Source organism: Macaca thibetana, chromosome 2, assembly GCF_024542745.1.
Source record: "Macaca thibetana thibetana isolate TM-01 chromosome 2, ASM2454274v1, whole genome shotgun sequence".
In the NCBI taxonomy this organism is placed as follows: domain Eukaryota; kingdom Metazoa; phylum Chordata; class Mammalia; order Primates; family Cercopithecidae; genus Macaca; species Macaca thibetana.
In genome coordinates, this window is record NC_065579.1 from 106,102,504 (window position 1) to 107,215,834 (window position 1,113,331).

At 49.3% G+C, this 1,113,331-nt stretch overlaps 40 protein-coding genes, 3 non-coding genes and 5 pseudogenes across 123 annotated transcripts; 29 read left to right on the forward strand and 19 right to left on the reverse strand.

Moving 5' to 3' along the window:
* Positions 1 to 34,807: 34,807 nt before the first annotated feature.
* On the forward strand, positions 34,808 to 52,450 carry LOC126948731 (IQ domain-containing protein F5-like). Its single transcript, XM_050780997.1, has 4 exons — positions 34,808 to 34,954; positions 35,205 to 35,306; positions 50,781 to 50,900; positions 52,004 to 52,450. Exons 1-4 carry the CDS (start codon positions 34,937 to 34,939, stop codon positions 52,433 to 52,435), a joined length of 672 nt encoding a protein of 223 aa, XP_050636954.1. The 5' UTR covers positions 34,808 to 34,936; the 3' UTR covers positions 52,436 to 52,450.
* Positions 52,451 to 61,903: 9,453 nt separating this feature from the next.
* IQCF3 (IQ motif containing F3) lies at positions 61,904 to 63,678 on the forward strand. The gene is made up of 3 exons (XM_050781024.1): positions 61,904 to 62,311; positions 62,484 to 62,531; positions 63,225 to 63,678. The coding sequence occupies exons 1-3, from the start codon at positions 62,294 to 62,296 to the stop codon at positions 63,621 to 63,623; spliced, it is 465 nt and encodes a 154-aa protein (XP_050636981.1). The 5' UTR covers positions 61,904 to 62,293; the 3' UTR covers positions 63,624 to 63,678.
* A 34,301-nt stretch (positions 63,679 to 97,979) lies between these two features.
* Positions 97,980 to 99,640, forward strand: IQCF2 (IQ motif containing F2). Its single transcript, XM_050781021.1, has 3 exons — positions 97,980 to 98,200; positions 98,374 to 98,466; positions 99,206 to 99,640. The coding sequence occupies exons 1-3, from the start codon at positions 98,183 to 98,185 to the stop codon at positions 99,584 to 99,586; spliced, it is 492 nt and encodes a 163-aa protein (XP_050636978.1). The 5' UTR covers positions 97,980 to 98,182; the 3' UTR covers positions 99,587 to 99,640.
* Positions 99,641 to 125,033: 25,393 nt separating this feature from the next.
* IQCF5 (IQ motif containing F5) lies at positions 125,034 to 126,925 on the reverse strand. Its single transcript, XM_050781025.1, has 2 exons — positions 126,842 to 126,925; positions 125,034 to 125,488 (listed from the first exon to the last, which is right to left on the reverse strand). Exon 2 carries the CDS (start codon positions 125,466 to 125,468, stop codon positions 125,046 to 125,048), a length of 423 nt encoding a protein of 140 aa, XP_050636982.1. The 5' UTR covers positions 125,469 to 125,488; positions 126,842 to 126,925; the 3' UTR covers positions 125,034 to 125,045.
* Positions 126,926 to 142,956: 16,031 nt separating this feature from the next.
* Positions 142,957 to 250,473, forward strand: LOC126948694 (aminoacylase-1). 2 transcript variants are annotated; one of them, XM_050780929.1, is made up of 16 exons: positions 142,957 to 142,966; positions 244,907 to 244,961; positions 245,362 to 245,473; positions 246,509 to 246,573; positions 246,663 to 246,767; positions 247,154 to 247,248; positions 247,547 to 247,623; positions 247,708 to 247,797; positions 247,898 to 247,954; positions 248,278 to 248,351; positions 248,437 to 248,486; positions 248,599 to 248,743; positions 248,846 to 248,914; positions 249,814 to 249,893; positions 250,046 to 250,106; positions 250,190 to 250,473. In XM_050780929.1, the coding sequence occupies exons 3-16, from the start codon at positions 245,380 to 245,382 to the stop codon at positions 250,352 to 250,354; spliced, it is 1,227 nt and encodes a 408-aa protein (XP_050636886.1). In that variant the 5' UTR covers positions 142,957 to 142,966; positions 244,907 to 244,961; positions 245,362 to 245,379; the 3' UTR covers positions 250,355 to 250,473. The 2 variants fall into 2 exon arrangements, with proteins under 2 accessions (XP_050636886.1, XP_050636885.1); XM_050780928.1 differs by lacking the exons at positions 142,957 to 142,966; positions 244,907 to 244,961 and adding an exon at positions 233,585 to 233,708.
* On the reverse strand, positions 147,064 to 152,989 carry IQCF1 (IQ motif containing F1). 2 transcript variants are annotated; one of them, XM_050781004.1, is made up of 4 exons: positions 152,906 to 152,989; positions 152,626 to 152,730; positions 149,010 to 149,072; positions 147,064 to 147,524 (listed from the first exon to the last, which is right to left on the reverse strand). In XM_050781004.1, exons 1-4 carry the CDS (start codon positions 152,906 to 152,908, stop codon positions 147,078 to 147,080), a joined length of 618 nt encoding a protein of 205 aa, XP_050636961.1. In that variant the 5' UTR covers positions 152,909 to 152,989; the 3' UTR covers positions 147,064 to 147,077. The 2 variants fall into 2 exon arrangements, with proteins under 2 accessions (XP_050636961.1, XP_050636962.1); XM_050781005.1 differs by lacking the exon at positions 152,906 to 152,989 and adding an exon at positions 149,497 to 149,546 and having other exon boundaries at positions 152,626 to 152,715.
* On the reverse strand, positions 180,547 to 337,576 carry RRP9 (ribosomal RNA processing 9, U3 small nucleolar RNA binding protein). Of its 2 annotated transcripts, XM_050780875.1 has the most exons (16): positions 337,572 to 337,576; positions 189,637 to 189,756; positions 189,269 to 189,351; positions 185,170 to 185,276; positions 184,754 to 184,821; positions 184,633 to 184,674; positions 184,227 to 184,353; positions 183,469 to 183,593; positions 183,295 to 183,387; positions 182,701 to 182,801; positions 182,460 to 182,594; positions 182,315 to 182,377; positions 181,750 to 181,895; positions 181,591 to 181,670; positions 180,826 to 180,899; positions 180,547 to 180,717 (listed from the first exon to the last, which is right to left on the reverse strand). In XM_050780875.1, the coding sequence occupies exons 2-16, from the start codon at positions 189,721 to 189,723 to the stop codon at positions 180,624 to 180,626; spliced, it is 1,425 nt and encodes a 474-aa protein (XP_050636832.1). In that variant the 5' UTR covers positions 189,724 to 189,756; positions 337,572 to 337,576; the 3' UTR covers positions 180,547 to 180,623. The 2 variants fall into 2 exon arrangements, with proteins under 2 accessions (XP_050636832.1, XP_050636831.1); XM_050780874.1 differs by lacking the exon at positions 337,572 to 337,576 and having other exon boundaries at positions 189,637 to 189,811.
* PARP3 (poly(ADP-ribose) polymerase family member 3) lies at positions 190,158 to 196,743 on the forward strand. 3 transcript variants are annotated; one of them, XM_050780853.1, is made up of 11 exons: positions 190,158 to 190,933; positions 191,236 to 191,425; positions 191,974 to 192,099; positions 192,270 to 192,458; positions 192,658 to 192,790; positions 192,878 to 193,104; positions 193,373 to 193,522; positions 193,731 to 193,817; positions 194,051 to 194,228; positions 195,614 to 195,769; positions 196,184 to 196,743. In XM_050780853.1, exons 2-11 carry the CDS (start codon positions 191,243 to 191,245, stop codon positions 196,351 to 196,353), a joined length of 1,599 nt encoding a protein of 532 aa, XP_050636810.1. In that variant the 5' UTR covers positions 190,158 to 190,933; positions 191,236 to 191,242; the 3' UTR covers positions 196,354 to 196,743. The 3 variants fall into 3 exon arrangements, with proteins under 3 accessions (XP_050636810.1, XP_050636812.1, XP_050636811.1); XM_050780855.1 differs by having other exon boundaries at positions 190,547 to 190,564; positions 191,241 to 191,425; XM_050780854.1 differs by having other exon boundaries at positions 190,788 to 190,933; positions 191,241 to 191,425.
* GPR62 (G protein-coupled receptor 62) lies at positions 204,193 to 205,873 on the forward strand. The gene has a single exon (XM_050780959.1). The coding sequence runs from the start codon at positions 204,492 to 204,494 to the stop codon at positions 205,581 to 205,583; it is 1,092 nt and encodes a 363-aa protein (XP_050636916.1). The 5' UTR covers positions 204,193 to 204,491; the 3' UTR covers positions 205,584 to 205,873.
* Positions 206,294 to 216,436, reverse strand: PCBP4 (poly(rC) binding protein 4). 3 transcript variants are annotated; one of them, XM_050780945.1, is made up of 14 exons: positions 216,196 to 216,436; positions 210,789 to 210,936; positions 210,012 to 210,156; positions 209,867 to 209,890; positions 209,726 to 209,758; positions 209,386 to 209,502; positions 209,051 to 209,182; positions 208,758 to 208,886; positions 208,440 to 208,514; positions 208,227 to 208,271; positions 208,089 to 208,152; positions 207,908 to 207,960; positions 207,651 to 207,820; positions 206,294 to 207,189 (listed from the first exon to the last, which is right to left on the reverse strand). In XM_050780945.1, exons 3-14 carry the CDS (start codon positions 210,090 to 210,092, stop codon positions 206,901 to 206,903), a joined length of 1,212 nt encoding a protein of 403 aa, XP_050636902.1. In that variant the 5' UTR covers positions 210,093 to 210,156; positions 210,789 to 210,936; positions 216,196 to 216,436; the 3' UTR covers positions 206,294 to 206,900. The 3 variants fall into 3 exon arrangements, with proteins under 3 accessions (XP_050636902.1, XP_050636904.1, XP_050636905.1); XM_050780947.1 differs by lacking the exon at positions 210,789 to 210,936 and having other exon boundaries at positions 210,012 to 210,122; XM_050780948.1 differs by lacking the exons at positions 209,386 to 209,502; positions 210,789 to 210,936.
* Positions 217,379 to 223,981, reverse strand: ABHD14B (abhydrolase domain containing 14B). The gene is made up of 4 exons (XM_050780984.1): positions 223,139 to 223,981; positions 220,322 to 220,560; positions 218,797 to 219,038; positions 217,379 to 218,464 (listed from the first exon to the last, which is right to left on the reverse strand). The coding sequence occupies exons 1-4, from the start codon at positions 223,303 to 223,305 to the stop codon at positions 218,285 to 218,287; spliced, it is 828 nt and encodes a 275-aa protein (XP_050636941.1). The 5' UTR covers positions 223,306 to 223,981; the 3' UTR covers positions 217,379 to 218,284.
* Positions 223,917 to 230,385, forward strand: ABHD14A (abhydrolase domain containing 14A). Its single transcript, XM_050780979.1, has 5 exons — positions 223,917 to 224,383; positions 227,024 to 227,235; positions 227,410 to 227,525; positions 229,580 to 229,815; positions 230,023 to 230,385. Exons 1-5 carry the CDS (start codon positions 224,315 to 224,317, stop codon positions 230,203 to 230,205), a joined length of 816 nt encoding a protein of 271 aa, XP_050636936.1. The 5' UTR covers positions 223,917 to 224,314; the 3' UTR covers positions 230,206 to 230,385.
* Positions 233,516 to 239,194, forward strand: LOC126948695 (aminoacylase-1). The gene is made up of 15 exons (XM_050780930.1): positions 233,516 to 233,708; positions 234,094 to 234,205; positions 235,214 to 235,278; positions 235,369 to 235,473; positions 235,860 to 235,954; positions 236,263 to 236,339; positions 236,424 to 236,513; positions 236,614 to 236,670; positions 236,999 to 237,072; positions 237,158 to 237,207; positions 237,320 to 237,464; positions 237,567 to 237,635; positions 238,533 to 238,612; positions 238,767 to 238,827; positions 238,911 to 239,194. The coding sequence occupies exons 2-15, from the start codon at positions 234,112 to 234,114 to the stop codon at positions 239,073 to 239,075; spliced, it is 1,227 nt and encodes a 408-aa protein (XP_050636887.1). The 5' UTR covers positions 233,516 to 233,708; positions 234,094 to 234,111; the 3' UTR covers positions 239,076 to 239,194.
* On the reverse strand, positions 253,560 to 597,842 carry RPL29 (ribosomal protein L29). Of its 3 annotated transcripts, none has more exons than XM_050781001.1 (5): positions 597,839 to 597,842; positions 256,029 to 256,126; positions 255,651 to 255,695; positions 255,269 to 255,333; positions 253,560 to 254,056 (listed from the first exon to the last, which is right to left on the reverse strand). In XM_050781001.1, exons 3-5 carry the CDS (start codon positions 255,685 to 255,687, stop codon positions 253,685 to 253,687), a joined length of 474 nt encoding a protein of 157 aa, XP_050636958.1. In that variant the 5' UTR covers positions 255,688 to 255,695; positions 256,029 to 256,126; positions 597,839 to 597,842; the 3' UTR covers positions 253,560 to 253,684. The 3 variants fall into 3 exon arrangements, with proteins under 3 accessions (XP_050636958.1, XP_050636957.1, XP_050636959.1); XM_050781000.1 differs by lacking the exon at positions 597,839 to 597,842 and adding an exon at positions 394,222 to 394,239 and having other exon boundaries at positions 256,039 to 256,126; XM_050781002.1 differs by lacking the exon at positions 597,839 to 597,842 and having other exon boundaries at positions 256,117 to 256,120.
* On the reverse strand, positions 309,150 to 316,525 carry DUSP7 (dual specificity phosphatase 7). Its single transcript, XM_050780916.1, has 3 exons — positions 316,009 to 316,525; positions 314,094 to 314,528; positions 309,150 to 311,289 (listed from the first exon to the last, which is right to left on the reverse strand). The coding sequence occupies exons 1-3, from the start codon at positions 316,523 to 316,525 to the stop codon at positions 310,982 to 310,984; spliced, it is 1,260 nt and encodes a 419-aa protein (XP_050636873.1). The 3' UTR covers positions 309,150 to 310,981.
* On the reverse strand, positions 333,041 to 417,572 carry POC1A (POC1 centriolar protein A). 4 transcript variants are annotated; one of them, XR_007723507.1, is made up of 12 exons: positions 417,195 to 417,542; positions 413,780 to 413,864; positions 412,584 to 412,755; positions 411,977 to 412,156; positions 409,734 to 409,841; positions 408,596 to 408,711; positions 400,906 to 401,039; positions 387,668 to 387,736; positions 385,001 to 385,099; positions 357,330 to 357,473; positions 336,374 to 336,544; positions 333,041 to 335,575 (listed from the first exon to the last, which is right to left on the reverse strand). XR_007723507.1 is itself a non-coding variant. In XM_050780933.1 (11 exons), exons 1-11 carry the CDS (start codon positions 417,210 to 417,212, stop codon positions 336,446 to 336,448), a joined length of 1,224 nt encoding a protein of 407 aa, XP_050636890.1. In that variant the 5' UTR covers positions 417,213 to 417,572; the 3' UTR covers positions 335,810 to 336,445. The 4 variants fall into 4 exon arrangements, 3 of the variants coding, with proteins under 3 accessions (XP_050636890.1, XP_050636891.1, XP_050636892.1); XM_050780933.1 differs by lacking the exon at positions 333,041 to 335,575 and having other exon boundaries at positions 335,810 to 336,544; positions 417,195 to 417,572; XM_050780934.1 differs by lacking the exons at positions 333,041 to 335,575; positions 385,001 to 385,099 and having other exon boundaries at positions 335,810 to 336,544.
* Positions 452,056 to 454,667, forward strand: LOC126948769 (fructose-bisphosphate aldolase A-like). Its single transcript, XM_050781044.1, is given in 4 exon segments — positions 452,056 to 452,819; positions 453,150 to 453,244; positions 453,554 to 453,680; positions 453,683 to 454,667. Coding segments are annotated over 4 exon segments (927 nt in total). The 5' UTR covers positions 452,056 to 452,266; the 3' UTR covers positions 453,835 to 454,667.
* Positions 457,518 to 474,365, forward strand: ALAS1 (5'-aminolevulinate synthase 1). 2 transcript variants are annotated; one of them, XM_050780832.1, is made up of 11 exons: positions 457,518 to 457,709; positions 458,687 to 458,917; positions 461,962 to 462,189; positions 463,655 to 463,804; positions 464,791 to 465,013; positions 465,955 to 466,139; positions 466,675 to 466,854; positions 468,053 to 468,217; positions 471,381 to 471,649; positions 472,355 to 472,517; positions 474,075 to 474,365. In XM_050780832.1, exons 2-11 carry the CDS (start codon positions 458,719 to 458,721, stop codon positions 474,233 to 474,235), a joined length of 1,923 nt encoding a protein of 640 aa, XP_050636789.1. In that variant the 5' UTR covers positions 457,518 to 457,709; positions 458,687 to 458,718; the 3' UTR covers positions 474,236 to 474,365. The 2 variants fall into 2 exon arrangements, with proteins under 2 accessions (XP_050636789.1, XP_050636787.1); XM_050780830.1 differs by having other exon boundaries at positions 457,582 to 457,709; positions 458,698 to 458,917.
* LOC126948637 (twinfilin-2) lies at positions 482,277 to 500,199 on the reverse strand. 3 transcript variants are annotated; one of them, XM_050780749.1, is made up of 9 exons: positions 499,867 to 500,199; positions 495,896 to 495,973; positions 493,115 to 493,293; positions 492,626 to 492,721; positions 492,311 to 492,415; positions 492,053 to 492,178; positions 491,106 to 491,256; positions 490,848 to 490,969; positions 482,277 to 485,510 (listed from the first exon to the last, which is right to left on the reverse strand). In XM_050780749.1, the coding sequence occupies exons 1-9, from the start codon at positions 499,889 to 499,891 to the stop codon at positions 482,415 to 482,417; spliced, it is 3,978 nt and encodes a 1,325-aa protein (XP_050636706.1). In that variant the 5' UTR covers positions 499,892 to 500,199; the 3' UTR covers positions 482,277 to 482,414. The 3 variants fall into 3 exon arrangements, with proteins under 3 accessions (XP_050636706.1, XP_050636703.1, XP_050636705.1); XM_050780748.1 differs by lacking the exon at positions 482,277 to 485,510 and adding an exon at positions 489,801 to 490,390; XM_050780746.1 differs by lacking the exons at positions 490,848 to 490,969; positions 491,106 to 491,256; positions 492,053 to 492,178; ... (3 more) ...; positions 495,896 to 495,973; positions 499,867 to 500,199 and adding an exon at positions 486,718 to 487,468.
* PPM1M (protein phosphatase, Mg2+/Mn2+ dependent 1M) lies at positions 507,556 to 512,381 on the forward strand. 2 transcript variants are annotated; one of them, XM_050780895.1, is made up of 10 exons: positions 507,556 to 507,843; positions 508,477 to 508,594; positions 508,757 to 509,011; positions 509,467 to 509,579; positions 509,942 to 510,026; positions 510,124 to 510,242; positions 510,430 to 510,493; positions 510,749 to 510,856; positions 510,968 to 511,116; positions 511,461 to 512,381. In XM_050780895.1, the coding sequence occupies exons 1-10, from the start codon at positions 507,620 to 507,622 to the stop codon at positions 511,603 to 511,605; spliced, it is 1,380 nt and encodes a 459-aa protein (XP_050636852.1). In that variant the 5' UTR covers positions 507,556 to 507,619; the 3' UTR covers positions 511,606 to 512,381. The 2 variants fall into 2 exon arrangements, with proteins under 2 accessions (XP_050636852.1, XP_050636853.1); XM_050780896.1 differs by lacking the exon at positions 507,556 to 507,843 and having other exon boundaries at positions 508,592 to 508,661.
* On the reverse strand, positions 516,509 to 541,225 carry WDR82 (WD repeat domain 82). Its single transcript, XM_050780970.1, has 9 exons — positions 540,759 to 541,225; positions 533,414 to 533,511; positions 529,300 to 529,366; positions 523,464 to 523,563; positions 522,471 to 522,587; positions 521,761 to 521,916; positions 521,238 to 521,307; positions 520,578 to 520,720; positions 516,509 to 519,564 (listed from the first exon to the last, which is right to left on the reverse strand). The coding sequence occupies exons 1-9, from the start codon at positions 540,917 to 540,919 to the stop codon at positions 519,535 to 519,537; spliced, it is 942 nt and encodes a 313-aa protein (XP_050636927.1). The 5' UTR covers positions 540,920 to 541,225; the 3' UTR covers positions 516,509 to 519,534.
* LOC126948986 (uncharacterized) lies at positions 540,918 to 550,143 on the forward strand. Its single transcript, XM_050781411.1, has 5 exons — positions 540,918 to 541,118; positions 541,241 to 541,534; positions 546,727 to 546,858; positions 548,004 to 549,053; positions 549,893 to 550,143. Exons 1-4 carry the CDS (start codon positions 540,918 to 540,920, stop codon positions 548,733 to 548,735), a joined length of 1,359 nt encoding a protein of 452 aa, XP_050637368.1. The 3' UTR covers positions 548,736 to 549,053; positions 549,893 to 550,143.
* On the forward strand, positions 557,430 to 562,890 carry GLYCTK (glycerate kinase). The gene is made up of 5 exons (XM_050780860.1): positions 557,430 to 557,487; positions 559,894 to 560,309; positions 560,550 to 560,701; positions 561,330 to 561,505; positions 561,845 to 562,890. Exons 2-5 carry the CDS (start codon positions 559,933 to 559,935, stop codon positions 562,709 to 562,711), a joined length of 1,572 nt encoding a protein of 523 aa, XP_050636817.1. The 5' UTR covers positions 557,430 to 557,487; positions 559,894 to 559,932; the 3' UTR covers positions 562,712 to 562,890.
* Positions 587,729 to 674,586, forward strand: DNAH1 (dynein axonemal heavy chain 1). The gene is made up of 79 exons (XM_050781042.1): positions 587,729 to 587,765; positions 591,784 to 591,880; positions 592,542 to 592,908; positions 593,927 to 593,999; positions 596,246 to 596,420; positions 596,843 to 596,999; positions 597,973 to 598,105; positions 601,195 to 601,356; positions 602,191 to 602,443; positions 618,639 to 618,796; positions 619,646 to 619,857; positions 620,616 to 620,914; positions 621,989 to 622,139; positions 623,048 to 623,241; positions 623,355 to 623,580; positions 624,138 to 624,257; positions 624,654 to 624,736; positions 626,119 to 626,260; positions 626,713 to 626,868; positions 627,264 to 627,462; positions 627,541 to 627,794; positions 629,003 to 629,215; positions 630,787 to 630,951; positions 631,631 to 631,752; positions 631,916 to 632,021; positions 632,577 to 632,756; positions 633,266 to 633,406; positions 633,942 to 634,105; positions 634,337 to 634,450; positions 635,181 to 635,369; positions 635,678 to 635,783; positions 636,409 to 636,522; positions 637,023 to 637,172; positions 638,661 to 638,747; positions 638,856 to 639,042; positions 640,463 to 640,554; positions 640,737 to 640,891; positions 642,753 to 642,930; positions 643,844 to 644,038; positions 644,129 to 644,248; positions 644,462 to 644,620; positions 644,703 to 644,810; positions 645,921 to 646,061; positions 646,203 to 646,363; positions 646,872 to 647,029; positions 649,470 to 649,643; positions 650,185 to 650,223; positions 652,858 to 653,036; positions 654,141 to 654,371; positions 655,792 to 655,988; positions 656,473 to 656,608; positions 657,544 to 657,752; positions 658,018 to 658,189; positions 658,939 to 659,130; positions 659,491 to 659,601; positions 660,315 to 660,500; positions 660,817 to 661,008; positions 662,312 to 662,479; positions 662,563 to 662,754; positions 662,950 to 663,081; positions 663,599 to 663,724; positions 665,067 to 665,186; positions 665,311 to 665,460; positions 665,575 to 665,735; positions 666,593 to 666,818; positions 666,959 to 667,154; positions 667,463 to 667,614; positions 668,597 to 668,793; positions 669,047 to 669,195; positions 669,445 to 669,599; positions 669,680 to 669,811; positions 670,485 to 670,655; positions 670,739 to 670,918; positions 670,989 to 671,165; positions 671,822 to 671,992; positions 672,145 to 672,275; positions 672,935 to 673,286; positions 673,628 to 673,862; positions 674,419 to 674,586. The coding sequence occupies exons 3-79, from the start codon at positions 592,576 to 592,578 to the stop codon at positions 674,538 to 674,540; spliced, it is 12,798 nt and encodes a 4,265-aa protein (XP_050636999.1). The 5' UTR covers positions 587,729 to 587,765; positions 591,784 to 591,880; positions 592,542 to 592,575; the 3' UTR covers positions 674,541 to 674,586.
* On the forward strand, positions 647,668 to 648,815 carry LOC126948719 (serine/threonine-protein phosphatase 2A 56 kDa regulatory subunit gamma isoform-like; annotated as a pseudogene).
* Positions 674,587 to 675,119: 533 nt separating the features above from the next.
* LOC126948754 (uncharacterized) lies at positions 675,120 to 676,261 on the reverse strand (annotated as a pseudogene). Its single transcript, XR_007723513.1, has one exon. The product of XR_007723513.1 is annotated as an uncharacterized LOC126948754 (transcript).
* On the reverse strand, positions 675,120 to 684,464 carry BAP1 (BRCA1 associated protein 1). Its single transcript, XM_050780820.1, has 17 exons — positions 684,205 to 684,464; positions 684,077 to 684,106; positions 683,918 to 683,972; positions 682,838 to 682,970; positions 682,329 to 682,448; positions 681,776 to 681,837; positions 681,551 to 681,693; positions 681,206 to 681,284; positions 680,630 to 680,753; positions 680,142 to 680,289; positions 679,195 to 679,379; positions 678,539 to 678,672; positions 677,513 to 677,991; positions 677,235 to 677,395; positions 676,878 to 676,970; positions 676,702 to 676,774; positions 675,120 to 676,521 (listed from the first exon to the last, which is right to left on the reverse strand). Exons 1-17 carry the CDS (start codon positions 684,239 to 684,241, stop codon positions 676,388 to 676,390), a joined length of 2,190 nt encoding a protein of 729 aa, XP_050636777.1. The 5' UTR covers positions 684,242 to 684,464; the 3' UTR covers positions 675,120 to 676,387.
* A 379-nt stretch (positions 684,465 to 684,843) lies between these two features.
* On the forward strand, positions 684,844 to 699,112 carry PHF7 (PHD finger protein 7). The gene is made up of 11 exons (XM_050780954.1): positions 684,844 to 685,627; positions 687,178 to 687,287; positions 688,720 to 688,772; positions 689,218 to 689,309; positions 695,301 to 695,402; positions 695,778 to 695,902; positions 696,372 to 696,531; positions 697,119 to 697,225; positions 697,696 to 697,812; positions 698,235 to 698,356; positions 698,568 to 699,112. The coding sequence occupies exons 2-11, from the start codon at positions 687,247 to 687,249 to the stop codon at positions 698,792 to 698,794; spliced, it is 1,146 nt and encodes a 381-aa protein (XP_050636911.1). The 5' UTR covers positions 684,844 to 685,627; positions 687,178 to 687,246; the 3' UTR covers positions 698,795 to 699,112.
* A 10,836-nt stretch (positions 699,113 to 709,948) lies between these two features.
* On the reverse strand, positions 709,949 to 721,296 carry SEMA3G (semaphorin 3G). Of its 3 annotated transcripts, none has more exons than XM_050780795.1 (16): positions 721,095 to 721,296; positions 719,392 to 719,552; positions 719,204 to 719,266; positions 718,830 to 718,949; positions 718,465 to 718,555; positions 718,220 to 718,336; positions 717,911 to 717,978; positions 717,581 to 717,695; positions 717,401 to 717,470; positions 717,023 to 717,167; positions 716,503 to 716,734; positions 716,316 to 716,407; positions 715,584 to 715,625; positions 714,610 to 714,838; positions 714,164 to 714,303; positions 709,949 to 712,706 (listed from the first exon to the last, which is right to left on the reverse strand). In XM_050780795.1, exons 1-16 carry the CDS (start codon positions 721,207 to 721,209, stop codon positions 712,236 to 712,238), a joined length of 2,271 nt encoding a protein of 756 aa, XP_050636752.1. In that variant the 5' UTR covers positions 721,210 to 721,296; the 3' UTR covers positions 709,949 to 712,235. The 3 variants fall into 3 exon arrangements, with proteins under 3 accessions (XP_050636752.1, XP_050636750.1, XP_050636751.1); XM_050780793.1 differs by having other exon boundaries at positions 717,911 to 718,056; XM_050780794.1 differs by lacking the exon at positions 719,204 to 719,266 and having other exon boundaries at positions 717,911 to 718,056.
* NISCH (nischarin) lies at positions 717,874 to 770,965 on the forward strand. The gene is made up of 22 exons (XM_050780667.1): positions 717,874 to 717,877; positions 732,063 to 732,256; positions 734,332 to 734,415; positions 735,143 to 735,325; positions 748,909 to 748,957; positions 749,864 to 750,027; positions 750,353 to 750,448; positions 751,802 to 751,897; positions 754,542 to 754,694; positions 755,633 to 755,701; positions 756,163 to 756,348; positions 756,515 to 756,643; positions 757,705 to 757,818; positions 758,145 to 758,256; positions 762,482 to 762,606; positions 763,711 to 763,760; positions 765,082 to 766,482; positions 767,219 to 767,561; positions 767,960 to 768,116; positions 768,615 to 768,743; positions 769,262 to 769,423; positions 769,780 to 770,965. The coding sequence occupies exons 2-22, from the start codon at positions 732,164 to 732,166 to the stop codon at positions 770,388 to 770,390; spliced, it is 4,506 nt and encodes a 1,501-aa protein (XP_050636624.1). The 5' UTR covers positions 717,874 to 717,877; positions 732,063 to 732,163; the 3' UTR covers positions 770,391 to 770,965.
* On the reverse strand, positions 727,606 to 730,574 carry TNNC1 (troponin C1, slow skeletal and cardiac type). Its single transcript, XM_050781023.1, has 6 exons — positions 730,495 to 730,574; positions 728,986 to 729,016; positions 728,609 to 728,755; positions 728,247 to 728,361; positions 727,894 to 728,030; positions 727,606 to 727,809 (listed from the first exon to the last, which is right to left on the reverse strand). Exons 1-6 carry the CDS (start codon positions 730,516 to 730,518, stop codon positions 727,778 to 727,780), a joined length of 486 nt encoding a protein of 161 aa, XP_050636980.1. The 5' UTR covers positions 730,519 to 730,574; the 3' UTR covers positions 727,606 to 727,777.
* A 2,257-nt stretch (positions 770,966 to 773,222) lies between the features above and the next one.
* Positions 773,223 to 803,385, forward strand: STAB1 (stabilin 1). 4 transcript variants are annotated; one of them, XM_050778413.1, is made up of 69 exons: positions 773,225 to 773,404; positions 779,617 to 779,753; positions 780,086 to 780,201; positions 780,381 to 780,466; positions 780,534 to 780,603; positions 781,006 to 781,101; positions 781,373 to 781,483; positions 781,712 to 781,908; positions 782,142 to 782,272; positions 782,390 to 782,517; positions 782,827 to 782,915; positions 783,114 to 783,251; positions 783,686 to 783,826; positions 784,002 to 784,064; positions 784,351 to 784,464; positions 784,564 to 784,617; positions 784,852 to 784,932; positions 785,374 to 785,532; positions 786,608 to 786,670; positions 786,925 to 787,020; positions 787,266 to 787,352; positions 788,223 to 788,334; positions 788,803 to 788,989; positions 789,075 to 789,168; positions 789,281 to 789,439; positions 790,582 to 790,677; positions 791,275 to 791,370; positions 791,529 to 791,576; positions 791,761 to 791,891; positions 792,064 to 792,175; positions 792,650 to 792,727; positions 792,816 to 792,914; positions 793,048 to 793,146; positions 793,297 to 793,428; positions 793,633 to 793,761; positions 793,922 to 793,978; positions 794,355 to 794,438; positions 794,971 to 795,166; positions 795,284 to 795,379; positions 795,470 to 795,515; positions 795,617 to 795,693; positions 795,911 to 796,036; positions 796,242 to 796,315; positions 796,471 to 796,545; positions 796,802 to 796,924; positions 797,233 to 797,280; positions 797,457 to 797,534; positions 797,644 to 797,790; positions 798,167 to 798,307; positions 798,408 to 798,467; positions 798,847 to 799,023; positions 799,107 to 799,193; positions 799,302 to 799,451; positions 799,541 to 799,597; positions 799,703 to 799,904; positions 800,251 to 800,400; positions 800,486 to 800,590; positions 800,734 to 800,841; positions 800,927 to 801,120; positions 801,220 to 801,364; positions 801,444 to 801,577; positions 801,664 to 801,829; positions 801,914 to 802,023; positions 802,111 to 802,230; positions 802,316 to 802,465; positions 802,541 to 802,645; positions 802,756 to 802,902; positions 802,985 to 803,098; positions 803,177 to 803,385. In XM_050778413.1, exons 1-69 carry the CDS (start codon positions 773,333 to 773,335, stop codon positions 803,231 to 803,233), a joined length of 7,707 nt encoding a protein of 2,568 aa, XP_050634370.1. In that variant the 5' UTR covers positions 773,225 to 773,332; the 3' UTR covers positions 803,234 to 803,385. The 4 variants fall into 4 exon arrangements, with proteins under 4 accessions (XP_050634369.1, XP_050634372.1, XP_050634370.1 ...); XM_050778414.1 differs by having other exon boundaries at positions 802,759 to 802,902; XM_050778412.1 differs by having other exon boundaries at positions 773,223 to 773,404; positions 802,316 to 802,645.
* Positions 803,265 to 812,607, reverse strand: NT5DC2 (5'-nucleotidase domain containing 2). The gene is made up of 14 exons (XM_050778472.1): positions 812,284 to 812,607; positions 808,003 to 808,187; positions 807,715 to 807,789; positions 807,491 to 807,546; positions 807,300 to 807,393; positions 807,037 to 807,165; positions 806,867 to 806,927; positions 806,683 to 806,785; positions 806,469 to 806,570; positions 806,146 to 806,227; positions 804,095 to 804,181; positions 803,853 to 803,993; positions 803,707 to 803,771; positions 803,265 to 803,621 (listed from the first exon to the last, which is right to left on the reverse strand). Exons 1-14 carry the CDS (start codon positions 812,513 to 812,515, stop codon positions 803,360 to 803,362), a joined length of 1,674 nt encoding a protein of 557 aa, XP_050634429.1. The 5' UTR covers positions 812,516 to 812,607; the 3' UTR covers positions 803,265 to 803,359.
* Positions 812,608 to 814,481: 1,874 nt separating this feature from the next.
* SPCS1 (signal peptidase complex subunit 1) lies at positions 814,482 to 996,069 on the forward strand. Of its 4 annotated transcripts, none has more exons than XM_050778480.1 (5): positions 814,482 to 814,485; positions 994,011 to 994,178; positions 994,542 to 994,601; positions 994,691 to 994,777; positions 995,583 to 996,069. In XM_050778480.1, exons 2-5 carry the CDS (start codon positions 994,143 to 994,145, stop codon positions 995,706 to 995,708), a joined length of 309 nt encoding a protein of 102 aa, XP_050634437.1. In that variant the 5' UTR covers positions 814,482 to 814,485; positions 994,011 to 994,142; the 3' UTR covers positions 995,709 to 996,069. The 4 variants fall into 4 exon arrangements, with proteins under 4 accessions (XP_050634437.1, XP_050634436.1, XP_050634438.1 ...); XM_050778479.1 differs by lacking the exon at positions 814,482 to 814,485 and adding an exon at positions 936,509 to 936,512 and having other exon boundaries at positions 994,019 to 994,178; XM_050778481.1 differs by lacking the exon at positions 814,482 to 814,485 and adding an exon at positions 938,432 to 938,435.
* Positions 815,383 to 819,585, forward strand: LOC126947620 (small integral membrane protein 4). The gene is made up of 2 exons (XM_050778482.1): positions 815,383 to 815,697; positions 819,483 to 819,585. Exons 1-2 carry the CDS (start codon positions 815,547 to 815,549, stop codon positions 819,542 to 819,544), a joined length of 213 nt encoding a protein of 70 aa, XP_050634439.1. The 5' UTR covers positions 815,383 to 815,546; the 3' UTR covers positions 819,545 to 819,585.
* Positions 824,576 to 974,801, reverse strand: PBRM1 (polybromo 1). 47 transcript variants are annotated; one of them, XM_050778416.1, is made up of 35 exons: positions 974,624 to 974,801; positions 971,677 to 973,789; positions 971,103 to 971,244; positions 970,710 to 970,835; positions 968,606 to 968,758; positions 967,536 to 967,633; positions 957,587 to 957,734; positions 950,253 to 950,396; positions 946,313 to 946,429; positions 940,751 to 940,819; positions 937,027 to 937,125; positions 933,445 to 933,530; positions 931,969 to 932,064; positions 930,677 to 930,768; positions 922,782 to 922,995; positions 917,088 to 917,229; positions 915,135 to 915,232; positions 912,760 to 912,804; positions 905,046 to 905,322; positions 903,095 to 903,200; positions 898,525 to 899,167; positions 892,375 to 892,586; positions 870,656 to 870,841; positions 869,275 to 869,432; positions 868,282 to 868,545; positions 859,731 to 859,876; positions 857,201 to 857,358; positions 843,840 to 844,023; positions 843,074 to 843,284; positions 841,310 to 841,511; positions 837,784 to 837,948; positions 834,254 to 834,409; positions 829,990 to 830,060; positions 829,663 to 829,879; positions 824,576 to 827,456 (listed from the first exon to the last, which is right to left on the reverse strand). In XM_050778416.1, exons 4-35 carry the CDS (start codon positions 970,755 to 970,757, stop codon positions 827,284 to 827,286), a joined length of 5,178 nt encoding a protein of 1,725 aa, XP_050634373.1. In that variant the 5' UTR covers positions 970,758 to 970,835; positions 971,103 to 971,244; positions 971,677 to 973,789; positions 974,624 to 974,801; the 3' UTR covers positions 824,576 to 827,283. The 47 variants fall into 47 exon arrangements, with proteins under 47 accessions (XP_050634373.1, XP_050634378.1, XP_050634376.1 ...); XM_050778421.1 differs by having other exon boundaries at positions 968,606 to 968,755; positions 970,719 to 970,835; positions 971,103 to 973,789; XM_050778419.1 differs by having other exon boundaries at positions 970,719 to 970,835; positions 971,103 to 973,789.
* Positions 831,092 to 831,189, reverse strand: LOC126949458 (uncharacterized; annotated as a pseudogene).
* Positions 840,127 to 840,265, forward strand: LOC126949532 (uncharacterized; annotated as a pseudogene).
* Positions 974,800 to 983,657, forward strand: GNL3 (G protein nucleolar 3). Its single transcript, XM_050778473.1, has 15 exons — positions 974,800 to 974,980; positions 975,655 to 975,713; positions 976,125 to 976,262; positions 976,383 to 976,496; positions 977,002 to 977,085; positions 977,922 to 978,054; positions 979,455 to 979,567; positions 979,811 to 979,937; positions 980,702 to 980,789; positions 982,011 to 982,185; positions 982,323 to 982,465; positions 982,544 to 982,680; positions 982,768 to 982,943; positions 983,180 to 983,246; positions 983,341 to 983,657. The coding sequence occupies exons 1-15, from the start codon at positions 974,968 to 974,970 to the stop codon at positions 983,421 to 983,423; spliced, it is 1,650 nt and encodes a 549-aa protein (XP_050634430.1). The 5' UTR covers positions 974,800 to 974,967; the 3' UTR covers positions 983,424 to 983,657.
* On the forward strand, positions 978,096 to 978,163 carry LOC126949525 (small nucleolar RNA SNORD19). The gene has a single exon (XR_007723803.1). It is a non-coding gene; the product is annotated as a small nucleolar RNA SNORD19 (small nucleolar RNA).
* Positions 979,607 to 979,690, forward strand: LOC126949534 (small nucleolar RNA SNORD19B). The gene has a single exon (XR_007723811.1). It is a non-coding gene; the product is annotated as a small nucleolar RNA SNORD19B (small nucleolar RNA).
* Positions 981,879 to 981,955, forward strand: LOC126949528 (small nucleolar RNA SNORD69). The gene has a single exon (XR_007723806.1). It is a non-coding gene; the product is annotated as a small nucleolar RNA SNORD69 (small nucleolar RNA).
* Positions 983,650 to 993,681, reverse strand: GLT8D1 (glycosyltransferase 8 domain containing 1). 3 transcript variants are annotated; one of them, XM_050778477.1, is made up of 10 exons: positions 993,346 to 993,681; positions 989,987 to 990,039; positions 989,804 to 989,902; positions 987,269 to 987,482; positions 985,651 to 985,768; positions 985,371 to 985,455; positions 985,061 to 985,173; positions 984,549 to 984,715; positions 984,326 to 984,365; positions 983,650 to 984,173 (listed from the first exon to the last, which is right to left on the reverse strand). In XM_050778477.1, exons 2-10 carry the CDS (start codon positions 990,000 to 990,002, stop codon positions 984,135 to 984,137), a joined length of 891 nt encoding a protein of 296 aa, XP_050634434.1. In that variant the 5' UTR covers positions 990,003 to 990,039; positions 993,346 to 993,681; the 3' UTR covers positions 983,650 to 984,134. The 3 variants fall into 3 exon arrangements, with proteins under 3 accessions (XP_050634434.1, XP_050634432.1, XP_050634433.1); XM_050778475.1 differs by having other exon boundaries at positions 984,326 to 984,438; XM_050778476.1 differs by lacking the exon at positions 993,346 to 993,681 and adding an exon at positions 992,626 to 993,325 and having other exon boundaries at positions 984,326 to 984,438.
* Positions 996,070 to 1,000,113: 4,044 nt separating the features above from the next.
* Positions 1,000,114 to 1,071,353, reverse strand: NEK4 (NIMA related kinase 4). Of its 8 annotated transcripts, none has more exons than XM_050778469.1 (15): positions 1,071,024 to 1,071,349; positions 1,068,695 to 1,068,961; positions 1,066,876 to 1,067,073; positions 1,066,601 to 1,066,708; positions 1,063,907 to 1,064,061; positions 1,060,936 to 1,061,077; positions 1,052,418 to 1,052,822; positions 1,048,859 to 1,049,029; positions 1,048,188 to 1,048,337; positions 1,046,427 to 1,046,493; positions 1,045,550 to 1,045,659; positions 1,043,620 to 1,043,708; positions 1,041,312 to 1,041,517; positions 1,039,483 to 1,039,616; positions 1,000,114 to 1,000,387 (listed from the first exon to the last, which is right to left on the reverse strand). In XM_050778469.1, the coding sequence occupies exons 1-15, from the start codon at positions 1,071,114 to 1,071,116 to the stop codon at positions 1,000,295 to 1,000,297; spliced, it is 2,388 nt and encodes a 795-aa protein (XP_050634426.1). In that variant the 5' UTR covers positions 1,071,117 to 1,071,349; the 3' UTR covers positions 1,000,114 to 1,000,294. The 8 variants fall into 8 exon arrangements, with proteins under 8 accessions (XP_050634426.1, XP_050634425.1, XP_050634424.1 ...); XM_050778468.1 differs by lacking the exon at positions 1,000,114 to 1,000,387 and adding an exon at positions 1,000,395 to 1,004,261 and having other exon boundaries at positions 1,071,024 to 1,071,350; XM_050778467.1 differs by lacking the exon at positions 1,000,114 to 1,000,387 and adding an exon at positions 1,010,374 to 1,010,763 and having other exon boundaries at positions 1,071,024 to 1,071,350.
* LOC126947616 (uncharacterized) lies at positions 1,029,977 to 1,034,436 on the forward strand. Its single transcript, XM_050778474.1, has one exon. The coding sequence runs from the start codon at positions 1,033,049 to 1,033,051 to the stop codon at positions 1,034,213 to 1,034,215; it is 1,167 nt and encodes a 388-aa protein (XP_050634431.1). The 5' UTR covers positions 1,029,977 to 1,033,048; the 3' UTR covers positions 1,034,216 to 1,034,436.
* On the forward strand, positions 1,054,016 to 1,055,202 carry LOC126947621 (AKT-interacting protein-like; annotated as a pseudogene).
* A 7,277-nt stretch (positions 1,071,354 to 1,078,630) lies between the features above and the next one.
* ITIH1 (inter-alpha-trypsin inhibitor heavy chain 1) lies at positions 1,078,631 to 1,093,118 on the forward strand. Its single transcript, XM_050778484.1, has 22 exons — positions 1,078,631 to 1,078,783; positions 1,079,044 to 1,079,064; positions 1,079,394 to 1,079,560; positions 1,079,995 to 1,080,099; positions 1,080,484 to 1,080,646; positions 1,081,316 to 1,081,429; positions 1,082,943 to 1,083,068; positions 1,083,154 to 1,083,270; positions 1,083,971 to 1,084,139; positions 1,084,228 to 1,084,353; positions 1,085,306 to 1,085,487; positions 1,086,054 to 1,086,239; positions 1,087,307 to 1,087,446; positions 1,087,944 to 1,088,098; positions 1,088,186 to 1,088,200; positions 1,088,587 to 1,088,607; positions 1,088,981 to 1,089,061; positions 1,089,259 to 1,089,372; positions 1,090,685 to 1,090,886; positions 1,091,808 to 1,091,980; positions 1,092,577 to 1,092,688; positions 1,092,838 to 1,093,118. Exons 1-22 carry the CDS (start codon positions 1,078,667 to 1,078,669, stop codon positions 1,092,965 to 1,092,967), a joined length of 2,736 nt encoding a protein of 911 aa, XP_050634441.1. The 5' UTR covers positions 1,078,631 to 1,078,666; the 3' UTR covers positions 1,092,968 to 1,093,118.
* A 2,699-nt stretch (positions 1,093,119 to 1,095,817) lies between these two features.
* On the forward strand, positions 1,095,818 to 1,109,788 carry ITIH3 (inter-alpha-trypsin inhibitor heavy chain 3). Its single transcript, XM_050778485.1, is given in 23 exon segments — positions 1,095,818 to 1,095,949; positions 1,096,660 to 1,096,680; positions 1,097,541 to 1,097,707; positions 1,097,798 to 1,097,902; positions 1,098,164 to 1,098,326; positions 1,098,878 to 1,098,991; positions 1,100,032 to 1,100,157; positions 1,100,437 to 1,100,553; positions 1,100,820 to 1,100,988; positions 1,101,604 to 1,101,729; positions 1,102,032 to 1,102,213; positions 1,103,396 to 1,103,581; positions 1,103,729 to 1,103,868; positions 1,104,859 to 1,105,013; positions 1,105,738 to 1,105,746; positions 1,106,274 to 1,106,387; positions 1,106,812 to 1,106,844; positions 1,107,102 to 1,107,137; positions 1,107,292 to 1,107,405; positions 1,107,902 to 1,108,106; positions 1,108,732 to 1,108,904; positions 1,109,098 to 1,109,209; positions 1,109,541 to 1,109,788. Coding segments are annotated over 23 exon segments (2,790 nt in total). The 5' UTR covers positions 1,095,818 to 1,095,856; the 3' UTR covers positions 1,109,671 to 1,109,788.
* The last annotated feature ends 3,543 nt before the right edge of the window (positions 1,109,789 to 1,113,331 follow it).

Here is a 1,113,331-nt window from a genome sequence, read left to right on the forward strand (position 1 = left end):
TGTTGATCTATAGTTTTTTTTAAAATTTTCTATTTAGTTTATCTCTGCTATAATCTTATTATTTCTCTCCTGTTGGTTTTGTGTTTAGTTTTCTCTTCTAGTTTCTCAAGGTAGAATGCTCTTCTTTTTCTAGTTTCTTGAGGTAGAAGGCTATGTTGTTAATTTGAGATCTTTCTCCTTTTTTAATGAATGTAGCCATTTGCAGCTATAAATTTCCTTCTTACACTGCTTTTTATGCATTCCACAGGTTTTTGCACATTGTGCTTTTATTTTCATTCATATGAAAGTAAATTCTATTTTTTTGTGATTTATTATTTGACCCATCAGTTGTTTAAAAGTGTGTTGCTGATTTCCTCAAATTGGTGAATTTTCCAGATTTCCTTCTATTGTTGATTTCTATGATCAGAAAAGATATTTTTATGATTTCAATCATTTTCAATTTATTGAGACTTGTTTTGTGGCCTAACATGTGGTCTATCCTGGAGAATATTTTGTGTGTACTTAAAGAGAATGGGTATTCTGCTGTTGGATGAGTACTCTAAATAGGTTTGATAAGTCTAGTTGCTGTGTATTAATGTTCAAATATTCTATTTCCTTGCTTTTCTTTTATCTAGGTGATCATCTATCCATTATTGAAAGTGGGATGTTGAAGTCTCCAACTATTGTTGTTGAATTGTTTATTTCTCCCTTTATCTGGGTCAGTTTTTGCTTCTTATATTTTGGGGCTCTTGTTAGGTACATATATGTTTATAATTATTATGTATTAATGGATTGACTCACCATTATATAATGTTTTTGTCTATTGGAACAATTTTTTTGTCTTACACTCTATTTTGTCTAATATTAGTTATTGTTTAGTGTCCTTTCATTTCAGCCAGAGGGACTTCCTTTACCCATTCTTAAAGGGCAGGTGGTCTACTAGCAATGCATTATCTTAGTTTTTGCTCATCTGGGAATGTCATAATTTCCTTTTCAGTTTTTCTTTCTGCTTTTCAAACTAGGTAATCTCAATCAACCTATCTTCAATGCTCCTTCTGCCTGTTCATATATGCTATTGAACCCCTGTAATGAATGTTTCATTTCAGTTATTGTACTTTTCAACTTCAGCATCTCTATTTGGTTCCATTTCACAATTTCTACCTGTTTATTGATATTCTCTATTTACTAAGACATAGTTCTCATGTTTTCCTCTAGTTTTTGTACATGGTTTTCCTTAGCTCCCTGAGCATATTTAAAATAGTTGCTTTAAAGTCTTTATGTAGTAAGTCCAATGTCTGGGCTTCCTCATGGGTAATTTTTATTACTTCTTCCCCGCCCCCCCGCTATGTGTAGACCATGCTTTCTTGTTTCTTGCCTTATAGATTTTTGTTGAAAACTTGGTGTTTTGAATGTTATAATGTAGCAACTCGGGAAATCAGATTATCCTCCTTCTCCAGAATGTGCTATTGCTGCTTGTTGTATGTGTTGCTGTTTGTTTACTAACTGTTCTAAACTAATTTTGTAAAGTCTACATTCTCAGTTTTATGTAGTTACTTATGTGTTTTTCTGTTAGCTTAGTGGTCAGCTTGTGACTCAACAGAGATTTACTTAGGTACCTGGAACCAAAAGGAAAAACGAAACAAAACAAAACAAAAAAAGGAAAAATACCTCCCAAACTCCAACTCTTTGCAGAAGGGCCCTATGTAAGTTTGGAGGCACATCTGTAACTCTGTGCATACTTTATAACTCTGCATTAGCCTTCACTTTCTGTTTAGAGCCTGAAGATTAGCCAGAAGTGAGAGATTAAGGCTGACCCCATGATGCCTAGGCATTAATTAAGATGTTATGCATAGGGACAGAAACTATTTGAATAATGGAGAGATTAAGAGTTACCAGAGAAATCTGGGTCAGGTACTTACTAAGGCATTTGATGAGCATAAATAGACAAGCAATATGAAGACACCCACTATGATGTGAAATCCCATGTGCAGCCATCCACCCTACTGTGTAGGGTCAAGCCAAGTGAACGGGTCATATATTTTACTCAGAGTCAGAGAGGAAATGTTATAAAACTGGGTAAGCTCACAGAATAACCTGTACTTGTTGGGTCATGGCCTTTAGATTTGTTTATACTTGGTCAGAATTATTTATATACATGCAATAGGTTGCTCCTTAGATGGCGCAGACTCCCTCCCATCTGCTCTGACCAGGAACTAATCTAATCTAGGGTGAGGTGATTATCTAATACCATCTAGGTTAGAGAGTCATGTGATAGTTGCACCTAGGGTGAGACTGCGCTATATCAGATTTATGTGTTGGGCCAGCATAGCTGACAAGTTTGTATTGACCTGAATGATCTGTTGCTGTGTTACAGTAGCAGTACTCATTACAGTTCCTGCTGGTGAATAGTCCTGCTCCTAAGAGTATGGGAATAAAAATAGCTCACCTTTGTCAGAATGAATGTGGTCTGACTGGGAACCAAAGGGTCTTGGCTACTTGAATATAAGGGAGGGTCCAAAGACATTAGGTAGTGATATGGCTTGACTATGTCTTCACCCAAATGTCAATTTGAATTGTATCTCCCAGAATTCCAACATGTTGTAGGAGGGACCCAGGGGGAGGTAATTGAATCATGGGGGCCAATCATTCCTGTGCTATTCTCATGATAGTGAATAAGTCTCAAGAGATCTGATGGGCTTATCAGGGGATAGCGAATAAGTCTCAAGAGATCTGATGGGTTTATCAGGGGTTTCTGGTTTTGCTTCTCTCTCATTTTTCTCTTGCTGCCACCATGTAAGAAGTGCCTTTCATATCCTGCTGTGATTGTGAGGCCTCCCCAGCCATGTGGAATTATAAGTCCAATTAAACCTCTTTTTCTTCCCAGTTTCATGTATGTCTTTATCAGCAGCATGAAAATGAACTAATATAGTAAATTGGTACCAGTAGAGTAGGGCATTACTGAAAAGATACCTGAAAATGTGCAAGTGACTTTGGAACTGGGTAACAGGCAGAGATTGGGACAGTTTGGAGGACTCAGAAGAAGACAGGAAAATGTGGGAAAGTTTGGGACCTCCTAGAGACTTGTTGAATGGCTTTGACAAAAATGCTGATAGTGATATGAACAATAAGGTCCAGGCTGAGGTGGTCTCGGATGGAGATGAGGAACTTGTTGGGAACTGGAGAAAAAGTGATTCTTGTTGCGTTTTAGTGAGACTGGCAGCATTTTGCCATTGCCCTAGAGATTTGTGGAATTTTGAACTTGAGAGAGATGATTTAGGGTACCCGGCGGAGGCGATTTCTAAGCAGCAAAGCATTCAAAAGGTGACTTGGGTGCTGTTAAAAGCATTCTATTTTAAAAGGAAAACAGATCATCATAAAAGTTCAGAAAATTTGCAGCATGATGATGCAGTGGAAAAAAAAATTATTGAGAAGAAATTCAAGCTGGCTGTAGAAATTTGCATAAATAGCAAGGAGTCTAATGTTAACCCCCAAGACTACGGGGAAAATGTCTTCAGACCATGACAGAGAACTTCACAGCAACCCCTCCCATCACAGGCCCGGAGGTCCAGGAGGAAAAAGTGGTTTTGTGGGCTGGGCCCAGGGTCCCCATGCTGTGTGCAGCCTAGGGACTTGGTGCCCTGCGTCCCAGGCACTCCAGCCATGGCTGAAAGGGGACAATGTACAGCTCAGACTGTGGCTTCAGAGGGTGGAAGCCACAAACCTTGGCAGCTTCCACATGGTGTTGAGCCTGTGGGTGCACAGAAGTCAAGAACTGAGGTTTGGGACCCTCTGCCTAGATTTCAGAAGATGTATGGAAATGCCTGGATGCCAAGGCAAAAGTTTGCTGCAGGGGTGGGGCCCTCATGGAGAACCTCTGCTAGGGCAGTGCAGAAGGGAAATGTGGGGTTGGACCCCCAACACAGAGCCCCTACTGGGGCACTGCCTAGTGGAACTATGAGAAGAGGGACACTATCCTCTAGATCCCAGAAAGGTAGATCCCCTGGCAGCTTGCACTGTTTGCCTGGAAAAGCCACAGACACTCAAAACCAGCCTGTGAAAACAGCCAGGAGGGAGGCTGTACCCTGCAAAGCCACAGGGGCAGAGCTGCCCAAGACCGTGGCAACCCACCTCTCGCATCAGTGTGATCTGGATATGTGATCTGGACTCAAAGGAGATCATTTTGGAGCTTTAAAGTTTAACTGTCTTGCTGGATTTTGGACTTGCATGTGCCCTATAACCCCTTTGTTTTGGCCAATTTCTCCCATTTGGAACAGCTGTATTTACCCAATACCTGTACCTTCATTATATCTAGGAAGTAACTAGCTTGCTTTTGATTTTACAGGCTCATAGGTGGAAGGGACTTGCCTTGTCTCAGGTGAGACTTTGGACTGTGGACTTTTGGACTGATGCTGAAATGAGTTAAGACTTTGGGAGACTGTTGGGAAGGCATAATTGGTTTTGAAATGTGAGGACATGAGATCTGGAGAGTCCAAGGGTGGGATGATATGGTTTGGCTGTGTCCCTACCCAAATTTCAACTTGAATTGTATCTCCCAGAATTCCCACATGTTGTGGGAGGAACCCAGAGGGAGGTTATTGAATCATCAGGGCTGGTCTTTCTTGTGCTATTCTTGTGATAGTGAATAAGTCTCACAAGATCTAATGGGTTCATCAGGAGTTTCCGCTTTTCCTTCTCTCTCATTTTTCTCTTGCCACTACCATGTAAAAAGTGCCTTTCACCCCCATGAGTGTGAGGCCTCCCCAGCCATGTGGAACTGTAAGTCCAATTAAACCTCTTTTTGTTCCTAGTTTCGGGTATGCCTTTATCAGCAGTGTGAAAATGAACTAATACAAGTAGGTCACATTTGAAGTTATAGATTTGGGTCTGGGCCCTGTTGTTCCCCTTGCATAAAGGGAGGCAGAAGTGGGCTGTGGGAATCAGGAGTCATGTAATGAGTCCCAAGTTTCACAGGACCATGGTATACCCCTTGGATGAATTAGAGAACCTGAAAATGGGCTATGTTACCTCTAGGCCCCAAGAGGTGAAGTGACACTGAGCTCCCAAGTGTCTCCAAGTCATGTTAAATCTGGGGCAGATATGTAAACACAATCCCTGCCTGGGGTTCTGGAGGGGCAAATAACAACATGTATGCCTTGGATGCCGAGCAGTTGGGCTGTAATTTTGGGTTTTATGTTAGCAAGAGAGAGTGATATCTGTGATATCTGTAGTGTTGGTAATTGTGCCAAATCAGAGGGAATTAGAGTAGCTCAGGGAACAGCTTTGGTGTGGTATATTAATAGGCCCAACAATTACATCTCCTGAGAAGCTTGGCTCTGATTTCAGCCCACTGTGTTAAAATATTGGGACTGTTAGGCTTGTAAGGGGAGGTGGTAGTAGAGGCATGGTCTGATCTCTGATGGTGTGGATGATCCTCCAACTGGGGAGACCTCAAAGGATGTGTCTAAGGTGTCAGGGGAGAAAGTGGTGAAGTTGTAGGTGGAGCAGCGGTGGTAGAAAAATAATTATCCCAACAGATGTCAAAATGTCTCCCATCCTGGAGGACCCAGAACTCAGTCCATCTCAATGTTGGAGGTGTGGCCAGACAGGGGATGGTTAGGTTAATTGGGACTCCAGTGAGGTGTGGGTAAGCACACATGACTTAGCCTGCCACAGTTGGTGACAGGAGTCAAGAGTGGTCTGGCCAGTGTCATGGGCCAATTGGTAGAATCACAGGCAATAATGTAAGCCAGGAGACTTCGTGACAGGGAATGCACTAGCTTGGTAAAATGCCCTTTCAAAGGTTCCTTCTCATCAGGGAACTTAGAAAGGCAACTTTTGAGTTCTGTAACCAAGTCCTAGATGGGGGTGCAGGGGTTGTCAGTCATCTGTTGGCTTAGCTTCCTGGACACTGTCATGGCCAAGGGTCCAGGTCAGGTAAATGTGGTGCTGTCCCCTGTTGTCTTGGGCTGAGGCACTGTCATATTCTGTGTAGCAAGGTCCCACATTGTCTTGGGCTGGGTGCTATCATTGGAGGCATTTCCATCTCCAAGACTAAGTTATCATCTCCTGACATTGATGATGTCTACCAATTTTAGCACCTCCTCTCCTCCAAGACAAGTGTACTTCCCAGGTAGCAACTCAAAACAGGAAGATGGGGCATTGGGGGCCTACTGTGGTCCAATACATTTGGAAGGCTCTGAGCAGGCTATGTTTACATTGTTGGGATGGACTACTGAAATCACAGGTTATAAGTAATCACCGAAGGTCCTTGAGGGTGCATTGTGCAAAGGCTTTGGTGGTGGTTTTTTCTGAAGAGGAGGATATTTCCATCCATAGATAGTACACATTGCATGCATGGCCTTTGGCCAAAGAGAACACAATATGTTGTGGAAATATCACCAAATCAGCTGGTATAGATCTAACCATTCTTTTCATTGAGAATTAATACTCCAAGGAATGGAAGTGCCACTGTTTATTCATCCATTGCCTTACCCATGAGTATTCTTTTGTTCATTGTTTTTATTTGCCACTACCTATTGTGTGGCATAAATGTCTTTCCTGTGTGTCATCACACACATGAAATGCTATCACTCAGAGTTTCTCATAGGAAAGTGTGGCTTCTGGGCCAAAGGGTATGAAGGGTGTGGGTCTATTAAATTTTAACAGGTGATGCCAAACTGCCCCTTTAAAAAGTTATAATTCCACCAACCATAGTGTATGAGAACACCATGCATCTCTGACAACAGTAGGCATTATCACACTTACAGATTCTTTTTAGTCTAAAGCGTATAAAGTAATATCTCATAGTAACTTTATTTTACATTTCTGTTGCTACTGGGAGGATTGGGGATACTTTCATCTGTTCATTGATAATATTAGGTTGGTGCAAAAGTAATTGCGGTTTTTGCCATTACTTTTTTATGTTGAGACGGAGGCTCACTCCATTGCCCAGGCTAGAGGGTAGTGGTACAATCTCGTCTCACTGCAACCTCCGCCTCCCAGGTTCAAGCGATTCTCATGTCCCAGCCTCCTGAGTAGCTGGCATTACAGGCATCCGCCACCATGCCTGGCTAATTTTTGTATTTTTAGTAGAGACGGGGTTTCATGATGTTAGCCAGGCTGGTCTTGAACTCCTGACCTCAGGTGATCCGCCCACCTTGGCCTCCCAAAGTGCTAGGATTACAGGCATAAGCCACTGCGCCTGGCCTATTTTTGCCATTACTTTCAATGGCAAACCGCAATTACTTGTTCACCAATCTAATATATATTTGCCCTTCTATTTAGATTCTTTTGACCATTCTTCTATTGGATTGTAGTTTTGTCATCCGGGACAACTCTACAGGCATTCAAACTGTTTATCTGTCATTTGTTTTGCAATTCTCCTTTCTGCTTTATTTTTAACTTTTGCTTATGAAAATATCTTTTGCCAATAAAGCATTTCAGTCAAACATATCTCTTTTTTTCTTTTTCTTTTTCTTTTTTTCTTTTGAGATGGAGTCTTGCTCTGTGGCCCAGGCTGGAGTGCAGTGGCACAATCTCAGTTCACTGCAACCTCCACCTCCTGGGTTCAAGCAATTCTCCTACCTCAGCCTCCTTAGTAGCTGGGACTACAGGTGCCCACCACCACGCCTGGCTAATTTTTTGTATTTTTAGTAGAGAAGAGGTTTCACCATGTTAGCCAGGATGGTCTTGATCTCTTGACCTCATGATCTGCCCATCTTGGCCTCCCAAAGTGTTGGGATTACAGGTATGAGCCACCGCACCCGGCCAAACATATCTTTTTTCTTTCCTAGCTTTTGTGTTTCCTCTCTGGTCTAGAAAGTTCTCCCAAACCTACAGGTCATACAGTATTGTCTCAAACTTTGTGGAGAGGGAAATATTGATTACAGATAAAATCTAGTAAAAGGGAGGAAAGGAAAACATCAAGAAAGTTAATTAGGACATCCAGGAGAAACTATGCCCATCAGCTAGAGCCTTGAGGTGAAAGAGAGAAAACAGGCAGGGGGCAGGCAGCAGGTAGAAAGGTTTGTCTTCTGTTAACCTCAAGAGCGAGGGAGCCAAGGCCCAGATGAAGGCTGCACCTGGAGCTGCCCTCTCTCGCAAATTCCTCTCCCGGTTACTCTGGCACTAGTATCCCAACCTCCGTGGTCATAGAATTATAGTGAGAGACACTATGTGGAAATGACGTAATGTCACAAGAGGAGGGCTCCTGTGTCTGCTGAGCTCTGCACCATGGGAGGCCTGCCAGGTGATGTGTGCTGGTGTCAGGAACGTGCAGACTAGTGGTCTCCAACCTTTTTGACACTAGAGACTGGTTTCATAGAAGACAATTTTTCCATGGACGGGGTTAGAGGGGATGAAACTGAAACTATTCCACCTCAGAGCATCAGGCATAAGATTCTCATAAGGGCGTGCAACCTAGATCCCTATGCACAGTTCACAATAGGGCTCGTGCTCCTATGAGAATCGAATGCAGCTGATCTGACAACAGGCAGAGCTCAGGCTGTAATGCTCACCTGCTGCTCACCCTCTGCTGTTGAAAGAAATCAGGCACATTCCTCAGCCCCGGGCTCAACACAAACAGGCCCAGTACAAACACATCCCACCATATATCTCTCAACTTCCTGAGCCCAGTACAAACACATCCCACCATATATCTCTCAATTTCCTGAGCCCAGTACAAACACCACCTGGAAAATCCCCGATAAGGACACAGCCGTTTGTGGTTTTACTGAAAGCACGGAAACCAATAGAAAAACTACTAAATGTATAACTTAAAATGTAAACCAATTGTAATGCTGTAACCAAAAGAATTCCCTTGTTCCTCTGTAACTTTACGTACCCTATTTACATCGGGCTATAAAAAGCAAGCACTCGCATTGTTTGGGGCCCTCTTGTATGCTGTGGAATGGAGGGACCAAGTTTGAACTTGCAGTAAAAGATCCTTGCCGCTTGGCTTTGACTCTGGACTCTGGTGGTCTTCTTTGGGGAACAAACGGTCTGGGCATTACACTGTGTGACCCCATTCCTTGCAGGCCATGGACTGCTACTGTCCCTGGCCTGGGGTTCGGGGACTCCTGGTGTAGACTATACCTCGGGTGTGGAAGGACTCGCTCCAGTCCACTAGCTGGCAGGTAACTCCTGGCTGTTGCTGGCCGGAGATCTCCTGCTGCTGCTACACATCCAAGTTGGACATCCCAGGAACTGGAAACAAGGGCTTTAAAAAGTGGGTGCCCTCTCCTTAGGGCCCTTGGAAGGGTCTGAGCTATCCTGGCCCAGATCTCATTGCCTGATCATCTTGTCAAGGGTGGGCCATCCAGAGTGTGCTGGAATCGGTTGACTGGGAATTGGGAGTCAGCCACCTCAGGGGTTGATTTTCCAGTTAGATTTTAGTCTACCAGACATTAATGTGGACATGTGTTCAGAGATGAGGGGTCCAACTTTATTCTTCTAGATGGACCCACTATTTATTAAAGAAGCTGTGATTTTCCCATAAAATTGAAATACCATCTTTATCATTTATTACATTTTCATATTAGTTGGGGTCTATTTCTTTTTGTTTGTCCACTCTGTTCTGATCTTCTGTATGTCTATTCCTGTTGTTTGGAGTACAGTTACTTTAGAGTGCTAAGTCTGGACTCCCTGTCTATTCTCTCTTTTTTTTTTTTTTTGAGATGGAGTCTCGCTCTGTCACCCAGGCTGGGGTGCAGTGGCACAACAGCTCACTGCGACCTCTGTCTCCTTGGTTCAAACGATTCTTCTGCCTCAGCTTCCTGAGTAGCTGGGATTACAGGTGTGTGCCACCATGCCCTGCTAATTTTTGTATGTTTTGTAGAGACGGGGTTTCACCATGTTGGCCAGGCTGGTCTCAAACTACTGACCTCAGATGATCTGCCCACCTCGGCCTCCCAAAGTGCTGGGATCACAGGCATGAGCTACGGCACTGAATCCCTGGCTGTTCTTTATTAATGATTTCTTGGTAACTGGATATTTATTTTAAGAGATATGCCTTTGTATCATTTTGTATAATTAAAAATCCATTGGTATTTTATTTGGGATTGTATTCATTATATATTTGCTATCATAATCTATTCTCTCTCTTAGAAAATACGTTAATAATCTTACCATCCAAGGACATTTTTCAGATCCTGTTTTGTGTCTTTTAATTTGACCTACAGGTTGCTTCATACAGATTCCATATTTAATTGATTCCCAAGTATTTAACAGTTGTGGGGATTTTTTGGCTATTATGGATGGATATTTTATCCAATTCATTTTTCATTTGGCTATTGTTAATACAGAGAAATACTATAGATTTTTGTGTATTTTTTATTAGGCCACATGCCAAATTCTCTATTAATTTCTCTATTTTGTCCTCATTAGATTCTCTTGGAATTTCTAGGTACCTTATTATTATTTTTTATTTTTATGGGTACATAGTAGGTGTATATCCTGGGTATATTATTATATCAGCATCAGAAAGAAGTAATTTTTATCTTCTTTTCAAAATGTATTCTAATGTTTCCATTTTGCCATCCTGTTGCATTTGGTGGAACCACGACAATATGTATAGTGATAGTAAAAGGCATTGTTGTCAGGTTCCTAATTTTAATGGAAATGGCTTTTTAATGGAAATGGTGCTCTGTCATCCAGGCTGGAGTGCAGTGGTGAGATCCTTGAGCTCCTGGCCTCAAGCACTCTTTCCTCCTAGGCCTTCCATAGCTCTGGGATTACAGGCGAGAGCTACTGTGACTGCCACCACCACCCCTCCCCCGCCACTGCTCCCCTACCCCACCACTGCACCTTTATTTTTAAACCATTCAGAATGCTCCTTGCCTTAAAAAAAACAAAAAATCAACAAACTAGTCTTCAGTTTTTAGCAGTTTCTTTCTATTCTAGTTTTTCTCAGAGTTTTATTAAGATTGGCTGCTGAACTTTATAAGCAGCATTTTCAGCATATATTGAGTTGATCGGGGGGCTTTTTGTTTTCCCTTTAAATTGTTGATGTAAAGACATATGACTAATTCTTCCTGCTATTGAATATTCCTGGAATAACCCTTATTTACTCTTACTGTCTTATTCTTTGGACATATTGCTGGATTCTATTTGGTAATGTTCAAGTTTTTCACTTTGACATCTGTATTGATTACTGAGATTGGGTCATAGCAGAGGTCAGCAATTACTGCCCCTGGGCCAAATTCAGCCCACAACTCATTTTTGTACATCTCATGACCTGAGAATGGTTTCTGCATTTCTTAATGTTTGTGAAAAAAATTAAAAGAAGAGTAGTATTTTGTGACAATGGAAAATTATATCAAATACAAATTTTAGTGTTCATAAATAAAGATTTATTTGGAACACTACTGCACTCTTTCATTTACATATTGTTCAGAGTGCTTTTGTGAGTGGTAGAGTTGAGTACTTGCAAAAGGGACTGCATAGCCCCCAAACCTAAAATATTTACTATTTGGCTCTTTACAGAAATGTTTGCCAACCTCTCTGATCTATCTTTTTGTTGGGGGAGGAGCTATCTTTATCAGATTTGGTATGAAGTGTAATCTGGCTTCGTAAAATGAATTGGAGAATTTCTTTTCTTTTTTCTATTATGTGGAATAGTTTAAATATCTTTGGAATGATCTTCTCTCTAAAGGTTAGATAAAGCTCAGCTATGAAACTATTTCTTCCAGGGCAATATTTAATATATAAAAATATAATCTTCCTTGGTAATTGGTCTATTCAAGTTTTCTATTTTTTTCTTGGATTGATTTTGGTAATTTAGATTTTGTTAGAAAACCATCCATTCCCTCAATATTTTCAAATTTGGTTTGCCATAAATTTGCATAGAGTGTTCTCCTTAATATAATTTTAATTTTACCACATCTGTAGTTGAGTCTCAGTTCTCATTTTCTGTCTTGTATATTTTTACCCTCTTTTTTTCTTTAATCTGGTTTATAAGCGAACTGGAGAGTTTATCTGTTCGTTTGTTTTTCAAATAAACAGTTTTTGATATCTTTCCTTTAACTTTTTTCTTGGTTTTCCATTTAACTAATTCAAACTTTTATTATTTCCTAGTCTTCATTTATGTTATTTTGTCTTTTTTCACTGTTAGGATGAGTTCCCACATTTTTGGGGTGTATTTTGGGGATCTATCTTCCATAATAAGGCATTTGAGGCTATTGGGGTCTATCCTCCATAATAAGACATCTGAGGCTGTGAAATTCCCTCTAAGCCCAAGCTTTATTAGGAAGTGGTCTATTTTTTCATTGTTTTATGGGTAGTTTGCAATTTTATCTTGATTTCACCTTCCATTAAGAATTTTTCTTAATTTCCAATGAGGTAAGATTTTTATTAATTTTTAAATTATTTGTTTCTGATTTTATTGGATATGATCACTGAAAATATGTATACAATTTCTTTTTTTTTGTTTTGTTTTTAAGCTTCCTTCAGTGGCCAAGTACATGGCAGTTCTTTGTTAATATTCTGTGGACATATAAAATAAATGATAATTCTCTGTTTGAAAGATATAAAGTTCTGTATGTATCTGCTGATGACTGCTTGATGATTACTGTTTATTCAATTCCCCTGTCCCTGCTTTTTGGCTACTGATGTTGAAATTTCTTACAATAATAATCACATTCTCCTTGCATTTCATAGTTTTAATAATTTGTTAGTTGATTCTTTGGGGTTTTTAAAGTAGGTGACCATATTGTAATGCCCAGACTGTTTGTTCCCCAAAGAAGACCACCAGAGTCCAGAGTCAAAGCCAAGCGGCAAGGATCTTTTACTGCAAGTTCGAACTCGGTCCCTCCATTCCACAGCATACAAGAGGGCCCCGAACAATGCGAGTGCTTGCTTTTTATAGCCCGATGTAAGTAGGATACGTAAAGTTACAGATGAACAAGGGAATTCTTTTGGTTACAGCATTACAATTGGTTTACATTTTAAGTTATACATTTAGTAGTTTTTCTATTGGTTCCCGCGCTTTCAGTAAAACCTCAAACAGCTGTGTCCTTATGGGGGATTTTCCAGGTGGTGTTTGTACTGGGCTCAGGAAATTGAGAGATATATGGTGGGATGTGTTTGTACTGGGCCTGTTTGTGTTGAGCCCAGGGCTGAGGAATGTGCCTGATTTCTTTCAATATCAGTTATAAATACTAACAACTTTGTAGTTTTTTTCCCCCAACATGATACCTCCTTCTTTTCTTTCTTTCTTTCTTTTCTTCCTTCCTTCCTTCCTTCCTTCCTTCCTTCCTTCCTTCCTTCCTTCCTTCCTTCCGCTGTTGCACAAAGACTCGAGAACAGCGTTGAAAAGCATTGTGGGGAGTGGCACCACGTTTCCCTCTGACTTTAATGGGGATATTTCTTACACTTTCCCACCAGTGAGGATATTTGCAGGAGTTTCATTTTATCTAGACTTAGCAAATTAAGTACATTTCCTTCCATTCTTGTGTGCTAATTGTTTTTTTAAATCAAGATGTTTATTAAATGCTTTTCTTTTTAATAACAGCATGTAACCTCCCAGTAGGTTCTCTTTGCCTGCTGTCTAGACAGAGCTAGTATCAAGACAGGGGAATTGCAATGGAGAAAGAGTTTAATTCACACGGAGCTGGCTGTATGGGAGACCTGAGTTTTATTATTACTTAAATCAGTCTCCCTGAAAGCTTGGGGATAGGGGGTTTTAAGCATAATTTGGCGGGTAGGGGATCAGAAAGTGGGGAGTGCTGATCGGTCAGGTTGGAGATGAAATCATAGCGAGTCAAAGCTGTTCTCTTGTGCTGAGTCAGTTCCTGGGTGGGGAGGCCGCAGGACTAAATGAACCAGTTTACTAGTTTGGGTGGTGTCAGCTGATCCATCATGTACGCTGAAAATATCTCAAGCACTGATCTTAGGTTTTACAATAGTGATGTTATCCCCAGGCGCAATTTGGGGAGGTTCATAATCTTGTAGCCTCTAGCCACATGACTCCTAAACCATAATTTCTAATCTTGTGGCTAATTTGTTAGTCCTGCAAAGGCAGTCTAGCCCCCAGGCAGGAAGGAGGTTTGTTTTGTGAAAGGGCTATTACCATCTTTGTTTCAAAGTTGGACTACAAACTAAATTCCTCCCAAAGTTAGTTCAGCCTATGCCCAGGAATGAACAAGAACAGCTTGGAAGTTCGAAGCAAGATGGAGTTAGTTAGGTCAGATCTCTTTCACTGTCAGAATTCTCTCAGTTATAATTTTTGCAAAGGCAGCTTCAAGCAGGAAGGATTTCACGGTTTTCCTCTTTGATCTGTTAATATGGTAAATTACATCAATATATTTTTCCCACAGAAACCTCCTCAGAGTGGTGGACTTTAGCCAGATTTTAGGCTACCTGACACCTTCAGGGAGGTTTAAACTTTCCCTCTGAAGTTTTGATAATTGAATCTGCTGAAATAGACTGACGATAGACAGACAGGAGAAAAGACATCAAGTGTATTAGCATGCAAGCACATGGGAATCATACAAGCATGAGACTCAAAGAAAAGTCAGATAATTGAAGTTTAAATACCCTCTTCATATGGGAGAGATAAGTGGAGGATGTAGACAATTATAGAGGAAGAGTAAATGATTTTTAAGAAGGATGAATGAGCCTGAAGCACAAACAATAGCTGAAGGCAAAGTTCTTCTAGGCTCTGATAGGGGTAGTGATAAGTTGTAGGAAGGTGCAGGGTGGAACTGCATTGCAAACAAAGGTTGTGGGGGTTTTTTCGGTTTTTTTATTTTTATTTTTTGAGACACAATCTCGCTCTGTCGCCCAGGCTGGAGTGCAGTGGTGCTATCTCAGCTCACAGCAACCTCCGCCTCCCAGGTTCAAGCGATTCTCCTGCCTCAGCTTCCTGAGTAGCTGGGATTACAGGCACGTGCCACCACGCCTGGCTAATTTTTGTGTTTTTTAGTAGAGATGGGGTTTCACCATGTTGGTCAGTCTGATCTTGAACTCCTGACCTTGTGGTCTTCCTGCCTTGGCCTCCCAAAGTGCTGGGATTACAGGAAGTGAGCCACCATGCCCGGCCAACGTTGTCTTATTATGCAGATAAAGTCTCTTGGTGACAGCCCTCAGAACAGATGAAAAGTCTGCTCATGCAGATGATCTTTAATTTCTTCTTCAGTGAGTAACTATCCCTTTTTAATTTGATTTCAAACAGTGGATTGAAGGCAATTGTGTTTCTTTTTTTTTTTTTTTTTGATTTTTTTTTTTTAATTATACTTTAAGTTCTAGGGTACATGTGCATAACGTGCAGGTTTGTTACATATGTATACTTGTGCCATGTTGGTGTGCTGCACCCATCAACTCGTCAGCACCCATCAACTCGTCATTTACATCAGGTATAACTCCCAATGCAATCCCTCCCCCTTCCCCCCTCCCCGTGATAGGCCCCGGTGTGTGATGTTCCCCTTCCCGAGTCCAAGTGATCTCATTGTTCAGTTCCCACCTATGAGTGAGAACATGCGGTGTCTGGTTTTCTGTTCTTGCGATAGTTTGCTGAGAATTTGTGTTTCTTTAAAAGAACTTCCCTCAGTCAGATAAAGGAACTTCAGAGAGAGCCCCTTCCTGCGCTTGGAGGGGAGAAACAAGGGAAGATCAGAGATCTTGATTCTGAGGCAGCTTGGGAGGCCTTTCATTCAAGGTGCTTAGTACGCCAAAGAGTTATACTTTGGGGGTGTTGTTTTCTGAGCCCAAACACACCTGATTCCCTTCCGCATGTCTGGGGACTGTCCTTCTTATCTATCTGGGTGGGAAACAGTCTGCCTCTAATTATAGAGCTGAAAATGCCAGTTTCTCACTTTCCCAGCTCCCCTGGCTGCTGGGACAGACATGTGACCAGGTTTGGCCAATCAAATTTGTGTGCTGAGAATTTTCAGTCTGCAGCTTGGGATGCAGAGAATGAGGATAGCACCCCCTGTGTTGGTGCTGGACTCCTCAGCAGGCTGGTTCTGTGGTATGATGCTTTCTGTGGTTCTGGGTGCATAACTTCTCTTTGATCTGCCTGTTTCTGAGCCTGGTCCCTGGGCTTTCTGACAATTTGGTGAGCTACTAAATATTGTTTCAATACACTTCTATTTTGCTTAAATAAATATGAATCTGTTTATGTTTGTAGTTAAGATCAATGACTAATATATTTGCATTTGTGGAATAAATCCTACTCATTCAAGCATTATTTGATATCACCATTGGATTCAGTTTGTTGATATTTATACCTGTGTTCATAAATCAGATTGGCTGATAGTTTTCTCTTCTTGCACTGTTCTAATCTTATTTTAGTATTAAGAGGGTGCCAACTTTTGGGAATTTTTTGTTAGAAAAATTCCTACAGCAGAATTGCTGGATCAAGGGGTCTGCGCATTTTCAGTTTTGATGACCGTTGTCAAATTGCTATCCAAAGAAATTTTGCCAGTTTACATTTTGACCAGCAACATATAATACTGCCTGTTTCTCTCTATCCTTGCCAACACAAAGGACCTGTTATCAATCTGTTTCTTTATTTTTTTTTATGGGTAAGTTGAGCATGCTTGCATATGTTCAGAGTCTTTCTTTCTCCAGCTGTTTTGTTTTCTATGAACCGTCTGTTGATGTTTTTTGACTAGGTGGTTAGTTTTTCTTCTTATGTTTTTTGTTGGGGAGGGAGGAGGCATGAGAGAGTCAGGGTTTCACCTTTTGTCCTACAGTGACCTGTTGGTCGGAAGTTTAAACTCAGTTCCTGGGTGCTGGTTGTAATGGCTGTCGAAATTGGAAAAGACCCTCACAAAGACCTGCAATGCAGAGGGAAGATGGCGTGATTGGTTCTGCCTTCCAACTCAAGACATTCACTGTCCAGTTGCATCCACCAATTAAGCAAAGGTTTTTATTGAAGTCAGGTGAAAAAAATTTCATATTCCCTAATGATAATCAGTTGTTCTATAAATCAGTCAGAAGTTGTTGCATTTTTACATTTTTAACAAATGAGTCCAAAACCAACACAGTGATTTTGTAAGTAGTAAGTAGGTGAGGAAATTCTATCTCCAAAGTTTTAAGTGTTTGGCTGAGAGAGTTGTTATGAGTGAGCCACATTCCTTTTGGCAACAGAATCACATAAAGAAGGAAACATTTCAAAACATCTGTTTTCTAAAAGCATTTCCACGGCATCTTAATTTGACTGATGAGGAGCTCCCTCTAGGGGAGAGAAAAATAACAGCACCAGGGTTTCTTGTGCGTTTCGCCTAGGGGTTTTTGTGGAAATCTTTTTAATCCCCTTGCCTATGCTGGTAAGGCTTAGCATTGTTATAACTAAACAACGCAATCCATAAATGCTTTGTCAGTGCAGCACAGTCACAAATGATCATCTCTCCCAACTCATGGAAAGCACATATATTGGCCTGTCTCTTTTATCAGAATGTGACCTTTATGTGGGGAGGGCTTTGCCTGCTTTATTCTTTTCTTTAATAAATACCAATAACAGTACCTGACACATAGCAAGGTTCAATAATTTTTGAATCAATGAACAAATCTTTGAACAAAAGTTTTGAGCTTAGTGTAGCTTGAAATCCATGACTAGGCTCTGTGGCCAAGGGCAGGCATTTGTCTGTGACCTAAGGCTGAGTAGTCTGTGCTGAGGGTGTGGGTGAGGTTTATTTAACTGGCTTAGGCCAAATGTATTCACTCAATGCTTATGTATCGAGCACCCACTGTGTGCCAGACACTGTTATAGGGGCGGGGCTCCCAACAGTGAAAAGGGCAGGCAAGATTCCTGAACTTAAGGAGCAGTGATACAGAGAATGTTGAGATGATAATACTTACTATGGGGAAAAAATCAAACAGGGAAGGGAGATAGAGTATTCTGGCATGGAGAGGAGGTCTTGATTTTATCTGTGGTGAGAGAAGGCTTCACTGAGAGGTGAAGGAGAGAGAGAAAAGGTTGAGCAGCCATCTGGGAGACAGTCATCAAGGCACCAAAGCAGGAACGTGCCCAGCATGTTTGAAGAATGCGGAGGAGGCTGGTACAGCAGAGCAGAGTAAGGGAGAGGGAGAGGGATAGGGACTGGAGTCAGAAAGATGTGGCCTACGGGTGTGAAATTCCTAGAGAGAATGTTTGAAGATTTTCCAGCAGTGAGGAAGGTCCTTGTGAGTCAAGGGCAAAAGCAGGCCTAGGCCTTTCCTGCATCCTTCCCTGCTTCTAAAGGTGATTTTCAGGTTTTCTCTGAGACCATTTTCTTGGAAAGAGTCAGATCATCAATATGAGGTAACAATGCCTAAGGTGGTTCTGCTGCAGCCCACCTCTCATGAGGTGGGAGATGTTGTAGGATAGAGGGGAGAACATACTGAATTGGATTCTGGCTGAACTAAGCTGAACGAGAGAGCACTTTAGACCTTGGATGTCAGAGGTGGAGGAAGGGACCATCGATCTCTCCCAGCTCCTGTCTGTAGGGCATCGTGCCCCACTTAACTGCAACCACCACTCTCATTAAAGAATCTTAATCTAAAAACTCTCGAAACCTCCTAACAGCCAGAAAGAAACAGCCTCCACTGGAGATGACAAAACAAGATTAACCTTTTTGGACACTGATATGATTCCCTTTAGCCTCATTTTGTTATTGTTAGATTCTTTTGTATTTTTTTTTAAGTCTACGAATTGTTCTAAACTTTGTAGTGTAAGTGGTGATGGGCGATGGTGCTGTCCTGGGCTTCCTGCTGGCCAGTTGAGTTGGGGGTGTGTGCCAACACCTCTTGCTGCATCTGGATTCGTGACATATTTAGCTAGCCTGGCTCCAGATGGAAAGCCTGGCTGCAGTCAGTACTCTAAGTCAGCCTGATCACCGTATTAAGAGTCATTGTTCAAGAGAAGAGAGCTTGGGCAGGGAAAGTCCCTTTTTTAAAACCATCAGATCTCATGAGACTCCTTCACTATCACAAGAACAGCATGGGAAAGACCTGCCCCCATGATTCAATTACCTCCCACCAGATCCCTCCCACAGCACATGGAAATTCAAGATGAGATTTGGATGGGGATGCATCCAAACCTTATCACATATCCTGAAATATACTACAATCTTGCTTGTCTTTAAAAACAACCATTCCTGTCACATAGAACCTTGAGAGCCCCCCTCTTATTATTTTGTATCATTTTCTCATTTTCCGGGGGTATAATAAGTGATTTAAGAAAAAAGTGGTTCAGGATTCATACATTATTAAATATCATATTATAAAGATGCTAATAGATCCATTAATATTCATACAATATAAAGACAAATTTTTACTTTTCCCATTTAACAAGTGATGCATACTGTTTCATTGACTTTAAATTAATTATGTAATAAAAGCATGAATTGTTAACAAATAAATTCAAAAATGACCTAAAAAAAAAAAAGAGTCATTGTTATGGTCACACACCTTGTTGTCTGTGACAAACAAAATGCACTTATTCAAGCCCTAATCTGTATAATGAATTGGGGTATCTGATGGGGTGACCCAGGCTCCTGAGAATTCTTAGTAGGATACATGAACGTCAAAGGATGGAGTTGTAGGGGAATGACTTTGCCATGGCAACCTTGCATATATCTACACCCCCTGCAAAGGCGAAGGCTTGAACCACAGTTAATCTGAGTCTTGGCAGAACACTTCTTGATCCCCTCTGGAACAGAAGACGATGGGAGGCTTGTAAGGCACGCTCTGAGGCCCTTGTCTCCTTTGGGAGGCTGTCATGAGACAGTTTTCTATCTCCTCCCTAGTCCTGATGAGGTGTGGGGCTTTCTGCCTCGTGCCCCTCAGAATAGAGCTACAGAATATAAAACTACATAGCCGCAGTCTAGAATTGGCTCAACAGCCACAGGGTATTCTACAACTTGCCTTGTAGTCATCGATCCCCTTTTGTGTTATTCCTTTTGCTATGTGAGAAAAGAACCACAGGGAGCTGGCACTTTTGACTAATCTTCCTTTCTCTGTCTATGTGAGTAACAAACAATCAGTCTGAAGTGGCTCGATTGGATCGGTTAGACCTGGGCCTTGGTTTTCTCTTGTGTGCCTTGTGTGTGCTTGACAGAAAGGCCACGTCCTGGGGGTCAGTTATCTGTCACAGTTACTGTGAAGCCTCTGAACTGGGAGAGCTGTAAGTTGTAATGCTGATGATGTGCCCGTGTGACTAGCATGATAGAAAAGACCAGTGGAAAAATGAGGCAGTGGTTCCCTGTGGCAAGGGGAACTGCACACACTTGGACCTCGTTCCTGGTGGATGTTTGCACCCCTCCTTGCCCCTTGTGGGTGGAAGTAGGGTTAGGGAGGAATCAGAATCTGCATTCTGAATAGTTGCTGGGACTCCTGAGGAGAGTGAAGCTGATTTCCTGACCTGTATCTTCTACAGGGCTAAGGAAACTTAGTGCTAAAGTCTGTCGTGTCTTGAATTTGAAGTCTAGCCTACCCTCCCAGTGGTGGGACAGACCTGAATCTTCAGACTGAGGATGAAAATAAGTCCAAATAGATCAGTAATCACAATAAGTTCAATGAGTTAAACTTGATAATTAAAAAGCAGTTTGATAGATTACATTTAATAGATCTAGATAATGTTCATAAGGTATATATCGAAAACAAAGTAATACAGAAAGTTTGAAAACAAAAGGATAGAAAAAAGATATATCAGGCAAATTTCCAACCAAAGAAAACTATCACAACAAAATATAATTTAAACCTTAAAAGGAATGAAGGAATCAGCAAACTATGGCCTGCAGGCCAGCTGAACCCACCAGCTGTTTTTAGAAATAACGTCTTATTGGAACACATCACTCCCCTTTGTTTACATATAGTCTGTGGTTGCTTTTGAGCTACAATGACAGGGTTGAGTAGTTGTGACAGACACTGAATGGTTGTCAAAGCCTAAACTATTTACTACCTGGCTCTTTATAGAAAAGCTTTGCCAACTCTAGTTATAAACCAATGAAAGGAACACTACTCTAAGATGCTATAATACTTGGGAATTTGTATGTATGCAACAAAACTTCAAAATATAAAAATAAAAAGGCTGATAGAATTACAAAGTAGATAATTCTACATTTATACCTATTTCAGACACTCATGTATCAAGGAGACAGAAAAATGATAATAGGATATTTGAAAAATCCAGTCAATACACATACACACAGGTTTGAATTGTGGTAAATGGAGACGATTGGACAGAGAGTGGCAGAGCTGAGGATCATATGCATAGATGCGTGAGGGGTCATAGTGGTCATGACCAGCCAAAATTATGAAGCCATCAATGTTACAAGGCAGAGAAAGCAAAGACAATAGAAATCACGAAAAAATGGTAGTAACGAGAACAATTAGAGCATAAAAAAGTTAGCCAAACTGGAGAGACCAGCCCAGAGTGAATGTCACTAAAGTTCTGAGGAGTCCCAGAGCTACCTTGCATTCCATTCAAGTCTTTCAGATGCTCCTTTTTATGACTTGTTTGTTTGTTTGTTTGAGACGGAGTATCAGAGTATCGGAGTATCACTCTGTCATCCAGGCTGAAGTGCAGTGGGCGCAGCAATCTCGCAATCTCAGCTCACTGCAGCCTCTGCCTCCTGGTTCAAGCAATTATCCTGCCTTAGCCTCCTGAGTAGCTGGGATTACAGGTGCGTGCCACCATGCCTGGCTAATTTTTGTATTTTTAGTTTCACCATGTTGGCCAGGCTGTTCTCAAACTCCTGACCTCAAATGATCCACCTGCCCTGGCCTCCCAAAGTGCTGGGATTACAGGTGCGAGCCACTGCGCCCGGTCCATTTTATGACTTTTTAAACCTGCATCTCCAGAACACCCTCTTTGTTGTATTGATCTTGTACTGGCCGTCCATCATGTGAGCTAGCCCAAGAAAAGTCATCCTTCTTGTAATAAAGGGAAATAAAGTAAAATCTCCTTTTGAATGTCTTGCCACAGCTATGACACAGTGCCATGGTGGACACATAGATGGGTGGGTGAAGTCCAGGAGAACCTGGTCTGCCAGGAAGTCCTAGTGAGACTTGTCCCTCCATCTGGTGCTAACTGTCACAGCTAATCTTGAGATTTCTGGCTTCCTCTGGAAGGAAATAGACGCATCAGCTCTGAGATGTTAAAACAAGCATGTGAATACCTGGGTTTCCTATATTGTCTCATGTGCAGTAAGGAGCAAGGGTTTGGGAATCAGTACTATATGAATGCCGTAAACTTTGTTACAATCCCCACGTTTTTTTTGTTCCCCTGTATGAAACCTTGAAAACAAAGAGGAATAGTGTGCTTCCCTGGGAAGCATTGAGGAAAGCTGAAGAGCTGGGCAGCATCTAGATTTGATGTGAGAGAAATCCTCAAGTACCCACAAAAGCACAGAAAAGAAAACAGACCAAGGACAAAGGATCAGGGCCAAGGGAAGAATGTCCAGGGCCAGTTAGGGCCTGAGAAGAGGGTACAGAGAGGGCCCTCAAGGGGCAATGTGGCCTTGGTCCTTTCTTTCTTTTTATTTGTTTCTTTTCTTTTTTTCTTTCTTTTTTTTTTTTTTGACATGGTCTCACTCTGTCGCCCAGGCTGGAGTGCAGTGGCGCAATCTTGGTTCACCGCAACCTCTGCCTCCTAGGCTCAAGGAATCCTCCCACCTCAGTCAGCCTCCTGAGTAGCTGGGACTACAGGTGTGTGCCACTATGCCCTGGCTAATTTTTAAATTTTTTATAGAGATGAGATCTTGCCATGTTGCCCAGGCTGGTCTTGAATACCTGGGCTCAAAGGATCCACCTGCCTTGGCCTCCCAAAGTGCTGGGATTATAAGCATGAGCTACCAAGCCCAGACTTTCTGTTTTCATAAAAGACTATATCAGGAAAGAACTGTGCCCAGACCACACAGGAGGAGAACTTGGTGAGTGATGGGATTCAGGTTTCACGTATTTTTACTTATGCCCCTATCCTATTTTTGACAGGAGGGAAACAGACAAGTGTTACATTCTTGTCCATGGAGCCTCTCCCTGAGGAAGACTCAGTTATATGGCCAGCATCCTAATCCCTGGGCTGTAGTTACTTTCCATTTCATAATTTTTCATCACCTTTACCCATGCCTGGTGACTGAACCACCTAGAAACAAGCTTTGGGCATTTGCCATTGTATAGGAAACATAACTATATCCACCCAGTTGGCAGAAGTATCCCATGACTATCCCAGGATGAGAGGGACCCTGGAAATTCATAGACTCTGAGACTGATTAGGAAGCTAGGGTTGTGGATGTCATTGTTATAAGCCAAAAGGAGAAAGATTCATATCTTATGCAAATCTATCTCTTTCTCTATAAAATCAACTCTACAAAAATGCATAGGCAACTATAATTGAGACCCAGAAAGTTGAAGAAATATTTTAAGGGAAGCAGAAGGTAAGTAGGTGTTCCATATAAAAAAGAGAAACCCAGATTATTACTATCAGAAACTTAAGTGTCCTGAGGATGCTGAACTGTGCCTCCTGTGTGGATCCAGAACCCAAAAATAAAAAGGATCACCCTGATCAGTAAACATTGGCATCTCGTTCCTCATCTTCCTGGGTAGTGGTAGAGGGAGTGGGAGGGGTGGTGAGAAAGCAGGTGGAAAGCCAAGGAGCTGAAATTTTGGGCAGAATTTTTGGCAGTTTCTGTATAAGGAGGCTCTGAAGTTGGAGACCAGGCCTGCTAAGGATGGGGGTACACTAGTAAATCCCCAATATTTAGCAGTGGAAGCCAACAGGGCTATACCATACGAGAAGAAAGGTGGATTTAAAATATGCCCCCATTTCCCATGGTGGAAGCCCTGTTTCACATCTTAATCTCTGAAACTGGGTTAAAGTGATCCAGGATTGTTAATGCTCCAGTCACCTACCAGAAGCAAATGTAAATCGCCTCTGAAGGAAGCCAGCATAATCTCAGACCTCAACTTGTTTTGAAAATGTTTTTTATACAACCACCCAGCACTCCATAAAAAAAAACCCAAACTTAAAAACAAAACAGAAAAACCCCACCCAAAACATGAGAAATAATTGACAACAAAAACAGACTCACAGAGGAACCAGGTCATGAAGTTATACACATTTTAAAGTTTGTAAGCACTCTATGCCTTAATGTGTTAAAGAAAATAGAAGGCAAAATGAGAATTCAGCAGGAAATTGCAATCTTTCAGAAAGTATCATATGGGAATTTTAGAACAGAAAAACACAATAACTCAACTAAAAATTCAGTGGGTAAGTTTCAGCAGATTAGACAAAGAGAGAATTATTGAACTGGAAGATAGGTTAGGAGAAAATATATAGAATGATTAGACTAATAGCTGACTTTTTAACAGAAGCAATGAAAGCAAGAAGACAGTGAAATTACATTGTTAAAGTACTGAAAGCAATAAATAATAACTACTGACCTACCTGTTGAAACCATTCTTTAATAATTAGGGTGAAATACAGAACTTTTAACAAAAGTTGAGAAAATTAATCACACTTAAAGAAATATGAAAGGGTATTCTTCAGGTGCAAAGAAAATAAGCCTAAATGGCAGACAGATTCAGAATCAATGAAAATAGTAAATATTTGGAAAAATTTAAATGAATATGCTACATTAAGCAATAATTATATAATTTGGGGAAACAAATTAAATAAAATAAAAATATTCTGAGCTCCTTGAATGTCTGAGAAGAGGTAAGGTAAAAGTACTACATTTATATTAGACTTTGATAAGTTGAGGATGCATATTGTATTACAAGGTTGTTTTGTTAACTATGGTAGCCCCTAGCCACATGTGGCTATTGGCACTTAGAAATGTGATCAGTCCTACTTCAGATATACTATAAATATAAAATATACACCAGATTTCAAAGACTTAGGGCAAGAAAAGAAAAAAAGGAGAATAAAAGAAAGGAAAATGATGCCATTATTAATGTTATATTGATTACATGTTGAAATGATAATATTTTGATATCTTAAATTAATTGTGTTATTAAAATTAAGTTCACCTTTTTTCTTTCCTTTATTTACTTGGCTATTAGAAAATTTAAAATTACATATATGGCTCACAGATTATATTATTATTTTTGCAGCATGCATTATATTTCTATTGGACAGTGCTAGTCTAAGGTAATCACTAAGTAAATAGTAAAAAAAAAAAAAAAAAGTGCTTAACTCCCAAGTTAATGAAGTTGAGGGTAGTGGGGGAAGTGGAATAATTTAAGAAATCAAGTCAAAAGAAGGAAAGAAAGGACAGAGAGAGAGAAAGAGAAAACATATATAACAGATGAAGCAAATAAGTAAGACAGTAGATTGAAACATACACCAATAATTACATTAAACGTAAAAGGACAAAGGGCTTTAATTGGAAGATAAAGATTGTCAGACTGGATTTTAAACAAAAGAGCATGCTGCTTATAAGAGGCATCTCTAAAATACAAAGATTTTAGAAAGATTGAAAGTAAAAAGATGGAAAATTATAAACCAGACAAATACACTAACCAAAGAAACTTGGTCTAATTAATCATATCATACAAAGCATATTTTAATGCAAAAAGCATCTAGAAATAAAGATGATCACTTTATAGTGATAAATATTCACCCACAGGTTGATATACTAATTATAAATCTGTGTGCACCTAATAATATAGGTATAAAATATATAAATCAAGAATTGACAGAATCACAATGAGGAATATGCACACTTACAATGTAGTGGGCCTTTCTAACATACTTCCTTCAGTGTCTGATAGAATAAGAAGAAAAGCAATTAGTAAGTAAGCATATGGAATATTTAAACAACACAATTAACAGGATTGACTTGATCAGCATATATAGAATGCCACACCCAACTGCTATGGTTGAATCATTATTTTCAAGTACATATTGAATGTTTACCAAAATTGACCATATGCTGAGCCTTAAAGAAAGCCTCAACAAGTTTTAATGAATATAAGTCATAGAGATTATGTTCTATGAGCACAATTGAATTAAGCCAGAAATCAATAACAATAAAAACAACTAGAAAATTTCCAAATCTTTAGAAATTAAGCAACATCCTTCTTTACAACTCAGAAGCCAAAGAAGACATCAAAATAGTAATTAGAAGATACTTTAAACTGAAGATATTTCAAACTGAATGATAACAAAACACTACATATTCAAAATTGTAGGATGCAGCTAAAACTTGCTTAGAGGGAAACTTATTATTTCAAATGTATGCATTAGGAAAGGTAGAAAACCATGAGCTAATTATCCATCTTAAAATTTAAAAAGCAATTTAAACCCAGTAAAAGTAGGAGAAAAATAATAGAGATAAGGACAGAAAATAATGAAAAGGGAATAAAAGATCAAGGAAAAAAATAATAAAGTCCAAGAAATCTAAAAGGTCTTGGTATCATGAACAGGGTTCCTCATACTAACACGGTATACTCCTGTTCATCATATGCTTTCTCCTAGATCCCGCACCTCTGAGGAGAATAGGACAGATGTGTCTCTCAGATGAGAATGTAGGTCATCATCTGTGAGAAGCAGGACATAAACTCAAAACTTCCAGATTTATATTGGCACCCGCCCGTTTCTCTGGAACTACCCAAGGAAGGGTGGATTGTTAAGAGTGAGCCAGTGCCCCTTCTTTTTTTTTTTTTTTTTTTTTTTTTTTTTTTTTGAGACGGAGTCTCGCTTTGTCGCCCAGGCTGGAGTGCAGTGGCCGGATCTCAGCTCACTGCAAGCTCCGCCTCCCGGGTTTACGCCATTCTCCTGCCTCAGCCTCCCGAGTAGCTGGGACTACAGGCGCCCACCACCTCGCCCGGCTAGTTTTTTGTATTTTTTAGTAGAGACGGGGTTTCACCATATTAGCCAGGATGGTCTCCATCTCCTGACCTCGTGATCCGCCCGTCTCGGCCTCCCAAAGTGCTGGGATTACAGGCTTGAGCCACCGCGCCCGGCCAGCCAGTGCCCCTTCTTGGCAGGCACTGGGGGTGAGGTGTGGGTAGTTATATGTCTCTAAGTACCTATGCTTCCTAAAACTAAAGAACACACAGCAGAACAAAGCAACCATGAAGATTTGGCTTAGGTATGATATGCTGCTGTATGCTGTGCTCATAACTTTGATCATTTAGTGCTGGTTGAGGCCAAGACTGGCAAGGCTGCTGGAACAGAAATGGCTGGCAGCTTAGAGGTGGAGGCAGGGATTCTATATAAACCAGGCTGCAGTTTTGCTTTGCATGTGGTATATCCACCCACACCTCTGTCAAGTGCTATGGTGAAAGATCCAGGCCCACTGTTGATAGTACATCTTCCAGACCCACAGCCTTTTCCAGGAACAATATGAAATCACTTCCAACCAGCTGGGTTCCACATTGAAATCTTGGTGTGAAGAGTCCCTGTGAGGAAAACTGGCTCCCTTTTTTGATAAAGATCTGGCCTGTGTTTTTGCGTCTCACAAACTCCTCAAGTCTTCAGACTCCAAGGACTTCCAATCCATGCTGACGATGACCATATTCCACTGATACACTCTGTAAATTAGAAACAGAGGCCAAGGCTGACATGATGTATGTCAGAGCCAAAGTCCAAGTGTCCAGCCTTGGTATGAGGTTTAGATATTTCTGTTCAAGGATGGACATTCTCTCACATTATCGGACAAATCTTCATACATGGTTAGACATTCCCTCTGCTGGGAGGATCGTCCCCATGCATGGTTGTTTATGTCCTTGAATAGATATCTCTACACATAATTAGGCATATTCACACGTTTGGTTACCCTGATGTATTGGTTGGATATCCCCATTCAAGGGTGGACATTCCCATTCATAGCTGGACATCCCTACTCATGCATGGACATTGAAGAGTCCAGCTCCTGTGACTTTTCAGGCCTAAACACAGGCAACGACAAAAGTATTATTTGGCAGGCCTCATGGAAGAAGGCTGCCCTCCCTGCATCAGACTTGGTGTGCAACCAAAGCATTGCAATCTCTGAAAGGAGTTACAGTTAAGGAATAAGGCCCCTCTGGCTTGCTATGCTCTTACTGATATAGTACTTATCTCATTGTAGTCCAGGCAGCTTCATTTGGAGGCCTCATTCTTGCGGACCTTCAGCTGAGGCTTTCTCTAAGTGCTTCTGCCAATATATCCTTAAGTGGGTGGGTTGCGGTGGGCTTAAAGATATTTTTCACTGCTTTGACTTCGTACTCAGTATGTTTCCACCCCTAGCCCTTCATTCTCTCCTTTTTCCCAGCTTCTGGGTTCATAAAACTGCAGACGCCTTTTATTCAGGGCTCCTTTGGCAGTAAGACTGCCCATCCCTGCATCTATGCTGATCCACCTGACCCTCAACCGGTATGCTGTACCGGTATCCTTTTTCCAGTATGAGGGAAAAGGAATATGGGAGAGTGGGCACTGGCTCTAGTTTAGCCTCTTGCTTGTATTGCAGCAGGTAATTAACAACTTCACCCTTACTTTCATTTTGGCTTGTTGTCTTAATCACCTCTGATGCCTCTCAGTTCAGCTCTCTTTAGCTCAGCTGAGCTCTTGACAGACTTTTTTACTCATGAACGGACATCCTAATCATGGCTGAGTATTGCCCCAGTGGCTGGACCTCCTCCCGTTACTGCACATCCAACCATAGCTGGACATCCTCACCATGGCTGGGAGTGCTTCCTCCATGGCTGGACATTCTGCCAATGTGTGGACATTCCTCCATGACTGGACATGCTACCAATGGCTAGACATCTCCTCCTGTGGCTTACATCCTCCTGTGTCTGGACATTCACAGTCATGGCTAGACATCCCCTTCCTGACTGAACATAATCACCAATGACTAGACATCCCCACCCATGGCTGGATCCCCCCTCATGACTGAACATCCCCTATAGCTGGACACTTGCCCTTACGCTCACGGATAAAGGGTTTGTCTGCACATTCAGCAACTTCATGGATTTGAGAGGAAGCCACTCATTTCTTCTCCTTTTACTTTCTCCTTCCTTCCTTGGGCAAGTTCTACATTTTCTAATCCTCTGCCTCCAACTCTGTGTTATCTTGTCTCCCCTTAGTATACAGCCAGGGTCTCTATGTCTTTGCATAAATGAGTAGGTTCTATTTTTGCTCTATAAGTTATTGGCATTTGACTTACCATCATTTGTGTTCCTCTTTCCTCTCAAAAAGCTGATGCCCCATCATTTAGGTTTTCAGGCAACCTTAGGTGGACAATTCCTACGTCACGTCTCAGATTAGCTTAATCTCTCTCAGTCTCTGTTTCTCTGTCTCTCTCTGACTCCTCCACACCTCATGCATGCACACACTCACACACACTGTTGAGAATGTCATGATGTTCCTACTCCCTAATTTATTACTATAATGGCTCTTGTCTTAGGCCATTCATGCTGTGCTATAAAAATACCCTAGACTGGGTAATTTTATAGCACAGCGTATAGTCCCTCACTCTCAGCCTGTGTCCCTGGCCACTTCCTGGGAGATCCAGGCATGGGATGTAGAAATTTATTTCTCACAGTTCTGGACACTGGGAAGTCCAAGATCAATGTGTTTGCAGAGGAAGGTGAAGGCTTGCTCTGTTTTATGGACGGCACCGTGTTGCTCTGTCCTCACAGGGGCAAATGTGCGTCCTCACATGATAGAAGGGCAAAATGACTCCCTCAAGGTGCTACTATAAAGATACGAATCCCATTCATGAGGATACAGCCTCCCAAAGCCCCACCTCTTAATACTATTACATTAGAGATTAGGTTTCAACATATGAATTTTGAAAGGACACAAACATTCTGACCACAGTAGCTCTGTCAATTATTATTGTCACGATTGTGGCCTGGATAAAATTTCCATTGCTACTTCCACCAGTCTTTCACTTCCCACAACAGTGTCCACATCATCACACTGGAACACACTCATCGTCTTCCTTTCCTCTACCCTGAAAGTGTCCTTCTCTCATCCACTGATTCCTATATAACAATCCATCCTTTTCTTTTGCCTGTCTCCCTTCTTTTAAGTTATTGTCTAAATTAAGACTCTTTTGGTTGCAAATGACAGAAAATAGACTTGGAAGCCAAAAAAGGGAATTTATTGGTTTATTTAAAAGTTAAGAGGTCTAAGCTGGGCACGGTGGCTCATGCCTGTAATCCCAGCACTTTGGGAGGCCAATGCACATGGATCACCTGAGGTCAGGAGTTTGAGACCAGCTTGGCCAACATGGAGATACCCCGTCTCTACTAAAAACACAGAAATTAGCCAGGCATGGTGGCAGGTGCCTGTAATCCCAGCTACTCTAGAGGCTGAGGCTGGAGAATTGCTTGAACCCAGGAGGCGGTGGTTGCAGTGAGCTGAGATCGTGCCATTGCACTCCAGCCTGGGCAACAAGAGCAAAACTTCATCTCAAAAAACCAAAAAAATTAAGAGGTCTATTTGTTTATGTGGCTGCTGTAACAATTACCACATACCTGGTGGCTTAAAAGAAAAGAAATACGTTCTCTTACGGTTCTGGAGGCTAGAGGCTGAAATCCAGGTGTCAGGAGGGCCAAACTCCTTCCGGAAGCTCTAGGGGAGATTTCCTTCCTTGTCACTTCCAGCTTCTGGTAGTTCCCAGCATTCCTTGGCTTGAGGTCACATCCCTCCTGTCCCTGCCTTCCTCTTCATATCGCCTTGTCTAAAGTGTGTCTCTCTTAAAACTTCCTCTGCCATTCAGTACCTAAATACGGTACCTATGACTGTATTTAGGTCCCATGCAGGTAATCCAGGATAAATCCTTCCTCACAAGACCCTTAAGTTATCTTTTGTCATAGATAACAGTCACAGATTCTAGGGATTTCATGTGCATACCTTTTAGAGGCCCATTTGTCAGCATACCAGAAGGCCCATTTTTTGTAGTTGCATTCGGAACCCCAGACAGTATTACCAGGCCCTTCCTCACTTCCTATCACACCTGCCCGGTCTGCAAAGTCACAGCAAGCCAGATGAAACTTGAAATAGAGAATGCAATGACATAGGCCTGGCTGTAGGAAAACCTAGCTAACCCCAGATTTGCCAATCTGATGGCCACTTGTGGGAGATCTGTTGCATAAAAGAAGGCCTGGCCCAGGCTGACCCTTGGCTGCTGCCCCTGACAACAGATCTGGTGAAACTTGTCTCTAAAAGAGGCCCTAGTGCTCAGGCTGACTGGGATGCCAACAGAGGCAGGAGGACTGTTTCAACCCCTTTCCCCAGAGAGTGTAAAAACTGGGCTTTATTTTTCACAGCCCCTGACCAGGCATCTCCATTCAGAGCAAGACATCAGAGAATCCGGCTGCAGCCAGGGCCAGCTCGGAAGACCAGGATTCCACAGGCCTGTGTTTGGCAGGGCCCTCAGGGCCGGCAGAGTGCTTGGCAGGGAGCCAGGAGGACATGGCACTTCAGCTGGGCAACGGCAGGACAGACGCTGTGCCTTATGGTGGGGGATACAGTGGGGGAGCAGCCAGTCAGAGCCAGCCCCTGGGGAAGCCAGAGCAGGAGCTGAGGGCAGCAGCTGTGCCTACTGCCTCCCCACCCTGGGGCTGAACAACGAGGCTTCCCTCCCCTCTGCTCAGCACTTCCTGGGAGAACCAGGCATGGGATCTGGGAAGGGAGAGGGACTCGGGGGGTGTGGGGAGATGGTGGTGGGGGTGGCATGGGGGTAGGTAAACAACTAGGGGTAGGCAGGGGAAAGGGCTGTCCCTCCGCCAGTGCAGGTCATTGGGCACACAGCCTCTAAATCCTACCACGTCCTCAGAAGCAGCTGTGCTCCTCATCCACTCCCATGTCCCCTCTCCGGCCTACCCCCAGGCTGCCTCATCCTCTGCTGGACCTGCCTTGGGTGGGTGCTGCTGGGCCACTGCTTTGCTGAGTCTCCCTCTGTCTCTGGGCACCTATGGTGCAACCATCTCTCACGTGGTCTCTCACTGTCTCTGCTTTGTCATCCATGCCCAAGGCCCCTCACTCTCTACCTGTGTCTCGCAGATGTTTGTGTGAACCTTCATCCCAGAAGTCTGAGGTCTGCAACCCTCTGTAGGGTCTTTCCATGGTGGGCCCTGCCTGAGTGGTGGGAGGGCCAGTGGGGAGGTGTGCAGGGGTCTTCATGCCTTGCAGCTGGGTGATGCTTCCCTCAGCCCCAAGTCCCTTCTATGTGTTGGAAGGTGTGGGAGTGGGAATCTGCAGAGCAGCTATAGTATATTTTCAGGTCCAGGGTTCCGTCTGGTGCCCAACGCCATTGGCAAGGGCGGGTTGCAAAGATTCTGCTCAGGACCTATTGCCTTTGGCCTGTGCCTCACTTCTCTAAAGGGATCTTTTCTTCAGAAGCTCCTCCTCCTCCCAAAGCAGTAAGAGAACAACTTTCTGCCATCACTGATGAAAGCCATGCCTACTCTTGCATGTCTTGCTTTGTAAGGTGGTTGTTTCTGGAATTCTGCATGACAAATCCCTGGAGGTGCTACCAGGCTGGAGATATTGCCACTCCAAATATTCATGGTTCCATTAGTTAGAAAGACGAGGAAAATGGATACTGGCTGGGCAAGTGCAGTCTGCCTCAACTTCTATAGTGGAAAAGGAATAAAAATCCAAACAATTCCTTGCCAATTCAACAAAAGACAACAAAAGTGAAAATGAAAGAAAAAAAAAAAACGACAGCTGGAAATTATGAAGCAATATGGCAGTAAGTCAAAGCATATTAGAAATGAAAATAACCATGAATTTGTAGTAGTGTCTATCAAAATACAGAGACTTTCTTGCTGGATCAAAAGAGAAACACATGTATTTTGTGCACAGAAGGAGATGGGAATTTGAAAATAAAGGAGTGGGTAAGGATACAGCATGGACGGACTCCTGCTTCTAGTAATGACATGCTAAGGAGCTGGAATGGTCCTTTTGCTAAAGGTAACTAGAAAAGCTGATCAATAAACATTTTAAGTTTCTGCTTGAAGAAATTGAAAACAAACAATACAGTAAAAAAAAAATCACTAGGCCATGATCCAAAGAAAGACACTCAGAAATGCAAATCTGGCCCTGTGGGTATTGTCCAATCACTTCATCAAAAAATGCGTTCTGCACCTTCCCGGTCCCACAGGTTCGTCTCACCACTTATCCTGCCCTCCACCTAGCGCCTGTCTTTTCCATGCCCCTCGTCCTACTATCTTCACCTTGATATCCACTCCCAGCCTTAACTGGCCTCCTCCTCTTCCCTACATTCCCCCCAGAGCCCCACTGCAGCCTCCCCAGTACTCACCCTAAACATTTCAAATGTACTCTTTAGTGACCCCTGGGCAGAAACTCTGAGGGGGACCAGGGCCTGATGCTGACCCCTCAGGCCGTGGCCAGAGGACCTTCTACTGAGCATTGACCTGCGGCACCAAGTGGCTTTTCAGTGGTTAGGTTCAGGCAGAGATGGTGCCTGCTTCTGCAGTGGCTGTGCTGACTCATCTTCTGCCTGTGACAAGAGAGCAGTCAAAGACATTTGTACCATAGCTGGGGCCTCAGAGATATCCTTCTCTGTGTGTGTCCTGTTCTCCCAGGAGGCTGATAACTGGGTGCCCTGCAGACAGGACAGACACAGGGGATTCAGCCACAGTGAGGGAGTGTGCCCTGTCCCTCCAATTCTACTGGCCTCATCAAAGATAATCATTGATAAATTTTGGTTGTGTATGTCTTCCTAATTCCCTTGTTTTCATAGTACTATTATGATATGCTTATAAGTATTTGTCCATCAACTCAATTTGTTTCACTTGTACTCCATATCAGTACAGACAGAACAAAGTTCTTTTCTGTGGTTTCATTAAGTGCTTGGTTTGATGAATTTTCACAGTTCCATATTCCTTGGTAACCACCACCCAAAACAAGATATAGCACATTCCTCTTTGTTTCCATGTGCTGTTTGCAAGCAAAACCCCTATATCTAGGAATTCATCTGATTCATTTTCTATTGTGGTTCATTTTACCTGTTAGTTTTACCTGTTTTAGAATTTTATATAAATGGAAGAACCTATAGGTAGTCTAGTTTCTTTCATTTAGCACCAAGTTTCTGAGAGTCATCTATGTTATTCCGTGTATGAATATATTCATTTTTGTTACTATTACTCCATTATACTAATATATCACGAAAGTTTTGTCTAGTCACCTGTTGGTGGACATTTGGGTTGTTTCCAGTTCTGACCTATTTGAATAAAGCTGCTATGAATATCCATGCACATGTCTTTGTAAATGTGTTTTCATTTTTAATTTGCAAATTTTAGGACTGAAACTACTGAGTTACAGGACGGGTGCATGTTGAACTTCATTAGGAAGTGCCAAACCATTTTCCAAAGTGGTTCTGCTGTTTCACACCTTTTTATCAGCAGTGTATAAGAGATCTACCCATTCTGAATCCCTGCCAGGATTTAGTACTGTCAGATTTCTTGTGTTAGCCATTCTCTTAGGGTGTCTAGGGGTATTTCATTTTGGTTCTCATTTTTATTTCCCTCATGACTATTTATATTGAGCATCTTTTCATGTGCTTCTTAGTCATTCCTAAATCTCCTTTTCTGAAGCACCTGTTTGAGAATTTTTCTACTAATTCATTCTTTCTCATCTTTATATGGCTCAATTGTTTCATTGAACTGAAATCCATGTGACTGAATTTTGTATTTGATGGAGGTTTAGGTTGTCTCAATTTTTGTTTTTATTAACTAGATTGAAATCACTAGCTATATACTTCTTTGTGCTAATTAGCCAGTATTTCCAGTGGCTTGCTTTTGTAGTCAAATTGTGGCCATGTCTGCAAAAAAGAATGGACAAGAGTTCCACATATTCACTGGAAAAGATTCACTGGAAAAGAATGGAAGCCATTCTGATGCCAGAGTCATAGGTGCCCTTATGACATCATCACACTCTCTCTTCCTTCAGACTTCCTGCCACAGTGGTGGCTAGAGAAGTACAGACCTGAGTATAATGGAGACCTCTAGCCTCTAATCATGGGCACTGAAGGGGATTGCAAACTTGAAGGGGTTGACCAACTACCTGCAAGTCATGGGCATTCAATTTTGTGTAAGAGACAACCAGTTCACCCAAAGATGCAGGCAGGGGGAGGTGAATTCCCACAGTTAATCAGGATTCAAGCCCTGTGTCTATGGTCTCTGCGAAAGCCAAGAGGTTAAGGATGTGGTGAACTTGGCTGAAAACTGGGTATCCTGCAGACAGGACAGACACAGGGGATTCAGTCACAGTGAGGGAGTGTGCCCTGAGTTCTATAAAGAACTATCTACCCACACCTCTCCTCTTTAAAATCTGATTACAGAAGGATGGCCGTGTTCACCAAACCATAACGGAAGATGATGATGAAACCACACTGTCGAAACAAATGGAGCGGGAGAAAATGCCTCCTTCCCGCAAACCAAAGGTAAGTCAGAGCAGGCCCTCAAGGTTGGAAGAGATCCCACACCTGCAATATCTCTGACCCATGCCACCCAGTAGTGGTGGTTGTCTTCTCTGTGGCTCATAGAATTAGTTAATCATGGAATTTCTTGTCTGAACTAGGAAACATTTGTGAGTAAAAGGTGTTGCTATTAATCCTTACTCAAGAACAACCACCATAAACCAAGAATTCCAAAAGAAGGCATCGTAATCTTAGGAGATGACAGCTCCATGCATGTTTTTGACCTAAAGATGTTCCAGAAGGACAAGATGTGGAGGTGGAAGACAGTGATATGGATGATCCTGAACTTGTGTAGGCCTAGGCTAATGTATGTTTGTTCCGTAATATGCAGCAAAAAAGTTTTGAAAGTACAAAAAAATTCTAATAGAAAAAAGCTAATAGGATAAGTATATAAAGAATATATTTTTGTACAGCTATATAGTATGTTTATGTTCTAAGCTGTGTTATTATGGGTCAAAATTTTAAAAAATTAATATGTTTATAAAGTAAAAATGTTACATTAAACTAAGGTCAATTTATTATTGAATAAAGAAAATTTTAAAATAAATTCAGTCTAGCCCACATGTACAGTGTTAACATCATCTATAGCAGTACATGATAATGTCTTAGGCCTTCACATTCACTTACCACTCACTAACTCACTGACCTAGAACAATTTTGAGTCCCACAACCTCCATTTACGGTAAGTGCCCTATACAGGTCTACCATTTAAAATCTTTTATACCATATTTTTACTGCACCTTTTCTATGTTTAGATACACAAATACTTATCATTGTGTTATAATTGCCTATTGTATTCAGTATGGTAACAGTATGGTAATACAGGTTTGTAGCCTAGGGCATATAAGGTCTATCCTACAGCATAGGTGTAGGCTATAGGTTTGTGTAAGTACACTCTATGGTGTTCACACAATGAGGAAATCACCTAGTGATGGTTTAGAATGTATTCCCATCATTAAACGATGCATGATTATACTTACAGAAACAATGAAATCTTATTAAAAATAATTTGGAATTATAATGGTCATTTGTAGAATGTTCTAGATAAACAAGACTATTCATCTAAGAAGTGCATTTAAAATAAGGGCTCCAAAATTAGGCCCACTCAGGGATGTCTATTTTAATTATATGCAGAAGCTTCCAAAAAGATTTTTTTAATTGCCTTTTTAAAAAGATTCCTTACCAAGGGAAAAGGAATAGCTTAAGTAACTAATTGATAAGAAAATTGGAATCTGCTAACCTTTTCAATTAGTTACCATCCCACCTTAAAGATGAAAAGAAAGCTAGAAAAAAATGTTTATAAGAGTTAAATCCTCAGGTCACCATGTATGCTTCTCTAACCACCAATATGCCCCGACAAGATTCTTGAGTTTATAGTTATCTGTGATGAGTCCAGGCATAGAAAATGCTTTGTCTGGGCTGGGCACAGTGGCTCACATCTGTAATCCCAACACTTTGGGAGGCTGAGGCGGGCAGTTAACTTGAACCCAGGAGTCTGAGACCAGTCTAGGCAACATGGTGAAACCCTGTCTCTATAAAAAAAAAAATACAAAAATTAGTTGGGCATAGTGGCGTGTGCCTGTAGTCCTAGCTGCTTAGGAAGCTGAGGTGGGAGGATTGTTTGAGCCCTGGAGGCAGAGGTTACAGTGAGCTGAGATGGTACCACTGCACTCCAGCCTGGGTGACAGAGTGAGACCCTGTCTCAAAAGAAGAAAAAGAAGAAGGAGAAGAAGTGAGGAGGAGGAGGAGGAGGCGGAAGGAGAAGGAGAAGAAGAAATGCTCTGTCTGCTCTATTACTAATGGGCTTTGCCCTGTATTTAGCAATCTAGTTAAGAAACAGAAGCTAAATTAAAAAGCTGGCTATCTAAATTAGTCTCCAATGCATTCCTTTCTGGCATTGAGTTGGTTATTTTTATTTCAATAAAAATTTTTTTAGAAACAGGGTCTTGTTCTGTCACCCAGGCCGGAGTGCAGTGGCATGATTGTGGCTCACTACAGCCTTGACCTCCTGGGCTCAAGTGATCCTCTCACATCAACCTCATGAGTCACTGGGACTATAGGTGTGTGCCACCATGCGCAGCTAATTTTTTATTTTTTGTAGCAATGGTATCTCATTATGTTGCCCAGCCAGTCTTGAACTCCTGGATTCAAGCGATCCTCCTGCCTCAGCCTCCCAAAGTGCTGGGATTACAGGTGTGAGCCACCATACCTGGCCCAGCTAGTTACTTTGAAACAAGGAACTCAATAACTCACAACAAACAACCCAAATAATCCCATTAAAAGGTGGGCAAAGGACATGAATAGACTTGTTTTTGAGATGGAGTCTCACTCTGTCGCCCAGGCTGGAGTGCAGTGGCTTGATCTCTTTGATTATTTCTTAAATAATCAAAAACATAATAAAGACAACTCAGGAATTAGCTTGATAAAACATAAAGTCTTCATTTTTTTAGGTGAGTTATCAAAAAGGTAAAACAAACAAACAAACAAACAAAAAACCTCCTTTAGTGTAATTGTTTTTCTTTTCTTTTTCTTTCTTTCTTTTTTTTTTTTTTTTTTTTTTGACAGTCTCATTCTGTAGCCCAGGCTGGAGTGCAGTGGTGGTGCAATCTCTGCTCACTGCAAGCTCCGCCTCCCAGGTTCACGCCATTCTCCTGCCTCAGCCTCCCCAGTAGCTGGGACCACAGTCGCCCACCACCACGCCAGGCTAGTTTTTTTTTATTTTTAGTAGAGACAGGGTTTCACTGTGTTAGCCAGGATGGTCTCGACCTCCTGACCTCGTGATCCACCCATCTCGGCCTCCCAAAGTGCTGGGATTACAGGCGTGAGCCACTGCGCCTGGCCGACTTTTTTTTAAAGATGATGTACAAATGGCCAATAGGCATATGAAAAAATGCTCAATATGACTAATCATCAGACAAATGCACATTAGAACAACAATGAGATGTCATCTTACATATGTCAGAATGACTATTATATTAAAAAAATAATAACAACAAATGTTGATGAGGATGCAGGGAAAAGCGAACTCTTATACCCTGTTGGTGGGAATGTAAATTAGCACAATGTCTATGGAAAACAGTAAGGAGATTTCTCAAAGAACTCAAAGTAGAACTACTGGTATCTACTCAAAATAAAAAGAAATCATTAATATCAAAAAGATACCTGTTCCTCTATCTCTGTTGTAGCACTATTCACAATAGCAAAGATAGGGAATCAACCTAAGTGTCCATCCACAGATTATTGGATTAAAAAACATGTTTATATATGCAGTAGAATACTATTCAGCCTAAAAAAGAATGAAATCATGTCTTTTGTAGAAACACGGATGGAACTGGAGGTGAGTTAGTAAAACAAGTCAGAAACAGGAAGACAAATACTGCATGTTCTTGCTTATAAGTGAATGCTAAACAAAAGGTACACATAGATGTAGAGTGTAGAATGATAGAGGGTGAGAGAGTGGGAGGAGGTGTATGATGAAAAATTACTTAATAGCTGGAAGCCATCATCCTCAGTAAACTAACACAGGAACAGAAAACCAAACACAGCATGTTCTCACTCACAAGTGGAAGTTGAACATAGAGAACATGTGGGACACAGAGAGAGGCACAACATACACCAGGACCTGTTGAGGATGGGGGGTGAGGGGAGTGAACTTAGAGAATGAGTCAATAGGTCCAGCAAACCAGCATGGCACACATATACCTATGTAACAAACCTGCACGTTCTGCACATGTATCCTGTTTCTTTTTTTTTTTTTTTTTTTGAAGAAATAAAGAAAAAAATGTAAATAATGAAATTTTAAAAATAAAAGTAATACAAATTACTTAATAGGTATAATGTACATTATTCAGGTGATGGATAGCCTAAAAGCCCTGACATCACCACTATGCAATCTATGCATGTAGTAAAATTATACTTGTTCTCCATAAATTTATACAAATAAAAATTTTAAATGCAAAAATGAAACTCTTGTAAAAATTGATACCTATAAAGGAAAATTACTAAAAATTTTTGTAATGAGAGAAAGCTTTGGCATAAATCTACATAACGAGCTTCACCTTTGCTGACTGCCTTGTCTTAACTGAACTTTCTACCTATACCATTCCTTGTCTTGGCAAATAACAGTATTTAAGCTTGAGATCTAAGTTTTATGACTTTGGTATGTAAGTTTTCTTCCTTTTTTTACCTAAGCGTCAGCCCTAGGAAAATGCAAGTTTAGGGTAGAAAAATTTTAGATGATTATTACAAATGGAATAAATAAAATGGACATTGTTAAAGTTAAAATGAAGGTTTAATATACCAGAGATTGTATGGGCCAGAGGTACTCTGCTGGTCCCCTAACATTACAGAACCCCAATTCAGTCTGCTGTACCTATTCCAGTTTGGAAAAATTTTAAAACCAGAAGTCAAAGATTACAATGAGAAATCTGATCTGACATGCTTAGGGCAATGACCAGATAGGTAAATCAAGATAAGAATTGACAATAGGGCAAAGATTCTTTGATTCAACCCCATGCTGGGATAGGTGTAGGATATAATAAATTCTTTTTCAAAGATTTTAGCTTGTAAATTGTTAAGTACAATGAGTTCTGAGATCCTCCCGAAAGAACCAATGTATCAGTACATTCAGCTCCCCTGTTCTTTGTTCTTCATTTTAAAGTTTAACTTCCTTGTTCTCTTCGTCTCCTTGCCCCTAGTTTCAGTAAACAGCCCCCTCCTAGCCTCTATCACCTGCTCTGTCCTGAGTCACCCCTGGTCACCTGCTCTGTCCTGAGTCACCCCTGGTCACCACTCTGACCTGAGTCATCCTGAGTCACCTGTTCTGTAACTGTCCTCCCCATCAAACTACTCACCTCGCCACTCCAACTCATACCCCTCTCTCTTTAAAATAGTCTATCGGAATTAGCTTAAGTCTTGTGCAGTCCAACCCTAGCCAATAGGGGAACAACACAGCAGTAGGGGCTACCTGCATCAGGAATAAGAACCCCTTCCCCTCCCTTGTTCAGCTGTGCTGTCACCATTGCTCCATCTGTGAGATGCACCCTTCTATAGAAGTAAATTCCCTTGCTGAGAAAATGTATGCTCGAGTGCTATTTCTTTTGTGGCACTGAAAGTTTATTTATAACATGGGTAAAATGTTCATATGGTAAAGAAGAGAGATATCTTCAGAGTAAATGATTTTTGTTAAAGACAAGTGAGCCCTTGAAAGAATAGATGATGATTTGTGACAAAGTTTATCTGGGTGTAGTGTTGACATCTAGTCTCCACTCCTGTTATAGGAGTTAGTCTTCCCAGGTTGATGAAACTCCCAGGGAGAGGATTGAAAATAATTGAGTTCCTTTTGGAGGATCTGTCTTTAGGCAGATAAGGGGAATTCAGAGAAAGTCTCCTTTTGAATTTTGCTGTTTTTCAAGTGCCTTCAGCTTGAAGTAATCAGTACACCAAAGCAGCATATTTTGGAGTGGCATTTCATGAACTCCTTCAATGGCTAGCTTTGTTTAATGAGCAATTTGAACAATTGCTAGGAGTGAATTAGGTAAATGTAAGCAGGATAAAAATTTACACTTTCAAAAATATCTTTAGTAACTTGAAATCTAAAAGTTACATTAAATTAAGTAATAAATATTTATTAAATGGCTAAGTTATTTCTAAGAAAGTTAAAATATGAAAACATTAATTACTGAACATAAATTTAAAGTTTATATACTTTGGCATCCAGTTTTTATGTGGTATAGAGAAGGTAAATATATTTGGGTCTGTTAATAAACATGAAAATTATATTACAAGTAAACATGTCTCTAGAAATTACGAAAATGCTGCTCATCTACAGAATGCTGATATAAAACAGCTCACAAGGTTTATTAGTTTTCATCAAAAATTAAGAATACTAGGGATTAAAACTCTAATATGTGCTAACTGAAACTAGAGAATAAGAGAAACAACTCTGTATGTGAGGAAAAATAAGATGTTTTGTAAAGGAAGTTATAAGGTAAGAGGTAAGAAAAAAAGACAGTAATTTTTGTCCTAAAGTGAGTAGTCACTCACTTTTCCACAATGGAAAGAGGAAGGGTATAGGACAAACTAAATGGATATAACAAATTTGTAGGTTTGTGAAAAGGAAATTTTGAAAGACAAATATGTGTGGTCAAGCTGGCTAATACGGTTTGGCTCTGTGTCTCCACCCAAATCTCACCTTGAATTGGAATTCCCAATGTTGGGGGAGGAACTTGGTGGGAAGTGATTGGATCATGGGGGCGAACTTCCCCCATGCTGTTTTTGTGCTAGTAAGAGAGTTCTCACAAGATCTAACGGTTTAAAAGTATGTGGCACTTCCCCTCTTGCTCTCTCTCTCTCTCTCCTGCTGTCTTGTGAAGAAGGTGCTTGCTTCCCCTTTGCCTTCTGCCAAGATTGTCAGTTTCCTGAGGCCTCTCAGTTATGCTTCCTGTTATGCCTGTGGAACTGTGAGTTAATTAAACCTCTTTTTAAAAAAAATAAATTAGCCAGTCTCAGGTAATTCTTTATAGCAGTGTGAGACCAGGCTAATACAGAATATTGGTACCAAGAGTGGGGTACTGCAATAAAGATACCTGAAAATGTGGAAGCAGCTTTGGAACTGAGTAATAAGCAGAGGTTGGAACAGTTTGGGAGGGCTCAGAAGAAGACAAGAAGATGTGAGAAAGTTTGGAACTTCCTAGAGACTTGTTGAATGGTTGGGACCAAAATGCTGGTAGTGATATGAACAGTGAAGTCCAGGCTGAGGTGGTCTCAGATGGAGATGAAGAACTTATTGGGAACTGGAGTAAAGTTCATTTTTGCTATCCTTTAGCAAAGAGACTGGCAGCATTTTGCCCCTGCCCTAGATATCTGAAGAACTATGAACTTGAGAGAGATGATTTAGGGAGTCTGGCATAAGAAATTTCTAAGCAGCAAAGCATTCAAGAGGTGACCTGGCTGTTTTTAAATGTGTATGCTCATATGCATAAAGAGATGGTCTGAAATTGCAACTTACATTTAAATGGGAAGCAGAGCATAAAAGTTGGAAAGTTTGTAGCCTGACCGTGTGGTAGAAAAGAAAAACCCATTTTTCTGGTGAGGAATTCAAGGTTGCAGAATTCACATAAGAGGAGCTGAATATGATAGCCAAGACAATGGGGAAAATGCCTCAAGGGTATTTCACAAACACTCATGGCAGCCCTTCCCATCACAGACCTGGAGACCTAGAGGGGAAAAATGGTTTCTTGGGCAAGGCCCAGGGCCCAGCTAGTCTGTGCAGCCTCAGGACATGGTACCCTGCATCCCAGTCACTCCAGCTCCAGCCATCATTAAAAGGGACCAAGATACAGCTCAGGCCATGGCTTTAGATAGGGCATACCCAAAGCCTTGATGGCTTCCACGTGGTGTTAGGGCTGCAAGTGTGCAGAAGGCAAGAGTTGAGATTTTGGAGCCTCTACCTAGATTTCAGAGGGTGCATGGAAATGCCAGGATGTCCTGGCAGAAGTCTGCTACAGGGGTGGAGCTCTAATGGAGAACTTCTACTAGGGCAGTGCAGGGTGGAATTGTGGGGTCAGAGCCCCCAAACAGAGTCCCCACTGGAGCACTGCCTAGTGGAGCTGTGAGAAGAGGGCCACCATCCTCCAGACCCCAAAATGATAGATCCACTGACAGCTTGCACTGTTCACCTGGAAAAGGCACAGGCACTCAATGTCAGGCCATGAAAGCAGCCAAGGGGGCTGTACCCTGCAGAGCCACAGGGACAGAGCTGCCAAAGGCCTTGGGAGTCCACCCCTTGCATCAGCATGCCCTGTATAGAGACATAGAGTCAAAAACGATTATTTTGGAGCTTTAAGATTTAATGACGGCCCTGTTGGATTTCAGATTTTATAGGACCTGTAACCCCTTTGTTTTTGCCAATTTCTCCCATCTGGAACAGGAGCATTTACCCAATGCCTCTGCCTTCATTGTTATCTTGGAAGTAACAAACTGGTTTTTGATTTTACAGGTTTTTGGGCAGAACAGACTTACCTTGTCTCAGATGAAACTTTGGACTGTGGATTATTGAGTTAATGCTGGAATGAGTTAAGACTTTGAGGGAATGTTGGGAAGCCATGATTATGTTTTGAAATATGAGAAGGACTTGAGATTTGGGAAGGCCTAGGGGAAGAATAATATGGTTTGGCTCCATGCCCCCACGTAAATCTCATGTTGGATTGTAATCCCCATGTGTTGGTGGAGGGACTTGGTGGGAGGTGACTGAATCATGGAGGCAGGCTTCCCCTATGCTGTTCTCATGAGAGTGAATGAGTTATTATGCAATCTGGTTGTTTAAAAGTGTGTCGTGTTTCCCTCTTTGCTCTCTGGCTGTCATGTGAAGAGGTGCTTGCTTGCACTTCACCCTTCCGCAATGATTGTAAGTTTCTTGAGGCCTCCCCAGCCATGCCTTCTGTAGAGCCTGTGGAACTGTGAGTCAATTAAACCTCTTTTCTTCATAAATTACCCAGTCACAGGTAGTTCTCTACAGCAGTGTGAGAATACACTAATACACTCTTCAACTAAGGACAGAAACTGCTTTGCTCATGAAGACCTGTAAGCTGAAGCTGGACAACTTGGACAACTCTCATGCCTGATATGTGGGCCACTCAGACAGGTCATTGAAATACCCAGTGTTATGCCCAGAGACATTCAAACTGCAAAGCAGAATGAGAAGTTGATGACTTCATGCTGTGGGCAGCTTTTCCCAAGAAGTCAGAACAAGACTGCCCATCACGAGACTCATCCCTTTAATGTTTTCCTTGCTTATGCTTACCTCTTTCACATGACAGAATGTTGCCGTCATTAGAATTTCACAATCAGTAGCTTCTGCAGATAATTTGGCTGAGTTTAGATCTGTTATGCTAAACCCAAATCTTTATATGACCTAAGAGATCCTTTAATCCACACAGTGGCTAACTCTAGAGGCATTCCTACCACAACTCTGTTCAGACTGTACTGGTGGTCCTTTTTATAGAGTCGTACTTCTAGAATCACTTGTTCTCACTCCCTGTTTTAATTTTGCACAGTCATGGGATTCTAGATTATGGAATGGCTACCTACTGGCTGATCAAGGAGGTAACTGTGCAGTTGCTAACACTTCTTGTTGCACATTAACTGTTAGACTCAGTTGCAAAACAACATTAAAGAGAAGGCTTCCTTGTTAAAAGTAGTAGGTTTCTGGTCTGGCTTGTTCTTTTTCTAGTAAATTTTAGTTGGTTTGGCTCATGGGAAGCCTGGATGAGGAGCATACTCCAAACACTTGGTATTATCCTCCTGATAGTCATGATAGTACTGTCCCTGGTGTGTTATACTCTCTCAAAAGGTCTTAAATGTTCACAGGCAGCCATCTGCCAAATGCTAAATGGTCTCTCTCTATCTGGAATGATGAAAACTCAAGGAAACCATGAAAACAAGGACATGCTAACCTATGAATGACATGTTCAGACCAAAAACACAAAGTGATGGCTCCTGAGAGTAGCGCTGATGACCTAAGTTTTAGTCAGACTCTCAGGTAGACGAGAGACTGAACAAAAGGGGAAATTTCTACACAACGTTTATGGGAGGCCATTGCTTTGGACTAGCCTCCTGCACTAGGTCCCAGCACATTAGCCCAAACCAGAACGGAGTCACTCATACTAGGTGCTATGAAGTCAGACTGAAATCTGGACAGTTTTCAAAAAAACCCAGTTTTACAGCAATCAATCAGAAGGAACCCAGTTCACCTGAATGATCATGATAAAGAAGTTCCCTCTGTTTTAACCCTATAAGGAAAGTAACTTTCAAACAGCAATCTCCATTTTGTTTCCCGTTTCTGCTGTTTTCAGCCCTTTTCTGCCTATAAAGCCAACACCTCTGTTCAGCTCATCTTAACACTCTTCTGTTTTATAGAATGATGTAGTACCCAATTCTGAAATCACAAAAGAAAGCCAATTAGAACTCTAAATACAATTTGTTCTAAATTTGTCTTTTAACACAGCCATGCCTGAGCTATTATGAGCTCTACTATAGGAAATCTTTGGTCAGTGAGTCAAGAAACTCCCGTTTTCACTCAATTCAGTTTGCCAAGACAGATAGCAAAAGAGTAGGGCACCTCAACAGATTATTAAACAAAGGAGGGTTTAATTTTATGTGAGCAACTTTTGAGGAAGTGGTTTTCAAACACTGGTTTTTGAATCGGAATCTCAACAGAGAGTGTACCTAGGGAGTTCTTGACAGTAAACATGGAATTATCTCTCAACTAATACAAACAGAAGACCATAGCATGCCTCTGATACTGAGGAGAGTAGTGAAAGGGAAGCTGCTGTGGTTTAATGGATAACTCAGCTCACACCTAGAATCAGAATGGCTAGAGGGTGAACGGAACATGAGTTCGCCACCCACGAGCCTTATTTGGGATTTTACACTTTGCCTAATTCAACAAGTCAGTAGCAGGGAGCCAGGCACACTCATCAGCCACTCATGAAACAACTCGATCAGGAATAGATGAGCTGGTCAAGGCCTTCCCTTCTCTTGCCCTGTATTCTGCTTATACAAAGCAAGTGTGTGGTAGCCTTCGCTTCCAGGATAACCTCTCATCTCTGTCTCCTAAAGAAAGTAGACAATCTCCCCATGGAGAGAGCCTATTGTGGGTATGGGAACTAAGAGAGAAACAGTAAGAGCAGTACGTCCCAACTTTCAGCACACACCACAGTCCTGTGGAAGGCTTGGTAAAGCAGATTACTGGGCCCCACCTAGCACTTCTCATTCAGTGTTATCGAGGTCCCAGAATGTATGTTTCTAACAATTTTCCAGGTGATGCTATGGCTGCTATTCTGGGGCCCCATCCTTTGAGAACCATTGGGGTAGAGCATAGCTATATCTGGAGGAAGGTAACTGTGAATGTTAGCATAATCAAAAGAACAGTGGTTTCAATAAATGAGAAGATTGTGTCTCCTTCCCATGTATGTCTGGCAGAGGTGGTCCAGGCTTGGTATGGCACTCCATAGGGTGAGAAGTCTTGGCCCCGTCTAACGTATTACTCTGCTATGTATTGCCCCCATTCCCGAGGTCGTCAATAATCCAAAAATGAGTGCTACAAATTCAATAATTACATTGACAATGTAGCAGCAGGAAAAAAAGGAGGGGAAATGCATACTCCTTCTCTTTAAGGGTATATTCTTGACATTTCTGGTTCCAGTTTGCCCACAGCTTAGAAGGACATAAAAGGAGACCTGAACAAATGGAGAGATATGCTATATTCTTTCAAAAAATGTGTTAATAGTGTAAGGCTGTCAATTATCTCCAAAGTGATCTATTAAAATCATATTCCACTCACAAAATTAAAGCTGATTCTAATTGAAATCTTCTTGTGATTTATGGGAACTTGACACATTAGTGCAAAAAATAATACCATAGAGCAAATGTCCACAATTAGTTAAGTCAATTTGGGAAAAAAAGAGAAAAGGAGTTGAAACATGCTTACCGACATTAAAATGTGTTACAAAGCAATTAGTCTGAAATTGAGGCATTAGGTAGTAAGAACTAAGGTGGTATATAAACATTTGCTTAAGTCTGGGCGCCGTGGCTCATGCCTGTATTCCCAGCACTTTGGGAGGTCAAGGTGGATGGATCATTTGAGGTCAGGAGTTCAAGACCATCCTGGCCAACACGATGAAACCCCATCTCTACTAAATATTTAAAAAAAAAAAAAAAAGCCAGCAGTAGAGGTGCATGCCTATAATCCCAGCTACTCAGAAGGCTGAGGCAGGAGACTCGATTGAGCCTGGTAGGAGGACATTGCAGTGAGCCAAGATCTCACCACCACACTCCAGTCTGGGTGACAGAGTGAGACCCCATCTCAAAAAAAAAAAAAAAAGAAAGAAAAGAAAATGTGATTAAGAATTTGTTGGGTGGACGGGCGTGGTGGCTCATGCCTGTAATCCCAGCACTCTGGGAGGCTGAGGCAGGCAGATCACCTAAGGCTGGGAGTTTGAGACCAGCCTGACCAACGTGGAGAAACCCCGTCTCTAATAAAAATACAAAATTAGCCAAGCCTGGTGGCGCATGACAGTAATCCCAGCTACTCAGGAGGCTGAGGCAGGAGAATTGCTTAAATCCAGGAGGCAGAGGTTGCAGTGAGCCGAGATCACGCCATTGCACTCCAGCCTGGGCAACAAGAGTGACACTCCATCTCAAAAAAAAAAAAGAAAGAAAGAAAGAAAGAATGTCTTGGCTTTGCCTCATTCTCCTCTTCATGCATACAGCCAGGCAACAGTTTCTTCCCCATTCTGGCAGAACACAAGTTTATTTCCTGGACAAGTTGGACCAGACAGCATCTGGAGTCAGCAGAATTCAGGCATGCCATGGCTAATGGCAGGGGTGAAGCACCATACTAAAAATAGAGGGAGCATGGGAGAGTGTGCAGGCTGCATAGAAAGGCCTCCAGCCCTCTGTACCAACTCAGCTTCCTACAGGGAGGTTTGTTCTCCTACTCTCTGACCTGAGGTTCTGGGAATCTTCTCTGGGAATCTGGCTCTGGGGATTCAGTCAATGATTACTGCACTAATGCAGCCTAACCAACTGTAAGACTCAGCGTCAAGCAACAGTAAGCAAGCAGCCAGGGTTGCTTGGCTGGGGAAGCTCAGCGCCATGTTTCCCACCCTGCACCTACCAGGAGGCTCCCTGGGTATGTTCTACTCTTGGTAATAGCAGAATGCAAGAGGCAAATGTAAACGAGCAAACCTCTGAAAGCCAAGCCCAGAACTTGCATATTGTCCTCCCACAGTATTCTACTGGCTAGAGCAAGTCATATAGCCAAACCCAAGGCACAGGAAGGTATATCCCATCCCCTTACAGGGAGAAATCACAAAATTCTGTAGCAAAAGATTAAAATGTAGGGCCACCAGCGCAACCTACCACAAGCTGCAAAGAAATAAACTAATGAATACAGATCTTTGGGGCCCCTCACCGACACCAAACCCAACACTCTGCCTTAGCAACGTATACTGAATAGCACCAGATAAGAAGCCCCACCCGTGGACACTGAGCTTCCCACTGAATTATCAGTGTCCCAATCTGATACATGGAGAGCCAACCAAGGACCACTAACATTGGTAAAAGGTTTCTCAAATGAAAGATTGAGACCAAATCTAAAACAGAAGAAAGGTGCTTAAAATAAATGTTACTGGGGACAGAAGGGAAAATGTTTTAAACCCCTAATGATTGTAACTCATATTGTTAGTCCCATATGGATGATAACAGATCAGTGATGGAAGAGCAGTGTGCCCTAAAAGAAAACACTATTCAGAGGGTGGTAAAGACCATTTCAGAAACAGAAACTCTTCCAGAAAGTAGAACAAAAAGACAAAGAGAAGGAAGATAGAATAGAAACTATTAGGAAATTAGAAGATCATGCTGTGATCTAATTAATAGGATTTCGAAAAGTAGAAAACGAAGAAAATTAAGGGATTGAAATTATCAAAAAACTAATGCAAAAAAGTTTCCCAGAGGTAAATGGTGTGAAATTTTAGACTAAAAGACTAAGCCAGTGCCCAATACATTGAATGGTTAGACATAACATTCAATGGTTAGAAAAACCAAAACCCCTCTCTAGGTATATCATCTTTTATTTTCAGAACAAAATGGATTAAAAACTTAAATCTAAGACCTCAAACTATGAAACTACTGCAAGAAAACATTTATAACACGTGCACTACCTCCAAATCTTGGATATTTATATGCATGTGTTATAAATGACAGGGAACATGTTATCCTTCAGTTCCATTTGTTTCCCTTATACTCTTCCATTACAGTACAGACAGAACAAAGTTATTCTTTGTGGTTTCATTAAGTGGTCAGCTTAATGAGTTTTTGCAATCCTATATTCCCCAGAAACCACCACCCCAAACAAGAGACAGCACATTCCTCCTCCTTTGTACTGTTTGCAAGCAACATGCCTTCTGTCCCTACACTAAATGTAAATTCCATTCTTATTTATCTTACCTGTATATTAACTTTGTCTGTTTTATAATTCTATATAAATGGAATCATCTTGTAGGTACTCCTTTATGTCTAGTTTCTTTCTTTTTGAGATGGAGTTCTGCTCTGTTGCCCAGGCTGGAGTGCAATGGCACAATCTCGGCTCACTGCAACCTCTGCCTCCTGGGTTCAAGAGATTCTCCTGCCTCAGCCTCCTGAGTAGCTGGGATTACAGGCACCTGCCACCACACCCGGCTGATTTTTTGTATTTTTAGTAGAGACGGGGTTTCACCATGTTGGCCAGGCTGGTCTCGAACTCCTGACCTCAGGTGATCCACCTGCCTCGGCCTCCCAAAGTGCTGGGATTACAGGCGTGGGCCACTGCGCCCGGACATCTGGCTTCTTTCATTTAGCTTAATGTTTCTGAGATGCACACATAGTATACTCTTTATGAATGTAATTATTTTTATTACTGTGTATTATTATATTACATGAATATATCACAATTTTTTGTCTAGTCTCCTGTTAGTGGACATTCAGGCTGTTTCCAGTTCTGACTTATTTCAATAAAGCTGCTATGAACATTTGTGCACATATATTTTGTAGATACGTGTTTTCATTTTTTATCTGCAAACTTTTAGGGGTGAACTGCTGAGCTATAAGGCAGATGCATGTTGAACTTCATTAGGAAGTGCCAAACCATTTTCAAAAGTGGTTCTACTGTTTTACACCTTTCCAGCAGCAGTCTATAAGAGATCCAGCCATTCGGTGTCCCTGCCAATATTTAGTGCTGTCCTTATTTTTCAGCCATTCTCTAGGATGCCTAAGGGTATGCCATTTGGGTTCCCGTTTTTATTTTCCCCATGACTAATGATGTTGAGCATCTTTTTGTGTGCTTCTTAGCCATACATAAACTTTGTTTTCTGAAGCACCTGATTAAGAATTTTGCTGCAAACTTATTCTTTGTCATCCTTCTTTGGCTCTATTGTTTGACTGATTTGAAATCCATGTGATTGACTTTTCTATTGATGGAGATTTAAAGTTACCTCAATTTTATGTTTTTATCAACCAGACTGTATAACCAGAGTCACAGGTGCCCTTATATCATTATCATTCTCCCCTCCTCCACTCTTCCTGTCACATATATGGCTAGAGGAGTACACACAAGCATGATGGAGTCATCTAACCCCTAACTATGGGCAATTTAGGGGATTGCGGACCTGAAGAGGTTGAACCAACTACCTCCAAATCATGGGCATTCGCTGTGGTGTAAGAGACCACCAGTTCACCCAAAGTTGCAGGCAGGGGAAGGTGAATTCCCACAGTTAATCAAGGTGCAAGCCCTGTGTCTAGGGTCTCTGGGTAAGCTAGGAGATTGAAGATTTGGTGGACTTGGCACTGAGTTCCACAAAGAACGACCTACCCACACCTCTCCTCTTTACTTGATTGCAGAAGCCTGGACAATTTAAAAACAACGCAATGAATGATGATGAAAAAAACATATTGATGAAACAGAAACTGAAGGAGGAAAGGAGTAAGATACGAGAACCTCTTCTTCCACGCCAAACAAAGGTAGGTCACAGCAGACCCTTAATTTTGGGACAGACCCCTGACGGGCAACTTCTCTGACCCTCGTCGCCCAGTAGTGATGGTTATCTTCTCTATGGCTCATAGCTTGGGATGACCATGAAATTTACAGCCCAAACCAGGATACATTTGTGGAAGGTGGTGCTATTACTTCTCAGGAATAAGCATCATAAACTAAAAATATCCCAAGCAACCAGGACAAATAATTGCCATACACACAGCAGGGATGATCAGCAAGTGATTCATCCTGAGATATCTTCTTCTCCCATTTCCTTGTCAGCCTGAAAAAGGTGGGTGACTGAGACATGGAGACTTGGGTGCAGGGCAGATAAACCCTGAAATGTGGGGACAAGATCATGCAAAGTTCAAGAGTAGAGTGATGAGCACTGTTTGGATAATGCATGGCCAAATGGAAATCAATCTAAGTCTAAAATTTGTGTGTGTGTGCATGTCTGTGTGCACATGTGTGTATGTGTGTGTAGGGTAACTGAAGTTTAAGGTATGAAAGTCAAAAGAGGTCAAAGTGAGAAATAAATGAGAAAGATCCCAAACTGTGTGGAATGGGGAAAGTTTTAATACTATGACATGACAGAGGGAGAAAGCAGGTTGTGGATTTGAGCTGGAGCTGGGGAGGAGAGGGCAGGGCCAGCAAAGGACACCAGCTGGTGGGAGGATCTGAAGGGAAGGGTCATGGATGTCAGGGGTGGTCCAGCCCAGGTGGATCATGGTAACACTTTAACCTCTTAAACACAGTGTCCTTGCTCTAGACTGGCTGACAAGGTCAATGGAAATTCAAGTGAGGTAGCTAGGGCAGTCTACCTCCATTTTGCAGTTGGGGACATTGAGACTCAGAGGTCAAGGTGAGGTGACCATGTCCATTAACCTGTGGGTGGCAGAGAGTGGAAACCTATCAGGTCTCCTAGGTCCAGCTCTTGTCCCATTCATGAACTTTAGAAGAAAGGGCCTTTCCTCATAGAGGATCAAGTCCCCTTCCTCTCACACCCTGGGACTGACTGACTGGGACTGACTGATGTGTGATAATGTTTCCTGAGTGTCCTTCCTTTTCCTTGCACCCCTCCCCACTAAAGAAGCCACCTGGTGACATTGAACTGGCCTCCACGAAAATCCAGGCCTGGTGGCGGGGCACGCTGGTGCGACGCACACTACTGCATGCGGCCCTCAGAGCCCTGATCATTCAGTGCTGGTGGAGGCAGGTGCTGGCAAGGCTGCAGGCGAAGAGGCGGCGGGCGGCACTGGAGCTCTGCACACGGCAGCTATGGGCAGCAGTCAGGCTGCAGTCCTGGGTCCGCATGTGGCGTGTCCGCCGTCGTTACTGTCGTTTGCTCAATGCTGTCCGCATCATCCAGGTCTACTGGCGCTGGAGAAGTTGCCATACCCGTGGCTTTTTCCATGGCAGCTATGAGCTCACAACAAGCCAGCTGAGTCTTGAGCTTGACATCTTCCTGGGATCACAGATTTGCCGAATTACAGACTGCGTCCCCTTCCCAATAAAGAACTGACCAGGTCTGCTCCAACTATGTGTCCGTAGTTCTCTATTAAACAAACTCTGAGAGATCTTTGTCTCAGCAAAGGGTTAGGGAAATGAGGACAGGTACCTGGCATCTCACAGGTCAGCTCTGAGTAGTCAGCCGGCTTGTCTGGGGTCCTGTGGGGAGAAGGATGTGACAGCCCCATGCTGGAGGAGCAGGGCTTGTGATAGATTGGCAATGTCGGCCATAGGTGAGGGGGTTGGGGTTGCAGAGCCACCAAGAAGGTCAGCTCCAGGGAGACTGGTTCCTGCTGTGGTGTGCGTAATGGCGCCCCCTGTGGCCATGCAATATGGAGGCCTGTGCCATTCTTGGCTCTTAATCCTCCAGCCTCTTCCCTTACCACTTTGAGCAAGTTCAAAAGCCCTCCCTGGGTCTGCATAACCCTGCATAGTCTGGCCCTGGCCATCTCATCCTCTTTATGTTCTCCCTGGCTGCTCTGCTATTTAGCAACTATCCCAAGCATGTTCCCATCTGAGAACTTTGCCCTGCTGCCTGCTCTCCTAGGCTCATCGGCTTCTGTATGGAGCTCCCACACTATGCAGGTTTGTCTCCGTGCAAAGGCACCCTCTCCAGCTCCTCAGTCTGCCTTCCTGTTTTCAAAGTCCTCATCACTACTTGAGCTTGTCTTACCCTATTGTCTATTTTCTTTTTCTTTCTAGAGGGTTGCCTCCAGGAGCGCAGGATTCTGGGGTCAGTGCTGTGTTCCCAGGACCTAGAATGGGACTTGGAACATTGTGGTTCCCTCTCTATGTATCTACACATATGTACAGGTTCAGTAGCCTTATCTGAAATGCTTAGGAGCAGAATAGCTTCAGAGTTCAGATTCTGGGGGATGTTGGAATATTTACTTTTTACTTACATATTCAGCATCCGTCATCTGAAAATCAAAATCCAAAATTCTCCAACAGCATTGTCTTTGAGCTTCATTTCAGCACACAAAAAACTTCCGATTTAGGAGCATTTTGGGTTTTGAATTTTTAGATTGGGGTACTCAATCTGCATATATTTAGATATCCAAACTACCCAATCCAGAGCCGACCTCCTGCATCTGGCTCTTACACCACGGGAGGCAACATTCCTCTCCCTTAGTTATTCCTGGGCAGGTACCAGAACACTAGGGACCACCTCTGCAGCTTAGAACTCACCACATTATGCCAACCAGCCAACCCTAACGCTTTACCCTGCCCTACCTTGCCTTTCCCTCAGAAACTCAATTAAGACCACGACCTCAGATCTCCCCTTGCTTCTTCCTCTGCCACCTCACCAAAGCCTGGAGCTTCCCTTGTCACCCTACATGGCATGCCGCCCACTGTAAGAACCAGGTCCTGTGAGTGTAATAAACTTAGTTTTCTTGAGTTTCTTTTTGTCTCCGCTTGTGGCCACACCTGACTCATTAAAAAAAAAACAGGAAGCAGGGCCGGGCACAGCAGCTCACGCCTGTAATCCCTGCACTTTGGCAGGCCGAGATGGGCAGATCACAAGGTCAGGAGTTCAAAACCAGCCTGACCAACATGGTGAAATCCCGTCTCTACCAAAAATACAAAAATTAGCCAGGCGTGGTGGCACGTGCCTGTAATGCCAGCTACTTAGGAACCTGAGCAGGAGAATCGCTTGAACCTGGGAGGCGGAGGCTGCAGCGACCCAAGATCACACCACTGCACTCCAGCCTGGGGGACAGAGTGAGACTCTGTCTCAAAAAAAAAGAAAAAGAAAAAGAAGAGTGTGTGTGTGTGTGTGTGTGTGTGTGTGTGTGTGTGGTCTGTAAGTTTGAAGTGATCTTCATGCAATGAATGAGACTAATCATTTTTAGATTAACCACGTAAGATTAACCACTGAACTAAAATTAACAATTCGGTGATGTTTAGCAGATTCACAATGTAAAGCAATCACCATCTCTATAAAGTTCTCAGACATTTTTATCACAATAAAAGAAAATCCCATTGATATGGTTTGACTCTGCATCCCCACCCAAATCTCATCTTGTAGCTCCCATAATTCCCATGTGTTGTGGGAGGAACCTGGTGGGAGATGATTGAATCATAGGGATGGGTCTTTTCCGTGCTGTTCTCTCGACAGTAAATGGGTCTCACGAGATCAGATGGTTTTAAAAATGGGAGTTTCTCTGCACAAGCTCTCTCTTTGCCTGCTGCCATCCATGTAAGATGTGACTTGCTCCTCCTTACCTTCTGCTATGATTGTGAGGCCTCCCCAGCCAAGTGGAACTGTAAGTCCAACAAACCTCTTTCTTGTATAAATTGCCCAGTCTCAGGTATGTGTTTATCAGCAGGGTGAAAACGGACTAATACACCCATATTCATTAAACTACCATTTTCCATTATCTCCAGCCCCTGGCCATCCCCAATCTGCACCTGTCTCCATGAATTTACCTATTCTAGATTTTCCACATAAATGGAATTATACAATATTTTGTGTCTGGCTTCTTTCACTGAACATAATGTTTTCAAGGTTCATCTATGTTGTAGCATATATTATTACTTTTTATCCTGAGTAATATTCCATTGTATGGATATGCCACACTTTGCTTATCCATTCATCGTTGATGGACATTTGGATGTTTGCACCTTTGGCTCTCGTGAATAAACCTGTTGTGAATATCTAGCAGCTACATCATTTTACATTCCCTCCAGCAATGTACAAGGGTTCTGATTTTTGTACATCCTTGCTAACATTCACCATTTTCTCTTTTTTAAAAAAATTATAACCATTCTAGTTGGTGTGATGTGATGTTTAATTGTGGGCTTGATTTTGCATTTCCCTAATAACTAATTTTGCTGACTTAGGTGCATGGTCTCCATTTGAATACCGTCTTTGGACAAATGTATATTCAAGTCCCTTGCAATAATTTTCATTGGGTGGTTGTTGTATTTTTGTTGTTTTAATAAATATTTATCTGATGAATGAATACACGATTCACAAGTCCATCCAGATCTTAGATCTGTGACTTAAGCACAGTTGAAATCCTACTGCCTAGAAACAACTATCCCACCATCCCTGAATGATTCTCTCAGCCAGCCACCCTAGATCCCTCATACCCAATAGGCATGTTGTTCTCAGCCTCAGTCTGTCTGTGTTATCGTTTCTCTCTGGCAGTGTTCCCAAGTGTGTGAGTGTGTCTGTGTGCACAGCGTGGTGGGGCAGGGTCTGTTGTTGCCCCTCCACTTCATGGGTGCATGCTGCTCTCTTTCTCTGTAGGGTTTTGCCTGTCTCTGTCTCTGCCCACCTCTCGTAATGTTGTCTTTCACTCTGTCTCTTCCATTCCTCAGTATCTTTCCCTATTGGCTTCTATTCCCTCTGTCTACTCTCTGCTGATGTCATGTCTCCTTCCATCTCTTGGACTCACTGGATTTTCTGGATCTGTAAATGACTGGTAAAGATGATTATTTCACCAGCCAGTCCTCAGACGATCAATTTGCTTTTCTAAATTATGATGACCCTTTGTCTCCAATGGCCCCACAACCATGGGATGGAGAAGCCTTAGAGAAGGTACCAACATGGTTGCTCCTGCATGATGGAGGCATGACTCACTCAGGCTCATCAACCCAGGATGTGCAAGTGCTTAGAGGAATATCAGAACACTTGATGCATATGGTCACTTAATGCATATGATTGGTTCAGGGCTGAGCACGAGACCCAAACCAGGCCAATAAGCCTCAGCTTTTGTGCTGTCTTGGAACTACTGGGTTTGCTAACTATAGAGATTATGTAAGCAGAGCTGCTGAGGGCACCACACAGAAAAAGCTTGCTGAGAATGAAGCCAACTGAGGAAAGTACAGTCAAGGGATGGAAAGGGAGGGACTAAGTCTAGCCATGCCTAAAGCTTGCCTAGCTGTCCTACTGGAAATTTTAATTTTGTGAGTCAAGACACCCCCATTTTCACTCAGGTCAGTTTGCCAGGTCAGATATCTAAAGAGTAAGACATTTCATTGGATTAATAAACAAAGAGGGCTTAATATTATATGAGCAACATTTCAGGAAGTGGTTTCAAACACTGGTTTTTGAATGAGAAACTTGACAGAAGGTGTGCCTAGGGAGTTCTTGACAGTAATCATGGAATTGCCTCTCAATTTATACACACAGAAGACCAGAACATTTCTGTAATGCAGAAAACTACAGTGAAAGGGAATCTTCTGTGGATAAATCAGCTCATACCTAGAATCAGAATGGCCAGAGGGTAAATCAAAGGTGGATTGGTCACAGCCCAGATTACTGGGCCCTACCTAGCACTTCTGATTCAGTGTATCAGGATCCCAGGATGTGTGTTTCTAACAAGACTCCTGGTGATGCTGTGGCTGCTGCTCTGGGGCCGCCCACCCTAAGAACCACTGGGGCGGAGCCTAGATATATCAGGATGAAGGTGGCTGTGAGTGACAGCACAACCAAAGAAACAGTGGTTTCAATAAATGAGATTTTTTTCTCTTTCCCATGTAAGTCCAGTATAGGTGATCCAGACCTGATATGGCACTCCACAGGGTGAGGAATCCTGGACCCTCTAATGTGTTACTCTGCTATGTTTTGCCTCCATTTCCAAGGTCATTATTGATTCAAAAATGATTGTTTCAAACTCAATAATTACATTCACAATCCAGCCAGCAACAAGAAAGGAAGAGCAAAAGCAAAGTGCACTCCTTATCCCTGACATTGCAAGTGCCACTTTGCCCACAGCTCAGAAGAACATAAAAAAAGATCTGAACAAAGGAGAGACATAGTATATTTATTGATAGAATTTCTTAACATTGTAATATTGTCGCTTGTCTCCACGGTAATCTATGAAACTCACATTCCAATACAATAAAATTAAGGTCAATTCTAATCAAAATCTCATCATGACTTACGGGAACTTGACAAACTAATGAAAAAAAAAAAAAAAGTATTGCAGAATTAATTTCCACAGTTCATTAAATCAATTTTGAAAACAGAATAGAAAAGTGTTCACAGACACTAAAATGTGTTACAAAATGATTAGTGTGAAATTGAGGCACTGTCTACTAAGACTCTAAGTGGGAAATAAACAATTATATATGAAATTGTATGTTCACCCCATCCTCCTCCTTGATGCGTATAGCCAGGCAAGAGTTCTATCCCCACCTTGGCAGAAGACAGGTTTATTTACTAGATAAGTTGAACCAGAGAGCATCTGAATGCAGGGAATGCAGGCGTAGTTGGCGGCAGTGGTGAAGCACCATACCAAAATCCAAGGGAGTATGTGCAACTGTACAGGCTAAATAGAGAAGCCTCCAGCCCTCTCTCCCAAATCAGCTCCCCAAAGGCTTACAGACAGGTTTCATTATCCTACTCTCTTACCCAAGGTTCTGGAATTTCTATCTGAGAAAACTGAGACAAAAACAAAAACAGAAGAGAAGGGCTTAGAAGAAATATTAGAGACAAGAGAAAAGGTTAAAAACCACACACAAGCCAGGCACAGTGGCTCATGCCTGTAATCCCAGCACTTTGGGAAGCGGAGGTTGGCGAATCACTAGAGGTCAGGAGTTTGAGACCACCAGCCTGACCAACATGGTGAAAATCCATCTCAACTAAAAATACAACAAACTAGCTGGGTGTGGTGGCGGGTGCCTGTAATCCCAGCTACTCAGGAGGCTGAGGCAGGAGGATCACTGGAGCCCAGGAGGCGGAAGTTGCAGTGAGCCAAGATCACACCACTGCACTCCAGCCTGGGTGACAGAGCAAGACTCCGTCTCAAACACACGCACACACACACACACCCCCCACTAACAGCTATCATTAGTATTCTTAGACCCATAAGAGATAACAACAAATCAATAAAACAAGCATAGTGTACTATAAAAAAAGAATATTCAGAGGATGGGAATGACTCTTTAAAAGATATCAAAAACTACCAGAAAGTAGATCAAAAAGTTTAAGATGGCAAACGTAAAAGGACAAGCCTCTTAAAGCCCAGTCCAGAACTTGCATACTGTCATTCTACATTTTTCTATTGACCAAAGCAGGTCATATAGTCAAACTCAAGGCCAGGAAGACATATTCCATCACCTTACAGGGAGAAACTGACACAAAAAGATGGAATATAGTGTAGAAAATATTAGAAACTTCAAGGATCAATCTCTGATTTGACTAATAGGATTTCTAAACATAGAAAACTAAAAAAATTGAGGGGTAGAAATCATAAAAAAAAAGAAAAAAAAGCAAATACAACAAAGTTTCCCAGTAAATGACATGAATTTTTAATTTACAAGGCTAAACCAGTGCCCAACACAATGAACGGTTAGCAAAACTAAACCACATCTCTAGGTATATCATCTTGTAGTTTCAGAACATCAGGGAAAAAGGAGATCCTAAAAGCTTCCAGAAAGAAAAAAAAATAGGTCACATTCCAGAGTGATAAAAGACATTGTATTAGTCAATTCTTGCACTGCTATAAAGAAATACCTTTAAAAATAAAAGGAAAAATAAATAACTGAGACTGGGCAATTTATAAAGAAAAGAGATTTAATTGTCTCACAGTTCTGCAGGCTGTCCAGGAAGCATAGTGACTTCTGAGGAGGCACTGGGAAACTTACAAACATTGCAGACAGTGAAGGGGAAGCAGGCACATCTTACAAAAGCAGGAGGAAGAGACAGAGAGGGAGAGGAGCCACACTTAAACAACCAGATCTCACATTAGCTCACTCACTCACTACTGCCATGACAACACCAAAGGGGAGGGTGTTATACCTTGAGAAACCACCCCCATGATCCAATTACCTCCCACCAGGCCCCCCCTCCAACATTGGGGATTACAATTCAACAGGAGATTTGGGCAAGGGCACAGATCAAAACCTCTAATAGAAAGTGTAACAAATTCCTCAATATCCTGAGAGAAAAATAATTTTCAAGCCTGGCAACATGGTGAAACTCCATCTCTACAAGAAAATTAGCCAGGCACAGTGGCACGTGCCTGTAGTCCCAGCTAATCCAGAGGCCAAGGTGGAAAAATTGGCTGAGTTCACCGAGCCTGGGAGGTCGCAGCCAGTGAGCTGTGATTGTGCACCTACACTCCAGCCTGGGTGGCAGAGAGAGATCCTCGCTCAGAAAAACCAAAGAAAAGAAAAAAAAGAAAAAAAGAAAGGAACAAAAAATAATTTTCTACCTAGAATGTCATACCCTCTTTTCCCCAGATGCTAGCACAATTGCATATGTTCTAATTCCTATTATGAATTCCTTATCCCATAGCATCCAGAGTGGTTCTGCATCCCCAGTAAAACTGTGCCTGCAACATGTGGGATCCATAAGTGGGACAGTCCTCACAGGGAAGAGGGGAAGGAAATTCCTAGGACGCTGGGGAGAGGGTACCCCAGAAGAATGACCAGGCAGCAGGCTTTAAGAGCAGCTACCCAGATTACAGAGTGGTGCAGGGGTCCATGAAAAAAGCAGAGTTGATGAATTATCCGAGTTTTGATGAAAAGTTGGGGATAAATTAGTACAAACCATGGCAATCAAGAGCTCCAGGAAAAACAGACAGGAAATGCATGAAAGGCTATGTCATAGCAATATGCCATGTTGCTAAGTCATGGACAGGATACATAATCACAATGATGGAAGTACTGAATACTTGCTGAACAAAAAACTGTGATGCTATAATCATATTGAGAGGAGAGCAGAAGGATGGGAACAGGTAAATCTTCGCTTCATGAAAAGAAGTCAAGAGGTAATATCTAAAAGAGAAAATAAAGAATTTTCAATATAGCATGTTATTGAGGTAAATCATAGGAGAAATATACAGAAGAGTTAAAAATAGTTGTCTCAGCAATGGGAGATTCTTTTGGGAGAGAATAAGGCAGGAAATGCATACTGTCCTTTTTTATTAATTATAATTTTATAATTAACTTATAATTATTTATAATTTTTATAAATGCTAGATTATAATTATTCATAATTTTTATAATTAATTTATAATTATAAGTTTTTTTAAACAAGGTACATGAAGTTCTTTTTTGTTGTTGGTTTTTAGTTTTGGTTTTGGTTTTTAACTTTTATTTTAGGGTCAGGGTACATATGCAGGTTTGTTATATAGATAAACTCGTGTCACAGGGGTTTGTTTTACAGATTATTTCATCACCAAGTACTAAACCTAGTACTCAATAGTTACTTTTCTGCTCCTCTCCCTCCTCCCACCCTCCACCCTCAAGTGGTCCCCAGTGTCTGTTGTTTCCCTTTGTGTCCATGAGTTCTCATTATTTAGCTCCCACTTCTAAGTGAGAATATGTGGTACTTGGTTTTCTGTTCCTGCATTGGTTTATTAAGCCACTATGCATTCTGGACAGCCTGCAGAACCGTGAGACAACTAAACCTCTTTTCTTTATAAATTACCCAGTCTCAGGTATTTTTTTCTTTTTTTTTAAAGGTATTTCTTTATAGCAGTGCAAGAATCGACCAATACAATGTCTTCTATCACTCTGATTCCTTTGTTTGTGGGATGTGACCTATTCTTTTTTTTTTTTCTGGAAACTTTTAGTATGTTCTTTTTCCCTGATGTTCTAAAGCTACACGATGACTTCCAATACCATGTTGAATAGGAGTGGTGAGAGAGGCCATCCTTGTCTTGTGCCAGTTTTTAAGGGGAATGCTTTCAGATTTTGTCTGTTCAGTATGATGTTGGCTGTGGCTTTGTCATACATGGCTCTTATTACTTTGAGGTATGTCCCTTTAGTACCTAGTTTATTGACAGTTTGTAACATGAAGAGATGTTGAATTTCATCAAAAGCTTTTCCTGCATCTGTTAAGATAATCATGTGGTTTTCATCTGTAATTCTGTTTATGTGATTAATCACATTTTATTGATTTGCATATGTTGAACCAACCTTGCATTCCAGGGATGAAGCCTACTTGATCATGGTGGATTAGCTTTTTGATGGACTGCTGGATTTAGTTTGCAAGTACTTTGTTGAGGATTTTTGCATTACTCTTTGTCAAGGATATTGACCTAAAGTTTTGGTGTTGCCAGGTTTTGGTATCAGGATGATGCTGGCCTCACAGAACGAGCTGGGAAGGGGTCTTTCCTCCTCCATTTTTTGGAATAGTTTCAGTAGGAATGGCACCAGCTCTTCTTTGTTCATCTGATAGAATTCAGCTGTGGATCCTTCTTGTCCTGTGCTTTATTTGGTTGGTAAGCTATTTACTACTAATTCAATTTCAGAGCTCATTATTAGTTTGTTCAGGGAATCAATTTCTTCCTGCTTCAGTCTTGGGAGGGTGTATGTGTCCAGGAATTTATTCATCTCTTCTAGGTTTTCTGGCTTATGTGCATAGAGATGTTCATAGTAGTCTCTGATGGCTATTTTTATTTCTTTGGGGTCAGTGGTACATAACATCCCCTTTGTCATTTCTAATTGTAAATGTCTTATAAAAAATCTACATTAAATGTTAAAACACTTTAATGTAAAAGGTAGACCAGAGTCTAATAGAAAAATCTATGATGCTGGATGGAAAAGCACTTTATTAGAAAACTACAAAAGCAGAATTGTAAAGGGGCAATGGATTCAAGCATATCAAAAATTAAAGATAACTGTGGAAGGAAAGGCAACCATGAAAAAAGTTAACAGGCAGATGACAATCTGAGAAATGATATTTACACAATTTTTCCTCAACAGAGAATTGCCCAAGGAAGTCAACAGGAGAGCCAGATATTTGCTCTTTATCCATCAATTTTGAGCCTGGAAAAGGCACCCTGGCCCCTGGTCATAGTTGCCTTTGTGACATCATGGCCATCTCTTTCTCCACCTTTCCTGCCCCTGCCAAGGTCAGGGAACAACAACCAGAGGGAGATGATCACCTGAACCACTGCTCCAAACCATGGGCAGTAAATGCTGTGTAAGACTCAGGCACACACACTCCCCCACAGGTGGGGAGTTGTCCCATGGCCCAGGAAAGCACCAGGCCACTTCTTAGGACCCAGGCAAAGAATGGGGAACTGGACCTGTGGGGACTTTGCAGTCAGGCTGGTCCTCACCCATGCTCCCCCACACCCACATTCTGATTGCAGAAAGGTGGTCCAGATGAAGATGCAATAGAAAGACAGAGGAAGCGGAAGGTAGGTGGGGCCCAGGAGGGTGAGAGAATTGCAGATCATTGACTCTTTGACCCCAGAGTTCTTAGAATGGAGCTCCATCTCTGGTCCCACAGGGGTTGGCTCAGCATTGCCCTCTTATCCCCTCAAGCCCTCCCTCTCCTGGGTCAACTGAGTAAGGTATGAAGATAGACGGTAAAAGGGGAGGAAGCTTCATATGCACAGCCATGATAGGTGGGGCTCAGCACAGGAAGTGGAAAGGCCCAGGAGAATGAGGAGGGACTGAGACATGGTAGTGGAAGTCCACAAAAGTGAGGTGAGGGGAGACCCTGAAGGGCTGCAAGACATTAGGAGGCAGCATCGTGGCTGGGGTTTGGACCAAGACATAGGCCATAAATGCAGAGGTTCATGGATTCTTATAAGAATCCTTCAGTTCCTCACATCCTGGTCTTCCAGTCAGGTCTTCTGAACCAGAAAGTGTCTCCCCTAGTCCCATGAACCCAAGAAGTCCACAGATCAAGCATATCCCAATTTCATAGATGAGGGCACTGGGACTCTGAGGGTGTCCAGAGCCATGGACAGGACAAAAGTAGGGGACAAACCCCACCCAGGTCTCCTGGGTCCTCAAAACTGGCAGGGAGAGGGCTGATTCTTTAGAGAACCACCTGTGCTTGATGGTGATAAATTCACTGGGAGTCCTCTGCTTTGCTTGGCCAGTTGCTTGTTGCACAACTGCATCACAGAAAAAGGGTGAAGGCGGCTGGGAAGATCCAGGCCTGGTGGCGTGGGGTCCTGGTGCGCAGGACCCTGCTGGTCGCTGCCCTCAGGGCCTGGATGATTCAGTGCTGGTGGAGGACGCTGGTGCAGAGACGGATCCATCAACGGCAGCAGGCCCTGTTGAGGGTCTATGTCATCCAGGAGCAGGCAGTGGTCAAACTCCAGTCCTGCATCCGCATGTGGCAGTGCCGGCAATGTTACCGCCAAATGTGCAATTCTCTTCGCTTGTTCCAGGTCCCAGAGAGCAGCCTTGCCTTCCAGACTGATAGCTTTTTACAGGTCCAATATGCAATCCCTTCAAAGCAGCCAGAGTTCCACATTGAAATCCTATCAATCTGAAAGGCCTGGGGTGTGAACAAGCTCCACTGCCCCCAATAAATGTCTGACCAGGTTGTGTGAGTCTCAGTGATTCCCCTCACCACAGGGACCCCTGGGATTCATGTCCCACTCTTTCTCTCCTTCTCTACCTGAGGAAAGACTTCAGTGCAAGTACTTCCTCTTTCCCCTCTCCCTGCCCCAGCAGGGCCTATGGCCCCTGTGAGGACTGATGGTGGCCATATGCTGCTGCCTTTACATGCAAATTAGAAATTGCAGCCCAAGGTTGTCCTCGTGTTCAGAGCCAGATGTCCCACTCCACAGCCCTGGCATCATTCCTGTCTCCTGAGCTTGGAATCAGAAGGGTATGGGCTTCACCTTCCTGAAGAATCTGGGCACCCTCTTGGAAGACAGTTGTGTCTGAGGCCATGCTCTTTCATTCAACCATCAGAAGCCAACTGGGGCTTGCACAGGTTGGGTTTCTATTTGCCAAATCCCTGACAGAAGTCAGGCCATCAGGCCCTTGGAGCACTCCTTGGAGCAGTGTTGTCCAGGGAAAGCACAGGAGGCTGTCCTTAGTGACAACTGGGTACAAGGTTTGTGAGCCTCATGCTAACTTGGAGGTTGATGGACAGGAATGCCCCTTTTGGAAGCAGCTGATACCACGATCTTAAGGCACCTGAGCTCTGACTCCCTCCTGCCTCCTCAGCACCTGCTTCCCCAGGACCCTGAACACAAACAGGGCTCCCACCGCCATCACCACCTCCCTGTGTGTGGCACCATAACCAGGGACTTTGGCATGGACTGTGATGCTCCCAAACCCCCTGTTTTTCACCTCCAGTGATTTTGACTTCCTTCTGATCTCAGTCACCCACCTTAGATCATTGTCTCCCAAACGGTCCATGGAGAAGGATCACTTCTTAAAAATGTCCAATTCATCACAGACCAGTTCATATGTAAAACATTAAAAATGAATTATGAGAAAAATATATGGAAAAGTCATAGAGAACAAAAGCCTTATTTTTATTTATTAGAACACATAATATTGGATTTCAATTTGCTATAATAGTTTCTCCATGCTTATCCTCAATCTCTGTGCTGATCTCATTGGTAACAAACAGCTCATACACTGGTTCTGGTCCACAGACCACACTCTGGGTAGCATTGCCCTAGCCCTTGTCATCATTCATCAGTGACTACAGCAACAGCATTCATTTCAACCACCCTGGTCTCTGACTTTTTTGTTGTTGTTGCCTTCTATCCTCTAGGGCAACAACTTGTGCTTGTGATTAGCATCTGAAGTGTGAGGCAGTCTTGTGGGACTGAGCCCCCCCAAGCTATGGGATCTGACTCTATCTCTACATAGATATTGTCAGAACTGAATTGAGATAGGGGACATCAAGCTGGTGTCCACTGAAGAATCTGTCAGAGAATTGCTTCGTGGGGAGAAATCCCCACACACTTCTTGGTGACCAGAGGTGAAATACTGTGCTGAGTATAGTTGGATGTATGATAGGATAAACTAAGTTTTTTATTTTTCTATATCTTTAGAATAGCCAAAAAAGTGGACCAACCCAAATGGGTGAATGGTTAGACAACCTGTGGTATATGCATATCACAGACTTCTCTTCAGCTGTAAAAAGTGTTGACCTAAAAGGAAGAGGCTGAGGCACAAAATATAATTTAAAGAGTTTACTTGAGCCAAAGTTAAGACAGCTGCCTGGAAGACTCAGATGCAGGTAACCTTGGATATGAGCTCCATTTGGGCTTTGTTTCAATCAGGTTTTTAAAGGCAAAGAGAATATAGTTGGATCTTAGCTTTTGATTTAGTCTGACAGTATCGTTTTAGACCATTAGTATTAAATGTAACTATTGATGTGATTATATTTACACCTGTCATTTTATTATTTGTTTCAAATAAGTCTAATGCCCATTTTGTTTTTCTTCTTTAACCATCTTTTTTGTGTGTTAAATATTAGCATGCCATTTAAATTTCTGTTAATTTTTAAACTATTTTTAAATTGTTTTCTTAGTGATTGCTCAAGGTGTTGCAATGTTCATTTTAACTTATTCCAATTAGTTAGTTAGTTAATGTCCACATTAATTTAATTCTGGTTAAATATAGTGAATTTGCTCCAATATAGTTTCATTTTCTCTCCCAATTTTTGTGCTACTATTGTCATATATACTACTCTTATATATGTTATAAACCCCAAAATACAGTGTTTTAATTATTTCTTTATATAGTCTTATGTCATCTCATTAAATGAAAAGGAGAAAAGAAAAATACATATTTTATCAGCATTTTATAGTTACTGAAATATTTACTGTTTACAATGTACTTCATTTCTTTCTGCAGATTTGAATCATCTTCTGGTGTCATTTCCTTTCAGGCTGAAGGACTTGCTTTAGATTTCTTGTAAGACAGATCAACTAGCAATGAATTATCTCTGTCTTTGTCTTTATTTTGCTTTCATTTTTGAAAGACAGTTAAACCAGATATGGAATTCTGGGTCATAAGGGCTCCTCCCAGCCCCCAGCATTTTAGAGTTGCTATTCAATTGTCTTCTGGTTCCATTGTTTCTCATTAAAAGTCAGCCAGCTTCATATTGTGGTGTCCCTATATGTAATGTGTTCTTTTGCTAGCTGTTTTTAAGATCTTCTCTTTTTCTCTGATTTTTGGCAGTTTTAAAATTATGTGCCTGAATGTAGATTTCTTTGTATTTCTCTTATTTGGGGTTTGTGGACATTCTTTTTCTTTTTTCTTTTCTTTTCTTTCTTTCTTTCTTTTTTTTTTTTTTAATTGAGACAGGATCTTGCTCTGTCACCCAGGCTAGAGTGCAGTGGCATGATCACAGCTCACTGCATCCTTGACCTCCTGGGCTCAATCAATCCTCCCACCTCAGCCTCCCAAGTAACTGAGACCACGAGTGCTTGCCATCATGCCTGGCTAATTTTTAAAAATTTTTTGTAGAGATGGGGGTCTCACCCAGGCTGGTCTCAAACTCCTGGGCTCAAGTGATCCTCCCATCTCAGCCTCCCGAAGTGTTAGGATTACAGGCACCAGTGGGATTCCCCATCTGAAGTCCCTGAGCACACTTATAATGGCTGCTTTAAAGTCCTTATCTGCTTATGGCCGGATGCGGTGGCTCACACCTGTAATCCTAGCACTTTGGGAGGCCGAGGTGGGCAGATCACGAGGTCAGGAGATTGAGACCATCCTGGCTAACATGGTGAAACCCCGTCTCTACTAAAAATACAAAAAAATTAGCCAGGTGTGGTGGCAGGTGCCTGTAGTCCCAGCTACTCGGGAGGCTGAGGCAGGAGAATGGCATGAACCCAGGAGACGGAGCTTGCAGTGAGCCGAGATCACCACTGCATGCCAGCCTGGGCAACAAAGTGAGACTCCATCTCAAAAAAAAAAAAAAAAGGCTTAAAGAAGCAGTGGGCATGCTACAGTAAATACATAAAGCCAGAAAACCCACCAGTTGACTATATCCTGTGGAAAACCCAATGGACATTTTGTTTTATGAATCAATAAAAAATGTACTAGTGAGAAAAGCACCAGCATCAATTTTAAAAAGCTTACTCTGGGCCAGGCACGGTGGCTCACGCCCACAAACCCAGCACTTTAGGAGCTTGAGGCAGGCAGATCACTTGAGGCCAAGATTTTGAGGCCAGCCTGGATAACATGGTGAAACTCCATCTCTACTAAAAATGCAAAAATTAGCTGAGCGCAGTGGCACTCACCTGTAATCTCAGCTACTCAGGGCTGAGACACAAGAATCAACTGAACCCGGGAGGCAGAGGTTGCAGTGAGCCAAGATCACACTACTGCACTCCAGCCTGGGCAACAGAGAGAGACTCTGTCTAAACAAAAAACAAAAAACAAAACAAACAAAAAAACCCCACAACAATGTGTTTCCCTATCGTCAGGAATTCTGGAAGAAATAAAAGGGAGAGAAAAGTTCAATGTGGTATCTCCTTGGTAGGCAAGGGCTACTAGTAAGAGATGCTTCTATACAACTGGTGTCAGTGAAAGCAATGCAGATAATAGGATCCTAAATTGATAGAGGCACAAGCATACATCTATCATAAACCAGAAAGGTACAATTAATGTGAAGAATGGCAAAAGTGGGGTAGCAGTCACAGGTCTTGACCCACAGAGAGATCTGGAGATGGATGTGGTAAATCTAGGTGCAAAGCAGGTAGGCAGCCAACAAGTGTACGCTCAATATATACAACCAGAAGAAATCAAAGATAGATTGCCAGGAGGCTGAAATTCACCATCCCAATAGAGTCACAAGCATTTATCTGGTTTCTGTATCTGAACCAGTTTAAACATTATGCTTATTGATCAAAGGAGAGCCTGGGACCTCAGAAAGAAGGACTCTGCAACACAGTAACTAATGATTTACCCAGTTTTTCTGTATATATTATGTGACTATATACTAGCGAAAGGAAAAAGGGCACTGAGTCTGAGTTGACATTGATACCTGGGGATCCAAGGCATCATCAAGGGCCCCCATGTTAGAGTAAGGTCATATGGAAACCAGGTAATAAATGGAGAGCTGTCAGTTTTGAATCAGACTCATAAATGGCTGTCAGTTTTGAATCAGACTCAGCAGGAAATGTTTTGCAGCAGGTCTGGGTCATGGTGTAAGTAGCTCTGCCACTTGGGTCATATGAGCTCGTAGGTCTTAGAATATACTTCTAGTGGTGGTGGGAAAAGACCCCATATAAACTTAATAGCACACTTTATTGCTTGAATCATAGCACAGGTTCCTAGGATTCTGGAGCAATTCTATGCCACCTACAATAAATTACACACCTTTTGTCAAATAGCTCCCTGTGTGACACTGGGCTATGATAGAGATGATGTGCCCAACCATGGAACTCCAAGTGATCATGCAACTGGAAATGTCCATCATAATCTAGTTTTTGTCATATCCACAGGGTGAGTGAGCCCAGCATCAATCCATCATAAGACGGAAGTGGGATGTTCCTGACTGAACACGAACAGAGCTGGGGGAAACAAGAAAGCTGCGTTAGCAGGTAGCCCAGAGCTCCATGTCATCTACCACCATTCCATCAGTGCCTCTCCCTTAGCTTACACCTGCATGTGCATGGGGATTCTCTTATGATCAGATATTGGGAGAGGAAAATATTGATGTTGGTTCCTAGATAGGTTGACTCAATATGTGAGTACAAGGCAAAACTGGCCTGACACTGTAGTGTGGTCTCACTCAAGGCTGGTCTTAAAAGATGGAAGTGGGGAGAAGTCCTCCTAAAGAAGAGAACTTAGGGCAGTGGACTTTATCATCAGTTTGTGGGGAACTGAGGTTAAAATATATTCAGGTTCATAGACAGTGGTAAATGGTTTGGTCCATCGGTCAGGGACCTAGAAGGTAAAAGATTGGAAGATTAGGACAATGAGCTCTGTAGTAGAGGCCTGTGAATGAGCCTATGGGAATGTGAGTAAAGTGTAAAGATCTTTGTAAGACATGTTAGCACCTGCCAGGGAGTATCCATCATGGAAGAGGCACCAGGCCATCCACGAAACTGAAAGCTTGGCTTAATAGGCAGGAATCAGCCATGCTTATCTCCGCTGTGCCTTTTAACTTGTTTTCCATTATCACCTGCCTCTGGATTCCTCAGATCCAGTTGTTTTTTCCTAGGGCTTTGACCGGAAGCTTGGGATTGAGTTTGGGACAAAAATGTAGATCAGGAGTGTTGCATAGACTCCTTATCACAAGCCAAATGCTAAGGTGCAACTGTGGAACTGAGTCCTTCTCCAACAAGGGAGAGAAAAGGATGTCTTGTGACATGCCCAGATAACTGGAGACTAAAGTTATGTTTTCTAGAATTTGGGTGCATGGAGCTTGGCTTTGGTTAGCTCCCTTGGTCTTACTTTCCCAAAAAGGAAACCTCTGAGTGATGGGCATCCTATTTATTCCCATCACCTGGCAGGATTTGCAGGATAATTGCTCAAAACTAGAATATTGATCCAGACTTTTACATTACCCATCCCCTTCTTCTTTCTGAACTGCAGCTGGAGATTGCTGGTTGGTTCACAGGAAAAAACAGGATTAGTCTACAATGTGGGTGAAAACTTAAAAACATTTAGTAAGTTTATAATTTAATGACAAATGTATGATAAGTTTTGGAACATAATTTCTCCTTCTCCAGTTCTCATTTTTGTTAAGAAACAAGTGATCATAGGACTGAGTGGTTTGCAAAATAGACTTTAGTTTTATATGTAGCCTTATTATTTGCATAAAGTGCAGCAAGAATAACTATTTCTACATAGGCTTTTTGGATTGGCTTTGATAGAAGTCTGTTCCACAAGGAATCTCAGATAAAACCTTTTAAAGCCAAGCCCAGCCACCAGCCATGGGTTTTTATCCTCAGATACCTGCAAGTTGGCTGATCCTCTCCTCTTAAGGTCCCAAGATAGGTTTGGAGCTCTGGGATCTGTTAGAAAGTGACATTTTTTTTTTTTTTTTTTTTTTTTGAGATGGAGTCCTGCTCTGTCACCAGGTTGGAGTAGAGTGGTGCGATCTCACCTCACTGCAACCTTCACCTCCCAGGTTCAAGTGATTCTCCTGCCTCAGCCTCCAGAGTAGCTGGGATTACAGGTGCATGCCACCATGCCTAGCTAATTTTTGTATTTTTAGTAGAGATGGGGTTTCACCCTGTTGGCTAGGATGGTATCAATCGCTTGACCTCGTAATCCACAGCCTCAACCTCCCAAAGTGCTGGGATTAAAGGTGTGAGCAACTGAGCCCAGCCAGAAAGTGACATTCTTTACTGACCACAGGTCAGGAACCCTGTACAGGGACTGCGTAGATGAGGGTATGAAGCTGGTCTCCCCACTGGGCTTCTATTGACTCTGCAAATCAAGCTTGGCTCCTTAAAGGGAAGCATACCTTCCCTGTCAAATCCTTGGTAAAATAACCATTTTTTCCAATTGTGTCCTATTGCAAAAGAGAAATGGATTCTTATTGCACTGATGCAAACAACTGTATTGCCATAAGTTAAGAATACTCACAGACAGTTTCCAAATTCTAGGGGAACCAGGCAGAGAGAAACAAACATCCTCCAAATTTTGATTACAGGAATATACCTTGCTTAATTATTAAAGGCTGTAAGTAGTTCAAAATACGTTTCCTTGGCTCTGAGAAACAAAATAAGGATCAGCAATTTTCCAATCAAATGTCAAAAAGATTGCTTCAGCTTTCTGAGTTCGGTCCATTTAGTCAATTCTTGTTTTGCATGATATTTGTGAACATTTCAGCTCTTCCTAAGTCCTGTACTTTTTCTTTATCCCTATGTCACAATCTCCAAAGTTATCAGAAATCTGTATTTGAGAGCACCTGTCAGAGTCCTATAGCTTATTATAAACCATCTTTTGAAAAGGATTAAAACAAGACAACAACTGTCTGTGAATAACAAAATGTCCTGGGTAGTTACAGTTAGAAACACAATTGACAAAGAAGTTTAGTTTTCTCTGTGGTTTACAATAATTTAACAACCTTAATTATGATTGATGGCATATACTCAGACACAAGAATTTTAGACATCCCATATAATGTTGGAACATATACTAGCATTCACCAAAATATAACCTAAAGAAGACTGAACATCATTTTGGCAATTCCATGTACCTAAATATGTCAAATAATTCATTTACCTCTTTTCTGGATGTTTCAGGGGCTCTCTGAACCATCCAAAAAGCCAGGCATCAGGAAAGACAATTTTGAAACTGAAGTTTGATTTTGGGAAGGCTATTAAATATGTTCAAAGTTTTAGTAAATAAATATAATAAATATAATGCATTAAAAATTGTCAAAAAAAAAATATGTTCACAGTTTGAAACACTTGATATTGGCCAGGACTGGTGGCTCACAGCTGTAATCTCAGCACTTTGGGAGGTTGAGGTGGGCAGATCACGAGGTCATGAGATCAAAACCATCCTGGCCAACATGTGAAACCCTGTCCCTACTAAAAACACAAAAATTAGCTGGGACGGTGGCATGCGCCTGTAGTCCCAGTTATTCAGGAGGCTGAAGCAGGAGAATCACTTGAACTCAGGAGGTGGAGGTTGCAGTGAGCAAAGATTGTGCCACTGCACTCCAGCCTGGCAACAGAGCGAGACTCCGTCAAAATAAATAAATAAATAAAAACTTGATATTTTGAAATAGAATTCCAGATTACCATAAACTATTTATTTTGCCAAAATGATGACTCCAAAATTTTAAAGAAGCAAAAACCTTCTATAACCCTTTACAAATTTTGCCAAAGAGCAGATTCGTGCCTTAAGAATACCTTGTGCTTTTATTTCAATGCTCCACTTAACAGAAAAACCATATAATACTCTTTTGAACTTAGTCAGTATGTTCACACAGAGAACTCCTTTGCAAGATTAATTTCCACAGTCCTTCCACCACTTGTTTGAACTTTCAGCTTTATCTTATCTAATTTAAAACAATTCTTTAACCCTAGGCAAAAATTTACATTTCCAAGCCTTATTATAACTGTAAAGGTAAACTGAGGCTGGAGCCAAACCGGGAACAAAGACACAAGGCAAATGGCAGTGAGAATAGCCTTTATTAGGACTCGTGGGCAAGGTTCCTCGGTCCAAAGGTGTGGGCCGAGGAAGTTGCGCTGAGGGAGGAGGGTCAGGGCTTTTTATAGCCCGAGAGGTAGGGAAGCTGGTTGTGCAAACAGGGCCTGGGAGGTCTTGAAACTACTAGGGCAGGAGTTGAGTAAGGGTCATGAGGAAGGGGTCTTTGGAAACTGTTAACGGAAACTGCTGTTTACGAACTTGTGGAATGCAGGTGAGCTGCAGGTCATGGGGGAGTGTGGTTGCCCAGCCAGAACTCTGATGCATGTAAGTCTGCGGGTGTGTACAAGGGTGAAGGGAGTCTTTAACAAAAGGCCTGCTACGCCAAGCAATGCCGCCATGTTGGGTCTAGATTCCTGGCTAACATTCCGACCTCTTTCTGATAAGAAAATGGGGCGACGTGTTCATCTGGCTGCTTCCTGCTGATATGGGTCGTCGTGGGGTTCTTCGGAGGTCAGAACTCGGGTATAGGGGTGGAGCAGCATCTGACTGAAAGTGACCTGGGAGACTTCTTTCATGTGGTCCTGGATGAAGCGGAGGACACAGGGAGCTATGAGTAGCAAGAAGCCAATGATTAATAAGGGGCTTAGAAAGGGTAGGACTTAACCGGCCACAGACAACTGCCACCACCTAAGTGAGGGCCTTGATCCGAGGTTTTTCTGGTGGAGTCTTTCCTGAATCTTTTCTAGAGTGAGGAGATTGGTTTCTACTAGTACTGACTCATTGATGTAGTGTTCCGCCGGGAAGGGGAAAGGAGGGGGTTAGGTTAGAGGAGTTAAAAGGGCTGGGTAAGGGTACCACAACCAGTGGGGGCTTATTCAAGGCTGCACACAAGAAACAAAGAGATGTTGTGTACCTCGGCCATGTGTACCACTTGAGCCCCTTCCCTGACTAAGGTTAGCCAGGAAAAAGGGTTGCTGCTGTCCTGGGGCTTGCTGCCTGGGCTAGAGCTGAGATGGCTTCCTCCTGTTGTCTGATGTCAGAGGCCAGGCTGACGAGGCTGCTTACGACCTTGATGTAGGCCTTAAAGATCCTGAGTCAGGCCACGGGATAAGATTCACTGTGCCCACCAGTCCTAGGAAGGACAAGATCTCTTCCGCATCCTGAGGAGGCTGGAGAGTTTCAATGAGGCTTATTCTATCTGCTGTGAGGCTTTTTGTAGTGAGTGTGAGGAGTATGCCTAGGTAGGTGACAGAAGGGGTGCAAAATTGAGCCTTAGCCGGGGTAACCCAATAACCTCGGTTGCCTAGAAAATTTAGAAGTGTAGCAGTGTCTGCAAGGGAGCACTCCCAGGAAGGACTACATAGTAATAGATCATCTACGTATTGTAGAAGGGTGCTATGGGTTAGGAGGCAGAGGAGGATGTCCTGTGCCAGTGCCTGTCCGAAAAAATGGGGGCTATCTCGGAACCCTTGAGGCAAGACAGTCCAGGTCAACTGGAAAGAAACATGAGTGTCTGGGTCCTCCCCTGTGATGGCAAACAGAAAGTGGCAGTCTGGGTGTAGAGGGATGGTAAAGAAGGCATCTTTCAGGTCAAGGACAGTGAAATGAGTGGTGTCTGGGGGAATGCGTGAGAGGAGTGTATATGGATTAGGAACAACTGGAAAGGTAGGGACTACTGCCTCATTGATGAGGCATAGGTCCTGCACGAAGCGATAGGCCCCAGAGCTTTTCCGTACAGGCAGGATAGGAGTATTGCATAGTGAGTTGGCTGGAACTAGAATGTGCTGTTGAAGCAGGCGTATAATGATAGGTTTTAATCCCTGTCGATGTTCAAGGGAGATAGGGAACTGGGGTCTAGAGGGGAACTTGGAAGGGTCTTTTAGCCAGATGCGGACCGGAGTGTGGTGCTGGGCAATGATCGGGATGGAGGTGTCCCACACCTTAGGGTTAATGGGGACTGGAAACAGGAGTGGGGGGTCAGTCTGGCGGGGTTTGTCAGGTGAGAGAAGGGGGAAGAGGAACGCGAGGTGTGGGGAGGGGTTGGTCCGGAAATGAACTGAGGCCCTTAGCTTGAAGAGGAGATCTCGTCCTAACAAGGGGATTGGGCACAAAGGAATGGTAAGAAATGAGTGCGAGAAGAGGGAGCCATCCAAGCGGCAAGACAGAGGAGGAGTCTGGCGTTTGGTGGAGGGAGTGCCATCAATTCCCATGACTGTGGTAGGGAAGCTGGTTGTGCAAACAGGGCCTGGGAGGTCTTGAAACTACTAGGGCAGGAGTTGAGTAAGGGTCATGAGGAAGGGGTCTTTGGAAACTGTTAACGGAAACTGCTGTTTACGAACTTGTGGAATGCAGGTGAGCTGCAGGTCATGGGGGAGTGTGGTTGCCCAGCCGGAACTCTGATGCATATAAGTCTGCGGGTGTGTACAAGGGTGAAGGGAGTCTTTAACAAAAGGCCTACTACGCCAGGTAATGCTGCCATGTTGGGTCTAGATTCCTGCCTAACAATAACCTTTTGCTGAAAAACACATTTTATTGTTCTTACACACCTTACATGTAAATCTATTTCCAGTAGTCTCAATTACACGTTAAAATGGTAACTCCTAGCAATTTTTACCTTTAATGTAAAACCTGGAACATAGTTTTAATTGTGTGCTAGGTGCAGACAAGGTTTGCCTTCTTAATTAAGGGTGTGGTTAGTTCCATATGTCCCCAGGCCTTACCAGTTGTGAAGCCAGCAAGTCAAATAGTTTTCAAAACCCAAAAAGCAGTTTATAACCTTAAAATATTTAGTAAGCCTTGCATCTGACCTGCATAATCTAGTTCACCTATTTACGTTTTAATGACACCTGCATTTTACCAATAATCTTTAAGGCTGTTCTTATTTCTCAAAGATTAAAGTCACATAAACTGAAAGGTACTACATATTTTATCTTCCCTTTAAAAAAAAATTGGATCCAAGCATTTGTTTTTCTTTAGGCCAAATTAATTAGAGCTATTTTTACAGACATCACACACACACACACACACACACACACACACACGCGCACACACACACGACAGGCAGGAGAAAACCCAGTCGCTGGGTGGGGCCCTTTAAGAAACAGGGCCAGAAAGGAACTTATTCCTTAAGGCAGGATTGCTAAACAAAGCCTTGCCCCTAGAGTTGCAAGCCATGCCCCCAGTATGTAAAACAAGATGGAGGCTTGCAGGGAAGTTTGCTATGAGCTATACAGACATGCAAAGCACACCAGACTGGCTACAGCTTAAGACCAGCCTCACAAATCCTTTTTCACAATTAAAGCTTTACAGAGAATATAAACAGTGTTAGTTTCAGGGGCTGGCCTAGTAAAACGTCTTCTAAAAGGGGGGGGGGAAAAAACCTTGCTTAAAAGTTAACTGCTGATGGGGTGGAGAAAAGGAAAGAAAAAATGTTTTAAAATGTCTGGAGAAGAACCTCTTATTCTTACGCAAGTCCACCAGGGAGACAAGCTTAATTGTTGTGGGTCAGAGCTGGCCTCCCTGGTCCACGGATGGAGAGACTCCATGGGCACGTGGCAGAATATGCCAGCCAGCTGCCTGGGGCACCTTGGGCCATATGTTCCAGCCCCGGCAGGGAGGGAAGGGTGGAGGGGAGCTGCTGCTTGCCGGTCTGTCCTGAAAAAGGGAGGAAAAGGTCATGGAGACCAAGGTCAATCTTACCAACCCCCAGGAGCAACAGGGGTGGAGGCATGGTTTCCTGTAAGCTCAAAAGTCTGTGGATGAAAAGGCGTAGAAATGACAGCGAGAGGATTGAGTCCCCATTTCACTCACCACTTCTCGAGCCCCCATGCTGCATGCCAAAAATGTTGCAGGACTTTTCCTTAGTTCAGCTAAAAATGGGGTCCTTATCACACAGCCACAAAAATTTAGGCTTGCAGATGATTTGAAGGGTGAGTACGGCAGGATTTTATTGGGTGAAAAGGGACAAAAGGGAAACAGGGACCCTCCACAAAGCCAGAGTCCCTGCTGGGGGGCTTCCTGCCTCACAGTTTGAATCTCGGGTTCTACATACGAAGAGGAAGAGCTAGGCTCCTCCTCGCTGTGGGCTCCGCCTCAGTGCCCATTCCTCCCAGTGTGCAGGTTGGTTGGAGGTTCTACCAGGGAGCCCTTCCCACCTGGCTGTCTCAGCCCTAACTAACAGTGTTATAATTTTGTATTTCAGCAGTCATACATAGGTAAAGAATTTAAGATGAAAATAGTTTATTATATTTGCCAAGATATTTCCCATTTTGGATGCTCTTCCTTAATTTTAATGTTTCAGATTTACCTTTGTCATCATTTCCATTCTGCCTGAGTAACTTACTTTAGTATTTCTTTTAAAGCAGGTCTACTGGAGATGAATTCTTGTGATTTTTCCTTCACTGAGAATGTCTTTATTTCTCCTTCTTGATGAATGTTTTCAACAGATATAAAATTCTGGGTTGACAGTTGTTTTTACTTGGCACTTTAAAAATATTATTCCACTGTTTTATGGTACTCCAATGACATAAATATTACATCTTTGTGTATTGTACCATAAGTCTCCAAGGCTATGTTTCTTTTGCTTCTATTTGTCTTTCTCTGTGTTCTTCAGATTTAAGAATTTCTGTTGCTCTATCTTCAAGTTCACTCTCATTTGTCATCTCCATTATGCTACTGAGCCACTCTAGTGACTTTTTTATTTAATTACTGAATTTTTCAGTTCTAAAATTTTATTTTTAAAAAATGCTTCTATTTCTTTGCCAAGAGCTCTATATTTCCATTTGTTTCAATATTATTCAGTCTTTCTTCTTGAAATATATCTGTAATAACTGCTGTGGAGTCTGTGTGATAATTTTAACATGTGGGTTATCTTGGGGTTGACATCTTTTGATTGCCCTCTCCATTGGTAGCTGTTTATGTTTTTCTTATTCTTAGTAGGTTGAGTAATTTTGTATTGTATTCTGAATATTTTGAATACTATGTTGTAAGATACTGGGTCATCTTATAACCTTTTTCCTTGTTGGTTTGTTTGTTTTAGCAGGCAGTCAATCCAATGAGATACAGCCCATTTTTTTTTTTGTTGGCTATAGTTTCAATGTTAATTATTTTTTCAAAGCTTTTGACATGCATTTCTAATCTATCCTGCATGTGTGCCACCCTTGGCTCAGTTTAGGATCTGGGCAGTGATATTATCAAAGAAAAACTAAACTGGACACTAGTTAAAGTGATAAGGACAGATCTTAATCAGTAATAACTATTGCAATAAAGAACAGACTCCAACAAGAGTCGAACTCAACTTCTATTTGTAAACAGATAACTGGGCATTTTAAAGGGAGAATGAGGGAGGGGGCTAAGCAAGGACTCAGTAGAGTCAGGGAAAGGAAAAATTACAGAAAGCAGTAAGGTGCAGGGGTGGGGGTTGGTCCATGTGAAGCACATCTAGGTTTGCTAACTGGTAGTTCCTTCTGTGAGCGGAATCTAATAGAAAAACATCCTCCTAGATGGGAAAGCATTTGTTTAGAAAATTACAAAAACTGAATTGTAAAGGGAAATAGATGCATTTGACCATGTCAAAATTTAAGACATCTCTGGAATAATATCAGACAGAGCAACCTAAAAGAAATAATTTTTAAACACATAGTAAAAGAAACAATAAGGCAATTAAAATGGTACACTAACAGATATCTACTTAACACAAAGGAAGGCAGTGATGGAAGAATAGGAAACACACCACACACGACCTATAGAAACAGACAGCAAAGTGGAAGAAGTTCTTTTTCGTTGGTAATTATATTAAATTAAAAGTAAAACACAGAGATTGACAGAATGGATAAAATATGTGATCCAACTATAATTAAGTATAAGAAACTAGTTTTAGATTCAAAGACACAAATGGGTTGAAAATAAAGAAATGGAAGAAGATATGCTTTGCAAACAGCAACCAAAACAAAGGTGAAGTAACTATACTAATACCAAACAAAATAGATTTTGAGATAAAAATTGTTACTAGTGACAAATAAGGACATTATATAATGACAAAAGGGTAAGTTCATCAAGAAGATAAATACGGCCAGGTGCAGTGGCTCAAGCCTGTAATCCCAGCACTTTGGGAGGCCGAGATGGGCAGATCACGAGGTCAGGAGATCGAGACCATCCTGGCTAACACGTTGAAACCCCATCTCTACTAAAAAAAATACAAAAAACTAGCCAGGCGAGGTGGCGGGCACCTGTAGTCTCAGCTACTCGGGAGGCTGAGGCAGGAGAATGGCATGAACCCGGGAGGCAGAGCTTGCAGTGAGCTGAGATCCGGCCACTGCACTCCAGCCTGGGCAACAGAGCCAGACTCTGTCTCAAAAAAAAAAAAAAAAAAAAGAAGATAAATACATATGCATCTAATGGAGCACCAAAATACATGAAGCAAAAACTGACAGAATTAAAAAGAGAAATAATTCAACAATCATAGATGGAGACTTTAATACTGCATTTTAACAAAAGATAGAACAACTAGACAGAAGATCAGCAAGGAAATAGAAGACTTGAAAAACACGATAAAAACCGACTATGCCTAATAGACCTCTATAGAATACTCCATCCAACAAGAGCAGAATATGCATTCTTCTCAAGTGCACATGGAACATTCCCCAGGATATAACATATGTTAGAACAAATCTCAATACATTCTTTAAAAATTGAAACAATATCAGATATGTTATCTGACAATAATAAGATTAAATTAGAAATAAATAACGGAAGAAAATTTGGAAATTAAACAAAACATTGCCAAGTAACTAATGGATCAAAGAAATTTAGAAAATATTTTGAGATGAATGAAGACAAAAATTCAACATACCGAAACTTATCGAATGCAGCAAAAGAAGTGCCCAGAGGGAAATTTATAGCCATAAACACCTACATTTTTAAAAAAGAAAATGTACAAATAAATAACCTAACCTTCTAGCTTAGAAAACTGGAAAAAGAACACACTAAACCCAACACAAACAAAAGAAATAAAATAATAAAAGTTAAGGCATAAATAAAGGATAATTTTAAGATCAAAAAAGGTCAATGAAATGAAAAGTTGGTTCTTTGAAAAGAAAACAAAATTGACAAAACTTTAGCTAGGCTGAGCAAGGAAAAAGAGGAAAAGACACAAATTACTGAAATCAGGAAAGAAAGGGGGAATCTTACTACCAACCTTATGGAAATAAAAAGAATTATAAAAGAATATTATGGTGAATAAAATGGACAAATCTATGCCAACAATAGATATAATAGATGAACAATTTCCTAGAAAGACACAAACTACTAAAACTGACTCAAGAACAATCGAAAAATATTAATAAATCTATATCAAAGAAGTAAGGAGACTAAATTAGCAATAAAGCAACTTCCCACAAAGAAAAACCCAAAACCAGATTGCTTCATTGGTAACTTCTACCAAAGTTTAAATAACAATTAACACCAATTTTTCACATACTCTTCCAAAAAACACAAGAGGAGGGAACACTTTCCCACTCATTCTATGAGGTTAGTATTACCCTGATACTAAACTTGAACAAGGACATCACAAGAAAAGGAAACTACAGACCAATATTTCTTATGAATAAAGATGCAAAAATTCTCAACAAAATGTTAATAAACCAAATACAGCAGCTTATAAATAGAATTGTTATACCATACCCAGGTGAGATTCATCCAAGGGATGCAAGATTGGTTCAACAAACAAAAAAACAATTATTATGCCACCGTATTAATAAAACAAAGAAAATATCCCATTAATCATCTCAATTGATACATTAGAAAAAAACTTTAGACAAAATCTACCACCATTTTATTGTCAAAAAACAAAAACAAAAAAAAAGAACAGGACAAACTAGGAATAGAAAGGAACTTCCTCAACCTGATGAGGGGTACCAGTGAAAAATTCGTAGCTAACATTGAGAGGTGAAGACGGCTGGGCTTTTGGGCTGGGTGGGGACTTGGAGAACTTTTCTGTCTAGCTAAAGGATTGTAAACACACCAATCAGTGCTCTGTGTCTAGCTAAAGGTTTGTAAAAGCATCAATCAGCACTCTGTAAAAATGCACCAATCAGCACTCTGTGTCTAGCTAAAGGTTTGTAAACACACCAATCAGCACTCTGTAAAAATGCAACCATCAGCCCTCTGTGTCTAGCTAAAGGTTTGTAAATGCACCAATCAGCACTCTGTAAAAATGGACCAATCAGCACTCTGTAAAATGGACCAATCAGTGCTCTGTAAAATGGACCAATCAGCAGGACATGGGTGGAGCCACATAAGGGAATAAAAGCTGGCCACCTGAGCCAGCAGCGACAATCTGCTCAGGTCCTCTTCCACACTGTGGAAGCTTTGTTGTTTCGTTTTTCACAATAAATGTTGCTGCTGCTCACTCTTTGGTTCCACCCTACCTTTATGAGCTATAACACTCACTGCAAAGGTCTGCGGCTTCGTTCCTGAAGTCAGTGAGACCATGAACCCACTGGGAGGAATAAACAACTCCAGATGTGCCACGTTTAAGAGCTGTAACACTCACTCCAAAGGTCTGCAGCTTCACTCCTGAAGTCAAGCAAGACCACAAACCCACTGGAAGGAAGAAACTCTGGACATATCTGAACATCTGAAGGAACAAACTCCAGAAACACCATCTTTAAGAACTGTAACACTCACTGCAAGGGTCTGCAGATTCATTCTTGAAGTCAGCAAGACCAAGAACCCACCGGGAGGAACCAATTCCAGACACATTTTGACGCCCAACATGGAGCTATCACTTATCACCAAGTGGTGCATACCATCGGACCCCTTTCACTTGCTATTCTGTCTTGTTGTTCCTTAGAATTTAGGGGCTAAATACCAGGCATCTGTCAGCCAGTTAAAAGCGACTAGTGCAGCCACTGGACTAAAGACACAGGTGTCAGGCTTTCTGGGAAAGGGCTCTCTAACAACCCCTGACTCTTCGGAATTGGGAGCGTTAGTTTGCCTGGAACCAGCTTCTACTTTTCCTATACTTCTGGGCTGAGCCAAGGGTCGACAAAGAGGAAAGCCATTCAACTCCAGGGTCCTGACAACAAGTTGGTTGACCCTGCAGCCATAAGCAGAACTCTCAAAGTCATGTTGCCCAAGCGAGACTCGCCCATCTATCCTATCTATGTTGACTCTTGCCTCCTGGGTCCTAATGCTTGTCAGACAAACTTCCTCTCACCTCTCTTCTCTGAGGCTGGTCCTGCTTCTAAAAACCACTCCCTGTTTCTGGTGTTTTTCTAGTTTCTCCTATAAAAATGATTTCTAGGATAAACTCCAGGACTCTGTTACCTTCTTTAGGTACCTGGGATCACCTGTCAGAAAGACATAATTTTTGCCCAAAGCCCCATCAGGGCAGGGGACTATCTTATCTGGAATTTTAGGATCCCTCCTCACACTAACAGGCCTAACAAAAGCTATTCCAGAAGCAGGATATGGGGAGCTTCAGAAATGATATCCTTCCTATTCATATCAGTGAGGACAAAAGGCATCACTCTTCCAACTCTGGAGATCCCTCCCCTCCCTCAGGGTATGGCCCTCCACTTCATTTTTGGGGCATAACATCTTTATAGGACAGGGGTAAGGTCCCAATACTAACAGAACACTTAGGACTCTAACAGGTTTTTGAGATTGCATTGGTAAGGGCCACTAAATCCAATTTTTCTCAGTCCTCTTTATGGTCTAGGACGACAGGCAAGGGTGCAGGTTTTCAAGAATGCATCAGTAAGGGCCATTAAATCCGACATTCCTTGGTCCTCCTTGTGGTCTAGGAGGAAAACTAGTGTTTCTGCTGCTGCATCAGTGAGCACAACTATTCCGATCAGCAGAGTCCAGGAACCATTGCGGGTTCTTGGGCAAGAGGTGTTTCTGCTGCTGTTTCAGTGAGCGCAACTATTCCGATCAGGAGGGTCCAGGGACCATTGCAGGTTCTTGGGCAGGGGGAGAAACAAACAAACCAAAACCACAGGTGGTTTTGTCTTTCAGATGGGAAACACTCAGGCATCAACAGGCTCACCCTTGAAATGCATCCTAAGCCATTGGGGCAGATTTGACCTGCAAACCCAGAAAAAGGCAGCTCATTTTTTTCTGCACTACGGCTTGGCCCCAGTATGCTCTCTTTTATGGGGAAAAGTGGCCACCTGAGGGAAGTAAAAATTACAATACTATCCTGCAGCTTGACCTTTTCTGTAAGAGGGAAGGCAAATGGAGTGAAATACCTTATGTCCAAGCTTCCTTTTCACTGAAGAATATACAACTATGCAAAGCTTGCAATTTACATCCCACAGGAGGACCTCTCAGCTTACCCCATATCCTGGCCACCCTATAGCTCCCCTTCCTATTAATGATAAGCCTCCTCTAATCTCCCTTGCTCAGAAGGAAACAAGCAAAGAAATCTCCAAAGTGCCACAAAAACCCCTGGGCTATCGGTTATGTCCCCTTCAAGCTGTAGGGGGAAGGGAATTTGGCCCAACCTGGGCACATGTCCCTTTCTCCCTCTCTGATTTGAAGCAGATCAAGGCAGACCTGGGGAAGTTTTCAGATGATCCTGATAGGTACATAGATGTCCTTCAGGGTCTAGGGGAAAAGTTTGATCTCACTTGGAGAGATGTCTTGCTATTGTTAGATCAAACCCTGACCTTTAATGAAAAGAATGCAGCTTTAGCTGCAGCCTGAATTTGGCGATACCTGGTATCTTAGTCAAGTAAATGATAGAATGACATCTGAAGAAAGGGACAAATTCCCTACTGGTCAGCAAGCCATCCCCACTATGGATCCCCACTGGGACCTCAACTCAGATCATGGGGACTGGAGTTGTAAACATCTGTTGACCTGTGTTCTAGAAGGACTAAGGAAAATTAGGGAAAAGCCCATTAATTATTCAACGATGTCTACCATAACTCAGGGAAAGGAAGAAAATCCTTCTGCCTTTCTCGAGCAGCTCTGAGCCCTGGGCCCTGAACAAAATCTGGAGGCATTATTAAATCTGGCAACCTCGGTGTTCTATAATAGGGACCAAGAGGAACGGGCCCAAAAGGAAAAGTGAGATCAGAGAAAGGCTGCAGCCTTAGTCATGGCTCTCAGACAAACAAACCTTGGTGGTTCAGAGAGGACAGAAAATGGAGCAGTCCGATCACCCAGTAGGGCTTGTTACCAGTGTGGTTTACAAGGACACCTTTAAAAAGATTGTCCAACGAGAAACAAGCTGCCCCCTCACCCACGTCCACTATGCCGAGGCAATCACTGGAAGGCACACTGCACCAGAGAACAAAGGTTCTCTGGGTCAGAAGCCACCAACCAGATGATCCAACAACAGGGCTAAGGGTGCCTGAGGCAAGCGCCAGCTCATGTCATCACTCTCATAGAGCCCCAGGTACGTTTAACCATGGAGGGCCAGGAAATTGACTTCCTCCTGGACACTGGCACAGCCTTCTCAGTGTTAATCTCCTGTCCCAGACGACTGTCCTCAAGGTCCGTTACCATCCAAAGAATCCTGGGACAGACTGTAAACAGGTATTTCTCCCACCTTCTCAGTTGTAATTGGGAGACTGCTCTTTTCACATGCCTTTCTTGTTATGCCTGAAAGCCCCACACCCTTATTAGGGAGGGTGATAACCTCATGGGGCCCCACCCTGATAGCCTCATGAGGTCCCACCCTGATAGCCTCATGAGGTCCCACCCTGATAACCTCATGGGATCCCACCCTGACTCAATGTCCCCGATGTTCCCGGAATCAGCAATTCCAGGAAAGAACCTCCTAAGGTCCCGCCCCAACCAATCAGAACAAGATACCTTGCTCAGGCCATAGACAGACCCAATTACCACGCGCCTAAAGCTTTGTTTGAATTTCGCACCCTAAGCTGTGTTTGAACTTGTGTTTGCCTATATAAACAACCTGTAACAAGCACTCGGGGTCCCAGGGCCAACTTAGAGCTTGGGACCCTAGCGCGCTAGTAATAAATAACTCTCTGCTGTGAATCTCGTGTCGGTGATCCTTCGCGGCAACCCCTGCCCAGGGGGGGAATCGACAGTTCGGTTCCAACATTTGGTGCGTTGGCCGGGAAGTGGGGTCGTCCGAGGACCCCCGACCCATCCGGCGGAGACCCATCTGGCCCGGGCCACGGACTGCTGACTGAACGGACCTACTAGGTACTTTCGTTTTGTTCTGTCTGTCTTGCCGGCTAACTCTGAACTCTGGGGAGTACTCCTTCTGAATTAAGTGGGGAAGGGGGACAGACGTGTCTGGCACCTTCCCACTTACGCCCCGGGGGACGCCCTGGCGGTAGTCTGGGAGAAGGCTGACGACTCAGTCAGCCTCCTTAAATCTTTAGGCAGGCCGCCCCTGCCGTCTGAATATTTTGTGATCTTGTGGCGCCACTCTCTGGCCGCGCGGCTTCTCCTTACTTGTCTGGTCTTTGTTTTTGTTACTTTCGTTTTGTCCTTGTTATACGTGGACGAAATGGGACAAACGTTGACGACTCCTTTGTCTCTGACCCTGACTCACTTCCCTGACGTCCGGGCTCGAGCCCACCACCTCTCTGTAGAAGTCCGTAAGGGACAATGGAAAACACTCTGCTCGTCCGAATGGCCAACCCTCCATGGAGAGTGGCCCCGGGACGGAACATTTAACCTCTCAATTATCTTGCAGGTTAAAGCAAAAGTGATGGATCCTGGGCCACTCGGACACCCAGACCAGGTGGCCTACATAATTACTTGGGAGGATCTGGTCCGAAGTCCTCCCTCTTGGGTGAAACCCTTCCTCCATTCCCCTTCCCCATCCCAATCTACCCTCCTTGCCTTAGAAGCCCCGAAGAATCGGAATCCAGACCCGCATAAGCCAGTCCTCCCAGATGAACCCCAGAGGGATCTTCTCCTTCTTGACCCCCTGCCTCCTCCACCTCAAGACCCCCTTCTGAGACCTCCACCTTACGCTTCACCCTTGCCCCCTGTCTTGTCCCCAGCTCTTTCCTCTACCGCCTCGGCCCCTACCCTTTCTCCAACTTCTCCCTCGGCCCCTCCCTCCACCCCGTCTCCTTCTCCAGCCCCGCCCAAACTCACCCCTCGGACGCTGCCACCGACACCTCCTCGTCTCCACTTGCGGCGGACTGAGGACCCAGATGGCCCTTCCACTTGGCAATCCTCCCTTTTTCCCCTCCGTACCGTCAATCGCACGGTCCAGTACTGGCCCTTCTCTGCCTCTGACCTCTACAACTGGAAAACCCATAACCCTTCCTTTTCCCAAGACCCCCAGACCCTAACCTCGTTGATAGAACCCATTCTCCTCACTCACCAGCCCACTTGGGATGATTGCCAGCAACTCTTGCAGGTCCTCCTAACCACTGAAAAAAGGCAGCGAGTCCTCCTGGAGGCCCGGAAAAATGTGCCAGGACCAGGAGGCCTCCCAACCCAACTTCCCAATGAAATAGACGAGGGATTTCCCCTCACCCGCCCGGACTGGGACTATGAAACGGCACCAGGTAGGGAGAGTCTCCGAATCTATCGCCAGGCTCTGTTGGCGGGTCTCAAAGGGGCAGGAAAGCGCCCCACAAATTTGGCCAAGGTAAGGACTATAACTCAGGAAAGGGACGAAAGCCCGGCAGCCTTCATGGAAAGGCTTCTGGAAGGGTTCCGAATGTATACCCCATTCGATCCAGAGGCCCTAGAACATAAGGCTACCGTAGCTATGGCATTCATAGACCAAGCTGCATTAGATATCAAAGGAAAACTCCAAAGGCTAGATGGGATCCAAACCTATGGATTACAGGAATTGGTTAGGGAGGCAGAAAAAGTGTATAATAAGAGAGAAACCCCTGAGGAAAGGGAAGCCAGGTTAGCGAAGGAACAGATGGAGCGAGAGGATCGTAGGGACCGAGTGAGGGATAAGCATTTAACAAAAATCCTGGCGGCAGTTGTGAGAGAGAAAGGACCAGGGAGAGAGGGAGAGAAGCGGAGGCGGCCAAAAGTGGAAAAAGACCAGTGTGCCTACTGCAAAGAACGGGGACATTGGATCAAAGATTGCCCCAAGCGTCCTAAAGACCAAAAGAAACCTGCTGCTGTGCTCACCCTAGGTGAAGATAGCGAATAGGGGTGTCAAGGCTCTGGAGCCCCCCCCAAGCCCCGGCTAACTCTCTCTGTAGGGGGGCACCCCACCACCTTCTTGGTGGACACAGGGGCCCAACATTCAGTTTTGACAAAGGCAGACGGGCCCCTGTCTTCCCGCACATCCTGGGTCCAGGGGGCAACAGGGGGAAAATTGCACAAGTGGACTAACCACCGGACAGTTAATCTTGGACGAGGAATGGTGACACATTCCTTCTTGGTGGTACCTGAATGCCCGTACCCCCTCCTAGGGTGAGATCTTCTGACCAAGCTCGGAGCCCAAATCCATTTCTCTGAGACAGGGGCCCAGGTATTAGATCGGGACGGTCAGCCCATCCAAATCTTAACTGTGTCTCTGCAAGATGAATATCGGCTTTTTGACGCTCCAGTCATCACTAGCCTCCCTGATGTTTGGTTGCAAGATTTTCCCCAAGCTTGGGCGGAAACGGGAGGACTCGGGCGGGCCAAGTATCAAGCCCCAATCATAATTGATTTAAAGCCCACGGCGGTGCCCGTGTCTATCAAGCAATATCCCATGAGCCGAGAGGCTCATATAGGAATTCGGCAGCACATTAACAAATTTCTAGAACTCGGAGTGTTGCGACCTTGTCGCTCGCCCTGGAACACTCCTCTTCTGCCAGTAAAAAAGCCTGGTACTCAGGATTACAGGCCCATCCAAGACTTGAGAGAAATTAACAAAAGAACCATGGACATCCATCCCACGGTCCCCAATCCTTACAACTTACTCAGCACCTTAAAACCAGGCTATAACTGGTATACAGTATTAGATTTAAAAGATGCTTTCTTCTGTTTACCTCTGGCCCCCCAAAGCCAAGAACTCTTTGCCTTTGAGTGGAAGGATCCTGAGAAAGGAATTTCGGGCCAATTGACCTGGACCCGGCTTCCCCAAGGATTCAAGAACTCTCCCACTCTCTTCGATGAGGCTCTTCATCGAGACCTGACCGACTTCCGGACCCAAAATCCAGAAGTGACCCTACTCCAGTATGTGGATGACCTCCTCTTGGCTGCTCCTACAAAAGAAACCTGTATACAAGGTACCAGGCATCTACTCCTGGCACTGGGTGAAAAAGGATACCGGGCATCCGCCAAGAAGGCACAGCTCTGTCAGACCAAGGTAACATATCTGGGGTATATCCTGAGTGAAGGAAAAAGGTGGCTCACCCCTGGGCGCATAGAGACAGTGGCTCGCCTTCCACCACCACGAAATCCTAGGGAGGTACATGAATTCTTGGGAACTGCTGGGTTCTGTCGCTTGTGGATACCCGGTTTTGCTGAACTGGCCGCCCCCCTTTATGCACTCACCAAGGAGAGCACCCCTTTCACCTGGCGGGCAGAGCATCAATTGGCTTTTGAGGCACTAAAAAAGGCCCTCTTGTCTGCTCCAGCCCTTGGGTTACCAGACACCTCAAAGCCCTTTACCCTCTTCCTGGATGAGAGGCAAGGGATTGCCAAAGGAGTCCTGACCCAAAAATTAGGGCCTTGGAAAAGACCGGTAGCGTACCTGTCTAAAAAGCTGGACCCTGTGGCGGCCGGCTGGCCCCCGTGTCTTTGCATCATGGCAGCCACCGCTATGCTGGTCAAGGACTCTGCTAAGTTAACCCTTGGGCAGCCACTAACTGTTATTACCCCACATGCCCTAGAGGCCATAGTGCGGCAGCCCCCGGACTGGTGGATAACCAACGCACGCCTAACTCACTACCAGGCCCTCCTACTGGATGCGGACCATGTCCAGTTTGGCCCTCCGGTCACCTTAAACCCTGCCACACTGCTGCCAGTACCAGAAGACCAACTAAGCCCACACGATTGTCGGCAAATACTGGCTGAGACCCATGGAACGCGGGAAGACCTTAAAGACCAAGAACTCCCAGACGCGGATCACACTTGGTACACAGACGGCAGCAGTTACCTTGACTCAGGTACCCGGAGGGCAGGAGCGGCGGTAGTAGATGGCCACAACACCATTTGGGCACAATCACTACCTCCTGGCACGTCTGCACAGAAGGCTGAGTTAATAGCACTAACCAAGGCCCTAGAGCTGTCCAAGGGAAAGAAAGCTAACATTTATACTGATAGCCGGTATGAGCTGGTTTGCAACGGCTCATACTCATGGAAGTATTTATGAAAGAAGAGGTCTCCTAACCTCAGAAGGAAAGGAAATCAAGAACAAAGCTGAAATAATTGCCTTATTGAAAGCCCTTTTTCTTCCTCAAGAAGTGACTATAATTCACTGCCCCGGGTATCAGAAAGGACAGGATCCAGTCGCAGTAGGAAACAGACAGGCTGACCAAGTGGCCAGGCAAGCCGCCATGGTGGAAGTACTGACCCTAGCCACAAAACCTGACGAAACCAGCCACATAACTATTGAACATACTTATACCCCAGAAGACCAGGAAGAAGCAAAAGCCATAGGGGCTATAGAAAACAAAGACACTAAAAACTGGGAAAAAGGAGGAAAAATAGTCCTTCCCCAAAAGGAGGCCCTGGCAATGATCCAGCAGATGCATGCCTGGACACACTTGAGTAATCGAAAGCTAAAATTACTGATTGAAAAAACTGACTTTCTAATCCCAAAGGCAAGTACCCTCGTAGAACAAGTGACATCTGCCTGTAAGGTCTGTCAGCAGGTAAACGCTGGGGCTACCCGAGTGCCAGAAGGGAAACGAACTCGTGGTAACCACCCAGGAGTCTATTGGGAAATAGACTTCACTGAAGTAAAACCTCACTATGCTGGATATAAGTACTTACTGGTGTTTGTAGATACCTTTTCAGGATGGGTAGAAGCCTACCCCACCCGGCAAGAAACGGCACACATAGTAGCCAAGAAAATTCTGGAAGAAATCTTTCCTAGATTCGGACTTCCCAAGGTAATTGGGTCAGATAACGGGCCGGCCTTCATTTCTCAGGTAAGTCAGGGGCTCGCCAGGATATTGGGGATTAATTGGAAATTACATTGTGCCTATAGACCCCAGAGCTCAGGACAGGTAGAAAGAATGAATAGAACAATAAAAGAGACCCTTACTAAATTGACCTTAGAGACTGGTTTAAAAAATTGGAGACGCCTCCTATCCTTAGCTCTGTTAAAGGCCCGAAATACGCCTAACCGTTTTGGGCTCACTCCATATGAAATCCTCTACGGAGGACCTCCCCCTTTGTCAACCTTGCTTAACTCCTTCTCCCCCTCCGATCTTAAGACTGACCTACAGGCCTGGCTAAAAGGACTCCAAGCAGTACAGGCCCAAATCTGGGCCCCCTTGGCAGAACTGTACCAACCAGGACATCCACAGACCAGTCACCCCTTCCAGGTGGGAGACTCTGTCTACGTTAGACGGCACCGCACTCAAGGACTAGAGCCTCGATGGAAAGGACCCTACATTGTTCTCCTGACCATGCCCACAGCCATAAAGGTTGACGGAATCTCCACTTGGATCCACGCATCCCACACCAAGGTCGCTCCAGGGACGCCTGGACCAACACCACCTGAGACATGGAGACTCCGACGCTCCAAGGACCCGCTCAAGATAAGACTCTCTCGTATCTAGCCCCTTGCTTATTCCTAGCCCTCCTTCCCTGTGTCGCTGGCAGTAATAACCCCCACCGGCCATATAACCTGACCTGGCAGGTAACTGATTTTAGTACTCATGAGGTCTTAGGTAAAACCTCAAAAATTGCTCCTATGAGGACTTGGTTCCCTGACCTCTATTTCAACCTAGACAAAATAGCAAGGATAGATGACATGGAAGGGGGAGAATGGAGAAAACAGGCTAGAAGGGTGTCCGTAAGCCGGAACGGGTTCTATGCCTGTCCCGGATTCAGGACAGGAGAAATGAGAAAAACTTGTGGAGAAATAGATGCCCTGTTTTGCGCTAGTTGGTCCTGTATAACTACTAATGATGGAGAATGGAAATGGACCACGAAACCCTGGTACATAACCATGTCCTTTGTCCAGCGCTGCACCAGAACCCGATATTCAAAACTTGCAATCTGGTCCGCATCAAGTTTGAAGATGCAGCAAAATCTGATAACCGTTGGATATCCGGGTTAACATGGGGCCTATATTTATACCAAAAGCCACTGTATGGAATCCCTATCCAAATCAAATTAATAGTCAACCCTATCACAGCCCCTGTCGCAGTAGGACCAAACCAAGTTTTATCAGAAACAAGGAAGCCCCTGGTTCCTGCACCGAGAGAGCCCCAACCAAGAGCTCCTAAAAGCACTTCCCCGCCCTTAATCTCCACCTCCTCTAAATACACACCCTCAGCCCAAAATGTCACCCGCAGGCCCCTTGACCTGGGAATAGGTGACAGGCTCCTAAATCTCATAAAGGGCTCCTATTTCGCTTTAAACCAGACAAAGCCAGAATTTACCTCCTCTTGCTGGCTATGTCTGGCAACAGGCCCCCCTTACTATGAAGGCATCGCCTCCACTAATAATTTCACTAACTCCGCCAATCCTACTGGATGCGCGTGGGAACAACAAAGAAAACTAACCCTGGCTGAGGTTTCTGGGTTGGGAACCTGCATAGGCCAAGTGCCCCCTAGTCATCAGCATCTTTGTAATGTAACCTTGACAGTACCCAGCTCCAATCACTATTTGGTCCCCTCCGAGACGGACTGGTAGGCTTGCAACACTGGGCTCACCCCCTGTGTATCCACAGCCGTTTTTAGCAGCAGCACCCACTATTGCGTATTGGTACAAGTTGTTCCCCGAGTATACTATCACTCTGGAGACTCCTTTGATCTCCGGTATGAGCAAAAAACTCATACTAGACCAAAGAGAGAACCTATCTCCCTCACCCTCGCCGTCATGTTAAGAATTGGGGTAGCGGCTGGAGTTGGGACCGGGACAGCAGCCCTAGTGCATAGTAACCATCATCTGCAACAACTTAGAATAGCCATAGATGAAGACCTTAGAGCCATAGAACAATCTATCACAAAACTTGAAGAGTCCTTGACTTCTCTGTCTGAAGTTGTATTACAAAACCGACGAGGACTAGAAATTGTCTTTCTGAAAGAGGGCGGGCTCTGTGCAGCCCTGAAAGAGCAATGTTGTTTTTATGCAGATCATTCAGGAATAGTTAAAGATTCTATGGCAAAACTAAGAGAAAGATTAGACAAGAGAAAAAAAGAGAGAGAATCTCAGCAAAGTTGGTTTGAAAATTGGTATAACCGATCCCCTTGGTTTAGCACCCTAATCTCCACCGTCTTAGGACCCCTCATCCTGCTCACGCTCATCTTGACTTTCGGGCCGTGCATACTTAACCGTTTACTCGCCCTTATTAAAAATAGATTAAACATAGTACATGCTATGGTTCTGACCCAACAATACCAGACCCTCAGGACTGAAGAAGAGGCTCAAGATTGAGCCTCTAACACAAAAAGAGGAGGGAATGAAACTAGGCCTCATAATTCCTAAGCCTCATAAAATTTAGAAAGCTTGGCCATCATGAAACTTAAACCCCAGATGGCCACGGATAGCCCCCCGATGTTCCCAGAACCCAAACAGAAAGACAATTCCAGGAAATAGCCTCATGGGGTCCCACCCTGATAACCTCATGGGGCCCCACCCTGATAGCCTCATGAGGTCCCACCCTGATAGCCTCATGAGGTCCCACCCTGATAACCTCATGGGGTCCCACCCTGACTCAATGTCCCCGATGTTCCCGGAATCAGCAATTCCAGGAAAGAACCTCCTAAGGTCCCGCCCCAACCAATCAGAACAAGATACCTTGCTCAGGCCATAGACAGACCCAATTACCATGCGCCTAAAGCTTTGGTTGAATTTCGCGCCCTAAGCTGTGTTTGAACTTGTGTTTGCCTATATAAACAACCTGTAACAAGCACTCGGGGTCCCAGGGCCAACTTAGAGCTTGGGACCCTAGCGCGCTAGTAATAAATAACTCTCTGCTGTGAATCTCGTGTCGGTGATCCTTCGCGGCAACCCCTGCCCAGGGGGGGAATCGACAGTTCGGTTCCAACAGAGGGAATCAACCCTGAAGTCTGGGCATTGGAAGGAATGAACTCAAGCTCCAGCTTTAAGCCTTCCCACAGGACATAACTTCTCTTTATACGTCACAGGGAGAGCAGGAATAGCTCTTGGAGTCCTTACTCAGACTCGTGGGACAACCCCACATCAGTGGCATACCTAAGTAAGGAAATTGATGTAGTAGCAAAAGGCTGGCCTTACTGTTTATGAGTAGTTGGGGTGGTGGCTTAGTGTCAGAGGCTATCAAAATAATACAAGGAAAGGATCTCCCTGTCTGGACTCCTCATGATGTAAATGGCTTACTAGGTGCCAAAGGAAGTTTATGGCTATCAGACAGCCACCTGCTTAGACACCAGGAGCTCCTCCTTGAGGGACCAATGCTTCAAATATGCATGTGTGCAGGCCTCAACCCTGCCACTTTTTTCCCAGAGGATTGGGGAACCAATCGAGCATGACTACCAACAAATTATAGTCCAGATTTATGCTGCCCGAGATGATCTCTTAGAAGTCCCCTTAGCTAATCCTGACCTTAACCTATATATCGATGGAAGTTTATTTGTGGAGAATGGGATGCAAAGGGCAGGTTATGCCATAGTTAGTGATGTAACCGTACTTGAAAGTAAGCCTCTTCCCCCAGGGACCAGCACCCAGTTAGGAGAACTAGTGGCATTTACCCGAGCCTTAGAACTGGGAAAGGGAAAAAGAATAAATGCGTATACAGATAGCAAGTATGCTTATCTAATCCTACATGCCTGTGCTGCAATATGGAAAGAAAGGGAGTTCCTAACCTCTGGGGGACCGCCGTTAAATACCACAAGGAAACCATGGAGTTATTGCATGCAGTGCAAAAACCCAAGGAGGTGGCAGTCTTACACTGCCAAAGCCATCAAAAGAAGAGGACAGAACAGCAGCATAAGCAGCTGATAGAGGGAGGGAAAGACCAGCAGAAAGGAAAGAGAGAAAGAGACAGAAAGTCAGAGAGAGAGGCAGAGAGAGGAAGAGAGAGACAAAGAGGAAGTCAGGGATAGAGAGAAAGAGAGACACAGAAAGTCAAAGAGAGAGAGGAAGAGACAGACAAAGAGGGAGTCAGAAAGAGAGAGACAAAGAAGAAGTCAAAGAGAAGGGAGATAGAAGTAGTAAAGAAAAAACAGTGTACCCTATTCCTTTAAAAGCCAGGGTAAATTTAAAACCTGTAATTGATAATTGAAGGTCTTCTCTGTAATCCTATAACACTCTAATACCACCTTGTTTTCAGTGTAAACAAAGGTGTAGCCCAAAAGCACTGAGGCCACTGACAACCCGTAGCCTTCCTATCAAAAATCCTTAACCCAGCAGAGTTCATAAGAGGGGATCCAAATCTTAATTAATTACCATACAAAGGTCCGACCAGATCTAGGAGGAACTCCCTTCAGGACAGGAGACAGATGGTTCCTCCCAGGCGATTAAGGAAAAAAGACACAATGCGTATTCAGTAAATGATAAGGAAACTCTTGTAGAAGCAGAGTTAGGAAAATTGTCTAATAATTGGTCTGCTAAAATGTGAGAGCTGTTTGCACTCAGCCAAACCTTAAAGTACTTACAGAATCAGGAAGGAGCCATCTATACCAATTCTAAGTTAATATGGACTGAACAAGGCCTTATTAATAACAAAGAATAATTGAAATCCCAAACTTACAAGGTTTTCAACAAAAGTAAAGTTTGCTAAAAGTTAACAGTGTAAACATATATTATCCTAACTTCTGATCTTGTGGAAATCAGACCCTATCACTACTCCTCAAAACTCAAGTCCGTCAGCACAGAGTCATACAACTAATACCCCTACTTATAGGGTTAGGAATGGTTACTGCTACAGGAACCGGAATAGCCTGTTTATCTACTTCATTATCTTACTACCACACACTCTCAAAGTATTTCTCAGACAGTTTGCAAGAAATAATGAAATCTATCGTTACTCTACAATCCCAAATAGACTCTTTGGCAGCAGTGACTCTCCAAAACCACTGAGGGCTAGACCTCCTCACTGCTGAGAAAGGAGGACTCTGCACCTTCTTAGGGAAGAATGTTGCTTTTACACTAACCAGTCAGGGATAGTACAAGATGCTGCCCAGTGTTTACAGGAAAAGGCTTCTGAAATCAGGCAACACTTTTCACACACTTATACCAACCTCTGGAGTTGGGCAACATGACCTCTCCCCTTTCTAGGTCCCATAGCAGCCATCTTGCTATTACTCACCTTCAGGCCCTGCAGTTTTAACCTCGTCAAATTTGTTTCCTCTAGGATCAAGGCCATCCAGCTACAGATGGTTTTACAAATGGAACCCCAAATGAGCTCAACTAACAACTTCTACCAAGGACCCCCGGACCAACCCGCTGGCCCTTTCACTAGCCTAAAGAGTTCCCCTCTGGAGGACTTTACAACTGCAGGGCCCCTTCTTTGCCCCTATCCATCAGGGAGTAACTAGAATAGTCATCACCCAATTCCCAAAGCAGTTGGGGTGTCCTGTTTACAGGGGGGATTGAGAGGTGAAGCCAGCTGGGCTTCTGGGTCAGGTGGGGACTAGGAGAACTTTTCTGTCTAGCTAAAGGATTGTAAACACACCAATCAGTGCTCTGTGTCTAGCTAAAGGTTTGTAAATGCACCAATCAGCACTCTGTAAAAACACACCAATCAGCGCTCTGTGTCTAGCTAAAGATTTGTAAATGCATCAATCAGCACTCTGTAAAAATGGACCAATCAGCACTCTGTAAAATGGACCAATCAGCAGGATGTGGGCAGGGCCAAATATGGGAATAAAAGCTGGCCACCCGGAGCCAGCAGCAGCAACCCTCTTGGATCCCCTTCCATGCTGTGGAAGTTTTGTTCTTTCACTCTTCACAGTAAATCCTGCTGCTGCTCACTCTTTGGGTCCACACTACCTTTATGAGCTGTAACACTCACTGTGAAGGTCTGTGGCTTCTCTCCTGAAGTCAGTGAGACCATGAACCCACTGGGAGGAACAAACAACTCTGGACACATCACCTTTAAGAGCTGTAACACTCACTCCAAAGGTCTGCAGCTTCACTCCTGAAGTCAAGCAAGACCACAAACCCACTGGAAGGAAGAAACTCTGGACACATCTGAACATCTGAAGGAACAAACTCCAGACACACCATCTTTAAGAACTGTAACACTCACTGTGAGGGTCCACGGCTTCATTCTTGAAGTCAGCGAGATCAAGAACCCACTGGAAGGAACCAGTTCCAGACACAACATCATACTTACTGGTGAAGTACTGAAAGCTTCCTCCCTAAGATCAGGAGCAAGACAAAAATGTCCACTCACCACTTGTATTCAACATTGTACTGGAGATTCCAGTCAGAGCACTTAGTCAAGAAAATTAATAAAGACATACAGATTAGGAGAGAAGAAGTAAAACTCACTATTTGCAGATTATATGATTCAAGGTTGCAGGATATAAAATCAATAACAAATAATGGTTGTATTTCTGTATCAGCAATGAAAAAGCCAAAAATGAAATTAAGAAAACAATTTCATTTACAACAGCATCAAAAAAAGTACAATACTTGGGAATAAATTTTACAGAAAAAGAGCAAGATTTGTACACTGAAAACTCCAAAACATTGTTGAAAGAAGTGTAAGAAGACCTAAACAAATTAAGACATCTGTGTCTGTAGGTTAGAAGACTTGATATTGTTAAAATGACAATATTCCCCAAATTGATCTACAGATTCAGCATAATTCCTATCAGAATTCAGCAGACTTCTTTTGCAGAAATTGACAAGCTGGTTCTAAAATTCATATGGAAACTCAAGAGACTCAGAATAGCCAAAGCAATCTTGAAAAAGATAAAGTGGGAGGACCCACGCCTCCTGATTTCAAAACTTACCACAAAGCAACAGTAATCCAACCAGTTTGGTACTGGCACAAAGACAGACATATAGGTCAGTGAAATAGAATTGAGAGTCTGAAAGAAACCCATATATCTATGGTCAATTTAATTTTGACAAGGGTGCCAAGCCCATTCAATGGGAAAACAATTGTCTTTTTGACAAATTATGCCAGAACAACTGGACATCCACAATCAAAGAATGAATTTGAACCTACCCTCAATCCATGCACAAAACTTAAAATGGATCAAAGATCTAAATGTAAGAGCTAAAGCTATAAAACTCCTAGAATTTTAAATCGGCCAGGTATGGTGGTTCACACCTATAATCCCAGCACTTTGGGAAGCTGAGATGGGAGAATCACTCGAGCCCAGGAGTTTGAGACCAGCCCAATCAACATAGTGAGATCCCATATCTAAATAAATACGTATTTTTAAAAATAAAAGAACAAAAAATGAAAACAATAAATAGCCAAGCATGGTGGCATGTGCCTGTAGTCCCAGCTACTCAGGAGGCTGAGGTGGGAGGATCACCTGAGCCCAAGAAGGTCAAGGCTGCAGTGAGCCAAAGTTGTGCCACTGCACTCCAGCCTGGACAACAGAGTGACACCCTATCTCAAAAAAAGAAAAAGAAAGAAAATCTTTTTCTCTTAGTGTTCAAATTTGTCACTATTAATATTTCCTTGTACTTATTTAAATTTCCCTGTGGCTATTTCACCTTTTTCATTCCACTTCATTCTCTTTCTTGATTACCCAGGTTGGTGAACTGTGTATCTTTAAAACTAGTCTTGTCAGAACACTCTTTTAAATTTATTTTCCACTACCCATCTTTGTTTTCTATGTCATTAATTTAAGTTTTGATCTTTATTTGACTGCTTTCTGGATTCGTCTGGTGTATCTTTTTCTAGTTTCCCAAGGCATTGTGAGGCATTGAGTCAAGGGAAGACAGGAAGTGCTAAATCTCACCAGACACTGGAGAGCGATATGGGGTTGCACTGTCATGGTCCTCCCTGCTTTGCCATGCCGCTGATAATGACAAGGGACTGTGGATGGATTTCACATGAGGAGAGCCCTGCTATGGAATGGCACTCAAGTGCTCTATTTTTCCACCCTCAGCTCTGACACATCTCTGACAGTAGGCAAGTAGACAGGTGGTACTGAGGAGAGAGGCCATTTCTCTTACTGTCTCCTGTCTCTGAAGAGAAGGAGGAAGTAAAAGCTGAAGAACAACAGGAATGAAATCAGTGGCAAGACCAACCAGTGCCACTGACCAGGCCTGAGGTTTAAAGATTAACCCCCCTACTCTAACCACATGTGCTCTCAATCTATCAAAACTCTTTCACGTGGACCCCTTAGAGTTGAAAGCCCTTAAAAGGGTCAGAAACTCTTTCTTCGGGGAGCTTGGTTCTTGAGACACAAGCCTGCCAAGATCCCGGCCAAATAAAGCCTCTTCCTTCTTTTTTTTTTTTTTTTGAGACGGAGTCTCGCTCTGTTGCCCAGGCTGGAGTGCAGTGGCCGGATCTCAGCTCACTGCAAGCTCCGCCTCCCGGGTTCACGCCATTCTCCTGCCTCAGCCTCCCAAGTAGCTGGGACTACAGGCGCCCGCCACCTCGCCTGGCTAGTTTTTCGTATTTTTTAGTAGAGACGGGGTTTCACCGTGTTAGCCAGGATGGTCTCGATCTCCTGACCTCGCGATCTGCCCGTCTCGGCCTCCCAAAGTGCTGGGATTACAGGCTTGAGCCACCGCGCCCGGCCTAGCCTCTTCCTTCTTTAAACCAGTGTCTAAGGGGTTTTGTCTGCAGCTCATCCTGCTACAGTACAAGTTCCCCTGGAGTTTATTTCTGACAGAGACCCATCTCTGTGGCAGATGCACCAATCCCTATGTCACAATGCAATTGTGAATTCAGAGCTCTCTCCTCACTCATGTTACTCATGCCAGACCTTGGGAGCAGAGAAATCAGGGCTAATGAACCATCTAAGGACAGGCCATGAGGGTTCGATTTTGTGTAAGAGACATGGCCAGATCTATTAGGTGGACCAGGGGTGGGTGGGTGTCTCCCTGGGCTTTACAGGACTTGAGAAAAGAGAGGATGTTAAAGTAGTAATTGTCTTTGTATAGAGCCATAGAAAGAAACAGTCTTAACTCATTTATGTATTTCCCATTTAATTCTGATGACAGACCAAAGGCAATTTAATTTTAATTATAATTGAGGATGTCGAAGAAAGCATTGAATGGAAGACAGTGCAGAAGAAAAAACAGCATAAAGTCAAGGTGAGAAGAATTCCATGTAGTTAAGAGAAATCCAGAACATTTATATCTACATCATGAGGTGTGGGACTTTGCCTCTTATGGATCCAGAGTCTAATTAGGAGTCAACTCAATGTTGGCTCATTTGTCCTCCATCCCCTTCTCAGCCTGGGCTGTCTGGATCTGGGCCTGACTGAGACATTGAGAATGATTGGAAAGAATGAAAACCATCAAGAAATGCATGAGGCTGAGAGGTGAGAATGTGAGAAATTAGAATTAGAGAGTAGACTGTTCAAAATATGGAAAGACTTGGAGTAGAACATGTGGTCAGGGTATTGAAAATCTACCACAGTATTGAAAAATGGTCGTGGCAGACAGAAATCAGCCTGTAGTGGTTTGGGGCTGGAATTAGCAGAGAATTACCAGCCAGAAGGTTATGAGACCTTTCCAAACCCAGTGTGACTAACAAGGTCCTGCACATCACTAATGCACCCTTCTAGTTATTAATGGTTTTTCCCTTGATCCATGCACTGCAGAGATAGTCTGGAGAAGGACTCTGTGACTCTGAGATTGAGATGATGTGTCCACAGTGGCAGAGGAAGGTCACCATCAGGTCCGCTGGCTCCTAGTCAGTGTCCTGCTAACTCCCCTGAACTCTGAGGAAGGGCTGTGTGTTGAGAGAGAAAATCCAGGCTCCTTCCAGGAAGATCCTAGAAGTTAGTGGCAGGAAGTTTTCTGAGTGATCTCTCTTGTCTCTGCCTAGGCAAAACTTAGAATAACAAAAGCAGCTGTAAAGATCCAGGCCTGGTGGCGGGGCACCCTGGTGCGCAGGACACTGCTGCATGCAGCCCTCAGGGCCTGGATAATTCAGTCCTGGTGGCGGATGACGCTGTCCAGGGTGCTGGAGAAGAAACGGCAGGCAGCTCTGATCGCCTACGCAACCAGAGAGAGGGCAGTGATCAAGCTCCAGTCTTTGGTCCGTATGTGGCGCGTCCACTGGCGATACTGCCAGGTGCTCAATGCCATCTACGTCATCCAGGGCCACTGGCAATGCCACAACTGCCAGACCTGCGCTCTCCTCCGGGGCCACTGTGTGGTCACAGCCACTCACCTGCAGTTCCACATTGAGATCATCAACTCCTAAGGGCTGGCAAGAAGGGCACTGTGTCTACTGTCCCTATTAAAGGTCTAACCTGGTCTGGTGTGTCTCACGGGCTCCCCCAGCTAATGAGATTCTTGAGACTTGGACCTTGCTGCTTCCTCTTCTCCCTGGGAAAGAATTTCAGTGAGGCTTGCCCCATGTGTCCATGGACCCTGTTTTGGACTGACAATGGCCATAGGAAGCCCCAGTCTGTCCTGATATATGACAGAGCCAGAAGTCCCAGTTCCCATTCCCAACCTTATTTTCTTCTCTGGGAAGCAACTGGGCTCCATCTTCCTGAAGATTCTGGGCACCGCTGCACATATGGATGGACTACTGGGTTCTGCTATGTCAACTGAGAATCAAGGTCGGCTGGGGTCTGGGATGCCTCAGTTTCCTCTTTGACAAGCACCTAGATGGAATGGCAATATTTGGCTGATTCTCCCGGGAGCAATGCAGTGCAGCCCCAGGTGAAGGATAAGAGGCTGGTCTTAGTGGTAGGTGGGGCTGGGGCTAGGCATGCTAATGATTAGGTGGCGACCCTAAGGACTAGTGGAAAACAGAAGTTTACAGAATCTCATCTCTTCTCTATAATTTCCTCACTAGTTCTCCTCTCCCCAAGGGCCATGTGACAAACAGGGCTCCCTCTGATATTACCCCTACCCCTACTTTTATCTCAATTATTGGTGATTTTATCATTGGTCAAGATGACCCTACAATCTCCTCCATTCTAACCTCAAATAAACCTTTTCTGCTCTTCTCCTCAGCTACCCACTCCCACAGTCATACCAAAACAGTGTTATTCTATGGAACTTCTGTGATGATGGAAATCTCTCTCTATGCTGGCCAATATAGTAGCCACTAGGCACATATGGTTGTGGTGCACCTGAAATGTGCCTAGTGCAACTGAGGAGTTGAAGTTTTTATTTTATTGAATTTAAATTTAAATAATCATTGGAAAGTGATGCTCTAGACCTCATCATCACCAATAATTGTACTATTGTTTAAATTGCTTTTTCTAATTTTCCATTCTTTGATTATTCTCTTCTTTCAGTTCACCTTTTCAATAAGCCCAATATTTCTTCAGATATGATAAGGTCTTCCAGTTTATTGACACCACCCTTTTTTTACAGACACCACCACTGACATGCTGTTGCATGTTTCCTTACCTAGTGCAGATTCTGTGGTTAATTATCGTCTCTCCCCTGCACTACCTCACTCCCTTGGCCCTCTCTCATTCTGCAAACGTGTATGAGATGAAGCCAACCATCTCCCTGTTCCATGCCTACAGAATAAGGGAACATGGCTGGGACAAAACCAACAACCATGAGGCATGGTCTTCATGTATGTTCATGATCACATATCTCAACTGGACTAATTTCCCAATACATTTCCCTAGTATGTTTGCACTTATATTTTCTCAGTTGAATAATTTACACCACCTCCTCTCCAAATGTTTGTTATTTCGGTTGGAATAAATGGTGTCAGAAATGAAACCTGAAAAAGAACATTATTGGAAGGGATTGGCAATTCTTAGAAGTGGTGTTCAGGACCCACTTGAGCCCTTTGAGCTCTCTGCTTCCAAGGTTTGCCTTTTCTTCCCTGGTGAGTCTTCTCTCAGGCTGAGCCTCCCTCTTTGTAGTATTATTTGATATTATTTGGGATCTGATTTGGATCATGCAGCCTTAATAAAGGACCATACATCTCTCCTTGGATGATAAAAAGACTTTTTGTCTTTTCTGGTAAGTTATTTCTTGTATAAAGCTGTGTGTCTTTCTGAGTTGAGTACTCTTGGTTTCTACAGAATTTACATTCAGCCTGTGAGGCATGTCTTTTCTGGTTTGTGGAACTCATTTAATATTTTGATCCACATGCATAGGTTACAATTTTTGCAAACACTCTTTTCTTCTTTTGAGGCAGAGTCTCACTCTGTCACCTAGACTGGAATGCAGTGGCGCGATCTTGCCTCACTGCAAGTTCCACCTCCCAGGTTCACGCCATTCTCCTGCCTCAGCCTCCCGAGTTGCTGGGACTACAGGCGCCCACCACCACACCCGGCCAATTTTTTGTATTTTTAGTAGAGACGGGGTTTCACCGCGTTAGCCAGGATGGTCTCGATCTCCTGATCTCGTGATCTGCCCGCCTCGGCCTCCCAAAGTGCTGGGACTACAGGCGTGAGCCACCGCACCCAGCCGCAAACACTCTTATACTGGTTTCTTTTGATTTGATTTGACTCTTTTCTCTTGTTTCTGAAAATCTTCTGAAAGCAAAAACAAACATTCTGGATGGTGAGTGCAGGATGGCTAATGAAAAGCCACTAGGGCAGTCACCACCATCTAAAGCACCAGCCTAAACTCCTGAAGTTCCCTAACAGGATTTATAGAATTTTCTTTGCTCTTGAGAGATTAATAAGAAACAGAGTGGAATTCTCAAGCATTAAGGCATACCAGGTTTTCTGGGACTCCAGCTGACTGGATACTACAGCCCACTCTTGTGAACATTTAAAAATTGATGAGCAAAATTATTTATTTTTATTTATACTTTTTATTTTTGAGACAGTTTTGCTCTGTCACCCAGGCTGGAGTGCTGTGGCACCATCTCAGCTCACTGCAACCTCTGCCTCTTGGGCTCAAGTGATCCTCCCCCGTCAACCTCCCAAGCAGCTGGGACTACAGGCAAGTGCCACTGCACTCGGCTAATTTTTGTATTTTTGTAGAGCTGGGGTTTCACCATGTTGGCCAAGCTGCTCTCGAACTCCTGGCCTCAAGTGATCCTCCTGCCTCAGCCTCCCAAAGTGCTAGAATTACAGGCAGGAGCCACCACACCTGGCACCTGATGAGCAAACTTAAATCAGGAAAAATTCAGAACTGAGATGATCAATATTCTAAAAACCTGCAATTGTAAAGTTAACATGTAGAGTCTTCTAAGTTCTCGGTCTGTTTTATTCTACCTACTTTGAATCTGCTGACTTTTCTAGTGGTGTTGAGATAAAACCTACTCCTTATAGCATTCTGGCCAAGATTTTTTTTTAAGCCTTAAAGGACTTTCAAATTAATGGCTTTACAAATTATAACAGCTTTATAGTAACCAAAACTTAGACACCTTTTAGAACTATAAATTTAGGGCCAGGCATGGTGGGTCATGCCTGTAATCCCAGCACTTTGAGAGGCCAAGGTGGGCAGATCACCTGAGGTCAGGAGTTTGAGACCAGCCTGGCCAACATGGCAATACCCCGTCTCTACTAAAAATACAAAAATTAGCCGGGAGTGGTAGCAGGCACCTGTAATCCCAGCTACTTGGGACGCTGAAACAGGAGAATCACTTGAACCCAGGAGGTGGAGGTTGCAGTGAGCCAAGATCACACCACTGCACTCCAGCCTGGGCAACAGAGTAAGACTCCATAAAAAAAATAAACAAACAAACAAACAAAAAACCTATGAATTTAGGTTTGCCTGACTAATAATTGCATATGGCAATGGAATGCTTAATTGAAAAATTAGTAAGCTGAAGGAAAAGGTACTAGATAAATATTCATAAAAGTTAGGCTCTCACATCAAACGGTTCAAAATCTTGAGTTCACAGCCATGCTGTGGCATCTCTGTCCAGCATAAAAGGCATAAGGCATCTCTGTCCAGCATAAAAGTTTTACTTTTTCGGCCACAGAGAGGCCAAAGAGAAAAAGCTGGAAAAAAATTGCTAAAGTCTTTCCCCTCCTGCATATGCTCAGGAAACCAGACCAGCAAACAAAAGATAGATTTGTTACTAGTTCAAGACTACTTGGAGATTTTGTTTTCCTTATACAATTCAGCCAGTCTTAGCTAAAATGTAGATATGGAAAATTTAACCCTAAACTTTGAAATTTAAAAAGGACAAAAAGAAGTTAGGGGCGAAAGAAGCTTTTAAAAATCAATCTGCCATGGAAACTGCTTTCCCCAAAATTTTAGTTCACTGGCTTCATTAGAATACCTATAGGGAAAACAAAGTTAAGCCATATGAGTTGGTTCCTATTTTGTCCGAAATGTAATTTAGATCCAACTGTCTTTTATAAACCAGTGAGCTTGCGTTACTGTCTTGTGAAAAAAATTCTAAAATGAAAGATGTAGATCTCTCTCTCTCTCTCTCTCTTTCTCTCTCTCTCTCTCTCTCCTCTCTCTCTCTCTGTGTGTGTGTGTGTGTATTTGGATGTGTTTATGTAAGTATACATGTATTGTATGTTATGTCAACATGGTAAAATCTGACATAGTCAAAAATCCCTTACATTTGTTTTATTTAGATTGAATAAGGCAAACAGGAGTGTGTATAAACTATATAGGAATTAACCCACATGCTTTTTAGTTCCCGTGACTTAAGTAAATATTTAATAAATAAGCTAATTTTAAAATTATTTGTAAAATTTTAAAATGTGTTCAAAATTGTCAGTATACATTTTTGCCTGGGTTTACTGGTCAGTTTTATATTTGTCTCTCAAAGATGTTTAAGGTGTCAGAGTTTGACACAAAAATTACAGAACCATAAACCCAGCCTAAAACAGAATTGTCTTTGTTCGTGTAATTTTTTTATCAATAAAAACAATTTAATATTGTTGGTTTAGTGAAAATAGCTGTATCTTCTGAATTACCAGCAAAATATCCATATATTTAACTTTAAGTTTCCTACTTAGGTGAATGCCTGATATTCACAGGCTATAAAAATGGTTAACAAGAAAATAATTTGAGATAATGACTAGTTTGTCTAATATTCCATTTCTCATAAGGAATACAGGCAAGCACTAAAAATAAATAAATAATGCAAATATAAGCTAGATAAATGCATATAAATGAACTTTTTATGTAATTTGACATCTTAAAGTTATGTTAAATAATAGATACCCACTAAACATTTGGGTTACTTGCAAATAAGACTAGAAAATACTAAACAAATTGCTCAACATAAATATGAGTTTGTTTTTGGCTTCTTAAATTTTATAGAAAGCCTAAATATATTTTAGCCTCTTAATATACATTTTTAAACTATGGGGAAACATGTTTCTAAAAATTAAAAAATGGTTCTCATTTATAAAACACTGACATGTGACAGACAATTCTAAATTTCTTGTTTCTAAAGTTTTCACTACAATTTAAGGTTACTAAGAGTTAAAAATTCTAATTGATGTATAATTGACATGTAAAATGTATCAAAAAAGTAAGATGTGTTTTTGATCAGAAAAATATATAAGAAAAACATTAAAGTATGTTCTTTATTTTAAAATAATTCACCTAATTTTGAAGCTATTTAAAGGTTATTTGAAAATATGAAACAAGATAGAAAGGAAGCAGTGAAGAAAGTTATGGATATGATGATGTAGTTTTGGTAACAAAGGTTAAAAAGAAATGATAATACGTTTGTATAAAAATCTTGTGTGATGTCAAGGTCAGGAGATCGAGACCACGGTGAAACCCCGTCTCTACTAAAAATACAAAAAATTAGCCGGGCGCGGTTGTGGCCGCCTGTAGTCCCAGCTACTCGGGAGGCTGAGGCAGGAGAATGGCGTGAACCCGGGAGGCGGAGCTTGCAGTGAGCCGAGATCGCGCCACTGCACTCCAGCCTGGGCGACAGAGCGAGACTCCGTCTCAAAAAAAAAAAAAAAAAAAAAAAAAAAAAAAATCTTGTGTGATGTGTTTTTGTCCTAAAGTAAAATCATCAATCATTTAAGAAAGAGGAAGTATAGGCTGGGCATGGTGTCTCACGCCTGTAATCCCAGGACTTTGGGAGGTCAAGGTAGGTGGATCACTTGAGGTCAGGAATTTGAGACTAACCTGGCCAGCATGGCAAAACCCCATCTCTACTAAAAATACGAAAAATTATCTTGGCATGGTGGGCACTTGTAATCCCAGCTGATCAGAAGGCTGAGGCAGAATAATCGCTTGAACCCAGGAGGCAGAGGTACAGTGAGCCAAGATCATGCCACTACACTACACTCCACCCTGGGTAACAGAACAAGACTCCAAAAAAAGAAAAAGAAAAGAGAAGGAAAAAAAAGAAAAGAGGACATATAGAACGGAGCAGACAGTTCAAGTATGTCATCAGTGGTCTCAGTAAGTCATAAAAAGCTTAATGAAAGAGAATTTATTAACAGAATTTTGTGTGTAGTTGACTATAATTAGAAGGGAATTATTTATGTCCTTCTAAAGGTTAAGCTTCAATATTAAAAGTACACTAACACAAAACTAAAAAATATGGTTCCCAATGTTACAATAACAAGGTTTTCTTAAAGTATTAACTTGTTCTTAGTAAAATTGCAAGAAAGACCCTAGGCTGTATTGCAGAAATGTGACTTTGGCTCACTGCAGCCTCAAACTCCTGGACTCAAGTGATCCTCCCATCTCAGCCTCCCGAGTAACGGGGACTACAGGCACATGCCCCGACACCCAGTTAATTTTTTTATTTTTTGTAGGGATGGGCTCTCACCATGTTGCCCAGGCTGGTCTCAAACTCTTGGGCTCAAGCAGTCCTCCCACTTCAGCCTCTCAAAATTCTTGGATTATCGGCATGAGGCACTGGACCTGGCCTGACATTTTCCTTTTTAATACTGAAATGTGTCTTTAACAGTCATCTCCTAAACTACAGTTTCTATTACTTCCTGATATGTAGTTAAATTCCCTACTTTCAGGTTGGAAATGCTGTACACCATTTTTACATACAAAATGTTAATTTCATTTATTGAGGTAAAATTTTTCTTTTTGAAGCTTCTCAAATTTATATCTCAGAAGTTCAATTTTTGCTGTTCTTCAATGCACAGGGTTTACAGGTCATACACCATCGCCTTTCAGTCTCCTCCCCCTGAAAACGTATATCTTTTTGCTTGGATGGGGTGATAACTCTCTTCTTCAATCTTTTCACCAACTCCTATGATTTTTTCCTCCAGTTCTAACTCTATTGATATGGCCTGATGCTGAAATATTTATCTTGAAGGTCTAGAAAAGCAATGTTTTCCTTGAGTATAGCTTCATTCTCTACTTTTGTCTTTTCTTAATGTGTCTGAATTTTTCTATGTAACCAGGACACTTCTCATACTGTTGCTAAGAGCCATGTATTTTCCTGCTCAAGGTACTAGTTTCCTTGTTTATATTCCCCTATAATAGTGTAAACTCATAACCCTGAACACCGATGTGAAGGACCTCTTAAAGGAGAACTACAAACCACTGATCAACGAAATAAAAGAGGACACAAACAAATGGAAGAACATTCCATACTCATGGACAGGAAAAATCAATATTGTGAAAATGGCCATACTGCTCAAGGTAATTTATAGATTCAATACCATTCTCATGAAGCTACCAATGACTTTCTTCACAGAATTGGAAAAAACTACTTCAAAGTTCATATGGAACCAAAAAAAGCCCACATAGCCATGACAATCCTAAACAAAAAGAACAAAGCTGGAGGCATCATACTACCTGATTTTAAACTATACTACAAGGCTCCTGTAACCAAAATAGCATGCTACTGGTACAAAAACAGATACATAGACCAATGGAACAGAACAGAGGCCTCAGAAATCACACTGCACATCTACAGCTATCTGATCTTTGACAAACCTGACAAAAACAAGAAATGGGGAAAGGATTACCTATTTAATAAATGGTGCTGGGAAAACTGGCTAGCCATATGAAGAAAGCTGAAACTGGATCCCTTCCTTACACCTCATACAAACATTAACTCAAAATGGATTAAAGATTTAAATGTTAGACCTAAAGCCATAAAAACCCTAGAAGAAAACCTAGGCAATACCATTCAGGACATAGGCATGGGCAAGGACTTCATGACTAAAACACCAAAAGCAATGGCAACAGAAGTCAAAATAGACAAATAGGATCTAATTAAACTAAAGAGCTTCTGCATGGCAAAAGAAACTACCATCAGTGTGGATGGGCAATCTACAGAATGGGAGAAAATGTTTCCAATCTACCCATCTGACAAACAGCTAATATCCAGAATCTACAAAGACCTTAAACAAATTTACAAGAAAAAAACAAACAACCCTATCAAAAAGTGGGCAAAGGATATGAACAGACACGTCTCAAAAGAAGACATTTATGCAGCCAACAGACATATGAAAAAATGCTCATCATCACTGGTCATCAGAGAAATGCAAATCAAGACCACAATGAGATGCCATCTCACAACAGGTGGAATGGCGATCGTTAAAAAGTCAGGAAACAACAGATGCTGGAGAGGATATGGAGAAATAGGAATGCTTTTACATTGTTGGTGGGAGTGTAAATTAGTTCAACCATTGTGGAAGACAGTGTGGTGACTCCTCAATGGTATTTCACCCAGCGATCCCATTACTGGGTATATACCCAAAGGATTATAAATCATGCTACTGTAAAGACACATGCACATGTATGTTTATTGCAGCACTGTTCACAATAGCAAGGACTTGGAACCAACCCAAATGTCTATCAATGATAGACTGGATTAAGAAAATGTGGCACATATCCACCATGGAATACTACGCAGCCATAAAAAAGGATGAGTTCCTGTCCTTTGCAGGGACATGGATGAAGCTGGAAACCATCATTCTCAGCAAACTATCACAAGGACAAAAAATGAAACACCGAATGTTCTCAGTCATAGGTGGGAATTGAACAATGAGAACACTTGGACACAGGTTGGGGAACATCACACACCAGGGCTTGTCAGGGGTGAGGGACTGGGGGAGGGATAGCGTTAGGAGAAATTCCTAATGTAAATGACGAGTTGATGGGTGCAGCAAACCAACATGACACACGTATACATATGTAACAAATCCACACATTGCCCACACGTACCCTAGAAGTTAAAGTATGAGAAAAGAAAAGCAGGGCCAGGCACGGTGGCTCACACCTGTAATCCAGCACTTTGGGAGGCTGAGGCGGGTGGATCACGAGGTCAGGAGATCGAGACCATCCTGGCTAACACTGTGAAACCCCATCTCTACTAAAAATACAAAAAATTAGCCGGGCGTGGTGGCAGGCAACTGTAGTCTCAGCTACTCAGGAGGCTGAGGCAGGAGAATGGCGAGAACCTAGAAGGTAGAGCTTGCACTGAGCAGAGCCCGCCACTGCACTCCAGCCTGGGTTACGGAACGAAACTCTGTCAAAAAAAAAAAAAAAAAAAAGCAATTACACTAAAGGAGGTGTTTTTGGGTTTTGTTTGTTTGTTTGTTTTTACCTTTTTGATAACTCACCTTAAAAAATGAAGATTTTATGTTTTATCAAGATAATTCCTGAGTTGTCTTTATTATGTTTCTGATTAAGGAAACTGAGCTTTAAAAGGATTGAAGTTTCTATATCCATGTAACATATTGTACTGCTTTTGAAGTCTTTTGATGATCACTCTGGTTAAATGAATGACCCTTATTTTACAGTGACCTGTGATTTTGTTTTATTAAAGTGTTTTGAATCTTCTGACATCTTTGGCAGGTTTCTCCAGAATCAAAACCTAAACTAAATCTTTTTTTTTAACTGAGTAGTTTAACTTTATTGTTGAATTATTCCAAATGTATTCATGGTGTTTATAAATGATATATATGATATACATCCACAAGAATCTAATCTTTATACATTAGATTTTTACTATATCCCATATATGTATACATTTTTACTATATCCCTTATGCATATACATATCCCTTATACATATACATTTTTACTATATCTTATACATGTTATCCAAATAATATACTCCAGTAAATTCTTTATATTCGTGGATATGTTGATATTTCTATCCAAAGAATCACCAAGTATTTATTTATTTAAATAAAAACACTAATTGCTTATAAAAAAAATAGACATTAATTAGAGTTAATCTTTAGCCACTGGTATTTTTTCAGAAGGAATGATTCTAGAAAGATGTGTAAATTTCTAGATAGCTAAAGGTTAACCCCCTATTCCTGGATTTATTTGTTTTAAACAAAATTGCTGGAAATCTTTTTAAATAACTTTCTTGCTTGCTTTCTTAAACAAATAGCACATTGAACTTAATGCAAACATTTCTCATTAAATCCAAGGAATCTTTGAACTTTGTTTACTGTGAAGCACTAAAGCTTCTGCTATAGATAGTAAAATAGATAGAATGGAAAACGCATCCAAATGGTTATGATGCTTGAAACATGTAGAAAACGGTTTAATTCTGGTCTTTCTCAGTGGTTGATTTTTTTCCTTAATTTGTATTTTTTTACATAATAGTCACATATATTAGTGGGGTACATGGGATTTTTTGATGCAGGCATATAATGTATAGTGACCCAATCTGAGTAATCGGGGTATCCATCACCTCAAGAATTTATCATTTATTTGTGTTAGGAACATTCTAATTCCACTCTTTCAGCGATTTTTAAATATACAACCGATTGTTGTTAACTACAGTCACCTTATTATGCTTCTGAATGCTAGATCTTATTCATCCTATCTAGCTGCATTTTTGCACCCATTAACTATCCTCACTCGACCTCTCTCCACCTCCATTAATTGCCCAGACTCTAATAATCATTATTCTACTCTCTATCACCAAGAGTTCAATTTTTTATATATATTTACCTCCCATGTATGAGCAAGAACATGAGAAATTTGTCTCTCTGTGCCTGGTTCATTTTACTTAATGCCCTCCAGTTTTCTCCATGTGACTGTAAGTGACAGAAATTCATTCTTTTCTATGGCTGAATCATATTCCATTGTGTATAGGTATAACATTTTTATCCTAAGTTAAGCTTTTTTTTTTTTTTTTTGCTTTTTTTGTATTTTTTTAATACTTTCAATTCTAGGGTACATGTGCACAATGTGCAGGTTTGTTACATAGGTATACATGTGCCATGTTGGGTTGCCACACCCATCAACTCGTCATTTACATTAGGTATTTCTCCTAACGCTATCCCTCCCCCAGTCTTCTGCCCCCCAACAGGCCCCATTGTGTGATGTTCCCCTTCCTGTGTCCATGTGTTCTCATTGTTCAACTCCCACTTTTGAGTGAGAACGTTCTGTGTTTGGTTTTCTGTCCTTGTGGTAGTTTGCTGAGAATGATGGTTTCCATCTTCATCCATGTCCCTGCAAAGGACAGGAACTCATTCTTTTTTATGGCTGCATAGTATTCCATGGTGTATATGTGCCACATTTTCTTTATCTAGTCTGTCATTGATGGGCATTTGTGTTGGTTCCAAGACCTTGCTATTGTGAACAGTGCTGCAATAAACATATGTGTGCATGTGTCTTTATAGTAGAATGATTTATAATCCTTTGGGTATATACCCAGTAATGGAATCACTGGGGGAAATGGTATTTCTAGTTCTAGATCCTTGAGGAATCACCACGCTGTCTTCCACAATGGTTGAACTAATTTACTCTCCCATCAACAATGTAAAAGCATTCCTATTTCTCCACATCCTCTCCAGCATCTGTTATTTACTGACTTTTTAGTGATCGCCATTCTACCTGTTGTGAGATGGTATCTCACTGTGGTTTTGATTTGCATTTCTCTGATGACCAGTGATGATGAGCATTATTTCATACGTCTATTATGCAGCCAACAATGGCTGCATAAATGTCTTCTTTTGAGACATGTCTGTTCATATATTTTGCCCACTTTTTGATGGGGTTGTTTTTTTTCTTGTAAATTTGTTTAAGGTCTTTGTAGATTCTGGATATTAGCCCTTTGTCAGATGGGTAGATTGCAAACATTTTCTCCCATTCTGTAGGTTGCCTGTTCACTCTAATGATAGTTTCTTTTGCTGTGCAGAAGCTTTTTGGTTTAATTAGATCCCATTTGTCTATTTTGGCTTCTGTTGCCATTGCTTTTGGTGTTTTAGTCATGAAGTCCTTGCCCATGCCTATGTCCTGAATGGTATTGCCTAGGTTTTCTTCTAGGGTTTTTATGGCTTTAGGTCTAACATTTAAATCTTTAATCCATCTTGAGTTAATGTTTGTATGAGGTGTAAGGAAGGGATCCAGTTTCAGCTTTCTTCATATGGCTAGCCAGTTTTCCCAGCACCATTTATTAAATAGGTAATCCTTTCCCCATTTCTTGTTTTTGTCAGGTTTGTCAAAGATCAGATAGTTGTAGATGTGCGGTGTGATTTCTGAGGCCTCTGTTCTGTTGCATTGGTCTATGTATCTGTTTTTGTACCAGTAGCATGCTATTTTGGTTACAGGAGCCTTGTATCAGGTAGTATGATGCCTCCAGCTTTGTTCTTTTGTTTTTTTGTTTTGTTTTGTTTTGTTTTGTTTTGAGACAGAGTCTCGCTCTGTCGCCCAGACTGGAGTGCAGTGGCGCAATCTCGGCTCACTGCAAGCTCCACCTCCCGGGTTCACGCCATTCTCCTGCCTCAGCCTCCTGAGTAGCTGCGACTACAGGCACCCGCCACCATACCCGGCTAATTTTTTTGTATTTTAGTAGAGACGGGGTTTCACCATGTTAGCCAGGATGGTCTCGATCTCCTGACCTCGTGATCTGCCCGTCTCGGCCTCCCAAAGTGCTGGGATTACAGGCGTGAGCCACTGCGCCCAGCCGCCTCCAGCTTTATTCTTTTTGCTTAGGATTTTCTTGGCTATGTGGGCTCTTTTTTGGTTCCATATGAACTTTAAAGTAGTTTTTTTTCCAATTCTGTGAAGAAAGTCAGTGGTAGCTTGATGGGGATAGCATTGAATCTATAAATTACCTTGAGAAGTATGGCCATTTTCACAATATTGATTCTTCCTATCCATGAGGTTGGAACATTCTTCCGTTTGTTTGTGTCCTCTTTTATTTCCCTGAGCAGTGGTTTCTAGTTCTCCTTGAAGAGGTCCTTCACATCCCTTATAAATTGGATTCCTAGGTATTTTATTCTCTTTGTAGCAATTGTGAATGGGAGTTAACTCATGATTTGGCTCTCTGTTTGTCTGTTATTGGTGTATAGGAATGCTTGTGATTTTTGCACATCAGTGTTGTGTCCTGAGATTTTGCTGAAGTTGCTTCTCAGCTTAAGGAGATTTTGGGCTGAGACGTTGGGGTTTTCTAAATATACAGTCATGTCATCTGCAAACCGAGACAATTTGATTTCCTCTTTTCCTATTTGAGTACCCTTTATTTCTTTCTCTTGCCTGATTGCCCTGGCCAGAAGTTTCAGTATTAGGTTGAATAGTTCCAATACTGTGAGTGAGAGAGGGCATCCTTGTCTTGGGCCGGTTTTCAAAGGGAATGCTTCCAGTTTTTGCCCATTCAGTATGATATTGGCTGTGGGTTTGTCATAAATAGGTCTTATTATTTTGAGATACATTCCATCAATACCTAGTTTATTGAGAGTTTTTAGCATGAAAGGCTGTTGAATTATGTCAAAGGCCTTTTCTGCATCTATTGAGATAATCATGTGGGTTTTCTCATTGGTTCTGTTTATGTGGTGGATTATGTTTATTGATTTGTGTATGTTGAACCAGCCTTGCATCCTAGGGATGAAGTTGACTTGATCGTGGTGGATAAGCTTTTTAATGAGCTACTGGATTCAGTTTGTCAGTATTTAATTGAGGATTTTCACATCAATGTTCATCAGGGATATTGGCCTAAAATTCTCTTTTTTGTTGTTGTATCTGCCAGATTTTGGTATCAGGATGATGCTGGCTTCATAAAATGAGTTAGGGACGATTCTCTCTTTTTCTACTGATTGGAATAGTTTCAGAAGGAATGGTACCAGCTCCTCTCTGTACCTCTGGTAGAATTCAGCTGCAAATCGGTCTGGTCCTGGACTTTTTTTAGTTGGTAGGCTATTAATTATTGCCTCACTTTCAGAAGTTGTTATTGGTCTATCCAGAGATTCAACTTCTGAGACCATCCTGGCTAACATGGTGAAACCCCGTCTCTACTAAAATACAAAAAAAAATTAGCCGGACGTGGTGGCGGGCGCCTGTAGTCTCAGCTACTCAGGAGGCTGAGGCAGGAGAATGGCGTGAACCCGGGAGGCAGAGCTTGCAGTGAGCCGAGATCGCGCCACTGCACTCCAGTCTGGGCGACAGAGCGAGACTCCATCTCAAAAAAAAAAAAAAAAAAAAAAAAGAACAAAGCTGGAGAGTGTATGTGTCCAGGAATTTATCCATTTATTCTAGACTTTGTAGTTTATTTGCATAGAGGTGTTTATAGTATTCTCTGATGGTAGTTTGTATTTCTGTGGGATCGGTGGTGATATCCCCTCTATCATTTTTTATTGTGTCAATTTGACCCTTCTCTCTTTCTTCTTTATTAGTCTTGCTAGCGTCTATTTTGTTGATCTTTTCAAAAAAACCAGCCCCTGGATTCTTGATTTTTTAAAGGGTTTTTTGGTGTCTCTATCTCCTTCATTTCTGCTCTGATCTTAGTGATTTCTTGTCTTCGGCTAACTTTTGAATTTGTTTGCTCTTGCTTCTCTAGTTCTTTTAATTGTGATGTTAGGGTATTGATTTTAAATCTTTCCTGTTTTCCCTTGTGGGCATTTAGTGCTATAAACTTCCCTCTACACACTGCTTTAAATGTGTCCCAGAGACTCTGGTACGTTGTGTCTTTGTTCTCATGGGTTTCAAAGAACATCTTTATTTCTGCCTTCATTTCGTTATTTACCCTGTAGTCATTCAGGACCAGGTTGTTCAGTTTCCATTAGTTGTGTGGTTTTGAGTGAGTTTCTTAATCCTGAGTTCTAATTTGATTGCACTGTGGTCTGAGAGACAGTTTGTTGTGATTTCTGTTCTTTTACATTTGCTAAGTTGTGTTTTACTTCCAATTATGTAGTTAATTTTAGAATATGTGTGATATGGTGCTGAGAAGAATGTACATTCTATTGATTTGCGGTGGAGAGTTCTGTAGATGTCTATTAGGTCTGCTTGGTCCAGAGCTGAATTCAAGTCCTGGATATCCTTGTTAATTTTCTGTCTCATTAATCTGTCTAATATTGACAGTGGGGTGTTAAAGTCTCTGCTTATTATTGTGTGGGAGTCTAAGTCTCTTTGTAGGTCTGTAAGAACTTGCTTTATGAATCTGGGTGCTCCTGTATTGGTTGCATATATATTTAGAATAGTTAGCTCTTCTTGTTGAATTGATCCCTTTACCATTATGTAATGGCCTTCTTTGTCTCTTTTGATCTTTGTTGGTTTAAAGTTTGTTTTATCAGAGACCTGGATTGCAACCCCTGCTTTTTTTTTTTTGTTTCCATTTGCTTGGTAGATCTTCCTCCATCCCTTTATTTTGAGCATATGTGTGTCTTTGCATGTGAGATGGGTCTCCTGAATACAACACACCAATGGGTCTTGACTCTTTAAACAATTTGCCAGTCTGTGTCTTTTAATTGGGGCATTTAGCCCATTTACATTTAAGGTTAATATTGTTATATGTGAATTTGATCCAGTCATTACGATGCTAGCTGGTTATTTCACCCATTAATTGATACAGCTTCTTCACAGCATTGATGGTCTTTACAATTTGGCATGTTTTTGCAGTGGCTGGTACCAGTTGTTCCTTTCCATGTTTAGTGCTTCCTTCAGGAGCTCTTGAAAGGCAGGCCTGGTGGTGACAAAATCTCTCAGCATTTGCTTGTCTATAGAATAGTCTATTTCTCCTTCACTTATGAAGCTTAATTTGGCTCTGGGTTGAAAATTCTTTAAGAATGTTGAATATTGGCCCCTACTCTCTTCTGGCTTGTAGGGTTTCTGCCAAGAGATCCGCTGTTAGTCTGATGGGCTTCCCTTTGTGGGTAACCTGACCTTTCTCACTGGCTGCTCTTAACATTTTTTTCCTCATTTCAACCTTGGTGACTCTGAAAATTTTGTGTCTTGGGTTACTCTTCTTGAGGAGTACCTTTGTGATGTTCTCTGTATTTCATGAATTTGAATGTTGGCCCACCTTGCTAGGTTGGGGAAGTTCTCCTGGATAATATCCTGAGGAGTGTTTTCTAACTTGGTTCCATTCTCCCTGTCACTTTCAGGTACACCAATCATAGATTTGGTCTTTTCACATAGTCCCATATTTCTTGGAAACTTTGTTCATTTCTTTTCACTCTTTTTCTCTAATCTTCTCACTTTATTTCATTAATTTGATCTTCAATCACTGATATCCTTTCTTTTGCTTGATCAAATCAGCTATTGAAGCTTGTGTATGCTTCATGAAGTTCTCATACTGTGGTTTTCAGCTCCATCAGGTCATTTAAGCTCTTCTTTACACTGGTTATTCTAGTTAGCCATTTATCTAACCTTTTTTCAAGATTTTTAGCTTCCTTGCGATGGGTTAGAACATGCTTCCTTAGCTTGGAGAAGATTGTTATTACCAACCTTCTGAAGCCTACTTCTGTCAACTTGTCAAACTCATTCTCAGTCCAGTTTTGTTCCCTTGCTGTGTTCCTCTGGAGGAGTTCCAAGGAGCTGTGTTCCTTTGGAGGAGAATGGGCATTCTGGTTTTTGGAATTTTCAACCTTTCTGTTCTGGTTTCCCCCGATCTTTGTGGTTTTATCTACCTTTGGTCTTTGATGTTGGTGACCTATGGATGGGGTTTTGGTGTGGATGTCCTTTTTGCTGATGTTGCTACTATTCCCTTCTGTTTGTTAGTTTTCCTTCTAACAGGCCCCTCAGCTGTAGGTCTCTTGGAATTTGCTGGAGGTCCAGTCCAGACCCCGTTTGCCTGGGTATCACCAGTGGAGGCTGCAGAACAGCAAATATTGCTGCCTGATCCTTCCTCTGGAAGCTTCATCCCAGAGTGGCACCCACCTGCATGAGGTGTCTGTTGATCCCTACTGGGAGATGTCTCCCAGTCAGGCTACACAGGGGTCAGGAACCCACTTGAGGAGGCAGTCAGTCCATTATTGGAGCTTGAAGGCCATGCCAGGAGAACCACTGCTTTCTTCAGAGCTGTCAGGCAGGGACGTTTAAGTCTGCAGAAGCTGTCTGCTGCCTTTTGTTCTGATATGCCCTGCCCCCAGAGGTGGAATCTAGAAAGGCAGTAGGTCTTGCTGAGCTCTGGTGGGCTCTGCCCAGTTTGAGCTTCCCTGCTGCTTTGTTTACACTGTGAACATAGAACAGCCTACTCAAGCCTCAGCAATGGCAGACACCCCTCCCCCCACCATGTTTCAGCATCCCAGGTTGATCTCAAACTGCTGCATTAGCAGTGAGCAAGGCTCCATGGGTGTGGGACTCACTGAGCCAGGCATGGGAGGGAATCTTCTGGTCTGTCAGGTGTGAAGACCATGGGAAAAGCACAATATTTGGGCAGGAGTGTATCATTCCTCCAGGTACAGTCACTCACAGCTTCCCTTGGCTAAGAAAGGGAAATCCCCCAACCCCTTGCACTTTCTGGGTGAGGCGGCGCCCTGCCCTGCTTTGGCTCACCCTTCATGGGCTGCACCCACTGTCCAACGAGTCCCAATGAGATGAACCAGGTACCTCAGTTGGAAATGCAGAAATCACCCGTTTTCTGCATCAGTCTCGCTGGGAGCTGTAGACCGGAACTGCTCCTATTCAGTCATCTTGGAAACAACCCCTCCAAGTTAAGCTTTTTGACCTAAAATTAACTTTGGAATCTTCCAGTTGGGCCTTTTGAGATCATCAAAGAACACAACTCTCATCTTATAGAGATATTAAATGATTAGGCTTATTTGTTATATTGTGTGGACAACCTTGTCAAAAGATAAGTGAAACTAGATCTTCTTTCAGTTACATTTATGGATATATTATTAATATAAGTGTCCCAAACATTATATAAATTCATAAATATGTACTATGTTATCACTCATAATTTTGATTATGTTAAATCTTTTTCTAAGGTTACATTTGTAGAGATATGTTATTAATGTGAGTATTCAAAAGATTATATGAAATTTATATAAGTCTGATGGTGCTGTGACACTGTCAGTCATGATTCTTGTTGTTATCTTAAAATGCTATATGTAACAGAAATAACTAACAGGCCACAGCAAGCCTCTCATCCTGTCAGTGGTCAACCACACCAGCATTCCTAATTCCACAGTTTACACCAACAGAACCTGAGCCCTGGCTCACCTAGTGAGGATCTGACACCCACAACATGGGAGGGAGCCAAAGGTGCCTTGCTTTAACAGACTCTATGGCAAAATGTCACAACCACAACTAACAAAACCATGGTGGGCTGATGCTCATTTGATTACGTGAACAAGAAGTATACCAGAAGTGTACCAGTAGTCACAACAACAGCGGAACTAGCCCTCTATGTAGGGGCTTCATGAACAATATCATACAGGTGAAACTGAGCTCATGCAATTTTGCCAGAAATTAGACCTGGCTGATGGAAGCCAATACCTCCATACCCACGAATGCATCACTGAGCAATAAAGCAAGGAAAGTGGTGCTGTACACACTCAAGGGCTACCTATTTCTCTGGAGGTGATCTGGGGGTGACTCAAACACAGGATGGGTAATGTCATGTCTGGAAAGCTGACAAATGGTGGGATTCTGCATACTGGGCATATTGGGGGGATCCCCCTAGATATCACCCTGGAAATGAATCACACCATTGGGCCAGCAACCTAAAGCTATACATCAGGCTTACTAGGGACCTACCAGATGTGACTGATTCTGGGTTTATGTCCTTTATGAAATATTTGCTATCATACATAGAGGTCAGTGCTCATGAAGAAAAAAATGATAGGAAAGCCATTCCTGACCATGGCAAATATTGCTTCCTCTGCTGTCACTGCCTTGACAGCCCAACAGGCATCCCTCATGTCCTTTGCGAAGGTTGTCATAGACAACAGAATTGCTCTAGAATTTTTTTTTAGCGCAACGGGGAGGAGAGTGTGCAACTGCCAACACCTCCTGCTGTACCTTAATAAACAAAAGAAGTAGAGGAGATCGGAAAGCAAGCCCACTGGCTTCAGCCCATGGGGCCACCTGAAGGATGCTTCTTTGACATCTTTAGCAACTTCTTACCTGGTTCACTGGGATTATGGGATAGGTCACTGCTCCAGACAGGCCTGATCATCCTACTTTCTGTAGCAGTCCTTCTGGGCTTACTAAAAGGAATCCTGGCTATGGCTCAACAATGTTGCACTAAGATTGTGTCAGTTAAGGTTTTATATTAGCCTAATGAGACAAAGCTTCACCTCTGAATCCAGGAAGATTGGTAGACATATGAAACAGATGAGCTTTGTTAAGAGGGATGTATCAATCAGGATGTGGACTGCAGGACAGTCCTCCACGTGGCCTGGTTCAATCCAGTTCTTCCCCTTTCTCACTTGTAGTTCTCAAGAATAATAGCAGATTGTACTGGGAATGTGACTGAGATACTGGAACAGCTCAGGCTCTGTTCATCTGCCCCTTGCCAAACAAGATATTTTTTAATGCTTTCGCTCATCAATTCCTGTTTCCCTGGAGAAAAAAAAACTAGGGCAGGCTGCTTTTTGGGGTCCCTCAGTTGTAGTGCATGTGGGGCACATGCAGATGAGACTCCATCCACCACAGGAAGCTTTCTTAAGCCTTGGGTGACTGGCTCGTGATGAATCCAAGGTTTCTGTCGTCCCTTGCTGCATAGATGTGCGTAATGAATCTACCTCATGTAATGTTTTGCATATGAATATGTTCTGTCCCACTGAACTCAGATAAGTTGATAATCAGTACACAATGGATCTGCTTCACAGCTAACAAATTGGATAACCTAGATGAAATGGAGAAATTCCTAGAAACAAAAACCTGCCAAACTAAATCACAAAGAAATAGAAAATCTGAATAGACCAATAACTAGTAAGGAGATCAAAAGAGTAAGCATCTGCATGGGTTGAAAAGAAAAGTCAAAAATGAAAAAAATTAAAATTTAAATTTAAAAAATAATAATCAGAAACTTCAACAAAGGAAAGCTCTGGACCTGATGGTTTCACTGGTGAGTTCTAACAAAAATTTGGAAAAAATTAACAGTAATTATTTTCAAACTTCAAAAAAATTGAAGAGGATGGAATATTTCTAGTTTATTTTAAGGCCAGAATTGCCCTGATACCAAAGACAGACAAAGATGGTACAGGAAAAGAAAACTACAGAACAATATCCTTGATGAATATTGATATAAAAATTCTCAAAAAAATGCTAGCAAACAGAATTTAATAGCAGCCAGGTGCAGTGGCTCATGTCTGTAACCCCACCACTTTGGGAAGCCAAGGAGGGAGGATCACTTGAGGCCAGAAGTTTGAGACCAGCCTGGCCAATATAGCAAGACCTCATCTCTACAAAAAGAAAAAAAATTTAATTAGCCAGGCATGGTGGTGCACGCCTGTAGTCCCACCTACTCAGGAGGCTGAGGTGGGAGGATTGCTTGAGCCTGGGAAGTCAAGGCTGCAATGAGCCATGAATGTACCACTGCACTCCAGCCTAGGTGGTGGCGCAAGACCCTGTCTCCGAAAAGAGAAAAAAGAATTAAATAGCACATTAAATGGAATATATTCCATGACCAGATAGGATTTACTCCTGGAATGCAATGATAGTTCAATATAGGCAAATTGCTCAATATAATATACCACATTAACCAAATGAGGGGGGAAAATGCATAATCATCTCGGAGAAAACAAAGTATCTGACAAATTCAGATGTTTCATGATTAAAAACCAACAACAACAACACAACAGGAATAGAAGGAAATTACCTCAACATAATAAGGAGTATATGGGAAAAGCCCACAGCTAATAGTTGGTGGCAGCCAAAGCAACTTTATCTTGGATACTAATTCACCTTGTTCACTTCTGATTAACCCCTGGTTCCGGGAATGCTTTTGATATGATTTGGCTCTGTGTCTGCACCCAAATCTCACCTTGAATTGTAAAAATCCCCATGTGTCAAGGGTAGGACCAAGTGTAGATAATTGTATCATGGAGCAGTTTCCCCCAGGCTGTTCTTGTGATAGTGCATCTCACAAGATCCAACAGTTTTATAAGCATCTGGCATTTCCCCTGCTTGCACTCACTCTGTCCTGCCACCCTGTGAAGAAGGCGCCTGCTTCTCCTTTGCCTTCTACCATGATTGTAATTTTCCTGATGCCTCCCCAGCAATGCAGAACTCCCCAGCAATTGCAGAAGTCAATTAAACCTCTTTCTTTTATAAATTATCCAGTCTCAGGTATTTCTTCACAGTAGCATAAGAACAGACTAATACAGCTTCTAATATTTCTACTTTATCTGCTTTTACTGTAAATCCTTCCCTAAGGCAGATTCACATGGCATTCTCACCTTTTCCTGAGGGGTTGGTTTCAATCATCCTACACATTCCTTCCCTGTAGTAGATAAGCCCTGGGTCTGGAGGGTGATGGTGCAGGGATCCACCACCTTATCTTGCTGCTGCTGGAGACACAGACATGGCTTGTGTTTGTATGGCCATATTAAATGTTTCTAGATGACTGGATTTGTCATCCTCTTTCTTCAACCTCTCAGTTTCCTCAGACTTTGGGGACAGGTTTGCACAGACCTGCTCACCACAGAACCTATCTTCAGTGGTGGAAGACCGAAAGCTTTTCCTCTAAGATCAGGAACAAAGCAAAAATGACTTCTTTCACCACTTCTATTCAGCATAGTATTAGAAGTTCTAGTCAGGACAACTAGGCAATAAAAAGAAATAAAAGGCATCCAGATTGGAAAGGAAGGTGTAAAATTACCTCTGTTTGCATACAATATGATTTTATATGTAAACCCTGCAGATTACACACACACAAAAAAACTTAGAATAAATGAATTCAGCAAAGTAGTAGGATACAAAATCAACGCACACAAAACTCAGTTGCATTTAAGGGATAAAAGACTAGAGAAATTAATAAATAAAAATTTAATAAAAAAATTTAAATCAGTTGCACTTCTGTACACTAACAATAAATAATCCAAAAGGGAAAGTAAGAAAACAATTTCAGCCAGGCGCGGTGGCTCATGCCTGTAATCCCAGCACTTTGGGAGGCCGAGGCGGGCAGATCACGAGGTCAGGAGATCGAGACCACCCTGGCTAACACAGTGAAACCCCGTCTCTACTAAAAATACAAAACATTCGTGGTGGTGGGCACCTGTAGTCCCAGCTACTCGGGAGTCTGAGGCAGAAGAATGGCATGAAGCTGGGAGGCAGAGCTTGCAGTGAGCCGAGATCGTGCCACTGCACTCCAGCCTGGGCAACAGAGCTAGACTCTGTCTCAAAAAAAAAAAAAAGGAAAGGAAAACAATTTCATTTACAATATCATAAAAATGCTAAAATACTTAGGAATACTCTTACCCAAGGAAGTGAAAGATTTGTACTTTGAAAACTACAAAATGTTGCTGAAAGAAACAAAAGAAGGCACAAACAAATGTAAGGACTTCCTGTGTGCATGGACTACAAGACTTTATATTGTTAAGAAGCCAATACTACCCAAAGGGATCTACAGATTCAATGCCATCCCTATCAAAATCCCAATGACATTTTTTGCAGAAATAGAGAAATTATCCAAAACTAGAGAGGGGTATGAAAAAAAGAAAAAAAAAGTATTCTAAAATTTATTAGGTTTTTTTTTTTTTTTTTTTTTTTTGAGACAGGATCTCACTCTGTCACCCAGACTGGGGTGCAGTGGTGTGATCTGGGCTCACTGCAACCTCCACCTCCTGGGTTCAAGTGATTCTCCTGCCTCAGTCTCCTGAGTAGATGGGATTACAGGCATGTGATACCACACCAGGCTAATTTTTGTGTTTTTAGTAGAGATGGGGTTTCACCATATTGGCCAGGCTGGTCTCGAACCCCTGACCTCAAGTGATCTTCCTGCCTTAGCCTCCCAAAGTGCTGAGATTACAGGCATGAGCCACCACGCCTGTCCTAAAATTTATGTGGAATCTAAAGAGACCCCACATAGCCAAAATAATACTAAAAAAAGAAGAACAAAGTTGGAGATCTCACACTTCCAAATTTCAAAACTTATTACAAAGCTACAGTGATCAGTGTGGTACTGGCATATTGGACAGATCTCTAAGCCAGTAGAATAGAAGAGAGAGACCAGAAATAAACCTTCATGGATATAGTCAAATAATTTTCAACAAGGGTGCCAAGTCCATTCAATAAGGAAAAACAGTGCCTTCAACAAATGGTGATAGGAAAGCTGGATATCCACATGCAGAAAAAATGAAAAGGCACCCTTACCTTACACCATATACAAAAATTAACTCAAAACGTATCAAAGACCTAAACATAAGACATGAAGCTATAAAACTCTTAGAAGAAAACATAGAGAAAAATCTTCATAACACTGAATTTGGCAATGACTTCTTGGATATGATACTAAAAGAACAGGCAACAAGGAAAAAAATAAGTAAATTCAATTACACCAAAATTTAAAACTTCTGGCCAGGCACAGTGGCTCACGTCTGTAATCCCAGCACTTTGGGAAGCTGAGGCGAGCAGATCACTTGAGGCCAGAAGTTCGAGACCAACATGCTGAAACCCTGTCTCTACTAAAACAACAAAAATTAGCCGGGTGTGGTGGCATGTCTGTAATCACAGGTACTCGGGAGGCTGAGGCAGAAGAATTGCTTGAACCTGGGAGGCGGAGGTTGCAGTGAGCCGAGATCGTGCCACTACACTCCAGCCAGGTGACAGAGAGTGACTCTGTCTTAAAAAAAAGAAAGAAATTTAAAACTTCTTTGCATCAACAGACAAAAACAACAGAGTGAAAAGCAATCCACAGAACAAGAGAAAAATCTTTATAAATCATATATCCGATAAAGTATTAAAATCCTACAACACACTAACAGGACCAAAAAACCTCAACTCAAAAATGGGCAAATAATTTTAATAGACATTTTTCCAAATAAAATATTAAATTGCCAACGAGGACATAAAAACATGTTTTTCACCACTAATCATTAGGGAAATGCACATCAAAAACAATGAGATGCCACTTCATATCCATTGGAAGGACTATGATGAAAAAAGCAGAGATAACAAGTGTTGATGAGGAGGTGGAGAAATTGGAACACTTGTGCACTGCTGGTAGCAACGTAAAATGTTACAGCTGCTATGGAAAACAGTATGGTAGTGCACTATGCCAATGGGTTGTCCACACTAAGTTTCGCATCAATATGGTGACCTCCTAGGAGCAGGGCACCACCAGGTTTCCCTAGTAGGAGTGAACCATCCCAGGTTGGAAATGGAGCAGGTCAAAATTCCCATGCTGATCAGTAGTGGGATTGCACCTGTGAAGAGCCACTGTACTCCAGCCTGAGCAACATAGTGAGACCTTTTCTCTTAAAATAACACAAACCAAACAAAAAAATTAAAAATAGAATTACCATATGATCCAGCAATTCCACTTCTGGGTATATACCCAAAAGAATTGAAAGTAGGGTCTTGAAGAGATATTTGCACATCCGTGTTTATAGCAGCATTATTAAAATAGCCAAAAGGTGAAAGGATCCTAGTGTCCATCCACAGACGAATGAATAAAATGTAGCACATACATACAATGGAATATTATTTAGCCTGAGGAAGGAAAATGTGACACACGTTACAATATGGATGAGTCTTGAAGACATTATGCTAAGTGGAATAAGCCAGTCACAGAAAGAGAAATCCTGTATTATTTCACTCATAGGAGGTACTTGGAGTAGTCAAATTCATAGAGACAGAAAGTAGAATGGTGGTTGTCAGGGGCTAGGGGAGGGAGGACTAGGGAGTAATTGTTTAATGGGTACAATGTTTCAGTATTGCAAGATGAAAAAAGTTCTGGAGATGGATGGTGGTGATGGTTGCACAACAATGTGAATGTACTTAATGCCAATGAACTATACACCTAAAATGGTTAAAATAGTAAATTTTATGTTATGTATATTTTAACACCATGTTTAAAATAAATATTTAAAATTTATTTTAAAAGGCTGGGCACAGTGGCTCACACCTGTAATCCCAGCAACTTCAGAGGCCACGAAAGGAGGACTGCTTGAAGCCAGGAGTTTGAGACCAGCCTGGGCAACATAATTAGACACCTATCTCTACAAAAAAACTTTAAAAATTAACCAGGTATGGTGGTGGGCATCTGTGGTTCCAGCTACTCAGGAGACTAAGGCAGCAGGAAAGAGTTGGAAGCTGCAGGAAACTGTGATTGAACCACTATACTCCAGCCTGAGCAAGAGAGCAAGACCCAGTCTCTATGAAAGAAAGAAAGAATGAATGAATGAATGAATGAATGAATGAATAGCAAAGGATGACATAGTCTTCCACGCTGCACAACCAAGGGGGTTCCATTTACATAGTCTCCCTGGAGTTGGTTGACTTGGTCACCCTGAAACCGCAACTCTTCTACCTATGGCAGACATTGTTAATCAATCACAGGTCCTCCTCATCTCAGATGGCCCCCAGAATCCTTCTCCACGTGGAACCCAAGACTACCCCTGCTGATTCCTCACAGCTGACTTGTGACATGCCTAGTATTTCCCATCATTACCTCAAACAATGACCTCCTGAAAATACATCTGACGAAGAGAGCTGGGGACACAGATATAGCAGACCTGGTCATTCTTTTAATGGAAGGGGTATGCATTGTTGCACCTTACAAGCCTGTGAGCCCAAAGAGATTTCAAGTTGAATATCAAGTTGGTTTTCTTTGAGTTCATAGTGGCCCTCAATAAAGCCACGGGAATGGCAGGTGTGCCAGCGCCAATAGACCTGGATGATGCGGACAGCGTTGAGCAAACGACAGTAACGCTGGCGGACACACCACATGCGGACCCAGGACTGCAGCCTGACTGCTGCCCATTCCTGCTGCACATAGAACTCCAACACCATCCTCCGCCTCTTCGCCAGCAGCTTCTCCAGCACCTGCCTCCACCAGCACTGAATAATCCAAGCCCTGAGGGCTGCATGCAGCAGTGTGCGTCGCACCAGCGTGCCCCGCCACCAGGCCTGGATGAAAACAGCTGCAGACCTTTCTGTCATGATGATCTTCTCTTCTGGGCCTTACAAGAGAAAACAGAAACACTCAGGGTATGCCAGGAAGGGGCCCTGATCCTCTAGCAATGATGGCTCCTTCCTCTAAAGTTCAGCACTGGGCAGGGCAACGGCTGAATCCAGGAGACCAGGTAGGTGTCTCCGCTCTGCCACCCACAGGTTAGTGGAAGTGCTCACCTCACTTGACCTCTGAGTCTCAATGTCCCCATCTGCAAAACAGGTGTACATCTGCCCTAGCTACCTTACCCCATTTTCCATGAACCTTGCTGGCCAGTCTAGAGCAAGAACGCTGTGACTTAGAGGTAAAAGAGCTGCCATCTCCCTGGGATCCATGACTCTTGCCTTCAGAGCCCTCCCACCTGCTGGAGAAGTGGTGTGCTTTGCTCCCCCTGCCCTCTTTACCCTGACTTCAGGTCAAACCCATAAGCTGCTGTGTTCCCTCCTCTTCAACAAAGTAGTAACAGATTCCTCCACCTCACACACATTGTGAACAGCTTGAACTTCAGCTATGCATGCATCAGTACAAACATGCACGCTCCACCCACTAACACACATTTTGCCCCTTGGTCCCTGCATTCCCCACAGTCCCACTTGCAGCCCGCAACTCTATGTGGTCTGAGATCACACTCTTCTGCCCCACTCTTGGCCACAATCTCCAGTCTGTATCTCAGCCAGACTCACATCTCTCTGCCTGACAAGAAAATGGGGCCAAGAGACAGCCAATCCCCGTTCATTCCAGCTCTGCATACCCTGACGTTTCACCCGTTTTTCTAGGACACCCTGATTGATGTCAGGTAACGAGGACAGGTGCCTGTTTCCCTCACTGAAGCCACTCTTTGTACAATAAATTACAGGGTCATAGATCTTTGAGTCACTCTGCTGGACCACAGGGGTCAGAGATGTCACTAGTTAAGGCTCTCTGGACCCAGCTACTCACGGACTTGCAGGTAAGGGTGTGGCCTGGTAGGGGTGAGGGTGTTGGGGGTGGAGTCGCTTCCCTCTTCTCCCCTTTGTTCCTTCCAGCTCTGTTCTATCGATATGATTTCATCACTATCTTTGATGATCATTTAAAACAGCTTGCCATCCTTCTGGAATCAGAGTGTATGGGGGGAAATAGGGAAGAAAATAAAAGGTGCTCTCCCACTGCTGGGTACCAAGTCAAACACCGTTCTCACTGTTTCTAGACAGCTTCCTGGCTTTCTCTAGGACTTCAAATGGAGGTGGGGGGTCCTGTCATGCGTAACTGTGGGGAACTTACCCTCCCCTCTCAGAAAGCTAGTGTGGTTCTGAGTGCCTCTTACAAAACATCTGATTGGGGACAGGTCGTAAAATCCCCACAGGTCTGGACTTTACTAAATTACCTATGGTTAGGGGCTAGATGGTTCCATCACCCTCCGGTCTGCACTCCTCTAATCAGGACTCCAACAGGAAGAGTGGAGGAGGGGCGGGACTTGTGATGTCATAAGGGCACCTGTGATGCAGGCACCAGGACGGCTTCCAGCATATGAGCCTCTTCTCGGGAAAACCTAGAAGACCCCAAGTACTGACCCATTGACACAAAGGTGTATAATGCTGCTCATTAAAATCTGGCTGGTATTCATTAAATGGCTTTCAGTTCCTTCAAACACTGGTATTCCAAATAACTATTAGAATGGGTTTGCTGTCTATGTACAGATATAGAAAAGTACAAGATTTAGTAAGTGAAACAAATCAAGATGAAAGGCAAGGTGATCCCAATATAAACACACATTTATACACATGTGTTGTAAAGGCATTATCTTAAAGAGGGGGAATAGGAGGATGTACACAAAAACTAGCAATGATATATCTGATGAGGACGGCGGAATTGGAGGGACACGACAAACTCCTTCACTGTGGCTAAGCCCCCTATGTCTAACCTATCTGCAGGTCAGTCTGTTTTTAGGCGCCTGAGAGGACAGGACACACACAGGCCAGAAAACTCCATGAGGCCCCCAGGACTAGCCTGGGCTCCATCCAAAGCTTAAATGGGTTCAAGTGCTCTCCTGTCTTCCTCTGCCCCTCAGCACCTCAAGGCCATGATCAGATGGATTAGGGTGACCACTGCATAAGCAGTGCCCCTTTCTGCCTGATCGCAGCCTCTGAAGACCCAGCTGGACATGGTGAGGCCCTGGTCCCCCTCAGAGGCACAGCCCCTGGGGTCACTGCGGAGTGCACTGGGAATGTGTAGGGTGAGTACGGGAGAGGCCGATGTGGATCTGCAGGAGGAATGTAGGGAGGAGGAGGAGGTGCTTTGAGGATGGCGGGTGTGTCGGTTTGAAGTTAATGGAATGAGGGAGTGGGGAAGACAGCAATAAGGTGGGGGATGGGGAAATAGTGGGGTACAATGTGTAGGACAGGGAAAGAGCAGGAAGCCCCTATTTGAAGATAAAGATCTTGGCCAGGCCCCGCGAGACCTGTGTCAATTTAGTGCCTCCATCAGTCTGGCTCCAGAGTCAAGCCACTAGTAACCACATTCTTGTCCGTGGTAATAGCAATGCAGTGACATTAGCCCACTTCGCAGCTGAGAAAATGGAGGTGCAGAGATCATGCCTGGCTCACCTCACCCTGTTTCATAGCTGGTCAGCTGTGGAGCTAGCATTTGGTCCCAGCTCTGCTCCACCCTGAGCCTTGGCTCTAAACCACCACATCATGCAGACCCCAGCATCTCCAAGCTTTCTCAAAGCTTCTGGTTCTCATCGTTTCTAGAAAATCCTGCTAAAAAACCTCCATCCTGAATCTTAAAAAATTAGCCAAGCAAAAGAAGCCAGACTCTGAAGAGGGCACACTGTGTGAATCCATGTGTGTGCACTGCAGTGGGGACAGCTGTCATCAATGGGGACACAGCAGTGGTTGCCCAGACTTTGGGATGGAGACTGAATGTGAACTCTGTGGGTAAGAGAGTGTTCTAGATTTTTTTCTGCCTGTGTCACCCAGGCTGGAGTGCAGTGACACAATCATGGCTCACTGCAGCCGCAGCCTCCTGGGCTCAAGCAATCCTCCAACCTCAGCCTCCAGAATAGCCACCACACCCAGCTAATTTTTGTATTTTTTGTAAAGACAAGGTTTCATTTGTGTTGCCCAGGCTGGTCTCAAACTCCTGAGTTCAAGCAATCTGTCTGTCTTGGCCTTCCAAAGTTCTGGGATTACAGGCATGAGCCACCACACCCAGCCTAGAATGTTCTGTATTTTGGTTGCAAGATGGTCACACAGGTGTATAAACTTGTCCCCCAAAAATCAATGAAATGTACATCTAAAATGGATACATGTTATACGCATATAAATTATGCTTCAATAAAAGCTGATTTAAATACCTCTATCCATCTCAGTTATGACACAGAGATCATCATACTAGGATCCAAGTGTGTTTGGGTGTTAGGGGAAGGATAAAGGTCCCTGCACTCCAAGGGCGCAGGAAAGATCCCATTACTAAAGCCCAGTGGAACAGGGGGACTGGAGTCCAGAAAGGAGGGAGATCCAGACAGGGAAGAGGCCCAGGGGCTGGGGCGCTTGTGGATGAGGTAACCCTAGAGGCAGGGTGGGTGCTGGGCCTTGAGTGCTACTAGAACCAGCTCAGCCTCTAGCCAGTGGGCAGGGAGGAGGCACCCCAGGGGCTGAGGAGCAGAGGCAGATGCCATCCAAGGGGAGGTTGGAAAGTGCACTGTGTGAGGTGCCTGGGGCAAGCATGGTGGAGTGAGCCTCCTGGAGCCGGGGTAAGGGACGCAGCACAAGGTACAAGACACAGGCCCCTCAGGGTCACTGTGGGTGACCGCTGAGCACAGAAGTACCAGCATCCTGGGGTACCATTCTCCCATCCCACCCCCACAATTCTCCACCTCCTCTACCAGAGTTTCCCCCAGAGGTTCTCAGTAGGCCCCTTGAGGGAGGGCTGGAAAAGGGAGAAGAAAGCAGGACTCAGTGAGGGTCCCAGTGGGACCAGCCCTCTGCTTGTGCTCCCAGGCCCACGGCCTGCAGAGGAGGGAACGCAGGTCTCCTGGGAATGGGCTGTTCTAAGGCAACCCTCAGCCCCTGCCTCAGGCATTTCTTCTGCAGCAGCCCCAGCCCCATCCCCAGATAAGTGACCCTCACATGCAGCCCCTGGCACAGCAGCCTCCCAGGAGGACCCAGGAGTTTACTTGGTGGATCCTGCACCTTGGGAAGCCCCATGGCCCCCTTTAAAGATCTCCACCTGATCTATATCCACCTGTGGTCCTCCCCTGATCTTATGCAGTCACCTGTTTGCTGACTGGCCCCTTTCCTCACTGGTTCCTAGAGGGCAGAGGCTGAGCATTCGTCATGTTTGTGACTCTAGAGGCTGCACAATACCAGGACATAGTAGGTGAAAAATAATTGTTCACCGAATGTATAATGAGTGGATGAATGAATGGACTAACTACTCATAGCCCACCTCTCTGAGGAGACCTGAAGCCCTCAGGGTCTGCATTCCTGGAGACAAATTCTGTCATTCCCTCCTCTGTCCCCTCTACCCTGGCAGGGGTGGGCATGGGCATGGAATGGACATGGGCTGCTGCTGAGAGTCCCAGATCTGAGGTGAGAAGGCTGGGTGCTTTGGGACTGGAGGAGAAGGGTGACACAGGGAAGGCAGGGGAGGGAGAAATAAAGAAACCTGGAGGGGTCGGGCACAGTGGTGCTCCCTGTAATCACAGCACTTTGGGTGGCAGAAGAGGGAGGATCACTTGAGGCCAGGAGATCAAGGCTGCAGATCGTGCCACTGCACTTCAGCCTGGGCAACATGGCAAGACCCTGTGGAAGGGAGGGAGGGAGGGAAGAAAGAAGGAAGGGAGGGAGGAAGAAACCTGGAGGGGGAAGAGAGAGGGGAAACGTGGGAACTTGGAGTCTGAGAGAGAAAGGGGGAGCAAGGAGGAAGAAGGTGAAACAGAATGTGATTTATTTTTCTTTTCTTTCTTCCTTTCTTGCTTCCTTCCTTCCTTCCTTCTTTCCTTCCTTTCCTTCCTTTCTTCCTTCCTTCCTTCCCTCCCTCCCTCCCTCTCTCTCTCTCTCTCTTTCCTTCTTTCCTTCTTTCTTTCTTCTTTTTTTTTTTTGACAGGGTCTCGCTCTGTCACCCAGGCTAGACTTCAGTAGCGTGATCTCAGCTCACTGCAATTTCCACTTCCTGGGTTCAAGTGATTCTCAATCCTCAGCCTCTCAAATAGCTGGGATTACAGGTGTCCACCACCAAGCCCAGCTAATTTTTGTACGTTTAGTAGGGACGGGGTTTCACCATGTTGGCCAGGCTGGTCTCGAACTCCTGACCTCAAGTGATCCGCCCGCCTTGGCCTCCCAAAGTGCTGGGATTACAGGCATGAGTTTCAGTGCCCAGCCTTATAGTATTTTCTTATAGCAGCCTGGACAAACTAAGACAGGGGACTAGAACAACAGAAGTTTAATTGGCTCACAGTTCTGGAGGTTAGAAATCCAAAATCAATGTGTCAGCAAGGCCTTGCTCCTGAAACCTGTAGGAAAAGGACCTTTCCTTTCCTCTTCTAGCTTTGGGGGATGTGCTGATATCCCCCATGGTGTTCCATGGCATGGAGACACATCGCTCCAATCCTGTCTTCACATGGCATTCTCCTTGTGTCTTCACATATTCTTCCCCCTGTTACATCTGTGCCTGTGTCCCACTTTCCCCTTAATATAAGGACACTAATCATATCGGATTAGGGCCCACCCAATGACTTCATCTTATTGACTACATCTGCAAAAACTCTATTTCCAAAGAAGGTCACTTTTTGAGGTATTGAGGGTTAGGACTTCAACATATCTTTTAGGAGGGATGCACTTCAACCTATAACACCAACCACAAGCCAGTGATTGGCTGCAGGATTCCCCTTAGGAGGGGACATAATCTTGGTCAAGTCTCTTCCCTATGGCCAAAGACAATTCCCAATGGATGACAGCAGTGACCCAGCAGCAGCCAATATTCCCAAAAGATGTGGGATGAGTCACCAGCTATGAAGAAAGGCTCCACTACATCTGCAAATTTACTGCAGCCCAACTGTTTATGCCACTCATATCTACTTGCTTCCCATAGTAAATGTTCACCATTTAAAAATAATGATTCTGGTTGGTCTTGTCTCCTGGGAAAACTTAGAAGGGTTGTGTCTTTGCTACTGTGAATGGTGCTGCAATAAACATACATATGCATGTGTCTTTATGATGGAATGATTTATATTCCTTACAACCTAAATGCCCATCAATGGTAGACTGAGAAAATGTGGTATATACACCACGGAATACTATGCAGCCATAAAAAAGAATGAGATCATGTCTTTTGCAGGAACATGGATGGAGCTGGAGTCCATTATCCTTAGCAAACTAACACAAGAACAGAAAACCAAATACCACAAGTTCTCACCCATAAGTGGGAGCTATATGGTGAGAACACATGACACATAGCCAGGGGAACAACAGATGCTGGGGCCTACTGGAGGATGGACGGTGGGAGGAGGGAGAAGATCAAGAAAAATAACTTATGGGTAATAGGCTTATTACCTGGGTGACAAAATGTACAAGAAACCCGAATAACACAAGTTTACTTATGTTTAATAAACCTCCAAGTGTTCTCCCAAAGAAAAAAGAAAAGGGTCAAATGGACAAGCTACAGGCCCATCATTTACTTTGAGACCATTAGTCACACACCTTTTCCCCTTCATCCATTACCCTTTCTAGATTCCTTTCCTGTTTGACTTGCATCTCTGCTGTCTAGACAGGCTGCCAGTAAGGGGAAGGGGAGTGGGTGCAGTGGTGATCCAGACCCTCATCCCTGGCTATAATTCTCTGGCTATAATTCTCAGGCTATGATTGCTGTGTGGGTTAATCTACCATTACACCTGGGCAGCGAGGCACCAAGAAATTTTCCAGTGAATCACCCAAGCCGCATTCATAGTCTTTCCTGCTCACCCCCACCTAGTGTAGCAGCAGTGCATCTTCTCCTAATGATCAGGGTTAATTATTCCTGCCAATTGAGTGACTCCTTTCATTATAGAGTGACTGCTTGTCTCTTGGCATAAGGAGGATAAAGTGACCAGGTCACAGCCATAGCTTTATGTTTAGTGAGACTCTTACTGTGACCCCTGATAAATGTCTTCCCTCCCTACAATCTAGTACCTCCAGTCAGATGGAGCCTGAAGTTACAGGGACAGAATACATAAATTCCCAAGTGAATAACTTGAGAGGTAGTCACAGGTCCACTATCATTCCACACATTGGTTCCTGTTAGGGACTCAGCATTGTGTAATGGACATTGACTTGGGGCATGGTTGGGCATTCTACAACTGGTAGGTCAATACAGCCCACTGTCCGCCTGTTTTTGTACATCCTGCAAAGAATATTTCGTACATTTTGCAGTGATTGGAAAAACTCAAAGAATATTATTTCATGACACATGAAAATTATACAAAATTCAAATTTCTGTGTCTATCATGCTTATTTGCCTATATATTATCTATAGCCACATTTGCACTACAATGACAGAGTTAAATATTTGTTGAAGGGGACCATTCATGGCACTCTCCTCACTTCCACTGCTGCTCAGCCCACAAAAATCACAGAGGTGCAGTTATAGCTAAACGGTGTTTTGTGTGCCACATATAGTGCTGTACTGTGACCTATTTTTTAATTACCAGTGCATGCCCATCACATCAAAATAAGAAGAAAAGAGAAAAGCAGACTTTAAATGTCTCACTTTTAAGACAATGGCAAAGCATTGTGCCCATTATGCAATGACACTATAGCTGTGCTAAAAGAACACGATGTTATACATCAATGTTACAAGACTAAACACTCCACAATATTCTCAACTTGCAAGAAGTCACTAATCATCAAAGCTAGACATTTTAAGTGGTATATCTCATCACAGTAGAATTTCTTTACAAAAACTAAAAAATGAAAATGAGACTGCAAGCAAAATAGGTTTCTAAGTTGCTCATTTGTTAGCCAAGCAGGGAAAGCTTATTTATTACTAGTAGTGAGTTAATTAAATCATATTTGATTGCAATAGCTGAAGAAATGTATCCAGAGAAAATAAACATTTTTAGCCTTTTTTTTTTTTTAAGGCAGACTGTAGCTCTGTCACCCAGGCTGGCATGCAGTGATGCAATCTTGGCTCACTGCAACCTCCACCTCCCAAGTTCAAACAATTTTCCTGACTCAGCCTCCCGAATAGCTGGGATTACAGGCATGTGCCACCACACCTGGCTAATTTTTGTTTTTTAGTAGAGACAGGGTTTCACCATGTTGGCCAGGCTGGTCTTGAACTCCTGACCCCAGGTGATCCACCCGTCTCGGTCTCCCGAATGCTGGGATTACAGATGTGAGCCACCGCGCCCAGCCCATTGTTAGCCTTTTAATGAGAATAACTGCTCAAAGAGTCAAATACATGAGTAACAATATCAATAGCCAATTAAACAAGGCAAATGATTTCAAGTGGTTTTTCTTGGCTCTTAATAGTTGACAGATGTACCAATACCACTCAGCTGTTGCTTATTGAAGGGTAACTGCCAAGTTTGAAGTGACTGAGAAATTAACCTGTATGTGTAGGAAACAAACATGGACGAGAATATTTGTAGAAGAAATTGAGAAAATGCTAATTCAACACAGCCTGAAATGGAATCTGCCAAGATGTGATAAATCTGATAGTAGTGAAAATACGTGTGAGGCTGAACAAAGGCTTAGTTGAAAAAACAAAGCTTATGAAAACATAGGTGCTTAAAGCCTATGGTTATTCATTGTATCATTCATCTGTAGGTACTTTGTGGAAAATATTAGAATCATTCCTGTTACTGAACCAGTAGTGTCAATGGCAGACTTCACATGGCATCATTGACTCAACCATCGTCAGTTCCATGAACGTTTTTTAGAAATAGGAGCTGAATTTGCTGACTTGCCCAACCACACAGCAGTTCCATAGTTTAGCAATGATAAGGTTTTACTGAGAACTTTAAAGTTTAAGGTCGAGATTGAAATTTTTCTGAATGAGAAAAACTGCCTTTAACTACTATTATCAAACACCGAATAGCACTAGAAACAAGTTTTTGCTGCAGTCTTTATGTTCCTTAATGAATTAAACCTGAAGTTAAAAGGCAAAACAAAACTTATACATAATATCTATATTATAGTAAAGTCAAGTTGGCAACAATTTTGAATCACAAGTAATGTTAGGCTGCTCTAAGTACATCCTGAGCTGTCAAAAGTTAAAACATGAAGTGAGATATCCACTCCCACACAAATTTGCAAGGGGTATCTTTTCTGAACTCAAACTGCAGTTCCAGCAGCACGTGCATTTCAGACTTCTATGCAAGTACAAGGGGAATTTCAACATTTCTAAATATATTTTTTTAAGCAATTGAGTAGCAACCACCCGAACTTCAACTGCAAGTAATCAACAATGTAATGATATGCATACAGGCAAATGTCAAAAGAAGAATCTAATAGAACTCTATAAATATCTCCCAAGTGAAGAATATTCTCAATCAAAGTCATATGTTCATGGATTCTATATTAGTCCATTTTTCCACTGCTATAAAGAAATACCTGAGACTGGGTACTCTATAAAGAAAACAGGTCTAATTGGCTCATGATTCTTCAGGCTGTACAGGAAGCATGGCAGCATCTGCTTGGCTTTTGGGAAGACCTCAGGAAACTTACAATCATGGCAGAAGATGAAAGGGAAGCTGGTACTTCACATGGCTGGAGCAGGAGGAAGGGTTGCGGGGGAGGTAGCGGAGGTGTTACACTTTTAAACAACCAGATCTCATGGAAACTCACTATCACAAGAACAGCACCAAGGGGATGGTGCTAAATCCTTCATGAAGGACCACTCCCACGCTCCAATCACCTCCCACCAGGCCCCACCTCTAACATTGAGAATTACAATTCAACATGAGATTTGGTGGGGATACAGACCCAAACCATATCAGATTCATATTAGTATTTGGCAGTACTAAATATTTTACATAGTGTCTATATGTGTAAAAAGACAGTGCAAAGATGAAATATATAAAATTAATCACATATAAGCATGTGCAACTGATTTTGATGACAGAAAACACTAACTTTCAGCCCTAATTAAACAAAATATTGTCCCCCCCCCAAAAAAATGCATTATTTTCATTAGTTCACCTGTATTACAAAACTTACTCAATTTTTATTATATCTTTAATTTCATCAATAAAAATTTGTGGAAACTTGTTTTCTCTCTTGCTATATAACTATGTATACATGTCACATCATCAATTTTGCCTCTCAGCCCATGAAGCTGGAAATGTTTACTATGTATCTAATCCTTTACTGGAAAAGTTTACTAACTCGTTTCTCTAATGGCTAATGGTGATGAGCATCTTTTCATGTCCTTAGTTGGTATCTATATATCTTCTTTAGTAATGTGTCTGTTCAAGTCTTTGGCCATATTTTAATGGGCTGCTTATTTTATTACTGTATTCATTGAGGTTCTCCAGAGAAACAGAACCAATAAGAGTTAGAGATAGAAATAGATTTATCATGGGATTGGCTCACTGAAACTATGGAGGCTGAGAAGTCTCACAATCTGCTCTCTGAAAGTTGGAGAACCACGAAAGCTGGTGATGTAATTCGGCTGGAGTTGGAAGGGTGGGAAAGGGAGGAGTGCCCTCTGATGCAAGTCCCAAAGTCCAAAGCCAGAGAACCCAGCTCTCTAGGAGAAGGTGAATGTCCCAGCTCGAGAGAATGAATTCACACTTCTTCCACCTTTTTGTTCTATTTAGGCTCTCAACAAATTGGATCCTGGCCACCACACTGGTGAGGGCAACCTCATTGACCCAGCCTACCAATTTTAATGCTAATCTCTTCCAGAAACATCCTCACAGACACACCAAGAAATCGTGTTTTACTGGCTATCTGGGCATCTTTTAGCCCAGTCAAGTTGACACATGCATTAACCATCACAATTACTACTAAATTTTGAGTCTTCTGTATATATTATGGATAAAAATTATCTGTGAGGTAGTGATTTATATTTTCTCCCATTATGTGGCTTATATTTTCATTCTCTTAACAGTGTCTTTCACGGATGAAGTCCAATTAATAAATTTTTTCCTTTATGAATTTCACATTTGTTGTCATATATAAGAACTGCTTTTCTAATTCTAGGTGATAAAGATTTTCTCATATGTTATCTGCTAAGATTTTATAGTTATATTTTACATTTATAACCATGATTCATTTTGAATTAATTTTTATATGAGGATTAGGTTGAGGTTCGTTTTCTTGCATATGAATTTCCAGTTATTTGACCATGTTGAAAAGACTGTCCTTTTTCCATTGGAATTCCTTTGTATCTTTGTCAAAAAATGATTGGCCTTGTTTGTGTGAATCTCTGGACTGTCTAGTCTATTTCATTGATCTATGTGTCTATCCCTTTACCAATACCACAGTCTTAATTATTACTGCAGCTTTATAAAGTCTTAAAATTAAATAATATGATTACTCTACATTTATTGTTTTTTTCAGAAGTGCTCTGGCTCTCCTAATTCTTTGAATTTTCCACATAAATTTTAGAATCAGCTTGTCTATATCTAAAAATCTTTCTGGCATTTTGATTGGAATTACATTAAATCTATAGATCAATTTGTGTATAATTAACATCTTTACTTTGCTGAGTCTTCCAATCTGTGAATACAGTATGTTTCTCCATTGATTTAGGCCTTCTTTGCTTTCTTTTGTCAGTGTTTTTTAGTTTTCCAAATATAGATTTTTACATGTTTTGTTAGATTTATACTTAAGAATTTCATTTTATGGAACTATTGTAAATAGCACTGCTTTGGCCGGGCGCGGTGGCTCAAGCCTGTAATCCCAGCACTTTGGGAGGCCGAGACGGGCGGATCACGAGGTTGCGAGATCGAGACCATCCTGGTTAACACGGTGAAACCCCGTCTCTACTAAAAAATACAAAAAACTAGCCGGGCGAGGTGGCGGGCGCCTGTAGTCCCAGCTACTCGGGAGGCTGAGGCAGGAGAATGGCGTGAACCCGGGAGGCGGAGCTTGCAGTGCGCTGAGATCCGGCCACTGCGCTCCAGCCTGGGTGACAGCGCGAGACTCCGTCTCAAAAAAAAAAAAAAAAAAAAAAAAAAAATAGCACTGCTTTTATATTTAAGTTTCAAATTGTTAGTATATAGAAACATGACTGAATTTTGTGTTAACCTTGTTTCCTGCAATGTTGCTCAATTATCTTATCTATTCTAGAAGCTTTTTGGCTTTCATTTTGTAGATTCCTTGGGATTTCCTACATGGACAATCCTGTTGCTTATGAATAGGGCTAGTTTTATTTTTTTGTTTCCAATCTGTATATCTTTATTTCTTTTTCTGGCAGGAACATCTAGTAAATAGGACTGGCAAGAGAAAATACCCTTGCCTTGTTCCGAACCTTGGTGGAAAGCATTTCATCTTTCTCTCTTAAGTAGGATGTTAGCTGTGGGCTTTTTGTAGATAAACTTAATCAGGTTGAGAAAATTCCCTTCTAGTCCTACTTTGCTGAGAGTTTTTATTATGAACAAATGTTGAATTTTGTCAAATACTTTCTGTACTTCAAGTGATACGACCATGTGGTTTTCCCCCTTTAAATTAATCATATAAGTTACAATGTTTGGTTTTCAAGTATTGAAACTGCATTCTTGAAATATTGAAGTTGTGCATTCCTGAAATAAGGCCCATACAGTCACGCACTACATAACACTATTTCAGTCACATATACACCAGTGGTCCCAGAATGCTATAATACTACATTTTTACTGTACTTTTTCTATGTTTAGGTACACAGACACTTACCATTGTGTTATAATTGTCTAAAGTATTCAGCAGAGTAACATGCTGTACAGGTTTGCAGCCTAGGAGCAATAGGCTATACGTCTTCTCTATAGCCTAGTTATGTAGAAAACTACACCATCTACGTTTATGTAAGCACACTCTATGGTGTTCCCACAATGATGAAATCACCTAATGATGCATTTCTCAGAACATATCCCCATTATTAAGCAATGTGTGACTGTAATATTATATACTTTCTGCTAAATTGAATTTGCTAATATTTTATTAATAAATTTTTTGCTTCTATGTTCATGAAGTATATTGGTCCACAATTTTCTTTCTTTCTTGTTTTTTTTTTTTTCTGAGACAGTTTCACTCTTGTCGCCAAGGCTGGAATGCAGTGGCACAATCTCAGCTCACTGCAACCTCTGCCTCCTGGGTTCAAACATTTCTCCTGCCTCAGCCTCCCAAGTAGCTGGGATTACAGGTGCCCGCCACATCTGGCTAATTTTTGGATTTTTAGTAGAGACGGGGGTTTCACCATGTTGGCCATGCTGGTCTCAAACTCCTGACCTCAGGTGGTCCACCCGCCTCAGCCTCCCAAAGTACTGGGATTACAGGCATGAGCCACCGGGCCCGGCCTTGGTCCATAGTTTTCTATTCTTAACGCTATCTTTGTCTGGTCTTAATGTCAGAATAATGTTGGCCTCATAAAATGAATTGAGAAGTGTCTCTCCTCTTCTATTTTGCAGAAGAGATTATGTAGAATTAGTGTTATTTGTAAAATATTTGGTAGAAGTTGCCAATAAAACTATCTAGAAGGTTTTAAACTGCAAATTCAATCTTTTAAATAGCTATAGAATGACTCCAGTTATTTATTTCATCTTGGATAACTTTTGGTATAGTAGTTTTTCTGTTTTCAAGGAATTGATTCATTTCATTAATTTAATGTGTGTATACTTATTTGTTCATAGTATTCCCTTCTTATCCTTATCAAGTACATAAGAAGCTCTGATGCTGAAATGGCCTGGCAGAATTGCCCGATTTGAATGTGGTGGTCAGGTGGTTATCCATTCACCTGTTTCAGTCATTGTGGGTGGCATCTGGAAGGACTTAACCTTGGGCAAGGCAGGCTTTCCGCAGCTGAAGCAGTACCTGAAGGAGCTGACAGCTGTAGTCAGTACTCCCAGGAGCTGATACAACAGGTCCTTTGTTGAGGGAAGTCTAAATGGTGCATCTCTGCATCCACCACAAGCATAATCTGTCTAACCTAGCTTGAGAGTCTCTCTCTCTCTCTCTCTCTCTCTCTCTCTCTCTCTCTCTTTCTCAGAGACAGGGTCTCACTCTGTTACCAAGGCTGGAGTTCAGTGGCATGATCACAGCTCACTGCAGCCTCAACCTTCTGGGCTCAAGTGATCCTCCCACCTCAGCCCCTCAGTAGCTGGGACCACAGGCACATACCACCATGCCCAAATAATTTTTGTATTATTTTTAGAGATGGGATCTTGCTATGTTGCCCAGGGTGGTCTAGAACTCCTGGGCTCAAGTGATCCTCCTGCCTTGGCCTCCCAAAGTGCTGGGATTATGGGTGAGAGCCACTGTGCCTAGCCAGAAGTCTCATTTTCTAATAGGTCGGCATTACTAATTTACATTTACCGATTCCTAATATATCAGGCTTATTGCTATATTATTTTGTACTCTAAATCTATCATTTCTCTTAAGATTTATTTTTATTATCCTGTCTTTTGTTGGATTAATTAGGTTTTCAGGGAGTTTTGAGATTGGTGAGGTTTTTTTCTTCCTACTGTTTTAGAAATTGTGTCAGATATTGTGAGTTGGTTACCCATACTTAGTCCCACTTCATCACTAAAAAGAACTGATTTTAGTGGTGTTGGCAACATGTGCAATTAAAGGAATAGCGTTTCTCGGCCTCTCTTGCAACTGGAGTGGTCACGTGATATTCACTAACCAATGAGATGTCAGCAGAGTCACTGGGTGGGCCTTCTGGGAAACCTCTTTAAGGAGCCAGGCTGGGCTCAAATGGACCCTTTTCCCACTTCACCTTAACCCTTTGCTTCCCTAAAATGTGAACTTGATGGCCAGCACTCTGGTAACCACTTTGAGAGCATGAGGACATGGGTTACCTCCCCAACACGGTGGGGAGGTGTTGCGAAAAGAGTAGATGCTTAGTTCCATGATGACATCATGGCGCTGTCCACTGAGCCTGGACTGTCCACTCTCAGACTTCTTTTAGGAGATGTAAACCAAACCTCTAATTTGTTTGACTCACTGTATTTTAGATTTTTTTTTTTTTTTTTTTTTTTTTTTTTTGAGACGGAGTCTCGCTCTGTCGCCCAGGCTGGAGTGCAGTGGCCGGATCTCAGCTCACTGCAAGCTCCGCCTCCCGGGTTCACGCCATTCTCCTGCCTCAGCCTCCCGAGTAGCTGGGACTACAGGCGCCCGCCAACACGCCCGGCTAGTTTTTTTGTATTTTTTAGTAGAGACGGGGTTTCACCGTGTTAGCCAGGATGGTCTCGATCTCCTGACCTCGTGATCCGCCCGTCTCGGCCTCCCAAATGTATTTTAGATTTCTATGTTAGCTGAATGTAGTTTCTAATTTACCTAGACGTTATATACCTCATTGCTGTTCTTCTAGTACTTACATATTAACAGATTTTATTTTGCCTGTGGAGCATCTGAAGCAAATCAATATCACTTGGGCCTCAAATCAGGCAAGAACTTTAGCCCAAGTTCCTTTTTTCCATACACTGTCTCCAGCAACCTCCCATGTTGCCATCATTTGAGAAACAGACATATTTTATGGAAATATACATATTTTGGCTAGACACAGTGGCTCACGCCTGTGATTCCAACACTTTGTGAAGCTGAGGCAGACAGATTGCTAGAGCCCCGGAATTGGAGACCAGCCTGGGCAGCAGAGTGAGACCCCATCTCTACAAAAAATACAAAAATTAGCTGGGCATTGAGGCATGGACCTGTAGTCCCAGCTACTCAGGAGGCTGAAGTGGAAGGATCACTTGAGCCTGGGAGGTGCAGCCTGAAGTGAGCCATGATCCAGCTACTGCACTCCAGCCTGATTACAGAGAGAGACCTTGTCTAACAGGAAAAAAGAAATATACATATTTTATAGGAAAATCTTATTCAGTCGTAATAATAAATGTTAGTGGCGTCTATACTCATCACTATGTCTTGTGCCATTCTCCTGGATTTGTTTTCCTTTGTCATGGAGTTAATTTCCCAGAGATACAGTCAGAGACTTTTGATGTAGACTAAATTTTGAATTAAAAGGATGCCTTTCACTTTGCACTTACACTTGAATGACATTTGGGGTAGCATAGCATTCAATGCTCACATTTACTTTCTCTCAGAGCATTGGGAGTGTTGCTCCATTTTCTTCTTGCACTCAGTGTTGATGCTGAGAAAGCTGATGTGAATCTGAAACTTGTTCCTTAGGAGGTGATGTGTTGATTCCTTTTCCTCTTTAAATATTTAAGTATTCTATCTTCATCAGTTATGAGATTGTGCTGTGACCTGTGTGAAGCTCCATCTGTTTTCCTTCATCTTTTGAGGGCAAGTGAGTCTCTTTAAGCTCTGGAAAACTCATCAATGCTTTGAATATTTCTGCCTTTGTCTCTGCAATTCCTTTCTCAGGAATACACAGTCAACCATGACTGGAACTTCTGGATCAATGCCTCATTCTTTTATTTATTTTCTTTAAGCTTTTCATTTCTCTGACCTTTTGTGCTACACTCCAGGAGGATCCTTTTTTTTTTTTTTTTTTTCTGAGACGGAGTCTCACTCTGTCACCCAGGCTGGAGTGCAGTGGCCGGATCTCAGCTCACTGCAAGCTCCGCCTCCCGGGTTCACGCCATTCTCCTGCCTCAGCCTCCTGTGTAACTGGGACTACAGGCGCCCGCCACCTCGCCCGGCTAGTTTTTTGTATTTTTTAGTAGAGACGGGGTTTCACCGTGTTAGCCAGGATGGTCTTGATCTCCTGACCTCGTGATCTGCCCGTCTCGCCCTCCCAAAGTGCTGGGATTACAGGCTTGAGCCACCGCGCCTGGCCTCCAGGAGGATTCTTCACATCAAAATTTCCACTCACTAATCTGCACTTTATACCTGCATTCTGCTATTCATCCCATCTACTGGGTTTTAATTTTGACAAGGATTATTCCTTTCTGAGATCCATAAATGGCTTTTTAATAAAGGTTTGTTCTTTTGTATCTAAGATGTCTTCCTCCACCCAATGAGGATATTAATTTCTCAAGTATTTCCCTTGGTTATCAGGTTTCTGCTTGCAGAGTTTAAGAATGCTTTTTCATGCTATTGGTTTCCTCCAAAGCTTGGTGGTTCTTGTTTGGGTGCTCATCTTTGGTTTTAGATTTCCCATTAGCCTATTGAGTGCCACGTCCCTGACTCCACGGATTGCAGGGGAGCGGGGGGGGGGGACAACACTTGGATAATATCGGGGTGAGTTTATGATTCTGTGCTGAGAAAGATTCTTCTGCAGAAAGTTGAGGCTGTGGCTCCACTCTCTCTTTGCAATCAGTGTTGCTGCTGAGAAAGCTGAAGTCACCCTGACTTACTCCTTGGTGGATAAGCCATTGGTTTTATTTCTTGTTTAAATGTTTCAGCATTTTGGCAGGGGGTGGTGGCTCATGCCTACAATCCCAGCACTTTGGGAGGCCAAGGCGGGTGGATCACCTGAGGTCAGGAGTTCAAGACCAGCCTGGCCAACTTGGTGAAACCCCGTCTCTACTAAAAATACAAAAATTAGCCGGGTGCAGTGGTGGGCACCAGTAATCCCAGCTACTCGGGAGGCTGAGGTGAGAGAATCGCTTGAACCAGGGAGGAGGAGGTTGCAGTGAGCTGAGATTGTGCCACTGCAGTCTGGGCAACAAGAGCGAAACTCACCTCAAAAAAAAAAATTTCGGTATCTTCATTCAGTTTATCTTCAGCCATAACATATTTTGGGTTCCATCTGTTTTCACTCATCTTGGTGCAGTTGGTCAGCTGTCTTAAACTGTAGTTCTTTCTAAAGAATCTCATTAAAACTCTCATTAATGGTGGGAGATCCTCTCATTCATGCTTGCGTGCTCCTTCCCTCCATTCTCCATCCTTTCTCAGAAGCACACATTCGACCAACAGTGGAACTTCTGGGTCTTCCATTTCTGTGAGGTGGCCTGTCGGGGTGGGACCTCTGTGGGTGGTCCTCTGCACAGGGTCCTTGCTGTGCAAGGGTGTCACATGGCACCAGGCCCTGGTGGGTCACAGAGCCCTCTGCCGTCAGCCACTCTTGCCAACTGTGTAGCTCAGCAGAGAGCCAGCTGCTCCTCCTATGGGCATATTCCAACCAATGCCCTGCAGAGCCCACAGCCCTGCTGTCCCTGGCCAGCTAGCTCCAAGCATGGAGAAACTGCATGGCCACTCTTGCCTTTGCCTTTGCCTTTTCTAAAGCTTTAATTTATTGTCTTTCAGTTTTTCCACATATACCTTCTGACTTTTAGGGATTCCACATGCTTCCATTCCCTGAAGGCCCCCTTCCTATATTTTAGGTACTAGTACAAACTTTTGAAATCAATGTTGTTGTTGTTTTTTCTGTTATTCCTATGAATTTGTAGTGGGAGAGGAAGGCCTGAACCTCAAACATTTTGATTCATTATTTCATGAACAATTTCCAGATCTTCTCTGTGGTTATGCTTGCTTGAGGTTTGGGGTGAAAATGTTGAAGCAGATGTTAGCCCATGATTGAGAATTTTCTTCTGCAGATGCTTTGTCTCCATTTTTTTATTGAAAATTTAGTTTTCTCTTGCCCTTGCCTTCATTTTCTTTTCCCTTTCCTTCCTGAATCACTCCATCAGTCTGAAATCCTCAGGCTGGGCAGTGCAACGTAGCTGCACCAGGGGAGAAGAGAGCCACCGTGGAACAGAGCCGGGTGAGGGCGGGTCACAAGACGGGGGAGGAAGGCATTGTTCTAGGAGGGACCAGCATGAAACCCAGGCAGTGGGAGGAGGAGTCCACACAGGGGTGTAAGTCCATACCAGTTATAGTGTCATATCAGGCAGGATGAGAAGGGCATCCTTGGTGGCACAGACCATCAGAACTTGAGCACAGTGAGGAGGATATGCACGCAGAGGGTGGCCTGACATTTTGTTTCAGCTCAGGTTGGGTGAAGGAGCATTTACCCCAGTCATCAGACCAACGTGGGGAGCCACAGCCTCAGCCACAAGAAGAGGGCAATAGACGGTGTCGTATATCAGAGATCAAGAGAAACGGGCCAGTGTCTCTGTAAGACAGGGGCCAGTAGTAGCTGTGCAGAATTAGTTGCACACAGGGAAAATCAAATAAGAAAATGTATTAAAGATCATCGGAGCTAGGGGTGTCACTCTCAGAAAGAAGAGTAGAAATATGGAAAGGAGGCCGGGCACAGTGGCTCACACCTGTAATCCCAACACTTAGAGGCCGAGATGGGTAGATCACTTGAGGTCAGGAGTTCAAGACCAGCCCAGCCAACATGGCAAAACCCTGTCTTTACTAAAAATACAAAAATGAGCCAGTCGTTGTGGTGGACGCCTGTAATCCCAGCTACTCGGGAGGCTGAGGAAGGAGAATTGCTTGAACCAGGGAGGCGGAGGTTGCAGTGAGCCAATATTGTACCAATGCACTCCAGCCTAGGTAACCAAGCCAGACTCCATCTCAAAAAGAAAAGAAATAAGGAAAGGAGAAAACTAGAGTGAATTCTTCAATTTGGGGTGGGATTGGAGGTATCAGTGTGAGCTCACAGATTTCAATACAGATAGGCACAGAAATGAACACGGATATAAATGTGCAATGCTTATGCATATACACAAACATGTATTTCCTGGCTCTGTCCACTGAGGAGGCCTGGGAGTGGGGAGTACCTCAACAATGATGAAAATGCCTCCATGTGCTTTGCTGGGCCACTCCAGCTGACCCCAGAATTGGCTGTTTTTTCTATGGCTACCGGTATTTAAGGCTTGTTTGTGACTCCTTTCCTTGTTTTGATGCTGATGCAGAAAATTTTTTTAGCTTTATTGAGGTATAATTAACAAAGTTAAATGCAAAGTAGGTGTACAAACTTGATGTTTTGAAGGTGCTAGTTTTTATGGTGCTTGACATTTACCCTGGAAGGTGGGGAATGTTAGCGCCAGTTCACAGCTTGGGACACTGGGCTCATAGAGGGGAAATGACTTGTCTATGGCCACAGGGCAATGAGAGGTGGAGCAGACGGAGGTCACAGCTCTATGCTCTGATACTCTGAACACAGGACAACAGGGGCAAGGAGAAAGACAGGAATCCTTCAGAGTGGGTATGAGAGACCCAGGCCCTGAACGAGACACAAGGGGCAGGACATGGCAGGACAGAGCAGGAAATACAGAGCTCATGCCCGAGAGCTAGAGCCTGAGACTTCTGGGCAGCATCTCAGAACATCTATGAGCTGAGGGACCAGCTCTCCAGGGCACAGTCGTTGAAGCAGGGCTGGACATAGGGCTGTGACTCAGTCCTCAGAATCCCCACTTTCTGCAGGGAACCACAGGACAGTGACAGCAGTGTTGACAGGCAGAAGTTCAGCTTAATTTTAACCTCTTTTTGTGTTACTAATTTTTTAATTGATAATTGATAATAATTATACATAATTATGGGGTATAATGTTATATTTCAATGCATGTATATATACTGTAATGACCAAATTAGGATAGTTACCACATCCATCACTTTAAACATTTATCATTTCTTTGTAGTGACAACATTCAAAAATCTTTTTTTAAGTATCTTAAAATATACACTACATTGTTATTTGCTAAGTGGCAAACAGGTATGTGAAAAATTGTTCGACATCACTAATCATCAGAGTAATGCAAACCTTCACCTCTTAATTGGCCCTTATCATCACCTGGGCCCCAACCCCACCCCAGCTGGCAGCATTTCACAGGAAGGGACTTTCAGAAGAGCCAGCTCTGCCTGGATTGGCCCTTGTAGAAGTTGGGCCAGTGGGGAGGGTAAGGAACACAAGACTAATGCCTGCTCAGCTCCTGCAGCTGTGATAGCCTGAGGTCTAACACTCACCAGAGGGTTGGGTTGGCAGCAAAATGCCCTCTCTCCCACCCGCTTGCTTGTGGAACCTCCCATGCCAGCCTGGTCTGGAGGAAAATGAGTCCTAGCTTTCATATGGGGCTCGAGGGCAAGGGACAGATGGGGTTTGAGGTGAGGATGAGGACTTGAGTTATGCTAACAGCTTCCAGTTTGGGTCTCAGATTCTTAGAAGCCAAGTATAAGGACAAAGCCCCCAGTGCAGCAGGGAGACAGGATCTCAGGGCTTGGGGTTGGGGGACTCCTCTCAGTCCTAGGGGTTGGGGAACAAGCTCTGAGCAACCAGACCCAGACGGGTGAATTCCTGGAGAATGTGCTGCCATTGCCATGACCACCACCCGCCAGGTTTCTATTATACCCAGTCCTGGGGAGGGTGCACTATGTACATAGAATGATGTAAATATGAATGATATTCCATGGAGTTGACCAATTGACAGGTCTGTACCCTCAACTTTCCTTCCTACGGCAGATGTTGCTAATCAATCACAGTCTCTGCTCAGTCTGGAAAAGAGGCTCAGAGTCTGCTCCACATGAGGCCTCAGACAAGCCCTGCCCATTCCTCAGAGCTGGTATATGAAATGCCAAGTATCTGCTATCCATTGCTCTGACCTCCTGAAGCTTGTCAGAGACTATCTGGAAAAGACCAGTTCATTCCTTTATTGAGAGGGGAATACACTCTGTGACAATGCAAGGCCCTGAGCCCAGCAAGATCTCCAGCTGGAGATGCAGCTGGTTGGCTGTGACTCTGTACTGGCCCTTGATGAACCCTCGGGAAGCACAGGAGCGGCACCTCCAGTAGGCCTGGATGATGCGAACAGCATTGAGCACCTGGCAATAGCGCCTGCGGATGCGCCACATGCGGGCCTGGGACTGCAATGTGACTGCTGCCCACTCCTCCCGGGAGAAGGCCTCCAGCGCCGCCCGCCGCCTCTTCTCCAGAATCTTGGACAGTATCAGCCGCCACCAGCACTGAATGATGCAGGCACTGAGGGCCGCGTGCAACAGTGCCCGACGCACCAGGGTGCCCCGCCACCAGGCCTGGATCTTGGTGGCTACCATATCTTTGTCAGAGAGCTTCTTTTGGTTTTCTGGGGGCTTTCAAGAAAAAAGAGGGACCTTCAGAGAATGCTCCCCACTGCCTTCAGCCCTAGGGTGTGCCAGGAAAGGCCCTGATTCCCTATCAGCAACTGTCTCTTTTTCTGGAATTCAGGAGCACTGGGCAGGACACTAGCTGGAACCAGATCAGGTAGGTGTCCTGCCTCTGCCATTCTCTGGTTGATAGCCACAAGCACATCACCTTGCCCCTGGGTCTCAGTGTCCTGCCCATCTTGGGGCACACCTGCCCTGGCTACCTCACCCAGTTTTCCACGGACCTTGTTGACCAGCAAGAACACTGTGATATAGGGTCAAAGGGTTACCATGTTCCACCCAGATCTGATCCTTTCTTTCAGACCCCTTCAACCTGCTGGAGAAGTCACATCCTTTGCCAGTCCTGCCCTCTCATCCCTGGCAAAAGTTCATAGCCACAGCCTGTTCTCTCCCTCTGTCATGTCTGAAGACTAAACCCTGATTTTTTTTTTTTTGTCTTGCCCAAATTCGTATCTAAGGGGCCTGGGGAGTCATGCCCTACAAATCATAACTTCTCATCAGATGGGTTTTATTTAACCCTTTACTTTCCAACCTGACCCTGGCATAACATTATCAGACAAGGAAGAAAAATATTTTATCCCAAAACATGCTGCTTTGCCATATTTTGAAATGGCCCTACAAAGCTGTTCTTTGTGGAGGAAAATTTGCATCTGTAAAGAATCTCTACTAACATAGCTAGATCTTCTTCTTCCAGACCCTCCCAAACCTAAAGAGATTAACTAAGATCTGACTAGGAAATATTTGTCATCTGTTTTCTCTAAGGGGAGATACTACAAGAGTTCAAAAGAACTTTGGTCTCCACAATCTTTTATCTTAACCTGAATGTTCCCTTTCTATGAATCTCAGGTCTTTAGACAAATTCAACCAATTGTCAGTCAAAAGATGTTTAAATTCACCTATAGCCTGGAAACACCACCCTCCCCCCAGCCACCGCTATGAGTTGTCCCACCTTTCTGGACCAAACCAATGTATTTCTTAAATGTATTTGATTGATGCCTCATACCTCTCTAAAATGTACAAAACCAAGCTGTGCCGGGACCACCTTGGGCACATGTTCTCAGGACTTCCTGAGGGCTGTGTCATGGGCCATGGTCATTCACACTTGGCTTAGAATAAATCTCTTCAAATATTTTGCAGAGTTCAACTCTTTTCTCTTTTTGTCAACATGTCATAGTATCAAAAGTTCCTCCACCCCAAAGTTAAAACTCTTACATCTCTTCCCCATCATCATTTTTCTTAACTTTCACATTTTAAATCTTAATTCACAAGCACACATACATGCACAAGCTCAAATACATGCACACACATACACACACACATGCACACACAGGTACTTCTAACTGAGCCCCGCTTCCATATCATGGTCATTCCATTCCACAAGCACAGCCCCACATCCCCAGCCCCAGCCCTGTGTGGTTTGGGAGGTCATACTTTTTCTAATTTCTCATTGGCATTGTCCACTCTCTGTGTCTCAACCAGAACTGGAGTTTTAGCCTGAAAGTGAAATGGGGAAAGAGAACGGACAAGATTGAGTTTATTTCTCTTCTTAGCTCAGCACTGTTAGATATGAGTTCTAAATTTCTCTTCAAAGAATCAATCTGTCAGTACGTTCAAATCTTTGCCTTCTACTTTTAAACTTAACTTCCTCATAAAGCAAGGTTTTTCGATTACCTGCTCCACCCTGACTCATTCCCATTACCTGCTCATTCTCCACCCTGACTCATTCCGATTTCCTGCTCTGCCATAACCATTTTTCCTGCCAAACCACTCACTCCATCACTCTCTTTAAATTAACCAATTGGAATTAGTTTAGCCTGTGCGGTCTAACCCTAGCCAACCGAGGAAGGACCCAGCAGCAGGGGCCACGAGTGTCAGGGATAAGAACCCCTTCCCCTCCCTTGTCCAAGGGTGCGCTCACCATTGCTCCATCTGTAAGGGCGCACCCTTCTATAGAAGCACATTGCCTTGCTGAGAATTAAAAAGAAAATTTTACATTCGAGTGCTATTTCTTTTGCGGCACTGAAGCTTTACTTATAACAATCTGGGGGGGCTCGCCTGTGATTACATTCCACTCTGGGGAAGGTCTCTGGTTCTCTCTCATGAGGAGGTGCACCCCGCCCCCTTGCAACAGCCTCAGGGGTGAAAAATCAGGACCCACCCAGTGCGAGGAATAACCCAAGCTCTCAGCAACGCGGAAAAAAACTGGCCAGCAACCTAGCTTAAAGGATCCTCACATATTGTGGCAACAACTCTGTGCACAGACCAAGAAAGGAGAAGCTGTGGGAGCCGATAAAGTACTTCCTTGGTGGTCAAATTCTGGAGGGCTAAATGTGTGTGTGTGTGAATGATCACAAACAACCCTACTTGAGGTGTTGTTCATGTGGATGGTGACAAGTCCTACTTCTGGACGGAATGAGTGGATCCTCTCTGCAGTTCTGTAGCTACCTCTTATGGCTTAGGGTGGATCCTGCCATGGGATTTATACCAGCACGCCAACACTAAGAGGGGCCTAATTCTCCCTTGGGGAGTGGCCAGAGAGGACACCATGAGTGGGAAGTGTCCAAGGGACCTTCAGAGGGGGAAAGAGAGGAAACGGGTCAACCTTTCAGAGCAGCAAGGCAAGATGCGCCCTGATTTGAGGGGTTGAACCTTCCAGGATAGGCAAGGCAAGACATCCCTGGTTTGTGGGGTTGAGACTTCTAGGGCAGGCAAGGCGAGACATCCCTGCTTTGAGGGGTTGAGCCTTCGGCAAATTTCAGGGGGTTGAACCTCACACAAACCTCTGGTAGTAAGAAAAATATTCAGAACACCCCTTTCCTTTCTTGGGGGAAGAGAGAGTAGCTCCTCTCCCAATGGTCCCTCCCCTAGGGGAAGGGGAAGGAGAGGGGAGAACAGCAGCATAAGCGGCTGGCAGAGGCAGGGAAAGACCAGCAAAGAGGAAAGAGAAACTGGGAGAGGAAGTCAGAGAGAAAGAGACAGAGTCGGAGACAGAGAGAGAAGGAGAGAGGCAAAGAAAGAACGAGAAAGACAAAGAGGGAGTCAGAGAGAGAGACAGACAGAGAGGCAGAGAGAGAGAGAAAGAGACAAAGAGGGAGTCAAGGAGAAAGAGAGACAGAGAGGCAGAGAGAGAGAGAGAGAAGGAGACAGAAGGACAAAGAGGGAGTCAAAGGGAAAGAGAGAGACAGAGTCAGAGACAGAGAGAGATGGAAGTAGTAAAGAAAATATAGTGTATCCTATTCCTTTAAAAGCCAGGGTAAATTTAAAACCTATAATTAATAATTGAAGATCTTTTCCATGACCCTATAACACTCCAATGCCACCTTGTTGTCAGTGTAAACAAAGGCATAGCCCGAAAACACTGAGGCCACTGACAACCCATAGCCTTTCTAATCAAAAATTCTTAATCCAGTAACCTGCGGATGGCCCAAATGCATTCAGTCTGTAGCGGCAACTGTTTTGCTAACAGAAGAAAGTAGAAGAACAAGTTTTAGCGGAAACCTCATTGTGAGCACACCTCAAGTCAGAACTATCCTAAGTCAAAAAAAAAAAAAAAAGGCAAAAAGGTAGCTTAGTGACTCAAGAACCTTGAAGTATGAGGCTATTCTGTTAGAAAAAGATGATTTAACATTAACCACTGAAAATTCCCTTAACCCAGCAGATTTCCTAACAGGGGATCTAAATCTCAATTACCATACAAAGGTCCGACCAGACCTCCAAGGAACTCCCTTCGGGACAGGACAATAGATGGTTCCTTCCGGGTGATTGAGGGAAAAAGACACAATGGGTATTCAGTAAGTGATGAGGAAACTCTTGTAGAAGCAGAGTTAGGAAAATTGCTCAAACCTACGAGCTATTTGCACTCAGCCAAGCTTTAAAATACTTACAGAATCAGGAAGGAGCCATCTATATGAATTCTAAGTTAATATGGACTGAACGAGGTCTTATTAATAACAAAGAATAATTGAAATCCCAAACTTACAAGATTTTCAACAAAAGTAAAGTTTGCTAAAAGTTAACAGTGTAACACGTATTATAGTAACTTCTAATCTTGTGGCCTTAGGCAGTCATGGCTTTTAAAATTAAATTTAAATTTAAAATTAAGTTTAACATTAATAACACACTAATATAAAGGTTAAATTTAGCTTATCTGGTATAAAAGTCATATAGGAAGCATTGTCAAATATAAAATGGTATTTGACTTTCTTTGGTCTAAAAACTAATAAAAACAGGTGCTAAAGGAAATTTCTCAGTAAGAAGTTACAAAGGACTATAAAGTCCACTGCTGATGTCCCCACATTTAAAACAAAAGGTCAATTTCTTAGAAATTATATACTTGGTTTATCTTCTATTTTCCTTTCCCTCAAAACAAAAAGTATTTTAGCACAGGTACCACCCCTAGAATTTCTGGTAAACCAGCACCAGCCTGAGGATCACGTTCTCATCAAAGGGTAGAAAGAAGGAAAACTCATAGATATGAGTTCTAAATTTCTCTTCAAAGAATCAGTATGTCAGTATGTTCAATTCTTTGCCTTCTACTTTTAAACTTAACTCCCTTGTAAAGCAACCTTTTTCAACTACCTGCTCCACCCTGACTCATTCTGATTACCTGCTCCACCCTGACTCATTCCGATTACCTGCTCATTCTCCACCCTGACTCATTCCAATTTCCTGCTCTGCCATAACCATTTTTCCCACCAAACCACTCACCCCTTCACTCTCTTTAAATTAGCCAATCAGAATTAGTTTAGCCTGTGCATCTAACCCTAGTCAATAGGGGAATGACACAGCAGCAGGGGCCACGTGCGTCAGGGATAAGAACGCCTTCCCCTCCCTTGTCCAAGTGTGTGCTCACCATTGCTCCACCTGTAAGGGTACACCCTTCTATAGAACTACATTGCCTTGCTGAGAATTAAAAAGAAAATTTTATATTTGAGTGCTATTTCTTTTGTGGCACTAAAACTTTACTTATAACAGCACCATGCAAAAGACACTAGCCACAAGCACTAGGACATAGGATCAATGACATCCAAGTCAGGGCTCCTCTTACCTCTGCCTTCGACTCTGCTTCTAAGGACAAATGGGTCAGTGTCTCCTTCTGCTGAGGCTCATCTTCTTTTGAGGGCTCCTCTGTCTTTATGGGCTGCTTCTCCTCCTGCAATCAGCATTAGGGGAAAGGCAAGAGTGAGGTTGCTGTCCCTCCGTCTCCATTCAGTATGGCATGCATCCCCAGCTTCCAGGGCTTCTCAGAGTCTTCAGTGTCAGGGGGTCCCTTCACCCTGAGAGATCAATGGGACACCCCTAACAAGCCTGGTGTGTTTGGCTCTTACCATTGGTCACATATGGATTGGTTGTAGATGGTTCAAATCCCCTCACATCTGTGTTCATCCAGCCATGGCATAGGCAGGAAGGGTGGAGGAAAAAAGGCCTGTGATGTCATAGTGGCACCTGTGACTCAGGCACCAGATGGTTCCTAACAAGTAAGCCCCCTCCAAGGGAAAGACAAAAGTGCTGCCCATTCTTTTCTGCCAGAAATGGACAAAGCCCTGACTTCAAAGGCAAGATGCCAGAAATCCTGGCCCATTGCTGTAAAGGTTTATAAAAAGCCAGTCATTGGTAATAATATTTAATTGAAAAAACTTGGCCAGGCACGGTGGCTCAGGCCTGTAATCCCAGCACTTTGGGAGGCCAAGGCAGGCAGATCAACCGAGGTCAGGAGTTCGAGATCAGCCTGGCCAACACGGTGAAACCTTGTCTCTACTAAAAATACAAAAATTAGCTGGGTGTGTTGGCTGTCACCTGTAATCCCAGCTACTCAGGAGGCTGAGACAGGAGAATCGCTTGAACCTGGGAGGTAGAGGTTTACAGTGAGCTGATATCACACCATTGCACTCCAGCTTGGGCAACAAGAGTAAAATTCTATCCCCCCCAAAAAAAAAATGGGGGTTTGCCTACACAAACTCTCTTTGCCTGCTGCTATTCATGTAAGACATGACTTGCTCCTCCTTGCCTTCCGCCAGGATTGTGAGGCTTCCCCAGCCATGTGGAACTGTAAGTTCAATTAAACCTCTTTCTTTTGTAAATCGCCCAGTCTTGGGTATGTCTTTATCAGCAGCCTGAAAATGGACTAATAGAGGGTGTGACAGAGAAGGTGTGATATGTGTTCATTTGAGAAGGAAAATAGGATACAGGCCTTTGTTGTAACACTAGTCAGTATTTTACTTCCCCCAACTCCCAACACTCTCCACACCTCCCCTCCGACACACACACACATACTCATGAAAGCCTTGTGCTTCATCATCTGGAAGAATAAACCCCAAACTCCTCACAACCTAAGTAGTGGGCATCAGCTTTTTGAGAGAGAAGAAGACAGAGAAGGCCAAGTGCAGTGGCTCACACCTGTAATCCCAGCACTTTGGGAGGCCATGGCAGATGGATCACTTGCACCCAGGAGTTTGAGACCAGTCGGGGCAATATAACAAAACCCTGTATCTACAAAATATACAAAACTCAGCCAGGCGTGGTGCATCTGTAGTCCCAGCTACTTGGGAGACAGAGGTGGGAAAATCACCTGAGCCCAGGGAGGTCGAGGCTGCAGTGAGCCATGATCGCACCATTGCACCCCAACCTGGGTGACAGAGCGAGACCCAGTCTTAAAAAAAAAAAAAAAAGGTAGAAAAATTAAATCAAAAATCTAATTACTGATCAGAATATATGGGGCAACTCACATCCTGTGAATAATAAAAAGCCCTGGCAACATCAAGAAAGGAAATGAGACAGTATAAAGGCAGGTCTGGGCATGGAAGGGCTTCCCTCCGGAGTAGCCAGGAGGAGGAAGAAACACCACTTCATGGGAATGTCAGAGGGCTCCACCTCCAGTTAGGATGCAGAGGGTCACAAAATACTCCCACAGCAACTGCACAATAAGAAAACACCTGACAAACTTAAAACATCACGTAATAGTAGTTATGGAGCATCTAAATAAACTGAATTCTAAAGTGGCTCTATCCCTCTCTAGGTGCACGGAGGTTAGTGGCTGCTTTCATACCTGTGGATAGGTACCAAACCTCTGGACACAGGGACCCGCAGGAGTAAGCCTGCCATATGCAGTGAAATGCTGTGATGAGGATAAACCAGCTGAACTTTCAATGGCTGCATGCGAGCTGCAAGACAACTTGGAATCTGGAAAAGACACACACACACACACACACCGCCCCCCCCACACACACACAGTGAGTCCTCTGCTGCCATCATTCCTTCCCGTGGGACTTCTGTTGGATCTACAGCAGCACAGGGAGCCAGGGGCTGGCTTGGACAGCAGAGAGAGCTCTTAAGTCTCACAGTGCTAACATTCCACACTTTTGCTGGAGAAAGGAGTCTGAGCCCAGCCTCAAGACATTTGAAACTGAGGGGGATGCAAACCAACTAAAGTGTCAACATAGCCCCAACCTAACTGAACTCCTGATTAGTTGAAAAATGGCCTACCCTAGTCTCTACTGCTTTTTTTTTTTTTTTTTTTTTTTTTTTTGAGACGGAGTCTTGCTTTGTGCCCCAGGCTGGAGTGCAGTGGCACGATCTCGGCTCACTGCAAGCTCTACCCCGCCGGTTTCACGCCATTCTCCTGCCTCAGCCTCCCAAGTAGCTGGGACTACAGGCGCCTGCCACCTCGCCCGGCTAATTTTCTTGTATTTTTAGTAGAGACGGGGTTTCACAGTGTTAGCCAGGATGGTCTCGATCTCCTGACCTCGTGATCCGCCCGTCTCGGCCTCCCAAAGTGCTGGGATTACAGGCTTGAGCCACCGCGCCCGGCCTCTACTGCTTTTATCTAGTGTTTGCACACAATTTTTAAAATGAGACACATGAAGCAGCAGAAAAATGTGACCTGTAATCAAAAGGAAAAAAGCAATAGAAGCAGACTCACAGATGATTCATATGTTAGAATTAGCAAAGACTTTGAAACAACAGAGATTATATAAATATACATATAACAGAAAAATGATTTAGAGGTAAAGGTAGAAAAAAATGAAATAAGAAAATGGAGAATTTGGGCAGACAAATGGAAACTCTAAAGAACAGAATAAAAGAAATGCAATTTTTTTTTTCTATTTAAAGAGACAGGGTCTTGTTATATCATCCACCTTGGTCTCAAACTCCTTAGCTCAAGAAACACTCCTGCATCAGCCTCCTGAGTAGCAGGGACTACAGGCACGTGCCACCATGCGCAGTTCTGAAATTCTAAAACTGAAAAATACAATACCCAAAATGAATAGTTCACTAGAGAAAGTAACAAAAGAAAGGATTATCAAACTCAAAGGCAGGTCAAAAAGTTATACGAACATGATAAACACAAAGAAAACTACATATAGGTACAATAATGAAACTGATAAAAATCAAGGGAAAAGATAATTGTTTCTAAAAAACCAGGTGGTTCATGCCTGCAATCCCAGCACTTTGGGAGGCTGATGTGGGTGGATCACTTGAGGTCAAGAGTTTGAAACCAGCCTGGCCAACATGGTGAAACCCTATCTCTACTAAAAATACAAAAATTAGCTGGGTATGGTGGCGTGTGACTATAATCCCAGCTACTCAGAGGCTGAGGCAGGAGAATCGCTTGAACCTGGAAGGTAGAGGTTGCAGTGAGATGAGATCGCACCACTGCACTCCATCCTTGATGACAGAGTAAGACTCCATCTCAAAAAAAAAGAAAGAAAGAAAGAAACCAAAGATGGCCGGGTGTGGTGGCTCACACCTGTAATCCCAGCGCTTTGGGAGGCTGAGGCAGGTAGACTACTTGAGGCCAGGAGTTCAAGACCAGCCTCGTCAACATAGCGAAACCCCATCTCTACTAAAAATACAAAAATTAGCCCCGTGTGGTGGTGCATGCCTGTAATCCCTGCTACTTGGGAGGTTGAGGCATGAAAATCACTTGAACCCAGGAGGCAGAGGTTGCAGTGAGCCAACATCGTGCCACTGCACTCCAGCCAGAGTGAGACTCCATCTCAAAAAAACAAACAGCTGGATGTGGTGGCTCACGCCTGTAATCCCAGCACTTTGGGAGGCTGAGGCGGGCAGATCACAAGGTCAGGAGATTGAAACCATCCTGGCTAACACCGTGAAACCCTGACTCTACTGAAAATACAAAAAATTAGCCAGGTGTGGTGGCAGTCACCTGTAGTCCCAGCTACTCGGGAGGCTGAGGCAAGAGAATGGCGTGAATCTGGGAAGCGGAGCTTGCAGTGAGCCGAGATCTCGCCACTGCACTCCAGCCTGGGCAACAGATCGAGACTCCATCTCAAAAAAAAAAAAAAAAGAAAGAAACCAGAGGAAAAGGTCACATTACATTTAGGGGAAGAAAAATAAACAGTATAGACGACTTGTCATCAGAAACAAAAAGAAATCAGAAAACAAAAAATGGAATGACATTGTAGAGTGCTAAAGAAATGGGAAGAGAAAAATAAGCCAACCTAAAATCCTATACCCAGAGAAAATGTCCTTCAAAAATAAAGATGTAGAAATAAAACTAAAAGTTCTGTTCTTATCATTTCTACTTAACAATACACTAAATGCACTAGTGTATTTATTAACTAGTGTATTAACAATGCACTAGTCCTAGCCAGTGCAATAAAGCCTTTAAATGGCCTTAAAATTCTGTTAAAAGAAAGAAAACTGTGTTATTCACAGCATGCTTATTTGCATTAAAATGTCCCCAAAAATGTACCCAAAAAAACCTTACTAGAGCTGATAAAGGAATTCAGCAAATTTGCTAGATATCCATGGTGATGGTGGCACATGTCTATAAATATACTTAAAACCATTGAATTGTACATGTTACATAGGTGAATTGTATGGTATGTGAATTATGTCCCAGTAAAGCTGTTTAAAAAATAAAAGTCATCAAAACATTTTCAAGATACAAGGGTAATATATGAAAACCAACTGCATTTTATTTTATTTATTACTATCATTATTATTATTATTTGAGACGCAGTCTCACTCTGTCGCCCAGGCTGGAGTACAGAGTGCAATGGCATGATTTCGACTCACTGCAACCTCTGCCTTCCAGATTCAAGTGATTCTCCTGCCTCAGCCTCCTGAGTAGCTGGGATTACAGGCACGTGCCACCATGCCCGGCTAATTTTTGTATTTTTAGTGGAGACAGGGTTTCACCATGTGGGCCAAGATGGTCTTGAACTCCTGATCTCAAGTGCTCAGTTCAGCCTTCCAAGGTGCTGGGATTACAGGCATGCCACTGTGCCCAGCCAATCAACTGTATTTTCATACATCAATGGATGATTGGGGAATTCTTGATATAGAAGAACAAAGTTGGCCAGAGGCAGCGGCTCACTCCTGTAATCCCAACACTTTGGAGGCCGAGGCATGCGGATCACTTGAGGCCAGGAGTTGGAGATCAACCTGGGCAATACAGTGAAACTCCGTCTCTACTAAAAATACAAAAAATTAACTGGGCGTGGTGGTGGGCACCTGTAATCCCAGCTACTCAGGGGGCTGAGGCAGGAGAATTGCTTGAACCTGGGAGGGAAAGGTTGCAGTGAGATGGACAGAGCAAGGCTGTCTCAAAAACAAACAAACAAAACAATTAAGAACAAAGTTGAAGGATTTATATTATCTCATTTCAAGACTCACTATAAAGTTACAGTAATCAAAACAGCATGGTATAAGAAGAGACAAACAGATCAATGAAATGGAATAGAAAAGCCGGAAAAAGACTTACACTTATATGGTCTGTTGATTTGTTTAATGTACCAACACAATTCAATGCAGAAGGAAACGCATTTTTCAATTTAAAATAAAAGAATCTTGATCCTTATCTAACACCATAGACACAAATAATAATTCAAGATGGATCATAGCCTAAATGAAACCTAAAACTATAAAACTTCTAGAAGAAATCCTATGAGAACTATTTTGTGCCCAAGAATCAACAAAAACTATTTTCTTAGCACACAGAAAACACTAAGTATAAAATATTAATAACTTTGCCAGGCATGGTAGCTCATGCCTATAATCCCAGCACTTTGGGAGGCTGAGGCGAGAGGATTTCCTGAGCCCAGGAGTTTGAGACTAGCCCAGACTCAAACACATTGAGACCTTGTCTCTACAAAAAAAAATTTTTTTAATTAGCCAGGCGTGGTGGCATGCACCTGTATAGTCCCAGCTACTCAGGGAGGCTGAAGTGGGAGGATCACTTGAGCCCAGGGATCAAGGCTGCAATAAGCCATATTTGCACAACTGTGCTCCAGCTTGGATGACAGAGTGAGACCCTGTCTCAAAAAAAAATTTGATAAATTAGACTTTGTCCAAATTAAAACTTCTGTTTATCAAAAGACAGCACTTAAGCTACAATCTGAGGAAAGAATATTCACAATACCTATATCTGGCAAAGGACTCCTACTCAGAATATAAGAACTCTTACAACTCAGTAATAAAAAGCAACCTAATAAAAATGGACAAAAGGCTTAAACCAAAGCTTTATAAAAAAAGATATTCAAGTGGCTCCCAAACACATGAAATTTGCTCAACATCATTAGTTATCAGGGAAAGACAAAATTTAAGCCACCATCATGATGGCCAAAATTAAAGAAAAAAAGAAAAGGAGAATACCAAATGTTGGCAAGGATGTAGAACAAAAGAAACTCTCATATATTTTTGATAATACAACCAATTTGGAAATTCATTTGGCTATTGCTTTTAAAATTAAACATATACCTACACCCACTCTCTGACTCAGCGATTTCACTCTTAGGTATTTACTTAAGAGAAATGAAAACATATTCACAAAAAGACTTGTACAGGAATGCTCATAGCATATACTCATAATAGTCAAACATTGGCAACAAGTGAAATATCTATAAATAGGATAATGGATACACAAATTGTGGTATATTCATAAAATAAAATACCATTGGGCAATAAATAGCCAAGAACTAATGATACGTGCAATAACATGGGTGAATCTTATCCATGATATTATATTGAGCAAAAAAAGCCAAATGCAAAACAGAACATATTGTATAATTCTATTTATATCAAATTTAAAACATGCAAATTTGTTGTGGTGGCTCATGCCTATAATCCCAGCACTTTGAGAGGCCAAGGATCTCTTGAACCCAGGAGTTTGAGACCTACCTGGGCAACATAGGAAAGCACTGTCTCTACAAAAAATGTTTTTAAAAATAATTAACCGAGGATGGGTGTGGTGGCACACGCCTATAATCCCAGCACTTTCGGGGGCCGAGGTGGGTGGGCCACCTGAGGTCAGGAGTTCACAACCAGCCTGACTAACATGGTAAAACCCTGTCTCTACTAAATACAAAAAATTTAGCCAGGCATGGTGGCACATGCCTGTAATCCAAGCTACTTGGGAGGCTGAGACAGGAGAATCACTTGTACCTGGCAGACGGAGGTTGCAGTGAGTCAAGATCGCACCATTGCATTCCAGCCTGGGCAACAAGAGCAAAACTCCGTCTCAAAAAAAAAAAAAAAAAAATTTAGCCAAGTGTGGTGGTGTGCACCTGTGGTCCCAGCTACTTGGGAACCTGAGGTGGGAGGATCACTTGAGTCTGGGAGGTCGAGGCTGCAGTGAGCCAGGATCAAGCCGCTGCACTCCAGCCTAGGTGACAGAGCAAAACCCTGTTTTTTAAAAAATGCAAAACTAATATATCATGATAGAAATCATGAACAGTGGACCGGGCATGGTGGCTCATGCCTGTAATCCCAGCACTTTGGGAGGCCAAGGCGGGCAGGTCACCTGAGGTCAGGAGTTCGAGACCAACCTGACCAATAGGGAGAAACCCCATCTCTACTAAAAGTACTAAATTGGCAGGGCATGGGGGCACATGCCTGTAATCCCAGCTACTCGGGAGGCTGAGGCAGGAGAATGGCTTGAACCTGGGAGGCGGAGCTTGTAGTGAGCCGAGATCGCGCCATTGTACTCCAGCCTGGGCAGCAAGAGCTAAACTCCACCTCAAAAAAAAAAAACCTCAGCTGGGCACAGTGGCTCACGCCTGTAATCCCAGCACTATGGGAGGCCAAGACGGGCGGATCACGAGGTCAGGAGATCAAGACCATACTGGCTAGCACGGAGAAACCCCGTCTCTACTAAAAATACAAAAAAAATTAGCCGGGTGTGGTGGTGGACGCCTGTAGTCACAGCTACTCGGGAGGCTGAGGCAGGAGAATGGCGTGAACCCAGGAGGTGGAGCTTGCAGTGAGTCGAGATTGTGCCACTGCACTCCAGCCTGGGCGACAGAGCGAGACTCCATCTCAAAAAAAAAAAAAAAAATCTCAAGCAGTGGTTGCCTCTGGGAGTTGAGATTGATTGGAAAGGGATACAAAGGGACTTTCTGGGATGACATGAATGCTCTATATCTTGATGCGGTGTGGATTGGAGGTATATGCATTTGTCAAAACTCATTTAACTTCACATTTAAGATTTCTCCATTTCACTGTACATAAATTATACCTGAGCTTTTATAAGGAAGGTGAAATAAAGACATTTTCCAAAAAATAAAAGCTGAGATCGTTTATTACCAGCAGACTCACACTGCCAGAATACTAAAGGAAGGTCCTGGGTGGAAGCTCAGAGCAGCAGGTGGAAATGAAAGCCCCACAATGATGATTATGTGGGCAAACAGAAAAGATCATCTTTTTAAATTTCTTTAAAACACCATTGAATCCAGTGCTGCCAAGAGGAAGTAAGTACACTATAGATAATCTTTCCTAGTGATTACAATAGAAAACTCTGGACAGAATACAAAATCAACTAGACTCTGAAAAGTAAACAATAGCAGCCAGGCATGGTGGCTTACGCCTGTAATCCTAGCACTTTGGGAGGCCGAGGCAGGCAGATTACCTGAGGTCGGGAGTTCGAGACCAGCCTGACCAACATGAAGAAACCCTGTCTCTACTGAAAATACAAAATTAGCCGGCCATGGTAGCATGCGCCTGTAATCCCAGCTACTCAGGAGGCTGAGGCAGGAGAATCCCTTGAACCTGGGAGGTGGGGGTTGCAGTGAGCCAAGATTGTGCCATTGCACTCAGCCTTGGCAACAAGAGCAAAACTCTATCGAAGAAGAAGAAAGAGAAGAAAGAAGAAAGAAGAAAGAAGAAAGAAGAAAGAAGAAAGAAGAAGAAGAAGAAGAAGAGGAGGAGGAGGAGGGGGAGGAGGGGGAGGGGGAGGAGGAGGAGGGGGAGGAGAAGGAGGAGGAGGAGAAGAAGAAGAAGAAGAAGAGGAGGAAGAGGAAGAAGAGGAAGAGGAAGAGGAAGAGGAAGAGGAAGAAGAAGAAGAAGAAGAAGAAGAAGAAGAAGAAGAAGAGAGAAAGTAGCAATAGCACACCGATTGGGGAAGAAAGTCAAATGTGAAGAATTATCAGCTCCGGTTTCCAAGTCAAAGTCAAAAACAGCCTAAAATGCAGAACTGCTCAAGTGTGAACATAAATAATCCAAAAGAAAGTCCTTATTTTGGATCAGAGGATCAGAAAAAGACACTTCCTCATGCTAGAGAGTATGGACAGCATCCTTCTTCTTTCTTTCTCTTTTTTCTCTTAGCCCTACCCCGAGGCCAGGCTCCGTCACAGAACCGCATTGTCACAGTGGTGGTGCTATGGGCACCTGAAAAATCATCTCCCTGGCTAGAGGAAATGTACAAAGGGACGAGACCCCTGTAGTCCGAAAGCAGTAATTTTTTCGCATTGCTTTTGCCACTTTGCCCTGAAGGCAGCTCTAGTCACATGGAACTGCATGCAAGTGTAGTGATCTATAACTCTGAGACAAATCTATATTTCTGGCCAGAGGAACCAAGAACATAATTTCTAGGAGTGGAAGAATGAGGCAAGTCCAGAAAATAAGGAAAAGGGAATCCCCTAATTCTGTGTATAACAAACACATGTCTCAGGTTCATGCCTTAGCTGCACATTATAAATCAAAAATAAAATGCTAAGCCCCCAACCACCTGAATGAACCCCTCCTCTTGGCCAAGGGCACTCCAAAGTTAACCTGTAAAACTAGTTCAGGCTATGCTGGAAAGTGGGAGTCAGACATACCTCATTACTATTAATATCAACACAGACCTTAAGACTGATAGAACAGACTCTTTAAGTCTGATAAGAAACACATACAATCTATTTTCTCTAAAGCCTGCTACCGGGGGCCTCCATCTGCATCATAAACCCTTGGTCTCTGCAAGCCCTTATAACCCAGACATTCCTTTCTATTGATTCCAAGTCGTTAGATAATAACCAATTGCCAGTCAGAAAATCTTTGAATCTGCCTATGATGTCGAAGCCCCCACTTCCAGTTGTCCCACCTTTGCAGACCATACCAAGGTACATCTTACATGTACTGATTGATGTCTTATGACTCCCTAAAATGTATAAAACCAAGTTGTAGGTCACCCACCTTGGGCACATGTCGTTAGAACTTCCTAAGGCTGTGTCACAGGCATGTCCTTAACCTTGGAAAAATAAACTTCTAAATTGAGACTTCTCTCAGATGCTTTTGGTTTACAGCATCCTTTGAAAAATGAACTACAACAAAAACCACTTCCAAGTCCCAAACTAACCCCTATGTAGCAAATGCAAGGGCAGACCCAAACAGCATAGAAAAGGCTTTGAAAGCTGACACTGACATCAGAATTATCATCCGTGGAAAGCAAGACAAAGCCTCTGGCCTTTATGTAACTGATTTGTCTGCTAAAATAAAAACTAAACGTTGTCCAGAGATGTAATATTTAAACTGTCTAGGATGCAATCCAAAATTACTCAATATATGAGGAGCCAGGAACATCTGATTAATTATCAAGGGAAAAGACAATCAGTTCTTGCCATTCCCAAATCACCCAGCTGTTGGAAATATTGAAGACTTTAAAGCAGTTACTGTAACCATTATCCATGAAGCAAAGGTGAACCCTTTTTTTTTTTTTTTTGAGACAGAGTTTTGCTCTTGTTGCCCAGGCTGGAGTGCAATGGCGCAATCTCAGCTCACTATAATTTCTGCCTCCCAGGTTCAAGTGATTCTCCTGCCTCAGTCTCCTGAGTAGCTGGGACTACAGGCGCCTGCCACCACGTCTGGCTAATTTTTGTATTGTTTTAATAGAGGCAGGGTTTCATCATATTGGTCAGGCTGGTCTCGAACTCCTGACCTTAGGTGATCCGCCCGCCTTGGCCTCCCAAACTGCTGGGATTACAGGCGTGAGCCACAGTGCTTGGCCGAACCCTTTTCAAATGAATGGAAAGATAGGAGCCCTCAGCAGAGAAATAAAACAAAACAAAAATATAACCAGGGCCCTGTCCTCCCTCTCCCTCAGGAGGGCAGACGGGTCCACCAAACATTAAAAAATAAAGAAATATAACTGAATCAAAATTTTAGAACTGTAAAATACAATCAATATCTGACATAAAGAATCCACTGACAGGCTCACTGGCAGAATGTCAATGACAGAAAATCAGTGAATTTGAATATAGAGCAATTGAAATTAACTAATCTGAACAACAGAGAAATAAAAGATTGGAAAAAATAATAAACAAAATGCCAGTGAACTGTGGAACAGTATCAAAAAGCCTAACATTCATGTTATTGAAGACCTAGAAAGAAAGGAGAAAAATCGTTTAAAGAAATAATGGCTAAAAATTTCCCAAGTTTTGTAAAAGGCACAAATCTACAGATTTAAGTATCTCAGCAAACACCAAAAAGGATATACTCCAAGAAAACCATGCCCAGATACATTATAATCAAATTGTTGAAAACCAAAGGCCAAAAAAAAAAAAGAAAGAAAGAAAAGAAAGAAAAGAAAAGACAAAACACCTTAAAAGTAGCCAGAGAAAAAATGATGCATTACTTATAGGGAAATAATGATTCAAATGACCGAACTTCTCATCAGAAATCATGGAGACCAGAAGACAGTGGAACAACATCTTTAAAATGCTTCAAGAGAGCTGTCACCCAGAATTCTATATCCAGAAAAAAAAATAGTTTTGAAATAATGGTGATATAAAGACATTCTCAGATGAAGGAAATAAGAGAATTCATTGCCAGCAGAACTATTCCTAAAGAAATGCTAAAGGAAGTTAGGAAGAAGAGAAATAATATCAGAGAGAAACTTGGAACTTCAGTAATGAAGAAAATACAACAGAAATGGTTATCTAGGTAAATATACTAGAATAAAAGTAGTAGTCTTTTAAGTTCTTTAGAATATGTTTGATTGCTGTTACAGTATTGTCTGGTGGGGCTTTCAAAATATACAAATGAAATGCACACGGCAACTATTACATAAGAAGGGAATATAAAGGGACTTGTATGGTTGTGAAGTTTCTACATGTTACTTGAAGAGAGAAAGCATTAATTCTAATCGATTGTGAAGGTATGCTATATGTATAAATATATAGTAATCCTGAGAGAAAACACTAAAAAAATACAAAGAGACACATTCAAAAATCCAAAACGTAAATTAAAATGGAACACTAAAACATATTCAAATAACCCAAAAGAAATCAGGAATGGAGAACAGAAGGGGAAATAAATAACAGAGGGAACTCACAGAAAACAAATGATAAACTGTAGTCTTAAATTATATCAATAATAATATTAAATGTAAACCGTCTAAATATGCCAATTAAAAGAGAGGTATTAACAGATTGGCTTTTTTTAAAAAGACAAATTGTGTGCTCTCTATAATAAATCTATTTAAAACATAATTATATAGGCATGTTAAAAGTAAAACAAGTACTTTATGTACAATGAAAATAGTTCAAATTGTAAACTTTATGTGTATTTTACCTCAATAAAAAAATTAAGTAAAAGGATGGGACTTCCATTTCCAGCCAAGATAGAGTAACAGTAACTGGATTTACTCTCCCACCTGAAACAACCAAAAACTACAAAAAATCTAGAAAACAATGATTTTTAAGATTCTAGAAACCAGGCAATGAAGGACAGTAATCCCCAAGAGAAAGGAAACAAATGAGAGTTTACTGCCTGGAGAGTTTCCAGGCAACTGTACAGGAAGGGGGAGCCAAAGAAGATATCTCAATGGTAAATAAGCATATGTACAGATACTCAAAATCCTTAGTAATTAGGGAAATGCAGACTAGGACAATAAACTATTATGGCCCACATATTAAAATGCCTACAATTTCAAAGACTTACGCCAAGAGCCAGTAAGGATGTAGAGCAACTTGAACTCTTTAGATGAGAACGAACTCGCATACACTGCTCATGAGAATTAAAAATGGTACAACTGTGCAAAAAATTTGAGAGTTCTTAAAACATTTTACATATACCTACCATGTAACCCTCCTATTCCAGTCCTAAGTATTTACCCAAGAGAAATGAGAGCATATGTGTACATAAAGACTTGTACACTAATGTCCATAGCAACTTTATTTGTAATAGCCAAAACCTTAAAACAACACAAATGTGAACGCATAAACGTAGTACACCCATTCAATGGGACACTATTCCACAATAAAAAGGAATAAACTATTGATATACGCAGTAACAGGAATTAATCTCAAAATAAATTTTGTTTGAAAGTATACAGATGAGGCCAGGTAATCCCAGCACTTTGGGAGGCCGAGGTGGGCAGATTACGAGGTCAGGAGATCAAGACCATCCTAGCCAACATGATGAAACCAGGTCTGTACTAAAAATACAAAAAACAAATTAGCCGGTATTGTGGCACACGCCTATAGTCCCAGCTACTGGGGAGGCTGAGGCAGGAGAATCGCTCGAACCCGGGAGGCGGAGGTTGCACTCAGCTGAGATCACACCACTGCACTCCAGCCTGGCAACAGAACAAGACTCCATCTCAGAAAAAAAAAAAAAAAAAAGAAAGTATATAGATGAAAAGGGTATATCTAAAACATTTATGACTTCTTTGTGTTGAGAACATTTATTTCAAATCTTTTTTTTTTTTTTTTTTTTTTTTTTTTTTTTGGAGACGGAGTCTCGCTCTGTCGCCCAGGCTGGAGTGCAGTGGCCGGATCTCAGCTTACTGCAAGCTCCGCCTCCCGGGTTTACGCCATTCTCCTGCCTCAGCCTCCCGAGTAGCTGGGACTACAGGCACCCGCCACCTCGCCCGGCTAGTTTTTTTGTATTTTTTAGTAGAGACGGGGTTTCACCGTGTTGGCCAGGATGGTCTCGATCTCCTGACCTCGTGATCCGCCCATCTCGGCCTCCCAAAGTGCTGGGATTACCCGCTTGAGCCACCGCGCCCGGCCACATTTCAAATCTTTTAGCTATTTTGAAACATACAATAAATTCTTTTTTTTTTTGAAACAGTCTCACTCTGTCACCCAGGCTGGAGTGTAGTGGCTTAATCTTGGCTTACTGCAACCTCCGTCTCCCGGGTTCAAGCAATTCTTGTGCCTCAGCCTCTCGAGTAGTAGCTGGGACTACAGGCTCACGCCATCACACCTGGCTAATTTTTGTACTTTTAGTAGAGACAGGGTTTTGCCATGTTGGCCAGGTCGGTCTCGAACTCGTGACCTCAGGTGATCTGCCCACCTCGGCCTCCCAAAGTGCTGGGATTACAGGTGTGAGCCACAGCACCCGGCCACGTGCAATAAATTCTTAACTATAGCCACTCCATTATGCTAACATTTTAACTTATTCCTCCTAGCTAACTGCATTTTTACACCCATTAACCAATCACTCTTCATTCTTCCTCATACCCGACCCTTTCCAGCCTCTGGCAACCATCATTCTACCCACTCTCTCCATGAGATCAATTTTTTTAGCTCCCACATATGAGTGAGAAAATGTAATATTTGTGCCTGGCTTATTTCACTTAACATGTCCTCCAGTTCCATCCGGCTTGCTCCCAAATGTCTGAAGTGATGGATATCCCAATTACCTTGACTTGATCATTACCCATTCTATGCATGTATTAAAATATTATGTGTACCCCATAAACATGTACAACTTTTATATATCAGTAAAATATATATATATATATTTTATATATATATATATATCCTGTATAATTTCATTCATATAAAATTCTGGAAAAATGTAAACTAGTCTAAAATGTCAGAGAGCACATCAGTGATTTCCTGAAGATGGAGGTGGAGCTTCAGGAGGGGTGAGAGGAAGGGATGACCGAGGAACATGAGGAAATATTTAGGAGTGATGAATTCTAAACAAAGCCCAGGCCGCGCACGGTGGCTCAAACCTATAATCCTAATGCTTTGGGAGGCCGCAGCAGGTGGATCACTTGAGCCCAGGAGTTCGAGACTAGCTGGGCAACATGGCGAGACCCTGTCTCTATACAAAACAATACAAAAATTAGCCAGGCATGGTAGTGCGTGCCTGCAGTTCCAGCTACTCAGGAGGCAGAAGAATCACCTGAACCCAGGAGGAAGCGGTTGCAGTGAGCTGCACTCCAGCATACACAACAGAGTAAGACTGTCTCAAAAACCAACAAAAGAAAACCACAGCCCAAATCCTAGCAGATTAACATAAACCCTCATACTAAAGGCATATTTACCTCAGTTCCTATTACCTAATACATGCCCAGCATTTTTTTTTTTTTAAGAGACAATATCTTGCTCTATCTCCCAGGCTAGAGTGCAGTGGCACAATTATAGCTCACTGCTGACTCGAACTCCTGGGCTCAAGCAATCCTCCCACCTCAGCTGCCTGAGTGGGTAGGACCACAGGCATGCACCACCAGGCCCTGTTAATTTTTTTTTTAGAGATGAGGGTCTCACTATGTTGCCCAGGCTGGTCTTCAACTCTTGACCTCAAGCAATCCTCCCACCTCAGCTCCCCAAAGCACTGGGATTACAGGTAGGAGCCACCACACTCAGTCCATGCCCAGCTTTCAACACAACACTACAAGCATGCTAAAAGGCAAAACATACCACACATACACACAATTTGAAGAGACAAAGCAATCATCAGAATCAAACCCAGATGTAACACAGATATTGAAATTATCAGAAAATTTTAAGTAACCATGATTATTATGTGAAGGGCTCAAATGGAAAAAGTAATGCAAGAATAGATGGGTAATATAAGTAGAGAGATGGAGACCCTAAGAAAGCATCAAAAGGAAAGCTAGAAATTAAAAAACACGGTAACAACAGAAATGAAGAATGTCTTCAGTGGGCTCACCTGTGGCTTGACGTGACTGAGAAAAGAATCAGTGAGCTTGAAAATATGCCAACAGAAACTTCCCAAACTAAAATGCAAAGGGAAAAAAAGACAATGCATCCAAGAACTGAGGGACAATTTCAAAAATGTGTAACATATGTGTCATTGGAATACCTAAAAGAAGAGAGAACAGAGCAGAAGAAATATTTGTAGAAATAATGGCCAAGAACTTTCCAAATTAATGGTAGATACCAAACCATCGATCCCAGAAACCCAGAGAACACCAAACAGGATAAATATCAAAATCTACACTAATGCATATCATATTTAAACTGCAGAAAATCAGCAATCAAGAGGCAAAGTTGAAAAGCCAGGGAAGTGGAGAGGAACACCTTACCTACAGAAGAGCAAAGATAAGAAATACAGCAAACTTCTCATCAGAAACCATCTGAGCAAAGGAGAGTAAAGTGAAGTGTTTGGCGTTGAAAGGAAAAAAAAAAAAATGCTGGGATTACAGGCATGAGCCACTGCACCAGGGCCAGGCACAGACGCTCACACCTGTAATGCCAGCACTCTGGGAGGCCAAGGCAGGAGGATCACTTGAGGCCAGGAGTTTGAGACCAGCCTGATCAACACAGCGAGACCCCATCTCCACAAAAAATAAAAATAAACAAATTAGCTGGGCATGGTGCTGTACACTTCTGGTCACAACTGAGGTGAAAGGAACTTTTGAGCCCAGGAGTTGCTACAGTGAGCTATGATTGCACCACCTTGGGTGACACGACCTCATCTTAAAAAAAAAAAAAAAAAAGGAAAAGAAAAGAAATTGACTTTTATGTTTAAAACTTTCTAATAAAGAAAATCCCAGATAAAGATGGTTTTGCTGGCATATTCTACCAAAAATTTAATGAAGAAATAGCACCAATTCTATACAATTTCTTACATAAAATATAACAGAAGGGAATCATTTTCAAATGGCTTTAGACAGCAGAATTACCTTGATATCAAAACCAGACAAAGACATTATAAGAAAATTAAACTATGTTCCTCATGAACATAGAAAAAAAAATCAGCAAAATATTAGCCAATTGAATCTAGCAATACATAGAAAGAATAATACACTACTACCAATGGGGATTATCACGGGAATGCAAGGAGGGTTCTACATTAAAAAAAAAAAAACCATACAATCCATCCTATAAACAGATTAAAGAAAAAAAACTATATAAGCAGGCTGGGCGCAGTGGCTCACGCCTGTAATCCCAACACTTCGGGAGACCGAAGTAGGCAGATCACTGGAGGTCAAGCATTCAAGACCAGCCTGGCCAACATGGTGAAACCCTTTCTCTACTAAAGATACAAAAATTAGCTGGGCGTGATGGTGGGCACCTGTAATCTCAGCTACTCAGGAGGCTGAGGCAGGAGAATCACTTGAACCTGGGAGGCGGTGGTTGCAGTGAGTGGAGATTGTGCCACTGCACTCCAGCCTGGGCGACAGAGTGAGAGACCCTGCCTCAAAAAAAAAAAAAAAAAAAAAAAAAAAAAAAACCATAAATTGGCCAGGTGCAGTAGCTCACACCTGTAATCCCAGCACTTTGGGAGGCCAAAGCAGGTGGATCACCTGAGGTCAGGAGTTCAAGACCAGCTTGGCCAACATGGTGAAACTCCATCTTCACTAAAAATGCAAAAATTAGCCAGGCATGGTGGCACATGCCCGCAATCCCAGCTACTCGGGAAGCTGAGACAAGAGAATCACTTAAACCTGGGAGTCAGAGGTTGCAGTGAGCTGAGATCACGCCACTGCACTCTAGCCTGGGCGACAGAGAGAGACTCCTTTAAAAAACAAAAAGTATATCAATTGATTCAGAAAAATTATTTGACAAAACTCAACATCAATACATGATAAAAACTCAGTCAGGCACAGTGGCTCACGCCTGTAATTCCAACACTTTGGGAGGCTGAGGTGGGCCGATCATGAGGTCAGGAGTTCAAGACCAGCATGGCCAAGATGGTGAAACCCCATCTCTACTAAAAATACAAAAATTAGCCAAACGTGATGGCAGGTGCCTGTAATCCCAGCTACTTGGGAGGCTGAGGCAGAGAATTGCTTGAACCCAGGAGGCCGAGACTGCAGTGAGCCAAGATCACGCCACTGCACTCCAGCCTGGGCAACAGAACAAGACTGTGTCTCAAAAGGAAAAAAAGGCCTGGCACAGTGGCTCACGCCTGTAATCCCAGCACTTTGGGAGGCCGAGGCGGGTGGATCACGAGGTCAGGAGATCGAGACCATTCTGGCTAATACGGTGAAACCCCATCTCTACTAAAAGTACAAAAAATTAGCTGGGCGTGGTGGCGGGTGCCTGTAGTCCCAGCTACTCGGGAGGGTGAGGCAGGAGAATGGTGTGAACCTGGGAGGTAGAGCTTGCAGTGAGCCGAGATCGCACCACTGCACTCCAGCCTGGGCGGCAGAGCAAGACTCATCTAAAAAAAAAAAAAAAAACTGGCAGGTAAAATAATTGTTAATGGTGATAAACTAAATGTTCGCTCTTATGATTGGTAACAAGACAATGGGTCCACTCTCACCACTCCTGCTCAAGATTGTACTGGAAGTCTTAGTGCAACAAGGCATGAAAAAGAAATAAAAGCCACACATATTTTTAGTGCAACAAGGCATGAAAAAGAAATAAAAGCCACACACATTCAAAAAGAAATATAAGTGTCCATATTCACAGTGACTGTCTACATAGGAAATCTCAAAGACTCCACCAAAGGCCCCTAAGTGAGTTTAGCAAGATTAAAATAAGGATTTATCTTCATGCTCAAAGAAAAAAAAAGATGTAAGGTTAACATACAAAATTTAATCACATGTCCATATACTTCTATGAATTGTTGGAAACCAAAATTATTTAAAAAATCATTTATAATAGCTTCAAAAATATAATGCTTGGATTTATCTAATCTAATAAAACACATATCTAATAAAACATGAGCAGAATACATATTCTGAAATATACAAAATGCTAATGACCAAAATAAAAAGATACAAATAGAAAGATATATCATGTCTATTGATTGGGAGACTCAATATAGCTAAATACTCCCCAACTTGGTCCATAAATTAAATGTCATTTGAATCAAAATCCCAGCAGAATTTTAGAAGAGACAAGGTGATTCTAAAATTTATGTAGAAAAGCAAAGGAACTAGAATAGCACAGTTCTGAAGATTAAAAAAAGTTGAAAGACTCACATAACTCAATTTTAAGAATTACTATAAAGCTATAGTAATCAAAACAGTATGACATTAGTGAAGATTAGAAACACAGACAAATCGATCACAATAGAATATCCAGAAATAGATCTCCACAAATATGACTAATTGCTTTTTTCCCCACAAAGATGCAAAGGCAATTTAATGGAGAAAGAGTAGTCTTTTTTTTTTTTTTTTTTTTTTTGAGACGGAGTCTTGCTTTGTCACCAGGCTGGAGTGCAGTGGCACTATCTCGGCTCATTGCTAGCTCCGCCTCCCGGGTTCACACCATTCTCCTGCCTCAGCCTCCCAAGTTGCTGGGACTACAGGTGCCCGCCACCATGCCCGGCTAATTTTTTGTATTTTTAGTAGAGGCGGGGTTTCATCATGTTAGCCAGGATGGTCTTGATCTCCTGACCTCGTGATCCGCCTGCCTTGGCCTCCCAGAGTGCTGGGATTACAGGCGTGAGCCACCACGCCTGGCCAAGAGTAGTCTTTTTTTTTTAAATGGTGTTGGGATAATTGGACATCTATCAGAAAATGTAAAAAGGAGGACTCTCAGCCTAAACTTCGTACCTTATAAAAAATTAACCCAAAATGGATTATAGCTATAAATGTAAAATGTAAAACTTTAAGAAGAACACAAGAGAAAATTTTCCATAATATTGGAAGAAATACTTCTTAGATATAACACTAAAAGCATTATCCATGAAAATGAAAGAAAAAATTAATTTACTTCAAAATTTAAAACTCGGGCACAGTGGCTCATGCCTGTAATCCCAGCACTTTGGGAGGCTGAGGCAGGCGGATGAGGTCAGGAGTTCGAGACCAGCCTGACCAACATGGAGAAACCCCATCTCTACTAAAAATACAAAATTAACTGGGCATGGTGGTGCATGCCTGTAATCCCAGCTACTCCAGAGGCTGAGGCAGGAGAATTGCTTGAACCTGGGAGGCAGAAGTTGTGGTGAGCCAAGATCACACCATTGCACTCCAGCCTGGGCAACAAGAGCAAAGCTCTGTCTCAAAAAAAAAAAACAAAAAAAACTTTTGCTCAGTGAAAAAAACCATTAACAGAATGTAAAAGCAAGTCACAGAATTGGAGAAAATATATGCAAATCACATTCTAGGAGGGACTTGTATCAAGACTATTATTGAGAATTCTCAAAACTAAATAATAAGTAAACAAACCCAATTAAAAATGGACAAAGGACTTGAACAAACACAGCATCAAAGAGGATATAATGATAGCAAGTGAATGTATTAAAAGATGTTCCATATAATTAGCCATTAGGAAAATGCAAATTAAAACCACAATGAGATATCACTATGCCCCTGTTAGAAATGCTAAAATTAAAAATCCTGGCAACACCAAGAGCTGGCAAGAATGACGAGGAACTGGAACACTCATACACTGCTTGTCGGAATGAGAAAAATACAACCATGCTGGAAAATGGTTTGGCAGTTTCTTATAAGGTAAACATATACTTATCTAATCGTCCAGCAATCCCACTCCTGGGTATTTGCCCTAGTGAAATTAAACCTTACGCTCACACAAAAGCATGTACACAAAGGTTCACAGCAGTTTTAATTGTAATAGCCAAAAACTGGAAACAACCCAATGTGCTTCAAAGGGTAAATGGATAAACACGAACTGCTGTAATTCCAGCAGTGAAAAGGAACAAGCTGTTGATACCCCCAACCACTTGTACAAACTCAGAGACATTAGGTTGAGTAATAGAAGCCAGTCTCAAAATGTTATATGCTGTATAGTTTCATTTATTTGACATTTTTTTTTTTTTTTTTTTTTTTTTGAGATAGAGTCTCACTCTGTCACCCAGGCTGGAGTGCAGTGGTGCAATCTTGGCTCACTGCAAGCTCCACCTACCGGGTTCACGCCATTCTCCTGCCTCAGCCTCCTGAGTAGCTGGGACTACAGGCCCCCGCCACCACGCCCGGCTAATTTTTTTGTATTTTTTAGTAGAGATGGGGTTTCACCTTGTTAGCCAGGATGGTCTTGATCTCCTGACCTCGTGATCCACCCGCCTCGGTCTTCCAAGGTGCTGGGATTACAGGCATGAGCCACTGCGCCCAGCTATTTGACATTCTTAAAAGACAAACAACATAATATTTAAATAAGCAAAGGATTTGAACAGATACTTCACTAAAGAAGATACACAGATGGAAAATAACCACATGAAAGATATCCAACACCATTATCCACTAGGAAATACAAATTAACACTAAAATGAGATACCACCACACATTTATTTAAATGGATAAAATTTAAAATACTGATAATAAGAAGTGTTACAAAGGATGTGGAGTGACTAGAAGTCTCATAAATTGCTGATGGGGATGCAAAATGGTACAGCTGCTCCAGAAAATAGTTTGGCAGCTTCTTATAAAGTTCAACATATGACCCAGCAATCTGGCTCCTTGATATTTAACCTAGAGAAGTGAAAAAGTATGTCCACGAATATTGAGAGTAGTTTTTTTTTTTTTTTTTTTACTTATTTATTTATTTATTTATTTTTGAGACAGAGTCTTACTCTGTCATCCAGGCTGAAGTGCAGTGGTGCCATCTCGGTTCACTGCAACCTCTGCCTCCTGGGTTCACACAATTCTCCTGCCTCAGCCTCCTGAGTAGCTGGGATTACACGCGCCTGCCACCACACCCGGCTAATTTTCTGTATTTTTAGTAGAGATGGAGTTTCACCATGTTGGCTAGGCTGGTCTCTAACTCCTGACTTCAGGTGATCCACCCGCCTCGGCCTCCCAAAGTACTGGGATTACAGGTGTGAGCCACCGCGCCTGGCTTCATAGTAGCTCTATACATAGTATCAAAAATTTGAACAACCCAAATTTCTATCACAAAATGAATGGATAAACAAACTGGAATCCATTCATACAACAGAATACCACTCAACTGGAAAAAGGATGTGAAAATGTGAATGAATCTCAAAGACACTATGCTGAGTTGAAAAAGACAGTCTCAAAATGTTACATACTGTTTGATTTCATTCATGTGACATTTTCAAAAAGACAGTTCAGTGGCTGCCAGGGGTTAGGGATGGGGGAGGTCTGACCACAAAGGGGTACCAAGTGGATTGTTTTAGGGTAACAGACTATTCTGTATCTTGGTTGTGATGGTGGTTACATGAATCTGTGTGTTATAATGTATACTTCACAGAACTGTACATTCCCTAAAAAAAGTCAATTTCAATGCACAATTTTTAAAAATTTAGAACCCCATATGTCACATGAAAGTTTATTGTGTGTAAGTTTTTAAAACAACTCAAAACAATCATGATCCTCTTTTTTTTTTTTTTTTTTTTTTTTTTTTTTTTTTGAGACAGAGTTTTGCTCTTGTTGCCCAGGTTGTAGTGCAATGGCACAATCTCAGCTCACCGCAACCTCCCTGTCCCAGGTTCAAGAGATTCTCTTGCCTGAGCCTCCCGAGTAGCTGGAATTACAGGCATGTGCCACCATGCCCAGCTAATTTTCTATTTTTAGTAGAGATGGGGTTTCTCCATGTTGGTCAGGCAGGTCTCAAACTCCCAGCCTCAGGTGATCTGCCCACCTCAGCCTCCCAAAGTGCTGGGATTACAGGCATGAGTTATCCCACCCAGCATGATCCTCTTATTTGGGTCTATATGAGAAGCAAAGAGATGAAGGTCCTTACACTCCAAGGGCATAGGAAAGATCCCACATTTGGAGCCTAGGGTGACTAGAGAGCTGGAGCCCAGAATGGAGGGAGGCCCAGATGGGGAAGAGACCCAGGGGCTGGGGGATTGGTGGATGAGGTGACCCTAGAGGCCAGGTGGGTGCTGGGGCCTTGAGTACCACCAAGACCAGCTCAGCCTCTAGCCAGTGGGCAGGGAGGAGGCATCCCAGGGGCTGAGGAGCAGAGGGAGATGCCATCCAAGGGGAGGTTGGAGGATGTGCTGGGTGAGGGAGCTGGGGCAAGCATGGCGGAGTGAGCCTCCTGGAGCCGGGGTAAGGGATGAAGCACAGGGAGCAAGACAAGGTCACTGAGCACAGAAGTACCAGCATCCTGGGGTACCATTCTCCCATCCCACCCCCACAATTCTCCACCTCCTCTACCAGAGTTTCCCCCAGAGGTTCTCAGTAGGCCCCTTGAGGGAGGGCTGGAAAAGGGAGAAGAAAGCAGGACTCAGTGAGGGTCCCAGTGGGACCAGCCCTCTGCTTGTGCTCCCAGGCCCACGGCCTGCAGAGGAGGGAACGCAGGTCTCCTGGGAATGGGCTGTTCTAAGGCAACCCTCAGCCCCTGCCTCAGGCATTTCTTCTGCAGCAGCCCCAGCCCCATCCCCAGATAAGTGACCCTCACATGCAGCCCCTGGCACAGCAGCCTCCCAGGAGGACCCAGGAGTTTACTTGGTGGATCCTGCACCTTGGGAAGCCCCATGGCCCCCTTTAAAGATCTCCACCTGATCTATATCCACCTGTGGTCCTCCCCTGATCTTATGCAGTCACCTTGCTAGCTGGTCTCTTCCTTCATCTGGCTCCTTGCTGGCAGAATCTGAGCATTTCCCTCGTTTGTGTCCCCAGATGCTAAAAAGTGCCAGCACAGAGCAAGTACTAAATAAATGCTCATTGAATGAATGAATATTATAAAGTAAAAGAGGACCAGATGCTTCTGTAAGGAGACCCAACGCCCTAAAGTCCCAATACCCTTTTCTCCATGCCTAGGGACAGGTCCTGTCACTGTGCTTCCCTGTACCCAGTGTCCCCAGAAAGAGGTGGGGGTGAGCAGGAAGTGACTGGGCTGGGATTGAGGAAGCTCCGCATTGGGGAAGGTGGAATTCAGCACTGGGAACTGGACAGCAGCCAGAAGAGCCAGCACTGGAAAGGTAGGGGTGGGGAAGACAAATGAGGCAGAGACATGGTAGACTAAGACGGGTTGAGAGAGGCAGGGCATTTAGCTGGCAGCCAACCCCATCCTGCACCAGCTACCCCTCTGTCTTACCTCTGCCTGGGGTTTCTGTCCACACACTTCTCTAGTCAGGAGGCCCTGGAAAGTGGCTCCTTGAGGAAGATTCTCTTGTATTAGGCCTTTGCACAGATGATTCCAAGACTGGGGGTGCTCTTCCCCCAGATCTTCCCATCATTCAGGTCTCACTGGATGTCACTTCTCCAGAAACCTTACCCAGTCTCTGTCCTCTCACTCTGCTTGACCTCTTCATAACACTAATCATCTGGATTTGCATTGTATCTGCTTATTTACATGCTTTATACCTTCAGAGGTAGGCTCCTTGAATGTAGGAACTTTTTCTTGTTCATTTCTGTATCCCCATAGCCTAGAACAGGAGCTGGGGCTTCACTGGAACACAACAAAGTTTTGTTGGACGGATGGATGGATGGATGGATGGATGGAGGGATATGTTATAAGGTGCAAGGGATAGTTTTCCAAGAGAAATTGGAGTTACACTTTCAGAAGGAAATGGGAATGAGTACCTGGCAGACCACACAACAGGTATCGAAGACATATTACTGTCACCATCTCCATAAAGTGGCCTCAACCCTTCTTGTTTGTGGAAAGAAGGTGGGCTGTCAGCCCTATTGCCTTCACCTCCCTGATTTCTAGTTTCCCTTTTGAAGTTAGAATTGATGGTAGATTCCCCCAGAATGACAGTGATTTGGGTGGTTCAGAGGTTCAGACCATACTCCTAGGCCCATTCTCAGGCAGGAGGGAAGAGTGGATACTGGCTGCTCATCTGTCATGCCAACCTCCTAATAGTGGCCAGGGGGTGGCCAGCTGCCGTGGCTCATGCCTGTAATCCCAGAACGTTGGGAGGCCAAGGTGGGCAGATCACTTGAGGCCAGGAGTTTGAGACCAGCCTGACCAACATGGTGAAACCTCGTCTCTACTAAAAATACAAAAATTAGCCAGGTCTAGTGGCTCATGCCTATAAACCCAGCTACTCGGGAGGCTGAGGCATGAGAATCACTTGAACCAGGGAGGCAGAGGTTGCAGTGAGCCAAGATCTCGCCACCGTACTCCAGCCTGGATGACAGAGCAAGGCCCTGTCTCCAAAAAAAAAAAAAAAAAAAAATCTTGGCCAGTGGGCTAGGGTCTGGCCGTTCATCCCTGACTCTTCCTGCACCATTAATCAGAGTCTGAGGTTGCCCTCTAGCACATCCTCTGCCAAATCAGGAGTAAGAAGAGCCTAGCTCTGGCAGGAGAAAGACGGAGTGATGTTCTGCACTGGACAGTAGACTATGTGGATTCCCTGCCGAAATGTCCCATTTCTGTGCCCTTCACAAAATGACATGGCAGTCACTCCCATCAGGAGATGAAGTTTCCTTCCCTTGAATCTGGGATGGCCTGCCATTCACTTTGGCCAACTGAATGCAATAGAAGTGCCATATCCAAGCCTAGACCTCTAGATGACTTGCATGCTTCTCTCCTGGCCTGGGCTAGCCTGCTGGAGAATGAGAAATCACATATGGAAGTGAAGTTTTCCCAGTGTGTCCATTGCCAGTCAACCTCCAAACATAGATAAGTCAAGGCCAGCAGAGCTTCAAACACACAACTGACTGCAAAGCCATGGGTAAGCTCAGCTGGGACCAGAAGAAACTCCCAGCTGGGCTCGGCGCAGTGGCTCATGCCTGTAATTCCAACACTTTGGGAGGCTAAGGTGGGCAGATCACCTGAGGTCGCGAGTTCGAGACCAGCCTGACCAACATGGAGAAACCCCATCTCTACTAAAAATACAAAATTAGCCGCGCATGGTGGCGCATGCCTCTAATCCCAGCTACTCGGGAGGCTGAGGCAGGAGAATCACTTGAACCTGGGAGGCAGAGGTTGCAGTGAGCTGAGATTGCACCATTGCACTCCAGCCTGGGAAACAAGAGCAAGACTCTGTCTCAAAAAACAAAACAAAACAAAACAAAAAAAAAACCCTTTGGCCTACAGATCCATGCACACTAATGATTCTAAACCAGTTTTAGGATGGTTTGCACCCAGCAATAGCTAACAGATGCAGGAGCCAGGGAGAACACCTACTCAATCTCAGCCTGAGAGCTAGGTGGAACGCAACCCTCCCGGAACAGCCAGATTTTGGCCAAAGCAGAGGTGAGGGGAAGGGTTGTGGGAGAGGCTGAAGGCACCATATTTGCTGATAGCAGCTCCTGCTCAAGAATCCAATAGCAACAAAGCCCTGACGGAGCAAGGCTGAGAATAGAAACCATGGGAGAAGTTATCTTCACTTTGAATCTGGAGTCCTTATTCTCATTTGAAGAGAATGTACTTAGGAAAGGGTTCTCTCGTTCAGCAGCTTCTCTGTGTTGTTCACAGTGTTCTTCAGGTGTTTATGACATTGCTGAGCTCAATTTGAGACGGGACACAGGAGTGAATGAATTCTATCAACATCTCATCTGTAATAGGATTTTTCAGGCTGGGCACAGTGGCTCATGTCTGTAATCCCAACACTTTGGGAGGCCGAAGCAGGTGGATCACCTGAGGTCAGGAGTTCAAGACCAGCCTGGCCAACATGGCAAAACCCCATCTCTACTAAAAATACAAATATTAGTCAGATGTGGTGGCACGCACCTATAATCCCAGCTACTTGGGAGGCTGAGGCGGGAGAATTGCTTGAACCTGGGAGGCAGAGGTTGCAGTGAGCCGAGATCATGCCACTGCACTCCAGCCTGGGCAACAAGACCAAAACTCTGTCTCAAAAAAAAAAAAAAAAGATTTTTCAGAGGCTCAGCCTGAACCTGATCCCTCTGGCCCCAGGTTAACTGCAGGCACAGGTCAGTCTGAGGGGGAGGCCTCGTGAGCATAGGGTCAAGGGAAGCCCTGTGGCTTCATCTCTCAGGGGACTGCACCACTCCTTCACAGGTTCAGGGCCCCATGGGCACAGGGCTTTCCCTTAATACCCCCTTCTCCTTTTTCCTGACAGGAAGGAACCTCACTGTGCCTCTACACCTCCAGTCCACCTCTGCCTCCTCCTCACTGGCTTCACCCCACAGCAGGAGGGAGCTACCCACTCGGTGAAATCAGAGAGAGTGAACATTCCTTTGACTCGCTTGCCTGGCAGGTAGGTCCTGACTGTGATAAGCACTGTAGCCTGGTTCTGACATTCAGACCAAAGACGGAGCTCTTCCCAACTTGGACCCCTGTCTCCAAACAGTAAGCCCACGGTGCAGGGTCCCACTCACACTCCCACTCCCGATCCCCACACCTCAGAGGCAGTCTGCCCCCTCCAGCTTCCTGACCTGACCTGGGAGAGGAAGCCAAGCCAGTTTGACATGCAGGTCCACTGTCTAAAGCCCAGTCCTGACCCCTGCGCCAGCCCTTACAAGCCATGGCTTCTGAGCTGAGGGGTGAGTAGCTTCTGACCCCAACCACCCCAGAGCAGTGGTGGGCAGCTAGCCTGATGAGGTCGTGCAGGACACACAGGCACCAGGAGCCAGAAGCCAGTTGAGGTCTCCATCCCAAGTTCTTTGGAAAAGGATAACAGCCCTCAGGCTAGCAGAGGGGCAGAGCTAGGAGACTGCTGGAGTCCTGTCCCTCCCCAGGCCGCCTCCCACCCAGTCCCTGATGCACTCCCACCCCCACTCCCCCAAGAAGCTACAAGAGACAAGGCCCAAAAGAGGAGGCTTTTAATACAAAGAGGGTGGGGCATGGCCTGGGAAGGACTTAAATAAGGAGGGTAAGAGTGTCAGGAACCAGCAGCTGGGGGTACGGGGACCCTGCGGAGTGGGATGATGCAGACAGAATTCCGAGCCTCTTTGATTCTCCACCATCGGCCAAGCCTGCAGACAGCGCAAGAAGCAGTTGAGACTCGGCCCAGTCTCCACCCCATTTCCACCCAGCTGTCCAGCCTGCACCACCTTACCTGAACCCTCGAGGGCCACACATACCTGTGCTCTTGCCCCACCCCAGCCACCAGGAAGTCCCCAGAGCTGGAGAACTTGAGGCTGTTGATAAAACCCACCTGAGCAGAGAGAGAGACAACACAGACAGACATTAGAATGCCCCTCCACCACCGTCCTCAGCATCACAGTTAAGGGCCGGGCCTTACCAGGCCTGGGTTAAATCCCTGCTCTGCCTCCTGCCACCTGGTGACACAGGCCAGCCCTTCACCTGTTGGGGCCTCAGCCTCCACATCTGCGAGATGGCGGTAAGCAGAGCACGGGGCTAGCAGTGAGTTTGTGAGGATGAAGGAGGCAGTGTACACCAAGTATGGCCTGAGGCTGGCTCCTGGTGGTGGGGCCCTGGAGACCCCATGACTGTCCCCATTGACCTAGACCCTGCATTCTCAGCACACATCACTGACAGATCCTGCCACCCTCCCCCAGGTCACCCGAGTGTGGACAGTAGGGTCCACACGCTCTAGCCTGGCACCCAATCTGGCACCAGCGGTGCAGAATCCATCACAGGGCCAGGTCTCCATGCCTCTGCCCATGCTGCTCCTGACTTGTACCCCAGCACCCTGGACAGGGCCTAGGATAGGAAGGGGAGCAGAGCGGGGAAAGTGAGGAGGGTTCCTGCCAGGCCCAGTGCTATGAGCTGGCCCTGCCCTGAGAAGGTTCCCTTCTGGCAGGAAGACAGACCTTAAAGAGCTAATTCCAGGGGCCTCAGCAGTGTGGCAGAGACAGGCTGAGCATTCAAGCCCACTTACTCACCAGGGGAATGTCGCAGAGAAGGTCAAGCTGCCGGAAGCCTTCCCCACACTGCCAAAGCCGCACGCAGGAGCTGTGGGAGCCTGGGGAGACAAGAACAGTGAGCAACCCCCGCACCGGCCCACCCGGCGACCGCTCCTCCCTGCCTCTCAGGGCACCCACCTGTAGCCACGAGATCTGTGTTGAGGAGGGCTGCCACCGACGATATCCAGAAGGGTTGCTCCAGGCCTGGTTCTCCCCGCAGCCCGTGAGCTTCACGCTGCAGGGCAAGTGGTCGCTTCTTGGAGAGGCCCCACAAGGCCACAGAGCTGTAGACAGGGAGGGAATACAGCAGTGAGGGGGCCAGAGGCAGAAAATACCACACGTGTAACACAAAGGATTAATGCTTGAGGGGATGGGTACCCCATTTCCCATGACGTGATTATTACGTACTGCATGCTGTATCAAAACATCTCAAGTACCCCATAAATACATACACCTACTAAGCACCCACAGAAAATTTTTTTTAATTCTAAAAAGAAAGAAAAAAGGCCACATGACAGGAAGGGATCAACAGCACACAGCCCAGACAAGGTCATCTGAGCTCTCTGCCTCAGCATCCTCAACTATGAAAAGAGGTTACAACAGCTCCCCCACTGGGGGTACCCTGAGGCACGCTCAGGGCCCCATGGGCAGCCAGCGCTCGGGAGCCGAAGCCGTGGCCAGAGACATCCAAAGGAGCTCTTACCCATCATCCGCGCCAGACACCATGTGCTCCTCATTGATTAAGTGGATGCAGTCGATGGAGCCCCTGGAGAAAGGGGCTGTGAGGGGCGTGGCCCAAGCCCACCCCCAGCCCATGTAGCCCCCACTGGCACAGCAGGCCACCTTACTGGTGGCCATAGAAGACAAGCTGGGACTCCTCAGGGATCTTCCACACACGTACAGTCCCATCCCGGCCCCCAGCCGTCACACAGCACTCCCGGCTCAAGGCATCCAGAGCAGCCACTGCGTCCTGGTGTCCAAAGCTGGAGGGCCAGACAGAGCAGGATAGGGGTATTGCGTGAACTCACGCACGCACACTCACACACCCTCTCCCACGCCATCCACACACCCTCTCCCATACACACTCACAGTGTCTCCACATAGGAGTTCTCCGCCACATTCCACACCTTCACGGAGCGATCGTGGGATGTGCTGTAGAGCTGGTGGGTGCCCCTGCGGAATGCCAGCCCCTAAGGGTGCATGGGGAGAGGACAAAGGGGACCTGGACTACAGCAGGCAAGAGACAGTTCAGGCCCAGGGAGGACTTCCCAAAAACCAAGCCATGCAGCACGTCCTGTGAGGCACTTTTGTGCAGCCCGGCTGTATTGCTCAGGTTGGAGTGCAGGGGTGCGATCATAGCTCACTGCAGCCTCCATCTCCTGGGCTCAAATGATCCTCCATCTCGGCCTCCCAAAGTCCTAGGATTATAGGCAAAAGCCACCACATCCCACCCAGAGACAGCTTCTCAAGGCCCTCCCTGATTCCCGAGCAAGCTCAGCCTGGTCTCCCCCAGCTCCTCTCCATCCCTCTAGACCACTTATGTATTTTACAGCACCACTCACTACCCACTCGCTACCCCAGGATGCAGGTTCCCTGAGGACGGGGACCCCAGAAGCCAGCACTGAACCTAAAACACTAGCATGTGCCCGCTAAAGATCCACTGGGGTAGATCCAGCTCCTCACCGACACTGCATCACGGTGTCCTGTGAAGGTGTACAGATGCTGGCAGCTCTGGGCCTCCCAAATGAGAATGAGCTTGCTGCGGTCACCCGAGGCCTGCAGGAATGAAGACAATGACCACAGGCACCCACCGTGCACCGGACCTCCCACCTGCCCCCAGGGCCAACCTGGCCTTACAAGGTACTTGCCGTCGGAGGAGATGGCCATGCAGAGGACATGGCTGCTGTGGCCAGGGGGTTTTCCCTCGGCACCCTTCTTGGCTCGAGGAATCACATGAAGCTTCCGTCCACTCTCCATGCTCCCTGCCATTGGGGGTGGGGGAGAAGCTACTGGGATGGGGGAATAGGGCTGGCTGGTAACCTCCCTCAAGGGGCAGCATGGAAACAAGAGCCATGGCAAAGGTCCCGGACTCCGCCAGAAGACCTGGCTCAGCCACCATGAGCCTCAGGACAAGCTGCCTCAGTTTCCTCATCTATGAAGAGGGACATTAGTGCCAAACAGCAGCCATGAAGCCCAAAGAAGAGAAGAGATGCACAAGGGCTTTGGGATTGATGGTGTGAGCTCTCCTGTTACTACAGTGGGTGGAGAAGGAACTGCTCAGCCAGCAACAGATGGGAACGCAGGAGGACCAGGCACTCAATCCAAGGACTGCACAGCCTCAAATGTCTTCTAGTCCAACCACCCACCTGCAGCATTAATTCCCATTAAATCATCTTCCTGACTTTGCCAGAAGGTCACTAGGGACAGGGAGCTCATAAGCCCCACTGCTGGGCAGCAGCTTCCACTGTCACCCAGAGAGCACCTCTAGGGCAGCAAACCTGCCTCCAGAGACGTCTCCACTTCAGGGCTCAGCCTGCCGTGACCACTCCCACTGCCCTGACCAGCCCTCCCGGATTTGCCCTGAGGGCTGCAGCCCCTCCCAGGCACTCACTCACACTTAATGATGGTGCAGTCTTTGGCAGCAGAGAAGATGGCTGAGTCATCGGGGGTGATGACCAAACATGTGATAGAGAGCTGGTGCCCCCGTAAAACACGAATGTCAGCTGAGGCTGGGGCCTGGATCTGGGCAGACAGGTGCTGGGTCACTGCGGCTAGTGGCATAAAGGCACCACCCCACCAACCCCACCACGCAGTGTTGGCCTTTCCTACCCAGGCCAGAAGGAAAACAAGACCCAAGGCTACAAGGACCAGATCCTTACCTGACCGGATAGGCCCAAGTGTCCATCATGTTCCAGAGCAAAGACTCCCACACACTGAGCCCACACTGAGCCACCTGCCCACCAGCCCAGGTGCAGCCCCCAACTCCCTCTAACCTTATACCAAAGTACCATGCCCACTCACCTCCTTTGCCACCGACTTCTGCAGCCGGCCCCTCTGCTCGAGCTGCACAGAGAAGAGATGGATGAGACCCTGGGAGCAGATCAGCTCCACCCCCGCCCTCCCCACCTCTCCCTCCACTTACCACATCCTCCTTCAGGCGCCCTGCCACCTGATCCTCCTCAAATGCACGGGCCTCAGCCTTCTCCTCCTCTGCGCAGGACAGACCAGACCAAGTAAACTGAGGCTGAGACGCCTCTTTCCCCTTCCATCCCACTGCCGCAGGGCTGGGTAATGCAGGAAGCTCCAGCTGCCTCAGCAGAGGGGAGGGCAGGCTGGAGGGTTTCCTCCTGCCTTTACTTATCGGATCAGCCCCCTGCAGGCTCCCCAGGAGGCCCATGAGAGCTCCTGGCCACCCCCACAGAGCAGCCAGCACCAACAGCCCGGGCACCCACTGGAAACTCATGTCAGTCACCCATCAAGTGGCTGGGGTTGCAGCAGAGGGAAGCAGAACAGCGCAGGCACAAGCCCTGCCCATGGCTAGCCTGCCCACTGGCTCACCTTGCTGACGGAGCTGCTCTAGGTAGAGCTTGGCCAAGCGCAGCTTCTTTTCCTGTGCAGTTTCCTCCAGCTCTTCCTCCTCCTCTTCAGGCTTCCTTGGAGCTAGGCTTTGGGTAGGAAGGGGCTGGGCCTGAGGGGCTCACCTTGTTCCTCTGGCCACTAGGATCGTGCCTTCTGAATGCCCGCCCTGCCATCCAACCTTTCCCATTCCCTGCCAACCCACATGGCCGGTGACTACACAGCAGAAAACTGAAGGATGTGACTCCCCAAACTAAAAGGCCCCACTCAGTGCCCCACGTAGGGGTGGAAACAGACCCAAATCCCAAAGAGATCACTAAAGCCTCTCAACTCTGGGGGAAAGAGGAGGCTTCCAAGAGAAACCAGGCTTCCAAAAGAAACCAGGTCACATACAAAGAGTCAGGAATCAACATGCTCGGGCATCTCAACAGCAATATTGAGAACAAGAAGACAAAGGAGCCTCACACACAAACCTCTGGAGGAATACACTGACCCCTAAAATGCCATGCCCAGTCAATCAATCAACGACGACACTGCCAGGTGTGCAAAGTGCCACATAACTTTCTCCCTCTTTCTTAAGAAGGATAGAGGATGTGCTCCCCAAACAAGAGGGTAAACTGGGAAAGAGAAGGGAAGGGATACCAGAAACCAGAGATGTGACACAGAGAGCAGAAAAGATGACACCATCCCCAGACATGACGGGGGCAGTCTGGATCAGATCCATGGATCACCAGGCAGACACACCGGGACTGTCATCACCACAGCACCATCCTTTACCCTGGGAACAAGGTTTCAAGTGAACCTTGACTGTTTGGGGATTGACCGTTACTAGTGAAGTTACTGCTTTCCCTTCCATGACCCAGCCCTCAGGACCAGCTGAGAGTACTCACTTCACTCAAAGACAGGTCCTGCTGTGACCCGCTCCTGGGAGCTGGGGGTAGGTCATGGGCACTCAGACGCACAGAATCCAGGGCAGCCCACTCCCTCTGATCATGTGCCTGCAGACATCTAGTCTCTGTCCACTCCCCTAACTGGGTTTCCCAGGACTCACTCGTAACCCTGCCCCTGACTTCCCCAGAAAGGACCTCGAAAACTCTCAGCAAAGCCAAAGCTGGACCATGCCCCAGAAATAATTCAGTGCCCTGTGCCTGGCAAGCCTTCAGCCAACAGGGCTAGTGCTGCCCTTCCCTTACACAGCCAAGAGACCTGTGTTAACTTCAGAGTTCTACTCAATCTCGCCAAACCAATCAATCTATTGTTGAAGGATTCATACGCATGAGGCAGAATGCTAAAGAAATGCAAAGGAAGACACACTATGATTCCATTTACAGGACATGCTAGAAAATGCATGACTCCAGGGGCAGTGGTTAGCAGAGACTGGGGGGGAGGGAGAGGGGCTGACTACAAAGGAGCAGGAGGAGTTTTGGAGGGTGATAAAACCCTTTATCTTCAGGGTAGCGGTGGTCACAGGACTGTTGTGTGTTTGTCAAAACTCACTGAACTATAACTTTAAAAAGTAAATGGTACTATATGTAAATTATACCTAAATGGAAAATACTAATTTTTTAAAAGAAGAGCAAAGAAACCAAAAAAATGATTAACTCAAGTTAGGAATGACAGTTGGGGTTTCTAAGTTTCTGCAAATGTTCTAGTTCTTTTTTTTTTTTTTTTTGAGACGGAGTCTCGCTGTGTCTCCCAGGCTGGAGTGCAGTGGCGTGATCTCGGCTCACTGCAAGCTCCGCCTCCCGGGTTCACGCCATTCTCCCGCCTCAGCCTCCCAAGTAGCTGAGACTACAGGCGCCCGCCACCACGCCTGGCTAGTTTTTTGTATTTTTTTTTAGTAGAGACGGGGTTTCACCATGTTAGCCAGGATAGTCTCGATCTCCTGACCTCGTGATCCACCCGCCTCGGCCTCCCAAAGTGCTGGGATTACAGGCTTGAGCCACCGCGCCCGGCCTTTTTTTTTTTTTTTTTTTTTTTTTGAGACGGAGTCTCGCTCTGTCGCCCAGGCTGGAGTGCAGTGGCCGGATCTCAGCTCACTGCAAGCTCCGCCTCCCGGGTTTACGCCATTCTCCTGCCTCAGCCTCCCGAGTAGCTGGGACTACAGGCGCCGGCCACCTCGCCCGGCTAGTTTTTTGTATTTTTAGTAGAGACGGGGTTTCACCATGTTAGCCAGGATGGTCTCGATCTCCTGACCTTGTGATCTGCCCGTCTCGGCCTCCCAAAGTGCTGGGATTACAGGCTTGAGCCACCGCGCCCGGCCATGTTCTAGTTCTTAACCTAAGTGGTAAGTGTACAGAGATTCACCAATTTACCACTACTCTCTGTAGTACAAATATATCTCATTCACTCTTCTGTATCTAACACACTTCACAACACAACATTCTAAAAATATTTAAAAGCACTTAGCCCATGCTAGTTTGTCACACACTCACCCACAATAACCTTCAGATTAAGAAAAGTACATTAATGGATGGGTGTGGAGGCTCATGCCTATAATCCCAGCACTCTAGGAGGCTAAGGTGGGTGGATCACTTGAGGTCAGGAATTTGAGACCAGCCTGGCCAACATGGTGAAACTCCATCTCTACTAAACATACATAATTAGCCAGGCATGGTGGTGCAGGCCTATAATCTCAGCTACTCAGGTGGCTGAGGCAGGAGAATCACTTGAACCTGGGAAGCAGAGGTTACAGTAAGCCAAGATCGCAACACTGCACTCCAGGCTGGGCAACAGAGTGAGACTGCCTCAAAAACAAAAACAAGAAAAGTACATTAAGTCTTTCTGTGAGCAAATTAAGGCAACACGTACTCAATCTTAGAAGTGAGGTTCTAAAGTCAGCTCACAGGGAAGGCACTAGGATTCTCTGGTCCAAGAGCCTCCCACCCACAGGGTCAGGCCTGACCACTTGCCTGACCCCTTGCCTGACCCTTCTTTGAAATCCTGCAAGCAACCATACCCATCCCTTGCAGAAATGAGGGAGGCATTCAAAGCCCTCTACAATTTGCATGCACCTATGACCAGCCCTCCTGTTTGTGTGTGTGTGTGTATTTTTTAGAGACAGGGTCTTGCTCTGTCACCCAGACCGGAGAGCATCGCATGATCATAGTTCACTGCAGCTTCAACTTCCTGGGAAAGGATCCCCCAACCTTAGCCTCCCAAGTAGTTGGGACTACAGGTGCAGACCACCATACCCAGCTAACTTTTTTTATCTTTGTACAGACAAGATCTCGCTATGTTGCCCAGGCTGGTCTCAAACTCCTGACCTCAAGCAATTCTCCCACCTTGGCCTCCCAAAGTGCTTCGATTACAGGCGTGAGTTACCAGGCCCAGCCCCCTTCCATCTTTCCTAGTGCCCATTCTGGCACACTTACACCTCAGACTTTCCTCTGATCCCTGAATGCCTTCTCTACCTCTCCATGACAGACTCCTCTTCATCTCTCAAGACCATATTTAAATGTCCCTCCTCTGTTCCCAGAACACACAGCTATAAGCTACACATCTCACCACAACCCTGTCTTCACCTGCCTGCCTACCTTTGCTGTTCCCTGAAGGCCTTCCCTACCTCTCCGTGAAAGACTCCTCCTCATCTCTCAAGACACTATTTAAAAGTCCCTCCTCTGTTCCCAGAACACACAACTATAAAATACACACCTCATTACAACACACTCTCTTCACCTGCCTGCCTATCTCTGCATTTCCAACAGTAAAGACAGTGCCTGGCGCGTTAAGAGACGGGGAGTCCAGTAATTGTGAAATTGCAGGAAAACTGGCAAGTGAAGAGGGATGCAAGAAATACTTGACAGCTTTGTTCTGTTTTCCTGCGATTTCACAATCAGTCCAGTCCCTGCCAAAGACTAAGTAGGTCTCAATGGCCTCGGACTGGGGCCTAGGGTCCTTCCCACCCAGAGACCTCGCAGAAACGAGACTGCAGGACCAGAAACTAAAGGAAAGAGCCATGATCTCAGAGCCAAGGGCCAGAGTCTTGGGTTCTAGGCTCAGCTCTGCTAGGACTCACTGAGTCTTCCACACACCATGGGCCTCAGTTTTCCCTCCCACTACGTGCAAAAGAACAGCTCACCTCTCGCTCTCAGAGTCACTGGAGATCTCCTCATTCATTTTGCCGCCACCCTTGGATTTGCCTCTGTCCCCCGCAGAGTCGGCCTGGGAATTATACGGTCCTTTCTTTGGTCAGGGGTCCCGACCACCCTGGCACGACCAAGGGCCCCCGCTCGGGTCCCTCAGAACCCCAGGACTGGGAAAGGCCGTGGCTCCCGAGTTAAGCGCACGGCTTTCTAGGATTTGGCCCGCGGAGAGAGGGACGAAGCTGAGTCCAGCAGGGATCCCGGGCGAAGGGCTGGGGAAGGGCCTGGACCTAGGTCCCCTGGATGGGATGACGGTTGTCCCAGTAGCAGGGCTGACCACAGGCCTCAGAAGCGCCATGCTCACCTTTCGCCGCCGCTTGCCGGCCCCCGCGCCAGCCCCGGCCCCAGAGGCCGGCTTTCCCCGCTTACGAGCTCCCGCTGTTGCCGACATGCTGCCTACCAAGAGTGTAGCAGCAGCCGCCGGGGAACTCACGTGGCAGCTGAACCCTCCCAGCTCCCCAGCCGCATGGCAAGACCCCGCGTCCCGATAGGCTTCCACCGCCCGCCGGGCCCCGCCTCCTACTGCTCCATTGGGTCCTTAGGCAGGCTCTGACTCGCCCCCAAGCACCCATAGGATGCACGCTTGTGGCCCCGCCTCCTGAAGTTCCTAGGCTCCCGCACCAGGCTCGAGTAGGAGGCCCGTATCTCCCGGGCGCTTCCGGCCTGAAGCTGGCGCTTGCGCTCTGCTGCTGGCCGACTTCGAAGTCGGAGGAAGAGCCTTCTCTGTGTTTGCGCGCCTTGGCCGCTGGGGGGCGCCAGAGACGCGGAGTCCTTTCGCGTTCTAGAGCGTGACTCCTCCTCTCCTTGGGCAGCCCGGCACTAGACCCAGCGGGGATCCAAGCAGCCCCGGAGAGAGGGAGGCTGCGTACCCGGGCCCAAGATCACCGGGCGACTGGCAGATGCGTGCTCTGCAGGCCCCGGCCACAGGAGCAGCGCTACGGATGCGACTGCCCTGGCCTTGGATATGCCAGATCGAGTGTCCACCCGTCCATGGGACTGGTCGCCTGACTCGGCCTGCCCCAGCCTCTGCTTCACCACACTGGTGGCCAAATAGCCGATGTCTAATTCCCCACACAAGCTCATCCCCGGCCTCTGGCGATTGTTGGGGAATTCCCTCCCTAATTCACTCCTAAGGCTCATGGAGAGTTGCTAGACCTGGGACTGCCCAGGGAGGCGCACACAACCAGGTGAGGTGGCAGCCAAGACCTCTCCTATGTCCCTGCTTTTCTTAGGTGAGTGTCCTACGGTCCTGCCCACAGCCCTCCGCAGGGCAGGGCAGGGCAGGGCAGGGCAAGGCCTGGTGGGAGTGGCCTTTGCCCTCTGGCAGTTCAAGACCACTGATCTGGAGTTCTGGCTCCTCAGAACTCTTGAGTCCATTGGGAAGGACCAGCCTGGCCTTCCCAGCACTGGATTCTAAGCTCCGGAGGATAAATCTGGCCCCAAGAATCCTGCCCCCAGGAGCCTCTGCCCACCCTCCCCCATAGCTCAGTGACTCAGCCCGGCAACCATGCCAGGGCTGAACTAGCTGACACAGTGGGAGGAGCCCTGAAGTGGAAGACAGAGATCCTCCTTTCACTTCCCCTACCCCTCGGGACACACAGGTGAGCTGGAGACGGTAGGGAGCCAGGCAGACCCTGTTGACCCGAGTGGGCAGATTGGACAGAGTCCTAATCTTGCACTTGGGACTGGGGAAAGGGGCGTTTCTGAGTGACAAAGAGCCGGGTGTGGTCTGGGACTGGGAATGCCGTCAGGGTGGACAGAGGACGCAGTGGAAGGCCACCGAAGGGCCAGCCTGGGGTGGGGCAAGTTGATGCTGTGCTGGCCCAGGGCGGGGGTGGGGAGTGAGAGTGGGTGGTTAGGGATGAGGAGACCATGGAGGCCTAAGGGCCTCTCTGTGCCCCAGGACAGCCATGGCTCCAAAGCGAAAGTGCTCGGTACAGACTGAGGGCCCTGAGAAGAAGAAGGGCCGGCAGCGGGGAAGGGAGGAGGACCCCTTCCGCTCCACCGCTGAGGCCCTCAAGGCCATGCCTGCAGAGAAACACATAATCCGTGTGGATCCAACATGTCCACTCAGCAGCAACCCTGAGACCCAGGTGAGCTGCAGTCCCCAGTCAGGCCCAGAGCCTGCCCGCCGATAAGCACAAACACACCCAGGCCACTCCCTCAGGGCTCAGTTCTGGTTTTGGAGCCCAAGGCCCCCAGGTAAGCGCCAGAGCAAGGCCATGTTCTCCTGACCCCAGACATCAGGGCTGTGTCCCATCGGGTCCAGGCAGGTCACGTCTGCCCTTCAGACCCCATGCAGGCCTCCCCCAACCACACTTAGGGAAAGGCTCTGACTACATCAGTCTCCTGGGTGCTCACCCATGTCCCCTCAGGGCAGAGCCATGTCCCTCTCAGATTCCCCCATCCAGGGCCCAGTTGTGTGACCCCGGAACTCCCCACACCCCCATGTCAGGGTTTAGCCATGTCCTCTCACACCGCATCCCCTACGGAAGAGCAGTGACCGCCCAAGCTTCCAAGACAGGGTCCCTCTGACTCCCACTGCTGTTGGACTCCTGTCCCCATCAGAGCCCTCTCGGTGTGCAGCCAGGCACCCCATCTGACCCCAGCCAGCCTGCCCCCCACCTCCCCTCTGGCCCAGGTGCATGAGGACTACGACTGCACCCTGAACCAGACCAACATCGGGAACAACAACAACAAGTTCTACATCATGCAGCTGCTCCAAGATGGCCAGCATTTCACCTGCTGGAACCGCTGGGGCCGTGTGGTGAGTGCCCCGCCTGCTCTGCACATACTCCCCAGGGTCCCCAAAAGGCCACAGCTACTGAATGGGGGGACACCCCCAGCTGTCCGGGGGCACTCAGCACAGGGCCTGGCCCAACACACAGGCCAGCAAATGTTGATGGTGGACATACCCCTGAAGGCTGTCGGTTTCAGGGAGAGGTAGGCCAGTCGAAGATCAACCACTTCACAAGGCTAGAAGATGCAAAGAAGGACTTTGAGAAGAAATTTCGGGAAAAGACCAAGAACAAGTGGGCGGAGCGGGACCGCTTTGTGGCTCATCCGGGCAAGTACACGCTTATCGAAGTACAGGGAGAGGATGAGGCCCAGGAAGCTGTGGTGAAGGTGAGATGGCCAGGGAAGGTGGGCGGGCCCTGGGCTGAGGGAGGGGACTGGTTGGAGAGTCCCTGTTGGTTGGGCTCTGCCGCTGTCCAGCTGCGCAGCCTCAGCCACAGAACTCCCCTCTGGCCTCAGGCTGGCCGGTCTCTGTCTGGTGTCACGCCCTGCCCAGCTGCTCCTGCCCACATGTGCCCTCTATCTTCAGGTGGATGGAGGCCCAGTGAGGACTGTGGCTAAGCGGGTGCAGCCCTGCTCCCTAGACCCAGCCACGCAGAAGCTCGTCACTAACATCTTCAGCAAGGAGATGTTCAAGAACACCATGGCCCTCATGGACCTGGGTGAGGGGTGAGAGGCAGGCAGAGTGGCAGGGGCTTCAGGGTGGCAGGGCTGTGGGGCTGAGTCTCCCCACTCCCCTGTCCCTCCAGATGTGAAGAAGATGCCCCTGGGAAAGCTGAGCAAGCAACAGATTGCACGGGGCTTCGAGGCCTTGGAGGCTCTGGAGGAGGCCCTGAAAGGCCCCACGGATGGTGGCCAAAGCCTGGAGGAGCTGTCCTCCCACTTTTACACTGTCATCCCGCACAACTTCGGCCGCAGCCGGCCCCCGCCCATCAACTCCCCTGAGCTTCTGCAGGCCAAGAAGGACATGCTGCTGGTGAGGGCTGGCAGGGGTGCGGGCAGGCAGTGGGGCAGGAACAGACAGCCTAGGCGAGCGAGATGAGGTACAGGTAGCCGAGAAGGCCCACAGGGATGGGTTGCCTGGGCAGGCTGACAGACGGGTGGGGAAGGCCAGGCAGACAGATAGAGTGGGAAGGGAGAGGTGGATACACAGTTTGGGTGGCTGCAGTACCAGTTGTGTGAGAGAGAATAGGGCAGTCCAGAGGTCAAGTGGGAAGACAAGCTGCCAGGGCCCATCATCCTAGGTGCTGGCAGACATCGAGCTGGCCCAGGCCCTGCAGGCAGCCCCTGAGCAGGAGAAGATGGTGGAGGAGGTGCCACACCCCCTGGACCGAGACTACCAACTTCTCAAGTGCCAGCTGCAGCTGCTAGACTCTGGAGCACCTGAGTACAAGGTGAGTTAGGCCCCATAGAGGGGCCAGGCTATCAGTGGGCACTGTCCCTCTGCCCACCTGCCCTCGAGGTGCCCAGAGGAATACTCACCCTCAGCCTTCTCTTCTTGTGTCTCCAGGGCCTGAGGAGGGCTTGGGACTGGGGAAAGAAAAGAGGGGGATTAGCTCCTGAGCCTCCCACCCTGGCAACCAGCTTCTGCTCTCCCCACAGGTGATACAGACCTACCTGGATCAGACTGGCAGTAACTACAGGTGCCCTACTCTTCAACATGTCTGGAAAGTAAACCGAGATGGGGAGGTGAGGGAGGTTCCTCCACCCCCTCCCCCATCACCACTGTGCCTTAGGAAGATGTCCTTGGCTTATCTGCCCCTTAGCAAATCGTTTAGCAACTCTGGTCAGTTTTTGCCGGCCATGAGTGCGTGTGAGTAAGCAGAGGGGCGCTAGGCCTTGGTCACACCTCTGAGCAGCAGGGCAAGGCGCCTGAGTGCTTGGGTGGCAGAACTCCCATTTCTCACTTCCTCTCCACTCAGGAAGACAGATTCCAGGCCCACTCCAAACTGGGTAATCGGAAGCTGCTGTGGCATGGCACCAACACGGCCGTGGTGGCCGCCATCCTCACTAGTGGGCTCCGCATCATGCCACATTCTGGTGGGCGTGTTGGCAAGGGAATCTACTTTGCCTCAGAGAACAGCAAGTCAGCTGGCTATGGTGAGGTGCCCCTCTGGGCCAAGCCCTGGGAGGGCTGGCGCTAAGGTGGATTGGACCCAGTCCTTGCCCACTGGAAGCTCATGGTGAATCCAAGAGAGGAATCCTTTAATGGTTAATGACTACAGTGCTCAGTGGGTTGTCCTGGGCTTTGGCGGCGGGGTTCTTAGAGGAAGTGTCTGATGGTCAGGGATGGCTTCCTGGGGGAGGTGATACAGATAGGATGGGTGCACCAACCAGACCTGGGAGGGGGTAAAGGGGGAGCCTTTGAGCCAGGTGTGGTGGCACACACCTGTAGTTCCATCTACTCAGGAGGCTGAGGCAGGAGGAGCGCTTGAGTCCACGAGGTTAAGGCTGCCATGAGCTATGATCACATTCTAGCCTGTGTGACAGAGCCAGACTCCATCTGAAAAAAATAAACATAAAAAAGAGATGTCAAGGCAAGGGGATGGGCAGAGAGGCTGGGAGGATATGAGGATGTGGCAGGTCGGGGCTTCCAAACACTTCCTGATACTGGAGCTCAGAGCAATGCCTAGTGGGGGCAGGGTGGGTTAGGGGCACAGAACGATCGATGAGGCTTTATCCAGAGAGTGATGGTGAGCCCAGCTGGACTTGTCTGTAGCAGGATCCCAGTGGCTACAGCTGTGGAGACAGGGGCAGCAGCCAGAGGCTGAAGGGAGGCCATGCTCTCATCCAGGCTGGATGTGATGTGTGCCTGGCCCAAGGGCTGGGAGGTGCAGGGGAGGGGGCCCGTGAGAGGTACATGTAGGAGGTGGGATGGGGAGCGTGTGGGAAAGGGTCAATGCTGTCTCCAGTGACTTCTGAGTTTCCGGCCAGGAGTGTCCTCACCAAAATGACCTCCCCAGACCAGCTCCTCAGCCCAGGTTGACCTCATCATTGGAAGCCAGCTGGCCAAGAGAGCAAGGACAAGGGATTCATCCCAGAACAGATGGGGCTGAAGTTCTAGGATGCCTGAGGTCACCAAGAGCAAGGGGTCCACCAGGAGGGCAGAGGAGCTTAGGAAAGAGTGGCAGGGTGGAGGGCTCAGGAGAGCCAGGGCGAGGAAGTCCCAGGTAGGGACTGATGACGTCAGGAGCAAAGTCAGCAGAGCAGGCCAGGGAGAAAAGCCCTTGCCCCGGGTTTGGTCACTGGGAGGCCATTGCTGACCTTGGTGAGGACAGCAGAGGGTGCAGAGGCCTGGCCATAGGGAGCACAGTAAGGTGGGAGGGAGTGGGCCAGGACAAGGAGGAAGTGACGGCTGGAGCAGAGTGAGCCTTTTCTTGCTGGAGCAGCAAAGCCAGAAGGGATAACATCGCAGCAGAGAGCAGCCCCGTGGGTCAGCAGGAGGAAGGCCGAGCTGCCCACTGGTGCCTCCCTGTGTCCTCCAGTTACTGGCATGAACTGTGGGGCCCACCATATCGGCTACATGTTCCTGGGTGAGGTGGCCCTGGGCAGAGAGCACCATATCACCACGGACAACCCCAGCTTGAAGAACCCACCTCCCGGCTTTGACAGTGTCATTGCCCGAGGCCACACCGAGCCTGGTGAGTCCTCAGAAGCTGGACAGCCCAAGGAGAGAGGTGGGGCCGAGCTAGGGGCTGGGACATTTTCAGGGAGGGGGCTGGGAAGAGGGACAAAAAGAAGCTTCCCTGCAGTCACTCAGTTTGTCATTTGACAAATATCCACTGGTTCAACAAATCATTCCTGGGCATCCCGGAGGGCTTCAAAGAGAGGAGTCTTGACTGAACATTGAAGGATGAGTACGAGTTTCCCAGAGAGAAGTCGGGGCAGACACCACAGGCAGAAGCCCCAGCCCCTGCAGTGGTTTGGAGGTGGGCAAGGTGGAAATGGGCAGGCGTGCCCTGTGACAGACGTGGAGAGTGTAGGGGGCAGGACTTACTGATAAGGCCAGGGACCAGTGACCCCTGGGCCATCCTGGCCCTTGCTATGCCCTGCAGATCCGACCCAGGACACAGAGCTGGAGCTGGATGGCCAGCGAGTGGTGGTGCCCCAGGGCCAGCCTGTGCCCTGCCCAGAGTTCAGCAGCTCCACATTCTCCCAGAGCGAGTACCTCATCTACCAGGAGAGCCAGTGTCGCCTGCGCTACCTGCTGGAGGTCCGCCTCTGAGTGCCCACCCTGTCCCCCGGGGTCCTGCAAGGCTGGACCGTGATCTTCAATCGTCCTGTGCACATCTCTGGTACCCCTATATCACTCCTTTTTTTCAAGAATACAATACGTTGTTGTTAACTATAGTCACCATGCTGTACAAGATCCCTGAACTTATGCCTCCTGTCTAACTGAAATTTTGTGTTCTTTGACCCACATCTGCCCAGTCCCTCTCCTCCCAGCCCATGGTAACCAGCATTTGACTCTTTACTTGTATAAGGGTAGCTTTTATAGGTGCCACGTGTAAGTGAGATCATGCAGTGTTTGTCTTTCTGTGCCTGGCTTATTTCACTTAGCATAATGTGTACCATATTCACCCATGTTTTCACAAATGACAAGATTTCCTCCTTTTTTAAGGCTGAATGGTACTCTGTTATGTATATGCACCACATTACCTCTATCCGTTCATCTATCAGTAGACACCAGGGTGCTTCCATATCTTGGCTATTGTGAATAGTGCTGCAGTGAACTGGGAAAGCAGACATCTCTTGAACATTCTGATTTCATCTCCCTTTGTTGTATACCCAGTAGTGGGGTTTCTGGATCCATATCACCCCTTCTTACCAGGCTCCCCTGTGTCCCAGACGTCAATCCCTTCCCTCCAATCCCTGTTAGCCTTGATGTGGCTGTGGCCCCAGAGTCTTGCCTCCTGAAGTGATGGGTGTGGTAGGGGCGTATTACAGGGACACAGATGCAGCAGCCTCCCCAAGGGGCACAGCTGAGAGTGGCTTGGATCCCACATCCACCCAGGCCATCCATCCTGGCCTGGACTGCATGTCGGAGCCATGTGGTCACCAACGTAGGCTAAACTGCAGGCATACGCAAGCAGCTTTACTAAACATGGTATTCTCTTGCCCCAACCTCTGCCTATCTGTGCCACAACTGTGCTGGGCTTGGGCCTCCAGCCACACTCCAGGGAGCAAGTGCTCACATCGGTTGATGTGGATCATGCACATACTCCTTGCCCCTCCTGGTCCATAACTGCAACAACCTGCTTCCTCCAATTGAGGCTTCAAGGGGGACCCCCACTGTCAACTCAGAACTATTTGTCATCTGGGGACCCACGTGGTGATTCTGTCCTTTATCCCAGACATTGCCAGGTGAATCAAGCATTCCTCATGTCTTGGCACCAAACATCCCTTTGTGTCTTTTTTTTTTTTTTTTTTTGAGCCTGGGTCTTACTCTGTCACCCAGGCTGGAGTGCAGTGGTGCAACCACTGCTCACTGCAGCCTCAGCCTCCTCAGGCTCAGGTGATCCTCCCACCTCAGCCTCCAGAGTAGCTGGGACTACAAGTACATGACACCACACTTGGCTAATTTTTGTGTTTTTTGTAGAGATCGAGTTTTGCCATGTTGCCCAGTTTGGTCTCAAACTCCAGGGCTCAGGTGATCCTCCTGCATCTGCCTCCCAAAGTGCTGGGATTACAGGCGTGAGCCACTGCATGCAGCCTCCTTTGTGTCTTAATCTAAATGTTACAAACAAGTTGAGCACATGTGAGAGGGGCACAGCTCTGCAATCATGAAAGGAGGCAGTTCAGGCAGGAATGCCAGTGATCACCAGGCAGGTCATCCTATCCACAGACAAGGGGTGCCATTGCTGGAGCAGGCCAACATCCAGGCTAGGGTTGCACATTGCATTTAGTTGTTGTGTCTCTTTAGTCTCCTTTAATCTGAAAACACTCCTCAGTCTTTTTTTTTTTTTTTGAGACGGAGTCTCGCTCTGTCGCCCAGGCTGGAGTACAGTGGCACAATCTCGGCTCACTGCAAGCTCCGCCTCCTGGATTCACGCCATTCTCCGGCCTCAGCCTCCCGAGTAGCTGGGACTACAGGCGCCCGCCACTGCGCCTGGCTAATTTTTTCTATTTTTAGTAGAGACGGGGTTTCACCATGGTCTCGATCTCCTGACCTTGTGATCCGCCCGCCTCGGCCTCCCAAAGTGCTGGTATTACAGGCGTGAGCCACCGCGCCCGGCCTTTTTTTTCTTTTATAACTTTGACATTCTTGACACTCAAAGAATACAGGCCAGTTGTTTTATAGAATGTCTCTCAGTTTAGGTTTCTGTAATGCTTTGTTGTGATTAGATTTAGGTATTGCATGGGCAGGAACGTGACATAGATGATAAGCCCTTAGGGAATTCCATCTATAGGGGCATGGCTCATTCTTGGTGATGTTAAATAATTTTAATCATCCATTAAGGTGATGTCCACTATGTTTCTCCACTGTGAAGCTGCCATTTCTCCCTTTTGTAATTACTCAATAATCTGTGGGGAAATACTGTTGGGTGTAAATGTCCCTTTCCTCATCACCTTTCACCCACTAGCTTTAATATCCATTGATGATAACTGAAATCAACTACCTGAATCAATTTTTGCTAAGATGATTGCAAATGGTAGTTATCTAACTCCATCATTCCTTTTATATGTATTAGTTTACATTATCCTTTCTGCCTTTATTATCAGTGTAGACTCATGGATTTTGATTTTATTCAGTGAGTTATAATCCATTACTATTCATTAGTTATTTTGATCCTCAAATTGTCCCAGATTGGGCCAGCACAAGGTCCCTTCTGTGTCCCAATCATTTTTTGAGCACATCCTTTCTCTCTGGCATCACAAGATGTTCCAGGTTCATCTCGTACAAACCTGGAATCAACCATTTCTCCAAGGAGCCCTGGTTTCCTGGAGCAGGAAATGTTTAGAATCCAAGATCTGGGCAATAGATGTGCTCCTTGGTACTGAGGTGTCATTGCTTTTAAGTCCTTTCAGCAAAGAGAGCTAAGGAATGTGTATATGTGGCTGGGCGCAGGGGCTCTCACCTGTAATCCCAGCACTTTGGGAGGCCAAAGTGGGAGGATCTCTTGAGCCCAAGAGTTCAAGGCTGCAGTGAGTTATGATTGCAACACTACATTCCAGCCTGGATGACAGACTGAGACCCTGTCTCTTAAAAAATAAAAAAAGAGGCCGGGCGCGGTGGCTCAAGCCTGTAATCCCAGCACTTTGGGAGGCCGAGACAGGCGGATCACGAGGTCAGGAGATTGAGACCATCCTGGCTAACACAGTGAAACCCCGTCTCTACTAAAAAATACAAAAAAAAGCTACCCGGGCGAGGTGGCGGGCGCCTGTAGTCCCAGCTACTCAGGAGGCTGAGGCAGGAGAATGGCGTAAACCCGGGAGGCGGAGCTTGCAGTGAGCTGAGATCCGGCCACTGCACTCCAGCCCCGGTGGCAGAGCGAGACTCCGTCTCAAAAAATAAATAAATAAAAAATAAAAATAAAAAAGGAAAAAAAGAAAGGGGAGAGGGAATATGTATGTGTGAATAAATAACAAACACATCTCTCTATATCTATTTCTGCAGTTCCAGTCAAACACCACAGAGTCCTTCCATTCTTCCCCAATTCCCTATTTCCTTGATTCTCAAACAGTAAGAACCTGGGTTTCCATCAACATCAATGTATCTACTTATTTGCTCAATCCTACACAAAAAGGAGTTTCAGAATTGCCATACCAATACCCTGTAAAAAAACAAATGTTCTAAATAGAGCTCAAGATGTATCTGATCTTACTCAGTATTTTTTTTTGTCTTTGGACTGAGGGTCCACGGTCAAAGTAACAGTTTGAATACAGGTTCAGTTGTTATTTGGATTGGTTCTTTCTCTTCAGTGTAGTTATGTTATTCATTTGAAATACAGGTAGGCTCAGCCATTTCTGTCTACATTCTTCTTTGTTACTTTATTGTTTTCAATATGTGGAACATTAACATAGTTCCAAAAGGTCCACTCTATGCAAGGTGTGCTCAGAAGAGTCCTTCTATCCCCCTTACTCCATTCCTACTCACCTGCTGAAGGGAGCCAGTTTCATTAGTTTCTGGTATATCCTTCCTGTGTGTGATTTTTTTTTTAACTTTGTTTTGTTTTTTGCAAATATTGCAATACACACACATACATACACATGCTAACAAAGTGTTTTAATTTTTTATTTATATTGATGATGTTGAAGGGAGCATGAACTCTGCAACCCACCATAGTCCCCACCCCTCCCTGTCGCCTTCCCCAGTCCACTTTTCTCATTTGCTGTTCCCACTTGGCCCTACTGAGCTCTCTCCAGGCCCTGGTAACGCAGGGGCTGCCCCGGGCCTACAGAGCTACCTGGGTAAGGACCAAAACTTCAAAAATCCAGCTTCACCTCCCACAGGCAAATGCCCAAGTTCAAGTTGTATTCAAGGACAGGAAGGGACACCTGTGTGGACAGAGCTCCAGGAAGCAAGTGACCTGGATTCCAGGTCCAACTCAGCTGTGTGACCTGGGACCCATTTCTCCACTCTCTGGGCAGGCCCTACTTTTCTCATCTGAATAATGGAGAACTGCACTGGAGCCCTTTGAATTCCAACACAAAATTAGTTAAACCAAGAGGTCCATGTGCTGTCTTCACCATCTAGATCTGCAGCGATGCTGACCCTGTGTCTGTGAGGGGTGCTAGGGCCACAGGCAGAAGTGAGGCTCAGATGAGGTCCCTGCTCTCATGGAGCTTACATTTTAGTAAAGCAGGCTCTAATCAAATGTATGCATAAATATGAAATACCATAGCAGGTAGGGAAAGTGCTGGGAAGAAAAATAAAGCAGGATAAAAAGATTTGAGTGATGGGAAAGTGGAACAATTTTAGAAAAGATGGTCACAGGCTGGGCATGGTGGGGCTCATGCCTGTAATCCCAGCACTTTGGGAGTCCGAGGCAGGCGGATCACAAGGTCAGGAGATCGAGACCATCCTGGCTAACACGGTGAAACCCTGACTCTACTAAAAATAAAAAAAAAAAAAAAAAAAAAAAATTAGCCAAGTGTGGTGGTGGGTGCCCATAGTCCCAACTACTCAGGACACTGAAGCAGGATAATGGTGTGAACCCGGGAGGTGGAGCTTGCAGTGAGCTGAGATCATACCACTGTACTCCAGCCTGGGTGACAGAGTGAGAACCCATCTCAAAAAAAAAAAAAAAAAAAAAAAAAAAAAGGCCAGGTGCAGTGGCTCACACCTGTAATCCCAGCACTTTGGGAGGCCGAGGCAGGCAGATTACGAGGTCAGGAGATCGAGACCATCCTGGCTAACACGGTGAAACCCTATCTCTACTAAAAATACAACAACAAAAAAAATTAGCCAAGTGTGGTGGTGGGTGCCCATAGTCCCAATTACCCGGGACGCTGAGGCAGGATAATGGCATGAATCCGGGAGGTGGAGCTTGCAGTGAGCTGAGATCGTGCCACTGCACTCCGGCCTGGGTGACAGAGTGAGAACCCATCTCAAAAAAAAAAAAAAAAAAAGAGGCCGGGCGCAGTGGCTCACACCTGTTATCCCAGCACTTTGGGAGGCTGAGGCAGGCGGATCATGAGGTCAGGAGATCGAGACCATCCTGGCTAACACAGTGAAACCCCATCTCTACTAAAAAAATACAAAAAAATTAGCTGGGCGTGGTGGCGGGCGCCTGTAGTCCCAGCTACGCGGGAGGCTGAGGCAGGAGAATGGTGTGAACCCAGGAGATGGAGCTTGCAGTGAGCTGAGATGCGCCACTGCACTCCAGCCTGGGCAACAGAGCAAGACTCCGTCTCAAAAAAAAAAAAAAAGGATGGTCGCTGAAGGTCCCTCTCAAGCAGAGACCTGAATCATGTGAGGGAGCAAGCCATGGACAGATCTGCAGCAAGGGTGTTCTTGCAATGGAAACAGCAAATGCAAAGAAACTGGCTTGAAGGGCGGAAGGAACACAAGCAAACTGCTGTGGCTAGAAATACTGTGGGCAAGGAGGAGGGTGAGCTCAGAAAGGGGCAGAAAAGGCAGATAAAAGGGCCTGGTTCCCATCACAGAGGAGCCGAGATTCTATTCTGATCTATTCTGATGACAGGAAGCTCTTGGAGGTATGAGAGCTGGGTCATGCCCCCATCTGCTTTGTTTTTAGAGGGATCCACTTCAGCCACTGTGTAGAGAGTGGACTGTAGAGTATATGTCAGTTAACATCCAGTCAGCAAAACAGAAATTACCCTAGGTATTTCAGACAAGGGAAATTTGATACAGGGAAAGAATTGAATGACCAAATGGGGGATGATGAGGCAATCCAAAGATTAGCAACAGCCGGAAGTCACTACCACCCTAAGACTGGAGAGAGAAAGGAAGTGAATGGTGTTCTGATGCCCAGAGGCTAGGGTCACCCTGCAGGAGCCAGAACCACAGAGGGGGCCACCTGAAGGGAGCCCCTGGCTGAGCTTCAGAGGGCAATAAATCCTGGCTTCTTCCCTCCTCCCATCCGCCAGTCTTGCTGGTAGCTTTCATTGGCTGAACATACCCAAAGTCAGTTGACAAAGGAGCCTGGGAAATACAGTTCCCAGGAAGGCACTGGGGAAGAAGGAAATGAATCTGAGGGCAAACAAGGCAGATGGCCAGCACAAGGTGCAGGAGCCGAGGCCAGGAGACCAGCTAGAAGGATGCTGAAATGGTCCAGGTGAGAGGTGGTGGTGGCTGGGACCAGTTTGATGGTGATGGTGAGAAATGGCTGGATTCCAGAGACCTCAGCGGATTGGATATAGGGCGTGGGGGAGAGGGAGGCATCCTGAGATGGAGTTCACTAAGATGGAGAAGATTCTGGGAGGAGCAGGTTGCTGGGGAGGGGTCAAGAGTCATGGTTCTGTTTTGGACATAGGAAGTTTGAGATGCCCATTAGTGAAAGTCCTGGGGGGGAAATGTTGAAAAGGCAGCTGGATACCCAAGAAAAGAGGAAGAGGCTTCAGATACCAATGCAAGCTATCAGACTATAGATGGGGTTTTGCCATGAAACTGGGTGCCATACCTGGGGGCATATGCCCTACTGGAGTTACACAGCTTTCCATGAGCCAACCACATTGGGGCGGGGAACCCTGCCATTCACTGATTAGTCAGGACTGGGTTTTGTGCCTAATCAGGAAAATGGAGGGTGAGGATCTTGTTCACCCAAACTTCCTGTCCTGAGAATTGGGGAGGGGTGGTTTCCTAAAGAAAATTCAGGGTGTTTAGCCAGGTGTGGTGGTTCGTGCCTGTAGTGCCAGGTACTCGGGAGGCTGAGGTGGGAGGATCGTTTGAGCCTGGGAGGCAGAGATTACAGTGAGCCAAGATTGTGCCACTGCACTCCAGCCTGGGCAACAGAGACCCTGTCTCAAAAAAAAAAAAGAAAAAAAAAAAGGAAAGAAAAAATTCAGGGTGCTTTTACCAGAAGGGCACCTGTTTGCTAGCAGCAAAAACAAAAGCAAACAACAGCAACAAAAAACCAAAGAGCATCTGCCTGCTAAGGCCTCCTCTCACTTATCCCACACAGTATCATGGAGCACCTATTCTGTGTGAAGTTAATATTAGCTGAGCACCTACTATGTGCCATGTCCTATGCTTTTCTCTTATTTTTCCAGCCTCCTTTCTTTCCGAGAGAACTAGCCCTCTTGGGGGGCCAGGGCATGCCTAAGGGTCCTCTTGCTTCAGCTTTTGTCTCACTGGTACCTCAGTTTCCCTTTAATATGAGAGCTAAATGCTGTGATTACCCCCATTGATGAGGATGGGGGAAGACAGAAGATGGGGGCCACTTCTCACCACTGAGAAAGGTAGAGCAGACTCTGGCTGACTCCAAAGCCCACACTCTAACCTTCTCAAGTCTAAGCTCCAGGTCTGTGCCTGCTCTGTCCTCCACCCTGCCACCCTAGAGGCACCCCCAGGCACTTCCACAGCAGAGCCTCCAGCCTTCAGCTGGCAGCTGCTAGGACCCAGGGGGCTGGCGCCAGGCCCTGCCCTCCCTTGCCAGCCCTGTGTGGCAACATCAGAGTGACAGCCAGTACCATCTCCGACAGGGGCTGAGTTGCTGGAGCTGGGCTGGGGCAGGGGAGAAAGACAGCAGACTCATCCTTGCACCCCTCCATGGGCCTGGCCAAGCCCCCAAGAGGATGGCAGCCTGGGCGTCGGAGCCACCTCCTGGGCAGCCAATGAGGTGAGGGGCCGGAAGAGCAAGGGACAAGAGAAGCAGGGGACAGGTGATGGAAATCCTGCAGCTGTAGGCTCCATTCTGCCATCTACATCCCAGCGCAAGGTGAAGCCTGAGAGCCCAAATGGCCAACTACACAGGGCTGAATGCCTCAGAAGTCGCAGGCTCGGTGGGGTTGATCCTGGCAGCTGTCGTGGAGGTGGGGGCACTGCTAGGCAACGGCGCGCTGCTGGTAGTGGTGCTGCGCACGCCAGGACTGCGCGACGCGCTCTACCTGGCGCACCTGTGCGTTGTGGACCTGCTGGCGGCCGCGTCCATCATGCCACTGGGCCTGCTGGCCGCACCGCCGCCCGGGCTGGGCCGCGTGCGCCTGGGCCCCGCGCCGTGCCGCGCCGCTCGCTTTCTCTCCGCCGCTCTGCTGCCGGCCTGCACGCTCGGGGTGGCCGCACTTGGTCTGGCACGCTACCGCCTCATAGTGCACCCGCTGCGGCCAGGCTCTCGGCCACCGCCTGTGCTCGTGCTCACCGCCGTGTGGGCCGCGGCTGGGCTGCTGGGCGCGCTCTCCTTGCTCGGGCCGCCGCCCGCACCGCCCCCTGCTCCAGCTCGCTGCTCGGTCCTGGCTGGGGGCCTCGGGCCCTTCCGGCCGCTCTGGGCCCTGCTGGCCTTCGCACTGCCCGCCCTCCTGCTGCTCGGCGCCTACGGCGGCATCTTCGTGGTGGCGCGTCGCGCTGCCCTGAGGCCCCCACGGCCGGCGCGCGGGTCCCGACTCCGCTCGGACTCTCTGGATAGCCGCCTTTCCATCTTGCCGCCCCTCCGGCCTCGCCTGCCCGGGGCCAAGGCGGCCCTGGCCCCAGCGCTAGCCGTGGGCCAATTTGCAGCCTGCTGGCTGCCTTATGGCTGCGCGTGCCTGGCGCCCGCAGCGCGGGCCGCGGAAGCCGAGGCGGCTGTCACCTGGGTCGCCTACTCGGCCTTCGCGGCTCACCCCTTCCTGTATGGGCTGCTGCAGCGCCCCGTGCGCTTGGCACTGGGCCGCCTCTCTCGCCGTGCACTGCCTGGACCTCTGCGGGCCTGCACTCCGCAAGCCTGGCACCCGCGGGCACTCTTGCAATGCCTCCAGAGACCCCCAGAGGGCCCTGCCGTAGGCCCTTCTGAGGCTCCAGAACAGACCCCCCAGTTGGCAGGAGGGCGGAGCCCCAGCATACCAGGGGCCACCTGAGAGTTCTCTCTCCTGAGCAGGAGAAAGGAGGGTGGTTTCCGTGGGGGCTCATCCAGCCCCTGCACAGGTCACAGCAGGTGCCCTGCTGGACATCTGGCACTGGAACAGGAGGAGAAAGGGTATCTGCAGGCTTTTGAGGCCCACGGACTTCTGAGAGCCAGGAATCCTGGGGTCTGGGCCCAACACTGCATAGCACTGTGCACAGGCCGACCCATCCTTAGGCCTCAGCTTTCCCATCTGCACCCTGCAGCATCTCTAAGGGCCCCTCCAGCATAGGTGGTTTGTGAAACTCACAGGTGGTCCCCAGGCCAAGGTGGGCAGGTGTTACAGAGAAGAGGGCCCTAAGGGCCCACAACCAAAGTGATCCGCCAAGCAGGACAGTATCTGCGTTACAGCCACAGCAGGAAGAACCACTGGAGAGACACTCGGAGGGACTTCCCTGACATCTGCACCAAGGAGAGTCTGGACAAAGCTACTGAAACTCCTCCATCTGCTTCTAAAATGCCCAGAAGACAACTGGACCAGTTTGGTGTTAGAAGTAGGAGGTTGGACGACTTCATCCCCAAAGGGTCCTGAAGCACCAGAACTGGCGTGTGGAAGGGGCCGAGGCCTAACTGAGGTTGGTGGATTCACACATGGGGGTCCTCCAGGACCTCAGCTGCACCCATTTTCTGGAGGTTTTGCTGCCCACAACACCAGTATTTCACAACTTCCTGGTCGCTGAGAATATTTATTCAAAAACAGGGATTGAAAAAACTGTACAGAGTGTCTGCTGCTGAGAACTGGGCCCCTGCCCCATGCCACTCCCCCAGCTACCTGGCAGTGCCCCCTCTTTAGGGTGCCCCCTGACAAGCCCAGCCAGTTCATTCCAGTCAAAAGGGTATCAGTGGAAGCAGCAAGAAATCTGCAGGTGGTGGGGAGAGAAGCCTGGCCCCAGCTACCCCCCTGGGCCCTCCTCCCTGACTCCCAAAAGGATGCAGTAGGCCAGGAAGCCCTAAGGGATGGGGAGTGTGTGAGTGACACCCCCCATGGTGGGGGCACTAGGGAGTCTCCTGGCTGCTCCCTGTATCCAAGCACAGAGCTGAAGAGGTACGCCCCCTGCTCTGGGGCTGCCGCAGCTCAGACCCCTGGGCCAGAAACTGCCCCTACTCTGAGAGAAGGAACTCCCATAGACGGAGGCAGGGTAGGGGGTGCATCCATGCGTCTGGGCGTTAGCGGCGTTTAGGACCCCAGGGTGGAGTCTCCTTGGGCGGGCAGGGTGCGGAGGCAGCCCCCTGCTGGTGGTCCTGCCTGCCCCTGCCTGTACCTCAGCTGGCCTCAGTAGGGGGAGAATTTCTGCCGCTCAGCCTTCTTGCTCCCATTAGCCGCTGCCATCTTGGCAGTGTAGGCCGCCAAGCCCGGCGGCGGCCCTGGGGAAGCAGGTGGTAGAGCCAAGAAGGGCACAGGCTTGAGGCCGATGAAGTTGGAGAGGGAGATGGCATAGGGTGTGCCCAGCAGGCCTGGGGGAGCTGTGGGCAGGGCCGTCAGGGGTGGCGAGAAGGGGGCAGGCAGGTCTGCGGGGGCCGAGCCGGGCGTCCCCCCAGAGGTAGACTTGGCCGTCTCTAGACTGGAGAGAGGGATACAGAGGGGAGACGAAGGGGAAAGTGGGAGTGAGAGAGGGACAATGAGGGCAGAGATAGGTATGAGATTAGATGAAAGGCAAGAGAGAGGCAGTGAACAGAGAACAATCACATGGGGTGGATGTGTTTGAGGGGAAGATGGGAAATGTGGAAGAGGAAGGGAAGAAAGAACAAGCAGATATAGCATGAGGTGCAGGGAGAAATGGGGTTGCCAGAGACCCAGGGAAAAGAGACAGCAATGGAGAATGAGAGGTGGATATAGAGGGGGGAGATGGGGCAACAGAGGGTGAATTAGGCGAAGACCATGGGGAATTGGGGTAGGGTTAGGAGAAGCAGAGGTCGGGCCCAGACAGAGAGAGGAAGCCAGCTGTCCTCTCCCCACCCCTGCCTTTCTTGGGCACATGAGAACCGTGACCTGCTCCCCTGCTGCCGCCCAGCCCACGCTCACCAGGCAGTGATGAGGTACTGGGCCAGGGCGATGGAGACCGGAGAGCCAGTGATGGTGACATGCCGCTCCCCAGCGCCCTCTGCTTGGTTCCCAATCTTGATGTGTGCCCCTGACATCTGCCGGATCTCGCTGATCTTGCTGCCCTGGCGCCCGATCACACAGCCAATCAGCTAAAGGGAAGACAGAAATCAACCCTGGGTGAGGCGCAGACCCCCAGGCCCCTTACCCACTCTCCAGCCATCCCATCCCCTGCTCACATCGTTGGGAACCAAGAACTCCTGTGAGCTGGTCTGTGTGCCGGGATCCAGTCCTGAGGGGGAGAAGAGGGACTGAGTGTGGTTCTGGACCTTTCCCATGCCACCATTTCCACTCTCCCTGGAAGGGAGGGGGCTGCCCTCTTAGGACCCTCCCCTGCCTCCTTGTGCAGGGGTGGCTCACCTGGCACCACACTGGGTGTGGCAAAGGGGACCGCATGGCTTGAGAGCTGCTGGAGCTTGGTGACCTGTGCCAAAGAGGGGTCAGAGGTCAGAGGAGGCATGGTTCAGGAAGGGGTGCCTTGGGCTATGGGTCACTCACCTCAGCTGGGGTAACAGCCCCATACTGACCCTGGACAGAGAAGCCCTGTGGGGACAAAGTGGGTGAAAAGGGGGTTACTGTGACATTAGGGCAGTTCAGCGACAGTCACTCCTTCCCTGCTCCCTGGACCTCCAATTCCTTCTTCCATCCCCTTCTCCATCTCAATTCCCCTTCTCCAGTAATGTGTCCCACTGCTCCTGTTGTTCCCCTCACCTGGTTGGCAGAGAGAAGGACAGTACCTAGGGAGAGGCTCGGATGGTACGGGATAGTGGCTCCTTTGGGTGGGGACTAGAAGGCATAAACAGGGAGGCTCTGTCAGGACCCTCTCAGACTCCAATAACCTCTCCAACTGCCCAGTGGCCTCAGGCCCCACCATGACCCCCAGGGAAATGCACATGATACCCGGAGCTCATCATCCATCCCTGCAGCCCTGCCCTGCACCACCTGTGGCACAGACATAGGGTTTGGGGTGCCCGACAAGGCAGACCCAGGGCCCACCTCCTGCCCCCACTCCCTGCCCCAGGGCAGCACCTCCAGGATAACAGCGCAGATCTGGCGCACACACAGGATGATGGCATCAGGCACCCCAGACACCGTAACAGCTCGCTCTGTGGAGTTGGGGAGCAGGTCCCCTGCCACCTGTACCTGGGCACCTGTAGTCTGCAAACAGAGAACAGGGGCCACTTCTGGCTGCTACCGTAACCCAGAAAAGGGCTGCCTAGGCTCAGAGCTCTCTAGTTGGGAGGACGCCATAAGCCCAACACCCCTCTTGCAACTGCTCCCTTGCCCCGGACTCCCTGTGTGCGGTATCCCTCTCCCCTCACCTCTCGGATCTCCTTGATCTTGGTGCCAGCCTTCCCAATCAGTGAGCCACACTGACTGGCAGGGATGACAAGGCGCAGGGTCACTGGAGGCCTGGAGACATTTCCACCATTTGCAGGAGCAGCACAAAGGTCCTGACAGGGAGACGGTGGGTTGGCCATGCTCGTCCCTGCTACATCCGCCCAGGAGTCAGGAGGGTACCCTTTCCCCAGTCCCACTTCAAGGGAACACTACCCTGGGCTTGACCTCCCCTCCCACCCACAGCCACTATCTGAAGTCGGAGTTGCGTTCCTCCTAGGGAACCACTCTTGGTCTCCTGCCCTGGCCAGCCACGGACCTCATCCAGTTTGAAAGCAATCATGGAGACTGCATGGAAGACAGCCGCTGTAGACCCGGTGATGGTGGTGATGCGTTCGGGGCAGGAGCCCTCGGAGATGGTGATCCGGGCACTGCTCTGCAGATACAGAATGAGCGCCGGGCAGCGGGGCATCTTCCCTGCTCCCTTGCCAGAACTTGTCTGCCTGCCCCACTCACCAAGCCCCAGGCAAGGCTCAAAACTGCCACCCTCTGGGGCACTCACTGGTCAGCCCAGAAGGAGTGGTTCAGGGAGAAAGTGGGGCAGGGATCTCCCCTCCACATCAAGTGCCCTGGGCTCCTCCCCCAGACTCCATCCTCACCTGCTCCCGGATTCGCTTTACAGTCTCGCCCTTCTGTGGGAGAAAAAAACAGAATCGCTCTTAACTTAGAGGTCACAGCCTCCTTCCCTGGGCTGAAGCCTCAGCTGGAGGGGGATGTACAGAGCAGAGCTGGGCACCTACCTTCCCGATGATGCTGCCCACTTCCTGCGGACAAGACAAGAGCCGTCAGATAGGTGCCAGTGCCCAGGCCCAGCCCCTCCCCATTGGGATAGCCAGTGAAACCCAGCCCAGCCTCACCTCGCCTTGCCCTCCACCTCCCACTCACCTTCCCATGCATCAGCATCCGCAGCGTGAGGGTGATGCTGAGCTCTGGCTCCTCCTCCAGTCCCCCATCCGAGCCGCTCATTCTGTCAGGCGAGGCTGGGGCCACAGCGACCTGCAAGTGTGTCCACGCTGCGACCTGGCCGGCTCTGGCAGGGGCAGCCAAAGAGGGGTTCGAGAGGAGCCCAGTTCACCCTGTCCCTGCCCTTACATGGGGACCCCAGAGCTAGGCTAGTCAAACTCCCAGAGGAAAGAGACTGCATGGACCTTGAGTGCCACACATTCCTCTGACCGGATGCTTATGTGTGTCTCACGAGCTGTGCAAGCCTGGGGAGCCCATTCAACCCTCTGAGCCTCAGCTTCCCCATCTGTAGAAGGGGGATACAAATTCCCATCTCCAAAGAGTGATGAGAATTAAAACAATAAGCACATATATGGTAGGTACCTAGTCTTTCCCTTACCCTGAGACACTAAAATAAATAATTAACTAGGAAGCCTATGGGAGACCAGAGAGGAGAGCCTCCTCCCTGACCTCTTGGAAGAGGGAACCTCTGTGGATTGGGCCTTGAAGGTGGAGCTCAGGCTGAAAGCTTACTCCATATGAGAGGCACTTGCGTCCAGCAGCCAGAACCTCTACAGAAGAGCAGCTGGGGAGGAAGCTGGAGCAGCCATGGGAAGTCTTGAAGCGAGGGAGGCCTCGGGTGTGGTCAGGTCTTGCCCCTGCCTGGTAAAGGCTTGAGGCAGGGGTTGAGGGGGGAATTGAGGCATACCTCCCACCTACCAGAAGTCACTAGGGCAGAGGCTCACTACAGACACCTCTGGGCAGGGTTCATTCAGCACTGGGCTGCAGTGGGTGGGGCACAGCATGTCAGGGGACTGCCAGTTCTGCACGTTGGTTTCCAATCTCTCTCCTATGTGCTGGAAATGGCCTTGGGAACAGGAGGTAAGAAGTGTCCAGGCTGGCCACATTCCCAGCCTGGAACACTTTCTACTGTACCAGAAACAAGTCACTTGGGCTCTGAGTCTCAATTTCCTCACTCATAAAATGGAGGGAATACCTCTCCCTGGGATTGCGTGATGGGTAAGAAAAGGATTTGGTGGACTGCGGGAATGTCAAGGCCATTAACTGATGGAGAAAGGTGGAGCCTGAGATTAGCTGCTGGGATTAGCTCAGCAGTCGGCCCTCCCCACCCGACCCTTTTTCATGCCCCGACTTAATCCTGAACCTTAATCCTGCTTGGAAATCCCTCTCCTTAGGCGTCTGTCTCCTGCCAAGGCTCAGCCTTGATGGGGAGCTCACTGGGGGACCAGAACCCTATGGGGAACACAGGGAGTGGGACTAACTGGTGCTAAGTCTGGGCCAAGACCAAGCTCTAACACTGCAAATTCCTCATGCCCAGAAGGGTGTGGGGTGAAGGATGAGTGTGCTGGGCTTGGAACACTCCAGAAGTCTCTGGGCGCCTTCCTCCTCAGCCCCCTGCCCCATCCCGACATGACAGGAAAGGGCATGGAGTTCTGTCTAGCGCCCTCTTCTGAACTCCCCTTGCTAGACAGAGCTTGAGCACAGAAGGTGAAGGGGGCTCCCAGCCTGGCTCCTTCTCAGAAGCCCCAGCAAGCCACCGTATGGCATAAGGTCTTTGTTTCCTCACCAATCCAACGGAGGTGACACCCTGCTCCCCTGGGCGCAGCTGCTCCTCCTTCTATTTGAGTTCTGCCATAGGGACTCCAGAGGGTGGAGATGAGCAGTGGATGCAGGGACTGTGCTCTCCGAGCATCCTGGCCAGCCTCATGCTGGCTGCCCTTGCTAGACATTCCCCCAGCTGCCTGCACTTCCCCCATCAAAGCACTTGTGATGACGTGCTTGGTTTCTGCCTCTCTGGACAGCCAAGCCCAGGAGCCCCTTGGAGCAGGAGCCAAGGCTGCTGCCTTCTCCTTATGTCCCCAGGGCTCAGTTCAGAGCCAGGCCAGAGAAGGTGCTCAGAACATACTGAGCTCAGCTGGAACTCAGCTAACATACCGGTTAGCTGAGCAGATGAATTCACTGCACAGAAGGAGAACCTGATGCCTGGAGAGGATCGGTAACCTGCCCAAGGTCACAGAGAGGTGGGACACGGTGGGACTAGCATTGCTAGTGTGGGGCTATCCAAAGCCCCACCTGCCTCCCCTTTCAGGCTGCTCCTGTCTGGATCTGTTAGTCCTCTTCCTGGAGGGCAGGCTCCTTCCAAAGTGGGGATTGGGCTTCAGTTGTCTCTGAGACCTTCGCCTGGCTAGTAGACAGGGATCCTATTTGGAAAGGACTGACAACTTGTCCAGGGCCTCAGTCTTAAGTTCCAAAATTTTCTGGGATTCAAGGACCCCCCTGGGATGGTAACCAGTGGGAGACCTGATATTGTCCCCAAACCATCTCCACATGACCTCTCGTGGCTCCAGGAAAAATGGGGCAGGAGGGCTGGAACATGGCCAGAACTAGAGCTTTTGCCATGAAAAGATGCCTGAGTCTCCAGCAGAGACCCACCGCCCCAAGTCCAGTGGGTAACTTTGCCCAGGTCCTCACCTAACCTAGACCTTGGTTTACCCACTTGCATTGTGTTTAAGGGCTGGGGGTAGGGAAAGAGTTGCTGGTCTATCTGCGCCCTTCCTATTCTGAGAGACTCTCAAGGTCTTTCCCATCTTTAGGCAAGAACAAGGGGTTCTAACCCATGTCTTCCAAATTATTCTCCTAGGGCCCAAGGAATAAGCAGCCCCACTAGGCATCACTGGCTCCCCCTGCCCTCACTGGGGCTCTAGGGAGTTATTTGTTGCTCCAGCCTGGTGGGCCCTGGGTCTTTGCTGGGCCACCCACGTGGCAGCCACACAACATGCCACAGTGACCTCCAGCTCACCTCCGAGGGTGCCCAGCCCCCTCTGGTCAGCAGGGCTCCCTGGCAGGACACGCCAAGCTCACACCAGGCCTCTGACCTCGGGCATTCCCTCCTGACTCCCAGGCCCCCTCCCCAGCCCCAGTGCCCACTTCTTCTGTCCCTGGCTTTCTGCCACTCAGGCTGGAGGGGGTGGCGGGGGGGGGCGGTGACAGCTGTGTAAGCGATGGCGGCTGCCCCCTTCCTGCCCCTCCCCCCCAGCTGTCTCTCTCCCATGACAGCTGCCCAATCAAAGGGCTGGGGGCTTAGCCAGCTCCCCCCACATGCAGGGATCAAGTGTCCACCCTGCCTTTGTTCTGGAACAAGAACAATCCGGGGGAGGGGAGGGCTCCTGGGGCCAGGCGATTCAAGTAGACTGGCCCGCCCCTTGGGGGATTCCCTCTGCTCTGCTGGCCAGAATGTCTGGACCAGCTAGGGCCTGTGGACCCACCTGGGCTTCACTCTCCATCTCACATCCCCCTACATCCCCTCAGCACCCCTAGCTCTCCACCTAGCAGCCTCCTTCTCCTATTCCCACTCCCAAAGCAGCCATGCTAGCCACACCCAGTGATGCTGGGGAATGGCTTGGAGCATCCGGGGAGGCAGGGTGTGGTGAGGGTGGAACCTGGGCCTGAGCAGGTCTACATCGAGGGCTCCTAACTCTCCTGCCCAATCCTTTCTCCGGAGATGCTCACTCTCCTAACTAGCCAGGCCTTCATAAGAATTGCCCCAGCGTCCTTGGACACATGTGCCCAGCCTCTTGGCCTCCCAGCCTCCGGGGATGGCCAACCATCTGCAGTTGGGAGAGGAGGAGGGGAGTGGGGAGCCTCAGGTGAGCATCCTGGGGTCCACAAGCTCCAGCCTCTGGCTTCTTGATTCAGATCTGCCACACAGACAAAGTGCCAGGAAGGGAAAGGCAGCTCTGACAAGTTGGCAGGTGCCAGAAATGCTACAGCTTCCGTACAGCATCATTAGGCAGCCCCCAGAAGTCTTCGGAACCAAGGCAAACCAAGTCAAGTCCGGGCCCAGGCTTGGCTCCAGGAGAAAGGACACAGCCTCCTCATGGTACCCATCCCCTCACTCTCTCACCTACACTGAGAAAGACCTCTAGCTTCCATTCTTCGTGCTGAAAACTGTATACTTACTCTGCTGCTCAACAGCCACCCATGGCTCCCCAGTGCCCAAAGAATAAAGCCTGAGCTCCACAGACAGACCATTAAGGACCTTTGTGATCCAGCCCCCGTCTCTCTTGTCTCATCTCCACCCCATCCTTCACATATGGCAGGCTGCAGAACACACGTAGCACCTCCAGCCCTTCAGGCCTTTATCCAGGCTTACCTCAGCTCAAAACACCCATCCTCCCCACTCTCTGTCAAAATCCTTCTCAAATGTCACCTCCTCTGTGAAGCCCTCCCCAGGCTTCCAAGTCAGATGTGATCACTCAGGCCTCTGTGCCCCTCAAAGATGTTGCTGCAACTCAAAGAAGTCCCTGTTGGGCATTTCTGAGCCTGTCTTTCCACTATACACAGAGCTCCAGAAAGAGGAAATTTGAGACAGGACCAGGGTCAGTGTGCAAGGAGAAGAGTTAAGGTTCATGGGGCCTGGGGACATTTGGAACCAAAGATGGGGCTGAGGGTCCCGGAGGAGTAATGAGACCAGAGTGAGAAGACCCAGACGTGAGGGGCCAGTCACATGGGCAGAGGTAGGACCTACCTGGACAGGATTCCTGGTTCGTTTCTCAGCATCCCCAGTCCTACTCCTGCCATTTCACCAGAACTAGGAGCTCCCTAGGTATGCTGCTGGGGTGGGGGATTTGGGCTATGCTTTAGGTTTTCAGAGGGTGGGAGCAGAGTGGGTCTCCTCACGCAAGAGGGGGACTGGAAGAAGAGCTGGGGGGTGGAGTACGTTTCACAGAGTCGAGTTGGGCTCAGCCTGTCACAGCTGGAAAGGCCTCACCAATCACAAGAGGGGCCTGAGGCCCAGAGAGGAAGGGAAATATTTCTAAGGCTACATGGGAGGCAACTGGCAGAGCTGGAGAACCCAGGGGTCTACCTGTGCAGTTCAGAGCTCTTTCCTCAAGATGTCAGCGCCACTGAGCAATGGTGATGGAAGCTGGAGGGGCAGCAGTGATGGGAGTAGGGAGGGTGGACAGCCTGTCTGGGGACACAGGGTGGGGCAAGCCAGCCTCCTCGTGGCCTGGGCCTGCCAGGGTGTGTGGGCTGCCTGCTCCCAGCCCCCCACCCTGAGCATGCAAGAAGAACAATCCCCTTGTGTTTGGGCAGCCTGAGCCTGCATGCTGATGAAGGCTAGGGGGTGGGGGCTGGGATGGGGGTGCCCTGGAGGTTGAGGGGGCTCCAGGACCTGGGAAGGCCAGGGGATTTTTTCAGATGGGGAAAGAACAGGGTCCCAGGTACTGGTCCTGAGGCAATGAGGGTGACCCAGGGAACAGGGAGGGCATGAGCTCAGCTCCTAGGGAGTTCATGGGTTTTAAGAGCCTTTGTGGCGGAAGGCGAGCCCCTGGGGACACATGTCCTGCTGGTTCAGCAGGAACATGAGCATCCTGGGCTTGGTGGGGAGAAAGGAATGCAACTGGCCCTGGGTGCATCACCTTGGAGACCACTCCCCTGGGTGCTGGGGCCGGGTGGGGCACTGGGTGCCACAGGTCTCAAGATGGCGGGCCAGGGATAGGGGAGAGAGGAGGCGGGCACCTCCCTCTCCTGGCCAGGCAGGCATGAGGGCCAGGTTGAAGTGAGTAGCAGAGCCTCCCACCCCCACCGCCCAGGACCCCAGCCAAGAAGCTAGGTCAGAGCTGAAGGGCTGAAGAGCTATGGGGCAAGAGGGACCACTCTGAGCCCCCAGCTGTCATCTCCATACACCCCTGGCCTGGAAGTCTGTATCTGGTTCCTCCAAGGACTGCAGAGGATGGGAAGGGGTGTGTGCCCAGCCAGGAGCTACAGGGGAGTGGCAGATGAGGGCAGAGATGGAGCAGAACCAGAACCCAGGGCAGGAGGCAGAGAGAGGAGCAGGCCCAAAGGACAGAAACAGCGAGTGGGATGGGGGCCTCAAATCTGGGATCTAAGGTCCAGGAAGCCCCTCCCTGGTGCCGACAGCGCCTCTGGCAGACCAGCGCCCCCCACCTGTGCAGGCCTCAGCCGTGTGGGACAGGGAACGTGTTCCTCGCAGTCTCACAAACCCGGGACCCCAACCGAGGGATCCAGGCGCGGGCTCCCTGCCCCCGAGCGAACCCCCAAACTTCGCGGCCCGCCGTGCCCCGCCCGGCCCGCGCCCTACCTCGCTGGGGCTGTCCTGCGGCGGCGGCGGCGGCGGCACGGCGGCTGGGCCGCTCAGTCCCACATTGTCCCCGGGAGAGGCGGCCGCTCACAACTGCGAGTGACATCAGCTGCGAACAATGAGGGGTTTGACAGGCGCGGAGCCCGGCCGGCCCGGAGCCCGGCTCCGCGCCCCCCCCCCCCACCCCCCGGCCCGCCCGGCCCGGCCCCTCCCCGCCCCCTCCCCGGATCCGATTACAGAGCGGCGGGCCCGCCCCAGCCGTCCCAGTGCCGCAGCCACCCGCCCCGCCCCGCGCGCCGCGGTGCGCCCCGAGCGGCGGCCGCTTCCAGGAGGGCTCGGGCGACCCTTCCCCTGCCGCTCCCAGGGTCCCGCGGGTTGGGGGTAGGGCCATCCGGCCTGAAGCGCGGTCCCCAGCCTTGGCCTTTCCCGCGCCGCCCCGGGCTCCGAGCCCCCTCCGCTCCCGCCAGGCCAGTCCTTCCGGCCCGGGCCGCCCGCCCGGCGCCTCTGCCGAGCCCCCTGCACCCCCATCCCCGCCTCGGCCCCGCCAGCCCCGGCTCCGCCTCGCTCCCGGCCCGGGGCCCTCCGAGCTCCGGCTGGGACCCCGCGCCCCGCCTAGTTCCTAGCTCTGCTCGCTGCGCGCCATCCTCCGCTCGGGCTCGCGCCCACCAAGACCCGCTCCCCTCAGCCACCCACAGTTGCACCGCCCGGCCCTCGTCCGCGCAGGGCAGGCTGGAGGAGGGGCCTGAGAGCTGTGTGGCCCTGTGCACCCGGTCCTGTGATAACCCCAAATCTACCCCCGGAATTCCTTTTGGGGCTAGAGTAGCAAGGAACGGGCTCCGTTGAGTCTTTTACTGGAGAAAGGATACTAGTGGGGGAGAAGCTGAACTGTTCTCAAGTCCCCTGGGCACCCCCCGGCCTCGGGGGAGCAACTATTCCTCCCCCTCTCCTCCATAATCGGCTCAGCCTGGTCCCACTGACCTCCACCTCCCCCCACAGCTGAGTCTCTTGGCACCTGGGTATGTGTGGGTGGGGAGGGGAATCCAATCTCCCTTCCTCTCCATCTGGCCTGGTGGACAAAGGGCAGGGGGACCATCTGGTCCCGCCGGGGTGGGGGAGGGGCCCACAGTGTTGGTCCCAGGGGTGGGGGAGGGGCGGCGCTCTTTAGAAGCAGCAGCCGGTGGGGTCTAATTGCATCACTTTATTTCACCGACCTCCACTCTGGCTCCCACCCCCCAAAGCCTCAGAGCAGGAAACAAGCTTGGCTGAGATGCTTCAGGCCTGGTAACCTCGGGAGGTATACAGCACCCAGAAGGAAGGGTAAAAGCAGGGGGGCAAAGCGGTGGCCCTCCCTTTCTGGGGGTCACTTCTGAGCTGGGGCCCGCTGAAACCTGTGTCCAAAGTAGCTTTCAGGGCTGGCCACACCCTAAGCCTTGCAAAAGGGCCTCCTGCAAGGGCTGGCCCCATGGGGTCCCCACCTTCCCAGCCAGTGAGGTTAGCATGGTTAGGAGTCCACGTGTGCAAGTGCTTGTGTGAAGGATCATGTATGCATGTGTGTATATGCAAAGCTGTACATGACAATGTGCTTGCCAGTCCAGAGTTACATGTACCTATGCAGTTGCTCTCAAGCGAAGGGTCATATTTGGGAACAAGGATGGCTCTAAACATGTAAGCGTGCATGTGGGCATGTAAGTATCTGGGGCCTAACGGGGTGGGGAAGTGGGTGTTGGGGGAAGGGCTGGCCTTCAGGGCATTTGCAGAAGGAGGAGGGGGTGGGAGGGAAAGGCTGGGCAGAGCAGAGGAAGGAGTGAAAGCCAGGCAGGAAAGTGGAAGAACAGGAGAAGCTCATGTAATGGATTACCCTCCACCGGATTATGTTCCTTGATTCCTGAGGGTTTTTTCTCTTGATTTTACCCCCTCAGCCTATCACTGCAAGAGAAAGAGGCAGAAAAGACAAACAGACCACAAAAGACAAGAACCCAGACAGACGCACCTGTTGCATGTGCATGAGGCAGAGCCCGTGAGAGAAGAGAAAGCGTGCCAGAGACAGCTCGGCAGGCAGGCAGCCCATCCCCTGCAGCAATGCTGGGCTTCACTGGAGCCCCTGCAGGAAGTCCAGCAGCCCTGTATGCCACTCCTCTGGTTTGTCCAGGTAACAGGGGTGCCCCGCCCCCTTCATGATCAGTACCCGGTGGTTGGGCAGCTGCTTCAGGTGCTCAAAGCTGGACTGACCCATGGGGTCCTGGTCTCCATATACAATCAGAGCCGGAGTCTGAGAGGAAGGATGGGGCAGAGTCAACAGGGACCTGCCATAGCATCCCCAGTCGTCCCCACCACTTCAGTCTCTCCCTGGGACCACCCCATATAAGGGAGAGAGACAAGCTGTCCCAGTGGGTGGGGACACATATTGGTATCTGCCCCAGAACACAGTTTCGCACAGGGCTTGGCACAGTAGTCTGCTGAGTAAACCAAAATGGTGGAGTTGGGTGGTCAGTTCCTCCCAGAAGACACCCCTTGGTTACCCAGCCCCCAGATAAGGAAGGTCCAGGGATGCACCCTTCCTTGCTCCTGGCAGGGACACCTCAGCTTCCCACACAAGGGTACCTTCACACTGGCATAGTTGGCAGCATTGATTTTGTCAGTGCAGATGGGGGCCACTGGCACATAGCCGCGTAGCTGGGAGCCAGGGGCCGTGAGGAAGGGCAGGGAGTACATGCCACTCAGTGATGGACTGATCACAACCGGGGGGCCCAGCTCCAAGGCATCCACCACAGCCGCCAGGAAGCTGCCAGGGGCCAGCTCCCCAATAGGCGCAGGGGCTGCTGCTTCCTTGGAGTGCCCCAGACCTGCAGGGATTCAGGTGTGGAAGAGATAAGACAAGGGCGGTGAATGGCAAAACAAGGGAGATGGTTGCTCTCTCCAGGAAGCCCTCCTAGGTCAGTTTCTCTGTGGCCAGGTTCCTATAACACCCAGTGTGCCCACGTTTATTCCTACAGTAGCCTCACTCTATCCTATCTGTGCCAAGCATGAGGCACTTCTCTCCATGTCTGTGCCTGTCTCCCCAGCAGTAAGTGTCCTGGAGAGAATCAGACTCTGAAGCCCAACAAGTCTGGGTCCAGAACCCAATTCTGCATTTATTATCTATGTGACCTTGGGTAGGTCCCCCTCAGCCTTCTCTCAGCTGCTCAGTTTCCCTGTCTGTTAAAGGGGGATAACAAAAGTATCTGCCATTTAAGATTGTTGTGAAAATTAACTGCGTGAAAGGCACCTGGCCTTGGATTGGGACAGGAGAGGCTCCTGAAGGACAGCAGCTGAGGGGCAGATTCTGCAGCTCCTCCTCCGGTCACTCAGGCTTCACCAACAAGATTAGCTCCAGACCTTCACCCTGAAGCTCAAGCCAACCCACCATTGGAACCAATCCTGCCTGGGCTGGAGGCTTGCCCTTGAGCCATGAAACCATACCATCCCTGGCCTGAGGGGGTGGGACCAGCCATGCTGCTCCTTTCACACCTGGCACCAAGGATTGGGACCCAGCCGTCTGGGTTATCACAGGCAGTCTGGGCACTGATCCCACCTCCCTAGAACCTAGCTCAGGGCTTTGCATGTGGGATCACAACTGAGGGCCTGGCCACCCACCAGGCCCTGCCTTGTCCCCCAAGGCTCCAGAAGACTCAGATCTCACTCCTTAGGGCTTCCAAAAGCCTATGGTTATGACTCAATCAAAATACTTTACTTCCAATTGGCTGAGCACCAATTACTCTGTGTCACATACTAGCCACATACTCACACGGATTATCTCATTCCATTCTCATTAGAGCCAGCCCCAAACATGAGTGTGGTTATCTCCCACTGCAGATGAGGAAACAGCGGCTCAGAGACACTGAGACACTGCCCAGGTAACAGTGAGGAGCAGTTGGGCGATGAGGACCACATCTGGATCAAGACTGCTCAGAGGCCCTTGCAGTGTGCTTGACCAAATGCTGTCAAGTTCAGGGCCCAGCCTGGCCGGGTCCTCCAGATCCCACCGCCCCCACCTCTAGAGTGGGGAGGGGCTACATGTTATAGGAACCTGGCCCTGTCCCTGATGAGAACTCCCCAACCCCTGCCCAGAAGCCTGCCCCTTAAGTACCTGGCAGGTCAATGGCCACAGCCTGGTAGCCAGCCTGGGCCAGCCTGTGCAGTGTACCCAGGTTCTGCCAGGTCTCGGAGGAGAAGCGAATACCATGCAGTAGCAGTACAGAGAAGTGAGCTTGCCCACTGCTGGGCCGGGCCTCTCGGAAGAAGAGGGCCTGGCCCTGCACCTGGATGGTGCCCTCGTGCTGCTCCACGCTTGCCGCCATGCCTGCCGCTGCTGTGCTGGTGAAGGGCCTGTGGTCAAAAGCCACAATGATGAGGGGCCACAGAACACCCTGCTCAGGGTGGTGGTCCCACAGGAGCAACAAGGAAGCCTCCAGTTGGCTTCCAGAACTTTAGGAACATGCTTTGGGGTCAGGAGGACATAGGTGTTATTTCTGCCTCTGCCATTCACTTTAGTGTGTAACCTTGGGCCTCAGCTTCTTGATCTGAAATATGGGAACAATAAAGCCAACCTCAATAATTAAGAATTAAAAGTTTAAGAAAAATTATCGGCCAGGCACAGTGGCTCACGCCTGTAATCCCAGCACTTTGGGAGGCCAAGGCGGGTGGATCACCTGAGGTCAGGAGTTTGAGAGCACCCTGGCCAACATGGTGGAACCCCATCCCTACTAAAAAAAATAAAAATAAAAAATTAGCCAGGTGTGGTGGCGCGTGCCTGTGGTCCCAGCTACTCAGGAGGCCGAGGCAGGAGAATCGCTTGAACCCGGGAGGCAGAGGTTGCAGTGAGCCAAGATCACACCACTCTGCTCCAGCCTGGGCAACAGAGTGAGACTCGGTCTCAAAACAAAAAACAAAAAGAGCCAGCTGATGGTCACATGTCACTGCCATTAGGCCAGTGTGGTGGCACACGCCTGTAATCCCAGCACTTTGGGAGGCCGAGGTAGGCAGATCATCTGAGGTTGGGAGTTCGAGACCAGCCTGATGAATGTGGAGAAAGAAACCCCATCTCTACTAAAAATACAAAATTAGCCAGCTGTGGTGGTGCATGCCTGTACTCCCAGCTACTAGGGAGGCTGAGGCAGTAGAATTGCTTGAACCCAGAAGGTGGAGGTGCAGTGAGCCGAGAACATGCCATTGCACTCCAGACTGGGCAACAACAGCGAAACTCCATCTCAAGAAAAAAAAAAACAGAAAAATTATCAGTGGGGGTGCCTGCTGTAAAAACTCAGCATGTGGTGGGGCTCCATTACGATTGCTGTTCTTATTCTCATCGTTATTATCCTTTTCTATAAATGGGGATAATTCAGTAGTACTAGCTCATAGGTGGTTGATAGGATTAAATAAGGCCATGCATGTACTATGCCTAGCATGTAGTAAGGACTCAGTGCTCAATTAAGTTACAGATCATGAGTTGGCAATGCAGGCCAGAGGGAGCCCAAACTGGGGTAAAAAGCCCATTTTATTTTATTTATTTATTTATTTTTATTTTTTTGCGATGGAGTTTCACTCTTGTTGCCCAGGCTGGAGTGCAGTGGCATGATCTCGGCTCACTGCAACCTCCACCTCCTGGATTCAAGCAATTCTCCTGCCTCAGCCTCCCGAGTAGCTGGGTTTACAGGTGCGCATCGCCATGCCCGGCCTTTTTTTTTTTTTTTTTTTTTTTTTTTTTGAGATGGAGTATCGCTCTGTCGCCCAGGCTGGAGTGCCCGTGGCGCATCTCCGCTCACTGCAAGCCCCGCCTCCTGGGTTCAGCCTCAGCCTCCAGCCTAGCTGGGACTACAGGCGCCTGCCACCTCGCCCGGCTACTTCTTTGTATTTTTTTAGTAGAGACGGGGTTTCACCGTGTTAGCCAGGATGGTCTCGATCTCCTGACCTCGTGATCCGTCTGCCTCGGCCTCCCAAAGTGCTGGGATTACAGGCGTGAGCCACCGCACCCGGCCTAATTTTTGTATTTTTTGGTAGAAACGGGGTTTCGTCATGTTGGCCGGGCTGGTCTGGAACTCCTGACCTCAAGTGATTCGCCCATCTTGGCCTCCCAAAGTGCTGGCATTACAGGCGTGAGCCACCGCGCCGGGACTAAAAGCCCATTTTCTTCTTTTTTTTTTTTTTTTTTTTTTTTTTTTTTTTTTTTTTTGAGACGGAGTCTTGCTCTGTCGCCCAGGCTGGAGTGCAGTGGCCGGATCTCAGCTCACTGCAAGCTCCGCCTCCCGGGTTCACGCCATTCTCCTGCCTCAGCCTCCCGAGTAGCTGGGACTACAGGCGCCTGCCACCTCGCCCGGCTAAGTTTTTTTGTATTTTTAGTAGAGACGGGGTTTCACTGTGTTAGCCAGGATGGTCTCGATTTCCTGACCTCGTGATCCGCCCGTCTCGGCCTCCCAAAGTGCTGGGATTACAGGCTTGAGCCACCTCGCCCGGCCCTTTTTTTTTTTTTTTTAAGAGAAGTTGTCTCGCTCTGTCGCCCACGTTGGAGCGCAGTGGCGCAATCATGGCTCACTGCAGCCTTGACCTTCCTGGGCTCAAGTGATTCTCCCGGCATTCACCCCCAGTAGTTGGAACCACAGGCGCGCACCTCCACACCAGAAAGCCCATTTTCTAGAGGCGGAAACCGAAGCGCCCAGTGAGAAAGGCGACCCGCCGGGGACGCGGGGTGCTCAACGCGCTGCCACCTGGGGCCCAACGCGTTGACCTCGCGGTCAGGTTGCTTCCGCGGACCACGGTTCTGGCTCGCTAGGTGTGGGAGGGAGCACGGGGAGGGAATGGTGGCAACCCCCAAGGAGGGGACCCAGGGATCCGAAAAACGAAGACTTGGGGTAGGTGGGGTTGGGTTTTGACTGGAGAGAAGAAAGGGTCACAAGCGCAGGGCGGGTACCTGGGGAGCTGTGTGGACTCGCGCAGACGGGAAGCAGACGCGTACTGGCGGTGAATTGGAGCCGGCGGAGCAATGGTGGGGGAAGAGGCCGGTCCCCATCCAGCGGGGGCGGGGACTGGGCCGTGCTCCGGGGCGCCCTCTTGTGGCCACAAGCTCGCAGGGTCCATAGGCTCCGCTCAACTCGTTCTTCTCACAGCTGCGTCAGTTTCCCCAAGCCACTTGGTCCCACATGCCCCAAACGCGGTGCTGAGCACGGTTTCGAACTCCTCAGCGACCTGCCCCACATGGACATGGAGCAGTCTGAGGAGAAAAGTTCCTTCGGGATCGCATCCTTGCTGCTCTCTTCCGGCTCCCCATCCCCCTTATCTCCAGCCAGAACTGCCCAGGGCAAGTTGTTGGCCTGGCACAGAGTTGAGGCCGGACAGGTTTGAGTGCGAGGCTCCGCCAGTGTCCTGCCAAGTGGCCTTGATCGTTTTCCCAATGCCTCCGAACCTGTTTCCTTCCTGTAGAGCGGGGTCATACGTTGCCAACCTCTGCAGAGTAGCAATAAAGAGTAAACGCCACGCTCTGCACAGCCTCCCAGTGCTGGGCCTGGTTGCCACGCGGAGCCTTGGGCCTGGGACAGGCCAGACGTTGGTAACACATCACCAACCAGGGCAGGCGCCATGAGTAGATGTGAAGGAGCCCAGGGCCGGTCCAGGCTCTGATCGTGGGTGTGCGTCGGGGAGGGGTTGGGGTGGAGTGGGTAGGAGTCAGGAAAGTGGCTGGGCCAAGACCTGGAGCTGCTGCATAACAATATCTGACATTTACACAATGAGGCCTCTGCTCCGGACACTGTTCTGAGGCTTGACCCGTCCTTAAGAACCTAGAACAACCCTGTGCTGTGGGTTTTATCCTTAACTCCATTATACAGGCCAGAGAACAGAGCCAGAGTGGAGATGTTCCATTGGGAAGAAGCCACATGGCTCTCTGCCATCCTTCAAGCCAAAAACAATTCCGAAAATCTGGGCAGGGGGCGGGCCAGTGAGCATTTGGGCTCTGCCCCCAGCACCCCCTTCGCGCAGACGACTCGGTAACTGGGCTGCCCCCGCGGCTGCGGAGTGCGCAGGCGCGCCTCGGTGGCCACGGTCCTGGCCTTCTAGAGCCGGAGCGGCCCGCGGAGCTGCGGAGGCAGCCATGGTCGGGGCGCTGTGCGGCTGCTGGTTCCGCCTGGGCGGGGCCCGCCCGCTCATCCCGTTCGGCCCGGTGAGTCTCCCCGGGTACGGAGGCCGGCCGGTGGCCCGGGGGCGGGCCATCTTTACCCCGCCCCTTGCTCCGGGGCAGAGTCCCGCGGAAGAAGCAGATGCTGGGGCCGCGAGTGTGCGTGTGCGCGCGTGTTGTGTGTGCGCGCAGGATCTGCGTGTGTTCTTGGGGGTCTGGGTGTATGTGTACGCTCGTGTGTCTGCGTGGTGTCCGTCAGTGTGTTTCTGCGCGCTTATATTGGTGGGGGGAGTGTGTTCGTTGATGTCTGCCTGCTTGCGTCCGCGTATGTCTTCCCAGTGTATTTCTGTGTGCGTGTGATTTTAAGGGTATGTGTCTACCTGTCTGCGTGTGTGCATTTCTGAGGGTTTGTGTGTGTGTCTGCTTTCCTATGCATGTGCCTTTCTTGTGTGAGTGTGTAGTTTTACGGTTGTGTGTATGACCATGCTTGAGTATTTCTGAGGATCAGCCTGTGGTTTTGAAAGCGTGCACCTCCATTAGTCTCTCTGGCTTCCTGATGCCTGACTGCGTGCGTGATTTAGAGGATACCATTACTAAATGGAAGGGATTGATCCCACACGGGCCAGTGTGTGTGCAAGGAGGCTGCATGTACATGCAGGGAATAGCTTGTGCAAAAGAAAAGCGTGTGGGGGCAAGATTCGTATTTGTGCTTGTGTGCACCTGTGTATTACTGTCAACGCATATTCCAATGACCTAACGCGGGCACAGTTTACCCTGCCCCTCGCATATCCCCCCAGGCGGCCGGCTGCAGGTCCGCTACAATTGCCTAGTACTGCGTAGCGCCTTGGGTTGCCAAGGCAACAGCCTAAGCCCCGCCCTTCCCTAGTTGGAGAGGCGCGGGGTCGCCCCGAATGGACTACAAGGAAAGGTCCCTCGCGCCGGGTGGGAACCTGGGCTAACGCCCTGTTAGAGACGTGCGTCTGAGGTTGTTCGTGGTCTCGAAGAAAAGAGGAATGCGGTCTTCCTCCACTAGGTCCTGGTTTTCCAGAAACAGCAGAAAGGCTGCTGCTGTGGCCCACAAACCCCCGAAGCCTGGGGATGCAGGCTCAGGAAACATCCCTAAAACATCCCAGAGGGATGAATAGGACCCAAGACGGGCCCCCGGCTCCTAGCTCGGGCAGATGCCCAATTGGCACTCAACAAAGGTGTGCTGGCCGGGCGCGGTGGCTCACGCCTGTAATCTCAGCACTCTGGGAGGCCGAGGCGGGTGGATCACAAGGTCAGGAGTTCGAGAACAACCTGAACAACATGGTGAAACCCTGTCTCTACTAAAAAATAGAAAACTTAGCCGGGCGCGGTGGCGAGCGCCTGTAATCCCAGCTATTCGGGAGGCTGAGGCAGGAGAATCGCTTGAACCCGGGAGACGGAGGTTGCAGTGAGCCGAGATTGTGCCACTGCACTCTAGCCTGGGCGACAGAGCAAGACTCTGTCTCAGAAACATAAAAATAAATAAATAAAGATGTGTTTGCTGGACTTCGGGAATGAAGCAGGCGTGCTCATCCTAGGCCCAAGAAATGGCAGGAACAGCCCTGATCCAGTCCATGGTATTATCTAAATCTCACAGGAAGCTTAGGAGGGCAGCCATGAGGTTATCCGATTTTACTGACAAACTGAAGACACAAGGCCAGGAAGTGGCAGTCTCAAAGGCCTGCCCAATTTGAGTCCTGGGTCCTAAGGGCTGTCCTCTGGGGTGGCAAAGACCCCAGACTGGAGGAGTCCACGAAGCAGGTCATTTGGCCAGAAGCTGTCTGTGTATGGGTTGGGGAGTAGCATTCATCTCTCCAACCTCTACGCTGTGTTTTTCATTTCTGGGTGTACCATGCTCCTCCCTGGCCCTGCAGCCCCTCACTCCTCAGCATTTTCCTCTATTACAGACATTCACTGTGAGCCTTTTCATAACAGCTGGGTTAGACCGTTAGTTATAATGCGATTGTAAAACGCATTCTGATTTTAGCAGTATTAAATGCAGCGAGATTAAAAGAACCATTTCCAAACATGCCCTTAAGTGGGAGGTCCCTTTGCACGCAGTCTTTCTCCTTTGATGGCCCTCACCACTTTTTCCACCTGCAAGGCTCCAGTTCATCCATCACCTCCCAGCTCCACGGGTTCCTCCTTGGCAAACCAAGTGTGGCCTGGTAGTTAGAAGCCCATTCCTAGGTTCAAACCCCAATTCCCCCACTTGCTACTTGGCACTTTGGGCAAGAGAATGTACCTCTCTGAGCCTCCATTTCCTCACCTGTAAGAGAACTGTAATCACATCTGCTCCCCAGCGTTCTTGGTGGAAAAGAACGTTGTATGTAAAGTGCCACACTCAGGGCCTGCTGTCATAAGCGCTTGATGAACGGAAGTGGTTTCAGTTGATCCCATGATGGTGGCGGTCACTGAGCATGCTGTGTGCCAGAGGACACCTCAGATGCACCTCCTCACACTGAGGTATCTGAGCATTTGCCCTGGCATGTGGAGTAGTTGAGCATGAACCCCCAGAACTTTGCCCATAGCAAGGGAAAGGACAAGGGCTAGAGCTCTTCCTCTGCTGGGGACTCTGGGTGGGTTTTTGGGATGGGATCCAGGGGTCCTTGTAGGGGCTCACTCCCAGCCTCTTTTCCCTCTCCTCTCCTCCTCCAGACTGTGGTACAGACCTCCATGAGCCGGTCCCAGGTAGCCCTGCTGGGCCTGGGTCTGCTGCTCATTTTCCTACTGTATGTGGGGCTGCCAGGCCCCCCAGAGCAGAATTCCTGGTTCTGGGGAGACCCCAATGTCACTGTCCTGGCTGGTCTTACTCCTGGCAACTCCCCCATCTTTTACCGCGAGGTGCTCCCACTCAACCCGGCCCACAGGTAGGTGCTGCCCCAAGGGTCTAGTGGAGGGACTAGGCCCAAGGGGAGTCCCTGTGTGGGACCTCCATTATACTCAGAGTGCTCAGGGCCTGGGAGGGCAATGGGAGAAGCCTAGGAATAAAGAAAGGCGGGCTACACCAGGTCCCCAGGATACACATTCCCATGTGCCTGCAGGGTGGAGGTGGTGCTGCTTCATGGAAAGGCCTTTAACTCTCACACGTGGGAGCAGCTGGGCACACTGCAGCTACTGTCACAGAGGGGCTACCGGGCCGTGGCCCTTGACCTTCCAGGTGAGCACCCCCAACCCTTTGTCTAGGGAAGCCCTAAGGTGTGGCTGGGGGACAACTGGACCCTAGTGTATGGACAAGCAGTGGCAGGTCACAACGTGAGGAGGCACCATGAAAAAGTCTGTGTTTTCATTTTCTACCATGAAAACTAGTGTGAATTCTAGGTCACGAAGCAAATAAAAACTCTTCACAAGCAGTGTACTTTCTTTTTTTATTTTATTTATATATATTTTTTGAGACAGAGTCTCGCTTTTTCACCCAGGCTATAGTATAATGGTGCAATCTCAGCTCACTGCAACCTCCGCCTCCTGGGTTCAAGCGATTCTCCTGCCTTAGCTTCCGAAGTAGCTGGGATTACAGGTGCCTGCCACCACACCTGGCTAATTTTTCTATTTTTAGTGGAGATAGGGTTTCACCATGCTGGCCAGGCTGGTCTTGAACTCCCGACCTCAGGTGATCTGCCCACCTCAGCCTCCCAAAGTGCTGGGATTACAGGTGTGAGCCACTGTGCCCGCCAAGCAGTGTACTTTTTATGACAAACTATATAGGTTTTGTGTTTTTAAGTACACAAATGATTTATGCTATCATTTTTGTCATTAAAAATTTTTTTAAATGTCATCGAATCATAGAGGATTAAAAAAAAACTAAAAAATAGCGAAGCACTCGGAGACCGGTGCCGCATTTCTCTCCCTCTCTAAGAAGTTTAGGGGATGCCACACCCTCTTCTGGGTATTCCCACACATAAAGATGCAGATAATATAGAGAATTGTCTGGTAAGGTCTGTAAACATGACTGGTGTCCTGCCTGCTTAGCACATCCATCTGCAGCTTGGTTTTCTCTCCCTACATCATGTCTCAAAGATCATGCCGGTCCCTGCAAACCTCCCTCTCTGTTGTTAACCCTGCAATGTGTCCCATAGAAGGGATGGACAGGCTTTATCCAGCCATTCCTCTACTGGCGGAATGCTCAAGCAATGTAGTAGCTAAAGCATCCTTGGACATGCTTCTTTGAATATGTAAGCAATAATTTCTCTAGGGTAGCTACTGAGGACAATTGATGGGCCAAAGGACATGGTTTGTTTCTTTGTTTGTTTGTTTGTTTTAGATGGAGTCTCGCTCTGTCTCCCTGGCTGGAGTGCAGTGGCTCGTACTCGGCTCACTGCAACCTCCACCTCCTGGGTTCAAGTGATTCTCCTACCTCAGCCTCCCAAGTAGTTGGAATTACAGGCGCGCACCACCACGCCCAGCTAATTTTTGTGTTTTTAGTAGAGACAGGGTTTCACCATGTTGATCAGGCTGGTCTCAAACTCCTGACCTTATGATCCACCCGCCTTGGCCTCCTAAAATGCTGGGATTACAGGCATGAGCCACCGTGCCCAGCCACCAGGACATGCACTTTTAAATTTAGATAACTACTACCTCATCCTCCAAAAACACTGTATGGATTTATCTTCTCATCTGTCATGTATGAAAGTGCACATTTCCCCATGTCTCCCCCAACACTGGGTGTTATTTCAGTCTTTTTCATTTTGCTAATATTAGATGAATGAAAGATATGCTTTTCTTTTTCCTTTTTTTTTTTTTTTTTTTTTTTTCCGAGACAGAGTCTCACTCTGTCACCCAGGCTATAGTGCAGTGGCACCATCTTGGCTTACCGCAACCTCCACCTGCTGGGCTCCAGCAATCCTCCTGCCTCAGCCTCCCAAGAAGCTGGGATTTCAGGCGCCTGCCACCACGCCCAGCTAATTTTTGTGTTTTTTTTTTTTTTTAGTAGAGACAGTTTCTCCATGTTCTCCAGGCTGGTCTCGAACTCCTGACCTCAGGGGATCCGCCTGCCTCGGCCTCCCAAAGAGCTGGGATTACAGGGGTGAGCCACCACACCTGGCCAAGATATGCTTTTCTAACAGGCATATTACGTTGCCAAAAAATAGCTTCTGGGCAGTTTTAGGTAGTGTGCGCCAGTGCCACTGGTCCCCAACTTTTTCCCCCACTGTGGTGGGCAGGAAGTCTTGTGCTCCTTCCCATTGCCCCTCAGCTGGTACCTGCTGCTGTTCCTAGGTTTTGGGAACTCGGCACCTTCAAAGGAGGCAAGCACAGAGGCAGGGCGGGCAGCATTGCTGGAGCGGGCGCTGCAGGACCTGGAGGTACAGAATGCCGTGTTGGTGAGCCCCTCGCTGAGTGGCCACTATGCCCTGCCCTTCCTGATGCGAGGCCACCACCAGCTACATGGATTCGTGCCCATTGCACCCACCTCCACCCAGAACTACACCCAGGAACAATTCTGGGCTGTGAAGGTACTGGGAGAAGGATCTCAAAGGTCCTGGCGCCCTGTCTCTGGCTTGGGGGGGTTCAAGACTCAAGTCTTACTTGGCAGGACATGGCCTTATCCCTGATCTTGGAAGGAAGAGTTGGATGGTGTTGGGGAAGGCTTCCTAGGAAGTGGCTTGGGGGTCAGAAACTCATCAGGCCCCAAGATCACAGCCCCCTGCCTTGCCCTGCAGACTCCAACCCTTATCCTGTATGGAGAGCTGGACCACATCCTGGCTCGAGAGTCACTGCGGCAGCTCCGCCACCTGCCCAACCACTCTGTGGTGAAGCTACGCAACGCGGGCCATGCCTGCTACCTCCACAAGCCGCAAGACTTCCACCTTGTCCTGCTTGCCTTCCTTGACCATCTACCTTGAACTAACCCACTCCCAGGTCCCGACCTGGCCTGAGCTTGGACAGTCTGGACCACCACCCTCCCCTGACCAGGGAGACAACCTCTGGGATTGGAGGCCAGAGGCCAGAGGGTCAGACCCAGCCAGGACTTCTCATTTCATCTCACAGACACAATAAAAAAGCATATTTGTCCTGCCTGGGAAGTGACAGGTTCCATTTCCTGGTGTGCTGTGGGAGAGACGGGAGTGGGAGGCAAGTCTGGGACTACTTTGGGCCTGGGAGCTGGAGGGGATGCTCCAGCAGTCTGGGAAGGCTAAGAGTGCACCACTTCCTAAGTGCCTGGCCTCACCACTGTGTGCCTGAGTTTCCTCATCTGTAAAACAAGTATGATGGCAACGCCTAGGTTGGAGGGTGGTTACAGGACTGAATGAGTCTGGATAACTGAGTACTCAGCCACATAAGGCTGGGGAATTGCTGGTGGGAGGCGGGGTGAATTACTGCTGCTGCATGACCACTGGGATTGGTGGGAAATCCAGGGTCTGGACAGCCAAGCTGAGGGAGTCAGGAACCTAGAGGGTGTGGGGAATGCGATTTAAGAATTAGCCAGCATTGCCGGGCGTCGTGACTCACACCTGTAATCCCAGCACTTTGGGAGGCCGAGGCTGGCGAATCACAAGGTCAGGAGATCGAGACCATCCTGGCTAACATGGTGAAACCCCGTCTCTACTAAAAAATACAAAAAACTAGCCGGGCGTGGTGGCGGGCGCCTGTAGTCCCAGCTACTCGGGAGGCTGAGGCAGGAGAATGCCATAAACCCGGGAGGCGGAGCTTGCAGTGAGCTGAGATCCGGCCACTGCACTCCAGCCTGGGCAACAGAGTGAGACTCTGTCTCAAAAAAAAAAAAAAAAAAAAAAAAAAAAAAGACCCAGCATTGCCGGGCATGGTGGCTCACACCTGTAATCCCAGCACTTTGGGAGGCTGAGGCTGGCGGATCACGAGGTCATGAGATCAAGACCATCCTGGCTAACACAGTGAAACCCCGTCTCTACTAAAAAATACAAAAAATTAGCCGGGCGTGGTGGCCGGTGCCTGTAGTCCCAGCTGCTCCGGAGGCTGAGGCAGGAGAATGATGTGAACCCGGAAGGCGGACCTTGCAGTGAGCCGAGATTGCGCCACCACACTCCAGCCTGGGCGACAGAGTGAGACTCCATCTCAAAAAAAAAAAAAAAAAAAGAGCCAGCATTGGTTGGGCACAGTGGCTCATGCCTGTAATCCCAGAACTTTGGGAGGCCGAGGTGGGCAGATCACAAGGTCAAGAGATCCAGACCATCCTGACCAACATGGTGAATTCCTGTCTCTACTAAAAAAAAAATAGAAAACATTAGCCGGGCGTGGTGGCAGGTGCCTGTAGTCCCAGCTACTCCGGAGGCTGAGGCAGGAGAATGGTGTGAACCTGGAAGGCGGAGCTTGCAGTGAGCGGAGATCATGCCACTGCTCTCCACCTGGGCAACAGGGCGAGACTCTCTCAAAAAAAAAAAAAAAAAAAAAAAAAAAAAAAATTAGCTAGCATTGGGCCCGGCGCAGTGGCTCACGCCTGTAATCGCAGCACTTTGGGAGGCTGAGGTGGGTGGATCACGAGGTCAGGAGATCGAGACCATCCTGGCTAAGGCTCACACGGTGAAAACCCGTCTCTACTAAAAATGCAAAAAATTAGCCAGGCATAGTGCATAGTGGTGAGTGACAGTAGTCCCAGCTACTCGGGAGGCTAAGCCAGGAGAATGGCGTCAACTCGGGAGTTGGAGCTTGCAGTGAGGCAAGATCTCACCATTGCGCTCCAGCCTGGGCGGCAGAGTGAGGCTCCATCTCAGAAAAAAAAAAAAAAAAAAAAAAATTAGCCAGCATTGGCTGGGCACAGTGGCTCACATCTGTAATCCGAACGCCTTGGGAGGCCGAGGCAGGTAGATCACCTGAGGTCGGGAGTTCAAGACCACCCTGGCCAACATGACAAACCCTGTCTCTACTAAAAATACAAAAATTAGCCCAGCGTGGTGGCACGCACCTGTAGTCCCAGCTACTCTGGAGGCTGAGGCAGGAGAATCACTTGAACCCAGGAGGCGCAGTTTGCAGTGACCCAAGAACGAGTCATTGCACTCCAGCCTGGGCAACAGAGCGAGACTCCATCTCAAAAAAAATAAATAGCTAAATAATTAGCCAGCATTGTTATGAGTTAAAGTCTATTTGCCCGCATGAATAAATAGATAAATAATTAGCCAGCATTGTTATGAGTTAAAATCTAGTTGCCCACATGACAGAGTGAGACTGTATCAAAAAAATAACTAAATAAAGAATTAGCCAGCATTGTTATGAGTTAAAGTCCATTTGCCCTCATGTTATATGAGAGCAGCCAAGACTTAAACCTCAGGAAAGGTGGGACAGAACCCCTCCCCCCAGCGTGCCTCCTTGGCCTAGAGATTTAAGTCTTTTCCCTCACCCTTCCCCAAGCTGACTCAGCCCCTGGAGCAGAGGGCAGACCTGGCTGGGAGTACAAAGGGCAGCTGGGGCACAAGTGGGCAACTGCAGCTGTGGCCTGCAGGGGGTCAGTGGTACACCTGTGCCTGTTTAGCCTCCCGCTCCGGTGGCTGCAGAAGAGCCAGTTTCCTCACACTGTCATCCAGGGTCACAACTGCATCCACTCACAGTGACATCGTCACACCGACCCACCATCTCACACTGTCCCATACACAGTCATACCCACTGATAGACTGCACACGCAGTGGCACGCTCACACCATCACACGTGCTCTTGTCCATGCGTTTATTCCCATTTCTGGCACAGTGTCCGGGGTCGGCATGGCCAGGGGCAGAACCTCGCAGGAAGTGGAGCTCACAGTGTGGGCAGACAGATAATGACCAATAACTTTCAATACAAGTGGAGCTGAGGCGCTAGGAGGACCTCCCAGAGGGGCCGAGGCCTGCACAGGGTCCTGCACAGGGGAGCTGTTGCCGAGGAGCGCAGGGGCGCAGACCGAGGGCTTTGCAGCCCTGCATCTTCAGAGCCTCGGGGCGGACCCTTTTCCTCCCGCCCTATCCGGGGGCTGAAGGAGGAGGCGTCCTTAAGGGACGGGACCGTCCTGAGCTCCGGGGGCAGGAGTGGCAGGCCTGTGGTGTGGGGCGGGGCGGGCCTGTCAAGGCGGGGCCAGCCCGGAGCTCGCAGCTCACGGGGCGGCGCTGGCTGCGGCGGCCGCTGCCCGGGGGCGGGATCCTGATCTAAGCCTCCAGTAATCCCGCTGAGGCCCGAACCAGAGGCGGGCGGGGACTTCCGCGCCGACGCGGCCGCAAGCGCTGGGACGGCCCTCACTGGCGGTCTTTGGTCTCCGCCCCGACATCCGGCCCGGGGCACGTGGTGGGCGGACGGGGGCGGTCCTGAGCCTGCGACCTCGCAGGCGACCTCGCTGTACCCTAAGTCCAGGCCACAGTCAGGGGCGGGCGCTGGGAGGCGAGCGTGAACTCAGCGACAGGAGAGTGAGGTGGGGCCCCGTGGCTTGGAAGCCGGGCAATTGGGAGGCGTTGGGTTTTTTCCTGTTGTTGTTTTTTCAGGGATGGGGGAGTACAAGTCTTGGTTCAAACCTCGCTGGGCTACTCTGAGCTGTCCTCGAACCTCTCTGAGCCTCTCGGCTTTCTCCTCTGTAAAGTGGGCATTCTGAGCACAAACTTCATGGGGCTCTTTTGGGGGATTAAATAAGGAAATGTGCTGGAAGCAGACAGCCCAGAGTTGAAACAGAATGGGTGCTCCTTAATGGGAAATCCTACCCCTGTGGGAAATCCGGGAGCCGCCGTAGGGACGGGCTGTGTGCAGGAGCGCACCGGGTCCAGGGGCTGGGAGGGGTAGTTAGCCATTCACTTTGCCCCCAGCTCACCACGCGCAGCGCCATGAACAGCAAGGGTCCCGAGGAGGAGCATCCATCAGTGACGCTCTTCCGCCAGTACCTGCGCATCCGCACCGTCCAGCCCAAGCCTGACTATGGTGAGAAGACGGTGGTTCCAGAGCCTGTGACGGGGCCTAACGGACGGGGACTGTGCTCTAAACCAGCCTCCAACACCTGTCACCCAGCTGAGCCCCCCTCTCCCAAATGGCTCCCCAACCCCTCCAGTCATTGCCCAAGTAAATAGACTGAGGCAGCCCCTCCAGGTTATGGAGGAATCCTTTCCCCAGACGCTCTGCTGCTGCCCAAGGTTACTCATGGCAGCTGGTTAAAGAAAAACTTCACCTCACTCCCCAGGGCAGGAGTGGTGGGGGAATGCTCAGGCAGCCACAGGGGAAGGAGAAGCCCTCCAGAAGCCCACTGAGGCTGGACAAAGGCCACAGCCCTTAGGGAATCAAGCTTGGTGGTTAGGGCCTGGGAGGTGGCTCCTGCCTTTTATCCCAGCGCTTCAGGAGGTTGAGGCTGGCAGATTGCTTGGGCCCAGGAGTTCAAGACTGGCTTGGGCAACATGGCAAGACTCTGTCTCTACAGAAAAATACAAAAATTAGGAACGGTGGCACACCTGTAGTCCCAGCTACTCCGGAGGTTGAGGGGGAGGATCACTTGAACCTGGGAAGTTGAGGTTGCAGTGCAGCCGAGATAGCACCGCTTCACTCCAACCTTGGTGACAGAGTGAGACCCTGTCCCAAAAAAAAAAAAAAAACTTGGTGACTGGGAATTCTGAACGTGGGCCCAAATTCCTCCTTTGTGATTAATCAGCTGAGACATGGTGGGTGAATCTCTTCATGTCACTGTGCCATAGTTTCCCATATTTAAGGAAGATAACACCTTCCTCCAACGCTGGACACCCCCTGGCCTTCCAGAAAGGGTCACTGAATAGCCAAAAATATCTTCTTTCTTGGGGATGGAAATGCAAGTGTCTCTGAGGGATATGGAGTGTGTTGGGGAGGCAGCAGCCCATTTCTGGGTGTGCTCCCTTCTCCGGGCTGCCTGGGCTGGTGGGAAGCTGTGAGTAGGCAGAAGCAGCCCCAGACACTCTGTGCCTCCAGGAGCTGCTGTGGCCTTCTTTGAGGAGAGAGCCCGCCAGCTGGGCCTGGGCTGTCAGAAAGTGGAGGTGAGCCTGGGGCCCTAAGCAGGGAAGGGAGGTGGGCCTGGGCACTTCCTCACCCCTGCTCAGACCACCTCCCCTCCTGACCATCTCCAGGTGGCACCTGGCTATGTGGTGACCGTGTTGACCTGGCCAGGCACCAACCCTGCACTCTCCTCCATCTTGCTCAACTCCCACACGGATGTGGTGCCTGTCTTCAAGGTATGTAAGGGGCTGGGGCGGTGGGCATTGCAGACCTTGGGGACAGACATGATGCAGATCCCAGGATCCAGCCTCAGGGAGCGCATGGTCCTGGTCCCAGTCCTGGCACTGACTTTCAACATTCTTATGACATTGCACCACTCAAGCAGCCTTCGTCCAGCAACAAGATCTGGGCCAGAGTGGGGTAGGGACTAGGGGGTGGGAAGCAGGAGACAGTGATGGGGGATGGCAATCAGCTGCCTTCTTCAGCCCCCGTCTTTCCTCCCCCACCACTCCACCTGTCACTCCAACCCTATGGTGGGCTCCTAGGGAAGGGCCACTGTTGACCAGAGTGGATTAATGGCTAAATTGGAGGTTTGGGCCCCTCTTCCCATCCCTGCCCCCAGGAACATTGGAGTCACGACCCCTTTGAGGCCTTCAAGGATTCTGAGGGCTACATCTATGCCAGGGGTGCCCAAGACATGAAGTGCGTCAGCATCCAGTGAGTGTCCTCCATTCCCACTCCTCCACAATGTCCCCACTGGTCTAGTGGATTGACCCAGGACCTGGAGGGGTGATTGGAGAAACTTAAGGCCAAGGGACACCTTGACCCCTTGGACAGGAATTACTTCCATGACCATTGCATCGATAGGGAGATGCAGCCCAGAGAGGAGCATGGACTTTCTGGAGTCCCTATCAGGGTGTGGCAGGGTAAAGTCCAGGGCACAGGACTCCAGCCTGCTGGCTCTGCCTGCCGGGCAAGCCTTAGCATCTGGTAGCTCCCCCAGCACCTGGCTTATGCCCCCTCAGGTACCTGGAGGCTGTGAGGAGGCTGAAGGTGGAGGGCCACCGGTTCCCCAGAACCATCCACATGACCTTTGTGCCTGGTAGGAGTGGTTCAGATACCTCTGGGAAAGGGGAGGGTGGGGGTGAGGCAGCCTCCTCATCTCATGGCCCTGCTGCTTTTACAGATGAGGAGGTTGGGGGTCACCAAGGCATGGAGCTGTTCGTGCAGCGGCCTGAGTTCCACGCCCTGAGGGCAGGATTTGCCCTGGATGAGGGTGAGCAGGTTGGCAAGCTGATGAGCAGCCAGGCAGGGAGTAGGAGGCTGCTAGTGGGGACTGGGCTGCTCCACCCTCTGAACCCCCTTTCCCTCCTCAGGCATAGCCAACCCCAGTGATGCCTTCACTGTCTTTTATAGTGAGCGGAGTCCCTGGTGTAAGTATGAGCTTGGAGGGAGGGCTCACTCTACAGGTGGGAGGCTAGGCCAGAAAGGGCACGGTCCTATGAAGGGTTGCACAGCAAAAGTTGAGGCCTGAGAAGGCCTCGAACCCAGAGCCTCTGCCTCCCAGCTCTTTCCTATCTGAGCTTCCCTGAGGGCAAGCCCTGATTGGGCAGAAACAAGCTCTACGCTATGGGCCCTGAGCGGGGACAGGACCCTGCCAGAGGAGCCTGGAATGAGGGGGAGACCTGGGTCTACCCCAGGGCGGATTGTTTCTCCAGCCCCTCATGCTGAAGACACTCCCTTCCCCCTACACCTCCCCAGGGGTGCGGGTCACCAGCACTGGGAGGCCAGGCCATGGCTCGCTCTTCATCGAGGACACAGCAGCAGAGAAGCTGGTACGTGGCACCCTGGGAGGGAGTCTGGGAGTTCAGGAGGCTCTATCCTGAGACCACTGTCCCATTTAACCTCATGTTCTCGTAGCACAAGGTTGTGAGCTCCATCCTGGCATTCCGGGAGAAGGAATGGCAGAGGTGAGGCAGTCTGGGAAGCGGTGGGGTGGCTCTGGGAGGCAGTACCACAGAGGATAGAGTCTGAGCCACCTCTTCTATCTGTTGCTGCTGCTTCCCTGTCCCCGCACCACAGGCTGCAGTCAAACCCCCACCTGAAAGAGGGGGCTGTGACGTCCGTGAACCTGACTAAGCTAGAGGGTGGCGTGGCCTATAACGTGGTACCTGCCACCATGAGCGCCAGCTTTGACTTCCGTGTGGCACCGGATGTGGACTTCAAGGTGCCACCTCCACCTGGGTTTGGAGGAAGGATCCTGGGTCCTCAGTCTTGTCCTAGAGGCCTCTGGAAAGCCTGAGGGATCAGCTCATCTTCCTTCTCTTAGGCTTTTGAGGAGCAGCTGCAGAGCTGGTGCCAGGCAGCTGGCGAGGGGGTCACCTTAGAGTTTGCTCAGGTATGGACTTGGGACATGTGATGGGAGAGTGTGGGAGCTGGGGGAGACCCAAGTGTGCAACAGTGGAGTGTGTGCTTGGTGTGTCTGCATATGTCTGGGCATTTCTTTATCTATGATAGACACATTTTATTCCAACAAGCATTAGTTTGTAGATGCTACTGTGGGTGCTGGGGAATGCTGTGGGGAATAAAATTAGGCACAGTTCACGCCCCTGTATGGTGAAACAGGGAAACATAAATCAAACATTTATATGATATTACTTTTTTCTGAGAGTCTCACTCCGTCACCCAGGCTGCAGTACAGTGGCACAATCTGGGCTCACCTCCGCCTCCTGGGTTCAAGCAATTCTCGTGCCTCAGCCTCCAGAGTAGCTGGGATTACAGGCACCTGCCACCACACCCAGCTAATTTTTGCATTTTTAGTAGAGACAGGGTTTCACCGTGTTGGCCAGGGTTGTCTCGAACTCCTGGCCTCCAGTGGTCCACCCACCTTGGCCTCACAAAGTACTGGGATTACAGGCATGAGCCACTGTGCGCAGCCGTACTTTTATATAATACATGTGGTACAGAAAAGCGTGGCCCCTTGCACTCTGAAAACCTCTAACTGGAGTATCCAACTAGTCTGAGGTCTGGGGGAGCCATCTTGAGGAAGGGGCACTTGGGGTAGGATCTGAAGGATGGCCCAGGAGGTAAGTAGATGGAGGGTGGGAACATCCCAGACCTAGGACATTTGAGGGGCTGAAAGAGGATCTGTGGCCGGACTGGCCACCCAGATGTCTGGGTAGGTGAAGGAGTGGGGGTGGGGAGGTGTTCTGTGCCAGGCACAGCCCACTCTATGGGAAATAGGGCAACATGCCCAGGCCCATGTCCTGATCTTGCCATCCTTCCCGTCCCTCAGAAGTGGATGCACCCCCAAGTGACACCTACTGATGACTCAAACCCCTGGTGGGCAGCTTTTAGCCGGGTCTGCAAGGACATGTGAGCACACTGGCCAGCTCTCTCCTCACAGCCCAGCCCCCTGCTCCTCTCCTACCTGCAGCCCCCTCCCTTCTCCTGCCTCTCTCCCACCTTCCCTTGCCCCTTCAATTCTTCCCTTTCTCCCTCTCCATTCATCAGGCTCTTTCTCCTATAGGAACCTCTCTCTGGAGCCTGAGATCATGCCTGCTGCCACTGACAGCCGCTTTATCCGTGCGGTGAGCCACTTGCATGGAGTGCCTGGGCAGTGGACTGGGCCTGAGGCTGCCTTTCCCTTAATGGCTCCTCCTCGCCCCTGCAGGTGGGGGTCCCAGCTCTAGGCTTCTCACCCTTGAACCGCACACCTGTGCTACTGCATGACCACGATGAACGGCTGCATGAGGCTGTGTTCCTCCGTGGGGTGGACATATATACACGCCTACTGCCTGTCCTTGCCAGTGTGCCTGCCCTGCCCAGTGAGAGCTGAGCCCTGGAACTCCTCAACCTTTGCCCCTGGGGCTTCCATCACAACCAGTGCCAAGGACCTCCTCTTCCCCCTTCCAAATAATAAAGTCTATGGACAGGGCTGTCTCTGAATTACTAACAGCAAGGCACTCGTGGAGCAAGAATTTTCCTTTCCTTGGGGACATGTTACCATCTCCATTTCACAGATGAGGAAACTGAGCCTGGCTGTGAGCACTTCCCCACTACCCCACACTGCTCCATGCGCCTTGATACAGCACACCCATTCAGTACCATCCAGCCATGTCTGTGCCTAGCAAGAAAGGGCCACAGTTCCTATTTCAGTGGCCACCATACTTAGTTCTGACCTGTCAGGGATTCCGTTCCCATCGAAGGGGGATACTAAGGACCTCAGGAACCACTCCTATCTTCCTGGGTGTACATCTGGGATCCTAAGACAGGACCAGAATAGTACCAGCTGGGCCCCTGCCAGATGAGGGGCAGGCAGAGGTGACTGCTGCCTCTTGTCAAAACCTGTACACCGTTGTATTGGCAGCAGGGGCCACAGAGGGGCAGGGGCCCTGGTAAACTAGGTCCGTTCATCTTAGGGGCCTCAGCACCCTGGGTCTGTGTGTGCATAGGCCTAGGAAGTGGGTTTCCATGTCAGCCTTGCTAGGACCCCAGGCTTTACCACGAGTAAACTAGTAAACTATGGCCCCAAGAGCAGAGCCTGATCTAGCGAGATCTGCTCTATCCTGTTCTGACTTCCTTGAGCATGGGGCAGGGGAGATGGGTGGGTTGGGGTGGTTGGATTTTTTGATTCTAGTTGTAGCCAGAAGAGAAGTCCAGAGCCTGGCTGCAGACTGCAGGCTTAGTACTAATAGAAATAACAATGACTCCTGCTCACAGTTGACAAGGAGCCAGGACTTAGACTGTTTTTTTTTTTTTTTTTTTTTTTTTTTGAGGCGGAGTCTTGCTCTGTCGCCCAGGCTGGAGTGCAGTGGCGCGACCTCGGCTCACTGCAAGCTCCTGGGTTCACGCCATTCTGCCTCAGCCTCCTAAGTAGCTGGGACTAAGGCCCCCGCCACCACACCCAGCTTACTTTTTGTATTTTTAGTAGAGATGGGGTTTCACATCTGCCTCCCGGGTTCAAGGGATTCTCCTGCCTCAGCCTCCCAAGTAGCTGGGACTACATGTCCACGCCACCACGCCTGGCTAATTTTTTTATTTTTAGTGGAGACAGGGTTTCACCAAGTTGAGCAGGATGTTTTCGATCTCTTGTCCTCAGGGGATCTGCCCGCCTCGGCCTCCCAAAGTGCTGCGTTTACAGGCGTGAGCCACCGTACCCGGCCTAGACTGGCTTACTTTACATTGAACCCGTACAGAAGTCTTGTGATGGATGCCAGGTCCCACTAGCAATGCAGAAACAGGTTTCACTGGCCAGGGGCAGTGGCTCATGCCTGTAATCCTAACACTTTGGGAGGCTGAGGCGGGCGGACTGCCTGAGCTCAGGAGTTCAAGACCCAGCATGGGCAACATGGCAAAACCCCATGTCTACCGAAAATACAAAAAAATTAGGTGTGGTGGCATGTGCCTATAGTCAGGAGGCTGATTCTAGAGAATGGTCTGAACCCAGGGGATGGAGGTTGCAGTGAGCCGAGATCACGCCACTGCATTCCAGCCTGGATGACAGAGCGAGACTCTCTCAAAAGAATAAAGACACATGTTCCACTAGCATAGTTTGCCCTAGACGACAGAGCTTGGAGGTGCATGAGTCGAGACTCAAGAACTGGAAATTTGTGCTTCCTGAGCACAAGGCAGATTCCATGTACAAGCTGGAGGCTGAAGGCAGCAGCTGGGTGTGATCTTAAGCCCAGTTGAAGCCCTGACCTGGCCTCCCCCTCAGACTGGCACTTGGTAAAGGGATCACTTTTTTCATGGCAGGAACACTTGGGACCTCACTTTGGAAGTCATCAACTTGGTGGCCTGTCTGGGCCAAACCACCTTCAGAACACAACCTGCTCCTGCTCCCTTTCAACCCCATGTCTACCTGACACGCCTTGGCAAGGGGCAGTTGGCCTCCCAGAGACTGCCAGGATTACAGTCAAGAGCTAGCAGCCCCAGCCCTGGTTGGGCAACTGAAGCCTCCTAGGGCCCCACAGGGACTGCCTAGGATCAAATGCTACCCCCACCCCTTCCCAGCTTCATTATCTTCAATATTTTCTCACCAGTGAAACAAAGATAATCATAATATCTACTTCGGAATTAGGGGATCACATGCCATGGGCTGCACCTGCTGCTGTAGCATAACAGCACCCTTTTTTGAGTTTCTACACTGTCCAAGGCTGGTTTTGAGGATTAAGTGCAGCTGGGAAGTGCCCACCTGGTGCCTTCTATAGGAAGCCTCCACAAATGCTTATTTTACTACTTGCTTCACTGACTGCTGAGGATGAAGACTTCTATGTGAAGCAGCTGACTCAGGGGCACAGCAGGGTCAGAACCAGTCATGGGAGTAAAGCAGTGCCACCACCATCTGCCTTCCTGGGTCCCTAGCTGTTGGGGAACTAACATAGCCCAGAGTAGTGGATGCTGACCAGGTGCACCGAAAGAACCCAAGTCTGGGACACCTCAGGCCAGAGTGCAGAGCTGCTCAGCGGGGCCCCTTCCCCTCCCTCGGAGTACGCGTTAAGACCTCATGAGGATGTTTATGATTTCTCCCTTTGGGCCAGGCGCACTGGCTCATGCCTGTAATCCCAGCACTTTGGGAGGCTGAGGCAGGCGGATCACGAGGTCAGGAGATCGAGACCATCCTGGCTAACACGGTGAAACCCCATCTCTACTAAAAATACAAAAACAAAATTAGCTGGGTGTGGTGGCAGATGCCTTTAGTCCGAACCACTTGGGAGGCTGAGGCAGGAGAATGGCGTGAACCTGGGAGGCGGAGTTTGCAGTGAGCCGAGATCGCGCCACCGCCTCCAGCCTGGGCGACTGAGCAAGACTCCGCCTCAAAAAAAAAAAACAAAAAACAAAAAAAAGAAAGATTTAGCCAGCATTGGCTGGGCACGGTGGCTCACGCCTGTAATCCCAGAACTTTGGGAGCCCAAGGCGGGCAGATCAAAAGGTCAAGAGATCGAGACCATCCTGGCCAACACGGTGAATTCCTGTCTCCACTAAAAAAAAAATACGAAACATTAGCCGGGCGTGGTGGCAGGTGCCTGTAGTCCAGGTTACTCGGGAGGCTGAGGCAGGAGAATGATGTGAACCCAGGAGGCGGAGCATGCAGTGAGCAGAGATCATGCCACTGCTCTCCAGCCTGGGTGACAGAGCGAGACTCAAAAAAATTAGCCAGCATTGGGCCAGGCGCAGTGGTTCACGCCTGTAATCCCAGCACTTTGGGAGGCCGAGGTGGGTGGATCACGAGGTCAGGAGATCAAGACCATCCTGGCTAAGGCTCACATGGTGAAAACTCGTCTCTACTAAAAATACAAAAAAATTAGCCAGGCATAGTGCATAGTGGCGGGTGGCTGTAGTCCCAGCTACTTGGTAGGCTGAAGCAGGAGAATGGTGTGAACCCGGGAGGCGGAGCTTGCAGTGAGTGGAGATCATGCCACTGCTCTCCAGCCTGGGTGACAGAGTGAGACTCTCAAAAAAAAAAAAAAAAAAATTAACCAGCATTAGGCCGGGTGCAGTGGCTCATGCCTGTAATCACAGCACTTTGGGAGGCCGAGGTGGGCGGATCACAAGGTCAGGAGATCGAGACCATCCTGGCTAAGGCTCACATGGTGAAAACCCGTCTCTACTAAAACTACAAAAAATTAGCCAGGCATAGTGCATAGTGGCGGGTGGCTGTAGTCCCAGCTACTTGGGAGGCTGAGCCAGGAGAATGGCGTGAACCCGGGAGTTGGAGCTTGCAGTGAGCCAGGATCTCACCATTGCGCTCCAGCCTGGGCAGCAGAGCGAGACTCCGTCTCAGAAAAAAAAAAAAAGAATTAGCCAGCATTGGCTGGGCACAGTGGCTCACATCTGTAATCCCAGCCCCTTGGGAGGCCAAGGCAGGTGGATCACCTGAGGTTGGGAGTTCAAGACCACCCTGGCCAACATGACAAACCCTGTCTCTACTAAAAATACAAAAATTAGCCCAGCGTGGTGGCACGCACCTGTAGTCCCAGCTACTCTGGAGGCTGAGGCAGGAGAATCACTTGAACCCAGGAGGCGCAGTTTGCAGTGACCCAAGAACGAGTCATTGCACTCCAGCCTGGGCAACAGAGCGAGACTCCAACTTTTTTTTTTTTTTTTTTTTTTTTTGAGACGGAGTCTTGCTCTGTCGCCCAGGCTGGAGTGCAGTGGCCGGATCTCAGCTCACTGCAAGCTCCGCCTCCCGGGTTTACGCCATTCTCCTGCCTCAGCCTCCCGAGTAGCTGGGACTACAGGCGCCCGCCACCGCGCCCGGCTAGTTTTTTGTATTTTTTAGTAGAGACGGGGTTTCACCATGTTAGCCAGGATGGTCTCGATCTCCTGACCTCGTGATCCGCCCGTCTCGGCCTCCCAAAGTGCCGGGATTACAGGCTTGAGCCACCGCGCCCAGCCGAGACTCCATCTCAAAAAAAATAAATAGCTAAATAATTAGCCAGCATTGTTATGAGTTACAGTCTATTTGCCCGCATGAATAAATAGGTAAATAATTAGCCAGCATTGTTATGAGTTAAAATCTAGTTGCCCACATGACAGAGTGAGACTGTATCAAAAAAATAACTGAATAAAGAATTAGCCAGCATTGTTATGAGTTAAAGTTCATTTGCCCTCATGTTATGTGAGAGCAGCCAAGACTTAAACCTCAGGAAAGGTGGGACAGAACCCCTCCCCCCAGCGTGCCTCCTTGGCCTAGAGATTTAAGTCTTTGTCCCTCACCCTTCCCCAAGCTGACTCAGCCCCTGGAGCAGAGGGCAGACCTGGCTGGGAGTACAAAGGGCAGCTGGGGCACAAGTGGGCAACTGCAGCTGTGGCCTGCAGGGGGTCAGTGGTACACCTGTGCCTGTTTAGCCTCCCGCTCCGGTGGCTGCAGAAGAGCCAGTTTCCTCACACTGTCATCCAGGGTCACAAGTACATCCACTCACAGTGACATCATCACACCGACCCACCATCTCACACTGTCCCATACACAATCATACCCACTGATAGACTGCACACGCAGTGGCACGCTCACACCATCACACGTGCTCTTGTCCATGCGTTTATTCCCATTTCTGGCACAGTGTCCGGAGTCGGCACGGCCAGGGGCAGAATCTCGCAGGAAGTGGAGCTCACAGTGTGGGCAGACAGATAATGACCAATAACGTCAGTACAAGCGCAGCTGAGGCGTTAGGGAGGACCTCCCCGAGGGGCTGAGGCCTGCACAGGAGAGCTGTTGGAGACTTGCCAAGGAGCTTTTCAGCTCTGCATCTTCACAGCCTCGGGGCGGACCCTTTTGCTCCCGCCCTATCCGGGGGCTGAAGGAGGAGGCGTACTTAGGGAATGGGACCGTCCTGAGCTCCGGGGGCAGGAGTGGCAGGCCTGTGGTGTGGGGCGGGGCGGGCCGGGCCGGTCAAGGCGGAGCCAGCCAGGAGCTCGCAGCTCACGGGGCGGCGCTGGCTGCGGCGGCCGCTGCCCGGGGGCGGGATCCTGATCTAAGCCTCCAGTAATCCCGCTGAGGCCCGAACCAGAGGCGGGCGGGGACTTCCGCGCCGACGCGGCCGCAAGCGCTGGGACGGCCCTCACTGGCGGTCTTTGGGCTCCGCCCCGACATCCGGCCCCGGACACGTGGTGGGCGGACGGGGGCGGTCCTGAGCCTGCGACCTCGCAGGACCCTAAGTCCAGGCCACAGTCAGGGGCGGGCGCTGGGAGGCGAGCGTGAACTCAGCGACAGGAGAGTGAGGTGGGGTCCCTCGGGAGGGATAGAGAGACGGGCTCCGTGGCTTGAAAGCTGGGCAATTGGGAGGCGTTGGGTTTTTTTGCTGTTGTTGTTTGAGGGATGGGGGAGTACAAGTCTGGGTTCACACCTCGCTGGGCTACTCTGAGCTGTCCTCGAACCTCTCTGAGCCTCTCGGCTTTCTCCTCTGTAAAGTGGGCATTCTGAGCACAAACTTCATGGGGCTCTTTTGGGGGATTAAATAAGGAAATGTGCTGGAAGCAGACAGCCCAGAGTTGAAACAGAATGGGTGCTCCTTACCTACCCCTGTGGGAAATCCGGGAGCCGCCGTAGGGACGGGCTGTGTGCAGGAGCGCACCGGGTCCAGGGGCTGGGAGGGGTAGTTAGCCATTCACTTTGCCCCCAGCTCACCACGCGCAGCGCCATGACCAGCAAGGGTCCCGAAGAGGAGCATCCATCAGTGACGCTCTTCCGCCAGTACCTGCGCATCCGCACCGTCCAGCCCAAGCCTGACTATGGTGAGAAGACGGTGGTTCCAGAGCCTGTGACGGGGCCTAACGGACGGGGACTGTGCTCTAAACCAGCCTCCAACACCTGTCACCCAGCTGAGCCCCCCTCTGCTGTCCAAATGGCTCCCCAACCCCTCCAGTCATCGCCTAAGTAAATAGACTGAGGCAGCCCCTCCAGGTTATGGAGGAATCCTTTCCCCAGACGCTCTGCTGCTGCCCAAGGTTACTCATGGCAGCTGGTTAAAGAAAAGCTTCACCTCACTCCCCAGGGCAGGAGTGGTGGGGGAATCCTCAGGCAGCCACAGGGGAAGGAGAAGCCCTCCAGAAGCCCACTGAGGCTGGACAAAGGCCACAGCCCTTAGGGAATCAAGCTTGGTGGTTAGGGCCTGGGAGGTGGCTCCTGCCTTTTATCCCAGCGCTTCAGGAGGTTGAGGCTGGCAGATTGCTTGGGCCCAGGAGTTCAAGACTGGCTTGGGCAACATGGCAAGACTCTGTCTCTACAGAAAAATACAAAAATTAGTCAGGAACGGAGGCACACCTGTAGTCCCAGCTACTCCGGAGGTTGAGGGGGAGGATCACTTGAGCCTGGGAAGTCGAGGTTGCAGTGGAGCCGAGATCGCACCGCTTCACTGCAGCCTTGGTGACAGAGTGAGACCTTGTCCCCCGCCCCAAAAAAAAGGAAGAAAGAAAAAAAAAAAATTGGTGACTGGGAATTCTGAACGTGGGCCCAAATTCCTCCTTTGTGATTAATCAACTGAGTCATGGTGGGTGAATCTCTTCATGTCACTGTGCCATAGTTTCCCATATTTAAGGAAGATAACACCTTCCTCCAACGCTGGACACCCCCTGGCCTTCCAGAAAGGGTCACTGAATAGCCAAAAATATCTTCTTTCTTGGGGATGGAAATGCAAGTGTCTCTGAGGGATATGGAGTGTGTTGGGGAGGCAGCAGCCCATTTCTGGGTGTGCTCCCTTCTCCGGGCTGCCTGGGCTGGTGGGAAGCTGTGAGTAGGCAGAAGCAGCCCCAGACACTCTGTGCCTCCAGGAGCTGCTGTGGCCTTCTTTGAGGAGAGAGCCCGCCAGCTGGGCCTGGGCTGTCAGAAAGTGGAGGTGAGCCTGGGGCCCTAAGCAGGGAAGGGAGGTGGGCCTGGGCACTTCCTCACCCTGCTCAGACCACCTCCCCTCCTGACCATCTCCAGGTGGCACCTGGCTATGTGGTGACCGTGTTGACCTGGCCAGGCACCAACCCTGCACTCTCCTCCATCTTGCTCAACTCCCACACGGATGTGGTGCCTGTCTTCAAGGTGTGTAAGGGCCTGGGGCGGTGGGCATTGCAGACGTGAGGGACAGACATGATGCAGACCCCAGGATCCAGCCTCAGGGAGCGCATGGTCCTGGTCCCAGTCCTGGCACTGACTTTCAACATCCTTATGACATTACACCACTCAAGCAGCCTTCGTCCAGCAACAAGATCTGGGCCAGAGTGGGGTAGGGACTAGGGGGTGGGAAGCAGGAGACAGTGATGGGGGATGGCAATCAGCTGCCTTCTTCAGCCCCCGTCTTTCCTCCCCCACCACTCCACCTGTCACTCCAACCCTATGGTGGGCTCCTAGGGAAGGGCCACTGTTGACCAGAGTGGATTAATGGCTAAATTGGAGGTTTGGGCCCCTCTTCCCATCCCTGCCCCCAGGAACATTGGAGTCACGACCCCTTTGAGGCCTTCAAGGATTCTGAGGGCTACATCTATGCCAGGGGTGCCCAAGACATGAAGTGCGTCAGCATCCAGTGAGTGTCCTCCATTCCCACTCCTCCACAATGTCCCCACTGGTCTAGTGGATTGACCCAGGACCTGGAGGGGTGATTGGAGAAACTTAAGGCCAAGGGACACCTTGACCCCTTGGACAGGAATTACTTCCATGACCATTACATCGATAGGGAGATGCAGCCCAGAGAGGAGCATGGACTTTCTGGAGTCCCTATCAGGGTAAAGTCCAGGGCACAGGACTCCAGCCTACTGGCCCTGCCTGCCGGGCCAGCCTGAGCATCTGGTGGCTCCCCCAGCACCTGGCTTATGCCCCCTCAGGTACCTGGAGGCTGTGAGGAGGCTGAAGGTGGAGGGCCACCGGTTCCCCAGAACCATCCACATGACCTTTGTGCCTGGTAGGAGTGGTTCAGATACCTCTGGGAAAGGGGAGGGTGGGGGTGAGGCAGCCTCCTCATCTCATGGCCCTGCTGCTTTTACAGATGAGGAGGTTGGGGGTCACCAAGGCATGGAGCTGTTCGTGCAGCGGCCTGAGTTCCACGCCCTGAGGGCAGGATTTGCCCTGGATGAGGGTGAGCAGGTTGGCAAGCTGATGAGCAGCCAGGCAGGGAGTAGGAGGCTGCTAGTGGGGACTGGGCTGCTCCACCCTCTGAACCCCCTTTCCCTCCTCAGGCATAGCCAACCCCAGTGATGCCTTCACTGTCTTTTATAGTGAGCGGAGTCCCTGGTGTAAGTATGAGCTTGGAGGGAGGGCTCACTCTACAGGTGGGAGGCTAGGCCAGAAAGGGCACGGTCCTATGAAGGGTTGCACAGCAAAAGTTGAGGCCTGAGAAGGCCTCGAACCCAGAGCCTCTGCCTCCCAGCTCTTTCCTATCTGAGCTTCCCTGAGGGCAAGCCCTGACTGGGCAGAAACAAGCTCTACGCTATGGGAGCGGGGACAGGACCCTGCCAGAGGAGCCTGGAATGAGGGGGAGACCTGGGTCTACCCCAGGGCGGATTGTTTCTCCAGCCCCTCATGCTGAAGACACTCCCTTCCCCCTACACCTCCCCAGGGGTGCGGGTCACCAGCACTGGGAGGCCAGGCCATGGCTCGCTCTTCATCGAGGACACAGCAGCAGAGAAGCTGGTACGTGGCACCCTGGGAGGGAGTCTGGGAGTTCAGGAGGCTCTATCCTGAGACCACTGTCCCATTTAACCTCATGTTCTCGTAGCACAAGGTTGTGAGCTCCATCCTGGCATTCCGGGAGAAGGAATGGCAGAGGTGAGGCAGCTTGGGAAGTGGTGGGGTGGCTCTGGGAGGCAGTACCACAGAGGATAGAGTCTGAGCCACCTCTTCTATCTGTTGCTGCTGCTTCCCTGTCCCCACACCACAGGCTGCAGTCAAACCCCCACCTGAAAGAGGGGGCTGTGACGTCCGTGAACCTGACTAAGCTAGAGGGTGGCGTGGCCTATAACGTGGTACCTGCCACCATGAGCGCCAGCTTTGACTTCCGTGTGGCACCGGATGTGGACTTCAAGGTGCCACCTCCACCTGGGTTTGGAGGAAGGATCCTGGGTCCTCAGTCTTGTCCTAGAGGCCTCTGGAAAGCCTGAGGGATCAGCTCATCTTCCTTCTCTTAGGCTTTTGAGGAGCAGCTGCAGAGCTGGTGCCAGGCAGCTGGCGAGGGGGTCACCTTAGAGTTTGCTCAGGTATGGACTTGGGACATGTGATGGGAGAGTGTGGGAGCTGGGGGAGACCCAAGTGTGCAACAGTGGAGTGTGTGCTTGGTGTGTCTGCATATGTCTGGGCATTTCTTTATCTATGATAGACACATTTTATTCCAACAAGCATTAGTTTGTAGATGCTACTGTGGTTGCTGGGGAATGCTGTGGGGAATAAAATTAGGCACAGTTCACGCCCCTGTATGGTGAAACAGGGAAATATAAATCAAACATTTATATGATATTACTTTTTTCTGAGAGAGTCTCACTCCGTCACCCAGGCTGCAGTGCAGTGGCACAATCTGGGCTCACCTCCGCCTCCTGGGTTCAAGCAATTCTCGTGCCTCAGCCTCCAGAGTAGCTGGGATTACAGGCACCTGCCACCACACCCAGCTAATTTTTGCATTTTTAGTAGAGACAGGGTTTCACCGTGTTGGCCAGGGTTGTCTCGAACTCCTGGCCTCCAGTGGTCCACCCACCTTGGCCTCGCAAAGTACTGGGATTACAGGCATGAGCCACTGTGCGCAGCCGTACTTTTATATAATACATGTGGTACAGAAAAGCGTGGCCCCTTGCACTCTGAAAACCTCTAACTGGAGTATCCAACTAGTCTGAGGTCTGGGGGAGCCATCTTGAGGAAGGGGCACTTGGGGTAGGATCTGAAGGATGGCCCAGGAGGTAAGTAGATGGAGGGTGGGAACATCCCAGACCTAGGACATTTGAGGGGCTGAAAGAGGATCTGTGGCCGGACTGGCCACCCAGATGTCTGGGTAGGTGAAGGAGTGGGGGTGGGGAGGTGTTCTGTGCCAGGCACAGCCCACTCTATGGGAAATAGGGCAACATGCCCAGGCCCATGTCCTGATCCTGCCATCCTTCCCGTCCCTCAGAAGTGGATGCACCCCCAAGTGACACCTACTGATGACTCAAACCCCTGGTGGGCAGCTTTTAGCCGGGTCTGCAAGGACATGTGAGCACACTGGCCAGCTCTCCTCACAGCCCAGCCCCCTGCTCCTCTCCTTCCTGCTGCCCCCTCCCTTCTCCTGCCTCTCTCCCACCTTCCCTTGCCCCTTCAATTCTTCCCTTTCTCCCTCTCCATTCATCAGGCTCTTTCTCCTATAGGAACCTCTCTCTGGAGCCTGAGATCATGCCTGCTGCCACTGACAGCCGCTTTATCCGTGCGGTGAGCCACTTGCATGGAGTGCCTGGGCAGTGGACTGGGCCTGAGGCTGCCTTTCCCTTAATGGCTCCTCCTCGCCCCTGCAGGTGGGGGTCCCAGCTCTAGGCTTCTCACCCTTGAACCGCACACCTGTGCTACTGCACGACCACGATGAACGGCTGCATGAGGCTGTGTTCCTCCGTGGGGTGGACATATATACACGCCTACTGCCTGCCCTTGCCAGTGTGCCTGCCCTGCCCAGTGAGAGCTGAGCCCTGGAACTCCTCAACCTTTGCCCCTGGGGCTTCCATCACAACCAGTGCCAAGGACCTCCTCTTCCCCCTTCCAAATAATAAAGTCTATGGACAGGGCTGTCTCTGAATTACTAACAGCAAGGCACTCGTGGAGCAAGAATTTTCCTTTCCTTGGGGACATGTTACCATCTCCATTTCACAGATGAGGAAACTGAGCCTGGCTGTGAGCACTTCCCCACTACCCCACACTGCTCCGTGCGCCTTGATACAGCACACCCATTCAGTACCATCCAGCCATGTCTGTGCCTAGCAAGAAAGGGCCACAGTTCCTATTTCAGTGGCCACCATACTTAGTTCTGACCTGTCAGGGATTCCGTTCCCATCGAAGGGGGATACTAAGGACCTCAGGAACCACTCCTATCTTCCTGGGTGTACATCTGGGATCCTAAGACAGGACCAGAATAGTACCAGCTGGGCCCCTGCCAGATGAGGGGCAGGCAGAGGGCCAATGGTGACTGCTGCCTCTTGTCAAAACCTGTACACCGTTGTATTGGCAGCAGGGGCCACAGAGGGGCAGGGGCCCTGGTAAACTAGGTCCATTCATCTTAGGGGCCTCAGCACCCTGGGTCTGTGTGTGCATAGGCCTAGGAAGTGGGTTTCCATGTCAGCCTTGCTAGGACCCCAGGCTTTACCACGAGTAAACTAGTAAACTATGGCCCCAAGAGCAGAGCCTGATCTAGTGAGATCTGCTCTATCCTGTTCTGACTTCCTTGAGCATGGGGCAGGGGAGATGGGTGGGTTGGGGTGGTTGGATTTTTTGATTCTAGTTGTAGCCAGAAGAGAAGTCCAGAGCCTGGCTGCAGACTGCAGGCTTAGTACTAACAATGACTCCTGCTCACAGTTGACAAGGAGCCAGGACTTAGACTGTTTTTTTTTTTTTTTTTTTTGAGGCGGAATCTTGCTCTGTCGCCCAGGCTGGAGTGCAGTGGCGCGACCTCGGCTCACTGCAAGCTCCTGGGTTCACGCCATTCTGCCTCAGCCTCCTAAGTAGCTGGGACTAAGGCCCCCGCCACCACACCCAGCTTACTTTTTGTATTTTTAGTAGAGATGGGGTTTCACATCTGCCTCCCGGGTTCAAGGGATTCTCCTGCCTCAGCCTCCCAAGTAGCTGGGACTACATGTCCACGCCACCACGCCTGGCTAATTTTTTTATTTTTAGTAGAGACAGGGTTTCACCAAGTTGAGCAGGATGTTTTCGATCTCTTGTCCTCAGGGGATCTGCCCGCCTCGGCCTCCCAAAGTGCTGCGTTTACAGGCGTGAGCCACCGTACCCGGCCTAGACTGGCTTACTTTACATTGAACCCGTACAGAAGTCTTGTGATGGATGCCAGGTCCCACTAGCAATGCAGAAACAGGTTTCACTGGCCAGGGGCAGTGGCTCATGCCTGTAATCCTAACACTTTGGGAGGCTGAGGCGGGCGGACTGCCTGAGCTCAGGAGTTCAAGACCCAGCATGGGCAACATGGCAAAACCCCATGTCTACCGAAAATACAAAAAAATTAGGTGTGGTGGCATGTGCCTATAGTCAGGAGGCTGATTCTAGAGAATGGTCTGAACCCAGGGGATGGAGGTTGCAGTGAGCCGAGATCACGCCACTGCATTCCAGCCTGGATGACAGAGCGAGACTCTCTCAAAAGAATAAAGACACATGTTCCACTAGCATAGTTTGCCCTAGACGACAGAGCTTGGAGGTGCATGAGTCGAGACTCAAGAACTGGAAATTTGTGCTTCCTGAGCACAAGGCAGATTCCATGTACAAGCTGGAGGCTGAAGGCAGCAGCTGGGTGTGATCTTAAGCCCAGTTGAAGCCCTGACCTGGCCTCCCCCTCAGACTGGCACTTGGTAAAGGGATCACTTTTTTCATGGCAGGAACACTTGGGACCTCACTTTGGAAGTCATCAACTTGGTGGCCTGTCTGGGCCAAACCACCTTCAGAACACAACCTGCTCCTGCTCCCTTTCAACCCCATGTCTACCTGACACGCCTTGGCAAGGGGCAGTTGGCCTCCCAGAGACTGCCAGGATTACAGTCAAGAGCTAGCAGCCCCAGCCCTGGTTGGGCAACTGAAGCCTCCTAGGGCCCCACAGGGACTGCCTAGGATCAAATGCTACCCCCACCCCTTCCCAGCTTCATTATCTTCAATATTTTCTCACCAGTGAAACAAAGATAATCATAATATCTACTTCGGAATTAGGGGATCACATGCCATGGGCTGCACCTGCTGCTGTAGCATAACAGCACCCTTTTTTGAGTTTCTACACTGTCCAAGGCTGGTTTTGAGGATTAAGTGCAGCTGGGAAGTGCCCACCTGGTGCCTTCTATAGGAAGCCTCCACAAATGCTTATTTTACTACTTGCTTCACTGACTGCTGAGGATGAAGACTTCTATGTGAAGCAGCTGACTCAGGGGCACAGCAGGGTCAGAACCAGTCATGGGAGTAAAGCAGTGCCACCACCATCTGCCTTCCTGGGTCCCTAGCTGTTGGGGAACTAACATAGCCCAGAGTAGTGGATGCTGACCAGGTGCACCGAAAGAACCCAAGTCTGGGACACCTCAGGCCAGAGTGCAGAGCTGCTCAGCGGGGCCCCTTCCCCTCCCTCGGAGTACGCGTTAAGACCTCATGAGGATGTTTATGATTTCTCCCTTTGGGCCAGGCGCACTGGCTCATGCCTGTAATCCCAGCACTTTGGGAGGCTGAGGCAGGCGGATCACGAGGTCAGGAGATCGAGACCATCCTGGCTAACATGGTGAAACCCCATCTCTACTAAAAATACAAAAACAAAATTAGCTGGGTGTGGTGGCAGGTGCCTTTAGTCCGAACCACTTGGGAGGCTGAGGCAGGAGAATGGCGTGAACTGAGGCGGCGGAGCTTGCAGTGAGGTGAGATGGCGTCACTGCAGTCCATCCTGGATGAGAGGAGACTGTCTCAAAAAAAAAAAATTACTCCCTTTGCTCGGCAACTTACACAGTCCAGCAAGCAATGTGCCCAAGCTTCCCCAAAGCCCTCAATCATTTCTCATTCATTAGGTCCTCCTCTTGCACTACACGGCCCCATCTCCTGACTCTCACCCACCCCCCACCACCCATAGACTCATGTCTTCTCCCACACCAACAGATGGAGCAACCAAACCCAGTCCCAGGATCATAGACAGAGGCTAACAAATCCTGCCTCAGGTTTATTTGTACAAATAGCACAGGAGGACCCCAGCCCCATGCAGATGGCAGCCCAGAGGTGGGGGTGGGGGGTCGCACCAGTCCTTCTGTCCTCACGTTGGCAGACAGAGATACCTACTCTGTAGCCTTTGTAGTGGCCTGGGCACCTTTGGGAGCCTGAGCTGGAATTGAAGCTGGAGCTGCAGCCTGGGCCTTGGTTTGATCCTTGGCCTTGGCCTTGGCCTTTGGCCGGCACAGCCGGAGCCCCTTGGCAATGCGAGCACGAGCACGCTTCCCAAGCTTGGGGTGGGCAATGTAGGCAAGTCGATCAAGCTTGCGGCTGACACCCTTTGGGATCTTGGGCTTAACCTCCTTGGGCTTTACGAGGGCCTTGACAGCCTCGGCACGTGCACTCATGGCCTTGGCATTGTTGGCCTGCATCTTCTTTAGGCCCTTCTTGTTGTGCTTCTTGGCAAAGCGCATGTTCCTCAGGAACTTGGGGTCCACCTGAAAAGCAGGAAAGGTATAGGTGGCAGCATGTGGGTCCCCAAGTCTCTCACTGATGCCTCTCTCCATAGGGGTACCCAGTATTCTAAAGACAGCATCAAGTCAACCTCAAATGTGGAAATACCCAACCTCTTGAAACTATTTCCAGAAAAAGGGTACCACCACCCCAGGGAGCCGATACTCCACCTGGGTAATGCTGTACAGACCTCCTTCAAGAACAAAATTACAAGCCGCTTTGCTGCCCTGTCTGCCAAGGTTGCGGGGTTTCAACTTCCTACAGCAAGGGTTCCACCAAGTTTCTTCCTGACATCCCCTCAGGGACACCCCCGCTCCCATCTTTAGAAGAAGGTGTCAATTAAATACCAAGTCTGGTCCAAAAGACTTATAGCCGAGGCAGAATATGGGGAAACCGAGGCACAGAGTTTGTGATTTTTTTTTTTTTTTTTGAGACGGAGTCTTGCTCAGACGCCCAGGCTGGAGTGTGGTGGCGCGATCTCGGCTCACTGCAAGCTCCGCCTCCCGGGTTCATGCAATTCTCCTGCCTCAGCCTCCCAAGTAGCTGGGACTACAGGCGTCCGCCACCACGCCCAGCTAATTTTTTGGTTATTTTTAGTAGAGACAGGGTTTCACCGAGTAAGCCAGGATGGTCTCAATCTCCTGACCTCGTGATCCACCCGTCTCAGCCTCCCAAAGTACTGGGATTACAGGCGTGAGCCACCATGCCCGGCCAGAGTTTGTGATTTACTCCACAGAACACAGAGAAAAAGGGGAGGAACAGACTGGGGACACGCTCAGCCGTCCCCTAGACCCTCCCGCCTTCTTGGCTAATTCTTAGAACTCCCTGACACAGGAAGAGAAGCTGACCCCAAGTACAGCACTGGGTCAGATCGAGGTCATAAGGCTGGTCAGTGTGGGAATGTGCCCTGAACACACTCAGACAAGGCCACTCCTTACTCTAAGTGCCACTGCCAAGCAAGGGAGATGGCCAGGAGCAGGTTACGCCCTGACCAGAGGGTTACACTTCAGGCTGGGGAAGACCAAGGAAAGCTTTATTATGGGTCTGGTAGGGTAGAAAAAGGAATTGCAGGCTTTGGCTAGGCCAGTTAGGCTCTGCTCAGGCAGAAGCCAAAGTAAGAGAAAAACTACATGAAAGGCCTTGACTGTGCACCTGGAACCAAGAAAAGACACTTCCACGTGATTCAGTGCACTCACCCCCTTAAGAGATTCGTATCTTTGTGATCGGGGTTTCTTGATACCATTTCTGTGCCATTTTCGGGCTGTGGGAGAAAAAAGGGAATTAAGCCAACAAAGAACTTTCCTCTGATAAAGACCACCCAACATCACAGCTGGCAAGTCTGGGAGAACCAACGCTTCCTACAGCAGCTACGCTTGAGATATGGGAAACCCTTGCTACTAAATGCAAAACACTGTGTATCTCAAGTGGATCTCTAAACCTATAACCCTAAAGTTATTACTGGGTGAAATCAATCAGCCTCAGGCCCACAATGGAAACGTGCCCCTTCATCCCTGCCCCAGTTTGCCTGAACCAGTCCTAGCCAAGGTCTGGGATGTAGACAGGGCCGGAAAAACTTACACTGGTTGTGTGTGGTGTGGTTCTTGGACTTGGCCATGTCTGCACCTAGAAGACAAAAGTGGAGATCAGGGTTAGGGGCTCTCCAGGCTGGGCCACCTCTGCCCCCCCGGCCCCCGCCCGACCCATCCGGTGGAACGTGAGACCAGAAGCCAGAAACGAGCCTGCAGACAGAAGATGTGCAGCCTCCACCAGTCTCGACTTACTCTGCACGACCCGACGCCAGTCCCCGACTCCCAAACCCACGTAATGATGCCCTGAAATCAACTCCTTACCCCCGGAAAGCTGCGTTCCCCAATAAAGTGGCTTTCCCTGCCATTCCCCTCTTAGGACCTAGAAACACCATTCCCACCCCGCAGCCTTCGCTCCCCACAGACACACAGTCGGTCACCCGTCCTCTCCGCAGCCTGCGCCCCGCCGCCGCTCGTAAGTCGCGGATGGCATCGGATGCCGCGCGGCCAACACTTACCTTTAGCCGCGGCTCCCGAAGCGCCTAGAACCGGAAGAGAAAGGGGCTGCGGTGCAGCACGGGAAATAGGGTCAATAACGCCGGAAAGTACTACTGGAAAGGCTTCCCTCCGCTCCGGGAAGAAAAGTTCCGAGGCCCGGAAGAACCAAGCCGGACGTGGAGGCAGTGCTACGAGCTTGCCTCCGCCCCCTTCAGGCTACCTCTTCACCTCTCTGTTTCTCCAGGACCTGGCTCTTAAGTCTTATTCAAGATCCTGAAAGAGAAAGAAGTCCTTCAGGGATCGATGTTAGGCAAGGAGATCTGTGTTCATTTTTTTTTTTTTTTTTTTTGAGACGGAGTTTCGCTCTTCCACCCAGGCTAGAGTTCAATGGCACGATCTCGGCCCACCGCAACCTCCGCCTTCTACTGCACCTGGCCGATCTGTGTTCCTAAAAGCACCCCTGTAGTTCCAGCACTTTGGGAGGCCGAGATGGGCGGATCATGAGGTCAGGAGTTCGAGACCAGCCTGGCCAACATGGTGAAACCCCCATCTCTACTAAAAATACAAAAAAAAAAAAAAAAAAAATTAGCCGGGCGTGGTGGCACGCGCCTGTAATCCCAGCTACTCTGGAGGCTGAGGCAGGAGAATTGCTTGAATCTGGGAGGTGGAGGTTGTAGTGAACCAAGATTGCGCCATTGCACTCCAGCCTGGGCTTCAGGGCCTGACTCTGTCTCAAAACAACAACAACGACAACAACAAAACACACCTCTTTCGTGGAGAAGGAGCAGAGGGGAGGAAGGAGAGAGGGCCTGAGGGAGGACAGTGGGAATGCAGAGGAGTGGACAAGGAAAGAGTAGACTGGACTTGGGACACAGAAGATGAGGGAGAAGAAGGAGGCAAGGATAGCCCCTGTGTCTTTGGCTTGACAACTGGGTGAATGGTGGGGCTGTTTACAGAGATGGAAGATTGAGTGGGGAGCAGGGGCTTTGTTTTGTTTTGAGGGGGAATGATGAGCCAGATATTTTTGTTGGATGCATTAAATGTGAGATGCCTGTTGGACATCAGAATTGAGTAAGCACTGCCTCTAACAACTCTGTTGCCCTCTCCACCTCTTCCCCCTATAGTTCATTTTCCACACAGCAGTGGGGCTTGGGGACTTGTTTTAAGATACAAATCAGATCCTGTCCCTTAAATCTGCAAGGACATCCCCTTGCATTGAAGATCAATTCTTTACCCCACTTGACCCTGACAACCGCTCTTTTTCATTTATTTCTCTCCAAACCCATGGCCTTTCTTTTGTGCCACGCACAGATGTGTATTCTGCCTCAGGACCTTTGGACTTGCTATCCCGGCCACCTGGACTGCTCTTCTCCCTGCTTTTTGGATGGTGTGCTCTTTCCTATAGAGGCCTCCCTGGACTCCACTATCTAAAATAGAGAACCTCTGCCTCATCTCATCAGTTATTCTGTGTCCTCTCATGGTTTGCTTTCTTTTCTTTTCCTCTTCTTTCTCTTTTTTTTTCTTTTTCTTTTTTTTTTTTTTTTTTTTTAGACGGAGTCTCACTCTGTCGCCCAGGCTGGAGTGCAGTGGTGCGATCTCGGCTCACTGCAACCTCTGCCTCCTGGGTTCAAGCGATTCTCCTGCCTCAGCCTCCCGAGTAGCTGGGATTACGGGCGCACACCACCACGCCCAGCTAATTTTTATTTTTATTTTTTTTAAAGAATTATTTTTAGTAGAGACAGGTTTTCACCATGTTGGCCAGGCTGATGTTGAACTCCTGACCTCAGGTGATCCGCCCACCTCGGCCTCCCAAAGTGCTGGGATTACAGGCATGAGCCACCGCACCCGGCCATGGTTTGCTTTCTTTATAGAACTTTCCCATACTCTAATTGCATTGTTTACTTACTTGTGTATGTATCCATTATCATAGGAGCCCTGAGTTTGGGACTGGTTTGATCACCTTTTCCCACTGCCTAACTCAGCACAGTGTAGATAGAGCAAGAGCTTAATAAACACATGCCCAGTGAACATTCCTGAACAAGCCGGGTTCATGGAGTGACAGACGCATACTGCAGAAGTTTGGGGAGTGAAGGGGAAAGAAGGTTGTGGAGGCAGGACATATGGATGACTCCTTACCGAAGCATTCCTGAGAAAGGGGAGAGATATCTGGCAGGTGTGAGTTGGGAGAATGAAAAGCAGGCTTATATACTGATGGATGACCTGGTGCCAAGAAAGAAACAGCAGAGCCCAGAGGAGAGTGTCTCTGCAGGAACAAAGTCCTTGTGGGGTGCTGAGCACAGGTGGAGAACCTGGTGGGCAGAGGTAGGGACTGCAGGAGGTGGGGGTGGTGTGATGCCTGACAGCAAGTCAAGTCTTCAGCTCAGGAAGTGGAAGCGGTAGCTCTGGAGACTGGGACAGGGAAGAGGAGGTCTGACTGCCACACGCTTGAGAAAGAGAAGCCAGGGTAGAGGCTGACAACAGGGGCTGCAATGACTTTATTTATTTACTTTTATTTTATTTATTTATTTTATTTATTTTGAGACAGAGTTTTGCTCTCATTGCCCAGGCCGGAGTACAATGGTGCGATGTTGGCTCACTGCAACCTCCACCTCCTGGGTTCAAGCGATTCTATTGCCTCAGCCTCCTGAGTAGCTGGGATTACAGGCACCTGCCACCATGCCCGGCTAATTTTTGCATTTTTAGTAGAGACGAGGTTTTACCATGTTGGCCATGCTGATCTCAAACTCCTGACCTCAGGTGATCCACACTCCTCAGCCTCCCAAAGTGCTGGGATTACGGGGGTGGGCCTGTAATCCATGCCCAGCCTGTGATGACTTTAAAAGAACCAGGCTGCCCTGCTATTCCAGGCCTTCCAGCTGGGGAGTGACTCCCACAGCTCCTAAAAAGTGAGTAGTGACTTGGTTTAGCTAGACTGTTAGGACAGAGGCAGAAAAAGCAGTGAGCAAAAAGTCACGGTCTGATGGGGGAGGCAGATTCAGTGATGGACGATGGCCATGCAGTACCACTGGGGCTGTGTTAGGGATTGGCCCAGAGTGAAATCCCAGCTATTAGGCAAGGGGGAGTCGGTGACAAGAATGAGGAACTTTGGCTGTGACTTGACCTGTTCAGGAGCCAAAGGGGGCCATGACCTGGAGCCACTGACCTGTCATGCTTTTCTTTTCTTTTTCTTTTTTTTGAGATGGAGTTTTCTTCTTGTTGCCCAGGCTAGAGTGCAGTGACCCAATCTCAGTTCACTGCAACCTCTGCCTCCCGGGTTTAAGCGATTCTCCTGGCTCAGCCTCCTGAGTAGGTGGGATTACACGCGCCTGCCATCACACCTGGCTAATTTTTGTATTTTTAGTAGAGATGGGGTTTCACCATGTTGGTCAGGCTGGTCTCGAACTCCTAACCTCAAGTGAGCCACCATGCCCAGCCCCTGTCATGCTTTTCAAAGTGGGATGGATGATAGGGCCATCCATGTCTATAAAGATAGTATTCTTTCTAGGAATAGTTTTCTTTATTTCTCCTTTCTTTCCTTTCTTCCTCCCTTCCTCCCTCCCTTCCTTCTTTTTCTTCCTCCCTCCCTTTTTCACTCCTTCTCCCTTTCATAAATGGAAACTTACACTATATGAACTCTTCTGTAACCTGATTTTATGCATTTAATCATAAGTTGTGAACATCTTTCTCTGCTCATGAAAATCTTTTGTAATCCTAATCTAGTTTACATATTTTGAAACATTATTTTGAGAAGAAGTCAATAAATATCACCAGATGTCAAAGGAGTCTCTGGCACACACATACAAAAAGGCAAATAACTTAACCTTTCCTCGAGGGTTGACACACTCTCACCCTTCATGAATGAGTGGTTCTTGCCTCATCTCAAATCTGCCTGGAGGCCGGGGTCCATTTGCCTCCTCCATGGAGTAGCCTTGGGCAGAGCCACTATCTGGACCCAGCAAAGCATCAGCCAGGTGTCTCTCAAATGCCTTGGGCACAAGGCAGAGAAAGATGTGAGCCTGGGTGACAAGATAGGGCTGGATAGGGCTGGATGTGATCAGCCCAACCCATGTGACCTGCAAGGGTGTTGTCCAGGCCTTGTCCAGACCCATCACCCAGTTCAAAGCCCAAGTAGAATCCCATAGTGTCTCCTCAGCAAAGTGATGGGGTTGGAGACACCTGGGGTTGTTTTTGTAGTTCCTATCATAGTCCCAGGAGTATGTGGGGACCTGATACATGTTTGAGGAATTAAATGTGCACATTTCACAATCCAGGAAGATGACAGAATCAGGGTCAAGAAGCCAGCTGGCCTGGAGGGATTTCTCAGAGATAAGAGTCAGCTCTTCTCCTGGACCCAGAGCCTTGCTTGCCAAGCCTCAGTTCCCAGCGTAACATGGGGATAAAAATAGTAATTACCTCCTGGGGCTAAACTGGAAAATTTGAGTAAAGCACTGAACACTATGTTAAGTACACAGTAGGTGCTCAATCATTGTTAGTCCCATCCATGCATCTTCCCCACAAGGCCTCAGGGGAGGGAGACAGGGCTTGGGGAAAGAAAGTCAGTGGCAAGTGGATGCTAAAAATAAGGACAAGATCCAAAGAACAACAAGCGAAAGCCAAGGTGGAGAAAAGTGGCGTTCCTCACGGGGGCTGGGGCCCCTCAGCCTCTGAGGTTCCAGAGAGACAGGACTACCAGTGTTTTCAGGTAAGACGGACTGTGAAGATTATCAGAACCAGGGTGTTTTATCTGGGTGTTTTACCCCCACAAGAGAGAAGTGTGTGGGGGGGGATGGGCTTTGGAACTTTGGATCTGCTTAGAACTTTCTGAGGGAGGGGCTACCTGATTCTGTGTGTCCCTAGAAGACAGAGCTGTGACTGAGGACAGCAAATGCCAGCTTCATGGACAAGGGACATTTTTGCAATCAGAATTCCCTCCAAACTATGGGCTGCTCCCAGAGGCAGTGAGCTTCCTGATACAAGGGTTGTGCCAGCAGCGACTGAATGACCTGGGGTTGGGGGTTTAAAAATGGATGGAGGGAGCCAGCCATGGTGGCTCACGCCCGTAATCCCAGCACTTTGGGAGGCTGAGGCAGGTGGGTCACTTGAGGTCAGGAGTTTGAGACCAGCCTGGCCAACATGATGAAACCCCGTCTCTAGTAAAAATACAAAAAATTAGATGGTTGTGGTGGCGGGCACATGTAATCCCTGCTACTTGGGACGCTGAGGCAGGAGAATTGCTTGAACCCAGGAGGTGGAGGTTGCAGTGAGCTGAGATCGCGCCATTGCACTCCAGCCTGGGCAACAAGAGTGAAACTCTTTCTCAAAAAAAAAAAAAAAAAAAAAATGGAGGCCGGGCGCGGTGGCTCAAGCCTGTAATCCCAGCACTTTGGGAGGCCGAGACGAGCGGATCACAAGGTCAGGAGATCGAGACCATCCTGGCTAACACGGTGAAACCCCGTCTCTACTAAAATACAAAAAAAACTAGCCGGGCGAGGTGGCGGGCGCCTGTACTCCCAGCTACTCGGGAGGCTGAGGCAGGAGAATGGCGTGAACCCGGGAGGCGGGGCTTGCAGTGAGCTGAGATCCGGCCACTGCACTCCAGCCTGGGCAACACAGCCAGACTCCGTCTCAAAAAAAAAAAAAAAGGAATGCAGGGTGGGAAAATAGAGTTAAGTTCACTTCCCGCCAGGAACTTGGGATTCAAAGCTCCTGGTAGAAGGAAAGGGCGATGGGCTGCATGCAACGCCAGGCTGATGCTCCGGTATCTGTCAGAAGAGAGTTCCAGCAGAAACTGGAAGGTGCGGCCTATTCCTCAGGTCATCGCGCGCACGCCCCTCTCGGCCCCAGGCCTGATCACCCTCTGGGGGCGCACCTGGCCCACCTAGCCCAGGAGTGAGCCGGGATGTGAGCCTATCATCCGCAAGGGGGCAGAGTGGGATCGCGGATGGAGTCTGGTGCTGCAGCTGGGCTATAGACAGGCACCGTGCCGCTCCCCTCCCGCGGGAGACTCTTGCAGCCTCCCAGGGCTTTCACAGCTGCGCTTCTCAGCACCCTCCACCGCCCCCAGCTCCAGATTCAGTGCCTGTCTGTCCATTTTGAACAGGTTCTCTAGGCTGGGTCAGGTCTCCCTCAGCTCCAAGTTCCTGGTGGTGGTGGTGAGGTGTCTTCACCCAGAGAGGGTTCAAGGCAGAGGAAGTAGAGCCCGTGGTCATCCCTGGGCACAGCCCATCCTGGCCCACTTTGGAGTTACCCAAGGGCCATGCCTCTTGTGGGTTAAAGGAACAGGCTTTGGCATCAGACAGACTTGGTTTTCGATTCTGATTGCCACTTACCAGCAGAGCGACGTCACCTCTTGGAGCCTCAGCCTCCTGCCACAGTGGAGGCAAGTAGCATCAGGGCTGAGCAGGCAGGAAGCCTCCCGGAGCCTCACTGTGCATTCAGGAGGCCTGCAGTTTTGATTGTGAGACCGCACAGCAGCCTTTGGAAGGGGTAGTGTTTTTATCACCCCACTTCACAGATGGGGAGATGGAGTCCTTGGGCATGACTGGCTAGAGGTCCCAAAGCCAAATGGAGAGCTACTGCAGTCCAGACACCTACCAGAATCTGGGGGAGCATGGGGTGGTTTGTACCCAGTGAGGCCATGGAGGGGCCTTGTGACAGTGACTGCCATGTGATGGGAGAAGCCCGTGGCCTCCATGGTCAGTGGATGCCCAGAGTGAGGACATCCTCTGTGCCAGCCCCTGCCTCTGCCAGACACACCTGCTCCATCCAGAGCAGGCCTAGAAAGGAGGTGGTAGTGTCCTTGGGTGAAGGGCAGGCTACCGCCTGAGCAGGCCTGGGCTGGGGTCAGCTGGCCTCAGGCAGCCAGGGACTGGCCAAGTATAAATGGAAGAGAAGTCCAACAGCACAGAAAACTGACCTGCCAGGAAGGGTGGAAGGGAAGGGACGGGGTAGGTGGGTGACATGAGGGTGTTGGACAGGGCTGGATGGAAGCCCCGAGTACCTCTCCCCACTCTTGTTCCCAGCCACAAAAAGAGGCTACGGAGACTCCCTTTTAACAAAGAGCATCTGAAAAGGAAGAATGAAGCTGAGGGTTGGGAGGGACACCCCTCTCCTTTCCCTCCCCAGCAGGCTCCAGTGGCCCCAGCAATGTCGTTGCCTTGGCAACCACAGCCCCCTTCTAGCTCCCTTTCTCCTTTAACCCCATCCTGCCTGGATGCACCTCTCGCCTGTACCCTCCCTCACTCCCTTCCCAGCTCAGACTAAAGAGAGGCTTGGTGGGTCAGGGAGAGAGGACTTCTCTGCTCACCAAGCAGTCCTGGGGTTAATGCCCTGGCTGCATCCCAGGACCACCGCTTCCTAGGGATCAGATGGAGGACTCTTTAAGATGGAGACAGAACAGGATGAAATGACCTTTGAAAGAATTATTCTGAATGAACAAGGGAGCTATCTTCTCCCAAAGTTTTCAAGCCCCAAGTCTCCCAGACTTTACTCCCTCCCAGGAGACAGGGGCTGTGACCCAGGAACCCCTGGCAGAGTTTAGGGAACCAGCGCTGGAGCAGGGGGTTTGAAGATCATCTAGTTGCCCTCTCTAAGCCTATGGATGGGGAAACTGAGGTCTAGGAGGAGGATGAATTTACTCAAGGGCACACAGTGAGTAAGGGAGAGTCAGGGAGAGAACCAGAGAGGCCGGAGTCAGGGTGAGGATGGAGGGTGCATTTGCTACTGTTGGCCTGAGGAGTGGCTAGGTACAGAGGGCCACAGGAGGCCTGCACCCCATGGGAAGGCAACTGCTGGCGTTTCTCTCATGAGTCCAGAGAAAGCCCCTGGCTGCCCTCACCCACTTATGTTCCCTGAGATGTGCCTGCCTCCCTACCATCGGTGTTCCTGGGTTTCCTAAACTTAGTGTTTCAGTAATCCCCTCCCAGGCCCCAGCGCAACATAGGGTAAGGAAGGAGAATTAGGTCTGGCCTTGTTTAGGGAGGCACGCGAGACTCTAGCAAGAGCAGAGAGGAGTTACGAGTCTGAGAGAGCTGGGATCTTAAAGGTCCCATTGAGAGTGTCCCCTGAGCAAGAAGGGCTTGTGGCTGCAGGCAGCGGGTTCCGGCCCAAGGGCAGCCCTGTCCTGACTGTGTCCCTGGCAAGTCACTCAACTTCCCGGGGGCTGCTAAATGGCCCACTCCCACCTCCACGTAAATGAGGTCGGCCACACAGGCTACCAGAGATTCCCCTGAGGCAGCAGACAGAGCTGTGGACAGGTCCTGGGAGGGGGTCCCAGCCCCAAACCTCTTGTATCTGCTGTGTCAGGGCTACTGCCATGATCACTTGGAGCACCTACGGTGTGCAGAGCCGGGGAGGCTGGGAGGGGAGGAAGCTGTGGTCACAGCACCCCTAGATGTAGACCAGAGAGGGCTTCATTCAAGCCAGGCCAGAGGGTTCCACAAAGCCTCTGAGGGTTGGAGGAGCACCCTGGGAGCCTTGCTGGAAGATAAGGCAGGCCCTGTGCGATCAGGCGGAGGTGGAGAGAACACAGTGGGCTGGAGAGGGTGAAGGTTGGCCTTTGCTCCCATAGCTCTCCCAGCTGATCCGGACCTCCCTGAGCTGTCACTGTGCCCCTGAAGCCCCCAAGGCCTGGCCCGAAGAGGGTGCCCTTGCCTTTCCTGCACACACCCCGAAATCCTGGGCGCAGGCAGAGAGAGGGGCCTGCTGCTGGGGGTTGAAGTCAGGAGCTTTGCCTTTATTGTGGCTGGTTCTCACCAAACCCTCAGAGTGGCCTCGCCTGTTAATCCCACGTTGCAGAGGAGGAAACAGTCTCAGAAAAGTAAAGCGACTTGCTCGTGTTCACCCAGCTTTTTCTCCCCTGTCAAAGCCGCTCCTTGAAATTCTCCTGGGCGTGGACACTGCCTGAGACTCTCACACTGATGACAGCTTGGGAAAAGGAAGGGGACGCCTACCGGGAAGAGTGACACTCTGGTGGACAGTGCTGAGGTGTCTGTGGAAGGTGGGGGCAGGTGCTGGGAGACTCAGGCCCACCTCATCCAGCAGGCGTCCCTCTGCAATATTGCATTTGTTAGTCCCTCTTTCTATATCGGCCCCATACCCGCTCAGTAGTTAGCTATTCAAATTCTCAGGCACCCCTTCAGCAGGCAGCCACTGGCGAGGGCTGGGGAGCACAGTCCAGACCTGCCTGGACGCCAGGCAGCCAGGTGACCTTGAGCAGAGACTCAACCCCAAGGCTCAGCTTCCTCATCTGGGAGAGGGGAAGCAGGGCATTACCTGCTTGGCAGGCTGTGGTGGGGATCCAGGGACCTGTTCATTCTGAGCACCTACCAGGGCCTGGCCTGTGGACACTGCTCGCCCACAGGCACTCCTCAGCCCTGGTTAATCCCCCAGCCACCTGCCTACTCCTGTGCATGCCTGTGACTTTGGTCCCCATTTCCCAATAATCCTCAGGGCCAGGTGCTGGCAGTCAGAGGGTCAGGGTTGCCCCCGCCCACCCCGCAGGTCTCCTAGGACAAGGCTCGGGTTGGACAGATGACCAGGCAGGCAAAATGGGGGTCTTTCTCTGCCCTCCCCTATCTCCCCTGGTGGGCAGAGGCTGGTGGGGACAGAGGCAAATAATCCCGCTGGGAGTGGGGATAAGAGAAGGGGATGGCTCTGGGGTGGCCGTCCTCCCTGTGGGCAGGGCTGCTGGGGACAGGGTCAGATGAGGTTGGGCTGAGAAGCAGCTGCTGAGCGGTGGCAGTGAGGGACATGTGGGGACCCCCACCACTCCTAACAACGCGGCACCAGTGCCTGGGAGTCAGCAGGTGAGAGGCCCACAGTCCTGGCTCTGCCTGTCTCAGCGCCTGCTGCCTGCCTGGCACAGGGCCCTGCAGCACTGGTTTTAATCGATCACTTTCTTTCCGCTAGCAGCTCCTGGAGGTGCGGGGGCGGCTTCCCCTTGACTCTAATCTCCTGGAGGATGCAGCTTGGCTAAAAATAACTTGAATTGCTGAGCTCCCACCCTGGCGCAGAGGAGGGGCCTGGGCGCTGCGGGGCGGCACCTGGAGGGAATGTTGCGGCAGCCAGGAGGGGGTTCCCTGACAGGAAATGGAGAAGAGTGAGTGTCGGTAGGTGGGAAGGAGTGCAGCTTGTTGAAGGGAGGCTGGCCCTTTTTCGCTCATTCCTCCAGGCTCAGGCCTGCTCCCTGGGGACAGTGCTTCTAGAGAAAACCTGGGAAAGGGCTGGCCCTGACTCTTGCACTGGCATCACTGAGGGTGAGCGGCCTGGCTGCGGCGGGGGTGCTCCTCCCAGCATAGACACCGGATTTGGAGGAGACTCCCCCTGTAGATGCTCTAGGCAGGAGTCTCCTCCATGCCCTCTCGCAGGGCACCAGAATGCAAGCCATGTTGGGCATCAGGCAGAGGAGTCAGGTCTGGTCTCGTCCTGTTCCTTCTGTGTGACACTGAACTCAACTTCCTTATCTGATAACTGGATACAACTGCAAAATCAAGCATTTACCTCCACCCCCATTCTGCAGGCAGCCTCTCATCTGTCTGGAGCAGCAGCATCAGGCTTCCTGTCACTCCTCACCCCCTTGGTGCCTGCAGAGGGGGCAAGTCCCATGACCACCCTTTAGGGCAGAATGGGTGCTATGTCCAGGTTGGGCAGGCAGGACCTGGGTCTCTCGAGGTGCAGCAGATCAGGTCAGGGAGAGTGGGGACTCCGGGGCCTCATGGAGAGTGGAGGGTGACTTCAGGGCCCAGACAGAAGCCTGGGGTCAGGTGGCATGGTAATAGTCCCAGCTACTTGGGAGGCTGAGGCACAAGAATCACCTGAACCTGGGAGGTGGAGGTCACTACTGTCCCCCGTCATCCCCATCTTCATACCCCAGGCCAGGCCAGAGCGTGATGCTGCACAAGCAGTTCAAGGGCAGGTCCAGGGCTGCGTGGCGGAAGGGAGACAGCATGGCAGTCCCTTGCATGCACACGGAGGCAGTGGGGACATACTGGTGTGGGCCCAATCCGTCCTGCAGCAGGGAACAGGCTGAGAACCCCTAGCCCCTGCCATTGCCTCAGTTCCCTCATCTGTAAAAGAGGTCTGGGTTAGATGCTCTCTGAAGTTCCTGATAGCATCTGGGGACGATGGAGCATAGCAGCTGCCCTCGGGAAAACAGCAGCAGCTGCGACTTCGGCTTCCCTGCCTTTCACTGAGCACCTCTGGCACTGAGATGCTTTGTGAGGACAGCACTGAGGTTATGCCCCATCACACATGAGGAGACCGCGGCTTAGAAAGGGGGACTTATCTGAGGTCACATGGCTTGGACGTGATGGGCTGATTTTGAACCCAGCGCTGTCCAACTGCGGTCTGTTTTCCCATTCCATCCTATTCTAAACATAGGGCCTAGGGGACGAGATGTGCTTTTAGGGGTGACTCAAGGAGGGGTGAAGGGCCATGGATCCAAATAGAAGTTCCCTACAGCTGCGCCCCCTGCCACGCCCTCTCCCACCCCCACCCAGGTTTGGCTCAGGTCACAAGGACCCTCATTCTGGGGCACCAATGGGCCTGGGAAGTGGCTGTACTTGCGGGAGGTCGAGAGGAGAAGAGGGAGTGTGAACCTGCTTGAATAGGAACAGGACCAGTGATAACAATAATGACAATAATTCTCACTCCCCACCCCAGAGACATTTTTAGCAACACTGTTCCTAAGGAGAAACTCCAATATCTGGTGACAGGCAAATTGAGAAATCAGCCACAGCTCCCACAGCAGCATGGGTGAATCCTGAACCATCATGTGAGGTGAAAAAGCAAATTGCAGGAGACTATGTTCAGTTCAAAGCCAAATGTTTAAAGCCCCCCCGAAGTATAACTAAATGATATCGTTTGAGGAGTTCAGGTGTATATGATGATAGATAGAACTATCTACAGCCTAGGAAGTGCTAAACCAAAATTTGCCATACTCGAGGAGAGGCAGGAGCTGGATAGGGAGGCCCACGCGGGGGACCTCACCCATGGACTCTTGCTGTAGGCCCACAGGGTGCCAGGCACTCTTCATGGTGCTGGGGAGATACAGGCACGAGCAAGGCAGACATGAAGCCCAGGCCTTGTGGAGCTTATGGTCTAGCAAGGCAAGTTCCATTCGCATTCTGTGTTGTATGGTAGGTCGCAGGTGTCCACTATACTGTTTTGCATTGTCTGCATTGTCCCTTGCAGATATTCTTTTTTTTTTTTTTTTTGAGACAGAGTCTCACTCAGTCGCCCAGGCTGGAGTGCAGTGGCCGGATCTCGGCTCACTGCAAGCTCCGCCTCCCGGGTTTACGCCATTCTCCTGCCTCAGCCTCCCGAGTAGCTGGGACTACAGGCACCTGCCACCTCGCCCGGCTAGTTTGGTTTTTGTATTTTTTAGTAGAGACGGGGTTTCACCGTGTTAGCCAGGATATTCTCGATCTCCTGACCTCATGATCCGCCCGTCTCCGCCTCCCAAAGTGCTGGGATTACAGGCTTGAGCCACTGCGCCCGGCTTTTTTTTTTTTTTTTTTTTTTTTTTGAGACAGAGTCTTGTTTTGTCACCTAGGCCAGAGTGTAGTGGCGTGATCTCAGCTCACTGCATCCTCCTCCTCACAGGTTCAAGAGATTCTCCTGCCTCAGCCTCCCAAGTAGCTGGGGTTACAGGCATGCACCACCACACCTGGCTAATTTTTGTATTTTTAGTAGAGTCAGGGTTTCACCATGTTAGCAGGCTGGTCTTGAACTCCTGACCTAAGGTGATCCACTTGCCTTAGCCTCCCAAAGTGCTGGGATTATAGGTGTGGGCCACCGTGTCCAGACACACATATTTATTTATTTATTTATTTATTTAGAGATGGAGTCTCGCTCTGTCACCGAGGCTGGAGTGCAGTGGCGCATCTCGGCTCACTGCAAGCTCCGCCTCCTGGGTTCATGCCATTCTCCTCCCTCAGCCTCCTGAGTAGCTGGGACTACAGGTGCCTGCCACCATGCCTGGTTAATTTCTTGTATTTTTAGTATTTTAGTAGAGACGAGGTTTCACCGTGTTAGCCAAGATGGTCTCAATCTGACCTCGTGATCCACCCACCTTGGCCTCCCAAAGTGCTGGGATTACAGGCATGAGCCACCGCACCCGGCCTGATATTCTTTTATATTAATCAAATACTGTATTTAGGCCAGGAGTGGTGGCTCGCGACTGTAATCTCAACACTTTGGGAGCCTGAGTCGGGTGGATCGTTTGAGCCTAGGAGTTAGACACCAGCCTTGGCAACATGGCAAAACCCCATCTCTACTAAAAATACAAAAATTTGCCAGGTGTTATGGTACTACATGTCTATAGTCCTAGCTACTTGGGAGGCTGAGGCACAAGAATCACTTGAACCTGGGAGGTGGAGGTCACAGTGAGCCAAGATCGCACCACTGCCCTCCAGCCTGGACAACAGAGTGAGACTCGGTCTTAAAATATATATATATATATATATATTTAAATACTACTGTTTTATCTGTTTAAATACTATATATATAATCTGTTTAAATACTATATATACACACACATATATACTATAGTGTATATATACTATATATAGTATATATGTGTATGTATATATACACTACATGGATGTATACCACATATAGAGTATATATATGTGTGTGTATATGTATATAGTATTTGGTATTTAAATAGATTAAATACAAACTTAAGGAATAAACACAAACTTAATTGACCACCTTCTCCCCAGTAAAACATCCCACCCAAGTGGGTGGGTTCTGGGGGCTGAGCTCCTCTCTCTGTACCACTCATGGATATCCCATCACACTCACCTAGAGGGGGTGCAAATCCCAGATTCCTTCCCCCATCTCAATCTCCCAGCCCAACTGAATGTCCCACAAAGTCATTCTCTCATTCAGCAGCAGGTAAGGGTCAAATATCGCTGGGAGTGCTAGGCTGGAAAGTGGGACAGAGTTCCCTACCTCTGGGAGCACCAAAGCCAGTTGGAAAGATAAAATGCAAGAGAAAGACATGCAGGGTGGCCGGGCGCAGTAGCTCATGCCAGTAATCCCAGCACTTTGGGAGACTTGGGCTGGTGGATCAGTTGAGGTCAGAAGTTTGAGCCTGGCCAACATGATGAAACCCCGTCTCTACTAAAAATACAAAAAAATTAGCTGGGTGTGGTGGCACAAGCCTGTAATCCCAGCTACTCAGGAGGCCAAGGCAGGAGAATCGCTTGAACCGAGGAGTCAGAGGTTTCAGTGAGCCAAAATCAAGCCACTGCACTCCAGCCTGGGCAAAAGAGTGAGACTCCATCTTAAAAAAAAAAAAAAAAAAAAAGACATGCAGAGCCTGGCAAACATCCCTTTCCTGATTCAGTGCTCTTGCACTATATTAATAGTGACAGAGAGTGCAGGAGATGGGACATAACAATGTATGTCCTGTCTCAAACTGTTCATTCCCATCAGAGGCAGGGGAATCAGGAGGGCTTAGTCTGCCATCCATCCATCCAACCATCTCCCCATCCATCCAACCCTCTATCCATCTGTCCGTCCATCCATCCATCCATCCATCCATCCATCCATACATACATACATACATCTATCCATACATCTACCCATCCATCCAACCAACCACCTATCTATCTGTAATAGGCAGACTAATGTCCCCCAAAAGATGTCTCCATCCTAATCCTAGAGCCTGTGATTATGTTACTTAACATGGCAAAGGGGGATTAAGGTTGCAGATGGAATTAAGGTTGCTAATCATCTGGTGTTAAAATAGGGAGATTATCTTGGATTATCTGGGTGGGCCCAAGGTAATCACAGAGGTTCTTAAGAGGAAAAGAGGAACCAGAGAGATGGCAGCATGAGAAGGGCTTGGTCTTACATTGCTGGCTTTGAAGATGGAGGAAGGGGCCACAAGACAAGAAAAAATGACAACCCCCAGAAACTGGGAAGGCAAGGAGGACATGGATGCTCCATTAGAGCCTCCAGAATGCAATCCTGCTGACACCTTCATTTTAGTCCAGTGAGACCCCTTTCAGATTTCTGACCTCCAGAACTGTAAGATAATACATTTGTGTTGTTTTAAACCATGAAATTTGTGATAATCTATTACAGCAGCAATAGGAAACTAACACAGCAACTAACCAGCCAGCCCTTCATGCTACCATCCACCCAACCATCTAGCCAACCATCCATCCAACCATCCATCCAACCATCCATCCAACCACCCATCCAACCACCCATCCAACCATCCATCCAACCATCCATCCAACCACCCATCCAACCATCCATCCAACAATCCACGTGTCCATTTAACTATCTACCCACCCATTTAATAAATATTCATCGACCTTGTGTCACCTGGCAAGCTGTGAAAGAAAAGTGGCCAAATTCCTGAAGCTCCCCATCCATTGGGAGCAATAGACACAGAATTTCCATCCAGGATCCTCAATGCTATGATGGTAGAATATGAAGCACTTGGGAAGGATTATAGGAGGACCTGTGGCTTGATGGCTTTTGGTGGCAGGAACAAGGAAGGGAGCACTATAAAACAATTATGAGTCACATTGATTTTTTTTCTTTTTTCTTTTTTTGAGACGGAGTTTTGCACTTGTCGCCCAGGCGGGAGTGCAGTGGTGCGATCTCTGGTCACTGCAATCTCCGCCTCCCAGGTTCAAGGGATTCTCCTGCCTCAGCCTCCCAAGTAAGTGGGATTACAGGCACCTGCCACCACTCCCAGCTGACTTTTGCATTTTTAGTAGAGATGGGGTTTCACCATGTTGGCCAGGCTGCTCTTGAACTCCTGACCTCAGGTGATCTATCTGCCTTGGCCTCCCAAAGTGCTGGGATTACAGGCGTAAGCCACTGTGCCCAGTCATTTTTTTTCTTTTAATTTTTTTTTTTGAGACGGAGTTTCTCTCCTGTCACCCAGCCTGGAGTGCAATGGCACTATCTCGGCTCACTGCAACCTCCACCTCCCAGGTTCAAGCAGTTCTCCTGCCTCAGCCTCCTGAGTAGCTGGGATTATAGGTGCCCACCACCACACCCAGCTAATTTTTGTATTTTTAGTACAGACAGGGTTTCACCATGTTGGCCAGGCTGGTCTCGAACTCCTGACCTCAGGTGATCCACCCACCTCAATCTCCCAAAGTGCTGGGATTACAGGCGTGAGCCACCATGCCCAGCCAATTTTTAAAAATTTTAAATAAAAAAAGCCAACAATTGTGAGTCTCTGCAGCCAGCCCCTCACCTGAAGGCTGCCCCTTGAGGCACTGTCCCTTGCTGCCTCTGTCCTCACCCCGGGTACCTGGAACTCTTTGCCTTGTTCAAGGAGTAGGGCCAGAGGCCTGGTCCAACCAGGTTTTGTCCTCCTGTTGTGACTTCTACCTTCTGCTCCTCAGCTCAGGCCTCATGCCTGCCATACCTTCTGCGCAGCCCTGGGGCTCTGAGATCCACTCTTGCTCCCAACTAAGCCACCAGCACATCAGTTAGTAGTTAATGGCCATGACACCCACATTCTTGGTACCAGTGAGGAGCAGCTGCTCAAGGGTCAGGCTGAGCCTAGTTCTTGGGCTGTGTGATCTCAGGACTACCCCTGTCTGGGTCTTCACACCCTCATCTGCAGAATGGGAATAATGATAGCTCTTCCTTTCAGGGCTGTAGTCAAGATCAAGAGAACTCATGTTGAAGACCAGCCTGCACAGGCTCTGGCATACAGGAACCCCGCCATCATCACCGGAAGGTGCTAGATTGTTACACTGGGGGATGGGGTTGTTGGCATTTAGCTCCTCCCCACAGGAAAGGACCAGTTTCCTGTCTGTGAGTTGTTGGCTTTGACATGCCGAGCTATAGCCCTGTGGAGCCTGATCACAGGGGATCCTGCGATCCACTGACCAGAGTTGCCCAGTATCTTGTAGGGCCATGGGCACAGTCCCCCCGCCCAGCCCAGCTCATTTCACAATCTTCCAGGAACAGCCTGTACCTTGGCATGGCCCTGAGAAAGAGCAAAGACAGTGTTGCCCATCCTATTCCAACCTTGTCACAGGAAGGATATGTGTCTGGCCATGTCTAGCAGATGTTTCAGGTCAAATGTGTAGCCTAGGATAGCTTCCTGGGCAGCTGGCCCCAGGTTGGGTGTGGGGGAAGGGAGGGCAGAGGTCAACATTGAGAAGGGACAGCAAAAACGGCTCAGGGTAGAATTTCAGACCCTATCTGCCTAGGGCAGATTGGGGTAAGGTCTTCCCAAGCTTCTTACAGGATCAGCCGCCATGAGGGTCACCCAGGTACCATGTTGGAGGCCTGCTTAGCCAACCTCGACTAGATGTGACTGGCTCTTCTCTACATACCCAATTGAGACCACAAATCCCAGATGCATGAACCTGCTGGGTTTGGCCCACCCCAAGCCAGGAGGCAGTGTTGTCAGGATGCCACACCATATGCCAGGAACTTGGTGTGCCAGTCTTGGCTCTGTCATTGCTCTCAGGATGTCACTTTACCTCTCCAGGACTCAGTTTCCCCTTCTGGAAAGTGGATCTATACACAGTAGCCCACAATTTGTGGAATGCCTGGGGACTGTGCCCAGAGATCTTTTGAAATTTAATCTCATTGCTCACCTGATTCTGAATACGAAAGTTGAGGCTTCGGAGGAAGCAGGCTACCCGAGCCCATGATCCATGGTGGCAGCTTGTACATAGGTCTGGCTGACTGGGTGCTGGTGCAGAGCTGAACTGGGGCAGCCGCCTGCCGGCTCTGAGACCACTGTGCTGCTGGGCTCAGTCTGTGCCACCCCACCTTCCCCTGGAACAGGTTTTCTACTCAGAAGTTGGCCTTTGAGGATCTCCCACCTGAAGGGCCGAAGCTCCAGATGCTCATTTTTCCCTGACTGGCTTGGGAGCCTGGTGAGGTGTAAGGGACCCCCTGTTTTTCATCCTTGTCTTCACTCTCTCTCCTAGCTGTGTTCTCTGCCCAGCTCTGGATCCTGGAGGTGAGATCAAATGGGAGAATTCTGTTGGCCCAGGCAATGTCATCTTCCTTCAGATGTGTGACACCTTCCTAAGTCTGGCCAGGCAGCAGGGGCAGAAACTCAGGCCCACCTGGAACCTGGTGACCCAGGCTGTTCAGTGGCAGCCAAAGGTAGGGGCACAGACTGGGGGTGTTCATTGTACAGACACCCTTGTATCCTGAAGGGGATCCAGCTGGGATTAGGCTGGATGCCAAATAAGACAGGCAGCATGTGGAAGCCCAGGACCCGGGTTCAAGTCCTACATCCACTAGAGCAGGCTAGGAGAGCTTAGATAAATCACTCATCTGTCCATCCATGAATCAACCACCCACGATCCACACAACACACATTTATAAGGCATCCTCTGTGTGTCAGGCGTCATGAGCAGGTGAAAATCTGCCCTCAGAGGTTGCAAAGGTGTAAGCATGGGAACAATCTAATAAGAACAGAGAGATGACAGTAGGGTGTGTGTGCGAGCAGGGTCCTAGTGTTGTGCAGGGTACAGCTTGCCCTAGTGGACAATGATGATGCAGCAGAGATGGACCCAGAGATGACCAGGCAGTCAGGGCTCTAGGTTAGGTGCACACGTGTGCATGTGTCACAGGACTCTGACTCTCTGGAGGCTGTTGGCAGAAATCTGGAGGCCCCATATCCCTGTAGTAATCGCCACACAGCAAAGTAGTGTGACAGGAAATACCTTGACAGCCGTTGCAATTTACGTTGCAGAGCACAGAGCAGTAGCTCCCGCGACGGTCAGCAAGCCCAGACCAGCAGAAAGGGGTGGAGAGAAGGGGGCTTCACCTGTTCTGCCCTCAGACTCTGCTCCCAGCTTCTGGCCTCAGGCTACCCCAAGCCCTAGGATCCAGTGCGAGCGTTAAAGGAAGTTCACAAAGCCTTCCTGGGCTCCTTATCAAGGACAGCTTTGGGAAGGAGTGGGTTGGCAGCAAGGCCTCTAGGGGGCCACCCTGGAGTTAGGCTTAGGGACGAGGGGGTGGTGTAACATTTTTGTGGCAGCTCTCAAATGCTGGTGTCCAGCCTCCCAGTGCAGTCCCATCTCCTGCCTGTCTGTCTCCTACCTCATTGTGGTGGCTTCATCTCTGGCTGGGCCAGAATCCCACTGGAAGACCACAGTGGACACCTCTCTGAGGCCCACTCCAACCAACTGGGTGGGGGAACTCAGCTTAGTCTCTTGACCTCTCTGGGCTGGGAGTGCCCTTCTGAGCAGGTACCTTTGGGCTTCCATGTCCCCAAGGGAAACAAAGAAAGGGACTTTTGATCCTAGCACAGAACCAGGAAAGGAAACAGGTCAGGAAGGAGGTGGCCGAGGTACTTCCTGCATGCTGGACCTTGATGACAGGAGGCCCCACATCCCAGATCAGCCTCACTCTAGACTCCAGTGTGTCCACCCCACTCCCTTCTGGGGTAGGGCCCATCTAGCTGCCTCCAGCCAGTTGCCTGGTGCATGGTCAGTGCTTGCAGAGGGAGTGCCCTGCCTCTCTGTCTGTGCTTTCTGCAGGGGAGGATCCACTTTCAAACCCTCACGCGCACTGTTCCCTCTGCCAGAGACAGTGCACACCTCACCTGACCAAGCCTAAAGGTCACTGCCTCTGGGAAGCCTTCCAGGACCACTTTAGTCAGGCCAGGCCCTGCACGCTGGTCTTGCTTTGTCCAGCTCCGTCTCCTCTTCTGAGTGAGGGCACTCCCCAAGGGCAGGCCTGGGCCCCCAGTATCCCCTGGGCTGTGCCGGGGCTCTCAGGAGAGCTTTGAACTTCCTCTTATCTGCCATTCCTACTCCTGAACACAGTCCGCTATCTTTTCCCTGGAGGAGCTGAGCAGGAGGGGAAGCAGCCACTTTACCTCACCAAGACCTCTTGGATGCCCCTTTCTGGGTTTTTGGCCCTCCCCTAGCAGCCATCTTCCCTGAGGGCTACCAGGGCTTTGGGCATCCGTCTCTTCCAGAGCTACCTTCAGCGGGAGAGATCGTGAGCAGGAAGGGAACAGGGCTAGGAAAGGGGGCTGGGGGCTGGGGGCTCCAGGGGAACACCCCTGAAAGACACGCTGCTCCCCAGTTGTCTGTCCCTGCGGCATGCGATGGAGGCTGGGGGTGGGGGAGGGGGGAGATGGCAGGGGCTGGTCCTCGGTCCAAATCCAGGTCACTCCCAGCCTGCTCAGCAGCCGCTCAGTAATTAGGGGCCAGCAGGACGTGGGCAGGCGGGTGGCAGGAAGCCTAATTGTCTGATTTTTCAGGTAATTAACGGGCGGCTGTCTGGCTAGTCCCCACGGGGCCCAGCATCCGCCACCCCATCCCCTGGGTAGCCCTAGCTGCCTAATGAGGCCAATTACTGAGTGGTGCCCAGGTTCTCATTAGCCACCTGGAAAGGTCATGTGAGACTGGCACCGGGGGCAGGGCTCAGCCAGCCATGGTGGAGGCTGGGCCTCTCCTCCAGAAATTGGGGTGCAGCATGGACTGGTTGCCGGGCTCTGCTGCTGCCTGTTAAGGAGTAGCCAGTCCGACAGCTGAGACCTCCCTCCACAGCTCCCTTTTCAGGACAGTAGCTTTAGGTCAAACACCAGACTCCCTTCCCACCTCCCAGCTATGTGGCCTTGGGTATGTCAAGCCCCTATCTGGCCCTAGGATTCCTGGATCAGAGATGATGGACATAAAGCCCAGTAGGTGCCCCACTCATGGGTGGGCACTCACTTTCCAACAGTGCCAATTCCTGTCCTGACTCTACCTGTGAGGAGCAGGAGGCCAGAGGGGATAGAGACTGAGGTCACCAGCACGTCAGGAACCCACTCTGCAGGGCCCTGGAGGCTGAGGGCAGCAGGGACAGCCCCCTGGTATTCACCCCAGAGGACCTCAGCACCTGGGTGGGGAGTCTTAGGAGGGGTCAGTAGAGGTGGCCAGACGAGGTTGGGGGTGCTCTAGGAATGACTGGTCATCCAGGGCATCTGAGCTGGAGGAGGAGGGGAAGCAGGCAATCCTCAGGAAATGAGGGGATTTGGATACCGTGGTGGAGCCCTCCCCGTCCCTGGGTGCTCTGGGACATGTAGGGAAAGAGCCCAGAGTGCCCAGGCTCCTGTCCGAGGCAAGAGCTCGTCTTTTCTTGGTCAACTCTCGACATTTTCGGCCCAGGAAATCGGGGGAGGACTGCATCCTGGGATGTTGAGCTTTTTGGGCTTCTGTGGCTCTTCTGTTTTAAGAATTTTGTGACCTAATTCCATGCTGACAAATTCCATGCTGTTCCGGCTCCTGTAATCGTCAGCTAACGCTACTTTTGGTCCTGCTGCTGGCCTAGAATCTAAGTTAAGAGTTTCCAAAATGTGTCCCCCAGGAGCCCTTGGGTAGAGGCGGAAGCGAGGGGTGAAGGGATGCCTGACCCCACAACTGGAGCAACTTGCCTTTGGTCACTGGGAAAATATTGGTAGCTGCCCCTTCGTGAGCTCTTGCCTTGTGCAGGGAATCCGCCTCTATGGTTGCGTTTTGTCCTCATAAAACCCCAAAAGGAAGATAACATCACAGTCCCATTTCCCAGATGAGGATTCTGAGGTTATTGCAGGCTAAGGCTGAGTAGCTTGCCTCAGGTCTCAGAACTTACAGGAAGAGCTGGGACTTGGATCCAGCTTCCATTCTGAGCCACCAGGAATATGGGTTCCTTAGAAAGAAAACCAGGTGCAGGGTTGGGGATGTGTGTGTCACATTCATTAAAACTTGTTTCCTCCAATCGGGGTGTGGGCACTGGCCTCTCTGTCCCAGGGGAGCGTGGTTCTAGCCCCAGGTCACCCAAGGGCCCCTGCATCCCACCACGCGGTGTGGTGTCTGTGTGTTTGAGGGCCCATCTGCCTGTTTCCCTTCCCTCTGCTGTGGGCTCTGCTTTGCTCACGGTCCTAACCAATAAGATCCAGCCCAGAAATAGCATATGTTTCCAGCCTCTGCTCCTCCAAGTCATACATCGCCTGGTGTGATGTGTCCCTGTGTCAGCCTGCTTCAAGACTCAGGGCGGGGGTGGCTGAGGAGGGAGTGTGAGGAGCTTGCAGGGCCACCTCCAGGTTGAGAAACTTAGAGGTGAGGAGCCGGGTGAGCCCAGGACACAGCCTCAGAAGGCAAGTGGGGACCACTATTCCCTAGGCCTGGGGCTGGGTTCGGGGCTCAGCCTGGGATGGGAGTCAGAGGTTGATGGCCCAGATTCATCCTGGGCCTAAGAGTTGAGACTTTAGAAATTAGCTGGGCGCGGTGGCTTACGCCTGTAATCTCAGCAGTTTGGGAGACCGAGGTGGGTGGATCACCTGAGGTCAGGAGTTCGAGACCAGCCTGACCAACATGGAGAAACCCCGTCGCTACTAAAAATACGAAAAATTAGCCAAGTGTGGTGGCGTGTGTCTGTAATCCCAGCTACTCAGGAGGCTGAGGCAGGAGAATCGCTTGAACACGGGAGGCGGAGGCTGTGGTGAGCCAAGATCGTGTCACTGCACTCCAGCCTAGGCGACAGAGAAACTCTGTCTCAAAAAAAGAAAGAAAGAGGCCGGGCGCGGTGGCTCAAGCCTGTAATCCCAGCACTTTGGGAGGCCGAGACGGGCGGATCACAAGGTCAGGAGATCGAGACCATCCTGGCTAACACGGCGAAACCCCGTCTCTACTAAAAACACGAAAAATTAGCCGGGCGAGGTGGCGGCGCCTGTGGTCCCAGCTACTCGGGAGGCTGAGGCAGGAGAATGGCGGGAACCCGGGAGGCGGAGCTTGCAGTGAGCTGAGATCTGGCCACTGCACTCCAGCCTGGGCGACAGAGCGAGACTCCGTCTCAAAAAAAAAAAAAAAAAAAAAAAAAAAAAAGAAAGAAAGAAAGAAAGAAAGAAAGAAAGAAACTAGAGTTGGGGCCCAGAGGTTTGGGCTTCAGTCTTGTCTAGCAGTCAGAGGTCCAGACTCAGGAGTTAGAGGGCCGGGTTCACTGTTCACAACCTGACAAGGATGAAGGTCCAAGCTCAGTTTGGGGTCAGGGTCAGGACTCAGGCTGGTCCCAAAGGCCACGACTGCATGAGGAAGAGGTCCCCAAAGACCTAGAAGTCTTCTTATTTTCTGGAGATGACTCAGAGCAGGACTGGTAACAAAGAGATGCCTGAAAAATGGGATTCTAGGGCTTGGACATGACTCTGCATAGGGCGGTAGCCAGGTGTGGTGGCGGCGCCTACACTCCCAGCTACTCAGGAAGCTGAGGCGGGAGGATCGCTGGAGCCCAGAAGGTTGAGGTTACAGTGAGCTATGACAGTGTCACTGCACTCCAGCCTGGGTGACAGAGCAAGACTCCGACTCTAGAAAGAAAGCAAAGGGCTTAGACCGAATCTTATTCCCGAAGGCCTCCAGCCCCGGCTGCCTGCCTGCTCTCAGTGTGCTTCCCCTGAAAACCTGGCTGCTCATCTCTGAACTGTGGGTGATCATACCACCCACCTTCACGCCGATCGTGTCTACCCTCAAGGCTGTAGGCTCGAGGGACCAGAGGTGGCTGAGCTATTAAGTGTGGATGAGTGTTTGAGGTGGGTGTGTGAGACGCCTAGTGTGGATTCGTGCCCTTTCCCTACCTCTATGGCATGGGGGCCTCAGGGGCAGGGCTGAGCCAAGGCTCTAGGTCCCCAGTCACAGCCCAGGGCCCTATCACTTCCCAGGCCACCTGAGCAGGGGACAGGCAGTACTGTCCAGGGAACCTTTTCCAGGCCTCCATTCTGCCAACTGGGTTTTCCCGCCTCTTCTCCATTCTGGGCCCAGGGTGGACAGACATTTGGGGACCAGCCCACACGGCGGCCAGTGGAGGAGCCAGGGTGGAGTAAGCCAGCAGGAATGAGAGGCAGCGGAAAAGGGTGCAAGGGGGAAGCCTTATCACAGGCTTCTCTGTTCTCACCTCCCACGGGGCCTGGTCACAGACCAGCCTCAGGCACCAACCCACAACTGGGGCAAGAGGTCTCCCCTCCCCAGGGGACCACAGGAAGATTCAACCAAGGGAGAAACCAATCCTGTGTGAGGGGCAGAGGGGTGGGGGCTGGAGGAGGAGAGCACCCCTGGGGGACAGCAGTGGTGGAGTTCAGAGCCAGCAAGAAAGGGGTGGACAACAGGGGGATTGCTCTGCTGCCCAGGATGGGAGGCCTCCAGGGTTTGGCTGTCAAAGTCCCGGTCACCTCCTCCAGCTGAGCTATTAATACCCAGCTACGACCCACGCACCCTTGCTGGGAGGACGCCGAGTTCCTCAGGGGGCTAAAAATGGTCTCCCGTGGGGGCAGGCAGGCCCTTCTCCCTCTCTTCTTCTCAGAGGAGCTGAGGCCAAAGGCCAGGCTGGCTTGGAAGGAGACTGGGGCCAGAGTGGAGGTGCAGAGAGAAGAGGGTGGCTGAAGATTCCAGTTGGGAGCAGGAAGGAGCTCAGCCAGTCCAATCCCCATTGCTCAGAGACTCAAGAGGGAGGGGGCTTGCCAGTGGCCCGTTCCAGGAGGGGACCACACCAAGGTCTCCTGACTCCTTGCCCCCATCCAGACTTTCTCCTTTTCCTCAGGTCTTCGTTTGGTCCTCCCCAAGCTGCAGTGGGGCTGGAGACCTGAGGGCTGCCTGTCACCTCCTGCCAGGAGGGGCCTAGACGGAAAAAGGGGGCTCCAGGGAGACCTTTGGAGCCTCTGGTAGGAGCTGGGCTGCCTAAAGCATAGCCACTTATGTTTCGGTTTCATGTACAAAATCTTGTTTATCCACAGCATTGTCTGAGAAGGGAATTACTGGCAGCGCCATTTTACAGATAACAAAATTGAGGCTCAGTCATCTCCCCAGAGCTTGAGCTGGAAGGAGCCAGGCTGCCTGACGCAGACCCTACCTTGTGTTGTCTCCTGTTATGAGTTATTGGAAAAGGAGATTTCCTGGTCTGTTTGGGGGGCCCATGAAAAAGGTGTTTCCATCCCTGGTAATCACAGTGTCCGGGCCCACTGAGGGTCATGGACCAAGAATGAGGAGGCTGCACGGGTGCCCTTCTCCTGCGTTGACCAACCCTCCTGCCTGGACTCATCAGCCACTTCTTTCCCCGTTCCTGGGGCTCAAGGGCACATCCTCAAGGCCTATGCTGGTCTTATGGCCTCAAGGCCACCCAAGGCCACCTGTTCCCTGCTATGTCCTCTTTTCTCATGGCAGATGCTCTAGGGTCCGGACACAGACCCCAGAAGAGTGCAGACTTGGCCAGCAGATTCCAGACAAGAGAGTGGCTGAGAGAGGTGTCAGCCCCAGAGGCCCCCCTGTGCTGGAAATCCCGACAGCTGCCTGGCTAATAGGTCGTGGGCACTGAGCCCTGACCCTGGGCGGGCAGCGGCCGTGTCAGGTATCCAGAGAAGTTGGGGGAGGTGATGGCTGGAGCCAGGGCAGTCTGCCTGTGGTTACCAAGACTGTCAACACCTTCTGGGTCGCCAAGGCAGAGTGGGGTGGGGGTCTGGGAGAGGGGTCCTGCCATGGCCTGGAGAGACAAAGTCTCCAGTCTGGCCTGGAGGTAAGGGCAGAGGCAGCCTCTGCCCTGAGGGTTCTGGGAAGGCTAAAGGAAGTAGGCTGAAGAAGACCTGGCTCCGCCTGAGGAATCTAAGCAGGGAGACGGGGCCCTGGCCTTCAGAGCTGGTAGAGGGGGTTTATTTCCTAATGGCTGGTGGGGACTGGGGTGCTGAGGGATTGTCGCAGACTGACTTCACTTCCCCATCCAGGAAATGAGCCAGCCTAACTCTGCCTGGATTTTCCTCATCCCCTGGGGAGGGTTCTTGCCTCTGAGTTGGGGTAGGGAGAGACTAGCCACCCTCAGAGACTGGGTTCCAGAGGAGCCTCTCCCCGGATGTGCCCAGGGTGGCTGCCACCTCCTACCTGCTCCCCTGCCCCACACACATTCGGTTCTCCTAATGTCCTAACATCCACATGCTCTCCTGCTCTGGGGTCACTCTCCAGGCAGTCTTCCTAGATTGATACAGGCTGGGAGGAAACATGTTCCCAACACCCAAAGCAGGCCTGGAGCCCCTCTGCCTGCCCCAGCTCTTAGGAACCCTCCCCAGCAAGGCTTGGCCTGAGGCCGTGGGCCTCCACCTTCCTTCTCCTGTTCTCTTGTGGGTGCTGCCTCTCTTCAGTCTCTGTCCTACACGTCAGCCCTCCGGTTCTCCCTTGTGTCTCTCCGTCTTGTTTCCCTGGGTTTTATCTTTGTCCCTTGGTCTCAGACTCGGATGCGGCTGTGTCTCTGGTTCAGTCTCCATCTCTGCCTCTCTCTGCCTCAGCAGTTGGACTGGTAACTCCCTGTCCCCTATCTAGCTCTGCCTGGCTCTCTCTTGTCCTGTCTCTGATTATCTCCGCCTCTCTGTCGTTGTGAGTCTGGAACCCTCCCTGCCTGGCCAGGATGCCTGCTCAGACATCTGCTCCAAATGCCACGCACTGGGCCTCATGAAGAGCTTAGGGGACTTGTAGTCTCAGCTCTGGCCCAGTGCCAAGGGAGCCGCTGTGATTCCCAGGAGGCAGGCGAGAGAGAAACCAGACAGAGGGCCTCGTGACTGCTCTGCTTGTCCCTTGGGGAGCCTAATGACACTGGGCCTCCCCCTGCTCAGGTCACTGGCCATGCCTCCCCACCCCGGCCAACTCCCAGCACCACATGGCTCATGGTCACCCCCCCCACTCCCCCCCCCCGCTGTATCTGTGTGACCCTGGATGAGTTTCTGAGCCTCAGTTTCCTCTTCTACAGAATGGAACCAGTTCCAAGGCCAGCTTCAGCAGGCGTCAGAAGGTTAAATGTCAATGCACATGGCAGACATCTGGCACTGTGCCCAGCCTGCCGTGGTGCTCAGTAGAGTCCCCGTTACCATCACTGTGGCGGTTATTCCAAAGGATCCCCAGAGCCATGGCTAGTCGGATGGTGGCTGGGTGGAGCCTCTGCTGCTTGTCCCCATGTGCACCCTGCGTCCCACGCCCGTCCTTCCTCTGCTGGGCAGTAGACGCCCCCACAACCTGGGACCTGCCTGTCTTCGGAGCCAGTCTGAATTCTACACAGTGATGCTCACCCAATTAATTTTCACTGGCTTGGGGATATATATATATATTTTTTTAAGAAGACATTTTTCCAGGGGGAAAAACACGCAGGAGCTATAATTAGTTGGGAAGAGGAAAGAAGAGCGGAGTGTGTGAATCACCAGCCCCAGTGACAGACTGTTGGAGCTGAGCAGAAGTTTCAAGAGAAGCCACTGGGGTGTGGGTGAGTTGGGGTGGTGTGTCGTGGGGATGGCACGCTGAGGCAGGCAGGCTGGGGTCCTTGAACACCAGGTCCGGGGATGGGCACCTTCACCCCTCACCCTGAAGAGCTTTTTTGCCCCGTCTCTCCCTAGACCCTGTCACCCGACACCCCATCCCAGCGTTCAGCTTCCCTGCAGCTCCTGTCTGCCCTGACCGACCCCAGGACCTCTCCCCTCCCCAGCCCTTGCTGACGCAAGCCTAAGCAGAGAGACTAGCACTCAAATGAGGAGAGGGAAACTGTAGAGGATTTGAGCTCCAGGGTTTGGAGACTGTCTAGTCCAACTCCTTATTCATTCATTCATGCATGCATTCATTCACTTAGTCATCAAATACGCAACTACTGCTCTCTGCCTAGCCCACAGCCAAGCAAACTGAGGCCCAGGGAAGTGCCAGGCCTTGCCCAAGGCCATACATCTGTGAGTGGGGCAGCCTCTCTGCCTGTCCGTCATCACTAGCTCTGCTGAGCCAGACTGTGGCCAGGGCTCTGACCACCAAGGTGACCACAACTGGGACCCACTCTCAGAGCCCCTATCCCGATGGGGAGGCAACCAGGTACCTGTTAGAAAAGGAGCCTGGAGTGGACCAGCCTGGTGGACATGGAGGACTTCCCAGGGGAGGAGGAAAAGCAACATGACAGCAGCCGTCATGCTGGGAAGGACCTTACGTGACTCAGTGTGCCTAAGTTCAGGGAGTGGCAGGAATTGGGGTCAGGCTTGCTAGAGAGTGAGGCTTCTCGGGCCATGTCATTACAATACCCATTTTGCCCATGTTTCTCCTGAGCTCTTGCCTGAATGGGCGTGGCCTACTGGCCAGGGGCACCCTGGGGCAATGCTCACCATGTGGCCTTGGTCCTTGGAGACCCTCCACTGGTTCTTCCTGATGCCAGGAGCACCAGTCAGTCAGTGGACCAGACAGGCAGTGACCAAGGAGTCTGGCCCTGGGTTTCTCCCTCCCTCCCTCTCCCCTGGCTGAGAACCAGCTGCCTGACTCTCTAGGGGCCTCAGCTCAGGCCTCAGGAGGGAGCACACTGGAGCAGTGTGGCCTGCAACTGAGAGCAGAGGCCCCAGGTCCCCAAGGAGGGGATGCTTCCTCCCCTGGGAGAGCGTGGCATCATTCGGCACACAGAGAGCTCCCTTCTAACCCCAGACCAAATTAGCCTTCCAAATTATAGGCTGCGTTTCCTCTAAATTGGAGACTGGGTGGGAGAACAGAGGCCCGGCTCTCTTTCCTGCTTCCTGTTCACAGAGGGCCCTCAGTTGGTCTAGTCCCAGATCACAGGACCACATTCAGAAAGAATTCAGGACACACACACCCTCCTGCGCCTCAGTTCAGGGATCTCCAGGTCCCAGACCAGCATCCAGGGCTCAGGGGAAGCCTGTACTCTTCTGGGGTTTGACAACGAGCTTAGAGCCAGCATGGTTCAGATAAGGCCAGCCTAGAGTTCTGAGGTCATTTCTGGGGGAGGTCATTCATTCAGAAAACACTTTCTGGGTACATTCTCTGTGCCAGGTACAGGAGAGAATGAGAAGGTGCACAGGTGGCTGTGGGAATGCCTGGTGAGGTTAGGGAGGGCTTCCTAGAGGAAGAGGCATATACACTGATACCCCAAAAATGAATGTGCCCTTGGTGAGGGGAAGAGAGGGGAAGACAATTATAGGAGGAAGGAGCATTGAATGAAAATCCCAGGAGCAGAGAGTGAGGAAGTGGGCATCAAGAAGTTGTTGGAAACATTGGTTTGTCCAGATTGGGGGGTGGGGAGGAGTGTCAGTCAGCCACAGTGGGAGGATTGCATTTCATCAGGGAGGAGGCCTGTGAGCAGGGGTGAGGGGGTGGGGAGTGCTGTGCAGAAGCAGGGCTGGACCCATTGCCTGACCCAACCAGAGGGCTCCTTGGGATCTCTCACACTGGCCTCCCTTAGGCCCCTTCCACATGGCCTCAGGCCTTTGGAGAAATAGTTAAATTTACTTCAAGGAAAACATGGGACATGGGTTTTATTTCATGTGACCTGAAATGAAAGTGGCTTCCTATGTTTTTGCTAATTGGCTTGGGACTTTTTGTGGTTTTCTTTTAGAAGAAAGTTATTCTACATGTTGAGAATAAATGCAATTATTGTTTGGTGCTGAATGCAGAAATAAAAGGAAAATACCTCCCTGAGCTCACCCACTCCTGTGTTACAGAAGAGACGAGTGAGGTGGGGAGGGGAGGGACCTGCACAACGAGGCCCCATAGCCTTGGCAGCCACACTAATTGCTCCAGGGCAGGAGAGGGATGACTTTCAGGGCTCAAACAGGACAGAGGATGCTTAGTGGGGAATATTCCTAACGGGGTGGAAGAGAGGAACTGGGAGATCCTCCAGCTTCTGATCTCACTTGCATAACTCTCCAGACAGAGAGCTCACTGCTTACCAACTGCCTGGTAAATAGCTGCAGCTGTTGGACAGTCCTTCTTGAGTGAGGTGCTTCTCCCCTCAAACTCCCAGCCAAGGTTTTCTGCATCCTAACCTCTACCCACCCTCTGCCCCCAACTTTTCATCTTTCCCCCCTTGGCCTGAATGGAGTCTGGGGCCAGGGTGGACTCCGTGGGTAGGGCCCTGGGCTTCTGCAGGCTGCATGACACTAGCTGCCCATCTGATCTGTCCTGGGAATATGGCCCCAAATGGCTGAGGTGGGTTCCAGGCTAGAGCCTCCCCAGCTGGCTGCCAGCGTGTGCACGTGAGGAGAGGCACACAGTCTGTTTCCTGGACGCCTGGCCTGTCATCCTGCACATCCTGCCTGGACTGACCAGGTTGAGGACACAAGCCAGTGGGTAGAGGCAGGGCCAGACAATTTCATAGGCATTGACAGACAAGTGGAGCACCCCATTAGTGACCTCCCTTGCTCAGCACACATCTGTTCGGCCCCTGCCACGTGTCTGTCCCTGTGATGGACACTGGGCCCTCAGAAATGAATTAGCCGGGAATCCACATCCTGCCCTCCTAGACCAGGAGCCCTAGGTCTAGACAGGCATGGGGAGACCACAGGGAACAGTATAAAACCTGCAGCCCTGGCCATACCAGCAAAATCAACTCCAGACTTTTGGGAGTAAAATCCTACAGAAGCCACCTTCCACCCAGCAGCCAGAGAGGGACCTCTCAAAATCACCCCGACCTCCTGCTCCTTCTGTATGGCCAGCCATGGCTCCCCAGTGCTGGACCTATGAGGCCCTGTGTGCCCCTGATGCCACCTACCCTCCAGCCTCCTCCCTGGAACTCGACTCCTTCCCTCCCCTTCCGCTGCCCCAAACGCTCTCGGGTTTTCTTGGTCCTTCTGGCTGTCTGGCCCTTGCCCAGGTTTTCTTCTCTGCCTGGAATATGTTCTCTGTCCTTTTCACCTGCTAACTGCTAGTTACTCTTCAGATCCCAGCCCTCTCCCAGGGCAGCTTGCTCAGCCCCCAGACTATGACAGCTCATGGCACCTGCTCCTGTAGCCCCTTGCTCTGCTCCTCATGGAATCTGCAGTGAGAACCTCAACTGTATGATTATTCAATTGGTGTCTGCACCCACTACAAAAAGCAGGCTGTGTTCTCTTGGTCACTGCTGTATCCCATCACCTCATCCCCTGGATGAGCCCTGGAGCACATGCTTAATCAATATATGTTCAAGCCGGGCGCGGTGGCTCACACCTATAATCCCAGCACTTTGGGAGGCTGAGGTGGGTGGATCACCTGAGGTCGGGATTTCGAGACCAGCCTGGCCAACATGTTGAAACCCTGTCTCTACCAAACACACAAAAAATAGTCGGGCATGGTGGTGCGCACCTGTAATCCCAGCTCCTTGGCAGAATGAGGTGGGAGAATCACTTGAACCCCGGAGGCAGAGGCTGCAGTGAGTTGAGATTGCACTACTGCACTCCAGCCTGGGCAACAGAGTGAGACTCCCTTTAAAAAAAAATATATATATATATATATATGTGTGTGTGTGTGTGTGTGTGTGTGTGTGTGTCCAGTGTGGAGTAAATAAATATAAAAACCAGTGTTTCCGCTAGTAGAAATTTAAGGTCAGGATATCAGGCCAATAGCATTGAAAATGCAAGTCCAGGATGGGTACGGTGGCTCACGCCTGTAATCCCAGCACTTTGGGAGGCCAAGGCGGGTGGATTGCCTGAGCTCAGGAGTTCGAGACCAGCCTGGGCAACACGGTGAAACCCCATCTCTACTGAAAATACAAAAAATTAGCCGGGCATGGCGGCGTGCACCTGTAGTCCCAGCTACTCAGGAGGCTGAGGCAGCGGAATTGCTTGAGCCCAGGAGGCGGAGATTGCAGTGAGCTGAGACTGCACCACAGCACTCCAGCCTGGGTGACAGAGTGGGACTCCATTTCCCAAAAAAATTAGAAGAAAGAAAGAAAATGTACGTCCATACCCTCATGCTGAGGATGTCAAAGATAGTTACACTCAATCATAAAATATCCCTGAGCCAGCCCCAATGTCACTGGCAGAGGCTGGTTCCCAGGCAGCCGGGAAGCTAAGGGAAGCTAACCACAGCAGCAGTAGCACTGACCATGTGTTGGGAGCCACCTGGGCACCAAATGAGTGAGGAAATTTTTTCAATGAAACACATTCGAATGTAAGAATTCAAATGTGTTTGAAAGTATCAAAACAGGTGTAGCCCAGGTTCACTTATTGACAGCCCTTCCCTCCCTCCCTTCCTTCCTTCCTTCTTCCTTCCTTCGAGTTGGAGTCTCGCTCTGTCACCCAGGCTGGAGTGCAGTGGTGTGATCTCAGCTCACTGCAAGCTCCGCCTACTGGGTTCAAGCCATTCTCCTGACTCTCAGCCTCCCGAGTAGCTGGGACTACAGGCGCCCGCCACCACACCCGGCTAATTTTTTGTATTTTTAGTAGAGACGGGGTTTCACCATGTTAGCCAGGATGGTCTTGACATCCTGACCTTGTGATCGGCCTGTCTTGGCCTCCCAAAGTGCTGGGATTACAGGCGTGAGCCACCATGCTCGGGCATCGACAGCCATTTCTTCAGTGCCAACTCTGTGCCAGGGGTTGCCTGGGCACTGAGGTTGTGGACAGACAGACCCTGCCTTTGCCCATCAGGCTGAAGCCAGGAGGCTCAATGGACCTGACCAAAGGGAAGGGAAGACATTTTCTCCCGTGGGAGGTGCGATCTCTGGGCATAGCTGCCGTCTACAACGCAGCACAGACTGATCCTGTCCTGCAGGACCCTGAGAGGCTTGGGCCAGCCTGAGGCCCTAGAACCTCCTGTCTCTCTGTTGGGGGCCTGGGCCATCGCCCACGCCATCTGCGGCCAGCATTCAAGCAGCTGCGATAGCAGGTCAGGGCAGAAGGACCCACAGAGACGGGCTGGCAGCTTGCCCTGCTCATGCCTTCCCCTTCCGCAGGGCACCCCTCCGCTGCCAGCCCATGGGATGCAGCCTAAAACCAGCTTCTGCTAAGGTCATGTACGAGTCACGACTCAAAGCAGCCCCTCCCTGCTGCCGGGGCACTGCTCAGTGTGTCTCCATGACCCAGACTGCATGATGTGTGTGTGCTGGGTGGGGGTGTGCAGGGGATGGGGGTGCTCTGTGAGGATCGACTCAAGGCAGGACTGAGTCTCCCCATCACACCAAAGTCCCCAAGGGCCCTAACCAGGAACATGATGCAGCCAGCCAGCTTCCCTGGGGCCAAGCCCCCGTGCCCACCTGGCAAGACCCTTGGGTCAGTGGCCCGGGATCTTCAGCGGCTGTGCTGACGAGCCTCAGCCCAAGGCTGCACCCAGCTGTGCCCCGTGCAGGCAGGCAGGGCTCTGAAGGATACAGGCAGCTCTTCCTCTGCCAGGACAGTGGGACCATCTATCAGGGAGATAAGCGGTAGCCAGAGGGCAGAGCTGGTGGAAGGAGCTGTCTGGAGGAGATAACCCGGGGTCACTCAACAAAGGGCAGCTCATGGCCCCACTCTCAAGCCACCTAGACCTGGGCTCTGACACCCTGCCCCCATGGCCCGCTGGCCGCAGACATCTGGTTGCCATACCTCGGAGTAAATCCTAAGGCCCTCTGTGCACAGCTTACTCGGGACCTGCAGTCGGTATGGAGTGTGGTTCTTCTTTGTATTCTGTGCCATGGCAGGGCCTCTACTATGGTTCTGTCTCACTCATTTACAGACTTTACAGATGGGGAAACTGAGGCCTGGAAGTGGCTTTGGTCTGCTCTGGTCCAAGGGAGCAGGCACAGGGTCCTGACCTCGCCCTCAGCCTCCCAAGCATTGGACAGGGAAGAAGCCACATGGCGCTGCATCACTGGGCATTTATTGTGTGTGTCCCCACATGCTGCGGTGCGTGGCCCCTGTCCTGTTCCCTCTGCCCTGTGGACCACCAGGTCCTCCTTTCTAAATGGGGACAATGCCCAGAGAGGTGAGGTCACCAGCCCAAGGTCACACCACTAGAAAGTGAGGTTTGAACGCAGGCCTCTTAGAGCTGCATTCAGAGCCTCAGCTGACCAATGAACAGCACTGTCTGCCCAGATGGGCCTCGGGTGCCCAGTAGAGGCCAGAACAAACCCCCAGGGCAGAAAACGGTTAAAAGCTGTCACCCACAAACTGTCAGAAGACCCTGGGCTGATCTGGCCACCCCACCTCTTATTTATTGAGTAGGACCCAATAAATCTGAACAGATTAATAACTCAATATTGAGCAAACACATGGGAATAAATAATACAACCTTTCCCCTTTCTGAGCCCCTGAAGTTGTTCTGGCTAATCACACACTGGTCCTGACAGCTCCCTGGCACACACCTGTCCATCATCTGTTGGACTCTCAGGAAGAACCATCAATAATGACAGTGCCACCTGTGGGAGCCAAGAAGAGCCCAAGCCTTGGATCACAGAGACGGGAGGAGGAGGGTGAAGGAGTGAGGAGCCCCTTGGCCTGGACCGGGAGCCAGACTCATCATCACCCTTTGGTGGAGACTTCTGCAGCCCTCACTATCAGGGTCTCTAAGGGCTGGCGTGTTCAGGTATTGAAGGAGGCTGGGGCCAGTCTTGGGGATGAACCCTGGCTTTCTTCTCTGCCCCAACGTCCAGGGCAGTGGACATAACCCAGAAGCAGTTGAGAGCTTTTCTGGAAAGTATTTTCCGGATGAATGGTTGGAAGGGGCACCTTGCGGAGTCTTGGAATTCATCTGGCAGGCAGTGGAGGGATGGGGGCCTTTAAGGGGCCTGGGACCTTTCTGGCCATCATCAGCGTCGGGGGGCTTCTGGGTCCTTTTTAGCCTTGGCCACCCCAGGAAGGGACAAGTGTGTGTAAAAGGAAGAGTCCCTGGGGCCTGGGGAGGGAGCCAGGGAAAAAGATGGTCACTCAGAAAGGAGCCCACAGGCTGTCGGATGGGTGCCAGCCCCACCACCCCAGCCCCTGGGAGGCTTCCACACGGAACGGGTCCTTCTTTGAATCTGGCTGAGGGCCTCCACTTCCACCCAAGGCTGGATTCATGAGAACTTGAGGGTGTGGAAAGGATTTTTGCCACATGACATGGGTTGAGTCACCTCATGCTAACCCAGAGGGGAGATCCAAGCCTCCAGTTCCCCTGAACCAGAGACCAGGCCCAGGCACGCTTCTTAGCAAAGCTCCCACCCTTAGGACCTGGGTGGTTGCTGGCTGCAAGATCCCAGCCAGACCAGGCAGATGACACTACTGACAATAACAGGAACCTGGGGAACAGCACCCTTCTCTTGCTCTGCTCCAGACACTGACTGAGCTTGGCTTCCCAGCACTCCCTCATTTAACTTAATTCTCATGATCCTGGGAGATTTGCCCAATTATTTTCCCCTGTTTTACAGATGAAGAGCTGAGGCCCAGGGGAGTTGAAATGCTTGCCCAGAGTCACAGAGCACCAATAACCCTAGTACCCAGATGCACACTCAGAGGGACTGAGACACTCTGCTCAGCAGTCTCATTGCTCACGAGCACACTCTTTGCAAGAGGGTCTGTGACAGCAGAATCCTTAATGGCAAATCCCTGGGAAACTGGAAATGTCCATGGCAGGTCTTTGCACAGGACCCCATTGAGCCAGACATGGAAGCTGGCGCAGAAGGCAACACAAGCTTGTTGCTGGAGGAAAGGCAGCTGCAGCTAGTAGAGATCAATCCCACTTATGCAACACGAGTGTCAGAGACAAAAACTGGGGGCGGGGCACGGTGGCTCACACCTGTAATCCCAGCACTCTGGGAGGCCAAGTCAGGGGCATTACCTGAGTCAGAAGTTTGAGACCAGCCTGGGCAACATAGTGAGAACTCATCTCTACAAAAAATAAAACAACAAAAACTTAGCCAGGCATGGGGGCACTCACCTGCAGACCCAGCTACTCTGAAAGTTGAAGTGGGAGGATCGCTTGAGCCCCTTGCTGCAGTGAGCCATGATCACACCACTGCACTCCAGCTTGGGTGACAGAGTAAGACCCTGCCTCAAAACGACAAAAACAAAACCAAAGCTAGGTGGCTTGGGGAGCAGATGGGACACCCCGCTACACGCCCACTGGAGGGTAGCCACAGATAGGGCCCCAGGACCACACCGCCACATGTCTGCATGCTTGCATACACACAGACCCCCCAGCCCCCCGGGGGACCCTCCTGGCCTCTCTGCCTGGGCCTCTCTGCCTACCAGGCTGGGATGAAGGGACTGGTGGGCTGGGCCCAGGTCAACAGCAAGGAGTCCTAGCCAGTCCATGGCAGTCTGGGGGCCTTGGCTCTGCCCTCTCCAGCAGCTCCCTCCTCCTTCCTTCCTCTTTTCTTTTATCCTGCTTGCTCCCACCCCTCTGTCACCTCTGAGAGGTCCCGAGAAGGAGTCCTCAGTGGCACCAGCCACACACATGACATGTCATGCTGTTCAGTCCCACACTGCATTCCTGCCCCCAGCCCGTAGCTGCAATTGGCTGCCCCGTAAAGAAAGTTTCCCTCACTCCATCCCTCCTTCACGACCACAGGGTGTGCCTTAGCCTTGCAGAGCCTCAGTTTCTTCATCTGTAAGATGCAGAGAATGCCACACATATCTGGAGAACAGGTGAGTCTCGTGGGCTATTTGTGAAGATGCATTGTACACCCCAGTTTCATTGCCTGAAAGATGGGGAGAAAAATTTCTTCCCATAAAGATGAAAGCATACGAAAGTCTTCGTGCAGAGCTTGCACAGAACAAGGCCTCACTATATGGAAACAGCGCTCTCATGATCACGCCAGGCCCTGCACTGCCCCACCTAAACCTCTGGGGTTCTGGTCTCACACTCCCCATTTTCCTAATGAGGAGTCTGGAGCTTAGTAGGGTTAGCAATGTCCCCAAGGTCACACAGCTGTAGGTGGTGGAGCTGGGGCTCCAACCCAGTGTTGTCCTATACCTGCAGGCTCAACTCCACTGGATGACCTGCTCAGCCCACGTGGAGGGCGTCTGTGGCCCTCACTGGAGGGCAGCCAGTTTTGCACAGGGTTCTTTGTCTGAGCCCACAGAACACCAGGGGAGGAGGCTGAGGCATGCCTGCCTGGCTCTGCGTTCAGCCCTCTGGACAGGGCTCTGAGCCCAAGTGGGTGGCTGGGCAGCTGCCAGCTTGCAGAGAGGGGCTGAGGGCTCTGCAGGAGCTTCTGCTGCCCCTGGCACCACTCTCCCAGGTCCTGGGGTGGGATGCGGTGGGGGCAGGAGCAGGTGGCCTTGGGTTAACTCACTCTCCTTTTCTTGTGTGAGGACCCCTGAGGCCACAGCACCTCATGCAGTGTGGAGAGACCAACCCGGCCTTGCCTGGAGCAAGCTAGGCTCCGGGCAGATGGTCTCTGCAGCTCAGCTTTGGAATTCCAGGCACATCCTGAGGCTGCAGCAGAGGCTGTGGCGGATAAGCCAGGGCCTGGGCCTGCATGGCTGGGAGAGGCCAGAGCAGACACCCCCAGCACCTGCTGCGGCAGCATGGGGAGTGACCCTGCAAGGTCTCAGGAGGACAGGCGCTGTGAGTCCCTAAGAGGCCTCCACCTGGCTTGCGCCCTTCTCCCTGCTCTCGTGCCTTCAAGGACTCCCTCCCCACTGTTTGTGGGATTATAGCTGAGTTCCTTGGCTGGGTGCCTGAAACTCCCTGTACATCCCAATTTCACTGTCTGAAAGATGGGGAGAATAATTCCTTCCCATGAGGATGAAGTAAGGTGGTATGTGCCTAGAACAGAGCCTGATACACATGAGGGGCTAAACCACACAGGTTCCTCTTCCCTGAGACTTCTGAGTTCCCTGAGACTTCCCTGAGTTCCTCTTACCTGTGACTCCTGAGAAATCAGGTATCACAGTTTAAGCTGCCTAGGGTGGTGCACGGTGCTGAATGGATTAAGTACCTTCTCACTGTGCTGCACTCCTTGCCCAGTAGCCTGGCCTGTGTCTCTCTGTTTCTCTGTCACTCTCTCTTTTTCTTTTTTTGAGATAGGGCCTCACTCTGTCTTGCAAGCTGGAGTGCAGTGGTGTGATCATAGCTCACAGCAGCTGTAAACTCCTGGGCCCAAGTGATCCTCCCACCTCAGCCTCCTGAGTAGGTGGGGGTCACCATGCCTGGCTAATATTTTATTTTTTTATTTTTATTTTTATTTTATTTTATTTTTTTTTTTGAGGCGGAGTCTCGCTCTGTCGCCCAGGCTGGAGTGCAGTGGCGCGATCTCGGCTCACTGCAAGCTCCGCCTCCCGGGTTCCGGCCATTCTCCCGCCTCAGCCTCCCGAGTAGCTGGGACTACAGGCGCCGCCACCATGCCCGGCTAATTTTTTTGTATTTTTAGTGGAGACGGGGTTTCATTGTGTTAGCCAGGATGGTCTCGATCTCCTGACCTCGTGATCCGCCCGTCTCGGCCTCCCAAAGTGCTGGGATTACAGGCTTGAGCCACCGCGCCCGGCCTATTTTTATTTTTTGAGACAGAGTCTAGCTCTGTCGCCAGGCTGGAGTGCAGTGGCACAATCTCGGCTCACTGCAACCTCCTTCTCCTGGGTTCAAGCGATTCCCGTGCCTCAGTCTCCTGAGTAGCTGGGATTACAGGTACTTGCCACCACACCCAACTAATTTTTGTATTTTTAGTAGAAACAGGGTTTCACCATGTTGGCCAGGATGGTCTTGATAACTTGACCTCGTGATCCGTTTGCCTTGCCTCCCAAAGTGCTGGGATTAAAGGCATGAGCCACCACGCCCAGCCAATGCTGGGCTAATTTTTTAATTTTTTGTAGAGATGGGGTGTCGCCATATTGCTCAGGCTGGTCTCAAATTCCTGGTTTCAAGCAATCCTCCCTCCTTGGCCTCCTAAAATGCTGGGACTACATACATGAGCCACTGCACCCAGCCACCTCTGTCTCTTGGACTTACAGGGAACACAGGGCAGAAGTTCACTTACCTCCTGCTGGAAAAATAGACTTTGTAGGCAGCAAGGGCTGGAGGTGGGGGGAGGAACAGATGACCCCCCGAGGGCCTAGAGAGGGAGGGGAAGAGGGGGGCCTTGCCTGTGTCCGGCATCCCAGGCTATGCTGTGTTGAGGCCGGGCACTGCCAAAGCCAGGGAGCATGAGGCTGACCCGCCAGGTGTGTTGTCATGGTGCCCTCATGATGCCTAGGGAAGGGCAGCAGTTCAGTCTCACACCCGCTAGAGACTCTTGGAATTCAGCAGGGAGTGGTCAAACAGCACTATGGAGAGTGGAGCCACCTCATACCCACAGGGAGGACGGAGGTCTCCAAAGACCTCCACCTGGGGGCACACAGGGTGCAGGATGCCCGTGGATGAAATCTGAGCAGACTCCCTGGAGGAGGGGGCCTCTAGGATGCCCATGTTTGGGCAGAGAGAAGCCTGAGTCCCAGAAAGGTGAAGGATGGACAGGGAAGGTCCATGAATGTGTAACACAGGCCTGGGCAGTGGCCTGGGCACCGTGGGCCACATTCTCTGGGGAGGATGATGGACATGATCCTATGGGAGGGAACAATCTCACTGGGGGAGGCTGGACAACAGCCACCAGGTCCAATGTGAGCCAGGGAGCCACAGATCAAGTTAGAGGCTAACCCACTCCACTTCTCCCTTCCTTCAAGCTGTGATTTTCTTAGGGCAGATTCCCAGGAATGAGATTGCTGGATTAAAGGTTGTTCATATTTTTAGGCCTTTTGATTCAAGTTGCCAAATGGCCTGCAGAAAGCATCTCCAGATCCCCCGCCGTTGGTGGGTTACGAGGCAGCCAGGGAGAGCTGAGACACCATCCCACCCCCACTTCAGAAGGTCAGTTATACCTGTGGCCTGGGACGAGGCTGCCTGAGCTTCCCCTAGGATAAAAGGACCTGCTGTGACATCATGGCCCACGCCACAGCCTCATGGTCCCTTCTCTGGGCTTCCCTTGCTCCCTCTGTGGGAACATAGGAGTGGGTGAGTCAGCCCTACCCTCGTGGAGCCTTATGGGTGTTCCCATAGACAAACAAGTCCCACAGCACCAGGACAGGGTGGTGGGCACAGCGAAGGCATTTCCCTCAGCCTGGGGCTGGGCAGCTTCCTGGAAGCGGCAATGCCAGCCCACGCAGGAGGCAGCCAGCTGGGGACAGGAGGATCAGGACAGGCGGGCCTTGGAGTGGCCTTGTCCCTGTGCCTCTCTAGGGCTGACCCCAGGACGAAGCATCCTCATTCCATCCCTCCTGTCTAGCCAAAGGCTGGGGCTCTGGGTTCTCCTGCCTCACATTCTAAGCCACTGAATTTCTCTGGGCCTCCGTCTCCATACTCACAGTGCAGTGGGAACCTCGTGAGTTAGAAGCACTTCTGTGACGTCTTCAGCTTGGAGCGGTGGTTACTGCTGGCTCGGGTACCTGGGAGGGAGAGTTCTTCCGGGAGGGGAAGCATGGCTGAGCCCACTCAGTCCGAGGGCTCCCCCAGCCCGGGGTCAGGCTCAGACTGCAGCATTCAAGGAGCCCTGCTGCCAGAGGAGAGACACCTGAGGCCTCTTTCCTTCTGGGCCTGACCTCTGCGTCTCTCTGCCCTCTGTTCCCTGAGACCCAGTGCCAGGGCAGAGTGGCCTAGCACCCTGATCCTCCCAGCCACCCACAGGGTCACCAGACGGTGTCCCCCATCTTCAAGGCAGCATTTCCATCCCCCCTGTCCTCCAACTGGGGCACACTCCACAATGGCTGCTTGGACAGCCCCTGACGATGCATCCCCAGGGCTCTTCCCCCAGCAAGGTGAGGCACCCAAACTCACTCCCAGCCCAGAGACTGTGGGGTGCTTAGGGGTGCCTGGGAGCTACTGCTCCCATCCCCCAGCAGGCACAGCCCAATACCAGCTGCTCTCATCCCCCAGGGCCTGGTGGTTCAGACAAGTTCTCCCACACCTGATGAGACAGGTCCCTTTATGATCCCCATTTAAATAAGGCTCAGAGAAGGGAAGTACCCTGCCCAGGGGCATACAGCTGATGCCCTCTGAGGGTGAGATTGGAAACCAGTCTGACTCAAAGCCAGACTCTCAGCTGTGCCCCAGAGCTCACCCCACTGGGATACTGCCATATGTGATGCTCACCACCTGGCTTGGCTGTGTCCAGAGCTTTTTTTATTTTTTGAGACAGAATCTTGCTCTGTTGGTTGCCCAGACTGGAGTGCAGTGGTGCAATCATAGTTCTGTGGCCTCCACCTCCCGGGCTCAGAGGATTCTCCCACCTCAGCCTCTAGAGTGGCTGGGGCTGTAGGTGAGTGCAACCACATTCGGCTACTTTTTTTTTGGATTTTTTTGTAGAGACGAAGTCTCACTGTGATGCCCAGGCTGGTCTCGAACCCCTGAGCTCAAGCAATCTTCCCACTTCAGTCTCCCAAAGTGCTGGGATTACAGGTGGTTTTCAGAGCTTTTGTTCATCAGAGGTATCTGACCCTTACCACAGCCCTTGGGGAGGGGATGCACTTACTGCCTACAGGTGGCAGCTGAGGCCCAGAGACCGAAGGGCTGGATCACATACCGACCACTCACCGACACCGGATGCTAGTGGAGTGACACCTATACAGAGGGAGGTGCTCAGGAGGTCCAGGAGTGGAGGCTGCTGGGCTGGGGGAAGGTGGGAGGAGGGGGCTGGTCTGCAAGGGGCTTTCTGCCTATCCCAGGCCCACCACCCCAGGGCTGCACTTTCAGCAGCCCCAGTATTTTATTGCCTGAATGGCAAAAAAGCTTTCAGCATAAACAGTGCTGTGTGAATGTGGAACAAGGTCTATAGGTTGGCCTTTCAAGGCCAGGTCTCCCCACCTCTGTGAGGACCCTGTCAGCTGCCCCAATTACAGCCCCAGCTCACCTTGTCATCAGACCATCATTGTACTTTTCTCAGAGTGCCTCTTCACCAGAGGACAGAGTAGGATCCCCTCCCAGAAATCCTCAGGACAGACAGGGTGACTGCTGGGGGCCTGCTGGTGTGTTCTGCCTCGCAGGTATGATGCAAGAACTTGCAGAATATGGACTGCCAATAGCCCTCTACAGGAGTCCAGCCAGTGTGCAGATGGGGAGACTGAGGCCCAGAAAGGCCAGGGACCTGGCTGCGGGCCCACAGCCCTTCGGGAGCAGAGCTGGAGTCAGGATCCAGAGCCTCAGCCTCCTGGCTCTACCTAGGAACACTCAGGCCAGTTGTGCTTCGCCCTCAGGCCGCAGCAGCCTCCTCTGCCTAGTACAGCCCAGCTCAGGCAGGTGCTGGCCACCTCAGGGCCTGAGCCTGGGGCAGAGGCTGGAGCAGGCTATGTTGGAGCTGCGGCCCTGCCCTGGATCCAAAAGTTGCCTGAAGCCCCATCCCTCTTCCCTTACGGCAGCTGCCGCAGATCATCCAGGGATCCCAGAGGAGGCAGCCCCCAGTGTAAAGAGGCCAAACTCCCACTTCTCTCCCAGACATCTTGGGGTAGCCTCCACCTCTCTGTTCCTTGGATGGACACAGTTCAGGGGCTACCTTGAAACTGAAGGAGGTTGAAATTTGGCTCAGAGCCGAGGTTTTCCCCTTCTGCTGGGGGCTCGGCACCTAACCCCCTCCCTGGGTCTTGGGCTTGACTAGGCTCGAGGAAGCTTTAGGCACCAAGGATTCTGAGGCTGGGGTGTCAGCAAGACTGGCAGCTGGGACAGAAGGGGTCCTTGGCCAGGTCTGGACGAGAGAGCACCCGCTTCTACCCCCGACTGCCTGATGTTGGCCCAGGCTGAGCCCAGCACCCTCAAACCAGGGGAGCAGCCTCACCCCCACCATGTGCTCCTGGCAGCCTCTGCCAAGGAACCCAGAGAGAGGGTGACAGGGCAGGCAGGCTCTGGGGAGGCTGGGCTGGGCATTTCCTGCCAACAAGTGCCAGAGCTTGAGTCCCCTGAAGGGGTGAGCCTTTAGCCTTAGTCAGAGGAAGGGAGGCAGGGCAAATGGGCAATGTGTGTGTAGTGCCGCCGACCTGGCAGAGACCATGGCTGCGGGGATGGGCAGCCATAGGGACTACAGAGCAGGCCTGGCCCTGCAGGTCTCCAGCATCCTTGTAGCCATGTCTGCCCTCAGCGGCCGTGTACTGCCCAGCACCCAGGGCGGTCACCCTGTGACCAGGCCCCTGCGGTGACCAGCCCGACCCAGCTGCATCCTGACCCAGTTGCTGAGTCTCTGTTCTGCCCCTCACCTGCCGTGGGGTTTCAATGATCAATTGACCTTTCTGAGCCTCAGGATTCTCATCTGGAAAGTGGGGAAGACTGTGGAACCCAGGTGCCTCCGGTTTCTAACTCAGTCCACTCCTGAGTTAGGAAGAGCTCATCAGGGTAGAGTCTGCTGCGTTGAGGGAGTGCCCTGCTTCGTTGAGCAGAAGCGGCATCTGGGCCCGTGCAGCAGGGCCTTCTCAACACAGGCTGCCCGGATGGTTTGTGCTGCGCAGATGACCCAGGGTGAGCCCCCAGACCCATGAGCCTTGAGTGTCATCTGCATTCCCACGGGGCTCAGGAAATCGAGCTTCCCTCCTCACCCCTGGGTGATGAGTTATCAACACTCTTGCCGTCTGCAGGCCCAAGGCTGTGAGCACCCTCCAGGAGGACACCAACCTGTCCCACAGCCCTTATTTCCGAGGATGTGGCTTGGGCCCCCGATGGCTGGATTCTCAGGCATTTTTCCTGACCTAGTTCTGACCATGCAGGGTGAGAGGGTGCACTTTCTGTCTTGGTCCCCAGACTGGGGTCTCTTCATCAAGAGCAAGACAAGGCCTCCCACCCCTCCCCACTAGGAAGCCCCCAGCAAACCCTCAACATGTGGAGAAGGGAGGAAACGTGGGGCTCAGGGTCCCAAACCCCCAGGCCCTAACAAAGGCAGAAGGCAGAGCTGGGCATGGGGGAGAGAGTCCACCCTGGGTAGAGCCCTGTCCCCCTGGGTCTCTGTACAGCCTAGTATTCATGGAGGGCTCAGGCTAGCCCAAGAGTGAGCAAAAATGGCCTTGGGCTAGCTCACATCATGGAAATTCACTGGGAACAAAAGTCTAGGCACGGGCCTGGCAGGGACTCAAACCACAAGGCCTCTTCTATTTCCTGTCCCCCATGGGCCAGGGACTCCTCCCCAAGGAGGCATTGGCCCATCCCACTTCAATGCTCCCTCTTGGGGACCAGGACTGGGTGGGGGCAGAGAGTACAAGTAGAAAGGCTTACACCTCAGAGTCATAGACCTGAGCAGAGCCTGGGGGCCCATCTCTCCCAGCCCCCTTTCCACAGATGGGGAGACCAAGGCTCGGGAAAGGGAAAGAGCAGAGCAGAGCCAGGTGTCTTCATAGAAGGCCAGCAGTGAGCCCAAAAGGCAAAGGTGTGGGAACTGAGGAGGGTCCTGGGACGGATGTGGCTAGGACAGATGGGAGACCGTCCCGGGCTCCGGCCAGCCTGGGCAGTCAGCCTCCCTTCCTGGGCCCGGCTGGGTGGGGGCAGCAGGGCTCAGGCGGGCGGGCTGTTGATCCAGCCCGACAATGATGAAACGGCCCCTTTGTCCTGCGGCGCCAAAGTTGCTGTGACTGGAGGAGGCGTGACGTGAAAGGGTCATTGTTCCCACTTGGGCAACCACTCAGGGAGCTGGAGGACCGGCCCAGAGCAGGCTTCATGCCAGCACTGCAGCCCTGCCTGCTGCCTGTGGCCGGTTGGGGTGTCCTGGGCTCCCTGCTCCTACTGTGGCCAGTTGCTCCCCAGGGCCAGGGCCAGCTTGGGCACAGGTATCCCTCCTCCACCACTATGTCCCCCTCCCTTCCCCTCCTCCCTCCTGTCTGGAATAGATCACAAATGAGGTATTCCACATACATGTGAACACTGCTAGATCAGACGCCTGCAGGTACCAAGGAGAGCTGGGGGGTGGGGGGTAAAGAAGGTGCTTTATCCTGGGACAAGGAAACATGCCAGTGACATTCACATCCTGAGGCTGTGACCTCAAGAACATCTCCTCCCCACTCCCACCCCCAACCTGGGCACCTTGTGGATGGAGGGAGAGAGGGCCAGAGAAGGGAAGCGGGTGGCCCCGGACCATTCAGTACAAGCTCATGGGCTGATGCCCAGATTGGACCTCACTCCCCACCAGCCCCTAGACATGATGGACCTCCATTCTCTCTGGAAACCTGAGGCCCCTTCTCCATGCCCCCATTCCTCCCTTGTCCCTTCAATCCACTCGCCCCTGAGCAGCTGTCCCTCGTGAGATCTTTCTAAAACCAAACCTTAATTGGATCCCACCCTAGCTTCAAACCTGCCATGCCACGTCCAGAGAAATCCCAAGCGCTTGTGTGGCATTCAAGGCACAGCAGCAGCCAGGGCTGGGAGCCCCTGTCTGGATCCTCCCTCAGCCCCTGTGCAGGAACACAAATCACAGTAAAGACTACTTCATCTTCCCAGATCCAGCCTCCACCCTTTCGCTCTCACAGGTCCTGCCTCTTGAGTACACATTTTCCCTCCTCCAGGTCCCACTGCCTCTGGCCTCTGGGGCTCAGGGTGGGGGTGGTCAGGAGTGGCTGGTCTGGGTTGAAGTGAGAGTCTCCTTCTCCCTGGCCTAGGTGGCCCACTGGCTTCAGTGCCCAGAACTACTCTCCTCTTGGGCTCTCCACTGCCCCCAGCAGCTGGCATCAGGCTCAGCCTGACCCAGGCTAATTAAACCCTCCCCCAGCCCAGAGGAGGCTCTGGCTCCAGCTCTAGACTTTTTCCCTGGAGGGACAGAGCTAATTAACCGAAAGGGTTTAATTAATCAATTAGCGTGGCCTCCAGACCCCTCCACTTAGCTGTGGCTGTGGCAGATATTTATAAACAGGAGCTGCCAGACCCTTCTCTGGCTGGAACCTGACAGAGGGGAGGGCAGGCGATCATGGTGGGCAGTGAACATGGCTGCAGAGGCAGGAGGTCCTGTCAGAGCTGCGGAAGCGTCAGCCCCAGCTCTAGAGCACCACCAAAGGCCTGGACAGATGCAGTCAGTGACTCTGGGACATATGGGGGGACACAGTGAGGCAGATGGTGCAACCCCTCTTTGTGCACAAGTCACACAGGTCTGACACCCAGAGCTAGGTAAGTTCCCAGAGGTGCCCCAGACATATGGCCAGGGGTGCTGATGATGTCCAGCTGGACACAGCACCCTGGTCACCAAGACCTCCAGGGATGGGCCTGCACAGAGGGCCATGGGAGCCACAGGAGGCATCAGAACCCCAGCTGGGGGACAAGGTGAGGGAAGACTTCCTGGAGGAGAAGACATGTGCAGTAAACTCAGGGAAAGAGCAGACAGGCCAGGAGCAGTGGTTCACACCTGTAATCCCAGCACTTTGGGAGGCCGAGGTGGGCAGATCTCTCGAGGTCAGGAATTCTAGACCAACTTGGCCAACATGGCATAACCCCATCTCTACAAAAACCACAAAAATTAGCTGGGTGTGGTGGCTCGTGCTTGTAATCCCAGCCACTCAGGAGGCTGAAGCAGGAGAATCACTTGAACCCGGGAGGCAGAGGTTGCAGTGAGCCAAGATCGTGCCACTGCACTCCAATCTGGGTGTCAGAATGAGACTATGTCAAGAAAGAACGAACGAAAGGAAGAAAGGGAAAGAAGGAAGGAAGGAAGGAAGGAAGGGAAGGAAGGTAGGTGCCTCATGCCTGTAATCCCAGCACTTTGGGAAGCTGAGGTGGGCAGATCACGAGGTCAGGAGATAAAGACAATCCAGGCTAACACGGTGAAACCCTGTCTCTACTAAAAATACACACACACAAAAATTAGCCAGGTGTGGTGGCGGGCACCTGGAGTCCCAGCTAATCGGGAGGCTGAGGCAGGAGAATGATGTGAACCTGGGAGGTGGAGCTTGCAGTGAGCCGAGATCGCACCACTGCACTCCAGCCTGGGTGACAGAGCGAGACTCCGGTGAAAAAAAAAAGAAAGAGAGAGAAGAGAGAGAGAAGGAAGGAAGGAAGGAAGGAGGGAAGGAGGGAAGGAGGGAAGGAGGGAAGGAAGGAAGGAAGGAAGGAAGGAGGGAAGGAAGGAAGGAAGGAGGGAAGGAAGGAAGGAAGGGGGGAAGGAGAGAAGGAGGGAAGGAAGGAAAGAAAAGAGAGAAAGAAAAGAAAATAAAGAGAAAGAAAAGAAAGAAAGAGGGAGGGACGGAAGGAAGGAGAAAGAAAGAAAGAAAAGAAAGAGAGAGAAAGAAAGAAAAAGAAAGAGAAAGAAGAAAGAAAGAGGGAAGGAAGGAAAAAGAAAGAAAAGAGAGAAAGAAAGAAAGAGAAAGAGAAAGAAGAAAGAAAGAGAAAGAAGAAAGAAAGAGGGAAGGAAGGAAAAAGAAAGAAAGAAAAGAAAGAGAGGGAAAGAAATAAAGAAAAAGAAAGAGAAAGGAAATGAAAGAAAAAGAAAGAAAGCAAAGAAGCCAGGCGCAGTGGCTCACACCTATAATCCCAGCACTTTGGGAGGCCGAGGTAGGCAGATCACCTGAGGTCGGGAGTTCAAGACCAGCCTGGCCAATATGGTGAAACCCCATCTCTACTAAAAATACAAAAATTAGCTGGGTGGGTGGTGGGCTCCTGTAATCCCAGCTACTCAGGAGGCTGAGGCAGGAGAATCGCTTGAACCCGGGAGGTGGAGGTTGCAGTGAGCCAAGATTGTACCATTGCACTTTGGCCTGGGCGAAAAGAGCGAAACTCTATCAAAAAAAGAAGAAAGAAAGAAGAGAAAGAGAGACAGAGAGAGAAAGAGGGAAGGAAGGAAGGAAGGAAGGAAGGAAGGAAGGGAGGGAGGGAGGGAGGGAGGGAGGGAAGGAGGGAGGAACATAAAAAAAGAGAAGCGAAGAAAAGAAAAGAAAAAGAAAAAGTAAAGAGGGAGCCCATTGAAGGGGGTTGCAGCAGGTGGAGAATATTCCAGGGAGAGCATGTAGCACGCACAAAGGCTGGAGGCAGGAACAGCAGGAGGTTCATCTCCACTAGAAGATGTCCCCTTCTGGGAGATGCCCCCAGACTACCTTACCTGTTAGAACTGGGTGTCCCTGACTCTCTGCCCCTCCAGCCTGTGCACTCCAGGAGGACGGCCCTGACTTGACACTCCCTCCCAAGCCTCCCCAGCTGTTGTCAGCTCTTCTCTTCCATTTCCCTGCCTAACCCAGGTAACCTACACGTGCATCGCAGTCCCTTCAGAAAGGGAGCTCAGGGCTCCTTCCCACAACATGCTGCTTTCCTCGGATTGGCACAGGTGGGAGCCCAGCTGGTGTCAGGGATGGGAAGGGGTCAAAACCCAAAGGTCTCCTGACCTCTCAGGCCTGGAGTAGTTGAGAGCAAGGACTCCCAAGGCAGCCAGACCTGTGCCCAGACCCCAGTGGGGCCCCTTCCTGACACATGGTTTCACAGTTCTCTGTCTTGGCTTCCTCATCTGTCCGTGGGGGATAATCCAGCACCTGCCTCCGAGAGTTGCTGGGGAGATTAAGTGAGTTTATCATGTAAAGCCTGCAAGACACCTGGCCCAGCACAAGGGCCATGGTTGTGTGTTATTATTATGGCTCTTACTGCAGTTTGAGCTGCCAGGCGACCGACTACATCGGAATGGATCCCAGGCAGGACCAGGCATGAGGGGCATGGCAGGACTTCACACTGAGGAATGATTCAGCCCCCAGTGCTGTCCTGGGCGCCTGCCGTGTGCCTGGCACTGCCAACATGTGGCTTCTCTAAATCAGCAACGGTAATAGCTGAACGTAAAAGACACACAACTCGGCATTCCTTTCAGAAGCCAGTCTGGAAAAATGGAGCAGAGGTGTTTGTCCCAGAAATGCCACTTCTGGGAAGGAGGCCCAGGGAAAGAATCTGAGATGTGGAAGAACCACACCCAGACTCCCTGCCCAGAGGTGCTGGTGAGACCACCCGAGTCCCAGCAACCAGGCAGGGACAGTGGTATCCAGCCTGCCTCTCTCCCAGCGGCCAGGGAATAGGGCTGCAGGGGCCTGGCACCAGGGATCTGGGGAAAAGTGTGAGCTGGGCCTTCGCTCCTGTAGTTCCTCCACCGGGAGCCCCAGCCCCAGCCCCTATACTAGGTTCCAGGGGGTGAGGAGAGAACTAGGTTTTGGGCATGCGAATTAGGGGGACCAGAGGCAGGCTCAAAGGGGAGTGGTGCTGAATCTGAGGGCCAGGTCCCTCAGGGTCATTATTCTATCTCTTGTCAGTGGAAACAGGGAATTGGAGAACTGAACGGGGGACGAGGCTTGTCTGAGATCACACACAACAAATTGGCAATGGTTGGGCCGGAGAGGTGCCCCTCAGCAGGGGTGGGGATGCCACAGCTAAACGAACTCACCTGGGCTCCTATTCCAGAGGTCTAGCTGAGCAACAGGCCCTTCATCCTGCTCTCTCCTCTTGAATTGGCAGTTCTTATCCCCACTGTACAGATGAGGAAACGGAGGCTCTGAGATGGGCCGTCAGGGCTGTGCTGCCCTGGGGGAGTTTCCAGGATGCATACGGATCTTGGGGCCGCCTGGCTCTCCCTGGGTGCCTAGCATGTGGCTGCACAGTGAGGGTGAGGCAAGCTTCCCTCAGGGGAGGTGAGTGGGGGCTCAGAGTCCCATAGGCCCACGCATGCCCCAGCTAAGCTATATCCTTCCGCGTGGCACAGTGGCTGGCTTTCACTGTGGACGTGGCGTCAGACAAGCTGGGACCCTCTGTTCACACCATGGGTCTCGATTCCCATGGGGCCCAAGTCCTGCTGGTCTGCAGATGTGTCCTTCTCACACCCTCTCCAGCCCTCCTGACCCACCCTCAACGACTGTCCCAGCCTCCTCCCTGTCCCTTGGCCTGTGCGCTTACCTTTCAGGCTGCTCTCCACTCAGCAACTAGATCTTCATTGTGACAGCCAGACCTCATCAGCCCTGTTCATGATGCCCTCTAGGGGCTCCCCTGTCCCCTAAAGAGGTTCCTCCCTGGCCCATGATGCCCTGTGGAAGGGCACTGCAGCTTCTCCTCTGCCTGCAGCCCTGAGGCCAGAGGAGGAGGTGAAGGCACAGAGGGAGGCGTGTGGAGATCCCACACATGCACGGAAGCTACATGGCAGACAATGGCCCCTGGAGGTGTGCAAAAGGATGGCTCTGGGAAGGGGGCTGGCTGCCTGGGCAAAGAGGGGTTCTAGCAAGGGCCAGAGTCTGCGTCACGGTCACCTGTGGGGGCTCATCTGCCCCAGCCAGAGACAATGGGGCCAAGGCCTCTAAGAGTTGCTAATGATAGTCTTTAATGACCGTGCCTGGAAAGGATGACTTCACCCAGGACGCACCCTGATGAGAGGAGGCTACAGTCACAGGCAGGCGGCTCCTCCATTGCTATGAGACCTGCATGGGCTTGTCTAGTCAGAGGATGGCAACAGTGTGTGTGTGTGTGTGTGTGTGTGTGTGTGTCTGGTCCCTCACAGAGCCAGGGCCTAGTGAAAAGCCTCAGGGCAGCAGGGTGGGGGGCCCAGCTTCTACCTTGCCTCACTCTATGACACCCCACCCCTCTGCAAACCTCACCTTCCCCATCAGCACAAGACTGGGGAGCAGAGTGATTACGAGCCTTCCCGGGGCTCTCAGGTGGGCTGGGTCTCAGGAGTCAGGTGAGAGCACTGTGTCCCGGTGGGGCCCAGAACAAGCAGGGGAAAAGATGTCAAGAATCAGGACCTGGACACCCTCCTTCGGGGCACCCACAGGTTAACATGCTAATGTGCTCCCTCCAGAGAAAGCTGGCTCCCACATCAGGCCCTCTGGCTTCTGCCAAGGATCTGGGAGTAGGTGTTGGTGTCCCAGACATATCCATTTTGACACAGAGGGAGGCACAGTGCAGTCATGGTGTTGACCCAGGTGCGCAGTACATGGGCAGTAGTACATGGGCAGTAGCAGGGACGGACAGGCTCCAGTGCAGGCTTGCCACCCACCCCAACCCTGGTCCATTCACGAGGCATGACTGCCCTCTGGGGAGGGGCCCCGTGGGGGCGATAGGCAGAGCACGGCCGTCTCCTGAGGGCTCCCTCTGCCCCCAGGCTCAGAGCGGGACCACCCTAGGGAAACGTTCATCTCTCCTGTGGTCTCCTTGTCGGAACCCCTTCAAGGTCACCGCTCCACAGTGCTCCAAGTGCTTCCTCGTATCCAGCCTTAGTCAGTCCTCATGTTGCACTTGATTCATTAATCAGAGGACAAGTTGAGGGCCCCATTATCCTGCCACCCAGCGTGACATCACCGAGCTTCCCTCGGGCATGTTCCCTCCCTGGGACTGCCCAGCCGGCACAGGAAATGGCTGCTGGATGAATGTGCAAGTGAGTAAGTGTCTTGGATCCTCCTCCCATGTGAACACTAAGCGGCCAAGGAGTGGACCAGGTCCCCGAGGCCCAGGCTGAAAGGAGGCAGAAACAGGGACCAAGGAGGCAAAGAATCTCAGGAGAGCAACAGGACTGGGGACAGAGATAAAGCAGGTGCACCCCCAGGGAGCCAAGTGTCCAGGAGCTCAGGGTGGCTGCACTGAGGGCCTCAGGCACGGATGGCCTGGAGCAAGCAGGGCCTGCGGAGGAGAGTATGGTAGAAATGGGGTGGGATAGGAAGAGCTCAGGACGCAGGGCCATGAGATGGGAACACGAAACCTGGGGGTGGGGGACCGCAGTCCAGTAAGTGTGGCCCAGCCCAAGGTCATAGAGCAAGGACCCAGAGCCTCGGCCACTCAGCCATGACCTGGCTGTCTGTTCCCCCGAAGGGAACCTTAGCCAGGCCCAGTGCTGAGGTAGGAATTTCTACAGATAAGGAGGACACAGACGGCCAGAGAGACCTCTGGCCCCAGAGTGCACAGGGGTAAGTGGCGGGGCTGGCCCTCTTCAGGCACTCCCAGTCCTCAGTCTGAAGAGCCGGCTCAGGAGGTGGCTACTGCTCCCACCCCCACCCCGTCCTGTGCTTGGGCACGCTGGCACTACCAGGCACTTACTCGGTTTGTCGAGGGCCCAGCCCCCAGCCCAGCACCCGCGGGCTTCCCCAGGCCTGGGCAAGGGCAGCAAGAGGGAACAAAGGCCCAGTCTCTGCCTGCTCAGGCCCCCACCCCCTTGCCTGCCCCTGGCACAGAAGGAACAGGGCCCTGAGGGAGCCCAGGAGCAACAGCAGCACCGCCCCTTTGTCAAGGATGCAGCGAGAAGCCCCCTCCCACCCACACAGGCCTGCTGGCTGAGCGGCAGGGTTCTTCCCCACTCCAGATGGGAGTGTTCGGGGGCAGAGCTGAGGGACTGCAGTCGCACAGCTGGAATTTGCACCGAGGCCCCACAGCAGGCAGAACCTGCCCTCTACCCCTCACCACAGGCTGTGCATGATGGTTGTGACTGTGTTCTGGTACAGAGGAACTGAAGAGCAGAGATCAGGGAGAGAAGAGAAGGAGAGCCTGGGCACCCCAACAGGGCAAGTCCCAGGCTGAGCCGCCCTCACCCTCTCGGCCCTACCCACCTACCTTCCACCTGGGTCCAGCTCAGTGCTGATCACGCGGTTTGCTGAAGGGATAGAGCCAGGGAATGTCAGAAGTGGGGAAACTAAGTCAGCTTCCAGGCCTCTTAAGTCCTTGACGGGGGCTCACCTGATCCAGCCAGAGGCAAGGGAGACCTAAGCCACTCTGGAGCCTCCATTTCCTGATCTGTAACTCGGGGCTTGTTGCCCACTGGGGGCCTCACTTCCCCAGACTGTGGCCCCCATCCTTCTCCAGACCTCCTCCCTGATCTAGCCCAGGGCCTTGCTTAGACCCTACCCCCAGGGGAGCCTGGACGGAGGCCGATGCCCACCCTCCCCTGTACACACCTGATTCCTCCCTGTGAACCCAGGCCAACAATGTGCTCGTCATGCCACAAAGCTGAACAGCACTCAGGAACCAGGTGCAATTGGCCCTAAGGGACCTGTCCAAGGCCACCCAACCCTTAAGAAGCAAAGAAGGGCTGACTTGCTCACTGCCCATTGACATCCCAGGACCTGCAGGGGCAGGGTTAAATGCACATTCTCCTCTCTCATCCACACAGCAGCAAGAGAAAAGGTTAGGGTTCTAGGGGCTGCAACTTGGGCAATGCCTAAGCAGATAGCCTTGGACAATGAAGGGCGAGTCAGGGCTCAGTTGTGTGAACTTGGTCCATACAACCTCTCCAAGCCTTGATTTCAGCAGAAGCCCACAGAGAAAGCCCTGATGCCTCTGCCTGCCAGTGCCTAAGGGCTGGGGAAATGCCACCTGCCCCAGCTTCATCCAGAAACTTTGGCTGCTCCCTCCCATCTGCAGGGCACCTTGATTAGTCTAAGCAAGTGCCCAGCAGACCCCAAGCAGAACCAGGCCAATGCATCACAGAGCAGGCACTAGGACACCGGTCGAGGCTCCTTCACCTCCTTCCCAGGCCCCAAGCCCTTATCAGACACGACTCATTTTAAAGAAAAAATAATATTTATTTGCAATATAAACAAAGTCCCGTTGTTGGTTCGGGATATATATATGTATGTGTGTGTATATATATATGTAGGGTCACAAATCTTCCTTCATAAGATCATAAAGCAAAACTGGCCACCTTCTGGCATACCCTCATTTATACAAATCTGGCGCATCTTTCTGGGTTTTCATTTTAAAAATAAAAGAGAGAAAAAGAGAACCATGTACAGCATGGAAGCTTGTTGTCAATTTCTCGACTGTGGCAAGATTTTAATCTGCTGCCTTAAGAATCCCTGAAAACCACCCCTGTGAGGTAAGAAGCAGTGGGGCAGAGTTTTCTGTGGCCTCACTCACATGCTGAGTGCTGCTCCGTCAGGGACCCTGGCCCGACCCCTCTCCCTGCCCTAGGCCCTCATGCAGTCCTGACACCTGGTGAAACTGAGGCTGGAGAAGGAACAAAACTGGAGGAAGATAACGGAATCCGTGGCTTTGTTCTGTGGAGGCAGGGGGAAGTGAACAGAGCCTCACCCCCCTTCTGCTGGTCCACCTTGCCCCACTTGCCCCTGCCCTAGGGTTGAAATGGGTGCAAGTCTCCTGGCAGTAGAAGGCATGGGCAAGATGAGGGCAGGGCAAGCTTCCAAGGGGACAAGGGGGCTGCCAGTGGCAGCCAGACCAAAGCGACAGCTAGGGAGAGGGAAGAACCTGGAGGTAGGGCTGGGTCTCACCACCTAAGCTCTCCCCAGCCACTGGGCCTCCACTCCCAGTTACAACAAGAGAGAGGAGAGGGAGAGGGAAAGGGAGAGGGAGAGGGAGAGAGAGAAACAGACAGACAGAAGTAGTGGCTAAGTATATAAAAGGGCTCAGAGCCCAGGCCCTCCTAGGGGCCTAGCCCAGAGGGCTAATGCTACTGCCTGGCAGCCCCCTGCGGCCCACCTTCTGCGGGACAGCGGCAGGGACCCGGGTTCCCCACCTTCTGCCTCAGGGAGGTCTGCAGGGACCACCAGAGGGATGGATGAGAGGGCAGAAAATGCAAAGACCACCATCCAGCCCACCAATCACAACTTGCAGCAGTCATCACAGGCGAATGCAGGGCCAAGTCAGACTGGGCCAAGGGTGGGAGGCGGCACGACTGGGAGTCCCAATACCTGAAGAGCAGTAAGCCACCCCTTCAAGAAGGGCCCGCCGAGGAAATGGAGGCTTCACACATGTGCAAAACGCATTTGGTCAAGGTCAACATGGGGTCTGTCTTTTCCATTAAAAAACAAAAACAAACACAATACTTGCTTTTTGAAATTGAACGAAAAACAAAACTGATAACATTTCTCTCTCTCGCAGGATCAGGAAAGGGATGAAATACTGGGTTATACAATCCACTGTTGCATGTAGCCTGAAAATAACACTTTTTGTTAAAAAAAAAAAAAAAAAAAGTCAAGAAGAGCTCAAACACTCTTTGTGCTCCAGGGAGCTTGGATTTACCTGCCAAAAGTAAAAAGTAAACTCAGGTCCGTGGATGTGTCTTTAAAAAATAGCCAAATTGGCTGGGCCATCAGCAGAAAGGAGCGTCCCGGACAGGATGAGGCCCTGGTGGACGCCCAAAGCCACGTGTCCGAGAGCTGAGGCCTCTCCAGCAAGCCCTGCAGAGGGAGACCTTGCCTGCGGGCCCCGCCCCCAAGGATGGTGAGGGGCGCTCCGACACTGAGCAGCCTGGGTCTCTGGGCACAGGCGACATCTGGGGGTTCCTCAGGCCAGAGGTGGCAGGCTTGGGCTCTCCCACCTAGCCTTGTGGAGAGCCGAGCAGGGGCCTGGTGCCATGCCCCCCGTGCACCAGGCCTCACGTGGACTCCAGCGTATTGAGTGGGAACAGGTTGTGGTTGGTGGGTGTGGAAAAGTAGAGCTGCTCACTCGGCGCATGGTTGTCGCACGGGCTGCTTAGCCCCAGCGTCCGCTCAAAGTCCAGCAGCTGCCCCATGAAGTTGAAGTTGGGCGAGATGTTGGACTTTTTTCTCTTGACAAAGTCGTAGGCGTCGTTGAGTGACAGGTTCATCTTCTGCATCAGATAGGCCACAGTGACCGTCACTGAGCGGCTGATGCCTGCCAGGCAGTGCACCAGGACACCACACTTCTTGGAGCGGGCTTCATCTGAAACACAGCGACATCGGTCAGGGAGGTGCCTCCTTCAGGGAGCCTTCCCACATGGGTGGCCAAGTTGGGCTGGGACACAGAGGGCAGCATGGCCGCTGGCTGGTCTTGCCCGACCCCTGAGGGACCTGGCCAAGCCCAGTGTGGGTAGAGCAGCAACTTGGAATAGAGGTCAACAGCACTGCTGTGGAGAGGGCTCTGCACACTTTAGCCCCAAGGCACTGGACACCCGTGTCTCAATTTCCTCATCTATAAAATGGGCCTATTTATGTACAGTGGTCTCATAAAGACCTGTGAGGGGTCAAGAAACATGAACTACTGTAATGCCTGTGACCATGGCTAGTTCTACCACTGCCATGTGCATTGCGACTGCTGTCACGGGCATCACCTGCATCCTCTTGGGTCATCTGCACCATGGCCAGTAAGCCCATTTTATCAATGAGGAAGCAGACACAGAGACAAACTGGCAAGCCCAAGGCCACACAGAGGCTCCTCCTAGCTCAGCACCCGCTGCTGCCAGGCCGTGACCTGGGACTGGGGGCTGGGCTGGTTCTCTTGGAGCTGCTCCCATGGGTTGTCCCCAAGAGTCTCCCAGGAAAGTGGCCTGAGGGAGGCTCCTCTGGAAGGAAGTAAGTGGCCTGGCCCTGCACTTCGCTCTGCCCAGCTAGTCCCCAAGGCCTTAACTCCAGCTCCTAAGACACAAGGACTGCGATGCTGGCCACACTATCACTTGTGATGGGGCTTCATAAGTGAGGCGTGCTTAAATGGGCCCCACCCCTGCCACTTGCTAGACCTTCCACAGAGGCCCATGTGCCAGTGATATCTCCTACCCCAGCCGACTGGATGTGGCCAACCTTCCTGTTCCCTTTCCCCTCCAACCCTCCCAGCTTCCCCCAGTGCCACCCTCAGACTCCTCTGCCTGACACACAGAAGCTCAATAAATACTGGCTGAGCTACTGAACAACTCAGTCCTGTAATCTCTCCTGGACCCTGGGGCAGCTGCCTCTCTGTGTGCCACAGCTGTGCCAGGGACATAGATTCACAAGAGGCAGCCATGGGGTCCTTGATGTCCCCACCACCCTGACTCTGAACCCTCCGGGAGCCAGGCACACAGCTAGCACTCAATCAATGCCTTCCTACAAGATGACACATGGGTTCACCCACTGTTCTTCATTGCCTTTGTCCTGACAGAGCTTCCTCTCTCGTCCCCGCCCAACCAAGGGTACCAAGGATTAAGCATACAGTAGGTGCTTCCTCCAGACTCAGGGACTGACAGGGGGCCCCATGGCTAAGGCACTGGGGCAGGATCATCTGTCGAGGAGACAGACATTGTGGCTTCATGTGGAGCTATGTGGTCTGACCTCGAGATTAGGGGTGGGAGAAGTGTGTGCTGGGATGAGCCTCCAGTGGTGACACCAGGATGTGAGGAACGCCTGGCCCCCAAACCCACCTCCAGGTGATCCAAAGAAAGTCTGTTTCTGCTGGCTTTATTTTTGGCCTTTTCAGGGTGTAGCTGGTGACTGATCCTGTCCCACTGACTCCTAAGGGATGCCTGGGCCTCAATTCCTTCACTTGTCAAATGAGGAAAAAGGTCCCCCTACCCAGATGGGGAGGAACTTTCAGGAACGATAAAGGTACCCATTAGCCAGGCCCAGCCTGGCAAAGCCTGCTTTCCTCTCTCTTTCCCCCTCCCTTGTTGGGGGAGTTCAAATGCTGAGGCAGCACCCATAGCCCTCTTGGCCCCCAGGGTCAGGGGCAGGGCTGAGAAGCTCCAGGCAGCCCCAGTTGCAGCCCCTCCCCCAGGCCTCAGCTTCCTTCCTTCCTCCCAGCCAGGCACCTACTTTTGGTTCCCAGTAAGCGGATGAGGCGGGGAAGCCTCCCACTTCCTGTTGTTAAAGCTAGCCCAACCCAGCCGACACCAAAACGCCCTCCACTGGACACAGCCGCCATAGGGAAAAGACAGCCCAGGCCACCCCCACACCTTGCCACTGGAGGCTGGGCAGAAACATTGGGTCACCAGGCTCAGAGATAGAGCGTTTACATTCATCCTGAGCCCCCGTGCCAGGGGGCCAGGGGAGATGACCTGTGGTCTCACAGCCTCCAGGTGGCCAAAGAGTAAAGCCAGCAGGGGACCCGAGTCTGCTGAGGCTGGGGATACAGGGACTCAAAGGGCACTAAGCCAGACGGCAGGACACACTGCTCTGGGGAAGGCCTTTCTCCACTCCACCTTCTCTTACACTCCTCCCTACACTCCAAGCGAGCCCTACAGGCTGCAGAGAGCATCTGGAGCCTGACCGAGCTAGCGGTCACCACATTTCAATAGCTGCCTGTTTGGGGTGTGCCTCTGGCTCCAGGGAGGGCTACCTTTCAGCCCTCTTAAGTACACATTAAAGCCCAAAGAGGCAATATGACAACCCCATCCTGGAGAGACACGTGTGCTGAGGCGTGATGTGGAGCAAGTGAGACCCGTGGGAGGTCTGCGCGCTGTGATGTTTCAGCTTGCTAAGCCCGAAACAACATCTAAGCCAGGAAAACACGAGCTGGACAGCAGAGAGCCCATGAGGTGCTGCCAGCTAGGGGGAGCTCAGGGCTCAGGAGACTGCTCAGGCCCCAACAGGTATAGGGGCCCAAGGGACTCGGTGACTCACAGTAGGCATGGGTACACCCAGGGGCACACGCTGGCACACGCAGGGCACACACAGGTCTCAACAGGCCCAGAGGTACCCAGTCAGGTGGGGGCGCCACCCAGAGTCCTGCATACACCTTGACGCGCCCACCCCCCCTGCCCAGCACACAGAACCTACCAATGAAGCTGATGGCCTCAGGGAAGAACTGGGAGAGGTTCTGGCTCCAGTGGTCAGAGATGGGGATCTGCTTGTAGGTGAACTCGCCACCGTGCTCAAAGGCATTGGGTAGGTTGGGTGTGACGTTGAGGATATACTTGATGCCGTACTTGCCGAGCACGTCCAGGTTGGTGGAGTCCTTGGCGCAGCCGAGGTAGAGGTAGGGCAGGATCTGGACAGGGAAGGCTGGTTGGCTGGATGGCACAGGGCTGCCATCCGACTCGGTGGCACTGCTGGGCAGCTCTCGGTCCGACTCGCCGTCGGAGCAGTCAGAGCTGATGCGCAGGCCCCCCAGGCCCAGCACTGAGGTGGGTGGCGAGCTGCTCGGTGAGGAAGAGCTGTCCACGTTGGTCTCGCAGTGCTCAGAGTACTCTGTCTGAAACTTGTTGAAACCACCTGTGTCCGGAGTGAGAAAGGGCCTGGGTGAGAGGCTGGTGAGAGCCCAGATGGGCTGCACAACCCAGATGGGCTGACCAGAGATGGCCAGGACTCCCCACGCCAAACACCACAACACCAACGGCCAGCATGGGCCATACCAAGCATCTTACACGTGTGCCCTCTCTTGTGTTCTCTCTATCTAAACCATGACCACTTCACAGACAAGGAAACTGAGGCCCCAGGAGGTGAAGTGACATGCCTGGACTCCAAACTGGTACCCATAACACTTCAGGGCCCCCAGCCATGCCACCAGCTTTAGGGCACTTGAGGACAGGCCCCAGCTAATTCCTCTTCTGCAGCTCCCACGCACGCCTAGCATCCATGGGTGTTCAGTAACAGCTAAGTGGTAAAGAAAAGCAGACAACCCCATTTAGCCAGCACCTGTGGGTTGGCAAACTCCTCTTATAGATGAGACCACAGGTGCCAGAGCCACATCTGGCTCAGATAAGAGGCAGAGAGGTCCTGGGCTTCCTGAATGGGAGTCTAGTGGTTGCCCAGCCCCAAAACTACAGCCGGGGAGGGTAGTGGGAAGGTACTGGCTGGCCCCTTCCCCCAGCAGGGGCAGGTTTTTGAAGGGGGTCCTGGCTCCACTTCTCTAGAATCCTCCCTTAGAACACAAGCCTCCCCAGCCTTGGACCTGCAGCGGGGGAGGGCCACTGGGGCAATACAGGGACAGGAGAAATGGGGAGCCCCTTGCAGTGAGGCATGGGCCCTGCGCCCGAGGGTGCCGCAGGCCTCCCCTCCCCTCCCGCCCGCCCCGCTGCCAGCAAGAGGCCATTTTGGAATGTTAATTGGAAACACCGGCCTCAGCCACTCGCCCCCCGGTGCTGCCTCTCCCTTCTGCAAGCTCTGCGGCATCAGGCTAGGGACCTGGGGGTCCCGAGAGACCCGGGCCAGGGCAACGGTCCCTGCCCATACCCTGCCCCAAGCGCCTCCTAGAGGCGGCAATTCTCCGGTGGAAGGAGCAATTCCCGGATCCAGGAGACCCCAACCCAAATGGTCTCCATGCGCTGGAGATGAGGATGGTGCTATGAAAGGTGCCTTCCTGATCCTGGCCTTCCAGAAACACGAATTCCAGGCTGGACTCGGGCGCCCTGCTGCTTTTAGGGTTCTGGAAGGCAGCGCCTTCCACCTCTAAGGGGCTCCACCGGAGCCTAGGCACTACTGTCGCCCCATCAACAGGAAACCCCAGAACCCCAGGCAGGGGAAAGTTTGTTCCACCCACTCGAATCGTGCCGAGAAAGGGGGCGCAGAGGGAGCCCCGCGCCTGCCAAACCACACGGTGGGGACCCGACTCCAGGAGGGCGGATGCAGGCCGGGGACGACGTGGCGCCCAGCGGGGCAGGCCGAGCGCGTGGAGAGGAAAGCGCCTCCAAGGGGAGCGTCAGGGAGTCGCGGGGGGCCCCGATCCCTCAAGGCGTCTCGGTGCTGCCCTCACCTTGGAGGTAGTAGGCCTGGCAGCCGTCGTCGCGCAGCTTCTGTAGGAGCAGGCCGAGCACGGAGGCGGGAGCGCCGGGCTCGGGCTGCCACTCGGCCGTGGCCTCGTCATAGAGCAGCACAGTGGCCGCCTTGCAGCGCGTGGCGAAGCGCTCCTTGTCGGCGTGGTTGGGGATGATGGAGCGGATGGGCAGGTTGCCCTTGCGCAGGCGGCGCAACATGAGGCCCGGGATGGCCAGGTTGATGGCCGTCTCGATGTGCGACGACTCGAAGAGCTCGTGCGGCCGGCAGTCGAGCAGCAGCAGGGACGCGCCGCCGCGCACCTCCAGCTCCTCCTGCAGCCACTCGGCGCTCTTGCAGGGCATGGCTCCTGCTCCCGTCGCCGCGCCCGCCCCGGTGCCTGCGCCGGACCCCGACCCCGCACCGGGCTCGGACCCCGCCCGGGTGCCCCCAGCTGCCGCCGCCCCCGAAGTCGACATGTGCGCCCGCGCTGGGGGGCCGCGGAGCTGGTTTTTCATGGGGACCGCGGGCGGCCCGGGGCCGGGGCCGGGGCCGGGCAGCCCTGTCCTGGGACGTCGCCCCGGCCGCGCGGGCCCCAGCCGCGTCTCCGGGCGCCCGCCTCCCGCCGAGCTGCGCGCCCGCCGCCCCGGCCTCCTGGCCTCCCGGCCTCCGTCCCGCCCGCCCGGCCCTCCGCGCGCACCGCGGCCTGACAGCCCCAATTAAACAGCGGCTCCGGCGGCCGCGCGCCGAGGCGTTCTCCAGAAGGCGGGGCCGCGGGGGCCGGCGCCCGGGCTTAAAGGCGCAGCGCCTCCACCGCCCCTCCCCACGGGGTACGCGGGCGCGCTCGCGACCCGAGCCCCGGAGACCAGCGGTCGGGCCCTCCTCGGCCGCCTCCGCACCGTCGCCCCCTGGACTAGCCCGGAGCTGACTGCGATGCGCCTAGGGGCCCCGGCCCAGACGCCCTCACGGGTTCACTCTGCGCGTGCTCCCAAGCTCTTCTGGACATTACGGGAAGAGCGGCCCTGGGGGCGTCCTATGCCTGGCACCCCCACCCCACATTCACAAGAGCATAGTTTTTCTGGGACGGGGCGTGGTGGGGGGGTGGTGGTCAAGCTAAGCAACCTCTCCTCCTCCCGCCTGTTATCCCATTCATTCTTTTTGTCATCGAGTTCATTCAACAAGTGGGAATTGAACGCCTACTACGTGCCAGGCACTGTGCTAGGCAGTCACCGTTTCGGGGGACCTCATCGTTTTCCTGACGGTCACAGTCTCCAGACCTGAGGGGGAGCGTCTCACGCCAGCAGGCCTGATGGGAAATCAGGACCTGGGCAACTGGCGGGGTAGGAAGACTCAGGGCCGTGCCACCTTCCGTGGGCAGGGGTGGAGAAATCCTGGAAAGGAACAGCTCTGGGAAGGGAACGCGAGCCCTTTAAGAAAGCTTTACAAGCGGGGTGGTGACAGGCGCCCAGTGAAGGGCCACGTGACTTTTTCCACGGGGCCGGTGGGAGGGGAATGCTCCTTTATAATCAGCCTGCCTTCCCCAGCCTCCCTCTCAATGGACCAATCAACTTCCGCGGTAGGCGGGCGCCTGCCATGCAGAAGGCCAATCCTGGCCGAAAGAGGCGGTGGCGGAGGGAGGCGGGGCCCGCCGCGGTTTCCACCCAGCGCGGGGAAGTGGGCGGGGACTCCGCCAGCGCTGTGGGTCGATTTGCAGGCAGGCGGGGCAGCGGAGGTGAATGGACCCCGCAGGTAGCTCTAGAACAAAGCGGCTCGACTTGGGCGGCGCGCTTGCGCAGGACGTGCAGTACTTTCCCTACGGAGCCAGGATAGGAGCTCTAGGCTGGGCCCTGCTGTCTGTCTGGTCCATTCTTTTGCCTGGCGGGGTGCCCCTCCTTGGGGCTTAAACCCCCCGACTCCTCCCGAGGCTGGTCGGCTCTGAGACACCTTGCCCCCATCCCTGACTGTGGGGGAGCGGTGGTGCTTGAGGGAGGGCCTCTGGAACCCCGAGGATTTGAGCTTTCCGCTAACCTCTGATCAGAAGGCACGCAAAGGGGTGGCTCAGGAGCAGTCCCTGCCCGTCTTTCAAGCGAGGGATAGTCTTTCTGAAGGGTTTCATCCTGGGCCACAGGGCTGTGTCCCAGAGGAGCAGGGGTCTCTCCCACAATCACACTCTCAGAGTGTGAAAGGAGAAGCAACTCTCCGCCCAAGGTTGTCCTGGGGGTCCCAGGCCTGTGGAAAGAGCTCCCAGGGCCCAAGAGGGCAAGACCCAGATTCTGTCCTGCCACTTGCAGGTGTGTCGTGTGACCTGAGTACGGTTCTTCCCTCTGGGCCTCGGTTTTCCCAGTGTAGGAGAGTGCTAGTGTGGACAGAGCCCAAGCCATCTATGAATGCATCCGACTGGGAGGACATGGTCTGCAGCCAGGCCTCTCGGCTGGCAGGCTGGATGCTGCTTGTCAGGGATGGAGGCAGCACTCAAAAAAGAGGCCTGAGCGAACTCCCAGGGAAGGGTGAGCTGCTGAGCAGTGCACCATTCACTCAGCAAGCTTTGCTGAGGGCCTCCTGAGCACCAGCCTGCCTGGAGCTGGAGTGACAACAGTGGAGCCTCCGTCCTCCACTCAGGCCTGGCTGCCTCTCCCCTCTGCTCCACCATGGGGTTGGATGCCGGTCTGGGCACTCCCCCAGGCCTACCACAGGGTGCACAGAGACTCCTCTTTCTCTAGGGAAGAGACTGGTCTTGATGTTCTCTCCCCAGACGGGTCCATGGTAGCTCAAGAAGGTGTCAACTGCCCAATAAGTCAGGGTGACATCCCTGAGGGGCAGGCCAGAGTCACATCAACAGGAGGCTCATGCTGTCCTCAAGTGAGACTGGGCGCATGTCCCACGGCACTGAGGCACACTTAGTTCTGAGTGCCTGGTGAGGAATGGGCCATTGCTCTCACTAGCGAGGGAACAGCTGAAATGGGAGCCTCCTCTGAGCCTCCCCAGATCCCACGACCCACGCGAGAGGAAGAACTACCCTGGAGAGAGGAAAGGGGCCCTGCCATCCCTCGCATTAGCCTGCAATGACTCCTGTCTCTCTCCCTTTAGACTTCTCTAGCGGGGCGTACACCCTGGAGGAGAGATCTGTGAGAATGTGTGGAACTGGAAAAGCTCCCGCAGCAGGAGGAGAGGGCGTCCTCTAACAGGGAGGTAAATAGAGACAGATTTGGACGAGTTCAGGAGAAGGGGGAGCATGTGGAGAGGGGGTGACAGTGGAAGCAAAGGGTTGGCAGGAAAATTAACCAGCCCCTGAGGTGCCAGCAGGACCCTGGGCCCCCACTGGGCAGGTTGGAGGAGGTTGGAGGAAAGGCCCTAAGTCTTGGTTCTCACTAGGCGGAAGAACCCTCAATCCCAGACTTACAAGGCCCAGAGCAGGGCAGGAACTCGCCTGTGGTCACGTGGCAAGAGACCAGAGCTGTCCCTGTCTGGGGCCTTGCCTGGCAACGGTGGGCTTCCCTCAAGGGAGAGGGTCTTTTTTGGCAGGAACCAGGTGCCCTGGTGATTCCAAGGCCTTGGAATCATTCTTCCTCTTTAGAAATGTGGTCTTTCCTGCCTTTAGGGTTCAGGCCTTCCCTCACCTGCAGCTCCCACGAGGGGTGTCCAGCTCACTAGGGTCTCCCTGAGGGGCAGGGTGGGGGAGTGGGAAAGAGGCTGCTGGAAAAGGTCTGTCCTTGGGGATGATCTGGTTTCAGGAGGGGGAGGGGAAGTGCAGGTGGGACATGCTTAAACTCTCTGAGGGCTGTCTCTCCTTCCCACACAGCCCCAGGCCTTGGCATAGGTATTTCCCCTGCCTGGACAGTTTTCACCCTCAGCCTTTGCCTGCCTTCGGATCCCAGCTCAGAGTCTCTGAGCACAGGGGCCTCCTCTGATCATCCAGGCCCAGATTAGCTTCCCTGCTGCGTGCTCCAAGGACGCCTGTCCCCTCCTTACCCCATCTTTGCTCTACACCCTATCATAGTCACTGTCCACCACCCACCACCATCCACCACCACACTACACTTGTCACCCGGAACGCCCAGGGGCAAGTCTGCCCTGCCTCAAGCCTGCTCCTCCTCCTGCCATCCCTTCTCATCGCATTCAGCCAACTGCCAGGCATGAACCCACGAGGCACATCTGGAGCTGCCTTCCCTGTCTGCACACATCCAACCTCAGAACCACACAGAGAAGGGGCCTTCCTGGCAGCACAAGGCCTCGCCATGGTGGCATGTTTCATGGCCCTTTGCTATTCCTCTGGGAGGAGCTGAAGGTCCCTAAGAGCAGATGTGAGCTAGTGTGCACCCCTTTCCCCCCAACACACACATTCATGTGACTGGGTGATCAAGGAACTGTGTCATCAGGAACAGTTCAAGTGCCTGAGAAACAGATTTACCTTTTCCCACTAGTGCCCATGAATTTCTTGCAAACGGGCCACCACGCTTCTAATGGACAGGCTGAGGCAAGAGGAGGGTCAGCTTCTTGCCCTCCTGGCCCTAAGGAGGCTGGCACAGATCTAAGCTAAGGAGGTGGCTTTCTATTATGGGTCTGTCTCACATCCCACTGTAAGGGATGAGCAAGGGCTGAGCAGGGGCTGGGCACTCCAGTCTGTGGTGCCTGTTGCTGGAGAGTAAGCCAGCTTCTGCCCAGAGCAGCTCCACTAGGCTGGAGAGGTGCTCCGATGGAGACCTGCTGAGACCTAGACTTGCTCTGCTTGCCCTTGAACTTTGGGACAGCTTCTTCCCCAACCCTTGGTGGGGTGCCTGCCTGGGCCAGTGTTCAGCAGCATCTAAGCCAGGCCAGGAGAGGACTGTGAAGGGATGGCAACTCTTCTGCCCTGTACAGAACTCCTGGCTGCACACATACACATATACATGTAAGGATACACACAACACAGGCACCAACACACATAGTCCTATCCATATAACCACATATGCTCATGGGCACATAAGTGTATGTACAGAAATACACAGATACAGACCTATACGTGTGTGTGAAAATACATAATACACATGCACACACACTCTGTTGTATGTGGACACACACATATCCAGACCCACGTCTGGGTGCTCGCCACTCCTATTGGGGGGATGCCCACAGACATGTCCTCCAGAGGGGCGGTTACCAGGCTGGCGGGATCTACGCCCCTCTTCCCCTGCCCTCTAGTCACCTAGGCTCACATTGTCCTATTGGCTGTTGCTGGTATCTCCGTAGCAACAGGTTCTGGATGGAACCAGAGTCCACCCCTGCCTTTCCAGCGGGGGCCTGTGAGGCCCTAGGTAATGGCAGTGTAGTGTGGGAAAGCTGGGACAGGTCTGGGGTGGGGGAGCCATGTGCCTATTTATCTGCGCCCTCTCCTGCCCAGGTGTGCAGGGCAGACCTGGTGAGAGTGCAGGGCCTGGGGGAGCAAGTAGCCCTGGCAGAAAAGTGGGTCACGCCCAGGATGATTAGAGCACAAGACATGGCAGGACGGAAGCAAGGGCCTGGGAGATCTGTGGGGAATTCCCAAGGCTGCTTGGAGAAGGCAAAGGGAAGAGGGAGGAGAGAGCCTGGCCAAGAGGGAAGCCTTCCTGTTCATTCTCAGACATGTTCTCTGCACCTGCCCCATAGCAGGGAGTGTGCAGAACAGTGAAGGGGGGACTCGGATGACACAGACCAACATAATTCCTCTCTCTCAGAGCTCCCCACCCAGCAGTGACAGAGCAAGCCCTTGGCCAGCCTCTCCACATGGAGTCCCTGGGCTCACTCACTTGAGGGTGGGCTTTTCCAACCACAGCCCAAGGGGCCAGCCCAAGGATGGAAAACAGAGGACACACACCTACCGCTCTTCCATGCTTTGTCCCTGGCAGACATTACTAGTCAACCACAGCACATTTTCTTGCTGAGCCATGCCCTGGTCTCAAAACCTTTCCAAGCAGGCATGACCAGCCGATTGTCACAGGCGAGAAAGCTGAAACCTATTTGCTTAGGTTCTAGTTCATAGCCAGACCAGCTATGCCCTTCCTGTCCCCACCGCCAGCTCAGCTCACCCTGACTTCCTCCTGCTTGCTCCCTACACTGTGCGCCAGATACAGTGCCCCAGTATCCACATGTGTCTTCATTCCATGCCCCAACCCTCTGAAATCATCTCCAGCTTCTGAGGGGCCACAGCCTCAGGAGGCCTTCCTTGCCTAACTGCAACAGTCTGCACCTTCTCCTAATCCTTTCCTGTGGGGCCCAGCATTTTACTTCATTTTGTTTTATTTTTATTATTAGTTTTTTTGAGACAGGGTCTTGCTTTGTCACCTAGGCTGGAGTTGCAGTGGCTTTGCCACAGCTCACAGCAGCGTCGAGCTCCTGGGCTCAAGCGATCCTCCTGCCTCAGTCTCCCAGAATGCTCCGATTACAGGTGTGAACCACCACACCAGGCCAAGTCCAGCATTTTCTACCCTCTACCCACTTAAGGGTACCTCAGCCTGCAGGGTCTAGGGTGGGGCTTCACCCCTGTGGCTTCTTCCCCTAGGTTAGCCTCCCTTTCATCATCGAAGTCCCATCTCCCATGAGCTCACCAAGGTCCTGGGTCCCACCCTGCCCTCCATTACAAGCTCTCCCAGGCATGGGGCCCCCTTCAGAGCAATGGGCTTCTGCTGGGCTGGTCAGCCTAGGCAAGTGAGCATTTAAAACTCTGCTTGGAGCCAAGTAGGGACTGATGTCAAGAGGGCCTGGTTTCTAGGCCGGGCGCGGTGGCTCAAGCCTGTAATCCCAGCACTTTGGGAGGCCGAGACGGGCGGATCACGAGGTCAGGAGATCAAGACCATCCTGGCTAACACAGTGAAACCCCGTCTCTACTAAAAAAAAAAATACAAAAATCTAGCCGGGCGAGGTAGCGGGCGCCTGTAGTCCCAGCTACTCGAGAGGCTGAGGCAGGAGAATGGCGTGAACCCGGGAGGCGGAGCTTGCAGTGAGCTGAGATCCGGCCACTGCACTCCAGCCTGGGCCACAGAGCGAGACTCCGCCAAAAAAAAAAAAAAAAAAAAGAGGGCCTGGTTTCTGTTCCCACCAAAAGGCCACACCCTGCTTTGTCCCCACTCCATTGCAGCCTCTTGCTTTCACATCCTCAGCCCTGTATTCACTCCGGATTCCCCAGTGGGGTGAGCAGAGCAGGACTTGTCTGGCCGTTCTACAGATAGGAAAGCTGAGGCCCAGGAAGGGAAGTGTCTTGCCCAAGGGTCTGGCTCCAGCCCCAGTCAGTTACTCACTCACCCACCAGGCCTGGGGTGAGTCATGGTGGCCCAGGTGATGGGAAGGAAACACATAAACACGGGCAAGTGGGAAGGACGGTCTGCAGGGAGGGTGGATGCCTGCCTCAGGCTCCCAGCGTCGAGTTCCCACACAAGCTGTCTTGGGCTTAATGGGCTTGCACACTCCCGACTGTCTCAAAACATCTTCCCTTCTGGCCTCGAATCCAGGCTTTGCATCAGCCATGGGAGCACTGCCAATCCATTTGACAAATGGAGAAACTGAGGCCCATGGCCATAAATCAAGCAGTGACAGGGGGCTGGGCTCCAGACTAAAAACCCAGAGCTCCTTTCCCCAGTCCAGGGGTTCCCAGCTGGCTCTGACTGTGGCTCCAGTCTCCTCCAGGCTCAGGTACAGTCCACAGGGAGCCCCTACTCTGCCAACTCTTTTCCATCTCTGGGGAGACCCAGTGCTAGCAGGGTGGGAGACAGACTGGGAGGACAGGCAGCTGTGCACACCCGTAAAGAGAAGGGCTGTCTTCCACAGAGCATTCGTGCTACCAAACGCCTTTTCTGCCTCCATGACAGATATGGATGATCCATCCCAGGACTCAATTTCAGAAGCCATCTGGTCACCACTACACAGCCCAGGTTCTCCCGCTTCTCCCCTAGACCACATCCTGCGCCTCCTCCCCAGGCCTCTGCCTCCATCCCAACAGTCATTCCCCACACAGCAGCCAGAGGGATCTTTTGAGAAGGTGGAGGCAGCCTCTCCTCCTCCACAGCCTCCCACTGTCCCCAGTATAGAGTCCACACTCTGCATAGAGTCTACACTCTACTCTGTAACCCCCTCCTCTCCCTCTTCTCCTCATCCTGGATTCTCCAGCCACTTTCAGTCTCTCACCCGCACTTCCCTAGCCCGGGCTCCCTCTGCGGGGCCTCTGCCCTCATTGGTCCCCCTGCTGAAACCCTCCTCTCTGCTTGATTTATGGCCATGGGCCTCAGTTTCTCCATTTGTCAAATGGATTGGCAGTGCTCCCATGGCTGATGCAAAGCCTGGATTCGCCTTTGACTACCTTCTTATTCTGTCCCCCAAATCCGCTCATCCTCTAAGGGCCACAGTGGGCACCTGGGAAGTGGCAGAGCCAGGATTGGAACCCTGGCCTACTTCTAGACTCTTCTGTGTTGTCAGCCATGAGCATATGGTCCTGTGATTTAAACATGTTTGGGGCCAGGTGCAGTGGCTCACACCTGTAATCTCAGCACTTGGGGAGACTGAGGTGGGTGGATCACTTGAGCTCAGGAGTTCGAGACCAGCCTGGGCAACATGGCGAAACCCCATCTCTCCAAAAAAAAAAAAAAAAAAAAAAAAAAAAAGCTGGGTGTGGTGATGCATGCCTGTAGTCCCAGTTCCTCAGGACACTGGGTGGAAGGATCTCTTGAGCCTGAGGGGCAAAGTCTGGAGTGAACCATGATCATGCCACTGCACTCCAGCCTGGGCGACAAAGCGAGAAGCTGTCTCAAAAGAACAAAGCAAACAAAACCCACAAACAAAACAAAACAAAACATCTTTGGCCCTCCCTTGCCACACTCGATTCCAGAAGCCTCTCAATTCCATTCCTTCCTTGGGCCTCGGCCTGTTCTGTATGACCTGCCCAGAGTCACTCAGTGAGAGTCTATGGAGCCAGAGGGCTCCCTGCCACGAAGGGATGGACCTGCTGGCACCTTGCCTGGCAGGCCTCATCCTGGCTTTGGACCATAGCCCTCAATTTCCCCCACCCAGCTGCAGCTCCTCCGTCCTCCATAGAATATGCCCAAATTCCCATCTCTTCATGGACCTGAGGGTCCCTGCGGTCGTAAGCCTGGGTTTTAGTACTACCCCTCCTCACTACCCCCCTTCAAGCCTGGAGGGGGCGCTGGGCTGGGTCAGGGGCTCTGACTCACCTGGGCACCCCATCTGCTGACACTGAGGTCATCCCTAGAGAGCCAGGAGAAGCCACTCAACAGCCCGGGGAAATCAGGTGTGCTGTATCTGATGTCCTCGGGCCTCAGAGGCAGCCAGAGGAGAAGGGGAAAGGACTCAGATAAGCACAGGTGGACTGCGCTCCTTGCTCCAAAGCCACGGGTGAGGGCTACATCCTCGCCTCTTGCATCCCCTTCCCCACAATCCTCAACATCTCTGCCCTGGGATGATCTCTTGCCCTGCCTTACACTCCAGGGCTTGTGGGCCGCACCCCATGAGCCCACCTGGGAGCCTGAGGGATGGGAGCCAGGGCTTTGCAGGAGTAGGAATCTTTAGCTGCATGCCCACCTTGCCACCATGGCACCCTTGGCCCCCTGCTCAAAGTTGCTGATCCTTCGAAGGCCACCTCTGCCAGGAAGGGCCTGGAGCCCAGGTGGTTTGAGCAGGGGATGGGGAGGGGGAGAGGACATCTCGGGCAGGCATTTGCTCAGCCAGAGCAATGGCAAGAAGTAGTGATGGGGCTGGGGGTTGCCCTGATTCTGTTTTTGCCAAACCAGCCTATGGTTTTTTGATTGAGAGAGTTGGCAGTGGGAGGTTCCTGACAGTGAAGACAGTCCAACCTTTGAGGCGGGGAGGGCAACAGAGGCCAGGAATTCTCATGGCACCTGGTGGGCGGATGTGCCAGGGGGCTGGGTTGGGCCTGCCTCAGGTGGGCAGGTCTCTCTGTAGCTGCTAGCCTTAATTGCCTCATTAGCATCTGCCTGCTGCCCGGGCCTGCCTGGTCCCCTCCCTGCCTGCCCACACGGTCCCGTTTTTCAGAAATCCTTCCTATGAGGCATTGATGGTGACAGTGAGGGTGACCATGACGAAGCTGGGAAATGGCTTGGGAGCTAGCCGGCCTGGCCCAGGTGCAGGGTTGCTGGCTTGAGGCCTCATAGCCCAGCACCATTCCACGTGGTTCAGCTGGCCAGCTGCCTGCTGGGACCTGGATGCGGGCTGTTCCCAGGTAGGCAGCAGCGGGAAATAGTCTAGGGACTCCCCTTCCTGCCCCCGCCCCACCCAGCCTGACTCTGGCCACAGGGGCACATGCCCCAAGACTTGGACAACTCCCTTCCTGAAAAGATCAGGCCCTCGAGGAGGGAGGAGGGGTTCAGTGGCTCTCTCAGGGCTTCTAGTGGGCCCTCCAAGGTGGGGACAGGATGGAAGAGGGCCTACTCTGCCTGGGCCCCTGCCCACCTCCCTGCCCCTCCCTGTGGCTTATGTAGTCTCCCAGCAGAGGACAGCACTGCCCTGACATCCATCTCCAACAGGAAAACCCTCTAGCCTGAGCCCTAGGGGCAGCTGAGAGCCCAGGGCTGGTGGACTGAAGAGTGTTCAGAAGCATTTGGCTGGAGCTGGAGCCCTCCCCAGAGACCCTGAAGCATCACCCAGCCCACAGCACCAAGGCCCCGCCCAAGAACTCAGGCTGCGGGGTAGCTGGATTCCCTAGGCCATGGGTACTATCCAGACTTGGAGCTCCCAGGAACAACAAAAAGGGCCTAGCAGCTGGAGCCCATGGAGCTGGGGACTAGCTCTGCTGCCTGCTATATACGTGGGGGGCCTCTGCAGTGCCCCAGCCCCTGGGCCTTAATCTCTCCATCTATAAAGTAGGGCAGTGCTTTCTGCCTCCCCTGATTCCCAGGAAGTATGGGGCAGCCAGGAAGCTTCCACACTGGGCCCATCAGAGGGAAAGGAAAGGCCTCTTTGTCCTAAGTGGCTGGGTATGGACCCTCAACTACCCCTATGCAGCAGGAGTGGCCTTGGTATGACCCACCTGTGCCAGAGAAGGTCAAGTGCTGACCACCTGGCAGGCCCTTTGCCAGACATAGCAGGACAGCCCTATGTGGCCTTCAGGTGACCAAGGTGTGAGTGTGCCATGTGTGCTGGGACAGGGCAGGGGTAAGATTGGGTTGGGGTAGAGATAGGGGAGCCTAACCAAGACACTTGGCTCCAATCTTGACCACCACTGGCCTCCCCTCTCTAAGCCTCAGTTTCTTCCTCTATAAGGAGTCCCCAAATCCTGGGCTGTAGAGTACCGCCTGAGCTTCACCTCCTGTCAGGTCAGCATTGGCATTAGATTCTCATAGCAGCGCGAACCCTATTGTGGACAGCACATGACAGGGATCTAGGTTGCATGCGCCATATGAGAACCTAATGCCTATGATCTGAGGTGGAGCGGTTTCATCCCGAAACCATGCCTCCAACCCAAGTCCATGGAAAAATTGTCTTCCACGAAACTGGGCCCCGGTGCCAAAAAGGTTGAGGACCGCTGTCTATAAAATGGGGCTTCAGTCTACCATGCAAGAATGTTGCGAGACAGGAGATGAGCTATGTGAAGGGTCTGGTCCTGCCTTCTGCTCAACCTCTCTGTGCCCAGAAAGTAGAGCGAGGACCCAGGGATAAGCAAGGACTCCGTGTGGGAAGCCCCCTGCAGCAGAGGGATGTGAGCAGCTGTGCCAGGGAGTGTGGGCAGAGGGGTTCTGAGCAGAGAGGCTGGCCCCATAGGGAAATGGAAACAAAGGAGCTCATCTGAGCCTACAGCCAGGGGCTGCCCATCCCAAGGTTGATGTCACAGTGGGAGGGTAGTGTGGATACTCCCAACACCCTGGGCCTGCCTGTGCAGGTCCCATCTCCTGGGGAAGGCCCTGCCTGCTGGCCTCTGCACCCACGCCAGCCCACTCACCTGCCTGTTCTCCCATGGGGAAGAAACATCAGCGTAGGGAGGAACTGTGGGTCCCCAGGACCCAGCTGGCTCAAGTGAGGTCCCACCAGCCCCTGCTGGCTGCCGCTCACCTGTCCTTTGTTGTCACCCCCATCAATTCCTACCATTTGCTCAGACCCAGCAGGTAACAGTTCCTGATGGGACCCTCAGGGAGCTTTTCCTGTTGTGGGGTTTTGACCCATCCTTACTGCCTCCTCACTGTTCTTCCTGTACCTTTTTCTAAAGTGGGCTCCATAGAATCACAGGCGTGCCAGATACGCCACAATAAAAAGGGCCATGTGGTCAAATGTCTGGAAACACCGTGAACTCTATGGCCCAGCTGCAGTGCATGGGAGTGTATTAAAGGCTCTGACAATCCTTCAGGGAAGTAGCTGTCTTTACTTCGTTCATCCTGGCATTTCCCAAATTCTGGTGACTATAGCACCAGTTTGTTTTGCATAACCTCCGCTAACAGTCCATGGAACCGGGCCTTCACTGTGTCCTCTAGGGAGGATGTGGACCTGTGTTGCTTGGTGGCTGTTCCACGTACCACATTCTCTTCCCTGGACTTCCCTTCCCATTTTTCAGATGGGAAGCTGAAGGCCATCGAGTTCATCACTCAGAACTCCATACCCTTGGGCCTGCTCAAGTGGCCCTGGGGTCTGCTTTTCACATGCAGGTCCAGCTGCCCCGGCGGGATCAGAAGCCACCCTGGCCCAGCTGCTGGGGCTAAGATGCCTCACCAGGCGCCGGGATGCGGCTGGAGAGGTGAGGAGTGAGATGAGCCGGCCGCCTGGCCGTGCTTCCTCCACCGGCACCAGCTGGCTCCTTGTGCTCTCCAGCCTGTGACTGCACAGGGCCAGACAGGGGCCAGACGTGGGGAAGCCGCTGTGGCTCAGCATGGGAGCTGCGGACAGGGCCCCTTCCCCAAGCCTGGGCCAGAGTTGGGTTACGAGCCCTGAGGGTCTCCTAATGAGTTCCACATGCTAGTGGATGCCTCAGAGAGGAAATAGGAAGGGGCTGGGGAGGGGAGAGGGGGCCTGAGAGGGGATTGGAAACATGTGTTTGTGGAGGAGGAAGAAAGGGAGGAGGAAGGGAGAGGGAGGAGGGGAGCAGGAGGTTGGAGGAGAAGACTTTATCCCCGGGCGGGCGTTCTGGTGCTCATCCCCAGCGAGGTTGGCTGCCAGGCACACAGGCCCCTTCAGGAGGCCCCCAGGCCAGTGGTCTGCAGCGGGAGTGGTGGGAGAGGCCCCTTAGAGGCCCACTCCTCTCCTTCAGACAGAAAAAGCCCAAATCCCTGGCTCTGCTTGGCTGGGGTTCTGAGCCACTAGCGGGGGCAGGACAGAACCAGGTGGGTGGGAGGGTCTGTGGGGGCATGAGAAAGCCACCCCACATCTCATCAGCCAGGCAACAGTGAGATGCACATTTGAACCCAGCCCAGCCACCTGCACCCTACCCAAGAGGCCCTGGTGCCTCGAGGCCACTGATCCCTCAGCCCTGACACCACCTCTGCCTCTCAGCCAGCAACTGGCGGAGAGGCGACCCCACTCCCGCTCCCTGTCCTGTGGGGCTGGGCGAGGCACCTGGCTGGGCCTGGTGGTTGGAAGCTTCAATAGGAAAAGGCTGTACAGGAGTCACGCGGGCACGTGGGGTGGGGTGTCCAGTGAGCAAGACCCATGGCAGTTACTGAGCAAAGTCTAAGGACCTTACGGGGCACAACGGCTCCCACTCCCAGGAGCGCTGGTTGAGCCCCAGGTTGGTCCAGCCGAGCAGCTGAGGCTGAGCCTGGAGTGGGCCTTGTAGCCAGCTGGTAATCAGTCCCCATTCCCACCTGTCTCCCTGGGCCACCAATCGCAGCCCGGCAGGGACAATGCCAGCTCCTAGTGCTTTGTGTGAATTGTCTCAGCAAGTCTTCCCAGCAATCTCATGGGGTCACTTGCTCTTACCCCATGTTATGGATGAGGAGGCTGAGGCACAGAGAGGTGAAGTCAGAGTATTCCCAGCAGCAGGAACAGCAGGTGCAAAGGCCCTGGGGCTGGAATGAGCTGTGGCTGGAGGAGAATGAGGGGAGGGGGACAAGAGACAGGGGGTATGGGTGGGCAAAACTGAGCAGGCCTCAGCTGTGGGGAGCACTCCTGTGGCCTGTACTTGGAGGAAGCTGGGAACTGCTCGGGAGGTTGGGCAGTGATGGCATGAGCTCTCTTACAAGCGTTCTTACTTTCTACTCTTGCATCTCAGCAGACTTTGGCTACTGTGTTGAGAACAGATGGGGTGGGCTGGGGGCAGAAGTGGGAGATGAGGTAGGAAGTGAGCAGACAACATATCGGCAGGTCCTGGCTCCTTGAGGGTCTCGCTCCAGATGGCCTAAGAGGTGGGGAGGCCTGAAGGTGGGGCGGCTGGAGGGGATGCTCACCCGACCTGCCCCAGCCTGAGGCTTCCATCCCCCACCAGAGGGGACCATGGAACTGAGACTCCCCTAAACCAGAGGCATTTATCCCCAACAGGAGATTTTGGGATATTTCTCAAAGGGCCATGGGCATTCTTGTGGGGCCTCACAGTGGCTCTATTCCTGGACACACTGTAATTACTTGGGGAGCTGGACCCAATCCCAAGAAGCAGGGGCAGCCCTGGGAGCACAGGTCAGCTTCACAGTTTCAGCCAAGAAGGCTCAGGGCAACAGCCTAGATAGGGGCCATTGCTGGCCTCTGCGACGGAAAGCACCTTCTGTTTCCAGTTAGCAGGCGCATGAGTGCTTCTGCCTGGAGGGCCAGGGAGGACTAATTACATTGCTTCTCTTGCTCCAAGTTTCAGAGGCGTCTGAGGAACAAATCCAGGAGCAAGTTGTCTTAGGAGGGAGGTTCTGGGACCTGAGCTGGGGAGGAGAGGGTGGATGTGATGGCCCTGGAGAGCATGGCCAGTACTCCCATTCCAACCTTGGGCACGAGGACATGTCTTTGGGGTGGCTGTGGCTGGGGTCAGAGTTTGAGGGGCCCAGCGCAGAGGTGGAATGGGCACCATGGGAACTTCTGAGGGAGTTGGATGGTTTTAGAGAGTTCTGCCAGGTCAAGGCAAGGACCCTGCCTGAGCCTAGCCAGGGAGGGTAGAGGTCTGGAAGAAGACACCAGGTGGGTAGGGCATCTGCAGGACACGTGTGGCCTCAGCCAGGCTGGAAACCAAGAGGACAACATGGGCTGGATAAATGTGGGCCCAGGTGCTCAGGGCCGCCCATGACTCTGAAGTCAGTCCTGACTCCAAAGTTGAGTCCAGATGCCACGCTGGGAAGCATGGAGACGGACAAGGGCTGGCGTCAGTATGTGTGGCTGAGTGACACTGCTCAGCATAGGCCTTGGCTTCTGCAGGCCAGGCCTCTGCCCACTGGGTACCCACAAAAGATGCCAAAGTCCCACTTTCAGGAACACATGCTGGTGCCTAAAAGAGCAGCTTAGGGCTCAGTAAAGGAAGCTGTAGGAGACATCACTTCCTCTCCTGCCAGTGTTCCTTGTACCAGCGTTCCGATTTCTCATGGGTGGCAGGAGAGAGTGGGCAGGGGCAGGAGTGTCTGCCGCAAGCAGCACTCCAGGCGGACAGGGCTCTAGGTGGCCTCACCTAAAGTGAAAACAACTGCTGGCCTTGCTCTATAAATAGGTTCTCGGGAGAGTGTTTCCACATGGGTAGCTCCTGGCAGGAGGAGGGGCTGGCACGGGATGCGCTTCCTAATGACTTTCCTGCGGGCTCTCTGGGCTGGCTCCAGCCTCGTCTTGAGCATGGCTGTGGGGGCCCCATGGGTCACGGAGGCAGGGTGAATCTTCTAGGGAGGTACTCCCCACAGTGACCAAGCGAGGGAACCCAGAGTGCCAGGGCGGGCTGAGCCTACCAGGCAACGGGAAGAGACCCTGTTCCAGGATGGCAATGCTCAGAGGAAGTGGAGCCATGCCCCAGGGCGCCAGGACCGCCCCGCCTGCCACCGCTGCCTGAGCACATGTGGTTTCCTCAGCAGCCTGCGGGGGCGGAGCAGGGGTGGTAAGGAGAGAACCCCCAAGGGTTCTCTAGGGAGATTCTGCTCCCCCTTAAATGACCGCACACCAATTAAAGTTGGAGCCATCGGGGCCCATCTCAAGCAAATCATTTCGGAAATGAGGTTAATGACAGGGCACTGGGGTGACAGGACCAGTGTGACTCACCATGCCCTCGCTTACTCAGCAGGCTGGACTTCCGGGATTTGGGGCAATCACAAACACCCACCCCCAAGCCTGTGCTCTCCCCAGAGGTGGCCTTAGTGACAGGAGGAGATAGCCTTGGAGTGCTTGCCTCCTTGGGTGGGGAGGGGCCCAATCCCTTCTCACCACCGGGGACACCCATGGCAGGGGCCATGGAATCAGGAGATGAGAACTCTAGCCACCTAACATTACAGAGCCAGAGGGACCCTGGGACCACGAGCCCCCCCATCCCCACTGGCACATGGAGCCAAGTTCCAGGGAAGGGGCCTGATCCGCCAGGCCAGTAGTGGGATAACATCAATGGTCACACACTAACCACACTTACTTGCACCAGCCACTGTAGTGAGTGCCCAGTGACACAAGCACTGTTGTACAGAGGCCCAAAAAGGTCACCGAACTAGTTGGCGAGAGCCAGAGTTTGGACCTGGGCCATGGGTTGGGGGCCTCCTGACCTCACCACTCTGCCCTTGCCCCACAGAGCACCCCCCCACCCACCACTGAGAAATCACGATGCTGCAGCAAACCACAGGACAGAAGTCCAAGGACTGTGCTGGGTGGCAGGATGGCCAAGTTCCCACAGCAGGCTGGCTTGTGCTACCTGAGTCTCTGAAGTGGGTGGCTAGGTGACCACAGGCCTGTGGCAACCCCTTGACACAGACTGTCAGGTGCTCCCAGGGTGTGGTGACTTGGGTGAGAGGTGGAAAGGCTTTGCCACAGGCTGGGGCTGGACTTGGTGGCTTTCACCTGGGAGCTGCCTGCCTTGGTCATCCCGGCCACCTCTCAGCTTCTCCAGCAGGAAGTGCAGGTTCATCCCTGGAACCCATAGAAACTGGACAATGGTAGGCAGCAGGCTGCAGTTTAAATCAGAGACATCTATTCTTTTATTTCACGTTGGGAAAATTAGGGCATGAAGGGGTTGGGGAGGCGGACGATGGGGAATTGCTGCTGATATGCACTTACTGACAAAAATGCTAACCTAACTTCATCTTCCTAACAAAAAAGAGATTCCTGCAATTTGGTTTCTGAGAGCTGTTACCAAATCCAAAATTAGGAGAGATGACGGCTGAGCCGAGCCATTTGCATTTCCAGAAGGGCTGCTTTTGTGCTTGGCAGCAAGAGTGGGGGATCAGTAGCAGCCCCGGCTACAGGGAGCCATCGGGTAGGGCTGGCAGAGTGTCGCTTAGGGAGATTCTGCAAGAAAGGCTCCGTCATGTGGCCCCTACACCTCCCCAAGCCACCTCAAGCCCACCCAGGCCCCACATTCCTTGCTGCCTATGAGGGCCCTACACTCCCAGGCAGTGTGGTGTGCAGCTCAGGAGGCCTGCAGCGTCTGCACAGGGAGGGGGTGGGAGTACAGAACTGAGGCTAGAGGGACAGTGCCCACAGCAGTCACAGCTGCCTAGGACCCCCGTTTCCCTCCCCTCAGATTCTCACTCAGAGCAGTGAGGCCCTGAGTTAAGCCTCCCATGAGCAAGAAGAGGAACTCAAGAAGAACTCAGGCCCCAGGTGGTAGCCTTAGCGCCCAGCCCACCCCCAGCTCTGCCCTCAGCGTGGTGATACACATTGACCCCCTGGCTTGGTGGAGGCAATCTCTGTGCTGTTTTTTTGTTTTTTTCTTTTTGAGACGGAGATTTGCTCTGTCCCCCAGGCTGGAGTGCAGTGGCATGATCTTGGCTCACTGCAAACTCTGCTTCCCAGGTTCAAGCAATTCTCCTGCCTCAGCCTTCTGAGTAGCTGGGATTACAGGTGTGAGCCACCATGCCCGGCTAATTTTTGTATTTTTAGTAGAGACGGGGTTTCTCCATGTTGGCCAGGCTGGTCTTGAACTCCCAACCTCAAGTGATCTGCCCATCTTGGCCTCCCAAAGTGCTGGGATTACAGGTGTGAGCCGCTGCGCCCGGCCTGTCCTGTTTTAAAGAGCAGCATTCCGAGAAGAACATCCCGCCCCCAAATTCCAGGTCTGGCTGGTGACTCCATCAAGGGAGGGGTGTGGGCATGGACACCCAGACCACTCTAGCAGAGCCCTCCGACAGTCCGTGGGGCTTGAGCATGGGCCTATTCAAGCTTGGCCCTGGCTCTGGCCTATTTCTATCTGGACAGCCCACGTCAGGCTGTCCCAGGACACGCTGATATCATACTACAAGAAGTGTGCGGGGGCGAGTCCTTCTTCCTGACCCCTTACATCTAGTAACCAGTGGAGCTTCCACTGGCAGTCAACAATCAGGGACAAATACCACACCACTACCCCTAAGACCACCTCCCTCAACTCCACATGTCCTCCAGCAGAGAAAAGGTGGATTTCACAGAGAGATTCCAAACTCAATCCTGGTATAAACTGAAGACAGGGGTGACGGCAACTCAGTCTGGCCTGAAAGCAAGAGCTGCCACAGGACGCCTTGGAGACCTTGTGCATGTCCTGCTGCCCCCAGCGAGGGGCCATCATCTGTCTCTGGAGATGACCTTGCCCTGGGCTGGTTGCTGAAATCATCAGTCTCCAACCATGGTAGGTCCAAGCCCAGGTCCAGAAGCCACAATAGGCAGCCCAGTGCTGGTCCGGTGGCAGGAGGGCTGGCATGGGAGGGAACCGACATGGCTGGCTCCACAAGTTGCACCTCCTCTGAGCCGGCTGACCTGCAGTTGCCCAGACTCTCCTTCAAAGCCTCCTGAGGTAGCCAAGAGACTTACCTGTCAGCATGAACCAGCAGGCCTGCCAGGCTCTTCCACACACCGGCAGGGCTGCGTGGGAAAAGTGCGGCAGGTCCTAGCAGTTGCCAGAGCACCCTGAGCCCGCAGCTTCTTCCTATCGACAGTGCAGGGGGAGTATGGCGTTGACGGCATGCCCTGTCGATCCAGTGGGACTGGTGGGGATGGGGAGTGATGGGCTTCTCTTGAGCACTTGCTCTGCACTGAGCACAGTGCATCGCATACCTTGTCTCCAGAGGATGGTATCAGAACCACTTCACACAATAAGAACCCAAGATTCAGAGAGGTTAGGTCACAATGTTGAGGTCACACAGCTGGCAACAGGAAGCTCCCTCCTCCCCCGGTGTAGGCCAGAGAAAGCGTCCCTGTCCTTGTCGTTCATCAGGACTCAACACAGCTGCCCTCTTGTCAGTCCAGGCTCTGAGGCATGAAGGCTCTGCTTCCACCTGAAGGCTGCAGAGGCTGGGAACTCACTGACCATGTGGTACTGACAGTTCCTGGGAAGATCTAACACCACCTCCCATTCCCCAGGGCAGAGCAGGTGTGTTTGAGGATAAAGACCTCCTTGGCTGGCTGAGCCCAAGAAGCCGAAGACGGAAGGCACGGGCGACACACAGACACAGGGAAAACACTTGCCTTGGCTTCCCCAGCAAAGGGGCAGAGGTAGGAGCCTATGGAAGCCCTCCGGAGCAAATGGAAACTCAGGTGCCTGAAGCCTGCAAGTCCCAACAGAAGCAGTCAGTGGGGGCCAGCCAGGGGGAGGTGGGTGCATGCAAGGGCTCTGACTGCCCTTGTTCCCCGACACCCTGAACAGCTGAAAACAGGGGTGTCCTGGCCTCAGAGGCAATCCTGGCGGGGGCCCTCCCAAGTCACCATTCTCATTCTGTTTGGGCCCTGGGGATGGGAAGATTGATTAAGTATCATCCAGCATAAGCCACTCCTGCAACAAGTGCAATGAAGTCACGTTTAATTTTGAGATTCCTGTGCTCTCACTCACGCAAGGAGGAGGAAGCCACCTGGCTCCAGTGAACACGGGTGGAACAGAAACCAGGGCCACTGAAAGCCACCACCCACTCGAGAGGGCTTGTTCCCGACAAACCTGACTCAGATGGGCCCACTTTGGGCCTTTAGTCAGATTTAGAGAAACCCCCCGGCTCATCCAATCAGTGTGCAGTCAATTTCTACGCCATGGCAGGGGTGGCAAAAGCCAATCACGTGTCCAAATGATGAGTGAAAATCAAGGCATGGTGGGGCCACCTCCTCCAGAGGGGGAGCCACAGTCTCAGGACCCCGAGGGAGCAGGCATTTTCAAGTGGCTCCTTTACATTAAGGAAAATGTGGTCCTCTCAGTCGGGTCTGAAGCATCATTTGTGTGTGAGCCCGGCCCACTGGGGACCTCTGGCTGCCAGGTGGAGAGCCTCCTGGTGCAGATAGCAAGATGGAGGGCAGAACTGCAAAAATCCAGGGCTCCGGTATGGATGTGATTCCCACAGAGTTCAGTTCCCTTTATTTACCCAAGTCCCACGGTACAAATCCCTGGCCTGCCACCCGCAAATCAACCGAGCTCCTGATTCTTGCTCCCCCGATCACGGTGTTGCTCTCTGCATGATTAGCTGCTGGTTCTCCAGACACTGCTTCAGCTTGTCTTCTGTCAGTGTCAACCGCTGCTCCAGGATGGAGACTGTCTGCAAAATAAACAGTGGTTGGGTAAGAACACGGAAGGGCCACCAGGCTGCTCTAGGGACCCTCCTTGGCCAGTCCCCACTTGGCTGCCTCAGCCACTGCCCAAATGCCAGCTGGCTCTTTCCACCCAGGGGTTCTGCCAGGCCCCTTGTCTCTGGTGCTATTGGGACAGCCCTTGCCTTTATGTCTGCTTCTCCTGGCTCTGGATGGCTGATCTCTGATGTTTGTGGGCAGGGGGTGGGGACACAGTGAGGGAAACTAGATGGCAGGTCCCACAGCCTTTGGTCATTTCTTGAGAACCAAGGGGTCAGGAACCCCCCACCCTGGTGGCCTGGCATTTAGATTGGACTTCTGGAGCAAAACCAGCTTCCTTGTCTGAGCCAGGCACTGTCCATAAACAACTGGAGACCATCAACCACCTCCACTCCAGAGGTGAGAAAACTGCACCCACAAATGATGGCACTCCCTTGGGTCCTTCTCCTCACACCTGGAAGAGCCTCCCAGGCTGGCAGGGAACAAAGGCAGGGAGGTGAGTGAGTCCCCTAATCCCAGGAGGGTCTCTGCCTGTCCAAGTCCAATGAGGACTACTATAGGTTATGTCATCTGGGACTTCAGCCCAGGGCAATCACAGGCCATGACAACTTCATCTCTCTGAGCCCACTTTCTCCTCCCAGTGTGAAGGACAACCAAGCTCATGGCCTAGGTAACTCAGCAGCCCAGCAGTTGCTCACCCTGATGGTGCTTGTCATCATGCTGCCTTCCTGAAGCTGGGACCTTGCTCTCCTGGCCTCTCTTACACACCCAGCACAATGGCTCACCTGCGGACCTGCCTGCCTAGCCTGCCAAAGGCCCCCAGCTGCTGGAGCTGTGTGTGCTTCATGGGCCAGGGCCAGTCTTGCAGACATAGCTCCCAGACAGGCTGGGAAAAGCTGCCCTCCTCCTCTGGCTTTGGACAGAGTGTCAGCAGAGGGGCAGCACTGTCTGGTAGCCTGCATGCTCCCCAAAGAGGGGCTGGACCAGAGCAAGCCTGCCCCACTCATCACTTGCACAGTTGGACCATGCTGGCCATGACGCCTCTGGTGTCATTTCATTTCCCTCTTTAGGGTTGGCTGAGTGCCTTACTGTATGCCAGGCCCCCACCGGCCACTGGATGAGCCCATGTGAGTATGGCAGCCTTGACTCTGATACCATGCAGCCCATAGGCATCAGGAGGGTCAGATTAACCTCACCTGTGTGCTTTCCCAAGAGGTTTTGCCCCCTTCCCTGGGGCTCCATGAAGTCCTGGGCCTTGGTCCAGTGGAAATAAAACTTTCTTTCATACATTTAATATAACATTGAAACATTTTAGGAGGGAGTTTCCCCTCTAAGGCTGCTATAAATTCTTGCAGCATCCCACACGGATGTCAGCTGCCGTGGAGGGTGCTCCGCCTGGTGGCTGGCCCCTTCTAAACGAGCCAATCTGGGCTGTGAGGGCTCTGAACCCTCTGTCACTGGACAGAGCCTGGAAAAATGCTGTCCATGGAACACAAACTGCACCCTGAGAGGCAGAGCTGAGCTGAAAGAGACCATCACATTCCCCCTGTGCTGGCCAGCCAGCCAGCCAGGGAGGGGGTCTGCAGCTCATAAAAGTGGCGGCGGAAACAGCCCCCGGCTGGCCTGGGGCAGCATTCCTGGAAGTTTCCACTGGCTGCTGTGAAACTCACAGGGCCAAAATCATTCTTCATCCAGACTTTTTCCGATGGCCCCAAACTCAAGGCCACAGGAGCCTGTTTTTCCTCTTCTGCCTTTATTATTTTTATTTTTTTTCAAACTTTTCACAGGAACTCAATTTGCAAACGTGGAGATAGTGGGCCCAGAAAACGTGTGCGAGGTGTTGGGCCAACGTCAATACGGGGGCCTCCACTTAGTTCCATAGGGGGCCCATACTTCAGCTCAGTAGGAATGTGACCACTAAATGTGTCTAAATTATTTGAAAAGAGAAGCATCACCTGTTTCACAACCAGCCCCCTGCATGAAGGTGCCACCCTGTTGAGGCCTTCCTCTCAGAGCTTTGAGGATCACTTCACAGCATAGTAGACAAACAGGCTTTTTACGAGGCCCAACACCCCCCAAGGCAGTTTCTCCCCCTCCAGCCTAGCTTCAGAGGAGCTGTGTCATCTCTGCGTTTGGTCTCGGCTTCCCCTGTTCCTTCTCTGCCAAGGTGCCGGGTGGTGGCCACCATCAGGGAGAAAGAAGTCCACCAGGCCCTTCCCAGCACATGTGATCCCAGCTGCCCCCACTCTGAGCCAGGAGAAGGCCTGGGAGAGCAGGATGCTTTTTGGATTTCTGTACATTAGAATGCTGTCTGGCATTCTCGGCTCCATATAGTTAAAAAAAAAAAATCCTACTTTCTTAAAATTTTTTATCTTTTTCTTAAAAATCAAATTAATAAAGCACAGGGCCTCATTTTCACAGAAAATGGTGACTCCTTATAGAAAGTGAAACATGGAAATCTCTTTTTTTTTTTGAGACGGAGTCTGGTTCTGTTGCCCAGGTTGGAGTGTAGCGGTGCGATCTCGGCTCACTGCAAGCTCCACCTCCTGGGTTCACGCCATTCTCCTGCCTCAGCCTCTCGAGTAGCTGGGACTACAGGCGCCTGCCACCGTGCCCGGCTAATATTTTTGTATTTTTAGTAGAGACAGGTCTCGATCTCCTGACTTCGTGATCTGCCCGCCTCGGCCTCCCAAAGTGTTGGGATTATAGGCATGAGCCACTGCGCCTGGCTGAAACATGGAAATCTCAAATGCTGCTGGTGTGCCTTCCCTCTACAAGGGGAAGGAAGGGGTTCCCCCATGATGGAAATGCCCCACTGGGCATCCAAGTGGCAAAGTGAAGACACACTCAGGGCTGGTGGCACATACAGGTGGGAGGGCTGGCAGGCCACCTGCAGGGAGTCTGTCCGGGCCACAGGCCCAGAGCAGCCAGGACAGGCCACCACAGTGCCACTGTGCTTCCCCAGCTGCACAGGAGCTGTGGGAGGAGGGCAGGAGAGCATCTGAGATGGCAGAGGGGGTGCGTGGGGGGCATCCCTGGCACAGATCGGTTTGGAGCCATATCATGTGGCCTTGTTCAGAATGTAACTTTACCTGTCGGTTCAGAACAAAAAGTAAGCATATCCCCATGCGAGGGTTCAGAAAATATGTGCTACCTCGGTGTACACAAGCCACTGCTGTTCCCGCCTGCTGCCTAGTGGCACAACTCCCAGCGGGGCCCAGCCAAGCAGGCTGCTCTCCTTGCCTCATGCTCCGTCCACCCCGGGAATTCTCCTGCTACACAGCGCCTGTCCTCCCCAGGCTGGAGACAAGGCCACACCTGCCCTGGAGGGTGAGGGGAGTGCTCTGCAGGCAAACAACTCTGCAGCCTCCCCGGGTCCACACTCCATAGCCTGGCAGCCTCGACTTTCATTTATTCAAGGGCAAATGAGCGCTGACCTTCCAAACAGCTCCTCGATCACACTGCCTCTCACCCTGTGCTCTGTACAGGGGAGCAGGGGCCAGAGGTCTGGTCCTAGCCCCTCAGAAAGTCCCCAAAGAGGTACAGGCTGGGTCGGGTGCCAGGTGTCAACAAGGGAAACTGCTTTACCTGACACAAGTGTCCATGGCTTCTGACGTTGAGGCAGGGTAAAGGGAAACTGACACAGGGGTTGAGGAGTCCAGGGCTCTGGCTGCTAGAGGGGCAGCCTGGGCAAAGTGGCCAGGAAAGATGGCCCATCTCCCAGAACTCCCTCATGCTGGGGTCCAACCTCCCACAGTGCGGCCCCTTCCATCTGCTGAGCTTAGAGAAACCAGGCAGCTCATTCCCTCTCCCAGGACCTGGTGCCGCCCTGGGAACATTCTTAGGTCCTCCGTGCAGTATGAGGGGGACCAGCAGGAAGTCCTGGGACTGGGCTCTGGGCGATTCACCCTGATGATTGACCCTCTGCTCCGTGGGCTTCTCTTGGCAGCTGACTTTCATGGGGCGCTCATGTGTACCAAAAACTTCAAGAAACCTTCAGTGTAGGAGCTTTTATCATCCCCATTTTACAGATGAAGAAACTGAGGCACAGTGAGATTAAGTAACTTGCCTAAAGTTACACAGCTTATCAGTGACAAGCCTAGGCTGTGAGCCCGGGTGGCCTGGCTGCAGTGTGTACGCTAAAGCACTGGGCAGTGTGCATCTTGGCTCTGTCCCCATCAAGAATGCCAAAGGAAAGGCCTGCTGGTGTCCCATCCCACTTCCAGCCCTGATGCCCAAATGCAGGCAGCCTGAGGAAAGACTCGGGGATCCCTGTCCTCACCCAGCAGCAGCACCTGCTGTCCTGGTTTAGGCTGCCTGGCCTAGCTGCTCCGAATTAAATGAGCAGAAGCTCCTACCTCAGCCAGTGGGAATGGACAGCCCCCAGGGTCACCCACCCCCTCACATTGTCAGCCTCACGTGTCACCTCCCCCTGAAAAGCAGTCTCTTACCTGGCTAAACATTTAGGTTTGGAATTACAACAAAGGTCATAAGAATAATTCATGTGAACCATGAAAACTCAATGTAATAGGAACTGAAAGGACACAGAGACAAGAACCTCCTCCTGGATATGCAACGAGAAGCTGCCCCAGTTGCTTCACTGTCAATGCTTCTTTCACCGGCACTTGTGCCACTGCAGCATTAAGTGATCAGTCCCAAAACACGCTGTGGAACTCACCTGGGTCACTGCTGGGTGCCCCATCCCCTGAAGACAAGGTTCACCTTTAAACAAGGTACCTCTCTCTCCCTAAGTCGGAGTGACAGGAAGCTGGAGTGAGGACCCTACGGCCTGGGCACTATCACTCCTCACCCGATACTGTCCGCCTCCCAGGTCAAGGCCCTCATGGCCAGTGTCAGGAAGCCTCATGGGGTGTGGTCAGCAGGGCTCCAGAAGTTTTATATTCAAAGTCACATCTGCCTGAGGTTCACCTGGGGGCTCATTTCTGAACCCTTTTCCTACTCTGTTACCAGCAATTTCCAGGAAGCCATGACCCTTCTCAAGAAAACCTTGGTCTTCAAATCACTTGTTTGCCATCGAATGTATTCTGCTGTTTCTCTAGACCAAGGGTGAGCACACTACTGCCAGTTGCCCCTTTGTGTAAATAAGGTTTTATGGATACGCCTGCTGGCTTCTGTATGGTCTCTTCCGTACGGTATCTGCCTTCTGGGTCCATGGCAGGTTGAGTAGTGGTGACAGAGGCTGTATGGCCCACAAAGCCTAGAATCTTTACTGTTTAAATTTGCTGACCCTTGCCCTCGCTCTTCACTTACTCAAACTCTCACCAAGCACCTCCCCGTGCTGGCCTGTCCCGGGCCCAGGGTGACAACACCCAGACAGACTTGGCTGGGCCCACAGGGTACACCCCAGTTCAACGAGGCAGATGCTACACAGGCACACAGACAGTGGGCTACACTGGGGGACAGAGGGGCAAGAGGGGCAGGAAGAGGATCAGGACCCAAGGAACAGTGTGCGCGAAGGCCCTGGGCTGGCCGCTAACAAACGGGAAGGATGGACCAAAGGAGGCGCGTGCACTGGAGCAAGAAGAGGGGGCCTTGGGGGAGGCAGGAGATCGGGTTGGGCCCTGCAGGTCACGCCTAGCAGCTTCATCTTTACCCTCAGAGCAGGAGGGTGCCAGGCTGAGGGGATTTGAGACCCCTCTGGCTACTACACAGGGACAGTCTGCGAGTGGCTTTACGGCTGTGAGAAGGTGAGGTGCAGGCAAGAGAGAACCAGAGGGGATGACGGTGGCTTGGACTGGGGGCAGGAGAAGCCAGGAAGGAAAGTGGATAGAACCAGAGATAGCCACAAAGAATGAAGCACCAGTACCTGGTGACGAGTTAGATGGGGGTCTGAGAGAGGAGGAGATGTGCTCTAAGGCCAAGAACACAAGACAAGGACTGGCCCTGCAGGAGGGGCAGAAGACGGGCTCCAGATTGCACAGGCTGAGTATGAGGACCCCCAAGAATGTTGAGAGGGTCTGGCAGGCATGGGGTGGTCTGAGAAGCCTGAGCCAGCAGCAGAGTTGCTCTGCATTTTTGAGACTGGGACTACTGAGGATCCTATCGGGGGCAGCCAGTGGGAGAGGAGGGAAGGAGGAGGGGGAAGGGGGAGGGCAGCGGACCCACAAGGCCCCTGCAGGCTGGAGAGCAGAGTCCAGTGCAGGGGAGCCAAGGGCCTTGCCAGGACCCAGGGTGATGTCAGCGATGGGCTGAACCTCCTAGAAAGCTCCTTGGTGGGGATGAAGGAGGGACTGCCCAACCCAGGTGACCCAACAGGGAGGATGCTGAGATGCTGGGGACCAAAACCAAGAGCATGGTGACAGGCTAGCTTGGGTTGGCTCTCTTGGGTTGGACAGTGGATCTAGGAGCTCAGGCCAGGTGGTGGTAGGGCTTCCAGCCATGATTCATCCACCTGAGTTCTCCAAGGAAAATCCCCCCAGGAGAGGCTGAACAATGGCATTCTATTTGAATCCTAATTTTCCTGCTCAGGGGACACTGTGATCTGTCCCATTGGGGCAACATTCAGAGGGCGAGTGTGCCTTCTCTCACTCGCAGTTCAAGATGTGTAAGACGTTTTATGTAACACCTTAAAGGGCCTTCTGAGCATGGTATAAAAAGAACTGATTTTAAAATGACAGGCTTTTATTTTTAGCCCCCTAAAAATTGTAGTGATGCCCAAAGAAGCTGCACTGAAATACAAGTCCTCAGAGACATGTCTGGCACCTGGGCCCCCAACTCCAAGTAGAAGAGGAACACTGGGGACATTTCAACAGACACCCCCAGTCTGCACCTCACTACCTCAGATGTGTCCTTCTCTACTGACACAGAGTAATTAGATGTCTGCTGAAAGCCTGCTATGTGCCCCACAGGGCTCCGAGGCTGGAACAGTTGAGCCCAGATGCCATATCATCCTCCATGCCCACCAGTGGCCCAAACTGACCAGTTCAGATGTCCTGCCTAGGACAGAGCCTGGGTTTATGCAGCTCTGCTGGCCTCCGAGGTGGCTGGGGGGAGAGCCTTAGCTTCTCTGATGTGTGTGATGGGGACTCAGGCATCTGGGGCATCACGAAAGTTCACAGGGGCCTCTGCATGACTACCCAGCTGGCGAGGGGCACGGGTGGTGTGACACTCCCACGGGCTCTGCAGAGGTACAGGAAGAGTTCCTCTCTGGACAGGCACAGAGAAGGTGGGAGCATAGTGCTTCCGGAGAGGGTGAAGCCCCCACCCTCGTATGTGGCAAAATGAGCAAACAAGGACAGGTGCGACTCACCTGGCTGCGCCTCACACCCCCATGGAGTTAACGTACGGTCCCTCGTGCCCACTTTCTCCCCTCAGGTCTAGTTACACCCCAGCACTCTCCCTGGGCTACGTGGGCTTTTTCTTTGTCCCTCCTTTCTCCTGCTGGCCACCTCCTACCAGTGTGACTTCCCCTTCTTTCAGCCCCAGCCTCTTTTTCTCCCTCGCTTGGTTTCCTCTTGAGGTGGGCTTGTCCTGCATTTTTTTCTTAGCACTTTTCTCCCAGTTCTATTTCTATTTCCTTTCAAGGCCTCTTCATTCCCTTTTCACTCTGTGTTTGGTGAGAGAGCGAGGGGAACAGGAGCAGAGTGTGTGTCTGGCCACCTGGGACTGAGCTCCGGGTGGAGTCAGGCCCCTGCCACGGCTCACCTGCTATGGGGCTGATGCCAGGGCCGCCCGGCCTGGGAAGGACAACATCAACTCTGACAGGAAGGCCTCTGGGAGAAAGCAACACAGGATGAGCTGATGCAAGTGCTTTCCAAGTACTAGGTGCAGCAGGTGCAAAGGCCCTGAGGCACACTCTTGGAACTCTCAGGAGGCCAGGGTGTTTGGCCTCAAGTGGTTGAGCAGGGAAGAGATATGCGCCCTAGGGCCCTTAGCTTGAAACAGAAGGGAAGAGAGAATCCTCCACTCCCTGGCACTGCCTCACCAGGCTCACAAGTCTGAGCAGGCACAGCCAGGGAGGATGCTGCTCCCACATGCCTGTGGCCAGTTTGTAGAACGCTGGTTCCAGAATAAACTCTGGGAGAAGAGCCTCGACCTAGGAACTGACCACAGCCACCTGGTCCCACAGGCCATGAAATGGAAGGACTGGTACTTCAGAGCACAGACCAAGGTCACACCCTCAGAGACATGTCCCTTCGAGGAGCTGCTCCTCCTCCCATGACCACTGTCATCAGCACCTTTGCTGAAGGCTTCCCTCATGCACTCATGTGCGAACATGGCAGGGAAGCTGGAGCCGTAACTTCTCCAAAACTGAGGAGTTGTGGGACACTCACAACTGTCCTCGGGGGCAGCCAACAACATCATTCACTTCCATGCATCTGTCAGGCACCCACCACAGGCAGCAAACAAGGGACCCTAGCTCTTGGGGGCTTCCGAGCACTGACAAGGCCGCAGCACCATTCCTGTCTAGGCTCGGGGAAAGCTACTCCACCACCACTGACAGCAAAGAACATTTTAGGGGCAGGAAAGAACAAGGCTGGCCAAATCCTTAAAAATACTTCTCCTGGCCGGGCGCGGTGGCTCAAGCCTGTAATCCCAGCACTTTGGGAGGCCGAGACGGGCGGATCACGAGGTCAGGAGATCGAGACCATCCTGGCGAACACGGTGAAACCCCGTCTCTACTAAAGAAATACAAAAAACTAGCCGGGCGAGGTGGCGGGCGCCTGTAGTCCCAGCTACTCTGGAGGCTGAGGCCGGAGAATGGCGTGAACCCGGGAGGCGGAGCTTGCAGTGAGCTGAGATCCGGCCACTGCACTCCAGCCTGGGCTACAGAGCGAGACTCCGTCTCAAAAAAAAAAAAAAAAAAAAAAATACTTCTCCAAGTGCAGGCCTCACTCGAGGATTCCCCACTCCATCCCCCGCCCCCCAGCTCTGGGGCAGCCCCTCTTCCCAGGGGCCTCGTGCTCACCTTGGCCAGGGTCCTTCCCCATATCCACATCCTGCTCTTAGCAGAGCCCTGGGTGGTGGTACCTGGGGCCCTCCTTGGTGAGTGGTACTGGTTCCTATGGGAGCCTCCTCTGAGCTGGAAGACAGGTGGCATGGAGGTGGACAGGGTGGTTGGGCCAGACTGATGGGTGGAGGCGGAGCCAACATCCAGCCATGTGTCCCACCAAGCACTCTGCCTGGGCTGGAGACACAGTGGCAAGGGGAGCTGCAACTGTTCTGGGCTGGTAGGTTTGCAGGGAGGCCAGGAGATAAGGCATCAGTGGCTGATGGGGCAAAATGGGAAGCTGCACTGACTAAGGGAGAGGCAGCAGCTGGGTAAAGCCTGGGAGAGGCAGTAGGAGGGTGAGCATACAGGGCCATGCTGTCCCAGGCCCCCCTGGTGGCCACACGGGGTTGGTCAGCATATCATTGGCAGGGGTAGCCACATCAGGGCTCTGCCCTCGCCAGACTCAGGCAGGAACCCCATCCCCTGCCCCAGCTGGGCTCCTCCTGCACTAGGGCCTTCCAGGCAGGGTTTGAGGTACTTCCCTCTTGGCACTCAGGTGCCCCTCCTGCCTGCTCCTCAGTCCCCATCCTCACACCTAGGCTTCCTGGTGACTCCCCTTGCCCTACTCCTGGGACACTCTTCACCCTCTGCCTCCTCACTGCTTCTCCATGACCCTTTCCTATCTAAGAGCTCAGGAATAAAGGCCAGACTCCGTGGCACGGCATTCCTGTGGCCCTCCAGGCCCTGTGCTGCCCACCAATACTGCCTTCCCTGCCCAACCCCACCCACCTGAGGCCCGCCCACTCTCCTACCCCAGGAGCCTCCTTGCCCTGGCCCCACTGCTCGGATGCCTGCCTTCCTCCCCTCACGGGTGTGGGCCCTCGGAAAATGCCACTGAAGGATTCCTAGTGGGGAACCTTGGTCCCATGTGGTAAGCACGAAGGCTCTTCAGCTATATGGCCTAGGTTCAAAGGGAAACTTGACCACTAACTCGCCAAGCAGCCCTGGGCAAGTTACTAGACCCAGGGCTTCAGTGTCTTCGTCTGTAAAACGCATCTCTCGTAGTCACTGCAATATTCATATTAACAGCTAATATGCATGTAGCACTTGCTCTGTCTGGCTGGGCACAGGCATGCACTATGGGGAACAGCCATTGCCCTGACTGAGCTCTGGGATACTGGGGGAGCCATGGGCACAGATGGGGCTTGATGAGGCCCCAAATAGGGCAGCCTGTGGTCAGGTTTGGGAGGGTGTGAGCCATTGATGCACGTGGTGGTCTGGCTGCTTCTTAAAGTTCTCCTGTGATGAAAAGCTCCTTTTAATCATTTCCCGGGTTGTGGTTGATGTGGGCGCCCCCACGAGGTCCCCCTGGTGGGGCTGGGGTTCCCAGTCTCCTCCCCACCAACACAGGAGCCAGATAACTGGGCTGGAGGTGGGGTGGCCCCAGCTGCTCTGAGTCTCAGGGAGAGGGTGCAGTCACCCAGCCACACCACTGAGGACATTTGTGGCAGGCCAGGGCAAACGTCCTTGGGCTGGCCATTGACTCAACACCCCTGGTCTCAACTGTGCTGCACTGAATGTCTAACTTTCCTTTGGCTTCACTGCAGAGATGAAAAAATGTTGAATTAGTCTCCCCTGTAGCATGGTTTTGACTTCACTCAGATTCTGAAGATCTAAAACAGATGCAATAAAAGGGGAATCTCTTTGCTGTGGGGTCTCATGAGCTATCAAAACAAAGCAGGGCTGCCGGGCCCCACTGCCTACCCTAGCTCTGCACTGTCTCCTGCCAACTCCAGCTTTGTCACTTGGTGTACGCCTGTGTGTGTGCACATGCAGGGCCCTGCCTTGCTGGTGGTGCCCTGGCTAGCCTGCTGCCACATGTCAGCAATGACTGGGGGGCCAGAGGAGCCAGCCTAGCCATCTGCAGACAGGGCCTGCTGGTCTAAGCTCAGCCCTTCGCACTACCGAAGGCTCTGCCTCCTGGCCCCAGCCACCACCCAGCACCTTATGGTCTGCATCTCAGGGGCCTACATGTCAGAGGGTACAAACGATGCCCTTCAAGCAGCCTGTGGACATCAGTCAGTCTGCGTGCCAGTGCCATGAGGACAGAGATTGTTGTCTATTCTTCCTCATCACTGTCTTCCTGCTCCTAGACAGCACCTGGTACACAGCAGGTGTACACTGAGTACTGACTGGATGGACAAATGCCCAGCCCTGAGTGCTGTGGGAATGCAGGGAACACAGGTCTGGTGCCTGTCAGCCTAGGTCCCCCAGGCCAAAGGGCAGCCCTAATTTAGGGATGGGTCCACCCAGCTTGTGAGGAATACTCACCCCAGCGTGGGTCTCGGACCTGGTGGGCTTGAAGGGACAGAGGAGAGTGGGGCAGGCAGTAGGAGGGGCCAGCCCCCACCAGCTAGTCGTGGGAGGAGGAAGCCTCATTGCTTTGGCAGGAAGTGGGGGTGGGAGTCAAGGAAGCAGTCCAATTCCTCCCCTCCCCTCAGTCCTGGTCTGATGATGACTAAAATCTTTGAGGCCTGAACCTCAGAAAGGAAGGAATGGAGCTCCCCTCTAATGCTGATGTCTGACATGCTAACATGCCCAGGATCACAAATAGCCGATTCACAAAAGAACCAATTTCTAAAAAATTCTTCCCAATCTCTCTAGACCCAGCAACTGTCTTTTTAACCACTCCCCCTAACCCCACAGTCTGCTGCAAACAACAGAAAATGAGCTTTTGGTCCCTTGAGCCTACGGTCCATGGTTCTGTTTCACATTATCTCAGGGATATAGGATTTCTCTGACGGTTTTGCATCCCCCAACCCCCACCTCTAGTGAGGATTAGCTTCGGGAAGTACATGAAACACTATTTTCTATTAGTGGATTAGCCACCAGATTAAGGAATCTTGGCTATTTACCTACCTCATGGCTTAAAAGCAACTCCTTTTACATGAACACAGCTCTCTTTTCCATATCACTCTTTCTCCCAAAAGGAGAAGCTATAAAAAGTGGGTCCACTCAGACCATTCATAAAATCGGATGCTCCTGGGACCCATGGGGTGCTGCTCACACCCAAAGGGAGGACCTGAGTCACAGCCCCACTGATACGGGGTGGGTTCAAGCACATCCCTGCCAGCCATGTACAGGCCACCGGAGAAGCCAAGTGTCTGACCGGGATAGGCCCCAAGGTGTAGGACACCAGTCATGCTTGGCCATCAGCTTTGCTGGACTCTGACTCCAGGGCTGAGCATGGGGTGTGGACCTCGGCCTTGGTCGCCTTCTGCATCCCATTTCTTCAGAGGCTGACTTTTCCAACAATCCATGTAAAGTAGTTAGTTAACTACTTTCTCAAGACCCAATAAAACATTATCATCCTAAGCCAGAGAGACAGCTTGATAGCTTGCTGGAGGCCTGGAAGTCTCAGTCTAGTCTGGCAAGTCAGGCTGCAGCTACCACCCAGCAAGGCCACCTCCGGGAGGAAGAAGGGCACAAACCACTAGGGATGGAGTCTCAAGGCTCCCCTATCCTGCCAAGCATCCACTGATCCACAGTGGGGAAACCTGGGTAATAATCTTTTCTGGAGCCACTGGCTGGGCCCAGATCAGAAGGGCAAGTGGCAAATAATTGCTTCCCAAATGCCATGCTAAGTTCAAGGCTTCCTCCTCAGCCATGGCCACTGTGGGCATGATGAGGTTCCGTACCTATAGTACAGGCCTGGATCAGGGCCCTTAACAGAGCGCATGGGAGGAAGCAGCAGGCCCGACTACAGCCCTTCCTGGCCCTGCTATAGTGGTGCCTCATTCAGGAAAGCACCAAGTGGTCACGGGGTCAGCTGTGATGAACTAGGCTGTGGCTTGCTTAATCTCAGAGCCATGCAGGCCAGTTTGGGGCTCCTGTCATAACACTCAAGGCCCCTTTCTTGTGGCCTGTGTTTGGACTTTCCTTGGAGGGCCCTCAGGTCCCAGAGGAGCAAGGGCAAATCACCTGGAGTCCCCTCCCTTCCTCCTCTCAGAGCAAGCCTAGATTCAGCCCAAATGAGATGTCCCTGCATGGGCCTCTCTCCCTGCTCCCAGCCTCTGCTCTCCACCACCCGCTCCTGCCTACCATCTCCCAGCCCTCCCCCATCTCCAAGCCTGCTCAGAGCCTCACAGAAGAAATCTCATACGACCGACCATGAACATTCCCAAGCCCCAGAGGTAACCACAGCCACTGCCGAGCCCATCTGGCAGGCAGGGGCCTTCAATCTGCAGCCTCTTTGGGAACAGGGTGCTTTCTGCCACAACCACAGATGGGATAAAAGATGGAAAACCTGAGTTTTTTGCCAGACCCCCATGGGAGCTGCCATCCAGTCCCCCGGCAAACACGAGCTTGCCCGTTTTTGAGTGCTGTTCGCAGGCTGCGTGTCACGAGGGAGGCAGGGCACTGGCCCTGACCTGAGACTTGGGGAAGACGCAGGTTCCCCTGTCCCACCGCATTTGCAAAGCCAGAGGAGCCTTTGGGAAAAATGCCAAAAATAGTAACAGGGCTGGGGAAGGGCCAGGAGCCCAGACAGACAGACATTTCCCCAGTCCCTCTGCCACCAAGTGTGTTCCTGGCACAGACCAGACAGTGTCTTGGGTCCCTTGTCCCCCAGAAGCAGCCTCTTAACAGAAGGAAAACAAGCCTCTTGTTTCCAAACCCCCACAAAGAAGTTCAGGTTGTCCTGAACATGACTCTGGCCAAAAGGGCAGCCCATGAAGGTCCACAACAAGGAGGGTGGCTACATCCACTCTGGACCAAGTAGGTGAGCTGGCTAGATGTGCCGATGCAGAGAGCGGGCCCATTTTTGCAGAAACAACCCACCACCACCCTTACGGCCCTGTCTGCAAGTGGCAGCAGTGTTAGGAGGGCTGCACACGCCCTCCTGGGATGATGGGAAGACGCACCGGGTGACTTTCACTCTATACCCTCCCAACAAATTCTGTCTGCGTGCACGTGGGAGGACCGATCCCCAGGGAAAATGGTATAACTATAAAATTGGGTGTATATTTCCATAAGCAACAGCAAGCCCTCCCAGGAAAGAGGGATACAGAGAGCCCCTGAGAGTGGTGAGGCAGCTTGGCCCACATCAGGGCCAGGCACTGCCACCTTCCCCACCAGTGTGGAACCAGATGCCTCACCTGAGCAGCCCGTCAAATAGGAACTGCCAGGACTACCATGGGTGTGTGGGGGGAGCAGGTTTAAGGTATCTTGAAGCAAATAGGCCATTCTGTATCCCCAAAGCAAACAGGCAAAAATCCTTGGCCTTGCTGAGTTAGGACAGCAAAACGCAATGACTTGAACATTTAACAAAATTAAATGCAAAAGAGACGCAAACAAGCAGGGCTGGCGGGCCTGCTCCCTGCCTGCTCCCCACCACATGCATTTTCAAGTCCCATAGCCCAGCAGCCTCCATGAGTCACAGGAACTGGAACGTGACGACATCATAGCATTGCTGTGGCCAGCCTGAAACACTGGGTGCCATAAAAAAACAGTTGGAGCAGGAATTTCATGGCTTGGTATTTTTAAAAAGCAGCAAGACGTGAAACTGGAGTCAAAAATAACTTTGCTGTGGGCTTCTGAGGCAAAACCACCAAGCCGCGTGTTGGGCCTATGCCGGGCCCCCCTACAGCAGCCTCCCCAGCTCCTGGGTCATTGTCCACACCCCCGAGTTCCACCCCCTTGCCCTAAGGAAGGCCCAGGACCTCTGCAACTTCCAGATACCACTGGAACCTCCGTTACTCCTAAGGGCAGCTGAGCACTGTGCAGCAGCCCTCTGGCCTCTTGAGGGTTCATGAAGGAAGCCACAGGGCCGGTGTGGAGGTGAGCTCACGCAGCAGTGACTATTTGTGGAAACAGCCTCTTTCCCTGCTCACTGGCGAGTTTTCTGGCATCTGTGAAAAAGACCCCTAGATCACCTGGCAGCACCCCCAAGAGCACAAGGGGAAGGAGTACCAGGGTCAGGGTCAAGGCCTCTGCTTGTACACCCCCTGAGCACCCATCCCTGGGCAGGCCGGCCTAGCAGCCTCGGGGACTGGCCTGGAGTCCTCCAGGGGTGCTCAGAACAGTGGAGCCTGGCCTGGGGGCAGGCAGATGAAACAAGGCCTCAGGGGAAGTCCTGGCCCCACCTGAGAGGCTGACCTCTGCTGTCCACCCCATGGGACAGACAGACAGGGGGCAGTGCTTAAAATCTCCCCTCGTTGGAAAGCCAAAAAGAGGCAGAGCCGGGTCTGAGCAGCTGCAGCTTCTGACTCCTGGTCTGGGTTTTTCTCTGGAACCCTTGGGCCTCTGGGGTCGAGCCAACTTTCTCAGAAGACTTGAGGCAGGCCCAGCAGGTGAGTGATCCCAGGGAAGCCACAGGACAGGCGTGTGCTCTCTCCAGAGGGGACAGGGGAGGGGTGGGTCTCAGGACAGGCTCAGAGCAGGGCCCTTGGACCCTGAGGGAGGGGCATACGATCTCTCAGTGGGGTGGGGAGCTCGCAGCATGTGACGCCCACACTCCTGACCTCAGGCCTAGCAGTTCCTGAGAATTCCCACAGGGGGCTTGAGGAACAAAAAGTCCTCCAAAGAAAATCCTCAGTTCCATTGTTAGGAAATACACGTTCCCTAAAAACCATTACAATCTCTACATTCAAAGAATGTACTGTCACAGGAAGTACTATATACATCTTCGAAGAGCTTCCATCTTGGCCCCTGTTGCCTAGGTCCGGGTTAAAGGGTCTGATCTAATGGGCCCCATGACCCATGCCTGATTTTCAACAGTGTCTATGTGTACCCCAGTGCCTCTGTCACCTCCTGTGCCCTCCTCCTTCCTGGGTTGGGGAATGACTTCTTCTTTCTCCCCTCTCTTATCCTCCTGCCTAGCCAGACACTAGAGTCTCACTGGCAGCTCAAAAGCATTCCTGGGACTTGAGTCCAGCGACATGGGGACTGTGGAATGTCCACTCCTGTCATTCCTGTGCCACAAGCCTGCCCTGGTGCTTTCCCATATTGCTCCCAGGAGAACATCGACTCACTGCTGTGCTTCACAGAACAGCTGGCACCAGTCTAGCACACCCAGTTAACCGAGAACCGCACAGCAGAGCTCAGAGGACCCAATGAGGTGTCTCTCCCCATTTTACAAGGGAGAAGACTGAGGCTCTGGGATTGACGTCACCTGCCCAAGGTCACCCAGGTGATGAATGGTGGAGGTGTGCGCAGGCTGATCGGCAGGTGGCTCACTGGGTGAACAGAGTAGCCCTGAAACCCAAGGAGGAACAGTTGCTCCCCACAGCTGGTGGGGATGGTAAAGCTGAACAAACCCCAGCTGCTCAAAGCATGGCATCAGCTGGGATCAGGGCCCTGAGGAAGCTTAGTGAAGAAACCAATGGCACCCCAAACAGCAAGCTCAGTGTTTCCTGGGGCAAGGAGGGATCATCCCCACACAGGGGCAGGCCAGGGCAAGGGTGTGTGTGCTCTTTGGCTGCTGACCTAAGGCGCTCGGCCTGCTGGGCTCTCTGATCACAGAGCCCAGGGCAAGAGCTTCTGGCCTTACCTTTCAGGGAGGTCAAGTTTGGTTTGCAGAATTTCTTGATGAAGCCATGCCTAACTCCACCAAAACTGTTTGGCAAGGGAAGCTGGGGAAGCTCTGACCCACAGTGGTTGAGATCAGGATCACCTGGCCCCCTGGGGAAGCCCCAGGCTGGCTGGACCCCCGAGGCTGGTCCAGGCACAACAAGCCATTATTAACACATTATCTGCACCTGGCATGATGCTGCTGTCATGTGCCAGGTGGGAGGATAAAGTGAGGGCCACACAGGGAAGTCCTTGGAAAGTAGCAGGCCTCCAATAAAAATCAGGAGGATGACAATTATGATGAGTATGTGATCCCCACACTCTGAGGACTTTCCATCTAAAACAACTACGTGGGGAGGCCTGAAGACTGCACCTGCTTGGCTCGCAAGGTCACCCCAAAGTCTATTTTCCCCATATAAATACACTTTTGAAAAATAATGTATGGATTTTATAAAAAAGGCATTCATAAAAAAGTAAAACACCAACCCCATTTCTGGAGTTAAAGGGTTTCTGATGCTGTACAAGTCCCAAGGGCACTTTGGTTTCCTCTTCATCTGCAAGGCCTCTTGGCCTGGGAAGGCTGGGGGGAAGCTGCCCCACTTGCTGGCTTGCTCCGGAGACCAGGAGCCTTGCAGGGGCCAGCCAAAGTGCTGTTTGTCTCATCGCCCCTGGGATGGGGCTATGATAGCACTGTCCTTGCTCATGTCTCAACTTCTCTGTGTCCCTATCTCCACTCTACCCCAGACCCTCAGCATGGGTCAGGCCTCAACTTTGCCTAGTGTCCCATCAGGTGAGGATGAACTCCTGGGCTGCTGCTTCTGTTACCCTACACCAGAGGACCCATGGCCTTGACCCGGTGTCTGGACTCCCACTTGTTTCCAGTGATTCCAGTTGCCGGCTCCTCTGTGGACGCCTGGCTCCGACCTCGGCAGATTCAGTCCTGAGTTCTTCCTGAAGGTGGGACCGGGTCTCATACAGGGCCCACCACACAGAGTGGGCTCAGTGAATGTGTGTGCATGGAAGGAACCTGCTACCTCTGCTCTGAGGGCCAAGGAATGGCTTCCCGGGTAGGGAAGGGTCTAGCTTCATGAGGCAGTGGAGAATTGGGAGAGCTATTTCTGGTGCTGTCATGCAGATCCCCCTGGCCTCCAAGCCTTGGATAACGACAATGGCAGCAACAGGAGCAGCACCCAACACATCAGCAGTGCACGGCGTTGTCAGGTACTGTTCAAGGAGCTTCCCAAGAGGCCTATGAAGTGGGTGCTATGATCAGCTCTGTGTTCCAGATTTGGAAAGTAAGGCACACAGACGCGAAGTGACTTGCCCGAGGTTGCTGAGCTAGGCAGTGGGGAAGCCAGACAAAGCTAAAGCCACTCCTCTCCACCGGCTCACTCAGCTTCCTGGCTTCCAGGCTTTTCCTTCACACAGAGGAGCTGCGGAAGGCGTCACCCTGGGGAGGACTGAGATTGGGTCCCTGACCCTCAGACTGGTGAGAGACAGACCACAAACACTCACAGAGGTGACCTTGCCACATGGGGCCATACCAGCCTGTTGAGCAGAAAAGTAGGCTTTGAAGACTGTGAGCCTCTGAAATAGGGTATCCTACCCAGGGGCTGGAGACTCTGTGACTCACTCAGAAACATCCCTGGCCACTGCCCACTGCAGCCCCATGGCTCTCGCCTGGAAGGATGTTCTGTAGGATGGAGGCCTGAAGGACCTGGAAGGCAGCTTCCCTCTCAAAGGCCACTTTGAAGTAGACTTCCCTGTGGGGGAGGGAAGGGGTAGTGGGGGCGACGGAGGAGAACAGCATAATTCACATGGATGACTTTTTAGTAGGAATCAGTGCTGGGGTGGCTGGGCATCCCACCCTTCCAGACAAAAAGGCTCTTCAGGACCTGGTGGATGGCGAGGAGTGCTTGCTGATGGGGTGGCACCTGAGACCAATATCCACAGACCAAGAAGGAAGGCCAGCTGAACAAGCCACTTGGGAAGATGGATGGTGGTGGCCGTCTGGCATTAAGCTTCAGGGGAGGGCTGGGTCAGTCTGGACCATCCAGAGCGGGGCCTGCTGTGGGCCTGCCTCTGCTGGGCCAATGCCAAGAGAAAGGTGCAGAGAAACTTTCAACCCCCTGGTGGAGATAGCTCTGGTTGTGGCTGAAACACCTCAGCTAGAGAAAATCTCAACTCCAGGAGAGAAAGGTGGGCCTAGAAGACAACCAACAGCCAGGCCCGAGGAGAACTTGCCAGGATTAGCACAAAGGTGCTATGCACAGTTCTGAAAATGGGTTGAACTTTAAGGCCTCAACTGGTGCTTCATCTGCAGAACTCAAGTTTCCTCGGGATGCATTGAGTCCGTCAAGAACATGCCTCGCTTTATGGCATCCAGAAACACACAGACACTGTCAGTTTTGCAAAGCAGGTGACTGGCTGATATTGTTGGCATCTGGTCGGGGGTGGCCTGCCAGTTGGATTTGCAAAGGGGCTGAATAGTGTGAGGTAGGACCAGGGTGCCACAGAGGCACTGAGACACCCAGACACCCAGCCATGGGCCGAAGGCCACAGGCCACAGGCCAGCCTTCACTTATTCTCTGTGATGCCAGTTTTTTAAAAGTTACTATCGTACTAACTGCGAACACATAACAAAACCTTCCATGTGCACCCCTAAAACACAGTGACAGGAAATGTTTTTAGTGTTATACTCCTCTGGATGCAATGTAGCTATTTTTAACCACCTTCTCAGACTTAATTTCCAATTTTATCCTATAAAGTTCTAATTGATTCCACCTCCCCTAATCTCTCACTTGGCGAGGCTGTGAAAAACATGAGGCAGTTGCTGACGGGTTTGAAGTGGGGTGGTTTTTAAGTCTTTGCATGCTGCTCACATCACTCTCAGCACATGCCTTCTTCTCAGGGCTTAGCAGCCTCTCAGCAAGGTCTGTACACTGTGCCCTGGAGTCCCACAGCCCCCAGTCATGACACTTGGCCTTTCCCTTCAAGAGTGCTTTCTTCAGTGGGCCCAAGGTATGCCCCAGCTGGGCTCTGATGACACACCCTGGAAGAGCTTTTCTCACTTAGCCCACGATCCCAAGCTGGGGAAAGGATACCATGCCATCTCAGCTCCATTTCCGTTAGTGACATCAAGGGTCCCTTGCATCCTTCATGTGAGCTGGACTGGAGACCACTCTTCCTTGCTTCCCCACCCCCTGCCCCCTGGCTTTAACACCTTTCTGTTTTCCTCATGGGCCACATGTGTCCCTCCTGCAGCCTCGCTCTACCCATGTGATGGCATGGCAGAGGAGGATCTGCAGAGTCCCAGCCTGGCCTCAGGAGCCAAGCAGATGAGGAATTGGGGAACCTCTAAATCCCGCCTTGCCCCCCACCCCATCACCACATATCCACATGCCAGCCACCTGGAGCTTCACTCATTCCCTGGACATGCCCATGGCCTCTTCAGAGCCATAGGCAGCCAGGACCTCTCTTCCTCCCTCGGGTGGGATGGCCCTGCCAAGCATGCCCTAGTGCTGGCCACCACCTCTTGTCAGGGGATTTTGCTCTTAATGAAACTGCTACACTACGAGCCTGTGTTATGGCTGCCAACCTACGCTCCCAAGGGCGGAGCCCATATCCATCTCAGTGATGAGGGTGGTCAGGGCCACAACTAACATTCATTGAGCAGTTACCTAGGGCCAGGCATGGGTCAAACATTTCCCAGATTCATCTCCCTTAATTCTCATCATGAATGTGGCAGGCAGAGCCCACAACCACCAGCACTTTACAGATAAACATACCAGGGCTTAGAGAACTGAAGGGATTTCCCCAAGGTTGCTCAGAGGATAAGGGCCAGGCTCAAACTCAGAGCCTAGGCTCTCAGAAGCCCTGACTCACTACTCAGTTCCCTGGCATGCCCCTGCAGTGCCTATCCAGCAAAGAGTGGGAGGAATAAACAAACACAGTGTTTCTTTCAAAGCTCTTCAGTGGCCCAGGTCAGCTCTAGGTAAGCACACTCCAGTAGTACCCAGCACTGGGGATTTTGGAGTCTAGTGGCCTGGCCAGGGCTTGAATGGCTCCAAGAGCCAGGATCCCCGGGAAGGCTCTGCAATGTCATTAATCTGGACTGGAAAAGAGGTCCATTATAATTATGTTTTTAAAAATCCAGCACCTGTTGTCCAACTTCAAAGGGTCCAAATGCGGGACCAAGTGCAGATGACGGGTGAACCCACAGTGTGGCTTACCTGAGTGAGGACATCCAGCTGGCCCACAATGTGCTCCAGCGTGCTGGTCAGCGTCTGGGGCACGCTCACGGGCTCCTGGGGCTGGCTCTGCACAGACTCCACACTCCTGCCTCTGCCTGGGGGGCCAGGGAAGTCCACTTCTGGCTAAAGACAGAAAGAAAAAAGTTCCTCAGTCTATACAGTGCTTGAAGAAATACTGTGAGAGGAATAGCCCCTCCAAAAGATGAAAGGGAAAACCACCAGCAAACTTGAGAAGGTAAGCTGCAAGTGTCAGTGAGAAACAGCAGCGTGGCGCCGTTCCCACATCTGGGTCCACATGCACACCTTTCCAGGCAGAGGCCTTAAGTGAGGAGTGGAATCAGAACGCCTCGTGGTTCAGGCAGAAAGGGGCCTGGGGAGGAGGGCAGGTAGGTCAGTGAGTGGCCTCAGTCTGCTCTTGGAGCCCCACAGGGAGGCTGGCTGCCTCCCATCTCTTCAAGCAGCTGGCACCCACCAGCAGGCATCCAGGTGAGTCCTGAGATGCTGAAGCCCGGCCTGGGCCTGAAGTTCCTCCTCTTCCTGGTCAGTTGAACTCTAATTCCCCACCCCCCAATATGGGGATGTGTCAGGCTTCACAAATGCCTTTCCCAGGCCCGAGGAGCTGTGGCCCAGAACCTGGTGGCAGTGTGTGTGTGGCAGGGAGAGGGGTGTTCCAATCCCATCCTGGCCCAGATCCCCTGGAAAAACAAAGATTTCTGTTTGCATGTCCCAGGCTGGCACATGGCTGGCAGGAATCTGAATCCACAGGAGAGGCACCCCGGGCTGCTTCAGATAGGACTCCAGGAGGTGAGGGGCTTAGTGCTTCTGCCTAAGGCCCTTCAGCCCCCAAATTCAGAAAAGTCGGCTCCTTGTCCTATGCACAAAGGCTTCTGTGGACCGAGGAAGTGCTGTGCACGTGTTCAGTGGGCGGGATGCTGGAGCCATGGGTGTCCAAGGGCAGGGCTGGTCTTAGAGCCTGCAGTTCCTCTGTGGACTTGTTCCCACGGGAATGTGGTTTAGCACGTGGACCCTATCTGCATGTTTTCCTTTATTAGGTAAGTATTCTAGTCTCATAGATCACAAACTTTCAAGGGCATGCTGATTTGAACTTGGAAAAATGCTGGCCCTCGTGATGGCTACAGGAGAACCTGAATGTAAGACATGAGCCAGAGGGATGTTCTTGAGAACATGAGCAGCACCGTGTCCACACGCCTATCATCAGCATGTCGACCACTTCCGTGGCCATTTCCACAACTTCGGCCATCAGGGCTGAGTCTCTTCCAGTCCTCCAGGAATCAACGTGCTTCAGATCTCAAAGCTTACCCAGAAGCCCATCCCAAAAGGAAGTTTCAGAAGTCCACCAGCCTTGCCAGGATAGACTTCAGCCTACCACAGTGGCCCCCAGACTAAGGCAGTTCTGTCAGGAGACACAGCAGAGTGCAGTGGTGAGGAATGGTGACTCAGACACTCACTGACCAGCTCTGGGCCTCCACTTCTTCATCTAGACTGGGCCAGTCCTTCAAATGGCTGAAGCTACCAGCAGGCCTTTCTTAAGAAATGTTCAGTGCTGTGCCCACTCCTTCCAGAGGAGCCCCTAACTTGTAGACACACACACTCCTCCACTGCAGGAAGGGTGTGAGCAGGGAACTCTTCTGTCCCACAGCCAGCATTGTCATGGAATGGGTCAGAGTCTGGTGCTGCTGGCTGCCTAGGAAGGAGGGAATGGAAAATCTGAGTTTCTGCAGAATGGCCCAGAAACGGACAGTGCTGAGCTCAGCCTCTGGAAGCACAGTGGACGCTGCAGGGAGGCAGGGTGAGTACCACTGACTTTAGCAATAGAAACCCTCCTGGATGAGCCAAAGTTGAGCCAGCTCCAAGGGAGTATTAAAGACAGCAGCCGCGGGGCTCCAAGCTGGAGAGGTGGCCTTTACAACAGAGGGTTGCAGCAGCTGCCATGTTTTCCCACCTATACCACACTTTCATGGGCTGTCTCCATTTGACAAGAAAGAGAACTAAGGCTCAGTCAGAAAATGACTGTCCAAAACTAACCAGCCTCAAACTCTAGGGCTGTCTGGAGCCATTTCCCTGCCTCCTTGCCCACTCTCATCAGAAAACATCACAGCACTTAACACTCTACCAGTCCAGCAATTGCCATGGTTTACTTGCCATCCACTGTGTGCCCTCATTTAATGTCACCTCACTTAATACATGTAACCTCACTTCATCCTTATGATGGACCTTCCCAATAGGCATTATTAACCTTGTTTTTCAGATATGGACACTTGGGCTCAAAGAGGTTAAGTAATTTGTTCTAAGTTACCCAGCAAATAACAGAATTGGGATCTGAACCCAAAATGCAGGCTCTTCCTGGGCATGAGACAGCCTCTGGCAGGTGACATTGACTGTAGCTGGGCTTCCATGTGCACAACTCCTCTCCAACGTCCCCATAGAGGCCTCTGAATCCTGGGTCTAATGCTTTTTGCGTTACTTCCTCAACCCAGCTGCCCTGGAATGATTGCCCGGCACAGAGCTGAACTCAGAGGAGGCCCTCCACAAACACTCAACACCCCAAAGAGCAGAGCCCACCGAGGTAAACTTTCTGTGCAATGAAACCTCCCCACTGTCTGCACTGTAGCAAAGGGCCAGCAGCCCCGCCCCTCACAGCTCTGGAGCCACTCACCTGCATGCCAGCACTCCGGAGCTGTGGCATTTCCCTGAGGGCTGGGCAAATAAGCAAGAAAGCAGAGATAAGAAAATGACACGCAAGAGTGGGAAGAGACAGTCATACCAGAGCCATGAGTAATGACAGTGGCAGAATAACCCAAGCAGCATTTAAATGCAAAAGTCACATCAGCGTTTTGTCTGTTCAACATCAAAGGGTCCTAGTGGTTTTGCCTGGTGGTTCTCAGTTAAGTATAACATGAATAAAATAACACAAAGAGGCCAGACACAGTGACTTACCCCTGTAATCCCAACACTTTGGGATGCCAAGGCGGGCGGATCACTTGAGGTCAGGAGTTCAAGCCTGGTCAACATGGTGAAATCCTATCTATACTAAAAATAGAAAACTTAGCCAGGGATGGTGGCAGGCACCTGTGATCCCAGCTACTCAGGAGGCTGAGGCAGGAGAATCACTTGAACCCAGGAGGTGGAGGTTGCAGTGAGCTGAGATCACATCACTGCACTCCAGCCTGGGCAACAGAGCAAGACTCCATCTCAAAATAAAAAGTAATGCTCACTAAAATAACAACAAAGATTAACCCACACATATACCCGTATAGATCTACATCAATTCAAGAACATTTCACTTTTGCCAAATATAAGTATCTTAATACCAAAACAAAAAAAAGGTGACTCTCAAGAGATGGCTCTAACTTTCGGAAATATCACTTGGGGCCTGCAGGTGTCTCCTCTCATGCCACCCTGGGGTGGGACTCTGGTTTCTTACAGTCGGTTAAGTGTTGCCCACCTCAGTTCCTGTTTCCTCTGCTGCCTGCCTTTCATGCACCACCAGGAGCTCAGCACTTCGCACACAGCAGGAATTGCCTAAATATCTGTGGCTGATACTCAGCCACCCAGACACAAGAGGAACCAAACCATAACATTTCATTAAAAACAAAAAGAAACAGCTTGTAGATCTTCCTTGTGACAAGAAATCAACCCATCTGGAGTTGACTTCTTGAGAGGTCTCTGAATTGACCGTGATCTCACTCTTCCATCAAGATACAAGTATGGATAAGGAGCTGCTGCCTAGGATATATAAAGCTGGGGAGAGTGTTAATTCCATCCTAACAAGAAAAAGACTGACAATCTAAAAGAATCATAACTTCTCTTAAATCAGTGAGCTGAAGTCACAGAGCAACCAGTAGCCTGAAATCTAAGGAAAGACAGACACTTCCAAGGAAAACAGAAAGTGAGCGTCAGCTGTGGGTCACTTATGGCAAAGCATGAAGAGAAGAGACACCAAGTGCCATACGAGTGGGTAAGTTACAGTTTTAACAAATTGCTGGAGACCAAGTGTAGACTAGGGTAAGAGTGCAGAACCCCCAGGCGCCACAGGCACAAGTAGAGCTTGCACCCATGCACAGGTTCTTCTCCACAGACCTCCCCTGGGCTTTCATAACAAACAAATGGGGGCAGAACAGTAGATGGGAGAAAACCATTCCAGGAGGTGCAGGCCTAGGAGAGGGGAGTGAGCAAGGAAAGATATGAAGCCCTGCCAGGACCTCTCCCCTGTAGAACAGCATCCTAAAGCTACCAGGGAAAAGCAAAGATAAAAACACCCCTCACTGAGGGAGAGGTAGGAAACTATCCTGAGCTGAGATTATCAAGGTCTCCTTTCAATGAGGAAGGAGCAGGACCGCTAAGAATGTCTGACTTTTGAGACTCAGGGAGACAGAGTCTGCCTAAGACTGAAGCTGGGTCAAGACAACAGAGCCCACCCCCAACCCCTACGAAAACAAAAAACAAAACAAAACAAAAAAATAGCAAGCACCAAGCAACAGCAGCCTATCTAGGGAGGAGGGCCAAGAGCATGGAAAAAAGCATGCCCCTCTGAGAGGCAAGACCACAGGGCTGGCTGAAAGGTGAGAGTGAGGAAAATGATTGAGAAAATCCTCTATCACCCAGACCTCAACCTAGGTACGTTAGGTAACACTAAACTAAGCTCAACTCCTGATAAGACTATTTACCTCAGTCTTTACTGTCCTAAACATGATGCCTGGCATTTAATAGAAAATTATGAGACACAAAAAGGCAGGGAGAAAAAAAACCCCACCGTCAAGAGACAAAGCAATCAGTAGAAACAGACTCAGATGACCTAGATGTTGAAACTACGAGATACAAAATTTAAAATAATTATGATTAATATGGTAAAGGCTCTACTGAACAACACACATGATCAAATGGAGAATTTCAGCAGAAAGGCAGAAATTATAAGAAAGAGTCTAATGGAAACAACAGAAATAAGAAACCCAGTAACAGAGAAGTATGGCTATAATGGGCTCAATGGGAAAATAAATTAGTGATCTTAAAGATAGATCAATTCCTCAAACTGAAACACAGAGGGCTAGAACAGAGCTTCCATAAGCTACAGGACAATATTGTCTCTAACACATGGACAACTGGAATCCTGGAAGGAGAAGAGAGAGAAATTAGATATTTCTTATAAATAGAAATTTGCTGGTTAAAAAACTGTCAGCTTTGGTTTGTCTAGGGGGAAAAAAGGTCTTTACTTCCCCACCATTTCTAAAATATTTTTGCTGAGTACAAATATTGGGTTGGCAGTTTTTCCTTCAAACTTTAAAGATGTTACTCTTTCAGTTTGTATAGTTTCATGAGAATTCTTCATAATTCTTACATTTGATCCACTGTATGTATGTTTTTTTTTCTCTGGCTACCTTCAAGATTTCTTTTTCAATCCTTGGTTTTCAGAACTTTGAATATAATTCATCTAGGATTTTGTTTTGTTTTGTTTTTTCTCCAGCTTGTTTGTTGTTTCTCTGAGCTTCTTGGAACTATGGTTTGATGCCTTTCATTATTTTTTGAAAATTCTTGGCCATTATCTTTTCAATAACACCAAAACAACATGAAGTATATATTATTAATAGTTTCCTAGGGCTACTGTAACAAATTGTCACATTTGATGGCATAAAAGGATAGAAATTAATTCTCTCACAGTTCTGGAAGTCTGAATCAAGGCAGGGCCACATTTTCTCTGGAGGCACGAAGCGAGAATGCTTCCTCTTTCAGTTTCTGGTGACTCCATAATTCCTTGACTTATGGCTACATAACTCCAATCTCTGCCTCTGTCTTCACATGGCATTCTTCTCCTTTCTCTGTGTGTCTCTCTTCTGTGTGGCTCTTCTAAGGACACTTGTCATTCAATTTAGGACCACCAATCCAAGATGATCTCATCTTGAGATTCTTAATTACATCCACAAAGATCTTTTCCCCCAAGTAAAGTCATCTTCACAGTTTCTGGGGGTTAGGATGTAGACATATCTTTCAGGGAGGCTCCCATTCAACATACTACAAAATGCTTAAGTATAAATCTAACAACATATGTGCAAAATGTGTATGTTGAAAACTACAAAACACTAATGAGAAAAACTGAAGACCTATACCAATGAAGAGATACACCGTGTTCATGTATTAAAGGCTCAACGTTGTAAATATGTCAATTTCCTCCCAAATCACCTACAGGCATCAAGAAGTTGATTCTGAAATTTACATGGAAAGGCAAAAGAACTAGAAAAGCCAAAACGATTTTGAAAAAAAGAATAAAATTAGAGGAATCACACTACATGATTTCAAGACTTAGTCTAAAACTATATTAACCAAGACACTGTGATATTGGTAAAAGGATAGACACATAGATTAGTAGAACAAAGAGAATCCAGAAACTCTAGACCAGTATCTGGCCAATTAATTTTTAACAAAGGTGCACAAACAACTTAGTACAGAAAAGTTAGTATTTCCAAAGTTGATTAAACAATTGGGTATCCAAGTGCAAAAAAATGAACTTCGGTACATACCATGCACTACATACAAAAACTAATTCAAAATGGATCACAGAACTAAGTGTAAAAACTAAAACTATAAGGCCGGGTGTAGTGGCTCATGCCTGTAATCCCAGCACTTTGGGAGGCTGAGGCAGGCGGATCATCTGAGGTCAGGAGTTTGAGACCAGCCTGGCCAACATGGCAAAACCACGTCTCTACTAAAATGCAAAAATTAGCCAGGTGGGCGGATCACGAGGTCAGGAGATCGAGACCATCCTGGCTAACACGGTGAAACCCCATCTCTACTAAAAATACAAAAAATTAGCCGGGTGAGGTGGCGGGCACCTGTAATACCAGCTACTAGGGAGGCTGAGGCAGGGGAATCGCTTGAACATGGGAGGCAGAGGTTGTAGTGAGTCGAGATTGCGCCAACGCACTCCAGCCTGGGCAACAAAGTAAGACTTCGTCTCAAAAAAAATAAAAAACAAAAAACCAAACCTAAAACTATAAAACGAATATACATTTTTCCTGTAAAACATAAGATCTCTGTGACCTTGGGTTAGGCATATTCCTTAGATATGATACCTGAAGTATGATCCATAAAAGAAAAAATTGATAAAATGAACTTCTTCAAAATTCAAAACTTCTGCTCTTTTTTTTTTTTTTTTTTTGAGATAGAGTCTTGCTCTGTCCCCAGGCTGGAGTGCAGTGGCGCGATCTCGGCTCACTGCAAGCTCCGCCTCCCGGGTTCACGCCATTCTCCTGCCTCAGCCTCCCAAGTAGCTGGGACTACAGGCGCCCACCACCATGCCAAGCTAATTTTTTTGTATTTTTAGTAGAGACAGAGTTTCACTGTGTTAGCCAGGATGGTCTCGATCTCCTGACCTCATAATCTGCCCATCTCGGCCTTCCAAAGTGCTGGGATTACAGGCTTGAGCCACTGCACCTGGCCAAAACTTCTGCTCTTTGAAAGACATTGAATAAAAAGGATGCCCGGCCAGGCGTGGTGGCTCATGCCTGTAATCCCAGTACTTTGGGAGGCTGAGGCGGGCGCATCACCTGAGGTCCGGAGTTTGAGACCAGTCTGACCAACATGGAGAAACCCCGTGTCTACTAAAAATACATAATTAGCTGGGTGTGGTGGCGCATGCCTGTAATCCCAGCTACTCAGGAGTGAGGTAGGAGAATGGCTTGAACCTGGGAGGCGGAGGTTGCTTATGAGCCGAGATCGCACCATTGCACTCCAGCCTGGGCAACAAGAGTGAAACTACATTTCAAAAAAAAAAAAAAGGTGTTCTACATCATTAATTATTAGGATAATGGAAGTTAAAACCACAGTGACATACAACTCTATACCTATTAGAATAGCCTAAAGGAAAAAAAAAAAACTGATCATGCCAAGTGTTGGAAGGGAGGTGGAGTAACTTGAACTCTCATATACTGCTGGCACGAATGTAAGACGGCATAACCATTTTGAAAAGTTTGACAGTTATTAAAAGGCTAAACATACACCTATTATATGTCCCAGCCATTCCATGCCTACGTATTTACCCAAAAAAATGGAAGCATATTTCCATAGAAAAATACGTACATGAACGTTCATGGCAGCTTTATTTATAATAGCCAAAAATTGGCCAGGCGAGGTGGCTCACGCTTGTAATCCCAGCACTTTGGGAGGCCGAGGTGGGCGGATCACGAGGTCAGGAGATCGAGACCATCCTGGCTAACACGGTGAAACCCCATCTCTACTAAAAATACAAAAAATTAGCCGGGCGAGGTGGCAGGCGCCTGTAGTCCCAGCTACTCGGGAGGCTGAGGCAGGAGAATGGCATGAACCCGGGAGGTGGAGCTTGCAGTGAGCCGAGATTGCGCCACTGCACTCCAGCCTGGGAGACAGAGCGAGACTCCGCCTCAAAAAAAAAAAAAGGCCGGGCACGGTGGCTCAAGCCTGTAATCCCAGCACTTTGGGAGGCCGAGACGGGCGGATCACGAGGTCAGGAGATCGAGACCATCCTGGCTGACACGGTGAAACCCCGTCTCTACTAAAAAAAATACAAAAACTTAGCTGGGCGAGGTGGCGGGCGCCTGTAGTCCCAGCTACTCGGGAGGCTGAGGCAGGAGAATGGCGTAAACCCGGGAGGCGGAGCTTGCAGTGAGCTGAGATCCGGCCAGTGCACTCCAGCCTGGGCGACAGAGCGAGACTCCGTCTCAAAAAAAAAAAAAAAAAAAAAAAAAAAAAAAAAAAAAAAAAAAAAAAAAAAGCCAAAAATTGCAAATAGCCCAAATGCTCACCAACAAAACAAAATTGTGGTATATCCATTTGACGAAATAAAAAGGAATGAACTATGGATACATATAACCATGTGGGTCAATCTCAAAATAATTAGGCTGAGTGAAAGAAACCAGACCAAAAAGAATATATAACTGTATAATTTCATTTATATCATATTCTAAAAAATACAAACTAATCTATAGTGACAGAAAACAGATTAATGATTGCCTGGGGCTGGGGCTAGAGTGAGTAGATTGACTACAGAGAGGCAAAAGAGAACATTTTGGGATGATGGAAAGATTCTATATCTTGATTGTGGTAATGGTTACATGACTGTATCTGTCAAAACTCAGAGAACTGTTTGCTTTCTAAAATGGTGAATGTTACTATTTGTAAATTATAAAGCCCAACTAAAAACAAAAAACATGTGGTTACAACTGAAATGTCCTTAGGGGACCAACCTACCCATCACAGGACACAGTTGACACCACTCATCACTGCCACTCTGCACTCAAGGTGAAAATCACCAGCTCTCCACAGGCCATTACCAACGGGCCAAACCCAAGGCTGAAGACCCCAGGTGAGGCCCACAAGGTCCACCATCAGTCTGGGAATTACAGTTTCCAAATGCAAAGCCAGAGTCATAACTCAGTGCAGTGCAATTTCCAAAGCCCCAGTTTCCCAGTGGAATTCAAGAGAGCAGCAGAGGTTCCCAGGCAGGGTTTCCCAAGCAGCAGACATGCAGTCCATGGAGTGTCAGGCCTCCGCTGCTTAGGAGTCTGTACACAGCTTGGCAGTCGGGAGCAAGGTCTGCACGCACCTGGTCAGTAGGCTGGAGCTTGAGCAGAGATGAAACACACCCCTCTCGGGGGGAGGGGGTGAAATGGACAATTCTTAATACCTGCTCAAGGTGGAACTTTCTACTTTTTTAAAATTTCTAACACTGGACCATGCCCTTTGCCCAGCCTGCTCCTGAAACTGAAACTCTGTAATAAACAAAAGCGTCCAGGAACTGGTCCAAAGCTTGATTCTAGGCAAGAGAGGGGAGAAGGTGACCTGGGGCCAAGAGCTGGGCTATCTCACTCACCCTTCCTGTGCAGACCCAGGTGAACAGCATGTCTGGCCACTGCTCACTGAAAACCAAGGCACGTCACTACATTTCCAAAGCAGGGCTGCCCTGTGTAAAACTGGAAGAAATGGACACAAACACACCCCTATGATTAAATCTTTTCAGCTGAATCTTTGATTGAACTGTTCACTGTATAGCCTGCTAAGTGTGGAGAAGGAGACTCACAGACACAGATGTTTCTTAGTCCTGGCCTCAGGTCTTTGACAATTTGCCTTCATGAAAAGTTGACAGGCATCCATGTCTGTCTACCTCCATGTTTGCTAAACCTGCCCCTAGGGAGGGAAGCAGGGAACACACTGAGCTCACTTGGACTCAGCCTCATGTCCATCTTCTCAAGAGGAAAGGCACAGGTGTTTTCTCAAATTAAAGCTCAAAAGAAGCCTATACTGAACTCACCACACATATCTGCAGACTAGATACGCTACAGTCTTATTTGCCCTGTAATTTAGGGTTCTGGCCTAGAATCCAACAGGAGAAGAAACTTCTGATTCCAAACATAGCCCTGAACCCAAGAGAAATTCTGGTTTCCTAAAACCATCTAACTTTTGGCCGTCCTGCCAGTCCTGCCTCCAGGCAGCCTGAGCATGAGGGTGGGGTATGGCCCCACCACTGGCTTTCATCTAGGGGCTATGAACATGCAAGGTACCTTTTCACATTCCCCATGCCAGACTGTGAGTAGGGCAGGTGCTGGGTCATTTCTGAACGTTCAGGCCGGGAGCGGTGGCTCATGCCTGTAATCCTAGCACTTTGGGAGGCTGAGGCGGGCGGGTCACGAGGTCAGGAGATAGAGACCATCCTGGCTAACACAGTGAAACCCCGTCTCTACTAAAAATACAAAAAATTAGCTGGGCGTGGTGGTGGGCGCCTGTAGTCCCAGCTACTTGGGAGGCTGAGGCAGGAGAATAGTGTGAACCCGGGAGGCGGAGCTTGCAGGAAAAAAAAAAAGTTCAGAGACACGGGGCCTGGAGGTCCACACAGCAACCTCCAAACCAAATCAGATGTTCCACAACTACAGATCACAGTCAGGCCTCAGAGCCACCCCTTGACCTCAGGCCCCTGCCGATGGGAAACCAACATGGTGTCCTTTGGACTAAAACTGTGAAGGGGCCAGGTGTGATGGCATGCGCCTGTTGTCCCAGCTACTCATGAGGCTGAGGTGGGAGGATTGCTTGAGCCCAGGAGTTGGAGGCTGCGCTGAGCTACAATCCAGTCTGGGTGACATTGTGAGAGACCCTATTTCTAAATAAATAAATAAAATAAAAATTGTAAAGGGGTTGAAGGGTGGGTCTAAAATGAAGGATGGGGAATCTGCATGCCTGACCAACCCCTGGATTCCAGGCCTTGTCACACACAGAACCAGGACCACAGGCCATCTCATAGTCCCCTCTCAGAAAGTGGTCCCTTTGAGGCAAGGATCACAGGTGCCTGTCATCCTATTTCACCCGTGTTGCTCACAGGCCTTGGGCATGTAGGAGATGCTGTATGCACAAACCAAGACTCCGTTCTCCTCACCCAGGCCCATGGCAAGACGGAGGAGCTGCCCCAGGGCTGCAATGGCCACCCCTGGGCTTGACCCCCATCAATCTGCTGACTCCCCAGCAAGCATTGGAATGCTCTGCAAGCATTTCCAAGAATTTTCCCCCACACAAAGGGGTGATTCTTCAAAATAGTGCAAGGATTGCCTTGATAGGCAAGAAATGGCAAGTTATTTGGTGTCCGACATGCCCCCAGGAGGAAGTTGATCTGGGAGCTGTATCTTACTGAAGTGACACACGCAGGTGAGGGAAGCCGGGGAGAAGAGAGCGAGATGAATCAGGGAGGTGATGGCTAAGTGACTTCAAACCGGTAGAGACCATGAGGAAGCAGCAAGAACATGCCTTGGCACAGTGCGGTTCCTTCCCTGGAGGGGTTCAGTGGAGGCTGGAAAACAACCCCAGCCTTTAGGGGCTGGAGCCCTCCAGGTCATCACACTTGTTACAGTGGGAAATGCACATGAGGGTAGGGGCAGCAAGGTGGAGCCAGGTTTAGGAACACAGAGCAGGGGCAGGGCTGCATGGTGGAGGCTAGGAAGCCTCAGGAAGAAGCAGGTCCATCCTGGGCCAGGCCCACACTCCCGCTGAGTCTGTTCTGGAGTTCCTGGAGCAGATACACCTCTGGAGCATCCTCAGAAACCACCACATAGGCAAGCAGGCAACCCACCTTGCCCAACACCTGTGTGGGAGCATTCCCTCTCAACACACTTGCGCTCCCTTGAGGGTGGCTCTGGTTCAGTTCAGCTCCACAAACACTCCCAAGGGCTCACTACGAGCTGGTGCTGAGTATCTTAGGGTTACCTACCCCTACCTGGAGACAGAAATGCCTACCCTCCCACAGCACACACCTGAACCGAGGTACCCTGGGAGGGAGATCAAGGATTCCAATAAAGCCCAAGTGCTGACTGTAGATTTTTTTTTATATTAAACTGGTTTGAACTAATTTTAGAATTGGAGAAAATGTGCAAAAAATAGTACAGAGAATTTCCATATATCCCTCTGCCAGTGTTAATGTCTTATATAACCATAGGACAATGATCAGACCAGGAAACTAACACTGTGACAATACCATTAACCAAAATAGGGACCCCGTTTGAACTTCACCAGTTTTTCTACTAATGTCCTTAGATCCTGATGTTCCAGAATCCTACCAATGCATTTATTACGTATTTAGCCTCCTCCCATGTCAGTTCCTTAGTCCACAGTTCCACTAAGGAATTCTGTGTCAGTTCCTTAGTCCTCCCTTGTCTTTCATGACCTAGACACTCTGAAGAATATTGATCAGTTACTTTATGAAATGTTCCTTGACTTGGGTTTTATCATTAGATTCAGGTTATAAATGTTGGACACCACCAGAAAAGTGATGTGCACAGTGTCACAGGGTTCATGTGGAAGGGCTTATTACAGGGAATGTTGACCTTGATCAATGGTGACACTGACCTCTCTGCCAGGTTTCTCCAATGCAAAGTTACTATCTTTCTTGTGTAGTTAATTTTTGGGGACTGTGGATTTTTGAAGGGAATGTGTTACTGTCATTACAAACTCTGTGTGTCAGCTCCGCTTGCAGCTGCCCCACAGATGAGGCATCTAATGAAGACGAGAGGCAGAGCCGACATCTCTGGGAGACGCCGCAGCTCTCAGTGACAAAGAGGAACAGTAGCGGTTTATTTATAGATCCACTTGAAGACAGCTCATTGTAACTACTGGAGTTGAATTTTTAAAACCTCGGAACAAAGGCTGGCTATTTTAAACTCTCCTTGCACTTAGTTCAATGGAGAGTGTTAGAGCCACCGACCACACCCCAGGCATCACTCCCAAGCTCCGTAATTCATACTTTGTGCAGCATCACAGGACACTAGCAAAGCCTGCCAAGAGAGATAAACAGGACTGGCTCTGCCCAACCCGCAGAAGCAGCAGCCCTCAGATCAGCCAGAGCCCTCCACCAGCAGCCCCACAATTCCCAGGGAGGAGTTGCAGGAGGCAGTGTCCCATGGGTCAAATAGCCTCTCCTTTCCTGGAAAATAAAGTTGCAGACAGCTGTTATGAACCAGGTTATATCACCTCTTCCCTTCACTCACCCTGCAGGCTTCAAAGATAGCCAGTGCCCCCCAGCGGATGCCTGCCCCAAGATAGCTGGCAGTAGCTGGCCCACCTGTGCCTGACCCACCTCCAGGAAGGAGCGAGGAGCTCACAGTACCAAACTCTCCTGGAGGACATCAGGAGAGTGGTGTGAGCCCAGACGCACCCTCTTCCCCAAGCCCAAGACAGTTCCAGGCCAAAGCCCTCTCAGCTACTCCATCTACCAGAACCATGGGTGGGGGAAGGGGGAGCAGAGAACACGGGTTTTTCTCAACGCTTCTCGCATCCTTATTTGAACAATGACACAATGTGGGAAAACGTGAATGTGGACTAGATATTTGATATGAAGGAACTATTAATTTCATCAGATGTGATAAGAGCACTGCTATTATATAACCAATAAATGGCCTTATTTGGAGTAAAAAATGACATATCTGGGATTTTTAAAACTACTTAAACTCTTCTTCAAAATATGGGGGAAACAGATGAAATGGATTAGCAGAATGTTGAAGCTAGGTGAGCAGTACGTGGGGTTTGTTACATTCTTCTATCTTTTGTGCTGGCTTGAAATTTCCACAATACAAAGGTTTTTCTGTTTTGTTTTGTTTAATTTAAAAACAAAACAAAACAAAACAAAACTTCCTGGTGACCGAAAGGAGCTGTGGAGCTGAGGCCAGGCGAGCGGGACTCCAAGAGGAAGCTCAGCCACAGGATCACTCCCACTCTGGCGTCCTGGGATTTGCAAGCATGGGAGGCAGATGACTTTGTCTAAGTCCACGGAACGTTCTGACCAGCCTTTGGCACTGCCACAGAGAAAGCCCCTGATGGCAACGAGTACTCAGCAAATCCTGCAGCAATGTCCGGACCTTCAAAGAAACTAATTGTAAGATAATCTCCATGGAAACCATCTATTCTGATTTTTTTTCCATGGCAACCAATAAGAACATAAACACAAGCACTATCCAACACCCTTACACCACATGGCAATGCTGCTGTCCAATCTGGAAAATATAAACCACAAAGGATTTTTTTTCCATTTAAAATGAAAAGAAGTTCTGAAACTTCTAGTCTAGGCATGCAGACTCTACCACCCTCTGTTGCCCCGCCACTGCCCACACCACCCCATGTCATCTGCCCCCCGAAACTGACAAATAAGGCCAGAAGGCAGCTTCCTTCTTTTAGTCTGAGACCATCAAAAATGCCAAAAGAAAGACAGCCCGCCTCTAGCCTCACACACTCAACTTATGCTGCCCACAGACGTGAGAATGCTTTGACTTCCTGAGCATTTTTTATGTGCCAGACACATACTGGGCACCATGGCAAGAGCAAGGCCCCAGCCCTCCAGGGAGACAAGTTAGGTCTGTAAATAACAGATCACAGGAGACAAAGACTGCTCCAGGCAGGAGAGTGCTCCGGGCAGGTGAAGCAGGAAGAACTCACCAGCTGCCGGCCTCCCTAGGAAGGCTGCATGGAGGAGGTGCCATCTGGAAAGAGACTAAAAGGATGAGTGCTGGCCGGGCGCGGTGGCTCAAGCCTGTAATCCCAGCACTTTGGGAGGCCGAGACGGGCGGATCACGAGGTCAGGAGATCGAGACCATCCTGGCTAACACGGTGAAACCCCGTCTCTACTAAGAAATACAAAAAACTAGCCGGGCGAGGTGGCAGGCGCCTGTAGTCCCAGCTACTTGGGAGGCTGAGGCCGGAGAATGGCGTGAACCCGGGAGGCGGAGCTTGCAGTGAGCTGAGATCTGGCCACTGCACTCCAGCCTGGGCTACAGAGTGAGACTCCGTCTCAAAAAAAAAAAAAAAAAAAAAAAAGGATGAGTGCAACCCCACTAGGAGCAGTGAATGGTGGCCCCAAGAATCACAGTCAGACTTCAGTGACAGGCTTACTTCTACCTGTGGCTCATTTATTTCATGTTCAGGTTTTGGAGCTTAAGAAAATAGAATGAAAACAAAAAGAACAAAATAAAAGGAAGAAAGATCCTTAAATGCCAAAGCCCTCAGTTCTTGTCCACCCTCTCTGCTTTGCAGCAAACAATTGTTACAAGACTCTTCTTGTAGCCTCTGTAGGCTCTCCTGTGGAGAGGTGATGATGGGGCTCTAGATTGCCTGTCATCACCATCAGCAAAATGGCAGTGTCATAGCAGTGGCCCCAGTGTGTGAAGCAAAAGGTCCTTCGAGGCATGCAGCCTGGCTCTGCCTGGGACCATGTGTGCCTTGTAGGAAAGCATCAGTGTTGAGACTCCACTTTCTGTCCTGTGACTCAGGTTCATTTCCCCACATGCACATGTGGAATCTCCAATAACCCTGAGCCCAAGCTTTGGCTGCCAGGGGAAAAGGAAAACCCCAAACAGTTCTGGAACTCTTGAAAGAGATAACAAAACTCTCAAAGGAGTGAGTGTGCCTGGGTTTATGTGCCAAATGTGTACTGATGCATGCAGAGCTGGACCCAAGGGTCTCCAGCCTTTGTCTGGATTCCTGAGTCAGGCTGCTCTGTCTTCCTGATACTGTGATTGTCTTAATATGCTTTTCCCTAGATGTCTGAGAACACGCCTCCCATTGGTTTAAGTCATTAAATAAACCTTCCATCCTCAGCATCATGCAACTCTCCTCTGGAGAGGAACCTACTTCCTTTTAGAATGGATGGGAATTTTTCTAGTGACAGGAAACACCATCAGCCCCTCAAGGGGGCAGTTCAGAGAAGGGAGTTCTGGCTTCCACTCCAACCTTGCCACCTCTAACCTAATCGCTGTTTCAGGGCTTGTCTCTGCTCTTGCTACCTGGAGGCACCTCTTCAAGAGGCTCTGCAGGCCGGGTGCAGTGGCTCACACCTGTAATCCCAACACTTTGGGAGGCCAAGGCGGGCAGATCACCAGAGGTCAGGAGTTCGTGACAAGCCTGGCCAACATGATGAAACCCTGTCTCTACTAAAAGTACAAAAATTCGGCCGGGCGCGGTGGCTCAAGCCTGTAATCCCAGCACTTTGGGAGGCCGAGACGGGCGGATCACGAGGTCAAAAGATCGAGACCATCCTCGCTAACACGTTGAAACCCCCTCTCTACTAAAAAATACAAAAAACTAGCCGGGCGAGGTGGCGAGCGCCTGTAGTCCCAGCTACTCGGGAGGCTGAGGCAGGAGAATGGCGTAAACCCGGGAGGAGGAGCTTGTAGTGAGCTGAGATCCGGCCATTGCACTCCAGCCTGGGCGACAGAGCGAGACTCCATCTCAAAAAAAAAAAAAAAAAAAAAAAAAAAAGTACAAAAATTAGCCGGGTGTAGCCGGGTGTAGGCGCCTGTAATCCCAGCTACTCGGGAGGCTGAGCCTCAGCAGAAGAATCTCTTGAACCAGAAGGTAGAGGTTACAGTAAGCCGAGATCACACCATTGCATTCCAGCCTAGGCAAGAAAGGCGAGACGCCGTCTCAAAAAAAAAAAAAAAAAAAAGGCTCTGCAAATAAGACCTTCATCTGGGGTTCAAATGTTAAGCCATATACACCCAAGTCATCTCTGGCTCAGAGACTCTCACCCATCTGCTTCCCTAAAGCCTAGCAGGCTGTCTGGAGGATGGGAGCTGGCCTAGGCATCCACATCTGCAGGATGAGAAGTGGGAGACAGGACACCAAGACAGCAGGGGAGACACCAAGGATAACACAGGAGACAGGTGGCCTGGAGAACACAGATCCAAGAATAGGTGACTGGACTAATGGCAGGAGTACTAAGGGGCAGGACAGGAGCTGGGACAGAACAACAGGCCTGGCAGAGGCTCATAGCAGAGCCACAGCGACTCCCATCTTCCTTACTACTGATGTCCTCAGCTGGTAATAAAACCACATGCCTGCCTGTCTGGTTGTAAACAGAGCCTTGGTAGGTACCTTTGGGTTTAAAAGGCCTACGGGGCAGCACTGGGCTTTCTTTCTTGCTTTCTTTCTTTTTGAGAAAGGGTCTCACGCTGTCACCCAGGCTGAAGTGCAGGGTTGCAATCATAGTTCACTGCAGCCTGGAACTCCTGGGTTCATGCAGTTCTCTCGCCTCAGCCCTGAATAGCTGGGACTACAGGTGCATGCCACCAGGCCTGGCTGGGCTTTCTTTAAACAGTGCACTGAGATTAGAACCAAAGTTGGCTGGGTGTGGTGACTCACACCTGTGATCCCTGCACTTTGGGAGGCCAAGGTGGGTGGATCACCTGAGGTCAAGAGTTCAAGACCAGCTGGCCAACATGGCGAAACCCCATCTCTACTAAAAAAATACAAAAAATTAGCCGGGTGTGGTGGTGCATGCCTGTAATCTCAGCTACTCGTGAGGCTGAGGCACGAGAATTGTTTGAACCCCAGAGGTGGAGGATGCAGTGAGCCAAGATCACGCCACTGCACTCTAGCCTGAGTGACAGAGCAAGAGTCTATCTCAAAAAAACAAAAACAAACAAACACACAAAAAAGAACCAAGGTCATACCCTTTTCCTCTTCTGGAAAGCAGCAGACTACAGTGGGCTGCGACGGACACTGATTTTCTGATTGCCTCTCCCAAGCTGTACCCATGACGAGTCACAGAAACTTCGAAGATAAAGAGACTTTCTTCTTCCCCTAATTCCCCTGCCCAGGATGCCATGGTCACAATAGGCTAGACTGTTTTCCAAAAGACCAGTGGTTCTCCAAGTGAGCTCCTGGATCAGCAGCATCAGTATCACCTAAAAATCTGTTAGAAATGTGAATTCCCTATTAAATCGGATACTCTGGGTATGAGGCCCAGCAAGCTGTGTTTTAACAAGCCCTCAGAGTGATTCTGAGGTACACTAAAGTTTGAGAACCACTGCAGGAGGCTTACTATGATAACCGTCAAATGTTGAAAGGCCTGTCTCTTCACCGTCACTGCCTGGGAAGCCCAACTAGCGTCTCCTAATGGATTTCTGCAAATGCTGTCCTCATGCTTATCAAAGGCAACTCCTCCCTCGTGGGAAACATAGTAATTATTTAACATGTACCTGGCAATAACGTCAGTGGTAGCCTCTGGAAGAAAAAGGAGCTGGGACCCTGCCCTGGGCCTGGGTGGCCCCACTTCCAGGAGCCCTGGCATCTTTGGTGCTCCTGGATCTTGCAAACTCCACATTACTCACCAGCCACTGGCCAAAGGTACTCTGTTTCAAGCAGGAAACATTCTACAAAAACTGTAGTTTGGGGCTGGGCACAGTGGTTCATGCCTGCAATCCCAGCATTTTTGGAGGCCGAGGTGGGTGGATCACCTGAGGTCGGGAGTTCAAGACCAGCCCAGCCAACATGGTGAAACACTGTCTCTACTAAAAAATACAAAAGTTCCCCAGTGTGGTAGCACACACCTGTAATCCCAGTTACTCAGGTGGCTGAGGCAGGAGAATCGCTTGAACCTGGGAGGCAGAGGCTGCGGTGAACTGAGATTGCACCACTATACTCTAGCCTGGGTGACAAAGAGAGACGCCGTCTCAAAAAACAAAAACAAACAAAAAAACAAACAAAAAACAAAACCTGTAGTTTGGTAACAAATATTGAATCTTCTTTATTTTTAGTATCCACTCTATTCCCACAGAAACTAAGAAACCCAGAACACTTTCCACGAATTCTATTGAGATAAAGGTGGAGGAAAATGCAACCCGAGTATGAAAGGGCATCTTATCTGGCAACCTCTGCCACCTAAAGCAAAGGCTGCTGTGGCCTCTCTTCTGCAGGAAGGTCCTTTGCAGAGTGAGCCCATGAAATGAAAAATGCACAAAGGATGCAATGTAGACTGCTGGGGAGAAATCGGGTGCAGAGAATGGAGACAACCTGCGTGAAGTTACAGGAGACACACCACCTCAGGCTGGGTCCCAGCCTCGGCTCAGACCAACACACTGGGGCAGCGCAGCTCTTACTGCCAACTAAGTTCTTGAAGTGGCTCCCAGAACCAGAAGCTTCTAGTATCCACCTTCCACTTTCCTAGTGGGGCTGCCTGAAAATCCCTTCCAGGAAAGACATGCTTGTAAGCTGCCTGTCCTCATACGAGGAAGGTGCCGAGCCAGATCCCTGGCATCCCCCATGCTGTGCACAGCCCCAGTACATCCCATGTAATCTGGAGATGCCCCACAGAACTGGAACCACGGGGTCTGCAGGGGGATTACACGGAGGAGTAAAAGGGAGATGCACTTGACAGAGCATTGTGGGAATGTAGACACCAGGAGACCCTGAAGCAGCACTGACAGGGGTCCACACACGAGCGTGCACATGCATACACACAGGGGAAGGCACGGTTATCTGTCCCAGGGGTGAGGATGCTGGGCTCCTTTTTCCCACTGAGAAATGAGGAGACTCCCCCTTGCTCTTTTCCAGTCAGGGGTCTTTTATTAGTGTTCCTGCACGTCAATCCCAGGGACAAGGATTTGGCTGGGGCCCAGGCTATTCACCAACAGGTCACCTCTGGGCTCAAAGTTCCTCCTCTGTGTGGCATAGGGGGCAGGAATGAATTTCCCCCAGGAGCCAGAGATGGGCCACCTGGTAAGTCCTAGGAAACATGAAAAAGAAAGTCCCCACTGTTCCCAAGTCACCCCATAAAGCCTGGCCCTGGCAAAGCCCCACAATAGCCACACGAAGTAGAATGGTGCCCCTTAGAAGAGGGTCTGCTTTCCCATTTCCACCAACGTCTCATTCACACTGATAAAAAGGACTGTGGGCAATGCCGGCTATTCAGCCAAAGGGTGTGAGCAAAGTGACAGCCATAACACATTAATAGGCACATCTTGACCACCAGAGATGCCGTGAGCCCAAGGGAACGGGCAGCTTGAGGCGTTGGGGGTTTGGGCCCCATGAAGCCATGCCTTTTCCAAGTTGGATAACTTGCCTGGGCATCTTTGGACTTACCTGCAGCAGGCAGAAAGCCAGGAGTTCCCTTTAATAGTTTTTTTTTTTTTTTAAGAGATGGGGGTATTGCTACATTACCCAGGCTGGTCTTGAACTCCTGGGCTCAAGCCAGCCTCTTGCCTCAGCCTCCCAAAGTGCTGCAATTACAGGCGTGAGTCACTGCATCCTACTCGCTTTAATGGTCTTGAAAAAATTAGGTGCCAGGATTGGGGTCAAGTGGAGAAGGAAGAGGCTCCCCTCTAAGACATACAAATCTGGGGTTCATTCCTGCTCCAAACACCCACAACACCACTCTTGCTAAGAATCCCTTGAACCCACACTTCTCCCCTCTACAGAAAGCGAATGCCAGACCATAAATCTGTGTTCTCATTAAGCGACCCAAGTCCTCCCAAGTGAGAAGCACATCTGCTGCAAGGTCTGGGGGCTTGTGTCCCTTACAATTCCTGTGTTGAAATCCTAACCCCAAAGTGATGGTATTAGGAGGTGGGGCCTTTGGGAGGTGATTAGGTCATGTGGGTGAAGCCATCAGGTTTGGATTAGTGCCCTTATGAAAGAGACCCCAGAGATCTAGTTAGCCCCTTCCACCATGTGAGGACACAGTGAGAAGGAGCCATCTATGAAGCAGAGAACAAACCCTCACCAGACACTAAACCCATTGACGCTTTGCTTGGACTTCCCAGCCTCCAGAACTGCGAGAAATAAAGTTTCTATATTTATAATCTACCTAGTCTATGGTATTTTGTTATAGCATCCTGAGCAGACTAACACGTAATCTATGAGGCAAGGGATGAGAAAATAAATACTTAACCAATATAATGTACATTATTTGGGTGATGGTTACATTAAAAGCCCAGACTTCACCCCTACACAATATACCAGGTAACAAAACTGCATCTGTACTTCTGAAATATATATGAATAATTTTTAAAAATCTATGAGGCAGGTGAGGTGGAAATGGGTTCCCTCTCCCCGCTTCTCCAACCCTCTAATTCCTCAGGCAAGGCACCTGGAGGGAGAATTCAGATCTTAAAAATCCACAGGCACCCAGGACCCCCAGATCCACAGCATAAGGGAAGCTCTAGTGCCAAGAATCTCTGGGCCAGGAATCAGGGTCCCATGAACCCCTAAGTGAAAACCCACCCCTGTGGCAGTGCCCCAAAACAGAAATGTGAGAGCTGAAGGACGGGCACAGGGGTGACTGGTGCTTTACCCTCAGCATCAGAGGAACTAGGAAGAAGAAATAGGCCATCCTTCAGCACGGATGAGGCTCAGGTCAGATGTTCTCAACTGACCTAGCCCCCTCTTCCAGAGGACAGTTCAAGCACTGAGGCTCTGGGGGTCCTGGGCATCTTGTCCTGAGGAATCCTGGGGCAGAAGGACAACTGTTTCCACCCACTCACAGATCTGCTCTCTCATCTGGGAGCACAGAGGACTTGGGTCTGCCATCAGGAAACACAATTTTGATGCCTGCAAAGGTCTGAAAACCTCACTGTCTCTCACTACGATGACCTGCAGAGAGGGGTCAACATGGAAAATTGTAAGTGCTCCCATTCTTGCCCACTGTCCCTCACCCTAGCAAGTTTTGAACACATAATCTCCTGGATTGGCTTTCAGTCAGGGAGGGGAAAAGAACCCTTTTTAAAAATAGCTAAAGCTTGGTGGGGCAGGCATGGTAGTTCACACCTATAATCCCAATGCTTTGGGAGGCGGAGGCAGGAGGACTGCTTGAGCCCAGGAATTTGAGACCATCCTGGACAAGGTAGGGAGACCCTTTCTCTACAAAAAATTTTAAAAATTAGGCCAGGTGTAGGGGCTCATGCCTGCAATCCTAGCACTTTGGGAGGCTAAGGCAGGTGGATCACCTGAGTTTGCGAGTTCAAGACCAGCCTGGCCAACATGGTGAAATCCCGTCTCTACTAAAAATACAAAAATTAGCCAGGTGTGGTGGTGCACACTTGCATTCCCAGCTAGTCGGGAGGCTGAGGCATAATCTCTTGAACCTGGGAGGCAGAGACTGTAGTGAGCCAAGATCGCACCATTCCACTCCAGCCTAGGTGACAACACAAGACTCTACCTCAAAAAAAAAAAAAGAAAAAAAAATTAAAAATTAGCTGGGTGTGGGGGCACTTGCCTATAGTCCCAGCTACTCAGGAGGCTGAGATAGGAGGATTGCTTCAGCTTGGGAAGTTGAAACTGTAGTGAGCCACAACTGCACCACTGTAGTTCAGCCTGGGTGACAGAGTGAGACCCTGACTCAAAAAAAAAAAATAGCTAAAGCTTGATGAGCACTTGTCATATGCCAGGCAGATGCACCACGCATGAAATCCCATGAAGGAGGGTCCAGTCTCTCCCCATACGACAGAAGAGAAAACCATGCCTCCCAGATGTCTGGCCACTTTCCCAGGGCCACACCCCAGGCAGGGTAGAGAAAGGATTTAATCGCAGGTTGGTTGGAGCTAGAACCCAGGTTCTTAACCACAGATGAGCTTTCCTCCTTAAAATGAGATCTTGAGAGGTGAGTGGAGAAAAGCCCTTAGCCCTAGAACTCAAGGTTAATGTGTGAACCGGAGAGCAGCCAACCCTTAGAACTCAGGAAGTGGTTTTTTTTTTCCCCGTTTCACTGAATTACCTAGAACTCTGTGTTCTCCTCCTACCCCACCCAGCGCAACCTTTCTTCCCCATTGCATAATAGGCCCTCAGACATTTGGAAGGAGGGCAAAAATAAGTCAATCAACCAAATGCATTTTTGCTATTTAAAAAGTGGTTAAAAAAATGCTTCTGTGGTTGAGCAGAAGTCCGTCCTATAGTGGCGGGGGTTTGGGAGGTGTGAAATTCAAGTTCAGCCAAGATACAGGGGTCTTTATGCCTTGAGGACAGGCCCCAACGGACAGACAGCAAGAGGGTGGACAAGAGCAGAGGGGGCCAGGGCCATGGCAGGGGATAAAGCTAAGCACCAGACCCTTGAAAACACTAGCACAAGCACCCACTGCAGACAACTCCCAGGGGCTCCCATCCCTTGCCCATACTCAAGCCCCTCTGGGAGGTGCTCATTTGCCTGCAAATGGCTCTTCCAACCTTCCTCCAGCCTTGTAGCATGTCACAAGGCAAAACATGCAGCTTCTGTCCACCCTCAGCCCAGAGCACGGCCTGGAATCCTTCATCTGCAACCCTCTAAGCAGAGAAAGTTCCCCAGCTACAAGCCCTGAAATCCCTCCTCATGCACAGCTCAGCCAAGAATAGAGGGAAAATGGAACCCATTATTCTCATTCTGAATGGCTGGGAAATGGCTTTTGCTTTTCAACACGAAATGTGCCTAAAAATAAGCTGTGAATTTCAACCAGAGGTTGAAAATAGCTCTGCAGTGAACAGAGCTCTATTCAGAGTGGGCTCAAGGACAACTTCATTCCAAGATCTGAGAGTTGAAGTGCTGCAGTCAGAGAAAGGGTCATGGGTAGGGGGTTTTCCCGGGCAGAAGGACCATCACAGGCTCACAGGGCTGCCCTTGCCGTGGTCTGCTGGTGGGTGAGTAGAGTAGGGGGTCCATGCAGGGTCTGTCCCTCTGGCTTTCGACTGCTACACTGGAATGGGGGCATGGTGAGGAATTCAACACCTACACCTGCCCAATGGGCTTCCCAGAATCCCCAAATGCCCAGGAGTGTTTCACAAGGCTTCAGGGCCTGAGGCCCAGGGTGTAGACAGAGCTGATGTAGGCAGAGGATCATTAGATTCATGAGTTCTTGGGGCACAGCTATGGCGCCCATGGGCTCTTTGAGAAGTTGAGCCACACTGGTCAGCCACCAAACCACTGACCAGAAATTCTCCCAGAGCCAGGGAAGGGAAGCCTTTAGTCAGGAAAGGCAAAAACAATCTCCAAGGTTTAAGTGAAGAAAACCAAGTTGCTAAAGGCAAAGGTTTTTGTGTGTTTTTTTTTTTACCATCACCTCCAGAAGACTGAGACCAAACAAGATTCCTGCAAAATGACTTCTGTTAGAAGCCCAGGCTGAGAAACCTGGGCCACCATTGCTGCTGCTGGTGGGAGCCCAAATCTGGCCCAACTGAGCAGAGTCCTCACACTCAGGGCTGCTGGAATGGCAGTCCTCGTCCGCATGCCCAGGGCCTCTCCCACCTCATCCCCGTGCTCCTCCCACTGCTAAGACAGCCCCATCTCCAGGCACATTCCCACACTCCTCCCACTGCTAGGTCAGCTTCTTTTCTGGGCTCCCCACTGAGGCAAGACTTATTGCAGTGATTCTAAGCTGGGGACAATTCTGCCCACCAGAGGGACATTTGGCAGCATCAGAAGACTATTTTTTTTTCCCAGAGACAGAGTCTCACTCTGTGATCCAAGCTGGAGTGCAGTGGTATCATCATAGTTCATGATAGCCTCCAACTCCTGGGTTCAAGTGATCTTTCCGCCTCAGCCTCCCAAGTGACTAGGATTACAGGGGAGTGCTACCATGCTCAGCTAATTTTTAAATTTTTTTGTAGAGACAGGATCGTGCTGTGTTGCCCAGGCTGGTCTTGAACTCCTGGGCACAAGCGATCCTCTAGTCTCGGCCTCTCAAAGTGCTGAGATTACAGGTGTGGGACGCCATGCCTGGCCTAGAAGACATTTTTGGTTGTCACAACTTGGGTTGGTGGGAGGGTGAAGATGCTACTGGCATCTAGTGAGTAAAGGCCAAGGATGCTGCTAAATATCCCACAATGCACAAAACAGCCCCCTACAGCAAAGAATGATCTGGCCCAAAATATCAATAGTGCTGAGGTTGAGAAACCCTGGGTTACTGGAAGGCCAGTACATGGACAGAGCTGGAGGGACAGAGGCTCACTGGACTCACAAGCTCCTGAGACACGACTGCAGTGCTCCTGGGCTCCCTATGGGGCTGAGACACTCCGGCCAGTCGTGGAACCAGTCCTTAGATACTGTCTCAGTGCCAGGGAAGCCCTTGGGCAAGAAGGGTGAGAACACACTCATCAGCTTCCCTTCCTATCTCAGAAGAAAACCGAACCACTGAACAGTGTTATAAAAAGTAGCTCTCCTCAGTTTGGAAAGATGAAGATCTTCTGGAAATAGACGGTGATGGTTGCACAACACTGTGAATATATTTAATGCCACCAAATTGTACACTTAAAAATGGTTAAAATGGTAAACTTTGTGTTATATATATATCACAATAAAACAAGACAAAACAAACTAAAAACCTAGTGCTCCTCTTGGCCTGGAAGTCCTGAGATCAGAGAAGTCCTGAAGGTTGACATCACATGGCATGTATGTGTCAGCAAAAGTGTGTCTGGAGAGGACTTAACGTCCACTCAGGGTCTCAGAGAGGCTTGTGACAAATAAGGAAAGAGGTCTGATCTCAACCAAGAATGATTTTAGGATTAACAAGTCACTTGGTGGGGGTCTCAAAGCTCTCGTCAGAGCCTGCCTACGTAGGTATTCAGGTACCATGTGGAAATGTTGGTTTGGGAGGACCACGTGTTTTGCCTGGGGCCACACACCCAGGGTTCAGACCCAGTTCTCTGACCCCAGGACCAACATCCTTTCCCCTATTTGAGGCCCATGCAGTGAGGGCCAGTGGGCAGAGCTGTGACTACAACTCCAACGTGAGCCTGTAGATAGTATGGGAACAAGTGGTTGCCCTGAGCACTGCCGAGCTGTTCACCCACTCATGCCCCATCCTGCCATGCTGGGATTCCCCCACCCACAGCTCTGGGAAGCAAAGGTGCTCCATATTCCATCGCTGAGCCAGGACTAAAGGAACAAGAAGCAGTTCATCCAAGTTATTTTCCTAATAGCTGTAAGAACATGGGATTCTCCCCCAGCTGGCAGATATTAACCATTCCCAAGAGGCAGATGTCAGTGCCCTCCCCTGAAATGGGGAAAAGCAGCCAGCAGTCCTCTGCCACCTGCAGTTTCTAGCTTTGCTCAGAGGGGTCAGCCTGGTGGGCCCCCAGCTCCAGGCATCTGGGAAAGGTGACTAAGCCCCAGGTGTCTTATCTGTGAATTGAGCAGTACCTTTACCCACTCATTCTGATGAGATAAGGAATAAACAGGGTAGTGAGCGTAAAAGACCTTGGCTGTGGCTCACCAGAAGTGCCCAACAGATAAGGATTCACAGGAAAGAGGGCAGGGACCTAGAGGTCTGCTGGGTCCCAGGGGACCCCAACCCTGCAGTGTGAAATGTCTTTCTGGGTGGAAGATGAACTGGCAGCAAGCAGTGTCTCATGCAGCCCAGTCATCCCCCAACAAACCCAAAAGCTGAAAACTGGCCACAGACTAGCAAGTACAGAGGACAGCCAACGGACCAGGCAGGACGGCAACCCTTGTAAGAAAAACCATAAATCCCAACTGGTCCAATGCCTAGAGGCAGCCCAGGACACAAAACAGGGGACATGTGTATGTGTTGGGGTGGGGAGATGGGGGATCTATCTGCTGCAGCCACAGAAGCCCCGGGACAGACTCAGGAGGCTTCCTAGTTCTATTCTGGGCCCCAGCCTTGACTCGCTGGAGGCCTTGGGTGAGCCACTTCCTGTTGTTTGGGCCAGTATCCGTGTGGGGGAGGCCACACTCTCTCTATGGTCCAGCAGAGAGACATCTAAAGAGACTACGGCCATAGCTTAAAACCCTCAGGGTTCCACAACCTTGGCTTTAATATTTATTTCAGTCCAAGCTGAATATGACCTTATTTAATGAGACTGTATCAGTCATCAGTTTTTTCCCCAAATATTTGTCAAAAATGTTAACCATTTAAATTCAGGAACATTGAATATTCTTTTACCAACAAAGGTACTAAAAATGGTTTGTGGCTGAGGAACTTCCTCTCCATGGTTAGAAAAAAAAAGGGGGGGAAGTGAGAGCAACAGGGCTGGGCCTTTCCCATTTGTCCCAGCTGTGGCTTCAGGCCCTAAACCCTCTAGGAGCCCCACATTTGGGTCCTGTGGCCCAGGGTTCAGTATGGGACGGGTCTCTCATCTCCTGAGGTCTCAATCAAACAGCAGCATAGGCCATGGAAACACGCTCCCACCAAATGGCACAGGGCTGGGGCACCCAGCAGCTTGCTTAACAGCCTCTTTGTGTCTTATTCGCTCACTCTAGATGGAAAACAAAGCACCACAAGTTCCAAAGTATTTGGTAAATGACAAGATCTTACTAGGGTCCCTTTCCAGAGATGGGCCTAAACCTCCGCCCTCGCCATCTCCAAGCCCAGAGCTGTTCACCATGACCTAGCCCACCAGAGTCACAGAGCTCAGGACATGCCTGCCAAGCCACTTACCTGATTACCCGTGGAGCTGGCCAGTGTGGCTGGGGGCCTCGACACTTTCATGACTTCTCCATGATCAATAGTATCAAAGTTACTCTTCCAAACCATCACCTGCCAAAACCAACAGGCGTACCAAGTCAGGGGGAGAAAATCCCTTTGCCAGTGGGAAGAGGGATTTGAGGAAATCCCCCTTCACTGAGGAAATGGGCTCAGAGGCCATGCCCAAAGTTCTGAGCCATGGTGGGACAGTGGTCCCCACCTGACACCCCAATTCCATTCCGGGACCTACCCCACCTCCCTGGGGAGCAGGCTTTGTGGACAGGCCTCAAGAGGACCTGGATGTGACCAGGATGGATCACTGCAGCATGACACCGCCAGGCCTTGGCACTTGCTGGTTCATCTCCCTAGGGTGTCACAGGCCCGAGCTTCATGGGGTTGGCTCCTTCGCAGGCTTAAGTGTCTGCTTCAACAGCACCACCTTCTCAGAGAGGCCTTTGTGAATGTTTAAAATCTAGCCCTCTATTTACTTCCTTCATAGCATCAGAGTAGGGAGTTATTTAATCCATTTGTCCCTTTTCATTGTTTATCATCTGCCTCTGTACTAAAATAGAAGCTCCTGCGGGCGGTGGCCTGGCTTGTTACACTGTGAGAAGTGGTTAACACATGGACTTTAGGCCAGAACACGCCTTACTGAATGGCCCAAGGCAAGGGACTCAACCTCGTGCCTCAGTTCCTGCATCTGCGAGACAGGGATGAGCCTAGTTCCCATCTCACGGGGCTGCTGTGAGGCTCACAGGAGACAGTCTGGCGGACGCGGGCACACAGGAAGTACTCAGCAACACACTCGTCATCCCAAGGCTAACTCAGCCACGAAAAACACGTCCTATTCCGAGTGTCCTCCTATTAGCAGGACCATGTCCCTCGGCTCCTTGAACACAGCTGAGGGAGGCACCTGGCTGGGGAGCAAGAGTGCTCCCTGCTGGAGGCTGCTGGACACGCATGACGGTGTGCTTCCAGGGCCACTTCCAGGATGGCTGGCTTGGGCGTCACAGAGAACTGGGGAGTGTGTGGCCAGTGGTCACCTGAGGCCACAGAAAAACCACCGTATCCACACAAGATCAACACTCCATGTGCCCCAGACACCATCCCTGTCTGTCAGGACACAGCTGTGAACCTCGTTCTTCAGGAGGCTCTTCACCGCTGTCTGAGCAGCTCCACTGTTTCCTCTCCCACATGGATGGCATCTAGGGTCGTGCACATATCACCTTACAAATAGAACGTTAGCACACACGCACCCTTGTTTACAGGGTCTTCACGTCACTGTGCAAATCCAACTGCTGAATAAATGAATAAATTCCTAATAGTAGAGTGGTTATCGTGAATGCAAATAGACAATGTCAGTGTCACTCCGAAAAAGCTCAGAGTAGATACTAAACAGGCAGCCTGGGAGCTGATGGCAGCGCTGCTGGACCTACTTTCCACCAGGCTGCCTCTCCTACTATGTCAGTTGATTCTACCATGACTCTATTTACTGTATGAAGTTACCAGTTTCCCGTCTTCTAAGCAATAAACCAGGCCTCACGCTCAGGGAAGGCTCAGGAGTCACTTTTGCCTTCCTCCTCCCTCGTCTGCTAGAGCAGGACTGGTGCTGGTGCGGGAAGACGCCTGCTGTCTCTAATCCAGGCAGTGGTCAAACAGCCGCCAACTACCCTCTGCCTTACTGGAAGAGACTCAACCAAAATTGGTAGATTTGGCCGAGACCAGGACTCATGTAGGCCAATAGGACTTTTCTAGGCTGCGCAGCCAGAGTTAAGAGACTGGGCAGCAGTGGAATAAACATTCTCAGCATGCATCAGGTCAACAGTGGCACAGAACAGCCACTCTTTCCTCCTTGCCTCATCAGGGGCTGTGGTTCTCTGGGCGAGAGGACCATGCGGACACTGGAGAAAGACTGCTGATGGGTGGACTCTTCAGTGCTTCTGGCCTCCCCAGTGCCAGGGACTAGGCCCTAGAAGCAGGGTGCCTGCCAGGAGACAGGTCATTGGTGATTAGCCATCAGGGCACAAGGCACCAGGGCTGACAGGCTGAAGCCTCAGAGCAGAGGGTGACAAGGTATGATAGGACCTCTTCACAATGTCCTCTCTCTGCAGCCAAAAGTAATGAAAATGCTGACCCCTCAAACAGTGTCCAAGTGGGCTGGGAGCAAAGGACAGCAGATGACAGAGTAGAGGCTTCCAGGGCAGGAGAATGGCTCTGAAGTGAGACATGCCCCGGTGCCTGCCCCAGCTCTAGCATCTGCTGGGACTTAGTTTCCTCATCTACAGCATGGGGAGATGAGAGGGCCTCATCTCATCTTGTTTAGAATCAGGAAAAGAACTAAAAAAACAACTTTTCACGACAACCATAGCCCAGTCTCCTTCCACTAAATGATAGCCTGAGCAGTAAGGATTCTGAGATGCGGCCATGAGGTCGGCACCTGCAGGAGGGCCATTCTGGGGTGGCAAGGGCCCTGGATCTGGGCACACCCACCTCAAGCTCCATCAGGGCCTTTTTAGTCGCTGAAAGCCACCAAGGAAGCTGGCGAAACCCAGCTCATCCCCCAAACACCCTGTTTGGTTCTGAGCAGAAATCAGCTCTGATTCCTTTCTTCACCATTTCATTCGACTGCTCTCTACTTACTTGTTCATCAGAGCCTCCAGAAGCAAAGTACTCCCCCGTTCTTGAAAAGGCAACAGTGGTGGCTGGTCCCTGGCAGAACAAACAAAAAATAACGCACATCAAAGGTCATTCTCGATTCTAAATGCACAAGAAGAAAACGAGATGTTCCTGAATGAAAGCAGCAGCAGGATAAAGGACCGAGAGCCCACTCAGCCCACAGTCCTCCATAACCTGTAGCCCAGGATCCTGCCTGTGGCCAGGTGCAAGCACCACTGGTCAGGCCTCTATTCCTGAGCACTACAACAGGGACAAGGCCAGGCTATGAGAATGTGGGTGACAGAGATGAGTGAATGGGACAGTCTGCGCTGGCAGCCCTCCAGGGCTGGTCTCATCCCCACTTTTCCAGTAAGAAACCACAAGTCAGGGAGGTGCACTGAGTCACCCCAGCCATAGCACTGAGATGAGAATTTGGTCCCTTTGACTCAGACCAACCCCAACATCCAACATCTCCCCAACACTGCACAGCTGCTGACCAGAGAAATAGAGGATCTCCAAGGAAGAGCCAATGGCTCAAGCAGTCAGGGCACAGTTCAGGGCACAGGTGACAGAAAGGAGGTTTCCAAAGGTGCTTGGGCAGCAGAGCAACATGACATGTCTCTCTAATTCACTTTTCTTATGTTCAGGCCATGGGTAGTGATGTGCCCACTCTGGCTTCCCAGATGCTGAAGGTCTGTGTGACCATCTGAAGGGGAATGCCAGGCACATGCCAGGCCATACTCCAAGGGCTGGGGAGCAGTCCAGGCCAGGGGGGATGGGGGATGCATGATCTCCTAGTAAAGGAGGGTTCTTCCCCACATACCTAAAATCCATCCCAGAAAGGTGCACAGAGTAACCATCTGTTTAGCTACAACACCATGACCACAGCCACCACCATCTCTTCCTCCCAGTCGAACATTTACTGTGGCCAGTACCTGGTATTCCCAAGCAAAATCAGATAAAAGAGGTTCTCTCCTAGAAGACAGCACAACCACTGTCAACAAGTCCACCTCAGTCCCCTCAGACCAGTGCAGGGAGTGGCAAGAGCCCCAACTGCCCATGAGAGGGGCTCTGGCAGCACATCTACAGCTGACCCATCAGTGAGAGGAATACTGGGAGATGCCTTCCACTCAATGCCAGAAAAGACCAGCCAAGTTCTGGGAGGGAAAAGGGACCCGAGGCTGTAGAGGAAGGCAACTTTTGTACCCCAGAGAGACAGGCAGGTTGAGAGGCCTCACACACACTGGACAGCAGGGAGTATGCCCACCCACGCTTCCAGAGTCCACCTTCGGCTCTTCCTCTCAGAGGTGCTCATAACAGGGGTGATGAAAAAAGTGACTACAGCACTGGTGAACACTGAGCACTCAGGTGCTCAGAGCACAACACCTGCATTTACCCACTGAATCCTGAGAGAACAGTCTGTGTGGTGACCCTCAGTCCACTTCTGTTGCTATAACGGAATATCTGAGACTAAGTAATTCATAATGAGCAGAAATGTATTGGCTCACAGTTCCAGAGGCTGGGAAGTCCAAGATCAGGGGGCCAGCATCTGGCAAGGGCCTTCTTGCTGAGTCATCCCACGGCAGAAGGGCAAAGAGAGGGTGAAAAAGAAAAGGGGGCCAAACTCATCCTTTTCTAAGAAACCCACTCCCGTGGTAACAAACCCACTCCTGCAAGAATGGCATTAATCCGTACATGTGGGCATGGCCTCATGACCCAAATACCTCCCATTATGCCCCACCTCCCAACAACCCCACACTGGGGATCAAGTTTCTAATACATGAACTTTGGGGAACACATTCTAACCACACTACCTTTCCTAAGGGTGCCATGTCCAAGTGCAGGGAACAAAGCCTGAGAGGACACAAAGACAAAGCCTCTGGACTACACCTGTCCTCCTGACTTCTTCACACAGGTAGAGCTACAAGGGCCCAGGAATGCCCCACTCCCAGCAGCCCTGGGAATCCTAAGCCACCATTAACCAGGATAATATAGATCCACTTTTACTAATAGGGGAACAATGCCCAATAACATCAGTGAGGGTGAAATCCCAGGTGTAAGACATCACGGGCTGTGTGGCCCCTGCTCATGCAGGGCCTGAGTGCAGGATGGGGGCAGGGCATCCATCACTCAGATACCCTTTCAGGTGGACAGTCACCAAGGGGTTAACAGAGGCGTGTGAAGTAATTTCAGGTAACTTTTAGTTGATTCTTAGAAATGTTGTCATTTTCCATTACTTTGAACCTTTTTTTTGGAGGCAGAGTCTCACTCTGTCGCCCAGGCTGGAGTGCAGTGGCGCAATCTTGGCTCACTGCAAGCCCCGCCTCCCAGGTTCATGCCATTCTCCTCCCTCAGCCTCCCAAGTAGCTGGGATTACAGGCACCCGCCACCATGCCCGGCTAAATTTTTTTTGTATTTTTAGTAGAGACGGTGTTTCACTGTGTTAGCCAGGATGGTCTCGATCTCCTGACCTCGTGATCCGCCCATCTTGGCCTCCCAAAGTGCTGGGATTACAGGCGTGGGCCACCGCACCCGGCCATGAACTTTTTTTTTTTTTTTTTTTTTGAGACAAAGTCTGGCTCTATCGCCCAGGCTGGAGTGCAATGGTGCAATCTTGGCTCACTGCAACCTCCGCCTCCTGGGTTCAAGCAATTCTTGTGCCTCAGCTTCCCAAGTAACTGGGATTGCAGGCGCCCTCCACCACACCCGGCTAATTTTTGTATTTTTAGTAGAGACGGGGTTTCGCCATGTTGGCCAGGCTGGTCTCAAACTCCTGGCCTCAAGTGATCCACCCTCCTCGGACTCCTAAAATGCTAGGATTACAGGCATGAGCCACCACACCTGCCCTATTTTGAATTTTTTTTCCTTTTTTTTTTTTTTTTTTTGAGACAGAGTCTCACTTTGTTGCCAGGCTAGAGTGCAGTGCTGTGATCTCCATTCACTGCAACTTGTGCCTCCCTGGTTCAAGTGATTCTCCTGCCTCAGCCTCCCGAGTAGCTGGGATTACAGGCACGCGCCAGCATGCCCAGCTAATTTTTGTATTTTTAGTAGAGATGGGGTTTCACCATGTTGGCCAGGATAGTCTCGATCTCCTGACCTCGTGATCCACCCGCCTCAGCCTCCCAAAGTGCTGGGATTACAGGCGTGAACAACCGCGCCCGGCCGGAATGTCAAAAAAGATGGGCCTTTGCCTGCCCAGAGCTCACTGAGTAATGGCAGGTTTCCAAGAAGTCACAGTAACTAAGGGACAAATACTTGCAGGTCACTCTCCTTTCCTGTCATGGCTCAACCACCAGATGCCAAGTTGGGAAAAGGTGGTGGAGTCAGAGCAGCAGCAACAGCAGCAGAACCAACAAAGCCCTCAGCTCAGCAGGGGTCAGGACCAGACCGCAGGCATTGGGAGCCCTGCAGATAAGGAGTGGAGTGCTAGCGCTCCCTCCCCAGACCAAGCCCCAGGAAGCTCCAGGGATGAAGCGAGTGATAAGCTATGTGGATCTGGAGTCCTTGTCCTCCCTAACAGTGCCTGTTTACCAAGAGGACCAAGCAGCTCCTGCTCCAGGTACCTTCCACAAAGCCTTCTGTTCCTCTGTCTAGCAGCCCAGGGCACTCAGAGGACAGCACAGAGAACACCTGGGCTCTGCTGTGGGCCAAAGCCAACATGTACTGTAAAAGAGACGGTCCACTGCTGACATGCTTCAGGGCCCAGCCTTGGAGGCTCCAGATCACTTCGGGCCCTGCCAACCTTCCAGGCTCTCTCCTTCTCCCCAGCCCCAGTGCTCCTCAAACACCATGAGGTAGACAGAAAAGGTGCTCTCTTTCTCTATATTCTTTCTGCTGTCGCCTGCAGTGAGTTCTTAATTCAGGTATTTTCAATCTTTTTTGGTTTTATATAAATTCATTTAAGGCTACAAATTTGCCTCTGATGACACCTTCAATAGATCCTGGAAGTTTCCAGTATGCAACATTTTCAGTCATTCCCTTCCAAATGTTTAGTTTCCACTGCAATTTCCCCTTCAGCCCATCGGTTGTTTGGGAGTGCATTCTAGAATTTCCAGGCTGGGCATGGTGGCTCACACCTGTAATCCCAGTATTTTGGGAGGCCGAGGCAGGAGGATCATTTGAGGTCAGAAGTTTGACACCACTCTGGTCAACATGGCGAAACCCTGTCTCTACTAAAAATACAAAATTAACCAGGTGCGGTGGCGTGCACCTGTAATTCCAGCTACTCCAGAGGCTGAGGCAGGAGAATCACTTGAACCTGGGAGGTGGAGGTTGCAGTGAGCCGAGATCATGCCATTGCACTACACCCTGGGTGACGGAGTGAGACTCTGTCTCAACAATAAATAAAATAAAATAAAGTTTCCAAACCATAGGTGCTTGAGGAGTCTCTTCTTATCATTGCCAGCAGCCAGATATGATACATGTTCTCGGAGACTGTTCTACCCTCATGATGGCTTATTCCTTTTATTTAATCAATCACTCTTCATGCATCAGGGTATCTACTTGGGGCAGGGATGTTGCCAAGTCCATCCTCTCCAAAGGCAAGACCTGTCTCTGGGTGTTTCTGCACACCCCTGAGGATTCCTCTAAGTAGCGGCTCCTGGCTGGGCCTTCAGCAGTGTGGATGCCAGCCTGTCCCCAGCCACCAGAGGTGTCCACCTGTGGGAAGCCCTGGTCTCCCTCTGACTCCAGGCCAGGTTCACCAGCAGGGATGCCTCACAGGCTCAGTAAGGGCCTCCCTCCCTAACGTGAAAGACCAGGCAGAGTCTTCAGGGAGATGGTCCTGCTTCACCAGTCATGAACCCAGACACAGCCTGGCCTCCCTGCTACTCTCCCTGCTGACCGGGCCATACCTGGCCCTGGAGCTTGGCTGGACCCACAGTCAGTCATTTTACCACACATCACCATCCGTTGCCAATTTCCAGACCCAAAAAGGACCCACATCACTTAGTTTCTTCAAACAACAAAGTATCAACAGAGAAAGTTTTTTTTTTTAAGGCAAAACAAAGGAGCCCATGGTGGTTAGATTTCACAGTCGTGCTGGCTCTCGCTCCACTGCTCCGGCAGCTCACGGTGACCTCGCTGCTCTCCTCATCCTCCTCACCTTCTCCCACCTGACTCTCGGAGGCCCCTGTGTGCCTGAACTCTGACTGCATGCCCACAACAGCTATGCTGGCAAACCCACCACCACCTCTCAAGAGTTGCAAAATCTTTTTTGTTGGCTCTCATATGCAGTCTTCCAGTGAACAAATAGGACTGTCACACCACATGCCCCTCAGTCAGAGGTAAAAGCAGAGTGGACATCACACAGAGAATGGAACTGGGGAGGCCCAACAGGCCTCTGGGGTGAGTGCTGTGGTCTCCGACCCCTGTGCTTAGGCAGAGAAACAGCAATCCAGCCCACTGGGATGCTTCTTCCAGAGCCCCACCAGGAGGCTCCTGTACTCACTTACCAGGGTCTGCTATGAGCTGGGCTCTCGTGGCTGAGTGGGGCCCATAGGAGGCCATCATAACTCCACGGATGGGGAGTAACCTCCTGGCCCTGGCTGAAGACACCTGCTCCCAGCCCTCATCTTTGGGCTGCTGGCAGGGGACAGAGGGCCAGGCCGACCTCTTGGTTTCTTAGGGTGAAGTAAATGAGCCGTTCTCTCTCTGCATGTCCTCTCACCTCTCACAGGAGGTGTCCAACCACCCAAGCCAGGTGTGACCCTCCTGAGCATCAAAACGGTCCTCCAAAATGCCTAGACAGGAGCTACAGAGCTCTCACAGAAACAAGGGAGGGGCGGCCCACTCCCAGAGCTGCCCTCCACCTGGGGTGGCCAGAGGGATGGCCCACTGGCCCAGCCACTGTCACACGGCCACCTCCCCTCCTTGAGGGTGCGCCCCCTTTGCTGCTGCTTTCCCAACCTCAACCTAGGGCCCAGCATGGCGCAAGCACCCCGTAAGCACCAATGGGTCCCCTACTCTGAGCCTGCAAGTTCCCACCAACTAAGCCTCCAAGCATAGCCCTGAACACAGACAGCAGCGCCTCTGCAGGTCTGGGTCCAGGGCAGGGGCTGCTTATCCACACGGGGTCGGGGGGGAGGGTGGCGGGGGCGCATGGCACCGCGTGCAGCTCAGTCACTCTACAGCAAAACACACACCAACTGCACAGCCACAAGTACCAGATTTAACTCCCCACCCACAACCCGCCCACCATCCTCTCCCAAATAGCTCTAGAGAACTTAAACCAAGTAAGTGTGGCTCAGGATTATGTTTCAGAAAATACAGAAAGATAAATCTGTATTTCTAGCACACTGCCCCCCACGCTTGCCACACATGGGGCTGTGAGGGCCTCACATGGGGCATGAGGCTCTGAACAACAGTGGTAGTTGGTAGGGAAGCCCTTCCCTCTCCTGACCAACGTTCCTTTCTATAAAATGAGGCGGCGAGATGGGATGATGAGGCTCCATTGCAGCTCTGACAACCCAAGTCTGTATGACATCCAGTGAGAGGCAGGGACTCCCTTTCCTCCTGCTTAACGTCACAGTCGTGTCATACCCCCTGACCAAGACTTCCCAGAGCTCAAATAGGGCACTGGCACCAGTGCCACCACACGGGTTTCCTGATCCACCAGCCATCCTCCAGGAGTCAGGCCCTCGAGATGACTGGAAGGACAGGCCTGACAAAGGGCAGTGCACATGGACATGTACACCAAGGCACTCGGCAAAGCAAACGCATGAGGGCAGCTGGTGGGGACACCGAGTCTGGGTCGGGGAGTCTCCCCAGCCCACCACCAGGGGACAGATTCCAGGAGCTGCGTGACGAAAGAAGTCAAAGCAAAATGTTCTGGGGAGACAACAACCCTAAGCAAAAGTAAAAGCCAGGTGAACCCATGAGAGATTCCGAAGGTGCGCAGGAGAGGAAACACGCTTGCCTCCAACCCCGGGGCAGAGGCCACAGCCCCATGCCGGGAATGGGGCAGCTAAGGCACCAGACACCCCCACGGACCTGTTTTCCTGATAAACAGACTGCCCACCCACTCAGCATCACCAGGACCGTGTCCACAACAGAAACTTCTAATGCCCTTTTAAAGAGCTCTCACCTAAAATGGCATTGTGTCATTTTCTGTGAGCTCAAGTGGAAAGTGATTAACATCTATGAGGACCTACTGTGTCTGGTGCTGGGAAATTTAGACATGTCCTCTCCTACCATGAGGCAGACAATGGGATGCCAGTCTCACAGATAAGAAAAGAGGCTCAACAAAGTCAAGGTCTTGCCCAGTGTCACAGAAAAAGAGGCAACACTGGAATCATCTGACCCAGTGCCCAAGCCCATTCCTCCCCTCCTGAAGCTCAGGCTGTTTCAGATAAACAAGACGGGAGAGGACCCACAGTTTTTCAAAACCGGAAATGGGTGGGTACAAACTGTTTGTTCCTAAAAATACTGGGGTTTTCCTGAGAAAGCTAAGTATCATCCCCACCAGACAAGGCTGTGTAACCTCCCCAGCTGAACACATCCCAGCGCTTGGCCTCAATCAAAGATGTTTGCAAAGGTGACTGTGCAGGCTCTAGTGTTCCCAGGGCAAAGGATGCGGAAGGAGGGCAATGCACCATACCCTGCAGGCAGCACCTCCCCCATCTGTCCACTCTCCTCTCAGGGTGGGCAGATTTGAGAGGCAGAGGGCCCTTTGTCAACCCGAGTCCCCCCAAGCCAGGACTGCAGGAGAGAAGCACCAGAATTCTTCAGGGCCACAATAAACTTGTAACCAACGTCCACCCCTGCTATGGTGTGAATGTTTTTGTCCCCACCAAAATTGATATTGAAATTGAATCCCCAGCCAGGCATGGTGGCTCACGCCTGTAATACCAGCACTTTGGGAGACCGAGGAAGGTGGATCACTTGAGGTCAGGAGTTCAAGACCAGCCTGGCCAACATGGTGAAACCCTGTCTCTACTAAAAATGCAAAAAATTAGCCGGGTGTGGTGGCGTGTGCATGTAATCCCAGCTACTCAGGAGGCTGAGGTGGAAGGATCGCTTGAACCCGGGAGACGGAGCTTGCAGTGAGCCAAGATCGCGCCACTGCATTCCAGCCTGGGCGACAGAGTGAGACTCCATCTCAAAAAAAAAAAAAGAAAGAAATTGAATCCCCGAGGTAACAGCGTAGTGGCCTTTGGGAAGTGATTGAGACACAAGGGCTCCGCCCTCACGAAGAGGATTAGGTGCACTCACGAAAGGGCTTGACAAAGGGAGTTTGGCCCTTTCCGCCCTTCCACCTTCTCCATGTGAGGACAGTGTTACTCCCCTCAGATGACGCAGCATTCAAGTCCCATCTCAGAAGCAGAGAGCAGCCTTCCCCAACGCTAGTACCTTGATCTGGGACTTCCAGCATCTGGAACTGAGAAATAACTTTCTGTTCTTGATAAGTTACCCAGTCTCAGGTATTTTACTACAATAGCACAGAACAGACTAAGACAACCCCTTACTCTCACAAAGTGAGCCTGCCCAAACAAAAGGCCTCTCAAATGGGCCGATGTGTGCCACTCATGTGCTAGAGAGCCACCAAACCACCTGCATGCTGATGCCTGGCTGATGAGCTGCCCTCAACACCAGCACACAGGTCCAGCCCAGGAGACCCAGGACTACACTGGGTGATCCTCATCTTAGCCGGCACTTGGCAAGTTCCTCTGTCCTGGCGCTCTCTGTACCTTAGGAGACAACTGAAAGGTACATTGGGGTGAGTCTGGCCTCAACTCAGACAATAGAGTTGCGGCCCAACAGCACTGCACCCTGACCCGCCTTTCTCTATCCCGAACCTCCCCCACAGTTTCCCCAGAGGGCTTGCTGGGGCCCTTTTCCTGGCACCTGCAGAGCCCCCACACTCGGGTCAAGGTCTGCCTCATCCCACAGCAGCTCTCTGTGGCCGACCTCACTGCTGCTCACCCCCAGCCTACACTGTCCACTTCTCAGATGCAGAAATGGAAGCACAAGGGAGTTGCTGCCCCACTGGCCCTAAGACTCAGTGGCCCTCTCTCCCACAGCTCTCCCAAGCCAACTCTGAGGACACAGCAGGTCCTCTGCATCCAAACCAAAGTTTCATGGGGCTCCCTTCTGCTGGATCAGAATGGGGTCATGCAGCAGCGAGATGGGGACACAAGCCAACATAAGCCTGCTGGTTCCCTACCCAGACCTGTGAGCTAAACACAAGAGTGACATCTGTGGGAGTTATGTGGATCTCATGAAGACAGATTAGACTGGTGGTTACCAGGGCTGGGATGGGGAAGGGGAGCCAGGGAATGAAGGGGTGCAAAAAAGAGAATATAAATATATTTATTACCACTGAACTGTACACTTAAAAATGGTAAAGATGGTGAATTATATACATATATGTTACCCCAATAAAAACAAATAAATAAGAACAAGAAGGTCGGATGCAGTGGCTCAGGCCTATAATCCCAGCACTTTGGAAGGCCGAGGCAGGTGGATCACCTGAGATCAGGAGTTTGAGACCAGCCTGACCAACATGATGAAACCCCATCTCTACTAAAAATACAAAAATTAGCCGGGTGTGGTGGCAGGTGCCTGTGTAATCCCGGCTACTTGGGAGGCCTCAGCCTCAAGCAGGAGAATCACTTGAACCCGGGAGGCAGAGGTTGCAGTGAGCCGAGATCACCCCACTACACTCCAGCCTGGGCAACAGGGCGAGACTCTGTCTCTGAAAGAATGAATGAATGAATGAAACAAGAGTGAAATTACAAATGGAATTTTAAAAGTCATATGTACATGTGATAGAAATTGCATAGACGCAGGTACTTGTCCCAGCTCTGGCACACTAGGAGTCACAAGACGCCCTACTAATCCAGACAGCTCTCATTTTCACCACCTGGACTCAAAAAAAAAAAATGCTTTCCAACCTGCCATCTTCCTTATCCATAGGACAGAAGCCTCAGGCACCCGAGACCCACTCAGGAGCCCCGGGCTGCTCAGCCACACAGTTCAGGAAGTGGCCGATAGCAGCTGCACTCCATCAAGCCCTTGGCCACCAGGACCCCACCACATTGCCACCTCCCGGAACAGAATGTGAAAGATGTAGTCACCAAAGAACCAGCTGCACATCTTCCTGGAAGGTCTGGGTGAGTGGGAGCCCATGAGGACTCTACACCTGCTGCAGAGTGCCCAGGCGGAACCCAGCCCCTTTGTCAGCAGGCCCCTGTGATGTGGCCCCCCAGCCAGGCCCTCAACAGTCATGAACATCCTTGGAACCAGTTGCATGACAACACAGGCCCAGCCCCTACGGATTTCTACCCCCAGCTGGAGCAAAGCCGCCTCTGATCCTAGCCACAGATCTCCATAAGCACTAGGTATTCTGCCCAGTCAGTGGACCCTGTATCTCAACCAAATGCCCAAATTAAGGCTGCTTAATTGCACTATGCTCCCTTAGGAAGCCACCATTAGCTGACTCTGTGTTTTGGAGGGTTTTCTGTTTTGAGACAGTGTCTTGCTTTGTCACCCAGGCTGGAGTACAGTGGCACAATCACAGATCACTGCAGCCCCAGCTTCCCAGGCTCAAGCAATCCTCCCACCTCAGCCTCCCCACAAAGTGCTGGGATGACAGGCGTGAGCTACCGCACCTAGCCCATTAGCTGACTCTGAGTCACTCCAAACCCAGGGGCAGAGCTAAGCATGACAAGAAGCCACAACAAACCCTGGCAGACCTGGGTCCCGGGGTGCCAGGCTGTGGTATGGAGGTGAGCTGGTCTTTGCTGGAAGTAAATAAGGCCTTCGCTTGGGCATCCCTGCCCCATACGTGCTAACACACTCACACCCCTACCTCAGCCTTCAGCCTGGCTCTTCAATTATGCTGCTGCACATCATTAGTAAGGACCCCAAAAGAAAGCTCTCTCAAGGCAGCAACCCACACTGCAGGTGGGAGGGGCACAGGAACCGGGCCAGGTTTGTCCGCAGCGGGACCTTTCAACCCAGGCCAGTATTGAGTTGCCACCACCAGTTGGAGTGCATGGTTGGTCTGACCATGGGTCTTAAAGAGGAGGGATGGGAGAGAATCAACCTCTAGAAAGGAGCAAGGATTAAAGCAAGTGCAGAGGTAGGGGCAGAGTCAGGGTGGCCCTGGGCAATTTGTCTTCTGGAATCAGTTTGCAGAACCCTGAGCAAGCCAGGCCCAGGGGTTCCTACACCTGGATACCTGAAGTGCCCCACAGAGGGGCTGGGTGTCATCAGTATCCCAAGACAAAGAGCCCCTAAAACTTGTGGTAAATCAATCCTGAGTTCCTGTATTTGATAGGGAGTTTAGGGGGCTGGGAGTAGAAAATAATTCAAGGCCCATACCCTGACTCCCACCTTCATCTGAGCTGTACCCTGGGAGATGGGCAGGGCCTACCCACCTTCACCTGCCCTCCAAGTACTTCCTAAGATTCAGCCTACCTCTCAGCCAGCCTAACTTGTCTCATGCTGCCTTCAGCTCTGTCAGCCTCCCTGTGGAGTCCCCCTCTGCCCAGGCCAGGAAGCCCAGGAAGTAGAGCTATAACATCCATTTCCTATCCCCGGTGCCCAGACCCATGAGCTAGAGAGCCGATGATCAATGAACAAACAGACAGATGGCAAAATGAACAGAGGTCGGTTCGTTTCTTGTCTTCTCCTTTCCTCTGGGCATTGTGAGCCTGGTGCCCTGAAGAAGAAATGACCCAGCCCTATCCACACCCCAAACCATCAGCTGTCCCTCGGCCAGGTTCCCATTTCTCTAGGTTTAACAGCAGACAAGCGACCACACAAGGGAATGCGCCATGGTCCTTGCTTCACTTCCCAGAGAGAACAATGTCGATAGCTTTTGTTTACGTGCCGGATGCGATGCCAGAACACCAGGAATGACATTTTAGATTTTAGATCCCACATTCAAGTGTTCTCAGACTAAGCGTGAGTTAGCTATTTAAGGAACACTCACAAAAAGAGGTGATCACTTGATAGGCATCTGTTTCAAACTGTTTCTGAGTTTTTTTTTTTTTTTTTTTTTTTTTTTAGGGGAGCAGGAATGGTAGCAGCATTCACATGATTTGCAAATGCCCTCCTGGGCATAAGATCCCAAACAGTAACACATGAATCTGAATAACTGGCTTGTCCAAGGGCTTGGCTCGTGCACAGGCTTACACCAGGGCCAGCAGCCACCCCCTCTGGATGTGTTGGCCTAGGGAGAACAGGCCCACTAGTCCTGCGCACTGGATATGTCTCTGACAGGGAAGGCAAGGGGTCACAACAAGGCTGGGGGCAGCAAGCAGCCTCCAGGCCCTGAGGAACCAGAAGAAAAGGCCTATGTCCTCAACCCCTAGTCATAGTCAAATGGCCCCCAGGTGCCCTAACTCAGATGGCAGTGGAAACACAAACAACAGCTCAGAAAGCACCAGGCTAGTCACCTCACACCTAGCTGATGGTCCAAGACACATAAGCACCCCCCAGGGCCTCCCTCAGCCTGGCAGGCAGATTAGAGACAAACTTGAATTCAATGGACTCCAGACCTCCCATCCCAAGTGGGCGTGGTGACTACACCCCAACAGGAGACATTCTGACAACTGCTCTGGTCACAAAGGCTCAGACACTACTTCCTAGTCGGAGTATTAGATGTGAAAGGCCCAGAGCCAGGCCAGCTCCTGGGGAGAACTGCATGTGGCCTACTCCCCACAGCCGGCCCCCAGGGGCCCAGCCCACCCAGGGAGACCAGGGAACTGGCTGCTTTGAAGCTCACTCAGAAAGGAGGCCTCTGCTTCCTTGATTCCATTCCAGGAATTCTCAAACAACAAACATAAAGAAGATTTCCCTTCTTCGGTTCAGCCTCTGCAAGACACCTGAGGTTGCCTCGGTGATGTCTGCCAGTCCGAGGGCCTCCAGAAAACCCCGATGTCAACTCAGAGCATGGGTTCCAAGGCTCAACTCAACCTCTGGACCAAGGGATAGCTGAGGCCATTAGGGGATAGATTCCATTCAGGCCCCTAGGGGTCAGCTTGCTAACCATGCCCAGATACAGCCCCCAACCCCTGACCAATTCAACTCTTATATACCCTTCTCAACTGCACCAGTCCCAGGCCCAGCAATCTGCCCAGGTCACAGGGAAAGGCCTCCATCCATCTCCCTGCAGGCTGTGTGGGTGACAAGCCTGTTTCTGCATCTTGCCCACTGCCCAGACTGTGAGGGTACCACCACTCCACACCACTCAGCACCCGGCCGACACCTCTCACCTGATGCCCGTGGAGTGTGTAGAGCAGCCGGCCCTCCATCAGGTCCAGGATCTTCAGGGTCGAGTCACTGGAGGCCGTGATTAGGTAGTTTCCCGACGGGTGGAAAGAGAGCCCGTTCACTGCAGCACTGTGCACTAGGGGAAGGACATCAGTCAGGTGCTGGCTGGGAGGCACAGGGAGCACAGTTGAAGCCTGGGACAGGCAATCAGGGCCAACTGAGGCTCAGCACAGCCCTGATGGGGCTGGGTCAGGATGGTCATTGCTCAAAAGAGCTGTGGGGAACCCAACAAGGATTTCCCAGGAGAGGGGCACAATCAAAGAACAGGAAAAGGCCCATTCAGAGCCAAGGGCAGGCAGTAGAAGACAGGAAGACAGAAACGGATGCAAAAACCAGAGGCAGCAGACGATTCCTCCATCCTCTCCCACAGCAAGCGGTCAAGCTGGAGCAGAATAGAGCACTCAAACATACAAACATAGCCTTTGGTCTATCTGATATATTCTTTCTTTAAAGAAACCAAATGGAAAATAAAACCCTTGAAATGTCAATACAATGCCACTGCCATACAGGGAGGGCATGTGTGGGGGCAGATGAGCAGAAAGCTAAGACACTCTTAGGAACCAGTCAGGACTACGTTCCAACCCCAAGCCTCCTGCCTGCGCTCACCCCATGACCTTTTTTGAGAGACAGAGTCTCACTCTGTCGCCCAGGCTGGAGTGCAGTGGTACGATCTCAGCTCACTGCAGCCTCCGTCTCCTGGGTTCAAGAGATTCTCCTGCCTCAGCCTCCTGAGTAGCTGAGACTACAGGTGTGCCACTCTGTCCAGCTGATTTTTGTATTTTTAGTAGAGTTGGGGTTTCACCATGTTAGCCAGGTTGGTCTGAAACTCCTGACCTCAGGTGATCTGCCTGTCTCGGCCTCCCAAAGTGCTCAGATTACAGCCGTGAGCCACCACATCCATCCTGAGCAAGCATCTTGACTACACTGAGCCTCAATTTCTCCATCTGTACCAGAGCACCCATGTGTAAGGGGTGCTGTGGGGATGCTACTAAGTTAAGCACATGAGGCCTTTGCAGAGTGAGCCATCCAATGCCAACACGGATGTTCCTCTCCTTTGCCTTCTATTAACCCCAGGTCCTGCCACGTCACCTACTCAACAGCTTGGCCCTGTCCATGACTCTCTTTTCCCTATCATCCCAGCCTAACACCACCATCTTTTCTGGTGTCCCTCACACTCCAAGATCCGGCCACCCCAGCTGTGTCAATTCCCCCAGTCACAGAACTTTTTTACTCCTTGTTTCCAGTGGGCCTGAGAGACTCTTGCCCTCCCCTTTTCCTGATCTTAAAGCTTAGTACTGGAAGCTACCTCCTCCAGGAAGCCTCCCCTGGCCTCCCGATTAGGGCAACCCCCTTCATTTGTCCTTCCAAAACACCATAAGCCTGCCATCGGTTCACTCGTCACATTTACATGCAACTATCTGACTCACATCTGGATCTCCCATGAGACCATGAACTCCATCAGACAGGGGCGGTGTTGAGTCCCTGGCTCCCAACTCAGTGCCTGGCACCGAGCAGGACTCAGAAAGTGGTTGGTGAGCAGGTGCTTAAGTTGGGTATCCAGAAGCTCCAGCAGGTTACACAACCATCCCTCAAGGCCAAGAGCATATTCTAGGTGAAGCTGGGGGCAGACCTGGGCAGTCTACATGCGGACAGAGCAACTCCACAGCCAATGCATGGATCAGCTGCATCACAGCCTCCTAGGGTGGCTTCTGAGGAAAACCCCAGTGTCTTTCTTCCCATTACCACAGGCCCGATGAGGAAAACCAGTGGGGCTAAAATAACCATGACCCTGCCAAGTCAGAATTGCCACTAACATAAAGGCAGACTCAAAATCAACTATCGTCTTAGCACTGAGAGGCTGCAAGAACTACTGGGTTGGTAAACACACCCAACACGAAACGGCCCTCAACAAGGCCCACAGGGTGCACACAGTCCCTCAGATGCCAGCCCAGCTGATGTGCTGATGTGCCAGGGAGTCTGGATACATGTTACCAGGCACACTTAGGGGGAGACAGCCAAGGTTTTACGTAACATGATATTTATATCTGAACAACACCCTCCAAGTGCCAGGATCTCCAGGAGGCAGCCTGGAGAGGGACCAGTGGGGTCCCTGAAGCCAGCTCTTGGGGGCAGATTTCAGAGATCGCCCCCACCACAAAGTCTGCACTGGGATGAAGGCCACCCCCACACCTCCTTGACCAGAAGCTGGCAGAGGAACAGCCGGTGGCAGGATGGTGCAGAAGGGAAGGCATGCTCAGGGAGCTCTGGGCTTCCCAGCACCACCAGGGTGGCAGGGTCAATGTATTGATGCCACACTAGGGGCCCCCGCCTGGTCAAGTCCATCCAAGGGAAAGAATCTCTCCCAGAGGAAGGGCAACAGAAGCCCCACTCCACGTAAATGTCAGGAATACCCAAGCCTGGGTAGAAACACCTAGAACCATTTACTCCAGAAGAGGGGCTGGCCTGGCATACCAGGCTTTGGGGGATGCCCCAGACACCAGGACCCACCCCACCTTTCCCCACTTGCTCTCCTGCCTCATCCACTGGCCACGCCAGCCTCCACTCTCACTCCTCCTGCCTCTGTGGAGGTGGTGGAGAGTGGGCAGTCTATGGAGGCGTCATTGTAAGAACCACCCCTGCACGAGAGTCTACCATGGAGGCTAGGCTGCCCCATGAGGGCATGAGCCTTCGGTCATGATGCCTTGAGCGCCAAATGTCTGAGAATGATCCACTTTTTGTCAAGTCCAAGGCTGCAGGCCTCTTCTTGGCTCCATGGCAGATATCAGTGATGACACACACTGCCACCTGGATGGCAGCTGTGAGCTTGTGGCTCTTATCCCATCTCCACCCCAAAGACAGAACCCTGACTCCAGGTCAGAGATACACCAACATCAAACTTCTACAGATCCTCAGGGGCCCAGGGACGAGGCCACCACAGCCCCTGCTCCCAAATACCAAGAACTAGTCATAGCTTGTGGGCAGCAGGTGGCCTAAGCAGAGACCTGAGTACACCCACCCCATGCTACTCTGCATGTAGAGGCCTGGGCAAATCTAGGCCCACTACCTGATGGGCTCCAAACCAGCCAAGGGCCCAGAGAAAGCCTGGGTGCCCAAGCAGGAGGTACCTCTCTGGAGGAGACCATGCCAGGGCCAAGCCCCACCCTAACATCCTTCCACAAAAGGACCACTCATTTTCCCCAGGGTGGTCTCTTGCGATGTGCAACTGGTGTTACCAGTGACACGGTGGCTCTGGGTTGACAAGAGGCTTTGGATTCATACCACAAAGGTTCTCTGATACCAGCAGCAAAGGACACCTAAAACACTCCTCTTTTTAAATGCCGTGTAAATGCTCACTTCAGGACGGTGGGAGAGTAGGTTGGCTAGACCAGGTGGGACAGCACCACTGTACCCCAATCAACCCTTTTAGTCTCAAAACACCAATTACAGGGTACAGCCCTGCCCTGCTAGCTGCAACCACTTAAAACCCTCCAGCTGGGCACGGTGACTCACGCCTGTAATCCCAGCAGTTTGGGAGGCCGAGGTAGGAGGATTGCTTGAGCTCAGGAGTTCAAGACCAGCCTGGGCAATACAGTGAGACCCCAACCCCATCTCTGAAAGAAAAAAAAAAAAAGACAAAACCCTCCATGACCATGTATGAGGCCAGGCAGGGGTGCAGGGGTGCACTAAAGACCAATGGACAGAGAGCGTAGGACTCTATGAGTTCTTAGCCCTGCTGACAGCCAGCCAAAGAGACCACCTCTCCCAAGGAGCCTGGGGAGTAAATGACTAGAGTCACTGAAGTGCAAGGAGCGCAGCGTGAGAAGGTCAACAGAATGCCAGACTCAAAGGCCCTGAGTTGGGGACTCAGACCCACAGCTGTGTGACTGTGGGCTGCATGCTCTGCATCTGTGAAATGGAGAGTAGACCTACCTTGCTGGCCACTCAGGCCTGTCACTGGATAATGGACCTGCACGTGCTATAAGCCACGAAGCACATTACAGGTTCTGGGATGGGGGCTGCTGCTCAGATGCCTGAACAGTCTTAATGTGGGCTCAGAGCATATGGAGCTAACCCATCACCACGGGTATTGGCATTCAAAGGGTTCCACCAGTCCATCAACTCCTTGCTGAATTGAGAAATCAGAACTGCTCTCTGCAGTGATAGGCTAGAGCCAAGAAACTCCTTGTCTGGCAGGAGAGTCAGCCAGCGCAAGACAAATGGTTCCAGCTGCCTCCAATAGCCCCAAACCCCAAGCAGGCTTCAACTCTAACCCTAGCGGGAACAGGAAGTGCCCTCATAGAACACAACCATGGATGGCTGGACACAAGCAGGTTGGGGCTTGCTAGCCACACACTGCAGTATCATTAACCAAATCCTCTCACAAGAGCCCATCAGCCTCCAACACCAGAAGGCCATTCTGGAAGTGCCTGCTGCCCATCCAGAGTCACTAGGGGAGACACTGAATGACACTGTGTCCGTAGGTTTCCCTTGGGCTTCCTAGGGATCAGGGACAGAAAGCAGATCAGGCATCTTTTGCCAGAGTACTGGGAGCCCTTCCTGGGGAATGAGCCTACAAAGAGATTCTACTGTACCTATCGGGGTGGGGGAGCCACTTGGGTAAAGGGTTTCCCCTTAGTTTCAGCTAGAGGTTTTCTGGGGAGCCCCAAGACCAGAGCAGACCTGGTCATGTCCTCCCGTCAGGAGAGGATGAGAGGTATGTTCCCCCTACCCAGGGAGCTCGGATCAACCTGGCTCACTGCACCCCTAAGGGTCAGCCTAGAGGCTATGGGATGAGTCTGCTATCCTGTGAACACCCACTACTGGCCATGGCATTGAGCAGGGAGCTCAGGGGGAACCGGCTGTGTTTATGGGCACTCCAAATCCCGCTAAGCCTCCAATCTACACTAGGGATGGCTTAGGGATGAGACACTGCAGGCCCACTGAGAGGGTGTCATAAGAGGCAAGGCCAGAAGCAGACTGCAATCTCCCAGCAGGGCCTGTCAGCCCACACACTCAGCTCCACTCAGGACTCGGCCCCTGGGGCTCATCTGAGTCCACCCACACCTCCCCAACCCTGCCATCATGGAGATCCGCCCCTGCCCTCCACCAAGCCTGCTTCCTCCAGGACCCCGGCTCCCTCTCCCCAGTACCCACCACTCCTCGGCTGCTCTGCATCGCTCCACCTCCTGACAACCCTCTTCACGAGACCCCACCCTCCTTCGCTCTCCAGCCTCTGCCCTCCTCAGCTCTCCCATGCTGGGAGATGGGGCTCATACCTCTCACTCTGGCTGCTTTGTGGACCTTTATCTTCTGTGGCCCCCTCAATTATAGGGGCTCAGAATGTGACATCAGCCATTCTCACATCCCAGATCCCTGGGTCCAGCTGGCCCCTCCACCCCAACAGGGTCAGTTTCTCTGCTTCTACTCAATCTCTGCAACCCATCCCCAACTCTGATGCCAGCCCCCACTTTGATACCAGGCACAGCCAGACACCTACCCATCACTGGGGCACATGGGGCACACCAGCTCCCAGCCCCAGCAGACTCTGGACACCGCTATCCTCTAAGATGTCCTTCTTCCCTTCATACCTTAAATGATGAGGCCAGTCCTGGCACTGCCAATCAGGCCACATCTTTGGGACCCTGAGCTGGAGATGGCATCTGAGGCCCTTCCCAGAGGGCATCTGCTGTTATACCCATGAACACCAGGCCCAGGCTCCTGATCCATCAGAGATGGGCCTGGACCCTGCCAGGGTCACCTAGAGATCCTCTCCACCCAGTGTCAGGACTTATGTAGCACAAACCACATACCCAGTCCTGTGTTATAATCCTTATATGGCTTTTCCCATCAGAGCCTCACAAAGCCATGAGGAAGGCCTATCGCCACCCCCTTTACAGAAAGGAACCCAAGCATGTGCTCCTGACCGCTGTCCTGCCTCATCGCCTTCTACTCCCATCTCTCCCTGTCTAAGTCCTCCCTCCTCTGCACCTGCCCATGTTCCCCAGGCAGCTGTGCAGATGTGCCCCATCCCCGAGCTCCAGCCCTTCACTCAGGCCTGGCCCAGAGCAGAAGGCTGAAGGAGGGATGGGAGAGGTATGGGCTCCAAGTGGAGGCAAGCCCCACTGCTTTTCTATTCCAGAAGCCTCTGTCTGAAAGAGCATTGGTAACAAACCCCAGGGTTTCCTGTGCGCGGCGTGGGGCAGGGAAACAGGTTCTTGCGGCTGGCCCCTGCCACCTGGTGGTGCTGTAGGGTACTACAGGCCTTAACCAACCAGGTTGGCCTCACCAGACCAAACAGGACCAAGACAGTGTCATTGTCATCATCACTAACGTTGTATCTCCTTCCCCTCATTTTGTGCCAGCCACCCTCTCAATTCTTGATATGAAACAACTCATTAACCCTCCCAACACCTCCTGTGAGACAGGCCCCATCATTGTCCCAGAGGCCCCACAGAGTCAAATGACCTGCCCAATATCACACGGCCAGGAATGCTTTAAAAGCCGGCTGCGGAGCCCACTCTCCACCATGTGCTTTTCAAGACTAGGATCTTCTCCCCATTCTGGAAAGGCGTGCTCACCTCCATTACCCCAAAGAAAGTGCTGTCCTTGAACACCAAGAGTTAGCTAGGAAGGGTGTGCGTGTGGCAGGGGTAGGGGTAGAGTGGGGGGTGGTGGTGTCGGAGCCCCACACCTGTGTCCAGCCATGTACTTCCCATTTCAGGTGTGGTTTATGGAAGCAAGCCCAAGAACTTTAAGCTTAGTCCCAGGTTAACGACCACGATTCTTCAAACAACTCCAGCTCTGCCTTCCTTCCTGGTCTCTCCCTGGTCCAGTCTCACTTATCTCTGTTTTGTCAGCTGCACAATTCCCAATTTCTCCAATGACCCCTCACCAGCTCCCTTCCCTGAGCCCATCCTTGGAACTGGGGTGCCTCGTGGCCCTGCCCACTCATACTTGCTCTCAGGCCAGTTCCCTACCCAATACTCTCAGCTAACTTATCCTGGGCATGTCTAAGTCTGCCCTCGCCCTCCAACTCCCACCTGGAACCTTGCATGAGCCCATGTCCACTGCCTGCCACCCTGCCTTCCAAGGGCTACCATCCTGGGCCTGGCCCCTAGCTAAGTCAACCCTCCCTACGACTCTACATCTGTGGAGGACACTGTCAGACCAGAGGTGGCCATGGTCCCACCAATGCTGGCCTCTACTGACAGCCCTGTTCCCTTTACCACAGGTCAAGGGCTGTCACCTTGGCCCTGGAGGGCAGAGCCTCCATCACCAGGAAAGGCAAGTGGCATGCCCCTGAGAAGTGGTCCTCAAGCGAAGCCCTGGCCAGAGCCGCAGTGAGGACTCCCCATCTGGCCCTGCAGTACGTGTGAGACTCTGCCACTTCAGAGGTGGGCATCGAAGGCTCAGTGGAAGCCAGGTAGCACCAGGCTCCATCTCCTGGCCAAGGTTCCAAGCCAGGCCAGCCAGGGCACAGACTCTCACCCCTGGAATCCCAACAGACCCAGGATACCTTCCTGCCCAAGGCCATCTCAGTCCCATTTAAGCACTACAGCACAGAACAACATCCAACACCAGCACAGTCCCACTAGGGCTGCCCTCAGGCCCAGGAGGCTGTTCACCACTCACAATGATAATGCTGCAGCAGCCGGTGAGTCCGCACATCCCACACCTTCACTGTGTTGTCCATGCCGGCAGCGGCAATGCATGTTCCACTGGGGTGGAAGTCCACGTAGGTGACAAAGCTGGAAAGACAGGGGCCACTATGCACTATAGGAGGTCTGCCCTGGTTCAAGATGGACCCAGAAACATTTAGTGCTTTCCCATCCCTGTGTCCTGCCCATGCTGGTCCCTTGACCCAGACACCTCCTTTCTGTCACATTTGTTTACCAGGTGGCCAAGGGAGAGCAAGAAGAAGTAAAAGGTGAGAACAGTGGCCAGCAACAAACTAAGGTGGACTGACCAGGGAGCACATCCCACCGCCCATTTTAAATACAAGTTGAGAGGGCTATCTTCAAACCCAAAAGTCAGCCAGGCTCCCCTGGGGTTTTCAAAGTTGGAACTGGTACCTTTCCCAGGGGTGGCTGCGGGGCAGATCCTGCCACCTGAGGCACAGGTGGGAAGGTCCAGGAGGGCTACAGGGCCACTGGCCCACCCCTCTCTAGAAGACAGGCCAAGAACCCTCACTACACCCATATGTGATTCCCAGGCTGGTATCACATCCAGCTCTCAAGGAGCCCTTGTGGCTCCCAGCCCAACGAAGGAGGGCAGAAGCTGGGGTCTCTACTCAAATGCGGGCACCTCTCTCTCCTGATGATGTGGCACAACATGAACAGCCACCATCTGCTACAAGAACCCAGTGAGAATTTTGTAAAGCCATCACCATGGATAACGTACCAAGAGGCTTTAAAATGTAGTTTGGGCAACTGAGTGTCAACTGCTCACAGACAGACAAGTTGTAATCCTGAGAACCAGAAAGTGAAGGAGAAAAAGAGGAGCACAAATAATTACACAGCTCCAAAGAATTGTGTGGCTTGAGGTTAAGCACTCCTGCTATTCATGGGATGGAGACAAAGCTACCATCCACACAGGAAGAGATACAATGCTAGGTTGCCAGACCTCACAAAAAGCACCAGACAAGGGGCAGCAGTGATAAGGCTGCTGGTTCCACGGCTCCAGCCACTGAAGGCCACTGGGCCTCCTCAGGCCCAGGTCTGTGCTCTGTGCTTCAGCGCCTACAAGTGGAGGACAGCATCCGGAGACTCACCCGCCATGCTCGCAATACGAGTGGACGCATTCCCGGCTGCTCTTGTCCCACAGCTTAACAGTCTTGTCATCACTGGCAGACACGATGAGTCGCCCGTCGGGGGAGAACCTGAACCGGGTGGGGCACAAGTCACACCTCGGACTAACAGATGACATGGGTGCCACACACCATCTTCCACAGCCACTCTTCCCCAAGTGCCTATTATCTGCCTGCAGGAACCACCCGGGGTCACATGCCCTGCTGTGATTTATTATTTTTTTTAATTTGAATACCCTAATATGTCTTTTCAGAAACAAACGCATCGCATCCTAGGAGGCAATGTTACTTCTGTTTATTTGGTCATATCTTAAATTATACTTTGTTTCTGAGAATAGTTAACTTTTAGCACTTGATCATTTTTCTTTTTTTCCTTCTAAAGAGCTTTTCAGGAAACTATGACTAAATTTTGGTTTTGGTTTTGTTTTGTTTTTCAGACAGGGTATCGCTCTGTCGCCCAGACTGGAGTGCAGTGGTGTGATCTCAGCTCACTGCAGCCTCAACCTCCTGGGCTCAAGTGATCCTCCCACCTAAGCCTCCCAAGTAACTTCGACTACAGGCATGCACCACCACACCCAGCTAATTTTATTTATTGTTATTTTTTTTTGTAGAGATGGGGGTCTCACTATGTTGCCCAGGCTGGTCCTCTAACTCCTGGACTCAAAGGATCCTCCCGCCTCATCCACCAAAAGTGCTAGGATTACAGACATGAGCCTTCAAGCTTGGCCTGTGACTTAATTTCAAATGTTATAAAAATGCTTCATTTTTTTCTTCCTGAATCTGTGAAACTTCTTTCCTGTTGCTCTTGTTTCGTTCTTTCCTGTTGCTCTTGTTTTTGTTTTCTTACGTAACTTCATGCACAAACAGCCCCCCTCCCACCCCAACAGCAAACTCTGACCAAAAGGGAAAAAGAGAAGTTCTTTCTGACTTAGAGGAAAACCAAATATAAATAAATGAAAAGAAAAGAAAAAAAATGGTGCCTGCCTCACGGGTGAGCACAGAGCAGCCTCATGCACATAAAGCCCCAGCACTGTCCCTGATGCACAGCACATAGCAACATGCAGCCGGCACTGCCTGCCAGCAACATTTGCACAAAGGTGGCCAAAAGCTCACCATCAGTGTCATTACTCTGGGACCAGGTCCTCCGAGTCTACATTTGACTCAAGTGTGAGTCAGCAAGACACAATCTGCCAACAAAAGGCATGAGGTCCTGGGGACTGCCACCAAAGGCCCAATATGGACTTGACACCCAAGTTGGCTGTCCTGACCCCTCCTGATCTCAGGACCCTAATCATAAAGCCTCTAAGAGCCATCAGGGGTCTCCTAGGACAAAGGAATGGGGGTGCCCTGGAGAACAGTAACTTGTATGGGGTCCCCAGAAGAACACAGCTCAATAGTCCCCAACTTCTGACTCATGTGGTTTCCTAATGTCACCTGGCACCCCAAACCCTTCCTCTGAAGCAAAGATATTTGACCCATGAGGAAGCTCTGTTGAAAAGAACCAAATAAGCTAGAAGTAGGACTATCTGTCTGCAATTCTTGGACCTTGAAAGGTCCTTTGGGTCACCTGGCCCCTTTTGCACAGCACTGGCTCCCCGGCCAGCAGGAAGGCCAGCCTCCAGGATAAGCCCCCCACCTCAGAAGCCTGGGCCCCTATCTGGGAGCTCTGGAGCAAAATCATCCTCTGAGAACACCCCATTGGAAAGTAGGCAAGCCTTACTGTCAGAGAGAGTTGGGTTTAAACTCCACCTCTGCCACAGACCCACCGTGTGCCCTGGGACAAGATACTACTGTTCTGAGCCCCCATTTCCTCAAATGGAAATGATTCCACTTAGCTTGCAGAACTGTCTTAAGAGACAAAAAGAAAACGTGTAGTGATAGTACTGAAAGTACCTAATTGTTGTTTTTGATAATAAATGGCCCCTGTTGACCCAGTTTGTGCTTTGCCAACACAGATGTCAGAGGGTCATCATGGCTGACTATGGACTAACTTACATGTCATGCATCAGCTCTGTGAAGCTTCTCAACAACATACAATGCAGGAGCTATTATTGTTCCCATTTTACAGATAAGGAAACCAAGGCTGAGGAAGCTTAAACAATGCCTAAATAACTTGCCCAAGGTCACAAGTTGGTACCTAGAAGCCCCTGTGCCAGCCCCCAATCCCCAGGGTTCCTCCAAGGGTCTCCAGACAGAACAATGCTCACTTGGCACAGCGGACCCAGTTGATGTGCTGGCTCAGGGAGAACAGGAATTTCTGGCGATGAGTTGCCCACACTTTGACTGTCTTGTCGTCAGAGGCTGTCACGAAGGACTGGCCATCACTGCAGAAGTGGACACTCCTCACTGTGGCCGTGTGTGCACGAAACGCAGTTGACTCACCTTTGCTACAAGGACAGGCATCCAAGAGTGAGGAAACCCATAACAGTGACATGAGAGCCCACAAGCACATCAAAGTTCTCCCTACTCCTCAAGCACTCCTCCCAAAGGTAGCCAAGCCCAAGAACCCCAGTCTCCACAAGGGAACGCCAGAGCCTCTCTTACGTGAACAGAGCACCGCCCCCAGGCTCCACCTACATGAACAGAGTAACAGGTGGCATTTCTTTAGGGATAGATGGGGTCAGCCCAGAATTCCTCTTCCAACCCTGAGGGGAGGGCTCCAACTACAGCCCCAGCCTCTGATGGCACCTCTTCCAAAGCAGAGTAGAAATCCCACTGTGACAAGTCCAGAGCCAAGCTAGGGGACCTCGGTGGGGATGGCTCTGGCACCAGGGGCCCAAATTCTGACAAGCCTCCTCAAAGTCTATGACTCACACATTGGGTACCCAGATGCGGACAGTCTTGTCTCGGGAGCCAGAAGCAAGCAGGTGTCCCGAAGGAGAGAAGTTCACACAGGTGATGGCATCCTTGTGGCCAGTGAAGCGGTAGGCGCGTGATTGCGGCTTCATGTGCCAGACCATGAGGCATGAGTCCATGGAGCCACTGGCTGAGGACAGTGGGTAATGCTATGACCCGCAGCTCTAACGGGCTTCAAGCCTCCACCAAGACGTTGGAGAGGCAGGAGGAGCAACTGGCCCAGCTCCACCTTCCCTGGCATCCACAAACAGGACCGTGAGGAGTCTCCCATAGAGCAGAGCACATCTCGAGGTGTGGTCTGGAGGTGGAGAACCTGTGGCCCAGAGTTCTCCAAGGAGCACACCCACATGGGAACAAGACCGAGGCCCTTCCATGCCAGCCCTGGACTGCAATCCGAGCTCTGGGAAAACTCATTCCCATGGGGCCCAGGGTCTCCCTCCAGATACAGCCTGAGGGCACCAGAGAGTAAGTCCTCCCTGGCTGGGAAGCCAGCCCCTCCCATTGAGAGGGTCCAACTCAGTATGAAGCCTAAAGGAGGTCCCCAAAATTGACCAAAAATGACTTCAGTTCCCTCTTAACCTTTACACACCAGAGGGCTTTGATGACAGGATGAAGGGGCAAGTCTCCTCTGTGGAAACTGGAAAGTGCAGTCATAAAAGTTGTGTACGAAAGCTTATGCAACCAAGGAAGGGGGACACTCAGCTGCAGCATAAGGGCAGTGGGAGTGAGGGGGGTGCCCGGCTCTGCTCAACAGCCTTCTCACCGACAAGGCTCTTCAACAAGAAGGTGTGCCTTATTACTGTGGGCAACAGAATCAATAAAGCTTCAAGGAAAAGGAATCACTGTTTAGGGCCCATACCAAAAGACAGACCCAAAAGGTGGCTAGGGTGTGCCGGAAAAGACCCAGATCCCAGTCCCACCCTCAAAAGCTGTGTGGCCTTAGCAAGGCCCCTAACCTCTCTGACCCTCAGGCTCTGCATGTAAAATGGAGCTATGAAGCCCAGTGCCCAAAGAGCTGGCACACAGAAGCAAGACACAGGTTAGACAAAGCTGTGCAGTCCTTGTGCTCTGCTCCCCAACCACCACACCTCCAAGGTAAAAACTTGGCCTGTTCGGCTCATAACCTAGCACCTAGACAAGGTGCCTCTTCTTACCCAGTTGCTTTGTGTTGATACTGAAGTCCACACAGGTAACTGCATCTCGGTGGCCCTTAAAATGCCTTTCCAGCGAGGGGTCCTCCTGGAGGAGAGCCAGGGTCAAATGTGTGAAGTCTGGGTGAGGAAGGGGCTTCCCCGGGGCCAGCACTCTTCCTATAACAGCCGGGGGGGTGGGGTTAAAAATGCTCAAGGCATGACCTTATATAAAGAAAATCCTAAGGAATCCACTAAAAACTATTCGAACTAATATATCAACGGTGGAAACGCTTCAACAAAAACAAAAAGGAACAAATGAGTTCAGCAAGGTTGCAGGATACAAAATCAAGACACAAAAATCAATTGTCTTTCTGTACACTAGCAATGAATAATCCAAAAAATAAAACTATTTAACTTATGATACATAAAAAAATACTTAGGAATAATTTAACAAAAGAAGTACAGGACTTGTCCAGTAAAGATGACAAAACATCACTAAGAGAAATGAAAGAAGACTTAAAAAATGGAAAGACATTCCACATTCATGAACAGGAAGACTTACTATTTATTGTTAAGATACAATACTACAATACTCCTCAGATTGGTCTACCAATTCCACATAATTTCTATCAAAATCCCAGGTGTCTTTTTTGCAGAAACTGACAAGCTGATCCCAAAAATCACATGAAAATGCAAAACACCCAGAAAAAACAAAACGATCTTTAAAAAAAAAACAAAAAAACCAAAAAAAAGCAGATACTGTAGAAAGCAATTTGGCAGTTCCTCAAAAAGTTAAACATAGGTCAAGTGCAGTGGCTCACACCTGTAATCTCCACACTTTGGGAGGCTGAGGCAGGAGGATCACTTGAAGCCAGGGGTTCAAGACCAACCTGGGCAATGCAGCAAGACCCTGACCCTTCAAAAAAATTAAAGAATAAGGCACACGTAGTGGCTTGTGCCTGTATTCCCAGCTACTCAGGAGGGTGAGGTGGGAGGACTGCTTGAGCACAGGAGTTCAAGGTTGCAGTGAGCTGTGATCACACCACTGCACTCCAGCCTAGGCAACAGAGCAAGACCCTGACTAAAAAAAAGTAGTTAGCCGGGCACAGTGGCTCTGCCTGCAATCCCAGCACTTTAGGGGCCCAGGCGGGCAGATCACCTGAGGTCAGGAGTTGAAGATCAGCCTGGCCAACATGGTGAAAACCCTCTCTACCAAAAATACAAAAATTAGCCAGCTGTGGTGGTGGGTGCCTATCGTCCCAATTATTTGGGAGGCTAAGGCAGGAGAATCGCTTGAACCCGGGAGGAGGAGGTTGCAGTGAGCCGAGATCGCACCACTGTACTCCAGCCTGGGCAACAGAGTGAGACTACTAATCAAAAAATAAATAAATAAAATAAATATAATAAAATAAAAAATAGAGTAGTTAAACATAGTTAGCAAATGACCCAGAAATTCTAGGTAAATACCCCAAAGAGTTGAAAACATGGTTTACACAAAAACTGGTACACAAATGTTTAGAGCAGCATTTTTCTTAATAGCCAACAAGTGAATAAACCCAAATGTCCATCAACACATGACTGAATAAACTAAATGTAGCATATTCATACAACAGAATATTATTCAGCCATAAAAAGGACTGAAGTGCTGATGCTTGCTGCAACATGGATGAACCCTGAAAACATGCTAAGTCAAAGAAGTCAAACACCAAAGGCCACATTTTGTCTGATTCCATTCATATGAAAAGTTCAGAATAGTCAAATATATAGAGACAGAAAGTATTAATATATTAGTGATTGCCAAGGGTTGGGAGAAAATGGGGAAAGGGAAGAAGCGGCGTGACTGTTATTGAGTATGGAGTTTCTTTTTGGGATGATGAAAATATTCTGGAATTAGTGATTACAGCTGCACAACACTGTGAATGTACTAAAAGCTACTGAACTGTACACTTTAAAAGGTGAATTCTATGGTATACGAATATCTTAATAAAGTTATGTTTTAAAAGCCTAGAGAGAGAAAACAGGAACCTTACAGCATCCCCCAACCTTTTCTCAGGAATCAGATCCTATCACCTCAATGCCACCACAGACTGGCCAGTGAACCCAAAAGGTCAGCCCTGGACAGGTCCCCATGGCATCACCACCAACTCTACTCTACCCAACATCAGAGAAACAGCAAGGCCATTCAGGACATTGCTTAGGAAAACACCAGAGAGAATATTCCGGAGACTCTGTCCTTCCAATAGCAGCTAGGATCTCAACACTTGAAAGGTTATAATTCAGTCACCCAAACAACTCCCCCTACACTAAGTATCACAAACCTCAAAGAAGCACTCTGGGTGCTCCAGGAAGCACAAAGGCTCCTCTTGGGAAAGGATGTCCTTGGGGCATAGCAAAGCCACCCTACACAGCAGTAACCAGAACAAAGGCTCTATGGCCTTGTGCCCAGCTCCACCCCTAACGCACCTGTCAGAGTCTCCTTTCAACAACAGAGAGAGAAGTAGCTGGGGGAGGGTCCCCAAAAGAGCCTTCTGCTCTCACCTGAGCTTCTTGAAAGAACATGGGTAAGAAAGTGTCCGCCTCTAGGCTCAGCAGGCAGAGGCAAGTTCAGGTCCACCCCTGACCAGTAGGTCCCGTGATATCTCTCAACACCGCCTCCCCTCTGTAGCTCCCTGCATGTGGGCCTCATCTCCCTCAACAGTGGTTTACACACGGGGTGGGGGGGGGGGAAGGGGGCAGGAAGGGAGGTAGAGTACCAGATTAGGAGTCAAAAGGGTCAAAAGGTCGGTATCCTAGCCTGGACTCTCCGTCCACGTCCTCAAGTGCCTCAGGGCATCACAGGCTACCACCTACCCTCCCTGACTCTCCAATCAGCCAGAGGGCCAGGCCGCCTCAGGGCATCACAGGCACCCAGCCTCCCTGACTCTCCGATCAGCCAGAAGGCCAGGCCCGTTCAAAGGAATCTCTCGAAATGAGGACCTCTGCAGGAATGTGGACTCAGAGAGGGCGACTCCACCCGGCTCACACTGCAGGCCCGGGCATCTCAGCGTCCTGCTGTACCCCCCTGCTGGAGCAGGGTGTACCCTCAACAAGACCCCACGCAGCCACCAATTGCTAAGGACAGGGAGAATGACTACAGAGGCCCGATACCAGTCCCAGGTCACACATGGGTCAGGACTTGGTCGTGTGTCCCTCGCTAGGATGCAAACGATGGAGGCAGAGGCCTGTTTGTTCGCTCCAGAAATCCAGCGCAGGGCCTGGCACGCAGGAGGGGCTCAGAAAGTGCCCGACCCAGCACAGACGGTAAACTGGTCCTGAAGAGGACCACCCTGGAACCTGGCGCCCCACCCGCCCCTCGCAGCCATCGCTCTGGCCACTAGGCGCCCAGTGTCCCAGCGGGGAGACTGAGGCCTGGGGAGCTGCAGTCGGCTGGGCTTACCGCGCAGGGCGCAGCCATGGCCGGGCTGGCGGCGCCGAAGGCAGCGGCGGTGGCCGTTGCGGCCCGTTCAGTTTCCGCGCCCCCAACGGCCACCAATAGCAACGCGGGCCGCGTCGGCACGCCCCGCCCACCGCAATTAAAGGAGAAGCGCCTCAGCTTTTTGCCCCACGACTGGAAGCAGAGCTGGGTGACCGGCGGCCGGCACCACGGTCTCCGTACCCAGTTCTCCAAGCTCAGAAAACCCACAGACAGCGCCGCCAAAGGCCTCTGTCTGCCGCCACTCGTTCCGCCTGAGAAATTAAAAGACCCAGGATGAGGGGTTCACCCCACCAGCCCGTCGTCCGGCTACTCTAACGGCGAGCGCAGCCTGCTGGGAAATGCAGTTCCAAGTCGCCCACGCCCCTATATCTGGAGGAAGGTGGAACTACACTTCCCAAGATGACGTGACGGCGGGCCGGGTTTTACCACCCGAAAAGACGGCCTTAAGGATCCCGGAAGCGGAGGACACGTGGGCTGCTGTGACCAGATTGCCTTAAAGCACCCGCGCGCGCCGGCGCAGCCAGGTTTTCCCGCAGGAATCTATTGAGAACTGAGTATTCGCCCCTCGGGAACTCTCAATGGTTCGCCCGTCCGAACGTTCTTAAGACAAGTGTCAATTTAAAATAACATGAGTTACTCGGAATCACAAACATGGACTGGAGAAATCTAGGTTCGATTCTCAGTTCTCGCCCTGATTGGCTGTGTGATCTCAGGAAAAACGCCTCTGCTGTGTGCCCCAGTTTCCCCATTTGTAACACGAGGGAGTGTGGTGCAGCCCGGCCCTGTCAGGATCCTTCAGGCCTAAGAAGCTGTTAGAGACCCAGTCTTCAAAAGAAGGAGAGGCCGGGCGCAGTGGCTCACGCCTGTAACCTCAGCACTTTGCCAATTTGGGAGGCAGAGGTGGGTGGATCACCTGAGGCCAGGAATACGAGACCAACCTGGCCAACATGGTGAAACCCCATGTCTACTAAAAATACAAAAATTAGCCGGGCGTGGTGGCACGCGCCTGTAAACCCAGCTACTGGTGAGGCTGAGGGTGGAGAACTACTTGAACTCCGGAGGCAGAGGTTGCAGTGAGCCAAGATCTCTTCGCCGCTGCCCTCCAGCTTGGGCAACAGAGGGAGACTCTGTCTCAAAAATAAATAAATAAAAAATAAAATAAAATAAAATTTGAAGGCCACCAGTAACCATCTGAATGGACTCCCTGCTTGGCCAAGGCACTCTAAAATTTAACCTGAAAGAGTGGTTCAGGCCATAATGGGAAGTGGGGGTTGGACATGCCTCATTATACCCTCCAGCGTTAACATCAACACAAAACTTAAGTCTGATGAGAAACATTTACCATCTATTTTCTCCGAAACCTGCTACTTGGAGGCTTCATCTGCATGGTAAAACCTTGGTCTCCACAACCTCTTATCTTAACCAAGATATCCCTTTCTACTGATAATAATTCTTTCAACCAATTGCCAATCAGAATATGTTTAAATCTACCAATGACATGGAAGTTTCCCACTTTGAGTTGTCTTGCCCTTCCAGATCAAACCAATGTAAATCTTACATGTATTGATTGATTTATTTTGTCTCCCTAAAATGTATAAAACCATGCTGTGCCCAGGCCACTTGGGCACATGTTGTCAGGACCTCCTGAGGCTGTGTCATGTGTGCGTCCTTAACCTTGGCAAAATAAATTTTCTAAGTTGACTGAGACCTGTCTCAGATATTTTGGGTTGACAGTTTGGCAACCACAAAAGGATTCTGAGTGGAGGTGCCCCTGACCTTTGACAGATCTCCTACCGGTGCTTGGTACCAGCTTGAGCTATCTTTATGGCTCCAATCTATAGGACAATTTGCTAAGGCCTGGGAGCCCCGCTCCACGTTCCACAAAATTCCTGATCTTCCCAAATTTGGTTAACATCTAAAGTTTATTTTACTGTACAACTCCTTTTTCTGGAGTTTTACTTGTTCCAACAAGGAAGGCAAGTTTTCCTGCTTCCGTGATGATGGAAGGTAGGTAACTCCTTTCTGGAGTTGAAGCTCGCTTCCAACAGAGAAGGCAAGTTTGAGGTTTTCCTACTTCTGGGATGGTAGAGAGCAGTCTTTCGCCTAAGACCTGTTCTTAGGTAAGTGGCCGGATTGGGGATTTTCTTGGTTGAAAATCAGGAACGAAGGAAGGAATCAGAAGAGGTGGGGCTCCCAGGGCTCCCACCAGCTCCACGGTGTGTGCAGCCCAAGCTGTGCCTCCCTGCTGCAGCCAGCCTGATGGCGTAGCCACTGCCATCAGTATCAAGTGTTTTAAGATTTTTTATATTTGACAAACTCCCCAAAAGCACATTCTAACTTCGGTTTGCATTTTTTTCTTTATTAGTCCCCTGAAGTCCAGAAGAGATATATTAGACTTGTTTGAGATAAATAATACAGTCATACAGGAAGTATTGTCAAATATGAAATGGTGTTTAACCTTCTTTGGATTATATTTATATAAATGTGTTATTATGTGTTCCAGAATTGTGTGAAATTCCTGTGATTCTGATATGTCTTAGCATATGTTATCAGAAGTAATTATGGATCAGGCATGGTGGCTCACGCCTGTAATCCCAGCACAATGGGAGGCCAAGGTGGGTGGATCAACTTAGGTCAGGAGTTCAAGACCAGCCTGGCCAGCATGGTGAAACCCCATCTCTACTAAAAATACAAAAATTAGCTCGGCATCATGGTGGATGCCTGTAATCCCAGCTACTTGGGAAGCTGAGGCAGGAGAATTGCTCAAACCCAGGAGGCAGCAGTTGCAGCGAGCTGAGATTGCGCCATTGCACTCCAGCCTGGGTGACAAGAGCAAAACTCCATCTCAAAAAAAAAAAAAAAAGTAATTATGGTTATTATGTAAAATTGTTGTATGCCACAGAAGTAACCAAATTTCCTTGTCAATTGTGTCTTTAACTACGACTGCTCTCAGACTTTATCATCCACAGTTGTTTTACTTTCATCCTTTTCAAAAGATGTTTTTTATAATCAGCTATAGGGCTCTGACAGGTGCTCTTGAATGCAAGTTTCTGATAACTTTGGAGACTGTGAGCGTAGACTAGAGGAAAAACTTCCAAGACTCCCATGGAGAGCTGAAATGTTCATGAATATCAAACAGAACAGGGATTAACTGCATGGACTGAACTAACAGAAGACTGAAATAATCCTTTTATGACTTTTTGCTTAAAACATTGCTTATCTGGCAGGGTGCGGTGGCTCAAACCTGTAATCCCAGTGCTTTGGATGGCCAAGGCAGGCAGATCACCTGAGGTCAGGAGTTTGAGACCAGCCTGGCCAACATGGCAAAACCCCATCTGTACTAAAAATACAAAAATTAGCTGGGCGTGGTGGCACACGCCTGTAATCCCAGCTACTTGGGAGGCTGAGGCAGGAGAATCACTTGAACCCGGGAGGCGGAGGTTGCAGTGAGCCAAGATCGTGCCACTGCACTCCAGCCTGGGTGACAGAGTGAGACTCTGTCTCAAAAAAAAAAAAAAATTGCTTATGTTTTGTTTTTCAGAGCCAAGAAAACTTTTTCTTTTTTTTTTTTTCAGACAGTCTCCCTCTGTCACCCAAGCTGGAGTGCAGTGGTGCGATCTCAGCTCACTGCAACCTCCGCCTAGCAGGTTCAAGCGACTCTCATGCCTCAGCCTCCCAAGTAGCTGGGAGTACGGGTGGACCACCACACCCAGCTAATTTTTTTTTTTTTTTTTTGAGGTGGAGTCTCTCTCTGTCACCCAGGCTGGAGTGCAGTGGCGCGATCTCGGCTCACTGCAAGCTCCGCCTCCCAGGTTCACTCCATTCTCTCGCCTCAGCCTCCCAAGTAGCTGGGACTACAGGCGCCAACCACCACACCTGGCTAATTTTGTTTTTGTATTTTTAGTAGAGACGGGGTTTCACCGTGTTAGCCAGGATGGTCTCAATCTCCCGATCTTGTGATCTGCCCACCTCCACCTCCCAAAGTGCTGGGATTATAGGCGTGAGCCACTGAGCCTGGCCAATTTTTGTATTCTTATTAGAGTTGGGGTTTTGCCATGTTGCCCAGGCTGGTCTTGAATTCCTGGCTTCTAGTGATCCGTCTACCTCAGCCTCCCAAAGTGCTGGAATTACAGGCATAAGCCACCCCACCTGGCCCTGTTTTGAGCTATTTGCAGCTTTTAACAATTGAGTAACGTGTACTGCTATAAACAAAATTTGGAACATATTTCTCTCTACCTGATTTTTTCCAAATTTGGAAACTATTTATGAGTATTCTTAACTTACGCAATACATTTATTTGCGTAAGTGCAATAAGGATCTGTTTTCTTTTGTAACAGGATACAATTGGAGACACTGGTTATTTTATCAAGGCTTTGACTGGAATGGCATGCTTTCAGACAGAAACATACTCCTTTAAGGAATCAAAGTTGACTTATAGGGCCAATAAAAGCCCCTAGGGAAAACTGGCACCTTGTCTACACAGTGCCTGTACAGGGTTCCTGACCTGTGGTAAGTAAAGAATATCACTTTCTGACAGGCTTAGGAGCCCCAAGTTATCTTGGGACCTCAAGAGGAGACAAATTTACCCAAACTCATATAGGTGTTAATATTTAACAGCACAAACCCAGGGCTGGACTCAAGGCTTTAAAAAAAGTCTTATCTGATATTCCTTATAAAACAAAATTCCATAAAAGCCAATTACACAAAGAGCCTATGTGGTAAATAGTCATTCTTACTGCACTTTATACAAATAATCAGGCCAAGCATAAGACTAAAGCTTATGGCCGGGCGCGATGGCTCACGCTTGTAATCCCAGCACTTGGGGAGGCCGAGGCGGGCGGATCACGAGGTCAGGAGATCGAGACCATCCTGGCTAACATGGTGAAACCCCGTCTCCACTAAAAATACAGAAAATTAGCCGGGCGCGGTGGCGGGCGCCTGTAGTCCCAGCTACTCAGGAGGCTGAGGCAGGAGAATGGCGTGATCGTGCCACTGCACTCCAGCCTGGGCTACAGAGCGAGACTGTGTCTCAAAAAAAAAAAAAAAAAAAAAAAAGGCCGGGCGCGGTGGCTCAAGCCTGTAATCCCAGCACTTTGGGAGGCCGAGACGGGCGGATCACTAGGTCAGGAGATCGAGACCATCCTGGCTAACACGGTGAAACCCCGTCTCTACTAAAAAAATACAAAAAACTAGCCGGGCGAGGTGGCGGGCGCCTGTAGTCCCAGCTACTCAGGAGGCTGAGACAGGAGAATGGCCCGAACCTGGGAGGCGGAGCTTGCAGTGAGCTGAGATCCGGCCACTGCACTCCAGCCTGGGCGACAGAGCCAGACTCCGTCTCAAAAAAAAAAAAAAAAAAAAGACTAAAGCTTATTTTTGCAGACAAATCAATCCTACCCTGATTTGTCTTTTGTGAAAATGGGGACTAGAGAGACGGAAATTATGTTTCAAGATAAACTATAGTACACTTGTTATTAGATTCTAGTCTTGCCTAATGTCTTTCAATTTTTATTATTTTCTACAGTTTGTACTGAATTCTAAAATTTTTCCTGGCTACAAGTCTCCAAAATGTTTTCTTTTCTTTTCTCCTTCTTTCTTTTCCTTTTTTCCCTATTTTCTCTAATTTGAAATCACTGGGCCGGGCACGGTGGCTCAAGCCTGTAATCCCAGCACTTTGGGAGGCCGAGACGGGTGGGTCACGAGGTCAGGAGATCGAGACCATCCTGGCTAACACGGTGAAACCCCGTCTCTACTAAAAAAATACAAAAAACTAGCCGGGCGAGGTGGCGGGCGCCTGTAGTCCCAGCTACTCGGGAGGCTGAGGCAGGAGAATGGCCTAAACCCGGGAGGCGGAGCTTGCAGGGAGCCGAGATCCGGCCACTGCACTCCAGCCTGGGCGACAGAGCAAGACTCCGTCTCAAAAAAAAAAAAAAAAGGAATCACTGAAAATTAAGCTGTGCTTTCTTAAAGCTCTGTGAACTGAAGCTAGACAACTTAAACTTCAGAACAAAATAACAGCAACCTATTTACATACATAAGCCATTTTCATACCTGCCTACCAATGTATGGACTTCAGGGTAATATGGCCTATGTCAGTTTTCCAGGGTTGTTCTTTTTGTTGTTGTTGTTCATTTGTTGTTGTTTTTCTCCCTTCCTCCCCCTATTTTCTCTTCACAGGACAAGAGCCTTCACAACCTGCTAAAAATGATCTTTCCTAATAACGTGGGACCTACCCCTCTAGGAATAAACCATCCTACCAATGAGAGATCAGACAAAACCTGAGACCAGGGTCTCATTTTCTTTTTCTTTTCTTTTCAGGTTTTTTTTTTTTTTTTTTTTTTTAGACAGAGTCTGGCTCTTGTCACCCAGGCTGGAGTGCAGTGGCACAATCTTGGCTCATTGCAGCCTCTGCCTCCTGGATTCCAGCAATTCTTCTGCCTCAGCCTCCCAGGTAGCTGGGATTACAGACGCCCACCACCACGCCTGGCTAATTTTTGTATTTTTAGTAGAGACACGGTTTCACCATGTTGGCCAGGCTGGTCTCAAACTCTTGACCTCAGGTGATCCGCCCACCTCAGCCTCCCAAAGTGCTCGGATTACAGGCATGAGCCACTGTGCCTGGCCCAGAGTCTCATGTTCTTCTAAAATGCTTTCTCTAAAAGATTTTAAAAAGAAAAGGAGGCCGGGTGCAGTGGCCAGGCGCACTAAGGCATAAGTGACTATTTCCACTACCCTTCTTTAATATATATTAATAAATTGTATATTTAGTGAAAGGCTAATCAGAAACTCAAAGAATGCAGTCGTTTGTCCCTGATCTACCTAGGACCTGGAAGCCACCTCCCTGCTTTGAGTTGTCCCGCCTTTCTGGACCAAATCAATGTATATCTTACAAATATTGATTGATGTCTCCTGTCTCCCTAAAACGTATAAAACCAAGCTGTGCCCCAACCATCTTGGGCACATGTCATCAGGACCTCCTGAGTCTGTGTCACAGGCATGTCCTTAACCTTGGCAAAATAAACTTTCTTTTTTTCTCTCTCTCTCTTTTATTTGAGCAGAGTTTTGCTCTTGTTGCCCAAGCTGGAGTGCAATGGGGCAATCTTGGCTCACTGCAACCTCTGCCTCCCAGATTCAAGTGATTCTCCTGCCTCAGCCTCCCAAGTAGATATAATTTTTTGTATCTTTAGTAGAAACAGAGTTTCACCATGTTGGCCAAGCTGATCTTGAACTCCTGACCTCAGGTGATCCACCTGCCTCAGCGGGTGTCATGGTGCTGGCCAGGTAAAGACCCCCATTTCCGTAATAAAAGATAAAGGTGGGATGGCCAGCCTCTTCTCAGGCTATGTAAATAGAACACCTGGTCAAACCAATTCCCCGGGTCCTATGTAAATCAAACACTGCCTCCTCAAGCCCCTCTATAAAATCAACCACATCTTGCCCCAAACCTGGAAACCCACTTGGGTGCCCCCTTACTCTGAACGAGGAAGCTCTCTCTTCTTTCTTTTGCCTATTAAACTGTCCACTCTTACAGCCACTCTGTGTGCGTGTGTGTGTGTGTCCACATCTTTGTTCTCAGTGAACCTCAGGTATTTCCCCAGATAATGACACCACTTCAACTCTACAAGCAACACCCATCTAGGCCTAGGGACTGTCATGGAAAAGGCAGATATGTGAGATTCTAAGGGCCAGTTTTAAGGGATAGAATTTGGTCAAGGTCAGACTCTCCAAATCAAGGATGGGTACAAAGATGCCTAAACAGCTGGTAAAACAAGGGACTTTGCTTTCTAAGCTATTATGTGTCACTTTTGCATCCACTCCAACTGTAAATAATTTCCTGCTTCCTGTGGAATTAGCAGAAAAAAATTACTGATAGGATAATGATACCTCATAACAAAGCCTCCTGGGTATAATACTCCCAGTTACGAGTTGTGCAGATATTTTTTTCTTTTTTTTTGGGGAGGGGGACAGAGTCTTGCTCTGTCGCCCAGGCTGGAGTGCAGTAGTACAATCTTAGCTCACTGCAACTTCCGCCTCCCGAGTTCAAGCCATTCTCCTGCCTCAGCCTGCTGAGTAGCTAGGACTACAGGTATGCGCCATCACGCCCAGCTAATTTTTGTATTTTTAGTAGAGACAGAATTTTTCCATGTTGGCCAGGCTGGTCTCGAACTCATGAGCTCAAGTGATTCACCTGCCTTGGCCTCCCAGAGTGCTGGAATTACAGCGGTGAACCATCACTCCCAGCCAAGATATATATTTCAGAAATTTTTTTTGTCACAACAATGCTTATGTTTTGTATAGCTAATTGATATAAGCCTGTAACTAAAACCAAGATTATAGTAGCTCAGCTGGGCGCAGTGGCTCATGCCTGTAATCCCAGCACTTTGGGAGGCTGAGGTGAGTGGATCACTTGAGGTCAGGAGTTCGAGACCAGCCTGACCAACATAGTGAATCCCCATCTCTACTAAAAATACAAAAATTATCTGGGTGTGGTAGTGTGCGCCTGTGGTCCCAGCTACTCAGGAGGCTGAGGCAGGAGAATTGCTGGAACCCCAGAGGCACAGGTTGCAGTGAGCTGAGATCGCACCACTGCACTGTAGCCTGGGCAACAGAGTGAGACTCCATCTCAAAAAAAAAGATTATAGTAGCTCAACATATAGAAGTTAAAAATAAGTCAGTTTTGTAACCTCATCTTTAGCTTTTGTTTGTTGGCTTTCTACTTAAAATTAATAATAATATTAACAATAATTTTAAGGAGTAATGAATGCCTGTCCATTCATATCTGGCCTAGAACAATTAATTGGCTGTAAGTCTTGTTGGCTCTAAGTCCCTTAACCATAGGGAGTCCCACTGAGGGACCGGATGAACCCAGGGCAGGCAGCCATGCCACCCCAGCAATGCTATGGAAGAAAATTAAAATCTGGTGGCCATTGATATTGCCTCTGGCAAATCTTGGCCGGAATAGGGAGAATGTAAACCAAAAATAAAATTTGGGCTGGGCGCAGTGGCTCACGCCTGCAATCCCAGCACTTTGGGAGGCTAAGGTGGGAAGATCACAAGGTCAAGAGATTGAGACCATCCTGGCCAACATGGTGAAACCCCATCTCTATTAAAAATGCAAAAATTAGCTGGGCATGGTGGCTTGTGCCTGCAATCCCAGCTATTTGGAAGGCTGAGGCAGGAGAATCACTTGAACCCAAGAGGCAGAGATTGCAGTGAGCCGAGGTTGCAGTGAGCCGAGGTCGCACCACTGCACTCCGGCCTGGCGACAGACTGGCAAGACTCCATCTTAAATAAATAAATAAATAAATAAATAAATAAATAAAATAAAATTTGAAGGCCCCTGGCAACCATCTGAACAGACTTCCTTCTTGGCCAGGACACTCTAAAATTTAACCTGAAAGACTGGTTCAGGCCATGATGGGAAATGGGGGTTGGACATGCCTCACTATATCCCTTCCCTCCAGCATTAGCATCAACACAGACCTTAAGTCTTAGAGGAAACATTTACAATCTATTTTCTCTGAAACCTGCTACCCGGAGGCTTCATCTTCTTGGTAAAACCTTGGTTTCCACAACCCTTTATCTTAACCAAGATATTCCTTTCTACTGATAATAACTCTTTCAACACATCACCAATCAGAGTATGTTTAAATCTGGCCGGGCACGGTGGCTGACACCTGTAATCCCAGCACTTTGGGAGGCTAAGACAGGCAGATCATATGAAGTCAGGAGTTCAAGACCGGCCTGGCCAGCATGGTGAAACCCTGTCTCTACTAAAAATACAAAAATTAGCCCGGCATGGTGGCACACATCTGTAGTCCCAGGTACTTGGGAGGCTGAGGCAGGAGAATTGCTTGAATCCGGGAGGCAGAGGTTGCAGTGAGCCAAGATTGTGCCACTGCATTCCAGCCTGGGCGACAGAGCAAGACTCTGTCTCAGAAAAAAAAAAAAAAAAAAAAAAGTTTAAATCTACCTATGACCTGAAAGCCCCGCCACCTCCCACCTTCAGGTTGTCCTGCCCTTCCAGATCAAACCAGTGTAATCATACATGTATCGATTGATGTCTCCCTAAAATGTAGAAAACCAAGCTGTGCCCAGACCATCTTGGGCACAGGTCATTAGGACCTCCTGAGGCTCTGTCATGGCACGTCATTAACGTTTTTGGCAAAATAAATTTTCTAAATAGACTGAGACCTGTCTCAGATGTTTTGGGTTCATACCACCAATGTTCACATTTTATTCAGTTGTTCTCTTGCCTGCCAGCCAAACATTTAGGGCAGAAAAATTAAAGAAGAAAAAAAATTAAATACAGAAAATTTGCAGTGAGCCATGATCACAGCACTGCATCCCAGCCTGGGGGACAGAGTGAGACCCTATCTCAAAAACAAGAAAAAAAGAAAAAAAAAAAAAAAAAAGAGTTTAACTTAGCCTGCAGAACCAGCCCAGTGTCTCTTTTCTGTTTATCATGGGACATGAAAGCACGTGACTTTCAAATCAGCCGAACCTGAGTTCCACCACGCTTCCATAGCGAAAATTTCAAAGCTGCTGGTCCCATCTTTTTAAAACGAAACAAAACAAAACAAAAAGGCCGGGTGCAGTGTCTCATGCCTGTAATTCCAGCACTTTGGAAGGCCAAGACAGGCGGATCATGAGGTCAAGAAATTGAGACCATCCTGGCTAACACGGTGAAACCCCGTCTCTACTAAAAATACAAAAATAATTAGCCGGGCATGGTGGCGGGCGCCTGTAGTCCCAGCTACTCGGGAGGCTGAGGCAGGAGAATGGCGTGAATCTGGGAGGCAGAGCTTGCAGTGAGCCAAGATCACGCCACTGCACTCCAGCCTGGGCAACGGAGCAAGACTCCATCTCAAAAAAAAAAAAAAAATTAATTGGAAGAATGAATGGATTAATTAAAATAAATTGTATCAATAAAGTTTCTGGAACATAGTAAGTCCTAACCGCCTAACCAAAAAATAAAAATAAAAAAAAATTTTTTAAATCTACCCATTAAATGTAAGGGTTCCTTTATTGGTTTTGGGTGCTAGTTTTGGTTTTTGTCAATTTTAGCTATGGAACACCCTGCTCTACAGGAGCTTGTAACTTAGAAGATTGAATTTAGAGGCTGGATGCAGTTGCTCAAGCCTATAATCCCAGCACTTTGGGAGGCTGAGGCAGGCAGGTCACTTGAGGCCAGTAGTTCGAGACCAGCCTCACCAACATGGCAAAACCCCATCCCTACAAAAAGTACAAAAATTAGCTGGACCTGGTGGCACGCACCTGTAATCCCAGCTATTCAGAAGGCCAAGGCACAAGAATCACCTGAATGCAGGAGGCGGATATTGCAGTGAGTCAAGATTGTGCCACTGCATTCCAACCTGGGTGACAGTGCAAGACTGTGTCTCTGAAAAACAAACAAACAAACAAAAATTTAATTTAGAGAAACTCTTCTGTAAATGGTTTTCAAACGTCAGATTTATTCAAAGTGAGAGTCACTAGAAGATTTTACTCACCCTCCTAATCTTTCCAGATCCTTCTGTCTTCCATCCCTATTCACCAGGGAGGAAGTGCCCCACCCCCTCTTGCTCATTTCTTCGCCAAAAAATGCAAAGTCTCTGACAACATGTAAACAGCCCAGGATCTGCTGCTAGTACAACCTGCATAAACCAAGTGCCTCTATTCCCTAACTGGGCAGGTCCCTACCCCAGTACCACCTCCATTAGATTGGACTCCATTTCTGACTGGGGCCTCCATGCAGGGGCAGAGCTCATTTCTGAAGGAGCCTCAATGTTGGGGAGACCTTCTTATTGCGGAAACTGGAAGGGAGCTATTTTAGCTATCTTTTTTTATTTTTATTTATTATTATTATTATCTGAGACAGAGTTTTAATCTTGTTGCCCAGGCTGGAGTGCAATGGTGTGATCTCAGCTCACTGCAACCTCTGCTTCCCGGGTTCAAGCGATTCTCCTGCCTCAGCCTCCCAAAGTAGCATGCAGCACCACACCTGGCTAATTGTGTGTTTTTAGTAGAGATGAGGTTTCACCATGTTGGTCAGGCTGGTCTTGAACTCCTAACCTCAGGTAATCCATCTGCTTCGGCCTCCCAAAGTGCTGGGATTACAGGCATAAGCCACCACGCTCGGCTGTAGCTATCTTTTTCAAGTTCCCTTGTGGCAGGAAGGTGTCTATCCTGGTGCAAGCCCACAGGTGGGCTCCCCTACAAGAGCCTGTCATCACTCCCCAGCCTGCTGACCATGAGCCAAGGCCACCCAGGGTTGGGAAGAGAAAGAAGTGGGAAAGTGAGGGATCCCACCCACCACCTTAACCCAGCCAACCTGAAACCAGAAAGCCCCATCAAGGCTACCAGTTTGCCCTGCCTGCACCTGCCAGTGGCCTGGGTTTAAAACTCTGAGCAGGCAGCTCAGGGCTTGTCCCAAGGTCAGGCAGACCTGTGGATGAGCCCAGGCCCTGCCATCTCTGAACTGATCTAGTAGGAGTCATACCACCTCTCCCCACTGCAGTGTCCTCAATTGTAAAATAATCATAATAAGATGCCTGCCATGATGGAGGAGGGGAGATTCCATGAGCTATTCATTCGTGTCAGAGCCTGATGGTGAGCTGACACTTAATATGAAGTATGTGACTTCATACTTCCCCTGTTCCGATGATCTGGCCCACACGTCTCTGCCTCTGCTCCCACTGCTCCGCCCTGCTCTCCCTGCTCCAGCCACATTGAACTTCTTGCTGTTCCTTGAATAAGAATGTGCCAGCCACTCTCTCATTTCAGGACTCTTGCGCCAGCTGTTGTCCCAGTGTCCCCATGGCTGTATCCATCACTTCCATCAGGACTTTGTTCAAACATCAGCTTCTCAGTGTAGCCTTCTCTGACAACCCTACTTACTAATATCTGCCCACTCCTCCCCTTTCCCTGCTTTATTTTCCTGCAGTGAATTAACACCGGCTGACTCACTGGACCTGTTGTCTTCTCCTCATGAGAATGTCCACCCAGAGAGAGACGTGACTGTGCCCCTGCACCCAGCAGAGGGCCCAGATAGAGTGGGGTGCAATACACATTTGGTGATTAAATAAATGACTCATTCCAAGATTGCTCATAGATTGTAATGGAATCCGTGATGCCCAGGACTGGTTCTTGGCTGGAGAGAAGGGGAGGGGATTAAGGTAATGAAGGAAAGCTGCTCTCAGCAGGAGATAAGCTTTGGAGCACAAGGAGGGGTGCAGATGGACAGGAGAGAAGAGAAAGGGTGGTTCGGGTGCAGGGTGCAGACTAGGAAAAGGTCTGGTAACAGGACTGAACACATGGTGTCTGGGGAGTGGGACAAAGCAGATGGGGACCAGGAGTAGGGCCAGACTGGAAGGGCACAAGTAGGCAAGGTCTCTGGGGATCTGTCTCAAATGGTCAGGAGGCACATGTCCCCTCCTAGGACTGAGATGAGCCAAAAGAGACCCCCCACAGATGGGGCTATTACACTAGGCCCACCTATTGTGGGAGTGACCCCTGCAGAGTGCCCCTTCCCAGGAAGTCCCATGGCAATTATGGGCCTCAGTGGTACCCACTGTGGAGATAGTGTGCCCCTGTGGGTCAGCTTTCTCTAAAGGCAGGCCACACCCCAGAGTGAGGAGAGGTCTAATGGGGTTATAGCCTTCAGCCTGGCCCAGCCCTGCTCCTCCATCCAATCGAAGGGGCTACTCTGGCAAAGCTCACACTGGTGGAGACATTAGGAAGTTCCCCTGCATAAGCATCCAGCTTGGACCTGTCCTCCCACATTGCAGGCAGTGGGTGGCATGACCGGTGCTGCCATGCGATTCCTGGAGACAGTGATTCAATGGACCCGGGGTCCCTGGGACCAGTTTCCAGGCAGTGTAAGAACACATAGCTGGCCAGTAACCACACTCACCCCATCTACTTAAGTCAGGTGGGGAAGCCTCTGTGTGCTGAGTCCTTCTACCCACACCCAGTGAGCATGACCCATGCCCCTCCTCCACTACCACAGAATACCCCTTCAAGAGATGCCAGGCCTCTGTTTCACATCATCCAAGGAGAGGAGAAGGAGCTGAGGCAAAAGATCCCACAATATCGAAGGCCCCCACCTTGGCCTTGCACACACGAGCTGACATTGAGGCGCAAACACTCCCACGAGGTCTGAACTCAACACTAAGGACCTTTCCAGTAGATCATGCAGACAGAGCTTCAGAGCAGCAGTTCTCAGCCCCAGCTGCTGTTCAGAACCCCTGCAGGTGGAGCCCAGGCACTTGCGTTTTACAAAAGCTCCCCACGTGAGTCCAGTGGGCAGCCAAGGCTGAGAACTGCTGCTTCTAGACCAGCATTGACCACAAGAGTTTTCTGGGAGGATGGAAATATTCTACCTGGGCTGTCCATAATAGTAGCCACTGGTCACATGTGATTATTGAACACGTGAAATGTGGCTAGTGTGAGTGAGGAACTGAATTTTAAATTGTGTTGAATTTTAATTCATTCCCATGCTATATGTGGCTAGTGGCTACCGTATGGCCAGTACGGTTCTAGACTGTAGACTGGCTCTGTGGCTGTGGGCAAGTCACTGAGCCTCTCAGACTTTAGTCTCCCAGCGAGGCCATGGGGGACATGATGCCCAGTCCACAGTAGCTGTGGCAACCCTTTGTCCCTGTGCCCCACTGCCCAGCTGAGGGAGTTTTGGGGATAACCCAACCCCAGGGACCTGAGGCAAAACAGAAGGATGCAGGCCATAGAGCTGTCCTCAGAGCATTTGGGGAGAGAAGATGGGGCCAGACGCCCAAGAGGCCAGATCAAGGGATTTCCCTCTTCCATAGAGCCCTCAATTGTGCTGTGAACCAGCCCAGAACAGTGTCAGAAAGAAAATAACTGATGACTTTCACTTACTGCAGAGTCACTCTATGCCAAAGGCCACATGAGTCTTAACCACAACCCACAACAAGGAGCAGTGCGTTTTACTTTTGGAGAAACTGAGGCACAGAGTTAGTAAGTGAGAAGCCAGGATTAAAACCAAGCCTGTCTGTCTGCAAACCTGAACCATTAATCCCAGTGCATCCATGAAGAAGGATTAAGAACTCTGAAATGGTTCAAGCCCCAGAAGAACTTAAGAGAGCCTCAAGATTTTCACCCCAACAGCAGAGATGGGGGCCAAAACTGTCCCAAAGTGGCCAAACCCATACCAGAAAATCCTTTATTGTCTCATATTTAATCTTTCATTTTTTTTGTGTGTGTGTGTGTGGCAAGGTCTCACTCTGTCACCCAGGCTGGAGTGCACTGGTGCGATCTTGGCTCACTGCAACCTCCACATCCCAGGTTCAAGCAATTCTCATGCCTCAGCCTCCCGAGTAGCAGGGATTACAGGTCCATGGCACTACACCTGCTGATTTTTTTTTTTTTGTATTTTTGGTAGAGACGGGGTTTCACCATGTTGGCCAGGCTGGTCTTGAACTCCTGACCCAAAGTGATCAGCCAGCCTCGGCCTCCCAAAGTGCTGGGATTACAGGTGTGAGCCACCGTGCCCAGCCTGTCTTGTATTTCATCTTAAACAATAAGTAAGTTTAGCATCTATTCCACAGTACAGCTGCGTCTTTTTTTTTTTTTTTCAGAGAAAGGGTCTCACTGTGTTGTCCAGGCTGGAGTACAGTGGTTATTCACAGGTGTGATCATATCACACTACAGCCTAAACTCCTGGGCTCAAGTGATCCTCCTGCCTCACCTTCCCAAGTTATCTGGGACTACAGGTATATGCCATCGCACCAGGCACGACAGCCTCTTTTAAATATCAAATTAATATTTTAATGATGGACTAGTTAGCTCCAAGTTAGGCTGATACTCAGGAACATGCCCTATTTATGCTTTTATGGTTTCATGTCCTCCTCTCCATGAGTTTGAGAAGCAGGGTCACAGCTGGTCATTAAATGGGGCAAGCCAGTCAGGGCCAGGCCCAGAGGGGGCTTTGAGCACAGGGTTTCCAGAATCTAGGTAAGAGCTGGCATAAATGCCCATTGCCAGGCCTGTCAGAGTCTGATTGGGTGGGGCCAGGAGTCTGTATTTGTAACATGTTCCTTCAGTGATTCTGATGTGCTAGTCCTGGGACCTCACTATGAAAAAACAGGCCTGCCTTGCCCTCAAGGAGCAAGGGGACTGTCACCTGGCTATGATGCCCTGGCCAGGGACATAAGACTAGACAAGTCCCAACTCTGACCCCAGCTTGCTGGGGCCCTTCTGGTTTCAATGGATGGATGTAGTTAGGGGCCTCCCTGGAGGAAGTGGCTGGAGGCCTCCTTCGCCTCCCCTTCCTCATCATGGCACACTGGCCTCCTCACTGCCCTCCCACAAGCCAAGCTCAGGCCCTCCTCAGGGCCTTTGCACAGCTGTTCCCTCTGGTTGGCCTGCTCGTCCACCAGGTCATCATTCTGCTGGCTCATGATATTTCAGGCCTCAGCCTGAACGTCACCTCAGAGTCGCATCCTCTGACACCACCCCAGCACCCTCTCGTGCCTCTCTGCTCCTCACTCCTGACATGTTGTGAGTTTATCATTCATTTCCCCCTGTGACTATGAGCTCCCTGAAGGCAGGGACCACACCCTACTGGTCACTGGTAAATGTGGAACACTTGGCCTTGGCCTGGCACAAAGAAAGGTCATTCAGATTTGTCTGACAAATCAATCCCCAGAATCAGTGAGCCTGAGTGCACCAAGGAATCCCTCCCACCATCTCCAGCGATGCTTCCACTCAGGGACTTTTTATAGGGTGGAGAACAGGGGATTCAATTCCACAAGCGTTCGGGGAATGCCAGCTGTGTGCCGGGGCCTGTGCTGGGGTCACCAGGCTCTGATGGAGTGGCAGGTGTATACCAGCCCCTGAGCCTGCCTCAGCGGGAGAAGCAGGTGACTAGCATCAGAGTCCTTGCTCCAAGGAAGCCAGAGAGGAAAAGGGCCACCAAGCAGGTTGAGCTCAGGGAGTGTCCTCACGGGGGTTCAAGCTCAGCACCTGGGGTGCCTCTTGGGTGGTAGGATCAGGGGTTTCTGAGAAGAGGAGGAGAAAGTATTTGGTGTGTTGAGGTGGTGTTTAAAGACAAGCAGGTATTCCACAGTGACATGGGTGCCCCAGACCACGGGAGGAAAAGGCGTGGGACAGAAGAGACGCACAGCTTTTCTGGGCTGAGACAGGCAGTAGCAGGCCTGTCTGGTGTAGACTCACTTCCGCTGCCTCCTGCCCATCAGTACCCTTGCTTCTCAGGGACTGTCCTGCCCCCCGCAACCCAGCTCAGCTGCAAGGAGCCGAGGGGTCATCAGGTGACAAAGGCCCCCGTCTGATGAGTCATCCTTGGGTCTCAGGTAGGCTCAAATCCCACAAGTCACTCACATGCTCAGTGCCAGAGCAGCCACCCTGTGCAGGGGCGAGACATGCCCAGAGAGGAGGGGCCTTGTCTTCTGGTCCTGGACAAGCACCAAATGGACTCGGACAGATGTGGGGTGATTGTACTTGTCAGGCTCCCTGGGACTCACTGTGTGCTCCCTCATGCAAAGCCCCTCTGTGGTTCCCCATGCTCTTGGGATTAGGTCAGACTCTCCATTGCCCACCTGCCCTACCACCTCTTCAACCTCGCCTTGCACCTCGCCCCACAGGATTACCCCATGGACCAGACCTTTCCAGCCCATTACCTGCTCTAAGCTGTTTCCTCTACCTGGGAGGCTCCTGTGTCTGGGCTCTTTGGGAAAAATCCTGCCCCCAACTTTGCTTCAGATACCCCGACCTCCCATGTGCTGCCTCTCCTCTGTATCCCCCACTCCCACCCTGGGGCTCTGGCCGCTCAGCCTCCCTCAGGCCAGCTCCTCCTCCACTATGGCTACAGGAGCCAGTTCTTAATCTAGCTGAGGATCCCTGTGCCCCTGGAGGGGGAGTCCTGTCAGTTCACTCTTCTGCCCTCTTTATATACAAGATGGATGAAGGCACGTGCACCTGTGTCTGCGTGCATGGCTGAGAGGGCGTGCATGTCTGTGTATGTGAGTGTCTGTGTGCACGCACAGGTATGTGAGTGTGGGTACAGCTGTGTCTGTGTGTCCATGGCTGGGCCTCTGTGTGCACGTGTGTGTGTGTGTTTGACTGTGTCTGTGTGTGCATCTCTGAATCTGTGTGTGCATGGCTATGTCTCTGAGTGCTGTGTGTGGTTCATGTGTGTGTGCCTATGTGAGACTCTGTGCATGCTCCTGTGCCTGTGTATTTTGGTTTGAGTTCCTCTAGAAGCCAACCCTGGGAAAGGATTCAAGAATAATTGTAATTCATTGTCTTGGAGGTGATTCTAGGCAACACCCAGAGGGGGCATTATGAAGCAAGTGACCTCCGTGGCAGAGCCGGGCTCAATCCTGCCGGAGAGCTGTGCGACAGGCTGCAGAACATGCCAGGGTCGCCCCAGCTGAGGCGCGAGGGAGTCGAGGGGTTTTTCTACCCATTCTTGGCAGCTTGGTTGAGGCCTGGCATTTCCTGTCTGCCCTACACACAGGTTTCAAGGCCCCTGGGCAAAGAAAGCCCTCAGGCACAGGGTCTCCAGTACTGGCAGCTGGAAGTCAGGCTTGTGTCACCCAGATTTGTCTAACAAATCAATGGTGACACGTTTTTTTTTTTTTTTGTCTGACAAAAAAATGGTGAGTGGCAGGGGCCCAGGTGGAAAGTCAACACAAGCCTCTCCACTGTGTGTACATGTTTATGTGTATGCGCTGCGCCCTGTCACGCCACCTGGACGCAGGGACTCCAGTGACCTCTCCTTGCACAAGCCTCTGCTGGTTTGGGAAAGATTGGCACAACATCAGCCAAGCTCTGGCCTTGCCTTTCTCCCCTCCCAGAACCAGGCTGGCTCAAGATCTGAGCCATGGATCGGCACCCACTTTGGGGAGTTCCTGCCCTTGGGCTAGAGTAGAGGCCAAGAGTCAAAGTGTGGTGGGGGCTGAGGCAGCAGGATTGCTTGAGCCCAGGAGTTCAAGGTTATAGTTATGTTTGCGTCACTGCATTCCAGCCTGGGTAAGACAGCGAGACCCTGTCTCAAAAAAAAAAAAAAAAAAAAAAAAAGAGTGGTTGCAGGGTAGGGACAGGGGGATGAGGAAGGCCCTACAGTGGAGAAAGAACCAGGACCAGAACCCAGCCCTCTTTTGTCTGAACCTTGCTGCCCACAGGAGCCTGGACAGTGGCCAGGGAAGGGTCAAATGCCACACAGGTGAGTTTGGCCTCTGCCCTGCAGGCAGTGGGAAGTGCTAGGAGCTGGGCGTTCCTGTGAGGAGCACAGTCAACATCGTGAGCGGGGCTGGATGTTGAGCTGTGAGAGGGAAACTAGAAGCTGGAACATATAGAGGAGGCTTTTTAAGAGAAGCAGAGCGGCCAGGCGCGGTGGCTGACGCCTGTAATCCCAGTACTTTGAGTGGCCGAGGCGGGCAGAACACTTGAGGTCAGGAGTTCGAGACTGGGGTGACCAGTATGGTGAAACCCCGTCTCTGCTAAAAATACAAAAAAGATTAGCTGTGTGTGGTGCTGCATGCGTATAGTCCCAGCTACTCGGGAGGCTGAGGCAGGAGAATTGCTTGAACCCAGGAGGTGGAGGTTGTAGTGAGCCAAGATCGAGCCACTGCACTCCAGCCTGGGTGACAGAGTAAGACTCTGTCTCAACAACAACAACAACAACAACAAAGGAGCAGAGCTGGGCAGACTGCGCAAAGCCTTAGTATGACAAGTAACTAGCCCAGGTCCAAAAGGGGTGTGACTGGGGTAACACTGGCAGCGGGTTAGTTCTCTTTGGGGAGGGGTAGTGGCCAGTTACCACTGTCTCAGCAAAGTTTTGAAATTCAGGAGCTCTGGGACAGGGCCGATGACAAGGGGCCAAAGGAATGGGGAGAGGGGGAGCTGCCAGGTCTCACTGGGCAAGTCTAATGGTTATTACGCCAGGGGGAGTAGAAGGGGCTATGGAGGAAGTGTGAGAATAAATTGGGGAGGGTGTCGAGGAGCAACATGGACAATGCAGGGGAGACTGGGGTGACACAGGAGGAGTTTGAGCACCCTCGACAAAGAGGGAGCATGGAGGCCTCTAGGCCTGGAGACCTGAGAAGCAGCAGGTGGAAGGGGGCCCAGCCCCAGGGAGACAGTGACAGCACAGAGATGCAGCAGGGACACTGCGCAGTGCCAGGCTGTGAGGCACCAGAATTCCCAAATGCACAGTTGGGAGCAGTATCAAGGACAGAGGCAGATGTGGAGTTTAGGGAGACAGTGAGAGGCACCCCTGAAGCCTACTGGGGCAGAGCAGGAAGGAGCTGGGGCTGGAGCCTGGGGAAGCCAGGACCCTGGGGGAGTCTTTAGAAGCTAGCAGGGAAGGGATGGGGTCTCCCCTGAGGTTTACAGGGTGGGGTGCTGTAGAGGGTCAGGGGATGGGATCAAGAGAGAAGGTGACAGGTCGAGGGGGTCTGTAGGGGAGAGCTGAGCTCATGGGCTTAGAGTTGCGTAGATAGACTCTAATCCCAGGTGCAACATTAGCTTGCTGTGTAACCCTAGGCAAGATCTTGAACTCTCTGAGCCACAGTTGCCTCGTGTGTAATGAAGATTGTAACTGAAGCCAGTTGTATTATTTTCCAAGAACTGGGTGGCTCAAAACAACAGAAATGTATTCTCTTACAATTCTGAAGACTGAAAGTCAGAAATCAAGGTGTTGCCAGGGCCATTCTCCTTCCAAAGGCCCCAGGGGAGGACCCTTCCTTGACTCTTCCAGCTTCTGGTAGCCCCAGGAGCTCCTTGGATTGTGGCAGCATCACTCCACAATTCACATGGCTGTCTTTTTTTGTTTGTTTGTTTGTTTGTTTGTTTTGTTTGTTTTAGATAGGGTCTCGCTTTGTCACCCAGGCTGTAGTGCAGTAGTGCAATCTTGGCTCACTGCAACCTCTGCTATCTGGGCTCAAGGGTTCTCTTGCCTCAGCCTCTTGAGTGGTTGAGATTACAGGCGTACACCACCATGCCCAGCTAATTTTTTTTTTTGGAGACAGAGTTTTACTTTTGTTGCCCGGGATGGAGTGTAATGATGCGATCTCGGCTCACCGCAACCTCTGCCTCCTGGGTTCAAGCAATTCTCCTGCCTCAGCCTCCCAAGTAGCTGGGATTACAGGCATGCGCCACCACACTGGCTAATGTTTTTTAATAGAGATGGGGTTTCTCCATGTTGGTCAGGCTGGTCTTGAACTCCTGACCTTAGGTGATCCACCCGCCTTGGCCTCCCAAAGTGCTGGGATTACAGGCATGAGCCACCGCGCCTGGCCTAATTTTTGTATTTTTTAGTAGAGGCGAGGTTTCACCATGTTGACCAGGCTAGTTTCAAACTCCTGACCTCAAGTGATCTATCCGCCTCAGCCTCCCAAAGTGCTGCGATTACAGGTGTGAGCCACCATGCCTGACCATGACTGCCTTCTCTATGTGGCTCTGTGTCCAAATTTCCCTCTTCTTATAAGGACACCAGTCATGGGATTAGGGCCCACCCTAATCTAGTATGAACTCTTTTTTTTTTTTTTTTTTTTTTCTGACGTCCTCTGTTGCCCAAGCTGGAGCTCAGTGGTGTCATCATAACTCTCTGCAGCCTCCACTTCTGGGGCTCTAATGATCCTCCCAACTCAGCCTCCCAAGTAGCTGGGATTACAGGTGCTCACCACCACGCCCAGCTAATTTTGTATTTTCAGTAGAGACGAGGTTTCTCCATGTTGGTCAGGCTGGTCTCGAACTCCCGACCTCAGGTGATCCACCCACCTTGGCCTCCCAAAGTGCTGGAATTACAGGCATGAGCCACCACGTCTGGCCTACACTAGAATGATTTATAATCCTTTATACTCAGTAAGGGGATTGCTGGGTCAAATGGTATTTCTGGTCCTTGAGGAACCGCCACATTGTCTTCCACAATGGTTGAACTAATTTATACTCCTACCAGCAGTGTAAAAGCATTCTTATTTCTCCACATCCTCTCCAGCACCTGTTCTTTCCTGACTTTTTAATGATCGCCATTCTAACTGGTGTGAGATTAAAAGAAAATTTCAGGCCCATATTCCTGATGAACATTGATGCCAAAATCCTCAATGAAATACTGGCAAACTGAATCCAGCAGCATATCAAAAAGCTTATCCACCACGATCAAGTCAGCTTCACCCCTGGGATGCAAGGCTGGTTCAACATATGCAAATCAATAAATGTAATCCATCACATAAACAGAACCAATGACAAAAACCACGTGATTATCTCAACAGATGCAGAAAAGGCCTTCGATAAAATTCAACACCCTTTCATGCTAAAAATTCTCAATAAACTAGGTATTGATGGTATCTCAAAATAATAAGAGCTATTTATGACAAACCCACAGCCAATATCATACTGAATGGGCAAAAGCTGGAAGCATTCCCTTTGAAAACCAGCACAAGACAAGGATGCCCTCTCTCACCTCTCCTATTCAACACAGTATTGGAAGTTCTGGCCAGTGCAATCAGGCAAGAGAAAGAAATAAAGGGTATTCAAGTAGGAAAACAGGAAGTCAAATTGTCTCTGTTTGCAAATGCCATGATTGTATATTTAGAAAACCCCACCATCTCAGTCCCAAATCTCCTTAAGCAACTTCAGCAAAGTCTCAGGATACAAAATCAATGTGCAAAAATCACAAGCATTCCTATACACCAATAATAGACAAACAGAGAGCCAAATCATCAGTGAACTTGCATTCGTGATTGCTACAAAGAGAATAAAATACCTAGGAATACAGCTAGCAAGGGATGTGAAGGACCTCTTCAAGGAGAACTACAAACCACTGCTCAAGGAAATCAGAGAGGACACAAACAAATGGAAAAACTCTTTCTAATTTAATAACATCTGCAAGGCACCTATTTCCAAATAAGGTCATATTCACAGGTACTGGGTGTTAGGATTTGAATATATCTTTATAACAACCCGAGGGCATAGGATTGCTATAAGGATTTAACCGCAGGCCTAGAACATAGTAAACTCAATAAATGGTAGCTTTGAAAAGAAGGGTAGGCTAGGGGAGGCTGAGGGAACTCAGGCTGGCAGACTTTCCCTCCATGTGTCCACATACTCACACATGCACAGGAGGCAAAGGACCACCCATGGAATCCACCCAGAAGGGCCAGGACAGGGGACTCAGCGGCCTCAGCCTGTGCTCACCTGCTCAGCAGAGCTGAGCTCAGGGCATAACGTCAGTTTCCTGGGCAGAAGAGCTGCCAAAGTCAAAGCTTTGCTCGTCAGAAAATTCCTTGAGAATGTTGAGCAAGGCCACCCCTGACATCATGTGCAAATTTGCAGACAACCTCTGCACCTGAGGCTACTCAGACCCGCAGCCTTGCCTCGATGGGGTGGCAGACTCTGTGTGCCACCAGCACACCCACCCACAGGGCAGAGGGGTCAGGACATAGAATCAGACAGGCCCCAGGGACCCCAGTGAAGATTATAGGCAGCCGTTCCCCACTGAACAGAGGAGTAGGTCAGAGCCAGGTCTGACATTCCCCCATTCCCTCTCCATAACACCCATGCATCTGGCAGTCAGGCAGGCCTAAGCTAAACCTTTTCCCCCCAGCCACCCACCGGGGTCGTCCCCAAGCCAGGTCAGGGCCAATGGAGGTTGGGGTGGAGAAGACAGGCTTGGCCCTAGTTCCTGCCCAACACAGAACCTTCTGGTTTCTGCCACAGGATGCCTTGCGAGCTTATCGGGGTCACTGTGGGCAGCTGGGTGAGCTAAGTTCATCTGTACTGCCGTGACCTCTGTGCAGATACATCAAGAACACAGAGTGCTCCAGGGTTAGGACAAGGGCAGCACTGATAAGGTTCATGGAACCAGTGACAGAGCACACAGCTGCCCACAGGGTCACTCCCCTGTGCTCCAGCCTGAACACCTCAGCTCCCTCTCAACCCTTTCCCAAGGTGGTAGATGTATATGGGACCAGAAAGCCCCCCCTGTGTCCTCCTGTGTAAGAGCCCAGCTGCTTAGGTGTTTGTGACTCTGGGCACCTGTGGGCCCGGGATTATGTATATATCTGAGAGATATTCAGGGTGTGCATCTATGAATGTGACCAACAGTCTGCCTTGCCAGGGCAGGCAGGGGTACAAGAGTAGGGGTGGAGGAATTGGGGGATGGGAAGAGGTTGCCCCACCAACATCTGGGGCAGGAACATTACGGGCAGAAGGGAGCAAAGGCCTGAGGTGCTCTTGAGGATTTGCAGGGTGGGTTTAAGGCACAGAAAAGTGAGTTGTGGGTGAATGTCAATGAGGTCAGTGGGCCTTGTTGACTCCTATAAGAACTTGGCTTCTACCTTGAGTGACAGTGAACCCCGGGGAGGCTTTGAGCAGAGAAGGAACTTCACACAGCTTAGCTTTTAAAAGATCACTCTGGCTGCTCTGAGATAGATCAGTGGTTTTCCAAGTGTGGTCCGACAGCAGCACCTGAGAACTTGTAGAAATGCAGATTCTCAGGCGCCCTGCTAAATCAGGACACCAGGGGCAGGGCACAGAGATGGTGTCATAGGAGCTCTCCAGGGATGACTTATTCCCCTCAAGCAACCTTGCTCCAGGACTCCTCGAGAACTCCAACCCCACCAGACCCCACCAGATAGCTGCTGTGAGCAGAATGAGTTCTATGGTCAGCTGCATGTGGGAAATGAGGCTCCTGCACCCACACCCCTAAGTTCTCTCAACACACAGCCTTTTATTTTCTTTTTTTTTTTTTTGAGATCGAGTCTTGCTCTGTCACCCAGACTGGAGTGCAGTGGCGCCATCTCGGCTCACTGCAACCTCTGCCTCCCAGGTTCAAGCAATTATCCTGCCTCAGCCTCCTGAATAGCTGGAATTACAGGTGCCCGCCATCACATGCTTGGCTAATTTTTGTGTTTTTAGTAGAGATGGGTTTCACCATGTTGGCCAGGCTGGTCTTGAACTCCTGACCTTAGGTGATCCACCCACCTCGGCCTCCCAAACTGCTGAGATTACAGGCTTGAGCCACCAAGCCAGGCCTAAACACACAGCCTTTTAAAGTTTCTCCAAATCCCACAAAAAAGAAACCAGGTCACCTTTGCTCAGGCCAGGTGAATTACATAACACCCTTTCTTAACTTACTTGACTGTGGAATATTTTTTTCCAGAGACCACTTCATGAACATAGGCCACACTGAAAAATGCTACTTCAGGTATATTTTGGTTTATTTCTCCGAGCTCCTATACTGCACCCAGCACAGAGTGACCACCCAACAACTGCCCTTTGAAAAATGCATGAAGCTCCCCCATGGTGACCCTGATGAAACTCCGGTGATTTATATACCAACTGACTTTTCCCCAAGCTCTGGAAGGACTTGACTTCAGCCCCTCATACAATGACTCCCTGGGCTGCCCTGGGAGTCCAACGGTCTGGAGGTTCCAAGCATAACAAGGGGAAGAGGGAGGGGCTGCTGCCTTGGCTTTCACGGAACAATGACCTCTCTGGTGCTCAGGGTCCCCACCCTGCCTGAGCTCAGGGCCAAGTCATGAGGCAGCTTCCCTAGAAGGCTTTTTTTTTTCCCCTGAGAACCACCCACTCAGCCCAGATGATGTGTTGTTTGTAGAAAGCTTAAGTGGGTCCCAGGAGGTCAGTCCAGCCAGCACTTGCCTCCAGGCTGGGCAACCACTCCTCTGGTCCTTGCACACAGCGAGGCATCAGGCCTGCCTCAGGGGCCCCTTTGAGACCTCAAGAACAACTGAGCTCTCCTTTGTTCCCAAGAAAATCTCAGTGGAGGCCCATTCATTAGCGAGAGGCACCTGGGCATGAAGTTCAAGTAGACTCAGAAGCCTGAAGGCCCGGGAAATGCCAGAGGGGCCACAGAATCACAGCTTTCCCCATCATGGGTGCCAGAAGAGCCTTGAAACCACCAGGTCTATGCCTGTATTAACAGGTGGAGAATATGTACAACTATTATATATCAATAACATTTAAAAAAATAGGTGAAGAATCTGAGGTCCAGAAATGAGACAGGACTGTTAGGGTCATACAGCTTGGCTCTCATGCCCTTGGGAACTCCCTGGTCAATGCTCTGGTCAGTTTAATAGTTCTCAGGGGTGTACAGAGCCATCAGGACAGACCTGAGCAGGATGGCCACAGAGGAGGCAGGCAGAGGGAGGGCCAGTAAGGGGTTCATGATAGTCCTGACTTCATCAGGAATGAGCGCAGTGGAAGGCATCATGATCCCAGGGAGCCAGGCTGCACTTGTGGTAGGGAGGTGGAGATGAGGGGTGAAGCAGAGCAAGCCTGTGGCCCTGCACAGCTCAGCCGGTGTGTGTGACCCCATGTATGATGACGTCACAATCATGGCACACCATGGCTGCACATGTGTGCCTCTGTGACAAGGTCACAGCCCCGGGGCATGCTGTGACTACACCATGTATCTACCTGTCACAAGGTGCTGCTGTCCCTATGACCAGAGCAGTTGGCCATGTGGCCATATGTGAAAGGGTGTTCGTGACTCTGGGCACCTGTGGGCCTGGGATTATGCATGTATTTGAGAGATATTCATGGTGTGCACCTAGGAATGTGACCAGCAGACCATGCTGCCAGACACTAGGCCCTAAGAACTTCCAAACTTGAAATATCACTTCAGAGTGGCCGGCAGTTTTCTGTCTGCTAAGACACAAGCAGGCTGTGGAAAACTATTTTCTAAATGTGGTTACACAAATATAGAGTGAGAGCCCTTCTGCTGTACAGCTACGGTCATCTTCTGAGGTGGTGGTCAAGGAAGAGAGAGGGAGAGGGACCAGGAGGGGAACGAGGGTCTGACTGCAGCCTCCACTCCGGCTCAGCTTCAAGGGGCTTCAGTTGACTCCTGACTACACCATCCACAGACCAGCCTGAGATCAGAGGTGGTCTATTCCAGGGTGAGTTTAGAGACAGCCATTGGGGAAGATGGCATAGACACTGAGGAGGGCCCATGGGAGCTTGTATATGCATGGGTGGCAGTGGAGTGGCAGAGTGTCGGGACATGGGCACTTACAGATCTCCCCAAGGAAGGCTCCTGAAGACGCTCAACTGGGTGCCTAGCAAATGGCCTCGCTCCATTTCCCCTGGCCCTCTCCAGGCCATCTGCTGACCAGCCATCTGACCCTAGCTTTCCACACTCACCTCTTTGCTGACACAACCTGCCCACAAATGGCCTCATCTCTGGGCCCACAAATGGCCCTATCTCTGGGGCCTAAGGGCTCACCCACACACACTCACTTGCACATAGTTCACAGATAATCCTCATTTATTTACCCACTCCATTCATTCATGCATTTATTTGTATGTTCATTCATTCATTCATTCAACAAATGCTCACTGGGTACCTCTTGTGAGCCACCAGCCCTGCTGAATTTCTCCAACTCCCCAGGTCAGTGAAATGAAGGCACAGTCCCAACAGACCCTGGTGTGAGTAGCTCAGCAAAGAGGAACCTGGAGCCTGAGTGGGCTGATGGCCGTTAGCTGGGGGGAAGCACTGAGGGGTGTCACAACCAGGCCACTGCATCAAGCTGGATGGGCTCTGGAGGTTGGGTAAACACTGTGGCCGCCTTCCCCCAACCCCAGGCTGGGTCTGGCACCTAATGAGCCGGGGTTGAGTCCCAAGGCTTCAGAGCTGTCCTCTAATCCCAAAGCCTACAGAATAAGACCCATCCCTTGGCTGGTTCTCAGGGCCCCCTCTGTTGGGCCCAGATTGCCTTAGCTGCCCCATGCCCCCTTCCCACAAGCTACACCAGATAATGTGAGTTCCCTGAGGGCTTGGAGGACTATGGCCTTCCAGTTCCTCTGCACTGCCCCCTCCCAAGGGGGCCTGGAGCCCAGCTTTCAAGGCTCCCCAAGTCCCTCCAACTTCTCTGCCATGCCTCCTTGCTCACGTTTCAGTCACGATAATAATAATCATAATTAGATCTATCTAGCACTTCCTTGGCACTGGGCATGGATGGGTGATATTTCCAACCCTCCCATATTCCAAAGCATAGTGGCCAGAGCTGGAGGTGACCAAGAGTGTGGCACTAGATCCCCCGGCCTGGGGCGCTGGTCAGCTCCTGGCCTGCTCCACCCCAAATCATCGCCAGCTTGGCTCCTTCTCCTTCAGGACTCACCCTGAACATCGTTTCCTCAGGGAGGCCTCTCTAAGCTTCCAAACAGAGCAGCCACTGTCCTTGTCACTCTGAGCACCACGTGAGCTCTCACCCTCACAAGATTATGTGTCTGGATGCTGTGTCCTTCTGGACATCTGTCTCCCCCACCAGAGTGTCCACTCTGCGAGAATAGGGACTACATCTACCTTGTTCACAGCTGCCATCCTGGAACCTAGTTCAACACTAGGCAAACAGTAGGTGCACAGTAAGTATTTGCTGAATAAAAAAAGCCTACTGATCCATTTCCTGGAAGCTGCCTCACTCCATCAAGGATCTGAGGCCACTCACAAGAACACAGACAATTCAAGAGGAGAGAAAAAAAACATAAAGTTGGAATAAAAGATTCTGACCTGGCTGGGCGCGGTGGCTCACGCCTGTAATCCCAGCACTTTGGGAGGCTGAGATAGGAGAATCACGAGGTCAGGAGATCAAGACCATCCTGGCTAACATGGTGAAACCCCGTCTCTACTAAAAATACAAAAAAAAAAAAAAAAAATTAGCTGGGCGTGGTGGCGGGTGCCTGTAGTCCTAGCTACTCGGGAGGCTGAGACAGGAAAATGGTGTGAGCCCGGGAGGTGGAGCTTGCAGTGAGCTGAGATCATGCCACTTCACTCCAGCCTGGGTGACAGAACGATACTCCGTCTCATAAAAAAAAAAAAGATTCTAACATTTGACCTAGTGGTTTTCTTTCTTTCTTTTTCTTTTCTTTTCTTTTCTTTTTTTTTTTTTTTTTTTTTGAGGCGGAGTCTTGTTCTGTCCCCTAGGCTGGAGTGCAATGGCCGGATCTCGGCTCACTGCAAGCTCCGCCTCCCGGGTTCACGCCATTCTCCTGCCTCAGCCTCCCGAGTAGCTGGGACTACAGGCGCCCGCCACCACGCCCAGCTAATTTTTTGTATTTTTTAGTAGAGACGGGGTTTCACCATGTTAGCCAGGACGGTCTCGATCTCCTGACCTTGTGATCCGCCCGTCTCGGCCTCCCAAAGTGCTGGGATTACAGGCTTGAGCCACCGCGCCCGGCCTTTTTTTTTTTTGAGACAGAGGAGTTTCACTTTGTCGCCCAGGCTGGAGTGCAATGGCGTGATCTCGGCTCACTGCAACTTCCATCACCCGGGTTCAAGCAATTCTCCTGCCTCAGCCTCCCGAGTAGCTGGGATTATAGGCACCTACCATCACGCCCAGCTAATTTTTGTATTTTTAGTAGAGTCAGAGTTTCACCATGTTGGCTAGGCAGTGTTTTGTTTCTAAATACCCCACAGAAGTCCTCACCCCACATGAAGAAATATGTTCAAGGACACTGATAGAAGTAACCCACTGGAAACTAGCAAATGAACAGTAAGGGGCTAGACAAGTGAATCATGGTGCATCAGCAGGGTGGAATACTATGCAGCTGTCAAAAAGGATGCAGCCCTTTTCAAGGTGTAGTATTAAATACAAAAAGCAAAGAGCAAACAAAAAAAACTTTTTTATATGTTCAGGTGATCAACTGATAAATATTGAATGAATAAGTAGAATATTTCTGAAAGGACCTATGAGAACTCAGGAGTAGTGGTTGTGTATGGAAAGAGACCTGGATAAGGGAAATCTCTTTGTTTACTCTGTCACACTATTTACATTATCATATGCAGATATCTATTCAAATAAATAAGCTTTTGTTATTTAAAAAAATGAAAATTCAAAGTGCTCATATAAAAGTCTGTATGTGATTAGGCCAGGCCTAGTGGCTCACACCTGTAATTCCAGCACTTTGGGAGGCCAAGGTGGGAGGATCACCTGAGGCCAGGGCCCAGCAACATAATAAGACCCCATCTCTACAAAAAAATTAAAAATTAGCCAGGCATGGTGGTGCACATCTGAGTTCCAGTCACTCAGGAGGCTGAGTCTAGAGGATCACTTGAGTTCAGGAGGTTGAGGCTGCAGTGAGCCATGATTGTATTACTGCACTCCAGCCTGGGGGAGAGAGTGAGACCATGTCTCTTTTTTTCTTTTTTTGAGATGGAGTCTCGCTTTGTCGCCCAGGCTGGAGTGCAGTGACGCGATCTCAGCTCACTGCAAGGTCCACCTCCCGGGTTCACGCCATTCTCCTGCCTCAGCCTCCTGAGTAGCTGGGACTACAGGTGCGCAGCACCATGCCCAGCTAATTTTTTGTATTTTTAGTAGAGATGGGGTTTCACTGTGTTAGCCAGGATGGTCTCGATCTCCTGACCTCGTGATCCGTCCGCCTCGGCCTCCCAAAGTGCTGGGATTACAGGCGTGAGCCACCGTGCCCGGCAAGAGACCATGTCTCTTAAAAAAAAAAATCTGGATATGAGTCTCTTCTAGAAATACAAGAAGCAGCTCTGGACACACCAGGAGCCAGAGCTGAAATGTGTCTGTCCTTCAGCCCAGGGGTCCAGGGTACCCACTGTCCTCACCTGTCTGGACCCTATGGGCTTCTGCACTGCTGACCCCAGGTCTATGCTGCAAAAGCTAAGGCTTATTAGGTCTACAGAGTGAGGAGCAGGGCTGAGCAGTCTTCCCCAAGGTCAGGGGTTGTCACTTAGCTCTCCTTTGCTGATTTCACTCTCAACTCCAAAGGCCCCATCAAGGCCATGGCAATTCTAAGGCAGGTGAACGTTGGTGTTGGCATCACAAGCCTGCTAGTCTTGCATAAGAATCCGTTAACTCAGTGTCAGTGGGGACTCAACAGCCTCTAGTCTCACTTCCCATACCAGGGCCTGAGGGTTTTGATTAAATTCAAAGGCAAGTCCTGGAGAGAGGGTGCCACCAGTAGCCCCTTGAGTAGCTTGGTCCCAGGGTCTTGACAAGGAAGTGGATGACAAGGTGAAGACCCAGTGATTGCGGTGCAGCTGCAGGTAGGCAGGCCCAGCTTACATCCTGACTCCTGCACTGAAACTTTGGACAAGTCACCTTCCCAAGGCTCAGTTCCCTCATCTGTAGCCCAGAGCTAATATTACCTGCATGCTGTTTCCAGGAACAGGTGCCTCCACCAATCACAGCAGCAGTGTCTCATCGACCTTGTGAGTGGAAACCCTTGAGAGGGTTCTCCAGATAAACAGAAGCAACAGGAGAGAGAGAGAGAGAGAGATGGATTTTAAGGAATTGGTTCACATGACCGTGGAGGCTGATAAACTGGAACTCGGTAGGGAAGGCTGGCTGGCTTGAAGCTCAGACAATATCTCTACATTACATCTTGCGGCAGAACTTCTCCTTTTCCAGGAAACCTTGGTTTTTGCTCTGAAGGCCTTCGGTTGATTGATTGAGGCCCATATTACTGGTGATAATCTCCTTTACTTAAAGTCAACAGTTTTAGATATTAATTACATGTACAAAATACTTTCTCAGTAATATCTAGACTAGGTTTTTTGTTTTGTTTTGTTTTGTTTTTTTGTCATTGTTGTTGTTGTTTTTGAGATGGAGTTTCACTGTTGCCGAGGCTGCAGTGCAGTGGCTTGATCTCGGCTCACTTCAACCTCTGCCTCCCGGGTTCAAGTGATCCTCCTGCCTCAGCCTCCAGAGTAGCTTGGATTACAGGCGCATGCCACCATGCCCACCTAATTTTTGTATTTTTAGTAGAGACGGGGTTTCACCATGTTGGCCAGGGCCTCGGCCTCCCAAAGTGCTAGGATTATAGGCATGAGCCACCACACCTGGCCTAGACTAGTATTTAATAAGACAATGGGCACCATAGCCTTGCCAAGTTGACACACAGCATTTAGCCAGTACAGAAAATAAGACTCCCTTTCTGTACATGAGGAAATTCAAGCTCAGAGAGGCTGTGCCAACTGCTTAAGAACATAGAGCACACAGTGGATGGAGCGGGGAGTCGAACCCAGGCAGCGCACCGCCTCCACACTCTGAGAATGGGGCTGCAGGTAGCTGCTTCACAGGGGGCCTGTGAGAGTTGAAACACACAGTGCCTGGTACCACACTACAGTAGAGACACAATTCAATTTGGTAGTGGCTGTTAACTACCGTTAACACAGATCATTCAATAAGGGGGTGACTGTGGGAGCAGGGAGAGGAGATGGGTTTTAGGGTGGCAGCAAACCCTTTCCTCTTTCCAGAAGGGCCCCCTTTCTTCCTTCTAGGAACCTCCAAGGAGGGAGCCAAGGAGGGTGGGAGGCCTCTGCCAGGCTGTGGGCCCTGGGTGCTGTTCAACTGGGCCCAGAATAGCTGGCCAGGTGCAGGGGAGAGAGTGAGCAGTATCCACCAGTGTGTGGGATCTGGAAGGAGTCCTGCCTTCTGAGGCTGTGGCTGGCTGCCCAGAAGTTCCTGGAAGTGGGCAACCTCTCCTGAGTTGGGTGGCCGGCGGCTGGCCAGAGTCTTGGCCAGCCTCCTTGGCTAAGTGCCCCCATCTGCCTGCCCAAACTGGTCCTGTCACCCAGAAATAGAAAAATGCCTCCCCTGAGACCTGAGACCCTTGAAGCTGCCCCAGCCTCATTCTTCCCTTCTTCTTCACCCCGCCCCCACAGGGTGGAGTGCTGGACCGGAAGCCAGAAGGGCCAGGAGGTCAGCCACACTCCCCACTTGCTGGCTGCATGACCTTGGGCAACTTAACTATTCTGAGCCCCTGTCCCTTGTATGGGTTAATAATTGTACTGACATCTGTAGGGTGGCCGTGTGGGGGCTCTGGGGTTGTGCATATAATCACAGAGCCAGGTCAAACATTTGCACACACCGGCTGCTGCTGCCATCTTTGCTCAGCAGGTTCGCATGCTCCCTGGCCTTCTCCTTATTGGCCCTGCCTAGCTGATCCATGCTCACTCTCTTCTCACTCCTGCTCCCCTTTGTTCCAGCTCCCTTGTGTCTGGAAAGAAGGGGTGCGGGTAGGCCTTTAAATGCCAACAGGGCCAGAGAGAAATAAGGTCCCTGAATTGGTGGATAATTGCACTGTTGATGATGGCAGGATTCTAACGTCTCCTGGCCTGGCTCTACCACACACCCCTCCCTCTCCCCTGCTCTCTTGACTCCAGCCTCCCTGTCTTCCTCCATGCTCCTTCTCCATATCAGGCTCCCTCTAGCCTTCACTGAGGGCCCCTCAGCCTGGTCATTCTGTCCCAGGTGTCATCTCCTTGACACCAGGGTACAGCCCTGAGGTGGGTCCCCCTTCCCATGCCGCCGTTCTCCAATCCAGCACCCTTGTCCACACTGGTCACAGCCTGCTACGGCTTCTTTGCTGATGTCTGTCTGCCCAGCAGCTCAGGACAGGGAGGGAGCTTCCCCACACTGCGCATCCTCATCCCCCCAAGCCCCGGCAGTGGATCAGGCAGACCAGGGCCCCTTGAAGGTGATGAGGCAAGGGCAGGCACAGCTGGCCACAGGAGAGGGCTCAGCCTGTGCCTGCCTCTGCCCCATTAAGGGCCCTAATCTGCCTGATCCACATGTAGGGGCTTGGGGGGATGATGACAAGCATGGAGGAATCCACCTCTGGGCCAGTCCCTTCCAGGGAGCCACTAATAGCTAGCCTGATCCTTCCCCTAGCCACTGACCCCAGACCCTCCTCCAGAGGCTGTGAGCGCAGTGTGGGAGACGCGGAAATCAGGACATCTGGGTCTCCCTGCAGCCCAAACATCACTTTCTGTGTGACCTCGAGCAAGTCCTCTCCCCTCTCTGAGTCTCAGTCTCCCTGGCTGTAAAATGGCTTAGGGCTGGGAACACACACTGGTGCCTACAAGGCCAGGAAGGTGTCGCTGCTTGGACATTACATTCCTCAGGGTTGGGGACACACTGAAGGGAGGGCTGATAGAGAATTGGAGACAGCACACCCTGCCTGGGCCAGCCCAGGCGCTCCAGGTCTGCTGATTCCTCAAAAGAAGCTGAACATCTGAGGCTTGATGAGAAATCTCCTGCTGGTTAAATGTTGACAAGGAATTCACATTTTATTATAAAACAAGAACGTCAGGCGCGGTGGCTCATGCCTGTAATCCCAGGCCGAGGATTTGGGAGGCAGAGGCGGGCAGATCACAAGGTCAGGAGATGGAGAACATCCTGGCTAACACGGTGAAACCCCGTCTCTACTAAAAATACAAAAAATTAGCCGGGCTTGGTGGCAGGTGCCTGTAGTCCCAGCTACTTGGGAGGCTGAGGCAGGAGGATGGTGTGAACCCGGGAGGCGGAGCTTGTGGTGAGCCGAGATTGCGCCACTGCATTCCAGTCCGGGCGACAGAGCGAGACTCCGTCTCAAAAAAAAAAAAAAAAAAGGCAAGAACTATGTGGGCCACACAGAATTTATCTAGGCCACAGTTTGTGGCTGCTAGGCTGGAGGGCTGGGTTCATGGGTCCTCTGGGACATTTTCTGCTCTCTAGGATGGGGGCTGCTGCTCCCTGCAAAGCCCCCTCACTCCAGACCTGCGTCCTGAAGCATTTATTGGCTTTGCTCCACTCCAGCCCCTCTCTCTCTTCTCGCAAACCAGAGCTCACCTGCTCTGCAACCACAGTCTAATGGGATTCCAAAGGCAGGGTTAGGACAAGGCCAGCGCCAGAGACCTCAGAACGCTTTTGCTCTGCCAACCTTGAAATTCCATCTCACATGGTGGCTCCTGGGCCCCATCACTGTAAACTGGAGCTCATGCCTCCAACTGTTCAGGGCAGAGCTGAGCTGTTTCCAGATCCTCTACCCACTGTGTGAGGCTGGCCCCCATCTACCACTGCATAGAAGGGCACTGACACCCCAAGGAGCAGCAGCACAAGTTGGAGGAGTCCTATGTCCACCTGGGTTCTCCTTGAGAAGGATGCAGGATTTCTTGCTTGGCTGACAGATGTGGAAACTGAGGCCCAGAAGAAAGCAGCAGGTTTGCCCAGACTGAGCTACCTCACCTTCTTGGAGGGGTGCTGCTAAAAATAGTTCCTGGGAGAATGGGTCCTGGTGACGAGTGCTGCTTTCTCTCCCTGAGTCCACTTGCCAGCCTGCCACCCTCCACCACCACATCCTGCAAACCCACCCCTCTCCTGTGCCAGGAACTTGTTAACACCAATACCATGCCCTACCAATACCCTTTGCTGACCCCAGAGCAGAAGAAGGAGCTGTCTGACATCACGCATCACATCGTGGCTCTGGGCAAGAGCATCCCGGCTGCAGATGAGTCCACTGGAAGAGTTGCCAAGTGGCTGCAGTCCATTGGAACCAAGAATACCAAGGAGAACCAGTGCTTCTACCGCCAGCTGCGACTGACAGCTGACAACTGCATGAACCCCTGCATCGAGGGCGTCATCCTCTTCCATGAGATGCTGTACCAAAAGGTGGATGATAGGTGTCCCTTCCCCCAAGTTATCAAATCCAAAGGCAGTGTTGTGGGCATCAAGGTAGAAAAGGGGGTGATACCCCTGGCAAGGGCAAATGATGAGACTACCACCCAAGGGCTGGATGGGCTGTCTGAGCGCTGTGCCCCAGACAAGAAGGATGGGGCCGGGCGCGGTGGCTCAAGCCTGTAATCCCAGCACTTTGGGAGGCCGAGGCGGGTGGATCACGAGGTCAGGAGATCAAGACCATCCTGGCTAACATGGTGAAACCCCGTCTCTACTAAAAATACAAAAAACTAGCCGGGCGTGGTGGCGGGCGCCTGTAGTCCCAGCTACTCGGAGGCTGAGGCAGGAGAATGGCGTGAACCTGGGAGGCGGAGCTTGCAGTGAGCCGAGATCGCGCCACTGCACTCCAGCCTGGGTGACACAGCGCGAGACTCCGTCTCAAAAAAAAAAAAAAAAAAAAAAAAAAAAAAAAAAAAAAAAAAGGATGGAACCCACTTTGCCAAGTGGCATCACGTGCTGAAGATTGGGAAACACACCCCCTCAGCCCTCGCCATCATTGAAAATGCCAACATCAGCTGGGCGCAGCGGGTCATGCCTGTAATACTAGCACTTTGGGAGGCCAAGGTAGGCGGATCGCTTGAGGTCAGGAGTTCGAGACCACCCTGGCCAACATGGTGAAATGTCCTCCTCTACTAAAAACACAAAAATGAGCTGGGCATGGTGGCACACACTGTAATCCCAGCTACTCAGGAGGCTGAGGCAGGAGAATCGTTTGAACTTGGGAGGCGGAGGTTGCATGAGCCGAGATTGCACCACTGCACTCCAGCCTGGGTGACAGACTGAGATATCGTCTCAAAAAAAAAAAAAAAAAAGAAAGAAAACAAAAGAAAATGGTAGTGTGTCAATGTCCTGGTCCGCTATGCCAGCATCTGCCAGCAGAATGGCATTGTGCTCATCGTGGAGGCTGAGATCCTCCTCAGTGGGGACCATGACTTGAAGTACTGTCAGTATGTAACCAAGAAGGTGTGGCTGCTGTCTACAAGGCTCTGAGTGACCACCACATCTACCTGGAAGGCACCTTGCTGAAGTCCAGTATGGTCACCCCGGGCCAAGCCTGCATCCAGAAGTTTTCTCACAAGGAGATTGCCATGGCAACTGTCACAAGCGCTACACTCTAGGGAATAAGTGGCCTAGAAGGATCACAACTGGGCCAGAACAGGGCCCACCCAGACTCATCACTGAGGCAGATGGGGTCATTCTCATTTCACAGACACAAAAACTAAGTGCTACACTGCACAGTGTCCCCTGCTGTCCCTGGGATCACTTCCTATCTGGAAGCCAGAGCAAGGAGGTGTCCATTAACCTCAATGCCATTAACAAGTGCCCCCTCCTGAAGCCCTGGGCCCTGACCTTCTCCTACAGCTGAACCCTGCAGGCCTCTGCCCTGAAGGCCTGGGGCAGGAAGAAGAACCTGAAGGCTGTGCAGAAGGAGTATGTCAAGTGAGCCCTGGCCAATAGCCTCACCTGTCAAGGAAAGTACATTCCAAGCGGTCAGGCCAGGGCTGCTGCTAATGAGTTCCTCTTAGTCTTTAACCACGCCTAGTACACAGAGGTGTTCTCAGGCTGCCCCCCAACACTCCAGGCCCTGCCCCCTCCCACACTCTCTTGAAGAGGGGGACTCCTCCTCGGGGCTGCAGGCCGGCTTGCCTGCGCTCTTGCCTCCCTCGTGACAGTGGTGTGTGGTATTGTCTGTGAATGCTAACTCCATCACCCTTTCCAGCACACTGCTAATAAACAGCTATTTAAGGGGGAAAAATAAAAATAGTTCCTGAGGCCCAGAACAAAAAGGGTGAATTCTGGGGGCTGGGGTTGACATTTTCCTTTTGCCTTGACCATTGGGTGGTACTATGTGCAGCAGCCCCTGATGGTGATAGTGATGGTGACGAAGACCATGATGCAGACTGGGTGGGAGGGAAAAAAGGCCCCAGCGCCATCCCTGGGATGGGGCCTGACCTTGCCTCAACTCCAGCTGCCCAGGGCCAGAGCAAGTGATAAGATGAGTTTATACTGTGGCTCTGAGAAGGGAGAGAGGGAGGGAGAGAGGAAGGGAGGGAGGGAGGGAGAAGGGAGAAGGAGGGAAGGAGGGCAGAGGGAGAGAAAGGGAAAAGAAGATGGGGAAGGAGGGAATGACAAGGGAGGCGTGACAGGCGAAGAAGGAGAAGGAGAAGAAGAAAAGAAAGAAGAAGAGGAGGAGGGGGCAGAGGCAGGAAGAGGAGGCCCAGAAGGATCACAACTGGAGCAGAATAGGGCCCACCCAGACTCATCACTGAGGTAGGTGGGGTCATTCTCATTTCACAGACACAAAAACTAAGACTTAGGGCATGAGGTGATTTGCTTAAGATCTCAGAGTTAGGACTAGAACTCATGGCTTATGCCTTGCCCTTCAAGGCCTCAAACCTTGAACCACTCAAGAAACATATCTCAAGATACCTCACCCTTACCTCACCAGAAAGGTGGGCTGGTTAAAATGCAGATTTCTGGGTCAAATCAAAGGAGTGTGGCCCAGGAATCTGCATTTTGACCAGTACCCTGGGGGTGGTTCTTTGGGCCCTGACACTGGGAAACACTGTGGCTCGTTTAGGGCCTTTCTGGTCTGACCTCTTGGTGCCAGGTCCTGACCATACTCCCATTGCCCAGCTGTTCGGGCTGACTCATGCTGATCCCCCAACCGCCACCCCCACAGGGCTGAGCCTTTTCCATCCAAGCCTTCACCCAGTCTCCCAGTCGCATGTAGATCCACCCTTCTAGCCAGCACCCGGTTCTCTTCTGGAAGCCTTCCTCGTGGTTGGGATCCTCCTCTTTCAGCGCCTGTTGGAGTAATAGCCTCCTCCTCCTCCTCCTCCATCTGGAGTTGCTTACAACACTCTATTTCACTTTCCATGTGAGTTGGCCTTGTTTCCCAATCTTTCTCTATATTAAACAGGAAACTCCCAGAGGGCTAGGGACTTGCCAGTTTAAACAATAAGCCTCTGAAATACAGGACTTCACCTGACCCTCCCACCAGCCACAAGTGGCAGGGCTGGGAGAGCTTTACAAATCAGGAAACCAAGCCTTGAAGAGGTTGTGGCCTGCCCAAGTCTATGGCCAAGTAAGATTCACAGCTGGATTTGAAACCCATGCCCAACTCCATTATCCAGTTCTTTCTGCTTTGGCTTTTCCTCTGATCGCCCCCAAAAAACCCCTGTGAGGGCCGGGCACAGTGTCTCATGCCTATAATCCCAGCACTTTGGGACGCTGAAGGTGATCACTTGAGGTCAGGAGTTCAAGACCAGCCCGGCCAACATGGTGAAACCCCATCTCTACTAAAAATACAAAAATTAGCTGGGCATGGTGGTGTAATCCCAGCTGCTTGGGAGGCTGAGGCAGAAGAATCGCTTGAACCTGAGAGGCAGAGGTTGCAGTGAGCCGAGATTGTGCCACTGCACTCTACTCTGGGCAACAGAGGGAGACTCTGTCTCAAACAAACAAAACAACAACAAAACAAAAAACAAAAAACAACCCTGTGAGGCAGGCATTTCAGGGGTTATGATCCTATTGCCCAGCTAAGGAAAGCAAGGCCCAAAGATGAGCAAAGCACTCAATATCCTTATTCTGTTCCCACTTACAGCTGCACTTGGGTCCAAGTGCTGACCTTTTCTCTCTCATCTTCTCTGGGTGATGGGCACTGCCCAGGATTCCTTGGCAGAATGGCACAGAACTGGGTCTTGAGCTCTCAGACCAAAGCACGCATCCTGGACAGGTCCCACTGCCACTCTGAACCCAGGTGCCTCCTCTGAAGGTGGAGACTCACCTCACCTGCCTTGCAGCCAGCTGGATGCTCAGAGAGGGAAATGCAAAGTACCTGGACACACCCTGGTCACCATCATTCTGGACTTTGTCCCTCTTGTTAATGCGTAGCTGGGAAAGGAATACTCTCAACGGCCCTTTCCTCAAGAATGGAGAGTACCTCTGAGCCTGGCACAGGCCCAGCCCAACTCAGCCCAAGCCAAGCTGGGAAGGGTGTGGAGCAAGGAAGCCAGACTGGCATTCCCGAGAGGGGTTTGCCAAGCCCTACACTTCATGTGTTGTGCCAGAGAAACTCAATGGAGGTATGGCCCAACGCTGACCTTTGGGATGGAGGCCTAAGCCACCCTGCTGGTGCCCAGGGTGGCCAGCAAGGGGCTTCAGACAACCCCAGATGGAAAATAAAAATAGTGGCTAATATTTGTTACATGCTAACTATTGTCAGGCCCTGTGCCTCCCCCTCCGCCCCAAGTGCTCAGAGCTGTGGAATGGATGGGTTCCATCCAGCCCTGTTCCTCTGCCTCCTCTGGATCATCTTAGACCGGAAAGTGCCACAGCTGAGTGTCCCGCTTCTTCCGCATCCTGCCAGGACCACTCCTTCTGTAGGGGATACAATCAGCTCCACCTCCTTCGGGAAGCCCTTGTTCACAGTTTCCAAAGCAAGCCGCAGATGGGATGGATCCTGCTTAACACCTCGGCCCAGAACCCCTTGGATCTCCTTCTTCCTCCAGGTCCAAGACACCCATCTTAACAACCCTGTAGCCCCCAACTTGGCCCTAGCCGCCTCGACCTTGCCATTTTATACCCCACAATCGGGGCGTAGGGTTCTGAAGCCCAGGGTAGTTGGTGGGGAGGCAGCACGAGAGTGCAGGATGAGGTCGGGAAAAAAGACCTCGTCCGCTCACCGCCTGGCCCTTCCTCCTCCCGGCAGGCGAGCCGGGGAATCCCCGGCTGCACGGATAACCGCAGAGCCAAAGAAGTGGGCTTCTCTGCCCCGCCCGCCCAGCTCGCCGAGGGCGACGCGGCGCGCCTGCGCGGAAGAAGGCAGCGCCCACGGCGCATGCGCAGCGGTCACTCCTGCTATATATTAAGGCGCCGGCGATCGCGGCCTGGGGCTGCTCCTGGACAAGGGCAACGAACGGTTCGTTTGGACTTCTCGGCTTGAGTGCCCGCCTCCTTCGCCGCCGCCTCCGCAGAGTCCCCAGCGCAGGTGAGGGCCCGCGCGGTAGGTGCGGCGCCGGCCGGGGAAGCCCCCGCGTGTCCTGTCAGCCGGGGCACCTCTCCCTGGGGCGCTGGGACCCCATCCCCCACTGTCCCAGTCATCCGCCGCCTTGAGGTCAGCGTTTATCCTCCAGATCTTTTGCCTAGACGGCCGCCTCAGTTTTCCCCTTTCGGCCCCTTCCAGCTATTCCCGGTTGAACCCGCCGCTTTAGAATTCCCTTCTCATACCCCTCCCGTCATTCTTGAGACCTCGACCGCGGGTCACCTCTGACCCCCACTGCCCGAGTACTGCCTTCTTTCTCCAGACTCAACTCCCTCAACTTTATAGCCCCTGCGCGTCCCCAGTGAGTCCCAAGGCGCTGGTCCTCATACCCCTACCCTCGTTTGTGCCCCTCCTTTCTCAGTTATGCCCAGTTCTTCCCGCTGTGGAGACACGACCGCGGAGGAATCCTTGCTTCAGGGACTCGGGGGCATGCTGGACTCCTTCCTCGGGTTTAGGAGTGCTTTTGGGGATGCGGGGACCAGGAGAAAGTCAGGATCCCTAATAGTCTTCCCTGTCTGGATAGATGAGTGCCTTCTTCCCTAACATCCCTTCTCCACCTGGATGTAAGCCAAGATGTCTTATCTGCACTGTGCATCTCCCTAAGAAACCTCTGGCCTCCCAAACCTGTTTTTGACTTGTGCTTCATCCTTCTGCCCCCTTGGCTATGTACTGTCAGTATTTACTTCATTTGGTGAAGTTGCTTTGTGTAGAGCTGGGGAATGAAGAAGTTGGTGACCCGTGTAAAATGTGGTCACCATTCCTTAGCTGAGTCTCACATCAGTGCTGTCCTTAGGCATTTTTGAGGGAGAAGTGTTAGTATTCCAGGGTACCCTTTATAGAAACTGCAGGTGACACCTGAATCCAATGAGCTTGCGGTGATATTTGCCTGATTATTAACAGCTGTTGATGTCACTCATCATCAGTCTTTCCACAGGAGCCAGCATACTTCTTGAACATGGAGACTGTTGTTCGCCGCTGCCCATTCTTATCCCGAGTCCCCCAGGCCTTTCTGCAGAAAGCAGGCAAATCTCTGTTGTTCTATGCCCAAAACTGCCCCAAGATGATGGAAGTTGGGGCCAAGCCAGCCCCTCGGGCATTGTCCACTGCAGCAGTACACTACCAACAGATCAAAGAAACCTCTCCGGCCAGTGAGAGTAAGTGTCACTGACAATGAAGGAGCAGGTACGGGTGTGTGTGCTCATTGGTAGACTAGAAGCAGTCCCCACAGTGGTGGTGAGGGCCACAGTCACTCACAAAGGGCTGCTCTGTGCACAGATTATCTCATATGATTGTCACCCCAAGGGTAGGCACTTTTAGCCTTTCCATCTTTAAAGGTGAAACAGTGGCCAGTGTTGCACATGGCAGGTTTTTGGATTGCATGTTAGTGTCTGTTGGGATTTTAGTGTTTCCTCAGTGCCTCGTTCACATAAATATTAAATTGGAGTGTTCTAATTTCCCTCATTAAACATTTGGCCTTCTAATTTCCCTCATTAAACATTTGGCTTTCAGCTTTTTATTTATTTAGTTTTTCTTTTTTGAGACAGAGTCTTGCTCTGTTCCCCAGGTTGGAGTGCAGTGATGCAATGTCGGCTTACTGCAACCTCCACCTCCCAGGTTCAAGCGATTCTCCTGCCTCAGCCTCCCAAATACCTGGAATTACAGGCATGCACCACCACACCCGGATAATTTTTGTACTTTTAGTAGGGTTTCACCTTGTTGGCCAGGCTTGTCCTGAACTCCTGACCTGATCCACCTGCTTCAGCCTCCCAGAGTGCTGGAATTACAGGCATGAGCCACCGTGCCTGGCACCTTTGGCTTTTTAAAGTAGTGACTTGTTTTTTTCCTTAAAAGTTTTTGTTTTATTGTGGTAAAATGCCCAAGAAAAATTACCATTTTAAGCATTTAAAAATGTACAGTTCAGTGGTACATTCATATTGTTGTGTGACGATCACCACCATCCATCTCCAGAACTTTTTTTGTCTTCTCAAACTGAAATTCTATACCCATCAAATAGTAACTCTCCATTCCTCTCTCCCCAACCCCTGGCAACCACCATTCTGCTTTCTGTCTCTATGAATTTGACTATTCTAGGTACCTCATATAAATGAAATCGTACAGTATTAGTGATTTTAAAAACAAATTTATCTTGGCTGTGTGCAGTGGCTCACTCCTGTAATCTGAGCACTTTGGGAGGCTGAGGCGGTTGGATCATGTGAGGCCAGGAGTTCAAGACCAGCCTGGCCACGTGGTGAAACTCCATTGCTACAAAAAAATACAAAAATCAGCTGGACGTGATGGTATACACCTGAAATCCCAGCTACTTGGGAGGCTGAGGCATGAGAATTGCTTGAAACCAGGAGGTAGAGGTTGCAGTGAGCTGAGATCATGCCATATATCTTTATTTGTATATACATTTGTTGTTGTTTTCAACAAAGAGACTGGAGTTGAATTTAGTTTGCTCTGGTTCTGCTAGGAGAGAACAAGGCTTTTCAGGTTCCACTTAATCCTAGAGAGTATTTTACAGGTTTTTCTTAGGCGTGTTCTCTGGGTGTGGGCTTGTAAGAAAAGAATTTTTGTTTTTCTTTAAGCAAAAAGGATTTAATCCTTTATAGGGTTTATTTTCAAGAATTAGTTATGTCTTTTTTACCAGAATGCTTGCAATGGTTATGTTTTAAATGATAGGTTTTTTTTTCTTTTTCTAGACTTTAATGAGTATGTATTACTTTTATAATAAATGAAGTTAACTTCAAAATAATTTTTTTGGCTTTCTTTTGTAGAAGATTTTAATGAAAACTGTATTGAGACACCTTACCCAAGTTATAGGAAAGGCTAGCCAGTGACTCACAGGAGTATTCCAGAATGATGAAAAAAGACTTTTCTAGAAAGAAGGTGAATGAATTTGCTAAAGGGGAGAGGGAAGTCACTGTAACTAGAAGGATAATTACCAGCCAACTGTGTTAAGTCAGCAGACTTTGATGAATTTAGATGAGAAAGTAGATGAGGTATGTGAATGTGATATACCCCTATTTTTTCTTACTGTATTAGCAATCTAAAGACTTAAGTTTTAGCCTAATTTCTTTTGTTTAGAGAAAAACCAGTAGCTTTTATGTTAAGCAACAGCAAGCCTCTTTGTCAAGAATCTGTTTAAAAAATGTTAGCAGAGGCAGGATGTGGTGGCTCATGCCTGTAATTCCAGCACTTTGGGAGGCTGAGGCGGGAGGACTGCCTGAGCCTAGGAGTTTGATAGAAGCTAGGGCCACATAACAAGACTCTGTATCTACAAAAAGTTAAAAAAAAAAAATTAGCTGGACACAGTAGAACACCTGCAGTCCAAGCTACTTGGAGGCCTGAGGTGACAGGATCACTTGAGCCTGGAGGTCAAAGCTGCGGTTAGCTGTGATTGCACCACTGCACCCTAGCCTGGTTGACAGAGTGAGATCCTGTTTCAAAAAAACAAGGAAAAGAAAATGTTAGCAGAGAAAAAACTGTGTGTGAATACTTCCAGTTACCTTACAGGGTGTGTCCTCTCATGAAATAAGCTGAGTGTAGTTGGGGTAGAAATTACTGGGAATGATCCAACTCAAGGATTCCAGGTTGTCTAAAACTAGAAAATGGTACTTTGTTGGATTTGTGAGGAGAAATACTATGGGGTTAAGAGGCAACTGGAATGTGCCAGTCAGCTCTTCACATGAGTATTGTTTCTTGTGAAGCAGATGAAAAACTAGAGAGATTAGCAGAACCTAATAAAAACAAGCTTGTGGCTGAGTGCAGTGGCGCACACCTATAATCCCAGCACTTCGGGAAGCCAAGGCGGGTGGATAACCTGAGGTCAGGAGTTCAAGACCAGCCTGGCCAAGGTGGTGAAACCCCATCTCTACTAAAAATACAAAAATTAGCCGGGCGTGGTGGTGCACACCTGTAATCCCAGCTACTTGGGAGGCTGAGACACGAGAATCACTTGAACCCGGGAGGCGGAGGTTGTAGTGAGCCAAGATTGTGCCACTGCACTCCAATCTGGGGGACAGAGCAAGACTCCATCTTAAAAAAAACAAACAAACACAAACTTCTGTCTGGATGGTGGGGTAGAGTGAGTAAGTATTAAGTTTATCTTTGAGGCAATAAAAGAAAGAAATAAGTGGTTTTCTTACACACTGTGCAGCCAGATCTGATGCTTCACTTTTTCCATTTCCTCCCTCAGAAGACAAAACTGCCAAAGCCAAGGTCCAACAGGCTCCTGATGGATCCCAGCAGAGTCCAGATGGCACACAGCTTCCGTCTGGACACCCCTTGCCTGCCACAAGCCAGGGCACTGCAAGCAAATGCCCTTTCCTGGCAGCACAGATGAATCAGAGAGGCAGCAGTGTCTTCTGCAAAGCCAGTCTTGAGCTTCAGGAGGATGTGCAGGAAATGAATGCGGTGAGGAAAGGTAAGAGATGAGTTGTGAACCATTAGTGGTAGTGAAGAGGTCCTTTTAGTTCTTTTGGGCCCTCAGATTTGTGTATGAGCTATCATTAGGGCAGTATTTATGGAAACACCTTCCTCTTTTAGGGCCAGAGAGGAAGGTCTTCAAGATAGACAATCAAGATCCTTATTGCAAAAGTGGGACTTTCTGGTGTGTGTGTAGGATGTGACCAGCTTTTATAGTAATTACTTAATTTCTGAAAATAACCTGCAGTCTTGAGCTGCTACCAGCTGCCTTTTGTCCCTTTGGTCTTTCGCATCATCTGGTGGGATAAAGATAGAAAACAATGGTTTTACTGCAGTAAGTGCTGGTCCTAGGGCTCCCAAGCTGGGTGTCTTACTGATGGTCATTGAATTGCAACCTTAACTCCACAATATATAGCTGTGGCTACATCTGCAGAGCACCCAAGGCTCCCCAAAAGCCTAACCAGCAGAAATTATGCATATGGCCAAAGTGGTTTTTTTTTTTTTTTTTTTTTTTTTTTTTTTTTTTTTGAGATGGAGTCTCGCTCTGCCACCCAGGCTGGAGTGCAGTGGCCGGATCTCAGCTCACTGCAAGCTCCGCCTCCCGGGTTCACACCATTCTCCTGCCTCAGCCTCCCGAGTAGTTGGAACTACAGGCGCCTGCCACTGCGCCCGGCTAGTTTTTTGTATTTTTTAGTAGAGACGGGGTTTCACCGTGTTAGCCAGGATGGTCTCGATCTCCTGACCTCGTGATCCGCCCGTCTCGGCCTCCCAAAGTGCTGGGATTACAGGCTTGAGCCACCGCGCCCGGCCAAAATTGTTTTCTATGAAGAAAATTGAGATTAAGACCAGGCTCAGTGGCTCACGCCTATAATCCTGGCACTTTGGAGGGGGCTAGGCAGGTGGATCACTTGAGGCCAGGAGTTTAAGACCAGCCAGGCCAACATGGCGAAACCCCATCCCTACCAAAAATACAAAGATTAGCTGGGCATGATGGCACATGCCTATAGTCCCATCTACTCAGGAGGTTGAGGAGGGAGGATCATTTGAACCCAGGAGGCAGAGGTTGCAATGAGTCGAGATCGTGCCACTGCTCTCCAGCCTGGGTGACAGAATGGGACTCTGTCTCAAAAAAAAAAAAAAAAAAAAAAAAAACCAGAAAATTGAGATTAGGATTGGGTTGGGGATGTTGTGGAGTGAATAAGACATGCCAACCAGCAGAGAAAGCTTTGGACTTTATTGTTCATTAAAGCAGGCCAGTAGCTCTGAAAACAACACCATGAGTCTGCCATTACAGTAACTAAAATAGAAAAGATGCTTTGTACACTCAGTTACAGCTAACTTTGGTTATGCTTGGCCTTTTTTGTGAACTAGGCAATAAACCATTTTTGACAGTATGTCTGGAAGATACTGTGAACTCAGAATAGAAAGTTGGTCCCATTTGTTTCTTGTTACTTTTGTTCCAGAGGTTGCTGAAACCTCAGCAAGCCCCAGTGTGGTTAGTGTGAAAACTGATGGAGGGGATCCCAGTGGGCTGCTGAAGAACTTCCAGGACATCATGCAAAAGCAAAGACCAGAAAGAGTGTCTCATCTTCTTCAAGATAACTTGCCAAAATGTAAGTCTTATTGTTATTTGCCTGATGTAGGAGATAATTTATAATTTAAATGTACATTAGATTAAATATAAAATTGCATGGTGAGGCTGAGCACAGTGGCTTATACCTGTAATCCCAGCACTTTGGGAGGCTGAGGCGGGAGATGATCACTTGAGGCCAGGAGTTTGAGACCAGCCTTGGCAACATAGCAAGACACTATCTCTACAAAAACAATTTTTTTAATTAGACAGGTATGATGGCTCACACCTATAGCCCCAGCTACCCAGGAGGCTAAGGTAGGAAGATTGCTTAAGCCCAGGACTTCAAGGTTCAGTGAGCTATGATCACGCTATTGTACTCCAGTCTGAATGACAGAGAGAGACTCTGTCTCTAGGAAAAAACAAAAAATGTATGGTGAGTTGAGGCTTGAAAGGCATATCCCTTGCTTGCGTGAGCAGGTGCTTTTGGTTATGGTGACTACAGGTGCTGTTGGTAGCCTGCCTTCTGTCCTTTAATACCTACCATCTACACATGGCACTGAGCCAAACACTTGATATACAGTCTTTTTTTTTTGAGATGGAGTCTCGCTCTGTCGCCCAGGCTGGAGTGCAGTGGCCGGATCTCAGCTCACTGCAAGCTCCGCCTCCCGGGTTTACACCATTCTCCTGCCTCAGCCTCCCAAGTAGCTGGGACTACAGGTGCCCGCCAACACGCCTGGCTAGTTTTTTTGTATTTTTTAGTAGAGACGGGGTTTCACCATGTTAGCCAGGATGGTCTCGATCTCCTGACCTCGTGATCCGCCCGTCTCGGCCTCCCAAAGTGCTGGGATTACAGGCTTGAGCCACCGCGCCCGGCCAATATACAGTCTTATTTACTTACAAGATGAGGACATCAAATAACCTGCCCAGGATCTCCTTCAGTGGCCAAGCTGAGACTTGTTGTCTTTCACCAAAATGCAGTTGTGTTTCACAACCGTCATTCTCTCCTGTCTTTTGTTTGATTTTCAGCTGTTTCCACTTTTCAGTATGATCGTTTCTTTGAGAAAAAAATTGATGAGAAAAAGAATGACCACACCTATCGAGTTTTTAAAACTGTGAACCGGCGAGCACACATCTTCCCGATGGCAGATGACTATTCAGACTCCCTCATCACCAAAAAGCAGGTGTCAGTCTGGTGCAGTAATGACTACCTAGGAATGAGTCGCCACCCACGGGTGTGTGGGGCAGTTATGTAAGTAGCCCTTGGCTTTCAAATATTACTGGTGTTATTAGGCAAGCCAATGATGATGTATAGGGGTTGGATCTTTATGGAGGGAACATTCAGTAGCTGAATGCGTGCCACAGCAAAATACTATTCTTAGTTTCTGAAAAATATCTACAGATTATTTTTAAAGGAACTCTAATATGCAAGTAGCTGCTGGAGCCCCTTAGCTTGTGAGGGTTCAAGTTTATAGGCTCAATGACCACACATGTCAGTCCACTTTCTACCACTCTACAAGTGAGTGTGCCTTTAACACCAGGCAGTCTTGCACAGAGACATCCTTGGTTGTGGCTGTGAGAGGAGAAATACGAATCTAGCAGCGCTAGAGAAAAAGCTACTTCAAAAGACATGTTAAAAAGGATGTAGGTCCCATTACTCCTCCTTCAGGAGGCTTACCATCCTAGGGATGCTTGAGAGAGTGGCTTGCCAGATTCTCCAAAGGCTTGCTAAAGAGGTTTGAGGTTTAATTTAACCAGTTTGAGGTTTAATGATAGTGATATATCCTAACATTACATGACTGGCTTGCAGAGGGTAACCACCATCCAGAATGTCCCTCTAGAGTTTGTTTTTTCTTAAGATAACATGTTATTGGAAAGAATAATGTTTCTCAGAGAAAATAAACCTTAGTTTCTTAGACAAGAAACTCAGCTAATACCAAGCACTTACTGATTGTTAAATGAACACTTGTTCTTGATGATTCCTGGAGGTGTCATCACCCTAGTGTTGACACCTTCTCCCCCCTAGTCTGAAGATGAAATCAGTTGAAATTTCTGACCCCAGGTTTCACAGTGAGAGAGTTGCTACATCAACATGTTTGAGTCTCCTGGATCCTAGAAAGAGGAAAAAATTCACATAGTGTTTAGAACCATGAGCTGTATTTTCTGGTTTTGTTTGTTTGTTTTTTTAAACAGGGACACTTTGAAACAACATGGTGCTGGGGCAGGTGGTACTAGAAATATTTCTGGAACTAGTAAATTCCATGTGGACTTAGAGCAGGAGCTGGCAGACCTCCATGGGAAAGATGCTGCACTCTTGTTTTCCTCGTGCTTTGTGGCCAATGACTCAACCCTCTTCACCCTGGCTAAGATGATGCCAGGTAAGGAAGCCTGGCATGGGTGCCTTAGAGTTTTTTGGGTTTCTTAGTAATAACAAGAAAATTGGCAACAAAGAAGGCTTACCAGAACCTCTCAATCCTATCTGGGCATTTGTTCTGGGGTCAAGCATGAAATGCTAACTGTACATTATGGGTTCCAGGAGAACATGATACCAGTGAAAATTAAAACTTGAAACGTCTTGTCCTTGAGCTAATTGCCTCAAATATGTTTTATATTCTGAGATGATCCTTTGGAGAAGTCTCTAAATCATTTAGTTAGCTCTTGATTGAGTTTGGAGTGAGGCAGCCAGATTTAAGAGCAGATTAATTGCCTGCCACAAGGTTATTCTACACCTTTGGACCTTCTCACAGGGGAAGCACTAACTAGTTATTTTGCCAGGAAGAAACTGGCACACAGTGTCTTTTTCCTAATAGGCATTTTCAAAGCATCATTTCCAAGGAAAAGTCTGTCGTCTCTCTCTAGGAAATAATTTGTCTTTGATGCACGTGGCAATAAATAGCATTTTTGTTGTCTTAGGCTGTGAGATTTACTCTGATTCTGGGAACCATGCCTCCATGATCCAAGGGATTCGAAACAGCCGAGTGCCAAAGTACATCTTCCGCCACAATGATGTCAGCCATCTCAGAGAACTGCTGCAAAGATCTGACCCTTCAGTCCCCAAGATTGTGGCATTTGAAACTGTCCATTCAATGGATGGTAAGTGTGGACAGAAGTTCCTCTGAAATCTAAGATGAAAAACTAGGCCTGAACTCTTTAAAAGTATGGTGTTTTGTTGTGTTTTTTAATTTTATTTTTTTTCTTTTGAGACAGAGTCTCACTCTGTTACCCAGGCTGGAGTGCAGTGGTGCAATCTCGACTCACTGCAAGCACCGCCTCCCGGGTTCACACCATTCTCCTGCCTCAGCCTCCCGAGTAGCTGGGACTACAGGCGCCCGTCACCATGCCTGGCTAATTTATTTATTTATTTATTTTTTTTGAGACAGAGTCTCGCTCTGTCACCCAGGCCGGAGTGCAGTTTCGCCATCTCGGCTCACTGCAAGCTCCACCTCCTGGGTTCACACCATTCTCCTACCTCAGCCTCCTGAGTAGCTAGAACTACAGGCGCCCGCCACCGCGCCCAGCTAATTTTTTGTATTTTTAGTAGAGATGGAGTTTCACCATGTTAGTCAGGATGGTCTTGATCTCCTGACCTCATGATCCGCCCGCCTCGGCCTCCCAAAGTGCTGGGATTACAGGCATGAGCCACCATGCCCGGCTTGTTGTATTTTTTAATTTTCTTTTCCTTTCTGCCAGGATTTTTGTTTTTTTTCTTCCAACTTTTAGGTTCAGTGGGTACATGTGTGGATTTATTATATGGGTAAATTATGTGTCACAGGGGGTTGGTGTACAAATTATTTCATCACCCAGGTAATAAGCATAGTACCCAATAGGTAGTTTGTGATCTCACCCTCCTCCCACCCTCCACCCTCAAGTAGGCCCCCAGTGTCTTTGTTCCCTTCCATGTGTTCTCAATGTTTAGCTTCCACTTATAAGTGAGAACGCTATTTGGTTTTTCCGTTCCTGTATTAATTCACTTAGGATGGCCTCTAGTTTCATCCATATTGCTGTAAAGGACATGGTCTCGTTCTTTTTTTATTGCTGTGTGGTATTGCATTCTGCCAGGATTTTGTAATTGGTGGACTTTTTAAAATAGATTTGGGTGAAAGTGGATATTCTATTCCGGCTTTCACTAGGCTCTGGGATCCCAGGTAACCTAGAAATTGGAGGAAGTTCATTTTCTTTCCAATATTAAAAATGATACCTTAGAATATAAGTTTGCATTGTTCTGACTCTAACCAAAACAGAAATTTCTTAAGTGGCAAGCTCTTCAGAGCAGTCTCTGGTCTTTCCTCAGGGGCAGTGTGCCCACTGGAAGAGCTGTGTGATGTGGCCCATGAGTTTGGAGCAATCACCTTCGTGGATGAGGTCCACGCAGTGGGGCTGTACGGGGCTCAAGGCGGAGGGATTGGGGATCGGGATGGAGTCATGCCAAAAATGGACATCATTTCTGGAACACTTGGTATGTATACATTGCATTACATACACTAAAATTCCATTATCCTAATAAGGCCAAGGACTAACTAGTCTAACTGGGACCAGGTGAGGAGACAGTCTGGCAGCATATGAAGCCTGGGCCACTCTTTCTTTTGGCCCAGCTTAGTGGAATTCCTTGGGTCATGGAGGCATGGCTCTTAGAATCAAAGTAAACCCCACAGCCTAACACAACAGATAGACCATTTATTGCCGTCTGAATTCATTTCAGACAGAGTTGTGGGTCTAGCCACATGCCATGGCAAGAGCCTGTACTCTCTGTGCCTCAGGTTGTTCTTAATTAAAAAGAAAAAAGAATTCTAGTATTTTCTCCTGGAGCACTTGTTAGGTTCAGGTGTTGTGAAGTGCTGAGCTCCGTGCCTCCCACATGGGAACGTTCCAATTCATCCTAGTTTTCCTCTGTTCTTCCTCATACAGAGGCTATGTCTTGTGGTAGGTGGGAGCTAGACTTTGGAGTCCTGCCGCCTCACTAATTGTGTGACCTTGGGTTGGTAGTTAACCTTTCTATACCTCAGTTTCATCATCAATATAATGGAGAAAACAATAGGACTTAAATCAGAAGTTTTGTGGAGAAGGTAAATAAGTTATATGCAAACAGTTACTGTAGACATTCCCTCTGAGAACCTATGAGAACCCTAAAGAGATGAAAATTATATAAATTTGAAGTTTGTTTTTTTTTTTTTACCCAGCCTTAGCTGGGTAAAATTCCAGCCTCTGGGATAATGTTCGCAGTGGGAAGATGGTGCAAGCACTGCAGAGCCAGTCTTGTTCCAAAGAGCACATGCAGTGCAGCTTTCAAAAGTGGGTAAGGCAGTTGGAAACCCATCTAGCAGTTAGTAAAATGCCAGTTTATAACCTGTGCTTGGTAAAGGAAGGGCAGGCTCTTTAAAAAGTGTCCTTCAGCACTGTCAAGGGGTGTGAGAACCTAGTGCCGACCCAGCGAGCCTGGGAGTTCGAAGGGCGGAACCCCTACCAGGAGAAAAGCACCTAATCATGTGTCCTAATTCAAGAAGCTCTTTTCTTTTTTCTTTCTTCTTTTTCTTTTTTTTTTTTGAGACAGAGTCTCACTCTATCACCCAGGCTGGAGTGCAGTGGTGCGATCTCGGCTCACTGCAAGCTCCGCCTCCCGGGTTCATGCCATTCTCCTGCCTCAGCCTCCCAAGTAGCTGGGACTACAGGCACCTGGCACCACACCCGGCTAATTTTTTGTATTTTTAGTAGAGACGGGGATTCACCGTGTTAGCCAGGATGGTCTCCATCTCCTGACCTTATGATCTGCCCGCCTCAGCCTCCCAAAGTGCTGGGATTACAGGCGTGAGCCACTGCGCCCAGCCAGAAGCTCTTTTCTTTTAAGGATGTCTCCTGATGTGGGCTCTTTGAAGGTATGGTGATTGTGAGATGGAAAAGGCTGGAGAGAGAAACTTTGTACTATAGGAGATTGAACCAACTCGGCTTTGCATGTGGTTTTAGCAAAAGCATTAATTATAGAATGTGATGTTAAGATCTATGAAGACTCTTCTGGAGTTCTTTTTGTTTTTTGAGATAGGCTCTCACTCTGTCGCCCAGGTGTGATCACAGCTCACTGCAGCCTCCGCCTCCTGGGCTCAAGTGATCCTCCCACCTCAACCTCCTGAATAACTGAGACTACAGGTGTATGCTAGCATGCCTGGGTAGTTTTTGTATTTTTAGTAGAAATGGGGTTTCACCATGTTGGCCAGGCTGGTCTCTTAACTCCTGAGCTCAAGTGATCTGCGTACCTCGGCCTCCCAAAGTGCTGGGACTACAGGTGTGAGCCACGGCACCTGGCCTCTTCTGGAGTTTTTAATCCTGAAACTTGAGATGCAGATTATACAAAAGGACTCAGTGAGAATTGAAAACCAAGTCTGGCCCTAAATCAATCCTAACAGGCTCTGAGTTTTCATATTTGTCTAGCAAATGCATTAATTGTCCAGAGTTTTGTTCTTAACTAAGTAGGAAATAACACCAGTCACACCAAAACAGTTAACGCCTTAGCTGGGTAAAATTCCAGCCTCTGGGATAATGTTCGCAGTGGGAAGATGCTGCAAGCACTGCAGAGCCAGTCTTGTTCCAAAGAGCACATGCAGTGCAGACGTGGGGAGTGGAGCTGTGCTGGCTGTCAGAGCAGCAAGCCTGAGTGAGAAAGGGAAAGAATAAGATGGTGGGAAGGGAGGCAGCAGCAGGGTATTTGGGCACACTGGGACCCACTGAGGTGTCAGGTCTGATTGGAAGACCTGCATTTTGATCCTGGTTAGACACCAGCTTGGCCATATGACTTTGGGCAAGACCCTTTTGTAACCTTCCTTAGCTTTTTTACCCTTTTAAAAATGAGTAGCCAGACACAATAGCTCACACCTGTAATCCCAGCACTTTGGGAAGCTGAGACAGGAGGATCACTTAAGCCCAGGAGTTTGAGACCAGCCCTGGGCAACGAAGCATGGACTTCTCTCTACACAAAATAAAAATTTAAAAAATTAGCCAGGCATGGTGGTGTACACCTGTACCAGCTACTTGGGAGGCTGAGGTGGAAGGAATACTTGAGCCCAGGAGGTTGAGGCTGCAGAGAGCTATGATCATCCCACTGCACTCCAGCCTGGGTGACAGAGCAAGACCCTGTCTCTAAAAAAAAGGATGATTAGATATCCTTTTATAGTCATGCATTGTGTAACGATGGGAGATACATTCTGAGACTTGCATCACTAGGCAATTTCATCATTGTGCAAACACCATAGAGTGTACTTACATAAACCTAGATGGTATAGCCTACTGCACACCTAGGCTTTGTGGTATGGCCTGTTGCTCCTAGGCTGCAAACCTGTACAACATGTTACTGTATTGGATACTGTAGGCAACACCATGGTATTTGTGTATCTAAACATACCTAAACATAGAAAAGGTATAGTAAAAATACAGTATTATAATCTTATGAGACCACCATCATATATGTGGTCGTTATTGACTGAGACATCATTAATGTGGTGCATGACTACACCAATCAGTCCGGAAACAAATTAAGAAGATAAGGAGAAAAGTCAGTGCTTCGAGGCTCTACAACACCTTGCTATGTCCATTTAGAGGCTGTTGCTGTAATTAATGAAGCTGTCTCCTCCCAGGCAAAGCCTTTGGCTGTGTTGGAGGGTACATCGCCAGCACGAGTTCTCTGATTGACACGGTACGGTCCTATGCTGCTGGCTTCATCTTCACCACCTCTCTGCCACCCATGCTGCTGGCTGGAGCCCTGGAGTCTGTGCGGATCCTGAAGAGCGCTGAGGGACGGGCGCTTCGCCGCCAGCACCAGCGCAACGTTAAGCTCATGAGACAGATGCTAATGGATGCCGGCCTCCCTGTTGTCCACTGCCCCAGCCACATCATCCCTGTGCGGGTAATGGCGTGTCTCTGATTGGACTTGCTGTGGGCTGTGCCTCTACACATGATGTACGGATGTTCTGCTTCATACCTTCCTGAAGTTGGGCTTGAGCGGGGTGACTGCCAGGGAGGGATTGTAGCCAGCCACCCTCTGTCATGTTTCTGCCATTGGCTGACTTCACCATGAGAAGAAAGCCTTTGAACCCAGCAGGCTGGGGCAGAAGTTCCCTCTCCAGAGCACTGACCTTAACAGGGTAAACACAGAGCTTGTATCTGGAAAGCTCCAGAAGCCTGAGATTGGCCAGCTTTGAAGTATGGCTTTCTACTTAGTAAATTTCAAAATAGGTTTTGCCCTTCCCACTACAAATGGTAGCACTGTTGATGTCACAGTTGAATTAGTGTAATGAATACAGCTAGTATAACCGAATCTAGATTATACATCCTGGGTATGAGAGTCTGCTGGTACGAATGGAACCAGTGTTTTCTCATTAAAAATGTATTTCTTTTTAATAAGATTTTGGTTCTCTGGTCTTCACAAAACAACACTGGCTCCTTTTAAATGACAGGTGTTTGGGCAGCGCTTTCCCTCTGCCCCAAGCTCGCATATGTTGCTACAGTCTGGTCTTGAGCCTGAGTGTTGTGGGGACTGTGTTCGTTAGAATCTCTGCTAAGAGGTAGTCCTTCCTGTTGTGACCTTACCTTCTGCTCTCATTGAACTTAGGTTGCAGATGCTGCTAAAAACACGGAAGTCTGTGATGAACTAATGAGCAGACATAACATCTATGTGCAAGCAATCAATTACCCTACCGTGCCCCGGGGAGAAGAGCTCCTACGGATCGCCCCTACCCCTCACCACACACCCCAGATGATGAACTACTTCCTTGGTGAGTACCTTTGCAGTGTTTATAATTGAAGCCCTTCAGAGGCATTCAGATTTGTTTCTTCTTCTTTTTTTAGGTTTTTTTTTTTTTTTTTTTGAGATGGAGTCTCGCTCTTTTGCCCAGGCTGGAGTGCAGTGGCGTGATCTTGGCTCACTGCAAGCTCCGCCTTCCGGGTTCACGCCATTCTCCTGCCTCAGCCTCCTGAGTAGCTAGGAATACAGGCACCTGCCACCACGCCTGGCTAATTTTTTGTATTTTTGGTAGAGATGGGGTTTCATCATGTTAGCCAGGATGGTCTCGATCTCCTGACCTCGTGATCCGCCCGCCTCGGCCTCCCAAAGTGCTGGGATTACAGGTGTGAGCCACGGGGCCTGTTTCTTCTTTTTCCCAGTAACTAAGCATGCCCTCAAATGGTTCAAAACCCTAAACGATATTTATTGTCTGATTCACATCAAGAGGGTGGAGCGTCATTTTGGGAGCTCTGAGGGAGCCTGGGAATCTGCTCAGTGTTCCCAGTGCCCCCTTGTCTACATGGCTGAAGGATACACGGTAATGACTTGCAGGGAGAAGAGGCCTCTGAAGGCTTGAGTCCCTGCTGGTCCCCCAGAGTCCAGCTCACATTTGTCTTCGCCACTGCCCTCTACTCCATGATGTTGTATAATCCTTGAATAACCCCACACGTAATCCCCTCTGATAAGAGGAATTGCTCAACATTTTCAACTGCCCCGTGCTTCTATACTGCCCCACCCATGTCCAACCTAAAGGCAGAGACAGAAGGGGGCTGTTAGCCACAGGTCACCTCTGCCTCAAAGGTACATTGCCCTCCCAAGCCCGCCCAGCATGGCTCAGCTTCCTCATGGGCTCTCTGTTCTATTGGAAATGCTGGGTTTAAACTGTCATGTGGCAGTGTTGGAGCAGCTTCTTCCCTACAGGTCTGTGAAATCAAGCCCAACTCGGGGTTTTATTTTTCTCTTTATTTATTTTTATGAAAGCCTTAAAATTTTTATAAAAGCCTTATCTCAATAGAGATATAACTCACATACCATAAAATTCACCCTTTAAAGTATCCAAGTCCATGATTTTTAAATACACTCCCAGTGTTATGCAACCATCTCTTCTATCTGATTCTAGAACATTTTCATCGCCTCAGAAGCCGCTGCCCATTAGGAGTCACTCCTCTTTTCCCCATCCCCAGCCCCTGTCAACCACGGGTCTTTCTGTCTCTGTGGATTTGCCTTTTCTGGACCTTGTGTCTAAGTGGAAGCATACGGCGTGTGCTCCTTTGTGTCTGCCTTCTTCCAGCATCATGTCTGCAAAGCTCATCCATGCTGTAGCATTCATCAGCACTTCATTTCTTTCTGTTATCAAATAACCTTCCATTGTACAGATTTACCACATTTTGTTTATCCATCTATTGGTGGACATTTGGTTGTTTCTCTTGTTAACTATTATGACTAATGCTGCTATGAACATTTGTGTATGAGTGTTTATGTGGACATATGTATTCATTTCTTTTGTGTATATTACTCCCTTTAATATTTAAAAACTGTTTCTCCTCAGAGAATCTGCTGGTCACGTGGAAGCAAGTGGGGCTGGAACTGAAGCCGCATTCCTCAGCTGAGTGCAACTTCTGCAGGAGGCCACTGCATTTTGAAGTGATGAGTGAAAGAGAGAAGTCCTATTTCTCAGGCTTGAGCAAGTTGGTATCTGCTCAGGCCTGAGCATGACCTCAGTTATTCCACTTAACCCCAGGCCGTTATCATATCCAGATAGTCTTCAGAGTTGTCTTTATATGTGAATTAAGTTATATTAAATTTTAATCTATAGTAAAAACATAGTCCTGGAAATAAATTCTTGTTTAAGTGGTGGCTCTTTCTGCTATTGGCTACTGAATAAAATTCTTCATTGACTGGACACAGTGGCTCACACCTGTAATCACAATACTTGGGAGGCCAAAGCAAGAAGATCACTTGAGGCCAGAGTTTGAAGCTGCAGTGAGCCATGATTGCTCCACTGCACTCCAGCCTGGGTGACAGAGCAAGACTGCCTCTAAAATAAAAAATAATAATTGTCATCATCCCTTTAAGTTCAGTCTGTATTCTAGGAATGAATAAGCTGAATAAAGTACTGGAGCTCTGGTAATGGCTTCAGAGCAGGAGAGGCAGAACCTCCCACAGCTTGAACCCTGCTACCTCCTTAATGCCTACTGTATCCAGTGGCTGACCCAGCTGCACCCGGCAACTGAACAGTTTTGAAAGAGTGACACCACCTTGGCGGCCGGTTTCACTTTAAACTTCTCACTTCATATCTTCAATGGACAGTGCTGCATCGCAGTCCTGCTACAGCTGCCTCCCCCTGACTTTCCCTTTTAGCTACTGCCTTGACCCCATTTTTCCCTGTGAAAGTCTGGGCATCAGAAGACTGGCTTGTCTGTCACCACCCCATCCTCCAGCCTGTCAGCTTCCTGAACCTGTAGTTGTGTCCCATCCAGCAAAAGCAGAGGGGTTTGTGCTCCTCACCCTGCCTCTCTCCATTTGTATTTCAGGTCCTGTTGCTTCTTGCACGGTCCTACAACCATCTCTTTGCTGCAAAATTTCTCCCCCTCTGCTGGTTCATTCTCCTTGGCCAGCAGAGGCTTTGTCCCCCTTCTGAAAAATAAGCTTGTTCTGTCTAGACCCTCTTCTTGCTCCCCCTGCCTCTCTGTGCTGCCCCTGTTCTGGGCAGTCACCCTTTCATCCCTGTTCTCTAGGAAGGCTGCTCATTTCTCACATCTGTCTCTTATCTTGCCAAGTCCAGTGGCCAGTTCTGTCTTCCTTTGTTGGATCTCAGTGATATTTGCAGTGGTTGTCCTTGGCCTTTTTGAAGCTTCTCCTCTAAGCTGTACCACTAACCTCTGCTGATTGTTTTCTCCCTACCTCATGAGCTGGTCCTTGTTCCATTTGGCTGGGTCTTCCTGTGAATGTTGATGGCCCCACCAGGCTGGTCTCTTAACTGTACTCAACTCCCCACCCAGCCCTGGGCTTTTTTTTTTTTTCTTTTTTTTTGAGACGGAATCTCGCTCTGTCGCCCAGGCTGGAGTGCAGTAGCCGGATCTCGGCTCACTGCAAGCTCCGCCTCCTGGGTTTACGCCATTCCCCTGCTTCAGCCTCCCGAGTAGCTGGGACTACAGGCCCCCGCCACCTCGCCCGGCTAGTTTTTTTTGTATTTTTTAGTAGAGATGGGGTTTCACTGGGTTACCCAGGATGGTCTCGATCTCCTGACCTTGTGATCCACCCGTTGCGGCCTCCCAAAGTGCTGGGATTACAGGCTTGAGCCACCGCGCCCGGCCCAGCCCTGGGCTTTAAGCTGCATCTGTGCACTGCCATCTATCCCTGAGTGTCAAACAGGCACCTCCAACCACACAGGCACGGAGGGCACCCCGAGTCTGCTGCCCCTCCCTGTCTGGTCTTCTCCTTTCCTTATCTGCCCAAACACCAGACCTCTCCTGTGGAAATCAACCTTTTCCCTCCCATGCACACTACTAGCAAGTCCTCTACTAGCAAGTTCCACCTCTGAAGTGAATCTCAGGCCAGGCCACATCTCATCCCCTCCTCTGCCACCATCCTCGTCATGCCTCCATATGGCATCTGCCCGACTCACCCCAAGAGCAGCCTGAAAGATCTTTTAAAAATAAAATCAGAGGCCGGGCGCGGTGGCTCAAGCCTGTAATCCCAGCACTTTGGGAGCCCGAGACGGGCGGATCACGAGGTCAGGAGATCGAGACCATCCTGGCTAACACGGTGAAACCCCGTCTCTACTAAAAATACAAGAAAATTAGCCGGGCGAGGTGGCGGGCGCCTGTAGTCCCAGCTACTTGGGAGGCTGAGGCAGGAGAATGGCGTGAACCCGGCGGGGCGGAGCTTGCAGTGAGCCGAGATCGCGCCACTGCACTCCAGCCTGGGGCACAGAGCAAGACTCCGTCTCAAAAAAAAAATAAAAATAAAAAAATAAAAAATAGGCCGGGCGCGGTGGCTCAAGCCTGTAATCCCAGCACTTTGGGAGGCTGAGACGGGTGGATCACGAGGTCAGGAGATTGAGACCATCCTGGCTAACACGGTGAAACCCCGTCTCTACTAAAAAATACAAAAAACTAGCCGGGCGAGGTGGCGGGCGCCTGTAGTCCCAGCTACTCGGGAGGATGAGGCAGGAGAATGGCGTAAACCCTGGAGGCGGAGCTTGCAGTGAGCTGAGATCCGGCCACTGCACTCCAGCCCGGGCGACACAGCGAGACTCCGTCTCAAAAAATAAATAAATAAATAAATAAAATAAAAAATAAAAATAAAATCAGATTATGTCCCTACCCGGCAGAAAACTTTCCTGGGTCTTCCAGTCACACTCAGATTAATTCAGGCTGGGCATGGTAGCTGATACCTGTAATCCCAGCACTTTGGGAGGCTGAGGTAGGAGAATTGTTTGAGCCAAGGAGTTTGTGAGAGTAGCCTGGGCAACAATGGGAAATCCCATCTCTACAAATAATTTAAAAATTAGCCAGGTGTGGGGATGCACACCTGTATAGTCCAGCTGCTCAGGAGGCTGAGGTGGGAGGATCGTTTGAGCCCGGGGAGTTGAGGCTGCAGTGAGCTGAGACTGCACCACTGCACTCCCGCCTGGGAAAGTGAGACCCTGACTCAAAAACCGTAGGCTGGGCACGGTAGCTTAGGCCTCTAAGTAATCTCAGCACTTTGGGAGGGCAAGGCGGGTGAATCACTTGAGGTCAGGAGTTTGAGACCAGCCTGGCCAACATGGTGAAACCCCGTCTCTACTAAAAATACAAAAAATTGGCCAGGTGTGGTGGCACGCACCTGTAATCTCAGCTACTCAGGAGGCTGAGGCAGGAGAATTGCTCGAGCCCAGGAGGCAGAGGTTGCAGTGAGCCAAGATCATGGCACTGCACTCCAGCCTGGGTGATAGAGTGAACTCCATCTCAAAACAAAACAAAACCCTAAACTCCTCACACAGGCTGGCAAAGTTGGGATCAAGGTCCCATCCAGTTCTCCAGACCCATCTCCCATCCTACCCTTGTTTGTTCACTGTGGGCCTCAAATACCTAGGTTCTGTGCAACTTCCAGGCCCTGGTGTAAGCCATTCTTTCTCTGCCAGGATGCTTCTCCCCTGGATCATGGTGTGGCTGCCTCTCTTCACTCAAACAAGGGTCCCCAAGGAGACCCCCATTGAGCATGCCGGCTAAGTCTCACCGTTGCTTGGCCTCTGACATGACACCCTTCAGAGCTCTGGTCACCACCCACAGTGACTTTTCCCTGCTGGCCATTTGCCCTGTTGTAATGTCATCTGCCTGACGACAGGTGCCTGTCTTCTCACTTCCGTGTCCTCAAAGTCCAGCACAGTGCCTGATACATAGTGGGTGCTAAACATATGTGTACTGAATGAATGAAAAAGAAACCCAATGGCAACAGGTCAAGTTCACTAGAAAGACAGAGAGTTGAAGCAAAACCAAGCAGCTGGAGTTGAGCAGAGTCCTTTGACCTCGCCTCCCTTCTCGTAGCTCTAGAAACAGCAGCTGTTTTCTCCTCTCTGGACAGAGTTGGGCTGGCTGCCAGGAAGCTGGCAGCGGGCCTGGGGCACACACCCTGAGAGCTCCGCTGAGTCACAGTCCCATCAGATAAAACCATACACCTAGGCAGGCTACAGGGCTTGATGGAAACCACATCACCACCGAATCATGATTCGGTTCCTTCCTGCTCAGGAAATGGGCCTCGCTCAGCATTCCCAGCTCTGCTGCCTCGCAGGAGCTTTCAGGGCTTTCTATGGTCCCTCTCATTTCCACACCCAGGACCCCAGCACCTCCCTTCCTTCAAATGGGATTGTTTTCCTCCAGCCGGAGTAATGTTGCTACCTGAATGCTTAGGAAGATCCACTCCTCCTTTGTAAGACCCAGAAGCAAGGCACTCAGGCGCATGTGCCCCTCCCTGCTTCTTGGGGTTATGAGAACAAAGGACCAGGTGACCTGCAGGAAGTAGGCCGGATTTGTGAACTGCTTAAAAATGGGGGTTTGGGCCCGGCTCCATGGCTCAAGCCTGTAATCCCAAAATTCTGGGAGGCCAAAGCAGGTGGATCACTTGAGGTCAGGAGTTCGAAATCAGCCTGGGCAACATGATGAAACCCCATCTCTACTAAAAATACAATAAATTAGTCAGGGGTGGTGGTGCATACTTGTAATCCCAGCTACTTGGGAGGCTGAGGCAGGAGAATCACTTGAACCCAGGAGGCGGAGGTTGCGGTGAGCCAAGATCACACCACTGCATTCCAGCCTGGGCAACAGAATGAGACTCCATCTTAAAAAAAAAAAAAAGGAAGTTTGGCTTTTGCAAGTAACTCTCATGTGAAACTACAATGTCATGAAAGTTCTCTAAGGATATTTAGAAGCTGACGGCATTAAATAAGGTGTCCTAAAGGGAAAAGGGCAAACTGTATTTGAAATCTTAGTGAACAGACATTCCTCACCTTGAAGTTTTCCTCCTATCAGGTTGCCTGAGTCTCCTGCCTGCTCCTCTGCTTCCTCATCTTAGGGAGCACTCTCTGCCCTGGTCCTGCTCCCATAGAAAGCTGTTGCCCCAGCTTCATGTGCCTCTGATACAACCACATCTGAACCCTGTCAGTGCCCTGGGAGGGGTCCCTGGCCCAGAGGATCATTGGGTGGAGAGAGAAACACTGAAGCCGCATCAGTTGAGGGTCCTGCGTGTAAATCCCATCACCTAATAATAACTGAGGCCCTACTCAGTGTTTCAGACCTTTACCCATTTTTTTTTTTTTTTTTGAGACGGAGTCTCGCTCTGTCACCCAGGCTGGAGTGCAGTGGCCGGATCTCGGCTCACTGCAAGCTCCACCTCCCGGGTTCACACCATTCTCCTGCCTCAGCCTCCCGAGTAGCTGGGACTACAGATGCCCGCCACCTCGCCCAGCTACTTTTTTTCTTGTATTTTTTAGTAGAGACAGGGTTTCACCGTGTTAGCCAGGACGGTCTCGATCTCCTGACCTTGTGATCCGCCCGTCTCGGCCTCCCAAAGTGCTGGGATTACAGGCTTGAGCCACCGCGCCCGGCCCCTTTACCCATATTATATGAATCCCTCCAACATCCTGCAGAGTAGCGCTGCTCATTCCCATTTATAGAACAAGCAAGTTGAGGCTCCAGAAGGGGAGGTCATCTGCCTGAGACAACCCAAATGGCAGAACTGGGAGGCAAGCCCAGGCAATCTGGTCTGAGTCCTGTCTCTTTCCTGGCCATGCTGATGGGCAAGGATGGCTGCCGCATGGAGAGCCTGGAGCCATCTCTGAGCACCCTTCCTGATTACAGTACAGAGGGCGCTGCCTTCCACCTAGCCCCACTCTGGCCCAGCTCCAACCACTTCCTGAAGGACCTCAGATAGTGGTGCTCGGCTTCTCTGATCATGTAGACAGCACACAGCCAAGTGCCACAGACCCCCCCGACTCACTCAAGCCGAGCCCAACAGCCCCCCACCATGGCCCGCGTGCTTCCTCTCCAAATGCTCTCCTGAATCTCCAGCCCCAAAAGCATCAGGACTGTGAAGGTGGGCGGGGGATGGGGAGATGGAAGGTCCACCAGGAACTACCGGAGGGTAGGCCTGGCAATCCCAAGAGAGGCAGGTTTGCCTTGCCTCTCACATGCAAAATACAGTTCCTTGAATGGGACTCTGTTTCCAGCTTCCTGTCCCTACCCCTGATTGTGGCCAGAATAGTCTCAGAGCCACTCAACAGGGGACTCCCCTAGACTCCAGCCTGGGGAAAAGGACTGTTGTTTTCTTTTCTCTGCAGGCAGCCAAGGAAGGATGACAGGTTGGGTCAGAGCCCACGTGGGGCACGGGGCTTCTGATTGGTAGGTCAGAGACCTTCCTTCTTTCAGATGAGCAGACAACAGGGAACTCCAGTCCACTACAGGAGCCCCTGTACCTAAGTCAGAAAGAGGACGGCAGCCTAGACTTCCCCACAGCCATGTCCTGGGGAGTGGGGCAAAAGCAAGCCTCCAAGGGCTGCCCATGACCAGCCCACCAAGTTAGCTGTCTGCTGCCAGCTCCAGCTCTCCCCTCCAGAGGCCCTGAGTGGATGAGCAGATCTCAAACCGGCCTGAGCTGGCCAAACTGGGCTCCAGCTCTGACCTGTCAGCCTACATATTTCTCCCCTGTTCCTCAAAGGGCAGGTTTGGCTGCGGTAATGGTGTAGGCTGCCCGTCCAAGAGAAGGCCCCTCAGGGGCTCCAGGCCTGACATTCCTCATGGCTCCACACAGAGTGTGGAGGAGACCTTGCTGAGGACAGACCCTGACCTCTCCAAACACTGGTCATCAGGGCTCCCAGCTCTATCCTGAAATGTACACTATCAAATATAGAGGCTCATACCTGTAATCCCAGCACTTCAGGAGGCCGAGGCAGGAGGATTGCTTGAGCCCAGGAGCTTAAGACCAGCCTGGGCAACATGGTGAAACCCCGTCTCTACTAAAAATATAAAAATTAGCTGGGTGTGGTGACACATGCCTGTAGTCTCAGCTACATGGAAGGGCGAGGTGGAGCACCTGGGCCCAGAAGGTTGCGGCTACAGTGAGCTGTGATCCCACCATTGCACTGCATTCCAGCCTGGGTGACAGAGCAAGACAGTGGCTAAAAAACAAAACAAAACAAAAAACCAAAACAACAACAACAAAAAAAGGCCAGTCTTGGTGGCTTATGCCTATAATCCCAACATTTTGTGGGGCTGAGGTGGGAGGATCACTTGCATCCAGGAGTTTGAGACCAGCCTGGGCAACATAGTGAGACCCTGTTTCTACAAAAAAATAAAACATTAGCTGAGTATGGTGGTGCACCCCTGTGGTCCTAGCTACTCAGGAGGCTGAGGTGGGAGAATTGCTTGAGCCCAGGAGGTCAAGGCAGCAGCGTTCATGCCACTGCACTCCAGCCTGGGTGAGAGAGTGAGACCTTGTCTCAGAAAGAAAAAAGAGAGACAGAGAGAGGAAGGAAGGAAGGAAGGAAGGAAGGAAGGAAGGAAGGAAGGGAGGGAGGTAGGGAGGAAGGAAGGGGGAGGGAGGGAGGGAGGTGACTTGCCTAGGTATCCCTTTAATATCAGAATGGAGAGACCCAGCAAGTACCTGTAGATGGAAAGAGAAAGCAGTGGATTCTCCTGTCTGTGGCTCCCAGCTCCCTGCTGCAAGGATGCACCCACAGGCCTTCCTTTCCCCAACCTGAACCAGCCTTCTCCGCCTGGCACAGGCATGGCCACCAAAGGGCACAATCACCCCTCCACCCTTGCTGCAATTCATTCTCCCCTTCCATTTTGGAACGAACAGTCCCCAGAGCTGCTGCCGCTCAAGACTTTGCTGAGTGCCAGAAAGGAACCAAGCCTGCAGTTTCTCTGCCCTCAAGGCATTCCAGTCCAGTAGGTGAGGGAGACAAATACCTGAGACCCGTCAACAAAGGGGTGCTGCCAAGTCTGTCAGGGGCTGCCCGGCTCTGCATGGGAAAGGTAGGGCCGGGCATTCTGGGCGGGACTAAAAGGGGCCCCTGCTCTCTGGGAAGGGCCAAAACCACATCCAAAGACCATCATCAGACTCCCCAGAGAACTGAGCTTAGCAGCTTCCTCCCCTGAAGACCTCTGTCCTGTCTTTATGGCAATTTTCCCTAAGCTGCTTCGTGGAGGCCTGGAGAATTCTCCCTTCCCTCCTCCTGTCCATGCCTCCAGTGAGCTCAGGATTAGCCATCTAGCCTTCGGCAGCATTTATTGAGTGCCTGCTCTGTGCCTGGTGTGGGGTGAGGGAGGCAAGCAGGGGAGGGTCAGAGCCAGGCAGGCAGAGGTGAGGTGAGCGTGGAGGTGGCGCCGTGCAGGATTCCAGCTCAGGGCTATTCAGCTGTGGGTCCCTGGCAGAAGTTCCGGTTATAGAAGTGGTGGTTGTCTCTGGTCAGGGCCATGCCCAGCTGGGCCCAGAAGCTGCGCTGACCGCTGGGCTGGTGGGGCCAGAGGAGGACACTCTGGCGGCAGAGGCGCTGGCGCAGCCGCACATAGCGGGAGCGGCGGCCATCGGGGCTCAGGATCACCAGCACCACGACATCTTTGCGGTCCTCCAGCAGGCGCTGCTGGGCCAGCAGGAAGCTGGCACGCAAGAGGCCACTGACCCGGTCCGTGTGGGCCAGCACAAACAGCGTCTTGCGGCTGCCATAGACCGAGGCCCACAAGTTCTCAAAGAGGGTCTTGCCAGGCAGCCAGTCGCGCTCCTCCAGGCACAGGCGGAGTGCCCAGCGCCCACGGCGCTCCTCCAGCTGCCCCCGAAGCTCATTGTACACCCAGTCTGCCACTGCGCTCTGTGTCTTATCAAAGACCACGAAGGCATCATAGGGCAGGGCATCCTCACCTTGCCCACTTTGCCGCCCCCGCCAGGGAAGCCAGGCCAGGCACAGGTGGAAGCAGTACCAGAGGTCCCAGCCACAGAGGTGATGCAGCATGGGCACGCCCAGGCCCAGAGCCACAGCCAGCAGCGAGAGGGTGAAACAGTCCCAGGAGAGGGCCTCGTCCAGGCAGAGGCGCAGGTCCTGCGCAAAGATGCTGAGGCCCTGGAGCTGGCCTGGACTGCCACACTTCACCCGGCTGGGCAGACCAGGCACGGCAGCCTGCACCTCCAGCAGGAAGTCTATAAAGGCCGCCCCACAGGCACAGTGCAGAGGGTTGGCGCTGACATCTAGTATTTGCAGGGCACTCGCCAGGGGCCCAAACCAGGAGGGGTCCACTGTCTTGAGGGCATTGGCACTGAGGTTGAGCTCTCGAAGCTCCTTGGCCTTGGAAAAGAAGCCGGGGTCCACGAAGCTGATGCTGTTGCAGCTGACGTCCAGCCTCCGGAGCCGCGTGCCAGCGGGAAGGCTGCCATTGGTCAGGGCCTTCAGTTGGTTTCCCGCCAGGTCAAGGACTTCCAGTTTGGGTAGGTGGATGAGGTTCCCCCACTTAAAGAAGGCCAAGTAATTGTCACGGAGACGCAGCACTTGCAGGCTCTTGGGGAGTTTGTCCAGGGTGTGGGGCAGGAGGGTGTGCAGACGATTCTGGGACAAGTCCAGCCAGATCAATCCACTCAGGCCTTGGAAGAAGCGCAGATAGAGGTCTCCCTCGGCCCACATACGGCCCAGCGCATTGCCGCTGAAGTCCAGGGCCCGCAACGACGTGCTGCAGAGCTGCTGGGACACTTGGCTGTGGATGTTGTTGTGGGCCAGGCTGAGGTGGCGCAGGGTGCGCAGGTGGGCCACGAAGCTGAAGTTGTGGCCCACGCCCTGCATGCCAAAGGGCTGGCTGTTGTAGCTGAGGTCCAGGGCCTCCAGTCGCGGTAGCTCCGTGAACGAGTGCTCGTGGTACAGGTCCAGCTTATTGTGGGACAGGTCCAGCACCTGCAGACTGGTCAGGGGCAGGAACTGGGAGCCATTGACTGCCTGCGAGATGCAGTTGTGGCTCAGGCGCAGGCACTGCAGGTGTGAGAGCTGGGCAAACATCTCCGGCCGCACGGTCACCAGGTTGTTCCGTGATAGATCCAAGGTGAAGTTGAGGGTGCTGCAGTTGGGCCTGAAGTCTTCAGAGCTGGGAGTGTCCACTGGGGCTGGAGCAAGGTCCCCAGGCTGCAGCCAGACCTTCTCCCCTCCATCCACCTCCTGCATGGTGGCTGTCAGCTCTGAAGCTCCACTGATGCGGTTGTCTGACAGGTCCACATAGCGCAGGCCAGGGAAGGCCCTGAAGATGCCAAGCTGGGCCTGGCTGATGAAGTTCATCTGCAGACGCAGAGTCTGGAGCACAGGCAAGCGGGCCAGTGGCCGGAGCGTGGTCTCATCGAGTGAGCGGAAGAAGATGCCGTGCATGTCCAGCTCCTTCAGTGCGACCAGGCTCCCGAAGGAGGGGGCCAGAGACAGGTGGGCAAAGGACACCCTCTTGTGGTAATTGAAGGACAGGTTGAGCTGGCGCAGCTGTGTTAGGCCCTGGAAGGCCTTGGTTTTGGTGATGCATTTGTAGAGGAAGTTCTCACTCAGGTCCAGCACTCGGAGGTTTCCAAGCCCACGGAACCAACTGGCATTCAGCCAGGAGAGAGAACTGTCCTTCAACACCAGGCCTTCAAGACGGCTCAGGTGGCTGAAGGTATCGGGATGTAGCTGGGGGAAGTGACGAGGGCACTCCATGCAGGGGTTGGGAGCGTGGTCGCAGCGGCGGCAATTTCCGCCCACATCGAGCACACGCAGGGCGGTCAGATTGGCCAGGTCCTCAGGCGCCAGTTTGATGATGCGGTTGTAGGACAACAGCAGATACTCCAGGCTGGAAGGCAGGTTGCGGGGCACCACAGTGAGGTTGTTGTACTTGAGTGACAGGTGGGTGAGGTTGCCCAGGCCAAGGAGGGCACCTGGGGCCACCTCCAGTTCCTGCCTGCAGGGGTTCTTGTAATAACAGTTGCCATCCATGAATAGGAAGCGCAGGCTATGCAGGCTGGCGAGGCTGTCAGAGTCTAGCACCAGGATGTTGGTGTGGCTGAGGGACAGGGATATGAGGGATTTGGGCAGCGCAGGCACAGTCGTGATGCTGTTGTAGCTCAGGTTTAGCTCTTCCAGGGTGGGCACAGCCAAGAAGGTGCTGGGCTCGATGGTCATGTGGCAGGGGAAGTGCATGGGGCTGAGGCCAACCGGCGGGCAGTTCCACTTGAGGTTGAGGCGCCGCAGGCTGGGCAGGCGGGCAAAGTCAGAATCATGGAGGTGGTGGATGCGGTTGGAGGACAAGGAAAGGCTGGTGACGTTGCCACGGGGTGCTGCCGCGGAGAAGTGGGGCACAGACTTCAGGAACAGCCAGTTGCAGTTCACCAGGCCGTGGGGCTGGAGCTCACAGGGTAGGAAGGCAGGCAAGGTACCCAGGGCCAGGGTCGTGGCCAGTACCATGGCCTGCACCAGGAGAGACAGAGGGTGCAGGGCGCTGCAGCAGAAACCCTGTGGGGGTAGGAGGGCTGTGTGAGTGGTCGGCCCCCAGCTCCACCTCCACCCACTCCACTTCATGGGCATCGTCCAACCCCTCTCCCCAAGCTCTACCTGCAGAAGTTCTTCCCTGGCTGCCAAGCCCCATTCCCATCCTCCATGGCTTGTGGGGAACCTGAACTCGGTCTCAGACCATCTTGGACTCAGAATTAGGCCTCAGAACCAGGACTGAGACCTAGAATCCAGACTTATGATCTGGAGCTTTCACCATAACCAATCCCTGGTTATACAAGGCCAGGCAAGGTGGCCCATGGCACCCGCTGTCTCTCCCCGACTTTCCCTTCCTGCTCCTGAGCAAGGTGGCAGCTGGCTTCCTCCCCTCCAGCTGCCCTGAAATCCGCTCTCTGCCCCCCACCAGCCTCCCCACAACCCCTTCCTTTCCCTTCAGCCAAGATCCAGGCAGGCATGAGAGTCTCCCACTATGGCCCGGGCCGGCTGCCTCCCAGAGACCCTGGCCAGCGGGCACTGCACAGCTCCATCACTCTCTGCCCGTCTCACCTAGCCCGAGAGCCCTTGCCCTACAGGTCAGAACAGATGGAAGGAGGGGTGGCCAGCAAAGTGCCAGACAGAGCCAGCCCCAAGCTGCAGGCCCAGTGAGACCCAAACCCAGGCTCCAGACCCAGCTGTGTCACTGCCTCAGCCTCCTCATCCCCTCTGTGGGTTTGGGTCTCATTGCTCAGAAGAGGGCTTCAGTGGCCAGGCGCGGTGGCTCACACCTGTAATCCCAGCAGGCTGAAGTGGGCGGATCACCTGAGGTCAAGAGTTCAAGACCAGCCTGACCAACATGGAGAAACCCTGGCTCTACTAAAAATACAAAATTAGTTGGATATGGTGGTGCAAGCCTGTAATCCCAGCTACTTGGGAGGCTGAGGCAGGAGAATCCCTTGAACCCGGGAGGTGGAGACTGCAGTGAGCCGAGATCAAGCCACTACACTCCAACCTGGGCAACAAGAGTGAAACTCTGTCTCAAAAAAAAAAAAAAAAAAAAAAAAAAAGAAGAAGAAGAGGGCTTCAGTTCTGATGTCTTCAGGATTCAGTGAGTGTCCCCAGGGCCATGTGGGTGACAACCCGTCACTGTTGCTTGCAGCTGCCAAGCCCACCTCTTTCCTCACCCCTTCCCAGGATATTCCCTTCCCCAGGGGACTGAGAGCTGTTGTCCTACCATGCTGGGGAGCAGGGGCTTCTCCAGAGGGTCTGGCGGGTAGACTGGACAGCAGCTGCAGGGAAGGATGCTTCACACTTGAGGTCCCTTCCCACGGGGGCAGAAGCGGCTCAGAGAATAGAGGAAGTAAGACTTTTATACCAGCCTAGTAGCTCCCCCTCCACTCCACCCTGCCCATGGTGTGGAGGACAGGGTCCCATGAGTCCAAGGCCATTTGCATAGTCAAATGGCAGACAGCTCCTTCACCCCTTCCTCTTTCCACTCCCCTCTCAGACAGCCAACATCCCATGAGGGCCTCACATCTGTCCTCTACCAAGCCCAGGGAGGAGCGAAGGCCCAGAGCCCAGGCGGAGAGCAGGGAGAGATGGGAATTTGGGGTAGCACCAGTAGCGGTACACCTTGCTGGGCAATCCCCATTCTAAGAGGACTCTTCCACCCTCAGGTCTTGGCTCCCGCACCACAGCTGGTGCCCTCAGGACAGCGGCTCCCGACTTGTCCTTTCCTGCCCTTGTGGGCACCATCTCCAGAGTTCTGCAGGGCCTCGTGTGTGGAGGGCCAGGGTGTAGCTTGAGCGGGAGGCTGGGTTGCACCTGCCTTCACCACAGCCTTGCAACCTCTTCCGGAAACAAGACCTCCTCCTCCGCATTCTCAGAGCCCCTGGGGCCCCATCAGAGCACACATCACATCACTCCAGATGGGGCTCCTAGGGGCCAGGTGTGCGCTGACCCAGTGGGGCCCCCAGCCGGTCCTCCCCATCAGTTCTTCCCATACTCCTTCTGACCTAGGTGACAGGACTCAGATTCCTCGGGCCCAAAGCCTCAGTTGACCCCAGGCCCCTCAGCAAGTCCTGCTGGGTCCACCATGCTGAAGGGTGTGCCCACAGCCCACTGCCGTGTCCACCAGCCTCCATCCTCTCTCCTAGACCCACGCCACCACCCTTCTGGCTGTCCTGCCCTGCTGTCCACCCTCCAAGGGCTGGTCACATTCAGCCCCTACAGGAACCTAAGTCACACTGGGTCCCTTCTCTGTTCAGACCCCTCCCTGGCTGACTCTGGAGTCAAAGGCACAGTCCACAGATGGCCAACAAGGCCGTATGGGACCTACCTTCCGCTGTTCCCCTGAGTGCTCTCCACGATCACTGGCCTGCTTGCAGTTGACTGAGTAGCCCCTGGGCACCCTCCTGCCTCAGGGTCTTGGGATGTGCTGTTCTCTCTGCCTGGAAACTCTCCCAAGTCTCACATGACCCCTCCTTCGCCTCCATTATGTCTCTGCTCCCATGTCACCCTCTCAACAGGGCCATCCAGCCTTCTTAGAAACCTCCCACCCCAGATCTGGCACTCCTAAGCTCCTTTGCCTGCTCTGTTTCTCTTTGTCCTAGCATTTTTTAACTGCTAGCACAACGGATCACTGATCTTTCATGGTTTATTGTATATTGTCTTATTCCTCTGCTGGAATGTCAGCTTCATGAGGGTCGTAATCTTTTATCTGCATCCCCAGGATCCAGTGCAGTGCCCAGCACATAGCAAGTGCTTGATATCTGCTGAATTATGTGTACCCAGCAGTCAGCTCTGGGCAGGCATGGATAGGGCGTTTCTGAGTGAAGGCTGAATGAACGAATGAAAGAATGAATGAACAAATGGGGTTGCTGCTGGGAGGAGGCAAGGCTGTACATCTGCCAGCCTGCTCCCCGCAGGCCCACTCTGGGTGGGCATCATGACAGGCAGGCTCCAAAGTGCCAGGCATCCAGCTAGCTCAGCAGCAGGGGGCGATGGCATCGTCTTCCTGCCCACCTGGGAGCCAGCGTTTAGGCTGGGCAAGGACAAGCCTCCTCTGGATCCTAGCTAGGGTCTGGCTCTCCTCTCTACAATTCTAAGGGCTTGAGCAGGGGCTCAGAAAGGCACCAGGGATGGAATGTTGCCCTGAGCCAGGAGGGAGAGCAGTGCCCACTCAGCAGCTGGGCTACAGGCATCAACCCCATGCTTCCACTCCTGCCTGCCCGCGGCGGAAGGCACCTGCATTCGCTCCCTCCATCCACCTCTCAGAGGCATACACCAAAGCTCGGGCTCCTGTGGAGCCCCAAGCATGAGACTTTCCCAGAGTCCCTTGGACCAGGGACCCAGACCCCCATACTCAGCAGTAGCCCTGCCTCCCTTGGAGGCAGAAAACCAGAGAGGCCAGTAAGCTGACAGAGGGGTCTGTACACACACGTACAGACCCACGCACATGGACACACTCGGCTTGGAGACACCAATACCGACGTCCACAGAAAAACCTGTCCTGGCCTCAGCCCAGGGAGGCTGGGAAGCCTTCGGGGAGGAGCCCTTATCCCATGTGGAAGGCTGCATAAAATCCCTGTCAGAGATCCTTGTCCTAATTCCCCAAACCTGCAAACACATGACCCCAAAGCCCCACATAGAGTATGGCAAAAGGACTTCACAGATGTGATTAAGTTACCCATCTTGAAGAGGGTAGGTGGTGGGGGCGGGGAGGGTGAATGCAATTACAATATCCCTTATGAAACGGAGACAGAGGGAGATTTGACTACAAAAGGCCACGGGAGCCCAGAGGCCGAGGGAAGCAGAATCAGAGATGTCACCTCCGGCTTTGAAAGTGGAGGAAGGGGCCCCAAGTCAAGGAATACAGACAGAAAAGGCCAGGAGATGGGTTCTCCTGAGGGGCCCAGACAGAGTCAGCCCTGCCAACACCTCAGCTTTGGCCCTGTGAGACCCATCTCAGTCTTCCAGCCTCCAGAACTGTAAGAGAATACACTTGGGTTTCTTGTAAGCCACTAAGTTGGTGGTAATTTGTTACAGCAGCCACAGCAAATGACCATACACAGATCCCTCATGTCACAGTGGAGGCGCGCCTGCCTCTCAAGCAGGGCTCCTGTTAACTGGGAGACCCGAGTGAGGCTGCGCACCCCCTCACAGGCACAGCCTCTCCCACACACCTGGCGACGGAGTGCTGGGGCTCCACCTCACAGGCTAGCAGTCCCCTCTCCCCTACTGGGAAAGGACAGTTACATGCACAAGACTGCCCAATTCCCAGGGCCAGAGGCGGTCTCTCAGGGCCAAGCACAAGTCTTGATTTAAAAATATTTTATTCTTTAGAAAATACAGCATTCAACCATCCCAAACTGCAGTGACCCCTGCCCCAGCCCTGACTGACCCCACCTCTTGTGGCCAAAGGTTTTTGGGCTGTGCTGGGACCCTAGTCTCAGCTCCCCAGGAGGCCAGGTTCATGCCAGGCCCCTGACCCAGCCCCCTTAAGCCAGCCAGGCAGGGTTCCCGGACACCCTGGGAACACACATGAGATGCAGGGACAGCAACAGGGAAGGGTCACAAAATGCCAGCCCGGTGGCCCTCGGACGCTGCAAGTGCGTTCAGCCGCCAGCCCTCCTGCCCTCCTGGAAACACTTTCCTGGAGCCCAGGAAGGAGGACGGTGGCAGGGAGCGGAAGGCAGGCAGCCCCACAGTCCACATGTGGCCGGCCCTGTTCCAGCCTCCTAGCTGTCATCCCCATTTTCGCCCGGGCCACGGATGAGGCGCTTATGGCCCCGCTTGCCCCCTGGACCCTTGGGCTTGGCGAAGGCCTGCTTGAAGGCGTGTTGCTTGGGGTGCACCTCGTCGTAGAGGAACTCCGCCGTCAGCTCTGCCCCATCGCCAATCTCAATCTGCATGAGGCAAGGCAGTGGTCACTCCAATGGGAGGGGCTCTGACACATACCACCCCTGGTAGGCCTCACTTCTGGGGTACCCCTTGATCTCACATCCTAGCCCTGGGGTCTCTTGGGGTCTCCCCTTGAATCCCCACCCGGAATGCCACCCCCAGGAGAACAAGAGCTTCGGGCCTGCTGCCCTGCATGCCTTGGACTCTGCTTGCCGGAGTCACTTCCTCCCTGTCTCCAGGCCCAGGGAAAGGACATGACATGTGGCCAGGACTTGGACTTTTCTGAGCCACCAATCAGCTGGGCAGCCTTGGGCCATGCGTGTCACCCCTTGGGCCTCAGACGCCCTGTGATCAGCACGGCAGCAATGGTTCCTGCTCTGCCGTCATCTCAGGACCCCAGCGCGTCACATGGAGATTGGGGTGATAGGGTCTAGGGAGGCGAGGCCCTGGGGAGGGGCCTACTTTCTTGGCGATCTCCAGATGGAAGTCCTGCTCCACGGAGTCGAGGAGGCGGCTCTTGCAGCTGGAGTAGAGCATGCGCTCCTTGATGCTGCACTTGTACCCCGGCATGGAGTAGATGAACACTGTGGGGGGCAGGAGGTGAGCCTGGGAGGCCTGGGAAACCTGCTGACCTTCACACCCAGAGCGGGCCTGCCCCACTGCAGACCAGCCCTGCTTCCACCCAGCCACAGGCTTGGCGGCCCTGCCATGGCCACTCACCTACAGACTCAAGGGGGTCGCCCTCGTGGGTGTGCTTGTAGAGGAAGAAGTGGTAGCGGGCAGCATCTCGGGGCACCCGGGAGGGCAGATGGGCCACATCCGTGGGCTCTGTGTGCACCAGCTCTATGGTTTCCCGCTCTAGGTCCAGCTTCTGCCCAGGGCCAAGGGAAGATGGGAGAGCACCAGGTCGGGGCGGGCCCAGGCCCCTCTCCCAAAGAAGCCCTCAAATAGGATTAGCTGGTGGCAGGAGCCTGATGTGACCTCCCTCTCCCAAGACTCCCCTGCAATGGCCATCACTCTATGGGGGTCCCTTTGAAGAGGCCAGTCCTGGGCCCAGCTCCAACTCTGCCCCTTTGAAGGTTGTGCTATAGAGGGAACTCCCAAGGGTAGTAAACGGTAGTGACTCCTGGGACAGGATGGTGTGGAGAGTCTCAACTTCAGGGAGATACTGCCACCGGGCCAGCCCATCCTCAGAGGCAAGGCCTCTGGTGGAAGCACCTTGGAAGGGAGGAGCCATTTTGCTTGAAAGGGGCAGCCAGAACGGCCAGGGCAGAAGGACGCTGCCTAGGGAAACGGGGTGGTCAAGGAGACAACACAGGGAATCTGGGACAGGAAGGGGCTCGGGACTGAGGGGTCAGTGTGACCCCAGGGGTATGTGTGGAGGGCAGAATGGGGCAGTGTGCTCATGGGTGTACCTGTGTATGAGCAGGGCCTGGGGGACAAGGGACCTGAGCGCATCTATGTGCACACAGTGGCTGCGCCCGAGGCGGAATAGGTAGGGATCAGGGAGGGGTGGGGTGGACCATGTGTTCCCGTGAGCACATGGACGAGCTGAAGGGGACAGGCTGCAGGCTGATGGGGTGGGCACTCCATGCACACCAGCACATGTGCACGGGCAGGAGTAGGGGTTGCAGCAGCGTGTGCCAGGGTAGGGAGCAGGCACCCACCAGCTGGATGTAGTTGACCATCTTCTGCTTGAGCTGCTGGAGTGCCCGTTGAGCCTCAGGCTGCAGGGGGAAGGCGAGGCCCTGCAGAGTCTGGTGCTTGCTTTCCACACTGATCTCTGTCTTCACCTATGGGTAGGGGAATGGTGAGGGAGGCCCTCACCGGCGCAAAGCAGGGTGTGACTCCCAGGCAGCACAGGCTGCCATGGGGCCAATGTGACCCTGAGGGCTCGAGGCTGGGGCCTCTGCTACCCAACCCACCTCGTTGATGCGGATCTGCTGGAGCTCTCTCTCGGCTGAGGTCAGTGGGGCAGGTGCTGCACAGGATGACAGGTGTTTCTGGTACCCAGCAAAAGAGAGGTCGTCCTGCGGGGGTGGGGGTGAATGCAGAGCTATAAATGGGCACCTGGGGGTGGGCTAGAGGAAGCCCACCGAGCACCCCCGCTTGCAGTCCTTGGACTCCCCCAGCGCCCCCATCTTCCTCCCAAGGCTGGCACTGGCTTGCTCTTTGACCCTGCACAGTGACCTCTCTGTGGGCCCAGGACCGTGTCCCGGTAAGTCCTGGCTTAGGGCTACCTTCACAGTCCCGAAGAGCTCATCCTTGATGTGGCCACCTCCAAACTCCTTTTTCACTGTGGCCCGTGTGGCCGCATACAGCATCTTCAGCCGCACCTGAAGGGCAAGGACCAAACCATGAGAGGCCTCTGGGCAGGGCTGCCTCTCCCGGAACAGACAGGCACCTCTGGAGCCACCCGGTAGGCTCATTGCACTGGCACACCCGGCAGAGGGCCAAGACGCAGCAGGTGGCTCCCACCAGCAGGGGGAGCCCTTGTCCAGCCTGACCACCGCCTCTGGAGCCAGGCTGATGTCTGGAGAGCGTGAGGTACCCAGGCTGCAGGCACAGGGCCTTGACCCTCTCTCAGACTCCCTAGGGCAGGGCCTGACAGCTCTTCCCCCATCCTCCAGGGGCAGGCCTGTGTCCCCTCTTAGATCCCCCAGGGCAAGGCCTTGTTGTTCAGTTCGGCCCCAGCTCCCCTCCTCACTCCCCACTGGCCCAGGACTCACGGGGGAGTTATCAGGCGACCAGGCAAGGAAGAGCCATTCGAAGCCCTGAGCATTCTGTGAGTCGAGGCGGTAGAGCAGGTAGCAGGGCTGCTGGGCGTCCAGCAGTGGCAGCACAGCCCTGTCATAGTCCTGGTCCCAGCGGCCCACCGGCTCCTGCGAGGCACCCAGCACGAGCTGCTCTGGGGGCAGAGGCCGGGTGAGCAGCCGCTCCCAGCTCCCACTGCACCTCCCGCTGCGGACCTCCAGCCTCGCCGTGGCTGCCCAGCTGGCTCAGAGCTGCCGGCTGCCCCTCACCTTCCCTGGAGACCCCAGGTCCCAGAAGTGTGAGGCTGTGTGGCTGAATGAGTGAGCAAGGGAGGGCACAAAGCTGCCACCTGGGGGCTGCCCCCCTGCACATCCCCAGCGCATGCATACCCGCCCCACCCGCCCCCCCCCCCCCCACATACACACGCGCAGATCACCAACACAAATAGCCACACAAAGACACACAGCTGTCAGCCCCTCACAGACACCACACCCCTGGGTGCTCCCTACCCCACCCCACCGCACAGCTGCTCAGCCCACAGTCTCCACGAAACTGCCTCCTGCTCGCCTCCTCCCCTGGGGCTCCAGCAGAAGAACTGCAGCAGACCCCCTCAGGACAAATGTGCTGAGGGACAGATCACAGCCCCAGGCCACAGGGACCTGCAGGGGCAAAAGCCTCTGGGGAGGAGGAGCAGGGGCTCCTACCAGACCCTGCATAACCAGACATCCTGCGGCTACCTGCCAGCTGCAGTCCTCTTGAAAATGTTACAGATCCAAAGCAGCTACCATCTAAGTGCCTAGGCCCTACAGGCCTGCCAGCTCCTTGGCTGAATGGTGCATCGAGCTGCACTTGTAGGCTGGGACTTCATCTGGGCACCAGACACCAGCCTGGGTATACACAGGTCCAGCCTGGAGCAATAACTGGGGCAAAGGGGCAGGCAGCCTGGCTGGGGGTCCTGGTGTCAGTCTACCAGGCTCTCCTGATGGGGGCAGGGGCCCTGATGCCTGGACACCCCAACAGGCCAGGCCCTTTGAGGCCTCGGCCTCCTCACCTGCCCACCCAGAACTCAGACAGGATCATAGTCACAGTGACTTTGAGTAGTCATGGCCTGTGTTGGCCCCCACAGCACTGTCCACATTGCTGAATTTGTTGCTAACATTTTTAAACTGGAAATTTTTACATAAGAAGTGGAATCCTCAGCCTCTCTAGAAAAATCAAGCCCTCTGGCCACACTGGGGCCACCCTCAGTTGGAGAAGGACAGTGGCTGCCCATCGGAGGCCTGGACCCTCCTGGGCACTCCCAGGTACCCCAAAAACTGTCATGCAGAACTGAGATAAAAGTCAATCCAGAGATTCCTCCTGCTTAAAATCTGCAGGGACGGCCGGGTATGGTGGCTCAAGCCTGTAATCCCAGCACTTTGGGAGGCTCAGGCGGGTGGATCACGAGGTCAGGAGATGGAGACCACGGTGAAACCCCGTCTCTACTAAAAATACAAAAAAATTAGTCGGGCATGGTGGCGGGCACCTGTAGTCCCAGCTACTTGGGAGGCTGAAGCAGGAGAATGGTGCGAATCCGGGAGGCAGAGCTTGCAGTGAGCCGAGATCGCACCACTGCACTACAGCCTAGGCGACAGAGTGAGACTCCATCTCAAAAAAAAAAAAAAAAAAAAAAAATCTGCAGGGACATCTTGTCTGGGAGGCAACAGGGAGGGCAGAGGATTGGGGTCAATGAGTGCAACTGCCTCTTTAAGGGTGGGGTGGCTGTGGCCTGCCACTCCAGGAGGCCATCACCAATATCCTGCCATAGTGACCCCTGCCCAGTCTCTGAGGGCATCAGAATTTGGAGTACCTGGGCAAAGCACGACTGAGGCCCTAAAACTTGGAATGGCAGACCCTGCTTTGAGCCAACTCAACGCGCGACAAGTCAGCTGAGCACCGGGCCCATTCGGGCAGCCATCCAAAGTACTCGCTGTTGAATGGCTACTGAGGAGAGCTGGGAGGACCTCTGGGGAGCCTGGCCCACACCAGTCCCAAAGTCTGTACCCCTCACCCAAAGGGGCAGTCCCTTGGCAAGGAGGAAAGGGGAAAAAATGTTCTCTGTCCTCTGACCTCCCAATCCTCCTCAGTTTAATCCTCTGCCTCCCCAAACCCTCCCCACTTCAGGCCTCAGCTCAAGTCCCAGCGCCCCCAGCACTGCCCTCTATACAGCTCCCAGATTCTCAGGGGCCAGGCCAAGACCCAGCCAAGCCTAGAACCCTCTCATCCTGCTCTCAGATGAGCCAGACACTCGTCCCTTCTCCCCATCATGGGAGCACTTCCAAGAGAAGGGTGCAGGATCTCCTTAGAGCTCCCCTCGGCCAGCAGCTGAGCCAGGCCAGGCCACAGATAGGGGTGGGTGGCACCAACCACAAGGGGTTGGATTCACTTATCCCCTGCCCCTCTGCCCAGCCCAGCTCGGCATTCTGACCAGGCCCATGTGAATACCCATGCAGTCTCTGGGAGGTGGCAGGACCCCAGGACAGGGCTCTGTTTGCTGACCCCAGCTTTGGCTTCCCGCTCTGCATAACAGAGGTGACAATCGCACTCACCTCTGATGCTGCCCTGTGAGGCTCTCCTTTGTCAGGATTTCCTCACACTCATTTCCAGAAGGGGAAATTGTCCCCAGCAGGCCAGGGGCCAACATCTACCTTCCCCCACCCACAGAGGCAGCAGAGTCCACCCCCAAGCCTATGCCCTGGCCTGTGAGGGGCACTCACCGTCCTCAATCACAACCTTGATGAGCCGCACAGAGCCAGCCCGTGCCTTGGCAAAGAATTCCTTCAGCTCTTCCGTGGCTATAAGAACAAGAAACATGGTGGGGGATGAGTGGGCAGAGTGGACAGAGACGAGTATGGGGCCTGCTCTGTCCCACAGGGTCTGGTGGCTGAGCTGGGAACCAGGTTAAATACAGCCCCCCATGTGACTGGGAACCTGAGACAGCCACTGAACACAAGCTCCCAAATTTAGCCAGCAGAGGTGGCAGGCGAGTGGCCTGCTGGCTGGGATAGGTCTGGTGATGGGGCGGGGTGGGCAGGGATGGGACAGCTCATCAGAAGATGGGCAGGCTCTGGCGTAAGCCAGGCCAGCCACAGTGAATAGCCTCCATCTGCCCCCTGCCCCCCAGGATGGCTGAGCTCTGGGCTGGCCTGGACACACTCAGCATGGTCATATACACAGACAAAGGAACACAGACAAATGCCCCCACTGTGTAATGACCACTATGTCCATTCACACACACACACACACACACACACAGAGTTCAATCCAGCATGTGTGAATGTAACACATGACATGGATGTGTGACAGAGGAGCAGAAATTCAAACACCCTCATACATGAAAACACGCTCAGTTGCTTAAACACAAATGGACACACACATTTAGATACGCAAACACACAAAGAGATATAGTCCCCAGCTTGCTAACACGCACACAGGCAGGCAAGTGCAGAGCTTGGCTGAGACGTGTGTGCAGGCAACTGGATGTATCAAAGTGTACACAGAAGCACATGGACACACATGACACCCATGTATGCAGCCCCAGTCCCAGCCCTCAAGCCAGACTGTCTAACCCTGAGACCCTGAAGAACCACAGCCAGCCCAGACACAGCCCTGTGGGGGGTGGGGCGACAAGACGCCTTTAACCCTCAGGCAGTTGGGGCAGCTTCCAGGAGGAGTGGACCCCGGAAACTCACTAAGAGACTCCATCTTGGTCAGGTGCGGTGGCTCGTGCCTGTAATCCCAGCAATTTGGAAGGCCAAGGTGGGCAGATCACCTGAAGTCAGGAGTTCAAGACCAGCCTGGCCAGCATGGTGAAACCCCGCCTCTACTAAAAATACAAAAAATTAGCCGCACATGGTGGCTTGCGCCTGTAATCCCAGCTACTTGGGAGGCTGAGGCAGGAGAATCGCTTGAACCCGGGAGGCAGAGGTTACAGTGAGCTGAGATCACACCATGGCACTCCAGCCTGGGCAACAAGAGTGAAACTCCACCTCAGAAAAAAAAAAAGAGAGAGAGACTCCATCTTGGCCACTGGGCTGTAGAGCTGGAAGGTAAGAGCCAGTGAGTGACCAAGGACCCCAGGGCAGAGATGAGGACCATGGTGAGAGCCAGGGAGCCATAAGTGGTGGATCTACTAGTGGACAGGGAAACCACCACGGACCATGCGGGGAAGGTCCCTGCTTGGGTCCCTGGGTGAGCAGGGCTTGGCCAGAGTGACCTTGAGGCTGCCCAGGGGTCAGGGGAATTCCATCAGGAACACAGCTGGAGGCCTGAGGTCAGAGAATATTTATAGGGCTAGGACTGGGCAACTCAGGGGCGGGGGGGCCCTTAGGAAAACAAACTCTGGTCATGTCCTCAGGTGCCCCCCTTGCAGTGTGACCGTTAATCTGAGACCTCAGGCTATGCACCACCCTCCAAGGCCACTTGGTGGGCTGGGGCCCAGCTGAGCTCAGCAGACCCTTAGGGCTCAGAGAAACATGGCATGGAACTGTAGGCAGGTGGACACCGTCCCACTGGGCCAGGACAGAACTTTCCATTGGCAGATCCCAAGCAGGTCCCTGAGGCCCTAAGCCTGGCCTCTGGGGCTCCACCTCTCCCTTAGCTGGGTGACCCCTGACCTCTCTGAACTTCAGTGTATAAAATGGAGATAATAGCCCCAAACTTGGCAGGGCTGTGGTGAGGAATAAATGGGAGAAAGGGCTTGGCAATGGTGGCCTCTACTAATAACAATTAATCTTTTATTACGATAACAACAGCAAGCTGACTGTGCTGAGCTGCCTCTTCTATCTGCCCAGACCTTCCCGGAAGGGAGACCAAGAAGCTCCCCCAAAGGACAGGCCGACGGGCCCCTTCTAGTGTTACCAGGGCAAACTGACACCCCAGCAGGGGAAGGCACACCTCCCTGCCCACCCCAGCCCCAATGCCTGCCCAGCCGCCATCAATAATCCAGAGACCAGGCCTGGGACACCTGAGCCTCTATTATCAATGATTCATGAACACCCTCCCTCCGACTCCAGTGAGCCTCACGTTACAGGTCCCTTTCCTGCCCTGCTCTGAGGTCAGCAGATCCACACCTATGGTCAGGACAGGGCTGGCACTTGGTCCTCCAGGGTGGTCTCTCCTGCCAACTCCCCCAGCCAGAAATGGGAAGGAGTGGGCTGCTCACAGGCGGAAGGAGGACTGGGGGCAGCCCAGTCCCCAGTGACCCCCTCAGTGGGCCTGTCTCACTATGGGTAATGAGGGAGTGAGGCAGCAGGGAAGGGGTATGGGGTGGCTAACTTCCTGGGATCTCCTCCACCAGGGCTGGAGGCCGGGAGGCAGCAGCTATGACCAGACAAAGGGGAAGGAAGAAGCTGGCCACGAGGCAGTTCCCTCCTGTGGGGCTGAGTCATGAAGCCCGCCTGCCAGCTCCTCCTGGAGAAAGGCTGGCCCATCTGGGAGGCCTGGCCCTGACCCAGGCCCCTGCCTTCGCAGGGCCAGGGAAACCTTTTCAGGGCAGCCCAGCCACCAAGTGGCCACAACCGCACCAGGATTCAGGTGGTCAGGCAGGTCGATGGTGGCAGCCCCAAGCAGGTGATCCTAGTGCCGTGGGAGGGGTGGCTGATGGCCAAACCAGCCAGGCTGTCTGGGCAAACAGCCTGGGCCTTCCCCACAGGCCAGGCAGCCCTCCCAGGTCAGTGACAGATGAGGACACTGAGCCCCAGGTAGAGTCAGGGCACCTGGCTCCTGGCCATTGCTTCTCTCACAGCCCGTCCAAGAAGGAAACTGGGACCCCTGGGGGAGGGGGTGTGTGATGCTAGGGGATGGTGAAGCTTCCTAGGGATGGGGGGGGCGGGGGTGGGAGCTGGCCTGGATTATTTAGGGCCAGGACTCTCCTCCACAAACCCCATATCTGGACCTCTTCCCTGTCTGCAGTCTGGAGCTGGGATCTTCCAACCAGACTGAGACAGGCTCAGAAAGTCACAACGGAAAATGGGAGGGAGGTCAGAGGTCAAGGTCAGATAGGCAGCTTTCTCCATCCCACTTAGCAGTCTCTGTTCTGGGTTTTCCCCAGCCTGGGGAGAGTGAGTGTCCTGGGAGGAGCAAAGGTCAGGGTCCCCTCACACATACACAAACTCATTCAAGTGATACAGACACATGCGGTATATGCATCCTTGGCAACAAATGCACACTGAGATGCGCTCCAACTATGCACACACACAGACACCCACATACATGTGCACACTGCCATGAAACACTGATGTCTAAAGAGGGTCCTATGCGACCTACAGTGTCCATTCAAACAGCCACAAGTGCCAGTGCATGAATGACCCTTAGATGTGCACAAGGGAGTCACATCGAGAGGTGCACACGTAGGACTGTACACGGAAGACGGGTACACATGCGTGTACACCCACTACAGGAAAGGAACAAAAATATACAGATGGGCACACACAGCCACATTCATCTCCAGGTAGGCACACAGATACTTCCACCCCAGCTGTGTACGTACATGTACACCCACTCCCAGCTATGCACACCACGTCCGTACTCCCCCAGATGTGCCCACCCCAGGCGACCCACGGCTGCAAAAGAGAACAGGAAGCTTCTCCCGGCTGGTGCGGGGTGGAGGGAGGGGCCGAGAGCCGGGGAGGGGGCGCTTCCGAGAGCCGAGACCCAGGCCCCCTGCCCGCCCGCCATCCGCCCTCACCGTGGATGCCCGTCTGGTGCGCCATGGCTCGGCGCTTCGCTCCGTCCGCGCCGTCGGAGCCCTCCACTTGACCCTGGCCCGCCTCCGCTCGCTGGACCAAGACAGGAGAAGGATGTGGCGGAGGCTGTCGAGCCTCGCGCAGCTTCCCGGGCGGTGCCGCAGGACCCGCCCCCAGCGGCGCCCCGCCCCCGACAGGCGCGGCCGGGAGGCGGGGACTCGGAGCCGCGCGTGCGCGCAGCCTGCGCGTCGTTCCGGGTGGGTCTAAGGCTGATTGATCCGCCGTGCGCACGCCAGCGCGTTCCTCTGTGGCAGGAGAGGGGGCCTGCGTGTGACGGAGCGTGCGTGGGAGGACGCGCGTGTGTGTGCGCCCTGATCACGGTGGTCTGTGGGTGGGGCGGATCGTGCGCGCGCGCCCGACGTGTGCCCCCCCAAGCCAGGTGGGTTTCCGAATAGGAGGGGGTCGCAGCGTACCCGAGTTTGCACCCAGGAAGGGGTCTGCTTGTGGATGGGCGTGCGCACATGCGTGCGTGTGCCAGCTCTTCCCCAGGGGCCGTTTCTTGAGCGCCTCCCGTGGGGTCCTGGGTACCTCGGTGTGGTCATGGCCGCTAGGCTTTGCCCTCACGGTGGAGAGCCCAGGCCCGCCTCACCCGCTAGATGGTGGTAAGAGCCCGTCGAGACAATGTGAGGGGCTGCCAGGAGAAGGCGAAGATTGGAAACCTAGAGGGGAGAATGAAACAGCCCAGCAGAGTGGAGGGAAAAGTTTTCTTTCTTTCTTTTTTTTTGAGACGGAGTTTTGCTCTTGTTGCCCAGGCTGGGGTGCAATGGCGCGATCTCGGCTCACTGCAACCTCCGCCTCCCGGGTTCAAGAGATTCTCCTGCCTCAGCCTCCCGAGTGGCTAGGATTACAGGCATGCGCCTCCATGCCTGGCTAATTTTGTAGTTTTAGTAGAGACAGGGTTTCTCCATGTTGGTCAGGGCGATCTCGAACTCCTGACTACAGGTGATCTGCCCGCCTCGGCCTCCCAAAGGGTTGGGATTACAGGTGTGAGCCACCGCGCCCGGTGGAAAGGTTTTCTTTAAAAAAAAAAAAAAAAATATATATATATATATATATATATATATATATTTATTATTATTATTATTATTATTAAAAAAGAGAGTCACCCTATGTGGTCCAGGCTGCTCTGGAGCTCCTGGGCTCAACCAATCCTCCTGCCTGTGGCCTCCTAAAGTGCTGGGATTACAGGTGTGAGCCGCTAGTCCCAGCCAGAAAGGCTTTCTGAGAAGAGAGCACTGCATGTGCAAAGGCCCAGAGGTTGAAAGAGGGCCAGAGCCTGGTGAGTCTGAGGAACTTCCCATGTCCTAATGACCTGTGTCTATATCCAGCCTTGCCTTACTGATACCAGTACCTGCCTGCTGCTACCATCCAGTCAACATGTGGCATCTTCCAGGCCACTGTGATGAGTCAGGGATGAGCATCTGACTCTGGTTGGTCCAATCAGCTTGTCCAGGGACTTTGGCTGGGAAGATTGGAAAGGAGGCCAGCTTTTTGGGCTGGGATTGCTAAGAGATGTGATGATGAAGTGTGTGGCCTACCTGGCATCTGGCCCCAGCTTCAGCTCCGTTTACTATCTTGCTCCCCACGCTCACTAGCCTGCATTGAGGCCTCCTCTGTGCCCCCCAACCCCTGAGTTTCTCATCCCCAGAGAACCCAGCATACACAGAATTGAAGGGTTTTCTTATTCATCTTCCTGTGCTCACCCTGAGGACTGGGCCTGTGTCATCAGCTAATCACTGTCCCCTCAAGCACTCACAGTGGAAAATGGAGTGCTATGCAGCCCTGCAGCTTGCCATCTGGAACAGTTCACAGGCAAGGCCTCCCACACTGAACCCTGCTCCAGCCAAATAGTGCCAGCAACACAGAGCTACTTGTTACATCAGCTCAGACCAAGCCACATCCACAGGAGCAGTTGGTGATTCCACAGAACCACAAGAGACTTGACCTCCTGGAAACGAATTAACCAAGATTAATGAAAAAGATTAAGGTCATGTGCCCTGTAAAAGTGTCCCTCACTGGATAAACTGTGACAAGGTAGGGTACTGTGTGGTCTACCCAGCTGACCCTCTCCATGGGTCATTCTTTGCTTTTATCACTACCTGGCACATACCTTTACGTATTTGTTTACTGTCTTCCCTCCACCAGTGTTAGGTGTTTGCCCTTGCTGTATCCCCTGTGCCTAGAACAGTGCCCAGCATTGGCAGGTGGCCAATAATTGCAAAATAAGTAAATGTATTAATGAACCATTAGAGGCTTTGTTTTGTACACTTACTACCTGCTGGGCACATTTATTTAATCCTCATGACAGCCCCTGAGGTAGGTGTTACTGTTTCCGTCTTAGAGATAAAGACTCTGAGGTTTGGAGAGGTGAAGTGATTTGATCAATGTCACATGGTAGTGAGTGTGCCCAAGAATCATAGTTTCCTTTATTCGAGAAGTTGGGGGCCAGGTGCAGTGGCTCATGCCTGTAATCCCAACACTTTGGGAGGCCAGGGTGGGAGGATCTCTTGGGCCTAGGAGTTTGAGACCAGCCTGGACAACAATATGGTGAGACTCCATCTCTACCAAAAAAAATTATTTTTAAATTAGCCAGGCATGGTGATGTACATCTGCAGTCCCAGATACTCGGCTAAGGCAGGAGGACTGCTGGAGGCCAGGAATTCAAGACCAGCCTGGTCAACATGGCAAGACCCCATCTGTACATATACGTATCTATAGACAGATAGATTAAAAGATAGATATGTATTAGCCAGGCACAGTCACACGTTTGTAGTCCCAGCTACTTGGGGAGGCTAAGGCCGGAGGATCACCTGAGCCCAGGAGGTCAGGGCTGTAGTGAGCCTTGATCACACCACTGCATTCCAGTTTGGGTGACAGAGTGAGACCCTCTCTAAAATAATTTAAAAATACTGAAGAAACAAAGGGAGCAGTTTGTAGAATCTTGGAGTGGAGGAAACTTCTGTGTCACCAAACACAGAAACCATCAAAGAAAATCTTTCACATCCAAAATTAGTCTATAGAAAAAAAAAAAAAAAAGAAAATCTTAACCAAATAAGAGACTGAGGCAAGAGCTTCAATCAGTCGAGGTTTATTGAGCCAGAGTTTGAGCGTGCCCAGGAAAGCAACACAAGTCACAGAAACGTCTGTGGCCTGTGCTCTCCCAAGAAGTTTTCAGGAGGCTCAATATTTGTACATTTCTTTAATAAAGGGGAGAAGACAGTGAGGCAAATGGTTATGTTTTTGTGAGACTCTTAATTAGTGTCCCGTAATTCTAGGCTATATGGAAGATAGGTTGAGCACTGGAAGAACAGGGAGTAACAGAAGAGCCAATTATGCAGAGGTCTCAGGGTAGGTGGAGGAATGATTGATCTCATCCTATCCTTGTTCTGCACCTGGGCAGATAAACTTGTAATTGACATTGTCAGTGTGAAATTTAACAGACTTTGGTTTTAGGAGTTAGGTTTAGGTTGCAGACCTAAAGTTGCAATTGACATGTGCTTGTTTTATAGGAGGATATACATCTTGAAAGTTTTAGGGACTGGCAAAGAATTTACTGATGAGCAATTTGTGAGTGCAGTCACCTGGAGATGCGTGAGGCTTTGTGCCTTTTTATGGAGATCTGGTTAATGCATAATATTTTGACACAAGGTTGCAAGGTAACAGGTATCCATTTGGGAAAAGAATGACAGTTTTGGAGAACATTAGTTCTACAGCATAGAATGAAGTGTTGCCGGAATAAAATTTTTTAAAAAATTTAAAAAGAGGCCGGGTGCGGTGGCTCACACCTGTAATCCTAGCATGCCTGTAATCACAGCACTTTGGGAGGCTGAGGCGGGTGGATCACCTGAGGTCAGGAGTTCGAGACCAGCCTGACCAATATGGCGAAACCCTGTCTCTACTAAAAATACAAAAATTAGCCGGGCATGGTGGCGGGTGCCTGTAATCCCAGCTACTGGGGAGGCTGAGGCAGGAGAATTGCTTGAACCCGGGAGGCGGAGGTTGCAGTGAGCTGAGATCATGCCACTCTGCACTCCAGCCTGGGCGACAGAAGAGAAAGACTCCATCTCAAAAAAAAAAAAAAAAAAAAAAAAGGAATGCCAGTGTGTGTGACTCAGTCTCCAAGCTTAACTCTCCCTTTAGCATAACAAATTTGGGGTTCCTGACATTTTTATTTTCATTTATGAAAAGATCAATAACCATTTGCATTAAAAATGAAGTCTATATGGAAAAAGCCACCATCACAGCCAAAACACAAATAACAAACTGTAACTTGTTACAAACAGCATACTTGTAACTCATTTCAAAATAAAGAGCTGATTTCTCTAATATATAAAGAACTCTCATAAGCCAATAAGAAAAAGACCAGTCGCAGCCGGGTGTGGTGGCACATGCCTGTAATCCCAGCTACTCAGGAGGCTGAGGCAGGAGAATTGCTTGAATCTGGGAGGTGGAGGTTGCGGGGAGCCAAGATCATGCCATTGCACTCCAGCCTGGACAACAGGAGCGAAACTCCGTATCAAAAAAAAAAAAAAAAGAAAAAACAGAAAAAGACGAATGGCCCAGTAGAAAGTTTGTCAAAGGATACAAACAGACCATTCACAGAAAAAGATAGATAAATAATCTCTCTCAGGAAAGTACCTCCCAGTCACCCTTTCTTGGAAAGTTGTTGAAGGATGCACTTCAGCAAAATGAGGGAGTAAACCAGGAGACACTGGCTTAAGATCCAGGCAAGAGTGAGGCGCTCAGGAGCCCTGGAAGTCAGAAGAGCCTGGTAGCACTGAAGGAACACTCAGGCCACCTTGGAACAGAGAGGATGGGATTGCCATGTGGTTCCACATGGCTCTGAAAATAGAAAATGGCTAAGCTGTGCAACAGACCGCCTATGACATCTGGTTGCCCAGAGCTTCTGTGAAAATACTTTAGGACAAGGCTTTCCCCCACCCAGGGGTGGGTTGGGGAATAGAGTGTATGCGCTTTGTTTTGTCCAATTTTAGACTTTAAAATCCTCTGAGGCATCAACTGGTGAGGGTAAGAAAGTGGCCCCATAGACTGAATTGGGCCTGCCCCACCCTGGTACATTTCTGTTCTGTCACAGTGACAGTTCTCAGCTCAGAGGTCCTTTGGGAAACTTTCTCTGAGGTGGCCCCTATCCCCTTGCCAGCTGGATGAAGCAGCATCCACCAGAACTGCTACCATCACTGCAGGGGGCTTGGTGGGCAGAGGCCTGACTTGTCTCCATTAGTACTGTGTTCCTGTGCCCAGTGTGGGCCCAGCACACACTGTGGGTTCAGTCAATCAGCCCCCAGCCTGCTCTGGAACTGAGTCATCGGAGGGAGTGGGTGTTGGGCATAGCTCTCTGCCCTAAGAACCTTCCTTCTTCGGCCCGAGGAACTCCCACTGGGGCAGGGCTAGCTGCTGGGAGGAAGTGGGGCCTACTGAGTGTCTGCCTGGGCTAGGGAGTGGAGGTGAAGGTAGACTCCTCATACAGCTCATATGGGGGCACTGGGCTGTGGAGCCTTAGCCACTTTCAATTGGCAAGCCCTGGCTTCCTGGAGGAGGAAAGGGGAAGAGAAGTGCCTTGGGGGTGAGGATTGAGTCAGCTGCATTGTCGTAATGGAAATAGCACACCCCTGGGTGTCCAAGACTTCCCCTCCATGGGCCTCAGAATCGTCCATATAAAGTAACACTTTTTTCTTTTCTTTCTTTTTTTTTTTTTTAGACTGAGTCTCGCTCTATCGCCCTGGCTGGAGTGCAGTGACTCCATCTCGGCTCACTGCAACTTCTGCCTCCCGGGTTCAAGCGATTCTTGTGCCCCAGCCTTCTGAGTAGCTGGGATTACAGGCGCGCACCACCACACCCAACTAATCTTTGTATTTTTAGTAGAGACGGTTTCACCGTGTTGGCCAGGCTGGTCTCGAACTCCTGACCTCAAATGATCCGCCCGCCTCGGCCTCCCAGAGTGTTGGGATTACAGGGGTGAGCCATTGCGTCCGGCCAAAGTTACACTTTTGCACAGGGAGTTGGATTTGAGTGACAAATGGGTGACAAAGGCGGGGCGCGGTGGCTCAAGCCTGTAATCCCAGCACTTTGGGAGATCGAGACCATCCTGGCTAACCCGGTGAAACCCCGTCTCCACTAAAAAATACAAAAAACTAGCCGGGCGAGGTGGCGGGCGCCTGTAGTCCCAGCTACTCGGGAGGCTGAGGCAGGAGAATGGCGTAAACCCGGGAGGCGGAGCTTGCAGTGAGCTGAGATCCGGCCACTGCACTCTAGCCTGGGCGACAGAGCGAGACTCTGTCTCAAAAAAAAAAAAAAAAAAAAGAGTGACAAAGTGCTTTATTAACTCGCAGATGTGAACAGGACACTGCTGCTGACCCCCTGGTGACAGCTAGCCAGTGGTTGAGAGACCGCAAGATGATTCCTCGTCTTTCACTTCCCTCCGTCCCAGGTCTGAACTCGGACCAGCAGGAGCCTTTGGGGGACCACTGATTGCCCTTTACACTCACACAGATTTCTCTTGTCCATCACTCACTCACAGTCCAGTAAGGATCCTGCTGTCTATTCTGCGAGGACATGCTGAATGCAGGGACAGCCATTTGGAAGACTGTCCTCGAGGGTGGCAGCAGCCTCTCAGGACAGGGAAAGCCAAGGTGACCACTAAGCCCGTCTGGGGTGTGGCGTAAACCCGGGAGGCGGAGCTTGCAGTGAGCTGAGATCCGGCCACTGCACTCTAGCCTGGGCGACAGAGCGAGACTCTGTCTCAAAAAAAAAAAAAAAAAAAAAGAGTGACAAAGTGCTTTATTAACTCGCAGATGTGAACAGGACACTGCTGCTGACCCCCTGGTGACAGCTAGCCAGTGGTTGAGAGACCGCAAGATGATTCCTCGTCTTTCACTTCCCTCCGTCCCAGGTCTGAACTCGGACCAGCAGGAGCCTTTGGGGGACCACTGATTGCCCTTTACACTCACACAGATTTCTCTTGTCCATCACTCACTCACAGTCCAGTAAGGATCCTGCTGTCTATTCTGCGAGGACATGCTGAATGCAGGGACAGCCATTTGGAAGACTGTCCTCGAGGGTGGCAGCAGCCTCTCAGGACAGGGAAAGCCAAGGTGACCACTAAGCCCGTCTGGGGTGGAGGGTGGCAGGCGGGAGTGGAGAGGATTCGAGGCCACCTGAAGGAACCTGTGCTCGGAGACACTTACTCATTGTGCGGGTCTGACACCTCCCAGCTCATCCTGTCCCCATCTTCCCCTTGCGTCACGTCCCCACCCAGCAGGAGGAGATCTGAGGCTTTGCGCGACGCTGGCCCCGCGGAGTGTGGGGGGCTTTTCCTCTCAACCACTAGTGCCCCACAAGCGTGGGTGAACAGTCCTCCCTGGCTACTGTGAGACGCTGGGCAGGCCACTTCGCTTCTCTGGGCCTCGGTTTTCCTGCTTGTCAAATGGGGCTGATGCCGGCGTGGGCTTCTTCGGGCGGTCGCGAGGGTTGACCCCTGGAGTCAGCAGGCCAGCCGCGAACACGCTCCCAGGCTGAGGTCGGGGCTGGGGGGCGTCGCCTCCCCTCCGCGCGCCCCCGGCCCCGCCTCCCGCCCGCACACCCCCCCCCGACCCCGCCCCCGACCCACTTCCTCCTCCCGCGGGCTGCCCAGCCCTAGCGCCCCGCGCTGCGCGGGCAGCCCCCTGCCGCCGCGCCATGTCCGCCGGCTGGTTCCGGCGCCGCTTCCTGCCTGGGGAGCCGCTCCCCGCGCCGCGGCCGCCCGGGCCGCGTGCCAGCCCCGTGCCCTACCGACGGCCCCGCTTCCTGCGCGGCTCCAGCTCCAGCCCCGGGGCAGCCGACGCCTCGCGCCGCCCAGACTCCCGGCCCGTGCGCAGTCCCGCGCGAGGACGCACGCTGCCTTGGAATGCAGGCTACGCCGAGTGAGTGCCCCTTCCCGACCCCTGGCTCGGGCCCGGGCCGGAGCCCGCCTCGGGTCTTGCGCCGGCCTAGAAAGCGGGAGAAGCTGAGTGAGTGACAGCCCCCACCCACCTGTGGACAGCCCCTTCTTGCCCTCTCCTCGGAATCCTGACAACGTCCCCATCATCCCGGCCCTGCGTTTTCCTTGGGATTCCGACCTCCCCTTCAGAGAAGACAGGAGGTCGGGAAGGACCTGCAGCCCAGGGGCTTCCAAGATGAGGCCCAGAGACTCGGTAGAGTTCCAGCATTCGGGACTTTGGAGATTTCCCCTCGCCCCCTACCCCCACCATCTCACCCTGGGTATGACCTGCGCTGTATGGGACAGGGCTTTGGGCTGCGACAGGGCAGGGGACAGGAATGGCAACATACCCTTATCTTCTAGCCCAGGGTCACCAGGTAGGCTCCAGAGGAGCTGGGCCCTGACTTTTACCTTAACCATGAGGCCACTGAAGTTAGGAAGCTTACATCGTGGTTGTCTTAAGTGTGTGTTAGGGACAGCACTGGGGAGCTGTTGCCCCAGAGGGAGGGGTCCTCTCCTGTGCCCATGGGGACATAGGTGTGTCCCTGGAGGGTCGCTTACCATTTCCTGGCCTCAGGATTATCAATGCAGAGAAATCTGAATTCAATGAGGATCAAGCCGCCTGTGGGAAGCTGTGCATCCGGAGATGTGAATTTGGGGCTGAAGAAGAGTGGCTGACCCTGTGCCCAGAGGAGGTGAGCGCAGCCTGAGTTCTTGACTGGAATCCCTCCTACAGGCTGGGGCCACGACCTGCAGGCTGAGGTTCTTACCCTGCTGCCCCATGTTCTAGTTCAGGGTGGGTCAGGGGACAACTGGGGAAGTCAGGCAGAGGCTGACACTGAGCCCTTCCTGTGCAGTTCCTGACAGGCCATTACTGGGCACTGTTCGATGGGCACGGCGGTCCTGCAGCAGCCATCTTGGCTGCCAACACCCTGCACTCCTGCTTGCGCCGGCAGCTGGAGGCCGTGGTAGAGGGCTTGGTGGCCACTCAGCCCCCCATGCACCTCAATGGCCGCTGCATCTGCCCCAGTGACCCTCAGTTTGTGGAGGAAAAGGGCATCAGGGCAGAAGACTTGGTGATCGGGGCATTGGAGAGTGCCTTTCAGGAATGTGTGAGTGTGTGGCTTTTGGCTGGGAAAGAAGTGGAGATTTTTGCCCCTAGGGATCTCGGGAAATGGCATCTCTGTATACCCATGGTCATCACACCAGATCCTTGGATTGGGAGGATGAGATTGGGTTGGTTGGGTTGTTACTAACAGCCATCACTGTCAGCATAACCCTCTCATTTTATCCAGCGCCTACTGTGTGCTAAGTGCTTTTACCTGCATCATCTAATTGAATACCCTTTTGGTTCTTGGTGCAGTGGCTGGTTTCTCTTCCTATTTTGAGTAGCACTTCCCTTGTCTAGATCTCCTGACTGCAGGGATCTTGGAGGCATGGCTGGACTTTGGGCTGGGACTGTCAGGCCTGCTAGTAGAAGTGAACTGTCGGGTAGGGTGGGGATCGAGAGACAAAGTAGTATGGTGGCAGAACAGGCAGCAGCTAAGGTGGCCTTGGTTTGCCCCAGGACGAGGTGATCGGGCGGGAGCTGGAGGCCTCAGGCCAGGTGGGCGGCTGCACAGCCCTGGTGGCTGTGTCCCTGCAGGGAAAGCTGTACGTGGCCAATGCTGGGGATAGCAGGTGAGTCACCCCTTGGAAGGTGGGCAAGGGTGGGATGGGGAGAGCACAAGCAGCAATGGGGACAAGCAAAGGTGGCTGGAAGTGGAGGGATAGTAGGAAGGATTGACTGGCTGAATTATGTGTATTTGGTATGTGTTGAGTGTGAGGGTGGACAGTAGCTGCTGGGGAGGGCGGGGACCTCAGGGGCCCTGCTAAAGGGCTAAGCCTTCACCCTTGCAGGTCTTAGGTAGTCATGGAGGGCTTTAAGGAATCATCATGGGCAGAGCTGGGTCCTGGTGGTTGGAGGAAGGACTGATAGGAGGGTGGCCATGGGTGAGGGTGGAGCCCCCCTCCTAGACCTCTCCCTTCTCTCCTCAATCCAGGGCCATCTTGGTGCGAAGAGATGAGATACGGCCACTGAGCTTCGAGTTCACCCCAGAGACTGAGCGGCAGCGGATCCAGCAGCTGGTAGGTGCCCTTGGCAGCATGGAGGCTGTGAAGCCCCAACTCCTGGGTCCAGGGCCACAAGAGTGAGTATGACCTGAGTGCAGCCTCCCCACCCCAGGCCTTTGTCTACCCTGAGCTTCTGGCTGGCGAGTTCACCCGACTGGAGTTCCCTCGGCGGCTGAAGGGGGATGACTTGGGACAGAAGGTTTTGTTCAGGGATCACCACATGAGTGGTTGGTGAGTGGGGATGGTGGACAGGTGGGAAGGGAGACCCCTGGGATCCAGTCCCAGCTGTATGGCCTGGGGCAGGCCCCCTCTACCTTGGCAGGGTGGGCACTGTGAGGGTGTGATAGCTGGGCCCTGAGTTGGGGAAAGATGAGATGGGGCACAGGGCTTGCATGGATGCTGGCTCTGCTTCTGGTAGGAGCTACAAACGTGTGGAGAAATCGGATCTCAAGTACCCACTGATCCATGGACAGGGTAGGCAGGTCAGTGCCTGGCACCCCCTAACCCCAAGAATCCCTCTTCATTGTCCCCTGCAGAGGTGGGAGCTCCTTTCTTTGCCTCTTGCTGGTAGCTGTGGCTGGTGGCCTGGGATTTGCTCTGAGTCCAGGAATTTTCTCAGTCTAAGGCTTCCAAGGGCCACAGTCCACCTCTCCCTGTGTGCTCTGCGGTGCTAGGGCCTGGTACTTGTGCATTTGCTGGAGCCATTTGCCATCACCTCACACCTCACTTTCCCTCAGGCTCGGTTACTAGGAACACTGGCTGTCTCCCGGGGGCTGGGAGACCATCAGCTCAGAGTCCTAGACACGAACATCCAGCTCAAGCCCTTCTTGCTCTCTGTCCCACAGGTAAGGGGGGAAACGCTGTCCAACCCAGCTTCCATTTGCCCAGAAAGGCGGACAGTGAGGCTGTTGGGAGTCGGGAAGGGAGTGTGCAAGATCCTCAGGCTTAACTTGTAGGTGACTGTGCTGGATGTGGGCCAGCTGGAGCTACAGGAGGATGATGTGGTTGTCATGGCGACTGATGGACTCTGGGATGTCCTGTCCAACGAGCAGGTGGCATGGCTGGTGCGGAGCTTCCTCCCTGGGAACCAAGAGGACCCACACAGGTACTGTAGCTGCTGGGGACCTGCCTGGGCCTGGGTTGGTGCCAGCAGCAAGCCCAAGTAGTTATGGCTGAGAAGATAGCACTGACAATGAGCTGGCAGCTGGCCAGGATCAGGGCTGCCTCAAGCTTCTTGGAGGAGGAGGGGAGACTAGGGTTCCAAAAATCCCTGGATATAGCCTCTTGTGGTTCAGCCCATGGCCCTTCCAGGCTTGCTGCTTGCTTGGTCCCCAGTCGGACTGCACTGCTTGGGTCCCCATGTCCAGCCTTGTGCAGTGAGTTCTCCTGAGGGCTGGCCTTGCCCCTTTGCTCTGCCCCTGAAGTCTATCTGCAGGATGGTCTTCACAGGTTCTTGAAGCTGGCCCAGATGCTGATACACAGCACACAGGGAAAGGAAGACAGTCCCACAGAGGAAGGGCAGGTGTCCTACGATGACGTCTCTGTGTTCGTGATTCCCTTGCACAGTCAGGGCCAAGAGAGCAGTGGCCACTGAGGATTCAGACACTGTATCCCAGAACTGCTCCAGTGCCCGGGTGTGGTCTGGGCATCCCTCCAGTGTGACCAAGAGCAAATCCTGCCTGCCCTATCCCTAGCCACAGCCCAGCGCTCTCCCTGCACCTCAACACACATCCATCTCAAGAGGAACATTTATGCCAGGCAGTCAGAGCTGGAAGGGTATGGAGAGCCCAGCCCACCAGGTCCTGCTTTTTGCGGTGATAACCTCTGGCAGAGTGACTTTACAAGTTAATTAGGAAACCCATGTGAGGTTCCTCAGACAGGATCTTCAACAGCCCAAAGTATCATTCTCAGGGGCACCCAGGCTAAGGGTATTAGCCAAAGATGCCAGGATGGGCAGCTAACCCATGTTTAGATCCAGGTCTCCAATTCATGGATGTCAGAGCATGCGTTCAACAACCCCCAAAGTCCACGCAGGGTGGCTTGTAGAAACCTTTGGGCAGCCTCATGTCTGCTAAAACAGCCATCTTCAAGACAGCCCCTGAAAAGAGACCAACTCAGGTCCTGCCCTGCTATTCTTTGCTGGAGATGAGGAACAGGCTCTGGGGCTAAAGTCTGGGGTAAAGCACAAGGGACTAGAGGAACTCTTGGAGTTGGCTGGGTGAGAGGGCTCTCCATTTGTTACCTGTAGTAGCCTGCCTCCTAACTGGTTGCTTCTCCCTAGTTCCAGCCCTGCCCTGGTCTGATGCCCCAACACTGCCTTTGCTTTGTTGTTCCATCACCTCCCTATTATTAAATGTTTTCTACAGAAGAGACTTGTGAATCATGAATTGCTGTACAGCTTGGATTAAGGATACCTATTGTTGGCTGGGTGTGGTGGCTCACGCCTGTAATCCCAGCACTTTGGGAGGCCGAGGCGGGCAGACTTCAAGGTCAGGAGATCAAGGCCATCCTGGCTAACACGGTGAAACCCTGTATCTACTAAAAATACAAAAAATTAGCCGGTCATGGTGGCGGCTGCCTGTAGTCCGAGGTACTCCAGAGGCTAAGGCAGGAGAATGGCGTGAACCCGGGAGGCGGCGGAGCTTGCAGCGAGTGGAGATCACGCCACTGCACTCCAGCCTGGGTGACAGCAAGACTCTGTTTCAAAAAAGGAAAAAAAAAAAAAAAAAAAAAAAAAAAAAAAAGGATACCTATTGCTGTTTCTTGTTACCTTCCAGTGGATTAGTTTTAGCTCCACCTTGTAAGCCTGCACGTAATCAGGACTATGTTTTCTTTGCAGTTTCCCTAGTTCTCAGCCTGGGTGAGCCCCAGTGAGAGAATTTTTGGCCAGGAAACAGAAGTCTCTACCATCACTTTTTTTTCCTTTTGAGATGGAGTCTCGCTGTGTCACCCAGGCTGGAGTGCAGTGGGCACGGTCTGGGCTCAATGCAACCTCCAGCCTCCTCCTCCCGGGTTCAAGCCATTCTCCTGCCTCAGCTTCCCAAGTAGCTGGGACTGCAGGCATGCGCCATCACACCCAGCTAATTTTTGTATTTTTAGTAGAGATGGGGTTTCACCATGTTGGCCAGGCTGGTCTTGAACGCCTGACTCTAAGTGATCCACCTGCGTCAGCCTCCCAAAGTGGTGGGGTTACAGGTATGAGCCACCACACTAGTTTTTTTTTGGCGGGGCGCGGGGGGAGACAGAGTCTCACTCTGTCACCCAGGCTGGAGTGCAGTGGTGTGATCACTGCAGTTTTGACCTCCTGGGCTCAAGTGATCCTCCCACCTCAGCATTCCGAGTAGCTGGGACCACAGGTATGCACCACCACACCCTGCTAACTTTTTATTTTTTGTAGAGACAGGGTCTGTTGCCCAGACTGGCTCAAACTGGATGCAAGTGATAATCCCACCTCAGCTTCTCCAGGATTACAGACGTGCACCACCATGTACTTACTTGTAGGCTATGGCTTTGAGATACTGGAAGGGTGGTCTTTTCACTTAAAAAAAAAAAAAAAGCCAGGCATGGTGGCTCAAACCTGTAATCCCAGCACTTTGGGAGGCTGAAGCAGGCCAATCATGAGGTCAGTTTGAGACCAGCCTGGCCAATATGGTGAAACCCTGTCTCTACTGAAAATCCAAAAATTAGCTGGATGTGGTCGTGCGCGCCTGTAGTCCCAGCTGCTCAGAAGGCTGAGGCAGAAGAATCGTTTGAACACGGGAGGCGGAGGTTGCAGTGAGCTGAGATTGTGCCACTGCACTCCAGCCTGGGCGACATAGCGAGACTCCATCTCAAAAAAATAAAAATAAAAAGTAATGAGACAGGGTCTGTTTTGCCCAGGCTAGTCTCAAACTGCTGGGTTCAAGCAGTCCTCCCAGCCTGTAGCTGGAATTACAGATGTACACTGTGACTTTTTCACTTACTTTTGAATGCAAATTTCTGTAAAGCTAGAATTAGCTGGATAAAGTTAGGGCCCTAAGGCTTGCTGTTTAATAAGCAGCTTAGTTCATCTAATCCAAAAAGACTATGTTGTCATCTTGGCCAGGCACAGTGGCTCACGCCAGTAATCCCAGGACTTTGGGAGGCTGAGGCAGGCAGATCACTTGAGCTCAGGAGTCTGAGATCATCTTGAACAACATGGTGAAACCCCGTATCTATAAAAAAATACAAAAAATTAGCTGGGCATTGTGATATATGCCTGTGGTCCTAGCTACTCGGGAGGCTGAGGTGGGAGGATCACCTGAACCCAGGAGGTGGAAGCTGCAGTGAGCGGAAATTGTGCCACTCCACTCCAGCCTGGGCAACACAGTGAGACTATCTCAAAACACACACACACACACACAAATGGGGCCGGGCATGCTGGCTCACGCCTGTCATCCCAGCACTTTGGGAGGCTGAGGCAGGCAGATCACCTGAGGTCGGGAGTTTGAGATCAGCCTGACCAACATGTTGAAACCCTGTCTCTACTAAAAATACAAAATTAGCCAGGTGTGGTGGCGCATGTCTGTAATTCCAGCTACTTGGGAGGCTGAGGCAGGAGAATCGCCGGAACCTGGGAGGCGGAGGTTGCGGTGAGCCAAGATCGCACCATTGTACTCCAGCCTGGGCAACAAGAGTGAAACTCTGTCTCAAAAACAACTACTATGCTGTCAACTAGAACGTACCAAAGCTCAAGTGCTCATGAAGTATCTGTTGAATTACAAGGCAACCACCTTCATGACCTCAGCTTTACTTGACCCTTCCCTGATTTACTCCTACTTTATAATTTATGTGAATTCTCTTACCAGGCAACTGACAGCCCAAAATTGCAGCCAAAAAGAATATCCAACAGGTCGCAGAGCCAATGGTAAAACCTGTATAATTAACTCAACTAGAGGCTCTCAGAACCCACCACCACCCCCGCCGGCTTTTTTTTTTTTGGAGAGAGTTTCACTCTTGTCACCCAGGCTGGAGTGCAATGGTGCAATCTCAGTTCACTGCAACCTCTAGCCTCCTGGGTTCAAGTGATTCTCCTGCCTCAGCCTCCTGAATAGCTGGGATTACACGCACACACCACCACACCTAATATTTTTAGTAGAGATGGGGTTTCATCATGTTGGCCAGGCTGGTCTCAAACTCCTGACCTCAAGTGATCCACCCATCTCGGTCTCCCAAAGTGCTGGGATTACAGGCATGAGCCACTGCACCTGGCCCCAGACCCCCTTTCCTACCCATTAACTGTAGATTTCATTTCCTACACATTCTCCAGGGAAGACTCGAAAAACTGCATCAGACATTTCCCACTGCTGTATTCCACAGTGCAGGACTTCAGGGCTGAACCTGTCCACAGTTGGGCCCTATGGTAGTCTCACCAGGACTCCTCTAATCAGGCAGCTTGAGTGCTATCCTACCAGCCTGTAGGAGTGTCACTTCCTCTTTCCTCACCACAGCCCCCACTACCTCACCACTCCGCCTGGGCAAAAAAAAAAAAAAAAAAAAAAAAAAGTGTGGGCAGCATCCTGTGCCTGCTTCTCTTACCCACATCAACTGCTGAGCCAGCTCGCCCCCACAGCCTGCTTGCCTAGCTTGCCACCCGGCCTGCTGTTGTTCCTCACATCACAAGGCTGAAGCCTGGGGAGTGGGTGAAGTGGGTCTTTCAGTTGCGAGCAGGCCAGAGACTGGAGTAGCTGCTGTAAGGGCAGCCATGCTTACCTACTTGTTCACGTCTCCCAGCAGAGCTGAACATGGCAGCAGTCCTCCCATCAGGCCAGGAGTGGGTCTCTTCCTTCGTACAGTGTGTGTCAGAGAAGCCTATGCACGGCCTGTCACACACAAGCTAGGACGTTCCCTCTGCCACTGTCGCAGAGTCCCATGAGCAATGTGAAAATGTAGCAGGCCCGAGGTTTTCTTCGCTGATCCAGAGAGGTTGAAGCAAGAGCAGGAAGCAGGTTCTACAGCTCTGAGGATGCTGAGCTAGAGCAGCAGCCTGATGGGTTACCAAAGCAATTACCTTCTGCCAGACTGTGTGCCGGGGCCTCAGAGAGACTCCAATATCCTTGCCCTCCTGAAGCCAGGGCCTAGCAGGACAAAACATATTCCAACTAGAGGTTGTCAATCTGGTCAAGGGTTGAGGTAAACAGTAGGGGATGCAAGGCAGCCTGAGATAAGTGCCAGTCTCCAAAGACTCAGGCTGGCTCAGGCTTGCCTTTCCCAGTCAGTCATTTCTGGCTCTATGGCTATTACAGCCTGGGGTTGAAGGTTGGTTCTAGGGGTTCCTCCCACCAGCCCATAAATCTTAAGTTACCAAGGGGCAGTCAGAGGCAGTCCCAGAGAGCCCAGCAATCCATCCACACAGCATTACAGCAAGCTGCAGTGTGAGCCAGGAGAACTAATAGGAGAAAACCCAAGCCTCCCTCCAGCTCTGGGACCAGGAAAACAATGCTACAGAAACTCCTATCAAAGAGAAGGCAGCCATAAAATTCTGTTTAAGACTGTAACATGGAAAAAATGTTTATATGTTAAGTACAAAAGGGACATAAAATTGTATATACAGTAGAATAATGACTATGTAAACACACCAAAAATCTATGCACAGAAATGTCTAGGGGGAACATTTAACACCAAAAGATTAACAGTGGTAGCATTTGGGTGGCAAACTTGATTCTTTCTAAAATTCCCAAAATTTCCTTAATAAGCAGTAATTATAATTGCAACAGGAAATAATTTCTTTAAGTACCCAGTGCAGTGTTGCTGTCAAACATCAGTGGCTTTGGCCGATTCCTAAGGTAGCAAATGCCGCTGCCCCACTCCCCATCCATCCCCAGTAGGGCTCGAGCACCTCTAGCTCTGCTGAGAGCATCTGTGCAGCCCCAGCCCTCAGCATCTCTTCCACTCACTTCCAGCTATATCTTTTCCCTTTCCTCCTTAACTCAGGAGGCAGCTTTGCAACCACAGGGCCCAACAATACAAGCCATGAGGTGGCATGTTTTGTTTGTTTTTGAGATGGCGTTTTGCTCTTGCTGCCCAGGCCAGAGTGCAATGGCACGATCTCAACTCACCACAACCTCCACCTCCCAGGTTCAAGCGATTCTCCTGCCTCAGCCTCCCGGGTAGCTGTCATTACAGGCATGTGCCACCACACCCGGCTAATTTTGTATTTTTAGTAGAGATGGGGTTTCTCCATGTTGGTCAGGCTGGTCTCGAACTCCCGACCTCCAGTGATCCACCCACCTTGGCCTCCCAAAGTGCTGGGATTACAGGCATGAGCCACTGTGCTCAGCCTTGAGGTGGCATGTTTTCAAAGAACATGGTGCCTCAGTTTTGGACACACAGGAATTCAAATACAATCATCTTCCTGCTGCTGAGTAAGTCATGCTTGGTGGCTGCTCTGGTTGCAGATATGTGAAGTTATGTAGCCTTTCCTGTTAACCCACGGTTCCAAGCATTCTCTTAACAATCATTCCTATCATGAATTTTCTACCCTGAAAAGCCAGGGGTGGGCAATAACAAGATCATTTGGTTTCTAAAAGTTCTTCCTCTCTGGGAAAGCAGAGCTATACAGTGGGTGGCATCCTGCAGATTCTAGTCTACATTTGGGAAAGGTGTACGCCTCTTGCACTTTCCGTTGGAGGAACAAGTCAAAAAGTAATTGCTTAAAAAAAAAGTGCTAGCAATTCACAGCCTATTCCTGCCCGCTGAACAGAAGTTGTGATGCCTTGATTTACTCCCTAGAAGCTACATATTCTTGAGCAAGTCATAACCCTACTGTGCCTCAGTTTCTGGATCTGCAAGGAGTGTTGCCTGTATAAATGTTTGTTTAGGAACTTAGTAAAATGAGAGACCACTCTCTCCGCTCTAAGAAGGCCATGAGCCAGCTGCAGCTCATCTCACTCAGCCTGGGCCTGACCAGAGTCCCTTCCTCATCCAAGAGAAAGCAAGGAAAAGCAGCAAGCAAGCAGGCATACCAGGTCAACGGGAGTGATCTATCATTGGCAACGAGGCCTCAAACAAACTGAAAATGCTCTGGCTCCAGCACCTTATCCCCAAATGCCACAACCCAGACATGGAAGCCATGCAAGAGTGACTATCACACACACACAGGCACAGACAAGAGTACCACCAAGCAAAAAGGGGGCTAATACTGCAGAGATGGCCCCAAAGTGCAGCTTGAGGAACACAGTGAGTCATCCCAAGACCCTCACTTAGCTGCCATGGAAACAGCAAGCACTATAAGCTTTGCTTCAGTCTTCTGAAATAAAAACATTAATGAGGAAGATTCACTAATACTTGTGGCAAACACTATTAGCAGGGATGCAATGTGTCTCCTGGGCTGCAGGACTCCATCTGCCTCAGCTGAACTCTCAGAAACTACAGATGAAAGATATATGCATATGCACACACATATATGCATATCTGTATGCACACAGATGTATTTAAATGAAGGTGCTAAAATACAAACAACAGAAATCAAAGGTCATATATAAAAAGGCTAAATAAGACATATAACACAGACCTAGAACCAGCTCTTAGTTGGGAGCCGGGGAAAGGGGTGGTATCATCTGAAGACTATGTACACAATTTGTGGTGGGCAGGGAAGGCATCAGTGTAAACAACTCAGACTCACTTCACAATACTGGCCCACAGGAAAGTGTGATGTATCTCATGTACAAAAATAGACTCCCACCTTGCTTTTGTACAAACCAAGCTTGGTAGGCACCCAGGAGGACTGTGGGTTTGTGTTGAGACAGGGCACTGCACCAGGCTGCTGCTAAACCTTCCAGCCCTAGGAACTCACCTGCTACCCTCCCGCTACCCTCCCCTTTCCGTCCCTTTCAGGCCCTTGGGTCTTTTCCCACCCAACACCGACAGCCTGAGGCCTGCCCGACCACCTAGCCTCACACGACTAACTGCAGAAACTAACTGCATGACTTCCTTCTGTATCTGTCCCTCTCTCTGACCCCAAGATATATGAAAATGTTTCTGTAAATGTTTGGCACCTAAGAAACATGATGGTTGTGGATAATGCCACAAGTACACAGGGAGACCCAGTAACAAGACATGCAGGGTGAGGGCAAGCGGCTGAGCTGCCCGAGCATTTCAAAACCAGGACTGTGACTTCCCATGCAGTTGGGGGGTAGGAGAAGGGATGTGAGGAACTGATGACTTCACTGGCTCCTCAGCAGAATGTACATTCAAATTGAAGATGCTTGAGAGCCCCACTATACCAAATTGTGAGTCCAGTCGCTCCTCTAGCAGAGCTTGGTGCAGTGACAGCTAGAAAAGCTGAGTTCCAATTCAGTCTGTTGCACCAAGAGTCCTTTTGAAGACGCTCATCAAAGTAATTATTTTCTTTTGAGCAGATGTACAGCACATCCATGGGAAGGCCATGTAAAAGGATGTTCTCCAGCCCAGGCAAATGATCCAATCCCACTATTATCTCAGTCCCCTCTGAGTATCTTCCTGCTGGCCGCCCTCACTGTACAGAAATAGCCGAGCAGCATCAGGGTCAGTCATCAATGGTGGGCAACCAAAAGGCCTAGAAAGAGAACATAAATCAACTTTAAAAAGCCAAGCATCTCCTCACTGCTGAGGGTTATTCACATCTCACCCCACAGCAAAAATGTGCCCAACCCCAATGGCTCTGGTGGTCCTCCCTCCTGACCAACCAACCCTGATGCTCTAAGGAGACAGAAACACTCTTCCCTCTATGTGAAAGTAAACTGGTTCTGTTTTTCTCCAATAATCACTGAACACCTTCCACCAGAGCACACCCTTTTTTTTTTTTTAAAGGAATGTAAAAAAAGGAGTGCTGCCTGGGAGGTGGGTGAATAGGTAACCTGGCCTCATTGCTAATCCACCAGGTTACCTCCAACAGGTCCTCTCCTTCCTGGGCTGTAAAAAATAAGGAACTGGATGGTTTTGCTGTATTTCTTCTAATATTTTTTTTCTTGGTTAAAAAAAAAAAAAGCAAGAGGGCAATGTGTTCTGGGTAGGCTAGTAATGAAATGTCTCATCCCCGAATACCCAGGCAGGTTTAGGAGATCACAAGGGAAAACCGGAGCTGAGACTCACTGATCCTTTATTCTGTTTATTATCTAGGAAGAGACAAGGGCCTGGAGTTAATTCTAAGTGGTGAGTTATGACCAACTGTAGAAATTTCTGGGAATTTGGCATAAACCAACAGGAATGGAAAACTGAAACCACAATAGGCCAGTTCAGAGTATTTTAAGGAGCAAAAAAATTGCCAAGCATAGCCCAGGTAGTTTGGACCTAAAATTAGGGTCCAGAGCAAAAACTGGCCTATGATTTCCTTGGAGCTCAAAGGTGATTCCTGATCACCTCTAGGAAGAATAAAAATGAAAGACAAAACCAGCCCAGCCAGAGGTCAAATAATAGGAGGTGAAATAGGGAAACCACCAGTTGAGAAACATGTACTTGGATGCTTATAATCTACCTACATAGAACACAGCTTGCTGTGCTTATTGAGGCACCCACCACCTCAACTGGAAAGGGTCCCTGAGTGGCAGACACCTCTTACTATTCACATACCATGTTGGAACATGCGCTGGCAAAAGTCATGAACTTGGGGTTGAATTGCAAACAGGTAATCGGGCCTGTGTGTTTACCATCCAACACAGCTACTTTTATACCGCTCTCTCCATTCCAGACATGGATCTTGCCATCCTCTGAACCTAAAGAGGATATTCAAGGAAAATGTAACAGCTCAAGACACAATCCAAAGACAACTGGAAATGAGACATGGATTGAGGTCTGAGGATAGGCCAAGCTTTAGGACCCATCCCTCAGGCAAATTTGAGAGGGACGAGAGGCAGTGAAGGAAGAACATTTTGGAAATTGATCTTGACCCTAGCTATTTGTTCACAGGCATGTCACTTCCCCTCTGACTTCAGTTTTCTCATCTAAAAAAGGGGCCGAATACCATTACCCTACCGACAGGCAGCCACTAAGATGACTGAATGTAGGGTTACACCAGGACATCAGTATTACTAATAAGGTAGTGCTTGTAGAGTTTAACTCAAATTTTGGTCCAGTCAGGGCAGTTAAAAGACACTATGTCCTTGGCATAATGTGCTATACAGAAATCTGAGAACGTCTATCAAATAGATAATAATGTCTCAGTTAATAATTTAAACAAAAAAATGCATAGTACCAGAGAAATAACCCCCACAGGGGATAAAGGAAACTCACCAATCATAATAAACTGAGAGTCTGGAGTAAATGAAGCCTCCAGTGTGACAGCTTTGCTATTGGCATAACCCTAAAACAAAACAGAGCAGTTCTTTTGTTGTTACAGAGCCGTTAATAAAAACAGCTGCCTACAAACACTAACTTAGCACATGCATCACCTTCCTTTCCATGAAACCCTTTCCTTGTCATGTACTACACCACCAAGCTTCCAAATGTGGTTGCCATCCTTGACAATCCACTCCCACCTTCAACTCTGTATTCAAGGTACACTCAAGGGAGCAAGAAAACTTTATTTTTAGGACATTATTTTATATCTAAATACCAAACTTGGGTCACTTGGTGAGAAATGAATGTCTACAGAATCCAAGGGAGGTAAGTTCAATGAGCAGGAAGAAAAAATACAAGTGCATGCCTTCATGAGTAAGTCAAGAGTAACTGTTGGTCTCCACCAACCAGCTAACATAATTCTTAGCATAGGAAGTATAAGCATGGAAACAGCCATGCTTGAAGGCCATCAGCTCACCCCAAACGTGTGCATCACCACTCCTTTGAATGCATCAATGAGACGAATGAAGCTGCCATTGGTGGAAATGAGGATGAGCTTGCCATCATTGCTGAATTTAAGTCCTGTCCACTCACAAGTTCGATCATATTGCATCTTAAAGGTAGCAAATGGCCCCTGCAAAAGATAAAAAATAGTAGCCCCAGGCCCAAGGCATATTAACAATTTCTTCTGCTAGAGCCAATTCCCATCCTATTCCTTTAGATTCCTTTTTGACTAAGGAAAGCAGAGAATGAGCTACTTCTCTGCCACTCTCTAATATCTACCATATTTTTCTTTTTGTAGAAAATGCTCTTACAGGGCCAGGCGTGGTGGCTCGCGCCTGTAATCCCAGCACTTTGGGAGGCTGAGGTGGGTGGATCACCAGAGGTGAGGAGTTTGAGAGCAGCCTGACCAACATGGTGAAACCCCGTCTCTACTAAATACAAAAAATTAGCCAGGCGTGGTGGCGGGCATGTGTAATCCCAACTACTTGGGAGGCTGAGGTAGGAGAATCACTTGAACCTGGGAGGCAGAGGCTGCAGTGAGCTGAGATTGCACCACTGCACTCCAGCTTGGACAACAAAAGCAAAACTCTTGTCTCAAAAAAAAAAAAAAAAAAAAAAAAAAAAAAGCAGTTACATGTCTGTTTCACCATAATATCAAGATAGCTCAAAGATTCAAAGATTTACCTTGTCAAAAGAACGAAGGTCATAAAGTTTGACCATTTCAGAGTTGACACCTGCAGCGAAAATTAACCCTTCTGGATCAAAAGAACAAACTGGCTTCCCCTGCAGATGCATGAGGCCCTAAGAGAAAAGAAATAAGAAATACACTAAAACACACATACCACAACCACACCTGGAACAACCAAAGACTGCTAGTACAATGGGGAAAAAAATGAATCCAGGACCCTACCACTATATAATTTACTTTTCCCAATTAAAACTAAGAAAGGCATACAAACAGATATCAGTCTACCTACAGAACAGAAAAAGCAAACATAAAACTAAAATGAAGCTTTTAAAAAACAGGTCTCCAGACAATTTCTGATCAACTCTAACTGCACAATATTACAGACACAGAATTCAAATAAAAATAAATCCCTTGAAGCTAAAAGCTCTAGGAACACTTTTAAAACATTAAGCTGGCTGGGCACAGTGGCTCACACCTACAATTCCAGAACTTTGGGAGGCCAAGGTGGGCGGATCACCTGAGGTCGGGAGACCACCCTGACCAACATGGAGAAACCCCGTCTCTACTAAAAATACAAAATTAGCCGGACATGGTGATGCATGCCTGTAATCCCAGCTACTTGGGAGGTTGAGGCAGAAGAATCGCTTGAACCCTGGAGGTGGAGGTTGTGGTGAGCCGAGATCGCACCATTGCACTCCAGCCTGGGCAACAACAGCAAAACCCGGTCTCAAAACGAAAACAAAAACAAAAACAAAACAAAACAACAAAAACCCCACAACAATTAAGCCACAGAGTACAATGCAATCTGTACTAGATTAGGGTATTTGCTTAGCAGCTACCAACTAAGAAAACAGATTTTCTCCAAAATTTAAAAAGACCCTGGGATCCCAGAATGGAACCACTGTTTTCTCCCTTCTTTGAGAGGTAGAGTTCATTATAGGGCCTACCATAGAAAATGCTCAAAAAGCATAACTGTGAGGTACCATTACCTGGCAGTTAGGAGACCGGAGATCCCAGAGTCGAATGGTCTTATCAAGAGACCCAGAAATGAAAGTGTCATCCACAGGTGACATGGACAAGGCCACCACCCTGCAATACATCGAGATAAATAGGAGTTGATGCGAAATATTAGCAAAAATTGGATGTGAATTCTAAACCACTCTGCCTATATATATGTATCTGTTCTCCTGAAATTGCCATTTTAAGAAGCACACTAAAACACACATACCACAACCATATCTGGAACAAAGACAACTAGTATAATGCAAAAAAAAAAAAAAATAATAAAGCTACAAAATAAAAATATATGATTCCAATGCAAATCAAAACCACAATGAGATACTACTCCACACCCTCCAGCATAGCTATAAAAAGAGAAACAACAAGTATTGGTGAGGACATAGAGAAATTGGAACCTTCATACATTGCTAATGAAAATGTAAAAATGGTACAGTTGCTCTGGAAAAGTTTTTCCAAAAAAACAAGAGTTACCATGTGACCCAGAAATTCCACTCCTAGGTATTTACCCAAGATAACTGAAAATACATGTCCACACAAAAATGTACACATATGTTCAGAGCTGCATTATTCATAATAGCCAAAAAGTAGAAATAACCCAAATGTCCATTAACTAATGGATGGACAAACAAATGTGCTATATCTATACACTGGAATATTATTTGGCAATAAAAAGTAATAAACTACTGCCTCGTGCAACAACATGGAGGAATCTTGAGAAGCCAGAAACAAAAGATCAGATGTTAACTGATCCATTTACACAAAATGTCTAGAATAGGCAAATCTTTTTTTTTTTTTTTTTGAGATGGAGTCTGGCTCTGTCGCCCAGGCTGGAGTGCAGTGGCCGGATCTCAGCTCACTGCAAGCTCCGCCTCCCGGGTTTAGGCCATTCTCCTGCCTCAGCCTCCCGAGTAGCTGGGACTACAGGCGCCTGCCACCTCGCCCGGCTAGTTTTTTGTATTTTTTAGTAGAGACGGGGTTTCACCGTGTTAGCCAGGATGGTCTCGATCTCCTGACCTCGTGATCCGCCCGTCTCGGCCTCCCAAAGTGCTGGGATTACAGGCTTGAGCCACCGCGCCCGGCCACTTTTTTTTTTTTTGAGACAGAGTCTCACTCTGTCTCCCAGGCTGGAGTGCAGTGACCTGATCTCTGCTCACTGCAAGCTCCGCCACCTCCCTGGTTCACGCCATTCTCCTGCCTCAGCCTCCCTAGAAGCTGGGACTACAGGCACCCGCAACCACGCCTGGCTAATTTTTTTGTATTTTTAGTAGAGATGGGGTTTCACCGTGTTCACCAGGATGGTCTCGATCTCCTGACCTCGTGATCCGCCCGCCTCGGCCTCCCAAAGTGCTGGGATTACAGGCGTGAGCTACCGCGCCCGGCCTTAGAATAGGCAAATCTATAGAGACACAAGTAGATCAGTGGTTGGTAGGGGCTGGGGCAGTGATTACTAATGGGTACAGAGTTTCTCTTTGGAGTGATAAAAATGTTCTAAAGTTAGACAATGGTGATAGTTGTCCGACTCTGCAAATATAGTGAAAACCACTAAATTGTACATTTTTAAAGGAATCATTTATAGTATGTAGACTGTATCTCAATTTAAAAAAACACAAAAAAGCATGATTCCTTATCAAGATGTGTGAGGACTACACAGATGTTCTCAAACCTAAGTGGCATCAGCATCACCTGGAGGGTGGGTTAAAACAGATTGCTAGGATCTACTCCCAGAGCCTCTAATCCAGTAGGCCTGACTTGGGGTCTGTGAATCTGAGTTTCTAACTAGCCCCAGGTGATGGGTGAGGCTGCTATTTGGGCACCACACCTAGAGAACCACAAGCCTACACTAACAGCAACTGTATTCCTGATTTGATCCCTTTTTGTGGTTATACCATCAAGAGGCACTCACTTAAAAACATTTTCTTCCAATGTAACTCAACTAACATCTGCACCAGCTCCTCAACTTAAAATTTTAAAAGATATTGTTAAAAGCCAAAATTTCTTGGGAATGCTGAGGAGGTAATAAAACAGAATGAGCAAGCTGGGTGCGGTGGCTCACGCCTGTAATCTCAGCACTTTGAGAGGCCAAGGTGGGCGGATCACCTGAGGTCAGAAGTTTGAGACCAGCTTCGCCAACATGGTGAAATCCCATCTCTACTAAAAATACAAAAATTAGCCAGGCCTGGTGGCGTGCACCTGTAATCCCAGCTACTCAAGAGGCTGAGGCGGGAGAATCGCTTGAACCCCAGAGATGGAGGTTGCAGTGAGCCGAGATCATACCACTGCATTCCAGCCTGGGCAACAAAGCAAGACACTGTCTCAAAAAACAAAAACCAGAATGAGCAGAACACATTGTGGACATGTAATTTTATGCCATGGCATTCGGCCCAAGAGCTCAGAGGAGGTACAAGACTACATGCTGAGAAGTACAGGGAACACATGGAGAAGACAGACCCCAAGTGTAAGGAATTTTAACTGTCTAGTCCACATGACTCCAAGAGAACCACAGATGGCTTCTGGAAAGATACAACATCTGAGGTGGAAAGGATTTCGAAGGGACACCTTTCTGACAGGTACCAGACAGGAAGGCATGAAGCCCATGTTCAAGAAGTAGCCCAGAGTTCACCTTAATGGGAACGGTAGGAGAAAATGCTGGGAAAATGGGTCAGAGCCAGAAGGGGCAGAACCTGACTACAAGAGGAAGGAGCAAGGAAAATGTAGAGAACCATTAAGGGAGATGGTGAAGCAATCAAACTGCAATCCAGGATGCTGAAGCAGGATGGTAAGAGATGGGATGATTAATTAGGAGCTAACAATAATTTACCTTATACGGTATGTGAGCCAGGGCAGAAGCAAAGGAGAGAACACAGAAGAAAGTAATACATGAGGTTAAACCTAGGGAGAACTAAATAGTTTAACAACTCACTGAATGTGATGGCAAGGGAAAAAGAGTGCACTGACAACAGATGCTTTGAGCCAGAATTGGAAGAGACAGAGATGAAGAAATATGAGGAAGATAGAGAGAAGCTGGCCCAAAGAATGTAACAATGACGGACAGACTACTGGACCTGAGTATTGGAAAGAGTATTGGACAGAAGAGACAGCTACGAAGATGTGTATAAAACATGTAGGTGGTGCTGGGCGATTATGGGTGACACCCACCCATAATCCTAGCACTTTGGGAAGCCGAGGCGGGCAGATCACCTGAGGTCAGGAGTTTGAGACCAGCCTGGCCAACATGATGAAACCCTGTCTCTATAAAAACACAAAAATTAGCCGGGTATGATGGTGTGCGCCTGTAATCCCAGCTACTCGGGAGGCTGAGGCAGGAGGATCATTTGAACTCAGGTGGCGGAGGTTGCAGTGAGCCAAGATCACACCATTGTACTCCAGCCTGGGTGACAGAGCAAGGTTCCATCTCAAAAAACAAAAAAAAAAAAAAAAACAAAACTGTAGGTGGAAGGTGGGTCTGAAATTCATAATAGACATGAGCTAAAAATACTGATTTGGGAAGCCACCTGAATGAAGGTGAATGAAATCAGCGATGGAGATAGAAAATCACAAGAAAGCGGATAGAGTATTTATTTTAGAGTCAAAACAGAGGCTAAGAACTACAAGAACAGAACCAACATGGGAAAAGTCACCTGCCATGGGAAAGTAAGTTTTATTGAGAGGTTAAACACCAAGAAAAGCCCAAAGCAGTGGGTTTTAACTAGAGGCAGCAGGGAATGAAGGACAAAGGTTTGGATAAAGCCCCACAGATGATTCTGGGACTACTGCAAAAAAGATTTCAACAGTGAACATGTGTGAGGAGGTGGAGATGGGAATGTGCAGATTATTCTTTCAAGTTTGATAGTGAAAAGGAGTGGGTGATAGGGTCAATAAGTAGACTTAAGATAAGAAAGACCAAGTAAATTTGTAGGCAGCAAAGGAAAAGCCGATTAAGGAGATGGAAGCAAGCAGAAAGAGGAAGGTTTGTTTTGTGAAAGAAAGACCACAGCTTTCTCAAGGAAAGGATTCCAAGGAAGAGAGGAATTTAGGTGGAAGGGACAGATGTTTAAAAGAACTCTTTTTTTTTGGAGACAGGGTCTTGCTTTGTTGCCCGGGCTGGAGTACAGTGGCAAAATCATGGCTCACTGCAGCCTCGACCTCCCAGACTCAAGTGATCCTCTCACCTCAGCCTCCCAAAGTGCTGATAACAGGCCTGAACCACTTCGCCCAGCTGAAAGAACTCATTTTGTTCAGCCTTAATTTTCTCATAAAAGGAGGAACAAAGTCATCTATCAAGAATCAGGAGGTCAGCTGGGTGTGGTGGCTCACCTCTGTAATCCCAGCACTTTGGGAGGCTGAGGCGGGCGGATCACAAGGTCAGGAGATTGAGACCATCCTAGCTACCACGGTGAAACCCCATCTCTACTAAAAATACAAAAAACTAGCCGGGCTTGGTGGTGGGTGCCTGTGGTCCCAGCTACTTGGGAGGCTGAGGCAGGAGAATGGCGTGAACCCGGGAGGCGGAGCTTGCAGCGAGCAGAGATTGCGTCACTGCACTCCAGCCTGGGTGATAGAGCGAGACTCTGTCTCGAAAAAAAAAAAAAAAAAATCAGGAGGTCAAGAGGGTGAATAATTGGGAAGATTGGAAAGGATTTGAAACAACTGCATCAACTCTTAATTACAAATAGTACATTTGTGAACATTAATTTGAATACAAACAAGCAAAAACATCTACTTACCATGAGCCATCCTTTGTCTGAAACTATAGTTTCAGCTGCCTTCTTATTTCAGCAACACAATGGCCTGCCCAATTGGAAGTGCAACATTTTTTTTTCTTTTTTTGAGATAGGGTCTTGCTCTGTCACCCAGGCTGGATGGAGTGCAGTGGCGCCACCCTGGTTCACTGCAGCCTCTGTCTCGTGGGTTCAAGCAATTCTCATGCCTGAGCCTCCCAAGTAGTAGGAATTACAGGCGCACACCACCACTCCTGGCTAATTTTTGTATTTTTTTTTTGTAGAGACGGGGTTTCACCATGTTGCCTAGACTGGTTTCGAACTCCTACACTCAAGCAATCTGCCCTCAAGAGCTGAGATTACAGGCATTAAGCTACCATGCCTGGCCTGGAAGTGTAACTCCTAACAGGAGGCTCTCAGGCTATCTCCTGTCAGGGCTCCATACCAATCAAAACCATCCTCGGTTACTGTACATATATATATATGTAATTATATATAATTATATAAAATTTTACATAAAATTATATGTAACCCACATTATATATATAAAATATATATAACTAGAAATACATATATATAGATATAGGTATATGAGATAGAGTCTCCCTCTGTCACCCAAGCTGTAGTGCAGTGGCGCGATCTCGGCTCACTGCAACCTCCGCCTCCTAGGTTCAAGTGATTATCTTGCCTCAGCCTCCCAAGTAGTTAGGATTGCAGGTGCCCGCCACTATACCCAGCTAATTTTTGTATTTTTAGTAGAGATGGGGTTTCGCCATGTTGGCCGGCTGGTTTTAAACTCCTGACCTCAAGTGATTTGCCTGCCTCGGCCTCCCAAAGTGCTGGGATTACAGGTGTGAGCCACTGCACGGGGCCTAGTTATATTTTAACTGAGATATCTCTGAACACCTACCCCCGCACCTCTATAACCTTAGTAAATCAAGAGTTGACTATTTAAGAGAAGATGAAGAATGCCAAACAGTAGTGAGGAAGTAGCTTCAGTTCACTAATAAGCTCTCTCTAGCCTTCTATTCTCTGGGTAACCTCAGGGATAAAAGAACTATCTGCTTCTATAATACATGGGTCTTACCTTTTGCTATGTCCAGGAAAGTATCTGATGTATTTGTTGTCATGCAAGGACAAGTAACGAATAGTATCTGTAAAAAGACAAACAAGGTATGATGATATCATACTGTTTAAAATAAACTTACTTTGCATTTTCATCTTGAAAGGACAAGGTCAAATAATCCCTTATCTTCTATATATCCCAAGCAAGGCATGAATAAATAATGGTGAATAATTCTACTCTGCAGCTGAAGAGTGGGCATGTAGATTTCACCTAACTCAAAAGCAGAGCTCTTAAGTTGATGGCATAGAAAGCAATGTTTGAAAACACATTATATTACCAATTTGGCTTCTTTATAATTACAATGCAACTCGCGCCCTGCAAATATACCCTGGCCAAAAAACAAAACGAGTAAAGCACACATAATAATTTTAGATATTGGTCTAGTGTCCACAGAATGGCAAACCTTAAAGAAAAATATGTGGCTGTTAAGCAAACAGACTTAAAGAGGTGAGCAGCCATGGCAGTTAAACTGAAGATCAGGTTGAACCCTAGCAGCAATTTTTGTCTAGAGTTCTCTATCAGTGTGTTGACCCACCCTCTTGAACATCTGAACATTCTTCAATTGGATACACAAATTACAATGAAAATAAACATAAGGTCAGAGAAGTGATGTCAAGACCTGGGTTAAAAAGATCTTAAGGCATTAAAAAAATCAAATCCTTATACCAATGAGTAATAGCAGTGAGATTTTGACAATATTAAAGAAAGGAACAATCAGAGATTTGTGCTTAGGGAAAAATAAGACAAACACTCTTAACCAAATGATTCTATCTGAAAGAGTAAACAAACAAAAAAGATGGTGGCGACAGAGAAATGAAGTGCCATAAAGAATAAAACTGCAAAAGAGGAAAGTATTATCCCCTTAAAAAGACTAGGAATAAGGAAAAATTGTTGAGAAACAGCTAAGGGAAAATGGTACCAAAATGCAGAAAGAAAAGCATGGAAAGAACATTCTGGGCCGGGCGCGGTGGCTCAAGCCTGTAATCCCAGCACTTTGGGAGGCCGAGACGGGCGGATCACGAGGTCAGGAGATTGAGACCATCCTGGCTAACACGGTGAAACCCCGTCTCTACTAAAAAATACAAAAATCTAGCCGGGCGAGGTGGCAGGCGCCTGTAGTCCCAGCTACTCGGGAGGCTGAGGCAGGAGAATGGCGTAAACCCGGGAGGCGGAGCTTGCAGTGAGCTGAGATCCGGCCACTGCAGTCCAGCCTGGGCAACAGAGCAAGACTCCGTCTCAAAAAAAAAAAAAAAAAAAAAAAAAAAGAACATTCTGAGGGCAAACAGAACATAGGAATAAAGGGGTTGAAAGCATTGAGTCATCCCAGGGGTTCACAGGGGTGCTTTCTAATAAGAGGGCATTTAACTTGGGAGGGGGAATAGGGATATTTGTATATTCCATAGCTTGAACACTACACAATTTTCCTTGAAAACATCTTCAAACTTATTGAATGACAACTACGAAGTATTTCTAGTTATTCTACTGCTAACAATGACTCACCTGCCCTAAGAAGAAAAAGACTTCCTTCCCATTACCTGGTTTCCCAGAGATGAGCAGGGTGACGCCATCCTCTCAGCCCCACTTGGCAGCTGGCGCGCTGTTCCTGGCAAGGCAGTGGCCTGTACAGTTATCTCCTGTACCGGGTGGTATCATAGACCCTCAAACTGTACAAACTACTACCTCAGCCTGGAATCAGGCAAAAGGAAACGGAGCGCTCGAGGAACTCTTCAGGATGCACTTGAGACAGGAAAGGGAACATCCTCACAGCAGAGGCCTGGTAGCAAAGCTACAAGTGCCACACATTTGCCTCATCTTGCACCACATTTGGAGAATCCTCATTTAATCACTCAGAAAAACAGCCCAACAGAAGAAATAAACCAGTCATTCAGATGATCACATAGACATGTTTCCTCAGGATCCTAAGGTTTTACATTCTTGTCCAAAATCATTAACTACGCTGCTTCCTTAGAAAACCACTTCTGAAATACAGGCATGGAAAGTAGAAGTGATATACTTACTAAAAATCAAGTACAGGCAGAAGAGTCTCATTTAAAAAAAAAAAAGAAACTAAAAAAAAAAAAAAAAAAAAAGACGTCCACCCAATCTGCTCTGAAATAGGTATAGCCAAAATAGCAGTATAAGCCATCCTTGTGGAATGACATTAGAAAAATCTTTTTTGTTTTTTTGAAATGGAGCCTCACTCTGTCACCCAGGCTGGAGTGCAATGGTGTGATCACAGTTCACGACACCCTAGACCTCCAGAGCTCAAGCAATCCTCCCACCTCAGCCTTACAAGTGGCTGGGACTACAGGCACATCCCATCACACCTGGCTAATTTTTGTATTTTTTGTAGAGACGGGGTTTCCTCACATTGCCCAGGCTCATCTCAAACTTCTGGGCTCAAGTGATCCACTCTCCAAGGCCTCCATAAGTGCTGGGATTACAGGCATGAGCCACTATGCCTGGCCTAAAAAAATCCTTACTGCAAAATGTGAGATGATCATCAATAAACCACTGAAATAAGTTTAAAAACAGAATCCTGGCCGGGCATGGTGTTTCACACCTGTAATCCCAGCACATTGGGAGGCTGAGGCAGGCAGATCACTTGAGGTCAGGAGTTCGAGACCAACCTGGCTAACATGGTGAAGTCTCAAATCTACTAAAAATACAAAAATTAGCCGGGCGTGTTGGTGGGTGCCTGTAATACCAGCTACTTGGGAGGCCGAGGCAGGAGCATCGCTTGAACCCAGGAGGCTGAGGTTGCAGTGAGTCGAGACTGCACCATTGCACTCCAGCCTGGGCAACAAGAGCAGGACTTGGTCTCAAAAGAATAAAGAATAGGCTGGGCATGGTGGCTCACAAGGTCAGGAGATCGAGACCCATCCTGGCTAACATGGCGAAACCCTGTCTCTACTAAAAATACAAAAAATTAGCTGGGCATGGTGGCACACACCTGTACTCCCAGCTACTTGGGAGGCTGAGGCAGGAAAATTACTTGAACCCGGGAGGTGGAGGTTGCAGCGAGCTGAGATTGCGCCACTGCACTCCAGCCTAGGCAACAGAGTGAGACTCCATCTCAAAAAAACAAAACAAAACAAAACAAAATAAATAAAAAATAAACAAAAATTAAAAAATTAAAGAATCCTAACATGAAAATAAGTGTTACAGTTCAGTTACCAAGACAGTCTCTTAGGACTTATCTCGAGAAATGCAGGTAAAAACAGAGATTGTTTATAATAGAAAGAAACTCACAAGTTCAATTTCTAAGAGTAACTCTTTACTCTTTAGATCAAAAAACGTTCCTGGAATCAGAGGTGACTAAGGTTGGGAAAATACCCAAACTGTTCTAACTTCCCTTAAACTATCATAGTTCAAGCATTTGTGAAACTTTTCTCAAATCTCTATCATTTTGAAAGAAAAAGTCCTGTTGTTTATCACTTGCTGTGTGTCAAGTGTTCTTTCCTTTTCTTTGTTCTAAAAGTGTTCTTTTTGGAGATGGAATCTTGCTCTGTTGCCCAGGCTGGAGTGCAGTGGCGGGATCTTGGCTCACCACAACCTCCGCCTCCGGGGTTCAGGCGATTCTCCTGCTTCAGCCTCCCGAGCAGCTGGGATTATAGGCGAACACCACTGTGCCCGGCTAACTTTTGTATTTTTAGTAGAGACGAGGTTTCACCATATTGGCCAGGCTGGTCTTGAACTCCTGACCTCGAGTGATCCGCCCACCTCGGCCTCCCAAAGTGTTGGGATTACAGGCGTGAGCCACCACGCCCGGCTTTAAAAGTGTTCTTTTAAGTTTAAGGAAGTACAAATCATAAATACAATTCATTGCTTCATTTTTCCACTCCCCTCTCTAAATTGGAGACTTTTCATACTCAGTCTCAAGTCCTTCAAAAGTGCTAATGGCTTGCTTCCAGCATTCCTTCAGTCAAAACAACGTAATTAACATTACTAACATTATATGAAAATATTTAAACTAAAGTAACTATAGTCAAAGCAGAAGTAGTCACAAAGATTCCATGAACTATTTAACAAAGGAAACCACGACCTTAACTTCCTAAAAAGAAGGCTTGCTTACCGTCTATTTTGTTAGAGCTGTAAACAACTGTGTTTGCCGCATGAGTGTATCTGATGAGGTCCACGCCATATTTCTTACTGTACAGGGTTCTCTTTGGTCTGATAAGAAAATAGAAAGTCATAAACATTCGCCATCATCAAAATCTGGGATATCCACATAAAGAGAAGCACTTGAATGATGTAGCAAAGGTGAGGATTTTTGGTAAGTTCTAACACTGGAAAGAAACAATTTCTTCCAAAAGGGAAAAAACAACCCTCAAGCAACAGCCATCTGAAGAAGCCTTCCACCTTAGAACACCTAATGGCAAGGTTAGGTAGGAAGTAAAAGTAAATCTGGCAATTCAATTCAGTCTTTACTACAATGTTCAAAAGTAAGCTTTGAGAAAATATACAATCATGTGCCATGTGATGACATTTTTATCAACAACAGACAGCACATAGGATAATGGTCTCATAAGATTATAATGGAGCTGCCCTCTACAACAGATGTATCATTTTTAAAATTCCTTATACTGTTTTACTGTACCTTTTCTATGTTTAGATACACAAACAATGCTGTATTATAATTGCCTACAGTATTCAGTACTGTAACATGCTGTACAGGTTTGTAGCCTAGGAGCAATGGGCCATACCACACAGCCTAGGTATGTACAGGTTATACCATCAGGTTTGTGTAAGTACACTCTATGACGCTGTGCAACAAAAACTCACATAATGATCCCCATCTAAGTGATGCCTGGCTGTACATCTACTTGGGAAGAAAAGCACACAAAACAAGTCCTAACTTACAACAAAGAGGGACTGAAACCAGATGCAAAAACTGCTTGCCTTTGCTAATGTAACCTGCTCTTGCAGAAGACATCCTTCCTTCCTATCCTACAGGTCAAAAGCACTTGCTGAGCCTTTTAGAAGGCAAGCCTAACTTTCTCTAGCAAAACCAGTTAAATAGTTCCTTTGTTTTTACTTTAATGTAAAATCACACATTTCTGGCCACAAGGTGGTGGCTCACACCTGTAATCCCAGCACTTTGGGAGGCCGAGCCAGGCAGATCACCTGTAGTCAGGAGTTCGAGAGCGGCCCAACATGATGAAACCCCATCTCTACTAAAAATACAAAAATTAGCCGGGTGTGGTGGCACGCACTTGTAATCCCAGCTACTCGAGAGGCTGAGGCAGGAGAATTCCTTGAACCCAGGAGGCAGAGGTTGCAGTAAGCCAAGAGTCGTGCCACTGCAATACAGCCTTTGCGAGAGAGTGAGACTCCACCTCAAAAACAAACAAACAAACAGACAAAAAATCACACATTTCCAAGCTAGAGGTTACCAATCTCCATTTGTTGAAGTTCCTTAAATGTCTCCCTCCACAGAACCTTGAAGAGCAAGGCTAAAACTGATCTCAACAGAACCTTTAACCAAAAACTCTAACACATACTGGTTAAATTAGAAAAATGTTAGGCCGGGCGCGGTGGCTCACGCCTGTAATCCTGGCATTTTGGGAGGCCGAGGAGGGTGGATCACCTGAGGTCAGGAGTTTGAGACCAGCCTGGCCAACATGGCGAAGAACCATCTCTACTAAAAATACAAAAATTAGCCAGGCGTGGTGGCACGCGCCTGTAGTCCCAGTTACTCTGGAGGCTGAGGCAGGAGAATCGCTTGAGCCTGGGAGGCAGAGATTGCAGTAAGCTGACATAGCGCCACTGCATTCCAGCCTGGGCAACAGTGCGAGACTCCATCTCAAAAAAGAAAAAGAAAAATTTGAGACTTAAATATCTATGTAAATCTAGATTCACATGCTAAAACAACTCTCCAATATGACCATTTCAGAAAACAAGCAAGCCTTTAACATAATGTCCTACATTTAGGTCTTTAGAAGGATTTCATAAATCCTGTACCAATGTTAACCAAGAGTTCCAATTTATGAAAAGGAAAGCTGACCCTCTCAATGTAAAATCCTCTCAGAATCTAGATACGAAACAATCACATGACTCAAGCAGTCTTTAAGAAGTCAATTATTTGCACTTTCAATTTTTGTTAAAGTGAGGCCAAGGGTTTCCCTACATGAAACCCATTTCCAAAAGACTTCTCACTACAAATGCACTGGATTTTCCACATTCTTACCTTTACTGAAATAATACTTCACTCCTAAAAAGATCGGCAAAGGCTACTTTGCCAAGTCCACTGTCTGGGGTTCTGATGTGTGTTACTGTGTGGTAACCAGTGAGGCTATATACTTACTCTCTAGATAGTTGACTTTGCTTCTACCAGTGGAAGAAGTTTACATCAGTTATTTCATCCCATTTACAATAGTAAAAACAGAACCTGGCCAGGCGCAGTGGCTCACGCCTGTAATCTCAGCGCTTTGGGAAGCCAAGGTGGGTGGATCACCTGAGGTCAGGAGTCTGAGACCAGCCTGGCTAACATGGTGAAATCCCGTCTGTACTAAAAATTTAAAAAATTAGCCAGGTGTGGTGGCAGGCACCTGTAATCCCAGTTACTCGGGAGGCGGAGGTAGGAGAATCACTGGAACCCAGGAGGTGGAGGTTGCATTGAGCCAAGATCGCGCCACTGCACTCCGACCTGGGCAACAAGAGCGAAATTCTGTCTTTAAAAAAAAAAAAAAAAAAAAAAAAAGAACGTGAAAAGCCAACTCTAACTTGACAAGTTAAAACGGAATAATATAAGGAAAACTTCTGGTTCCACTTAGATCTGGTCTATTTGTCTCAAATTTATCAGAAACACTAACCTGAGATTTTTTTTCCTAATAACAGAAATCTATTGCCTCATTTCATTTCCTAATTTGATTTTTATTATTTTTATGTTTTTGAGACAGAGTCTCACTGTTACCCTGGCTGGAGTGCAGTGACACAATCTTGGCTCACTGCAACCTCTGCCTCCCTGCCTCGGCCTCCTGAGTAGCTGGGATTACATGCCCCTGCCACCAGGCTCAGCTAATTTTTGTATTTTTCTGTAGAGACAGGTTTCACCACACTGGCCAGGCTGGTTTTGAACTCCTGACCCAGGCGATCCGCCCGCCTTGGCCTCCCAAAGTGCTGGGATTACAAGTGTGAGCCACCTCACCTGGACTCACTTCCTAATTTGAAAGCAAGATTATATTGTACTGCATCCATGTGGGTCTTACAAAGTACATGCATGGCATTTTTCAAATATTTTGGTAAGCTTCCTTCCTCCAACCAATTCTGGTGATCAAGCATCAACAAGGAAAACAGTATTAACCTTTTGCTTTGAGTAATTTGCTTCACCTACCACAAACAATATCCTTTATATTCTTCCAAGTTGAAATATCACTCAACGGGAGAACTCCATTATAAAGAAAATTTAAATGACCAGTAAACTGGAAAATACTAAGCATACAAAATCTTGCTTTAGCCATTTTCAAACTCCCAAATTCTAACATTAGGGTCATCTAATAAAGATACTATGCCTTCAGCCAGTCACAGTAGCTAACACCTGTAATCCCAGCACTTTGGGAGGCCTAGGTGAGAGGATCCTTGAGCTCAGGAGTTTGAGACCAGCCTGGGCAACCTGGTGAGACCTTGTCTCCACTAAAATAAAAATAACCAAGTAAGCTGGCAAGTGCTTGTAGGCCCAACTACTTTGGAGACTGAGGTGGGAGGATCGCTTGAGCCCGGAAGATGAAGGCTTTAGTGAGCTATAAGCATGCTATTGCACTCCAGCCTGGGCAACAGGGGAAGACCTTTGTCTTTAAAAAAAATAAAATAAAAAGGGCCAGGTGCAGTGGCTCACGCCTGTAATCACAGCACTTTGGGAGGCCGAGGTGGGTGGACCAATTGAGGTAAGGCGTTGAGACCAACATGGCCAACATTGCGAAACCTCATCTCTACTAAAAATACAAAAATTAGCTGGGCATAGTGATGGGCGCCTGTAATCCCAGCTACTCGGGAGGCTGAGGCACAAGAAGTGCTTGAACCCAGGAGCCAGAGGTTGCAGCAGTGAGCCAAGATCACACCACTGCACTCCAGCCTAGGAAAGAGTGAGGCTATCTCAAAAAAAAAAAAAAAAAAAAAAAAAAAAAAAAAAGAATAAAATAAAGGCTGGGCAGGCACAGTGGCTCATGCCTGTAATCCCAGCACTTTGGGAGGCTGAGGCGGTGCATCACCTGAGGTTGGGCGTTTGAGATCAGCCTGACCAACATGGAGAAACTCCGTATTCACTAAAAATACAAAATTAGCCAGGCATGGTGGTGCATGCCTGTAATCCCAGCTACTCAGGAGGCTGAGGCAGGAGAATCGCTTGAACCCGGGAGGCAGAGGTTGCAGTGAGCTGAGATCACGCCATTGCACTCCAGCCTGGGAAACAAGAGCGAAACTCCGTATCAAAAAAAAAAAAAAAAGATACAATACCATGTCTTCCAAGGAAGTATTTCTTTTCTTCTGAGGTTGGTTTGACCTATACTAGCAACAAAATTTTTTGTCATATTATTGCCTAGAATGGAAACTAAAGAGGTTGTTTAATATCCAGAGAATTTGACCAATGTCACATACCTAGTCACAGGCCAAATTAGAAAGCAGTTCTCTCCTACCTACCAGGCCACTCCTTCACCACAGATAACAAAACAAGGTCACAATTAATTGATCAAAGAAAACTCAAAAGAGCATGCCCTGTAGTATTGTATCAATACTAAATTTCCTAATTTGGATCTCTGGTTATGTAAGAATGTCTTTGTGCTTAGAAAATCCATGTTGAGCCAGGTGTGGTGGCTCACACCTGTAATCCCAGCACTTTGGGAGGCCGAGGAGGGCAGATCACGAGGTCAGGAGTTCGAGACCAGCCTGACCAACATGGTGAAACCCTGTCTCTACTAAAAACACAAAAATTAGCCGGGCTTGGTGACACACACCTGTAATCCCAGCTACTCAGGAGGCTGAAGCAGGAGAATCGCTTGAACCCAGGAGCTGGAGGTTGCAGTGAGCCAAGATCACGCCACTGCACTCCAGCCTGGGCGGCCAAGCGAGACTCTATCTCAAAAAAAAAAAAAAAAAAGAGGAAAGAAAAAGAAAGATGAAAGGAAGTCCATGTTGAAGTGTTTAGAGATAAAAGGGCTTGACACCTCCAACTCTAAGGGTGGGGGGAGGCACACAGTACATATAAATATTTACCTACAGTGATGAAGCAAATGCAGAAAATGTAACCAGTTACTGAATCATATGGGAGTTATCTGAAACATTGTTGTAACTTTCTGTTCATTTGCAATTATGTAAAAAATGCTATGTGAGTGAATAAACTGCCTTATGTCACAAAACTAGCATTTTACTTTTAACAAGACAGGATTTGGCCAGGCGCAGCACGTCATGCCTGTAATCCTAGCACTCTGGGAGGCCGAGGCGGGTGGATCACTTGAGGTCAGGAGTTCAAGACCTGCCTGGTCAACATGGTGAAACCCGTCTCTACTAAAAATACAAAAATTAGCAGGGCATGGTGGCAGGCGCCTGTAATCTCAGCTACTTGTGAAGCTGAGGCAGGAGAATCGCTTTAACCCGGGAGGCAGAGGTTGCAGTGAGCCAAGATCATGCCATTGCACTCCAGCCTGGGCAACAGAGGGAGACTCTGTCCCAAAAACACAAGGAAAAAAAAAAATGACAGGACTTCACGTCAAGGTCATCCTTCCCAAATCAAAATTATGCCAAATTTGGGGACAAACTGCAAAGAAAGGCTATCACAACCTTCATTTTCTTTAAATGAGGATATATATCTCCATCCTGAGGTTCTGGGAAGAGGTTCTAATCTGTGCAAAAGCACTAAACATTTCATGCAAGCCAGCTTCAAATTACTCCTCCAGGACCCCACAATGCCGACCCTACTACCACACCTTTAAGTGTTACTTCCTCTTCTAAACTGATTCAAGTGACCAGACCAGGACAGAAATCTATCTACTCAAGGAGTAACACTGACTCAAATAACTAAGTATTTGTTCAGCTAACAATTCCCTCTTCCTTAAGACCACCACTGCAGACCACTCTGCCACATACTGCAGGCAGATCCAGAGCCGGTTATGTAATAATTTCTCACAGTCCCAGTGGGAAAAAAATTAGGGGGGATACCATTATAGCTCAGTCCAAACTAGCATTATTTCAGATAATCAAATTCACAAATGAAGAGATACGTTCCAAAAGAAAGACACCAGTTTAAAAAAAAAAAAAAAAAAAAGGCAAAAGGAACAGCTGGAGAAGGTAGGAAAAAACCCAAGACCTCACAATAATAATAATAGTATCTGTTACTAGGTAACAAAATCAAGTCTGACAAAACCAGAGGTCACCGAATTAAACCAAACATCAGCAAGCCTTCTTGGGGAAGGTGGCTAAGGGTAAAACAAATTTAATCTAAACTAGTTTTGGCTCCAAGGAGCTGCAAGTCCACAGACGTGCGGTGAGGGGGCTGACAAGGACCCCCAGGGGAAAAGTCAAAGTGCTGTGCTTAGATTTTGCGAAAAGATGCAGGTATGGTGGGTCTCCAGATGACTTGTGGCAACATAAAAGTTTCATGATCAGAATTGGAATTCAAAGAGGACCAAAAAGTGTAATAGAAAAAAAAAGTATGAAAGGAAACCTGAAATTGTTCTACGATGCTTGCTTTGTTTTAACGGAAGCTCACATTCAGGTCAGGATGGGAAGACCAAGTTCGTTTGTGTGTGGCAAAAAGAAGTTTTAGATGTTGCTGAAAAGTTCACTTATGAACGTGGGCACCGAGTTTGAAAGAATAAGAGAAAGGCTACGAGCACGAAGAAAAAGCAAGGGGGCTCAAAGAGGCACAACAAATAAATCCTGACAGCTAAGAACTGCAACCCACGCTGTCTGACGGCAGAAAGGCCGCGGGAAGCTGAGGGGCAGGGGATGGGCGGAGTGCCAGGGCGGAATCGAGGTCACAGCGGAGAGGGCAGAAGAGCGAGCTGACGCTGCCGAAGGAGCCAGGAGAGCAGCCCCTGCAGTCCTGCGTCGAGGCCGGAGCAGACCAGCACCTCTGACAGCCTGAGAAGCTGAAAGCGCTACCTGCTGGGCCCACGGTGGGCGGACCGGGCGTTTAAAGGTCAAGGTCAAGGTGGGGTTTGGCAAGCGATGCATAGCGCTCAAAGGAGACCGAAAACATACAAATAAGAATGCTATTATAAAATTATGACTATCGTAATTTTTTTTAAGAAGAAAAAATAAAAGGTCTCCTGGACTGCTGCGGGGTGGAGGCGGCCCTGGCAGGAACGCGTGCAAAATAGGCCGGGGGCTGAAGTTGGGACGGAGGGCGGGCCGAGGGACCAGTGCTGGGCCACCGGAGGGAGGGAGGCACTGAGACTTGGGCCCAGGGCCTCCGCCGCACTCACTTGCCCTCCTGGCAGTCATAGAGCACGATGGAGTCGTCGTCGCTACTCGAGATGACCGTCTCGCCGTTGGGGCTGAAATCGAAGCAGTTAATCTTGTCCGAGTTTTCGCGGAACACCTTAGCGACGCGGAAGCTCCGCAGCACGCTATCGGTCAGCTTCATGGCGGCGGCTGAGGAAGGCAGCGGCGCAGGACCGGGGCGGGGCCCGGTGGCGAACGGGCGGGCTGCCGAGGGGCCAACCCAGGCGGGGCGGGCGCCGCGCCGGCGGCTAGAGGGAAGTCGGCCAACAGTTGGGCCGCCTCCTCCTCTTCCTCCTGCTTGGACGAGGGTCTTCTGCCTGAACTGCGGAGCCTCGCCGTCTGTTCGTCTTCACAGCCACCTCACGGACAACCGGCGCCTCGCCGGCTCATTGTGTCCGCCATTTTGGGGCGACAGGCAGAAGCTGAGGGCGAGGAGCCTTAGCCGCGGCGCACGCCGGGAAAGGGGGCGGGGCGGGAACGGCCTCGCGAGGCCGGGAGTGGGGGTGGTGACGTCAGCGCGGCCGCGGCTGAGTGTAGTGGCAGGGCTGGCCGGTGGCAGGGAGGGGCTCAGACGCGCGGGGCTTTCTCCGGGGGTCGGAAGGTTGCGGGTGCCTTGGGAGCTGAGGGCCCTTGCGCTAGACTGCAACCCCTGCGAAGGCTCTGGCGCCTCCTGCAGGCTTCCCGACCACAAGCCGCGTGGGAGGGGGTACTGCAGGGTCGAGTACGCCGCTGGAGGCCGGTTTTGGGGGCGAATCAGGTGAGCCGCTCGCGGGCAGGCTTGACCGCTAGTCCACCGCAGCGCCCGCTTAGACAGCTTCGACCTCTTTTTTTTTTTTTTTTTTTTTTTGAGATGGAGTCTCTCGCTTTGTCGCTCAGTTGCGCTATCTCGGCTCACCACAACCCCCGCCTCCCGGGTTCAAGGTATTCTCCTGCCTCAGCCTCCCGTGCAACTGGGATTACAGGCGCGCGCCACCACGCCTGCTAATTTTGTATTTTTAGAAGAGACGGGGTTTCACCATGTTGGCCAGGCTGGTCTCGAACTCCTGACCTCAGGCAGTCCGCCCGCCACCCGCACCCGGCCTGGTGTTCTTAATCGAGGTAGACTTTAGGTACAGTAAAAATCAGCCGCCTTGGGCCGGGCGCGGTGGCTCACGCCTTTCCAACCCACCTCTTTGGGAGGCCGAGGCAGGATGATCGCTTGAGCTCAGGAGTTTGAGACCAGCCTGGCCAACATGACAAAACCCCATCTCTTCTAAAATACAAAAAATTAGCCGGGCATGATGGCGCGGCTGAGGCACGAGAATTGAGAAAGGGAGAGGCTGCAGTGAGCCGAAATCGTGCCACTGCATTCCAGCCTGGGCGACAGAACAGACGGTCTCCCTCCAAAAATTAGCCTTTTTAGTGGCTAGTTTTATGTTCTAACACCCATAACACAGTCATGCAATCACCACCACATTCAAGATATGGAAGAGTTGCACTATCCTGTTTGTAGTCAACAGGATTATTCTAAAGGTTCTATCATATAAGTGATTCTTTGCCTTAAAAGAAGTTTATCTCTAACAAAGGAAAACAGTATTTGAACAGAAAATAGGAACCAAGCTTCCTAACCTTAACTTTATGGGCAAAGGGTTAAACTCAGTGCCAACCTATGTAGCTTCACAGATCTCTATCTTGTGTGAAGCTCCTCCAAAGGTTAAAAAGCCTGGGGTTTCCAACAGTGGAGATGGGGATTATTTATTTTTGCTTTCTTTAGCTAAAGAGAAACAAAAACAAGGAAAGGCTATGAGACATTTCAGTCGCTATTAGGAAGGTGTGATATCCAGAGACCTGTGCAATGGTAAAAAACAAAATGGAAACCCTGGGACAGCTGGGGTCTTTCTAGAAAGAACTTAGAGGCTGTATCCCAACCCCCTGGGTAAAAGGAGAGCCAGGATCCTTATACATAAAGAGAAGTTGTTCTCTAAGGGAAGAGGGCAAGTTCCTGGCTAAGTCTGGGGTATAATTGCCTCCTGACAAAGAGCAGAGCTTCTGTTTACAATTTGTTCTGGGGTCTGGAAAAAGCCGGTTTGAGTGAAACCTGAATAGATGGCAACTTTCCAAACTGCACAGCAATGGAAGAAAAACCCTCCACGCCCCAGATCACTCACTCTGCTTCCCTGTAATTCCTGTGCCTTTATTTCAGAAGCTAGAAAGGCTGATACAGAGTCTGCTTCGAATAGTTTAGAAGGCAACAAGGACAGATCGAGTGCCATGTTCTGGAACTGTCGGGAAGTGAACGCACCCAGTAAGATGATGCCGTATTTTGGTCCATGTTAATCTACAAAAATAACCACAGAAACAGCTGTAATCTACTGAATGTTGCCGGCCAAAAGAAATCTTTTCAGGGTATCTTTCAAGTATTGTACTTCCTATACCTTTTCCAGATTTCACCGTTAAGACCAAACCTTCCTCCCAAGACTTGCCTTTCTGCATTATTTTTGTAATGCAGTCTTTTTTTTTTTTTTTTTTTTTTCATTTTTAAGAGGGTCTTCAAATGCTCATCCTGTTTCACATTCTTACTGTTTCCAATTCCTAGCCTGGCTCCCTGCCCTATTATAGTGGGGCTCTCCTGGCTTCCAGCCCAACAGCATGGTTGCCTTAAAGGATGGACTTTAGGCCAGGTGTGGTGGCACTTTGGGGGGCCGAGGTGGGTGGATCACAAGGTCGGGAGTTCGAAACCAGCCTGGCCAAAATGGTGAAATCCTGTCTCTACTAAAAATACAAAAATTTGCTGGGCACAGTGGTGGGCACCTGTAATCCCAGCTCCTTGGGAGGCTGAGGCAGGAGAATTGCTTGAACCCAGGAGGCAGAGGTTGTAGTAAGCCGAGATCATACCACTGCACTGGGCAACAGAGCAAGACTCCGTCTCAAAAAAAAAAAAAAAAAAAAAAAAAAGAAGAGATGGACTTTAAAAAGTGACCCAGAAAGCCGGCTCCAGATCTGGATGGGTGGATGGAGAGAAAGCTGCAGTCAGGAGTGAATCAGATGGCCTTTAAAAGAGCATCAGACTTAATTTTTTATATTTCCTTTTATTTGTAGTCATTTTGCTTGTCACATATTCATTGCAAAAAAACTAAAAAATACAAATAATAAAAACGTAGGATCCAGAGATAGCCACCGTTACAGTCTGTTATTATAGTGAAATATATATAACATAAAATTTACCATTTTGATGTAGAACCTTTCTGATTTTTTCATTTATTTATTTATGTATTTATTTTTTCTGCTCTGTCACCCAGGCTGGAGTGCAGTGGCATGCTGTCAGCTCATTGTAACTTCCACCTCGTGGGTTCAAGTGATTGTCCTGCCTCAGCCTTCTATTGGTGCCCGCTACCATGCCCAGCTAATTTTTATATTTTTAGTACAGATGAGGTTTTATCATGTTGGCCTGGCTGGTCTTGAACTCCTGACCTCAGGTGATCTGCCTGCCTCAGCCTCCCGAAGTGCTGGGATTACAGGCGTGAGCCACCACACCCAGCCAGTCCCTGAAATACATTTTTAATGGGTTCATAATATATTGTTTATAACTTTACCCATACTATGAACATATTCCAGGTCAATAAATATCGATACAATCATTTTGAATGGCTACATAGTATTCTATTATATGGTTGTAAAGTAATTTTGCTTCCCATTTTGTCCAGAGCCCAGCCAGAGCTCAGTATGGATTAATTGAATAAATTAATTTATCCAAAGGATTCCAGATACTTGACTGGCCCATTTATTAAATTTTTCTGTTTCATGCTACACAATTGAAAATGGAAACTGTCCTAAACAATGTATCCTCTTTCCAAAACAGAGAGCTCCTTATGAATCCTAATTCTTTGAGATAAATTTCTGAGCTCCAGTGCCCAGCAGCAGGGCTTCTCTAGAGATAGACTAACTTCTCACATAACCCTTGGAATAACTAGAATCAGGTGATTCTCTTCTTTGGGACAGTTGCGTGTGTGTGTGTGTGTGTGTGAGCTTACACAGCCCTTGCAATAACTAGAATCAGGTGACTCTCTTCTTTGGGACAGTTGCGCGCGTGCGCGCGTGTGTGCGCATGCGCTTCATTGCCAAAGATGAAAAGCAGAACACTGGAACACAAAATGCCTAGTGAGGTGTCTGAGCTCCAGCACCGGGAAGTGGTCGCCTCACAGGCTGGCAAAAGGAATTTAATGACAACAGTATAGGTTTGAAAAAGGAAAATTTCTTAGAAAGAAGGCTGCAGAAGAGTGCAGCGGGGCACCCCCGCGAGAGGATTGAGGGCCTTGGTGGATCTTCCTTAGGTGCATTTATGGACCTTCAGGCCGGAGCTTAGGGTTGTAAAATGAGTTTCAGCATGGCATTACAGAGATGCCTAGAAATTTTAGTTACTTATAAAAGTTGAAAGAGGCGTGGAACCAGATCCCCACTTTAGATACTAGGGAAGTTTAATTACTTCTAATTTCCCCAGATGAGGAGTTTTGCCTCTGGATGGCCTGTTGGATGGTCACCAGGTGGTCTTTGCTCCTTTCTAAATTCCTCAGATAAGGGCCAGGCACAGTGGCTCACGCCTGTAATCCCAGCACTCTGGGAGGCCAAGGTGGGTGAATCACTTGAGGTCAGGAGTTCAAGACCAGCTTGGGCAACGTGGTGAAACCACGTCTCTACCATAAAATACAAAAATTAGCCAAGCATGGTGGTGTGCGCCTGTAGTCCCAGCTACTCGGGAGGCTGAGGCAGAAGAATTGCTTGAACCTGGGAGGCAGAGGTTGCAGAGCTGAGATCGCACTCCAGCCTGGGCGACAGAGTGAGACTCTGTCTCAAAAAAAAAAAAAGAAAAAGAAAAAATAAATATTACAAGGATGAAGTAAGCCATTTTTATTTAGAGAAAATATAAGTGTGTGCATGGAAAATCGTGTGGGATATACATGAATATTACTAGAAATAATAAATGTAGTTACTAATGTATGTCCACTTTTACTGGAATTCCTCAGAGAGGTCCTGAGACTCCGAGCAAGGGGCCTGGATAAAAAGAGGGTATCTTTCCCTGGCAGCAGGACCAACTACCCAATTTGTGGGGCCCCGTGTTAAAAAATTGCTAAGAATCTTAAGATGGCAACAACAGACTTTTTTTTGTTTGTTTGTTTGTTTTGTTTTGTTTTGTTTTGTTTTTGTGAGACGGAGTCTCGCTCTGTCGCCCAGGCTGGAGTGCAGTGGCGCGATCTCGGCTCATTGCAAGCTCCGCCTCCTGGGTTTACGCCATTCTCCTGCCTCAGCCTCCTGAGTAGCTGGGACTACAGGCGCCCGCCACCGCGCCCGGCTAATTTTTTGTATTTTTAGTAGAGACGGGGTTTCACCGTGGTCTCGATCTCCTGACCTTGTGATCCGCCCGCCTCGGCCTCCCAAAGTGCTGGGATTACAGGCGTGAGCCACCGCGCCCGGCAACAACAGACTATTAAAACTAGGCCGCATAAAACTTAGAAACTAGGCCTTATAAAAAAGAACTTAAAAAAATTAACACCAGGTGGCTTTGGATAAGGTTCTACCCTGATAGGGTTTTACCCTGATAGGGTTCCACCCTGCTAATTCCGGGAAACAACTTCATGGGGTTCCACCCTGCCAATTCCGGGGGTCCCACCCTGCCTCAAAGTTCCCGGAATCAACAACTCCAGGAAAAAAACCTCATAAGGTCCTGCTCTAACCAATTAGAACAAGACACCTTGCTCAGGCCATAGACAGACCCAATTACCACGCGCCTAAAGCTTTGTTTGAATTTCGCGCCCTAAGCTGTGTTTAAACTTGTGTTTGCCTATATAAACAGCCTGTAACAAGCAGTCGGGGTCCCAAGGCCAACTTAGAGCTTGGGACCCTAGCGCGCTAGTAATAAATAACTCTCTGCTGTGAATCTCGTGTTGGTGATCCTTCGCGGCGACCCCTGCCCAGGAGGGAATCGACAGTTCGGTTCCAACATTTGGTGCATTGGCCGGGAAGTGGGGTCGTCCGAGGACCCCCGACCCATCCGGCGGAGACCCATCTGGCCCGGGCCACGGACTGCTGACTGAACGGACCTACCAGGTACTTTCGTTTTGTTCTGTCTGTCTTGCCGGCTAACTCTGAACTCTAGGGAGTACTCCTTCTGAATTAAGTGGGGAAGGGGGACAGACGTGTCCGGCACCTTCCCACTTACGCCCCGGGGGACGCCCTGGCGGTAGTCTAGGAGAAGGCTGACGACTCAGTCAGCCTCCTTAAATCTGTAGGCAGGTCGCCCCTGCCGTCTGAGTATTTTATGATCTTGTGGCGCCACTCTCTGGCCGCGCGGCTTCTCCTTACTTGTCTGGTCTTTGTTTTTGTTACTTTCGTTTTGTCCTTGTTATACGTGGACGAAATAAGACAGACGTTGACGACTCCTTTGTCTCTGACCCTGACTCACTTCCCTGACGCTCGGGCTCGAGCCCACAACCTCTCCATAGAAGTCCGTAAGGGACGATGGCGAAAATTCTGCTCGTCCGAGTGGCCTACCCTCCATGTTGGGTGGCCCCGGGACGGAACATTTGACCTCCCAATTATCTTACAGGTTAAAGCAACAGTGATAGATCCTGGGCCACACGAACACCCAGACCAGGTGGCCTACATAATTACTTGGGAGGATCTGGTCCGAAACCCTCCCTCTTGGGTGAAACCCTTCCTCCATTCCCCTTCCCCACCCCAGTCTACCCTTCTTGCCTTAGAAGCCCCAAAAAAATCAGAAACCGGACCCGCATAAGCCAGTCCTCCCAGATGAACCCCAGAGGGATCTCCTCCTTCTTGACCCCCTGCCTCCTCCACCTCAAAACCCCCTTCTGAGACCTCCACCTTACGCTTCACCCTTGTCCCCTGTCTTGTCCCCAGCTCTTTCCTCTACCGCCTCGGCCCCTACCCTTTCTCCAACTTCTCCCTCGGCCCCTCCCTCCACCCCGTCTCCTTCTCCAGCCCCGCCCAAACTCACCCCTCGGACGCCGCCACCGACACCTCCTCGTCTCCGCTTGCGGTGGACTGAGGACCCAGATGGCCCTTCCACTTGGCAATCCTCCCTTTTTCCCCTCCGTACCGTCAATCGCACGGTCCAGTACTGGCCCTTCTCTGCCTCTGACCTCTACAACTAGAAAACCCATAACCCTTCCTTTTCCCAAGACCCCCAGGCCCTAACCTCGTTAATAAAATCCATTCTCCTCACTCACCAGCCCACTTGGGATGATTGCCAGCAACTCTTGCAGGTCCTCCTAACCACTGAAGAAAGGCAGCAAGTCCTCCTGGAGGCCCGGAAAAATGTGCCAGGACCAGGAGGCCTCCCAACCCAACTTCCCAATAAAATAGACGAGGGATTTCCCCTCACCCGCCCAGACTGGGACTATGAAACGGCACCAGGTAAGGAGAGTCTCCAAATCTATCGCCAGGCTCTGTTGGCGGGTCTCAAAAAGGCAGGAAAGCGCCCCACAAATTTGGCCAAGGTAAGGACCATAACTCAGGAAAGGGATGAAAGCCCGGCAGCCTTCATGGAAAGGCTTCTGGAAGGGTTCCAAATGTATACCCCATTAGACCCAGAGGCCCTAGAACATAAGGCTACCGTAGCTATGGCATTCATAGACCAAGCTGCATTAGATATCAAAGGAAAACTCCAAAGACTAGATGGCATCCAAACCTATGGATTACAGGAATTGGTTAAGGAGGCAGAAAAAGTGTATAATAAGAGAGAAACCCCTGAGGAAAGGGAAGCCAGGTTAGCGAAGGAACAGATGGAGCAAGAGGATCGTAAGGACCGAGTGAAGAATAAGCATTTAACAAAAATCCTGGCGGCAGTTGTGAGAGAAAAAGGACCAGGGAGAGAGGGAGAGAAGCGGAGGCGGCTGGCTGGCCCCCGTGTCTTCGCATCATGGCAGCCACCGCTATGCTGGTCAAGGACTCTGCTAAGTTAACCCTTGGGCAGCCACTAACTATTATTACCCCACATGCTCTAGAGGCCATAGTGCGGCAGCCCCCGGACCGGTGGATAACCAACGCACGCCTAACCCACTACCAGGCCCTCCTACTGGACACGGACCACGTCCAGTTTGGCCCTCCGGTCACCCTAAACCCTGCTACGCTGCTGCCGGTACCAGAAGACCAACCAAGCCCACACGATTGTCGGCAAGTACTGGCTGAGACCCATGGAACACAGGAAGACCTTAAAGACCAAGAACTCCCAGACGCGGATCACACCTGGTACACAGACGGCAGCAATTACCTTGACTCAGGTACCCGGAGGGCGGGAGCGGCGGTAGTAAATGGCCACACCACCATTTAAGCACAATCACTACCTCCTGGCACGTCTACACAGAAGGCTGAGTTAATAGCACTAACCAAGGCCCTAGAGCTGTCCAAGGGAAAGAAAGCTAACATTTATACTGATAGCCGGTATGCCTTTGCAACGGCTCATACTCATGGAAGTATCTATGAAAGAAGAGGTCTCCTAACCTCAGAAGGAAAGGAAATCAAGAAAAAAGTTGAAATAATTGCCTTATTAAAAGCCCTTTTTCTTCCTCAAGAAGTGGCTATAATTCACTGCCCCGGGCATCAAAAAGGACAAGATCCAGTCGCAGTAAGAAACAGACAGGCCGACCAAGTGGCCAGGCAAGCCGCCATGGCGGAAGTACTAACCCTAGCCACAGAACCTGACGAAACCAGCCACATAACTATTAAACATACTTAAACCCCGGGAGACCAGGAAGAAGCAAAAGCCATAGGGGCTATAGAGAACAAAGACACTAAAAACTGAGAAAAAGGAGGAAAAATAGTCCTTCCCCAAAAGGAGGCCCTGGCAATGATCCAGCAGATGCATGCCTGGACACACTTGAGTAGTCAAAAAGCTAAAATTACTGATTGAAAAAAACTAACTTTCTAATCCCAAAGGCAAGTACCCTCGTAGAACAAGTGACATCTGCCTGTAAGGTCTGTCAGCAGGTAAATGCTAGGGCTACCCGAGTGCCAGAAAGGACACGAACTCGTGGTAATCGCCCAGGAGTCTATTGGGAAATAGACTTCACTGAAGTAAAACCTCACTATGCTGGATATAAGTACTTATTAGTGTTTATAGATATCTTTTCAGGATGGGTAGAAGCCTACCCCACCCGGCAAGAAACGGCACACATAGTAGCCAAGAAAATTCTAGAAGAAATCTTTCCTAGATTCAGACTTCCCAAGGTAATTAGGTCAGATAACGGGCCGGCCTCCGTTTCTCAGGTAAGTCAAGGGCTCGCCAGGATATTGGGGATTAATTGGAAATTACATTGTGCCTATAAACCCCAGAGCTCAGGACAGGTAGAAAGAATAAATAGAACAATAAAAGAGACCCTTACTAAATTAACCTTAGAGACTGGTTTAAAAGATTAAAGACGCCTCCTATCCTTAGCTCTGTTAAGGGCCCGAAATACGCCTAACCGTTTTAGGCTCACTCCATATGAAATCCTCTACGGAGGACCTCCCCCTTTGTCAACCTTGCTTAACTCCTTCTCCCCCTCCGATCCTAAAACTGACCTACAGGCTCGGCTAAAAGGACTCCAAGCAGTACAGGCCCAAATCTGGGCCCCCTTGGCAGAACTGTACCAACCAGGACATCCACAGACCAGTCACCCCTTCCAGGTGGGAGACTCTGTCTACGTTAGACGGCACCGCACTCAAGGACTAGAGCCTCGGTGGAAAGGACCCTACATTGTTCTCCTGACCACGCCCACAGCCATAAAGGTTGACGGAATCTCCACTTGGATCCACGCATCCCACGCCAAGGCTGCTCCAGAGACGTCCGGACCAACACCACTTAAGACATGGAAACTCCGACGCTCCGCGGACCCGCTCAAGATAAAACTCTCTCGTATCTAACTCCTTGCTTATTGTTTGCCCTTCTTCCCTGCACCGTCTCTAGTGTAGTTTTTGACGCTAACCCCCACTGGCCATTTAGCCTGACCTGACAGATAATTAATTTTAATAATCAAGAGGTCTTAAATAAGACCTCCGAGAATGCTCCTATAAAGACTTGGTTTCCAGACCTCTATTTCAACCTAAAAAAAAAAAATAGCAGGAAAGATAAAAAATACAGGCCCCCGGTTTACTGGTCCCACAGGAGTCCTATTAAGGACTCCTCAGGATGGACAAGAATGGAAAGGACAGGCTAGAAAGGTGTCCATCAGCCGGAACAGGTTTTATGCCTGTCCCGGATTCAGGACAGGACAAATAAGAAAAACTTGTGAAAATCTGACTCACTTATATTGCAAAAGCTGGTCCTGTGTAACTACTAATAATGGAAAGTAAAAATAGGCCACAAAACCTTGGTATATAACCATGTCCTTTGTCCAGCCCTGTACCACAACCCAATATTCGGAAAATTGCAACCTGGTTCGCATCAAGTTTGAAGATGCGGCAAAATCTGATAACAGATAAATAACAACAAGGTTAATATAAGGTCTCTATTTATACCAGCACAACCCGCCTAAAATTCCCCTCCAAATCAGACTATTAGTCAATCCAGACACTGCCCCTGTTGCAGTAAGGCCAAACCAGGTTTTATTAGAAGCTAGGAAGCCCCCGGTTTCCATATCAGAGAAGCCCCAACTAAAAGCTCCTCAAAGCACCTCCCCGCCTTTAATCTCCCTCACCCTCACCGACATGTTAGGAATTAAGGTAGCGGCTAAAGTTAAAACCAGGACAGCAGCCCTAGTGCATGGTAACCATCATCTGCAACAACTTAAAGTAGCCATAGATGAAGACCTTAGAGCCATAGAACAATCTATCACAAAACTTGAAGAGTCCTTGACTTCTCTGTCTGAAGTTATATTACAAAACCGACAAGGACTAGAAATTGTCTTTCTGAAAGAGGGCAGGCTCTGTGCAGCCCTGAAAGAGCAATGTTGTTTTTATGCAGATCATTCAGGAATAGTTAAAGATTCTATGGCAAAACTAAGAAAAAAATTAGACAAGAGAAAAAAAAAGAAAAAATCTCAACAAAGTTAGTTTAAAAATTGGTACAACCAATCCCCTTGGCTTAGCACCCTAATCTCCACCATCTTAGGACCCCTCATCCTGCTCACGCTCATCCTGACTTTCAGGCCATGCATACTCAACCGCTTACTCACCCTTATTAAAAATAGATTAAACATAGTACATGCTATGGTTCTGACCCAACAATACCAGACCCTCAGGACTGAAGAAGAGGCTCAAGATTGAGCCTCTGACACAAAAAAAGGAGGGAATAAAACTAGGCCGCATAAAACTTAGAAACTAGGCCTCATAAAAAAAGAACTTAAAAAAATTAACACCAGGTGGCTCTGGATAAGGTCCCACCCTGATAGGGTCCCACCCTGCCAATTCCGGGAAACAACCTCATGGGGTCCCACCCTGCCAATTCCGGGGGTCCCACCCTGCCTCAAAGTTCCTGGAATCAACAACTCCAGGAAAAAAACCTCATAAGGTCCTGCTCTAACCAATTAAAACAAGACACCTTGCTCAGGCCATAGACAGACCCAATTACCACGCGCCTAAAGCTTTGTTTGAATTTCGCGCCCTAAGCTGTGTTTAAACTTGTGTTTGCCTATATAAACAGCCTGTAACAAGCAGTCGGGGTCCCAAGGCCAACTTAGAGCTTGGGACCCTAGCGCGCTAGTAATAAATAACTCTCTGCTGTGAATCTCGTGTCGGTGATCCTTCGCGGCGACCCCTGCCCAGGAGGGAATCGACAGTTCGGTTCCAACACTATTAAACCAAGTGCAGCATCCTTCTGACTGCACAGGTCACACCCATGAAGCTGGCTCAACCCAGGACTAGTACAGCAACAACAGTGAGTCTCTCTACATGCACTGGAAATATATTGTGATGAAGACTCTGAAGTTCTGAAAGGTTAACTTTCTCAGGGTCACTTAGCCAGTAAGCCCTAAAGTCTGAATTCACACTCTGCTTCAGCACTGGAAAGCTTGTGTTCTGTTTCCAGGGCAAAGGACAAGCAATCATTCACATTTAACAAAGACCACTGTTAGGAAACAATGCCTTCTTAGTCTGGAAGGAAAGGATGGAATCTTCCCAGATAAGCCTTGACTGCTCAGAGCCAGGAGGACCTGCCTAGAGTCTCAGGGCCAAGGCCTCTGTCTCTAAAACTACAGCACTGTTTCCAAAGGCTTAAAAACTTTCCCAAACAATCCAACATACACAGTTTTAGTGGCCTCTCATCAGGGACTTGCCTAGTCATAACTGAACTGCTTCCTGGTGCTTTGTTTTACTCTACCCAACTCCTCCTTCCAAGAAAAATAGCTTTAAGGTGTTTCCTTTTTATTTATTTATTTATTTATTTATTTATTGAGCCGGAGTCTCGCTCTGTTGCCCAGGCTGGAGTGCAGTGGCGCGATCTCTGCTCACTGCAAGCTCCGCCCCCCGGGTTCATGCCATTCTCCTGCCTCAGCCCCCCTTTAGCTGGGACTACAGGCGCCCGCCACCACGCTTGGCTAATTTTTTTGTATTTTTAGTAGAGACGGGGTTTCACCGTGTTAGCCAGGATGGTCTCGATCTCCTGACCTCTTGATCCGCCCGCCTCGGCCTCCCAAAGTGCTGGGATTACAGGTGTGAGCCACCGCGCCCGGCCTATTTTATTTATTTATTTATTTATTTTAGACAGAGTCTCACTTTGTGGCCCAGGCTGGAGTGCAGTGGTGTGATCCCGGCTCACTGCAACCTCTACCTCCTGGGTTCAAGCAATTCTCCCACCTCAGCCTCCTGAGTAGCTGGGATTACAGGTGCATGACACCACGTCCGGCTATTTTTTTTTTTTTTTGTATTTTTAGTAGAAACGGGATTTTGCCGTGTTGGCCAGGCTGGTCTCGAACTCCTGACCTCAAGTGATCTGCCCGTCTCGGCCTCCCAGCTTTAAGGTGTTTCAGAGCCCTTACACAGGACACAGCTCCATTCTACCCTGCCTCCAACACAGCTGACCTTCCCTCCCACGGAGCAACCCTGCAAGCCCAGGCTGGGCACAGTGGCTCACGCCTATAGTCCCAGCACTTTCAGAGGCTGGGGCAGGAGAACTGCTTGAGTCCAGGAGTTTGAGACCAGCTTGGGCAACAAAGCAAGACCCTGTCTCTCCAAAACATTAGCCAGGCATGGTGGTGTGCACCCGTAGTCCCAGCTACTTGAGAGGCTGAGGCAGGAGGATTGCTACAACTCAGGAGGTTGAGGATACAGTGAGCTGTAATCACCACTGTCCTCCAGCCTGGTCGACAGTGCGAGACTTTGTCTCTCAAAAAAAAAAATTAAAATTAAAAGTACCACTTCTTACCTATCCCAGCAGCTACAGCATTTGGCCCACACAGAAGGCACTCAGGAAATTCTTGAATTATGTCTGAAGAAGTAATAAATGCATGGATGGATGAAGACAGCCGACTATAACCAAGGAAAAACAATAAAATTTTCAGTATTTACAACCTCTCCCGCATTAAAGAGAGCAATTCCACCTGAGGATGCCTTTGTTTTGATGATGTGGTGGGAAATCATTTAGGAGAAGGAATACACAATTTCATATTTTAAAAGGAAAAATCCAGGGAGAAGGACGGGTGTGGTGGCTCACGCCTGTAATCCCAGCAATTTGGGAGACGGAGGCAGGTGGATGGCTTAAGCTCAGAAGTTTGAGACCAGCCTGGGCAACATGGCAAAACCACCTGTCTACAAAAAATACAAAAAATTAGCTGGGTATGGTGGTTCATGTCTGTGGTCCCAGCTACTTGGGAGACTGAGGTGGGAAGATCACTTGAGCCTGGGAGGTGGAGGTTGCAATGATCCAAGATCATGCCACTGAACTCCAACCTGGGTGACAGAGTGAGACCCTATCGCAAAAAAAAAAAAAAAAAAAAAAAAATATATATATATATATATATATATGAAAAAGAAAAATCCAGGGAGAGATCTCAAGTGGGGGCCAGGGGAGGGTAAAGGTTCATGACAAGAGCACAGCATGGTTTGGAGACCTACAGAGAGATGTAGCAACTGCCAAAGGGAGCAGGTAGGGGGTGTGAAAAGAAAAGAAAATTTCAGGACATTCTCAATTTATAATGTGAAGGAGAAAAGTTAAACCCTGGAAACTGAGCAGGCATTGCTTTTTTTTTCTTCTCTGATCCATGACTGCTGCTTCCTGACCTTTATATTGAAATGTTATATATTAACCAGGCTCCCTATTCTTCATTCAAACTTAGACTAGATGATGTGGGAGATAGAGACCCTTGTGATTGTTGTCTCTTTACAATAGAATGTTAAGCAAACTCCTTCGAGTATAATAAATGGTAGCCAATCAAATCTTGTATTTATGTTAGCTTTTTTTGGAAAATGTAATTCCGGTCAGCACCCGTTTTTGCCTATATAAACAATCTTTTTTTTTTTTTTTTTTTTTTTTGGAGACGGAGTCACCCAGGCTGGAGTGCAGTGGCGCAATCTCGGTTCACTGCACCCTCCCAGGTTCAAGCGATCCTCCTGCCTCAGCCTCCCAGCCTCAGCGCCCCCAGTAGCTGGAATTACAGGCACATACCACCATGCCTGGCTAATTTTTGTATTTTTAGTAGAGACGGAGTTTTGCTATGCTGACCAGGCTGGTCTTGAACTCCTGACTTCAGGTGATCCACCCGCCTTAGCCTCCCAGAGTGCTAGGATTACAGGTGTGAGCCACTGCGCCTGGCCCATGCCCAGCTAATTTTTGTATTTTTAGTAGAGATGGGGTTTCACCATATTGGTCAGACTGGTCTCCAACTCCTGACCTCAAATGATCCCAGCTGCCTCAACCTCCCAAAGTACTGAGATTGCAGGGATGAGCCACTGCGCCTGGCCCAAAAACACATTTCTAATGTCAACCTAAAAATCATCAAAAGGTTCGAGATCCAGTTAAAAGAATTTATTCAAGCATAAAGTGTGAGGGCAGCCATCAGGGAAACACAGACACCAAGCAGTGGCAATTAGTGTTCCCCAGCGTGGGGAAAGGTGGATTGTTTATATTGGCCGGGCGCCTGTAATTGTTTATACACCTGTAATCCTAGCACTTTGGGAGGCCAAGGTGGGTGGATCACAAGGTCAGGAGTTCGAGACCAGCCTGGCCAACATGGTGAAACCCCATCTCTACTGAAAATACAAAAATTAGCTGGGCGTGGTGGCGGGTGCCTGTAGTCCCAGCTATTTGGGGGGCTGAGGCAGGAGAATCGCTTGAATCTGGGAGACGGAGGTTGCAGTGAGCCGAGATTGTGCCCAGGCTGGAGTATAGTGACAGTGAGCCAAGATTGTGCCATTGCACTCCAGCCTGGGTGACAGAGCAAGACACCACCTCAAAAATAGGAGAAAGAAATGTGTTTTTGTTTGTTGGTTGGTTTTTTTTGAGACATGGGACCAGGCTGGAGTGCAGTGGCATGATCAAGGTTCACTGTAGCCTCTACCTCCCATGCTCAGGAGATCCTCCCACCTCAGCCTCCCGAGTAGCTGGGACTACAAGAGCATGCCACCACACCCGGCTCTTTTTTTTTTTTTTTTTGGTAGAGATAAGAGTTTTGCCATGTTCTCAGGCTGGTCTCGGATTTCTAGGCTCAAGCGATCCGCCCACCTTGGCCCCCCCAAGTGTTGGTATTACAGGCGTGAAACACTGGGCCCTGCCAAGAAACATGTTTCAATAAAATCGTTAGGAAATCAAGTATGTGATTTGTGATGCAACTCTCTCCTCTATCTCCATAAGAAAACATCAGTAAAAACAGTGAACTGTTTTGTGTTCTTGGAGTCTGATGAGGACTCATCTTATGAATGTGGGAAGGCATCCAGCCAGCTCAGGGTGGGCCCAGCATGAGAGCAGGGACAGTGAGGAAGGTCCAGAGTCATTCGCTTTTACATGCAGCTTATGTGCTTGAGGATAGCGGAATGGAACTCTTGCTAGGTCAGAGCTGTATTTGGTGGCCCATGGTGGGAGAGGGGAGAACACTAATAAGTTGTGAAATAAAAACCATGGAGAGGAGCGAGAATTACTTAATCTGGCTCCAGAAGGGGTTAGTTGTGGGTAAGTAGTGATTCTCAGTTCGTTTGCTCAGCCCAGTCCTCAGGGTGTATCTGCTGACTGATCGTACAAGGTAAAGGAAGGGAGAGGCCAGGCGCGGCGGCTCAAGTGTGTAATCCCATCACTTTGGGAGGCTGAGGTGGGTGGATCGATTGAGGTTAGGCGTTCGAGACGAGAGAGGCCAACATGGCGAAAGCTGGTCTCTACTAAAAAATACAAAAATTAGCCCGGCGTGGTGGCACATGCCTGTAATCCCAGCTATTCGGGAGGCTGAAGCATGAGAATCGCTTGAATCCGGGAGGCGGAGGTTGCACTGGGCCGAGACCGCGCCTCTGCACTCCAGTCTGGGCGACAGAGTGAGACCCCCGTCTCGAAAAAAAAAATCTGCAATCAGTGAGGCGGGGATTATTACCCTCAATGTAGAGATTAAGAAAATGAGGACTGAAGGTGACTCCTTCCAGGTCTGTTGGTGGCTAGCAAGGAGTCAATATCCTAAACTCTCCCTTCCAGACCCCAGCTTCAGCCAGAGCTCGCAGCCGCCAGCGCCGATCCACCCACCCACACTTCCGGATTCCGCTCCGCCCACCCGCGAGTACTTCCGGTCTCCAGTGCTGGGCGCCGTGGCCCGGAGCTGTGGGCTGGTAAGTCTGCGCCGGCAGGGCGCGCATGACCTTCAGAAGCAATCCCTGGGCTGGGCGACGAAGGGTCTTGGTGGCAGCAGGCCCTTCTTTCTCGTATCACCGGGCATTACGCGGCAGCGGTTTGCCTCGCGAAGGCCCTACCTGAGGATGACGTCACTTCCAGCCCCCTGCTGACTGCGGGAAACCGGAAATGGTGCCAGCCCCCTTTAATAGCGGGGAGGAGTCAAGGCCGGTAGTCTTCCTGTTTCCGTGTTTTGCTTTGGATCCTTCCGGAGTTTCGGAGAGACCATGTCTTGTATAGAATTGGAGGACTTAGCAAATAAAAATGCAGAGAGTCCAGTTAATTTTTTTTTTTTGAGACAGAGTCTCACTCTGTCACCCAGGCTGGAGTGCAGTGGCGCGATCTCGGCTTACTGCAACCTCCGCCTCCCCGGTTCAAATGAGTCGCGTGCCTCAGTCTCCTGAGTAGCTGGATTACAGGCGCCCACCACACCTGGCTAATTTTTGTATTTTTAGTAGAGACGGGGTTTTACCATGCTGGTCAGGCTGGTCTGTAATTCCACACCTTAGGTGATGCGCCCGCCTCAGCCTTCCAGAGTGCTGGGATTACAGGCCTGAGCCACTGCGCCCGGCCGTGTCCAGTTAAATTTGAGTTAAGATAAACGATGAATAATTGTTAAGTCCTAAACATTGTATGCACATATTTATACTTTAAAAATTACTTGTTTTTCTGAAATTCAAATTTAACAGGACGTCCTGTATTTTCTCTGGCAGCCTTGGCATTGAGCGTCCCCTGTCCTCTGCTCATACCCAGTGGCAAGACTGGGATCTTCTAGGCTCTTGTCCATCTGGGAAATAAATACAGATTTCACCCAGGCTATAAAGACCGGCTGTCTTAGTTGCTAAGATGCTTTTAGCTCCAAGCCTAATGGGCAAGCTCCAGGGGTCCCCCTGGCCATAACTGGACCCATTTTCGGAATCCCCATGACGATGCCCTCTGTGTTCCGTTTCACAACAGAAGTCAAGCATGGCTGTCTTCTCTTACGGGAGAGCTGAGACTAGGCAGACAAAATGGTCAGAGTCTAGAAGTAACCACCACATTTGGGTGTGGGATAAACCGGTATTTGAGATCTGTGTTGCAGTGGACAGTATCAGAGAGCCTGAGGGTGTTAAGGGGAGAGTGTAGTGTTAATCTCACCTTGTGTCTCATTTTGTGGATGAGGCCCAGTGAGAGAAATGGATGTGTCCCAGCCACTCAGAAAACCTGTAGTAGATACAGCTGGAAGCTCAATTCCCAGCCTCCTTACCCCGCTCAGTCCATACTTGCTGATGAAGTCAGCTTGCAGCATTTATGGTAGGCATTTATTAAAGTAGATGCAATAGTACATATGTAGTACAGATGAGCTCTTTGGGTCTTTGTTGTTCCTATACCCCTCTACAGCTTCCTGACCTTCACCCCAAGGCTTCTTTAGCTTTTACTCTGCCCAGTGGGGAAAATGGCTATCTGGGCTCAGTTATGGGAGCCTGGCCTTTGCCTACTTCAGCTCTTGGGCTCTCACCACTGTGGGTGGTGTGATCTAGGACTTGTTTTTGTTATCTTGGAACTAGAAGGGGTGTTCTTGGCAGGGTTGGGTCTGGCCAGCTATGTGGGTAGAAGGGCATCCTTTTCTGTCCTGCAATTGGGCTTCATGGCACATGGCCTCACATGGTGCCTGGGGACTTTCCTAAGGTTCCACCATGAGCCAGACTTTGCCCTCACTCCTGATTTGAAACTAAACCTCTTGCTGAACTGGCCTGAATACTGGGATTCCTCAGATTGCTTGCCCTGAGGATATGCTCTGGGCTTGACCTGATAAACCTGCAGCCTCCTATAGACCCTGACTTCCCAGCCTCCTAATCCCAGTCTTATGAGATAAAGTAGAGTAGGCTGGAGGTCAGTGGGCTCGGGGTCAGTTGGTGGGACAATCAACAGACTCCTGGCAGCAGAGGTAGTAAAAAGGCAAGGAAGGAGTGCCAGAAAGGGGCGTTGCCCCTGGGTAAGAGCTCAGAAGTGCAGGGGGTGGAAAAGGGGTGGGATGGGAGCCCACTGGTAGAAATTACTCCCTCTGTCAATGATTAACTCACAGCCAAAGGGATGACCTAGGAGGAGGGCCCAGCTAATAGGAACTTTGGACTTAAGGCAGAGTATCCAGAGGGCCGGCATGTGGTCTGCAGAAGAGGAGGACATGGCTGGGTGGCAGGGCTGGTATCCAAGGATGAGTGAGATCCTGCAGCTGTGGGCTTCAGGAAGTCTCCTGGGGCTATCAGATGGCTCCTTCTTGTAGCAGCAGCTGTGGGGTCCACTGGCCGTGGGGGACCTCCTGTCTTTTGCCTTGCAAGGGCCTCAGTTGTGCTTTTTCCCTCTAGGCAGCCATGGGTGCCAGGCAGTGCTGAGAGCGGTGGGGCATGGCTGCAGCCCTGCAGGTCCTGCCCCGCTTGGCCCGAGCCCCCTTGCATCCACTCCTCTGGCGGGGCTCAGTGGCCCGGCTGGCCAGCAGCATGGCCTTGGCAGAGCAGGCCTGGCAGCTGTTTGAGAGTGCTGTGGGTGCAGTGCTGCCGGGCCCCATGCTGCACCGGGCACTATCCTTGGACCCTAGTGGCAGACAGCTGAAGGTGCGGGACCGGAGCTTTCAGCTGAGGCAAAACGTCTACCTGGTGGGCTTTGGCAAGGCTGTGATGGGCATGGCAGCTGCCGCTGAGGAACTACTGGGCCAGCATCTTGTGCAGGGCGTGATCAGCATTCCCAAGGGGATCCGTGCTGCCATGGAGCGCGCCGGCAAGCAGTAAGGAGCCATGGGGGGCTGCCTCCTGCTGTCTATCTGGAGGGAAACTTGGGCCCAGACCCAGGCTGAATCAGGCCTCCTTTCCCCACCTGCTTCCCTTTTCTCCTGGGTCTGGCCTGGCCCCAGGATGCGTGTCAGTGGGCATCTTCGTTCATGCCCTCCTCACCTGTAAAGTTGAGAGATGAGGTGGGAGGAGAGGAGCCCACCCCATCTCTTGCACGCTGACCTTTCCCTCCCCAGGGAGATGCTGCTGAAGCCACATAGCCGTGTCCAAGTATTCGAGGGTGCGGAGGACAACCTCCCGGACCGCGATGCACTGCGGGCTGCGCTGGCCATCCGGCAACTGGCTGAGGGACTCACAGCTGATGACCTGCTGCTCGTGCTGATCTCAGGTTTAATACCACATTGGCCCAAGACAGTTGGTGGGGGGTGCACCCAATATCAGGTCTTTGAGAAATCAGATCTGAGCCCCCAGGGTCACAGGGTGAAGTTAGGAGCAAGGGAGGTGGTAAGGAGCCTGGATGGTGACTCCCGGGTTGCCTTGGACTAGTCGTCTGTCCTCCCCTGAGCTGTGGAGTCCTCCCCCTGAACTGACCTTTTGGGTGTCAGTGAGAGGGTGCACGGGGAGCACCTAATGCAGGGCCTGGCACATCCATAGAGTCCTTGGAAAATGTCACTGCTGTTGCTGTTGTCTGTACTGATGTTACCTAGAGCTAGGCTTTCAGACCTCAAGGAGTCTTCTCCTTAATCTTCCATTGTGTGCCCCCTGCCCTGCCTCCTGTTCTATTCTCTTAAGTAATTAGTTCTTCCAGTGCCTCCTGGGACCTGGGGTACCCCAAGGCAGGGGACAACCTCCAGCGGCCAGGATGTGGTGACTGTATACATATTGCATATCCACACGGGGGCACCCTAACCCCACCTTTCCAACCCCCCTTTTCTAATGTGGACTTGTCACCCCTGCTCGCCTGGTTCCCTGGGTTGGGATAGTCCCTCTGCCTGATACCCTCATTGTCTCTGCAGGTGGGGGGTCAGCTCTGCTGCCTGCCCCCATCCCACCTGTCACACTGGAGGAGAAGCAGACACTCACCAGACTGCTGGCAGCCCGTGGAGCCACCATCCAGGAGTTGAACACCATTCGGAAGGCCCTGTCCCAGCTCAAGGGTGGGGGGCTGGCTCAGGCCGCCTACCCTGCGCAGGTATGAGTCACTTCTTCCCCAGGCAGCCTTGGGTTGGTGGAGCCAGATCCACATGTGCCAGGGATGTGAAAGCCTAGAACAGCATACAGATTGGCAGGGGCATGGTGTGAAAGACTATGGGGCTGGCTGGGTGACATCATGGGAGGGGTGCCAGAGATGGGGAGGAGGTGCCTGCATGACCAGGTGTTTTGCAAGCCCACGTGAGAGGAGTTAACCATGGGTAAGGAAATGCACTGAGTTAGGGGGAGGGTGTGTGGATACCAAAGGAGCAGTTTGTCCTTATGGGCTCTGAGGGGAGGAGGAAGGGGGCCTGAGCCTTGTGTGGTGGCTCTTCCCTAGGTGGTGAGCCTCATCCTGTCAGATGTGGTGGGGGACCCTGTGGAGGTGATTGCCAGCGGCCCCACTGTGGCCAGTTCCCACAGTGTGCAAGATTGCCTGCATATCCTCAATCGCTACGGCCTCCGTGCAGCCCTGCCACGTTCCGTGAAGACTGTGCTGTCTCGGGCCGACTCTGACCCCCATGGGCCACGCACCTGTGGCCATGTCCTGAATGTGATCATTGGCTCCAATGTGCTGGCACTAGCTGAGGCCCAGCGGCAGGCTGAGGCACTGGGCTACCAGGCTGTGGTGCTGAGTGCAGCCATGCAGGGTGATGTAAAAAGTATGGCCCAGTTCTACGGGCTGCTGGCCCATGTGGCTAGAACCCGCCTCACCCCATCCACGGCTGGGGCTTCTGTGGAGGAAGATGCGCAGCTCCATGAGCTGGCAGCTGAGCTTCAGATCCCAGACCTGCAGCTGGAGGAGGCTCTGGAGACCATGGCACGGGGAAGGGGCCCAGTCTGCCTGCTGGCTGGTGGTGAGCCCACAGTGCAGCTGCAGGGCTCTGGCAGGGGTGGCCGGAACCAGGAACTGGCCCTGCGTGTTGGAGCAGAGTTGAGAAGGTGGCCGCTGGGGCAAATAGATGTGCTGTTTTTGAGCGGTGGCACTGATGGGCAGGATGGGCCCACAGAGGCTGCTGGGGCCTGGGTCACACCTGAGCTTGCCAGCCAGGCTGCAGCTGAGGGCCTGGACATGGCCACCTTCCTAGCCCACAATGACTCACATACCTTTTTCTGCCGCCTCCAGGGTGGGGCACACCTGCTGCACACAGGGATGACAGGTACCAATGTCATGGACACCCACCTCTTGTTCCTGCGGCCTCGGTGATGGCATAGGTCACATTTTGAGAGTTCAGAGGAGGCCTACAAGGGCAAGGTCAGATGGCAGAGCAAGGTTGGTCCTCAGGGCCTCACTAAGCCTTAGGGCCCCTCCTCTCCTTGGCCTTGGCTGTTTGGTTAGCTGTCACCTCCCACTCAGGGCCTCTGCTCTATGTCTATTCCCTTCCAGCCAGACTAGCAGATGGGGCCTCCCCCCTACCCCTACTTTCTGCATGGCAGCAGGTACCCCTGAGGACAAGGACAAGCCCCTTGGCCAGTTCACTGTTCCCATGCTTCTCCCTTGGGCAGCCTCTCTCTTGAGCCCCTCACCCTGTTTCTTTCTGTGAAGCGAGAACGTCTGAAAATAAATAGGACCATGACATGGGTTCTCCGTGCACCTTCCCTCAGAGTGAGGCCTCACAGGGGAGCCGCTGGGAGAGGAGTGTGGTATGGCTGCAGCCATAGTGCCAGGGCCTGGCAGGACTCTTAACGCCCCTCTGCTGGACTGAGTACATGCAGGGTGTGCCTCACATAATGGGTGCCTGTGCCTGTCTCTCTGGAGCGTGTGAGGGTTGAGCCTGGCTCCTGAGAGCTTTGATGTGTGTGAGCAGAGACCCCAGGGAGGACAGGCCTAAAGACTGCAATCTGTGATGACCAGCCACCCACCCAACCATGACTCCACCATGGCACCGTCACCATGGCCTCTCCAGCCTCAGCTTATAGGCCTCGTTAGATGGATGTCCCTTCTGTCTTTGGACAGCCCTTAGCCACATACTGCACTTCTGGTTGAGCTGAAGTTTGTCCCACCCCCCAGTGCTGTTTCCTTGTGACAGCCCTTGTCCTAGGCTGAACATCCCCAGTTCCTTCAGCCACTCCTCTGGGGACCAAGTCCAGACCCTGATGTTAGCCCTTCAGTGGGGGTCTCAGCACTGGGATGGTGGGTCCAGCCAGTGATGAGGTCCAGTGGCCCACACCCCTTCCCATGACCGCTGGTGGGAGAAGAGGCAAGTGGGAATAGAGGAATGACTGCCTTGGCCTGGCCAGCAGCCTGGGTTGAGAGAGGGAGGTGCCACTGTCCTGCCTCCCTTTGGGCTCCCTTGCTCAGTGTCAGAGCCCTCCGCTGGCTGTCCCCGCCGTGCGCCACGGCTCCAATCCCTATATGAGTGAGCAGTAGAATCACATAGGAATAAAAAGCCATAGAGAACAGCGAGGCCTGGGGCTGCTCTTATAGGCACTTCTTCCACCCCAGCCCTCCCCTCCTCCCTGAGGGTGTTGAGGGGCCCTGGGCCAGGGCTGGCGGGACTTTCCGCTGGGAAGGGTTTCCCTTCCCCACCTGGGCTCTGAACAGCCTAGCTTGCAGATGGTTCATGACCTGGGGGCCTGGCTCACGCATGGCAGGCTGGGGATTGGGAGGGAGGTGAACATGGTAAGTGGACTCTGGGGACCAGGGAGGTTTAGGTAAAGGGGAGCTTGCACCCCACTGGGATGCACGGGTACTACTTCCTTTCCTTCTGTGCTGGTGTGGAGTTCCTGCTGACTAGGGTCACAGTCTCTGGGGTTATGGTGATCCTCACATGATCCTGTACCCTGGTGCTCCTCTGGCAGCCTCTGCACGTAACCAGTTCCTGCCTCAGTACTTGCTCTTGGGAGCATGAGTATTGGCACTGGGTGCCAAGTTCCAGGCAAAAGCAGGATAGGAGAACTGGGGCAGGGGCTGAGGGCCTGGCAGCCATGTCCTCAGTGTGTGTGTGTGGTGGGTGTGTGAGTATACAGACGTTGGTGTTGGCGTACTAAGAGTGGGAATGCATCTGTGAGTATACACACAGATACTTAGTACAGGGCACATGGCTCCCTGCATCCCTGCTGAGGGCTTTGGGTATGGATAGGATCTTGCAGGAAGTTCCCCCTGCTATACATTGATCCCTTCCCTATACTTCTGTTTGTAGGGTCTGGGAGGCCAGGGCCTGGATTGGACCCCATAGGGCCAAATAGTCTGTGAGCCTAACCCATTAGATTTGTTCACTGGATACCCCAGAGATAAGAAAGGATGTATGTGGCCACAGTCTGGATGATGAGATGAGATAAACCCTGCACAGTGAATGTTTCCATAGGACTCATTACTTGCTCCATAAATGTCAATTTTGGATCATTAAAGTGCCCCTCCCTTGATCTTGGCTTCTTTCTCTTCCAGCTGCTGCCGTCCTTGTGCCCACCTCATCTTCATTTTCTGAAGCTTCCCCTGGCCTAGCTGGAGGATTTCACCATGGAGGGTGTCTGGCCCTGCTGGCTACAGCAGCCCTCACAGGCATCTCCCTTCTCTGCACTTGGCATGAGCCAAGAGCAGTGGGGCAGTGGGCCTGGGCAGCCCTTCAGTGTCAGCTAGTCCCAACTATTTGATTTATAGTTGCAGATACAGAGAGAAAAGGTGGCTTGTTTGGGACTGCATAGTCTCACATAAAGGCTACAGAACGAGAATGAGAACCTAGTTGGAACCTGCTTGACTATCCTCTGCTACTCTCTGGGGCTCAGAGACCCTGGGGCCAAGCAAGGGCTCAGCCAGATCCAGGGGATCTACTGCTTCCCCACTGCCCCTCAAGGGCTTGGGATGGCGACATAACCATGCTTGGCCTCTCCAGGGATCCACACAGCAGATGTGTTGGACTCTTCTTGGCTCAGAGGGACAGCTCCATTGTGTGTGTGATTTGGCAGAAAACCATGCTCAGTTGAGTGGTAGGCTTCTACATAAATGTGTGTCTGCATCTGTATGCACATCTGTGTGTATGTGAGTGTGCATGTGCGTGTGTGTGCATGGATACATCTGTGTGTATGTGAGTGTGCATGTGCGTGTGTGTGCATGTGAATGTGTAGTGCAGCCCACAACCAGTCTCTGAGCTGTGCTGTGCCCCATCCCAGGGTGGAGACAGGTGTAGAGTGTAGGGGATACAAGGAGCAAGTTGGGCAAAGAGGCCCAAAAGACTGGCAGAGGCTAGTGTGCCTGGCCGAGGGAGTTGACTTCATGTTGACAGCAATGGCAAACCTCACGAAGATTTTGGCAGGGAATAATGTCATGGAGCTGTTTTGGGACTTTAATGCTGAGAACCAACATCCTTACTGCAGAGGGTGAGAGGTGGGGGCATGCAAGGAGATGGAAGGGGTTGCAGATAGGAGAGGTGCATTACAGGCTCTGAGAACCCTCTCCCACCTCCCCTATGCAGCCTCAGCTCCAAAGCCTTTAGCCAGCCCAGGGAACCCTTTAGATGCCTGCTTTGGAACCAAGGCCGAAAGCCCTGGCTCAAACACTGTTGGGAGTAACTGAGCCTCTCTGTCTCTGGGAATGCCTCAGGGCTTTGAGGATTTTGGGGGGCAGAGGCTGGGCAGCTAGTGGACACTTTGGTGGGCATAGGGACCCCACTCCCATGTAGGATCTCACGAGGATGGCAGTTAAGTGGCTTGGAAGGAGCACTGGAATAGGAGTCAGGTGGTAAGTCCTTGTCCTGGCCTTCCCACCTTCCTTTCTCCAGGCCTGTTTTCTCGTCTGTTTAATGGGGAAAACATCCTTGCCCTATCGCCTCTTTAGGGAGGTATCAGCGGCAGGTGGATCTATGCGGGAAAGCTCTGTGCAAGTGGGGAGCTCAGGGAGGGAGAGAAAGAAGGTTGAAGTACTGGCCTCTTCCAAGGGGAATCTCAGGGAGCTCTTGGCTCAGGGAGGCCCCCTTGTTCCATGGTAGGACCAGGGTTAGAGCCAGTGGGACCTTGGTGCTCACTGACTGGGGCTGAGTGAGCAACCTGCTGGCCTCTGGCACTAGACAGGCACCAGCAGGGAATGGTATTTGAGTCTTTAATGGCCAGTAGGGTGTATAGTGCCCTAGGAGGTCACGGAGTTGATGGATGATCGCCTGGAGTCAGAGTGAGCTGAGCCACCTGGAAGAGAGCCCCCCCAAGGTCTCTGGAAAATGGGTAGGGCAACCTGCCTCCCTCTGGGTCTGGGTCATGTGTAAGGGACATGAGGAGGCCCAGACTGTGGTGAGGGAGGACTGGCTTAACCCCAGGCCAGAATCCCTAGCTAGGTAAGAGGATTTGGGATGTGCTAGGGGAAGGGAGGTGGTATGCAAGGGTGAGGGACACACACACCCTGGGTGATGGGCAAGCCAATGACCTTGGCAGGCTGCTGTGTGAGCAATAGGACTATGGGGTTGTCGTGAGCTGTGCCTAGTCCAGGAGAGATGGGCTTTCTCCCCAAGGCTGTGGGCCAGACCTCTCCCCAGTAACCGCTAGGGCCAGTTCTGAGGCTTTGCTTTCCACTTCTCCTGACTCAGGCTGGTTTGTAGTGGCTGGAGGAGGGTGGGCTGGGGGTGGACACTCAGCCTGGCACCAGCTCATGCTCACAGCTCTGATTCCACCTCTCTAGACATGTTGCTCCCATCCAGGGATTTCTGGGGGGCAGGGGTGGGAGCAAGTGCAGCTGTCACCTTGCTCAGATGAGGAAGTTCTAGCCAAGGGAAGAGGGCAAGACAGTTGGCCCCTAGAAGCAAATGCCCCATCTGCCCCGTCCTAGGGGGCCACTGCCCTTAGCAGCTCTGCCTCATGGGACCACTACTTACCATGATTTGGTCCACCACTGCCTCCTTGGGGAGCCAGGGAGCTGTAGGACTTGGCTCTGCCCCAATCAGACAGCCAGAGGCTAGACCCCCAAAATGCATCCCATTGAGAAGGTTTTCCCTGGTGTCCCCTCATGTCTGGGCTGGCCTCTTCTTTTCCTCCACTAGCAGCCAGCAGAGCCGCCCTGCCCACCTCCCTGGGATGGTGTGAGCCATACATTTCTTCCCTTATCCAGCCCTGCCTCTCCATCCCCAGCACCAGCTGAGAAGGGGGTGGGGCCCCTGGCACTTGGCTTCTGCCCCTTCAGATCATTCCCACCCACCTGCACAGCTTTAGAGTCTCAGGATCTCCTTGTGGCCCTGAGTTATCTCCAAAAATCACACTTGTAGCCTCATTGGAGCCAGGCCTCTGTCTCCACCTGCTCTCCCCACCCCTATCCACAGAGCCCCCGTTCCTCCCTGTCCTGCCCAGTTCCAGGAAGCTGACTGCAGGAATATCTAGGCTCTGGGTTGAAACCCTGCTGTTTGCAACTCTAGGCAAAGCTCTTCTAGGGATGCTGTCTGGAGGGAGCTGATCAAAGATCCCTAGGGGAGGCAGAAGTGCCTGTCTTTGCCATGTGGCTCTATGGGTCTGGGGATCAGTAGCTTGGAGTAAAACCTGTGAGCCTGTGGCAGGGGGAAGATCTCTCCCTCCGCTCAGACTCTCCACCTGGGCAGTGGGAGCAGCCCCAGCACATTCCAGCCAGCCGCCAACCCCCCTGCTAGCACAGGCACCTGTGAGGGTCACAGTCCCCTGGACGGTACCGCTGCTGGCACCCAGTAACCCAATAGCTGCAGCCCAGTCAGAGGCAGGGTCAGAGCCCTGGACTCCAGGACTGGGCATATACTCAAACCTTCAGGGGCAGGCTGTTCCAGGCAGCCCAGCCCCCGCCCACCCTCTCAGGTCCCCCTGAGGGTCTCTCTCAGCTCAGGGCCACCCACAGAAGCCAGGCACCCGGGCAGGAACAGAGCCTGCCAGCTCCCGGCCAGCCTTGTCCCTTGCGGCTAACTGGCCGCACCTCTGCCCCCCACTCCTGCTGACCCCTTGGGGACCTGAAGCTGGCACTCCACTGCTGCTCCCACTGCCCAGGGCAGAGAAGCATTCTTCCCATTCTCTCCACCTGCCTGCCCTCCAGGGCTCCGGCCGCCCTATGCCTGTGTCCCCAGATCCCCAAGGCTCACCTCAGTGGCGCTGTCTCCTCACCAGAGGCACTGCAGTGTGGGAACTGTCCCGAGGAGCTGGTTCTCAGCTGAAACAAAGAGGTGGGGGAGAAAGGGGGGGCAGCGGGAGAGGGAGAGGGTGAGTGAGCAGGCGAAGGAGTGGAGGCTGGAGGGGGAAGAGAGAAGGGAGAGGATGAGAGAGAAGAGGAGAGGGGAGGGGAGAACAACGAGCCTGCCGCCTGCCCGCCTGCCCGCCCCCCTCGGAGAGATAAAGCCTGACACCCAGGGACTAAAGGGCCAGTAGAGGAGGGGAGAGGAAATGGGGAGGGGGCAGGGGAGGTGAGGGGCCAGACTGAGAGCGGGGAGACTGTTAGAGGGGCGGGAGAGCAGGGACAGGGTGAGGAGGTGGTGGGCAAGTGAGGGGCGTGGGCAGGAGAAGAGCAGGGTGAAAGGCAGGTTGCAGGGGGCCAATGGCTGATGACTGAGCTGGGCAGAGGGGTCCCACCCCTGTCCCGTGCCAGGCTCTGGATTCAGAGGAGACCAATAGGACTTGAATGGCAGAAGGCCATGTACGAAGGGGACTGGCAGGGAGGGAAACCCGCCAGTCGTTGGGTTAGGGGCTGGGCTGGTGGGCTGGCTGGGAGGACTGCGGCCAGTGACAAGGCTACAAAGACGTGAGAAGAAACAACAGCGTCTGAATGGAGGAATCGGTTTCTGCTGACCCCTGGGTTCCCCAGCCCTGAGCATCCCAGCCAGAGCCTCCTGGAGTGGGGGCGGGGGGCAGATCCACTCTGGGGCAGTCCAGGCTCTAAAGTGGCAGCCTGAGGTGGAGGGGAGAGGAGATGGGCTGTGAGGCCAGGCAGGGGTCCCAGTCATTCTTTGAGAGCTCAGAACACCCAGGACACACACCATGATTGACCACACATCAGGATGCTGGTGTCACTGTCTTTTCGGGGAGGGGATAGTGAAGGGGCCTATCCTGTGACTGAGAACTGGGTAGGGGAAGCCCCTCTTACGGAACGTGTGTGCCCTGCCTCCACCCCAGGGAGGAGGGCAGGGTAGGGAGCACAGGGAGGCAGGAGAGGAGTGGGGATGAAAGAGGTAGGGAAGCAGGGGAGAGAGAGCGGATGGGGGGAAGGAGGCTGCAAGGGGTGGGCCCGGAGCTGCGGGACCACAGAACCAGAGGCTCCCACTCCACACCCCACAATTCTCAGGCTGCCTAATGCCGAGCTAATGAAGGATGAAATAATGAGCCACTTCCCTGCTGCTGCCCTCCTGCTGCCAAGTGCTGCTGTGACAGGCAAGGGCACTGCCTGGGGAAGTCAGCTCGGTGAGTCTGTGTGAGTGTTCGCTGGGAGGGAGGACAGGATGGCCTTGAGTAGGGCCATCCCATCCCTCTCGCCCCACCAGGCGCAGCCCCCGGGCCAGTTCAGCCTCCTCTCACACTCAAAGGCACAGAAGTTCCAGCCACCTTCCCACACCTTGTGACCAAGGGAAGTTCCCCTTCTTATCTCAGACTCCCAGAGCACATTCTTTGGAGAGTAGGAGGAGGGGAGGGAGTGAGGGCTTGCCTAAAGCTGTGACAGGGAGACTCTCAGAGAGTCAGCCCCTCAGTGCCACCCTGCATACAAGGGTCAGAGGTGTGTGCCCCTTAGACTGCCCCAAGCCCTATCACCTCCTCAGGGAATCCCTGCTGGCCCCACCCAGCAGGGGTACAGTGACCTGGCTGCCACCGGTCCAGCTGTCTTTTCCTATAGCCTGGAGCTTGGAGAAAGGAAAGGACCTTCCTTCCTTCCTTTTTTCTTTCCTTATTCTTCTTTATTTATTTTTTATTTAGAAATGATTTCAAACTTACAGAAAAGTTGCCAGAATAGTAATAGTACAGAAGACACACATGTGCTCCTTTGGGGATATGTTCAACTACTGTGAATATTGTGCTCTATTGCTTTCTCTCTCTCTTTCTGTGTGTGTGTGTGTGTGTGTGTACATATTTTCTTTCTTACTCATTTGAGTACGTTGCAGACGTTTGAAAGGATTGCTTCCTGTCTGTCTCTGTGTCTGGAGCCAGCCCACAGGAGCCCAGACCACATTATGTAGAATGAATGAAGGCCTGGGACAGGCAAGGAATGAGCAGATGTCACCTACTGGGAGCTTGAGACCTGGGGACTGGCCAAGGCCACCCTGGGAGTTCAGCCAGCCCAGGGCTTGAGTCGGGGTAGGGGGCTGTACTGGGCCTGGGGTCCTGGGAAGCAAGTGAGCAAACGGGGAGGGAGCCATTGCCCACCAAAGTGAGCATGTGGTGTTTGCCGGGTGTGGAGCCGCAGCATATGTTTGTAGAGATGGCGGCAGGCAGGCGGGCGGGGTGGAGCTGGGAGAGCGGGATGGCCATGCTGCGGCACCTGGCACACTTGGGAGACAGTGCGCTGTTGGGCCCTAAGTGATGTGAGAGGACCCAGCTGTTGGAGTCCCCAGCCCCACCACCTGCCTTTGGGACTCTCCCTACAGCTCCGTGAAGGACAGGGCAGGGATGGAGTCCACCTGACCAGCTGGTCTGTGCTGATCTGCTCAGAAGGGGCATGATGGGGCTCCAGCCCTACTGAGGCTTACATACCAGTCCCTGACACAGGGCTGCATTCTTTCTGCACCCCTAGTACCCCCAAGTAGGTTGGAGTCCCATCCGGAGATCTTCCTTCTAGATGGCTGTTGTCATTCCTCCCAAGTCCCACTCTAAGGTCATGGTTAAGAATTTTGGTATTGGCCGGGTGTGGTGGCGTGGTGGCTCACTCCTGTAATCCCAGCATTTTGGGAGGCCAAGATGGGCAGATCATGAGGTCAAGAGATCGAGACCATCCTGGCTAACATGGTGAAACCCCGTCTCTACTAAAAATACAACAACAACAAAAAATTAGCCGGGTGTGACGGCATGCGCCTGTAGTCCTAGCTACTTGGGAGGCTGAGGCAGGGGAATGGCGTGAACCCGGGAGGCAGAGCTTGCAGTGAGCCGAGATCACGCCACTGCACTCCAGCTTGTGTGACAAGGCAAGACTCTGTCTCAAAAAAAAAAAAAAAAAAAAAAAAAAAAAAAAACACGGTGAAACCCTGTCTCTACTAAAAAATACAAAAAAAAAAAAAAAAACTAGCCGGGCGAGGTGGCGGGCGCCTGTAGTCCCAGCTACTCGAGAGGCTGAGGCAGGAGAATGGCGTAAACCCGGGAGGCGGAGCTTGCAGTGAGCTGAGATCCGGCCACTGCACTCCAGCCTGGGAGACAAAGGGAGAGTCCGTCTCAAAAAAAAAAAAAAGAATTTTGGTACTTAGGCCAGGCTTGGTGGCTCATGCCTGTAATCCTAGCAATTTGGGAGGCTGAGGCCAGTGGATTGCTTGAGGTTAGGAGTTTGGGACCAGCCTGGGGAACATGGTGAGACCCCTGTCTCTACAAACAAAAATTAGGCGGGTGTGATGGTGTGCACCTGTAGTCCCAGCTACTCGGGAGGCTGAGGTGGGAGGCTCACCAGAGCTCAGGAGAGTGAGGCTACAGTGAGCCACAATTGTGCCACTGCACTCCAGCCTGGGCAACAGAGTAAGACTGTCTCAAAAAAAAAAAAAAAAAAAAAGTTTGGTATTATTTAGAAATCACATCTTGGAGGTGATCTGAGTTCTAATGCTTTAGACATCACATCTTAGAGATGATCTGAGTTCTAATGCAGTGATATTCTCCCTCCTTTGTAAGTGAAGTCCCCCTTCTTCAGAAAGCCCTTCAGACCTCTTCAGAGCCTCCCACCTCACTTGCCTTCCTGGGAATGCCAGCCCTGTTTGTCCTTTGGCTAGTTTACTTGGGTGCTAAGCCCAGGAACTGGGGCTTTGCTCAGTCATCAGCCATTCTTCCTGCTGCTACCCCAGGCCAGGCACATAGCTGGCATCTATAGATGACTGAACACTGGGCTCCTCTGGTGCCCCTGTGCCCAGTATGTCTGAAAGGCCACAGGCCCTGGGCTGGCTGAGGGGAAGAACAGCAAGGGGGCCCACATCAAAAGAAGAAAGGGCTTATTCAAGACCACCAGCCTGTCGGGGTCAAGTCAGGCCTTCGACCTGGGTCTCTGACCACTTGGTCAGTACCTTCTGCATACTCCCCTGCAGCACAGGCACACCTGTCTTGCGCTATGGTCAGGGGCCCTCACTGATGCCCACTGGGTGACCCCAGGGAGGGGTGGGCCCCCACCTTCCTCTGTTACCTCCAGCCCACCCAAGTGAAGCCCAGGGGACACCAGCGCCCATCCCCCTGAAGAGATTTCAGCCAATTAGCACATACAGTATTTACTTAATTAGGGTAATGACATAATTAGTGTAACTTGGGCTCCATCACATGGCTTCAACATGCAATTAGGAGCTGTCAGCGGGAGGCGACATTGTGAGAGTGCTCATTCAATTTTGGTTCCAGCATGGAGGCCTAGCAGCTGCCTCTGCTCGGAGGGAGGGAGATGGGTGGGTGGTGGCGGCTGCTGTGCGTGTGAGGTGACTGCAGACAGCCCATAGCCTAGGACAGAAGAGTAAGTGGGGACAGAAAGGCATTTTCCTGGGCTAATGGAGTCCCTGACAGCCTACTCACATCGCTGACAGACACTGCCACCCTTGACCCTAGCCCCAGGGCAAGGCAGGGGCAGTGGCTTGGCTGGGGTGGCTGTGATTGGGGGGCTGAGCACTGCAGGCTCCTCTGCCCCCAAGTTCTCTGCCTGAAATGCCACCATTAGCAGGCTGTTTTGTCTCTCTTTAGGGCTTTGCTATTCATAAGAGCCACCGTCTCATACCCACTGGCCGGTTGGCTATGCTTGGTGACCCCAGGAGGCCACAGACTGACAGGACAGGGATGATCCCTGTTATCCTCATTGGATTCATGGGGAAAGTGGGGCTCAGGGCAAGGAAGGTGGTAGAGTCATGGCAGTGCCAATCCCAAGAGGGAGCCTGTTGTGGCTGGAGACTCCCCAAGCCTGGGTATGTCCCCCCTTACCCCCAAGGAGGTGTCCTGCCCCATGGCCTCTTTCCCTTGGAAGGAGTGGGGCTGCCTTTGGAGGTACTGAGGTGGTCCCCAGGCTCCTGGTTCCCTTAGCCTCTCCTCCACCTTATACAAGGCTAGGAGGCAGGGCCCTGACTCTGTCCACAGCCTTACCCTCAGTGAACCTCAGCGAACCTCACAGCTTTCTTGAGTGGGGGGCATTGCGGGAAGGAAGGGAAGAAAGGAAGATGGGAGTCAGTGCCACCATTGTGAGGGTAGGGAAACTGAGGCTCCAGGGCCTTCAAGGAGGTGCTGTAAGAACCAGTATCAGCCCCCAGCAACCGTACTTCTGGCCCAGCAGGATGACCTGGGCTGACCCTCTCCTTTGGGTCTCAGTTTCCTCTTGTCAAAGGAGAGAGTTTATGCTCCATAATCTCAGACATCTTGGGACTATCCAGAGCCCCCTAGGAGATAGGACCCAAGGAACTTGCCATCCCTCTTCCTTCCTTCCAAATTATGTCCTCAGAGCCGTCCCTTCCCTTTGTGTCCTGCCCCTTTATGGGTTAGCCCCATTGCATGAATGAAGCAGATGAAAGTCCCTGGCTGCAGAGAATGGAACCCATTTCCTGGGCCCTGTGATCTCGCTCGATCCCTGTGCTCAGCCTGCAGTGCTGGAACCACAGCCTTCTTAGAGGGTAGACTGGTGTTTAAAACCCCACAACTCCCTGCTCCCACCTCAACAGCAATTGAGGTGAAGTCACCAAGGCTAGGTTTACAACGCACTTCATGCTTCCATCTCATGGGCGTCACCTACATCCTGCTAAATGACAACGATGTCTCTGCCTCTTAGGTGGATAAACCAAGGCAGCAAGACCCAGTAAAGGATGGTGCCAAGTCCCAAACCCCGGTTTTGGTCCCTACAGGTCAGTGACTCCCCTCACACTGAGCGTCCTCAAGTCTGTCCTGCCCTGACCGCATGGCTCTAGATCTAGGATCCAGGGTGGGAGGGGCTCGGATGAGAGCAGGGTCCAGCCAGCTGGGAATGCTGCTGGTAAGATGGGGTGCCACTGAGTGGGAAGGTCTGGGATGACACCCAAAGCCCAGGCCTTCCAGGTGGGAGACAGATTCTCCAGTTCAGAAGGACAGAGAGAGTCTATCCTGGACAAAGGGAATTACTAGTCAGAGCTTATCTCCAGGGGCCTAGCCCCTCAGGCAGGGCGCAGGTGGGTGGGCACACAGAAGGCTGGTGGACAGCTCTGGTCACAGGCAATAGTCACAACAAGACTAAAACCTCCTTATTTCTATGAAGGCTGGGGCATAATCTGTGAGATGGCACAGTGAAGATCCACTGGCAGAGGCCAGGGCTGCCAGGAGGAGAGAGGAGCCCACTCTCACCTCTCAGAGGAGGCAGGGGCTGTGGTCAGAGGGCCAGAAGGTCCTGAGCACCCAGCCATCTGGCCTGGTGCCCCTGGACTTTTCAGCCTCAGGAAAGAGGCCGTTTCAAGCCAAGGAGGTGAGGGCCAGCACAGGAGGGGAGCCTGAGGCCAGGGAAAAAATGGCATAGCCATAGTCAGGGGAATGCTGGCTGGTGGGAGGATCCTGAATTGTCTGTGTTAGGACTGGGCCTCCTGGGACTGGGTAGAGCTGGAGGCAGCCTCTCCTCACTTGGGCTAGCTGCCTAGGCTTATACTCAGACCTGGCCACATCCTCAGCCCTGAGATAGGACCCACAGCTGAGGGACCCCATATGCCTATCCACCCTCCTTCCTTCATCAAATGTTTGCTAAGTGCTGACTCTAGGCCAGCCACCTTGGGACTGGCTACTGGGGCAGGAATGGGGAGCAATGAGCAGGCAGAGATGAAGGCCAGCACCTCCAGAGGCTCATGTCCTCAGAGTCCAGACAGACACAGGCCCAGGGAGTTCTCTCCAAAGAGTAGGCAGAGAGAAATCCCAGGAAGAGCCAAGGCCAAGGACCAAGTCAAGCTCACTAGTTCAAACAGATGGTGGTCCCCACCCACTCCCTCACTGGTCAGAAGCCTGGGGGCAGGCCAGAGTTTCCATTAGCAAATGATAGGAAAAGGGCATTCCAGGTGGTTGGACCATGTGAGCAGAGGCTGGGGGCTAGGATGTAGGATTCAAGGATACTACGCTCTGGCCTAAGGTATTTGGGTGGGATCTGGGCAGCTCAAGGAAGGGGCTGGGGACTCCAATCACTTGTGGAAAAGTCAAGGCATTCCTCTAACACCCATTTAGCAGAAAGTTCATACAGTGTGCCAGGCATATGGTGTTCTAGGCTGGGGATTCAGTAGGGATCAAAACAGATGAAGTTCAAGGGAGATAGAAACAGCATTTTCAGATGCTAGCAGGTGCCATGCATAAGATTCTAACAGGGTGATCTAGGAGGCGATCTAACAGGGCTAGGGCCTAGGAGGAGACTTTAGAGTGTGGGGCCAGAGAAGGCTGCAGTGATGTTTAAGCCAAGATCTGAGTGATCCAAAGGTCAGCGGGAAGAGCATTCAAGGCAGAAGGAGTAGGCAGTGTAGAGGCCCTGAGGCCTGTGAGGCCCTGAAGGACAGCCCACGTCAGTGGGGCAAGGAGAAGGGAAAGGAGGTGGATGGGACCAGCGAGGCAGGTGGGGCTCTGTAGGTTGGGCTAAGGCCTATGAACTTTATTATTATAAGTGTCATGGGAAGTCATTGGATTTTGAACTAGGGAATGATTTTTTTTTCCTTAAATCACTATGACAGCTTCATGGAGACCAGATTGTGGAGGCTCCATGAAGACCAAGGGAGATGCTGTCGAGATGGGAGAGGATGGTGGCCAGGATTGGGTGCTTGCTGGGAGGTGGTGGGAAGTTGGCATTTGGGGATGTTATCTGGAGGCAAAGCCAACAGGACTTCAGGAAGGGTTGGCTGTAGGGTGTGAGAGAGGGTGGTCCAGAGCCGTTCTTCAGTTTCTGGCTTAAGCACATGAGCCAATGGCATGACCATTTTCAGAAGAGGGGGATGCTGGGAAAAGCAGACCAGGGAGAGGGAAATCAAAGGTTCTGGGTCGTCTGTGTTAGGACTGGGACTCCTGGGGCTGGATAGGGCTGGAGGTGCCAAGGAAACAGTTGTCAGATTTAAGCCTGCAGTTCCAGAGAGGGGGTTGCCCCGGAGATTGATCCATCTTTAGCATAGAGGTGCATTGTGCTTATACAAGGGACAGGGTACCCCTCCAGCCCCAGGAACCCAGAGATTCAAATGAGCCATTGATCTGGAGACCCTAGCAGGGTCAAGGCAGGGGCCAGTAGGGAGGGACCCTGCTCTTGAAGCCTCCCCCATATCTGTCTAGTGAACTAAGACCACCTCACCTCACCCCAAAGCTAGAGAAGTTGATGATGCAAACTTGGCTTTCAGGAGCCAAGGCCCAACTGGGGGTGGAAGGTGCTGCCATAGGGACCCTGGAGGCCAGCTGTCTAAGTGATCCTCTGCCTATCCTAGCCTGGCCTGGTGTGAAAGAGGCTAGACTCTACCCTGACAGGACCCCATCATGGCTTAAAGTGCTCCTTCAAAGGGCCTGGGAGCCATTCACGTCCATTGCCACCAGTTAGCTGTGTGTTCTTAGGCAAGCCCTTCATCTCTCTGTGCCTTCCCATTAGAGACAGTTGGAAGAGTAACTCTCTGAGCCCATGTCGTCCCTGTCAGAGGTCTATGAATGCAAAAGCCAGCCAGGTCATGCCTGTTACACCCCCAACTGAGCAAAGTGTGACTTCAGCCCCAGCTCAGACTGTGCAGTGGGAATGATGGGAGGCTGGAGCTGGTAGGCTGCTGTTCTTACAGCGTGGCCCGTGGCCCCTGCCTCACCCCTCCTCAGCTTTTTAGGGCCCACTCCAGGCAGACAGGCATCACCTCCTGAGAGTCTCTTCTTCAGGGAGAGGAGGTGGTTGCCACTGCCACTGCCAAAGCCATCCTCCGGGTCCTGTGCTCCTCCATGCCAAGCACATTAGGGGATAATTAAGTAAAAATAGGCATTCCGACCAGTGTAGCTCATTAAGGCCTAATTAAGTTAATTAGTTCCAGGTGTGGATGGTGAGGCTCAAGTGAGGCGGCGACTGTTGTTTGCTGTAATTGCATTTTCGCAGCAGCAGTGATGGTGACAGTAATGGTGTGGCAGAGACAGCGGCTTTCTCCGAGGCCTGGAAGCCTGCCAGGAAGTTCAGGAGGCTGTCGCTGAGCTGGGAGGGGTACAAGGAAGCCAGGGGCCACCCACAGAGAGTGGTGACTGGAGGTTCAAGGTCTCCCAGGCCCAGGGACGCCCTGCTCAGTCTCTGCATGGGGGAAGTTGTGTGTGTGTGTGTGTGTATACAAAGCCACAAAGAGGCAGGCATCTTCCCCTCTGGTTGAGTAGGGGAGGTGCACTGTGACTGGTCTTTTGGCCTGGGCTCAATTCTCTCACACCCCATCACAGTCCCCAGGAAAGACTTTAAGGTGACTTTGCTGAAAGGGAATCTGTGGGCCAGAGGGAGTGGGCAAGACCTCTAGGAATCTGCCTCACTCACTCTATTTGGCTTGAATCCCCCATTCCTGTCCCTTCTGGCAGGTGCATGGATCTGTCCCATCTTTTTGATTCAGGGCAGGAGTTGGGGCTACACAAGTCCGGGCCTCCACAGAGGACCTGTTGGCCCAGTTAGTCTCCTGCCCCAAACGTCTCCCTCAATCCACTTTTTATCATGGCTTCTAGACTCAGCTGTCCTTGGGGACCTGCCTGTGTGGGACAGCTCTCTCAGCCTCAGTCACACTCTCATTCATGCATTCATGCTTGCATGCATTCAGCTGTTGCTCACTGAACATTTCCTCTGTGCCAGGCAGCAGGACCAGGGGATGGGAATATAGGCTGGGTAAGACAGGTTGGACTCTGCCCCATGGCACCTTTGGTCTCTCCAAGGAGGCAGACATGTTAATGACTCTGGCCACACAATTTTGCCATGGTTGTGGGCACCTAGGGGTGTTTAACCCAGGCCTTGGAGGAAAGATGTCCAAGCTGCAGTGAATGAGATGCAGGTGACAGGGGGACAGGGTGTGTGTCAGGAACTGAAAGGGCTTCCCTCTGGCTGGAGGACAGCATGAGGGCACTGAGTGGGGAGAGTGGGGCCAGATCAGGGAGGACTGTGGGCTGTGGAGGCGTCTACACAGGGCTGCTGGGTAGAATATGAACTGGCGCTGGTGACTGGGAGACCAGGGAGGAGGTGGCCAGGGCTGCATCTGTGGATCCAGAAAGGAGTGGATAGATTTGAGGGATATTTAGGAGAAGAATCAGTGGGGCTTGCTGCTTTGGTTGAGTGTAAGGGATGGTTTAGGAGGAGGCTGTCAGCCTTGCGGAGAGGGGCCTTGGGAGTGGGGTTGGGCTCTGAGACATCCCCACAGGCTGGAACTAGGATGAGACAAGGGAAGTGCCTGGGGTGAAAAATTGGGGGAATTTGCAACCAGCCTTGTGTTCCTGCTTGTGCCCCTCTCAGGTGTCCTGAAATTTCTCCCTAAGACAGACACATTTTGGAAAGTGGAAGCCACTCCTGGAGATGGGACAGTGGGGGCATAGTTTTCAGCAGGGTGTGCCCCCTGGGTCCTTCAACCCCTACCTGGGAGGTGCTGTCTTCTCTGTACCTTCCAGCACTGGGCTGGGGCCAGGATTGACACCTTAAGGCCTCATTTGCTCTGGATAGGTACTCTCTTTCCATTCAGGTGTCCAAATGACAGGAAAGGTGCCTATTCAGCTTCCCCTGGCATGCCTCCCATGACAGGGAGCTCCTGCCATCTGGGCAGCCCAGTCCTTTGGTTGGGACCATTATAAAAATGTTGTATCCTGAGCCCAAATCTGTCTTGCACTGTCTTCTTCCAACAGTTGACTCAGCCCTGCCTCCTACCCTCCCCTCTACCCAGGCAAGTCTGCCAATTTCCTTTCCCTGGCCAGCTTCACCTCTCAGAGTCTCAGTGTCCCCACCTGCAAAAAGGGAAACAGTAACAGCCACCCCCTTCTAGGATTGGTGTGAGGATTAAATGACATAATGTGTATAAACCTCATGGCATATGCTCACTTTTCTATTTTATTTTTCAGAGACAGGGTCTAACTGTGTCACCCAGGCTGGAGTGCAGTGGCGTGATCATGGTTCCCTGCAGCCTTGACCTTCTGGGCTCAAGCGATCCTCCCACCTTAGCCTCCCGAATAGCTGGGACTACAGGTGCACACATGCCACCATGCCCAGCTAATTTTTAAAATTTTTTTGTAGAGATGGGGGTCTTGCCATGTTGCCTAGGCTGGCCTCAAACTCCTGGGCTCAAACAGTCCTCCTACCTTGCCTCAAACTCCTGGGCTCAACAGTCCTCCTATCTTGGCTTCCCAGAGTGCTGGGATTACAGGTGTGAGCCACCACACCTGGCCACATGCTAATTTCTTAGTAACTGGTTCCTAGCCCATAATAAGGATGAATAGCTGTAGAGGTGGACACTGTGCTCCTTCTGGCTTGGGCTGCCCAGTGGTACAGCCTTGTACCATTGGTACAACAGTGGTACCCATCTGTTGGCCCCAAGTAGCTGATCCTGCTACCACCCTACTCACATCCAGCGTAGATGCAGAGCTAACTGCAGAGAAGAATGTCCATGGGGAAGAAGTGACATTTTCTTGGGATGGCAGAGCCACGATGACATGCAGGGTCTGTGCTGCTAGTTATTGAATCAGTTCTCTGCTCAGCCCCAGCCCCTCCCCTCTGGTCCCCCTGCTCCTCAAGTGTCTCATTGAGGGGCACCAGTGGACCTGTCATGCCTGTGAAGCGGCCGTGGTGGTGGGAGTCCCTCCTGAGCCTGAGGGCCCCGCTGAGCCCCAGATCCCTTGGAGGGTCGCAGACCCTTTAGAAACACATCATTGTCTGGGGTGCCCATACTTTTCCCACAAGGCTACAGGGTGTTGAGCCTGGGGCGAGGGGCTTGCAGGAAACCCTGGCTTCCCTCAAAGATCAGAAGAGCCGCCCAAGAAAGGACAAAGCCATCCTGTTGCCTCTTCCAGTGCGGTCCCATCCCGGAGCCTCTGTCTGCAGCAGCGAAACTGGCTGCCGCAGCACTCTCTGCTGCTTCTTCTGTTTCCCTGTTGAAAACCAGTGCTTGTCTCAAGGGGGAATTCTTTAGATTTAAAGGACAGCAGTGATCATCTTCCCTGAGCCCTGGTCACCAGGGACCACCAGGTTCCTTTCAGAGGACAGAGGGCACCACAGGGGAAGGCAACCACAGGGGCAAAGGAATGCTCAGAGCATGGGCAGGGCAGCCATTTGGGCAATGCAGTGTCATGTGGGTGGGCAGGGGCGATGGGTGGGAGCAGGGTGTGTGGTGTTTGTGGGATTGGCAATGAGCTGGCGTTGTGCAGAGCAGGCCTTACCTCCTTCTCACCCCGGCTGAGGGAGGGTTGACTGTTTCTACACACCCCCTTGTTTTTCACACCCTGGACTTGGCCCCAAGGGACTTTCCCAAAGGCACACAGCTGGTGGGGCCTGGGGGAGGATGATGGAGGTGTGGGCCCCCTTACACCCCTGCTGAGTCCTGCTGGCAAGGCTCCTCCCTATGGGGGCACTAGGGGAGAAAAACTGTGAGGTTCAGTTTGTTTGGTTTGGGGGCCTAATACTTGAGGCGCTGGGCCTGCAGGAGGGCTGGCTCTGCCACTGGCTCACCGTGGGTGTGACCGGGACCGGGATCCAGCTTTGCTCTATGCCTCAGTCTCCTCAGTTGCACAAAGCAGTTAAGCTCTGGGTTGGCTCATGCCTTTTTGCCTCCCAGAACCACAGCGCATCTGGGCAGAGGGGTCATCCGCAGTTGCAGTCACAGAGGGGAAAAGGAGGCCCAGAGATGGGACAGTTCACTCTGGGGCCAGCAGACTCAATTCTGAGCATGTGGCCAGCAGCCAGGAGAGGAGGCTGCAGGGGGAAATGTCAGCAAAGCCCAGCCTTTTTGCATCTCCAGTTTTCTTTAACCTGCCGTCCAGCCTTCCTTTGCCTGAGTTCACAGCTCAACCCCAGCTGAGTATATCCTGATGCAAGGCCCCCTTCCCTCCACCCACCAATTATAGCTGGTCACAAAAGCTGGACCGTGACCAGACAAAGGGACAGGGATGAAAGTGTTGGTTGTCATGGCAACCTGGTGGGGTGGCTGGGACCCAGGGGAGGGGCCTGGCTGTGTGCCTGAGCCCAGGCATCAGGACGACCTCTGAGCATGAGCCAGGGCAGCCTGGCGGCCCACAGGGACCCCCCTCGTGCTCTGGGCCCACCAAAGCTGGGCATACAATGGCAACCTCAGCCCCTCCATGGGCAGCACCTGCTCCCTGGGCCTCCCCCAGTGGCCCCATTATCCTGCACCTGCTGACCACCGCCCCCCCGACCTGCTTCCCAGCCCAAGTTCCCTCCCCAGGGCAGGCCCTGCCCATCCTGAGGCCCACCTGCCTTCTCTAAGAGCCAGCCAGGAGGGCTGGGGAACCAGGAGGGGTAGCAGGGAAGGTCCTGGGCAGGGACCAAGGGTCCAGCTGCCAAGCCAGCTCTGCCTGGCCAGCAGTGCGTGTGCCTGCAACAAGGCTCTGCTCCAGGACCTCAGTCTGCTCACCTGAAAACTGGGAGCAGCCAATACTGCCTTCAGGGCCTGCAAGGACCAGTTTTTCTCTGCTTGGAGGGAAGGCTGAGGCCAGGTTGGGAAGAGAACAGAGAGGGGGTATCTTGGGTCATACTCTCAGGGCCCCCTCTGTTGGTCCAGGTGGAGACCTGAGCCCCTTCTGTACACTTCAGAGTCACTGCTTAGGGTTGGAGATGACATTTTCCAGAGGCCTCCAAGGGTACAGAGGAAGTGGGCAGGAGACCCAGTATTGCCAGGCTCTTTTTTCTTTTTCTTTTTTTTTTTTTTGAGATGGAGTCTCTGTCACCCAAGCTGGAGCACAGTGGCATGATCTCAGCTCACTGGAACCCTGTGCCTCCTGGGTTCAGGCAGTTCTCCTGCCTCAGCCTCCCATGTAGCTGGGACTACAGGCATGCACCACCGTGTCTGGCTAATTTTCATATTTGTTTTGTTTTGTTTTTTTTGTTTTTTGAGATGGAGTCTTGCTCTGTCGCCCAGGCTGGAGTGCCCTGGTGTGATCTCGGCTCACTGCAAGCTCCGCCTCCCAGGTTCACGCCATTCTCCTGCCTCAGCCTCCCGAATAGCTGGGACTACAGGTGTCCACCACCATGCCTGGCTAATTTTTTATATTTTTAGTCAAGACAGGGCTTCACTGTGTTAAACAGGATGGTCTCGATCTCCTGACCTCGTGATCCGCCGCCTCGGCCTCCCAAAGTGCTGGGATTACAGGCATGAGCCACCACACCCAGCCAGTGCCAGGCTCTTGAGTGGCCTATCAGGAGTACAGGGGAAAGAGAAAGACAGTGGGGTGGGGACTCTCCAGGAGGAGAATGCTCCACAGGGGGCAGCTGGAGGATGACTGGGGGCCCAGGTGGTGGACAGTCCAGTTCTTCCATAAATAGGGGAACTGAGACTCTCGCAACTATCAGTGTCTGGTGCATAAGGTAGGCCTGCTGCCGGCTTCCTGATGCCCCACCTCAGGATGGTGGAGTGGAGGAGGGACAAGGAGTGAGAGGAGTACGAGGCCAGGCAGATGCCCCTTATCCTCCTGTAAAGGGAAGTGGAATTCCCAGGGCAACGAGTCTTTGTCTCATGGTCTTTTCCTTGCGGCTCCCTATATCCTGCAGGACAGCCACAGGTTCCCATCCCACTCTGCCAAGACTTTGGGTGAGGCCCCTCCCTTCTTGCCACCTCAGTTTGCAGACCCAGAGTGTGGGAGCGGATTGCCAAGGACGTTGTCAGCTCTAATGGCCACCCTAGCTGTTTGAATGTCCCCAGGCCATTTGCAAGGGGTGGTGGGGAGGAGGATTGTCGCACCTCTTTGGGAGTGAGGGATTCCATCTCTTTGGAACAAACCCTTCCTTACTGACCTGCTGGGAGTTTTTTACACACTCCCTCCTGGAGGTCTGGCAAGGGCAGTGCTTTTGCCGGGAATGGAAGTATTCGGGGCAGGAAAAGTCTTGGTGTCCCTCACACCACTCTGTGCTGATGACCCCACCATGACTCTGGGCAAGGTTTCTGTTCCTCATTGTGCAGAAGAAAAACTGAGGCCTAACAAAGGAAAGGACTTGCCCGGTGAGTAATCTGAAGAATCCAAGCCTCCTGCCCCATCCAGAGCCCTTCCTAGGGGTGGATGAAAGGTCATGCTGGCGTCTGGTCCCCAAAGTGGCCAGCCTTGGGGGACGGGTGGATGGGAGGGCCCAGCTAAGCCTTAGCAAACCCAGATTCCCTGGAAAGTGGGAGTGGAGGCACTTGGTGGGTCACAGGGCCAGGTTGATGAAGTCACCCACTCTGCCAAGATATTACTCCGCTGATGCTCACCAAACTCCTTGGGACCGAGGGAAAATTAGAGGTGCTCAGAGTCTAATTATAATAAGCAGTTTGCTGTGCAGCTCCTGGAGCCCTCCCGGGAAATGTCCTGTGGAAGATGTCTTTGTCTCAGAGCCTGCCATCTGGTGCTTTGGCCCAGGAAGGTGGGGACCAGCAGGCATCCCCCCTGGGCTGCTGCTCCTGGAGCACAGAGCCTCAGCATCCTGCACCCTCAGATGGAGGTCAGAGAAAAATAGGCTGGGGGAGAGGAGGTGAGGGTGGGATAATGTGGGGTCATGTGCAGGTGGGCTGGTGTCAGCAGCCACTATCTTTGGGGTGGTGGCCCTGATATGGGTTGCTGTATCTTCCAGTCATTTCTATGGATCTTTCCTGGACTGATGCATGGGCAGGGCTGCTGAGAAAAGCCGTGCCTCTGCCCCAGCCATCAAGTCCACCCTCCAGTTGGGAGAAACAGCAATGACCATCACATGGTACAGAGTGAGTGGTTCTCTGAGCTGGGCTTCCTGAGAGTGGACACTTTCAGCTGTGGCCTGTCCATCTATCCAGCAGCCACATCCCCTGTGATGTCACCAACCCACAGCTCAAGCCCACCGTCCGGTGAGGGACTCAGCAGTGACCATCTACCAAGTGGTACTGACCATGGTCCTCTGGGGCCCTGAGGAGCATGTGTGTTCTGTTGGCCAAGGCACTCAGGGAGGGCGTCCTGAGAAGTAACCCAAGATGGGATGGAAGATCATAGAAAAACAAAGAAGGAGGAGGCTCTGGCAGGGAGGTTGCACAGGAGTAAAGGTGGGCACGGGATTAGGTGGGGGCTGTGATGGATGAAGACTGTCTGTTCATGGACCAGTGGTCTCCAGTCCTCCAGCCCTCGAGAAACTCTATTCTACTCCTTCTTCCTTGAGCTCTGGGCTTTCAAGGTCTTGTCTGTCAAGGTGATCATGTGGATCAAAGGAGAATTAATTTGTCTCCATTTTTATTCATCAAAGAAATGATTATGCTGATCAGAACTGCTGAGGGCAGCTAAGCAATGGCAGGGAGGCTTATGTCAGGGAGGCCTGGGGAGGTGGTGAATCCTAGACCTCACCGAGTCCCTTCTCTGACACCCCCCCATGCCTGCAACTCACTTTCTCTTGGCATAGCTCAGAGCCCCTGGCCTAGAAAATCAGAGTAAGATCCTGGGGGCCCAAGAGGCAGGCTGGGGGCAGGTGGGGAGCGGGTAGCTCAGCCATGCAGTCTGGATGCCTGTCACCTTCCGTTCTGGCTGGACAGCCACATGAAGGGCCCATTCTGCTGCCCATTCACAAGGGGCTTTCATCTCTGCAGTCAGTGAAGCATTGCTCCCGTCTCAGCCAGCAAGGAGACACAGGGGAGGGGGCGTGCAGACCTGCCATGCCCTCAGACCCCATGCTGGAAAGGCATGGCTCTGGGCCAGGGCCTCCTAAGCAGCCCATCTGCCCCAATCCCCCAGCTTCTAGGCCACCAGAGTCCTCAGCAAGGGGGCTCTAAGCAAGAGATGGGCAGTGACTCCCCAACTCTTGTAGAAACCCAGTCCGCCTGTTTCAACAAGAGTAAGGCTGACCTGTCTTCCAGCTTATTCAGGTTAAAAGATGGCCCTCCCATCACAAGAGGGGCAGAAGTCCAGTGCGTCATGGCTCAGCCCTTTGCTCCTTTCCCAGGGAGCAAGGTAAGTATGGTAGCCTTCAGGACAGGGCAGGAAGGCCAAAGCCTGAACCCTTGCCCAGCCATGGGAGAAGACAGAGCATTAGAGGGTAGCCCCTGAGACCCAGAAGAACAGGGACTGACTCATGGTCTCCTGCCAGGGAGGAGGGAGGCCACAGCATGCCCTTGAAGAGGGGTGAAGTGGAGCTGGCAGGGCTGCTGGCAAAACCAGCTCCCTTTGGCCCCCACCCCTCAAGTCCATTCTCCAGTTGGGAGAAACAGCAGTGACCATCACATGGTAGGCAGTGAGTGGTTCTGTGAACCGGGCCTCCTGAGAGTGGACCCTTTCAGCTGTGGCCTGTCCATCTGTCCAGCAGCCACAGCCCCTGTGGTGTCACCAGCCCACTGTGTTGCCTGGCAACTTTCCAGGATTAGCTTTCTGCCCCTCTCATTCCTGACGTCCCACCATAGGCTGATGTTGCCGTGGCAACCCGGATGGATGCTGCAGCTTTTTGGACAGCTGTACCCAGTGTGGGAAGTACCAGGCAAAAGCAGGGAAGCAGGTGCCTCTCTACAGGCCAAGGGGGGGTACCCAGCCTATACCCAGACCCACTGAGCAGCCAGACTGCCCTAAACAGGATGATGGGGTCCCTGTCCCTTCTAAGAGCTGTGGACACCTTGCCTCCAGTTCCCGTCATGCTCCTTCCTTCCTTCTGCAGTGATCACCAAGTACCTACTGTGTGAATGCCAACAAGAAAAATAAAACCACGGTTTGGATTCAGGAAAGGTTGCACCAGCATCAGGTCTTGAAGGATAAGTAGGAGTCTGCCAGACATGTGAGTGAATGGAGACAGGTTCTAGACAGAGGAAGCAGAAGCCTGTGCAAGGGCTGAACTGCTGTCTCCAGGCAGAGCTTACACCCTGCCTCTGGGTTCCTCATGGCCTGGCCTCTCCATCTTTCCCACTCAATATAATTTATGGTGGAGATAGGGTCCAGTTCAGTTCCAGACACTTAGTGCCCAGCAACAGGCCTGGCATCAAGCCAGCACGACTAAAATGCCAAGTAAAATTCAACATCAGGGCCTATGACCTCCCCCAACATTAAATGTCTCACCAAGTCTGTTTCCCCATCTATGAAATGGGGCCAGTTTTGAGAAGGCTCTGGGCAGGGGTTCTCAGGTCAGATGAGGTGATCTTTTTCTTTTGGTTCATTTGGTTTGTGAACCACTTCTTTCCCTTACAGAAAAAATCGGAAGCCTGGTACAGTGGACATCTGTGACCATGAGATTCTCTAATTGTTACATTGCACCACTTTTACTTTATCTCCTCTTTCTCTTTTTATCTAGCTATGCTTACCTATATATAATTTTTGCTGAACTATTTGAAAGGAAATTGTAGCGGACATTCTGATGTGTTTCTTGAAACACTTCAGGCCACATCAACTAAGGATATCTGATACAACCACAGTAGCATTATCACATCTAAGAAAATTAACATAACTCAATATTCAGAATAGGGCAGGAGGGTGAAAACCTGAACCCATGCCAGGTCCTAAGAGCAGATGAAGGGCATCAGAGGGTGGGCGCCTGAGCCGAGCGGGGGTTGGGCGCAACTTCTGCCCAGTGGAGGCGGCGGCCAGAGTGGAGTGACCGTGCAATGGGGAGGGTGTGGCTGTGTGAGCCAAGCCCCAGGAGAACCAGAACCCACCTTTTCCTCAGTGCCCTGACCAGCTGTCCCGCAGCTGTGGCTTAAATGCCAACTTCCAATTCGTAAATTTCTCCAATTATTTCTCCCCAAATTATTTACATATGTATATGTATTTAAATCAGGAATTAATCAAAGTTCTCACACTGCATTTAGCTGTTTCGCTGCTTACTCTAAAAGGGCACAGGAGAGAAGATGGGTGGGTAATGGAACTTAGAAGAGTGACACTCCCAGGCCGGCCCTAATCCTGCCGATCAGGGCATGTGCTGGAACACCCCAGTCCTAGCGTCCTGGGCGGAAGTAACCGAGACCTGGAGTTGGTGGGTAGGTATGGGTTCAGGCTGGGGAGGTTCGCGGACGGAAGCTCCCGCCTTGCGGTGCCGGATGGCCCCGCCCCTTAGCAACGGCTTAGCGTCCCTCCCTAGAGACGGGGATGACGCATCCCCGCACTGCTCGGTGGAGCCGGTAGGTAGGTGAGGCGGAGGGGTTGCGAGGCCAGCGCGGGCAGCGAGGCCTCGAAAAGGCGCGGAGGGTTAGTGGACGGGGGTGGGGGGTGGGGTCTCGCAGGAGTCTGGTTGCTGAGCCTTGGCCAGGGGGAAAGAAGGGAGGTGCACTTTATTTTATTTATTAATTTTGAGACGGAGTCTCGCTCTGTCGCCCAAGTTGGAGTGCAATGGCGCGATCTCGGCTCACTGTAACCTCCGCCCCCCGGGTTCAAGCGATTCTCCCGCCTCAGCCTCCCGAGTAGCTGGGATTACAGGCACTCGCCATCATGCCGGCTAATTTTTGTATTTTTGTAGAGACGGGGTTTCACCCTGTTGGCCAATCTGGTCTTAAACTCCTGACCTCAGGTGGTCCGCTCGCCTTGGCCTCCCAAATGTTTGGATTACAGGCGTAAGCCACTGCGCCCGGCCTTGAAGTGCACTTTAAACAGCCTTGCAGTTAAGTCCTGTACTTACCAGACCAGTTTTTGGGCCCCATCCCCATGCTGAGCATGTGGAAGTCCCATCAGCTACCCAGTCCCTCTCCAGATCCCTACCGGAGTTGTTACAGAGGTCAATTTCATTCTTTTCTCCACTTCGCCCATCCATTAGTTCATTTGTTCACACAATCATTCAGCAAGTACTTTCTAGGCACCAGCTGTGTGCCAAGCCCATGCCAGTCTCATGCTAGGTGCTAGGTGCCAAGTTTCCAGAGATCAACGTTACTTGAAAATGCTTGTGCAGCTGACAGGAAAGACAGATGTGCGCATATAATACAGGGAGACATACACTGGAGGGGAAAGACACAGTTGTGGGGGGCAGTTTGCATCAGGTGAATGCTTCAAAATGGTGGAGAGAACCCCAAGCCTGGAGGAGCAAGAACCATTCATGGTGTTGTTTGCCTGGTAGCCCCAAGGGCAGATGCTTCCAAAATCCCTTAAAGTCACAGATCCATTTGTCTGCTTATGCAGAACCCCGGGGTGTGAAATGGATAAAGGTGCAGGGTCCTTATTGAATCAGGGGTGGGTGGCATAGAAGCCCTCCTGCTTAGGTGGCTCCCCACAGGCACCCACTTTGCAGAATCTCAGCACCCAGTTGGAGAACACTGTTGTGGTGCTAGAACATGGACCTTTGAGTCAGCCAGAGGTGAAGACCTCAGTTTCCATTCTGGTTCTGCCAGTGTTTGGTTGTGTGACCTTTGCAAGTTTCTTTACTTTCCTGGGCCCTAGTTTCCTCAGTTGTAAACTGGCAATAATAGTGGTACCTGCTGTGAGGTTGGAATACCCCTATTCATCTGTGTCTATTCAGCCAAGTGCTTGGCTACTGGTTGAATCAAGTGGGGTTGAATGTCAGTGAATCCAACCAGAAGCTTCCGCTGGCTCAGGCCAATAGGGCTCCCAGGTGATCTGAGTGGGGAGAAAGAAGAACTTGGGTTCAAATTTCAACTGTGGCTCTTGCTGGCTGTGTGATCTTGAGCAGGTCACTTCTCTGAGCTTTGTTTTCCTGCCTCTGAGAAATGAGGATACTCTCAGTTCCCACCTTAGAAGTTTAAATGAGATGATGCATAAAATAAGTCTAAGTACCCAATAACAGTCACCATTCCCAACACTGTGCCCACCAGGGCCACGCCTGCCATCTCACTGGCCAGTTACCTTCAACACACAGGGAGAGCTGCCCAGAATGACCAGAGGCAGAGGCCTTGCTGGGAGCCATGTCCTCCTCCCCCCTGCCAGTCACACTCATTCCCAGGTAGAGACTGCTGTCACCTATGAGGCCACGGCAGGAGGCAGATTAGGTCTTTCTTTCTGTCTGTCCTAGCTCCTGAGTATACTGGTAATGCACAGGTGCACAGAGTTGGGGCAGGGCTGGAAGGGAGCCACTGTGAAGGGCTGAGGGATGGAGGGGAAACAGGTTCTGAGTTTGCAGCTCACTCCCACACCTTCTTTGGGACACACCTCGGTGCATCCCCCCACTGCCAGCTTGCATGGAGGGAAACAGTTTACCGGGGCAGCAAGTTCACCCATTATGGATTCATTTTGCCCCCAGCAACCCTGCAGTTTCCTGGACATTTGCACATCTGTTATCTCCAAAGATCCTTATAACTCCTTATAATGCACCAGTAAAGCAAACCAAGCATGTTCAGGCCTCTCTGAGAGCTGAGGAAGTCATGGAATGGAATGCTCTCCTGTGGATCTGGGACCCTGGCCTCTCTAAGCCCTGCTCTGTTGGGTGATTTTGTTCAAAGATGAAACAAACATCTATGGGTTTGCAGCATGATGAGGCTGAGCCCCAAGGGGTCCTCTGTTCTTTAGGGTGCTCCGGGAAGGGCTGGTGACTGTTAGACAGGTGGGCCAGACTTGGCATTGTCTTCAGCACCTGCCCTGGGAGGCAGCTGGCCGCCAGAGACTGGATTCAGGGAGCGGAGTTCCGCTGGGGGAGGCCTGGCAGGCCAGACTGGCTGGAGGCAGGTCGGCCTTTGGGCTGAGTGTCTGGGGTTTCCTGCCAGAGCCCCATCTGCCCTTCTTCAGCCCTCAGGTGCCCCTTCTTAGAAATGGACTCAGCTGCTGAATGCTGCTTCAGCACTGCTGGGTAGTTTTGCTCTAGACAGCTCTGGCCACCCACCCCACTCCTCAGGTCAGTGCAGGCAAGGGCCCCCTGCCACGATCCATCAGGAGGCCTGCACTAGCACAAAACACCCAGCAAAAAGAGTGCCCTGTTCTTCAAGCTCTTGGCTCTTTGTCTCAGTGTGCAGAAGGGATGGGAAAATGGGATGGGGCCAGGGAACGGCGGCTTGCTTGGGCTAAGCCTCTATTTCCTTTTGTTAAGATGCTTTCCTTTTATTTCTTTTCTTTTCTTTTCTTTTTTGAGACAGAAGCTCGCTCTGTCGCCTAGGCTGGAATGCAGTGGCATGATCTTGGCTCACTGCAACCTCTGTCTCCAGGGTTCAAATGATTCTCCTGCCTCAGCCTCTGGAGTAGCTAGGATTACAAGTGTGCACCACCACACCCAGCTAATTTTTGTGTTTTTAGTAGAAATGGGGTTTGGCCATGTTGGCCAGGCTGGTCTCGAACTCCTGACGTCAAGTGATCTGCCCACGTCAGCCTCCCGAAGTGCTGGGATTACAGGCATGAGCCACCAAGCCTGGCCATTTTTTTGTTTTGTTTTGTTTTGTTTTTGAGATGGAGTTTTGCTCTTGTCACCCAGGTTGGGGTGCAATGGCGCGATCTCAGCTTACTGCAACCTCTGCCTCCCGGGTTCAAGTGATTCTCCTGCCTCAGCCTCCCGAGTAGCTGGGATTAGAGGCATGTGCCACCACACCTGGCTAATTTTGTATTTTTAGTAGAGATGGGGTTTCACCATGTTGGCCAGGCTGGTCTCAAACTCCTGACCTCAGGTGATCCACCCACCTTGGCCTCCCAAAGTGCTGGGATTATGGGAGTGAGCCACCGCCCCGGCCTCTTTTTTTCTAATTGCAATTTTTATTGAGATAATTGTAGACCCTCTTTTTTTTTTTTTTTTTTTTTTTTTTGAGGCGGAGTCTCGCTCTGTCGCCCAGGCTGGAGTGCAGTGGCCGGATCTCAGCTCACTGCAAGCTCCGCCTCCCGGGTTTATGCCATTCTCCTGCCTCAGCCTCCGGAGTAGCTGGGACTACAGGCACCTGCCACTTCGCCTGGCTAGTTTTTTGTATTTCTTAGTAGAGACGGGGTTTCACAGTGTTAGCCAGGATGGTCTTGATCTCCTGACCTCGTGATCCGCCCGTCTCGGCCTCCCAAAGTGCTGGGATTACAGCCTTGAGCCACCACGCCCGGCCCTCTTTTTATTTTTTGCACTAGCATTATATACAAACCTCTTCTTCACCATATCCTTGTCCAATGTCTTGTCATGTACTCCTGCCCAAGGATTCTCCATGGTGATGAGTTTTGAGGTAGCCAAAAGCAACAGTGGCTTTTCAAGGGCTTGCTCCTCCCACAATAAAAACTCTATAAACCGTTGTCCTCCAGGTGGTGGATGTGCACGCACCCCGGCGGCATCTGCTACTCCCTTGCATAAGACAGGAGGGTATACGTTTCCTGAGCTGATCTGACCCTGAGAGCCAGGGTAGGTGAATGCTATTTTGTGGCTGGTAGAGGGATCTGTGGGCCTATGGAGGGTCAGGATTGGGGTCCTGCTGGGGAGGCCATTTATTCCTCTGGCTCCTGGGGTATGGGAGGAAGTAGAGTGGGCAAACACAGGGGACGCAGGGCATGGTCCCGCGCTCACAGGTGCTAGGGAGGCTCATGCACCACACTGGGAAAAGGCAGGGAAGTCTAGCAGGGCTAGGCTGGAGGTGCTAGGGCTGCTTCTGGCTGAAAGTCATTTTAGGGAAATTTATTGGGTGAGCCAACTCTGGGCCTCCCTCCCCATCTCCCACTACTGAGAAGCCAGGCCTTACTCTATAAAATAGGGGAGAGGGGTGGACAAGTGCAGTCACATGCATGGGTTGGGGGCATCTGCAGTGCTTCCCCTCACTCAGCCTTAACTCTGGGTAGGCTCATTTCTCACATGCAGTGTCCAGGGCAGGCCCCACTGTCTCCTGGTGGGACTTGGGGTACTGTATGCCTGTCCAGATTAGAAGGAGACCACTCCCTCCTCCTTGCTCTTCTGTTACCCATGGGTCATGGGCTGGGGCTTGTGGCAGACAGGCAATCTAGGCATCCATGTGTCTGGGGGCTGAGACAGAGGCTGGCAAGGGCGGACTGACGTTGGGATCTTCTCCTAGGAGCTTCGGCTGGGGCATCTCTCTGAGAAGCAGCATGGAGCAGCCTAACAGTAAAGGTTGTAGCCCAGGAAGGACCCCTCAAGGCCCAGAGTGCAGCGGTGCTCCTGGAGTCCAAGCAGGGACCCACAGGGGCCTAGAGTATAACCCGGAGAAGATTCTTCCAGGATCAGACTATGGATTGGGGAATCCTCCAGCCCTTGACCCCAAGATCCCACATTTATCCCTGCCCCCGGCCCCACCTACACTCTCAGACTTGGGGCAGCCCCGGAAGTCACCCCTGACAGGCAATGATAAGAAGTACCCGCTGATGAAGCAGCGTGGGTACTACTCTGACATCCTCAGCCCTGGAACCTTGGATCAACTTGGAGTGAGTATGGCAGCCATACCCTACCAAGCCTCAGCCCTTCCTCTGGGCTCCGTTCACCCATCCTTTCATCCTTCTCCCCATCAGTCAGTCCATCTGTTCATTTAGCTGTCTATCAACCTATCCGTCTGTCTTTCTATCCATCTACCCTCTATTCTGCCCTCATCCATCCTTCCATCCATTTTTCTCACCACCCATCCATCTGTCCATTCATTCGACAACTCATTACTGAGCTCCTGCTGTGTGCCAGGCCCTGGATGGAGCCCTGGAGATGCAGCAGGGATGAGACGCCCATGTCCCTATTGTCGTTGTCATGGGGCAGTGGCTTTGGTAGAGATGACCCCCTCCCCTGGCTCTGGTTGGGAAGTTCCACAGAAGAGGTGATATACTGCTGAGATCTAAGAGACAGGATGTAAGAGTGGGGCCTGGGAGCGTGTTCCAGGCAGGGGAGACAACAGGTACAAAGACTTGGGGTCCCTGAGAGAGGGCGCGGCTGTGTGAAGAAGGCTAGAATGTGAGGGAGGAGGCTGGGGGCAGGGGAAAGAGGGGAGGGAGGGAATGACAAGGAGAGAATTCAGAGTCCTGTATGTCCCAGGCAGTCCTAGGCTTTAGGCCAGGGAGGGGCCAAGAAAGACAGGGTGAGGACCCCCCTGATATGCATTACACCTGCAGTGCCAGTGGCCCTTGGGAGAGGAAGTATGTACAGAGATACCTGCTGGCCTTGCAGTATCTGCTTCATGGCTCAGCCCCAGGATGCACTGTGGAGTGTTCTCAGAGCAACGAGGGGAGCTGGGCTGGACCAGAATGGGGCGGGGTCAGGATGTCCTGGGTGGCCACACGTGTTGCCCACTGTGGCCTTTGAATGGGAAATTGTGCGTACTCACTGGTTCTGCCCACTCCTGTGCTCCTGGAGTGCTCCCTGGTGGACCTCAAGGGAGGCGCCTGGCCTCATGGTCCCTCCCGGGTCCTGCCTGTCCCTGGGATGTTGACACATACTCAGGGCTCCGCGGTTTGGTTTCAGGAGGTGTGTCGTGGCCCCCGAATGAGCCAGAACCTCCTGCGGCAGGCTGACCTCAACAAGTTCACCCCAAGAGGTCAGTGCTCAGGAGGGCTGTGTGAGTGGGTTCCAGTAGGTATTTCCAAGCAGGCTTTTGGCCTCAGGGAGACAACCTTTTCTTGGCTGTGGGCCTCAGCTTCCTTAACTGTGGAGTGGGGATAATAAGAAACAGGGTGCTTCACAAGCGCCCACTCATGGTGAGTGCTCAGTCAGCCATAGCTGCCGAGTCATTACTGTTAGTGGAGCCGTGACTTTGACACTGAGCTGGGCTGGGCTGGGCTGCCGGGGGTCAGAGCCACAGCTTTCTTTCCCTGGCTGAGGTCAGAAGGGCATATGGGTGTATTTTCTGCCTCCTCTGGAATGTGGGCCCTGAAAAGGCCAGGACTGTCTGAGTTGCTCCCTGCTGTGGCCCCAGCACCTAGAACAGGGCCTGGCTCAGATAGATGCCTGGGAGATCCTTGCTGAAGGAGGAAAGGGGGCTTCTCCTCTCAGGCTCATGGAGAGTCTCAGAGCATGGCTGGGGTGGCGAGGACTGGGACAGGTCTGCAGGGTGTGGGGCCTTCCCCAGTGGCAGAGGGGAGTACAGGGGCTCCAGGAGAAGCCCTGAGTGGTGGTGAGGAACTGCACAGGTGGCCTCCCACCTGGCCAGAGTTTGCCCCTCTCCTCTGGCAGACAGGATGTCCCCTTGGATCAGGCCCAGATGCCCTGTGGCTCCCCCTGTCCACCCCTCCTCCCCACCCCCAGGAAAGACCTGGCTCCTTGCTGTCACCAACCAGACCAGTCCTCTCGGAGCCCACAGGCCTTAGAAAACACCATGAGCATGTACATTTGTGCACTTACCTGAGGGTCTGGCCTATTGTTTCCAACAGTATCACAAGTATCTGTGACCCAGAAAATGGCTACCAACCACAGATCTCAGCACTGAGGGTATTGGGAATGGTACTCCTGCCACTCATGGCAGGGTGGGCAGGGGGTGATTGGCAGATGGCAGCTCTGCCCACATGAGAAAAAGTAGGCCCCAGCGGCACAGGGTAGTGTCAGTCAGGGCTCTCAGCAGCCAGTTGTGGACATTCACTCTGCTGCCCGAGGGCTGGGGTAGCCTCCCCCAGCGCACGGACACAGCAGGGTCTGGAGGCCAGGTGTGGGTCTCTTCACCCTGGCTCCTTCTTGGCCACTGAGTGGGTCCTGGGGGTGGAGTGGTGTCACGCAGCCTCAAGAACTGGTGATTAGGGCTCTGAAAAGAACCTTCTTGGCAGCCCTGAGATCTGGGCCTTTTTGGTGGGGTCCCTTGACTACTCGGCAACCTGGTGAGAGCAGACTCCAGCTAATAGTGGAGGCTCCGCTGAGCCTTGGACACTGCCCAGGCCCCACCTCTGGAGGCCTCTGTGGGACCCCAGATGACACTCCTAAGGTGGGCCCTCCTGCAGCACAACCACCTCTTGGTCCCAGGGAGGCAGTAAGGCCCAAGGAAGGGGTCACCAGGGCCCCTGGGACTCTGGACCCTTCTTCCAACCAGAAAATAGAGGGGACCATCAGGAGACTGCCCAGAGCGCAGCCAGGCCCTGGGAAATGTGGTCATCCCCTCCTGAAGCAAGTGCCCACTCCCCTCTCCCCACCTCTGTGGTCTCGGACTTTGCCTGGGACTTTCTTCTCCATTGACCATCTGGTGTCGCGGGCAAACTGAGATGGATGGTCATCCTATCAATGGATCTCTCCCCACCAACTCCCCTTCCCCTAGGTATGGAATGGAAGCCTCTGTATACCCTGCTCATCTAAGTAGGGGCAGTCATTTTGTGATTTGAGGGTCCTGCAGGGCCAGAATGGTGGAGCCACCCACAGTATCCAGGATGCCTCAAGCTGGCAATAGCCTCAGGGAATGAATATCAGACTCTAATATGCTGAGGGGCCTCTGCAGTAGGTGTGGGAGGAGCCCATCCCATTTCATCTTCCTGTCTAGTGGTAACCCTTGCAATTGTTGAACTCAACACCTGGCTTGAGCAATGGCCCCTGGTGCTGGAGTCATGGGTGGTATGGAAAGGAGTGGTCAAGCATGCTGGCTCTGGACAGGGAGAGCAGGGCCAGGACAGACCTTCTGGAAGCCACCATCCCTCCAGGCTCATAGCCCCAGGGCACCTGGTGCCATGCCTTTCAGCCACTGGCAAGCTCTGAGCTTCCCACACTCCAAAGCATACAGCCTGATAGATGATTTGTTTTATGGGGTGGAGGCTGGTTGTTGGGTGCTGGCCTGAGCCCCAAAGCCCCTGCCCCTGCTTCTACCTGCAGTCGGAACCTTCGAGGTTCCCGAGGACTTCCAGGAGCGCGTGGAGCAGCAGTGCATTGGGTCCACCACCCGGCTGCTCGCCCAGACTGACTTCCCGCTGCAGGCCTATGAGCCCAAGGTGCAGGTGCCTTTCCAGGTGCTGCCAGGCCAGCGTCCTCGCAAGATTGAGATCGAGAGGTACGGCTGGGTGGGCTGTGGGGAGACTGTCCGGGAGATGGCATCCACCTGTCTCAGGGGGTGAGGAACTGCAGATCACCAGGTGACAATCCTCATAGCAGAACCTGTGCACAAGTGTTTAGATCGAATCTTCTAGCCCTTTGGTGTCTTAATAGGAACAATTTACATGTTTTGGAATTGGGGAAGGTGGTGTTGAGGTCAGTGAATGGGACTGCGGGGCAGGACAGAAGGACAATTGGAGCCCAGGACACCAGCCCCAGCCACCACACGACTTCCTGATGAGTCTCAGAGGGGCGGAGGGCTCCAGAGGGGTCTCTCGGCCACACCCCTGTCCCCACAACCCCGTAAGCCCTTGTGGACACCCATGGAACCACATCACACAAGCCAAGCCATCCTGAGGTCCCGTCCCTGCCCTTGACCAGGAGGAAACAGCAGTACCTGAGCCTGGACATTGAGCAGTTGCTGTTCAGCCAGGGCATCGACTCCAACAAGCTCATGCCTAGGCACCTGGACCCCCAGCACCCCCAAACCATCGAGCAGGGCCATGACCCACTCTTCCCCATCTACCTCCCACTGAAGGTGAGCCGGGCTTCCACAGATGGTTGAGGGACAGGGAGCAGAGGTGCAGGACCCCAGTGGAAGCTCAGGAGTCAGATCTGAAAGGGGATTCCCACACCAGTCACCAGCACTCTCTTGTCAAACAGGGCAGGTCACCAATAGGAACCCATCCCAGGCACTTTGAGCATCCTAGATGCGGCAGGAGGGGCCCCCAGCCCCCCGGAATGCTGAGTCTTTGCTTCTTCCCTGGGTAGACTGTATGCCTGGCCTTGGCCTCCATGCCACCCATGGGCAATCTAGATGTGGCCCAGCTGGACTGTGGAGTAGTCCTCCTTGACCAGGGCCCACCTCAGGGTAGAGAGCTGCTTCTGGGCTCACTGAAACGGGAAGAGCAGGGATGGAAGAGGGAATCAGTGCCACCCCCTCGGGGTATGAATCAGGAAATGAATCCAGGGAGGAGAAAGAGGGAGCATGGCCTGGCTCTGGCGTTCACCCACCTCCCCTCCCTTCCTCTCTGCGGCCCTGAGTGTCTCTCGCCTGGTGGTCCCTGTAAGGAGGTAAAGCTGAGTCTAGCTAAGGGCTGCCTCCTAACAGCCCCGAATCTCATCATTTCCAAGTTGTAGTAGGGTCCCCAGGAAAACCCAAGGGCCACCTCTTCCCTTGGGCCTGAGCTAGGTGGCCCTGGGCAGTGGGAGAAAGAACCTACCGCCTGCTCTGGGTCCCTGGACACCCTTCTGCCTGAGCCTCAGGTGGCTTGGCTGGATGGGGATCCAGGGTTTCAAACACCCAACCAGATGCTGTGCACCCCTGGGAGCAGCAGTGGAGTGGGTCAGCCCCTAGCCCCCAGTGGAGAGGGTCAACCCCCAGTCCCAGCCTGCTGCTCTCTCACCTGGGGAGGGGATTACTTAGGCGCCCCATCCTTTGGCACACCCAGTCCCACCTGGGCCCCACTAGAGGAGCTGCTTCCTCCCAACGTTGGTCTGCTTTCTTCCAGGTATTTGACAATGAGGACTTTGACTGCCGGACTCCCAGAGAGTGGATCAACATGGGTTTGGAGCCAGGGTCTCTGGACAGGAAACCTGTCCCAGGAAAAGCCCTCCTGCCCACTGATGACTTCCTGGGGCATGGTGAGCAAGGCCAGTCTGGAGTGAGGGCACTATCTCATTCCAGTAGCAGCCCTGTCACAGACTCTGGGCTCACCTGGGACCTGGCAGCCACCGAAGGCGAGGGGTCTTTCAAGACCTCTCAGCTGGGAGACAGGCCTAGGAGCTGGCCTCACAGAGGCAGGAAATGCAGGGACCAGGGCTGGAAAAGGGACAGCTGGATAGTGCCTAGTGTTTTGAAAAATGTTTGCTTTATTGGTAGTAAAATGTGTACATGCTCATTGCGAATGTTGAAACATGCACGAGGGGTACAGTTCCACTCTCCATCCCTCCATCCAGAAGCCCCATTGTTGCAGCTCTAACCGTGGCCCCTCAGCTTTCACTTCTGTGTGCACAACACATACCATCACACACTTGCTCACAAACACACATCCCCATCGTCACACACATTGACAAACACACTCACTGTCACGCACACCCCCAACAACCACTCTCATGTACACATTTTCACCACACAGAAACACACTCGCCTACTGTCACCCATCAACAACCACTGTCACACCTCACCATGCCCACTTGATGCCACACAGGTTTGCCTTGTCTTAGCCTTGCCTGTATCTGCCCAGGGAGTGCCCCTGGCTGCTCCTTTGGCCTCAGGCCTGCCCCAGTGGCTGTGAAGGTTCTCCCGTTTCCTGCTGTGGAAAGCAATGCCAGGTGGGCATCCATGGCTGCTGTCTTGGCCTGCACGGCTGGGTCTCGATGCAGCATCCTAGGAAGGTCTGGGTCATCATTTGGGAAGTTGGAGGTGGCTGTTCCCCTGTGCAGGGCTGAAGGCTGCTCTGCTCCCCACCTGGTGGGTGGACAAGATGCTGTGAGTGGGAAGTGGACCCAGTAGGCCAGCTCCAGGTGGGAAGCAGGATTGTAAGAGCCATGACTGGTTTTAAGACTGCACAACCAGTCCATTGAGCAGGCTGTAAATTTATGTTTCATTTTATAAACACGTTAATGCTGGAATCAATTTCTCTGAACTAGACAAGAAGCCCAGAATGTTCTCTTTACTTTGGACTTAATTACAAAAATAATTTAACTCAATTGTTCCCAGATCACCAATTCCTGGTGATAAAACCAGAAGGTTTGGGACTGCATTAACCTTAAATGCACCAAGTACCAGGCTCCACCGAGGTGCTCTGCTGGGAGACTGGGGTGGTGGCATGGGTGGGAGGACGGGTGAGCAGGGAGGGGCTCTGCCGGGGACCTCTTGTTTTCTGCTGGGAGCTTCCAGTGACATATTTTCATCTGAGTTGAGCAGAGACAAGGCCAGCATTTTCAGAAAGGGAACCTACTAGGAAGGGAAGGGAAAAGCAAAACAGAGAAGCAAAATAGGTGAGCTATAGGCCTTCTTTATCCATTCTTTACTCATCTAGCTGGTGTCAACAGGTGGGGAGCATTTCCTGAGAATTCCAGCCCTTCCTTCCTCAACCCAGTCTGTAGAACTCAAACAAAACAAAACAAAAAAACAGGGGGCCAAGCGTGGTGGCTCATGCCTGTAATCCCAGTACTTTGGGAAGCTGAGGTGGGCAGATTGTGAGGTCAGGAGTTCAAGACCAGCCTGAACAACATGGTGAAACCCAGTCGCTACTAAAAATACAAAAATTAGCTGGCCATGGTGGCGTGCACCTGTAATCCCACCTACTTGGGAGGCTGAGGCAGAGAATTGCTTGAACCTGGGAGGCGGAGGTTGCAGTAAGTGGAGATTGTACCACTGCACTCCAGCATGGGCAACAGAGCGAGACTCCATCTCAAAAAAACAAAAACAAACAAAACAAAACAAAAAAAACAGCTTTTATCTCGGCTCACTGCAACCTCCATGTCCCAGGTTTAAACGATTTTTGTGCCTCAGCCTCCCAGGTAGCTGGGACTTCGGGCACACACCACTACTCCCAGCTAATTTTTTGTATTTTTGTGGAGACGTGGTTTCACCATGTTGCCCAAGGTAGTCTCGAACTCCTGAGTGCAATCCGCCCACCTCTGCCTCCCAGAGTGCAGGGATTATAGGCTTGAACCACCGCGCCTGGCCTCAGTTTGTTTTTAAGCCACTATGCATTGTGGCTGCTCTACTGGGCACCATGTGTGTGCATCTTCCTTCTGCAAAAATTTATCGAACACCTGCAAGGTACTAGTTTTCATTCTAGGCCCAGGGACACAGCTGTGACTGAGACGGGACAAAGTCGCTCCTGCCCTTAGTGAGCTGACACTAGTGTGAGCAGGTCAGCTGTGAACCAGGAGCTGATGCGTAAGTAGTGTGACTTTCGGCACTGTGAGGGATAGAATGGGGTAACAAGTCAGAGAGTGCCTGGGACAGGGGTGCTATTTTAGGCACAGAGGCTTCTCCTTGGTGAAGGGAACAACCAGCAATGAGGTAACCTGAGTGGAGAGAGTTCCAAGCCGAGGGCACAACCAGTGCAGAGGCTCTGCCATGGGAACAAGGTTGAAACTCACGGCAATAGCCAGATATCCAGTGTGGCTGGAGAGAAATGTGTGAGGGGCAGCGGCAGGAGGTAAGCTAGAGAAGTGGGCACAGGCTTTCAGCCCAGGGAACCAGTGGGAGGCCCATCCTGACCAAAGAGCAGCTCCTGCCCTGTCCTGCCCTGCCATGCCCTGTTCTCAGATGAGGGGCCCAGGGACTGAGCAGCCAGGGGCAGCCTGTGAGGAGGGCTTCACCCTGGTCTTGGTCACCTTGAAGGGGGTCCAACTCATTCATGACCTTTACAAATGGGTTCTCAGCAGGTCTCCCTTAACTTGGGGCTTTCGTGCTGCCTGTCCCAGCCTCCTATTGGCCTGTGTTTCTCTCTGCCCTGGTGCAGGTTGTGCTGAGCACCAGGGCAGAGAAGCCTGGTCTTTCTGGCTCTCCTGCAGCCTGGGTTCCTCAGAGGCCAGCTCGGCTGGGAGGAAGCAGGGTCCTGGCTCTGCTGGAGCGGATGGGGGCATCTCGGCGGGAGAGACGCCAGACTGGTGATCTCTGAGACCCATTCCCAGCGCTGCTGCCAGCACTCAGAGGCCCCTTCCTGCCCCCATGGCAGGTGGCACTGGTGGGGTTTCCTCTCCTGTTTCAGAGGACCCCAAGAGTCAGAAGCTGAAGTACGAATGGTGCGAGGTCGGCGTCCTGGACTACGATGAGGAGAAGAAGCTATACCTGGTGCACAAGACAGACGAGAAAGGCCTGGTGCGAGATGAGATGGGGAGGCCCATCCTGAATGCAGGGGTCACCCCTGAAGGTACGAGCTGCTGCTGCTGCCCCAGGCAGACCCCCAGCTTGGGCCTGACCGGCCCATGACTGAGGCCAACCCCACCCAGGGCACTGCCAGATCAGTTCTGGATTCTACTTTGCTCTGTTTGCCCAACGCACTGACTGGTAAGGACCAGAGGACTCATCACTCAAGAGACCCCAGAAAGGACAAGTGGCCATTATTTGGCATGTCAGCTCTGAGCCCAAGTCTCATCAATAAGTAATGCCTGCCCTGGGTGTGGGATCAAGGGATGGGCACTTGAACAGCCATGCCTGTATAACTGCTTGTCTAAATACTTTCTTTTCTTTTTTATTTTTATTTTTGAGACGGAATCTGGCTCTGTCACCCAGGTTGAAGGGCGGTGGTGCAATCTTGGCTCACTGTAACCTCTTCCTCCCGGGTTCAAGCGACTCTTGTGCCTCAGTCTCCCAAGTAGCTGGGATTACAAGCGCCCACCACCACACCCGGCTACTTTTTTGTATTTTTAGTAAAGACAGGGTTTTACCATGGTGGCCAGGTTGGTCTCGAACTCCTGGCCTCAAGAAATCCTCCCCCCTCGGCCTCCCAAAGTGCTGGGATTACAGGCGTCAGCCACCGCATCCCAGCCTTGTCTATGTGCTTTCACATCCGTCCATGATACCTTGTGAGATGGGCCGGGCAGGGAGTGTCGTCATGCCCATTTCACAGATGCAACAGGGGGTCAGAAGAGGGAAACAATTTGTTCAGGGCCACAGGGCATCCGCGGCACAGCCGGCTGGAACTTAGTGCTTCAGCCCAGAAGCCTGACTGTGTGTCCCCTTCTCCCTCCCACCTGGCCCCCAGGAAGGCCACCCCTTCAGGTCTGTCAGTACTGGGTGCCACGGATCCAGCTTCTCTTCTGTGCTGAGGACCCTTGTGTGTTCGCACAACGTGTGGTCCAGGCCAACGCCCTGCGCAAGAACACGGAGGCGCTGCTGCTCTACAACCTGTATGTGGACTGCATGCCCTCTGACGGCCAGCGTGTCATCAGTGAACAGAGCCTGAGCAAGATCAAGCAGTGGGCCCTGAGCACGCCTCGGATGCGCAAAGGCCCCTCGTGAGTCCCCGCTCGGCCTTCCCCATTCTGGGCATCTCCTTCTCCAGGGAACCTTCCCCTAGGAAGTTGGTGCTACTCTAGGGTGGAGCTCCCTCAGGGCTCGTCTGTTTGAGACTGTCCTGCCTATTGCCCTGTGGACTTGTTGGGGCCCCAAACAACTTTTTGTCCATCTCCAGATCCCTCATTATCCATATGCACTCTTGGATTCTTATTTTATTCAAAGGGTTACAATTGACTACTTTTTAAAAATTTCGATGCTCAAATTGTCCCAGATGTGGCCAGTGGGAGACTTTTCAAGTTAATTCCTATGTCGTTTTACCATGTTTCCATTATTCTTCAAAACCCTTGGATGATGGTTTATTAGCAACGTGCCCCTAAGATAACTTTACTTTCTGGCACAGCAAGAATTTCCAGGCTCATTGTGTATTTTCCCAGGTCCAGTCCTGAAACCAGCTGTTTCTCCAAGGAAGCTCCTTTTATTATTTTAGTTTATTTTTTGAGACAAGTTCTTACTCTGTCACCCAGGCTGGAGTGCCCAGAGTGCAGTGGGGCCATCTTGGCTCATGGTAGCCTCAGTTTCCTGTGCTCAAGCAAGCCTCCCACCTCAGACTCCTGAGTAGCTGGGACTTAGGCATGTACCACAACCTCTGGTTAATTCTGTTTATTTTTTGTAGAGACAGATATCCCTGTGTTGTCTAGGCTGGTCTTGAATGCCTAGGCTCAAGTAAATCTCCCACCTTGGCTTCACAAAGTGTTAGGATTATAGGCGTGAGCCATCATGCCTGGCTGGAAGTTCCTTTTAGTTGAGGAATGATATTTAGAAGCCAAGATCTGGACATTAGATGTGCTCATTGCTACTGGGATATCATTATTTTGAGACTTCCATAGCAGACAGATCTGGGAAATATATATACAGATGGTCCCCAATTTATGATAGTTTGACTTACCATTTTTCTTTCTTTCTTTCTATTTATTTATTTATTTATTTTGAAACGGAGTTTGATTCTTGTCTCCCAGGCTAGAGTACAGTGGCTCGATCTTGGATCGCTGCAACCTCTGCCTCCTGGGTTCAAGAGATTCCCTGCCTCAGCCTCCCAGGTAGCTGGGATTAAAGGCACCCGCCACCATGCCTGGCTAATTTTTGTATTTTTAGTAGGGACGAGGTTTCACCATTTTGGCCAAGCTGGTCTCGAGCTCCTGACCTCAGGTAATCCCCAGTCTCAGCCTCCCAAAGGGATTACAGGTGTGAACCACCACACCCAGCCGACTTACCATTTTTCAACTTTATGATGGTGTGAAAGTGATATGCATTCAGTAGAAACTGTACTTCAAGCATCCATGCAACTGATCTTTTTTTCATTTTCAGTACAGTATTCATTTCAAGAGATTTTAAACACTTTATTATAAAATAGACTTTGTGTTACATAATTTTGCCCAACTGTAGGCTAATGTGAGTGTTCTGAGCACATTTAAGGTAGATTAGGCTAAACTATGGTGTTCAGTAGCTTAGGTGTATCAAGTGCATTTTAAACTTATGACAGGTTTACTTGGAATGTAGCCCCACTGTAAGTAGAGGAACATCTGTATATTTACAGTCATGCATCACTTAATGATGGGGACGTGTTCTGAGAAATGTGTCATTAGGTGATTTCATCGTTGTGCAAACATCATAGTGTGTACTGACACAGACCTTGATGATATAGCTGGCTGCACACCCAGGATATATGGTACAGCCTAGTGCTCCTAGGCCACAAAACTATACAGGGTGTGATTACTGAATATTGCAGGCAACTGTAACACAATGGCAAATATTCGTGTATCTAAACATAGAAAAGGTACAGTAAAAATACAGTATACAAGATAAAACATGGTACATCTATGTAGGGCACTTACCATGAATGGACTTTGCAGGGCTGGAAGTTGCTCTGGTTGAGTCAGTGAGTGAGTGGTGAGTGAATGTGAAGACCTAGGATATTATTATACACTACTGTGGACTTTATAAATACTATATACACTTAGGCTACACTAAATTTATTTTAACATTTTCTTTCTTCAATAATAAATTAACCCAACACACCTTAGGACCAGGCATGATAGCTTAGGTCTGTAATCCCAGCACTTTGGGAGGCCAAGGTGGGTGGATTGATTGAGGCCAGGAGTTCAAGGCTAGCCTGGCCAACATGGCAAAACGCCATCTCTACTTAAAAAAATACAAAAATTAGCTGAGCATGGTGGCACATGTCTATAATACCAGCTACTTGGGAGGCTGAGGCACCAGAGTTGCTTGAACCTGGGAGGCAGAGGTTGCAGTGAGCTGAGATGGCTCCACTGCACTCCAGCATGGGTGACAGAGTGGGACTGTCTCAAAATTAATTAATTAATTAATTAATTTTAGCTTACTTTAACTTTTCTATTTTATAAACTTTTAATTAAAAAAACTTTTTGACTCTTTTGTATTAACATATTTTCTTTAAGGTTGGACACGGTGGCTCATGCCTGTAATCCCAGCACTTTGGGAGGCAGAGGCGGGTGGATCACTTGAGGTCAGGAGTTTGAGACCAGCCTGTCCAATATAGTGAAACCCTGTCTCTACTAAAAATACAAAAATTAGCCAGGTGTGGTCGTGGGTGCCTGTAATCCCAGCTACCTAGGAGGCTGGGGCAGAAGAATCTCTTAAACCCTGGAGGTGGAAGTTACAGTGAGACAAGATCGCACCACTGCACTCCAGCCTGGGGGACAGAGTGAGACTCCGTTTCAAAAATATATATATATACATATTTTTTTTTCTTAAATCCTTATTCTATAAGCTTTTAAAAAATGTGGTTTTGTTTGTTTGTTTGTTTTTTGCTTTTTAAACATTTTTGTTAAAAACAAAGACACAAGAACACACATTAGCTCAGGCCTGCACAGGGCCTGGGTCATCAATATCACTATCTTCCAGCTCTACATCTTATCCCACTAGAAGGTCTTCAGGGACAGTAATGAGACAGTAATCTTCAGGGACAGATGACACATGGAGCTGTCATCTCCTATGATTATGGGATACTTTCTGAAGGACCTGCCTGAGGCTGTTTTACAGTTAACTTAAAAAAAAAAAGGTAGAAGGAATACACTCTAAAATAACAATTAAAAAGTATAGTATAGTATAGTATGGTATAGTAAATAAACCAGTAACACAGTCATTTATTATCATTATCACTTATGTTCTATACATAACTGTATGAGCTATGCTTTTATATGACTGGCTGCAGTAGGTTTGTTTACACTAGCATCACCGCAAACACTTGAGTAATTTGTTGTGTTTTGACATTACGATGGCTATGACGTCACTAAGCAATGGGAATTTTTCAGCTCCGTTATAATCTTATGGAACCACCATCATATATGCAATCTGTAACCAAAATGTCATTATGTAGCACATGACTGTTTGTATACTACTCAAAATAGCTATTACTCAAAAAGCTATACTCAGAGATCCGTTACTCTCCACCTCCACATCCTGTCCACATTCCCCATCTTTTCCATTGTGTTCCTACCACATGCCCACAGGTAACCAATATTGATAGTTTCTGGTTTATCCTTTCTGTGTTTTTTATTGCACAAATGAGTAGAAACATGTATATTTCAGATATATGTATGTTTTCTTATACTCCCCACTTTCTTAGGTGAAGGGTAGCATGCTACAGATGTTCTTTTGCACATTCAATTGTCTTGGCATCCTTGTTAAAAATCATTTGACTGGCCGGGCGTGGTGGCTCACAGTTGTAATCCTATCACTTTGGGAAGCAGAGGCGGGCAGATCACCTGAGGTCAGGAGTTCGAGACCAGCCTGGCCAACATAGTAAAACCCCGTCTCTACTAAAAATACAAAAATTAGCTTGGCGTGGTGCACACACCTGTAGCCCTAGCTACTCAGGAGGCTGAGGCACAAGAATCGTTTGAACCCAGGAGGCGGAGGTTGCAGTGACCCGAGATGGTGCTGCTGCACTCCAGCCTGGGTGATAGAGGGAGACTCTGTCTCAAAAAAAAAAAAGAAAGAAAGAAAGAAAGAAAGAAATTGGTCTATTTTAAACTTTCTACTTCTAATGGAGTCATTTTCATATACATTGTTTCTCTAGAAAATTATCCATCTTATATCCGTTTTGAAATACATTTGCATAGAATTCTGCAAAGTTGTTTTTTATTTTCAATTTTTTTTTCTGGTTCAATGTTTACTCCTCATTACCTATTATTTTGTAAAGTTATGCTCTCTTCCTGTTTTTGCTTTATTAAGTTACTTAGTAGTTTGTTCAGTTTTGTTGTTGTTGTTGTTGTTGTTTGTGTTTTTTTTTTCGAGACGGAATTTCGCTCTTGTTACCCAGGCTGGAGTGCAATGGCGCAATCTCGGCTCACTGCAACCTCCACCTCCCGGGTTCAAGAGATTCTCCTGCCTCAACCTCCTGAGTAGCTGGGATTACAGGTACCCGCCACCACACCTCGCCAATTTTTTGTAGTTTTAGTAGAGATGGAGTTTCACCATATTGGCCAGGCTGGTCTCAAACTCCTGACCTCAGGTGATCCACCTGCCTTGGCCTCCCAAAGTGCTGGGATTACAGGTGTGAACCACTGCACCAGGCCCGGTTTGTTAATTTAAAAAAGAAGATTTAGGTTTATTAATGTAATTGCTTTTCTATATCTCTTTTTTGAATTTCTACTTTTATCTTTATTTCCTTCCTTGTGCCATCTTTGGGCTTACCTGTTCTGTTGAATAGTTCGTGTGTTGGGTGTATGTGTGTGTGTGTATGTGTGTGTGTGTGCCTGCATGTATTAGGAATTTAATTCATTTCATTCTTATTGACAAATGTGTTTAAGGCTATGAACTTTCTTCTGATAATTGCTTTAAAAGTAGTCCACAAAGGGGCTGGGCACGGTGGCTCACGCCTGTAATCCCAGCACTTTGGGAGGCCGAGGCAGGTGGATCACGAGGTCAAGAGACCATTCTGGCTAACATGGTGAAACCCCGTCTCTACTAAAAATGCAAAATTAGCTGGGCATGGTGGCAGGCGCCTGTAGTCCCAGCTACTTGGGAGGCTGAGGCAGGAGAATTGCTTGAACCCAGGAGGCAGAGGTTGCAGTGAGCTGAGATTGCGCCACTACACTCCAGTCTGGTGACAGAGCCACACTCCGTCTCAAAAAAAAAAAAAAAAAAAAAAAAAGGTAGTCCACAAATTCTGAAACCTAGTATTTTTTTTTTTTTTTTCCCCTTGACACTCAACTCCACCTCCTGGGTTCAAGCGATTCTCATGCCTTAGTCTCCCTGAGTAGCTGGAATTACAGGTGTGTGCTACCACACTTGGCTAATTTTTGTATATTTAGTAGAGATGGGGTTTTCCCATGTTGGCCAGGTTGGTTTTGAACTCCTGACCTCAGGTGATCCGCCTGTGTCGGCCTCCCAAAGTGCTGGGATTACAGGTATGAGCCACCGCACCTGACCCTTTTTCCTTTTTTTTTTTTTTCGAGGTGGAGTTTTGTTCTTGTTGCCCAGGCTGGAGTTCAATGGCACAATCTCGGCTCACCGCAACCTCCGTCTCCTGGGTTCAAGCGATTCTCCTGCCTCAGCCTCCCGAGTAGCTGGGATTACAGGCATGCGCCACCACACCTGACTAATTTTGTATTTTTAGTAGAGACGGGGTTTCTCCATGTTGGTCAGGTGGGTCTCGAACTCCTGACCTCAAGTGATCTGCCCGCCTTGGCCTCCGAAAGTGCTGGGATTACAGGCATGAGCCACTGTGCCCAGCTCCCTTTTCCCATTTTTTAAATGGGATTATTCATTTTTTCTTTGTTCAATTGCTTAAGTTCCTTATGGATTCTGGATATTAGACCTTTGTCAGATGCATAGTTTGTGAATATTTTCTCCAATTCTGCAGGTTGTCTGTCTACTTTGTTGATAGTTTCTTTTGCTGTGTAAAAGCTCTTTAATTAGGTCCCACTCTTCAATTTTTGTTTTTGTTGCAATTGCTTTTGAGGACTTAGTCATAAATTCTTTCCCAAGGCCAATGTCCAGAATGGTGATTCCTAGGTTTTCTTCTAGGATTCTTATGGTTTGAGGTCTGACATTTAAATATTTAATCCTGGCTGAACGAGATGGCTGACACCTGTAATCTCAGCACTTTAGGAGGTTGAGCCAGGTGGATGGTTTGAGCTCAGGAGTTCAAGATCAGCCTGGACAACATGGTGAAACCTCATCTCTACCAAAAACCACAAAAAAATTAGCTAGGCATGGTGGGGCGCACCTGTTGTCCTAGCTCCTTGGGAGGCTGAGGTGGGAGGATCACTTGAACCTAGGAAGTGGAGATTGCAGTGAGATGTGCTGGTACCACTGCACTCCAACCTGGGTGACAGAGCGAGATGCTGTCTCAGAAAAAAAAAAAGAAAGAAAGAAAGAAAGAAAGAAAGAAAGAAAGAAAGAAAGAAAGAAAGAAAGAAAGAAAGAAAGAAAGAAAGAAAGAAACAACTTAAATCTTTAATCCATCTTGAGTTAATTTTTGTTTATGGTGAAAGGTAAGGGTCCAGTTTCAATCTTCTGCATATGGCTAGCCAGCTATCCCAGCACCATTTATTGAATAGGAAGTGCTTTCCTATCGGGGGAACCAGCCCCCAGTATTTCAACATAGGTTCTTTTCTATTTTCCCTAAGTGTCAGCCAGTCTGAGAAATAAAGAGAAAGAGTACAAAGAAAGAAATTTTACAGCTCAACCTCCAGGAATGACATCACATATCGGCAGGTTCTGTGATGTCCCTTGAGCCACAAAACCAGCAAGTTTTTATTAGGGATTTCAAAAGGGGAGGGGGGTATGAACAGGGAGTAAGTCACAAAAATCACATGCTTGAAAGGGCAATAAAAGATCACAAGGGCAGAGAGGCAGAGCAAGATCACAAGGCCAGGGTGAAATTAGAATTACTGAGGAGGTTCCATGTCCTGCTGGGCATGCATTGTCATTGATAAACATCTTAACAGGAAACAGGGTTCAAGAGCAGACAACCAGTCTGACTAGAATTCGCCAGGCTGGAATTTCCTAATCCTAGCAAGCCTGAGGGCACTGCCGGAGACCAGGGCGTATTTCATCCCTTATCTTCAACTGCTTAAAGCAGACACTCCCAGAGCAGCTGTCCACAGACCTCCCCTGGGAATGCATTCCTTTCCCAGGGTTATTCCTTGCTGGGAAAGGAATTCAGTGATATTTCTCCTATTTGCTTTCTGCAGTAAGAAAAATATGACTCTGTTCTGCTTGGCTCCGCTGGCAGTCAGACCTTATGGTTATCTCTCTTGTTCCCTGAAAATCGCTGTTATCCTGTTCCTTTTCAGGGTGCCCAGATTTCATATTGTTCGAACACACATGTTTTACAAGCAATTTGTACAGATAATGCAATCATCACAGGGTCCTGAGGCTTCATACATCCTCAGCTTACGAAGATGATGGAATTAAGAGATTAAAGTAAAGACAGGCATAGGAAATTATAAGAGTATTGACTGAGGAAGTGATAAATGTCCATGAAATGTTCATAATTTATGTTCAGAGATTGCAGTAAAGACAGACATAAGAAATTATAAAAGTATTAATTTGGGGAACTAATAAATGTCCATGAAATCTTCACAATTTATGTTCTTCTGCCATGGCTTCACCCATTCCCTCTGTTCGGGGTCCCTGACTTGCCGCAACACATTCCCCATTGCCTATTTTTGTCAACTTTGTTGAAGATCAGATGGCTGTAGGTGTGTGGCTTTATTTCTGGGCTCTCTATTCTGTTACATTGGCCTATGTGTCTGTTTTTGTAACATACTGTTTTGTAACCAAAACAGTATGGTGTTTTGGTTACTGTAGCCTTGTAGTACAGTTTGAAGATAAGGCGATGCCTCCAGCTTTGTTCTTTTTGCTTAGGTTTGCTTTGGCTATGCAGGCTCTTTTTAGGTTTCATATGAATTTTCAGCTAATGTTTTCCTAGTTCTGTGAAAAATGACTTGGTAGTTTGATGGGAATCTGTAGATTGCTTTAGACAGCGTGGCCATATTAACAGTATTGATTCTTCCAGTCCGTCAGCATGGAGTGTTTTTCCATTTGTTTGTGTCATCTCTGATTTCTTTTAGCAGTGTTTTGTGGTTCTTCTACAGATCTTTTACCTCCTTGGTTAAAGGTATTCCTAGGTATTTTTTTTGTGGCAATTGTAAATGGGATTGTGTTCTTGATTTGGCTCTTACCTTGAACATTATTGGTGTGTGGCAATGCTCCTGATTTTTGTACATTGATTTTGTTTCCCGAAACTTTACTGAAGTTGTTTATCAGTTCCAGGAGGCTTTTGGTGGAGTTCTAATGCTTTTGGATCTGCATTTTACTTTGTTTGATATCAACATAGCAACCTGAAATTTTATTGTTTCCATTTGCCTGATAAATCCCTCTATTTTGAGCCTTTCTGAACTAATTCATTTTAGATCAATTTCTTACTTTCAGCATATAGTCTGAGTTTTATTTGTGACCCAAATTTAAAATATTTTTCCTGTAATAAGTTAAGCCCATTCACATTTATTGGTATGGCTAATAGGTTTGACCTCAACTCAGTCATATTACTTCATGTTATAATCATTATGTGTATTGTAATACAATGCTGTGTTTCTTTCTCTACATGATATGTTTTCTTAGTTCTTCTATTTTAAAAATTTCTTTTGGTGTCTAGGAAGGGTTGTACCTTTATTTTAGTGGTTTTTATTTTGTTGTTGTTTTTTGAGATGGAGTCTCGCTGTGTCACCCAGGCTGGAGTGCAGTGGCGCAATCTTAGCTCACTGCAAGCTGCACCTCCCGGGTTCACACCATTCTCCTGCCTCAGCCTCCCAAGTAGCTGGGACTACGGGCGCCTGCCACCATGCCTGGCTAATATTTTGTATTTTTAGTAGAGACAGAGTTTCACTGTGTTAGCCAGGATGGTCTTGATTTCCTGACCTCATGATCCGCCCACCTTGTCCTCCCAAAGTGCTGGGATTACGGGCGTGAGCCACTGTGCTCGCCCTAGTGGTTTCTTTTATAGTCTCCATTATCCCCTGCTTTCCTACTTAACCCTTTAGTATCTGGCCTGTTTCATTGTTGTTTGTTTTGTTTTGAGACAGGGTCTTGCTCTGTCACCCATACCACAGTGCAGTAGCACAATCATAGCTCACTTCAGCCTTGACCTTCTGTGCTCAAGCTATCCTCATACTTCAGCCGCCTGAGTAGCTGGGACCACAGGTGTGAGCTACCACGCTTGGTAAATTTTTGTATTTTTGTAGAGACGGGGTCTCCCTATGTTGCCCAGGCTGGTCTCAAACTCTTGGGCTCAAGCAATCTGCTCACCTCAGCCTCCCAAAGTGTTGGGATTATAGGAGTGAGTCACCATGCTCAGCTCTACTTAATTAATTAATTAATCTATCTATCTATTTATTTATTTATTTATTTATTTTTTTTTTTTTTTTTTTTGAGACGGAGTCTCGCTGTGTCTCCCAGGCTGGAGTGCAGTGGCGTGATCTCGGCTCACTGCAAGCTCCGCCTCCCGGGTTCACGCCATTCTCCCGCCTCAGCCTCCCAAGTAGCTGAGACTACAGGCGCCCGCCACCACGCCCGGCTAGTTTTTTGTATTTTTAGTAGAGACGGGGTTTCACCATGTTAGCCAGGATAGTCTCGATCTCCTGACCTCGTGATCCACCCGCCTCGGCCTCCCAAAGTGCTGGGATTACAGGCTTGAGCCACCGCGCCCGGCCTCTATTTATTTATTTTTGAGACGGAGTCTCGTTCTGTCACCCAGGATGGAGTGTAATGGTGCCATCTCTGCTCACTGCAACCTCTGCCTCCCGGGCTCAAGCTATTCTCCTGCCTCAGACTCCTGAGTAGCTGGGATTACAGGAGCCTACCACCATGCCTGGCTATTTTTTGTATTTTTAGTAAAGAAGGTCATCATGTTGGCCAGGCTGTTTTCGAACTCCTGACCTCAAATGATCCACCTGCCTCGGCATCCCAAAGTGCTGGGATTACGGGCATGAGCCTCCATGCCCATACTCTACTTCATATTTTAACCGTTAAAATATTATTACTTTCCTCCACACTCATCTCCACCTTTTAGTCTTCAACTTACAATAAACTATATTAAACGTATCAGTCTTTTTTCCTGAAGTCTCCCGCCATCTCTTGGTTATATAAAGTTCCTTTTCTAGTAGATTCCTCATGAAGGGCTCAAGGGTATAGAGTTCCTTGAGTTCTCACACATTTAAAACATGAAGGACAGCTTGATCAGATATAAAATTCTTAGTTCACAGCTTTTATTCTATGAGTTTTAAAAAAATACTCCACTTTGGTTGCCTTGCCTGTGTGTTGCTTTTAAGAAGTCTGAGGCCAGGCCGGGCGCGGTGGCTCAAGCCTGTAATCCCAGCACTTTGGGAGGCCGAGATGGGCGGATCACGAAGTCAGGAGATCGAGACCATCCTGGCTAACACGGTGAAACCCCGTCTCTACTAAAAAAATACAAAAAACTAGCCAGGCGAGGTGGCAGCTACTCGGGAGGCTGAGACAGGAGAATCGCTTGAACCTGGGAGGCGGAGCTTGCATTGAACAAAGATTGCACCACCACACTCCAGCCTGGGTGACAGAGCCAGACTCCGTCTAAAAAAAAAATTCCCTTGAATTGCAGTTTTAAATCTTGGTTCTGTTCCATTCTTTTGTTTTTCTTCATCAAAGATTCCATTATGTATCTATATCTTTATATATATATATGTATCTTTTTATATATTGCTGCTTCTTTGCCTATCTTTTAATTCAACCAGTTTCTGGCCCTTTTTAGTTATTTCTTTCTAATTTTATTTATTTTTTAAATTTTTATTTTCTTTCTTTTACTTCCTTTATTTTCTCTCATTTTTATTCTTTTGGTTATATCCTGCCTTTCTTCAGTTTACTTCATTATGCTTTGATTTGACTCTATTTTCTCTTGGGCACCTTCCTCCCCAAGATAATTTTATTTTCTACTTTTTCCTTGAGCTTAAGGAAGTCTCTTTTCTTACCGACATTTGTCCATTTATATGTTTTATTTTTGAATTTCTGATTCAAGGTGGTTTTTCAGATGCCCAAACACTTGTTTAAGGCTATTTAGCTGAAGTGTTGTGTTACAGTTTTCTTCTGCTTGGTCCTTGTTTATTTTTTTTAAGGGTGATGGGAATTTTATCAGTTAAGATGCTCTCATCTTCTCAAACGTACAAACAAAGCTAAAAGATGCTCTCTTTTTCTTATAGAAGCAAATGTAGTCAGCTTTCACCTGTTCATTTCAGGATTTGGAGTGATTTGCAAGCTTTCTAGTTCAAAGGCGCCCTCCTCTGTCAGTATTGCACACTAGTTTTTTTTTTTTTTTTTTTTAGAATGCCGTGTTCGTGTGTGTGTGTGTGTGTGTGTGTGTGTGTGTGTGTGTGTGTACATATGTGCTGGGGAGAGGGATGTGGGTCCTCCAACGTTTTTGTCCTCTTATCTTGCAGAACTCAAAATTTCACTTTTGCTTCTTTTCCCTTACCCTCCAGTCTGCAAAGGACCCCTTTCCTTCTACCTCCTGTCCCGTAAGTCATGCCTTTCAAAGAATACTGCCTTGAATTGCATGTCCTTAAGTCCCTTCCTTGTAGTAAGTGCTCTGATTTACCTGGGATTTTTTCCAGTATTTTTACAGTTAGGGTCACTTTCTCTTTTTTTGAGATACGGTCTCTCTCTTTCACTCAGGCTGGAGTGCCGTGGCGCAATCACAGCTAACTGCAACCTCAAACTCTTGGGCTCAAGTAATCCTCCTGCCTCAGCCTCCCTGGTAGCTGGGACTACAGGCATGTGCCACCACACCCGCTATTTTTTAATTTTTTGTAGAGACGGGGGTCTCACTTTGTTGCCCAGGCTGGTCTCGAATTCCTGGGCTCAATTCATCCACCCACATCGGCCTCCCAAAGTGCTGTGATTACAGGCATTAGCCACTGTGCGCAGCCGGGGTTACTTTCTCTTTCTGGTGGGATTTTATTTTATTTTATTTTATTTTATTTTATTTATTTATTTATTTATTGAGATGAAGTCTTCCTCTGTCACCCAGCCTGGAGTGCAGTGGTGCGATCTCGTCTTACTGCAACCTCTGCCGTCTCTGTTCAAATGATTCTCCTGCCTCAGCCTCTTGAGTAGCTGGGACTATAGTCGCTCACCACCACGCCTGGCTAATTTTTGTATTTTTAGTAGAGACAGGGTTTCACCATGTTGGCCAGGCTGTTCTTGAACTCCTGACCTCAGGTGATCCACCTACCTCAGCCTCCCAAAGTGCTGGGATTACAGGCGTGAGCCACTGCGCCCGACCTCTGGTAGGATTTTAGATCTATCTTGGGGTTACCACTATTTCCCTTTTCTGCAGTTTTTCTTAGACTACCCTTGTTCTCTGTGAAAACTTGTAGCAAGAGTGTGAGAGACAGCTCACTGGAGATAGATGTTTATGTATTTAATTTAAAGATAATTTGAAATCTAGGCATTCTGCTTATTCTAGTTGTGCTAAAGGTGTGGGTTTTGGTAGTGTTAGCTTTTTCTTCTTTCCTTCCTTCCTTCTTTCCTTCCCTCCCTTCCTTCCTTCCTAGGGTGTGTTGGGAAATTTGAATCAATGTAGCCACCTTACCTTGGCTGTCCAGAATTCTGTTTCTTGAATTTTATTCAGTTTATAATGTTTTTGGCTTTAAGTATAAAAGATGCTGATCTCAGATTGGCTTAGACAGTAGGGAAGTGCATTCCTGTACCTGTAGCAGGAAAACCAATGCAGGCCACCCCAAGGTTGGTGCATCAGGGCTCTGTCTGCAGTGTATGCTGGCTTCATCTTCAGGCGAGATGGCAGCAGCAGTTTCATGACCACAACAAGGGTTGTCTTCAATTGGATTCCCTAGAAGCAGACCCTGATTTGGGGATTCTTGTGCAAGTGATTGATGAAATCCTCTCAGGAGAAATCTACAAGGAAGTGAAGGAAGCAGGGGGTATAATAGAAGAAGCAGCTGGTGAAATATGGTTTGAGAAGTCTAGTTCCTGTGGGAAACTCTGGAGCAAGCATGGCACCACCGAATTTGTCCTGGAGGGAGCCAGAACAAGAGGGCTTGACTTTTTTTTTTTTTGAGACAGGGTCTTGCTCTGTCCCCCAGGCTAGAGTGCAGTGGAGCAATCTTAGCTCACTGCAGAGGGCTTGACTTTCATATCTCTGCATCAGTGGTTGATCATAACTGGGACATGCTCCCACTCCTAAACCAACTGCAGTTGGCGTAAGTTCCACCACGATTGGCTTGGACTAGCTGAGATGTACCCCTGGAGCTGGGGCTGTAGTCATCTTCCCCTGAGTCAAGTGAGGAAGGATGGAATTCTAGAACAAAACTGAGGAAGAAGGGAGGGAGTGGATGTCAGGCCAGCAAGCAGCCATGTATGGAAGTACCCGTCTTGTGTCAGGCACTGGGGACATAGCAGTGAACATTTCCAACAAACAGCCTGCACCCTGGGGACTCTCCGCCTGGCCAGAAAGACAGACAATGAAAACTCTGGGTGATTTAGGGTTCTGATAAGTGCTGTGAAGACCAAGTGAGAGAAGGGAATAGAGGTGTCTCAGAAGGGCTTCTTTATATTAGGCGGTCAGGGAAAGCCTTCCTCATAGTGGTGATAACATTTGAGTTGAGGTTTAAAAAAATAAGGGAAGAAGAGGATTCTGGCAGAAGGAACAGCAGTCCTGAGGCTGAGGTAGGGACAAGTTTGTGGTACTTGAGAAGCAGGACAGGGTTACTGTGGCTGGGATGCAGAGAGAGAGATGTTGGTCGGAGAGGCTGGACCACATGCAGGGGCAGAGATGCGGCCACAGGCTGACAGTCTGTGCAAGCCATGGGTGGTGGTGAGCAGAGGAGTGGCTTGATCATTTACATATTTAAGATATCTTTTTCCAACTCCAGTGGAGAATGAGTTGTAAGGGGGCAAGAATGGAAGCAGGGAGATCAACGAGGAGACTAATGCCATAATCAGGGCCAGAGACCATGACGGTGGCTTGAACCAGAATAGTAGCTGAGTAGCAGGGGAGAAAGAGATATATTTGAGGTTTCCTCAGAGGTGGAGCCAATGAGAGCTGCTAATGGACTAAATGCAAGCTCACCCCAGATCTAGGGATTTCCAATCTCAAAGCCCAATTTCAGGATCAGGTGCAGGGGTCACCCACCCTCGGGCCCGGTCATGGTGTTGCCCATCCAGTAGCGGGAAGAGACCAGGGACCCCCTCCCTAGGGCTTTGATTAGCAGGGTGTGTGCACTGCTGTTCAGAGACAAGGAGGCTAGTGGGGGTTGGGAGCAAGCAAGTGACGGTCATGGACAGAAATGAAGAGCTTGCTTTCCGACGTGCTAGTTCTGACATGTTGTGAGGCTTCCAGTGTCAGTGTTGAGTGGGCTGGTGGATAAATGAGGGGAGAGAACTGCAGATAGGTGTGAGGGTTCTGGCTGAATAGAATAGGTGGTGTTCAGAGTCCAAGGCTAGAGGAGTTCACCTGGTGGGAGGTGTAGCTGGGGAAGACGAGAGGTCTCAGGACCCCTGGCACAGGCAGTTTTTAGAAGTCAGGGAGGTGAGAAAGATCCAGGGGAAGGGTGTCCCAGAAGCTCCACGAGGACAGCGGTGCAGCAGAGTAGGAGGGAGCCACTGTGCCAAGTCTCTGAGAGTCCAGTGAGATGAGGCAGAGCCTGGAGCAGTCTCAGGGGCAGCAAGAGGAGAGATGAGGATGGGAAGAAGTGAGCACACCAGTTTTTCCATAAAGAAACACAAAGAGATAAAGTCAAGGGAGGGAAGGAAGTCAAGGGGCAGCTTCTAATGTGGGACACACCGGAGTGTGTGGGGACCCCTGGGAGGGCGTGGGAGGGAAGGCAAAGAGACTGAGGTGGCTGAAAAGAGGGGCTCCCATGAAGGGAAGCTTGCTGGGCTCTTCCTGTGAGCAGGGCATGTTTTCTACCCTGGCAGAAGGCAGGGAGATTCCGGGGTGTGGAAATGGGGTCATTTCTGTCCAATGGCTTCTGAGTTCCAGATGAAATTTGATGGACTTCACCCAGTGAGGGAGGGCATGTCTGTGAGTTGGCAGAGAAGGTGAGAAAGACTCTTTTCCAGGTTCCGAGGGAGTGAATGGATTTCTAGGTCAGGTTGAGGGTGTGTTGAAGGTGAGACCAGTCCCCTGCCTGTGAAGTTCTCCAACATCCCGCAGCTCTGGTGCAAGTGTGGGCTGCAGGAAACTGAGATTCCCTTGTGGTGCCATTACCAGGGCTGATGGGACTGTTCAGGGGTGGCAGAGGCGGGAGGGAGGGAGAGATCAATGGAAGAGACCAACTCAAGGAACAGAAAGGGCTGTCCACAAAGGACGGAGACACCGGCTGGCTCAGATAAGGCCTGAGCAAGCCAGGTGCCGGAACACAGGGGCATAGGCAACATGTGCTGAGGAGTGAGTGAGCGAGTGAGTGAGCGAGCGAGCAAGTGAGTGAAATGGCCTCCAAGGGGTCTGCCTGTGTGAGGACGGGGTAGATGGTGTGCACGCTCACGCCAGGTCTGCTGATTTCCGATCTCGGAGCCCAGTGTCAGGGTGAAGTGCAGGGGTCACCTACCCTCAGGCCCAGTCATGGTCTTGCACATCCTGAGTTCTCAGCACCTTCCAGGTGCTGCTGTGATTGCTCAGTGAAAGCAAAGGAGCTCAGTGGCAGGCATCTTTCACTGAGCCATGGGGCAGCGGGTGGGGGAGGTGCAGGCAGTGAGTGGCAGTTCTCTGAGGCTTCCAGGCCCAGGACTTCCTACACCCCGTCCGACTGCTTTGGGGCCTGCCTTGGCTCCCAGAGACTGACAACAGAAAATGGGGACAAGGGGCAGAAAATGGGGGACAGAAAATGGGGACCAGGGGCAGAAAATGGGGGACAGAAAACGGGGACCAGGGGCAGAAAATGGGGGACAGAAAATGGGGACAAGGGGCATGAAAGAAGCAGGGGAGGCACACTTGAATGTTAGTGGCTCAGGGCCGGGCAGGGGTATGCCCATGAATCCAGAAGGGAAGCCCTAAATGCGTGTCCCCAGGTCCATGCCAGAGGAGAGCCTGGCCCCCGGCTGGGGTTCACAGGGTGTGGAGCCCCTGATTCCCCCATCTCTCATCTCCATGGGCAGGGTTCTAGAGCACCTCAGCAGTCTCGCCAGAGAAGTGAGCCTGGACTATGAGCGCAGCATGAACAAAATCAACTTTGACCACATTGTCTCTTCCAAGCCCCAGACCTTCTCCTACGTGACCCTCCCCAAGAAGGAGGAGGAGCAGGTGCCTGAGCAAGGTGAGGGTCACTGGACCAAGACGGGCCCCATGGCCATCCACCTGGCCAGAGCCCCCTCCCACCTTCCCCTCCAGGATCATCTGCCCTGCCACTGTGGACATCATCAGCCCGACACTCCCTGCACCTCCCCTGTCCCCAGCACTTGTCTCACTTGTCCCTGCTGCCTGGAGGGCTCTGGATGGGGGGAAGGGGAAGAAGGCTGTTTTTGAACATATTAGTGGGAATAGCACAGAAGTTGCAAGGTGAATGTGTACTAGGAAATGATGCTGCAGCAGTAGATGGAAGGGGCTCTGCTGATCTGACCTAGAGGATAGTCCTTCTTCCTCCAGTAGCAAGAGAGGAGACCGAGTCTCAGAGCAGGACCCCGGGGCCCGAGAACCCTCCTTGCTTTCAACTCACCTGCCAACCTTCCTAGACTCAGCTTCCTGCTTGTCATGTACTCAGGACGCAGGCTGGGGTATGGACAGTGGGCATTCCGAGAGGTCCTGGTACCTACCCTTTCCTTCCTTGGTGCCCCAGGGCAGGCTGTGGACAGACCTTGAGCTTGTGTGCAGCACGGGCAGGAGTGGATGAGGAGAGGGTTCTCAGTTCTCATCTACTTCTCAGAGGAGCCTGTGACTAGGGGGTCCTGGAAGGAATTCTTTTACCCATTCTCAGAGTAGGCACCTCACTGAAAAGCTGCAGCACCACTCCGGCAAACTAAGGAAAGGCGGGGCTCTGGGAACTCCAGTCACTCTTCAGGGAGAAGGCAGGAGTCACAGCCCTCCATCAAGCACCCTGTGAATCTGTCCTGTCCCCTGGTTTGGCCAGGTAGGGTCTGATCCTGGCCCTTGGCCCCTACCCCTACAGGGCTGGTGAGTGTCCCCAAGTACCACTTCCGGGAGCAGAAGGAGGACTTCACTTTCGTGTCCCTGCTCACACGGCCAGAGGTCATCACGGCCCTCAGCAAGGTGAGGGCCGAGTGCAACAAGGTGACCACCATGTCCCTGTTCCACTCGAACCTCTCCAAGTACAGCCGACTGGAGGAGTTTGAGCAGATCCAGTCACAGACCTTCTCCCAGGTTTGTGGGCATCAAGGGCACAGAGGGGCAAGCGCAGGGCAGACCCTTGGAGCTGGCAGGCACAGTTCTGAGCCGCAGCAGAAGGCCAGGGTCAATGGGCCACGTGGTGAGGCTGTGAGCCCCTGCTTTTCTCAAAACCTAGCCTCAGCCTCTTCCTAGACCTTATTGGAGACCTTATTGGAGGCTCTCTTGGAGAGAAGGGAAAACCAGGGCAGGCTTTCTTTCCAAACCTTTTCCATCCCAACTGTGGTTGCCTCTGAAGCAGATCCCTTGTCTTAGAAGGGGGAGCAGGAACCTCAGGCACCCCCATGTTGACCTGTGGATTACGGCATGAGGGAGGTGGGGGTGCACCCCCTCCGCACTCCACTCTGTCTCTGTCTGTGTCTCTGCCTCATTCTCTGTGTCTTTCCCTCTCGGCCCATTTTAGTCTTGTTCTCTGTCTCTCTGCTTCTCTCATCTCATTCTCTGGGTCTCTGTCTCTCTCTCTCATGCCTGGAGGGAAAGTCCCACTTCTGCTGCCCTGTCCTCCCTCCGTCCCTCCTTTCTTCCCTCCTTCCCCGCCCAGCAGCCCTGAGCCCCCAGGGTCACATGAGGCTGTTGGTTGGCAGGGTTTGGCAATAAGTTGGGGTAGGGGACATCCCTCTGCAGTCAGATGAGCCCTGAGCCACCCCAAGCGCCCTGGTGGTAGAGTCCTTAAGTGCAGCTATAGGTGGTGGGTCCCCAGGGTGGCCATGTGATGATGCCTGTGGCCACTCCAGGTGCAGATGTTCCTCAAGGACAGCTGGATCAGCTCGCTGAAGGTGGCCATGCGCAGCAGCCTGCGCGACATGAGCAAGGGCTGGTACAACCTCTACGAGACCAACTGGGAAGTGTACCTCATGTCCAAGCTGCGCAAGCTGATGGAGCTGGTGAAGTACATGCTGCAGGACACGCTGCGCTTCCTGGTGCAGGACTCACTTGCCAGCTTCTCACAGTTCATCAGTGACGCCTGCTGCAGCGTACTTAACTGCACCGATGACATGGTCTGGGGTGACGACTTAATTAACAGCCCCTACAGGTGGGGCCCAGCTGGGCGGAGGCACCTCTTAACACCAGAACTGTTCCTTGCTAGGCCCCAGTGGTTGGGATGGAGCAGGGTCAAGGACCAGGGCCAGGGTGCCCATCCGTGCCAGGTCCCAGGCATTAGGGAGAGCCAGAGCTGAGCTCCCTGCAGTCTGCTGGACAATGTCCCACCAACCCTGGCTTGCATTGCTTCTGGTGACCTTCATTTACTCGATCATTGAGTTACTCAGTGCAGAAATATTCTTTGAGCACTTGCTGTGAACCAGGCATGGTTCTAGGGGAACAAGAGAGGCCCAGTCCCTGGTCTCATGGGAAAGACAGGCAGCAAGCAGATAAATAAATACACACAGTCATTGCCGGTTTTGGCAGGGGCCATGGTGGACACTGGGGGTGGGCCTTTGCCAGGGGGTCAGGCATCTGTGCCAAGACCTGAGATGTTAAGAAGAAACAAGTTATGAGGTGATGCAAGGTGGAGGCAGGTACAGGCGGAGAGATCAGCATGGGCGGAGGCACCAAGGGGAGGATGAGCCTGGCACAGTTGAGGAAGGAAAGGCTGGCCAGTGTGGCTGGAATGGGTGAGGGGAGGGAGGGCTGCTCAGGATGGAGTGGGAGAGCTTGCAGGGACCAGGCCAGATCTCACGGGGCCTCCTGAAGTCTGAGCTGGGGGCTGGATTTATTCTAAGTACAGTTAGAAACCATCAGAGGGCCCCAGCTGGGATCCAGGCTTGGTTCTTGCTGTGTAACGGAGATGCGAAGCCAAGGAAGATGGGCTCCCAGGGAGAGTGTGGGGGTCACAATGCCTAGGCCCTGGCAACCTCAGCACAGGGGTTGGGAGCCTCCCTCTCTTGTGGCGCTTGTGGACCTCGGGGCATGTTAGGAGCAGAGGAACCTATTTGGTTGGCCTGGGTCTTCCTGTCTGATAACCTGGAGGTGTCTGGGAGGAAGGAGAAGGCAAGTATTGTACATGAAGAGGCTTGAGAGTCATAGCGCTGGCAAGAAGGACAGAGGGCCGCCCCTGCACGCAGGCCTCCTAGGCCTTTGCCCACAGTCAACCCGCTATTGCCTGCAGGCCCCGGAAGAATCCCCTGTTCATTGTGGACCTGGTGCTGGACAGCTCCGGGGTGCACTATAGCACCCCACTGGAGCAGTTTGAGACATCTCTGCTGAACCTCTTTGACAAGGGCATCCTGGCCACCCATGCTGTGCCCCAGCTGGAGAAGGTACATGCTGCAGCCTGAGCAGGCCCCATGCACCTGCTGCCCTGGCTGCTGATGGCTCCCTGAGCTCGGGGTACTGCTGCAGTTCAGCTGTATCACAGGCCTCCTGTCGGGCAGGCAGCACGCTCAGCCCTGTAACTCTCAAGTATCCCATTTAATGCTCATCACAAGCTGCACTGTGACCTATTAACCCTCGCATTCTGTAGGTGGGGCTTGGAGAAGTGTAATAGCCTAAGATTGTGTAGCTGCTAGTGTCAGATTTTGTAGGTGAGGCTTGGAGAAGTGTAATAGTTAACCTAAGTTTGCATAGCTGCCAAGTGTCGGAACTGCGATCTGAACCCTGGGCTTGCTGGACCTCTGCTGCTACAGCCAGATCTGATGCAGACCCCATGCTCTTGATCCCACCCAGCTCTTGGCCTCTCTCTTCATCTCCAGAGGTGGACACGGGCTGGCTTCCACATACAGACCCTCTGTCCAAAGTCCCCACCAGTCACTGCCACTGCACACACACCCAGCTGCACACAGCCCACTTCCAGGCCCAAGAGCCCCTGTAACCCTAGCCCTTCTTGTCTCCCTTGCTGGTCAGTCAGAGCCTTCATCACCCGGTTGTCTTTTCTGCACCTTCCCTTGGTCCTGGGCTGAGTCAGGCCCAGGCAGAGTCATGCCCAGGCAGAGAAAGATGCTGCCCCTTGGTGGGCCTCACAGGGGCTTCTGGCCTTGTAAAGAGACAGCACAGCAAACTCCCTCCTCCCCCTGCATCCCCGCTCTCTGCGTTTGGCACCCTGCTGCCCACTAGGCTTCAGGCCACATCCTGCCCCTGCTTGCTCCTCGGGAGGACTCCCCATCTCCCCTCTGCCCATTCACCCCCTGGCTCATCCAGGTCTGCCCTGCCCCATGCCTTCCCTCCGCAGCTGGTGATGGAGGACATCTTCATCAGCGGTGACCCCCTGCTGGAGTCAGTGGGCCTTCATGAGCCACTGGTGGAAGAGCTACGGGCCACCATTGCCAGTGCTGTGTCCAAGGCCATGATCCCACTGCAGGCCTATGCCAAGGAGTACCGAAAATACCTGGAGCTGAACAACAATGACATTGCCTCCTTCCTCAAGTGCGTACGTGTGCCCATGCGCGCTGGAGCGTGTCCGTGTGTCTGTGCATGTGTATCCCCTGCCCACTCTGCTCACCGTCCTCTGCCCCCTCCCGTGTGCTTGCTGTCCTCAGAGCCTACCAGACGCAGGGCCTGTTGGCCCAGGAGGTGCGGGAGGTGGTGCTCACCCACTTGCAGGAGAAGGAGATCCTGGACAGCTCACTGCCCAGCAGCATCATCATTGGGCCTTTCTACATCAACACTGACAACGTCAAGCAGAGCCTGTCCAAGAAGCGCAAGGCCCTGGCCACTTCCATGCTGGACATCCTTGCCAAGAACCTGCACAAGGAAGTGGACAGCGTAAGTGCCCACCTGCCCCACCTCAGTGACCAGAGCAGCACACACGGACCCTCACATACACGGCAGTATGTCCCCAGGCAGGGTCTGGGGTGTCTGCGGACGCCCAGGCCAAGGGAAGGAGCTGGAAATCACCCTGCCCCATCCCTGCCTGTCTGCGGGGAGTTGTCCCATATGGAAGGTCCCAGGAAATGGGGATTTCCACCTCCTTCCCCAGACTTGTAGAGGCCTGGGAAGCCTCACGAAGGAAACAAGCCCTTGATGGACTTGTTTCATGGAGCTAGGGGATTCGAGCACAGGCCTCAGAAGCCCTGCGTGTGTTGATAGGGCTGGAGGAGGCTGAGAGGGTGAGGTGTGCCGAGTCACGCCCTTGCCCCACTGACAGTCCTCAGCAACCCAGGGAGCCCACCAAGAGCACCCCTCTTGGAAAGCGCCGCAAGATGTTTTGGGGGAGGGGACAGTTACCTGTTGGGAGATGCGGGAGACCGAGGAGGAGGAGCAGGCGAGGGAAGGCAAGGGAGCAGCACGCTGCCCTCCCCAGTGCCTCCTCCCACTGCCAGATCTGCGATGAGTTCCGCAGCATCAGCCGCAAGATCTATGAGAAACCCAACAGCATTGAGGAGTTGGCTGAGCTGCGAGAGTGGATGAAGGGCATCCCGGAGAGGCTGGTGGGCCTGGAGGTGAGGCAGGCACACGGGCACTGGGGCCAGGGAGGCACAGGGCTGGTGTTAAGAGTCCGAGGGCTGGGTCAGGCACGGACTGGGAGGTCAGGACCCAGGAGGCTGAGGGTGAGGTAGTTGGACAGAGGACAGTTGGGGTTTAGGGGGTTGTGAGCCGGGGCTTCAGAGCTCTGCTGTCTGGGGGTCGGGGGATGGAAGCTGGAGGTGTGGTGGCCATGGCTGTTGGAACCCTGAGCCTGATGCTGCCCTTGCACCCTGGGCCTCCTCTCCTGGCCCAGGCCTCCTGATCTGAAAGAGAGCAGCCCCTGTCTAGCACCCGTCTCTCTGGGGAGCCAGGTTCCGATTACCCACCCCTCCCTGGCACACATGCAGTCTCATTACCACCTGTCTGTGCAGGAGCGGATTGTGAAGGTCATGGATGACTACCAGGTCATGGATGAATTCCTCTACAACCTCAGCTCAGATGACTTCAATGACAAGTGAGTGGGAGCTTGACCCCCATGCCAGGTGCGGGTTGGAACGTGAGGGGAGCTGCTGAGCTGCAGAGGCTCCCAAATGCCCTGGCTGCCACAGTCTGTACAGTCTCCCCAGAAACGCCCCACTGAGATTCCAGAGGCCAGGGCTCCACACATGGGCCGAGAGCAGCCAGGGCCAGGTGGCCAGTGGGGCAGAGGGAATTCATTTGGGCCTCTTGGCCTCAGTGGCTCCCCAACCCTGTCTCTGTCCTGTCAGTGGCCTGGCACACATTTTGCTTGTTTATTTTTTGAGACAGGGTTTTGCTCTGTCACCCAGGCTGGAGTGCAGTGGCACGATCTCAGCTCATTGTGACCTCTGCCTCCCGGGTTCAAGTGATTCTCCCTGCCTCAGCCTCCTGAGTAGCTGGGATTACAGGTGCCCACCACCAAGCCTGGCTAATTTTTGTATTTTCAGTAGAGACGGGGTTTCATCATGTTGGCCAGGCCGGTCTTGAATTCCTGACCTCAGGTGATCCGCCTGCCTTGCCCTCCCAAACTGCTAGGATTACAGGCGTGAGCCACCGCGCCCAGCCTGACACACGTATTTTACTGTGGACCTAGGGTTTCCTGTTTGTGGCTGGTGCCCTTTGGGGTTCTTGGGAGCACCGAGAGAGGCAAAGCTCAGCCTGGTGGGCAATCCCTGGAGAGGGGCATTTGTCCCCACCCAAGTCAAAAGCCTTGTGGGAAACAGCCTTAGGTGCCCTTTTCCAACCAAGCCATACTGAGGCCGCCAGAGACCCCACACCCATTGCTGCCTCACAGGTGTTGGGGGAGTCAGGACCGTCAGGGCCCTGCCCAGGAGAGGGAGACACTGGCAGACAGGGCACCCGGATGCTCAGGGGGAGCTCCCCCAGGGTCAGCATCCCTAGGCCGGCTGCAGATGGAATCCCCACATCCCACAGATCCCCTATGTCAGCTGGGCAAAGGGAGTTGGTCTGACCTGAAGGCAGCTGGCCTGAGGGCCCTGGCTAGAAACTGTGGCTTTGCCTCCTCTGAGGAAAGGCCCCTCTGGCCCTTGAGGCTTAAGAGGGGAACTCAGCCTCACTCCTCTCACTTCCCCTTGGTCCCCATCACTGCACTGGGCACCTTGGGTCTGCATCTCACTGGATGCAGACTGCAGCTCCCAGTGGGCAGGGCAGCCTCCCTGATGGTGGCAGTAGTGCCTCCCAGCTCACCTGCACTTCCCAGCTGTCCGGCCCCAAGGGGCCTCCACAGCTGCCTGGATTTCCCCTGATCCCCCTTCTCTCTGGCTGCCTGGGTGCCTGGTGGGATGCCCCTGCCTGGCCTTGCCACTCCACCACTTCAGCCGCGATATTTCTCCCAATCCCCACCCCCATCCCGGCCAGATGGATTGCCAGCAACTGGCCTTCTAAGATCCTTGGGCAGATAGAGCTGGTGCAGCAGCAGCATGTGGAGGATGAGGAGAAGTTCCGCAAAATCCAGATCATGGATCAGAACAACTTCCAAGAGAAGCTGGAAGGGCTGCAGGTGGGGCACAGCTGCAGGCTTGGTGCTGGACACACCCCCCACCACACGCACACACAGTTCTCCAGGGCCTGGCCTCACTTCTTGCATTCAGGAGGTGCTAAGTCAACATGTGATGGGCGAGCAGATGGATGAATGAATAAATGGCTGAAAGAATGAACCCAAAGGCCAAAGAGATGCCTAGGCAGCAAGCTCCAGAAAGATTCAGAGTAGTAAAGCTCTCAGCTCTTCTGTTGTGTCCTTGGCAGCCCACTGGGCAGTGGGCACAGTGTCAGGGCACTGGGTCTCCCCTGGCCTTTCTGTGAGGAACCTGCTCACTCCAGGAGAACAACCTCCTTAGAACTGAGAGGAGTGGATGTCCTGGGACCTCTGGTTCCCTGGGTTTGCATGGGAAGGCGTGGACACAAGTAGGGCTGCAGGGGCATCTGACCCATTCATTGCTCCTTGGCCTGCAGCTGGTGGTAGCTGGCTTTTCCATCCACGTGGAGATTTCGCGAGCACACGAGATCGCCAACGAGGTGCGGCGCGTTAAGAAGCAGCTGAAGGACTGCCAGCAGCTGGCCATGCTCTACAACAACCGCGAGCGCATCTTCGGCTTGCCCATCACCAATGTAGGCCTCCTGCAGGCACCCTTCCCCCATCCCCCCAGGCTTGAGGAAGCATCTCATGTAGATGCAGCTGCCAGGGGGCAGGGCTCTGGCATTTGGGGGCAGGACCCAGCAGGCTGCAGAGTGGAGATAGCCCAACCCTGGCCCTCAGGTTGAGGAGGCCCCTGGTACCAGGCAGTAGGCCTGAGGGTCAGCCCAGGCCTGGTGCAACAGCTCAGAGCCCAGATCTCGGGTGGGAAGAGAAGAAGGGAGACCAGGCCCAGGTGTGTGGCGGCAGGGTCAGGGACAGCAGCCAGGAGTAAGGGAGAGGGAGAGGACCTGGCCCAAGAAGGGGCAGCATGGAGAGAGACTGGGGAGTGTCCCAGGACAGCCCCATCCCTGCCCTCCTGTCCCTGCAGTATGACAAGCTCTCCAGGATGGTGAAGGAGTTCCAGCCCTACCTGGACCTTTGGACCACAGCCTCTGACTGGCTGCGCTGGTCGGAGAGCTGGATGAATGACCCCCTCTCTGCCATTGATGCCGAGCAGCTGGAGAAGAACGTGGTTGAAGCCTTCAAGACCATGCACAAGTGCGTGAAGCAGTTCAAGGACATGCCAGGTAGGGAGACAAGCCGGCTGATCTCCTCCTCCCTGCCTCTGCCGCCTGCCTCTTATGCCTTTCTGTCCTACCCGGCAGCCTGCCAGGAAGTGGCTTTGGACATCCGGGCCCGCATCGAGGAGTTCAAACCATACATCCCGCTGATCCAGGGACTGCGCAACCCTGGCATGCGGAACCGGCACTGGGAGACACTGTCCAACCAGATCAACATCAACGTCAGGCCCAAGGCCAACCTGACCTTTGCTCGCTGCCTCGAGATGAACCTGCAGGACCATATCGAGAGCATCAGCAAGGTGGCCGAGGTGGCTGGCAAGGAGTACGCCATCGAGCAGGTGGGCAGCCACCAGTGGGCCCAACCACCCCAGCCAGGCCCTGCCAGACAGCCTGGCCTCCTGCTCTGGCAACCACAGCCACTTGGGAGGATGACAGTAATAAGCCCCATCCCTGGGGCCATGAGGCCCAGGGATTGAGATGCATTCTATTAAAAGTGAGTTAATAATGCACATAGAGTTCTTGACAGTGTCCACCATTGCTATTATTCTTCAGTTACTCCTCTCAAGAGCCCCGGGAAGGAGCTGATAGCATTAGCCTCAATTTAACAGATTGAGTCAGGCCGGGTGCAGTGACACATGCTTGTAAATCCCAACACTTTGGGAGGCTGAGGAGGAAGGATCACTTGAGCCCAGGAGTTTGAGACCAGCCTAGGCACATAGGGAGACCCCCATCTCTACAGAAAATTAAGATATTAGCCAGGCATGGTGGCACATACTTGTGGTCCCAGCTTCTTGGGAGGCCAAGGCTGCAGTGAGCAGTGATTATGCCACTGCACTCCAGCCAGGGAGACAGACTGAGACCCTGTCTCAAAACAAAACAAAACAAAACAAATATACATCAATTAAGGCTCAGAAAAGTTCAGCAACTGGCCAGGGTGACACAGTAAATGCCGGAGGTGAGACCAACGCCCACACTCCTGCTAATCTTAGCTGCCTCCCAACATGTATGTACAACCACATGCAGCACATGTGTAAGAGTGAAATGGGCTGAACACAGTGGCTCATGCCTATAATCCCAGCACTTTGGGAGGCCAAGGTGGTGGATCACTTGAGGTCAGAAGTTTGAGACCAGCCTGGCTAACATAGTGAAACTCCGTCTCTAATAAAAACCCAAAAACTATCTGGGCATGGTGGCGCACGCCTGTAATCCCAGCTACTCGGGAGGCTGAGGCAGGAGAATTGCTTGAATCTGGGAGGCAAATGTTGCTGTGAACCAAGATTGTGCCACTGCACTCCAGCCTAGGTAACAGAGCAAGACTCCACCTCAGAAAAAAAAAAAAAAAAAAAAAAAAAAAAGAGTGAATTGGCCCTGAATTCAGACAAGGGCTCACATGGGACTTGTTGCCAAACAAGCCGAGAGTATTTGCCAGAGGGGCCATGTGGAGGTCATGGCCAGGTACTGTCTGCTGCTTCCCTGGGCAGGGCTGGTCAGACAGCATCAGGACCAGCTCCTCCCGGAACTCAGCCTGGCTTGTCCCCCACCCCAGGCACTGGACAAGATGGAGAAGGAGTGGTCGACCATCCTGTTCAATGTACTGCCCTACAAGGCGACAGACACCTACATCCTGAAGAGCCCGGACGAGGCCTCGCAGCTGCTGGACGACCACATCGTCATGACCCAGAGCATGTCATTTTCACCCTACAAGAAGCCCTTTGAGCAGCGCATCAACTCCTGGGAGAACAAACTGAAGCTGACCCAGGTCGGCCCCCCCCAGTCCTTCCCTTATTGCTCCCCCAATTCAGAGAGCCCGGCCCACAGGTGTCACTGATGGTCTCCGGGTGGGGTTCAAAGCGTCGCAGTGCCTTGCCCCTATTCACACAGCCCTGGCTCTCTGGCAGACCCCGCCCCAGTGCATTCAGAGGGGGGCAACTAGGATGGGCTCTCCATCCATGAGGTTCAGCTACTGAATGAGGCAGATAAGGGTGTGTAGGGGCAGTATTTCGGTCCCAAAATGTGGCTGAGGATGGGCCTGAGAACTGCCAGCCAGCCTCCCCAGGGCTGCCTGAGCTTGGTACAACCAGGATCTCCAGTACTGACACTTTCTGGGCCAGATATCACAAGGCCCCAGAGCACCTCAGTACCCTTTCCGACCCTGTCCTGAGCTTCCATTCTCGTCTCATTTGGAGCTACCTTGGTTGAGGGGACTGGGCCACCAGGGACTGGGCCACCAGGGACTCTGCTTGTCTTGGGCTCTCAAGGCCAGAGGCAAGGGCTGCCCACAGAGCCCTGGAGGGCAGTCCCAGGGCCAGCCTGCAGGTGTGACTGTGGTATCCCTTTCCCCCGGCCTCCCTGGGAGCTGTTCAGAGACCTCCGGTGAAGGCCAGAAGCAAGTGAGGAGGGCTCCTCTGTGTGCCTGGACCACCCAGAGAGGCCTGAGCTGGTCAGCACTGTCCCAGGTCTCCCTCTGCTCACGCTGTCCACTCGACCTGGAGTTCGATGCCCGCTTTCCATCTCCTCCAAGGCCCAGCACCAAGCAGCCTTGCCAAATCTCCCTCACCCTCCTTCAAGGGGTTCCCACCGAGGCCATTGTCAGTGCCTCTTACGGAGTCCACTACACATGCTGGGTCCATGATTCAGAGGCAGAACTGGCTCCCTAGTGGGCTGTAGGCCCCTCGAGGGAAGGGACCAGGCCACGTTCCATTCTATTTCCCCTAGTGCCCACCAGGGCCTGGCACAGTGCTGACACTGCTGACTGTGACCCCCATCCCATGAGGAAGAAATGGATGAGTGTGTGAGTTTGCGCTGATGCGAGAAGACAAAAGATACATCCTGAATTGGGATTTTGGAGGCAGAAGGGGGAAATGGCTCATTTTGAAGATGTCTCACCCTTGGACTCATGTTTCAGAGAGTATTTTAGGACTCTCACACTCAAGACCCATTGGATCTCAGAGAATCCTGGGGTCATGGACCCAGAAGTCCTTCCAGGAAGGAGGCTGGTTTGTCTCCCAGGCTCCAAGTCTTTCCTATCACTGCAGGCTTTGCTGGCGTGGGTGTGTTCCTTCCTTCGGAAGAGCAGCTCCCCTAGCTCCTTTGGAGGCTTGGGTGTCCTGTGGGGACTTCTCTGGAGGGCAGGCATCCCTGTATCCTCTTTGTTCCCTGGAGTATCACAGATGACAGCACCATCTAGAAATCTCCCTGTAGACACTGGCTCTGGTGTCCAGTGCTCTGCCCAACATGCTGGTGGGGTGAAATGTCTCAGTCATTGGGACAAACCCCAGCTTGGACCCTGACAGTCCATATCACACCCCTCCCTGCCCCTCCCCTCCCCAGGAGGTTCTGGAGGAGTGGCTGAACTGTCAGCGGTCCTGGCTCTACCTGGAGCCCATCTTTAGCTCTGAGGACATCAACCGGCAGCTGCCTGTGGAGAGCAAGCGCTACCAGACCATGGAGCGGATCTGGAAGAAGATCATGAAGAATGCCTATGAGAACCGGGAGGCAAGCTCAACGGGGGTGGGAGGGGCAGCTGGGATGCCCAAGGGCCCTGGTCACGTAGCTTCCTAGTCTCTTCCCTCCCTACACAGAAAAAGCTGGTAGCTGGCTTACTAAGGATTTGGTCTTTTTTTTTTTTTTAGACAGAGTCTCGCTCTGTCATCCAGGCTGGAGTGCAGTGGCACAATCTCGGCTCACTGCAAGCTCCGCCTCCCGGATTCACGCCATTCTCCTGCCTCAGCCTCCCGAGTAGCTGGGACTACAGGCATGTGCCACCACGCTGATTTTTTTTTTTTTTTTTTTTTAGTAGAGTCGGGATTTCACCATGTTGGTCAGGCTGGTCTCGAACTCCTGACCTCAGGTAATCCACCCGCCTCAGCCTCCCAAAGCACTGGGATTACAGGTGTAAGCCACCGTGCCCGGCCCATATTAGCATTTTAGAAGCCCTGACAAGTCCTGCAGCAAAGCAAACTCTTTAGCTTTGTTTAACTCTAACTTGTTTGACCATAGAATTTTTTCTGTGGGGCTGATGGATGCAGCCACTGGCTCAGGCAGAATTTTTCTGCATCTTCCTCCCCAGTCCCTGCTGAGGAGCTCTGGCTGGTGAGGGTGCTCTGGGACGAGCCTGCCTTGCTACCTGGACCATGCTCACCGCCCGTTTCTGTGCATGGCCTGGGTCCTGCAGGTGATCAATGTGTGTTCCGACCTGAGGATGCTGGACAGCCTGCGGGACTGCAACAAGATTCTGGACCTGGTGCAGAAGGGCCTCAGCGAGTATCTGGAGACCAAGCGGAGTGCCTTCCCCAGGTGGGCACCACTTGGCCCATGCCCACTCCACCACTGCCTGCCCATGAGGCTGAGGCGTCCAGGGCCCTGCTCAGGCTAGGGTGTGGGGATGTCCGTAGTGCTGGGGCAGCTGGGGCCCAGGGAGCCTGCACGACCCGATTCCTCACCCCTGTTCCCCTGGCAGATTCTACTTCCTGTCAGATGACGAACTACTAGAGATCTTGTCGCAGACGAAGGACCCCACGGCCGTCCAGCCACACCTGCGCAAGTGCTTCGAGAACATCGCCCGGGTGGGCAGCAGGGCCCGGGGCTCAGGGCCAGGAGCATGGGGCATCTTCCCAGGGAGAACCTCTCTCCTTTTGTGATGAGCCCTTTTAGCAGGAAACGTGGCAAATGACATTCCTGGTCTTTGGAGACACCCCCGGGGCCTGTGGGAGGAAGGTCAACTGCAGAATCTCCAGTTCAGGGCTGGGAGCCCTGGATTTCCAACTCACCAGGGGCTCCCTGTCTCCCCAGCACACTGCAAAACCCATGAGGCCAGAGGCCTGTGACCTGCTTTGTCTTCCCTTATCTATTTGGGAGGCTGGGGACATGCAGGGCAGTCAGCCTCCTTCCCCAAAGCCTGCTTCATGCCAGGCCTGGGCTGGGGCCTGAACACTGCTGGGGAGAAGGCAGGCCATCCAGCCTGGGAAGGCCCAGCCAAGATAGACTCTCGGGGGGACGCGAAGTCAGGGCTCTCTTCCTGAGGTGGAGGGCACCGGGCAGGTTCAGCGCTGGGGCTGTGGTGGCCAGGGCATCTGGGCATACCAGAGGTGACCCCACTTCTGCTCCCCCACTGCTCGCAGCTGCTGTTCCAGGAGGACCTGGAGATCACGCACATGTACTCGGCCGAGGGGGAGGAGGTGCAGTTGTCCTTCTCCATCTACCCCTCTAGCAACGTGGAGGACTGGCTGCAGGAGGTAGAGCGCAGCATGAAGGCCAGTGTGCACGACATCATTGAGAGGGCCATCAGGGCCTACCCCACGGTGAGCCTCCCGCAGCCCATACAGTCTTCCGCCCCTGCGCCCCTCTGTTTCCTCTCAGTGCTCTCCTGCTCCAGCCGGCCTCGTCCTCAGGCTGCAGCCATGAGGGCCCTGGGGGCTCAGGAGGGACTCTGAAGTCTTTCCTTTCTGTACACACTCCATAAAGTGAGACTCACTCCTAATGATCATCGGGACGGCTATTCCGTTCCCAGCACTCACTGGGTGCCAGACTCCAGGCTGGGCCCTCTCCTGTAGTCTTTCTCTCAGCCCTATGACCGTGACCTGCAGCTGGGCTCTAGGTGACTCCCCAGCCTGCAGAGTCAGTTCAGAGATATCTCTGCCACCCCGAGAAGCCCAGAGCATAAGGGCTTCCCTGCTCTAGAGGGACTGGTGGCATCAACAACTGGAGTCAAGTCTGAAAGGCCAGAGCATAGACAGCATTCAGAGGAAGATGAGAGAACGGGATTGGGGCTGCAGCTGTCCAGGTCAGCCTGCCCATGTTGTCTTCCCAGATGCTCAGGACCCAGTGGGTTCTGAACTGGCCTGGCCAGGTGACCATCGCTGGGTGCCAGACCTACTGGACCATGGAGGTGGCAGAGGCTCTGGAGGCCAGCGACCTCAGAAGCCGGCTGTTCCCCCAGCTCTGCCAGCAGGTTGGAGTCAAGAGGACCCCTGTCTGTCCCCCTCCACCCCCAACATGGCACAGGAGGGCCCAGTCCCAGTCCAGTCCAGGAGCTTTTTCCTATATTGAGCCTGGAAGAGGCCCAGGGTTGGGTCTAAAGGAGAGGTCAGACACCCTTGAAGTGTCTTACAACCAGCCACCCACAGGAAGGATGGGCCTGAGGCGATGCCGCCTCCCCAAGGGTCAGTGAGGGAGCCATGCGCCTGGTCCCTCCTGCACAGTACCGCAGGTACCCCTTGCCCTGTGCTCTGGCACCTTGCCAGGCTCCCCCTCCCGGCATTGAGGGCTCAGACAGCACCACATGCTGCAGGGAGGCAGACACCAGGCATGTGTCTCCATTCTACTTCCTTCTTCCCCCAGCCTGGTCCCTGCTTCCCTCCCAACTCAGACCATCAGAGCCCCCCGGGATAGAGGGACCGTTCGTGGTGGAAGCCCACCCTCTATGAAAGGGGAGGGTGAGCCTCCTCGTGGTACCCTGATTTTGACAGTGCCCCCCACTCCTGCAGCTCAGTGATCTGGTGGCCCTGGTGCGAGGGAAGCTGTCCCGTATGCAGCGGGCAGTGCTGTCAGCACTAATCGTCATTGAGGTCCATGCCAAGGATGTGGTGAGCAAGCTAATCCAGGAGAATGTGGTCAGCGTGAATGACTTCGAGTGGATCTCACAGCTGAGGTGAGGATGTGGGGGGCGCCCCCAGGGCCAGAGCAGCTGCCAGGAAGGGGGAGGGGAAAAGAGGAAAGTCAGTTAGCAATAAGCTGGTCCCTGTCCTCGAGGCTCTGGGACAAGCTGGGCATGTGTGCCTTGATGCCCTCAGTCCCAAAAAGAACCCTCTCTCCTTGACTATATATCCTGCCCAGTGGCCCACAGCCCCATAGCCAGGCCCCCATCTCCCTGCACCACCAGGTACTACTGGACAAATAATGACCTGTATATCCGTGCTGTGAATGCTGAGTTCATCTATGGCTACGAGTACCTGGGCAACAGTGGGAGGCTGGTGATCACGCCCCTCACCGACAGGTGAGCGTTCCCTTCTTGCTCCTTCCCACCCTCCCTCCAGTTCTCTCTGGCCCAGGAGTCCAGGGACCATGGCCACTCTGGGGTGATCTAGTCCATCAGAGCAGAGCAGGGTTAAAACCAAGGGCTTTGGGCTCAGATCTCAGTTCTGCCCGTCACAAGCAGAATGACTTCGGGCAGGTGACTTGACCCCTCTGTGCCTGAGTTTCCTCTGAGGCCTCCTCAGGGTGGTAATGAGAACTTCATGAGCTGATACATGTAGAGCTCTCAGCACACGTGTGGCACTCAGTGAGCATCTAATGGGTATGCACTTTCCTGTTTTTATCCGTCAATTCCTCCTTTAATGTGCCAGAGGAACTGAGCTGAGAGACATCATGGGTGAGCCCTTTTCTAATAGTTCTCTCCTACCTCAGTCAGTCACGTCATCTTGCTGCCTGTGTCTAGCACCAGCTGGATTTTCAAGCTGTGTTTTGAGTGAGGGAAGTCAAGTGTGGCCACATGTTGGCCATCCCCAGGGGTCCCTGGGCAAAGTTGGGCAGGGCAGTGAAGTGGGACAAGGAACACGCTGGGCAGGTGTCCACAGGCCCCAGTCCTGACCCTGGAGCCGGGCTGGGCACACCCAGGCCCCCCAGAGGGGAATGGGGCTACAGGCCCCAGCCCACAGGAAATTCCAAGGAAAGGGGGAGTGTCTAGGCTATGTGCAGCCCGAGCCCACCTCCTCGCTCTCCTGCAGGTGCTACCTGACACTGACCGGGGCCCTGCACCTCAAGTTTGGGGGTGCCCCAGCTGGCCCGGCTGGCACAGGCAAAACTGAGACCACCAAAGACCTGGGCAAGGCCTTGGCCATACAGACCGTTGTGTTCAACTGCTCTGACCAGCTTGACTTCATGGCCATGGGCAAGTTCTTCAAGGGGCTGGCCAGGTGAGGCTGGGCCTGAGGGTGGCACAGGATGGGGTAGAACAGCCAAACTCTCCTTGGGGAGGGCTAGGTGAGGACATTGCCTGAGAGGGGCCTCAAAGGATGGTGGAGGGGACAGAAGGGGTTAATAGGCATCAGGGCTTGGTCCCGGGGGCAGTGGGGTGGGGAGTGCCAGTGGGTTGAAGACTGAGCTGATGGAGATTGTCCCTGAGGGCTTCCTCCTGAGTGGAGTTGGAGGGGGCCCTCAGAGGGAGGTGCCCAGGTTGGGCTCTGAACACATGTGCCCCATCCGATGTTCTGGCCTCACTCAGTGCCGGGGCCTGGGCCTGCTTCGACGAGTTCAATCGCATCGACATTGAGGTGCTGTCTGTGGTGGCGCAGCAGATCACCACCATCCAGAAGGCGCAGCAGCAGCGGGTAAGCCTGGGGGCGCCGCTCTACTCCCTTGGATCTGCCACACTCGTGCCACCATACTGCTCCCCATTGCAGGCTGAGAAGCCAGGCGCTAGGGTCCGCCCTGGGTCCAGCCTCTCTTGTCCCAGGGGGCACACCCTCACCCCAGTCTGTGGGCAGCTCCCAGGCCAAGCTGCGGGGGATGAAGGAGTCCCCTCCTCGTTACATCCTGACCTTTATGGAAAGCCCCAGGCATTAGTCCTCTGTCTAGCCACGTGCAGGGCAGCCAGGAACCTTGTTCTGGAGACAAGAGCTGAGAGGCTGGCAGTTACCTCCTCCTCAACTCCCCTAGTCAGGCTAAGCTTGCTTGGGGCTGGGGAATTGAGGGTGGAGTGAGTGGGAAGCAGGAGATGTGGAGACCTCCAAGGGCCTGAAGCCAGGAGTTGGGAGGCCATGGGCAGCCAGCCACTGGGGCCTGAGGTTTCAGGCCAGATCCTGAGACAGGGTCCAACCCATGGTCAGGGGTCCAGGCCTGGCCTACCAGCTACAGCCAGGACAGGGGCATCACCAGGGGACAAGGGGCCCACTCAGAGGAGGGGACAAGGCTCGGCACCCTAGTCCCAGGCAAGTCAGCCTCTCCCTGCTGCAGGTGGAACGCTTCATGTTTGAGGGTGTGGAGATCCCACTGGTGCCATCCTGCGCGGTGTTTATCACCATGAACCCAGGCTACGCTGGCCGCACGGAGCTGCCTGACAATCTGAAGGCAAGTGCAGGCCCAGAGTGGCCCAGGAAGCACCAGAGCTCTGGCCTGAGTTCAGAGAGGCTAAGTCACTTATGCAAGGACACAATTGCTTGGACTCCAGGGACTGTGATTCCCTGTGGCAGTCCCCTAGCCATGGAGGGGAGGCCTCAGGGCCTCAAACTTGTTCTCAGGGTGCTTCTCATGGGAGAAGTCAGGCTGCCTAGGGATGTGGTGTGGAGGGGGAATCTTATGAGACCGGTTCACCCTGGGCCTTCAGGAGAAATAGGAAAGCAGGAGCCAAGAGGGGCATCTCCTGGGAGTCATGTGGGGGCAGGTTTGGATCAACACAAAGGATCCACTCTAATGGCAGAGCTGCCAGCCTCAGGGGAGTGGAAGCCTCAGCTGTGGCAGGCTTGGTGCAGCAGAGAGTCCCAGTGCGTTGGGGAGGAGGGCCGGGTGAAGCTGAGGGTGCTCTGGGAGTGAGCTCTGTCTGCTATTCACATGTGCACCGTGTGCCCCAGGCGCTCTTCCGACCCGTGGCCATGATGGTTCCAGATTACGCCATGATCGCTGAGATCTCCCTCTATTCCTTTGGTTTTAATGAGGCCAGTGTGCTGGCTAAGAAGATCACAACCACCTTCAAGCTGTCTTCTGAGCAGCTCAGCTCCCAGGTGCGGTCCTGCCCTGATGGGGTTCCAGGGTCTGAGAACTTCTGCCTGCTCCCAGCCTCCAGGGCACCTGCTGAGGGCCAGGCTCTATGCCCAGTGCTTTACAGGCATTACCTTGTGGGCTTCTCCCAGCAATCCTTGGAGATAGGAGTTACATGCCCATTTGTCAGTTGAGGACATTGAGGTCCTAGGTAGCTAAAGGTCTGGCCAGGCTCATGCAGTACACAGCAGCGCTGGAGCAGGAGCCAGGAACAGATGCCCATCTGGCTAGTTCAGGTGCAAGAGCCTCGATCATTAGGGCACCAAGAGCTTCAGAACTCCAGGCTGGGAAGCAAGTGCACTTGGGCCTCGTGGGGACCAGAACAGGACACCAGGCCCTCCGAGCCTCCCAGCACCACCATCCTTCCACTCAGCGTGCTGAGCCCAGATTCTAAGGACAGATGGGGCGGCCCAGGCACCAGTGCTGGTGGATGAGCTTTCCTGTTCAGCTTGGTTCCCAGGCAGGCCCCCACTTTGCAGCAGCAGAGACGAGTCCCACCTCTGGGCTGACATGCTAGCAACTTTGTTTTCCATCATGATTTCAGAAAAATATCCCTGGTGTCACCCCAATGGGCCTTCTCTGGGTCACCTGCTCATCCATGAACACCAATGACTGTGGTCAGGGGTAATCAGTACTATCTTTGGCCAGATGCAGTCCACCAAAATCTATGAGCTAGAAAAGATGCAGCCTGTTACCAGGAAAAGCAGCGGCAGTTCATCACGGTGCACTCCTAGGTGCCGGCGCTCCCACATACCCTTCTTTCCAAAATGCTCCACACCCCCAATCAGAGCAACTATCCCACATGGTTTTGGAAATGCACTCAACCCTTCCCAAGTAGAAATGACCCAAAGTCAAGCCCAGCGTCTTCATGCGGCTCCAAGTCCAAGATTTCTGGAACATATGCTAGTCTATGGATTGGGTCTATATGGAGCCCTCTTGGCTGGGCACCATGGGGCAGAATGATTAATTTAACTATTTCCAACACACTTACTGTGTAATGAAGAGAAACAGGCTAGGGAAAAAACCACTGTGGTGTGACCAAAAAGATGGGTCTGGAGAGATGTTATGGGAGAATGTTAGAAGGAAGCTCAAGGGCCGTCGAGGCCAAGTTGATTGTTGCACAGATGGGAAACTCCTTCATTCGCTTTTCCAGCACAGCTAGAGTGCCTTCCTGCCCCTGGCCATGTGCTGGGACAGTGATCAAAGGATGCAGGATGGGTATCGGATAAAGGAGGGGGCTATCGGGACAGTAAAGTACAGGGTGTCTGGGGAGCCCAAAGAAGGGGCATCTGCCCAGGCTGGGCATGTAGGTGGTCCCAGCAGGTCTGCAAGGGAAGTGCTGTGAGCTGGTGATGAGAACTGGCCAGCTGCCAGGTGGGAGGCAGAGTGTTCCAGGCAGAAGCCTCGGAGAGGGACAGTGCTCACCCATGCCTCCTTCTGTATGGTGACAGGATCACTATGACTTCGGGATGAGAGCCGTGAAGACTGTGATCTCGGCTGCTGGGAACCTCAAGCGAGAAAACCCCAGCATGAATGAGGTGAGCTCCACCCAGCAGTGCTCCAGGAGTGGAACTCTGGGAGGGCTCCTGGGCAGCTGGAGGGCAGCTGGCCCACCGCCCTGAAAGCTCAGCTGGCACCTGCTGCAGGAGCTGATCTGCCTCCGGGCCATCCGTGACGTGAATGTACCCAAGTTCCTGCAGGAGGACCTCAAGCTCTTCTCTGGGATCGTGTCCGACCTGTTTCCCACCATCAAGGAGGAGGACACGGACTATGGCATCCTGGACGAGGCCATCCGCGAGGCCTGCAGGAAGAGCAACCTCAAGGACGTGGAGGGTGAGCCTTGGGCCCTGAGTGTTCGTTGAAGGGCTGGCCCTGGCCACCTTGGAGTCCAGGTCAGGGAGACAGAGACAGGACAGTCCAGCCCCTGGGGCCCTCACACCTGGCCAAGTGTGCTGCAGGCCCAGGCTCTCAGCCGAGCAATCCAGGGGTAGGGCAGATGTCCTGGCCCAGTCTCCACCAAAACCTTCCTGGTGGTGGGGAAGCAGGCATTGTCCCCTTCCCGGGCCCTCCTTCCCGTGTGGGCTGAGAGCCCCAGGCTTCTCTTGGGCCTTGCTTCATCAGGGCCTGGACCTCACTGGGGTGTGACTGGAGCTTCAAGGCCATGTTCTTTGCACCCCAGGCCACTTCACCACAGCCACCACTCACCTCTTCCAGAGGCCTCTTGGCTCCACCCCACTAGCGGGACTTGCCCATGTTCCTTGTTGAGTGACACCCCTGGCGTCATCGCGCTAAAAAAGAACATTTGGGTCCTTCCTTCACTGACTTGTTGCAAAGGCCACCACATGTCTGGGAGGGCTGTGGGACACACTGCCCTCAAATAGACTCCCTCTCATCCCAAACCTTCACTCCTCATAGTAGGATGAGGGTCTCAGTTCATCCCTAGCTGGCCGCCCCCTCCAGCAGGTCCTCTGGTGGGGCTGCAGGGGGAGCTCCTCTGGGAAGCCATGGCCGGTCACCCTGGCCACTCAGGGCCCTCCTTGGGGCCCCGGGCAGTTGATGTGCTCCTGCTCAGCCCTGCAAGGCCTCTCCCAGGTGCCTTCCAGTGTGCTTCAATTCCACATGCGGCTCTAATGCTTCCTCCTCTGGTCACCACCTGCACCCCCGACCCCAGCAGGCTTGTTGAATGAAGCCTCAAGCTCTTCTCTCCCTCACAGCCTTAGGTCACCTTCGCCATCCCTGGCTAATCGGGCCCTATCCCTTTGGCAGAGACCACCCTTCTTGGGCCAAAGGGAGGCATTTATTCCCTACCCCGTGGACCTGGTCTCTGCCTGCTGGCAGCTGTCTCTATAGCTCCTGACTGACCCTAGGATCTTGTCTCTAGGAAGTTTGCTCATAGGAGTCAGCACTTAATTGAGGTGGTGCTCTCAGCAGGCCAGGGCTGAAGTTGGGGCCTGTGACAGCTGACACTGAGCAAGCTGGTGAAGGCTGACCACCTGACCAACGGCTGTGAAGGAATGGTGGTCACAGTGGGAAGAATGGCTGGCATTTACAGAGTTTCTACTCTGTGCCAAGTTCTGTGCTTAGGCTTCACCTGCCCTTGCCTATGATGTAGGTGCTACCACCGTCCTCATTTTATAGATGAGGAAATTGGGGCTCAGGAAGTGCAGTGACTCACCCAAGGTCACACAAGCTAGTGGTGTGGCCAGGACCCAAGCCCATGCTCTGACCCTTGGGCCCCATGCCATGTCCCCAGGCTTCCTGACCAAGTGCATCCAGCTCTACGAGACCACGGTGGTGCGACACGGCCTCATGCTCGTCGGGCCCACAGGCTCCGGCAAGAGTACTGTAAGGAGAGCCAAGCTTGGCAGCCAGTGTCCAGACAGTGGGCCTGCAGGGGGTGTGGCTTCAACAGGGGTTGGCCTCCATTTGTGCCCCTTGGCATAGAATACCCCTCCCCGCCCCGTGGTCCCCAGCCCACTCCAGCCCTGCTCTCTGGGAGCCTCACTCTCAGGCGGTCCGTCTCCCAGTGTTACAGAGTCCTGGCAGCTGCCATGACATCACTGAAAGGGCAGCCATCCATCAGTGGTGGCATGTACGAGGCTGTCAACTACTACGTGCTCAACCCCAAGTCCATCACGATGGGCCAGCTGTACGGGGAGTTTGACCTCCTCACCCACGAGTGGTGAGTGACCCCCAAGTCCCACCAGTGATGCCCTGCTCCCAGACCTCTGGAGGCTGTTGGCCGCAGACACCCCTCCCTCCATTAGCCCAGTGGAAGGCCAGGTTCTGCAGTCCAGCGTCTGGGATTCTATTCTCCATTCTACTTCCTTGCTGAGTGATTCTCCTCACCCCCCAGGCCATGGTTCCCTCGTCTGTAAAGTGGGGGACAATAATGGCACCATGCTCATGGTAAGGCAAGAATGACTTAACATGCTCAGTGCCTCTGCAGTATCTGGCCATTGTTATGACCTGAGAGAAGCTGGTGAGCCCTCTCCGGGCCCCCGCTCCCAGGCCGGGGTGTGCATTTTAGGGGAAGTGCACTGAGATGGGAGAAGGGCAGCTGGATGGAGACTGCTGAGACATCAGAACCTGAGGGGCCTTTCTCTAAGGCTATTCTGTTTCTCCAGACAAGAGTCTCCAGTTCTCTGCTGGGGGTGTCTGCTTGGCTGCAGTGTTCTGGGAGCCCTGTAGGGGATGGTCACTGGGAAGGGACAGTCGCCCACCTTCCACAACATGAACCTGTACTGCTTCCCCCATTTCTGATGAAGATTCTCCCCCATATCCACTCCAGTTTCTTATGTAGGTAGGTGGGGGGGCTGGGGGTCAGACCAGAAAAAGGTCCCCTGTTAAAAAAAAAAAAAATTATTCAATGAAACTTTTTTTTTTTTTTTGAGACTCAGTTTCGCTCTTGTTGCCCAGGCTGAAGTGCAATGGCGCCATCTCGGCTCACTGCAACCTCCGCCTCCTGGGTTCAAGCCATTCTGCCTCAGCCTCCCGAGTAGCTGGGATTATAGGCATGTGCCACCACGCCCGGCTAATTTTGTATTTTTAGTAGAGACAGGATTTCACCATGTTGGTCAGGCTGGCCTCCAACTCCCTACCCCAGGTGATCTGCCCACCTCGGCTTCCCAAAGTGCTGGAATTACAGGTGTGAGCCACCACACCCGGCCCTCAATGATACTTGTTAAAGCATGCTGAGGAAGAACGTATTCAGGAGCATGGCAGGCACAGAGACCACTGCACTGGGGCCTTGTAGTTAAGGGGAGAGACCAGGCTCTGAATACAGCATGGGTCAGTGGGAATCTATAGTCAAGGGGCAGGGTGAGCATCAGTGGGTGGAAAATCCAGAGGAAACATCAGTGGTGAGGGGGATTCTGGCTGAACCAACCTAACAGGATTCCAACTGAAGGCAGGCCTCAGGGTAACCAGACATCACCTGGGGGTAGTGTAGGGAAGGAGCCTCAAGAGTGATCAGATATCAAGGGTTCTGGCTAAACTGACTTAGCAGGGTTCTTTGCTGAAACTGGATTTTACAAGGATGTGCATATATAGACACCTAGGAGAAAGTTCCAGAGCCTAAGGCTGGACCAAGCACAGCATCTTTGTCAGCCCTACCAGCCCCTTCCCTGGTGTGTGCTGCCTCTGAGGTCTGAGGCCCCTGGTTTCTGAAGCAGGACCTGGCCACTTCTCACCACGCTGCTTTCTCTGCTCTGTCATTTACCCTCCTCCATCTCTGTCCATTGTCTTCCAGAGCTGCGCTGCCTCCATCTCTGCTGTTGCCTCCTCCCCTGTCCCTTTTTCCTGTTGGGATTTCACCTTTAATGGGGCTTCAGCAGGGCGGGTACATAAGCCCATGTCTTCATTACACCATGTGACACCAAAAATTCCCACTTTTCCTATTATACTTTTTAAAAGGACAAAGAGATTGAAGGAAAATGTAAAGCAGAGCCCGCCCACCTGGGGGCCAGGCTTCCCTGGGAGCCAGCTGTGCTCGAAGCACAGCCTCCCTGATGTCTCCAGCCCTCTCCTCCCTGGCGCTGCAGGACAGACGGGATTTTCTCCTCGCTCATCCGGGCTGGGGCCATCGCCTCCAACACCAACAAGAAGTGGTACATGTTCGATGGGCCGGTGGACGCCGTCTGGATTGAGAACATGAACACGGTGCTGGATGACAACAAGAAGCTGTGCCTCAGCTCTGGGGAGATCATCAAGCTCACGGAGGTGCACCCACCTGTCCACCTGCCCACTCTCCTCCAAGGCTGGGTGGGCCTGGAGGCTGCACCATGCTGGCCAAACTCTGCCCCCTCACCCCTTTCAAGGCCATGGGTGCATCTCAGGCTGTCACCGTGGCTCAGCAAGAGCCCTCCTACTAGCAGGAGCTTAGGCTCAGCTCCTAGTGCCCCTCCCTGGCCTGAGCTCCCACACCTCAGGGTGTCCCACAGTTGTTCAGAGCACCCTTTATACAGACCCTCTTTCTGTTGTGTTCTGAGTCCACCAGGATGCCTGTCCCACTGCTCCCTGGTTGATGCTGCCTCTTGCCTCCCAGGCCCACTTTCAGTCATGTTGCCTCAGTAGGGTCAGGTGGGGTCAAGTATGCATCTGGTCCTGGCAGTGTGCCCGGGGTCTGGGAGATGCCTGGCACAGACCACCATGGGGACCTGCCTGGTGTGTGAGGAGCAGTTCTCAGAGAAAGAGGGATATGGCCTGGGCACAAGAGCAACTCACAGGTCTACACTGAGTTCAGCTCTTGAATCCTTCTAAAAGCAAATAGCTGGCAGTCAATGTGGACCTGTGTCTATGTGCACAGGGGTTGGGGGGGCGCTCTGGAGCAAAATACACAGTTCCCATCAGATGTCCCCAGGCCTCCAGGGACCCCAAAATGTCCTCACCCCAGTCTGGTCAGCGAACTCCAGGAATCTCCTGGCTTGGGGTCCTCCTCAGGGCTCCAGGGAGAGCCACATTATCAGCTGAGGACCCAGCGGTTCCTGCATCCCACCCAGCACTGCCCCTGCCCCACAGCCTGCCCACATCGCCCACTTACAGGATGTGCAGCCCCTCCCTGCAGCCCTGCAGCCCTTTCTCCAGGCCTGGGGACTGGCAGCCAGCCCATTCATGTGGTTCGTCTTGGCACCAGGCAATGACCATGATGTTCGAGGTACAAGACCTGGCAGTGGCTTCACCAGCTACGGTCTCCCGCTGTGGCATGGTGTACCTGGAGCCCAGCATCCTGGGGCTCATGCCTTTCATCGAGTGCTGGCTGAAAAAGCTGCCCCCCTTGCTGAAGCCCTACGAGGAGCATTTCAAGGCCCTCTTTGTCAGCTTCCTGGAGGTGAGTGAGGCCATGGGTATGCCTGACCCCGGCAGGGCAGCAGGGCACTGTGGCTGCTAGCCATGAGAACCGGGTGCCTGCTCCCTGCAGGAATCCATCTCCTTCGTTCGGTCCTCAGTAAAGGAGGTGATCGCCTCAACCAACTGCAACCTGACCATGAGCCTCCTCAAGCTGCTGGACTGCTTCTTCAAGCCCTTTCTGCCTAGAGAGGTACTGGTCCCTCTCCCCACACTGTTCTCCTTGCTCTCTGGGGCCTGAAAGAGAGAATTGGATTGGTGCAACATGGGTCACAAGACCACCTGTCCAATTGGCTGTAGAGAAACAAAGCTGTGTGGCAGAGGTCAAGACATGCCCCTGCTCCACTTCCTCAGGCCGCTTGATACTATTCCTGTCTCAGCCTGATACTGTTCCCTTCATCCCCAGGGCCTCAAGAAAATACCCTCTGAAAAGCTGAGTCGCGTCGCAGAGTTGATTGAGCCCTGGTTCATCTTCTCCCTGATCTGGAGTGTGGGTGCCACTGGGGACAGCAATGGCCGCACCAGCTTTAGCCACTGGCTAAGGCTCAAGATGGAGAATGAACAGGTGAGAGCAGGCAGCCCCCAGGGACCAGGAGCCTCAGCCCTACTGGGCCTCACAGCCTGCTTCTCCTCCTGGTTCCTGGCAGCTGACTCTGCTCTTCCCAGAAGAGGGGCTGGTGTTCGATTACAGGCTGGAGGATGCGGGCATCAGTGGCACCAATGACAATGAGGATGAAGAGGAGGAACACAAGCAGGTGGCCACAGGTCCTCCCCAGAGACTGCACAGGGAGGGTGGCTGCTGTTCCCACAATGAATTATGGCCACACAGGGAGCGGTCACATTGACGGCCACCAGGTCTCAGGCGGGGGTTATTTACATCATCCCATGAATCCTCATGGCCCTGTAGAGTGGTTACTGTTGTGCTTGTTTTCCAGATGTGGCAGAACTGTACTTGAACCTAGGGCTGGGCTGAGAGGGGAGACGTTCCAGTACCTCCCTTTCCAGCCATACACACTGCCTCTTCCACATTGATGCGGAGCCCAGGGACTGCCCACCTCAGTTACACTTAAAAGCCCCATTTTCCCCGAGACTGGGCTCCCCAGGGGTGGGGGGCAAGCTCTTGAAGCCTGCTTTAGTGTCCTCATCGCTGCTATCAGCTAGCAAGGGCTCCAGGAGCCCACCCTCATCCCAAGGTCAAGACCCCAGCCCAGGAGGACAGAGGTGGAAAGGTGTCTGCAGAGACCTGTCCATTACTGTGCAGGGTCCTGCTGGGGGCTCCCAGGGCGCATTTGGGTCTAACAGTTAGGACTGTGCCCAGTGGGATGCATTGGTTTGGCTGGCCGTAGTGATCCCCCCTTCAGGGGACGTCTGCAAGCTGGGTCAGGGCTGCTGTGAGTGAAGGGATTTATGCAGGCAGGGACGGTGATGGGAAGACTGGACCCAGTGGCCTCTCAGCTTCCAGCTACCAGCGCCCATGGTTCTGGTCCCCACATTTCTTGGGTAGCCTGAAACTAAACAGCAAACACCTTTGCATTCTGGGCTGTTCAATTCTCGGAGCATCTCCTTTCTGCAGAGACTCAGGGCCTGGCAGTCCTTAGGGAGCCCCCAAACTGGGCAGGGAGAGCCCTCCTATGCAGTTGTGCTCAGTCCCCATTCTTGGCTGTTTGTGCTGGGAGTTACCCTCCCCATGCAGAAAGCAGGGCACTGGACTTTCTGTTTCCGCCGGAAGCAACCCTGCCCCTGGACCCTCTTGCCAAAGCCCAGCCGTGCAGCTCCTGGCCCTTCTGCACTTGGCCATGGGGCCGCAGCCAGGAGTGGGGCAGGAAGGGGTTCCAGGCCCACCGCCGAGCCACCTGTGATTCCAGGTTGCCTGGGTGAAGTGGATGGACTCCTCAGCTCCATTCACCATGGTACCAGACACCAACTACTGCAACATCATTGTGCCCACCATGGACACCGTGCAGATGTCCCATTTGCTGGACATGCTGCTCACCAACAAGAAGCCTGTGAGCACCCCCAGGCCCTGCCTCCACCGTCCCCAAGGCCTACACTGGGGTTTGACCAGCCTCCCACACTGATGCAGGGGCAGCTCCTCCTGTGCACCAGGCCCACTGCGTGCTCCTTCTGTGCCATCCCTGCTCTGCCAGGTGCTGTGCATTGGGCCGACAGGCACGGGGAAGACACTTACCATCTCTGACAAGCTCCTTAAGAACCTGGCACTGGAGTATGTCAGCCACTTCCTCACCTTCTCAGCCCGCACTTCAGCCAACCAGACCCAGGACGTCATTGACAGCAAACTGGACAAGAGGCAGGGCACCCCTCCCTCCTTCCTCACCCCTGCATCCCCCTGGTCTGGCCGACCCAGCTGCTGTCCCACCTCTCCACCAAATTATGCTCCTGGGTTTGCCAGAAACCTCCAAGGGGGAACTGGCAGCCCCTCAAGGGGCCCAGGGTTCCCTCACAGACTGCTCCAGAGCCTTCCCTCTATCAAAAATTCCTACAAAGCTGGTCAGCGGGTGGGTGCTCGCCCTGGCTGGGCCCTTGGGCAGAGCCCTGGGTCTGTCTGTGAGAAGCCTGTTGTCCATCTGCCTGCGAGGTGAGACTCACTTTGAGGGAGCTCAGACTCAAGTCAGCCTGTCCCAGCTGTCCCAGGACAGTCAGAACAAGGATGAGGGTGGGTCAAGACATCTAGCAATTTGGAGGAGGCTGAAATTTAGCAAGGGCTTCCCAAAGGGAGAGCTGCCACCCCGTTGCCCCTGGATTCTCAGAGGACCTGGTGCCTGTGGGTGCTGGGCTCACACAGCCTCTCCCCTCAGGCGGAAGGGTGTGTTTGGACCACCTCTGGGGCGCAGCTTTATCTTCTTCATCGATGACCTGAACATGCCGGCCCTGGAGACCTACGGCGCACAGCCACCCATCGAGCTGTTGCGCCAGTGGATGGACCACGGCGGCTGGTACGACCGCAAGATCATCGGTGAGTGTGGCTGGCCTGGCTGGCAGGGCAAGGGCTGGGCGTGCTGTGCAAGAGCACAGGAGGCGCAGCACTAAAGGCCTACACTACTTTAAGGCACCCACAAAAATGTTGTAATTTATCTTAAAATTAAAGGGGGGCCGGCGGGGGGAGGGGCGGAGAGACGCCGCCGCCATGGCTGCCGCAGTCTCTGGGAGCCTGAAAAAGGTGAAGCGAGAGCAAGCAAACGACTCAGTCCCCAGGCGGCGGCAGGGGCAGTGGCGGCGGCGGCCCACTCCAGCCATGCCGAATAAAAACAAAAAGGAGAAAGAATCACCAAAAGCAGAGAAGAGTGGAATAAGTTCAAAAGAAGGACAAGACATAGTAGAATCAGAGCAAATTTCCGTCAGGAAAACATCCTTGTTGCTGTCCCATCTACAGTGTCTGCTAAAATAAAAGTACCCGTCTCTCAGCCCATAGTGAAGAAAGACAAATGGCACAATTCTTCAAGGTTTAGTGCAAGCAATAATAGAGAACTTCAAAAACTACCATCCTTAAAAGATGTTCCTCCTGCTGATCAAGAGAAGCTTTTTATCCCAAGGTTACGTCAGTGTTGCGTCCTCTTTTGACTTTGTTTCTGATCCACTAAGTGACCTAAAGTGGAAGGAAGTAACACGAGCTGCTTGAAGTGAAATGGTAGAATATATCACCCATAATCGGAATGTGATCACAGAGCCTATTTACCTAGAAGTAGTCCATATGTTTGCAGTTAACACGTTTCAAACATTCCCACCTTCCTCTAATCCTAGGGGAGCAGAATTTGACCCAGAGGAAGATGAACCGATGTTAGAAGCAGCCTGGCCTCATCTACACTTGTTTATGAATTTTTCTTAATATTTTTAGAGTCTCCAGATTTCCAACCTAATATAGCAAAGAAATACATTGCTCAGAAGTTTGTATTGCAGCTTTTAGAGCTCTTTGACAGTGAAGATCCTCAGGAGAGAGATCTTCTTAAAACCACCCTTCACAGAATCTATGGGAAATTCCTAGGCTTGAGAGCTTACATCAGAAAACAGATAATCTATTTTATAGGTTTATTTATGAAACAGAGCATCATAATGGCATAGCAGAGTAACTGGAAATATTGGGAAGTATAATTAATGGATTTGCCTTACCACTAAAAGAACACAAGATTTTCTTATTGAAGGTGTTACTACCTTTGCACAAAGTGAGATCTCTGAGTGTCTACCACCCTCCGCTGGCATACTGTGTGGTGCAGTTTTTAGAAAAGGACAACACCCTCACAGAACCTGTTGTGATGGCACTTCTCAAATACTGGCCAAAGACTCACAGTCCAAAAGAAGTAATGTTCTTAAATGAATTAGAAGCGATTTTAAATGTCATTGAACCATCAGAATTTGTGAAGACTATGGAGCCCCTCTTCCGGCAGTTGGCCAAATGTGTCTCCAGCCCACACTTCTAGGTGGCAGAGCGAGCTCTCTATTACTGGAATAATGAATACATCATGAGTTTAATCAGTGACAACGCCGCAAAGATTCTGCCCATTGTGTTTCCTTCCTTGTACCGCAACTCAAAGACCCATTGCAACAAGATAATACATGGCTTGCTATACAACGCCCTGAAGCTGTTCATGGAGATGAACCAAAAGCTATTTGATGACTGTACACAACAGTTCAAAGCAGAAGAACTAAAAGAGAAGCTAAAAATGAAAGTACAGGAAGAAGCATGGGTTAAAATAGAAAATCTAGCCAAAGCCAATCCCCAGGTACTAAAAAAGAGAGTGACATGAAAATGTCCAGAGTTACTTGAATGTTTTTATAAGGTTGAAGTATGTGTTCACCATGCCGGGGGAGGGGCTCAATTTCACTAACGTTGTATATGAAAATGTCTGCAATAAAAAAGTACTTTTAAACTTTGTAAAAAAAATTAAAGGGGAGGAGGATGAATTTTTAGGGCAAAGAAAAATTTTCATGTGTAATATTGATGTATTTGTCTTTATTCCAATACTGTTCTAAAGTATAATTTTGAATTTTTTTTTTTTTTTTTTTTTTTTTTTTTTTTTTTTTTGAGACGGAGTCTGGCTCTGTCACCCAGGCTGGAGTGCAGTGGCGCAATCTCGGCTCACTGCAAGCTCCGCCTCCCGGGTTTACGCCATTCTCCTGCCTCAGCCTCCCGAGTAGCTGGGACTACAGGCGCCCGCCACCTCGCCCGGCTAGTTTTTTGTATTTTTTAGTAGAGACGGGGTTTCACCGTGTTAGCCAGGATGGTCTCGATCTCTTGACCTCGTGATCCGCCCGTCTCGGCCCCCCAAAGTGCTGGGATTACAGGCTTGAGCCACCGCGCCCGGCCTAATTTTGAATTTTTGTATGGCGAAGGGGCCATAAAGGTCATAATGAATGCATCCCTGGCCAGGGCCCTTCCTGACTTCCTGCCCCTACTCCAGGCGCCTTCAAGAACCTAGTGGACATCAACTTCGTCTGTGCCATGGGCCCCCCCGGTGGAGGCAGGAACACCATCACCCCACGGCTGATGCGTCACTTTAACTACCTGTCTTTCGCTGAGATGGACGAGGTCAGCAAGAAACGCATCTTCTCTACCATCCTGGGCAACTGGATGAGTGAGTATTGGTGGGGGTGAGCATGGACAAAGGCAGAAGCCCAGGCCAGGGAGGCCAGACCAAGGACAGCTGGGTGGCCACCAGAAAGGGTGGAGTGGCCAAACCATGACCGCAACCCCGGCTTCACCTCTCACTCAGCTGTGTGACCTTTGGCAGCTCATGAATCTCTCTGAGCCTGTTTCTTCATCTGTACCTACCATTCCAGGTTGTGAGGGTTAAATATGATATTGCATGTAGAGTACCTAGCATGAAGCCTGGCACGTGGTGATTGCTGGATGTATGATACACATAGATAGGCACTCACTCACATACATACATATGTATACATTAGTACTTGCCCAGAAACTCTGGGGGAGGCATGTTACTTTTGTAAATCAGGAGAAGCCACAAGATAGGATGGATGGAGTGTCTCTGAGCCTTTATGGAGTTTGGGGAAAAGCTTACCCCAAGATGCTGTTTCCCCTACCATTTCACCTGGCCAGGGTGAGCAGCAAGATGTCCACCTAACCCCGAGCCCCGTGTCTCTCCCTCCATCCTCTAGATGGACTCCTTGGAGAGAAAAGCTACCGGGAGCCTGTGCGTAAGTGTGGGCCTGGGCGGAGGCCCAGGAGGGCCTGGGTGGGAAGGGGGCACTGGTTCCAGGAGGAGCTCTGGGCTCTGGTTGGATATGTTGAGACTGGGACCAGGCGCCGTGGTGAACCATCCCCAGGTTCATGCGGGGACCTTGGGCCACTGGGTGCCAGAGCAAAGGTTGACACAGGCACTGGCTGCCCCACAGGCTCATTCACCCATTCTTAGAGTCAGCCAGCCCTTCCATGCCTGCGTTAGTGTCCAGCTGATGATAGACGCAAATTAAATGCAAAATGAATGCATGAATAAGGGAATCCAACAAACTCCCACCCTATGTGAAGAATCAGAACTCCAGGGAGCAGGTGTGCGCAGGAAAGCCGGGATGTCTGTGGGGCAGACATTGTGATGAATCTGCCCGTCGTCGCGGCAAGGCAGCTGACCACTGCAGCCCCTGTCCTTGCCCAGGCCTGCCTCCTTCCCCTGCCTTCAGCTGAAAGAGGCTGTCGGGAGACAGCTGCCTTTTGGGTCTGCACCCATCTGCTTACCTGCGCCCTGCCTTCCTTCCTGTGGCTGGGAACGGACTGCTGCTCCACGGCAAAGCCCAGCCTCCTCCTGGGCCTGCCTGGGAATGCGGCTCCCCTCTTCCCCACCAACACCAGTGCTCCCTTCGCCATTGGGCCTTCCACAAACAGGCCCCATTCTCCATCGTAACCACCAAATGCAAAACAGCCTCTCTGGGCCCCCTTCCCACCTGCCCCAGCCCATCACTCTACCTCTCTGCTCACCTTGATAGCAAAACTCCTCCAAAGCATTGCCTCTTCCCCCTGTACCCGCCCTCCCCTCCCACTTTCCTGTGAATGCCCGCCTCACCCTCTGAGAGTGCTCTTGTCACCAGTGGCCTTCTGTGGCCAGACCAGCGGTCAGCCCTTGTCCTCGCCTTCCCGGGGGTCAGTAGTGCTGGCCAGCAGACATCCCCTTCCTGCTGCAGGCTTCTCTCAGGCCTCCCCCATCCCTGGCTGCCCATTCTCAGATGGACTGGGCTTGGTCTCCAGCCTCTTCTCCCTCCAACCACACTCTCCTCCCTCTTCTCCCTCCAACCACACTCTCCTCAGACAGTCCCATCCCGCCTCTGACGGGGAAATCCATCTTTGTGCTGGCAACTCCCAAGTCTACATCCTCAGCCCAGACCTCTCCCCTCAACACCTGGCTCCGCATCTCCCTGAACCTGTCTAGAGCCAAACTCCTAAGTGCCCTGGTCCCTGCACTCTTCTCATCTCAGGCTTTGGCAGCTCCATCCTTCCAGGTGCTCCAGGCAAGATGGAGTCTTGGCACCATCCTCCATGCCCCCTTCCCTCGCCCCACAGCTCACCTGTCAGGAGTTCCCATAGGTTCTCCCTTAAGAATCCATCCTGATCAGCCACTGCTCACCACCCTGTCCTCGCCCACCTGGCCAGTGCTGCAGCCCTGCCATGGTCTCCTGGCAGCTGCCTTCTCCTGCCTAAGGTCTATCTTCTGCTTAAGGGCACAGGGACCCATGAAATCATTCCATCAGGCCACATTCCTCCTCTCTCACCCATCGCATCCAGGCAAGAGCCCGGGTCCTGACAGTGGTAGGGAAAGCCATCCTCAGTTCGCCCCACCTCGTCCTCTGATCTCACCGCCTCCTGCTCACCCCCTCATTGCTGGTCCTTAACATGCCAGGCCTGCTCCCACCTCTAGGCCTTTGCCCTTGCTTTTCCCTCTGCCTGGGACAATTTTTCTCCAGTTATGTGCGAGTTTGCATCTCACTTCTTTGCTTGACATCCCCTTCCTCAGTGAGGCCTCCCCCAGCGTTGCTGTAAAATCGCCCCCAAGCCCAACTCTGGCCATCCCCAGGCCCCTTTCCTGCTGCGGGGCTGCCCGTAGCCCTTGACACCTGTTTGCTGTCTTTGTTACTTGCTAATCCACTCATTGTCGGCCTCCCGACAAGAATGTCAGCTTGAGAGCGAGAAGTATGTCTGTTTGGGTCACTCTGTGCCCAGTTCCTGTGTCAACAGATAAGCCCCTCTCCTGCCCTTTCTTTCCATTTTTTCTACTTCTCACCAAGTTTCCACTGACAGAATTTGAGTTCCCAGCACAGAATTGGATAGTTTTCAAAGAACAGGCCGATAGGTGTGTGAGTGGTGAAAATGCAGGTTGAGAAGTGGGCAGCCCTGAAGTGGGTGGTGAGCCCTCAAGGTCGGGGGTGTGCTCCAGGCCTCCCCACACCCACCCTTAGGCATCTTGAGGCCTATGTGGACCATGAGACCCTCCCCACATGTGGCTCAGAGATGGAATGTTCAGGTCTGGGCACAGCCCCCGTAGGACAAGGCAGTAATGGCCCCGCCCAGCACTGACCACACGAGCACCCCCAATTCCATGATGAGTCCCAGTGCTCCGACAGGCCATGTTGGCATAAAGATATAGGGGGTGCAGAGCAGGAGATTCTTCACCTCCCCCACACTGGGGACATCCGAGACGGAGCCAAAGGGTACGTGGAATCCAAGCCTGAAGGCTGGGGAAGGGGCTTAGTGGGGGGCACAGCAAAGGCAAGGACGTCAGGACCTGCAGAGGCAACAGAGGGAGCTCCTGGCATGTGACCCAGGCCACTCTCCTATTCCCCCAGCCGGGGCCCCCCACATTGCCCACTTCACGGAGCCCCTTGTGGAAGCCACCATCATGGTGTATGCCACCATCACCTCCCAGCTGCTGCCCACTCCAGCCAAGTCCCACTACACCTTCAACCTGAGGGACCTCTCCAAAGTCTTCCAAGGCATGCTCATGGCTGATCCAGCCAAGGTCGAGGTGAGGACCGGGCAGGCACCCTCCCCAATGCCCACACTGCTCTCCCCATCCTCCCCAGCCCCACCAATCTCAGGCCTTCCTGCCCAAACAGGCCCTGGAACATGGGGATGCCAGGCCCCCCAGAGCCTAGCCTTGGTGCAGCTGAGCCCAGTCTTGTGGGTTGAACCCACACCTGGAATGGTGGCTGAGACAGGGATCACATGAGAGAGCCAGGGCAAGATGAGGGAGAAAGAGGGCTTCTGGTGTGGGCCCTGCATGTGAGAACGCTTGAGGGACAGTGAGCAGGGTGCCCTCTGGGAACCAAAAACACTCAGGTGGAAGGAGGGGGAAGTGTAGTAGGGAGCCAGGTGTCAGGAGCAGTGGCAGGGATGGGGCCAGGCACTAGACACGGTGGGGGGGCAGCATGGAGCTTAAATTTGTTCTAATGAGGAGCTGTGTGGGTGGGCAGGGGACAGACCTGCACTTTGGAATGGGACTGAGCGGCCAGTGTATGTGTAGCCCAGGCTAAGGAGATGGGGTGAGCAGGACAGAAGCTGGCCCTGGCCTTGTAGCCATGTTTATAGCCAACAAAGTCTACAGAAAAGGCTGGGAGCTTCCGGAGGGCAGTTCTGCCACCCAGGGAGATGCAAGGAAGCTGGGACAGAGGCGGCAGCAGAGATGGAGAGAGGGGCAGGTTCCGAGGAGATTTGTGGGTCATGTCAGTGTGGTTTGGTGGGTGGTTAGATGTGGGGTGTTGGGAAGGTATTAGGAGAATCAAGCATCGCTCACAGGCTTGGGGTTAGGGGAGCCACAGGGGGCTAAATGGTGGAAGTGAGGTGCTTGTGACAAACTAGCAGAGCCAGACACCCAGGAGGCACTTGGCCAGCTGGACTTGGAGCTGAGGCATGAGGAGGCCAGGCAGCACTGTGCAGTCCACTGCATCCTCAGCCAGCCAGCAGTCGCACTGGCCAGCAGCCCCCGCACACTGTGCCTGGGCCGTGGTAGGGGAGCCAGGCTCCAGTCAGGGCCCCAGGAACTGGGGTCCACCCTCCCTCGCCTAGTGCTTTGAGAGATAGCTGAGGGCTCGGGGGCCAAGGACAGGCACCGATGCTGGGGCTACCACAGGACCAAGTGCAGCTGCTGCGACTGTGGTATCATGAGAACTGCCGCGTGTTCCGGGACCGACTGGTGAATGAGGAGGACCGCAGCTGGTTCGACCAGCTCCTCAAGCGCTGCATGGAGCAGTGGGAGGTGACCTTTAACAAGGTGTGCCCCTTCCAGCCCATTCTTTATGGGGACTTCATGTCACCAGGCTCCGATGTCAAGTCCTACGAGCTCATCACCAGTGAGAGTAAGGTGAGGGGTCCAGGCAGGCGCCCTACCCCTGGTGGGGTCTTCTTCAATCTGCCTCCCTGGGGCCCAGGCCCCCTGCAGTCACCACTAACAGACCACCACACTGTAACCAGGGGGCCAGGATTCGGGATGAGAAGGCCAGCTCCAGGAGACTCCCAGCATGCCCTTGCTTTCTCTGGGTACCAGTTTCTTTGCTTATCTCTGAGAACCAGCCTGTGGTCCAGCTGAGATGGGCTCTAGACATAGGGGCAATCATCCCTCCACAGAGGGCTGGGTTGGGGGGCCTGGGGCCATGGTTCTGTTTCTCTCTATATGCATCCTTTCCTAGTTCCCAGAGCTCCCACCAGGGTCCCAGGGTCAGCACACCCTGGTGAGCCCCAGAAGGAGCAGGCAGGGCTCTGACTCACCTCTCAGGCCTCCATGTGTCCCTGGGTGAGGCCTCGTGCAGGGGGGCCTGGCTTCTTAAGGCCCAGCATCCCCACCATGCACAGGAGGAGCAGGGTACGCTGTGGCAGGTGAGCTCCCCATCAGGGAGGGCACCAGTACACGGTGCTCTGATCGCCTGAGCCCATGGCTGGAGTCACCCCAAAAGTGGCAGAAAGCAAGTTCCTACAAGGGACTGCCCCCAAGCCATCCCTAGATTGGACTGGTTGAGATTCCAAAGAAAGAAGCATTAAATTCCAGGGTAATCAGTCCAGAGCATTTATTAGGGGAACTCACTTATGGGGGAGAGCAGAGATGTTCTAGCTCAGTATGGTACGTCTGCAACGAAGGAGTCATATGAGTTATGGAGTTCACATGAGGACTGAAGGAATTTGGGTGGGCTGGGGCTAGCTTCTATGTGTTTAACAATATGCTTGATCCCTCAGTGGGTTTTGTTTTTGTTTTTGTTTGTGTGTGTGTGTGTGACTGAGTCTTGCTCCATCACCCAGGCTGGAGGGCAGTGGCACAAACTTGGCTTACTGCAGCCTCCACCTCATGGGCTCTATCAGTTGTCCCACCTCAGCCTCCCAAGTAGCTGGGACCACAGGCATGCACCAACATGCCCAGTTAATTTTTATATATATATTTTTTTGGTAGAGGCAGAGTTTTGCCATGTTGCCCAGGCTGGTCTTGAACTCCTGGGCTCGAGTGATCCTCCCGCCTTGGCTTCCCACAGTGCTGGGATTATAGGCATGAGCCACCGCACTAGGCCAATCCCTCAGTGTTTAGAGCAACAACCTAAGCAAGTTTATCAGTGTCTGGGAATGTTCAGCTTGGGCTCGAGCCTGCAGGGGAAACATGCAGCTGGCCAGGTCACAGGGTGATCAAGGCACCCATGCTTCTCGGTCAGGACAGAGAAGAAAGCAGGTGGGTGCGGGGGAGCGGGGAGACCTTACAGTAAGAGAAGCCCCGCCTTCGCCATCCTCACCTTGGTGCGCAGATGATGCAGGTGATTGAGGAGTACATAGAGGACTACAACCAGATCAACACGGCCAAGCTGAAGCTGGTCCTCTTCATGGACGCCATGAGCCACATCTGCCGCATCAGCCGCACCCTGCGCCAGGCGCTGGGCAATGCACTCCTGCTGGGTGTGGGTGGCAGTGGCCGCAGCTCCCTCACACGGCTCGCCTCGCACATGTGAGGGCCTCCGAGGCATGCTGGGCAGTGGGTGGCCGGGGCGGGCTGGCTGCTCGGTTTAACCCATGCTTTTGTACAGTGGTAGAGGCCTCAGGCAGCCCTGAAGCAGACCTGCACAGCCCACAGGCTTCTGGAAAGACTAGTAGCAGGACCTGGGCTGCAGGGAGAGGCAGCAGCAATGACCTGTGGTGCTGTGGGGAGGGAAGTGTAGAGCAGGCATCCCAGAGGGATTACTAGGGGAGGTGGCCAGGGCTGCTCTTAGAATCAGAGCTGGGAGGATGGAAGGGAAGGGCGTTTGGACCGAGGGAACAGCTTGGGCAAAGGTCTAGAGGCAAAAAAGCGGGTTCAGGGCCTGAAGGGCCTGCAGGTCTGCTCAGGATGGGAGCAGAACTCCAGGTGGTCGGGGTAGGGTGTGGCCACCCACCACCTTTCAGCGCCTGGCCCCAAGCCCCTAGCATGCTTCAACCCAAACTTCTGCCTCCAGGGCCGAGTACGAGTGCTTCCAGATTGAACTATCCAAGAACTACGGCATGCCCGAGTGGCGCGAGGATGTCAAGAAGGTCCTGCTCAAGGCGGGCCTTCAGAACCTACCCATCACCTTCCTGTTCTCGGACACCCAGGTGCCACTGCCACAGCAGAGGGCAGGGCTCGGGGGGCTGGACACAACCCCATCTGAGCATAGCATCCCAGAAGGTGGTCAGTCCTTCATGCCCAGCTCACTGTCAGTCAGGGCAGATCTCAGAAGAAACCGCCAGGACCAGGTGGGGCCACAGATGGGCAAGTTGAGAGCGTGAGACCAAACCCAACCTCTCAGAGCTAAGGTGGGGCATAGATCATCACTCATACCCCAAGGGTAAAGCAAGCCCTGGTAGCATAGCACCCCACTCACTGGCCAATGGCATCCCACCTCAAGGACCACAGGGCTTGTCCCCAAAGTGCTGGAGACCCATGGCTTCCCTGTTCCCTCTTGGAGTGACATGAGGCTTCTCCCTAGATCTCTGAGAGGTTGTCTAGGGTCACAAGACAGAACAGGCTTCCACCTGGCTGGTGGTCAGGGTTGGGCCCAGGGGCCCAGGCTGAAGCCCCCAAACGTGCCCCACCCTGGACAAAGGCCCCTCTGCTCACAGCCCTGTCCTAACCCCAGAACTCCCTTCAAGGCAGCCACTGTGTGAGTCAGGAAAGGGAGGATGCCATCTAACACAAGCCGGGCCCAGGCTGTATGAGATGGGCAAGGACCTATCTCTGCCCATGGCAATGGTTTCCTCTTGTGAGTAAACTGAGGCATGGAGAGGGGTGAAGAGGAAGATGCCAAATCCCCCACTGAGGACCCAGGGTCCTGCTGCAACCCGGTGGTTTTCATAGCTTCTGTACGGGGGCAAATCCTAGACTATGAATACGGGCTAGTCTCTTATGAGGTCACTTGTGTGACTCTGGGCTTCTCTGAGCCTTAGTGGTGCAGTCTGTCAAATGGAGCTGTTGTGAAGGTCCAACAAAACTATGGTCATGAAGTCCAACTTGCAGGGGCTTAGCTCCCCAACCCTTCACTCCTCCCCAGATCAAGAACGAATCCTTCCTGGAGGATATCAACAACGTCCTAAACTCCGGTGACATTCCCAACCTCTATACCGTGGATGAGCAGGACCAGATCGTCAGCACCATGCGGCCCTATGTCCAGGAGCAGGGCCTGCAGCCCACCAAGGCTAACCTCATGGCTGCTTACACTGGACGTGTGCGCAGTAACATCCACATGGTGCTGTGCATGAGGTACAGGCAGCTGTCGCCAGGCTGCGCCGGGGCAGCGGAGCTGGGTGTGTACAGGGCTTGGCCCCAGGGACACTGGACACCACGCGCTGGAGCCTGAGATGAGGAGACGCAGCCCTGGGCCTGGCCATCATGTCGTTGGGCCCAGGCTGTTGTGCTGCTCTGTCCTGGCTGCCATGCCACAGGGCTGTGCAAGGACCCTGGGTCCTGGGCTCCTGGGGGCACTGGTCAGTGTCTCTGGACCTCATTTGGATTTCTGGCTTTCCAGCCCCATCGGAGAGGTCTTCCGAGCTCGTCTGAGGCAGTTTCCTTCCCTGGTCAACTGCTGTACCATCGACTGGTTTAACGAGTGGCCGGCAGAGGCCCTGAAGTCTGTAGCCACCATGTTCCTCAATGAGATCCCAGAACTGGAATCCTCCCAGGAAGAAATCCAAGGACTGGTGGGTGTCTTGGTGAAGCTCAGGCCCTTGGGGAGAACTGTTTAGTTTGAGGCATGGGCTCAGGGTCACCAAGGTCTGGGTGAGATTCCCAGGCCCACCACAGAGGGTAAGCTTTTGGTCAGGCTGTGCTTCCTGTCTAAGCCTCCGTTTCCTCATCTGTAAATGGGCAGTGCCACAGGTCATCACAGTGATTAGAGTGCTGGGAACACAGCTGCATGGGTACTGTTTCCCTTATTCCCTGAGGGCTTCATGGTGCTTTCTTCCAAGAACCCCCTGATAGAACTCCAGAAGATGGGGATGTAGATTTGCCTGGTCCAACCTGAGACCGTGACAGTCCCAACATTTCCCTGCCCAGCTGTGCTGAGGCCTTGGGCCCTCTCTCCCCCTAGATCCAGTATCTGAGGAGGCAACCCCTCAGGGCTCTCAGAGACAGGCAGGTCATGGGGGCTGTGACAAGACCACTGGGCCAAGAGCTGGGAGAAACCTAGGTCCAAGTTCAAAGCCAGCCCTGCCCTTGATAGCTATGTGAATTTGAACTAACCTCTGGACTTCCCTGGGCCTGGGGTTTTTCATCTGCACAAAAGGTGACCTTGACCTGGAGGTCGTGAGGCTCACAGAGTGAGTGTGAGAGGCATGGAGGTTCCTGCTGTGGCGCCCTCCTCGGCCCAGGCTGCAGTGGCTGTGGGCACCCACTCCCTGTCTTTCTTGGGGCCTCTACCAGGCCGGCATCCATGGTCTCACTCCCCCAGATCCAGGTCTGTGTGTACATCCACCAGTCAGTGTCCAAGAAGTGCATCGAGTACCTGGCAGAGCTGACCCGCCACAACTATGTGACCCCCAAGAGCTACTTGGAGCTGCTTCATATTTTCTCCATCCTCATCGGGCAGAAGAAACTGGAGCTGAAAACTGCCAAGAACCGCATGAAGAGCGGCCTCAACAAGGTGGGCCCAGGCGAGTCCCCGTGGACAAGGCCAGCTGCCTGCAGGCTACCTGCTGACTCAGCCCTAACTCCAGGGTGACACTGCGCTCGGCCTTTCAAACTGCAGCCCACATTGTTGAAGTGGGTGGCTTCCCCCCTCGTCAAAAGCATAAAAGTTGCCAGTCAAGGGCCAGGCCAGAGCAGGGCACCCCACAGATACTAGGGGGACTGATGCCCTTCCTCTGGGGTTGTCTGGGCAACTTGGGGGCCACTGAACCTGCCAGCCACAGCCTTTCTCTCATGAATGAGGGTGGCCCAGCAGGCCCTGTGCTCTCTCTGTCCCCTGCCACACCTGTTTTCCTCTCTGTGCCCCGACCCCCAGCTGCTGCGCACTTCTGAGGACGTAGCCAAGATGCAGGAGGACCTGGAGAGTATGCACCCCCTGCTGGAGGAGGCTGCCAAGGACACCATGCTCACCATGGAGCAGATCAAGGTTGGGGTGCTCCTGAGCCCCTCCCTGATGCCTGACTCTGAGGAAGCTCAGCACCCTCACACAGGCACAGGCTTGCTAGCTGCTTGGCCCCCGCAAGTCATCTGGCCTCCTTGTGCCCCAGCTTCCTCAATCAGTAGTCATCCATTTAGTCATGGAATGTTTGCCTGGTAGCTCTTCTGTGCCAGGCACTGCACTGGGCAGGGGGTCGGTGAGGAGCAAGGCAGAGGAATCCAAACGATTCCAATAACCACAACCCGGAGTCTGCCCAGCACAGGGCCCCGCGTTGGAGGGCCTGATCCTCACAGCAGACCTTGCAGTTTGTGTATTCCTTATGACAACTTTCTGGAAGGAATAGTCAAGTATCCTGCTCAGCAAAGTCAGCGCATTGCAAAATTTCCCAGCAGATAGAAGCTGGAAGAAAGGCAGGAGGAAGGTCTTTCTCTGTCTTGCATGAAGGTGCCTGCAGGCTTAGGGGGCCCTGCCTGTGGGGCACTGATATCCAAACTTGTAAGGCCCCCAGCCACACGTCAGGTCCGTGGTGAGCACTCAGGAGGTGGAAGGGACTCCTGATATTCCCAGGCCTCTCTGGCCTATCACAGCTGGAGGGCCCTTGGAGAACAGGGCACCCCAACGCTCATTTCCTTCCATCTGAGGAGACTGAGATGCAGAGAAGAGAAAAGGGAAGAGGACAGCCCTGTGTCTCCCATCCCCAGGTGGATACGGCCATCGCCGAGGAGACCCGGAATTCAGTGCAGACAGAGGAGATCAAAGCCAACGAGAAGGCCAAGAAGGCACAAGCTATTGCCGATGATGCTCAGAAGGACCTGGACGAGGCGTTGCCGGCCCTGGATGCGGCACTGGCCAGCCTGCGCAACCTCAACAAGAACGACGTGACTGAGGTGGGCAGCAGGGCATCTCCTGGCATTCCCTCTCATATGCTTCTGTCCTCAGGCCCTCCTTCTGCACATCCCCTGGGACCCAGCTGCCTGCCCCGCCCTCCTCGTTCCAGCCCCCAGGGCCCAGGTAGGAGTATGGGTACCTGGGTTGAGGAGCAGGAGGAACTGTGGGCTGAGGCCAACCTCGGTGGATCTCTGGATCTGCCCGTGTCCTGTGGTAGTAGGGACTTGGTTGGTAGGGCCAACCTTTCTGTCAGGGTCCCTGCCCAGGGGTGCCCACTGGGTCTGAGTCTTCCCCACTTGGTGGCTGGGCCTGCAGGTACGTGCCATGCAGCGGCCACCCCCAGGCGTGAAGCTGGTCATAGAAGCTGTGTGCATCATGAAAGGCATCAAGCCCAAGAAGGTGCCTGGAGAAAAGCCAGGCACCAAGGTGGATGACTACTGGGAGCCTGGCAAGGGACTGCTGCAGGACCCGGGCCGCTTCCTCGAGAGCCTTTTCAAGTTTGACAAGGTAAGCATGCCAGGCACCCTGGCCAGCCAGCAAGTGAGGACAAGGCCTGCCCGGCAGGACAGTGAAGCTGGAGAGGAGCCTGCCCCACCACAGCATCTGCATGTGCAGTGGCCTCTGTCCCGTCTCTCTCTGTCCACCTCCCCACCACCAGCACCACACAAGTGCCTGAGGGCCACGCAGATGGCTGGAACCAGAGCCCGGCCCCAAGGAGTTCTCAGTCTGAGGGTGACAGACCCACCCACAGAAAGGTATTGAGGAAATTGGGACCTGGACAGGCTCCTGTGCCGTATAGGAAGTCACCCATGGTCATTCCAAGTCTCCACAGCCTGGGGATTCTCTTTCATGCCCTTTCTTCCCAGCAACCCCCAGGCCTTGGCCAAGACCTTCACCATCTGCCCAGTCATTCCCTCTCTCCCTCAGCCTCAGCACCTGGGGCCCAGCTTCCCTGTCTGTCTCTGGGTTTCTCTGTCCATCTGGGGCCATCAGTATCCTTGGGCATGTGCTCTCTCGGGGGCTGTGCCATGGTTAAGTAGCCTGGAGCTCATAGCCCCTTAGCTCTGCAGCCCAGAAATTAGCTAGGGGGTAGCTGCCTGTCCCACACAGGCCACCATCCACTGTGTGTCAGTATCAGGCCCTGGGCACATCCCACACCCATTTCAGCAGCATCTGGACTCCTTATGGGCTATCCCACCCCTCCTTCTCCTCTTCCATCAGACAGGAAACTAGAGGCCCCACAGGCCTAATCAAGTCCCTCTGAGAGAAGCGCCCAAGTCAGGAGTGCTCAAGGCTGGTGCTTAGGCTCCCCGGGGCCCACGCTCTGACCTCTGGGAGCTCATGAGCAATGCAAATACCTGGGCCTATTATGAATTACAGGGCTGGACTCTCCCTGGGTGGGACAAGAGCCCCAGGGGATGGCGTCAGCTCTTGAGGTTGAACATGAGCCTGGTGGGCCTCAGAACCACTCACTCATCCCAATACCTGCTGATGGGCTTGCTTTCAGAAAGTAGCCCTTGCCTCTAAATGAGCTTTTAAGTGAGGTCTTGTGTGTTATGGGCTCTCGAGACTGCCACAGTATACCAAGGAAGACCTCCCTAATCATATGATCTAAAATCCTGGGGACCAAAGATTCCTTTCTGGCCAGCCTTTCTGGGCTATGTTGTTCCTTAAGGAGAAAGAATCTATACTGAGGCCTGCACAGGGCATAAAAGTCAGGGCGTCCCTCGGCAGGCCCCACCTCCCAGCAGAGCCCTTCCCCTGTCACCTTTGAGAAGCAACCTCTTGAGGCCCAGGCTTCCCACCTCAGGACAACATTGGGGACGTGGTAATCAAAGCCATCCAGCCGTACATCGATAATGAAGAGTTCCAGCCAGCCGCCATTGCCAAGGTGTCCAAGGCTTGCACCTCCATCTGCCAGTGGGTGCGCGCCATGCACAAGTACCACTTCGTGGCCAAGGCCGTGGAGCCCAAGCGGGTGAGGGCTGAGTGGAGTTGGTTGGGGTATGCTCCCCTCCCCGGGGTACTTGGCGAGCTAACCCTGCGCCCTTCGCCCCACAGCAAGCCCTGCGGGAGGCCCAGGACGACCTGGGGGTGACACAGCGGATCCTGGATGAGGCAAAACAGCGCCTTCGTGAGGTGGAGGACGGCATCGCCACAATGCAGGCTAAGTACCGGGAATGCATTACCAAGAAGGAGGAGCTGGAGCTGAAGTGTGAGCAGTGTGAGCAGCGGCTGGGCCGCGCTGGCAAGGTATGCACCCTTCTCCTGCAAGGCCTGCGGGTGGGCCTGCCCCAGACAGGGGCCAGAAGGGACCAGGGCGAGGGTGGGTCTTGGGGTGGCTGTCCACACCCCCTCCCTGGCAACCCCAGGTGCTACAGCGGGTAGGTCAGCCCCAGGCCCCTAGCCCAGCCTCCCAGAGCCCACGCCACGGGGCTGCCCCTCCAGCTCATCAACGGGCTGTCGGATGAGAAGGTGCGCTGGCAGGAGACGGTGGAGAACCTTCAGTACATGCTCAACAACATCTCTGGCGATGTCCTGGTGGCCGCCGGCTTTGTGGCCTACCTGGGCCCCTTCACGGTAAGAAGTCCCCACCTGTGTCTCTGACCAGCCTCGCCTTCCCAAAGAGACCCTTCCTCCTGGAGGCCTCGCCTCCAATGACAGGCAGCCTGCAGGTGGCTCTCCCCTCACTCAGTCATTCAACAAGCACTTAGCAGGCTCCCTCTCTGAGCCAGGCACTGTAAAGCACTGGGAATACAGCAGTGTACAAAACAGCCAGAAAAGCCACCTAGTGGGAACATAGAAGAGCTCACACTTCTGCACTTGCTGCGTGCCAGGCACTATTCTAAACATGCCATCTGTGTCCCATTTAATCCTCATAGCCGCCACTACAGGCGGGCATCGTTAGCATTTCACAGATGAAGGGCTGAGGTTTGTGGAGGCCAAGAAATTCACCCAAAGTGGGATTAGAATGCAGGTATCTGGCTCCATGTCTGAGCTCAGGTCTCTGTAACTGCCAAGGACTGTGGCTTAGTGGGAGTTGGGAGGTCTCTGTGGGTGTCGTGGTGGAGTGGTCCTGAGTCTGGCATCTCCCCAGGGCCAGTACCGCACAGTGCTCTACGACAGCTGGGTCAAGCAGCTCAGGAGCCACAACGTCCCACACACCTCCGAGCCCACGCTAATCGGGACACTGGGGAACCCTGTGAAGATCCGCTCGTGGCAGGTGCCCACCCCAGGGGCAGGAATGCCCAGGCAGGGCCTGTGGTGTGGTCCAGGCTGGGCCAGGAGCCTTCTGCCTCCTTCCTACCCTGCTTTCCAGGGCCTGGCTCGGAGCTGCCTCTGCTGAACCCTCCTGTCCAGCAAGAGGGTGGTGGGTAGGAGAGGAGAAGAAAGCTGGACTGAGTGTGGCACAGCTAAATGTGGGGAGAGGGATTAGGGGTACTTTTAAGAGTGTGATGGGCCGGGCATGGTGGCTCACGCTTGTAATCCCAGCATTTTGGGAGGCCAAGGTGGGTGGATCACCTGAGGTGAGGAGTTCGAGACCAGCTTGGCCAACATGGTGAAAACCCGTCTCTACTAAAAATATAAAAATTAGCCAGGTGTGGGGGCACAAGCCTATAATCCCAGCTACTCAGGAGGCTGAGGCAGGAGAATTGGCTTGAACCCAAGAGGTGGAGGTTGCAGTGAGCAAAGATTGTGCCACTTCACTCCAGCCTGAGTGACAGAGCGAGACTCTGTCTCAAAAAAAAAAAAAAAAAAAAAAAAAAAAAAAATGGGTTGGGTGGAGGTTGAGAAGCAGCATCCACAGTCGGATTTAGAAGGGTTGTCTGGTCGGATGCAGTGTAATCCCAGCACTTTGGGAGGCCAAGGCAGGTGGATTGCTTGAGCCCAGAAGTTCGAGACTAGTCTGGGCAACATGGCAAAACCCTGTCTCTACTAAAAATTCAAAAATTAGCCAGGCATGGTGGTACATGCCTGTAGTCCCAGCTACTGGGGAGACTGAGATGGGAGGGTCACCTGAACCCAGGAGGTGGAGGCTCCAGTGAGCCAAGATCTTGCCATTGCCAAAAAAGAAAAGAAAAGGTTTCCTAAAGGAAGTGTCTGAGCAAGACTCCGAAGGGCAGGGAGAGTTGGCAAAGAGAGGGAACCAAGAGGCCATAGGCAGAGGCCAGGCGTGGGCAGAGGTCAGGAGGGTCAGTGGGGTATGGGCTCCATGAAGATGGTCTCACCAAGCGAGCACTCAGTAGGCAAGAGGACAGAAAGGCACAGCGAAGGAGGGCATTTCTGTCTGTGGATTTCTCTGTCCATCTGGGGCCATCAGTGTCCTTGGGCCTGTGCTCTCTCAGGGGCTGTGCCATGGTTAGGTATCCAGCCCAGGAGCGGGGGAGAGGCAGGAGTCCTGGGGTGAGGCCTTGCCCACATTGTTACCTGCCCGCAACCTCCAAGGGGATGCAGTAAGGAGAGGGAAGTCCATAGCCAAAGCACGAGGCTGGGAGATGCTGATGCCCCCAGTGACCCTGCTTGCAGGAAAGCCCTGACCTAGTCCAGTGCCTGGCTCTCCACAGATCGCTGGCCTCCCCAACGACACACTTTCAGTGGAGAACGGGGTCATCAACCAGTTTTCCCAGCGCTGGACCCACTTCATTGACCCTCAGAGCCAGGCCAACAAATGGATCAAGAACATGGTGAGCCCACCCACCAGGCACCACCACCCCATCCCAGCCAGGCATAGCAAGGGTAATGGTGAGCAGCAGAGCCTCAGGCTGGCTGTCAGTCCCTACAACCTCTTCTTTCACCCTTTCCTTACAGGAGAAGGACAATGGGCTAGACGTGTTCAAGTTGAGTGACCGTGACTTCCTGCGCAGCATGGAGAACGCCATCCGCTTTGGAAAACCATGTCTCCTGGAGAACGTGGGCGAGGAGCTGGACCCGGCCCTGGAGCCTGTGCTGCTCAAGCAGGTGAGTCTGCAGTGGTGATGGCAGGGTGGCTGTAGGCCTGGACAGGGCAGTCCCCTCCCCCTGCCCCACTGGTGATGCTTAGGCCATAGTACCCACCAGTCCCACCTGCCACAGACGTACAAGCAGCAGGGAAACACGGTGCTGAAGCTGGGGGACACGGTGATCCCCTACCATGAGGACTTCAGGATGTACATCACCACCAAGCTGCCCAACCCACACTACACGCCCGAGATCTCTACCAAACTCACCCTTATCAACTTCACCCTGTCGCCCAGGTAAGCCCCCACCCCTGGGAACCCCCAAGCATCAGCTCTGACTCTGCCTGCCCAGCTGCCCCTCTCCCACCCCCAGGTCGGGAGTCAGTGGGACTTTCCCCCACTCAAAGTCTCCACCAGTTTCCCCCCAGGCACTCACATTCCAAGCCTTTCTAGCCCTTCCACCAGCTCCTCCTACCCACCACTGTTTCCACCTAAGAACCTTCATCCCACCTCATCAGATCCCTGGCCAAGGTCCCCAGCCTCTGTGTCTAGCACCAGCCTCACCTCCTTCAGGGACCCCTTCTCTCCTGCTGAGCCCTCACCAGGCCCTGTGCCCTCATCCTCAGAGCTGCCCCAGAGCCCTGAGTCGGGCACACTCTGGCTCCCTGAACCCAAATACCCTGCTTCTTACCTTTGCTGCCACAAGCCCAGACACTGTGGTTTTCACGGGCCATCCACACACAGCCCACAGCCCACAGGCCTGCTTTGTGCTAAGGCCTCCATTTCAGTGGTCAGTGTGAACCTCTCCACAAAGCAGGGGGCAAAAACACCCTGAAGGCTTGCTCCGGGTATCACAGCCCCTCCTGCCAAGGAGGTATTGTCCTGAGACCCCAGCCATTCACACATCCAACTGCTCAGCCCCTTCTAGGATTACAGGCTGCCCCGCAAGGTCTCACTGAGAACTGGTATCTTTGAAGGCAGGCTCTGCACTAGCCCTGAAGCCTGAGATGGAGGCTAGGCCTCCTAGGACAACACTGGCAAGGATGCTAGGCTCTTGGAGCCCTAGAAGCACAGGTGGATAAGTGAGCAGGTTCACAGCTGGCCCTCTGGCGCCCACCAGGTAGTACAGACTTGGTGTCCCCTCCCCCCGGCAGTGGCCTAGAGGACCAGCTACTGGGCCAGGTAGTGGCAGAGGAGCGACCCGACCTGGAGGAGGCCAAGAACCAGCTGATTATCAGTAATGCCAAGATGCGCCAGGAGCTGAAGGACATTGAGGACCAGATCCTGTACCGGCTCAGCTCTTCCGAGGGCAACCCTGTAGATGACATGGAACTCATCAAGGTGCTGGAAGCCTCCAAGATGAAAGCTGCTGAGATCCAGGTCAGCCGCTGCCTGCCCCCCTACCTGCCCTGGGCGTGCCCCGGGCCTGCCCCCCACTTCTCCCTGTCTGCCCTAGGCCTGCCCCCCAAACCCTCTGCCTTCTGCTCTTTGACCCCTCCCCCCACCCACTGCACCCACAGGCCAAGGTCAGGATTGCAGAGCAGACGGAGAAGGACATCGACCTGACACGCATGGAGTACATACCCGTGGCTGTCCGCACCCAGATCCTCTTCTTCTGTGTGTCTGACCTGGCCAACGTGGACCCCATGTACCAGTACTCCCTCGAGTGGTTTCTCAACATCTTCCTCTCGGGCATCGCCAATTCAGAGAGAGCAGGTAGCACCGGCATGCCAGGCTCCCACCCTGTACAGATATGACCCATGTGGACACATTTCCACTGTGGGGCACACACAGACTCACAACTGTGTTCACTGGCATACACTCTCCTCTTAGACTCACAATACATAAGAATGCACACAGCACTCCTACCCTCCTCAGAGCCCCTTCACTGGGAACACCAAGTGCCCAAGGGGAAGCCCAGGCTGCCCCTATGGCTGCTGGGGAGACTGGCTAGGCTGGGCTGGAAGCCGGGGCTCTTCCTTCCTCTCACCTCTCCGCGCTGCCATCACTTCTCCACTCCACAGACAACCTGAAGAAGCGCATCTCCAACATCAACCGCTACCTGACCTACAGCCTCTACAGCAACGTCTGCCGCAGTCTCTTTGAGAAGCACAAGCTGATGTTTGCCTTCCTGCTGTGTGTTCGCATCATGATGAACGAAGGCAAAATCAACCAGGTGCTGGCAGAGATGCCGAGGACAGACTGCCTGAGGGGTGGCCCTGTGGCAGGGCCTGAGAATAGGCTGGAAGGAAAGGGAAAGCCAGGCATGAGGGCGCCACAAGAGCAAAGGGGCAGAGGAAACACAATTCCTTGATTTAAAACAGCCAGGGCTGGGCACGGTGACTCACACCTGCAATCCCAGCACTTTGGGAGACTTAGGTAGGTGTATCACTTGAGGCCAGGAGTTCAAGACCACCCTGGTCTCTACTAAAAATACAAAAATTAGCTGAGTGTGGTGGTGCATGCCTGTAATCCCAGCTACTCAGGAGGCTGAGGCAGGAGGATCGCTTGAACCCAGAAGGTGGAGGTTGCAGTGGGCTGAGATCGTGCCACTGCACTCCAGCCTAGAAGACAGAGCAAGACTCTGTCTCAAAATAAATAAATAAATAAAAACAGCCAGAAGACCCTGGGTTAATTGTGCTCCAACCAATGGCTCAAGGTTCAAGAAGGCCAATGCTGTGAGCACAGGCCTTCTCGAGCCTTGAGTGTGCTGGTGAGCACGAAGACTGTCCCCAGGGACAGACTGTCCTGAGCCTCCCACACCTGCTTGGCCAGGAACTCACACTCTCATGAAGCCCCACGCATTTCGTGGTGCAGTGGAAAGCCCTGCCGAGACAGTGAGAGTGACAGCCACCACTGCCAGAGCCCTAACTGCATGCCTGGCACAGGACTCTGGCCTGGGAAGCAGTCAACCTTCTGATTCTTTCTACTCCCAAATGAGAAGGCAGAGGCCCAGAGAAGTCACATCTCTTGCCCTAAAGGCACACAGTCAGGAAAAGGCAGGGTGGGAACACTAACCCAGACCTGTTTGACTACCACCCCCAAGGGAGACTCAGTTTCTCCAGGTGAGGGTGGTTGGAGAGACACTACTGGGTGGGGGTGCCCAGAGCAGGAGGAGCTGAGGGCCTGAGCATGAGCCTCCTCCTGTCCCCTGCCAGAGTGAGTGGCACTACCTCCTGTCCGGGGGCTCCATCCAGATCATGACTGAGAATCCAGCACCGGACTGGCTGTCAGACCGGGCCTGGCGAGACATCCTAGCACTCTCGAACCTGCCAAACTTTTCCTCCTTCTCTTCCGACTTCGTGAAGCACCTCTCAGAATTCCGGGTCATCTTCGACAGCCTTGAGCCCCACCGGTTAGCTGGGCCCCAGAATATGGCAGGATGAGCCCATCGAGGGGACGAGTCCCTAGGAAAGTCTTGTCTGAGAGCCTTCTCTAGGGGGCCACCCAGGGTTGCCCAGCAGCTGTGGCCACATCTCCTCTGTGCCCCCAGTGCTGTATCCCTGGGATAGCCCACTCTCCCCAGCTGTCCAGCCAGCCGAATCCCTAGGGCCACCAACCTCCTTCCAACAGGCTGGCTCTCAGGGAGGTGTGGGCTACTATTGCAGGGAGCCTTTGCCTGGCATCTGGGACAAGTACCTAGACCAGTTTCAGAAGCTGCTAGTCCTCCGCTGCCTGCGCGGGGATAAGGTTACCAACGCCATGCAGGACTTTGTGGCCACCAACCTGGAACCACGCTTCATTGAGCCCCAGGCAAGTGCTGGCACCCTGGCAGGACTGGCACCTTGAGCTCGTCCCCGCCCTGGGTCCTAGGGCCCTGGCTGCATCTGGACAGACTACTTGGCCAGGCCAGGACCCCTGCTTGCTCCCTAAAGGCTCTGAGAGGTTCCAGCCCCCACCAGGAAGCCACTGGGGACCACTCTGAGAACCCCAGATCCCCCTCCCTTGCCCTGATCGCTCTGCAGCCCCAGGTGGTCTCAGCATCTCCCCCTGCCCTTGCAGACAGCCAACCTGTCAGTGGTGTTCAAAGACTCCAACTCCACCACGCCCCTCATCTTTGTGCTGTCACCCGGCACAGACCCTGCTGCCGACCTCTACAAGTTTGCCGAAGAAATGAAGTTCTCCAAAAAGCTCTCTGCCATCTCCCTGGGCCAGGGGCAGGTCAGGGCTAGGCAGGGAGGAAGGGAGTGGGCTGGGGGATGGGCTAGCTGCCCCCCTGCTCAGTGCTCCTGCCCCTGCAGGGCCCTCGGGCAGAAGCCATGATGCGCAGCTCCATAGAGAGGGGCAAGTGGGTCTTCTTCCAGAACTGCCACCTGGCACCAAGCTGGATGCCAGCCCTAGAACGCCTCATTGAGCACATCAACCCCGACAAGGTGTGTTGCCCTGCCCATCACAGGCCCACTGGGGCCTCCTCTGCATCCATCAGGGACTAACGAGGCAGAAATAAGAGAATCATGCAAAGCACTCTGCCGCATGTGCTCGGCAACTGACATGTGCCACGCATTGACGTCCTTAATCCTCTCAATCCACCCCCACCCCCAGTTACCTGTACAAGTGGTGATGTGACTTGCCCAGGGACACGCAGCACAGACTGTGACCTGGGACTTGCCAAAGCCCCTTTTTCTTTTTTTAGATGGAGTCTCACTCTGTCACCAGGGCTGGAGTGCAGTGGTGCGATCTCGGTTCACTGCAACCTTCACCTCCCGGGTTCAAGTGATTCTTCTGCCTCAGCCTCCTGAGTAGCTAGGATTACAGGCGCCCACCACTACGTCCAGCTAATTTTTTGTGTTTTTAGTGGAGACAGGGTTTCACCATGTTAGCCAGGCTGTTCTCAAACTCCTGACCTAGTGATTCGCCTGTCTTGGCCTCCCAAAGTGCTGGGATTACACACGTGAGCCACTGCGCCCAGCCAAAAGCCCAATTTTTAACCAGTTGTCTGTGCAGCCGCGTCTGACCCACCTCAGGGTCCCTGAGCAGGAGGCAGCCTGGTGTCAGGATGGCCACCAGGCATGGATCTCAATGCTCACGTGGAGCCATGGCCATCAGGTACACAGGGACTTCCGCCTCTGGCTCACCAGCCTGCCCAGCAACAAGTTCCCAGTGTCCATCCTGCAGAACGGCTCCAAGATGACCATTGAGCCGCCACGCGGTGTCAAGGCCAACCTGCTGAAGTCCTACAATAGCCTTAGTGAAGACTTCCTCAACTCCTGCCACAAGGTGAGGCACACTTGGGCACACAGGCCCATCATACCTGGCCCCTGTCCCGGCTCCTCACCTCCGCTGCCTCCCACCTCCCCCAGGTGATGGAGTTCAAGTCTCTGTTGCTGTCTCTGTGCTTGTTCCATGGGAATGCCCTGGAGCGCCGTAAGTTTGGGCCCCTGGGCTTCAACATCCCCTATGAGTTCACGGACGGAGACCTGCGCATCTGCATCAGCCAGCTCAAGATGTTCCTGGACGAATATGATGACATCCCCTACAAGGTGGGCCTGGGGCAGACTGGGACTTGGGGGACTGGGCACTTAGGGGAGCCCTCACCCACCCACCCCATAGGTCCTCAAGTACACGGCAGGGGAGATCAATTACGGGGGCCGTGTCACTGATGACTGGGACCGGCGCTGCATCATGAACATCCTGGAGGACTTCTACAACCCTGACGTGCTCTCCCCTGAGCACAGCTACAGTGCCTCGGGCATCTACCACCAGATCCCACCCACCTATGACCTCCACGTGAGTCCAGCCCAAAGGGCTACACAGGAGGGGCCTGCTAGGCTGGGGTTCTAGGGTACCATGAGCACCTTGGTGCTGGGTGGGAGGAGACGCAGCCCCCACCCTCCATCAGCGTTCTTTTCATCAATCAATCCATCCCACGAAGACAGCCTTGGCGAGGGAGTCAGTCCCTGCCCAATGGGGCTCGTCTCTGTGAGTGAACCCCTGGTCAGCCACTTCCTGGGTAGAATTACTCAGTGGAGGCTTGGGGCAGCTCCTCCAAGATGGTAACAAGGCTCAGACTCCACAGTCAGGGAGGGCTGCCACAGAAATGACGCTTCCCCTAAGATGTGTGGGGAGAAGCCATGAGCCAGGGCTGGGTTGTGTGGGTCATCAGTGCAAAAGGCCTGTGGCAGGAAGGAGCCTGACAAATTTGGGCCACTGAATAGAGGGGCAGGGAATGGATGGCAGTAACAAGGGGGCTGGGAGGGAAGCAAGGGCCATGCCACACAGTGCCTCAGAGGCCTGGAGTCCGAAGGCAGGGACATGCATAAGGGTTATAAGCAGGAGTGACAAGTGGGGGATATGACAAGTGGGGATGTGCTCCATTGGAGGGTAACTCTGAAGGCTGGGGTGGAGCAAGCCAGGGGCTTCCATGTTGGCCTCCTCCCTCCTAGGGCTACCTCTCCTACATCAAGAGCCTCCCACTCAATGATATGCCTGAGATCTTTGGCCTGCATGACAATGCCAACATCACCTTTGCCCAGAACGAGACGTTCGCTCTCCTGGGCACCATCATCCAGCTGCAACCCAAATCATCTTCTGCAGGCGGCCGGGGCCGGGAGGAGGTGGGTGGTGTCAGAGGAAGGGGCCCAAGGGCTGGACGGGCTGGGCTCCACCATCCTGCCCACTCCCCTGTGGGAAGGAGCTCTGTGTATGTGGAATCACACAGGGGATAAGGGGGGCCAGCCTTGACCCCCGTGTTCCTTTGCCCCTGCAGATAGTGGAGGACGTCACCCAAAACATTCTGCTCAAGGTGCCTGAGCCTATCAACTTGCAATGGGTGATGGCCAAGTACCCAGTGCTGTATGAGGAATCAATGAACACAGTGCTAGTACAAGAGGTCATTAGGTAATCACCTCGCCACACCCCCGCCCCAAGTCAGCGGCCACTGGACTGTAGAGAAATAACAACAGGAGTTACTATGGGCCAGGTGCCATGCCAAGTGCTACACCTCTAACTCAGCCATTTTTGTTGTTGAGACAGAGTCTCTGTCTGTTGCCAGCAGTGGTGTGATCTCAGTTCACTGAAACCTCCACCTCCCGGGTTCAAGCGATTCTCCTGCCTCAGCCTCCTGAGTAGCTGGGACTACAGGCGTGCACCACCACACCCAGCTAATTTTTGTATTTTAATAGAGACGGGGTTTCACCATGTTGGCCAGGATGGTCTCCATCTCCTGACCTCATGATCCACCTGCCTCAGCCTCCCAAAGTGCTGGGATTATAGGCGTTAGCCACCGCGCCTGGCCAACTCAGCCATATTTTTATTATTCACATTTTGTAGACGAGTAAACTGTGCCCCCAAAATATTCAGTAAGCTATCCCAGTCCAAGTTCACACATTTGCTAAGGGCCAGAGCTGGGATTTGTACCCAGGCCACCTGACCCAGTTCTCTGCTCTTAGTCTCTGTATTTTGCCATTGCTTTTCAGTCTGTGGCCTTGAGCTGGGGAGCATAGCTACTGCCACGCGACCCCAGCCCACTACCTATTCTCTTGCCACTGGCCTCACAGGTACAATCGGCTGCTGCAGGTGATCACACAGACACTGCAAGACCTACTCAAGGCACTCAAGGGGCTGGTGGTGATGTCCTCGCAGCTGGAGCTGATGGCTGCCAGCCTGTACAACAATACTGTGCCTCAGCTCTGGAGTGCCAAGGCCTACCCATCGCTCAAGCCTCTGTCCTCATGGGTCATGGACCTGCTGCAACGCCTGGACTTCCTGCAGGCCTGGATCCAAGGTGGCATCCCAGCTGTCTTCTGGATCAGTGGCTTCTTCTTCCCCCAGGCTTTCTTAACAGGCACTCTGCAGAATTTTGCCCGCAAATTTGTCATCTCCATCGACACCATCTCCTTTGATTTCAAGGTCTGGGCACAGCCAGGGCCGGGTCAGGTGACAGGCTAGGGTACAGCCCAAGGAGGAGAGGCTCTGAGGCCACGGTTGGTTGGCAGTTGGGGGCTCCCTAAGCCAGGGCATGGAAAGACCCAAGCCAGAAGAGGCCATGAGTCCCAGGAACGGGTCTGGCCTGGGTCCATCAGAAATCCACAGAGGCAGGGCACAGACCACAGGCCGTGGGCTAACGTGGTAGGTACATGATGATGGGCAGGCAGGCAGCATTAGGCAGAGCTCAGAAGGGAGTTTTGTGCCTCCTAACCCAGATTCTGGGTATTGTTGTGTGTGGGGGGTGTGTCTGTGTCTACCCACAGGTGATGCTTGAGACACCATCGGAGTTAACACAAAGACCCCAAGTAGGGTGCTATATCCATGGATTATTCCTGGAAGGTGCCCGCTGGGATCCAGAGGCCCTCCAGCTGGCCGAGTCTCAGCCCAAGGAGCTGTACACAGAGATGGCCGTTATCTGGCTCTTGCCAACACCCAACCGCATGGCTCAGGACCAGGACTTTTACCTGTGCCCCATCTACAAGACACTGACTCGTGCTGGTATGAGGCCTGGGGTGGGAGCCTACACTATGCGGGGGGGGACCCAGGACTAACCCAGCCCGGCCCAGCCCAAGCCAGTCAGACTGATCCAGGTTAGCTGAACAAGGAAGGACAACAGAGATTTGGGCCAGGCCAGCAAGCAGCAGGCAGGTTAATGCCCAAGGCCTGCCATCTGGCTGTGGGGAGCACCCCTGAGCTCCTATCCTACATGCCTCCCTCAGCAGGCCCACCTTGGGCCCCAAGAGCCTACAAGCCCCAGCCTGTCATTGGGAGTTCAGAGGGGTAACTGAGGCCCAGAGCAGGAGCTTGTCTGGACTGGGTCCATCGGAGAATGAAAAGTGGCATCAACTCTGCCATCCCTATCTTCAGTCCCCAATACAGTAACCCTGGGCAGGCTTGAACCCTGGCCAGACCCCCTCACCAGGCAGGCTTCCTCTTGGGTCAGGGCCCCCTCCCTGTCCTCAGCTTAGCCTGCCCACTGCCCTGCCCCTACGCTATCCCTGCTCTAGTAGTAATAGGGCATGACCTAACCCGTCCCCCTCCTTGCCCATTCCAGGAACACTATCAACCACAGGACACTCCACCAACTATGTCATTGCTGTGGAGATCCCCACCCATCAGCCCCAGCGACACTGGATAAAGCGTGGTGTGGCCCTCATCTGTGCCCTGGACTACTAGACTGAGACAGAAGGGCTGAGGCCATTAAAGCTGAATTTTCTAAGCAGTCCAGCTGTGCCTTAGCTGCTTGCATGAGGACCCCTCTGCAGGATTCATTGCCAGTGGGGTAGTGAGGGGCTGCAGCAGCCTCAGCAGATGATGCAGTTGGCAGAGGAGAGCGGGACAGAGGTGGCAGCTTTGACCTGCTTTACCTGTCCAAACGCAACAAGGAAGAGATGCCCAGCGCCCTCCCAGGGAGAACACACCAGGCAAGATTAGAGGCAGCCCTGCCTCTTTGACCCAGAGTCCCAGCACCTCTCCAGGTTGCAAAGCCACAGATTTGGTGAAAGCCATGGCCCTCTCCCCAGAAAGTACACCCTGTCTACAGTCCACCTGAAGCCCTCCTCAGCTCAGGTCCAAATCCCAGGCCTAGGATCCCAAGGATCTCTGGCCCAAGACAGTTGGACGCTCAAAGATCATATACTTTTACCTTTCTGGTCCCAGGGCCCTGAGCACACGAGGTCTAGTAAGGCCCCCCTCCCACCACACACACATAGCCCAGCCTCCACATCTCAGGCCAGCAACCACAGGAGGGTTCACTTCTCAGGAGATTCTTAGGAGAGTTTTATTCATTGATCCAGTATTTACAGGGGCTAGAGGGGTCAGGCTGTGCTCAGCCCAGAGGCAGCTGCCACACTTGCCGGCACCCCCCACTCAGTCACTATGTACAGATAAAGGGGCCTGCTTGGATCACCTTTTTCAAAACCATCTGGCAGAGGCCATGGGGCTGTGTTGGGGCCTGGACTCCAGAGGCACTGCTGGGCCCATTACCCCTTGGCATCAGGCCCTCTGGAACACAGGGGCTCCAACTGGTTGTCTTGATCCTGCTGTCCCCACCCTGAGTGCCTTGCAGAAGCTGAGGAAGCTGGAGTAGCAGGGAGAGCTGAGGGTGCCAGCTTCCTATAAGCAACCCTGTCTCTGCTACCCCTGAGAGGGAGACATGGTAATACTGAGGGGCTGGACAGAGGCTCCTCTGAGCCCCAAGCTCCAGGGACAGAGACCTAGAGCCCAATTTAGGCCCATATCTAGGGCCACAACACTGAAGGCGAAGAGCCCCAGAACCTTGCTGTGGAGAGCAGTCTTGAACAGCCTGGCTAGAACAAGGAAGACAGTTCACAGGCCACGGAACAGTTCCCACATGCTCTGCTCAGGCCATGGGATCCCAGCAGCCTGCTCACCCCAACCCCACTGGGACACCCTACTCCCAACCCAGCCCAGTGCTGGGTCCCTGAGTTTGGCACTCTCCTAAGAGGAACGAAGAGAGAAGGCCTGGCTTCCTTACGACAGGGACAGGCTGGTGGCTGGGGCTAGAGCAGCAGGGCCCAAGGCCCACCCAGGCCCCCAGCTGGGACCCTGTAGTTGGGACCCTGGCATGATATAAGGACCTGGGCCCACCAGGACAGCTCCTAGGAGAGAAAGCATAGTCAGGTAGGAACCTATGTCAACATGGTGGCATGCTGGGTTGGAGCCCAGAAAAATAGATGTCTCTGATAGGTAAAATATATATTCCGCTGCCCAGGCAGAAGGGCCAGGTCCTGCTGCTCCACAGCCGGCTGTGGAGGAAGCTGCAGTACCTGGCTGTGCCCCAACTCCAGATGCTGCCTCCTGAGCACTATGGGCCTGATCTGCCCTGTGGCAGGCCTCAGGGCACGATGGAAGGAATGTGGCCTGGTTCCTCCCATTCCCAGGGCCTGGACACTCTGGCTGGGACTATTCAGTAATACTTGGAAAAGGGGAAGTGGGGCAGGGAAGGACCCTGGTGAGGGCCACACGGCAAGAGTGGGCTGCAGAGTCGGGGCCAGCAGTCCTCACTGGCGCTTGGCCTTATAGGGGCGAGAGCGTTTCCGTCGGTCAGGCTTCCGCTGCTTGTGGAGCCGGCCGATGCTGACCCCTTGGCGCCGCCGCACGGAGATGTTCTGCTCCACTAGGTTGGCCAGCATGCCTGTGGAGAGGCAGAGACCCTTGAGCAGGTGCTGGCTGCCTCAGGCCAGGAGCTAAGGCTCTCATGGCCCTCCCTGTGCCCCAAGGTCTGCTCAAGCCTCAGGAGAGGCCAGGGGAGGGAAGCTGAAGGACATGGCCCTCAGCAGGGCATTCCAGTTAAGCCAGCAGCACATCGCCTCACCTTCCTGAGCCAGCATGGAGATAAAGGTGCAGATGAACTCATCGTAGTTGTGGGTCCTTCTCTGGTCATCAATCTGTAGGAGAGGAGAAGGCTGAGAGCACTGGAGCCAATCTTGCCAGAGCAGCCACCGCAGACCTTGGGAGAGGCCAGATCAGGCAACTGGAGAGATCACCCACCTTGAACTTCTTCCTCTTCTCTACCTCTTCCTTGAGGCACGCCTCATAGTTTGCAATCTCAGCCTCCACACACTTTAGCAGTGCCAGCAGCTCCTGCCAAAACCCAGCATTGCACCTCTGATGGGGGCTGGCCAGCAACAAAGCCCCACGAGCAATAGGCAGCTAGAGGCAAGGATGAGCAGCGAGTCCATGCCTACAGAGGCCCCTGCCACCACCCAACCCAGAAAGTCTTCCTGGCACATGGCTCCAGCCAATCTTCACACCAAAGTTCCCATCGAGAACTTGGCACCCGGGCAGGAGGAGCTCAGGCCCTACCCTCCTCCAGGATTAAAGGAGAAAGCCACAAAGGAGGCTCACCTTGGGTGAGTACTTCTCCCCACTCGAGGGCTCGCCAGGCCTCACCAGCCCTGTCTTCTCTCTGCTGTCCGTGGCTTCCACGACCTCCTTCTCCACTGGGCTGCTGGACCCCTGGCTGCCTTGGATTGGTCTGATGGAGGGCGAGGAACCCTTCCCACCCTCTGGGAAGAGAGGTCACAAGAAAATCATTAGAGTGCAGGACACTTTGTGGTCACTTGGCCACTTCCCTTCTCCCTCCTGGGTGCACCAAGTGGCCAGTGAGCCAGTCCAAGGCCCACCTGTCAGCGCCAGGGGACTCAGCACCCCATCCTCAGCCAGGTGCAGCAGGCCTGTGCTGATGACAGGACCCAGATCACGGACAGCACGGTTGTAGCGTATGCAGTCAACACGCAGCAGGCTGTCATCCTCTCCAAAAAGCACCTTGGAGATGTGGGAGGTGACAGGGCTGGAGGGCCGCGTCGGGTTGGCCGAGCGGATGGGCGAGCGCAGTGGCGAGTTGAAAGCACTGCCGATCTCAGAGGCCGTGTCCGTACTCTCATTGCTGGGGGTGGGAGAGGGCTGCGAGTGTGTGGGCACTGCCACAGCCGGACTCCCAGCCCCGCTGCTAGTCTTGATGGACAGAGGAATTGACAGGTCCTTCTGGGACTCTTTGAGCTTCTCAGCCAAGACGTTGATGGTGTTGGGCTGCAGCACTGACAGTTGCCCATCAGCAGAACCGCTCAATGCCCCTGGCTTCCCTGTTCCCTTCCGCTTATACCTGTGGGGCCGGAGAAGATGTGAAGCAAGGGAACGGGCCAGGTGACCATACCCAGCAGTACCCAGAATGGCTTAAACACATCCTGACCTCCAGGGGCTGACCCTAAAACTCCTTATACTTGGTCTAAGCAGCTTGAACTAGCCTTGCTAAGCCTGGCATCAAGTTCTGTCAGCTGCAGCCAAGTGTCCTCAAAAGACACTTCCTCTATTCCAGCCATCTCACTCCTGGCCTTTTGCCAATGCCCTGTGTTCCAGCAAAGCTGCCTCCCCACCACCCACATCTCCATCCCTGCAACCAATCCTTCAAGGCCTGGCTAAAAGGCCACTTCCAACAGGACATGATCTATGCTTATATGCTTACCCCCCAGTCCACCAAAAACTTCCTGGACACTTGGGGTCAGCCCCATCGTGCCAGCCTCCCCCAGGGCCCCAAATTTTGCAGGTGCTCAACATTATCTGCTGCAGCGCATTCTCAGACACAGACTGAGATATTCAGAATGAGATCTGAAGCACCCAGAGCCTGGTAGCCTTAGAAAGCTGGGGCTGACCTAATGGCAGAGTTGGTATTCTGCACGTCATCCTCCTCGTCATCCTCATAGTCATCCTCATCATCTGAGTACTGCTGGGGTGGGCGGACTGGAACTCGGCTGCGGCCCACACCGGCCGCCAGGTCTTCTTCCTCCTGGGACAAAGACCAGGGCAGTTACAAACAAGCACTGCTCAGCCCAGGCTGAGCCTAGACACTCACAGCCAGAGAGAAAGCCAAACATGGTTTTCCAGACTGAGTCAGCGGAACCCCTCCAGGTGTTCCACGGCCTGTCCTTGGCTTGTGGGGTGGCTGCCACCCACTTACACTGCATAGAAACCCACAGAGGGGTTCTAAGAGAAACAGAGTGCCCTGAAACACAAGCCTTTATTTTGCCAGTAAAACCCAACCCATAAAGTTGTACCAAGGAACGTGACCTAAACATTTAATCCCACAGTCACGTAAGTAGATTAAATTCAAAGGAATTCTCCCTGCCTCCCTAAGCCCCTGCTGTTGTGAGGCCTTTTGTATCAGGCAGAGGAATCTAGCATCCCAGGCCCAGGCAGCTTGACCCAGACATGCCAAGGGTGAACACCAAGGAACCACATGGGGAAATTGCCTGTTGCAGCCTCTCAAGAGAATCAAGTAGAGAATCCTGCAAGGGTGCTCCCAGCTTACCTGCATGGGGGACTTGGCATAGTTGTGATTGTCTAGAAAGGCTGGCAGCCGCTGGACAATGGGAGTGGGGTTGGGGGGAACACCGTTGAGGCTACTGCCTGGAGGCTTCACCACCAGCTTGGGTTTGCTGGGAGGGCTATGGGATGGGGCTTGTGTGCATGAACCAGTCGCCTCCTCTGCACCATCTGAGACAGGGCAAGAACACAGGCAGGACCTCCAGTAGGATCTCCAAGAAAAGCTCACGGTCTCCCCAGCCCTGTGGAACAGCACTTCCCAGGGAAGAACAGCCGAGCCAGCCGGTGGAATGGAAGTCAGCAAGCTCTAAGTCATGATCCCGCAATGAGACAGGGAAAAGAATGAGATGGAAAAAAAAAAGAGGCAGAAAAAAAAATGCCTCTAGAGAAAACTAGAAAGGGAGTGTACATTACCAGAAGGGCCCAGGGGCCTGTGGTAATAGCAGCCCTTTACAAGTGCCTTTTTTTTTTTTCTTTTTTTTTTTTTTTTTGAGACGGAGTCTCGCTCTGTCACCCAGGCTGGAGTGCAGTGGCCAGATCTCAGCTCACTGCAAGCTCCACCTCCTGGGTTTACGCCATTCTCCTGCCTCAGCCTCCCGAGTAGCTGGGACTACAGGCGCCTCGCCCGGCTAGTTTTTTGTATTTTTTAGTAGAGATGGGGTTTCACCATGTTAGCCAGGATGGTCTCGATCTCTCGACCTCGTGATCCGCCCATCTCGGCCTCCCAAAGTGCTGGGATTACAGGCTTGAGCCACCGCGCCCGGCCTACAGGTGCCTTTCTTTAGGGAAGGACTGCTCTCCCTCTACCTTCTGCCAGGGGAAGAACACTGCCCAAGGACATCCCCAGAAAAAGACTTGCCCGGCTTAGGCCTCCCAGGTCAGACATTAGGGGGTGGCTCTGAGGCCCACAAGAGGTCCCAAACCCCCTAGTACCTGTGTGGGTGCCCTCAGTGGCTGCAGGGGCCCTGTTTGCTTCCAGCACCAGCGGGGACTTGTTGCTGGCTGACTTGGACTCCTCAGGCAGCTGTGACTCTTGAGACTTGTGGGTCTGAATCAGCTCCGGCTGTGTTACTCTTATCAGCTAACAACAGAATCCAAGGCTCAGAGGAGGAAGGGTAGACCCGGGCTTCTACCTTGAACAACTAAGGGCTGAGGACCTAAAGGAATAATGGCCTTGGCTCTACCCATTCACTCACAGGGAAATAAAACACCCAAATGCAAACTTCCTTTTAGAAGCTATTCTCCCTCCCCACTCCAAGTCCCACCTTTCCCATAAAGGGAGCAAAGAAAAGATGTGGTTAGCTGAAACCCAGATCTACAAAAGAGTGTGTTCGGGAATCAGAGACAAATGTTGTGGGGGAAGGGAGGAGGAATGCAGGGAGGGTTGGGCTGGGCAGGGGCCAGGGAGAAAGGGCACCTACCTGCTGCAAAGCCTCTAGTACTGTCTGACGGTTCACCTTCAGCACATGCAACCTGGCCTCATACTTGATCCTGCGATCGGGCACCACTGCCATCAGGTTGAAGCGGATGTCGTGGTAGGGCTCCCTGCAGTCACAGCCGCAGCCGTGAGAGCAGCTCCTGCCCCGGCCCCGCCATCAGGTTGAGGCAGATATCCTGGCAGGGCTCCCTGCAGTCACACCTGCAGCTGTAGGTATAGGCCCCACCCCAACAAGCAGGCAGCGACTAGCCATACACGCCAAGCACCTGAGCTGGTACCTTCCAACAAGCTGTATGAGGGGCCTATCAGGAAGTGAACTAGCAGACCTGGGCTGCCTAAGGCTCCACCAAGGCCTGCCCCTCCCCCAGCCCAACGAGGAGCAGGCCACAGGCAGCCCAGGCAGGAAATAGGACAAGGAGTTGAGAGCGCATGATCTAAGCCTGATCTTGCCAGATTCACCATATGGCCTTGCAATTTACAAATCACCTGGATACTCTCTGTCCCTCCCAAAGTAGGTACAGCTCCAGAAGGTAGAACAGGGCAGGTGCAGGGCCCTTACCCTGCAGTGGCGAGGCCAATACGCTCCATGATGACCCGCCGGGCCTTGTCTGTCCACTCCTCATCCTCCCCCCAGGGCCCTGGTGGAGACCAAGACAAGGAATCAGCGAGAAGGAAACCCTGAGTTTGGGTAGGCCAGCAGTGGGAAGGAAGACACGGGAGAGCAGTTGAGCCAGGAAGTCAGGAGCTGGTCAGGCAATATGGTGCAGGGTGAAACCCCAGCCAGGGCCAGGTGTCGGTACCCACAACCCCTGCCACTGGGTCCCACATACCAGAGGGCCCTGAGCCCCAGCTCCCTAGGAGGTAGGCAGAGACACCCAACGGGCCTCCAGCTCATGGTGCCTACCATGGTCAATGGGGTAGACCTTCAGCCCATCCAGCTCAAAGAGCCGGCCTGTGATAGGCACATAGCTGACAAAGTGGAATGCCTCCATGGTCCGCACTGCACTAAGGCCATTCTGCTTCTCAGGGAGGTGGCGTGGCTCGGGCCTGGGGAAGGACAGAGTCAAGACCCAAAAAATGATATTCCCCCTACTCGCACCCCACATCAGCTCCCACAGCTCCCACACACCTGGCATGGCTATTATGTGCCTTGGCCAACTCCGGGGCATTGCCAATCGCATATCCTTTGCTCTACGGGGAAGAAAATAAGGCTGTATCAGAATAATTTCTCCTCAGGTAGGACTATGGTTGGAAGGCAAAGCTTCAGAGAGCAGCCTGGAGGCATTCCAGATGAACTTTCTTAAAAGGTTTGTCAGGGCAGAAAAGAGCTCTGGAGTCCCAAAGAGATGGACTGTGCTGGCCTTGCATGGTAATTCGTGGATACTAGGAAGCAACATGGCCTGAGAGGAAAAGTCCTGACAGAGAAGATTCTGACATGGTGTGACTTAAGGAAAGTCTCCTCCTTCCCTAAGCCTGTCTCCTTTCCCCACAACTGTGCCTAAAAATAATGGCCTTACACAATTTATTTAAGAGTCTAATGTAATATAAATGATCATTTGAAAAAGAACCAAAAAAAACCCCAGCCTAATAGTACCCAGTATCATGTGGTAGCATTCCCAGTGGCCCTCAGGGTCAGATCTGCCCAGTTGGCTGTGAGCCAGGATGAAGGCACTGCAGCCTACCTCAGGGCTGAAGCCCTTGGTGAAGTCCTTCATGCGACTCAGGGTGGGTCCCAGGTCCACGTTGCTGCAGTTCAGGAGCACGCTCAGCAAGGCATGAGTCGCACAAGAGTTGGGTATCAGCTGTGAAATCAAGAATAGTCACCCATACACAGTACCCCTCACTGCAAACCACAAGCCCACATACATCAAGAATGGGAATCCAAAGCAGGTCAGTCATATCTGGACAACTCCCCTTCTCAGCTCCATCTTTGCCTAATGTTTATTTATTTAACAAGCACCTACCAAATACGCACTGGGTATCTGAGGACACAGAGAGTGGACTCACACACCCCCCTACTCTGAAGCTGTTCTCTTTAATGAATTAGAGCTCAGTTCCTTCTGCGAGGGTTTCTGTAGCCACCGCCCCTAGAATCTGCCTATCTCCTCCTTCTGTCTTCCTCCATTTCCACTTCCCAAGCAAAAAAATGGCAGCATCCCAACCTCCAAACAAAGCACAGAGTCCAGCAGACCTGGTGGGCAAAGAACATGTTATTCACAATATCATCATCAATCACGGACGTATCATCCACCAAGGTAGAGACCTTTCGACGGGACCGGCGCTCTTCGATCCATTTGAACAGGAAGATAAATCCATACACAGGGCTGGGGGAAGTAAGAAGCAGAGCCAAATCAGCCAAAGGGGAGAAGGCAATCAGCATTCCCTTATTTCTCCCACTAAGCCTTTGCACTGCGTCATCACTCAGGTGTCCTTGCTGTGATCCCACCTCTCCCCTGGCTTCTTCCCAATACTGTGTCTGAAGTGGCCTTGTGCTCTCATACACCAAAGGCCTGCCACAGGCAGAGCTAAGCATAAGCTTCTGGCTGTGATGCTCCGGGAGTCCACCCAGTCTCCTTATGAAGTCTATGGTTCAGGGTAAGAGAAGAAAAGCTGGAACTGAGGGTCAAGGATGGGACAGGGTAAGAACACAAGGTAAGACAAGAACAAAAACTCTGATGAGGAACTGAGGCACTAATTCTCACTTGTGGGCCCCAATGAAGTCAGGAAAGCAAATGAACACCTACACCAGTCTCTTTTGTTCCAGGAAATTAAAGCAGACTTCTTGGTTCAGTTACTGTTGCTACTATTGCTACTCTCCTACATCTCTATTCTGCAGGCCCACTGGGACAAGATCCTAAGTGTGGGCACCCAGGAGGGGCCTTGTCACCCCAACCAATCAATACAGGATGACTTTGTGTCAGGATTAAAGCCAGGCACACATGGACACACTGAAATTAATACATTACACAACCGCACAAAAGGCACTGTGTGCCCTGGGTCTTCCTGCTGCAAGGCCAAGAAAGCAGCTGAACCAAAGGATGGTTAGGGGTAGGGAGCGGGCTGCTACAAAAAGGGAAGCGCTAAGGAAAGATTGGGAGAAAAGAAAGTATCAGTTTGATCAGGAGGCGGGCACTCAGAGAGCAAGGCTGCTTCTTTATGTCAGATTTTATAACGTAGGGTTCCTGGCACTGCCTTCCCTAAGGGGCCTGTTCTCTGGGACCTTCCCCAGCACTCTGGGTGTAAGGCGCAGCCCTGGTGTACAGCCACTTACCCCTGGCATTTGCTCTGAAGGTCGTAGATCTCCTCCACTTGCACCCCTTTGACACCTGCGATGAGGAAAGGAAAGCAGTAGGGAAGGACAGACTCTGGTAGTGAGGGCGCAGGGGTGGGCCCCCACATCCCCGGTTAGGCAGGCAGAAGAGGCTCTTACCGAAATCTTCCACCAGCAAGGTGAAGAGGCCTGGGTGGGGCGACAAGAGGAGGGGGTGATGGTCAGGCAGGCGCGTTCCGGGCCCATCCGGCCTCCCCAGCCCCTGGCCCTCCCGGTCCCCTCCTCACCCGGGTCGCTCTCCAGCTCCAGCCAGCCCTTATTCATCTTCCCGCGGGGCGGCCCCTCAGCGCCATGTCCAGGCCCTCCCGCCCCACCGCTGCCCCCACCGGGAGCCCCCACTGCCCCCGGGGCCCCTCAGCCCCACACACAGACAACGGGCCCAGCCGTGTCACCCGCCCGCGCCGGCGGCACGACGTCACCAAGGCGCGACGGCCCTGCTCCGCCTCTGGGCTCGTCTTCCGCCGGCCGGACTTCAGACGCGGGCACGCGCTCGAAGGCGAACGCGCACGCGCAGAGGGACGGAGGCGAAGGGGAGGGGCGGGGCGAGGCGGGCGAGGGGAAGAGGGGGGCCGGGCGATGCTGAGCGCTGAGGCTCGAGAGGAGGGGCGGGACCGGCGAGGGCAAGGGGCGGGGCCGGGCAGTACTAGGCCCGGGTGGAGGGAGAGGAGGGGCGAGGGCGGGCGAAGGGAAAAGGCGGGGCCGGGAAGTGCTGGGCGCGGGTGGTGCGAGAGGAGGGGCGGGGCAGGCTAGGGAAAAAGGAGGGGATGGGCGGGGCTAGGCGCGGGAGAGGGGAAGGGGCGGGGGCGGCGAGGGGAAGGGGCGGGGGCGGCGAGGGGGAGGGGCGGGGGCGGCGAGGGGAAGGGGCGGGGGCGGCGAGGGGAAGGGGCGGGGGCGGCGAGGGGAAGGGGCGGGGACGGGTGGTGCTGGGCGCTGTGGCGCGGAAGGAGGGGCGGGGCGGGCGCGCGGCCGTTAGCGCGCGGCCGTTAGCGGTCCCTTTCTACCAACGGTAGGCGTTGCCGCGGTTCCCGAGGGTCACAGTCCGCGTGACCCGCCCCCGTTTGCAATCTCGCCGTCTTCGCCGGCGCAGTCACCGCGCAGGGCGGCCGCCCAGAGGTAGCTACCACGGCCTGTGTCAACGACTAAAGCTCCGGTACAGCGGCGCCCTCAGAGACAGCTGGGAGGGTGGCTCTGGCCGGGAGCGGCGGCCGGTGAGCTACCGCAAGGAGGAGCGGCGGAGGCGACCTCGGCCCGGCCCTGCACTAGCCGTCCGGCAGGCGCGACATGAGCCTGGTCTGGCATCCGCGGGATGCTCCTTGAGCCCCTTCTCCGGCTGTGAACCTCGGGAACGGTTGTGATCACACCGACACGTATTTTACAAATAAATCATTCTTGCCGCGGCGAGTCGAACGCGTTTATTTATTTTTTATTTTCTCAACAAGCATTTACCCAGCACCTGTCCAGTGAAACAACTTGATAAGCGTTTCGAGGAGCGTCCGCCGGTTTAGGAGGCCACTGCCTGGCAGCTCGTGGAAGCCGTATTTGCAACGCCCCCCTTCAGATGATCGTAACGTCTTGTAACTAGCAGTGTGTGCACAGAATCCTACTCAAGGAACGTCTTGGCCCAGCGATGCAAAGAACTGAAGTTTCAAGGTTTTATTTCTATTGCTGGATGGTCGGGGTAGCCCCAGTAACTGGGAACTGCTCCGCAGTCCGCTCACATGGACCCCTGTGGGAATAGCAAGGTCAGGACATGCTCTTCTCTCTCCTCTTCCAGCCTGTCCAATGTTTTCCTTGAGGAAGAAGCCATCAGATGTGATTGCTTCTGCAACTCATGGATTAGAGGAGGAGACAGAACAAGCACAAAGAAGGGGAGGGCAGGGTGGCTTTGGTTTCTTGAACAGTAATTTTCTCAGTCGTCCTTATTCATGCAGAATACAGTCCCTGAAGATATTCCCGATCTCCAGTGGTGATCGGAGGCCATGGATACTGGAGTGTCTCTGGAGTGACCTGATTCACCCAGCGCTCCTTCTAAGAAATGCTGTCCTTCTCCTCTCCCCTGACTAGACAGTCCTTTCTTCACAGCAGTGGATTTTCTTTCTTTAGTTCCCCTTCACTTTCAGGGATCTCCCCCTTAACCGGTGAAACTGTACATTTGTTTTACAGTTTGTTTACTAATGAAAACAGGTAACAGCCGGAGTTGGCTGACATTGGAAATAGACAAGGTACCTTCTGCACTTTGGCTATTGTACTCGGCTCAGATGGAGACAAAAGTTGGGAACAAACCATATCTCAGTGGCCACCTGAGCCTAGGTGAAAAGAATTGATAGGAGAGGCCAGGCCTGGTGGCTCATACCTGTAATCCCAGCACTTTGGGAGGCTGAGGCGAGAGGATCGCTGGAGCCCAGGAGTTGGAGACCATCCTGGGCAACATGGCAAAATCCCGTTTCTGCAAAAAAATTAGCTGGTGCGGTGGCATGGCACCTGTGGTCCCAGCTATTTGGGAGGCTGATGAGCCTAGGAAAGTGGCACTTTCCCGCACTCACCCACTGCACTCCAGCCTGGGCAACAATGAGAGACCCTGTCTCAAAAAAAAATAAAAAATAAAAAATAAATAATGATAGAGCCTAGAGGGTTTTGTCAGTGTTACCTCTTGTCTCTCACTAGAGGGAGTTCTTGCTTTTAGGCAGCCCGAATCTCACAGGCTCCTTTGCCTAGGAAAAAGCTACCTTATCTAGCTTTTACTGGGTAGAATTAAGGCACCCATACTTAGGTGCAAAAGGAGTCTTTTTTTCCTGAGTGCTACTTCATGTGTGCTTTTGTAGGCACAAAGAACCATTTAGCTAGGTCAAGTAATGGTTCTAAGTTCTTTTGCTACTGTGTGATAGCAGTATAACATGAGAGTTAGTGTTGGCCTCTGGAGCCAGGCTACTTGAGTTCAAATCCTACCTATATCACTTACTAACTCTTACCTTGGGCAGGATACTTAAACCTGTGTCTCAGTCCCCTCATCTTGAAAATGGGGATAATAATGGTACCTATTGCATGGCGTTTTTGTGACTTAACACGTCAAGTACCTAGAACAGTCCCTTTTATTCCATCACATGGGTTGGGAGGTGAAGTGCACCATTGCCTTGACCCTGGGGAACTTGATAACCAAATACAGAATTAAATTGCTTACCAAACCCCATTTATATTTATAGCTGGAAGAGCCTGTGTTGTCCTCAAAATAATATAGAAGAATTCAAGATAGAAGAAAGAGACAGCAGCGAATGAAGACTCTAAAAGAAAAGAAGGAACGCCAAAGATTGAGGTAGAAGGAGTTGACATAGAGAGTTTGGGAGAAACTGTCCAATGGCCTGTGGTATAGGTTGCACTTTTTGCCCCCTTTGTCGTAGTCTTGGGGGTTGGGGTTGGACAGTGTGGAAGCATACACTGGGAGCTGGGAGCTGTCATACCTGTCTTATCAGTGCTGTCCCTAGTAGCAAAATGCTGACTCTGGAACCTTACTACCCAGATTCATATCTTAGCTCTGCCACTTGCTAACAACTGTGACAGAAGTCACTTCGTTTCTTTATATCTCAGTTTCCTCATCTGGAAAATGTACATAATAATGGTATTTAGAGTGTTCTGTAGATTCATTGAGCTACTGTAGATTAATTGAGCCAATACATGTAAAGTGCTAAGCATAGTGCCTCACAACGGGAAATACTTTTATCAATTTTGGTTCATTTTAGTATGCTTTGTAAAGCTGGTACCACCTGAGATTCAGAATAGTTGGCAGAAAAAACATAAAAAAAGTAAAAGGGGGTTTACTCTTGCATTAATTGCAACATAGGCAGAACAGGCACTGGGGAGAGAGAGATGCTTACAGTCTGGTTCCTGCCCTCAAATAACTCAGTGAGAGTATGTTTTGCACTTTAAAAAAAATACGAAATATGGCCGGGTACAGTGGCTTACGCCTGTAATGTCAGCACTTTGGGAGGCCGAGGCGGGTGGATCACCTGAGGTCAGGAGTTCTAGACCAGCCTGGTCAACATGGTGAAACCCCGTCTCTACTGAAAATACAGAAATTAGCTGGGCGTGGTGGCAGGTGCCTGTAATCCCAGCTCCTCGGGAGGCTGAGGCAGGAGAATTGCTTGAACCCAGGAGGCGGAGGTTGCAGTAAGCTGAGATCGTGCTACTGCACTCCAGCCTGGGCAACAGAGCCAGACTCTGTCTCAAAAAAAAAAAAAAAAAAAAAAAAAAAAAAAATATATATATATATATATATATATATATATGAAATAGGAAAATAAGCTGATGTCTTAGGCTTTAGATATTTTGGTCCTTCATCAGACCCATGAATGGCATTTTAAGGGAAATGTTGGCTGGGCGCGGTGGCTCAAGCCTGTAATCCCAGCACTTTGGGAGGCCGAGACGGGTGGATCACGAGGTCAGGAGATCCAGACCATCCTGGCTAACACGGTGAAACCCCGTCTCTACTAAAAAATACAAAAAACTAGCCGGGCGAGGTGGCAGGCGCCTGTAGTCCCAGCTACTCGGGAGGCTGAGGCAGGAAAATGGCGTAAACCCAGGAGGCGGAGCTTGCAGTGAGCTGAGATCCGGCCACTGCACTCTAGCCTGGGCGACACAGCGAGACTCCGTCTCAAAAAAAAAAAAAAAAAAAAAAAAAGGGAAATGTTAAAAAGGTTATCAACAAGGTCCTCAAAGAACACCTCGTGCTTCTTATTTCTCTTGTATAGGAAATCTGCCAAGACTAGGAGGGTAACCCAGAGGAAACCGTCTTCAGGGCCTGGTAAGAAAGACTGGAGCTTGTGTTCAGCCACTGCCTCCAGCCCTCAGCAAAGAAGGCCACCTGTGTGGGGCAGTACACTTGCTGCTTCTCTTTCTCCCAGCCCTAGTTCTTTCCCAAATTCTCTAAGATCTTGAGGACTCAGGAACTGTCATTTTAAATTACCATGTTTGAAGTTCAAGAAACAAGTTATTCAAGTCACTTTAGAATAAAACAAAACAAAAAAAGTGAAGTGAGCAGTTGTGGCCAACTTGTTCATTGTAACCAGAATTATGTGACAGCCTAATTGATACCAAATAAGACCTCCTCCCAACCTGCCTTCTTGCCAAAGTGACCCTTTTCCTAGTATTCTACTCCTTCCTGACTTAGAGGAATGATTACATTCTCACCCTTCCCTTCCATTCTTAATGGTCAACTTGAGCCAAATTCTGAGTGTCCTTTCTTCCAGTTTGCTGGCTATGCCTTCAAGAACCTGGGGATCCCGAAAAATTAGGGGAATTTCTTCAGAAAGACAATATCAGCGTGCATTATTTCTGTCTTGTGAGTATGAGACCTCCTTTGCTTTGAATATCCTATGGCTTTTGATGTACTGACTGTTCTCTGTTACATCCATCCTCAGATCCACAGACTTGTTTTTTTGTTTTTCTTAATAGCTTTTTTCTTTTAAAATCTATTTTTAGGCTGGGCGCAGTGGCTCACGCCTGTAATCCCAGCACTTTGGGAGGCCAAGGCAGGAGGATCTCTTGAACCCAGGAGTTTGAGACTGGGCAAACGTGTCTCTACAAAAAAAATTAAAAAAAAAAAAAAAAGTTGGGCAGGGTGGCAAACACCTGTAGTCCTAGCAACTCCAGAGGCTGAGGCAAGAGGATCACTTGAGCGCTGGAGGTGGACGCTGCAGTGAGCGGTGATCGCACTACCACACTCCAGCCTGGGTGATAGAGGAAGACCCTGCCTCAAAAAAACAAAAATATATGTGTCTGGTATAAAATCCTGACAGTATAAAGTAAGTTCAGTAAAAAAGTCTCTTCCCTAAACAATGTTTCCAATCCTTCTCCCTCTCCTCAGAAACAAATGCTATCAAAGTTGTAACATCTTTCTAATTGTTTTTTCTTAATATTCTTTTTTATTAGGTATGACTTCCATACTGTAAAATTCACCAATTTTTTTCTTTTTTTGAGAATGGAGTCTCACTCTCTCGCCCAGGCTGGAGTACAGTGGCGCAATCCCGGCTCACTGCAACTTCTGCCTCCCGGGTTCAAGTGATTCTCCTGCCCCAGCCTCCCAAGTAGCTGGGATTACAGGCACCTGCCACCACGCCTGGCTATTTTTGTATTTTTGGTAGAGATGGGTTTCACCATGTTAGCCAGGCTGGTCTTAAATAAAATTCACTAATTTTAAGGACACAGTTTGATAAGTTTTTATAAATGTATGTCCCCACATAACCACCACCCCAATCAAAATAAGTAACATTTTCATCATCCCAGAAAGTTCACTCCTGCCTCCTTTTCCAGTCAATCCTACTAGATGTAATCACTGTTCTGATCCATGGATTATTTTTGGCTATTCTTTTACTTGATATAAATGAAATCATACAGTTTATAATCTTTTGTATCTGGCTTTTTTCTCCCAACACGGTGTTTTGGAGATTCATCCATATTGTTGCATGTATTCGTTGCTTGTGCCTTTTTATTACCTGGTAGTATTCGGTTGCATGAATAAGTTACCATTTGCTTATCTGTTCACCTGTTGATGAACATGTGAATTGTTTCCATTTGAGGACCATTATGAATAAAGCTACTTTAAGCGTTTGTGTACAAGTCTTTTTGTGAACATGTGCTTTCACTGCTTTTGTGCAAATGCCTAGAAGTGGAATTATTAGTTGTATGCTAATTAGATATTTAACTTTATGTGAGGTTGCCACATCACTGTCCAAAGTGGTTGTACCAGTTTACACTCCTACCAGCAATTTATAAGAATTCCAGTTGTGGCCGGGTGCGGTGGCTCACGCCTGTAATCCCAGCACTTTGGGAGGCCGAGGCGGGCGGATCACAAGGTCAGGAGATCGAGACCATCCTGGCGAACACGGTGAAATCCCGTCTCTACTAAAAATACAAAAAAAATTAGCCAGGCGTGATGGCGGCGTCTGTAGTCCCAGCTACTGGCTGAAGCAGGAGAATGGTGTGAACCCGGGAGGCGGAGGCTGCAGTGAGCCGAGATCGTGCTACTGCACTCCAGCCTGGGCTACAGAGCCAGACTTTGTCTCAAAAAAAAAAAAAAAAAAGAATTCCAGTTGCACAGTATTCTTGCCAAAACTTTGTTTTGTCAGTGTTTTTAATTTTAGCCATCTAGGTGTGTATTGGTATTTCATTGTGGTTTTAATTTCCATTTTTCTGATGACTAAGGCTTCTTTTCATGTGCTTATTGGCCATTCACATATTTTCTTTTTTTTTTTTTTTTTTTTTTTTTTTTTTTTTTTTTTTTGAGACGGAGTCTCACTCTGTCGCCCAGGCTGGAGTGCAGTGGCCGGATCTCAGCTCACTGCAAGCTCCGCCTTCTGGGTTGGAGCAATTCTCCTGCCTCAGCCTCCCAAGTAGCTGGGACTACAGGCACCCGCCACCACACGTGGCTAATTTTTGTATTTTTAGTAGAGACGGGGTTTCACCGTGTTAACCAGGATGGTCTCGATCTCTTGACCTCGTGATCCACCCACCTTGGCCTCCCAAAGTTCTGGGATTACAGGCATGAGCCACCGCGCCTGGCCACCACTTAATGTTTTAAATGGGCAAAAATATTTGTACAGATACTTAACAAAAGAAAATATGTGGGCCGGGCTGGGCATGGTGGCTCATGCCTGTAATCCCAGCATTTTGGGAGGCCAAGGCGGGTGGATCATGAGGTCAGGAGATCGAGACCATCCTGGCTAACACGGTGAAATCCCATCTCTACTAAAAATACAAAAAATTAGCCGGGCATGGTGGCAGGTGCCTGTACAGGTCCCAGCTACTCCGGAGGCTGAGGCAGGAGAATGGCATGAAGCAGGGAAGTAGAGCTTGCAGTGAGCTGAGATCACGCCACCGCACTCCAGCCTGGGTGACAGCGCGAGACTCCGGCTCAAAAAAAAAAAAAAAAAAAAATTGAGTGGTTTTATTATTGAGTTGTAAGAATTGCTTACATATTTCGGATACAAATTCTTTTTCAAATGTATGTATTAAGACTATTTTCTTCCTAGTCTTTGGCTTGCCTTTTCATTTTCTTAATGGTGTCTTTCAAAGAACAATGATTGTAATGGAGCCCAGTTTATCCATTTCTTCTTTTATGGTCAGTGCTTTTTGTGTGCCACAAGAAATCTTTGCCTACCCATAGAACTACCTTGGTGCCTTTGTCAAAATCAGTCTGTGGATCTGGATGATCTGTTTATGTCATTTATCTGTGTATCTATTCTTACACCAATCCCCACTGTCTTCATTATTGTGGCTTTGTAGTGTCTTGAAATTCAGTATTGTTAAGTTCTATAATCTTTTCCAAGATTGTTTTGACTATCAGGTCCTTTCTTTATAAAGTTTATATTAAGCTTGTGAATTTTTCTTTAAAAAAACATCTACTGGGATTGTGATTGGGATTGCATTGAATTTATAGGTCAATTTGTGAAGAATTGACAAATAATATTGAACCTTCCAATCCATGGACATGGTATATTTCTCCATTTATTTGGGTCTTTTAAAATATATCTCAGCAATGTTTTGTAGTTTTAGTGACGAAGTCTTGTACATCTTTTGTTAAATGTATTCCTAAATATTTTGTGGTTATGCTATCGTAAATAGTATTTTTATTTCATTTTTAAGTTTATTGCTGGCATATAGAAATGCATTTTATTTTTGTATATTGATTTGTATCCTATAATCTTGTTAAATTCAGTTTGGTTAGTTGTTTTTATTTTGTTGTAAATGCCTTGTGTACACAGGATTCCCTATGCACATAACCACGTCATGTGTGAATAAAGACAGTTCTACTTCTTCCTCTCAATCTTTGCCTTTTATTTCTTCTTGCCTTGTTGTATTGGCTAGGACCTTCAACCTAATGTTGAATAGAAGTGGTGTGAGTTGTTATCTTTGTCTTGTTCCCAACATCAGGAGACAGCATCTAATTTTTCACTATAAAAGTATGTTAGCTGTGGGTTTTTTTATAGATGTTTTTATCAGGTTGAAGATCCCTTTTATTCATATATAGTTTGCCCAGAGTATCATGAATGGGTGTTGAATTTTGTCACTTTTCCTGTATTTATTGAGATTATCTTGATTTTTCTCTTTAATTTTGTTAATGTAGTTTGTTACATCAACCAAATGCTCTAATGTTAAACTAATCTTGCATTCTTGGTATAAACCCTACTCGGTCATGATGTATTGTCCTTTTTATACAGTGCTGGATTCAGTTTGCATCTGTTTTGTTTGATTTTTATATCTGTGCTCATGAGAAAGATTGGTCTGTGATTTTCCTTTCTTGTAAGTCCTATCAGGTGTCAGGGCTTAGTTGTAATTCTGATGCATTTACAAGCGTATACATTTTTTACATAAAAATTAAACATTATACAGAGTGCTTTGTATCTTGGCTTTTTTCCATCATATATATCTCAGACATCTTTCTATATAAAACATATAGGTTTAGTTTTTTTCTTTTTAGTAGCTAATTAGTATTTCATGCTATAGGTATGCCAAAAAGTATCAGAACAAATCCCGATTAAAGGACATTTAGATTGTTTCTGATCTTTCACTATTGATTTTTCTGTTTATAGAATCAATACATGCTTATTGCAGAAAACATGAATGATACTTAAAAGTATAAAGAAAACAAATCACTCATATTATCCCAAAGCCCTGGGATAATTAGTTTTAAAATATATGTTTCAAAAGTCCAATTCCTTCGCCTATCATTTGACTAGAATGAATGACAACAGAATGACAACATCAAGAGATATTAAAACCCTGTTTTTCTTCCTGTATTACTCTAAGAAGAGTATTTACTAAGAGGTGATGCAGGCCGGGCGCGGTGGCTCAAGCCTGTAATCCCAGCACTTTGGGAGGCCAAGGTGGGTGGATCACGAGGTCAGGAGATCGAGACCATCCTGGCTAACATGGTGAAACCCCGTCTCTACTAAAAATACAAAAAACTAGCCGGGCAAGGTGGCGGGCGCCTGTAGTTCCAGCTACTCGGAGGCTGAGGCGGGAGAATGGCATGAACCCGGGAGGTGGAGCTTGCAGTGAGCTGAGATCGCGCCACTGCACTCCAGCCTGGGCGACACAGCGAGACTCCGTCTCAAAAAAAAAAAAAAAAAAAAAGAGGTGATGCAGCAGGAAGGGTAAGAGTGTGGATTCCATGGGCCTGGGTGTGAATAGCCAGCTCTGTTCCTCCTTGCCCTATAACCCCGGCGGGCAGTGTCACTTGCCACACTGCACCTCAGTGGCCTCCTCTGTAAGATAAGGGTCATAATAGCATCTGCCATTACAGGATTTTTTTTTTTTTTTTTTTTGAGACGGAGTCTCACTCTGTTGCCCAGGCTAGAGTATAGTGGTACAATCTTGGCTCAGTGCAACCTCCGCCTCCCGGGTTCAAGTGATTCTCCTGCCTCAGACTAGCTGGGATTACAGGTGCGCACCACCATGCGCACCACCATGCCCTGGTTTTTGTATTTTTAGTAGAGAAAGGGTTTCACCATATTGGCCAGGCTGGTCTCAAACTCCTGACCTCAGATGGTCTGCCTGCCTCAGCTTCCCAAAGTGCTAGAATTACAGGCGTGAGCCACCGTGCCTGGCCAAGGATTGTAAGCATAAAATAAGTAAATACAAAGGAAATGTTTCCCCCAAAGTGCCAGCACACAATAGCAGCCCTCAGTAAATGAGAGGCAGCCTAGAGCAAAAGTAAGAGTCCAGGTTCCAGAGTCCTGTGGCCTTGAGCAAGTCGCATAATCTCTCCTATAAAATAAAGACAATAATAGTACCTACCTCCTAGGGCTGTTGGGAGGATTCAATGAGTTAATATTTGAAACCGCCTAGACTACTCAACACATGGTTGGTGCTATGTAAGCTTTCACTAAATAAATTACCCTGTCAGTGCATATATATTCCACACCAAGCTCTATTCTTTTTTTTTTTTTTGAGACGGAGTCTTGCTCTGTCGCCCAGGCTGGTGTGCAGAGGCCCAATCTCGGCTCACTGCAAGCTCCGCCCTCTTGGTTTCATGCCATTCTCCTGCCTCAGCCTCCAGAGTAGCTGGGACTACAGGCGCGTGACAACACGCCCAGCTAATTTTTTTTGTATTTTTAGTAGAGACAGGGTTTCACCGTGTTAGCCAGGATGGTCTCCATCTCCTGACCTTGTGATCCGCCCGCCTCAGCCTCCCAAAGTGCTGGCATTTCAGGCGTAAGCCACCGCGCTCAGCCCAATCTCTATTCTTTAGCTCTCTTACCCTGTCTTTCTCCTCACCTCACTGCACTGTTTCACTGATCAATATTAACAGCCTGGTTCTACTGCCCCCCAGATCTTATCTAGTAAGCTGCCTCAGAGGGGCCAGTCCAACAGAGGTTTCCATGGATTCCTGCCTGAAGATATCAAAAAGGAGGCAGCTCGGGCTTCTAGGAAGGTTAGAATCCCCTGAAGTGAGGACCTTGGGGTAGGCCTCTTTTCATACCTCACCCATCATTCCTGTTTCTATTCTCTTCCCTACTTCCTAGTTTAGACATCAAAGGACTCTTGGATTTTCCAACTAGTCCTTAAGTCCCATATTCCTCTGGGGTATGGTGTCCTAAGTGAGAAGAGGGAGAAACATCTTGAGAAAACAGGAAAGAACTCAGTGCTGCTTGAAGCTCAGCTTCCAGGTGCCCCAGAGCATTCAGGACCACTGAGGAAAGGGAATGGCTATTATTTCACAAAACTTCCATTTAATAGAAAAATGTCCCACACTGTGTCTATTTGCCTTTCTTGGGGTCCTGAGCACTGTCTGGGAACTCATTTGCAGATCTGCTTTGTGTGCAAGAAAAAGGGAGCTGCTATCAACTGCCAGAAGGATCAGTGCATCAGAAACTTCCATCTGCCTTGTGGCCAAGAAAAGGGTTGCCTTTCACAATTTTTTGGAGAGTACAAGTGAGTGAGGAAGGGGAAAAGTCCGGCTTCCTTTTTGCAACTTGTTTTTCAGCCACTAATGAAATCAGAGTCCAGTTCTCACAAGCAGGCCTGTTTTGATTCACCAGTGAATCTGTCCCTCCATTCAGTAATAAGAAACAGTGTCTTGACTTGGAGATTTCACAGGGGTTTCTTCTTGCTTCCTGCCCCCTCCTTAAATTGCAAACAGCTGGGTTACTTAAACAGCTGCTCAGCACTAAGTGGGGCTTTCAGGAACAAGAGGCTATGGAGACAGTTCTGGGAAGTTTGCTCAGTAGGCGAGCAGCCATGAGAAGGCATGTGGCTGTTCTTCACCCTGCCTCTCCTCTTCCCCATGAGTGTGGAGGTTCACTGGGCACCAACCCGGGTGGCTGGCTGCCTCTCCTAGAGTGGGCCATTGGGAAACTGCATCGATGACAAACCAGAAACCAAGTCTGTTTACCTGCCACAGATCATTTTGTGACAAACATCGCCCAGCACAGAACATCCAACATGGGAATATGGGGGAGGAAAGTTGCATCTTGTGTTGTGAAGACCTATCCCAACAGAGTGTTGAGAACATCCAGAGCCCATGTTGTAGTCAAGCCATCTACCACCGCAAGTGCATACAGGTGGGGCTTTTTCTGCCCTGGGGCCCTTCCACCATTGCCCTGGTTCTCTGCCTGGAACCAGAGCACCCTGGGCGTGCCTCAGGCGTGCCTCAGCTTTGGTGCTCCATGCTGGAGGCCTGTATTCAGGGCTGGTTTCAGGCAGTTAGAAGAAAGTCAGTCCAGTCTGTGGTCATTCCTGACCTATAGGACCTCACACATAAGATTTAGAATAAGCAAAATCTTCGGCATTGCTAGAGCAAATGGGCTCATCCCAGAATGCGCTGAGGAGCCTCCCTGTCAGCCTCACTTCCTGGGATGAAAGAAAAGGCAAATGTGTATCCAGGTACCTGACCCCTACTTAGTACTGCCGAGCCCCATGGCCAGAGATGACGGCTGAGGCACTCCTGGGAATTCTCTTGAAAGTATTTTGGTCCCAGGTCTGACACCTGGATTTGCAGTCCTCACCCTAGCCCACCCAAACTCCTTTTCCTGTACCGTCAGTCAAACTCTCTTAGCAACATCCTCTTTGTGGGGGTGAGGATGGGAGGGGAAAGAAGGTAGTCAAAGGGTTTTTATAAACACAAAGCTCTTACCTGTTTCTCTTACAGAAATATGCCCACACATCAGCAAAGCATTTCTTCAAATGTCCACAGTGTAACAATCGAAAAGAATTTCCTCAAGAAATGCTGAGAATGGGAATTCATATTCCAGACAGGTAGTGGGAACCCCAGAGCAGGAACTGAGCCAGGGAGAGGGTTGCCTAGATTTCTAGAGAGGAGGTGAGTGAGAGGATAGTTCAGAGAATGAGAGCAGCAGAGGCAGTGATAGTGAAGAAGGAAGGGGAGGAGGGAGTGCTTTTCAATTATCAAAACAAGGGAGGGGAAAGAAGTTTGTGGGGGAAGCGGATGCTTGTTGATAAAAAGGGCATTTGGGGAATCAGAATTCCCTGGGTGGTTGAGTTCTTGGATTCCACAGTGGAACTAAGGAACCCGCATGCATGTTCCATTCATCCTGCTTCAACCCTCTCCCACTGCCAGGCCACTTGACGAGCCTTGTTGGAAGTGTTCGGGCAGCCTACTGAACTCTTACTGTGCTTAGCTTGGGGTTCTTCCTAATTCCTCCCTGATGGACAAAAGTTTCACCAACCCGTTATGTTCTTATTCACTGTTTTTTCTCCCACTGCAGAGATGCTGCCTGGGAACTCGAGCCAGGGGCTTTCTCAGACTTGTATCAGCGCTATCAGCACTGTGATGCCCCCATCTGTCTGTATGAACAAGGCAGAGACAGCTTTGAGGATGAAGGGTAGGAGAAGGATTCTGGCTAGAAAGAGCTCTCATCAGTGCTATCTTAGAGTTAGACCTTGGCACAGTTACTAGAAGTAAGAAATTCACTCTTGTATGCAGACCTTAGGATAAACACAATTGCTAAGTCTCATTCTTGACCAGCCCCTGACTCACTTGTGTGCAAGTGAACAGGTCTCCCCTGCAAGATCCACTCACCTTGTGCCCAGTGGAGAGACATTCAGAGCCAATTCCTTTCCTAATCTACCTTTCAAGGGGTTATGACTGATGGCAGGCTCCCGGGATCAGCACTCATCCCCTCTGAGCTATACATTCATGGTGGGTAAAATGTGCCGTAAAAAATGCCTGGCCGATAGCAAACATCCAAGAATGGCAGTTAGTGTTCTGTATGTCTCCACAATCCTTCCTGGGCTCTTCCTGTAGGAGGTGGTGCCTCATTCTGTGTGATACATGCGGATCCCACGGAACCCACAGGGACTGCTCCTCTCTTAGATCCAACAGTAAGAAATGGGAGTGTGAGGAGTGTTCACCTGCTGCAGCCACAGGTGAGGCTGGAGGGATGGGCCAGCCTCAGAGCAAGGAGCGGGCTGTAGGGACTTGTGGTGCCTGGGGAAGGAGGAAGGCATCCCACCAGAGAGGGATTAATAGTTAATGCCTTTGACTTTGGAAGGAAAGTGGCTAGAGAGGAGCTTAAGGACCTGTGCCTGGGAGAAGCAGAAGCTTGAGTTTTCCTCTCCTGCCTTTCTCTCACCACAGACTACGTACCTGAAAACTCAGGGGACATCCCTTGCTGCAGCAGCACCTTCCACCCTGAGGAGCATTTCTGCAGAGACAACACCCTGGAAGAGAATCCGGGCCTTTCTTGGACAGATTGGCCAGAACCTTCCTTATTAGAAAAGCCAGAGTCCTCTCGTGGCAGGAGGAGCCACTCCTGGAGGTCCAAGGGTGTCAGAATCACTAACAGCTGCAAAAAATCCAAGTAACACCTTCTGAGTAGCTGCTATCCCGCACAATAGGGTATGAAGCTGTGCTTCTCCATCCGGTTTGGGGAGGGAACACTCTGGGACTGTGAGACAAGGAAGCAGGACCAGCAGTGAGTCTATGAGCCAAGCAAAGAGAAGTCTCAGGGGAGCATGAGGAGGGAGCAGCCCAGATGCCAACAAGGAAATGAGTTTATGGCTACAAGAGTGCCTCTGCTTTCTCCTCCTCTCCTCCCACCAAGATTCTTCCACCTTAATCTGGTTTTCACATGCCTCTTCTTCACCCATGTTTGTTGTTTTGCAATAAAGGTGTTCTCTCCATTGGTGTCTCCTTATAAATTCATTCTGAAATTTGCGTGGGTAGTAAAGATTCTAGGGGGTAGAGTACAAGAATAAGAAAACTCACCCTCCTAATCCATAAAATTCAGGGAATTAATGTAGAACTTTTAGCTTAGAATATAGACATGTTTCTTTGGAGGGAAGGAAACCTGTTTATACAGAAATTGACATTATAGGGGCAGAGAATCTTCATCAATCATTGTGCAAATAATAAGTACACAGGTTCTCTTTAGGGAGGTGAGCCAGCATAGCAGTCCACACTGGATGGAGAATAGGCCCTTGTTGCAAGGCTTGGGGCCCTGGACTCAAACAAGTCAGGGACTGCCATGCTTATACATGGGGCATAAGGGACTCCATTCTTTCCAGACTGGTGTGGGCTTCAGCATACTTCCACAGCATGAGTGAGCCCAGTCAAACCCTCACTGCCTGGTGGTTTGAGCATTTCCGTCCAGAGTTTAACTATGAATTTGCATGCCAGGACATTCAAATTAGGCAAGGTGGCCGGGCGCACTGGCTCATGCCTGTAATCCCAGCACTTTGGGAGGCCAAGGCAGACAGATCACTTGAGGTCAGGAGTTCGAGACCAGCCTAGCCAACATGGTGAAACCCCATCTTTACTGAAAATACAAAAATTTGCTGGGCATGGTGGCAGGCGCCTGTAATCCCAGATACTTGGGAGGCTGAGGCAGGAGAATCACTTGAATCAGGGAGGTGGAGGTTGCAGTGAGCGGAGATTGTGCCACTGCACTCCAGCCTGGGCGACAGAGCAAGACTCCATCTCAAACAAAAACAGGCAAGACAACTAGGATGGGAATCTGGCAGAAGGCCTAGCGAGAAATTGAACAAAGCCTATCTTACATTTTTATATTTTTAATGATTTCATGGGATTTGGTTAGTGGGGAGAATTCAGAACCAGATAGTTCTCAACATCTTGCCACTGTATCATCGCCACTAACAGAGGAAGACAATGTTCTCATTCCAAACGTTGTAGACCCTGAAGACTTGTATCCAAGGTGTGTATGCAATGAGTGTCTTCAGATTTGAGCAAATTCACTTGAAATCAAATGGAGGCTGGCTGTGTCTTTCTGTTATTATCAAAGTATACACGCAAAGTAACACAGACTTTTAAAAGTCTAATAGTACTAAAAGGATTATAATGAAAAACAGTTTTGATTTACCCTTCCCTACTTCCATTCCTACTCTCTAAAGGCAACTACTTCCCATTTTTTAAAGCTGTTTCTTAATTTATTAATCTTAGACATTATTGACTTTCTATTATGTTACATAAAGAGTTAGCACTTTTACAATCTTCTCATTTTTGACTGGGCACGGTGGCTCATGCCCGTTAATCCCAGCACTTTGGGAGGCCGAGGCAGGCAGATCACTTAAGGTCAGGAGTTCAATACCAGCTTTGCCAATATGGTGAAACCCCATCTCTACTAAAAATACAAAAATTAGCTGGGCATAGTGGTGGGTGCCTATAATCCCAGCTACTCGGGAGGCTGAGGCAGGAGAATTGCTTGAGCCTGGGTGGCAGAGGTTGCAGTGAGTCGAGATCGTGCCACTACACTCCAGCCTGGGCAACAGAGCAAGATTGTCTCAAAAAAAAATTAAATTAAAAAAACATAATCTTCCCATCTTCATTCGCCTCAGATAATTGTATCACAATTTTCGTTAACTTTCAGTGTTTATATTATTATGATGCTAGAAATACTGTTCACACTGAGCCAAGCAGTACACTATACTTTTCTTCTTTTGTACAGTGTTTTTTTCTGAAAGTAATAACTGCTGCTTTTTTGGTATATACCTATTGCTCATTCTTCTCAAATGTTGCAAATGATCAACAAAATGTCTCAAAATGCAGTTTTCCTCATAGGCCAGGCATCAGATCACTATCAGCTGCACTTCTTTTCCTGAAGACCTGCCTCCCAGAGCCACCTGCTCCTGGGCTGGCTGCTCCTAGAGTTCCTGCACAGCTGTCCTCCTAGGGCTCCCCACAATTATGCCCTTTTTCTTCATTTCCTTTATCTTGGGTTTGACCACTCAATCCTATCCTTGCTTATCTGGCTATCCAGGGAAATTTTGTCAGAGCTCTACAAGTAACAGGAATATTTTTTAATTGTGAGCTTTCATATAAAACACAATATTTAACCCATTCTAAAGATTCAACTCTTGCAGTGACAATTCATAACTGAAAGATGCTCCCTAGATTAAGACTTTAGTTCTAAACCTAGAGTTTCTGTAACTTGGGTCACTAGGCAAATTCTTAGGGATCTGTGGTAGTATTAATATATTTTCTTAAGGAGTCTATTTGTATACTCAAGTGTGAGAAACACTATCTAAACTGAGAGTAATGGCCCCTAACAGTGCCCTCTCAACTTCAGATTCAGTGGGCGGAAGGGGAGCTTGGAAGGGGGTAGTTTTTGTCACCCAGATGTCAGCTGCCCCTACCTCTGTGTACAGTTGGCGTTGTGGGTACTTGCTTAGCTAACAGAACAGTGCATGCATACACACACACACACCTATTAACATTTCTTACTCTTTGTATTTTTAGTCTCCACTGATGTTAATAGCCTATTTTTATAGGCTGGAAAGTCCAACTTTGAAATGTTCTATTCTTCATCTGGGCCTAATCAGTCATTCTCCACTAAATAACTGGTTTACTTCTTTTTTCCCTTTTTTTCTTTTTTTTTTTTTTTTGAGACAGTCTGTTGACCTCGTGATCCGCCCACCTCGGCCACCCAAAGTGCTGAGATTACAAGTGTGAGCCACCGCGCCCGCCACCGTGCCCGGCCTCTTTTTGCTTTTTTTTCTTTTTCTTTCTTTCTTTTTTTTTGGTTTGAGAGGGAGTCTCACTCTGTTGCCCAGGCTAGTGTGCAGTGGCATAATCTCGGCTCACTGCAATCTCTGCCTCTCGGGTTCAAGCGACTCTCCTTCCTCAGCCTCCTGAGTAGCTGGGATTACAGGCACATGCCACTATGCCAGGCTAATTTTGTATTTTTAGCAGAGACAGGGTTTCACCAAGTTGGTCAGGCTGGTCTCGAACTCCTGACCTCGTGATCTGCTTGCCTCAGCATCCCAAAATGCTGGGATTACAGGCATGAGCCACCATGCCCAGCCCTTTTTTTTTTTTTTTTTTTGAGACAGGGTCTCACTCTCTGCAGTGGCATGATCATGGCTCACTGCCCCTACCTCCCTGGGCTCAAGTAATCCTCCCACCTCAGCCTTCCAAGTAGCTGAGACTACAGGCACGCACCACCATGCCTGGCTAATTTTTTAAATTTTTTTTTAGAGAGGAGGTTTCACCATGTTGCCAAGGCTGGTCCTGAACTCCCGGGCTCAAGGGATCTGCCCACCTTGGCCTCGTAAAGTGCTGAGATTACAGGCGTAAGCCACCACACCCAGCCAGCTTCTTTCTTAAATAGGCTTTTAGTTTAGAATAGTTTTAGACTTACAGAAAAATTGTAAAGATAATATAGAGTCCCATATATCCCAAACCTACTTTCTCCTACTATTAACACATTAGTACAGCAAATTTGTCACAATTAAAGAATTAATATTGATACATCATTATTGACTAAAGCCCAAATTTTATTCAGATTTTCTTGTCTTTTCTGTTCCAGGATACCACATTGCATGGTGTCATATCTCCTTAGGTTCCTCTTGGTTGTGACACAGTGGCAGACTTTCCTTGATTCTGAAGACCTTGACAGTTCTGAGGAGTACTGGTCAAGTATTTTGCAGTGTCCCTCAACTGGGATTGTTCTGATGTTTTTCTCATGATTAGACTGGGGTTATGGGTTTTGGGGAGGAAGATACGGATGAAGTGTCATTTTCATCACATCATATCAAAGTTACATAGTATCAACATGACCTGTCACTACTGAGGTTGACTTTGATCATTTGGCTGAGGAAGGTTTTGTCAGATTTCTCCACTGTAAAGTTACCCTTTTACCCCCTTTTCTTTTCTTTCTTTCTTTTTTTTTTATTTTTTATTTTTTTTATTTTTTTGAGATGGAGTTGTACTCTGTTGCCCAGGCCAGAATGCAGTGGTACAATCTTGGTTCACTGCAACCTCTGCCTCCCGGGTTCAAGCAATTCTCCTGCCTCAGTCTCTAAGTAGCTGGGATTACAGATGTGCACCACCACACCAGCTAATTATTTTTTAGTAGAGATGGGGTTTCACTATGTTGGCCAGGCTGGTCTCGAACTCCTGACCTTGAGATCCACCCACCTCAGCCTACCAAAGTTCTGGGATTACAGGTGTGAGCCACTGTGCCCGGGCTTTTCCTCTTTTCATACTATACCTTCCAAAGGGAAGTCACTATGTGGAGCCTACAGTTAAGTAGGGATTTTTATGCAACTCCTTGAGGATGGAGTATCTACATAAATTATTTGGAATGGTTCTGCATGGGAGATTTACCTATTCTCTCCTGTTCATTTATTTAGTCAATCTTTTTGTTTGTTTGTTTGTTTGTTTTTTTGTGAAACGGAGTTTTGCTCTTGTTGCCCAGGGTGGAGAGCAGTGGCGCAATCTTAGCTCACTGCAACCTCTGCCTGCCGGGTTCAAGTGATTCTCCTGCCTCAGCCTCCCAAGTAGCTGGGATTACAGGCATGCTCCAGCCACCATGCCCGGCTAATTTTGTATTTTTAGTAGAGAGAGGGTTTCACCATGTTGGTCAGGCTGGTCTCGAACTCCTGACCTCAGGTGATCCACCCGCCTCGGCCTCCCAAAATGCTGTGATTACAGGCGTGAGCCACTGTGCACAGCCTGTTCAATCATTTAGTATGGACTCCTAGACATGTACTTGATACTTTGGGTTACAATGTAATAATACTTTATTTTGTTGCTCAAATTGCATTCGCCATTGGGTGTTCATGTGACCTTTTCACACATCCCCATCACTGTGTGTTTGGTTTGGTTTTGTTTTTGAGCACTTTTTTACTTTCTGGCACTACAAGATGCCCCAAGCTCATCTTCTTTTAAATGCCTGTTTCATTACAAACACATGTTTAAAAATTTTAATACCTATTTTCATAACTGATGTGTCTTATTAGAATTAATTACTGTTTCATAACTTAGGAGCTGGGACAAATTAGTTCACTTAGGGATAGTAGAAATAGATGTTAAATAAAACTTTCCCAAAGCACCTGCTCCCCTTCCTCTAATCGTTACCTTTACAGGAACCATAAACTAAGGCCAGAAACCTCACAATTTCCTTCGGCTTCCCTCTCTGCTCAGCCAACCTCTTTTTTGTCAGTTTGACTGTTTTTCAAATGTTTGCCTTCCTCTCCTTCCCATTGTCAGTGCTCAGCTCAGACTTTGGTGCCTCATAGGATGGGCAGCAAAAGTCTTCTGTCTGCATGGTTTCCTGTGTCCACTTGCTTCTCTGACACATCCACCCTTTTCCCTTCTGCCAATTGCCACAAAACATCTGCTAACTCTTTGCTCAGGATGGCCCTGCTGAGATTGGCATTCAAGACCTTCTACAAATAGGCCCTTCCATAGCTGCATCTCCCAGGACACCCCACCCACAGGCGTTCTGCTCTGGCTGCCTCAGAATACTGGGCCCTGGGCCTGGGGTTCTCAGCCTGGAGAATCCTGGCATCCATCTTCAGCCTGTTAAACACAGCCTAAGGGCTACTTCTTCATCTCTAGGCACTCTTACTGGCTCTATTTGTACCCCTGTTATAGCCCATGTCATTCTCTGTCTGTCCTACAGTTGTGGGTCTGTCTCTCCTGCTAGATCAGAAGCTCCTTATCAGCAGGGACCTGTCTGTCTTATTAACCTTTCTTCCCCTCATGATGCCTGGCCCAGGACTCCACGTTCAGAGGCAGTTTAATGTCTACAGAATTGATGGATGCTCCGTACCCCGTATTCATAAGCCTGTGTTTTGCTGCCAAACACCAGAGGGCAGTGTTAGCGTGTTGATGAAGATGATTATGACCCACCCCGCCCCAACCCCAGACCTGGAAGGCTGGGAATGGCTTATGAAAATCTTGCTTCTGTTTCAGGATTGCTTGAGACTTATTGCACCTCAATTGTTCTAAACACATCTGTTTGAATTTATTCATGAGGCACGTTCCTGTTGGGATTAGAGATGAGTTTGAAAGCTACTAATGACGGTTCCCCCTCACAGGTCAAATCCTCAGACAAGACCTCCTTCATAGTCCCTCCAGATCCAAAGTGGCTCTCCTGACCCACCAAAAATGTCTCCCAGTTACTCACTGAGAGGCATCCCGCTGCCCTCTCCTCCACCAAAAATGGCGACTGCCAGTCCCAAGGGGAATGTGGGATATGATTCTATTCCTTTTCTGCCCCACCCTCCTCCCAAGTGCACACATGCACAGGTCCATGTCCACCCGAATGCACACTCACTGACATCAGGATCTCTGGGTGATGGCTCAAAGGCTCTAGCCTCTATGGGTGGGGTGGGAGGATGCTGTGAGAAGCAGCACCTCCACTGGCCCTGACCCCAGGGAGACAGCATCAGTTTCCCAGGTGCCCCCAGTCACAGCATCATGGGGGCCCCCAGGTGTGAGAAGTCTCCCTAGTGAGCCGGGTGCGGTGGCTCACGCCTGTAATCCCAGCACTTTGGGAGGCCAAGGCGGGCAGATCACAAGGTCAGGAGATCGAGACCAATGTGAAACCCCATCTCTACTACAAATACAAAAAATTAGCCGGGCGCGGTGGCGGGCGCCTGTAGTCCCAGCTACTCAGGAGGCTGAGGCAGGAGAATGGCGTAAACTCGGGAGGCAGAGCTTGCAATGAACTGAGATCGCACCACTGCACTACAGCCTGGCGGACAGAGCGAGACTCCGTCTCAAAAAGAAGTCTCCCTAGTGACTAAGCCAGGAAGCTCCATTTCAAAGAAGCTGGCTATTTGCAAAGGTGTCATGGCTTGTACATTTTTCCAAAAAACGACAGAAAAACTGAAGAACTGATTTTTTTCCCCGAAACAAAAAACCCGTGCCCTCACTTCTCCCTAGCAAACCTGCTCTAATCCTGGGATCCCTGAGCAATTTGACAGCATGAGGTCCAGATGGATGGGGTAAGCCCCAGGAGCCCCTTCCCCTTGTCTTTGGTGTAAACTGGCTTCTTGACCCTGCCCTGCATACCCCTAATAAACAGGAAGGCATCTGCGCCATTAGTGTCCATCCTTTTCAGAGCATCTGAGACCTGTCTGGACCATCAAAGCCATCTCCAGCCCCCGGGAGCATACTGGAGGAGACACCAGCCTTGCCAAAACAATTCTCCATTGTGTTCTTCCCCTTAGAAATCATGGGTTTGTAAACAGCCCCTTACATTTCGACAGGTCCTGCCCTGGCTTTGTGCTGGTGTGTTGTTTTTTCTTCCCTGAACAATGTCCTTTCCAGTAGGGCCAGCCGTTCACACCATTGTCTGAGACCCTTGGACTACAGGAAACATCACCAGATTCTTATCAGCTGGGGGCAGGAGTAGGGGGGTGAACAGATGAGATCATGTCCACAGAGCAAGTGGCTGGTGTACCACGTCATTCCCCTATGCCTTCATCTGTGAGAGCAGAGCCTGCCTCGCCCTCCATCAATCTGGGCTTCATGTGTCCTGAGTCCAGTCCCCTCCATTTGGTGATAGACACCTGGACTCTGTTCCAGGCCTCTGTTGAGTTACTTTGGAATCCTATCAGCCCGCAACTGTCTCCTTGCCCTGGTCATTCCTCACAGCAGTGAAACAGGCCCTTTTGGGTGGATTAGGGGGTACTCTGGTCATCATCCTCTCTGGGGTAAAGAGGTCAAGACTGGTCAGCTGAGTCCTCCCATCAGCAGTGTCCCTGCATGCAGGCTGTTAGCTAGCCACTGGAGGCCTGGCCCAAAGACAGCCCCATATCCCTTACATGGCCTCCCTGGAGACTTTGCAGCAGCCCTCGTCCTCAGTGGAGGGTGATTTTTTTAAAGGCTTCATGAGGAACCAGGAGTTTCCTTAATGGAAATCCAGCAAGGAAAGTGAAAGGCTTCATTAGGACGCAGTCTCTAAGGGAGAGGGGCCCAGTAGTGGTACCCACAGCAAAGGCGGCCAGGGACTGGGCAGTGAGAATGGGCACAGGGCCACAGCTGCCTTGCCTTGTCTCCTGTACACCCGAGGGATGGCTGAGTATGGAAGGAGAGCCAGGGTGGGGCCCAACAATTCCCAGGCACCTTATCAGATTTTTATTTATTTATTTATTTATTTTTTGAGACAGAGTCTTGCTTTGTTGCCCAGGCTGGAGTGCAGTGGCACGATCTTGGCTCACTGCAACCTCTACCTCCCGGGTACAAATTATTCTTGTGCCTCAGTCTCCTGAGTAGCTGGGATTACAGGTGTGTGCCACCAGCTAATTTTTGTATTTTTAGTAGAGAAGGGGTTTCACCATGTTGGCCAGGCTGGTCTCGAACTCCTGACCTCAGCTGATCCACTCGCCTCAGCCTCCGAAAGTGCTGGGATTGCAGGTGTGAGCCATCGTGCCTGGCAGCCTTTTCAGATATTGTGTCCAAACCTAGCCCAACCCACTGTCCCTCTCTCCAAGTTTAAAGTCTTAGAAGACCCTGGGAATTTCTTCTTGGTGTATGTTGAACTTCCTTCTTGTAGAACCCACTGCAATCCAAGACTTACGTGAGGCTGGGATGGGACCTTAACTGGGATGGAAACTGGGCTATTTCTGAGCAACTACCTCCTAGCTGTAAGATGTGGTTGGCCAGGGGCGCCTCTGTTTGCTGGATTTCCAGAGGCATGTGAGCCAGTCTTCTGGGGCCCACCTGGCTGGAGCTGCAGCTGGACCCCCTACCAGCCCATGAAGAGGACAGGCTGGCGGGAGGTACACCAGGTCCCTGGGGGCTGCTACCTGACCACTCTTCCAAGCAAGGGATTCGAGGGCTGTCTAGGGCCTGACCCCGAGCTTAGCCAATGAAAGAAAAGCCCAGGAGTCACTTGAGAAAGTGGAAACTGCTGTTTTCCTCTTATTCTGACTCCTCCCTGCCCCCTACCTTCTTAGAAACGATTCTGTTGGATGGCAGGACAGCCACAGACTAGGGGTGAATGCTAGCCCTCCACAGAGGACCATGCCAGACACAGGAGGAGCCAGAAGTAGGCTGGGTATGGGAGGACGAGAGCCAGGAACAGAGCACAGTCCAGGCCCAAAGGGCAGCAGATTGGCCACTTGGCAGCCCTGTCCTGGGGTAGCAGAGTCTACTCCGGCAAGGGTCATAGGAAACCAAGATGTGGCTATTTCAGCAGAAGGCTGGGGCTTCCAGAGCCTACAGGCTGGGAAGGCAATTACTAATTAATCAAGCTCACATGTTAAGGGAGGGAATTAACCTAATCAACATTTTTCCAAAATATGTTCTTCAAAATGTTAGAAACATGAGATGTTAGCTGCTCCATGGGAAAAAAGAGAGAACCAAATGTTTTGGAAAAGCACATAGCACATAGTAGGCATGCACATTAGCAAGAGATCATCACAGGACTTCTCAGGGCCTTCACAGGGCAAGCCAGCAGGCAGCATTTCAGCTCTGTCAGGGCCAAAGGGGCAGAACATGGGGACCACGAGATCGTGGAGGGTCCCATGGGATTATAGTTATCTCTTGGAACCACTGGGCTAGTCTCATTCTCTAAGCACCGTTCCAGCTCTAAACCTGTTTGGGAAGTCATGGAACAGAGGCCCCAAGAACAGAGGAAGCTTTAGACGCGGAGGAAAGAGCTTTGACAAGACTAGAGAGAGGCTGAAATCACTGAGGCAGGAAATAGGGCTCGAGATGGGAGGGGGAGGTGGTGTGGACCAGGGAGGGGTCTGGTCCAGAGGGTTCTTCCGGGCCACCCTGGGGAGAGTGGTGCATGAGGGAAGAAGGGGGCTCTGGAGCCCGCCTTCACACACCCCTCCCAGCCCAGCACACTGTGCCAGGTGGGTGCCCTGGTGACACTTCTCAGTCAGAGGTGATGATGCTTCCTGGGGTGGGGTGACAGGGTTTCAGGCTCTGTCAGGCCTAAGTGATCGTGGAGGGCGCAAGGAACAAAAGGAAAGGCCAGCTCCAGGGCCCGGGCTGCAAGATGAGACTTATGACTGACCTGTTAAGACCCCTAGTCTACAGCATGGATTGAGGGGCCTGCTCAAGCAAGAGGCCCAGGGAAGTCTCCCTGGGAAGGTAGGGTTATGACCCTTCAATCTTCCTCCAGCAGCAGTGGAGTCTGCTCTTTGGGCTGGGGTGTTGTTGTCACTGGGGAGTGGGAGCCATGCCCAGACGGACCTCCTGCAGTGTGCCCAATAGGTCAGATGTTCGGGGCCTCCCCTCCTTTCCAGAAGCCACAGCCCCCACAGCACAGCCCCAGTCCCCCAGCCATGAGGACTTAATATCCGTTGGTATGTGGCTTGGGATGAAGGCAGGAACCATGCCAAGTGTCACTGTGACAAATGTCAAGTGTTATTATGAAAAAGGAGCAGAGCTGCCTACGTGCCCAGCTGCCCTTTGCCAATGTTTTTTTTTCTCTTTTGGTTCAAGATCCTCCTGAAGTCCCAAGAAGGTCAGTCTTACAAGCCCACAGGCCAGGATGTTCCTCATTTAATGAGCAGTCTCGGCTTCATAGACAAAGCCCTCTAACTCCTTCCTTCCCCTGATACCCATCTTCCTCCTTTCTAGAAAGCACCACCCAGTCTCTTTCTTTAAGTCCTTTTCCAGCTCTAAAACCTGTTTGGGAAATCATGAAACAGAGGTCACTCAGGGTGACCTTCTTTCTCATGCAATGGATGGGAGGGCTCTTCATTTTCAGCTCATGTGCTGGCATCAGTCCATTTAGTACAATACACAGATACACAGTAATGATATAATTACATGATGCAAATATTAACTTCATCCCTTTCCTTATAAATTTGGCTTTTCTCACCAGAGCTCAGGGGCAGTCATGACAATAAAAATAATAATAGTAATTACAAGAAATATGCTCTGAGAACAGAGAAACCACAAAGCCCATCTCAACATACAAATACAAAAATAGAACTCGCACATACAGGGCGTTTCCAGGAGTTAGTAGCATACAGTACCATGGGTGGGGTGCGGTTGGCAGAAGCTGTCCACTTTTTCCAAGTGCAGGTGTTCGTTGCTGAGGACCTTGTGCTCCTCCTCCCTTCATTTTCTAGAGTAACTTCCCAGAGGACCCTGCCTGGAGCCTGCCACGCCAGAGTCTAGCCTAAAGGCCCAGAGGGCTGTTTGTTTCTTTCTGGCCTCCCTAGGGTAGAGGGCAGAGCTGGCTGCAGCTCTGACACCCTTTCTTGGAGCTCCACACTCTCTCCTCCCCTCTTTAATCCTCTCTGTCTCCCCTCCCTTCTGCTCTTCAGCCCCTATCCTTTCCTCCTCTCCTCCTCTGCTTTGACCAGCTGACCTCCCAGCAGACAGCACTGCAGGCTGGAAGGCTTCTCAGGGCGTTGATAGGTTAATCTCTGCTTCTGGTTCATTTACTACAGGGTCAAAGGGGAGAAAGGAGCAGGTATTTCAGGTCCCAGTTCTCTGGAGGTGCCAGGGGTAGGCAGTCTGGGTTTGAGTTTCAGTGGGGCAGGGAACCCTGTCTTGCTTTTTATCTTTTTTTCCCCTCCTTTCTTTGTCTTGGTTGTTTTAATGGAGGGAATCTCAAACCCGGTGGTCTTATCTCTTTCCAGTCAGTTTTGTGCATCATGAACGTGTTCATGTGCAGGCTGGGAACAACTTTTCATTTAGTCCTCCTCCTCCGCTCTGTGCTCCCCAGCCTGAGACACTGCTGATGGCAAAAACACCTCCGCTACATGCCCCGGCAGAATGCATCCTTGCCGTCCGATCTTTCCCCCCAGGAATCAGCAGGACTTACACTTCGTTTTTTCTCTACCTTGTTTCCCCCTTAAAAGAAAAACAGTCTTCCTAAATCCATTTAGCATAAAACAGAGATTCCAGAGATGGAAACACGGGGTCTTACAGGTGGCTTCTGAGCTAACTGATGCCATCCTGAGTCCTTGTGGACACCTGTTCCTGCTTGGGTCCCACAGTCTATCCTAAGGGTCTCCTGCCCTCTGTCCATCTCCATATCCTCTCAATCTTCTGCATCCCTGGCCCTGATTCTGAGGACTGCAGGGCTCACAGAGCCTCCACATTCCCAGCCTCCAGGGCTGCGGCATGCTTGCATCACCCTGGGAAAGACAGCCCACTCTTCCCGCCTGCACCCTTCCCCAGCTCCCCTGCCCTATCTCTAGTCCACAGACACAAGGGACAACAATCCCCCAAAACCCACCCCTCCCCGCTCGTGGGAATGGAGAGCCTGACAGTGGGGAGGGAGTCCTCTCAGGAGGGGCAGGTATCCCAGCAACCCTGGCCTGGGGAAAGGAAGTCAGGCTGTGAGATGCCCCCACCTGGTTTACAAAGTGAAGCCTGAGCCCTGACCAACCCAGATCCCTGGGGACTCTAGCAGTCCATGCCTCTAGATTATCTATGCCTCTCTCTGATTCTCAGATGGAGAAGAGGCGGTGGGCAGTGGCAGAGAGCCACCAAGATATCAGGGCATGACAGGAGGGGAGGTGCATTGTTGCTCCACCTTCCTAACACCTCCATGTTCCCTCCCCAAGTCGGTCAGGTAGGCTCTTCTTGCGGGGTGCTAGCTTAGAGGCCATTTCCTCCCTCCTCTGGCTCCCTGAGAGCCCGCTACCGGGACACCCCCTAGACCCACCCACACACCCACTCGGAGGGTCACTCAGAATGGCCATTGTTCTGTAGACTGGGAAAGAACCACCCAACCCTCTTGCCTCTGGGCACACCCGGAAATGTGCTCCGGAAGCCAGGCCATCTCTGAGAACAAATGGCAGATCCCTCGGGGCTGCCAGCGGCCAAAGGGTGCTGGCTCCAGCTGGGTCTGAGAGCACAGAGAGGGGCAGGGAACAGGCCTCAAGCAGCCGGCCCCTCCATCAGACCCCAGTCTTTTCTGTAGGTGGCCCAGTAGCAGTGTGGGGGCAGAGACACCCGTCTCTAAGAGGCAAACAGACGTCCTGACCCCCTCTGCCCTAGCCAGTGGGTGGGAGATGCTGGGGGCTGCTAGTGGGCTCCCCCAGCCCATTCTGACCACCCCTCCTCTGCCCGCTTCTACGTGGCCTCCACCTCCCGGGGTGTCCGATTGTGCTCAGCATGCACCCGGCTCTTCATCTTCTTGCCTAGCTCCAGCCCTGCCCAGCTCTTGCCCTTGGCCTGCTTGCCCCGGCTCCGGCTCCGGAAGGAGCCTGAGCATTCCATGGTGCCCCTGCACCACACGCGCTCACAGTACTCATCTACCCGGGGCAGGTTGGCAAAGCCGATGAGCTGCAGGATGTCCTTGTACCAGGCCTTGGGTCGGGTGGAAGCCAGGCCTCCCCGGGCTGGGGGCTCCTCTGGCTTTGGCTCCGGAGGGAACACGTTGTCCAGCTGTGAGGCCACAATCACCACCAGAGCCAGGCGGACCACAGTCTGGGAGAAGCCATGCTCCAGAGTGGTGCAGGTATATGTGCCCGCATCGAAACGGCTGAGCCTGCGGAACAGCAGCCCTCGCTCCGTGTGCAAGACTCGCTCGTCCGTCTTCACCTGCCAGGCGGGCGGGAGGGCGTGAGTGTGGTGCGAGGTGGGAGTGTACCATCAGCTTCTCTGCCCCAGCTTTTCTGCCATCCTTGGGGCCCAGTGCCTGGCCACTTCTTGCCCTGTTCTCCCCTTCCCAGGAGAGGACCAGCAGCTTGGCAATGTGGGCCTCCTCTAGACCACGAGCTAATTCAGGTGGGGCCTCACCTTCCCGTAGCCCAGGAAGGGGCCTCCTCAAGAATTTTACTGGCTAGTTTCTCTCTTAGTCAGAGGACACCAATCTTGGCCTCGGAGGGCCCTGGCACACATTCCCAAGGAACAGAGGGGCTAAGATATTATCCCCTTAGCCCTTCTGGAGGTACCATCCCATCTACAGGCTTTTCTCAAGGGAGGGGCTGTGCCCCTGGGCCCAGGACTAGGCTTCAGAACCTCCCTATACTGCACACATGCACATGCACGCGCGCGCGCGCACACACACACACACACACACACACACACACAGACACACACACGCAGCCTTCCCATCCTGGTCTGAACTGTTCACACCCCGACGGTGCGAGCTAACAGCCCCAGCCCAGGGTGGGCTGAGCGCCCATCACAGCGTGGGAAGCGGGAGTGCCGTTCTGATCCCAGCTGGCCTCTGGCCTGGACCCTGTGTGGGCTTTAGTCTGCACATCTGTGTGTTGAGGGTGGATTGCTTGGGCCGTTAGCTAGTGTTGTGAAACACCATCTTGCTGCTCCCCTCCTCCCCTGGGGAATCTTCTCAGTGCCCAGCCCAACAGCTGGCCCAAGGCTGGCCTCCCCCAGTTCCCAGGCTGGAGGGAGAGCCCCTCCTGTAATCAATCCACTCCTGCCCCTCCCCTTCTCTGCCCCAGCCAATGCCCATCCTCAGGCCCCAGACTTAAACCATCCCTGGGGTTGAGAGACCTTTCCGGATGGGGGAGGAGAGGGCCTGAGCAGACAGCTGGACTCCAGGGAGGAAGTGTGGGGCCAGGCTTTGAAGTTGGAGGGCAAGGACCAGTGGTTAAGAGAACCAGAAGGTTCTCTTCTGCTGTGTGTGTGTGTAGCATAGGGAGGTTCTGAAGCCTAGTCCTGGGCCCAGGGCACAGCCCCCTCCCCTGCCTGGGGCAGAAGAGAACCAAGAACCCCTGGAGAAGAGAAACCTTCAAAGATGAGCCATGTGTGTAAATATGGAAGACTTACTGGCCAGCCCAGATCATCTTCCCTCTCTTCCACCACCCACCTGCCAGACTGGGGGAGCTCCAGCCACATCGGGCCTGGGCATTCCCAGAAGGCAGACATAGGGCACGTCCATCTAGGCACCTCAGGAGCCTAATACACACTTTTCTTAGGTTGATCTTGGCAGGTGCTTCCCCAGAACCCCTTTCTAGGGCTCAGGTCTTGGGGTTCAGGATGGGAAGTGACCTCAGGACATGGAGGCTGGAGGCAGGGGTCTTCTCACTCACCTGGTCAGGCCCCTCATCCCCTGGCCTCTGCAAGAGCCAGCGGACAGCAGCCTGGGGAGACTTGGGCAGGCACTCCAGGAAGGTGCTGTTGTGCTCCGTGCCGTAGACCGTGGTAGCCGCCACAAGTCCCACTGCCTCCTCTGGAGAGAGGCAGAGGTTGGCTCAGGTTGGGAACTATGGGACCCAGATCCCAGTGCCACCACCTTCAGTTCACCACAGTTCAGAAGCCCCACTAGTATGACAAGAACTTAGGTATCCATGGATCCCTAAGCCAGCCACTGTGTCCAAAGGCTCTGCTTCCATGCACTAGCAGGAGCTACCCAGAGAGGGAAACAGGACTATCCATCATAAGAAGACCATTCTGAGAACACACTTTGCAGGGGTGGAGCCGAGCCACAGGGGTGAGTTCCAGCCCAGCCTGGGCCCTCCCACCTGCCACCACTCACCTTCCTGGCTCTGGCCCAGGCACTGCAGGACAGGGTTGCCATGCCGGATGTCCTGCCGGCGGAACCGGCGCTTGCTGAGGCTGGGGCGGTAGTGGGTACAGGAGGCACCGTCCCAGGCACAGTATGGGTCCCGGGCTAGGCAGCACTCTGCACAGGCAGTGCCGTAAGTCTCACACTGGTGCAGCCGCAGCTGGGCCACACCCAGCCGAGAGCCCACATACAGCATTTGCTGAGGAGGGACGGAAGTAGAGCCTGAGGTGAGCCCGGGGTTCGCCCACACGCAGCCAGGCTCTCAGCCCCTTGGCTTCCTGAGACCCCTGCCACTTGCAGGAAGTCTTCCAGAACCTCTTGGATTCATTCAAAAAATAAAAAGTGTTTATCACCCACCTGCTGCATACCAGATTCTGTGCCAGGACACAGAAGGGATGGAGGAGAACCAAGACCTGGGATGTTTTCTCTAAGGGACTTCTCCAGGCCCTCCCAGCTGCTGACCTTTGCCCTCTATCCCAGGGGCCTTTATCCTGACTTGTCCCTGACTTTAGAGGTGCACCTTGCTTTTGAGCAATCCTTGCACAAAAGTTAGGATTTGCACAAAGATACACTGAAGCAGATAAACACGGGGAGATGGGTTTTGCCACTTGGCAAATATAGCAGGCCTCTAAAAAGTGGCCTTGTTGGACTTAACATCTGGATTTTGTTTTCAGGCACACTTTTGCCTCCCTTAGGAACTGGGCTTTGTGGCTATCCCCTTATCTGGACGCAGCCCCACTTACTCAGTGCTTCCAATGCCCACTGGCCACTTGTTGCAGGGGCTAATCAGGCCTGCCTCAGCACAGCTTTCCCCAGACTACAGTGGAGCTTGAGGAGGCTGTGGAGCAGGGGCAGAGGAGGAGGCTGTGGAGCAGGGGCAGAGGAGGAGGCTGTGGAGCAGGGGCAGAAGAGGGGTCCAAGAGGAGGGTGGCAGCTGCTCTTACCCTTTTGACAGAGATCTCCATTTCAGTGATAGCTGTTGGTACCTGGGGAAGGAGAAGGGTCTCAGCGTGGGTGGGGTGGACCAGGACCTGTCACTGCCCCCCTGCTTTCGGTCTCCTCCAACCCTGGGGTGGGAACCACCTAGCTCCCAGGCTGGGTCTTGCACTCCTTGGCAGCTAAGGCTAGACAGTCTTTCCCAGACAATGGGTTACAAGAAAGGCCCCCTGGTCATGGCTGGCCTCCAAGCAGGAGGCTTGGCTGAAAGCACAGAGCTAGAGTGTCCCCTCTCTCCACTTGTTCCCCAGCAATGAGGCGGCTGTCCTAAATTACCCAGCTCAGGTCCAGGAGGTACAACAGGCCTCCAAACACAGACTATCCCCTTCCTGAGTCTCTAGAGGGGCCTTGGGGTCTCAACCATCTCCTCCCTGCAACGTGAGCCCAACAGGGTTTTGCAAAGGGTTGCTCCCCTTGACCATCCCTCCCAGCACCCCAGGCACTTTCAGCTCACAGGCTGTAGCTCTGGGCCTCCAGTCATTCATAAGTGGCTGCAAGGCCTCTGCCACAGCGGAGGTGGCGGGGGCATCTCTTTCTGCACCCTCTCCCCAGCATCCTGCCAGCTGCAAATTCAGTAAAGACAGGCTGGCTCCCTACTGGGCTTGCTCCTGCATCCCTGCAGCTAGGCTCAGACCCAAAGATGGGGCTTGAAGGGACCCTTCCATCAGCCCCTTGCTTACCTTAAACACCTGGAGCTCCTCCAGAACCACTTCCTCGGGTTCAGCTGAGCCCCCTGCCTGGAGGGCCATGACTTTGAGCACGGAGCCTGAGTCTGGAGCCAGGGAAGAGGGGTCAGTGGGACAGGAGGGGACAGCCAGGGACCCCACACCCCTCTCCAGCCTGGCCACTCTTGCTCAGCTGTCCTACCAGTCCCCAGGAAGATGACATCGTAGGTCCCATCCTCTGCCTCCACGCGGTCCACCACGATCTGGTGTAGCTGCTGGGCCAGGTGGGTCTTGACAAGGACAGGGCGGCCATGCCGAGGCCGCACAGGCCAGAACATGAGGGGATGGGCTCGGGCAAACTGCAGCACCTCATCTGGGTAGTCCTTGGTGCTGCCAAAAGGCCGCCCTGGCTGAGCAGTCATCTTGCTGGGGCACTGTGGGCAGCAGGGAAGGGAGGGCCTGAGGTATCCTGAGACAGCACACACACCCCCACCACCAGTCTGTTTCCACCCCAACCAGGGCAACCTCTCTCACTGCAGGAGGGCTCTCCTCTCCCACCACACCCACCCCACCCCACCCCACCCCACCCAGGCCCTCTGGAGCCCAGGCTCAGCCAACTCCGCTGCCATGGTGGTGCATGGGGACATGGGGCCACTCCAAGGAGCCCTTCCCCACATCTGCTCAGAACTCGATTCCCTGGCCTTGCCCCAGGAGATACTCACCACGCCAGGGCGGGGGAAGGGCACCTTGCCCACATAGGGCCCCCACTGGTGCTGAGGCCCATCTCGGTGGGCAAAGGGCCCGTTGAAGACCTCCCAGATGTCTGCCATGTGGTACACACAGACGGCGAAGCCCTGGAACACGGCACTGCCAGGGCACACAGGACAGTCAGGCCAGAGTGGCCATCAAGGACAAGAAGGGGATAGCCTGGTTCCATGGGCAGGACACAGGATAATAGTGCCTGTGCAAGCAGAGACTCCAAAAAGCAAAGACCCCAAGGCAAAGGCAAAGAGAGACTCAGAGAGTACAGTCATAGGTCACAAAGACGGGGTCCATCGCAAGGCCAGAGTGCTGGGTGCAGGGAAGCTGGGTGTGCCCACCTGACAGTGCTGAACAGCGCATACACCTCAAGGCTTTTCCCGGCCTTGGGCCATAGCAGGAACACGTCCTCTGGGGTAAAGAAGGGAGCACGAGTGTCATGGCCACCGCCAATACCCTGACTCACCAGCTCTCAGCCCTCCCTAGTCCCGAGCCCTAGACCTGCTTGGCCAGGCCCTCACCTAGCTGGTCAAAGTGGGTCTCGGCACCACCAGGGCCGGGCACTGAGCAGACCAGCCTGGCCTTGAGGAAAGTGCTCCATTTGTTCACCAGCACCCGCTGGCCCCCAGCATCATTCTGCAGGATAAGGGGCCAGAGTCAGCCTTGGGCCCCACGAGGATGGGTCCCACCATCCGCTCTAATACCCTCGCCCACTCGGGGAGAGGTATGCATGTCAGCTTTGCATCCTTGCCTCAGTTTCCCTACTGCTGGCCAGGGGTTGGGGGAGAAAGGTCTGGGAATGGGAGGGTGCAGCGGGGACTTGAACCTCACCACCCCTTCCCAGCTCTCACCACACAGACGCGGCCCACGCGGCTGACAGTGACATAGTTCGAGCCACCATCGGGCGAGGGGACAGTTTCTGAGAAGAAGAAGTACACCTTGTCATTGTCCTGGTCAGAGTTCTCAGGGATCCGGGCGGCCATCACAAACCGGGGGTCTGGAAGGGCGACAGGGTCATGCTGGGTGGAGGGGCCCCACAGGCAGGACGGGAGCAGAACCCAGTGGGGAGAGGAATGGGGCAGGCGGCTCCCACTGGAGGCTGGTGTCCTAGGCGGGAAAGTAGCCTCTTCCCCCGTGCCAGTCCCAGGGGCAGGCCTCACCGTGCAAGAGGCTCTGGTCAGAGTCAGAACGCAGAGCTGGCCGAGGACCTCCGCTTCGGAAGATCATGGCCTCTCGCCCCAGGAAGTCAGCGGTGAGACCCGTGTACAGCTCCCCGCCTGGGGTGGGGGTTGGGGAACAGAGTCAGGGGAGGAGGCCCAGGCCCAGCAGCCGGGTCCCTCCCTTCTCAGTGACATAGGCCAGCTGCCACCCTCCCTGTTCCCACCCTGGCCTGGGCATCACCCACCTACAAAGGTGCTGGCAAAGGGACGGCTGGGTTCGTGAGGGCACCGCCCCCGGCCGCTTTCCACACTGCCGGGCTCCAGGTGGAGCACATGCTAAGGGGAGGGAGAGAGGGAGGGAGGGGCGTCACCTGGGAGACACGCGCCAGCAGCCCACACCCAAGCAGGAGCCCTTGCGTGCAGCTAGAAAGTGGGGGCGGGCGGAAGGCGTCCTCATCCAGGGCCCCTCTAATGGGGTCAGCTCCCCGACACAAAGGCGCCTTTCTGTCCCTGCCCTTCTGTCCCTACCCAGGCTCAATGGGAACGTTCAGGCAGCAGGGAGGAAATGTCACTGCCTCCCAGTCCCTTGTGGGGCCTGGTCCAGGCTCACCTCCCCACGGTGGCCCACTGTGATGAGGGCGCAGGTGGGCTGGAAGGCCCCAGTGCCACAGGCTAGCAGGTGGGTCCGGTTGTGAGGCTGCAGCACCCGCACGAAGTTGGCACACTCTGTCTGTGGGGAGAAGGAGTGGGTGGCTGAGGGGTGAGAGGGGGTGCTCGCCATCTCCTTGGGGCCCAAGGCTCAGCCCTGTCTGGCAGTCAGCTCTGGGGAAGGGGATGGGTGTGACATTCCCAGCAGACCTTCAAAAGCCCTCAGGATCTGCTCCAAATGCCCCTGGTAGAGGCACCTGGGGCGTGGCCACAGACTATCCTGAAGGTCAGGGCAGGGTGTCGGGTTGAGGGGCCATCCCTCCCGACAGCACTCACCAAAGGATCTCTTCCCTTTTGAACACACTCCTCCCTCTGTCCTGGCTGCGGCGGCCACAGGACCTGAAACACAGCCTGGCTGACCTCAGGTCCTCCCCTGATCTCACAGGCTCAGTTTCCCCATGTGGCCTCCCATCTGGAGGTGCCCAGCTCTCAAACAGACCCCCTGCCCTGCCAGTCCAGCTCACCTCCCGGGGATCTGGCCACGCCTGGTCCAGTCGCAGAGAGTAGAGGGCATCCAGGCCACCCAGAAAGAGGCGGTCCCGGTACTCATCTAGGTACATGGCCTGGAAGTTCAGGGAGCCCCGGGGGCCCAGAAAGATGGCAGAGCGGTTGGCAGATAGGAGGTCTAGGAGGGAGTACAGGGAGGCAGATCAGGGCCATGGCTCAGCCTAGTTCCCCAGCCAAGGAGTGGAGGTGGAGGCTCCGGCTGAGCATCCACCCCTGACACACTCACATCTGGAAAATGTTTCCATCCACGTGGTGCTGGAAGGTTTTTGGACCATGGCTCCTGGGGACAGGTGGGACGGGAGGCTCAGAGCCTCCCACCCAGCCCAGCCTACCCTGGGACCTACCTCCCACCCCTCCATTCCTTAGCCCTTCATCGTGCAGCTATCTTCCCACTGTCCCATCTGTGCCCTACCCAGTCCCCAGGGAGGATGGCCCCAACCACCAGAAACTAGAGCAAAGTGCTGGAAGATCCTGGAGGAAGGGCGGGAGTCTTTGCAAGCCGCCTGACTCAGCTGGAGGGTGGGCCAGCAGGCAAAAGTGTTCCCAGCAGAGGGGACCCCTGGCAACCGCCTGGGTGCAGGAGAGGGCAGGTGTGGCCAGGAAGGGCTCCCACCTCCAGTCCAGGTCTGTGGCCGAAGAGAATTTTCTCCCCATAGATGTTGGCCATCCCGGCCCCAGAGATGAGAGCCGGGAGCTGTCTGGGGACGTTGGTCCCAGGAGTTGAGGATCCTGAGGTAGGTCCTCAGGCTTGGCTGGGGAGGGGGAAGTAATGGGGGCAGTAGGATGTGGTAGGAAGGGGGCACTGACCACCTTTGGGAAGGCCCAGAGTGTCCTATGCCTTCCCTACAGAAGCATCTCCACCCAACACCCATTCCACCCCCAAAACTCATCAACAGTCTCTTCCGGGAAGCCCTCCATGGATGACAGTACCTTGGGGAACTTTCCCTATTTGGGGCTTTTTCTAGTAGTCTGACCTCCTGCCAAAACCACAGGTCCCAGAATAAGACCACATTCCCCTCAGCCTCTCCAGGAGGGAGTGGTGTCTCCCCCACCAGACTGGGCTTCCCAGGGGAAGGTGGTCACCCCTCTGGTTTCCTTAGGAAGGATCTCCCAAGAGCCTGTCTCAGGGGCCTTACCCGGGCCCGTCCGTGGAGGCCTGAGCCGGCTCACATGTCTAGGGTAGAACACAGGAACCCCCAGGCTGGGATGGGCAAAGAGGGGAGGTGAAACTCCCCCTGGGCTGAGGCACTTCTTGGATGGGGGAGCACATGAAGAAACCCACTCTGGGAAGTGGGCTGCAAGGGGTTCCTCCCCTTCTCTGTGGCCCCAGGACCAAGGGATAGAGTGCTGCCCACTCTCCCATTGGCCACCCTGGGCAAAAAGTGCCAGCTGAGCCCAGACAGACCCTTCAGCCCCATCCTTTCTGTCCCTCTCCCCTGCCTGGTCCCTTCCTCTGTCCCCTCCCCATCTTTATTGAGTTCTCTCGGGGTTTCCATCTGTCCCTTTCTCAGCAGTCCCCCTCAGGTCCCTCCCCACCACCCTGGTCCTGTCTCCCAGGACCTGCCTCCCTCCCACTCCCCTACAGCTGGCCAGGCACCCAAGAGCCCAAGGCACCCAAACAGGGCACATGCACACAAACAGGGCATGCAGGGGCTGGTACCTCGGTAGGAGAGCCGCAGGCGGGGCACACTGGGGCCAGGGCTGGGGCCGGAGCTACCCCCATGGAGCAGGAGGCCCCCTAGCAGCCAGCAGATGGCCCAGGCCGAGGGGGCCATGCTGGGGAACTGAGGGCACCGCTGCCGCCTGCCTGCAGAGCCGCCCTCTGGTCCTGCTGGCCGCCGGCTGTAGTTTGCTCTGCTGCCACCAGGCCACCACTTATAAGGCAGTGGCTCCACCCAGTCCTGGGCGGGAAGAGGGACGGGGGAGAGAAGGAGGCCGGGGCCTTGCCGTCCACCTGCCACTTCTCCTTCCACCTTGTTGGCCCAGTGCAGGCCTTTGTGTCACACTGGCCAGCTAGCTCTCCATTGGGAAGACCTTCCCAGCTGGGGCACGGGCCATGTGTACAGAGATGTCCACAAATACAGGTCCTCAGGCTCCAGCAAAGTGACAAGTGGGGAGAGAGCCTGGAAGGGAGGTCAGGGATCAGAGGTCGAGGTTGATGGGCTGGGTAGAGGCCGAGCTGGGCTCTGCCTTGTTCTCTGCCCCTCCACTGCCCACAGCAGAGACCTTCCAAACTGGCCCTGCCCCAATTCCAGGATGTTCCAGCCTCCTGAAGCCTCGGCCAGAGGGGGCACCATGTCCTAGGCTGGTGTTTGAGGTCTGGCAACACTTCATAGAGCCAGCAAGAGATGACTGCCCAGCCTCTTCCACCCAGGCCTGTCCCCCTCTGGCTTCCAGCCACCCCAGCCTCTCGCCACATCTACAGGCCCCATCTCAGCTCACCAGGCTTGCTTTGGGGTAGGGGACAAGGGCATTAGGGGACCCCATGCTGAGGGAACCTCCCCTTGCCCTGCCTCCCTCAGGCCTCCAGTACTTCCAGAGTCTCAGGGTCCAGAGCTTCACCAGGTCAGTGATGGTTCTTCCCAGGGACCTCATACCCCAAAAGCCCTGCAGACACCTGTGCTCTCTCAGAGCTCACTCCACCTGCCCTGAATGCTGACTGGGAAGCAGCGGGGCGGCGGGGGGGGGGCACAGAAAACCACAGAAGAGGGCCAAAGGGGAAATGGTACTGAGAACCTGAATCTGGGGTGAGTGACAGGACCTCCCCATGCTCCCTGCTCCAGAACAGTTCCCACCTCACCCCACCCCAGAACCCTACACTCAAAACCTGAGGCCCTGTGCACTAAAGAGATTTTAATCTTGAGCTGGAGTTTGAGTTCCCAGGATTCTAACAACTCCTGCAGGTTGGGCCTCCCACATGGACTGGCCTGGACCCTCTGGTAAGTTGTGGGGGACTCAAAGAGGAGGAAAGGACCTGGCCTAGGCCACAGAGCAGGCTGAGAATGTGTCCAGCTCAGCCCTGCCCCTTCCTGGGACCCTCCTTTGCTTCTGGGCCTTCTTGGGAATATGGGGACCCCACCCTCCTCCCCTACCTCAATCCTGAAATGGAAACAGGCTGGCTTCTTGGGTCAGCATGACAGGTCCTAGAGACCTACAACTCTACCTCCCTGTCTCCATTTCCCTTCACTCACACATGCCTCCTTCAGCAGGGGGCTGGCCTGGAGGTGGGCAAGGGGCTTCCCAGAGAGACCAGTGATGGAGCTCAGCCCAGCCCTGCCTCTGGCCCTGCTAGAACGCCTTGGCCAAGGCCTTTCCATCTCTGCCTTGTTCTCTGCCCCTCCACTGCCCACAGCAGAGACCTTCCAAACTGGCCCTGCCCCAATTCCAGGATGTTCCAGTCCCCTGAAACCTTGGCCAGACTCTCCAGCTCCCCTGGTTAGGGGTGGGGGGTCATTCTCCTCCCAGATGGGGAGGGACCTCCTCCTCCCAGGGCCGGGGATCAGCCATCTGGGTGTAAGCAGCTTTTATAACCTGACGAGTGGGCTTGCGCAGGGACTGCTGTCAGGGGGACCATATCCTGGGACCCTGGGGTGGAGTGCTTCTGCCTCAGTTTCCCTGGGGAGGTGTGGCCAGCACACTGCCCAAGTTAGGGCCAACTTCTAACTGGAGACTGAACCAGGCAGCCCTTCAGCCAGCATGTGACCAACAGCGGCGGGCAGGTGGCCCAACACTCCTCAGCCTGCTAGCCCACCCTGGGGTCTCAGCTCAGCCAGACGCCCAGCAGGGGCTGCAGGAAGGCCTGGGTCGACTGGAGCAGGGTATGCGGGCAGCCTACTCCACACTGGGGAAACAGCCTGCGGCAGGCTGGGAGTCTGAACTCTACTGTTAACGTGTGTGGCCTCAGTCAGGTCCTCTCCCTCTCCGGGCTTCAGTTTTCCAGGCTAGGGGGCAGGGGGTAGGGATCCTCTCTAAAGGCCCCCCTGCTTGCCAGCTGCAGGTGGGAAAGACCCCAAGGGTGCCCTGAATTCGCGGATCAATGGGCCCAGACACAGGTATCTTGTGCCATCTAGTGGACAAAGAAGGAACTGCAGGAGGCCCCCAAATTCGCAGCGTTGGGGTAGCAGGGCCATCCAGCAGAAACGGCAGTCTCTTCAGGTCGCTAGCAGTAACCACGCAAACACAATATAAAGAAGTAGGAGCAGTGGAAGATGCTCCAGTGATTGCTCTTGATGGAGGAAATCAAGGGAGGCTTCATGGAGGAAGCACTATCCAAGCAAAAGTCCAGAAATGGAAAGGATGCAGCAAAAGAGGCAAAACTAGATGATTCATGTAGGATGCAAAATGCCGTGTACTGGTGGGAGATGGTGAGCTGGGCTGATACCTATGTGAGGTGCGTGTTCATGCAGCAGGTGCCACCAGGTGGGTATGTGGACGGTCACAGCCCAGCCTCTCCCAGCCAGAATTCTAGGGTGGGCATGCCTGGAAGGAATGGATGCCCCCAGTCCCCTCCCCACCAATTTCATGGATGGAACAGGGATATTAGGACAATGTCATGCCCCCTCCACCCCCACAGACCTCCAGCTGCTTGCAGAGGGTGAGCCCCCCCGCTTCCCATCAGCCATCCCTCACAGCTCCACCCTCCCCACCCCAACCCTCCCACAGTCTCCTCTGGGACTTCTATCTGCAAGTGGGGCCATTCATCTTCTCTTCCTGTCCAGGACTTGTCCCCCTCCCTGCCACAGCTGATGAAGAGAGATCCAGGACATGGCAGAGCCCTTCTTCCCCCATTGCCCCTTCCTGACAATCCTCACTCCCTTCTACCCGAGCACATGTGGCCCTTGTCTGAGGCAGCAGCCTGCCCCCAGAATGCACCCTCTCTGTAGCTGGCCCAGACACTCTCCTGTTTCCTTCACAGAGGCCTTAACTCTCTTCGCCCCAATCCCACTGGCATCCCACATCCCTGGTACCCTCCTATCTCTTGGGTCACTGTCTTCCTCATTGTCATGGTCCCCTCCCCCTACCTCAGCTACCCACCCTCCAGGTCACTACCAATAAGGGCATGACCTTCTGCCTGTCCATTTGGAACATCCCTTCCTCTGGACATCACCATCGGCAGCTCAGCACCCCCACTGCCACATCTTTCACTCGCCGAGGCCCATCTGCCTGCCCCTCCTTGCCTTGAGACTCCTCTTTCTCCCTGTACAGCTTGCACCTGTGACCAGCTCTAGAATCAGGCCCTGGCAGACACTGTCCGGGGCCCAGTAGCCACTGGCCAGCTGCAGAGCTTGCCTACATCTCACATGGCCCTTTTCCTGTTTCACTGGGTTGATACCCCAGCATACAAGCCATTCCCTTACCCCTTCTTAAACAAGCTTCCCTGGACCCCACATCGCCCCTCAGCTTGGGTCCCTTTCTCTGTTCCCTGGGTGTTGACCACACCCGCCATCTCCCCTGTACTTCAGTTCACTCCTGTCAGGCTCCCACCCCTCTGCTCCACGGAAACCCTCCTGCTCAGGCGGCCGAGGCCTGGGGGCCTGCAAGTTCCCAAACCCTGGGGCCACCAGACAAACCCAAAGTGAGTGAGATTCTACAGAATAACTGGCCTGAGCTCTTCAGACGTGACGAGGAAACACGGAGGACCATCACAGACTGGAGAGGAGTAAGGAGACAGGAGGATGAGGTCACTCTAGTGCCATCTTGGATTGGCTCCTGCTCCAGGACAAGGACTTTAGGACAACTGACAGAACTCCAATAAGCTCTGCAGATTAATTAGCAGTGTTTATGTCAATATTCATTTCCTGTGTTTGATCCTTCTGTGGTTAAAATGTTAACCACAGGGAAGCTGGGGGACCTGTAAATGGGAGTTCTTTGTACTATTTTTTGCAAGCCTGGAATTTCAAAATGAAAAGAAAAAAACAAAAAACCCAACTAAAACCTAGTGTTGGGAAGTAACCTCCACTTCACAATACCCCACGGCTGAACCTGTGCCTCCCCCCAGCTTCCTTATCTCAGGAAATGGCAGTTTGGCCAAAAAGCTAAGGGTCATTTTGGATTTTCCTATTTCTCACCCCTCACATTCAAGCCTTCAGCAAATTCTGTCCATCCTAGTTCCAAAATGTGCCTTGAATCCATGTACCCCCGACCCCCTCTCCCTAGCACCCCACTGTACTGGGAGCCACCGGGCTTTCTTGCCCAGAGCCTGCCCCCACTTCATGCCAGCTCCTGGGACCCTCTCTCCCACCCCTTTTGTCCTCTGCAGCCCTCACCCCTCACATTGACTGGGTCCTCATGGGGCCTGGCACTGCCCACGTCTCCCAAGACTGCTGGGGCTTGGTTTCCAGCCCAACACTGCCTTTCTGCTCCTGAGACCTTCCCAGTCTTTCTCCATGGCCTCCCATGGCTGGTTCCCTGTGGTTCCCCCAGATCTCACGCACAGGCAGCTCCTCCAGGGAGCTTTCCCAGACCACTCTAACTCATGGGCCCACCACGCCTCCAGTCTCCACTCCAGCCCGTGCTGGTTTTCCCACTGTACTCATCTCCTTAAAATTCCACCAGATTTGGCTGGGCACGGTGGCTCACACCTGTAATCCCAGCACTTCAGGAGGCCAAGATGGGTGAATCACTTGAGCTCAGGAGTTCAAGACTAGCCTGGGAAACATGGTGAAACCTCGTCTCTACTAAAAATACAAAAATTAGCCGGGTGTGGTGGCGGGCGCCTGTAATCCCAGCTACTCAGGTGGCTGAGGCACAAGAATCGCTTGAGTCTGGGAGGCAGGGGTTACAGTGAGCCAAGATTGCGCCACTGCACTCCAGTCTGGTGACAGAGCAAGACTCTGTCTCAAAAAAGAAACAAAAATCCACCAGATTAGGGACCGGGCCTCACTGTGACATGCCCCAGCATCCAGTGCGTGCTGGGCACATGGGAGGTATGTGATGAACCACTGAGTGGTACACTGGCTGGTGGTGCTGCCCAATGTGGCCCTTCCTTTTCTCCTTGGATGTCACCCTTCCTGGGTCACTCTGGGTGTCTGTAGAGGTCCCCAATTCTCCAGCTCACAAGGGCAGGCCTAAAGGGACTCCCCTCCACTCCCCTCAGGTCTCTCCAGGGACCAGAAAGTTCTTGCTAGCTCTGGCCTCCACCAGAGGCATCTTTAGAATTCCAAGACCATCTCCGGAATGCTGGGCCTGTCTGGGGAATGCCAAGGCTGGGGCACAGGTGCAGAGAGTGGAGTGGCTGGGCGGGGCAAGGACAGCTGATGGCATTCTGGCTAGAGTCTGGGTGCTGCTGGCAGCTGTCCCTCCTGCGAACACCACTGCTGACACCTCCACTTCCTTGCAGCCCCCAATGCCCATGCCCCCAAGACAGCATCACTGTCTGGCAGCAGCTCTGGACTGGGCGCTCCCACTAAGCTGAGAGCTGCCAGGCCTTGGGCCTCTGTCCCTGTCAGGGAAAGAGACTGGGCCACAGGAGACGAGCCTCTGAGGTTCACAGGAACTGGAAGTCACGCCCATTTGGATGTGGCCCATCCGACAGGGCCCTTGGCTGGAAGCCAGCTGGCTCTGCTCTCCCCCACACTCACTGGATGACCTTAACAGGTCCCTGTACCTCTCTGGGCCAAACAGGTGAGGGGAGGTAGAGCCAACTCCATGCGCCTCTGGCCCTGGGAGTCAATGTTGCTGGCAGGAAATACAAGTGAGTGGGCGGGTGAACTAGCACTGTGGGCCTGCAGGGACCCCACAGGCTCAGCTCCATTCTAGCCACGGCTGAAAGGTAATGGGGGTTGCTCTGCCAGGCAGCATTCAGGGCCTAGCTGTGTACCGCAGTGAACCACTCTCTCCAAGGAGAGAACCCCTAGGCTGCCACAGTGGTTGACCAAAGTGATGGCCCCCAGGAACTTGTAGGGGTTCTAGGCCTCCACAGACTCCAGATGCTGAATCCCTGGAGATGGTGCCTGGGCATGAGGAGTGATAGAGGGCAGCCAGCAGGGCAGGCCACACAGCAGTCTCCGATCTCATCTCACTCCCCGCAGAAGGCAGTGTGGAGTGGCGGTCAGGCACCAGGCACTGCAGCCAGCCTGCCTACGACAGGGAAGGAAGCAGTCATCGGGTAAGAGTGAGTCCTGAGGAAGAGTCCCCGGCCCAGGGACACCAGAGGCAGACAGCAGACCTCCGGGGAGCACGCTTTATTTGCATCTCCCAGGACAGAGTTGGGGAGGGAGTCAGGGGATTTGGGGTTGAGGATATGGCCAGGCTCAGGTCCTGGGACCCCAACCCCCTCCCCAACCCCAGGACTCAGCTGGAGTTGGAGGCTGGGCATGGGAAGCTCTGGGTGAAGGTCAGCATCTACTCCACACCCTTCATGAACTCCAGGAACTCTGTGGAAAGAGGGGCAGGTGTGGGTCGGGGGTGGGGGCTGGGCAGGGCATGGAGGCAGGGGACCAGCCCACCTACCCACTTACCATCATAGTCGATGCGGCCATCGTTGTTCTTGTCTCCGTCCTTCATGAGCTCCTCGATGTCGTCCTCCGTGATGGTCTCGCCTGTAGCCTGCAGCATCATCTTCAGCTCATCCAGGTCGATGTAGCCATCAGCGTTTCTGTGGGGAGGGGGCTCAGGGTAGGACTGTGGGGAGGGCATAAGGCAGCCCCACCCATGCCCCAGGAGGCAGAGCAGGGACACTGGGAGATGGGGCATCCCTCTCCCCAATCAGGCAGAGGCCGCAGGGTCCCTAGGCCTGGAATCTGAGACCGCCCTCCTCTCCAGTTTGGCTTGAGTGTGGGTCAGGGTCAGAGGTCAAGGGTCACATGCTCACTTGTCAAACATGCGGAAGAGGTCAGACAGCTCCTCCTCAGATTTCCCTTTGCTGTCGTCCTTCATGCACCGAACCATCATGACCAGGAACTCATCAAAGTCCACCGTGCCGCTGCCTGGGGGTGGGCGGCATGGCCGTTACAGAGGCCGGGGTAGGTACTGCAGGCAGCACCTTCAACATGAACCCCCATGTTCTCACCGCACCCTCACACCAAATGCCAGGCTTCTGTGGCCATTATGCCCATTTTATAGATGAGGCAACTGAGGCTCAGATAGGCAAAACCGCTCCCAGCTAAACAGAGCCAGCATTCCAGCCCCCAGCCAGCTGGGGTTCTTCTGGAGCCTGGGGAGGAGGGGGCTCACCGTCCTCGTCCACCTCGTCAATCATCTCCTGCAGCTCCTCAGGGGTGGGGTTCTGGCCCAGCATCCTCATCACCTTGCCCAGCTCCTTGGTGCTGATGCAGCCATCCTCAGCACCCAGCACGAAGATGTCAAAGGCTGCCTTGAACTCTGTGTTCAGGGGTTGGGGGGCACAGTAGTCGGGGCTCAGCAGCCAGGACCTCAGAAGGCCAGAACCCTGGGGCCATCTGCCAACCTGCCCACCTCCCTCAGAGACCTCTCTGAGGTCAGAGCAAGAGGGACCAAGCCTCTGCTCTCTGGTCTGGGGTCCTCTTCTGGTAAGGGGTCCCCATGCCAGCCTGGCCCCGCTGGTCTCCCACATGTGTGATGGGGGTTCTCACCATTTTTCTGCTCTTCTGTCAGCTGCTCTACCTAGAAAGGAAAGGGATTCTCAGGGCTCAGACTCAGGTATAGCTGCTGCTGAGGAAACCAATCCATTCCACAGGTGAGAAGGCTGGAGCCGGAGGAGGCAGGCTATTTCCAGGCCACAGGGCGGAGGTCTCAGTCCTCCCTCCCTGCCCCCAAAGCCCTGATGTGACCCAGCTGGCCTCACTGAGACTGGGCTGAGGGCCAGGGTGACAGGTGGGCACCCCCTTCAGGGCCAAGGTGACCCTCAGTAACAATAGTCAGTGACCACTCAATGCCCTTTCAGCCCCTGATGAAACTCAAGCCGGGTGGCCCGAGGGACAGCTGTCCCTCAAGTTGGGACAATAAAACCAGTGTGGGGGCAGGCGAGCCACCCACTGTAACCTGACCAGGGTGGCCACTGGGCTATTTTTAATGAGGAACAAAGTTAAACCTGGTGATTGTTCTGGGGACTTTGGCATGCAGGGGGTGGGGCAGCGTTATCTGGCCCCCTGGCCTGCTAGTGCCGCCTCAGGAGCCAAAATTAGTCCCCAGCTCCGCCAGGCCTTGTATGGGCACTGGGTGGAGGGCTGCCCCCACTCCAGCTCCATGGACTCCCACAGGATAAGCAGGCGTGCCCCCAGAGCTGGCTGTAGCACTTCCCTGCCCAGGAGTGAGGGAGGCTGAGGGAGGGGTTCCCCTGGGGACAGCTGTTCATTCCAGGATGTCCTTGCTCTGGGGTTGGGGGAGGTCACCACCACCCCTGGATAGAATAGCATCTGAAGACCCCCAGTGACCCAGGAGGCTGCAGGGGCTTGGGGTGACCACTCTCCAGCCCTTGTTCCCTCGCTCTCACCCCTAGCTAAGCCACTGAGCGCTGAGCCTGCCAGGCATGATGGGAGCTGGGGCCCCAGTTCTCTGTTCCTTCTTCCTTGGTTCTCCCTCATGTCCAGAACTTCCCTGCCTCAAACTTCAAAGCCCCATCTCCAGCCCAGGACTCAAGCTCTGCAGCCCACTCCTCTCACACCCTCCACCTCCCAAAGCATCTTCGGCCAGTCAAGGGGCTGGAGTGGGGTAGCAGATTTTGAGCATGTGAGAAGCATAATGTGAGGGGCAGAAATGGGGGTTGGGGACAGGGAGACAGTAATGGGGACTCAGACAGCTCAGGAGGAAGAGATGAAAAGAGAAAGGCAAAAATGTCCAGAGACAAATGCAGAGACATGTGGCTGAGCGACAGTGCCTCAGACTACAGACACTTGGAAACAGAGAGTGAGACATGATGCTGAAAGCTGCGACATCCTCCACCACCCTTCAGAACCTGAACTCCCATCCCTTCTGCATCCCCAAACACCAGAACCACTGTCCCTGTGACAGCCTGGGTTGAAGGCACGTAGGCTTTCTCCTGGGTCCCCACCACTTCCCTGGGGCTACTGGCCCTCCATTCTGAGCTGAGTGAGCCCCCAGTGGGCCTGCCCACCCCAGCCCTACCCAGCCCTGTCCCTCACCGCAGCCTTGTAGATGTCATCCATGCTGGCGGCTCACAGGACAGCCTGCTGGGGTTGCCAGCCGGCCCTTGACTTAAATAGCCCTGCCCCACCGCATTCCTGGCCCAGCCCAACCCAGCCCAGCCCATCCCTGCATGTAGTATCCTCCAGTCCCTCCTCTGGTCCCAGTGATCTCAGGCTGGCCTGAGTCCCCGTGTCCTCTGCCCAGGGCAGGAAGCAGATGAAGGGCTACAAGGACCAGGTTTCTTTCCCTCCTGTCCCCCACACTCCCCAAGGGACTCTCTGAAAAGGTTTCTGGAATGAATGAAAACATGAGTCCAGTGCAGGACAGGAGTTACGAAGTCGTGGGCCCTAGGCAAGGCCCGGGCAACACAGCAGCTCAGGCTCCCATCCAACCAGGGAGGCGGGTGCCATGACCACCACTTTCCAGATAAGGAAATTGAGGCTCTGGAGGAGTGGTGACTTGCCCAAGATCTGACTGACTTGGCAACCCCTGCCTTTAACTCAACCTCTCCGGAATGGGGGTGCAACGTGCAAGGAGAGGCTGGGAGTGCAGGGCCCTGCCAAGAGAAGCCTTGAATATCAAGCTCATAGTACGATGCTGTGGAACTGGTGAAGGAGGAAGTGACTGATCCACCTTAGGACAGGGTGGCCAGGAGCCTTCTGCCAGAGGAGCCTGCCCCAGACCTCCCATCCGCCCAGGGAGAAGTACTCACTTCGGGCTTAAGTCAGCTGCTGTCAGTTATTCAACAGCACCCCTACAGATGCCCCATCTGTGGCAGGCTCCTTTCCTCCTCACCCTCTAGTTAGGTTACCACCTCCCTCTTCTAGGTCTCATTTTTCCTTGGTTTAGGACTCAGTTCCCCATTCTAGCACTGTAGTTCCTGGGTCCAGGTCAATCTGTCTCCCTCGTTTTAAACTCTGGCAGGCCACCCCCTGGGGTTCTTGTGCTCAGTGGCGGCACACACCCCTCCATCCACCTACACCCTCCTTCGTACAGAGTTCGTATCAAGTTTATCCCTCTTGATAAACACGCTCCCTGCCTCGAGCACTACTGCGTGCCGGGCCGCGCATGAACCGACCCACTCAGTTGTCCAGGAGCCCCACTGACAAGAGATCTCCGAGTCTCGGAGAGGTTCAGAACTAGCCCAGAATCGTTCTCGCCCTGCTCCGGCGGTAAGCACAGGTCCTGTTTTCCCCTCCAACCCGCCTTGCCCTAAAGAGAAAGAGCTCAACAGCCAGGTGAGGCACTATTATTGCCTCCTTTATCCGGAGGAGTAAACTGAGGCCAGGAAGAGCAGTGACTTGCTTCGTGTAGCCCGGAAGGCTCGAGACCTTCTGTCCCCTCTTCCCGAGGACGGAGGGGCGATGCCCAGAGCTGTAACCACCAGGGGTCTCAGTTTCTAGCAGGTTGCGCAGTGTACCTCCAGCCGCGCCACGCAGGTAGAGATTACGCAAGCGAGCACCGCGCACGCGCGCGCTGTGGGTGGTGCCTGTCAATCACGCACGAGGGGCGGGGCGAGGGCGCAGGAAGAAGGCGGGGCCAAGATGGCGGCGCAGCGCGCGGCGGGGGCGTGGGGCGGCGGGGGCTGGGGGGCGGTGGGACGTTGACCCCGCCCCCTACTGCTGCCAGTCTGCGCCGGGCGGCGGCGGCGGCGGAGACCCGAACATGGCGACGGCGCGCACCTTCGGGCCCGAGCGGGAAGCCGAGCCGGCCAAGGAAGCTCGCGTCGTGGGCTCGGAGCTCGTGGACACTTATACGGTTTGTTGGGGGCGCGGGCACCTGAAGCGGGGGTGGTGGCTGGGACCGGGAGTCCGACTTGGGGGCTTGGGGAGGGGTTCGGGATCTGCAACCCTGAGGAGCGGGTAGAAGGGTCTGCGATTGCGAGGGGGCTGGGACGGGGGATCTAAGGAAAGGGATCTGGGCCTCGCAGGTTCGGGTGAAGGGTTGCTCGGGGCCTGGGGAGGCGGTTTGGAAAAGGGTACGCGATCAGAAAGGGAGGCTCGGGTTGGGGGCGGCATCTGGGGATAAAGGGGGCCTGGGGAGGGGGGTGTCTAGATGAGGCGAAACGCCTCTAGATCCTCTAGGACTGGAGGGGCCCCGGCCTGAGAGACCGTTACTGGGGTTCAGGAGAAAGGCGATGGGGAGAGGGTCTCTGATGGATGGAATCAGGGAAAAGGGTCAGGCTCCGCAGGCCTTGAAGAAAGAGAAGGCGCCAGCACCCTGATCTGGGAAGCCTGCGGTGGTGGTTGAGATTTTCTCTGAGAAGTGAAGGATAGACCTGGGGGGCAGACGCCTTGGGGGTCGGGCGGAGACAAGAACGGAGGACGGGTGGAGCCCAGCTGTGGAGAAATAGGGGTGGTCTCAGTGCTGAAGCGCAGGCCCTATAAACCTTAGGAATCTTCGTGACTTTGGGCTGTGGGAGCGAGATGGGGCAACAAGCTGCGCACACACACTTCTAAGCTATGGGGGAGACAGAGGACAAATGGGGGGGTAGTTTCCGACTCTGATGGGGTTGGATGCCAGGCCTGTGAGCCTGGTGGGCTGCCTGGCAAAAACTAGGCATTGAGCACCTCCCTGCTTCATCCCCTTTGTTCCCGCAGGGTAGGGAGTGGGTGGGGGCCTTGGCCCTGCCTGCACCCCCCTCCCTGGCCCTCATCCTAACCTCCCACTCTGAGGGCCATTCATCGGGCTCTTTTCTCCTTTCCTGAGGGCAAAGGGAAGGAATCAGGCAGGATGGGAAGAGGAGAGGGGTGGATCCTGGAGCAACAGGCCAGCCTGGAGAAATGGCTGCTCCTCAGGGCTGGAGAAGGCTTCAGCTCCATGCTGCAGAGAGGAGAGGGAAACTAGGTGCAGGAGGCGGGTGAGGTCTCTGAGCTGATGGCTGGCACCTTCAGCAAGAGGGCCATCTTCAAAAAGCTCTCCCTATTCTGGACTGCACCCCTCCTCTGCATGTGTGTTGGGGGAGGTGGTGATCTAGATTGGACCCTACCATCCTCTGTCTCCGGGTGTGCCGGGTTGGATATTATGAACACACCTACCCTTTGAACACTTGCCATGGGTCAGGCCCATGGACAAAGCATTTTACATGCATTGCCTTACTTGGTCCTTGATTCTAAGATGGAGGAACTGAGGCTCAGAGAAAACTTAGGCTCCAAGTTAATTACATAAGTGACACATAAGCTGCAGCCAGGAAATGACAGAACCAGGTTTTTAACCCAGGCCTTCCTTAACCTCTAGGCCATATTGCCTCCTGATAGAGCTTAGTTGCTACCACTCCCTCCCCACATCAGCTGCTTGTGCCTTGATTCCTGGCCCAGTAGCAGAAATCACAGCCATGAACCAGTTGAAAGGATTGGAAAAGGACTTGCTTCCAGGAGGGTAGGGCACCTGGAAAGAAGTACAACAGAGAAGATGCTCAGGCTACAACTGGTCCTCCTCTGCCTCCCTTGGAAGAAATGGCCTTGCCTGCAGCTCGGGTTGGGTTTTGAGTTACCTAGAGGCAGGTGGTAAAAAACTAAAGAGGTGACTTGTTGTGGTAATCACTTTTTTCATTCCTTACTGATGGATGGAGCCACAGGCTTGTCCCATGTGCCTCCCAGCCCTACTGCTTGGGCCATGGAGGAGGCTGAGAGGGGCCCTGCTGGTCAGCAAGGGTCAGGTGCAGAGGCTAGTGGGCAGGGGCAGCCTGACTTTGGCCTTGGGGTGGGTCTGAGTTGCAGAGAGAAAGACTGATAAAAGATAATTGGGAAAGGTAATTGCAGCTTTTGCTATAGGGGGAGGAGACTCCTTGTTGGGGCTCCCTTGCTACAAGGGCTTTTGGTTTCCCATTTTAGGTTTACATCATACAGGTCACTGATGGCAGCCATGAGTGGACGGTAAAGCACCGCTACAGCGACTTCCATGACCTGCATGAAAAGGTAACTGTTAACAGCTGGGAGCACATATTTCAGGGCTGGAGGGTCCTGTAGGCCAAGTTTCCATTGTGCCACACGTTAGTTTTAGGGCAAAAGAGGCTCCATGTCCATAGTTCTTAATAAATCACTTTGTTAATATAACTGCGTTCATTAATATAGCATGTAAATGCTAGCCTTCAGCTCTAGCATGAGCCAGTCTGCAAGGAGCATATTTGAATTTCAGTTTTAATATTTCCAGTCCTAGCTTGGATACGAGATGCTGAGACAGTTTCCTGGGAAGGGGACAGGTTTGAACTTGTTCGACCTAGCTATGGCTATTCCAAAGCCTGTGCTGTAATATCTGGCTGTGATTCCATCTTTTCTTTGCTTTTGGAGATGCTGTCTTTCTCTGGGTCATTTACAGCGTGTTTTAAAGACACACCACTGCCCTAATTGGTTTGTACTCTGGCTTGGAAAAGATGGCAATTTTAGGGGCAAAAGGTGTTACTTTTCTGAATGTCTCCAAAGTCTCCAGATGGAATTCCTTGTCTGGAATTGTATTGGTATTTCTAATGCTAATTTGGATTGAAAGAGGCGAATCCCAGGTGCCCTCGTTTGGTCACTGATCTTGGTACTGCAGGGAGGGGCTGTGCAAGTGCTGACAAGCGCCTGTCCTCAGGCTTCTTGCCTTGGCCTTACATAGGCACAGAGCCTCTTGGTCTGTGGTTGATGTGCTTATGTTTTTTTACAGCTCGTTGCAGAGAGAAAGATTGATAAAAATCTGCTTCCGCCCAAAAAGATAATTGGGAAAAACTCAAGAAGCTTGGTGGAGAAGAGGGAGAAGGATCTGGAGGTCTACCTCCAGAAACTCCTGGCTGCCTTCCCTGGCGTGACCCCCAGAGTGCTGGCACACTTCTTGCATTTTCACTTCTATGTAAGTTCCTCATCGGGTTTTCACCTGTGCCTGCAAACCCACAACTGCCAAGCTTGAGGCAGCAAACCAGGGGGGACCTCAGCTTTGAGGTGGGCCGGGGTTTGACCCTAGGTTAGAAGATGGAGGAACGTCACCCTGGTTAGGGATGTGTTGTGGGCAGAAGCATGTTAGTTGACAGATTTGCCTTAAATTAGACTGAGTGTGGCCACAGAGATGCTTTCCTCTACCACAAGGCATTTTGTTTAGCAAAAATGGCCTGTGGGTGTTTAAGCTAGGTTTCCATCCAGATGGATGAGGCTGGATTAGAAACAGCTGACACCTGGGATAGACTATTGTTGAGTTGTTGGTTCACAGCTCAAAACTAATTAAGGGATTAGTCTGTGATGGTGGAATATCACCATCTTGGGACGTGTAATCGGGGTCCACGCTTCCAGGGTGCTAAGGTTGAGGGTAGATAATTTCTTCTGATGGGAGAGTGTGTCGTAGAACAGCTCTGTACTCCGTCCTGGACAGAAGAACAACTTTCGTAAGTTGCTGGGGTCAGAATGCGTTGTCATACTTTAAGAACAGCACTTAGGCAGTGTGAAACCACAATATTTGGGGGGTTTTTTTGTTTGTTTTTGTTGTTGTTGTTTTTTTGAGACGGAGTCTCGCTCTGTCGCCCAGGCTGGAGTGCAGTGGCCAGATCTCGGCTCACTGCAAGCTCCACCTCCCGGGTTTACACCATTCTCCTGCCTCAGCCTCCCGATTAGCTGGGACTACAGGCGCCTGCCACCTCGCCCGGCTAGTTTTTTTTTTATTTTTTTATTTTTTTAGTAGAGACGGGGGTTTCACCGTGTTAGCCAGGATGGTCTCGATCTCCTGACCTCGTGATCCACCCATCTTGGCCTCCCAAAGTACTGGGATTACAGGCTTGAGCCACCGCACCTGGCCAATATTTGTTTTTTTGAGACAGAGTCTTGCTCTGTCACCGAGGCTGGAGTGCAGTGGCGTGATCTCGGCTCACTGCAACCTGCGCCTCTTGGGTTCAAGCAATTCTCCTGCCTCAGCCTCCCGAGTAGCTGGGACTACAGACTTGTGCCACCACACCCAGCTAATTTTTGTGTTTTTAGTAGAGATGGGGTTTCACCATGTTGGCCAGACTGGTCTGGAACTCCTGACCTCAAGTCATCTGCCTGCCTCAGCCTCCCAAAGTGCTGAGATTACTGGCATGTGCCACTGCACCTGGCCAAAACCACAATATTAAATAGCAGTTCTATTTATGAGAATTTTTTTCTAAGGAAAAATCAGGCAACTGCAAAAAGGATATGTGAACAAAGGTAGTCATTCCAGGGTTGTAACAAGATAGTAAGGACAACCCTAAAGTCTAGTAGAAGAGGTTACAAAAAAAGAAAAAAAAGAAAACAGGCCGGGCGCAGTGGCTCATGCCTGTAATCCCATCATTTTGAGAGGCCGAGGTGGGCAGATCACTTGAGGTCAGGAGTTCGAGACCAGCCTGGCCAACATGGTGAAACCCCATCTTTACTAAAAATACAAAAATTAGCTGGGTGTGGTGGCAGGCACCTGTAATGCCAGCTACTTGGGAGGCTGAGGCAGGAGAATCACTTGAACCCAAGAGGCAGAGGTTGCAGTGAGTCGAGATCATGCCACTGCACTCCAGCCTGGGCAACAGAGTGAGAGTGAGACTTCATCTCAGAAAAAAAAAAAAAAAAAGAAAAATCAAAGGGTACAGCGAGGCTGAGCACAGTGGCTCATGCCTGTGATCCTAGCTCTTTGGGAAAAAACAAACAAAAAACAAGTCTGCAGCTCCCCCATCATTTTCCCAGCAGCACACCAGTCTTCCCAGCAGACTCTGTCTCAAAAAAATGCAGCTTTCTTAAGCAGTATCCAATCGTATGGCTGTAGTTTTTTTGTTTTGTTTTGTTTTGTTTTGTTTTTTGAGACAGGGTCTCACTCCCTTGCTCAGGCTGGAGTGCAGTGGCCTGATCATGGGTCACTGCAACCTCAAACTCCTGGGCTCAAGCGATCTTCTTGCCTCAACTTCCCAAATAGCTGGAACTATAGGTGCATGCCACCACACCCAGCTAATTTTTAAAATTTTTTTGTAGAGATGGGGTCTTGCAATATTGCTCAGGTTGGCTTCAAACTCGAGCTCAAGCAATCCTCCCACCTCTGCTTCTCAAAGTGCTTGGACTGTAGGCATGAGCCACGTACCTGGCTGACTATGGTCTCATTTTTATAAAAAGTTGATATGGATATATTTGTCTAGGAAAACTCTAGGAGGTTTACGTACACCAAAATGCTAAGACTAGTTTTCTCTGAGTGATAGATTTTCAGATAATTTATGTTTACTCGTTTTCCCTTTATATGATGAAGACGGGGAAGAATCCACTCCCTTATTCAGGCTCACCCTGAAGTAACCTGTGAGTTATGGTCCTAAAAGCCCAGCTGTATTTAAAATACAATTTTCTTGGCCAGGTGCAGTGGCTCACGCCTGTAATCCCAGCACTTTGGGAAGGCCCAGATAGGCAGATCACTTGAGGCCAGGAGTTCTAGACCAGCCTGGCCAACATAGCGAAACCCCTTCACTACTAAAAATACAAAAATTAGCTGCACGTGCTGGCGTATGCCTGTAGTCCCAGCTCCCGAGGAGAGAGGCATGACAGTCACTTGAACCTGGGAAGGGGAGGTTGCAGTGAGCCGAGGTCATGCCACTGCACTTCAGCCTGGGCCACAGAGTGAGACTCCGTCTCAAAAACAACAACAACAACAACAACTTCCTTAAAGTCTTTTCAGAGTAAGACAGTTGAACTTTTCTTGCATCACTGAAGAGCCTAGAAATTTGGTGGCAGTGCTAACCTTGGGCCACTGAGCTTGGCAGGGATAGGTGAAAAAGTAGATAGCATTCATAGATGGGAACTGTGTATGTGCTTTGGATTTTATTTAGCATATACCAGCAAGTATAGGGTTAGCAACATACCCTTTTGTAAACATATTTTTACCCTTTCTTATGTGAGAAAAAATTTGCGTTCCTTATGCAAGTCTTTCAGATAAACTTTACTGGTTAGTATTTTAAGAAATAATGTACTTTAAAGGTCACGCACAATGGCTCACACCTGTAATCCCAGTACTTTGGGAGGCCGAGGCGGGCGGATCATGAGATCAGGAGATCGAGACCATCCTGGCTAACATGGTGAAATCCCATCTCTACTAAAAATACAAAAAATTAGCCGGGCGTGGTGGCGGGCGCCTGTAGTCCCAGCTACTCGCGAGACTGAGGCAGGAGAATGGCGTGAACCCGGGAGGCGGAGCTTGCAGTGAGCTGAGAGACCGTGTCACTACACTCCAGCCTGGGCGACGGAGCAAGATTCCGTCTCAAAAAAAAGATTGTGCTTTAAGGAAGCTTTGGTTAGCCATTTAGGGATGAAACTTGACATGCAGCCCTTTGACGGTATTTATTCCTTACTTGATACCTGTGCCTTTGAGGAGAGATCTCGCTGGCTGCCTCACATGTGCCTGGCTCTGAGGGTAGAAAGGCCTGGACTGCTCTTTTGAAACTGGTTTGCCTGAGATGGGCCTGGGCTGGCTACATCTGGTTCTGGTTTGAGGCAGGCTCCACTACTTGTAGAAGTTTTGATGTATTTGGAATTAGTGTTATCAAACAGGTCCCTAAGTTATATAAATCCTAGGATTTAAAAAAGCAATTGAACCCATCTTTGGATTAAACCCACAGTTGATCAGCCATGGCGCTGCTGACATTTTGGACTGGATAATGTGTTTCTGTAAGGAGCTATCCCATGCGTTGTTTAGCAGCACCCTGGCTTCTACCCACTGGATGCGAGTAGCACTTCGCCACCCAGCTATGGCAATTAAAGATGTCTCCAGACATTGCCAAATGTCCCACTTGAAAACCACTGGATTAGATCTTCATTTGGGGCCTAAAGATTTGTCAGCCTTTTCTCCAGGCTGGGAGCTCTCTAGGGAATGTTTCTCTTAACTTTTATACCATCTGTGTCCTCTTGGAAATTGTTCCACATGTGTTCTGCCTCTTGTGTTGCTGACATTGGATAGGGTGGACCCAGGGAACCCTATTTGGTCATGGTGTGAATTTTTTTATTTTGATTTTTTGAGACAGAGTTTCGTTCTTATTGCCCAGGCTGGAGTGCAGTGGTGCGATCTCGGCTCACTGCAACCTCTGCCTCCCAGGTTCAAGTGATTCTCCTGCTTTAGCCTCTTGAGTAGCTGGGTTTACAGATGGCCTGCCACCACACCTGGCTAATTTTTTGTATTTTTAGTAGAGGTGGGGTTTCACTATGTTGGCGAGGCTGGTCTCGAACGTCTGACCTCGTGATCCACCTGCCTCAGCCTCCCAAAGTGCTGGAATTACAGACGTGAGCCACCACGCCTGGCCATGGTGTGGATTTTTAAAAATTGAGGTATAATTCACATACCATAAAATTAACTCTTTTTAATGTGTACAATTTATTTATTTATTTATTTATTTATTATTATTAAACTTTAAGTTCTGGGGTACATGTGCCAAATGTTCAGGTTTGTTACATAGGTATACATGTGCCACAGTGGTTTTCTGCACCCAGTGTGTACAATTTAGTAGTTTTTAGTACATTCACAACGTTGAGTGACCATCGCCACTATCTAATTCCAGAACATTTCATCAGCCCAAAAAGGAACCTGTACCTGTTAGCAGAAGCTTCCCATCCCTCTGTGCCCCAGCCCCTGGCAGTCACTAATCTACTTTTTGTCCTTATGTATTTGCCTCTTCTGGACATTTCATAGAAATGGAATCATACAGTGTGTGGCCTTTTGTGACTGGCTTCTTTAATTTAGCCTTACGTTTTCAAGGTCTGTTCATATTGTAGTGTGAATCCTTTGGTCCGTTTATGATGGAGTAATAGTGTATTTTTTGGATATACCACATTATGTTTATTTATTAGCAGTTGATAAGTGTTAGGTTTGTTTCCATTTTTGGCCATTGTGAATGATGCTGCTATGAGCATTTGTATGTTAATTTTTATGTGAACTTATGTTTTCATTTTTGTTGGATATATAGCCAAAAGTGGAACCTGAGTTATATGGTAACTCTATGTTTGACTTTTTGAGGAACTACCAAATCGTTCTCCAAAGTTGTTGCACCATTTGACGTTTCCATCGGCAGTGTACAGGTTCTAATTTCCCCACATTCTTGCTTAACACTTCTTGTCCTTTTTTTTTTTTTTTTTTTTTTTTTTAATCATAGTTGTTCTGGTGGGTGTGAAGTGGTATCTCATTGTGGTTTTAATTTGCATTTCCCTGATGACTAATGTTATTGAGCCTCTTCTTTTTCTTTTTTTTTTTGAGACAGAGTCTCGCTCTGTCACACAGGCTGGGGTGCAGGGGCATGATCCCGGCTCACTGCAACCTGTGCCTCCCGGGTTCAAGCGATGCTCATGCCTCAGCCTCCCGAGTAGCTGGGACTATAGGCGCGCACCACCATGCCTGGCTAATTTGTATATATTTTTTTAGTACAGATGGGGTTTCACCATGTTGGCCAGGATGGTCTCAAACTTCTGGCCTCAAGTGATCCATCCACCTTGGCCTCCCAAAGTGCTGAGATTACAGGTGTGAGCCACCACATCTGGCCTGAGCCTCTTTCCATATGGTATTTGGCCATTTGCATATCTTCTTTGGAGAAAAGTATCCAATTCTTTATCCTTTTAAAAATCAGATTGGGCAGGGCGCGGGTGGCTCATGCCTGTAATCCCAGCACTTTGGAAGGCTAAGGCGGGCAGATTACTTGAGGCCAGGAGTTCGAGACCAGCCTGGCCGACATGGAGAAACTCTGTCTCTACTAAAAATACACAAATCAGCCATGCATGGTGGTATGTGCCTGTAATCTCAGCTACTTGGGAGACTGAGGCACAAGAATGGCTTGAACCTGAGAGGTGAAGGTTGCAATGAGCCAAGACCACACCACTGCACTCCAGCCTGGGTGACAGGGTAAGACTGTCTAAAAAAAAAAAAAAAAAGTCAGATTATCTTTGTTGAGTTGTAAGAGTTCTTTATATATTCTGGCTACTAGACTTTTAGAAACATGCAAATACTTTTTCATATTCTGTGAGTTGTCTTTTTTTTTTTTTCTTTGAGATGCAATCTTGCTCTGTTGCCCAAGCTGGAGTACAGTGGTGTGATCTCGACTCACTGCAACCTCCACCCCTGGGGTTCAATTCTCGTGCCTCAGCCTCCCGAGTAGCTGGGACTGCAGGCACATGCCACCATGCATGGCTAATTTTTTTTGAGACAGAGTCTTGCTGCATCGTCCAGGCTGGAGTCCAGTGACGCAATCTCGGCTTACTGCAACCTCCGCCTCCTGGGTTCAAGCAATTCTGTCTCAGCCTCCCGAGTAGCTGGGACTACAGGCATGCACCACCACGTCCAGCTAATTTTTGTAGTTTTAGTAGAGATGGGGTTTTACCATATTGGTCAGGCTGGTCTTGAACTCCTGACCTTAGGTGGTCCACCCTTCTTGGCCTCCCAAAGTGCTGGGATTACAGCCTTAGCCACCACGCCTGGCCTGCCTGGCTAATTTTTGTATTTTTAGTAGAGACAGGGTTTTACTGTGTTGGCCAGGCTGGTCTCGAACTCCTGACCTTAGGTGATCCACCTGCCTCAGCCTCCCAAATTGATGGGATTACAGGGGTTAGCCACCGTGCCTGGCCATCTTTTCATTTTCTTGATGGTCTTCATTGAAGCACAAAAGATTTAGATTTTGATTAAGTTCAGTTTATCAGGCCGGGCGCGGTGGCTCAAGCCTGTAATCCCAGCACTTTGGGAGGCCGAGATGGGCAGATCACGAGGTCAGGAGATAGAGACCATCCTGGCTAACATGGTGAAACCCTGTCTCTAAGAAAAATACAGAAACTTAGCTGGGCATGGTGACTGATGCCTGTAGTCCCAGCTACTCGAGAGGCTGAGGCAGGAGAATGGCGTAAACCCGGGAGGCAGAGCTTGCAGTGAGCTGAGATCCGGCCACTGCACTCCAGCCCGGGCAACAGAGTGAGACTCTGTCTCAAAAAAAAAAAAAAAAAAAAAAAGTTCAGTATATCAATTTCTTTGGTCTCTTGTGTTTTGGTATCATATATGAGAAACCATTACCCAATCCAAGGTCACAAAGATTTATAACAATATATTCCTGTATGGATTTTGTTTGTTTTTTGAGACAGGGTCTTGCTGTGTTGCCTAGGCTAGAGTGCAGTGGCACCATCTCGGTTCACTGCAGCCTCGACCTCCCAGGCTCAAGTACTCCTCCCACCTTAACCCCCCCAAGTACCTGGGACTACAGGCATGTGCCACCGTACTTGGCTAATTTTTGTATTCTTTGTAGAGATGGGGTTTCTCTATGTTGCCTAGGCTGGTCTCAAACTCCTGGGCTCAAGTGATCCACCAACCTCAGCCTCCCAAAGTGCTGGGTTTATAGGCGTGAGCCACCACACCCAGCCTGCGGTGTGGATTTTAATAACAAGGAAAGAAAGCACTACTTGTTACCAGCCCACTTTAGGTGGGAGTGCAGGGGTTGCCGCCTGTGTGAGTGAGGGGCACACTGCGGCACTTGCCTGTTGCCGTGCTGCTCTTCATATTGCTGTGTCCTGACCCTCCTGGACATGCGGTGACAGGACTCGTCCCAGAACCCCTGGAACAGGTTTTCAAACTCAGTGAAATGGAATCCCATGTGGAATTCTAGCACACCATGTGGGGCAGGACCTCCAACTGTGGTGGACTTGGAGGCAGGCAGAGGCGAGTTTATCTCCCACCCCTACTTCTCAATGGTTTAGTCCAAGTCAGTCATTTAACCTGCCTGTGAGCTGGAGGCTGATGAGCCGGGGTCCTTGTGAGGCCTGCAAGAGACTGTGCAGTGGGCCGGGTGCGGTGGCTCAAGCCTGTAATCCCAGCACTTTGGGAGGCTGAGACGGGCAGATCACGAGGTCAGGAGATCGAGACCATCCTGGCTAACACGGTGAAACCCCGTCTCTACTAAAAAATACAAAAAACTAGCCAGGTGAGGTGACGGGCACCTGTAGTCCCAGCTACTCGGGAGGCTGAGGCAGGAGAATAGTGTAAACCCAGGAGGCGGAGCTAGCAGTGAGCTGAGATCGCGCCACTGCACTCCACCCTGGGCGACAGAGCGAGACTCCGTCTCAAAAAAAAAAAAAAAAAAAAGCGGGGGGGACTGTGCAGTGAAGGTCAGTGGCTTAGAAGAGTGTTGGGCCTGAGGTTAGGGCTCACCACGTGCTAGCCATTACTAGGTGGTCCAGGAAAAGAAAGGAATTAAGTTCTCTTGAAAGGTGTTTATATTGTTGTCTTCTTTTAAAGTTAGTTGGCTAGAACAAAGATCCTTTTCAAAATTTGGAATCAGGGGCTGTGTTGAACTGTTAATTGGCTTTAGCATCCAATTTATTTCCATAACTTGTTTTAGTTTCTAAGTACTGAGGCTGTGAATTATAACAGATTTTCTTTTGAACTTGCAGTCTTGCAACTCTCTTCAGTTAAAGCTGAGGTTTGAATCCATCAATGGGGTATTTTAGCTTAAAGTTGAATCACACATATGCCTGACTCCTGCTAGAATGCCTCATCACCAACATAAATTAAAGTGAAACGAGGAGGGCCAGGCGCAGTGGCTCATACCTGTAATCCCAGCACTTTGGGAGCCTGAAGCAGATGGATCATGAGGTCAGGAGTTCAAGACCAGCCTGGCAGCTGAAGGCCGGGCACAGTGGCTCACGCCTGTAATCCCAGCACTTTGGGAGGCCGAGGCGGGCGGATCACGAGGTCAGGAGATCGAGACCATCCTGGCTAACACGGTGAAACCCCGTCTCTACTAAAAAATGCAAAAAATTAGCCGGGCGTGGCAGCGGGCGCCTCTAGTCCCAGCTACTCAGGAGGCTGAGGCAGGAGAATGGCGTGAACCCAGGAGGCGGAGCTTGCAGTGAGCCGAGATCGCGCCATTGCACTCCAGCCTGGGCAACTGAGCGAGACTCCGTCTCAAAAAAAAAAAAAAAAAAGACCAGCCTGGCCAACATGGTGAAACTCCTTCTCTACTAAAGATACAAAAAATTAACCAGGTGCGGTGGCGTGCACCTGTAATCCCAGCTACTCCAGAGACTGAGGCAGGAGAATCACTTGAACCCAGGAGGTGGAGGTTGCAGTGAGCCGAGATCATGTCGTTGCACTCCAGCCCGGGTGACAGGGCAAGACTCCGTCTCAAACAAATAAAAAAAAAAAGTGAGATAAGAATTCCAGCCCTTAGCGTGTGTGTCTCAGCCACACTTGGGGGATGGCCTCAGTGACATGTAATTCACTCCCTGGTTAGTGCCCCACAAATAAGCACACTGCCCGGGCGTGTGCCAAACCGAAGCATCTAGGACTGGCCTGGGGTTTGCGTTGACTGTAGGTGTACATGTTTTGAAGTACACTTGTTTGCAGGGCATGTGTGCAGGCATGCTCAGTCAGAATTTAAGTTGCAGGACCACAACCCAGCTAGTGTTTATGTGAAGCCCAAACCTCTGCCCACAGCTGCACACCAACACAGAATCCCGGCAGGTGGAGGGCAGGTGGTGCGGCTGATCTCTTGGTCAGTAACACATTGGGAGGGTGAGTGTTAACAGTTTGTAAACATAGCTGATACTAAGTTTCTTTTTTTTTTTGAGACAGAGTCTCACTTTTGTTGCCCAGGCTGGAGTGCAATGATGCAATCTCGGCTCACTGCAACCTCCACCTCCCAGGTTCAAGCGATTCTCCTACCTCAGCCTCCAGAGTCGCTGGGAGTAACAGGCATGTACCACCATGCCTGGCTAATTTTTGTATTTTTAGTAGAGACAGGGTTTCACCATGTTGGCCAGGCGGGTCTTGAACTCCTGGCCTCAAGTGATCTGCCCCCCTTGGCCTCCCAAAGAGCGGGCATTGCAGGGGTGAGCCATCGTGCCCAGCCAAGAATTGAAAATACATTTCAATTCAGACATTTATGAAACCCCAAAGCAATTCAAGTCCCTTCAGCACAGATTGGGTAGGGCATGTGAGCTCGGGCCACTGACACCCCACCCCACCTCCTCCTGGCATGGGGAGGCCTGACTCTGCCCACCTTTACTCATGAGCCCACCGTTTGACCAGCGAACTCTCTGAGGAGGCCCGTGTGCTAGGTTTGGGGGCCGAGGTATTTCTGTGCTCCTCTCTGGTTCAGTCTCCCTCCCAAGGTGAAGGACAGCCTGGAAAACCAAGTAGAAAGTGTTGGCAGCAGTATGTACTTCCTGTGCCCTAAACAGCAAAATTGTTACACAGATTGCTTTTGAGATTCCTTCGAAGTGAAAGCTTTCTCTTTGCTTAGTAGCAGCCGGTGGCCCTTTTGTTTTCTCAACTTTCTGTGTGTTCCAGAAATTCCAGCCCTGTCCCCTTAGAGGGGCTGGCATCCAGGGTGATTTCATTTTTCTTTTTGAGAGACAGGATCTTGCTGTGTTGCCCAGGCTCGACTCTGAACCTAGGGGCTTAAGCGATCCTTCTGCCTCAGCCTCCCAAGTAGCTGGGACTACATGCCTAGCCCAGGGTGATTGTTTTCTCTGTGTTCTTTCTGAGCTGACACCAGCTACCTGAAGAAATGTGCCATTGGCCGAGCGTGGTGGCTCACGCCTGTAATCCCAACACTTTGGGAGGCCGAGGCGGGCAGATCACTTGAGGTCAGGAGTTTGAAACCAGCCTGGCCAAAATGGTGAAACCCCGTCTCTACTAAAAATACAAAAATTTGCCAGGTATGGTGGCGCAGGCCTATGATCCAGCTACTCAGGAGGCTGAGGCAGGAGAATCGCTTGAACCCAGGAGGTGGAGGGTGCAGTGAGCCAAGATCATGCTATTTCACTCCAGCCTGGGAGACAGAGCGAGACTCCATCTCAAAAAAAAAGAAGTGTGCTGTTGAAAGTGAGGGTCGTTCAGTACTGATTGTGCGGAACCCTTTACCCTGAGATAACTGTAAGAGCCTTGTGTCCTGAGAGGCCCTGGAGCTATTCTTGAGGAATTGAGGTGGGCAGAGATTGGCAGCCCCTGGATGGAACCTGCTCAGCTCCAGGCGATCTGATAGCAGGGAGGATTGCGAAGTGCAGATCTGTAGATGGGGCGTGGTTCTCAAAACCATCCGTGGAGAAACAAGCCTTTGGATCACTCCAGGCTCTTCCTAATCTTCAGTTCTTCACAGCTGCCAAGGAAAATGTCATTTAGCTTATGTGGTTGCAAGAGACTGAAGTTAAACTTCAGAGCACACCCATCACCTCTGCCCTCACTTCCAGCCGGAGCCCTGTCCTGCTCCGCGTCTGCTGCGCCCCTCTCCTTGCCCTTTTCCATTCGGCCGTGCACCCTGCCGGTCCTTTAAAGCTGAGGCTCCGTGTGCTCGTTTTGCTCCCTTTGCTTTTTGTCCAGGGGGTACAGCAAGGAGTTATTCTCATGCTGTAAATAAGCTGAATTTCAAGCAGATTAAATGAATAAACACATTTTTTTTAAAGATTCCATAAAGGACCGAAAGAAAATTAGAATATTTTTATAATTGTGGAGTGAGAGAAGAGGCCCAAGAAGTCATGAAGGATAAAAAAAAAATAAAGGTTAAACAATGTAAAAATGAAAAATCTCTGTCAGAAAAAGAACCATGAACAAAGATAGAAGGTATACGCAGACTGGGAGGAAATGTTTACAACATATAAACCACCATTAAAATGGCCACAGTGTATAAAAGATAAGAGAGACAAACAACACAAGAGAAAAACAGGAAAAGGACACTCTGTCTCCTGTGTCTTTAGAATCCCATAAACACGTGAATTGCTTGTCCGGGTGAAAGCGATGTTCCCAATGTTCCTGTGAGTTACGAAGATTATGCAGCCTCCATCTGGAGCTGTTTACGAAAAGGCCTGTTGGCTGCCATCTGTCGATGAGTTAAAATTCTTACCTATGGGATGTGGGGGTGGGACGCTGAGGGCCTTGGGGGGCACTGCCAACCCCACAGTTATTACACTGAAGTGCTGAGGCAACTGGTTGTATATGCAGAGGCCCAAGGCCAAGGACTTGAGTGTGGCTTTGCTGGTTTTTAGCCATGTAAAATTGAGGATATCAGCACTTGTCCACCTCAGTTTGTTCATTTGTGAAATGGAGTTCCAGATAGAAGCTTCCATCGCTGGGTGCAGTGATTCACGCCTGTAATCCCAACAATTTGGGAGGCTGAGGTGGGAGGATCTCTTGGGGTCAAAAGTTCAAGACCACCCTGGGCAACATAGTGAGACCCTGTCTCTACAAAATATTTTCTTAAAAATTAGTTGGTTGGCTGGGGGCAGTGACTCATGCCTGTAATCCCAGCACTTTGGGAGGCTGAGGTGGGCAGATCAGTTGAGGTCAGGAGTTTGAGATCAGCCTCGCCAACATGGTGAAACTCTGTCTCTACTAAAAATACAAGAATTGGCCGGGCACCATGGCACATGCCTGTAATCCCAGCTACTCGTGAGGCTGAGGCAGGAGAATGGCTCGCACCTGGGAGGCAGAGGTTGCAGTGAGCCGAGATTACACCACTGCACTCCAGCCTGGGCAACAGAGCAAGACTCCATCTCAAAAAAAAAAAAAAAAAAAAAAAAAAAAAAAAAGCAGGTCATTCTGATGCACACCTATAGTCCCAGCTACTTGGGAAGTTGAGGCAGGAGGATTACTTGAGCCCAGGAGTTCCAGGCCGCAGTGAGCTATGGTTATACCATTGCACTCAGCCTGAGTGACAGAGAAAAACCCTGTCTATTAAAAAAAAAAAAAAAAAAAAGGCAGTTATCTCTTTTCCTCTTGTGGGATGTTGGGAGGATTCAGGAACCTTAAGTGGCTCAGGCCATGACCCAGTATGAATTAGGATCTGGGGTGTTGTTTGTATGACTGGAGGCTTGTCCTTTTTCTGCCTCCTTCATCGCATCATTTAAAAAGGAAATCCTTCCCACTTCTTTCTTGGGACCCTGGGACTGAGTGTTACTGTTGTGAATCTGGAAGGGATGAGCACAGGAAGAAAGCAAGTGTTCACTCTTTTCCTGAGACAGGTTTGAAACATGAGAGAAAGTGGAAATGGTCATTCCCGGGGAGGGTTAGCTCTGGGCAGTCCTTCATCCCACCAGGGTGATAGGAGCCTCTCTTCCAGAAAAAAACAGGACTTTTCTGTCTGCTACACCCTCTCCTAGGAACACCCAGAGCTAGTTTTGGGAGCTGCTGGCTTCCCAAAAGCCCTTAGCGTCATGCAGCTCTGCTGGCCTCCTGGGCTACAGTGCCCTTGGCCCTGTGGAGTGGAGTCGCAGCGTTAGGCTGGTTTCCCTTCTGCTTTGGAGGAGATATTTCAGGTATCCATATAACTAGAATATTGAGTTTCCCTTTCTAAGCTTCTTGCTTCATTGTAGGTTTATGCCCTCCTTTCTTTAATTTAACTTTCTAGAGAGATGGCACTGGCACAACAGAGGGGGTAGATAGCAGGGAATGTGCAAATCCCAGGGACTGGGGGCAGGTGGACTTCCTGAGGGCAAATTTTGTGTTCTCTGCAGGAGATAAATGGCATCACTGCAGCACTGGCTGAAGAGCTCTTTGAGAAAGGTATGTGGCCACAGGTCCCTGAAACACTGGGCATAAGTTGTGTAGTTTTATGAGATGGCCAGAGGCACAGGATGACACAGAAGTCACTCTGGAGCCCACCTACCTGCCCTGTAGGTGGCCAGGTCTGAGGAGCTGTGGTCCCTCAGTACTCCTGAGTACCATGTCAGGGGCTGAGCCCAGACTTGGGCTCTGTTCCAAAGCCCTGTGGTGGGTGCTGGAAGGTGGGTAGCACGCTGCTCCCTCACACCTGGTTTGTGCTTACCTGAAAGGGCTCAGATGGCAGGTAGAAGCTGACCCTGGGTCCCATCCCTGCCAGAGAGCACAGTTATAGTGGCTAATGTGTGATGAATGCCTCCTGTTAACATCTTACTGCCTTCCCCCAAGAGCCACAGGTATAGGTGAGGATACAGGGTCAGAGGACCAGTCACCAACCTGAGGGCACATGACTGGGAGGAGTGGAGCGAGGACCAAGCAGCAGGCGTTTGGGCTCAGAACCCATCCTGCTCCCAGGCTCTGTGCCGTGCTGGCACCATAGGCCTGCGCCTGACCTGGGTGTTTGCATTTCAGAGGTTGCAGCATAGGTCCGTCACCCAGAATGCTGCCTCTCTCGGCAGCCTCACTGGCTCAGTGCCTTTGGTCTCAACTTGGCCTCACTCCTCCCTCAGTGGCTCCCCAGCCTCACAGCCCCACAGCCCTGCCCTCCTCTGTCATCACATGTCTAGGGTTGCCCTATGCCTAGCAGGCACCCAGGAGGGCAGCAGCTCCTGCATGCCCAGGGCCCTGGCTTTGCCTTGACACAGTGGGCGCTTGCCAACTGCTTGTTGACAGAAAAGATATGGAAATCCCAGCTGCATGAGGGCTGGGGCTGCGGCTGGACACTTATCCTTCAGGGCATGGCTCTTGCAGGAGAGCAGCTCCTGGGGGCCGGCGAGGTCTTTGCCATTGGACCCCTGCAGCTGTATGCCGTCACGGAGCAGCTGCAGCAGGGAAAGCCCACGTGCGCCAGTGGGGATGCCAAGACTGACCTCGGGCACATCCTCGACTTCACCTGTCGCCTTAAGTACCTTAAGGTAAAGCTGCAGCAGCTCAGCTGTGGAGAGCCCCTCAGTCGGTGGGGGTGCAGCCTGCGGGGGACTGGCTGGCAGTTTGTGTGAAGGAGACCATGTGGGATACTTGGTGGAAGGAAGGCCTCCTGGTTATTCTTGGCACTGTGCTTCTGGCTGTGGGCACCAGGGGGCAGTCGTGACCCAGTGTCCTATTAAATTAAGTCTTGGCCTGAGCCTGCTTTGTTGAAGGCAGAAGTGGTCAAAGTTGTCTTCAACTTGTCAGCTGCTGCAGCACTCCCCGATGGGTATGCGGTGCTGTTCCCAATTTAAACCTTATCTTTGGCCTCAGGTTTCTGGCACAGAAGGACCTTTTGGGACCAGCAACATTCAGGAGCAGCTCCTGCCATTCGACCTATCAATATTCAAGTCCCTGCATCAGGTGGAGGTAAGGCCCGGTGCTGCCGGAGTGCAGGAAGGCCTGCACAGCATCCTCTTGCTCCCAACTCTGTGGCTAGGAAGTGTTTGTGATGTTGGGTGTCCTGATTTAATCATAAGGTGCTGTGCTTTCGTGTTTGGCAGTATGTGACAGGTTCTGCGTAGGTGACCAGGCCCTCTGAAGGCGGAGAAAGAGAGGCCTCTCCTGTCCCTGGCTGGTCTGCATGCCTCTGTCCTGGCGTGAGCTGCAGGCGCGGTTAGCCAGGGTGGAGCACCAGCAGCTGGCTCCTTCTGGGCCTCCTCATAGAGGCAGGGGGCATGTGTACCTCAAGTTCAAGTCCTGGGAAGTCATCCTGAGGGTCAGACAGAGCCAAATACAAGTCTGTATTTCCCAAGGCCGGTTGGCAAAGAGCTTCGAGGATGCCTCTGGGGCACCCACACAAGAAACGCTCTGCGTTTGTCCTGCTGGACTCCTTGGTTTGCACTGCCAATTTTAGCATTTTTGAAAAGAAAAGAGAGTCAGTAATGATATAAAAAAATGTTTTAAAGCATAATATTTTGAGCGTGGCTTTGGTGTTCTGCCCTGTGGCCCCCTGTCTCCTTGATTGAATCTTCCCAGCAGCCCTGTGAGGAGGACACTTTTATTTCCATTTTACAGTTGGGGAAACTGAGACTTGGGCAGATAAGGAAGTTTGGCCAGGGCCACACAGTTAATGAGTGGAAAGCTGGGATTTGAATTCAGCTGAGACTGCTTCCAGAGCCTATGCTGCACACTGGGCTATTCTGTCTACAGCGGTCTCGGGAAACTTGCGGTGTGTCCTGCTGCCGAGTGAGGACAGGGAAGTGAAGAGGAAACCTGACCCAGCCCTGCCGAGCAGGCTGAGGCTCTGGATCTGTGTCTGTGGGTGTGCTTGGGCAGGTGGCTCGGGGAGTGTGCTTTGGTCTGTGGCTTGCCCCTCCTCACCACCCGACAGCTGAGCTCCATGGAGTGGGGGCTGGGTGAACAGGGAGACCCACCCCACTCACTGTGCTGTGGAGGCCGCTTGTTCTCCCCAGCAGTTTCCATGACCCACACTTTGTGTTCATCTGCCAAGCCCCAGGCAGCCCTTAGAGAGGAAATGGAATTTGTGGTCCATTGTGAGTCTGAGAGGCCAGGCATCTTTCTTACTAGATACTTCAGGGAATGTTTGGTCAGCACTGACACTGGGAAAAAGAGAGACTTTGGTTTTGAGTGGCCTCCCGTCTCTGAGGATTTGGGTTGCCCGTCGTCGTGCTTTTGTATGGGGGTAGGGAACACCTACATCTGGAGACTTCTGATGGAGCAAGGATTTTGTTTCTGAGATGCAGCTGCTCCTCATTCCAGATAAGTCACTGTGATGCTAAGCACATCAGAGGGCTGGTCGCATCGAAGCCCACCTTAGCCACACTGAGTGTCCGCTTCTCAGCAACCTCGATGAAGGTAAGCTTCACGTATATCCTGCCTGGGGCAATGTCTGTGGGTCAGAGTCCTGGGCTGTGGTCTCCACCACTGAGGATGGGTGAGGACACTGCTATGTCTATCAGTATTCAGAGGCTGGACCTTCTGTGGGGAAGCCACACACTCATGGGGGGCCTCCGAGCACTTGACAGCCCCTGGGACACTTTAGTTCACATCTGCATTAAAAGTTCATGTTGTTAACAGGGCATTTTAAGGAACTTGGCTTTTTCCCCCCAAAAAATAAAAAATGTCATTGGTGTTTTTGTTTTGTTTTGTTTTTGTTTTGAGAGAGAGTCTCGCTGTGTGGCCCAGACTGGAGTGCAGTGGTATGATCTCAGCTCACTGCAACCTCTACCTCCTGGGTTCAAGCGATTCTCCTACCTCAGCCTTCCAAGCAGCTGGGATTACAGATGCCCACCACCACACCCCACTAAGTTTTGTATTTTTGGTAGAGACAGGGTTTTACCATGTTGGCCAGGCTGGTCTCGAACTCCTAACCTCAAGTGATCCGCCAGCCTCAGCCTCCCAAAGTGCTGGGATTACAGGCATGAGCCACTTTGCCCGGCCTTCATTGGTTTTTTAATGAACAAATTGCTAAGCTGTGGCAAGTGGTAGGACCTTTATTAATTAGATTGATAACTAAGCTTAGATTGTTCCTCTAAGCTTTAGCAGTCCCTGGCTAAGCCCTCATTTGTATCTTTTTCTCCATGGCTTGATTAGAAGGTGAGGTTGTGGAAATGCTAGGCCCTGTTGTTTATATGTGAGCAGCAGAAACATTCAAATTGGGAATGTGTGTTTCTGTTTACTTTTTTATGTATTACATCTTGCTAATGTTAAAATCTTTCCCCGGGTATAGAAAAGGCATGTAGTGGCTAATATTATGACTTAAGGCTCCTGATCAAGACTTAGGTTTGGGCCAGGTGTGGTGGCTCATGCCTGTAATCCTAGCATTTTGGGAGGCTAAGGCAGGAGGATTCCTTGAGTCCAGGAGTTGGAGACCAACCTGGGCAACATAGGGAGACCTTGTCTCTTTTATTTTTTTTTTTTATTTATTTATTTTTTTTTTTTGAGACAGAGTCTCGCTCTGTCGCCCGGGCTGGAGTGCAGTGGCCGGATCTCAGCTCACTGCAAGCTCCGCCTCCCGGGTTCACGCCATTCTCCTGCCTCAGCCTCCCGAGTAGCTGGGACTACAGGCGCCCACCACCGCGCCCGGCTAATTTTTTGCATTTTTTAGTAGAGACGGGGTTTCACCGTGTTAACCAGGATGGTCTCGATCTCCTGACCTCGTGATCCGCCCGTCTCGGCCTCCCAAAGTGCTGGGATTACAGGCTTGAGCCACCGCGCCCGGCCTCGACCTTGTCTCTTTTAAAAAAAAAAAAAAAAAAAAAAAAAAAGGATTTGGTGAAAAATATTCCTCTTGAGGCTTGCAGAGAGTGTATTGGGCCACCTGGTCCCTCTCCGAGCACTTCTCGCTGTCTTGCTGAAGGAGCCCAGGGTGACCCATTGTGAGAAGAAAGGTCTTGTCAAAACAGATAGGCCTGCCTTCCTCCATTTTGATGGTCTCTGGGCTCTGTGCTACTCCCCTCATCTTAGCATTTTCTGACTTTATCCCTGTGAAATAACGGTTTTAAAGGCCTGGTGTCCGCAGTGAGGACCACATCATCAGCTTGGAAAGCACAGCTGCCTGGAAACCGTGAATTCTCACCTTCAGCTTCTGAGAAGCTAGAAAAGACAGCTGGCTGGCCAGTAGCAGTGGCTGGCACCTATAATCCCAGCACTTTGAGAAGCCAAGGCAGGAGGACCACTTGAGCCCAGGAGTTTGAGACCAGTCTGGGCTATGTAGGGAGACCTCGTTTCTACAGAAAAAAAATGTTTTAATTGGCTGGGCAAGGTGGTGTGCGTCTGTAGTCCCAGCTACTCAAGAGGCTGAGGTGGGAGGATTTGCTTGCACCTGCGAGTTTGAGGCTGCAGTGAGCCATGATGGTGCCACTGCACTCCAGCCTGGGCAACAGAACGAGACTGTGTCTCAAAGAACAAATGGCTAGGTGCTGTGGGTCACGCCTGTAATCCCAGCACTTTGGGAGGCTGAGGTGGGTGGATCACCTGAAGTCAGGAGTTTGAGACCAGCCTGGCCAACATGGTGAAGCCCCTATCTCTGTTAAAAATGCAAAAATTAGCCAGGCGTGGTGGTACACACCTCTAGTCCCAGCTACTGGGGAGGCTAAGGCAGGAGGATCACTTGAGCCTGCGAGGCAGAGGTGGCAGTGAACTGAGATTGCACCACTGCACTCCAGCCTGGGTGACAGAGTGAGACTCCATCTCAAAAAAGAAAAAGCCAGAAAAGGCATCACCAGGTCACCAAGGCAAAGGCCCTTTGGGCTTGAAAAGCATTGCTCCTAAAGCAGGACCAGGACTTATTCTAAGTGGCTGTTATGTGGTGAATTGTTCAGCTTTGAACGATTTCACAATCGTTTAAAGACATAAGAACCAAAGGCCTGCTTTAATGCAAGTTTACTTCCACATGCTAAATATGCTCCAGCCCTTCCTTAAATTCTGCAATGACTGTGTTCCCAGTGAGTGTTGTGTGAGGGCCCAAGTGTGGTGCTCAACAGATGTTTTTATGCAGGAAGTCCTTGTTCCTGAAGCCTCAGAATTTGATGAGTGGGAGCCTGAAGGCACAGCCCTAGAAGGCCCTGTGACTGCCGTCATCCCCACTTGGCAGGCATTGACCACGCTTGACCTGAGCCACAACAGCATCTCCGAGATCGACGAGTCTGTGGTATGCTCTCAGCAGCAGGTGCCAGGGGTTTCTCTGACCCCACCAAACCCTGAGTTTGAGTATTTAACTCAGCTTTTTCAGGAAGGACCACAGAAAATCTATATCTAGTGCTCTGTGCATTGCCTGCCATTTTAAGTTAATTATAAAATGGGGGCCAGGCGCGGTGGCTCATGCCTGTAATCCCAACACTTTGGGAGGCCGAGGCGGGAGGATCACCTGAGGTCAGGAGTTCAAGACCAGCGTGACCAACATGGTGAAACCCCATCTCTACTAAAAATACAAAAATTAGCCGGGCGTGGTGGCGGGTGCCTGTAATCCCAGCTACTTCGGGAGGCTTAGGCAAGAGAATCACTTGAGCCCGGGAGGCAGAGGTTGCAATAAGCTGAGATAGTGCCACTGCATTCCAGCCTGGGTGACAGATTGAGACTCCGTCTCAAAAGAAAAAAAGAATGGGATCATTTAAAATTGGTGAGGTGGTACTTAGAACCAAATAAAACATATGAATTTCATGTAAATGTGGTAAACTATAACCACACTAAGTGATGATATCACTCCTTAGATGACAGATGTGCCCATAGAATAATGACATCCAGAGGGCATTTGGGCAGTAAGAGTGTCATTCCTGTGTTTGCGCTGCTCAGGGAGTGTGGGCAGGGTTGAAGAAGGACAGACTCCCTTCTCTGTCTGGGACCTTGCCGTGTGTCATTTTCACAAGCCAAGTGTTCCATGAAAACAATGAGTAGTGCCCAGCACTGGGGGCCCTGTGTGCGCCTTTGGATGTGCTACTGGCTGGGCAGTGGGAGGTGTGGTCCTGCAGGGACAGCCCGTGGGAGTCCGTGGTCAGGAGGAAGCGTCCTGGGGTGCCCGTCCACTGTGTGGGGGACCATGTTTGGGGTCCGACCCCTACATTAACATCAGATGTTCTTTTCTTTCACAAGAAACTGATCCCAAAGATTGAGTTCCTGGACCTGAGTCACAATGGATTGCTGGTTGTGGACAATTTGCAGGTAGTGCCTTTGAAGACCAGTGCTGCCCGCACACACTCCCCAGGCCCCTTTCTGAGAGTTCAGGAGACTGATGCAGCCTTGGGAATTTGGCCATACCCAGGGGTTGTAAGGGCAGGGGTTGCTGTCTTCCCTTTAGGATCCCAGCAATGCACTGAGTGATTGTTGCTCTAGTTCCAAAGAATTAGGAAGCATGAGTAAATACAAACCAGGCATGATGATGCACCTCTGTCCCGAAGGTGGACAGCCATGTTTTCAATGCCCACCCCAACTGTCTGCAGGGGTGCCACTGTGCTGTGGCATGTGCGGCAGAGAAGAGGGACTTCCCTTCCTAAAATAACTGTCAGAGTGACTTGCAGAACTGGGTAGTTTGGGTTGGAAGGCCCATCCTGCCATTAGTGTCAGGCCCCTATCTTTGGAGACTTGACCTGAGCCACTTTACGCTGTTCTCCACACCACTACAGCACCTGTATAACCTTGTGCATCTGGACCTGTCCTACAACAAACTCTCCTCCTTGGAAGGGCTTCACACCAAGCTGGGGAACATCAAGACCTTAAACCTGGCAGGCAACCTCCTGGAGAGTCTGAGTGGCCTACACAAGCTCTACTCACTGGTCAACCTGGATCTCCGGGACAACAGGATTGAACAGGTGAGCCCACAGACCTCGCGATTTTGGGATTTCTGTGCCTTGGTGTGTATCATGTTAAAGAAGAATGTTAAGATTCCTTTCATTTAAAAGAGACCATGAAACGTGTTGGCGTGTTGCTGAAGTGTTAAGAGAAGGGACCAAAGGGGATGGAACTCATACCTTGCAGATGGAGGAGGTCCGGAGCATAGGTAGCCTCCCGTGTCTGGAGCACGTGTCTCTGCTGAACAACCCTCTGAGCATCATCCCCGACTACCGGACCAAGGTGCTGGCTCAGTTCGGAGAGAGGGCCTCAGAGGTGAGCCCCAGCGCAGTCAGAAGAGCCCAGGGAGACCCTCGGGATGCAGTCAAGTCTGCATGGGCGGTAGGGGGATATATGTCCATTGTTCTACCCTTGCCTGCTTTAGAAGGAGGTCCTGCCCCTTGAGGGCTTTCCGGTTCTGGGAAGTCCACTATCTCCCCAGGAAAATGCTCCCTTGCATCTCCTGCCCCTCCTGTCTTGGATAACAATGTTTATTCTAGGAAAGGGTCAGAAATAAGATCCTTAAAATATTCATATCTCCTGGACAACTTGTGGCCATAGTACCTGACCGTAAACCCAAAGGGTTTGCCTTTGTCAATGTAGCCCAGCCTAGTGTCTGCTGCCCCTTGCTGTGTCTGTGCACCTGCCACGATGCTGACCAGACGCACTTAACCAGGTTCACCCATCGCCTGGGCCCGGAGCAGGCCCCCTGATTCTCTGATTGGTCCTTGGACCTTCTGTTCTCCCCAAATCCCAGGTCAGAAAATACCCGGGAACTATTTGTGTCCCACCTCCCTCTTTTTGGCCCCAAGTGCCCCTTCATCCACACAATCACAAGACCACGAGATGCCATCTCCTCCCCTCCTGGGCTCCAGACCTTGGGAAGCTCCCAGGCCACAGAGTGTCAGCTCCTGTCCAAGCCCTTGGGACCTTCCCTCATTCAACCACCCTACCCGACCGCCGACTGGCTGCCAGCTGCCACTCCCTCCTGCATTTGCAGGTGGGGCCTGCCCTTTCCCACTGCTCTTTTGAGAGTCTGCCTTCTGCCTCTAACTGGGGACTTAGTTCAAGTTGCCCAAGAGTTTGCTGCTCCTGTTCTTGGTGAGGGACTCCAGAGACAGATGTAGGGCCTCCCTGGACCCCTCCAAGGCACTCCCAGGTCTCTTCCATGAGTGGTGGAGAGCCGCCTCCGAGCAGGCTGAGCCTCCCTCAGCCTGTGGTGTCCTCACATGGCCTGGCCCACAGCAGGTGCTCACGCCCCTCCTCAGCAGGGCCCCACCATCCTCCTGCCGTGCTCACTAGTCCCCATGCTGATAGCTACTTTCTGGATGCTCTAGGTCTGTCTGGATGACACAGTGACCACAGAGAAGGAGCTGGACACTGTGGAAGTGCTGAAAGCAATTCAGAAAGCCAAGGAGGTCAAGTCCAAACTGAGCAACCCAGAGAAGAGGGTGGGTTTGTGTGGCAGGTGGGAGGGCAGTGGTGCAGAGCCAGCCGGGAGAGGAGCCAGTTCAGGGGGCTTGGGCCATGGGACTGCTCAGGGCTGCCAAGTTGCCAAGTCCAAGCTGCGCTCCTCTCTGGCTGCATGACCTCGGGCAAGTCGTGGCCTCTGTATTCTTTTTGGGTTGGGGACAGTGGTAGTTCCTGCAGTAAGGATGGGACGAGACCATCTTCATCCCGTTGGTTGGAACCGTTGCGCTCCCTCGTCACACCCCTGGCCTTGGGGAGCTCTGTGCTTCCTCTTCTCTCCCGGGCTGACGCAAGCACTTGTCCTCAGGGTGGCGAAGACTCCCGGCTCTCAGCTGCCCCCTGCATCAGACCCAGCAGCTCCCCTCCCACTGTGGCTCCCGCATCTGCCTCCCTGCCCCAGCCCATCCTCTCCAACCAAGGTAATCGTGTATGTATCTTGCTTCTAGTGGAGCCACACAGCCCTGCCTGGGCCTCCTGGCTGGGCTGGGGTTGGGGAAGAGGTGCCAGCACCAGTTTCTGACAGGGTCAGACACAGGGAGGACTGTGCCTTCTGCAGGCTGGTCCTCGCGGGGGGACACGTGGCAGGGGTGCCTGGCCTGATGCCAGCTGTTGCTTGCTTGGTGAGGACTCCCGATTGCTCTGATGCCCACATCCAGCTCCTCTAGGAGACCGCAGGGTATCTGACAGGCCCTGAGGCTGCCCTCTGAACAGACTCGGGCCTGTTGGCTCATGGGACCGTCCCATTCCCTCGCCGGCAGCACAAGCAGGTTGGCTTCTGGTTATAGGAAGCCGGGCTTGTGACTGTACTGTCTGGAGCCCGAATCCCTGTGCAGGGAAAAGCTTGCTTTTATCATTGCCTCATCTCTGTGGTGTGACCCAGCCCCAGAACGCCATGTTTGTGGGGCCAAGATGGGCCATCTGTGTCCCTGTGGACCCATGGAAGACCAGGCCCATTCATCTGCCCACTGTCTTAGCGTTTTCAAAGGGCTTTCACCTCTGAACCCAGGCATCCTCGGAGATGAGTGAGTGAAGCAGGTCCCATGAGCGTGTCTGCTGGCCTGGCCCCCACGGAAGAGGGGAGGGTGTGCCGTCCCGAGTGGAGCCGAGGCTCGGGACACGCAGGAAAGGACGCCGCCTGCCCGGGCTCCTGGAGACGCAGAACTTGGTGTGAGGTCTTGGGAAAACAGTTCAACCCTATGTTTTAAGAGCCAGAAAAACATTCCCACCCCTTGACCTGGTAACCCCACTGGTGGGGATTTTCTCTTAGAGGGATAAGATACTGGGAAGGGGAGGTGAAATGCTCACCACTGCCAAAACACGGGCTGCAACTGCAACATCGGAGGATGAGAGGGACAGTCGGCTGTGGCACAGAATGCTCGGCAGCCCTCCCAGCAGGGACAGGAAGACTGGGCAGGAAGAGGGGAGAAGCACTCAAGTTAAGGCAAAAGGCCCGACGCAGAGCAGCACACTGAGGTCACACCCATGAAATGTGGAAGAGAATTCCATTGCGTGGAGTGATGGGGTTAGGTGCCAGGATGATTGCCCATTTTGCTTCTGTCAGACTCTTGACTAAGGATTTCTGGTTGCATTTTATTACATAAAAGCCAGGGAGGTTATATCACGATGAGGAAGCTTCCCTGAGGCCGCCTCCTGCAACGCAGCCAAGCGAGCCTGTGGAGGCACCATATGACTGTAGGCCTCTGGGGACAGGGAGCTGCATCTGCTTCTCAAGGCCAGGGACATGGCCGTTTCTGCCAGCATCTGTTGATCAGTGAGTGAGTGAATGGGCAGGTAGAGCAGGAGCCAGTGAAGAGCAGACCCTGGGTGGGTTGGGATGCACTGTGCCCCCAGGCTGCAGCTGCAGGCAGCCCCCCACATTGTTGGAGAAGCCTCTGCACCAGCTCAGCCCCCTCCTCACTCCCCTCGTGCCCTGGGGACACTCTGCAGAGGGGCACTCTGCAGTCTGTCCCCGCCATCACTGGACTTCTGGACATTGCCTCCAGATTTGCACCTCTTCAATAAAACTGCAGTGGATGTCTTTGTGTGCACCTCTCTTTCCTTTTGGTGAGAAACAGCAAAGGTCGGACCCCTAAGGATTCTCCTGATGTCTCCGCTCTATCTGCCGAGTGCCCTTTCTGACCACTTGTTTGTACAGGCCACGGTCCGGGACGGGAGCAGATAGACTCTCCCTGTCCCTGTCCACATTTCCTTGTGTCCAAATGGGGCTTGTTGGGGGGTAGTGGCAAAAGGCATTGGTCTTTTTCTCACTGATTCAGAGGCCTCCCCGTGTGTTTGTTCAGCCGCGTGTTCCTGGGTCTTGCCTGGATGGGCAGGGTTTTTTTAGCGCGTGGGAGCAGCTTTGCTGACCCATGCCTGTTGCTTCCAGCCTGGTTCCCGAGAAGGGAGCCTACTTGCGAATGAACTGGGCACTCAGACCTGCCTGAAGGGGGCGCTGTCCAGACAACACCCAACCTCCTGTTGTGGCAGGTGCTGTCAGAGCCATGAATGATTGTGACTCTAGGGGTGGTCGCCAGAGTTGATTGTCCAGCCAGGCCCAGGGGCTGAGAGGAGGCTGTGTGGAGAGGTGGTTAGGAGCCAGGGCTTGGTCAGCTGAGTTTGCATCCCAGCTTCCTAGCTGTGGGACCTCAAGCAACTTGTAGCCCCTCTGAAGCTGTTTTCTCAACTGTGAAGTGGACGCACCCTACTTCATTGATTCTAAGAGGCACGCATTTCCACCTGGTGACTTCTCTGAAATTGAGGTGCGTCTTTCAGTCAGTGGCGTCTCATAGTCGCTGTCAGCCAGCTGGTATTCGAGATGGAGTCGTGGAAAACCCGTGGACACCTTCTGCTAGGACCAAGATGGCACCACCTGCCGCATCTTAGATTTGATGAAATGTGGTAAATAACGAGAGGCATGCATGAGCGAATGCTGGGGAGGCGCTTGGCACTGGCCAGAGCTCCACAGAGGTGGTTGATGAGGGCTGCCCTTTCCCACATCCTTAGTGGGGGGTTCAAGATGACCCAGACCGTGCCCCTTGGGGAGCTTGGAGCCATGCGGGAGGATGAGCCATGTGCTGGAGGAGAACAGGGCAGGATGGTGTGGGGCTTTTGTAGACTGTCTAGAGCAGAGAAGGTCTGCAGTGGAGGTGGTGTCTGAGGTGGATCTTGAAGGATGGATAGGAGTTGAACATTAGCAGGCAGAGGGTGGATTGCAGGAGAGCAGTGGCCTGGGCAGGTGCCCAGGGAGGCCCGTCAGGGTGCTTCATGCATGGCTGTGTGCTTGCCAGCCTTCCTGCCTGCCTACCCCCTGCTGCTTCGCTTTGTGGGGGCGTCTGAGCTTGGGCCCACCTGCCTGCCTCACTTGTGGGCAGAGGACCCAGGCCGTGTGAGTTGTCCTGTCCCGGGGAGCAGCTGAGCTGGTCGGGGGTCTCGACCTGTGGGGCTCAGAGGGCTCGGGATCATTTCACCGGGCTGTGGCGATGCTGGGCTGTGGAGGCAGGCCTGGGGCTCCTGTAGGCCTCAGTGAGACTGGCGGCCGATGCCCAGTGTCCACCCTGCTGGCCGCAGTCAGGAACATGTTCACAAAGGCTTTACCTTCAAGCGGTCTAGAGGTGATCTGAAGTGGAGTAACAGGTCCAGATAGGCTACATTCATAAACAAGCTTCAGCAGGTTGTAGGAACACTATGCATTTATGGGACGCAATGGGTCAGAGTGCTGCTGTCCATGGGAGGTGGCCCCAGGGCAGGTCAGTGGGCACGTCCTGTGGTAAGTGGGACTGTGGATGTGAGCTCAGGCTGGACTCAGCAGCCTTGCTGGATACCAAGGCCTGTAAGGGCTGGCCCCCTGGTGAATTGTCCCATGCCCTATGTATCTGTGAGTCCTGCAGAGATGACAAATCAGGGGACGGGATCATGTCTAGTCACCGTCTGGGAAAATGCTCCAGGAGTGAACACATTTCAGGCTCTTGACGATGTACCTCCAAACTCTTCGGATGGGTGGGCCAGCCCGCATGTCTGTGCCGGCCTCTGCCCAGTGAGGTCAGAGCCAGGCCACACAGTCAGTCTGACTTTGGTAAAAGTTGAGAGGCAAAACTTGCCTCTTGTTTCAGCTTGCCTTTCTTTGTGTACTTCTGAGAGCGAGCATTCTTTTCATGTTCTAGCCACTGGCCGTTCTTCTGCAGAATGTCTGTTCACATCCCTTGCTGTCTGTTAATGGGGTTTCCAGCCTTCCCCCATTTTTGTAGCCCCTGTAAGAACTTTTTGCTGACTAGCGATATAAATCCTTGTCAAATATTGCAAACATTTTTTTTCTCATTTCATCTGGTTTTAATTTATCCTGGTTTTTAAAAAATGTGTCTGTGGGAGTTTAATTTTTATGTAGTCACATCTATCAGTTTTTTCCATTGTGTTTATTCTCAGAATGCCTCTCCTTGCTCTGAGATTAGATAAGCAGTCATTTGTTCTCTCTTGAGTTATTTTGAGATTTCAGTTTTAACATTTTCTTCTATAATCCTTGTGGCTGGGTTTTGGGGTCTGGCTAGCCCCCGGCCATGCCGGTAGCCTGAGAGGCCCAGCCCCACTTGTTGAACGGCCGCTCTCCCCGCCCCACCCACCCTGCCTGCCTGCCCGCCCTGGTCTCTCCAGGAATCGTGTTCGTTCAGGAGGAGGCCCTGGCCAGCAGCCTCTCGTCCACCGACAGTCTGACTCCCGAGGACCAGCCCATTGCCCAGGGATGTTCTAATTCCTTGGAGTCCATCCCTGCGGGACAGGTAATGCCCTCCTCCCTCTTCTGGGGACCATACATCTGGGGGTGGACCCTTCTGCTTGGGGTTGTGTGCAGTAGGAAGTGGCCTAGCTGGAGCTGAGGCAGATGCTTCCAGGGTTTGGCATCCTCTGCTTTGCGCCACGGTCTTTCTCTTGGACCTGTCTCTAGTTGAGTTTGTCTTCCTGACAAACCCAGTGGTTAAGGATTTATTTTCAGCCTCCCTCCTTCCCTTCCCCACCCCCTTTGGTTGATGGGAACAGGCAGTTCTCTGTCACTGGGCCCAGGATGCGAGGGGGCAGGTGACCCTGTGAGCAGGCTTCCCTAGGGAAGGCATTTCAAAAGGCCCTTGTGCGGGGGCTTGTTTGGGTTTTTTCTGTGTTTCCTGGCACCCCTGGAGCCACTCGGCCCCTTCCCACATGTCACCCTGGTGGTCTGGGAAATAGTCTAACTCCAGCTCCTCCTCTGTGGTTGTTACTGAGGGTTCCAGAGCCCCTTCCTGTGTCCTGAGAAAAGAGAGGAGGAAAGCAAGGGTGCTTGCTGTGTGCTTGGCGAACGTGCTTGGTGCCTGGGCCTCCCTCCAGCCCCATCTCTGCAGCGGCACAAGGTTATTGCCTTGTGACACTGGGACAGTTTGCAGAGTCCTTGTCTGTCCTCAGTACTCCACAGTACTCTCCCATCACCCTTCCCTGGGCCACAGAGCAAGAGATTCCCAAGCCCTAGGTCTCCCCCAGTTCACAGAGACCACTGGGAGGGACTTGCCAGGGCTGTGTCCACTGCTGGCCAGTTAGGGTCAGACCAAATTTGCAGACTGTCTACCTGGACCCTTGCATAGCACAAGGAGCAGTCAGATGCCGGATCCCTGGAGAGTGGCGAGAGGCTCTGGCCCTGGGTTGGGAGTGGGAATCCCAGCCCTGCTGTGTACTGGTGGGATAGCCAAGTGAGTCTCTGCCCTTGGGTCCCAGAGTGGGCCCCAGGGTGGAGTGTGGGGATGGGGAGCCTCCTCAGGGTGGTGATGGAGGACAGAATGCCCAGCTCAGAGTCTGGCACCCGGTAAATGCCGGGGCTGGCTACAGCAGGTGGGGACTGACTGTGTTTCTTTCTCCATCAGGCAGCATCTGATGATTTAAGGGACATGCCAGGAGCTGTTGGTGGTGCAAGGTAAGGAAGAGATTGGAAAGGGACCTGGGCCTGGCTGCACGGCCTTCTGCACACGCTGTGCTTGCGGGCCGGGGTGGCCAGTCAGGTGTTTTTAAAAATCCGTTCACAGAAGTCCTACAGAACTATTTCTTCCTCTAAAGAGACACAGGTGATGGACTTTTCCATCTCTTTCCAAATTCAATACCTAAACTCTGCTCAGCACATGTTGCCCTACACCAGGGGTTGGCAAGTCAAGGCCTGTGTGTGGCCCACAGCCTGGGAGCTAAGAATGACAGTTACATTCTTTTTTCTTTTTTTGAGACGGTCTCACTCTGTCGCCCAGGCTGGAGTGCAGTGGCATGTTCTCGGCTCACTGCAACCCCCGCCTCCCAGATTAATGCAATTTTCCTGTCTCAGCCTCAGTCTCCTGCGTAGCCCAGACCACAGGCGCACGCCACCACCCCAGCTAATTTTTCATATTTTTAGTAGAGATGGAGATTCACCATGTTGCATAGGCTGGTCTCAAACTCCTGAACTCCAGTGAGCCACCGTGCCTGGCCAGAATGACAGTTGCTTTTTTTTTCTTTGAGACAGAGTCTTGCTCTGTTACCCAGGCTGGAGTGCAGTGGCGTGATCTAGGCTCGCTGCAACCTCCACCTCCCGGGTTCAAGTAATTCTCCTGCCTCAGCCACCCAAGGTGCCCTCCACCACACCTGGCTAATTTTTCTGTTTTTAGTAGACATGGGGTTTCGCCATGTTGGACAGTTACATTCTTAAAGGGCTGTTAAAGATCTTATGGACAGGGTAGCCCATAAATCCCCAAATGTGTACTCTGACCCTTTGCAGAAGTTTACCAACTCCCATTCTACACGCGAGGGCTGCAGTGGCCAAGAAGAGCTGGAATTTTAAGTGTGAAGGTCCTAAGACCTGACCCAGCCCACTTCCTTGCCACGGAGGCCACCAGGGGCGACAAGTAGATTCATGCCCTGGAGTGTTCGTTCTCTCTAGGGCTTATGGCAGCAGCTGAATGACTTAGAAGTCCACGAGAGTGCTTCTGTTGTGGGAACTCGTGGTCTGGGCATAGCTGTGCCGGGCACCTGTTCCAAGCCCCTGAAAGCATAGACTGACCAAACTGGCGACCCAGCCTTCCAGCAGGCAGCACTGGCTCCCACCAGGGCCCTCATCCTGGGAGCTGACTTGGCTATGTGGGAGGCTTGGGAGACCCATGGGTTGGTTTCTTAGGGTCAGGGTGTAGCAGCGGGCTCCAGAGGTGGGAGGTGGGAGGTGGGAGGTGGGAGGGGCCCCTTCCAGCATGCTACTGACCTGGCCTCTCCCTGCACAGCCCAGACCATGCCGAGCCGGAGGTTCAGGTGGTGCCCGGGTCTGGCCAGATCATCTTCCTGCCCTTCACCTGCATTGGCTACACAGCCACCAACCAGGACTTCATCCAGCGCCTGAGCACGCTGATCCGGCAGGCCATCGAGCGGCAGCTGCCTGCCTGGATCGAGGCTGCCAACCAGCGGGAGGAGGGCCAGGGCGAGGAGGAGGAGGAGGAGGAGGAAGAGGAGGATGTTGCTGAGAACCGCTACTTTGAAATGGGGCCCCCGGACGTGGAGGAGGAGGAGGAAGGAGGCCAGGGGGAGGAAGAGGAGGAGGAGGAAGAGGAGGATGAAGAGGCCGAGGAGGAGCGCCTGGCTCTGGAGTGGGCCCTGGGCGCGGACGAGGACTTCCTGCTGGAGCACATCCGCATCCTCAAGGTGCTGTGGTGCTTCCTGATCCATGTGCAGGGCAGTATCCGCCAGTTCGCCGCCTGCCTCGTGCTCACCGACTTCGGCATCGCAGTCTTCGAGATCCCGCACCAGGAGTCTCGGGGCAGCAGCCAGCACATCCTCTCCTCCCTGCGCTTTGTCTTCTGCTTCCCGCATGGCGACCTCACCGAGTTCGGCTTCCTCATGCCAGAGCTGTGTCTGGTGCTTAAGGTACGGCACAGTGAGAACACGCTCTTCATCATCTCAGACGCCGCCAACCTGCACGAGTTCCACGCGGACCTGCGTTCATGCTTTGCACCCCAGCACATGGCCATGCTGTGTAGCCCCATCCTCTACGGCAGCCACACCAGCCTGCAGGAGTTCCTGCGCCAGCTGCTCACCTTCTACAAGGTGGCTGGCGGCTGCCAGGAGCGCAGCCAGGGCTGCTTCCCCGTCTACCTGGTCTACAGCGACAAGCGCATGGTGCAGACAGCCGCCGGGGACTACTCAGGCAACATCGAGTGGGCCAGTTGCACACTCTGCTCCGCCGTGCGGCGCTCCTGCTGCGCGCCCTCTGAGGCCGTCAAGTCCGCTGCCATCCCCTACTGGCTATTGCTCACACCCCAGCACCTCAACGTCATCAAGGCCGACTTCAACCCCATGCCCAACCGTGGCACCCACAACTGTCGCAACCGCAACAGCTTCAAGCTCAGTCGCGTGCCGCTCTCCACCGTGCTGCTGGACCCCACACGCAGCTGCACCCAGCCTCGGGGCGCCTTTGCTGACGGCCACGTGCTGGAGCTGCTCGTGGGGTACCGCTTTGTCACTGCCATCTTCGTGCTGCCCCATGAGAAGTTCCACTTCCTGCGTATCTACAGCCAGCTGCGGGCCTCGCTGCAGGACCTGAAGACTGTGGTCATCGCCAAGACCCCTGGGACGGGAGGCAGCCCCCAGGGCCCCTTTGCGGATGGCCAGCCTGCTGAGCGCAGGGTCAGGTGAGATCAAGCACAGCTCTCAGGGGCCCAGGGGCATGGGTCTGGCATGTGTGTGATCTCAGCATCTGCAGCTCATGTGTGGGCTGGAGGTTGCTGCGAGAGCGGGGCCCCCTCCCCCCACCCCTTGCCCCCCAGCCTCCCTCTACATCACCACCTACATCACCCCAGGTTTGGTGCCAGGCTGCTCTTTATCTCAGTGCTGTAGAAGAAGCCCAGGAAAGCTGTCCTCTCACAAAATGGGTTGGCCCAGCCTCTTGCCACCCATGCAGGGCAGGCCAAGGGAGCTGCCCCGACTTTGCCTGCCCAGTGGGAGAGCAACAGGTTGCAGCACACTGAGGCCAGGAGAGCTGTCGCCCTGGCTGCTGTGCTCCACTGGACCCAAGCATGGTCTCTAGGCACCACCCCCGCCAGGGTCATAGTCCCATGGATGGCTCTGTGGGCCAGGATCTGCCTTAGGCTTCACCCATCTCAACATGTTGCTGTGTTGTTCAGGCTGGTCTCAAACTTTGGGCTCAAACAGTCCTCCCACCTCAGCCTCCCAAAGTGCTGGGATTATAGGCGTGAGCCACCGTGCCCAGCCGTGCTGTTCTGTTCTCCCATAGAGAAGCTGGTGGAGGTCCGCAGTGACCCATAGATGATGTGTGATACATGCAGTCTCCTCACTCTGAAGCTGCACATGCGATGTGAATCTTCATTTGGGCTCCACTGTTAATATGGTGTTTTTCGGGGGGTACAGCAATGACCAGCGTCCCCAGGAGGTCCCAGCAGAGGCTCTGGCCCCAGCCCCAGCGGAAGTCCCAGCTCCAGCCCCTGCAGCAGCCTCAGCCTCAGGCCCAGGGAAGACTCCGGCCCCAGCAGAGACCTCAACTTCAACTTTGGTCCCAGAGGAGACCCCAGTGGAGGCTCCAGCCCCACCCCCAGCCGAAGCCCCTGCCCAGTACCCGAGTGAGCACCTCATCCAGGCCACCTCGGAGGAGAATCAGATCCCCTCGCACTTGCCTGCCTGCCCATCACTCCGGCACGTCGCCAGCCTGCGGGGCAGCGCCATCATCGAGCTCTTCCACAGCAGCATTGCTGAGGTAGCGGCCCGGGTGTGGGTGCCAGCTATGGCACAGCCAGCCCTGAGGGCGAGGCCCAGCTTCGCTTCAGGTCAGCCTTAGATCCCTGGACTTTCCTGATGTCAGGGAGTCCTCAGCTGAGCTGCTAACAGCTTTGAGGACCTGGGCAGTGAGGTCCTGAGTTGCCCTCCCCTTGCTATTTGTGCTGTGTCACCACCTCCTGTGCCACTTCCAGCCCCAGGTAGAACCCCCTCCCACAGCCATCTCCCACCCGTCACTTCCTCTCTGCCTTGAAGCACATGGACTCACTGGTGAGCCAAGAGGGGCTTCACATGTCTCCTTGTGGGAGCTGTGGGCATGTCCCTGGTATGTGCAGGTTGCTAGGGTGGTGGAGCTGACAGGAGTGCCCCCGTCTCCAGGTTGAAAACGAGGAGCTGAGGCACCTCATGTGGTCCTCGGTGGTGTTCTACCAGACCCCAGGGCTAGAGGTGACCGCCTGCGTGCTGCTCTCTACCAAGGCTGTGTACTTTGTGCTCCATGACGGCCTCCGCCGCTACTTCTCAGAGCCACTACAGGGTAGGCACAGGGCCTGCTGGGGCTCAGGAGCTTGGAGTGTGTGGTTGGGACAGGCTGGGGGTCATTCTCTGGAGCCTTTTGTGTGACTTCAGGCAGCAGTCAGTGACTTGGCTGCAGTGGGCTGAGAGTTGCTTGTCTGAGGAAGGGGAGCTGTCATGAGGGAGGGGTCCATGGCCAGATGTGAACGCAGAATGCACTGTGCCAGGGCCCGGCGACTGCTTGGGAACGGCCCCTGATGAGAAGGGGTCAGGCAGCCTCTGCCCCTGGGGCCGCACAGGAAGCCTTAGTCAATGATGTGGTGACTCCCCTGAGCTGGGTGAGGCTCAGACTCCAGACAGCATTGCCTATGGGGCCTTGTGTGGGTGGAAGCGGGAATAGCTCCTTGCCAGGCCTGGCCAGGCCAACCAAGAGGACCTGTTCCTGCTAGACGTGTTGCACACCTAGGACCCTTGTGCTTGCCTGCCACCACCTCCCTCTGTCCCTTTCTCCATCACACAGATTTCTGGCATCAGAAAAACACCGACTACAACAACAGCCCCTTCCACATCTCCCAGTGCTTTGTGCTAAAGCTTAGTGACCTGCAGTCCGTCAATGTGGGGCTTTTCGACCAGCATTTCCGGCTGACGGGTGAGTGACCCTCTGTGCTTTGTCCTATTTCAGGTGAAGGCCAGCATCACCAGTGGGCTTCCACCTTCCGTATGGGGGTGGGTTATCATAGACAGTTATCTCTGTGCTCAAGAGCCGCTTCTTACCCGGGGCGGGAGGAAGCAGCTTCAGGAACTGCTGAGAGAGCAGAACTCATGCTCCCGGGCTCAGAGCAGGAGGCAGGGTGTGCGGCAAGCACTGGCCCGGACAGAAGCAGAGTGGGCCCTGGTCTTGGGCAGGATGTTTCTGACTCACACTTCCTGGGGAGAGAAAACTAAGCTCTTTGCCTAATGCCTCTGTCTCCCCTTCCAGAAAAATGCCTAAGCTCTTCCGGCCTGAAGGAATGGCCACTTCCCAGGGCTCCATGATGCTTTCCTACGTGGGCCCTCCTGGCGCTGGCCTCTGGGCTGAGGCTTGCTAGGGGCTCGGGGTGGCTGTCAGTGGCAGGGATAGGGCTGGGGAGCAGTGGCCTGTGGCCCTGACCATCCCCTCTCGTGCAGGTTCCACCCCGGTGCAGGTGGTCACGTGCTTGACGCGGGACAGCTACCTGACGCACTGCTTCCTCCAGCACCTCATGGTCGTGCTGTCCTCTCTGGAACGCACTCCCTCACCGGAGCCTGTTGACAAGGACTTCTACTCTGAGTTTGGGAACAAGACCACAGGTACCCCTGTCTAGCTCAGGCTGCAGACAGGCTGCCTGGACAGACATCACAGGCCCCAGGGTGGCTCTCTGTGCCCCAGAACCCTCTCTGCTTCTGTCTCTCTTTTCTCACTTAGCTGGCCAGGGTTTTATATGGGGCTTTTCTATGGCAGAGTCTCCACTCCAGCAGTCCCTCAACCATCTGGCAGACACATCTCTGGTGCCTGCTCTGGGCTCCTGGCCTGTGGGCCCCATACTTGGAGCATCCTCTCCTGCCTCTCTCATGCTGGGGTCTCTCAGTTGACTTGGGGCCCTTGGTGCTCCCAGCCCCACGAGGGGCCGGTTCCAGGCTACAGCCTTGGTGGCATCTCTCTGCAGGGAAGATGGAGAACTATGAGCTGATCCACTCTAGTCGTGTCAAGTTCACCTACCCCAGTGAGGAGGAGATTGGGGACCTGACGTTCATTGTGGCCCAAAAGATGGCTGAGCCAGAGAAGGCCCCAGCCCTCAGCATCCTGCTGTATGTGCAGGCCTTCCAGGTGGGCATGCCACCCCCTGGGTGCTGCAGGGGCCCCCTGCGCCCCAAGACACTCGTGCTCACCAGCTCTGAGATCTTCCTCCTGGATGAGGACTGTATCCATTACCCGCTGCCCGAGTTTGCCAAAGAACCGCCGCAGAGAGACAGGTACCGGCTGGACGATGGCCGCCGCGTCCGGGACCTGGACCGAGTGCTCATGGGCTACCAGACCTACCCACAGGCCCTCACCCTCGTCTTTGATGATGTGCAAGGTCATGACCTCATGGGCAGTGTCACCCTGGACCACTTTGGGGAGGTGCCAGGTGGCCCAGCTAGAGCCGGCCAGGGCCGTGAAGTCCAGTGGCAGGTGTTTGTCCCCAGTGCCGAGAGCCGAGAGAAGCTCATCTCGCTGCTGGCTCGCCAGTGGGAGGCCCTGTGTGGCCGTGAGCTGCCTGTCGAGCTCACCGGCTAGCCCAGGCCACAGCCAGCCATCACCGCCTGCCGTGTCTAGCCTGGTGCCTACTGGGGCAGGGCAGCAGGCTTTTGTGTTCTCTTAAAATGTTTTCTCCTCCCTTTGGTACCTTAATTTGACTGTCCTCACAGAGAACGTGAACGTGTGTGTGTTGTGTTAATTCTTTCTCATGTTGGGAGTGAGAATGCCGGGCGCCTCCAGGGCTGTCGGTGTGCTGTCAGCCTCCTGCAGGTGGTGCGGCCGTGCACACCTGTGTCGTGTCTGCTGTTGTGGGACTGTTGTTAACACGTGATGCTGTGGATCTGACTTTCTCTTCTACACGTCCTTTCTTGAAATGTTGAGTCCAGTCCTTTGTTGCTGTTGCTGTCGTTGTGGGCATCTTGCTGCTAATCCTGAGGCTGGTAGCAGAATGCACATTGGAAGCTCCCACCCCATATTGTTCTTCAAAGTGGAGGTCTCCCCTGATCCAGACAAATGGGAGAGCCCGTGGGGGCAGGGGACCTGGAGCTGCCAGCACCAAGTGTGATTCCTGCTGCCTGTATTCTCTATTCCAATAAAGCAGAGTTTGACACCGTTTGCATCTTCTAAATCAAGGGTCATTGGGATCCCAGCAGGGCTTCCCTCTGGGGCATGGTTGCAGGTGGAGAGAGGGTGCCCTGGAGACACAGGAGGGTGAGGGGTTGGGGGAAAGGAAGGAGCAGCCCTCCAGGAACCAGATACTTCTTGGAACATGGGAGGCATGACAGGGCCATGGCCTCTCTGGACAGTGCCATGCTGGGCTGTGGCTAAACCATGAGCCCAGGGCAAACAAGAAGTCTGTGAAACTCCTCAGGGCACCCCTGCCACACCAGCTGCTGCCCCTCTGCCTGAGTGCAGGGCATGCCACCCTCTTCAGGCCGTCCTGCAGGTCTTGTGTGTCAGTCACCCCAGGGCCTAACCCCGCCTGTCTCAACCCCTGTGGAGAGTAGGGGAGGGGCGAGGGGACCAGAGATCCCAGAGTCTGGGATGGCTGGTGGGGGCCGGGGCATCTCACCAAGGTGGTCCTTGAATGGCAGCAGGGGAGGCCTGTGGGGAGGTGGACCCAGGTGGTGGACAGTGGAGGGAGGGGCACATGCCCATCTGTGTCTGTCTTCATGTCCCTGAAACAGGCTCGTGGGCCCCTCCCTGAGGGTTGCTTCAGGGAGCCTGATGAGGTAGGACCTGGGATTTTGGGAGCCAACCCCATGCCACACTCTTCCCCAACTCCATTCCTGCTGCCAGAGTGGGACCCATGAGCCCCGCATAATTCATCCTGGCCCAGCCAGGAGCCTCAGCCCCCAGGACCTTGGGGCCGCTGGGCCAGGCAGGGCTGTGGAGAGGTGGGTGGCGTGGCCAGCCTGGCTCCCAGACCTGCTTCTGCTCCCCAGTTTCCCTTGGTGCCAGCAGGGTGGGGGTCCTGCCTGGAGGACCCTGCACCCCCAGAAAGACTGTGGGTGTGGGGAATGGGGGGAAGGTCTCCCCTTGCAACCCCCATCCCAGCCAGATCTCAGAGGCCTGCCTGAAGGCCCCTCCAAACTGATGGGAGTGGAGGTGTGCTGGGGAGGAGAAAATTTCCCCAACCCGGCCTTTACCAAAGCATTTACAGATGGCCACCGGGCTCTGGCCCACTCCTGTCTCCCCAGCTGTTACACCATCTGCAGTTGGGGGTAGTGACAACTGGAGGCAAGGCCCACCACGTGCAGCCCTGGCACGCAGAGGCCCTCAGCCTGGGCCCACTGCACCTCCCGGGGGTGCTGGCTGTGCAGGCAGCGGTGGCTTCACAGGCAGTAGCCCTGGGATTGGATTTGAAAACTGATTACCTCGGAAAAGCTACCCAGCCCCTCTGAGCCTCAGTTTCCCCACCAGTAACAGAGGGATCATAAAAGTAGCCACCTCCATTCATTTATTCCTTCTGCACGTGTGTACTGAGCATCTACCGTACGTACCAGCCAGACAGCGCCTCTACTCTCCCACAGCTAATGTTCCAGGGGAGACAAATGGAACAAGCCAATGTCAGCTGGTGGCCTGTGCTGCCAGGAGGTGAACCAGGTACAGGGCCACCTGCAGGCTGAGACCAGGGAGGCGCTCTGAGGTGGTGGCCCTTGACCTGAGACTGCACTTGTGAGAAGGAGCCAGAGTGTGACAATCTGGGGTAGCAGCACATGATGGGGGAGCTCACTGAAGGAGCAGAGAGGCCTGTGCAGCTGGAGCACACCTGGCTGGGGAGAGTCCAGAGAGACCAGCAGGCTGGAGTGGGGTTTGGAGGTGCTGCAGCAAGCTGGCTGAGCATGGGCTGCTGAGTAGGGGGCAGATAGGGAAGGAGGGAGGGTGGATGGGGGTTGGCAGGCGGGACCAGCTGCTTGGGAGTGGCTGGGGCTGATGAGAGGATGCAGGTCTGGTGGGCTAGCAAGGTGCCTGTAGCGAGTCAGAGCCCCATGAGCACCCTGGAGCTGGAAAGATGGAGGCAGGAACAGACAGACCCATTCAGGGGCTGCCCTGCCTTCCGCCGACCAGAACCCCCAGAGTCTCTGGATGAAACACACTGGACTCGCAGGCGGGGGAGTCGCTCACGTGTGCCTTTGGATTTGCTTCAGAACCCCTGATAGAGCCCAGGTCCTGGGGTTCATGTGGCCTGGGCTTCCAGGTTGTGATGCCAGGAGGGTCCCGGCCGGGAAGCCCTGAGCAGGGCTCAGGCCGTCCATGGGGGGTCAGTGGCCAGCACCTTCCCTTCCGCCTGCAGGCTGCTGATATGCAGGAGGAAATCCTGGCGGGTTCCTGTGGGGGTGAGCTGGCGGGGCCTCCGGGCTGCTTTTAAGGCCACTGCCCGCCCCGTCCTGCCTGCCTGTGCTGTGCCTGCCTCCTAGAGCTCATTCCCTACGCCACCAGCTGCCCTGACTCTATCCTGGACAGCGTGCCCACCAGCCATGGCGGGGCCCCAGGGCCTCCTCCCGCTCTGCCTCCTGGCCTTCTGCCTGGCAGTCTTCATCAGGGGGCAGGTAAGTGTGAGCCAGTTGCAGGGGCACACGGTGTCTGGGCCCTGCCAGCCGGTGGTGGGAACAGGGAGGGACTGGACGTGGAGGGGCATGGGCCTGGGGAGAAACCGCAGCTGGCGCCTTGTCTGGCCTCTGGGCAGGCCTAGGGGCTGGCTATTGTGCCCACCTCCCCAGGCTGAGGTCTGCACCCAGCCACCCAGGGTTCAGGGGTGTGTCAGCCTGCCCTCCTCTGACTATGCTGGGCCAGGGCTCCCCAGCCTGCAGCTGAAGGGTACAGAGGCAGGCCCGTCCCACCCTTCTGGCCCAGACGGAGGCCCAGGTCTTACGCGGCCCTCACCTGGGGGTTGAAGATGTGATCACCTCTAACCCCCGAGGACTACAGATTCACATGGGGCACGTGTGTGCACGTGTGTGCCTGTGTCCAGCCCCAAGAGTACTGGGAAGCAGAATGAGTCACTCACCCCCAGTGCCCGGGGTTATGAGCAGCTGGCAAGGACACACTTCAGCCTCAGAGCTGCCACAGCCCCGGGCAGGTCCCCTTGAATCCTCACAGCTGTGGGGCAACTCCTTCTGTCCTCATGAGGAAGCCAAAGCCCTAGGATGACGGGGACAGGCCATTCCCACTCTGAAGCCATGTTCCAAACCCCTGCCTGTGATGGCCATCCGTTTGTGCTGGCGAGCAGACAGGGTCCCGGTATGCAGCAATGGCCAGCCCCTCAGTCAGGTCCCTGTGACAGGCTCCTGGCTGCAGGTCTGCTCAGGCCCCACGGTAGGGGCCTCCGGGAGCTTCTGAAAGAGCCTCCCACCCTGGTGATGGGGGTAGTTTGTCTCCTGTGAGGCCCAGCGTGTCTGCCTCTTGGGGCAGCTACCACCATCCCCATGGCACTGATGGGCAGACCAAGGTCCAGAGAGGGGAGGACTTGCCTAGGATCCCACAGGCACTCCAGCAAGGGACCCAGGCCCCCTGCCACCATCAGGTGCTTTCTCTTGGATGCCTGTGGTCCCTCCGAGAGGCAGCAGGGAGAGTGGCCTCACCAGCTTCAGGACCAGGCCAGGGCTGGGGACAGGAAGATATGAGGCTGAGAAGGTGACAGTGATGGGGGAAGAGCCAAGGGCTCCAGGGCTGTGCTGAGAGCCCTGCAGGTGAGCTCCTGCCCTCCCCTTAACTCAGTTTTGCCCTGTGTACCATGCAAGGGAATTTCAAAGGCCTCCGCCACCTCCTCATGCTCTGGGCAGTGAGGACAGAGGTCAGTGAGGGGCCTCAGATTAGAGTTTTTTCCTTGTCAGAGACCTATGGCTGTGACTACTCCTTGTGGATGGGGCTGCAGCAGTGCTGGCCACTCTAACACAGCCACCTGGCCTCTATTCCAGCACCCTGCGTAGCTAAGATTCATGGTAAATGCAGTTGGCCCTCTGTATCTGTGCACCCTGTACTTGGGTTCAACCAACCTTGGATTGAAAATATTCAGATGCGGGGCCGGGCGTGGTGGCTCAAGCCTGTAATCCCAGCACTTTGGGAGGCCGATACGGGTGGATCACAAGGTCAGGAGATCGAGACCAGCCTGGCTAACACGGTGAAACCCCGTCTCTACTAAAAAAATACAAAAAACTAGCCGGGCGAGGTGGCGGGCGCCTGTAGTCCCAGCTACTCGGGAGGCTGAGGCAGGAGAATGGCGTAGACCCAGGAGGTGGAGCTTGCAGTGAACTGAGATCCGGCCACTGCACTCCAGCCTGGGCGACAGAGCAAGACTCCGTCTCAAAAAAAAAAAAAAATATTCAGATGCCAGGCGTGGTGGCTCATGCCTGTAATCCCAGCACTTTGGGAGGCCAAGGCAGGCGGATCACAAGGTCAGGAGATCGAGACCACAGCGAAACCCCGTCTCTACTAAAAATACAAAAAATTAGCCAGGCGCAGTGGTGGGCGCCTGTAGTCCCAGCCACTCGGGAGGCTGAGGCAGGAGAATGGCGTGAACCTGGGAGGCGGAGCTTGCAGTGAGCTGAGATCGTGCCACTGCACTCCAGCCTGGGTGACAGAGCGAGACTCCATCTCAAAAAAAAAAAAGGAAATATTCAGGAAAAAAAGTGGCATATCTACTGAACATGTTCAGACTTTTTTTTTGAGATGGAGTCTCACTCTGTTGCCCAGGTTGGAGGGCAGTAGTTCAATCTCGGCTCACTGCAACCTCTGCCTCCCAGGTTCAGGCGATTCTCCTGCCTCAGCCTCCCAAGTAGCTGGGATTACAGGTGCCCGCCACGACACCCAGGTAATTTTTGAATTTTTGGTAGAGACGGGGTTTCGCCATGTTGGCCAGGCTGGTCTCTAACTCCAGACCTCAGGTAATCCACCTGCCTCAGCCTCCCAAGGTGCTGGGATTACAGGTGTGAGCCACCACACCCAGCCCCATGTTCAGAGTTTTCTATGTACATAGCATTTACATTGTATTCGGTATTATAAGTCATCTAAGGATGACTTAAGGTATACGGGAGGATGTGCATAGATTATATGTGAATTTGATGCCTTTTTTTTTTTTTTTTTTTTTTTTGAGATGGTGTCTCGCTCTGTCGCCCAGGCTGGAGTGCAGTGGCACAATCTCAGCTCACTGCAACCTCCACCTCCCAGATTCAAGTGATTCTCCTGCCTCAGCCTCCCAACTAGCTGGGATTACAGGCGCATGCCACCACGCCCGGCTAATTTTTGTGTTTTTATTAGAGACGGAGTTTCTCCACATTAGCCAGGCTGGTCTCGAACTCCTGATCTCAGGTGATCTACCCTCTTCGGCCTCCCAAAGTGCTGGGATTACAGATGTGAGCCACCACTCCCAGCCTCAATTCCATTTTATATCAGGGACTTGAGCATCCGTGGATTTTGGTATCTGAGGAGGGTCCTGGAACCAGTCCCCCACAGACACCAAGGAACAACTGTATTAGGAGTGGAAGCTCTGAGGGGAAGGGATGTCCCGGGTCACCTGTTCAGTAAGGGCAGCAACAGGACTGGCGTGCAGATGAATTTGGGCAGCAAGGCAGGAAAGCTTTCCAGGAAGGCCCTTAGCACTTGCCCATTCAGCAGCTTTTCACTGAGGGCACGCGGCTAGGCATGTGCAGTGGAACCTGTGGTGGGAGAGGAGCACGGTCCAGAACCCAGCCCTGCGCCCTCCCTGATCTGACTGAAGGTAGGGGGAAGAAGTTTGGGGTTCCTTCCTCTCTGACAGGGTTTAGATTCTGGGCTCTCAGCCTTAAAAAGTCCCCATGAGCCAGGTCCCAGCTTGGGAGAACTTCATCCACCTTCTCACCAAAGACTTCACACTTCGTGTCTCCTCAACTTCCCCTAGCAGCAGCTCTGTGGGAAGCAGACATTGCAAAATCAGGTCTGCGGGGGGTGTGGGGTGGGGGGAGACAGCACCCGCTCTGGCTCAGTCCCGAGATGCCCCCAGGAAGGAGGGAATCTGACTCAGCACCCAGGCCCTGATCCAGCCTCACTCCACCCAGCTGGACCAACGGCAAGATGTGGGCTCAGACCGCTGATGCTCCTTCCAGACCATGGGGCGGAGGCAGGGCCCCTCGGCTGTGGTCTGGGAGAAGCACTGATGTGGCAGCCAGCTTACCCTTCATCAGCATTTTACACATGTTTACAAACACCCAGGTCCTGTGAGCAAGTGTCCACACCAGGCCCCAAAGCTCCCGCTTCCTTCTGGGCCCTAACTCACCCATCACTCCATCTAGCCCTGACTGTCTCAGAGTGCGACCAGCACAGTCTTACTCAGCCTGAGCCCTTATCCAGAGCTGACCACCATTCCTCCAAGAGCTGGTCCACAGCCAGAATGGTGACGCACTGGCAGCTTTGCTCAGCTGGCCAGGTGGCTTTGAGGGGAGCCTATCTCCTGCCAAGCCTCTGCCCTGAGCCAGCAGCTGCTCAGCCCTCAAGTTACCCAATTTCCTAGTCTCTCCCTGGCTCAGCAAAGGCGAGAGCCTCAGGACGGGGAACGAGACCACAACATCCCAGCTCCACCACTCGACACAGGCTGCTCTGAGCAACTTCCCTGTTTGCAGACCGCAGAGGCATGAGCGGAAAAGGCCAAATCACGGTAGCACAGAGGCTCTGGGGCCCTGGCATTTGCCATAATAAAGTGTCAGGGGCACCATTTCTCCTTTTCTCTTGCTTTGAGAAGCCACACATCTGTTAATTATTCCAGGAAAGGGATGTTCTGGGGTCACTCCTTTTGGACCACAGTGTGGTCAGCGTTTTTCAAGATGAGAACATCTCTGCTTCTCCGGGCCGTGCCCTAAGCCTCCCAAACAACTCCCTCCACTCCATGCCCTTCCCTATGCACCTTCCTCCCACTAGAACTGGGAGTTTAGCTTCACGCCTCCTGGGTTCAGTGCTGAAGGTTGCTGGGACTTTGTTGCCGTAGAAGGCTGGTGGACGTCCAGGAGCTATGGCAGGCCAGTGAATGGGACTCCAGGCCTGGGACTTTTGTCAGCATCCTTGTGCCCATGCCGTGGTGGCAGGCTGGACTCCTCACATCTTTCATGCCCCACCCAGTTGCTGAGACCTTCTCCCAATTCATCTCACCACCCCAAGCCCTCTCAAATATCTCCCAATCCATTTCCACCATCCCTGCCTTGGCCCAAGCCACCTGCAGGTGATGATGGCCTCTTTCCCACCTACGCCTGCCCCCACGACTCTATTCCCCAGGCAGCAGCCAGAGGGCCAATTTAAAACAAACTGGCCAGGCACAGTGGCACATGCCTGTAGTCCCAGCTACTTGGGAGGCTGAGGCAGGAGAATCGCCTGAGCCCAGGAGTTCAAGATTACAGTGAACTATGGTCACACCACTACACTCCAGCCAGGGCAACAGAGCGAGACCCTTTCTCAAAGACAAACAAAAAACCATAAACTGGCCGGGCGTGGTGGCTCAAGCCTGTAATCCCAGCACTTTGGGAGGCCGAGACGGGCGGATCACGAGGTCAGGAGTTCGAGACCATCCTGGCTAACACGGTGAAACCCCGTCTCTACTAAATAATAATACAAAAAACTAGCCGGGCGAGGTGGCGGGCGCCTGTAGTCCCGGCTACTCGGGAGGCTGAGGCAGGAGAATGGCGTAAAAACCCGGGAGGCGGAGCTTGCAGTGAGCTGAGATCTGGCCACTGCACACCACCCTGGGCGACACAGCGGGACTCCGTCTCAAAAAAAAAAAAAAAACCATAAACTGAGTCATGGGGCTGCCCTGGACTCTGCCTCACCTAGGCAACCTGGCGTGCAGGTTTACGGAGCTCCTGCATGCCAGCTGCCAGCCCCTCTCCAGCCTCCCCTCAGGCCACTGCCTGCCTTGTCACACGTTTGTTTTCACTTCTTTCTGCTCCCGGCCTTTGCTTCTGCTGTCCCCTAGGCCAGGAGCACTGTCCTTTACCAACTCTCATGCATCCTTCAGGTCCCAAGTCAATGATCACCTCCCTCAGGAAGCCACCTGGGGCCCCAGCCAGGATGCCCTGGGTTTCCTTAGAGGCTGGCATGGCCCATTGTCCCCTGGGACTGCCCAGCCCAAACACATGCAGACCAGAGCCCCTGCACACAGCTGTTCATGTGAGGCCAGCCTCTCAGGGCCAGGGCCCTTAGTCTCTGACCTCTGGGCGGCGGAGAAAACCCTTGCGCTTGGTTAGAGAGGGTCATTTGGTAGCAACGTGGGAAAGTGCTCAGAGCAGAGTGGTGGCTGGAGGTCCAGCCCCACGGTGCATGGCTGGAGCCGGCATCGTGCCTGTGCCCATGAGTTGAGGATAGAATTACCATGTCCTTCCAAGACAGCATCAGCTCTGTCATTTATTGTTTCTTTATCTTTAAACAAAAGGTAAAAGTGAGCACTAGGCTGGGAGTCCAGGTTCTAGTCCCTCGTTCACACCCTGTTCCTGGATGAGACGGGGCAATGGCCATGTTCTGGGCTTCAGTTTCCTCACCTGAAATGGGCTGGGGGAACAATGTGGCTAGATTCTCTAGTGTCAGAGGCTGTGGACTCAGAGCCTTCTGGGCCAGGCACAAAAGGACTCGCTATGACACTAACAACTTGTAACAGACAGCTTTCACAGGGCTTTCCCATCAGCACTGCGTTCCCACTGAGCAGATGGGAGGAGGTGGTGGCTGGAGGAGTGTAAGGCCTTATTGAGGACAGGGTCGGGCTGGGTGTGGGGTCCAGGCCCCTGACCACACCTTGCCTGTGGCCCAGGTGCTGTTCAAAGGCTGTGATGTGAAAACCACGTTTGTCACTCATGTACCCTGCACCTCGTGCGCAGCCATCAAGAAGCAGACGTGTCCCTCAGGCTGGCTTCGGGAGCTCCCGGATCAGATAACCCAGGACTGCCGGTGCGGGCCACCCCATCCTTGCCTGTGTCCAAGAGCGTCCTGTGGGGTGGCAGGGACTGGGGGAGCTTGACAGGCCCACAAAATGAGGAGAAGCACTCACTTATCTATGCCCCTGTGGCCGCTCCTGGGTGGCAAAGACAGGCGGGGAGGAAGGGGTAAAGGCAAGGGGCAGGAGGGGTTTATGGGGCACCTGCTATGTGCTAGGCCCTGTGCTCATCTGGGCCAGTCAGAGCAGGGAGGTGGGTGGGAGCCCCAGAAGCCAATGTGGGGAGGCTGGGTGGGGGCTGTGCGTGGGAGCCTTTTCCGTCACCCTGCCCACCCTCTGCCCCCAGCTACGAAGTACAGCTGGGGGGCTCTATGGTGTCCATGAGCGGCTGCAGACGGAAGTGCCGGAAGCAAGTGGTGCAGAAGGCCTGCTGCCCTGGCTACTGGGGTTCCCGGTGCTATGGTATGGGAGAAAGTGGGATCCCGCCTCACTCCTCACACCCAGCCCCAGCTCTCCAAGGCTCTGCCCCCTCGCTCTTGCTGCCCTGGGGGAAGGGCCAAGTCTGGGGTTGGCCAGAGCTGCTGGGGTCAGGGTAAGCGGAGGGTTCTGGGCATAAAGCTGAGTTCTGTGGGGGTTCACAGAATGCCCTGGGGGCGCTGAGACCCCATGCAATGGCCACGGGACCTGCTTGGATGGCATGGACAGGAATGGGACCTGCGTGTGCCAGGTAAGGGCTGGCCAGGGTAGGGTGGAGGCTCAGAGGGGCCACGCTGACTTGGTGCATCCACCACCAGGAAAACTTCCGCGGCTCAGCCTGCCAGGAGTGCCAAGACCCCAACCGGTTTGGACCTGACTGCCAATCGGGTGAGTGCTTACAAGGCAAGAGGGCAGGGCCAGTGTCCACCTGGGGGCCCACGCAGATGCAGTCCCTACAACCAGCTCCCATCTGTCACTTCAGCCTCTGTCCCAGCCCCTCAGATGTGCACATCCCTTTCAGGAACATGTGCTTTGTTTTGTCACACCTCCAGCCCTTTGCACATGCTACTCCCCTGAGAAGCCTTCTCCAGGAAGCCCTCGGTGAGCCCCAGGCCGGGTCAGTGCCTTCTGTGGGCTCCCACCACCCCTGCGTTCCTGCATCACAGCTCTGTACTCTTAAGGTTGTACCTGCCCGAGCTGAGTTCTAAAAATACAGAGAGCAGGGACCCAACGTCCCAGTGTGTGCCTAGGAGAGGCTGGGTCCCATCTGTCTCTGTGCATCCCTCCCAGTGTGCAGCTGTGTGCACGGCATGTGCAACCGTGGGCCACGTGGGGATGGAAGCTGCCTGTGCTTTGCTGGATACACTGGCCCCCACTGTGATCAAGGTGAGCAGTGCCACTGGGACAGCCTAGGGCAGCAGGTCCCTGTGGCCAGAGCAAAAGAGGCCGACTGGGTGAGGATGGGGCCTGAACCTCAGCAGGACCTCTGCCTGGAGCCTAGTTGGGGAAGGGGTGTCATCTGAGACCTCCACTGTCCAGAGGCCCAGCAAGGGCAGGGCCCTGCTCTGAGTCACAGAGAACAGGCAGGGCCCCTTTGCCCCTGTGTTCCTCCCCAGCCTGGACTTGGGCTCATCCGTGCTCTCCCCACTCTGCTCAGAGCTGCCCATCTGCCAGGAGCTGCGCTGTCCCCAAAACACCCAGTGCTCCGCAGAGGCCCCCAGCTGCAAGTGCCTGCCCGGCTACACGCAGCAGGGCAGTGAATGCCGAGGTGAGCCTGGACTCAGAGGCCAGGGACTTCAGCTCAGGGTGGGCAGGGGCTGGGAAAGCATCCTTTAACCTAGCAAGCGCAACGTACAGGAGGGAGAGCCATCCCTAAGGGGAGCCTATTCTCAAGGCCTAGGTCAACCTGCTGGCCCCGGCCTTCCTGGTGAAAGCTGTGGCAGAGACAGGGCTCCTGGGTGCTTGGCTCACTTGGGTGCTCTCTCTGCCCTGGCAGCCCCCAACCCCTGCTGGCCATCACCCTGTTCACCGCTGGCCCTGTGCTCGGTGAGCCCCAAGGGGCAGGCTCAGTGTCACTGCTCCGAGAACTACCATGGCGATGGGATAGTGTGTCTGCCCAAGGACCCATGCACTGACAACCTTGGTGGCTGCCCCAGCAACTCTACCTTGTGTGTGTACCAGAAGCCAGGCCAGGTGAGCCAGGGTCCCAGGCCAGAACCGCCCCCACAGTGCACCCGCTCACACTGGCTGTGGGACCCTGGGCAAGTCACAGGCCTTCTTGTAGCCTTGGTTTCCCCATTTGTAAAATGGGGAGAGAATAATGGTCCTCTTTGGGGAGGGGCTGAGCAGGGCTCTGTGGGTAGGGCAGACGCCAGTGGTTCTTGGGGTTGGACATGATGTTCCCCTCCCACCCTGTCGGGGGCCAGGCCTTCTGCACCTGCCGGCCAGGCCTGGTCAGCATCAACAGCAATGCTTCTGCGGGCTGCTTCGCCTTCTGCTCCCCCTTCTCCTGTGACCGGTCTGCCACCTGCCAGGTGACCGCTGATGGGAAGACCAGGTAAGCACAGGGGCCTTGGAGCAGAGACAGTAGGTTGGGCAAGCATACCCGCTTTGGGGATGCATCGGGTGCGGGGGCTGCAGCCTCCACCCTGACTGGCTCTCCCTGGGCCCCCAGCTGTGTGTGCAGGGAGAGCGAGGTGGGGGATGGGCGTGCCTGCTACGGACACCTGCTCCACGAGGTGCAGAAGGCTACTCAGACAGGCCGGGTGTTCCTGCAGCTGAGGGTCGCCGTGGCCATGATGGGTGTGTGACCCCCACTGCTTGCCCATGACCCCACCCCTCACCCACAGCACAGCTGGCAGGGAGGGAGGGGCTGCCTCTGCAGATTCTGGTTTCTCTGCCCCAGAGCTGTGGGAACAAACAGCGAACTGTGGGGGGTGCACGCAGGGGGTGGGAGCTACTCTTCAACCTCGAGGCCCCCATCTATCCTAAATCTAGGCCGAATACCCCCCACCCCAACTCCCTCACACCAGGACTGATGCCCGAGGGTCTCCTGAGACCCCCCGGGTCTCCCCAACTCCCTTCTGATACTCCCTCGCCCTACCCCCCCAGACCAAGGCTGCCGGGAGATCCTCACCACAGCAGGCCCGTTCACCGTGCTGGTGCCATCCATCTCCTCCTTCTCCTCCAGGACCATGAACGTAAGCCCCTCCCCATGGTGGAGCTGGCCACCGGCCCTCACCTCCTCCCCTGGATGCCGCCCCAGTCTCCAGGGCCTGAGAACCTGGAAGGCGTCAGGGCCTGGGAGGCATCCTGTCCCCTCCATTGCTTGGGCAGGGGTGGCGTGAAGAAGACGGCCCTCCCCACCGCTCACTTGGCTCCCTGCCTTGTATGTGCAGGCATCCCTTGCCCAGCAGCTCTGCAGACAGCACATCATCGCAGGGCAGCACATCCTGGAGGACACAAGGACCCAACAAACACGAAAGTGGTGGACGCTGGCCGGGCAGGAGATAACCGTCACCTTCAACCAATTCACGGTGAGGGAGAAGCCTCAGCCTGGGAACAAGAGGAGTCACAGCCGGCCGGGCGTGGTGGCTCACGCCTGTAATCCCAGCACTTTGGGAGGCCGAGGTGGGCGGATCACAAGGTCAGGAGATCGAGACCATGGTGAAACCCCGTCTCTACTAAAAATAGAAAAAATTAGCCGGGCGCAGGGGCGGGCGCCTGTAGTCCCAGCTACTCGGGAGGCTGAGGCAGGAGAATGGCGTGAACCCGGGAGGCGGAGCTTGCAGTGAGCCGAGATTGCGGCACTGCACTCCAGCCTGGGCGACAGAGCGAGACTCCGTCTCAAAAAAAAAAAAAAAAAAAAAAAAAAGAGGAGTTACAGCCTGGCAAGGGTGTGCAGGTGGGAGGGAGCCTCAGGACAGGGGGCTGGCATATGGGATCTGGCCAGATCTCTGTGTCTCACCAGAAATACTCCTACAAGTACAAAGACCAGCCCCAGCAGACGTTCAACATCTACAAGGCCAACAACATAGCAGCCAATGGCGTCTTCCATGTGGTCACTGGCCTGCGGTGGCAGCCCCCCTCTGGGACCCCAGGGGATCCCAAGGTGAGCCAGCGTCCTCCCTTCCCCTCCCCTGTGATGCTGGCTGGCCTCAGACCCCTGCAGAGAGCAGTGAGTGGGCAGGAGCCATTCTGCTCAGGGCTGGAGCGTAGCTTCTCCCCCAGGGCTGAAGCAGCCTCACCCCCTTCCCTGGGGCCCTCACACTCATCCCTCCTTACAGAGAACTATTGGTCAGATCCTCGCCTCTACCGAGGCCTTCAGCCGCTTTGAAACCATCCTGGAGGTAAGCTCAGGGGAGGGGCCCTAGCTCATGTGGGCTTCTGGGCTTCTGGGCCAGGACTCATTATCCCAGATTCTGCCCCACAGTGACATGGGGTTCTGAAGTAGCATGGCCTCTGCCCATGCCCCCATCCTCAAGCCTGAGGTTCTGTGGTAGCACAGACCCATTGCCCATGTCTCCTACTTACTCAGTGGGAGTTTCCTGCAGGCCAAAGGTGGCAGGGCCCAGGCAGGACTCAGAGGTGGAGGCTGGCCATGCAGCCCCCTGAGCCTCCCTTGCACCGCCACAGAACTGTGGGCTGCCTTCCATCCTGGACGGACCTGGGCCCTTCACAGTCTTTGCCCCAAGCAATGAGGCTGTGGACAGCTTGCGTGACGGCCGCCTGATCTACCTCTTCACAGCGGTAAGCTCAGCGGGAGAAGGGGCTGCAGGTATGGGGGCACCAGGACCTCCACACTCCCCCACAGGTCCTCCAGGAGCCAAACCCTCTCTCCCCTGCCAGGGTCTCTCTAAACTGCAGGAGTTGGTGCGGTACCATATCTACAACCATGGCCAGGTGCAAGGTCTTTTCTCTGGGGGGTGGCCAGCTTGCACCCAGCAGGGCTGCCTGCAGGTTCTGGACTTCCCCTAGGCCCCATCTCTTCTCCATCTCCCCTCCCTTCGCATCTGTTCTGCTATAGCACAGAGCCTGGGGACCAAGGCAGTGGCTTTGAGCCTCCTGGGCAGGACTGGGCATGGCCCCAAGGTGTGGCCAGAGCCCAGCCTAAAGCCACACTGTCCCTCGCCCCAGCTGACTGTTGAGAAGCTCATCTCCAAAGGTCGGATCCTCACCATGGCAAACCAGGTCCTGGCTGTGAACATCTCTGAGGAGGTGAGGTGCATGGACACCTGGGCGGATGGTGTGACTGGTAGTGACCAGCTGCCCACTTGGCCTCTGAGCCTTGTGTGCTCCGAGTCCCGTGGTGGGCAGGATACTGCTAGGCCCTGGTGGGGTCATGGGGAAGGAAGCAGGCAGAGATCAAATTCCTTTGCTGGAGCCCAATGAGGGTTAAGGGGGAGTACTCCAAAGAGGAGCATGGAGCACACAGTAGGGCTGCCCCATGTGGCAGAAGCCATGTGAGTAAGGGTCCGGAGGCTGGAGCAGTGTAGTTGGCCAGAGCTGAGGGAGAGGCGGCTGGCATGGCAGGCGGGAGCTTCAGCATCTCACTGAGCTGCCTGTCTGCTCTAACTGGGCTGCAGGGGTGGAGGCGGGCAGCCCCACTGGGCCGAGGTCAGCCAGGCTGGGGGTTGGCACGGTGGGTCTCTGCCGCAGGGGCGCATCCTGCTGGGACCTGAGGGAGTCCCACTGCAGAGGGTAGATGTGCTGGCTGCCAATGGCGTGATCCACATGCTGGACGGCATCCTGCTGCCCCCAACCATCCTGCCCATCCTGCCCAAGCACTGCAGCGAGGAGCAGCACAAGATCGTGGCGGTGAGCCTCGCCTGCACAGCCAGGACCCTGCTCACTAACCCTCATCAGCGCTGGAGCGGCGATCCTTTTCCCAGGGAGAGGTTGACGCCAGCTCTGAGGCCCTGTGGGAGACTCCCAAGGACCCACCTGTGCTTCCCCCACACTCACCCTCACCAGGACTATGATTCCATCTTTGAGATTTTTTTTTTTTTTTTTTGAAGTAGGGTCTTGCTCTGTTGCCTAGGCTGGAGTGCAGTGGCACAATCCCAAATCACTGTGGCCTCCGCCTCCCGGGTTCAAGCGATTCTCCTGCCTCAGTCTTCTGAGCAGCTGGGATTACAGGCACTCACCATGCCTGGCTAATTTTTGTATTTTTAGCAGAGATGAGGTTTCACCATGTTGGTCAGGCTGGTCTCGAACCTCTGACCTCAGGTGATCCTCCCACCTTGGCCTCCCAAAGTGCTGGGATTACAGGTGTAAGCCACTGTGCCTGGCCTGAGATAACTCTTGCATCCTCCACCACTTCATCCCCTTTCACTCACTCTGTGCCTGCCTCTGGCCTCTCTGCTGTTTTCCAGAGACTCTAGCTCTGCCCGGCTCAGGGCCTCTGCCGCTGCTCTCCCCTGCCTGGAACACCAGTGCTGGGCTTCCTGTGGTTGGCTTTTCTCTTTTTTTTTTTTTTTTTTTTTTTGAGACGGAGTCTCGCTCTGTCGCCCAGGCTGGAGTGCAGTAGACGGATCTCAGCTCACTGCAAGCTCCGCCTCCTGGGTTTACGCCATTCTCCTGCCTCAGCCTCTCGAGTAGCTGGGACTACAGGCACCCGCCACCTCGCCTGGCTAGTTTTTTTTTTTGTATTTTTTTTTTTTAGTAGAGATGGGGTTTCACGGTGTTAGCCAGGATGGTCTCGATCTCCTGACCTCGTGATCCGCCCGTCTCGGCCTCCCAAAGTGCTGGGATTACAGGCTTGAGCCATCGCGCCCGGCCGTGGTTGGCTTTTCTCATCCCCTAATCCCCACTCAATGTTCCCTTCTCTGGGTTTGCTGAGTAAATAAACGATGACTAACCCCTCTCCCCATCCCGCCCCTGCCCTACCCAGGGCTCCTGTGTGGACTGCCAAGCCCTGAACACCAGCATGTGTCCCCACAACAGTGTGAAACTGGTGAGCACCCCTTGGCCCAGCCCTCAGGGCCTCCTGACTGCCTGTTGAGGTTTCTGCTCTGGGTCACAGGGGTGGGTTGGGGAAGCAGAGGCTGGGAGGCTAGATCCGAGCTGGAGGCTCAGTGCTTCACAGCTCCACCGGACCAGGGTGGGAGTTCTGGACCCAAGGGGCAGAGGTCCCTTGACCAGGGCTGCCTAGCAAAGGGGCTGATCCAGAACCCACATCCGCTGACTGGCTTTGCACGGCCCACCCAGGACATCTTCCCCAAGGAGTGTGTCTACATCCATGACCCAACTGGGCTCAATGTGCTAAAGAAGGGCTGTGCCAGTTACTGCAACCAAACCGTCACGGTGAGCATGGGCATGGGTGCCCTCTCCCAGGTCACCTAGGCACCTGTTGCTCCTTGGGGGCCCCCACACTGGGGCTGAGTGGGCTACCTTCCTCAGAGGATGCACTGCAGCCTAACAGTGGAAAAGGGTCCCAGAGAAACCTTATCCACTCCCTCACTCTGGAGATGGGACCAGGGAGCAGAGGCAGCCTGGGCAGGGAGGGCATGGCCCCAGATGGTCTCTTGGACCTGCTCTGTCTCTTACAGGAACAAGGCTGCTGCAAAGGTTTTTTCGGGCCTGACTGCACACAGTGTCCTGGGGGCTTCTCCAACCCCTGCTATGGCAAAGGCAATGTGAGTCCCGTCCTCTCCTGGGGTGAGGTATGGGGAAGACAGGGACTCCTTCACCGGTTGGCCAGTGACTGGCTGTGTGTCTGGGCCAAGCCTGCCACTCTCTGGCCTTGGGGTCCTCACATCCAGGCAATGGAAAGTTGGATCAAATTATTTCTCGTATTTTAATTAAAAATAATTAGAGAGGCCCGGTGCAATGGCTCACACCTGTAATCCCAGCACATTGGGAGGCTGAGGCGAGCGGATCACTTGAGGTCAAGAGTTCAAGACCAGCCTAGTCAACATGGCAAAACCCTGTCTCTACTAAAAATACAAAAATTAGCCTGGTGTCATGGCACACATCTGCAATCCCAGCTACTCAGGAGGCTGAGGCAAGAAAATCACTTGAACCTGGGAGGTGGAGGTTGCAGTGAGCCAAGATCGCCCCACTGCACTCCAGCCTGGGCAACAGAGTGAGATTCCATCTCAAAATAATAATAATAATAATAATAATAATAATAATAACAACAACAACAACAATAGATAAGATAGATTTTCTTTGGCATTTATTTCCAAAAAGGCTACTTGGCAGTAGTTTTCTTTTGTGTTCTGTTTTTACCACTTTGTAACATCAGGGTTACTTTAGCACCTGGCTATAGAACACAGGAGTTATGTGTTTCTGAATTGAGCAAATGTCACTTATAAAACCTCCAGGGCCAGGTGCCTTTTAGGGGATAGGTCTTTGGTGGCATCAGTGATTTTGAAGATCCCTTCCAGGATGAGCTCTCATGGGTAGCAAGAGCTCAGAGCCAGCCCATGAAAGGAGGGGGTGTTGGGAGAAGGGATGTAGAGTCCCTTTCCCATGACTGATCCTGCCTCCTGCTCACTCTTTAGTGCAGTGATGGGATCCAGGGCAACGGGGCCTGCCTCTGCTTCCCAGACTACAAGGGCATCGCCTGCCACATCTGCTCCAACCCAAACAAGCATGGAGATCAGTGCCAGGAAGGTGGGTGGTCCTGGCTCAGGCCATCTCCTAGGGAGAAAAAAGGTCTGGTTAGAAACGGGTCTGGGGGCTCTCAAGAAGGGAAATGAAGCCCCAGGAGGAGGGATGAAAGCCAGGGGGGAGTGGAGGAAGATTTGAGAACAGAAAGGAGATGCTGTCTGCTTCACCCATGCCAGGAAAGGAACTGTGGCTTAATTTAAAATATGTGGGACTTACGCCAGACACACTGAAGAACTTCCTGATGGTGGTGTTGGGATCAGGACAACTAGAATGGGATAATTGAAAGCTCAGAATGCCCCCCTCACATTTCATCTGCCTGCCCATTGAGTCTGAGATAACCTCTGATTTTTCCTCCCTGAAGTCAAATCTGTACTGGCTGCCCCACTCCCTATATCCCCCAAATCCATCCTGGCTCCCGGCCAGCCCTGCCTCCTGCTTCTCAGTTTCCCTGCTCCCATCTACTCCCTACAGACTGCGGCTGTGTCCACGGTCTCTGCGACAACCGCCCAGGCAGTGGGGGGGTGTGCCAGCAGGGCACGTGTGCCCCCGGCTTCAGCGGCCGGTTCTGCAACGAGTCCATGGGGGACTGTGGGCCCACAGGGCTGGCCCAGCACTGCCACCTGCATGCCCGCTGTGTTAGCCAGGAGGGTGTTGCCAGGTGAGGACTCACATCTTCTGTCTGCTCCACCTGTGACCTTTCGCACCTGAGGCTCACTGGAGCCCCCTCCTTCACCCACCCCCAGATGTCGCTGTCTTGATGGCTTTGAGGGTGATGGCTTCTCCTGCACACCCAGCAACCCCTGCTCCCACCCGGACCGCGGCGGCTGCTCAGAGAATGTCAGTCCCCTTGCTCCTTCCCTGGAGTTCTGACCCAGAGGCAGGAGGTGGGATGCCCTAGCCCTCTGCCTACATTCCTGTGTCCCTGAGTTATCTGTCCTGGCTCTCACAGGCTGAGTGTGTCCCTGGGTCCCTGGGCACCCACCACTGCACATGCCACAAAGGCTGGAGTGGGGATGGCCGCGTCTGTGTGGCTATTGATGAGTGTGAACTGGATGTGAGAGGTGGCTGCCACGCCGATGCCCTCTGCAGCTACGTGGGCCCCGGGCAGGTGAGGTGCAGCAGAGAAGGGGCGGGAGCCTTTGCTCTGGGGGACTCTCTCCCTGCCCCATCTGACTCCCGGAATGCAGAGTCAGGTGCTCAGGGTCTGGAACCTCAGGTGCAGATGAGAACCCAGTGCTGACATGCTGAGTAGTGGCATCTGGGATTCACTCCTTCATCCATCCGCTCATTACTTTCCCAGGTGTTATCAGGCACTTGTTCCATGCTAGTCCCTGTTCTAGACATAGGGAATACGACACTGAGCAAAGCAGGAAGAGCCCCTGCCCATGGGAGTGACCTCCCCAAAACTTTAGCCTCATGGAAATCCAGCCCCAGAACTTTGCAGTGTCTGAATCTAGTCACCGGAGCTCAGAACCTGGAGCCTTCCATGCGGAGCATTTTGGGACTGGTGAACCAGTGTTCAGACAGGCATTGAAGACTGTCTAACGTGCCAAGTGGGAGGCCAGGCCTGGCTGGTCAGGGTCAGCCTCTGCATGGCCAGGCCTGTGGGGCTCCCTGTCCTCCCAACTCCAAGGTGGCCTCTGGGCACCAGCACGTGGGGCCTTAGCAGTAAGAACTGACAGGTGTAACAGCTGGAGCTTCAAACCCCATTAGGGCCTTAATTCAGAACAGAGGTGTTGAATGCGCCAGTGAGATGCCCCCAACGGGCAAACAAGGGCACCTAAGATCTGAGGGGTCTCACTGGTCACTCACCTGCAATGTACACAAGCCCAGGGGCACTGGCATTTGGTTGGGGGACCAGAGCAGCTGAGTAGAGTGGCAGGGGTGGAGGTGGGATCTGAGCCACTATCCTGGGGCCAGCCTTGGCAGATGCCTACCCACTTGCCACAAACTGTTAGCCTCAATGGCCCTGGCAGGGTCCCAGGCTCCAAGTGTAGGGGCACCAAGTGTCCACAGACGCTTCTCTGCCAATACTCTCACCTCCGTGGACTCATCCTGAGAGCCAGTCTCCCCTTAGGGCCTCTGTCTCCCCAACTGGAGCACAGATCTCCGAGAGTAGGGCTGGGAGAAGTTCCTCTGGGCTCTGGACAGGCCTCCCCGGGGGCAGTGCCCAGAGAGAGCCAAGTAATGGAGGAAGAAAGGGTTGGATGCTCATCATGAGACAAGGCCGTCTGTTCCTAACCTCTCCAGAGCCGATGCACCTGCAAGCTGGGCTTTGCCGGGGACGGCTACCAGTGCAGCCCCATCGACCCCTGCCGGGCAGGCAATGGTGGCTGCCACGGCCTGGTAAGGGAGTGCAAGGCTCAGAGCCCCGGGGAGGCTTTCTGGGGTGGGCCTAGGCTGCAGCTCTCTCCCTCCCTCCCCATCTCTGGGTGTCTCTCTGTATACTGTCAGGATTAAGATCTTTCTAAACTTCAAATCCAACCATGTCACTCCTGTCCCACTTCACCTGCCCCTGCCCAGCCTCCTCTCTCTGTTCCACTCCTGCCCCGCTTCCATTGTCCTTGGCTGCGCTGAGTTCCTCGCTGTCCCCTGCCCCTGCTCCACCCTACCACACCCCTGCCTCTGCGAGCTGCACCTGGGCCTGGCTAGCTCCTTCTGCTCTCAGCTCTGGCTCCAGAGGATACAGGGCCTCCTGGGTGCTCCCGCAGCCCTGAGCTCCTTTGTATCCACCTGGCGTGGGTAATGCTCGTGTCAAATGCCCAGTAATCCTGGGGAGCAGGGCTAGGCACACCGAAGGAGTGCCACCAACACAGACTGGGTGGCTGCAGAGCAAGGGGCAGGGGCTGGGGCTGGGTGGCTGGACAGGCAGAGAGATGGGGGAGGGAAGGACCCAGCTGCCATCTGGGTCTGAATGGAGGCCCTTTCTCACTCCCACCCCAGGCTACCTGCCGGGCAGTGGGGGGAGGTCAGCGGGTCTGCACGTGCCCCCCTGGCTTTGGGGGTGATGGCTTCAGCTGTTATGGAGACATCTTCCGGGTAAGGGGTGCTCAGACTCGTTTTCTGTCTTCCCTGTGCTTGGGGAGGAGCCCTCTCCGGCACCTCAGGTGGGAAAGGGGCACTGCTCAGGATCCGTGGTGGGGAAGGGCTTGAATTTGCCCTTGGTCCTGTGACCTCAGCCTTTTCCCTTCCCTTAGGAGCTGGAGGCAAATGCCCACTTCTCCATCTTCTACCAGTGGTTTAAGGTAGGACAGGGCAGAATGCTGGGGTTGAGGGTTTAGATCCAGGAGGCCTGCCTGGATGGAGGGGTGCCATATAACATCTCCCAGAGTGGGAGGTTGGGGGCAGGCCTGGAGCCTAGAGCAGGGAATCTGAAGATGATGGCTGCCTTCCTCACTCCTCCTGCCCCTACTCGCGGTGTGCATGCAGAGTGCCGGCATCACGCTTCCTGCCGATGGCCGAGTCACAGCCCTGGTGCCCTCCGAGGCTGCCGTCCGTCAGCTGAACCCTGAGGAGCGAGCTTTCTGGTTGCAGCCAAGGATGCTGCCGAGCCTGGTCAGGTGGGGCCGCCATTGCCAGGCTGTGGGAGGGGGCTTCCTTGCGGGACCCAGCCCCTCCCTAGCGAGTCCTCAGCCTGGCAGGCACTCACCCCTTGGGGTGGGCCCAGTCCCAAAGGTCTCTGTAAGTTACACTAACCTGATTCCATGACCCCCCCAAACTGTGCCCTGTCAGGGCCCATTTTCTCCAGGGTGCACTCTTCGAGGAGGAGCTGGCCCGGCTGGGTGGGCAGGAAGTGGCCACCCTGAACCCCACCACACGCTGGGAGATTCGCAACATTAGTGGGGTATGTGGTGAACTCTGGGCAGAAAAGGGGACAGGTGGGGCATGGAAGGGAGCCTGAGTGGCTACAGGCTGTCCCACATCAGGGGCCCCATGGGATGAGATTGGGGTCCCCTCGCCCTGCCCAGAGCCGGGCTCAAAGGATGTGCTCAGGATGCATTGCTGATCGGCACTGAGTCTCTGGGCCAGGAGTGACTGCCTGCAGGGGCTGTCTGTCCATCTGAGTCTGCACATGGACAAGCGCCCCTCTCACCACGGACCCTGGGGGGAGTCTGTGTGCCCAGCTGGTGGATCCTGAGTCTGACTCAGGATCAGAGTCAGTTCCTGGGAGGAGCTTCTGTGCAGGACCCAGCTCATGGGCCAGCCTGCAGACCACCTGTGGGTGCCTGTGTGCCCAGCAGTCTCTCTGTTGGGGCTGTCCCACCTTTAAGGGTCTATCTGCGCCCACCTGTGGCTAAGCTCTGCTGCTGCCTTCCAGAGGGTCTGGGTGCAGAATGCCAGCGTGGACGTGGCTGACCTCCTTGCCACCAACGGTGTCCTACACATCCTCAGCCAGGTACAGCAGGAGGAGGGTGTGTGCAGGGAACCTCGCAGGCAGGCCGTGAAGCAATGACATGCTGACCAGGCCCTGTGCTCTGTACCAGGTCTTACTGCCCTCCCGAGGGGATGTGCCCGGTGGGCAGGGGTTGCTGCAGCAGCTGGACTTGGTGCCTGCCTTCAGCCTCTTCCGGGAGTTGCTGCAGGTAAGGAAGGCTGGCAAGAGGGGACGTGCCTGCTCAGGGGACACTGTGCCCCAGGTCCAGAGGAAGCTGGTTGGCTCCCAGTGTCAAGACTGACAACTAATATGCCCATCCCTGACCTCCACCCCATCCCTAGCGCCATAGGTTGGTGTCCCAGATTGAGGCTGCCACTGCCTACACCATCTTTGTGCCCACCAACCGCTCCCTGGAGGCTCAGGGCAACAGCAGCCACCTGGTGAGGCCATGGGGCTGGGGCAATGGTGGGGAGGGCAAAGGCACAGAGGGCAAGCCTCCCATCCCACCATGAAGGGACACGGTGGGTGCGGCATGTTGTCCAGGGCACTTGTTATCCTGGAGTCCCCTGACTTCGCTCCTTCTCTCCCAGGACGCAGACACAGTGCGGCACCATGTGGTCCTGGGGGAGGCCCTCTCCATGGAAACCTTGCGGAAGGGCGGACACCGCAACTCCCTCCTGGGCCCTGCCCACTGGATCGTCTTCTACAACCACAGTGGCCAGGTTTGGGGGTCAGGGAGCAAGGAGACCCTAGCCTGGGCCCCTATCCCTGAAGATCCCTTCCCTTTGGAGTGTCCCCAGCTGTGAGCCTCCAACCTCCAACCTCTGCTCCAGGGAGGCCCCCGGCCCTGGAGTACCGCCTGACCTTATAGCCCTGCCACGTGAGGGTGGTGGGTGGGTGGATTCAGCCTCCATCCCTCTCCCCAGCCTGAGGTGAACCATGTGCCACTGGAAGGTCCCATGCTGGAGGCCCCTGGCCGCTCGCTGATTGGTCTGTCAGGGGTCCTGACGGTGGGCTCAAGTCGCTGCCTGCATAGCCACGCTGAGGCCCTGAGGGTGAGAGGCTGGGGCCAGAGGAAGGCCGGCACCGGAGTTCAGAGCTGGGAGCTGCTGGCTGGCCTGACTGGTGGGGAGGAGCGCATGGGTCAGCCTGTCCTGGAGGAAGGGCAGGGATCCAGGCCTGGACTGCCTGATGCCCCACCTTTTTTCCCTCTAGGAGAAATGTGTAAACTGCACCAGGAAATTCCGCTGCACTCAGGGCTTCCAGCTGCAGGTGAGACTGGGCTTAGCATAGCTCTGTCCCTGCGTTGCCTGCCCTCACTTCTTCCAAGGTGCCCAATCCCCTCACCCTCCAGCCTAACTTTGTTTGGCCCAGGCCTCCAGGCACAGGGAACTGGGTGGCTGACATCCCCATAGAGGCCTGGAGGGCTGGCATGGCTCTACTGAGGGGAGATTCCCTCAGACTTGCGGCCCGAGGCTTGGATCCTGTCTGCCCTCTCCCATCGGTCTGCCTGTCTTGGTCCCTCTCTGACCCTTCTGCTGTTCTGCTCATCTGCCTGACACTGTAGTCCATCTGTCTGTCTCCCCATTCATTGCCCTGCCCCTGCCTGAGCCACTGGCTGACCCCTCCTGCCTGTCGCCATTTCCAGGACACACCCAGGAAGAGCTGTGTCTACCGATCTGGCTTCTCCTTCTCCCGGGGCTGCTCTTACACATGTGCCAAGAAGATCCAGGTTTGCCCTGAAGCCCCCCCAAAGCCTGTCCGGAGAGAAGGAGGTGGGAGTGGGTGGGGCCCAGGGGGGAGCCCAGTTTGGATCTTAAGGGCAGAAACTGGGCTGGGACTAGGGTGAGGCCAGAACCCAGAAGAAGGAGAGGGGAGAGAGGTCTGAAGTCAGAGGGCTACTGTTTGTCCCTGTGTCAACTCCCCTGGGGGAGGGAGTGGAGACTGGGAGAGGAAGAAAGGGCAGTCTGGAGCTGGCTCTGTCAGCCAAACCCCAGAGGCAGCAACTGGGCCTGGCTCGGCCCCTCACTGTGGGATCTGGGTGCAGCCCTTCCTTGCTTGAGCCTCAGTTTCCCCACCCTGCCAGAGGGAGGGTTTTAGGAGGCATCTCTGTGTCTCTTTTGGCTCTGAGTTGCTCGTCCCTGGGTCTGGGGTTCTGAGGGGCTTTGCTCCGTGGCTCTGTGGCCCCGAGATGCCCCCGTTCCCCTTCCCCCGACACCTTGCTGGGCCTCTCTCACCCTCTCTTCCACCCCCAACACTGACAGGTGCCAGACTGCTGTCCTGGTTTCTTTGGTACGCTGTGTGAGCCATGCCCAGGAGGCCTGGGGGGGGTGTGCTCGGGCCATGGGCAGTGCCAGGACAGGTTCCTGGGCAGCGGGGAGTGCCACTGCCATGAGGGCTTCCATGGAACCGCCTGTGAGATGTGTGAGCTGGGCCGCTACGGGCCCAACTGCACCGGAGGTGAGGACTGGGGAGGGGTGGGGGTGGGCTTCCTGGCAGCAGAGAGCAGCCTGGAGACCCCAGCCGGGACAAGATGGGGGCACTGGGAAACTCCTGTTCTCCTTTATCCCACTGCAGTATGTGACTGTGCCCATGGGCTGTGCCAGGAGGGGCTGCAAGGGGATGGAAGCTGTGTCTGTAACGTGGGCTGGCAGGGCCTCCGCTGTGACCAGAGTGAGTGGGTCCCAAGGGGGAGGGTGCAGGTGGCTACTGAGGAGGCTGTTCCTGGGTCTGAATGACCAGAGTCATCCTCCTGCCCCCCAGAAATCACCAGTCCTCAGTGCCCTAGGAAGTGCGACCCCAATGCCAAGTGAGTAGGCCCAGCCTGAGGCAGGTGGGTGAGTGGCGGGGAGCCTGGGGGTCAAGGCATGGCTGGACAGGCATGGGCTTAGCCACTACCACCTCTCCCAGCTGCGTGCAGGACTCGGCCGGAGCCTCCATCTGCGCCTGTGCTGCAGGATACTCCGGCAATGGCGTCTTCTGTTCAGGTCCAGCCACATGGACGCCCAGAGCCCTCTCTGAACTTTTGGGGTGGCTGTCCACACAGAGCCCCCTTCATTTCCTCTAGGCCCAGCCCCCCTCACTGTCCCATCTTGGGACTCACCCTTCCCTCTGACCTTTTCCTTTCTCTCATGCCCTCCTCTCCTGTTCTGCCCCTGGCCCTGTGCCTACTCCTAAAGACTCTCTGGGACCATCTCCCCCTAGAGGTGGACCCCTGTGCCCATGGCCATGGAGGCTGCTCCCCTCATGCCAACTGTACCAAGGTGGCACCTGGGCAGCGGACATGCACCTGCCAGGATGGCTACATGGGCGACGGGGAGCTGTGCCAGGGTGAGACTAGGCCCCCAACCTGGGTTGTATGTGGGGCTAGGGGTCTGGCTTCAGTGATCTGAGTCAGATTAGGAAGGGCTGAGGGGCATGTGGGACTTGTGGGGACTGGGGGTGCTGAGAGAGGAGGGGGTGGGACAGATGGTACAGAGGACAGATGAAGGCGGTCCTCTAAGGGCCACCCCCATCCCAGTGTCTCTTCCCCCAGAAATTAACAGCTGTCTCATCCACCATGGGGGCTGCCACATTCATGCTGAGTGCATCCCCACTGGCCCCCAGCAGGTCAGCATGGCAGGGTTGGACTTGGGGGGTCATGCCATGCCCTCACAGGATGGGGCCTCCCTTCAGGGCAGGCCCGGGGAGGGGGTGACCCTTTTACACAGGGTGCTGGCGGGCTGTTGGCTCTCAGCAGCCCCACTGATCAAGACTGGGGACAGGTCTCCTGCAGCTGCCGCGAGGGTTACCATGGGGATGGCATCCGGACCTGCGAGCTCCTGGACCCCTGCTCTAAGGTCAGGCACCTGGTCCCGCCCTCCTTTGCTGAGGAGAAGGAGAGGGGACTGAGGCAAGAACCTGCCCTCCTCACCTCCAGCAGGGTCCTAAGGGCCTCTGCAGGGTGGGCTATGCTCCCCTGAAGCTCGAGTTTGATCAGTAGCAAATGGAATCTGGGGGGCTGAGCAGGGGCCTTCATGGCCTCTTTCACAGGGCTGAGTGGGATAGAGAAGTCCTGGAAGCCACTGATACCTTCCTCTCCTGTCCCTGCCTCAGAACAATGGAGGTTGCAGCCCATATGCCACCTGCAAAAGCACAGGGGATGGCCAGAGGACATGTACCTGCGACACAGCCAACACCGTGGGGGACGGCCTCACCTGCCGTGCCCGAGTTGGCCTGGTAATGATGCCCAAGTCAGACCTCTGATCTGGTCTTGGCTGTGCCCCATGGGCCTGACCCGTGGTCTTGGCAAAGCCCCGATTTGATCCTGATCCTGGCCCTGACCATGACACTGAGCCTGACCTCTGACTGTACCTGGGCCTGGCCCCAGCTATGACCCATGAAACCAGCCCTGACCCCAACTCAGACCCCGCGGCTTTCCTTTCCTCATGTCTGCCTTGGCTAGACCTTGGGCTGCAGGTGCTGGGACAGGCACCAGGCCCTGAATGGGGGCTGCCCCAAATCTGAGCTGACCCTCGCCCCCCCAGGAGCTCCTGAGGGATAAGCATGCCTCATTCTTCAGCCTCCGCCTCCTGGTGAGTGGCCAGCTTGGGCCTCTGTGACCTGCAAGTCCCACCCGTCTCTGGGCTTCTGTTCCCATCTGGTCAGGGGGTTGGCTGGTTTGTTCTCTCTGAGTCCAAGTCTTCCCCAGGAGATCCATGGAGGCCTCAGGCTTCTCCCCTTCCACTCACGCTGTTGCTGCCTCCCTCAGGAATACAAGGAGCTCAAGGGCGATGGGCCTTTCACCATCTTCGTGCCGCACGCAGATCTAATGAGCAACCTGTCGCAGGTATGCAGCCCCCAGAGCGACGCTGGGCAGGGCTGGGCGCTCTGGTGGTGGCCCTGCTCGGGCTGAGGCAACAGTCAGGGACCCCACTCCCCTCGCGACTCCACCCCAGGATGAGCTGGCCCGGATTCGCGCTCATCGCCAGCTGGTGTTTCGCTACCATGTGGTTGGCTGCCGGCGGCTGCGGAGCGAGGACCTGCTGGAGCAGGGGTACGCCACAGCGCTCTCGGGGCACCCACTGCGATTCAGCGAGAGGGAGGTGAGCCCCGGCTCTGGCCTGCCCCGCCCCTGCGCGCCTGTGCCCGGGCCCCACGCAGTCACCACCCTCACCTCCCCCAACCAGGAGGGCCTCGCACAGACAGAGCTGAGTCCAGCCCCAGACCCCGCCCGCGACCTGGCCCTGGCCCACTGCCGTGGGCCTGTCCTGCCCAGCACCCTTGCGTCCTTCTGAGGACTGAGTCCCGCCCCCTGCCCTGACTCCGCCCCAGACCCCGCCCACCTCTTGTCCTGGTCCCGAACCCGGGACTGCCTGCACCCTAAGACTCGCCCAACCCAGGCTCCGCCCACACCTCAGGCCCTGACAGCTTCCAAGCACCCCACCCATCTGCTTTATCAGCCCTGTGCCCCGCCCCCAGGGCAGCATATACCTCAATGACTTCGCGCGTGTAGTGAGCAGCGACCATGAGGCCGTTAATGGCATCCTGCATTTCATCGACCGTGTCCTGCTGCCCCCCGACGTGCTGCATTGGGAGCCGGATGATGAACCCATCCCAAGGGTATGACAGGCAGGGGCCTGGGAGGTGGAAGGCAGGCAGCTGGGGGCCTGGGATCCTCCCTTCTCGCCTGGCCTAGCTGTTTATGAGAGCCTTTCCTCAGAGAAATGTCACTGCTGCTGCCCAGGGCTTCGGTTACAAGATCTTCAGTGGCCTCCTGAAGGTACTGCTCCCATCTGGGCCTGTCATTGTGGACACATATGCACATGGAAGTGTGTGCAAGTGTGTATGCGTACCTGTGCGTGCATGCCCACCTGTGTGCCCACTGTCCCATGTGAGCCTGTGTGAACTCACGTGTGCACAAGCCACATCTGTGTGCATGAGCACCCCAGGGTGAGCACATGGGTGTGCTTATGTGTGCCCGCATTTCTGATAGCAGTGTGCACAGTTGAGATGTGTGCACACACATTCCTGCCTGGGATGGTCACAGATGAGAGTGGGTGAGTGTGGAGCCCCTTCCTGCTCTGTGGCACGGCTCCCTGCCTTTGCTCACTAGTCTCTGACTGGGCTGCGACTGCCACACCTTTGCTGCACCCCACCAGGTGGCCAGCCTCCTGCCCCTGCTTCGAGAGGCATCCCATAGGCCCTTCACAATGCTGTGGCCCACAGACGCCGCCTTTCGAGCCCTGCCTCCGGATCGCCAGGCCTGGCTGTACCATGAGGACCACCGTGACAAGCTAGCAGCCATTCTGCGGGGCCACATGATCCGCAATGTCGAGGTGGGTACAGCCTCCAACTTTGGTCCTCACTGTCTGCAGCTCACCCTGCCTCTCCACCTCCAATCATGATTCCACCTGCTCAGGCCTTGGCATCTGACCTGCCCAACCTGGGCCCACTTCGAACCATGCATGGGACCCCCATCTCTTTCTCCTGCAGCCGAACGCGGCCCGTGAGTCTGGGGAGAGGGCTTGGATGAGGGGAGTAGGAGGCAGGGGCCCTGGCAGTGGAGTTGGAGTGCACCTGTGACCCCCGCATACCTCACATTCTCTCCTTGCAGGGTGAGCTCATGGTGGGTGAGGATGATGCCCGCATTGTGCAGCGGCACTTGCCCTTTGAGGGTGGCCTGGCCTACGGCATCGACCAGCTGCTGGAGCCACCTGGCCTTGGTGCTCGCTGTGACCACTTTGAGACCCGGCCCCTGCGACTGGTGAGGGAGGCCAGAGGCAGACGGGTAGAAGCCCACCCCTGTGGTGTCCGTCCATCTGACTTTGCTGTGTTGGCTTCCCTCCCTTCCAGAACACTTGCAGCATCTGTGGGCTGGAGCCACCCTGTCCTGAGGGGTCACAGGAGCAGGTACAGGGCTAGGGGCTGAGTGGGGGTGGTGGGGTGGGGGCAGGCAGAGCCCAAGGACCACCAAACTCAGAACCACCCGACTGCGGCCTGACTCCTTTGGCCCAGGGCAGCCCTGAGGCCTGCTGGCGCTTGTACCCGAAGTTCTGGACGTCCCCTCCGCTGCGCTCTTTGGGATTACACAGTGTCTGGGTCCAGCACAGCCTTTGGGCTAGGCCCCAAGGCCTGGGCAGGGGCTGCCACCGCAATTGTGTCACCACCACCTGGAAGCCCAGCTGCTGCCCTGGTCACTATGGCAGTGAGTGCCAAGGTGAGCATTGCAGACACTGTTGACTGGCTCCTCTGTTCCCCAAGAGAGCCAAGGCACAGCTCTGGCCATTGTCCCTGAGAGGGCATCCAGGGCTGGGGAGCTCTGGGTGGTGAGTAGATTTTACTAGTGGGAGTGCTGGGAGAGGCAGGGTGGGAGTGTGGACGGTGCAGAACCTGGGGAGGAGTGCTGGGGGGTCTGGATGCTCTCCAGGACACAGGCCTGGAGGGATCTTAGCAGTGTGGGGACATGGGTCGGGGACAGATGGCAGGGCTAGGCTGGAGGTACATGTATGGGGGTCCTGGTGAGAGCCCCTGGCCCCACCTCACTTCTCCTACCCCATCCCCAGCTTGCCCTGGCGGCCCCAGCAGCCCTTGTAGTGACCGTGGCATGTGCATGGACGGCATGAGTGGCAGTGGGCAGTGTCTGTGCCGTTCAGGTTTTGCTGGGACAGCCTGTGAACTCTGTGCACCGGGTGCCTTTGGGCCCCATTGTCAAGGTGGGCCGTCCCTGCCTGCCCCACGGCCCGATTCCTTTGGCCCTTGTGGGCCAATCTTTATCTTCCTGCCTGTCCTTCTCCCCAGCCTGCCGCTGCACTGTGCATGGCCGCTGTGATGAGGGCCTTGGGGGCTCTGGCTCCTGCTTCTGTGATGAAGGCTGGACTGGGTCACACTGTGAGGTGCAACTGGGTGAGTAGCCCCGTGCTTGTGCCCACCCTGCACACTTGTGTACATGTGCACACATCAGTAAAGGCACCAAGGGTGGGTGGAATGGGCAGAGGCCAGTAAGGCAACTACTAACCTGGTTCTGGGGGCTGGGCCCTCGGGGACAGAGCTGCAGCCTGTGTGTACCCCACCCTGTGCACCCAAGGCTGTGTGCCGTGCAGGCAACAGCTGCGAGTGCAGCCTGGGCTACGAAGGGGATGGCCGCGTGTGTACAGGTAAGCAGGTGGGCGGGGACATGGAGGTGGGAGGCCTCCACTCCCCTGCAGTCACTGGGTCCAACCACTGCCTCCCTGCCCTCAGTGGCAGACCTGTGCCAGGACGGGCATGGTGGCTGCAGTGAGCACGCCAACTGCAGCCAGGTAGGAACAGCGGTCACTTGTACCTGCCTGCCTGACTATGAGGGTGATGGCTGGAGCTGCCGGGCCCGCAACCCCTGCACAGATGGCCACCGCGGGGGCTGCAGCGAGCATGCCGACTGCTTGAGCACCGGCCTGGTGAGCAGGTTGGGGAGCCGAGCAGTCAGGGTGGGGAGGCCTGGCAGACCTTCCGACCTCTGAGGGCGGAAGGGCGCCCACTGCTCTCCCCAACCCCAGAACACACGGCGCTGTGAGTGCCACGCAGGCTACGTAGGCGATGGACTGCAGTGTCTGGAGGAGTTGGAACCGCCTGTGGACCGCTGCCTGGGCCGGCCACCACCCTGCCACTCAGATGCCGTGTGCACTGATCTGCATTTCCAGGGTGTGTCCCCTGCCCACTCCCAGTACCCATTTCATTCCTCAGAGCTGGCCAGCTGACCATGCACCCCTCTATTCTGCAGAGAAACGGGCTGGTGTCTTCCACCTCCAGGCCACCAGCGGCCCTTATGGTCTGAACTTTTCGGAGGCTGAGGCGGCATGCAAAGCCCAGGGAGCCGTCCTTGCTTCATTCCCTCAGCTCTCTGCTGCCCAGCAGGTGTGTGGGGCCCAGAAGTTGGGGCCAAGTGTTGGGGGAGGCCTTGACTGGGTCTTGGGTCTCAGCATCCCCTCCTGTTCCTACAGCTGGGCTTCCACCTGTGCCTCATGGGCTGGCTGGCCAACGGCTCTGCTGCCCACCCTGTGGTTTTCCCTGTGGCAGACTGTGGCAATGGTCGGGTGGGCATAGTCAGCCTGGGTGCCCGCAAGAACCTCTCGGAGCGCTGGGATGCCTACTGCTTCCGCGTGCAAGGTGCGTCCACCCCACCAAACCCTACTTCCCCGGCTCTGCCCCTTCCCACCAATCCACTGTGCCACTGACCTGCCTTTCCTGCAGATGTGGCCTGCCGATGCCGAGATGGCTTCGTGGGTGATGGGATCAGCACATGCAATGGGAAGCTGTTGGATGTGCTGGCTGCCACTGCCAACTTCTCCACCTTCTATGGGGTGTGTGGGGCCCAGCCTTGGGGGTGGAGGGTGCTGGGATCCCCGTGGAGGGAGCCTGCTCACAGTTCTGTCTTTCCACCATGCCAGATGCTACTGGGCTATGCCAATGCCACCCAGCGGGGTCTTGACTTCCTGGACTTCCTGGATGATGAACTCACGTATAAGACACTCTTTGTCCCTGTCAATGAAGGCTTTGTGGACAACATGGTAACCAGCAGGGGTGTGGGCAGAGCAGAGCCCGAATTGGCCATCTCCATCTGGCCCAGGCCAACAGGACTTGCTCTGCCCACAGACGCTGAGTGGCCCAGACTTGGAGCTGCACGCCTCCAACGCCACCCTCCTAAGTGCCAACGCCAGCCAGGGGAAGTTGCTTCCAGCCCACTCAGGCCTCAGCCTCATCATCAGTGATGCAGGCCCTGACAACAGTTCCTGGGCCCCTGTGGTGAGTCTGGCAGCTGTCCCACCCTGGTGGCCCTGGCCCTTGCTCACCATGGGCTTGACTCTGGTCTCCCTGCAGGCCCCGGGGACAGTTGTGGTTAGCCATGTCATCGTGTGGGACATCGTGGCCTTCAATGGCATCATCCATGCTCTGGCCAGCCCCCTCCTGGCACCCCCACAGCCTGTAAGTTGGGGATTGGGGAGGCAGAGCCCTTCCTGGCATCCCCACAACCTGTGAGCCTGGGGAAGGTGGTGGGACAGATCCCGCCAGGTCAGTACTCTCCCTGTTTGTAGCAGGCAGTGCTGGCGCCCAAAGCCCCACCTGTGGCAGCAGGTGTGGGGGCTGTGCTTGCTGCTGGAGCACTGCTTGGCTTGGTGGCTGGAGCTCTCTACCTCCGTGCCCAAGGCAAGCCCACGGGCTTTGGCTTCTCTGCCTTCCAGGTAGGGCTGGGTTGGGGCTGCCATGGCGGATCCTTGGATCTCGCTCAAGGTGCCCTGCCACTCACCCCTCTGCTGCTCCCAGGCGGAAGAGGATGCTGCTGACGACTTCTCACCGTGGCAAGAAGGGACCAACCCCACCCTGGTCTCTGTCCCCAACCCTGTCTTTGGCAGTGACACCTTTTGTGAACCTTTCCATGTGAGCATGGAAGTGTGGCGGATGTGGGATGGGCCCAGGCCCTGGTCACGCCCGCCACCAACAGCCCTGCTCTCTTAGGACTCACTCCTGGAGGAGGACTTCCCTGACACCCAGAGGATCCTCACAGTCAAGTGATGAGACTGGGGCTGAAAGCAGAGGCACGCGTAGGGAGAAGACCACTTTTATTGCTTGTCTGGGTGGACGCCCAGGGTGGACAGGGCGGGAGGGGCTGGGGGCCTGTCCCGGACAATAAAGGCGCCCTCAGCGGATGTGGGCCATGTCACCAAGGAAGGGGGTCTTCATGCAGCCAGTGCAGAGCTGGTCCATCCAGAGAGGCGCCTCGTGCTGCAGCGGCGTGCGGCGCGGGTAGAAGGTGAAGTCCACGCGGTAGTTGAGCAGGCAGCTGAGGGAGGCCATGTAGAGGTCAGAGAAGCGCACGAGGCGCCTCGAGAAGTAGGTGGGGTTGTGGAAGGTGCGGAAGATGCTGCCGAACTGCGCGTTGAACAGGGCCTTGGTGATGCACCTGGCAAGGGAGACACGATGCACTTGAGGGGTAGGCCTGGGGTGGTGGCTTGGCCGGGACTCCTGCCCTGGCCCCACCTGCTCACCTCAGCTCCTGCCGTTCTTTCATCCAGGCAGCTAGCACCTGCCTCGACTCCGCGTCCTGATAGGTCTGGGGACACAAGGTGTGCATTGGGTGCATGCACCCAGGCGGCTACTGCCCTGGCCCTCCCACAGCCACCTCGGCCCACACCTGCATGCGCTCCAGCAGCCCCGTGAGTGCTTGCTGCCACGTCAGCGAGTGCATGTACTGCTCTGTGTTGATGATGCGGATCTCACGCTCCAGCTCAGGGATGATGGCACCCGTGCGCCAGCCGTGCCGCAGCATGAGATCCTGGTGGGTGGGGCGGCAGAACTGGGCTCAGCACCAGTTGCGGGGGTGGGGGTGGGGTTTCCTGGCCCTCCCCGCCTGCAGCCCAGCTCTGCCTCCCTCACCGCCAGGTCACTATAGAGGTGGTCCCCAAAGTAGAGCACGCGGGGGCCACGCCATTCCGTCAAGCGCAGGAAGTCAAACAGGTTTCCCTAGGGAGAGGAGGGGAATGCTGCTGAGCCAAGTGTGCCTTGTCCTCCACCAGTCCTCCCTCCCAAATCCCCAGAGGCAGCTCAAATCCAGCCGGATGCCAGCTGCCCTTTCCCGTGGCCTTGCTGCTCCCTCCCTGGGCCCTGGTCCTTGTCACTTTCCCCTCCTACTTGGGAAGGGGATTCTGCCTGCTGCAGGAAGGTGTCCTATAGGCCTGGCATGGTGCCCATGCCTTGAGGCCCTGCTCCCTGTGGTCTCACACATACCCCAGACTAGGGATTGAATCCCTGTTTGTAAGGAAGAAACTGCAGGGAAGGCTCTGCAGCCCTGAAGTCCTTGCTGGCCTCCCCTGCCTCAGTGCAGAGGGACCTGGCAGACCTCACCAGGGCCACCAGCATCTTGGAGCCGGAGAAAGATGGAGATACTCAGCCAGGCCCACATGTAACTGGGGAAGCTCACAGGGCGGCAGAAACTGAGAGGGCCAGAGCAGGAATCACTGGAGTAGTGCTGAGGCAGCAGCCACCAGGGCAGGAGTCCACACCTCAAAAGCGAGAGGAACTGACACCCAGCAAGCACAGTTCTTGGAGCAGTCTGTGCATCCAAAGCCTCAGAAGTGGAAGCGCTGGGGGAAACAGGTGGTGTGGGAGAAGCCAATTGCTGAACTAAGTTCAAGTGGAGGGGCAGAGGCCCAGTCAGGCCATAGACCAAGGGAGAGAGTCTCAAGGGGCAGGAGACTGAAAGACTCCTAGTAACAGGCAGGATCCAACACACAGTGTAAGGCAGCTTCAGAATATTGGGCATAAAGAACTGCCTGAAAGCTGCCAGGGAAGAAAGTCATGTGTTTCCCATAAAGGTGCATGACCCTCTTCAGCTGAGGCTGGATGCCAAGACAGGGGAGAGCAGCCCCCTCAGAGCTGATGGGACACACCTGGGCCCAAGGGCTGTGGAGAGTTTGGGTGCAGAAGGGTGGCAGGCAGAGCAGTGGGCAGGGCTGAGAGGGTGGGAGTGTTTCCTGCAGGCCAGGCCTGGGCATTGGCCACCCCCACACTGCTCCCCTGGCCAGCTGCTGGCTTCCCCCTGCCCCAGCCCCAAGGCCTTTAGAACCCCTAGCCTGAAGAAGCCCAGCTCAGCCAGGATTTCTGCATTCCAGCCAGGGCGAAACCTTAATCACTGCCTGCTCATAGATACCCAGTCCCACCTCAACACCAGTCCCTCTCATTTTCCTAGCCAGGCAGGAAGGAGGAGTTTCTCTAGAGCACCCAATGAGCTGTCCCCAACCAGACTTGTTCTGGCTGCAGCAGAGTGCTCAGCCCCAAGAAATGACATCATTTATCAGGCATTTCATGATCTCTGACCATTCTTGTTTTTTGAAGACAGGGTCTCGCATTGTTGCCCAGGCTAGAGTGCAGTGGTGTGATCACAGCTCACTGCAGCCTCGAACTCCTGGGTTCAAGTGATCCTCCCATTCAGCCTCTGGAGACCAAAGGTGCATGCCCTAATTTTTTCTATTTTTAGTAGAGACGGGGTTTTGCCATGTTGGCCAGGCTGCTCTCAAACTCCTGAGCTCAACAAGCTATCCTGTAGCCTCGGCCTCCCAAACTGCTGGGATTACAGGCATGAGCCACCGCACCTGGCCCACTGGCCATTCTGAGAGCTTTATATCACAGCTTCAGTAGAGAGTATTACAACTCTTTTGCAGACAAGGGAAGCAAGGCACAGAGGTCAGGCAACCAGGCCAGGCTCCCTCTGCTGAGTAGTGGAGTTTGGAATTCAAAGCCAGGCAGCTTGACCCAGAGGTCAAGCTCTCGAGGCCACCCAGACCTGCTCCCTGCCAGCCATTGCCTGTGTGAGGCTGCTCAGGGCCAAGGAGCTGTGCTGCTTCCTCAGAGGCTGCCTCTGCACAGCCTGGAGCCCTAGCTAGGCCCCATGCCCCCACCACGTGCTGCTTTCCCCAGATGGCCCTTACCTGCCGATAGATCTTGCCCTTTTCCAAGCGGGTGATCCGGTCCCACTGAAGTGAGCCCTTCTCATCGAGTTTTCTGAAAGGCCTGGGGTGCAGGTAAAGGGCTTGACTTCCAGTCTGTGGCTGGGCCATGGGCCGGGCAACCCCCATCCCTCCTTCATAAAGGCCCACCTGCTCAAGTGGACCCATGCCAGCAAGGGGGTGTCCCCACCCCAAGCACACTGGGCAGTGGGCAAACGCCAGGTTGGCCTCCTGCTTCAATCCCCTCACTGGGGGGAGGCCTCTATTCCCCTTCCCTGACCCTGTGACCCCCACCATGCCCATACTTGCGCCGGTCAGTGAAGAAGCTGGGCTTGTCTGCCTGGACAATGACCACATCGAAGAGCTGGCGCCAATCGGGACCCACCATGTGCCGCATCCCCTTGTCTCTGTGCGGAGGAGGTTCCGGTGGCAAGTAGTCTGAGGGCAGCTCTGTGCCTGCCCTCCCCACCCAGAGCCCTGGCCCTGCTGTGTCCCTCCGTCCACAGGGGCTGGACTCACACGAAGCTGAAAGGACTGTTGGTGATGAGGAACAGCTGTTTCCCATGGGCCACCAGGCGGCTCAGGACGGCAAACGTCTCGTCCCCTCTCAGGATGTACTTCTCTAATGGGACAGATGGGTCTGTGAGGGCCAGCTCTGCCACCTGCTCAGGCTGGCCACGGCAGGGCTTCTATCCACCCTTACCCATGTCCTGCTCGATCCACTGGTACATGAGGCCCTTCACATGCACGTCTCGGATGGCGTCCTGGGGGCGGTGGAGGACAATGAGGGTGCAGCAGGGCCCAGGCAGGCCTGTTCTGCTGTGGCTGGACTTAGCTTTCCCTGCCATCTGAGGGCAAGCCCAGCATCCTCACCGTCACATCCTTGTAGAGGTGCGCTTGGTCAAACTCCAGGCTGTGGCCCAGGAAGTAGTCCACCACGCAGGACAGCAGAGCCATCTCCGGCAGTGAGAAAATGTCCATGAACTGCTTAATGGAGGGACCCTGCGGAGGGGGCCATTGTCTCAGACACCCTTTGAGGCCCCACCCCCTTCAGTGCTGGAGATGAGGGCTCCAAATCTGCCTTGGGACTTGGGCACATGTCCATGGGGCAAGCTGGCTGCTGGGATATGGAGTACCTTGCCATAGAAGCCACTCATCTGGTATAGTGGGATGTGCTGGGTGCCCCCATACAGCGCGATCACTTCCTCATCTGGCACAGGCTGGAGGCCCCTGAGCAGGCCCAAGATACCATCAGTCCAAGGTAGTCCTGAGCCAGAACAGCAGTGTAGGGTGGGGCAGGGGTGGGGTCGGGGCAGAGCCAACTGACCTGTAGGCTGTCCCCAGCTGCACATAGTGGAAGGCGTCAATCTTCATCAAAAGGCTCTGGGGGCGTCAGGGAGGCAGGACAGACGGTGAGGAGGCAGTTTCACCATGGCCCCAAGCCAGCCTCTTTCAGCCCATGCCAGAACCCCAGCTGGATGGTATTAAGGGGTAATGACCATACCAAGAGGACACCAAGGAGGGAGCCCCTATACAGGTCCAGCCACTCACCTTCTGAATGTCGTAGTGGAGGCCACGGATGGCAAAGCTGGGGTTGTAGTCATACTTCCGAATCCCCTCTGGGTACTGCCGGGGGAAAGCAGCCAGGCCTAAGCCAATAACCCTGCCAGACCTGCTGGCTGGTGGCCACCCCAGGCAGTCAATCCAGCCACCTGCCCAGGGCAGCGGCCAGTCAAGAGGGCCAGGGAAGCCCCACGACTCAGCCCTGAGCTTAGGCCAAGGTGGGTCTGGCTGGCCTCCAGGCCCTGGGCGTGTTGGTGGCAAGGACCCCCGTCTCACCTTGTAGTGCTCGATCAGGATGTCACGGGCGGCGCTGAAGATCTCGGGGTGCAGTGCGTCTGCATACTGGGCCAGCGTGTAGTCGTAGTCAAAGCCGTAGACCTCAACGTCACGCAGGCTGATCTCGTTGTTGGCGTAGATGGCTGCTGGGTTCAGGAGACTGCAGACCTCGGGGGGCAGGAGGTCTAGAGGAAGGAGATGCAGGGAGGCAGTGATGGGGACGATGATCCCTGCGGCAGCTATGGCTCCTGAGCACTCTGTGGGGGACTAGCCCTGTGAGCCTCAGAAACACCCCACAATGGTTCCTCTTATTCCAGTGCTGCAGATGCTCAAACAGGCCCAGAGAGAAGTCACTTGCCCAGGGTCACGTGGTTAGGATAAGGCAGAGCCCCTGGCTGGAGCTCCTCCCCATGGTTACACCTGCCTGCATTACACTATCTCCTGCAGCCCACCAGGTGTACTGAGTCTGTGACTACTCCAGGCCTTCATCACTAAGCCCCATCAGACACAGGGCCATGCTAGAACCCTGGCAGCAGTCACTTAACTCCTCACTGCCTAGCCCCAGAACAGCTGCTTTTGGGATGCTCTACAGTGCAAATCCTCCCACTTGCTCAAAACCCATGCAGGAACATCACTGTCTGGGCCGCCTACAATTCAGTGGCTCCTCTGCTTCTCTCAGGGGCCCTGCCCTGCCCCCTGGCCTCATCTCTCAGCCTCCCTGGGATTATGTGTGAGGATAGCGTGTGGGCACTGAGGACTCCAACCCAGAGTGGCTGGCTCTGTATGGCCAGACTAGGGAGCTGAGGCCATGGATGCTGACTTTTCTACCTTTCCCAGAGCTGGGACTGGGGCTCAGGAACATTAGTGGGAGGGGGCGTCCCTCTGCTGATCGGGCTGCCAGCTCTGTGCACCTCCCATAGCCCAGGGAGAGTGAGGCCCCTCTAATCAGATTTCAGCTACCCGCCAGCCCATATAATGACATTTGCTGGCTCTAGCCAGGGAACATTGCTAATTACGACAGGCAGGACGTGATGTCAGGTTCTGGGCCATTATCCGGGCTGCTCCTTCTGGGGATGTGGTCGTGGCCACCCCAAGTCCCTGGCTGCTCCCAGGAGGGTGCAGTTGGCTTTGAGGCCCACAGCAGGGTGCTGAGCAGGGCACTGTGCAGCATGGGTTCTGGGGTCCCAAGGAGGCAGACGAGGCTGAGAGGCCCCACGTTACCTGCCCTGGTTTCCCTGTGTGTACAATGGGGAAAGTGGAAGGGAAAGGAAAAGAAAGGAGATGTGCCAGGAAGGCCACATGCAATGAGGTCAACCAGACAAGACCATGATAGAGGGAGCTCTCACGGCTATGACTTCAGGAAGGTCACCTCACCTCTTGAGCCTCAGTTTCCTAGTTTCTAAAAGGGTAGGAAAAATTGTACCAAGTGGGGCATGGTGGCACACACCTATAGTCCTAGCTACTCAGGAGGCTGAGGCGAGAGGATTGCTTGAAACCCAGTAGTTCAAGACCAGTCTAATCCATATAGCGATACCCTATCTCTGTGAAAACATTTTTAAAAAGAAAAAAAATGTACCAACCTACAGAATTACTAAGAGGGTCATATGGAAGGTGCTACTCTGTGCAGCAATCTCACTCTGCACCCGCACATATACAGGATTAAATGGGTGATATGTTTCCTGAGCCTATGAGCATCCTGTCCCCAATTTCCTAGTGTCCCTCCAGAAGCAGGGGCTGCAGGGAGAAGGGAGCAGGCAGGACTAGATGCACAGGGCACTGCCTTGCAGGGACCCCAGCTGTAAGACTCCAGGGGATCCCTGTCTCAGCCACAACCCCAGTGCCGATCACTGGCCAGGGAAGCCCCAGTGTGCCTGGCAGCTGCTGCACTCAAGAGGCAGACACCTTATTGATGTGCTCTGTGCCCAGAGCACCTGCCTCAGAGGCACTCTGGGAACACAGGGCTCCATCCCCACCCCTTTCCTTTGGAGCCAAGTTCAGGGTGTGGGTGGGGGATCAGGTGTGGCTGCTTCCCCGGGCCAGTACAGAGTGGCTGCTCCAAAGATCCGTGGGTGTAGACAGGAGCCCTCACTTGGACAGTTGACTGCAACGCTCTAGGGAGTTGCTTCTGAGCCACGCCTCAAGGCCTAGGGTTCTGGTGTCACTAGGACCCTGGGCCTTGCCCTTCCCATGGCTCTGAGTTCCCAGGTACCAACTGTGACTGTGACTCTTGGTGCAGAAGACCTCGGAGGGTCTGCTTGCCAGTGCAGCCTCTTGCTGGCAGAGTCCTGGCCTTCACCTCTGCCCTTAAGGATGTTCCCAGGGGCCCAGAGGCAGACAGTCCTCCCAAGAACAAAGCAGGATGGGGAAAGAGCCACAGGGCCTGGCGGCCAGGCCTGATTTCTAGACTAGAAAATTCTTGGCTCTGGGGTGACAGCGGCCTGTTCCCTTCCATAGGTGGTGTGGGTTGGGGGGCAGCTGAGGGTGTGTCCCACCCAGCATGTCCAGCAATTGCCCTCCTTTCTCCTCAGCCCCAGCTCCCACACCTGCCCATGGTTCCAACTCCCAGGGCAAACTGCTCCCTAGCAGCCATGACACTTGTGGATGTCTTAGAGGCTTGTCTCGTTCAATCCTCACTCTCACCCTGTGAGGCAGTCTCACTTATTCCCCCATCGTCCGGAGGAAGAAACTGTGGCTCAGGGAGGTGAAGTCACTTGCTCGAAACCACCCAGTAACAGGCACCGGGTTTGAGATCACCATTCAAGTCACCCCACCTGCATTAATCACTCTGCCTCTCAGCCTAGCCTCCCACTATCACCACACTGAGGCCAGGTGGGTGGGGGCTGGTGGACTGAGGGACGTGCTGCGCTGCTCTTAGCCCATAGGCATTAGCCCAAAGCAGACCTTTAGCCCAAAGGTGTGAAGCTGGCTCCTGTGGTGCTCACCATGGGATCTTGGTGGAAATGACTTTGCTCGTTGTATGACAAGAGGAGCTTAGAGGGCTGTGAGGCTCCAAAGATGCAGACAGGCCCAGGAGGACAATGTCCAGTAGATCCCCGTGCTCCTCCCTGAAACCTTCAAGGCAGGCTTCTCAGGATACTCACAGGGTCTTCTCCAGGCCCAGAGCAAAGACTTGATAAATAACACTGGGCAGCCTCTCCACAGACACAAACTCAACCTGGGACCTTGAGGGTGGACAGATGCCCAAGGCTTCAAAATGACCATTCCTCAGGGGCCTTTACCATTCTGCCTTCACTGGTCAAGAAGTGATTCTCAGCCACCCCACAAAGCCGGAGTGAAAACCCTTGTCTAGCCAGTTGGAATCTTCCAGACAGGGCCACTTTGTCTTATCAGACAATGAAAGCTACGTCACCCCTGGGGGTTCCTCCGGAAGCTCCCCTGCCCCACTTGGCCTGGTTCCAGTCATCACCCAACCCTGGGACAGAGAGGCCCCAGGACTGCGTTTCATGCTTGAGAGAGGGTGAGGCTTGCCTGGGGCCACCCAGCTGCTCAGTGATAGGGTCACGACCCAAACCACATCTGTCTGCTGCAGAAGCAGGGCCCCACTAGACGCAGGAAGACAAGCAGTCAGATGTCCAGCACTCTCAGCTCTGGGGCCTCACTAGTGAGCCCTAGCCGGCCCCCTCTAAGAAGGGGCCTCAGCCTCCTCAAGCCATTTCTCAGAGGGAGAGAGGAGGGACAGGGAGGTTAAGTGCCCTTTGCAGCTCTAGTCTGGGCTACAGGGGGCGGGGGTGACTTGGTTTCTCCCAGTCTTCGCTTCCCGTGCTGAGAGGGGGCCGGACCTCCAGGGCGACATCGAGGTGTCTGGGAAGTCCAACCGGTGTCCCCTTTGGTCCGGCCGTCCCCAGGAGCCCGTTCCGCCCGGCGCCGCTCGCTGGCTTTGTCCACAGCACTCTCCCGCCCCAACTAAGGGCTGGCCGAGAACAAGGGGTTGGGGGCGTTTCCGCCGCGGCCTCACGTTGGGCGGGACCCCGAAGGAAGACGGCGGGGGCCCAGCACTCCGGCAGCCGCTCAAGGCGCCCCGAACTCCCCAGACCGAGCCGGGGAACAAACCTCCCGCCCGCCCCCGGGCGTCGGGGCGCCCCAGAGGCCCCCGGGATGAACGGCCGGACCTTCTCGCGAAAAGCAGCCTGGTCCTTGGGCTCCGCGGCCCCGGCGAGCCCCACTGGGTGCTTCCCCGCAGGAGCGGCGCCCTGGGGCTCGGTCCGTCAGTCAGTCCACGCGGAAGACACCCCGGCGCACGTCCCGCCCCAGCTCACCCACCGTGCACCAGTCTCCTCATGTCCTGGTAGCGAGCCCATAGGTGCGCGCTGAGGTCGGCGCCGCCTGCGGGTGCCTGGGCGGGCGCGGAGCGCGGGGCGCCGGGACAGTGGGCGCCGGGACCCGGGGGGCCGCAGCCAGGGCAGGAGGGCGAGGACGAGGCAGTTCGCGGCCCGCCGTGGCCTCCGCACAGCAGCCAGCGCCGAGCGACCGCCCGCAGCCCCGCACCCGCCATGCCCACCGCGCGCCGCCGGCGCCCGCCGCCCGCCGCCCGCGCTGCCCTGGCCCTCCCGCCGCCCGCCGCCCTCCGACTGCGCGCCCGCCACGGTGGCCTCGTGCTCCTCACGGCGGCCGGCCAATGGGTGCGTCGCGCGGAGCCCGGCCTGCCAATGGGCGCGCCCCTCGGCCCGTGGGGCGGGAGGCCCCGGACCCGGCGGGGCCGGGCCGGGCGGGGTCCCCAGCCCCCTCCCCCAGTCTCCCGCGCGGCGCGGGAGGACTCCGCGCCCCCCTTCGGCCGTCACGCCGGCGATGGCGGCGCCCTTCCCTGGCCCCAGCCCTGGATGTCAGAGGGCCTAAGCGCGGCCGTCCCTGCGAGGCTCCGGACGGCCGAGGCGCCGAGCAGAGACAGCCCGAGCGCGACGTGTACCCCCCCCACCCCGGTCCCTAGGTCCTCTACCGCCCTCTCCGCTCCCGGGTCCGCCCGCCCCACCCTGCGCCTCTGGATGCTTTTGACCCCAGATTCTCCGCCTCTCCCCCCAGTCCTGGTGCGCTCCTTTCCGGGGGTCTTGGTCCCCAGTCTCCGGGCTCGGACTGACTGACCACTGACCAGAGCCCAGGCCGGTCCACTCACTGGTCTAACAAATAAAGAGCCTTTCCCGCGCTCCCCGGTGCCAGGCCCACGCTGGGGGAGGCCGAGAGGCCTGCAGGGCAGCCAACGTCCACTAAGGCAGACTCTTCTCCCGCTAGGGTGACCCCTTCTAACTCAACCAGGTGACTGGGCCGTGCGCTGCAGGGTTGTGGGCCACGGTCACTGCGCCTGCTTGTTTCTGACCTCGGTAAGTGGCCACACTCACCCGTCAACCCCCGGTTTCCCGACGCAGGCCCCTCGTGAGATGCTGTGGTCTTTTCTAGCAATGTCGCCAGGCTTTCCAACAAAATTCCTCTTTCCTGCGCAGAACCGCTCTCCACTCGCATTTCTTCTGCTCACATCCGTATTCCGAGCCCGCACCAGGCTGTGTGCCGGGTCCAGAGGAGGCCGACCCAGCACCCCTGGGCCCTGTCGAAGGGGTGCCAGCTGGGCACGCGTTGTTTTCTGAGGTGGCCTCGCTGTCTTTCAGGGTGTGTGTACATTCGAAACTCCACTGAACCTTGATTGAAGACCTAGTGTGGCAGTCCATGGCCTGGAGACTGGTAAGGATTGAGGCCATAGGATGGGCTTGAGTGTAGCGGTGCCCCCAGGGCCCCACTGAACTAGTGGGTGTGCTGGGAACCTGGCCACACGTGAACCTCTCCAGACGAGGGGCTGCTCTGCAGCGTCCAGCCGTCAAAACCTCCTGTAGAAATTGGAGCGAGCATCGAGCCTGTGTGTGTGCATGCTTGGGTGGAGTCAACCCGGAGAAGAAAGAGGCTTCCGGGCTGGCCCTCCAAAGCCGGTTGTACAGGCGGCAGCTCAGGCTACTCACTGCGGGCCCTATGACCCTTTCTGGGGCGCTGCTTGCTCTCTCCAGTCTGCTTTTGTATATTTTGTGTCCATATCACCAAATCGTCTCATTGGTTCTAAGCTTTCATTTACCTTCCTTAGATTGTCTAATAGTTGTCTCCCTTCTCAAAGCTGTTCCTGCAGTTTTTATTTTAGTTCTAGGTAATGGGGTGACAGCCCCCTTCAGTTATCTTCAGCAAGCACAGCAGCATGAGAGGACGCAATGACAAGTGAAGTCCCTTAAGTCAGAGCCCTGCTTCTATCTGGCATAGCTTCTTAGTCAATTAAGAGAATACATGTAAAGAATACACGTTCAGACTGGGCGCGGTGGCTCATGCCTGTAATTGCAGCACTTTGGGAGGCCAAGGCAGGAGGATCTCTTGAGCCCAGGAGTTTGAGACCAGCCTGGGCAATATAGTGGGACCCCCGTCTCTACAAAAAATTAAAAAATTAGCCGGGTGTGGTGGTGCGCCCCTGTAGTGGTGGGAGGATGTCTTGAGCAGGGGAGGAGGGGTTTGTAGTGAGCCGAGACTGCGCCACTGCACTTCAGCCTGGATGACAGAGTGAGATCCTGTCTCAAAAAACAAACAAAAACCATATTTGGGAATACATGGGAAGAGCTCTGCCAATCATTATCATCATAGTGAATATTCTAACTAATGTTAATCAGTTACTATGCTCCAGGGTTGTGTTCAGTGCCTCATTCCTATTACCGCACTACATTCTCACAGCGTCAGAACAAGGCCTCCGTTTTACGGCTTAGGGAATTGAAGCACAGATGGGCTAAGGGAGCACCTGTAGAGCAGGGATGTGGTTTGATAACAGAGCGCATGCTCTTTAACTATCCTGCCCTTCTGCGATTGTTGTGAATAAAGGACCTACAAGTTCCTGTAGAACTGTAAGTGCCCCATACAACATAGCTTTTATTAATTTTAGGTATCTCACGCAGCGCTTAGATTTTTGCTGTGATCATTGATAAAGTTCAGCTTTCAACACTCCATATCAAATTCTGTTACTTCAGAAGTCTAGGCACCAATCACATCTCCGAAATAAACGCAAGGCATTGCATAATTGCATTTTGGAATGTGGTGCTGTACATAGTCCATCCGAGAGGGTTATCACTTCTCTCTGGGTATTAGGAATAAAAATGGCGGTGGCAAAGTACGGGGCGCGGCTGCCAGCTCCGAGTTCAGACCCGCACTGGGGAGGCAGAGGGCGGGGCCGGGCCGACGCCACGTGGGCTGCCCTTCCCTTTTGGGCAGCCCCACCTCCAGAGCTGAGGCGCCTGCGCCAGCAGCTTCTGGCCCTGCTCGGCCTCAGGGAGCACGCGCACCCTGCGTACTCTGATTGGCGGAACCTCACGCCCCCCGCTGCATTCTGATTGGTTGATCCGCCTTGCTTTAGGAGGTCGGCGCCCAGCTTTCCGGCACTCGTACGCGTACCTTACCGCGCTCGTTAGTAGCCCAGGCCGCCGTACACGGCGAGTACGGGCGGGGCCGGCCTTGGCTGCGTCCGGGCGTTCCAGTGCGTAGTTCCGCCATACCCATCTCCACGACCTCGGTCGAGCATGTTCACCAGGGCCCAGGTGAGACGGATTCTGCAGCGGGTGCCCGGGAAGCAGCGACTTGGCATCTACCGGTTCCTGCCCTTCTTTTTTGTCCTGGGAGGAACGATGGAGTGGATCATGATTAAAGTGCGCGTAGGCCAGGAGACCTTCTGTAAGTGAGGGGGTAGCAGTCTCTGCTTTCAGGAAGGCACGAGGCGTAGGGATCCGTTTTTCTGGGAAGTATTCTCAGATTGCAAAGTGCGCATTCCACTCAGAACGCTGGGCAAGTGCAGTTCCATTCGCTTGGCAGTCAGGGCGGCCTGGCTCTCTTGTAGGCCGGGCACATTGGCGTCCAACCTTGCGACCTTCCCTGCACTTAGAGGCGAGATCACGTGCTTCCAGCCCTCTCACGCCTGCCCTTCACCCGTGCCGGTGACATCGCCTAAGGAACGGACTTGCTTACAACAATCGTAGAAGGGGGTGGATATGAGGGGTCAGGGAAACTCCTGCTAAATAGCCATTTCACTTTGGACTCATCTGTCCAAACTCTGGAGGGAGCTGATCTGCCTGACTTTGCTATTTACCACTGCCTTTACAGGGCAGTCATTGGCACCAGGTCTTTGGTCTGGGTCCAGATGATCAGCACTGTAAAGACAGTGGTAATGCCTGGCTCTGCATTGCTGAGCATTAACTCTGGACAGGCCAGTTCCTTTCAGGACTTCCCCAACCCCTCGGCCCTTTCTGCTTTGCCCCTCTCCTGAAACGCTATCGTTTGTGAATTGCCAACCCACATTTTAAAGAATTGTTACGTTAGTGATTCCTAAAGATCCTTAGTCCTTCTATTCATCCATTCATTGATACTTAATGAACATTCTTGAGGGGCTGTAATGAAAAAGGCAGAGGTGTCCCTTACCCCAGAAGAGCTCTAATGGGAAAGAAGATGATAAAGACAGTTACCACACTCAGTGATCAGTGCTGTGAGAAGGAAGTGGGAGGAACATAGGAATCTCGGTTGGGCACATCAACTGGACTAGATGGTGCAGGGAAGGCTTCAGGAAGCAGCTACCAAGTAAAGTAGGACCTGAAGACTGAGTAGGTGTCAGTCAGATGAGGGGAAGGTGTGTGGAATTGAAAGCATCTCCATAGCAGTGGTAGGAGCACTTGTGTGAGAGTATGCTGTGGGTTTGAGGGATTGAAGCAGATGAACAAAGTGGGGATGGCTAGAAGGGTGCCTGGGCAGGGTGGCAAAGGGACTGGAGAATCAGGAATGGATCCCAAGGATTCATTTTAAGGAGAGGATTTAACATGTGGAGAATGGCTCCTTGTGGACAGATTGGTAGGAACAGTTACGCTGTATGGCTGTCTAGAGTTGAGACGGTGGCCTGGTCTAGGTTGGGGCAGAAAGGATGCCAAGAAGGGGTGGAAGTAAGAGACAGCCCAGAGGTAGTACTGACAGGGCATGGTAATTGAGTGGACTCAGGAGATGAGGAGTGGAGGCTTCTGGTGGGACACCTGGGGCAGGGGTGGTGCATTTCCTGAACGTGCAGAACACAGGCAGGGCCATCCTGGGCACCATCTGGGACGTGATGAAGTAGATATGGTTATACAGAGCTGAAGCTCAGGAGGCAAATCTGGGCCAGAAATTGGGATTCGTGAACCATTCACAAGCAAATTGTGATGGAAGTCAAACCCTAACTTTTTTTTTTTTTTTGAGACAGAGTCTGTCGCCCAGGCTGGAATGCAGTGGCCGGATCTCAGCTCACTGCAAGCTCCGCCTCCCGGGTTTACGCCATTCTCCTGCCTCAGCCTCCCGAGTAGCTGGGACTACAGGCGCCCGCCACCTCGCCCGGCTAGTTTTTTGTATTTTTTAGTAGAGACGGGGTTTCACCGGGTTAGCCAGGATGGTCTCGATCTCCTGACCTCATGATCCGCCCATCTCGGCCTCCCAAAGTGCTGGGATTACAGGCTTGAGCCACCACGCCTGGCCAAACCCTAACATTTTAATTTAATTTAATTAATTTATTTTTTGAGACTGAGTTTTGCTCTTGTTGCCCAGGCTGGAGTGCAATGGTGCGATCTCGGCTCACCGCAACCTCTGCCTCCCAGGGTCAAGCGATTCTCTTGCCTCAGCCTCTGGAGTAGCTGGGATTACAGGTATGCGCCACCACACCCGGCTAATTTTGTATTTTTAGTAGAGATGGGGTGTCTCCATGTTGGTCAGGCTGGTCTCGAACTCCTGACCTCAGGTGATCTGCCCACCTTGGCCTCCCAAAGTGCTGGGATTACAGGTGTGAGCACTGTGCCTGGCCCAAACCCCAACATTTTAAGGGTAACTGAGAATGGCCAGAGAGGCAAGGAAGGAAACCAGGAAGATTTGTTATCACAAAAGAAAAGAGGTTAAAGAAGTCCGGCTCTGTGAAGGGGAGGTAACCCCCTTCCTCTAGGAGAGACTGCAGGATATACAAATAATGATCTAGAAGGAGAGGGTGGAGAGAGGCTGGAGATACTGGACCCTTGAGGGTGGGAGAGGGTGGGACCAGAGCTGGGTGACAGGAGTAAGCCCTTGGAAGTTAGCTGGAAGAGTTCCTTATGATGACTTTCCTCTGTGAAGGAATGGAGGAAATGGCCTTTACGGGGTGGGTGAAGAAGAGTCAGGATCATGGCTGAGGAAACAGGATTGTCAGACACCTCAATGGACCCAGTTAGAGGCATCAATTGGCCCCTCAGTGCACAGCAAGCAGGGTGAAGCATGGGGAAGGGAGGAAGTTGGATTAATCAGTGGTTGGGGTTTTGAGGTTGTGTCAGGAAGTTAAGATACTGACAAGAGTATGAAAGAATTTTAGCTGATTTGCCAGGAGAGAGAACAAGAGGCAGCTGAGTGGGGAAGACAGGGGCGGAAGGCCTGGGGAAGAAACCTGAGGTCCAAGGACAGGAGGGCTGGAAAGGTAATGGGGGTTGTGGTATGAACAGAAATCCTTCAGAGGAGCCCTGCAAATGACTGGAAGATGTTGAAGGTGAAGGGGGCTGGGTAAGCTTCATCCCCATGGGTAAGAGTGGTATCTGGGGAGAAGGCACAGGACAGGGGCAAGGAACCTGAGCTAGAGGCCAGCACTTTTGGTGACTGAAGGGGCATGATGGAGAGCAGGTGCCAAAGAAAGATGTTGGTAGACAAATAGCATGAGCCATGAAGGAAGAAGATTTTTTTTTTTTTTTTTGAGAGAGAGTCTTGCTCTGTCGCCCAGGCTGGAGTGTGGGGGCATGATCTTGGCTCACTGCAACCTCTGCCTCTTGGGTTCAAGCGACTCTCCTGCCTCAGCCTCCCGAGTAGCTGGGACTATAGGTGCCTGCCACCACACCCGGCTAATTTTTGTATTTTTAGTAGCGACGGGGTTTCACCATATTGGCCAGACTGGTCTCAAACTCCTGACCTTTGGCCTCCTGAAGTGCTGGGATTATAGGCATGAGCCACTGTGCCCGGCCTGGAAGAAGATTCTTTACATGAAGGTGGAGAATCAAAGGTCTGGCAAAGCAGCAGCTGGAACAAGGAAACTGATCTCCTCTCCCTACCTGAAGGTTTCTGGGTATGGGAGAGGGAGCATCAGAGAGCCAAGAGGCAAGAAGTGCCTTTGAGGAGCCAGGTTTTAGTTAAGAAGGATGACTTCAGAGCACAGAATAGAAATTATGGGGGAGAAGGAAGTGAGGGAAAGCTTAAAACACTAAGAGATGTGCTAAGACGTGATTCTATCTTTCAAGACACTGACTTTTACTCTAAGTCTAGAACTCCATTATCATAGTCCTCATCTAACTCAAGTTTTAAGTTTATTTTGGCATTGAGTTAAATATTAATGCCAAGATTCAGAAGTAGGTGACAAACCTAGACTGTTGGTTAAATTACTCAGATTGTTTTAATTTTAAATATGTTTCTTAAAAATCTAAGCAACTTTTTGTTTGATACAGATGATGTCTACCGTAGAAAAGCCTCAGAAAGACAGTATCAGAGAAGGCTGGAAGATGAATGAGACTGAACTTCAGCAGTCAATAAAGTCAATATGAATTTTTACTATTGGTTTCAGTGCCTTTTAAAATGTACTTTTCAGATCTCTTGTTCTGACACAGCTTGTCCTTGATCAGCTGCACAATATTCCAATAACTGTCTTTGCAAAGAATTTTTATAGTTCTGTCTCTGCTTGAGTACTTCCCAAGTCACTGCAGGACAACACTTGTGGGAAAATTATTTCCTCCTAAAACACTCACTCGATGAATCTAGTCCATGAAATATTTCTTAAAACAATTCAAGGATCAATCAGGATGCTTTTCAGTGAAGCCTGAATTGTTTTCGGCAACTTTGTTTTTAGGCAACTAATGATAACCTTATTTACTTTTTTGCAGAATTCAAATTAAATTATGCACACATTCTCTATTGCAAGATCATTTAAGCCAGGATAATTATGCAGGTTATATTTCTGCCAGCTACTAGACTATAAACTTTTTGCTAGGGTGGTGGAAATTCCTGATTGACTACGCATTTCTCAATGAACAGAAATATGCGCCTCCCTCGCTTGGCTCCACTAAATTGCGAGGACTGGACCTTCATGAGGACTCTGGGCAACAGGTTTTATGCTACTCTATGATGAAGATGCTGCTCTTCCATTCAGCTGCTAGAAACAGTTGCTTCTTCCATGAGAAAGTGAACCTACACAGCATAAGGCAATCCCAGACTTGAGCTAAATCAGAGGCTCAGTCTGTTGAGTGATTTGGCAATTTGACCCAGTGTAACTTTGGATCAGCCTGGTAGAAAAAGCAGACACCTTTCCATGCTTGCGTAACCACATCTAACATCATTTCAAGCAAGAAAATATCTACATACTAAAGACTAAGTTTCAGAATAGTTTCTAACTATTGCACGAGAATAAAGCTGATGCTTAAGGCCACAGGGTATCAAGTTAATGATCTCTGCCATAAACATATCTCCTAATTTTTTCTAGAGATTTTTCTCCTAATTTTAGTCCACTTATGTTAGAACCAATTCAGTAAAGAAGAACCATTAACTACTCACATCTCATTAAAGCACTACCTACACTACAGTACAGCAAGCCCAGAGTCACAGCTGGGAGATGGCTTGAATGTGAAAGGCCAGTAATGACCTCTACTACCAGGGAGAGGACGGTGGTTCATCATATTCTCATGCCCAGTTGTGTCATCTAGGATTCCTGGTAAACCTAACCTGATAAACCATTTTTAGTGACTTGACTGCTGTATAAAAAGTATAGTATGATTCTCTCAATTATATGGCCATATTCCATGTTTGCCCTAATCCACCTTGTTTTAGGAGTTTGGTACATATAGAAAATATATCATACCTTTTACAAAGAATAACAGTAAACACTAATAAAACCATTGGCTAACTTCTGTGTCTGCTGTGGGTTCATTCCCTTGCCCATCCCCCCGCTTCTACCCCAGAGAACCATTAGACTGAATTTTGTGTTAGCCTTCCCTAGGGCTTTCCTCTCCATTTCTTTCTTTTTCTTCTTTCCATTAGAATGTTAATTTATTGAAGGACAACAGACTTTGAAAATGATGGCCAGGCTTGGTGGCTCAAGCCTGTAATCCAAGCACTTTGGGACGCTCAGGCCAGAGGATTGCTTGAGGCAAGGAGTTCAAGGCCAGCCTGGGCAAAACTCCGTCTCTATTAAAAGAAAAAAAAAAAAGGCCGGGTGCAGTGGCTCACACCTGTACTTTCAGCACTTTGGGTCGCCAAGGCAGGTAGATTACCTGAAATCAGGAGTTTGAGACCAGTCTGACCAACACAGAAAAACCCCGTCTCTACTAAAAATATAAAATTAGCCGGGTGTGGTGGTGCATGCCTATAATCCCAGCTACTCAGGAGGCTGAGGCAGGAGAATCACTTGAACCTGGGAGGCAAAGGCTGCGGTGAGCCGAGATTGCACCATTGCACTCCAGCCTGGGCAACAAAAGTGAAACTCCATCTCAAAAAAAAAAAAAAAAAGATTGGACAACTGACTTTTAGGCAGGTAGACTACCAAAGCAATTTTTGTATTCAATGTAAGCAGGTTTTCAGAGCATATTAGTTTGGATGCTGTGAGTGAGAACTCATTTTGTTAGCCAGGGTGCAAGCAAGCTTTTTTTGAGATAGGGTTTCACTGTTACCCAGGCTGGAGTGCAGTGGCATGATTATAGTTCATTGCAACCTTGAACTCTTGGGCTCAAGCGATCTTTCTGCCTCAGCCTCCCAGGTAGCTGGGACTATCTAGCTACCATGCCTGGCTAATTTTTAAATTTTTTGTAGCTACAGAGTCTTGCTGTGTTAACTGGGCTGGTCTCAAAATCCTGGGCTCAAGCAGTGCTCCCACCTCAGCCTCCCAAAGTGTTGGGATTACAGGCATGAGCCACTGTACTCAGTTAAGGTATATAAGCTTTTAATTTTCCCTCAAAAAAAAAAAAAAATATATATATATATATATTTTTTTTTGAGACAGAGTCTCCCTCTGTTGCCCAGGCTGGAGTGCAGTGGCCAGATCTCAGCTCACTGCAAGCTCCGCCTACTGGGTTTTACGCCATTCTCCTGCCTCAGCCTCCCGAGTAGCTGGGACTACAGGCACCCACCACCATGCCCAGCTAGTTTTTTGTATTTTTTTAGTAGAGACGGGGTTTCACCGTGTTAGCCAGGATGGTCTCGATCTCCTGACCTCGTGATCCTCCTGTCTTGGCCTCCCAAAGTGCTGGGATTACAGGCTTGAGCCACCACGCCTGGCCTCAAAAATATTTTTAACTCTCCTACTAGGAATATGACTCTATCCTACTTATCAGACACTGAACTATTTAAGGGAACTTAAAGTGAGGCCAAGAGTAGTGGCTCATGTCTATAATCCCAGCACTTTGGGAGGCTGAGGTGGGAGGATTACCTGAGCCCAGGAGTTCAAGATTAACCTGGGCAACATGGTGAAACTGTCTCTACAAAAAGTACAAAAAATTAGCCAGGCCTGGTGGTGTGCACCTATAGTCCCAGCTATTTGGGAGGCTGAGGTGAGAGATTTACCTGAGCCAGGAGGTCAAGACTGCAATAAGTATGATCCCAACACTGCACTCTAGCCTGGGCAATGGAGTGAGACCCTGTCTCCAAAAAACAAACAAACAAAAAAAAGTGAAAAGAATTGCAGTACCACCAACTGTAAACTACAGGGCACAAATTTTAATAAATTTCAAGAACGATACTTATTTCAGAATGCTGAAAACCTGGTTAGGATTTATTGCTAGAACTCCACCTCCACTGTGGTCTTGGGGAAAGAACATGGGCTTTGGAATGTCACTTTATCATCTGAATTGATAGAGAAAGTACCTAATAATGGTAAAAGAGTATTACAGCCCAAAAACAAAAAAAAAAGAAAGAAAAAAAGCAGTGAATAAATGAGTTATTTTTGTTCATCTAGCAGTTCTATTTTGGAAGTCTTACCTACATCCCTGATGTGATATTTAATCTCCGTTTTTTGTGTGTGTTTAAATTTTTCACACTGAATTAACTCTCTTTAAAAAAAACATGCTCTTAGCCAGGCGCGGTGGCTCACGCCTGTAATCCCAGCACTTTGGGAGGCCGAGGCGGATGGATCACGAGGTCAGGAGATTGAGACCATCCTGGCTAACACGGTGAAAACCCTGTCTCTACTAAAAATACAAAAAAATTAGCCGGGTGTGGTGGCGGGTGCCTGTAGTCCTAGCTATTCAGGAGGCTGAGGCAGGAGAATGGCCTGAACCCGGGAGGCGGAGCTTGCAGTGAGGAGAGATCCCGCCACTGCGCTCCAGCCTGGGTGACTGAGGGAGACTCTATCTCAAAAAAAAAAAAAAAAAAAAAAAATTACACACACACACACACACACTCTCTCTCTCTCTCTCTCTCTCTCTCTCTCTCTCTGTTGGACCCTGTTGTTTTCCAAAGTAATTTATCTCCTAGTAAAGCATATTAGTACTTAGTCTTCAAACATGTATTAAATCTGGAGTTTCTTGTCTCATTTATGTGCTATCTGCAAGATATAAATACCATGAAATAGCCAAAACAGGGAAAAGGGACAGTCCATTAATTCGTTTAGTTCTGAACTTTCATTCAGGGACCTAGCATACTTCCAGGCTAAAAAGGAACAGAGTAGGCTGGGCGCGGTGGCTCATGCCTGTAATCCTAGTACTTTCAGAGGCTGAGGGAGGCAGATCACTTGAGGCCAGGAGTTCGAAACCAGCCTAGCCGATATGGAGAAACCCTGTCTCTATACTAAAAATACAAAAATTAGCCAGGCATGGTGGCGCATGCCGCAGTGAGCCGAAGTTGCACCACTGCACTCCAGCCTGGGTGACAGTGAGGTTCTGTCTCAAAACAAAACAAACAAAAAAGTAACAGAGTAATAGCAATATTTGTATGCTCAGTGTTCAGATGGGATGTCTAGCTAAACATCAATGATTGTTCAAAAGATGCTCAGGGCACAGATGGCGGTACTATCCTAAATTCAGGAGAACAGAACCACAGGGATTTGCAAAGTGATATTAGAGGAAAACAGTTGGTTGACTTTACCAACACTTTCTATTAAAAGCGTGGTCATGTTTTAAGAGTTTATAAAGATGTTAAAGACACCTGGGCCACCTGTTTCTTCTGGCCACAGACAAGCTATTTGAAGTGGGCTCTACTGCTTTATGATAGAGGACATGCTTTCCTCACTTTCCGCCCTCAGTAACTCTCCAATTTTAATTTCAACCTGCATTTCTGCCCATGCTGAGGACATGTAGGAATTCCTTGACTGCCAGCCTGAGGCGTGGCGTGGGGCACTTCAGGCTGCAGTCTGACTAAATTTGGCTCTGTGTTAATGCAGCCTGAGCCCTGAACCAGAGGTCTGGACACTAACTTTCATCTCCACCTGTGGAGCTTTAGTCTCTTAAATTGGCAGTCACCATCCTCGTCAGCATAAAATCAGGGCTTGCAGGAGTTAAATCTGCTTGAAATTAACATCTGACACAACTTTAACAGAACAACCAAACCTGGTTAATCCAAATCACTTTGCAAACTCTGTATTTATTTGGATTAAAAAGCTTTAGATGAACAACAAAAAATGATACATACATGTTATAAGACTAGTTACCACGTAAACCTCAGATGATATGATACAGAAATTAGAATAAACCAAGTTTTAATCAGGTATGAAAACATTCAAGCTCAAAAGTCATCAACACCAATTTGGGGATTTTACAGAAATAGGTGCCCCTCTCAATTCTTCCTCATAGGAAGGGGAGAGTGGCTTAAAAAAACAACCAAAACAGTTAAAGGCCTTTTAAATCAGTTGGCTGACAAACATACTATTTTAAACCTATAGGTTCCCCTCTGTCCCCTGGTTCGCAATATAAACAATTCTTCTCCACAGGAACTTACATTTTGAAAACATTTAGGCATTATACTTTCTAAGCCACATTACTACAGTTCCTAAAACTTATGAAAAAAAGATGTATAGTTTACTTGTACTTTAAGTCAGAATTTTTTTTTTTTGGTTTTTCTTTTTTGAAGACGGCTGACCTCAAATCTTATATCCTAAATATTAATGGATATCTCCCAAGTTAATATACAGAAAAACATGATTCTAAAATAAATACATAGGCTTTTTTTAAAAAAACTTAATTAGGGCCTGTCTAGTGGTGCCCTGGGCCAGTGCTGCACTGCTTTAGGGAAGCCCCTGGCTGGATCTATGTTTCCTATAGCACCTCTAGGCACTGGGAAGGAGCCTGGAGGACAGCTCTGGCTTCTAATGATCCACTTGACCCCCAGTGAAGAGTTTTTTTTAGAGGCTCCCCAAAGAAGTCTCATCCAGACTTTAAGGGAAATAAAATGAATGCATGAAATAAATAAATAATTTAACCACAACTAAATTTCATGTTCTTTGGTGTAATTCAAGGATGTCTAGAAACAAAAGAATCTGATTGCATTATACAGTCCATGATGATTCAGTTGCCCAAATAACCAGGAATTGAAGATTTATCTGACTCACTTTAACAATAAGGTATTGACACACTACTGCAATACATTTTTTTTAAATTCAATATTATTTAAAATACTTGATGCAAATTGAAATCCAGTGGTTGACTAAAGGCAATTAAGTTAAAGGGCCTCCTGTATTTAAAGTATCTAGATACAAGAGACTTTTTTCCATTCTATACTCTTTTGCCCTCATGATTTAATAAGTACAGTAATTAAACAACTGAGTACTGATTCATAGCAGATTAAAAGGAAAAAAGCATCCTCTGAGAGTGACTCTCTCAGCTTATAAACATCAGTGGAAGCTCTACCACAATGGCAATCACCCAGTTACTATAACGCAGGTTTCAAAAACATGCCGCCAAGTGAAATAATGTTCCTACTGTCTGCCATCCTATGCTGCCTTCAAATGTTTATTATAGGGTCATATAAGAAAGACAGGGTCACCAAACCCAAGTGTTTGGCATCTGTAATGGTCTTTCTAGTGAGCATTTTATTAAATTATGATTCCCTTCTCCTGTCATTCAAAAGCACAAGCTAAATTTAAAAAATATTTTAGAAAGTATTAAATTTCTGGTTGAGAATTACAACAACATTGAAACTTAAAAGAAAAAAATACATCTGATAATGAGGAAATCAAGAATACTAAAACATACTTGTAAAAAATAAAGTAGAAGGCAATCAATCTACTCGTTCACAATTATGCTTCTTACATAGCTCATATCTAGTTACACACTCTCTTCCCCATGTTAGGTTAGGTGTTATGTTTAAAAATAAATCACCTCCATGCATACCTTAATGCTTTCTTCAAGATGAACTTCAATGTTTTTCAATGTAACAGGTTTAAAATGTTAAATCATCTGAAATTTATAGGCATAAATTGTGAATTCATTATAAATAGATCAAAATACCCTTAAACGTACCTGCCTAGACTAAACATACCTCAGGGTTGTGTACTTGTTCTGCAAAAATTACTGACACCATAGTCTAATTCACAGATGTCTAACTCAGCACAATCGAAAAAGTGCTTTTTCCCCTCCTGGTGTCCAGGAGGTACATTAGCTGCAGACAGATGCACAGCACTGATTACATATTTCTGTAGTGAGCCTCTGAGTTAATAGAGCAAATGTGCCGTGTCTATTAAACATCTAAAACCTAAATAACCACCTTTCAAAGAAAGCACTTCATCTGTAAGAAACAGCTTTTGCAGAAAGTGGCTTAAGATATTCAGGCACATGAAACAAACACAAGTATACTCCCCTCTCTAAGATGTAAACTAGGACAAACTTCACATTTCATTATCAATTTAAACTAATCTGTAAACTCTTGTGTGTGTGTTTTTTTTTCATTTTGTTCTTTTATATATATAAAAAAAACCCCAAACCAAAAAAAACAAAAACCCCAAGCCAAGACAAAACCTCTAATGGTTTCAGTTCCATGGCAACAAGTAAAAAGATAAAACTCCAAGTCTACATATACAACCAATTATGAAACTGGTTTTAAACGAAGGAAACATATGCAAAAAAATCTTTGTGTATTTGATAAAGTCAACTTAATATAACAAACAAATTGAAATAGCTTATTAAAAGTGTCCTTATATAAAAATGGCCTTGTGATGTACAGTAAAATGCAATAAAAATTATCCTCCTTTGTTCCTTCCCCCCACCCCCAGTAACTAAAATGGCTACTGTTCCACAACTCTTTATGCTTCTATATAAAAGAAACGTAATGATGTGATTAAACATTTTCTAGGTTGTACGCTTGGCGAATGTTGAGGGTGTCCCGGAGCATCAAATCTCGAAGGCGCCAGAGGGCATCTGCCATGGTGGTGTGGGCCCCTTTGCTTTTCAGCCAGTGAGAGGGTAGGCGGCTCTCCTGTTCTTTTGACAAATGGACGTCGCGTCTTCGAGCTGAAAATTAAAGTACAGAGAGACAGAAATTGGAATTGGAAGTTGGCAAAATTTCCCTCAATTCTAAGATCTGACAGACTTATTAAAACACAAAATATTGAATATTTATCAAATATTATGAATTTTAACTGCAGAATATTTCCAGGCACATTTCTTGTATCATTTTACTAGGCACTAAAAAATTTGATCATACATTTATTTATTTATTTTTTTGAGATAGGGTCTCACTCTGTTGCCTTGGCTGGAGTGTAGTGGTGTGATCTCAGCTCACTGCAACCTCTACCTCCTGGGTTCAAGCGATTCTTCTGCCTCAGGCTCTAGAGTAGCTGGGATTACAGGAATCTGCCACCATGCCTGGCTGATTTTTGTATTTTTAGTAGAGACAGGGTTTCACCATGTTGGCCAGGCTGGTCTCAAACTCCTGACCTCAGGTGATCCACGCACCTTGGCCTCCCAAAGTGCTGGGATTACAGGTGTGAGCCACCGTGCCCAGCCTGATCATTATTTTTTTGTAGGCATCCCTTATATTTAATAATTACTTCAATGTTAACGAAAATTCCTAAAAAGGTAAACGTGAAGAAAGGGAAAACATACCTTCTACTCAAAAGAAATGAAATGAAATGAAATGCCCAAAGTTGGTTTAGAAATCAAGAACAATAGAAACTTCCAAACTTCTCTCCAGAAACTACACAAGTACTTCAGTACATACTGAAAATACACAAGTATGCTGAACTAAATGAATAACCTAAAAGGTTTCTAGTATTTTTTTTTTCCTTTTGCTAAACTGAGGTAAAATAGGTTTTTTTTCTTTTTTTTCTTTTTTTTTCTTTTTTTTTTTTAAGACAAGAGTCTTATTCTGTCCCTCAGGCTGGAGTGCAGTGGTGTGATCTTGGCTCACTGCAACCTCCACCTTCCGGGTTGGGTTCAAGTGATTCTTGTGCCTCAGCCTCCTAAGTAGCTGGGATTACAGGCGCCAGACACCACGCCCAGCTAATTTTTGCATTTTTAGTAGAGATGGGATTTCACCATGTTGGCCAGGCTGGTCTTGATCTCCTGACCTCAAGTGATCCACCCGCCTCAGCCTCCTAAAGTGCTGGGATTACAGGCGTGAGCCACCGCTCCTGGCCCTCATCTGGCTAATTTTTAATTTTTTTGTAGAGACGGGGTCTTGCCATGTTGCCCAGGCTAGTCTCAAACTCATGAACTCAATCGATCTGTCCACTTCAGCCTCCCAAAGTGGGAGCCACTGTGCCTGGCCAATCATTTTTAATTTACCCAATGCATCTATACTAACGTCCAAACGCCTGGGAAAAAAAAAAAAAAAAGAGAATATACTTAAAAAGATGGCAGTGATGTTTATGAGAAAACTAGGCTTTGAAATTTGGCCAAAAAAACCCATTTTTAGGCAGGGCACCATGACTCACGCCTATAATCCCAGCTCATTGGGAGGCTGAGGTGAGTGGATCACCTGATGTCAGGAGTTCAAGACCAGCCTGGCCAAAATGGTGAAACCCCATCTCTACTAAAAATAAAAAAATTAGCTGGGTGTGGTGGTGAGCACTTGTAATTCCAGCTGCTCAGGAGGCTAACGCACAAGAATCGCTTGAACCTGGGGGTCGGAGGTTGCAGTGAGCCGAAATTGTAGCAGTGTACTCCAGCCTGGGTGACAGAGTGAGACTGTCTCAAAAATAAAAACAAACAAACAAAAAATTCCAAAAACCATTTTCAGGACAGGCACAGTGCCTCACGCCTGTAATCCCAGCACTTTGAGAGGCCGAGGTGAGTGGATCACTTGAGGTCAAGAGTTTGAGATCAGCATGGCCGATATGGTGAAACCTCACCTCTACTAAAAATATAAAAATTAGTCAGGTGAGGTGGCACGTGCTTGTAATCCCAGCTACTGGGGAGGCTGAGGCAGGAGAATCACTTGAACCTGGGAGGTGGAGATTGCAGTGAGCCAAGACTGTGCTACTGCACTCCAGCCAGGGCAATAGAGCGAGACCCCGTCTCAAAAACAAAACAAACCATTTTCAGTGTGTTATGTCAACACGCAAAGAAACTCCAAACCATTTATGAAATATATAATTTATTTTAATTGTATAACAAAAAGGGGTGTTTATTGTATGATATAATATGCTAACAGCAGTGAGACAGCTTTGAGGAAACATGTATTTCACAAAGGTTTATTTAGAAGGAATCTCCTTACCTGCCAGTGTCTGATCCCACTTGCTAATGCTGTTGGACTCGGCACTGAGTCCTTCAATATATTTCAGGTAGGCCTCTGAGTGAAGAAGCCGCTGGGTCTTTGGTGGGGGAGCTACAAACATGGGTGTTGTTGGCTGCTGTATGACAGGGGGTCCAGCTGGATGTGGGCCGGGATATGGAGGTGGTGCTTGCTGCCCTGGAGGCCCCAAAACTCCCACCTGAAAGAGTACAGGACCACATGGTGAGGCAGAAAGAGACTGCACATGTTCTGAGAAGGAGGATAACTCGAATTCTGTCAAGTCCTAGAAAATCAAACTGGGAAGCTCACCTGTTGTCCATATGGACTTCCACCTGGTGCTGGAGTCCCTACCATAGGGGCCACTCCTTGGTTCATCACACCTATAATTCAGAATGCAATGGCACAATTAGAGGCTCTGGGTTGAAATGACTGAAAAACTACTGTCTGATAAGAAATTATGCCATTCATAATTCAAACTTATGTACCTCTGCCCTTGAATCTTTGTAGCTAGGAATCCTAAGCACCCCAACAGGATTTGAAGAGAAAGTTGTTTTGTTTCTAGGTACTTAAAGTATAATACTAGAACAATCTGTCAGATGTATATCAATTATGGCTTAGAAATGATTTGAACCTTGCATAAAATTCTAGTATTTCTCTAGGTAAGCTATTGTCAGAATATACCTCTACATTCAAGAATATACCTCTACATTTCTTCTGACAACACATTCTCCTGCAACTGAAGCCTGTATTTAATTTCAGCAGAAATGGCACTGGAATCAGGCTCAGCAGTAGGCAATGTGCTAGGACAGTAGGGACACAAGGGAAGAGGCTGTGGAAGTGTATAGTTAAATGAGCTTTGTGAAGGTTGAAGGCAGAGCCTTGCAATCTCCTCCCAGACCATTAGGAGCTGGTTCTAACTGGAGTCACTAGTGCTGGCAGAGAGAGAACATTTCCATCTGATAGAGTAGCACTCTGAAAAGGAATCATCTGAAGTGAAGTAACCTTGTTGCTATCACTTTATATGCAAAATGACAAAGGAACAGAAAGACTTTATGGCCCTACTAGATTTGTACTATGTCCCTGATAGTAATTTTGTAAGCTTCCCTCAGTGAATGCTCACGAGCAATTGTTGTCTCACAGGCACAGCTGATAATAATGAGATGTCCTAAATTTAGAGTCAGAGGCTCTTTTGATTTCAGGGTGCATTCTGCTATTCTGATAAAATACAGAAATAGGCAAGGGAGCCAGTTCATTAAAAACAAATAAATAAACCTAAAACTGTGGTGAACTGTTCTTGAAAACTTAAACAAATGCTGTGTAGAACAATCGAGAGGAGGTAACTTCATAGTGTATAGTCCCTTCGGATTAAAAATCGTGATATTCTGTCCAGGCAGGAGCAGCTCCTCATTCTAAAGTTCAGAACTGTTTCATGAATTTGCATGTCATCCTTGCCCCATGCTCTTCTCCGTATTGTTCCAATTTTAGTGTATGTGCTGCTGAAGCGAGCACCAAGGTTCAGAATTGTTAAATGCCACTTCCAGGAAGCGTAAGAGAGCCTCTTATTTGTTAGAAAATAACAAGTAAAAAAGCTTCTGTTTAAAAAGCAGAGAGTTTTATATTCCAAGTACCCAGATGTCCACCCGGATCACCAAAGTAGGATCCTGATGATTATTCTTGAATGAATGAAGAGGTTGTGGTGGGTAAGCTGGTGCTCCAGCAATATATTATTAACTTCTGTGTCCATCACCTCCTGTGCCCAGGACACTCACCCACCTTAGACTCCACAACACGGTGTGGCTCCCTAAACTGTGTAAATCACTGCTTTGCAGGGCAGCACAAACAAATCAGCAAACTCTTCTGCTTCCTCTATTGACAAATGCCATGCCGGGGCAGCTGGTGAGAATGTGAGCTGAGTCACCAGAAGAGCTCAATGAATCCCCTGCTCCTCTAAGCCTGCTCAGACATGTGCATTCGTAGGCACTAATAGGGGGACTTCCCTGACTCCTTGCTTCTTTTTTTTTTTATTTAAGTAAAATAGATACGGGGTTTCACCATGTTGCCCACTGATCTTGAACTCCTGAGCTCAAAGCAATCCTCCCACTTCAGCCTCAAAAAGTGTCCGGTCATGCCTCCTCAATTCTTTTTTTTTTTTGACGGAGTCTCGCTCTGTCGCCCAGACTGGAGTGCAGTGGCCGGATCTCAGCTCACTGCAAGCTCCGTCTCCCAGGTTTACGCCATTCTCCTGCCTCAGCCTCCCGAGTAGCTGGGACTACAGGCACCCGCCACCTTGCCTGGCTAGTTTTTTTGTATTTTTTAGTAGAGACGGGGTTTCACCATGTTAGCCAGGACGGTCTCGATCTCCTGACCTCGTGATCCGCCCGTCTCGGCCGCCCAAAGTGCTGGGATTACAGGCTTGAGCCACCGCGCCCGGCCATGCCTCCTCAATTCTAAGCAGGTGTGTTGGGCTTCCCTCAAATTGAATTTAGAATTTCAGGAAGGGGGAAAGGAAGACAGCTATGTCCCAACACCCACCAAAAGACATCTGCAACCTAGAGGGTACTGGTGTTAGACATGGCTCCCACTAAGTGCACCTAGAAGGTGTCAACTCCAGCCTGGTCTTACTGGCTCAGTGATACCCTGTGTCAAGGTGAGAGGGCAAAAAATTAAGGCCAAGTCTACCTGCTACGTGGGAACATTTACCTTATGACTGACTCCTGCTGCAACAGCAATTCACACAGTCCACTGTTTTCATATGAAGCACCTAACCCTACAAACACTTCCTCCTCTGGGAACACCTGGAGCAAATGCTTCTGTGGAATTATGGCTATATTCTAAGCAACACTCACAAACAGTGTGGCTGGAGGCTCCAGACCAGGCCACCAAGTTTGCTCACCCTGCACACTGCTGGGTGCATGATCCAAAGCATCATTTGGTACCCTGCAAAACCCTATCACTGGTAGGTCCAACACTGGTACAAGCAAATTTAACAAGTTTCCACCCACATTTTACCATCTGGGTTGGGCCCTTAGTTGATGTTTTAGGTAATGGACCAAATGCTTTCTGAGTCTTCCAAAGGTCACATTCCCTCCATCCAGATTACTAGCTAAGAGTTCTTTTGCAGATGATGGCAATTAATATGGGAACATGTGATTTTCCTTTCATTCAGGTTTTCTTTAAAATAATCTTTCAACTTGCTAATTCACATTTTAAAGTGAAAATGAATATAGCTATTTCTGGAATCCATTTATATATTTCTATGTAAAAGAACTTCTAAGCTTCTGTTGACAGACAAACCAATATTTACAGCTGGGGGGTAGGCTAGGCTGTTCTTTAATGTCAGGCTTTTTTTTTTTTTTTTTTTGAGACAGGGTCTCACTCTGTCGTTCAGGCTGGAGTGCAGTGGTGCGATCACCACTCACTGTAGCCTCAGTCTCCCCAGGCTCAGGTAATTCTCCCACCTCAGCCTCCTAAGTAGCTGGGACTACAGGCACATGCACCACACCTGGCTAATTTTTCCCTTTTTTTTTTTGAGACGGAGTCTTGTTGTCGCTCAGGCTGGAGTGTAGTGGTGCAATCTCGGCTCACTGCAACATCTGCCTCCCGGGTTCAAGTGATTCTTCTGCCTCAGCCTCTTGAGTAGCTGGGACTACAGGCGCCCCCCAACCACACCCAGCTACTTTTGTATTTTTAGTGGAGACAGGGTTTCACCATACTAGTCAGGCTGGTCTCGAACTCCTGATCTCAAGTGATCCGCCCACCTTGGCCTCCCAAAGTGCTGGGATTACAGGCATGAGCCACCATGCCCGGCCTAACACCTGGCTAATTTTTATAGAGATGGGGTCTCACCAGGTTGCCCAGGCTGGTCTTGAACTCCTGGGCTCAAGTGATCCACCTTCCTCACTCTCTGAAAGTGCTGGGATTACAGGCATGAGCCACTACACCCAGCATGTCATGCCTCTTAGGGAACTTACATACAGAAAACTATTTCAGTGAAAATTCATTGCCTCCCTGCTTTTTGTTCCTAAGGCAGACTGAGTGAAAGATTTCTGAAGAGTTCTACATTAGCAGCTCTGCAATCCCCTTAGAAAGGCTGCTTGAGGAGCCTGGAAGGAGATGGAACAATACTCTATACCCTGTGAGATAAGAATTGCACCAGAGGGAGAAATGCAACTCAGGGTCAAAAAGTTCTTTTATATGTTACTCTGAACTAGCAATTTGGGAAACTTCATTCACTGATAAGAGGGCACAGCCTTTTAGGCAGTCTGGCTTTTCAAGGACATGTCAAATTAGTTGAGTGGTTATCAATAGAGTATGCCTCTTGTCCCTTGGTTTGCTGAGTCTGGCCTCCACCATGTGTCCTGTGCTGCTGCCAGCAGCCAGGTGCACAAGGGCACAAGTGCTGGGCCACCTGCTCAATGCACAGGACATGCCCTGCTGCTGACACCCTTGGGATTCTCAGGGAGGGGAGGCCTGGCCACAGTGGGCCACGGGTGCCTCCTGGAACAACTGGTTGAAAGAGGAAAAAGAGAATATGAAGATGTGATTAATGAGTGAATGAGGATGAAGTTCTTACCCGGTGGTGGGATGCCCGGGAGGCCAGGCACACCTGGCGGAAGATGGTGGGGTGGAGGCCCCCCAGGGTGAAGTGGCTGCATGCTGCCCATGCTAACAAGGCCATCAACTGGGCCCTGCAAAGGTGGAAGGCCTGGCGGATAGCCACCCATCATGCCTTGAAGGACACAACAAATTTCAGACATGCATCATTAACATGCAACATGAGCTAAGTAATAACAACTATCCCCCACATGCACTACCAATGAATAAAGCACCCTTAGTACTGCATGATATAACAGCAATTAGTGCAATTATTTTGTTGCAATAAAGAACAAAATAAAAAGTTACAAATATGAGACCCAACATTTTGGGATGAATTAGTACTTAGTACACTATTATTTGTAGTTATTTTCCCTGGGGTAAATATGCTGCACGTTTTCAGTTAAATAATAACAAAGAGTTCTAGTAACAGCCTTCCCAAGGTCATAATTATTGCAAGCTGTTCAAACAGTGTGACCAGTTCTGCTGACTGCAATTCTAACTGAACAGTATGAACCCCATCATTCCACTCTGCCCACACTCATATGCCTATCATGGGTACACATGAGGGGAAATAGGAATGGAGGGAAATGAGGCGCATAGTCCTGATCACAAAGCATGGTTCTCCAGCTTGGGGGCAGGAATTGTTTAAGACTTCTACATCTACTCCTCCTTTCTAGCCTTACCACTGCTTGTAAGAATGGATTGTGCTTGGGCTTGAGCTGGGGAACAGCTTCTAAGAACCATCACAGTAAATGATATTTCATTCTTTAGATCTAAAAATGTGATAAAGATAAAACCTAAACCCTCCCAAGCCAACCAAGCCCAGGTCACTCAGGAGCCTACACACAGACTTTACGGAGGAATGGCTGGAGAATCAGGCTCTGCTGATACCAGAAAATGCCAAATGCCATCAGTCTCCAAGCTGAAATGTCCTCATATAAACCTTAACAGGGAGCATTTTAATTTGAGGTACACAATTTCTGTGAACAGAGGCTTTTATTCCTTTATTTTCAAACCGTACCTACACATGACAAAATATTTTCCACTGGCTAGAGAAGAGTTTCAGCAAACAAGTATTTTTGGCAGAAGGAATAAATTTAAGAAAAAAATTCAAAATGTCAAGGACTCACCTATCAAAAGACCTTTAAAACCACATGGCATTTTTTTTAAAACAAGAAAAACAACTTGACTTTTCTGGGATTTGTAATGATCATGATGAACAAGAACACAAAGCTCCCCCGAAAAAGGAATCACCTTTGGTCACAGCTTCTTGCAAAGGGAGGGTTGGGGGACTGGTGCCAAACCTCATTTTTATAAAATACTCTTTGTAGAGGGACTCTGTCAAACAGAGGAAAACTTCAGATTCTGAGAATTTTACTCTTGGACTTTCCCTGAAGATTTCAAAGATATTTATTTATAAAAGTTTGGTCTTTTAAGGCTATGAAATTACTAAAAATTCTGAGATCAATTCACCCTGCTTCACTAGTCATACCTAAGCTGACTGACAAACTTAAAATTACATAAACCAAATTACAAAAATTTGAATAATAATCTCTCTATAATAAGATTATGAGTTTTCATTTCTTTTTAAATGAAGAGTTCGGAGAGTAAAAACTACTTTTGAACAGACACCATCATCTTAATTAAACATGAAGAGATCCAATGCTACCAATCTTTTAACCACACCACCAGTTATAGCTTTTAGGGTTAAGTAGGTGGGAAATTTAAGGATGTTAAGAGGCTTTGCTTTCAATTACAAAAGCCCATCTGAACGCAGCCTTCACGGGCTGTGGTTGAAGAAATTATTAAGAACTGAAAGACATGACACTTGTCTTCATTAAACTGTACTTTGGCATTTATTATCCCAGTCACATGTGTTCAAATGAGCTTCAATGCTTGTAAGCAAAGCTGGTCTCAAGACAGCAACAAGGCTAATAAGTAAGACTCAGGCCCTAAGAAACCTGTAAAACCATGAAAAGTCACCCTCTTAGCTGCAGAGTTCCCCCTGAGGACCAAAGAGTGGTTACTGTAGAAAATGCTTGCTTTTCACTCCCAGGGCCCAGAAGTCTAGACAGCACACCCTAAATAATGGAGCAGGGGCTTTCTAGAGGGACCACCTTCCTCATCCATAGAGTTCTATAATGTTCTTCCCCAACAGGGAGCTAAAATGCTGCAGCTGCTGTGTTTTTTTTTTTTTTTTTAATTGTTTTTAGCTGTTTGTATTTATTTTGTTAATGTGTCCCTGGGTTTTGAAGTCAAGGGCACAGTGCCACAACGTCACACATCGAATAGAACAAAACAGGATGTCAATGAGGGAATTCTAACTTTCAAAGTCCCCATGTTCAAGGCCTGATTTCTAAAAACCTCTGGAACCCCATTAACCAAAATGGGCCATGGAATAGAGCAGGCGATTATGAGATTTGTTAGATCAACATCAGTTACACTGAAAGTACTGAAAGCCATGATTCAGATGTGCTTTGGCGAGTGCAACTGCTGAGTTCAGCGACAGTGCATTTGAGAAGTTGCCATCACAAAAGTTAGGAGCGACAATGGAAAAGTTGTCCTATGCTACTCCTCCTTAAAAAGCAAAAACGAAATAGCAAAAACAGCATTCCAACAAGCCTGCCTTGAACAACATTATCTTGGACTTCCTGTGAAAGAGGTCAGACTGCTTGCTTAAGAAGAAACACAGGTGGCTTGTACAGACCTCACCAGGATTGGAGAGATCTCAAAGAAGGGGCCCGAGAAGTGGTCTGCAGGCTTCTCATTGGAGACATGTCAGACAAAGATATTCAATTCAAGAAGAGTCAAATTTGCTATGGCTACCAGAACCAGAGACAACACACACAAGCAAACCACATTCATCATTTTCTTTTTCTTTTTCTTTTTTTTTTAAATATGTGACTGGGATACTAACAGAAAATGCAGTTTAATGTAATTAAATAGAAAAGCATTACAGAGTGGGCACAATGAATTGAATAAGGACTTTGTATTCTATTTAGCAGTCATGCACATTGGTGACCAAGAAAGGATTTACAATTCATTGTCAAAAAATCCTTTTAAATGGTCAGTCTTTTAAGGATGGCTGCAGCAGAACAAGGCAAACTGAATACTGGAATGAGACGGGAAAATCAACACCACCTAAAGACTGGTTTTGTGTTTTCTCTTGGGAGTCCCTCTAGAACAGAATTCAGGGTCTATTTTCATATTTTCTGCTATAGTGCTCTATCAAGAGCAGTCTGGGGTGGAGAACATCACCAGACCATGCCCATAGCCAGGGAAGAGCTGCTCCCTACCAATTACCAGGGCTGGGCCCAGGGCCCATTTCTGGGGCAGAAGGGAGGCATTGCCCGTATGGGAAAGGCAATATAGGACAACACGGATGACTTCAAACTTTGAATCTGTCATGAGAAAAGGCAATAGACTGTGGCCTACTCCTTATTGGAGAAAAAAAAAATGAAGGAATTTCTTAAAGTGGAAAAAAATGGTCTTAGCTCCTGTTTTTACCTGCAACAGGTGTCAACTGCTGATTGAGCATCCCCATTGGTGTTGGTGGTGGCACCACCCCCATGAGAGCCCCCACAGGGGTGCCTGCTCGGGGAGAAGCACTCGGCTGCTGTTGCTGTGCTGCTCGCTCTCTCTCCTGCTGCTCAGCAACTTTAGCTGCCCGCTCTGTAAAGGCATTTCAGATTTTCAATTCTGTTTTTAACCCAGGAATTCAAAATACCATCCATTGCATTCAACAGGACTAGTAAAAACACAGGCAACAGTTCTGTCTCAATGGAAGGAACAGTAGATGACTAGTCTCAACACAGGAGGAGTCGGGCCGATTTCACTCGGTAACCTAGAGTCCAGCTTTCCTATCCCATCTTGAGAACTGGTCTGCAAAGATTTCAAGAATGTTAAGACTGCAACACACATTCAGAAAGCACAGGTTTTATGTAAACACATCACCAGCATAACCACCATGGTTAATCTCACGAGGCACCCTGAAGATGAGAAGCGCTACCATTATTCTAGTATTAATAGCATTACAGATTATTTATAATTTCAACATGAAGCAATTCCATGGCCCATTATAATTTTTGGTACAATTGTTACTTACTATATATATTTCCTGATTCTTTGTACCCAATTTTACTTAGATTTGAGGACTCATGATGAGTGTCATGGGGTTTAGCAGCTGAAGAAAATTAACTCTGTAAGGGAAAAGTAGCTGACTGCCTCCTTCAGAAGGTTTTAGGGAAACAACTAATTTCTACATTCTAATGAAGCAAAGAAGTCATGTTTAATAAACCCCAAAGGAAAAAAATGCATTATACTTCAGGCTACAATCATCAGAAGCAAAGAATTATATATACGCGTATGTAGCAATGGACAATGTACTGAAAGAACCAGGTTTCCTGAAGCTGAGCACTTCAATACTGACCATAAACCACCCTAAGTCAATGAAAATTCCAGAGCCCCTCTTATTTCATTCAAAATGCAAAAAGAGCATTTGCTGTGGCAGTTCTGGGCCGTAGAATACGTCCTGCTACCTCCCCACTCCCGGCCCTGAGCTACTCTGTTTGCATCTCCAGAGCCGGGAGCTCCAATGGTCATGTTTCCAGTCTTTTTGGGAGCTAGCAAACTGAACCCCTACTGAAGAACTCCTGAAATGTTGTATTTCCAAAGCTCCCACCATACAGGGTTTCTTGTCTCACCATTCATAAATAGAAGATCCCCCCACTCATCGCATAGGCAAATGGAGGCTGGGAGACAGGCAGTCACTTGTCCAAGGATATAGAGAGAACCAGCAACCTATGGCCCTAACTCCTGATATCACACTCCAACTGCCACACATAAACCCTCCAACATGGAACTCAACACCACTGATTTGAGGAGGAGGAAAATAGCTCAAGGTCATATAGCTTTACAGAGAATCAAGAAGCTACAGCTCCAGTCCTCCTTTAAGAATATGAAAGTCAAGCAATCAAAGGCCTCTTGGCTGTGACAGAGTTGCCTGCATAGCCTTATCATCACTAAGACTGTCCTAGTTTACAGACCCTTTGTACAACGAGTATGAGAGAAGAAGGCCATTTGAACAAACTATTTACTTGAGATAGCAGTAAAAAAAAAAAAAAAAAAAAAAAAAAAATCGACCTAGAGTCCCACTTCAAATTCTAGTATTTTCATTATACAAGTGACACAGTAAAGTGGGAAAGCAAAAAAATGAAATGGAAAAAAAAAAAATAATAAGGCCTATGGATTGAATATTGGACTGGCTACCCAAACTCCAAACTTTGGGTTTTGAATTCAACGAGAGAAAACATCAAAAGTTCAGATTTTATGTCTCAGGTAGATGCTGCTGAGTCATGTAACTCCCCCCTCACTAGGTTCTCACTCACTTTCAGACTCCTCTTTGAATTTGGAAGAATGTTCCAGACACCATCACCTCTCCCTGTCTTCAGTCCTACTCCAGTGTTTTTACCTTCACAGTATCTTCAGGTATCTCTCTCCTGCTCACACTCTAAATAACCAGCCACCCAGCACTGGCTTCATTTGCCTTGCTGCTGCTGCTGCTGTGTTGCTCATTCAGCAATATCCATGTGAGTTTAATTTCCAACACTCCTCCAGCTCAGTGGTATAGTAGGTCTTAACTTTCAATTAGGTCAGAAATATCAAAGCTCCACAAAGTTCTAGGTTCTTATGGAACTGACTAGCGTTTTTCAAAGAATATTCTGCAAAATATTAGTTCTTTAGGATATTCATAGGTACTACATAAATACCTAGTCAAATTTCAGAAAACGCCAGATAATATAAAACAGGTTATTTACCGGCGGTCTTAAAGTCTTTAATATGGGAATATGCGTGTTGTATGAAAGGAGTGAAGGTGAGCACTCCCCTTGATAAGGATAGAAGAGGGCCTCGGGCCTGACAACACACATACAGGAATATGCACCATAAGTTTCCACAAGAGAGAGTTTGGAATGCTTCTCAAACTGGTTTTGCCACAGAATGTTTTCTGGCTAAACATCTTGCAGGATTAGGATTCTCTGCAGAAGATTCTTGGAGAAGCCTGTCAGATAATTTCATAGTAATCAATCAATTATAATAAATGATTTTTTTTAAAGAAGTTTCTTTGGAGACTTCGTAAATTTTAATAAAAGGGGCAACCTAAATAATTAATATATGTTTGTCAGAAAATAACAGAACTGTACCACCTAAGAAGAGTAATGGTTGACCATTGTAGAGAGGAGCTCTAAACTGGCAAAATGAACCAATATATAAAATTCCAGATGGAAAAAGTACAGCTCAAAGGGCAATAGTACTGCCTAATCTAATGTTTACTACTAATTTCTTTACTAAATCCATGTCTGATATTAAAAACAAAAACAAAAACCCAACAACAAAAAACAAAAAGTCTCAAGTATTTGTCTCTAAATGGCTAAGAACCACCAAATTCTTGAATGACAGCTCATTGCCCAAAGTGATTTAATTAGAATAAAAGGAAAATAAAGGCAGTTGAGCTTTACAAAAAAGACCCAAATACCTTAGACGTAGCTATGAATACAGACACAGTATAGGCCAGGACTGACCTAGGAAACCAAGCACTTTGGCAAAGACTCAGCCTGAAGTTTAAATATATGGCTTACCAAGAGCTGTAACAGAAGATCACTGATTTTAAGAGGCCCTTTGCAGATGAATTTTAATTAAAATTATATTTAACATCATTGTGCAATCATTCCCTAGCTCAACATGTGTGCTTACAGGGCTCGATGAAAGAAAAAAATCATGCAATTTTTAGTAGCAAAATATTTTGGAGAAATTTGCAGGGGAAAATACAACACCAGGATCAGAGGCCAAGTCAGGGGCAGTGCTCTGCTCAGTCAGGACAAGGCTGGCATCTAAAATGGCTGGGTGCCATTTAGAACAGTCCCCAAAATAAAGTTCATGTGCAAGTGATAAGAACGAGAGTAAAACCTGTCTGCACGCGTGCATTCCTGAAACACCCCCTTGCTTTGAAAGACAGTTGTGCCTAGGCTCTATTTACCTTCATATTCTGCTTTCTTGGCTGTCTCAAGATTTCTCCATTCTGTCCCCACAAGGCGGCTGAGCTCCCCGAAAGAGTAGTCTGGGTGTTGGGCCTTAATCACAGCCCTCATCTCACTGCTGAACAGGATGTAGCCACTCATGTTGATTTTCCGTTTGGAGCCTTCCTTCTTTGCACTGCCTTTGGCAGACTTTGGGGTAGACTGTAAGACAGAAAGGTCTTATGGTGCATCAAAACATTACATTTGGTTAACTGCTCAAAATCTCAGAAGCCAGCTGGCTCACGTCTGTAATCCCAGCCCTTTGTGAGGCTGAGGCGGGCGGATCACGAGGTCAAGAGATCGAGACCATCCTGGCTAACACAGTGAAACCCCGTGTCTACTAAAAAAAAATACAAAAAGTTAGCCGGGCGTGGTGGCAGGTGCCTGTAGTCCCAGCTACTCAGGAGGCTGAGGCAGGAGAATGGCATGAACCGGGGAGGCGGAGCTTGCAGTGAGCTGAGACCGTGCCACTGTACTTAAATTTCAGAAGCCAGGAACATGTGATTCAACAGTTACTGCTTTATTGACATGTTTGGTTCACAGCTGGCTATTTTCTTGATCAAAACACACCTCTTCCTTACCTATTACCATGTAAGAAATAAATGAAAGTTTCACTGAATTCCATGGCTGCAATCTGTAATGGTGACCTCACAATTAAGTCTTGAGAAAATTCTTTTTTTTTTTTTTTGATATAGGGTCTTGCTCTGTCACCACGCTGGAGTACAGTGGTGCAGTCATAGCTCACTGAAGCCTTGATCTACCAGGCTCAAGTGATTCTCCTGCCTCAGCCTGCTGAGTAGCTGAGATTACAGGTGTGCATCACCATGCCTGACTAATTTTTTTTTTTTTTTTGAGACGGAGTCTCGCTCTGTCGCCCAGACTGGAGTGCAGTGGCCGGATCTCAGCTCACTGCAAGCTCCGTCTCCCGGGTTTACGCCATTCTCCTGCCTCAGCCTCCCGAGTAGCTGGGACTACAGGCACCCGCCACCTTGCCTGGCTAGTTTTTTTGTATTTTTTAGTAGAGACGGGGTTTCACCATGTTAGCCAGGATGGTCTCGATCTCCTGACCTCATGATCCACCTGTCTCGGCCTCCCAAAGTGCTGGGATTACAGGCTTGAGCCACCGCGCCCAGCCTACTAATTTTAAAAATTTTTAGTAGAGATGAGATTTCACTATGTTGCCCAAGCTGGTCTTGAACTCCTGAGCTCAAATGATCCTCCTACCTTGGCCTCCCAAAGTGCTGGGATTATAGACATGAGCCACCATGCCTGGCCAAGTCTTGTAAAAATTCTGAATGAGAAAAAAATAAACCAACAGAGATCACCTCAACCAAAAGATAAGGTCCTACATAAGGAGAGATTAAAAAGACATGGGTAATAAAAGCTAAAGACAAAGAGGGTGATGTTGCTCCTTATTGCTTTTCTTCAGCACAAGGAAGAGTCTTCTAACGAAGCCTGCCATTAAAATAGCTACGAAATTTTAAAGATATTAATTTTAAATTAATGGTATTAATATAATTATTAATGGGATAATGACATAATTTTTGTCAATTAAAAATAAATGAGTAAATCATGGCACTGACAAATTAAAAACTGTTCCTTCCTGTAGAATTCTAAGTTAAAGTTCACATATGGAGGGGCTGGATGTCACTTTACTTTGGTTTTGAGTCTGCTGCAAACCAAAGGTGGTAATAAGACAAGTAACAGGAACTTGTCACCTTCACCTGTGGGGGTGTGTAGGGCATGAGGTCCAGCTCACTGGCCAGGGGGGTCTGAAGTTGAGGTAGAGAAGGAGGTTCAATGACCTCACTATCTTCTTCACCCATCTCTTCAATATCATCATCTCCACCTTCTAACTCGGCAAATTTAGCTTCTAGCAACTGGATCTTCTTTTCCAACAAAGGTGATGGCTCCTTCTGAGGAACAATTGGTTTTCTGAAAAAAGTGACATAAAAAACCTAAAATCACCTAATGCCCCTCCAGAATGAGCCGGAAAGCAGTGTTCCACCTTAATAACTACAAGTGACTTCTTGCAATCTGCAATATATGCTCTAAAGTTAGCATGGAAAGACTTTAAATGTGTGTTTATGAAATTACTTCTACTTAGAGATGTTTGTTTTTAAATAATTATACTGAATATCCACAAAAGCATTGTGTCCAAAGTTGGGATCTAGTTGCCTATATATAGCAAAAAGAGTTTTCATAATCTGTGGAACTGAGAAATCTCCTGACAGGATATAAACCAGAACTAAGTGTTTCTGCCTCATTCTACAATTACTGGAGTCTACGCCAAGGGCACTATTAGAGCAGCTACCAGGTCCCAGCAGATTATGAAGTCTTTCCTTTAATCTTTAACTGAATAAAGATTTTCTATTTGAAATATTTACTACTTTAGTTTAAGATCTAATAAAAAATTAAAAACACTAGACTACACTATATTGGTATTAGTTAATGGAAGTGTTCTTTTTTCCTTAGTTTTTCAAGCTTTACCTGAAGTAGTAAATTTCGTCATCTACCACTTTAGCAGAGAGTGAAAACCTCTTCAATCCTTTGAATTTCTTCATCTGCTTGTCACTCTCATTGTAGCGGCTCTCACAAAGCAGAATGTCATTTTCTGGTATTTCAGTTGGCCTGCAGGAGAGGAAGTCCTTGAATGACAACACAGCACACTTTCCTGAAAGAGAAAATTAGGAAGAAATTAAAGGAGTAAACTGTGGTCATAGTTAATAATTGTTTTATTATTTTTGGATGAATACATTCATATAATTAAAAATTTAAAAGATATGAAAGGCATGGTGGCTTACACCTGTAATCCCAGCACTTTGAGAGGCTGAGGTGGGCAGATCTCTTGAGCTCAGGAGTTTGAGACCAGCCTGGGCAACATAGTGAGACCCCCAACTTCTACAAAAAATCCAAAAAATTAGCCGGGTGTGGTGGTGCATGCCTGTAGTCCCAGCTACTTGGGAGGCTGAGGTGGGAATCATCTGAGTCAGGGAAGTCTGAGTGTGAGGCTACCGTGAGCTGTGATTGCACTACTGCACTCCAGCCTGGGTGATAGAGTGAGACCCTATGTCAAGAAAGAAAGAAAAAAAAAGACATAAAACGATATGTATTGGCATAAGGATAGAATATACAGGTCAACAGAATAGAACTGAAAGTGTAGAAATAAACCAATATAATAGGGCTTTTATGGGCAAGTGATTTTTAATAAGGGTTCCAAGACAATTCAATGGGGGAAAGAATACTCTTTTCAACAGATGGTACGGTAACAGGACAAGTAGATTTCCACTTCTGCACATGAATGCAGTTGAATTCCTACCTCCTATCATATATAAAAATTAATTTGGCCAGGTGCAGTAGCTCATGCCTGTAATCCCAGTACTTTGGAGAAGTTCAGGCAGGCGAATCATGAGGTCAAGAGATCGAGACCATCCTGGCCAACATGATGAAACCCCTGTCTCTACTAAAAATACAAAAATTAGCTGGACGTGGTGGCGTGCACCTGTAGTCCCAGCTACTCAGGAGGCTGAGGCAGGAAAATCGCTTGAACCTGGGAGGCGCAGGTTGCAGAGAGCTAAGATGACGCCACTGCACTCAAGCCTGAGCGAAGGAGCGAGACTCCGTTTAAAAAAAAAAAAAAATTAATTCAAAATGGGCTGGGTGCAGTGGCTCACGTCTGTAATCCCAGCCCTTTGGGAAGCCAAGGCGGGTGGATCACCTGAGGTCAGGAGTTCGAGACCAGCCTGACCAACATGATGAAACTTCGTCTCTACTAAAAACACAAAAAAATTAGCTGGGCGTGGTGGTGCAATCCTGTAAGCCCAGCTACTCAGGAGGTTAAGGCAGGAGAATTGCTTGAACCCGGGAGGCAGAGGCTGCAGTGAGCCAAGAGCACCCCACTGCACTCCAGCCTGGGCAACAGAGCGAGACTCAGTCACAAAAAAAAAAAAAAAAAAAAAAAAAAAAGGGTTTTATCAAAATTAAGAACTTCTGTGCTACAAAGGATACTACAAAAAAAGTAAAAAGATGAGCCATAGAAGAAAATATTTGCAAATCATATATCTAGTAAGAGTCTAGTATATAGAATATATATTTCTACAACTCAACATTAAGACAAATACATAATGCAATTTAAAAATGTGCAAAAGATATAAATTGACATGTCTCTAAAAAAAGACATACAAATGTCCAATAGGCACATGAAACAATGCTTAACATCATTCATCATCAGGGAAATGCAAATCAAAATGGCAATGAAATACTACTTCACACCCCATTAAGATGCCTGTATTAAAAAAAAAACCAAAACAGAAAATAACAAGTGGTGGCAAGGATGTGAAGAAAATGGAACCCTTATATCTTGGTGGGACTGTAAAACGGTGCAGCTGCTGTGGAAAATAGTTAGGCAGTTGCTCCAAAAAGTTAAACACTGAGTTACCATAAGACCTAGCAATTCTATTTCTAGGTATATATCTAAAAGAAATCAGAGGATCAAATACTTGTACACCACTGATAAGAGCAGTTTTACTCACAATAGCTAAAATGTGAAAACAACCTACATGTCCATTAACAGATGTAGTATACATATAATGGAATATACAGCCTTAGGAATAAAATTCTGATATATGGTATAACATGGATAAGCCTTGAAAACATTATGCTAAATATACCAGATACAAAGGGATAAATATTGCATGATTCCACTTACAGGCAGTATCTAGAATAGGCAAAATTCATGAACAAAAAGTAGAACAGAGATTCCTAGGGCCAGGGGAAAGGGGAAAATAAAGAGCTGTTTAACGGGTACAAAGTTTTTATTTGGGATAATGAAAAAATTCTAGACATGAACGGTGGCGATGGCTGTACAGTATTGTCAATGGACTTAAAGCCACTGAACTGTGTATTTAAAAATAGTTAAGGTTGGGCGTGGTAATCCTAGCACTTTGGGAGGCCAAGGTGGGCTGATCACCTGAGGTCAGGAGTTTGAGACCAGCACCACCAACATGGCGAAACCTCGTCTCTACTAAAAATACAAAAATTAGCCAGGCGTGGTGGCATGCACCTGTAATCCCAGTTACTCAGGAGGCTGAGGCAGGAGAATCACTTGAACCTGGGAGGCAGAGGTTGCGGGCAGCCGAGACTATGCCACTGACTCCAGCCTGGGTGACAGAGAAAGACTCTGTCTCCAAAAAAAAAAAAAAAAAGCCGCTGACTCCAGCCTGGGTGGCAAAGACTCCTTCTCAAAAAAAAAAAAAAAAAAGTTAAAATGATGAATTTTATGACATATATAAAACAATAAAAAACTTCCATAAATGGCAGCATATTACTTAAAACTGTTTTGCACCTGAATTTTGTCACAAAATAATATGTCTTGGAGATCACGGCTTGTATGAATGTACCAAGTTTATTCAACTAGTTCCCTGTTGATGGATATCTATGTTGTTTCCCAATGTTTGCTCTTCTGCTGATGCTAAATAATGCTGAAATAAGTAATTTAAGACATATCAATTTGCACATAGGTGAATACATCTGAAGCATAAATTTCTAGAAGTATAAAAGCTGAGTCAAAGGGTATGTATACACTTTTTAAATTTTTGTAAGTATTATCAAATTGCCTTCCATAAAGGGTGCCCTAATTCACAGACTACCACAAAGTAGGTAGATACCATTTCCTCATGCTGTTGTCAACTAGTGAGAAACGTTTTCTGTATCTTTGACAATTTGATACGTAATCTGAAAAAAAAAAGAAGAAAAAGAAAGGAAAAAAATATCTGGGTAGCTTTAACTGGCATTTCTCTAATGGCTGAGGTTGGGTATATTTTCTTTTCTTTTTTTTTTTGATCTCAGCTCACTGCAGCCTCTGCCTCCCGGGTTCAAGCAATTATCCTGCCTCAGCCTCCCGAGTAGCTGGGATAATAGGCGTGTGCCACCATGACCGGCTAATTTTTTTTTTTTTTTTTTTAGTAGAAATGGGGTTTCACCGTGTTGGCCAGGCTGGTCTCGAACTCCTGACCTCAGGTGATCCGCCTCCCAAAGTGCTGGGATTACAGGCGTGAGCCACCGTGCCCAGCCGGGTATATTTTCATTTGTTTAAGAATCACTGGTAGTTTCTTTTCTTTTTTTAAGATGGAGTCTCGCTCTGTCACTCAGGCTGGAGCACAGTGGTGCGATTCTGGCTCACTGCAACCTCTGCCTCAGTCTCCCGAGTAGCTGGGACTACAGATGCCTACCAACATGTCCAGCTAATTTTTGTAGTTTTAGTACAGACAAGGTTTCACCATGCTGGCCAGGCTGGTCTCCAAATCCTGACCTCAAGTGATCCGCCCACCTCGGCCTCCCAAAGTGCTGGCATTATAGGCGTGAGTCATCACACTGGGCCCTAGTAATTTATTTCTGCTCTCCCTTATCTTCTTTGTTCATTTTCCTGCTGGATGTTGATCTTCATCTAATTGCTTTATAGGAGCTCTTCATCTACAAGGAAAATCAGATCTTTGTCTATGATAAACATTGCAAATATTTTCTCAAGATTGTCATTTTTGTTTTTGCCAGTTTTGGTCGTATAGATATTTTCCATTTTTATATAGCTGAATTTATCAGTATTTTATTGTATGAGTTCTGGCTTTTATGTCAGAGATTAACAAAATTTCTTTCCCATGGTTTCTTTTGGTATATTTGTTAATTTTATGTTTATTTAAATTTATAATTCATCTGGGAATCTATCTTGAAGTTAAGATGTGGGATATGGCTACAATTTTATTTTTCCAAGTGGTTACTGAATTTCCAAACACCATTTAGAGAAAAATACATCTTTCCCCACTTATCTGATATGCCACTTTTACCATATATTATATTTGCTAAACTTTCTATTTTGTTCAAATAACCTGTTTACTCATATATAGTTTTAATTGTTATAGTGCTAAAAGTTTTAATATCTGGTAAGGACAGATCCCCTTTCACTATACTTTTCAGAATTTTCCTGAGTTTTCCTGTTTTTGAGACAGGGTCTCACTTTGTTGCCCAGCCTGGAGTGCAGTGGTAAGATGACAGCTGCTCACTGCAGCCTCAATCTCCCTGGCTCAAGTGATCCGCACACCTCAGCCCCCCACCCCAGGTAGCTGCGACTACAGGCAAGTGCTACTTAGCTAATTTTTGTACTTTTTGTAGAAATCGGGTTTTGCCATCTTGCCCAGGCTGGTCTCAAACTCCTAGGCTCAAGTGATCCACCCACCTCGGCCTCCCAAAGTGCTGGGATTGATAACAGGAGTGAGCCACTGTGCCCGATCCTAAGTTTCTTTAAAAAAAAAAAAAAAAAGGCCGGGCGCGGTGGCTCAAGCCTGTAATCCCAGCACTTTGGGAGGCCGAGACGGGCGGATCACGAGGTCAGGAGATCGAGACCATCCTGGCTAACACGGTGAAACCCCGTCTCTACTAAAAAATACAAAAAACTAGCCGGGCGAGGTGGCGGGCGCCTGTAGTCCCAGCTACTCGGGAGGCTGAGGCAGGAGAATGGTCTAAACCCGGGAGGCGGAGCTTGCAGTGAGCTGAGATCCGGCCACTGCACCCCAGCCTGGGCGACAGAGCAAGACTCTGTCTCAAAAAAAAAAAAAAAAAATATATATATATATATATTTGAGATGGAGTCTTGCTCTGTCGCCCAGGCCGAGTGCAGTGGCGCGATCTCGGCTCACTGCAAGCTCTGCCTCCCAGGTTCATGCCATTCTCCTGCCTCAGCCTCCCAAGAAGCTGGGACTACAGGTGCCCACCACCACGCCCTGCTAATTTTTTGTATTTTTAATAGAGACAGGGCTTCACCATGTTATTGAGGATGGTCATGATCTCCTGACCTCGTGATCCGCCTGCCTCGGCCTCCCAAAGTGCTGGCATTACAGGCATGAGCCACCGCGCCTGGCCTTCAATATGATTTTTAAAATGAGTTCATGTAGTATCAACTTCCTCACAAGCAAATTCCCACTGGCATATCTAATGGGATCATATTAAAGATTAATTTAGGGAGGATGGACATCTTTATGACGTTGAAACCTATCTAGGCCTATGGTATTGCTTTGCAATTTGTTCAAGCATTCATTCAATAACATTTTAAAAGTTTTTTCATACAGATGTGGCATATATCTTGTTAAGTTTATCTAAGGTATTTTATCTTACTAGTACTGAATCTTTTAAGATAATAGATTTGTTATTTATTTATATTCAATCATCTTACTTCTCTTACTGTTTGCCATGATTTCTTAGTTGATGCTCTTGATTTTTCACCTCCTTACTTTTCTTATTTTAGACTTCTGTTTCTTCTAACTCCACTGGCTAATACCTCTAGAATAATGTTAAGTAAGTGTGATAAGGACATCCCTATTTTGTTTCTTTTCTTTTTTTTTTTTCTGAGGCAGAGTCTTGCTCTGTTGCTAGGCTGCAGTGTAGTGCCTCAACCTTGGCTCACTGCAACCTCCACCTCCCGAGTTCAAGTGATTCTCTTGCTTCAGCCTCCCCAGTAGCTGGGGTTAAAGGCACCTGCCACCACACCCAGCTAATTTTTATATTTTTAGTAGAGATGGAGTTTCACCGTGTTGACCAGGCTGGTCTCGAATTCCTGACCTCAGGTGATCCGCCCACCTTGGCCTTTCAAAGTGCCGGGATTACAGGTATGAGCCATCGCACCCAGCCAGAACATCCCTAGTTTGCTCTTGACCTTAACAGGAATGTTCATAGCTAACAACTTACTAAATATGTACGTGGGCTGGGCGCGGTGGCTCAAACCTGTAATCCCAGCACTTTGGGAGGCCGAGACCGGCGGATCACGAGGCCAGGAGATCGAGACCATCCTGGCTAACACGGTGAAACCCCGTCTCTACTAAAAAATACAAAAAACTAGCCGGGCGAGGTGGCGGGCGCCTGTAGTCCCAGCTACTCGGGAGGCTGAGGCAGGAGAATGGCATAAACCCGGAGGCAGAGCTTGCAGTGAGCTGAGATCCGGCCACTGCACTCCAGCCTGGGCGACAGAGCGAGACTCTGTCTCAAAAATAAAATAAAATAAAAGAAAAGAACATGTACATGAAAAACAGGTCAGAAATATTTCCAAAGCTTAAAATAGCTACAATTACTATCACTGCTTTGAACTTACACAGCACTTTATTTACATAATTCAAAGGCCTTTTAATTCAGAAAAGGGATAATTACAATTTTCCATATTTTATCGAAGGAAAAATAGACATTAGGAAACAACAATAATTCTGTTGACAACCAAAGAGTAAAAGTGATTCGTGGCTTTGGAATGGAGGTGGTATCTGTGTGTCCTGACTTGGGTCTCCGATCAACCCCCCGAAAGACAGGAAAAAGACGAAAGTTTAGAAAACTTCATTTAATAAAGTATTAAAAAATTATCAAGACCTGCTGGATTTTGATTGGAACCGCAATGAACCAACAGTTCAATTTGGGGGGAACTGATATCTTTATAATATTGAATTTTCCAGCTATAAATATGATGGATAACTTTCATATATTTATGTCTTCAATTTCTCAATAATTTTCTTATAGTTGTGTGTGTGTGTGCATGTGCACACGTGCATGTGCAGGTACCCTACACATCTTTGCTTCTTTGTTTTTTTTTTTTTGGTAGAAAGAGTTTCATTCTGTTGTCCAGGCTGGTCTTGAACTCCTGGTCTGAAGCGACTCTCCCACCTTGGCCTCTCAAAGTGTTGGGACTACAGATGTGAGCCACCACGTTGGCTATCTTTTAAAGATTTATTCTTGGCCGGGCACCATGGCTCACCCCTGTAATCTCAGCACTTTGGGAGGCCGAGGCGGGCGCCTCACGAGGTCAAGAGATCAAGACCATCCTGGCCAACATGGTGAAACCCTGTCTCTACTAAATATACAAAAATTAGCTGGGCATGGTGGCACATGCCTGTAGTCCCAGCTGCTAGGGAGGCTGAGGCAAGAGAATCGCTTGAACCCAGGAGGCGGAGGTTGCAGTGAGCCGAGCACTCCAGCCTGGGCGACAGAGCGAGACTCCGTCTCAAAAGAAAAAAAGGATTGGCCAGGTGCAGTGGCTCACGCCTGTAATCCCAGCACTTTGGGAGGCTGAGGCCAGCGGATCACGAGGTCGGGAGACCAAGACCATCCTGGCCAACATGGTGAAACCCCGTCTCTACTAAAATACAAACAATTATCCTGGTGTGGTGGCACATGCCTGTAGTCCCAGCTACTCAGGAGGCTGAGGCAGGGGAATGGCTTGAACCTGGGAGGTGGAAGTTGCGGTGAACTGAGATTGCGCCATTGCACTCCAGCCTGGGAAACAAGAGGGAAACTCCATCTTAAAAAAAAAAAAAAAAAAAAGATATATTCCTAGGTATTGAATGCAAATGGTAATAATTTTCTAATTGCTCACTGATGGGATACGGATACAGAAATAGAAATATTGGGGCCAGGTAAGGTGGCTCACGCCTATAATCCCAGCACTTTTGGGGAGGCTGAGCAGGGAGGATGCTTGAGGCCAAGAGTTTGAGAGCAGCCTGGGCAACAGGGAGACCTCATCTCCACAAAAAATAAATTAAAAAAAAAAAATTAGCTGGGAGTGGTGGTACATCCCTATAGTCCCAGCTACTTGGAAGGCTGAGATGGGAGGATTGCTTGCACCTAGGAGTTGGAGGCTGCAGTGAGTTATGATTGTACCATTGCATTCCAGTCTGGATAACAAAGCGAGATCTTGTCTCAAAAAAAAAAAAAAAAAAAAAAAAAAAAAACCTACTTCATATTTTCATTTACTAATTTTAATAGTTTATCTGAATATCTCTTGGATTTTCTACATACCTAATGTTTTAGGAAAAAAAATGGCCCTTTTGTTTTTCCTTTCAAATCTTTAGATCTTTTATTTTCCTTGCCTTACTAAGGACAGTTTTTAAATTAATGAAATGTTATAAAAATATACTGTGAAGGGAACAAAACCTGCAAATAAATTAGGAATTGGCATGTTTCAAGAGCCCAGGTTCCTGGAAATTTTATCATCTAAGGGGTTAAGGGTAGAGGTACCATCTGCCAGATGTGGCCATCTGATTACTGTTCAAGTTCTTTTTTTTTTTGAGACGGAGTCTCACCCTGTCACTCAGGCTGGAGTCCAGTGGAGTGATCTCGGCTCACTGCAACCTCTCCCTCACAAGTTAAAGCGATTCTCCTCCCTCAGCCTCCTGAGTAGCTGGGATAGGCATGCGCTACCACAACTGACTAATTTTTCTGTATTTTTAGTAGAGATGGGGTTTTACCATGTTGGACCGGCTGGTCTTGAACTCCTGATCTCAAGTGATCCACCTGCCTCAACCTCCCAAAGTGCTGGGATTATAGGTGTGAGCCACTGTGCCCGGCTTGATTACTGTTTAAGTTAATGAAAACAAATCTTCAACAAAACTGAAAAAAGAACATAACCGCTGGAAAAACAGGATTGTCTCCTTCTGCGTATGTAACGGAAGATGAAAAAATGATACCTCATCTAATTATCTTCAAAACTTCTATTTCAGAGACAAAAAAGTACAAAAATATGATTTACATTTAATAGTGTGTATAGTTAATACAATTAAATTATACATTCTCTAAAGCTTGTATAACAAAACCCTTTTTCCTTGGAGGCTGGGGACAGTGAATTCCACAAGCTAGGCTGAAATCCCACTTTGTGATTACAAGATGCATTTTCTTTTGGGTTTTATCTCAAGATGAAGTTACTTATATTTCATTGTATGCCTGTCGTCCTACCTAATATTGCTGGCACCTCCTTTAATTCTCAAAAGACAACCTAGGTTTTAGTTCTGGCCCACTCCTTGGGTAGTAACTTCACCTTTCTGACAATATCAGCATCTTTCTTTCAGGGTCATGTTGAGAATTAAATGAGATCCTGGATATAAAACTGGTATATAAACTGTAGAATGCAACACATTTTCTTTCTTTCTTTTTTTTTTTTGTTACATAGAGTCTTGCTCTGTCACCCAGGCTGGAGTGCAGTGGCTTGATCTCGGCTTACTACAACCTTCACGTCTCGGGTTCAAACGATTCTCCTGCCTCAGCCTCCCTAGTAGCTGGGATTACAGGTGCACATCACCATGCCTGGCTAATTTTTGTATTTTTAGTAGAGACGGGGTTTCACTGCATTGGCCAGGCTGATCTTGAACTCCTGACCTCATGATCCACCCACCTTGGCCTCCCAAAGTGCTGGGATCACAGGCATGAGCCACCGCGCCTGGCCAAGGTGAAGCTGACCACGTTGACCAGGCTGATCTCTAACTCCTGATCTCAGGTGATCTGCCCGCCTAGACTCCCAAAGTGCTGGGATTACAGGCATGAGCCACCATGCCTGGCCAGAATGTAACACATTCTTTTTTTTTTTTTTTTTGAGACTGAGTCTCGCTCTGTCCCCCAAGCTGGAGTGCAGTGGCGCGATCTCGGCTCACTGCAAACTCCGCCTCCCCGGTTCACGCCATTCTCCTGCCTCAGCCTCCCGAGTAGCTGGGACTACAGGCACCCACCACCGCGCCCGGCTAGTTTTTTTGTATTTTTTTAGTAGAGACGGGGTTTCACCAGGTTAGCCAGGATGGTCTCGATCTCCTGACCTCGTGATCCACCCGTCTCGGCCTCACAAAGTGCTGGGATTACAGGCTTGAGCCACTGCACCCGGCCCATAATGTAACACATTCTAATAGGCATCTTTAGAAAGAAATTACTCCAAGTTATGTCAGTGAAAATGGAGGAGTAGTGAGCTCTAAGGGACATTCCTTCAAAGAAACAGTGAAAAAAGCAGAATAAATGTCATTGGAACTCTGTAAGGTAATCAAGGTTTACAGCAACCGAGCAAATGCTTAATTTAAAAAAGTGACTGAAACTTGGCAGGAGAGCTTTGTGGCATTTTAACTTATCCTCACTCCATCCCTTACCTTCTGTCTCAGTGGCAGCCTTGAAGATGGCAGCCTCTATTCCTGGTGTAAGATTGTGGTGATAGAGGAAGCAAAACAGCTCTATGCCCAAAGAACTGTGGTCATCTGTTTTGACCTGTCAGGCAGCTTTCTAAACACTAATGCAAAGTGCTTGCCTTTATTTTGCTTAACCGGGAATTCTCTCATGGTGGAGAAGTGTCTAAAGTTCTTTTGTCAAAAACATTTTGTCTTAGTCTATTTGTGCTGCTGTAACAGAATACCTGTCACAGACTGGGTAATTTATAAAGAACAGTTTTCTCACAGTTCTGGAGGCTGGAAAATCCAAGATAAAGGCGCCAGCATCTGGCAAGGGCTTTCTTGCTATGTCATCATATGGCAGAAGGCAGAGGGCAAGAGTGTAAGAGACAACAAATCCATTCAGACAGAGTAGACCCATTTACATGAGCCCCCTTTTTTTTGAGACGGAGTCTCACTTTGTCACCTAGGCTGGAGTGCAGTGGCGCAGTCTCAGCTCACTAGAAGCTCCGCCTCCTGGGTTCACGCCATTCTCCTGCCTCAGCCTCCCGAGTAGCTGGGACTACAGGCACCCACCACCACGTCTGGCTAATTTTTTGTATTTTCACTAGAGACAGGGTTTCACCATGTTAGCCAGGATGGTCTCGATCTCCTGACCTCGTGATCCGCCTGCCTTGGCCTCCCAAAGTACTGGGATTACAGGCCTGAGCCACCCCACCCGGCCATGAGCCCTTTTTATAAAAGCAATATTGTATTCATGAGGACAAGCCCTCATGACCTAAACATCTCCTAAAAGGTCCCACTTCCCAACACTGTTGCACTAGGGATTACATTTTAACTCATGAATTTTGAAGAGGGCACAAACATTCAAATCACAGCACATTTAAAGTCAAATGAACCAGCTGTTGCCAGTTGGGACAAAGGGTATCAGTTGGGGCCAACAGCAGACAGGACAAAAGGCCTCAGAGGAAAAGATGGGGAGTGAGATGCTTTGGGGAATAGGGTTTTGAAAAGTTTCCACACATTCCTGGGAGCCTAGAAGGCCACACACATGCCAACAATAGCGTACCTGCTCAGAAAGGACCTAAGAAGGCCCTAAGATCTCATTTCTGGCTGACTTTCAAGCTCTGCACAAGTAGGAAGTAAAGGCAAAGCAGAGTTGTAATCTGCATGGCTGAGTGTTGAAGGTGTGCTCCACCATACACAGAAAAGTCAGCTGTGAAGACTGGGAGTTTTGTGGTTTTATTGGCTCAAGTATTTACGAAAACCTCTGTCAAATCACTTACAGAACAGAGACTATAGTAACCACATACAATAACAACAACAACAACAATCTTTTATTTTTTGAGACAGGTCTCACTCTGTTGCCCAGGCTGAAGTGCAGTGGCATGATCATGGCTCACTGCAGTCTTGACCTCCCTGGGCTCAGGTGATCCTACCACCTCAGCCTCCTGAGTAGCTGGGACCATGGGTATAGACCACCACACCTCGATAATTTTTGTATATTTTGTAGAGACAGGGTTTCGCCATGTTGCCCAGGCTGGTCTCGAACTCCTGGGCTCAAGCGATCCGCCCACGTCAGCCTCCCAAAGTGCTGGGATTAAAGGCGTGAGCCACTGTGCCCAGCCAAAAATATAATCTTTAAAACAAACAAACAAAAGTTTAGAAGAGTCACTGAACAAACAACCATAACCTATAACAAGTAGTAGGAACAAAGCCTGAGGACGGGGAGAATCTGGTTTCCAGAGTTATCACATTACAATACCCAAAATGAGCAGTTTTCAACAAAAAATTATCAGGCATGTAAAGAAACAAGAAGGTACAGCCCACTCATAGGAAAGAACAAAATGAACAGAAATTGTTCCTGAGAAATTCCAGACACTGGACTTACTAAACAAAGACTTTAAATCAATTGTCTTTTTTTTTTTGAGACTGTCTTGCTCTGTCATCCAGGCTAGAGTGCAGTGGCATGATCCTGGCTCACTGCAGCCTCTGCCTCTGCCTCAGCCTCCACAGTAACTGGGATTACAGACATGTGCCAGCTAATTTTTTTTTTTTTTTCTTAGCAGAGACAAGGTTTCACCATGTTGGCAGGCTGTTCTCAAACTCTCGACCTTAGGTGATCCACCTGCCTTGGCCTCCCAAAGTGCTGGGATTACAGGTGTGAGCCATTGTGCCTGGCCTTAAATCAACTGTCTTAAATATACTCAAAGGTCTAAAGGAAACCAGTAAAATGTCATAGCAAATACTGAATATAAATGAAGAGACAAATTATAAAAACTAAATTCTGGGGCTGAAAAGTACAGTAACTGAAATGAAAAATTTATTAGAAGGGTTCAACAGAAGATTTGAGGAGGCAGAGAATGAAGGCACCTGAACACAGGTCATTTGAAGTTATCCAGTCTGAGGAGCAGAAAGGAAAAAAAGGTAAAGAAAAATGAAGAGTCTGAGAGACCTGTGAGGTACCATTAAATGTACCAACGTAAGTATAATGGGAGTTCCAGAAGGAAGCAGAGAAAGGAGCAGAAAGAATATTTGAAGAAATGGCCAAAAACTCCCCAAACTTGATGAAAGACATGAACAAAAAAACTATCAATGGAGAATTCTGTATCTAGGAAAACTATACTTCAAAAATTAGCTCAGTGCGGTGGTGGCATGCCTATCATCCCAGCTACTCGGAAGGCTGAGGTGAGAGGTTTGGTTGTGCCCTATTTACCACCTGATATTCTATACATTTATTTTTTAATTTATTTACTGACTCCCCAACCTCTGCCCCAACATAAGAGAACAGAGATTTAGATTTGGGCACTGCTGTATACATAACACCTAGGACAGTGCCTAGCACAGAAGTAGTATTCAATCAATTTTGATGGAATAAACACTATTAAATAAAAAAGCACAAATACCTACCGAGAATACATGTCATGGGGCAGGTTTCTTCCAGATTACTCAGAAATACTTCTTTTTTGTAGAACATTTTTGTGGGCTCATGCTCCGTTTCTTCTGGGTGAATGAAGATGGGGCCATAAAAATATGCAGCTCCATCTCGAACCCATACTTTTTCAATTCTTGGGGAGAAAAATATAAATTACATTAAAATAGTTTCCTTCTTGAAGGATTAATCTAACAAAAATTCCATTAACCAAAAAGTTAGTCATGTGTACCATTCAGAGGAGTTTCACTGGCTGTTTTGGTAAGACAACTTCATTAATTTTTCCCTCATTAAACACATGAAAAGATACTTAGAAAAAGAGAAAGGAACCTTTGGCTATTTGTCCAAGCGAAAAAAAAATTTTTAACGTAATATCGAGGCACAAAACTTAATAGCTTCATCTAATGATCAGGTTTTCTTCCTGAGATGTTCATGATGAAAACAGAACTAAGCATTTGTCATTGGACTTGTGAACCAAACAAAGACATAAACCATCAATATTTGGGGTCAGATCACATGAGTGGCAGACATTCCTTTAAGACAGTGGTTTATAATCTTTTTGAAGGTCAAGATCTAATACCCCTTGCTGGGCACAGTGGCTCACACCTGTAATCCCAGCACTTTGGGAGGCCAAGGTGGGCAAATCACTCAGGAGTTCAAGACCAGCCTGGGCAACATGGTGAAACCCCATCTCCACCAAAAATACAAAAATGAGCTAGCCGTGGGAGTATGCACCTATAGTCCCAACTACTTGGGAGGCTGAGGTGGGAAGATGGCTTGAGCCCAGGAGGTGGATGTTGCAGTGAGCTGAGATCATGCCACTGCACTCCAGCCTAGGTGACAGCACCAGACACTGTCTCAAAAAAAAAAAAAAAAAAAAAAAAAAAAAAAAAAAGGGGATCTAGTGCCCCTTCACCCCTTGAGAATTTGATGAAAGTCATTATTGTTGACAACTAACCCATAGAGTTGACATTATTATTGCTCCATATTATCGTGATTCCTGACATGAAGTATCACACTTATTTTGGTTAATGGTAACTGCACCCTTCCAGTTTCTCAGGCTTACACACAGGAATCACCCTTGACTTTTTTATCTTTCTCAGACCCCACACTCCATTTATCAAGAGTACTATTAATTTGACCTTCAAAATACTATCTTTTGCAATCACCCTGGTCTGAAGCATGATCATTCTTGCCTGGATTATTGCAATAGCATCCTAGGTGGTGGATCTCCTTGCCTCTACCTTGACTTTTTACCGTCTATTCTCAACAACCAATAGGCAGAGCAATTCTATTAAGATCTAAATCAAATGTCACTCTGCGCTTGAAACAATCAGATGGCACTCCATGTAACTCAGTTAAAAGCCCAAATCCCTATAATGGTCTCTGAGGCCCTATGTGATATGCACCCTACCCCTGGCACTTATCTCTTACTAACTCATGAATGGCTCACTCTCCTAGCAACAAACAGGCCTGGCATGCTTCTCCTCAGGTGTTTATACTGGCTGTTCCCACTTCCTGGAATCTTTTCTCTCTGTATATTCACATTATTCACTTTCTCAGTTTCTTCAAGTGGTTCAGCTGCCAACTTCTCAGTGAGGCCTATATAAACCATTATCCCTGCTCTGACCATGGGACCCTCTTCTCCCCTTGTTCTGCTCTATTTTTTATATAGCATGTATCATGATCTAACATATTACATACTTTACTTATTCAAGATGTTTATTGTTTGTCTTCACACTAGAAAAAAGCTCCCCAGGACTAAGAATATTTGTCTGTTTCATTAACTAATGTATCCTCAGAGCTTGGTAAACAGTAGGTATAATAAATGCTTACTGAATGATGAACAGATATGATAAGGAAACTGAAGCCCAGAGGGGTAAATCATTCACCTAAGGACATACAACTAACAAAGCTGGGACTTAGGGAATGAACTAGTGTTCTTAACCACTATCTTCTCCTACCCAACCTTTTACCAGACTCTGCTGTGTTTGCCATCCAACCATACTGTCATCCTTTTATCATTTACTTGTTCATCAAAATATCTGAGCCCCTACTATGTTTCATGCACTATGATTTGAGCAGGGATTGCAAGGGTGAAACCTGACAATAACATAATGAACACCAATATGTGATATATATGCTAAGGAGAAGGAAATATGTGGTGCTTTGAGAGTGCGCAACAGGGAGACTTAACCCACTCTGCAGTGAACAGGAAAGACTTCCTTTTAAGGAAGTGTCACTTCAAATGTATGGTAAAGGAGTTTACCATATGAAGTAGGCAGGGAGATTTCTGAGCTGAGAGTTCTGTAAATAGTGGAAGAAAAGAAAAGAGCCCATAGGGATAATTTAAAGAAGAAAGTGTGGTTGGAGGGGAATGTGGTGTGGGAAGCAGCTAGAAAAACTACCAGGGGAAGGACTTTTGTCTTCATCCAAAGGGTGATTAATTTCTACTGGTTCCAAATTTCTCAGATTCAACCTCATCTTCCCTATTTCAACGACACTCACCTGCCCACACGAGGACGCACCAGGCCATGGGACTTGATGAAGACACAGTCGCCAACCTTCAGCCACATGTCATTGTAATGGAGCTGCTCAAAGTAGTGACACCCTGGTTCACCATTGGACATTTCCACAGGGACATCTTCTTTTTCCTGTTGTAAAGAAAACTGGCTGAAGAAAGGTAGCTGATAATCAAGGAATACAGAAGGTAAGAAACGAAAGCAGACTTTTCTTTCACATTAACTTAAAAGAAAAAACAACCATTGGTTACGTGGCTCACACCTGTAATTCCAGCATTTTGGGAGACCAAGGCAGGATGATCACTTAAGCCCAAGAGTTTGAGACCAGTTTGGGCAACATAGTGAGACCTTGTCTCAACTAAAAAAAGAAATTAAAATAAAAAATTAGTCAGGCATGGTAGCGCATGCCTGTAGTCCCAGCTACTCAGGAGACTGAGGTGGGTAAATCACTTGAGCTCAGGAGGTCGAGGTTACAGTGAGCTAGGATCACACCATTGTACTCCAGCCTGGGCGACAGAGCAAGGCCCTGTCTCAAAAAAAAAAAAAAAGTAAATTAAAACAAACAAACAAAAATACAAAAACAGAAACTTTGAAGGAGGCTAGGAAACAAAAAAATTAGATTACTGAAATAAAGTATTAACAAGTATCTATTTTATTTTAAATTTCTAGTTAATTTTCATTAAAAAATCTTATCCTAAGATGCTTTTATCCTGTCTCCCTCCTGCTCTCAATTCCCATTGTCTTTAGAAACAAACGAACAAACAAAAAAACTGGAGAGGATTTATCGGTATTTAAAAGCAGACTCATTCATGCATTACTACAGTGTAAGGGGCAAATTCTACACAAGCTTCCTCTCTATCACATTTACTGGGCTCCCTTAATGTCTTAACATTAACAATTGATAGATTTAGGCCAGGCACAGTGGCTTATGTCATAACTCCAGCACACTGTGAGGACAAGGTGGGAGGATTGCTTGAGCCAGGAGTTCAAGACCAGCCTGGGCAATACAGTGAGACCTCATTTCCAAAAAAATTTAAAAATTAGCTGTGTAGGCTGGGTGCGGTGGCTCAAGCCTGTAATCCCAGCACTTTGGGAGGCCGAGACGGGCGGATCACGAGGTCAGGAGATCGAGACCATCCTGGCTAATCCGGTGAAACCCTGTCTCTACTAAAAAATACAAAAAAACTAGCCAGGCAAGGTGGTGGGCGCCTGTAGTCCCAGCTACTCGGGAGGCTGAGGCAGGAGAATGGCGTAAACCCAGGAGGCGGAGCTTTCAGTGAGCTGAGATCCGGCCACTGCACTCCAGCCTGGGTGACACAGTGAGACTCTGTCTCAAAAAAAAAAAAAAAAATTAGCTGTGTTTGGTGACGTGCACCTGTATTCAGAGCTACTTGGGAGCTGAGGTAGGAGGACTGCTTGGGCCTGGAAATTGGTGTCCACAGTGAGCCGAGATCGTGCCACTGTACTCCAGCCTGGGAAACAGAATGAGACCCTGTCTCAAACAAAAGAAAACAAACCACAAAATACAACTGATATTACAATTTTTACTATTTTGATTTATTCCAACATGGAAAGGAATAGCATAGCCTCTGTGATATAAACACGCTCGGTTTTCTAATAATTACAGCATCTGGTTATCTAATGACTGCTATGAACTTGGGCAAATTACTTGACCTCTTATGTCTTAGTTTCCTCATTTGTAAAATGAAGATAATGACAGTGTGGCCACCAGATAGGGTTGTTTAGGAAGCTTAAGTAACATTAAGTGCTCATGTACATAGAAAAATGCCTGACTCATAAAAACCACTTAACGGAAGAACCATCTTCTTTACCATTAAAGAAGAACCATAATTTACCGAGAACCTAGCTGATAATGGGCACAAGGTTAGATGTTATAAATATATTAACTCCAAAACATACATACGCTGAGGAAACTCCAAAGCTTCCAAGTTTTCTATAGCATCTTCCTGAGAATACTTCAAACTTCACACTTAAAAAAAATTCTTCCTTTACAATGTCCAAATAATTTAACATTCTGATCTTTATGACTTCAAATGTGATATTGAAATGGTATTCTTGGAAAATCATTAAGAACGAGGGCGTCGGGCGCGGTGGCTCAAGCCTGTAATCCCAGCACTTTGGGAGGCCGAGACGGGTGGATCACGAGGTCAAGAGATCGAGACCATCCTGGCTAACACGGTGAAACTCTGTCTCTACTAAAAAATACAAAAAACTAGCCAGGCGAGGTGGCGGGCGCCTGTGGTCCCAGCTACTCGGGAGGCTGAGGCAGGAGAATGGCATAAACCCGGGAGGCGGAGCTTGCAGTGAGCGGAGATCCGGCCACTGCGCTCCAGCCTGGGCGACAGAGTGAGACTCTGTCTCAAAAAAAAAAAAAAAAAAAAAAAAAAAAAAGAACGAGGGAAGGCCAGGAGTGGTGGCTTACGCCTGTAATCCCAGCACTTTGGAAGGCCAAGGCAGGCGGATCACTTGAGGCCAGGAGTTCGAGATCAGAGTGGCCAACATGGCGAAACCCCATCTCTATTAAAGATACAAAAATTAGCCAGGCACGTTGGTACATGCCTGTAGTCCCAGGAACTTGGGAAACTGAGACATAATAATTGCTTGAACTCAGGAGGCGGAGGTTGCAATGAGCCAAGATTGTGCCACCACACTCCAGTCTAGGCAGACTGTCTCAAAAAAAAAAAAAAAAAAGAATCAGAGAGGTTCCATATATATAACAGGGAAGAGACATCTGAAAGAATGGAAGCTGTGAATAAAACAACCCATGAGATTAATAATACCTTTTGCTTTCAGGAATGGGTTCTATTCTAAAGTAATTTTTTTTTTTTTTTTTTTTTTTGATACAGAGTCTTGCTCTGTCACAAGGCTGGAGTGCAATGGTGCAATCCTGGCTCACTGCAACCTCCGCCTCCTGGGTTCAAGAGATTCTCCTGCCTCAGCCTCCTGAGAAGCTGAGATTACAGGCACACACCACCACGCCTGGCTAATTTTTGTATTTTTAGTAGAGACAGGGTTTCACCATGTTGGCCTGGATGGTCTTGATCTCTTGACCTTGTGATCCACCCGCCTCAGCCTCCCAAAGTGATGGGATTACAGGTGTAAGCCACCGAGCCTGGCCTAAAGTTATTCTTCAAAAAAGTTCCAGTTGGGCATGGTGGCTCTCACCTGTAATACCAGCACTTTGGGAAGGCGAGGTGCGTGGATCACCTGAGGTCAGGAGTTCAAGACCAGTTTGACCAATATGGTAGAAATCCGTCTCTACTAAAAAATACAAAAATAGCCAGGCATGGTAGCATGCGCCTGTAGTCCCAGCTACTTGGGAGGCTAAGACAGGAGAATCACTTGAACCTGGGAGGTGGAGGCTACAGTGTGCTGAGATTGTGCCACTGCACTTCAGCCTGGGCAATAGAGTGAGACTCCGTTTCAAAAAAAAAAAAAAAAAAAAAACAGTTCCTGAATGACGTGTCTTGGTCATGTAATATTGAAATAAAGTTGTGAGACCAAAAAGACCAAGTAATTCATATACAGAGAGTTCCTAGAGACTTCTAAATACCAGATAAGGAATCTAAGTTAATTATCATGCTGACTTCCACTGTTAATTTTTTTTTTTTTTTTGAGACGGAGTCTCGCTCTGTTACCTAGGCCGGAAGGCAGTGGTGTGATTTCAGCTCACTGCAGCCTCCACTTCCTGGGTTCAAGTGATTCTCCTGCCTCAGCCTCCCAAGTAGCTGGGATTATAGGTACCTGCCACCAATCCAACCTCCTCGGCCTCCCAAAGTGCTGGGATTACAGGTGTTAGCCACTGCTCCCAGCCAGATAATTCTTTTAAAATAAATTATTTTATGATTCCCACACTTTCCCATACTGATAAAAAACAAAAAATATCACATTCTTTCCCGGCCCCAAGACGTCACCTCTTAAGGAGAATCTTTTGGAGCACCGGTTTGAGTACTACCACTGGAGCCTATTCTTTGCCATCAAACTGCTGGGTCCAAGACACTGGGCCGGGCATGGTGGCTCACACCTGTAAGCCCAGCAGTTTGGGAGGCTGAGGCGGGCGGATCGAGGTCAGGAGATTGAGACCATCCTGGCTAACACGGTGAAACCCCGTCTCTACTAAAAATACAAAAAATTAGCCGAGTGTGGTGGCAGGTGCCTGTAGTCCCAGCTACTTGGGAGGCTGAGGCAGGACAATGGTGTGAACCTGGGAGTTGGAGCTTGCAGTGAGCCGAGATCGAGCCACTGAACTCCAGCCTAGGGGACAGAGCGAGACTCTGTCTCAAAAAAAAAAAAAAAAAAAAGGCCAGGGGTGGTGGCTCACGCCTGTAATACCAGCACTTTGGGAGGCCAAGGCAGGCAGATCATCAGAGGTCAGGAGTTTGTGACCAGCCTGGCCAACATGGTGAAACCTTGTCTCTATGAAAAATACAAAAATTAGCTGGGCATGGTGGTGCACGCCTGCAATCCCAGCTACTCAGAAGGGTGAGGCAGCAGAATCACTTGAACCCAAGAGGTGGAGGTTGCAGTGAGCTGAGATCACACCACTGCACTTCAGCCTGGGCAACAGTGAGACTCCATCTCAAAAAAAAAAAAAAAAAAAAAAAGACACCAATAGGAGAAAAGTGTGTGTGGTCTCATCCTGTACCACATACTATCAGTCTTTTCAACTTTTGCCATCCTGTTAGGTATTATACAAACTGTTAGGTTAACTAATACATGTTTTTTGCTGCCTTCCTTCTGTAAATTATCTATTTGGGCCTCTGCTCATTTTTGTAGTGCTACCTTCCCCCCAGACCCTAAAGAGCTCTTTGTGTATTAGAAACAGTAGTCCCTAGACTGTTTTATTAACCTTGTATTTTCAATCATAAATCAATACAATGATCAATGGTTTTATATAATGCACAGAAAATCCTCATCTATTCCAAGTTTATTATTGAAAAAAATTATAGGTAAATAACTGTTTTCTAAATTAAATAAAATTCTAAAAATTTTCTGTAGAGACAAGGTCTTGCTATGTTGCCCAGGGTGGTCTGAAACTCCTGGCTTCAACTGATCTACTTGTCCTGGCATCTCAAAATGCTGGGATTACAGGCGTGTGACACTGTACTGGGCTTCAATTTTGTTTTTTAACTGTAGTTTTATAAAATGTTATACATCTGGCAGGGGAAAGCTCTAATTTTTAAATTAAAAAAAAAAAAATCCCTCAGTTCACTGTCAAAGGACAAAGCTCTCTTTCATACCCTTTTTCCCCCCTTCTTTTCTGGAGACTGTCAGATTTATTCTTAATAAGAATGCTAGAATAATTTTGTCAAGTTTCAAAACCAATCTATGCAAGTCTTTTATGTCCTTCAGTAAATTCTTTTCCTAGAGGTTCTATATATTGCTTGTTAAGGTTCTTTTTGTTTTTTTTTTTTTTTGAGAGAGTCTCGCTCTGTCGCCCAGGCTGGGGCGCAGTGGCTGGATCTTAGCTCACTGCAAGCTCCGCCTCCCGGGTTTACGCCATTCTCCTGCCTCAGCCTCCCAAGTAGCTGGGACTTCAGGCGCCCGCCACCTCCCCCGGCTAGTTTTTTGTATTTTTCAGTAGAGACGGGGTTTCACCCTGTTAGCCAGAATGGTCTCCATCTCCCGACCTCGTGATCCGCCCGTCTCGGCCTCCCAAAGTGCTGGGATTACAGGCTTGAGCCACCGTGCCCGGCCAAGATTTTTTTTTTTTTTTTTTTTTTTTTTTTTTGAGGCGGAGTCTCGCTCTGTCGCCCAGGCTGGAGTGCAGTGGCTGGATCTCCGCTCACTGCAAGCTCCACCTCCCAGGTTTACGCCATTCTCCTGCCTCAGCCTCCGGAGTAGCTGGGACTACAGGCGCCCGCCACCTCGCCCGGCTAGTTTTTTGTATTTCTTAGTAGAGACGGGGTTTCACCGGATTAGCCAGGATGGTCTCGATCTCCTGACCTTGTGATCCGCCCGTCTCGGCCTCCCAAAGTGCTGGGATTACAGGCTTGAGCCACCGCGCCCGGCCAAGGTTATTTCTTGATGTATTTTGTTGTTAATGGATATTTTCTTCCATAAGATTTTTCTAACAGTTGCTAAAGTGTATTCAACACTTTCACTTTACTTTCAAAAGTCTTATTTTTTTTTCTTTGAGACGGAGTCTGGCTCTGTGGCCCAGGCTGGAGTGCAGTGACCGGATCTCAGCGCACTGCAAGCTCCGCCTCCCGGGTTCACGCCATTCTCCTGCCTCAGCCTCCAGAGTAGCTGGGACTACAGGCGCCCGCCACCTCGCCCGGCTCATTTTTTGTGTTTTTAGTAGAGACAGGGTTTCACCGTGTTAGCCAGGATGGTGTCGATTTCCTGACCTCGTGATCCGCCCATCTCGGCCTCCCAAAGTGCTGGGATTACAGGCTTGAGCCACCACACCCGGCCTCAAAAGTCTTATTAGTTTATATATGAAGACTATTCATTTACATATGGATCTTGAAAATTTTATTTGCCAAATTTTCTGTTTCCAAACCTTTTCAGTTAATTTCCCCCAATTATCTGCAAAAAAGTATTCTTGCTTTTTTTTTTCTTTGAGACCGTCTTGCTCTGTTGTTCAGGCTGGAGTGCAGTGGTGCAATCACAGTTCACTGCAGCCTCTACCTCCTGGGCTCACAGGATACCCCCATTTCAGCCATCCAAGTAGTTGGGTCTACAGGCATGTGCCACCATGCCTGGCTAATTTTTGTACTTTTGTAGGGATAGGGTTTCACCATGATTCCCAGGCTAGTCTCAAAATCCTGGACTCAAGTGATCCACCTGCCTTGGCCTCCCAAAGTTCTAGGATTACAGGTATGAGCCAACACTACCGTCTTCTTGCTTCTTTATTGTCAATATTTTTACTGCTTTTGTTTATCTAACTACATTGGTTAATTTCAGAAAAATATTAAGAAGCGGTAGAACAGTAAGCCCCTTTGTCCAGTATGTAACTTTAAAAAGGAATCTGTTTTATAGGCTTTAAGCTTGAGACACAAATATGAATTAAAAAAAAATTTACACTAGAGGAGATACCTATTGAAAGACTTTAAAAAAACCAAGATGGGTTCTCTACCAAATAATTTTTTCCTTTGATCTAATGGAATAATGAATGAAATTTAAAGATTTTCCTAACTTTGAACAATTCTTGCTTTCTTAGAATGAATTCCCACTTCTTGATCATGTTGTTCTCAAAGAAGTAATTTGATTTCACTTACTTTTTTTCCCCAAGTAATTTTTGCATCCATATACACGAATAACACTGAGTTGCAGTTTTTTGTTTTTATTTTTCAGGTTGTAAAATCAAGATTATCCTGGCTTTGCAAAACGAACTGGAAATTTCTTGTTCTCCCTGCTCTGAAACAGCTTCAACAGTATAATAATCATAGGTCCCTTAAACAAAAAGTCGCCTATGGAACTGTCTGACCTCAGTACTCTTTGGGGCCAGTTCTATGATACTTTAAAAAATTTCTTCATGTTGTTGTACATTTCTGTATTATATCTCTTCCTGATTCCATTTTGGTAATTTGTAATATCCTAGACAATTAGCCATTTTATTCAGGTTTTCAAATTTATTAGCAGAAATGTATAGTCTTTACATTTCTTTCACATTTATTTATTTATTTATTTTTTGAGACAGAGTTTTGCTCTTGTTGCCCAGGCTGGAGTGCAATAGCAGGATCTCGGCTCACTGCAACTTCCACCTCCTGGGTTCAAGCGATTCTCCTGCCTCAGCCTCCTGGGTGGTTAGGTTTACAGGCGTCCGCCACCACACTGAGCTAATTTTTTGTACTTTTAGTAGAGACAGGGTTTCACCATGTTGGCCAGGCTGGTCTCGAACTCCTGACCTCAGGTAATCCACTGACCTCGGCCTCCCAAAGTGCTGGGATTACAGGTGTGAGCTACCGTACCCGGTCTTCTTCCACATTTTGTGCCAGAGTTTAACCCCTTTCTTTTCCCGTTATTAGATAGTTGGCAGTTTATCTAATTGGACTTGTCAAATAATTAGCTCTTAGATTTACTTTAAATTTTTTTTTTTTTTGAGACAGAGTCCCACTCTTGCTCAGGCTGGAGTGCAGTGGCATGGTCTCAGCTCACTGCAGCCTCCGCCTCCCGGGTTCACACCGTTCTCCTGCCTCAGCCTCCCAGGCAGCTGGTATTACAGGCACGCACCACCACACCCAGCTACTTTTTGCATTTTTAGTAGAGATGGGGTTTCACCATGTTGGTCAGGCTGGTCTCGAACTCCTGACCTCCTGACCTGCCCGCCTTGGCCTCCCAAAATGCTGGGATTACAGGTGTGAACCAATGCACCTGGCCTGATTTACTTTTAAATTATAATGTACAGTTTTAAAAGTGTAAATTTCTTTCTGTTATAGTTTCCTTCTTTCTGTTTGGCTAAGGTTTTGCGTTGTTGCTCTTTTCTTGAGTTTGAATACTTTATTCATTTATTTTCTGGAACAGCTGTTTTGAGATGTAAAATTTTTTCTGTGTGGCTATTATCTGCATACCTTTTCCAAGTTAAAACTGTCTTCGGCTCGACTGTCCTCTGAGTTGTCTGTATTCTTCTCATCATCACCTTTATCTGCATTTGCAAATACAGAGGCCACGCGAACCACAGGCAGAGGCACATCCCGAGGGACAAACCTAACTGAACTGATGGGCATGGTCCACAGTTTAATTTTCTTAAAAGATTTGGTTTTGGCAGAATACCGTGATTCACAGACAAAAACATCCTCATCTCGGAAGTTTTCTGGGCATAATTTAAAGTATTCCTGGGGGGTGGGGAGGGCATAAGAATAAAACTAGTTAGGTGAATTTTCTGAAAACCAATTAAAAAAAAAAAGCAAATAACCAACCAACCTAACAAAAACTGAACTGATTCAACTTTCTGGCAGTTAACAAAAAATAATAAATGACCAGAGATTTAAAAGTATTTCTTTGGCTACAGAATGGACTTATTAGATACGCACCGTTTAAATTATAAAAACAAATAATTCCATTTAGCTTACAATTACTCTTTGAAAACATTATGATTAGATACGCACCCTTTAAATTATAAAAACAAATAATTCCATTTAGCTTATAATTGCTCTTTGAAAACATATGATCATTTAGTGTAACTATAATCTTTCTTAAAGCTTTGAAGAGGGCTCCTGTGTGTGTATCAGACAGATACACAAAAAGCACACATTATTACCTAAAAACCAAACTGAAAATTTGTAATGATTATCCTTCAAAAAACGCCATACTTAAAAATTAGCCTGTCAATATTAAAAACTTAACCTAATTGCATTACAGCCAAATAGTGTAAGCAGCAACTTGTCTTTCACAACCAAGTTCAGGTTAATTCCTTCCCAAATCTTTACATATAGCTATACAGACACAGCTGAAAAAATAGTTTAAAACAGAGTTCCTAATTTTGTAAATATCAATATTTTCTGTGTTTTAAAATTTTATTCCTAGGGAATGAGTGATACTTTGGGGTTTAATGAGTTTCTTACCTTGACAAACATGACCACACACTTGCCTAGAATTTTACTAACTGGAACTTTGTTGTAATAGTCACTCTTAAAAACTTCTTTTTCTAGAAATTTTCGTGTAGCCAGGTGGAATGTTTCATTTGGTCGGTAAAACCAACAGCCATACAACCATTTTTCACCTCAAAAATGGGGGGTGGGGGAGGGGGAAGAGAAAGAAAATCATTGTTAACAGAAATCACTTTTTTTTTTTTTAAGAGACTGGGTCTCACAATGTTGCCCAGGCTGTACTTGAATTCCTGGGCCAAAGTGGTCCTCCAACCTCAGCCTCCTGAGTAGCTGGGACTACAAGTATAAGTCACTGTGTCCAGCTCAGAAATCACACATTCTTTGCAAAATTAGGAAATATACCATCAATCCATTCTGCCATGATCTGAACCTAGCACTGTGCTTATTTTTACAGCTACAGTTTAATATAATTATCCATAGGAGAAATAATACTCTAAAATAATAAAGTGTAATGAGGCCTAAAAAATGCATGCTACTATTTCCCCCTCATATATATATCCACCCTCAACCTCTTGGGCTCAAGTGATCATCCTGCCTCAGCCTCTCAAGTTGCCTGGACCACAGCAAGTGCGACCATGCCCTGCTAATTTTCTTATTTTTTCTAGAGAAGCGGTCTTGCCATGTTACCCAGGCTCTTCTTCATATTAAAAGCCATATAAAATATATAATGAGGAGGACAGGTGATGAGACCTGCTCCAGTGTGCTCTGGTTAGTACATACCTAGAGTTGTGCACTTTAGTAAGGGTAGACATATACTACTGAAGGACATATTTACCTCTCTGGTGAAGGAATACAAAAGTATTTCATGTGATAAACAGCTCAAAGAACTGGACTGCCTGGATCACATTTCCACCAACTTTTGGTTTCATTAACTTCTATGCATACTCTATGTCTCAATTTAAAGGCAACTGTTCTAGAAAGCCTTTTTGAAAACAAATGCCAAGCCAAGGCATGTCATTCTATAATAATTTTTTTTGATCATAATCTTCCTTACTGGAGTAGTTTTGCAAGGGAAAAACATGAACTTTTTGTTCTTTTGAATCTCTGTCACTCCACAGAAAGGTTGGCTCAAAGTATGTTTTTAATAAGTATCAACTGAACGAATGAATTTCAACCAGACTTTAAGAAGCTGTATTTCTTTTGACTCAACTATGACACTGCCCAATAGGTCCTATGTTTTTCATATGATGGGTGCTTACTTACATTTATTGATATATTGAACAATTATTATGGAAAGGCATAAGATATTTGAGTTAAAATTTTCTTCCCTGAGGAGCAAGGAGAAGTCAAATAGTCATATCTCACTAAACTGTTCTTTGATTTAAAACAAACTTACCAGCTGAATCCTCCCACAGTCTTTCAATACAGACTATATGTGGTTGTAGGTTGGCCTCTGCAGGTTCCACATAGACATAATCTCCAACATGGTACATGCTGTTTTTAAAGCTACAATCCTGGCTGTATGTGCGATGTAAGCCTGAAAGGCCTGCAGCACCAGAGGAATCTTCACTCTTTTCAGCTTCTTAGGTAAAAAAATAAATTAAAGGAAAAAAGTACTCACCAAAGGGATGCTGGAGTCAGATGTAGGATTCAAACAACACATACTAATAATACATTCAATACATTTAATTCCATTTGCAACGTGCGAAGGCAGGAATCAGCAACAGTATGATCTTCACATTCCTAATAGCCTCTACTCAAAACTGTATTTTTGAATTACAACCATCATTAATTTAAATGAATATGTAACTACACAAAGGATGTATAGAATAAAAACATCATCTTACTAATAAATGATCACATGGTCATTTCGGATAATATTGAAAGGCACAAAGAAGTACATACGTCGTTTCAAATCAGGTATTTCTAGAGATAATCTCTGATATACTTCACTTCCACCTTAAGGCTTCTCAATGTGTTTCATTTCACTAACAAGTTATTACACAAATATGACACATTTAATGCAGTCATAGAATTGAAGAAATATAGAATATGTATATTCTACAAAAAACTATATATATATGTATATATATTTAATATATCATGAACACTTGCCCTGACAGGAAATGCTTTTTTCAAAATGACTTTTATTTTTATTTATTTTTTTTGAGATGGAGTTTCGCTCTTGTTGCCCAGGCTGGAGTGCAGTGGCACAATCTCAGCTCACCGCAACCTCCGTCTTCCAGGTTCAAGCGAGTCTCCTGCCTCAGCCTCCCGAGTAGCTGGGATTACAGGCATGCACCACCATGCCCGGCTAATTTTGTATTTTTAGTAGAGATGGGTTTCTCCATGTTGGTCAGGCTGGTCTCGATCTCCCAACCTCAGATCTGCCCGCCTCAGCCTCCCAAAACTGTGCGATTACAGGTGTGAGCCACTGTGCCCAGCCGACTTTTATTTTTGTTAAGTAAAACTTATTAGTTCCAGTACAGGCCGGGAGCAGTAGCTCATGCCAGTAATCACAGCACTTTGGGAGGCCGAGGCAGGCAGATCACTTGAGGTCAAGAGTTCAAGGCCAGCCTGGCCAACATGGTGAAACCTCATCTCCACTAAAAATATAAAAAAATTAGCCAGCATGGTGGCGGGTGCCTGTAGTCCCAGCTACTTGGGAGGTTGAGACAGAAGAATCGCTTAAACCTGGGAGGTGAATGTTGTAGTGAACCAAGACCGCACCACTGCACTCCAGACTGGGTGACAGAGCAAGACTCTGTCTCAAAAAAAGAAAAAAAAAAAAAGTTCCAGTACAAGCTATCATTTGCAAATATCATAAGGTTTTTATTGAGGATAAGGCTTTGCCCAAATTTTTGATTACTTCCTTAGGTTAATTTTCCATAAACGGAAGAGCTAATAATCAGCATTTTAAATGTTATTTATTTTATTCTTCTGGAAACATTTTTTTTTTTTCTCTTTTTAGATGGAGTCTCACTCTGTCACCCAGTCTTGAACTCCTGACCTCAAGTGATCCGGCTGCCTTGGCCTCCTAAAGTGCTGGGATTACAGGCGTGAGTCACTGTGCCTATCTAAATTTTAAAATAGTTTTTCTAGTTCTGTGAAGAATGTCATCGGTGATTTGATAGGATTAGCATTGAATCTGTAAATTGCTTTGGGCAGTATGGCCATTTTAATAACATTGATTCTTCCTATCCATGAGCATGGAATGTTTTTTCATTTGCTTCTGTCATCTCTGATTTCTTTGGGCAGTGAGTAATTCTCATTGTAGGGATCTTTTACCTCCCTGGTTAGCTGTATCTCTAGGTATTTTATTCTTTTTGTGGCAGTTGTGAATGAGAATGTGTTCCTGATCTGGCTCGTGGCTTGGCTGCTATTGGTATAAGAATGATAGTGATTTTTGTACACTGATTGTGTATCCTGATACTTTGCTGAAGTTTATCAGCTGAAGGAGCTTTTGGGCTGAGACTATGGGTTTATTAGATATAGAATTATGTCATCTGCAAACAGATGTAGTTTGACTTCCCCTCTTCCTACTTGAATGCCCTTTATTTCTCTCTCTTACCTGACTGCCCTGGCCAGGACTTCTAATACTATGTTGAATAGGAGTGGTGGGAGACAGCATTCTTCTCTTGTATCGGTTTTCAAAGGGAATGTTTCCAGCTTTTGGTCATTTCAGTATGATGTTGGGTGGCTTTGTAATAGATGGCTCTTATTATTTAGAGGTATGTTCCTTTAATACCTAGTTTATCTAGAGTTTTTAACATGCCAAAAGCCTTTTCTACATCTATTGAAATAATGTAGTTGTCGTCTTTAGTTTTTTTTTTTTTTTTTGAGCTGGAGTCTCGCTCTTGTCTCCCGGGCAGGAGTGTAGTGGCACGATCTCGGCTCACTGCAATCCCCGCCTCCCAAGTTCAAGCAATTCTCCTGCTTCAGTCTCCTGAGTAGCTGGGATTACAAGGTGCCCACCACCATGCTTGGTTAATTTTTGTATTTTGAGTAGAGATGGGGTTTCACCATCTTGGCCAGGCTGGTCTTGAACTCCTGACCTCGTGATCCACCCACCTTGGGCTTCCAAGGTGTTGGGATTACAGGCGTGAGCCACTACGCCCGGCCTTTTTTTTTTTTTTTGATACAATCTTGCTCTGATGCCCGGGCCAGAATGCAGTGGCACCATCTTGGCTCACTGCAACCTCTGCCTCCCAGGTTCAAGAAATTCTCCTGCCTCAGCCTCCCAAGTAGCTGGGATTACAAGTGCCCACTACCGTGACGGGCTAATTTTTGTATTTTGAGTAGAGATGGGGTTTCACCATCTTGGCCAGGCTGGTCTTGAACTCCTGACCTTATGATCCACCCGCCTCAGCCTCCCAAGGTACTGGGATTACAGGCGTGAGCCACCACACCAGGGTTTTTTTTTTTTTTTTCCTGAGATGGAGTCTCGCTCTGCCACCCAGGCTGGAGTGCAGTGGTGTGATCTTGGCTCACTGCAGTCTCTGCCTCCTGGGTTCAAGTGATTCTCCTGCCTTGGCCTCTCAAATAGCTAGGACTACAAGTGCGCACCACCACACCTGGCTAATTTTTGTATTTTTTTGTAGAGACAGGGTTTCATGTTGGTCAGGTTGGTCTTGAACTCCTGACCTCAGGTGATCCACCCATCTCGGCCTACCAAAGTGCTGGGATTATAGGCATGGGCCACCATACCCGGCCATCTTTAGTTCTTTTAATGTGATGAATTCACATTTATTGATTTGCATATGCTGAACCAACCTTGCATCCCAGGGATAAAGCCTACTTAACCATGGTGGATTAGCTACTTGATATGCTGCTGGATTTGGTTTGCTAGTTATTTTCTTAAGGATTTCTGCATTAATGAACATCAAGGATATTGCCTAAAGTTTTTCTGTTGTCTCTGCCAGGTTTTGGTATCAAGATGCTGGCCTCAAAGAACGAGCTGGGGAGGAGTCCCTCCTCCTCAGTTGTTTGGAACAGTTTCAGTAGAAATGGTACCAGCTCTTCTTTGTACATCTGGTAGAATCTGGCTGTGAATTCACCTGGTCCTGGGCCTTTTTTGGTTGCTAGGCAATACATTACTAATTCAATCTCGGAGCTTGTTATTGGTCTATTCAGGGATTCAATTTCCTCCTGGTTTCAGCCTCGGGAGGGTGTATGCGTTCAGGAATTTATCTGTTTCTTCTAGATTTTCTAGTTTGTGTGCACAGAGGTGTTCATAGTAGTATCTCCTGGTTATCTGTATTTCTGAGGGGTCAGTGGCAACATCCGCCTTGTTGTTTCTAATTGTGTTTACTTGGATTTTCTCTCTTTTTCATTAGTCTAGCTAGCGGACCATCTTACTAACTTTTTCAAAAAACCAACTCCTAGATTTGTTAATCTTTTGAATGGTTTTCCTGTCTCAGTCTCCTTCAGTTCAGCTCTGATTATTTCTTTTTTTCTGCTAGCTTTGGGATTGGTTTGCTCGTTTTTCTAGTTCTTTCTGTTACAAAGTTGGGTTGTTAATGTGAGATCTTTCTAGCTTTTTTAGAAAAAAAAAAAAAAAAAGAAAACAAGAGTCTAGCTCTGTCACCCAGGCTGCAGTGCGCTGGCACAATCTCGGCTCACTGCCACGTCCACCTCCTGGGTTCAGGTGATTCTTGTGCCTCAGCCTTCCGAATAGCTGGGACTACAGGCACACACTGCCATATCTGGCTAAATTCTGCATTTTTAGTAGAGAAGAGGTTTTGCCATGTTGGCTAGGGTGGTCTCAAACTCCTAGCCTCAGGCAGTCCACTCTCCTTGGCCTCCCAAAGTGCTTGGGTTACAGGTATGAGCTACCGTGCCCGGTCACTGACCTACCTTTTTGATGTGGGTGTTTAGTGTGATAAATTTCCCTCTTAACACTGTCTTAGCTGTGTCCCAGAGATTTTGGTATGTTGTGTCTTTGTTTTTGTTCGTTTCAAAGAACTTCTTGATATCTACCTTAATTTCATTATTTACCCAAAAGTCATCCAGGAGTAGGTTGGTTAATTTCCATATAATTGTATGGTTTTGAGTGATTTTCTTAATCTTGATTTCTATTTTTATTGTGCCGTGGTACAAGATAGTGATTGGTATAATTTTCCTTCTTTTGCATTTTCTGAGGATTGTTTTATGTCCAATTATGTGGTTGATATTAGAGTATGTGCCATCTGGTAATGAGAAGAATGCATATTCTGTTCATCTTTGGGTGGAGAGTTCCCTAGATGTCTATCAGGTACATTTGGCCCAGTGTTGTGTTCAGGTCCGGAATATCATTGTTAATTTTCTGCTCTGATAGTCTAATACTGTCAGTTGGGTGTTAAAGTCTCCCAGTATTACGTGGGAGTTTTAAGAGATGAGGTGAAGTCCTGCTGTGTTATCCAGGCTGGTCTTGAAGGCCTAGGCTCAAGCAATCCTCCTGCCTTGCCTCCCACAGTGCTGGGATTACAGGCATGAGCCACGATACCCAGGCCTTTTTCTTTTTTTATTATGTGGGAGTATAAGTCTCTCTGAAGGTCTCTAAGAACTTGCTTTACGAGTCTGGGTGCTCTTGTTTTGTGTGCATATATTATTTAGGATAAGTCTTCTTGTTGAACTGAACCCTTTACCATTATGCAATGCCCTCCTTTGTCTTTTTTGGTCTTTGTTAGTTTAAAGTCTGTTTTGTCTGAAATTACATTACAACCTTTGCTTTTTTCTGTTTTCCATTTGCTTGGTAGATTTTTCTCCATCCCTTTATTTTGAGCTTGTAGGTGTCATTATGGGTCTCATGGGATGAGAGATGGGCTCCTGAAGACAGCATCCCATTATATCTTGCTTGTTTATCCAGCTTGCCACTCTGTTTCTTTCAATTGGGGCATTTAGCCCATTTACATTCAAGGTCCGTATTGATATGTGTGGATCTGATCTTGTCATTATGTTGTTAGCTGGAAGCAATCTTGTTTGTGTGGTTGCTTTACAGTGTCATTGGTCGATATACTTAAGTGTGTTTTTGTAGTGTCTGGTAAGTGTCTTTCCTTTTCATATTTAGTGCTTCTTTTGGGAGCTACTGCAAGGCAGGTCTGGTGGTAAAAAATTCCCTCAGCATCTGCTTGAGGAAAAAGGACTCTATTTCTCCTAGGCTTATGAAGTTTGGTTTGGCCGGATAGAAATTACTGGTTGGAATTTCTTTTCCTTAAGATGTTGAAAACAGGCCCCCAATCTCTTCCTGGCTTGCAGGGTTTGTGCTGACAGGTCCACAGTTAGTCTTCTGGGCTTCCTTTTGAAGGTGACCTGTCATTTTTTCTTTCGTTTTGACCTTGGAGAATCTGATGATTATGCGTCTTGGAGAAGATCTTGTGAAGTATTTTGTGGGGATTCTCTGGGTTTCCTGAATTGCGATGTTGGAGGAAAGAAGGCACTCTGGCTTTTGAGTAGTTAGAGTTCTTGTGCTGGTTCTTTCTCATCTTTGTGGGCTAATGTTCCTTCAATCTTTAAAGTTGCTATCCTTTGGCTATTTTTTTTTTTTCATTCTTTTATCCTATTTGATGACTGTGGGTGTTTGATTGTGGTATAAGATGGGTTCAGTTGATGGGCTTAGTTTCTAGAGGATTTTAGGGGGCCAAGGCTCAGCTCAGGACTCCTGGACTGTGTGCTCCAACTCTGGGGAACTGGTATCAGGCCCTGGCTTTTGGATAAAAGCCATTTTAACTGGGGTGAGATGATATCTCATTGTTTTTTCTGATGATCAGTGATATTCAGCACCTTTTCATATACCTGTTTGCCATTTGTATGTCTCCTTTTGGCAAATGTATATTCAGGTCTTTTGCCTACTTTTTAACTGGATTATTAGATTTTCTCTTAAGGAGTTGCTTGAATTCCTCATACATTCTGGTTACTAATCCATTGTGAGATGGGTAGTTTACAGATCGTTTTTTCCCATTCTGTGAGTTGTCCCTTCACTTTGTCTCCTTTCCTGTGCAGAGGCTTTTTAACTTGATGTAATCCTATTTATCTACTTTTGTTTTGGTTGCCTGAGACTGTTGGGTATTACTCAAGAAATCTTTGCCTAGTCCAGTTTTATTCTAGTAGTTTCATAGTTTCGGGTATTAGATTTAAGTCTTTAATCCATTTTGATTTTTGTATATGGCAAGAGACAGGGGGCTAATTTCATTATTCTGTATACTGATATCTAGTTTTCCCAGCACCGTTTATTGAAGAGACTGTCCTTTCCCCAATGTATGTTCTTGGCACTGTTGTCAAAAATGAGTTCACTGTAGATGTATGGATTTGTTTCTGGGTTCTCTACTCTTTTCCATTGGTCTATATGTCTGTTTTTATGCCAGCACCATGCTGTTTCAGATACTATATAGCTCTGTAATATAAACTGAAGTCAGGTAATGTGATTCCTCCAGTTTTCTTTTGGCTCAAAATAACTTTAGCTATTCTGAGTCTTTTATGGTTCCATATAAATTGTAGGACTGTGGCTGGGCACGGTGGCTGACGTCTGTAATCCCAGCACTTTGGGAGGCCAAGGCGGGCGGATCATGAGGTCAAGAGATCGAGACCATTCTGGCCAACATGCTGAAACTCCATTTCTACTAAAAATATAAAAATTACCTGGGCTTGGTGGTACACGCCTGTAGTCCCAGCTACTTGGGGGGCTGAGGCAGGAGAATCGCTTGAACCCGGGAGGCAGAGGTTGCAGTGAGCTGAGATTGTGCCACTGCACTCCAGCCTGGCGACAAAGCGAGACTCCATCTCAAAAAAAAAGAAATGTATCCTATAGGCCTACTACCTGGCTAGTGTTGCTGATTATTCAGGGTCCAAGGGCTCTTTAGTTAGCAGGTGATGAATTCTACCAAGACTGGGTCCCTCTCTTCAAGGCAGTGTGTTCCCTTCTGGCCCAGGGGCATGTCTAGAAATGCTGCGTAGGAGCTAGTGCCTGGAATGGGTGCCTCAGGACTCTGCCCAGTGCCTTATCCTACTGTGGCTGAGCTGGTATCTAGGCTGCAAGACAAAGACCTCTTTACTCTTCCCTCTCCTCTCCTCAAGGGGAAGGAAGAAGTCTTTTTTGGAGTTGCCCAGGGTTGGGGAGGGGTGGGATTACAGCTGGCACATGCCTGTAATCCCAGCTATTCAGGAGGCTGAGGCAGGAGAATTGCTGGAACCTGGGAGGCAGAGGCAGACGTTCATTTACATAGCATGAAAAACGATGGCATTCCTTTTTATGGTGGGATAATATTCCATTGTATGAATATATCATTTTTTGGGCTTTTGTTATTTTTCATTGACATATGACACCTGGCTACCCTGCTGGTGTCTCACATGTCATGTGCCCCCTAAGTCCACTGGCTCTGAGCCCATCACAGCACTAGGACTTGCCTACTAGTTGTAGTCCTTGTGGCCTACACGTCCCTTCAAGTTTATTTAGGACCCCAGAGCCCTTTAGCACACAGTGGCAAGGCTTGCTGGAACTCAAGTTCTGACAATTGTCCAGTCCACTGGGCTGGACAATTCCCCTCTGATGAGGACTGGCCTGAATGTTTCCTCTGTACGCATCGGCTGAGTTCCAGTGCAAACCCCACAATCGCTGTGCTCTAACTCCCGCAAGCAAAAGGATTCTCTGTGCCATACAGCTGATGCTGGGGTATGGGAGAAGGGTGGTGCCAGCAATTCAAGACTGTGTTTTCTACCCTCTTTCAGTGATACAAAGTTAAAACTAGGTACTGTGATTGTTTACCTGATTTTTGGTTCTCATGAAGGTGCTTTTTTGTGTGTAGATAATTGTTAAATTTGGTGTTCCTGGGGAGGACAATTGGTGGAGGCTTCTATTGGGCCATCTTGCTCTATCTCCTAATTCTTGGTATTATATATATAATTTTTAAAAGTTCTGCCAATTTTGGTGAAAACTGTTATCTAGCAACTGATTAATCAAATGGATCCCTGTGTCATACACAGCAGATCTATAAGGTTCTTGAGAATTTTATACCAGCAGTAACACTATCAGTTTACTGAAAGGAACAGAGATATTAGGATTTTTTTTTGTTTTTTACAGACAGGGTTCACCCAGGTTTCAGAGTAGTGGCACCATCATAGCTCACTACAACCCTGAACTCCGGGGCTCAAGTGATGCAGCGATCCTTCTACCTTAGCCTTGTGTGGTGGTACTCGCCTGTAGTTCCAGCTACTAGGGAGAGTCTCACTGTGTCGCCCAGGCTGGAGTGCAGTGGTGCAATCTCGGCTCACTGCAACCTCTGCCTCCCAGGTTTAAGCAATTCTCTTGCCTCAGCCTCCCGAGTAGGTGGGACTATAGGCGTGTACCACCACACTCGGCTAGTTTTTGTATTTTTAGTCGAGACAGGGTTTCAACTAAAATAAATGTTGGTTAGGCTGGTCTTGAACTCCTGACCTCAGGTGATCCACCCGTTTTAGCCTTCCAAAGTGCTGGGATTACAGGCATGAGCCACTGCGCCCAGTCAGTTATCTTTTTCTTCCTTTATACTGCTGGTATAAAATTCTCAAGAACCTTACAGATCTGGCCGGGCGCGGTGGCTCACGCCTGTAATCCCAGCACTTTGGGAGGCCGAGGCGGGTGGATCACCTGAGGTCGGCAGTTCAAGACCAGCCTGACCAACATGGAGAAACCCCGTCTCTACTAAAAATACAAAATTAGCCAGGCATTGTGGCACATGCCTGTAATCCCAGCTACTCGGGAGGCTGAGGCACGAGAATTGCTTGAACCCGGGAGGCGGAGGTTGCGGTGAGCTGAGATCGCGCCACTGCATTCCAGCCTGGGCAAAAAAGAGCGAAACTCCGTCTTAAAAAAAAAAAAAAAAAAAAAAAAATTAAAGAACCTTATAGATCTGCTGTGTATGACACAGGGATCCACTTGATTAATCAGTTGCTAGATAACAGTTTTCACCAAAATTGGCAGAACTTTTAAAAATTATATATATAATACCAAGAATTAGGAGATAGAGCAATGTTGTTCTACTTCTGGGAGACTTCTTCAACTTTGTATTCTAATATTTCTCTGAATGGAAAACAACTCATATATAATTAACACACCACATAATTCACCTATTTAAAGTTCAATGGTTTTTGGTATATTACATTATTAGATATTAATAATTGTAGTAAAACATATACAAAACAGTTATTCTGACCACTTTAAAATGTACCATTCACTGGCAATAATTTAGTGTTGTGCAACCATAACAACAAACTATTTTCAAAACTTTTTCATTACACCAAACAGAAACTTTAATCATTAAACAATAATTACCCATTTCTCCACTCCGCAACCTGGCCCCTAGCAACCTCTATTCCACTTTCTGTCCCTATGAATTTGCCAATTCTATATACTTCAAAAAAGTGTAATCAAACAATATTTGTCCTTTTCAGTTTGGCCTACTTCACTTATCATAAGGTTTTCAATGTTCATTTACATAGCATGAAAAAAGATGGCATTCCTTTTTACGGTGGGATAATATTCCATTGTATGCATATACCACTTATTGGGCTTTTGTTATTTTTCATTGACATATAATAATCATGTGGCTCATGTCTGCAATCCCAGCACTTTGGGAATCTGAGGAGGGAGGATCCCTTGAGCCCAGGAGTTTGAAACCAGCCTGGGCAACACAGCAAGATCTAGTCTCTACAAGTAATTTAAAAAATTAGGCCAGGTGCAGTGGCTCATGCCTGTAATCTAAGCACTTAGGGAGGCGGAAGCAGGCAGATCACCTGAGGTCAGGAGTTAGAGACCAGCCTGGCCAACATGGCAAAGTCCCGTCTCTGCTAAAAATACAAAAATCAGCTGGGTGTGGTGGTGTATGCCTATAATCCCAGCTACTCAGGAGGCTGAGGCAGGAGAATTGCTGGAACTGGGGAGGCAGAGGCTGCAGTGAGCTGAGATCACACCACTGCACTCCAGCCTGGGGAACAGAGCGAGACTACATCTCAAAAAAAAAAAAAAAAAAAAGGCAGGTGTGGCACATGCCTCTAGTCTCAACTACTCAGGAGACTGAGGCAAGAGACTCGTTTGAGCTCAGGAGGTTGAGGGTGTAGTGAGCCATGTTCGTGCTACTGTACTCTAGCCTGGGTGACAGAATGAGACCCCATCACACACACACACAAAATGTACATATTTATGGAGTACAGTGTGATATTTCAATAACATGGACACAATGTATAACAATCAAATCAGGGTAATTAGCATATTCATAATCTCAAGCATTTATCATTCCTTTATGTTGAAAAGACTCAAAATCCACTCTTTTAGCTATTTGAAAACATAAAATAAATTGTTGTTAACTATAGTCAGTCTGTAGTGCTATTGAACACTAGTAACTTATTTTTCCTATCTAACTATAAACATATAGATGGTCAATAGGCATATGATAAAATGCTCAACATAACTATAAACGTCAGGGAAATGCAAATCAAATTTTTTAAAAAATTTTACTGTCAGCCAGGCATGGTGGCTCATGCCTGTAATCCCAGCACTTTGGGCAGCCGAGGCGGGCGGATCACGAGGTCAGGAGATTGAGACCATCCTGGCTAACACAGTGAAACCCCGTCTCTACTAAAAATACAAAAATTAGCCAAGTGTGGTGGCAGGTGCCTGTAGTCCCAGCTACTTGGGAGGCTGAGGCAGGAGAATGGTGTGAACCCGGGAGGCAGAGCTTGCAGTGAACCGAGATTACGCCATTGCACTCCAGCCTGGGCGACACAGTGAGACTCCATCTCAAAAAAAAAAAAAAAATGTTTTTACTGTCAATTTCACTTGTATATGATGAAAATATTTTTATAAAAACATTAATATTTCATGGATATATTTTTAAATACATTTTTAAATTGTGATAAAAAATCTATAACGAAATCTGCCATTTGAACCAACGTAAAGTGTGCATTTCAGTGATATTAATTACAATCACAATTTTTGTTTTTTCATTGATATATAATATAAATATTTATGGGAGACGTGACATTTTGTTGCACGTATAGAACATGTAATGATCAAGTCAGGGTATTTGGGGTAACCATCCTTTCTATGTGTTGGGAACATTTTAAGTTCTCTCTTCTAGCTACTTTGAAACATTCAATACACTGTTGCTAACTACAGTCACCCTATTCTGCTGTCAAATATTAGAACTTGTACCTTCTAACTCCATGTTTGTTGCTCTTTTCATCTCTATCGCAACCATCTTTCTCAGTCTTTGGTATCAATCATTCTACTCTCTAACTCCATGAGATCAACTTTTTTAGTTCCCACATGTAATTGAGAACATGCAAAATCTGTCTTTCTGTGTCTGGCATATTTCAATTAAGGTAATGATCTGCAGTTCCATCCATGTCGTTACAAATAACACTATTTTATTTTTGCTATGGACAAATAATATTCCATTGTATATACACACACGCACATTTTCTTTATGCTTTCATCCATTGATGGGCACTTATGTTGAATTCGTATCTTTGTTACTGTGAATAGTGCTTCTATAAACGTGAATGCAGGTATCCCTTTGATATACTAATTTCTTTTCCTTTGGATAAACACCTAGTGGTAGGCTTGCTAGATCACGTAGTTCTATTTTTAGTATTTTGAAAAATCTCCATACTGTTTTCACATAGTAACTGTAGTAATTTATATTCCTATCAACAATGTATAACAGTTCCCTTTGCTCTGCATCCTAGCCAACATCTATTACTTATTGTCTTCTTAATAACTGGGGTAACAAGGTGACATCACATTGTAGTTTTGATTTGCACTGATGATTAGTCATATCGAACATTTTATCATATGCATATTAACCATTTATATGCTTTCATTTGAGAAACAACTGTTCATGTTCTTTGCCCACTTTTTAATGGGATTATTATTACAATTATTGTTTTTTATTGTTGAGATGTTTGAATTCCTGGTATAGTCTGGATATTAGTCCCTCATCAGATGAACAGTTTGCAAATATTTTCTCCCATTGGGCAGGCTGTCTCTTCACTGTCTTGTTTCCTTTGCTGTGCAGAAGCCTTTTAGTTTAATATAATCCCATTTGTCAATTTTTGTTGTCTGTGCTTTTGAGGCCTTTGCCATAAGATCTTTGCCTAGACCAATGTCCTGAAGTGTCTTCTCTGTTTTCTTCTAGTAGTTTTATAGTTTTGGGTCTTATGTTTAAGTCTTTACTCCATCTTGAGTTGATTTTTGTATATGGTAAGAGATATGGGCCTTGTTTCGTTTTCTGCCTCTGGATATTCAATTTTTCCACCACCATTTATTGAAGAGGGTGTCCTTCCGCAACGCATGTTCTTGGTGCCCTTGTTGAAAAATCACTTGGCTATAAATATGTGGATTCCCTTCTGAATTCTCTATTCACTTTCATTGGTCTATATGTCTGTTTTTATACCAATACTGTGCTGTTTGGTTACTCTAGCCTTGTAATACATTTTGAAGTCAGGTAGTGTGATGCCTCCAGCTTTGTTCTTTTTGCTCAGGATTGCTTTGACTATTCAGGCCTTTTTTTGGTTCCATTCAAATTTTAGGATTTAAAAAAAATTTTAGAATTTTATTTACTTACTTACTCAGAGACAGAATTTTGCTCTGTTGCCCAGGCTGGAGTGCAGTGGTGTGATCTCAGCTCACTGAAACCTCTGCCACCCGATTTCAAGTGATTCTCCTGTCTCAGTCTCCCCAGTAATTAGGATTACAGGCATTCGCCACCATGCCCAGCTAGTGTGTGTGTGTGTGTGTGTGTGTGTGTGTGTGTGTGTATATTTTTTTTTTTTTCTGAGATGGAGGTTTTTTTTTTTTTGAGCTGGAGTCTCGCTCTGTCGCCCAGGCTGGATTTCAGTGGTGTGATCTCTGTTCACTGCAAGCCCCGCCTCCCAGGTTCACACCATTCTCCTGCCTCAGCCTCCCGAGTAGCTGGGACCACAGGTGCCTGCCACCACGCCCAGCTAATTTTTTGTATTTTTAGTGGAGACAGCATTTCACCATGTTAGCCAGGATGGTCTCAATCTCCTGACCTTGTGATGCGCCCGCCTCAGCCTCCAAAGTGCTAGAATTACAGGTGTGAGCCGCCACACCCAGCATGAGATGGAATGTTACTCTTGTTGCCCAGGGTGGAGTACAATGGCACAATCTTGGCTCACCGCAAACTCTGCCTCCTGGATTCAAGTGATTCTCTTGCCTCAGCCTCCCGAGTAGCTGGGATTTACAAGCATGCGCCACCAGGCCCAGCTAATTTTGTTATTTTTGGTAGAGACAGGGGTCTCTCTATGTTGGTCAGGCTGGTCTCGAACTCCTGACCTCAGGTAATCCACCTGCCTCAGCCTCCCAAAGTGCTGGGATTACAGGCATGAGCCACAGTGCTGGGCCTAATTTTTGTATTTTTAGTAGAGACAGCGTTTTCACCATGTTGGCCAAGCTAGTCCTGAACTCCAGACCTCAAGTGATCCGCCCGCTTCGGCCTCCCAAAATGGAGTTACAGGCGTGAGCCACTGTGCCTGGCCTGAATTTTTTTCTATTTCTGTGAAAAATGACATTGGTACTTTGATAGAAATTGGAGATTGAATCTGCAGACTGCTTTGGGTAGTATGCTCATTTTAATGATATTAATTCTTCAGATCCATGAGCATGGGGTTTCTCCATTTGTTTGTGTCCTCTTTAGTTTTTTACATCAGTGTTTTATAGTTTTCCTTATAGAGATCTTTCACCCCCTTATTATTTGGAGGGTTTTTTTTTTTTGGTGGATACTATAAATAGGATTGCCTTCTTGATTTCTTTTTTTTTTTCTTTTTTGAGATGACATTTGCTCTTGTTGCCCAGGCAGGAGTACAATGGCACGATCTTGGCTCACTGCAACCTGCGCCTCTCAGGTTCAAGGGATCCTTCTGCCTCAGCCTAGTGAGTAGCTGGGATTATAGGTGTGCATCACCACGCCCAGCTAATTGTTTTATTTTTGATAGAGACAAGAGGGTTCACCATGTTGGTCAGTTTGTTCTTGAACTCCTGACGTCAAGTTATCTGCCTGCCTCAGCCTCCCAAAGTGCCCTTCTTGATTTCTTTCTCAGCTAGCTCATTACTAGTATGCTGATTTTGTATTCTCCAAGTCACTGAATTTATTTATCAGACTGAAGAGTTTTTTTTAAATCAAGTCTTTAGGTTTTTCTAGATATAAGATCATATCATCAGCAGAGAGGGACAAATGGACTTCTTCCTTTCTCCAATTTATTTCATTCTCTTGACTGATTCTCTTGCAGTACTATGTTGAATAGGAGTGGTGAAAGTAAAGTTATTTGACCTCTTCCAGTTCTTAGAAGAAAGGCTTTCAGGCAGGGCATGGTGGTTAATGCTTGTAATCCCTGCACTTTGCGAGGCCAAGGTGGGCAGATCACGAGGTTAGGAGTTCAAGATCAGCCTGGCCAACGTGGTGAAACCCCGTCTCTACTAAAAATACAAAAATCAGCCAGGCATGGCAGCAGGTACCTGTAGTCCCAGCTACCTGGGAGGCTGAGGCACGAGAATTGCTTGAAACTGGAAGCGGAGGAGGCTGCAGCGAGCCGAGATCGTACCACTGCACTCCACCCTGGGGCAACAAGAGCGAAACTCTGTCAAAAAAAAAAAAAAAAAAAAAAAAAAAAAAAAAAAAAAAAAAGAAAGGCTTTCAGCTTTTCCTCATCATGCATGATGTTAGTTGTGGATCTGTCATATATGGCCTTTATCATGTTTTAAAACTTATTTATTTATTTTTACAGATAGAGTCTTACTGGAAACTCAAACTCGTGGGGCTCCTTCTGCCTCAGCTTCTGGAGTTGCCATCTGGGATTACAGGCATATGCCACACTGCTGGGTTAATTTTTTGTTTTGTAAAGTCAGATCTCACTATATTGCCCAGGCTGGTCTTAAACTCCTTGTCTCAGTTGATCCTCCCACCTCAGCCTCCCAAAGCACTGGGATTACAGGTGTGAGCCACTGTGCTCAGTTCCTTTACTGAGATATGTTCCCTCTATGCTTAATTTGTTGAGTTTCTGTCATGAATGGGATGCTGAATTTTATCAAATGCTTTTTCTGCATGTATTGAGATAATCATATGGTTTCTGTCCTTCATTCTGTTAATGTGAAACATCATGTTTATTTTTTGGATATTTTAAACTATCCTTGTATTGCTGGGATAAATCCCACATGATTGTGGTGTATTTTAAAAAAATATGCTGTTGGATTCATATTGCAAGAATTTTGGTGAGAATTTCTGCATCTATGTTCATCAGGGATGCTGGCCTGTAGTTTTCTTTTCGTTGTTATTGTTGCATCCTGGTCTGGTTCTGGCATCAGGGTAATATTGGCCTTTGTAGAATGAGTTTGGCAATGAAATCATTCAGTCCTGGACTTTTCTTTCTTGGGAGACTTATTAGTGATTCAATCTCCTGACTTATTATTAGTCCGCTTTCCTGATTCAGTCTTGGTAGGCTGTATGTGTTCAGGAATTTATCCATTTCCTCTAGGTTTTCCGGTTTGTTACCGTACAGTTGTTCATAATAGTCTCTAATGGTCTTTTGTATTTCTCTAGTATGAGTTTAGTATCTCCTTTTTCATTTCTGATTTTATTTGGGTCTTCTCTTTTTACTGGTTAGTTTAGCAAGTGAGTTACTAGTTTTGTTTTCTTTTCAAAAAACCAACTTCTTGTTTTGTTGATCCTTTGTATTTTTTTAGGTATATTTCATTGAATTCTGTTGTTCATTATTTCTTTCTTTTTATTAACTTTGGGTTTGGTTTGTTGCTGCTTTAGTAACTCCTTGAGGTGAATCATTAGATTATTTGAAATGCTTCTACTTTTTTGATTTAGGCATTTATTGCTGTAAAGTTCCCTATTGTAAAAAGCACTGCTTTTGCTGTATCCTACAGGTTCTGTTGTGTTTCAATTTTTGTTTCAATAAAATTTTTATCTTACTAAATTTCTTCCTTGATACAATGGTCCTTTAGGAACATGTTTAATATCCATGTATTTGTACAGTTTCCAAAGTTCCTCTTGTTATTGATTTCTAGTTTTCTTCCATTGTGGTCTGAGAAGATAATTGATATGACTTCAATTTTTTTAAAAATTATTTATTTTGATAGAGATGAGGTCTTGCTATGTGGCCCAGGCTGGTCTTGAACTCCTGAGCTCAAGTGATCTGCCTGCCTTGGCCTTCCAAAGTGTTGGGATTACAGGTGTGAGCCCAGCCTAATTTCAATTTTTAAAAATTTGTTGAGACTTGTTTTGTGTCCTCACATGTGGTCTATCCTGGAGAATGTTTTGTGTGCTGATGAGAAAAATGTGCATTCTGTAGCTGTTAGATAAAATGTTCTGTAGATGTCTGGTAGATGCATTTGTTCTAAAGTGCAACTTAAATCCAGTGTTTCTTTGTTAATTTTCTGTCTAGATGATCTAATGCTGACAGTGGGATGTTGAAGTCCACAACTACTATTGTGGTTGTGGACTTCAACCACAATCTATCTTGCTCTTTAGATATAATAATATCTGCTTTATATATCTGGCTGCTTTGGTGCTGAGTGTATATATGCTCAGAACTGTTAGATCCCCTTGCTGAACGGATCCCTTTATCTTTATGTAATGACCTTTTTTGGGTCTCTTTTTACTGTTTTGACTGTTTTATCTGATATAAGCAAGCTACTGCTGCTCACTTTTGGTCTCTATTTGCATGAAATATCTTTTTATAACTCTTTATTTTCAGTCTATGTGTCTTCACAGGTGAGATGAGTTTCTTGTGGGCACCATATAGTTGGGTCATATTTTCAAAATACATTCAGCCAGTCTATATTTTTTTTTTTTGAGAGACAGAATCTCGCTCTATCGCCCAGGCTGGAGGGCAGTGGTGCAATCTCGGTTTGCTGTAACCTCCAGCTCCCAGGTTCAAGCAATTCTCCTGCCTCAGCTTCCCAAGTAGCTAGAACTACAGGCACGTGCCACCACGTCCAACTAATTTTTGTATTTTTTGGTAGAGACGAGGTTTCACTATATGTTGGCCAGACTGGTCTTGAACTGCTAACCTTAAGTAATCCACCTGCCTTGGCCTCCCAGAATGCTCAGATTACAGGTGTGAGCCACTGTGCCTGGCCCAGCCTATGTCTTTTAAGTGGAAAGTTAATCCATTTATATTCAATGTTATTATTAATATGTAAGAGCTTATTTCTGTTTTTCTATTACTTGATTTCTGGTTATTCTGTATATCATTTGTTCCTTTGTTTCTCTCTTACGGTTTATCATTGCGGTTTGGTGGTATTCTGTAGTGGGTAACGTGAATTTTTTCTCTTCCTTTTTTGTATGTTTGCTCTACCAGTGTTTTCATATTTTCATGTCTTTTAATGATGGTAGTTACTGTCTTACACTTCCAAATGTAGGAATCCCTTAAGCATTTCTTGTAAGACCAATCTAGTGGTAACGAATTCCCTCAGTTTTTGCTTGTCTGGGACTTTATTTCTCCTTCATTTGCAAAAGATAATTTTCCTGGGTATAGTATCCTTTGCCAGCAGTTTTTATTTTATTACTTTGAATATACCATCCCATTATCTCTGGCCTGTAAGGTTTCTGCTGAGAAAGCCACTGTTAACCTAATGGGAACTCCTTGATAGATAATTAGATACTTTACTGTTACTGTTTTAGGATTTTCTCCTTATCTTTGACTTTTGACAGTAATGTACCATTGGGAAGACTTTTTTGAATTTTATCTGTTTGGGGATCTTTGACTCTTCTGTAACTGGATGTCTAAATTTCTTGATACACTTAGAAAGTTTTCATCCTTTATTTCACTAAACAGGTTTTTCAACCTTTTAAACTTTCCTCTTCACCTTCAGGAATACTGAAAATTTGAATACTTGGTCACTTTATGGTGTCCCTTATGTTACCAAGCTTTGCTCATTCTTTATTTTTCTCTGAGTGGGTTATTACTATTTCAAAAGACCTGTCAACAATTCCTGAAATTCTTTTTTCTGCTTGATATAGTCTGTTCCTAAAGCTTTCAAATATCTTTTGTATTTCATTCAATAAATTCTTCAGTTCCAGAATCTTTTAGTTCTTTTTCATGGTATCTATTTGATAAAGTTCTCATTCATATCCTGAATTGTTTTTCTGATTTCTTTGTATTGTTTCTAAGAATTCTCTTGTATCTCACTTTCTTTAGTATGAAACTTTGAATTATTTTCCTGGAATTTGATAAATTACTTCGTTTGTTTTTGAGACGGAGTCTCACTCTGTCCCAGGCCGGAGTGCAATGGCACAATCTTGGCTCACTACAACCTCCACCTCCTGGGTTCAAAGTATTCTTCTGCCTCAGCCTTCCGAGCAGCTGAGATTACAGGTGCACGCCACCATGCCTGGCTAATTTTTGTATTTTTAGCAGAGACAGTGTTTCACCATGTTGGCCAGGCTGGTCTTGCACTCCTGATCTCGTGATCTGCCGGCCCTGGTCTCCCAAAGTGCAGGGATTACAGTGTGAGCCACTGCGCCCAGCCGATAAATTACTTTTTGATTGGAATCTATTGCTAGAGAATTACTGGGTTCTTTTGGAGGTATCATATTTCCTTGCTTTTTCTTGATTCCTGTGTCCTTAAATTGATACTATGTGTGTGTCTGGTATAATAGTCACTTCTTCCAATGTTCTGAATTTATTTTCGTAGAAGAGGACTTTTCCTTGAAGATAGATCTGTGGTGTTGGTTGGGCAGGATACTTTGGTTTTGAATCTAGGTGCGTACAGTAGTGTAATCTCTGTATGATTCCTTCTACTGTAAACAGTATCAGTGGTATCCATGACTTCCTCAGTAGCTTAGGGCAGCAGCCCCCAACCTTTTTGGCACCAGGGACTAGTTTCGTGGAAGATAATTTTTCCATAGACGGGGGTGGGGTTTGTGGGGGTAAGGGATGAGGGTTGTGGGATGGTTTCAGGATGAAACTGTTCCATCTCAGATCATCAGGCATTAGAGTTTCATAAGCAGTGCACAACCTAGATTCCTCACACACACAGTCCACAACAGGGTTCATGCTCCTATGAGAATCTAATGCCATCACTGATCTAACAGGAAGTGGAGCTCAGGGGATAATGTTCACTTGCTTGCCAGTCACTGACTCCTGTGGAGCCCAGTTCCTAACTAATGTGGGGGGTGGGGAGGAGGTGGGGGCCCCTGGCTTGGGGTGCAGTTGACAGTGGAGGCCGTGATAAAGTATTGCTGGGGACTGGGCTGTCAAGTGTGCCAGGCTTTGGGCACCAGAGTGGTGTATACTGGCACTGGTGTTAGCAGGTCCAGGCAGGCCAATTCTTGGGACTTCAGCTGGCTTGCTCGAGTGCCAGGAATGGCAGCAGTGGATCGAGCAGGTGGGTGGGTTCCTGAGCCCCTGGGCAGTGGATGTGACAAGGGTGAAAGCAGTAGCAGTGCTGGGACAACTCTTTGGGACCCAAGTGTTTTGCACCAGTACTGGCAATGGCTATGATGGGTGGGCTAGTACCTGGACCCACAGGTAACACATGAAGATGGGTGCCAGTTGTGGTGGTAGTGGCAGATTGAGTGGCCCTGACCCCAGATGCTGGGAAAAGTGCTCAGGTATCACTAATTGTCAGTTGGGCTGGACAATCCCCAGGCCCCTGGATGGAACGTGCAGATAATTACATGTATGTGATCAATCAGTTGCTGCTTTCAAGATTTTCATCAGTTTGATGATGATGTATCTAAATGGGGCTTTCTTTGTGTTTATCTTACTTGAAATTCTTGGAGCTGTAGGTTAATGTTTTTCATCAATTTGAGAGGCTTTCAGTCATTATGTCTTCAAATCTTTTTTTCTCCCCCTTTCTCTTCTCTCCTCTGGAGCTCCCACTATAGATCTACTAGGAAACTTGACACTAGAGGTTGTTCCTCTCTTTCTACAGCCAATGACTTAGATGAAGGTTGTAGTTAACTACCTCAAGCCCATGATATGCCATGTGCTGACAGATCTGTGTATAGGTTGGGAGATGCACTCAAAGTCGCAGTCAATTTTCAAGTACCCCATTGGATTTTGCTTTTCACCAGGTTCTTTTGCATCTTCCCCAACAGCATGTGTAGGTTTTCCAGTTGGCTGGGAACGTGTGGAGAGCTTATCTCAGTCCTTTTACAGATGTCTAATTTTCAGAATATTCTTTAACTTGGATCATCACCTTGGGCCATCAAAGTTGCAGCTTTACTCCATGCATTTCTGCATCAACCACTTTTAGCTGGCAAAGTCACAGATTCCCCCCTCCTCTAAACCCCACACATATATATTCACTATCTTCCTGAATGAGTATATCATATATCTCCTTTGGTGACAAAGCTGTTGGTTTTGCAGTTAGTTCTATGCTGGCAAAATTACTATTCTCACCAACCAGGTTTCTTTCCCTTCTCTTTGGGGAAGAGAATGCCATCACTTGTAAGAATTTGCTTCAAATCAATCTATTTTGTTTTCTTGCCTAAGGGAAAAAAAATCTATGCAGGAGATTTGATGCCAAAGATTAACATAACTTAAAGTCACATATTCTAGGAATCTATGTGAACTTGAACTTTATCAGAAATGATCCAATTTGTAATCATAAGATCCTGTTATCAAAATATTTCTAAATTCTGGCAAGTGACCCAAAGTAACATTTTATAGTTTGATACAATTAAACTTTTCTCCAGGTATGTGATTCAACCAAAATATCATCTACTTGTCTGGTCCAAATTATCTACGAGGAAAGCAATGCTACTGTATGATGTGGCAAAAACTTGATGGACTCACTGTTGAGAATGCTTTCTAGTTCTAGCTGGCCTGCTTAGGTTTTGATCTACCAATAATATAAAGAGGCATTAAGCCCCCACACTTGTGAATTAACTGACTCTTTTCCTGGAATGCTAGGATAACAGCTGTGCCACAGGTAACTTTCAATCTTTCCCAGGTCTGATGACCAAATTGATAACTATAAAAATATTTCCATCTCATTGTGCCTACTCTAATATAGTCAATACCCTGAATTTTCATTCATACAAACAGGACTCTTTTCCACAGCTAATTATGAGAACAGCTAGAAGACAGTACATTTCTTCATATTCAATAAAATGAAAAGAAACCAACCTCTTTTTTCTTCTTCTCGTTTTAGTTTATCTTCCTCTATTTCTTTTGGCAATTTTTCCTTTTTCTCTTTCTCCACATCATTATGCAAATGTTTTGTGGTATAGCTGAGTGCCGGTGAAAGAAGAATCTCTCCATTTTTGCAGAGTTCATCACGAATTTTAATAAAAAACTGCTGAAGTTCTACCGCATCTTCATATATTTCTGAATCTGTCCTATAACGGTATCAAGAGTATCCACTGACACACAAGCTATTTCTTTTAAACACCTCAATTATGTTAAATTCTATTAAATGCTTCTTTAATTGATATAGTGGTATTTCTGCACAGGTCTATGAAGAGTATCTTTCTGAAGTTTGTTAAAACAAAATCCGAAGTGTCATTTTACCATGGTAAGCCTCATGGCCACCATTTTCCTTTACTTCAAGGTTCACTTCTTGTACAGCTCATGTAAAAGGAAAGGCTTCATGTATTTTCTCTTGGAGATACATGGCACATGCATTGATTGATTCTGGCAGGGGAAAGTGGCTGCCAGAACCAAGAATTGTACCAAGTTTCTACAATATGTTCAACACTTATTTGTATCCATTCTTTGCATTTTTACTTTATCTTAATAGCAGACCAGTGTGTTACATAATAGGCTCTATTTTCTTCCTTTTGGTCCTATATCATGGTTGCCTAGGCTAGTGAGACCCTGTGAATATCTGAACCTAAAGCAAAGCCATGAAGGCATTCTATAATGGTTAGAGGCCTCAGAGTTAGTGTTCATTTTAGTTTCCCAGAAATAACTGTGTAATTCTGGGGAACCAGCAAAGGCAACACAGTGAAAGATGGAAAAAAGATTATCTATGTCATACCCAGAACTTTTCTGAGTCTCTTTCTCATTTATGAAATAAGGCAGCCAGGCATGGTGGTTCACACCTATAATCCCAACGCTTTGGGAGGCCGAGGTGGGAGGACTGCTTAAGGCCAGGAGTTTGAGACCAGCCTAAGCAACACAGCAAGACACTGTCTCAACAAAAAATCAGCCGGGCATTGGAGTACACACCTGTAGTCCTAGCTATCTGGGAAGCTGAGGCGGGAGGGTCACTTGAGCTCAGGAGTTCAAGGGTACAGTAAGTTATGATGGCACCACTGCATTCCACCCTGGGCAACAGAGCAAGATCCTGTCTCTTTAAAAAAATCAACAAATAGGCCAGTTGTGGTGGCTCACACCTACAATCCCAGCACTTTGGGAGGTCACGGTGGGCCAAAATGGTTAACCCAAGTCTCTACTGAAAATATAAAAATTAGCCAGGCATGATGGTGCACATATGTAATCTCAGCTACTCAGGAGGCTGAGGCAGGACAATCGCTTGAACCCGGGAGTAGAGGTTGCAGTGAGCCAAGATTGCGCCACTGCACTCTAGTCTGGGCAATAGAGTGAGACTCTGTCTCAAAATAAATAAATACATACATACATACATACATACATACATAACTAAATAAATAAAATGTGGGGAGTGGGCAAAATAAACTTTAGACTTTAGAATTTTGACTGGAGGAAGTTTTATTACTGTTTCTAGTCCACTGCGGTCTGAGGAAGGTTTACATACAATTGTTCTTATTTTATTTTATTTTTTTAGGCTGGGTCTTGCTCTGCCACTCAGACTAGAGTGCAGTGGCGTGATCACAGCTCACCATAGCCTCAACTTCTTGGGCTCAAGCTGGCTAATTTTTAAATTTTTTGTAGCAACAGGGTCCTCCCTATGTTGCCCAGGCTGGTCTTGAACTCCTGGCCTCGAGTGATCCTCCCACTTCAGCCTTCCGAAGTGCTTAAATTACAGGTGTGAGACACCACAACTGGCTGGCTTAAATAGAATTCTATTAACTAAGAATACCAGAGTCTAAAAACTTATTCACAAAACTAACCACAAAGGTCTTAGCAGTTACAGAGACATTCTGCTCAGAGGAGTGTGGCCAAGTTAGCCGCCTGTTGATACATGACACTAGAGCATCAAACTTCAGAGAGGTCCCCAGAATGCTGCTCCTCATCAGCAAAGGTGAACTGGCAAACAATTAAAAGACATGATCAATAACCTAAATGGGTATTTCTGGAAAGTTGTTTTTTTTTTTTTTTTTTTTTTTGAGACGGAGTTTCATTCTTGTTGCCCAGGCTAGGGTACACTGGTGCAATCTCAGCTCTGCAACCTCTGCCTCCCAGGTTCAAGCAATTCTCCTGCCTCAGCCTTTCAAGTAGCTGGGATTATAGGCACCCACCACCATGTCTGGCTAATTTTTGTACTTTTAGTAGAAACGGGGCTTCACCATGTTGGCCAAGCTGGTCTCAAATTCCTGACCTCAGGTGATCCTCCCGCCTTGGCCTCCCAAAGTGCTGGGATTACAGGTGTGAGCCACTGTGTCCGGCCTTGGAAAGGTTTTAAATATCTTTTGGGGTCATAGAAATGCTAATACTTGTAGGAAAGCAATAAAAATAAAACTTACCAAGGGAAGACACCCCTGAAACACTTTTTTTTCCTTCTTGAGATACAGTCTCACTCTGATGCCCAGGCTGGAGTACAGTGGCACAATCATGGCTCACTACAGCCTCAATCTTCTGGCTCAAGCAATCCTCCCACCTCAGCCTCTCGAGTAGCTGGGACTATAGGCATACGTCACCAAGCTTGGCTGATTTTTAAAATTTTATTTTAAGTAGAGATAAGGAAGGTCTTGCTATGTTGTCCAGACTGGTCTCAAACTCCTGAGTGCAAGCCATCCTCCCACCTTGGGCTCCCAAAGTGCTGGGATTACAGGTGTGAGCCACTGTACCTGGCCCCTAAAACACAATTTTATGTCTGTTTTCTGAATGACGATATTTGAATTCTGCTCACTTGAAATTAAAGTTCATTTTATAAATTTTCACTTTTATAAAATTAAAAGTGAAAATTTTTGTAAATTAAAAGTAAAAAATTTTTGTAAAATTTTTGTAAATACCTTTGATGGTATACTGAAAGGGCAGATCATAATTCCATCATATCACATGGTTTAGAAATGAACATTTTTTACAAGAGTCACTAAGCACCTACCATACGCTTTCTTGTTTATTCCAAGTACTATAAAGAATTTATTAATCTAAGAAGTCAGGTGTTCATTGAATGTGCAGGAGCATAAATACTCAAGCTGGAAAAACAACTCTAAATTCCCCCTCAATTGCTAAGTAATCTTTTTATATAAGGCAGACATTCAGCAAAAGGAAAAAATTACGAATACAGAAGGCTCTTAATGCTTCCCTTGTTCATCTTCCCACAGGTCCCTTTTACCTGCAAGGCGGTCAGAGTGTTTAGTCTGGGAATACTGCCAGCAGTTTAGGAAAGGCAGCAGCCAACTGGCAAGAGTCAGCACTGTGTTGTTACTAAATACTGTTGATGGACAAACTATTGTCACCTGAGTGAATTTTTCTCTTGTTATGTCTCACTGTTCGGATTCCTTCTATTTTAGCCTGTGAAGTCCTAGGTGACGCTGGGTAACAGTGGTGGGTAGGGGTAGGGGTAAATGGTGATGAAGCATGAAGACTCTTAAGAGATCAACATGGAAATCTACTGTATGGAGACTTCACTGAATTTATGATCTATTATTTCTGGGATGTCTAGCTTTGTTACTGGTAATATAGTAGATAAAGGCATAGTTTATCCTTCACTAAATTGATGCATCCCCATCAATTCTTATTAAGTACTTATTCTTAATAAGTACTATAAGCAGTCACAATACTATCTTCTTTTACAAAGTTAAGAATGGCTCCCTGTATGTTTTTCTTTTAAATATTTTTCCTAACTATTAAATTACCAGGGATCCCTTTTGTTTTTCAACAAAGCTCTGGGCATGAGGGTAAAACTGTGTGCACCACTATCTCATAAAAATATACCCTGGACTCTATCTCCCAGGACTCAAAAGCAAAAAACAATCATGTCAACAATGGGAGAATGAAAAGAGCTAATTTCCTAGAGATACAAATCTTAATTCTTAAAATAAACATATCATCTATACAACATAAACAAAGTTCCTAATAATCTACAAGACAAATAATCATTGAAAGACTCACAGAACTAACACCAAGATGTAATGAGGCTAAGCAGGGAGGGGAGGAAGGGAGGGGTATTAGACTTAAGGACTACTTAAGCCAAGAACAAGAACAGAAAGAAGTCTAAGCTACATGAAAATAGAGTTTGTTTTGCCCACTGGTGTATTCCATCTAGAATATGCTCATTAATTGGTAGCATCTCCATAAATATATGTTGAATAAATGAGTAAATCCAAGAGTTTTTGACTGCAAGATGTCCCTCCATCTTTCTCTTTATTTCTACCCAATTGCTGAAGCACCATATTATTAAGGACCATTTCTTAAAGGTGTCACTCATGGGCCTCACCAAACTGGCCCCAACTCTATCCCTGTCTTTTAAACATACCATATTCATTTCCTAACTCCATTTCTTTGCTCATAACATTCACCTTATTTGAAATATCTTCTTGCCTACTCATTTGAACCCTACCTATCCACCCATTCTTTCCTGATACCTTATGCCTTTTTAGGAGAACTGTGGCCCACAGAATTCCTTACATCACCATCTTTACTAAATATCAGGTTGTGATATGTTGTTTCATGTCTGGAATTATTTTTCCCTTAAGCATAAGTCCTGGCCCATCCATCAGACTTCAAGCTTTTAGAGCACAGAGCTCAAGGCTTATCATCCACGGCCGTGCTCCATGACTTGTCCTAGTAATTGGCTCAGGAGTAGCTCTCTGCAGTGAAGAGCAAGACAAGTCACATCATTTACTAGTTGGATGACTATGGGTAACTTTTCTCTGCCTATGCCTCTAATTCTTTCACATGCAAACTGAGAAGATTATCACTTACCTAGAATGGCTATCATAAGGGTTAGAGATTGCCTTCATAAAGTGTTTAGCATGGTGCTTTACAAAGAGTTGGTGCTTAATACAAGCAGCAAATGTTACGATCTTTTTTCTTTTATTTGCGAAGACACTGAAAGCAAAGACTACTTGCTTTTCTTTAAAGGTTCAGAGCAATGTCTGACTTCATAGATTCCCTAGCTGGCATTACACTGCCTAAAGGTCTAGTTCTAAACATGGTAAGTTGTAAGCTCCAGGAAGGTACGGTTTGTATCTTTATTTTTTTATATTTTCCCAGCTGTCTCCAAGAGCACATATAAAATACACTATAATTGCTGAATTTAATAGTCAAGTTTGATATTGATATGCAGCAAATATATATCACAGATAAAAATTAGAAGGAAATTTAAGTTTAATGTAAATCTAAATTTGCTTCTTTTAAAACATTTAATGTCTTCAGCAAGCTCTCTAGAAACCTGAGATTAAAAAAAAAAAAAAGAAGCCCTCCTGAGGTACTTAAAATGGTGATCAAATTTATATCAGTCTACCTCAGGTCAATACCTTGGAGCTATTTTATTTAAAGCAGTCATGCATTGAAGCCAAACCTTAAAAGAAAAATGCAGTTACTATTTCCAATTAGAAACATTTATGTTTTTATAAAACACATTCTGTGAAAGGCTGTATTTTTTTTTTTTTTTTTTTTTTTTTTTTTGAGACGGAGTCTCGCTCTGTCGCCCAGGCTGGAGTGCAGTGGCCGGATCTCAGCTCACTGCAAGCTCCGCCTCCCGGGTTCACGCCATTCTCCTGCCTCAGCCTCCCGAGTAGCTGGGACTACAGGCACCCGCCACCTCGCCCGGCTAGTTTTTTGTATTTTTTTTAGTAGAGACGGGGTTTCACCGTGTTAGCCAGGATGGTCTCGATCTCCCGACCTCGTGATCTGCCCGTCTCGGCCTCCCAAAGTGCTGGGATTACAGGCTTGAGCCACCGCGCCCGGCCGAAAGGCTGTATTTTAAGTTTATGCTTTTCAAGAGACCTTCAATTTTGTCTTCCTCCTCACTGGCCTTAATCTAGATGACTTAGTGGTGTGCCTTCTCTCCCCCATAGAATATACTCGATCTTAAGAAGTTCTGGCTAATTAGAATTCAGAATAGCATGCTACCAACTACAATCACGTACGTAAGTGGAAATAGTACATCAAAGCAATATTCTTTCATCTGTTTTGTATTAAATAGCACACATCCTCAAAATGAAAATGGCTTTGAAAACATACCGATTCATCCTTCTTGCCCGTTCCAATACTTCAAACATATGCTCTTGAAATAAATCAAGCCGCCGGTAGCGATTATTTTCAACATTCTTCCTAATGATGTCAAATGTAAGGGGTGGTTTGTTAGGAAAGTTGGGATCCACAGCAGGAATTTCCGCTAAAGAATCACTGTAGCATCTTCCCTCATCATCCTGATGACTCATGACTGACACAAAAAGATTGTGGATAAGCTCTTGAATCAGCAAAGTCACATTTGGGACATGAGAGTCCTCATCTCCCTCCAGGTCTCTGCGCGTTTCAAGCAGGACTTTGTGTAGTACAAGAGCATCTTTGTAGATCAAAGACTCAGGCTCATTGTATGTACATGCATTATTAAACATCATGACAAAGTCCTCAACCATAGAGTCAATATCTTGGTACTTGTTGGCCATCATGTGACTTCGAATTTTTTCCATATCCATGGGCTTTTTAATAGTCAGATAGTAGTCAGGCAACTCAGATCTAGAGGGAAGCCTCAGAAATATGGCACTGAGGCGGCGACCTCTCTTATCAGTATAGTTCTTTACAGCTTCATAGACCTCATTTAGTTTCTGCTGCATTGGAGTCATGTATTTTGATTTTTTAGGAGAAATGCCACTCTTCCTACCTAAAGAGAGAGACTTAAAGTTAAATGAATAAAATAAATGAACCTAAATTTGTATACAGATGGTAGCATAACCACAAGCTACGATTCCAAATAATTTGTAAAACCCAGCAATTAGCATGTCTATAGTGAAATATAACCCGCAGACAAAAAAGAACTAAAAAAAAATTTTTAACTGTTTTTAGTAATCATATTTTTGATGGGAGACTAAGTACTGTAAGGTTGAGAAAGCTGTGAATAAGGAATAAAGCAAATGAGCAGCTATGTGACATTCTATCACCTCTGGTATCACTGAGAACTGAGATTTTCATCATGGGATAAAAAGAGATAACGGATGTTAAAACACAGGACATTAATAATTACCTTGAGGCCTCTAATCTCAATTGAAAGTATCACTATGAACTTATGATGTATTTTATCTTTAAATATAAGCATACGAACAAACACATACAAATTTCCTAGCTCTGTCCACTGAAAATCGTACAAACAATGACTACATCAGTAGCAGTATACCCCACACTAGAGTTTTAAAATATTAATTCCAAATACAAATGTTGATGAACCCTCACCTTTTAGCAGAAACATGAAAAAGGTAGGGCTCCTTGGCAAATGACTGATTCCCAGTCTGGTATATCTTCAAACACTAGACAGTAAAGAATCTATCAATGACTTCTTACCATGACTTCATGTCAACAGAATATAGGAACCATCTGGGCGTGGTGGCTCATGCCTGCAACCCCAACGCTTTGGGAGGCCAAGGTGGGTGGATCACCTGAGGTCAGGAGTTCAAGATCAGCCTGGCCAATATGGCGAAACCCCATCTCTATTAAAAATACAAAAAATTAGCCGGGTGTGGTGGTGGTGCCTGTAATCCAAGTTACTTGGGAGGCGAGGCAGGAGAATTGCTTGAACCCAGGAGGCAGAGGTTGCAGTGAGCTGAAATCAAGCCATTGCACTCCAGCCTGGGCGACAGAGCGAGATTCTGTCTCAAAAAAAAACAAAACAAAAAGAATATAGGAATCAGCCTGAACCAGCCTGAGTATCAATAACGGCAATAACTTCAATCACAACTCAGCCACATGTTTAAGTCTGGTAGTTCTTAATAATATGTATAAACAAACAACAAAATGGGTAAATATTGAAGGATGTTAGTAAACCAATGCATATTTTGAAAACTGGTAAAGGGGAAAACAAAATAAAACAAAAATCAAGCCTTTATCCTTTCAAAAAGCAAGACACACACATGAAAAACACTGTACCACTGGCTAATCAAATATCAGATAAGGCAAAGTTTCTCTAGAGCTAGTAAGGAATAAAATTAAAAACGATCACAATTTTACATCCCCTTCATGAATTAATAATTAATGAAGTATGCAACACCACCAGTTAACAGAAAGACATAGATTTCACATGTACCTGATGGAAGATGATATATTACCTATGAAGTCGGTTTTTCTGCCAAAGGGAGAGGATAGGGGATCAGACCTCAATCTGATCAAACCTCTGGCTCCAACTACCAATTTACAGGAAGTGCAAAGGACAGAGGAACACATGAAAGTACAACAGAGTGGGCCAGGAGCAGTGGCTCATGCCTGTAATACCAGCACTGTGGAAGGCCAAGGTGGGCAGATCACTTGAGTCCAGGAGTTCAAGACCAGCCTGGCAACATAGCAAAACCCTGTCTCTACTAAAAATACAAAAAAAATGAGCTGGAAGTGGTGGCGTGTACCTGTAGTCCCAGCTACCTGAGAGGCTAAAGTGGGAGGATTGCTTCAGTCGGGAGGTGGAGGTGGCAATGAGCCAAGAATGTGCCACTACACTCCAGCTTGGGTGACAGAGTGAGACCCTGTCACCAAAAAACAAAACGAAACAAAACACAACACACACAAAAACCCCCACAACATATGGATGCAATCAGCAAAATCCAGACTATGGGAAACTATAGCACAAATCTAATTTCTTCAACAGATAAATAGTAAGGGGTGGAAAAAGAGAGAGATGGAGGGGAGTTTACAGATTAAAAGAAGTATTGGGCTGGGCACGGTGGCTCACACCTGTAATTCCAGCACTTTGGGAGGCCGAGGTGGGCGGATCACGAGGTCAGGAGTTCGAGACCAGCCTGGCCAATATGGTGAAACAGGACTGAGTCACCTCCCTGGCCACTGTACTTTACATTTATATATGTTTGAAATTTTTCATTAAAAAACATAGAGAAATAACAAGGAAGCCAGGCACCGTGGCTCATGCCTGTAATCCCAACACTTTAGAAGGCAGAAGCAGGAGGATCGCTTGAGCCCAGGAGTTCAAGACCAGCCTGGCCAATACAGGGAGACCCTGCCTCTATTAATTTAAAACAAACAAAAGAAATAAAAAGGAAATTAACATTCCACATAAAAAGCCCTTTTTAAAGAACTTTAAAAAATGCATATGTGAATTTATGTATTTAAATATAATTTAGATAGTTATTGTTAAACTATTATTAGTCTTTTATGAAATCCATTCTAGTTAAAAGATACTGTGTTCCTACAAAGTGGAATGAAAGTTTTACATTTCTCCAAACTTTCTGTATGCTTTTACAATTCCATGAAAAGATAAATGCCTTAAAAAGGATTCATTGCTTAGCAGTAAATCATACCCAAATCTACTACTAAATTTAGTTGATAGTCATTTCAGATAAAAAAGCTAGTCCGGGCCAGGCAGGGTGGCTCACACCCGTAATCCCAGCACTTTAGGAGGCCAAGGTAGGCGAATCACTTGAGGTCAGGAGTTTTAACAGCAGCCTGGTCAACATGGTGAAACCCCGTCTCTACTAAAAATACAAAAAATTAGTTGGGCATGGTGGCGTACACTCGTAGTCCCAGCTACTTGGGAGGCTGAGTGGAAGGATCACTTGAACCTGGGAGGCAGAGGTTGCAGTGAGCCAAGGTTACGCCACGGCACTCCAACCTGGGTGACAGGGCGAGATGCTTTATCAAAAAAAAAAAAAGCTAGTCTGTCTGTTTTCCCCCTTTCCAGCAAATACGGCTCCAACGAATATCATTATCAATTGCTTGGTATCTATTTTATTTACATATTTTAAAGAAGACAGAAATCTCTTTATCTCTTATCTAGTGGTATTAATAACTTTTGCTGTCTTCCCTTCGAACCTTTTCCTTCCTTTTTTTTTTTTTTTTTTTTTCCCCCGAGGCAGAGTCTCACTTATGAGCGCAGTGGTGCGATCTTGGCTCACTGCAACCTCTGCCTCCCAGGTTCAAGCAATTATCCTGCCTTAGCCTCCCAAAGAGCTGGGATTACAGGCATGTACTCCCATGTCTGGCTAATTTTTGTATTTTGAGTAAAGATGGGGATTCACCATGTTGGCCAGGCTGGTCCTGAACTCCTGACCTCAAGTGATCTGCCCACCTCAGCCTCTCAAAGTGCTGAGATTACAGGCATGAGTCACTGTCCCTGGCCTTCTCTTACAACTTTTAATAAAAAAACCAACCACAGACTACACTCAAATGATAGCTGAGTATAGTACAGTGGCTGGCTGGACATCTCTAACTCCTCTGTCTAGTTGGAACTGTTGGGATTAATTTTTAATTCTAGTAATTGTCAGACACACATATCAAGAAAAAAAATCTGCTACTATATTCTTACAGCATTATATGTAGAGAAAAATCTATTTTTACTATTTAAAATTTACAAAATGTCTACTGCATTCAAGAAAGTAAACAAAACCTCTGACATTATATTTTACTACCCACATGCTTGTCACAGTTTAGCTACTTAAAATACAGTAAACAAGAGGGCTTGACAAGAAGGAAGAACTCCATGCTGGAGCACAGTGAGTTCAAATATATTCATCATTTAATTAAATATTATTTCAGAAAAATCAGCAATCTCTCTTTGATAGACTAAACTAAATAACAAAGTGTGAGGCTGCCTTACTCAGCTTGAGTTTGGGAGAAGCCATGTCATCATCATCAGGCAATGGGCCCAGCTCTTTCCTTTTCTCCTTGAGTAACTTCTCCAGGATATGTGCATCGTTGTACACCTACATTCCAAAAATATATTTAAATTATTCTCTAAAAACTTTTTATTAAGGTATAAAATGCATCCATAAAGAAGTTTTAAAAAGACAGTTGAAGATAGTTCGGAGCTTAAAGAAAACCAAAACCAGCCTCACTACAGAGCAATAAAATCACTGTATCTGTGGGAAAGCCTAGGCCTTAACTGGCTTGTTTTTAAGCTTCCCAGGTGATTCTAATGCACAGACATGCATGCTAATGTTTGAGAACCACTGTAGTAGAATCACTGCAGGTTTTAACAGAAGTTCTGAAACACAATTACATGTGTTGTTTTCTTCAAAAACTTTTCTTCTCCACTGGACACTCAAGGTAGCAGACTTAGGCCAATAGAAATTAGAGACTAAAAATATCTGATAGTTGGAGAGCAATATCTCAATATCTTAAATTCCGAATCTGAGTTCACAGTCTGAAGCTTCATCTATAAAAAAACAATTATCCTTGCTTAGGGATCTCTCTCTGAGGACTGAGCCAAGGGTGGTAATATGTAGTCAAGAACAACGTTACTCACCTTATGACTTTGCATCCATAGCTCCCTCCTCTTACCTCCCCAGCAGATGCTATGTCCTCCCTTGGCCACCCACCAAAGCAGAGGAGCTGAGGGAAAAAGTGACCTCCCCTGTCTGGCCATCTCTCTTAAAGATGGCTTTTTCCTCTACCAGTGATGGACAAGTGGTATATTAGCCAGTGACACTGAGGACTGTGTAAACCCTTAAGATAGAACCATTTTTTAAATTTATAAGCACCCTCAATGCATACTCTATTTTATAATCAAATGTAATTGCAGAGGGAAACAAATGACTTAAAAATGTTATTTTATTTCTGGGAGATGTAAAGTAGATAAAAAGATATCAAATAGAAAAAGTTTCAAAGAAGGGAGACTATATCTTAGTTATACTGATAAAGAACTAAAAATCAAGATGCTTTGGCCGGGCGCGGTGACTCACGCCTATAATCCCAGCACTTTGGGAGGCTCAGGCGGGTGGATCACGAGGTCAGGAGATGAAGACCATCCAGGCTAACACGGTGAAACCCCATCTCTACTAAAAATACAAAAAATTAGCTGGGCATGGTGGCAGGCACCTGTAGTCCCAGCTACGCGGGAGGCTGAGGCAGGAGAATGGCATAAACCCGGGAGGCAGAGCTTGCAGTGAGCCGAGATGGCACCACTGCACCCCAGCCTGGGCGACAGAGCGAGACTCTGTCTCAAAAAAAAATCAAGATGCTTCACAGCAAAATCAATTAAATCAATTATTTAGAGGTGCATTTATGGGAATAGCATGCTGATTTTTATATAATTATACATTTTCTATATAGGCTGTCTTTGGAGAAGTATGGTCGTTGAGGATCGTAGTAATAATGATGATGAAAGATTTTAATACTATTGGCTTTCCTCTGAGTGCTTATTCAGTACCAGGCACTCTGCTAAATGCTCAGTATACATTATCTCTTTTAAATCCTACACCAAGTGTAGGTACTATTATTGTAAGTACTATTATTAGTTGACGCAAGTACTATTATTAGCCTTAATTTATAGATGAAGAAACTGAGGCTCAGGAAGGATAAATTACTTACACATGGATTGGCAGAGCAAAATTCAAAACTAGGATGTCAGATTACAAAGTAGGAACGTTTAATCTTTATAATGTACTGCCTCTGATTTTAAACAATGAAGAAAAATCAAAGTATTAACCTAGTCACCAAAAAGAATAATCCAAGTTAAGCCTCTAGAGCTGGTCTCTCAAAATGCATTATTCTATAAGCACTCCTCTCCCCCAAAATGTGCCTACTTCAGTACCCCTGGCCCTCCTCACCTGGGAGCCCTCCTCGTTATAGTGCCTGGCATTCCGGAACATCAGCTTCATGTCTTCTATCATTCCCTCTTCACCTGCATATTTGTCATTGCGGATGTTATGCTCAATTATTTTCAAGTCCATTGGCTCCAAGATTATTTTATAATAATCAGGATAGTCCTTTTTGGATGGCTTAACCATAAATAGGTCACAAAGTCTTCTGCCTGAACCTGGCTCTCGAGCTTCAAGAACAACATTGAATAAGATTTTCATTCGCTGCTTTCTTATGTTCTTTTTACTGTTGAGAGGGAAAGTAGAAAAGGGGAAAAATTAGAATCGGTTTAGTTTTCTTAAATCAAGGATGACCATAAAATGAAACAAATTATTTGTGGTGCTTTATAATGATTACAATTTATTGATTACATATGCCACAAACACAGTAACCATGCTGGAAGTTATAAGCAAATAGTAGGAAAATTTCCAAAATTGTTAAAACAGTGATTCTGGCAGGAGTAGTTAATGAATGCCAAATAAAATTTATAGGTATTTCATGAAATGCAATGTTTGAAAAAAGATCCTCTCTGATACCAAAAGAAAATGAAATCATATAATCAACTGAGATATATTTTTTGTTTAAAGATAAGTAGAGCAAAAGTGCAATAAAACTAGTAATTCCCTATTGTTATAATATCCTCACTTCCAGGCACAAAAACAAAACAAAATAAAAAACATAAAAAGAGAAGTGTTTCATCTCTTAAGACAAGCACTCCTGAACACTTGGTATTTTGGTTGTCTGCAAACAAAAGGAGACTGTCTGTCAGACTAGTGTCTTTACAGTGGGTATGAGCCTCTCTTGCATTGATCCTGTCAGGGTCGTCCTTGCTCTCTCCATCAGCATTATTCCACAACTCCTACTTACTTTAAAGAATAAGCGGTGTGGTTAATCTGAGTTTTCTAGAGTAAAATTTCCATCCTTGAGCATGAATCCCTGTCTTGTTCTCCAAAAAGCCCCAGTGAGATGTGATGCTGAGAAGCTGATTTAAGCAGTATGGAACAAAGCATAAAGAACTACAGATTAGATTGAGTTCAAAAGGGCTCCAAGAGAGCAGATGGTCTATCTCTTAATTGTTGAGAAAACTGGCTCAGGGAGGGTAAATGACTGGCCCAAGGTGAGCTTCCTAGTAAATTATTAGAAGCGATGCTCTTCCGATATGGCTTCTGGTTAACCGTTCTTATGTACTCAGAACACGGCTAAAGAAATTCTAGCCAGATAAAGAAATTCTAGTCAAACTAACCAGCAGTCTCCAAGTGAACAGTCAGGTAGGTAATAACAAGAAATGACTTACGACTTAGTTTTTTGTTGTTGCCGTTTTTTTTTTTTTTTTTTTTTTTTTTTTTCTGAGACAGAGTTTTGCTCTTGCTGCCCAGGCTGGAGTGCAACGGCACGATCTCAGCTCACCACAGCCTCTGTCTCCTGGGTTCAAGCGGTTTTCCTGCCTCAGCCTCCCCAGTAGCTGGGATTATAGGCGCCTGCCACCACGCCCGGCTTTTTTTTTTTTTTTTTTTTTTGAGATGGAGTTTCACTCTTGTTGCCCAGGCTGGAGTGCAATGGTGCGATATCTGCTCACTGCAACCTCCACCTCCTGGGTTCGAGCAATTCTCCTGCCTCAGCCTCTCGAGTAGCTGGGATTACAGGCATGCACCACCACGCCCAACTAATTTTGTAATTTTAGTAGACAGGGTTTCTCCATGTTGGTCAGGTTAGTCTCAAACTTCCGACCTCAGGTGATCTGCCCGCTTCGACCTCCCAAAGTGCTAGGATTACAGGCGTGAGCCATTGCGCTAGGCCATGCCCGGGTAATTTTTGTATTTTTAGTAGAGACAGGGTTTCACTATGTTGGCCAGGCTGGTCTCAAACACCCGACCTCAGGTGATCCGCCCACCGTGGCCTCCCAAAGTGTTGGGATTACAGGCGTGAGCCACCGTGCTCGCCCAACTTAATTTTTATTAAAAAAAATATTTACTAAGATCCTATAGTATAGTCATCCCTTGGTATTCATGGGGAATTGGTTTCAGGATCTCCTTTGGATACCAAAATACATAGACGTTCAAGTCCCTGATATAAAATGTTGTAGTATTTGCAAATAACACGTGCACATCCTCCTGTATACTTTAAATCATCTCTAGATTACTTATAATACCTAATACATTAAAAATGCTACATTGTTTTGTTATACTGTATTGCTTAGGACATGACAAGAAAAAAATCTGTACATGTACAGTAAAGATGCAATTAAAAAATTATTTTTCTATCTGTAGTTGGTTGAATCCTTGGATGTGGAAGCTATGGATACAGAGGGCCAACTGTACTTAGAAGTAAATATTTTGTATGTTTCCTATTCTGTAGGTGGAAGAAAGTTCATTCCTCAGGCAAACTATATGTGGCTGTATAGGTCTTCTGGTCCAGTCCTCTAACTACTTGCACTACTCCTGGATCATGAAGAAGCCAAAGGCCAGATATTTTCTCTCCAAGGTTCAAAATACACTTTTTTAAAACACAGAAGGAAAAATCAAGAACTAACAGTTGAGAAAATAAATATCTATCCTTAAGATTTTTAGGCTTCTCAGAAATATCTATCTTCCTAGCATTGTGGAACTCAAGGCAAACAAAGTGATTTAATTAGGAAAGAAACGGACAAGAGCCTGTTCCTGCAAGAGTTGAGATCATCCTCATAACTTGTGTCTTCACTCTGACTGCTTATTTCCTGCTCATTGTGGACCTTAGACAATTCCTGCCATTTTCTTTCCTCAGCACTTTTTTTTTTGTGTTAAATAAGTTTGTTAGGTGATGGCAAAATGTTAGATATTTCACCTAGTGGAAACTCCTTCTCCAAGGAGACATCCTGGGGCAATGATGTGACAGGAAGAGTTCTCTCACTCTAAGTCTTTGGCAAGTGGATAATATAAGGGAAGTTGGGACAAAGTTCCAATACCACAGAGCTCCACATCTGGGCAGAGATTAGAACACAGATGACTTTAACCTTCAGGAAGTCTCTAAAGAAAAATTTCAGAATCTGACTTTGAAGTCAAATGCGGTTTGATTAGGTCTCGCATGTGGGGTGGACTTTAAAAGGAAGACAGAGGAATTCAATTTTGAAGCTCTAAGCTTAGAGGATCTCTTCAATAAACAGGACAGGATGAAATTAGTCCTTGTTGTGGCAATTTCAAGAGCTTAACAGTTCAGTCAAGGCCCTGACCTGGACCAGGAGGCACTCACCCCATTTCCATCTGGGTTTCAGCACACTAAGCCCAATTATCATTAGGTTTTTCTGTATGAAGCTGCAAATGCTCTCAGATGGGAGTAAATCTAGGGCAGATTTTTATAAGATTTTCAAAGAGGAGAAAAAGTTTTTAACTAAATTTTGCCAGTGAAGTAAAAGAAGGGCAAGCGGTTCATTCTTTCAATGCCTGTAATTCTGATACTTGGCAGCGTTGAGTGAGACATACCCAGAATGTGGAAATCTAGTTGTATATAAGAAATTGCTCTAATTTAATAACTGAAATTTACTGTTTTAGTACTCATATTACTAGTAGTATCCTTTCTCCATTTGTATCATTTATTCCTTAGGAAAAGGATGTGTAATTGATTTCCAGCCTCGAAGCAAGCAAAACTTCTATTACTAGAGTCACTTATGACCTTCTTTGAAAAAATCCAGTTTCATCTTTCGTTTACATTTTTCCAGATCCTTATAGTGCCTTACAGACTGAGAGCCACTGGCCCATTGATTTTAATCTGGCTGCCAGAAAAAACTCAGAGCCAACTTCATACTCTTTTATAATAATAACTCTATTAGCTTGGGCAGCTGGTATGTTTGCTTTATCTTTTTCCAATATGGAGGCTGAGCCTTATATCCATGACTTCTGAAAGTTTAAAATACTTTCTGAAATGAGACAAACTCTATAACCAAAACATAACCATGACAGAGCCCTATTTGATACTTCTGGCTACTGTTTTCTTTCTTTTTTTTTTTTTTTTTGAGACGGAGTCTCGCTCTATCCCCCAGGCTGGAATGCAGTGGCACGATGTAGGCTCATTGCAAGCTCCGCCTCCCGTGTTCACAGCATTCTCCTGTCTCAGCATCCAGAGTAGCTGGGACTACAGGTGCCCACCACCATGCCCGGCTAATTTTTTGTATTTTTAGAAGAGACGGGGTTTCACCGTGTTAGACAGGATGGTCTCGATCTCCTAACCTCGTGATCTGCCTGCCTCGGTCTCCCAAAGTGCTGGGATTACAGGCATGAGCCACTGTGCCCAGCTCTGGCTACTGTTTTCAATGCCACTTTACTTTTCAGATTTTTCTTAGAATTTCTCAATGTCTTTTCCTCCTCCTTCAAACCATTAACTGTGAATAGTTTCTTTATCCTTCCCCATTTTTGGAAAGGTGCATATAATTAAATCCCAGGTCTTGTAACTGGCATAATCATTCTCCTTTTTAAAATCAACACCTTTAAGCATATTAAAGTATAAAATACATTTTAAAAGAATTCAAAACCAGGACTGTTCATCATTGTGCATTCAAGGGGCCATAATACTTAAGGGGAGCCAGGTGTGGTAGCTCCTGTCTGTAATCCCAGCACTTTGAGAGGTTGAAGTGGGAGGGTTGCTTGAGCCCAGGAGTTTGAGACCAGCCTGGGCAACATAGTGAGACACCACCTCTTTAAAAGGTGGTGTCTCACTATGTGTCACAACTTAGCCAGGCATGGTGGCACATGCCTGTGATCCTAGCTACACATGAAGCTGAGGTGGGAGGATTGTTTGAACCCAGAAGGTCATGGCTACAGTGAGCCATGATGGTGCCACTGCACTCCAGCCTTGGCAACAGAGTAAAACTGTCTCAAAAAAGACAAAAAGGCCAGGAATGGTGGCTCACACATGTAATCCCAGCACTGTGAGAGGCCAAGGCAGGTGGATCACCTGAGGTCAGAAGCTCGAGACCAGCCTGGCCAACATGGCAAATCCTGTCTCTACTAAAAATACAAAAATTAGCTGGATATGATGGCATGCGCCTGTAATCCCAGCTACTTAGGAGGCTGAGGTAGGGGAATCACTTGAACCCAGGAAGTGGAGGTTGCAGTGAGTCAAGATCACGCCACTGTACTCTAGCCTGGGAGACAGAGTGAGACTCCATCTCAAAAAAAAAAAAAAAAAAAAAAAAAAAAAAGACAAAAAAATACTTAGGAGGACAACAATTCAGATCATAGAAACTGTTGTAATAAGTATACTACGATTTTAGAATTTCATAGGAAATGGGACATAAAGGGTCCTGTGCTAGCAAAATAAGTATATTACAACAATTTTCCAATTGATGCAAGTCAACTGTCTTGAGAAATGGCTGTTTTTTCTAATTGGCACAAAGTTTATGCACTAGCAGAGGCTCTATTCTGAATTCCTGATGTGAGATGGCAAATGTGACTTTCCAGGATCACCATCAACACTATCCTGTGGAACCCAACCCAACCTGAAACACCTAAATCAGTCACTTGTTCTCCCCCTGGCTGATCAGCAATTTCTAGAAAACTTCTGCAGCCCTTCTACATCCTATTTTCCTTTTAATATTTTGTGCCACAATGTTAGTCCTTGGCTCTCATACTTTGTGGCTGACCACTCTGTCAAATACCCTTATCAATATTCTTCCTCTAAAGCTACTATTACTACATATACTAATATTTACAAATACACACACACAATTCCTATATACATTTGTAAATTATAGCTACTAATACTTCTACCAAATGCTAAACACTATGTACTCTCATTTAATCTTCAAATTCAGAATCAAGTGCTATTATTACCCAAACTATGCAGACGTAAAAACTGAGGCTTAGAGACAGCAAATGAATGCCTAAGGCCATTAAAGTAACTAACCAGAACAGACATTTGAATCAGCTGATAATCACCATGCTGCTTTTATGACCCTTCCTTTCCCAAAAGTTGGCGCGGCCCTGCGCAGTGATGCATGCCTATAGTCCCAGCTACTCAGGAGGCTAAGGTGGGAGGATCACTTGAGCCCAGGAGTTTGAGGCTGCAATATGCCACGATCACACCTGTGAATAGCCACCGCACTCCAGTCTGGGCAACAGAGCAAGACCCTGTTTCCTAAAAAAAAACCAGTTGTTACTTACCAATGGCCTCTCTAATCAAAGTCAACCTTGTTTACAGGCTTTAAGGTGTCCCAGCATTTAGCTTCCAAGCCTTAAGAGCTTCAGTTTTGCTTACTAGTAAGCTAAGTAAACCCAAAGGTTCTTTCTTTTACAAGGCTTGTTATATTTCACCTTCAAGTCTTCAAGAAATAAAACCTCTTCATTCATCTTTTCCAATGAGTACTCCCAGACAAGTAACATCTGACTAAAAACAAAACCAAAATCTACCAAGTCCTGATGTCAATAGGTGCTACTTCAAGAAAATAATCAGCTACATTTACTGAGTACTCATTGCATCCAGACCCAGTTCTAAGAGCTTTAAACATATTAACTAACTGGGTACTCACAGCCATCCCATGAAGGTACTGTCATTAACTTGTTTTACAGATAAAGTTGAAATGAGGCTTAGATTACACAGCTAATAAGAACAGTTGGGATTGGAACTTAGGCAGTCAGGCTCTAGAACTCAGGGTTATAATACTACCCAATGATGTCCCCCATTTGTATTTCCACTACCACCTAGTTTTAATGCCATACATTATGAATGATATGAAAGAAGACAATCATGGTCTTTTTCTTAAATTTACCATTTAATTAAGAAAATTTTCTTTCGGAAAATATTAGGAAGATGACAATGATAACATAGTAATTTTACTGAGTGGAATACATATGGTAGTAACATGTGGGTAAGCTCAAGACACTGAACTTTCAAGGGAAAGTACAGTGGGAAAATAATCTTTCCTAAAGCTATCTGGACAATCACGCAACGATCCTACACAACTGCTTACTAGTGTACCTTATGCAATTATTTTACTACCTTGCTTCCAAATGACTTCATTTGTTTTCAACCTGCCTCTTTCCTTGGCCTATATGTTCCTGGCAGGTAAAAGAGATGACTAAACATTCTCCTTTACGAACTGTAAGAGCAGAGTTTAGTGTTCTATAAGCAACTGATATTCCGTGAACGTCAGATGGCAAATGTGAAAACAAAGCACTACACAAGGGGCTGTTTTGAAATCATAAGTAACATGCAAAAGAATGTTTTTTATAAAAGACATGAACAAGATCAGAGACTGAGGAAATGTATTCATGCTCAAGAAGCACTGACCCAACGCATAGATGTCCACATGCACTAATGTCACTGGACTATGAAGCTGATTTTGATCCCTTCACCACCCTCAATCTGTAAAAGGCATCCCTGAAAGGGAATCAGCACCTGCCAGTCCTGCACCAGCGCTGCCACCTTCTACCTTTTGCTACAGAAACACAGCCACAATGATTGGTGAGGGGGCTTTCTGTCCCTGGCAAAGCTAGCAACAAATTAAGGCTACTCCTGAACTAGGTTAATTCTGAATTTATTTTGCTAACAAGATTTTTTAAACTGTACTGCTTTCTTTATTCATAAAATAAACTGGCACCCCAATAAAGACTTTTTTCACATGCTTAAGGCTTCACTTTTCACCTAATCACTACTGATCATGCCACAGAAGGTACACTTTAAAAGAATGTTTATGCATAAAAAAGGACTGCACACCTGGAGAGCCTCCTGAGACCCAACATCTCACTGTCATGAGTGTTCCTGGGAAAGCAGAAACAAACATTACATGTAAAGAGAAACAAAACAAGCAACATTGGAGGGTCATGTATAAACCATGTATGGTTGAAGAAAAAGATTATTCAGTCCAAAGATAATATTTGAAACATTTCAACAAGGAAGACAGATGTTGGCAGAAAGAATGCACCCCCAGAATGAAGAGAATATACCCACAATCAATTTTTCTCACATTCTTTGGTATTAAAAAAAGGCGAAGGCAGAATCACAGCAGCACTTAGAAGTCAAGTGGTACTTGGAAAACTCAGCCCTGACTTCTGTGGCCAAGATTAGCTTAATCTTCTAGGCTACTGTCTGCCTGACTTCTGAAGAAATCTCTTATTACCAAAACCTCTCAATATAACTCTGATCGTGTTATTTCCTTTTTCATAGTCCAAAGCGTAAGACTGAATTCTTTCAATCTTTTAACGTCCACTCATGTCTATATTTCAAATTCAGATTCTTTTATTACCGTAGTGGATGATCTATATGGTTCTTTTGTGTTTTTCACTTCATTTGTACAAAACAATTCCTAGGAAACCTGTTCATAAATAGACTTTTTGTCTGAAGTAAGATTTATTTTATTTTATTTTAAGAACATAATGCTTAGCTGTCTTTTTACAGGAGGTTTTAGGGCAAAACCTTTTTTTTTTTTTTGAGACGGAGTTTTGCTCTTGTCGCCCAGGCTGGAGTGCAGTGGCACAATGTCGGCTCACTGCAACCTCCACTTCCCAGGTTCAAGTGATTCTCCTGCCTCAGCCTCCCGAGTAGCTGGGATTACAGGCGCCTACTACCACGCCTGGCTAATTTTTTGTATTTTTAGTAGAGACAAGGTTTCACCACGTTGTCCAGGCTGGTCTTGAACTCCTGACCTCAAGTGATCCATCTGCCTCGGACTTCCAAAGTGCTGGGATTACAGGTGTGTGCCACAGCGCCTGGCCAAAAACTTTCTTTTAACTTATTTGGGTGTCCCACAGACTACTAGCCACAGAGATAAGTAATTTTTTAGTATCTGGCCTGGGCTAATGCTTCGTTGGAACTGTTTTCTTAATACTCAGCTAATTTAAGATCTTTCTTTTCATCCAGTGTTGGCACAAATTGTACCATCACTTTTGCCTCCATTACCTTCTTTTGCCTGAGAAGTTTTTATCTTTGATAGGTGACTGATCTGGAAAACACAGGTGATGCTGTAGTAGAGTTACATAATTACACTCAAAGTTGTTCTTGACTTGATGTCTTTGATCTGGTTTCACACTTTTCCTCCGCTGTCCCTGGTATAACAAGGAATTAAGAACTTGGAAGGATGAAATTCATAGGCCAGTAATGGAGGAGACGCACATCTCAGGGTATACCAATCAATTTAGTTACTATGGTAAAGCTTAAAAAATTCTCCAAAATGCTATCTATAAATAGGAAAGCAGGACAGCTTCTCTTTTCTAAACTACTTTTTAAATTCTTCTTAGTGGATCTCTTAATTCATGTACAGACTGTGTCAACAGTTACTAAAGACTTCATTCAACTTTGAATCTGCCAAGCCTTGCTACTAGTGATTAGCTTATTCCTTATTGAAGGTATCTTCCCTGGATTGACTATTGCTGCAAAGATGGTGAGGCAGTCACGATTAAAGGAGAATACAGTGTTCCACAACGATCAGACGAGAGAAACTGTATGGCGAGAGATAGTCTTGCAAAATTCCCTATAGGATCCCAGCTTCGGAATCTCACAGTAAGATCCCCTTCCACAAAACCCGTGAGGAGAAAAGGTTAGGGAACTTGAGAGAAAGGTTAGATAGGAAAAAAACCCAAAAATCTAGCTCAACATTTTATGAGCTATAAGAAGTTATGATTTGTTATTTTATAATCTGACATTCTTATAATGGCAAATAAAGATGAGGTGAACAAGGACAAACAAAGGGTAGGACCAATGGCTTACGTCACTGCAGTGGTAGTATCAAATTTCTGCTTACCTTTCCTAATTCAAATTGCATCTTTGTAATTCACCATGTAGAAATTACCCAAGTTAGATTTAAGTGGCATTCTTAAAAAAAAAAAAAAAAAACCTAGACGGCAAAAAGAATAACACGTTTTGCCAAGCTACATATGTAGTAGTCATTTTCATCTGGGTCATCTAAAAGTAACATGGCACTTTTACAAAAAAAAAACTAACCATCCAATTGCAAATGAATTTTAAAAGACAACACATTACCATATATTTAAAGCTTACAACTTGATAGTTTAAAAAAATATATATTTTCTTCACCTATCTAAATCAAAATAAATAGTAACTGAGATGTCCCCAGCTATAAGAAGAATATATACCTTTTTCTTTTGGCACTACCGGTATCAGAGGTGGCTGAAGAGATCATGCTGTCTCCGTCCTCAATATCGTCTCTCCTGGCAAGCTCTTTCTTCTTTGCCTAAAACAGAGCAGATGTCAGGAGTCGAGCTCACGCTGCCAAACACTCCTCTGAATATATGAATGTTAAAGAGCTAGACATATCGGATTCACTCAGAAAAATACAATCACATGCAGGATGTACAAAATGAAAGAGTCACTAAACATTTTCAATAACTAATTTTAACAAAAGCCTGCATGACAAAAAGAGTAGGCTAAAAAACAGATCTACAGGGTTGAGGAGTCAATACCAGCCAAAGCATTTATGACTGTAATGGGTGCTAACTGGTTAAAAGCACCGAGGCAAGTTGTAGAAGCATCCTGCTCTGGTCCTATTTAAGCAAAACCAACTCAAAGAGGGCCTTTGGTACTTCTGACTTCTTTTTTTTTGTTTGTTTTTGTTTTTGTTTTTAGACGGAGTCTCGCTTTGTTGCCAGGTTGGAGTGCAGTGGCACCATCCCCATTCACCACAACCTCCATTTCCCGGGTTCAAGCAATCCTCATGCCTCAGCCTCCAGAGTAGCTGGGATAACAGACACACGCCACTACCGCTGGGCTAATTTTTGTATTTTTTGTAGAGACGGGGTTTCATCATGTTGGCCAGGCTGATCTCGAACTCCTGATGTCTCGTGATCCACCCGCCTCGGCCTCCCAAAGTGCTGGGATTACAGGCGTGAGCCACCGCGCCCGGCCAGTACTTCTGACTTCTAAGGGGCAGTGTGGCTAAGAATAAAGTTTAACGCAAGAAGTGAAAGAAGATCTACTTTTCAACACATGCATTTTTAAAGGCCTTCTGCCAAACAGAGCTGAAAGTCCAAGCACAGCAGGCTTAGGGAATGTACAGAGTACCAAAAAGGTAACACCTGAAACTCTTAGCACTAAGGTTCAGTGTTAATCATATAAAATGAAGATTCTATGGGTGATCTAAAATTGCCTTTGTTGCTTCCTTGTTCAGAGATTTGCCTTTCCAGAAAGATTCTACCAAAAACTGTCAGATAGACCCAATTTGTATTTCATATCTACCTTTTCATCTCAAAACCTGTAGATGAACCATGACCTGAGACATCCTTCCAAGGGTTCTCAGACAGGATCTGATAAATTTACAGACAATATACAAAGATTAATTTGCTTTCAGATGTCCTTTCTCATAGAATCAGTCCTACCTTAACAAAGTCTAGAACCACAGGAATAAAATCTAAATGATGGAATATCATCTGTGATTGGTGGGTGACTTCATGAGAATCCCAAAATTACTGTACAGGCACCAATCCCTGCTTCCTCCAATCAGAAAGCTAACCCCATCTCAACTATTATTTCTCCTCTATATAGCCATGACAACTCCAAAAAAATATTCAGCAGTACTTGTGGATGAAATACATAATAAATACATATTATAATATGTAAGTATAACATATAAACTCTCTCTATATATGTGTGTGTGTATGTATATATATATATTTTGTTTGTTTGTTTGAGACAGGGTCTCACTCGGTTACCCAAGCTGGAGTGCAGTGGCACAATCTCGGCTCACTGCAACCTCCACCTCCCAGGCTCAAGAAATCTTCCCACCGCAGCCTCCTGAGTAGCTGGGACTACAGGCATGTGCCATCAGGACTGGCTAATTTTTGCAGTTTTTGTAGAGATGGGGTCTCGTTATGCTGCCCAGGCTGGTCTTGAACTCCTGAGCTCAAGTGATTCTTCCAACTTGGCCTCCCAAAGTGCTGGGATTACAGATGTGAGCCACCGCACCCAGCCAAATGATGTAATATTACTGCTAAGGGTGGGGGGGATCACACATCTTACTAGAACACACTCAAAACATGCAAAATTATTTTAATCATATATACAACAAACTCAGCAAAAACAACAAATCAAACCTGCATAACTTGCTGCAATTTTAGAACTCGCTTGTAGATGGCTGAATTGGGCACATTATAGCGTTTGGCATTTTCAAACATCAAATTCAGATCACACTCCAAATGATCTAAAGTTTCATATTCTTGATTCTTCAGTTTTGTTCTGTGAAAGACAAAGACATTGTTAGAATTTTCTGTCATGAAAATTATGAAACATTCTTCCTGAAAGTCCAATGCAAAATCTTAAAAGCACTAGATGGTATCTTCACTGGTAATACTGATTAGGAACTTAAAATGAATTTTGAGATACAAAGTAAGGAGGCAAAAGCACCATTACATTAAGATAATACGACAGTTTACTTGAAAATCCAAAAGAATAAACTAAAACACTGTAAGAAATAATAAGAGGACCTAGTAAAGTGGTCAATTACAAACCAAATATTCTACTTGGAAAAAACCCTAATGGAAAAATCCTGATAATAGTTAATAAGTGAACCTTATGAAGGTACGAAAAATAGGGAGGTTTTAAGTGACCTCAATGAAGAATCACTGTGATCTACCCCTTTCTGAAAACAAAAGACCATTCTAGTTCTTAAGAGTTAAAGAGACAGTACTGACAGTGCAAAATATTTATAAACAATAAAGAGTGGTCTTACGATGGTAAAAGAGAGACAGATATGTCAGAGTCCATTCACTTCTACTCTTCCAATATAAACACATAACAAATAACAGCTTAAAGCTGGGATTTTTGGCCGGGCGCGGTGGCTCAAGCCTGTAATCCCAGCACTTTGGGAGGCAAGGACGGGCGGATCACGAGGTCAGGAGATCGAGACCATCTTGGCTAACATGGTGAAACCCCGTCTCTACTAAAAAATACAAAAAACTAGCCGGGCGAGGTTGCGGGCGCCTGTAGTCCCAGCTACTTGGGAGGCTGAGGCAGGAGAATGGCGTAAACCCGGGAGGCGGAGCTTGCAGTGAGCTGAGATCTGGCCACTGCACTCCTGGGCGACAGAGCAAGACTCCGTCTCCAAAAAAAAAAAAAAAAAAAGTTGGGATTTTTACTTAAAAGTCTTAAGATTTCAAGTATCTCCCTTAAACACAATCATTATTATTGTATCTACTATCATAAAGCCCTTATGTACTTTGTACAAAGTAGAGTCACTATTTGCTGTAACACTATATGGATTTAGACAGGACAGACTTTAAATCTTTTGACTGTAGCATTCGCATGTTAACCACCAAAATCACAAAGATAGTTAACAATAACATGTATAAACAGCTTCACAGAATAAATACATTTTCTTTTAGAATGGCATCTGCACAGACGGGCGCGGTGGCTCACGCCTGTAATCCCAGCACTTTGGGAGGCCAAGGCAGGCGGATCACGAGGTCAGGAGATGGAGATCATCCTGGCTAACACGGTGGAACCCCGTCTCTACTAAAAATACAAAAAATTAGCCATGTGTTGTGGCAGGCGCCTGTAGTCCCAGCTACTCTGGAGGCTGAGGCAGGAGAATGGCGTGAACCTGGGAGGCGGAGCTTGCAGTGAGGAGAGATCACGCCACTGTGCTCCAGCCTGGGCAACAGAGCCAGATTCCGTCTCCAAAAAAAAAAAACAAAGCAAAAAAAAAAAAAAAAATAGAATGGCATCTGCATGTCAAGTTTTATTTAAAATTTACCAAAATCATATTCAGATTCTGTGTTGTGCTCCAACAGATGAATATTAGAGAACATCTCTGTGATGAAGCAAATAACAACTAAGAACAAATTCAGCTCTCAGTACCAGGTTGTGTAGCTAGCACCTAGAGTTCAAATTACAGCCTCAGACTTATTCCCGTCAACTCAAAGGGTGGAGTGCTAGATGTTCTCAACACCCTCAAATAGACAGAAAACCCAAACTTGCAAATGACAACGAATAATAAACCTGCAGATATTTATCAGATTACTATTAATCAAGGGTAGTAGGGGAGGAAAAAGAAAAAAAAAATAGGGGGGACAAATCCCAGTACAGCAGAAGGTAGCATATGGAGTACACACTATCTAGTTCTTGCTTACTCTTCCATTTTTGTTGCTTTTGGGGAAACTCAACTATCTTCCTTCTGCCAATAGATCTTCCTAGGGGTACACTGTACAATATAGTAGCCACTAGCCATGTGTGGCTATTTAAATTAAAATTAAATAAAACTTAAAATCTAATTCCTTAATTGCACTAGCCACATTTCAAGGGCTCAATAGCCACATGTGACTACTGTCTATCACACTGGAATATTGACAATAAACATTTTCATCATTGCAGAAAGTTCTGTTGAATAGCACTGCCCCTAGACTTCCCTGTTGCTCTGCAGACCACAATGGAAGGGATCGTAGGCACAGTAAGGCTCCTGTCAGGCACCACTGGCTCACAATCCTCGGAAGGCAGCAATATCAGACATAATAGTTGACCCTTCAGAATTTTAGTGTGCTGGGCTTCAATAACTTCCCTATTCCTTACTCTCCCCTGTGTGCCACACAATTGTCATAAATTAGAAAGCGGAGGGGAGATATTACTGACTTAAAGCAAAGTTTATATTAGAAAATTTCAACTTGGAAGAAGGCTGTGTTGGCAGGGGACTGAGCTGGCTAAGAATTTATCTACTTTTGAACTAAGCTACTGTAATAAGACTATTTAAATAATTTAAAAAAAAAAAAAGAATGAAGGAGAAAGGAAACCAAGAACAAAAATTGTTCATAAATTTGAACAGGGAACAACTTAACATCTGCAAGACTATCACTACCTTTTCTCAAGGCAAAGAATATAAAAGACATATTTCTAGGCTATTTCCCTAATGAATGTCAGTCTTAATTTCCATGTTATTTTAATAAGACCAAATAAACTAATTTTCTGTATCCTACTTGTATACAGGACCTCCAAAGTCTGGATTAAATAAAAGGACCGTAAATCCTACTGATCAAGGCCAGGCGTGGTGACTCATGCCTGTAATCCCAGCACTTTGGGAAGTCAAGGCGGGCAGACCGTTTGAGCTCAGGAGTTTGAGGCCAGCCTGGGCAACATGGCAAAACCCTATCTCTATTTAAAAAAAAAAAAAAAAAAAATATATATATATATATATATATATAATCTTACTGATCAAATGGTGAAAACAAAAGTTACAATTGCAAAAGCATGAAACATACTTTGCTAGCCAGCCTTATTTCCTAGAATCCAGCAAGCACAAGAATTTTAATCCCTACTATTTGGAAGCTTAATTATCTGCCGTGAAGCCAACTTACTGTTACTTAGCTAAGGTAGTTTTATCTGCTTCTTGACTCTATCTGGGTATTTTGCTATAAAGCATCATATTTTATAGTATTACTTCTTCCTTTTTGTTGAGACAAGGTCTTACTCTGTTACCCAAGCTGGAGTGCAGTGGCATGATCTTGGCTCACTGCAACCTCCATCTCCCATGTTCAAGCGATCCTCCCGTGTCAGCCTCCCAAAGTGCTGGGATTCCAGATGTGAGCCACCTCCCCTGGCCAACTTTTGATATTTTTTAGTTTATTTTTAATTTAAATAAACAAGAAGGCACAGCGGAACCAATTAAACTGTTTTTCTGTTCTTTTTTTTTTTTTTTTTTTTTTGAGACGGAGTCTCGCTCTGTCGCCCAGGCTGGAGTGCAATGGCCGGATCTCGGCTCACTACAAGCTCCACCTCCCGGGTTTACGCCATTCTCCTGCCTCAGCCTCCCGAGTAGCTGGGACTACAGGCACCTGCCACCTCGCCCGGCTAGTTTTTTTTTTTGTATTTTTTAGTAGAGACGGGGTTTCACCGTGTTAGCCAGGATGGTCTCGATCTCCTGACCTTGTGATCCGCCCGTCTCGGCCTCCCAAAGTGCTGGGATTACAGGCTTGAGCCACCGCGCCCGGCCATTTTTCTGTTCTTTATACCAAAAAGTCTAAGAATTTTTATTGATTTCCTGAAAACAATAAATATCTTCGAAAATTTATAACGTAAGAAAGGAGCTTGGAAGGTACAGGTAATATCAAAATTCACAGAGATTGATTAAAAGATGGAAGGCAAACCAAGTGATTTTGAACACATTCATTTGATTCCAACTTAAGATTTTTGGTTAACTTTTCTTAAAGATATTTATTCCTTTGAATGTTTTGAATTTTTATGATTCTTTGGGAATGGTCACCTGTTCTGCTTTTTACAGAAACAGAAATTTTAGCTATTGTGAATGCTGCTGCTGTGAACATAGGTTTACAAATCCCTCTTTGAGACCCTGCTTTCATTTCTTTGGGGTACATATGCAAAATGGAATTTCTTAATCATATGGTAATTCTATGTTTAATTTTTTGAGGAACTGCCACACTGTTTTCCACAGTGTCTATACCATTTTGCATTCCCACTATCTGCACAGAGGTTCCAATTTCTCCTCATACACACCAATAATAATAATAATAATAATAATTTTTTTAAAGTAACCATAATAATAATAATAATTTTTTTTTTTTTTTTTTTTTTTTTTTTGAGACGGAGTCTCGCTCTGTAGCCCAGGCTGGAGTGCAGTGGCTGGATCTCAGCTCACTGCAAGCTCCGCCTCCCGGGTTCACGCCATTCTCCAGCCTCAGCCTCCCGAGTAGCTGGGACTACAGGCGCTGCCACCTCGCCCGGCTATTTTTTGTATTTCTTAGTAGAGACGGGGTTTCACCGTGTTAGCCAGGATGGTCTCGATCTCCTGACCTCATGATCCACCCATCTCGGCCTCCCAAAGTGCTGGGATTACAGGCTTGAGCCACCGCGCCCGGCCAATAATAATTTTTTTAAAGTAACCATCCTAATGAGTGTGAAGCGGTGTCACACAACAGTTTTGAACTGCATTTCCCCAATAACTAGTGATGCTGAGCATCTTTTCATGTACTTATTAGCCAGTTGTATATTTTCTCTGGAGAAAGGTCCACTCAAGTCCTTTGCCCATTTCTGAATTGGGTTGTTTTTTTGTGGTTGAGACATCCTACTACTTTTAATGATAGTATTGTGATTTAAGTATTCTGTCTGGTAGCCCAGTGATCACTTTAACATTTTCTAAACAGAAAAAGAGAACAAGATGAATCATCTTTCTGGTATGGTTTCAGTTAATGAATTCTCCAGGAACTGACTATGCTTATCCTGGGGTTTCAACTATAGATACAGAACTTAAATACAGACTGTCATAATTAAAATATTAATAAAAGATGTAGGCTGAAAGATTTTTGTACTTTGTTCAGTTATAAGATAATGAACAGTTAAGGCCGGGTGCAGAGGCTCACGCCTGTAATCCTAGCACTTTGGGAGGCCGAGGTGGGTAGATCATGAGGTCAGGAGATCGAGACCATCCTGGTCAAAGTGGTGAAATCCAGTCTCAAATAAAAATACAAAAATTAACTTGGCATGGTGGTGTGCGCCTGTAGTCCCAGCTACTCAGGAGGCTGAGGCAAGAGAATCACCTGAACCCAGGAGGTGGAGGTTGCAGTGAGCCGAGATCACGCCACTGCACTCCAGTCTGGCGACAGAGTGAGACTCTGTCTTCAAAAAAAAAAAGGTAATGAACAATTAAAATTTGAGGTTAAAGAGAAAAAAACAACAACACTATTTTTACCTTTAATATCCTTATCCATTTTAGGAAGGAATACATTATGTGCAGGCTCAACCACAACAAAATAAAATTATACTGAATAATGCAGAAGACATCTTACCGGATCTGTTGTAGTGATATAGGCATTTTAATTTGCTGGTAATAATCAGGGTATTTTTTCTTTGAAGGCAAATGGAAAAAAGGTTCAGCTATTAGCTGCCCTTGGTTATTCCGACAACTCCTAACTGTGTCATAAAGCTGATAAAAAGGATTTGAAACATCCATAAAGGAAGTGATGCTTTCTGCTTCTGACTCTCCCTCTTCATAACGTGCAGCTGGAAAGACAAAAAAAGTATTTATAAAGGGAAGAATGAGATGAAGAAAGAACCACACTTTAAAGTTCATTTAACAACCTTCCAGACTGAACTAAATACATTTGAAAATTATTATTACTATTATTTTTGAGATAGGGTCTGGCTTTGTCACCCAGGCTGGAGTGCAAGGGCACGATCTTGGCTCACTGCAGCCTCTGCCTCTGGGACTCAAGCAATTCTCCCAGATCAGTCTCCCGAGTAGCTAAGACGACAGGCGCACACTACCACACCCAGCTAATTTTTGGATTTTTCAGTAGAGATGAGGTTTCGTCATGTTGCCCAGGCTGGTCTCAAGCTCCTGAGCTCAGGCGATCTGCCAGCCTCAGCCTCCTAAAGTGCTGGGATTACAGGTGTGAGCCGCCACGTCTGGCCCTTTTAAAAAAAAATTCTAAGATAAAGAAAATAATTACTTAAAAAAAAAAAAAAGTCTGTAAGGCTTGGGCGTGATGGCTCACGCCTGTAATCTCAGCACTTTGAGAGGCCAAGGAGGGTGAATCACAAGGTCAGGAGTTCGAGACCAGCCTGGCCAACACGGTGAACCCCGTCTCTACTAAAAATACAAAAATTAGCTGGGCATGGTGGCATGCGCTTGTAATCCCAGCTACTCAGGAGGCTGAGGCAGGAGAATTGCTTGAACCCAGGAGGCAGAGATTGCAGTGAGCAGAGATCACACCACTATACTCTAGCCTGGGTGACAGAGCAAGATTCTGTCTAAAAAACAAACACACACAAAAAAACTCTCTAATGTTTATTAAAGATAAGGCTAAAAATGCTTAACATAATTGCAAGTTTAGAGAAATATTACATAGAAATAGAATATTAAATAGTAAAAGTACACTAGTTTTAAAGGTTGCAAAACAGTTTCTTTTTGAAATGTGCTTTCTTCAGAGACTGTCTGCTATACCTGGCCAAAAGGAGCAAGTAACCATTCAGAGATCCCAGAATTAAAACAGTAACATGAAGTTTAGGATAGTATAAATTTAGATTGGGCTGATTCTTTTTTATTTATTTATTTATTCACTTACTTATTTTTTTTGAGATGGGGGTCTTACTCTGTCACCAGGCTGGAGTGCAGTGGCGTGATCTCGGCTCACTGCAACTTCTGCCTTCTGAGTTCAAATGATTCTCCTGTCTCAGCCTCCCGAGTAGCTGGGACTACAGGTGTGTGCCACTATGCTAGGCTAATTTATTTATTTTTTTTGTATTTTTAGTAGAGATGGGGTTTCACCATGTTAGCCAGGATGGTCTCGACCTCCTGACCTTGTGATCCACCCACCTCGGCCTCCCAAAGTGCTGGGATTACAGGCATGAGCCACTGCACCCGGCCTAGATTGGGCTGATTCTATCAGACATAATTTAGCCTTAAGTCTCTGTGACTTTGCCCACTGATTTAAAACATCCCTGAGGAGTATTCCCTTGCTGAGGGAATTTTTAGGTAGAAGGAAATCATAAAAACACCAAAGCAAACAAAACGTAATTCGTTTTATAAAAATAAAAAATATGTTGCTCATTTCCCCAAACTCCTAAACAGTGTATAAGAACCATAATTTAAATTTTTCTTGATGGATCAGAATAAACATATAGTTGCTATGTACTCCCAGGTAAGAACAATAATCATTTATTAAGAATTTAGGCTAGGCGTGGTGACTCACGCCTGTAATCCCAGCACTTTGGGAGGCCAAGGTGGGCAAATCATGAGGCCAGTAGTTCAAGACCAGCCTGGACAACATGGTGAAACCTCGTCTCTACTAAAAATATAAAAAATTAGCCAGGTGTGGTGGCAGGTGACTGTAATCCCAGCTACTCGGGAGGCTGAGGCAGGAGAATCACTTGAAACTGGAAGGTGGAGATTGTAGTAAGCAGGGATCGCGTCACTGCACTCCAGTGACTCACGCTTGTAATCCTGCCTGGGCAACAGAGTGAGACTCTGCCTCAAAAAAAAAAAAAAATTTAATTATGTGGTTTTTTTGTTTGTTTGTTTGAGACAGAGTCTCGCTCTGTTGCCCAGGCTGGACTGCAGTGGCGCGATCTCGGCTCACTGAAAGCTCCGCCTCCTGGGTTCAGGCCATTCTCCTGCCTCAGCCTCCCAAATAGCTGGGACTACAGGCGCCCGCCACCACGCCCAGCTAATTTTTTGCATTTTTTAGTAGAGACGGGGTTTCACTGTGTTAGCCAGGATGGTCTCCATCTCCTGACCTCGTGATCTGCCCGTCTCGGCCTCCCAAAGTGCTGGGATTACAGGCATGAGCCACCAAGCCCGGCCAATTATGTGTTAAGAGCTTGATAAGTACCAGCCTCAGGTAATCCTAAAACCACCACACAAGATGGGTATCATTTCTTTTTCAAATGGGAAAACTGAGCATATGAGTTTAATTACTTGCACAAGTTCACTCACCACATAAAAGCAGTTGAAGGGGATTAGGAACCAGTCATGGAGCTAGAAGCAGGTAAGAATTTGAAACTAGTCTTTTCTGACTCTACTACCTCTGATCTCTCCCCTAAAGAGCCTGCAATTGGAATGACACCTAGATATATATTTTGTTGCTACTGTAAGTGGCATCTTTTAAAAAAACTGTCAACTGTAATCCTTATACATTTTTTCTGATTCTTACACCTTCATTGCTGTCACTGTAGGCTGGCTAGTACTGTGACTAACAAAGGTAACAGTATTACCTTGTTTCTGTTGGTAAGGGAAATGCTGTTACCTTTTCTCCATTAAAAATGGAGATACCCTTGGTGGGCACAGTGGCTTACATCTGTAATCCCGACAATTTGAGAGGTGGAGGTGGGTAGATAGCCTGGGCTCAGGAGTTTGAGGCCAGTATGGGCAAAATGATGAAACCTCATCTCTACCACAAATATAAAAAATTTGCTGGATGTGGCGGCACGTGCCTGTGGTCCCAGCTACACCAGAGGCTGATGTGGGAAGACTGCTTGAGCCTGGGGGGTGGAGGTTGCAGTGAGCTGAGATCACGCCACTGCACTCCAGCCTGGGTGACACAGTGAGACCCAGTCTCAAGAAAAAAGGAGGCTGGGCACAGTAGTTCATGCTTGTAATCCCAGTACTTTGGTAGGCCGAGGCAGGCAGATCATTTGAGGCCAGGAGTTCGAGATCAGCCTGGCCAACATGGCGAAACCATGTCTCTACTAAAAATACAAAAAAAAAAAAAAAAAAAAAATTAGCCAGGTGTGGTGACAGGCACCTATAATCCCAGCTACTCGGAGGCTGAGGCAGGAGAATCACTTGAACCCGGGAGGCGGAGGCTGCAGTGAGCAGAGATCACGCCATTGCACTCCAGCCTGGGCAACAACAGCGAAACTCTGTCTCAAGAGAAAAAAAAAGGAGATATTCTGTCAATATCCCCCTCTCTTACTAGTTAGCAAATAATTTTTATCTTGAATGGGAACTGAAACAGTTATCAATGCATCTGCTGAGCAAATCATGATTTTACTCTTATAATTTGTTACTGTGGTAAATATTACTTTTTTAATATTTTCTAATCCTAAACCCAACTATGTCATTATATACTATCTTTTATACACACTGCTAGACAATGTGCTTATATTTTGTTCGGCTTTGATATCTAGGTTATATTAGATTCACAGGTTATGTTAGAGTCACAGAATGAACTGCGGAGCTCTTTTTCTATTCTCTGCATGAGTTTATTTAAAATTCTATTCCTTAAATGTTTGGCCTGGTGTTTTCTACTGGGAAGATTGTATTTTATTCTTTTTTTTTTTTTTTTCTGAGACGAAGTCTCGCTCTGTCACCAAGGCTGGGGTGCAATGGCATGATCTCATCTCACCGCAACCTCCACCTCCTGGGTTCAAGCAATTCTCCTGCCTTAGCCTCCCGAGTAGCTGGGATTACAGGCGTGCACCACCACGTCTGGCTAATTTTTCTGTTTTGAGTAGAGACGGGGTTTCACCATATTGGTCAGGCTGGTCTCAAATTCCTGACCTCATATTCTCTCTTTAAGAGACAAAGTCTCGCTCTGTTGCCAAGGCTAGAGTGTAGTGGCATAATCATAGCTTATGGCAAACTTGAACTCGTGGGTTCAGGCAATCCTCCTGCCTTAGCCTACCAAGTAGGTAAGACTACAGACATGCACCACACCACACCCAGCTAATTTTTCTTTTTCTTTTTGTAGAGGTGAGGTCTCACTATGTTGCCCAGGCTGGTCTTGAACTCCTGGACTCAAGTGACCCTCCTGCCTCTGCCTTCCAAAATGTTGGCATTATAGGTGTGAGTCAGCCTTTTTATCCTTGAATCCGTTTTAGGCACTTATTTTCTAGAAATCTGTTCATCTAAATTTTTAAATATATCTTCATAACTGTATTCACACCTTTTACCTTTTTTTTTTTTTTTTTTTTTGAGGGGGGACAAAGTTTTGCTCTTGTTGCCCAGGATGGAGTGCAATGACACAATCTCGGCTGACAGCAACTTCCACCTCCTGGGTTCAGGTGATTCTCCTGCCTCAGCCTCCCAAGTAGCTAGGATTACAGGCATGTGCCACCACGCCCAGCTAATTTTGCATTTGTAATAGAGACGGGGAAAGTTTCTCCATGTTGGCCAGGCTGGTCTTGAAACTCCCAACCAATCTCAAATGATCCCCCCACCTCAGGCTCCAAAAGTGCTGGAATTACAGGTGTGAGCCATCAAGCCCAGCCTTATTCACACAGTCTTTTTTAAAACTCTGTATGCTCTCCTCCCCGCCAATATTGTTTATTTATGCCTTCTTGATAATCTCACCTCAGACTTGTTTATTTCATTAAGGCTTTTAACAGAATAACTTTTGACTTTATTGATCTTTCCTGTTATAGGTTTCCTTTCTTTTCGTTTTTTTGGAGACACAGCTGGAGTGCAGTGGTGGGATCACGACTCAATGCAGCCACCTCAACCTCCCAGGCTCAAGTGATCCTCTCATCTCAGCCTCTGGAGTAGCTACACATGGCTAATTTTTAAATTTTTCTGGTAGAATTAGCCAGGTGTGGAGGCAAGTACCTGTGGTCCCAGCTACTAGCGAGGCCGAGGTGAGAGGATTGCTTGAGCCCAGAGGTAGAGGTTGCAGGGAGCCAAGATCACATCACTGCTCCAGGCTGGGTGACAGAGGGAGACCCTGTCTTAAAAAAAAAAGAAATTTTTTTTGGCCAGGCGCGGTGGCTCAAGCCTGTAATCCCAGCACTTTGGGAGGCCGAGATGGGCAGATCACGAGGTCAGGAGATCGAGACCATCCTGGCTAACATGGTGAAACCCTGTCTCTACTAAAAAATACAAAAAACTAGCCAGGCGAGGTGGCGGGCGCCTGTAGTCCCAGCTACTCAGGAGGCTGAGGCAGGAGAATGGTGTAAACCTAGGAGGCAGAGCTTGCAGTGAGGTGAGATCTGGCCACTGCACTCCAGCCTAGGCGACAGAGCAAGACTCCGTCTCAAAAAAAAAAAATTTTTTTTGTAGAGGCAGGGTGTTTCTATGTTGAGCAGGCTGGTCTCAAACTTCTGGACTCAACTGACGCTCCTGCCTCAGCCTCTAAAAGTGCTGGCATAACAGGCGTGAGCCAGTGCACCAGCCTGCGTTGTTTTAAGCCACTAAGTTTGTGGCACAGTGTCAGCAGCAATAGGAAACAAATACTTACATGAAGAAGTGTGTTCAAATCTTTATCTTCATTGATTTTCTGTTAAGCTCTTGAGAGAAGAGGGCTCCCAGACTAAGGGAAGTGTTTTAAATTTCTCTGTAAAGTTTCATCTGCTTGTTTTACATATTTTGAGCTCTTCTACAATTTAATTTGCTGACGAAATTAACCTTCTATCATCATTAGGTAATCCTTTTTATCTGTGTAATGATCTCTATTTGAAAGTCCATCTTATCAAAAGTCAGTGTAGCTACTCTGGTTATTATTTACCTGGTGTATCTTTCAGCCACCCTTTTCTTTTTTTCAAGACAAAAGCCCAATTTTATTATTTTTATTTTTTATTGATTTATTTTCTGAGACAGGGTCTCACTCTGTTGCCCAGGCTGGAGTGGAGTGGTGTGATCACTTCAGCCTCGACCTCCCTGGGCTCAGGATCCTCCCATCTCAGCTTCCCAAGTAGCTGGAACTACAGGCATGCACCAACACGCCTGAATAAATTTTGTATTTTTTGTAGAGACAGCGTTTTGCCATGTTGCCCAGGTTGTTCTTGAACTTCCGGGCTCAAGCAATCCTCCTACCTAGGCCTCCCAAAGTGCTGGGATTATGGGTGTGAGCCACCACACCTGGCCTTATCCATCCTTCTAGATTCAACTTTCTTATGTTTTTATATTTGACGTGTCTCTTGTAACCAGCCATATAACCTTTTTTTTTTTTCCCGAGACAGAGTTGTATTGTAAACAGAGTGCCTCTGTTGCCCAGGCTGGAGTACAGTGGTGTGATCTCGGCTCATTGCAGCCTCCACTTCCTCAGTTCACTGCAGCCTCCATTTCCTCGGTTCAAGTAAATCTCTTAAGCCTTCAGAGTAGCTGAGACTACAGGGGCGCACCACCATGCCCAGCCAATTTTTGTATTTTTAGTAGAGACAGGGTTTCACCATGTTGGCCAGGCTGGTCTTGAACTCCTGACCTCAAGTGATCCACCCACCTCAGCCTCCCAAAGTGCTGAGATCACAAGTGTGAGCCACTGTTCCCGGTCGTGTGTCACTTTTATAATCAGCAAAAAAGAATGCTAACAACAAGATAATATTTTTTCAATTTCTGATAAGACCAGGCACAATTTAAATAAAGAAATACTTAATTCTGTAGATCAATGCTTCAAAAAAGTAAAATTATACATAATAGTCTATAGTGATTATGAAATTTCTATAGGAGATTTAGTTAAAAACAAGATACAACTGTAGAAGTCTGTTGTGTAACATTCAATAATAAAATTGAGGCCAGGCGTGGTGTAATCCCAGCACGTTGGGAGGCCAAGGCAGGCGGATCACAAGGGCAGGAGTTCAAGACCAGCTTAGCCAATATAGTAAAACCCAGTCTCTATTTAAAACACAAAAATTAGCCAGGCGTGGTGGCACATGTCTCTAGCCCCGGCTACTCAGGAGGCTGAGGCAGAAGAACTGCTTGAACCCGGGAGGCGGACATTGCAGTGAGCTAAGGTCATGCCACTGCACTCCAGCCTGGGCAACAGAGTGAGACTCCGTCTCAAAAAAAAGAAAAGGATATACCAGAATAAGTTAATGAAACAAATTTTATCTTTACACATAAAACATCTATAGTAAAGGGGAAAATAATATACCAAACTTAAGAGAAAGACAAGCTGAGAAGAAATTAGAGCATACTGAAAATATAAGCTAAAGCCTGAAAATCTAAGATGAATGTGGATTTCTGAGATTTTCTGATGCTTTTACTAGTACTCACTATTTATCATTACAGGTTTTAAACCGGGATCTGCTAAAAGTTATCAATTATTTTTGCAAAAGTATTATTTACCCAAATACAAATTTTAAGACAAGACAAAGCATTAACCTTTTGGTAAGTCTGACAACCAGAGTACAATCAAATACAACAAAATCTCAAACCAGCAAACTCTAGGCCAGAACAAAATCACTGCAATTTCATTGAGCCAGAAGGATCCACTAAGGCGGCATTTCACTAGTCAAACCTAATGCCTACCAGCTAAAGCAGCATCTTCTTCACTTTCTGAGCCATACTGAAGTGCCATTGTAATTGCTGATAAACGACCTCCTTGTACTGCTCTTTTATTGCTACAAAAAAAAAAAAAAAAAGCAATTAGAAGACAAGGAAGGATGTTATAATAATTAGGTTACTTAACAGGGAACAGGAACTGTTAACAAAGTGTTAAAATAAAAGAAAAATAATTTCTATTCAATTGCCTCCTTAGTTTATCTCTGTACTTAATGGTTCTCAAAATCAATCTCAGCCAAGAAAACTATTTTTTCCTCTTAGAAAAGAGGGAGTGGAAAATAAGGACTCAGTCACAGTTGCTGATAATTCTAAGACGTTCATATTTTACAATACAAATTCTATTATGAGGTTGGGCATGGTTGCTCACGCCTGTAATCCCAGCACTTTGGGAGGCTGAGGCGGGTGGATCACCTGAGGTCAGGAGTTTGAGACCAGCCTGGCCAACATGGTGAAACCCCGTCTCTACTAAAAATACAAAAAATTAGCCAGGTGAGGTAGTAGGCTCCTATAATCCCAGCTATTCAGGAGGCTGAGGCAGGAGAATCACTTGAATCTGGGAGGCAGAGGTTGCAGAGATTGTGCCACTGCACTCCAGCCTGGGCAACGAGAGCAAAACTTCGTCTCAAAAAAAATCCCAAAAACCAAACAAACAAACCAAAAAAAAAAAAAACCCAAATTATATTATGAATTTAAAAAACCTATTAGTATTTAACCTCACATTTTATTGGTAGCTAACATTAAACACTGCCTGAGCAACAATGCTTAAGCATCGTCTGAGAGGTGGCGTAAGGCCTACTTTAGTAATTCAATTTTTTTTTTTTTTTTTTGATATGGAGTTTTCCTCTGTTGCCCTGGCTGGAGTGCTGTGGCATCTCGGCTCACTGCAAACTCCACCTCCCGAGCAAATGATTCTCCTGCCTCAGCCTCCCAAGTAGCTGGGATTACAGGCACCCGCCACCACACCCAGCTAATTTGTGTAGTTTTTAGTAGAGATGGAGTTTCACCATGTTGGCCAGACTGGTCTCGAACACCTGACCTCAAGTGATCCACACGCCTCAGCCACCCAAAGTGCTGGGATTACAGGGCCACCGCGCCCACCCTAGTAACTCAACCTTTTAAATAAACCATTTGACAACAGATTTTCGTAACAACCAAACTATACCCAAAAATATTCCTTCAAGATAGCCACTGGGCAAATACTAGTATGCCTATCTTTAAAAGCACAGGTCAACTCTCAGACTAAACACTCTTTTTCTCACCGGTAATACTTGCTAGTGGGATTTCTCTCTTCACCAAGGCTGCCTTTACTGTGTGAAGGACCTGTCAGTCTGGCTGCAGCCAAATTGGATGGAGTCCTATCCAGAGATAAGATAAAAAGCTTAGAAACTTGGTAGCTGAAATTAGAGTGCTGGGTAAACAAACACACACACAACCATTTTCTTCTCTTCTAAATAGAAATGCTAAAATACTTCTGAACTTCTACTATGCAGCAGATTCTGCTTCAGGCCCTGGGGACTCTGCAGGGAAGAACAGACCATGGCTGGTCTTAGGGGAGCTTTTGGTCACTGCAGTGACCAGAGGACCAGTACTGAAACAATGTCAAGGCCAGAGGAAAGCTTTGAAAGTCGTCACCCAACCTTCCCATTTCAGGTGGGGGGAAATGCAATCCTAGAACTAAGACTAGTTCAAGATCACAGTCCTGGCTGGGTGCGGTAGCTCACACCTGTAATCCCAGCACTTCGCGAGACCGAGGTGGATGGATCACGAGGTTGGGAGTTCAAGACCAGCCTGGCCAACATAGTGAAACCCCGTCGCTACTAAAAATACAAAAAGATTAGCCAAGCACGGTGGCGTGTGTCTTGTAGTCCCAGCTACTCGGGAGGCTAAGGCAGAAGAATTGCTTGAACCCGGGAGGTGGAGGTTGCAGCAGGCCGAGATTGTGCCACTGCACTCCACCTTGGGCAACAGAGTGAGACTCTGTCTCAAAAAAAAAAAAAAAAAAAAGTCACAGTCCTAGTACAAGGAAAAGCCAGGATGAGACTGGATCTCCTGATACCTGGCTAAATAGCCTTACCGAAAATATGAATATATACAATTAATATTATATATAAATGCTATACTATTATCTATTCTGTGTAATATTAATGTATACCATATTATATGTGTATATATATTCATGTTTGTACAAATTAATAATATTTGTACAAAGTATATAGTGATGTAACGTTTTTAAAAATGTTTCTTTTTAAATGAAGCCCTTCAGCAGCAAAGGGGCTAAGAGTTACTACTATCTTTAGAATCGTAATATTAACTGTAAGTATCATCTTTAAATTCAACACATACAGTATTTATGTTTATTGATTTCACTACCTAGAAAATTCAGCAAATATAAAAGCATAAGGGTTTTAGACATTTTCTTTTCTTTTTTTTTTTTTGAGACAGAGTCTTGCTCTGTCGCCAGGCTGGAGTGCAGTGGTGCGGTCTCAGCTCACTGTAACCCCCACTTCCCGGGTTTAAGCAATTCTCCTGCCTCAGCCTCCCAAGTAGCTGGGACTACAGGCATATGCCACCATGCCTGGCTAATCTTTATATTTTTAGTAGAGATGGGGTTTCACCATGTTGGCCAGGATGGTCTTTATCTCTTGACCTCGTGATCCGCCCACCTCAGTCTCCCAAAGTGCTGGGATTACAGGCATGAGCCACCACGCCCAGCCTAGACATTTTCTTAAACCTACCTCATTCGAAGACTTGACTTAGCCATTTCATGATGTTCAATTTCAGCCTTTTTCATATAAAATATTTTTTTAATTGAATTTGCATCCTGTCAAGATAAAATTACTTGGTTTAAAAAAGGAACAGATAAAAGGACAGCTTAATGCCCTCAACTCATGCACTAGGCACCTTCTATGGCACTCTTTCCACTTGGAGCAGACTTCCATTCAATACTCACAAAGCTGCATCCTCCAACCTTTCTACAAGCTTCCAAAATATCTATCTTCATAAAGTTGTCACTAATTAAGTATAAGTTAAAATGCCTCCTAGTTCTTTCCTGATTAGTCAAGTAATATTTAGACAAAGATCTAATGGTATAATACAGTAATGCCCCATCGTCCATGGAGGATACATTCAAAGACCCCCAGTGGATGCCTGAAACCTTGGACAGTACCAAAGTCTTCCATCCATAAATTTAATTCCTTTTCCATATTAACTAAGCACTTTTCATGCACTGTGGCTGTAACTTTTTGCAGTCTGAGGTGCAACAATAAAACTAGCAGAAACTTCTTTTTTTTTTCCTTCTTTACAGTTTCATGAACAGCAGATTCATCTTTTTTTCTTCTTTTTTTTTTTTTGGTGGAGGCAGAGTCTTGCTATGTAGACCAGGCTGGTCTCAAACCCCTAGCCTCAAGTGATCCTCCTGCCTTGGCCTCTCAAAGTGCTGGGATTACAGGCCTAAACCATAGTGCCCAGCTGGGAGATTTGTTCTTACTGTAGATCTTAGCAATCTCAGCATACCTTTTTTTTTTTTCCTTTCTTAAGTCAAGAACTTTCACCTTTTCATTTAAAGGGCGCACTTTAAAACTTCTTGAATTGCCAGCATCACAACTCCTGTGCTTTGGGGCCATTATTAAGTACAATAAGGTTATTTGAACATAAGCACTGTGATACCACAACAGTCAATCTGATAACTGAGATGGCTACTTAGTGACTAACGGTAGGTGGCGTACACAGTGTGGACAGGCTGAACAAAGGAATGATTCATGTCCCAGGTGTGACTGGATAGGACAGAGATGGATGGCATGAATTTCATCACAATACTCAGAATGGTGTGCAATTTAAACTTATGAAGTGCTTATTTCTGGAATTTTCCATTTAATATTTTCTGACCTCAGAACCATAGTAAAGCAAAACCGCAGATAAAGTGAGGGACTACGGACAAGGAACTCTACTTGTGTACGCTGACCTAAAAGTCAAAATAAAGATGCACTTCTAAGATTAAAGATTATATACACAAGTTTAGAATGAATGTACTTGCTTAAGTTTCCCTTCTCTTTAAAACTCAAGTTAGAAAAAATAATTAGACCTAAAGTAAAATTCTTAACTATAACAACAATTAGTACTGTATACTATTAAAATGTCCTATTAGGAACTAGGAATACAAGGACTTCATAGTTCTTTCCTTATTTTCTCTCAGAATTTCTTAAAAGATGAAAAATAAAAGTTAACATTAACTACCAACAGCAATTTTGAGTATTTGAGTCAGCATTCAGAAAATTTAAATGATTTTATTACCAAAAGATTTTGAGTCTCCTTTGGCAAATTCCCCATTATACATGATTAATAAATTTCTACAAGCAATTATTCATTACAGAACCATAAAACTTCTGAGATGGAATTTGCAAAGCAATGAAACAGTCATTTCACACTGTGTACTGCACTACACAGATTGCTTTTTATATTTATGAAGTTTAAATGCAGGGAATAAGTCAATATTTAACTAAAAAATGGATTCAAAACTAACCAGGTCTGCCATAAGGACAGAAATTTAGGTGAGTGGAAAAGAACAAAGAATCTAGAAATAAACCCATACACCTATGATCAACTGATTTCTAACAAAGTTGCCAAGACAATTCAATGGGGAAAGAATAATCTTTTCAGTATATGGTGCTGGGATAATATGTCATATCAAAGAATGAATTTGGACTCCTACCTTACATGTACCTCACATATACAAAAATTAGTTCAAACTGGATCAAAGATCTAAGTATATTAAGAGCTAAACTATAAAATTCTTACAAGAAAACATAGGTGTAAATCTTTGTGATTTTGGATTAGGCAATGGTTTATTTGATATGACACTTAAGCATCAGCAACCAAAGAAAAAAATAGATAAAGTGAAATTCAAAATGAAGAACTTCTGTGTGTCAACAGACACAATCACAAAAGTGAAAAGACAAGAGAATGGGAGAAAATATTTGCAAACCATTTACATGTTAAGGGTATAATATCCAGACCATATAAAGAACTCTTACAACTCAACAACAAAAAGACAGGTAACACAATTAAAAAATCGGCAAATGATCTGAACAGACATTTCTTTAAAGACATATGAATGACCTAAAAATCAAAATAAAGAATAAAATAAAAAGATATTCAACATCATTAATCATTAGGGAGATGTAAGTCAAAACCACAATGCCATACCACTGCACACTCCCTAGGATATCTATAATAAGAACAAAAAATGGAAAACAAGTGTTGGTGAGGATGTGGAGAAATGGCAACACCTGGATATCGCTGGTGGGAATGTAAAATGGTATACTTTGGAAAACAGTTTGGCGGTTCTTCAGAAAGCTAAATAGACAGTTACCACACATGATCCCACAATTCCATTCCTAGGTATGTATCCAAAAGAAAAAAAAAAAAAAAAATATATATATATATATATATGTATATATATGTAGTATTTATACATCCACATAAAAATTTATATGTGAACATTCACAACAGCATTATTTATAATAGCCAATAAGTAGAAACTATCCAAATATCTATCAACTGATGAATGGGTAAATGAAATACAGTATATCCCCACAGTAGAATATGATTCAGCAATAAAAAGAACACAGTACTGACACATGCTACAAAATGGATAAACCCTGAAAACATTACGCTAACTGAAGGAATCTAGTCGCAAAAAATCCCTATCACATATTTTATGATTCCATTTGTGTGAAATGGCAATAGGCAAACACAGAAATTGAAAATAGATTTGAGGTTGCTTAGGGCTGGAGAAACTGGGGGGACATAAAGGGCGACTGTTAATTGACTGGGGTGATGGCTGCCCAACTCCATGAATATAATAAAAACTATTAAAGTAAATACTTTTTTTTTTTTTTTTTTTTGAGACGGAGTCTCGCTCCGTCGCCTGGGCTGGAGTGCAGTGGCGTAATCTCAGCTCACTGCAACCTCTGCCTCCAGGATTCAACCGATTCTCCTACCTCAGCCTCCTGATTAGCTGGGATTACAGGAGCCCGCCACCATGCCCGGCTAATTTTTGTATTTTTAGTAAAGATGGGGTTTCACTATGTTGGCCAGGCTGTTTTGGAACACCTGACCTCGTGATCCACCTACCTAGGCCTCCCAAAGTGCTGGGATTACAGGCGTGAGCTACTGCGCCCAGCCTAAATTAAATACTTTCAAAGGGTAAAGTCCATGGTATGTGAATTATATCTCAATAAAGTTGTTATATAAAAATTATTGACCTTAAACTAGCTACTATTACCAAGGAAAACAGCAACAACAACAACAAAACTAACCTTGAATACTTGAGAGCCAGGCTCATTGTAAGTTTTGGCATTTTTTGCGAGGAGATCTATATCTTTGGCCATTGCATGAATACTTTTGTAGCTTCCATTCTACAATAAACAACAAAATATAGCAGTTCCTTTTAATGAGAGTTAATCAGTACAACCTTGAAAAAAAGAACCCCACATATTTCTAAATTGTCACCATATTCCAAGACTTTATTGGAAAGTACACATATGAACAATACGTAAAGTCATTTTCTTTTTTATAAATTATTACTGTATGCATTTATAAGTAAGTTTTTGAGATAGGTAGCAAAACCAGAGCTGCATTATTCTCATAAAAATAAATTACAATTTTTAAAAAGTCAAATAAGGTAAAAGTTTTATTTTGCAAACACATAGTGCTTACTATGTGCCAAACACAGTTCTGAGTGTTTCATGAATACTAATTCTTTAAAGTGGATTTAATAGTGTGAAGCAAAACTCCCTCTAGTTACATGAACCACTTGGGGTAAAATATGAAATCAGTCCAGCACAGAGGCTAACATTTTCTGAGTACCTACTGTGTGCTAGAGTTGTCAGGTCTGAAGGCTCACTCAATCCAAAACAACCCAGGAATACTCATACAGTTGCCTAAATTTACAAAGGAAATGAAAGAGGGACACACTTTTAGGTAACAGGCACACCTGCCTAATGATAAGTACACAGAAATGAAAAAGACATGGTCTAGACAGAGTAAGGAAACCAAACTGAGTGAAAGGAAGGTGCAGAAGGGTAGAACCATAAGCACAGGTAGGGTAAAAACAAAAGAGGCAGAATCCAGAGAGCCAGGCAAAGGAGTATAACTATTTGCCATGTGGGACTACCAACAACTATACATCCTTCTTATACGGAGGGAATCAGCATAGGTGTAGGGAGGGCTCTACCTCCCACAATGAGGATGAAAGTGGGCAGATGGTCACTTTGCCAGCAGCCTGGCAGCCAGGGCAAGGGGAAATAACCACAGGTCAGCTAATTCATGCTTAGGTCTAGAGGGACTAATGGAATGGCCAGGAATTCATTCCTGACTCCTGCAGGAATGGCAGGAATTCATTCCTGACTCCTGTAGAGGACAGTCTAGCAATAGAGCAGCAAGTATCCAGGGACCACAGTAGCAAATGACAGTGGTAACAGCAATGGCACCACAAAGAGGCTGTGCATGATCTCGGCTGTGCCATGATGTTCCTAAGTTCTGCCTAGTATCCAAAGGCTAGTTCCTCAACCTTTCTTCTCAACAATTCTGAGCTATCCAATATGCTTTTCAAAAATTCTTTTTCCACTTAAGTTAGTCAGAGTCGGTTTTGTTCAACTGCTACAAGGAGCTGTGACATGCTTTAGCAGGCATTGGAAAACAAGTGAATTCAGTCTCTGAGCAGGGGACTGGCAGGAAGAAAGCCAAGGTCAGGAGGCAAGATATAGAAAGGACTAGAAAGCCTTTCATCAGAGAGGCAAAATAGATTATTCCAGTAATTTGGACATAAGAGGACAAGGACCTTGAATCGGGTGATGGCAAAAGGTGACTCTGAGACTTCTGGAAAGAAGAAAGGACAAGATAAGGCAAGAAGTCAAAAAGAGAAGACTGGGGCTGAGATAGAGATGATTAAAGATCTGATTCGATTTCCAGGATTATGAAAACATAATCCTACACAGATGTTAGAAATTCCACGGATTTAAGAGACTTGAGTCATTCTCAGGAGCAGTTATTGGGCTGATCTAAAAACCCAATGAGGCCTGGCATGGTGGCTCACACCTATAATCTCAGCACTTTGGGAGGCCAAGGTGGGTGGATCACTTAGGGTCAGGAGTTCGAGATCAGCCTGGCCAACATGGTGAAATCCTATCTCTATTAAAAATACAAAAATCAGCCAGGTTTGATGGCAGGCGCCTATAATCCCAGATACTTGGGAGGTTGAGGCAGGAGAATGACTTGAGTCCAGCAGGTGGAGGTTGCACTGAACTGAGATCGTGCCACTGTGCTCCAACCTGGGTGACAGGGCAACACTCTGTCTCAAACGAAAAAAAAACTCTTAAAAAAACAGATGATACATCAGGCAATCTGTATTTTATCATTCTGTGAAAATTTATCTGTGGTACCAGTAATTATATACTGTTACTCTTTACTACTCTCTTAGAATTTAAAGTCAAAGAAGTTTCTCCTTCCTGGCAAACCACAGTGTCTATCAGTCTCATTTCCCAATGACACTATGTAACACACTGTTTTCCTTTTTGCCTTACCTCCTGGGAGCAGCAAACTCTCCTTATCCTGGGAAGATCAGTGACTCACATTTATAAGGACCTCATGCTGTAGGTTCTATGTGAGATGTTTTATCTATATTATCATTAACCTCTATGACTCTGCAAAGCAGTGACACTACACGCAACATACAGCAGAGGAAGCAGGCAAATCACCTAACCAAAGTGACATAGCTGGTTAAGTAGCAGAGCTAGAAAAAGACCCATATCAGTTCTACTCTAAATACTCAATTTCTGGTACAATTTAGCTCTTTTTCCCTATACTTTCCCTTACTTCTAATAATCAAATTTTAAATCCTAGTCACTCAGTCACACAATTAATATTTATTAACCACCTACTCTGTGAAGAAACAGTAAGTGTAAAGGTTGAGAACACAGACTACAGCTAGACTGTCTGGATTCAAATCCTAGTTCTCCTTACTAGGCAGTGATTTGGGCAAATTACTTAACATTTCTGTGCTTCGGTTTTCTAACTTGTAAAATAGGAATAATAACAGTACTACCCTGTGGGGTTTTAAGAATTAATTAGCTGGCCGGGTGCGGTGGCTTAAGCCTGTAATCCCAGCACTCTGGGAGGCCGAGGCAGGCGGATCACGAGGTCAGGAGATCGAGACCATCCTGGCTAACACGGTGAAACCCCGTCTCTACTAAAAAAAATACAAAAAAAACTAGCCGGGCGAGGTGGCGGGCGCCTGTAGTCCCAGCTATTCGGGAGGCTGAGCCAGGAGAATGGCGTAAACCCGGGAGGCGGAGCTTGCAGTGAGCTGAGATCCGGCCACCGCACTCCAGCCCGGGCGACAGAGCGAGACTCCGTCTCAAAAAAAAAGAAAAAAAGAATTAATTAGCTAATACACATAAAGCACTTAAAACAGTGCTAGGTACATAGCAAGTCTATGCTGAGTGCTTAGTTGCCACTATTTACTGCTAGGGATACAGTGAAGGGGGAGGGTAGAGAGGGCCAAAGAGAAAAAAGTCATATCTAATTCCACTGACCTTACACTCTAACATCCGTTATGGGTAGCTTTTATTCTAATGTATCCTAAAGCTATTTGGAAGCAGATAAAAATAAACAACAGGTTACCCCATCTACCCTGATGTGATTATTATGCACTGTATGGCAGTAGCAAAATTTCATGCACCCCATAAATATATACACCTGCTATGCACCCACAAAAATAAAAAATTAAAACATTAAAAATGAAAGCTTTTATCATAAATGTATCTTTTATAATCAGAAATATCAGTAACCAACACGTTTTAACTTTTGTCCTAAGATGCAATCCAAAGCTACAATCAGTAACACTATTTTAATTTATTTACATGATTTGCTAATAACCCCTTACAGAGACAACTAGCTTCTCTGTTTTCTAAAAGCTCCTAGGAAAGATCATAGGCCAATCCGCTCTAAACCACAAACATTTATGTATGGTCATCTTCATACCTGTATCCTCTGGGCAATGGTCTTGAGATCTATAGGCTCCTTAATTATTGCATAATAATCTGGATATTGCTGGAAGACAAAAAGCCAGGCATGCTCAATAAGCTAATGAGAAGAGAAGGAAGTACACTGACAATCTGTTGTTCAAACAACCAGTTAAGTAGCTTTGTGAGATTTGAGGCTAAAGACACCGCTGTACAGCACGTTTATTACATCAGAACCATAAATAATTTAATTTTAAGAAGCTTCATGATCTATCCAACAGCATGGCATAGGAGTTAGAACTTGGCATTTGAGTGTTATTATTATGCAACTAGCATACAATTTAATGTTTTAAAAAATTCTAGGCTGGGGCTGGGTGTGGTGGTTCACGCCTGTAATTCCAGCACTTTGGGAGGCTGGGGCGGGCAGATCACCTGAGGTCAGAGATTGAGACCAGCCTGGCCAACATGGTGAAACCCCATCTCTACTAAAAATACAAAAATTAGCCGGGCATGGTGACAAGCACCTGTAATCCCAGCTACTCAGGAGGCTGAGGCAAGAAAATCACTTGAACCTGGGAGATGGAGGTTGCAGTGAGCTCAGAGCGTGCCATTGTACTCCAGCCTAGGGGACAAGGGCGAGAATTCATCTCAAAAAAAAAAAAAAAAAAAATCTAGGCAGGGCGTGCTGGCTCACACCTGTAATTCCAGCATTTTTGGGAGGCCGAGGTGGGTGGTTCACCTGGGGTCAGGAGTTTGAGACTAGCCTGGCCAACATGGAGAAACCCCGTCTCTACCAAAAACACAAAATTAGCCTGGTGTGTTGGTGCATGTATGTAATCCCAGATACTTGGGAGGCTGAGGCAGGACAATCACTTGAACCTGGGAGGTGGAGGTTGCAGTGAGCTGAGATTGTGCCACTGCACTGCAGCCTGAGCAATGTGAGCAACTGTCTCAAAAAAAAAAAAAAAAAAAAAAAAAAAAGAAGCAAAATTCTGGTCAGGCACAGTGGCTCACGCCTGTAATCCCAGCGCTTTGGGAGGCTGAGACGGGTGGATCACGAGGTCAGGAGTTCAAGACCAGCCTGGCCAATATGATGAAACCCCGTCTCTACTAAAAATACAAAAATTAGTTGGGTGTGGTGGTGGGCGCCTGTAATCCCAGCTACTCGGGAGGCTGAGGCAGGAGAATTGCTTGAACCTGGGAGGCAGAGGTTGCAGTCAGCTGAGATCGAGCCACTACATTCCAGCCTGGGTGACGGAGCAAGACGGTCTTGAAAAAACAAACAAAAAAAAGAAATGAAGCTAAATTATTAGCAACTTCTGATTTATCAAATACTAGCTCATCCCAAGAAGTTGAACATGTTGAGGAATGTCCTTGAAGCTTTCACAACCTAGATTCACTTACTGTCCTCAGCCTTTCCTACAGATTTTCTTACTTGGAGGAAATAACTGCAGTTGCCCAAATATCAAAAGTTGGTCTTATCAGATGGGAGAGGTTCAGGGGAAGTCAGATTGTGTTCTCCCAGCTCTTCCTACCTGTTCAAACCCTACCGAAGCCCAAACAACAACAAATCAGAAAGTCACAGCCTTCACTCAATTACTGGGCTGAATAGATAGATGATCTCTGTGTTGCTTTATCTCATCTGTCCCCTAAGCTTACCACTACTTTCTTAACCCTACTCCTTCCTTTACTTGGATCAATCTCCATTGCTGCCCCTTCTCTTCACCAGTTCTACTTCTGAGACAAAGTTCAGAGGACAAATTATGGCAAGGCCACCCAGCACGGAGTACAAAGTAACTCGAAGTCATCCAATCCCACAAATTCCCAATCTACCTCTCCCACACAGCCAGCCTGCTTGGGATGGACTTACTGATGAAAGGTGAAAACTGCCCTGCCTCTTTAGGTCTCAATTCTTGTTGTCTTTCAAACTGCCACACCCTGAGGGACCAATAGAAATCTGCTTTTCCCAACCAGCTCCTTCAAGATGACCTTGAAGGGGGAATGGGGGGAACTAATCATTGATGTTTCATTGCCCCAAATCACTGTTGTTGATTTGACCATCACTGATTATCTCCTGCAGGGTAAGAATAAATCTTGAGCGAAGACAGTACTTCTCTTCTATTTTGCGTGTATGTGTGTGTGGGTGAATGAGAGTGACAGAGAGCGAGAGAGAGAAAAAGAGACAGGGTCTCTTTCTGTTGCCTAGGTTGGAATGAAGTGGCATGATCACAGCTCACTGCAGCCTTGAACTCCTAGGCTCAAGTGATCCTCCCAACTCAGAACCCTCAAACAGCTGTGACCACAGGTGCACACCACCATGTCCAACTAATTAAAAAAAATTTTTTTGTAGAGACACAGTCTCAGCTACATTGGCCTCTCAAAGTGCTGGGATTACAGGTGTGGGTCACTGCACCTATCCTGCACTTCTTTTATAATTTTTTTATAAATAAAAATAAAATAAAATTCACGTAGTAACATAAAAGTTACCATTTGAGCCAATTTTAAGTGTACAGTTCTGTGGCATTAGGTACACTCACACTGCTGTGCAACTATCACCGACATCCACCTCCAGAACTTTTTAATCTCGCAAAATGGAAACTCTGTACACATTAAACTCCCCATTCTCTCCAGCCCCTGGCAACCACCATTCTAACTTTATGTCTCTAAGATTTTGAGTATTCTAGGTACCTCATATAAGAAATCATACAGTATTTGTCCTTTTGTGACTGGCTCATTTTGCTTCACAAAATGTCTTTAGGGTTCATCCATGTAGGATGTTCCAGAATTTCCTTCCTTTTTAATGCCGAATAATATGCCACTATATGTATATGTCACATATTGTTTATCCATTCATTCACTGATGGACACCTGAGTTGCTTCCATTTTTAGTTATTGTGAATGCTGCTATGAATATGGGTATACAAATATCTCTTCAATACCCTGCTTTCACTTTCTTTGGAGTATGTATCCAAAGTGGAACTGCTGGATCATATGGTAATTCCATGTTTAATTCTTCAAAGAATCATCACACTGTTTACTCCTTTTCTTAAAATTTTAAGTCATATGACCAATATTAATAATTATATCTTTCTAGTAAGATTCACACCTAGGACAGCAGTGGTCAGATGCTTTATTTCTAATGTTGTAACTATTCTACAGCTAATCAAGACACACCTTTAAATAACTAGACTTAATAATGACTGATGAGGAAAGTTGCATGCTACTCATCAGTCAACAAGCATCTTGCATACCTATGACCACCCAGCATGGGGTACAAAGTAATCTGAAGTCATCCAATCCTTCGGATCGGGTTCCAGTTATAGACAGGAACACAAAGGTAAATACAGCACAGTCACTGTCCTCAAGAAATTCAGGGAGAAAAGGAGGTAGACAGAAAAGTAAATGATCACAATAGGGCTAAGTACTACCGTAGAGTACTTCTGGAAGTATACCCTTACCTAGAAATATAAGAATGCTAAGGCCGTGAAAATGTTTGCGGTTTCATAGGCTAATGTGAGTCAAATCTGTATGTTACCTATCTTTTGGATGTAAAGGCATAAGGAAGTCTGATACTTTTTAAAGGTCTCACTTGTTTAGAAAACCTCTTCCTTTTTCAGGTAGAAGAGTACCTAATTCATTTTTTCTTTTTTCAGCATCACCAGGAGATCAAAGAGAACTAAAAGGAGGAAGAACTCATTTATCTTCCTCTTACCCTGTCTCCTACACAATGAGAAAGTTTCCACTCTTACAAATGCAACGTTTAGGCTGGGTGTAGTAGCTCATGTCTGTAATCCCAGCACTCTGGGAGGCTGAGGCAGGTGCATCACTTGAGGTCAGGAGTTCAAGATCAGCCTGGCCAACATGGTGAAACCCCGTCTCTACTAAAAAATACAAAAATTAGCCGGGTGTGGTGGTGCATGCCTGTAATCCCAGCTACTCGAGACGCTGAGGCAGGACAATTGCTTGAACTCGGGAGGCGGAGGTTGCAGTGAGCCAAGATATGCCACTGCACTCCAGTCTGGATGACAGAGCGAGACTCCGTCTCAAAAAAAATAAATAATAAATAAGGCTAAGTTAAGGTGCTTATTTTATCAATGAAGAATTACCAATCTTGGAAACAACCCAATGTCCACTGACAGATGAATGAGTAAACAAAATGTAGTAAGGCATAGTGGCACAAGCCCGTATACCCAGCTACATGGGAGGCTGAGGTGGGAGGATCGCTTGAGCCCAGGAGTTTGAGGTCAGCCTAGGCAACACAGCAAGACTCTATCTCTAAACAAAACCAAACACCCCAAAAAACTTATAAACAAAAGATATTATATATAAATAACAAAATGCCATTCAGTTTTAAAAAGGAATGAAATTCTGATTCAGGCTATAATATAGATGAATCCTGAACATATGCTAATTGAAACAAGCCAGTCACAGGACAAATATTGTATGATTCTTCTTCTATGATATACCTAGAATAGTCAAATTCATAGACAGAAAGCAGAATGGTGGTTGCCAGAAACTGGGAGAAGAGGGGAGTGGACTTGGTGTTTAATGGGTATGGAGTTTTGGTTTTGTAAGACTAAAAAGTTCCAGATGATGGTGATGGTTGCATAAAAATGTGAATGTACTTAATGCCACAGAACTGTACACTTAAAAATGGCTAAAACGATAAATTTTATGATACATATCCTTTACCATAGTAAGAAACAAGCAAAAAGAATTACCAATCGAAAAACAAAAAACATAAAAATAAAAAAAAATAAAAATCACAACCTTCTGATCATGTAAAATGATAGACTGTGTATGTTTTGTGCTGCTGTGAGGAGGATCTCTTGGCTGCCTCCAACATCTTCCTTTTATTTATTTTTTGAGACGGAATCTTGCTCTGTCACCCAGGCTGGAGTGCAATGGCGTGATGTCAGCTCACTGTAACTTCCACCTCCCAGGTTCAAGCAATTCTCCTGCCTCAGCCTCCCGAGTACGTGGGATTACAGGCACGCACCACCACGCCAGGGTAATTTTTATACTTTTACTAGAGATGGGTTTTCACCATGTTGGCCAGGCTTGTCTCAAACTCCTGACCTCAGGTGATCTCCCTGTCTTAGTTGGCCTCCCAAAGTGCTGGGACTACAGGCGTGAGCCACTGCGCCTGGTCCAACATCCTCCATTTTTTTTTTTTTTTTTTTAAATTTGAGATGAGGTTTTACCCTTGTTGCCCAGGCTGGAGTGCAATGGCACAATCTTGGCTCACCCACTACAACCTCTGCCTCCAGGGTTCAAGTGATTCTCTTACCTCAGCTTCCTGAGTAGCTGGGATTACAGGCATGTGCCACCAGGCCTGGCTAATTTTTTGTATTTTTAGTAGAGATGGGATTTCTCCATGTTGGTCAGGCTGGTCTCGAACTCCCAACCTCAGGTGATCCACCTGCCTCGGCCTCCCAAAGTGCTGAGATTACAGGCATGAGCCACCACGCCCAGCCCAACACCTTCCTTTTAAACTTACTTTATTTATCAGTAATTAATAAAATTCTTGAAGTACTAAAAACAACACTGACATTTACCTGTTTTTAATTGCATCACTTACCACTTTAGAAGGCAGTTTCTGAAAAAGTTCGCTAATGAGACGTCCTGATGGATTTGTAGCTACAACTATGGCTTCAAGAAGCTGTTCCAGGATCTCCTTCAAGTAAGTTGGAGAAGACTGGTAATGTGGAGAAAAAGAGTACTTTGTAAGAAAAATAATAAAATGCTGAATATTACATAGCTTCTAAAATTGTAAAGCTAATTCATACAAGCAACTTCTTCTTTTTTTTTTTGAGATGGAGAGGCTGGAGTACGGTGGCACAATCTCAGCTCACTGCAACCTCCACCTCCTGGGTTTAAGCAATTCTCCTGCCTCAGCCTCCCAAGTAGCTGGGATTTTAGGCGTGCGCCACCAGGCCCAGCTAAGTTTTATATTTTTAGTAGAGATGGGGTTTCACCATGTTGGCCAGGCTGGTCTCAAACTCCTGACCTCGTGTCTGTCCACCTCGGCCTCTCAAAGTGCTGGCATTACAGGCATGTGCCACTGTACTTGGCCAAAAAAGCAACTCCTAACCAGTACTTATTTTAACTCCAAATTTCAAGAATACCCCATGATGTTCTGATGCTGGACACAGGCACTGTATCCCTAGAATAACCTATATGAACCTAATGAGGCTCCTTATGCTATTTTTGCAATGAAATCCCTTGTAGTAGGTCCTTTTATTGAACCTTTTTCTACAGTAAACATTGTAATGGCAAAGTTTAAGTGCTACAAATGTGAAATGAGCAACTGAGCAGGAGAAAACATGTCCCATAATAGTTGGTCATTTCTATATCTGCTGTTCACATCTATTGAAGTCTTCATATTCTTACAGGACAATGACTACTTACATAAAGTTGGGACTACATACTTTTCACCATGGGGTGCTCTACCAGGTCTAACAACTGAATTCAAATTAACTCAAAACTAAATAGCGATTAAGTAAATCAATGTACACCATTTCTGCTCTTTAGACTGACTGGTTTATACCTAGCTTAGTCACTGTTTCAACATAGGAAGTATATGCCCCAAAGAATACTTGACCAGGGAGGGTCCAAGTCTGAAGCAAGTTTCTAGAATAAGCAATGGAATGTCTCCGTCAAGGATTAAATGATGCTTCTAGTCCGAATCATTCTTTGTACATATAAAATAAAGAGTAATGGTTTTTCTTTGTTTAAATCATAAAAGTAAAGGTATTCTATCTCAATACAACAGAAGCTCTTTTTATTTAGTATAGTCTCAATTTTAAGGTTCAGCACTTTTTTCCTCACCACTCTGTTGCCCAGGTTGGAGTGAAGTGGCGTGACCATGGCTCATTGCAGCCTCAAACTCCAGGGCTCAGGCAATCCTCCCACATCAGCTTTTCAAGTAGCTGTGACCACAGATGTGTACCACCATGCTTGGCTAGTTTTTTTTTACTTTTTGTAGACATGGGCATCTCACTATGTTGCCCAGGCTGGTCTCAAACACTTGGGCTCAAGTGATCCTCCAGTCTCAGCTTCCCAAAGTGTTGGGATTGCAGGAGTGAGCCACCGCGCCAGTCCCAAGAAAATCATCCTTGATTTAAACATTAGAAACCTGAAAATGTCTTCTCCCTCCATGAGAATCATAGAGCTATAAAAAGGCTTGGGGTCTGGCATGGTGGCTCACGCCTATAATCCCAAGCACTTTGGGAAGCTGAAGTGGGAGGATCACCAGAGGTCAGCAGTTAGAGACCAGTCTGGCCAACATGGTGAAACCTCATCTATACTAAAAATACAAAAACTAGCTGGTATGGTGGCAGGCATCTGCATTCACAGCTACTTGGGAAGCTGAGGCAGAAGAATCGTTTGAACCCAAGAGATGGAGGTTGCAGTGAGCTGTGATTGTGCCATTGCACTCCAGCCTGGGCCAAAGAGCAAGACACCGTCTCAAAAAAACAAAATTTGAAAGAGGCTTGGGAGGTATAAATGGGAACATACAAGATCCTCCCAATTTCTCATCAATTATGCACTACAGAAAGAAATATGGGCAAGTCCTAAATGTAGGCATTTTAATTTTTTGACTAGAGCCCTGAAGCTCTACACTAAGGGTGGGGCCTCTGCAAGCAGTGTTCTACTGAAGAAAGCATGGGTTGCTTCTCCTGCATTTATATGAGAGAGTAAAATTCCAGGAAATTCCTAATTTTAGCCTTCTATCTAGTTCCAATCACTTAATTACTTAAATTGACAAGGTGCTGAGGAACTATATATTTATATATCATATATAAAATATAAAATTTTACACATATAAAATATATATAATATACAGGAACTATATGTATGTGTATGTGTGTATATATATACACATATATATATATACATATATTTTTTTTTTGAGACAGAGTCTCATTCTACCACCCAGGTTGGAGTATGGCGACATGATCTCAGCTCACTGCAACCTCTGCCTCCCAGGTTCAAGTGATTCTCTTGCCTCAGCCTCCCAAGTAGCTGGGACTAAAGGTGCCCACCACCATGCCCAGCTAATTTTTGTATTTTTAGTAGAAATGGGGTTTCACCATGTTTGAAACCAGGCTGGTCTCAAACTCCTGACCTCAGGTGATCTGTCTGCCTCGGCCTCCAAAAGTGCTGGGATTACAGGGGTGAGCCACAGCACCTGACTAGGAACTGTATTTTGAGACTCTAATAAGTAATTACACTTTTGAGAAATTCACCCATCACTGCTTCTCTGTGTTCCAGCAAAAGGTCTATGTAGATAAGTTACAGAAGAAAGGGGAATATTCCGCATTGTGCTTCTTACAATTTAGCTGTAGAAGAGTTCTGATTCCCTCTACTATTCTTTTTTTCTCTTTTCAAACATGTCTTTTTATTTTCTTTTTTCATTTTTTTTTTTTGAGATGGAGTCTCACTCTGTCGCCCAGTCTGGAGTACAGTGGCGCCATCTCGGCTCACTGCACCCTCCACCTCCCAGGTTCAAGCAATTATCGTGCCTCAGCCTCCTGAGCAGCTGGGATTATAGGCATTTGCCACCATGCCTAGCTAATTTTTGTATTTTTGGTAAAGATGGGGTTTTACCATGTTGGCCAGGCTGTTCTTGAACTCCTAACCTCAAGTGATCCTCCCCCCTTGGCCTCCCAAAGTGCTGGGATTACAGGTGCGAGCCACTGTGCCTGGCCATGAAGCATGTGTATTTATTTAGTAAATATTTATCAGCACCTACATGCCAGGTATAGTGTAGATATAAGGAATAAATGAACAAGAAGATACCTGCTCAGGAGCAAACATTCTGCTTGGGGGAAGAGAGAAAAACAAGTAAACTAGTCTGCTATTTCACATATAGTGACATTATAAAAACTGAAGACAACCCTGTGATGACAGGGTGGGGTAGGAGCTGAAAAGGAGGAAGGCAAAGCAAACAATTTAGATAGGGTGGTCAGGAAAGTCCTGTCTCAGTAGATACCACTTTAGATGGTGTTAGAATAATAAAAAAGAGACAGTCACGGGAAAAGCCAAAGGAAACATCTTCTACGCAGAAGAACAACTGCAAAATTCCAGCGGTAGAAACACACCTAGTATGTTCTAGGAACAGTAACCACTCTAACCTACAGAAATATTCCTCACTAAGATGATTACATTCCAACTTCTAATCACAACACTGCCTTCCCTTACATGATGTCTCAATGTAACAACACTGGACTAATCCTTGATAATATCAAGATTCTCTTTAGAACTGAGCAGGAAATATGCATTAATATAAGTACAATTCATGAAAATCACCACACACGGTACACATTGTCCAGAATATCCTAGGATCCCTTAAAAATGGAGTGGGGCTCTCTGGCTGAATGTCCTTTTATTCTCCCAGTTACCAATACAATTGCACAGGAATTCTAGTTGCCCACAACATCCCAGAGGGAATCACAAGCAGGGCCCTCTCTGCCTTCCAAGAGCCCATCCATCACAATTTCCAGCTGCACACTTACTCCTTCAGTCACTGTGCCCTGATTGTCTTGCCCATCTTCATCATCATCTTCATCATCTGCTTCTCCTTTCTGAACAAACTCATTTCTTGTTCGAAGGTACAAATCCCAGAGTTTGCAAGCAGCTTTATATTCAGGAGAATCTGGCTGTACGTTAGCAAAAAGAAAAAAAAATCACTTTAGTAATGTATTGGAGATTAGTTGCTATTTTTAAAGTGCCTGCTTCAGCAAAGACCAGTATTTTGACACAATTTTGAAAATTCTATTACAAATTTTAACATCCTCATGATTAAAACATACATGGGTCTTAATCCCACTTCCAAAAAATTACATGTATGTTTTAAAGACATTCTGAAATCAAATTATTTATGTCTTATCTCATTACAGAAAGACTTGAGGCAGAAGACAAATGATTTGCTAAATTAAAACTAATTATGCCCGGGTACGGTGGCTCACGCCTGTAATCTCAGCACTTTGGTAGGCCAAGGCAGGTGGATCATGAGGTCAAGAGATCGAGACCATCCTGGCCAATATGGTGAAACCCCGTCTCTACTAAACACACAAAAATTAGCTGGGCATGGAGGTGCGTGCCTATAGTCCCAGCTACTTGGGAGGCTGAGGCAAGAGAATCACTTGAACCAGAGAGGCAGAGGTTGCAGTGAGCCGAGATCGTGCCACTGCATTTCAGCCTGGCGACAGAGCAAGACTCTGTCTCAAAAAAAAAAAAAAAAACAAACAAACCAAAAAACCCAAAAAACTGGCCGGACGCAGTGGCTCACACCTGTAATCCCAGCACTTTGGGAGGCCGAGACGGGAGGATCACGAGGTCAAGAGATCGAGACCATCCTGGCTAACATGGTGAAACCCCGTCTCTACTAAAAACACAAAAAATTAGCCGGGTGCAGTGGCGGGCGCCTGTAGTCCCAGCTACATGGGAGGCTGAGGCAGGAGAATGGCGTGAACCTGGGAGGCGGAGCTTGCAGTGAGCCAAGACTGCGCCACTGCACTCCAGCCTGGGTGACAGAGCAAGACTCCGTCTCAAAAAAAAAAAAAAACCCAAAAAAACTAATTATTACTGATACACTAAGAAAGACAACTTAAAGGATAAGATTTGATTTAAAGGATAGACGCTATTGACTGCTGTTATTAATATTTCTAGTTTGAAATTCCTTTTTTTTTTTTTTTGAGACGGAGTCTCGCTCTGTTGCCCAGGCTGGAGTGCAGTGGCGCGATCTCGGCTCACTGCAAGCTCCGCCTCCCGGGTTCACGCCATTCTCCTGCCTCAGCCTCCCGAGTAGCTGGGACCACAGGCGCCCACAACCGCGCCCGGCTAATTTTTTGTATTTTTAGTAGAGACGGGGTTTCACCGTGGTCTCGATCTCCTGACCTTGTGATCCGCCCGCCTCGGCCTCCCAAAGTGCTGGGATTACAGGCGTGAGCCACCGCGCCCGGCCTGAAATTCCTTAATACCTTGTTTCAAAATGTCTGTTCATGAAGTATAGCGGGTATAATAAAGTCTTGACTGAAACCTTCTAGTTAAAACAACATTGGATGCAAACTTTAAAAAATAAAACTTTAAAAATGCATACATGGGATGCCAATAGGAAGTAAGGATGTTCATAAAATTAAAGGAGTAAAAGCAAGAACCCAGATGAAAACCCAGAACACTGAAGTCAAATGTTCACTTTATGGGCATTCATTTGTGATAAAACAAGCTTTGATTTCCAAGGCTTCTCTGGGCAGCAAGGAGGGAAGACAAAGGTCAAGGTCTACCAGAAGCTGGGAATCCAAAGGCCATGGCTACACTGTTAGTGGGAACTCAAATCAGTTTCTGCACTGCCAGGGAGCAAGGAGGACTGCCCATCTCAACCTCTACCTATCTAAACTCACGCCTATCTCAAACCATGGCACTGAGAGGAGAGGAGAGGCGTGAAATGAATCTCTGAGAACTCTTCATCATAAGTTAGCCTTAACAAAGACAGGGCAGTCATCCTGGACAAGCAACAAATCATTTCTGGATGAAACCAACATCAATTTAATGCTCCAGTGATCTCTAAAGTTCCAAGAAATATGAGCTCATAGTAAAAAATCATGAGGCACAAAGAATCAAAGAATCACAAGAGAAAGCTAGCAAAAATGACAGTGAAACTAAACAAATATATGTATTAGATACTGGAATTCAAATATTAGATTATCAGAATAATCTGCCATAGAATAAAAAACAGGTGTGTTAAAAATGTTTAAAAGTTGGGCATGGTGGACGGGCGTGGTGGCTCACGCCTGTAATCCCAGCACTTTGGGAGGCCGAGGCAGGCAGATCATGAGGTCAGGAGATTGAGACCATCCTGGCTAACACAGTGAAACTTGTCTCTAATGAAAATACAAAAAATATATCACAATGAAACTATAAAATACAAAAGAGAAAAAGATACTAAAGACAGCTAGAAAAGAAAAGACAGATAACCTTTAAAGGAACTACAATCATACTGACGGATGACTTCTCAATAGCAAAAAGGAATGAAGAATAAAGAAAGTCGCAATAATGAATGGTACTGACTCTACAAATCAATATTATTATTATTATTATTAATGTTTTTAAAGACAGGAGCTCACTGTTGCCCAGGCTGGAGTACAGTCGCAAGGTCATAGCACACTGCGGCCTTGAACTCTTGGGCTTAAATGATCCTTCCACCTCAGCCCCTCAAGTAGCTGGGACTACTGGTGCACGCCACCATGCTCAGCCAATTAAAACGATTTTTTTTTTTTTTTTGGTAGAGATGGGGTCTTAGTACACTGCCTAGGCTGATTTCAAACTCTTGGCTTTAAGCACTCTTCTGCCTCAACCTCCCAAAGCGCTGGGATTATAGGCATGAGCCATCATGCCTGGCTGAATAGTATTTTATGGCAGGGGTCCCCAACCCCCAGGCCACAAACAGCTACCAGTCCATGGCCTGTTTGGAACTGGGCCACGCAGCAGGAAGTGAGCAGCAGGCAAGAGAGCATTATGGCCTGAGCTCTTCCTATCACATCAGCAGTGGCATTAGATTCTCATAGGAGTGTGAACCCTATTGTGAACTGAGCATGCAAGAGATCTAGGTTGTGAGCTCCTTATAAGAATCTAATGCCTGATGATATGAGAAGGAAGAGTTTCATCCTGACCTTGCCCCCCACCCCTCATATCCACTGCTGTCCATGGAAAAATTGTCTTCCACAAAACTGGTCCCTGGTTCCAAAAACCTTGGGGACCACTTTCTACGAGATTCAAAAATTGCCACAAAAGAACTAAAGTACACAGCACCAGCATTATAAATAAGGAAAAGAGTGACCAGAGTTGAATTATTCTAAAGTCTTTGTATTGTTTGGAGGATTAAGATCCTGATTAGCTTCTGGCTTTGATAAGTTAATTATGCATACTAAAACTTCTTAGATAAGAACTAAAAGATTATCCATAGGTGTTACAATTTCCAAATTTTAGAGGTAATAAGAGGAAAAAAGTTTTGAAAAAAATGAAATCAAAAGAAGGCATAGAGGAAAAAAATAACAAAATGCATTGAAGTGCAAAATACAGAAACTGAGCAAGGTGGTGTGCACCTGCAGTCCTAGCTACCTGGTAGACGGCAGTGGGAAGACTGTTTGAGTCCAGGAGTTTGAGTCTGGCCTGGGCAACTTAGTGAGACCTCATCTTTAAAAACACTTAAGGCCAGGCATGGTGGCTCACGCCTGTAATCCTAGAACTTTTGGGAGGTCAAGGCAGGCAGATCACCTGAGGTCAGGAGTTCAGGACCAGCCTGGCCAACATGGTAAAACCCCATAAAAATACAAAAATTAGCTGGGCATGATGGTGGGTGCCTGTAATCCCAGCTACTCGGGAGGCTGAGACAGAAGAATCGCTTGAATCCGGGAGATGGTGGTTGCAGTGAGCCAAGATCGCACCACTGCACTCCAGCCTGGGCAGCTGAGTGAGACTCTGTCTCAAAAATAAATAAATAAATAAATAAATAAATAAAAAGATTAAAAAATAAATAAAAAAAGATGAAATGAATAGAGTAGAAATTTAGACGGTAGAAACGTATCTAAACATAATGGTAATTACTAAAACTATGAAGAGTTGAAATGCTCTAGTTAAAAGATAAAGATTATACACTGGAGTAATAGGAGTTCATATATATGTTGTTTACAAGACATACCTCAGCATTAAAAGAATATGAACATGTTAAAAGTATAAGAATGAAAAAAACAAACTAGGTAAACACCAAAATAAAGCTAGTATAACTACATTAATGTCAAACAAAACAGACTTCAAATAAAATACATTACTAGTAATAAAAAGGGCTATCACATAATGACAAAAAGTTCAATTTACTAGGATAATATAATGATTTTAAACTGGTATGTTCCTATTTGCATGATTTCAAAATATATAAGGCAAATAGTAACAGAATTATAAGGAGAAATAGACAAATTGATAATCAGAGTGTAAGATTTTAAAACACTGAATTCAGTAAGTGGAAAGTTCATGCAGACAAATCAGTGAGGATATAAAAGATTTTAAAAGGACTGGGCACAGCAGCTCACACCTGTAATCCCAACACTTTGGGAGGCCAGAGTGGGTGGATCACCTGAGGTCAGGAGTTCGTGACCAGCCTTGACAACATGGTGAAACTCCATCTCTACTAAAAATACAAAAATTAGCTGGACGTGGCGGCACATGCCTGTAATCCCAGCTACTTGGGAGGCTGAGGAAGGAGAATCACTTGAACCAGGGAGTCGGAGGTTGCAGTGAGCCGAGATCAGGCCACTGCAACTCCAGCCTGGCAACAGAGCAAGACTCCATCTCAAAACAAAACAAAACAAAACAAAATAAAATAAAATAAAAACCCAAAACCAAAACATTTATAGTTTCAAGAATAAACTTAACAACATATTTGCAGAATCTTTATGAAGAAACATTTAAAGCTTTACTAAAATACTTTTAAAAAGATGTAAATAAATGAAGACATACCAAATTCACAGACTGGAACAGTCAACATTATGTAAATTTTCACTAATATTCATCTACAGTCAATGCAATCACAATAAAAATTCAAAAAAAATTTTTTGTGTGCTTGTTGACTTAACACACTAATGTAAAACGCGTACGAAATGGCAAAGGGTAAAGTGTAGTTAACCTGCTTTCTAACCAGAAAAAGAAGTATAAAGCAAGCTGGGCATGGTGGTTTATGCCTGTAATCCCAGCACTTGGGTGGCTGACGAGGGTAGATAGCTTGAGCCCAGGAGTTCAAGACTAGCCTGGGCAACGTGGCGAAATCCCGTCTCTATCAAAAATACAAAAAATCAGCCATGTGTGATGGTGAGCACCTGTAGTCCCAGCTAATCAGGAGGCTAAGGCAGGAAGATTGCTTGAACCCAGGAGACGAGGGCTGTAGTGAGCCAAGATCACGCCACTGCACTCCAGCCTAGGCAACAAGAGAGATCGTGTCTCAAAAAAAAAAAAAAAAAAATTATAAAGCCAAAGTAATTAAGATAGAAATAGAATGGCCTATTAGAATAAAAGGACAGAAATAGATCCATGAATACATGAAAATGATGACAGCAGTGACTGCGAACAAACGCAGAGAGAATAGTGTTAGTTATACCCGTGGGAAAAAAATTGATTCCTACCTTATAAAAGACTAAAATCAATCCCAGCTACATTTATTCCTACCTTATAAAAGACAAAAATCAATCCCAGCTGCATTAAAGGCTTATGTGAAAGACAAAACTATAAAACTTTAAGAAAAGCATGTAATAGAAGAATATCTTGGGCAAGAGAAATCTCTGAAACAAGATACAAATAAACTCATTGAAAGATTGATAAATTTGATTATACTAAAATAAAACATTTCTGTTCATCAAAAAATACCATGAAAGGTAAAAAGATATGCACACAGTGGGAGAAGATATTTAAAACACACAAAATCAAAGAAAAAAATATATATATAAAAACTAAAACACATAATCAAAAAAGGTTTAGTAACTACAATAATTAAAAAATTTTGTCTGGGCGCGGTGGCTCACACCTGTAATCCCAGCTTTGGGAGGCTGAGGCAGGCGGATCACGAGGTCAGGAGATGGAGACCATCCTGGCTAACACGGTGAAACCCCGTCTCTACTAAAAATACAAAAAATTAGCCAGGCGTGGTGGCGGGCGCCTGTAGTCCCAGTTACTCTGGAGGCTGAGGCAGGAGAATGGCGTGAACCTGGGAGTCGGAGCTTGCAGTGAGCCGAGATCGTGCCACTGCACTCCAGCCCGGGAAACAGAGCGAGACTCCGTCTCAAGAAAAAAAAAAAAAATTTCTATGGCCAGGCATGGTGGCTCATGCCTGTTGTCCCAGCACTTTGGGAGGTGTGTGGATCACTTGAGGTCAGGAGTTCAAGACTAGCCTGGCCAACATGGTGAAACCCCATCTCTACTAAAAATACAAAAATTAGCCGGGTGTGGTGGTGGGCACACGTAATCCCAGTTACTTGGGGGGCTGAGGCAGGAGAATCACTTGAACCTGGGAAGAAGAGGCTGCAGTGAGCTGAGATCGTACCACTGCACTCCAACCTGGGCAACAGACTTTGTCTCAAAAAAAAAAAAAAAAAAAATTTCTAAAGCCAGGAGTGGTGGCTCATGTCTGTAGTCCCAGCTACTCACAAGGCTGAGGCAGGAGGATCACTCGAGGCCGGGAGTTTGAGACCAGCCTGGGTAACATAGTGAGACTGTCTCTAAAAAAAAAAAAGAAAAAAAAAGTTCCAGAAATATGAAAATGACCAACAACCAAGAGAAAAATGGGCAAAAGATTTCAGCAGACAGAGGAAAAATAAGAATAGTTCATAATCACATGAACGTGGGTTGGGCACAGTGGCTCACGTCCACAATCCCAGCACTTTGGGAGGCCAAGGCAGGCAGATTACTTGAGCCCAGGAGTTCAAAACCAGCCTGGGCAACATGGTGAAACCCTGGTCTCTACAAAACATGCACAAATTAGCTGGGCATGGTGGTACATGACTGAAGCGCCAGCTACTCAGAATGCTGAGGTGGGAGAATTGCTTGAACCTGGGAGGTGGAGGTTGCCGTGGCCAAGATCTCACCACTGCACTCCAGCCCGGGTAACAGAGCAAGACTCTGTCTCAAAAAATAATAAATTAAAATATGTAAATAAATAAGAAACAAAACTCATATGAATGTTCAGTCTCTTTACGAATAAGACAAATACAAACTCAAGCCACATAAAGAAACTACTACTCACCTGCCAGATTTATAAAGAAGCCAATTATCAAATTGGTATCTTCCAAATTTCATAATTTCTTACCTTATAATAGGCCTTTGCATTGTTAAAAAGAAGCTGGAAGTCAGCAGTCAGCAAATTAACATCATCATACTCTTCCATTTTTAGTTTCTGTTGGATTTTCATCAAGTCAATGGGCTGAGAAACCACTTCATAATAGTCTGGTTGATTTCTGTTATAATTTAAATTTTTTTAAAGGAGATATTAATCTGAAGCTTACAAAAAGTTGTATTTCAAAACTATTTATGGTAATGTTCAATATCCCAAGTGACAGGCATATTAGAATCTTTCACAGACTTTGGAGCTTACTAAAAAAAAAAAAAAAAAAAAATCCACAATCAAACTCACATTAGAACTAAAAGGGAGTAACAAAAGCAAGATGCCCATGCATTCCCTTTTCAAAACATGTTAATGATATAAAAACCTAAATTAACACCTGTGATGATCTTTTCTATGCTAAATATTTAATGTTTAGGGCGCCAACGCTAAACCTGTGTCAATGGCATCTTTTATAAATGAAAATGATTTACCTTTCATAGTGCTCAAAAGTGTGAAAACAGATATATGTCTCAACTCTTTATAAACTTACAAAATGGACTCTTTCTTCAGTAAGTGAGCACATAAATTTTTTCTGCCAAGTACTATCAAATGCCTGTTATAAATGCTGCTTTAATACCAATTACTAAAATTACAAAGGACGAAGATGAGCCCTTGGCTTAAGTAGCTTAACAAAGATGAGCGGACATCAGATACATCTAAACACAACCAAACTCTTAGAAAAAAAAAAAAAGCATGGGACTAAGAAATACAAAATTTGGCTTTGTGGTTATACCTTGAAGGAGAGGGGTAGTGAGGAACACAAAAGAAACTTTGGAGGTAATTACAATGACAAAATTTCTTAAAATAATTAATTTATTTAATTCCTTAAATAATTTTAATGACAATTTCTTAAGTTCCCAAAATAACATCTTGGGTTTAGGGTTCATGGATGTTTAGTATTTTTTCTGGCTTTCTTCAAATGAAGTTCCATGAAACAAGTAAACCTTCTGAAAAACGATGTGACTATTTTCTCAATTCTGCACAGGGGTAGGTATTCAGCCCCATTCTACATGTGTAAGAGATAAGTTATTACAAATAACATCATGGCGATTAAGACTTAAATCTCTCTTGAAATCTTAGCTGACAAGTTATAGCCATTCTTTTATTATGCATATTTAAATTATTTTTAAATTTGTATTCTGACATAAAAGTTTCAAAAACAGTACTTTTTTCCAAACCATTTGAATAAGTTCTGACATGATGCCCCATCACGCCTGATAATTTAGTGTTTGTTTCTCACAAACAAGGACCACAGCTCAACCATTGAAATCAGGATGTGAATGTTAATACAGTACAGTTGACCACTGAACTGTGCAGGTCCACTTACACGAAACTTTTTTCAACCAAAAAAATCAGAATATTGAGATATCAGAGAAAAAGCAGAAAGAATACTGATGTTGTCAGTGGTATCAAGGAACCTTCTCACAGCAAACATTAGGGCTTTGATAACTTCATATCCAAGATGGTCCTCTCCATTTGGGCCTACTGGACCCACAGTCCAGTGCTCTTTGCTGAGGCAGGACCCCAGCAGTGTCTCAAGCTAAGGGGATTGAGGCAGGACCCCAGCAGTGTCTCAAGCTAAAGGGATTATCTGTAGACAATTGAGAATTCAATGAGGACATGTGCCTAGAAAGGACACTATCCCCCAGAATCACTGCTACAAGGTTCCTCACCAACATTTTTAGAATTACCACAAAGACAAAAGAAAAATCAGGATACCAACCTCTCACTCTATGTCATATGGTCAAAACAGGGTCCCCCCATTTCAAAATGAAATAGTTCTAATTTCTAACAGTACTAATTTTTTCCACTGAAATCAAACATACAGAAAACCATCAAAGGTAAGAATCATCCTTATAATCCAGAATAAATAGCACTATTTGCATTTTTATAGACATTCTTCCAGACTTATCTATAGGCACATGTACGCACAAACCAAATTTAACATAAACAGGATTATATTGTATGTTCTTTCAAAACAACTTTTCTCTTTAAACAATAGGTGAAGGCAGTCTGGCGTACAGCTGCAAAATAGCCAAAACGCAAAGTTTTAATCAGCATAATGAGAAACACTAGCCCTGGTGCGCAGAGAGCCTGTGGGCTACTCCATACCCCATTCTCCCTTCTTCCCAGGATGACAGCATTCTAAGCTGCTGCATGGCTACTAATAAGACCATATTCTCAGCCAGCATGGTGTTGCACACCTGTCGTCCCAGCTACTTGGGTGGCTGAGGGAGGACTGCGTGAGCCCTGCAGGTCAAGGCTGTAGTGTGGAAAGATGGTGCTTGTGAGTAGCCTGCATTCCAGCCTATGTGACATGGCAAAACCTTGTCTCTAAGGAAAACAAAACAAAACAAAACAAAATCTTAAAGACCATATTTATTCTCCAGCCTCACTGCAGCTAGGTTCTAGCCAATATGAGAGCTGAAGTGTGTCACATCCAAGTCATGTCCTTAACATTCATTCTTTTTCCATACTGGCTGGAAGGTAGTTGTGGTAGTGAGTCATCTCAGACCGTGCAGGCAAGGGTGATACCACAAAGATCGCAGAATAGAGTTGGCTAATACTTGTACCTCGACAACTTCACAGAACAGAACTTTTACACAAGAGAAAGAAATTTCTCTTTTGTTTCAGCCATTGTTGATTTGGATGTCCTAGTACAAAGCAGACTAATAAAGTAACTAAAACAAAGTATCAAAAAGGTATTCACAAATTGTGTAGCTCTGAGCAATACTAATTCTCATAAATACTTGAGAAAAAATATACATTCCACAGAGGTGCATCAGAGAAAGCCACCATTACCTTTGAGGTTGTAACATGACAGTGGTCCAACACCCAAGGTGTGTATCCTCTGTCCCTCACCACTAGCCTGCCGGTGAAAAGGAGGCAGCAGAGGGATGGTATCTTCTATAAAAGGTGTTTTGTATACTTCAGTATGATGCTGCTACTCTATACCACATAATGGTTAAGAGCACAGGCTTTGGAGTCAGAACGACTTTAGTCTGAACAACAGTTATCTTTTAGTAGTTACAAGAACTTGTGCAAGTTCTCACCTATAAACTGGGATAACTCAGAATTTTAAATAAGATATGGTCGGGAAAATGCTTGGTATTGTGTCTAGAATGTGGCAAACAATAAATACATGCTTTTACTACTTTATGCTAATTAAATAACTTTCAGAAGACTATTACTGATAAACCAACTCAAATATGGAGACAGTTACCTCATTTTAAAAACAATGCTTCCTTTTCGGCCATGGCTAATTTGCTAATTCACAGGGCTCTCCTAATTCAGAATGATGACACTGCACTCTCAGTGGCTCACTCGTTGAGGTGAGAAATTTGTCTCCAGTTCAACTTACAGCTCGGTAGCTACCCACTGTAGCATCAACAGTCATGAATGAATCTAAATCTTTAGTTAACTTACAGCTTTCTACAGCTGCTGTAACAAATTACCACAAACTTGAAGGCTTAAAACAAAACACATTTACTATATTAGTTCTAGAGGTCAGAAGTCCAAAATGGGTCTCACTGGGCTAAAATCAAGGTATTGGCAGGGCTGCATGCCCTCTGGATGTCTAGTACAGAGCATCTAGTGAAAAAGACTTCCTCGCCTTTTTCAGCTTCTAGATCTCACCTGCATTCCTTGGCTTGTAGTCTCTTTCCTCCATCTTCAGAGCCAGCAGTATAGCATCTTCAAATCTCTGACTGAACTTGTCTCCCTCTTCCCCATTTAAGGACCCTTGTGATTACACTGGACCCACATGGATAATCCAGGATAACCGCTCCAATTCAAGATCAGCTGATTAGCAAACTTAATTCCCCTCCGCCATGTAACACAATATATTCACAGGTTTCAGGGATTAGAATGTGGAAATATTTGGGGACCACTTTTCTAACACTCTCATATATGTTTTCAGAACAAATAACTTCAATTCCCAGATGGTTTTTTTTTTTGTTTTTTTTTTTTTTTGAGTCAGAGTTTCACTCTTGTTGTCCAGGCTGGAGTGCAATGGTGTGATCTTGGCTCACAGCAACCTCTGCCTCCTGGGTTCAAGTGACTCTCCTGCCTCAGCCTCCCGAGTAGCTGAGATTATAGGCGCACGCCACCATAACCGGTTAATTTTGTATTTTTAGTAGAGATGTGGTTTCTCCATGTTGGTCAGGCTGGTCTCGAACTCCTGAACTCAGGTGATCCACCTGCCTCGGCCTCCCAAAGTGTTGGGATTACAGGCGTGAGCCACCACGTCTGGCCAATAGCCAGAGTTTTGAAGAGAATAGTGATTATATTTTGACAGCAAGAGAGGAAAGATGTTCTAGTTAGCGGAACATACCTTCCATAGGAAGGTGTGTGCAAGATGACTCTCTGTGTAATTTTAAAAACTGATCCCTTTTAAACATCACTGCGACAACTTCAATAATGTCTTAAGAGCTAAAAAATTTTTTTTATGAATTTTTAATTTTTTTGAGACGGAGTTTCGCTCTTGTTGTCCAGGCTGGAGTGCAATGGTGCGATCTCAGCTCACTGTAACCTCCACCTCCCGGGTTCAAGCAATTCTCCCACCTCAACCTCCCAAGTACCTGGGATTACAGGCACCTACCACCACGCCTGGCTAATTTTTGCATTTTTAGTAGAGACGGGGTTTCACCATGTTGGCCAGGCTGGTCTTGAACTCCTGACCTCAAGCGATCCACTCACCTCGGCCTCCCAAAGTGATGAGATTACAGGCATGAGCCACCGCGCCCAGCCATAAGAACTATTAATTTTTATACAGACTGTGTGAACCAGGTATTAAAAAAAAATGAAACAAAAAAATTAAATAATTTAAAAAATATGCTTCACTCTCAGCCAGGCACGGCGGCTCAAGCCTGTAATCCCAGCACTTTGGGAGGCTGAGGCAGGTGGATCACCTGAGGTCAGGAGTTTGAGACCAGCCTGGCCAATACGGCAAAACCCTGTCTCTAATAAAAGTACAAAAAAAATTAGCCAGGCATAGTGGTGTATGCCTGTAATCCCAGCTACTCAGGAAGGCAGGAGAATCGCTTGAACCTAGGAGGTGGAAGTTGCAGTGAGCCAAGACTGTGCCACTGCACTCCAGCCTGGGCAACAGAGCAAGACTCCATCTCAAAAAAAAAAAAAAAAGAAAAGAAAAGCTTCTCTCTCATGGAATTAGAGAAAAGAAGAGCAAACTAAGCCCAAAGCTAGCAGTAGATAATAAATAGAAAGGTGGGCCAGTGCAGTGGCTCATGTCTGTAATCCCAGTACTTTGGGAGGCTGAGGTGGACGGATCACTTGAGGTCAAGAGCTTAAGACCAGCCTGGGCAACAAAGTGAAACCCAATCTCTACTAAAAATACAAAAATTAGCCAGGCATGGTGGCACATGCCTATAATCCCAGTTGCCTGGGAGGCTGAAGCATAAAAATCGCTTGAACCTAGAAGGCAGAGGCTGCAATGAGCCATGATCATGCCACTGCACTACAGCCTGGGCAACAGAGCAAGACATTGTCTCCAAAAAAAAAAAAAGAAAAAGATAGAATGCAGATAAATGAAATTAGAGAACAGAAAAACAATTTTAAAAATTAAACAAAGAGTTTTTTTTTTTTTTTTAAAAGATCAACAAAATTGGTAAATCCTTAGCTAGATTAACTAAGAAAGAAAGAGCTGGGCACAGTGGCTCACGCCTGTAATCCCAGCACTTTGGGAGGCCAAGGTGGGCGGATCACCTAAGGTCAGGAGTTCAAGACCAGCCTGACCAACATAGAGAAATCCCATCTCTACTACAAATACAAAATTAGCTGGGCGTGGTGGCGCATGCCTGTAATCCCAGCTACTCGGGAGGCTGGGGCAGGAGAACTGCTTGAACCCAGGAGGCGGAGGTTGTGGTGAGCCATGATCGAGATCGCACCACTGCACTCCAGCCTGGGCAACAAGAGCGAAACTCTGTCTCAAAAAAAAAAAAAAAAAAAAAAAAAGAGAGGCTGGGTGTGGTGGCTCACACTTGTGATCCTAGCACTTTGGGAGGCCAAGGTAGGAGGATCACTTGAGCCCAGGAGTTTGAGACCAGCCTCGGCAACACAGGGAAACCATGTCTCCACACACACAAAAAAATATGTATATATATCTATCTATCTATATATATGTATCTCCTTACCTAACATTACATATGTATTTAACATATGTTGCATTATGTAAGAATCCAGCATGTTTTTACATATATGAATAAAAAATACACATTATACGTAGCATATATATTTTATATGTTTACTATGTAAATACACACATATATAAAATACATATATTTGCCAGGTATAGTAGCACGCAGGTGATAGGACTGCTTGAGTCCAGGAGGTTGAGTCTGCACTGAACTGTGATTGCCACTGCACTCCAGCCTGGGTGTCAAAGCAAGATCCTGTCTCAAAAAAAGACAGAAAGAAGGAGGGAGGGAGAGAAGAAGGAAGGGAGAAAAGAGATGCAAATAACTAAAATCATAAAGAGGAGACATTACAACCAATGCCACAAAAATAAAAAGGATTATGAGAGAGTTCTAGGAAAACATGTATGCCAACAAATTAGATAAACTAGAAGAAATGGATAATTTCCTAGAAACACACAACCTACCAAAGAAATACAAAGCCTGAGTAAACCTATAACTAGTAAGGACACTAAATCAGTAATAAAAAATCTCCCACAAAGAAAAAGCCCTAGACTGATAGCTTCACTGATGAATTCTAACCAGACATTTCAAGAACTAACACCAAGCCTTATGAAACTTTTCCAAAAAACTGAAGAGGAGAGATCACGTCCTAACTTATTCTATGACGCTAGCATTATCCTGATACCAAAGCCAGACAAAGACACTACAAGAAAACCACTGATCCATATCACTTACGAACACTGATGCAAAATTTCTCAATAAAATATTAGCAAACTGAATTCAGCAGCATATTACAAGGATTATATACCATAACCAAGTGGGATTTATTCCACGGTGAACACGGTGTTGAATAGAAGTGGTGAAAGTGGGCATCTCTGTCTTGTTCGTGATCTTAGAGGAAAAGCTTTAAGTCTTTTGCCACTGAATATGTTGCTTGCAGTAGTTAAAATGTGTGCTACTGGTATAAAAACAGACAAAGGGACCAAATGGAGCCTAGAAATAACCCTCACATACATGGTCAAGCGAATTTTGACAAAGGTGCCAAAACCATTCAAAGAGAAAAGCTGTCTTTTCAACAAATGATGCTGGGAAAACTGGATATACACATATAAAGAATGAAGCGGGATCCTCACCTAAACACTACTTATAAAAATTAATTCAAAATGGATCAAAGGCCTAAATGTAAAAAGAGCTAAAACTATACAACTCTTAGAGGAAAACTGATATGGTTGTGCTGTGTCCCCATTCAAATCTCAACTTGAATTGCATCTCCCAGAAATCCTATATACTGTGGGAGGGACCCAGGGGGAGGTAACTGAATCATGGGGGCCAGTCTTTCCCAAGCTATTCTCGTGATAGTGATTAAGTTGCAAGAGATCTGACGGATTTATTAGGGGTTTCCACTTTTGCTTCTTGCTCATTTTTCTCTTGCCACTGATATAAGAAGTGCCTTTCACCTCCCACCATGATTCTGAGGCTTCCCCAGTCATATGGAACTGTAAGTTCAGTTAAACCTCTTTTTCTTCCCAGTCTCGGGTATGTCTTTATCAGCAGTGTGAAAACGAACTAATACAGTAAATTGGTACCAGTAGAGTTGGGCGCTGCTGAAAAGATACCCAAAAATGTGAAAGCGACTTTGGAACTGGACAACAGGCAGATGATGGAACAGTTTGGAGGGCTCAGAAGAAGACAGGAAAATGTGGGAAAGTTTGGAACTTCCTAGAGACTTGAATGGCTTTGACCAAAAGCCTGACAACAATATGGACAATAAGGTCCAGGCTGAGGTGGTCTCAAATGGAGATGAGGAGCTTGTTGGGAATTGGAGTAAAGGTGACTTTTGTTAGGTTTTAGCAAAGAGACTGGGGCATTTTGCCCCTGTCCTAGAGATTTGTGCAACTTTGAACTTGAGAAAGATGATTTAGGGTATCTGGCAGAAGAAATGTCTAAGCAGCAAAGCATTCAAGAGGTGAGTTGGGTACTGTTTAACGCAATCAGTTTTATAAAAGAAGCAGAGCATAAAAGTTTGGAAAATTTGCAGCCTAGTCCTGTCCAAGAGAATCCTGATTAATACAAAAACATAGGGGAAAAGCTTCATGATATTGGATTTGGCATTCATTTCATGGATACAACACCAAAGGCACAGGCAACAAAAGAAAAAGATGACATAAACTTTATGAAAATTAAAACCTTTTGTACATGAAAGACACTGTACAAAATGAAAAGGCAACCTACAGAATGGCTCTATCACCCAGGCTGGAGTACAGTGGCATGATCTCAGCTCACTGCAACCTCCGCCTCCCAGGTTCAAGCAGTTCTCCTGCCTCAGCCTCCCAAGTAGCTGGGATTACAGGTGCCCACCACCACGCCCGGCTTTTTTTTTTTTTTTTTTTTTTTTTTCTGAGATGGAGTTTCACTCTTGTCATCCAGGCTGGAGTGCAACAGTGCGATCTTGGCTCACTGCAACCTCCACCTCCCAGGTTCAAGCGATTCTCCTGCCTCAGTCTCCCAAGTAGCTGGGATTAGAGGCGCCTGCCACCAAGCCCAGCTAATTTTTGTATTTTTAGTAGAGACATGGTTTCACCACGTTGGCAAGGCTGGTCTTGAACTCCTGACCTCAGGTGATCCACCCGCCTTGGCCTCCCAAAGTGCTGGGATTACAGGCTTGAGCCACTGCTCCCAGCCTTGTGCTGGCTAATTTTCATATTTTTAGTAGAGACAGGGTTTCACCACGTTGGCCAGGCTGGTCTTGAACTCCTAGCCTCAGGTGATTTGCCCACCTAGACTTCCCAAAGTGGTGAGATTACAGGCTTGAGGCACCGCGCCCAGCCAGTACTCTTTTTTAAATATTTATTTTTAGGCAAGCTCTTGCTCTATCACCCAGGCTGGAGTGCAGTGACACTCATGGCTCGCTGTAGCCTCAAACTCGTGGGCTCAAACAATCCTCCCACCCCAGCCTCCCTAATAGCTGGGTCTATAGGTAAGCACCACCACACCTAATTTTTTAAAAATGTGTTTGTAGAGATGGGACTTATTATGTTGCCCAGGCTGGTCTCAAATTCGTGGCCTCAAGAGATCTTTCTGCACAGGTCTTTTTGGTTTTGTTTTTGTTTTTAAGAGACAGGGTTTCTTTATGTTGCCCAGGCTGGTGTCAAACTCCTTGGCTCAAGCAATTCTCTTGCCTCAGTCTCCCAAACAGCTGGGATTACAAGTGCATGCTCCTGTGCCTGGCTCAAAAAATCAAGTAGGTGGGATTATAGGTGCATGTTACTGTGCCTGGCTCAGATTTTTAATTTAAAAAAAGCTTCACCACTCTTGGAGGCCGAGACGGGCGGATCATGAGGTCAGGAGATCGAAACCATCCTGGCTAACCCTGTGAAACCCCGTCTCTACTAAAAAATGCAAAAAACTAGCTAGGCGAGGTGGCGGGCGCCTGTAGTCCCAGCTACTCGGGAGGCTGAGGCAGAACGGCGTAAACCCGGGAGACGGATCTTGTAGTGAGCTGAGATCCGGCCACTGCACTCCAGCCTGGGTGACAGAGCGAGACTCCGTCTCAAAAAAAAAAAAAAAGCTTCACTACAGCTTGACTACTAAAAACTAAAATTGGACCCCAGTATACTTAAGCCATTCCTGCCAACAAAAAGCTCAATTTCCAAACACTTTAATAAACATGGACTCTGGACCAAATCCCCCCCAACTGTACTGATGTGCTTCCAACTTACCTTCGCTTTGGTGCCCTAATGAAGAGCTCACAGAGAAGTCTGCCCTGTTCATCCTTATAGTCTCGGATGGTGTTATAGAGTTCATGGCACACGGCAATCTACACATTAGCAAAGGAGAAAATCACTAAAAACGTGAACAGAAAGCCAATGTAGATGTAAGAATTATTTTCTATTCTTCAATAAAAGACAAGTAGAGAAGAAATATGATGACTCTCAATATTACCAAACACGCTGAAGTCTGAAATATGCTGACAGTATGTCTCTTTTCAAACAATCAAGTTGACTAACTTTTTGGTATCTTTCATCAGATTTATGTTCCTGGTGATTCTGTCTTTTAAACTAAATCAGTTCATCATTCTCTTGCTTAAAGTCATCCAATCGAAGGGTTTTTTTTCTTTTAAACTAAATCAGTTCATCACTCTCTTGCTTAAAGCCATCCAACAGAAGGGTTTCTCACTTCACAGAGAATAAAATCTAAACTCCAAACATTGCTCGTGTGGGCCCTACATACTCTGAATGGGTGCTTGCCAGTTTCCTTCTCCTTCCTGACCATCTACTGCTCTGTAACCAAGACACACAAAACTCATCCCTGACCCAACCCCTCTGCACTGGTTCTCTCTGTCTGGAACTCTCTTCTAGGGAATTCAGGCCAAAACAGTCCAAATCACCCAAAATTTTCCTCTTAGCACTTATTACTAGCTGAGGATACATTATTCTTTATTTGTTTACTTGTTTATATTCTACTCCCCCCCGGAATCTAAGTTCCATGTGAAAAATGGGCTTGTTTCCCACATGGTTATATCCCAACCATGAGAACAGTGCTTGTCACATGATAGTCACACAGTTATTTGTTGAACGAATATATGATGTAACATGCTGAAATTATTCATTAAGATCACACTATTACTCTAAGACTTAGCTGAATACATAATATTCATAAAAAAAGACTATCAATCAACAGAATCTTAAAAAAGTGGAGACGCCTTGCATCGTACCAATTTTATCATTAAAGGGAAGATAGGGGAATCGTGGGAAAAGCAGAGAGAAACCATGTAATCCAAGTTACTCACAGGATCTACAGTTGGAAGATTGGAAAGTCTCCTCCTTTTCCTGCTTGGGCCTGGTGTTGACACAGAATGGTGCCCATCATCAAAGTCCCCGCTGACACTGCTGGAAGGGGAGGTAGCTCTTCTTCTCTTGGAACCCATGGAATCCAGCTTCTTCTATAAGAAATAATTAGCCATGTTCTTACATTTAAATAGACTCTGTCACCAAGTCTTCAGCTGGTCACGTGCCACCAAACTCCTGGCTCACTTAGGAGAATATTTTAACATGTTGTAGTTTAACTAGCTATAAGTGTGTGTGTGTGTGTGTGTGTGTGTGTGTGTGTTTTAAGCCCTGGACTTCCTTGTTTTAGTCTTTCACTTACCAAAATGTTATACTTTCAATTTTGATGGGACAAATTCAACAAAAGCATATTCATTTGTATATCATCCATCTTGAGTGACAACTGGCTCCAAATCTGCCCTAGACTGGAGTTTCCCAACCTACATGTAGTAGTACAATAGTGTGCTGAAGGTATTAAGCCTTCAGCCCATGAGGCAGTCAGGCAGGCCTGGGGTATAAAGGCCCCAAGGTATCCAATTCTGGAGTCAGCACCTCATCTGCTTCTCCATGTGCCTTACAATTATGATCATTTGCTAGGTGGGCCATCACGTGGAAAAGAACAAGAAGCAGAGCCTAGGACAAATGAGTAGTGCAAAAAGGTAAGGGGACAGAGGACAATTAACCTTCTGGTATTTTAGATGTACTCTAAAATTAATACCCTGAAAATGAATGTTCTCCATTCATTAAAGCAGGATCCACAAGACATATCCCTGGAAAACACTTAATGAGACTTGCTATACCTAGACAGAAGTACAAACTGTCCTTTGCAACTCTTCTGTTAATTCAAACTAATCTCCTTTTAGTGATATGACGTACTCTAACACTTTTAACCGTAACTATTTATAACACAAGAAATGCAACCACTGAAATGATCTGCTACAGACAGTATATACCCAAGAAAGTCCTGCAATGCTTATACCGTAATATAATCTAACAATACTATCAAACAGCATATTGTGATTTGAAAGGCCTTTATCTTTATTTACTTATTTTTTTAAGGTAGAGTCTCGCTCTGTCACCAGGCTGGAGCACAGTGGCACGATCTCTGCTCACTGCAACCTCCGCCTCCCAGGTTCAAGCGATTCTCCTGCCTCACCCTCCCAAGTAGCTGGGACTACATGGTGTGCCACCATGCCCAGCTAATTTTTGTATTTTTAGTGGAGACGGGTTTTCACCATGTTGGCCAGGATGGTCTCGATCTCTTGACCTCATGATCCGCCCGTCAAAGGCCTTTTTCTAAAGCTAAAAGAAAAAAAAGACCCAGTTTCACTCATCAACACTGAAGGTACTGATCCTTCAGTACCTGAGGTAGTCAGGCAGGCCGGGGGTTCAGAGGCCCCAAGATATTTACTTCTTGAGTCAGCATCTCATCTGCTTTTCCATGTGCCTTACAATCATGAAGAACGTCATACAACTAGAGTACCTCATAATTGTGGGCACATGGAAACACTGAATTTCAGGACAATATGACACCAGCAGCTGAATGATTAGAATAGGAGAGCTCTGGTTGCCAGCAGTATGGAAAGAAAAGTTGGGGATCTCCAGGAAACAGAAAGAGCAAAGCAATCACATTTGAAAATCCTGGTAAGCAATTAAGGAAAAAGAGAAGTCTAAGATCTCTTTTTCCAAACTGAAGTCCACAAGCTGTTTAAAACAAAATCTACCATGATGATGTTCCTTACTCTAGGCTTCGGTTTGTTATACAGTATTATTAGTTTGAAGTTGGCTAAAAGTAGTTAAAAGCATCAAAAGGCTTAGCCAAAACTTAGCCAAGTTTTGCTGATTTTTGTTCCTTTTATAAAAGGCTGATCAACAGGCCTCAATTCATTAAGATAAAGAAATTAAGGATCAATCTCTTTTAAACAAGCTATGACAAAGACACAAGTGAATTTGATGAACATAAGGAGGGAATCTTTATGGAAAGGATAACAAAAATTTAAGAAAGGTGGAAGGAAAAAGTCAAGGAAGGACAGAAAAGGGAAAGGGTGTAGATAATCAGTAATTTACCAGCTTTACCAGAGCACAACCAGCGCCTCGAAAAGCCAGTCTCCTCATTATGTCTGAAAGTCAAGTGAAGCCAGTGGGAGAAGGAAGGGCTTTAGAAGTGCTGATTCAGTGTTAGTATATTCAAAACTGAAAAAGAAGAACAAGAGAAGGGGGAAATAGAAAAGAAGGGTCAGAAGGAGTAAAAATGAGTACGAATAGATAGAAAACATTCAAATAGAACTGCTAAAGGAAGATAAAGAGAACTGGAGAAAACAGGCATATCAGTTCTCTTTTATCTATCAAACAAACTGCTGCAAAGGCTCAGACACTAACAGTACCTGACAGTTCTTCCATTTTAAAACCAAATGCTTTCATATGTTTAAAGATGTCTCATTGAGGTTCCCCTTTACTCACATTAAGAATGACTGTCAATTCCAGGAATGAAGCATGCCTGCCCAACTGCCCCCTAGTCAATAAGAGCAGAGTTCAATCACAGAGCTGGAATGGAGAGTGAATACATGTGGGAGGCTCACATGTGACACCAAGTGTTGGCAAGCTGGAACAAACCAAGAATGGCTCATGTGAGCAAAAGGTCTGGAAAACACCCTCCCCCACAAAAAAAAAATTCAGAGAAAGAACATTTATTTCCAAAAGTCCTATCTGCATTGGAGACACCATATAAAAATTTGACAAGGTTAAAAAAAAAAAAAAAAAAGCCGACCATTTTGGCAGGAGTTCAAAATTACTTTTATAAATAATCCACTGAACATCAAATGACAAAAAACATAAATTATCAGCATGTGTATGTCATTCAGATGATACAATATCCCAATATCCTTGAATCATTAATTTACTTTGGTAAGACAAGAAAAAGTTTCAACTTAAGGATAATTTTCAAGTATTTTCTTATCCATGGGACACATTTTAAAATATATTTTGAAAGTTTAACAAGAAGGGCAATGTTATGAGGTAGGAGAAACAACAGGACCTTTGCTCATAAGACCAGAATAGGAGTCCTAAGTCTTCCACCTCTCATTATCAGCTTGATGTCGTCTCAGATCTGTTTCTTCATCTCTAAAATGAGAACGTAATGCCGGGTGTGGTGGGTCATGCCTGTAATCCCAGCACTTTGGGAGGCTGAGGCAGGTGGATTACCTGAGGTCAGGAGATCAAGACCATCCTGGGTGACACAGTGAAACTCCGTCTCTACTAAAAATACAAAAAAATTGGCTGAGCGTGGTGGCACGCACCTATAATCCCAGCTACTCGGGAGACTGAGGCAGGAGAATCACTTGAACCCGGGAGGCAGAGGTTGCAGTGAGCCAAGATGGCACCACTGCACTCCAGCCTAAGCGACAGACCAAGACAGTCTCAAAAAAAAAAAAAAAAAAAAAAAAAAATTAGCTGGGTGAGGCAGTGCATGCCTGTTAACCCAGCTACTCGGGAGGCTGAGGCACGAGAATTGCTTGAACCCAGGAGGCGGAGGTTGCAGCAAGCAGAGATCGTACCACTGCACTCCAGTCTGGGTGACAGAGCAAGACCCTGTCTCAAGAAAAAAAAAAAAAAAAGACATAAAGTGAAATCACTTCTGCAAGTTCCCCAGGCACAGGAACAGCATATTCATTTTTGTAGACCTGTCTTACAGAACAGTATTTGGTATAGGTTAGGTGCTCAATTTATCTTTTAATAAATGTATTAAAAGTGCACTTAGGGCCAGGCACAGTGGCTCATGCCTGTAATCCCAGCAATTTAGGAAGCTGAGGTGGGCAGATAACCTGAGGTAAGGAGTTCAAGACCAGCCTGGCCAACATGGTGAAACCCCGTATCTATCAAAAATACAAAAAATTAGCTAGGCGAGGTGGTGGCATGGGCCTGTAATCCCAGGTACTCGAAAGGGTGAGACACAGGAATTGCTTGAACCTGGGAGGCAGAGATTGCAGTGAGCCAGGATCGTGCCACTGCACTCCAGGCTGGGGGACAGAGTAAGACTCTGTCTCCAAAAAAAAAAAAAAAAAAAAAAAAGAAAGTGCACTTGAGTGCGACCTTTAAAAAAAAAAAAGCTTGTTTTGCATAGTTTATAAGGCCTCAGCCAGGCACAGGGTCTCGTATCTGTAATCCTAGCACTTGGAGAGGTTGAGGCAGGATGACCGCTTGAGGCAGAGGGTTCAAGACCAGATTGGACAACACAGACTGACCTTGTCTCTACAAAAATAAAAATTAGCTGGGTGTGGTGCTGCACATCTGTAATCCCAGCTACTCGGGATGCTGAAGTGAGAGGTCTGCTTGAGCCTAGGAGCACAAGGCTTCAGTGAGCCATGATCACTTTACTGAACTCTAGCCTGGGCAACAAAGCGAGACCTTGTCTCAAAAAAGGAAAAAAAAAAAAAAAGCCTGTAAGCATCCCTTCAGCAATTTTGTTTTTCCATGAAGAGGAAAGACAGATTCCAGAGTTCAATTCCAATTTTTAAAATGGCCTTGATTACAGTTACAAGTTCAAGAGTCTGACAATCAATAATTTATAGTGGTAGTTAAGAATACTTAATAATGTGCAACTGGAAGAATATCGACTTAGTATAGACAAACGGTGTATTTCAACCGTTTATGAACTTTAGCCCTCTCCTGTATTTCTAGTAATATTTAGCAATACAATATATGCCTAAAACAAAATCTTGGAAAACAGGACTCAAAGGAAAAAAACACCTATAAATCTACTTCCAAGAAAAAACCACTTTTAACGTTGTCATTCACAGTTTTTTGGTGTTTATGCCTTAGTTACCTATTATTTTTTACCAAAATGTTAACAAACCACATATTTTACAGCCTATGTTTTAGTGATGATTCTTCCAAGTCAACATTCTTCCTCATGATGTTTGATGACTTGATAGTAATCTATCATACAGATATACCACAATTTACTTATCTTGGGAATTTTGGTAGGATATTAACATTTGAGGTATTTTGTACATTCCCAAAGCCAAAGAAAGCGGTCAAGGCCCTTCCATTCATCCACACATAACTCTTTATTGTTTTAATTTGAAACACCTCTTCAAAACATATTTTCCAATCTTCCATTTTGGAGCTCAAAATCAAATATGGGCGACCTGTAAGTAATAAAGCAAAAATTATGCTACTCTTTTATGTGCATGAGTCCAATATGCACTTTTTGGGGGGAAGCACATAGCCAAATGGAGAAAAAATAACACCTAAAATTATTTGTCAAGAGTCCTAATGTGTTGGAAAGTAAGTTAAAACATTTTACCCCAACATACGCTTCTATAACTACTGTAAGAATTTCTATATTCACTATACCGTGTACTTATTTTTCAGGACTTTTTCCATATTTTTGCAACTCTTTCTGCCCCTTTAAATTAAAACTTATTATAATAACAAAACTGTGCTTCCCCAAACCAAGAAATATACACAGTTCCCAAAAACCCGGATTCTTTGTGGTGTTGAGATGAGAAGCTGAAATATTTGGCCTCTACTATAGAAGTCCCATTGATTAAAACACCCGGAAAAAATACGGAAAGAAAAATCAGTAAGAGTTTGTGTCGAACCGCCAAGAAATAACAACAAAAAAAAGAGGCCCTGAGCAACGGAGGAAATGAAGGACTTTCCCGACCTGTCACTGGTATTGGGGGCTGAGGGAAACGTTGACAGCTTTGAAGCTGCCCCGCGACGAGCGGGAAAGAGGAGGGCGGGGAGTTTCCGGGCCTTAGTGCGCCTTTGTCCCTGCCGGCAGGTGCGACAAAGCTACTGGGCCCATCGGGAGGCCCGCCGCCGCGCCCCGCCCAACCCCGCGCGCCCGGCCCGACCGGCGCGTCCCCACAGCCGGGGCGGGGCCTCCGCGGCGGCTCCCGCCCGCCAGGGCCCACACAAAGGCCCGGCAGCTGGCCGAGGGGGAGCGGCCCCACCCGCCCTGGGCCCGGCCTTACCCAGCCGCTCCGCCGCCTGCAGCCCCGGCCGCGGTCACCGACCGCCGCGCCCCGCCCCGTGGCCGCCACGGCTGCTGCTATTGCTCCTCCGGCCGCGGCCGCTGCCGTCGCTCCGGCACCCGCCGCCCTCACCTCCCTTACCCCTCCCGGTGCCGCCGCAAAACCAGTCCCGCGGCCGCCAAGCGATCCCTGCTCCGCGCGACACTGCGTGCGCGCGCACGCAGAGAGGCGGTGACGCACTTTACGGCGGCAGCGTAAGTGCGTGACGCTCGTCAGTGGCTTCACTTCACACGTGGCGCTAGAGGAGGCACGGTGTCGTGCTCGTGCCGCTTTCTACAGCCAACATGAAGCGGCCTAGTAAGTGGGGTCGGGAAGCGGGCGTGGAGGGACCCATGTCTGGAAGTTGCTGCAGCCTCCACGACGCTCTTTTACGGCTACGGCTTTGTCTCTGCTGATATAGGGGTGAGAGCCTACGCGTAGGCCTTGGCCCTATTTTCTCGTAGGACCGAGAGTTGGAAGTCCCTACGGCGATCATGTTAACCGCGCGGGCTCATTCTGTGGAACGAAGACGGGCAGAGGGTGGGAAAGACTAGGCTAGATTTTCGTAAGGAAGCAGCTTCTGAGCCAGGTTCCAGGCCCAATATCTTCCTTTCCGTGGCCATGTGCAGGCTGGCCCAGGTGAGAGCTGAGAATCGCCTCCCAGACTCAGTGTTCCTCTCCTGCCTTATGATTCGTGCTGTTTGACACAAAGTGGCTGTCGTTTTGGGTCTCATAAACGCTCGTACACGCTGCTGTGTATGATCCCATTCTGATATTGTAAGAGTAGGTGCAGGGAACTTGGACTCCGTTCTGGATCTACTGAATCTAATTTTCTGGAATTTGAAAGTGGCATGTATGTTTGCATTAGGCATTTCGCATTAGTCTTAACGTTAGGTTTGGCAGCCAATAACACGAGAAAAGGATATAACTCCATAGTGCGTTAACCCAGAACTAATCATTTGCGTTAACAGATTTGTGATGTTTCTTTGTAGAGTTAAAGAAAGCAAGTAAACGCATGACCTGCCATAAGCGGTATAAAATCCAAAAAAAGGTAAGTGTAGTGCTTGAGAGAGCTATACTAAACACTGCTAAACTGATTTTGCCCTGTTCCTTTGCGGGAAAGTCCGGGTTAATGTGATTTGGTTTCGGAAAATGGCATTGGATAGACTGACCATGGGCACGAGCTCTTAGGCATCAGGAGTGCAGCTGTGAGAAAGTGCAGTGATTTGGTGGTAAGTCTCTAAATTTGTTCAACATGTTAATATCTGCATAGAGAGCCTTCTAGTTACATTTTCTTACTGTTTTATACTTACCTATGCATTACTTTGTAAGATTCCAACTAAAGCTCCATTTTCCTATTACATTTTATAGGCATAACTAAATTGCAGCCAGATTGGTTTCTCACTTGAATTCTGCTTAAGTATAAAGGTATTTTTGTAAGCAGACAAAATCTCTTTAATAGGTTCGAGAACATCATCGAAAATTAAGGAAGGAGGCTAAAAAGCGGGGTCACAAGAAGCCTAGGAAAGACCCAGGAGTTCCAAACAGTGCTCCCTTTAAGGAGGCTCTTCTTAGGGAAGCTGAGCTAAGGAAACAGAGGGTAAGTTATGTTAGCCAGAATTTTCAACGAGTGGTATAGTGTGTTATGTGTGATATTTTTCAGAGTAAGGTAACAACACTAGTCACTGGTTCATCTATTTCCCTTACGGCTCTGACACAGCTTGAAGAACTAAAACAGCAGCAGAAACTTGACAGGCAGAAGGAACTAGGAAAGAAAAGAAAACTTGAAACTAATCCTGATATTAAGCCATCAAATGTGGAACCTATGGAAAAGGTATGATTAGGTCTCTTTATGAATGAGAGATCAGGGGTTTTGATTTTGTTTTTGTTGCTTGGGCCTGAGTGCAGTGGCACAATCACAGCTCACTGCAACCTCGACCACCCAGGCTCAAGCAGTCTTACCACCTCAGTCTCTGAGGAGCTGGGACTACAGAAGCACACCATCATGCCTGGCTAATTTTTTTTAGTAGACACGGGCTTTCACTATATTGCCAAGGCTGGTCTCAAACTCTTGGACTCAAGTGATCCACCCACCTCAGCCTACCAGTTTCTGGTATTACAGGTGTGGGCTGTTGCACCTGGCTGAGAGATGAGTTCTGGTGCAGAAATAAAAGCACATCTACAGGCTGCTGAGCTTCTTGGGAGGAAGACAACTGAGTTCAGACTCCATCTTACCTATTTAACAACTGCAAGTGCTGCTACTCAGCTGTGGAAAATTGAGATAGAGGTTACTACTGCTCTACTTCTAATTTTGTGTCCTTTTCTCCTTTATCCTCTAGGCATTTGGGCTTTGCAAAACTGAGAACAAAGCCAAGTCAGGAAAACAGAATTCAAAGAAGCTGTACTGCCAAGAACTTAAAAAGGTATCTTAGCCTAGGTCAGTGTCTGACAGTAGTAATGAGGTTTAAAAGACTCAAGTCATTTTTTTTTTAACCTTTTAAGATCAAGGGTACATGTGCAGGTTTGTTACATGGGTAAACTTGTGTCGTGGGGGTTTGTTGTACAGATTATTTCATCACCCAGGTATTAAGCCTAGTACCAATTAGTTACCTTTCCTGATCCTCTCCCTCCTCCCACCTTCCACCAACAAATCATTTCATGACTCGACTCTAACTTATGTTGTTTAATGCCTTTCCTGCTATGTTTACCTGACAAATAGTTTCTTTGGTTCTAAATATTTGCACAAAACTGGTTCTGCCTGTAAGCATGATTTACAACATTTTGACATAGTGTTGAGATTGAGAAAAGTACATTGGAGTAAGCAATGTCAGGCTAAGGGTCTCTACTCTGTTGAAACCTAAGTGAAAGAGGACAAGAGGGTACTGTCTCCTTGGTGTAGTTGCTCTCCAGCACTCTCATCCCCAACATCCATTTTCCCAAGCTCACTCCCCCGTGGATAGAACCTGACTGCCCCTCAGCAGCTTTTGGCAAGGCCAGAGGGACCTACCAAACTACATAATTCACTATGGGAGGATTCAAAGACAGGGATATTTTCATTTTTGAAATCCATCTTAATCAGAGGCCTATGTTTTACTTTCCTGTGTGAGAAATGATGAGGGTCAACATTCTTCATACCAAAGTGAAGACATGAGATCCAACTCTGAGCTCACCCTGTTGCCAAATGGATAATGTCAGTACTCTCTTGTTGAAGGTATTACCAGAGCAAGGGATGTCGTTCTGGTTATTTTTTACTTAATAGGTGATTGAAGCCTCCGATGTTGTCCTAGAGGTGTTGGATGCCAGAGATCCTCTTGGTTGCAGATGTCCTCAGGTAGAAGAGGCCATTGTCCAGAGTGGACAGAAAAAGCTGGTACTTATATTGAATAAATCAGGTGAGTAAAGAGGGTACCCTTTGTCTTCCATGTACATTGGTGAGGTATGAGGATACAGTCTAATAGTCACTGAAGACTGATTAGATCCATCTCTGACCTCAGCACAGCCAAAGTATGTACACTTTGCCAGAGACAGTGCTAGTCAGTGGGGAGGAGGTGATTTTTACAACTGACTCAACTGGTTTCTACTGTTCTTTTGCCATTCAGTATTTACTGTCTTTTAAATAAGAGTGTAAGCTGTTATACCCAGTTAAGTGTAGTATATTTCATCTAGGAAATGATGACAGTGTGACAAATTCCCCACACCTACACAATGTCGGGTATTAGTTCAAGAGTGAAATAAATTGGAACGTATGTGACAAAATATTTAAATGAAATGCATAATTATGCATCTGAGTTTCAGCAGCAGGAACAAGAAAACCCAGAACAGAGAATTACAAAGCAGAAAATGGGAATGAAATCTAAAATTATTTTTGGGGTTAAGAAACAATTGGCTGTTTGGAAGGCTGAAGCAGGCAGATCACTTGAGGCCAGGAGTTCGAGAAAAGCCTGGCCAACATGGCGAAACCCCATCTCTACTAAAATACAAATATTAGCTGGGCATGATGGCAGGCACTTGTAGTCCCAGCTATTTGGGAGGCTGAGGCAGGAGAATTGCTTGAACCCGGGAGGCGGAGGTTGCAGTGAGCCAATACCATGCCACTGCACTCCAGCCTGGGCAACAGCAAGATTCCGTCTCAAAAAAAAAAAAAAAAAATGAATGAATAAAAGAAGCGGCTGCTAGCTAAAGGTAAATTCTGGAAACATAGCTCTAGAGTTAGTAGGTTTGTAATCCAGACGTTGAGTCTGTCCTGAAATTTTTGAGTGAGCAATACAAAGGGAATTGAAATAGAGAAGTGTAGATGCTGAGCTCTGTTAAGATATGGGCAGCATGGTAGGGGAGCTTGCCCTGCCCTGATTTTCTAGTTAAATCCTTTTGAAAAGACTGGGAAAATGTAAACCAGAGTAAAATCTATAGTTGCCAGATTTTGAAATGCATCTCAACAAAATAGTGAAATTGGAGCAAATGTCTTACTTCTCTTTTTTTGTTGAGACGGAGTCTAACTGTCACCCAGGCTGGAGTGCAGTGGCCGGATCTCAGCTCACTGCAAGCTCCGCCTCTTGGGTTCACGCCATTCTCCTGCCTCATCCTCCCTAGTAGCTGGGACTACAGGCGCCCACCACCACGCCCAGCTAATTTTTTTTTTATTTTTAGTAGAGACGGGGTTTCACTGTGTTAGCCAGGATGGTCTCGATCTCCTGACCTCGTGATCCGCCCGTCTCAGCCTCCCAAAGTGCTGGGATCACAGGCGTGAGTCACCGTGCCTGGCCGCAAATGTCTTGTTTCTAATTCCTATCAGATCTGGTACCAAAGGAGAATTTGGAGAGCTGGCTAAATTATTTGAAGAAAGAATTGCCAACAGTGGTGTTCAGAGCCTCAACAAAACCAAAGGATAAAGGGAAGATAACCAAGGTATCCTTTATTAGTAGTAAGATATGTGGTTCTTTCAGATTTTGGTTGAAATATGATGAGTGTACAAAATCTTGATTTAAATAAATGAAAAATTACAAGATCCAACTCTGATTTCAGCCAGAGATAATCTGAAAGGCAGTGTAGTTAGTTTAAGAGCTGGGCTCTGGAGCCTGATTGCTTGGGGTTTGTTAAAATGATTTTTCAGGTAAGTTGCCAGAATAATTCAACTATTTGGAATTTTAGCGTGTGAAGGCAAAGAAGAATGCTGCTCCATTCAGAAGTGAAGTCTGCTTTGGGAAAGAGGGCCTTTGGAAACTTCTTGGAAGTTTTCAGGAGACTTGCGGCAAAGCCATTCAGGTTGGAGTAATTGGTGAGTTTCAGTTCATTACTTTTTACTTTTTAATTGTTGAAATAGTTAAGAAGTTTAGCCAGCTCTCCAAGTGCCCAAGCAGCAGTGTATGGAGTTGTTGTCAAGTAAAAGGCTCACTCAAATACTAGCTTCTTGCCTATATCTTACTAAAAGCACATAACCACACACAATTTAAAGAAAAAAACTTACACAACTGTTGGCCGGGCACGGTGGCTCACGCCTGTAATCCCAGCACTTTGGGAGACCAAAGCGGGTGGGTGACGAGGTCAGGAGATTGAGACCATCGTGGCTTACACAGTGAAACCCCGTCTACTAAAAGTACAAAAAGTTAGCCGGGCGTGGTGGTGGTTGCCTGTCGTCCCAGCTACTGGGGAGGCTGAGGCAAGAGAATGGCCCGGGAGGCGGAGCTTGCAGTGAGCCCAGATGGTGCCACTGCACTCCAGCCTGGGCAACAGACTCATCTCAAGAGAAAAGAAAAAAAGAAAACTTACACAACTGCTCCAGATTCAGGTTTTTTGTTGGAACTGATTACTATAGGAAGCTGGTTTCTAAAAGCTCTTGGTTTGTTTGAATTTACAGTATTTTCCTGCCTTTTCATTACTTGTGCAAAAAATGAAGAAACTAAAATTGGCCTTAGTATTGAAGACACAGATCCAACTCTGATCTTGCCCTAAACATCAGGGAAATGGAAAATTAGGCAGTGAAAATTTCATGAGTGCCAACATATAATGCTTTTTATATCTGGATTTCCCATTTATTTGTAGGTTTCCCAAATGTGGGGAAAAGCAGCATTATCAATAGCTTAAAACAAGAACAGATGTGTAATGTTGGTGTATCCATGGGGCTTACAAGGTAAATGGAGGTGTCCATAATTGTAATATTACTAGTGACACACTGTTTTATTTTAGTTATCTCAAGGAAGGTGATTTTTTTTTTGAGACAGTTTTGCTCTTGTTGTCCAGGCTGGAGTGCAATGGTGCAGTCTCGGCTCACTGCAACCTCTACCTCTCAGGTTCAAGCGATTTTCCTGCCTCAGCCTCCTGAGCGGCTGGGATTACAGGCATGTGCCCCCACACCTGGCTAATTTTGTATTTTTAGTAGAGACGGGTTTCTCCATGTTGGTTAGGCTGGTCTTGAACTCCTGACCTCAGCTGATCTGCCCGCCTCGGCCTCCCAAAGTGCTGGGATTACAGGTCAAGCCACCGTGCCTGGCCTAATTTTTTTTTAAAGCTTTTGGTGAAAGGAGAGATTTAAGCCAGTGCTAGGCTTGGAGAAAAACTGATTGGAGTGGGACAGCTGCCCACAATTCAGTTTGAAAGACAAGTTAAGCAAATAGATAGAGAGGAAAGCTCCCTCAGAGGAAGTGATGTTTGAACCTGGCCTTGAGAAATTAATAGAAATTTGCCAGCTAGAAGGCTGCCACCACACCTGGCTAGTTTTTGTATTTTTAGTAGAGATGGGGTTTCACTGTGTTGCCCAGGCTAGTCTCAAACTCTTGGCTTTAAGTGATCCACCTGCCTAGGCCTCACAAAGTGTTGGGATTATACTTTCGTTGGGTGGCATGAGCTACTGTGCCCTAGATCTTTTTTTCTTGAGACGGAGTCTCTGTCTCCCAGGCTGGAGTGGTGCTATCTTGGCTCACTGCAACCTCAGCCTCCTGAGTAGCTGGGATCACAGGCACCCGGCTAATTTTTGTATTTTTAGTAGACAGCGCTTTCACCATGTTGGCCAGGCTGGTCTCGAACTCCTGACCTCAAGTGATCCACCCGCCTCAGCCTCCCAGAGTGCTGGGATTACAGGCATGAGCCACCGCACCCGGCCAGAAGGTGGTGTATTTATAGCAAAGGAAGTAGCATGTGTTTTGGGTGAGGTAAACATATAAGCTGTAACATGCAGTGTTTCTCTTTAGAACAGTTGGGTATGCTGTTACAGTTTTAGATAAATGTGAAGCAAATGATGATAAACTGGATCTGACTGACTGTGCTGAGTCTGTTCAATCCAACTCTGAGCTTCATGTTCTCTTACCTTCCAAATAAACCAATGCCCCCATCAATTCCATCTCTCTTCTTTCAGGAGCATGCAAGTTGTCCCCTTGGACAAACAGATCACAATCATAGATAGTCCAAGCTTCATCGTATCTCCACTTAATTCCTCCTCTGCACTTGCTCTGCGAAGTCCAGCAAGTATTGAAGTAGTAAAACCGATGGAGGCTGCCAGTGCCATCCTTGCCCAGGCTGATGCTCGACAGGTAAAAACCCCTTCTCATGAGCTCCTTGGAGCCATTTTCTTTCATCATAAGCATTTTCAGTAGAAAAATTTTGGAAGTTTTTTAAAGTACTGATGTGTCAGATGAAGGACAGTTCTTTTTTTTGTTTGTTTTTTAAGGTAGTACTGAAATATACTGTCCCAGGCTACAGGAATTCTCTGGAATTTTTTACTATGCTTGCTCAGAGAAGAGGTATGCACCAAAAAGGTGGAATCCCAAATGTTGAAGGTGCTGCCAAACTGCTGTGGTCTGAGTGGACAGGGTAAGCTTTCTTTTCTGTTGGCATTTTGGTGACCACTAGAATAAACCTCCTTTTGACACATCTTATTTTTAATATCAGTGCCTCATTAGCTTACTATTGCCATACCCCTACATCTTGGACTCCTCCTCCATATTTTAATGAGAGTATTGTGGTAGACATGAAAAGGGACTTCAATCTGGAAGAACTGGAAAAGAACAATGCACAGAGCATAAAAGGTGAGAATTGTGTGTCACTGCTGTCTTCATCAGTTGACAGGCCAATAGAGGTCTTATCTGTTTACATGGGCTTTGTTTCTTCCCCAGCCATCAAGGGTCCTCATTTGGCCAGTAGCATCCTTTTCCAGTCTTCTGGTCTGACAAATGGAATAATAGAAGAAAAGGACATACATGAAGAATTGCCAAAACGGAAAGAAAGGAAGCAGGAGGAGGAGGAGGATGACAAAGACAGTGATCAGGAAATTATTGATGAAGAAGTTGATGTAAGTGTGTTCTCCATGAGTTGTTTAAAACTGAAGTGAGTTTTCTAGCATTATAATACATAATGGGAAAGAACTGAAGATAGGAAATATTTGAGGCTTGTGATCCGTTAGCCTTAATTTTACACATCCCGTTATATGTACCTCCAAAGAGTTAATTTTTTCAGGTACATAACTACTTGGATTAAATGAGCAAGACAAGGGCTACTAATCCAGTACCATTTTTCTTTGTCACACAGGAAAAGAGCTCAGGCATGTTTGCTGCAGAAGAGACAGGGGAGGCACTGTCTGAGGAGTCTACAGCAGGTGAGGCAGGCAAAAGGAGTTCTTCTAACAAAGCAGCATGGTGTAGAATCACTTTGACTTTTTGAAAATCTCTTTTTATTTTCCTGCAATATAGGTGAACAGTCTACAAGGTCTTTTATCTTGGATAAAATGATTGAAGACGATGATGCTTATGACTTCAGTACAGATTATGTGTAACAGAACCATGTCTTTTTTTATGAGTTTTTTTTTTTTAACATTCTAAGCAGACTGCTAAACTTCTATGTATAATGTGTGTAAGTTATGGTATGCATGAGCTGTGTAAATTTTGTGAATATGTATTGTATTAAAACCAGGCAATTTGGAATCCCTAAATTCTATAAAAAGACAATTCACCTCATTGTGAGTGGAAGTAGTTATCTGGAATAAAAAAATACGATACCTATTGAAAAATGTTGTTTTATTTACAGATCAGGCCACAGGTTACAACAGCAGTTTTGAATTATCTGTACCAGCTAGGTGAACTAGCTATATCTGTTCTTCTTTCCAGTCATTCAGCATTGTAGTAAGAAAACACTTGGTAAGGCAGATGGAGACATATTTATAGTCTATAGTCTGGGAAGCTGACTTCCAGACAGGGCAGTTTGTCATCTTTACCCAGCTGACACATCTTTTTCCATGGCTTGCTACGATAGGCATTGAAGCCTAGCAACTGTTACTTTGCATACATGCCATCTTCCAGGACTTCCTGAGAAATGCTTATAGTTTAAATTCTGTTTCACTTTATGTTTGAGATCTCGGTATATCTTCGGATTAGGTTGAATTTGCCTGTTGGGTCTGGAATATACCATTTTTCCCAAACATCAGTATATGAAGCAGTCCTTCCCCATGGCTTAAAATGTCCATTCCAATGGAGTAATTTGGCAGCCTTTACAAACTGAGGTGAATATCGTTTTCCAGCACTGGAACCTTATATTTGAGACAAAAATAGGCACATCATTGTGCCATGTGAAATTGTGCAGAAAACTTAAGGGAAACAAAGAATATACCCCATCCCTGAGGATAGTTCTTTAGATACCAATTCTTTTTACTAGCTTATGCCACTGGTTAATTCTACTTACCAAGGTGGCGGACATTCCACATAGGATCAATGGTAGAGTGCTGTTGATAAAATACGATAAGCAGAGGAGGTGTTGTGATGCTACCAGCCAGGGTTCTGCTATACAGTCCCTCTCTTGGTGGGACAGAAAACAAATGTTAGTGAAAAATACTAACTCCTGTTAGTCACAACTCCCGGAATTGAAATACAACAGTTTTTCACAGCTTGGCCAGTTACATACTTACTCTACATTGAGTTTCATCCATTTTTCCAGTTGGTTAGTTATATTCTGTCGTTTCCATTCTGTCAGGTTTGCAACAAAAACTCCAGGATTAAATGAGCAAGTGCTGGCTTTCATGGAAAGCTTACGAATTCTTTCCTTTTTATAGTCAAGATAGCCAATGTAATTGTACTAAAAACAGATAGGATATATGTATTTACTACTTCAAACAATAGATACAATTTTATAGCCAATAGAGAAAACAGCTGTTAAACTATGACTTCTTCAGATTAGATAATAGATACTTGAAATTCCAAGTTAGAATAGGAACCTAGATGTTGACATATTAAACCAGATGTTCAAGAAGAACAGTTAGGCTGTCAAGTCCATGAAGAAGTCTACAGAAAAGCAGGCTTGAGTTTTGTGATGAAATGATTAGGGAGTGAGTGTAAATTGCAGCAAAAGAGTTCCCTGAATTTGCAACCTCTTCCCAATAAACGATATTGTAGGAAGAGGGATGTGTGGTAAGCAATTTACCTGGTTTCCTGCTCCACGGATGACAACTTTAGTAGAGGCTGAATCACAATCTTCTGAAAATGCAGCTGCATGTCCTGGCTTCAGTGGTGTATTGTAAAGGGCAAGAATATCACCTGAAATAGACAAGATGTTAAGATTTACATTTCAGTTGCCTTGAGAGTTCCCTGTTACTCCCACTTCTCCCTATGGTGACCTTTTATAGAAGACCATAAATAAAACAACCACTATAGCCCACTGTAGCCCATTGTTTTATTTAGCAATTGTACTCAATCTGGGTGGAGAACAGCACTCATGGTAACATTTTTGATACCTTGCACAATTACATCATCATCCATGTATATGGCCTTCTTTGCGCTGGGAATCAGAATTGGCAAGTAGAACCTTGCAAAGGTTAACTGGAAAAGGAAAGAATAATTGGCATAGGATACTGCACTGGCTGTGCTTTTATTTACATAGAAACTCCTAGGATGCTTTCAGTACCCATTCAGGAGAAGAAAGGACTCTTAGAACCATCCAGGCTTGGTCCCCAGGAAACTACCTGCACTATATCCACAGACACCCAAGTATAAAGAAGGATGCATGGAACTCACAGGTTTCATGGATTCCCCCTGGTCAGGATCCTCCTTTACTTTCCCTTCCAAAAGTTTAGGGTCAAAATTGACAATTTTGTATCTGATACTTTTCAGGGAATCACTGTTGAGCCAGGACCTGATGAAGATAAAACACTAAATTTTAGTTTCAAATAATGTCTCCAAACCAATAAGGGAATAATGCAAAAGAAACCCTATGGACCAAATAGGTGTTTACAAGCTCCTTTTATCTCTGAGCTTTGGTTTCCTCATCTGTGAGCTTTGGTTTCCTCGTCTGAAGTGATGGTTATTCCCACCAACGTCCCTCCCTGAACCAAGATTATATAGTAATTATCTTATAACACTAAAACTACTCTAGAAAAATACAATACAGAATTAAGAACATTTCGTCACCACCTAGACCATCCAACTCTTAACCCAATAAATACACTGGTGAAGAAAAGACGTCAAAGTGACGGTAGCAAATGCTAATTACCAACAGAGTAATCTCTTATCTACAGACTGACTTGTTAATTCACTGAGTAATTCCACCACTCAAGTCTGAGGCACTACCTGTAAGAAAAAAGTGTTTGCTAAAGGAGTACTGCACATTTTTTCTAGGTCAGTTTCAAATCAGCGTTTTGTGAATACTTAGTGTTATTTCTGTAGTCTATTTTTTTTTTTTTTTTTTTTGAGACGGAGTCTCGCGCTGTCACCCAGGCTGGAGTGCAGTGGCCAGATCTCAGCTCACTGCAAGCTCCGCCTCCCGGGTTCACGCCATTCTCCTGCCTCCGCCTCCCGAGTAGCTGGGACTACAGGCGTCCGCCACCTCGGCCGGCTAGTTTTTTGTATTTTTTAGTAGAGACGGGGTTTCACCGTGTTAACCAGGATGGTCTCCATCTCCTGACCTCGTGATCCGCCCGTCTCGGCCTCCCAAAGTGCTGGGATTACAGGCTTGAGCCACCGCGCCCGGCCCTCTGTAGTCTATTTTTATACAGCTTCTGTTTCTGTATTTTAAATGGGTTCAGAATTTACAGCTTCAAAAACTAAGTATGAACCATGGAGAAGGCCATAAGGACGAAAATGTTTTAGAAATTTGACAACTGGTTAATTTGTTAGACCAACAAATTTGGAGTAAGTTTTGTAAGTCTTAGTTCATTTTCAAAACGGATTGGACTATCCAAATTTCCCCAGATCACTCTGGGGAAAGTCAAGATTTGGATCAGGACCTGTGATCAGCTTCACAACACTACCTTGCCATTGTTGCTAAGTCCCTTCCCACTCTAGACCAGAGCTGCTCAGAACATGTCCATGAAATAAGGAACCTGTAACTTATAAATCAACATTTACTGCTGCCTTCACTGAGAAAGTATTATTACCAAAACAACATCAGGTGGGGTTAACAGTGCAGAGTGACAGCTGACTGACTTCCTGGCATGAGCTCCTTGTATCACTTCTCCTATTATGGGGATAAGCTCATAATACAATCCTAAAAAAATATGTCAGTTGTACAGTTTATCGGTGGTACAATTTCAATTGTATAAAACGACATACAAACCACAGAAAAACAGTTCCTGGATTGGCAGCTGGCTTGCTCTAGATCATCCTCTAGAAGCAGAATCACATAAGCAGAGCTCACCGGAGATGGTCTGCTGTATTGTTGAGAGTAACAATGTAGAAAATCACATTGGAGCGAGTGTTGTGCTGAATGCTGTTTATGGCTGCGATGGCCCCCCCAAGCCTGTCTTCAGATGCAGCGATGACCACAGGAATCTCCTCTTGTCTCCCATCTACTGCATATCGGAGAGCATTTGGAACAAAGTCTATAGGTTGAGGCCCCACAATTCCTGAATCTGAAAACACAAGGAAGGCACTGTGATACAATCTCATGGGCTTTTGAGTCCAAGACATGGAAAAAGGGAAGGTAAGGATTATGGTTCTGATTTACCTCATTCTCCTCCATTAAACTGAAGCATATAGCCCTGAAACTTTCCCTGTAAGTAAACAAGCTTTTGGAAAAATGGAGGAAGCATTTTTTAAAATAGGCCGACAGCACTTTGATACACTACTGGTAGGAAAATAACAGAACCTGTTAGAATGTATTGTGGCAATTTGTATCAAGAGTTTCCTAAGGACAAAATCTGAAATATAATCAAAAGAAAGAATTTTATTTAAATTGTGAAAACATAGCAGCAAACTAAATATTTTTTAAGTCACAAATCACAAGTAGGCATGAAACCAATTGAGTGAGTCACAATCAATTTATACAGAAAAAGTTTCTGGATTGCAATAGAAAACTGAAGTAGAGGCCGGGTGTGGTGGGTCACGTCTGTAATCCCAGCACTTTGGGAGGCTGAGGCAGGTGGATCACTTGAGGTCAGGAGTTCAAGACCAGCCTGACCAACATGGTGAAACCCTGTCTCTACTAAAAATACAAAATGAGCCAGGTGTAATGGTGAATGCCTGTAATCCCAGCTACTTGGGAGACTGAGGCAGGAGAATCGCTTGAACTCGGGAGGTAGAGGTTGTAGTGAGCCGAGATCATGCCATTGCACTCCAGCCTGGGAAGCAAGAGGAAAATTCCATCTTACAAAAAAAGAAAACTGAATTAGAATACCAAAGAAAATACAGTGTATCACACAAGGAAACTGCAAGTACTGTCCTATATACATTCTTGCCTTTTTTTTTTTTTTTCATTCCTCATTGAACCCTGGTATTTACTATGTGCCAGGCAGTATCTAGGCACTGGGGTTACAGCCATGAATAAAACATCCCTAACTTTCTGATAGACAGCCAATAAGTAAATACATATGTATGTACATGTGCTACATGTAATGTATTTCCTATTGTAGGGCTGCCACCAAAAAGTCTTAAAACTGTTGTACCACAAGATGTTATCCTGTGGAAACAAATTAATAGACATTAAAATTATGTATGAAGACTTTCTACCATCACAGTGACATGATATACAGAAAAACACATAATGTACAGTTTATATATAGTACAATCTCAACTGTACAGAAAAAAGATGTGTAGGAAAAAACTGGAAGGTACTAAGCCAAAAATGTAATAAGTTACCTTTAGGCAATGAAATCATTCAACCAATATTTATTGAACAGCTATAGGTATCAGCCACCATCCATAGGCACAGAAGATAAAACAGTACACAAACTGCCTTCATGGAGCTTGAATACTGTTGTCTCTTTTTTTTTTTTTTGAGACGAAGACTCACTCTGTCACCAGGCTTGAGTGCAGTGGCATGATCTTGGTTCACTGCTACCTCCGCCTCCTGGGTTCAAGCGATTCTCCTGCCTCAGCCTCCCGAGTAGCTGGGACTACAGGTGCCAGCCACCACGCCCAGCAAATGTTTGTATTTTTAGTAGAGACACGGTTTCACCATGTTGGCCAGGCTGGTCTTGTACTCCTGACCTCATGATCTGCCCACAGCCTCCCAAAGTGCTGAGACGGTCTCCATCTCTTGACCTTGTGAGGCGCCCACCTCGGCCTCCCAAAGTGTTGGGATTACAGGCGTGAGCCACTGCTCCTGGCCGCTGTTCTCTTTTTTATAAACTTTCCTACTAGGAACATGCATTACTTTATATGTATCATACATATATACACATGATAAAACATGCTATCAGAGCACTCCGTGAAAGTCAGGAGAAAGCTATTATAGTCTCTCACTCTGGTCAACTGTGGTGGGTGGCAATCCAAAAATGATTTTTGACAAACACTCGAGCCTCAAACATTCCTCAATACCAAGGGAGAACAGTATGAACAACTAATTCAATATATTGTGCAATGCATTATACAACACAGTGATTTTCAAAAATCACTTGACAAAACTTTTATTGCTACAGTCCCACTGATGCAGCTGCACAGCTGAAGGAAAGTAACTAGACTGACACTCTAGTGACTAGAGCAGGCATCAAACACCAAGGACACTTGTCTGCCCTCACTTTCTGAAGCCCTGTCCTGCTGACATGTGAACAGATGGCAGCCCTCAGAGGCTCTCCTAAGGCCTCCGATTTAGTGAAAAGGAATATTCTGTCAGATCAAACCCTTAACAAACAACTGCTAGTACTACCAGAAGAAGAACAACTTAGGATGTGCAACACAGAGAATACCAGGTCCTCAACAGATTCTAAGGCATTATTAGTAAATGTTCCCATACCTGTAACCTCATTCCTTAACAAACTGCTCAAGCCGAGGAAGTTATGGTGCAAAACCAGTAAGAAGAGAGCAACAGCCAGGACCAAGATGATGATGTTTACTGAAATAGATAGGGAAAACCTACGTTATACCTCTTTATCTTTCACCAGGTATAAAAACAAGTTAACTTGTAGAAAGAGCATACCTTTACGGAATGACATCTTTTTCTTCTGTCATATAAATTAGCAGTTATTAACCCTACAAAACAAAACAAGCCCCCAAAGTCAGTAAGTACATGAGAAGGGACATCAAAATGCCCTAACACTTTTTTTTTTTTTTTAAATTCAGGAAGAAACAGGAGGCATATATGGTATTCTGCAAGAAACTCATTTTGAATTAACAGTTTCCAAGAACCCAATTTCGGATCTGAAATTTTTGTGGTAGTCATTAATAAAAAACTTTTAAAAAGCTGGAGAAATACATAAGCTTAGTCTTGTATATTATACATCACAAGATGAAAAGCAAAAAAAAATTTAAGAATTAAGTTTCAGCCAGGCACGGTGGCTCATGCCTATAATCCCAGCACTTTGGGAGGCCGGGGGGAGGGGGGGAGTGGATCACGAGGTCAGGAGTTCAAGACCAGCCTGGTCAAGATGGTGAAACCTCGTCTCTACTAAAAACTGCAAAAAAAATTAGCCGGGCGCTGTGGCAGGGGCCTGTAATCCCAGCTGCTCAAGAGGCTGAGGCAGGAGAATCACTTGAACCTGGGCAAGAGAGGTTGCAGTGAGCCGAGATCGTGCCATTGCACTCCAGCCTGGGCAACAGAGTGAGACTCCGTCTTTAAAATAAAAAATAACATAACAGAATTAAGTTTCTACTTAAAATTCCTAAAGTAGACATGGATTCAGGTTGTCTATGACCAAGTAACCTGAGGTCTTAGCCTCATCAGTAAAAACATGCCTGTTCAGAGTTGTATCCCATTCACCTTTAACATGAGTGTCCTCAGAGAAAAGAATATTATCCAAATTCACTTGACAAACCCACAGCAGAGAAAAAGTTACAAAAATTCACAAAATCCAATCGATATCAAAAGTTTGGAGTGCATTTCTAGCCATCGTAACTAGCAAAAACAAAAAAAATGTTTATTTTAGTTTATTTTTTTAAACGGAGTCTCATTCTGTCACCCAGGCTGGAGTGCAGTGGCACGATCTCAGCTCACTGCAACCTCTGCCTCCCACATTCAAGCGAGTCTCCTGCCTCAGCCTTCCCAATAGCTGGGATTACAGGCGTGCACCACCATGCCCAGCTAATTTTTGTATTTTTAGTAGAGATGGGGTTTCACCATGTTGGCCAGACTGGTCTCGAACTCCTGACCTCGTGATCTGCCCACCTCAAGCCTCCCAAAGTGCTGAGATTACAGGCGTGAGCCACTGCGCCCCGCCAAAAAAACATTTAAGGTGCTATTCCCAAAAACCATCTCTGTTAGCTAGCTATTCATCTCTTAAGAAGGTGGTGTCTAATTGTCACACTGTCCTGGTTGGTCCTCCTCAGCTCATCTGACCTTCACCTTTTCTTTTTTTTTTTTTTTTTTTTTTTTTGAGACGGAGTCTCACTCTGTCACCCAGGCTGGAGTGCGGTGGCCGGATCTCAGCTCACTGCAAGCTCCGCCTCCCGGGTTCACGCCATTCTCCTGCCTCAGCCTCCCGAGTAGCTGGGACTATAGGCGCCCGCCACCTCGCCCGGCTAGTTTTTTTGTATTTTTTAGTAGAGACGGGGTTTCACCGTGTTAGCCAGGATGGTCTCGATCTCCTGACCTCGTGATCCGCCCGTCTCGGCCTCCCAAAGTGCTGGGATTACAGGCGTGAGCCACCGCGCCCGGCCGACCTTCACCTTTTCAAAACAATTCAGTGGAAACAAGATAGTAGGTGGAACTAAATTTATTTAAAAAATAAATTCCTTCAACAAGCTCTTGGTAAAATGTTTCCTTAAAGACATTTTACCAACCAAGATATTGTGAACCCACCTTTTAACCCTTACTATAGACCCTGGATCTGTAACTACATTTTCATTAGAGTATACACTTGTGTACGATTTGATTAGCAACACAGTTGGTCCTCAGTATCAGTCGGGGATTGGCTCCAGGACTCCCCATGTATACAAAAATTCACGAATGGTCAAGTCCCTTATGTAAAATGGCATATTAGAGTCAGCCCTCTGTATCTGTAATTTCAATCCGTGGTTGGTTGAATCCAAGAATACAAAACCGTGGATACAAAAAAAAAAAAAAAAAAAAGACCACACTGGCCAGGCGTGGTAGCTCATGCCTATAATCCCAGCACTTTGGAAGGCCAAGGTGGGTGGATCACTTGAGGTCAGGCGTTTGAGACTAGTCTGGCCAACACAGTGAAACCCCATCTCTACTAAAAACACAAAAATTAGCCGGGCTTAGTGGCGCATGCCTGTAATCTCAGATACTCAGGAGGCTGAGGCAGGACAATCACTTGAATCCAGGAGGCAGAGGTTGCAGTGAGCCACGATCGCACCACTGCACTCCAGCCTGGGTGACAGAGCGAGCCTTCATCTCAAGAAAAAAAAAAAAAAAAAAAGCCACACAAAGATGTATCTATTTATACACACATCAGAAAGTCTGTTCAATCACACCAAGAAATACAGAGCATGGGAAGGAAACAGGAATAACTCTTGCCCATCCCTCATTCTGCCTTCTACACGTCCTGACTCCTTCTGAGGTCAGAAAAGTGTCAAAGGTGTCTGCATTTTACTGTTTGGTCTCTGCCACGTGCAAGGATGAAAGGGCACTGAGGATATACATACACTTTCTCCTACCCTTTCATCTGGCTGGCTCCCACTTGGCTTTCAGAAGTCAAGGTAGCCTCCTCCAAACTCCACGTTGAGCTGCACCTCCCCTGAGCTCCCACATCTGCGCCTCCCTCTCCCAGGGCTAATCCAGCTATCATGTATTTCTGGCCTGATGTGGCTGTCTCCCTTGACACGCTCTGGGCTCTTCCAAGGCAACAGCCTGGTCTTGGTAACAACCGTGTCCTCGGTCCGTTGTCTGGCACAAACAAGGTGCCGTGAATATTTGCTGGTTGCATCAATTAGGACAGCAGTCCCACCCTGTCCCGGGAGTGCCTAGAATCTCACTATCTGTGGCTAACCCTGAGTACATAACCTGGGGGCCGGAGAGCCAGCTGGGACCCAGAAGCCCGGGTTCCTCAGAACGGTTTCTCTCCAAAACGTGGGCATCCCACCTGGCTCACGGTAACAGAGGAGGGTCTACGATTTAGAGATACACCAGCCTTGAAAGAGAGGCTGAGTGAACCTTTGGCTGGCCTCTATCAGGAGGGCCCAGCCTGGATCTGTGAGGGTCAGTAAAGTCGGCCAGAATGTGAGAGGGCCGAGTTCGGGAGCCCCCAGATGAGGGACTCTCCACGCGGATGAGAGGGACAACCGAGGACCGAGGTCTCCTCTCCAAGGAAATTCTCTCTTGTGGATGCCGCCTAGGGTAGCCCCCTAAATTCCAAGGGTCAGTAGGGCCCCCCTTACACTTTGAAGTGATCGGAAAGTGTTGCGACGCTCCGGGAATCCCGCCAGGCTCAGAGATACCCCTGCTTAGGGCTCCGACAAGTCGTTCCCCTCAAAGGCTCGCCGCGGCCGCCTTTACTGCAGGCGATGGAGGAGATGGGGATGCAGCCCCGGCCCGCCCTGCCAGCTCAGCGCCCGCGCCGCAGGCCCCGGGGCCCAGCCCGTTGTCTGGCCGCCCGCGTCCCCTGCACGCTGGGCCGAGCCCACTTGCCCTCTAGCTCCGCGGCAGCCGCGCAGCCCCACAACACCCAACCAACCCGCAGCGGTGACCGCTAGAGCGTCGCGCCAAGCAGGCGCAGCGGGGCAGCCCTGCCGCCGGGGTCCTCGCAGAGAAAAGACCGTCGCCATGGAGACGCGGCGCGCGCTGGCGGCCATTGGGCCGCGCAGGCACTGTCAAGGACAGTTTTCGGGACGGGGCCCGCGGCTCCAGGCACCCAACAGCACTGACGGTGAACCCTTCACGGCCGCGCGATGCCTCGACGCGGCGGCCGCCGCCGCCACCACCTCAGCTGCCCTCGCGGGCAGCACGCCGCGACAAAAGCGCACGTCGCCTAGCGATGGTGCGGGGCGGGGACATGGGCTGTATCGGCCCGTCGGAGACTTCCGCTTCCGGGGCCGCGGCCATCGCTCTCCCGGGCGTAGAAGGCCCGCCTGGCAACGCGCAGTTTCAGACCTTGGCCCTCACAGTCCATAAGTCTCGGTCGCCCTCGCCTCGCAGCCTGCCACCCGCGGTCGGCTGCCCGCCTCCTCAGCCAGCCATGCTGGAGCATCTGAGCTCGCTGCCCACGCAGATGGTGAGGGCGCAGCCCCGGGGACCTCCGCACGCAGCTCCTGTGCCTGGCAGCTTCGAAGCCCCTGTCCGAGCACCGACCTAGTGCTGCTCTGTTCCGGGCCCTCATGGTTACCCTCCACCCTCTTTACCGAATTGCCTCATGGGTCCCCTTCTCTTCTACTCCGCGAGAATCTCCTGTCCATTCTCCGTGAGGGTGTTTCAGTTCCTCCCGGGAAGCCCAGAATTTAATTTCTTGCCCAGGTCCATAGGTGAGCGGGAGACCCTGATATTGGGGTTACCCTGTGCCAAAGTTTTGAGGTCAGGGCAGAAATTGTTATCTTCTCGGCGGTGGATCCAATTCTTTTTTTCCTCTGCTTCACCCCAGGATTACAAGGGCCAGAAGCTAGCTGAACAGATGTTTCAGGGAATTATTCTTTTTTCTGCAGTAAGTATTGGTTTTACGTGTAATCTCCGCCCCCGCCTCCCTCCCAACCCTCAGTTTGAGTGTGTTTAATATACTTCATTTGTCTCTAGATAGTTGGATTTATCTACGGATACGTGGCTGAACAGTTCGGGTGGACTGTCTATATAGTTATGGCCGGATTTGCTTTTTCATGTTTGGTAAGAAATTTGTGGGTGTTAGTGGCAACCTGGGTTTTGTGAGTCGGGTTGGTTTGGTTAGACCTACTCAGTAGTGAGACCCAAAGCCAATGTTTCCCTCATCCTTCCAGACAGCGTTTCCCTTTGCTATCATTGGAAAAGTAGAATGCCAAAATAGTGTCAGATGGTGTGAACTATATAAAAGAACATAGCTTATTTCCTTTGGCAGCTACTCTAGGTAATAATCTTAAGGTCAAAGCCAGCAGGAGTTTTTCATGGTGCTCACATTGCCCCCTCACCTGTTATTTATTTATTTATTTATTTTAAATTTTTTAAGACGGAGTTTCACTCTGTTGCCCAGGCTGCAGTGCACTGGGGCGATCTCGGCTCACTGCACCTTCTGCCTCACGGGTTTAATCGATTCTCCTGCCTCAGCCTCCCGAGTAGCTGGGACTACAGGCTCACATCACCACACCCAGCTAATTTTTGTATTTTTAGTAGAGACAGGGTTTCACTGTGTTGGCCAGGCTGGTCTCAAACAATCCGCCTACCTTGGCCTCCCAAAGTGCTTGGATTACAGGCGAGAGCCACCACACCTGGTCCCTCACCTTTCTTTTACGTCTTAAAGCCATTTGTGTAGGCAGTAAGCCTGTTCCCATCATCTTACAGTGTTTTGCATGGACGGTGGCACAGAGCCTTTATAGGAATATGGATTTTTTTGGTTTTTGTTTCCTCAGCATGGGAGTCGTTTGGGAACCTGGCATTATACATAATTTTTTAAACTTTTAATAGCTATAATTTATGCATTTCCTCTTTTCTGACCCAGCTGACACTTCCTCCATGGCCCATTTATCGCCGGCATCCTCTCAAGTGGTTACCTGTTCAAGACTCAAGCACAGACGACAAGAAACCAGGGGAAAGAAAAATTAAGAGGCATGCTAAAAATAATTGAGGTTTTCATGATTCAGCACCTGCTTTTGTTTCCTGTGAGATGAGCTAAATTGCTTTCATACCCCAGAAAAGAGCTAAAACCATCTAATGCTCTTATGGCACAGCTGTGTGTAGATTTAGTTCTCTTTATACTTCATTTCTAGCACAGTTGGGTTTTGATTTATATAAGTAGTTTAGACCTTCTTTTCATAATCTTGCTGTGAAATGGGGAACAGAACACACAAGTATGCAGTTTCTTTCAGGTGTAAATAATGAAGAATAAATGCCTCATAAATGATAGTACAATGTAACTATCAAAGTTTTGTAATTCATTATGAGTTGTTAAACCATTTTAATATTTCCAATTAAACCTCATAGTGCAAGTTCTTTGTCTAAAGGATCTTTTGTTCATTATTCTGCAAGGAAGATAATTAGTAAAAGCCTAAGTTAGAAGTTCATGGTTCTGGCCAGGTGCAGTGGCTGTCACTTATAATCCCAGCACTTCGGGAGGCTAAGGCAGGAGGATGACTTGAGCCCAGGAGTTTGAGACATTTCATGGTATATAATTAATAGTTGTTACTAGAACATTAGTTCCATAAGAATAGGGACCTTGTTTTTCTCACTGCTGTCTGCCCAGTACATAGAAGAGTACACGATGCATTGTAAGTACTTAAGATTTATTGAATGAGAACTGCATTGTACAATATGGTGCCACTAGACACATGTCTATTTAATTAAAATATAAAACTCTTATCAAACTAGCCATGATTCAAAGGCTCAAGAGCTATGTGAATAGTGGCTACCATATAAAACATTTCCATCACAAAGTTCCATTTAGCAGATCTTACATAGAACCTTGAATAAAATTTAATAGACAAGTGATTTTGTATTTAACATGTCACCGTTATTGAATGCCTATAAGGCCATTCCAATAATGGATAATGTACTAAACAACAGGAAAAAAAAACTGCAAGAAGTAAAGGTTGTGCAGGTGATATTCAGTAACACTGCAGGATAGCCAGAGCAAGGACATTAACTTCCTTTGCTTTATAAGTCTATGGAAATCAAAACTTATAAAAGAGAAAACCAAAATCAGAATTATTGACACTTTAGGCCAGGCATGGTGCCTCACGCCTGTAATCCCAGCACTTTGGTAGGCCAAGGCAGGCAGATCACCTGAGGTCAGGAGTTCAAGACCAGCCTGGCCAACATGGTGAAACTCCATCTCTACTAAAAATAAAAAAATTAGCCAGGCGTGGTGGCATGTTCCTGTAATCCCAGCTACTCGGGAGGCTGAGGGAGGGGAACTTGAACCCAGGAGGCAGAGGCTGCAGTGAGCCAAGATCACACCACTGTACTCCAGCCTGGGCAACAATGAGACTCTGTGTCAAAAAAAAAAAAAATGATTATATTGGGAAGAAAATGTATAGTCTTAAAGATGAGTTTTTAAATTAATTTAGGAAGATGAATTAAGCACTAAAGTAAAAAAGAACGATAAAAGTGGGAAGAAAACAGGATCAATGTTTAAACAAAATAAAAAATATGGCCGGGCGCGGTGGCTCAAGCCTGTAATCCCAGCACTTTGGGAGGCCGAGACGGGCGGATCATGAGGTCAGGAGATCGAGACCATCCTGGCTAACCTGGTGAAACTCCGTCTCTACTAAAAAATACAAAAAATTAGCCGGGCGAGGTGGCGGTCGCCTGTAGTCCCAGCTACTCGGGAGGCTGAGGCAGGAGAATGGCGTGAACCCGGGAGGCGGAGCTTGCAGTGAGCTGAGATCCGGCCACTGCACTCCAGCCTCGGCGACAGAGCGAGACTCCGTCTCAAAAAAACAAACAAACAAACAAACAAAAAAACTAGCCGGGCGAGGTGGCGGGCGCCTGTAGTCCCAGCTACTCGGGAGGCTGAGGCAGGAGAATGGTGGGAACCCGGGAGGCGGAGCTTGCAGTGAGCTGAGATCCGGCCACAGCACTCCAGCCTGGGCGACAGAGCGAGACTCTGTCTCAAAAAAAAAATAAAAATAAAAATAAAAATAAAAATATACAACATGGGAATAAGAAAGTATGGGGGAGGTCAGGTGTGGTTCATGCCTATAATCCCAGCACTTTTGGAGGCCGAGGCAGGAGGACTGCTTGAACGCAGTTTGAGACTAGCCTGGGCAACACAGACTTCCTCTCCACAAAAAATTTTAAAAATTAGCCAGGTCTGGTGGTGCATGCCTGTGGTCCTAGCTACTTAAGGGGCTGAGGTGGGAGGATCACTTAAGCCCAGGAGGTCAAGGCTGCAGTGAGCTTTGATCACCTCACTGCACTCCAGGCTGGGTAACAGAGCAAGACCCTGTCTCCAAAAAAAAAAAAAATACGGGTGAGATTAACTCTAATAAAATGCCTGCTTTACACCAATAAATTAGAAAAATTAAGTAAAATTGATGACTGTCCAGAAAGATGTGGATTTCCAAAACATGCAAGGAAAGGAATAGCTCAAGGATACCACGTTTGCCAAAGATTTGTTCCCAACTGGGCATTGGGACTTGATGGTTTTGCAAGTTGAGTTCTAGCAAACCCTCCAAAGTGAAAATAAGAGTTATCAGAAACCAGGCTGTGAGCACTGTAAAAGGGCAGGAAGCATTGTTTTATTCACCACTATATCCCCAGCTCCTGGCAGAGAACCTGGCACATAGTAAACTCTAAATAAAAATTTGTCAAGTGTGCCAGGCGCGGTGGCTCACACCTGTAATCCCAGCATTTGGGAGGCCGAGGCGGGCGGATCACAAGGTCAGGAGATGGAGATGATCCTGGCTAACACAGTGAAACCCTGTCTCTACTAAAAAAACACAAAAAAATTAGCCGGGCATGGTGGCGGGCAACTGTAGTCCCAGCTACTCAAGAGGCTGAGGCAGGAGAATGGAGTGAACCTAGGAGGCAGAGCTTACAGTGATCCGAGATTGCACCACTGTACTTCAGCCTGGGTGACAGAGTGAGACAGGTCTCAAAAAAAAAAAAAAAAAATTCATTAAGTGGCTGTAAAGGGAACATTTCATTAGAGTATTTCTGTGTGTGTGTATAATTTTCAAAGATATATTTTTAGTTATAGAAACTGAAAACAGGGCTGGGCACAGTGGCTCATGCCTATAATCCCGGCACTTTGGGAGACTGAGGTGAGTGGATTGCTTGAGCCCAGGAGTTCGAGACCAGCCTGGGCAATATGGTGAAACCCTGTCTCTACAAAAAATACAAAAACTAGCCAGGTGTGGTGGCACACACCCATGGTCCCAGCTACTAGGAAAGCTGAGGCGGGAGTATCACTTGAGCCCCGGAAGTAGAGGTGGCAGTGAGTTGAGATCATGCCACTGCACTCCAGCCTGACTGAATGAAATGCTGTCTCAAAAAAAACCACCTGAAAACATTTCTGGAGCAATATTTATTTTTAGAGTCCCTCGAATACAGAAGTGAAAATGTACTATTCAAGACTTGTATTTAACTTTATAAAATTTCTTTCCTAGATGGGTATTACCTCTTCTTAAACATTTCACTAATAAAATATGTGATATATAATCATACATTTAAAACATGGAACGACAACTAATATCTTAAAGTACATGAAGACAAACTTCAGGAGACAAACATTAAATATATCCAAAAACTAAATGGAACTAGACTGCTTACAAATTGCTTAAACCGAAATGAAATTTGTGTTTAAGAAATGTTTTCACTGATGGAAAAATAAATCTAACAAGACCATTATGTAAAAACATACTAATTTACAAAGGCAATGTATCTCAGTTTTAATTTGTATATACCCTAGATGAGGTTTATATTAAATGAGAATAAAATATTAAAAGTCCATCAATGTGTAGAAAATAAATTCAGCTGCTCAAGTACTAGACAGAACTTCATATTCTTTAAATCTATTTCTAGAACTGTGAATTGACTTTTTTAAATTTTATAATTTATGACCAGGCATGGTGGCTCATGCCTGTAATCCCAGCACTTTGGGAGCCCAAGGCGGGCGGATCACAAGGTCAGGAGATGGAGACCATCCTGGCTAACATGGTGAAACCCCGTCTCTACTAAAAATACAAAAAAATTAGCCAGGCGTGGTGGCGGGCGCCTGTAGTCCCAGCTACTTGGGAGGCTGAGGCAGGAGAATGGCGTGAACCTGGGAGGCAGAGTGTGCAGTGAGCTGAGATTGCACCACTGCACTCCAGCCTGGGTGACAGAGTAAGGCTCTGTCTCAAAAAAAAAAAATTTTTTTCAATCCAAAAAATTTCAATCCAAAATTTTTCAAGCCCTATGTTTAAGCTAATCAGTACCTTAAAAAAATAAAATTCTAGATATAAACTTGGTGGATTAAGGCTCAGTAAACAGTAATCAAACAAACAACAGATTTGTCCTCAGAATATGAAAGCCAAAGTTTTTTTTCTTTCGTGATCCTGCTTCATATTATTCTGCTGTCCAATTTCTTTTCTGTAGGAAAACCCCAAAGAGATATAAAAAGAGATATAAAACAGTGGTGAATGGCTTCCAAATGACTGTTTGCCCTTGTTTTTTAAGCCAAAAATCTCTAAAAATAGGTCTTTAATTCCGGCAGCAGATTAGGACAAACACTCAAAAATTCATGTTTTCTTCAAAAAATTTCAACTGGCGAGCTTTCACACTGTAAGTTGTATACTTTTCACCCATGTGCTCCCGCAAATGTACCTATTTGAGAAACAAAAAGAAAATCAGTAGGTAGTAGGAAAAAATATTTCTGTAATCTTAGAGGAAGGGCTTTTCTAAGCATGATATCAAAGGTGGAAACCATACAGGAAAATACTAATAGTTCAGTTTGCATAAAAATTTTAAACTTCGAGATGTTTTAAAAAGTCATAAGAAATTAAAGAGCAAACAATAAACTAGGGAAAACATTTGCAATATTCATGCCAAAGGATTAATAGCATTCATATATAAAGAGTTCTTTGAATCAATAAAACCCAACAATATTAGAATAGGTAAAACAAAATCAATCTCATAGATAATTCAGCAAATTCATTTATATATGTATGTAAATGTAATCCCATATATTTACAAAATAATCACATAAATAACCACTAGTGAAATGGGAAAAGTTCCCTTGTCCCCCTCGCAGGGCGTTTGATGGGGATGTGGCTCGCTTCTTCAGTGCCCCACTGCTCAAACCGCTAGGGGAGCATACAGACAGGCAGAATGTGGGGCTCCGACCCCACGGTAGTGTCTAGGGCTGAATGTTTACAGCTGAAGCCCCAGTGGGCATGTGTTACAGGGTGCTCTTTTAGCCATCTGTAGGCAGCTTGTGTTAGCTCAATTAGACCCTTGCCCTATTGCAAGGACAGAGGGCTTTCTGTATCCCAGGGTTCCTGCCTTGGTGTACCGGAAGAATCAGATCACACATAGGCTTGGAGAATAAGTGCAAGGTTTTATTGAGTGAAAGTAGCTCTCAGCAGATGGGGGAACCAGAAGGGAGACGGTTTTCCCCTGGAGTCCGGCTGCTCGGCGGTCCGGGTTCTCCTCCAGCTGTCCTGGCCAAACTCCACCTCGTTCTGCCAGTCGATGGCCTGCTGGCATGCTGGCGTCTGTCAGTGTGCTCTTCTGCTGGCATGCTCCCCTTGACATCCTCTCAATGTCCAGCTGCTTGTTTCTTCTTTTGCCAATGTGTTCCTCTCAACATCCAGCCTCTTATCTGTGTTCCTGCTAGGGTCTCAGGGGTTTTTATAGGCACGGGATGGGGGAGTGGCAGGCCAGGGTGGTCTTGGGAAATGCAACATTTGGGTACGAAGTCAGCAGTGCTTGTTCTTGCCTAGGTCCATGGGCACAGGTCTGAAGGTGGAGCCCTAGCCAGGGGCCACATCCTCCCTTACCCAGTACTTCCCTGTCCCCCTTCCATATCATTAGCATACATAAAATTCAACCTGACTAGTAATAAAAAAAAAAGTACTATGTGACATTCAGTGTATGCTTGTGGAAAGAACTGTTCAAAATTAAAATAACACCTAGTATGTTATACTGTGAACCTCCTAATACAATGCACTGAGGACATATCACTTATGTGGTATTCCTGACAAAAATGTATAACCTAAATCTATTCATGAGAAAACATCAGAAAAATCCAAACCAAGGGACATTTTATAAAACACATGGCCCAGGCTGTCTTATCCTTATGAGCAGCCTGCCCTGAATCCTCTCTCTCTCAGGGTATACTGCCTATTCTGCACTTAACTTTCAAAATACTATTTTTCTTTTGCAATAAATTATTCTATGCTGCAAAAAATAAAATAAACATGGCCCCTACTCCTCAAAAATGTCAAAGTCATCCAGATGTGGTAGCTCACGCCTGTAATCCCAGTACTTTCGGAAGCCGAGGTAGGCGGATCACCTGAGGTCAGGAGTTCAAGACCAGCCTGACTAACATGCAGAAACCCCGTCTCTACTAAAAATACAAAATTAGCTGGGCATGGTGGCACATGCCTGTAGTCCCAGCTACTCAGGAGGCTGAGGCAGGAGAATTGCTTGAACCCGGGAGGCGGACGTTGCGTTGAACCAAGATCGCACCATTGCACTCCAGACTGGGCAATAAGAGCAAAACTCCCTCTCAAAAAAAAAAAAAAGAAAAAAGAAAAAGTCACGAAAAACAAAGTGAGAAAATGTTTCAAATTTAAAAAGACATAACAATTAAATATAAAATGTAATCCTGTTTGGTTCCACATCCAACATGACACCATAAGGAGCTCTGTAAGCCTCCCATTTCCCTCAGTGGCCAGGCTCACGTCTGTAATTCCAGCACTTTAGAAGGACAAAGTGGGCTGATCCCTTGAGCTCAGAAGTTCAAGACCAGCCTAGGCAACAGGGTGAAACTTTGTCTCTACAAAGATTACAAAAAATTAGCCAGGTGTGGTGGTGTGCACCTGTAGTCCTAGGTACTTGGGAGAATGACTTGAGCTAGGGAGGCAGAGACTGCAGTGAGCCGTGATCATGCCACTGCACTCCAGCCAGGGCTACAGAGCAAGGCTTCAACTCCAAAAAACAAAGTCTCTGGAAATGGTGCTAAGAGAAAATGACCTTCAAATTTTTAAATAAAAATTATAGGAGGCCATTGTTTTGGACTAAACTCCTGCACTAGTGATGACAGCTGCGGGCCATCCGGAGCAGCCGCTACCATCGCGCTGGCAGCAGCAGGGAGATGTGAGCGGTGATGGCAGCAGCAGCTGCAGAAGAGCAGTGGCACCATTGGAACCCTGTACCCCATGTCCCTGAAGCAGCTGGCCAGACCACGCATGGTCTGGAGCCGCCCCCAGGCCGGGACCCTCCACCACTCCGGACATCTGCCTCAGCTGTGGGGAAGGCGAGGGGAGGAAGCACAGTCCCCAAAGCTGGCCCCTGGGAGCCCCGCCCAGAACCCACTGCCCTGGAGGTTGCTAGGATGGGGCCAGGCTGTCACCTGCCGGTGGGGGAGCAGCGTGGTCAGGCGCAAAGGGGCAGGCGAAGAGGTGCCCCAAGGCAGAGCCAGGCCGGAGAGGCCCCAGCTGCCCCCGCAGGCTCAGGGGTGTCTGTTCCCATTGACTGGTCTCTCCCTATTACCCCCACCCCCAGCTCCAATCTCAGAGCCAAATGAGCCCAGGCGTGGTAAAAGCCCGGCCAGGTGTACGCATGTTTGGGGCAGCAATGACACACCAGCCCCCTGCCACTTTGTCCCCCTCCGGACTTTGGGCTACAACAAGCGCAGGATGGGGAGAGTTTAAGCTGAGGGGGAGCGGAGGGCAGCTTGGCACTGGCCTGCATGTGCACCGTGGCATGAGCAGCCTGGGCCTGAGCAGGAGGCAGACAGGCTACTGGGCAGAAGGGGGCGGGTCCCCGGTGAGGCCCCACCTTCGGGCCAGGGAGGGCTTGAAGGTTGGGGGCCTGGCTGCTAGTCCCATAGACCAGAGTGGGAACTTGTGGTGCCTTTTCTGGGCCTGCCCATGGAGCAATCGGCAAGTACTTACTCCTGTTTAAGCCCCTGCGCTTAGCCAGAGCAGAACAGACAATGGGATGACTAGCTGCAGAGGAGCTACCCTCTCTGCTGAGAGCTCAGCACTCATCAAGTGGGGCTGAAAACTCCACGAGACACCCTGTCTATGGAAGGGAGGTGGCCCCTGCGGACCTCCTCTGAGCTGTTCTCTCTTTTTTTCTGAGACGGAGTCTTGCTCTGTCACCCAGGCTGGCGTGATCTTGGCTCACTGCAACCTCCACCTCCTGGGTTCAAGCGATTCTCCTGCCTCAGCCTGCCCAGTAGCTGGGATTACAGGCACATGCCATCAGGCCTGGCTAATATTTTTTGGTATTTTTAGTAGAGACAGGGTTTCACCATGTTGGCCAGGCTGGTCTCGAGTTCCTGACCTCGTGATCCACCCACCTCGGCCTCCCAAAGTGCTGGGATTACAGGCGTGAGCCATCACATCCAGCCTGAGCTGTTCTCTCAAAGAAACTCCTCTTCCTCTTGCTTACCCTTCACTTGTCTGCGTACCTCTTCCTGGTCACAGGACAAGAACTCGGGACTCACTGAATGGTGAGGCTGAAAGAACTGTAACACAAACATATTAGGAGCTGAGATGTCCCTTTCTCACCACATTGCATGTGAAGAGGAGAGAAGAGCTGTGGCCCTTCAAGGATCCCAGACCTGGGAGCTCCCCAAGCCAGGGCTGTGACTCCCTCTTTGGGGCGCTGTGGTTGCTGGCATCTCCAAGCTTCCCCAGTGTTCCCTGGTGCCAGCAGTGGAAGCTGCCTGAGGTGCACCTGATCTGGCCGTAGCTTTGCAGAGGACCAGTACCCATGCCGGCACCTGGAGCTGCCCACCCCGCTGCAGCAACTAGAGTGTCTTGACTGCACAATGGCTGGACCCCATGTTCGCTCCCATACCCCTTGTCGCTCCATGCCTGACTCTCCCTTGGCAGGCATGGGATACAGGCTGGTAATATGAGTGCAATGCCAGACTGTGGACAGAACAAGCCCAGCGGGCCCAAGTAAAACTCAGGCAAAGGCGCCATCAGCCACAGATGTTTCTGGTCAGAAAAGTGACACCCCAAAGATCTCATAACACTAGGCCCAATAGTCCAGACTAAAAATCATAATGGCGTCACTAATGCTCACCAAACAGAAACTGAGCTGTCATCTGGCCTTTCTAGAAATCGAGAGACTGAAAGAGGTAACAGCCTAATTTCCCAAACAGGCCAGTTTCAACTGACATCATATGAAGCTCTCTCTGTTTTAATCTTTCATCTGAAGTAACCTGATGTTAACCAATCAGCTTATTTTTCCATTATTCTGTCTCCCTGTCCCCACCCTAAAATGACCAATCCACTTTTTTTCTGGAGCAACCCTATTAAATGAGACCAATCCACTTTTTATTCTTTTTTTCTTCTTTATCCAACCCTTTTTCTGTCTATAAAGCTAATCTCTGCTTCACTCATTAGAACACTTATTCTATTTTACAGAATGAAGTGTTGCCCAATGCTAGAATCACAATAAACCCAATTGAGATATTTAAACAAAATGTGTTATAATTTTGTCTTTTGACAGAAGAAACATTTATTTGAGAAAATCTAAACTTTGGTAAGAACGGTAAGAGTCAGTGGTACACGAATCATGACCAACTGCCACCTTTCTCCAGCCCACCTAAGTGAGACAAAAATTCTACTCCAGGCCACTGAAGGCAAGAACACAGGCCTTTGTTTCCCTGCAACTTCCAGTTGAAAGGTTATCTTCTTTGGAGGGCAGGACACTGGCAGATCTCATCCTGCTGCCTGTTGTTGAGGCTACATTTCAGGAGAGTGCAGGCAAGAAGTGGGAGTTCCCTTCTTCCACCTAGCCCAGGGTACTAGGATGTAGGTTCTACTTTGGGTACAGGATTGCTAAAAATTATGGGGCCCAGTCCAGGTGTGTTGGCTCACACCTGTAATGCCAGCACTTTGGGAGACCGAGGTGGGTGGATCACTTGAGGTCAGGAGTTTGAGACCCAGCCTGGCCAACATGGTGAAACTGCGTCTCTGCTAAAAATACAAAAATTGGCTGGGTGTGGTGATGGGTGCCTATAATCCCAGCTACTTGGGAGGCTTAGATAGAAGAATCACTTGAACTCAGCAGGCGGAGGTTGCAGTGAGCTGAGATCGAGCCACTGCACTACAGCCTGGGTGACAAAGCAAGACTCCATCTCAAATAATAATAATAATAATTATGGGGTCCCAAATCACCTCTTCCCCAGACCATAAAGATGCCATGTTAGTGAAATGCCAAGAAGTATGCCAAGTATGCCAAGAAGACCAGAGGCTACTGCCCCATCTCCCTCCAAAACCGAGTGCGCTGTTTCTAAAGTGGGGGTATCACTTGGAAGAGTGCCATTGTCTCCACCCACAGCTCCATAGCCATGCTCACAAACTTTGCTTGGGAATAGAAAGAGGCCATAAAACAGAGCACCAAATCTCTTCCTAAATGAACTGACTTCATCTGGAAGAGAGTGTGGAGTTCGAGCCTCACAGTGCTTTCAAAAAGAGTGGAAGTGTAACTGAGTACCTCCACTTTAATCATTATTATTATTATTATTCTGTGAGACAGAGTCTCACTGTCATCCAGGCTGGAGTGCAGTGGCACCATCTCAGCTCACTGCAACCTCTGCCCCCCGGGTTCAAGCAATTCTCATGCCTCAGCCTCCCGAGTAGCTGGGATTACAGGTGTATGCCACCACACCAGGCTAATGTTTGTATTTTTAGTAGAGATGGGGTTTCGTCATGTTGGCCAGGCTGGTCTCAAACTCTTGACCTCAAGTGATCTGCCCACCTCAGCCTCCCTAGGTGCTGGGATTACAGGCATGAGCTACTGCACCTGGCCTCAATTATTTAATTTTTTTTTTTTTGAGACGGAGTCTCGCTCTGTCGCCCAAGCTGGAGTGCAGTGGCCGGATCTCAGCTCACTGCAAGCTCCGCCTCCCGGGTTCATGCCATTCTCCGGCCTCAGCCTCCCGAGTAGCTGGAACTACAGGCGCCCGCCACCTCGCTCGGCTAGTTTTTTCTATTTCTTAATAGAGACGGGGTTTCACCGTGTTAGCCAGGATGGTCTCGATCTCCTGACCTCGTGATCCGCCCGTCTCGGCCTCCCAAAGTGCTGGGATTACAGGCTTGAGCCACCGCGCCCGGCCTTAATTATTTTTAAATTCTTTGTTTTCTCTCTCTTCTTATCCTCCTTTTTCCCACTTCCTACTTAGCTCTTTAGAAATACAATTATAGGCTGGGCGTGGTGGCTCATGCCTGTAATCCCAGCACTCTCTGGGAGGCCGAGGCAGGTTGATCACCTAAGTTTAGGAGTTTGAGACCAGCCTGGCCAACATGGTGAAACACTGTCTCTATTAAAAATAAAAAAATTAGCAGCGCACAGTGGCAGATGCCTGTAATCCCAGCTACTCGAGAGGATGAGGCAGGAGAACTGCTTGAACTTGGGAGGCAGAGCTTGCAGTGAACCAAGATCGGACCACTGCACTCCAGCTTGGGTGACAGAGCGAGACTCCATCTCAAAAAAAAGAAAAAAAAAGAAATACAATTATAGCCTTTTACCTTCGCTTCATCAGACACTCCCTACAGGGGTAGATCAACTATGTGCTTAGAAGCTCCAGAGCAGAACACCTGCCCACTAGGAGGTTGTCTCAAGAGATAACAGTAGATTCACAACCCAACGTATGCCTGCTCACAAAGAAACCAGCAGTCACCACTTTGATCACCTGGTAGATAAGGCACCAAGCTAACACACAGACCCCTGCAACTGCTCGCTTCCCCCCAACCCGCCATGTCCCATTCATGTTAGGCCCTTGTTTTTGAGATGGAGCTCCATTCTTGTTGCCCAGGTTGGAATGCAATGATGGCACAATCTCGGCTTACTGACCACAACCTCCGCCTCCCGGTCTCAAGTGATTCTCCTGCCTCAGCCTCCCAAGTAGCTGGGATAATAGACATGCACCACCACACCTGGCTAATTTTGTATTTTTAGTAGAGACAGGGTTTCTCCATGTTGGTCAGGCTGGTCTCGAACTCCCAACCTCAGGTGATCTGCCTGCCTTAGCCTCCCAAAGTGCTGGGATTACAGGGGTGAGCCACCGCGCCCAGCCTATGCCCCCTTTAAAAGTGCTTGCTTTCTACTCCAAAGGAGGAGTACCCTTAAAGGCAGAAAGCCTGTACTTCCCCCGAAGCTAAACTTTGGAATAAAAAGTAACCTTAGGGCCGGACGCAGTGGCTCAAGCCTGTAATCCCAGCACTTTGGGAGGCCGAGACAGGCGGATCACTGGGTCAGGAGATCGAGACTATCCTGGCTAACACAGTGAAACCCGTCTCTACTAAAAAATACAAAAAACTAGCCGGGCGAGGTGGCGGGCGCCTATAGCCCCAGCTACTCGGGAGGCTGAGGCAGGAGAATGGCGTGAACCCGGGAGGCAGAGCTTGCAGTGAGCTGAGATCCGGCCACTGCACTCCAGCCTGGGGGACAGACCGAGACTCCGTCTCAAAAAAAAAAAAAAAAAAAGTCACTTTATACCAGACCTTGCTCTTGTTAATTGGATTCTGCAAGCAGCAAGCAACTGAACCTGTGTTTTAGATACAGCAGTAGAAAGGCAACTGGGAGGAGATAAGCCAATTCATTGGAGATGTAAACTAAACTATAGGCTGGGCTAGTTTGCAGAGAGGACTACAAAGCTGGGAGGAGGCCTCTTGGGGTCAGGAAAAAAAACCTCAGATATTGACATTGGGAGCAATCCTGTCAAAATAATCAGATCAGTCTGTTGAGTGACGTATGTTGAAAACAATAAAGCAATCAGCCAGAAACTAAAGGGTCTTAAAAGTTATGTGAAGTCAGGGATAAGAGAGTGAAGAAAGCCCTTGTACAACTACAGTCATTCCAAGGTAACTGTTAGCACCCAAGGCTGCATGCATGGAGGGGCAACATCTGGGGCTTTATACTACAGGGAAGGGACAGAGGAAGAAGACAGACTTCACCAAAACAATTCAGGTCAGGCATGGTGGCTCACGCCTCTAATCCCAACACTTTAGGAGGCCAAGGTGGGCAGATCATGAGGTCAGGAGATCCAGACATCCTGGTCAACGTGGTGAAACCCCGTCTCTACTAAAAATACAAAAATTAGCTGGACGGGGTGACATGTGCCTGTAGTACCAGCTACTTTGGGAGGCTAAAGCAGGAGAATCGCTTGAACCAGAGAGTCGAAAGTTACGGTGAGCCAAGATCATGCCATTGCCCTTCAGCCTGGCAACAGGGTGACACTACACCTCAAAAAATAAATAAATAAATAAATAAATAAATAAATAAATAAATAAAAATCCAGTCAGCTACTATACAAATAAATAAGCATATAACAATCACCGGCCAGGGACAGTGGCTCATGCCTGTTATCCCAGCACTTTGGAAGGCCAAGGCGGGCAGATCATGAGGTCAGCAGATCGAGACCATCCTGGCTAACACGGTGAAACCCCATCTCTACTAAAAAATACAAAAAATTAGCCGGGCGTGGTGGCGGCGCCTGTAGTCCCAGCTACTCGGGAGGCTGAGGCAGGAGAATGGTGTGAACCCAGGAGGCAGAGCTTGCAGTGAGCCGAGATAGCACCACTGCACTTCAGCCTGGGTGACAGAGCGAGACTCTGTCTCAAAAATAACAAAAACAATCCCCAAAGGGGCCAATACTGAGTTTAAACAATGTATTATCTAAAATGTCCAGCTTCCAGTAAAAAGTTGTGAGAAATGCAAAGAAATAGGATAGTATGACACACATGCTGGAAAAAAGCAAACAAGAGAAACTGCCTGTGAAAGTAGCCAGATGTTAGATTCAACAGACAAAGGTTTCAAAGTAGGCCAGGTGCAGTGGCTCATGCCTGTAATCCCAGCACTTTGGGAGGCCAAAGTGGACAGATCACAAGGTCAGGAGTACAAGACCAGCCTGACCATTATGGTAAAACCCCGTCTCTACTAAAAATACAAAAATTAGCCAGGTGTGGTGGCACACACCTGTAGTCCCAGTTACTCAGGAGGCTGAGGCAGGAGAATCGCTTGAACCTGGGAGGCAGAGGTTGCAGTGAGCCAAGATCGTGCCACTGCACTCCAGCCTGGGTGACAGAGTGAGACTCTGTCTCAAAATAAGAAAAAAAAAAAAAGATTTCAAAGTAGCCACTATAAATATGTTCAAAGAACGAAAGGAAAATATAATTTAAAAAGTAAAGGAAGATATAGTGACAGTGTCACATCAAATAGAGAATATTAAGAAACAGAAAAAAATTATTAATTAAAAGACCCAAATGGAAAATCTAGAGCTGGAAAGTACAATAACTGAAAAGCGAAATTCACTAGAGGGGCTCAACAGCGTACTTACACTGGCAGAACAATTAGCAAGCTTGGGGACAGACCAATAGAAATTATGCAATCCAAATAACGGAGAAAAAACTAAAATGAAAAATGAACAGACTCAGAGAAATGAAGGGCACCATTAACCACACCAAATATGTATAAAGAAAACACCAGGAGAGAAGAGAAAGGAGCAGAAAAAAGGCCGGGCATGGTGGCTCACACCTGTAATCCCAGCACTTTGGGAGGCCGAGGTGGGCGAATCACTTGAGGTCAGGAGTAAAAGACCAACTTGGCCAACATGGTGAACCCCCGTCTCTACTAAAAATACAAAAACTAGCTAGGTGTGGTGGCATACGCCTGTAGTCCCACGTACTTGGGAGGCTGAAGCAGATGAGTAGCTAGGACTGTGTCCGGAATTGGTGGGTTCTTGGTCTCGCTGACTTCAAGAATGAAGCCACAGACCCTCGCAGTGAGTATTACAGTTCTTAAAGATGGTGTATCCAGAGTTTGTTCCTTCAGATGTTCAGATATGTCCGGAGTTTCTTCCTTCTGGTGGATTCGTGGTCTCGCTGACTTCAGGGGTGAAGCTGCAGACCTTCATGGTGACTGATACAGCTCTTAAAGGCAGTGTGTCTGGAGTTCTTCGTTCCTTCTAGTGGGTTCATGGTCTTGCTGGCTTCAGGAGTAAAGCTGCAGACCTTTGTGGTGAGTATTATAGCTTATAAAGGCAGCACGGACTCAAAGAGTGAGCAGCAACAAGATTTATCGCAAAGAAAGAACAAAGCTTCCACAGGTTGGAAGGGGACCCCATCAGGTTGACACTGCAGGCTCGGGCAGCCTGCTTTTATTCCCTTATCTGACCTCACGCACATCCTGCTGATTGGTCCATTTTACAGAGAGCCGATGGGTCCCTTTTGACAGGGTGCTGATTGGTGCATTTACAAACCTTGAGCTAGACACAGAATGTTGATTGGTGCATTTACAATCCTTTAGCTAGACACAAAAGTTCTACAAGTCCCCCCACAACTCAGGCGCCCAGCTGGCTTCTCCTAGTGGATCCCTCGCCAGGGCTGTGAGTGGAGCTGCCCGCCAGTCCTGCGCTGGGCTTCTGCACTCCTCATCCCTTGGGCGGTTGCTGGGATCTGGCACTGCAGAGCAGGGGTTGGCGCCCGTCAGGGAACCTGGGGCTGAGCAAGGTGCTCGGACATGGAGGGCTGCAGGTCCCAAGCCCTGCCCCACGGGGAGGCGGCTGAGGCCTGGCAAGAATTCCAGTGCTGCGCGGGCGGGCTGGCAGTGCTGGAGGACCCACTACACCTTCCCTAGCTGCTGGCCGGGGTGCTAAGCCCCTCACTGTGCGGGCCAGTGGCCCCAGCCGCCCGGCCGTTCTGAGTGCAGGGCCCTGCCGAAGCCGCACCCACGCCGCCTGCACCGCACTGGGTGCGGCTCTGGTTCCTCCCGCGCCTCTCCCTCCACACCTCCCCACAAGCAGAGGGAGGCAGCTCCGGCCTCGGCCAGCCCAGAGAGGGGCTCCCACAGTGCAGCAGCTGGCTGAAGGGCTCCTCAAGCGTGGCCAGAGTGGACGCCGAGGCCAAGGAGGTGCTGAGGGTGAGCGAGGGCTGCTAGCACGTTGTCACCTCTCAGGACTACAGACAGCTAGGACTACAGACACACACCACCATGCCAAGAACCCAGGAGATGGAGGTTGTAGTGAGCCAAGATCGCACCACTGCACTCCAGCCTGGGTGATAGAGCAAGACTCTGTCTCAGAGGAAAAAAAAGGAACAGAAAAAAAAATTTTTTAAGAAATAATGCCTGAACACTTTACAAATTTATTGAAAAACACTCATCTACACGTCCAAGAAACTCAGTGAACTTCCAAGTAGGATAAACTCAAAGAAATCCACAGATACACACATTAAGGTTAAAGTGCTGAAAGCCAAAAACAGAAAATCTTGAAAGCAGCAAGATGAAAATAACTCATCAGAAGGCAACACCAATAACATTCACAGCTAACCTCTCCTCATAAACAATGGAGGCTAGAAGGCAGAAGGATAACATTCAAAGTTCTCCAAAAAAACTGTCAACCAAGAATCCCATATCTAGCAAATCTATCATTCAAAAATAAAAGTGAAATAAGGAAATTCCCAGATAAACAAAAGCAGAGAATCTGTGGCTAGCAGACCCACATTACAGGAAAACTAAGTGAAGTTCATCAGGCTAAAAGGATGAGACCCTACACAGTAACTCAAAGCAATGTGAAAATACAAAAGAGTGCTGGTAAAGGTAATTATAAAACACAGTACAAACACATATTGCCTCTCCTTAACTAATTTGAAAAGCTAGTGTATGAAACAATAATACAGAAGATGGCAGAGTAAGAAGCATCAGGAATTCATCTCCTCACTCAAGACAAAATTGTATCTCCTCACTCAAGCAAAAATTGTACTGACAAAATCTCTTTTATGTAACTAAAAACTCTGGATTCTCTTGAAGGCTGGGAACATCTGAGGGAAGTCTTAGAAGCTAAATTGTGGTTCATTTCAGCCCTAAGCACTCTGCACCCAGTGGCAGACAGTCATGCTGTGTTCCTGAAGCAGCTTGCATGCCACTTGCAGGAACCAGGGTAGGCAATAAGAAACCAGACCTCCAAATATCAGGGATCTCTGTACTGATAGCTGACTGCTGCTTCTGATCACTAAGGTATAGATATAGAAGCAGGAAACCAATGTTGCAACCATCACTGACACTGTTGCAAACCTCCCTCCCTCTAGCTGAAGTGACTCCCTGGGGATTTAAAAAGACTGGTGCCTTTATTTCTCCCCCCTTTATATTTTTTCTTTTTCCCCTTTTGGGGGCCATACATTGAAGGAGCAGGACGTTCCAAAGCCACTGGGCATGATGGCTTATGCCTAGAATCCCAGAACTTTGGGAGGCCAAGGCAGGAGAATTGCTTGAGCCCAGGAGTTCAAGACCTGCCTGGGCAACATAAGGAGACTCTGTGTCTACCAAAATAAAAATAAAAATTAATTAATTAGCTAAGTATGGTGGGGCACGCCTGTTGTCTAAGCTACTAGGGAGGCTGGGACAGAACTGCTAAGTCGCCAGACTCCGTCTCAAAAAAAAAAAAAAAAAAAAAAAAAAAAAAGAACTGCTAAGTCCGCGAGGCTGAGGCTGCAGTAAGCTGTGATTACACCATTGTACTCTAGCCTGGGTGACAGAGCAAGACCCTGTCTCAAAAAAAAAAAAAAAAGTAACCACATATACTGGGGGATTTAGAAAGTTACCATGCATGCACATGCCCAGGGGAAAACACAGATTCAGACATGAGAAGACTTTTTTATAACCTGTGACTAATCCCTGGTGATAGTGACAGGAGGTAGCCAAATACCTAGGCAGATGGGGCAGGTTCCTAGTGAAACCCCACCTTCAAGCCAAATCAGCCTGAAGGCTGAAAGACCAGACTGCTGGTCCTGGATGAACCTGTGACACAGAGTGGGAACTTCTGTTCCTGTTTGCTCGCCCTTTCCCAATTGATACTTTCTGAATAATGCCTTTTAACCAATTGAATGTTGCCTTTTCCAATACTACCTACAGCCTGCCCCTCCCCTATTCTGAGCCCATAAAAAGCCTTGGACTCAGCCATATTAGGGGGACTTCCCCACCTTAAGGTATTCCCTCTCTGCTGATAGCTGTTTCATCACTCAATACAATTCTTCTCTACCCTCCTCACCCTTCAACATCCAGTGTATCCTCATTCTTCTTGGGCAAGGTCCAAGAGCTCAGAAACTGCTGAATGTGGGTACAAGCTATAACACAAGCGAGCCGGGGCACACCAGCATGGCTGAGCAAGGCCTGGGTCTGGCATTGCCAGCCAGAGGTACCTGGCTTACAAAGTGACTGAGAAGTAAATCCTGCATCACTGGCATGGAGGACCCCTAAATTATCACATGATAAAAACTCAAATGTCCAGTTTAAAAACAAAACCACAAGGCATAAAAAGAAACAAAGTATGGACCATTCAAAGGAAAAAAAAAAAAAAAAGAAATCAATAGACATTGTCCCTAAGATCAGATGGCAGACTTATTAGAAAATGATGTGGCCGGGCACGGTGACTCACGCCTGTAATCACAGGACACTGGGAGGCTGAGGCAGGCAGATTGCTTGAGGCCAGGAGTTTGAGACCAGCCTGGGTAACATGGCGAAACCCCATCTCTACAAAACGTACAAAAAAACTTGCTGGGTGTAGTGGTATGCTCCTACAGTCCTGGCTACCTGGGAGGCTGAGGTGGGAGGATGACCTGAGCCCAGGCTGCAGTGAGCCATGACTACGCCATTGCACTCTAGCCTGAGTGACAGAGCGAGACTCTGTCTCAGTAAAAGAAAATTATGTAATTATGTGGCCAGGCATAGTGGCTCACACCTGAAATCTAAGTACTTTGGGAAGTCAAGACGGGAGGATTAGTTGAGATCAGGTGTTTGAGACCAGCCTGGGCAACATAATGAGACCCTGTCTCTACAAAAAAAATTTAAAATTAGCTAGGTATGGTGGCATGTGCCTGCAGTTCCAGCCATTCGAGAAGCTAAGGCGGGAGGATCACTTATGCCCAGGAGTTTGAGGCTGCAGGGAGCTATCATTGCACCACTGCACTCCAGACAGAATGAGACCCTGTCTCAAAATAAAATAAAATGATGTATAAATAAAACAAATATCAGTAAAGAGAAAGACATAAAAAGAAAAAAAGAACCTTTTTTTTTCTGAGATGGAATCTTGCTCCATCACCCAGGCTGGAGGGCAGTGGAACCTGTGACCTCCAACTTCTGGGTTCAGGCGATTCTCGTGTCTCAGCCTCCTGAGTAGCTGGAATTACAGGTGCATGCCACCGTGCCTAATTGTTGTACTTTTAGTGTAGATGGGGTTTTACCATGTTGGTCAGGCCGGTCGAACTCTTGACCTTAAGTCATCTGCCTGGCTCAGCCTCCCAAAGTGCTGGGATTACAGGCATGAGCCACTGTGCCCGGTCTAAAGAAAAAAAATTCTGAAGCTGAAAAGTACAATAACTGCAATGAAAAAACTGAGCAAGCAGAAGAAAGAAACAGTGAACTTGAAGGCAGGATAATTAAAAGTATCAAGTCTGAAGAACAGGAAGAAAAAAGACTACAGAAACTGAACAGAGCCTAAAGGACATATAGAACACCATCAAGCAGCCCAATGCAAGCAATGTGGGAGTCCCAGAGAAAGAGGAGAGAGAGGGGATCAGATAAATGATCTGAAGAAATATAACTGAAAAATTCACAAGTTTGATGAAAGACAAATATTTAAAAGACAAAATAAATATAAACATCCAAGAGGCTCAACAAACTCCAAGTAGGATGAACTCAAGAGTGCACACTGAAATACATTGTAATCAAACTGTAAAAAGACATGGCCAGGTTCAGTGGCTCACACCTGTTATCCCAGCACTTTGGGAGGCCATGGCGGGCAGATCACTTGAGGTCAGGAGTTCAAAACCAACCTGGACGACATGGTGAAACCCTGTCTCTACTAAAAATACTAATATTAGCCCCGTGTGATGCCACATGCCTGTGATCCTAGCTACGCAGGAGGCTGAGTCACGAAAATTGCTTGAACCCGGGAGACAGAAGTTGCAGTGAGCCAAGATGGCGCCACTGCACTCCACCCTGGATGACAATGAGACTTTTTCTTAAAAACACACACACACACACACACACACACACACACACAAATTGTCAAAAGACAAAGACAAAGAGAGAATCCTGAAAACAGCATGAGAGAAGCAACTTGTCACATACAAAGGATAAGATTACCAATGGGTTTTTCCATCAGGAACTGTGCAGGCCAGAAAGCAGTGGGCTAATATATTCAAAACGCTAAAAGAAAAAATACCAAGAATACTGTATCTGGCAAAAATGCCCTTCAAAAGTGAGGGAGAAATCAAGACATTTCCAGATAAAGCTGATTAACACTAGATCTTCCCTATCAGAAATATTCAAGGGAATTCTGCAGGTTGAAAGGAAATGACACTAAATAACTTAAAGCTTTATGAAGAAAGAAAAATCTCTAAAAACAATCAAATTAATCAAATTCATAGGAACAGACAGGAGAATGGTGTTTACCAGAGGTCAGAGAGTGGGTAGAATGGGCAGGTGTTGCTCAAAAGGAACAAGGTTCAGTTATACAGCAGGAGTAAGTATTTTGAGATACACTGCACAACATGGTGACTACATTTAATAATAATAACGTGTTACATATTTCGAAATTGCTAAGAGAATTTCAAATGTCCTCATCACAACAAAATGATAAATACTTCAGGTGACAGATATGTTGATTAGCTTGATTTAATCAAACCACATTGTATACATATATCAGAACATCACATTGTACTCTATTAATATGTACAATTATGATTTAACAATAAAAATATATTTGCAAAAGAAATCTCTTTGGTAAAGGTAAACATGGGCAACTATAAAAGCTAGTATTATTGTAACAATTGTTTGTAATTTCTTTTTTTCGTTTTCTACAAGATTTAAGAGGCTAATACATTACAAAACAATTAGACTAAAAGCTAATATTACTGTAACTTTGGTTTGCAATTCCACATTTTGTTTTCCATATAATTTAAGAGACTAATGCATTTTAAAACCCAATTTTTAGATCCTGTTTTTAAACATATAATGTACAAAGATATACTTTTGTGACATCAATAACTAGAAGGAGCTGGGGCAGAGCTGTTAAAAGGGTAGAGTTTTTGTATGTTATTGAAGTTAAGCTGGCATAAATTCAAACTAGAGTATTATAATTTTAGGATATTAAATATAATCTCCATGGTAACCACAGAGAAAACAGTTACAGGACATGTTATATATTATATTAAAATTTTTCACTACAAAAAAAAAATCAACTAAACACAAAAGAAAACAGTAATGCAGGAAATAAGGAATTAAAAAAACTATAATGCATATAGAACATAAAATAGTAAAATAACATAAGTCCCTCCTTATCAATAACTACTTTAAATGTAAATGGATTAAACTCTCCAATCAAAAGACAGAAATTGGCAGAATGGATTTAAAAAACACAGAATCCACCTATATGCTATCTATAAGAGACTCTAGATCTAAAGACACAAAAAGATTGCAAGTAAAAATTTTGAAAAAAATATTCCACATAAATTGTAACCAAAGGAGATTAGGGATGGCTTTACAAATATCAGACAAAATAGTCTTTAAATTAAAAAAAGGTTATAAGAGACAAAAAAGGAGACATCTACAGCAAGAAGATTAGAACAATTATTAACATTTATACACCTAAATGTACAAATGAGGATACTGACGATTTGTTTTTAGGTGTAAAAAACAAACCATGAATAATAGTTGCAGACTTCAATACTCCACTCTCAATAATAGATAGAGCAACCTGGCAGAAGATAATAAAGAAAATAGAAGACTTGGGGCCAGGCACAGTGGCTCACATCTGTAATCCCAGCACTTTGGGAGGCCGAGGCAGGCGAATCATGAGGTCAGGAGATCGAGACCATCCTGGCTAACATGGTGAAACCCCATCTCTACTAAAAATACAAAAAAAATTAGCCGGGTGTGGTGGCGGGCGCCGGTAGTCCCAGTTACTCAGGAAGCTGACATGGGAGAATGCTGTGAATCCAGGAGGTGGAGCTTGCAATAAGCGGAGATTGCGCCACTGCACTCCAGCCTGGGCAACACAGTGAGACTGTCTCAAAAAAAAAAAAAAAAAAAAAAAAAAAAAAATATATATATATATATATATGATTTGGCCGGGCACAGTGGCTTACGCCCGTAATCCCAACACTTTGGGAGGCCAAGGCAGGTGGATCATGAAGTCAGGAGTTCAAGATCTGCCTGGCCAAGATGGTGAAAGCCCGTCTCTACTAAAAATACAAAAAATAGCTGGGCGTGGTGGCAAGTGCCATTGCACTCCAGCCTGGGTGACAGAGTAAGACTCTGTCTCAAATAAATAAATATATAAATAAATAAGAGGACTTCAACAATGCAGTAAACCAACTAGATCTAACAGGCATCTAAAACTTTTTTTTTTTTTGAAACAGGAGTTTCGCTCTTGTTGCCCAGGCTGGAGCATTGCTCGATCTCAGCTCACCACAACTTCTGCCTCCCAGGTTCAAGTGATTCTCCTGCCTCAGCCTCCCTGGTAGCTGAGATTACAGGTGTGCACCACCACACCTGGCTAATTTTGTATTTTTAGTAGAGATAGGGTTTCACCATGTTGGTCAGACTGGTCTTGAACTCCTGACCTTGGGTGATCCACTAGCCTCAGCCTCCCAAAATGCTGGGATTACAGGTGTGAGCCACCGTGCCTGACCTACATCTAAAATTCTTTATCCAACAATAGAATATGCATTCTTCTCAAGTGCACATGGGTCATTCTCTAGGACAGACCATACTATAGACCACAAATTGTCTCAATAGATTTTAAAGGAAAGATAGCACACAGAATATCTTCCCCAACCACAGTGGGATAAAGTTAGAAATCAGTAACAAGGAAAACTAAAATTCCCAAATTTGTGGGAATCAAATAACACTTTTTTTTTTTTTGAGATGGAGTCACCCAGGCTGGAGTGTGGTAGTGTGATCTCGACTCACTCCAACCTCCACCTCCCAGGTTCAAGCAATTCTGCCTCAGCCTCTTGAGTAGCTGGGATTACAGGTGCCCAACACCACAACCAGCTAATTTTTGTATTTTTAGTAGAGACAGGGTTTCACAGGTTGGACACGCTGGTATGAACTCCTGACCTTAAGTGATCCACCCACTTCGGCCTCCTAAAGTGCTAGGATTACAGGCATGAGCCACTGTGCCCAGCCTAAATAACACATTCTTAAATCACCAATGGATCAAGAAGAAATCAAAAGGAAAATTAGAAAATACTTAAGAGACAAATGAAAATACAAAACAATACACTGAAACTTTTGGAATTCAGCAAAAGCAGTGCTAAGCGGGGAATTTATAGCTGTAAACACTTACATTAAAAAAGAAAGATCTTGGGCTGGGCATGGTGGCTAATGACTGTAATCCCAGCACTTTGGGAGACATAGATGGGAGGACTGCATGAGGCCAGGAGTTCAAGACTAGCCTGGGCAATATAGACAGATCTTGTTTCTACAAAACATTTTAAAAATTAAGGCACCAGGAATGGTAGCTCACACCTGTAACCCCAGTACTTTAGGAGGCTGACACAGGCAGATAACTTGAGCCCAAGAGTTCAAGACCAGCCTGGGGAACACACTGAAAGCCCGTCTCTACAAAAAGTACAAAAATAATTAGCTGCACGTGGTGCCCTACACCTGTAGTCCCAGCTATTCTAAAGGTTGAGGTGGGAGGATCACTTGAGCCTGGGAGGTAAAGGTTGTAGTGAGCCAAAATCACGCCACTGCACTGTTGCGGGAAGTCAGGGACCCCGAATAGAGGGACCAGCTGGAGCCGCAGCAGAGGAACATAAATTGTGAAGATTTCATGGACATTTATCAGTTCCTAAATAATACTTTTGTAATTTCTTATGCCTGTCTTACTTTAATCTCTTAATCCTGTTACCTTCGTAAGCTGAGGATGTACGTCACCTCAGGACCACTGTGATAATTGTGTTAAGTGTACAAATTGATTGTAAAACATGTGTGCTTGAACAACATGAAATCAGTGCACCTTGAAAAAGAACAGAATAGGCCGGGCGCGGTGGCTCAAGCCTGTAATCCCAGTACTTTGGGAGGCCGAGACGGGCGGATCACAAGGTCAGGAGATTGAGACCATCCTGGCTAACCCGGTGAAACCCCGTCTCTACTAAAAAATACAAAAAAAAAAAACTAGCCGGGCGAGGTGGCGGGCACCTGTAGTCCCAGCTACTCGGGAGGCTGAGGCAGGAGAATGGCGTAAACCCGGGAGGCGGAGCTTGCAGTGAGCTGAGATCCGGCCACTGCACTCCAGCCTGGGCAACAGAGTGAGACTCCGTCTCAAAAAAAAAAAAAAAAAAAGAAAAGAAAAAAGAAAAAGAACAGAGTAACAGTGATTTTCAGGGAACAAGGGAAGACAACCATAAGGTCTGACTGCCTGAGGGGTTGGGCAAAATACAGCCATATTTTTCTTCTTGCAGAGAGCCTATAAATGGATGTGCAAGTAGGGAAGAGATCACTAACTTCTTTTCCTAGCAAGGAATATTAATAATACCCTGGGGAAGGAATGCATTCCTGGGGGGAGGTCTATAAATGGCTGCTCTGGGAGTGTCTGTCTTATGTGGTTGAGATAGGCACTGAAATACGCCCTGGTCTCCTGCAGTACCCTCAGGCTTATTAGGGTGGGGAAAAAACTCTGCCCTGGTAAATTTGTGGTCACACTGGTTCTCTGCTCTTGAACGCTGTTTTCTGTTAAGATGTTTATCAGGACAATACGTGCACAGCTAAACATAGACCCTTATCAGTAGTTCTGATTTTGCCCTTGTCCTGTTTCCTCAGAAGCATGTGATCTTTGTTCTGCCTTTTGACCTTTGAAACATGTGATCTTTGTGACCTACTCCCTGTTCGGACACCCTCTCCCCTTTTGAAATCCTTAATAAAAACTTGCTGGTTTTAAAGCTCAGGTGGGCATCACGGTCCTACTGATATGTGATGTCACCCCCGGAGGCCCAGCTGTAAAATTCCTCTCTTTGTACTCTTTATCTTTATTTCTCAGCTGGCTGACACTTAAGGAAAATAGAAAGAACCTACCTTGAAATATTGGGGGAGGATTCCCCTGATACTGCACTCCAGCCTGGGGGATGGAGCGAGACCGTTTCAAATATTTTAAATTAAAAAAAAAAGGCCAGGCACAGTGGCTCACACCTGTAATCCTAGCACTTTGGAAGGCCGAGGCAGGTGGATCACCTGAAGTCAGGAGTTCAAGACCAGACTGGCCAACATGGTGAAACCCCGTCTCTACTAAAATACAAAAATTAGCCAGGCATGATGGCGGTTGCCTGTAATCCCAGCTACTTGGGAGTCTGAGATGGGAGAATTGCTTGAACCTGGGAGACGGTGGCTGCAGTGAGCTAAGATCACGCCACTGCACTCTAGCATGGGCGGCTGAGCAAGACTCTGTCTCAAAAAAAAAAAAAATTGCTTCACTTGACTACCCAAAAAAAAAAAAAAAAAAAAGACTCAAATTACCAAAGTAAGAAATTAAAGTGTATATATATTACTACCAGCTCTACAGAAATAAAAAGAATTGGCTAGGCATGGTGGCTCACACCTGTAATTCTAACACTTTGGGAGGATGAGGTGGGCGGATCATGAGGTCAGGAGATCAAGACCTCCTGGCCAACATGGTGAAACCCCATCTTTACTAAAAATGCAAAAATTAGCTGGGTGTGGTGGCGTGCACCTGTAATCCCAGCTACTCAGGAGGCTGAGGCAGAAGAATCACTTGAAACCGGGGGGCGGAGTTTCCAGTGAACTGAAATTACGTCACTGCACTCCAGCTTGGCAACAGAGCGAAACTCCATCTCAAAAATTAATAAAATAAAAAAGAATCGTAAGAGAACTATGAACAATTGTATGCCAACAAGTTACATAAACCTAGATGAAATGGACACACTCCTAGAAACATAAAACCTACTGAGACTGAATCACAAAGAAATAGAAAATCTGAAGAGACCCATTAACTAGTGTAAGGAGTATGAATCAATCATCAACAAACTCCCAAACAGGAAAGGTCCTAGCCCTGATGGCTTTGCTCATGATTCTACCGAACATTTGGAAAGGAATTGATGCCAGTCCTTCTCAAACTTTTCCAGAGAGTTGAGGAGGAAGGGGTAATTCCTGGTTCATTTTATGAGGCCAACAATGCCCTGGTTCTGGGGCCAGAAAGGGACACTACAGGAAAACAGAAATGCATATGAATATCCCTTATGAACATTCATTTGAAAATCTTTAACAAAATCCAGATGATTGAAGTTTTTTCACCTCTGTTCATGAGAGATATTGATCTGATATTTTTTCATGTAGTGTCCTTGTTGAGTTTTGATGTCAGAGTTGTGCTGGTTTTGTGGATAAGATGGAAAGTATCTCCTCTTAAAAGTATTCTGGAAGACTTTGTACAGGATTGGTGTTCTTTTTTTCTTAGATGGTTGGAAGAATTCACCAGTAAAGCATCTGAGCACAGAGCTTTCTTTGTGGGCCAATTTTACTTTTTATGGTTAGGCTTTGTGTAAATGCTTAAAATAGTCAAATTCATAGAGACAGAAAGTAGATGGGTGGTTGCCAGGGGCTGGTGGGGTCAGGAAATGGGGAACTATTGTTAAATGGGGGTAAAGTTTCAGTTTTGCAACATGAAAAAAGTTCTGATGATAGATGGTGGTGAGAGTTGTACAACAATGTGAATATACTTAATACCACTGAACTGTATGCTTTAAAATGGCTAAAATGGTATATTTTAAGTTATCTCCATTTTATTACAATTTCTAAAAATGTATATATTGTTGAGCCTATAACATATAGAAATGTAATATATTTGCCAATAACAAAACAAAAGAGGTAAGTGGGAGCAAAGCTGTATTAGGCTACAGAAATGACTCCACATGGAAAGCTGAATCCAAAGGAACAAATAAAGAGATCTAGAAATGATAAATAGAGTTACAACAAAATCTACAAACATACTTTCCTTTCTTCTCTCAACTTCTTTAAGACAGCTGGCTTCTTTGTGGAAATTGACAAGCAAATTCTAAAATTCATATGTAATTGCAAGGGACCCAGAATAACCAAACAATCTTGAGAAAGAATAATAGTAGAGGACTCACCCTTCCTGATTTCAAACCTTATTCCAAAGCAAAAGTAAACAAAGTGTGGTAGTGGCATAAGGATAGATATATAGATCAGTGGAATAGAAATGAGAGTCCAGAAATAAGCCCATGTGTCTACAGTCAACTGATTTTTAACAAGGTGAAAAAATAGTCTTTGCAACAAATGGTGATGGGACAACAGGACAGCCACATACATAATGAAGTTGGAGCTTTACTTCATCATGCCATATACAAGAATTAACTCAAAATGTGTCCAGTGAGACCTGGACGTGGATTGCGTGGAGTGAAGGTCATGCTGCAGCACACACAGGAGCCTCGCCATGTTGCCCAGGCCCGTCTTGAACTTCAGAGTTCAGGCAATCTGCCCACCTCATTCTCCAAAAGTATCTCCACCAAATCTCATCTTGAATTGTATCTCCCCTAATCCCCACGTGTCGTGGGAGGGACCTGGTGGGAGGTAAGTGAATCATGGGGGTGGGTTTTTCCCATGGGGTTCTCGTGATAATGAATAAGTCTCAGAAGATCTGATGGTTTTATAAAGGGCAGTCCCCCTGCACACACTCTCTTGCCTGCTGCCATGTAAGACGTGTCTTGCTTCCCCTTCACCATCTGCTATGATTGTAAGGCCTCCCCAGCCATATGGAACTGTGAGTCAATTAAACCTCTTTCCTTATAAATTATCCAATTCAGGTATGTCTTTATTAGGAGTGTGAGAACAGACTAATACATGCTGGGATTACAGGCGTGAGCCACCGCGCCTGGTCTCACAGTTTTATTTCTAAAGAGTCATGCTATGTGATGAAGAAGCCCAGAAGAGAAAGAAGAAGAAAGAAAAGGAATCAGGAATGACTCTTACTCAGAGTCACTTGACATTCATGGATGTGGCTACAGAATTCTCTCAGGAGTGGAAATAACTGAACCCTGTGCAGAGGGCTTTATACAGGGAGGTGATATAGGAGAACTACAGGAACCTGTCTTCCTGGGAATCTGTCTTCCTGACCTGAGCATTATCTCCATGTTGGAGACAAGGCAAGAGCTCTGGACTCTGCAGGGTGAAGATAGCAAACAATCCAGATGGTAGGGAATGCATCAAAGGTGTGAATACAGGGAAGAGCTGTACATTGGGAAGTAATACAGAAAACGAGCTTATTAAAAATCAACTTGGATTAACCCTTCAGTCACATCTGCCTGAATTGCAGCTATTTTAAGCTAGAAGGAAAATTTGTGGAAGTAATCAAGTTGAAAAGTTTACAAACCATAGTTCCTCAGTTCCACCACTTCAAAAAATTTCTGCCAGTGTTAAAACACACACTTTAAATATAGAAATGATATTTATTGATTTCCCATTACTCCCACAAGAAGGCAAAGCACACGTTAGAGGAAAATCTTATGAACATAGTTAAGATGGCAAAGTTTTTAGAGTGTCTACAAGCCTTACTAACCATCAAGTAATCCATACTACAGATAAACCTTGCAAATGCAGTGAATGTGGCAAGGTCTTTAGTTGCAAACCACACCTTGTAGATCACTGGAGAATTCATACTGGGTAGAAGCCTTACAAACGTAGTGACTGTCACAAGGTGTTTAACAGCAATTCAAACCTTGACATCAAATAATTCATACTGGAGAGAGGCCTCACAAATGTAATGAATGTGGTAAAGCATTTAGAGTGTTCAGGACTTACTACCCATCTTGTAATTCATACTGGAGAAAAAACTTACAAATGTAATGAGTGTGCAAGAACTTGAGGCACAAATTTTCCCTCACTCAGAGATGTCATACTGCAGAAAAGCCTTACACATGTAATGAATGTGGCAAGGTCTTTGGTCAATTGCACGGCATCAAATAATTCATAGTACAGAGAAGCCTTACAAATCTAACAAATGTTGAAAGCATTAAGCAAGCATTCAGGACTTATAGCCCATCTTCTAATCCATACTGGAGAGAAACTTTACAAATATAGTGAATGTGGCAAGGTCTTTGGACGCAAGTTATACCTAACCAACCATCAGATAATTCATACTGGAGAGAGACCTTACAAGTGTAATTCATGTGGCAAGGTCTTCAATCAAAATTTACACCTTGCATGACATTGGAAAATTCATACTGGAGAGAATTCACTGCACACCTTACAGATGCAATAAATGCGGCAAAGTCTCCAGTTGTACTTCATAGCTAACACAACATTGGAGGACTCACATAGGTGACAAACCTTATAAACGTAATAAACGTGGCAAAGAATTCAGTTTGCATTCAAGCCTCAGTACCCATCTACTGATACACACTGAAAGGTAACCTTACAAATGTAAAGATAATAGATATAAAAATAATATATAAAAAGAGAACAGTTGGCCAGGCACAGTGGTTCACGCCTGTAATCCCAGCACTTCAGGAGGCCAAGGCGGGTGGATCACAAGGTCGAGTTCGAGACCATAGGCCAGGCACGGTGGCTCACGACTGTAATCCCAGAATTTTGGGAGGTCAAGGAGGGTGGATCACGAAGTCAGGAGTTCAAGACCAGCCTGGCCAAAATGGTGAAACCCCATATCTACTAAATATACAAAAATTAGCCAGGTGTGGTGGCGGGTGCCGGTAATCCCAGCTACTCAGGAGGCTGAGGCAGGAGAACTGCTTGAACCTGGGAGGCGGAGGTTGCAGTGAGCTGATATCGTGCCACTGCACTCCAGCCTGCTGGGTGACAGAGTAAGACTCTGTCTCAAAAAAAAAAAAGAAAAAAAAAAAAGAGAGAGATCGAGACCATCCTGGCCAACATGGTGAACCCTGTCTTTACTAAAAATACAAAAATTAGCCATGTGTGGTGGTGCACGCCTGTAGTCCCAGCTACTAGGGAGGCTGAGGCAGAAGAATCGCTTGAACGTGGGAGGTAGAGGTGAGCCGAGATCGCGCCACTGCACTCCAGCCTGGGTGACACAGCGAGACTCCGTCTCAAAAAAAATAAATAAAAAAAAAGACAGAACAGTTATATCAGAGTACAGAGTTTAATCAGAACTACCAGTACAATTCATCCCATCAGTGGCCAAGTCTACAACATTGAATTCAACCCTCCCAAAACTGTTAGCATTGATCATCTGACTGGGGAGCCTCTCATTCAGCAAGAGGGTGATAAACCAGAGATGGTTATCAAGAGACTAAAGGCTTGTGAGCCGAAACAAAGCCAGTCTTAGAATACTACCAGAAAAAAGGGGTAATGGAAACATTCTCCAGAACAGAAACCAAGAAGATTTGGCCCTATGTATATGATTTCCTACCAACTAAAGTTCCACAAACAAGCCAGAAAGCTCTTCAGTTACTCCATGAGGAGAAATACATGATACGAATTAAGATAGGAAACCTCCTAGGCCTTCCATTTAGAAGCTGCTTTTCCTAAGACTTCCGGTATGTATGAATTCTTTGAAAAATCGTACTACTTTTATTTCTACTAATGTTATTCTGAATACTAAGGAAGTGTCAAATGATATAGATACTAAGATTCATCTTTTGAAATCATCTAGTGTGTTTTATCCACTTATCTTCAAAAACATCAGAGATGTCTAAACTTTTAAAACATTTGCTAGAGCAAAATTTATTTTGGTGTTAAACATACTTTCAGTTTGCTCAGAATTTTCAATTTGCTATAAAAATGTATCAATTAGCATAGATAAAAATACTACTTTAAGATCACTTGTTTTCTTTTGAAAATACATATGTACTGAGGGTTATTATTTATGTCAGAAATTGACATTATAAGTTCTTGGATAAGCACCAAAGTTGAATGAATTTTTCAACAAAATGTAATTAAAGTCTATGTTTACAGATGTTACTCAGGTTAAGAAATATGTTTTAGGATTTACTTACCAGTTTCTCTTTTTGATTCAAATATATGAGATCTGCCCTGATAAATAACAAAGTATTGTACCACCCTCCCAAAAATAAAAGAAAAAGAGAAAACCCATGGCACTATGTAAAGTAAGCACACTTTGTCATTAGTAAATAGATCAGGCATGCCTGGGGATTGTTCCTTTGCCATAAATAGCAATCAACCATAATTAGTAAGCAGGTGTGCCAATAAAAATGATTTACATGATACATTAACAAGGATCAGAAAAGTAAGTGAACTTCCTGAAGGAGTTGTTTCTGATCAAAGAAACTGATACTGGTTAGCATTCACTTGTTGGGAGCAAGTACCCCAAAATCTGGCCATTAACTGGCCCCAAAACTAGCCATAAACAAAATCTCTGCAGCACTGCGACATGTTCATAATGGCCCTAACGCCCAGGCTGGAAGGTTGTGGGTTTATGGGAATGAGGGCAAGGAACAACTGGCCCGCTCAGAGTGGAAAACCCCTTAAAGGCATGCTTAAGCCACAAACAATAGCATGAGCGATTTATGCCTCAAGGGCATGTTCCTGCTGCAGTTAACTAGCCCCTATTCCTTTAATTCGGCCCATCCCTTCGTTTCCCATAAAGGATACTTTTAGTTAATTTAGTATCTATGGAAACAATGCTAATGACTGGTTTGCTGTTAACCAATACGTGGGTAAATCTCTGTTCCGGGCTCTCAGCTCTGAGGGCTGTGAGACCCCTGATTTCCCACTTCACACCTCTATATTTATGTGTGTGTCTTTAATTCCTCTAGTGCTGCTGGGTTAGAGTCTCCCCTACCAAGCTGGTCTTGGCATTCACTGCCACCTTTTCTTAAGGGGAAATAATTCTACTGGCATCATCTGACCGGCCATTTAAAACTTGGAATCTAAAGTGATTCCTTAGTGGGGCAACAAGGATGGTTGCTGATGTACTGTGTGGTCTGGTAGGAGAAGTAAGGCAATATGAGAAGTGGAGGAAAAACCCAACTATGTCTTCCATGGCATATTTACTCTTACTTTACTTGGTGCTAAATCAAATGAAACAAGCCCTGGTAATGTGATACCCTACCCTGTTTTAACCTGAGTGACTCTCTCCTAGTACAGAGACAGCTGGACAGACTCCATTTTAAGTTTCTTCACTTGCAGCCCCCTTTACCTCCCTCCCTTAAGGGCATAACTAGTGTAAACTGACTCAAAGCACATCCAGGAATGCACCTACTGATAAGATATTGAGAGGCAAGCTGCACCAGCAGCTCCTGAGGACTCGCTCACAGTGGATGGCACCCAAAACCTCTGCGTTTATCTCTTTGTGATAGTTTAAGCCCCTGTACCTGGAACTGGTTTTTTTGTAACTGCATTTGTAACCAATTACTTTTTTAACTTTTTGCCAGTTCTGCTTCTGTAAAAATTGCTTCAGCTAAATTCCCCCCACTCCCCTATTTGGACTACGGTATAAAAACAAAACTAGCCCCTTCCTTGGGCCGAGAGAATTTTGAACGTCAGCTGCCTCTCAGTCGCTGGCTAATAAAGGACTCCTTAATTTGTCTCAAAGTGTGGCGTTTCTCTGTAACTTGCTTGGTTACAACATTTGGAGGCCCCAGTGAGAATTCTGGCCACCGGGCAAGAGCCAGACTCGTTCCAACCTCCCCCAGACAGATGGCAGACTTACAGGGGAGCCGCCACCTGAAGACATTCCAGGGCCCCATAAGACCTCGTCTATCCAAAGGGGAAGGATGAACCACCGGTGTGTTCCCACAAAAATTCAACTCCTGAGTCCTCAGTTTCTGGTCCCAGAAAGGTAAGTCAGATCTGACTCTGTTTCTCTGGGAGGGAAGTGGCTCTGACGAGGGCCCTCCCTTTATGACCGCCCGCATTCCAAGACACTGGAGGACAGAGTCCTGGTTTTCTGTTAGGTGCCTCTGTGTCTCTCTGGAAGGGAAGTGGCCCTAACGGGGGCCCTCCCTTGACTCTGTCCGTATTCCAGGACGCTGGAGGACTGAGTCCTGGTTTCTGGCAGGCTGGCCTCTCCATTAAAGACTAGTCTCTCTCTCAGTCTTTTTCTCTATCTCTTCTCCTTCTCTTGTTCAGGTCTCCTGGAGACCTCTGTTTTAGAAGAAGAATAAAACTGTTATAAACTCTGTGTGAATGAGTGCGTGAATGGGGAGGTCAAGGGCTTGTGCTTGAACTTCCAGTTTGTCCACAGCGAAAGCTATGGAGTTTGAGTGGGCCCTCACCCGCGGTTCTGTGGCGACCTCATAAGGCTTAAGGCAGCATCGGCCATAGCTCAATCCGAGCCAGGGGTTTATACCAGCCTGCCAATGCCAATGAGGGGACAAGGAGCCTAAGTCCCCTCAGGGGGAGCGGCCAGGCAGGCATCTGACTGATCCCATCACAGGACCCCTACCCCTTGTCTGTCTATTAAAAAAAAAAAAATTGTCAAACTTGTTTATATGCACTAGTGTCTATTGTCTTGTTTAGTGTCTTCTAAAGTTTCATCTGTCAGTCTTGTTTAGTGTCTTCTAAAGTTTCATCTGTCAGGTCACCGCTACTGCCCAAGGCTACTGGGAAAGAACTTCTTCAAGGTCCTCAATACTGATTTTCTACCACAGGAGGTCAAATTCCTCATCAGTTGTTTGGGCTGGCCGTCCCAGTCCTGCCTTTTCTGTCAGAAACAAATCAGGTGGTGTTACAGGAAGGGGTGTGGGAAACACTTGCCCATTTGGAATTTCTGGCACCATAAAGGCTGCTGGAGTTTAGATTGCCACATCCCATGCCCAAGTGACTGGACCGCCTCCACATTAGATCAGTGGTGGATTCAAAATAGCCACCCTGCAGACCTGCTTGCCCACCTTTTCTGTCATCCTGTAACTTTTCACGTGCTTTTGAAGTCTGTGTAGAGAAGCCTACGCTCATACTGCTTTACTCTGTCTGGACTCTTATTCTGTTCCCCTGTGGCTACTCTCCTACCTTAGAAAAGATCCGAGTGGCCCCTTTCCTTCTCATCCTTATCCCTTACCCTACATATCTCGTTTTCCTGTGTCAGAGCAAGTCCAGCGCCTCCAAGATTTGGCTCTGCTCTCCCTCCTAAAACCCTTGAAAGAGAAGGTCAGGTTGGAACTTTTTGTCTTTGAGTCATGGAGACACCAAAAATATTTAGGCTGTAGGTCAAGGGGAAGAGGGAGGTCATCTAGGTCCGGCTGGCCAAGGAGCCCTCGGGTCGGCCTCTAGTCCTCCTCCCTATATCTTAAAGCTTAAGAAAACCAACTTCATGTGGCAGGAAGTGTTGGCTATAGTTGTTTTCCTGCTCTTTCTGGTTGTGTTATTTCTGTTCTTCCGATACGCCAGCCCCCCAGGTTGTGAATTTCTCTGTCCGTGCTGGGTTTAATATCTCTGCTCAAACCTTGTTAAACTACCTCCAAAATGGGAAACTCCTCTTCCCAGCCCTGTGAAGAGTGAGTCCTTTCCTATGTATGTTGCAGAATTTCTCTTGAGGCTTCTCAGAGGATTACGGAGTCTGCCTGAAGAAAGGCAAACTCTGGACACTCTGTGAAGTAGAATGGCCACAGTTTGGAACTGGGTGGCCCCCAGAAGGGTCATTTAACCCCACAGCTGTTCAGGCTGTGTGGCGGGTCGTTACTGGAAGTCCCAGTCACCCCGATCAGTTTCCCTACATTGATCAATGGCTGGATTTGGTCTGGAACCCTCCTCCCTGGTTCCGCTCATGCACCATTCATGATCCCACTTCCAAGGTCCTTTTGAGTCGGTCCGCATTTTTGTGCGGACTCTCAGCCCTCTCGGCTCCTCCTGTACTACCTCCTTCTGAAGAAGAGGAAAGTTTTCCTCACGCAGTTCCGCTGCCCTATAAGCCTCCTGCTCCCCAAGATTCTTCCCTTGTTTCCTCGACTACATCTCCTGTGGGCTCTCCGCCCATAGCCTCCCAATTGCGCCAAGGCAGGAGGAGGTAGCCCCCCTCCTCCCACTGAGAGAGGCCTAAATCCCTCCGGGTGATGAGCGCTCAGCTCCCTTCCTAGTTTATGTCCCTTTCTCTACCTCTGACCTGTACAACTGGAAGGCTCATAATCCCCTCTTTTCTGAAAAGCCCCAGGTTTTGACCTCACTAATGGAGTCCGTGCTCCGGACTCACCGACCCACCTGGGATGACTGTCAGCAACTCTTTTTAACCCTCTTCACCTCTGAAAAGAGGGAATGTACCAGAAGGGAGGCCAGAAAGTATTACATCAGTGAGTGGGCCAGAAGAGGAAGCCCAAGACCAAATTGAAGAGGTTTTTCCCTCTACCCGGCCTAATTGGGACCCAAACTCCTCGGGTGGAAGGAGAGCTTTAGACAATTTTCACCAGTATCTCCTTGTAGGTATCAAGGGAGCTGCTCGAAAACCCATAAATTTGTCTAAGACAACTGAAGTTGTCCAGGGGCCTGATGAGTCACCAGGAGTGTTTCTGGAACACCTCCAGGAGGCCTATCGGACTGGCACCCCTTTTGACCTGGTGGCTCCCGAAAATAGCTGTGCTCTTAATTTGGCATTTGTGGCTCAGGCAGCCCCTGACATCAAAAGAAAATTAGAAAAGCTAGAGGGATTTGCCGGAATGAACATCAGTCAGCTTTTAGAGATAGCCCAAAAGGTTTTTGACAACTGAGAGTTTGAAAAGCAGAAACAGGCAGCTCAGGCAGCTGAAAAGGCTGCTGACAAAGCATCAAAAAGACAGGTAAAAATCATAGTGGCTGCCATTCCGGAAGTCAAGAAGGAAAGACCCCCATCACAGAAAAATGGTCAGGGAACCCTGGGTCCCCGCCAAAAGGTTCAGAAAGGGGAGCGGGCTCCCCTGGAGAAAAACCAGTGCGCTTACTGCAAGCAGATGGGACATTGGAAAAAGGAATGCCCATTAAGACCAGAGGAAAAGCCAAAAGAGAAAAAAGTCCTCACCCTCCCCGCTGCAGAGGAATCTGATGATTGATGGGCCAGGGCTCCTTTACACTTGGCCCCCAGGAGCCCATGGTGACCGCCACAGTTGGAGGCCAGCCTGTACGCTTCCTAATTGACATGGGGGGGATCACTCAGTACTGCAGATGCCCCTAGGCAGTGTCTCTAATAAAAAAGTGGCTGTATGGGGGGCTACTGGAGTTATTCAAGAATATCCTGTCACCCACTCACGAGAGGTGAGTTTAGGACAGAAAAGAGTAACCCACTCGTTCTCGTGGTCCCAGAGTGTCCTTTTCCCCTCCTAGGACGAGACCTGCCCCACAAGCTGCAGGAATCTATTTCCTTCTCGGCCCAACAAGCTCACCTCATGCTAGGGGACACACCACCTCCCGCTGCTCAGCTCCTGCTAACCACCCCTCTGTCAGAAGAATATCTCTTAGTTTCACCTTCACAACCGCCAGAAAATAAAACTAATCCTCTCCTACTGGACTTACAGACTCTTTCCTTGAGTCTGGGCCAAGTCAAACCCCCTGGGACTGGCTAAGAACCACCCTTCAGAGGTAGTAGAACTCCCGGCCACCGCCTTGCCAGTCCAGATAAAGCAATATCCTATGAGTCAGCGGGCTAGGGAGGGAATCAACCCCCATATTCAGCGACTGTTATAAGCTGGCATACTTACATACACCATGTCAGTCCACCTGGAATACTCCATTTTTGCCAGTCCAAAAACCCGGAACAAATGACTACCAACCTATACAGGACTTAACGGAAGTTAACAGACAGTCACTGTCCACCCAACTGTCCCTAACCTTATACTTTACTCAGCCTGCTCCCACCAGAACACACAGTGTACACTGTCCTTGACTTAAAAGATGCTTTCTTTGCTATTCCTCTGGCCCCCAAAAGCCAACCTATCTTTGCTTTTGAATGGACAGATCCTGGCTCAGGAGACACCACCCAATTGACCTGGACTCGGTTACCTCAAGGTTTTAAAAATTCCCCCACCCTTTTTGGGAAAGCCCTCCAACAGGATTTTATACCATTTTGAGCCAGACACCCTAACTGTACTCTTCTTCAGTACGTAGATGACCTTTTATTAGCTACTGAAACTACTGACAGCTGCCTGCAACATACTAGAGACCTATTTTACCTCCTTCAGGAACTCGGGTATCTCAGCCAAAAAGGCCCAGCTTTGTCTTCCCAGAGTCTCCTACTTAGGGTATGAGATAAACAGAGAAAAAAGGGCACTCACCAGTGCTTGTAAAGAAGCTATCCTGCGAATCCCCACTCCCACCACCAAAAGACAGGTACGTGAATTCCTAGGGGCCGTGGGATACCGTCACCTGTGGATGTTAGAGTTTGCAGAGATTGCCAAGCCCCTGTACACTGTTACTGGAGGGAATGACCCACTAGTTTGGACTGACACCGAAGAACAGGCTTTCAAAAACCTGAAAAAGGCATTAACTGAGGCCCCTGCTCTAGCCCTCCCTAATATCTCAAAACCATTTCACCTTTTTATTCATGAGAGCCAGGGAGTTGCTAAGGCGGAGCTCACTCAGACTTTAGGACCCTGGAGATGCCCAGTAGCCTATTTGTTTGGCAGAGACTGGACCCTGTGGCCTCTGGATGGCCAAGCTGTCTGCAAGCTACAGGCAACAGCAAGCCTAGTCCAGGAGGCTGATAAATTGACTCTGGACCAAAATTTAACCCTTACGGCTCCTCATGCCATAGAGACTTTGCTGCAAAGTGCTTCTGGCAAACGGATGTCAAATGCTCGCATCCTGCAGTATCAGAGTTTACTGTTAGATCAGCCTGATTTGACTTTCTCTCCCACAAGGTGGTTAAATCCAGCTACTTTACTCCCTGATCCAGACTTCACTACACCTGTCCATGACTGCCAGCAACTCTTAGAAACTACGGAAACTGGCCGACCTGATCTCCAAGATGTGCCCCTAAACAAGGCAGATGCCACCGTCTTTACAGATGGTAACAGCTTCCTCAAACAGGGAGTACAAAAGGCTGGTGCAGCCGTTACTACGGAGACAGATGTGCTATGGGCCCAGGCGTTGCCAGCAAGTACCTCGGCCCAGAAGGCTGAATTGATCACCCTCACTCAGGCTCTCCAATGGGGTAAGGACAAACATATTAACATTTACACTGACAGTAGGTATGCTTTTGCTACTGTACATGTACATGGAGCCTCAGCTCAAGAGTGTGGACTACTCACCTCAGCAGGAAAGACTATTAAAAAACAAGAAATTTTAGCCCTGCTTGAAGCTGTTTGGCTTCCTCAGCAGGTGGCTGTAATTCACTGCAAAGGACATCAAAGAGAAAACACAGCTGTTGCCCATAGTAACCGAAGAGCAGACTGCGGCCGAGAAGCTGGTCGGCTCCCAGTAGTGCCCTTGGTCCTGCTGCCCACTGTGTCTTTTCCACAGCCCAACTTGCCAAATCACCCAAAATACTCCACAAAGGAAGAGAAACAGGCTTCACATCTTCAGGCTAATAAAAATTAGGAAGGTTGGTGGATTCTTCCTGATTCCAGAATCTTCATACCCCGAGCCCTCGGGAAAACTTTAATCAGTCATTTGCATTCTACCACCCATTTGGGAGGAGGAAAACTGGCCCAGCTTGTAAGGAGCCATTTCAAGATCCCCCACCTTCAGGACTTAGCTATCCACGCAGCTCTCCAGTGTACCGCTTATGCTCAGGTAAACGCCAAGCAAGGTCCCAAACCCAGCCCAGGCCACCATCTCTGTGGAGACTCACCAGGAGAAAGGTGGGAAATTGATTTTACAGAGATAAAATCACACCGGGCAGGGTATAAGTACCTCCTGGTGCTAGTAGACACTGCCACTACAGTAGTAAAGTTTTTACTAAATGAAATCATCCCAAGACACAGGCTGCCTGTTGCCATAGGGTCTGATAATGGGCCAGCCTTCACATCATCCATAGCCCAGTCGGTCAGCAAGGCATTAAACATCAAATGGAAACTCCATTGTGCCTATCGACCCCAGAGCTCTGGACATGTAGAACGCATGAACCGCACCTAAAAAATACTCTTACAAATTAATTCTAGAAACCGGTGAGAATTGGGTGAGGCTCCTTCCTTTAGCCCTTCTTAGAGTAAGATGTACCCCTGACCGAGCTGGGTTTTCACCTTTTGAAATTATGTAAGGAAGGGCTCTGTCTATCTTGTCTACGTTGAGAGACACCCATTTAGCAGAAATCTCTCAAGCTAATTTATTACAGTACCTGCAGTCTCTCCAACAGGTACGAGACATCATCCAGCTGGTTGTCCGGGGAGCACACCCAAATCCAGTTCCTGACCAGACAGGACCCTGCCACTCTTTCCAGCCGGGTGACCTGGTGTACGTTAAAAAGTTCCAGAAAGAAGGACTCATTCCTGCCTGGAAAGGACCTCATACTATCACCCTCACCATGCCGACAGCTCTAAAGGTGGACGGCATTCCTGCTTGGATTTATCTCTCGCATCAAAAAGGCCAGCAAGACCCAGCAAGAAACATGGATCCCCAAGCCTGAGCCAGGCCCCTTAAAACTGCGTCTTGGCCAGGCGCAGAGGCTCACACCTGTAATCCCAGCACTTTGGGAGGCCGAGGTGGGCAGATCACAAGGTCAGGACATTGAGGCCATCCTGGCTAACGGTGAAACCCCGTCTCTACTAAAAATACAAAAAAATTAGCCAGGCATGGTGGCGGGCAACTGTAATTCCAGCTACTCAGGAGGCTGAGGCAGGAGAATCACTTGAACCTGGGAGGTAGAGGTTGCAGTGAGCCAAGATTGTACCACTGCACTCCAGCCCGGATGACACAGCGAGACTCCGTCTCAAAAAAAAAAAAAAAAAAAATGCGTCTAAGTTGCGTGAAGCCATCAAATTATTTTTATTTACCTCTTTTGTTTGTTTCCACCTATCATGCCCTCTGCTCCATCCTACTCTTTTCTCCTTCTTTCACGACAGGACATGTGTGTGCAAATACTACTCGGAAGGCAGGAACCTCCAAAGAAGTCTCTTTTGCAGTCGATTTATGTGCTTTGTTCCCAGAGCCTGCCTGTACCCACGAAGAGCAATGTAATCTGCCGGTCACGGGAGCAGGAAACGTTGACCTGGCACAGGATTCGCACATACAGGAAGCCGGATTGGATGTGGGAGCTCTAAAGGAGTAGAAAAAGGACTCCAGAGCGTTGATTTTTACCTCTGTCCTGGAAAACACCCTGACTCTAGTTGTCAAGATTCCTTTTAGTTTTTCTGCCCTCACTGGTCATGTGTAACCCTGGCCACTTACTCTGGAGGATCAACCTGGTCCTCAACCCTCTCCAAAACTCACACTTCCCGTCCTAGACCGTGTACTATAAGAAATTGCAACCCTCTTACTATAACTGTCCATAACTCTAATTCAGCTCATTGGTATTATGGCATGTCATGGGGATTAAGGCTTTATATCTCAGGATTTGATGTTGGAACTATGTTCACCATTCAGAAAAAGGTCCTGGTCCCATGAAGCCCTCCTAAGCCAATAGGACCTCTAACTGATTTAGGTGACCCTATGTTCCAAAAACACCCAGACAGGGTCGATTTAACTGTCCCACCACTCCTGGTTCCTAAATCTCAACTACAACGACAACATCTCCAACCCAGTCTGATGTCCATTCTGGATGGGGTGCATCACCTCCTTAATCTCACCCAGCCTAAACTAGCCCGAGATTGTTGGTTGTACCTGAAAGCAAAACCCCCATATTACGTTGGTTTAGGAGTAGAGGCCATGTTCAAGGTTAACTCTCTTTCTTGTCATACATGACCCCATGCCCTTACACTAGGAGACGTATCAGTGAACGCCTCCTAATTAGCAACAGCTATAACTTATCTGCTTCTCCCTTCAGGTCACCTGTAATCAATCTCTACTTACTTCCTTAAATGCCTCAGTTTCCTACCAGGCACCTAACAATACCTGGTTGGCTTGTACTTCAGGCCTCACTCGCTGCATCAACGGGACTGAACCCGGACCTCTCCTGTGTGTGTTGGTTCATGTACTCCCCCAGGTCTATGTGTACAGAGGGCCAGAAGGCATGTACTCCCCCAGGTCTATTGGCCAGAAGGGCAACTTCTTATTCCTCCCCCTGAATTGCATTCCAGGTTTCACCGAGCTGCCCCGCTCCTAGTACCCCTCCTGGCCGGCCTTAGCATAGCTGGGTCAGCAGCCATTGGCATGGCTGCTCTGGTTCAAGGAGAAACTGGACTAATGTCCCTGTCTCAGCAAGTAGATGCTGATTTAAGCAATCTCCAGTCAGCCATAAATATGCCACATACCCAAGTAAAGTCTCTAACTGAAGTAGTTCTTCAAAACCGCTGAGGCTTAGATCTACTATTTCTCTCCCAAGGAGGATTATGTGCAGCCCTAGGATAGAGTTGCTGTTTCTATGCCAATCAGTCTGGAGTCATAAAAGATACCCTCCAAAGAGTTCAAGAAAATCTAGATAGACGCCAACAAGAACGAGAAAGTAACACCCCCTGGTATCAAAGCATGTTCAACTGAAATCCATGGCTAACTACTTTAATTACTGGATTGGCAGGACACCTTCTCCTCCTCTTGTTAAGTTTAATCTTCAGGACTTGTATATTAAATTGGTTCCTTAACTTTGTAAAGCAGCGCATAGTTCTGTCAAACTTATGTATCTCAGAACCCAGTATAACCTCCTTGCTATAACTGAAGAATCAATGATTTGATTCCCCAAAACATGAGTGGGGAATGTGATACCCTACCCTGTTTTAACCTGAGTGACTCTCTCCTAGAAGAGATAGCCGGACAGACTCCATTTTAGTTTCTTCACTTGCAGCCCCCTTTACCTCCCTCCCTTAAGTGCATAACTAGTGTAAACCGACTCAAAGCACGTCCAGGAATGCACCTACTGATAAGATATTGAGGCAAGCTGCACCAGCAGCTCCTGGGGACGCGCGCGGTGGATGGCACCCAAAACCTCTGCATTTATCTCTTTGTGATAGTTTAAGCCCCTGCACCTGGAACTGGTTTTTTTTGTTGTTGTTGTTGTTTTGTAACTGCATTTGTAACCAATTACTTTTTTAACTTTTTGCCAGTTCTGCTTCTGTAAAAATTGCTTCAGCTAAATTCCCCCCACTCCCCTATTTAGACTACGGTATAAAAACAAAACCAGCCCCTTCCTCGGGGCTGAGAGAATTTTGAGCGTCAGCTGCCTCTCGGTCACTGGCTAATAAAGGACTCCTTAATTTGTCTCAAAGTGTGGCGTTTCTCTATAACTCCCTTGGTTACAACAGTAACAGCTGTTATTAACTGCCTTTAAAAATCTGTCCCATTTTTTCCCAGGTACTTAAAATATAAGTGCCAGTAAGTGGTTCTTATATATATTTTTTGGGTGGGGCGGAATTCATTTTCCTTGTCTTCTGATATTTTAAAAATCCATCGATTTTTCAAGATTGAAAAGAATTATAGCAAGCCGGGCGCGGTGGCTCACGCCTGTAATCCCAGCACTTTGGGAGGCCGAGGCGGGCGGATCACGAGGTCAGGAGATCGAGACCATCCTGGCTAACGTAGTGAAACCCCGTCTCTACTAAAAATACAAAAAATTAGCCAGACATGGTGGCAGGCATCTGTAGTCCCAGCTACTCGGGAGGCTGAGGCAGCAGAATGGCGTGAACCCGGGAGGCGGAGCTTGCAGTGAGCCGAGATTGTGCCACTGCACTCCAGCCTGGGCGACAGAGCAAGACTCAGTCTCAAAAAAATAAAATAAAATAAATTATAGTAAACACTTCATTCTTTTCTTTTTTTTTTTTGTCCCACCCATTCCTGCCCAACCAGCACTTCATTCTTTATAAAACTTTCTATAATGCTTTATTTGAATGTTACTATTATGTGCTTTCTAAAATGGTGTGAACTACCAAACTCATGGATTCTCACTAGGTTATCAGGCATACAGTAGTCTTTATCAGAATCAAATGAAACTTCATTAAAAAAAAGAAAACTACCAATATAGAAATTCTTGAGTATGATTCACATTTAACTGCTGGCACTATAATTTGTAGCTCTTTGATTCAGAATGTACATAGTACTCATGTTTTAGGTAATAGGTAATACAGTTTATTTTATTTTTTTTTTTTGAGACAGAGTCTCGCTCTGTCACCCAGGCCATAGTGCAGTAGCATAATCTCAGCTCACTGCAACCTCCGCCTCCTGGGTTCAAGCAATTCTCCTGCCTCAGCCTCCCCTGCCTTGGGATTACAGGCGCGTGCCACCACACCCAGCTAATTTTTGTATTTTTAGTAGAGATGGGCTGTCACCATTCACCACGTTGGCCATGCTGGTCTGGAACTCCTGACCTCAGGTGATCCGCCCACCTCAGCCTCCTAAAGTGTTGTGATTACAGCCGTGAGTCACCACGCCCAACCTAAAGTTTAAATTTTCCTTAAAAAAAAAAAAGTGTTCAAAGACCTAAAAGGGCTAAAACTAAAAAACTCTTAGAATATAAAAATAAATCTTCATGACTTCAGATTTGGCAATGGGGACCATGGGGAGTGACTGCTAACAGGTATAGAGGTACAGGGTTTCTTGGGGGGTAATGAAAATATTCTAATATCTATTATGGTAATGATTGTACAATGTTGTAAACACGGTAAAAACCACTGAATTGTACACTTTAGATGAGTGAATTGTTATGTGTGATTTATATTTCAAAAGGTTTTTTAAAAAATTCTATAACATAAGCAGCTTGACACAGCTAATGAGACACTCACCTCTCTCTCAAATTCATCCTCCTCCTCCAAAAGATCATACACCTGCTCTAAAAGCTGAACTCCCAGGCCATGAATTACATCAGCTCTCAAGACTTCAACTAGTCTCCTGATCTTTTCAGAACCTGGCATGATAGCTAAAAGGCAACAACAAAGACAAAGGGAAAAATAAACACTTTTTTACCACTATAGCAAGAACACCACAATTTTTAAAAATTTTGCATTTTATTTTATTTTTATTTTATTTTTGAAACTGAGTCACGCTCTGTTGCCCAGGCTGGAGTGCAGTGGCACGATCTCGTCTCACTGCCCCCTGAGTTCATGCCATTCTCCTGTCTCAGCCCCCCGAGTAATTGGGACTACAGGTGCCTGCCACCACGCCTGGCTAATTTTTTGTATTTTTAGTAGAGACGGGGTTTCACTGTGTTAGCCAGGATGGTCTTGATCTCCTGACCTCGTGATCCGCCCGCCTCGGCCTCCCAAAGTGCTGGGATTGCAGGCGTGAGCCACTGCGCCTGGCCCATTTTTTTTTTTTTAAGTGACAGAGTCTTGTACTGTCATGGGGATGTAGTGCAGTGTGACCATAGCTCACTATATAGCCTCAAACTTCTGAGCTCAAGCAATCATCCTGCCTCAGCTTCCCAAGTAGCCAGAACTACAGGAATGCGCTACCACCTGCAACTAATTCTTAAATTTTTTGTAGTGATGGGGTCTATGTTGTCCTGGTTGGTCTTGAACTCCTGGCCTCAAGCAACCCTCCCACCTCGGTCTCCCAAAGCAGCGAGACTACAGGCATGATTATACCACACCAGGCCTTTTTTTTTTTTTTTTTTTTTTTTTTTTTTTTTCATTTCATTTGATTTTTTGAGATAAGGTCTTGCTCTGTCGCTCAGGCTGGAGTGCAATGGCATGCTCATGGCTCACTGCAGCCTCAACCTCCTGGGTTCAAGAAATCTTCTCACCTCAGCCTCCTGAGTAGCTGGGACTACAGGCATGGATCACTATGCCCGGCTAAGTTTTGTATTTTTTGTAGACACAAGTTTTCATCATGTTGCCCAGGCTGGTCTCAAACTCCTGGACTCAAACAATCTGCCCTCCTCAGCCTCCCAAAGTACAGGCATGAGCCACCGCACCCAGCAGGCCTGTTTCTAAAAAAATCTTGATATACTAACATTCTTTTTTCCCTATGACAAGAGTTTGGTTTAATGACTTAAAATTTACATATGAACTTAAGCTTCACTACCATCTCTTAAACCTTAAAAACACCACAACTGTCTAACTTGAAGAAAAGTCACATGAAAAACCACAAACATTTATCTATTTATTTATTTTTAAAAATCAATTTTCATGTAACTTTTCAGGAATACCTCTGTTGCATAACACAGGATATACCTTTTACAGAGATATGCAAATGAAATAATTTTAAAAACACACAAAAAATTTATAGGCATTAGTTCCTTGTTTTGACATATTTCTCCAATAAACACATGCTCTCCAGTTTGTTGTAAAAGAATAAATTGGACCAGGCGTGGTGGCTCACACCTGTGATCCCAGCACTTTCGGAGGCCAAGGTGGGAGGATCACCTGAAGTCAGGAGTTCAAGACCAGCCTGGCCAACATAGTGAAACCCCGTTTCTACCAAAAATACAAAAATTAGCCGGGCATGGTGGTGCATGCCTGTAGTCCCAACTACTCAGGAGGCTGAAGCAGGAGAATCTCTTAAACCCAGGAAGCGGAGGTTGCAGTGAGCCAAGATCACGCTACTGCACTCCAGCCTGGGTGACAGAGTGAGACTCCATCTAAAAAACAAAAAATAATAATAAGCTGATCACCTGAAGGCAGCTCTTTAAAATGGATTTCCTCTGCCTCTTCTGCAACCTTCCCATGAAGTATCAGTGTGTCCCGATATTTCCGATGAAGTCTGAATTCTGACACTGGGTTTGCTACCGGGACATCTTCACAGCTCTCTTTAGAATCCAGTTTCAGAGTCTGAGTCATCAATTGTACCAAGGCATTAATTTCATTTGTCTGACCTTTCCTGGGGGAAAAAAGTATCCCTCTGTTATTTAATTGACTTCATGAGAATTTTTCGTTAAAAAATTACATACAAAACCTTTAGGGAGTTTTGCTTTGAAATGTCCAAGTAAGCTCCTACAGGCTGACCTGACACTTCCGCAAATAACAACTACAAACTCTAGACAAAATACAAAACTCAACAATGTAAAGGCAATGCAGAATAAACAAAATCTGCAGGCAGATCTGGGAGAACAGTCAACACCTTTTAGCCTGAGGGCAGGCCATGGGCAGATCAAAGTACAAGAGAACTCACAATCTTTCTGGCCTACAGAAAGGAGAGTTCAGAACAACCACTGTCACTAGAAAGTGACAGAGGAACCTTGGAGACAGTCTAAAAGAAACAGCCCCAGATTCTGTGTATAAATTCTGCCTGTTTCAAAGTAACTTAACCACACTCAAGTACAAAGCTCAAGAACAGTTAAACACAAAATACCAGCTTCCAATGAGGTAAAATTCAGTATCTAGCATCCCATCAAAAATAACCAGATATGCAAAGAAGCAGGAAAATATCATGCATTTGTGAAGAGAAAGAAATCAGTTAATAGAAACATACCCAAATATGACACAACCGATAGAATAAATGAGGACATTAAAATGGGTAGTATAAATATATTCCATATGGCCAAGGTAGAAGAAAACATGAACATGTTAAGGAGACACAAAGATATTTAAAAAAGACTCAAATCAAATTTCTAGAAATGAAAGATACAATATATTAAATACACGGGATAGGATTAACAGATTAGACATTGCAGAAGAAAAGATTAATTAACTCAAAGACATAGCAATAGAATCTATGAAATGTGAAACAGAAAAAAAGTAAAAATAGGCCAGGTGCAGCGGCTCATGCCTGTAATACCAGCATTCTGGGAGGCCTAGGCAGGCGGATCACCTGAGGTCAGGAGTTCAAGACCAGCCTGGCCAATATGGTGAAACCCGGTTTCTACTAAAAATACAAAAATGTAGCCGGGCATGGTGGCGCGTGCCTGTAATCCCAGCTACTTGGGGCCGGGGGGGCCGGGGGGCTGATACAGGAGAATCGCTTGAACCCGGGAGGCAGAGGTTGTAGTGAACCGAAATCATGCCACTGCACTCCAGTCTGGACGACAGAGTAAGACTCTGTCTTAAAAAAAAATAAAAATAAAAAATAAAATATTTTTTAAAAACATAAAAATAAACAGAGCATCAGTGAGCTGTGGCACAAATTTAAGGAGTCTAATATACATGTAATTAGAATCTCTAAGAGGGCAGAAAGAAGTAAAAAAAAAAAAAAATGTGAAGAAATAATGGCCAGGCCAGGCGTGGTGGCTCACGCCTGTAATCCCAGCACTTTGGGAGGCCGAGGCGGGTGGATCACAAGGTCAGGAAATCGATACCATCCTGGCTAATATGGTGAAACCCCATCTCTACTAAAAATACAAAATATTAGCAGGGTGTGGTGGTACGCGCCCGTAGTCCCAGCTACTCGGGAGGCTGAGGCAGGAGAATTGCTTGAACCTGGGAGGCAGAGGTTACAGCGAGCCGAGATCGCGCCACTGCACTCCAGCCTGGGTGACAGAGCAAGACTCCATCAAAAAAAAAAAAAAAAAGAAAAGAAAGTCAGACATGTGCATAGAAGACACATTTTTGGCCAGATTAGTTCACACCTGTAATCTCAGCACTTTGGGAGGCCAAGGCGGGCGGATCACCTTAGGTCAGAAGTCGAGACCAGCCTGACCAACATGGAGAAACCCTGTTTCTACTAAAAATACAAAATTAGCCAGACGTGGTGGCACATGCCTATAATCCCAGCTACTAGGGAGGCTGAGGCAGAAGAATCGCTTGAACCCAGGAGGCAGAGGTTGCAGTGAGCTGAGATCATGCCACTGCACTCCAGCCTGGGCAACAAGAGCGAAACTCCGTCTCAAAAAAAAAAAGAGACTTTTTAGCTCCAGCATACGCCACAAACCATTTATAATTTTATCAGTGGGAATACTAGAGATCTGAATACTACTGAAAATGTACATTTAATATTCATTAAAAAAGAAATAGTTTATAAAGGGAGACAGAAAAACAAGAACTTACCCTTCCCTGCAATCCCCATCTGACTTATCAGTTGAACTTGTAGAAGAACTTAACTCATCCTCAGACAGACAATGAATCAGTTTCCTTTCCTATTAAATGTTTGGAAGACATAAAATTCTACATGACAACACAACCAGAATGTGATACTTGAACCAGTCTTAGATGCAACAACTAGACACAATATGTTCCTAGGTGCAATACAGCAGGAGAATCTAACAAATACAAAAATTGTTACCATATGATTTGTGGCCAAAAAAAGCACAAAAACTGATTTTACCCACATGATATCCCAGTTCACTCATAAAGTTCACAAGAATAACTGAATAACATCAGGTGAAGTTTTGTTTGTTTTTGTTTTTATTTGTTTTGTTTTTTGTTTTTTTTTTTGAGACAGAGTCTTGCTCTGTTGCCAGGCTAGAGTGCAGTGGCACGATCTTGGCTCATAGCAACTTCTGACTCTCTGGTTCAAGCAATGTTCCTGCCTCAGTCTCCCAAGTAGCTGGGATTACAGGCACATGCCACAATGCCCAGCTAATTTTTGTATTTTTAGTAGAGACAGGGTTTCACCATGTTGGCCAGGGTGTCTTGAACTCCTGACCTCATGATCCGGCCCACCTCGGCCTCCCAAAGTGCTGAGATTACAGGCATGAGCCACCGCGCCTGGCCAAGGTGAAGTTTTACAAGAGTCTCAGCTGTGAAGAAATTTCCAGAGGAGAATGGATGGCTAGTTCCGGCGTATCAACTCCTAAGCAGAGAGCTTGCTCTATAGGAATGTTGGCATTTTAAATTACCTAAGCAACCTCAGCTTGCCTGTTTTTTTGTTTTTGTTTTTGTTTTTTGATACAGGGGTGTCACTATGTTGCCCAGGCCACAAACTCCTGGGCTCAAGCAATCCTCCTTCCTTGGCCTCCCAAGTAGCTGGGATAACAGCCACAAGCCACCATGCCCAGCTTCAGCTTGCTCTTAATGTGAGACTGTTAAAGTGCTTTAAAGGATTACCTAATAATACACATAGACCTTACAACTCTGGGATATGGAAGGCAGCCTCTATTAGTGAAATAACTAAATGATACAGTTAAAGAAATAATACATCCATTACTTTCAAAGAGCAGGAAAAATTCCCAGAGTATTATACAGAGAGGTGAACATGGGTTAGAAACCTAGCAATTACCCATTTAGCCAAAAGACGGTGTCCCTACATCATCTACAGGCAAGAAGGTAAACTACATTGACACAAATAAGAAATTGAAGAATGATTAGCAAGTGAGACTCGAATCTGGCAACACAGATGGGTATGTTGGTATCACAACAGACTGAGCAAAGTGTTGCCTAGTGCAAGTCCTTAGAAAGTTCTGTTTACTTATTTATTTATATTTTTGAGACAGGGTCTTGCTCTGTCACCCAGGCTAAAGCACAGTGGTATGAACACAACTCACTGTAGCCTTGACCTCCTGGGCTCAAGTGATCCTTCCACCTCAGCCCCCTGAGTTGCTGGGACTACAAGTGTGCGCCACCTTGCCAGGTAATTTTTTTTTTTCTTAGAGACAGGGTCCAACTATGTCGCCCAGATTGATCTCAAACTCCTGGGCTAAAGCAATCTTCTCACCTTGGCCTCCCAAAGTGCTAGTATTATAAGCATGAGCCACTGCATCAGGCCAGGAAGTCCTGTTTTAAAGACCAACCTAAGAAATATCTTCAATTAGGCTATCAATTGTTTATAAGAGTACCTGAAAATTTTATTTCCTTAATGGGTCAAACATAATCCTTTTGACTATTATTTACCAGTTCCTTTCTTTATCAAGAGTGAAAAGATGTAATAAGCTGGCCCTGTCCCAAAAATAAATGGAGCTGACATTTAAAAGGTTTACTGCATTAGGCCTGCCAGAAGTAGACTGTCCACCTTCTTCTCTCTTAGGAGTACATAATGCACCTGAGTGACACTGCAGTCAGAGGAGAGCCGTCGGGCGGGCATGGGCTGGTCTTCCTCCTGGGGTTTTCCTTGCCCTGCTACACTCAGAGAAGCTTTCCTCACTGAAGGGCCTGAAAAAGCAAACATCCCCAGTAGTTGTTTGTGGTGGGCTGCCCCAATTGAAGAGGGCTTTGTATTTGGTATGGAATGTACCCCAGCAAGAGCTGGCCCAAAAGTAACTCAAACAGCATATTTATCATTATTCTGGTGTCTGACACTTCAGTTGAAATCTTAGCTCTGGGTCCACCAGTTCTGTGACCTTGGGCAAGTTACTTAACTCCTCAGAGCCTCTGTTTCCTCAGCTGCAAAATGGCGATAATAATGCATATTTTGGCAATTACTGTAAATATTTTTACCCTTAATATGTTTACCATAATGCCTAAGACATGGTCAGCATTCAATAAATGGAAACTGCTAGTACTATCTTTAAAAAATAATAAAAAAAATGATAGCCCTCAGCCTAGGGCAGCACCACTCCCCCAGCAACCTCCCTCTGTTCCTAAGATGAGAGCAACTCACTGACCAGTGGACACTGGACATGGAAAAAAGTTAAACATTCACTTGATTTCTGGTCTGAAACCTCCCAAGAGTTACTGCCACTCAAAGCCCTCGTTATTTCTTTAATATCCCCTTCCTCTGATATTTGAACCAGATTCAACACCCTATGATGATTTCTTAAAAGGCTTGACTAAGAAATTTCAAAATCTTTTCCAAATCAATTTCCTACATGTTTTACTGCTGCTGGAAAGTTTCAACCTCTCATAGTCAGAACCAGTGCTTCTGTCCACGGACCATACCTCTAACTGCCAATTAGATGAAGAAAATAAGTCAACTTTACCTGAAGAGGACATTTCTTCCTGTGACTGCTTTAGTCGCCTCCTCTCTCTGGCTGATAATGGTCGATCCTTTAAAAGAAAGTCACAGAGTCACTTCCATTCCTACTTGCTATTCTTATAACACCTACAATCCATAATGTATCATCCAGCATTAAGAAAAAGGTCTCAGCTGGATGCGGTGGCTCACACTTGTAATCCCAACACTCTGGGAGGCTGAGGTGGGCAGATCACGGGGTCAGGAGTTCGAGGCCAGACCGACCAACATGGTGAAACCCCATCTCTACCAAAAATACAAAAATTAGCCGAGCATGGTGGCGCATGCCTATAATCCCAGCTACTCGGGAGGCTGATGCAGGAGAATTGCTTGAATCTGGGAGGCGGTGGTTGCAGTGAGCTGAGATCGCGCCATTGTACTCCAGCCTGGGTGACAGAGCAAGACCAAAAAAAAAAAAGGTCTTGCACTGGACTTACAGGAGTGTCCACTGGAAACCAGCCCACAGCAGGGTTATAGCTACTAGTGAGAAATGATCACAGCCCTCGTTTCTGGGAGGTGCTCATTTTTAGAAGGGCAAATGGGGACTTTCACATTTGCCATATTCAGAATCTACTTGGTTTCTGTTTTTTTTTTTTTTTTTTTTTTGAGATGGAGTCTTGCTCTGTAGCCCAGGCTGGAATGCAGTGTGGCCCGATCTCAGCTCACTGCAAGCTCTGCCTCCCGGGTTCATGCCATTCTCCTGCCTCAGCCTCCCGAGCAGCTGGGACTACAGGCGCCCACCACCACGCCTGGCTAATTTTTTGTATTTTTTAGTAGAGACGGGGTTTCACCGTGTTAGCTAGGATGGTCTCCATCTCCTGACCTCGTGATCCGCCTGCCTTGGCCTCCCAAAGTGCTGGGATTACAGGCGTGAGCCACCTTGCCCAGCCTACTTGGTTTCTTTAATTCACTGGAAGTGACCATCTCTGAAACCACAGAATCTGTCCATTTCAATCAAAGATTCTGCTGAGGCTGGGTGCAGTGGCTCACACCTGTAATCCTAGCACTTTGGGAGGCTGGGGCAGGTGGATCATCTGAGGTCAGGAGTTTGAGACAAGCCTGGCCAACATGGGAAAACCCCATCTCTAATAAAATACAAAAATTAGACAAGCGTGGTGGCTGGCACCTGTAGTTCCAGCTACTGGGGAGGTGGAGGCAGGAGAATTGCTTGAACCCAGGAGGCAGAGGTTGCAGTGAGCCAAGATCATGCCACTGCACTCCAGCCTGGGCAACAGAGTGAGACTCCATCTCAAAAAAAAAAAGATTCTGCCGAGATCACATCTGTCCCATCTGTCCCTTCCAGTGTTTGGCAAGAAGCAGAGCTAAGATGTTTTAATACAAAACTTCATAATATACACAAGATTTTACAACCAATAAGAAGGTTTTGGAGGGTTTTTGCTTTGAGACAGCTTCTCGCTCTGTACAGTGCTGTACCAGGCTGAAGTACAGTGGCATGATCTCGGCTCACCTTAACCTCTGCCTTTTGGGTTCAAGCCATCCTCCCACCTCGGCCTCATAGTAGCTGGGACTATAGGCACGTGCCACCACATTTTACTAATTTTTAAATTTTTTGTAGAGACAAGGTCTCACTATATTGCCCAGGCCAGTCTTGAACTCCTGGGCTCAATTGATCCTCTTGCTTCAGCCTCCCAAAGTACTCGGATTACATGCATGAGCCACCACACCTGACTATAAGGTTTTTAAAAATCCAACATATGTTCCCACAAACCTTTGATGATGACATCGCACTGCTCCTTGAACTGCTCACAGACCCAGTGACCACTCTACACTGGTTTTCAGCCTCTTTTTGTATTGATGTGATATCCACTTTCCCAACAATGGGATGAGAAGGCAAAACTCGAGGAGGCGACTCTTGGAACTTAAATAATTAAAAAAGAAGATTAACAGTTTCATATACAGCCCCTTCCAATGTTCCCCTATCAGCAGGTTCCCTATGTATGTGTCAGTGGTTTGCTCTTAAAACCTTCAAAACATTGCATTTTTTTTTAAAAGACTCTGCCAAAAGTCAATCATCTAAGAAGCTTATGGAGAGGATACCTGTTGAAGTCATTTCAAGAAATGAGATGTCAACATGATTCTGTGGAGAAGCTGAAGAAAGAACTGTTCATCAGTACAATGCAGATGGGGTCAAAGGTTTACCCTCATTAGCCTATTCATTTAACTTTCAAAATGATCTGTCCATCTTTGCTGGAGAAGATAAAATCCTTACTCTCTTCCAACTCACTGATATTTGAAAACTAGTATTTAGCATCTTGCCATTGTCACCCTTCTGTATATGTTCCTTGCATTTCTTATGTGCCTTTTGGCAATTGTTAATTGCTCTAAAGAGAAACTGAGCTTCCCAAAGTCCACCTCCCAAACCAAAGCAAAATGACTTACAGCAAAGAGATCTCTGCCAACCTGTCTCTTTTCCCCTCTGTGCTCAGTCTGTTCTCTCTTCTTCTGCCGTCGCTGTCGAGACAGAGAAGGTTCAGACCCAGAGTTGTGTGGCTGTAAATCTGGGTGGATTCTGCCCTGTTTTTCTATAGTACATTCACCAGTAACTTGATCCTTAAAAATAATAAAATGACATTTTAAAGTATAGCAGCAACCTGGTACTAAAGTAAGCTGCCCATAAAAAGTGGTTTTTGTCTTTAGCATGAAAACTTTCCTCAAAAAACTGTTTCCATATTGCAATTTAAAGTGTTACCTGGAAGTTGTAAATTGACCCATCACAATGTAAAGTTCACAATATGGTCCAAATATAACAATGCAGAATTGAATACAGAGGTATACATAAACTTCCTCTTAGAAAACAAAAGAAGTGGGCCAGGCATGGTGGCTCACGCCTGTAATCCCAGCACTTTGGGAGGCTGAGGTGGGCGGATCATGAGGTCAAGAGTTCAAGATCAGCCTGGCCAACATGGTGAAACCCCATCTCTACTAAAAATACAAAAAGTAGCCGGGCATGGTGGTGGGCACCTGTAATCCCAGCTACTCAGGAGGCTGAGGCAGGAGAACTGCTTGAACCTGGCGGGGGGAGGTTGCAGTGAGCCAAGATCGCGCCATTGCACTTCAGCCTGGGCGACAGAATAAGACTCCATCTCAAAAAAAAAGAAAAGAAAAAGAAAACAAAAGCAGTTACAATTTCAAATTTTTGTGCAATAAAATTAAATCATAATGCAACAGTTAAAAAATAATAATTATAAAAGGAAGCAAACGCACACAAAAACTCAAAATAATGAATAGTCTTTTGAACATCCAAATGGTCAAACTCTCCATGCCTACTTTTTTTTTTTTTTTTTTTTTTGAGATGGAGTCTCACTCTGTCGCCCAGGCTGGAGTGCAGTGGCGCAATCTCGGCTCACTGCAAGCTCCACCTCCCGGGTTCACGCCATTCTCCTGCCTCAGCCTCCCGAGTAGCTGGGACTACAGGCGCCCGCCACCTCGCCCGGTTAGTTTTTTTTTAATATTTTTTAGTAGAGACGGGGTTTTACCGGGTTAGCCAGGATGGTCTCCTGACCTTGTGATCCGCCCGTCTCAGCCTCCCAAAGCGCTGGGATTACAGGCTTGAGCCACCGCGCCTGGCCCATGCCTACTTTTAAACACAATGAAAATGAGAAGAAGCTGAGTGTGGTAGCTCACACCTATAATCCCGACACTCTGGGAAGCCAAGTCAGGAAGACCACTTGAGGCCAGGAGTTCAAGACCAGCCTGAGCAACACAGAGAGACCTCCATCTCCATTAAAAAAAAAAAAAAAAAAAGTCAGATGTGGTGATATGCCAGGTAGTCACAGCTACCCAGGAGGCTGAGGTGAGAGGATTGCATGAGTCCAGGAGGTCAAGGCTACCATGAGCCGTGATCATACCACTGTACTCTAGCCTGGGTGACACAGCAAGAGTGTCTCAAAAAATATATATATATATATATTTATTTATTTATTTATGTAATGTTTTGAGACAGTGTCTCGCTCTGTTGCCCAGGCTGGAGTGTAATGGCATGATCTCGGCTCACTGCAATCTCCGCCTCCTGGGTTCACACCATTCTCCTGCCTCCGTCTCCTGAGTACCTGGGACTACAGGCGCCCACCACCATGCCCAGCTAATTTTTTTTTGTATTTTTAGTAGAGACAGGGTTTCACCATGTTAGCCAGGATGGTCTCAATCTTCTGCCCTCGTGATCCGCCCGCCTCAGCCTCCCAAAGTGCTGGGATTACAGGTGTGAACCACTGCGCCTGGCCAAAATCTTTTAATAAATTAAAAAGATAATGAGGAGTTGTCTTTCTCAAAATGAATGTTTATTTGCAATGCTGACAGGCAAAGACAAAATGCCGACATCAGTTATCAAAATGTTCTGATTTTTTTCTCTTCCTCCAAATAAAAATAATTGTTTTAATTACATCACTTAAATTGTGGTTAATCTAAAACTACTGGTTTGATTCAATTATTTTTAAAAATCTCCTCATAACTTTTCATAAGTTTTCCATTCTGAAAATGAACAAATGTTTTAAATGAATTCCAATTTAATAAAAATTTATTTCCCAAGTAAACATCAGTTATTTGGATGTACCCTAAAAAGTACAATAAAAAGACCATTGAGCTTGGCATTAGATGGAGTCTTATGTGAGAAACTTAATTGTCCTGAGCCCAGTTTCATCATTTAAAAATGGATCTAATACCCACAGCCATATTGTATTACTATTTGAGGATTAGCTGAGAGAATACACTAAAAGTACTTAGGACTATGTCTGATGCATATTAATTAGATGCTCAGCCAGGCGCAGTGGCTCACACCCGTAATCACAGCACTTTGGGAGGCCAAGGTGTGAGGATGATTTGAGCCCAGTCAGGAGTTTGAGACCAGCCTAGACAACATAGGGAGACCCTGTCTCTACAAAAAATAGAAAAAATTAGCCAGGCATGCTGGTGTATGCCTGTAGTCCCAGCTACTCGGGAGGCTAAGGTTGGAGGATCACTTGAGCCTAGGACACCGAGGCTGCAGTGAGCTGAGATCACATCACTGCACTCCAGCCTCAGCAACAGAGCAAGGACCTGCAGAAGAGGAAGAGGGGAGGGGAGGGGAGGGGAGGATGGGAGACAATATTTTCTTTTTTTTGTTTTTTTGAGATGGAGTCTTGCTCTGTTGCCCAGGCTGGAGTGCACTGGGGCAATCTCAGCTCACTGCAACCTCTGCCTCTCAGGTTCAAGCGATTCTCCTGCCTCAGCCTCCTGAGTAGCTGGAATTACAGGCGTGCGCCACCACGCCCGGCTAATTTTTGTATTTTTAGTAGAAACAGGGTTTCACTATGTTGGCCAGGCTGGTCTTGAACTCCTGACCTCCTGCCTCAGCCTCCCACAGTGCTGGGATTACAGGTGTGAGCCACCATTCCTGGCCGGGAGACAATATTTTCAAATGCTGTATCTAATAAGGAACTGGTATCTAGAATAAAGAACTCTCAGAATTCAATAATAAAATGATAAACCAATTTTAAAATTGGCAAAGAATTCAAGTAGTTTATTTCTCCAAAGGAGAAATACTGGCCAAAGTATATAAAAAGATGCTTAAGGCTGGGCATGGTGGCTCACACCCATAATCCCAGCACTTTGGGAGGCCGAGGCAGGCTTGAGGTCAAAGTTTGTGACCAGCCTGACCAACATGGTAAAACCCCATCTCTGCTAGAAAAACTACAAAAATTAGCTGGACCTGGCGGCACATGCTTGTAATCCCAGCTATTCAGGAGGCTGAGGCTGGAGAATCACTTGAACCCAGGAGGCACAGGTTGCTGTGACTGTTACAGGGTACTGGGTTTCTTTTTGGTTTGATGCAAATATTCTTCTATGTTTAAACTGATACATAGAATTACTGATTTTCCTAAAATGACAAGAGAACCCACACATTTGTAACTGCACTTTCAGTCTTCTCTCCAAAACCAATATCTCATGTGTGCATATCACTCACCTGGTCCTTTGGCTTTTGTTCTTTGATTAGGGGCTGCAGAGGCTTCACTGGTTCATTTTTTTCCCCAGCAACAATGTCAGAGGACCATGTGGGAATCAGGTTTTCAGGCTGGGCACTGGATTTACTGTTGTTCTGAAGCATCTCCTCTTTCACTTGAGAAATACTGCATATACCTCCTAACTCATTAGAGGCATCCAAGTGTCTTGGCTGATTCTCCTGAACGAAGTCATCACTCACTGAATCCCTCCCTTTTGCAGGTAAGATGTCAATATTTACCTTACTGATTGTGGCTAGTTCTGTGGTATTGCTAAAGTCCTGTTTGCAGGTATGGGCTTTCAGACTGGCAGGTGACTTCAAGGGACCAGAGGCCCTGGGTTTCTCCTGGGACAAACATTTGCCTTCATCCTGAATGAAAACATGTTTGGAAATTATTATAGCACTCCTCATATCTTATACCAAATCAACTCAAAATGCAACAAGAGGTTCCTCAAAAAGTTAAACATGGAATTACCATATGACCCAGCAATTCCACTCATAAGTATATAATCTAAGGAACTGAAAGCAGGGACTCAAGTAAATATTTGTACACCAATGTTTATAGTAGCTTTATTCAAAATAGCCAAAAGGCGGAAACAACCCAAAAGTCCATCAGCAGATGAAGGGATAAACAAAATGTGGTAAATACTGCCGGGCACGGTGGCTCACGCCTGTAATCCCAGAAGTTTGGGATGCCGAAGCAGGTAAATCACTGGAGGCCAGGAGCTCGAGACCAGCCTGGGCAACATGGTAAAATCCCATCTCTACTAAAAATACAAAAATTAGCCAGGTGTGGTGGTGCATGTCTGTAGTCCCGGTTACTTGGGAGGCTGATGCAGAAGGATTGCTTGAGCCTAGGAAGTGGAGGTTGTAGTGAGCCGAGAGCCCGCCATTGCACTCCAGCCTGGGCAACAGGAGTGAAACGCTGTCTCAACAACAACAAAAAAGGCAAATACATACAATGGACTATTTCTAATCCATAAAAAGGAATGAAGTTCTGATACATGCTAAAACATGAATGACCCTTGAAAACATGCTAAGTAAAATAAGCCAGGCCAGGTGTGGTAGCTCACGCCTATCATCCCAGTACTTTGGGAGGCAGAGGCAGGAGGATCACTTGAGCTCAGGAGTTTGAGACCAGCCTAGGCAACATGGCGAAACCCCATTTCTATAAAAAAAAAATACCAAAAAATTAGCTAGGCATGGTGGCAAGTGCCTGTAGTCCCAGCTACTTGGAAGCCTGAGTGGGAGGACTGCTTGAGCCGGGAGGTCAAGGCTGCAGTGAGCCGTGATCACACCACTGCGCTCCAGCCTAGTTGACACAGTGAGGTCCTGTCTCAGAAAAGAAAAGAAATAAGCCAGGACAGGGCAGGGAGCAAGCAGGGGCAGGAATGGCACTGTGGCCAGAGATGCTGCTGGGCCGCAAAGGTGATGGGCAGCTGGGAACTCTACATTGAAGGTGCAGAGGTGAGGCACAATGCCCGGAAGGCTGGTAAATTGAATGCTGAGGACAGAAGAGTCTGATGACATAATACTGAATTTCTTTGTTTGGAGCACACATTATGAACTCTTTCGGGAGCATGTCTACAAGCTCTATATGGAAATGATCTGAAGCTGAAAACATTGGCAGGGGATGTGAAAATCAGTCTTCCATGAACTATGCCAAAGAAACAGCTGCCTTCTATTCCCAAAAATGCTTTGCCCATAACTAAGCCTACACCTTCTGCCCCAGCAGTAGAGTCAATAAATGGCATGCATGCTTCCTATAGACTCGTCCACCTGAAATACTCTCTTCTTGCAGAATTTACCTTGGTTGTGGAGCAGATGTTATTAGGTGTCTATGTGCAGCCATCTTATCCCTCTGTATTAAAGTGGTTTGGACTAATAATCATAGAGCATAGACTTTATCAAGATGGCATATTTAGGCAGGCGTGGTGGCTCACACCTATAATCCCAGCACTTTGAGAGTCTGAGGTGGGTGGAGCACTTGAGGTTAGAGTTCGAGACCAGCCTGGCCAACATGGTGAAACCCATCTCTAACCAAAAATATAACAATTTGCTGGTGTGGTGCCACGTGCCTGTAATCCCAGCTACTCAGGAGGCTGAGGCAGGAGATCACTTGAACCCAGGAGGCAGTTTGCCATAAGCCAAGATCGCACCACCACACTCTAGCCTGGGCAACAGAGTGAGACTCTGTCTCAAAAAAAAAAAAAAAAAAAAAAAAAGATGGTGTATTTAAGTTTGCAGTTTACATCCATCCCTGATTACTATACAGATGGTGACTATCCATGCTTGATATTCGGTATTCCCATCTTTCACCTACTAGGTGATGCCACCTCAGATGAACTGGATGTGAAGAGAGCATTTGGAAAATGGAGGTGGAATCATAATCAAATTTGGCAAGTACTAACAATATGCAGGGAGAGTTTTCTACAAGATTGATAAAAAAGCCCCCTAAACCCAGAGGCTGCAATACTGTATGAGAAAGATGTTCAGCTTTTTAAGAGTAAAGTGGTTGACAGTGTTAAGGTATGCATTACTCATTTGTCTGACCAATCTAAAATAGAAGACTCATGCAATTAGCTTTTCTCCATGGAATCCTTCTGTACATGATGAAGCCAAAGAAAAGATGCTGACTCAGAAAAGCCTGAAGAACAGCACAATAAGTGTTCGTGTCGCCGGCCTGTCATAGATAAAGACTGGCTCAGTACAATCTTTCAGTAAAGAAGAGAAAACAGTAGCAACTTAAGAGATGGTGAATCTGGTACACTATGCACTTTCCTGCTGGACTCTGGACTAGTTCAAGCTGACCAATGGCAATGGACAGCCTGAAAAACAAAACCGTGTTAACAATGAAAAAAAATGAAAGAAAGAAGCCAGAAACAGAAAGACAAATATTGTATGATTCCACTTATATAATATATCTAGAACAGGCAAATCCAAAAAGACAAAAAGTAGATGAGAGCTTACCAGGGCCTGAGGATAGAGGGAATAGAAAATTATTGCTCAATGGGTACAAAGTTTCTGTTTGAAATGATGGAAACGTTTTGGAAGATAGTGATGATGGTTGCATGATACTGTGAATGTAATTAAGGACAATGAATTATATGCTTCATATGTAGTATTAGACCACATTAACAAAATGAAGGAAAAAAAACACATGATCAACACCCTTATGTGATGATTTTCAGGGCTGTGGAAAAAAAAAAACACCTTTTCATGATTAAAAAAAAATTCAACAAACTAGGAATAGAAAAAAAAATTCATAACATAATAAAAGTCACATATGAAACACCCACAGTAAACATCACATTTAATGGTAAAAGACTGAAAGCTTTTCCTCTAAGATCAGGAACAAGGCAAGAATACCTGTTTTCACCTCTTCTAGTCAATATAGTACTAGAAGTTCTAGTCAGAGCAATTAGGCAAGGAAAAAAATAAGGCATCAAAATTAGAAAAGAAGAAGTAAAATTATCTCCTTTTGCAGATGATATAATCTTGTGTGTAGGAAACCCTAAAGATTCCACACGCAGAAACTGTTAGAACTAATAAATGAACTGAGCAAGGTAGCAAGAGGCAAAGTCAACATACAAAAAACAGTTGCATTTCTATATACTAACCATAGACAGTCTGAGAAGCAAATTACAAAAACAATTCAATTTACAACAGTATCAAAAATAAAAAAATAATTAGGAATTAACCAAAAGGTGAAAGAAGACTCACATAGTGAAATCTACAAAATGGTGTTGAAAGAAATGTAAAGAAGACATAAATAAATGGAAACACATCCCATGCTCATGGATTGGAAGACTGTTAACATTGTTCGTTCTTTTTTTCTCTTTTTACAATTGGGCATCTCCTTGAGAAGAGCTTAATATTGTTAATATATTAATACTACCCAGAGCAATCTATAGATTCAATCTAATCCTTATCAAAATCCCAATGACATTCTTTGGAAAAACAGAAAAATCCATCCTAAAATTCAATGGAATCTCAAGGGCTCCCAAATAGCCAAAACAATCTTGAAAAAGAAGAATAGAGATGGAGGACTCATGCCTCACGATTTTAAAACATACCACAAAACTACATTATCAAAACAGTGTAGTATTCGTATAAAAACGGACATTATACATAGAAACCAATGGAACAGAATGGGGAACCCAGAAATAAACCTTCACATGTGTGGGCAAATGATTTTTGACAAAGGTGCCATGATCATTTAATGAGGAAAGGACAGTTTTTTCAACAAATAGTGCTGAAAAAGCTAAATACCCATATACAGAAGAATGAAGTCAGACCTTTACCTAATACCATATAAAAAATTAACTCAAAATGAACAAAAAACCTAAATGTAAGACCTAAAACTATAAAACTCTCAGAAGAAGACATAAGGCAAAGGCTTCACAACATTGGATTTGGCAATGATTTTCTGGATAGGACACCAAAGGCACAGGCAACACAAGAAAAAGACATACTGGATTTCACAAAAATTAAAAATTTTGTGCATCAAAAAACACTATCAACAGAGTAAAAAGGTAACCCACAAAACGAGAGAAAATATTTGCAAATCATGTATGTGATAAGGGATTGACATCTTGAATATATGGAGAACTCCTAAAAAATTCAACAGCAAAAAATGAACGACCCAACTCAAAAATGGGCAAAGGACTTGAATAGACATTCCTCCCAAAAAGATATGCAAATGGCCAAGAAGCACACAAAAAATGCTCAATATAACTAATCACTAGGGAAATGCAAATCAAAACTACAATGAGATACCATCTCATGCCCATTAGGATGGCTATTACTAACAAATCCCAGAAAATAACAAGTACTGGTGAGCATGTAGAGAAACTGGAACCTTTGTGTACTGCTGATAGGAATGTAAAATGATACAGAAGTTGTGGAAAACAGTACTACAGGTCCTCAAAAAGTTAAAAATAGAATTACCATGTGGTCAGCAGTTCCACTTCTGGTTATATACCCAAAAAAACAGAAATCAGGGTCTTGGCTGGGAGCAGTGGCTCACATCTGTAATTCCAGCACTTTGGGAGGCTAAGGCGGGTGGATCACTTGAGGTCAGGAGTTTGAGACCAGCCTGGCCAACATGGTGAAATCCCATCTCTACTAAAAATACAAAAATTAGCTGGGCATGGTGGCACATGCCCGTAATCCCAGCTACTTGGGAGGCCGAGGCAGGAGAATCGCTTGAACCCAGGAGGTGGAAGTTACAGTGAGCCAAGATTGTGCCATTGCACTCCAACCTGGGTAACAGTGAGACTCCGTCTCAGAAAAAAAGAAAAAAGAAATCAGGGTCTCAAAGAGATAGGTGTACACCCATGTTCATAGCAGCATTATTCACAATAGCAAAAAGGTGGAAACAACACAAATGTACATCTGCAGATGAACCAGATAAACAAAATGTGGGACACATACAACATAATATTATTCAGCATTAAAAAGGAAGGAAATTCTGACATATGTCACAACATGGATGAACCTTGAGGATATTATGTGAAACGAAACAAGGCAGTCATGAAAGACAAATACTGCATGATCCCCTTATCTAAGGTACTTATACTAGTCAAAACCATGGAGATAGAAAGTAGAATGGTGGGCCAGGCACAGTGGCTCACACCTGTAATCTCAGCACTTTGGGAGGCCGAGGCAGGTGGATTGCCTGAGGTCAGGAGTTCGAGACCAGTCTGGCCAACATGTTGAAACCCTGTCTCTACTAATAACACAAAAAAATTAGCTAGATGTCGTGGCATGCACCTGTAATCCCAGCTATTCGGGAGGCTGAGGCAGGGGAATTGCTTGAACCAGGGAGGTGGAGGTTGCAGTGAGCCGAGATCATGCCACTGCACTCTAGCCTGGGCGACACAGCAAGACTCCATCTCAAAAAAGAAGAAGAAGAAGAAGAATGGTAGAACAGTGATTGCCAGGGACTGGGGTAGTAGGGAATGGGGAGATACTGTTTAAAGAGAACAGAGTTCAGTTTTATAATATGAGAGTCATGAAGATGAGTGATGATGGCTGCATAACATTATAGATGTATTTAACGCCACTGAATTGTACATTTACAGACGATTAAGATAGTAAATTTTACATTATGTGTACTTTATCATAATGAAAAAATTAAAATTGGATCGACAACCTAAATATAAGAGCTAAAACTATAAAATTGTTACAAGAAACTATGGCATAAACCTTCAAGACGTTGGATTTGGCAAGGGATTCTTAGCTATGACAACAAAATAAAAAAATAGATAAACTGGACTTCATCAAAATTAGAAGCTTTTGTGAAAAGGACATTATCAAGAAAGTGAAAAAAACAAAAGAAATTTTTAAAAACAAAAAAGAAAAGTTAATTAAAAAGGGAAAGAAAAGACAACCTATACAATGGAGAAAATATTGCAAGTTGTCTGTCTGACAAGGGACTAGTATCTGGAACACAGATAGAGAACTCTTACGACTCAACAACAAAAAGACAAAAATACAATTTAAAACTGGGCAGGGGCTGGGTGATGTGGCTCATACCTGTAATATCAGCACTTTGGGAGGAAAAGGCAGAAGAACTGAACTGCTTGGGCCCAGGAGTTTGAGACCAGCCTGAGCAACATAGTGAGACCCACCTCTACAAAAATAATTGTAACAGTTAGCCAGGTATGGTGGCGTGCACCTGTAGACCCAGTTAATCGGAAGGCTGAGGTAGGAGGATCCCTTGAGTCAAGTTCAGAGGCTGTGGTGAGCTATGATGATGCCACTGTACTCCAGCCTGGGTGACAGAGCAAGATCCTCTCTTAAAAAAAGAAAAAAAAAGCCTGGGCACAGTGGCTTATGCCTGTAATCCCAGCACTTTGTTTGGAAAGCCAAGGTAGGAGGATCGCCTGAGCCCAGGAGTTTGAGACCAGCCCAGGCAATATAGAAAGACGCTGTCTCTACAAATAAAAAAATTAGCCAGGCATGGCGGCATGCTGTGGTCCCAGCTACTCAGGAGGCTGAGGTGGGAGGATCACTTGATCCCAAGAGGTAGAAGCTAGAGTGAGCCATGATCACACCACTGTACTCCAGCCTAGGCAACAGAGTGAGACCCTGTATTAAAAAAAAGGCAAAAGCTTTAGCAGATATTTCTCCAAAGAAGACATACAAATGGCCAACAAGCATGTGAAAAGATGCTGTATGTCATTAATCATTAGGGAAATACAAATCAAAAATACAATAGGATACCACTTTATACCCACTAGGATGGCTAGAATCAAAAAATCAGAAAATAACAAGTGTTGGCAAAGATGTAGAGAAACTGAAACCCTTGTGCACTGCTGATGGGAATTTCAAACGGTACAGCCACTGTAGAAAACAGTGCAACAGTTCCTCAAAAAGTCAAACCAAAAAAAAGTCAAATCAAAAATTACCATTTGATTCAGTAATTCCACTGCTAGGTATGGACACAAAAGAACGGAAAACAGGTACTCAACTACATGTACACATATATTCATAGCAATAGCCAAAAGGTGAAAAAAACTCAAATGTCTACTAATGGATGAATGGATAAACAAACTGTGGTATATCCATACAATGGTAGCCAGACCTAAAAAGAAATGAAGTATTTATACATGCTACATGGATCAACCTTGAAAATATGCTATGTGGAAGACACCAGAAACAAAAGGTCATATATTTAATGATCCTATTTACATGAAATATCCAGGAAAGGTGACTTCATAGAGACAGGAAACACATTGGTGGTTGCCAGAGGCTAGGTGAAGGACAAAATGGGGAGTGACTGCTTAATGAGGAAGAGATTTCCTTTGGGGTGATAAAAATGTTTTGGAACTACATAGAAGTGATGGTTGCACTACACTGTGAATGTACTGGCCACACTTAATTGATCACTTTATTTAATTATTTATTTTTATTTTTGAAACAGTGTCTCATTCTGTCACCTAGGTTGGAGTACAGTGGTACAATCTTGGCTCACTGCAACCTCCGCCTCCCAGGTTCAAGCTATTCTCCTCCCTCAGCCTCCTGAGTAGCTAGGACTACAGGCACACGCCACCACAGTTGGCTAATTTTTGTATTTTTAGTAGAGATGGGGTTTCTCCATGTTGGCCAGGCTGGTCTTGAACTCCTGACCTCAGGTGATCTGCCAGCCTCGGCCTCCCAGAGTGCTAGAATTGCAGGCATGAGCCACTGCACCCACCTTAATTGTTTACTTTAAAATGGTTAATTTTGTTACATAAATTTCACCTAAAAAATTCTTAAAAGTTATTACAGCACTGATTTCATGAACATTTTGACAGCCCAATTTGGATAAAGCTAAATCAATCACTTAACCAGTACTCTTTCTTTACAATAAGGAATTAATTGTACAATAGAATCTCTAGTAAAGCATAATCATTTCACATAAAATAATTTGCTTAAATGGCCCATTTTTCTAAGTGCAGTTTCTAAAACACATACCCTTTAAAAAGAAACATACCATTATATATGTCTGGGAGCCCTTAGAAGAGTGTGGTTGGGGGTGGATTACTTCATGATTTGATTCTGCCTTTCCGGAAACCACTGTAGCAAAAGGCTTGGATTTAGAGTCACCATTTTTAATGTTACTTTTGGAGGTTTTTCTTTATGAAGAAGAAAAGAAAGAGTTATTATCAATATACTGAAGATTATAGGTTTTTATGTATAGGTGGAAGTGTGTGTATACAATGAATTCCCTTACAGAACTGGACCATTTATAGAGAACAGTTTTCTAAAAATCTAAGGGGCATCCTACAAAACACCTGACCAGTAGTCTTTGAAAGAAACAAGGTCATAAAAAATAAAGAAAGTGAGAAACGATCACAGACCCCTGATTAGATGTACTATATCCTGGATTGGATCCAGGAATAGAAAAGAGATGTTAGAGAAAAAAAACTGGTGAAAGCCAAAGAAAGTCTGAAATTTAGTCAATAGTAATACTTTTCTTTCTTTTTTTTTTTTTTTTTTTTAATTGAGACAGAGTCTCACTCTGTCACCCAGGCTAGAGTGCAGTGGCGTGATCTCAGCTCATTGCAACCTCCACTGCCCGGGTTCAAGCAATTCTTGTGCCTCAGCCTCCTGAGTAGCTGCGGCTACAGGCGTGTGCCACCACGCCTGGCTAATTTTTTTGTATTTTTTTTTTTTAGTAGAGATGGGGTTTCGCCATGTTGGCCAGGCTGGTCTCAAACTCCTGACATCAGGTGATCTGCCAGCCTCGGCCTCCCAAAGTGCTGGGATTACAGGCATGAGCCACCACGCATGGCCAAGTCAATAGTAATATTTCAATGTTGGTTTCTTAGTTTTGACAAATGCATCAGGGTATGTAATCTAGTAATCACAGAAGAAATTAGATGAGGGGTATACAGGAACTTTCCACACTATCTTTCCAACTTTTCTGTTTATACAAAATTATTCCAAAATAAAAATTCTGTGGGAGACTGCCTCACATATGGGAGTACCAGGTTAATTTTCATTTTCAAATTTTACATGTTTGTAATAATACCACAACTGCTTGGCTAACTTTGAGAGTAAAACTGATTGGTATACTTAATGCTGACTTTAATAAATGTATACAGGAATAATATCCCCAACTATTTTAGCATGTCAGTTCTAAAACTGGGCTAAACCTCTGGAGAATTCAAGACAAGCATGGAGATCAGTGCACTGGAAGGCCAAAGTTCTGCTTGGTGGGAAATTATATAGACAATGTACACAAAAAGATGGTTATTCTTTAATTTTTTTTTTTTTTTTTTGAGACGAAGTCTCGCTCTGTCGCCCAGGCTGGAGTGCAGTGGCCGGATCTCAGCTCACTGCAAGCTCCGCCTCCCGGGTTCACGCCATTCTCCTGCCTCAGCCTCCCGAGTAGTTGGGACTACAGGCGCCCGCCACTGCGCCCGGCTAATTTTTTGTATTTTTAGTAGAGACGGCGTTTCACTGTGTTAGCCAGGATGGTCTCGATCTCCTGACCTCGTGATCCACCCGTCTCGGCCTCCCAAAGTGCTGGGATTACAGGCGTGAGCCACCGCGCCCAGCCAAGATGGTTATTCTTTATTCCCTCAGGAATCTGTAGCATTGCCACCTCTCTTTCCAAATTTAACATGCCACAAGGCAAGAGGAGAAGCCAAACAGATTGTGATAGTTTTGTCCAGCCCTAAGTCTTAGATCCTGGAACACCTGTTTAGTAAAGGCAGGACCTGCAAGTCAAAGCAAGGAACTCTCTCGGGAAGTTATATGAATGAAGAGGGAACTTTATGCAAGCTCTCAGAAATGTGAGCACTACTTTTTAAATATTACCATATTTCATAGTAAGACATATAGGTTTCTTAGATAATCTCTAATTATAATATGATTCCTAAAACATATGCCCTCTTTTATTATTTGGCTGCTCCTTGAGAACAGGGCTAACTCATAGGCAGTGAACCCAGAGTAGTGCATATGTCCTTTTAAAAACAATTTACACTATATGTCTTAGAACCCTCTGAGGAATATGACAGTGGTTCTCCAAATTTCTGATTTTAGCAATTAAGCAAATTTCAACATGTATTTGAAGACTGGGAGAATATGCCATGCCAAAAGTGCTACTTTGGCATAAAGATCATTTTGGGCTAAGGTTCTTAAAAAGTAAGTGCAAGCTTTGGGAGGCTGAGGCGGGCGGATCACGAGGTCAGGAGTTCAAGACCAGCCTGGCCAACATGGTGAAACCCTGTATCTACTAAAAATACAAAAATTAGCCGGGCAAAGTGGCGGGCGCCTATAATCCCAGCTACTGGGGAGGCTGATGCAGGAGAATTGCTTGAACCAGAGAGGCGGAGGTTGCAGTGAGCTGAGATCATGCCACTGCACTCCAGCCTGGGTGACACAGCAAGACTCCATCTCAAAAAAAAAAAAAGTAGGTGCAAGAAGGATACTCTGACCTTCCCTTTTTCTTCCAGAAAGCAGAAGATAAAACTCCCATATGAAATATGTCCTCCCTGTATCAGAAGGAAAGTAACATTCTTATTATTAAGAATGGAAAGCTGAACTGAGAGAATTCTATAAACAGACCTTATTAAAATAATTCTTATCTTCCTCTCCACATAGTTTACTTTTCCACAATTCCCTCTCTTTGTTGAATCAAGCACAAAAGCATTTAGGTTTTGCCACTTCTTTGGGTCTTCATTTCCTTATGAGGGCTCCTGTGTCACATAAAACTTACTCAGGTATTAAATAAATCTATATACTTTTCTCCTGTTAAATTGTAAGTTTAATTCTCAAACTCAGCCAAAAAACCCTAAGAGGGTAGAATCTTGCTTCCTCTACATATGTAATCAGGCCATTTTATTTCTTGTTTTAAAAAAAGAACCCACCATTAATTCTTGCATATGAATATTATAGAAGCCACCCTCTTTTACCCCATCTATTTAGCCCAGCTATCTGCAAGGGAAGTAGCTTACATCTTTGTGGCCTCCAAAAAGAAGGAGATTTGCCGCTTTATATAAGGCTGCCTCAGGATGCTCCTCACAGACGGCCTTTCTTCAGGCCTTTTACTCAGCATTGTTCTTATCAGTTCTGCCAACTCTGGGCTGTAATCCCTTGGCATTGGTGGCAGCTACAAAGAAAAATAATACTGTAATTATGACTAATGGTCTTGTGAAACAAAGTAAAAGCTGATAGAGGTTTCCCAATATTTATTTATAGTCATATATCCACATAAGCAGAAAACAATCAGTATGTTAGTCTACAGGAAGTGTACTGGTATCCCAGTTGTAAGATAACAAGTTGTAAAATTATAAAAGTATATCCTTCAACCCAGCAGTCCCATCTGATGACACTCTCATTCAGAAATAAGAGTATGAGTTTCCTAAAGACTTATGTATCAGGATGTTCAATGCAGTACTGTTCTTGCAGTAGTAAACAACTGGAAACATAAATGTCCCATAGTGGATCTGTGGAATAAATTATCATACATTCTTCTTTTTTTTTTTTTTTTTTTTTTTGAGGTGGAGTCTCACTCTGTCGCCCAGGCTGGAGTGCAGTGGCCGGATCTCAGCTCACTGCAAGCTCCGCCTCCCGGGTTCCCGCCATTCTCCTGCCTCAGCCTCCCGAGTAGCTGGGACTACAGGCGCCGCCACCACGCCCGGCTAATTTTTTTGTATTTTTAGTGGAGACGGGGTTTCATTGTGTTAGCCAGGATGGTCTCGATCTCCTGACCTCGTGATCCGCCCGTCTCGGCCTCCCAAAGTGCTGGGATTACAGGCTTGAGCCACCGCGCCCGGCCCATACATTCTTCTTATAAAGAAGAAGAAGCCAGTCACAGTGGCTCATGCCTGTAATCCCAGCACTTTGGGAGGCCAGGCGGGTAGATCATGAGGTCAGGAGATCGAGACCATCCTGGCTAACACAGTGAAACTCTGTCTCTACTAAAAATACAAAAAATTAGCTGGGCATGGTGGCGGGCACCTGTAGTCCCAGCTACTTGGGAGGCTGAGGCAGGAGAATGGTGTGAACCCAGGAGGCAGAGCTTGCAGTGAGCCAAGATTGCGCCACTGCACTCCAGCCTGGGTGACAGAGTGAGACTCCATCTAAAAAAAAAAAAAAAAAAAAAAACCAAGACTTGCAGGTACCAACTTGGAAAGATGTCCCTCATGTATTAAGTCAAAAAAACAAGTTACGTACCATGCAAACAGCCTGATTCCATTTCAGTTTAAGAATCTGTGGGTGTACGTGTACACATGCACACACACACACAGAGTTATGTCTGTATAAAGGCAGGAAAAAAACAGAAAGGCCATGTACCAAATTGCTAGCAATGGTCATCTTCCAGGGAATGGGAATAGAAGGAGAAGAGAATTTCACTCCCTTCTTGTTTGATTCTTAAGTAGTGGCATTATGGGAAAATTTTACTTTTGTGTATGTTTTTCAATATGTTTCAAATTGAAAAATTAAATGAGTTGTGGGATAGTATTAAAATCAATAGGTGATTCATGGCCTTTAAAACTTAACAGTACATTGGCCAGGCGCGGTGGCTCACACCTGCAATACCAGCATTTTGGGAGGCTGAGGCGGGCACGTCACCTGAGGTTCGAGACCAGCCTGGCCAACATGGTAAAACACCATCTGTACTAAAAATATAAAAATTAGCTGGGCATGGTGACACGTGCCTGTAATCCCAGCTACTTGGTAAGCTAAGGCACGAGAATCACTTGAACCCAGGAGGCAGAGGTTGCTGTGAGCTGAGATCATGCCATTGCACTCCAGCCTAGGAGACAAGAGCAAAACTCCATCTCAAAAAAAAAAAAAATCCGGCCGGGCGTGGTGGCTCAAGCCTGTAATCCCAGCACTTTGGGAGGCCGAGACGGGCGGATCACGAGGTCAGGAGATCGAGACCATCCTGGCTAACACAGTGAAACCCCGTCTCTACTAAAAAATACAAAAAACTAGCCGGGCGAGGTGGCGGGCGCCTGTAGTCCCAGCTACTCGGGAGGCTGAGACAGGAGAATGGCGTAAACCCGGGAGGCGGAGCTTGCAGTGAGCCGAGATCGCGCCACTGCACTCCAGCCTGGGTGACAGAGCCAGACTCCGTCTCAAAAAAAAAAAAAAAAAAATAAAATAAAAAAAAAAAAAAAAAAAAAAAAATCCCTTAACAGTACACGGATGCCTGACACTATAAAGGGCAACTAGCCTCATGGAACATACAAAGTCGGTCACTCTGGAGTCTATATCAGACACAATGCTTTCTGTGGTTCTTAACTAGTTATTGATTATTGTGATGATTATCAAAGGAACAACAAGTTCAAACAGAGTAAACTCATTTTAAATGTAGCTCATTCAATCATAGGCTGCTTAGAAGAAGAGATAAATAGCCTCTCAGGGCATCTGCACATCCTATGACTATAGGCATAGGTTTTCAAAAAGCCAATTCTTTTCAGCCATTAAGCCATCTTACAGATTAATATTAAGAAATGATCCATCAATCCCTTTCCCTCTAGTCTGACCTTCCCCACAGAGGGGACCCACCATTGTTAACTATCAACCCAATATCAATAATTACTCACTGACTCATCAAAATCATCAATGATTTTGCTAGTAGCTATTTATAAAGCTGCACTATAGAAATACTGGTCAATTAGTTCTAGATTATTCTTTACCTTTCCTTCAATAATCCGATAAACTAAAGAATTCATATCTTTTGCATTGAAAGCATGCTTCAGGGTAGCCATTTCATAGACACAGCATCCTAGAGCCCAAACATCAGACTAGAAAATAAAAACAGTAAATGGTTAAATGTCAGAATAGCTTATTTACATTTTTTCCCCTTTAAAAAAAGAAAACATTTTCCTTAAACCAATTCATAATTATCTGACTTAACTAACTTCTGAAATTACGAGTACTAGGTAAGCCAGCATACAGAGCCCAATTCTACCTTATAGTTGTAGGGTTTGTTTGAGAACAATTCAGGGCTCATGTAGTAGGGTGTGCCAATGAGTGTGCTAGCCATGTCACAGTGGTTCTCTAACACTCGGGCAATTCCTAGGTCCCCCACTTTGATGATGTTTGTTCTTGTTAGGAAGACATTTTGAGTTTTCAGATCTCGATGAAGGATGTGTTTTTCATGTAAATACTGAGGAAAGAAACAAGATTTTATTACATATAAATAGACTCAATTATGTATTTATTCCTGGCCTATTACATACCATCAGCAATGGCATGAGTTACAGTCTTTGACCATAAAGAGTAACCAACCATACAATTCCTTATTCAACAAACAAATACCTACCAAACATCATTGCTTTATAATCTCTAAATAAAAGGTCTAATTTACAATATTTCAAATGAGAAAATTAAGTTCCATGCATTGACTTACCCAGTACACATCAAAACTGTTCTCTGGTAGCTTGACAATTAATACATTTTGGGACTACATGAATCCAGTTTAAAAATATGTTTACAGGCCAGGCGCATTGTTCAGCAGTTTGGGAGGCTGAGGTGGGCGGATCACTTGAGGCCAGGAGTTCAAGACCAGCCTGGCCAACATGGCAAAACCTCATCTCTACTAAAGAAATACAAAAATTAGCTGGGCATGGTGATGCATGCCTATAATCCCAGCTACTTGGGAGGCTGAAGCATGAGAATCTTTTTTTTTTTTTTTTTTTTTTTTGAGACGGAGTCTCGCTCTGCCGCCCAGGCTGGAGTGCAGTGGCCGGATCTCAGCTCACTGCAAGTTCCGCCTCCCGGGTTTACACCATTCTCCTGCCTCAGCCTCCCGAGCAGTTGGGACTACAGGCGCCTGCCACCGCGCCCGGCTAGTTTTTTGTATTTTTTAGTAGAGACGGGGTTTCACCGTGTTAGCCAGGATGGTCTCGATCTCCTGACCTCGTGATCCGCCCGTCTCGGCCTCCCAAAGTGCTGGGATTACAGGCTTGAGCCACCGCGCCCGGCCAGCATGAGAATCTTAAACCCAGGAGCGGGAGGTTGGAACAAGCCATGATTGAGCCATTGCACTTGAATCTGGGCAACAGTGACACTCTGTCTCAAAAAAAAATGCTTACAAACTCCCACTGAAGGTAGGCAACTTATACAAAGTCAGACACATGAAATCCTCAGCTTAATAATATTTTCAAGTATAGCAAGAGCATTTTTATTTAGAGGAAGTATCTCAGAATTTAAACATGGTCACTTAATTCTGGACAAGTCTACCCAGTTCCAAAATAATATTTCATAAACAGTCTTGCTTTTGAGTTACATGCATATTAAAACACAAACTTGTAGGAACACTTATTCCATAGAATGAAGTGCTGCCCAATTATAAAAAATAAAAAAAAAGAAAACTTATTTTGCATTTCCATCTACTGTACCCCAGCAGGGTGACAGATGAAATCACTTGGGCATATCAATTAGCCTAGCTACCTTTCAGCATGACACAACTGACCAATGGATAACAAACATAGTCACTCTTTGCTCTTGGTTGCCTCAGGGTCCTTAAAATTGACTTTGCTATAAATATTAAATGAGTGGGCTTCCCCTGCAATTAGATATGAAATCTAGGTCTATTTTAATATAGGTATCAGTTGCTTAGAAAAGTTCCAATGCTACAGCAAGAGTGACTGGGTCAACTTCACAAATGAATTTTCCAAAAAATACATTTCCATATGTAAGTATCTGAAGAAAAATTTTCCTAAAATACACCTGCCATCTTCTTGTCATCTGGGAATAAGCTAGGATGCTATTAGTCTACACAGTACCTGCAAAGCCATGGCGATCTGTACAAACCACTCTACCACCTGATTCTCAGGCAGAAGCTGCCCTTTCTGCTCCTTAAGCTTTCGGTACAGATCACCTCCTTCACAGAAGCCCATGACGATGTAGAGCAGACCATCTCCTCCTTCCCATGACTCCTTGTAGGTGACAATGTTGGGATGCTTCAACTGAGACAAGAGCTGGGCTTCCTGTTCAGCAGCTCGCCGCTCTCGGCTAGAGGCATTTCGGAGGTTCAGTTTTTTGATGACATACTAAAAACAAAACATGTATTTTTACAACGTGCAAATAAACACAAGATTTGTGGCCTCAGAGTTATCTAAGGGCTCTCAAGAATATCCTCAAAACCAACCTTGTAGAGCCTGTCAGATAACCTATTCATTTTGTTTTTCACCAAGTACAAAATCGGGGAAAATATTTGCTATTATTAATGATACTTCTTATAAGTTAGATTTGTAGCACTGTAAGGCCACAAAAAAATTACCTTTCCATCTGCATTTCACAATTTCATTAATGACTAAAAAAAGTGAGTTCAAGATAACATACTATTGGATCAATTATAAAACCTGTGTTAGCAATTTCTTAAAGTCTGGCCGTACACAGTGGCTCACGACTGTAATTCCAGCACTTTGGGAGGGCAAGGTGGGTGGGTCACCTGAGGTCAGGAGTTCAAGACCAGCCTGGTCAACACGGTGAAACCCGTCTCTACTAAAAATACAAAAATTAGCCCGGCGTGGTGGTGTGTACCTGTAGTCTCAGCAACTCGGAAGGCTGACACAGGAGAATCGCTTGAACGTGGGATGCAGAAATTGCAGCAGTGAGCTAAGATTGCACCACTGCACTCCAGCCTGGGAGGCAGAGCAAGACTCTGTCTCAAAAAAATTAAAAAAAAAAAAAAAAAAAAAAAGAAATTTCTTAACATCTAAACTCTCCCAAAAAGGTGCATAAAATATGGCTTGAATATACATTTGCAGACAGAATAGTCCATGGATTACATTAGATACTCAAAGGGATCCATGGCCCCATAAGTTTAATAGTCACTGATCTTCAGCATAGAAAATTATTCACTTAAAAGAAATCAATAGCCTCTAACACCTAATACATTGCCCTCAATCATTTCAAAGACCATACAATTCATTTCTTCAACACATACATAAATGTGTTTTGTGAAGTGTAAACTAAAGCTCAAATAACTAGCTATTGCTAGTTCCCTATTATCAGCCCCAAAATCCAATGATTCCCCCAATGCCTACTGAATAAATCTCTTATGCATGAGCTTGTGTTCCAGCAAAGCAACTAGCACCAGAGACAAGGAAGAACAGGCAATTGGGCCCTATATTTAACGGGGACATCTCCTCTCAGCTTGGCTGGAGCAGTCCTATTGTCCTGGTGTAACTATTGATAGTGCCTCCTTTCAGTTTCAAAATTGTCCCAGTTTGTACAATACATTATATTGTCACCCTATTAATATACCACATTGAAGAATTGGTTCATTATCCTGAGGGTAATGGGATAAAGTGTTTTAAAGAAAGGAGGAGTGACATCAGATTTAAATTTTAGAAGGATCACTAAGGCTGCAATGAAAGTGATGGATTGGAGAAAAGCAAGTCAAGTAGCGGCGACCAGTTGGGAAACTGTGGCCATAGCCTAGCTAGAGAAAACAAGGTGTCCTGGATTAGGGTGGTACCAATAGAGACGAGAAGAGGCCTACTGTCTTAGTGATAGATAAATATAATCAGTGTTGGGGTGCGTGGGGAGGCTTAAAAATGACTTCAGGTGTCCGACTTGGGCAACTGGTGGGTTGGTGTCGCTATTCACTGAAACGGAAGACATGAAATAAGGTTTAGCGGGAAGAAAATGAGTCCGAGTTTTGAGTCCAGCAGTCTACAGTAGAGACCTTTGAGGCCCATTATGCAAGGAATAATGCTTGCTAGGCGCTGTGTTAAGTCCTGGGAATGCATGATACCTGCTCTCATGAGATTGTCGGGGGTGGGAGAAAGGTGTGTAGATCAAGCATGTCAATTAATACAACAAAGAAATAGATATGCAGAGACTGAAAATTTTTCATAAAACGAAGAATCGTAATTAAAGAAAATGGAAATTAAAAGGAAAAAAAGTAATACAACAAAGAAGTAGAGGAAATTCTGGGCGCATATTACAGGGAGGCCTGGCCTCATCTTGGTCTGGGACCATCTCCCTGAGGAAATGCCATCCGAGATGAGCCCCTTGCGACCACTCCCGATCTAATCTACCGGTAGGCGCCCTCGGCGCACCTCTGCCCGCCCCCGGGCCTTGCCGGGCCTCACCCCTGCAGACCTGCTTGCCGTCCCGCCGGTGCTTCACAAGCGTCACCTCTCCGTAGCTCCCCTTGCCCACGACCCGCAGGTAGCAGTAGGCGGCCAAGGGCATGTTCCCAGCGCTGGCCCAGAGTCGGGATGCGGCGGCAGCGGCGGGTAGGGCAGCGGGCGGCAGCAGGAGGCTCGGTTCATGCCCTAAAGTGTGCAGTGGGGGCGGCTGTTGAGGCAGCCAGGCCCGGGCGGGATCGCAGGGTCCCAGCCCACGACGACGCCGCTGCCATAGCGATCCGGGCCGGGAGCAGTCCTGCGCATGCTCCTGCGTCCCCAAAGGACCGCCATAGAGCGGACGCCACGAGCGGCCAGAGAGGTTCCGCAGCCCCGGGAGGACCCGCCATAGAGCAGAGGCTCCAGGAGGCCAGAGCGACCTCTCCAGGCCCCGCGCGCTGTCTGTTCGTCGGTTCCACCGTCCGGGTCCCCGCCACGGCAGAGTCGGGGAAAGCTTCCTCTTATTGTGCACTTGTTTGTCCTAAGCCCGTTACAAGTATTGTTCGTTCATTCTACGAATATTTATTGACTGCCTATGTGCCAGGCCGACAAAGCCCCTTCCCTCCTGGAGCTCATGTTCTAATGATTGGTGACAGACTGTACCAGTAACATTTGCTGTATCCGCTTTATCACATGCCGTCTCTGCATCCAGCAATCCATCCTATTTTTTGATACATTCAAAGTAAATTGGAGATATCAGTACCTTTCATCCCTAAAAACTTTCGCCTGCTAATTGAGAACTACAAAGACTCCTCAGCAGTTAACGACTGCCCTAACCACTGCACTAAGAGACCTGACTAAACTCTAGCATGGCGTTATGCTAAGTTAATAGCCTAAGGGCGGATCTCTAGGTGGACCTAGGCCCCTTTAAAATGTCTGCCCAAGAAAGCTCAGGGGTGCCAAAAGAATTCACCATTTGTTCCAGCCAATGCCTCCCTTTTCTAGACCGCTTTTTTTTTTTTTTTTTTTTTTTTTTTTTTTTGAGACAGCGTCTAGCCCTGTCACCCAGGTTGGAGTGCAGTGGTGCAATGGTGCTCACTGCTGCTTAGACCTCCTGGGCTCAAGCCATCCTTCCAACTACAGGCACACACCTCCATGCCTGGCTAATTCTATTTTATTTTTTTCAGAGACAGGGTCTCACTAAGTTCCCCAGACTGGTCTTGAACTCCCGGGCTCAAGCAGTTTGCCTACAATGGCCTCCCAAAATGCCGATATGTGTGCCATTGTGCCTGGCGTCTTTCCTTTTTATGGCCAAATAATATTCCATTGTATATATATACACCACAATTTGTTTATCCATTCATGCAGTCATGGACACGGATAGCTTCCATCTTTTAACTATTGTGAATAATTCTGCTATAAACATGGGTGTACTAATATCTGTTTGAATCCCTGCTTTCTTTTTAATTCATTTGGGTATACACTCAGAAGTGAAATTGCTGGATCATATGCTAATTCTAGTTTAATGTACTGAGAAACCACCACACCATTTTCCACAGCAAGCTGAACCGTTTTACATTCCCATCAGCAATCCACAAGGGTTCAAATTTCTCCTCATCCTTGATCTATATCTTGATAGGAGATTTGGGTGTATGGATTTGTCAAAATTATCTAATGCTAAATTTAATATTTGCACATTTTCCCTCAAAGCAAATTTCATCTTCACTAGAAAACCAAACAAAAAGAACCATAAATAAAGATTGAACTCTAGTTAATGATATTATTAAAAAATAAACAGGCCGGGCGTGGTGGCTCATGCCTGTAATCCCAGCACTTTGGGAGGTCAAGGTAGGCGGATCACGAGGTCAGGAGATCAAGACCATCCTAGTTAACACAGTGAAACCCCATCTCTACTAAAAATACAAAAAATTAGCCGGGCGTGGTGCTGCACACCTGTAGTCCCAGCTACTCAGAAGGCTGAGGCGGGAGAATGGCGTGAACCCAGGAGGCGGAGCTTGCAGTGAGCCGAGATCATGCCACTGCACTCCAGCCTGGGCGACAGAGCGAGACGTAAACAAAGCCAAGCATTAAAACGGTGAAAATAGATTTTATTCAGTAACTACTGGCGGTAGGGGAAAGAGCTGAACTCCATTCTATTTGTGCAGAGGTGATTGGGCATTCCAAAGGAAGAATAAGGGAGTAGGCAGGGGAGCAAGCAGGGGCTCACTTAGAGTCTGGGAAGTGAAAAATTAAAAGGATTGGTTAGCGTAAATGTGATTAGGCCAACTGTGTCTGCTAGCTGGCAATCAGGGAAGTCAGGATTCTATTCTCCCACATAGACTGGGAGACATGAGCCCTACCTTTCTGATGATTACATTTCAAAGGAATGGATTTTAGGTCCTTGAGAAAGACATTCCTAGGATGTAGGAAATACATAGGTATATATCTCAGAGGGACAGAAGAAGGATTTGTAATTGTAAGCTTTTTAAAGTTAGTGCTCTAGAGGCAGCACACTATGACTCACACCTAATCCCAGCACTTTGGGAGGCCAAGGTGGGAGGATCACTTGAAACCAGTCTAAGCAACACAGTGAGACCCCCTTCTGTACAAAAAATTATAAAAATTAGCTGGGTGTGGTGGTGCATGCCTGTAGTCCCAGCTACCTGGGAGGCTGAGGTGGGAGAATCAGTTGAGCCCCAGAGGTTGAGGCTGCAGTGAGCCATGATCCTGGCACTACACTCCAGCCTGAGTGACAGAGTGAGACTCTGTCTCAAAATAAATAAATTTTTAAAAAGGAAGGATGTTCTGACGTGCTACAACATGGATGACCCTTGAGGACATTATGCTAAATAAAATAAGGCAGTCACAAGAGGACAAAAGTATGATTTCACTTATGTAAGGTACCTGTAGTAGTCAAAATCACAGATTCAGAAAGTAGAATGGTGGTTGCCAGTGGTTGGGGAGAGGAGGGAGTTGGTGGGTAGTGTTTAATGGGTGCAGAGTTTTAGCTGGGGAAAATGAAAAAGTCCTGGAGATGGATGGTGGTGATGGCTGCACAACATGAGCGTACCGAAGCCACTGAACTGTATTCTTAAATATGGTTAAATAATAAATATTATGTTCTGTATATTTTACCACAATAAAAAAATTGTGGCGCACTGCTCCTGTAATCCCAGCTACTCAGGAGGCTGAGGCATGAGAATCACGTGAACCTGGGAGGCAGAGATTGCATTGAGCCAAGATCGTGTCACTGCACTCCAGCCTGGGCAACAGAGCGAGACTCCTTCTCAAAAAAAAAAAAAAAATTATATTGTGTGTGTGTGTATATATATATATATACATATTTCATTCTACAGACAAAGGTCTACTAGCCTGGCCCTGGAGGACAACTATGAACAAGACAGACAAGGGCCTGTCCCTGTGGGGCTTACAGTCGAAGGGGGAGACGGCCATGCATACTAACAAGCTGCTCTTGCCAACTGAGGTCAGTACTGTGCAGAAAAGCCGCCTGGTCCAGCCTGGCCATCCAGGAGAGGTTGCCCCAAGCAAGCACTGCATGAGTGGAAGTTTAAAGAAAAACTTTTTCAGGCAGAGGAGCAACATGTGCTAAGACCCAATGGACTCATTTTGTGACTTTACCTCCACACCTCAGTGTGAACTCCCTGAGGACTGGGCCAGGCCTGTCTGCTTCAACACCCTAAACCCAGCAGGTGTAAATGAAGGAATTGTGGGTTGCTGAACGAATGACTGGAGAAACACCTGCCTACCTGGATCTAAAAGAAGTCTCTGCAGTTGAAGCTGAGAGACTCAGAGGGGCCATGGGCTAGGTGACATAGAGGGGTCAGCAGGGGCCATACCACTCAGGATAGGGTGTGTGAGACAGGGGAAGTCCTGCAGCAGACTGACCTTTCTAAATGGTGACTCTGGCTGCTGCCTGGAGCAGAGTGGAAGAAGATCAGCCGTCTAAATGAGGGATGAGGGCGGCTTGAACTAGGTGGTGACTGGGGATGGGGAGAGAAGTTAATGGATTAGAGGGATATTCAGAGGTTGGGAGGTGGGGTAGGTGGTCAAGGAGAGTGAGGCACCCAAGATGCCACCCAGCCTTCTGGCTTGGATGCCAGCTGGATAACGATGGCCTTCACTGGAGTGGACAACAGGGGGAAGACCTGGCTTAGTAGCGGGCTGTGGGGAGGAGGAGACAAAGGTCAGGAGTTCAATTTGGACATACCAGATGGAGGGGCTCTGGGCAAATCAAGCAGACAGTTGGCTGTGTGGGGGTGGAACTCAGAGCAGGTCTGGGCCCATGTGCTGTCCCGCTGGCACCAGCAACACAGTTACCCTCCCCATTCTCAATCAGCAGCAACCATAGCTGCTTTCTGTCCACCCTGGCCCCCATCTCCCACATGCATAGGGTAGGCCAATTTCTCCTCTTCCTCTGTACCATGAGGATAATATTAACAATAATATCTGTCTCTTGGGGGGAGTTGTGAGCAGTAAATGAATTCGGACACAAATGATGCTGAGAAGCATGACAGGCACAGGTCATAATTAGCTCTCCCCATCTCCTGTCCACCCTCCCCCTGTGCAAACATGCTTCTAGCACTTTACATGGACCAGGCTTGGTGCTAGCCATCTCTCAACAGCCCAGTCTTGAACTCATCACACCCTTGCTCAAAATATCTTAAGTATCTCCCACCCAAAAGGCTAATCACTTTCAGACATCTGCGCCAGCTGGTCCCAACCCCCTTCCCAGCCACCTTCCCCACCCTCTTCATCAGCTCCTTCTCCCATTCCAGACACCTCCACATTCCCATAGCATACATCCCACCTGCCCATCTGCTTTTCTCTCCCTCCCTTCCCACCTTCCCCTTCCCAAGCACTGCTCTTTTTTCCAGGCATCTCATCCAGGAACCTTCTCCTAATCCCTGCGGGAGATGAGCCTCTGCCCCTCCAAATTTCTACCTCTTCAGCTTCTCATCACTCGTTGGAATTCAGTTGGCTCCCTTTGACTTGTCTGATTCCCTTTTCCCCTGACATCAGCTCACTGAACACAGCAGGACACCCAAGTTTCTGTATGGTGGCGTCCCAGTGCCTAGCATTGTGCCCAACACACTGCAGGGCTGGATCGATACTGGCACAGGAAATAAGCAGAACTTCAAATGTACAGTGTCATGTCGATCCAGCTTCTCTCCCACAAAGACCAGAAGACAGGCCAGAAGGTGACCCTGGCCTAAGGACAATAAACTCTTCCCAGAAGCTGCTCTGTGAGACAAAGTCCAGGACAAGCAAACAGAGATCAGTGAGGGCTCTGGGCCCCCTCCTTTTCTCAGGGTCACAGCAGCCAGCACATCCCAGCCCAGGTCACAAACTGGATTGGCCAGGGGCCCTATCTGCCCAGTATGCTGTGGCTTTTGGGGAACAGGGTGGGTTTGGCTATAAAAAATAAGAAACTGCAGGTGCAAGATGGGTCTCTGGGAACTCCTATCTCTAGGATCTTCAAGTCTGCTTCTCTGTCATTACATGATGGGCTTGGGCTTCAGAGCCTGAGACACCTGGTTTGAATCCCTGTTCTGTTGCTTGGTATGGGACCAGTGTCCCAGAAATGTTGTGAGGATAAAATTACACAATAAAGGGTTTAGAGAAATGCATGACACAAATGAGTCCTCTATTATGAAAACATGTCATTCATCTGCAGCTCCCCTTTATCTGCCAGGCCTCCCTGCCCAGGTGCAAGAACAAGGAAGCTCACTTCTGTTCTTTCTAGATCTGGGTAAGAACCTCCAGAGAGATGAAACAACTGGCCTAAAGCATGGATCTCCCATCACGCCTCACCCCGACCGTCCAGACTGTCTCTGACAGAGCTAATACCAGGTTAGCACTGTGAGAATCACCAGCATGGCTGGATGTCACACACTTTCTAAGCCACCGTGTCTGCCTCCCTGGCCAAAGCATGACTGAAAAGCGTGTTGATGCTGAAAGAATTTTGAAATAGTCTGGGCAACAAAGTGAGACCCTGTTTCTTTCTTTTCTTTCTTCTTTCTTTCTTTCTTTTCTTTATCTTTCTTTCTTTCTTTATCTTTCTTTCTTTCTTTCTTTCTTTCTTTCTTTCTTTTTTTCTTTCTTTCTTTTTTCTTTCTTTCTTCTTTCTTTTTTCTTTCTTTCTCTCTCTCTCTTTTTCTTTTCTTTTCTTTCTTTCTTTTTGGAGGCAGTCTCACTCTGTTGCCCAGGCTAGAGTGCAGTGGCACAATCTCGCCTCATTGCAACCACCACTTCCCAGGCTCAAGCTATTCTCCTGCCTCAGCCTCCCGAGTAGCTGGAACCACAGATGCGTGCCACCATGCCTGGCTAATTTTTGTATTGTTGGTAGAGATGGGGTTTCACCATGTTGCCCAGGCTGGGCTGGAACTCCTGGCCTCAAGTGATCTGCCTGCCTCAGCCTCCCAAAGTGCTGATATTACAGGCGTGAGCCACCTCACCCGACTGAAACCCTGTTTCAAGAGAAAATAAAAATGATCAGCTGGGTGTGGTGCCACATTCCTGTGGTTCCAGTTACTCAGAAGGCTGAGGTGGGTAGATCAGTTGAGTCTGGGAGGTCGAGGCTGCAGTGAGCAAAGATCGCACCACTGCACTCCAGCCTCTGCGACAGAGGGAGACCCTGTGTTTAAAAAAAAAGGCCAGGTGCGGTGGCTCAAGCCTGTAATCCTACCACTTTGAGAGGCCGAGACGGGTGGATCACAAGGTCAGGAGATAGAGACCATCCTGGCTAACACAGTGAAACCCCGTCTCTACTAAAAAATACAAAAAACTAGCCGGGCGAGGTGGCGGGCGCCTGTAGTCCCAGCTACTTGGGAGACTGAGGCAGGAGAATGGCATAAACCCGGGAGGCAGAGCTTGCAGTGAGCTGAGATCCAGCCTCTGCACTCCAGCCTGGGCGACAGAGCGAGACTCCATCTCAAAAAAAAAAAAAAAAAAAGGAATTTTGAAAGTAAAGCCTGGCTGGGCGCAGTAGCTCACTCCTGTAATCCCAGCACTTTGGGAGACTGAGATGGGCAGATCACCTGAGGTTCAGGAGTTCGAGACCAGCCTGGCCAATGTGGTGAAACCCTGTCTCCTAAAAATACAAAAATTAGCTGGGCATGGTGGTGCGCACCTGTAATCCCAGATACTTGGGAGGCTGAGGCAGGAGAATCACTTGAACCCAGGAGGCGAAGGTTGCAGTGAGCCGAGATCCTGCCATTGCACTCTAGCACTCAAGACCAAAACTCCATCTCAAAAAAAAAAGTAAAGCCTAATGAAGTTTAGAAATCCATTTTTAACTGTTGCTTCTTGTGACGTGTCACCGTGTCACTGGTGCTGCCCTGTGCCAGCTCGAGGAAGAGATGAGCCATCCGGGGGTCCTCAGAGTTCACATAGGCTAAGTGCAGTTCTGCACAGAGGGACACGGTCTGGAGCCCCATCAGGAGTTTACACTGCCCAGAGCTGGTAACCCCACCCCACGCAAAAAGCTTCTACTGCCAAATTTTGATTCCTCAAATTGTGTTAGGTTGGTGCAAAAGTCATTGCAGTTTTTGTCATTAATATTTGCCTGCACCTTGTCTAATGTTTAAACCATGTTTATCCAGCACTGTATTGATTACTGGTCTGAGTGAGGTGACAGGGCAGCGGGAGCCTTAGAGCATGGATGGTGCCATGGGGCTTCGGGGACTGCTGTTGTGCGTGTACCTGGTGTCTCTCCTCGTCCTGCAGGCCATGCCTGCCCTGGGCTCAGCTACAGGCAGGTCCAAGAGCAGCGAGGTATGTGGCTATACCCACAGGGCAGAAATAGGCAGCTGAATCTGGATGAGGCCCCGGGCGGGACACAAGACCCCCACTCCAAGGGCCAGGGCCACCCCACCACCTCCACCACTTCTGAGTGTAGAGGTGACCTCCCAGCAGCACCAAGGAGGTGAGGCTAAGGGGCAGAGGACACAGGCTACATTCCACTCCTACGCCTGAACTGAGGCTGCAGTCTCCTGAGTTTTCCTCTCACACTTGACCCTGATTTTGTTTTGCAGAAGCGACAGGCTGTGGACACCGTGAGTAAGAGTCCTGGCAAAGGGGTCTGTGACGGAGCCCTTTTTACACGCTTGCTTTTCCCAACCCCTCAAGGGTGGACCCCTCTGTCAGGGCCATAGGCAAGGGGTACTCTCCAGGGTCCTAGAAATGGGGACTTGTTCCCATCTTACCTCATGCTCCACAGCACAGTCTCAGCCAGAGAGCAGGGGTCTTCCTGGGAGGTCTGATCTGTTCTTCTGGCATCTGGGCACCATGCACTGGAGCTGAGTGCCAAGCCCCCATACCACAGGAAGTACCTCACCAACAGAGGCTCTGTCTCGGTCCACAGCTCCTTCATGTCTCACTTTAGGCTGTCGATGGCGTGTTCATCCGGAGTTTGAAAGTCAACTGCAAAGTCACCTCTCGCTTTGCCCACTATGTTGTCACCAGCCAAGTGGTCAACACTGCCAATGAAGCCAGGGAAGTGGCCTTCGATGTGGAAATCCCCAAGACAGCCTTCATCAGTGACTTTGCCATGTGCGTGCCTGCCCAACTCCCGTGCCCTCTCCCAGGGATGCCGCTTACTAGTCCCAGCCTAAGAACAAGGATCGGAGTGGCCAGATAGCGCAGAGCATCTCCTCATTCTAGAAGGGCCACAGACCAGCCCTGGCTCTGAGAGGAGGAAGAAGCCCTTTAGATCTGTGTTTGGCTCCCATCTTGGAGGCAAACTGGGGCCCATACAGCATGTTTCAGGCTAGAACCCAAGGAGCCAAAGTCAGCATCTGAGGCTTCTTGCTGGCCTCTGACCTGGGTTGCTCACCTCATTGCCCATGGACCCCTGAGTTCCACCATGGGCAGTGGAAGGCCAGTCAGGAGGTGTCCTTATCCAAGGGCTCACATGGACAGGCCCTCTCAGGACCTGTATGGTCAGGAGGCTCATCTTTCCTGAGGGTGTCCTCCCCTCTCTGCAGTACGGCAGATGGAAACGCATTTATTGGAGACATAAAGGACAAGGTGACTGCATGGAAGCAGTACCGGAAAGCAGCTATCTCAGGAGAGAATGCCGGCCTTGTCAGGTGAGTTCTGGGCCCTGCTGGTCTCATCTCTAGGGTTGCCCTCCCCAGCCAGGACAGAGCTGACAGCTGCAAGGTGGCTTTGGTGGAGAACAGCCCAGGATGATGGAAGGGTGAGCAAACAGCTCAAACCCAGATGCCAGCACAGTGCACTGAACAGGCTGCTGTGCAGTTGCCCTTTTCCCAGATCTGCCACTGGGAGAAGTGGGCCCCCCATCTTGGGCCCTGACCCTGACCAGCCAGCTGACACATTTGTGAGGTCCAAGGAAACCTAGGAGCAGCACTCATCTAAGAGAAATAAATTCTGAGGGCCACATGTTAAGTGACAAGGACTCACATGTCATTTACCCTCTGTCTGTCTGCTGTTGCCTGTGGTGTCACATCCAGGGCCTCAGGGAGAACTATGGAGCAATTCACCATCCACCTCACCGTCAATCCCCAGAGCAAGGTCACGTTTCAGCTGACCTATGAGGAAGTGCTGAAGAGAAAGCTTAAGCAGTATGAAATTGTCATCAAAGTCAAGCCTAAGCAGCTGGTGCATCATTTTGAGGTAGATCATAGGTCCCAGGGCAGGGCTCCTGCCCCTCTCTCTGTCATCATGGCTCCCAACACTGGTTGAGCACCCACCATGTGTCACCCAGGCCTGAGAACACAGGAACAGGGATTAACTCCTCAGGGTGAGCTCTGATGCGCTCTTCTTGGGCAGGGAACTCCCTGAACTCTCTAACTTCCTCTTTATCTCTGAGCTTCGGTTTGCTCATCTGCTAAATGGGGGATTACTGTGGGTCCCAGGACCGCCACAGGGATCACAAGAAGTACTGAATGTCCAGGTAATTTTGTAAACCAGAGGCGCAGCCTGAGGGCCTGGAATTATTGCTGGCACCTAAGTAGTGGCTAAGTTGAGGGATGTAGGCATGTACACCTTCATTTGGTCAGTATCTTTGGAGAGCCTACTGAGTACCAGGCCCTGTGATCAGGGCTGGGTGGGTGCTGCACACAGTAGGTGGCCAGGACACATGTTGGCTCTTGGCTGAGACTTGGTGAGTAGGAGTCCTGGTAGAGAGTTTGCTTCGGTGTGGTGTGAGCCCATAATCCCAGCTACGAGGGAGGCTGAGGCAGGAGGATGGCTTGAGCCCAGGAGTTTGAGGCCAGCCTGGGCAACAAAGCAAGATCCCATCTTAAAAAAAAAAAAAAAAAAGAATTTGCTTCAATGGTGCAGATCGATGTGGACATCTTCGAGCCCCAGGGGATCAGCAAGCTGGATGCCCAGGCCTCTTTCCTGCCCAAGGAACTGGCAGCCCAAACTATCAAGAAGTCCTTCTCAGGAAAAAAGGTACATGGGATGGCAAAGGGGTGGTGGTGGGCCATTTGGGGACTTCTCAGCCTGCCCACCCCTTATGGAATGTCCAGCCTTAGCCGAGAAACCAGGCAGGGGCTGTGGTCTGCCCTCAGGATGAGAGAGGCTGGTGTCATGTGATTGGTGCCTAGGAGAACTCAGCAATCCTGGTTCTCAGGGCAATTTAGCAAAATCCTGCATGCTGAGGTGGGGAAGGAGCCAGCTCCAGCTCCACCACACACTGGCTGTATGGTCCAGGGTGAGTCGCTGGCTTGCTTGGGCCTCAGTGCCCTCTTTGCCTGCCTCACGCCCATGGGAGAGCATTCGGGGAAACATCCAGCACATAAGTAAACCTCATATGCTGGTGTGGTTAGGACTCCAAGCTTCAGGTTTCTTGGAAACGTAAGTTTGGAAAGACCTTTGGCCTACCGAACGACTTGTCGCTTGCCACCATTTGCAGGAATCCCAGAAGCCCCAGCTTGCCCCCACCCCAGGTTCCTGGAGGAGTGTGTTGTATGGATGGGCAGTGCCCTGCTTCCTGACTTGCCCCTAACCCGAGCCGGGAACAAACCCTTTAGTTCCCACTTATGTAGAGCCTGCACCACAGTTCATTTAAAAGAAGTGCTTCTTACAGTTTAGAGAGGCTTCCTTTTAAACAAAATATGACACCTCAGAGTGTTAGCAAACATGCTTGCTTTCTGTGGGGGAACAAAGGGATGGGTTCTTCTCTTCCCAAGAATTTTTCAAGGTTCTATTTTATCTTCCTTCCTTTCTCTCCTCTTCTTCCACCTCCTCCTCCTCCTCTCCTCCTCCTCCTCTTCTTCTTCTTCTTCTTCGCTGCTGCTGTTTCTCTTCTTCTTCTTCTTCTTGTAGTCTTCTTCTTCACTACTGCTTCTCTTCTTCCTCTTCTTCTTCTTCTCTGCTGCTGCTTCTTCCTTTTGCTTCTGCTTCTTTTTGATGAGCTTATCTTACTTTTATAACAAACAAAAATTTCTTTATAGAAAAATGTATGAAGTCCAGGAATATAGAAAGTATTGAAAAAACCATCACTAGCTTCCCCAAGCACATCACCAACTCCAACCAGACCTCAGCTTCCATCCTGGACCCTTCCTTCCAGTCTCTGTTCTTTGTCAACCTGGGCAGCTTTTATTTCCCAGCACAGTATTGTAGTGTTGACAGATGAGTTGACAGATGTCAACAGTTTGAGTTGACAGATGTCTCCCATGCTATCACATTACTGTTATTTTGTTCTTATTTATATACCCAAAGTGATGATGTCCATTGTAGAAAACCCCAATGATTCAGAAGAGTATAAGCAAGGGAATGGGTCAGCTCTCCCACCACCTACAGGTGTGTGCTCTCAACAGCTAAGTGAGTGAGTGGCCCACCAAACTCGTTTCTGTGCCCGTGCAAACACACACACACACACACCCCTTCTTATGTTGTCTTTGTAAACATCCTGTTTGTGGTTACACAAACCAGTAATGGCTCAGACTCTTGACGGTTCCAGGGTCACGTGCTGTTCCGTCCCACTGTGAGCCAGCAGCAGTCCTGCCCCACATGCTCTACATCCTTACTGAACGGGCATTTCAAGGTGACCTATGATGTCAGTCGAGACAAGATCTGTGACCTCCTGGTAAGCCCTGAGCTTCTGGCTGAGCACCTAGAGGATGGGCAAGGGGTGCTGTGAGAGTGGCCTCACTTGTTCTCCTCTATTTCAGGTGGCCAATAACCACTTTGCCCACTTCTTCGCCCCCCAAAACCTAACAAACATGAACAAGAATGTGGTTTTTGTGATTGACATCAGTGGCTCCATGAGAGGCCAGAAAGTGAAGCAGGTAGGCTGCAGCTTGAAACAGCGCACCCAACAGAAGCTTCCGCAGCCCCTTTGCTCACCGCATGCCAGTTTTGCTGCCAGAGTCTGGTTTGGGATTTATCCTCCTGGTCAGAGGCAGGGTGATTTAACAGGAAATCCCAGTGGTTAGCATCTCCAGAATCAGCGTCACTTCCTCACTGTGCAGTCGTGAGAAAGTGCATTCACCTCTCCTCAATGGCGAAAAATGGGACTGACAATGGTGTCCACAGGGTCATGGAGTTACCCCCTGGGGAGGTGCTTAGAAGAGGAAACCTGTGCACTACAAGTGCTGGGGGTAATTATGGTGGTCCGTGGGGAGGCATCTTATAGCAGGGAATAGCTCTCCACCCACAGGGTTTGGAGTGCTCTCTCCATGGTGCAGTAGACATGGCTGGACAAGGAGTATTCTAGAAGCACAACCCCTGGGGTCCTTTCTCTTTATCCTGCCCCTCCAGAACTCCTGATCATTTCTTTCCCCATCCTGGCTTCCTTTGCCTTCTCCACCCCCCTCATCCACCCCAAGGCCCGGCAGGATGCTCCTGTCTCGGGGTCACCTAGTTGTCCTATCTCCTCCTGCTTGTCCACTCTGTGGATCTCTGAAACGGGTATTGGAGTTGATGGAAGGTGCTGTCCTGGGACAGCCCTGGGGCCCTGTCCGTCTACTGACTGTTCTGTCCTTGCAGACCAAGGAGGCACTCCTTAAAATTCTGGGGGACATGCAGCCAGGGGACTACTTTGATCTGGTTCTTTTTGGGTCTCGAGTGCAATCATGGAAGGGCTCACTGGTGCAAGCATCTGAGGCCAACCTACAAGCGGCTAAAGACTTTGTGCGGCGCTTTTCCCTGGATGAGGGTAAGGGTGGGGGTCTCAGGCCACCTTGATGTCACCTCTGTCCCTTCAGAATGAGGGCATACACTGGTCTGCTTTCTCTTCTTTGCAGCCACAAACCTGAATGGAGGTTTGCTCCAGGGAATTGAGATCTTGAACCAAGTTCAGGAAAGCCTCCCAGAACTCAGCAACCATGCCTCAATTCTCATCATGTTGACAGACGGCGATCCCACAGAGGGTAAGCACCTTGGGGGCTGCCTTGGGAGGTGGTGATCTTGTCACCTGAGACATGCAAGCTGAAGTTGGAAACCCAACCATTGGAGATGCCATCAGGGGGTAGAAAGGCTCAGAGCAAAGTCAAGCACTGGTCTAAAAACACAATTCAGACCACAAAGTCTGTGGGAGCTCCATGGTGTACTTCTGTTCTGTGAGTTGAGAAATTGGAGATGTTTCTAAATGACACAGGTCTGTACGAGTCCCTGGAGGATGGGCAGGATTCCACGCTTCTGTTTACGGTTTAATGAACTATTTATTTATTGCCTACTGTGTGCTAAGCTTGGGGCTAGGGACTGAAATACCAAGGGAACAAGACATATCTCTGCTCTCAAAGAGCCCAGGACCTACTCGGGGAGGGAGATCCAGGAGTAGATACTGAGGGCCCTGAAAGAACAGGGTGCTTGGGGCTGTGGAACCATAGACAAGGGACATCTGACCCTGGGGGATGTCTAGGAGGGCCTCCTGGAGGAGGTGACTCCTGAGCTCAGTCTAGAAAGAGGAGAGAGTGTCAGGAAGGAATCCTAGGCAGAAGGGGCAGCTTAAGTCATAAAAGGGGTGTGTGCACTGGCATAGCCTGCCCGGGAACTGTGGGCCTGTGCAGAACGGGGTGAAACAAGGGTGGGAAGGTCAGCAGGGTCTCGCAGGCCGTGGCAAAGGAGCCATGGCAGGGTTTCGAGCAGAATCAGACCTGCTGCTGATGGACCTACCTAGATGGGCGGGGCCTGTGAGGAGCTGTTGGTAGCTGCTGCAGTCTCCCAGGAGAGCAAGGAGGAGGTGATGTCTCAGGACGCCCGGGAGACTGGAGATGCTCTGAGATGGAAGCCTTGAGCCCCAGGGAGTGTTCCCCAGAGCCCCCTCATGCCCCACATGCCTGTGGGCCAGCATCCCATCACTACCCAGGTGTGTGGCTGCAGGGGTGACCGACCGTTCCCAAATCCTCAAGAACGTCCGCAACGCCATCCGGGGCAGGTTCCCGCTCTACAACCTGGGTTTCGGCCACAATGTGGACTTTAACTTTCTGGAGGTCATGTCCATGGAGAACAACGGACGGGCCCAGAGAATCTACGAGGACCGTGATGCCACCCAGCAGCTGCAGGTCTCCCCTCACAACCCCCTGTACCTCCAATGGCATGCCATAGGGGGCCCAGCCCTGGTGGCCATTTGCCCATCAGCCTAGATGAGCAGATAAAGCTCTGGCATAGAGTTCAAATCAGCTGCATGGGCCAGGCGTGGTGGCTCAAGCCTGTAATCCCAGCACTTTGGGAGGCCGAGGTGGGTGGATCAGGAGTTCGAGACCAGCCTGGCCAACATGGTGAAACCCCGTCTCTACTAAAAATACAAAAATTAGCCGGGTGTGTTGGTGCGTGCCTGTAATCTCAGCTACTTGAGAGGCTGAGGCAGGAGAATCAGTTGAGCCCAGGAGGTGGAGGTTGCAGTGAGCTGAGATTATGCCACTGCACTCCAGCCTGGGCAACACAGTGAGACTCTGTCTCAAAAAAAAAAAAAAAAATCAGCAGCATGGCCTCGAGCCAGCTACTTGACCTCTCGGACCCTCAGATTTCTTCTCTAACTTGGGAATTCCCAACACTCCACTTTGTGGGCAGGGTTCCCATCAGGGGCCCAGGATGCTCAGCTCTAAGGCAGCAACCTCTATCCCTGCAGGGTTTCTACAGTCAGGTAGCCAAACCCCTGCTGGTGGATGTGGATTTGCAGTACCCCCAGGATGCTGTCTTGGCCCTGACCCAGAACCGCCATAAACAGTACTACGAAGGCTCAGAGATTGTGGTGGCCGGGCGCATTGCTGACAACAAACAGAGCAGCTTCAAGGCGGATGTGCGGGCCCATGGGGTAAATGGTGGGCCATGGAGGGTGGAGAGGCCAGGCAGCACCCTAGAGGCTCCAAACCCACACTGTTCCCCATTCCTGCCAACCCCCAGAGGCCTCTCTTTCCCCAGAGTAGTGCCCTCACCCCCATCATGCCACATACACCCCAGGCCTGAACATCCCTCCACACAGGCATCCTGGGGGCTGGATTGGCTGGAATGGGGCCAATATGGCCTTGATCCGTTGCAGTCCCTTGGCCCCCAGTGACCAATTGTTATTTTTCGCATCATTCATCCCAAGGTGCAAAAGAACAAGAAACCAACCTCTCCCTTCTCATTTGATAACCATTTCCTGAACACCTACTGTGTGCCAGGTTTTGTGCCATGGTGCAGTGCATGTGTGTATGTGCACCTGTGTGTGGTGGGGACAGGCATGTGAGACCTGGACCCTGCCCTCCAGAACACAGACAACGCCCTACAGTGTGGTCAAAGATTCAGAAACTCAGGCTTTGAGTAAGGAGAGTTGAGCTGGACCCTGGTGCCACCCTGACCAGCTGGGCATCCTTGGGCAAGGGGTCCAGTTCTCTAGGCCTCAGTTTCCTTTTCTGTACCATACTACACCAAAGCATTGTGTGGAGCAAATGGAATAATCCATATAATACCCGTAGGCAGCAGCTGGTGCATAGGATGCCCTTGGGAAGTGGTGCCACAGTTAATGTAGCTGGATGGAGGAGGCACATTTGTGTGCCGTGGCAAGTTGAATGGTGCAGCCTGCCTAGAACTTGGTGGGCATTTGGAGTGGGTCATAGTGGAAACAGCTGGGTGCTTATTGGCCTCCCCCAGAGAAACTCCACAAGGCAGGGCCTAGTTCTCCCATTCCATGGGATCCCTAGGATCCGGGCCAAGCCTGGCTCGCAGAGGGTGCTTGGCAAGAATGAACGAATAGGATGAGGTGAACAGGCTCAGGAAAGCAGGTGATGCTGAGGACGAAGCTGCAGAGACCAGATGAAATGGGCCCCTCAGAGCCCTGAGCACTAGCCAGGGGCCATGCTCATCATGGTGCACTGCCCCTCTCTGTACCTCAACTCTCAGGAGGGACAAGAATTCAGTACAACCTGCCTAGTGGATGAGGAGGAGATGAAGAAACTGCTCCGAGAGCGTGGCCACATGCTGGAGAACCACGTCGAGCGCCTCTGGGCCTACCTCACCATCCAGGAGCTGCTGGCCAAGCGGTAGGGCCCCTGCAGCTGCCCCAGGTGGCCACTGCTGACCCAGAGTCCCCTCACCCTTTGTAGGTGAGCAGAGGAGGGGTGGTTCTCGGGCAGGTAGGTCAGATTTACTTTCTTCTTCTGCTTGGCTCACTGAGTTAATATCAACCAGTCAGTCAACAGTCCGGGTGGGCCCACCAGGGCACAAGGCAGCCTGCTATTTACCCTCAGTCAGCACAGGGAGGCTCAGGGAGGTTAGACCTCTTGACCCGGATCTCACAGCTGTTCACTTCTCTGCATATCTCTGAGGCATACCTCTCAACCCCATCAAATCTCCAAGTGATCTCTGTAAGAAATCATTAAACCTGGAGGCCCCTGAAGACGTAGCTACTACACAGGATACCATGGGGGCTTAATACATATGTGTCGAATGAATGAATGAATGACTGAGTGAATGGATAGGTGAAAGGATGAGGGCCGTGCAAGTCAGGGCTTGGAGCCAGCCTCTGTCTTGAATGCAGGATGAAGGTGGACGGGGAGGAGAGGGCCAACCTGTCATCCCAGGCCCTGCGGATGTCGCTGGACTATGGGTTTGTGACCCCGTTGACCTCCATGAGCATCAGGGGCATGGCGGATCAGGACGGCCTGAAGCCCATCATCGACAAGCCCTCAGAGGGTATAGGCTGCAGGGGGCTGCAGAGGGGGAGGCCGTGGGCCAAAAACCTCTGGGGCTTTAATTCTTTTCTCTTTCCCTCCCTTCCAGATTCTCCACCTTTGGGTGAGTTTTAAATTGCATTAGTTTCAGCTCTGGGCTTCGGTGGCTGGGCAGGTGGCAGGTGCTCTGGCCCCAGGCACGCAGCTCCCTATCCTTCTTCCCTGACTCCACTCCTTCCCGTTCTTTCGTCCCCTGAGCCACCCTTCTCCACATCACCGCGAACTCCCTGCTACGCTTTGTGAGCTTTTGTGCAGGCTGAACCCCCAGCAGCCTCCACCAGTCCCCTCTTGGTGTGAGCATATGTCTGTGAGAAGGCAGGACCCCAGGGGAGGGCTGAGACCCCCAGAGGGAGGGCTAGGTCCAGGCCTGTTGTGAACAGAGCTGCATGCCTTTCGTGTGGGGCGCCGTGGGTGACACTGCCTTCGATAATATGTCTTTGTCTTCTACAGAGATGCTGGGACCCAGGAGGAGTAAGTGGCAGCCATCCTGGCCATTCACATCTCTCCACCTCCTTGATTATTACCCAGTTGGCTTTCTTCCTCCGTTCTAGCTGTCTTCACTGCCTGTCACTGGGAATCCTTAGGACAGACCCTGGAACAGCCTGGCCTCCCCAACCTGAGGTCCCTGTGGGAGGAGACAGAGAGGGGGCCAGTTAAACATGCCAGGCCAAGCTTCTGTTCCCATGTCCCGAGAGCCAATCAAGGGCATGTGATGTTGAGTGGACATCCCTGCTTGGTGGCCTCAGGCTAACCCCACCAATGAGGAAAGAGTCATCAGAGGGATCAGCAGCTCCAGGGAAGGCCTGGCTGCCCCGCTTCTAAATGCCACTCCCCTTCCCATCAGCGTTCGTGCTGTCAGCCTTGCAGCCTTCTCCTACTCGTTCCAGCTCCAATACCCAGCGGCTGCCAGACCGAGTGACCGGCGGTGAGTCCTTCGAAGGGTCTGAGGGACACACTTGTTTGGGACCCACCCTGCCTGGCTCTCTCTCTCTCTCTCTCTCTCTCTCTCTCTCTCTCTGTCTCTCTCTCTCTCTTTCTGGGACCTGCCTAGCTGAACCCCAGCCCCTGGCCAGCCCCATCTGCCCGATGTCCAATCTAACGAATTCCATGCTGTGCCCCCAGTGGACACGGACCCTCACTTCATCATCCACGTGCCCCAGAAAGAGGACGCCCTGTGCTTCAACATCAACGAGGAGCCTGGTGTGATCCTGAGCCTGGTACAGGACCCCAACACAGGTATGGCGGGCATCATGCCTCTGCCAGACAGGGCCAGGGCTCCTCTGCCCTCAACATTCAGCCACAAACAGGACTGTGGCCAAGGCCTCCACTGCCCTCTGCCTGGGCACCATCTACCTGGCTGGGCTGTGCCTGCTGCCTTCCCACCCCATCCTCCTGGCTGCATCTGCACAGGGCCAGCTTCATGGGCATGTGACTGGGGTAGGCACACGGGGACTTTTTTTTTTTTTGAGACAGTCTTGCTCTGTCACCCAGGCTGGAGTACAGTGGTGTGATCTCTGCTTACTGCAACCTCTGCCTCCTGGGTTCAAGTGATTCTCTTGCCTCAGCCTCCTGAGTAGCTGGGACTACAGGGGCATGCCACCATGACTGGCTTATTTTTGTATGTTTAGTAGCGATGGGGTTTTACCATGTTGACCTGGCTGGTCTCAAACTCCTGACCTCAGGTGATCTGCCCACCTCAGCCTCCCAAAGTGCTGGGATTACAGGTGTGAGCCACCGTGCCTGGCCAGTTTAATGTTCTTCCGTTGCCGCCTTGAAACTCTTAACACTTTTTAAACAAGGGGCCCTTCCTTTTTATTTCATACTAGGTCCTGCAAATATGTCAAGGTCCTGCCCCACCTTCCCCACGAAGCACGGCTGAGCAGAGCCTCCAAGTGCCTCTCTCTCAGCAGTGCCTTTGTGATGGGGAATGGCTCCCTCTCCTTATCTCAGCCCTGCTCCCTCCCATCCCCCTACCTCCCTGGTCACTCAGCCCATCTGCAAGTGTTTGTTGTGCACCAGCGAGGGGCTGGGAATGCAGTGGGAGCCAAGATAGTCCCTGCTTTCATAGAGTTTAGGGAAGGGGAAGACAAACAGGTGAACACATTTGAGATGATCATTTCAGAGCATGAGACGTGCTGGGTTGGCAGAGTGAGAGTAGGGAGGGGGCTCTGTGGCTGCCCAGGTCAGTGGAGACCTCTGTGAAGAGGTCCCACAATGCATTTCCAGCATGATGGGAGCCTGTCCCTGTGTTAGGGGCTGGGGCCACAGAGAAGGAGCAGGCTGGGTCCTGTCCTCAGGGAGGCAAGACCTCCGTTAAGACCCAGAACCAAGAGCTGAGTATGGGATATTTGGCATGGCAGGAGGGGTGGAGAGGAAGCAGAGGTGGTGCTGTGTGTAGGACCAGACCTGGAGACCCCGAGGCAGGAGACTCTCAAAGACGGAGTGGCACAGCCAGAGCGTAGGGGCCTCTTAGGAAGGAGGCACGATCCTGCTGAGCAAAGGCAGGCAGGCCCCTTCCCAACCTGGATGCCCTCTTGCTCCACTGCAGGCTTCTCAGTGAACGGGCAGCTAATTGGCAACAAGGCCAGGAGCCCTGGGCAGCATGACGGCACGTATTTTGGGCGGCTGGGAATCGCAAACCCTGCCACGGCCTTTCAGTTGGAAGTGACTCCTCAGAACATTACGCTGAACCCCGGCTCTGGTGGGCCTGTGTTTTCCTGGAGGGACCAGGCTGTGCTGCGGCAGGATGGGTAACCTGCCAGGGCCTGGGCAAGAAGCAGGGGGAGGTGTGGCCTGGGCCCAGGATGCTGCTGTCTGAGTCTGCAGGGCCCTCGTCCCTGAGCCATGTCTGTGGGTGACGCCCATGTGGCCTGTACAGACATGTCAGTCTCCATGGGCCCCCCAGTCCTCCATTTCCCTTGGTTCCTGGATATGTCCTCTGGGTCCAGACATATCCAGTCCTCTGGGCTGCATGGCATCTGTGTTCCCACCGCATCTTAGCTCTGAATGCCATCCACGTCTCCACCAAACAAAGCCAGCTCATCCTCCCAGGCCCAGCAAAGAGGCCACCTCTTCCCCTCAGCCCTCCTGCTCTCTTCCTCTGTGGAATTCCAGATTTCTCTGGGCTTCTCATTTGGCATCTGTCTTAGTCTGCGTTGTCTCATGATTTTTCCTTCCTTTACTCATTCATTCATTCAGCAAACTCTGCTGAGCACCAGGGCAATGCTGGTAGCAATGCTGGTAGCAGAGTTATAGGAAGAGGTGGGGAGAGTCTGCTGTGGAAGTCACAGGTGATGAGTAGGAGTCAGAGAACATGGACTCTGATATTAGACAGCCTGAAGTCCAAGTCCTGGCTCCTCTGCTTACTAGCGGTGCCACCTTGGTCAAGTTACTTAACCTCTCTGAGCCTTAGTCTTCACAGGCTCAGAGTGAGAACTGAATGATGCAGTTTGCATAGAGGACTTAGCACAGGGCCTGGCACATTGCAAGGGCCCTATGCACAATAGCAACATGTGGAAGGGGTGTGGAACACGTAACAGCCGGCCATCTGGGGATGAAGGCCATGGGGTGGGGGCGTGGTCACAAGGGTTGGGTCCCAGATGACAAGGGCAGCCGAATGGAGAGGGATGCAGTGCAGCCGCGCCTGCCCTCACGGCCACCTGGCTCTGCAGGGTGGTGGTGACCATCAACAAGAAGAGGAACCTGGTGGTGTCTGTGGACGACGGTGGCACCTTTGAGGTTGTTCTGCACCGAGTGTGGAAGGGGAGTTCCGTCCACCAGGACTTCCTGGGCTTCTATGTGCTGGACAGTCATCGGATGTCAGCCCGGACGCATGGGCTGCTGGGTACGGCTGGCCAGGCTGGCAGGGCTGTGGGGCAGGGTGTTGAAGCCAGAGGACGTGTGGGACCTGGGGCCACCGGTCAGCTCTGTAGCTGGGCACCAGGACAGGCCCACCTCCAGTGTGTCCTCAAAGGCGCAGAGCCATCTGAGGGGCTGTCTTGGTGAGGCTGTGAGCAAACATATAGTGAAACAAACGCTTAAGTGAGCCTGGGAGCAAGTGAAGGGCAGAGGTCTGATCGCAAAAAGAAAGGCCCAGAGGGTTCCCAGGGACCTTGTGGGTAGGGTGGGTCACTGACCACACTGCTCCTGTGTGGCCTTTCTATAGACACTGCTCTCTATGGGCACCTGCCCCTCAAACCTCTCTCCCCAGACAGATCCCGTTTTAAAAGACAGGAGGTAGGACCACCTAGAAATGTATCTACTTCTCTACGGCAAGCGAACCAAAGGTAGCTTTTCGTACTGGGACTTTTAGCAGAAACAGTCAAGCCTTGGAAAAAAAGCGGTCAAGCAAAGCTCTAAGCCGGCAGTGGGCACCTGCTGAGTGTAGAGCAGGAGCAAGTCCCCCAGACAGTAACCACCGTCTCCAATGTGCCTTTCTAGGGCAATTTTTCCATCCCATTGGTTTTGAAGTGTCTGACATCCGCCCAGGCTCCGACCCCACAAAGCTAGATGCCACGATGGTGGTGAAGAACCGCCGGCTCACGGTCACCAGGTAGGTGAGCCTGCCTGCCAAGCACGTCTGCCCTCGGCCACTTTGCAGTTCTTCCGGGTCTTCCTCCAGGTGTCACATGGGTGGGCTTCCTGGGGAGGTGCTGCCCTATTGGTCCGAAGGGTGACCCCAGCTGACTTGTCTCTGCACAGGGGTTTGCAAAAGGACTACAGCAAGGACCCGCGGCATGGGGCCGAGGTGTCCTGCTGGTTCATTCACAACAATGGGGCTGGACTCATCGATGGTGCCTACACTGACTATATCATCTCCGACATCTTCTGAGCCCCCTGGCCAGTATGCCTGTCCTCCCCTGTGGCCAAGGCAGAGGAGGAGAATGACATCCTGACCTGCTGCTGAGGCTGCACCTCCTTAACTAAGCTGGTTCCTTGTGTCAAAGGACCTCATGACTTCCATTAAAGAGAGACTATGTCCACCCTGAACTGGCTGATTTTGGGGAGGGAGGATGGCAGGGAGGCAGCTTAAGATGCTGCCCCTCAGATGGACTTAGGGGTTACAGCAGATCCAGGGACAGGAGAAGCAGGTCAAAGGCTGGGAAGAAAGCTCACACCATTTCCCTGCCGAGGGTTTGTAACGTCTGACAGCCAGGCTGGTATTTTCCAAAGGCAGAGACAGTCCCTGCCCAGAAGCTGTGATTTCAGGGGGCCAGGAGTGCACGCTACCATCTCCTCACGTAAATGCCTGGAATTACCCCATCAGGGCCCCTCCCTTGGCTTGGCCTTGGGGCCCAGTCAAAACGCAACGTCGCGGGTGCAGGGAGGTGAGCCACACTTTAGAGAGCTCTGAGTGTGAATGCGAACAGGCCTCCACCACTGCTTCCCAGAGGCTTTCTGCTCTTTCTCTGCTAGTTTCTGTCCGGTTTCCACTACAAATGAGGCTCACAAGGGACCAGATAGAACAAAGACTGGTTTTGAGGGCCTGGATCAATAACACCAATGCTGAGCTCAAAGGCTGCCCCAGGCCTGGGAACACAGAGCCCCTAGCAGCAGGCTGTGGGGCGGCCAGCCCACCTTCCCAGGTATCCTGGGGTTCTCCAGGAAGAGCTGTGAGCTGCCAGCTGTCGGGGTCACGCTTGGCAAGGCCTGCCCAATGGGGGCCTCATCTCCCTCTCCTGTAGAATGGAAAGGGGGTGAACCCAAAGATCTCTTAGATTCCGTCTAATTCTAAACTCTGCATGACAACTCTGGTTCCTCCAAGTCCCCAGCCATCCCTTGAGGCCGTTTGAGCAGCTCCAGAATCCCTATTTCGAGTTGTCCCTCTCCCCAAACTAACTCCAGGCACTTGGGGATGGGGCAGTGGTCCAGATGAGAGAGGACAGGAGAAGCTCTGCAAGCGGCTGCTGGTCTGTGAGGAGGAGCCACTGGGCAACAGCGCCAGCCACCCAGTGCCAGCAGCCACGGGACTGAAAACGTCCCAGGAACCAGGAAATGAGGCCATGGCAGCTCTGCGGGGTCTTCTCTCCACACCCAGGCACCAGCACCTGCTGGGTTTGGCCTCCATCAGACCTGAGTTTGGTGCCTGCTGCCAGTGAGGTTGGTGTAAGAGTTCAGGAGGCCTGAGGGAAACAGGCACCGCCCCACCAGACACCAAGCACAGGCAGCATCTGCCACTTGGCCATCATTTCACGGGCTTGGAAACTCTTTTTTTTTGAGACGGGGGTCTCGTCATGTCACCCAGGCGGGAGCACAGTGGCACGAACACAGTGCTCACTGCAGCCTCGAACGCCTGGGCCCAGGTGATCCTCCAGCCTCAGCCTCCCAAAGAGCTGGGATTACAGGCAAGAGCCATAGTGTCTGGCTGATTTGGCAACTCTCTGTCATTGCTCTGTGGCTTCTGACTTTTCCAGCCATTAGACCATACCCTCCTCAGGGCTTCCGCTGCTCCGCGGCATCTGCCTACTGCCTTCTGCCTTCTGCCTTCTCAGTTCCTCTGCTCCCAACAACTCTCTCTGCACATATCCCAGTCAGCACTAGAGCTTTCAGCTGAGGCCGCTGCACACCCCATAAGTTAGTTGTCCTGGACCCAGCCATCCTTGTCTACTCCATGCAGTAGTAGGCTGCCCAGTGGGAGGGTCACAGGGTCAGCTTAGCTCAGAGAAGCCATGGCTATGGTGGGCGTGCAACAGCTGCCCTGAAGGGGCTAGGCTGGCAAGGTCCTGGGGCGGCTCAGGAGGTCCCAGCCCCCACTGAGACCAGGTCCTGCCTCTAAAGTTCCTGTTGTTGTGGAAGCTGGAGCCCAGCCTCACTACAGACTTTTAGGGCAATGACTCCCCAAAAGGCTGAGGGCAGCCAAGTCCCTGGCTGGGTCCTGGAAGCACAGAGGGAAACATGACATGGTTCAGCCCCCAGGAGCTCTGGGTGCAGAGGGGGCAGGCAGATCTGAGCACACCAACCTCAACATAAGGTCATGACAAAGCAGGCCCTCAGGGGACTTGGGGCTTGGAGCAGGGATGTCCCATAGTCCTCTAGGGGATGGCGGGGGAAGGGTCCTGGAGGGGAGGCACTGGGGCTGGCAGGGAGATGAAAGATGTGATATGTGCAGAAGGGGAGGGTGTGCTGGTGCAAGAGAGTAAACTCAGAAAAGCAAGCTGGGGTCAGATCACAGAGAGAGCTGGGCTGCTGGGATCATCGTGTGTCCTTTCCCTGGGGCCTTGGGAGCCATAGAAGGGTAGTGAGAGAGGGGCTTCACTGTGGAGGTCCCAGCCTGCAGGTGACAGTCTAGTTTCATGCCCTGGCTGCCTCAAGAAGGGAGGGGCTGCAATCCAGGAGGCCAGAGAGAGGCAGTCCCAGTGGTAGGGATAAGAGGCAACAATGCTGAGATGCCCTTTGCTCTAAATGCAACCCCACACCCCATCTCCATCACCCACGACAGGAAGTCCCAGGGTCCATTTGTTGGCACACAGCTTCTGCTTTCCTGGGAGCCTCTTCCAAGTCCTCTGGTCTCTCAGGAATGAAGCCCCAACACTGTTGGCAAGACCCACCAGGGCTTTGTCAGACAGACACGTCGAGGGACCGGTCATTCCACCCATGCCCAGCTTCCTGGAGGCCCTTCCTGCCTCCACTCCTCCCACCCCCGCTGCGGGTCACTGACCCTGCTTGGAAAACACCAGGCTTGCTCATATAAGGAGTGTGGGCCAGGCCTGAGTATTCAGCAATGGCATCTGCGTGGTGGCCCTGTCTCATCTTGGCTCTGCTCTCTGGCTTGGCAGCCTCTGGCTCCCCGAGAGGCCCCGTTCTGCTGCTTGGGGTAAGTCTGCCCCCTCTTTGCCATCTGGGTCTTGGTGTAGAATGGGCAAAGACACCATGCTGGGCAAGGCCTCTGAGAGAAGAGGAGTGAAGAGGAGGCAGAGGGCTGGGCACTAAGCCGCTGGGAGTAGTGTGGACACTGAGAGAACTGGGCTCCAGCTGAGGCCTATGCTAACCTGCTGTCTAACCCTGGGAAGGCTCTTAAAACTCCCTGGGCCTCAGCTTCCCCACCTGTCAAAAGAGTGATGCACCATGAACCGTGCACTTCACTGAGGGGCAATGAAAGTTCAAGTCTCAGACGAGTGTAACCTCTACAAAACACTGAGTTGAGCCCTGTGGGGTGTGGCGGGGGTAGGGGTACTCTGGAAGGAGGCCTAAAGGGGCCTGGGGGCGGGGGAAAGGCAGAATGGGAGAGAGAATGAGGTGGGGCAAGTGGGGTGTGAAGAGAGCTCTGGGTTCAGTTCCCCCTGCCCTGCTCTCCTGGTAACCTGGAGACCTGCCCTTCTCTGGGCCTCAGTTTCCCCATCTATTCAGAGTTCTTCCTGCTCTGACATGTGGCTCTGGAGGGCCCTATGTCCGGGGGCCACTCAGGTGTGTGGGAGGCAGGGCACCACTGTATCCCTGGTCTCAGCCCAGAGCCTCCCAGGCCATGAGGGCTTGGCGTTGGCCTTGGCTTGATTTCTCTGTTTGTGTTTGTTTTTGTTTTTTCAGAAACGGAGCCTCCCGGAAGGGGTGAGAACTTTCACCGGGGGGTGGGACCCAGTGGGGCAGGGAAGGATGGAGCTGGTTGCCCAACCGCCGAAGGTGTAGGCCATAACAGCAGACTCCTCACAGCTGGCAAACAGCTAACGGCCCCCTGCCCTGGCAGCCTCCAACGGCGCAGGACTCCTGGGAAAGAGCACACCACAGAATGGCAACCTCTCCAACCGCGCAGGATGTAGCCCAAGAGAGCCCCTTACAGGCATCGCTTCCTTCTGCAGACACTTCCTTAGCATTTGCTGGTACCTGGCTCTGTGATGCGGTCCCTGCCACACCCTCACGAAGCATCTTTATATCCCTAGGGGGAGGGGCTGGAACACCTCCCTAGAGCCTCTCAAAATCCAACACCCCTATTGGAAAGAGGGTGTCTGGAGACTTCCCTTGGCACAGGAAATCCGTTCCTTTTTGGGAGACAGAATGAGGCAATTACCTAAAGACCCAGGAGGTGGGCTGGGCTGTGTGCTTGAGGGAGTGTGAGGTGTGGAGGATGAGCAGGAAGAGCCAGGGGCAGGTGCTCCAGAGCCAGTGTCCCGGGCATGGCTGGAGCTCAGGGTGACAGGACCCGGGAGGGCAAGCTCTCACTGGCTGCAGCGGTGTGTAAACAGATGGTAGAGTTGAGGAGGCAGGACAAGCATCCAAATAATGGTGGCCGCCAGAACATGGAGACTGGGGACGCCGCCAAGTCTTCCAATGTAGGAGACCTGCAGGATGAGGGTTGTGTGCCGGGCAGGGGCCTCAGAGCCTGCAAGGGAGTTTGCAAGGGAGGTGGCTGGGTTACAAACCTGGTTCTAGAGTGTCCCAGTCTGGCTGATTCTCCACCCACCTCCCCAAAGGTGGCCAATGGCGTCGAGGTCTACAGTACCAAAATCAACTCCAAGGTGACCTCCCGTTTTGCTCACAATGTTGTCACCACAAGAGCGGTCAACCGTGCAGACACAGCCAAGGAGGTTTCCTTTGATGTGGAGCTGCCCAAGACAGCCTTCATCACCAACTTCACCTTGTGGGTACCACCATGGCTGTTGGCTCTGGGCTCGGGAACGGGGGTCTGGCCCAGTGTGATCCCCCCAACCCCAACTCTCTTTCACTGCAGGACCATCGACGGCGTTACCTACCCTGGGAATGTCAAGGAGAAGGAAGTTGCCAAGAAGCAGTATGAAAAGGCTGTATCCCAGGGCAAGACGGCTGGCTTGGTCAAGTAAGCATGGACTCCCAGGCCTTGGGGAGAATGTCTGGGATTCAAGGGCCTTCAGGGCTACAAACAGCAACAACAGCTATTATTATTGTTATAGCAAAATGTGCCCATGATTTTGCCATTATCTCATGTTGAGGCTGAGGCAAGCGAGGCTCAGAACGGTTAGGGATCTCCCTCACCAAAGGGCTGGGCCTGGGGCCGAGGGCCACAGAAGGGTGGGCTCCTGCAGTCTTTGAGGGAGTCACCATCTCGAACCCTGTTCAGGGCCTCTGGGAGGAAGCTGGAGAAGTTCACCGTCTCAGTCAACGTGGCTGCAGGCAGCAAAGTCACCTTCGAACTAACCTACGAGGAGCTCCTGAAGAGGCACAAGGGCAAGTACGAGATGTACCTCAAGGTCCAGCCTAAGCAACTGATCAAACACTTCGAGGTAATCAACCGCCCCTGCAGCCCTGGGGGGATGGCAGCGGGATGCAGGAACTGGCCCATGGGGCAGTCTCAGGCGGGGGTCAAAAACGCAAAAGTTCTGCCTCACCGCATCCCCCTCCCTTGGCTGGGAAGGCTGGAGGAATTCAGTGGTTCTGACCCCAGCATCTAGGGGCGAGGGGAAGAGGCTGGGACGGACTCCACAGATGCAGATTCCCTGCTGGGCCCTCTAGGGCAACACCAGCAAGTGCCTCTGTAAGGCTTCTCACTGGGCACATGGGCATTTTTTCCTACCTCAAAGCTGAAAGCCAAAGGAAAAGCGTCAGTGGTGGAATTTCGTGTGCATATGGCAGGCGGTGGTAACACCTCAGGATCAGCATACTCTTCTCCAAGCCCCTGTGGTCACTTTCCCAGTGGGAGACACCAGGCTTCGCCCTCAGCACTGTCGCAGAGGGTCCCTGCATCACCGCAGACCCATCTCATTCCCATTGGCCTTGTTCTGGGAACTGGCCTCTGTGGTCACTAAGTGACATCTCCTTACTTTGGCCATTTCAGATTGACGTAGACATCTTTGAGCCTCAGGGAATCAGCATGCTGGATGCTGAGGCCTCGTTCATCACCAATGACCTCCTGGGAAGCGCCCTCACCAAGTCCTTCTCAGGGAAAAAGGTGATGTAGACGTCTCTCAGACCTGGCGGTGCAGGGGACAGGAACATTGACCCCAGCAGAACAAGCCTGCAGCCCAGGGCGTAGCTGCTGCAAGCATGCATGTGTTGGGGTGGGGGTGGGGATCAATCTTCAACTCTCACCTTCCTCCTTTCCCACTCGGGTTGGGAGCGAGGATGCTGAGGGCAGGGGCTGCTGACAATGACCTACCAGAGGAGCCATTTACAAAGCCTGGTCCCGTTCCCCCTTGGGAAATGGAGAGGGCAGGGCTTATCTTCCCTGTTTTACAGGCCCAGAGGCTGAGGCCCAAGGGAGTCATTTAGATCTACTGACTCCACAATGAGGGGTGAAAGACTAAAGAGAACTTCATTCTTGGTGCTGGCTGGTTGGCTCCAGTCCCCAAGGCTCCCAGCTGTTCCAGGGGCCTTAATGGCTGTGAACAGTGGGTGAATAAATGTTTGTATAAACAACAAACCAGTCATCCACGACTTCTAGGGCGAGGCCCGAGGGGCACACACTCAGAGGACTGCTGGCTTCTGCAGGACCACATCCTGCCCAGGGACCCTCCTTCTCCCCATTCTCCTCCTTTCTCCCTCCCCTCCTCTTGGCACCCACACAGCAAAATTCCAAACCACCCTACAAGAAATTCCTTTTAATGGGAAGCTACCCCTTTCCTAAGTAGCTTCTCAGTGCTGAGCTCCAAGGTAGGCTGGGCTAATGGGTGTGTGAGGCCAAGACAAAGGGAGCTGGAAGCTGACTCAGACAAGGCCTGTGCCCCGCCAGGAGCCCTGATCTCCAAGGGGAAGAGCAGTGCTCAGAACGGCTGGAGAATGGTAAACAGTGCCTTCCAGTGAGTCCTGGGAGCTGCAGAGCACGCCGCCGGCAGGCAGGGCTGCCCAGGCCTCCAGCTCTTGGCTAGCTTCTGTGCTGCTAAGGGCTCCTCCCTGTGAGGCTGCACGTCTGCTCCCTCAGCTAAGGACTGAGATCTGCCAGTGGGCAGGCCCTGGCCGAGCTGAGCAAGGTCTTTCATCTCCATCCCTTAGGGCCATGTGTCCTTCAAGCCCAGCTTAGACCAACAGCGTTCATGCCCAACCTGTACAGACTCCCTCCTCAATGGAGATTTCACCATCACCTATGACGTGAACAGAGAATCTCCTGGCAACGTGCAGGTACCCAGGCTGGCCGATTCATCATCCCGGTGGGGCGAGGGCTGGTGGGGAGAGGCTGCAGCTGCATCCAGTGCCATCACCCTGGGTCCTCAGCCCAAGGCTGTTTTCCTATAGGATATGGGACCGCTGATGGCCTAGAGCCTGGTGCAGCACCCCCTAGAGGGTGGGATAGGAACGTCTTTTTCTTGGGCTGGTAAATGTCTGACTTCTACCTGCAAGAATAGTCAATGTGGTGTTGCTAAAAGGACACTGGCCTCCATCTCTCTCCCCACTTTCCAGATAGTCAATGGCTACTTCGTGCACTTCTTTGCACCGCAAGGCCTTCCAGTGGTGCCTAAGAATGTGGCCTTCGTGATTGATATCAGCGGCTCCATGGCTGGTCGGAAATTAGAGCAGGTAATCAGCCCCAGTGGCACAGCCAGGGCTCGGGGGAGTAGGGAGTAGAGGAGATTTTTTTTTAAGTGGAAAAAGCTGATCCTTGTGGTGAATGAGGAGAAAGGAGACAGGATAAGAGAAGGCTCACGGCCTCTGCCCGCTTCTGTGGCAAGCCTCAGGCAGAGCTCGCTGGTGCAGATGGCGTGGGCTGCACCGCCTGCTGAGCGGAGAAGGGACTTCACTCTCTGCTGCGGCTTCTCCCAGCTCTTTGTCTCTCTCTCCTCCAGACAAAGGAGGCCCTTCTCAGAATCCTGGAAGATATGAAGGAGGAAGACTATCTGAATTTCATCCTGTTCAGTGGAGATGTGTCCACATGGAAAGAGCACTTAGTCCAGGCCACGCCCGAGAACCTCCAGGAGGCCAAGACGTTTGTGAAGAGCATGGAGGATAAAGGAAGTAAGAGCAGAGCCAGAGCCCATGTGCTCTAGTGGTGCCTCCCTCTGTCCCTGAGCAGCCTGCAACCCCCCTGTTAGGGCAGGGACTCTGCTGGTCTCAGGTCCTGAAGATCCGAGCTGGGGTAGAGGTGGAAGTGGATGGTCCTCAGGCTTGAAGACAGGATATCGGTTGTCTTCTCTGTGGTCCAGGGAAACTCATTCTTTCTGTTTCTAATCCATGATCCTGGTATCTCACAAGTCCCAGCAAGATAAGGCCACAGAGAACCCTTCTTCTTGGCCCTGTTTCATATGGAATATGACACATGATGTCTACACACTCCCCTCTCCTCCCAGCAAGAGGGGCTGGGAGTCCGTCCAACTGTTTGCCAAAGGGCTTTCACAATCACCATGTGCTTCTCATCTTCTGGCAACCCTTTCATCCCCATTTGAAAGTGGAAGTTGTTTGTTTGTTCACGCGCTGGTTCATTCATTGTTTGCTGAGTACCACCATGGGCTGGCAGATAGGGTTCTTGGGCACATGAGTGGGGCCGGCTGTCCCAGCCTCCTCCGCTCCAGCCTTTCTGCACACTGGCACCCTGAGGACACCCTCCCACGGTGCTGTCTGTCTGTGTCCCAGTGACCAACATCAATGATGGGCTGCTGAGGGGCATCAGTATGCTGAACAAGGCCCGAGAGGAGCACAGAGTCCCGGAGAGGAGCACCTCCATCGTCATCATGCTGACTGATGGGGATGCCAATGTTGGTGAGGAGCATGGGCATGGCTTTGAGCTAGGGCTGGAGCACTTGGCTGTTGCTCCTGGCTCTGTAGCTGGCTCGTTGGAAAACCTGAGGTAGCTCTTCCCTGGGTTCCCTGTGGTCTGCCTCTCCCTTCCCTCAAGGGCAGGGTCCTGCCTCTCTCTGCCAGGGCTCTCCACCATCTGCCCCACAAGGGCTCCTGGTTGTGACTCCACCAACTCTGCATGTGCAGGAGTCCGGTCTCCCCAGACACAGCTGGTCTAGACCAGCCCCAGCCCTGGGGACTATGAATACCCCTTTCTCCAACAGGTGAGAGCAGACCTGAAAAAATCCAAGAGAATGTGCGGAACGCCATCGGGGGCAAGTTCCCCTTGTATAACCTGGGCTTTGGCAACAATCTGAATTATAACTTCCTGGAGAACATGGCCCTGGAGAACCATGGGTTTGCCCGGCGCATTTATGAGGACTCCGATGCCGATCTGCAGTTGCAGGTACACCTTGTCTTGCACACTTCCGGGCATAAGGAGCTCACTACTTCCTCAGACAGCTGCTCCATAAGGTGACAGTTTTAGTTATTAGGAAGAGCTTCCTCTTGGGTCAAAATCCACCTCTGACTATCTCTTACCCATCAATAAGGATTCTGATTTTGTCCTTGGGCTACACAACAGGCCTGCTTCTTCAGTAGGATTATCAGAGCAAACATAGGACATCTGGTTCAATATGAATTTCTGATAAATAACGAATTTTTGTAGTGTAAGTATGCCCGAAGTATTGCACAGGACTTCATATTAGTGTACTGTGGCTGCCATCCCTAAGTACCAAGTGGCTTCAATGAGAGAAACATATTATCTCCCAGTTCCAGAGCCTGGACGTCCTAGATCCATGTGGCAGTGGGTTGGTTCCTTCTGAGGGTTATGAGGGCAGATCTGTTCTAGGCCTCTTTCCTTTTCTCCATGGCTTATCAATGGCTGTCTTCTCCCTGTGTCTGCACACATCTTCCCTCTGGATGTCTGTGTCCAACTCCCCTTTTAATAAGGACATCAATCATATTGGATTGGGGCCCACACTCATGACCTTATTTTGTAGACTCTGTCTCCAAATAAGTTTGAATTTTAGGAGTACACTATTCAACCCATAACAGACATACCTACACTAAAAAATTACTCATTGTTTATTTGACCTTCAGCGTAGCTGCATGTCCTGTCTTTGTATTTGCTGAATCTGGCAATTTTGTTCCTGCTTTAGGCAGGTAACGGCATCTCCACCTCTGCAGGGCAGCCACCCCATCCCTTCTCTCCTCTGTCTCCGGATCTCTGCGCTCATGTACACATCACCTTCTCATCTGCCTCTCTTTACTTCCTTTTCTCCTTCTTGCTTTCATTCCAATAGACATTCCTTAAATACTTTCTTTGTGCCAAGAACTCTGTCCTTTCATATTTCTTTTTTTAATAGGAAATACTTCTAAATCTGTTGTTTCTAGTCTTCCCTGTGTCTACCTGGGAGCAGGGAGTTGCGGTGGGGTGGCCCCCACAGACTAAAGGATGCAGTCAGGGACAGGCAGAGTGAGCATTAGGAGCCAAGGCGGGCCCAGCCCTGGGGCGCGGATGCCCAGCTGCAGCATCGGTGGGAGCCTGACCTGGGGCTTGAGATGACCGGCCCTGTTTGAACTTCAGGGCTTCTATGAGGAGGTGGCCAACCCACTGCTGACAGGTGTGGAGATGGAGTACCCCGAGAATGCCATCCTGGGCCTCACCCAGAACACTTACCAGCACTTCTATGACGGCTCTGAGATTGTGGTGGCTGGGCGCCTGGTGGGCGAGGACGTGAACAGCTTTAAGGCGGATGTGAAGGGCCATGGGGTGAGTGGGGACAGGGCCTGGAAATGTGATGGGGATGGGGTATCAGCAGTGGTGGGGCTCTGGCCTCGTGAAGGTCCAGGAGTGGTGGCCCCTGAACCTGACCCACCCAGGCCTCCAGCCCCTTGCCTCCTTCCACCCCCACCCCAGGCCGCCAACGACCTGACCTTCACAGAGGAGGTGGACATGAAGGAGATGGAGAAGGCCCTGCAGGAGCGGGACTACATCTTCGGGAATTACATTGAGCGGCTCTGGGCCTATCTCACCATCGAGCAGCTGCTGGAGAAGCGGTAAGCAGAGCCCCAGCCCCCACCTGTGCCTACCCCTGGCTGGGCTCCAACAGAAGGGCACCCCAGTGCGCAGTCCCAGCGGTGCTGCCCTCTTCTTGGCCCAGTCCAGGAACTGTCTGTAGAGCAGCCTGTAAGGAACCCCAGGCCGCCACTCCCCATCCTGGCAGCCCCAAGGCTCAAGCGGGCAAGCTCCGTGGCCAGCAGCCTGTGAGTGCCCTGGGGTAAGGGGGTCCTCAGCACCCTGCTCCCCACACTGGGCATGGCCCAGGGGTGGTGAGACTGAGTGGAACTGAAGGCTGGGATCCCAGTCCTCAGTGTTCAGAGGGCAGAGCTGAGGGTCAACACTAACCCACTGAGAGGGTTGTGTTGGTGTGGGTGGGATTAGCCTGCGAAGCCTTTAGTACACAATCTAGCTGAGTACTCCGCACATGGACACCATTGCGAGTGGCTGTTGTAGCCCCTTATTTTATTTATTTATTTATTTTTGAGATGGGGTCTCGTTCCGTCACCCAGGCTGGAATGCAATGGCGCGATCTCAGCTCACTACAACCTCCGCCTCCTGGGTTCAAGCAATTCTCCTGCCTCAGCCTCCCGAGTAGCTGGGATTACAGGCATGCACCACCACGCCTGGCTAATTTTTGCATTTTTAGTAAGAGACGGGGTTTCACCATGTTGGCCAGGCTTGTCTCGAACTCCTGACCTCAGGTGATTCACCCGCCTCAGCCTCCTAAAGTGCTGGGATTACAGGTGTGAGCCACCATGCCCAGCCGGCCCTTATGTTTTATACATGGGGAAACCAAGGCCCAGTGAGGAAACAGGGCTTGTTCACATGCCCCAGGGAGTTGTGAGCCAGTCTTCTCCGAGCCCAACTGGGCTGTACCCTGGGGTAGGTGGAGTGGGGATCCCCAGCTGCGTCCAGCGCTCCAGTGCAGGGGAAGCGGGCAGGATGCTGCTCTCCAGGCTGTCCTCCTGACTGGCCCCTCCTCACAGCAAGAACGCCCATGGCGAGGAGAAGGAGAACCTCACGGCCCAGGCCCTGGACCTGTCCCTCAAGTATCACTTTGTGACTCCACTGACCTCCATGGTGGTGACCAAGCCTGAGGACAACGAGGATGAGAGGGCCATCGCCGACAAGCCTGGGGAAGGTGGGGATAGGGATGGAGGCCGGAACCCGGAGGCCTCCCTCTAGGACCCTGCGCTGGATAGCATCCCTGAGTGTCCAGTGGAGGAGTGGGCCAGGCTGGGGAGACCCAGACCTGCTGAAGTGGGACATCTGAAGGAAAACTGGCCATGGGCTGGGGAGAGTGGGGTGCAGTGTGAAGCAGTCTGTATGGACAGTGGGGTGTGGGGTGAATAGGAGCCTCTGCACCTCTAAAGGGATGTGAGTAAAGGGGCACACTGCTCAGGGGACATTGCAAGGAAAAGGACTGAGGCTGCAGCATGGAAGGGCTTAGTTAGACAAGAAGAAGCATTTCCAATATGAAAGTTAGGCCTGGAGCAGACTACCAGGCACCTAGAGACTGTTAGGGGAAGAGTCCCTGAGAGCTGGAGGCTGGGACCCCTCAACCAGACCCCAGACTGCACTACTCAACGGGGGATCCCAAATGCCCACTGCACCTAGGCACAGGGTGTGTGTGTGGTGGTGGGGGATTGGCATTGGGAGACATGGGAGGCAAAGAGCTTCTGGCTTCCAGGCCTCTGGCTTCCAGGAACTCCTAGTTCCAGGGGACACCCAGTGGGGGAACAGCTGGCTGCTGGGAGGCCCACAGCCTAGGGCTGGTTCGCCAAGCAGCCAGCTCTGGTCCTTGCTCACCAGTGCCCTGTGTCTTCTAATGCATTTCTCCTCTTCCTCCCTCGCTGCACCTGCAGATGCAGAAGGTAAGCTTTAGCCAGCCACTGGGGTGGACATTATGGAAGGGAGACAAGAGAGAACTGAGGAGGCCTTTCCAAGCAAGATAGAACCCCCAGCCATGGGGGCACACTGGGGACACCTGGGCTCAGGCCCAGCCCTATTGCCAAATCATGACTCTGCCCCTCTCTGAGCCTGAGGATCCCTGTAAGTTAATTGGGAGTGGCTTCCCTTGCCCAGGGAGAGACAAGCAGTATGACAGTATCTGTGACCTGTAAAAATGAGCAATTTAGCATGTCAGTTGTTTATACTTCATTAATCCCGTAGCAACTCTCCGAGAGGGTCCTTTTATGATCCCCATTTTACAATGGGGAAACTGGGGCACAGAGGGGTTAATTTGCTCAGTCTATTTGCTCACAGACTCAGCAGATGGCCAAGCTGGTACTTAGGTCAAGGCAGTCTGGCCCCAGTGCCCATGCTGGGGATTGCTGGGGATCACAGTCCTCTGTGCCTCTCTCTCCACAAAACTGGAACCTCACAGACTCCCTGCCACTAGGCAGGGCCTCCCCAGCCGCTACTGGCCTGCCCCACCTCCATCTATAAGCAGGGCACATTTGGACTGGGCCATCACTTTCCCCTCAGAATGGCCCTGACAAACGTACCGGTGCACGTGAGTACATATATGCATGCGCACGCATATGTGTGTGCCTGTGTGCACGTATGGGTGGGTGTTTACTACTAAGAAGCAACAGACAGCCGTGCGCCTCACTCACCCCAACTAGGCGGTGGGAAGCCCAGGGGTGGGGCAGATGTTTGCTGTAAGCATTACTCAAGAAGCTGATGACTTAATGGCTTGCATCTCAGCCACATCAGAAAGCCCTGCCCCAACATTAAAATCATATCCTATTGCCACCAGTCCCATAAAGGATTTCCCTGGATGTGCCCCATTTCTAAAGCCTAATCTTTGGGGTCACATCTCCACCTGTATCTGCCAGTGTTGGGGCCCAGCAGCACTAAAACAGGCAGAAAGGACAGGGCTGGGGGAGAAGGAACCCCTAGACCCTGCTCAGGACTGCCCTTTGGCTTCTTTTCAGCCACACCGGTGAGCCCCGCGATGTCCTACCTGAGTGAGTACACGCTGGCGGCTGCCCCTCCGCCCACTGCTTAGAGCCTGCCCCTGCCACGTGTCCCTCCGCCGTGGCTACTCACTCAGCCCTCCAGGACGGGCAGATGGACAGTGTGCCCTGAGGAGACTGAGGGGTGGGAGGGCAATGGCATTAGAGAGCAGGAAGGGGAGGGACATGAGCTGAACGCCCATGGAGGTCGTCGGGCACCTCCCAGGGCCACTTGCTTAGCTCAGCCCCCTCTCTCCTTGTATCTGCAGCCAGCTACCAGCCTCCTCAAAACCCCTACTACTACGGTGAGTCCCTGGCTGCTCCTGGGGAAGGCTCAGGGGCTTGGGCATGTGCTCCTGCCTGTCTTGGAGTTGAGTCCATGGAGGCCAGAAGGCTGGGGGAGGCCCCAGGTATGATGAGAGGCCCCGGGAGTCAGCCCCTTCTCTAATGTGTCACCAGTGGATGGGGACCCCCACTTCATCATCCAAGTTCCAGAGAAAGACGATGCCCTCTGCTTCAACATCAATGAAGCCCCAGGCACCGTACTGCGCCTTATTCAGGACCCAGTCACAGGTGAAGCTTGTGGGCTAGGGCCGGGGCCAGGAGGCTCTTCCTGGGAGGGCTTGGGTGCCACCAGGTAGGCACATGGACCAGGTTTTCACTCTGCCCAGTAAGGCATCGTCTTCACATGCAGAGAAACCCCTGGGGGTGGGGAGTGCCCAGGGCCACAGGCTCACTCAGCCCCGCATGCTAGCACTATTGGGAGATGATTAGAGTGAATGGGCCGCCTGGGCCTAGGGTAGGACCCAGCCTGTGTCTGGGGAATAGTTTTTCTCTGAACAACACTCCCTGGCCCAGGCAAGGGGCAGACCCACAATGTTCCAGCATGACCCAAACCTAGAGTGTCTAGGAAACAACAGGCTTGGGCTCTGAAGTCCTGGTCTCTCTTGTGGCCCCCACTCTGCTGCCCTAGCTCAGCTAGTCTGGTTGAAGAGGAAGGCACACCCCTAAAGGCAATCTGGACTCAGAGTTCTTGCTGGTCTCTCTCCCCGCCCCATCCCTCTGGCAGGCCTCACAGTTAACGGGCAGATCGTCGGTGACAAGAGAAGCAGCCCTGACTCCAAGACCAGAAAGACTTACTTTGGAAAACTGGGCATTGCCAATGCTCAGATGGATTTCCAGGTGGAGGTGACGACGGAGAAGATCACCCTGTGGAACAGGGCCGTGCCGAGCACTTTCAGCTGGCTGGACACAGTCACGGTCACGCAGGATGGGTAAGCTCCCCTACAAGGTCTCCAACGTGGACTACAGGCTGAGGGTCTAAGGAGGTTCTTGAGGGATTTAGACAAATCCCAGGACAGGAGACCCATGGAGGTCACAGGAAAGATCAGAGGCCCCAGAATCCAGTCTCCTGCCACAGGGGAGGGTGACCATAGTGGCCCCCAACCAAACCCTGGGGCCCTGTCAGAGCCAGAATTGGTAGCTGCACAGTTCAGCTGGTTGGGTGAAGGCATTAGGTGATAATGGCCGCCTTTTGCCTCTTCTGTAGCTGCTCATCTTCTTAGCTCTCTTGTCTTCAGATCCCCCACAGTCTCCCACTGAGACTCAGAGAAGGTGTGAAGCCTGCCCAGTGTCATTCAGGAAGTCAGTGACTGACCTGGGGCTGGACCACAGGCCTCCAAACTCATAGGCCAGCCATCTCTTTCCCACTTATAGACACACAAGGATCCACTCACGGGAGGGGAGACAGTGTGCATGAGGCAACCTCTTTCCAACACTCCTGAGATAGTTTCTAGAGTCTGTGGGCCCTCAGGTGCCTTGTACACAAGATACCCTTGAGTCAGATGCCCAGTGTCACAGCCACTGGCCCCACAGCCACTTTCTGGCCTCCTTTCGTAGGCTATCCATGATGATCAACAGGAAGAAGAACATGGTGGTCTCCTTTGGAGATGGGGTTACCTTTGTGGTCGTCCTACACCAGGTGTGGAAGAAACATCCTGTCCACCGTGACTTTCTAGGCTTCTACGTGGTGGACAGTCACCGGATGTCAGCACAGACGCATGGGCTGCTGGGTATGAAGTGTTCAGACTGCAGGCTGTTCAGGCCTGAGAGCAGCATGGGAAAGAAATACACAAGGCCTTCCTAGCCATCCCGTACCCAGCTTACAACACCCCATTCAGCCCTTGCATAAACCCTAAAAGGCCAGTGGCCACATTGCCCGTGGCAATGGCCAGGGTCTGACAGCATGAATGTTTTTCTTACCAGGGCAATTCTTCCAACCCTTTGACTTTAAAGTCTCTGACATCCGGCCAGGCTCTGACCCCACAAAGCCAGATGCCACATTGGTGGTGAAGAACCATCAGCTGACTGTCACTAGGTGAGGAGACTTCTCCAACACCCTCACCTGCTCAGCAAGGTGGAGGAGGAAGGAGCCCCCGCTGCCCAGGCACATTAGTCTGGTGGGCTTTTGTCTTCTGTGGGGTACCCTTGTTTCTCTTTGAGGTCTTGGCCCCTACCAGGCTCTTCCTAATCAAGAAAAAGCCCAAACTTGGCTTCTGAGAAAGAATAATCATGTAACTTCATTCTTGACCAAAGAATTCTGGGCTGTTAGAATTGCCAACTTCCCACCCTTTTTCAATCTCAGGTCGGAGAGCCTGGCACCCATCTTCCCCACCCCAAGTATTGCAGCATCTCTCCTCTTTCCCCAGAGGCTCCCAGAAAGATTACAGAAAGGATGTCAGCATTGGCACGAAGGTTGTCTGCTGGTTCGTCCACAACAACGGAGAAGGGCTGATTGATGGTGTCCACACCGACTACATTGTCCCCAACCTGTTTTGAGTAGACACGCCAGCTCCTGTTGGGATGGATGGCCCAGATTTTGTGGCATCTGGAACCTGGGCACAGAGAGGGGCCTGTGGGAGGGGCTGGGAAAATAAAGTCCAAGGTTGAGACCAGACAGTTGCCAGCCTCTACATGCTTTCATGAGCCTCTGCTCCAGGGAACAGGCAGCTGGGACCCATGGCAGCTCAAAAAAGGGGATGGTTAGCAGGAAGGCAACTTCTTGGGCCTCTCCACTGACACAGCTGAGAGACAGAGTTGGTTGGACTGGAACTTTAGGGAGTCAAATGTATGACAGCTTGGGGGAAAAATAAAGAACTGACTCTGAAGGAAAGGGGCTCTGAGAAGTCAGGAAGGGTTGAATGTATTTCAGTATCCAGGAAAGTCATAAGATAAGTAAATGGTCCCAGCTCAGGAGCTCCAATCAGGACCTTTAGAAGTAGATAATACTCCAGTGCAGACACAGCCCACATCTAAATGGGGATGTCAGCCACCCTTCCATCTATCCATCCATCTACCCACCATCCATCCACCCATCCCTCCACCCATCCATCCATTCATCCACCCACCCACCCATTCACCATTCCACCATCTGTTCACCCATGCATCCACTCATCCATCTGTCTGTTCCTCTACCATGCATGCATCCACCCATCAACCTATCTATCCATCCCTCTGACCATCTGTCCATTCATCCATTCATCCCCCAGCTACCTATTCACCATCCAACTATGCATCTGTCCACCCATCCATCCTACCATCTGTCCATCTCTCCATTTGTCCATCCATCCATCCATCCATCCATCCATCCAACCATCAATTCACCCACCCATCCACCCACGTACCCATCCATCAATTCAGCAGATAAACACAATACCCTGGGCCACGATCTGGGGGTACAGTTGAGTAATCCAGTTCCTATTTTCATGAGTGCTCAAGTTTGTCTTCAGCTGGGCCAGGCATCTCTGGGATCCTCTGATTGTACCTTACGATGACCACTTGTTGTATCCTCCCAATGAGTCTGTGGTGGGGTAGAGGGTCAGAGAGAGGTTCCTGGACAAGGGGCTTTGAGACCTCTCCAGTCTGGACAACTCTCTCCCACCTGGACACCTGCAATTGCCACTTCCTGAGTCTCCCTGCTTCCTCTACTGCTTCCCATAGAGAGCTTTTTACAGAGCAGATGTGATCACCACTCGCAGACTAAATCCCTACAAATGACATCTTCCATCCTTGGCTCTTGGAACCATGACCAAGGTCCCTCCTATGGACTCTCTAGCTTCCCCTCGTACACTAGGTGCTTCCCTTACTTTCTGGGTTCCAGACACACAGGCTGCTCTCAACTGTGCAAACATAACCCGTCCTGCCCACATCCTTTGCCTCTGCTGTTCTCTCTGCCTGGGGGTGGGGAGGGGGTAAGGGCATGCTGGGCAGAGAGTATCATGTTAGAGGATGCAGTGAGTGGCTTTGCCTGATGTCAGAGCAGGGGGCACAATAAGACTGGAGGAGGTTGGAATCAGACTGGGGAGTGCCACAAATGTCAGTGGGGCATGGCATGTGGCCTTGGGGACATGAAAGGAAGTTGTCCTGCCTCCCAGTGCAGGGGTCCCTGGAGAGAGGACTAGAGGCCATGAAGGACAGTCCAGGGGCAAATGTTTGTCATCAGAGGAGTCCCCCAGGTGGCTCCAGGGTGCTAATGGCAGGCCGGTGCTTGTTGTTGCTCTAGGGAGGGGGCCACATAGCCATGCCTCCCATCTTGAAGGCCTCCTCATAGCCCCAGGGTGAATGTGGCAGAGGGCCAGGCTAGGCAGGTTAAAAGGGCCCAGGCCTAAGAAAGGACCCCTCCATAGTGGGCGAGTCCCCTCATCCTGTTCAAGCCTGGGTTGATTGAGGAGCCATATAGCTATTACTATTATTATTTTCCTTGAGATGGGGTCTCACTCCCATTGCCCAGGCTGCAGTCGTACAGTGGTATGATCACAGCTCACTGCAGCCTCGACTTCTCAAGCTCAGGTGATCCTCCCACTTCAGCCTCCAGAGTAACTGGGACTACAGGCATGTGCAATCAAACCTGGCTAATTTTTGTATTATTTGCAGAGACAGGGTTTTGCCATGTTGTTCAGGCTGATCTTGAACTCCTGGGCTCAAGCGATCTGCTCGCTTCGGCCTCCCAAAGTGCTGGGATTATAGGTGTGAGCCACTGCCCCCGGCCCACATAGCTTTAAAACAGTCATCTTGAGGTCAGTTTCCACATCTATGAAATGGGGAGAAGGATCCTGCCAGGCGAAGGGTGTGAAAAGGCGTCCTCGTTATGGTTTCTGGTCCTCCTCAGGTGTCTCCAGGAAGACAGCTCCAGTAGCAGTCACGTGAACAGGTTGGGAGGCAGGAGTCGGCTACGCTTAACCCATAGGCCAGGAGGCCATCTATGCAGGCAGAAGCTAGGTAGACTCTGCCTTCTCCCCATTCCACGTCACCCTGGTCCCTCCTGTCCCTGTTCGGCCCTCCGTCCCCTTTCAGGGTAGAAGCCATGCTCTGTGGTGAGGTGTGCACCACCTGTGCTGGCCCCCCTCTCCTTCCACCTCATCCCACAGCATCTCCTTCCGTCATCTTCCCCAAACTTAGCACACAGTGTCCTGGCTCCAGGCCTGGACGCATGCTGTTCCTACCACCTGGTGTCCTTGCCCTCCTTTTCCACTAGGCTAACTTCTCTCCATTTTTCAAATCTCAGCCCCCACATTGCCTCCAGGAAGCCTTCCCTGCCACCCCCAGGCTTCCTGATCATCCCCATGTCTCCCTCTGGGCTCCCGCAGCACCTGGTTATTTTCTGGGGGGCAGTTACCACCACAGGCATTGCGTGTGCCATGGTGCCCAGTGTGCCCACAGTACTCAGTCAGGGCCTGGTCCAAGCTGGAAAGCACTTGCTGGATGAAAGAGTGAAGAGCATGGGCCTATTTTCAACTGTCACAGAGAACACCTGCCCTGCAGGTGCTGGCAGTGCCAGAAAATCAACTGTGACTCCTCTGCTGTTGCACAAATTCAGCAGCCAGTCCAGGGGGTCATGTCCCAGAGGGTGAGCTTGGGGTGGCACACCTCTCTCATCCCTGTATGACAGGGCTAGCCCCACAGCAAATCCCCCTGAGCTGCTGTTATGTCACACAGCCCTGGCCTGAGCCCCCTGGAACAACCTTTACAAAGCGACTCTGCCTGAGCTGCCTATCTGCCAAGGAGGCTCGATGGGGAGGCAGCAATGCAGGGGGGAGCATTTCTGTGCCGCTGGTGACCCCTCTCACCAGCCTGTACTTTGACCCTTTTAGAAAGACCCATTGAGCAAATACCCTCTTCTAGCTCAAGAGCTGAGAAAGGACGTTTCCCTGATGTCTGGTGTTTTTAGCAAGCAAATGAGCTCAGTTTCTGCTTTACCTTGACTTCCAGGAAGCTCACAGCAAAGCCCTGTGCTCCATCACTGCTGCAGCTTCCCCTACCCTGATGTCCCTGAGTTCACAATCCTGCTTGGCTCTTTTACCCGTACACTCATAGATTTTGGTTTTATTCTCTTTAAGCTTTTTATTGGTGAGCCATAGACTCATATCCTTTTTTCAGAAGTAGGTGGGGTAATAGTAATTTTTGTTTCTTCTCTGAGACAGGGTCTTGCTCTGCTGCCCAG

Coding starts and splice junctions, on each gene's coding strand:
- LOC126948731 (XM_050780997.1), top strand. Junction 35,307..50,780: donor CTCCTTCCCGCAAACCAAAG/GTAAGTCAGAGC, acceptor ACTTGATTGCAG/AAGCCTGGACAATTTAAAAA. Junction 50,901..52,003: donor TTCTTCCACGCCAAACAAAG/GTAGGTCACAGC, acceptor TCCCCACTAAAG/AAGCCACCTGGTGACATTGA.
- IQCF3 (XM_050781024.1), top strand. Junction 62,532..63,224: donor AAAGACAGAGGAAGCGGAAG/GTAGGTGGGGCC, acceptor TTGCTTGGCCAG/TTGCTTGTTGCACAACTGCA.
- IQCF2 (XM_050781021.1), top strand. Junction 98,467..99,205: donor AAAAACAGCATAAAGTCAAG/GTGAGAAGAATT, acceptor GTCTCTGCCTAG/GCAAAACTTAGAATAACAAA.
- IQCF5 (XM_050781025.1), bottom strand. CDS start 125,468: ATGACAGAAAGGTCTGCAGCTGTTTTCATCCAGGCCTGGTGGCGGGGC.
- IQCF1 (XM_050781004.1), bottom strand. Junction 149,073..152,625: donor AAGCAGAGTCGAAGGCAGAG/GTAAGAGGAGCC, acceptor TTTCACTTTCAG/GCTAAAACTCCAGTTCTGGT. Junction 147,525..149,009: donor CCAATGAGAAATTAGAAAAA/GTATGACCTCCC, acceptor TTTTCTTGAAAG/CCCCCAGAAAACCAAAAGAA.
- RRP9 (XM_050780875.1), bottom strand. CDS start 189,723: ATGTCGGCAACAGCGGGAGCTCGTAAGCGGGGAAAGCCGGCCTCTGGG. Junction 184,822..185,169: donor AGAGCAGCTCCGTCAGCAAG/GTGAGCCAGTGG, acceptor TGTCCTGCGCAG/AGGAGGAGAAGGCTGAGGCC. Junction 182,378..182,459: donor CTTGTCTTCTATGGCCACCA/GTAAGGTGGCCT, acceptor CCCTTTCTCCAG/GGGCTCCATCGACTGCATCC.
- PARP3 (XM_050780853.1), top strand. CDS start 191,243: ATGGCTCCAAAGCGAAAGTGCTCGGTACAGACTGAGGGCCCTGAGAAG. Junction 191,426..191,973: donor GCAGCAACCCTGAGACCCAG/GTGAGCTGCAGT, acceptor CCTCTGGCCCAG/GTGCATGAGGACTACGACTG. Junction 194,229..195,613: donor CAGCAAGTCAGCTGGCTATG/GTGAGGTGCCCC, acceptor TGTGTCCTCCAG/TTACTGGCATGAACTGTGGG.
- GPR62 (XM_050780959.1), top strand. CDS start 204,492: ATGGCCAACTACACAGGGCTGAATGCCTCAGAAGTCGCAGGCTCGGTG.
- PCBP4 (XM_050780947.1), bottom strand. CDS start 210,092: ATGAGCGGCTCGGATGGGGGACTGGAGGAGGAGCCAGAGCTCAGCATC. Junction 209,759..209,866: donor TGGGCAGCATCATCGGGAAG/GTAGGTGCCCAG, acceptor TTTCTCCCACAG/AAGGGCGAGACTGTAAAGCG. Junction 208,887..209,050: donor AGATCAAGGAGATCCGAGAG/GTGAGGGGAGAG, acceptor CTCTGTTTGCAG/ACTACAGGTGCCCAGGTACA.
- ABHD14B (XM_050780984.1), bottom strand. CDS start 223,305: ATGGACCCTGCGAGCTTGTGGCCACAAGAGGGCGCCCCGGAGCACGGC. Junction 219,039..220,321: donor TGTGGCCATTGACCTGCCAG/GTACTTAAGGGG, acceptor GAATCCCTGCAG/GTCTGGGGCACTCCAAGGAA. Junction 218,465..218,796: donor CCAACTATGCCAGTGTGAAG/GTACCCTTGTGT, acceptor CCTTCCTCTCAG/ACTCCGGCTCTGATTGTATA.
- ABHD14A (XM_050780979.1), top strand. CDS start 224,315: ATGGTCGGGGCGCTGTGCGGCTGCTGGTTCCGCCTGGGCGGGGCCCGC. Junction 224,384..227,023: donor CGCTCATCCCGTTCGGCCCG/GTGAGTCTCCCC, acceptor CTCCTCCTCCAG/ACTGTGGTACAGACCTCCAT. Junction 227,236..227,409: donor CCACTCAACCCGGCCCACAG/GTAGGTGCTGCC, acceptor ATGTGCCTGCAG/GGTGGAGGTGGTGCTGCTTC.
- LOC126948695 (XM_050780930.1), top strand. CDS start 234,112: ATGAACAGCAAGGGTCCCGAGGAGGAGCATCCATCAGTGACGCTCTTC. Junction 237,208..237,319: donor CGGGAGAAGGAATGGCAGAG/GTGAGGCAGTCT, acceptor CCCGCACCACAG/GCTGCAGTCAAACCCCCACC. Junction 237,636..238,532: donor TCACCTTAGAGTTTGCTCAG/GTATGGACTTGG, acceptor CCCGTCCCTCAG/AAGTGGATGCACCCCCAAGT.
- LOC126948694 (XM_050780929.1), top strand. CDS start 245,380: ATGACCAGCAAGGGTCCCGAAGAGGAGCATCCATCAGTGACGCTCTTC. Junction 247,955..248,277: donor TAGTGAGCGGAGTCCCTGGT/GTAAGTATGAGC, acceptor ACACCTCCCCAG/GGGTGCGGGTCACCAGCACT. Junction 250,107..250,189: donor ACAGCCGCTTTATCCGTGCG/GTGAGCCACTTG, acceptor TCGCCCCTGCAG/GTGGGGGTCCCAGCTCTAGG.
- RPL29 (XM_050781001.1), bottom strand. CDS start 255,687: ATGGCCAAGTCCAAGAACCACACCACACACAACCAGT. Junction 255,334..255,650: donor CCACACCACACACAACCAGT/GTAAGTTTTTCC, acceptor TTTCTCCCACAG/CCCGAAAATGGCACAGAAAT. Junction 254,057..255,268: donor GATACGAATCTCTTAAGGGG/GTGAGTGCACTG, acceptor CCTGCTTTTCAG/GTGGACCCCAAGTTCCTGAG.
- DUSP7 (XM_050780916.1), bottom strand. CDS start 316,525: ATGAAAAACCAGCTCCGCGGCCCCCCAGCGCGGGCGCACATGTCGACT. Junction 314,529..316,008: donor CCAGGCCTACTACCTCCAAG/GTGAGGGCAGCA, acceptor CTCCGGACACAG/GTGGTTTCAACAAGTTTCAG. Junction 311,290..314,093: donor TGAGGCCATCAGCTTCATTG/GTAGGTTCTGTG, acceptor GCTGTGTTTCAG/ATGAAGCCCGCTCCAAGAAG.
- POC1A (XM_050780933.1), bottom strand. Junction 409,842..411,976: donor AACTGGGTCCGCTGTGCCAA/GTGAGCATTGTT, acceptor CACCCGGTTCAG/GTTCTCCCCCGACGGGCGAC. Junction 385,100..387,667: donor CTGGAGGCTCTGATGAACAA/GTAAGTAGAGAG, acceptor TGGTTTTGGCAG/GTGATGGTTTGGAAGAGTAA.
- ALAS1 (XM_050780832.1), top strand. CDS start 458,719: ATGGAGACTGTTGTTCGCCGCTGCCCATTCTTATCCCGAGTCCCCCAG. Junction 462,190..463,654: donor AATGAATGCGGTGAGGAAAG/GTAAGAGATGAG, acceptor CTTTTGTTCCAG/AGGTTGCTGAAACCTCAGCA. Junction 466,855..468,052: donor AACTGTCCATTCAATGGATG/GTAAGTGTGGAC, acceptor GTCTTTCCTCAG/GGGCAGTGTGCCCACTGGAA.
- LOC126948637 (XM_050780749.1), bottom strand. CDS start 499,891: ATGGCGCACCAGACGGGCATCCACG. Junction 492,179..492,310: donor AGCAGATCCGCATCAACGAG/GTGGGTTGGGTA, acceptor CCCTACCCATAG/GTGAAGACAGAGATCAGTGT. Junction 485,511..490,847: donor ATCTGGAGATCGCCAAGAAA/GTAGGCCCCTCC, acceptor CTACCCCCACAG/GGTTTCTGCTGCAGCGCCCT.
- PPM1M (XM_050780895.1), top strand. CDS start 507,620: ATGTCCGCCGGCTGGTTCCGGCGCCGCTTCCTGCCTGGGGAGCCGCTC. Junction 509,580..509,941: donor GCCAATGCTGGGGATAGCAG/GTGAGTCACCCC, acceptor TCCTCAATCCAG/GGCCATCTTGGTGCGAAGAG. Junction 510,027..510,123: donor GGCAGCGGATCCAGCAGCTG/GTAGGTGCCCTT, acceptor TCCCCACCCCAG/GCCTTTGTCTACCCTGAGCT.
- LOC126948986 (XM_050781411.1), top strand. CDS start 540,918: ATGGCGGCGGCTGAGGAAGGCAGCGGCGCAGGACCGGGGCGGGGCCCG. Junction 541,119..541,240: donor ACTGCGGAGCCTCGCCGTCT/GTTCGTCTTCAC, acceptor ACGCCGGGAAAG/GGGGCGGGGCGGGAACGGCC. Junction 546,859..548,003: donor TGACTGAACGGACCTACCAG/GTACTTTCGTTT, acceptor CTCACTCACCAG/CCCACTTGGGATGATTGCCA.
- WDR82 (XM_050780970.1), bottom strand. CDS start 540,919: ATGAAGCTGACCGATAGCGTGCTGCGGAGCTTCCGCGTCGCTAAGGTG. Junction 521,917..522,470: donor ACCTTCGTTCTTTTGACAAG/GTAAATCTTTGA, acceptor TATCTTTTGCAG/GGGCCATTTGCTACCTTTAA. Junction 519,565..520,577: donor CCAGCGCATGTTCCAACATG/GTATGTGAATAG, acceptor TTCTCTTTCTAG/GCCTTTTGGTTGCCCACCAT.
- GLYCTK (XM_050780860.1), top strand. CDS start 559,933: ATGGCTGCAGCCCTGCAGGTCCTGCCCCGCTTGGCCCGAGCCCCCTTG. Junction 560,310..560,549: donor ATGGAGCGCGCCGGCAAGCA/GTAAGGAGCCAT, acceptor TTCCCTCCCCAG/GGAGATGCTGCTGAAGCCAC. Junction 561,506..561,844: donor AGGCCGCCTACCCTGCGCAG/GTATGAGTCACT, acceptor GCTCTTCCCTAG/GTGGTGAGCCTCATCCTGTC.
- DNAH1 (XM_050781042.1), top strand. CDS start 592,576: ATGGAGCAGCCTAACAGTAAAGGTTGTAGCCCAGGAAGGACCCCTCAA. Junction 623,242..623,354: donor GACATTGCCTCCTTCCTCAA/GTGCGTACGTGT, acceptor TGCTGTCCTCAG/AGCCTACCAGACGCAGGGCC. Junction 638,748..638,855: donor AAAACCCCAGCATGAATGAG/GTGAGCTCCACC, acceptor CACCTGCTGCAG/GAGCTGATCTGCCTCCGGGC.
- BAP1 (XM_050780820.1), bottom strand. CDS start 684,241: ATGAATAAGGGCTGGCTGGAGCTGGAGAGCGACCCGG. Junction 677,992..678,538: donor AATACCAACTCTGCCATTAG/GTCAGCCCCAGC, acceptor CCGGCCCCACAG/GTATAAGCGGAAGGGAACAG. Junction 676,522..676,701: donor CTCCATGCTGGCTCAGGAAG/GTGAGGCGATGT, acceptor GCCTCTCCACAG/GCATGCTGGCCAACCTAGTG.
- PHF7 (XM_050780954.1), top strand. CDS start 687,247: ATGAAGACTCTAAAAGAAAAGAAGGAACGCCAAAGATTGAG. Junction 688,773..689,217: donor GAAACCGTCTTCAGGGCCTG/GTAAGAAAGACT, acceptor CCTTTCTTCCAG/TTTGCTGGCTATGCCTTCAA. Junction 696,532..697,118: donor ACCACCGCAAGTGCATACAG/GTGGGGCTTTTT, acceptor TTTCTCTTACAG/AAATATGCCCACACATCAGC.
- SEMA3G (XM_050780793.1), bottom strand. CDS start 721,209: ATGGCCCCCTCGGCCTGGGCCATCTGCTGGCTGCTAGGGGGCCTCCTG. Junction 719,267..719,391: donor CGTGGCCAGATCCCCGGGAG/GTGAGCTGGACT, acceptor GCTGTGTTTCAG/GTCCTGTGGCCGCCGCAGCC. Junction 718,556..718,829: donor CAGTGGGCCACCGTGGGGAG/GTGAGCCTGGAC, acceptor CCCTCCCCTTAG/CATGTGCTCCACCTGGAGCC.
- TNNC1 (XM_050781023.1), bottom strand. CDS start 730,518: ATGGATGACATCTACAAGGCTGCG. Junction 728,756..728,985: donor GACAGAAGAGCAGAAAAATG/GTGAGAACCCCC, acceptor CCCTGAACACAG/AGTTCAAGGCAGCCTTTGAC. Junction 728,362..728,608: donor TGACGAGGTGGACGAGGACG/GTGAGCCCCCTC, acceptor GCCCACCCCCAG/GCAGCGGCACGGTGGACTTT.
- NISCH (XM_050780667.1), top strand. CDS start 732,164: ATGGCGACGGCGCGCACCTTCGGGCCCGAGCGGGAAGCCGAGCCGGCC. Junction 734,416..735,142: donor TCCATGACCTGCATGAAAAG/GTAACTGTTAAC, acceptor GTTTTTTTACAG/CTCGTTGCAGAGAGAAAGAT. Junction 751,898..754,541: donor TCTCAGCAACCTCGATGAAG/GTAAGCTTCACG, acceptor GTTTTTATGCAG/GAAGTCCTTGTTCCTGAAGC.
- STAB1 (XM_050778412.1), top strand. CDS start 773,333: ATGGCGGGGCCCCAGGGCCTCCTCCCGCTCTGCCTCCTGGCCTTCTGC. Junction 791,371..791,528: donor GTTATGGAGACATCTTCCGG/GTAAGGGGTGCT, acceptor CCCTTCCCTTAG/GAGCTGGAGGCAAATGCCCA. Junction 798,468..798,846: donor TCTTCAGTGGCCTCCTGAAG/GTACTGCTCCCA, acceptor GCACCCCACCAG/GTGGCCAGCCTCCTGCCCCT.
- NT5DC2 (XM_050778472.1), bottom strand. CDS start 812,515: ATGGCGGGTGCGGGGCTGCGGGCGGTCGCTCGGCGCTGGCTGCTGTGC. Junction 807,547..807,714: donor TCCACTACGACATTCAGAAG/GTGAGTGGCTGG, acceptor TGACGCCCCCAG/AGCCTTTTGATGAAGATTGA. Junction 807,166..807,299: donor TGAGTGGCTTCTATGGCAAG/GTACTCCATATC, acceptor CCCCCTCCGCAG/GGTCCCTCCATTAAGCAGTT.
- LOC126947620 (XM_050778482.1), top strand. CDS start 815,547: ATGTTCACCAGGGCCCAGGTGAGACGGATTCTGCAGCGGGTGCCCGGG. Junction 815,698..819,482: donor CGTAGGCCAGGAGACCTTCT/GTAAGTGAGGGG, acceptor TGTTTGATACAG/ATGATGTCTACCGTAGAAAA.
- PBRM1 (XM_050778416.1), bottom strand. CDS start 970,757: ATGAGGAGACTGGCTTTTCGAGGCGCTGGTTGTGCTCTGGTAAAGCTG. Junction 957,735..967,535: donor ATTAGGGCACCAAAGCGAAG/GTAAGTTGGAAG, acceptor AAATTATAACAG/AAATCAACCAGACTATTATG. Junction 930,769..931,968: donor CCCACTAGCAAGTATTACCG/GTGAGAAAAAGA, acceptor TTTTTTTTGTAG/CAATAAAAGAGCAGTACAAG.
- GNL3 (XM_050778473.1), top strand. Junction 976,263..976,382: donor CTGAGCTAAGGAAACAGAGG/GTAAGTTATGTT, acceptor GCTCTGACACAG/CTTGAAGAACTAAAACAGCA. Junction 980,790..982,010: donor GTATCCATGGGGCTTACAAG/GTAAATGGAGGT, acceptor CTCTTCTTTCAG/GAGCATGCAAGTTGTCCCCT.
- GLT8D1 (XM_050778475.1), bottom strand. Junction 987,483..989,803: donor GTTAAGGAATGAGGTTACAG/GTATGGGAACAT, acceptor TTGTGTTTTCAG/ATTCAGGAATTGTGGGGCCT. Junction 984,174..984,325: donor GTGGAATGTCCGCCACCTTG/GTAAGTAGAATT, acceptor CTCAAATATAAG/GTTCCAGTGCTGGAAAACGA.
- SPCS1 (XM_050778478.1), top strand. CDS start 993,942: ATGGTGCGGGGCGGGGACATGGGCTGTATCGGCCCGTCGGAGACTTCC. Junction 994,179..994,541: donor GCTCGCTGCCCACGCAGATG/GTGAGGGCGCAG, acceptor GCTTCACCCCAG/GATTACAAGGGCCAGAAGCT. Junction 994,778..995,582: donor GATTTGCTTTTTCATGTTTG/GTAAGAAATTTG, acceptor TTTCTGACCCAG/CTGACACTTCCTCCATGGCC.
- LOC126947616 (XM_050778474.1), top strand. CDS start 1,033,049: ATGTTAGAGTTTGCAGAGATTGCCAAGCCCCTGTACACTGTTACTGGA.
- NEK4 (XM_050778464.1), bottom strand. CDS start 1,071,116: ATGCCCTTGGCCGCCTACTGCTACCTGCGGGTCGTGGGCAAGGGGAGC. Junction 1,048,338..1,048,858: donor TTGGCAGAGATCTCTTTGCT/GTAAGTCATTTT, acceptor TAATTATTTAAG/TTCCAAGAGTCGCCTCCTCG. Junction 1,045,660..1,046,426: donor GGAAGAAATGTCCTCTTCAG/GTAAAGTTGACT, acceptor TTGCTTTTTCAG/GCCCTTCAGTGAGGAAAGCT.
- ITIH1 (XM_050778484.1), top strand. CDS start 1,078,667: ATGGATGGTGCCATGGGGCTTCGGGGACTGCTGTTGTGCGTGTACCTG. Junction 1,081,430..1,082,942: donor AGTCCTTCTCAGGAAAAAAG/GTACATGGGATG, acceptor TGACGGTTCCAG/GGTCACGTGCTGTTCCGTCC. Junction 1,089,062..1,089,258: donor GCCAGACCGAGTGACCGGCG/GTGAGTCCTTCG, acceptor CTGTGCCCCCAG/TGGACACGGACCCTCACTTC.